The sequence below is a fragment of the Polypterus senegalus genome, chromosome 6, assembly GCF_016835505.1.
Source record: "Polypterus senegalus isolate Bchr_013 chromosome 6, ASM1683550v1, whole genome shotgun sequence".
In the NCBI taxonomy this organism is placed as follows: domain Eukaryota; kingdom Metazoa; phylum Chordata; class Cladistia; order Polypteriformes; family Polypteridae; genus Polypterus; species Polypterus senegalus.
Window position 1 is genome coordinate 174,655,200 of NC_053159.1, and position 1,135,786 is coordinate 175,790,985.

General features: G+C 40.8%; 5 protein-coding genes across 9 annotated transcripts; all 5 read left to right on the top strand.

Annotated features, from left to right (window-relative positions):
* The first annotated feature begins 68,554 nt into the window (after positions 1-68,554).
* LOC120531828 (myosin-IIIb-like) lies at positions 68,555-169,530 on the top strand. Its single transcript, XM_039757596.1, has 7 exons — positions 68,555-68,619; positions 129,875-130,058; positions 134,961-135,095; positions 159,342-159,446; positions 159,697-159,796; positions 162,824-162,900; positions 169,381-169,530. The coding sequence occupies exons 2-7, from the start codon at positions 129,912-129,914 to the stop codon at positions 169,528-169,530; spliced, it is 714 nt and encodes a 237-aa protein (XP_039613530.1). The 5' UTR covers positions 68,555-68,619; positions 129,875-129,911.
* Positions 169,531-210,431: 40,901 nt separating this feature from the next.
* On the top strand, positions 210,432-734,879 carry myo3b (myosin IIIB). Its single transcript, XM_039757595.1, has 29 exons — positions 210,432-210,458; positions 255,582-255,647; positions 304,368-304,523; positions 312,757-312,850; positions 312,943-313,059; positions 321,935-322,039; positions 323,706-323,789; positions 345,591-345,793; positions 351,701-351,799; positions 370,772-370,886; positions 379,210-379,336; positions 386,747-386,957; positions 406,892-407,039; positions 430,823-430,976; positions 431,117-431,205; positions 437,052-437,181; positions 499,160-499,239; positions 505,940-505,960; positions 519,962-520,039; positions 523,503-523,708; positions 537,710-537,821; positions 538,168-538,330; positions 550,498-550,578; positions 551,579-551,690; positions 584,517-584,577; positions 599,386-599,506; positions 730,625-730,734; positions 731,112-731,158; positions 734,605-734,879. Exons 3-29 carry the CDS (start codon positions 304,453-304,455, stop codon positions 734,738-734,740), a joined length of 3,075 nt encoding a protein of 1,024 aa, XP_039613529.1. The 5' UTR covers positions 210,432-210,458; positions 255,582-255,647; positions 304,368-304,452; the 3' UTR covers positions 734,741-734,879.
* A 94,392-nt stretch (positions 734,880-829,271) lies between these two features.
* On the top strand, positions 829,272-834,722 carry sp5a (Sp5 transcription factor a). Of its 2 annotated transcripts, none has more exons than XM_039757597.1 (2): positions 829,272-829,410; positions 832,874-834,722. In XM_039757597.1, exons 1-2 carry the CDS (start codon positions 829,360-829,362, stop codon positions 833,942-833,944), a joined length of 1,122 nt encoding a protein of 373 aa, XP_039613531.1. In that variant the 5' UTR covers positions 829,272-829,359; the 3' UTR covers positions 833,945-834,722. The 2 variants fall into 2 exon arrangements, with proteins under 2 accessions (XP_039613531.1, XP_039613532.1); XM_039757598.1 differs by lacking the exon at positions 829,272-829,410 and adding an exon at positions 832,021-832,136.
* A 13,666-nt stretch (positions 834,723-848,388) lies between these two features.
* erich2 (glutamate-rich 2) lies at positions 848,389-964,028 on the top strand. The gene is made up of 14 exons (XM_039757599.1): positions 848,389-849,282; positions 849,369-849,408; positions 868,017-868,050; positions 891,210-891,246; positions 892,876-892,912; positions 893,008-893,047; positions 895,893-895,929; positions 915,353-915,451; positions 923,265-923,359; positions 932,177-932,269; positions 943,632-943,843; positions 949,772-949,829; positions 954,234-954,305; positions 963,449-964,028. Exons 1-14 carry the CDS (start codon positions 849,269-849,271, stop codon positions 963,607-963,609), a joined length of 1,029 nt encoding a protein of 342 aa, XP_039613533.1. The 5' UTR covers positions 848,389-849,268; the 3' UTR covers positions 963,610-964,028.
* Positions 964,029-982,264: 18,236 nt separating this feature from the next.
* Positions 982,265-1,048,315, top strand: gad1b (glutamate decarboxylase 1b). 4 transcript variants are annotated; one of them, XM_039757601.1, is made up of 17 exons: positions 982,265-982,353; positions 984,023-984,189; positions 986,795-986,857; positions 990,394-990,552; positions 991,034-991,276; positions 995,882-995,972; positions 1,001,855-1,001,967; positions 1,006,402-1,006,517; positions 1,006,606-1,006,685; positions 1,012,002-1,012,056; positions 1,013,017-1,013,133; positions 1,015,519-1,015,583; positions 1,015,666-1,015,744; positions 1,021,361-1,021,510; positions 1,035,971-1,036,078; positions 1,042,048-1,042,137; positions 1,046,760-1,048,315. In XM_039757601.1, the coding sequence occupies exons 2-17, from the start codon at positions 984,114-984,116 to the stop codon at positions 1,046,931-1,046,933; spliced, it is 1,779 nt and encodes a 592-aa protein (XP_039613535.1). In that variant the 5' UTR covers positions 982,265-982,353; positions 984,023-984,113; the 3' UTR covers positions 1,046,934-1,048,315. The 4 variants fall into 4 exon arrangements, with proteins under 4 accessions (XP_039613535.1, XP_039613536.1, XP_039613534.1 ...); XM_039757602.1 differs by lacking the exon at positions 982,265-982,353 and adding an exon at positions 982,383-982,406; XM_039757600.1 differs by lacking the exon at positions 982,265-982,353 and adding an exon at positions 982,424-983,061.
* Positions 1,048,316-1,135,786: the final 87,471 nt, after the last annotated feature.

A 1,135,786-nucleotide genomic window follows, 5' to 3' on the forward strand; every position in this document is an offset into this window, starting at 1 on the left:
CGTATGTGCTCTATGTGTGTGAATCACTACTTGCTTCTTAAACCGGCTCTCTTCCTCCAACTGGACACAGAGTCCATTACATTTGTGATATTACAGCTCTCTGAATAACTAAAATACTGAGATGTATACGTTGATGTCATTTTCATGATGATAGGAGTTAAAGCACGTTATTAAACATGTGTTTCACTTCGATGAAATAATTTATTGCAGCAGTACTCAGGGGCGGCTCTAGGCTTGTGGTGGCACTGGGCAGAGGAAGAATCGGTGGCTCCTTCACCCGCCCGTCAGTAAGGTAGCTTATGCACGGTGGATGGCCACGTCCGTTGCAAACACTGCATAGCCGCCTCGTGCACATGACACAAGCATTTATCTTTTGTCGAAATTTGTCGCTGCGTTTTTAGCTGTGTTGTTATTTTCTCTTTCTGTTTTATATTCAATATATATTGGCGTGGCCGTCACTGCAGTCAGTGCTTTTCTTTCCCCAAGTAACCGATCGCCACACAATCAGCTCTGTAATACGTTAAGCCATCTGTAAGCTTAGCGCCGATTCTTCAAAACGTTTAAAGAACATTGAAATATCTTCGTAGTACATGTTTAATTATTCTATCCTTCACGACACTCCCAGTGAAGAATATAGATTATTTAAATGAAGTTAAAGTTTTATCTGTATAATTTAATAAACATATTTTGCTGCATTTCACCTTAAAAATGATATCGTCATCATATGTAAATACGCGCTTTATAAAGTGGCTCAGGTTGTGCGATATTATAACTATAGTGAGGTGATTGTACTTATAAGTACAAACCGTTCTACAAGGTGCAATTAATTGAGTGCATTTGAAGTTCTTAGGATTAAACTGTTTCAGAACCGCGAGGTCCGTACAGGAAAGGCTTTAAAACGTTTTGCAGTGGCTGAGACAGCGTGACCTTGATGCTGTATACCGATAATTCTCTTTCCGATCAGCTGCTGCTGTGATTCACACTCAGATACAGTGATAGAAATACTCTGAGTGGTGCAGTGAGAGTAATATAGACCAGCTAAACTGGGATTTCAAACTTCAACCAGTTTCTTAATGAGAAGCAAATTCTTGCTGTTAATTAAAACTGTTATTGAATATCAGGACTTGTTGCTGCTCTTATTCTGCAACAGCAGACTGGTGATTTTCTGTTTTTTCTAAGACGTTTTGGTGACCTGAGCAGATCAACATGACCGAGACCTTCACCTTTCTTAATTTTCAGGTTAGCTGGTCATGTGGCGGCTTGTTTTGTGTCTCATTATTGTCTGGCTTCTGATTAAGGAAAAAGAAACAACTGAGGGGTCTGAGTCACGTCATTTAAAACTAAGGCAACACAAGTTAATAAGCAGCAAGAAACGGCTCACTAATTAAAGAAGATGGTTAGAATGAAAACCTGCAGCCACTGCAGCCCACCAGGACCGGAGTTGGACACCCCTGCTCTATGCAATCGTGGGGTGTGGACGGAATTACATGGAGGAAGCACCCCCCCCATGACGTCCACATTGCTCTGGTCGCAGGATTGAGGCCTAACAACTTCATCACAGTGACGCAACCACCTAGGGCAGGGGTCCTCAGTCACAGTCCTGGAGGGCCGCAGTGGCTGCAGGTTTTTGTTCTCACCCGGTTGCTTAATTAGAAAGCAATTCTTGCCAATAATTTAATTTCATGGCTTGTTAGTGCTTTAACTCTGCTATGTCAGGTCATTTGCATATCCTAGATTTTCTTCCCCTTTCTAAGGATATCGTCGAAATGATTTGAAGGCTAAAATTGAGGAGTAATTCTTAGTCCTTTCTTTTTTTTTTCCTCTTCACTTTCCTTCCAAGTATTTAATTTAACCCAATATGATGATGAATACACACAGGTATAAATGGTAACAAGCTAAATGGAGAAATGCTGATTTCTTTTGTTATTTGCATGTTATTGCTAATTAGGAGCAATTAAAAACCAAAAATACAACTGCTTAAAACTAAAATAAGCAATATGGGTTCAAAATCACTAAAGTGAAGCAGAAGTGTTACTTGAGCAATAAGTGCTTCTTATTAAACAATTGGGGTGGAACAAAAACCTGCAGCCACTGCGGCCCTCCAGGACCCTGATTGAGGACCAGGGTGGGGTGTTTTAAAGAGACTCTAACAAAATAAATTCACGCAATTGAACACGTCGTCTCTGCAACATTCTAACAAATCTTGTCTGTGATTTCTAGATTAACGCTGAAAAAGAAACAGGGAAATACCGTGTCGCCATCTTTTAGTTAAGTTACAAATTCAGCTAAAAAAAGAAACTGATTGGAGTGAACTTTAGACTGTATAAAGCACAGTCCGGCATCCCGTCCAGGGATTTTTTTCATGTCTTAACACGAAGTTAACTGGCTCTCCTCTGTCCTGTAAAAAGTACATAAAAAAGCGTCAAACAAACTGCCAATTCACCTCGTTTACGTTACCGTCATAACCACGGATTATATAAATTACGTTAAAAAAAAATCCATTCAACCGGCATAGTTTTCAGTTTTGAAAGTCTATAGTTACTTATTCTTCATTTATACATTTCCGGCAGCAGCTTCAGGTTTAAGTTACCCGCCGCCGTCTCCGCGAGCAAATGCTTATCAAGTTCTGGTGAATAATTAACGGCGCGTGTCGGTGTCAGGTGTGCGCCGCCCGCGCGCCCTGCAAAAAAGAAAAAATCAGTTCTACAGGAGCGCGATGGCAGGTAAGATTTGCGGATCTAATAATAATAATAATAGGCCTAATAATAAGCAGCAGTTAGGATCTTTGGCGACAACCAACGCTGGCGTCAACGGGTCTTTCATTTATTTTCTGATTGCATTTTACCCGAGAACTTGTCACAGTGGTAGCGCTGTTGCTGCCCTGCAGTAAGGAGAGCAGGGTTCACATCCCAGGTTCTCCCAGTATGGAGCTTGCATGTCCTCCCAACGTCTTGTGGGTTTCCTCACAGAGCTCTGGTTTCCTCCCACAGTCCAAAGTCATGAAGTGTGTGGTGGACTGTTTTTTTTTTTATTTTTTAAATGATAGGTCGATAAGGATTTCGAGCCCGTCCCGGCAACATGTGTGCGAGCCAGCAGCCACATCTGGACGCGGTGCATCAGAGGACACAAGCGTACACTCCCTTCTGCATCCAGGAGCGGACTGGGTCTTAAAACCGGGCCGGGCCTCCTTCAACGAGTGAGGTGACGAGGTTGACCCACTCGGCCCATTATTCCTTGTAATTGTCTTAACATTTGTGATGAGTACGCGGCTCGCTACTTGCTATGAGCCTGTGATATGAATTCTATCTAAACTGTTGCCAAGCGTAATCTGTACACTGTTGTTTATACACAACTTAAAATTTGACGACATGCTTTGAAATAAAATTTATTGAAAAAGAAAAATTTAGTAACACGGCTTACATGTTATTAGAGTCCATGTCACTTCCAAGTGCCAGTACCCTAGTAACTTACGCAGTTTGCTGCTTTTAGATCCCACATCATCAACGATACTGTTAGTGTCAAGTTTGACTAGGATACTTTTCTCTACTGACATCAATATGAACGCCTCAAGATGTTTTGCGTCATCCATATTGGGCAACAGACGCTGAAATGAACGACAATGATACGAGGTCAAACGAGGAGGAGGAGGGTGTTAATAGAAGTTGACTTAATTCAAATATCAAATAATTACCCGTATAGGCGGTTAGGCGGCCTAAAGCAAAGTAAGTGATCCACAGGTATGAAACAATTATTTTCACCTCGATAATCAAACTGCTCGTTTACAATGGAATAAATGATAACCGAGGTTATAATGAAAACCTCACATGATTGAAACTTAACGATAAACTATCAATGTTCCGTCCTAATATGAAAAATTCCTATCCCGTGCTTTATAACTTTATTTCATCATACTAATAATCGCAGCTGAAAACAACTAATTATCGCTCACACCGACGACCAGAGAACAATAAAATGCATAATACATAATCAAAATTAATTATTAGTACCAAAGAATTTAAATAGTGGATATGAGATAAAATAAATTGCAATAATGTATACGCTAACGGAAATGTATCGAAACAGAAATCGGCAAAAGGAAGTTTTGACCACATTTTTCGCTGCAACGTTGTGTACTGACAATTAGGACAACTTGATGACGTAATGTGATATATTATATAGGACTATAGAAATCGCAGTACCGGAAAGATAATGTTTAGTAGTTTAGAAAATTAATTTTAATGTCAAGCAGTAACCAGTATATAAAATTAATTTCATGAAATGGCCAGATCAGAGTCCGCGGCTCACCGGGCATTGCCCCAAATGGCCAGTCCGCCCCTGTCGGCATCCAATACACGTACACACGCACGAAGATCATTGCAGGGTGGCGACTTTGCGTCTTTGTGAAACGATTATATCGACGTTTTAAACTGGTTTACGGTCTCCATCGTTTGATATGACTTGAGGTAAGGAAATGAAGAGAGATAAAAATAATCAAGAAACAAAGTTGGTGACAGAAGGCTGCTACTATAAACTAATGATTGCCGTCAGGGTCGTGGAAACGTCAGTTAAATCTACTCGCGTGTGAATTAGCTTTTTGGTCTCCTCTCAGACTTCTGTATGAATTTATTGAGTAGTTCCACACTGATTAATTAAATTAACATAAAAAAAAAAAATGAATGCTTCCCGCATAAGTTTTGGGCGGCTCTCATGTTTGTCAGTTTTCATTTATCTCTCTCCTCTATTCAAACATGAAATTTAGGTGGCACAGTGGTTAGCGCTGCTGCCTCACTGATCTCTGAATACTGTTACATGTATTGTCTGTGTTGAGTTTTAAAATTAAAAAAGAAAAAAGAAAGAAAATTAAAGTACAGACTCCAATCGATGCTTCAATAGGCTGTCAAGTAAGAACAGGCCACTAATTCTAAATGGGCAATCTGTGCCCACCACTGGGGTCCGGGGAGCAGGTGCTGAAACCAGCCGCTGAATTAGTATACTGGTCAGCAAGGGGACAAGAGTGAGAGTGAAAACGAACAAAGTAACGTGAAGACAGACAAAACAAAGTAAGAAAAGGAAAATCTGCAGCATATGGACATAGAAATTATTTGGCCCTTGCAAGTTTAAAAATAATTTTTAAAATCTTGTGGTCAGTCTGATTTCACTTTATATGCAGTTTAGATTAATTAAATGATTTATTAAGATTGGTTCAATGAGAATTTTTTTATAGTGTGTATATAATATTTAAAAATGAAAAATAAACATTGAATTTGAAAGGTTTTATTATGTTTTGTTGTGGAACAATAGGCGAAAGACATTGACTGGGTTTTGCAGATCAGGACATTGTTATCAACCTAAAGTCAGTCAGTCAGTCGGTCAGTCAGTCATTCGCTATATCCTAACTAGAGGGTCACAGGGGTCTGCTGGAGCCAATCCCAGCCAGCACAGGGTGCAAGGCATTAACAAACACCCGGCACGGTGCCAGACGACCACAGGGCACACACACAAACACACACAAAGCACACACCAGGGTTAGGGTTAGGGTTAGGGTTTTAAATTTTTAAATTTAGAATCGCCAATGCACCTAACCTGCATGTCTTTGGACTGTGGGAGGAAACCAACGCAGACACGGGAAGAACATGCAAACTCTACACAGGGAGGACCCAGAAAGCAAACTCAGGTCTCCTAACTATGAGGCAGCAGCGCTACCACTGCGCCACCGTGCCATCCTTGCTAAAAGTTTTTTTTATGCAAATCATGGATCCCAAAAGAACAACAACATTTATTTCTATAGCACATTTTCATACAAACAATGCAGCTGAAAGTGCTTTAGATGATGAAGAAAGAGAAAAAAGACAAAATAAATAAGAATAAAAATTAGGGAACACTAATTAAAATAGAATAAAAGTAATAAGGTCCGATGGCCAGGGAGGAGAGAAAAAACAAGCCAAAAAAAAAAAAACTCCAGATGGCTGGAGAAAAAAATAACATCTGCAGGGGTTCTGAGGCCACGAGACCACCCAGCCCCTCTAGGGATTCAATGACCTCAATCAGTCCTCATGGTATTCAGGGTTCAGTTGGAAGAACTTGATGATGACGGTCATGTGGACTTCTGGCCTTTAATCCATCAATGTAGGGATTCAGGTGGTGACGGTGCAGGTCACCACCACAGAAAACCGGGAAGAGAACAGCAGAGAAAGTAGGGGTTAGTACGGATTGTGGAGCCACCAGGAATGATACTGATAAATTAATTGAATATACAGAGCATCAGGATTAAACTAAGACGAAGTTATGAGAAAGCCATGTTACAATAATGAGTTTTTTAAAGTGCTCCACCGTATCAGCCTGATGATTTTCTATCGGTCAGCTATTCCAGATTTTTGGTGCATAACAGCAGAAGGCCACCTCACCACTTCTTTTGTGTTTTAAATGTTCAATCTTTAATCATTATTTTTTAAATCCGTGGTTATAATGACATCAGAGAGTGGAAACGTGTTGTATGTTAGTCACAATCACACATGCAATTAGAATTTAGAAAAACCGTTTTGAGAGCAGGCCATTCAGCCCAACATGTGCAGCCATCCTATTCGCCACCAAAGTAACATCAAGCTGAAATACGTAATGAATAACTTCACTCTATTCTGTACATGTGATATTGCCGCTGCTAGTACTGCATTACATTTATTAATTACATTTTTGTAAAAAATAACTGAAATGAGCAGAAAGAAGTCAAAGTTGATATGTAGATTTTGAATTTGACCAACTGCTTAGAGTTATACAATAAGTATGTACCAGGGACGGTGCATTAAATAATGACGCCTGAGGCAAGGCACTTCTTTGATATGTATTCATTTCTTAATGCTTCAAATGTAACTCTAAGGTTTGCATTATTATTTTGTAACTAGTTGTGTAAGGCCGTGCTGTAAAAAGCCTGGGCTCAGAGAAACCATGGATTCTGGGACTTCAATCAATCGCACCGGTTGTGCATTAGCTGCTAAGCGAGGTTATCTTTCCTCAGAGGTTTCATTTTGCCGATGTGTTCACCTCTCTTGAGTTTTAGCGGCTAAGCCAGCTCTTTCTCGGTGGTTTCACTTTGGCGACTGAGTCGCTTTCTCTGAGCTTCATGCTGTAGTCTCGCACTTCTGGGCCGGACAGATAGACAGACACACACACTTCCATGCGTAGACGTTTATATACAAGGTGTAAAAAAATAAAGTGTTGTATGAAAATACAACCTTGACCAGAGTGCTGCCTGAGTCGAACTCCTCTTTATCTCACCCCATGCACTGACCCTGATATATACTGCATGGCATGTGTTCTTGGCCACATGCAGTGTGTTGTCCTGTAAGAGAAAGACAAGACCACAATAAGCAGTTGGGGTACCACCCTGAAACCCCATATAATTAAATGACATGTAAACAAAAGAATACAAGCAATAACTATGGAGACATCTTCACAGATGCAGGCTCAGAACAAAACTGCCTTTATCAAGGTGGACGTTGTGGTCTTGAGTCCTTCCAGCAGGAAGATGTGGGTCCTGGTGGATGGACACCAGAAGTGACATCTGTGGTGTCAGAGCTGCCAATCTTCCAGTCTGTAGAGGGAGGAAGAGAAAAGGCATCAGGACAAAGCGTCAGCCCCTGGAGTGGCAGGGAATTACAATCTCCAGAACCCTCAAGCTGTCCCCTTTACACACACGAGTGACTATAAACTGCTAAACTGCTCAAAAAAATTAAAGAAACATTTTGAAAACGCATCAGATCTCATCAGACCACAACATAACGTTCTCCACGGCTTCTCCAGACCCTTTCATGTCTGTCACATGTCACATGTGTGCTGGGTGAACCTGCTCTCATCTTTGAAAAGCACAGCGCGCCAGTGGTGGACCTGCCAATTCTGGTATTCTATGGCAAATGCCAATCGAGCTCCACGCTGCCAGACAGTGAGCACAGGGCCCACTAGAGGACAGGTGTGTGTGTGTATATATATATATATATATACACTGCTCACAAAAATTAAAGGAACACTTTAAAGAAACACATTAGATACATCAGATCTCAATATGAAGTTGGATATCTATACAAATAACGACAGGGCAATGTCTTTGGAACAAAAGGATGCCAAGTCTTTTAATGAAAGTAAAAGTTTTCTGCCTACAGAGGGCTCAATTTTGTAGACACCCTAAAATCAGAGTGAAATGAAGATGTGGCAGGCTAGTCCATTTTTTCAAAAACTTAATTTCTGCTACTCAAAATGCTTTTCAGTATCTTGTGTGGCCCCCATGAGCTTGTATGCATGCTTGACAACGTCGGGGCATGCTCCTAATGAGACGACGGATGGTGTCTTGTGGCATTTCCTCCCAGATGTGTATGAGGGCATCCCTGAGCTGTTGTACAGTCTGAGGAGCAACCTGGCGGCGCCTAATGGACCGAAACATAATGTCCCACAGATGTTCTATTGGGTTTAAGTCAGGGGATCGTGAAGGCCATTCAATTGTTTCAATTCCTTCATCCTCCAGGTACTGCCTGCATACTCTTGCCACATGAGGCCGGGCATTGTCGTGCATTAGGAGGAAACCAGGACCTACTGCACCAGCGTAGGGTCTGACAATGGGTCCAAGGATTTCATCCTGATACCTAATGGCAGTCAAGATGCCGTTGTCAGCCTGTAGAGGTCTGTGAGTCGCTCCATGGATATGCCTCCAAGATCATCACTGACCCACCACCAAACCAGTCATGCTAAACGATGTTACAGGCAGCATAATATTCTCCACGGCTTCTCCTGACCCTTTCACATCTTTCACATATACTCGGGGTGAACCTGCTCTCATCTGTGAAAAGCACAGGATGCCAGTGGTGGACCTGCCAATTCTGGTATTCTATAGCAAATGCCAATTGAACTCCCCGGTGCTGTGCAGTGAGCACAGGACGCAGTAGACATTTGGGCCCTCAGGCAACCCTCGTGAAGTCTGCTTCTGATTGTTTGGTTGGAGACATTCACACCAGTGGCCTGCTGGAGGTCATTTTGTAGGGCTCTGACAGTGCTCATCCTGTTCCTCCTTGCCCAAAGGAGCAGATACTGGTCCTGCTGATGGGTTATGGACCTTCTATGGCCCTCTCCAGCTCTCCTAGAGTAACTGCTTGTCTCCTAGAATCCCCTCCATGCCCTTGAGACTGTGCAGGGAGACACAGCAAACCTTCTGGCAATGACACGTATTGATGTGCCATCCTGGAGAAGTTGGACTACCTGTGCAACCTCTGTAGGGTCCAGGTATCACCTCATGCTACCAGTAGTGACACTGACTGTAGCCAAATGCAAAACTAGTGAAGAAACAGTCAGAAAAGATGAGGAGGGAAAAATGTCAGTGGCCTCCACCTGTTAAACCATTCCTGTTTTGGGGGTCATCTCATTGTTGCCCCTCTAGTGCATCTGTTGTTAATTTCATTAACACCACAGCAGCTGAAACTGATTAACAACCCCCTCTGCTACTTAACTGACCAGATTAATATCTCATAAGTTTCATTGACTTTATGCTATACTCTGATTAAAAAGTGTTCCTTTAATTCTTTTCAGCAGTATATATATATAATATATATTGTGAGGGATTGCCGGCCGTGTATCTCAGCCAACACCCCCAAACCGCCAGATGGAGCCATCTCTGCAACATGGATGGGCTCCGAATTCCAGCAGGGCATCATGGAACTTGCAGTGTTTCATCACAGCCTTGCTGGATACCATGGGGGCCACCAGAGGACGCTGCAGGGAGGCCCAGGGACTTATACTTTCCTTATAGCCCGGAAGTAATTCACAATCGCGGAAATGGAAGAAATGATATACCTCTAGGCTGAAAAAAAAGAGAAGTTTTTACCTGACCCGGAAGTGATAGAAAATCACATGGACTGAGGGACAAACACTTCTGGGTCGAGGACTATAAAAGACTGTTGGAGATCCCAGACAGATGAGTTGAGCTGGGAGGCAGGGTGGCTAAGCGTCTGGGAGATTGGAGGATTGTTTATTATTGGATTATTGTATTGTTTATTGAAGTATAAGGGAGGTGGAGGTGCTTTGTGCACTTATTACTAATAATAAATATTATTATTGGACTTTTACTTTGGTAACTGATGAGTGGTCTGATGGTTCAAGGGAGCGAGAAAGCTCCTTATCTATCCCAACAAATATATATTATATAAAAAAATTTGGGGTTGAGATGTGATCATGTGAGACACTTTGAAGTTCTGCGAGACTTTTTGCACGTCACGCCATACTTACAAACAATTTCTGGGAGACACTTTAACGTCCCATGAGACAAGGAAGTGAGACAAAAGGACAGCTGCTATACAGGCTTTTAAACGATTGACGCGCAGTGCGACCTGCAGATCACGCAGCTCGATAGCGGCTAGCAGCAAGACAGCAGCTGATTCGTCTTTAGCGTGCGTTCAGCCCTCCCTTCACAATGTGAGCGGCAGAGACGTGAAGTGGCTGGCGGGAAGCGCACCCCCAGGGGTAGGGGTTGTGGGCTGAGTGAGCAAAGCGAGTAGGGGGCACAGCCCCCTAGTGTATGTGTGTGTATATATGTATATATATATATATATACTTTGTGCCAAGAGATTTAACCACACCCAGGGCCGGAAATAAAAGACAAACAGTAGCTGAGAAAGTAGAACATCATAAAGAATTCAAAAACGTTGGTGCGATACACATGCAGAGCAGTTTAGAGGTAATGGAAGTATGAAAATTCGAAAGTCTCAAAAAATGATAGTAAAGATTGCATTAGCATAAACAAACGGAAATTATTACTCGGTGAAATAATGGAACAGCGAGAAGAGATTGAATATATTGTTTGGATTTAAACTTTACGTTAAAGACTCGTACATCGTCTAATTCATTGCCATCAGGGAAAAGTAATGTTTCTTCTTAATGAAGAGGCGTATCCGCGAGAATTAAAAGATTTGTTATTTGGTGAAAGTGAAATCCACATACACAAGAAGCATATACTGTAGATATATACTGTATATATGTATGTGTGTACATTTTTTTACATTTTACAAAACTCCAAACTAATACTAACTGGGCTCATGGTTCAAATCCAAGATGTACCCACCCAAAAATGCATGTGTAGGTGGGTGCATCTTGTATTTGAAGCATGCGCCCAGTTAGTATTAGTTTGGAGTTTTCATGTTTCCCCTGTATGTGTGTGTCCCCCGCATGTAAACCAAGTTTCTCCTTACAGCTTACAGATGTAAATTGGCGATTTTGAAATTGCCGTTATGTAATTTGTTGAGCCCTGCAAAGGACTAGTACTTCCTGCAGGGTTATTTTCCTTTGTAGTGCTAACTCTGTAGCTTCTGGCACACCATAACGCTGACCTGGATCAAGTTGATTGGAGTATTTTATATTATATACCTATATGTTTTTAACAAGTAGTTTTACAATGTATTTATTACTCCCATGGTACCTCACTACACTTATACTCCAGTGCAGTTCCCACACACTTGGTGTTTGCGTGGGCGCTATTCGAAACTCCTTTTCTTACTACAGCTCCAAAACGTACACTTGGGTTGATTGTCAGCTTTAAGTTGGTCTGCCAGAAGTGAGTACGGGTGGCTGGGTGTTCTGGGTTGTTGAGTCCCTTTCAGGGTCGGCTTATTCCTCGTTCCCATTTCTGGTCTGCCTCTGGCTTCTGCTGTATTGCAGTGTGGAAGCGTGTGCTCCCCGGACCTGAGTGGTGACTACAGAGTTTCTGTTTAGTTGGGTTTGTTTGCCAGACAGTTCTTTGACAGACTGGACAACAGCGGTGTGTTGACTGATTAGATACTTAGAGATGGACATACTGTACATAGAATATTGTCAGTCAGTGGCAGTTCTACACAGGAGTTACAGAATATCTGCGTGTGTATGTGCTTTCTTTTGCACTAATCAGAATAAATAATATACTGTTTTAGTAAAGCAATCGATACTGTGATTGATGCTTTTGGCTGGCAGACTCGCGGAGTAGTTTGTGTCACCACCTCGCGGCTCTTAGATGTTTTTCTCTTTATATCTTTGGAAGTTACTCAGTGGTACAGAAAAATAAACGCATATTCAGTCTTTTCCAGCACCTGCTGTCTTCATGACAGGATCATAGAAAACTAAGGTTTCTGCAAATAGCATCAAGCACAGAGCAATAACACCATCCCAAGATGCAATACCCATTCATCATCCATTATCGGTCAAAAGGGGTGAATTTAGGGTGGCCTTTCAATGGTACAAGCATATCATTGGAGTTTAGGAGGAAGCCAAAGCATTGGGATTAAATAAACACAAACTTTGGCAGAACTTCAAAGTCCATAGAGTAACCAAACCTGGGTAACTTCTCCAAACCTTGGAAGTAACAGCAACAATTGTAACAATAATGTGTTAACATTTTTTCTAAAATTTTCTTTAAAGCTTCATTTGGCATCCTGTAAACATTAATAAGTTTAATAATGTAAAAGTAATTAAATAACTGAACCCCCATAAACCTAATTCAGGGTGTTGGGAAGCTGTAGCCTATCACAATAGCAAACACATCTTACAATACGTGCATTCAAGTTATCCATCCATCCATCCATCCAGTAACTATAACAATATTTTTTGCCCAACTTATGGGGGCTTTGCACAGAACGTGCAGTCTTCCCTTTTAATATTTGCTATGCAGTTTTCTATCGTGACTTATCAAGCTGTAAATAAGGTTTGTCTTTGTGTATTATACATGGCAGTTTGTGTTTTTCTAATAGCTTACTTCACCTTATTTAGTGTTATAACCAGTAGATGCCCAAAGAACCTGCAAGAATACAAAAATGTGTGCAACTATGGATACTTGTGGCTTGCACAGCGGTGCAGTAGTTGGTACGGCTGCCTTGTAGACCCCTTATTCTGAGGACGTGTGGATAAGGTGAACTGCCAACTCCAAAACGTGAGTCTGTGTGTGCCCTCTGAGGAAAGAAAGTGCCATCGTTTTTTTCAATTTCTTACCGTCTGCCAGATTTTGCTGGTATGAACTGTGACCTCTACAACCCTGAATTGGATTCAGCAGGTTCGATAGCGGATTGATTGATAGATTTTTTTAAAGGTGATGGTTGCACAGAAAAGCTGTATATAAAATATTGATTATGCTGTGCAAGATATGTGAGTCAATACAGAAATGAATTACAAACATAAAGCCATCAACAAGTTTAAAATGATGTACGGTTGTGTCAGACCTACAATACATCTGCATATATCAGTTATAATAAGTAATAAATGATTGTTGGTATGATGCTTATTAAACTTGTTAGTTTTGTAGGAAATTGTAAATATATTTATTTAAATTACTGTTTAATTATAACTACATTTTAAAATTATAATTAAAACTGTTATTTGTGTACTGTATATATGTCTGTGTAAGAAAGTGTGCCCAGTATTTCTTTCTGTTTTTATTATAATTGTTTTTTTTATTTATTGTTGAAATTTTATTTATTGTCAAAATTCAATAAGGAGTAATCTACTCTCTCTCTCTCTCTCTCTCTCTATATATATATATATATATATATATATATATATATATATATATATATATATATATATATATATATATATATATATAAACTGCTCAAAAAAATTAAAGGAACCCTTTAAAACACATCAGATCTCAATGGGAAAAAGAAATCCTCCTGGATATCTATACTGATATAGACTGGGTAATGTGTTAGGAACGAAAGGATGCCACATCGTTTGATGGAAATGAAAATGATCAACCTACAGAGCCCTGAATTCAAAGACGCCCCAAAAATCAGAGTGAAAAAATAATGTGGCAGGCTAGTCCATTTTGCCAAAATTGAATTGCAGCAACTCCAAATTGTACGCAGCACTTTGTATGGCCCCTGTGTTCTTGTATACATGCCTGACAACATCGGTGCATGCTTCTAATGAGATGACAGATGGTGTTGTGGGGGATCTCCTCCCAGATCTGGACCAGGGCATCACTGAGCTCCTGGACAGTCTGAGGTGCAACCTGGTGGCATTGGATGGACCAAAACATAATGTCCCAGAGGTGTTCTATTGGATTTAGGTCAGGAAAGTGTGGTGGCCAGTCAATGGTATCAATTCCTTCATCCTCCAGGAACTGCCTGCATACTCTCACCACATGAGGCCAGGAATTGTCGTGCACCAGGAGCCACTGTACCAGCATAGGGTCTGACAATGGGTCCAAGGATTTCATCCTGATACCTAATGGCAGCCAAGGTGCCTTTGTCAAGCCTGTAGCGGTCTGTGTGACCCTCCATGGATATGCCTCCCCAGACAATCATTAACCCACCACCAAACTGCTCATGCTGAATGATGTTACAGGCAGCATAATGTTCTCCATGGCTTCTCCAGACCCTTTCACTTCTGTCACGTGCTCAGGGTGAACCTGCTCTCATCTGTAAAGCACAGGGCACCAGTGGTGCATCTGCCAATTCTGGTATTCTATGGCGAATGCCAATCGAGCTGCATGCTGCTGGGCAGTGAGCTCAGGGCCCATTAGAGGACATGGGGCCCTTGGGTCACCCTCATGAAGTCTTTCTGGTTGTTTGGTCAGAGACATTCACACCAGTGGCCTGCTGGAGGTCATTTTGTAGGGCTCTGGCAGTGCTCATCCTGTTCCTCCTTGCCCAAAGGAGCAGATACTGGTCCTGCTGATGGGTTATGAACCTTCTATCGCCCTCTCCAGCTCTCCTAGAGTAACTGCTTGTCTCCTAGAATCTCCTCCATGCCCTTGAGACTGTGCAGGGAGACACAGCAAACCTTCTGGCAATGACACGTATTGATGTGCCATCCTGGAGAAGTTGGACTACCTGTGCAACCTCTGTAGGCTCCAGGTATCGCCTCATGCTACCAGTAGTGACACTGACTGTAGCCAAATGCAAAACTAGTGAAGAAACAGTCAGAAAAGATGAGGAGGGAAAAATGTCAGTGGCCTCCACCTGTTAAACCATTCCTGTTTTGGGGGTCATCTCATTGTTGCCCCTCTAGTGCATCTGTTGTTAATTTCATTAACACCACAGCAGCTGAAACTGATTAACAACCCCCTCTGCTACTTAACTGACCAGATTAATATCCCATAAGTTTCATTGACTTTATGCTATACTCTGATTAAAAAGTGTTCCTTTAATTCTTTTGAGCAGTATATATATATATATATATATATATATATATATATATATAAAATCCTAAGCCTAAAAGAGCAACGGTGATGTTTTTAATGTCACATTTTTTATCACGCTTTAAATCGGGTTTATTTTAAAACCTACAATCATATGAAAAAGTTTGGGAACCCCTCTCACCCTGCATAATAATTGAATCTCCTTTCAACAATAAAGATAACAGTGGTATGTCTTTCATTTCCTAGGAACACCTGAGTACTGCAGTGTTTTCTGAACAAAGAGTTTTAGTGAAGCCCTATTTAGTTGTATGAAATGAAATCAAATGTGAAAAACTGGCTGTGCAAAAATGTGGGTCCCCTTGTCATTGTGCTGATTTGAATGCCTGTCACTGCTCAGTGCTGATTACCTGCAACACCAAATTGGTTGGATGAGCTCGTTAAGCCTTGAACTTCATAGACAGGTGAGTCCAATCATGAGAAAACGTATTTAAGGTGGTCAATAGCAAGTTGTGCTTCCTTCCCTTTGACTCTCCTCTGAAGAGTGACAGACAGCATGGCATCCTCATTGCAACTCTCCAAAGATCTGAAAACAAAGATTGTTGAGTCTCCTGGTTTAGGGGAAGGCTACAAAAAGCGATCTCAGAGGTTTAAACTGTCAATTCAACTGTAAGGAATGGAATCAGGAAATGGAAGGCCACAGGCACAGTTGCTGTTAAACCCAGCAGGCCTGGCAGGCCAAGAAAAATACAGGAGTGGCATATGGGCAGGATTGTGAGAATGGATACAGACAACCCACAGATCACCTCCAAAGACCTGCAAGAACATCTCGCTGCAGATGGTGTATCTGTACATCGTTCTACAATTCAGCCCAATTTGCACAAAGAACATCTGTATGGCAGGGTGATGAGAAAGAAGCCCTTTCTGCACTCACACCACAAACAGAGTCGCTTGTTGTATGCAAATGCTCATTTAGACAAGCCAGATTCATTTTGGAACAAAGTGCTTTGGACCGATGAGACAAAAATTGAGTGATTTGGTTTATAAGAAAAAGCGCTTTGCATGATGGAAGAAGAACACCGCATTCCAAGAAAAACACCGGCTAAATACTGTCAAATTTGGTGCCGGTTCCATCATGCTGTGTGGCTAGTTCAGGGACAGGGGCCCAAACTCTTCAGGATAATGTTCAAGCATCAGTCACAAAGTTGAAGTTACGCAGAGGTTGGATACTCCAACAAGACAATGACCCGAAATACAGTTCGAAATCTACAAAGGCATTCATGCAGAGGGTGAAGTACAATGTTCTGGAATGGCCGTCACAGTCCCCTGACTTGAATATCATCGAAAATCTATGGGATGATTTGAAGCAGGCTGTCTATGCTCGGCAGCCATCAAATTGAACTGAACTGGAGAGATTTTGTATGGAAGAATGGGGTCAGAAATACCTCCATCCAGAATCCAGACACTCATCAAATGCTATAGGAGGCATCTAGAGGTGTCTGTTAGATTAGCAAAAGGAGGCTCAACTAAGTATTGATATCATACAGTGCCTCTGGAAAGTATTCACAGCGCATCACTTTTTCCACATTTTGTTATGTTACAGCCTTATTCCAAAATGGATTAAATTCATTTTTTTCCTCAGAATTTTACACACAACACCCCATAATGACAACGTGAAAAAAAGTATACTTGAGTTTTTTGCAAATTTATTAAAAATAAAAAAACTGAGAAATCACATGTGCATAAGTATTCACAGCCTTTGCTCAATACTTTGTCAGAAATTCCAGCCTCAAGTCTTTTTGAATATGATGCCACAAGCTTGGCACACCTATCCTTGGCCAGTTTCGCCCATTCCTCTTTGCAGAACCTCTCAAGCTCCATCAGGTTGGATGGGAAGCATCAGTGCACAGCCATTTTAAGATCTCTCCAGAGTTGTTCAATCGGATTCAAGTCTGGGCTCTGGCTGGGCCAGTCAAGGACATTCACAGAGTTGTTCTGAAGCCAATCCTTTGATATCTTGGCTGTGTGTTTAGGGTCGTTGTCCTGCTGAAAGATGAACCGTCGCCCCAGTCTGAGGTCAAGAGCGCTCTGGAGCAGGTTTTCATCCAGGATGTCTCTGTACATTGCTACTGTCATCTTTCCCTTTATCCTGACTAGTCTCCTAGTTCCTGCCTCTGAAAACCATCCCCACAGCATGATGCTGCCACCACCATGCTTCACTGTAGGGATGGTATTGGCCTGATGATGAGCGGTGCCTGGTTTCCTCCAAACGTGATGTCTGGTATTCACACCGAAGAGTTCAATCTTTGTCTCATCAGACCAGAGAATTTTGTTTTTCATGGTCTGAGTCTCCTTCAGGTGCCTTTTGGCAAACTCCAGGCGGGCTGCCATGTGCCTTTTACTAAGGAGTGGCTTCTGTCTGGCCACTCTACAATACAGGCCTGATTGGTGGATTGCTGCAGAGATGGTTGTCCTTCTGGAAGGTTCTTCTCTCTGCACAAAGGACCTCTGGAACTCTGACAGAGTGACCAAGGCCCTTCTTCCCCAATCGCTCAGTTTAGATGGCCGGCAGGCTCTAGGAAGAGTCCTGGTGGTTTCGAACTTCTTCCACTTACAGATGATGGAGGCCACTGTGCTCATTGGGACCTTCAAAGCAGCAGAAATTTTTCTGTAACCTTCCCCAGATTTGTGCCTCGAGACAATCCTGTCTCGGAGGTCTACAGACAATTCCTTTGACTTCATGCTTGGTTTGTGCTCTGACATGAACTGTCAACTGTGGGACCTTCTATAGACAGGTGTGTGCCTTTCAAAATCATGTCCAATCAACTGAATTTACCACAGGTGGACTCCAATGAAGCTGCAAAAACATCTCAAGGATGATCAGGGGAAACAGGATGCACCTGAGCTCAAAATGGAGCTTCATGGCAAAGGCTGTGAATACTTATGTACATGTGCTTTCTCAGTTTTTTTATTTTTAATAAATTTGTAAAACCCTCAAGTAAACTTTTTTCATGTTGCCATTATGGGGTGTTGTGTGTAGAATTCTGAGGAAAAAAATGAATTTAATCCATTTTGGAATAAGGCTGTAACATAACAAAATGTGGAAAAAGTGATGCACTGTGAATACTTTCTGGAGGCACTGTATCTCTGTTGGGTGCCCACATTTATGCAGCTGTCTAATTTTGTTATGATGCATATTGTATATTTTCTGTTAATCCAATAAACTTAACATCACCGCTGAAATACTACTGTTTCCATAAGGCATGTCAGATATTAAAAGGAAGTTGCTACTTTGAAAGCTCAGCCAATGAGAAACGGAAATCCAAAGAATTAAGAGGGGTTCCCAAACTTCTTCATATGACTGTACATATATGTTTGGTATCATTCTTTTCAGAATTTATCAAACTTTAATGTTGTTAGTTTTTCAGATTCTTATTCCTTTTTTAAATTATAAACAAAAAAATATCAACAACTTGCGTTTCGCGAGACAGGACTTTGTGCCAAAAGTTTTAACCATGCCGGGGCTGGAAATAAAAGACAAAGATTAAGATAGCTGCTGTAGAGACTTTTAAATGTTCGAAGAGCCATGCGAGATGCAGATCATGTGGCACGGCAGCAAGCCAGCAGCTGATTGAGCAAAGAGGAGGTAAAAAAAACTGTAATTGTTTCCCATTGTATCACCGTTTAGGAGGGGGTTTCGGAGGAGCAACCACGTCTCCTTGGGGTGCGTTCAGCCCCCCTCTTCATAACATGAACGGCAGAGACGCGAAGTGGCTGGCGAGTGAAGCGAGAAGGGGGAGCCCCCTTAGTAATAATAATAATAATAATTGCAGCTTCGTTTACCTAAAATTACCAAAGTTCTGCAGCTTCATTATGCTTCATAGGATTCTGGCAAAAAGCTTGACGTATTGAAATGATTCCACAGACAAAATATATTTGTTTTAAAAATTTTAGTAAAAATTCAAAGTAAAACAGTTCACACAGAAATAGAGAAAACTTGATATTGCAAGAGAAGAACAGCCTAGAAAAGTGTAAGGCTTATATCTTATTTGTTTCTTTCGGTTCTCTCATACAGTTGAATCATTTCTAAACTCTCAGAACACTGTATGCCTGTCCCATTGTCATGCTGTAAGGGGATCTTTCAGCCCCTTCTACCAATGGGACCTGTTCTGAACAATAACTCCCATTCTGATTTTTCTTATTACGTTCACTTCCGCTTATGAGCCCAACACACCATACCACACTTGACTTTCTGCACACTTTATTGGGTTGTAGATTTCATTTTTTTAATGGATAAATTTGCCATTTTTTTCTATCAGTTTTCACTCAATAACTCGAAATGACAAAGTGACAATGGTTTTAGAAAGGTTTGCAAATGTATTAAAAACTCAAAAAATTAAATTGCTCCATCATAGAAGTATTCAGGCCCTTCATTTGGTATTTTGTAGAAGACCCTTTGACAGCAATTCCAACTTTGAGTCTTCTTGGGTAAGTCTCTACAAGCTTTGCACATCTGGATTTAGACATATTCTCCCTGTCCTCCTGATAAATCCTCTGAAGCTTAGTGAGACTGGACAGATAGTGTCTGTGAACTGACATTTTCAGGTCTCTCCACAGATGTTGAATGAGATTTAGGCTTGGGCAATGGCTTTGCCACTCCAGGACAGTCAGAGATTTGTCCCGATTCCACTCCAGTGTCGTCTGGACTGTATACTTTAGCTCATTGTCTTCCTGAAAGGTGAACCATCACCCCAGTCTGAGTCAGTGCGCTCTCAAGACAGGTTTTCTCCAAGGAGCTGCTCCGTATTTGTCTGCGTTCCTCCTTCCCTCAATTCTCCTTGTCCCTGCCATACTCAGTGTGATGCTTCACTGTAGGGATGGCATTAGGCAGGTGATGAGCAATGCCTGGTCTTTGCCAGACACATCACTTGAAGGTCAGCTTAAAGAGTTTTGTCCCATCAGATCTTTTTCTCATACTCTGAGTCCTTCTTAGTGTCTTTGAGACCCAGTCCATGATGGCTGTCAGATCGGGCAGAGAGGTTCCCCCTTGGAGAATTGCTGCTGATCATCATAGCATCCCCCTGATAGAATTACTGCCGACAGTCAGAGCAGAGCAGATTGTTCAAGCTGCCTTGGCAAAATGTTTGTGACCCCTTACCCATTGAATACAACAATGAGTCACGACACTGCACTACCCAAAGTACAGAAACCCGTTACTGATCTTGGGTCGCAACCCATAGTTTAGGAAACTGATTGACGAAGTGCTGCTGAAATGGCTGTCCATCTCAGTGGAGGATTTGTGTAACTCTGTGAAAGTGACCATTTCACTGGGTCCTTGGTCACCTATTTGACCAAGGCCCTTCTTACCTGGTTACTCCTGGAGGTTCCAAACATCTTCCATTTCACAGTTATTGAGGCCACTGTGCTCCTGGGAACAGTCAAAGCTTTAGAAATGGTTTTATACACTTGCCCTAAACTATGGCTGACTACAATTTGATCATGGAGGCCTACAGAGAGTTCTTTGGACTTCATGACTTGGTTTTTGTCCCGAAATGCAGTGCAATATGCCTGACCTTCTATACACAAATGTGTGCCTTTCTAAATGACATCCAATAAAATTCATTTCATTTGATTGTGGACTCCAATCAAGTCATAGACACACTACAAGGAGAATTCAAATAAACAGAATACACCTGTGCACAATTCTGAGTAAAACAACAGAGAGTCTGGAAACTTATAGGAATGAGAGATTTCAGTTTTTAGTTTTTAGTAAATTTATAAACATTTCTGAAATCATATTTTCAGTTAGTCATTTTGGTTAATTCAGTGTAGACTGATAGGCAAAAAATGTATCATTTTAAAATCTACAACATAGTAAAGTATGTAGAACGTGAAGGGGTCTGATTTTTTTTTCTGACAATAAGTAGAACCTAAAATTAAAGTTCGATAGCTGTGGTAAAAAATTCAAAAAATCTTAGCCGGTATAATGAATTTGAATGTGTAGATGTGTTGTCTCCTGATCTGGTAACAGCACTGGATATTAGCCTTAGGTCTGTGTACTGTGAGAGATGGCCGGGACGCCCCTCAGATGGAAGGATGGGGGGAAGGCAGCTACATGTGGACACTGCCTCCCTCAAAACGCTAGATGGCAGCTCCCCTGGAGTTTAGCGGTGCCGCGGATTCTCACAGGGCATCCTGGGACTTGGAATTCGGTTGCTCAGCCCTGTTGGGTACCGTGGGTGCTGCCAGGGGGAGCTGTGAAAGAACAGGAGGAGTCATAGCTCATCCATAGTCACGAGGGCGGAAGCTCCAAAGTACTTCCAGGCTGAAGAAATGTCAAGTTCTTCTTCTTTTTCCAGCTTGTTTTGAACATCGTCATGCACAGTCCCAACCGATAGGGGTAACTGCACTAATGAACATGTTTACGGTGTGAGATTACACTCCAAAGTTACTATTTAGAATTTTGCATCAATCAAATTTGAGAACACAACAGCTAACAATCTTATGTGGACATTAGAGGTTGCTGTTACCCCTTTTAACCCAAAAGACTGATGTCCAGAGTAAAAGCAATGAGAAGTATTTTTAATATTTTTCTTCACCAAAACAGCACCCAGAGCACCTCAGCCACATTGAACAGGCAAATAATACACAATAATCAATACGATTTCTCTAAATCTCTCCTCCACATCTCCCAGTGAGCTCAGTCCACCTCCTCCCAACTTTGCCTCGCTTGCTGGGTCTCCAGCAGTCCTTTACATAGTTTTTGACCCGGAAGTGCTTCTGTCCTTCTGTCCACGTGACTTACCAGCACTTCTGGGTCAAGGACTGCTGGAGACGCAGCAAGCGAGTCGGAGTCGGGTGGAGGTGGATGAAGCTTGCTGGGAGATGTGGAGGAGAGATTTATAGAGAGAGTATTGGGAGTTCTGTTGATTATGTGCCTGTTTATTGGTGGCTGTGGTGCTGGAGAGGCACTATTTAAAGAAGAAAAATATTAAAATACTTCTTAGTACTTTTACCCCGTGTCCTGAACATCTGTTTGTTGGGTTTAAAAGGGAAATAGCAACCCCTAGTGTCCTGCAGTACATAACACTTGATTATTATCAATTGAGCACAGAATGAGGTAATAATAATAATAATAATAATACATTTTATTTATGTAGCACCTTTCCCATGCTCAAGGCGCTTCACAGCAGGGTAATAAAGTATCTATCTATCTATCTATCTATCTATCTATCTATCTATCTATCTATCTATCTATCTATCTATCTATCTATCTATCTATCTATCTAGTGCCATTCATATCTGTCTGTCTATCTATCTATCTATCTATCTATCTATCTATCTATCTATCTATCTATCTATCTATCTATCTATATATCTATCTAGTGCCATTCATATCTATCTATCTATCTATCTATCTATCTATCTATCTATCTATCTATCTATCTATCTATATATCTATCTATCTATCTATCTATCTATCTATCTATCTATCTATCTATCTATCTATCTGTAACATTGAATACAAATGTTTTCCTGAATAGAACAAGGAAACAGATCAAAGCATTACATAGAATAAAGGAAAATAAACCAGAGTAAAATACTAAATTCAATACTAAAAGAAAAACTTAACAAATAACCTAATTTGTGATACAACAGACACATAAATTATCCTGAGCACCTGGACAGAGAGGTAAACTGAACGAAAGGGCAGAATGTTACGTTAAGTTAAAAGCCTTCCTAAATAGACGAGTTTTAAGTTGTTTTTTAAAAGAATGAATGAATTAATTTTGGGATGTCATTCCAAAGTTTGGGTGCTATGGAGCTGAAGGCACTGCTGTCACCCATAGAGTGCAGGTTAGTGTGAGGTACAACAAGATTACCAGAATCAGAGGACCTTAGTAGGCGAACAGGAGCTTCGTGACTTAGAAGGTCACTGATGTAGTCCGGTGTGAGGCCATTTAAAGCTTTTTATGTTATTAATAGAATTTTATATTCAATTCTGTAAGACCCAGGGAGCCAGTGACGCGAAGCAGGATGGGTGTGATGTGTTCACTGTTGCTGGTTCGTGTAAGGACTCTTACAGCAGAGTTTTTTGAATAAGCTGGAGCTGTGATATAAGATTACAAGGGGCACCTGCCAGCAGCCAGTTACAATAATCGAAGCGGGATGTGATAAAAGCAGGGACAAGTTTCTCTGAGTTAGAAAAGGAGAGGAATGAGCGAACACGGGATATGTTACGGAGGTGAAAGTAAGAAAGTTTTCTAATGTGATTTATGTGGGCGGTATAAGAAAGGGAGGAATCAAAAACGACACCAAGATTCTTTGCAGTAGAGGCAGGTCTGATGAGATCACTGCCAAAATGGACTGAGAAGGAGCTCAGTTTATTAAGTTGCACTTTAGTCCCAATTTGCAGGAGTTCAGTTTTGTTGCAATTTAAGTTTAAAGAGTTCTGCTCCATCCAGGTTTTAATTTCACTGAGGCAATTTGTGAGCTGAGAAAGCTCTGATGAAGTTCCACTTTTAACACTGAAATAGACTTGAGTATCGTCTGCATAAAAATGATAACCCAGTCCATAGCTATGAATAATATGGCCAAGGGGAAGCATATAAATACAGAAGGAGGACCAAGGACAGAGCCCTGAGGAGCTCCTTGTGTGACTGGCACTGAGCTGGATCTGCTGTTGCCAAGACTAACAAACTCTTGTCTATCAGTCAGTTAGGACTTGAACCAGTGGAGGGCAGTGCCAGAGGTACCCAGCATGTCCTCCATTAGTAGAATGTCATGTCTGACGTGAGTGTCAAATGCTGCACTGACGGCTAACAGAATTAATATGCTGGTTTGTCCAGAGTCTGCTGCCATAAACAAATCATTGGTTACCCGTAGCAGAGCAGTTTCACAGTTTCACTGTGCTGCGCCCTGAAACCAGACTGAAAGGGTTCCATCGAATTATTAGAGGTTAAGTAGTTGGTGAGTTGGAAGGCTACAACACGCTCAAGAACTACAGTATAAATAAAGTTTGAAGAGTTTGTAGAGTGAGGAGAACGTGAACGAGACCTGAATGTTAGAAATGAAGGGTGTCTAGAGTATAAATAAGCCAATGTCAGCGCAGTGCAGAGCCAAGCTCCTAGAAAGGAATAATACATTTGCTGAAGTAGAATTGCCCAAGGCAGGCAGGTGTTTTTCAGTTTTATGCTAGCATTGTTTTTATGAACTCTTTGTATTCTCGTACTTTGTATGAGAAAGTAAAACACTGGTGCAGTTGAATTGTCTATCCAATTTTAGACGGGTGTGCCTCATTATCCTTAAGGACACCTGCAGTCATAATTACACACCATGGGATGCTATATCTGTTTCTGAAATGCTTCAGGGATCTTTGTCTCATGAAATATTTGTATTTGATGTGTTGTCTATTCTATTTTTTTTTCTTTTCAGATAAATCAATGGCTGTCTTTCCTGGATCGCATTGCAAACAGTAAGACATGTTTCTTTTTATGCAATTGCAAGGCAATGAAATTGTTATTAAATTCATATGAAAAGATATTCCCCTGTTTCCAAAGGTTATACATCCTCCACCAAAAGAGTCAGAAGGATACTTGTTGAGGTTAATCTTCATTAATTATAAAACATTTAGGATGCATCTGTCGCCGTAGAGTACAATTGTCTCCACTGGAGTTACTATTGCACAGTTTTTGTCTTGTGTTTTGCCTTCCCCCTGTTCTCTCATAAAGTAGACTGTGAAGATGGCTGCTCTCCAACTTATTTTACATAGTGGTGTTTGAGATGGTTTTCTGTTTGAATTACAAAGAAACGTGAGTGTCTATTAATTCCCCATATTGATTTTTTTGATCAATCCATTAGTGTTAAACTGAACCAAAGGTACATTTTTTGTTTGCAAATGCTGAGAATCAAATGGCACACAGTAACAGCCCCAGAGCTACCATATTCTTGAAGCACTTCCACCACATACTGTGAGTTACACCCTCATAAAGTTCTTCCAAGTCAACAAAGCACATCTAGATATGCAAACCCAGATGACTGCTCAGATATCTGAGGAAGGGCAAAGAGCTGCTCTGTCGGTCCACTTGGCTTTTCTTTGTTCTGAGGTTCAACTGTTGGAGCGAGGCTCCATCCTGGTATCTGGCATAGGCTATCCCACCAAAGATGAGAAGTGTGGTCCCTCTTTGTAGCTACCTCCACTACTAAGAAGCACAATGATAAAATTAATCCATCCATCCATCCATTTTCTAACCCGCTGAATCCGAATACAGGGTCACGGGGGTCTGCTGGAGCCAATTCCAGCCAACACAGGGCACAAGGCAGGAACCAATCCTGGGCAGGGTGCCAACCCACCGCAGGACACACACAAACACACCCACACACCAAGCACACACTAGGGCCAATTTAGAATCGCCAATCCACCTAACTTGCATGTCTTTGGATTGTGGGAGGAAACCGGAGCGCCCGGAGGAAACCCACGCAGACACGGGGAGAACATGCAAACTCCACGCAGGGAGGACCCGGGAAGCGAACCTGGGTCTCCTAACTGCGAGGCAGCAGCGATACCACTGCGCCACCGTGCCGCCCGATAAAATTAATGCAACATAAAATATAATTCAGTTATTGGCTTTGAAAAAAATTGAATTATGCATGAATGATGACATTAAATCTGACAGCCGTAGACTTCAAGCCTTACTCTCATGAGCAACAAACTCTGCATTAAGGATGTTGTACTTACTGACAAAAGGGAAGTCAGTAAAAATGTATGAACGAGGTTCAGGAGAAAGAACATAGTCAGGAAAATCTACGCAAAGGTCAAGACCAGAATACTTACCAGAGTCGAAGGTTTAGAGCTAAACATCAAACTCAGGGAATAACAAAAATAGTGTCACAAGAATCGCTGAGTTTATCTAATCTGAGATCATTTGGGGCTGTACAAGATGACCTTCATGTAACGTCCACCATGCATCAGGAGAAGATTACCAAGGCAATGGGCAACGTGAAGTGCACAAAATGATGGTGGCACTTACCAAGTAAACTGACATTTAAAAAGCATTAAAAAATATTTAACTTTTGAACTAAGGCTCTAAACTAAAAAGAAAATATAAGGAATGGATCCTAGGGATCAAAAACTAAAAACAAAACAAACAAAAAAAACAATTTTTTGGACTAAAAGGTTCTAAATATATAAAAGTATATTTATGTCATTAATTAATTAATTAATTACATTTATGTAACGACTTTCTAACAATGTAATGCAGGATTACAGGGAGTGGATTTCCATGGTTATTATTCCCAGACAATTTCAGATTTATTAAATTATTTTGCATACCTCATCCAACTACTGTGTGTGTGTATGTATGTGTATATACATACCCCTGCTGCTTATGTTCTGGGGGAGCTGCCATGGGCAGTTCAATACCTCCCCCATGACGCTTGGTGGCAGTCTCCATGGCTGACGGTGATTCCCCAACCACCCGCAGGGCTCCATGGGAGATGGAGTCCTCCACAGCCTGGTTGGGGGCTCGGATGGCCGCTAGGGGGAGCTGCATGGACTCAGCAGCCTGGCTGGACGAATCTTAAGCCCCACCCGGAGGTACAATTAGGACCCGGTGGTCAAGCACCTGGAACATTTCCGGGTGGGTTATAAAAAGGTCCAGCCACCACCACTCGAGGAGCCAGGGTCGGGAGGATGAGGACTACGCTTGTGGAGGAGTGGTGGTAGTGGAAGAAAAGTGTGTTGCGGTATTGTGTTTGTGCTTTGGGACTGTGTATTGCCTGTGGATCACGGGGAAGACGTGCGCCCACGGGTGAAGAAAAATAAAGTCTTGTTGTTTTTATATGTGCCTCTGTGTCTTTCTGTGTCGGGTCAGGCGCCTATATAGCGCCTTTGTTACTATATATATATATACATACATACATACATACACACAGGTGGCACGGTGGCGCAGTGGTAGCGCTGCTGCCTCACAGTTAGGAGACCTGGGTTCGCTTCCCGGGTCCTCCCTGCGTGGAGTTTGCATGTTCTCCCCGTGTCTGCGTGGGTTTCCTCCAAAGACATGCAGAATTGGTTGATTGGCGATTCTAAATTGGCCCTAGTGTGTGCTTGGTGTGTGGGTGTGTTTGTGTGTGTCCTGTGGTGGGTTGGCACCCTGCCTGGGATTAGTTCCTGCCTTGTGCCCTGTGTTGGCTGGGATTGGCTCCAGCAGAACCCCGTGACCCTGTGTTCGGATTCAGCGGGTTGGAAAATGGATGGATGGATATATATACACGAGGAACATTCAAAAAAGTTTCTGGTCTTTTATATTTACATTGGAAACAATGAAGACGGGAGGAGTAGTAATTGGCCATTAAAAAGCTGGTATGATGCTTGGAAAATTGCATTGCAAATGAAGGTGACTATGTAGAAAAGTGTTGTAATTTGTACACATTTGTCACATGGCGACTGAGCTGCAGGCTATGGACATATATATGTATATAAGTAAGATTCAGTTATGACTGTTACGCGTAGAAGTTCGAAATTAAACCTGCTTAACTTTTGTAAGTAACCTGTAAGGAATGAACCTGCCAAATTTCAGCCTTCTACCTACACGGGAAGTTGGAGAATTAGTGATGAGTGAGTCAGTCAGTCAGTCAGTGAGGGCTTTGCCTTTTATTAGTAAAGATACATTTAATATTGTCAAACCCAGCTTGATATACTAGACACAGAGGCACAAGTCCCAGCACCACACAGGCTTTATTTACAGTGTTAAAGTCACCACACAGCACTCAGTTTCTTTCTGTCCTTGTCACTTCTCGTCTCACTGCTCCCTTAGGCTTCGCCCTCCACCTCTCGACTCTGGCCCCTGAGTTGTGGCAGCTGGCACCTTTTATAGAGCACCCAGAAGTGCTCCAGCTGTTTCATGTTCACCTTGCAGTTGCACTTCGAGTGTGACGGCATCCCTGCACACACACACAAGCGGAAACCCCATAGCACAGAGAGGTCTTTTCCTGGCAGCATCCCCTGGTGGCTCCCAAGGACCCCAACAGGGCTGCCTCCCAAACTACAAGTTCCAAACAACCCTGAGGATGTCCAAACTAGGACCACTCCAGAGAAACACTTTCATCCTTCATGTTGTGTAAAAACCATCCCAGACATATGGATTCCCAAAGTCCTTCCATTATGTTGTCTCCGTGACTGTGATTAAAACTGGGAATAATCGTGCTGCACCTCCATCCACATGCTCTTTCCATTATATCCTCCTGGCCAGCAAAGGTATTGTACTGCATTACAGTCGGGTTGCCTGTCCATCCACTACAGCATCTACAATATATAAAATCTTAGTATACCCTGTGACCTGAGATTAGAATCGGGTGACCATCGTCCTTACATGCCATAAAGGGTGACTAAAAGAAGCTGGCATCAGGAAGGGCAACTCTCCTTAAATGTTTCTACCTCATATCATCTTGATAAAGACAGACAATGATGAGAGTTACAAAGCATGGGCAGGGCAGAGCCCATAGTACCCGGTATGCTCCTCCACCTGCCTACATCAAACAGAAAGCAGTTTTAAGATGGTGCTAGGCCTGATGCTCTGTGGGGAGATCTGCTCGTTAGCAAGTGTGAGGTAGGGAGAAAGATGTGTGAAAGAGAGAATGTAAGGATTGTGACTTGGAATAGTGGAAGGATAACAGGAGAATTGGGGAAATTGGTGGAAATGCTTAACACAAGACACGTAGATATATGCTGTATGCTCTAGATGAGCAGAAAAGGTAAAGGTACAAGGGTACAACTGTCATGCTTCAAATGTAGTGTCTATAAAACATATTTGCCCACTTGGATTTTTTGAACATTGATCAACAGCAAAAGACTTTTTAATGTCAAAATGAAAGGAGATCTCTGATGGATGATCCTTCCATCCTTCAGGCGTCCAGGCTGGGCAGAAGCCCCAGCTGTCCGCCACATTATCCATTTTCATAACTCACTTATCCAGGGCAGATGTGGGATAAAGTATGGACTTTTATTATTTACATAATAAATAAAGGCAATAATAACAGTGAAAAATGCCTAATAAATAATATAATATATATAAATGATAATGAATAATAGCAAAGTCTGGATGTAAAGGACTGAATTCACCCCTGCTTCAGTTTCAAAATCTTAAACAATACAGTAACAAACACAAACGAGAAGAGAAGATCAACACGGGTACACGTTTAAGGAACTGAAATCACCTTTTTCTGGTTTGATGATTGATAGGACCACACCTGACACACTAAGCCTTCTACTGTCACACGACTTGCGATAAGTTAAGACCATGAGGGGCTCCTTTCATTTATTTTGTTTAAATTGCTCTCTGACTCATTTAAGTTTTATTCACGGTTCGTCTTCTACTTCCTTCTCAACTCCCCTCACTTGTACTCGCCTGTGCTGCTTCTGTACATCATTTTGCTCCTCCTCGTACTCACGTGTGTCAATCCTGCATGCCAGGCTATTCCGTTTTCTCAGCCGAAAACCCCTCACAAGTCTTAATCTCTTCATTTGCTCACCTTATTCCACTCCTCACTCCGGAAGGTTCTCTCCATTCCACGGACCACCTCTTGTGCTCCTCCCACTTTTCCACCCAGCACCTCCTTCTCCTCTGTGCCTTCCCTGAGTTCACTGATACCCTGCTCGTTCTGAAAGCTCAGTGCTCAGTAGCTGTCCAGCCACGTGACCCTTGGAATCCCCAGGCGATACTCTTTGTAAGAATATGAAATCTGAAGAGTAGCACCAATGGAATCATCTGTGTTTGTGTGTGACGGAGAGAAGGAGAGAGCTTGTTCTTTACGTAGCTTGCCTTGACTCAGGAGACAGGCTGATGCATGCACAGCATCTTTGGTGTCCAGGTTGATGGTCTCTCCCTCTCACCCTCTGCTGGTGCGTCCTTTATGCCAAAAACAACACACTAGCCTCCAGATCTCTTGGTGCACTGAATAAAATGGCATGTCAGATTAAAATAAAAAAAATATGTTCATCGGTTGCACATAATAAAATTGTTTTTATCAAAAATAATTTAGGTATGCTTAGTGCACTAAACTAATATATGCTAAAACAACATGATATTTTTATATAAAATGAATGAAAATTTTTCATTCTCTGTTAAATTAATCATATTATGTTAAATGGACATGTCAATAAAGCATAATATTTTAACAATTGTTTTATAAACTTTATAAAATATGCACTTCACCGAGTTACTTAGCTATAACCTTTTTAGGCTGTCAATTATACTTGTTCCAGTATCATTTTATAGTTCATGTTCTTCTTCTTCTTCTTCTTCTGCTTTCGGCTGCTCCCGTTAGGGTTTGCCACAGCGGATCATCTTCTTCCATATCTTTCTGTCCTCTTCATCTTGTTCTGTTACACCCATCACCTGCTTGTCCTTTCTCACCACATTCATAAACCTTCGCTTAGGCCTTCCTCTTTTCCTCTTACCTGGTAGCTTCATCCTTACCATCTCCCAATATACCCAACATCTCTCCTCTGCTCATGTCCAAACCAACACAATCTCGCCTCTCTGACTTTGTCTCCCAACCGTCCAACTTGAGCTGACCCTCTAATGTCCTCATTTCTAATCCTGTCCATCCTCGCCACACTCAATGCAAACCTTAACATCTTTAACTCTGCCACCTCCAGCTCCGTCTCCTGTCTTTCTGGTCAGTGCCAGCGTCTCCAGCCCATATATCATAGCTGGTCTCACTACCGTCCTGTAGACCTTCCCTTTTACTCTTGCTGATACCCGTCTGTCACAAATCACTCCTGACACTCTTCTCCACCCATTCCACCCTACCTGCACTCTCTTTTTCACCTCTCTTCCACAATCCCCATTACTCTGTAATAAACAGGTTTGCTTATACCAAAACTAGTTTTATTTGGTAAAAACAATACAAACCAACAAAAATACAAAAGATCAGTATTCAGAAGCTGAAAAGCACAGCAGTTGTGCAAGAACTTTGCTTCTTTGACTGTGCCAGAATGCCATGACCAATGTAGAACTAAATTGGAACACAAAATCCACCATGGATAGAGTGTTATATTATAAAATACATTTATTTATATTTATGTAACTTTATATATTATAGAATACCAGTAATAGTGCACTGCATGATAGCGTGCAGAGAATACACTTGACACTTGACTTGACATTCCTAGTTTTCATCCTCTTTCTCTGAATTTTTAGCATTCGTTTGCTCAGAGGTTGATGCGCTTGCTGCTTCCTGATCAGCTCTTCTTTGCTCCACCCTAGCGGCCCGCTTCTTCTCTTCTTCTGTTGGCATCTTTTCGCATTAACTCTTTCGGGGCGGATGTCAACTTTTGTCGCTCTGCAAATGGTGACAAAACCCACCATTACTTTTTAGTTCGACTCTCTTTGCTCAAAGGAAAGTCAGCTTCGTTGGTTTGACCGACATTTCCCTGCGCTTGCGGGAGTAGTGAAGAGCAAACACCGACATCTGGTGAGAGATCGAAACGAATGCATAAACGACATCTTGTATATTATCGCTGAATTGGACTCTGACCTGTCAGACTCCGATTCTCATGCAAGTAATCTGGAGGTCGAGATCGAAAACGAAAGTGAGGTACCAGCTTCAGCTGATCGGTCCCCAGCTAATCGTGGTGCCAAAACAGTTTGTGTAGCTGAAGACCGCCACTCATAATGACATGAGGTGCAAACCAGATTGCGTCACACTGTGACCGCGACTGCTGCTGCCGTCCCCGTCGCGTAAATTCCTGCCAGCCGTCACGCTGAGACTATGAACTAGCAGCCACAGCACCCAGTAACTGATATTTTAGGTTGATTTGTGTGTGAGACTCTTGTTTTGGGTGCTTTTCAGAAAACTGCATGTTTTGGAAAAAATATTCAGCCCTCAAAGAGTGAAAGCTGATTAAGTCACTATTTATGTTCAATTACTTGTCCATTTTCTTTACTCTTTCACTTAAGTCTTCAATCTGCCTCAAGAATGACTTAAAATATAAAGAGGTAGTGGAATTGATGGCGAAGGTGGTAGGGAATGAGAACGGCGCCCATACACATGTGCTGCATGGGCGCCCTGCTGGCCACTGCTGAGACTTAATTCTACAATAAAATAAAATAAAAATAAAAAGAGGAATAACCTTGGAGGTCAATCATCGCCCCAAAAGCTGACCGTAGACGTCACGTAGTATACAGTATGTGCACCAAATTTAAGGTCAATCAGTCAAACGGTTTGTGTGCTACAGGTAAATAAATAGTAAAATATAAACTGCAAAAATTTCTGTTTGCCCCCTTCTGTCACAAAATATTTTTGTTTTATTTTTTATTTTCAAACAAGCAAATTCGGCAACTGCATTGTATTGTATTCAGGTGTATTATTGATTTGTCTGTATTAATAGTATTTATTTGGCTGAGCAATATTATGATAATACTAATGAACAGCAATGCTAAAAGTAGTTGTCAGAACTTTATGTATGTAAACGTACCTGTACTAAGCGAGGAAATCTAGACAACTTAATAGAACATTTACTGACTTGTGACGGTAGTTAGTGAGTATAAGTATAGTGAGATAAAACATTAAAAGAGAATACAAGGAAAAACACAAACCAGAGTAACGTTAGCCTGTGTGATTATGTGTTTTTAAATGAATATCTAAATATTTCTTGTGTGCCTGTTTCTTTTTCTTTTTTTAACTGTTATTTCACTAACCTTTTGCTGTGAACCGGTGACAATAAGTGAAACCCACAACCTGATGCTTCTTTGAAAGTCACACGACTTTACCACCAAGATATCCAACCTCCGCTGATGATGAATCCACTTGGTGCGTATTAATTTCCGGTGAGGACGAAATATAACTATTTCAACTTCTACCTAAATGACTGAAATTAGTATATTGCACATCCCACAAGATTCAATAAATTAAACATGTTGTCAGAAAAACAACCAACAGACATCGTAAAGGTTTGGGCCACCCGTATAATATGCCCTGACTGCAAAAGGTTAAAGTTTCAAGAGTTGTTCACAATACTGAGTCCAAAACAGAACTGAATATGAGGAGGTAAGATGGCGACTTTAAAGGCCGGTGGAGGAAGTGATGTCATCAGAGGCGCAGGAACCCGGTGGGTTTTCCCGAGAATGGTCTGCAAGTAACTGAGAGAGACAGTCAGTGCACCTCGCCACCCCCTGGTTTGGTGTAGAATTACAGTTACTCAAGCCCTTTAGCTGCCTCCTACTCGCATGTGTGTGGCAATGTAATATAAAGTCAATACTCTTTTGTAAATGTAAGAACCTGCCATTTCCCTTTTTTCAGTGTGTTACACACAGAAAATTGGCTAACTAGTTTGAAGATGGACTACTTTTTCCAGAAGCTTTAATCATAAAACTATTACTCTGGCCAAGGCTGTTTATCTATATGATATCCAGCTCCTTTGTGAATACCATCTGGTATTTGAGTTATAGCCCGAGTGGTCATTCCAACCTAAGATTAAATGGGAGTTATACACTGAGATAAAATAAAAATATGTACAGAGTTGACTTAGATAAAATACATTGAATGATAAACTAAAACATGAAAAAGATTCTCACAGCAAGTTTCAGACTTGTAAAAAATGAGTTCAGAGTTCAGTTACAGTTCAGCACAGCTCAGCTGAGCAAAGCTAAGGGACAAAGCAGTCTACTGCGGTGTCGGAAGTCACAAAGTGGCTCTTCTGAATCGTCACCTCCCAAAAGGGAGCTCGGGAGAGACACAGGGTTTTGTAATGTATTGAACTAGCAGCTCCATTGACAATCAAATGCTGCACACAAAATAAAGATACATCAGCATATTTTAATTGGTCATTTTAAAATGTTTGTTTTTTTTTAAACTTATTTTAAAACAGCCACCAGATGGTTTACTTGATTATGTCGATCTCTTTTTTGAGCCACTTTGGATAAAACCATCTGCTATGTAAATAAATATAATGTAAATGTTGAATGAGTGCTATCCTTCAGACCCGAAGGCAGAACTGAAAAGTTGAGGCTGTACATACATACTGTCACAATAACAGTCCAGAGACTTTGAAAAAGGTTTGGGGCAGCCGCCCGTATATTGTGCCCTGGCTGCAAATCTATCTATCTATCTATCTATCTATCTATCTATCTATCTATCTATCTATCTATCTATCTATCTATCTATCTATCTATCTATCTATCTATCTATCTATCTATCTATCTATCTAACCAACCATTTTCTAACCCACTGAATCCGAATACAGGGTCATGGGGGTCTGCTGGAGCCAATCCCAGCCAACACAGGGCACAAGGCAGGAACCAATCCTGGGCAGGGTGCCAACCCACCGCAGCACACACACAAACATACACTAGGGCCAATTTAGAATCGCCAATCCACCTAACCTGCATGTCTTTGGATTGTGGGAGGAAACCGGAGCACCCGGAGGAAACCCACGCAGACAAGGGGAAAACATGCAAACTCCACGCAGGGAGGACCCGGGAAGCTACCACTGCGCCACCGTGCCCCCCTTCTATCTATCTATCTATCTATCTATCTATCTATCTATCTATCTATCTATCTATCTATCTATCTATCTATCTATCTATCTATCTATCTATCTATCTATCATATAGTGCATTCTATCTATCTATCTATCTATCTATCTGTCTATCTATCTATCTATCTATCTGTCTGTCTGTCTGTCTGTCTGTCTGTCTGTCTGTCTGTCTGTCTGTCTGTCTGTCTAATTGCATTTTGTTCACACATGTTACTGCTCTTAATCTACCATCTACAATCAGATTAATTCCTTCATATTTCTCACAGTTTATTGCAGACTGGTACTGGTTGTAGATAGGGATGAGGATATGTTTGCTCCTTATCTTATCTTATCTTATCTTCCCTTCAGATTACATAATAACATTATTTCCTATATCCAAAGTCTTAATGGATTCCACCATGACCCCTGATAGTCCTGGTGCTTTCCCATCTTTTTGTTCTCTTAATGGCACTTGACACCTCTGCCCTTGTAATTTCCGTTTCATGCACATCTACCTTAAGGATCACTTCAACAGATTCTCTGTCATTTTCCTCTTCAAAAGCTCTTCAAAATAAGTTCTCCATTTCTGTTTTATATATGAGTTTGTCAATACTCTTGTCTTTTGCTCTAAATAAATTTGTTTCTATAGCTCTCTTCTTCTGTCTACTTAACTTTTTATAGTTTTATAAACGACTTGCACTTCTTTTCCTGTCTCTGACTCCCTGTACATCTTATCCATCCATTTTCCAACCCGTTGAATCCAAACACAGGGTCACGGGGGTCTGCTGGAGCCAATCCCAGCCAACACAGGGCACAAGGCAGGAACCAATCCTGGGCAGGGCGTCAACCCACCACATGTACATCTTATTCACTTTCTTATATTTGTTTTGTTACAATCTGCCTTTTCAGCTCATGTTTGTTAGTTTTAAATTCTTCCTTATCATTATCCATGCAGCACCCACTCATCCACAGTTAAAAGCCTCTTTTCTTTTTCTAGTGTTACCGTAGCTGTATTTCTATATCCTGCATAATGTTTGCTTTTCTATTTCTTGGGTCTCCTTCTTCCACTTTTCATTTGATACCCCAGCACTGGCTTCTTTAAACTTATTTTATGTTTTCCCATGGATCCTGTGTTGGCTTGTCCTTTACCCTTTGCAGCCACTATTGCAGCCTCTTTCAAATTTTAATCTGCCAGTCTCCATCATTAAGCCTATTGCTTCTCTCTACAGATAGATCAGCAGGCAATAATCAATGCTACAGAACCACAGAATCTCCAGGAACTACTCTGCCGTCTTCGAACAATCAATCTTTTGATTTTTTTAATAGTAAGATGTCAATCTGTGCCTTTGCTGTGTGCTTCTCTCTTTTCTAAAATAAGGTATTAGCAAAGCAAAGATCACAGCTATCTGCCCATTCCAGTTTGTTTAACATTCATTATTCCTAACATCAAACCTTTTACTTCCATGAATTATCTTGAAAATTCAGTTTGCTTACTCATTCTGATCAACTACAACATTGTAATGTTGTGTAGGACACACTTATGCCGTTAAAACTACTCTGACCCATCAAGGCATGGACAGCACAAGCCCTCTGAAGGTGCCCCGTGGTATTTGGCGCCAATACATTAGCAGCAGGTCTTTTAAATACTGTAAGTTGTGAGGTGAAGCCTTCATGGATCGGACTTGTTTTTTTTAGCACATTCCCCTAAATGTTTGATTGGATTGAGATCTGGAGAATTTGGAGGCCAAGGCAACACCTTGAACTTTTTGTCATGTTCCTCAAACCTTCCTGAGTAATTTTTGCTGTTTGGAAGGGCACTGCCATCAGAGAAGGGATGAACATGTTCTGCAGCAGTCGTTATGTAGGTGATACGTCTCAAAGTAACATCCACATGAATATAGGACCCAAAGTTTCCAAACAGAATATTTTCCAGAGCATCACGCTTCCTCTGCCAGCTTACCTACTTCCCATAGTGCATCCTGCTGCCATCTCTTCCCAGGTAAATGAAGCACAGGCAAATGATCTTAAAGGCAATATGATTCATCAGACCATGCCACCTTCTTCCATTGCTCCATAGTCTAGTTCTGACACTCACGTTCCCATTGTAGGCATTTTCATGGTAGACGGGGGTCAACATGGACACTCAGCCCCCTGTGATGTACTGTTGTACTGACACTTGGCCAGCATTATGTTTTTCATCAATTTGCTCAACGGTAATTCTTCTGTGGGATTTGGTCAGATGGGCTAGCCTTCTCTCACCATGTGTATCAATGAACCTTGGGCGCCCATGACCCTGTCACCCTGCTGCTGGTTCATTGGTTGTCCTTCCTTGGACCACTTTTGCTAGATACTAACCACTGTATACTGGGAACACCCCACAAGACCTGCCTTTTTGGAGATGCTCTGATCCAGTCGTCTAGACATCACAATTTGACCCTTGCCAAAATCACTCTGATCCTTACGCTTGCTCATTTTTCCTGCTTCCATCACATCACTTTCAAGAACAGACTGTTCACTTGCTGCCTAATATATCGCAGCCCTTGACAGACTCCATTGTAACAAGATAATTAATGTCATTCACCTCACCTGTCAGTGGTTTAAATGTCCTGGCTGATCGGTGTATGTGGCAGCAACAATTTATCTCTTGGAATCCTACTCACAATGTGCTCACAAAATGTATCTTTTTCCTCCATTGTGCATCCAAAATAGGGTCCATATCCAGACACTGAATGTAATACTCCCTTTTCAGATGTTAACTGGAATGACATCAACCTATCATTAACTCTGAGCACTTGCACCTCTCTGCTGTTCCAGGTTTTATTTTATACTAATGCTATTTCATCTGATCTGATGTCCTTTAAGCCAAATTTTATAGCCGTCAATGAGTTCTTTCATTCCCTTCTCCTTCTATTTAGTTTGTTGAAGACGTGATATTTTTACTTTATGATGCTTCTTAGTTTCCACTATTTGCTGACTTCTATCTGTCAGACTGTTACAGTTCTCACAGTTAAGACAATTGATTTTTCATGTGCCAGTTCTCACAGTTATACCACCCACCTTCTTTTCAGATGTATGTGTGAGGTCTGTTGTCCACGTGGTACCCCTTGCACATTTTTCACTTGGTATCAAGGTGTGCATCCCCAATGCCGAATGTCCCAGCATTGTGACCAATTGTTAAACTAGAACTGGGCATTTTAGGGTCTACTTTTGCAACTGGCTGGCCAGCTTGACATCTAGGTTTATTTTTGGCCTTGTCATTTCCATAGGGATGTTGCAGTCTCTACCTGAAGACTCCTTTCTACCCCTGTGATGCCCATTTACACTCTTAAAAATATTGATTTTTGATGGCAGGTTATGGTTCTTTATTGGGTTGTGTGGTTTCTTATAGAACCTTTTCTAATCAAAGCACCATTTAATTCTGGGAAGGATTATTTGCATATAACGTAGGTTCTTTGTGATTTAAAAAACTTCATAATATATTGAAAAAATATTTAATGTATCGTACACTACTTAGCATTGCTAAGCAATACTTATACATTATTTTAAAATCATGACCCACTAGTATTTCACAAATCTGTTACAGTCTATTTATGGCTATTTGGTGAATGGGGATTGTGGCAAATCTAAATTAAAAAAGATTCTTTCTGGAAGCTTCATGTCTTTTGGGAACCAAAAATGGTTCATCTTTGGCATTACTCTGAAAAGCCACTGTTTTATCTTGGTAGAGTAATATATTATGCTCTACTTTCCCCTATTGTATTATTAATATGTAGCCTTAGAATACCTAATCTCACAGACCTACCACTGTATATAACTTATCCCAACCTTCCCTTCTATATCTATAACCTCAGGCAATTAGATGTAGTAAAAAAAACAAGCAGGAGTTAAGTTACACATAAAATAATGTATTACTGACAATATTGACAAATAATAACAAAATGCAAAGTACATTTGAATATTGGCAACCATACAACCTGATAAAATGGTGATGGGTAATTCAGGTGGCACACAGACTTGTAGTTACTTAATGTCTCTAGTTAAGGCCTCATTGGTGCTCAGCTTTCAGCCACATGTCTGTTCAAAATGGCTGAAGCTGTGCTCTTCATTGTGTTGTCTTCAGTTCATGATGTGATGGTATTCTTCATCAGTTGTTAACAAGAGAAAGATACTTCTACATCATCACAGGTTAACAAGAGAGACGCTTCTTTCATCATATGTTGGTTAGAGAGAGAGAATGTGAATGAGCAAGCAAATTTATAAGTTTTTATGTCCAACCCCTACAGCCAATCCAGACAGCCATATCTCAGACCAATGGGGGAAAAAGTACATCTTAACACCTGCAACCCCCCAAGACCATATGTTAAGATAACCTGGCTTTGTGTGGGGGATGAGAGAAAGACTTTAGCAAAGAAATACTCATCAAACTGGTTTAAGACACATCCCCCAAATCCTGTCGTAAAATTAGTCGTAAACGGGGGTGGGGTGCGGGGGCAAACACAACTACCTCTCACCAAAGTAACACTAAATTACATTGGTTAGCCTAAATTATAAATAAAGACATACAAAACATTTATCAAGTAATATGCAAAATCTGCCACTCTGGCACCTTCATTTTTAAGAGTGTGGCTGCTTCTGGCATTTATTCCAGCATAAGTTTAACCGTACCTTCCAAAAGTACTTCAAGTACTACCTGGCTAGTCATACGTTTATTGTGTTTCTTATTTCTTTGTTGGTATAAATAATTAGAATAATCTTTAAATTACTGAGTAATTTACCCTTGAAAATGACACTGTATTGTCTTTAGTGTCCCCTTCTGTGGGTCTCTCAAATCTACAGTATAATTACATTCACACTCTTGCTACATAACATAGTTTTTTTTTTATCATTTCTTGCAATATTATGGTTGATTTCTAGAAAAATATTACTTCTTGAATTGACACTTGTGCTACAATTGACTCAGAAGGTATTCAGTCCTGTTCACCTTCTTCACGTTTTGCTATATTGCAGCCTTGAGTTAAAATCATTTAAAGTAATTTAGTCCTCACATCAAGTAACACTCAATACATCCGCATAACAAAGCAAAAACAGGATTTTAGAAGTTTTGGAAATTCATTATATTTAAAAAAAAATAAATATCACCTGACACAAGTATTCAGACCCTTTACTCAGTACTTTACTTGAAGTCCTTTGGCAGCAATTGCAGCCCAGAGTCTTTTTACTTCTTTACTTAAGGGGTCTCTCTTTGAATTTTACTAAGGTTTCTTCCATTTTTTCCATACAAAGGTTATTTTTGGGAGTTTTTTCCTTGTCTTCTTAGGGAGTCAAGGCTGGGGGCTGTCAAGAGGCAGGACCTGTTAAAGTCCATTACGGCACTTCTTGTGTGATTTTGGGCTATACAAAAATAAATTGTATTGTATTGTATTCTATTATAACTTTGCACACCTGAAATTAAGGATTTTTGTCTCAGCAGATCTTCTCAAACTCTGTCAGGGTGGATGGAGACCATCAGTGTATAGCAATTTTCAGGTCTATCCTGAAATGTTTATTTGGCTTCAAGTCCAAGCTCTTGCTAGTCTACTCAAAAACATTCCCAGAGTTGACTGTAAGCAGCTCTTATGTTGTGTTTGCATTGTGCTAAGGTTCATTGTCCTGTTTGAAAGTGAAGCTTTGGCCCAGTCTCAAGTCCAGAGTGTATTGGAGCAGGGTTTTATTAAGGATATTTCAATACTTTGCTTTGCTCTGCTTTCTGTCAACCCTGACTACTCTCCCAGTCTCTGCTGTTGACAAAAAACCTCACCATATGATGCTGAAACCACCAATGTTCATTTTTGGAATGGTATTGCACAGATGATGAGTTGTGTATGGTTTCCTCAAGGCATGATGCTAATTTTAATTTCATTAGACCCAAGAATTTTGTTATTCACATTCTAAGAGTCCTTTAGGTACTTTTTTACAACTCCACGTAGACGTTGATGTTTCTTTGACTGAGGAGAGGCTTCTGTCTGGCTATTCTGTCATAAAACACAAATCAGTGGAGTGTTGTATTTATGGTTGAACTTCTGGACGTTTTTCTCATTCCCAAACAGGTTCTCTGGAGCTCAGCCAGAGTGACCATTGGGTTTTTGGCCACCTCTGTTACCAGTGCATTTCTGTCACTATTGCTCAATTTGGCTGGGCAGTCTGCTCTAGCAAGGCTCATGTTTGTTCCAACAACAACAACATTTATTTATATAGCACATTTTCATACAAACAGTAGCTCAAAGTGCTCTACATAATAAAGAATAGAAAAATAAAAGACACAATAAGAAAACAAAATAAATCAACATTAATTAACATAGAATAAGAGTAAGGTCCAATGGCCAGGGGGGCAGAAAAAACAAAAAAAAAAAACTCCAGACGGCTGAAGAAAAAAAAAAAACAAAGTCTGTAGGGATTCCAGACCATGAGACCACCCAGTCCCCTCTGGGCATCATTGACATAGACATCATTGATTTAAGAATTATGAAGACAACTCTGCTTTTTGAGAACCATCAATGGTCCCAGTGCTGTACCTTGACACAGCCCTGTTTCAAAGCTCTGCAGGTCATTCCTTCAACCTTGTGGCTTTCTTTTGATACACAATGTCAACAGTGGAATCATCTACAGACAGGTGTGCCTTTCCTAATTACGCCCAATCAATTAAACTGACCACAGATGGATTCCAAACAAGGTGTAGAAACATCTCCAAAATTATAAATAGAATGGGATTCGCCTAATCCAGATTTCAACTGTTATAGGGATGAGTCTGAATACTTGTGTCAATGTAATAATTCATTTTTTATTTTTAATAAATTTTCCAAACTTTCTGAAATAATGCATTCATTTAGTCATTCTAGGGTACGATGGAGGGAAACAAGGCTGCAAAATAGCTAGATGTGAAAAAAGTGAAGAGGCCGGAATACTTTCTGAATCCACTGTGCATATAGATTACATATTGTGACCACTAGGGGGTGTTGCAACACCCCAAACTCTAGACACAACCACCCGGACCTGGGTTCAAATACAAGGTTTATTTGTACAATACCTTACAAAAGGCTTCTTTATAATAACAAACACCAGTACAATTCTCTTCATCTCTCTTGTCCTTTTTCCACTCCTTCAGGCAAGCCTTGTCCATCTACCTCCCAACTCCAAATTGCCTGGATGAAGCTGAGTGGCTTCTTTTATCTTAGACCTGGGAGTACTTTTGCTGCTAGGGTGTAACCTATTTAAGCAATTCTGGGTCAAGTGAAAGCCCCACAATGTAGGGATCATGGATTCCTGCAGCACCCCTTGGCGCTCGACCAACAGACACACCCAACCTTTTAAGACCGGGCTCAGGACCCTGCTGACGTCTGAGGCCCTTGACAGGGTGCTGCACCTCTCCTCACCTTGATCCTTTGTGTCTCACTGCCATTCCTCAGTCTTATGTGGGAGCCTACTCCAAGATGTGAATGAGGCACCTGACTGGTCTGTTTGCTTTGTACGTGAATGTGCAATCAGCCAAGCACACCAATCACCCCTGAAGTGAAGGACGCTCGCGCACACACCCACACCCGATTGGTGTCTGCACTTCTCGGAACTTGATTATTTATTTACTAACAGCACAACACCATGGATCACTTATGGTATCACACATTCATGTGTCATCAATGCCCAGTCAGTCCTGTCTCTATATTATCTTCATCTTTCATTTTAATTCCATTCAGTACTTATGCATCTTGGCCCCATCATTATTTCTTACAATTTCATAAAGTCTGAAAGCTTTACTGCACTTACCTGGTTTTGAGTTTGTTGTACCCATACTGCGTCTTCCACAGTGATAGGTTTGACTGATACTTTGTATATACTTTATGATGAACAGGCATTGACTTTAAGTTGAACAGCATGTAGAGTAATGATGGGTATGTGTCTGAGAGACCTGCTGGAATATTACCTTTTCAGCAATGTAACTTTGATGACGGAGATGGCATTTACCTTTGCATTGCTTTCTCATTTCTTGCCTGGTCATGCAAACATGCTGTACTTTGAAGCTTCTTCTAAAGTCATAAGGTTCTGTCACAAAGTCAATGTTTACATAACACAATTGTTACTCTCATAGTAATATCTCATAGTTCTGGTGAAAGTTCTTTGTAGTTTTTTCAGAAACCTTTTATACATCTAAATGTTTTCTAATGGTCTCAAAACACCATTGGCCAAAAAAACTTTCTAGGGCCCTAACTGTAGTAGATTTAGATTATTTTCTTTAATGTAACTCTTTATACTACTACTACTACTACTACTAATTTTATTTTTATAGCACCTTTTCCATGCTGAAGGAGCTTCAAAAAGTCTTTGACAGAACAGCAGGTATATGTAACATTGAATGCAAAATTAAATTGGACTGGACTTTTGTATCAGTATGCAGCTGCTGGAGTATGTGAATTTCCCCTTGGGATTATCTATCTATCTATCTATCTATCTATCTATCTATCTATCTATCTATCTATCTATCTATCTATCTATTATATAGTGCCTTTCATATCTATCTATCTATCTACAGTAAATGTTTCCTTAAATGAACATTAAAACAGATATATACAGAATATATAAAGGCATTAATAGAATAAAAGACAATAAACCAGAGTAAAATACTAAATTCAATACTAAAATTAAAACGTAGCGAATAACATAATCTCTGTATATATAAAATCCGTCTGTCTGTCTGTTTCTCGAGAGAACTACTTAACGGATTTAGATCGTTTTTTTTTGTCTAGAATTTGCTTGAACATTCCAGTTGATTTTGCGACCTCTGTCATCGCGCTAAGTATCATAGTTCGCTTGCTGTGCCGATTTATTTGTGTGAAACTGAGACCGAGGGGAAGGTGGCGAGGCCTTACTCACTCATGCGTCAGCCTCGGGGCGTATCTTACATCTGCATAGCTAGCGAACGAGAGAACTACTTAACGGATTTAGATCGGGTTTTTTCTATAATTTGCTTGAACATTCTGGTTGATTTTGTAACTTCTCTCATTGCGTTAAGAATTATAGTTCGCTTGCAGGAGCGATATATTTGAGCCAATCTGAGACAGAGGCTGCAGGCCGTGGGGAGGAGGAAGCATGAAGTCAGAAGTCGGGAGTCGGTCTACCTCTGCGTTTTGGAGCATTCCTTGCCTCCGCTTAGCTAGTGATACCTTTTTGTTTATTGATTTTTAAAGTTCGTCCTGTTTCACTGCTAGTTTGTGATATAGCACACATATAAATTATACTAAGTATATGGACAGAGAGGAAGACTGAAAGAGGAGGCAGAATATCAGGTTAAGTTAAAAGCCTTCCTGAAGCGATGAGTTTTAAGTTGTTTTTTAAAAGAATGAATGGAGTCCGCTGATCTCATTATTTTAGGGAGGTCATTCCAAAGTCTGGGTGCTGTACAGCTGTAGCCATAGAGTGCAGGTTAGTGTGGGGAACAACAAGATTGCCAGAATCTTGGCCAGAAGGTCACTGATGTAGTCTGGTGAGAAAGCTTTGTAGATTAATAATAGAATTTTATATTCAATCCTGTAAGACACAGGGAGCCAGTGAAGGCGATGCAGGATATGTGATGTGCTCGCTGTTGCTGGTTCGTGTTAGGGCTGTTGCAGCAGAGTTTTGAATCAACTGGAGCTGCGTCCAATCAGAGCTCATTTGACACCTCAAATCCATTCCATTTTTTCTTTTAACTTTTTACTGACCACTACATTCCTTGGTCCAGATATTCTTCTCCATGTCTGGTATTTTCTTGTCATCCCTTTTCAGCTTCAACAAATGAAAATGCTTCTTGATCACCTTTAAATGGTGGATTAAGTGCCTGAACCCAAGCAGTGGTCAAACCAATCAACTAATCCCAGTCCAAGACAGTATGAGGCATTTTATTTGACCTGCTGATTCAGCCAATGAAAGTCTCAACCAAGGAATGCCAAACGTTATTTTCAAATGGGCCAGCAGAAGATGAATTTGTTGTGGAAGACAAACCTTGAAGGATGTCTAAGATTGTTAGCTGTTGTGTTCTCAAATTTGATGGATGCAAAATTCTAAATAGTGTCTTTGGACTTGGATTCATGGATGTGTAATCTCACACCCTAAACATGATCCTTAGTGCAGTTACACTCTCTCCTCTGCTTAACCCCATTGGTTGGGACTGTGCATGAAGATATTCAAAACAAGCTGGAAAAATCAAACTGTTGAAATGCAGATTAAATATGTATAGACTAGATAGCTGACACCCACCATAGCATATGGAGGTGTAAGAATAGGAACAGAAAACAGTGCATTGCCTTCGTCAATCGTTTGTGTCAAGAAATAACCCACTGATAGGAACAGACAGTTGCCGGATCCCGGAATAGAGATGACGTTGCACAAAAACCCATCGACAGAGAAGATACTTTTTCAACATTTTATAACAAAGGCTTAGGAAACAACCATCGCAGTATAATGAAAATAGCAAGGTGTACGGGTGGCTGCAGGTTTTGAAAGAGGATGAATAGGAATCGAGAAATACTGTGTCGGCTGCGTGTGGGCGGGACCGGTTTTGAAGAGGAAGGAATGCAGTAGTCCGAAGGATGAATAGGAATCAGGAAAAGTGGCGTGGGGAGTGTATATGGGAGGCTGCAGGCAGCATGGGGAAGGGTTTGGAAGAGGACGAATAGGAATCGAGAAATGCCATGTCGGCTCCATGTAGGTGGGACCGGTTTTGAAGTGGAAGCAGGACGAACCAGAAGAGAAATATATATAAGAGATGTTTTAATTGCTTAAGAAACTGTTGTAGCTATGCCAGTCACTGAAATATGGAGAGCAATCCTTTTCAGAAATATTAAAGATCAGCTTAATTTAACTTACAACAACACCACCTATAGTGTACCTTCATTCATGGTCTTACAATCTGAGGTGGTCCAAGAGCTGTAACTTACTAAAATTATCATGTAATTTATAACAAGGGAAGTGAGAAAGAAGTCAATTGCCTAACAGTAAGACACACTTATGCAGTAAACTATGTTATTCTTATAATTTACAATTATTAATAATCATTAATTGACTTGACCTCATTGATACACTGAGATAAACTGGGATAACTGCTTATAGGAATTAATGTATAGCATACTGTATAGCCATAGTTACAGCCTTGCAAACATACGATTGGATTAAATTGGTTAGGCAGTGGATGAATGAATGAATGCTTACAGTTTCAAAGAAATAAGAAGAAAGGGTAGAACATTTTAGATTGGAATTTATTTATTTATTTGTCCACAGGGAAAAATTTAGATTTTTACAGAAGCTCCTTAATTACATAAATAGATAGATAAATAAATATATATACGTAGCCTGAACACCCACCAGAATGACTGAAACAGAAGAAAAATTTACAAAGGAAGAAAATGAAACTTTTCACTTGGCTCTCCCATTGACAGTGAGGCATTATGCAGACATATTGCTGTTCATATATAGGAACCCCTGTAGCGCATCTTGGCACACTTCTGCTTAATAATCCATTGGCCAAAAGTCCTCCGTGTTAGTGTGTCAGAGAGGATGTGCAGCATTGTTCATAGCGGCGCTCAGTTTAGTTTTAATTTTCTCTTCCTCTATGACCTCCAGGGAGTTTAGCATGTGGTCCGATAACTAAAACTGCCTTTTTAATAAGCGTGTTATTTCAGTGGGCCTCTCTTGACGTGATGTTATCAGCCCAGCCCACCACAGCTTATAAAATCAGACTGGCCATCACAGAGTTGTAGAAGATAAGGATGTCACTTCCCACATTAAAGGCAAGCGGTCTCCTTCAAAAAAAGAGCCTGCTCTTCCCTTTCTTATATAGTCCTTCTGTGTTCCAAGAGCAATCCGACCTGTCATTGATGGACCCCCAATTACCTCTAGGAGTGCACCACCTCCACATCCACTCCTTGAATAGTGACTGGACATTGAGGCTCTTCGATGCAGTAAAAGTCAATAAGCAGTTCCTTGGTTTTGCTGATGTTAAGTTGCAGAAAATGTTTTCTGCATCAAGAATCAAAGTTTTCCACCTGCCTCCTCTTATCTGTCTCATCCCCCTTTAATGATACACCCATTAAGTGAAGAATGATCTGAGAATTTCTGCAAGTGACATGACCCAGTGTTTTATTTATAGTCTGAGGTGTACAGAGTGAAGAGAACAGAAGGAAGACCTGTTCCTTATGGTGCCCAGGTGTTGCTCACATCTGTATTAGAAACACAGTCCTTAAGTCTCACAAACTGCTGTCTGCCTGACAGATAATCCATTATCCAGGACACTACAGGCTCATCCACCTCAGTTTACAACTTAACAGGAACGGCTTGATGGTATTAAAGCCCCTTGAAAAGTCAAAAATCATAATCCTCACAGTGCTGCCAGCTTTGTCCAGGTGAGAATTAGCCTTGTGGAGCAGACAGATAATTGCATCCTTCTCTCCAGTCTTAGTCTGATAGGCAAACCGCAATGAGTCCAGGTGGTCTACCACAAGACGACTCATATAGCCCGTATCATGATGTGAGACATAAGTGCCACTGGTCTGTAGCCATTAGGTGAAGGGGTGCCTGCCTTCTTTGGAACAGGAACAATGCAGGAACATTTCCACAGCTGCTGCTGCATTTTCTTGAGACTTAGACACAGACTGAACACAATGGAAAACACATATAGACAATGTTGCTCTCAAATCTTTGACCTAGGCTTATTATCACAGATTTAAACTATATAATGTTTTGCACTGTGACTGACCAATACCTATGAATTATGGAGCCTCAAACGTTTTGCCGAGGATCCTGAAGTTTTATATTCTAAGTGGTGGAGGACTGATTTGGTAGCATTAAGGTTAACAATCAATTTCCTTAAAATGTTAGCCACACTGCCAATGTAACAAATGAAATCATAAAACATTTTGATTGCTTTGACTAAAAAGAGCAGAAAAAGTAACCACTTGTGTGCCTTACCTTTTTGCTGTGTTACATCTCTGCCATGAAGAACTCTGTTCTGTAAAGGCGCTACAACCTCGTATATCTGGCTTTGTCCCTCTAGTAATATAGTGTATCATGTCCTGAATCTCTAGTTAAAAAACTACACTTCCCATGAAGCCTAGGGGTATCGGGTCCTTTCTTGAATGTATACGATTCGTGTTGTAAAGAAGTACAAATAAGTAAAAGTCATTTGAACTCACATCCCAGGTGTGGTGGTATTCTTTTATAAAACTTAGCCCTACCCATGAAACAAAAGATATTACACCTCTCACATAAATAAACTTTGTGTAACAGGCCCACTAACCTGGCTGGCTAGCTGTATTAGCAGGAAATTTATTCTGCCATCTGTCTTGGATGCCATAAAATGACAGAGAAGACAAGAAATAAGCAGTCACTGCTCTGACTGATTCTGTCATTTTTCTCTGAATGCTAAGAGAAGATGGATAAGACAGAATAAGGCTCTGTAGTTATTTATGGACATTAATTATTGTTTCTTCCTTCCTTTTTTGCTCCAGTTTTTGCTAAGCTAAGTTTACTGCTTACCTTTCCACCTTTTTACATAACTCATTGCATTTCTACTGATTACATTCGAAAAGAAACTGGAAAAACCGAGCTGTTCTAAATGTTTTGACTGGCAGTGCCTGTCTTATTTAAGACATTTGTGATTGTTTCAAAGTGACATTAATTTAGTGGCCACATTGCACAGATGAATAAACACTTTATTGATGCTTTGTGAGTGTGATTATCATAAGACATAACAGCAGTGGAGTGATTGATGCCTTCTTGCATTACCTAAAGTGTTACCTCAATATCCTAGAGTACACTTTGGCCACAGGAAGATTGAGAACTTGTATTATTTAAAAAGCCATTTTATGCTAAATCATTTATTCTTCTTCATCTTTTTTATTTAAACTATAGGGATGCTAAGAAAGATCCCAAGACTGAAAGTCAGCTCACTGCAAAAGAACTGTTTTCCCTTCATGGAAGAATTTGGTAAGAGGCAAGAAAAATTAAATTCTTTTCTTTGTTAGGTTAAGTCAGTTTGTTTTATAGAAATTTTAACCTTTGCAGGCAGGTTAGACAAAAATGGCTTTTTTTCACACATGAGCATGGAGTTGTAATAAGAAGTATGATAGAAATTCACCCCAAGGCCATACCATTCATCTTGCATTTGTTGGTGTCCACTTTCCTCTTTGGCTGTAGGAGAGAATCAATCAATCAATCAATCAATCAACATTTATTTATATAGCACATATTCATACAAAAAAATGTAGCTCAAAGTGCTTTACAAAATGAATAGAGAAATAGAATACAATACAATACAATACAGTTTATTTTTGTATAGCCCAAAATCACACAGGAAGTGCCGCAATGGGCTTTAACAGGCCCTGCCTTTTGACAGCCCCCCAGCCTTGACTCTCTGAGAAGACAAGGAAAAACTCCCAATAAAACCTTGTAGGAAAAATGGAAGAAACCTCGGGAAAGGCAGTTCAAAGAGAGACCCCTTTCCAGGTAGGTTGGATGTGCAGTGGGTGTCAAAAGTAGGGGGTCAATACAATACAATATACACAACAGAACAATTCCTTAAGACAGCATAATAAAAATTTTAGAATTACGGTTTAACAGTAGATGATATGACATAATTAGGTTTCGATATTTTTAGAGTCCTGGAGACCTAATCCATCTAGCTGCATCTCCATTTGGCCATGCCACGGCTGAAACATTGCTCCGATGAAAGGACCCCTCTTTCCCATGATTCCTGTGATCCTCCATCAGGGATGACTTTACCATAGGCAGGCAAACAACTTGGCAGGTGGGCCGTGGCACCAATGGCCACATTTGGGTACCGAGAAAAGAAACAGAATAGGTGAGGGTTAGTATTCAAATATAATTATTCATGTTACTTATGTTACAGTGCTAATGACTAACAACAGAGATGCAGTCTGTACAGTTAATCAGCAGCTCTAGTCAGGATATGCTAAACTGAAGTAGTGAGTCTTCAGCCGGGATTTAAAGGCTGAGACCGAGGGGGCATCTCTTATGGAAGCAGGAAGACACAATAAAAGATAAACATAAGTCAACATTAATTAACATAGAATAAGAGTAAGGTCCAATGGCCAGGGTGGACAGGAAAAAAAAAAAAAACTCCAAAGGCTGGAGAAAAAAATAAAATCTGTAGGGGTTCAGACCAAGAGACTGCCCAGTCCCCTCTGGGCAATCTACCTAACATAAGTCAAACAGTCCTCTTTGTATTTAGGGTTCTCATGGAAGGACCTGATGATGATGGTCACGTAGACTTCTGGCTTTCAGTCCATCAATGTTGGTGCATCATGATGCTTTGAGTAGGTGGAGGTGGCGCAGGCCGCCACCACAAAGAAACCGGAAAAAGAAACAGAAGAGAGAGTAGGGGTCAGTATGGATTTTGGAGCCACTGTGAATAATTATTATGAAGAATTGAACATACAGAGTATCAGTATTAAGTTAAAGTGAAGTTATAAAAAGGCCATGTTAAAGTAATGTGTTTTCAGTAGTGTAGAGAACTTTCCAAGCACTTCACTTCATGCACTTTTTTTATTCTTCCCCTTGACCTCGGTGCATGACTGCTAGACAAATAGTGCTTAACCCATTTTGTAGTACTATTAGAGGTTATTGGGTTAGAACTACTGTAGGTGCTGTACATATAAAAATATCTATCCATCCTTCATCCAACCCGCTATATCCTGTGAGATATAGCCAGCCATTCATCCTGGCCAATACCCCCATGTCACTAGATGGAGCCCTTCCGGCAGCAAGGAGGTGCCCCGAATTCCAGCAGGGCATCATGGATATTGTAGTTTTCCTTCCTGCTGGATACTATGGGGGCCGCAAGGGAACGCTGCAGAGAAGACTTTTATGTGCCCTATAACCCGGAAGTACGTCCTGGTCACAGGGGCAGAGGAAATGACGTACTTCTGGGATGAAAAAGAAGAGTTTTTGATTTGACCCTGAAGTGCTAGGAAGCCACTTGGACTGAGGGTTCAAAAGCACTTCCAGGTCAAGGACTATAAAGGACTCTGGGAAATCCCAGACGGACGAGCTGAGCTGGGTGGCAGGGTGGCAACGCATCTGGGAGACTTTTATCTGGTGTCTGGCATCTAGTCTGAGGGTTCAAGGGGACGACAGCACCCCCTATATGTCACAATCCTAGCTACAGGGTCACGGGGGTCTGTTGGAGCCAATCCCAGCCAACACAGGGCGCAAGGCAGGAAACAAACCCTGGGCAGGGCACCAGCCCATATGAAAATTTGTAAAGTGGAAATATGTCATAGCAACAATAGATTGTATTTAATAGGGTAAAAAGTCAGTACGTGGATACACTTAGGCATTGGGTATTTTATAGGAACACATGTTATATAGAAATGACCACGCGCGGAAGTGTGTGTGTCTGCCTGGCCCGGAAGTGAGAGGTGGAGTCGGTGTAAGGGCTTCTCCTCCAAAGAAGCAGAAAACTCACTTAGCCACTAATAACGCAAGTGAGGCCAGCACGTCAGCAAAACGAAACCTCAGTAAAAAGAAAAAGTCGCTTAGTCGCTAATAACGCAAGTGAGGCCAGCACGTCAGCAAAACGAAACCTCAGTAAAAAGAAAAAGTCGCTTAGTCGCTAATAACACAAGTGAGGCCAGCATGTCAGCAAAATGAAACCCCAGAAAAAAAGACAAAGCCGCTTAGTCGCTAATAACACAAGTGAGGCCAGCACGTCAGCAAAATGAAACCTCAGAGGAAAGACAAAGTCGCTTAGTCGCTAATAACACAAGTGAGGCCAGCATGTCAGAAAAATGATACCTCAGAAAAAAGACAAAGTCGCTTAGTCGCTAATAACACAAGTGAGGCCAGCACGTCAGAAAAATGATACCCCAGAAAAAAGACAAAGTCGCTTAGTCGCTAATAACACAAGTGAGGCCAGCATGTCAGCAAAATGAAACCTCAGAGGAAAGACAAAGTCACTTAGTCGCTAATAACACAAGTGAGGCCAGCATGTCAGCAAAATGAAACCTCAGAAAAAAGACAAAGTCGCTTAGTCGCTAATAACACAAGTGAGGCCAGCATGTCAGCAAAATGAAACCTCAGAAAAAAGACAAAGTCACTTAGTCGCTAATAACACAAGTGAGGCCAGCATGTCAGAAAAATTAAACCTCAGAGGAAAGACAAAGTCGCTTAGTCGCTAATAACACAAGTGAGGCCAGCATGTCAGCAAAATAAAACCCCAGAAAAAAGACAAAGTCGCTTAGTCGCTAATAACACAAGTGAGGCCAGCACGTCAGAAAAATGATACCTCAGAAAAAAGACAAAGTCGCTTAGTCGCTAATAACACAAGTGAGGCCAGCATGTCAGAAAAATGAAACCTCAGAAAAGACAAAGTCGCTTAGTCGCTAATAACACAAGTGAGGCCAGCATGTCAGCAAAATGAAACCTCAGAGGAAAGACAAAGTCGCTTAGTCGCTAATAACACAAGTGAGGCCAGCATGTCAGCAAAATGAAACCCCAGAAAAAAAGACAAAGCCGCTTAGTCGCTAATAACACAAGTGAGGCCAGCATGTCAGCAAAATGAAACCTCAGAAAAAGACAAAGTCGCTTAGTCGCTAATAACACAAGTGAGGCCAGCATGTCAGAAAAATGAAACCTCAAATAAAAGACAAAGTCGCTTAGTTGCTAATAACGCAAGTGAGGCCAGCATGTCAGCAAAATGAAACCTCAGAGGAAAGACAAAGTCACTTAGTCGCTAACATCTGCAAAACGGTATCCTTTTTACTTTTCCTCCTGCGGCTAATACACAAGTGAGGCGAGCACGTTGGCAAAATGAATCTTCCTAGGAGAGAGACGCCCCAAGTAGATCCTTTCAATTACCTGACATCTCTAGATTTCCATTTTTTTCTGGCGATTTCAATAGTCTCTAGGACCCCGGGCTTTTTACAGCACGGGCTTACACAGCTAGTACAGTATAATGGTAAAAAGGACATACCTTTCAACTAATGACTTATTGTCTGGCTGTTCTCAACATGCATGAAAAAATCTTTTTGTATTGTGTATGCAGTACTGTACAGTTCCTAAAAAAAGTATTCACCACCCTGGACATTTTCACATTTTTTGTTGTAATACATTGAATCATAATGGATTTAATTTGGCTTTTTTGACAAACAAGGATCAAATGAAAGACCCTTTAATGTCAAAGTGAAAAGAAATCTTTGCAAATTAGTCTAAATTAATTACAAGTACAGTAATCCCTCCTCGATCGCGGGGGTTGCGTTTCAGAACCCCCCGCGATAGGTGAAAATCCGCGAAGTAGAAACCATATGTTTGTATGATTATTTTTATATATTTTAAGCCCTTAGAAACTCTCCCACACTGTTTATAAATATTCTCCGCACAGTTATACAGTAAACCCTTGTTTATCGCGGTTAATCCGCTCCAGACAGATAAATGAATTTCCACGAAGTAGGATTCTTTATTTATAAATCTAATATTTTCGCAGTTAGAGCATAGAAAACCTGTTTACGACCTTCTCAATACGTTTTTTAACATTATTAGAGCCCTCTAGACATGAAATAACACCCTTTAGTCAAAAGTTTAAACTGTGCTCCATGACAAGACAGAGATGACAGTTCTTTCTCACAATTAAAAGAATGCAAACATATCTTCCTCTTCAAAGTGCGCGTAAGGAGCGGAAAACGTCAGAGAGAGTAAAGTAAACAATGAAAAATCAATAGGGCTGTTGCGCTTTTAAGTATGCAAGCACCGCGATAAAGCAGCGGCAATGAAGGGATCAATGCAAAGGTAGCCTTTCAGCATTTTTTACAGGAGCGTCCCTATCTTCTAAGCAAACAGCCTCTGTGCAAAAAGCCCCTCTGCTCACATCTCCTCCGTCAAGCGCAGAGAACGTCAGAGAGAGAGAGAGAGAGCGAGATTAAAGCAAACAATCAAAAAATCAATAAGTGTGCTTTTGGAAGCACCTCGATAAAGCGGCATTTCTTAGAGGAGTGTCTGTATCCACTAGGCAAACAGCTTCTGTGCAAGCAGCACCTCTGCTCACACCCCCTCCGTCAGGCGCAGAGAATGTCAGAGAGGGTGAGATAGAGGCAGAGACAAGCAAACAATCGAGCACAGTGCAGGAGGCATATCTTATAGCATTGAGGAGTATTAGTTAATATGTAATACGTGCTCTGATTGGGTAGCTTTTAAGCCATCTGCCAATAGCGTCCCTTGTATGAAATCAACTGGGCAAACAAACTGAGGAAGCATGTAACCTAAATTAAAACACCCATTGTCCGCAGAAATCCGCAAATCAGCGAAAAATCCGCAATATACATTTACATATGCTTACATATAAAATCCGCGATAGAGCAAAACCGCGAAAGTCAAAGCGCGATACAGCAAGGGATCACTGTATAAAACACAAAATAATTGATTGCATAAGTATTCATAAGTAATATATCATGTCACTTTCTAACCAACTTTATCCAGACCAGGGTCACAGGGTGCTGGAGCCTATCCCAGCAAGCATGGGGTGCAAGGCCGGAACAAACCCTTAACAGGGCGCCAGTCCATTACAAGGTGACCACACACCAAACACACTAGATGTCAATTCACTTAACCTGCATATCTTTGGACAGGGGGAGGACATTGGAGCACCCAAAGGAAAACCATGCAGACACTGGGAGAACACCCCATTTATTAAAGGATAAGTTTGGTATTTTCAAGTCAAACGTATTTGTTCACAAGCATGGTATGTATGCATTTTCAACGTGAAATTGTTTTCAAAAATTAAGCATTTTGTATAAATTAGAAAAAATATATCTTGCCGTCATTGGCTCTTTACAAAGGAGGATACGCGGCATGAAGAAAAAGCTTAAAAACTTACCAGATACATCAGTTTTTCAAGCCAAGACAGTTGTCAAGTATTGATCCACGCTTTCTGTGTTCCCGACAAACGATTGTGACAACGAAAGGGATCAGGAATGAATAATTTTATTGCATATTCCTGGTACTGTTTTTCTCATGATAAGGATACCTTTTCTATTCAATTGTGTGAGTTCTCACATAAATACAGAAGTAAATCAAAACAAAATCAACTACGTGGCACAAAAAGTTTACTTTGATTTGGTCTTTAAAGAGGAAACCGCACCACCAGGGTGAAAAGGGCTGAGCTATAAGTACTGCACACAGCTAGTCGTCTTTTAAAACGGCTGATTTTCATAATGTTGGTAGTGTTTTGTTCAAGCTATTCAAGCTTTTACAGTGTGTGTGTAAATATCACAAGACAGGAATCAATATGTGACCACTGTCTTGACTTAGAAAATGTATATTTTTGTTAAGTTTTAAGCTTGTCCTCCATTCCCCATTGTCCTCCATTGTAAAGCACCAGGGCGAGAAAGATATTTTTTTTAAATTTATAGAAAATTCTTAACTGTACTACATACTTTTGTGTGACAAATGGATAAAAACATGTTTCGGAAGACAAAACTTTGACCTGAAATAAAAAAGTTATCCTTTAATTTGATAGCAGCTAAACCATCACTGGGGCAGCCCATTGGTTTTAGAAATCATATAATTAGCCCAGTCTGTAGCCAGGGGTTTTCAGTTGATTGTAATCAAAATGCCTCTGTATGTGGAAGGTCCAACTTGTAGTGAATTAGTATTGTGGCCTAACCTACACAATGAAGCCTAAAGAACACTCCAGACAACTCCATGGAAACGTGATCGAAAAGCACAAGTCAGGGGATGGTAACAAGAAAATATCCCAAGTCACTGAGTATTCCCTGGAGTCCAGTTAAATCAGTCATCAAGAAATGGAAATACTATGACACAGCTGTAAATCTGCTTAGAACAGGCTGGCCACAAAAATCGAACGATCGTACAATAAGAAGACCAGTGAAGGAGGCCACCAAGAGACCAATAATAGCTCTGATGAAGTGGCAGGTTACAGGGGCTGAGATTGGAGAGACTGTACCAGTCACAATGGAGATGCACTTACTTGAGCAATCTACTTTGAGCATGTTAGAATTTTATGCAGTGCTAATGCATCACAAGTGGAGGCAGGGCAATCCTTTTAATGGCAGTACATGAAAAATACGAAAACAACAAAAAATATAGCAGGCACCTATCATTCTCATTGAGGTAACGATATTCAGACCAATCCCATACTTCTCTCTTTCCTACCTTCTCTTATCTCTTGCTGTTTTGTGGTCATCCTTCATCCATGTTTGCAGTTGAACCGTACTTCATTCTATCTTTAAGTGGATTGCAGAATGACAAGAAACACTATGTATTTGTAAGTCACTTCTGTACCATTCCTAGGCAGGGCAAATCTTTGAGCCACTACGCCACATCTCTCTCCGAACTTACTTCAATCCCTGTCATATCATTAGAAAGAAGGGAATCCCCTCTGTTTGTTTTCTTTTTTTTTTTTAAATATGGCAGGACACCCCTAGTGTTCTTGCCTTCATACTGTGATTTATGAGGAAATAACCTGTCCTCTGCAATGTCTTTATTGACTTCACTCTTCTGAAATGCTCTCCATGTTAATAGGTTCAGGGTCTTAACTAACTACCGTGTTTACTCGAAAATAAGACAGTGTCATATATTAATTTTAGGTCCAAAAAATGCACTAGGGCTTATTTTCGGGTAGGTCTTATTTTTATTGAAGTTCAAAAAAGTAAAGTACATTTATTCCTGCTCAACAATTATATGGTACAAACTACTGGTACGTTAATGCCTGTTCAACAATCACATCAATATGTACGGTATTCATATTCTACAAACTAGAGGGGGTACCCAAAAGAATCCGCAATAGCGCCGCGCTGGATGGAGTCCCCGGAGCACACACCTCCCCTGCCACGCAGACAGGCACAGAACAACTTACTCCAAGGTAGTACCACAAGTTTCAACCCCGTCTCCTGTCGTTCTTGATCCCTGTGGCCGCGAACCCCGAAAAACACTGCACCTTACTCCTTCCCAAGTGAGAAAAGATTTTTCTCGCCTAAAAAAAGGTTAAATGCAGCACCCCTCCCCAGCAGGAAACAAAAGCCCACAGCCGTACACCGACCACAAAGAATGAGAAGAAGCAAAAAATGAGGTTGAAAGCTGTTCCACACTCACCCACCGCAGCAGCAAAAACGTGCACCCCAAAAGCCCCGGCCAGCACAGCGCTACCGGTATCACAGACTCCCTTGGGCACCCCCTCCTATGTTAACTCTGGTTTAACAATCAACATGTATTCATGTTATACAAAGTACCGCATGTTAACTGCTTCTGCATTTATTCAAATACAATCATGTCATCTACTTCTAGAATATCATCATAACTCTCCACATCTGAACCTGCAATTCCTTCCTGGATTTCTTTTGACTCAAATTCCTTTAGAATTAATGGCCCCAATCTCTCGTGTGCAGCAATACTGCTCTCCTTAAATGAACACTTCTTGTCCAGGTAACCTGCTCGTAGTGCATTGGCAACACAGCTTTCAGTGAGTTTATCCCATGAATTCTTCACCCAAGTCACCACCTCTTGCAGCTGAGGCTTCACAAAGTTCCCCCGCTGATTTCTATCCATTCTGTTTTCAATGTAATCATTGACTTCTATTCGCAAATGGTCCTTGAATGGCTTGTTTATTGCAATATCAAGTGTAACCAGGGCAGCTTTTAGGCTAAATACGGCAGCTCTCGGGACAGATGGGAGGGCTTATATTAGCGGTACATCAGAAATTACTGCTAGGTTTTACTTTCAGGGAAACACGGTAACTAACTAACTAACTAACTAACTAACTAACTAACTAACTAACTAACTAACTAACTAACTACGTCCACTGCCCCTGGTAGAAGGCTACTCAGGGTCAGGCCTCTTGTGCCTACTTTGTGAGCCCTAACTGGTGTGCTCTGTGATAAGTTTGAATTTGTGCAGCTCCCTCTATGCTGTTTTTAAATGCTGTCTTCCTGACATTGCTGTCTTACTTTTTCATTATGAAAAGTTCTGGACTTCATCTTTTAGTGCATATCCTAAGTGTTGAAGTGGCTTGCTTGACATATGCAAAAGAGAGGGATATAAGAGTTTTATGATAATGTTTGTCTTATGAATCTTGATATAATTTCACATTTTCATTGCACAACTAAATTTTTTCCAAATAGTCTGACATAGCTTAATAGAGGTCACTAGATACAATTAAATGCTAAAAATTATGCATGAAACTGAATAGTAATGCATAGCCATCTTAATGAAGGCTTTGCTGAATATGAATCAGTCTATTATTGAGGTCATTTATGTCAGGTAGAGGGGGCTGGCCAGGTGGTCCTGTGGCCTCAGAACCCCTGCAGATTTTTTTTTTTTCTCCAGCCGTCTGGAGTGTTTTTTTTCTGTCCTCCCTGGCCATTGGACCTTACTTTTATTCTATGTCAGAGGTAGGCAAAGGCGATCCTGGAGAGCCACAGTGGCTGCAGGTGTTTGTTCTAACCTAGTTTCTTAATGAGAAGTCAATTGTTGCTAATGAAGCACTTATTGCTCAAGTGACATTTTTTCTGCTCCATTTTAGTGGTTTTGCAGGTTAAGGTTCCCCACCCTTAATTGCTTATTTTAGTCTTAAACAGCTGCATTCAGTAGTTTTAATGACTTCTTATTAGCAATAAGATACAAATGACAATGGAGCCAGCAGTTCTCCATCTAACTTATTTCCATATACACCTGTTTGGTTTAATCAAACACTTAAGAGTAAAATGTGACAGATTAATCTGTTTTAGGCTTCAAATCATAAATGATCCATTGCCATTTGCATCTTATTGCTAATAAGAAGCCATTAAAACAGTGAATGCAGCTGTTTAGGACTGAAATAAGCAATTAAGGGTGGGGAACCTTAACAAGAGAGACCACTATAATGAAGCAGAAAATGTCACTTGAGCAGCAAGTGCTTCATCAGCAATAATTGAGTTCTCATTGGAAAAACTGGGTTGGAACAAAAACCTGCAGCCACTGTGGCTCTCCAGGATCGACTTTGCCTACCTCTGTTCTATGTTAATTAGTGTTCCCTTATTTTAATTCTTATTTATTTTGTTTTTTTCTCTTTCTTTATCATGTAAAGCACTTTGAACTACATTGTTTGTATGAGAATGTGCTATAGAAATAAAATGTTGTTGTATTATTAACAATGGAGAATGGAAACAACTGAACCAGTTCACTGGGGTCTCTCAACAATATTGTTCTGCTCACGCATTAAGTATATACTTACTTTGAATTTTTCAATACCTGGTTTTTCTTTATCAAAAACTTGTAAAGGTAAATTGTAAGTTACTAAATGCTGCAGCTAACACATCAGAATCAATGGAGTTTAGCAAGTCAGTTCTGAGGCCTAATTTGTAAAACCTTTGATTTGAACATGAAAATATACGTATTCCAAAAAACAGAAAAATGTATACGCTTAAAAAAAATCTGATTTTATAAAACCTGATGTACACACATTTCTATGCTGTTTACCTTTATAAATGACAATCATCTTGTGAATGTGCATATACAGTGCATCCAGAAAGTATTCACAGTGCATCACTTTTTCCACATTTTGTTATGTTACAGCCTTATTCCAAAATGGATTAAATTAATTTTTTTCCTCAGAATTCTACACACAACACCCCATAATGACAACGTGAAAAATAGTTTACTTGAAGTTTTTGCAAATTTATTAAAAATAAAAAAACTGAGAAAGCACATGTACATAAGTATTCACAGCCTTTGCCATGAAGCTCCAAATTGAGCTCAGGTGCATCCTGTTTCCCCTGATCATCCTTGAGATGTTTCTGCAGCCTCATTGGAGTCCACCTGTGATAAATTCAGTTGATGTGACATGATTTGGAAAGGCACACACCTGTCTATAGAAGGTCCCACAGTTGACAGTTCATGTCAGAGCACAAACTAAGCATGAAGTCAAAGGAATTGTCTGTAGACCTCCGAGACAGGATTGTCCCAAGGCACAAATCTGGGGAAGGTTACAGAAAAAGTTCTGCTGCTTTGAAGGTCCCAATGAGCACAGTGGCCTCCATCATCCATAAGTGGAAGAAGTTCGAAACCACCAGGACTCTTCCTAGAGTTGGCTGGCCATCTAAACTGAGCGATCGGGGGAGAAGGGCTTTAGTCAGGGAGGTGACCAAGAACCCGATGGTCACTCTGTCAGAGCTCCAGAGGTCCTCTGTGGACAGAGGAGAATCTTCCAGAAGGACAACCAGCTCTGCAGCAATCCACCAATCAGGCCTATATAGTAGAGTGGCCAGACGGAAGTCACTCCTTAGTAAAAGGCACATGGCAGCCCGTCTGGAGTTTGCCAAAAGGCACCTGAAGGACTCTCAGACCATGAGAAACAAAATTCTTTGGTCTGATGAGACAAAGATTGAACTCTTTGGTGTGAATGCCAGGTGTCACGTTTGGAGGAAACCAGGCATCGCTCATCACCAGGCCAATACCATCCCTACAGTGAAGCATGGTGGTGGCAGCATCATGCTGTGGGGATGTTTTTCAGCGGCAGGAACTGGGAGACTAGTCAGGATAAAGGGAAAGATGACTGCAGCAATGTACAGAGACATCCTGGATGAAAACCTGCTCCAGAGCGCTCTTGACCTCAGACTGGGGCGACGGTTCATCTTTCAGCAGGACAACGACCCTAAGCACACAGCCAAGATATCAAAGGAGTGGCTTCAGGACAACTCTGTGAATGTCCTTGAGTGGCCCAGCCAGAGCCCAGACTTGAATCTGATTGAACATCTCTGGAGAGATCTTAAAATGGCTGTGCACCGACGCTTCCCATCCAACCTGATGGAGCTTGAGAGGTGCTGCAAAGAGGAATGGGCGAAACTGGCCAAGGATAGGTGTGCCAAGCTTGTGGCATATATTCAAAAAGACTTGAGGCTGGAATTGCTGCCAAAGGTGCATCGACAAAGTATTGAGCAAAGGCTGTGAATACTTTTGTACATGTGCTCTCTCAGTTTTTTTATTTTTAATAAATTTGCAAAAACCTCAAGTAAACTTTTTTCATATTTGTCATTATGGGGTGTTGTGTGTAGAATTCTGAGGAAAAAAATGAATTTAATCCATTTTGGAATAAGGCTGTAACATAACAAAATGTGGAAAAAGTGATGCGCTGTGAATACTTTCTGGATGCACTGTATGAACATGCCCTTGACTCTGCCTAGCTGCCACTCTGAAACAACTATAAATGGAGTATGCTAATGACCCTCTTATATATGCATTCCTAATCCTGCAGAACTTCCTTGACTGGTAGTGTTAGCCTCCCTCCCGCCACACTGTGTTGTGCTCCACAACTGGGTGCACCAAGGGCATGTGTGGCATCGTAGTGTCTATCCTCTGCGCTCTGGGTGTTGGACTCGCATAACATGCCAGCATTTGATGGGGTTCTCATTATCATCTGACACATGTGAAGACATTATTGCTGTTATTACAGTGAATAGTATAGGCCAGTTGAAAAACTGAGGGCTCAGCCAGTTATCTCACCCCAAGACAAACACAATGTACAGCACCATTAGCAAGTCATCTGTTAAATGCTGCTTTGCCTCAAAATTAACGAATCATGGGTTGACCCAGGCTGCCAAGACATGACATTTGTCAGTTTCATGTTGGCATCCCAGTAGACTTGTGTGTTAATGGAATGTAATTGCTTATGATTAAAAAAGCAGCTTTGTTCTCGTTAGGTGTCCTTACCACAATATGAGTTCAGTAAAATGCTCCGAATACATTAGGAAATCTGGACACTGCTGCAAACTGACTTTTTATGTAGGCAAAGACCTGTTATGTTTTATGCTTGTACACCCACGCCAAATGAATACTGGATGTAACACCTTGTTGGTCATTTAATGGCTTCTACTACAGCGGGCATAATGGAACAAAGCTTGGCTGAGATATTCCTGACCTGCCAGCCACTTTCTGAGGAGTTAAGACAGGAAGTGTAAACTTATGAAAACTCAAAAAAAGTTCTTCAGTGCAAGTATGCAGACAAACAGGGAACTAAAATACAGTCTGTCCATCATATTCATCACTTTTGAGATATAATATATCTGCCATGTCGGCACGCATTCTAATAATGGCTCAGTGATATGATTTATTAAGAGCGCATGTCATCATTTAGCTAGTTTGGCTGCATGTCTCTGCTTTATTAAGGGAGTCGCTATTTTCTTCAAAATGTTGTGCATGGATTGATCAGAGTTGCGGTAAATATTCTCTGCCTAGTTTTCTTTTATTAATCCCAGCGTTTGTATGGAAAGCTGCATATGCATATTTCAAGCCTATTTTTCTGCATATTCAGGTTTTATAAATCTGACCCCTGGTCGGAAAGATCCTTTTGAAGATATGTAGAGCTATTTACATGCTTGTCGCTTTATATTCAAGAAAATGTACATTTGCTTTGTTTGTACTGCATATATAAACTCATGGCAGCAATGCACACAAAGCAGGAACCTACCCTGTTTAGTGTCATTTTCCATTGCAGGATGCAAGTACAGAGACACCAATCACTCTCTAACTTAAGGGAAATGTAGAGTTTTGATTTGATTTTGATTTGATATACTTGGCAAGTAACTAACATGCTCGTCTTTAGGATGTAAGAAGGAAAATTGAAGCAGATTGGGCCTTGGACTCTACTTCGTTTAGCAGTGAGGTAATGATGTTAAATGTGATGCAGTGGTTAATAAAACTCATAAAGTGGAAACAAGAAGCCTGTTATAGTACAGTAGCTTATATATAACTTATTTCTCATCCACATCATCTTTGATTATGAAGATCTACATGTTTGTACTGTATGTGTTTCACTAGATTTTCTGAGTTGTGATTTTTGATTTTAGGCTTGCTGAGCATATCTGGTGAACGAATGTATTAGAATACTGACATACGTACTTTCACACCAATGTCAAAATGCCATTCTTTCAAATAAAAATAAAAACACTACACGTTTATTTTATTAAAAGAAATGAGAAAGTAAAAAATAGTCATCTCACAAAGACAATAATAATACAAAAGGACTGAAGGCCGAATACTTACAGTCTAAACCACTGAGGTTTACAGGGGCTACACAGTTTTGTCTGAGGGCTGAACATTCCATTAGCAGGAAAGGCACATTTTAAATGACATAGAAAGAACAGACTCCTGCTAACAATCATATCATCCCTGTAACACTGTCTTCCATGGTAAGTGAAACATTTTAAAAATGTAAACATGTAGAGATGATCAAAGTAAATGCCTCAATAACTTATTTTTATTACAGGGAGGTTCACTCGAAAGAGACCCCGAATATTCTGTTGTAACTCCCATTAGGATGAAGCAATCTGAACCAAAAAAGTTTTCTGTATACCTTGTGGCATCGACGCCCAGGAGGACCGGAGGAGGGCTTGTGCCTCCTCCAGACCGCGAGGGGGCGTCCGCCCTGGTTATGTTGGGGGCCTCGGGTAAAGGGCTTGGAAGCCCAGCCCTGCAGGGACCCGTGGCCACTGCCAGGCGGCGCCCCGGTGCCTGAATATCCCTGGAGCCCAGCACTTCCGCCACACCAGGAAGTGCTGGGGGGAAGACGACAGGGGACACCCGGATGGCTTCCAGGTGCGCAGCCGGCACTTCCGCCACACTGGGGCGTGTCTGTGGAGGAGTGCCGGGAAGCAGCTGGAGCCCATCCGGGATCCTATTTAAGAGGCCGCCTCCCTTCAGTCGATAGCGGAAGTCGGGTGGAAGAGGACGGAGCTAGAGAGAGGACGGGAGGCGACCAAGAGAGAGGCACAAGGACTGTGAGGCCTGGACATTTGGGGGAACGGTGCTGGAGGCACTGGGAAGTGCACTGAAGTAATAATTGTAAATATTAGTGTAATAAACGTGTGTTGGGTGAACATAAGATGTCCGTCTGTCTGTGTCCGGGTTCAAGTCCACAACCTTGACATATGTGTAATATCGATTGTATTACATGCAATGCTGGAAGTGGTTTCTGTTTTCCACCGGACACATTTTCATGCGGTGCTCCATGTTCCTGAATGTAGCAGCAAGCGTCTTGGGAGGAATAGCAGCAATTTCACGTTGGCTGTTTTCCTTCAAATCTTCCACAGTGCAAGGCTTGTTCCCATAAGCATAAACCAAAGGAAGAAGTCTGGTGGTGACAGATCTGGCGACCGTGGTGGCCAAAGCCCCTTTGAAATTACCCTGTTGCTGAAGAAAGACTGAATTTAAGCCATGCTCCTTGCTGATGCTTGACACGTTGCTCCATCTTGCTGGAAGTAACCTTCTGTCAGCTCACGATCATCCAGTTGATTCTAACATTGCTTAAATGATTTGGTGACCCAATAGGTTTGCACCATGAAGATGCGCTGCTCAATACTGTAGACCAGGAGTGTCAAACTACAGTGGCTACAGGTTTTCATCCCGACTCTTTTCCTAATCATTGCCCAGTTTTCGCTGCTAATTAACTCATTTTCCCTTCATTTTATTAACTCTACTTTAAAGGATTCAGTCCTCTGAATTGATTTGTTTCTTCATGAAATGGCAGCCAAACAAAAATGAGATGTGAAACGAGCCAACAGATGAGCAGCTAAACTGGGATTTCAAAGTCCAACCAATCTATTAATGAGAAGCTGATTCTTGCTGTTAATTAATTAAGCCCGTTATTTAATTTTGTGGTCTGTTGCTGCTCTCATTCTGCCACAGCAGACATTTCCAAAACTGTCGATTTTCTGTTCGTCAAAATGTTTTGGTGACCTGAGAGATCAACATTACTGAGATCTTCACTCTTCTTTATTTTCATATATTGTGTGACGGGCACAGGTGAGCTGGTCATGTGGCAGCTTGTTTTGTGTCTCGTTATTGTTTGGCTGCTAATTAAAAAAGAGACAACTAAGTCTTAAAACTAAAGCAAAAGAAGTTAATTAGCAGCAAAAACTGGTCACTAATGAAGAAGATGGTTAGAATGAAAACCTGCAGCCACAGAGGCCCTCCAGGCCTGGAGTTCGACACCTGTGCTGTAGACCACCATCCTGATGAGGAGTCGAGTGACTGAGTGAAGGGGTACGAGCAGTACGGACCCAGAAGTTACAAACGGACGTTAAATGTCACAACGGCTGTCCGGCGCCTACCTCATCACTCCGACGCAGGAGCATCCCAGCATTTTCAAAGCTCCATATACTGAGGAGCACATAGCACATTGTTTCGTTCAGATTCCTTTGTCCTAGCGAGAATTATTACAGAATATTTGGGGCTTCTTTTGAGTGAATCTCCCTGTATGTAAACTATGCAGTTTTAAGGCACAATGCATCCTGACCCTTGAAGACTGGCTAATGACCTTGGTAATGGCTTTGTTAGGAGTAACATCAGGTAGAATGAGATTATTTATGATAAAGTCCCTTGCATATTGACTGGTCTTCCTTAATTAAAAGAATCCTTCAGAGCCTTCCCTTCCTATGTGCAGATCATGTACTGTGTGTGGGGCCCATGATCAGAGGGCCGATGTTGGGGGTCATTGGGGATTCGCAGACCACTGCAATACAGCATCCCCAAATGGATTTTGTCGCCTGAGTTAGATGACCCCAACAACCCTAATCTTAAACATAGTGAAACAGTATAATGTAAAGGGACAACCTCCTCAATGGAGCGGAGCTCTGGAGGTCCACTGACTGACTCTATTGGGACCATTACGGTGTAATAAATCATCAAATTAACCTTGTTGACATGTTGTTATAATTTTACATTAACAAGCATAGAAAAAGCTTCAAGTCAATACCAGTCTGGAGCACAAAAAAGAAAAAAACAAACAGATGAGGAAGCAGCTCATGCTGCACATGCAGGTGTGTTTACTGTAGATCTCTAAATATGTGTAACTTCCAGTAAGCTATTTAACATTACATCAATTGCCTTTGCACCAAATCTAGTGGTTTACTAGAGTAACAATGGAGTAGCATTATGTGTAATCATTTCAAGTGTTTAACAGATTTTATCTGATGTTACAGTAACTAGCTGACACATAGCTGTCGATTATTTTATACTGTCAGAGGTGGCTGGGTGCGGTCGGCAATTAGCCGCCTATTTAAGGAGCCACCGCCCTGCAATCAAGGCTGGAGTCGGGTGAGGAGGAAGACGAGGTCATGGTAGAGGAGCGAGGAGCGAGGAGCGAGGAGCGAGGAGAGGCCTGAGTGATTTGTGTGTGTGGACAGTGGATATTGACTTTGGGGAACTGGGGGTTTGGTGGCAGTGCACTTGACACTTGTAAATACTGTGAATAAACGTGGGGTGATGGATAAAACGGTGTCTGCCTGTGTGTGTCCGGGCCGTCATATTTCACAATACCTTCATACAGACCTCAGGAGTTTTAAACATTGTTAAAGGCTGCTAATGTTATCTGCCATGTAAAATGCCCTAAGTGTTGTTGCATTGAGGTCAACACACAAAGACTCTCTTGCTCGCTAGTTAGTTACCAGTTGAATTGAGGAAAAGCACCAGTCAAGAAACTTTACACAAAGAGCAACTAGCTCAGAAGAACTTCAATTGTTGGTTTATTTTATTGTCAAGTATGGTTACTGATTTAGTTAATTTAGTTAATTACTGATTGAGAAAAATTCAAAAGTATGGATGATATATCTACATTTTTTAAATAGTTACTTAATTAGCTTCATTGTGATCCTGTATTTACTGCATTAAGAAAATGTATTAAGCACATTCAGTGGTAGTATTAGTAGTTTTTATTATACTGTATTATTATTATTAGTAATAGTAGTAATAATATTTTATATCCATCATCCAACCCGCTATATCCTAATACAGGGTCATGGGGGTCTGCTGGAGCCAATCCCAGTCAATACAGGGGGCAAGGCAGGAAACAAACCCCCGGGGAGGGCACCAGCCCACCGCAGGGCACACACACACACACACTAGAGACAATTTAGGATCACAAATGCACCTAACCTGCATGTCTTTGGACTATGGGAGGAAACTGGAGCACCAGGAGGAAACCCACGCAGAGAACATGCAAACTTCACGCAGGGAAGACCCGGGAAGCGAACCCAGGTCCCCTAACTGCGAGGCAGCAGCTCTACCCACTACGCCACCATGCTGCCCCAATTTTTTATATCATTATCTTTGCAATAGCGGCATTAGTAATATTTAGTTGTATCACATGTCACAAGTGATATTGTTGGCTATATCAAGTAACAAAGAGTAACAGCAAACTGACAGCCTGGATCAGCATCATCATTATTATTATTGGTAGTAGTAGTAGTGATATTTTATATTATTACCAGGAACGGCGCACTGCACTGGAGTGAAAACACTCGACTTGAGCACTCATAGTTTTCCTCCTCTTTCTCTGTACGTTTATTGTTCGTTTGCTCAGAGGTTGATGCACTTGCTGCTTCCTGAGCAGCTCTTCTTTTCTCCACCCCAGCGGCCCGCTGCTTCTCTTCTTTTCATGTTAAAACTGATTAAGCCAGTGTTTGTGTTGCAATTACTTAGTATGTTTTCTTTACTTTTTCACTTAAGTTGGCACTTAAGTCTTCAATCTGCCTGAAGAATGATTTAAGATACGAAGAGGTAGGGGAAGTGACGGAGAAGGTGGCAGGGATGAGAACGGCGCTCGTACGCATGCGCCGCCCTGCTGCCCGCCTCTGAGAGTTGATTGTACAATAAAATAAAATAAAAGTAAAAAGAGGAATAACCTTGGCGGTCAATCATCACGCTGAAAGTGGATCGTAGATGTCACCTAGTATATGTGTACCAAATTACAGGTCAATATGTCAAATGGTTTGCGAGGTACAGGTGATTTAAAATCCTGGACAGACAAACAAACAGCCACTGTAGCGTATTATATATAAAGATAGTGTATTCCTCATTGCACACCTTGATAAGGTTACCATATGTGCAGCAGGGGCAGTACCTATTTGAAGATTACTTGAAAATTGCATGTTTGATTGCTTTGAAACATCAAACAAATAAAACTAGCCCCATTTTGTTTTCTTCAGACTCTCTTTTATAAACTATATGCCTGCTTAAGGTGGGTAGTATTGAAAGCTAACTGTGGCAGTTGTGTTCATTTTCCCCGTGTGGTGTTCTTTTGCAGACACTCGTCAGCTTAGTGATGCCATATCCTCTTCCTATCTATCCCACATGACCAATTTTGTGTTCCGTTATTTCCAGGGAATTTCCTTTGCAGATATCCTTCACACGTTCAAAGCTATCTGTGTGACCACACCACCTTATTATTTCAGTGCCAGCAGCTATTTACTGCCTACAATTATGATCATTTGCCTAAAGACAACTGCCCTAAAAGCAGTAGCAGGTGTGCACCACTTATCAGAATTTCATTCTATGGTTGGTTAAACACTTCTAGTCAACTTTGCTGCCAAGGGGATGCAGATAAATAGACAGGGAGATTGAGTTACTCTATAGCAGACAGGGGAAAAAACAAAAATTAAATATCCTGTGTGTTTGAGTAAATGCTACTAATATGTATGAGTATTTCATACAAAAGCTTCACTTGCTGTATCTGGGTTCTGTTGGTGAGAATTGGTACAGTTTAATACCAACGTGAAATTATAGGAGCTCATTAACAGTTAGTTTCGCTTATGAGACATGATCATTCCTTAATAATTGATGAAGTCTATTTCAATAAGTTTTGTAGCACTTTTTTCTTCTTCTCAAGTGAGCCACGTGAAGCACCTAAATGTAAGCTGAGCTCATCGTCCATCAATAATATTGGTGCAGGATGTTATCATTGCTGGATGCAGCCAATGCCTGAATATTTTAAACAAGATCCAGTTTCAGATCACAAAAGAATCCATCATTTATTGAAGCGGATTAACGTTATTTATCCAGAGACAGCTGTGTTACTAATTGAAACCCACATGAGATGGCGTATTTCAGCACAGAGGAGTTTGGCGACAAATGAGAGCATTTTCGAACAATTTTACAAAGAAGAATATTGGAGCCTAAAGTAATTTTGGTGAGATTTTGTTTTTCCTTGTAAAACAACAAAAATGAATGAGTGTAGGAAGTAGAAGAAAAAAATTCAGTTCTACAGTCAATATTAATATTAATTGTTTTCTGTTTATGATAAAAAGTATATCACATTGAATTTAGTGGTTGCTACGGAAAACACTTAACATTAGTACAACATTGTAAAATAGTAAATACTGTTAATTAAAATGTTAAATATCTATGTATTATTAGACAGGTCTTGAAAATGAAATAAATTAGAAAAGGTATCACAAAAGTATTTATTCATTTGAGAATATATCTTTTTAGAGGTAATGATGATGTAGTCTGTTTGGAGACTGGCAGCTCAAATGCCTCAGTCCTGAATATTCCTATTAATTAATACTGTCAGTCTGGAGTAAAACAATTGCTATGGTCGCGTCTTAGTGACTTGAAATTCACATTGTGTAGTTGTACTTTATGTAATCAAATACGCGTTAAGCACTGAGTAGCTGTAATTTGCTGTGCATCTCAGATATTTGTGTAATTTCTTCAGTGACAGTGTAATAATCATCAAGAAAATTTTTCTTTTCAGTAATGTTACAATTTCAAACTTCACAAAACTTCCGGTTTTGTAAGCAGAATAAACAATACCCCTTAATGAAAATTTGAAACAGTCGAAGATTGTTAGTTTCTTAACTATACAAAGTTGTATTTAGGTGTGTTGTAATTTTTCATGAGATGTTTTGTTTGTTTTTGGTCTTTTATAAGGATACGCTACAGGAAATATGTGATAAAAAGAGGTGTCATATGCAATATAAGATATGTGTAGTATATGGTACACTTGATTTTATTAACAGATTTAAATGACTGTTGCTGGCAGAAGTATTTATTAGATTATGTGTTTGTGTTTTAATCATTAATTATATCATCTGGGGCTACTGGTCTTTATTACTTTCGTTACTGCAGTCCACACGTTGTATTGTCATTCATATTTTATAATTCTGTTAAAGCTAAAGGACACTAAGATCCGAAAATCTATAGAAAGGTAAAACACGTGTGGCCCTGTCAGTTACATTCAAAAATATTTGCATTTGTTTCTATATTTCCTGCATCCTTTGGGTTAAAATATTCTCTGTACATTTTAAAGATGCTCTTTGCATTTCTGTTACACAAAGGTAAATGTTTCACATTTCAATAACAAGAGACTAATCCTTTACATCTGCATGTTTTTTTGTTGAAAATATGCTCCATAATAAATATCAATTGTTTGTGTGTTATGGCATATGAAATACATATGATGCTTGCAGGTTTATTGGGTTTCTAAGTGATGGCACTGGCCAGTATCAACCCCGTGGCTTCTTTTATCAATTTATTTGCTGTGTTCTTATGTCTGATTGGGGAAAATGTCTGATTAGGATAAAGTATATCAATAATTTACATAGGATATAACCATTGGCTTTCAATAACTGGGAGGTAAATTGTGTGCACACATATATTCATACAAAAAATCAGCTCCTAATAATTTTATTAGCCCCCATGTTAGCTGTCATCTTGAATGTTGTTACTGTGTGTGTTATTTCTGTGATACTTTGTTTTGTGTAATGTAAAATGGTAAAGAAGCATTCATAAATATTTAATCTCATATTATAGTATTTACTGTTTTAGGGATTGAATTTTGCTTTCAATTTTTTTGAGGACACACTCAGTGACATAACATCTTCAGTTAATGTGTTTTAGAAGAAGGATATTACTGTATGATATAAATAAACTGGATTAAGTGGTTTTGAGGATGTTCTGTTTTGTAATGCTATGTGTAAAGCCCACAGATTCTTAATTTACAGTTTATACCTGTAGTAAACCACAGTTTATGTTAAGATTTTGTTTTATGTTTTACATGGGGTTATTTTAATGTTCTAGATAGATAGATAGATAGATACTTTATTCATCCCAAGGGGAAATTCACACTGGTTCTACACTGGTGAACACAGCTTGAATATCACAGACTTTCTATAAGCCCATGTGAGCTCTGTGTTGGATGGTTGGGGGTCCCAGCCAGCATGGAGGTTGGTTTCTGGGCAGTAAGGGACACCACAGTGGAAGGACAGAGGGTGGCTGCTGCCCAAAGTCTTGTTCTCCCCCCCCCGTATACATAGTGGCAGCATCCCACTGGTGGGACACCCATAAGAATATCCACAGGGCAGGCTGAGAGTTGTAGTCCCTGTTGGAGTTCTTGGGTGCTGCCACTCGGAGCTGCAGGGTGTTGTTACAATAGACCTCCACCTGACCTGGAAGTGCTTCCAGCATGCAGTGCTGTGCCACAGGAAGTACTCCGGGGTCTGGCATAAAAGAAGCCGCGCTTCATACAAATGCAGTCAGAGTTGAGTAGGGTGTGGACGAGGCTTCAAGGGAGGTGAGGAAGGAGGTAAAAGTGATGTTTTGATTATTGTGTTATTAAAAAAAGAGAATTGGGAGAACGGTGGAAGTAAATATAATAAAGAAGGTCTTGTATTTGAACCCACGATCGATGGTATGATATGATGCTTTCCCCCTTCATGGACTGTGTTGTATAATGGGGTGCTGCTGTGCCCCCTACTGGTCACACCCAATATACAAGGTAGTTTGCAAGAAATCCTGCCCTTAATCTCCATAACACAGAAGATAGTGTATTTTGTACTGAATATTGAGACAGCAGATCCTCACAACACGTATCAGCAGATATAGAAGAAGGAATTATAGGAGATGGTAAACAGAAAAGAAACCAGTGTAAAGTATATTTAAGATTTCCAACCCGCTATATCCTAACCAGGGCCGGATTTAGATGAAAAGAGGCCCGAGGCTATTCTACTTATGAGGCCCTTTCACCTCCCATTTTTAAGTTGAGTTATGTAGGCCCCTCTTGATCTTGAGGCCCTAGGCTGAAGCCTAGTTAGCCTATAGGAAAATCCGGCCCTGATCCTAACAGAGGGTCATGGGGGTCTGCCGGAGCCAATCCCAGCCAACACAGGGCACAAGACAGGAACAAATCCCTGGGCAGCGTGCCAGCCCACTGCAGGGCACACATACACACACCCACACACCAAGGACACACTAGGGACAATTTAGGATCGCCAATGCACCTAACCTGCATGTCTTTGGACTGTAGGAGGAAACCGGAGCACCCAGAGAAAACCCACGCAGACACGGGGAGAACATGCAAATCCCATGCCATGCAAAATTTGTGAAAAAAGGAGTGTGCTTTAGTGTGCGTTTCTCATCCATAGCCAGTTCTCATTTTGTGGCTATTGCAGTTACAGCTTATACAGTGGATTAAGAAAACATTCAGATCCCTCCACTTTGTTCTTGCTTACTTTTCTTGCAGCCTTGTGCTAAAATCATTTAAATTAATTTTTCCCTTTATAAAGCAACACTCTATACTCCAGAATGACAAAGAGAAAAAATTGTGTAATGAATATTTTTGCAAACATTTTAAAAATTAAAGGCTGAAATATCCTATTGACACAAGTATTCAGACCCTTTGCTATGCCACTTGGAATTTGTCTCAGGTGCTTCCCATTCTATTAATCTACACCTTTGTTTGGAGACCACCTGTGGTCAATTCAACTATTTAGATAAGATTAGAAAAGGTACACACCTGTCTAGAGAGGGTCCCACCTTCCCACCAGAGCTCAGAGACAGGACAGGGTTGAAGCACACATCTAGGGAAGGTTACAAACATTTTGTGCAACATTGAAGGTTCCCAAGAGCATAATTCATAATTCTCAAATGGAAAAAAATTGGAACAACCACAGCTCTTCAAGGCGCTGGTCACCCGACCAAACTGAGTAATCTGGGCTGAAGGGCCTTGGTAAGAAAGGTGACCAAATAGTCACTCCAGCTAATCTCCAGAGAATCTGTGTGGAGATGGCAGAAACGTCCAGGACAACCATCACCTCAACACTCCACACACCGATCTGGGCTTTATAAAGAGAGTGGCCAGACAGAAAACTCTCATCAGGCTCTCTGACTGTGGGAAACAAGATTCTTTGGTCTGATGAAACCAAGATTAGCATAATGTCTGGGGCTTATCATCTGTGCAATACCATTCCAGCCATGAAGCATCATGCTATAAGATTGTCTTTCAGTGACAGTGACTGGGAGGCTAGACAGGGATGAGTGAAAACGGAGCAGAGCAAAGTACAAGACAGATATATCTTTAATGAAAACATACCCCAGACATGTATTTAAATGATTGTAGCACAAGGCTCCAACATAACAAAATGTGAAAAAGTGAATAGGTGTGAAGATTTTTTGAATCCACTGTATGTAGCTTGTATTGGACAATATTGCTTAAATGGATAAAGATAAGCTTTAATGTTTTTTTTTTCCTTTTTATTATGCTCCAAGTTAAATGGAAAACAATTGGTGTCATGTTGTGTGCACAGGAGTGCTAGAACGTTCTGCTTTGTGCTTCTTTGGAATGATTCAGAATGTTGAGGATCTCCCACAGCTGAATGCAGTAATGTTTTTGTATGTGTTTCTTTTCAACAGCCTGGTCAGGCTGAAGAAAGATGAATATTGCAAAAAGGGACATTTGTTGCATCAAAGTGAATCCTCTCTCTCTTATATAAAATCCAACGTTTGTCTACCTAACTGTCTGTCTGTCTGTCCGCTTTCACGAGAGACCTACTTCATGGATTTAGATTGGGTTTTTTTCTTTAATTTGCTTGAACATTCTGGTTGATGTTGTGATTTCTCTCATTGCGTTAAGTATCATAGTTCGCTTGCGGTATCGATTTATTTGTGCGAATCCGAGAGACATGCAGCGGGCCGAGGGAAGGGAGCGGGTCCCTCCTCACTCACACGCCAGCCTCGGGGCTTATCTTACCTCCACTTAGCTAGTGAATGAGAGAACTACTTAATGTATTTACATCGTGCATTTTTCTATAATTTGCTTGAACTTGCAACTTCTCTCATCGTGCTAAGTATCATAGTTCGCTTGCAGGAACGATATATTCGTGCTAATCCGAGACAGAGGCTGCGGGCCGAGGGGAGGGGGAAGAGTGACATCAGAAGTAGAGAGCTTGGCAGGGACTTCCTCACTGTTCTGTTTCACTACTACGCGGGCAGAGGTGTGGGGGACAGCTAGTATAAAATAAAAATGTATTATTGTTATACACTCACCTAAAGGATTATTAGGAACACCATACTAATACGGTGTTTGACCCCCTTTCGCCTTCAGAACTGCCTTAATTCTACGTGGCATTGATTCAACAAGGTGCTAAAAGCATTCTTTAGAAATGTTGGCCCATATTGATAGGATAGCATCTTGCAGTTGATGGAGATTTGTGGGATGCACATCCAGGGCACGAAGCTCCCGTTCCACCACATCCCAAAGATGCTCTATTGGGTTGAGATCTGGTGACTGTGGGGGCCATTTTAGTACAGTGAACTCATTGTCATGTTCAAGAAACCAATTTGAAATGATTCGAGCTTTGTGACATGGTGCCTTATCCTGCTGGAAGTAGCCATCAGAGGATGGGTACATGGTGGTCATGAAGGGATGGACATGGTCAGAAACAATGCTCAGGTAGCCCGTGGCATTTAAACGATGCCCAATTGGCACTAAGGGGCCTAAAGTGTGCCAAGAAAACATCCCCCACACCATTACACCACCACCACCACCACCAGCCTGCACAGTGGTAACAAGGCATAAAGGATCCATGTTCTCATTCTGTTTACGCCAAATTCTGACTCTACCATTTGAATGTCTCAACAGAAATCGAGAATCAGCAGACCAGGCAACATTTTTCCAGTCTTCTAGTGTCCAATTTTGGTGAGCTTGTGCAAATTGTAGCCTCTTTTTCCTATTTGTAGTGGAGATGAGTGGTACCTGGTGGGGTCTTCTGCTGTTGTAGCCCATCCGCCTCAAGGTTGTGCATGTTGTGGCTTCACAAAAGCTTTGCTGCATACCTCGGTTGTAATGAGTGTTTATTTCAGTCAAAGTTGCTCTTCTATCAGCTTGAATCAGTCGGCCCATTCTCCTCTGACCTCTAGCATCAACAAGGCATTTTCGCCCACAGGACTGCCGCATACTGGATGTTTTTCCCTTTTCACACCATTTTTTATAAACCCTAGAAATGGTTGTGCGTGAAAATCCCAGTAACTGAGCAGATTGTGAAATACTCAGACCGGCCCGTCTGGCACCAACAACCATGCCACGCTCAAAATTGCTTAAATCACCTTTCTTTGCCATTCTGACATTCAGTTTGGAGTTCAGGAGATTGTCTTGACCAGGACCACACCCCTAAATGCATTGAAGCAACTGCCATGTGATTGGTTGATTAGATAATTGCATTAATGAGAAATTGAACAGGTGTTCCTAATAATCCTTTAGGTGAGTGTATAATCCAGTGTAACAAGTATCATAGTTTGCTTGTGGTACCAATTTATTTGTTCGAATCCGAGAGACATGCAGGGGGCCGAGGGGAGCGGGGCCCTCCTTACTCACGCTCCAGCCTCGGGTCTATACCTTACCTCTGCTTAGCTAGCGAACGAGAAAACTACTTAACGGATTTAGATCAGGTTTTCCTCTATAATTTGCTTGAACATTCCGGTTGATTTTGTGACATGAATCATACTTTGCTTGCAGGAATGATATGTTCACGCTAATCAGAGACAGAGGCTGTGAGCCGAGGGGAGGGTTAAGCGTGACGTTAGTAGAGGGGAGTCGGTCCACCCCTGCATTTTGGAGCGTAACTTGCCGCCGTTTAACTAGCAATAACCTTTTTGTTTGTTGATTTTTAAAGTTTGTCTTGTTTCACTACTTTGTGGGCGGAGCTGCGGAGAACGGCTAGTATGATGTGCTTAAGGAATTCTGTGGTTGTTGGCACAGGGACATAGCAAAAAAAAATTATTCAAAAAGACTGTTAAAACTGTAAAGTATGTTAATAGTACTAATTTCCCTAGTTAACTGTACTTTAAAAATGAGAATCAAATTCTAGCCAACTTCCTTTCCTGAACAAGGTCATAAATCTAGCTAGTTTTACACATTGTCCTGCCATGTAATAATATTAGATTCATCTTTATATTATATAGTGCTACTAAGAGAAAAAGAAAGAGAGAATAACATTCACCACGCTGGCACATTCTTCAGATATCCTATTTGTTGCTCCAGGTTACATGCCAATGTAGAATATCGTTGTTGGGTCAATGTTGTGCCAATTTTAAATGCTCATGGACATTCTGTTATGGTGTTGAGTTTGTATGCACTCTGAGCCTGTCTTCTGTAAGGAGAGACATTCTATATTATAATAAACCACTAAATTACAGCCGTTACATGAATGGACTGGACTTCTTTTTCTCTCATTCTCTTGAATTGCTGTTATGCTTTTAACAAGGCGAATGCTAGCTGTGGGACAGTGGATGTGAATAGAGACATGGTTATATTGTATGATTTTTGTATTTGGACATTCTGAATCATTTTCACATATCACCTCTACATTCATTTTGAAACATTGCAGACTGAATTAGGAATGGGCTGCGTAGCCAAGTGCTGGCACTGTGGAGTCACGGGGTTTTGTTTTCTTGAGGGGCTCATTAAAGTTAGTAGTATTAGAATGATATATGTCCATTAATATCATCATTGAGCTGGTTAAAAATGGAGGAGAAGAAAACAGAACACCAGTCAGCAGTATCCCTGGAAAAAATAAAACAGGGTTTTTTCTGTCCATGGTAGGTTATACACAAGTGAGTCACAGCCATGGTTCTTAAGATCTTGGCTAACTGGCTGACCACCTCCTCCTAGGCATTCTAAATTATAAATTTGTGCAGGGTAGTCTGGTATTATGATAGAATATTTTCATCTATTCATCTTTTAATCCAGACATTAACACCAATCGCAGTGACATGTGGCTCAAAATGACTTCTTGTGTTGATATAGCTACTTCCCATCTATCCCATCATCTAGACTCCTTTGTAATAACCTCTGGTGTGTTGGTCGACAGGCCAGTAGGCTACAACAATAAAATCTGACAAATGTCTGATCCATTCATAGTCTCTTTATGTGACTTTAAGTTGGTCCTTGTGAACTGCTAAGGCATGCCATTGGCTGATATTTGTGTCCATTGCCCCTTCCTTAATGTATCAACCCAAAATAAAAAAATGACTATGTCATGATTCTGAGGCTCTGTTTTTCACAAATTTGAGGTTTTCTTTTATTGTTGGGAATTCTGTAGTAAATTTTGTAACATGTTGCTTTCCTTGGGGTTCAAAACTTTTAGCATGTTAATTGTGATGCTATAGTACAATTAGTAAGTGACATTTATAGTACAGTGTGGATATGACCAAATGCAATACAATAGCAATTTATGTATTGTAACATATGATACATACGCATTAGCATTTGTTTTCTAATTGGAGTTTAATGTAGAAATATGTGGCCATATCTCAAGAGCATCTCTTATCTTTAAATGGAGGAGATATGGAGTCTGAATGGACCCAACTGAAAAGCTCAGTAATGGAGACAGCAGCGAGAAACGGTGGCCAAATTGTGGTAGCAATCTTTGGTCCCTTTGGTAGCACCATTGATAAGGGAGGCTATCAATTTGAAGGTTATAGGACACAATTGGCATCCCCCCATTTTGCTAGGCTTTGCAAGGAACAGAAGGAATTCTCTGCTGTAAGAAAGTGACTTGACAAAGGTGCAGATTGTTTAGAGACCAGCTCTTCAAAATCAGGGTCTTTGCCAGCAAGTGATCTCCTTCTGGAAGAAAGAGAAGCAATACTTCATAAAATGAATCTCGGCATCTAAACTCTTAGGATGACGATGTATCACAGAAAGATGCCCAGAATTAGTTAAATTCTTTCTCTGTAATGTTGTACTGGAACACAACAAAGATCTTTACTCCCAAGGGAAGAAGAAGATAGCACCACAGACATGAATAAATGACCATGTGACGATAAAAGAGGCAAAACAACACAAAGTTATTTACTTAAACCTGAAGCAATGATAACACACGTCCATGCACCATTAGACACCTCCTTAATACCCTGGTATTGTACAACTGTTTTATCCATGCAAGAGAGATTAAAACTCCATTTAACTCATAAAGCACCCAGCCAAAGACCTGCTTTCTCACATTTCACTGTTCATAAGCTCATGAATATCTCTGTTAGGTAACCTTGTAGCTTTTACAAGCTTTTGACTGAATTAGAAACAAGAAGACTTTGAATTGCAATACAACAAAAGCTCTCTGTTTCAGCCATGGCAGTGAGTTTGATTGCACAAGGACAAGCTTTCTGTCATGTCACATTTGGAAAGAGAAATTTGAAAAAAACAAACAAACTTGTAAACCATTAGACCCATCATTAGTGGGGGCCAGATGGTCTTTTGACCTTAGTACCCCTGCAGATTTTGTTTTTTTGTCTCCAGCTTCACTGGAGTTTTTTTTTTTGTTTGTTTGTTTGTTTGTTTTTCTGTCCTCCCAGCCATCTGACCTTATCACTGGACTCCTCTTTAGAGACTTACATCATGACATTGTACTTAAGGATGCTACCCTTCTACTTGGCATTTTTAAGATGGTACTGATTTATTTTTTTTTCTTTGTTGCATATTCTTTAATATGATTGCATAATCTTGTTTGTTTTTCTTTTCCTGTAACTTTCTCTTTGACATCGTGTAAAGCACTTTCAACTCTCTATAAATACTGTAAATGTTGTTGTTGTTGTAAACAACTGTATGAATTAAGAGCAGATTCCTCTGTTATTTGATTGCTTTTCTCTTTTGGTCTTGTGTGCCATCTTTTATGTACAGTGCATCCAGAAAGTATTCACAACGCATCACTTTTTCCACATTTTGTTATGTTACAGCCTTATTCCAAACTGGATTAAATTATTTTTTTCCACAGAATTCTACACACAACACCCCATAATGACAATGTGAAAAAAGTTTACTTGTCTTTTTGCAAATTTATTAAAAAAAAAAAAAACTGAGAAATCCCATGTACATAAATATTCACAGCCTTTGCTCAATACTTTGTCGAAGCACCTTTGGCAGCAATTCCAGCCTTAAGTCTTTTTGAATGTGATGCCACAAGCTTGGCACACCTATCCTTGGCCAGTTTTGCCCATTCCTCTTTGCAGCACCTCTCAAGCTCCATCAGGATGGATGGGAAGTGCCAGTGCACAGCCATTTTAAGATCTCTCCAGAGATGTTCAATCGGATTCAAGTCTGGGCTCTGGCTGGGCCACTCAAGGACATTCACAGAGTTGTCCTGAAGCCACTCCTTTGATATCTCGGCTGTGTGCTTAGGGTCGTTGTCCTGCTGAAAGATGAACCATCACCCCAGTGTGAGGTCAAGAGCGATCTGGAGCAGGTTTTCATTCAGGATGTCTCTGTACGTTGCTGCAGTCATCTTTCCCTTTATCCCGACTAGTCTCCCAATTCCTGCCGTTGAAAAACATCCCCATGATGCTGCCACCACCATGCTTCACTGTAGGGATGGTATTGGCCTGGTGATGAGCGGTGCCTGGTTTCCTCCAAACGTGATGCCTGGAATTCACACCAAAGAGTTCAATCTTTGTCTCATCAGACCAGAGAATTTAGCTTTTCATGGTCTGAGAGTCCTTCAGGTGCCTTTTGGCAAACTCCAGACAGGCTGCCATGTGCCTTTTACTAAGGAGTGGCTTCTGTCTGGCCACTCTACCATACATGCCTGATTGGTGGATTGCAGCAGAGATGGTTGTCCTTCTGGAATGTTCTTCTCTCTCCACAGAAGACCTCTGGAGCTCTGACAGAGTGACCATCAGGTTCTTGGTCACCTCCCTGACTAAGGCCCTTCTCCCCCGATCGCTCAGTTTAGATGGCCGGCCAGCTCTAGGAAGAGTCCTGGTGGTTTCGAACTTCTTCCACTTATGGATGATGGAGGCCACTGTGCTCATTGGGACCTTCAAAACAGCAGAAATTTTTCTGTAACCTTCCCTAGATTTGTGCCTCGGGACAATCCTGTCTCGGAGGTCTACAGACAATTCGTTTGACTTCATGCTTGGTTTGTGCACTGACATGAACCGTCAACTGTGGGACCTTCTATAGACAGGTGTGTGTCTTTGCAAATCATGTCCAATCAACTGAATTTACCACAGGTGGACTCCAATGAAGCTGCAGAAACATCTCAAGGATGATCAGGGAAAACAGGATGCACCTGAGCTCAAAATGAAGCTTCATGGCAAAGGCTGTGAATTCTTATGTACACGTGCTTTCTCAATTTTTTTATTTTTAATAAATTTGCAAAAATATCAAGTAAACTTTTATCATGTTGTTATTATGGGGTGTTGTGTGTAGAATTCTGAGGAAAAAAAATAATTTAATTCATTTTGGAATAAGGCTGTAACATTCTAAAGGAAAATGTCAGGACATCTGTCCATGAACTGAATCTCAAGAGAAGGTGGGTCATGCAGCAAGACAAGCACCCTAAGCACACAAGTCGTTCTACCAAAGAATGGTTAAAGAAGAATATAGTGAATGTTCTGGAATGGCCAAGTCAAAGTCCTGACCTTAATCCAATCAAAATGTTGTGGAAGGACCTGAAGCGAGCAGTTAATGTGAGGAAACCCACCAACGTCCCAGAGTTGAAGCTGTTCTGTACGGAGGAATGGGCTAAAATTCCTCCAAGCCGGTGTGCAAGAATGATAAAAAGTTACCAGAAACGTTTAGTTACAGTTATTGCTGCAAAGGGGGGTCACACCAGATACTGGAAGCAAAGGTTCACATACTTTTGCCACTCACAAATATGTAATATTTGATCATTTTCCTTAATAAATAAATGACCAAGTATAATATTTTTGTCTCATGTATAACTAGTTTCTCTTTATCTAATTTTAGGACTTGAGTGAAAATCTGATGATGTTTTAGGTCATATTTATGCAGAAATATAGAAAATTCTAAATGGTTCAGAAACTTTCAAGCACAACTGTACATTATAAAAGTATGAGAAATGCAAAATATACTAAAAGACAAAAGTCACCATATAAAAAATTACACAAGACAGAACAAGATATAACAGTGTATAATAAATGAAATAAAAAAATGCCTAAACAGAGTTTGACTTTAAAAAGCATACGACTTTGGAAAGCAACCCCTGCTGGCAGCTTTAATTATGATAGTAGAAACTCATCATTCTGTCTGTTTACCTTCTACTTGGGTTTTGCACCAAAATAAGTGCTTTCATCCAGTCCATCAGCTGTATTCCTAAGACAATGACGCCTGGCTTCCCCTTGCTATGCGGCTGCTCTTTGAGTTGACTAAGCAGTGACGTAACTGTCAGTGGGCATGCCATGGATATTACATTAGTGTGAAAGTGGGTGGAATGTGAATGAAAGGTTATCTACAATATATACATTCTTAAACATTAAACTGTATTTGCAAGTCCTTGAACTAGATGGTTAGTATAAAGGGACTCACAGTACATTGTTAGGGTTTGTGAAATTGTATGAGAGTTTCAAGGATTAATGATTACAAACTGCCGGAAGAAGGGGCCTGAGTTGCCTCAAAGCCTGCATATTGTAATCTGTTCAGTTAGCCAATAAAAGGTGTCATTTTGCTTGACTTCTCATTGCATCCATAATGGCTAACATGGCACAACACCCTAGTACTAAGGGCTAATGTTAAAAAGCTTCTTGACTTGTGTGTGGATTGCACTGTGTATTTTATTACATGGCATGAAGAGAATAATTGGCCTTGCAACTATTAAGCCAAATACTCAGATATACAGCCTTGAGGGAGAGGCCTGCGGCAATGAGAAAGAACTTCAACAAGGGCAAAGTGACTCAAGCAGAAGAATGGAAAGCATGTATGCTTTAAGATGATGTCATTAATTATAGAATATGAAATTCATTTACTTAATTCAGCCTAGGGCTAATGTTCATTTAAATTAATTAGTGTATACCCCCTTCACTTAGTACAAGCTCAGACTGCTTATGCAATTTTATGATTATAACACAATATGTGGTCAGACCCCTGTGACCCTGTAGTTAGGATATAGCGGGTTGGATAATGGATGGATGGATGTGGTCATATGTAATATGGTCAAATTCTCCTCATCCCTGCATGGGGTTTTCTTCATGTACTCTATGATTACGTCCCACATCACAAGCATATTAATCAACAATTTTAATTTGGTCAGGCATGAGTGGTACTCGGGTTCCCACTTGGCATCAAGTAATGCCAAGATTGATTCATACCTCCTGTGATGCTGACCATGATAAGCAGGTTCAAAAATGTACTGTATGTATGGCAACATGATCTGTAATGTAAATCGAATTGATCTGACATGCACACTTTGAGACAAGCTTGGCTCTTTTATATGGTAAGTGCTTCTCGTCTATATAATTAAACAAAGCTGATCTCTCAACAGCTTGGTGTCAGAAGCTTCTAGTCCCAGTTTCACATAGCTTTTCATACGAAACATTTACAACTTTGCATATTGAGTAATCTTATTTTTTTGTTGCTGTCAGTGGCATTTCTGCATTAAGGGAAAGTGATTCACAGCTCCACCAGATGTGGTGCTATATAGGTAATAAACTTACCAAAGTAATTAAACATATTATTAAAATGTCTATAACAACCCTCACTAATTTTACTTTACAGTTTGCATATTCTCAACAAGGATGGCACGGTGGCACAGTGGTAGCGCTGGTGCCTCACAATAAGGAGACCAGAGTTGGCGTCCCTTTAATTAGTTTGGATGGGCTTCCCGTGTCTGGGTGGGTTTCCTCCGGGTGATCCAGGTGTTTCCTCCCACAGTCCAAAGACATGCAAGTTAGTTGAATTGGCATTACTTAATTGGCACTAGTGTGGGTTTGTTTATGGGTATAGGCGTGTGTGAGTAGAGATTAGTTAAGATTGCAAATTCTTGAAGAATTTGATCATTCTGTGCCTATATAGTCTATTAAGAGTACAACTAAAATGCAGCTAAGAAAAAGCCAAAAAGCAGTTTTTTTAAATTGTTCCACCATTTTAACTTGACGTATCTCTATTGGTAAAGTATTCCAGGTTTTTGGTGCATGAGAGGAAAAGGCTGTCTCACGACCACTACTGGAATAATTAACAGACCATCATTAGAAAATGAAAGGTTATGGGGTGCAGGGGATCAGGCACTCCAAAATATAGGAATGGGTAATATTATTTAAACCTTTATACACCTTTAGCATATTTTAAACCTATTTTCTCGTTGTGGGGTGGTACTGTTTATCTTGCCAGAGCCAGTAGGATAACCCCCCAGGCACACAAGCACAATGGAGGTTAGTTGGTAGATTTCATGTTAGGTGAACTGAATGCGTGATAAAACACTTGACAAATTTTAGTTTACAAAGTTAAAGTATCCCACAGTCCAAAGACATGCAGGTTAGGAGCAATGGTGATTCTAAATTGTCCCTAGTGTGTGCTTGGTGTGTGTGTGCGTGCCCTGTGGTGGGCTGGCACCCTGCCCGGGGTTTGTTTCCTGCCTTGCACCCTGTGTTGGCTGGGATTGGCTCCAGCAGACCCCTGTGACCCTGTAGCTAGGATATAGTGGGTTGGCTCTTTAGCGCCAGCTACAGGTTTCAACAACACTAAACACCACAACTGTCCCTAAAAATGTACATGATTGGCTTCAGGCCAGTGTCCCCCTATAATTGCACAGTGTGTCCCATGAATCAGACTTACAGAATTTCAATTTTTAAATTAGGATGCTTCATTCTAGCAGAACAACAATAATGCTTACTTATTTCTGAAAGATTTCACTACTCATCATTCTTTTTAAATTGCCCGTCTTGTGCTTTTCTCTTTCCCTTTGTTTCCACCTTATTGTTTACCAACATAATAACAGTAAGAATGCTAAGTAATTATAGGTGTGGATTTTGGTAGCCAAAAGTATTTTTTCATCCTGTTCCTGATAACACAAATTGCTCTGAAATTCCATTATGTAAAATAGTACATAGGTGAAGGCATACACACCACCATTTAACAACTGTACTAGAGGAGCAAAAGGAGGAAATAACAAAAGATTATTACTTAAAAAAATATAAATAAAACTTACCTAGAGTGAAATTAAATCAGTATCATCCTTTTAGAAATGACTGCTGTGAATTTTTGAAACCCAAGGGTAAGATTTTGGATATTTTATTTTATTTGATGTGGTGGCACGGTGGCACAGTGGTAGCGCTGCTGCCTCGCAGTTAGGAGACCCGGGTTCGCTTCCCGGGTTCTCCCTGCATGGAGTTTGCATGTTCTCCCCGTGTCTGTGTGGGTTTCCTCCCAAAGACATGCGAATTGGCGATCCTAAATTATCCTTGGTGTGTGTGTGCCCTGCCTGGAGTTTGTATCCTGCCTTGCACCCTGTGTTGGCTGGGATTGGCTCCAGCAGATCCCCGTGACCCTGTGTTCGGATTTAACGGGTTGGAGGATGGATGGCTGGATATTTTATTTTATCCCTAAATTTTAAATGTGTGCCTCACACATAGAGTGAAAGGAATATGTGACAAAGCCGGTGCCACGTGGCAAGTTGTGGGCTTTTTAAATCATAGATAACTTGGTCATTAGGTATGTGTGTTTGTGAGTGTTAATGGAAATATTATTAAACGTGTGCAGCAGCTACTGTAATTTGCAGGTTCATTCTGTTTTTTTGCTTTTCTTCTTTTCTCAGTGGATTCCTCAAACTTGGTAGCCTGTCCGCCTTTACTTCCACACTCAAAAGCATTGGATATGTTAAGATGGTTTGAGTTGTGAAACAAAAAATGAAAAGTAAAAAACTAAAGTAATGGGTGAAAGGATTAGCAGCCAGTTAGTGTCAAGTTAATCTTTGGTAAGTCGTGTTCAGGCTGAACAGATTGTTCTTCCTTAAGCAGCTAAGGACAGAAGGCCTTGACTGTGTACTGATAATGTCGGCAAGCTGGCTGCTACGGGAAAGCCACTTGTTTTGCCAGTCTAGAGTAGCTGATGACAAATCCCATGCATGCTTGTTTGCTTTATATTCTGAGTATAATTGAGCAATTCTTTCCAGACGGACACAGCGAGGTAACCCTGTCAAAAATCCTAAATGTAAGTGATGTATTTGTTCTCCTCTTCAGTGTTTTGAGAGGCTCTTCTATTATAAATCTGCTAATTATCTTCATGGCAGCGCAGAGGCCTTCAGATGTGTAACCTGACAGATTGTCAATGTCTATAATGCTCTTATAGTATCGCAATGAATCATTCTTATGGTATAATAATAATAATATAATAATAAACATATTTATATATATTAAAAGTAATTATTGTTATGGTATAATGATAATAATGATATACGTATATAGTGATTAATTATAATAACAACAACAATAATAATATATTGTATCACTGACAAAGCATCCTCATTGTTTTTTTTCTTTTTTGTTCCCCACTATCATATGGTTATTTGCATTAATATAAAATTCTTTATCCCATGATTTTTGATAAGGTAGCAATATGACAATATGTAAAGCAAATAGGTAGATATTATCTTAACTGTAGTGCAACTGTAAAATTGTGCAAAACATGAAAGATATTGTTTAAGATTAAGACTGAAAATGGCTATTTCAAATGCAAAATTACCTCTCCAGAAAGAAAAATATGAGCTACAAAAGTGAGATTTTATTTCAAATGTTAAGGCAGCACCTTTACAAACGTACATACTGTAGACTTTCTGTTCAGAGGTTACATTTAAGTGCAGAATGCTGTGGTATTTGTTAATGTCATGATTAAAAATGAGTGCTGTGTTATTTACCAAGGGTTATTTTATCTAGAGAGGGTACGCTTAATTGCAGAAAGCTATTCAATTTAGAAGACTAAATTAAAACTCCATACCATAACAAAAAAAGCATTTAGTTGTATAGCATATTATCATACAAAAAGTGTAGCTCAAAGTGCTTTACAAGAAGTAAAAGAAAATGATAATTATAAACAGAATAAAAGAAGGTTACAATTATAAAGAAAAGAGATGATAGTAATGACGTCTCGTTCTGGGAGGCTGGGGTTTTTATGGAGGCTGAACCAGAAGGGGCGGAGTCAGTTGCCCTCACCTGGCGTTTTCTTGGCAGCTCCAGAAAGCAAGAAAATGTATGACACCAACTGGGCTGACCTGTTTATTATACAAGGACACAAAAGGCACACAAAAGAAATGCTCATCGGTGTGTACTTCCCATTAGTGGGGTATAAGATTTTGTTAGGCTAGTTAGCCACCGTCACAGTGGTAGCAGAGCTTTGTCCGGCAGGTCGCTCGTGCCAGTAATGGCACCTCCTTCTGGCAGACTCGGGTTTTTGTGGAGGTTGAGCTGGAAGGGGCAGGATCATTTATCCTCATTGGGTGGTTTCTTGGCACTGTAGGGGAAGAAGGAGATGACAGTGTTGGTGATAGTGCCCCCTCTTGTCCTAGCAGGTTATTAAATATCTCGACAACACCGGTGAAGAGGTCCTTTGATGCGCATTCATGTTATTACATATACTTCATGTCATTTCTTACCCGTCTATTCCAGACAAGGGTTGCAGGGGGTGTTGAAGCCTATCCCAGCCAACATAGGACATAAGGCAGGAACAAACCGTGGACAGGGCACCAGTCCATCGCATGGCTAAATACATATATAAACTGCTCAAAAAAATTAAAGGAACACTTTGAAAACACATCAGATCTCAATGGGAAAAAGAAATCCTCCTGGATATCTATACTGATATAGACTGGGTAATGTGTTAGGAACGAAAGGATGCCACATCGTTTGATGGAAATGAAAATGATCAACCTACAGAGCCCTGAATTCAAAGACGCCCCAAAAATCAGAGTGAAAAAATGATGTGGCAGGCTAGTCCATTTTGCCAAAATTGAATTGCAGCAACTCAAAATTATGCAGCAGCACTTTGTATGGCCCCTGTGTTCTTGTATACATGCCTGACAACATCGGTGCATGCTTCTAATGAGATGACAGATGGTGTTGTGGGGGATCTCCTCCCAGATCTGGACCAGGGCATCACTGAGCTCCTGGACAGTCTGAGGTGCAACCTGGTGGCATTGGATGGACCAAAACATAATGTCCCAGAGGTGTTCTATTGGATTTAGGTCAGGAAAGTGTGGTGGCCAGTCAATGGTATCAATTCCTTCATCCTCCAGGAACTGCCTGCATACTCTCACCACATGAGGCCAGGAATTGTCGTGCACCAGGAGCCACTGTACCAGCATAGGGTCTGACAATGGGTCCAAGGATTTCATCCTGATACCTAATGGCAGCCAAGGTGCCTTTGTCAAGCCTGTAGCGGTCTGTGTGACCCTCCATGGATATGCCTCCCCAGACAATCATTAACCCACCACCAAACTGCTCATGCTGAATGATGTTACAGGCAGCATAATGTTCTCCATGGCTTCTCCAGACCCTTTCACTTCTGTCACGTGCTCAGGGTGAACCTGCTCTCATCTGTAAAAAGCACAGGGCACCAGTGGTGCATCTGCCAATTCTGGTATTCTATGGTGAATGCCAATCAAGCTGCATGCTGCTGGGCAGTGAGCTCAGGGCCCATTAGAGGACATGGGGCCCTTGGGTCACCCTCATGAAGTCTTTCTGGTTGTTTGGTCAGAGACATTCACACCAGTGGCCTGCTGGAGGTCATTTTGTAGGGCTCTGGCAGTGCTCATCCTGTTCCTCCTTGCCCAAAGGAGCAGATACTGGTCCTGCTGATGGGTTATGGACCTTCTATGGCCCTCTCAGCTCTCCTAGAGTAACTGCTTGTCTCCTAGAATCTCCTCCATGCCCTTGAGACTGTGCAGGGAGACACCGCAAACCTTCTGGCAATGACACGTATTGATGTGCCATCCTGGAGAAGTTGGACTACCTGTGCAACCTCTGTAGGGTCCAGGTATCGCCTCATGCTACCAGTAGTGACACTGACTGTAGCCAAATGCAAAACTAGTGAAGAAACAGTCAGAAAAGATGAGGAGGGAAAAATGTCAATGGCCTCCACCTGTTAAACCATTCCTGTTTTGGGGGTCATCTCATTGTTGCCCCTCTAGTGCATCTGTTGTTAATTTCATTAACACCACAGCAGCTGAAACTGATTAACAACCCCTCTGCTACTTAACTGACCAGATTAATATCCCATAAGTTTCATTGACTTTATGCTATACTCTGATTAAAAGTGTTCCTTTAATTCTTTTGAGCAGTATATATATATATATATATATATATATATATATATATATATATATATATATATATATATATATAATATAAAGAAATAAGTAATAGAAAAGGAAGAGTCTCTAAGCATAGCTTAAAAAACTATTAGTCAAGCACAGTTTTTATGTCTCTAATGGTAAAAGACAGAGTATGATACTAAAGTAGGTTGGCCAGTGTCGTTGTCTTCTTAATGTGCCATACACTCAAGTCCACAAGTTTTTGTCCACTGCTATTCAGAACAAGGCAATCAATGTCATTCCCATCCAGACTCTCAGGTTTCACAGCCATGATGTCCTCTATCCAATTTCCCCTGTTTGACTAACTGCCACAACCTGTATTTGTTGCTGCGAAGGATATGGTCAAAACAGTTTGGCTTACTCTTTTCAATCTTTTCTTGTCTTATTCATTATATCCTTCAACACATGAAGAGTCCAAGACACCCTAAACGTGCGCCTGTAACACCATATCTCGAATGCCTCCAAGCGCTTGCATGCATTTTCAGTAAATGTCCACACTTCTGCTTCATATTTCTTAACTCAGAATCCGTCACATGTCAGCATTCTTGTCTGGTTCAGACTTGTACTACTTCTATAAACAGTTGAATGTGGTGCATGCCATTTCAATAGAAGCCCTTACTTCGTGGGTGTGATCCCACCTTTTGTTAAGCATAGCACCGAGGTAAGTAAATGATTGCACTGTTTGTAGCAGTGTTTGTCCAATATGGAATGCTATATCTATGTCCTTTAAGCCCTTTTTACTCAAAATTATTACCTTTGTGTTGAGTTTCATGCCGTATGATTCACTGATAATCGTTACCCGATCAACAAGTCTTGTGCATTGCTGACCAAAAGGGCTGTAACATCTGCCTATTGGAGACTAGCCATCCCCAGCGACACTTCTGATGTCATGCTTCCCCCTCCTCTCAGCCTGCAGCCTCTGTCTCAGATTAGCGCAAATATATCGCTCCTGCAAGCGAACTATGATTCTTAGTGCAATGAGAGAAGTCACAAAATCAACCACAATGTTCAATCAAATCCCAGAAAAACCCTGATTTAAATCCATTAAGTAGTTTTCTTGTTTGATAACTAAGCAGATGTAAGATACGCCTCAAGGCTGGTGCGTGAGTGAGGAGGGCCCCGTCCCCCTCCCCTCGGCATGCTGCATGTCCCTTGGATGGTACCACAAGCGAACTATGATACTTAGCGTGATGAGTGAAGTCGCAAAATCAACTAAAACGTTGAAGCAATTTATAGAAAATAACCCGGTCTAAATCTGTTAAGTAGTTCTCTTGTGAAAAGCGGACAGACAGACAGACGTACATTGGATTTTATATGCAGTAGTGTGAAAAACTATTTGCCCCCTTCCTGATTTCTTATTCTTTTGCATGTTTGTCACACAAAATGTTTCTGATCATCAAACACATTTAACCATTAGTCAAATATAACACAAGTAAACACAAAATGCAGTTTTTAAATGATGGTTTTATTATTTAGGGAGAAAAAATCCAAACCTACATGGCCCTGTGTGAAAAAGTAATTGCCCCTTGTTAAAATAACCTAACTGTGGTGTATCACACCTGAGTTCAATTTCCGTAGCCACCCCCAGGCCTGATTACTGCCACACCTGTTTCAATCAAGAAATCACTTAAATAGGAGCTGCCTGACAAAGAGAAGTAGACCAAAAGCACCTCAAAAGCTAGACGTCATGCCAAGATCCAAAGAAATTCAGGAACAAATGAGAACAGAAGTAATTGAGATCTATCAGTCTGGTAAAGGTTATAAAGCCATTTCTAAAGCTTTGGGACTCCAGCGAACCACAGTGAGAGCCATTATCCACAAATGGCAAAAACATGGAACAGTGGTGAACCTTCCCAGGAGTGGCGGCCGACCAAAATTACCCCAAGAGCGCAGAGACGACTCATCCGAGAGGTCACAAAAGACCCCAGGACAACGTCTAAAGAACTGCAGGCCTCACTTGCCTCAATTAAGGTCAGTGTTGACGACTCCACCATAAGAAAGAAACTGGGCAAAAACGGCCTGCATGGCAGATTTCCAAGACACAAACCACTGTTAAGCAAAAAGAACATTGGGGCTCGTCTCAATTTGGCTAAGAAACATCTCAATGATTGCCAAGACTTTTGGGAAAATACCTTGTGGACTGATGAGACAAAAGTTGAACTTTTGGAAGGCAAATGTCCCGTTACATCTGGCGTAAAAGGAACACAGCATTTCAGAAAAAGAACATCATACCAACAGTAAAATATGGTGGTGGTAGTGTGATGGTCTGGGGTTGTTTTGCTGCTTCAGGACCTGGAAGGCTTGCTGTGATAGATGGAACCATGAATTCTACTGTCTACCAAAAAATCCTGAAGGAGAATGTCCGGCCATCTGTTCGTCAACTCAAGCTGAAGCGATCTTGGGTGCTGCAACAGGACAATGACCCAAAACACACCAACAAATCCACCTCTGAATGGCTGAAGAAAAACAAAATGAAGACTTTGGAGTGGCCTAGTCAAAGTCCTGACCTGAATCCAATTGAGATGCTATGGCATGACCTTAAAAAGGCGGTTCATGCTTGAAAACCCTCAAATAAAGCTGAATTACAACAATTCTGCAAAGATGAGTGGGCCAAAATTCCTTCAGAGCGCTGTAAAAGACTCATTGCAAGTATATCGCAAGCTTGATTGCAGTTATTGCTGCTAAGGGTGGCCCAACCAGTTATTAGGTTCAGGGGACAATTACTTTTTCACACAGGGCCATGTAGGTTTGGATTTTTTTTTCTCCCCAAATAATAAAAAACATCATTTAAAAACTGCATTTTGTGTTTACTTGTGTTATATTTGACTAATGGTTAAATGTGTTTGATGATCAGAAACATTTTGTGTGACAAACATGCAAAAGAATAAGAAATCAGGTAGGGGGCAAATAGTTTTTCACACCACTGTATATACTGTATGAAGATTATTATTTATTAATCTCTCCATTTACTTAGACAACCCACTGTCCAAATCCTCTAGTGTTTCTCCAAATAGGCATTGACTCTCTGAAAAGGCATTGAACAAAAGTGCTGATAAAAAACAGACCTGGCAAATGTCCTTGCAAATTAGCACTTTAGCTGACATTTTCCAGTCAACTGGGGCTGTTGCTTTTTGTTACGAGTATGAGTTCTTGATTATTCAAATATCTCAGATTATTCAGATATCACATTTGACACCGCGTGTTCTCTATATTGTGACCTTTATACAACATAGGATCTCCATAGCCAGTGCAGAGAGGAAAATAAAAACTCCAGCCCAATGAATGCTAATGAAAATTAACCTCTAAAGAATTCAAACCAAAAGATTGCCCAGTCCTTACTTGGTATTCTACAAAAAGATACATAGAATAAAATGAGTCACTATTATTATGTTGCAGTGTCTTAGAAGATTGGATGAAGTGAGCATCCACATGTGACGAGTGTGTCTCTTAACCCCTGACTCTCAGTCATGAACTACAAGATGCCCAGTGTGAATCATGCATAACTGAGGGCATGTGGTATCACATTTCTTCCAACCACAAAGGCAGAGAAATTTGACCAGGTCACAGTGGTGCAGAAGAAAGTCGTGGTTAGTGACTGGTGCAAGTCTTTTCAGTATGTGATACTTAAAACCGGCACAAAAAAAAAACCTTTGTATGTTCCATGGTGTTAGCTTAGCATATCTGTGTAGGTTGTGAGTGCTGCAGGAGATGGACAGGCGTCCCAGAGGGTTGTTCCTTGCCTGGATGGGATGTCATGATAAAAGAAAATGGAAGGACAGGCTCTATGACCAGAAGGGAACAAGAATCTTTTCCCAGCTATGTACTATGCATCGAGGCACTATGTCACCTCTTGATACGCTAGTGGGCAGCATCCCTTTGGATACCCACAGGCAGTGGCAGTGCTAGGTTACTTTGCACCCTAGGCCAAGCATATTAGCGTGCCAACCAACTGTTTGGTAGCTAACCCATGTGGCAGGGTTTTTCCCCCACTTATGATCGATACCCTAGGCGAATGCCTAATTCACCTTAACGGTGGCACCAACCCTGCTCACAGGGCATCATGGGAATTGGAGTTCCAGAATACAGCCCTGTTGGGTTTCATGGGTGCCAGTAGGCGGCGCTGAAGGGGAATATGGTCTCTACTTTGTGGGGCTCCTGTCTGACCTGGAAATGCTTCCAATGGACCATGTCCTAGCCCTGGAAGTACTGCCGGGTGAAAGACCAAGCATTCAGAATCTGGAAGAGGTTGACGAGGTTTGATGGGAGGAGTGTAAAGAAAGAGGATTGTTTTTTGGAATGTTTACTTTGGTTGTCTTTATTTTATCTGTGAAGATAATGTTTATTAATAAAAGGGGACTATATCTGAACCCGTGACTGGTTTGGGTGTGCTTGCATCTGGGATATGGGGCTCAGTGGCGTCTCTAAGTGGTTATAAACTAAAGCCTTCTGTATTTCTTGTGCATACTTATACTCTTTAAATTCTCTTGTATTCATTTCACTTGTATTTATTGTGCAATATATAGTTATTTTTATTATATATTTTTTTTGTTTATTTTCGCTTTATACAATTTCTTGTATTAGGAAGTTGTTAGTTTTCGCATACCCCTCGGGGTCAGAGCGCAGGGTCAGCCATTGTACAGCGCCTTTGGAGCTGCAGGTTAAGGGCCTTGCTCAAGGGCCCAGCAGAGTAGGATCTCTTTTGGCAGTGATGGGGATTCGAACCAGCAACCTTCGGGATACCAGTGCAGATCCTTAGCCTCAGAGCCACCATTTATCTTTATTTATCTATCTATTGATTTGACTGAATTATTTGTCCTGTTAGTTTGAATCTTTTTTTAATGTTTCTGCTGCTGTATGCATCTAAATATACCCTTGGGATTAAGTGAGAAGTCAAGCAAAATGACACCTTTTATTGGCTAAGTAAAAGATTACAATATGCAAGCTTTTGAGGCAACACAGAGCCCTTCGTCAGGCAAGAATTACAAGACTTGAGAAATATGCTGAACTTTTCTTTTTTTGGTTAATACTCTTGCTGCTGAATTACTGTAAGTAAGCACGATAACGTTCAGTGAATACACTTGACTTATAGTTTTCATCCTCTTTCTCTGTCTCTGTTTAGCATTCGTTTGCTCAGACGTTGATGCGCTTGCTGCTTCCTGAGCAGCTCTTCTTTTCTCCATCCTAGCAGCCTGCTTCTTCTCTTCTTTTGTTGGCATCTTTTCGCATTAAAACTGATTAAGTCAGAGTTTGTGTTGCAATTAATTAGTATGCATGCGCTGCACCGCCGCCCTATTGGCCCTTGCAGAGAGTTGATTCTACAATAAAATAAAATAAAAATAAAAAGAGGAATAACTTTGGAGGTCAATCATCACCCCGAAAGCGGACAGTAGAGGTTATGTAGTATATGTTGTGATGGATGGCCAGGGCCCATGCCTGGCCAGGATGCCCCTGCAGCATATGTACAGTACCAGGGGAGCAGGCATGGGAAACACAACATCTCCCCCTGGACGCTAGATGGAAGCCTCCCTGGGTTGCAGCGGTGCCTCGGACTCTCCCCAAGGCTTCATGGGGGATGAAGTTTTCTGCAGCCCTGTTGGGTTCCACAGGCAGGTGGTGCAGCAGGAGCTGCCGGGCCCTTCTAGGCACTAGTTTCGCCACACCCGAAAGTGCAGCCAGATGTCAGCAATCAAGCACCTGGAGCACTTCTGGGTGCCCAATAAAAGGAGGCAGCAACCACCACTCAGCGGCCAAAGTTGGGCAGAGGAGGACGAGGCTGCCTGGGAGGAGTGGTGGTGCTTTTGTTTTGTCCGTCTTTTGGGACTGTGTTGTGGCTGGGGGACATGGGGAAGACGTGTCCTCCAGCTGAGGAAAATAAAAGTTTATTTGTTTTATATGTGTGCCTCCGTGTCCAATCTGTGTCGGGTCGGGCGCATATATAGTGTCTTATTACAATGTGTACCAAATTTTAGGTCAATAGGTCAAACGGTTTTGCGAGCTACAGGTGATTTAAAATCCTGTACAGACAAATTGACAGCCACGGTAGCGTATTATAGAAGAAGATAGTGCCACAAAGTGCAGGGAGGTATCTCAGAAGCTTAAGTCACCTCTGAACTATTGGTGGAATGGAGGAGAGTTCTTGTGCCAATTCAAAGAAGACTTTTTTGTGTGTTATTCACACCCGACAGCCCATCACTTGGGTGCATATGGGATGCAGAATCTCTAAGTGATGGTAGGCAACACAATTCTTATTAAACATTTATAGCAGGTGTAGATCAGAATGTCAATACAACCACAATTACAAATATACAAAATGTCTTGTTTAAGGTCTGCAGCACTCTGGAGGCATGATGTGAGTCCAGACTCCAACAAGTGCTACAATACAAAATAGTACCCTTGTTAGAAATGAGTGTATATCACATGTCCAAGAAACAAACATGCCACTGCATTGAAACTGGCATATAAAATGTTCAAAAAAAGGATGGTTTTGTTTTTAATTAGTTTTTTAAATAAGCTGGATACTTTGTTTTCTTATATTTTCGAGTGATAGTGCCCTAAACTAGGGATGGACAAACTATACCCCACTGGCTTCTTGATGAATTATGTAGTACTAGCTGTGTTATTTACAATGCGTCTCGGCTACAGTGACCACAGTTAATAGATTTACTATGTAAGTAACTGAGTCCTTTTCTGTATAAAATATTTGTTTTTTCCCCTAGGGCCTAATATTATTACTTCACAGGAGCTCCTTACTCTTGAACAGGCTACATACACTTGCATACAGTATGAGTAAAACATTACTGCCATAGATCAGTTCTTGCTTTTCCTTGTGACTTGGTTTTTGTTGATGGTCATTGAAAAGCACAATTTTAGAGAAAACTGTATTCTTTTGAATTCGAACAGTTAATAAGTATTAGCAATAATGGGAATTTTAGGTATTGATTCCACCCTGTAGTAAATTCTGTAAAATGGTAGCTTCAGTCAGATTTGAATGCAACTCTGATTGATGTTCTTCTATCATTATAAGTTTTGGAGTTTAGATCAAAAGCAATATACATTGTATCATGGTTTCCTTTAAATTATTACATATAGTGTTCACATTTACAGGCTGCACACATATGACCCCTATTCAGTGGCGGTTTTTGATATGGGTGACATGGGCGGTTGCCCATGGCGGCATCGTGGTGGGGGCGGCATCTTGGGCATCGGCAAAAAAAAAAATATATTTTTTTGTGTGCGCCCATGCTGCCCCGACATCATGCCAGCACATTTTTGGGATTGCATAGGCACCAATCGGTTTTCTATTGCCCATTTGTGGGGAGTAAGGGCGCCCTCCATTCGCGAGGTGTGCTTGCGGCATCGAATAACCGGCTCGCAAAATAAAACAAAATAAAAACAAACAAACAAACACAAAAGCACCAGCCATTATGATATAGACTTATAATTTGCACTGATGTGTTTTCTAAATTCTATCACACCCATATATGCGGGAAGTGAGCGCGAGGGTCCTCGGTGCACCTACTGGCTGCTGCTGCTGTGCTGAAGTCTCACACACAACCTGTTGAAAGGGCGGGGGGGCGAGGTGCTTCCAAATAAAGCACATTTCATTCATAATATTTTCAATCCAAGCTTATTATGTCACAATCAATTTTTCCTGGGTTGTGCGAAATTGCAGAAATCATTAGATGGGCGTTCCTTGCACGAGCAGCATAGAGCAGAGTACAGCAAACAGGAAAAATAAATCCCTTTGTGTGAAACTGACGCCAGCTCGATGCCTGTGCTCTCTCTATTCTTTATCACAGGTTAGTAAATTCACCATAATTGGAGTGCACATTACAGGCTTTAAAATGGTAAAATATCGTCAATGAGATTTTGAACATGTTGATAAAATGATTTGAGTTAATAAGAGTTTTTTGTATAGATATATATGTTTGTGTGCTACCTTACTAATGCAAATGACTTGCGTAGTGGAGAGCGGTAGGCAGGGAAAGTTAACCCGAAATAATAAACTGACTGCACCTCTGAGAGAAAATTTTTATGTAGTTGTTGTTTATGAACCGATGACTGGAGATGGTACTAAAGTGAAAATTCTTTACACTATAACAAAATATTTTGGTGCTGTATAAATGTAAAATTTGATTTTGTCTCTGTTAGACATTACATTTCCAATAGTTTGTTTTATTGCACTGAATTTGTTCAGTGTTTACTAGAATGCTGGGGGGGGTGCCAGGGGGGCACCAGATGGGGTGTTCACCCAGGGCACTAAACAGGCTAGGACCATCCCTGCCCCTATTTAGTAATCTCAGCATTTTAAGCACTGTTTGGATAAGAACAGGTGAAAAGAAATACAGTAATACTGTGAATGATCTGCAATATCCACATCCTCTATGTACTGTCCGTGTTCTTCAGTTAGCTGTGAAAGTGTTTAAACTGAGCAGGGCATGCCATTGCTCTGAGCTTGTGTTGTTCCTAGAGTTTGAAGTAGGCTGTAACTTTAATTCCTTGTTTCTGCTTTGCAAACTGGAGTGTAGCAGCCATTCATACTGATGTCCAAGGAGACACCTTATTTCTCCACAATGTTATGTATTTTACTATAAAATCACCACCACCAACTCCATGTTCCTTAAAGTTTATGTATATAAGAGCCCTCAAGAATCCTATTCAGCTTGAATTTTTATGTATATTATTACCACATCGTGAAGTAAAAGAGAAAGCTGACATGATAGGGAGAACTGCATCTACCAATAGATGCCATTCACTAACCTAACCCAACTTTTCTTTATCAATCACAGCTCATTTCCCATGTAGCTCACCACCTTGTCTCTTTTTCCTGTGCAGGGCAGCTGTCCTTCACTTGCAACCAGCCCAGTTTCTCTGTACAATTACAGATACAGCTTTTACAGTTGTGCTCTTCTGCTTGTGGCCTTCATTTGCATGAACCACAAGCTCCATTTTTCTGTGTGATCACAGCTGAGATGAAAAAAGGCCACTCTGCCTAAAAATCTCCCCTTTGCTACATCATTATTCCCAATAAATTTCAAAAAATAAAAAAGTGTATTTTTTTTCTATAATGACAGAAACTTTCAATCAAATTAGTCAAAGTGTTTTTGAGATTTTGGGGTATTTAGTTTTTCTATTCTTGTTTACCATTAAACATTGATATATTGATATAACTTTTCCTAGTGGATACCTACTGTCCTAGATGTACCATCTTACCAGATTTCTGCTTTTTAGCAAAATGGAAAATAGTGTTTTTGTTGATGAGTAAGTGAGTGAGCGAGTCAGTCAACTTTGCATTATATAGTAAATATATATATAGAACAGTGGTGTACCATGAGAGCTTTCCTGGTGTGCCATGGAAATAATAGTATAGTGCACCTAAGTCTAAAACTGAGAGGGACAAGCTCCTCGGTTGGTTGAGTCCTGTCAGATGAGGAACCCTGGAGAAGCTGGCATAATATTAGCTCTGTGATCGCAGACACAGTACGTAAGGTACTTTGGCTGTGTCTCCTGGATTCTAGAGTCCATCTGGCTGGGTGTGTGGTCACCAGTACGTTTCACAGGTGCAATGGATAGTGGGTATCTGAATTATCTCTGAGACAGAGAGGGGTTTGCAAAGGGATGAAGCAGCTGGGGATGTGCCCAGAGTGCTCACTAAATGCCATGAATGTGAACGCTGATCTCAGAGCTGTTTTTTTACTGGCTTGCTGCTTCCGTGGTTATACCTATATGATGCAACCAGCTTAGATCATCACTGATTTTGATCCCCAGGAATTTGAAACAAATGACTCTTTCCACCTCTGTTCCCTAAGTGTGAATTGGGTTGTGCCCACCACCTTGCAATCTCCTATAGTCCATGATGAACTCTTTGATCTTACTAACGTCGAGCAGCAGGTTGTTGTCTCGTGGGACCTTCTATACATCTCTGCACGTGTGCCTTTCTAAATGATGTCCAATCAGTTCAATCTGCCATGGTTGTCCCCCAGTCAAGTTCTAGTCACATCTCAGGAAGAATTAAAGGAAACAGGATGCACCTGAGCACAAATTGGAATGTCATAGCTAAGAATCTGAATATTTACATGAATGAGAATTTTCAGTTTTTGATTTTTAACAAATTAACAAACTTTTCTGAAAAACATGTTTTTACATTGTTATTATGGGTTATTGATGGAGATTGATGGGCAAAAATGGGAAATGTTAAACATTTAAAAATAAATGTACCACACATTAACGTGTGCAGGAAGTGAAGGGGTCTGAATACTTTATGAATCAATTTATCTATTGCAAGGGGTGGTATCCAGGGATCTATAATATATATAGGCCAAAATAAGGGAAGGACAGGGGAAGACAGACAATTTGGGTTATATTTTCCCGCAGAACGCTAGGTAGCAACGCCTCTGGGTTACGGTACCTTTACGGACACCCACAGGGCATGTTGGGAACTGTAATCCCATGGAACAGCCCTGTTGGGTTCTGTGGGTACTGCCAGGTGGAGCTGCAGGGATTTGTGATCCCTACTTTATGGGACTTCCCAAGGACCCAGAAGTGCTTTCTTTGGGCTACGCCATGGCACTGGAAGTACTCCTGGGTCTGACATAAAAGGGAGCCGTTTGGCCTCCTCCTGTGAGTCAGAGCTGGGAGGAAGGAAAGCAACACTCACTGGAGGGAGATGGAAAAGAGCTGAAGAAAGAGCTGTATTTGAATTGTGCAACCCTGAATGACCTGGCAAGGTATTTTTGTGTAATAAATCAAGAGAAAAGCCAAGCAAAATGACACCTTTTATTGGCTAACTAATAAGATTACACTATGCAAGCTTTCGAGGCAACTCAGGCTCCTTCTTCAGGCAAGATTGCATCGAAAGGTTGCATATTGTAATCTTTTTGCTTGGCTTTTCTCTATATTCATAATGGCTACACCCTAGTATTACACCTGTAATAAATCAAGTATTTCAACTCGGAACTTGTATTTGTGGATTTGTGTTTGGGGTTTCAGGCCTGGTAGAGTTTACACTATCTTGCTATCTATCTACTTTAACGTACTTTATACTGTATGTGGCAAAACAATGTAAATAGAGTAAGTAGAGATGTCTATGAAATACAAAAAGAAGTTAAGAAAAACTAAACAAACCACACGACTGACATATTGGTTTCAAATTGTAGTTAAAATTGTACACTTCTTGTAAAAAGGGTACATTATCATTTGCAAAGTACAATACAATATAATACAGTTTATTTCTGTATAGCCCAAAATCACACAGGAAGTGCTGCAATGGGCTTTAACAGGCCCTGCCTTTTGACAGCCCCCCAGCCTTGACTCTCTAAGAAGACAAGGAAAAACTCCCAATAAAAACCTTGTAGGGAAAAATGGAAGAAACCTTGGGAAAGGCAGTTCAAAGAGACACCCCTTTACAGGTAGGTTGGGCGTGCAGTGGGTGTCAGAAGTAGGGGTCAATACAATACAATATACAGAACAGAGCAAAAGTATATTATAGTACCCACCACCACAGTGGGATATTAAATGTAGAAGTAATTGCTAGAAGTACACTGTACACTGAAGATTTTACAGATTTTATTTTTTTCTCCAGCCTTTGGAGTTTTTTTTTGTTTTTTCTGTCCACCCTGGCCATCGGACCTTACTCTTACTCTATGTTAATTAATGTTGACTTATGTTTATTTTTTATTGTGTCTTCTATTTTTCTATTCATTTTGTAAAGCACTTTGAGCTACATTTTTTTTGTAAGAATATGTGCTATATAAATAAATGTTGATTGATTGATTGATTGAAGTACACTGTAGTAATTAAATTATTCATTCAAAAAATAATGCTATGTTGTCTTTTTAGATTTCGTTTAAAAAAAGAATGATTCCATGAGTATAAACTCAGAAGAAAATGTTAAATGAAAAGCTATTGTAATGTATTCTAAATCTAAAAAATTTACTTAGTAAATGATAAAATTATAATTACAAAACAAATATGACATAAGGATCCAGTGCCATCTGTTTGTTTGCAGCTTTCTACAAGATTTAAATATAAGAAAACATTTTTATTTTCAAACAAAAACTAAATAAACAGCACAGCAGCCTTATTGGTTTCAAACTGTAATTGTTATTATGCACTTCTAGCAAACTCTGCCCTTCAACTGCAAAGTCCCTCATGCTCCCCTTTTAATAAATTAGTGTATGAAAACAAGGTAACATATTTTTATTACTACACATGCACTATAATGATTACAATTTGAAATCAATAATTATTTAGATTGCTGTTGAAAAGTTGTTGGCAACACATAATCTTAGCCTGTTACACTAATAATGTACAACACTGGCACAAGCTGTATACTTCATATACTAAAACATGCAAAAAATTACAACATGACAATGAATGCGTGGTGTGGACTATGGCCGGCTTGCATCCCTGCCAATATTCCCAGGCCGCCAGGTGGGAGTCATGGACAGTGGACTTTTCCTTTACAGCCCTGTTGGATACCACAGGGGCCAACAGAGGACGCTGCAGGGAGGCCCAGAGAGTCGTATGTGCCCTATAACCTGGAAGTACGTCGTAGGCAAAGCGACAAGAGAAATGACGTACGTCTGGGATGAAGAAGAGGACTTTTTATCTGACCCGGAAGTGATGGGAAGTCACATGGACTGAAGGATTGGAAACTTCCGGGTCAGGCAATATAAAGGGACGTCGAGCTGAGCGAGCTGGGTGAAAGGGTGTCAACGCGTCTGGGAGTGGTGGAGTGTTATTGATTACTGTATTGTGTATTTAATGAGTATTGTGGAGAGGAGGGTGCTTTGTGCACTGTTGATTGATAAAAAGTCAACGTATTGGACTTTTACCTGGTGTCTGACGTATTGTCTGAGGGTTCAAGAGGACAATACTGCCCTCTATCTGTCACAGTGGTAAACAAATAATGAAAATAACCCCTGAATATTGGTTAACAGTGTCATCTGTAGTTATTATAAAGTATAATCTGAGACTTTAGTGGAGAGAAAGGCTTACAGTTTTGAAAATAAAGAGCAGTAGCAGACATAAGAAATAATAACAGTATGGACATTTATAGGACAAAAGCTTTTGAATCATATTGACATTAGGCAAGTACAGTCTGCATAGCTACCGCATACAGAGGCAATTTCAAACCCCAATTAATATAATATCTGTAAATAGTAAAGTACAATACAGATGAACAAGCTACAGTTAAATGTTTGTGTTTGTGCCACAACCCCTGAAATACATGAGTGTTGAAAAGGAAATAAAGAATCATAGGCAGTGCGTACAATGGATAAACATTACATTACATTTTGTCGACTGTTGCTGATTTGAAATATATAGTGAAATTTATTTGGATAATGATACCATTACTGACTAGCAGCAGATGCTACCATCACAACAGGAGGTCATTCAACACCTCATAGGTTGTAATTTAAGCTCTATTGTAGGGTTTCACATTCCCAAGACTGCTAGGGGGCGATGTGTTGAAGCCTCATAGGCATACTGAGGAGTACAACTGATCTTGCTGTAGTTGGGCTAACATGAAAGAATCTCTGGTGCCTACCCATGCAACACCACAAACTGGAAAGACTGGAAGATGGTTGGGGCACAATGGAAAATGGCCTTCCTTCCTTTGCTCAGAAAGCGTAGACTTAGGAGAAGGCAGACAACAAGACCTCATATGGTCTGTGGGAGGAAGGAGAGCCAAAGTAGTGGAAGGTGAGCAGAAGAAACCTGTAACAGAGTTGCAGGGAGTTACTGCTCTTTAGTTTGCCTTTTGGGTCACAGATGTTTAATGTTTTCTGTTTTTTGTTGAGCTTTGCTGTTCTCCCGTATTACTTATATAAGTTTTGTTATTAAAGACTATATTTCGGATTCCCGCATTGGTTTTTGGGGTTGTGGGAAACTTCCTACATGCCTCAACATGCGAAGACGATCAGATACAGCACTGTGTCATCTGCTGGTTATATGTTACCATCAGTCACGTTAGGTGAGGCTCATGGCCGGTGAGGCACGGACTCCTTCAGAGTTTGATTTACAAATATACGAACCCAAAAGAATAGCTCATTCACTATTCAGTTGGCAGTATACACATGACTACTGGTTATGTTTCATATCTCATCAGCATTCTTTACACGCACACAGGTGAGGTTCATATTTGGCTAAGAAAGAACGGAGAGAGAGAGTGAAGAGAGCGCATTTGCTCCTCACCCTCCATGTGTTCTAAATTTGCCGTTGCAATTCCTCAATTCATACTCAGTCAATACAAAGGAAAGTATAGAGTGGTGTACAAAAAAAGGATTTTAATTTTGACCTTAATTGAAATATTTTGTTGTTTTTAAAAGGTTTTAATTTGGATACTTTAATCAATTTTAATACAGACTGTCCGACAAAAGGATAACAAGAAAACAAAAGAATATTTTATTTAAGGTCAAAATTTAGTTTTTAAATATTGGATTGTTTTTTTCTTAGTCTGATGCAATTTTTAATAAAATTGAAAGCCGTTTATGGGCTTACCTTTATTTATCCATGCGCCTATCCTTCTCCATGAACGTTTCTGTCACTTTCCTGTAAAAGTCCTCCTTGTTTTCCTTTAGTTTTAAAAGTCTTAATCTTCCATTTTGGCAGTCAGTCTGAACAAAAAATAAAAATAAATGGACTGCTGCAGTGCACTTGACTTTCTGATATCGCTAACTGATTGGCGCCTCTGTGTAGAAGAACAGCAGCAACGAGCACCTGTTGGGCCCACATGTGCCCCCTTCGCTGCGGCACAGTACTGCTTGCCTTTTCATTGCGGTTTTATGTCCGATCGGCAAGACTAAATATGTCACACACCTTCATTAAAGATATTAGGCAGACTGTGGAAAGTCAGGGTGTATAATAAATGTGTCTGCAAACATTATATTGGCGACATACAGAGAGACGGCAACAGGCACGCGCCAATTGCATGCATCAACCCAGTGTGTCAAGGAGAGCGCAGTCTGAGGTGAGGTGAGGCTCGTCACTGCCGCACCTCGCTTTTCTCCCGTGTATTTGAACAGAAAATGTGCCAATTCAGTGATATAAAAATGATCAAAATTATTGGAATCATAAAGAAAACAAATTTATAGCACAGACCAGTGGATACATTTATGTTATGTTATCATTATTAGTTTTTTTTACTTTTCATGAGAGCCTCACCTGCTTCACCTGACCGCAAATCTTAGATGTCACATGATGATGAAAGCATGTGCTATACACTGTAAATGATCCACACAACACGGAAAGAGGTTTGAGAAAATGTAGCAAAGATGTGGTTCAAATTGATATAGATCAGTCCATAACAAAGAACAACAAGAACAAGAAAACATGGCGCTTATATGTATGGCAGACGGGAAATGATGTCATCAGGCAGGAACTGGAAATGATATACTTGGGGCCAGGACCGTAAGTGGCGTGGCTGGAACCAGAAGTGACGTGACTAGAACCAGAAGTGGCGTCCTTGGTGCCAGAACCGGAGGTGACATTTGATGCCGGAAGTGACGTCATCAGGCCCAAGTAGAACTTCCCATGACTGGTCTGCTAATGGAAAAGAGTAAAGATTAGTGCACTTTGCCATCCCCTGGTTTGGCTTGGAATTAGCGTCTTTTGAGCCTTTTAGCTGCCTCCCATGCGCACGTGTATGACACCACTTATCAAAAACTTTGCAAGTGTTGATATTCTTACATAGATAATTACTACTAACTATTACAAACTTACCAATGTACATGTTTAGAAAATCTTGTATAGTATATGCTAAATGTATCTCAAGTATGTGTTACGCATTAAGGAGAACATCATTTTAGAACCAATTCTACCAGTTATCGTAGCTTATTCTTTTTGGAAAACTTAGCACTGCTTTGGTTGCAATAATAAGTGGATATCAGAATTTTACTGTAGCATTTTTCAACCTAATCAACTAAGATTTTTGTTATTTATGCTCTATTTCGGCAGCATGTGTACTGAATTTTTATAATACTCTCTTATTAGGTGCTACATCAGAAGTGACTGCTAAATGGAGCTCTCCAGCTATTAAGCTATCTGTTGAAATTTGTTGATGGACAATTAGAAAACATTTGTCTTCTTGTACAAGTCAAGTGTATTAGTTAAACAAGATGCTGTCTTTCTAAACCCATGTTTGCTGTCTCTCAAAAAACATTTAACAGATAGGTTCTTTTCACTTTGTTCTTTTAATCAGTTGTATTAATTTACCTGAAATAATGGTAAACTGACCTACAATTCTGCAATACAATGCAATGTGCCGTTCTTGTTTACTAAATGCAGCCCCCTTTAGTGTAACCCCTTACTGGGCTGATGTGGTGCCTATGCTTGATTGGGAGTTACACTGTACTTGTTAGTCTCACATTAATATCTGTATCCTCTTGTCATCCAACCATCCATTATCCAACCCACTATATCCTAACTACAGGGTCACGCTGGAGCAAATCCCAGCCAACAAAGGGTGCAAGGCAGGAAACAAACCCCGGCAGGGCACCAGCCCACGGCAGGGCACACACATCCACACACCAATCACACACTAGGGACAATTTAGAATCACCAATCCACCTAACCTGCATGTCTTTGGGCTGTGGGAGTAAACCCACGCAGACACGGGGAGAACATGCAAATTCCACGCAGGGAGGACCCAGGAAGAGAACCCGGGTCTCCTAACTGCGAGGCGGCAGCACTACCCACTGCACCACCGTGCTGCACCCTCTTGTCAATTAATCATTATTTTCTATACTGCCCTTGATAGACAGAATAATTTGGCTAGCTGAAGGATATGTCGAATCTGTAAACATCACTCACTTTTTTCTTTTTTATTAAGGCCCCCTATACCCTATAATGTTACAAACAAAGTTAAAATTTTCCTTTCCATTAAATATTTTTAAGAATATAGAGATAATGTATTGTAATAAACATAAAGCAATAACAACAACAATTTATTTCTTGTATAAAATCACAAGGAATGGGTTTTAACAGGCCCTGTTTTTTGACAGTTCCCCAGCCTTGACTCACTAGGAAGACAAAAAAAACTTCTCAAAAAAATACCCTTATAGGGAAAAAATAAAAGAAATCTTGAGAATGGTAATTCAGAGAGAGAGCCCCCCCTCCACATGGGCTGGGCATGGAATGGGTGTCAAGAAATGGGGTAAATATAACATACAAAACAGAACACAAGTGATCCTCTTCACCGAGCTGGATGGCCAATGTATCATGGCCACCTCAGAGATGTAGCAGTAATATACAGTAGTACAATTGTAAGAGTACAAGCTAGAAAGTAAAAGGAAGCAATAGATACAGAACTATCACATATGAGGATTCAGATGTGTTCAGAGTATATAGACAAGAATGTCTATGGCAGTACTTTAAACAGTTGTGGTAGTTCAGCCGGGTGTGTCGAAAGTGCTGACATCCAGGGCTCCTCAATCCTCCGGGCGCACCCTTGTGGTGGCCAATGGGGTTGAGGTTCCATGCTCAGTTCCCATGGTCCCCATACAGACCAGGGTGCCCGTCCTCTCATGGCACAGGAGAGGTATAGTCCCTCTCCTGCTCCTTCTAGGCGCCCCGGCAATGCATGGGTTCTTCCTGGCTGTCCGCCACACAGTATAAACTAACATGAAAGATCATTGGGAATCTGGTTGGTTTAGCTTGAATGTAACTGTTTGTTGTCAAGAAGAATTTGAGACATCTTGGGTTCATTTCAAAGGCTCTTTCTTGACATCGATAATATTTTCTTTAACGTTAGGATGTTTTTGTGTCTTGTAAGTCTTGGGTTGTATGTGTATGTGAGAGCATGAGGGAGGGAGTGTATGACTGTGTTTGTGTGTGACTGTATATGTCAGGTGGGGTTTTGGACTCCTCCCCTCTCCTGGGACATCTGGCAATACTACAACATCTTCGCCTACCCTCCCCCTGCCTTAAGCATCAGTCTGGTCACTCCCGGTGGCTGCCTGGTGAGATCTGGTTCCCTGGGCTCTGTTGGGTCCTCGGCGGGGTGGGTCGCCCTTGGGTCCCGGGCTGCTAAGTTCCGGGCCCGGCCGACTCGGGGGGGTGAGCGGCTGCGGGCGGGCCTGAGGGCTTGCCGTTGATATCTCCCGGGACTCTGCCGGCTGCTGGTTGTGGCCCCCCGGGGTGATCCTCTGCGCCTCGAGTGGGGGTTGGGGCTTCTCTGGTGACGGCCTCCCTGGGGTCTCCGCGCTCTGGGGTGACCTCTGGATCTCTGGGCTTGGAACTCCCTCCATCTTCCGCACGTTTTTGGGGGCAGGTCTGTGGCCCTTCACACTCACTATTGGATGCTCCTATAGAGAAACCTTACACATACAAGCATGCGTACGCACACAGGTGCTCACATGGTGCTTTCATAAGTATGACTTGGACTTCTTCAGCACATGACCTAAGGCTGTGGTGGCCCTAAATGCCTTAGTAATAATTACTGTATGATTGTCAGCAAACATTTTTACTTTTATATATCTTCATGTAGCTGATGCAGCAATGTTTTTTGTCTTGTGGTTTCCCCCACCCCCCCTCTCTTTCTGCAGGTCTAGAAGCGGACTCTGGTTCAATTATTGTTCATTCTATACGAAACCCCCCCTTTCCCCCTTTACCTCCATCTCTTCCTTCTCTCTCTTCTTTTTCTTTCACTTTTGTCTCCGTGTCCGGTTCGAATCTTAAAAACATCTGAAAATATTTTTAATAAAGTTTTGTATCAGGCGTGACGTCAGCAGGGGCGGCACGGTGGCGCAGTGGTAGCGCTGCTGCCTCGCAGTTAGGAGACCTGGGTTTGCTTCCCGGGTCCTCCCTGCGTGGAGTTTGCATGTTCTCCCCGTGTCTGTGTGGGTTTCCTCCCACAGTCCAAAGACATGCAGGTTGGCCCAAGTGTGTGCTTGGTGTGTGGGTGTGTTTGTGTGTGTCCTGCGATGGGTTGGCACCCTGCCCAGGATTGGTTCCTGCCTTGTGCCCTGTGTTGGCTGGGATTGGCTCCAGCAGACCCCCGTGACCCTGTATTTGGATTCAGCGGGTTAGAAAATGGATGGATGGATGGGTGACGTCAGCAGAAGCTGTAAAGCTCCACCTGAGAGAAAAAAAAAAAAATGTTTTTGTGTCAGCATATATTAACTTCTTTAGTGGTCTTTACCCGCTGCAAAATGGTCAAAAACCATCAAAATGCTATTACTTATAATAGAAAAAACATACTGTATAAATACATAAACATCAACATAAACACAGTGGGAAAAATATGTGAAGTGTCCACTACTGTACTGATGCAGATTTAGTACACGTGTGACATGTTGTGAAACAATCAGTAACACAATGTCACAATTATCACAGTAGAAGTATATTTCTTTGTGCCCTTTTCTTAAAATATTTTTTCTGTTGCTTGTACATGAATGGGTAAAATATCAATGTTTGATGCACACAATCTAACCTTAATAACCTCAACATTTTCACTGCCACGAACTACAAATGCTGCTTTGTGAACAGTGCTTAGGGGGCTAATATCTTTCTTGTCTTTCTACTTGATCGCAAGAATTTTGCCTTTACGCCATGCACCATGAATCTTCAGACAACCAAATTCATCCGGCATATCACGGCAGTGCAGTATCCTTCAGTTTCACTATACATGTCAAGGTGTGATGACCAATTCATTTGATTCAATTAATGATTTAGTTTCAGTTTGTCCTTAAACTGGCTGTACTGCTTCTTGTTGACACTCCACCGTGTTTTGGGTGAAGACTCCAAGTGTCTTGTGAATGTCATTGGTGATTTTTGCAGTTATTTTATCACTAGATGGCAGCAGGACACTGTCCCAAGATGTTTAACACTGTAAAGTCACCTTGGGTCTGACTCGGGTTTAACTGTATTTACATGGGTGTTGTACCGTGTTAGCCACTATGTAAGAATATCTGCAGCCAATGAAAGGTGTCATTTTGCTTGACTTCTCATTACTGTAATCACATAGAATTCTGAGTCCGGCTTGGGGTTAACGCCATGGAGGTTCAACAATTTCCTCTACAATGTAAAGAATCCAGTCAGTCTAAGAAGCTGCAGGACCTGCATGTGTCCTTATCTAACACTAAAACTCTCTTCTCTTTGATTTTGGCAGAGAAGTTCAATTTTAAATTTGTTTTCCTTTAAAGTATAAAAACCCATATTAAAGTACTACACATTCAGACAGGGGAAACACGAAACATTTTTTGCAGTCATTGTGAATGTAATAGTAAAAACGCTGGTTGATTTGCTTTTCTTTGTCTGTTTTTTTCGGGATTTTTGGATGCAGTGATATCTGCTCGCATGCTGCCACCAATGCTTATCTTACATGATGGGGTTAAGGGTCTCAAGTTTTGGACAGAAGTTCCTTAGCGTTTCTTTTAAGTCAAATGTCCAGGGGCCTCATGTATAACGCCGTGCGTAGAACTCGCACTATAACATGGCGTAAGCACAAAAGCCGAAATGTGTTTAAGCACAGAAAAATCCAGATGCAGGAATCTGTGCGTACTCCAACTTCCACGTCCTTCCGTTACATAAATCCCGATCAGCGTGAAAACTAACGCTCGTGCACGCGCATTATGTAATGCCCCAAATCCTCCCAGAATTACGCCTATTTGAATATGCAAATCAATATAAATCGCCCTTAAGCGCAGCCTTCTGTGAAAAGACAATGGGAAAAGCACGGGGAAAATATAAGAATTTCAGCGAATACCAAGTGGAGGCAAAGGAAAAACATACTATTTGTTCAAATAAACCGTGGTATAATCAACAAAATGAAGTTGATCGAGTGACATAGCGTGTTGGAGAAACTTGAAAGCTCACGTTCACAAAATCGCACAGTGCCGGAAATAAAAAAGAAGTCACATATCAAAGTTGCCGTGAAAAGACGAGTTGTAAGCCCACTGTCTGAGTGTCATATGAAAGTTTATTAGGGTACAGAGAAAAAAGGCACACGGTGGGGAAAAAGCACGAAATGTCAACTTTAATCTCGAATTTTCCACTTTAATCACATAGTTTATTTTGTCATTTAGTAGAACATTATAAACTTCATCTTAAAATCGTTTAATTAACCAGTTTCTCAAAATTACATCGTAATTAAAGTAGCACGTTAAATGCTTTGTTTTGTATTTGATCTTCTACTCCTATGTGCTTTGTGTGTGAATCACTACTTGCTTCTTAAACTGGCTCTCTTCCTCCAACTGGACACAGAGTCCATTACATTTGTGATATTACAGCTCTCTGAATAACTAAAATACTGAGATGTATACGTGATGTCATTTTCATGATGACAGGAGCTAAAGCACATTATTAAACATGTGTTTCATGAGCCTCGTGCTCATGACAAGCATTTATCTTTTGTCGAAATTTGTCGCCATTTTTAGCTGTGTTGTTATTTTCTCTTTCTGTTTTATATTCAATATATATTGGCGTAGCCGTCACTGCAGTCAGTGCTTTTCTTTCCCCAAGTAACCGATCGCCACACAATCAGCTCTGTAATAGACGCGTTAAGCCATCTGTAAGCTTAGCCGATTCTTCAAAACGTTTAAGGAACATTGAAATATCTTCGTAGTACATGTTAAATTATTCTATCCTTCATGACACTCCCAGTGAAGAATATAGATTATTTAAATGAAGTTAAAGTTTTATCTGTATAATTTAACAAACATATTTTGCTGCATTTCACCTTAAAAATGATATCGTCATAATATTGTAGCGACCCGTGGAGGAGTCTTTAAAGATTTCGAGCCGAACTCTGCCGTGCACCTCTCCGAAGCTGTCGGCTAGCGGATTGCCAGCATTATGCACGCAACTGCACCCAGCTCTTTAAGAAAGAGAACACTCGTGCCCCATACACCGCACGACTCCAAGTGTCTCGGTAGTTTGCTTAGATTAAATCTTAGCAATAAAACAGCTCTGTCCTGTTGCATCTTTTTATTACAGAAGATAGTCAGAAACAAAAGCTCAACATTATTGCTCGGCCATTGCCAAGGTCACGCACGAAGACACATTTCAATAAATTGGTACTTTTTACAAATAAATAACCCCCGGACGGCGATGACCCAAACCCACCCAACCAATTAAATACAAACACACCATTATTTACAACACAAATGACAATACGTGAATTTCGACATACAATAAGCTTTTTATAAATTACCCATAAATTCCCCACAAACTATTTACATAAATTACCCATGAGGCGTCACTCCGCCAGCGCTTGCTGCCGGGTTGTTACACAGCCCCCTCCTAAGAGGGTTAGTGTCCCCACAACCCTACTCATCACAGATAAAATCACGTAAATGTCCTGGCCGTCGACGGATACGCTTTGTCCTGCCGGATGTGCCATCACTTGTGTCGGGCTCAGTCCTGTCAATGTCTGACTCGGTGCCGGGGGTGGAGGTTGGAGAACCGCTTGTATTTTCGAGTTGTTGTTGTTCTGGGGCCAGTGGGTGGTATGGTGCTAAACGGTCCTTGTGCAGCACCACCCGTCTGCCTCGTCCAGGCATTCGGACTCGGAAAACTACCTCCGATATTTTGTCCAATATTTCTCCCGGTCCTTGCCAATGGTGGGCTAGTTTTGGGGACAATCCCCGTTTCCGTTGCGGGCAAAATACCCACACTTTGTCCCCTGGCTTCAGCGTCGGGCCATGAGCCCGTGAGTCGTAAGCCCGTTTTTGGCGTGCTCCAGCTCCCTCCAGGGCCTCCCTGGCCAGTCGATGAACGGTGTCCAGCCGCTCTTTTAGCCGTCTAAAATAATCCATTTCGGGCCCACCAATAATCTCAGGCTCAGGGGGTGAGCCAAACACTAATTCCACCGGCGTGCAAAGTTCCCTTCCAAACATCAGCCCCGCTGGCGTGCATTGGCTCGACTCCTGCACTGCTGTCCGATATGCCCATAGGACCAAAGGCAAATGTTGGTCCCAGTCCCGCTGGTGTTGACTGGTCAGGATTGCCAGTTGAGTGGCCAGGGTGCGATTAAATCGCTCGACCAATCCATCACTTTGCGGGTGAAGGGGGGTGGTCCGGGTCTTTTCACCCCAGTCGCTGACACACCTCCCTGAACAAACGGCTCTCGAAGTTCCGCCCTGATCGCTGTGGAGCTCGTCCGGAACTCCAAATCGAGTGAACATTTCATCCACGAGTTTTTGAGCAGCTGTGGAGGCACTCTGATCCGGAACTGCATACGCCTCTGGCCATTTGGTAAAGTAGTCCATTGCTACCAAAACGTAGCGATTTCCGCTTCCGTTACAGGAAAAGGACCCAGTATGTCCACTCCAATTCTCTCCATGGGTGCCCGACCAGGTATTGTTGCAATGGCGCGTGAGAACGTTGACCAGGTCCCTTTTGTGCAGTGCAGACGTCACAGCAGTGGACGTGTAGCTCTGCGTCTTGCCGACACCCGGGCCAATAAAACCGCTGCCGTAGTCGACGCACTGTCTTAGCGTTCCCGTAGTGTCCGGATCCAGCCGCTCCGTGGACCCATCGGAGGACCTCGGCGCGCAAAGCCTGGGGAACCAGTAGTTGTAGTCGGTCAATTCCTCCCCCGGGTGCTTGCCACCGCCTGTAGATTACGCCATCGTGCAACTCCAAGTTGCCCCACTGAGAGTGGAGTATTTTGAGTTCAGGCCCCTGTGACGACACGGTTTGCCAGTCGGGACGTTCTTGTGTCTCCAACCAGCCCTTTACCTTTTCTAGTGCTTGGTCGTTCGCCTGTAACTGCCTCAATTGGTCAATAGTGACGGCTCCCCTACTCCAACAGTGTCATCTATCCTTGCGGATGCTGACGATGGCCCCAGCCCCTTTCTTCCTGTCGGCGGCAATATCGGCATTCATTGCTGAGGCATGGACGCCTGGAGAGGGCATCAGCGTTGGCATGCTGCCGTCCCGGTCGGTGCTGTATCTCAAAGTCATATTCTGTAGAATCTCCATCCACCTTGCCACCTGGCCCTCTGGTTGCCGGAAATTCAACATCCAGGTGAGGCTAGCATGGTCAGTCCGCAGCGTGAACCTAGTGCCCAATAGGTAGGGCCGAAAGTGCCGTACCGCTAGGATCACTGCCAACAGTTCCCGCCGAGTGACACAGTAATTCCTCTCCGGTCGACTGAGGCTGCAGCTGTAATAAGCTATCACTCTTTCTCCAGCCTCCCCCTTCTGTGAGAGCACGGCCCCAATCCCCACATTGCTAGCGTCAGTGTCCACCACAAAAGGTTGGTTGGGGTCAGGGTACGCCAGGACAGGCGCGCTGACGAGGGCAGCCTTTAATTGTTGGAAGGCGGCTGTGCAGTCCTCCGTCCACCCAAACTGTTGGCCCTTACTCGTTAGTCGGTGCAAAGGGCTGGCAATGGTTGCAAAGTTTTTTACGAACCTTCGGTAGTAGGAGGCTAAACCCAAAAAGCTCCGCAGCTCAGTGATATTGGCTGGTGGGGGCCAGTTGCTCACGGCAGTCACCTTCGCTGGGTCTGTAGCCACCCCACTCTCGCTGATTACGTGCCCTAGAAACTGGGTCTGTCGGGCGAGAAGATTGCATTTCTCAGGGTTCAACCGCAACCCGGCGCTACTGAATGGCGGTCAGGACCTCCCTTAAATTGTGCACCGCCTGGTCAAAGTCTCTGGCATGAATCAGCAGATCATCTAAATAGACCACACAGCGGGTTCGGGGAATGTCTTTTAGGACCCGCTCCATTAGTCTTTCAAAAGTGGCCGGCGCATTACAAAGTCCAAACGGCATTACCTTAAACTGCCACAGCCCTTGTCCGATGGTGAATGCAGTTTTGGGTCGGTCCTCTGCTGCCAGTTCTACCTGCCAATATCCACTGCGCAAGTCCAAAGTGCTGAACCAACGGGATCCAGCCACATAGTCCAATGCATCATCGATGCGAGGCAATGGGTAAGAGTCTTTTCGAGTGACTGCATTTAATTTACGAAAGTCCACACAAGGCGCCAACCCCGTTTTCTTCCGCACCATGACCATGGGTGCGCCCAGGACTGTCCGAAGGCTCAATGATGTCGTTGGTTACCATCTCGCGAATCAATTCTTCGGCAGCTTGGCGCTTTGCAAGAGGCAATCGTGGGGCGCAACGAATGGGGCGGCGTGGCCAGTGTCAATGTGGTGTTTGACTAACGAGGTTCTGGTGCAGTCCTCTTCTCGAGCCGCAAAATGTCCACAAAGTCGTTCAGTACTTTCTGGAGTTGCTCCTGCTGTGGCGTGCTCAGATGTTCACCACTTCGATGGCCCAATTCCTCCACAGCGGCAACCGTCTCAGCGGATGGGTGGTCGTGTGAGGAAAACCGTTGGGGAGCACTGGTCTGAGCTGCAATACTCTCCTGGGGTCCTCTTCAGTCCCTGCATCTTCCGAACAACGGTCGGGAGCCGGTGAGCCGTGGTGTCCAGGCAAATCCAAGCTAACAGCCCTTCCAGGACGATTCCAGCCCGATTGGAGCGACACAGTCTCATTACCTACGCAGAGGATGGCCCTGGACACATCAACACATGCTCCCCAGTGGGCCAACAAGTCTATTTGCATTTGTCTTTAATGTCCGCGAGCCAGAATTCGTGACTGGTCTGGCTCGTCCCTACTACTACAGTCAATAGTTTCTTTCCGGGCATTTTTGTCCGCTCACCCGTAACGTGCGCAGTTCGATGTTAGAAGGAGTCCAGTCTTTTGGAAGAGGACCAGCTGTTTCGGCAACACTCCTCTCTGTAATAGACAAATAGTGGACCCGTGTCCACTAAGGCACTGCATGGCCGTCCGTCTATAATGCAGTCTAGGTACAGTCCACCTGAAAACCCACAGCGCCCCACTTTAGGGCAGTCATTGCGGAGGGATGCTGAAAAATGGAGCGAGGGTCCCCTCACGGCCTCACTCCGAGGTCGTTTCCGAAGGTGATGTTGTACGAGGCAGGGGACTTGGAGCAGGGCAGTCCCTGGCAAAATGCCCTGGTTCTCCGCGATCGGAAACAGCGGTCCGATCTTTGTCTCTGTCGGGGATTGATGATGGCTGGGCGACTGACCTCCACACCCTCAGGCTGGTCCCTTTCTACCACTCGCTCAACTGCTCTCGTAGCGGCTTGGGCGTGATGATTGACGTGCAGAGACCCAAACTGTAGTACCTCTTCAGCCCGTTCAGCCTCCCGTAGTGCCTCACTCAAATGTCTGGGCGACAACAGACAGACATGCTGACGGAGACGCTCTGGTGTAAGGCCCGCAGGAAAGCATGAAGACTGAGTTCTTCCCTTGCTGCTGTCGAGAAAGTAGGGTAACCTTTCCGTGCATAGACCCTGATGTCAGCTGCAAATGCTCCCACACTCTCACCTTCACGCCGACGTCGGTTGTCAGCTCCTCCCTGCTGTGTTCCGCTGAGGTTCTCTGTCCAAAGCGACGGGTGAGAGCATCGGTGAGGGCCTGAAGATCACGACACTCCTCAGGCGGCAGGTCGATGAGTACCTGAAGTGCGGGACCCTCCAAGGCAAGGGCCAAGTGTGTTGCAGCTTCCTCGCAGCTCCAACCATTGTGAAGAGCAGCCAGATCCACTTGTGCAAGGTATGGCTCCAGGGCGTCAACCCGCTGTATCTGGCAGCTTAGCGGGTGACCGTGTGGGGAGGACCGGCCGACTGGTGATTTGGGGTGTGTTGCGGCAGCTACAGGTTCATTCGGCCGTGCCTAGAAGATCGCAACACTGTCCGGGAATACTGGCACCCTCAGGCCAGTTTGTCCTTTTCTCCGTGCAGTTCTGCTGATCAGGCGCTCCAACATAACGCTATTTTCCGAGATGGCACGCTCTATTTCTTCAAGACTCTGTTCCATGACGGCGTCTTCTAAACAGCCTGGTCTCCCACTTCTGACACCAATGTAGCGACCCGTGGAGGAGTCTTTAAAGATTTCGAGCCGAACTCTGCCGTGCACCTCTCGAAGCTGTCGGCTATTGCCAGCGTATGCACGCAACTGCACCCAGCTCTTTAAGAAAGAGAACACTCGTGCCCCATACACCGCACGACTCCGAGTGTCTCGGTAGTTTGCTTAGATTAAATCTTAGCAATAAAACAGCTCTGTCCTGTTGCATCTTTTTATTACAGAAGATAGTCAGAAACAAAAGCTCAACATTATTGCTCGCCATTGCCAAGGTCACGCACGAAGACACATTTCAATAAATTGGTACTTTTTGCAAATAAATAACCCCCGGACGGCGATGACCCAAACCCACCCAACCAATTAAATACAGACACACCATTATTTACAACACAATTGACAATACGTGAATTTCGACATACAATAAGCTTTTTATAAATTACCCATAAATTCCCCACCAACTATTTACATAATTTACCCATGAGGCGTCACTCCGCCAGCGCTTGCTGCCGGGTTGTTACAATATGTAAATACGCGCTTTATAAAGTGGCTCAGGTTGTGAGATATTATAACTGGAGTGCAAGTTTACAGTGGGGTGATTGTACTTATAAGTACAAACCGTTCTACAAGGAGCAATTGATTGAATGCATTTAAAGTTCTTGGGATTAAACTGTTTCTGAACCGAGAGGTCCGTACAGGAAAGGCTTTAAAACGTTTTGCCGTGGCTGAGGTAGCGTGTCCTTAAAGCTGTATACCGATAATTCTCTTTCCGATCAGCTGCTGCTGTGATTCACACTCAGATACAGTGATATAAATACTCTGAGTCATGCAGTGAGAGTAATATGGAAAAAGATGATCCGCTGTGGCAACTCTTAACGGGAGGAGCTGAAAGAAGAAGAAGAAGAAGAAGAAGAAGAAGTGAGAGTAACAACGCTAAAGCAGTTATGGTATTTGGAATACTATGGCTGTTCCCTGGACCATTATATTGTTACGAGTTAATTACAATCAGATGCATTACACTAATAAACAATATGCGGTTAGTTTCTGTGTATTTATAAAGCCGCGTCATGAAAATAATGAGTAATCACACAGGAACAGTAGCATTGCTTTGACGCTGGGTGCCGCCAGTCTGCAAAACCGAGCGGAGAACTTATGTCGACAAGACATGAGGTACCGTGGAAAAGTGCGTGGCTTTACGCCAAGTGTAGGTTTTATACATCGCGATTTGAACGTGGAAAAGTTCTTACGCAACATTTCTTTGCGTACGCACCGTTTATACATGAGGCCCCAGGTGTGTATTTTTTTTTGACAAATTGGAAATGCATGATGATCAGCACTGGTGGTTCCAAACTAAAGCTGTTAGTTTAATCTGTTTAATCCAGTTACAAGCATATCATTTCATTTCAAGCAGGCAGTGATCAATAGGATTTTATTCATCAGTTTTATTTTAAAGTACGGCTCTTCATGTTTCCAACACGGTTTTTCATGACCTGAGTATGTTGTTTGAAAAACCAACTAAATATATCTCAATTCATCTCATATTGATGTGGTGTGAGTTAGCTTCAAGTACTTTTTGAATTTTCACACTGTGTTATTGTAAGTGAACAACAGATGTTGGAAAAAGTTGCATATGCAATTATTCCTTTCAATTTTTTAATTATATACTGTGTATAATTTCGGTCTAGTAATTGAATTATTTGTAGTCCTTTAAATTTTGAGGCTATTAACTGTCTAAGCCATACGCCTTTTTGTTTTCTGTTCCTAGTATGCTTTCTCTTTTCTCAGGGCCCTGTGTTTTAAAGCAAGATTAATCATATTCACCTTCATGCCTACTCTCCTCATAGGTACTAGGGCTCAAATAAGGCAGCATAAAAGTGGGCTGCATTTCAATCTAGACTACACTTAAGCAGGAATGGAAGTGAACTATTTAAGATTCATGTCACTGTATCAGCTACTCTTCACAGATAAAAGCATACAGGCGCTATTTCAAATTGAATATCTCTTTCTTTGGTCGCAGATAGAGGGGTGTTTATATTTTTGTTGTGCCATAGACCACACATCAGGTATTGTTGGATTCTTTTATTGTATTAATAAAAAATGTGTCTTAAAAAAATCTCAAAAGCTAAGGATTTTGGCAGGATTGGAAGCTAAGGATTTAAGGTTAGGGTGTGAGACTTGCCCGGACACCACCAGTCGGAAACCACATCTTTATAAAATGCACACGTTAATTTTCCATCAATAAACTCAGGTTTACAGTCCCAAACACCACACAAAGAAATAATCCCCACAATGAACTTCTTTATCTCTCAGTCCTTAGCCGCCTCTACTCTCCTCCTCGGAGCTTTGTCCTGCTCCCACTCCCGACCCAACCTCCTCGACTGTCGGAAGGCGGCGCCTTTTATTCCCGCCCAGATGTGCTCCAGGTGGCTAATGACGGCCTTTCGGCAGCACTTCCTAGTGTGGCGGAAGTGCTGCCATTTGCACCGGAAGCACTCTGGGCGTCCCTGGCAGGTTCATCCGCCATCTTGCGTGGTGTGGCGGAAGTAACAGTTCTCCGGGTCCGACGAGGCTTAAGGCGCCCCCTGGCGGTGGCCACGGGTCCCAACAGATTAAAATCTTTCCCCTCTTCTCCCGTGATCCTCTCTTAGTCCAGGGTGGTTGTCCCCTCGTGGCCCAGGAGCTATACATGTCTCTTTCCGGTCCTCCCAGGCATCCCAGCCAGGTAAGAACCCCAGACATCTGTGACAAGAGTTAGGCATTTAAGAGTTATGTCATTATGCCCATGACACTAATCTGAAGATGTTTATTTTTTACATAAGTAGGCCATTTTCAATTTTGAAACCCTAATTCTCAGGTCCCTTAGTGTAAAGAAATTATTTCCTTGTTTTCTTTTCTTCTTGGTTCTTGGTTTCCAGTTTGCTGAAAATGTTGAAGACCTTGGCCAGCTGCCTGTCTAGTCTTCGTTCAGTGCTAATGAGATCCTGTTCCCTTATTCTACACTTTGTTGTGCAGTTTCTTGTCAATGTCAATTTACTTATAAAGCACATTTTAAACAACATCAGTAATGCTGTGCCAAAGTGATTTGCAATAAAACATATAATAAACATAAATAAAATAAGTAGTATGAAATACAATAAAACACAATCCAACGAACAGAAATTTGAAACAAACAATGAACTAAGAGGAAGGAATCATCAGTATCACTGAAGGTCACAGAAAACAAGGAAATAGAAATGCACCTTCAATCTCATTTTAAACATTTCAGATGAAGGTGATGTCTTAATGTCGTAAGGTAAAGAATTCCACAAACGTAGTGCAGCAGCTGCAAAAGCCCTGACCCCCTTAGTTTTACACTTAGTACGAGGGACCACAAGAGACAACTGACTGGTAAATCTAAGCTCTCTAGATGGCTGGTGTATAACGCACATTTCAGATAAATACGTAGGAGCGTACACATGTATTGATTGAAAGCCTAGCAGCAAAATTTTAAAATTAATTCTAAAGCTAACTGGCAGTCAGCGTAAAGAAGCCAAAATTGGACATACAGAGGCAAAGTTTTTTGGCCCAACCTAAAAACAAGCAGCAGCAGCATTCTGAACCAAATGCAGCCTCGTATCAGGGTTTTACTGATGGCAGAATACAATGAGTTACAGTAATCAAGCTGAGAAAAGATAAAAGCGTGTGCCATTATGTAATTTTTGAAAAACAGTAAACAGAATTGCATACATCACTTCAAATGCTCTCTCACTATCATATTTCCACACTACCAAAAGCCATGTTGTTTCTCAGTTAGACTGTAATGCCTTCTTTATTGGAGTATCTAAATATGCAACAGAAAGGCTGCAGCTGGTCCAGAACTCTGCAGGAAGAGTATTGACATGCATCAGAAAGAGGGGACATGCTCGTATTACAGCTGTTGTGGCGTCTTCACACAGGCTGCCCACTTTGTTCAGACCTGATTTTAAAATGTTTTTAAGGCATTGAGCTGTATAGCACCGTCATAAATCTCGGAATGCCTTAATTGAATATGTCCCTTATAGAGATTTCCTGGTCTTCTGATTGTTCTTTTGAGTTGAACACAAGAAAAGCAGTGAAGCCGCCTTTTTATTATTTAAAGATCTGAAACACATTATGGCTTGACATGCAGCAGGAATCTTTTCTTAAAAGTTTTAAAAACAAACTTAAAACTTACTTTTTAAAATTAACATTTCATTAATTTTATCTTTTTTTCCTTCTGATTTAATTACTGTATTTATTCTTAGTTTTATTGGCTTTGACTATTAATATCTTTTTAGTATAATTATTTGGTCTTTTTATATTTGTGAAATATTTTTGTTGCATTTTGAATGTATGAAAGGTACAATCTTTATATATATAAAATCCAAGTCTGTCTGTCTGTCCACTTTTCACGAAAGAACTACTTAACAGATTTACATTGAGTTTTTTTCTGTAATTTGCTTGAACATTCTGGTTGATTTTGCGACTTTTCTCATCGTGCTACGTATCATAGTTCACTTGCGGAACCGATTTATTTCCGCGAATCCGAGAGACATGCAGCGGGCCGATGGAAGGGGGCAGGTCCCTCCTCACTCACACGCCAGCCTTGGGGTTTATCTTACCTCCGCTTAGTTAGCAAATGAGAGAACTACTTAATGGATTTAGATCGTTTTTTTTCTATAATTTACTTGAACATTCCGGTTGATTTTGCGACTTCTCTCATCGTGCTACATATCATAGTTCGCTTGCGGTACCAATTTATTTTTTCGCGAATCCAAGAGACAAGCAGCGGGCTGAGGGAAGGGGGCAGGTCCCTCCTCACTCACACGCCAGCCTCGGGGCTTGTCTTACCTCTGTTTAGCTAACAAACGAGAGAACTACTTAATGGATTTAGATAGTTTTTTTTCTATAATTTGCTTGAACATTCCGGTTCATTTTGCGACTTCTGTCATCATGCTAAGTATCATAGCTTGCAGAAGCGATATATTCACGCTAATCAGAGACAGAGGCTGTGGGCAGAGGGTAGGGGGATGTGTGACGTCAGGCATAGGGAGCTTGGCAGGGCCCTCCTCACTGTTCTGTTTCACTACTACACGGGCAGAGGCACGGGGGGACAGCTAGTATAAAATAAAAATGTATTATTGTTATATATTCCAATTTGACAATTATGTTTCTTCATTTATAATCCTTGTTTTATGATACTCACTAATCTTACATTTGCATTTTTAATTGCTTCTCTGCATTGCTTGATGAATGATAGAGTAGATATAAGAAAAAAGGCCTTTCAGAATGGTCTGTGTAATGTCACAGACTAGAAAGTGCATACCCAACATTTCCATCCACTATCCAACCCGCTATATCTATAACTGCAGGGTCACGGGGGTCTGCTGGAGTCAATCCCAGCCAGCACAGGGCGCAAGGCAGGAAACAAACCCCGGGCAGGGTGCCAGCCCACCGCAGATACCCAACATTTGTTAAGTCCAATCATCTCACAGACCCAGAAGGCACGGGGATACAGGTCAGAAAAAAGTGAATGAAAATAGAATAAGTGGTAAAATATAAAAAAAATATTGGAAAACACCAAGGAAATGCACTCAGTTGGCTGTTTTAACTTGCAGTTAGAATTAGTGGCAATTAGGATTAGTAGTAAATGCCAGTATTGAATCAACATTTAAAGGATTGCTACAAAGGCCTCCAACACCCATTAGGCCTACTATAAGAGCTCTGAACACACAGTGAACAAAGAAAATGCTAATTAGCAGGATAGTGCATATGGATGTTTCTCTGCTTTAAATGTTGCAAAGAGCTTTAAATCTTGCCAGACATGTTGTATAACGACTCTGTTGAAGAAGCCTGTTAAAGTAATGAATGAGCCAGGTAATAGCTTGTACCTAGACTACTATAATGATGAATGGAAATAGCCTCTTTACGCCAATTGCTAGTGAGTGGCCCTTAAAAGTACCGCTGGCCTCTTTGATGCCGCAATGACATGTACTTCCAGCTGCTTTGTGTCTTTGTCCACTCATACACACCACCCGGCTCTGCTGCACTTTGCTCTCCTGGTGTCAGAAGCAACCAATATGCCATACTGTTCTCTTGACTCACTGTGAGCCGAGCCGAGCCGAGCCAAATCCGAGGAATGTGGGCAACCATGCATCGGAACTGATGGACTGTATCAGCAAGGAGACTCCCCCAAAGTACTGTCTAAGTGCTCTGTCTGTGCCCCTGTCTCCTGCTGCTCATGGGCTGCTTTATAGATGGCTTCTCAAGGCAGTCCACGGTCACCTAACAGGTGTGTCCCTCACAGGTCTGGACCCTGAGGTCCCTATTTTACTATTCACAGCCTATAAATAACAATGGCAATAAAACTAAAAAATAGTTGAAAGGTACTCCAGTTGTTAGTTCTCCTCCAAAACAGCTCAAGGGTTCAGGATCGAATTCCTAATCTAGTCACTGTTTTTGTGAAATAGGAATGTTTTTCCAGGTTTTATTTTTATTCTTTGTGTTCCTCTCACATCCCGAAAACAATTACATTAAGTTGCTTTGGGACTTGACCGTGTGAAGGTGATTATGATTGTGCGCACTCTTTGAAGGCTGACGTCACACGCGGGGTTTGGTCCTTCCTTATGCTTAATGCTGGAGGAATGGACTTGTGTTTCCTATGACAGTAAAAATGGAAAAAGCAGGTCCATAAAATGGGAGGATAAATACAATTTGAGTCATTTACCTTTAGCATTCTATAGTACTGGTAACCAGATTCCAGCATTGATCAATATGGGGCTTCTAAATCTAAAAAAAAAACCAGGCAAGCACTGCTGCAATGGCTTGATGTACTGTATGTACTGTAGATACTAAGTGACATAATCCACCATGATTTGGCCAGAATTGGAATCCATTTATCATTTATGACAAAAGCCTTTCATCATTGATCTGATGGATAGAAAGTGCCAAACTAATTTGTAGGAAATCTAATATTGACATGTCTACTTGAGTTGTCCCTGGAAGCCTGGCATTCGGATTGTCATCTTAAGTGAGTCTGCTAGCTGGATCATCATTTTCCTCACCCTTGCCTTTGCCTAATGGGAAGTTCAATCTGAATACTATTTCATCCATCCATCCATCCATTTTCTAACCCTGCTGAATCAGGGTGCCAACCCACCGCAGGACACACACAAACACACCCACACATGAAGCACACACTAGGGCCAAGTTAGAATCATCAATCCACCTAACCTGCATGTCTTTGGATTGTGGGAGGAAACCGGAGTGCCCGGAGGAAACCCACGCAGACACGGGGAGAACATGCAAACTCCACGCAGGGAGGACCTGGGAAGCGAACCCGGGTCTCCTAACTGCGAGGCAGCAGCGCTACCACTGCGCCACCGTGCCGCCCAATACTATTTCAATGCCTCCCAAAATAAGTAAGCATTAATGACCTTAAACCATTGTATCAGAAATATTTTCTGTTGGTTTTGTCTTGAGAGAGCATAATTAGATTTTGTAAAGCTCTGTTTGAAAAAGGGCTTGCTTAGCTCACCTGGCCTCACATGAAAAAATGTCAGTGCCCACCTAATCAACTTGGTCTAGTAAGAGAAAAACATAGAGTGTCACCACCACCAACAGAAAAACAAAATATAACAACACTTGTCTAATGAGACCACCATCTCTCTGTGTTTCTCAGTTCCTTTACTGTAAATAGAAATGGCTGCCATTATTTAAGATACCAGGCCACTAACTGCACCTCTACTCCCACTATATCCTACAATGTGCACAATTACAACTTACAGCAATTCTTCTTATCAATTAAAGCAGTGTGGCAATGGGATCTACTCCTCTTTCATGGAATTTAGTGTTTTCAAATACAGTATGTATTTAGTATCCAAAAGTCCAATTCACATTTGTTCAGTTGCAAGTAAAAGGTACGCTTGGGGTTTGGTCTAAATTCTGTCATTTTTGTTCCTTGAACACAGAGGCCACTTTTAAGGTTCAAGGTTTTTATTTAGTCCCGCTAACACAAAGGAAACATGAATTTTGCCCTCTCAGTTGCATCGAATAACATGCAGTGTCACGCTTGGGTCCCAGTGTTGCACAGGTTCACTCAGGGTTTTCAAGAGACAAAAAACTTTTATTTGAAAACAGGCAGAACTAACGGAGAGTCTCTTTCAAGAGTGATCCGGGCGCAGGGCCCGGCCGGAGCAGAGGATGTCTTGGGGAAGAGAAACAAGGCAGTGAGATACTAGGATAGCTGTGGTGCGGTCTTTTAAATGTTCACAGCCCCACGCGAGATGCAGATCACGCGGCACGGCAGCAAGCAGCAGGCTAGCAGCTGATCCCGCAAAGAGGAGATGAAAAGCTGTGGTTGTTTCCCATTGTATCATTTGTGACAGATAGGGGGCGCTGTCGTCCCCTTGAACCCTCGGACCAGACACCTGGTAAAAGTCCAAATAATTTATTTTATTTGTACTATAAAGTGCACAAAGCACCTCCACCTCCACTAGTCTTCAATAATACAATAATCAATCACAGTAATCGCACAATCAATAATCTCCCACACCTCCCAGCAGCTCAGTCACCCTTCCTTCCAACTCAGCTCACTGCTAGGATCTCCCACAGTCCTTTAATACTTCTTGACCAGGAAGTGCTTCTGATCTCCCAGTCCATGTGATTCCCCAGCACTTCAGGGTCATGTGAAAACTCCTCTTTTTCTTCAGCCCAGAAGTACTTTATTTCTTCTGTCCTCGTGACTGTGACGTATGGAAAATATAAGTCTCTGGGCCTCCCTGCAACGTCCCCTGGCAGCCCCGACGTTATCCAGCAGGGCTTTGCATTAAAACTCCAAATACCATGATGCCCGGCTGGAATTCGGGGCATCTCCATGTCGCAGGGAGAGCTCCATCTGGCGGCTTGGGGGTATTGGCCGGGATAAGTTTCTGGCCATAGTCCACACACTGTTTAAGAGGGGGTTTCAGAGGAACGGCCACGTCCCCTTGGGGCCACGTTCACCGTGTTCACAATGGAAATGAAATAAAACAAACAAATAGAGACAAAATGGGATAGAACGACAGATACAGAAATTCAAAAATGTTTACATTGTTTGAAAAACTATTTTTTTTCTTAAAACCACTTCTAGATGTTCGATAGTACATTTAACCTAAAATGGGTGCATGATACATAAGAAAACTCTGGAATTTATTTATTGATGTGGATTAATTTGTCGGTCGCCTTACAGTTTATTGAAAAATTGCTGAATCTTTCCTGAAAAGTGATGAAATGAAAAGTCATCATTTCCACCGTATAACTGTATGCCTTTAATATGTCATTGAGTAAAGCAAAGCAAGTGTAAAAAGAGATCAAGTATCGCTTATTCTACAAAGATATTCTAAAATGGCCTGGGCACATTTTTTGGAACCCCTAGAAATGGTCCTAAAGACAGTACCTGGATTTGAGTGATTTTTCAAACTAGATGTTTCCTTTAATGGGTATCACGCATGTCTCCAATCATGCAATCAGTCATACAGCCCATTTAAATGGACAAAAGCCATCACTCTTCTGTTTGGTATCATTGTGTGTCCCAGACTGAACATTGACCAGAGAAAGCAAAGGAGAGCGTTGTCTGAGGAGATCAGAAAGAAAACTATTGACAAGCAGAAGACCATCTTCAAGCAGCTTGATGTCCCTGTGACAACAGCTGCAAATATAATGAAGATGTTTAAGGTCCATGGCACTGCAGCCAACCTCCCTGGATGCAGCAGCAAGAAGAAAATCAACCCCACAATGGACAGAAGGACAGTGAGAATAGTAGACAAAATGCCATGGACAACTTCCAAAGAGATACAAGCTGAACTGCAAGGTCAGGGTACCTGAGTGTTTCATAGCACCATCCGTCACGTTTTGAGTGACAGTGGGCTCAATCGAAGAACACCCAGGAGGACTCCACTGTTGAAGAGGTTGGGAACATTCACTGATACAGTGCATCTCCACATCCACCACTCAATGAACCACCTCAGGATCGCAAACTAGGACCGTGCAATGGGCGACACCGCAGCACCTTACTAGTTTGAATGCAATGGTACAGTGTGAGTTTCTCTTTTTCACAGTTGCTGGATGCCAGTCCTACCACCAACCCCCAGGTTCTCCCTGCAAGTTGGAAGACTCGCTTGTAGGACTGTGGAAGAAAAACATCAAAAAGCCAGACTGGAATTTGATAAAATGCATATTGACAAGCAACAAGACTTCTGGGAGAATGTCCTATAGGCAGATTAGGCAAAACTGGAGCTTTTTATCAAGTAACATCAGCTCTGAGTCAACAGATGGAAAAAATGAAGCTTTCAAGGAAAAGAACACCGTAACTACTGTGAAACATGGAGGAGGTTTGCTTATATTTTGGGGCTGCTTTGCTGCATGCAACACGGTGTCCCTGGAGTCTGTGCAAGGAACAGTGAAATCTGAAGGACTATCAAGACATTATGGAGTAAAATGTACTGCCCAGTGTCAGTGTCAGTGAGCAGGATAATGAGCCAAAGCACACAGCTAAAAGCACCCAAGAATGACTAAGAATAAAACACTGGACTGTTCTGAAGTGGCCCTCTGTGAGCCCTGATTTGAATCTTATTGAATGTCTATGGAAAGAACTGAAACATGTAGTCTGGAGAAGACCCCTCCAAACCTGACACGGCTGGAGCAGTTTGTTCAGGAAGCGGTACAAATGACCTGTGGGCAGATGCAGAAGTCTCACTGAGCAGGGCCATCTTAACACATGAGCACACCAGGCAGTTGCCCGGGGGCTTCACGAGCACAGGGGTCCCATGCTAATCTACAGTATGTATGCTGTGACTTACTTGGTTGTGTAGGTAGGGGGTCCAGTGCACTGCTTTGCCCGGGGGCCTATAATCCTGTTAAGATGGCCCCTTAATTGAGAGCAACGGGAATCGATTGTTTTCACCAATTGTGCAACAAAATATTAACTTAAGGGTCCTATAGATTTTGTCCATGCCCTTGTCACTTTATGTTATTAGAAATATTCTGTTGAATCAGATCTCCAAAGCAAAGTCTGCTTTTTGTTGAATATGCCATAAACATTGATGGGTGCCAATTACAAGTGTGGGTACCTCTTTGCTTTGTGGAGGGGTGCGAACAAATATGTCCATGTCTAGTATCATTTCTAATATTCCTTATTAAAAAGATGTTTGGCACTGGGGTTGAAAGGAATTTCTGGAGCAGTTTGTGTGTTTTTTCAGAGCCACTATTCTCTCTAACTAAATTAAGTTCTGTGTGTAGTAGGTGTCTGTCATCACTGACACACACCTATCAAATCATCTGCGTCAGCTGAAGTAACGTTAGCTACATGTTTGATAATCTACAGGAGCTTTTTAAAATTTTAGTTTGTCAGACTACTAAACCAGGCAATGAAACTGAAAGTGATAATGGATACATGTGTTTACCAGGGTCTAACAAGCTTCAGGTTTTCTGACAAGACTTTCTTTTTCTGGGGTATGGGTGTTTTAGATTCATATACTCTACCAGTTGCAGAATTTAATTAAAGCAGGAACAACCACATGAAAAAACAACAGAGCAGGCTTTTGTTTAGGACCATTTTAACAGTATTCTCAGTTATCTGAGCTATGCAAGCAGGGTAGTGTGTTAACCAATCATCGGCAAACTGCTGTCTGTGAGTCTCTGTTCACATAACTTGGATCCCAAATATTTATAGTTACTGTTAAATGTATTGTTCATATGAATGTATGAGGTATCTGCTTTATAGTGCCCCATGTGTTCAGCCTTACCGGCACGTGGACAGCTGCCTCAAGAAAACAGACTTACTACCTCTGCACAAGTAGACCAAACGGATGAGCTACTCCTGTGTCTGCTCACCACGCTGCTTTCTTTTGGAGACGTCTCTTCTTGGATGCTAACCCCTGCAGCAATATGGCAATCACCCACACCAGGTGCTCCTAACAATATACCTTGACCCAAAGAAACAATGCAAAACCAAAATTAATAATAAGACAGTAAAACCGATGGTAGCAAAAGAAGGAAATATATCCAAAAAAGAGTCTTTAAAGGTTAAGAAATGTATCTTAAAAAGTCTCTTATTAAAAATACTTATGCAGAAAATAAAGGTGATGGAAGGTGATGCTGGGTGCAGAGCTGCTTCAGGTGGCTGTTCAGTCCACAGAGTTCTTGCCATTTTCTTTAGGTTCTTCTTTCTTTTTTTTTATTCCCTTCTCTGCTTTCCTTCCTTTTCTCTCTCCTACTCTGCCTTTTTTCTGTGTATCATTCATCCCAAATTTAAAAGTACTCGCTTCATATTAAATTAACAAAATATTACAAGAATAATCGATATGTATTTTCCTTTCTCAGGCTGCTTGTCCATTTGTATCCTAATTATGTCAGGTTTAATACATTACAAAAGTATTTGTAACAATCTGTTTAAGATTCTAAAAGAATGATTTAAAAGATAAAAGCTTCAGTTCAGTAAAGATGCAAAATTTAATATCAATCTATAGCAGTCATTAAAAAATATATGCAAGAATGAGTTTAGAATCCAGAGTTTAAAAGTTTAAGGAGACTCTGTTTAAATAAAGTCAGAAGGTCCAGGTTTACTAATTTCTGGCTGTTTACTCCGGTGTCCTTACTGCTGGCAGGTTAATCAGCGTTAGTTTCATGATATTCTATTTGGACTAAAGATTCAATTTTGAATTTTAAACTGCTTAGTTCATTCACGTGATTTGAACATTAAAGTCTTCATATGGCTTATTTTTTTAGATGATAGATAGAGAGATATGAATTTGGTATAGTCAGCAGGATAGATAGATAGATAGATATGAAAGGCACTATATAATAGATAGATACTGTAGATAGACCGATACTGAATTTGGTATAGTCAGCAGGATAGATAGACATGAAAGGCACCGTATAATAGAAAGATAGATATGAAAGGCACTATATAATAGATAGATAGATATGAAAGGCACTATATAACAGATAGATAGATAGATAGATAGACAGATATGAATTTAGTATAGTCAGCAGGATAGATAGATTATATAACAGATAGATAGATAGACAGATATGAATTTGGTATAATCAGCATATATAATAGATAGATATGAAAGGCACTATATAACAGATAGATAGGTAGATAGATAGATATGAATTTGATATAGTCAGCAGGATAGATAGATAGATAGATGTTTGTTTGTCCCAAAGGGGAAAATTGTCTTTATACAGAAGCTCTTTAAATAAATTAATAAATATAGAAATATGTATAAGTATGTAAATAAATAAATATATACACACACACTTTGTTCTGAGCACACAACAGAATAACAATAAAGCAAGAAAATTAAAAAGAAAGAAGTTCTGTCTTACCTGTCACAGTCACCATGAAGGATTATGCAGATGTCGTGCTGTGCCGTACACAGTGCAACCCTGGTGGCATATGTTATTGAAACTTACTTTTATGACATTACTATATACTGCATATATAAAGAAAAACATTTTTTGAAAAAGAAAGTGATGTTAGGGGCACATAGGGGCATCAGAATGGCATCGAACAGGGGAAAGACCTAGCTTGGGCTATGTGACAAATAACTGACTCTGGTGAGAAATCCACTATATGCAAAATTTATACTAAAAGAAATATCCAGCATGCTGTAAATTATGTACATAAACAAATGTTACAGATTATAAAGAAAAAACACTAAGCCTTTTTTATTGGATAACTGTCATGGTCACGTGTTTATTCTGCCTCATTTGATTGGTATTGCACTTATTTAAAAGGCAGATTAGGGTATCATAACGATTTTGCATCACACTTAGACACTTCATTAAGCGTCTCACTTTAGTATTATCAGTGTCCTGAAAGAGATCACTCAAGATCTGCAGATGAGTGTGTAACTCCAACAAATCTAAATATACTTAGAGGATTGCTGAGCTAATCCTAGAGCAATGATGTTAGTAATCAGAAACTCCTGGGGCCTCAGTTGACCTTGCAATGCACCTTTAAATTTTACAGCATGTTCATAGTTGGGGATGTTTGAAGCACTGTGTCCTCTTTTTCATGATGAAGGGCAGTCCCATTGCAGATTTCTGAGCAATTGCCTGTCACTGTTAAACATTTCTCCTTTATTTTCAGCCTAAAGATCTGCAGGACAATCCAAGGTGTTGAAGTACTGTAAATGATGTGTCAGTCAGCCAGCTTGAAAGTAAAAATCCATCTAAGAAAAAAAAAAACATTCACCGCCTCCCCCCACCATCCCCCACTGAAGCATTGTAGTGCAGCTCTCAATCAATGGGCATTGAACAGAATGAATCCACTAAAAAAGTAGACATTTGTTAGCTTATTAGCCGTAAAAATCCCAAACATGTTGCAATTCATTTACAAATTTAGATGGAAATGCAATAATTTGATTCCGTGAGTAAAACCTGCCATTCTGGAATAAGTAGAAAATAAAGACCAACAAATAATGACATGTGAATATGTATGATGAGAAAGTCCTCCAGCTTTTTAATTATAATTGCTAAAATTGAAAGCAGTTCATGTTACAGCCCATCTTATCAGATATTAATGAAAAAGTAACATGCTTCTGGAAACATTCTTGTAATCTTTTCATACTGTTTGTAAGGCACTATTAAATACAGACATATTTGTAGACCCACAAATGTTCATATCTGCATTCATTGAAGAGATGGGGCTAAGCTTTGAAATACAATTTGCACTTTTCTTGTTTCTTGTCTGAAGAAATTGAAACGTTAGTGGTACAAGCACACAGTGCAGCCTTCATAGTTTAAAATAAGATGGAGACAGTATTAACAATCTAAGAAAAAAACAGACTTTATCTTCTAGCTCATTGTGTGCATTTCTGTGTTTTTCTTTCTCACAGTTCTTAATTTCTTTTTACATCTATTAGCTATTTGTCTGAGATGTTGCATTGTAACCCACATTTTTCCAAAAGTTATTTGTTTAAAATACTGCCAATGTTTGTTAATTCATTATCTGGAAATAAAGCTACGCAACAAAAATTTCATGATCGTCAACACCAGATTATGCAATCAGTCAAAAAGAAGCACTTTGGTTGAACACCGCTGTATGTGGAGTGACAGTACAGGCTAGGAAAAAGGCCATTTTTGGTGATAGTCTAGAAGCCAGAGATGTGTTCCTGCACTTAGAATGCAAAAAAGAGAAAATGAGAAGTATTCAAAATAGCTAACTTGTTTATTTTCTTGTGCAGGAGATCGTTGTATGGACTGTTTCCTTACAAGTCCAACATGATTGGTCTGGAAGCCTTTGCAGATCCTTCAGAAGAGTGGGATATTGTGGAGACAATCGGGAAGGGAACTTATGGAAAAGTCTATAAGGTCAATAACAGAAAGGATGGAAGCCAAGCAGCTGTTAAAGTCTTAGACCCCATCAATGTAAGTGAAACTTTACTAAACCACATCTTTAATATAATGTTTCACGCAAGTGTGTCCTGTCATTACATTCACTGAAAACATGTTTAATCATTGCTATCTGTATACTTTTAATAGAAACGTTTTAATGAATCGTATATAAGTCAGGTTTTGGGGCCCTTGTCTTTAACACTTTCAAATCTCAAATACCAATCGCCAAAGGCATCATAAAGCTTGGTCTTGCAACCTCCTTCATACAGATTTTACATTTGCTAGCACACACTGGTGCCTTTTGCTGTTTTTTACTTCTTTTTTAGGAAAAATACTGACTTTACTCAATCAATTAGTTGTTACTGCCTGTAGCACATTTCATAGAGTGCTTTCACAAAGTACTTTACTAAGCAATTCCCTTTGCACGGCACATAATGCCTAAATCCACTTACATGTGATGGTGCTTTGTACGGGACAGGTCCTTATTAATGCACTCTGACTCTAACTCTCCATTCCAAGTTTTAACATTTTTTTATAGCCAGACAGTATGCCTCAATACATTTTATGAAGGTAGGCTAGTAGAATTTTTTTAAGAGGTAGTTTTTGCACAAGTCAACAATAAATTTTGAAAGGAGCACTCAGAACACTTACTCAGCACAATTTTGATATGTCATTGCTTAATGTGCTTCCAAGTATTGTTGTTTGATTCATTAATAACAAAGCCTGACAATAAAATGTAAACACATTTCTGGCTATTGACAGAAGCTGAACATTTATATATGTTATTGTAGGAATAGAAAAATATTCTAATTTGTCCACCACAAAGACAGCAAACTAAGGTAACGTGGGGTGTATGTTTACTCAGTTAATTAATTATCACTTTTACCACTTCAAGAGATGTCAGGTTAAATGTAGATTGATCAGGGGATCTCAGTTTTACTTTCTGGCTTGGATGCCAGAAATGTGTAGAGATCGGAACAAATAATCCAGACATGTTTGTTGAAAATAAACAAAATAATACAATTTATTTATAACAAAAGGATAACAGAAGAGTTTTATGCAAATATACTGTATATAAACAATAGAATATAACTGTGGCGTGACTACACTTCCCCTGGACCACGAAAGGGTAGCCGCCCTGGTCTGTATGGGGGCCATGGGAACCAAGTATGGAAGCTCAACCCTATTGGGGCAGTGGCCACCACAAGGGGGTGCCTGGGGGATTGAGGAGCCCTGGATGTCAGCACTTCCGCCACACCCGGAAATGCCACCGGAAGGAATACCAGGGACACCCATAGTGCTTCCGGGTGATCATGCGGCACTTCCGCCACACCAGGAAGTGCTACCGTTAGGCCTCCATAGAGCACCTGGAGCACATCCGGGTGATTATAAAAGAGGTCGCCTCCATCAAGCAAGTGAGCCGAGTCGGGAGGAAGAAGGCAACGCTCGGGAAGAGAGGTGGAAAGGTGGAAGGAGAAGTCCGGAGAGGAGAGAAAAGGACTGATATAAAGGGGTTTGGTGCAAGAGCACTGTGTTGTGTGCCGGACTTTGATAATAAACCGCGTGTGTTTGGAACATTCGGTGTCTGTCTGTGTCCGGGGCTGGCTGACCACAATAACAAATAACACAAAACATAAAATTAGGAAGGCTTAGTTTAACTTTTTCTCTCCTATTAATAAAGACACATAGCTTATACATTCCAGACTTCCACTTCATGTTCTTTAGCTCGTTATTATGCTTCTTGTTTTTAATATTGCAGGGTTTATTTGCTCACAGCAGCCTCTCCACTGGCTTACCAACCTTCTCTGTCTGTGTGTGTGTGTGTGAGATACTCTTCTGTGCTTTCTTACTATATTTAGTATTAGCAAAATTCCCGCGCTTCGCAGCAGAAAAGTAGTGTGTTAAAGAAGTTATTAAAAAGAAAAGGAAACATTTTAAAAATAATGTAACATGATTGTCAATGTAATTGTTTTGTGATTGTTATGAGTGTTGCTGTCATCAAGGATTTGATTATCATTACTTCTTTCAAGCAGGTTCGTATTTGGAGGACGTGTTGTGTTCAAGTTACATGCCGTGTTTGTCTAGTCTATCCCTGACCATCTCATCTTCGTTGTCAACCGTTGTAAAGATAACAGGTTTCATTCATTGAAGTGATCACTACCCAAATCGGTACTTGTGAATCTAAGATGTTCAACAGGCATTCCCACTATTAAGTTGTGGATTTGCCTGCGAAAATTTAGCGGCAGCGTGTCTATGAACGTAAAAAAGTTTCTCTCGCACTTTTGCTGAGTTTGTGCCAAACACTATTCTATCCCTGACCATCTCATCTTCGTTTGCATAAGCACAGTCCTTCACCAGCAATTTTAACTCCGTTACAAAGTGATCAAAAGTCTCGTTTATACCCTGCATCTTCTCATTAAACTTGTATCTCGCGAATATCCTATTCGTTGTAGGCATGACAAATGCCAGCGGCAGCGTGTCTATGAACTTAATTTAAACTTAAGGTTTACACCTTGCTTTGTTTCTGCAGTAGCTGCACTTATGAATATGCTTGTATGTGTCACACGCTTCATATTCTTTTGCTGCCTTCTCAATTGTGTAATGTGGTTCTTGTTCAGCGCTCTTTGGAGCTCTTGCTTGTTCTCTGCGTACTGCGTTCACAGTCAGTTCACGTGAGCCGCTCGGAGTACATGTATCGAAGGTTCTTAGCTGTGCTTGTGCTATGTCGTGCGATCTTGTGATGTCCATGGCTTTATTTAATGTTAGCTAAGACCCGGCACTTAAAAGTTTCTCTCGCACTTTCGCTGAGTTTGTGCCAAACACTAGTTTATCCCTGACCATCTCATCTTCATTTGCATAAGCACAGTCCTTCACCCGCGAATATTTAGCGGCAGTGTGTCAATTGGATTGCTGCTGATGGATGGCCTTATATGGGCAGGCACTCAATTATGTGGGAAGCGTGATGATGGGGGATGCAACTCCGCCTCACACGGCGACCGAGCTGCAGGCTATGGCCGTATATATGTACGTAAGTAGGTTCCAGTTATGACCGTTATGCATAGAATTTCGAAATGAAACCTGCTTAACTTTTGTAACTAAGCTGTAAGGAATGAGCCTACCAGATTTCAGCCTTCTACCTACACGGGAAGTTGGAGAATTAGTGATGAGTGTGTGTATGAGTGAGTGAGTGAGTGAGTCAGTCAGTCAGTGAGTGAGGGCTTTGCCTTTTATTAGTATAGATGAGAAACTCATAATATTCAGAACTGATACCTTACAGTGACACTAATACCATAATACATTACCCGACTTTGTCCTATCAAATTACAATTAATAGTTCTCAGAATTAAGGTAATACTTATGGTTTGTGGTAAGTGATGTTTGGTTTCTTTCCTGGTTGGCTTTCTTTCTTTGTTCAGGATCTGTTTCTGTCTTTGTCTTTGGTCACAACTTTTGGTTGTGGGTGCTACTAAAATTTCTCTTTAGGGTTTCACACACACATTGAGTCCATGGCCAAACAGCAAGGTGAACATGTGGTTTATTTATGTACAGTAGTTACGTTCTTCTCCTTTGCCTGTGCACGTGCTGTTCCTTAGCAAGTTTGGAGAGTAAGGTGTTGATAACCCAGGCTGTCCTTCTTCGAACATGAAATTGAAGACAAAACTCTTGACCAATGAATGAGAGGGGCAGGTAGATCTTCTGTTTAAAAGCAATAGCCTGTTTGTGCACCACTCTGGTTTTCCAGAAGTATTCATTTAACAATATTTTAGCAGAAATTCATGACACTTTGGACATTGTTAGCATGCAACTGGATAACTGGCAACTGGAGTAGACCAATTTTTTTTTATTGTTGTTTTAATATTGTTTGCTGTTGTTCAGTATTTGCCCGCCACCCACTCTATCATACATTGTAGTCTCCATTCTTCTTTATAATATGTTATTTTTTTCCGAAGTGGAAACATAGGCTGAATAACTGATAAAATAATATATAGTGTTGTGTGGAGTATTCCATTCTTAAGAATGTTTTTCTTCCTTTAAAATAAGTTGCATGTGGGGTAGGTATAAGAACCTGGATATTGGGAATCATTGCAGTGAAACCTATTAATAAATTAAAAGAAAAGGAAATACCACAAAAATAAAACTCAGAGTTAAATGGTCTCCACTGCAGTCGCCCCGCGTGTCAGTCACTGGGTAAAGCAATGCTCTGAGTAGGAGTACCATCTCCCTCAGTCGCCGATCCAAGAACAAATGGTCATTTCTAGTTGTTAGATGGGTTATAGGGGAAGAATTCCAGAAGGAGGGGGACATCTGGGGATGTGAAGGATCTGATGTCAGGTGGCATCTGTGTAATGTTTAAAACTGTGTAGGAAAGAGAAGAGGTTGTTAACCACCATGCCACCTCTTGTTGTTTAGTGGTACTGCTTTCCTTATCAGAGCTCTTTAGGTGTTCTCTAACACTTGTGTCTGACAGTATTAATGATGCAGTGCATAATGAGGAGTTTAATGTGATCAGTTGTGACAGTAAATTCATTCTCTGATCTTTTCACTTCAAAGATAACTTGTAGGTTCAGTTGATATTGGTTTTAACTATATTACTTATTCCTTGACCAGTACTGAGAAATCTGTGTGAAACTGCTTTTACAATTATAGCTGATCATCAATGTAGAGAATCCGTACAAATATAGATTAACATTCACTGGCTAGAAAGTTGTCTTATGTATCTTCCGTAATAAGTCAGATGACAATAATGGACATCTTGTAGAATGCAAATTGCTTAACCGAGCAGATCTGTGAACATCTGCTAGATACAGCAGCTGTATATAAATCACATACATAATACCAAGACTTATTAGAATTGTGATTACCCTTGTGTTGCCCAAGGTCAAAAGATAAAGTATGCCATCTGTGGTAATTGGTCATTTTGTGTTTTACTTGAAGGATGTCGATGAGGAAATTGAAGCTGAATATAACATCTTGCAATCACTTCCCAACCATCCAAATGTTGTCAAATTCTATGGGATGTTCTATAAGGCTGATGGTCTTGCTGGAGGTCAACTATGGCTGGTGCTTGAGGTAAAATTTTTTTGTCACAATGTCTTGTATAATTTTACTTTTGATTCTCCAGTTTGCACTGGTGCCATTTTTGAAGATTTGCTAGTAACAATAATCTGTCAGCCTTTCATTCACTAGTTTTGTTAATCTACTGGACTTGAAACAGATCCTGATAGCAATCGGTACCAGCTTAGGAAGTGTTACAGAAAATACTTAATGAATAAAGAAGAGGCTTGAGCCATTGTTATATATGAAGTCCAACATGGACATCCTTTATTTACCCCTGGCCAGTGGGGCCATGTCATGTGAACAGTATAGCTCTCTGCAGTAAGACTAGTTTATCTTAAGAGAACAGTTCCTTTCATCATTTATCAATTGAATATGTTTTTTAATTAGCATCAATCAATGTTCAGATAAATGATATATACTAGGTAATACCCCTCTGCTATTAAATATTATGTAAAGTCCCAAGAAGCAACAATCATTTAAGTTTGAAATACAGGGTGACACAGAAAAACGGGAACTTTTGAAATTGATTCGGTTACATTCCCTGGCCCTCAAGATCACCGGATTTGTCCGTTTGTGTTTTTTTTTCTTGTGGGGCTACCTTAAGAGTCGGGTCTACACGACTCGATCAAGGACACCGAATGAATTGAAACAAAGAATTCAAGAAATTCGTGGTATCCCAGCTGAGATGTTGCAGCGATCAATGGGGAACCTCAACAGCAGATTGGAAGAATGCATACGTACAGGAGGACACCATCTACAGGACGCAATTTTCAGACATTGATAATTTCAATATTAAGTTCAATTGCTGTCAATACATTGGACCCCTCTGTGCAACAAATAATAAATTATGACCTGCTGAACCATTTCAACAGGATAGTTCATTTAAAATTTAAATATTAAAAGTTTAATATTAGTTTTTAAAATTTATTTGAAAAAGGGTGATTATTCAGGTTAGATTTTAATGTTAGGACTAGGGAAGATTTGTCAGTATCAATTCATATATAAATAAGGAAACAAGAAAGCTTTTACATCACTTTCATAGATGATCTTGATACGGAGCTGGATGCTCTCAGCATATGCACAGAAGTTAAAATCATATTTTCAAATTAAGTGATAGTGTGTGTTTACCAATGAGACATCAGCCAGCCATGAGTTCAAGGCTGTCAGAAGCTGTTTTCATTTCCAAGCAACATTGTCTTTATGCAGCTGTACAGTACTGTAGAGTAAGAGATTGAGGTCAATTGACATCAGCATTTATGCAGAGGTTATTCACAATACTAGGATGAGCTGGAATCTGAAAACCTAGATTTGAATCTGATGGTCAGAACTGAGATGGACTGGAGTCCGCCTAAAAGAGTGAGGAATACATGGAGCAATATCCTTACAATTAGATCTGGAATGAGTAATTGTTTTTCTGTGCCTGTCTTCATTCTTTCTTTCATGCATTTATTAGTTTTCACTCATCTTATCCTGTTATGGTGACCACACACTGTACTGGACTGAACAGACCTTTCTATCCTCACAACTCATCCTATCAACTCCAAGACTGGTGGAGACGGAGAGAGAATTTCTTCACCATCTCTGCCTGGGAGTCTCCACCTTACCTTGAATACCTCTTGAGCGACGTGCCCAGGAGGTATAACTACACTCCAAACTCTTCATCTACCTCTTCTCTATGACAGGAATCATCAGAACAATCCCAAGGTCCTGTGTTGCTGAGCTCCTTGCCATCTCCATATATTGAGCCCAGCAACCATACACAGAGTTTGTGACCATATGTGAGAGATTGTATGTAGGCTGAGAGGTGCACTTAACCTGAGGGCTTAGTTACTTCAAAGACCATTGTATCGTTAAAAGAAAACTGCCATTGTACCAGCTGTTGGTCAAAATGATGCATGGTCATATCTACCATCAGGATGACTTGGGTACATACTCTGGGTCCCTGGTTGCAGGGGTCCTTAGTAGATGTGACAAAAGAGAAATACCAGGTAGCTCCTGGTCTTCAAATCCCATATGTAAATTATAGCAGTAAACACTGTGTTGGCTCTGTGGTATAATTTTCATAATTCAGATGACTCAAATCCAATCCCTGATGGTTTATCCCGCATTGATAACTAACTGTGTGCTCTAAACTCCAGAGGAGGTGGAAGGATGTGTTTGAGTGAGGTAAAGTTGGTTTTTTTGAGTTTTGACACCCTTGAACCTTTAACTGATGATAACCTGTACCCCAAGTTGTGAATAAGACCTAAAAGTATGCGGGAACCCTTCCTCTTGGGACATCAGCTCACCCCTTACCTGGAGAGATATAAAGAAGCAGTTATTTGGGGCGTGGATGTTATCTCAGATTTGGAAGTGGTAATTCTCATCTCAGCCTTATCAAACTGCTGAAAACCATTCTAATGCGAGACATACAGTAGATCCCAATCTGATGAGGGCAAGAGGACAACATCATCGGCAAACAACAGGGATATAATCTATAGGCTCTACAACTTTCCAATAAATAATAAGAATGAACAATATAGCACAATATAAGTAGAACCGCAATTCCTTTCTTTCTCATCTTAGAGGTATCTTCTTCCTTCTCCTCCAAACTGCTAGTCCCTGGCTGAGGCAGAGGGCTCCTTTTTAACCCAGGCCTGAAAATATCTTGTGGCAGACAACCAGAGACCTTGCCCCACCAGGACACCTGGAACAAGGAAGGACCAGAAGAGGGGCAATATATTCCACTGGACGCAAGAGGGCAGCCTTCCTAGATTACTTCAGGGCCACGGATACAGAGCTGGGAAGCTCATCACTGTGGGGGTTCTTGGCCGCCACCAGGGGGCATCTGGATGGTTTCCGAGCCATGGACTGCAGCACTTCCACCACACCAGGAAGTGCTGCCTGAAGATCATCAGGGAGCACCTGGAGCACATCTGGGTATGCCATAAAAGGAGCCGCCTCACTCCATTCGGAGAACCGGAGTCAAGTGGAAGAGGATGGAGCTTGCGACTGGAGGAGTAGAGGCAGCAGAAGAAAAGGAAGTATAAAGGACTGTGAGCTTTATTGGGCCGAGTATTGTGTTGTGTTGTGTGCCCAGGAATAAAACGTGTGTTTTTCGACATCTGGACATCCGTGTCTGTCTGTGTCGAGGTTGATCTTCCACAGTCTCTCTATATATAAAATTCAACATCTGTCTGTATGTCTGTCCGCTTTTCACAAATGAACTATTAAACAGATTTAGTTCAGGTTTTTTTTTTATAATTTACTTGAACATTCTGGTTGATTTTGCAACCTCTCTTATTGTGCTAAGTATCATAGTTGACTTGCGGTACTGATTTATTTGCGCAAATCCGAGAGAGATGCAGTGGGCCGACGGGAGGGGGGCGTGGACCTCCTCACTCATGCGCCAACCTCGGGGCATATCTTACATCTGCTTAGCTAGCGAACAAGAGAACTACTTAACGGATTTAGATTGGACTTTTTTCTAGAATTTGCTTGAACATTCCGGTTGATTTTGTAACTTCTCTCGTCACGCTAAGAACCATAGTTCACTTACAGGAGTGATATATTCACACTAATCCGAGACTGAGGCTGTGGGCTGAGGGGAGGAGGAAGCTTGATGTCAGGAGAAGGGAGCTGTCCTGTTTCACTTCTGGGGACAGCTAGTTATTTATAAAACACCTTTTACAGCTCAAGGCTGTGAGTTTACTGCCACCCAGCATACCAAGGGAACATGTGGCCCCAGGAGGTATTGTCCCTCTGTCCTTCCTTTATGGTGGACAACCAGCTGGGAGAGATTCCTCCTACGAACTCGTCCAAGATGCCATCCTTCCACATCCTCCTTTACAATGCATAAAAAGTAATGTTAATATATGTAAATATTAAGTTTCATATCAGGCAGATTATTATCATCTGTTTACAGAGCTAAAACTTGGTAGGGATGGGAATTTAGGTATGGATTATAATTTAATATTTTTAAATGTCCCTTCTTTGAGCCATTGCACTGTTTTATTTTTGATTGAGATGTGCTTTACTTATGGTAATGTGATCTTTTAAGCGAGCTAGATGTTGTGAAAAAGCAACATTTAAATGTTAAAAAAAACTGTATAACCCCAAAAGATTCTTCACGTGAACAATTTTCATTCATTACGTGGGTTGAGACTCTACACATGTTAGCCACACAATACGGCATTGAGTTTTAAATGGTCTAAAAATGGATCTGCCTTGCTTCCATTCTGTTTTTCTTTATATGTTGTAATATATGTGCAGAGCCATCTTATTAAGAGACCTGTTTGTAGAACTCAGACTTAGTAGGGATGGAAATTTTGGTGTTAATTATGGTTTAATGTATTGTGATGTTTCTGCTTTGGACATTTGCACTGTTTAATTTGTGACTGAAAAGTGCTTTACTTATTCTAATATGACCTTTACACTCTTCAAATAATAGCCACTATTTTCTTTGTGATTTTAAGTGACCCTGAAGATGACAGAGGTGTAAGATCATATTGCACCACAGGTGTCTGATAGATTTACATTTAAATTCACAAACAAAACATATGGATGGCCAAATAGAGTTGCAGTAGTTCAGTAGACTTTCTAGACTTCTTGCCTGCTAGACTCAAAGTATTCAGGGTGGGAAAATACACCTCCAGCTTCATTATTCTGAACATGAAAACCCCCAGGGGTGTGTTTATAATCCCCTGTTGTATTTACTATACATAAATGATTGTATAGCCAATGAGATGTCCTACCTGGATGAAGTGAGTGGCCTATGTGACTGTAGATGGCGCTATACCAACGCTCAGCCCGACACAGACAGACACGGGTGGCACACTGCCAAAAACACGAGTGATTTTATTTTACCTCTTTTACTTCCCTGTTCCCACAAGTCCACAACACACAATCCAAAGCACAATACTGCACAATACTTTCCTCTTCTTCTCTCTATCTTCACCACTCCGCTCCGGCAAGCTTCATCCACTACCACCCGACTCTGGCTCACGGAGTGGTGGCTGCTGGCTTCTTTTATAGCCCACCTGGAAGTGCTCCAGGTGTTTGATGACCTATTTTCGGTTGCACTTCTGGGTGTGGCGGAAGATCCCCCCACATTTGTCTCAGGGATCAACTGCAGCGCCCCCTGGCAACACCCCCGGATCCCAACAGGGTTATACAGAACTCCATCTCCCATGGAGCCCTGCGGGAATCCGAGGCACCACTGCCACCCAGCGGGGCTGCCATCTAAAATCCCGGAGGAGGTACTGTTCTGATCAGGCTTGCTCCAATGTTCCATACAGTGAAGAAGCATCATGGCCGGACAAGGACCCAAGCTGTCTATGACACCTGTCACCATAGGATCAAGAAAACAGTGTGTCCATCATCATCAGCAAAACAAAAGAGCTCACGGTGAGTTTCAGCATAGACAACAAGAGACGAAGAACTGAGTGCAAGTTCATTAACAGTAGAGAGATAGATAGATAGATAGATAGATAGATAGATACTTTATTAATCCCAAGGGGAAATTCACATACTCCAGCAGCAGCATACTGATGATAAAAAATATATTAAATTAAAGAGTGATAACAATGCAGGTATAACAGACAATATAACATTGTATAATGTTACCGTTTACCCCCCCCCGGGTGGAATTGAAGAGTCGCATAGTGTGGGGGAAGAACAATCTCCTCAGTCTGTCAGTATAGCAGGACGGTGACAGCAGTCTGTCACTGAAGCTGTTCCTCTGTCTGGTGATGATCCTGTTCAGTGGATGCAGTGGATTCTCCATGATTGACAGGAGCCTGCTCAGTGCCCCGTCGCTCTGCCACGGATGTCAAACTGTCCAGCTCTGTGCATACAATAGAGCCTGCCATCCTCATCAGTTTGTCCAGGCGTGAGGCGTCCCTTCTTCTTTATGCTGCCTCCTGAGCACACCACCGTGTAGAAGAGGGCGCTCGCCACAACCGTCTGGTAGAACATCTGCAGCATCTTATTGCAGATGTTGAAAGATGCCAACCTTCTAAAGAAGTATAGTCTGCACTGTCCTTTCTTGCACAGAGCATCAGTATTGGCAGTCCAGTCCAATTTGTCTTCCAGCTGCATTCACAGATATTTATAGGTCTGCACCCTCTGCACGCAGTCACCTCTGATGATCACAGGGTCCATGAGGGGCCTGGGCCTCCTAAAATGCACCACCAGCTCCTTGGTTTTGCTGGTGTTTTGTTGTAGGTGGTTTGAGTCACACCATTTAACAAAGTCCTTGATTAGGTTCCTATACTATACAGTACTGCAGTGGAGAGGGTTTAGTTTTTCATATTCCTGCTAATCAACATCAGGAGTTGACGTAACATGTTCAACACACACACATAGACATTCTAGTGAGAAAGACAAGACAGCATCCTTATCATCTCAAGCAAATGAAGAAATTCAGAGTGTCGGAAAGAGTTGTGAAGTTCTTCAACCACACGGTCATTGGAAGCATTGGAAGCCTGGATGGGCGCATCACTCCATGGTATGAAAATGGCTCATAAAAGGAGAGTTGTGGGCTCGGCTGAGAGCATCATGAAGAGCACATCACTATCATCCCTCCAAGACCAATATACAAAAAAAGTACAGTTTAAATGGTTAAGCTCTGGCAGGTGCCTTTGTTGCCTCAAGTCAAGAATGAAAAGACTGAGAAAGAGCTTCAATTCCCAGGAGCTAAAAAGAACAAATGGTCATCTTGTCAGGCATTCCTAACAACTGTAAAAATAGTCGATTTATCATTTCCATTTAACTATTAATAATTATACCTCTAATGTGTTACACATTATACAATTACTCGAGTATTTTGAATCTGCACTTTGTAATATGTAATATATATTTGTAAAGCATACTTTTATTGCTCCGTACAGCCTGCTCACTGAGCTGCACTTCACTGTATTCCACTGTGTGTGTAAATTTGACAAGTAAAATCTAAATCTAATTCAGCAACCCTACAAAAAAAAAACGTTTTTTTTCCACTACATTCTTCTATGTCGCCTGCAAACACAGATGTTAAAAATAAGTCACTGGAAGTAAGTGGCCTTGTAATTTCTGTAATTGCTTAAATAATGGTGGGGCTCAAACACATTTACAAAGCCTTCTATTTTGCACCCCCTACCTCATCTTTGATGTATGGCTGTCCATTAGGAAGAAATAATTGCAGGAAGCACTGAATATTTTTTTTATTCTACTATGATCGTGATGTTTCATCTTGGCTTCTGGCAAAGCATGTCATCAAGCCAGACTATAGAGATATGGTGGCTGTCGTCTGCTTTCTGTCTGCCAGAGGGAGATGTAATGAATTGAATTTTCACTGTGACAAATTTCTTGCCTTCATCCCTCTAACATGCCTCACACTCTTACCTGTCTGCTGTTGCCATCAGTAATTTTTCTGTTTTATATTTTTGTTTCCAAAATAAAAGGCAATTTAGTACAAAAAATGCACAACATTGACAGAAGTGACCCACAGCCACTTTTCTCTTAAAAACTGTTCCAGTATTTATAGAAGGGCAGCACAGTAGCGTAGTGATAGTCTCACAGTAGGGAGACTAGGGTTCACGTCCTCAGTCCTCCTAGTGTGGAGTTTGCATGTTCTCCCCGTGTCTGCGTGGGTTTCCTCTGGGTGCTCCGGTTTCCTCCGACTGTCCAAAGACAGGTCGATTAGATGAATTTTGATACTAAATTGGCCCTTTGATGGACTGTCCAGGGATTGTTCCTGCCTGGCATCCTGTGCTACCTGGGGCAGGCTCCAGCACCTTGGAAGACCATGTTTTAAATTAAGCGAGTTTGAAAATGACATGAATATTTTTAAAAAACTACGGGGCTCTGCCCCCTGCTTGCTTCCCTCACCCACCCCCAGGTGATACGCCTCTTCATTGGGAAGAAACACAATTTTTTTTTTCCCTGATGGAAACACGAATTAAACGATCTACAAGTCTCTGACTTAAAGTTTAAATCCAAACAATATATTTGATCTCTTTTCACTGTTCCATTTTATCACCGAGTAATATTTTCTGTTTGTTTGCTCTAATGCTTGATAACTCCCCCCCGTCCAGTGCTACTTGCCAGCCACATTGCGTCTCTTCCGCTTATGTTGTGAAGAGGAGGGCTGAACGCACCTCAAGGAGACACGGTCGCTCCTCTGAAACCCCCTTTTAAATGGTGATACAATGGGAACCAAATAAATTTTTTGTTAAACACCTCTTTGCTTTATCAGCTGCAGTCTTGCTGCTGCTGCTGCCACCGTGCCACGTGATCTGCACGCGCCGCTCTTTCTTCTTCGCTTAGTCGTGGACGTGTCATCTAGAAAGTATTTATAAGAGCTGAGAGCACAGAATGTGTGTCTGATAAAAGCCTTTACACGACTGGGAGGTTTGATGTCCATGATCTTATTTGAAAATGGTTGGAAGTAGGGCATGACTTAAAAGAATCTAATGTTAAAAGTCCCTGCGAGACTGTCCGGGGACAACAACAATCTCATCTTTTAATTCTCGTGGGACTTTGAAGTTCATGCGTGGAGTTTGTATGTTCTCCCCGTGTCTGCATGGGTTTCCTCCCACAGTCCAAAGATATGCAGGTTTAGGTGTATTGGCGATTCTCAATTGCCCCTGGTGTGTGCTTGTTGTGGGGGGGTGTGTGTGTGTGTGCCCTATCTATCTATCTATCTATCTATCTATCTATCTATCTATCTATCTATCTATCTATCTATCTATCTATCTATCTTATAGTGCCTTTCCTATCTATCTATCTATCTATCTATCTATCTATCTATCTATCTATCTATCTATCTATCTATCTATCTATCTATCTATCTATCATATAAAGCCCTTCACATATCTATCTATCTATCTATCTATCTATCTATCTATCTATCTATCTATCTATCTATCTATCATTTTGCTCTGTACTTGTTCAATTACTACATATAGTACTATTATATTATGTTGAGGATTACTTGTGCTCTGTTCTGTGTATATTACATTGTATTTACCTCATTTTTTGAAATCCACTGCATGCCCAACTTACCTGGAAGGGGGTCTCTCTCTGAATTGCCTTTTCCAAGGTTTCTTCCATTTTTTTCCCTGCAAGATTTTTTTGAATGGGGTTGAGGGAGTTGTAGTGGTAGGGATGAGAATGGTGCCCGTACACCTGTGCCACATGACTGCCCTGCTGCTCACTGCTGAGAGTTGATTCTACAATAAAATAAAATAAAAAGAGGAATAACCTTGGAGGTCAGTCATCACCCCGAAAGCTGATAGTAGACGTCACGTAGTATATATGTACCAAATTTCCGGTCAATCGGTCAAACTACAGGTGATTTCAAATCCTGGACAGACAAACGGACGGCCATTGTAGTGTATTATATAAGAGGATAGTATTGCATTACTATAAATAAATGAAGAGGATATCAGAAGAGAAACATGAAATATGCGGGGGAAACTGTAGAATTATTATTTTATTGAGCACTTGCTACTGCATGATGGACTTTAAAGGTACAATGTCACATATCTTGTAATTTTGGTTTTCCATTTTATTATAAAGAACTACATATGCAAATGTATATTCAGTGGGAGATGCATGTACAGTAAGTGTTAACAGTCAGACAAAAGATTGTTTAAAAAAATAAATCCGAATTGTGCATTTTAGTAGGTCATAAAACTTACAATACAGTGTTTGGTATAAATCAGAGCAGCTTTTGTCTAACTTGAGAATCTGTCATGATAACAGCTGACTAACAGCTTGGTTAAACAAGTAATAGTTAATTTCACAGAATATGGACAAGCGAAAATTTAGAAAATAATAATATATGCAGGAGCTGATTGAAAAGTAATGAGACTGTCCCTGTTTCTCTTTCATGGTGGTGAACACAGGAATGCTGCCCAGGTTTTTGTGAACGGCATACATTGACGTGTGTGAATATGTAGTTGAACCGCCATTTTGTTAAGCGTTCTGTCAGAGCGAGTGGAAGCACCTCATAAGTGTCGTCATGGGGGATGAAGAAAACGTTCTTGTGAGAGTACGGCAGAGTTGTGTGATTGGATTTTGCATTAAGCTTGGGAAGAGTGGTAATGAAACAATGGCTAAAAAAAAAATTATAAAAACAACTACCGTGTAACTCGGGTCTTGAAACCCAAAAAATTGATCATAAACTCAGACCCCGACATATACGCCTGTTCAAAAATACGAGACTTAATTTTTTTTTTCTTGCTTCCTCCAATCTCCGATTAGTTTCTCAGACAGATTGAATTTTGTTGCAGCAGCGCAGTTACCAATTTCATTCGCCACTTCAACGACTTTTAATTTAAAACCAGCTTCAAATTTTCTTCTGGTTGAAAACACAAACCAGTGCAAACGTTGCTTCGGAATAGTTCGGGTATTACTGTGTGGTTACGTAGGCACAATACATAGAAAAAAAAAAAAGGGAGTGTGGTTACTCTCTCAGGTGGGCATTAGCATATCATAATCTCTACCAATACCAGTACCAATAGTGTGAGTTTTCCGCTTTCAACTTATACGACTGACATTATAAAATACCGGAAATTAAACTGTATAATCAAGTCCCAACTTATATCTCATTACTTTTTAATCAGCCCCTGTGAAACAGGCAGACCTACGGTATTTCAGGGTTAGAGCAGTATGACACGGTACGGAAGTGAAAGAAAGTGAGCTCAAGTTGAAATGAATTTTGTCAGCGTCAGTCCTGGCCGATTCTGCTGCTACCCAAACTGCCAGTAAGAACATACCCAATGTCACACGCATGTGCATGGGAAACAGCTTGAAGGTTTGGGTGAAGGTAATTCTCCACCGAGACAGGGGGTGGCACTGCGTACTAACGATCTCTCTTCTTCCCCTGCTGCAGAAAGGATGATTGACACCATTCCATCTGATGTCACATCTGGAGTTTGTCCACCTGGACCTGCCTCTTCCTCCCAGAATGCCTTAAATACGGAAGAGCTGCTATCCTAATTAGTCTACCTTAGACAGAAGTCGGGACAACTCGATTTGGCACTATAACATGTGTTTTCTTTGCATTTATTGTTGTGAATTATATGGGGTTGGCTGCAAGGTGCCCCAAAAGTCTAACCTTTGTGGATGCCAGGGGTTGCTGTTGCCCCTTTAAACCCAACAGATAGGCACACAGGACACAGGTTAAAAGCACCAAGAAGCTGTTTAATTCATTTCTTCTTCTTGTGCAGTGCTCCCCAAGCACCACAGCCACAATATACAATCAAATAAACACAATAATATTCAGAATTCTCTCTCTTCTTTCTCCTCCACACCTCCCAGCAAGCTTTGTCTCCCTCCTCCCGACTCTGGCTCCCTGCTGGGTATTTCGCAGTCCATTTTTATATTATCCAACCTGGAAGTGCTTCTGCTCTTCTGCCCACGTGACTTGCCAGCACTTCCCGGGACAGATGGAGAATTCAAGTTTTCCGTCAGCCCGGAAGGACTTTTGTACTTCCGTCCCCATGACTTTCGGGCTATGTAAAAAGTACAAGTCCCCAAGTCCCCCTGCAGCGTCTCCTGGCTGCACCCATGGTACCCAGCAGGGCTGTGACGCCCAACTCCAGATCCCATGGTGCCCTACGGGAATCCGGGGTACCACAGTGCTGCGTCTTGGGGGCGGCAGTGTCCCAGAGTAGCTGCCTTCCCCCATCCTTCCACTCTTTGGGCATCCCGGTTGGGTTGAGCTGCCAGCCGTCCATCACACCTTGTCCTGTTATTATTTTTGCACCACCTAAGCCACATCTTACATCTCAGTGCTGATGAGTACCGACAACTCCAATCCTATGGGTCGTCAGCTCAGTCTCTTCATGTTAAAAACACAGTTGGTACAACTACAAGAGCACAGTATGAATCACAGACACAGTAATGTTTGTAAAAACTACAACAATCATCTGTTTAAGATATATGTTTAACAAATACAATCAACTCAGAAATATAACTAATAATAACATTTTTTAATTTTACACACAGTGAATTTTTAGAAGACATACCCGTAGAGGTACTTTGAGGTTCACCCGCTGCTTCTGTAAAATGACAGGCAACAATAGCACTGTTTTAACACTTGTGTGAATAACAGTGCATGATTATACTAACATGTTCATTTCTGTTTTATTATTTACAGTTATTAGTATTACACTTCAAGTGAATTCTAAAATTCTGCTCTATATTTATTATAATTATTAAAGTGGGAAATTAATTTATGTTTCTAAGGAGTCAGGTTATATTATTTTTTGTTTCTAACAAACATAAAATCAGACTTATTTTAACTCAAGTATTACAAATGGGCAATTTCCAGCCCAATTTCCCGGTCCTAGTCATCCTTTGGAGTGAGACCCATTCTTTTCCTGTCATCTCACACCACCTACAAAAATGTATTTTCACTCCCTTTTGGCTTCCTTCATTTCACCTCCACTTTGGAGCAGCTCTTCACCCAGTCCTCTTCTGCCTTTCGCTTCATGTGCCCAAACCACCAGGTGTCCTTAATCCCATCACCATCAATAATCATATTCCCTGCAGCATTTTAAAAGCAATTCTCACCCTCTGCATCCTGTCTTTCTTTTGCCACCTGCTTTGCGATCCTGAACATATTTCTGTTTCCTTCTTTATTCTGCAGCTCACTTGCAGACTTTTATCTTTTAGTTTCTTGTACCCTCCCAACTGCCTTTGTAGCATTTCACTTTATTTCCTTAGATTGCCCTGTCACCTTCTGCCTTTGTTTTCTGCCACTACTTATTGACTGTCCATTTGTCCAACCATATACTTCTTCTGTTATTTTCCACCAAGCATTCTTTGTTATCTCTCATTTGCCTCTAACGTTGATGATTTTCTAAACCTCATTCTCTGCTGCCGTCAGTGTTTCAGCAAGTTTAAATCTCAAGCTCTGCTCTTAGAAGTTTCTGAGTTTCCACCTTAGTGTATATTTTCTCTTACTTTTCTTCATGCCTTAGACCAGGGGTGTCCACCTCTGGTGCTGGTGGGCCGCTGTGGCTGCAGGTTTTCATTCTAAACATCTTCTTAATTATTTGGCCGTTTTTGCTACTCATTGAATTGATTTGCCTAAGTTTTAATTGACGTGACTCAGACCCCTTAGTTGGTTTTTTTTTCCCCTTAATGAGCAGCCAAACAATAATGAGACACAAAACAAGCTGCCACATGACCAGCTAACCTGAAAATAAAGGTCTCTGTCATATTGGTCTGCTCAGGTCACCAAAATATCTTGACGGTGGTCTTAGAGAAAACAGAAAATCACCAGTCTGCTGTGGCAGAATGAGAACAGCAACAGGTCCTGATATTCAATAATGGTTTTAATTAACAGCAAGATTTTGCTTCTCTTTAAGAAACTGGTTGGAGTGAAATTGGCTGGTCATCTGTTAGCTCTTTTCACATCTTATTTTAGTTTGGCTGCCAATGAAGAAAGAACAACAACAACAACAACAACATTTATTTATATAGCACATTTTCATTAAAAAAAAATGTAAAAAATGTAGCTCAATGATGTTGGTGCATCATGATGCTTTTAGTAGGTGGTGGCGGCGCAGGCCAAAAAGAAAAAAGAAACAGAAGAGAGAGTAGGGGTCAGTACGGATTTTGGAGCCACTATGAATAGTTATTATAATTAATTGAACATACAGAGTATCAGGATTAAGTTAAAGTGAAGTTATGAGAAGGCCATGTTAAAGTAATGTGTTTTCAGCAGTGTTTTAAAGTGCTCCACTGTATCAGCCTGGCGAATTCCTATTGGCAGGCTATTCCAGATTTTAGGTGCATAACAGCAGAAGGCCGCCTGCCTCACCACTTCTTTTAAGTTTAGCTTTTGGAATTCCAAGGAGACACTCATTTGAGGATCTGAGGTTACGATTTGGAATACATTCAGAGGACTGAATCCTTAAAAACAGGGCTATTAAAATAAAGGGAAAAGGAGTTAATTAGCAATGAAAACTGCCTGCTGATTTGGAAAAGGGTTGGAATGAAAACGTGCGGCCACGGTGGCCCACCAGCACCGGAGCTGGACACCCCTGACATAGACTAAGCTGCTACAGCCAAGTGATGCTGTGATACACAGCCCTCTCAAGGTATCAGCTTCACATTTTTCACCATGTCCCAATCAATCTTCCTCACAAACATATATTCCATTGTACTCATTAAACACTGTTTAAATCAATGCAGTCCTGCGGTGGGTTGGCACCCTGCCCAGAATTGGTTCCTGCCTTGTGCCCTGTGTTGGCTGGGATTGGCTCCAGCAGACCCCCGTGACCCTATTCGGATTCAGCGGGTTAGACAATGGATGGATGGATAAATCAATGCAAGTTTTTAACATTTTCAATCATATGGCAATGGTGTGCAATGATCACTGATGAAAAAAGTCTAATCCTTTTCATATTTTAAATCTTGGACACCAAAATTTTGAATAAAAAAAGTGTTAGGGGATCAAAACCTTTCTTTAAGATACAATAAATTCTTCATCCATTGGGATGGTCCACACCTCTGATAGCCAGAGCATTACACAGGTGATTGTGTGAAAAGAGTGTAATAAGTTACTTTAGTTGTACAGTAACTGTGTAGATTGCATAGATAAATAAAAGCATGCCGAGGAGTCTCCAATCATTTGTCACTGTAGTGATGCCTGAAAGCCCCAAAACAAGTAAGTCCAAAACAGCTCCAAAAAATTACCACTAGAGAAGGAAAATCCATCCAAAAACTCGGGCTTGTAACTCAGAGGGCTACGTGGAATCTTTATAAAATAAAAGGCTTTTTCTTGATGAAAATACTCTAAAATAACATGAACATCAATGGAGTACAAAAAAAGTCGCAGGTAAAAGCAATTAAAGGCAAATAATTTCTTATTACAGTAATCCAAGGTTGTTATGAGTAGGTGTACAGTTTCAAAAAGCACTTCCAATAATGTCCAGAAGAGGGGGATATAGTGCTAAACCCTGGCTAGATAAACAAATTTATTCCTCACAAAACATCTTATTTATTTATTTATTTTTTTATTTTATTTATTTATAAAGCACTTTAAAAACAACGTCAAGGCTGATCAAAGTGCTGTACAATAAAAACACAGCATATCAGACACACAAAACCAAAGGGTAAATGAAGCAGAAATACATAAACACATAAGAGCTGAAGAGATTCTTAATAAAAAAATATACAGTTAGCCAACATCCCATACTCAGTTAAAAGCCAGAGAGTAAAAATGTGTTTTTAAAAACGATTTAAATGCAGCTAGCGAAGGAGCCTGCCTAACATGCAACGGCAAATCGTTCCAGAGTTTTGGGGCTGCAACTGAAAAGGCTCGTTCACCTTGGAGTTTGCATCGTGCCTTGGGAACACGTAAAAGCATCTGGTCTGCTGACCTGAGAGAGCGAGACAGCGGTACATAAGGGTGCAGCAGTTCTGACAGATAAAGAGGGGCACAACCATTAACGGATTTAAAAACAAATACAGTACTTCCAAATTTAGGTCTGTATCTGTCCTGCATTACATGTAAAACATTTTTAAACCTGTTCCACTGCTCCTCGACTGTCTCCACATTTAAAAGCTTATCCCAGTCTATTCCTACTTAGACTTTGTCGCATCTGCTCAAAATTAGCCCTACCAAAGTTCATCTTAACAATTTTGGTTTTTGCATCTATACTCTTACAAAATACTGAGAATTGTATTACATTATGGTCACTTGACCCTAGTGGTTCAATCACCTCTACACCCTCAATTCTATCCTGATTATTACAGAATACTAAATCCAGACAGGCTTCACCCCTTGTTGGTGCTTTAACATGCTGTGTTAAAAAACAGTCGCCGATTACTTCTAAAAACTCCTGCTCTTGTGCTCCTCCATCTGCAAGGTTATCCCTTATCTGGATAATTAAAGTCCCCCATGACTATAATATCCCCCTGTAAACTTGCCTTTTTAATATTACTAAAAAGATGTGTGTTGAAATTACTGTCTGAATTGGGTGGTCTATAACACACTCGTAAAATAAGACCTTTTTCCCTAATATTTTCCAGGCGAAGCCACATGTCCTCACTAAGATGGGGCTCATCATCCAACTGAAGATGACTTACATTTAAACTCCGTTTGGCATAAACAGCAACCCCACCTCCTTTTCTGTTCTGTCTATCCTTCCTAAAAAATGTGTATCCCTCTATGTTACACTCATCCCCATCTTTGTTATTTAGCCAGGTTTCCGTTATTGCTATAATATCATAATTATGCTCTGCTACATACAACTCCAACTCACTTACCTTATTTTTGATACTTCTAGCATTAAGGCAAGCTATTTTTAATGTGTTAATCCTTCTACCTTTACGTGTTTGCTTAAAATTTACATTACTATGCATTTGTATTTCTACACCATTGTTTGTTCTTCCATGTTTAGATCTAAATCTGGCCTGTCCTAAACTCCCTGCCCTCCCATTCCCTAGTTTAAACAATCCTCGACTAGCCTACACATACGCCTCTCCAATATATTGGTGCCCCACCATTTATGTGGGGATGATGCCAGTTCGGCGCGAAGACGATTCTTCATGTCGTCAGTTCGCACACTTCTCGATGGTCCGGGATTTTTCAGGTGATTTTCTATGTAATAAACTTAATAAGTTATAGCGTAATGAAAATTGCATAATTAGATCTGGACCACCCTATACTGTATATAAAAATCAGCCATTTGGTAACAATAAAAGGCAATCAGCTAAGTCGTCCATTTTAATGTATACTCAATAGTATTAATAACTTTCATATGCAATACTGTATTATGATGACCCGAGCTGCTCCTATTCTTCCCAATATTATGTTATAAGCATACATTATAGAAGTAATGCCATTTAAAATGTAAACTCTACATTTCAAGCCATAAAACTAAAAGCAAATACTGAACCATACAACTTCACAAGCATAAAGTCACAATAAGGTATGGCAGCTGACTATTCCAGCATCACAGAGATGCAAAGAAGTAAAAGGAAGATGTTTTATCAGGCATGGGATTTCTGAATCGAGACTCTTGTGAAGGATGACATGACAGTCCAGATAGTAAATGCAGCACTTGGTAATTTTTCTGGTGTGTGGCTTGCAATTTAATGATCTTTTAGTGGCTGCAGACTCAGGCCTAATCACAATCCTTGTTCTTCTTGACCTCAGTGCTGCATTCGACACTGTCTGTCATTCCACCTTACTAAAAAGGTTATCTGCACTAGGTATTTCTCACATTCCGTTAACTTGGTTCAAGTCAGATCTTAGAGACAGAACTCAATTCATTCAGCTGGACACATGCACCTCTACTCCCACTCCCGTAGTATCTGGGGTTCCTCAAGGTTCTGTCCTTGGCCCCTTGCTGTTTATCATTTATTTGCTCCCTTTGGGTGTCATTTTTCGTAAATGGAAGATAAACTTTCATTGTTACGCAGATGATACCCAGTTATATATCTCAACTTCACCATCTGCATCGCTTCCACCATCCTCACTTACTGACTGCCTTGCTGAGATCAAGTCTTGGTTTTCTTCTAACTTCTTGCAGTTGAACTCTAATAAAACAGGTGCTGCTTATGGGCAATCTGCAATTGCGAAGGCATCAAAGATCTCAGTATTAATTGACAACACATCTGTTACCTGTACAGATCAGATAAAAAGCCTTGGTGTAATTCTGGATAGCACATTGTCTTTTCAGTCTCACATTAGTTCTGCTACCCGAGCAGCTTACTTTCACCTGCATAACATTAATCGCCTGCGTCCATCTTTGTCAAATGACTCTACTGCTATTTTAGTCAACAGTTTGGTCACCTCCCGCCTAGACTATTGCAACTCACTTCTCTTTGGTCTGCCCCAAAAGTTACTACATAAACTTCAACTTGTTCAGAATTCGACTGCTCGTATACAGTAATTACTAAAACACCCTATTCTGGTCACATTACAGCTGTTATTCAGCAGCTTCATTGGCTGCCAATAAAGTTTAGGGTCAACTATAAAATTTTAGTCCTTACATATAAGGTGTCACGCACGCGTGCATGGGAGGCAGCTAAAGGCCTCGATTGAAGGCAGTTCTAAGTCATGCCGGGATGTGGCACCTGGCTCTCTTGACATCACTTTTGGGACTTCTCCATCCTGTCGGCTACGCCACTGTCACAAAACGAGACAAAGACAGATAAAGGTTTGGGGCAGCCACCCATATAATTTGGTATCCTGGCTGCAAAAGTCGTTTTTGTAAAGCAACTAGCAGTGAAGTGCATACAATGGAGTCCAAAACCAGACTGCGGGAGAAGGGAAAAGGGTAGGCTTTTAAAGGGGAAGACAGGAAGTGAGGTCATAAGGATTGGGCACGTGTTCATTATTCATTGGATCAGGCCCGGATGTGACATCAGGGGGGCTGGAGCTGGTAAGGTCTGTTTCCATTGGTTCGCTCCCAGAAGTGATGTCAAGAGAGCCAGGTGGAGCCTCCCGGGTTTGGTCTACAGGGAAGTGGGAAAGAGAGTTAGTGCACTCTGCCACATCCCGGCATGCCTCAGAACTGCCTTCACTCGAGCCCTTTAGCTGCCTCCCATGCGCGCGTGCGTGACAAAGGCTATTCATAATTTTGCCCCTACATATCTCTCACAGCTCCTACAAGTCACTAAACCCTCTCGCATGCTCAGATCCTCTTCTTCCATCAACTTAAATAATTCACCAGCACGTCTTGTCACGATGGGATATCGAGCGTTTAGCAGATCGGCACCCTCCTTATGGAACTCATTACCTGCCTACCTTAGGAACATGACTACCCTTCACCAATTTCAGGTTAATCTTAAAACTCATCTGTTCAAAATTGCTTATTCACTGTAATTGTTACTGGTGTTGTTTTATTTGGATTTTAAATTTTAAATTATTGAATGTTTAATTTTTTATCTGATTGGACAGTGACCTTGAGTTTTTTGAAAGGTGCTTCAAATAAAATGTATTATTATTATTATTATTAATTTATAAACAGCTCATAGTAGGTGCAGCTCAACAGCCTTTGCAATTTGCTAGGCATACGGAATTACTTCACAGCTTTCAACTCGAGCACAAAGATATAGTGGTCCTTAGCTTCTTTTGGAAAGAATATGCATTACATACATGACATGGAAAGTTAATAAAAGCTAATTGTGATAAAAACACACCATGCCTTTGGCAATAGTTAATAACAGAGAGAACTTAATTACATCGATCAGTGTTATTTCATTTAATTTGTTTTATTGTGTACATTTTGTAGTCTATATACTTCCAGTATGGAAAACAGAAACATACACACTTGACACAGGAACATATAAAATGCCAAAAATTGGCTGCCCTATTATCTGTCTCCATTAAAATGTTTTGGTGGGAAAGTATCTTCAGGATGGTTTGTTGGTTGCAGGATTGGGAAGCAGCTCATGTGATAATTCTTGCTTTTGTAGTTAAAAAGTTGTTACTTTTGACAAGCAGACAAGAATGATGCACATTACCTGCATTGTGAGGGACCATCAGTTACAGCACTATGGCCATGTGGTGCGATTTCCCGAAGGTGATCTGGCTCATTGGATCCTCATTGTTGAGGACCTGAGCAGCTGGAACAGGCCAAGGGGACGCCTATGTAACACTTAGCTGCGGCAGATAGATGGTCATTTCTGGAGCGTGGAACTAGACCACGTGTCTGCCTTGGGGGTTGCCAACTGGGATCCTGAGCTGTTTTCTCATCTGGTGGGTGTGGAAATGCGCTGTACTAGTGCATGCTCCCCAACCTGACCTGCAGTATTGATCAATGAAATTTGCCGAAACAGTTTGTGCAGGGAATATGTTGTGCCCAATGGTGACCAAATATTTTCCTATAAATTTGCCATGCAGCTGGCTTAGAAGACCATTTTCTTTGCAATGATCTTGATGCTTTGAGAGACCATTGTGACATCCAAGAGCTGTAGAGTCATACACTGAACTGCCGTGCATGTATACTATAAGATTTTTGCTAAGCTGTTTGGACATGCATGATGTCACAAATTGATAATTACTTGAGCCTTCCACTCTGCATGTGTTTACAAAAAATATATGCATGATCCAAAGCAAGCCTTATGTTTAGTTTGCTGCAGGTTTTGATGCAGTTCAAATAATAATGAGTAGTTTTATTTTTTTTTGTTTACATGTCTGGTTTGTAGTAAAAACATAGTCACTTTGTCCAAATAGACAATAATGGCAATGGTAGTGTTGATCGGCAAAATTTGCAAAAGCATTTTTTGCAGCAAATATGTGGTGTTCACTGGTAATCTCGTTTGCCAAATATTTTCCTGTAAAGTCGCTTTGCAGCTGATTCAAATTAACATTTTTTCCCAGTTCTCCTTGAGTTTTTGAGAATGCACCATGAAATCACAGAGCTATAGCAGTCATACACAGAACTCTCATGCATTCCTTTTTTAATTTTTTTGATAAGTTGCTTGGACATGTGTGATGTCATGATCCAATCAGTACTCTAGTCTTCCACCCAGCATATGTTAATAAAATAAACAAAAAACGTGCCACATTTTCATTTGCTGGGTATATTAGCTGATCACAATGAGAATAATATGAGTACTGTCACCAGATATATAACATTATTGCAAGTGTGCTGGCTACACAAGGCCATTTGCCTAATTTGCTTGCATAATTAGCCATGTGTTGCAGCTACGATCCAAAACAAGCCATAAAGGAGCCCTCCCTCTCCTCAAGAAAGATGTGTTTGCATGTGACCCTGTGAAATAATAATAATGATAACAAAATATTTATTACTGTTTACAACATGTTTCAGTCTCCTTCATGGCAAAGAAAAATGCATAACTGTCGTGTCTGCCTAGGCGGATGCCAACCAGGATCCTGAACTGTTTCGTTGTGTGGTGGGTCCGGCAACGTGCTGTAGCAGTGCATGCTCCCCGACCTGACCTGTACATCAGCAATAAAAAATAGATATAAATCAGTCATTGAATAAATATAAAGTGCACATAATGAAAATTTAAAAAACAAAAAATGTCTTGTAAAGGTATTACTGTTACTTTCAAAATTGCTCTTTGTGGGCTTTGGCTGCAGCAGATGCAACCATTATGGCCTTCAGGTGCAAAGACCTTCGAACACTGCGTGCTATTGATGTTAGAGCTCAGGCTGAAAGCCTCTCCTGGCACACAACAGATCTCAAGTAAGATTTAAACAGCTTTAGAGTTGGAAACTTCTCACGTCAGAGGCAGCAACGATAAGAAGAGTCAGGACTGCCGAAGGTCTACATTTGACTTCTTAGACCCCTGTCTCACTGTTACTCACTCACCCTGATGCTGAATTGTTGCTACTGAATTTGACTATGCACTGACTGAAATGGAGTCTGGAGAGACTTAATCTAATGTTTTCTTCTAAACATGTGGATGCTCTTCAAGATTGATGAAATAGGCTCTGATTACATTTAACATTGTTAAGAAAGTAACATTCATTACAAACGCTGACTCTCTCAAAACAGAGACCTCCCCATAGGGTGATTCCTGACCGTGTTGCTGTTATTGTTTCGATGCTATGCTTCAAGAGGAATTCCTGTAGGTTTGTCATTGCATTGAGTACAGACGTCTTTGGGTGGACCCCCTCCTAGTTTGGGGCCCCAGACAATCGCCTTTACTCTTGCTGCTGTACCTCTGGTTGTGTGCATTGATATGGGCTGGTGACGAGATCAACAACTGTGCTCAGCAATCTGTCATACCCCATGATTAGAAGCCGCAGAATATGACATCGGCTTTAGCGATAATGTAGCCTAGTCTGTCCAGCTTGGCGTGTTGCCACTGCAACCTTCATCAATATAAGTGTAAAAGTAAAACATTAAGTGTGACATTTATTCAAATTAGTGTGTTGTGACAGATAGGGGGTGCTATCGCTCCCTTGAACCCTTTTCCAAGATTTGACTTTATTATAATGCCACAGTGCACAAAGCACCCTCTCCTCCACTATACTCAAACAATAACAATTATAATCACTAAGAAACAATAAACCACCCTTCCACCCAGCACAGCTCGCCGTCTGGGAGCTCCCATAGTCCTTTTATATTCCCTGACCCGGAAGTGTTCCAATCCCCAGTCCATGTGACTCTCAATCCCTTCCAGGTCGGGTACAAGTCCTTTCTTTTCAACCCGGAAGCCCGTCGCTCTTCCTTTGACGAACTTCCGGGTTAAAGGGCACAAAGAAGTCTTCGGTCCTCCCTGCAGCTCCCTCTTGCAGCCCCTGTGGTATCCAGCAGGGTCTTGTATAAAAACTACATGTCCCATTACTCCCTGCTGGTCTTCGGGGCACCTCCATACTGCAGGGAGGGCTCCATCTGGCGGCCTGGGGGTATTGGCCAGGATGACAAGCCGGCCACATCTCACAGTGTTTATCATAAATTTAATGATTTACAGGAAGTGTTAGTAATAAGTCATCTCACTCACACTAAACTTACAGCCATTGGACTGGGAAGAGGCATTGCTGCTCCAGCATTAGAGGTATGTAATTTAGTACACATGTCACGTTCAGGAAGGAAAATGGCTGCCAAGGTGCACAATCAAATCCTGCCCTATTCACCTTTCTGTCTTTTATTTCAAGTTAAAAAGAGCTAAACATTGTACAAAGGTGATATTTCATTTACTGGTCAGAATGAAATCAAAGTCCTTATTTTGTTATACTTTTCCATTAAAAAGTGTAAAAAACTACATATATTTAATAATTAAATCGCCAAAAACATGAACATGAAAACACCATGCTCATGTCATGCATGGGCATCAATGGATTACTCTCTAGGATCATCTGAGGTATGTACTACCACTCCGGGTTGTTGCTGGTGCTGTCTATGTCCTCTTCTGTTTATCCTTTTCAGTACTGAGAAGATGCCCAGTCGGAATATTTGACTCCGCCCCTTCCGGTCCCCCAGCTATAAATCCCATGGCCACCAGAAGGAGACATCACTCTGTAGAAAGAGCACACAGCAGGATGGCGCTGGTTGTTGGTTAACAGAACCCATCATCCAAATCCACATAAATTCTTTTTAATGTTTTATGAAAATAACAATTAAAGATGGGCAAGGTGAACTAAGTAATTTTGAGTTACCCATTATTTAAATACTGTAATTAAAGGACTGTCTGATTTAGTTATGTTCAACCAGCAAACCTCATAGGAAACAATAAAATTATCTCCAATTTCATTTCAGATATTTTATGAAGATTTCTTATTGTTTCTTAAACAGCATGGGGTTTTTATATTACTCAACATTTTACCATCCTCTCAATACATTTCACATGTTCATCCTCTGCTGCCTAAACGTATATATGTCAGTAAGACCTGTTTCATTGCAAAATAGCAAAGATTTTGTCTTAACAGAAGTTTAGTTAGAAAGTACAGTTCCAATTGTGTCTAAAAGAAAGAACAAGTTGATCAGTTTACTTGCAATATTCAAATAATAATATATTAAAATGCATTGTAATTTACAAGTAGGCTCAGCTAGGATAGAAAGAGAAACGTTCCTGTTAGCGATGTAGTCTTGTTATCCAGATTGTTTGTGATGTGTCCTAACTTGGTAACAAATCATTCTGACTGTGAGACCAATCCATGCAGTCTGAGTTGTTGGGTGTGTGTGGTAAGAGAGTGAGAAGAGGCGAGAGCTGCGTCATCACTACAGAAGACAGGTAACAGAGACAGGGACGCCAATTTGGGATTCAGCTTTAGAACTTTGGGAGTAATTAGCCTAATGTAAGAGTGAAGATCCAGCTTTAGGGGGTATGTGAACAGTAATGCTTAAAAATATCCAACTCCATTCTTCTGACCATTGCTGTTATTCATTTTTTTTTTCCTCTTCCTACAGGATACTAAATATCTAAAGGCATAAAGATTTCTAATATATAAAGGCATTCAGCTTTATAAAATACTGAAGCATCCCTAGTGAGATTGTATGGTCCTTTGCTCCTAGGGTGCAACATATTGACAGGGAGTGTTTAACAAAGGTGTTAACAAAATGAATTATTCTGCCTTAAATAATTTATTTTTCAATTAGCTTTTTAAAAAGTTAAAAAAGAGAAAAATCCTGAAAGATTGTAAATTTAAAATGCCGTACCGAAACATGGTCCTGACATTACTGTAAAAATGAGGCTGCATGCTCTCTCTCTCTCACACACACACACATTGTGACACAGTGTTGTGGGCAGTTTACTACGAGTGTGTGGCTTGTAGACTTTAATAACACAAACAAGTGTGATGAGTAATGGAACAGTCACTTCGTCTTCCCCGTTTCTCTTTCCTCACAGCTGTGTAATGGGGGCTCTGTCACCGATCTCATCAAAGGCTTGCTCATGCGTGGACAACGGTTGGATGAAGCCGTAATCTCGTACATCTTATACGGTGCTCTCTTGGTGAGGATGTTCATCAAGTCTGTAATGACAGTTAAGGGGGCTATTTTCCTTTGTGCCTGTATTGAATTTAGGAGCTATTATTGAAGATAATAGACTTGCCGCTGTAACAGCAGGGGTATATCAAGCACGTGGTATGCTGGACAGCTGTACCTATAATATAAATGCAGATTGTGCTAATTATGCTCTTCAATAACAGGGTAATTGATTTTAAATAAGATACTCTCTCCTATTTTTTTGATGGTTGGCCCAGGGTCTTCAGCATTTGCACAATAATAGAATCATTCATCGTGACGTCAAGGGGAACAACATTCTTTTGACAACAGAAGGAGGAGTCAAGCTCGTTGACTTTGGTAATGACCGCTTCCCATTTATTTTCCTGATGTGTGCAGTTTGGCCAAAGGCAGTCATTTATCGGCTGCTCAGAAAGCATGAGAGTTTCTGGGACATCGTGAGCTCAGTGTGTGTCACAGCGCAAATCTTGGGAGGCTTTTGCTTTAACAGATGGAGCACCTTAGGACTTTCTGACAGATAATCTATTTCTCTTTCCCTGTTGAAAAAGCTATTTTTTGGCGCCTCAGAAGTAAAATGTTTTCCTTTAGAGGAAGAATAAAATAAAATAAAAGCAGTGCATGACATTCATACCAGTTGTTTCCTTTCCTAACAAAATGTGTCTGCATTTTGGCTACAGTAGCATAACTCTCAAATGTTAATGCTAATTTAAATTTCATTATTTGATTCTTTGCATATAAAAAGAAAGCTGTTCCGGCAAATGACTTTACGTAGCCTAAGGCATGTTTATTCCCTTTGTGTAAATGCTAAAGTGGCCTCATGCAGATAAAAGGCACTGTCCCACTTAATTTCAAATTACTATTGCCCGTTCATGGAGGGTGGAATGATTTCATGCCAAATGATGGGTTATTTCACTTCCTTTGAATATACTTTGATTCAAAACCACTAAAATCCCAAATATTGTTTATTATACAGGAAAAAATATGTATATGTACATTGTATATATATATATATATATATATATATATATATATATATATATATATATATATATATATATATAAATAAAAACATCACAATAAAAAATGACAACTGAAAGATATATAAATTTAATGTGTGAAGACACAAGTCTCTGCATTGCAGCCTTAACTAGAAGACAGATTCCGGTGCCCATTGCTCTGCATTTAAGAAATTCAGTTAATTCAATTGTTGTTGATTATGAAAAAAAAATGTAAAATCCATGAGACTCCCCAAATTCTTTTTATAATGGAATGTATTTTATTGAGGTGTTGGTTTTGACCAATTGACAAAGACTCCAAGTTTTGTCTGTGACACCATTAAGTTGAAACGTTTAAGACATTAAAGGGGCAAGGCATCAATAATGTTATAGTATATATATATATATATATTCGATGTTAATGTTGTTTTTCGATGTTAATGTTGATTTATTTTTTATAATTATGTCTTTCATTTTTCTATTCTTTAATATGTAAAGCACTTTGAGCTACTGTTTGTATGAAAATGTGCTATATAAATAAATGTTGTTGTTGTTGTTGTATATATAATATTATAATAATATAATATAATATATATATATAGGTATGAAAGGCACTTTATAACAGATAGATAGATAGACAGATAGATAAAAGACAGTATATAACAGATAGATAGATATGAAAGGCACTTTATAATGGATAGATAGATAGATAGATAGATAGATAGATAGATAGATAGATAGATAGATAGATAGATAGATAGATAGATAGATAGATAGATAGATACTTTATTAATCCCAAGGGGAAATTCACATACTCCAGCAGCAGCATACTGATAAAAACAATATTAAATTAAAGAGTAATAAAAAAAAGCAGTGCAAATTAAAAAATGCAAGGTGGAGAGTGCAAGGCAGGTATAACAGTCTATAATCTTGTAAAGTGTTAATGTTTACCCCCCCGGGTGGAATTGAAGAGTTGCATAGTGTGGATATATATATAGGGGGCAAGGCCTCAGGAATGTTATAGAATATATATATATATATATATATATATATATATATATATATATATATATATATATATATATATATATATATATATATACTGTGTATATACAGTATATATATATATACTGTATATATAGGGGTGTACAAAAGTAGGTTTACAATTGTGAGTACACAAAACACAGAGTTTACTCTTATATTATTATTATTTCTTAATTGTATTATTTGACTTCTTTTTATTATTATTAAGTGAGCTTGAGTAGCAAGTATTTTACAAGAATGTAAATAATGAAGGCTGGCAACATGAGCACTTATGAGATTGTACCTAAGTGCACTGTGCCATTGTGCCACTCTGTTGAGTTAATAAAGTGAATCAAGCTATTACAACATATAATAATCATAACCTTTTTCCATGCAAACCTACTTTTTCTCACATCTGACACACACACACACGTGTATATCCATTCATCAATCCATTGCATGACCTGCTTAATTCAATTTATGGCTGTAGCTGCTGATTCTATAAATATCATTGCATTCGGGGCTCTGCATTGCACAAATAATCCGGAAACTCCTATTTTATTATAAGCTCATCAGAAGCATTGCAGATTTTTTTCAAATTCTTGTTTCATCATTATTATTATTCAGTACTGCTCCCCTGCAGTGAGGTGGGCACATTGCCCTCCATAAAGACAAAGAGGGAAAATATGAAAGTATTAGGCAGGCATTTATTAAGTCTTTCGTTAACATGATAGACAAAACTATCATGTTGTTGCAGCTGATCCAGTTTTACTTTCATTTAAGTTTATGAGAAAACATGTTTTCCTACAGGAAAAACATTCAAAGAAAACAAAACCCCAGCATCTTCCTGGCTTTCCCCTGTTCAGTTCCTTCATGGGTGGAGAATTGTTAGGGCACAGGCTACACTCCAGTATAATAATGCAGATTTACTTTTTATTACATTTTGAACATCATTTGAATATTTTGGAGATGTTAATTATACAGTATATGCCTGCCTAATACATTCAATCTTTTCACCATTTTTATGTCTTTTTGTGCCCACCTCACTGCAGGGGAGCAGTACTGACTAATGTTTTTACGTGAATCTGACAAAACAAGAATTTAGAAAAAATCTGCCATGCTTCTGATGAGCTTATAATAAAATATGAGTTTTTGGATTATTTGTGCAATGCAGAGCCCAGAATGCAATAATATTTATAGAACCAGCAGCTACAGCCATAAATATAAATTAGAAGTTGAGAAATAAGGGAGGGAAAACAAATACAAAGCAAAACATTTTATTAATAACTTGTGTGCTCTGGTTGATCTTTAGTAACGTGTGGTGGAAATCCTTGCACTTTTCACACAGGGGTGTCAGCTCAGCTCACCAGTGCTCGCTTAAGAAGAAACACGTCTGTTGGCACTCCATTCTGGATGGCACCTGAGGTGAGTAAAAGTGGCGTGAACATCTATTCTACTATTGTTTATATGTGAAAGTCTATTTTTAAAATGAACTAACAATAACCAATAATAAACGCATGTCCTGAGAATTAAGAAGTCCTGAGAATGTTGTCGTGTTACTGACAACAATGCAAATATACACAGTAAGGTAATTAGCATTGTCAGTGTACAACATAGAGTGAAAGTCTTACTTGCATGTCTAAGAAACAAGCAACAAGTCGCCACAATCTGGTGCCATTATAAACAAGGATGTTTTAAAATGCAGATTTTATTATATAACCACACAATTACCAAAGATTTAAATTATACAGCTTTGCTAAAAGAGTTGTCTTAGTGGATGAGAGTTGATACTCACCGTTTCTTTTTCTGAGCTTGTTCTGCTGTCTGGGGATTGAAGGTCAGTCCAAAATTAATAGCAAAGAGTTTGCTTTCCTCCTCAGTTTAGTACAGATCAGAAATGAGCTTAGATCACTTTTGATCAGTATGGATAAGCGCAATCAAAATGTACAAAATAGCAGTAAATTCTGCTAATTGTAGTAAACAGAAGTCCTTTCTAGCACATTTAGGACATTAAAGGACATTCCCAATGATTTTAATTTAAATATTAATGCCACAGGATTCGTTGCATGGTCAATTAAATTTGACGAGATTTCTTTTGTGTTTGAAATATAATTTGCGTATAACAGTAAAAAATAACTTTTATTGAAATAACAACAGTATGTTGCAAGTAATAGTTTAATGCTAAATTATTTCAGTTTTAAGTTTACAGTATTTATTTATGTTTTCATTTCTACTAATAAAAAGGTATTACCTAGATTTGAGTGCAATCTGCCAAAGACTTTAAAACAATTATGGTAATTTCTTTGCCACATAATAAATCATTTACTGGTTTGGATTTTTGAGAAGTGACTTATATTTTGTACATCTCATTGCATCTTATTATAAAAATAATTAATTACATGGGTTTAAAATAAAAAGAGTCTGAATTAGCATAATTCATAATAAGAAATGTAATGATTTACTTCTTGAGTTAGAAGTGCATAATACAGAAGAATAGTTGCATGAAATACTTGAAATATTAAAATGCATTCTTCACTTTTAATGCTTAAAGTCTAAATATTGCTGATTGTAATAGAAAAAAAAACAAAAATAATATTACATTTATAATCTCTGACCTTGAAATACTCTACAAAGAATCCCCACACGCTTATGTTTGAAATTTGTCATTATAACCATCTGTAAGTGGCCCTTAGAGGGCTAGGCCCACCAGTAAAGAATTAAATATCAAAAATGTTATCATATTCAAGATCAGCAATCTTGAAATCGAAAACGACATTCCACATGCCTTTATTACCAATCTCCATTTTTCAGAAGTTTTGTGACCCCTCATATCCCATTAGAGGGTGAACCTCTGGGGCTGGATGATGTGACATATGCATTTTCAAGTTCTTCTCTCCATTTTTGCTGAAGGCACCTATTGGGTTGTTCTTCATTATGAGGTTTTCATTTCCGGATCAAGAAATACTGCAGAAAAGGTCTAAAAATGTGGATTTTTCCAGTCTAGACTGACAACAATATGGGAAAACCTTAAAAAGCTTTACATCTTGCATAAAAGTACACATCAAGATGAGTTGAATGATATATCATATGTGAGGGATTTGTTGTACTGGAAGTGTCAGACAAAAGATGCCTGAATGGAATTGAAAGCATTTGTAAGTAATTCTTATGAACACAAAGATTACTTTGAATTTTTAAATTTCTACACTAGTCAAGTCAAGTTGGGGAGCATGCACTGGTACAGCGTGTTGCTGCACCCACTACACGTCGAAACAGTCCGGGATCCCGGTTTGCAACCCCCAGGCAGACACGCAGTCCAGTCCCACCCTCCGGAAATGACCCTCTATCTGCCACAGCCAGGTGTTACGTGGGTGACCCCTTGGCCTGGTCCAGCCACTCAGGTCCCCAACAATGAGGATCTTATGAGCCAGATCACCCTTGGGGAAATGCGTCACATGGCCGTAGTGCCATAACTGATGCTCCCTCACAATGCTGGTAATGTGCCTCATTTGGGACTACATGAGCAACCGCTCATTCAACACAAAGTCCAACCAACAGTACCCAAGGATTTTCCAGAGAGACACAGTACCAAAGGAGTCCAGTCTTCGCCTCAGGTCACTGGATAGCGTCCATGTCTCACAACCATATAGCAAGACACAAAGCACCAGGACTTTAAAGACTTGGACCTTCGTCCTTTTGCATTGATATTGAAAGCGCCACACACCTCTTTCCAGCGACCTCATGACCCCCTATACTCTCCAGATCTGTCTACTGACTTCACAGAAAGAGTCACCAGAGACATAAATGTCACTGCTGAGGCAAGTCAACACTCTCTCCACAAACAGACACACTGCTGATGGCCAACGCCCAAGAGGTCATTAAAGGCCTGGATGTTGGTTTTTATCAGGACACTCGCAAGCCCAGACACTCAGACTCCTCACTCAGTCGCTCGAGTGCCTGATCAGAGGCTCCATTGACTCCATGAAGATCACAGCATCGTCAGCAAAGTCAAGATCTGTGAATCTTTCTTCACCAACAGATGCCCCACATCTGCTGGACCCCCCGACCTTGCCCAACACCCAGTCCATACAAGCATTGAACAGAGTAGGAGCAGAACACACCCCTGACGACCCCCAGAATCAACTGGGAAAAACCACAGAGGTCCTGCCTCCACTCTGCACAGTACCAGTGGACAGGCCGGCCATGATATCTAGCAACCTCGTGGGGATCCCACGAACCCTCAGGATGTCCCACAGGGCAGCTCGATCAACTGAGTCGAATGCTTTGCAAAAATAGACAAAGGCTGCAAAGAAACTCTGCTGATATTCGCGTTTGCGCTCTATGAGAACCCTCAGTGCCAGGATGCGGTCGATGGTAGACTTCTTAGGTGTAAAACCAGACTGTTCCGGTTGCTGGTAGGTGAGCAAGTGATCATGGATCCTGTTGAGGACGACCCTAGCAAGGACCTTACCCGGCACCGACAGCAGTGTTATCCCCCTGTAGTTGCTGCAGTCCAGGCGATCACCCTTCCCTTTCCAGATAGGGATGACAAGTCCAGTTTTCCAGTCTGTTGGGATGATGCCAGTCTCCCAAATGGAAGCAAAGATTGCTTGCAATGCCAGGAGGACAGCCTTACCACCAGCCTGGAGATGTTCACCCCGAATAACACAGATCCCTGCAGCCTTTATCCCCCTCAGCTGGTTCAATACCTGTGCAATCTCAGTGAAATTGGGTGGTTCACAGCTAATTGGAGGATCAGCATCAAGAACCGTGGACCCAGAGATATCCAACGTCCTAGCTGGAGGATCAGCTTTGAACAACTGGTCAAAGTAGCCAGCCAAGCAGGTCACAACTGCAGTGTCATCCGTAAGGACCGTTCCATCAGCCACCCTGACTGTGACTCTCCGAGGGACAGATTCAGATGTGCATAATGCTTCAATTCCTCTATAAGCAGGACGTGGGTTGCCAGACCACAGATGGTGTGTCACTTGCTCACAGATTCCTCTAACAAACACCTCTTTATCTGCCCTCAGAGCCCTCACAGCCATCCTTCTCAGTTCCCGGTACAGACCAGAGTTACCATGTGACTCCTCTTGATGATATTCAGGGTGCCCTGTGAGATGAAACACCTCCTGGCAACACCGGTAACACCAACACAACCCTCATCAACCTTCAGGGTCTTGTCACAGAAGGTCTCCCACATCACATTAGGATCGGCAGTCGTATCCAAATCTGAAAGTTCCTCACACAAACTGCGTGCAAACTCATTAGAAACAGCCTGGTCTTGGAGTCTGGCCAAGTCCAGGCTCGTTTTCCTAGTAGGTGGTAACCTGCTGGATCCTAAGAGTAGCAACAACAATTCTGTGGTCAGAATTCACAAACTGGGCACTTCTGTAGACTCTGCAGTTTTGCAAGAGCCTCCAATGTTTGCCCATGAGGATGTGATTGATCTCCTTCACCACACCACCAGTACTGGAGTACCAAGTCCAACGATGCGGTTCAGGGCACTGGAACCAGGATCCAGCGATTCACAGCCCTTGACCTTTTGCAAAGTCAAGGAACATGGAGCCACTTTCAACACAGTCACCAGACCCATGGGGACCGAGACAATCCTCATAGCCAGCCCTGTCAGTGCCAGTGGCTGCACTGAAGTCACCCATGAACAGAGGAGTGTCACCTCATGGGCACCCATCAACCACTGAACGAAGCTGCGAATAAAATGTCTCCCTCACTGAGACATCACTCACCGCAGTCGGAGCATACACTGAGACAACAGACAAGGCACCCAGAGAGTGCCGTAATCCGAGTCTCATAATATGCTTGTAACAAGGAGCGACATCAGACACCATCAGAAGAGGTCAATCCGCTACAGCAACAGCTACTCCCTGAGTATGACAGCCATCAGACTCACCAGACCAATAAAAGGTGTATTCACCTACAGAGATCTGGCCAGTCCCCGGTCTGCGCACCTCAGAGAGTGCTGCCACTGAAATGCGGAGTTTACGCAGCTCCTCCGACAGCAGAGGAAGATGATCATCTTGCCAGAGAGATAAGACATTCCATGCGCCCACCTGTATGGGCTGCCACAAATTGGGACCCGAGTGCTGCCATGCAGCGGGCGACGCCTCAGTACCACACCAGCTCCAATCCCCAACAGACCTGACCCCATTGGCTCTCCGACGGTTTTGACTCTTCCAGGGATGGGGCTCCCGAGGGCTTTCCCCCATCCCCTTCATGATGCGAGAAGCCTTCCTATGGGTGGCTGCAGCAGAGCTTCTCCCGCGGAGAGCAAAAAGGAGTCTTTTCTGTAGTCTCAGAGCTTTGTGAAGTTTTTTTTTTATGGTGGCTGGAGTGCCAATCCTGCCAACCAATCCCCATGATTTCCCTGCAAGTTGGAGGACCGCTTGCAGGGCCGGATGCAGTTTAACGTCATACCCAGGACAGTTCTCTGTGTGTTTAAACAAATCTAAATTTCTCTGTATACTAATTCTGTATTTAGTAATTAGCATAATCTGCAGTTGTATTTTAACTGAGATTTGTTCACAGTGCTCTGTGCCTGCATTCAGTGAAGAGTCCTAATCAAAAATAAAGATGTATTGCTTTGCATTGCAGTGTAGTGTTGTGTATATTTGACCTGATTCTTGCAGGTAGGGGTAGAAAGAACATCTACAGTCTTTTGCACTAATCTTTTGTTAATAATACTACAATTACATTTGATTTGATTAAAGATAAAAGTATGTATAATAAAAAATGGAATTGCAGCAGTCCTGCCATGTCTGCAGCCCTTGCCATTCCTCCATTAAATCAGGCAGTGAGCAGCACACTCTCCATTTGGCCAGGAATCTAAAAGCCACACGGATGTAATTTGACTTGTAAATGAAAAGCAAGTGTATGAAAGTGTATGTTGAGGCAGTAATTCAGTAATTACAAAAGAATATGGAAAAGCAGAAGTCCTTCACTTAAGGGTCTGGTCATCGGTGATAAGATTACTCCTCTTTTTGTGAGCAAGTAAAAAAATTCTCAAATATAAATTTAAACCTGTGAAAATCCATGGTAACACTGCCGCATGGATAGCTGGTTGTATATTAATAAACAAATAACTTGCATTTGTAAAAAAAACATCAATACATTTGTATTTAGGCTGTCTGTAGTATGTAGGTATATTCGCTTTTCTGTTTTAATTGATGCCATATTTGAGTTTTAGTGGTAACACTGTTGATAGTTTTATTGTGTAATGTTTAAACAGCCCATGTCTTCAAATAACAGAGCAGGACTGTATTTACGCTACAAAGCAGGATGGAGACCCCGTGATTATACTGAACTTGACTTGCTATCTGCGACTCCTACTTCATTGTTGTGACGTTTCACTGGCGAGAGTCACAGTTAATTCGGTAGATGTAAGGCAAAATATAGCAACCAAACTCATGATCACTCTAGTGTCAACCTACTAGGTTAAAATCTTTTTTTTAATAACACAGTAGTTCAATAAAGTAAAGCAAATATATATTTTGTATTTTTATTTATTTTTAGCATATCAATGCACATTATTGGAATACCGTGTAGACTTTACTGCATGTAATAACCAGAAACACACAGATACATATTTCAAAGATTGGTGTTGAGACATTCACTTGCTTAGTGTCATACTGGAAGAGAGTGACAAGGAAACCATCAGCCTTTAGGTTTTTACTCTTTTTACTTACACAATGTGCTTTCCACATTCCTTTTGAAACTGGTTGTAGTTTTAATGAAAAACCAAGTTAAATATTTTCAGATACATAATATCAAATGCAAGGGAGCAGTGCTGCGTTATGCTGCCCATAGATTATATTGAGTATTAGGTGCATAGTGACAACATATTTAAAAAGAATTGAATGCTTAATGCTTTGTTTCTGTCCCTTTTGGCAGGTCATTGCTTGTGAACAGCAGTATGACTACTCATATGATGCACGTTGTGACGTGTGGTCTCTCGGTATTACTGCTATCGAATTAGGTGACGGTGATCCCCCGTTAGCAGAAATCCACCCAGTGAAAGCCTTATTCAAGATCCCAAGGTAAGCCACTAGATGGAGCCCTTGACCCATTGAAATGGTCTGTTTTGCTTAAACCTGTAAATAAGTTAACGATGAAAAGATAATTGATGGGCATTTTACCTAAAGTAGTGCTACTTATAAAATCAGAAATTGACTGTAATTTACAAAAGCTCTTGAACCTGAACTGGCAACCTTGGGCGTTTACGTACAGTCAGTCCTTCCTGACAGTCAGCTTTTGCATATTTTGCAGTTCATATACTGTACATACTAAACATTATTAAAGGGGACGAAAAGAGCTGAGGTTTGGAAGACAGAATTGGATGGCAACCAACGGATAGAGAAAACAGATGAAACCTCGTTGGCAGGCTGCACCTATCAGATGCCCTTTGACTTTAAGGGGGCTCATGTTATAATGTAAATTGCCAGACTGGTCAATGGTTAAACTGCTTCTGTATTCTTCTTCATTTTTTTCTCTTCATCTTTTCCCAATTCTATGTGCTTGATCAACCTTCTCCATACAGTTCAGTCCTGCACCTTCTCCCCAGTCAGTCCCTTTCCCTTCAAATGTTCTTTTACTTTATCCATCCACCTCAATTTTGGCCTCCTTCACCTTCTCTTTCCTTGGACTTCCATTCTCATCACTCTTTTGCCCACATATTCATTGTCTCTCCACATCACATGTCCACACCACTTCAACTTACCTTCCTGTACTTTGTTAGATATCACTCTCATTTTTGTTACCTGTGATACCTGTGATTGTCTCATTTCTTATTCTGTCCTTTTTAGTAACTTCAACATTCTCAATTCTGCTATATCTAACTTCTTTTCCTGCTTTTTGCTTAACCTTATCTTTAACCTTTGCTTTAATTCTTCAGTCATGCAGTACTTCTGATACCTTCTTCCATTTGTTCCATCCACACTGCACTCTATTGATTAGCTCTGCATCTATTTTGGGCTATCTCTAATCCTAGACATTTAAATTTATCAACTCTTTTCAGTAGCTCTTCCAGGAAGGCTAACTTCAGAATCTTGATCGCCATTCACATATTCTGTCTTCTCTCTGTCTTCCAAAGCCCTTCTCCATTCTTCCAGCTTTCTCTTTTCTGGTGCTACACAACACAATATCATCAGCAAAAAGCCTGCAACACTTGGATGGGTCTTCTTTGATCCCATGACTCAACACATCCATAACCCGATCAAAGAGGGAAGGACTTAAAGAAGACCCCTGTTGCAGCCCTACTCAAACTGGGACCTTGTCTGTTACCCCAACCCAAGTCCTCACTGCCTCTTGGACAATCTTTCCATACTTCTCTGTTCCTCCTTTCTCTCTAGACCTCTTGACATGGCACTCAATAAACTTCATGTGCAATCCTTTCTTTTTTCACAATGCTTCTCTCTGAGTTGTCTCAATGTAAAGACTGCATTGGTTTTTCCTCTCCCTGGCATAAAACCAAACTGCTCCTCCCCTATGGTGGTCTCTTCCTTAAGCCTTCTCACTAAAACTTTCCCAAGTTTTCATTGTGTGTGGCACCAGCTTTATCCCTCTACAGTTCCCACAATCCTGAACATCACCCTTCCCCTTGTAAATGGGTATGGACCCACTGTTCCTCCACTCCTCCCATTCTTAGATCTTCAACATTAGATCCCACAGCTTACCTACTTATCTATGATCTCCTAAACTCTTCCACACTTCTGCTGGTATTTCATCTGGTGCTTTTGCCTTTCCATTGAAACAGCTACAGTGTGTGTGTGTGACAAAAATGAACTTCTTTTGGATACTTTAACCTGTCTGTTCTCCTTGAATTTTTTTATTTTCTTTGTTATCAAGGTGGAAAAATAAAAGAATAAGCAGTTTAGATGCATTCTTTAGCATAACATCTTTTAGTGCAAATAAAATATTAGGTATATAATATGCCTCAAGTGGAGGAGTTCAAATATCTCGGGGTCTTGTTCACGAGTGAGGGAAGAATGGAGCGGGAGGTTGACAGACCCATCAGTGTGGCATCCGCAGTAATGTGGGTTCTGCAGTGGTCCATCGTGGTGAAGAGAGAGCTGAGCCAAAAGGCGAGGCTCTCGATTTACCAGTCGACCTATGTTCCTACCCTCACCTATGGCCACGAACTTTGGGTAGTGACCGAAAGAGCAAGATCGCGGATACAAGCGGCCGAAATGAGTTTTCTCCGCAGAGTGGCTGGACTTTCCCTTAGAGATAGGGTGAGGAGTTCAGTTATCTGGGAGAGAATCGGAGTAGAGTCGCTGCTCCTCCGTATTGAGAGGAGTCAGTTGAGGTGGTTCGGGCATCTGCCCCACTGGGAGAAGGACACGGGGCAGACCCACGACATGCTGGAAGGATTATATCTCCCGGCTGGCCCTGGAATGCCTCGGGGTCCTCCCAGAGGAGCTGGAGGAGGTGGCAGGGGAGAGGGATGTCTGGGCTTCCCTGCTTAGGCTGCTGCCCCCGCGACCCGACCTCGGATAAGCGGTAGATAATGGATGGGTATATAATATTCAGTGGGTGTACACACAAACATTTGCATTGTGGCTTGAGGAATCCTAAAACTCATACACTGGGTAAACATTTAATCTGCCAGAATGCTAACTAAAGACGCACAGACTTTACATCATAAGACTGATGGTTCAATTTCTGCCTCTTGCTCACTATGTGACCCTGAACAAGTCACTTAAACTACCAGGGTCACAGGTTTTATAAATATATATATATATAAATACCTGCTCGCTTGGCTCGCCAAACCCCAGGCCTGCACTACGCGCCAGCCACTTCACATCTCTGCCACTCACGTTGTGAATAGGGGGACTAAACACACACAAGGAGACGTGGTCGCTCCTCGAAACCCCCTCTTAAACGGTGATACAATGGGAAACAAATACAGTTTTTACCTTTACTTTGCTCGATCAGTTGCTGGCTTGCTGCTGCTGCCATGCCGCGTGATCTGCATCTCGTGCGGCGCTTCGAACGTTTAAAAGCCTGTACAGCAGCTGTCCTACTCTATGTCTTTTATTTCTGGCCCCAGGCGTGGTTAAATCTCTTGGAACAAAGTCTCGTCTCGCAGGTTGTGAGTTCTTGATATTTTTTAGTTTAGAATTTATAAATGGAATAAGAATCTGAAAATCTAACAATAACACAATAAAGTTCAATAAATTCTGAAAAGAATGATACCGAACATATATATGTAGGTTTTAAAATAAGCCAGATTTAAAGCGTGACATAAAAACGTCACATAAAATTGTTGCACAAAGTCATTGCACTTTTAGGCTTAGGATTTTATAGATATAGAGTAGATTTAAATACATTTATTGTACCCTGATCCTGTAAGTCGACATAGATAAAAGTGTCGGTAAAATAAAAGAGCTGAGATCCATCCATCCATTTTCTAACCCGCTGAATCTGGCTGGGAAGAGCTGAGATGAGAAAGAAAAATTTGTTGTGTGTTGTTATTAATCTGGAGACAAACTGATAAAAACAAATCCCTTTAAATAATTACATCATGTTGCTCTTTCTTTCTTCAAAACATGTTAAAAACAAAATAATGAAAATCTTAATAACCCGGAAGTGTGTAAGGATTATGCTTTCATTTTATTTTGCTTTTAATTTTCAGCTGCAGGTAAGTTGCAGCGTATGGACCAGAGTCAAAGAAAAGTCCACCTCAATTCAGAACTACTAGTGTGTGTGCGCGCGTGTGTGTGCGGTGTGTGTGTGTGCGTGTGTGTGTGCGTGTGTGTGTGTGTGGGTGTAGTTATAGATGTTGCTAGGTAATTAACATGAGTGCTGAGGTTCCCTCTGAATCTCTCCTGTCTGGTTCGGCCTCCACTTTTTAATAAAATCAGGTCTTTTTTTTAAATCAAGTGCATCACATGAAGCAAAGAGCTGAGTGTCTTAATAGTATTTTGAAATAAATTAAAACAGCAAACCACATTTACAAAGTAATTATTTTAAGCAACACTTCTAAAAAAAAGCAGGCTTCAGGAAAATATTCCATTTTAATTAAAGCTGAAAGGATCACTATATTTTTGAATCTTTTATATATTTTTCTCCTTAGCAAGTATAATATTCATATTTTAAAATTTTCATTCATGGACTTGTTTAATTCTGAATGATAGCCATTTAAACGCTTTGATGATACAAGTGTTTGACCTTTTTTGCTATCCGCACAATCACACAATTATCACACGTTTTGTAAATTTGCCCTTTCTGATTACAATTTGCATTTCTGATTAGCTGCATTCATATTCAGATGAGGCTGTCACTGGCTCCTCGTCACAATGCTATCTCCATCTTCCCTACGCCAGCTCTAAAACTAGTCACAGTGTCACAAAGAATTTACTGAAATCATGGTGCGCTTTTGTCCTTCTGTAAAACAGGTCACAGCAATTATCCATGAAGAATAAGGCTACGCATTTCCATATTGGGAAGTGAGTAAAAATAGCACATAGAAATCTGTTCTATTGAAAATTATTTATGGTGTATTCAATAAGTAAGAGAAATAAAAACAATCCATAAATATCAATTTCAATTTTATATAGTGTTCTTTATGGAAACATACTATATGTATATTTACTAGCTTGGAAGACACTTTTTTTCCAAAATGGCATACAAAAGATGTCAACATAATCGAATGAACATTGGTCTGGGGCACCGTTAGGTGACAAGTGTTACAGGACAAGGGTACAAAACTGATCACAACAAGTGAAGAGCACAGGACAAAATGCAAGTGACTTAACAACTTCTAGGTTGCAAAAACCTAACAAATTCAATATCAATTACCAGGGGTGTCGAACTCAGCAGTGGCTGCAGGTTTTCATTCTGACTCTTTTCCTAATCAGTTTTCATTGCTTATTTTTCCCTTCATTTTAATAGCTCTGTTTTGAAGGCTTCAGTCCTCTGAGTTGATTCTTTTCTTCATTAAATGACAGCCAAACAGAAATGAGATGTGAAATGAGACGACAGATGACCTGCTAAACTGGGATCTCAAACTCCAACCAATTTCTCTCCAACCAATCTCTTAATGAGAAACTAATTCTTGTTGTTAAGTAAGCCTGTTATTTAATTCCATGGCTTGTTGTTGCTCCCATTCTGCCATAGCAGTCATTTCCAAAACCGTCAAAATGTTTTGGTGAAACCGAGAGATCAGCCTTTAGTTTCAGATATTGAGTGATGAGCACAGGTGAGCTGGTCATGTTTTGTGTCTCATTATTGTTTGGCTGCAAATTAAGGAAAAAGGAACAACTGAGGGGCCTGAGTCACGTCATTTAAAACAAAGGCAAATAAAGTTAATTAGCAGCAAAAACTGGTCACTAATGAAGAAGAATGGTCAGAATGAAAACCTGCAGCCACTGCAGCCCTCCAGGACTGGACATTAACAGAACAAGAGAGTCTTCAAAAGCTTCTTCAACACACCGAGGGAGTCAACAGTTCAAACAGAGGAGGGCAGCTCATTCCACCAGCTAGGAGCAACACATAAAGGGAGTCCGGACTGACATTTAATGCCATGTGCAGGTGGCATCAACAGACCACTGTTATTTACCATGGAATGGCATAAGCAACCAGAATACAATTCATTAGAACATTCTAGATGAGAACAGATCATTCAGTCCAAAGAAGCTCAACAGTCCGGTAATTCTTCCCATCCTGTTCCATTGTAATAGGATGAAATGCAAGATCATTAAAAACCTGACAAATTATAAAAAATTGAATTTAACTTGGAATCACAATACAAATTAGAAAATTAGCTATTTACTGGTATATCAGTTCCACAAAATTAATATATCAGAGAAAATGTTAAAGTATCCAGTTTTAATAGATCATTTTTTATCCATCCTGCTATATCCTTACTACAGGGTCACGGGGGTCTGCTGGAGCCAATCCCAGCCAACACAGGGCACAAGGCAGGAAACAAACCCCGGGCAGGGCGCCAGCCCACTGCAGGGCACACACACACATACCCACAAAAGGGACAATTTAGAATCGCCAATGCACCTAACCTGTATGTCTTTGGACTGTGGGAGGAAACCCACAGACACGGGGAGAACATGCAAATTCCACACAGGGAGGACCCGGGAAGTGAACCCGGATCTCGTAACTGCGAGGCAGCAGCGCTACTCACTGCGCCACCATGCTGCTCTCATTTTTTTATTAATTTCATTAATTTTTTTAAAATTTTAATGTTATTACTTTTCCAGTTTGCAATTCAATATTCTTGACATTACTTGAAAACATAACATGCCTTCAGGCATTTACGATATGGTGCCTTTATGTCAACAGTCTTCCCGAAATGCTCTGTTTGATAATTGTGATGGAACTTTTAATCCTACTGTATGCTTGTATCTTTTTCTAAGTTTCATGACTTTGACAAAATCTTGCAGTCAGAATTAATTCTGCAACCGTTTAGTTTCAAGTCCAACTCCTTTATGTTAAGACCTTGTTGCCTACTGCCTTGAAAGTGACATTACTCTATTTGCACATGACATTCAGGAAATCACATACTTTAAACATTTCAAAAGCATGAACAGTCCATTGAGCAAAGGGACTTTTCAGAGGACTGGGTACAAATGTGTGTGTCCTGGGCTGGTCTGAGACCTACTTATATCTAGAGCACCATACTACTGAGATCAATCCCCGACACGCACTCTGCACTAGGTACGAGTCCGATTCTGCTATGTGTAGAGGATACCTCTGATCCCAGTGTTTGCATTGGATGAATCAGAGGTCTCTAGTGTCCTATTCTGTACAAAATCATGTCTGTTGGACCAGCACACGTGATCATAGTCAGACAGGTATTGGCATTTGATCTTCAGCTGGTTTCACTCTACCATCAGCATTTCTCCACTCTCAGAAAACACAGTAGATGAATCAATACAGACATATATGCCCAGTGCAACCAGGTGAACAGACTAAGGAAGCCAGAACAAAGGTTGGGGTGTAAATCAGGCAATCCAATTTAATTGTAGAAAAGGAATAAAGAAAATCTAGTGCCCTTGGCTTTCAGCAGCTAAAGGTAAGGCAGTTCAGTGGGAGCTCTGTCACCACTGAGGTCCAGGTACAAAATGAAGCCTGTTCTGGGGATGCCTGTACTTATGCAATCCTGGGCAGAAGGGGTGGAGACTTTTCCAGGCACTGTGGGTGGGGCCAGATGCTATCATCATTGCAGTGGGGAGAGAAGAAATGGTTAGCGCCAGCGTCCCCTCTTGTCCCAACGTGGTATTGCTTGCCTTCTCACAGCCCGGAGGGTGTTCCCCAGGAGCGCATGCATGACACAAGTTAATGTCAGTGTATTTTGACTGTTAATGGTGTAACTAGAATAGCAAATGTCGTCAGCGCCTGCCCCAGTGTACACAGACATAATGTGCAAAGGACTTTATCAGATAGTTAACATATCGTAAAAACAAAATAGAGGTATGTGTTGTATTGTGAGATTTGTGAAGTGTTACACTGCTAAAGTATAATCAGTCTGATCTGGAAGTGTCTTCTTGCACATAACGTTTCAAAATGGCAATCTTGTCACTACCTGCAAAGTGGAAAATACAGTAGCAGGAAATAAGAGAAAGATCAAGTAGTATTATTTATTTTATTTTCTATACTAGAAAAAGCAGCTTTGACTGGCAAACTTAGTGAGAAAACAAAGAATTTATCCATAGAAAATAAATAAGCATAAACTATTAAAGCATGTATGATTAAATCCAAGAGTTTTTGTTTCTTTTGTTACCAAAAAAAAACAAAAGAGAAACACACAAACACCAAGAATACCAAACTGGAAAGTCATCTGAGGGCTGTATGACAGTAGTTTGACAAAATCAAGATGCTTAACTCAAATACAGAAATGTCAGTTGTTCAAATGACTTACAAAACAGAAATCACTCTTAGAAAACAAACTTTGGGTCATAAATATAAATTCTTTTTTAAACAGGCATGTCTAGAAATATGTTTGTCTTTACTATATGTTGTTCAATGTATATATATGAATCTGTGATTAAAATATGATTTTATTTGCACATATTCTTATTTTTTGTAGTTTGATGATCCTGCAGTATATGGGATCAGTAGTTACATGTGTATTATTTCAGTCTAATACCTCTGGCAATGTTTTTTTTATCTTGGATATTTTACTATGCTTTCTGCTGTCTGTCTTAAGGGACATGACAGGGCCATCTGGGACATGTCTTTGTGAGATCTGATGGCTTCAATGTAAATGTTTAATAATAATAGGTTATTGAGTTGATGGCAGTGCTGTGATTCTGTAAGTAAGTGCCCTGTGTGCAGCTGTCAAATTTTTAATTCTGACACATCTGATATTTTAAAGTAAGGACATATATAACTCAGTTTCCAAAAAAGCTGTGACATGGTGTAAAATGTAAATGAAAGCAGAATGTGATGAGTCGCAAATCATTTCAACCCATATTTAACTCGCGCAGTATGAATTGAAAAATACGACAAAGGAGAGCCTGAACTGTTGAGCAGCTGAAATCCTACATCAGGCAAGAATGAGACAACATTTCACTTTCAAGACTACAGCAAGCATTTGCAGAGCGTTCTAAAAGACGAGTTGATGAAACACAGTGGCACACAGGCACTTGTCCTAGCAGATGCTTCAAAACTGGTTGTGTTGGAGTGCAAAATCCCTATTTAGGGGGTCCCTCGATTAATGAAGCATGAATGAGTAATTTAAAAACATATTTCAATGTGAAAAGTTACAATATATTCAATTTAACAAAAAAAGAAACGTCCCTTTTTCAGGACGGTGTATTTCAACAATAATGTTTTAAAAATCCAAATAACTTTACAGATCTTCATTGTAAAGGGTTTAAACAATGTTTTCCATGCATGTTCAATTAACCATAATCAATTAATTAACATGCACCTGTGGAATGGTCGTTAAGACCTTAACAGCTTACAGAAAGTAGGCATTTAAGGTCACAGTTCTAACAACGCAGGACACTAAAGAGACTTGTCTACCGACTGTGAAAGATGCCCAGGGTCCCTGCTCATCTGCATGAACGTGCATTAGGCATGCTGCAGGGAGGCATGAGGACTGCTGATGTGGCTAGGGCAATAAATTGTCATGTCCGCACTGTAAGACAGCGCTACAGGGAGACAGGAAGGACAGCTGATCATCCTCGCAGTGGAAGAGCCCGGATCTCAATCCCATTGAGCACGTCTGAGACCTGTTGGATCGCAGGGTGAGGGCTAGGGCCATTCCCCAGAAATGTCCAGGAACTTGCAGGTGCCTTGGTGGAAGAGTGGGGTAACATCTCACAGCAAGAACTGACAAATCTGGTCCAGTCCATGAGGAGGAGACGCACTGCAGTACTTCAAAGCAGCTGGTGTTCATACAAATATTTACACATTAAGTTTACTGAAAGTAAAAACAGTTGAAAGTCAGAGGACGTTTCTTTTTTTGCTGAGTATATATATATATAATTCATATATATATTTATTAGAAAATAATTCAGCCTCAGACACACAGAAAGGTTTGGAGCAGCCACCCATATATTATACCTGGCTGCAAAAGGTTTAGTCGTCGCACTGAAGTGCACAGCTCGAGTTCTCAGTATGAACTGATTTCTTAAGACAAAAATGGCGCCTTTATAGACCAGGTCCCGGAAGTGATGTAATCTTGGATTCCGGGACTGGAAATGATGTTTCAAGATGGTGCCGGAAGTGGAATTGATGTCTTTGAAGCGAAATCAGGCAAATATTCCTGTATTTGGTCTGCAGAGAAAACAGAGGAAGGTTTAGTGCACCCTGCCTCCGCCTGGGCTGGCATGGAATTACCTTCTTTCGGTCCACTCAGTTGCCTCCTATTCGCACATGTATAATAATATATATATGTATATATATATATATATATATATATATATATATATATATATATATATATATATATATATATATATACACAGTGATCTCTCGCTATATTGCGCTTCGACTTTCGCGGCTTTACTCCGTAAATGTAAGCATATCTAAATATATATCACGGATTTTTAGCTGGTTCGCGACAATGGGTCTTTTAATTTATGGTACATGCTTCCTCAATTTGTTTACCCAGTTGATTTTATACAAGGGACGCTATTGGCGGATGGCTGAGAAGCTACCCAATCAGAGCACGTATTACGTATTAAATAAAACTCCTCAATGATATACAATATGCTTCCTGCGCGGTGCTTCGCACACTTAAAAGCTCTAACAGCATGTATTGATTTTTGATTCTTTGCTTTTCTCTGTCTCTCTAGCTCTCTCTGACATTATCTGCTCCTGACGCGCACTCCTTTGAAGAGGAAGATATGCTTGCATTCTTTAATTGTGAGAAAGAACTGTCATCTCTGTCTTGTCATGGAGCACAGTTTAAACTTTTGACTAAAGGGTGTTACTTCATGTCTAGAGGGCTCTAATAATGTTAAAAAAAACATATGTAGAAGGTCGTAAACAGGTTTTCAATGCTCTAACTGCGAAAATATTCGATTTATAAATAAAGAATCCTACCCTGTGGAAATTCATTTATCTGTCTGGAGCAGATTAACCACAATAAACGAGAGTTTACTGTATAACTGTGTGGAGAATATTTATAAACAGTTTTGGAGAGTTTATAAGGGCTTAAAATATATAAAAATAACCATACAAACATATGGTTTCTACTTCGCGGATTTTCAACTATCGCGGGGGGTTCTGGAACACAACCTCCGTGATCGAGGAGGGATTACTTTATATATATATATATATATATATATATATATATATATATATGTAATGTTTATGTGTGTGTAGCTAGAGATCCACAAAGGGAGAAAATGAGTCACGTACCTTAAAATAGTTTTCTGTTCCTGAGTTTTCAACAACCTGCCAGGTGTCATCATCAGAGGAAGCTGATTAGATATACAGGAATCAAAGGCAATATATAGCAAGTGAAGGGTGGGAATGGAGGGGGAGGTTGTAAGTAAGAGGTTGGGGGTGGGTTAGTAAGGTGGAGTTTGGAAGGTGTTGGCTATAAATTCTTTTTTTATTTTTTGGATGTTCTTCTTTTTAAACCTGCATATGCTGGGTTCAAGTCCACTTATCTGTTAATGGCGTTTTCATTAGAAAGCCACGATTCAGCCAGCTCTCTGGTACTCTTGGTGTTGACCCTGAATTTTACTTTCACAGTGTCCCAGTTAAACGTGTGCCTGAAGGAAATTGCATGTGTGTAAATCAGAGACCATGGGTCTTTCCATCTGATGACATTGCGATCTTCCTGTATACGTATTACAAGTCATTTAGATCTTTGTCTCACGTATACCGCTGGGCATGCATTGCAAGGAATGCTGTAAACTGTGTTTCTTGTCTCTGTGTACGGCTTTTTGCTTTTACCATTGAAAATGATAGTCTGTAACGTGTTTGCTGGTTTGTGTGCTATCTTGATTTCAGATCTGGACAGGACGTATGCTATTACTTTCTGACATGCCACAATGTTAAGCAAGGGGGTGGTACATGCGCGGTGGACCGAGTTGGAGTCGACTGTCTGCTGAAGTCTGCGGCATCTCCTATTATTTAAAAAAGTCTTGGGGTAGCTGTTTGATGTGAATAGATGAAAAAGATAATTTCCTTCTTTTTTTTGTCCATTGTGTTACAATGGGAGTTAATCCTCTTAAACAGAGTCTTAACACAACTGAAGTGGTCAGCTTCGTTTGTGCTGTTATGCTGGGGTCGTTATTTAGTTTTGTAAGTAAAGACTCTGTGGCCAGATGAAATGATGAAGGATCACCACCCACCGTATCAGTACTTTGTTGAACCACTTTGTTGCTTTAATTAGAGCCTTGAGTCTGCTGGGATAGTTCTGTACCAACTTCTAGACTGAGCAATGTTTGACCACTTGTCTTTATAGAATTGTTCAAGGTCAGTCCAATTGGATGGCGACCATCGGTGGACTGTAATAGGGTGTTAATATTTTGAAATATGTATGTTGTGTTTGTGAATTTCAAAGGGGCTGATTCTTTTCTATACCCACTCTTCTTAAGTGCCAATACTCTTTGTGTTACTCTGATGTAGTAACATGAGGAGTGCAGAGTAGTAGCTTCTTTGGCTTTCCCTTAGGAATTCAGGTGCCATGATCGAAGACCGATGCTGCGGTATTGGGTGATTTAAGTGATAGGATTGAAGAATGGCTTTTGTTGGGTCAACAACCCTTATAATTTTCAGTACTGGAGGCTGAAGATAAACACAGTGGAATGGATAACCAAGATTAAGGCATCTAAGCGTGGCAGTAGTCAACAGCAAAAACAGTGCTTTGCATCTTCCTTGAGTTTTCTCTTTTTTCATTTCAGAATGTGATCACGTTGCTTTTTTCCAGTTCAGAACATCTTCAGTCATTTGTCCACCCTGTTGGTTAGCGGTGCTCTTCACAAGGCCCATCAATCACTTCTTTTCCATCCTTCATTTGCTTAATGCCCACTGCCAGAGCAGTACAGAGTTATGGACATTATCATAATATTAATAAATAGCCATAAATAGAAAAGTTTTCGACAAATAAAAAGAAACGTGTCTGCTAATTTTCTTTTTTCTGTGATGTCACCCAATTCAAATCAGGAAAAGCAGTTTTTAAGATTTTGGGGTGTTTAGCCTTTCTGTTGTTGGCGTGTTTATCCCTAAATATTTCTTATATTCAAATGTCCTTTCTTAGCAGGAAGCTACTGTCTAAGATGTACCACCCTGCCAAATCTTTATCTTTTTAACTGAACTAGAAATACTGCTTTTGTTAACGAGTCAGTGAGTGAGTCTGTCAGCTGTGTATTATATACAGTATACACATTGGATTAAAAATATCCAGACCATTTCACTTTCTGTACACCTTAAGGTGTTATAGATTTAATTTTAAATTGATAAATGTGCCTTTTTTATTTAACCTGTGCAGTGTGGCATTTGACATGCTGGTAAAATTGCTTATGAATATGAAGGACTTGCAAGTCTTATATTAAAGTACGCAATATCAAGAGAGATACAGTATGTCTCACTGAAGCCACCCCTGACCATTCCAAAGTAAAGTAATTTTAGTGCGTCAGATTGCACACATGAATAACCACTTTGGTGATGCTTTGAAAGTGTTATGAACACCAAAAGAAGCATTTTGAAGGTCTTCTTACATAACAGTAAATGAGTAAGAGATACATATTGCAGTACATAAACTAATGTATTACCCTAAATAATATACATATAGCGAGACCTGGTACAAACACCATCAGACAAAAGCACCACCACTTTATAAAACACACGTTTATTAGTCTAATAAAGTCCGCACAACACACAGTGCTCCCAGCACCAATCACCAATCACCCTCAACACGGGCCTTTCTCTCAATGTCCGTGGGCCGCCTTTCTTCCTCCCGTCACTGGATCTTTGTTCTGCTCCAGCTCCCGACTCTAGCTCCCCGACTGTAGGAAGGCGGCCCCTTTTATATCCACCCGGATGTGCTCCAGGTGCTCGTTGATGATCTTCTGGCGGCACTTCCTGGTGTGGCGGAAGTGCTGCACGAGCACCCAGAAGCACTCCAGGTGTCCCTGGAAGGTTCTTCCTCCACCTGCTTCAGTGGGTTTGAGCCTCTTTGCTCCATCCCCGTGGTCTCCTCATCATCCAGAGCGGTTGCCCCCTCGTGGCCCGGAGGACGTACAGACCACCTCCCGGTCCTTCAAGTCGTCCCAGCTGGGTCTTGCCCCCATCCTCTTGCCACAAGATATAAATTCTAATGAATGTTTGGTTAGTTTGTAAGGGCGCAATTGATGTCAACAATTTTGCAATCAGCTGTCACCTTGCCAGTGAGTGCTGAACCACTGAATTGTTTAAATGGCTGCTGCATATTTTAGAGGCTGGTTCATAGAGCTGAGTGTATAAAGTAGTAATAGTAGTATCAGATCTTTTTCCATAGCTCGCCATGAAGATGTATGTTCAGTGTTATCAGACTCTTTTGAAGAACTCAAAGAAAATTCATTAAAGTTCAACATCAGGTAGAGCCATGCTTTTGGTCTCTGAAGAGAGTTGGTTTTTCCTGCTGATATCCTTTATTATTCTGTGTAAACAAAGCTACAACTGTGTAGATTATTTAAAGACTTGAATATGTACTACAGAATCTACTTGAAAAGTGTAGGAATTTACATAAAACATTAACTTTAATAGTGACTGAGATGGGAGTAGACTCACACCTGGTGGCATGGATCGTGGACTATCTTACAGACAGACCTCAATATGTGCGTCTTGGGAACTGCAAGTCTGACATTGTGGTCAGCAACAGAGGAGCGCCGCAGGGAACTGTGCTTTCTCCGGTCCTGTTCAATCTATATACATCAGACTTCCAATATGACTCGGAGTCCTGCCACGTGAAAATGTTCGCTGATGACACTGCTATTGTGGGCTACATCAGGAGTGGGCAGGAGGAGGAGTACAGGAAGCTAATCAAAGACTTTGTTAAATGGTGCGACTCAAACCACTTACACCTCAATACCAGCAAGACCAAGGAGCTGGTGGTGGATTTTAGGAGGTCCAGGCCCCTCATGGACCCTGTGATCATCAGAGGTGACCGTGTGCAGAGGGTGCAGACCTATAAATATCTGGGAGTGCAGCAGGGTGACAAATTGGACTGGACTGCCAATACTGATGCTCTGTGCAAGAAAGGTCAGAACCGACTAGACTTTCTTAGAAGGTTGGCATCCTTCAACATCTGCAATAAGATGCTGCAGATGTTCTACCAGACGGTTGTGGCGAGTGCCCTCTTCTACGCGGTGGTGTGCTGGGGCGGCAGCATAAAGATGAAAGACGCCTCACGCCTGGACAAATTTGTTAAGAAGGCAGGCTCTATTGTAGGAATAAAGTTGGACAGATTAACATCTGTGGCAGAGCGACGGGCATTAAGCAAACTCCTGTCAATCATGAAGAATCCACTGCATCCACTGAACAGTGTCATCTCCAGACAGAGGAGCAGCTTCAGTGACAGACTGAGGAGACCCCACACTTTGCGACTCTTCAATTCAACCCGGGGGGAGTAAATGCTAACATTACTCAAAATTATTGTCTGTTTTTACATGCATTTTTATTACTATTTAATTGAATATTGTTTTTTGTATCAGTATACTGCTGGTGGATTATGTGAATTTTCCCTTGGGATTAATAAAGTATCTATCTATCTATCTATCTATCTATCTATCTATCTATCTATCTATCTATCTATCTATCTATCTATCTATCTATCTATCTATCTATCTATCTAAATATGTCAAATAATGTGAAACTGATGTACTGAAAATATTAATTGGAAATAATTAACTTTTTTAAAAGTTAATCTTAAACACCATTATTTGGTCATATACCTCCATTTCAGCTAACCATAACGACGTGATCAGCGATACAAAGATTTGTATTACCTACATATAGAAACACTTGTGCTCATATTCATCTTCTAAAATTACCCAAATGTAGCTGTTTTGCAAATGAAAAGCAAATGACTCAATTGATATAATGAAAAGAATCGGTGATAGACGGCATCCTCTCCAAAGTGAAAAAATCGGACGTGTGCTCCCCGTGACTTTCTCGTGTACTGAGGTAGAGGAAAAGGTCCTCAGAACCACGTCCAGTTGCACAATATTTTCTCAATATCATATCTCTTTGTTTCTCATCATAACTAATTGATAATATCAAAACATAATCATATCAAACTTTATATTAAAATTATATTTTCACACTTAGGAAGGTCAAAATGGTGGTGGAATTTTTTAAATGATTACATATACATTATGTAGATTACGTGCAAAGTATAAAGAGTTAGAGTCACCTAAAAACATAGAAAAAGTGTTAGTATTATACAATATTTGTTGCCATAAATTGCTATAGGTAAAACTGCATTTAACTACTTTTAATTATGATAATGATGGCGGAAATAAAAAACAAAATCATAAAATTAAATTCATTACCAGGAACACAACGCAGCTTATTGTTCCCACTACATCTTTATATTTACATGGCATGTTCATTGTTTAAATGTTTTTGTATTAAGTATAAATTAAAATAAAATTAATAATAGTTAATGGAAGAATATGCATTATATTGAATACAGTTTTTAATACCCTGTATGTATTTAAATTTCCATGATATATAAATTTGGATGGTTGTTTAAATAAAATACTACTTCCAGTTCAGTAATTTTTCTCAAATTTCATATCTGTTTGCTTTTTATCATTATAAATATCTAAACAAAATTTGAATCATATATCTGTAATTATAACCATAGTTTACTTGAAAATCCACGAAAGAATTCAGTTCAAAGTTCAAAAGTTGATAGGATTCCTTATTTTTAATATAAAGCAGGTGACAAGTTAAAGTTATTGTGTTGACACACAGACAGACACACATAGACAGACGTAATTTCAGAAATGGTATTTTCAGACTCAGGAAGGTCTAAAATGTCAAGATTCATCAACATCTTGAGGTCAAATTTTTTCACGAGTCCTATACTTTCACTCTACTGTGTATACAAGAAAGTAAAAATTAAAGAGTTTATATTGCTTATACGAGCCGAGTGTTTAGGGGTTTCTTTAGCTATGCAGATTTAGTAGATTCAGACTCAAAGTTATATACGTTATGTAAGACAATCAGTTCTGCCAAATAGCTTTTCTGTCATGTAGAGATCACAACAACTCTGGGGAATCAGTTATTATTTCCAGATTCCTCCTCATATTGTAGATGTAAAATTGGGCTTGGATAAAATAATATGTGGGCCCACCATATCTCATATTTGACTTTAAAGGCCCCCAATTATTATTTATGTAATGCTCTTCATATATTTCCAATTCCAGTAGCTTCTGGCATTAATGACGTAATCAGACGCTCTCTGTTCTAGGCCAGACTACTAGATAGCTACTGGATATGTAATACTTTCTTTTTCATACTTCTGCATATTAGATTATTGCAGATCCAAGAGGCTGGGTGCAAACCCGTGTGGAGTTTGCTGTGTCTATTATCAGTGCATGGCTTCCTCCAAAGTATTGTTGATTTCCTTCCCCATAATAAAAACATGGTGGTTGGAGCCACTGGCAAGTCTGGCTGTGCATTAATGAATGTGGCTCTGAACCCGTTAACCCCAAATTGGTTATGCATGTACAGATAACAGACAGATGGCTGTACTGGGCCTCCAGATCCCTCTTATATAATAACTCCATCATCTAGAATATGAAATGAAAATGTTGATAATCTGTGTGTTTGTCATGTCTTCCCTGTATCACCTTAATGTAAGCTAGAAGAGTCGTATATCATTTATGAAGAACACCCTCTACCCAACACCCCTGTTTTCCATATTAAAATATTTGAAGCCTCAGGTCAGTAATTATGCAACTTTGCCTTCACAATTTACGATTTCAAACTGAGTGCCCATGGACATCATCTTTCCCCTTGCAGCCCCTAATATTTTATATTAAAATGCCAGGAGCTCTATTTGTTGAATTATATTTCCCCATATGCATTTTTCTTTTTTTGCTTTGTTGTATTTTTGGTAAATTCATTATTTTAATCACAACTCATTTGAAAAGAAGCATGAAGGCAGAAAGAAATGCTTTTGTCTTACTGCAACTGTAGCTGGGTTTCCTTTCTATAACCAGAATGGATTTGTGAACTTGACACATAAATCTCCTGAACGGGAACTTCAGACTTTGCAGATGGTGGATAAATCATAGTGAGAGGACAGTGGACCATGAAATGATTCTGTTAACATGTCATCTGTCTGGAATATATTTTCAGATCTCCAACAGAAGGGTCCAAATTATAAAGGGAGTTGTCCTGACATCATGGGCAGTTTGGGAATTGATACTTTGAACTCTCTCCATCTGTTGACGCTATTAAGAGTTTACAGGTTTGCCTCTCAAAAGGACTTCTTTTTTTTAATCGCATGTCTGTGGTCCATACTGATAATCTTTGTAGTTTCCCTCATAAATTGTCATTGTAAACGCTGTCACAGATTACTGCTAATATAAGAGTAATCATGATAAATTGGGTTATTATCGGTGCTTTTGTGCTGTATAACACATCATTTCATTGACAGCACAGTTAAAGACAGAAAAGATTGAAGATTTATCAAAGGCATGATAAAAAATATTCATGAGGGCCTGGTCAACAAGTGCTATGAAACATGCTTTAAAGTTCAATGACAAACTACAATCCTTTTAAGTAATTCACAATAATTATTTTTGCTTATGTAATAAGTTGGGCAGGCTTCATGAAGAAATCAAACTTTACCAAAACATTCTACATCCCCTAGAAACCCAAAATGGGGCTGAAACCTTGAAAATCTCACTAATGACCCTCCTAAATCTCCTTTGGGAGCTCAGCCTGTTTTTTAAGTGAATAATGCTTTTTATGTGGAAAAATTAGCATTATACAGCGTCACAGTTTTACACCATCTCAAAGCACTTTTCAAATTTAGCACAATCGATTAGTCTGCACAGGCGATGTGATTGATTTGCTCGAATTCATGCAGTATTCAGATTTTAGGAACTGTATTTGTGTTAATTTTTGTTTCAGTTTCTTTCAGACCTGAAAACCCCTCATTTCTAGGCTGTTTTTGATAATATTTTGTGCATGAAATTACATCCATGTTATAAAGTGTACACCAATAGGTGTCTACAGCAAGAATGATCAGAAGGACTTGAAGTTGCACAGGCCACATCGACAGACTCCAGACGTTCACCCCTTAATGGGATGTAAGGCAGGCAAAGTTACTCCTTTACACAAAACTTAAAAAATCAGGGATCAGTAATATAAGCACATGAAGAGTCATTTTAGGCTTTTTTTGAGATTGCTGATAAGGAATATGATCATTGTTTAGATCACGGCTCTCCAACATGTCGCTCACAAGCTACCGGTAGCTCACAACCCCTTTCCAGGAAGCTCGCCAAAGGGTTAATAAATCCTACATAAATCTGAAAACTTGATTAGTCAAATTAGGGGTGGGCGATCTTTCCAAAAAATCATATCAAACACAAAATCATGATCCACAATTTGAATTGCAATCGATCTTTTCAATGTGGCATACACTTAAGAGAATAAGTCATCAAATCAAAGAGAATCTTAAGAGAATCAAAGTCATCAAGACCTAAGTAACACTTTATTTTAAATATCAAACAAAATTGAATTCAGTTGTTCTCTTGTTCGCTAGCTAAGAGGAGGAACACGAACCGAAGCTGGCGAGTGAGTGAGGAAGGCCCCTCCACCCAGACCCTGCATTGTTTCTCGGATACGTGCAAATAAATCGGTACCGCAAGCGAACTATGATACACAGCGAAATGAGAGAAGTCGCAAAATCAACAGGAATGTTCAAGCAAATTATAGAAAAAAAAAACAATCTAAATCCGTTAAGTAGTTCTCTCGTAAAAAGCAGACAGACAGACAGAGAGAGAGACATTGGATTTTATATATATATAGATATTAGTAAACAGTCTCAACAGCATTCTCAGCATTTCTGGAGCTTAGTAGAGCCAGATAACTATAAGAATCTTCACCAAGCAGCTCTGAAAATGTGTTTGTGGAGGGATGGAGAGTTAAGGCGGGTGGGGGAGTCACATGATCATCTCCCCTCCCATTGTGAGTCTGACGTGAATGTCATGAAGTCAAAGTTCAGAACAAGACTGACAGACGAACATTTAAATGACTTCATAAGAGTGAACCTCAGTGGCTCCACTCCACCAGACACCTGCCTCTCTTGTTGAGTCACCTGACGAACTAAAAAACACGTCACACATGAAACTGGACCTGTGAATAAAGTGACACAGTGACATGTGACAAAATGACAAATGAATAAGGAATATCTTTGTATTTGGAATTGCATTTTTTTGTTTTGACAGCAGTCATGTTTTAATTCAGTAGTGTGAAATACACTAGAAAATGCATACAGACACACAAAATGCACTTGCATGTGATCTCAGTATTTTTTGTGATGTTTTAATGCAGAATGTGAGTTGTGGACACACATTTTGTAAATGTTCAGGCAAAACAAGCTTATTCAGTTTGTTTGGGTTGAAATAAGCTATGAGAATAAACGTTAGAAAACATGAGTAGCTCTCGGCCATTTTCATTTTGTAAAAGTAGCTCTCAGGGGAATAAAGGTTGGAGACCCCTGTTTTAGATATTTCATTCTTTACTGGTGGCCCTGGCCCTCTAAGAGCCACTCCCAGGAGGTTAAAACGACACATTTCCGATGTAAACATGTGGGGTTTCATTTTAGACCAGTGGTTCCCAAACTTGGTCCTGGGTGCCCCCCGAGGCTGCAGGTTTTTGTTCAAAACCAACTTCTGTTTTTGATTGGACTTCTAGTCGAATTAAGTGAGCTGTTATTTCCCAGTTTCTGTGTTTTGAAGTCAATGAACAACAACAACATTTATTTATTTAGCACATTTTCATACAAACAGTAGCTCAGAGTGCTTTACATAATAAAGAATAGAAAAATAAAAGACACAATAAGAAAACAAAATAAATCAACATTAATTAACATAGAATAAGAGTAAGGTTCAATGGCCAGGGGGGACAGAAAAAACAAAAAAAACTCCAGATGGCTGGAGAAAAAAATAAAATCTGTAGGGATTCCAGACCATTAGACTGCCCAGTCCCTTCTGGGCATTCTACCTAACATAAATGAAACAGTCCTCTTTGGATTTAGGGTTCTCACAGAAGGACTTGATAATGATGGTCACGTAGACTTCTGTTTTTTAATCCATCCATCATTGTTGGAGCATCATGAAGCTTTGAGTAGGTGGAGGTGGCGCAGGCCACCACCACAAAGAAACCGAAAAAAGAAACAGAAGAGAGTGTAGGGGTCAGTACAGATTTTAGAGCCACCATGAGTAGTTATTATGATGAATTGAACATACAGAGTATCAGGATTAAGTTAAAGTGAAGTTATGAGAAGGCCATGTTAAAGTAATGTGTTTTCAGCAGTGTTTTAAACTGCTCCACCATATCAGCCTGGCGAATTCCTATTGGCAGGCTATTCCAGATTTTAGGTGCATAGCAGCAGAAGGCCGCCTGCCTCACCACTTCTTTTAAGTTTTGTTCTTGGAATTCTAAGCAGACACTCATTTGAGGATCTGAGGTTACGATTTGGAATATAAGGTGTCAGACATTCCGATATATAAGATGGGGCGAGATTATTTAAGGCTTTATAAACCATAAGCAGAATTTTAAAGTCAATCCTGAATGACACAGGTAACCAGTGTAGTGACATCAAAACTGGAGAGATGTGCTCAGATTTTCTTTTCCTAGTTAGGATTCTAGCAGCTGCATTCTGCACTCGTTGCAAACGATTTATGTCTTTCTTGGGTAGTCCTGAGAGGAGTGCGTTACAGTAATCTAGTCGACTGAAAACAAACGTGTGAACTAATTTCTCAGCATCTTTCAGTGATATAAGAGGTCTAACTTTAGCTATGTTTCTTAAGTGAAAAAATGTAGTCCTAATGATCTGATTAATATGTGATTTAAAATTCAGATTACAGTCAACAATCACCCCTAAGCTTTTTACCTCCGTCTTGACTTTTAATCCTAATGTATCCAGTTTATTTCTAATAGCCTCATTGTATCCATTATTGCAATGAAGAAACTGCAAAGGTAGCATGTGTGTTAATATTGTGATGGACAGCTGGGGCCCTTGCCCGGCCAGGACTCCTCTTCTACATATGGTCAGGAGGAACAAGCATGGGCAGTACAATATCTCTCCTTAGATACTAGATGGCAGTGGGGCCTCGGATACCCGCAGGGCCCCATGGGAGATGGAGTTCTCTTTGGCCCTGTTGGGGTCCGGAGGTGCCACAAAGGTGTGCTGCAGTGGTTCCTGAGCCAGTGTGGGTGGTTTTCCGCCACACCTGGAAGTACAGCCAGAAACGAGCAATTAAGCAGCTGAAGCACTTTCGAGTGGCTTATAAAGGGAGCCAGCAGCCACTAAACTGGAAGCCAGAGTCGGGAGGAGGGAGACAAAGCTTGCCAGGAGGAGTGCTGGAGAAGAAAGAAAGAAAGAAAGAGAGAGAGAGAGAGAGAGAGAAAGAAAGAAAGAGAGAGAAGAGAATAGAAAGAATTGTGTTTTAGTGTTGGGCTTGTGGGAACGGGGAAGACATAGTGGAATAGTAAATAAAAGCCATGTGTGCTCTGAACCTGTGTCCTACGTCTGTCTGTGTCAGGGCTCACCTTTACAATATATTTTAATAACAATTAAGCAGTTATTTGTGGATAATGTTTTTTTTTTACTTTTTATTTATGTTCATCCTGCCTTTCCCTTATTGTATAATTAGTGGGTCTGACACTGAAGCAGTTGCTGCCTTTCGTCATTTAGTGTTGTTCACCCGGGTGTCTGTTTTGCTTGTTTTTAATTGTCATCATTAGAATTCAATGAAGGGAGCAAATCACACAGAATAATGGAAAAATAATAGGAAAAACAAGGAAAAGCATTTAAAGCTATACCAGGAAATAGTTCTATAATGTTCCATAATGTAAAAATCATACTGTTGTGCTTTTCTGAATGTGGAATAAAATAAGAGAAAAAAAAAAGAATAGCTAACTAAATTATTATCAATTATTATCACTTATTGTAAATCTGGTTGGAACAAAAACCTGCAGCCACAGGGGTCCCCAGGACCAAGTTTTGGGATCCACTGTTTTAGACTTTTTCAAGGTAGGTGAGTGATTATAAATATGATGTTATTTTTGATTGTTTTTATTGCAATCTAGAATTTTTAGACTTTAAACATTTAAATTGAAGCCTTCATTTTAATACTCAAATATCTAAAGCAGCTATTCTTGTTTATTATATACTTCTACTTCATAAAGTTAATCAGTTTATTTCTCATGAACACCCCAAATTAGGGGGCTTACACTAATTCAGACTGTTTAAAATATTTAAACATGCATGTGTTTAATACTTTAATGTGTGCTTGGAGTGTGGCGGGGTGGGATTGTTTGCTTGGCACTCGGCTGACGTGCTTCACTAACTCTCCATTGAGATGCCCGCTGTGAAATACTTTGCCTTCTGCAGGTCCAAACTACCTGCTTGCACTAACTATAAAGGACATTTAACACCAGCTACCGATGTCCTTCTCTCAATTGCTTTCTGTTCAGTGCAGGTTTTGAGACCTTTCTCTGCTCAGCTGACTCTGCTTCACTACAATTTACCAAGCTGTCGGTTCTGATAGTCTCTTCACTGCAAGCAGGCTAGTTTGCTGTGCTATTAGTGGAGGTTGCGCCAAACTGTTTATTTGTATTTGTTCAAAACTGAAAATGGAGCACAAGCTCTAGCACAAGGGCACAGCCACAGGAGGGCAGGAGGTGGTCTGTGCCCAGCCAAAGGGGTTGTCTGCAGATTTTAAGGGAAATGTTTACTGTATGAAATTGTAAAATGGTGGAAACCGGCTGCCTGTTTAACAAAGTCATCCTGAATCTTTTGTATCTCACATATCACTATAGAAATGATATCAAGTTCAAGTTCAAGCACTTTATTGTCATTGTGTAACACAACAAAATTACGTTTTGTGACAGCCCCAAGGTGCATTTAAGGAAAAGTCAAAAATACGGTGTTAGGTGATCAAGTAACCAGAGCAAATTATTATTGCTCAAAGTACAGCAGCATAAATTGTTATTGCACCTGTTAATGAATAGTACATTACATATTCTATATTGTATTACATTAGTATATTGCACATTATCAATTAAAAATGATCTCAGACTGAGGAGATTCAGAGTTCAGAAAGTTTATGGCAGATGGGAAAAAGCTCTTTTTTAGTCTGTTTGTGCGTACAGGGATTGACCAAAAGCGTCTTCCTGACGGGAGGAGCTCAAACAAAGAATTTCCAGGATGTTTTTGGCCCTTCTCACACAGCGAGTCTTATATGAGAGTTCGAGTGCTGGCAGTTCAGTCCCAATAATGGCCTCTGCTGTTTTTACAACCCGTTGCAGGGCTTCTTTAGCAGCCTTGGTGCAGCTGTTGTACCAGGCCATCATATGGCATTTTAACTTTTTATTTTGTTCTCTGATAATAACTTATATATACAGTAAGAAGTTCTATTCTATTAACTGTTTAACTATTTTGGGATCTTTAACAACAACAACATTTATTTCTATTGCTCATTTTCATACAAATGGTGTCGCTCAAATCGCTTTACAAGATGAACAAAGAAAAGTTTATATGAAGCAAAAATAAGATTAGGCAATACTAAGTAATGAAGAATAAAGTAAAGTCAGATGGTTGGGAGGACAGAAAAAAACTACAAAAAAAAACAAAAACTCAGGGGCCTGGAGAAAAAAACAACATCTGCAGGGGTTCCAATGCCAAGAGACCACCCAGCCCACACTGATGAACAGAAATGATCTCAATCAGTCCTCATGACTTTCAGGCTTCACATGCAAGAATTAGATGATGATGGTCATGTGGACCTCTGTAGGGACTGCACAGTGCCCTGATCAGGTGGTGGTGGAGCAGAATGCAACCACAGAAAACCGAAAAAAGAACAGCAAAGAATAGTAGGATTAGTACAGAGTGCAGAGCCTTGATGAAAATGGTAATTCAAGCTATGAGAAAGCCACTGTCGCAGTAGGGGGCAGTAGTGCTCCCTTGAACCCTCAGGTACCACGCCAAACACCTGGTAAAAGTGCCACAATAATTCTTTTTATTATAATAATTACGTGCACTAAGCACCCTCCACTCCACACTATTCATAAATCAATACATAATAACCAATCAATAATCACAATCCTCCACTCCCAGACGTGTTGCACTCCTACCACCCAGCTCAGCTCGCCGTCTGGGAGCTCCCTCAGTCCTTTTATATTCCCTGACCCGGAAGTGTTCCCAATCCCCAGTCCATGTGATCTTGTATCACTTCCAGGTCAGGTAAAAAGTACTTTTCTTCATCCCGGAAGCCCGTCGCTCTTCCTATGATGAACTTCCGGGTCATAGTGCACAAATAAGTCTTTGGTCCTCCCTGCAGCTCCCTCTTGCAGCCCCTGTGGTATCCAGCAGGGCTGAGGATAAAAACTACATAGTCCATGACTCCCTGCTGGTCTTAGGGGCACCTCCATACTGCAGGGAGGGCTCCATCTGGCGGCTTCGGGGACTTGGCCGGGATAAACTGCCGGGCACAGTCCACACCATGTTAGAATAATAGGTGTTTAGCAGTTGCTCCACCATATTAACCTGGCGAATTTCTGTAAGCTATTCCAGATTTTAGGTGCATAACAGCAGAAGGCCGCCCGCCTCACCACTTCTTTAAAGTTTAGCTCTTCGAATTCTAAGGAGACACTCATTTGAAGATCTAAGGTTACGATTTGGAGTGTAAGGTGACAGGCATTCCAAAATATTGGACAAAGTGAGATTATTTAAAGCTTTGTAAACCATTAGCAGTATTTTAAAGTCAATTCTGAACCTTTAGATAATTATAAAACATAGGAATATTTTAAAGATATACCATTTGTGTTTATTTTGATTGGCGTTGTGGCAGACAGCCAGCAGCTAATCCCGGCCGGGACACTGCGGAAATGGAAGGATGGGGGAAGACAGCTTTTTCAGGACACTGTCTCCCCCATAATGCTAGATGGCAGCTTCCCTGGGATCTGGCGGTGCCCCGGATTCCCGCAGGGCATCCTGGAACTTGGAGTTCAGTTGTGCAGCTCTGTTGAGTGCTGTGGGTGCCGCCAGGGGGAGCTGTAAAGGAACAGAAGGACTCATGTCGTATTTGTAGCACGGAGGCACTTCCAGGTCATGATAACGGGAATCTCGAAGTACTTCTGGGCTGAAGAAAAATCCAATTCTCTGTCTGTCCTGGAAATACTAGCAAGTAAACATGGGCGATATGGCCTAAAATCAATATCACGATAAATTGAGCAGTTAACCTCGATAACGATAAATGGACGATAACCACCCCAAGTGCCAAAAAAACAAACTTTTTTTTTTTTTTTCATTTGATGGGGCTGTGGCAGGCAGCATAGTTCCTCCAGTTATTTTGATAATATTATTCCCCCTAGACCTATTCATTGCAATTATATTATTACCACTTTAAAGGACTGTAAAATGTCACTGAAAATAAATGAAGACAATAGTAGTAAGTACTTTTAGTGGTTAAGATTTATTAACTGAACAAAATAAAAAGTGTAGGATACAATATGTAACCATGCTCTCTAAAAAATGTGTATCCCTTGTAAACAAAATAGTTTAATAATAAATATGTTTCACATTGGCTATTCACAAAGTAAACAATGATTGTGCAAATGTAATGCCATCATGGACAAAGGCCTATCTCTGCTAAGGCCTTGAGGTAGCATATCTATCCAAATCTTCACACCCAACATCACCCCAATTCATGGTCTAATTCTCAAATAAAGCAAGCAAAATAAAGTAAGAATTAAATAAGACCTCTCAGACCATATTTACAAAATTAAAAGGGTTGGCACAGTAATAAAACATTTTAAAAATCATGTATTTTGCTACATTTCACAGCACAACATGATCAACACTGACTCACAATAAGTCTTCTGTAAAAACTTTCTGGATACACTGCTGCTCAGCAGTCTTAAGTATTTTTATGCCTATATAAACATTATTCAAACATTAATACTTTCAATTTTGAATATGACACACAGAATTAAAGTCACTTTAAAACACACCAGATGTCACCACCCAAATATATTAAGATGTACACACTTACCGACTGCCAGGTGCAGCCTGTGCCCAAAACATTGCACCCGTGTCCATTTATTGAGCTTGACAGCTTTCACAATATTTGGGCCGTTGTCAGTTGTTATAGCAACAAGGTCCTCTTCTCTGATGTCCCATGCAGACAGCATCGCTCTCAACCCCTGTCCAACCATCTCCCCCGTGTGATCAGATGGAAAATAGGCCGTCTCGAGCACTCTGGTACGCAGCTCCCATTTGTTGTCGATGTAATGAACTGTGAGACTAATATACGGCTCCATTGTGCGGCTGGACCAGAGATCGGATGTGGCTGCAACGTGCTTAACGTATCTCAATTCAGCAGCAACCTTTTTCCTCTCTGTGCTGTACATGCTGGGAATGATAGTTTTTGAAAAATATTTTCCTGATGGGAGTTCGTATCTCTTGTCAATTATTTTCATGAAGTGTCTGAACCCGTTGCGTTCCACTGTAGCAATAGGAGCCATGTCTTTTGCTATGTGGTAGCCTATAGCATTTGTGATTTCTTGCCATCTTTTTGAAGTTCGCTCATATAGTTGAGTACTAGCAAATGCTTCGGTTATTGACCGCTGCCTGGTGGAGGAAGACGTTTTGCTGGTCCTCCTAATCTCTTCTCGCTTTGAGCTTTTTTTATGTCTTCGAATTGAATCACATGGTTGTGCTGCAGGTGGTGGAAGAGGTTGGTTGTGTTACCTTGACTTGACGCAACAGTCTTTTTGCAGAGTTTACATTTAACAATTTTTTGATCAATATCATCCTTGTTGAATCCAAAATGTTGCCAAACGATTGATGATGCATTTTTTTTGTTAACAAGCGTCTCCTCTTCCTCCTCCACCAGCTCTACCTTTGTCGCTGCTGCTTCAACATTTAAATCGTCCTCCATTTGTTCACCCGTGTCTCGTCTTGTTACAGGTAGTAGAGTCATGTGACTCCACCCCGCAAGTCTGTAACGTAGCACAGCGTCTTAAAGGGACATGAACATCGCCAACCTGCACATGCCTTTTCTTTTTTTTTAAATACCGAATTTACCGACATGGGCAAAATGACGTCGATGAGAGTCATAAATTTTGGTAACGATAAATTTTTGATATATCGCCCAGCCCTACTAGCAAGTCACCTGAGTGGAAGGAGAAGCACATCCGGGTCAAGGACTATATAAGGGACTGTTGGAGACCCAGAAAGTGAGCAGGAGTTGGGAGGTAACGGACAGAGCTTGCTGGGAGGTGTGGAGGAGAGATTTGTGTGTATTATTATTATTATTATTATTATTATTGTGTTTCCTGTTTATGGTGACGGAGGTGCTTCAGGGCACTATTACAAGAAGAAAAAGTAATAAACAACTTCTTGGTGAGTTTACCCTGTGATCATTGTGTCAGCCTGTTGGGTTGAAAGAGGCAGTGTAAACCTAAATGCTTCTTCTTCTTCACCTTCTTTATTTAAGGCCACTGCTTTGTGATTTAGTCCATCAGCTTTAATGAACTGATAAAGTGAATTTGGCTTGCTCCATTAGCTAATGTAATAAAGGATGTCCATCTTAGGTTCATTTATAACTGTGACTGACAAGTATTTTTTATTTTGCAGAGTATTTTTCTAAAAACACCAAATGAAAAAAATCAGTAAAAATAAAGTTTTAGCTGATTTAGCATTTAGTTTCCCTCCTTCAATACCTAAATGTCCATGCCAGGATGAGATTCCAGTAATGCCACTTAAGAAGTATTTGTGGATTCAAACAAGAATGTGAATAAAGTTTTAGCTGAATTTCATCATTAAAGCCACAAAAGATACAATTAATAATTTTGTTCTGCATGTCAGCTTTAAGTAGAGCTCAAAACCATACATCTGGAATTTTGTATTCTTAACATGTATATAGAAAAAAAAGCTATTATCTCATTAGTATAGAAAATGTATAATGCACCATAATCTTGTGCTCCCAAGCACATTTGATGAGGGATTCAGAATCATTTTTACTTGAAACTGCTTCTGCTTTCAAGATGAGTACACCCCTTCCCATTTCCTAATGGAATTCACAGTTCTTCCGGGTACCTGAATGCATCAAATATTGCAAAATATTTTTTTTATAGTATTACTTTGTGATTACATTACTTTTCTTTGTTTTCTTTTTCTGGTTCTTCCATTGTGGCGTCCACCACCAACTGACAGTGACGGTGTGGCCAGCAGTCATAGCACATGCACTTCAGAACAGGTCATCCTTGTGAAGCTAAGCCTGTTCAGGCCCGGCCAGTACCTGGATGGGAAACCATCTAGGAAAAGATTGGGCTGCTGCTGGAAGAGGTGTTGGTGAGGCCAGTAGGAGACGCTTACCATGTGGTCTGTGTGTGAATCCGAATGCCTCAGTACAGTGATGGGGACACTGTGCTGTAAAAATGGTACCGTCATTCAAAAGAGACCTAAAATTGAGCTCCTGACTCTCTGTGGTCATAAAAGATCCCTGGGCATCTTCAAAAAGAGCAGGGTGTATCCTGATGTCCTTGCTAAATTGCCCTTCGCGGCCTAGTCATTCTGGCCCGCTTACCATCCCCTATTTCTAATTGGCTATCTCTCTCAACCTTTCACAACCTAATTGCTAATTTGTGATGAGCATACTAGTACCATAATGGCTGCTGTTGCATCATCCAGGTGGATTCTACACATTGTGTTGGTTGAAGTGATTCCCCTCTGTCTATGGAGAGCACTTTGAATAGCAAGAAAGAACTAAATAAATGTATTCACCTTCTTGTCAGTCCTGACCAGATTGCAAGTCCGTGCTGCTGAAAAAACAATCAAATATGTATAGTGGGCATGGTGTTACCTGGTTGATGTATAGTTTTAGATTTATGCCACACATACTGCATAGCGTTCAAGCCAACCTCAAAGAGACAGGGGATATATATCCTAAATGAACTGGGAACAGGTGATCCACCCATTTTCTACAGAGACAGGGACCATCAACACATTAGGTGAGTTGGTAAGGTAATAATTATATAGTGTGTCTCATCTATCTATCTATCTATCTATCTATCTATCTATCTATCTATCTATCTATCTATCTATCTATCTATCTATCTATCTATCTATCTAATATATAGCACATTCATATCTATCTATCTATCTATCTATCTATCTATCTATCTATCTATCTATCTATCTATTATATAGCACATTCACATCTATCTATCTATCTATCTATCTATCTATCTATCTATCTATCTATCTATCTATCTAATATATAGCACATTCATATCTATCTATCTATCTATCTATCTATCTATCTATCTATCTATCTATCTATCTATCTATCTATTATATAGCACATTCACATCTATCTATCTATCTATCTATCTATCTATCTATCTATCTATCTATCTATCTATCTATCTATCTATCTAATATATAGCACATTCACATCTATCTATCTATCTATCTATCTATCTATCTATCTATCTATCTATCTATCTATTATATAGCACATTCACATCTATCTATCTATCTATCTATCTATCTATCTATCTATTATATAGCACATTCATATCTATCTATCTATCTATCTATCTATCTATAATATGAATTGCTTTTACTTAACAGCATTATTTAGATTTTGTACAGTGCAGTGCATATGTCTGTGTTATATGACATTTGGTATGGGACTAATAAAATCAGTGTTAATATTGGTAATTCTGTTCAAATGACAAATGCAATGCATTTTATTACTAAAAATGTTTGTAATTAGATATCATTTGGAATCACAGAGACATAGCAACTAGATGGACACACAGGCACTTATCCTTTTTTAAGGTGGATGATGATATAAAACTAGAATTTTCCTTGAAGATGAAGGAAACCTGTGATGATAGATAGATAGATAGATAGATAGATAGATAGATAGATAGATAGATAGATAGATAGATAGATACTTTATTAACCCCAAGGGGAAATTCACATAATCCAGCAGCAGCATACTCAACACTCATGTTTTAAAAAAAAAAGAAATTAATGTAAATGATCTAGACTTTGTATCTGTGTGTTTTTAGCTGAATGACTGGGGTTTCTTCATGTCACTACGTAATCATGCAGTTTTGTAATCCTTCCTATTTAATTCATCAACCAGCCCCCACCCATCCAGAAGTGAAACTGTTTAAAAAGGCTTTTTAAATTGTCATTTTATATAATTTGCTATTTTCATAAATACAGCTGATTACTGCCCAGTGCACTCCCGCATAATTCATCAGTTGGCCCTTATTTGTAGTTATGGGCAGATGCACTTTTGATTAGATGTCTTCAGTTACTGCAGGCTTTCATCATTTCTTTGAAAGATGTGACCTTATTCAGCTAATTGTATTCATATTGTCCCTCTAAATGTAAATAGAATTCATAATAGAAGCTGGGTTCTGAAGAGGCGCCAGTCTTGGTCTGATAATGAGATTCTCCAAAAGAGGTCTGCAGTGCAGGTTGGCTTGATTTTTGAGGGTGCTCTGATGAGAAAAGACAGCATGTGGCATGATATTTGTTTCTGTTATTCACACTGATGTGTCACTTTCATTTTTTTTTCACTTTTTGAACCTTGAGTGGTAGAGGAGGAAAATATTTTACATAGTAAACGTACATTACTTCAGTTTTTAATGTCTCAGGGAGTTTGACTTGACTATTTTTCAGATGTTTTTTTCTATTAACACAGAGTATATCGCTATTATAAAAAAAAAGATAATTAGTGCTGTGACAGTGTTTACAATCCCAATAAAATATTAATAAATTACAAACAGAATTTTATTTCATACATCAGAAGCAATGAAGCAAATAACAACCCAAGTCACGTTAAATGATTTAACAGTCTCTGACCAGAGATAATGAACAGCACAATGGTGCAACGAGTCATCCTGCTGCTCCTTCATAGTTACAGCATCCTGAGTTTGAATCTTTCTCCCCACATCTTTGTGTTTTTATCTATGGCTCCTTTGGTTTTTCTCCTATATAGTAAAGATGTCCATATCATATTAATTTATCCAGCTGGCCCTGTATTATGTGCAGGTGAGTGCATGTGATTGATCCTGTAATGGACTGGTACACCGTCCATGGATGGTTCCGGCTTTCTGCTCTATGCTGCCAGGATAGGCCACAGCTCCTTGCAACTTTGAATCGGATTAACTGGGTTTGAGAATTGAAGTGGAGGTGATGCAAAATCATTCAATTTAGTCATAATTTAAATCTTCTAAAAATAATCCTGCCTTAATTGTTCTGATAATTAATTTATTGATTTACTAGGTGGCTCCACCCCCTGCTCGCTTCGCTCGCCCACCCCCGGGTTTGGTTTACCGGATATACAATTTAAAGAGATTGTTATTTTCATGGGAATTGTTTCATATGCATTAATTCTCACTTTTACTTTAAAAACTTTTGTAAAAACAACACTTTCCTTTATTTCCGGCCCCATGCGTGGTTACATCTCCTTCTCGCAGCACATATAACGCTGCTCACGCTGTGAAGGGGTGGGCGGTTGAACATACGCTAAGGAGATGCCGTCGGATCATCTGCTGTCTTTCTACTGCTGGCGAGCTGCCTGTTCTGCTTGTCGCTTGTCATTGTTTTAAGAGCTGAGAGCACATGATGCATGTCTGCCAAAAGCAATCCAACAACTGCTAGGTTAGATGTCCGTGGACTTGTTTCAAATGATGGCTCACTGCCTTGTCTCGTTTGACGTTGTAAAAACAATACTTGTCCTTTATTTCCGGCCCCGGGCATGGTTAAATCTCTTTCTCGCAGCACGTATAACGCTACTCATGTTGTGAAAGGGTGGGCGGCTGAACACACGCTAAGGAGATGCTGTCGGATCATCTGCTGTCTTTCTGCTGCTGGCGAGCTGCCTGTTCTGCTTGTCGCATGTCGTTGTTTTAAGAGCTGAGAGCACATGATGCGTGTCTGCCAAAAGCAATCCAACAACTGCTAGGTTAGATGTCCGTGGACTTGTTTCAAATGATGGCTCACTGCCTTGTCTCGCGTGACATTGTAAAAACAATACCTGTCCTTTATTTCCGGCCCCGGGTGTGGTTATATCTCTTTCTCGCAGGACGTATAACGCTGCTCGCGTTGTGAAGGGGGGCGGCTGCTGTCGCGCTGCCCGTCGATCATTTTAAAGCCTGTACAGCCGCTGTCCTTTTTGCCACTTTGTGTCTCTGCTGCTCGCGTTGTGAAGAGGGGGGTTAGGGTGGCTGAACGCACGCAAGGAGAAGTGGTCAGATCATCTGCTGCGAGCTGCGTGTTTTGCTTGTCGCTTGTCATTGTTTTAAGAGCTGGGAGCAAGTTAAAGTGTCTCTCGCGGGACTTCAGATTGTCTTTTAAGAAGATCATGCCTCATCTCCCTAGTCTGCCTCCCCACGATTTTTTTTTATAATAGAGAGATATGTAGATACTTCACCACCCCCCTTCAGAGTTAAACTGGCTTAGAAAATAGTATGGTATGGTATTTATAGATATATCATGAATTGATTATCTATTGTTAGTGTATCTTAGTGCGTGTATCTTTTTTGTAGTCCTGTGTCATGCAAAATTCATTATAATAACCTACTGCCTTATAAGATATTGAATAATAGCATCTGCCCATTCTGAGGTTAGGGATCTGCATCGGGTCAAATCCTGTAAACGCCTGAAGTGACTCTACTCCTTTGGGCCCTTGAGTAATGCCCTTAACCTACAATTGCTTTGTCCTGGGTGTGACATTAATCTGCATCCAGCCCTCAAGCAGGTCCTCCAAATTACAGGGAAAACTTGGGGGTTGGTGGCAGGACTGGCACTCCAACCACCATAAAAACAAAACTCACACTGTCCCAGCATGGTGCTGAGGTGTCATTCGCTGCACTCGGGTCCCATTCCAGCTGGTTCATTGCATGGTGGAAGTGACAATGCGCTATCAGCACATGCTCCCAACCTCTTCCTTTCTCTCCTTTCATTTTCTGAATTGAATTTTTCCTGGTCTGTGAAATGAAAATCCAGAACCTATCCAAACAAAAGTGTGTTCAAGGTAAGAACCAATACTGCCTGACACTCTCATCATATAAACCATCATTTGACCAATTAAGATTGTTTAAGGTGATCTGGAAGTTAATAAATGGCACACAGCAGTTAATAGAGTGATTCATTCATGTTTACTAAACATATCAATATGACTTACAGAGATACAGATACACAGATTATGATTAATTCATTCTCACCACAAATACACCACATTGCCAAACACACCGACTCTCTTAAGTTTTGAAGCTTTTTCGTCACGTTATATAAGTTGTGAACAGTTTTTCAGTGGAACTTGGGGGTGGAATGTGCTGGAAGTAAAGCCCATTAAATGTGACACTAGAGCCTGAATCCCATTCTGGCTTAATGGGCAGAGATTAATTATGGCCCACAATAAATTTTTCCCTTTTGTGGTGGGCATATACTTAAGTTTGCAGGCTAATTCTGAGTAAAGACTCACCTGGGAATGAGACTAGTGAGATGTAGAAGTAAACCATTTTACACTCATCTCAGTCATGTAGTCTTTTTTGATTCCCTAAAATAACAGTGTGAGACACACTGTAAGCTACAAAACGCCAGATATTAGTTTAAAAATAGGAAATATGAGAAAAATGATTGTGTTCAAACATATTTAGCGGGGCAGACACTATCCATCCATCCATTATCCAACCCGCTATATCCTAACTACAGGGTCATGGGAATCTGCTGGAGCCAATCCCAGCCAACACAGGGCACAAGGCAGGAAACAAACCTTGGGCAGGGCGCCAGCCCACCGCAGGGTGCACACACACACCCCAAGCACAATGTAGAATCAACAATGCACCTAAACTGCATGTCTTTGGACTGTGGGAGGAAATTGGGGTTCCCGGAGGAAACCCACGCAGACACGGGGAGAACATGCAAACTCCACGCAGGGAAGACCTGGGAAGCGAACCCGGGTCTCCTAACTGCGAGGCAGCAGCGCTACCACTGCGCCACCATGCTGCCCGGGCAGACACTACCCAAAATAAAACTATTGATAGTAAAGTTAGGGTTGTGTAATACTTCTGTTTTTTATTAAGTACTAGGGCACTCGCCCACCCCTGGGTTTGGTTTACCAGATATACAATTTAAAGAGATTGTTATGTTCATGGGAATTGTTACATATGCATTATATTCACTTTTATTTTAAAACTTTTGTAAAAACAATACTTGTCCTTTATTTCCGGCCCAGGGCGTGATTAAATTTTTCTCGCAGGTCGTATAACGCTGCTTGTGTTGTGAAGGGGGGAGGCTGAACGCACGCTAAGGAGATGCCGTCGGATCAGCTGCTGTCTTTCTTCTGCTGCTGGTGAGCTGTGTGTTCTTTCTGCTGTGCTGCACATCGATCATTTAAAAGCCTGTACAGCAGCTGTCCTTTTGTCACTTCGTGTCACTGCCACTCGAGTTATAAAGGGAGAGCTAAACACACGTTAAGGAGTTGCAGTCGAATCATCTTCTGGCTTGTTGCTGCTGGCGAGCTGCGTTTTCTGCTTGTTGCGCTGCGTGTCGATCATTTCAAAGTCTGTACAGCAGCTGTCCTATTGCCACTTTGCGTCTCTGCCGCTCACGTTGTGAATGGAGTGGGGGGGGTGTGGTAGTCTGAACGCACGCCAAGGAGAAGCGGTCAGATCTTCTCCTGGCTTGCTGCTGCTGGCGAGCTGCGTGTTCTGCTTGTCGCTTGTTGTTGTTATAAGAGCTGGGAGCACATGATGTCTGTCTGCCAAAAGCATTCCAACAACTGCTTGGTTAGATGTCCGTGATTTTGTTTTAAATGTTGTCTCATGTGACATTAAAATGTCTCTCGCAACAAAACATTCACATGCTTGAGTACACTTCTTACTACCAATGCCCGGGGGGGAGTCACGAGAAGTGTTTTGGGGGCCACACATGGCCTGCAGGCCACTTGTTTAGTAGCCTGGGCCTAAAGTAACAAGATTAAAGCAGTTTTTAATATTTCCGCACAAAATGGAATGAAAAAAAGGAGCTGCCATAAAAAAGTACTTAGAGGTATTTCTCAATATGGGAGATGATATGGTATAAAAAAATGAAATCTGATTGACTGAGAAGCACGGTAGGTCTGTTTTCAAGTCTGGGATATATTCAGCTTCCCAGCCTCTGAGTTGCATGTAAAAAAAAAAAGAGACGCGATGCAAATTTGTATAAGAATATGTATTATTGTGCAGCTATAATGGAATATTTAAAAAAAAATAATAATGGAAAGAAATCTTCCCATGGTGGAGCTTCCGATATGCTCTTTTGATGAGAACGCCTAATCTCAAAGGGTATGCATTATGTTAACATTAAAGACCTGGCATGTGCTGTTTTTATTATTAGGATTATTATAAAGAGAGCCTCACAGAGGATTTCATGTAGTGGTAAAGCATTATGTCACCTCGCTGGCAATGTGAATAGATCTCAAGGATGTGACAGTGGGGGGAAAGAAGGAGTTGGTTAAATTCATTTAAAAAGCCTTACTTTTCTGGATATATCTTTATGAATGCAGTTTGGCTGTGTTTGTAAATTAATAGAACTGAAATAGCAATGTACATTGAGAAAGATGGCAAAAAAAGTATTGAACATAAAAGCGTGGGCTTTCAGACTCAGCGCTTTATTGCTTAAATATTTAATTGAAAAACATATTGGTTCTGTCATTTGAATGGTTAGCTATGCATTTCCACAGATTTGCTCTTAACCATTAAGAAAATAAAGAAAAACAAAGGTAAAGTAATTTGGCCAAATAAGCTGTTTGCTTTGCTACCTTCCTGTTGTGGAGCCGACCCGGACACAGACAGGCGGACATGTTGTTTTTCAACCACCAAATAAAAGACAAAGAATAGGACAGCTGCTGTACAGGCTTTTAAATTTTTGAAGCGCTGCTCGAGATGCAGATCAAGTGGTACGGCAGCAGCAGCAGCAACCCAGCAGCTGATCAAGCTAAGCAGAGGTAAAAAAAACTCTATGTGTTTCCCATTGCATCACCGTTTAAGAGGGGGTTTTGGAAGAGTGACTGCTTCTCTTTGGGGTGTGTTAAGCCCCCCTCTTCACAACCCTTGGCAAGCGAAGTGAGCAGGGGGCGAACCCCCTAGTTATTATTATTATTATTATTATTACACTTTCAATTATGTCTTTGTAAAATTGCACTAGGATCGGTTAGGAAATATTTCATTTTAATATAGTTGGAGTAAAAAGTACAGTTGCTGCTGAGCTTTCTTAGTAATGGAAGTTGTGTTAATGTCCAAGATGAGTCTGTGATAGTTGTACCCATAATGTTGAAGGATTCCATCCTATTGACTGCAGAATCGGTAATTTCCAGTGAGAAAGGTTGTAACTGCAGTTTGCTGAAGTCATTTGCTATTTTTACTATCTTGGTAATATTGGGCACCATGTTATTGTTTGTACACTAAGACCCCAGAGGAGTCACCTCCTTTCTGTATGTCCAAAAATGGCTGCATCATCAGCAAACTTAATGATTTTTATTGACGGGTCAAAGGACCTACAGTCAATGGAGTGCAGGGAATATAGAAGGTTGGATTGTACACAGTCTTGCGAGGCACCAGTGCCAATCTAGAGGCAGTTAAGCATTTCAACATATTTCTGGGTTCTCAGAAAACTGTAAATTCATTTAAACTGGAGGCATTCAGTTCAGTTTGTAGAAGTTTAGTTAACAACACTTCAGGGACAGTAGTGTGAAATGCTGAACTGAAGTCCACAAACCCCAAGTTCCTTTACAGTCCTGATACTTTGGCACAAAGTGAAGGCCCATGTTAATGGCATTGTCTATAAATCAATTCGCTCAATAAGCAAACCAAGGGTCAAGATGAGCCGCAGTAACAGACTTAATATGGGTTAGTACAACCCTCAGAAAGTCTCAAATGGTTTGAGGAGAACTTCACAGGGCTTCATCCACCAGTTACTAGACCAGTGTTTCCCAGCCTCGGTCCTGGAGACCCCCTGTTTTTGTTCCAAGTAACATTTGTTTTTAATTGGACTCCTGGGCTAATTAAGTGATGTGTTATTTTGAAAGTTCTGTGTTTTGGGAACAATATAGAAATTAGAAAACTAAGTTTGGTAAAAATAAATAAATATATATATATATATATATATATATATATATATATATATATATATATGTATATATATATATATATATATATATATATGTATATACTGTATATACTGCTCAAAAGAATTAAAGGAACACTTTTTAATCAGAGTATAGCATAAAGTCAATGAAACTTATGGGATATTAATCTGGTCAGTTAAGTAGCAGAGGGGGTTGTTAATCAGTTTCAGCTGCTGTGGTGTTAATGAAATTAACAACAGATGCACTAGAGGGGCAACAATGAGATGACCCCCAAAACAGGAATGGTTTAACAGGTGGAGGCCACTGACATTTTTCCCTCCTGGTCTTTTCTGACTGTTTCTTCACTAGTTTTGCATTTGGCTACAGTCAGTGTCACTACTGGTAGCATGAGGTGATACCTGGACCCTACAGAGGTTGCACAGGTAGTCCAACTTCTCCAGGATGGCACATCAATACGTGTCATTGCCAGAAGGTTTGCTGTGTCTCCCTGCACAGTCTCAAGGGCATGGAGGAGATTCTAGGAGACAAGCAGTTACTCTAGGAGAGCTGGAGAGGGCCATAGAAGGTCCATAACCCATCAGCAGGACCAGTATCTGCTCCTTTGGGCAAGGAGGAACAGGATGAGCACTGCCAGAGCCCTACAAAATGACCTCCAGCAGGCCACTGGTGTCAATGTCTCTGACCAAACAACCAGAAAGACTTCATGAGGGTGACCCAAGGGCCCCATGTCCTCTAATGGGCCCTGAGCTCACTGCCCAGCAGCATGTAGCTCGATTGGCATTCGCCACAAAATACCAGAATTGGCAGATGCACCACTGGTGCCCTGTGCTTTTTACAGATGAGAGCAGGTTTACCCTGAGCACGTGACAGAAGTGAAAGGGTCTGGAGAAGCCATGGAGAACATTATGCTGCCTGTAACATCATTCAGCATGAGCAGTTTGGTGGTGGGTTAATGATTGTCTGGGGAGGCATATCCATGGAGGGTTCACAGACCGCTACAGGCTTGACAAAGGCACCTTGGCTGCCATTAGGTATCAGGATGAGATCCTTGGACCCATTGTCAGACCCTATGCTGGTACAGTGGCTCCTGGTGCACGACAATTCCTGGCCTCATGTGGTGAGAGTATGCAGGCAGTTCCTGGAGGATGAAGGAATTGATACCATTGACTGGCCACCACACTTTCCTGACCTAAATCCAATAGAACACCTCTGGGACATTATGTTTTGGTCCATCCAATGCCACCAGGTTGCACCTCAGACTGTCCAGGAGCTCAGTGATGCCCTGGTCCAGATCTGGGAGGAGATCCCTTACAACACCATCTGTCATCTCATTAGAAGCATGCACCGATGTTGTCAGGCATGTATACAAGAACACAGGGGCCATACAAAGTGCTGCGTACAATTTGGAGTTGCTGCAATTCAATTTTGGCAAAATGGACCAGCCTGCCACATAATTTTTTCACTCTGATTTTTGGGGCGTCTTTGAATTCAGGGCTCTGTAGGTTGATCATTTTCATTTCCATCAAACGATGTGGCATCCTTTCGTTCCTAACACATTACCCAGTCTATATCAGTATAGATATCCAGGAGGATTTCTTTTTCCCATTGAGATCTGATGTGTTTTCAAAGTGTTCCTTTAATTTCTTTGAGCAGTTTATATATATATATTAAAATGTACTAAGCAGTTATATGGGAGTAATGTATTTTTGTTCTTTTTAACAATATTATCATTTTGATTTTATTCTGCTTTTCTAGGTGTTCTAATTGTTTAATTAATCCATTATTTACTAATTAGTGGGTCTGACGCTAAAGTAGTTGCAGCCTTTGACTATTCATGTTTTTTGCCAACATGTGTGCTCTGCTCATTTTTAGATAGATATTTTATTAATCCCAAGGGGAAATTTACATACTCCAGCAACAGCATACTGATAAAAAAAATTTAAATTAAAGAGTGATAAAATACAGGTATAACAGACAATAACTTTGTATAATATTAACGTTTACCCTTCGGCTGGAATTGAAGAGTCACATAGTGTGGCGGAGGAACGATCTCCTCAGTCTGTCAGTGGAGCAGGATGGTGACAGCAGTCTGTCACTGAAGCTGCTCCTCTGTCCGCAGATGATCCTGTTCAGTGGATTCTCCATGATTGACAGGAGTCTGCTCAGCGCCCGTCGCTCTGCCACAGATGTCAAACTGTCCAGCTCCGTGCCTACAATAGAGCCTGCCTTCCTCACGAGTTTGTCCAGGCGTGAAGCGTCCTTCTTCTTTATGCTGCCTCCCCAACACACCACCGGGTAGAAGAGGGCGCTCGCCACAACCGTCTGATAGAACATCTGCAGCATCTTATTGTCCTCTCTTGCACAGAGCATCAATATTGGCAGTCCAGTCCAATTGAACATATTATTTCTGGGTCCTCAGAAAACTTTTTTTTCTGGGTTTTCAGAAAACACAATTTTAATTGTGATTGATAAGATACAACGAAGAGGAAAAACTGCACAGAGAAAGGGCAAAATATAATGAAATCAACAAAGGAGAGTTAAGCATTTAAATCTATAATAAAAGCAGAAATATTCCTAAATGTCTTTTAAATGTAAAAATCATGCTGCTGTGCTTTTCTGAATGTAGAATAAAAGAAAAACAATAGCAGCTAATTAAATGAGCTCAGTGTTATCAGGTGTTGTCACTGGTCAGGAAGCTGGTTGGAACAAAAACCTGCAGGTACAGGGGGGTCAAACGCAGCACTAGACAATACTTGAAGCAAACGGCTGATTAAAAGCTCTTACTACATTTGCATTAGTAATCTTGCCTCCTCAATGAGCTGTGCCATTCTGGCTTGATAATTGTGACCCCTAATTGGACTATACCATTTGACTAATTAAACTAAAAAAACATGATAATAATTGCAACTCCAAAATTACTTTTTACAAACACTACTAATAAAAACTCTTCATTCAGATGCCTGCACAATTAAAACAGCATACACAATCATATAACTATGGATTTTTTTTTAAATTATTTTTACTAAACCATTTTGACCTCCCTTTAAATAAATGTGGCAGCATCCAAAGTGTTTAAGTCCCTGACACACCCAGGGCTCAGGTTTAGCCTTTATACCATAATGCACCAGCACCTCACAGCCCCACACTTCCCAGGTAAGAAAACCGTTTCCACGTTTTTAAACAGCATATAACTAAACATTAAAGATGGTTCAAGCCCAGATCCATTTTCCCTCCTTCCATTAATTTAAATCTGAAGAGTAAACTGTAACAGACTGCATTGTGAACCAAATGTTTTTAAAACCGACTGACTTTGTGATGTTATAATGTCATTTAAACAAACTACCAGTAATATTAGCGATGTCTTTAGTTCATGATATTTGATAAACAAGAGAAGGCCATTCTATGGAAGCTTATTTCCACCACTTAAAAGTTATTTCACAAAGACATTGTCTGCTGCTGCCAATAATGTTGTGCACACGTTGCTTCGGATGTCTGGTGTCAGCTACTGATGAGAGATTAACTACACACATAGCATGCAATCAAATAATGATCTAGATTTCATTTTAATTAGCTTAAAATTTAATAAGCTAGATGCTGTAACATGGGCACAGTAGTAGCGAAGATCTAGCATTCCTGCCTCACAGTGCCAGGGTCTGCATGCGGTTTGCATGTTCTCATTGTATATTTGTGGTTGATTGATATCAATGAGTGTGCTTAACTGCAACAATTACCTATTTTAATACTGGAAATGTATGAATAATACTTGTCAATTACCAAAAAAAATGTAGTCCCCCAAAATAAATAAAATCCACCCCCAACACCAAGATTTGATGTTTGAACAATAGCCGCTGCACCACCATTAGAATATTGGAACAATCTAGATGAGAACAGGAAATTCAGCCTGACAAAGCTCACCACTCGTATCCATTTAACTCTTTATTTTTTTTAAATCAAGTTTAATCTTGAAGGATCCTAAAGTCCTACTCTCCACCACACGGCTTGGTTGCTTATTCCATGTGTCTGTGGTTCTCTGTGTGAAGAAAAACATCCTAATGTTTGTGTGAAATTTACCCTTAAGTTTCCAACTCTGTCCCCGTGTTCTTGATGAGCTCATTTTAAAGTCTCCGTCTCGATCCACGGGACGAATTCCCTTCATAATTTTAAACACCAGTCAGGTCTCCTCTTAATCTTCTTTTGTTTAAACTGTAAAGGCTCAGCTCTTTTAATCTTTCCTCATAACTCATCCCCTGTAGCCCTCAATCAGCCTAGTTGCTCTTCTCTGGACCTTTTCTAGCGCTGTTATGTCCTTTTCGTAGCCTGGAGACCAAAACTGCACACAGGACTCCAGATGAGGCCTCACCAGTGTGTTATAAAACTTGACCAGAACCTCCTGTGACTTGAACTCTACAGTTCACTATTTCAAAATATCTACACCAAATAACTAGGTTAAAATTAAACATACTTTATTTATATGGTTTCTGTTGCTGGATCACTTAAGTATACTTTTTTCTAATTGTTGTGCCCTGTTGGTTGGCTTCTTCCCTTATGCCCAGTTCTGTTGTGATGATCACTTTCTCCCTGTGACGCTAAACTGGGCAGATTAAATTTAGCCCTCAGCCCATGCAGAATTAAATGTATGTGCCTGTAACTTTTGTGGGGCGGCACGGTGGCGCAGTGGTAGCGCTGCTGCCTCGCAGTTAGGAGACCTGGGTTCGCTTCCCGGGTCCTCCCTGCGTGGAGTTTGCATGTTCTCCCGTGTCTGCGTGGGTTTCCTCCGGGCGCTCCGGTTTCCTCCCACAATCCAAAGACATGCAGGTTAGGTGGATTGGCAATTCTAAATTGGCCCTAGTGTGTGCTTGGTGTGTTTGTGTGTGTCCTGCGGTGGGTTGTTACCCTGCCCAGGATTGGTTCCTGCCTTGTGCCCTGTGTTGGCTGGGATTGGCTCCAGCAGACCCCCGTGACCCTGTGTTCGGATTCAGCGGGTTGGAATATGGATGGATGGATGTAACTTTTGTTCACTTCTTGTCACTTGATTTCACGTACTTAACCTCTCCCTCAACAGCTGTCACTAGATGACCAGAGCACTCGCATGAACTATGACACCCATGGCAGCAGCAGACAATATCTTTGCAAAATAACCCAGTGATTATTGTAAAATAATGCAATTCTTTGATAAATAGATACTTTATTAATCCCAAGGGGAAATTCACATACTCCAGCAGCAGCGTACTCATAAAAACAATATTAAATTAAAGAGTGATAAAAATGCAGGGATAGCAGACAATAACTTTGTATAATGTTAACATTTCCCAAAGGGTGGAATTGTAGAGTCGCATATTGTGGGGTCTCCTCAGTCTGTCAGTGTAGCAGGATGGTGACAGCAGTCTATCACTGAAGCTGCTCCTCTGTCTGGAGATGATCCTGTTCAGTGGATGCAGTGGATTCTCCATGATTGACAGGAGTCTGCTCAGTGCCCGTCGCTCTGCCACGGATGTCAAACTGTCCAGCTCCGTGCCTACAATAGAGCCTGCCTTCCTCACCAGTTTGTCCAGGCGTGAGGCGTCCTTCTTCTTTATGCTGCCTCCCCAGCACACCTCCGTGTAGAAGAGGGCGCTCGTCACAACCGTTTGATAGAACATCTGCAGCATCTTATTACAGATGTTGAAGGACGCCAGTCTTCTAAGGAAGTATAGTCGGCTCTCTCCTTTCTTCCACACATCATCAGTATTGGCAGTCCAGTCCAATTTATCATCCTGCTGCATTCCCAGGTATTTATAGGTCTGCACCCTCTGCACGCAGTCACCTCTGATGATCACAGGGTCCGTTGTGTTATTTGCTGAAATAACACAAAATTATGGCAGAACAGCACAATAGTTAATGCAAATTAACACAATGATTTTTTTTTTATTTTGAGTGGCTGGAATAGGCTTCTTTACCATTCAGTCCATGAAGCTTGTAATGGAAGTAGTAGCAGCAGAAGTAGACGAGTTCAATGAAATTCTTACATGCATGTTCAGCCATTATGCAGCTAGTCTGACAAACAAGAATGCATTAAACTACTCTATACATATAAAAGCCTAAGCCTAAAACTGTAACGATTTTGTGCAACAATTTTATGTGACATTTTTATGTCACGCTATAAATTGGGCTTATTTTAAAACCTACATATATATGTTTGGTATCATTCTTTTCAGAATTTATCGAACTTTAATGTGATATTGTTAGATTTTCAGGTTCTAATTCTGTTTTTAAATTATAAACTAAAAAATATCAGGAACTCTGGTCCTGCGAGACGACACTTTGTGCCAAGAGCTTTAACCATGCTCGGGGATGGAAATAAAAGACAAAGAGTAGGACAGCGGCTGTACAGGCTTTTAAATGTTTGAAGCACTGCACAAGATGCAGATCACGTGGCACGGCAGCAGCAGCTGGCTGAGTAAAGAGGAGGTAAAAAACAACTATTTGTTTCCCATTGTATCACCGTTTAAGAGCACTGCATCTCCTTGGGGTGCGTTCAGCCCCCCTCTTCACAACATGAGCAGCATAGACGCGAAGTGGCTGGCACATAGCGCAGGCCGAGGGGGTTGGTGAGCGAAGTGAGCAGGGGGTAACCCACTAGTAATTTTATTTAATTGAAAACACAAATAGCTTTCTCGATGTACTCCTTACCTATCCCTTGTATTTTAGCTAATTGCTAAGTTGTCACAATATCTCATTCGTTCATCCATCCATCCTCTTCCGGCTATACGAGATTGGGTCACGAGGGCAGCAGCTTGAGTAGAGATGCCCAGACTTCCATCTCCCTGGCCACTTCAACTAGCTGTTCCAGGGGAATCACGAGGCGTTCCCACGCCAACTGGGAGACATGGTCCCTCCAGTGTGTCCTGGGTCTTCCTTGGGGCCTCCTTCTGGTTAGACATGCCCGGAACACCTCACCAGGGAGACGTCCAGGAGGCATCCTGATCAGATGCCCGAGCCACCTCATCTGACTCCTCTCGATGCGGAGGAGCAGCAGCTCTACTCTGAGCTCCTCCCGGATGACTGAGCTTCTCACCCTATCTTTAAGGGAAAGCCCAGACACCATGTGGAGGAAACTCATTTCAGCCGCTTGTATTCGCTATCGCGTTCTTTCGGTCACTACCCATAGCTCATGACCAAAGGTGAGGGTAGGAATGTAGATCGACCAGTAAATTGAGAGCATTGCCTTTCGGCTCAGCTCCTTTTTCACCATGAATAATATCGCTCATTAATATCAGTATCATTCAGATATTTTTATTTTGGTTGCGCATGGCTCTGCTAGGACATTGGTTCAAATAGAGTGGAACCTCAGTTGTCACTTTTTTCGAAATGTGTTTCCTGAAAGCAAATAGGGATTGCAGAATTTTTCTTCTGCATGTTTTTATACAGATAGAGTAGTTGGTTATGTATCTTTTCCCTTTGTCTAAAAACAACTTAATTGTTTATTCAGTTTCTACCTTGTTCTTGGTGTGCTGTAACAAAGCCGTGTTTTTATGTGTATCAGTTCTGTATTTAGCAATTAGTATGTTCTGTACTTGCATTTTAACTGAGAATTGCTCACAGCTCTCTGCGCCTATACAAGAAATAAGGGGTAATGATTGTCAATGTCATCTTCAGAGAAAATGTGTAGGTATCCATTGTACTGTACAATACTGTAAAGTGGAATAGACTATCAAAGCATTAATAAGTTGTCAGTACTGGGAGGCAAGGATTAGCCAGGCAGCATTCTGAAAGCTGTAGCCTCCATCCATAGTGTAAAGTTTCTTTATCCAATTACAACAACATAATCATTCATTATGAAGGAAAGTGTGAAGACTATTGTGTGGTGAAATTCACCAAAGCGTTTTTTCACCAGCGACTTAAATGTCTTTGCCAAATGGCAAATTTCCCTGAAATTTCTCCATGCAGCAGGTTTAGTTAAACTTTTCTTTTTCCCCCAGTGCCTCATAATGCCTTATAGGACCTGCGTGACCTCACAGAGCTGTAGCAACCAATGATGAATGGAAAAGTCACTACATGATCTGTGCTTCCTGCTCAATTAGTGTTGTGCATGTGCATAGCTTCATGTATCTGTACTATGAGTGTAGCCCATCACACACTTTATGGTGCTGCCTGATCTGCTTCATGCTTACGTGAATAATTTACTGTGTATACACGTGTGCATGTGATGTCACCGCCTGATTGGTACTCCAACACGATTTGTACCCTGCAAGCATTTTAAAAAATTAAAAAGGAGAAACTGACAGTATTTTCTTTTGAAGGGTATATTTCCTGACCATGTCAACACTATTATGAAAATGCTTAATTGTTCTGCATAGTTTCATTGCATGCCATGTCTTTACTCCTGGATTAAGCACATTATGCTCCTCGCTATGTAGTACAGATCAGGTAGTGGTAAAGACAGCCCATGTAATAATGATCCCTCGCATCTTGTAGCTTCTCGTTTGTTGTAGGGATAAGAGGTTGAAAGATGCAGAGAAAAATAAAGGACCTGAAGTATAATTTTATGTCAGACAGAAAGGCATGGTGACGCAGTAGATAGCACTGCTGCCTCACAGTTCAGGTCACATTTTTGGCCACAATTCGTGGTTCAGCATAGTTACCAGACACATCAGTAGCACTTTACAAAGAATTAAAAGACAACTGCACCATTATAATTCCCTCAAATCTAGTCCAGTTTCTACTTCTCCATGGACTTCAAAGCAATGTTTGAGAAGTTCACGAATATTTCTGTATTTATGCTGCAGTTCTAGTGAAGCAAATTTAGTGGGGTACTACAATTATAGGACAATTTGGGAAATCAAAAATTTTGGCCCATTATATTTTCTGATAAAGTCATATCATTATGGTGTGAAAGTCAAATTGTGAACTCTTTAGTTTTTGCTTTTTCCTTTTAATCCAAGTCAGTTTTTGAATTAATTTGATAATTTCTCTTTATATTGTAATAACAGGAACAGTCCTGTATCCTTTTCTTTTCACTCTATTCACCTCTGACTACAAAGATAACACCAAGACATGTCAATTACAGATATTTTCAGGTGAATCTGCACTTATTTGGGTGTATTGTTAAGGGGGATGAGACAATAGAGAGGAATCAGGTGGAGAACTTTGTTTCTTGGTGTAGAAAGAATTGTCTGCAGCTAAACATCAGAAAAACCCAAAGAACTGGTTATTGACTTTCGCTCCACCAAATATCCTCTATCTCTGGTTACTACTCTGTGTTCAGTGTGAATTCATGTTCTCATTCAAGGAGTAGGTGTAGAGAAGGTACACTGCTACAAGTACTTGGGGGTCAACATGGGTGACATGTTGGACTGCTCTTAAAACACAGAGAACTACAGTATATTGGGACAGAGCAGGCTTTTTTGCCTTAGGGGAGTATGGGAAGTGACATCCTTCACATGTTCTACAAATTTATGATGCCCAGTGTGATTTCCTACACTGTGGTAGTAACATCACATCAAGAGAGACCTACTGAATTGACAAGCTAATTAAAACTGCTGGCTCAGTTATTTATTGCACTCTGGACCCTGTTGCTGGTTGTAGCAAAGGAGAGAATTAAAACAAAACTGTGCCATTTTGAACAATGCTGTACATCCTCCCTCTGACACACCAATACTGAGGACTGTCAGCCAACAAATAATTCGGCTTAAGTATCAAGAAACACTATGGTTGTCCTTTATACCAAGAGTACTACGCCTGGGACTGTGACAGATGAGTCAGAAGTTTTTCTCTTTTTATTTTGACATTCTGGTGTATGCTCAGACTATAATGTCTGCGCATTTTACTTATTTATTTAAAGAACTTCCACAAAAAGCCAAATTTCTCCCAGGGGACAAATTATCTATCTATCTATCTATCTATCTATCTATTATATAGAGTCTTTCAAATCTATCTATCTATCTATCTATTATATAGTGTCTTTCAAATCTATCTGTCTATCTATCTATTATATAGAGTCTTTCAAATCTATCTATCTATCTATCTATCTATCTATCTATCTATCTATCTATCTATCTATCTATCTATCTATCTATCTATCATTTTGCTCTGTACTTGTTCAATTACTACATATAGTACTATTGTATTATGTTGAGGATTACTTGTGCTCTGTGTATATTACATTGTATTTACCTCATTTTTTGACATCCACTGCATGCCCAACTTACCTGGAAGGGGTCTCTCTCTGAATTGCCTTTCCCAAGGTTTCTTCCATTTTTTTCCCTGCAAGATTTTTTTGGATGGGGTTAAGGGAGTTTTTTCTTGTCTTCTTAGAAAGTGAAGGCTGGTGGGGGTTGGGCTGTCAAAAACAGGGCCTGTTAAAGCCCTTTGCGGATTTTGGGCTATACGAAATTACAAAAATAAATTGCATGATATTCTACTGGTAATGATGCAATGCACAATAACATGCCCTGAATACACTTGACTTGTTCATTCCTAGTTTTCATCCTCTTTCTCTGTACGTTTAGCATTCGTTTGCTCAGAGGTTGGTGTACTTTCTTCTTCCTGAGCAGCTTTTCTTTGCCTCCACCCTAGCAGCCCGCTTCTTCTCTTCTTCTGTTGCCATCTTTTTATGTTAAAACTGATTAAGTCAGTGTTTGTGTTGCAATTATGTAGTATGATTTCTTTAATTTTTCACTTACATGTACTGTACAGCTAACTAGTCTGCTCTATTTCGGAAGTATGATGAACGTCATAATTGCACATTATATTAGTGGCTGGGAGGCAATCAGCCTATTGGTATTCTATTTACCAGTGTAACCAGTGGGGTGATTTGCTGCCTTTATAGTTTGCTCCGACTTGTTAGCAGGGATAAGGAAGTCATTTAAAAAAAGGCATTTGCTGCAATATGATTGTAAACTGGCAGTTCAAAAGTGTGTCAAAACTAAGAGAACTATTTGAGGAATGCAATGACCTGTGCCTGAATAATGTAAAAGAAAACTATGAACAGTGCTTTTAAAAAGTATTCACCCTCTTGGAACTTTATGACTATACAACATTAAATTACAATGGATTTAATTTTCTTTTTTAAAAACTGATTAACAGTGTCAAAGTGAAAACAGATCTTTACTAAGGGGTCTAAATTAATTACAAATTATAAATATAAAGCACAAAATAACTGATCAGAAGACACGTGGTTTACTCTGAATTGAGTTGGAAGAAGATTCTATAGTCGAATGTGACTGAAATTAATCTATTTGACCATCAGACTAAACGCTATGTTTAGTGTAAGCCAAATACGGAACACTAACATGAAGCATTGTGCTGGTAGCTTCCGAAATCGTCATAATTATTATTACTGTTTCAAGTGTATTTCACTATCTCTTGAATTTTCTTACTGTGGGAGACAGAAGGGTCATTCTCCTTTAAGGTTTGTGTTCGCTGCAGTGTCAAGTGGCTAATTGCATATGCCTTCGGCTCTTGCCCGATTCCTTGTATGGTCCCTGATGCACATCTGAACAAGAGAGAAGAGACTCCAGTAGTGGGGACTTGAAGATTAGTTTGTGGTGCTGTGCTTCCAAATACTGGCAGAGCATGTGATGCAAGGTAATCAGTGTTATATACTTAGATACTTTGCTGATCTGCGCTACATAGCAAGAAGCATTACATGATTAATAGAACATTAAAGACACAATATGCAATGAATTGATGCAAAACAATGAAGTATTTTCATAATATTCCTGTTACGGTCCACTCACGTGACCTATATTTGATTTTTTTAAATGCATGTGAGGTGTAAATCCTGATGAAGTACCGACAGGATAGTGACCTCATGCACATGTGAAGCAGATCAGCCCGCAATGTCAAATGTGAGGTGGAATTCACTGACAATACACATGCATGGAAGTTCAGTGCATGGGTGCTACAGATTTATGATGTCATGCTGGCCTTGGAAAGCATCATGGCATGCTGGGAAAAAAAGTTTGTCTAAGCCAGTTGCACAGCAAATTTCTGGGAAAATAGTTGGTGAACTTGGTCACTGGAAAACACAGTACATTGGCTATGAATTTTACTGACCAACAACAACAACAACAACATTTATTTATATACCACATTTTCATACAAACAGTAGTTTAAAGTGCTTTACATAATAAAGAATAGAAAAATAAAAGACACAATTATAAAACAAAATAAATCAACATTAACATCGAATAAAAGTAAGGTTCAATGGCCAGGGGGGACAGAAAAAACAAAAAAAAAACTCCAGACGGCTGGAGAAAAAATAAAATCTGCAGGGATTCCAGACCATGAGACCGCCCAGTCCTCTCTGGGCATTCTACCTAACATAAATGAAACAGTCCTCTTTGGATTTAGGATTCTCATCGTCCATCATTGTTTGAGCATCATGAAGCTTTGTGAATGCAGTAAAATACAGAGAAACCCTGTAGGAAAATGTGATGTTTTCAGCAAGAAACCTGTGCCTTGAGAGATTTGTATTCCATCAAGACAACAACAACATTTATTTCTTTAGCACATTTTTATACAAATAATGTAGCTTGAAGTGCTTTATATGATGAAGAAAAGAGAAAAAAAAAGACAAAGTAAGAATTAGAATAAGACAACATTAATTAACATGGAATAAGAGTAAGGTCCGATGGCCAGGGAGGACAGAAAAAACAAAAAAAAAAAAACTCCAGACGGCTGGATAGAAAAATTAAAATCTGCAGGGGTTCCGGACCACGAGACCACCCGGCCCTCTACCTAACATAAATGATCAGTCCTCATTGTATTCAGGGTTCTCATGGAAGGACTTGATGATGTTGGTGATGTAGACTTCTGGCTTTTAATCCATCAATGTAGGAACATCACAGTGCTTCGATTAGGTGGTGATGGCGCAGGTCGCCACCACAGAAAACTGGGAAAAGAAACAGAAGAGAGAGTAGGGGTCAGTACGGATTTTACAGCCACCATGAACAGTAATGATAATTAATTGAATATACAGCGTATCAGGATTTCACTAAGATGAAGCTATGAGACAACCATGTTAAAGTAATGAGTTTTTAGCAGTTTTTTAAAGTGCTCCACCGTATCAGCCTGGCGGATTCCTATTGGCAGGCTATTCCAGATTTTAGGTGCACAACTGCAGAAGGCCGCCTCACCACTTCTTTTAAGTTTAGCTCGACGACGACGACAACTCCAAGCACAACAGCAAAGCCACAGAAGAATGGTTGTTAATGTCCTGGAGTGGTCGAGTCAGAGTCCAGATCTCTATCCAATTTTGAATCTGTGGCTTGAACTGAAAAACGACTATTCACTCACGATAGCCATGCAGCCTCACAGAGCTTGAACGGTTTTTCAAAGAAGAATGGAGAAAAATGGAGGTAGCTAGATGTGCAAAGCTGAAACAGAGAGGGAGCTTTGGACCTTGACTTGAGGCTCTCATGGCTGCTGCAGGCGCTTCTACAAAATACTGACTTAAAGGGGGGAATGCATACACCAACAATTATTTTTTTTATGTTTATAACTCATTTACACTATTTTGCAAAGATGTGTTTTCACTTTGACAATGAACAGTCTTTTAGTCTGATACTCAAAAGAAGTAATTTTGGTCTCCTTGGACCAAAGAACGTTCTTCCAGGTTACTTCAGCATCTCGCATGTGCTTTCTGATCAATTGTTTTGTGCTTTAACTTATTAATTCAGATCACTTTTCAAAGATCTGTTTTCACCTTGACATTAAAGAGTTTTTTTCTGTTGATTAGAGTCAAATCTAACGTTAACTCCACTGAGAGTCAATGTTGAATAACTAGAAAATATGAAAACTTCCAAGTGGCGAGTACTTATTGTATGCACTGTAATCTTTACCAGTGAATGAAGGGGATTGGCCATTCTTCATGTTGAAAAGTCATTCCAATGAGGCTTTTGTTTCCTGTTTATGATGTTCACTGATTATTCTGGAACTGTATATTCTGGAATATACAACTACACCAGAAGAATATTGGAGGGTCAGCAATGCTGAGAAGGAGCAGATGTGACAATGACAGGTGTAGCAGATAGAGGCGTGGTCCACCTCTGACACCCTCAGGTACCACTCTGAACACCAGGTAAAAAGTCCATAGTTATTATTTATTATAATAACAATGTGCACCAAGCACCCTCCACTCTACGCTCATAAATCACACAACCAATACTCTCTCCTCCTCGCCCAGACACTTCGCCCTCCTACCTCCCAGCTCAGCTCAGTGTCTGGACTGGCCCATAGTTCTTTTATAGCCCCTGACCCGGAGGTGTTCCTGCCCAGTCAGTCCACAGTTGCTTATTCCTTCTGGGTAAGGGTAAACAGTCCTTTTCTTCAACCCGGGAGCACGTCGTTTCTTCCTGTCACGTGACCGTGACGCACTCCCGGGTCATAGGGCACATATGAGCCTGCGAGCCCCCTACAGCGATGCCTGGTGGCCCCCAAGGTATCCAGCAGGGCTGTGTATAAACACTACATAGTCCATGATGCCCTGCTGGAACTCGGGGCATGATCATGCTGTCGGGAGAGCTCCTCCTGGCGGCCTGGGGGTGAGGGCCGGAGTAAAATGCCGACAATCCAAAACACAGGACATATTGGGAGGAATGGCAGTGGAAACAGAGGGAAGGAGCAGGGAGAACTGAATGAAAAAAGAGCGACATACAGATTCATGTAGTGAAGTGACAATTGCTACACAAGTCTGGTGCCATCGTTTTCTTATTAACCAACATTAATTACATAGCTGTTCCTGAGCTACACAGAAATATTTTCTGCACACTCACCCAGATTTGCTTTTTTTAGTGCCTTGAGCAACCAAACAAAAAATGAAATATGCCACCTGCCGGTGAAGAACAAAAAAAAAAAATCAGGTACCTGACATTCTCTGCCCCATATGCTCTGAGGGCGAAGTGGCGCAGATGTCTAAATAGTAGGTTGCAGGTGCTGAGCTTCCTAAACACGTTTGTCTCCGTATTTTTGTATTTATTTATTTGCGTATTTGCATCATGAGTATTTCATTTTGCAGACCTTTTAATGAACCCGCGTAATTAGCCACACAAATCTGCAAGCCAATGGAATGTAAAATGGAGTTTATTGAGCCGTGCTACGGATTTCATTGGGATACGCTGGGCCATTATGTTGCTGCCAGCTGTGACATTGGAGGCAGCCTGTCGAAGACAAGATGTGCATGATAAATAAGGGAGCTACGTGCCGCTCATTAGTCTGACATACTGTAATAGTTGTGCACATCATTGCAAGCAGTCGTGCCATTCTTCCTTTCATTCTTTCATTGCCACAAAATTTTGCAGGTGTGTTCATTCTTTCAAGGTGTTAAGTACTTTTTCAAAAAGAAGTAAAGGGGATACAGATTAAAAATAGAAAAAGCAACTCATTCAGGGTGGAGTGATAAATGAATAATCGGGTGCTTTTAAATAGACAGTGTGGCAGGTTGTAGGTTCAATCCGATCACTAACTCATTTGGAGATATTGGCCAAGTTACTTAACCTGTCTCTGCTCCATTGTACACATGTCATTTAAGGTAAATATATAAGCTTCTGGTGTAAATAAAATAAACAAAAATAAGTCTTTAAGGATTATGAGTGAGTGGGCTTCTTCTCCCACAGTGGAGTTTAAATGTGCATGTTATTATATATGCATTTGTTTATTCTGAAATGCATTTTTTAATGATAAATGCAATAGACCAGTACAATTGAACAGTGTCCTAGTCTGGGTAAAAAAAATGGTTTGTAATCAGCTTTGCTGGGGTAAATTAAAGGAATGCTGCACCCAGAAATAATCATTTGTATACGTTATTTGCCCCATGTAGTTTGTAATGATGGCTTAGAAATATTTTTAACCTCGTTTTTGTGTAGAAGTGGTGGCCGTCGCTGGACAACAGCAAACAATACTAAAAGCACAATCCACATATCAGGTCATTCGTTTGTATATGCTTACAATGGACAAAACACATATTTTTAGCTAATATATTGTTAAATAAGTAAATTTGGAAAATGAAATTGTTCCAAAGACCAGAAGCCTCTTAACACGGGATCACTATTTTAAATTAAAGACAGGACTCTTGACCAATGAATGAGGGAGAAAAGCAGGTAAGAAAGAACTTACATAGTCAAAGTGAGGGAGTTTATCTATTGTAACACTAGAATTACCAAAGCCTACGAAAAAACTCGTAATCTGGGCCCACCTTAAATCCCTTCACACCTCTCCATCAGCGTCTTTTGTCTTGTAAATGTGTCGATCAAGACAAGCAGCAAGCAACCTGCTATCCCATCCCCTCACTGCCGCAGAAATGGCAAGAAGTTCTCCCAGCTCAAGCCTTGATAATCTGAGAGTGAGGTACCTAGAGTTGTATTGGGTAAATAATATATTGTTAATTATAACACATGCATTTCATGTGTGTTCCTTGTCTACAAAGATCTATGTAAACACATCATTAAAACAGAAATGTTTTTCATGTTTTACTAATAAATGACAAATGAACATAATAAATTACATGAACTGTACAGTATAACGCTAATTTTTACAAGTACTATACATTTACACCGGCTGTTACAGACACAAATCAAATGTATGTTTTTATTGTATAATATTAACAATAAGAGCAGCTCACTACTCAAAACGTTAAATGTGCGAGGCAACCAGTATTGAACTGGCAACCTCTTGATTACAAGTCAGCAGTTCTTAACGCTGCACCATGGAAGCTGTCATATTATACTTGTACCTTTTGTGAAAGTGTTTATTTGATATGTGGACTTCAGGCTTCACACATTATACAGTTCATGTCTACATTTTGTCATTTATTACTAAAACATGAAAAACATTTCTGTTTTAACAATGTGTTCACATAGATTGTGGTGAGCTTGATCTTTTTTTAATTGAGAGGATGGGATAACAGGCTGCTTGTGCTGATCGACACATTTACAAAAGACGCTGACTGAGAAATGCGAAGGGATTTAAGGTGGGCCGGCATTACGAGTTTCTTTGTAGGCTTTGGTAATTCTAGTGTGGACAGCCAGAAGTGGAAAGAAGTGCAGAAGGAACAGTCACGTGGTGCTTGACTCTTTAACATTAGTAAAGAGCAGCCAATTGTTGGAAATTGCCAGTATTTTATAGCCCTTTTAAGTAATATGTGGATTGATTTTTTTTTTGTTGTTTGTAATGCAATTTTAAGGCTGCAAGAACTTGCATATCTTACTATTTTGGAGAAGTGGACATCATTATCATGAGTCCCATCAACTACTTATGTATAGTATGATTTAGCACATTGACCACTAAGCAGAAATGAACACTTTTTTGTTGGTGTCTTTATCATGATATAAGTGCAGCCAATTGCATTAGGAAAATCGGCCATCGCTGCAGCTAGCCTTTTGATCTCAGCTTGCTCAAACTGACCGTGGGGTAAATTGGATATATCTTGGTAGCATCCTAATTATACCAACCCATACAGATGGCATGATATAACTTAGGGATAACTGTAGGAATCCTGACTAGTCAGTTTATGGTGAAAAACGCCCGTCATCAAATACCCTTCAATTGTTACACCTGTAATGAAACAGGGATTGTGTAATTTCTGTCTGATGGTCTCTGTAGTGTAGGCACTAACTAAGTAGCCAACTCCAAGAGGAGGGCTGTAGGAAGTGTAAATCAGCTTATCAGCCAAAAAATCGTTGTGTTCCCTGATAGCCTGCCGTCGCTAATATCCTTCAAAAGAGATAATGCTGCCATTGCTAGTTACCTCCTACAACACACAACACTCTTTTTACAGATGAAATGGATATGAGTATGTTACACATTACGGTAATTAACATTAAGCATATCCATTACTATTCATGACGAACATTGAAGAAAGCTATATTGAGAGAACATAATTATTTCAAGAATATCACAATCTGGCATTTAAATGTGCAACAAAAAGTTTTCTTTTCACCTCATTGTCCTGCCACCTGGTTTCACCAACATCCTAACATGAAATTTATCTGCATGGGACTTACGGATGTTTGAAACATACCCTAATGTTAAGCTAATCACGCATGTTTGTGTTTTATAAATCCTGTCTTTTGTGAAAGAAATGGCTTACACACATTTCAGAGTTTAAGCAAACTTTACACATTAGGCCCCCCCAAGGTCCTTAACTTTGAGGCCCAGATTTAGTCATGAACAGAAAGCTATCATCCATCCATCCATCCATCCATTATCCAACCCGCTATATCCTAACTATAGCGTCACAAGGGTCTGCTGGAGCGAATCCCAGCCAATACAGGGCACAAGGCAGGAAACAAACCCCGGGCAGGGCGCCAGCCCACCGCAGAGTTAGCCTGTCAGTCTGAAGCTGACGGTTTTGTGCAGGCTTGGCTACTGCAGTTATCTCTTGTCCAACCTCTCCAGGAAGGCCCTGGTTGGGGTGCACTTTGTTCAGAGTTGAAGGTGCTCTTGGTCAATGATCAATGGTCTTGCTCGTACTTTCAGATTTCATAATAAGGTATACATCTAAAAGATCTGCAGTGGGCTGGCTTCCTGCCTTGTGCCCTGTGTTGGCTGGGATTGGCTCCAGCAGACCCCCATGACCCTGTAGTTAGGATATAGCGGGTTGGATAATGGATGGATGGATAAGTAAAAGACCTGTCCGATTCACTGGCTTGGACATATGTGGTGTTATTAGTTGGAAGACGAAGACTTATGTGAAGGCTGCCTTTAGTTTTTTGGTACTTGTTTGTGGAAGAGCCTCTGGGAACCTTTGAAGGCTTCTCGGCCAGTTGAATTTTCTAAATGTGATCTTAAACCATATAAATTTACTCTGGCATTCCCTTAAATTAGCATCTGTTTTGATCATTTTTGCGATGTTTTATTTAGAATTGTTGTTTATACTGTAATGTCCGTTTCCAGGTGGGAGACAAACTGTACAAACTGAATATTCAGTTAACATAGAACAGGAAAGAAAAATGATTTACAATTCTCCCATTGTTTCAGTCATGGGAGATGTCTTTGCTTTACGCTTTTATTCTTTTACTCCTCCTCCAGCTTCTTGTTTAAATAGGCATGACAATCCACTGGGCCTTCACGTGTCGCAGCATTTCAATCCCACACGGCAGACCCAAAAAAACTGTCGTCCGACATACAACCAACCACGTGCACACACCACCAAGCTCATCCTTTTTCCTTTTCGGTGTCCTGATCTTCCTTTTTCAATTTGTACCTCCAGCATCCCAGTTGCTGCTTTAATTGTGAGTGGCAGATGGAGCTCCTCTGTGCCCGGCCTACTCCACGGCACTCTGAACAACCCCATTTGCTATGGCTTTTGGGATACACTGACTTATGATGATTTGCCAGATGTTACTATACTGCTATATTGTTCCTTTTCTTTTATTCTATGAATTGCACTCTGAACTGCAGTTGTTGTCATTGACTCTTTGTTTTAATCAGTAACAGTGAATCCCTAGGTAGTAAAACACCCTTCTACCATAATGTTTCCATCAAAATTCTTTAGAATTAATATGAGATTCTTCATTTTCAGAGGATTTTGTTTGTCATACAAGACATCTTAAACTGCATCTAAAGTGCTCCAACTCAGAATATGTTTTCCCCAATTGTGTTGGAGATATTGTTTAGGCCGAATTTAGGGGGATGGCGTGCTTTTGACATATTGTCAGTGATTTTGAATTGTCTCCATGTGTTCAGAATGCAATGTGAAATGACTGATTTTTAAATTCCTCTGAAATTGCTTTGTAATGCCTCCCAGGCACATGGGATTCATTCATGGCTCTCTTCTAAAGGGAAAATTAAGCATTTCAGCTTTGAGTTACTATTACTCTTCAGTGTCACTGAGATCAAAGTTTGACCATCTTTATGAAAAGTTGGGTCCTCCAAGCTACACGCTGGTGATGTTCTAATTATTTGCACCTGGTTTGATGCACTTGATGTACACTGTATTCATCACATGCAAGGATCAGGCAAGGGTTATACATTTTGTACTCTAGGAATTTATTTTTCTGGTCTTTATATATGGTACGCTGTATTAATCCCTGAGGGGAAATTATCTTTTCTCATGACTTTTGTATGTCAGAGTCCAGGGTCAGCCATTGTACAGTGCCACTGGAGCAATGTTCAGTTTAAGGGCCTTGCCCAAGGGCCCAACAGAGTAGGATCCCTTCTGACAGTTACTGGAATTGAACCAACAACCTTCCAGATAACAGTGCAGATCCTTAACCACCACTCCACCCTATACATTCATTACACAGTGGAATATCTCAGTCCTAGTTTTTATTTTCTTTTTAAACCAATCCAGTTAAATCCCAATTGCTGCTATTAAGCCCTAGCAGCTGTGTATTAATAAAGTATCTATCTATCTATCTATCTATCTATCTATCTATCTATCTATCTATCTATCTATCTATCTATCTATCTATCTATCTATCTATCTATCTATCTATCTATCGTTTGATTTTTTGTCAAATTACTGTGTCTGTCCTAATACAATTACCTAATCCTTTCAGGTCATCTGCCTTCTCTTTGCACTTTTCTTTGTTTTTTTCCTCTTTTTTTCTTTGTTCTGTACATTTTCACACCTCTTCACCCATAGTCCTTTACTTTTGCGGTATTACTTTGCTATCCATTGTTGCAATATACCTACCCATCCACAACCAGCACAGAAATAATTCTACCAATCCGTTTCATTAAGTCCTATTTTTTTCTTGCGGGATGTTTTGTTATACCAGACTTTGTATCGTCTCTCTGATTTACTAATAAAGCAAGAAGTTTCTCTCCATGGTCTCCCAAAATAGGAACTTTCTCATTAGTAAATTCACTGTTAAATTTGTATTATTCTTTTACTTTTTATAACACCCAACACTTCTTTTCTTTGTCTGTATTTCTTCCTTTTTATCTCACTTAAATACTCATACCACATTCCCTTTTAATTTCCTTTCTTTCCCTACATGTTCCTAATTTTGTAATTTCTTACCAGACTTTTTTCTTTCTATGATTTAAAGACCTATCCAGTATTGTCATTGCTTCATATTTATGTTTGAATTTTCCAATATTGCTTTTATTACTGATTCCACTGAGTTTTATAATAATTTTATTAGTGATTTCACCGTTCATTAACGTCCATTAATTCATCGTAAATAACACTCTTCTTAGTAATTATCTTGATTTTGCAAAGGAATCTTTCCTTCCCTGTACTTCTGTATACTCTATGCATAAAGCACAATTATCATATGCTGTCACCATTTTGTGGTTTATATTGAGGTCAAATCCCGTGTTAAATGGATTTCGTTTTAACAAAATTAAAACTTCAGGCCACCAAAGATAATAATGTGATGCAAAAAATACTTAATGCCATACCTACTCTTTCACCGAGACTTAGGAACTTGTTAGACCAAACGGAAGTGACAGTCAGTTGCAAAATTTCTGGTCTTGGGCAGTCTGAGCGAGGCTTGGCAAGAGTGTAGGCACAAAATCATATATCCAAATTCTGAGCCAGTTCTCCGCTGAGCATCCATGTGGGTAGTTGTGTCGTGTGCGGATGTTGTAGTGTTCGAGTTTCAAAGTGCTTCTCAAAGTTTTCTTGCAAAATTAGAAGTGTGTTTGTATTTCTATAAAGAAAATCATTCTGTATTCATACCTATATTTCTATTAAAAAAAGTGACATCTAACCTCTCATTTGCAAATAAAATATTTTTACAGTTTTAGAAGCGCTGTTTTTTTATTCAGGTGTTGTCAAGCTTGGATGACAGAGTTAGTTGTACGAGAGACAGAAAAGTGAGTCCAGGATGGGTGTTAATTGTTCTAAATAATTGTGTGACAAGCACGTAACACAGTAAGACTGATCCTGCAGAAGACAACCAATTACTTTGCCTTTGGTTTACTGTTCAACAGACACAGCAGTGCAGCCACGGAGCTGTCCTCACACCGCTGCCCTTAGAGATGGTCACAATAGTATATGAATTTTTATCATGTTAGTTATAATGAAATTTCTGTTATAACAAAACATTTTTATGGCCGTGCAGACACTGTAGCCCTCAAATAGAGTGATTTCAGTAGATGGGTTCTAGAACCTTCTAAATCCGTTCCAGGGCTGCAGGGGACAGGATTGGACAAAAGGCTGAAAACGGGACTGGACAGGACTCTAGTCCATCATTGAGATCACTCTCACTCACTCACACACACACACACACACACATAGAGTGACAGTTTGCAATAGACGGTTAATATAACCTAAAAAAACTAAATTTTTGTAATTCCTTCTTTGCATGAACAATGTCTGACAATTGTAATTTTCTTGAAATGACACATGCAAAGCTATTCATTTAATGCAAATTTTGGGTTGTTTAGTGTAAATGCCTTTTTTGCTCTCTGCATATTGGGTTACAGGACACAGTGTACTTCATTCACATAAAGATGACCATTTGTTTTCCTTACTTATCTATACTAATAAAAGGCAAAGCCCTCACTGACTGACTGACTCACTCACTCATCAGTAATTCTCCAACTACCGTATAAGTAGAAGGCTGAAATTTGGCTGGCTCATTACTTACAGGTTACTTACAAAAGTTAAGCAGGTTTCATTTTGAAATTCTACGCGTGTCGGTCATAACTGATTCCTACTTACGTACATATATACGTCCATAGCCTGCAGCTCGGTCGACATGTGAGGCGGAGTTGCATCCCCCATCCCCACGCCTCCTTCGTAATTGACTGCCTGCCCATATAAGGCCGTCCATCAGCAGCAATCCAAGCTGTGAGAAAACAGTAAAAAGGAGGCGTGTCAGACGTCGTGGTACATTTTCTGATGCAGCTAGACGGAAACAACTTTGTGACGCTGCTGCCAAATACTCGCAGAAAAATCCACAAGTTAATAGACACGCTGTCGCTAACTACTCGAAGAAAAATCCACAAGTTAATAGACACGCTGTCACTAAATGCTCGCAGGCGATTCCACAAGTTCATAGACACGCTGCTGCTAAATATTCGCTAGCAAATCCACAAGTTAATACCGGGAATGCCTGTTAAACATCTTAGATTCACGAGTACCAATTTGGGTAGTGAACACTTCGATGAATGAAACCTGTTATCTTTACAACGGTTGACAAACATGGAATTTAACTTGAACACAACACATCCTCCAAATACAAACCTGATTGAAAGAAATAATGATAATCAAATCCTTGATGACAGCAGCACTCATAACAGTCACAAAACAATTACATTGACAATTATGTTACGTTATTTTTAAAATGTTTCCTTTTTTTTTTCATAACTTCTTTAACTCACTACTTCTCCACTGCGAAGCACGGGTATTTTGCTACTATTTCATACTTCCCACCTGTGCATGCACTCTGCTGGTGATTCATCATCTTGTACTGGGGATCTGTTTGCAGTCAGTAGCAGCTATCATAAGTGACAAACAACAACATATATAAGATATACATGTGGGTGTAACTGCTGTCTGGATGTAATTGATACAGTAAACTAATCCGTAGCTGAAGTGGCACAGAATGTTTCTTCATTTTAAGATAGATGAGTCTGCAATTTTGCCAAAGCTTTTCAATGGGAGATTTTTAAATTTTAAAAGTGTGTACTGTGTGATCTGTTCAAGATACTGTATCTCTTCAAACATTGAACCATCTCAAGAAATAATCTTTGAAAAATTTAGCATGCCACATTTCAACAAAATTGGTCCATGGGGGCCCGAGTTGTTTCATATGGACAGACAAACTGACAAATATGGGCTATCACAATAGGTGCTTCGGACATTATATGCGAACACACCAAAAAATTATCTGCAGTATTTTTAGTTTTTAATTTAACATATCCTTTTGTTCAGTCCCTTTGATAAGGAATTGCATGAATTCTGAGATGAGTAGTTCATTTCTTCTGGCAATGCAATGCAGTGACAAATTGTTTCAGGCAATGCTGATAATCTAATATTTTGGATCAATCTGTTTTGGATTCTAATTGTTGAAGCAAACCCTTGTGTCTTTTGTTTCCTGGCAACTTGATAATGTGGACACTTTTTCTCTAGTGTTGTTTCTTGTGACTGAAGACAGAGAGATATAATTAAAGTTAGTAAAAAATCTTTTATTAATACACACCAGGCAAAGGTAAGAATGACAGAGAAGCACAGTCCTAGGACACCTGCCCTTCATCTGCCCCGAGAAGTCAGTGTCCTAAATCTTTTATAGGGCAAAGCTTTGTCTTATGACTTTAGTTGCACAAGAATTTTGAGACATTACATCTTTACAACAATTTGCTTGGATCAACATTTTTAAAGTTCATCAGTTGGTTTTAAAGTTCATCAGTTGGTCACTTGTGGTTTTTTGTCTGTTAGGAAAAACAGGAAGTTGCACTTGCATTAAAAGACATTTTGCTTAGCACGCACTTCAGTTCTGATCATCAATTCCTATTTTCCAATCTCATACTTCGGTATCTGTATTTTTCTATTTCACAATAAACACGATGAGTCAAAGTGGTAGGGTGTTTGGTCCATGAAAATGAAGAGACACATTTTAACTAAAAGATTTCTCTATTTTGATAGTAATTTGAAAGTGTGGAAATGCAAAATTTGAAGGGAGCATACAAACCAGGAGAAATGGGAAACTCCAAATATACTGAGAGCCAGACCCTAAAGAAATACTTGGGTTTGTCTGTAGAAGGAAACAGCTGAGGCTGAGCGATTCACAATGAAAAATAAGACAATGTCTGAGCAGTCACTCGCCAAGAACAGAAAGCAACTGACATGGGATTTGGTTAGGGGCTATCTAACAGGGTTATCTCTAACTCGGCTGTAGAGTATTGATTTTAAAGCATTTGAGCAGAACTGCAGTATATCTTTAAGGTAAGTACATGGCTCAAGGCTCTTTTTTTTGTATGGAATGAGATGCCACTTATTTGGCTTTGATCTTCACCTCCAGAGAGCTGCCTTCTTTCGGTATCAATGACAAAGCCTTTTGTGTCATCATTGAGGACCCCTTCTTACTTCCATTAGGCAGAAATGCCCAAAAGGGTACGAGATTACTGGATGTCGCTTCTTATATTAGACTGCAAAATAATCAATATAGTACATTACATTTACAAGTTTGGAAAAAAATATTCTTTTTAAACTGTATTCAGGCATTTGAATGACAATAGCAGACTGTTTAATTCTCCATGATTTATTCTCCCTATATTCTTTTTCACATATTGTATAATATCATTCTTACTCTGTTTAAAATTAATTTACTAAGTAACTGGTAACTAATTCTGTATTCCACAGCTTAGTTAAATCAGAGAGCAGGAACCAGTCTGATTTTTAAGTCCTTTTTCTTTGAGTATGCATTGACGGGTGTTTTGTCTTGGTAGAGTATTATATATATATTACTCTACTTTCCTCTATTGTATTATTAATATGTAGCCATAAAATTGCCTAATTTCACAGACTTGCCACTGTTTATAAGGTGGTATTGTATACAACTTATCCCTACCTTCCCTTCTATATCTATAACCTCAGGCAATTAGATGTAGTAAAAAGACAAGCAGGAGTTAAGTTACACATAAAATAATGTATTACTGATAATATTCATAAATAATAACAAAATGCAAAGTATATTTGAATATTGGCAACCATACAACCTGATTAAATGGTGATGTGTAGCTCAGGTGGCACACAGACTTGTAGTTACTTTAAATGTCTCTAGTTAAGGCATCATTGGTGCTCAGCTTTCAGCCACATGTCTGTTCAATATGGCTGACACTGTGCTCTTCATTGTGCTGTTCTTTTCAGTTCATGGTGTGATGGTCTTCTTTAGTTGTTAGTAAGAGAAAGATACTTCTACATCATCACAGGTTAGCAAGAGAGAGAATGTGAGGTTAAGCACGTACATTTATAGATGTTCTGTCCAACCCCTACAGCCAATAGGACATTATGGTACTTAAAGGCCTCTGAGACAAGCCAATTCCAAACAGCCATACCTCAGACCAATCAGGGAAATAGGAACATCTTAACACCTGCAATAACCCCAAGACCATATGTGAAACTAATCTGGCTTTGTGTGGGGGATGAGAGAAAGTCTTTAGCAAAGAAACAATCAGACACATCCCCCAAATCCTTTTGGAAAATTACAAAGAGACTTAGTCTTAAACTTGGGGGGGGGATACAGACACGAATGCCTCTCACCAAAGTAACACTAAATTACATTGCTTTGCCTAAATTATAAATAAAGACATAAAAAACATTTATCAAGTTATATGCAAAATCTTACATCACAACACTGGGTGATGGTGCACTTAATATACAAGTGATCACAGGCCTAAGGATTTTCATTTCTTCCAGATGTCCTACCTTTGACATCTTGTCCAGAATGTACTCTGCCCCACATATAGTTTAATAGATGACATGTAAACTTGCTTTGAGAGCATGTCTTTGGGAAACCTTTTAGCATACTACAGTAGATGCAGAATGCTGTTACTGGAGTGTAACTGGAGTGTAGGTGCAATTTACAGTAGTAAATACAAAGCCACCCTCAACCACATCCCAAACCCTCAATGGTAACGATCAGCAATTGTCAATCTCATTAGGTCTTTTGGTTTGGGAGATTTGAACTAGGAGCATAGGAATAATTTAATGTGAAAGGCCATTTAGGCTGTCTTCTTCTTCCTCCTTTTCATCTTCCCCCAGTTCTGTTTAGGGTTGATGTGCTTGATTAACCTTCTCCGGTCCTGCACCTCCTCGCCAGTCAATTCCTTTTCCTTCAGATCTTCTTTAACTCTATCCATCTACTTCTGCTTTGGTGCCTCTCATATGCTCTTCCCCTGTACTTCCATTCCCATCACTCTTTTGCCTACATATTCATTGTTTCTCCTCATCACATGTCCAAACCAACTTTCCTGTACTTTTAGATGTCTCTCCCACTTTTGTTGTACCTCTGATTGTCTCATTTCTTATTCTGTCCATTTTGTAACTCCCCACATCCATCTCAACATTCTCATTCCTGTCACATCTAACTTTGTCTGCTTTACTGCCCATGTTTCAGCTCCATATATCATTGCTAGTCTTGCCACTGCCTTAAAAACCTCACCTTTATCCTTCACCTTAATTTTTCGATCACACAATACTTCTAACACCATCTTTCAATTGTTCCATCTACACTGTACTCTGTGGTTGTCTCTGCATCTATTTTTCCATCCTAGCCTACCACTGATGCTGGATATTTAAATTTATCCACTTTTTTCAATAGCTCCTCCTGCAGGCTAACCTCTGAATTTGTATCATCAGTAAATCTCATATAGTCTGTTATCTTCCTATTTATCTTCAAATCTCTATCTTCCAAAGCTGTTCTCCATGACTCAACACATCTATAACGAGATCAAAGAGGTAAGGACTTCAAGAAGATCTCTGGTGCAGACCTATTCTAAATGGGACCTTGTCTGTTAGTCCAGCATTGCTTTCATCTCGAGTGCTCCCTCCCTCATACATATTCTGGACAATCCTTGCACACTTCTTTGGTCCTCTTTTCACTCTTATGCCCCTTCAGATCTCTTGATGTGGCATTCTGTCATACAGTAGGCCTTCTCCAAATCAATAAAGGCCATTCAGTCTATCAAAGATTTAATTTACTATTTACCCAATGTTTCCAAAATACAGCTGAGTGTGAACTACATGTCTTTGTGGTAACATTAGCAATGTTTTGTGTGAAAAATATTTTTCTTTTTTTTTGGCAAAATATACATTTAACTATCTTCAGTGTCTATATGCGCGTACTTGTTTAAAAGTGATTTTCATACAAAACAAACTGATTACATTTTATATTAGCACTGTGTAACATCTCCAAGGTTTTCAGATTTATTTAAAAAAATATTAAAATGTATTAATCAAAAACTGGAATCTCTCGTTAATACAAGTATTCTGACCCTTAATTCATTCAGTACTTTGTAGAAGCCCCTTTGGCAGCAATTCCAGCTTTGAGTCTTCTTGGGCGAGTCTTTACAAGCTCTGCACACCTGGATTTGGCCAGTTTGTCCCAATCTTCTGAGCAGATCTTGTCAAGCCCCATTAGATTGGATGGGGAGCATCTGGAAACTACCATGTTCAGGTCTCTCTATGGATATTCTATAGAGATTGACTAGGCTTTGGCTGGCCCACTCTGCAGGACACTCGGAAACTTGTCCCAAAGCCACTCTTGTTTTGTCTTGTCTCTGTGCTTCATGTCATCGTTCTGTTGAAATGTAAGCCCTTGTATGCATTCTGGAGCAGGATTTCTTCAAGGACCTCTCTGTATTTGGCTGCATTTATCCGTCCCTCAATTCTGACCAGTCCCCATAGCATGATGTTGCTACCACCTTGGTTCACTGTAGGGATGGTAGTAGGCAAATGATAAACAGTGCCTGGTCTTTGCCAGACATAGTGCTTGGATTTCTGCCCAAATAGCTTTTCTCTCATGAGCTGCGTGCCTTTTACTCAAGAGTGACTTCCATCTAGCCACTCCACCATAACACCAGATTGATGGAGTACTGCTGAGATGTCGCCCTTCCAAAAAGGTTCTCCCTTCTTAGCAGAGGACTTCTCAGTGACTGTTGGACTCTTGGTAACCCCCCTGCCCTACCAACCTCCCAACCAAGGCCCTTCTTGCCCAATTACTCAGTTTGGCCAGATGGCCTACTTTATTAACCAAACTTTGTCCCTTTCACAATTATTGAGACCACTTTGTTCCTGGGAACAGTTAACATTTTAGAAATGGTTTGTTGCCCTTGCCCTGATCTACTGTATGTCTCAGCACGATTTTATCTACAGAGGCTGCCTTGGACTTCATGCTTTAGCTTTTCTCCTGACATGTAGTGTGAATTGTGAGATATTCTATACACAGGTACACATGTGCCTTTAGAAATGAAGACCAATCAATTTAGTTTGCCACAGGTAATCTCCAATCAAGTTCTCAACACATCTCAAGGAGAATTAAACCATAAAGGAGCACCTGAGTACAAATTAGAAAGCCACAGCAAAGGGTATGAATACTGATAGGAATGAGAGATTTCAGTTGTTTGATTTTCAATGAATTTGCAAACCTTTCTGTAAACATGTTTTCACTTTGTTATTGTGTGCACATTGATGGGGGGGAAAAAAGACAAATGTATCCATTTTAAGTGAAACCTACAACACAATAAAGTGTCCAGAAAATAAAGGGGTCTGAATACTTCTGAATCCACTATAGGATTCTACACTAGAAACTGTAAAATTCAAACTTTTGAAGTCAGACTTTTCAAACTGTCAAAATGTGTTCAACACTTTATAGAGAACAGAAAAGTACAACAACATTTACATACCTACTCATTCCAGTGAGGCGTTGTTGGAGTTTGGAGCTTCTCCTGGCAGCATAATTCATGTAACCAGCACAACCTATGCACATATCCACTCTCCTAGCTTTTCATTAAATCGAAGTGATCTCTGTTCACACTAATAATAATTCTTTACATTTACAGTATATAGTGCTTTTCTCCTGCGGTGGGTTGGCACCCTGCCCAGGATTGGTTCCTGCCTTGTGCCCTGTGTTGGCTGGGATTGGCTCCAGCAGACCCCCGTGACCCTGTGTTCGGATTCAGCGGGTTGGATAATGGATGGATGGATGGATAGTGCTTTTCTCACCATTCAAAGCGCTTTGCAAAGTCTCCACACAAGGAGGACACGGGATGCAAACCCATGATCGCTTTACTGCAAGGCAGCAGTGCTACCACTGCACCACAGGGAGCTAGAGTTTTCACATCATTTATGAAAGTCCCCCTTGTCCACACTAAAATGACCAAAAATCAATTGACGTAGATGTTCACCTACACTGGGCATTGGCAGAAAAATCCTTGAAGGGATGGTAATGCTACCAGCCATGGGATTTATTGCAAAACTGCAGTAACAAGTTAATTTGGTTTTTGTGCATGTAGGCCAAATTCAGACTGTACAAAACACAATTAAGATGCGTACAGGAAAGCAACTCCTTTATGTCCACTATGTCTTAATGTGTTTTTTTTTTTTTCTGCGAAGGGTTGTGTAATGTCTATGTTCTCACCTGTTCACACTTCAAAGCCAAGCTGGCATTTTCTGAAGTATGCTGCTCTAGGAAGTGTTTTCAAAAGTGTTTTTGGGGGTTAAAATGCTAGGGTAGTGTGGATGAAAGGTGAAAACAGAAAGTAACGTCTGCATTTTTAAACAAAAACATAATAATGTGGATGTGGCCTTAGGTCCTACTTTTCGACTTGGTTTACAAGCCAATCTTGCACTCTGCTTATGTTCGCATTTCTAATCTGTGTTTGTGCTCTGAACACTCTCGAGGACTGTCAGTGAAAAATCTTTGGTAGTCTTCAGTTTACATGATGTCATACACACAGGCCAAGGCATTCAGTGACAGAAGCAACAAAGCAACCCCAAAATATATATATATATATATAAATATCTGATCTCGTTTAGATTGTTCTAACATTTGAATATTGGGGGGCTCGTGTTGTGGATGTAAAAAGTGCATATTTGTCATTTGCACTCATGAAGGACTAAACGCATTTTTAAAACACAAGAAGGTTCATATTTTAGCTTAGGATTTAATCAGTGGATGATGTGGAAACAAATAAGCGTTTCTGTTTTTGTTGGCTTCTCGATCTTTGGTTCTCCTCGTTATGTGTTTCAAATTTTACACAATTTCTTAATCGAGCAGGTGTGTGTGCCCTCAGTGTGATTACATACACACCAGTGATGGCACACTGCATATCGTGCAATGAATACACTTGACTTGAGCATTCCTAGCTTCCATCCCCGTATTAGCGATTGCATCATTTTAATTAGCTCATGCCTCTTAACTTTTACCTAAATAATTTGTAAAAATAAAAAATGAATAGCTTCAGCAGCAGCCTGTCAATAACAAGAATTTATTTTTTTCCAAGACAAAATCTGCTAATAAGACAATTGAGTGACAGAGCTTAGAAATATAAGCCATAATCAGTAAGTAAAGGACAGAAAAGGATCCACAAAAGTCATAAAATGAGATTCACAATTTTGTGTGGACAAAAGTCAAAAGCCTGAAATTCTTAATGTTTAATCTTTATTTATTTTGTGGGCCTGTTTCCCTTAATTTGATTTAAAGTTTTGTCTCTCACCCATAAATAAAATCTTAATGGTGTGGTGGACGGTCGGGGCCCTTGCCTGGCTGGGACGCCCCTTCAGTATATGTTCCGGTGGAGCAAGCATGGGCTACCCAATACCTCCCCCAGGACGCTAGATGGCAGCCTCCGTGGGTTGCAATGGTGCCTCGGACTCCCGCAGGGCTTCATGGGAGTTGGAGTTTGGTGCAGCCCTGTTGGGATTTTCAGGTGCCGCCAGGGGATGCTGCAGCAGGAGCTGCCGAGCCCTTATGGGTAGTGTTTTCACCACACCCGGAAGTGCAGCCAGAAATGGGCAATCAAGTACCTGGAGCACATCCGGGTGCCTTAAAAAAGGAGCCAGCAACCACCACTCGGGGGGCCAGAGTCGGGAGAAGGAGGACAAAGCTTGGAGGAGGAATGGCTGTGCCAAAAAAGAGTGTTTGTGCTTGTGTTTTGTGGGGGTCACGGGGAAGACATGACCCGCAGGTGAAGAAAAATAAAAAGTTTCTTTGTTTTATATGTGCCTCTGATGTGAGTCTGTGTTGGGTCAGGCACCTATATACCGCCTTTCTGTTACATCGGCTATGGTACAAATTGTGACTAACAGCAGCATTACTACTAAAGAACTGTATCCTCAGAAACCAGCATAATACTAACTTAACTCGTGTCATCGGAAATGGGATTAAAAATAACTGTAGGGAAACTAAATAGGACAAAATATTAAAAGCATTCCAAAGTCATCTGAAACATCATCTTATCCTGGTCTCAAATTTCTTCTTAGCTATTTCTGAAAATGTTCTTTTTCTGCAGCTTGTGAATTGCTGTGCTTAAGCTAATTTTGCAGCTTTCTGCATTTATTTCCCTTAATCCATACTATTTAATGACCAGACTCAAATGGGAAACCTCATAAAAGTTTTATTTTTTTTTTAACAGAGTTTATAGGGTCATTATCTTCACATGTACAGAATACAGTAAAAACGTCTCCACTCTCTGTCACCATAATTTTTGAGTATAACTGCCTTGAAACTTTTATCTTCTTTACTAGTTATGAGCAAACCCCACTGACTTTGCCTTAAGTACGGTGAAAATGCAGAACTGTTTGGGACTTTCAGCAAGCTTGGTGACAAGCAAGGAAGACATAAGACATTTGACAAAAGAGCGGAGACCATTCAGTCCATCAAGTCCGTTTGTTTAGCTCATAGCTAAGCTGCCCCAGCAGGGATGTTCTCAGGCATACACGAACTACGCATCCGCGTAGGGCCCCGACCCAACCCCGACTTACAATTTATTTATTTTTTTTTGGTTGTTGGGCTGTGGGCCCCTGTCATACCCCTGGCACTGCAGCCGTCTGTGCCAGTTCCTCACGTCGTGTGTCACGCATGATCCAAGAGCGATTGAATGGTTTGGCATTAATACCAATTGAGCAAGATGTTGGTCAAACACTTGATTATTCGGAACTGATAAAGGATTTCGCCAGGATGAAAGTGCGGAAAGTAGATTTCTTAAGTTAATTAAAGTCTTCAGGAAATTAAGTTCAGTGCATCTCTTAGTCTTGTTAACAATGGTAATTTATTCTCCAAATTGCAATCTTCACCTAAATCCCTAATAATATTGTCACGCCGTTGTAACTTTGCCAAATGCACTATAGCAAACATTAATTTTAGAGATTCGTTTCGGATTCATTCAGAGATATCCCCATAAAATAATGAAATATCCTTATATTACCGGCCTTTACCAGATCCAGAACAAAATCAATATTTTAGCACTCTGCATACACACAAGCGTACATGTAGGCCTACTGGTCATCTAAGGCCTTTTCCGGACGTTTCTTTAGAACATCTTCCTGAACTACGAGGGGGCTTTGCCCCCCCCCGGACCCCTCTCCCATACGAGGCCTGCACATTTCTGAACTGTGTAGGGCCCCCAAACTGCTAAGAATGGCCCTGGTCCCAGTATCTCCTCCAGATTCTTCTTAAAGGTTGTTAAGGTCTCTGCTTCAGCTCCATGTCTCAGTAGTTTGTTTCAGAGTCCCACAAGTCTCTGCATAAAGAAGAGCTTCATGGCTTCTGTTCTACATGCACTTCCCCTTAATTTCCACTGATGTCCTTGAGTATGTGATTCACTGTTAAGCTAAAAGAATGTTGCTGGATCTACTTGAACTTGCTTAGATTCCCACAGAGTCTCTTCTGTTCGAGACTAAACAGGTTTACTTCTCTGAGTCTGTCAGAGTACGACATATCCTTAAGTCCTGGTTGGTCTCCTCTGCACAGTTTCAAGTTCTGCTAAGTCAATGGGGAAGGAAAAACTGAACTAGTTTTCAGTGGGTTATAATGGTTCAACGTCCTCTTAAGTGGCCCTCAGTGGCTATGGAAGTATGCTGGACTGATTATTTTGGCCAAAAATGTAACCTCAGCTTAAAGGCAGCATTGCTAAACCAGTGAGGGACCATACCTTCCTGAGATAAAATAATACTCTCAGTCAATTATGTCTGTCTCCCATGCTCCTATTAATAAGGGCTCGTTTATACTTCACGCTCAGAACGGATACGCGCCCGCCTCATGGCTGCCACGCGTTCCCAGTGTTCATTTGATGCGTCCTCTGAGCAGGTCCTCAGAAATTAATGCGACGCGAGTTGCAGTACGAGCAAAAAGTCGGGGGGCTTAGTGTGCTAAAAGTTGGAATGTGACGTCAGAGTCTCTGGTTACTATCGACATGTGACAGAAAGCCACTTTGAGGATCCTCTGGGATCGATGTGCGCACTTCGACGTTTGATGAATGGTTCGTGGTGAAGCAAAATGCCGACATACAAATGCATTCGTGGTGCTTTTATATTAAAGCGTTGCATATTTCCGATCATAATGACACGATACATTTTACAGTCTCACATACCATCTTCTGTGTCGTCTTTTTTTCTGGGGCTTCCTCCGGTACTGACAGCAACGGCAAACAGCAATAGATCGCCACAATGAACACATTAAATGTATGATATTCCAACTCTCTGCACATTTAGAATCCTCAGATTTATACTTGATATCACTTTCATGATGAAATGCATTGAAGTATGTATGTTACATTTTACAGATAAATCGGTGATTTCGTTTAAATAATGAATACTGTTAATAATTACACACATGGGGGTGACACAGTGGTGAAGCGTTAGCGCTGCTGTCTTGCAGGGAGTCACATCGCTGGTATTCCCTGCCTGGAGTTTGCATGTTTTCCTGCTGGGTTTCCTTCCAAAGATATGCAGATTTGGTGCCGCTAAAATGATACCAGTATATGTGTGTGCTTGTATTCAACTTGCGATGAGCTGATGCCCCGTCCTGGGATTGTTTCTGCCTCGTGCCTAATGCTAGCTGAAATGGACACATCCCGGGACTGATGGATTTAATCATTAAACATCCTTTTCAGAGATATTGTAGTAAGGTGTCATCGGAATTTAATGGGTGTTCCAGGCAATCACAACACAGTGAAGCCATACCTGTTCTCACCGTGATGATATCTCGCACTGCCACCTGGTGGATTCCTCCAGATTTACGTAACGTACGCGCGCAAGTATAAACAGTACAACGCTTGCGTAGCAGAAGCGTCCACTGCAGCATGCATTGCGTGAAGTATAAACCCGGCCTTAGACTAACACACACCCACAGAGTCAGTCATGCACGGTATTAATTAGTGACAAGGGCATGTCCCTGTCACGACCTGATCTGCATCACATAGCACAGAGCATTGCATGCTTTATCCAGCAGTGAAGACACCATGTCCATGTAAAATGAATCTGTGCGCAACAATAAAGTATTTAAATAATATTATGCCTCAAAGGAAAATACTGCAAGTTTGTTTTTTTATTTTTAAACACATATGGAGTGCAAATCCAGCTGGACTACCAATCACGTAGTAACATCACGCATGTGTGTTTACACCGTAAATTATTTATGCATATGTGAATCAGATTGATCAGAAGTGTGAGATGGAATATGTTTAAGTACGCATGCGTGAAAGTTCTGTGCATGTACAATGTAAATTATGCGGCTAGTGGCCTTGTTATATGTGCACAGCTTTTTGACAGAGCTGTGTTTGTGTAAGCTAGTGAAGAAAGCACATTTTTGGGAAATGAGATCTACTGTGTAAAGCAAAGAATTGTTGCAGACATGCTGACCTTTCTGCTGTCTTCATTTTGGTCAAAATAACAGACTTTCCTATTCAACATTGGCCACGACAGCTCTGTGTTGTGATGTGATGTGCCTTGTAAAGCATCACACTGGAAAAGAAAAAATCTTCTAAGCTGGCCGCACAGTGAATTTTCAGGTTAAAATTCAGCAAACAAGGTCACTGGAGAAACCAGGAAATTAGCCGAGTTGAACCCTTTGGTGAATTTCACCAGTCAACACTATTCTAATTACTTTACCCTGCAGTTTCTGTATTCCTTACCTGAAGAAATAACAGAATGTACTATTGTATGTGAGCAACTGACATATTTCATGATAATCATGATTACCACACCAAAGTTAAAGTTTATATACCCTTAAATTTCATTGCAAAAAATCAACCAGTGATTGCTGCTGTCACCTCTGCAGTACAGTGACCTAAATAAGGATTGATTTTCATCACATAGCCCATGCACTGGCACCATTGCTCTATTGTTCTGTTCAGTTCGGAACTTTATTCTCATCTCGAGTAGTGTAGACTTATTCTGCAAAATATGTATATAGTAATCCCTCCTCGATCGCGGGGGTTGCGTTCCAGACCCCCCCGCGATAGTTGAAAATCCGCGAAGTAGAAACCATATGTTTCTATGGTTATTGTTATATATTTTAAGCCCTTATAAACTCTCCCACACTGTTTATAAATATTCCCCGCAGAGTTATACAGCATAATCCCTTTGTATTCTCTTAGATATTAGGTAAGATTAATTGAAATTATGTATATAAACACACTGTTTATATACAGTAAAACCTAAATATTATTTTAAAGATATTGAGTGTCTCCGATATCACATATGTTACAGCCATTACGATAGACAGGCCGCCAGCAATAAATACGTACAATGCAAGAAAAATAGTATACAGTAAATGTGTGTGTACAGTGACACTAAACGTACGTACATGTACTAAGTACTGTAAGTAGAAAATTAATTATGGTTACTCACCAACAATGACACGATGACTTGTCCGATAACAATGAGTTTTATTTTACTGCACAACAAAGGAGAGCGCACAGCTCTTCTTAAGGAGCCACTTCAGGCGATTGTGTAGCACTGCCGTTGTTCTTCTTCTGGCAGTCTTCAATCCAAATCCCTAAAGCAGATTCCATCCAGACTACTGCCTTATTACATCCACTTACAACTCGTTTTGCACCCTGGTTAAAAGGACACTGCGGCCGTAGATCTTATATTCCTTTCCTACTTTTTAAATAAAAAGAATCGTAGCCTTCAACAAATCCAAAACGTTTACCTTTTCGGCAATCGTTAACATCTTCTGTTTGTGCTTGGACACGGCCACTGAAGCAGTAGCAGATCGTTTTGGAGCCATCATGAAGGGCTTGACTATGCACAAAGAGAAACACAAAAGAGCACAACTCTTTACACAGAGAAACACGTTGATGCTGAATGAGCGAGACGAGACTTCCTGGTTAACACTGCATTCAGCAAGCAGGAACTTAACTGCGTGCTCTGATTGGTTAGCTTCTCAGTCATCCGCCAATAGCGTCCCTTGTATGAAATCAACTGGGCAAACCAACTGAGGAAGCATATACAGGAAGTAAAAAGACACATTGTCCGCAGAACCCGCGAAGCAGCGAAAAATCCGCGTTATATATTTAGTTATGCTTTCATATAAAATCCGCGATAGAGCGAAACCCCGAAAGTCAAAGCGTGATATAGCGAGGGATTACTGTATAATTAATACATACTGAATTCAATCCAATGTATCATTGTGTGATGACTTTACTGAGTACATACTATTCAATACAATGGGTGTGAATCAGCCTACGGGTGTGCTTGGCTGCTTAACAGAAGACTTCTAAGGGTCTTGGCTCTTCCTTGTTGTTTGGAAATTATTCAGTAATATTTATAAAGCACCCTTTACTAGACTTACAAGAAAACATTATGTACAGTGCTTATCGTACAAAGCTTTGAGATAGCAATAGTAGGTATAGACAGGAAAATCAAAAATCCAGTTATCTGGGATGCCAAACTATCCCTGATTAAGCCCTGTTGGTTTTAAAGAATGAAATTGGAGAGAATTTTTAACTGCTGCAACTGTGAAATCGTCAGAGACAGATGTTGAGAGAAGATGCCAGAATAGGAGCATGAAATACCACAAATGAGTGCTGGGCTGCCAGAGAACGCTTATGTGGGCCATGAAATCGATGTGTTCTTCCAGAGTCCTCCTCTCCTTTGTGCTGTGTGAACCGACAGAGCTGTCAGAGTGTTTTCCTTCTGAAGCTTGATTTGTCACAGCAGAGCCAAGTGATGGTTTAGACAGGTCATACATTAACTGGAGACTCCTCAGCTGTGTACCCTGCTTATTCAGAACAAAACTGAATCATTTGGTAATTTGGCATGTGCCTTAGACACAGCTGAAAACTGCTTTCATATCTGGATGTTGAAATGAGCTAGGAAACTAGTGTGACATAAACCCCAAGGTTAAAGCCCATCTGACACTCCAAAAGTCCTAATTCATAAATGGTAATTAACTATGCACCGCTTAAATTGAATAACCATAATGGCCACTTGAAAGGTTAGTGTATATCTTTCTGTGAATGGTGCCCTGTAAAGGAAGAAACAAAAGGTGTTGATGAGACATTTACCGATGTTAGGTAGGTAGATGGATAGAATGTTATTTGTCCCAAGGGCAAAATTTAGCTTTTTACAGAAGCTCCTTAAATATATAAACACATCCATCCATCCATCCATTATCCAACCCACTATATCCCAACTACAGGGTCACGGGGGTCCGCTGGAGCCAATTCCAGCCAACACAGGGTGCAAGGCAGGAAACAAACCCTGGGCAGGGCGCCAGCCCACTACAACATACATACATACATAGATAGATAAATATATATAGATAGATAGATAGATAGATAGATACTTTATTAATCCCAAGGGGAAATTCACATAATCCAGCAGCAGTATACTGATACAAAGAAACAATATTAGATTAAATAGTAATAAAAATGAAAAAAAATTAAAATAAAATTAATGTTCGCATTTACTCCCCCGGGTGGAATTGAAGAGTCGCATAGTGTGGGGGAGGAACGATCTCCTCAGTCTGTCAGTGGAGCAGGACAGTGACAAAAGTCTGTCGCTGAAGCTACTCCTCTGTCTGGAGATGATCCTGTTCAGTGGATGCAGTGGATTATTCATGATTGACAGGAGTTTGCTTAATGCCTGTCGCTCTGCCACAGATGTTAAACTGTCCAACTTTACTCCTACAATAGAGCCTGCCTTCTTAACAAGTTTGTCCAGGCGTGAGGCGTCTTTCATCTTTATGCTGCCACCCCAGCACACCACCGCGTAGAAGAGGGCACTTGCCACAACCGTCTGGTAGAACATCTGCAGCATCTTATTGCAGATGTTGAAGGATGCCAACCTTCTCAGAAAGTATAGTCTGCTCTGACCTTTCTTACACAGAGCATCAGTATTGGCAGTCCAGTCCAATTTGTCATCCAGCTGCACTCCCAGATATTTAAAGGTCTGCACCCTCTGCACACAGTCACCTCTGATGATCACAGGGTCCATGAGGGGACACACCCTATGGCATGAACACGTATCGGAATGACTAAAAAGGAAGACAATTCTAAAGAGAAAGAAAAGAAAACGTCTGACTTGGCTTTGACCAGTGTGAGGGATTATGCAGACCTGTTGCTGATGGTATAAATTTGCTCATTTAGCAGTTCATGAGACACTTCTGCTGAAAAATGTGTTGGCTGAAAGTCCTCAGTGTTGGTGTTTCAGAAAGGATATGTGCAGCATTTTTCATAACAACGCTCAGTTTTGTTTTAATTGTTTGCTTTGTAAAGCATCACACTGGGAAAAAAAATCATCTAAGCCTGCCACGCAGTGAATTTTCAGGTTAAAATTCAGCAAACAAGGTCACTGGAGAAACCAGGAAATTAGCCGAGTTGAACCCTTTGGTGAATTTCACCAGTCAACACTATTCTAATTACTTTACCCTGCAGTTTCTGTATTCCTTACCTGAAGAAATAACAGAATGTACTATTGTATGTGAACAACTGACATAATTCATGATAATGATGATGACTACACCAAAGTTAGTTTCCTTATTTTCCTAAATTAATTGTTTCCTTTGCTACGACCTCCAAGGGGTCCCATAATTGCCTACCCCTTTTAATTAGCTTGTTAATTCGGTGGGCCACATCAAATCACAGAGTAGAAAATCACACAGGCCATCACAGAGTTGTAGAAGATGTGAAAGATGTCATTCCCCACATTAAATGAACGCAGTCTCCTAAGATAAGTGTCTGCTCTGCCCTTTCTGATGTAGTTCCTCTGTGTTCCAATAGCAATCCAACCTGTCATTTATCCTTAAGTACTTGTACGAGTGCACCACTTCTGTATCCACTCCCTGAATCGTAACTGGACATAAAGGCTCTTTAGTGTGGCAAAATTCAATAACCAGTTCATTGGCTTTGCTGATGTTCAGATACAGACAACTCTCTTTATACCAAGAAACAAAGTTCTCCATCTGGCTCCTCTCCTCTATCTCATCCTCCTTATCAATACACTCCATAAGTACAGAATCATCTGAGAATGTCTACAAGTGACCTGACGTGGAGTTATCTTTATAGTGTGATGTGTACAAAGTAAAGAGACAAGGAGACGGGACTGTTCATGTGGTGCTCCAGTGCTGCTCACACAGTGAGTGAGTCTCACAAACTGCAGTCTACTTGGCAGATAGTCCATTATCCAGGGCACCATTGGCTCATCCATCTGTGTATCTCTGAATTTACCCCTCAACAGGGATGTTATCTTACCTCGGCATTTAGCACAACTACCTTCAAAGCAGGTTTTAAAAATTGGCCCTGGCCTGTTAAAATACATTTAATACCGTAATTGAAACTGAAGTTTTGAACAAAGTGTTTTCCACACTGATAAGAAAAACGGGTACATGTCAAAGTTTTTTTTGCTAAAGTCAGAAAAATTTAAATCATATAAAACTGTTTCAATTATAATTAGATAATTTTATTAGCATTCATGGGCACAGGAAAAAATATAATTACATCACATGTAAGTACAACACTGTAAAAAAATTACATTAAAATGTAGCAAATACTACCATTTATTCATATATGCAATGAATATGTGCTAAACCAATTTACTATGAAAATATTTTGTCAATCCAATATATTTTTGAAAAAACATATGAAGAAAATCATATATATTCCTTGACTTAATATAACTTCTCTAGTTTTTGTTACTTTGTTTTTTTTGACCCAAAATGTTTTGATGGCCTGTAATAAGTCCACTTTTTCTTGTGTTTCCGTATGAATCCCCCAGTGGTAGTCTGCCATCATACTGAAATCCCAACATGCCAGGTACATTCTTTCCATGTCATTGAGACCCTGATGGAATCGTTCAACCTGCTCTTCAAGTCAAGCACGTCAAGTGACTTTATAGTCATACCATCCATACACAATATTGCAGCATACAGTGGCATGAAATAACATTACCCAGGGCTGCGGTGCAGCATATACTTTACATAAATACAGGACAAGTGCAAGACAGTTAAAGAACTATATTATACTATAAATATATAAATAAATAAATAGGTAAGTGAAATTAGATATGAATAATTTGGAATAAATAGAACTAAAGGGGACTGGGCGGTCCCGTGGCCTGGAACCCCTGCAGATTTTATTTTTTTCTCCAGCCGTCTGGAGTTTTCTTCTGTTTTTTTCTGTCCACCCTGGCCATCAGACCTTACTCCTATTCTATGTTAACTAATGTTGTCCTATTTTAATTTCTTATTTTGTCTTTTATTTTTCTTTTTTTCATTATGTAAAGCACTTTGAGCTACTTTTTGTATGAAAATGTGCTATATGTTGTTAAAGAATAACTAATAATAATAAAAAAAAACCAACAGTAGTAACAAATGTACTGCACATAAATAAGCTATAAGGAGCAGATTGGAGGACATCATGGCAGTTCAGATTCCAGACAGACAAGGGGTAGAAGCTGTCGCTGAACCTGGCATAACTAGTTACTATGCTACAGGACCTTCTGCCAGATGAACAAATAGATGCTGGGAGGAAAGGAAGTGGTTCTTCACAATGCTGTAGGCCTTTTGGGTGCAACCCTTTATAAAGATAATAATAATAATAATTCTTTGCATTCATATAGCGCTTTTCTCACTACTCAAAGCGCTCAGCAGTTGTAGGTTAAGGGCCTTGGACAAGGGCCCATCAGAGCAGAGTTCCTGATGGAGGATTGCAGGAATCGTGGGGCAGAGGGGTCCTTTCATCGGATTAGCGCTATTTCAACTGTGGAATGGCCAAATGAGGTAGACAGCTTGATGGATGAGGTCTCCAAGACTATAAACAAATCCAAATCATATTATGTGATATCATCTACTGTTAAATTCTACTCTGTATTTCAAAATTTTTTATTTTTATACTGTATTGAGGATTTGTTCTGTTCTGTGTTGTATTGACCCCCTTCTTTTTGACACCCACTGCATGCCCAGGGGTCTCTCTTTGAACTGCCTTTCCCGAAGTTTCTTCCATTTGTTACCTTCAAGGGTTTTTTTGGGAGTTTTTCTTTGTCTTCTTAGAGAGTCAAGGCTGGGGGGCTGTCAAAAGCACGGTCTGTTAAAGCCCATTGCGGCACTTCTTGTGTGATTTTGGGCTATACAAAAAAAAATTGTATTGTATTTACGGGATTCGAACCGGCAACCTTCCGATTGCCAGCGCAGATCCCAACCTCAGAGCCACCAGTCCACCTTTAAAGAAGGGCAGAGACGTCCCAATGATATTTTTTGTGGTGTTTACTATCCATTGTAGGTCTTTAAAGTCTAAAACACTGCAGTCCCCAAACCAGACAGTGATGCAGCTAGTCGGAGCGCCCCTGTAGAATGTGGTGAGAATGGGGGTAGTGGAGACGCCACTGTGGAAATTAAAACTTTACAGAAGCTCAAGAAAAATATACATTTTATAATAAACACTACTCCCAAAATGCAGAAAAGAAATTCTGGCTTGGATAATAAGAGAGCTGCTGCCATTTGATAAAAGGCTTGTAGGTGGGAGTAATATGTGGTCAGATCTGCCAAGTTGTGCCACAGGGTTACATTGAAAGGCATTTTAACATTTTAATAAAGCAGGCCTAGTTTGTTATGCCCACAAATGGAACATGCTGATTGAAACATGTTCCTTCCAAATTTCCCTGGTTGAAGTCACCACCCTCTTACGGTCAGAATGATTCATCATTATATTGTTTGTAACAGAGTGAATCATTTCTGTTGAGGTAATAAACTTTAAGAAGGATGATGTAACTTATCTCCCTCCCTAAGCAATAAATAGACAAATTCAGTTAGTATTTCAATGTCTGGATTACACATTTTCCAGGCTCCATCCCAGATGATTCGATGTGTTGGGTCTTGTGAACAGATGGGGCACCTACCCTTATTCCAGCATCACAGGCGCTGTATGGTTACTTGGTCAGATGGTGGCAGTGCACCACAGAATGAAAAAAAAAAATGGAAAAGAAAGCAGAGAAAAGGAAAGAATAGTAAAGATTGCAAATCCCTGAACAGTGTGATAATTCTATGCCTATGTAGTTTAAGAGTACAACTAAAATATGGTTATGAAAAAGCTTCATGAATTGTTTTTAACAGTTTTTTTGAAATGTTCCACAGTGTTTGCCCTGCGTATTTCTGTTGGTCAAGTATTCCAGATTTTTGGTGTGTGACGGCAAAATGCCACTTCACCGATTCTTTTAAGCTTGGCTCTTAGAATTATAAGCAGACCACCATTAGATGATCTAAGATTACGACTTGGAGTGTAGTGGGACAAGTCGAGTCAAGTTGGGGAGCATGCACTGGTACAGTGCCTTGCTGCACCCACTACACGGCAAAACAACTCGGGATCTCGGTTTGCCACCCCCCCAGGCAGACATGCGGCCCAGTACCGCTCTCCGGAAATGACCCTCTATCTGTCGCATCCAGGTGTTATGTGGGCAACCCCTTGGCCTGGTCCAGCCACTCGGGTCCTCAACAATGAGGATCTTATGAGCCGGCTCAACCTCTGGGAAACGCGCCACTTGTCCATAGGGCCGTAACTGATGCTCCCTCACAATAACAACAATAATAATAATAATAACAATAATGCTATAATAATGTAGTGGGACAGGCACTCTAAAATATAGACCATACACCATTAGTAGTATTTTAAAGTCAATTCTAAAGGACACTTGTAACGACTCTCAACCTGGTGTGATGTGCGCAGATTTTCTTTTTCTAGTTAAGATTCTTGCTGCTGCATTCTACACTGATGGCAAACAACTGATTTATTTCTTGGGTAGACCAGTGAAGCCATGAAGCAATTTTCAAGCATCTTGCAATGTTATAAAAGGTCTAAGGTCTTTTGCATGAAAAAATGCAGTCCTAGTAGTGCACAATGCAGTAATAACATCACTACTACCCGTTACTGTTTGGTCTTAATTTCTGGAAATATTTGTGTAGGAGGGTAGAGTTTAGGTTGGGCCAATTGGCTCATGCTGAATATCCGCCAACATTTTTCATCTTGGCACTAAACTCACCCTTTTGCCATGTATAGGCTATTCTGCTTGTTTCTAATTCTGTTTTTGCTGCGCCTGCTCTACTGTCAATGAAAGTATAACTGCTGCTAACAGGGAATATTAAGTCTTATCTTTTGTTTGAATCTGGCAGTACCATTCTGCCAAATGCTTTGCACTGTTATCATGTGTCATTTTCTTAAGTGCCATACCCTGCTGTGTTACATTTATCATTCTCCTTCTTGTCTACGTTCTCCCTTCAATGCCTTCCTACTTTACTGCAACGATATTGATTCTTAGGAGTGCAATCAAAAATAGTCACATCACAGCTATTTCATCAGGGGCTGCTGCAATACATGCAAGTGCAGGTTTTATTTTATCACCATTTTCACTCCATGTATTACAGCTGTGCCTTAACTCTTTCAGGGCTGATGTTGACTTTTGTCAAAAGGAGGAGTTGACGATGGTAATCGACTGTAAACTGTGACAAAACTAACCGTTATGGTTTAGTTGGACTCTCGTTGCTAGAAGGAAAGTGTTGACCGAGATTTCCTGCACTCCCAAGATAAGCAAGGTGCCAGCAATGGCAAAAATGGCACCGTCATCTGGCGAGAGATCAAAGCGAATGTGTAAAGCAAAACACCCCATGGACGACGCTTTGCCAATTATCTCTGAACTGGACTATGACTTGTCAGATTTTGATACAAGTGATCGAAAACGAATGCGAGGTTCCAGCTTCAGTTGACTGGTCCTCAGCCAATCATTATACTGACAACGTTCGCCAGGGAGGACTGCCACTTAACAATGATAAGATGTAGAAACCAAACTGCAGTGCACTGACACTTTGTCCCAGCCACACAAAGACAGCCTGGCAGATTATTAAAGATTATTGAATGTTGGGCAAAAATGGCAAATTTATTAATTTAAAATTAAACAGTGCAGAAAGGGAAGGTGTCTCAATATTTTTTTAATCTACTGTGTGTGTGTGTATATATATATATATATATATATATATATACAGTAATCCTCGCTATATCGCGCTTCGACTTTCGCGGCTTCACTCAATCGCGGATTTTAAATGTAAGCACGTCTAAATATATATCACGGATTCTTCGCTGGTTCGCCGCTTTCTGCGGACAATGGGTCTTTTAATTTAGGTTACATGCTTGCTCAGTTTGATTGCCCAGTTGATTTCATACAAGGGACGCTATTGGCGGATGGCTTAGAAGCTACCCAATCAGAGCATGTATTACATATTAACTAAAACTCCTCAATGCTAAAAGATATGCTTCCCGCGTGGCGCTTGTTTTGTTTGCGTCTCTCTGTCTCTCTCACTCTCTCTGCCTGACGAAGGGGTGTAAGCAGAGGGGGCTGTTTACACAGTGGCTGTTTGCCTAGAAGATAGGATGCTCCTCTACAAAATGCCGCTTTATCGCGGTGCTTCTGTATACTTAAAAGTATGTATTGATTTTTTGTTTGCTTTTCTTAGCGAGCGCTCTCTCTGACATTATCTGCTCTTCACGATGCTCCTTTGAAGATATGTTTGCATTCTTTTAATTGTGAGAAAGAACTGCCATCTCTGTCTTGTAATGAAGCACAGTTTAAACGTTTGACTAAAGGGTGTTATTTCATGTCTAGAGGGCTCTAATAATGTTAACAGTGTGGGAGAGTTTATAAGGGCTTAAAATATATAAAAATAACCATACAAACATATGGTTTCTACTTGGAAATTCATTTATCGCGCAGAGTCTGGAACGGATTAACCGCGATAAACGAGGGTTGACTGTATATATATATATATATATATATATATATATATATATATATATATATATATTGTGGACGAAGGTTTCAGACCCGACAGCAGGTGCGGTTATAAAGCAGCTTTATTTTTCAGAGTCATGGTGAGAAGAGTTTCAGAAAAGCAGACAATCAAATGTACATGACAGCGTCAGGGCTCTTCTGAACCCCGTCTGTTGGGTGGGGTCCAGTTTTATACCCTAGAATGCGTGATTTAATATCATTATAAAATGTAACAGTCAACACTTTATTATACACAATCCTTGAGCCCCTTCAACGCCCCTTATGCAACTTGATTTCTTGGCTCCTTTTGTTATGGCGCTCAGATGTAAGCTAAGAGAAAACGTGATAAGGCAGACTCATGTGTGGAATGCTCAGACCTTGAGTCCTTTGCACAAATATTTTCTGTTTGCTAAAACAAAGCATGCTATTACATGGTTTTGTAGAGCTTACTTCCTAGACATGAATTAGTACAAGGGAACGAAGAGAACATTCATCTTCCACAATATATATATATATATATATATATATATATATATATATATATATATATATATATAGTATACACACACGTGCACACACGCTGTGCCTGGGAAAAAAAAAAACACTATTTTTGAGATGTATCATGTCGCATATTGGGTGGTAGTGTGGGGCAGTAAATATTGCTGATACCTACAGATCCAGCATCCTGGGTTAAAATCCTTCTCCCATTCATTGTCTGTGTGAACTCTGGATGCCCTGCCCTCTCTATCTGCACAGAGCATTCACTGTGCGTGTGTGTGTATATATATATATATATATATATACAGTGTATATATATATATATATATATATATATATATATATATGGCAGCTGCCTGAGTTGCAGCGGTGCCTCGGACTTCCCCAGAGCTTCATGGGAGTTGGAGTTCTGTGAAGCTCTGTGGGGTTCCGCAGGTGCCACCAGGGGGTGCTGCAACAGGAGCAGCTGGCCCCTTTTGGGCACTGGTTTCACCGCACCCGAAAGTGCAGCTGGATGTCGGCAATCAACCACCTGGAGCACTTCTTGGTGCCCAATAAAAGGAGGCAGGAACCACCATTCAGTGGCCAGAGTCGGGGGGAAGGAGCACAAAGCTGTGGAGGAGTGGTGGTGGAAGAGAAAGGAGTGTTTTGGTGTTGTGTTCAGTGCATAGGACTGTGTTGTGGCTGGAGGGATTACGGGGAAGATGTGCCCTTCAGCTGAAGAAAAATAAATAGTTTATTTATTTTACCCGTGCCTCCGTGTCAATCTGTGTCGGGTCGAGCACTATAAAGCATCCTTCTTACAATATATATATATATACTGTATAGTGACGTGTGAGTCCCTGTCTTGCACCCTAAAGCACAAGGCTGAGTCTCAGTACTTTAGCAAAACCAGTTTTATTCAGCTTGAAACAGGAACAGCACGGTTATTTATTGTAGCCGGATCTACCACTCTCCTATACACAGACACTGCAGTTAGGCAGGGTCATGGCCCCATAATACTGTTCCTGCATTTATAATGTTCCTTGTATCACCCATCGATGACCGTTTTCGTGGTGAGCCTCTGCAGCGCTGGGAGCCTACGGTTGCCCTGGCAACAGAGAAGCTGTCTTCCACAGATGTGCCAATTGCACTTCAGGACGCTCTTCAGTGTGTCGTCCTGTTGGGGGAGTCCCAAAAGAGTTTAGAAACCTTACTATATATATATATATATATATATATATATATATATATATATATATATATATATATATATAGTAAAGAAATGCAAATTAAACAGATAAGAGTTAGGGTCTCTGGGGAATTTCCAGTTAATGTCTGAACAGTACTTAAAGTTAAAAAAAATAAAAAATAAATAAAAATAGGTGCTATACGCTGTCCTTAGAAAGTTAAAAATAGCTCCTCTGGTTAGGAGCCCTGTCATCCTCAGAGTTTGAATACTGACTTCTAGTGAGCTCTCCATTTAAATAGTGGTGAGACAAGAACTTTATGGGGCTTGTGGAGTGGAAGTGGCAGTGATATCAGACATTCTCTGATGGCTTCTCCTTCATTCTCCAGATATATAATTATAATAATTCTATACTTTTAGAAAATGCAGTTATTAAAATTTCTCAAAAATAATTTTCACTTTAAAAATGTTGCAAGTTCTTTCTAAATAAAAAAACTATTAAATTACTACTTCATCATGAACTGTTGTATTTACATTATATTACACCTGTCTTTTATTACTCTTTCATTATCTTCAATTCTCAGTCCCTTGATGTTCTTTTTTGCTTTCCTGCAATGTCTACCAGCTTTTCTCTGATTATAGTCAATGGATAGAAGAAGCACTTCTTGATGAATATTGTGTAGTTGTGTCCATCATATATAACATGCAAGTAATGAGGCAAGTACATTCATTGTGCATACCTGATTGTATTGTGATTAAGGAAATGGACTAAAAACCCCAGGGTTACCAGTTAAAATCACACCAGTGGCACCCAGTATGATTAGAATCAAGGCCCTTAACCTGCCTGCATGTGAATACAACAAAAATAGAAGTGAACTATATTTTCAGTTCTTAAGTAATAAATTCCAAATTGGGCCTGCTTAAATTACAATGCTAGTGTTTCTAACAAGCTTGACTTTTTTTCTTTCTGTTTAAGGAATCCTCCTCCCACTTTACGTCATCCAGGAAACTGGTGCCGAGGCTATAGCCACTTCATTGCACAGTGAGTAGCTCATCTTGTGACCCTTTGAAAATTTACAATGGAAACATGTAGAGTATACTTAGCCGCTGACAGAGGTTTCCTCCTCGATGTGATAACGTAAGAATAAAACTAATGTGAGAGAGAAAACATTCAGCCAGTACCAGATATTATACTGTTCAAATCATAATTACTTCAGCAGTTGTGAGTATCTCTAGAAAGTACCATCTGCCATAGTGGTACACTTGAAAAGCTCCCTCCCTAATGGTTTACTTCCAGTTTTAAATAGGTTATAAATAGTGTGTTAACCTCATTTTCTAAGACGTAGGAGTGTGCTGCTGATGTTTGTCATTCCTACACATCTAATGCATTTATAATTGAATGCAAGTCCTGAATTTTATTGTACATTTTTTGTTTTGAGTTGGCCAATCTGTTGCTCTTTATTTTGTATGGTGCCTGTTTTATTGAGTAAAGATCATGTGACATTTTACAAAACAGTTTATATTGCAGTGATTCAGTCTTTGTTTATAGTAATGTATCTGTTTTCTTACCTAGCTGCAATCACTTTTTGTGTGTCCTTAGAATACTTATTAAAGTTCTTCACACAAAACGCATCATGTTATGCTCGGAGTGGCCTGTTTGTCTATAATTTAAATTGTTTCAAGTATTGGCCACTAGATGGGGAAAATCCCTTAGGAACAAGAAACTCAAAGTTCCAGCCTTGGTGTGTTCTGCAGGTGATAATATTGACTATTAAAGCCATAAGACAATTTTCCCCTTTTACATTACCTTTAATAATCCTAACTACTGTATAGTTTTTCAAAATGTTCTGTCGAAGTGGATATGAATAAATGGTATCCTCCCCATGAGTAAAGAGTAATTGAAGAGCTCCATCAGACTCCTTCTGCGGTAGCGTGTTGACAGCTAAAGCAAAAAACACAGCTCAAGGCTCAATACTAAAGAGTTTTCTATTAAGCCAAAATGTACAGCCTTCATGAAATGAACACATTCATGAAAAACACAACATTGCTGTCCAGTGCCTCCGTATACAGTATGTGCAAAAGTCATGAGGCTCTGGGCTTATCCATATTGGAAAATAAACCAAAGTCTCTACTCTTGAAAATGGAGTCTTTCTTCCTTTAAACCAATTTTAAAGTGTTTGTGCATTCATTACTTTTCCTCTGTCTCACACATATTTTATTACCTGCTTTGGTTGTCCAAGGGAATAACAGGTTGTGACGCCAATTTTCAAGTACAAACAAAAAACGATTTCACATGATTGCATGAAATTAACAACAAAGTACTGCCTCTTATGGGCTCTTATGCGTTAAATGGTTCGACCTGTGAAGGAGCTCCGTCTAGTTGGCTGCTCGGTGAAGAAGTGACATCTCCTCCCAGGTGGTCGTGCTTTTGCTGCCCAGAGACTGGAAGGGGTGGAGTCAGTTGCCCCTGCTGGGTGGTTTCTCTACACTGTGGAGGGAAGGGAAGACAACACAATTTAGTGATAGTGCCCCCTTGTTGGGCTGTGGTGGAATTACATACTTGGGAGGAACCTGGAGGGGAGACCCTCTGACACGCATGAATGACACTATCCTTTTCTCTACTTCTCAAAAGAAGGTAAGATTTAACTAATGATTATTATGCCTAGTTAAACAATGAACTAGTGGGCACACATTGTTGGGTTCCATTTATGTTAAACAGTTTCTGGAACATAAGAAATGTGACAAACAAGAGGAGATCATTCAGTACTTCAAGAGCGATTGTTTAGCTTGATAGCTAAGCTGTCCCAACATCTCATCCAGATTCTTCTTAAAGGTTGTCAAGGTTTCTGCTTCAACTCCATGTCTACTTTGTTTTCCTGTGTGTTTAAACAAACCTGTGTCTGTGTGTGTACTAATTCTGCCATTAGTAATTTGTTAAATTTATACTTGAGAACTCTGTACCATGAGGGGTTTCTTTTTGAGAGCCCCCCAGCCTTAACTCCACATTGGGACTTCTTAGCCATTAACTTAACAAACAGGCATGATGGACTGAATGGTCTCCTCTTGTTTGTCAGTTTCTTATGTTTCTCTTTTTATAGGGAGTTATTGATACTGATTTTTTGTTAGTAACGGTCATTTTGTGTTAATATTTATTTTTAAATGCTAATTATTGAAGATATGTAAAAAGATGATCAGCTATGGCATCCCCTAGTGGGATCAGCCAAAAGACAAAGAAGAAGAAATGCTAATTATTGGATGCTGCTTTATTGAATATACTTTCAAAAATATTATGTTTAATAATATTAGACAATCTTTCAGACCCTCCACCACTAACACACATCAGTCGATGTCATTTTCACTTGAATTGTAATCTGCTGTGTATAAAGCTACTGACTCACCATAAGCTTCTTTGGGCTCTGTTTTTAACTCTGTTGTTGCTGTTAAAAAGCTCATATTTAATGGAGTCTACTAATACATGTAATTGCATTCTATTATTGCTATTACTTTTGAATAGGACTCGTTGCAAAACTGTCTCTCTATTATAAAAATAAAAATCCTTGGGAGTGACATGAGGGAGACAAGACGTGATCTTCTCGGAAGATACTTTGATGTCCCGTGAGACAAAAGGACAACTGCTGTACAGGCTTTTAAATGATCGACGTGCAGTGCGACAAGCAGAACACACAGCTCGCCAGCAGCAGCAAGCCAGCAGATGATCCAACTGCATCTCCTTAGCGTGCGTTCAGATCTCCGCCCCCCCCCTTCACAACGCAAGCAGAAGAGACGCGTTGTAGCAAAAGGACAGCTGCTGTACAGGCTTTTAAATGATCGACGTGCAGTGCGACAAGCAGAACACGCAGCTTAGCAGCAGCAGCAACAAGAAGACAGCAGCTGATCCAACTACATCTCTTTAGTGCGCTGTCAGCCCCCCTAACAACGCGAGCAGCGTTATACATCCTGCGAGAAAGAGATTTAACCACGCCCGGGACCGGAAATAAAGGACAAAGAGTAGATGAAAAAGTAGAACATCATAAAGAATTAAAAAATATTGACGTGGTACACATGTACAGCAGGTTAGCGACAATTGAAGAATGAAAATGCCAACGTCTCAAAAAAAGGATAGGAAAGATCGCATTAGCTCAAACAAATGGAAATTATTACTCTGTCAAATAATCAATCAATCAATCAACATTTATTTATATAGCACATATTCATACAAAAAAATGTAGCTCAAAGTGCTTTACAAAATGAATAGAAAAATAGAAGACACAATAAAAAATAAACATAAGTCAACATTAATTAACATAGAATAAGAGTAAGGTCCGATGGCCAGGGTGGACAGAAAAAACAAAAAAAAAACTCCAAAGGCTGGAGAAAAAAATTAAATCTGTAGGGGTTCCAGACCAAGAGACCGCCCAGTCCCCTCTGGTCAATCTACCTAACATAAGTCAAACAGTCCTCTTTGTATTTAGGGTTTTCATGGAAGGACCTGATGATGATGATGGTCATGTAGACTTCTGGCTTTCAGTCCATCAATGTTGGTGCATCATGATGCTTTGAGTAGGTGGTGGTGGCAGGCCGCCACTACAAAGAAACCGGAAAAAGAAACAGAAGAGAGAGTAGGGGTCAGTACGGATTTTATAGCCACCATGAATAGTTATTATGAAGAATTGAACATACAGAGTATCAGTATTAAGTTAAAGTGAAGTTATAAAAAGGCCATGTTAAAGTAATGTGTTTTCAGCAGTGTTTTAAAGTGCTGTACTCTATTAGCCTGGCGAATTCCTATTGGCAGGCTATTCCAGATTTTAGGTGCATAACAGCAGAAGGCCGCCTGCCTCACCACTTCATTTAAGTTTAGCTTTTGGAATTATAAGGAGACACTCATTTGAAGATCTAAGGTTACGATTTGGAATATAACGCGTCAGGCATTCCGATATATAAGATGGAGCGAGATTATTTAAGGCTTTATAAACCATAAGCAGAATTTTAAAGTCAATCCTGAATGACACAGGCAACCAGTGTAGTGACATCAAAACTGGAGAAATGTGTTCGGATTTTCTTTTCCCAGTTAGGATTCTAGCAGCTGCATTCTGCACTCGTTGCAAATGATTTATGTCTTTTTTGGGTAGTCCTGAGAGGGAGTGCGTTACAGTAATCTAGTCTACTGAAAACAAAAGCGTGAACTAATTTCTCTGCATCTTTCAATGATATAAGAGGTCTAACTTTTGCTATGTTTCTTAAGTGAAAAAATGCTGTCCTAGTGGTCTGATGAATATGTGATTTAAAATTCAGATTACAGTCAACGGTTACTCCTAAATTTTTTACTTCCGTCTTAACTTTTAATTCCTAGTGCATCAAGTTTATTTCTGATAACCTCACTGAATCCATTATTGCCAATTACTAAAATTTCAGTTTTCTCTTAATATAAATAAGAATAAATAATGAAACAGTGAAAAGAGATTGAATATAATCAATCAATCAACATTTATTTATATAGCACATATTCATACAAAAAAAATGTAGCTCAAAGTGCTTTACAAAATGAATAGAAAAATAGAAGACACAATAAAAAATAAACATAAGTCAACATTAATTAACATAGAATAAGGTCAGATGGCTAGGGTGGACAGAAAAAACAAAAAAAAACTCCAAAGGCTGGAGAAAAAAATTAAATCTGTAGGGGTTCCAGACCACGAGACCGCCCAGTCCCCTCTGGTCATTCTACCTAACATTAGTCAAACAGTCCTCTTTGTATTTAGGGTTTTCATGGAAGGACCTGATGATGATGGTCATGTAGACTTCTGGCTTTCAGTCCATCAATGTTGGTGCATCATGATGCTTTGAGTAGGTGGTGGTGGCGCAGTTCGGATTTAAACTTTAAAACAGAGACTTGTAGATTGTCTAATTCGTGTTGCCAGCGAGAATTAAAAGATTCCAAAAACGTTGTTGCAGTATGAAGTCCCGTAAGACGGTGACTTTGGCCATTAGATTCTTTCAAGTCATGCCCTACTTACAACTATTTTCAAACAAGGTCATCTAACCTCAGTCTTGTAAATGCTTTTGTCAGACACACTTCCTGCACTCTCAGCTCTTATAAATTTTATCAGGACAATAATTGTATGCGTTCTAGATGACACGTCAACGACAAATTGAAGAAGAAAGAGCATGGACAAACATTCGAGAAAGTCGTTTCATTTACTAGAGAAAAAGAAATGATATTCACTCACAGGAGGTTATACGTTGTTTTGTCACGATGTAAGTCCAAACACGAAATCAAAATTCAATGCGATCTTGAAGAAAAGTTAATTTCAAATATTGTTTTTACTAAAGTTTTAAAGAAAAAGTGAAAATAATGCACATGTAACAATTCCCATGATAATAACAATCTCTTTAAATTGTATATCCGGTTAACCAAACCCGGGGGTGGGCGAAGCCCCCTAGTTTAATAAACAATAATGTACTAAATGAATCTTGGATGAAGTACTGTAAATTAAAAATGTAAAATACTCCAACTTTCATATCAGTTAAATTAGTCACTTAAGCACATGAATGTTAGACTATGCAAGGTACTGGTACTTTTTCTAAAGGTGTGAATATGAAATTATACTTTCTATGGTTACCTAATAAAGGTGTGCTTTATGTAATGTAAGAAGCTATAACTTGGCCTTTGGCCTTCAGTAGTGTAGCGATGGTAAATGTGCAAATTAGTCAGTCTTACCCAAATATATGAACTGTGACTTTTGGATTAATAAAATCTTTGTTTAGGGACATTTGGCCATTCTTTGCAATCCCTGGTTGTGCTTTTACTTCTTCTTTGCCAAGTTCCACATTGAAATTAACATTATTTTTTTTCACTGTTTATAATGAAAACATCAGACTCTACAGCTGCAAAACCTTTTGCCATTAGAGATAATTGCCTCATTTATTTGTGTTAGTTGTGCATTTGTCACTGCACAGAGCCTGTCAGCTTTGTTGTGATAAATTAAAAACAATAGCAGCATAAAATCTACTCCATCTATTACCCATATGTTTAAAGGACTCTTTTTTTTAATGCATCTGCCAGTTTTGTGTGATGAGTGTCCATGAGACTAGTAATTTCATTATCTCATTTTTTTCCGTATGTTAGTGGTCATTTCGCTGCAAAGTCTGTGTGATTTATGGGATGAGATGCCGTCTCAGTCAGCCTGCCACACACTTGCTTAACACTTTTAAATGGACAAGAGCCCTAGAGGTTTAACTTTGAAAGATTCTGCTAGTGAGTTGGCAGCAGTTTAGTGTCTAACAAGCATCATTATGTAAGTCATTACTACTTTAGGATCTGCCCATCTGTATTTGTCTTAAGTACTAAGAATTATCTATTCCACTTTATTATGCTGATAATTAATATTTAGGCCCCATAGTCTTGACTACAAAAGGAGTCTTTACCATAGCACCATGTCCTGCCTCACATTATTTTACATTGTTTCTAATCACAGGTGCAGCATTACGGGGTGGCCTGGTCCCCCTCAATGGATACAATAAAAAATAAATCTTCTTCAAAAGATGTTTAGGCCACTGCTAATGTAAACATGTTAATAATTAACATATACAATAATTAAATTCATCCACCCTAAGCAACATTTTCTTGCACATCATGTACTCTTAAAAGAGAGAAACATTCTGTACTACATAAATTATGGATTAGCTTACAGTTTCAAATGTAACCTGAGAGACGAGACTTCAACCTGTTTATATTTTGTTTTCAGTGTTTTCCTCTTTAAAATGTCATATAGCCACTCCTGTCAGCAAACATTAGGGTAGTCCCGTCAGTTCTGTGATTCAAATTCAAAGAGTTAGTTGCCAGACTGAGGAGCAGAAACGACAAGGTAGTCTTCTCTGAAGTTCTGCCTGTGCCATGTGCCAGTCCAGGTACTGAGGAGATTAAAAGGCTTAATGCGTGGCTCAAATGTTGGTGCAGGGCAGAAGGGTATAGGTTGATGGGGCATTGGGACTCCTTTTGGAAAAGATGGGATCTGTTCCTCCACGATGGGTTACATCTGAACCAGAGGGGCACCAATGTGTTGGTGAGGTGTATGAGTAGGCTAGTCGAAGGTTGTTTAAAGCAGGGAATGGGGGACCAGGGAGTTCAGAACAGGCCAAGTTTAGATCTCTTCATGGAGGAACACACAACAGTGTAGAGATAAAAATGCATAGAAATGTAAATTCTAGCCCAACATTTAAATGTAGAAGGAGTAACACATTTAAAATAGCTTGCCTTAATGCTAGAAGTATCAAAACTAATGCAAGTTGGAGCTGTATGTAGCAGAGCATAATTATGATATTATAGCAATAATGGAAAACTGGCTAAATAACAAAGATGGGGATGAATGTAACATAGAGGGATGCACATTTCTAGGAAGAAAGTGTTTATTTTGTCACAGGTATAATAAGCAGATAAAGTAAACACACTTTTCTGTCATTTCAATATCATTAATGGGACTTGTGTACTTTTTCATAATTTTATACTTTTAAACATGTTATTGTGAGATTTCATAGGTTATGTTATAACTTTGTATTAATAACATTTTATGATATGAGACTTGGAACATGATGTAAACACATAGGAGTATGGGTATGACTGTCCATCCATCCATCCATCCATCCTCTTCCGCTTATCCGAGGTCGGGTCGCGAGGGCAGCAGCTTAAGCAGAGATGCCCAGACTTCCCTCTCCCCGGCCACTTCTTCCAGCTCTTCCGGGAGAATCCCATGCGTTCCCAGGCCAGCCGGGAGACATAGTCCCTCCAGCGTGTCCTGGGTCTTCCCCGGGACCTCCTCCCGGTTGGACGTGCCCGGAACACCTCACCAGGGAGGCGTCCAGGAGGCATCCTGATCAGATGCCCGAGCCACCTCATCTGACTCCTCTCGATGCGGAGGAGCAGCGGCTCTACTCTGAGCCCCTCCCGGATGACTGAGCTTCTCACCCTATCTTTAAGGGAAAGTCCAGACACCCTGCGGAGGAAACTCATTTCAGCCGCTTGTATTCGCGATCTCGTTCGTATGACTGTTAAAGTTAAATTTATTTAGTTGTTTGCTTAATTTCAATGATAGAATATCAGTTTCTTCTAGCTAATCAGAGTATGGTGTAGTCGTTTACCCCCTGTAAATGAATATGAAATAGTGCTTTCCTAACTATATCTGTATACAGAGTGTTGATTAAGTCTCACTGCTAGCATGAACTGTTAAATTAGTTTTCAGTTTGCAGACAGGAGATGACATTCAGTTTTCTGACTGTGCTTATGTGCTATAGATAGATAGATAGATAGATAGATACTTAGATACTTTATTAATCCCAAGGGGAAATTCACATACTCCAGCAGCAGCATACTGATAAAGAACAATATTAAATTAAAGAGTAATAAAAATGCATGTAAAAGCAGACAATATCTTTAAATAATGTTAGCGTTTACCCCCGTGGGTGGAATTGAAGAGTCGCATAGTGTGGGGTCTCCTCAGTCTGTCAGTGGAGCAGGATGGTGACAGCAGTCTGTCTCTGAAGCTGCTCTTCTGTCTGGAGATGATCCTGTTCAGTGGATGCAGTGGATTCTTCATGATTGACAGGAGCCTGCTCAGCGCCCGTCACTCTGCTACAGATGTCAAACTGTTCAGCTCCATGCCTACAATAGAGCCTGCCTTCCTCGCCAGTTTGTCCAGGTCGTGAGGCGTCTTTCATCTTTATGCTGCCCCCCCAGCACACCACCGCGTAGATGAGGGCACTCACCACAACCGTCTGGTAGAACATCTGCAGCATCTTATTACAGATGTTGAAGGACGCCAACCTTCTAAGGAAGTATAGTCGGCTCTGACCTCTTCTAAGGAAGTATAGTATGCTCTGACCTTTCTTACACAGAGCAGAGCAATGAAACAAAATATAAAAGCCTTAGACAGGACTTTTCTTAAACAATATCTTTTAATTTCTTTAATGACAATTTTTTTTTTTTTTGCTTTGAATTTTTACTAAAATTTAAAAATGAAGATGTTTGGTCTGTGGAATTATTTGAACATGTGTCACACTTTTGCCAGGACTACCCTATAAAGCAAACTGTAGAATTAAAAGCTACATAACTTTGGTGACCCTGTAGTTAGGATATAGCGGGTTGGATAATGGATGGATAACTTTGGTTATTTAAGACAAATTGAGTTACTTTTTTCATCAGAAAACTACCATCGGAAGACTTTGAACTTAAAGCTACCATCTGAGGGACTCATTAATGAAAGAACAATAACCGAGCTCCTGGGAGGTGGTGCGCTCTTCTGTTTATGCATGATCGGAGCTGAAAACAAAGTTGCTGTACCTGAATTTAAGAGACTGTGATAGAATATAAAGGCGTTGCAGATGATTGCTTATGTGTTTGCCTAAGACAGGGAAGCTTCACTCATCTTTGTTGGTGGTACGTCTCGATTGTGATGTAGCTGTTGCTAAGAAGTGGCTTGCCTCGAAATGCATTGCCGTCCACTTGTGCTGTTATAAAGATGTCCCAGCAGCGCTCGAGTGAAGTTACTTGGAGTGATCTGAGTACAAACTCTTAAAAGCCAGAGAATGTGCTTAAGGATCTTAAAGATCATACAAAGAAAAAGCAAGATCAGCTTTCTGATCTTATGACTAAAATCGAAAGCCTTAATGACAGTCCTGCAAATTTTACCAAGAGAGTGCAGCTGTTTGAAAATTATTGCGATACACATGGTCATGTCGAAGATCTGAATGGAAGGATATTATTGAAAAACAGAAACAAACGTTGGCAGCCAACTCCAAGACTTGGAACGAATTTGGTCTTGCTACAATGGCATGGCTTGATGACACAAATAAGTTTTTAATAAGTCAACCTAATGAACAGCTTGCTAATCAGTTCAGTGAGTTACAACTTCAAGATCGAGAGCCTCACTAGTCTCTCTTTTGAAGCTCGTTGTCAACAATAAATGCGGCTTGTCATTCCAGTTAAGCACTGCAACACAAGCACCTTCATTGGCAGTCTTGCTTGAATGGTCAGAACTTGACAGAATTCTTCTAAAGCTTCAACAGCTCGAGTTTAAAATAGGCAGGAGCAATCAACAACTAACGAAGGGGGCAAACACTAAGAGCTTTGGACATGATCTGTTGGACATGCGTCAGCTCATACAGAATCAAACCGAAAGTCAGAAAGCAGTCACTGAAGTTGCTAGGATGTTAGCTCAGCAAAGAGATAAGCAAAATGAATCTCCTGTACTGCATACCAAAGTTCCACACAGACAGGTCTCTTTATATTCAGGTGACCCATTGGCTTACTCAAACTTCATCAGGGCTTTTGATCATACTGTAGGCAATGTGTTAGAGAACCCTCAAGATAAGATAGATTATTGAATCCAGTATACCAGAGGCTGTGGTTAAAGGCTGTGCCAGGCCAGGTTAGGCTACAGAGAAGCCGGAAAGCTACTTGGCAGTTATTATGGCGATCAGATACACATAGATGACGCATATCTAGACAAAGCACTGAAATGGCCTCAAATCAGCAGTTCTAAACCTGTGGGGCGTGCCCCCCTAAGGGGGCGCAAAGATATGAACAAAAGAACACAAGAATCGAAAATATGAAAAATACATCTATTGAAACCAAAACAAATTAACTTAAACTACATTCTGATACTAGAAAAACAAATATAGAGTTAGATAAATGTCGATAATAAAACTTGTATTGGTGTATTGGCAGCAAAAAATATAGGAATAAATTTAATTAGGGTTTCAAAAAAATGGTGGCGCGATTAAAACTGTTATGAAAACTCGGGTCGCAGATACTTAAAGGTTGAGAAACGCTGCCTCACATAAAGCAGAATGATGGCGTGGCTCTGAGAGGCCTTTCTAACTAGTTGTATGAACACCATGTATAATGTAGAAAATGGTGAAGAATTCAGTAGAATTTCAAATATTTGTACTGTACTATTGCAGCTCCCCTTTTCTTTTACGAAATGAGTGAGGAATGTTTGCTTATGAACTTCAAGAAAGAGAAGACAGGAGGGCAGGCATAGCTGATTTAATTAACTTTTTACATCAGCAGGCTTAAATATTGCTGCATTCTTTGCATGGGAGGATATCTCAAAGCCACCGATAAGTGAAGGTTTCCCCTGAAGAGTTGCCAGAGAGGAGGACGCACCTTTGCTTACAGGTATCACTGACACTGCTGATAAGGGGACTCGAGACAACTCGGTCAAAAGGTCTGCAACAGCAGCCTTGCGCATTTAAAAAGCCTTGCATATTTTGCAGTGACAAGCACATTCTTGCAGAATGTAGTAAAATCAAATAACTACCACATAAAGACAGGCTTGACTTTTTAAAATATAAAGGTTTATGCATTCATTGTCTCTAACCAGGGGTACCTTGATAAGAACCCTAAAGAGAAAGTGAAACATCAGATGTTCTCCGTAGCACCCAGACATCCTGCATATCAAATCCAAGCAACTATAGGCCAGTAAGCTTAACATGCATCACAAGAAAATTAATGGAAGGAATTATTAAGGATAAGATTGAGCAACACATGGCAAGGACAGGAGTTTTACTGAGCAGTCAGCATGGGGTCAGAAGAGGGAGGTCGTGTTTTACTAACATGCTGAAATTCTACGAGGAAGCAACAAAAGAATACGATCAAAGTGGAGCTTATGATATTATTTATCTGGACTTTCAGAAAGCATTTGATAAGGTGCCACATGAGAGGTTGGGCATCAAACTAAAAGAAGTGGGAGTTCAGGGTGATGTTTTTAGATGGGTGCAGAATTGGCTCAGACACAGGAAGCAGAGGGTGATGGTGCGAGGAATCTCATCAGAATGGTGACCAGCAGGGGGTCAGTGCTATTTTTAATATATATAAATGATTTAGATAGGAATGTAAGTAACAAGCTGGTTAAGTTTGCAGATGATATTCTTTATCTGGACTTTCAGAAAGCATTTGATAAGGTGCCACATGAGAAGTTGGGCATCAAGTTAAAAGAAGTGGGAGTTGGGTGATGATTTTAGATAGGTGCAGAATTGGCTCAGACACAGGAAGCAGAGGGTGATGGTGCGAGGAACCTCATCAGAACTGGCCGATGTTATGAGTGGTGACCAGCAGGGGTCAGTGCTAGGGCCGCTGCTATTTTTAATATATATAAATGATTTAGATAGGAATATAAGTAACAAGCTGGTTAAGTTTGCAGATGACCAAGATAGGTGGATTAGCAGATAATTTGGAATCCGTTATATCATCACAGAAGGACTTGGACAGCATACAGGCTTGGGCAGATTTGTGGCAGATGAAATTTAATGTTAATAAATGTAAAGTATTACACATAGGAAGTAAAAATATTAGGTTTGAATACACAATGGGAGGTCGGAAAATCGAGAGTACACCTTATGAGAAGGATTTAGGAGTTGTAGTGGACTCTAAGATATCGACTTCTCGACAGTGTTCAGGAGCCATTAAGAAGGCTAACAGAATGTTAGGTTATATAGCACGATGTGTGGAGTACAAGTCACAGGAGGTTCTGCCCAACCTTTATGATGCACTGATGAGGCCTCATCTGGAGTCCTGTGTGCAGTTTTGGTCTCCAGGCTACAAAAAGGACATAAAAGCACAAGAAAAGGTCCAGAGAAGAGCGACTAGGCTGATTCCAGGTCTACAGGGGTTGAATTATGAGGAAAGATTAAAAGAGCTGAGCCTTCACAGTTTAAACAAAAGAAGATTAAGAGGTGACATGATCGAAGTGTTTAAAATTATGAAGGGAATTAGTACAGTGGATCGAGACTTGTATTTTAAAATGAGTTCATCAAGAACGTGGGGACACAGTTGGAAACTTGTTAAGGGTAAATTTCGCACAAACATTAGGAAGTTTTTCTTTACACAAAGAACAATAGACACTTGGAATAAGAGACCAAGTAGTGTGGTAGACAGTAAGACGTTAGGGACTTTCAAAACTCGACTTGATGTTTTCTTGGAGGAAACAAGTGGATATTGACTGGTGAGCTTTGTTGGGCTGAATGGCCTGTTCTCGTCTAGAGTGTTCTAATGTTCTAATTTAAAAATTAGGTTCAGGGTAATAGCGTTTTCAACATACCTTTTCAACATCAAAGAAAGAGGATGGAGCAACATCCAGTAAAGCTGCGTCCACTAATGAGGAAACTGAGAAAGGAATCTATGCTCTTACTGGAGCCAGAGAAGAATATGCACCATATATGTCTCTGTTAAGGTAAAATCTAAGAAAATTTAAAGAAATGTAGAAACCTATGCCTTTAATGGACATGGGCAGTGACAACGTGACATTCTGCACTAAAGATCTTCAAAGAACTCTAACCCCTATCAGCATGGAACCAAGAGCTGGCATCAATACAAATATAAATGCTGACATACAGAAATTACAACAGCAACAGTGGGAGGATATCAAAGAAAAGACATTGTGCCCAGTCTGCCTGGATCATATAGAGAATATGGTCTTCATGTGCGGCCATGGCTCATATCAGCTGTGTGGAGAACAGTTGAGTGACTGTCCTATTTATCGTTAGGCAATCAAATAAAATTCACCTCTGCTAAAGCGATGTTGCAGTGGCAGTCTTTACAAAACGCCTTTGAAAATAAGAGAGGTTTTACATATATGTATACATATTTTAAATCTTGGGAACTCACTCCCACTTCTTTAGCCTCAAACCTCTGCTTAACTGATGTTAAAAAGTGGTGGTCTTCACCAAAAGTCTTTGTAACTGAGATGTACACATTCAAGTTGCATACAGTTTAGACACCGACTCCTGCATCAACACTACAGTGGAATGCAAAAGTTTGGGCAACCTTGTTAATAGTCATTATTTTCCTGTATAAATCGTTGGTTGTTACAATAAAAAATGTCAGTTAAATATATCATATAGGAGACACACACAGTGATATTTGAGAAGTGAAATGAAGTTTATTGAATTTACAGAAAGTGTGCAATAATTGTTCAAACAAAATCAGGCAGGTGCATAAATTTGGGCACCACAAAAAAGAAATGAAATCAATATTTAGTAGATCCGCCTTTTGCAGAAATTATAGCCTCTAAACGCTTCCTGTAGGTTCCAATGAGAGTCTGGATTGTGGTTGAAGGTATTTTGGACCATTCCTCTTTACAAAACATCTCTAGTTCATTCAGGTTTGATGGCTTCTGAGCATGGACAGCTCTCTTTAACTCACACCACAGATTTTCAATTATATTCAGGTCTGGGGACTGAGATGGCCATTCCAGAACGTTGTACTTGTTCCTCTGCATGAATGCCTTAGTGGATTTTGAGCAGTGTTTCGGGTCGTTGTCTTGTTGAAAGATCCAGCCCTGGCGCAGCTTCAGCTTTGTCACTGATTCCTGGACATTGGTCTCCAGAATCTGCTGATACTGAGTGGAATCCATGCGTCCCTCAACTTTGACAAGATTCCCAGTCCCTGCACTGGCCACACAGCCCCACAGCATGATGGAACCACCACCATATTTTACTGTAGGTAGCAGGTGTTTTTCTTGGAATGCTGTGTTCTTTTTCCTCCATGCATAACGCCCCTTGTTATGCCCAAATAACTCATTTTAGTTTCATCAGTCCACAGCACCTTATTCCAGAATGAAGCTGGCTTGTCCAAATGTGCTTGAGCAGACCTCAAGCGGCTCTGTTTGTGCTTCCTGTGCATCCCTCTCGCATACAGCATCTCCTTGTGTAAAGTGCGCTGAATGGTTGAACGATGCACAGTGACTCCATCTGCTGCAAGATGATGTTGTAGGTCTTTGGTGCTGGTCTGTGGGTTGACTCTGACTGTTCTCACCATTCATCGCTTCTGTCTATCCGAAATCTTTCTTGGTCTGCCACTTCGAGCCTTAACTTGAACTGAGCCTGTGGTCTTCCATTTCCTCAATATGTTCCTAACTGTGGAAACAGACAGCTTCAATCTCTGGGACAGCTTTCTGTATCCATGATGGTGAACAATCTTTGTCTTCAGGTCATTTGAGAGTTGTTTTGTGACCCCCATGTTGCTACTCTTCAGAGAAAATTAAAGGAGGAGGGAAACTTACAATTGACCCCCTTAAATACTCTTTCTCATTATAGGATTCACCTGTGTATGTAGGTCAGGGGTCACTGAGCTTACCAAGCCAATTTGAGTTCCAATAATTAGTTCTAAAAGTTTTGGAATCAAAATGACAATGGTGCCCAAATTTATGCACCTGCCTGATTTTGTTTGAACAATTATTGCACACTTTGTGTAAATCCAATAAACTTCATTTCACTTCTCAAATATCACTGTGTGTGTCTCCTATATGATATATTTAACTGACATTTCTTATCGTAACAACCAGCGATTTATACAGGAAAATAATGACTATTAACAAGGTTGCCCAAACTTTTGCATCCCACTGTATATGTTGATTCATTTGCAAATGAGGGCAAGTTAAAATCATGCACTTAGATAATGGAACAAGCTTTATTGGGGCCGTAAGAGAGTAATGTGAAGCAATTAAAAATCTTGACCAAGAAAAAAGTAGCAACGCTATAATGAAGAAAGAAATCAAATGGATTTTCAATCCAATATCAGCTTCTCACCAAGGTGGAGTATGAGAAAGATGTGAACCTGAAGCAGAAGATTCTAAACTCAATACTTAACCAACAAACACTTGACGATGAAAGTCTCCAAACAATAATGTGTGAAGCTGAATCAGTCATCAATAACAGACCCCTCACAAAGACATCTAATGGCCCAAATGATTTAGAGGCAGTCACACCCAATCATTTGCTGTTACTGAAGACGCATCTCAACATGCGTCCTGGAATCTTTTCAAAAAATGAACAGTGTACACGAAGATGCTGGAAGCAAATTCAACACATAGCTGATTTGTTTTGGAAAAGATGGTCTAAAGAGGATTTGATACCAATGCCGCAGCCACAGGAGTTTGTGAGCAGACCAAAACCACCAGCACATCAGACAGACCCGTGTAAAAACTGTGCCTGTGCTATACTCAGTTTGTTATAATATAATATTAAGGTTATTGTCACTGTCTCTATGCACACTGTCATGGATTTATTCATACAGGCAGACCAAATATGGTACACAGGGACTAGGCTGCATTTAGAAACCATTAGCCTAGCAGTTTGGAGAACGGGACAAACTGCAGTGTGAGCATTGTTTGGAGACCAGAGAGGGGCATTGTACTATTCCTGAGATGAAACTGAATCCTTACTTTCCTTGTTTGGAGACCAGAGAGGGCCCTGCACTTGGCGAAGACAGTATAAATACATGGAACAAGCAGTCAAACCCTTTGAAGCTGTCGGGCGGAAGATTATGTCATCCGTCTGGAAAACCCTTTCTGCTTGGTGACGAAAGATGGCAGACTGCGTAGATCAAGACTCCCACACCTTGATAAAGTCTGTCATAAGCTTCCCGTCTGTAACCACGTAAAAACCATCAGTAAAGTAAGCTAAAGTATATCTGTTTCTCTCATGTGATTTTTGTACCGCCATAATCACGATGGGAGGGATATCGCCTTTTCTGTCATATTTCTATATTTTTCGGTTACTTAACATGCCACAATGTCAAAAGAACACATTTCCGGAGAGCTAATGCCTCCTCAAGAAACAGTCTGCTACAAGAAACAGCTAATAAATAAAAGAAGAAATTTTTAAATACTTGTTTGCAGTTATTTACTAGTTATTTGAAAATAATATTTAGAGTATAAGAATAGTTTGTGGCTCTTTTTCAAGTGAAATATTATAATTGTCTCTGCTTTTGCATAAACAATTAGGGGACAGAAATGTATGAGCCAAATAATCTTAAAGTTAAGTTTACTTAAATGTTTAATTTCAATAATAGAATATCAGTTTGTTTATAGCTACCTAGAATCTTATATATAAATGTCTACGTGTGTCTGTTTGTCCGTCCCAGAAGTGAGAAGTGGAGTCAGGGTAAGGGCTCCACCACCGAGGAAACAGAAACTCGCTTAGCTGCTAATACAGAAGCGAGGCCAGCATGTCGGCAAAATGAAACCTCCAAAGAAAGACAAAGTCGCTTAGCTGCTAATACAAAAGTGGGTTAAGCACGTCAGCCAAACGAAACCTATAAAGAAAGAGTCACTCGCTTTGCTGCTAATACAGAAGCGAGGCGAGAACGTCGGCAAAACAGTATCCCTGTTACTTTTCCTCCCAATGCTAATACACAAGCGAGGCGAGCATGTCAGGAAAACGAAACCTCTGAAGAAAGACAGTCGCTTAGCCGCTAATAACACAAGTGAGGAGAGCACGTCGGCAAAACAAATCATCCTAGGAGAGAGGTGCCCAGAGTACTTCCTTTCAATTACCTGACATCACCACAATTCAATTTTTTTTCTGACGATTTGAATAGTTTCTAGTTTTTACAGCACGGGATTACACAGCTAGTATGGTATAATCTTCTATTCCCTGTAAGTTTACATCCTGTAAGTTAACAGCTAGACTGACTCAAATGGTGGTGGAACCACCTAAGAGGAGGCCAGGATAGAAGAGGCAGACTCTGAGGTTAGTGATACGAAAGTGAAGTCACTGATGCTCATCAGATCTGTTAGGAAGGAAGGAAGAGAAGCATTAGGTAACACACTATCCCCTTGACTCGAGGTGGAATTCCTATTTGATGAACCCACAAGTTTTCTTCGAAGTGCACATGTGAGAATATACATGGATAGATATACTGTAGATATATAGATTAATAGCAGGCAATACAGGTCATTTCCTACTATAACCTAAGGATATAAAATTATATACAGTATATCCCCTCGGGATAGTGTAGCAAAATATACAATCAAAATACAGAGATATTCAGTATATTCATTTTGGATCATAAGAAATACTTTGCATCACGCATCAGGTTCAGAGCTGCACAAGTGAAAAGTAAAACACTTCTATAAAAACACTTTCTTTTTCTTAAGTTGTAGAAATAGCCTTTAAAAACAAAAGTCAAATTTAATTTTAAATGGATTCACGTCAGTTTGTGACTTTCTGTAATTAAAAGCATTCAAAGGCATTCCTGTGTGGAGTTGTGGAACTACACAACATCTCATGTGGGTAAAAGCTGATTACGTCATGCAATAAATCACTTTTAAAGACTTTTTACTACCATGAGATATGAGACTTGTGTAAAGCCGTAGCTGATCCTGCACTTGTTAACTGCTAACTGTATGAAGGTGTGTTTTCTCTGTAACTGAAGTGGCTCTAGAAAGCAGAAAATCATATATGTCACTTGACACACTCAGACCACCTTGTTTCTCCAAACATTCATCTGATTTAATTTTTTTATTTTTTAAATGGAAGCTACTTTATTTCTCTTTTTTACTGCTACAGCTGGCAAATCAATCTTTCTGTATATACAGTAGGACCTTTTCTCAGTTCTGCTTATGTGAACACTACATGAAGTTTAAACTATTACTGTATAATCAACAACCAGATACAGTAAGCTGATACTTGCTGTCAGCAGATATGGAGAAGACTGCATGAAATATGAAAACATTAGTAATTTTATTATATAGGGCTTACTTGACAACCAACTATTTCCATCAGTGCCGATCTGGGCCCAAATTTTGGAAAATCCTTCAGTGGTGTAATGAGGATCATCACTTTCTCTAATGTCTACCTCAGGAGTACCAAACTTCGGACCTGGAGGGCCACAGTGGCTGCAGGTTTTTATTCTAACCCTTTTCTTAATTAATGCACTGTTTATGCTGCTAATTAACTTCTTTTAATTGACTTTTTATAATTTGCTGACCAGAATTTCTTCATCGTTCCTATGAATTGCTTCATTTCTGTCCTTAAATGACACCCAAACAGAAATGAAATGTGAAGTTAGTGAGCCAACAGAAGGCCAACTAAGTCAGGGCCTCAAACTCCAACCAGTTGCTTAATTAGGTGCTGAGTCTCGTTGTTAATTAAAGTCGTTCTTTAATTCCATGGCTTATTGTTGCTCTCATTGTGCAACAGCAGACATTTCTGAAATTGTTGATTTTCTCTTTTCTAAGATCACTGTTAAAATGTTTTGTGGACCTGAGCAGATCAGCATTCCTGAGACCTTCATCTTTCTTTATTTTCAGAGATATTGTAAGATCGACACAGTTTTCTGGTCGTGTTTAGGCTCATTTTTTATCTCATTATTGTTTCGCTGCTAATAAAGAAAAAAAAAAAGTAAGGGGTCTGAGTCTTCAAGAGCAAGTTACATACAATTAATTCAAAAGAAATTCATTAGGAGCAAAATCAGGTCACTAATTAAGAAAAGGGTTACAATGAAAACCTGCAGGCACTGGGGCCCTCCAGGACCAGAGTTGGGGACCCCCAGGCTATCGTCTCTCTCGCTGTCTGTCATACTCATGTCTGTTATCAGGCTGCTCATCCTTAGTGCTGTCTTGTGCTCCAAGTTATCTTCCCTAGAGGTCACATCCTGCTGCTAGGCCTCAATACTGCAGCACCTGCGGCCCATAAAACTGACATGAAGTGCTGTCTGTTCTCCCCCAAGATATTTAAAAGTCAGTTGCTCTCTTTGCACCTGAACTACTGACCTCAGCCTCTGACAAATACTTATTACATGCCAGGGGCCATTCTTCCCTGATGTGAGGCGCACCTCTTTAAGTTCTCTCCACAGAAGCAGTCTTTTTCCTAAGCCTTACTATACTGTAGGGCGGCACGGTGGCGCAGTGGTAGCGCTGCTGCCTCGCAGTTAGGAGACCTGGGTTCGCTTCCCTCCCTGCGTGGAGTTTGCATGTTCTCCCCGTGTCTGCGTGGGTTTCCCCCGGGGGGCGCTCCGGTTTCCTCCCACAATCCAAAGACATGCAGGTTAGGTGGATTGGCGATTCTAAATTGGCCCTAGTGTGTGCTTGGTGTGTGGGTGTGTTTGTGTGTGTCCTGCGGTGGGTTGGCACCCTGCCCAGGGTTGGTTCCTGCCTTGTGCCCTGTGTTGGCTGGGATTGGCTCCAGCGGATCCCTGTGACTCTGTGTTCGGATTCAGCGGGTTAGAAAATGGATGGATGGATACTATACTGTATCTTTTTCATTTCTGCCTTGTAGCCATTTCTTGAGGAGAGTGCAACACTTAGAGTTCCATTTCAGCACTCTGCATAGAGCACCTTAGTGAAAAAGGGTTTACGTCAGCCTCAAAAAATAGCATTAAAGTAATATTACTATAGCTATATCACAATTCCTATTTTATAGGAAGGCATCCTCCACATTGCATTTCCTCAGTTTATCTACATGGCATCCGAATAGAGATGTTTTTAATATCATGGCAGCAGTTTCTACATTGTGCAGTGACTTTGGAGTGGAAATAATCAGAAAGACAAGGCCGCTCCCTGGAAATGATGAGCTGAGCCCCCAAGTAAATATAACATTAAACAGTTCTGTGAAATACAGTACCTTCTGATCGCTGTGACCTTTGAAATGTTTGCCATTCCTTAAGATTTCCTATAGCAAGTTAGAACTTTTAAAAATTTATGTTTTTTTTCTGCTATATTTGTAAATTGAATTCAGTAAAGAAAAGAATGGGTAACAGAGTGACGATGTGTTCACTGTTTTGTTTAACAACATGCTCCCCTTTTGAAGAGGTTATGTCAAGAGTGATTAATAGCAACGAAGTCGACAGCCAGTGCAGTCAGAATCCATTTTAAGGGAGTAGTACTGCCAAAGGGTTTTCCCGAGGGTGCAACTGCAGTGGTTTCTTGGTCAAGTTAAATGCCAGTTGACTCACAGTAAACACAGTGGAAAAAAATACAGAATATATAAACTGCTCAATCAAATTAAAGGAACACTTTTTAATCCAAGTATAACATCAAGCCAATGAAACTTCTGGGCTATTGATCTGGTCAGTTAAGTAGCCGAGGGGGCCGTTAATCAGTTTCAGCTGCTTTGAGATGACCCCTTAAAAGGAATGAATGGTTTAACAGGTGGAGGCCACTGACATTTTTCTCTCCTCATCTGTTTTGTCACTCGTTTGCATTTGGCTGTGGTCAGTGTCACTACTGGTACCATGAGGCGATACCTGGACCCTACAGAGCTGGCACAGGTAGTCCAACTTCTCCAGGATGGCAGGCACATCAATTTGTGTCATTGCCAGAAGGCTTGCTGTATCTCCCAGCACAGTCTCAAGGGCATGGAGGAAATTCCAGGACACAGGCAGTTACTCTAGGAGAGCTGGACAGGGCCCCTCGTGGAAGGTCCTTAACCCATCAGCAGGACCGGTATCTGCTCTTTTGGGCAAGGAGGAACAGGATGGGCACTGCCAGAACCTAAAAAATGACCTCCAGCAGGGTGCTGGTGTGAATGTCTCTGACCAAACAATCAGAAACAGAGGGTTTGAAGTCCTCTACTGTGGAGCTCGATTGACATTTGCCATAGAATACCAGAATTGGCAGGTCCACCACTGGCGCCCTGTGCTTTTCACAGATGAGAGCAGGTTCACCCTGAGTATATGTGACAGACGTGAAAGAGTCTGGAGAAGCCGTGGAGAACATTATGCTGCCTGTAACATCGTTCAGCATGACCAGTTTGGTGGTGGGCCAGTGATGGTCTGGGGGGGCATATCCATGGAGGGACGCACAGACCTCTACAGGCTAGACAATGGTACCTCGACTGCTATTAGTTATCGGGATGAAGCCCTTGGACCCATTATCAGACCCCTATGCTGGTGCAATGGCTCCTTGTTTTCTCCCGGAGCATGGCCCCCCGACATTGTTCATCATACTCATTTGAAATCTATTGACAAAAAGTAATATTTGCATTGAGAAAACTAAAAACGAAAGAAAACCACCCACAAGGAACAATTCCTGCCTTGTGAGACAATTCTAAAGAAAGCATGTGCAGAATCTTATTCTTTTGCTGAACTATCATGGAATCTCCTTGGAAGGCTTTGCATGTCTTATTCAGATGACATTATCTGAAATGAAACATCCTACTCTGTTGTCCCTTACATACACGCAGCGGCTTTGACGTCATCTAGCGCTGGTACTGGAGGCACTCTGTGTGATTAACATTGAGTCACCTTAGCCACATGGGGGGAAATCTGGCGCTGTCATCCTAATTATGTCTGTTCACCGTTTCCTAGTTATCAGCTGCTTACCCTTAGCAATATCACTGAGAATGAAGACGCACTAACGGCAGGGTCTTTTGGAATGTGGACATGTGTGCAGTATTTCATAAATACTCTATTCTGTATTGAAAAATACACATTTCAAATTATTTGTTCTATCTATCTATCTATCTATCTATCTATCTATCTATCTATCTATCTATCTATCTATCTATCTATCTATCTATCTATCTATCTATCTTGCTAAAGTAAGAGTATAAAAACAATTTTGCAATTGAGATGTATAGCCTGTTTTGAGTAAAACCATTTGTAGAATAATAAAGAAAGAATTTTGTAAATAAAAAGACTATCAGTGCTGACAGGAAGAAACAGGTCTTTAAAAGTGTTGTACTATTTGGGTCCTGCTGTGATTCATTATTATTATTATTATTATTTTTTAATATTAATAATGTTTGTTTTTAGTGCTTTTGCTGCATTCAAGGAAACATTTTTTTATAAGTACAATTAAATTAAGTTTGCAAATCTGTGCAAAAACATGGTAAGCAATCCTACATAGTTAATTTCTCTTTTTGGAGACAGCGTTGAGCTTTTCTTTTAACCTTATTCTGCATTGTATTTTTGTGGCACTAGTGTCATTTCAGGTACTGCGCCTTTTGAATATGGATGCTTTTTTTCATCCTGTATTCATGCAGTACTAAGATTACATATTCTATTTAAATTTTCCCATTCCTAATTTGTGACTGTGTTAGTAGCCCTGTCAAAGTGACCCATTTACTGGAGAAGACTGCACAGATTAAATGGTAAAGTCTTTCATATTGGAGGTTGTTTTGAAGGTGGGTGTTTTTTTTTTTAAATGACATCTGTGTTTGTAGCATTGTCACCTATTTTGAGATATTAAATTCATTTTGGTGCAGATTCTGATGATGAACTATTTAATAAACAACTGTTTGGCAGGTAAAACTATAGCTGATGTAGTAGCCTGAGTGGTATAGTTTTAAAGTTCATCCAAGGTTAATTTGATATTAGCACAGTTCTTAATCCATTTGTTGTTGTATGTCCTTTATACTATAGATGGGAGCTTAGATAAGGCGCATCTTGACTGTGAAGCAAAAGAGCTCTATGGAAATATTTTAACATAATTTTTCCAATAGACACACAGGCATACACGTCTAACTTTAGAATAATGTTATCTGGGGCTCAATTAATGAAATGTGCAGAATTTTCATCTATTAATCTATTTTCATGCCTTTGCAGAAAACAGCAACACAGATTGCTTCCTAAAGCACAGAAAAATACATTCTAGCCACTGATTTTCATGTACCATACAGCATATACATTCAGAGCCCAAGGAATCCAGAGCCCATGCAGACTATTAACTGACACAAGTTTCAAGCCCACACACACACACACACATATATATATATATATATATATATATATATATATATATATATATATATATATATATATATATACTGTGTATGTGTGTGTATATATATATAAAACAACAACAACATTTATTTATATAACACATTTTCATACAAACAGTAGCTCAAAGTGCTTTACATAATAAAGAATTGAAAATAAAAGACACAATAAGAAAACAAAATAAGTCAACATTAATTAACATCGAATAAGAGTAAGGTCCGATGGCCAGGGGGGACAGAAAAAACAAAAAAACTCCAGACGGCTGGAGAAAAAAATAAAATCTGTAGGGATTCCAGACCATGAGACCACCCAGTCCCCTCTGGTCATTCTACCTAACATAAATGAAACAGTCCTCTTTGGATTTAGGGTTCTCACGGAAGGACTTGATGATGATGGTCATGTAGACTTCTGCCTTTTAATCCATCCATCATTGTTAGAGCATCATGAAGCTTTGAGTAGGTGGTGGTGGCGCAGGCCACCACCACAAAGAAACCGAAAAAAGAAACAGAAGAGAGAGTAGGGGTCAGTGCGGATTTTAGAGCCACCATGAATAGTTATTATGAAGAATTGAACATACAGAGTATCAGGATTAAGTTAAATTAAGTTAAATTGAAGTTATAAAAAGGCCATGTTAAAGTAATGTGTTTTCAGCAGTGTTTTAAAGTGCTCCACTGTATTAGCCTGGCGAATTCTTATTGTCAGCTATTCCAGATTTTAGGTGTATAACAGCAGAAGGCCGCCTCACCACTTCTTTTAAGCTTTGTTCTTGGAATTCTAAGGAGACACTCATTTGAGGATCTAAGGTTACGATTTGGAATATAATATATATATTGTGAGCAGGGGGGGCTGAACACACCCCTAGATGGCACGAATGCTCCTCAAAAACCCCCTCTTAAAAACGCTGATAGACTACTGTACCTTCACATTGCGGCTGCTCTGTCGCGTGATATGCTTCTCGTGTGGCGGTTCACATACTTAAAAGCCTGAACAGCACCTGTCCTTTTTGGCTGATTGCTTGTCTCTCTTTCTCCTCCTCCAGACATCCATTGCTCCTGTTGCAAGACACCCACCCAAAAAAGGAATGGTGGCCACAGTCAATTGCTCTCTTCTTATTCTTCCTGATCTTCTTTAGTATTGCATTTTGCTAATAATAATAATAATACACTTTATTTATATAGTGCCTTTCCCATGCTCAAGGCACTTACAGAATATAAGAAAGAACGACAGGGTATACAGTATATAGCATAGTACAATCCAAATAAATAAATAAAGAAGATTAAGACAGTACATTCAGAGAAAGCCTAACAGACAACAGAATTGATGGTCCAGCACACACACACACACAGGTTACATGAGCATCTTGACAGAGAGATAAACTGAGAGAAGGGGAATGAAGTCAGGTAGAGCTAACAGCCTTCCTGAACAGATGAGTTTTGAGTTGTTTTTTAAAAGAATTCATGGAGTCAGCTGATCTGATTCATTTCGGTAGGTCACTCCAGAGTCTGGGCGCCATACAGCTGAAGGCCCTGCTGTCACCCATCGAGTGTAGATTAGTGTGGGCACAACAAGATCATCAGAATCAGAGGACCTTAGCAGGCGGATAGGCACATAGTGATGGAGAAGGTCACTGATGTAGTTTGGCGCGAGGTCATTTAAGGCTTTGTAGGTTATTAGTAGGATTTTATATTTGATTCTGTAAGACACAGGGAGCCAGTGAAGACGGAGCAGGATGGGTGTGATGTACTCCCTGTTGCTGGTTCAAGTAAGGACTCTTGCAGCCGAGTTTTGAATAAGCTGGAGCTGGGATATAAGATTAGAAGAGGCACCTGCCAGCAGCGAGTTACAATAATCTATGCGGGATGTGATAAAAGCAGGGACAACTTTCTCAATGTTAGAAAAGGAGAGGAAGGAGCGAACGCGGGATATGTTACGGAGGTGAAAGTAAGATTGCTAGAATCCTTGTCACTTCTGGTAGCATGAGGCGGTACCTTCAGCCCATTCAGGCTAAACTGGTAGTCCAGCTCCTCTAGGATGGCACATCTATATGTGCAATTTCAAGAAGGTTTGCTTTGTCTTCCAACACCAGTCTCAAGAGCATGAAGGAGATATATATATATATATAATGTGTATATAATATGTGTGTGTGCATGTGTTTCACTCATTGAGCAACAATCATAGCCTCTGAATGACAATGTGAGAAAAAGGATTTTTACAAATTTTTGTAAATTTATTAAAAATAAAAAAAACTGAAATACCACATTGATGAAAGCATTCAGACCCTTTGCTGTGACACATTGACCATCATTAAGATATTTTTACTCCTTGTTTGGGGTGCACCTGTGGTCAATTAAATTGAAAGGATATGATGAGGAAAAGCACAGAGCTGTCTATAGGCGGTCCCACAGTGACAATGTGTATCAGAGCAAAAACCAAGACATGAAGTCGAAGGAAGTGCCCACAGAACTTAGAGGCAGGATTGTGTTGAGCCACAGATCATGGGAAGGTGAAAAACATTTCTGCCATATTTGAAGGTTCAAGATAAAACAGTTGCTTTTATAATTCTTAAACTCCTCACAGAGCTGACTGTCTGGCCAAACGTGGGAAACAGAAGTGACCAACAACCCCAATGTCACCCTGACTAAGTTACAGAGAACCTGTGTGGAGATGGCAAAAAACTTCCAGACAGACAAACACTTCACCAATCTGGGCTTAATGACAAAGTGGCAAGATTACACATGAAGCTCGCACAAAGGAATCTCGAGCTATGAGAAGCAAAATTCTTTGGTCTGATGAGAGCATGATTAAACTTTTCGAAGTCAATTCTAAGTATCATGTCTGGAGGAAAGCAGGCACCGCTCATCACCTGTGCAATACTATTCCAACAATGAAGCAAGGTGAAGGCAGCATCATGCTGTAGGGTTGGTTTTCAGTGGCATGAAATGGAAGACTAGACAGGGTTGAGGAAAAGCCGAACGGAGCAAAGTACAAGAAATATCCTTAATGAAAAATGCTCTAGAGCACTGTGGACCTCAGACTGCACCAAAGGTTTACCTTCCAACAAGAGAATAACCCTAAACACAAAGCAAAATCAAAAAGGAGTGGCTTATGGACAACTCTGGAAACATCCATGAGTGGCTCAGGCAGAGCCCAGACTTGAAACCAATCAAACATATTTCAAGCAATCTGAAAATAGCTTTTCACTGATGGTGTCCATCCTATCAGAAAGAGCCTGAGATTCTCTGCAGAGAAGAATGGAAGAATGTCTCCAAATCCAGGTGTGTGAAGGCTGGAGTGGCTGCCAAATGGGTTGCAACTATGTACAGTACTGAGAAAAGGGTCTGAATACTCGTGTCAATGTGATAGTTCAGTTGATTATTTTTAATAATTTTGCCAATTTGTTTTTAAGTTGTGTTTTTACTTTTTCACTCTGGGCATTAACTTAACATAAATCTGGATCTCAAGAAACAGTTTCTAAAGTGTGTCAATATTTTGTCCCATGTGAACATCAGATGAAACTGACAAACGAGTCCTGTTCATGAATTTAGAGATGAGCTGCATCAGGTCACTGATTAGGGACCCAAAACAAAAGTGATATTACTAAGATGGTGTGTTAGGGTTAGGGTTGTGTTGTGTTATTCTTGTGAAAATGTTTCTTTGCTATTTGGACTTCAGGCTTCATACATTATATAGTTTATGCCTACATTTTGTCATCTACTACTAGAATATAAAAAAAAGTTTCTGTTTTAACAATGTGTTGACACAGATTACTGTAGAAACGGAACAGACATGAAATGCGTGTGTTCCAAACAACGATCTATTATTTCCACTCTAAAACTCCACTTCACTCTCAGATACTCAATCAAGGCATGAGCTGAGAGAAGTTCGTGCACGTTCTAAATTGGTGGGGGGATGGAATAGCCGGCTTCTCTTTATCAGCACATTTAGAAGACAAAGGATGCTGGCTGAGAGGTGTGGGGATTTAAGAAACAATTTAAGGTGGGACGGAATTACGAGTTTTTTTGTAGGCTCTGGTAATTCTAGTGTTAAAAGAGCCAAGAATGCTGTCCCTAATAGCAGTAGTGGGAGAGCGTGACTGAGGTTGACGTAATTCTTTAAACCACAGGCTCAGTGGATTTCCAAATAACCAGATGCTGGTGGATCAAAATATCGAATGTCTCTTTTTGTATTTAGAATGACGGAGGCATGTACGTTTTTGTTGACAGTAAAAATCTGTGGTTCACTTGGTCAGAAGTGACCCAGACCACAGATAATTCAGCTGTTGAGATGGTCTTTGCCTCTTCACCCTTATCCTTGGCCACTGTTTTTTATCCTTTGCACAACTTACTGCATTACTTTAGATGTCCCATACATTCAATTCTCATTCCTGCTTTTTTCACAGCCTACAATTGCTTTTGTAAAGCAAGAGGGAAAAGAGTTAATGTAAAAGGTGCCATATAAATACATTTTAAAATGGCCTATGGATTAATGAAATCCATTCATATACTTGTTATATGGTAATGTCTGTTTTTCTTCTCCTTTTTTAATCGCAAGTCTTGTTCACTACCATATAGAAAAAACACAATTGTAAAGGTCGGTAGAAATAAAAGAAATGGATGTCGTGGCCCTGTGGGCACAATGAATTCAGGTCTAAGCAATGTACAGAAGCAATTAAAAAATAAATAAAATGTTAGGTTATATCATCAAAGCTATTGAATTTGAGTCAAACTATACTGTATAATGTACAAGTGAGACCACATCTGGAGTGTAGTGTGCAGTTCTGGTCACCACAGTACAAGAAACAGTGCAGAGGAGAGCAACCAAGTGCATCATGGGACTTAAGGACATGTCCTACTGTGACTGACTCAGGGAATTAAACAGAGGAGATGGTGTGGAAACCTAATCCAGGTATTTAAAGTTATCAAAGGCATTGATAAAGTAGATGCAGTAACATTCTTTCAGCTTAAGGGTGAGCCACATACTTGAAACATGAGTGGAGATTAAGGGGAGGTACATTGAATTCTGAAGCCACAAAGTATTTCTTTACACAAAGAGCTGTGGGACTCTGGGACAAACTTCAGAGACATGGAGTTGAAGCAGAAAACTTAACAATCTTTAGGAAGAACGTGGATGAGATGTATGGGGACATCTTAGCTATTAGCTAAACAAATGGGCTAGATGGACTGAAAGGTCTCCTCATGTTCATCAAATTTCTTATGTTTCTTAATGGTGGGGGTGATGTGCTGAGACATAAGACTGCCTTCTCACTGAGACCACTGAATAAAATCTATTTTTTTTTCTTATTTCTATTTTTTAATTGTTTGTGTATTGTTTTTCCATAGCATATGTTATGAACTTGAAATTATGTTGATTTTTCAGATCACACCTATGGTACATATGATTTCTGTAGTGATGGAAGTGTAAATGAATACAATGAGTACACTGAATCACAATTAAAGACTATCAAACACTCATGATTTACAGGTGACATAGATCTGTTGGCAGGAGATGAGGACCAATTGCTAACTCATTTAACAGAAGAGTAAAAGGCCACTGTGAGAATCCAGACTGCATATCAACGGACACAAGATGAGTGATAGTGATGGGCAACAACTATGCAGCATGTGTGCCCATAAACAGCCAACATCTTCAATATGCAGACTAGTTCATATACTTGGGAAGTTTGATCACCAGAAACAATGACGAAATACAAAGAGAAATCGAGATAGAAAGTAGTGCCTGGTCACAATGTAGAAGAGCATGAATATCAACATATTAACCAAAATGCAAATAAATAAATAAATAAATAAATAACCGAAATGCATATTTGCACATGTGGATCCTGGACTTTAAAAGCAGGATATGTAAGGAAGGTGAATGCATTTGAAAGTGGTGTGCTATAAGAAAACAATGAGAATATAATGGAAGGATATGGTGTGGGCAACAAAAAGAGGAATGCCAGTTTTTGACATAATTTAAGCAAAGAAACTACAGTTGTTGGGGCATATATGCAGAATGGGAGACAACAGGTTGATAAATGACAGTTATGACTGGTAGGGGGAAAGAAGTGAGAAAAAGAGGAAAATGGAGATGATGATGGCTGGATGATATTAAGGAATGGACTGGCTCGAGCATTCAAAAGGAAGGGAAAGGAGTATGTGCTAGAAAGAAGGTTCCCACTGTTGACCTCAACAGTCCATGGGACTATGGGGTGCAGAGAGAGATAGTGATGTTTTGACAATGGCTACGTTGAAGCAAATGGGGTAGTGAACCTCTGTATAGCTGTTTAAATTGTTTGTAATACTGCCTTTGCAAATGTTTTTAAAAATAAGTTTTTTATCAGACCACTCGTTGGCACTGGCAACAAATGAATGATGATGCCAACAACATCATTTATTTATATGGCACCTTTTCATACAAAATCCATCCATCCATCCATTATCCAACCCGCTATATCCTAACTACAGGGTCACGGGGGTTTGCTGGAGCCAATCCCAGTCAACACAGGGCGCAAGGCAGGAATACAAACCACAGGCAGGGCACCAGCCCATTCATACAAAATTGTAGTTCAAAATGCCTTACAAATGTCATTTTCTAACCCGTTATATGCAGACCAGGGTTGTGGGGGTCTGCTGGAGCCCATCTCTGCTAGCATAAGACGTAAACCAAGACCAAACCCTGGACAAGGGTGGCAGTTGATCACAAGGGCCCCATACAAGTGGTTAAAAAAAATTTCAATTACAAAGCCCCAGCTGATGAAATTGGAGAAAATGAAACTCTAACGCAGGGATGTCCAACTCTGGTCCTGGTGGGCCACAGTGGCTGCAGATTTTCATTCTAACCATCTCTTTAATTAGTAAGCCATTTTTTGCTGCTGATTAACTTGTTTTGCCTTCATTTTAATTGATGTGACTCAGACCCCTTAGTTGTTTCTTTTTCCTTAATGATCAGCCAAACAATAATGAGACACAAAACAACCTGAAAATCAAAAAAGGTGAAGGTCCCAACCATGTTGGTCCGCTCAGGTCACCAAAACATCTTGATGGTTGAAACAGACAGTCACCAGTGTGCTGTGGCAGAATGAGAGCAGCGACAAGTCCTGATATTCAATAATGGCTTTAATTAACAGCAAGAATTGGCTTCTCATTAAGAAACTGGTTGGAGTGAAATGGTTATATTTTAAAGCCCCAATTTAGCTGGTATTTTTCATCTCATTTCTGTTTGGCTATCATTTATTGAAAAAACAAATCAATTCAGAGGACAAGTCCTTAAAAACAGGGCTATTAAAATGAAGGGTGAAAACTAGTCACTATTTAGGAAAAGGGTTAGAATGAAAACATGCAGCCACTGCGGCCCACCAGGACCAGAGCTGGGCACTCATGCTCTAAGGGTTGTCTCTGGACCTTCTAGTACTATGTATGATAGTTATTTGTCAATATCTACATAAGATTAAACGTCCTAACATAAATGATTCATTGCTGTAGGCATCATCATCGCGGTAGCATCCTTTGTCCTTTTCAGCATCAAAGAAGGTTGTGGAGTATTTTGACCAGATGACAGCAGTGCAGAGCACCAGGACGGGATAATGTGGTGTTATGGGTCCACAGCTCGTTGAGAAAAGGCCATTCATTTTAAATAGATAATCACCGCACCCGAGGCGGCGTGAGAGGCGTTGTTAGCGAGCCGCAGGGCAGTCGTCGATGTGGGCGTTGCTCACCGTGTGCACAGGTGAGGAACTGCCCACATTCGTGATTGCTCCTGTGGCTAATGCTACAGCTGGAATGGCCCCTCACGTTTTAAAAGAAGCGCGAGTTGGTTTTGCGGGAAGGTGTAAGAAACGATCTGAGAGAAAAAGGAAAGGAAAGAGGACGGAGGTTACAGGGAGCGAGGAAGCATGCGGTGCAGGAGAGACAGACACGTGGAGCGTGCGCGCGATCGAGCGCTCATGGGCAGCTGCAAGGAAGCTGGGTGTTAGGCCGACACCCAGGCGCTTGAGTTGAGGTTGCTCCCGCTGGCGACCATGTAGCGGGAGTGATCAGGTGAAAGCGACGGGCCGCAGAGAAGCCGCGGAAAGGCAACGGAAGTCGGGAGGCTTGGTGGTGGAGTCCCCAACGTGGGCGACCTGGCCGTTGGTGGAAACCAAGTTCTCCGAGGCTGGGATGAGTGCCATACCGGAGCCAGGGATCGGGAGGTCTCCAGTCTCGTGAAAGTGTAGAGGAAGGCAGCTGCAGAGAGCGTCTTGCCTGATGCACCGGATTTGTTTGTTGTTTTAAGACTGCTTCCTAGAGAAGATTTTAACCTCTGGTTTTAAGGATTGTTTTTTTCTATTTATTGGTTTTACTCCCACGTTCTTTTATGGATTATTTATTGACTCTTTGAATGAACTGCACTATTTATTTGAACACTTGTTTTGTTGGTTTTTAAATAAAAGCACTACTCATTTTTGCACCACTCCTTGCTCAAGTGTTTATTTGCCTCCACTGACTAGCTCACTCGGTAACATTATCAACGGTGTTGGGTTCAAGGGTTCCCAAAATCAGATGGGAGTGTGGAGCCAGAACCCACATCATCACAGATAACAAAGAGAAAACAAAGGCCAGTATAGAGGATAGTAACCGGAAAAAAGAAATTGCAAATAATTAGTACTGTCTCTCTATTATAAAAAAAAATCATGGTGGAAGGGAGACCAGGGAGACGTGACGTGATCTTCTCAGAAGACACTTTAAAGACCTGTGAGATGAAAGTGAGGTCCCCGCGAGATGCTCCGTAGCCAATTAAACACGAGACTTGGTGCCAAGAGATTGCAATTTGACGTCACGCAAGACAAGGCAGTGAGACAACATTTAAAACAAGTTCACGGACATCTAACCTAGCAATTGTTGGAACGCTTTCGGCAGACAGACATCATGTGCTCCCAGGTCTTAAAACAACGACAAGCAGAACATGCAGCAGCAAGAAGCCAGCACATGATCCGACTGCTTCTACTTAGTGCATGCTCACCCATCCGAAACCCCCCCACCTGGACAACGCGAGCGGCAAAGTGCAAAAGGACATGCTGCTATACAGGCATGGAAACGATCGACGGAAAGCTTGACAAGCAGAAAGCTTAGCTCGACAGCAGCAAGAAGCCAGCAGATGATCCGACTGCATCTCATTAGTAAGCTTTCAGCCCCCCCTTCACAACATGAGCAGCGTTATACGTCCTGTGAGAAAGAGATTTAACCACGCCCGGGGCTGGAAATAACGGACAAGTATTGTTTTTACAAAAGCTTTAAACTAAAAGTAAAAATAGTACATATGAAAATAACAATCTCTTTAAATTGTATATCGGGTAAACCAAACCCGGGGGTGGGCGAGCGAAGTGAGCGGGGGCCGGATTCCTCTAGTCTTCATTAAAACAGCTATACCTGTCACTATGAACAAATGCAGAGCTTAAAATACATGATTATGTGCTGTTATATTTCATCTTTTATTATACATGTACTATAAATTCATTTTAAAAAATGTGTTTTATCAGTATTTTGAAATGTTTAGCAAGTGCTACTTACTGTCCCTATAATATTACCGATTTTCATTGCATAAAAGTAAAATCCTGCCTCAGCATTCACAGTACATTGAATAGTTTTTGAAGAACTGAGATTACGTTTAGGATGTGGATGTTTGAGGAAAGGCATTCTGTAATATAGGAAGGTCTGGCACAAATATTTTAAACACCCTTACATACAATTAACATTATTTTATTGTCACAATAATACTGTAGCTCATTTCTTAATCTTAAAAGTTTATTGATAACCTAATATCCTTCTATATAAAAGCGGTCGGGATTGTCCTTCCGTCCCCTGAGTGCTACGCAGACGCGGAGTTTCACACACGCCCCGTCCATTTTGCAATGCACGATGGGATTTGTAGTTTCATTTTTCCAGGTAAAAGATGATTTTCTACTCCAGACTGTGCGATATCTTCTTCTTCTTTCTTACTATATAGAAGCGTTCGGGATTGTCCTTCCGTCCGTGAGTGGAAAGCGTAGCGGTATTCTGCTTATCACAGACTTACTACTTGCAGCTTGCGGTACGAAGCGACATGATGTGAGCAGAGTTCTGGTGCTCCCATCGTTCCCTTGCTTTTGTGCGCGATGCGCTGGAAAAAAAGACAAAATTATGTCTCTGGAAATAATTAATGTTGATGGAGTACAAATGCCTCACCGCGTAGTAAATATCAGGGGGGTTCAATAGGGTGACCTCAATATAGAAAAAAAGTTTAAATTTCATCACAAAAATAACAGAATTAAAGTAATACCGCTCAAATGCAATATAACCAAATGAATGAGTTTGAATAAAATATCAAATTGATCTACATATTGAATTGCCTTAAGAAGTAGTCGCCTTTAAAGGTGGGTCAGCCTAGTATTTTAATATGTTCTGAATTCACCTTAGTTAAAGAACCAGTGTCTGTATGTCCATCTAATTGCTAGAGTTAGGAAGAAGAATGTAAACTTAGGCAAATTTAAAAGGGGCAAAAGAAAAAAGAAATATGGTGATACAAATACCAAATAAGCGTAAAAAAATAAGAAACTTTGGTATTATCGGCCTATTCTGTTGTCCAGCTTATACACGTGCTAGCAGAGTGGTAGTGATTTTCTTTCATCCTCTTGGACCCCAGGTTTATAGCTGTAATAACTCTATGGTGGACAATGGATGAGTGAAAAACAACAAATCGGCGCACATTGGGAAAGCAATGCCTCCCCACAAGACTAGTAGAGTCACTAAACCAGGCCAGTGCAGTAGCAACCACCATTTTCCCAGCAAAACACTTTGATTATAAGAGTGGTCAGCTCGATCAGCAATGTCGAAAAGAAGAAGTGAAAATGGTAGGCTCTAACCAGAGAGGAAAAGGACACTGTGGGGGAAAGGGATTGGGAGCGTATTATTTTACCAAACCAGATGGACAACGCAAGTATCAAATAAAAACCGTGAGTTGATTATTTAGATTTCAACCCATCTTACACAGGTAGCACAGCTATTGTGTTTATATTTGGTTATGCAGTTTTCATTGAACACACACACACTTTATTTGCTCATTGACTTTATGCATTTGTTCTTCTTCTTCTTCTTTCTCTTCATCTCTTCTCACTTCATTGTGGGGTCGATGTGTTCGATCAAACTTCTCCATTCAGCTCAGTCCTGGACCTCCTACCTAGTCGGACCCTTTTCTTTCAATTACGCAATCCATTCTCCTTCCCTTTGACTGAATATTTTGGTATTTGGCATAACATTTTTCTTCTTTTCAATTGTCATTAATGTTTTTTACTGAAATTTCAGAGAAATAAAAATCAGTCAGTTTTTTAAAGGTTATTTCTAACTTTTTTTTCTCATTTTATTTTTTTTTTCCCCAGTATGTGATGATCTTTCATTTTATTGTTGCTTTTATATAAGAAGTCTGTGGATTGGTTTGTCCTGCTGGAAGATTTTCAATTCATGAATTTTTACTAGGAGGTTGATTATAGAGCTCTCTGACATTGCCAGAATCAATCATTTCATTATGTTGTAATGACGTCGGACTGGCTAGGAAGCTGCACTTATTCTTTTAATTTCTTCTTTATGAATGCATGGAAGGCCAGTTCAGTACCGGCTAGTGAAAGACAACTGTATTTAAGAAGTAGTGGTTTTTTTTCCCCCCTTTTTAACCTAAAATTTTTAACAGTATCAAAGTGAGAAGGGCAATTGTTGTGAGGATTTGGGCTGGCTCAGTCTGTCTTATAAAACTATGAATAAATTACTTGTCAGTAGAAAAAACGTCAGCAGGTTTGGCAATCTGATTTACTATTGAGAGAAAAATAGCAGTTTACATCACAGCAGTAGTCGAGTGCCAACAATGTTATCAGGCTGCACCGGCTGTGGGGAAAATTTAAAAAGATCTCTCCAGCAGACCTGTGTGTGAGGGTGTCGCTTCTTGTTTGTGGGTAATAAATGCTTCATCATTGCCTGTAATTGTGGCAGCAAATAGCTGCTGCTTTGTGACAAAATGGAAATGGTGTTTAGAAGCCTGGCTGTGCGATTGCAGTAATGGGTGCACCTTTGCTTAATGTAGTGACACTAATGAATTCAGAGAATTAATTTCCAGTAAGGGGAAAAAAAAAATAATAAAGCCTGATAGAAGGCAGCAGAATTCCTGACGAGATAAGTGCAGGCTGGTCAGGCATATTGTTTATCTCTGGTGAATGGCCTGCATTTGTTTCTTTCTTGTGTTGTAGATTTGCTGGCGTGATTTATGCTAACACACTTGCTGAAATCACAGTCTCCATAATATAATGTCTTGGGTTTGTTCAATTTCGTCATTCGCACTCTGCAGGTACAATCTAGAAGACCAAAACCCAAGCTAACACTCTCTTCTATTATTAATTTTGCTATAATACTCAAAACTGGTAAAGTAATTTACAATAAAGCAATGCTCTTATTTTAATGCATTTACCTTAAGAACAATACTTTTTGAAAATAAATCTGTTTTATGTAATTTTATGAAATTAATATTGCAAATTATATGCAAATAATTAACAATGATTCAAAAATAATGACTATTTCCAAATAATTGTATTTATTGGGCATCTATCAATATTATTTTACATAAGCCTAATTACCCATGAAATAAGTATTGTTGGATTCATTTTGTGTCATTTCTGTTATTCCTATATTATGATGTCTTGCCGTTGTTCTTAATATCACTAAATTAAAGTTCACAGTTCTTTTAGAACTTGTGTATGAAATCACATTTTTTTCCTGATTACAACACCAGCAACATTTATTTATACACAGTAGCACAATTTCATACTGGGTGGCGCAGTGGGTAGCAGGAGACCGGAGTTCGCTTCCCAGGTCCTCCCTGCATGGAGTTTGCATTTTCTCCCCGTGTCTGCGTGGGTTTCCTCTGGTGCTCCGGTTTCCTCCCACAGTCCAGAGACATGCAGGTTAGGTGCATTGGCGATTCTAAATTGTCCCTTGTGTGTGTGTGTGTGCCCTGTGGGAGGCTGGCACCCTGCCTGGGGTTTGTTTCCTGCATTGTGCCCTGTATTGGCTGAGATTGGCTCCAGCAGACCCCCGTGACCCTGTAGTTAGGATATACCGGGTTGGATAATGGATGGATGGATGGACAATTTCATATCAGAAATGTAGCTCAAAGTGCTTCACAAGACGTCAAAAAGAAAGATACATGAACAAAAACAATTAAGATTAGGCAATAATATTTAAGAATAAGTAACAAAATAAAATTGTCTCCTGGGTATGATTTTAAACTGCATCAGCCCTGCAAATGGTCCTCCAGCTTGCAGGGTAAACTTGTGAGTTGGTGGCAGGATTGGCACTACAGCCACCGTAAAAAAAACTTCACACAGGTCCAAAACGACAGACAGGTCAGGACTCCTTTCTGCGCTCCATGTGAGTAGCTCTGCGGCAGCCATTATGGAGGGGAAAGCCCTCGGGAGCCTCTTCCTCGGAAGAGTCAAAACCACCAGAGAGCCAATGGGGTCAGACCTGTTGGGGATCGGAACTGGTGTGGTGTTGAGGTGTCACCCGGCGCATGGCAGCATTCGGGTCTCAATTTGAGATGACCCATTCGGGTAGATGCGTGGAGCGTCTTGTCTTTCCAGCATGATGATTATCTTTCTCTGCTGTCAGAGGAGCATCGTAAACTTTGTATTTCTGAGGTGCACAGACCTGGGAATAGCCAGATCTCTGTAGGTGGGCACACCGTTTATTGGTCTGGTCGCTCTGATGGCTGTCATACTTGGGAAGTAGCTGTTGCTGTGACAGATTGGCTCCTTCCGATGGTGTCACTCCTTTTAACGAGCATCTTATAAGACTCAGAAAGGATGCAGAGAACAAAGGTCCAAGTCTTTAGAGTCCTGGTGCTTCCTGTTTTGCTATATGGTTGCGAGACATGGATGCTATCCAGTGACCTGAGATGAAGACAGGACTCCTTTGGTACTGTGTTGCTCCGGAAAATCCTTGGGTACCAATGGTTTGTGTTGATTGAGTCCTGAATGAGGCACATTACCTGCATTATGATTTAGCATCAGTTATGGCACTACGGCCATGTGGCGCGTTTCCCCGAGGGTGATCCGGCTCACAGGATCCTCATTGTTAAAAACCAAAGCAGCTGGACCTGGCCAAGGGGATGCCCACGTAACACCTGGCTGCGGCAGATAGATGGTTATTTCTGGGGTGTGGGACTAGACCACATGTCTGCCTGGGGGGTTGCCAACCAGGATCCCGAGCTGTTTTGTCTTTTGTGTGTGTGTGGGTTGGTGAAGCAACATGCTGTACCTGTGCATAATCTCTGACCTGACCTGAGGAGGAGGTTCCATTCCATCTGAACTTGTGTGGTGCTGAGGTGTCTCCCATTGCATGGCTGCACCTGACCTGAACCAAACCAAAAAAATGTAAGGTCATATAGCTGAGTGGTTGAGGGGCATTGGTTGGTAAGTGAATTGAGGACTCCTGTTAGGCTGGAGAAACAGAAAACAAAATCTGCAGGGGCTCTAAGGCCAAAAGACCATCTGGGCCCCCACTGGGCTGTTTACCTAACACAAATGTTCCTAAATCAAACCGCTTCACATGATAGGATTTCATGAAGCTTGTCTTGTGGAGTGCTAAGACACCCACCTTTATTCATTTATTTAAGGGGGGCTTTATGGTACCTCGATGAAGTGGTGGTGGACATCGTCACCGCAGAAGAACCAGAAAAGACAGCAGAAAATAGTAGAGATTAGTACAGACTGCAGATCCTTGAAGAATATAATATTTCTATCCCCATATAGTCTATCAGGAATACAAATGAATGTAGTTACCTACACATATCTATCACGTGCTTCTGCTTTGATTTTTCCCCATAGGATTAATAAAGATTATCTAATCTAAATATACTGTAATTAGTTCTGTAAATAATAATATTATTATGTTTTAGCCAGGCTTTTTGTCATGTCTTAGGTTTACATTCTTTTTCTGTGTGTTTTTTGTTTATTTTAAAGTATTTCTCATGTATTTATATAATTTTTGTTAATATTGTTATATTATCTATGCATAAAAATTATTATTACAGATTATTTGACTGACTCCTTCACCCAAGGAGACTTGCAATGTTTGAGATGCAATTGGTTACATTTCTGTTGCTTTTCCAATTGGGGCACACACTGATGAAGTGACTTACTCAGGGTCACACAGTGGTGTCAGTAGTGGGATTTGAGCCCCCAGTCTTGGGCATTGAAGTCTAAATCTTTAACCACTATGCCACACTGCCTGTTAAGTAAACATTATATTATATTATGATAATAATTTGTAATGTTTTCCTGTGTCTTGTGTTTCATGGGTGCTTCCCCGAGAGTTGGGACCACCCTGATGTAACTGCTGCTGAGACCTCCCCCAGGCTGAATTTTCTGCTGCAAAGAATGGCTTCAGGAGCGGATCATTGCAGTTTAAAGGAGTCTTTTATGAGCATTGTTGTTTTTGATTTGGATTTACTGGATTACTTATTCTTTGCTCTGCTCATTGTATTTGGCTTATGTATTGCGATTTGGGACTTTGTTTACTTTGGATTGCCTCTTAGGCAGCTCCTTTTGTTCTTTTTACATCTTTTTTGTTGTATTTTCTATTTTCAAATAGATATTCTCATTTATATAAGATTCTTGTTTTGGATTGTCTCTTCAAGCCAGCCCCAGCTTCTGTTCCTCGATAAGCATCTTAGGATCTTTTGAAATGTTAAAGGAGTTTTGAGTTTTGGCCTGCTCAATCTGCAGCCTGCAGGGAGTATTTGTGGGATGGCTTGCTTGGGGTGAAGCCATTTTGCACAGGCCAGTGAAGGGTCTGGCCTGCTCTGGTAGAATATCTGAGAGCCTTGCACTGCTTTCTCTTTATGTGTGCTGCTCTCACATACTGTAATGATTATGTGTGATCAGTGTTCCTTTTAATTATCCTTCAGGAACAGTTTTGTGCCAAGTGACTTAATGGTAAATGGGTATAAAACCTATTTTGCCAATATTTGATTTAGTTAACTTAATATTTAATCACATTTCAACCACTGCTGCTTTATGAATCCAACATCCTGGGTTCAAACCCAATGTACGGATGTTGTCCATGTGGAGTTTATTCATTCTCCTCATGTTAGTCAAACAAAAAAAGTGGGAATTCAGGGTGTGGACTGTAGGTGGGTACAAAATTTGCTCAAGCACAGGAAACACAAGGTTATGATCAGGGGAGCTTTTTCAAAATTACGTATAAAAATGATGTCCATCATCGGTCAGTGGTCTTTTTAATATACACAAATGATCTGGACAAGACTAAAATTAATAAGCTAGTTAAGTTAACAGATGATACCAAACTAAGTGGAAGGGCAGATAATAGAGAATTCTGCTAAACTGTCACAGAGCGACTTAAACAGCATACAGGATTTGTGGCAGATGAACTCCTGTCAATCATGGAGAATCCACTGCATCCACTGAACAGGATCATCTCCAGACAGAGGAGCAGCTTCAGCGACAGACTGCTGTCACCGTCCTGCTCCACTGACAGACTGAGGAGACCCCACACTGTGTGACTCTTCAATTCCACCCTGGGGGGTAAAACACTAACATTATTCAAAGTTATTGTCTGTTTTTACATGCATTTTTATTACTCTTTAATATATTTTTTTTGTATCAGTATACTGCTGCTGGATTATGTGAATTTCCCCTTGGGATTAATAAAGTATCTATCTATCTATCTATCTATCTATCTATCTATCTATCATATATCTATCTATCTATCTATCTATCTATCTATCTATCTATCTATCTATCTATCTATCTATCTATCTATCTATCTATCTATCTATCTATCTATCTATCTATCTATCTATCTATCTATCTATCTATCTCTCTCTCTCTCTCTCTCTCTCTCTCAATGGGAGGTTTGAAACTTGAAAGACCCCTTTATGAGAAGGATTTAGGAGTTGTAGTGTACTCATCACTATCAACATCAAGACACTGGACAGAAGCAACAAAGAAAGATAACAGAGTCAGTCATTATCCAACCCACTATATCCTAACACAGGGTCACAGGGGTCTGCTGGAGCCAATCCCAGCCAACACAGGGCGCAAGGCAGGAGCAAATCCCGGGCAGGGCACCAGCCCACCGCAGGACATACACCCACACACCAAGCACACACTAGGGACAATTTAAGATTGCCAATGCACCTAATCTGAATGTCTTCGGACTGTGGGAGGAAACCGGAGCACCCGGAGGAAACCCTCACAGACACGGGGAGAACATGCAAACTCCACGCAGGGAGGACCCGGGAAGTGAACTCCGGTCTCCTTACTGCGAGGCCACCACAGTGCCACTGGTAACAGGGTGTTATGCCTAAATTATATAACACACTTGTGAGGCCTAACCTTGGGTAATAAGTGCAAATTACAAAAAAAAAAAACCCATAACAGCCCTGGAGAAATTTCAGAGGAGAGTAATGGGGTTGATTTTGAGATTAAGGGGCTATGAGCTGTGAAGAGAGACTGAAGGAGCAGAAGCTTTTCTGTTTAAGCCAGCAAAGATTAAGAGGTGACATGAGTTAAGTTTTGAACATTATTAAAGAAAGTAGTGGATCCCAGTTGTTACTTTAAAATAAATTCTGCAACATGAACACAGGGACACAGTTGGAAACAGATTTTACACAAATGTTAAAGATTTTCTTCACGCAAAGAACTGCAGACACGTGGAATAAATTACCATGTAGTGTGGTGGAGAGCAGGACCTTACGGACCTTCAGATCTCGACTTGATGTTATTTTGGACAGTCTAGGTGAATGGGGTGGATGAGGTTGTTGCGCTAAATGGCTTTTATTCATCACACCATTTTTTAAAGTTCTAATGTTCTGTATTAGAACTCCTTAGAATGACTGATGATTCAAAGCTATGTGTGTGAGAAGGGCCTGCAACAGAGTGGCACCTGTCGAAGGCTTTTTCCTACCTTACATCCCTTGCTGCCAGGCTAGGCCACGACCCCCCAATTCTGACTTGGATTAAACAGGCCCGAGAATGACATGACACTCTGATACAGTTACTACTTTGGTCCATTTTCTACGATTAAACTTCAATATTTTATTTATTTTTTTGGTTGCTGCTATACATCAGGTCATTTGTTCTGGTAATAACTCTGGGTCAAAATTTTAGATAGATAGATAGATGCTTTATTAATCCCAAGGGGAAATTCACAAATTTAGTACATCATTCAACCCAAATAATTATTTTCCGTGTAGTTTTATAATACACTAGCTGTATAATCCCATGCTGTAAAAAGCATGGGGTCCTAGAAACTATTGCAATCGTCAGGACAAAAAATCGAAATTTAGAGATGTCAGCTAATTGAAAGGAACTACTCTGGGTGTCTCAACCCACAAGTTCACCCTGCAAGCTGAAGGACCATTTGCAGGGCTGATGCAGTTTAAAATCATACCCTGGAGATAATTTTATTTTGTTACTTATTCTTAAATATTATTACCTAATCTTAATTGTTTTCTCTTTGACGTTTTGTGACGCACTTTGACCTACATTTCTGATATGAAATTGTCCATCCGTCCATTATCCAACCCGCCATATCCTAACTACAGGGTCACGGGGTCTGCTGGAGCCAATCCCAGCCAACACAGGGCACAAGGCAGGAAACAAACCCTGGGCAGGGCGCCAGCCTACCGCAGGGCACACACACACAAACTAGGGACAATTTAGAATCGCCAATGCACCTAACCTGCATGTCTTTGGACTGTGGGAGGAAACCGGAGCACCAGGAGGAAACCCACGCAGACACAAGGAGAACACGCAAACTCCATGCAGGGAGGACCTGGGAAGCGAACCCAGGTCTCCTTACTGCGAGTGCTACTCACTGCGCCACTGTGCCACCCAGTATGAAATTGTGCTACATAAATAAATGTTGCTGGTGTTGTAATCAGGAAAAAAAAGCATGGGGTCCTAGAAACGATTGCAATCGTCAGAACAAAACATTGAAATGTAGAGATGCCAGGTAATTGAAAGGAACTACTCTGGGTGTCTCTCTCCTAGGAGGATTCATTTTGCCGATGTGCTCGCATCGCTTGTGCATTAGTGGCTAAGCGACTGTGTTTCTTTGGAGGTTTCGTTTTAGCAACATGCTCGCCTCGCTTGAGGGTGGAAAAGTAAAAGGGATACCATTTTGCCGATGAAGCAGGTGACTCTTTCTTCGGAGGTTTTGTTATGCCGACATGCTGGCCTCAATTGTGTATCCTCAGAGGTGGAGCCCTTACCCCGACTCCACCTCTCACTTCCGGGCCGGACAGACAGACAGACACACTTCCACTCGTAGGATTATGCAGCAGGATGACACTGTGGGTAACATACTGTAGTGGGTGCATTACAATTTATGAAGTAGGGGTCCCTTATTTTCAAGTTTTCTTTGTGTTACTCTGAAGTTCCTCCCAAATTTAGTCGCTGCTTTAGTTTTTTTTGTGTTGTCCGAGTCAGTGTGTAGCAGCAGGTACATTAGTGCCATCTTTGCGGGTATTTTGTCTGCATTGCTAATGAACGATGTGCTGGCTTGTCTGTGACCCTGAACTGGAATGCTTTGTTTTTTGTGTTGTGTTTATCCCATTTTTTGACACACATTGCATGCCCAAACCACCTGAAGGGACGTCTCTTTCTGAATTGCCTTTCCCAAGATTTCTTCCATTTTTTCTTTCCCTCATAAGGGTTTTTTTTTTTTTTTATGGGGAGTTTCTTCTTGGGGTGTCATGGCTGTTAAAGCCCATTGTGGCATTCCATGAGTGATTTAGGCTATACAAGAAATAAATTGTTTCTGTATAAGCAGGTATCTGAATAGGTGGATGGATGATAATTTTATTGTCATTTTGATTTAAGTTGTAAGTCCCATCAATTATTTTTACATTTCATTATGAATGAAAGCTCCCATTCATGTTTTGTAGGCATACTGGGAGCCGTTTGCATATCTCTTATTTTTTTTAATTATGTTTTTCTTAATATACATTAGTTTGCATGATTCTTTGTAGTCATTTTGTATTAAATAGTTTCATTTTCTAATTATTTTCCTAGTTTGCTATCCAATTCATATCCCATTTAATGCATTCTTTTTTAGTAGTTTATGGTAAATTATACATTTCTACAATGCTCATTATTTTTATAAATCCACTAGCCAACTTGCATTGCCGAGTAAAAGTTTATTAAATGTCTGATCTGTACATCTTAGTTTTCTTAACATGGCTGTTTATAACACATATAATCTGATGTGTATAGTGATAGCTGATATGGTTTACTGCATGCATACCTTAGATAAAACATGGCATATTCAAAGGAGTGGGGCTGACATGCTCTCTGTGTCGCTCAGTGAATAGTTGACAGCAATTCAAGTGTCAGACAGAGACATTTATTTATTGCCTCCGACACCATGTTGATATTTCCAATCTCTGAATGAGACGGGGTAGAGTAAATTTGAATAACGCTGTGCTGATTTGAGAGCTCACGGCTCCCAGGAGTGTGCTAAAATCACCATGGCATTCAAGACTAGCGTCCTGTAGACCCCTGCCTCGTTCTGGGAGACTGCCTCGGCCCTCACTGAAGTAAGAAGGTAAATGTTCTAGGATTATACATCTCACTGGAGGAAAAGTCTGTGTAAGCGAACATTTCTGTGTGTTTCAGCTCTGCCTGTTTTTGTCGTGACATGTGATGTTTGGCTGCTTTGAAATGTTGTTTACTGCACAGCTGTGATTTTATGAGATACTCAAAATTTACTTACTGTAAAATACCTCACATGTTGTCACACAGGTGAACGGCTCCTTAAATCCTAATACCGAACGTGTGAAAGACAAAATTAGGTGGTAACAGGAATTTGTTCATTTAGGGCAAAGCTTGCAAGACACTTATGTTAACTGTTGCTGATGGAGAACTTTCGTTTGATTTCACTGCCGTTTCTGGTTTTAAAATCGGTTAATATACCATAATATAGTGGTATCACAAGTGAACATGTTGCAAATGGATGTTAGCTAATCTAAAGAAAAGCAGAAATGTGTCTTTTATACTGTATGCTTTGACAAGAGGCTGGAGTTTCTTGCTTTTAAGATTGTCAAGAGGTGCAATGAGCATTTAACATGTTATGCTGTAAGAAAGCCTCTTTAAAGTGTCAGTGGTTTCTTTTTCTGTAGCAGTTTAGAGCATTTTGCTGTGTTGCACTTTTGTGATATGAAAATATTCAAGATAATGGGATTTTCTGTTGCTGTAAAGTCTTGCTTATATTTTTAAGTAAGAAATGAGTTTCTATGATTTGCTATCATACAATGTGATGCATGTTTCTAGTCGTTTAAGGTCTGAAGAGATGTTGCAATTCACCGGTTTTAGCAGATTTCTTATAAAATTTTACTAAGAGCGCATTGGATTATATTTTTTTACGGTTTGCAAGTTGTAATGGACATTTTCGCAATATATCTTTATACAATAATGGACAAGTGTTGATACTGTATTTTATACAGTTTGATATGCTGCACACTAAATCATCTGAAGGTTGCCTTCATGCAGTAAGGATGTCTTGTGAGGTTCTTTATAGCTTCATTCAGTAAGATGCTTATGTTTCTGTTTTCTTTTCTGAAGGATTTCCTAATGTTGTGCTGAAAAGCCACAGTAAGACTTCTTTATACTGCAACATAAGAGTTCTCCGCTTTCTAGTTTTGTATTCTTCTAAATTGTGTGGCCATATCACAGTGGGAATCTTCTGAAAGATGAGTTTGTACAATAAAATTTCAACATCTGCCATTTTTGTAAATCATGGGCAGTATTTGGGAGTGGATAGCTTTGGCATTGTCAGTCAGTCATTTTCCAACCCACTGTATCCTAACACAGGATCACGGGGGTCTGCTGGAGTCAATTCCAGCCAGCACATGGTGCAAGGCAGGAACAAACCCCAGCAGGGTGCCAGCCCACCACAGGGCACACACACACCAAGCACACACTAGGGACAATTTAGGATCACCAATGCACCTAACCTGTATGTCTTTGGACTGTGGGAGGAAACCCACGCAAACATGGGGAGGACATGCAAACTCCATGCAGGGAGGTCCCACGAAGCGAACCCAGGTCTCCTTGCTTTGGCGTAGTGCTTCCATAAAATAAGACACTCGTGCTTTTTACTGATTAGCACTCCTGCCTCACAAAGCGAGCACCCTGGGTTAGATCGCTGTGTCTGATTGTTGTTCATGTGAATTTTGTATGTTCTCCACTTTTCTGCATAGAAAGCTCATTTTATTCTATGACTTAGTGAGAGTGGGCTCTGTTAAGGAGTCCTTCCCATACTTGCTGCCTCCATTGTGCCCCATGCTTCTGGCATGAGCTTTTGTCCCCTGTCACACACGTGCGAGACGGAGGCGGCTAAAGGGCTCAAGTAAATGTAATAAAACATCCGACCAGGGGACGGCGGAGTGCGCTGACTGTCTTTCTCAGTTCCCTACAGACCTTTCCCGGGAAATCCTGCGAGGTTCCGGTGCCTCTGAAGTCGTCACTTCCGAAGCCGGCCCCTTTGATGACGTCACTTCTGGTTCCGGCTTCTTTGATGACATCAGTTCCTCTCAAGACCTTTAAAGTCTCCATCTTAGGCTACTATAGCCAGTTCTGTTTTGGACTCTGTGATATTCACATCGTGTATTTGATTCAGAAAACCCTTTTGCAGCTGGGAAAAACAATATACGGGTGGCTGCCCCAAATCTTTATAATGTCTTGGACTCATTTATATGACACCCACAACACTGATTTGGAATCAATAGGTTTGAAAAAGTATGTACTGTATGTGTGTCATTTTCTTGTAATTCATAGAACTACTGTATGTTGAAATGGTAACCTACTTGAGGAATCAATCGGTAAAATAAAGAGAATTGGTAGGTTGTGTTAGAAGAGATGTTGGAAGAAGGGAGAAGAGATATTGGCATGGAATGTTCTAGCAAATGTATTAATGGATCATTTGTACTGGCACTGTGGTACCTCTGCCTAATTCTCCAGCATCCTGGGTTCAAATCCAACATCTGTTAAGCAGGTGGATTTCACATGTAACAACAACAATATTTATTTTTACAGCACGTTTTCATACAGCTGAAAGTACTTTACAAGATGAAGAAAGAAAAATGAGATTAGACAATACTAAGTAACAAAGAATAAAGTAAGGTCCAATGGCCAGAAAGACAGAAAAAAAACCCCAAAAAACTCCAGAGGGCTGGAGAAAAAATCTACAGGGGTTCTGAGGCCATGAGACCACCCAGACCCCACTGGGCATTCTAACTAACATCAATGATCTCAGTCGGTCCTTATGGTTTTCAGGCTTCAGGAGGAATTAGATGATGATGGTCATGTGGACATCTGGCCTTCCATCCATCAATGTAGGGATTGCACGGTGCCCTGATCAGGTGGTGGTGGCGGCACAGATTCTTGCAGCCGGGGTCCTCACCTTTGTGCCATTAGTAAGTTCTGCGAAATCCGGATTAAGAATTTCCAACTGTGGGTTTCTCATGTCATTTACCCCGGCATGTACTATGATCAGGTGGTTGTGGTGGTCCAGATCGGCACCACAGAAAACCAGAAAAAGAACAGCAGAGAAAGTAGGGGTCAGTATGGATTGTAGAGCCATGATAGAAATGATAATGAAATGCATATACAGAATATCAGGGTTACACTAAATGAAGCTATGAGAAAGCCATGTTACAATAATGTGTTTTTAGCAGTTTTTTAAAGTGCTCCACTGTATCAGCCTGGTGAATTTCTATCAGTCAGCTATTTTAGTGATTTTAGGTGCATAACAGCAGAAGGCCGCCTCCCCACTTCTTTTAAGTTTAGCTCTTGGAATTCTAAGCAGACCCTCATTTGAAGATCTAAGGTTACGATTTGGAGTGTAAGGTGAGAGGCATTCTGAAATATAAGATGGAGCGAGATTATTTAAGGCTTTGTAAACCATAAGCAGTATTTTAAAGTCAATTCTAAATGGCACAGGTAACCAGTGTAATGATGCTAAGGCTGGTGTGATGTGCTCACATTTTCTTTTCCTAGTTAAGATTCTGGCAGCTTCATTCTGCACTCGTTGCAGCCGATTGATGTCTTTCTTGGGTCTTCCTGAGAGGAGTGCGTTATAGTAATCTAGTCAACTAAAAACAAGTGCGTGAACTCAGTTTTCAGCATCTTTCAAAGGAATCTAACTTAATCTAATCTGATTAATATGTGATTTAAAATTCAGGTCAGAGTCAATAGTTACCCCTAAATTCTTTACCTCTGTCTTAATTTTTAAGCTTAATGGATCAAGATTATTTCTAATACCCTCATTAGATTCATTTTTGCCAATCACTAAGATTTCTGTTTTCTCCTTAATTAGTTTGACAAAATTACTACTCATCCATTCAGAAACACAAGTAAGACATTGGGGGTCAGTAAGACAAGAGAGTCGGGGTCATCAGGTGCTATTGATAAATACAGCTGTGTTTGTTTGACTCTTGTGTCATAAAGGCTTCAATCCCAAATTTTAGACATGAGACAGGGCACGCCGTGAAGTGTGATTGATTAAGTCAAGACACAGGTATGTGTAAGTTGCTTGTCAGAAACTCTGCTTGCCGGAAGGGACATGAATTGCACGAGTAGCAGCAAAGAATAACATTTTTAAGGTTAGAGATGGAAAGAAAATCAAATGCAATGTGTTTAGTTTTGTAAATTATTTTAGTATTTCTTCTAGAGATGCTTTTATGTGAAAATTGGTAATGTTTTCTATTCTACAGAAGATGCTAGAATAAACACTTGGATGTCATGTTATTCAAAGATGTAAAAAAAATGTCTTTTCATTTATTTGTTTATTAATAGTTATGATTTTAAAGTATAACATGATTAGGTTGCTAACATTTTTTGCTTTTGAGCAGTTTAGTATTATGTCAATATTTAAATTCAGAATTACTTCAGAGGTGTTACCTTACAGGGTTAATGGGTGATATCATCATATGAAATTTTTTTTTTTTTTTTGTGATTTAACAACAATACAGTGTGCAGATATTTGTCAAGTGTCTCTTTGGTATCCTGGTCATAAAGTGCACAATCATTTAATTAGCTAATGTTTTCTTTTTATTTCTGGTTATTGATCACGTCAATGACTTCTTCAGGGTGAAGTTGTCTTTTCTCCTGTCTGTCAGTGATGTCTACTGTGTGGTCTTCAATATTGAACGCTGCTTTCATTTTTTCACTTTGCTTTTCAGGTGTTTAATCAAGGACTTTGAGAAACGGCCATCAGTCACCCATCTTCTGGAGCACCCCTTTATTAAACAGGCACACAGTAAAGTTATGACTCTTCAAGCTCAGCTGGCACAGCACATCCGGGAGCAGCAGGAGTCGGGCTGCACAGGCAGAGCTAAGTAAGTTTCTATAGTATCTGGTCGCATTGTGTATGGTGCTGGATGTTAGGTGACCTTTTGCTAAATGTGGCAGAGAACACTGACCTTCATATAGAACAAGATACAGTTTGGTAAATTTAGGATTAATTATGTTCAGTGACCTCATCTGTTGTCTTTTTAGTAGGAGAAGCTCCAAAGTTTTTTTACTAACTAAGGAGGAGTGTAATCAGCGTAATTCATTGAAATGTTTTTTTACTGTGAATTTGCGTTTTTTGCAGATGGCCTTGTTACCCAAATATTTCTCTGAAAATAGGTGGTGTGGTCGGCTTAGGTAAACTTTTTTCTTTCTTGAGCTCCCCAAGTCACTTTGCAAGGCCAGTGTGATGTTACAGAGCAGTAGCAGTTATGCTGGGTGGCATTTCACTACCAAATTGCTCATACGCAGACCTTTCACATGGGTAGTGTAAGCCTACTCCACCTCACACTTTACGGCACTGTTTGATATGCTTTGAACATGTTTGAACAGTTTACAGCATGTATCACTTATTACCAACAGTAAATGTTATTTACAAAAGATTAAGGAAAAAACAAAATACAGAAAGCTTCACGAAAAAACAACCAAATCTGAAAGCAGAATCCACAGTTCAATAACAACAACAACAACATTTATTTATATAGCACATTTTCATACAAAAAATGTAGCTCAAAGTGCTTTACATAATGAAGAATAGAAAAATAAGAGACACAGTAAGAAAATAAAATAAGTCAACATTAATTAACATAGAATAAGAGTAAGGTCCAATGGCCAGGGGGGACAGAAAAAACAAAAAAAACTCCAGACGGCTGGAGAAAAAAAATAAAATCTGTAGGGATTCCAGGCCATGAGACTGCCCAGTCCCCTCTGGGCAATCTACCTAACATAAATGAAACAGTCCTCTTTGTATTTATGGCTTTCACGGAAGGATTTGATGATGATGATGATGATCACATGGACTTCTGGCTTTTAGTCCATCAATGCTGGGGCATCATGGTGCTTTGAGTAGGTTGGTGGTGGCGCAGTCTGCCACCACAGAGAAACCGGAAAAAGAAACAGAAGAGAGAGTAGGGGTCAGTACGGATTTTAGAGCCGCCATGAATAGTTATTATGATGAATTGAACATATAGAGTATCAGGATTAAGATAAAGTGAAGTTATAAAAAGGCCACCGAAAAAACAAACAATCAGAGAGGGAGCTATAACTTGCAAAAACCCAAAGGTCTAAATACAAGGAGGAGAACCAGACAACACAAGCAAGAGCTAATACCTCAGAAATTGGCAGAGACATTTCAGCGCTTTACATAGGCCAGGATAGGTCCAGCAGCTGTCTTTTCATAAGAACATAAGAAATTGGGCAAATGAGAGGGGACCATTCCATCCATCAGGCCTGTTTGTTTAGCTCATAGCTAAGCTGTCCCAATGTCTCATCCAGATTCTTCTTAAAGGTTGTCAAGGATTCACCCTTAAGCTGAAAGAATGTTGCTGGATCTACTTTATCAAATCCTTTGACGATTTTAAATACCTGGATTAGGTCTCCACGCCGTCTCATCTGCTCATACTAAACAGGTTTGATTCCCTGAGTTGATCATAGTAGGACACATCCTAAAATCCCATGATGCACTTGGTTGCTCTCCTCTGCTCAGCTTCAACTGTAGCTATGTCTTTCTTGTTCTGTGGTGACCAGAACTGCACACAATACTCCAGATGTGGTCTTACTAGTGCACTATATAGTCTGAGCATAATATCCCTTATCTTAAATTCAACTGTTTTTATAATATAACCTGACATTTCGTTTTCCTTTTTAATTTCTTCTGTACATTGCTTAGTTGATAAAAATGTTGTGTCACCATAAACCCCAAAGTCCTTTTCAGATGTTGTTTCCTGTATGACAGGGTCTCCCATCTTGTGTTTATAATTGATGTTCTTTTAGGCCATGTGTAACACATTGCACTTTCAGGGGGCCCTGCCCTCTTGGGCTCAGTGCATACAAGATAAGGACTTTTAAAAGAATAAAAAGTAGAACACAAAGTGATTAACAAACAAGAAAATATTAAATAAAAACAATAAGATAGAAAAGCATATTTATTTCATACACCACAAGAGAATTAATAAGCAACAAAATACACAAACAGATAAGATAAGAAACTAAAGCCCGGAAAGGAAACCCTGGCAACACCATAACAGCTATTTGGAGTACAGTACATGAATGTAGAAAGATAAACATTTTGTTAGGTTTGCAGTGTTATTCTCTATATATTAGCATACTGGAAATTTGACAGAAAAATAAGTTACATATACTGTATAGCCATACATTGGGCCTATGAGAGCATATGTAAGTGGTTAAGTCTTGCATATGGTTTTCGATATATCTATAATTCTATGTCTGATTGAATGTATGTTTGTGAGTCTGAGTGCTTTTGTAATTATTTTCATGATTTTGTGTCTGCGTACTATATGTGCAAGTGTGTAAATATATGTCTGTGCCCAAAAATATTCATGAGTATGAACTTCATCTTTAAATATGCTTAAACATGGATAGCAAGTGAAAATGGTGGTCTGCTTATATATGTAAGTGTGCATGAGCTTATCCAAGAGTGTAAATATCTGCACAGAAAATGAATATGTATACATTGTTTCAGGCATGTGTGTCGTGGTGAATGTCCGTATGATTTGTGGATGCCTGACCATCACACCTATATGAGCTTCTTGGATATCTCATTCCGAAACTGTGGGCATTAATATGGAGTGGCCTGACCCTTTGCGGTATAACAGCCTTCACTCTTTTTTCTACAAGAGTGTGTCTGTGGAAGTTTGTGCCCATTTAGTCAAAAGAGCATTTGCAAGTTCAGGCACTAATGCTGGAAAACAAGACCAGTCTTACAGTTGGTGTTCTAATTCATCAAAAAAGGTGGCCAGTAGGGTTGAGGTCAGGGCTCTGTGCGGGCCACTTAAGTTTCTTCATATTTGTATGGGCCTGGTTTTGTGCACAGGTATGCTGGAACAGGAAAGGGCCTTCAACAAACTGGTGTTATCACAAAGCAGGACACACACAATTATCTAAAATGTATGTAAAACTAGGGGGCTTTGACCCCTGCTCGCTTCGCTTGCCAACACCCCTCCCCCCCGGCCTGCACTACTTGCCAACCACTTTGCGTCTCTTTCGCTTGCGTATGTGAATTTCACTTTAACCAAACAACAAATCTTTTAATTCTCACGGATACGCCTCCTCATTAGGAAGAAACACTACTTTCCCTGATGGCAACACGAATTAGATGATCTACAAGTCTCCGACTTAAAGTTTAAATCTGAACAATATATTCAATCTCTTTTCACAGTTCTGTTATTTCACCGAGTAATAATTTCCGTTTGTTTGTGCTAATGCGATCTTTACTATTATTTTTTTGAGACTTTTGAATTGTAGTACTTCCATTATCTCTAACCTGCTCTGCATGTGTATCGCACCGTTTTTGAATTCTTTTTGACATTCTACTTTATCTACTCTTTGTCTTTTATTTCCGGCCTAGGGCGTTGTTAAATCTCTTGACACAAAGTCTTGTCTTGTGGGATGTGAAAGTATCTCTCTAAAAAAATCATGTTTTGTCCCAGGCTAAAGAGTCTTGTCTCGTCCCAGAATTTTTTTATTATAATAGAGAAATGTATGCAGTAGCATTAACGGTACTCCTCATTGGAGCAAGGGGCCTTGACCCAAACCCAGATAAACAGCCCCAGATCATTATCCGTCCTCCACCAAACATTACAGTGGGTACTATGCAGTTTGTGAAAGTAGCATTCTTCTGTCATCCACCTATCCCAGATTTGTCCATCAGAGTGCCAGATAGTGAAGTGTGGTTCATCCCTCCAGAGATCTCCCTTCCACTGGTCCAGAGTCTAATGGCAGTGTGCTGTACACCACATCAGCCCACTCTTCTCATTGTGCATAGTGATCTTAGGCTTGAATTCAGGTGCTCAGCCTTGCAAATCCATTTTATGAAACTCCCAACACTCAGTTTTTGTGTTAATGTTGCTTCCAATGACAATTTGGAACTCTCTTGTGAGTAATGAACCTGAAGAATGGCAATTTTTACTCGTGCTATACTTTAGCACTCAATAGCCCCAATCTGTGAGTTTGCATGGCCTACCATTTAGTGGCTGAGCTGTTGTTGCTCCTTAACGCTCCCATTTCACAATAATATCCCTTAGGCTTGACTGGGAGAAGAGCAGAAACTTCACATACTGACATGTGGCATCCTATGACAGTGCCACACTTAAAGTCACTGATCTCTTTAGTTTGGCCCATTCTACTCCCAGTGAGTTTCAATGGAGATTGTGTGGCCATGTGCTTGATTTGATGCGTTTCTTGTCAATGGTTGTGGCTGAATCATCTGACACGTAGTATATCAATCAATCAATCAATCAATCAACATTTATTTATATAGCACATATTCATACAAAAAAAAATGTAGCTCAAAGTGCTTTACAAAATGAATAGAGTAAAAGAAGACACAATAAAAGATAAACATAAGTCAACATTAATTAACATAGAATAAGAGTAAGGTCCGATGGCCAGGGTGGACAGAAAAAACAAAAAAAACTCCAAAAGCTGGAGAAAAAAATAAAATCTGTAGGGGTTCCAGACCAAGAGACTGCCCAGTCCCCTCTGGGCATTCTACCTAACATAAATCATCATATTTTCATGGAAGGACCTGATGATGATGGTCACGTAGACTTCTGGCTTTCAGTCCATCATTGTTGGAGCATCATGATGCTTTGAGTAGGTGGTGGTGGCGCAGGCCGCCACCACAAAGAAACCGGAAAAGAAACAGAAGAGAGTAGGGGTCAGTACGGATTTTAGAGCCACCATGAATAGTTATTATGAAGAATTGAACATACAGAGTATCAGGATTATGTTAAAGTGAAGTTATAAAAAGGCCATGTTAAAGTAATGTGTTTTCAGCAGTGTTTTAAAGTGCTCTACTGTATTTGCCTGGCGAATTCCTATCGGCAGGCTATTCCAGATTTTAGGTGCATAGCAGCAGAAGGCTATGAAGTATATGTCCCTGTGTACATAGATCCATGTATCTATAGAATATGCATAACCATTTCTGTCTCAATCCATACAGGCCTGTGCTTGCATGTGCTAATGCATGTACAGTATGTGTCTTTGCCACTGTGCATACCTCTGATTATACCAATCTTTATGGGCCTCAGTTTAATTATAATGTAATGGATGTCAGTGGGCTCCTTTCCCATATCTGGCCTGGAAACCCAGGTAGCAATTAGGCATAAATAGGATCAGGAGGTTCTCTGCCTACAAAAGGATCTAAGCATAGGAAGCCCTCTAAAGAGTATGCTGGCACCCCGGCAGGAAGAGATGGAAGAATATTACAGTAAAACCTCGGTTCACGAACATCTCGGAACACGTACAATTCGGTTTACGACCAAAAATTTTGCCAAATTTTTGCCTCTGTTCACGACCACAGACTCGGTATATGAACAAGCCAGTTTCCCTTTTGGTTTGTGCGTGCCGATGATTTCGGTACGTGTTCACTCTTTCCCTGTGCATTCTCTGAGCAGTGAGCGAGAGCGCAACAGCGAGAGAGAGCGCCACACACACACACATACAGACAGACACAAGAGCCACACACACAAACACAGATGCGCGCACCAGAGAGACACACATACATACACAGACACACGCACGTGCGCGAGAGAGACGGCTGCACACGTAAGGCTTCTTTTTAAAGAGACTGATCCGACCGAGCATTGTTTTAACCTCGTTGTATTCAATGAAGACTTTTTTCTGTTGGATTTTAATCTCCACTTCACTTCTGTTTACAGCGTCAGTTCGTAGCGTGCATTGTTGCAATGTTACTTGTTACTAATTACGGATTTTTCAAATATTCATTTTTTTCCCTGTGCTTAAAACGCATTAAAAAAAGTGTTTTTAGCAAGCAGTTCCTAGCACTATAGCGCAAACTCTTGCAGTGTTAGTTTTCTCTGTTGTTCAATGTTTTCTCAGTGTTATTTAGTGTTTTTACATTTAGTTTACTATTGCACTGTGCATTCTATGGTATAATTAACTATATTTGTGCTTAAAAATCTTTAAAAAAATATATATTTACATTCAGTTTGTACGGTCTGGAACGGATTAATTGTATTTTACATATAGTCCTATGGGGGAAATTACATCGTTTTGGAATGAATTATGGTTGTGAACCGAGGTTTCTGGCTAGAGGCCAACTTGAAGGAAGGACAGGGAGCTGAATTGTTGAAGCCACATGCTTTACCAAACTGGTAGGTGGCAGCAACCCTGGAGTCCGATACACCAATTGATACCCACAGGGCATGCTGGGAGTTGTAGTGCCATAGAGCAGCCCTGTTGGGGTGCCTGGCTAACACAAGAGGGATCTGCACTGGCAATCAGAAGGTTGCCGGTTCGAGTCCCATAAATGCCAAAAGGGACTCTGCTCTGTTGGGCCCTTGAGCAAGGCCCTTAACCTGCAATTGCTGAGCGCTTTGAGTAGTGAGAAAAGCGCTATATAAATGCAAAGAATAAGAGTTGCTATTAGGAATGGTGGTCTTTGGTTTTTGAGAATTCCAATTGACCCAGAAGTATTTCCATTGGGCAATGCCCTGGCACTGGAAGAACACCCAGACCCAAGATAAAAGGAGCCAATTGACTTCATCCGGGGAAGTGGGAGTTGGGTGAAAGAGGACAAAGCTCACCTGGAAGTGTGAAGAAGAGGCAAAAGAGAAGCAAAGTGAAATTGTGTGTGTGTGTTGTTGAGGTATTATTGTTAATAAATTATTTATTTGAACACAGTACTTGTGTTTGTGTAGCGGTGCATGGTTTGGTCACAATAAGTATGAATTGGTTCAGGTGTATTCCTGTATGTTTCTGATTATGCACAAATATGTGATAACTCTACCACATGCTTGTTTCCTTTCTAAGTTCAGCACTTGCAGATCTCTGGATTTAGTTTACCTGTTTCTCACATTTTAGTATATGTGCTATCGGTCGGCATGCTCTGAAGGATATGTACAATATCCTGTTAGGCCTGTCCTCAGATGTAGACTGTAATCCCATTAAAAAGGCTGCAGGAAGAAGAGATTCATGCCTCTCATCCCCTGCCAAAGTGAATTAGATCCCCTGATGAGTCTGAAGTGGCCAGTTACGTCAATCAGGCAGAGGGTGTGCAACACCTACCATGCTACAAAACCGACCAAAATCTTTCCTGAGTCCCGTCACCATCTTGTGGAAAAATGTATTATGGAAGAATAACAGGCCACTGATTCCAGACGTGCATCTCAATGACTCTAACAGGTTGGAATTTCTGAACGGTGGGCTAGGTGGATTGGACTCTACTTTTAGTTTTTCAGTGGGTGGGCTATAAAGGTTATGTTGTGTTGAAGTGAAGGAATGGAACAAGAAGAGGGAAGCACAATTCAAAATGTATTGGAGGGCACTAAGGGCTAACCCCTGAAGCACATCAGTTTGCAAAACTCTAAGTTTTTTGTTGTCAGAACAAGTGTTTGATATCTTGGAGAAAGGATATTTTGATGTATTGTGCCACTGTAGCTGTAGCTGAAGTTATTTATAGGTAAGGATCACTGAATAAAGAAATGTCTGCTTTAATTGCTTTCCATTGCTTGGATTAGGAAGTAGCTGCTGGATATTTATTAGAAGTGATACAGTCAGCTACGGCTCTTGCAGAGTGACTTTAAATCACAGACTGAAAGAAACTCTAGGGACTAGGTTGTGCTTTTTATTGCATCTTCCTGTTTTTCACTCTGCAAATGGTAATTAAAATCTTTGGGTCTCTGGAAATTTGAGTTTTGTTGTTCAGCAGATCATTGTATTAGACCTAAAGGTTTTTCTGCCTATAGAGCAGACCTGCAGAAACCAACAACAAAAGAAGTTCAATAATATCCTTTAATTCAGCATTGACCCCTTGAGGCTAGGCATTTGACAGGACTGCACAATGAAGTAGCTGACCCTCTGGCATTTGCTTCCCTTCTGGAGAGTGAAAGGTCAATTGGAGACAAAATTAAATGTTCATCACAGTAAATCTGGACCCCCTGCTGATCAATAAGCCACCTGGGAGGTGTTCTCAAGTACATTCATTTGTAAACGCGGAGTGAAGCCTGCCATTGAAGGCAAGCAAAGCAGCACATGGTAACAGCAGACATTTAACTGCACTTTCCTTATCGCCTGTAGACACGAGCAAATCAACAGCAGGAAAACTCTCAAAGAACATCTGGTGGAAAGTTGCCCGGATGATGACCTGGTCAACCTTGAAGTTTTAGATGAGGTAACTCTTCAAATTGAATTGAATTAATGGTGATTTAAACATTTTCAGTTTTAGTTGACTGTATTTTTTTTTTCTCCTCTGATTTTGTGAAGGAATCTATTATTGCCCATTTGCAGAAGAGGTATGCTGATATTCAGATCTACACATATGTGGGAGATATTCTCATTGCCTTGAACCCTTTCCAGAATCTCAACATCTACTCTCCCCAGGTAGGACCTTCAAAAATATTCATTTAGCAAGAGCCTTAATGCTGTCTTGTCAAGTTGGCTCATTTTCAAATTTCTTCTTACTCTATTCCCATTGCTACGTTTGTCTGACAAGTTGTATTCAAGCAGTTTATTCACAATTCTTTCCTTAAAAAATCTTAATATACTGTAGTATTCAGCTAAGAAAGTTAAATATGAAGGTGATTTTTCTAAGAACTTACTGTGAAAGGAAAATATGTACTTGCTACTCATCTAAGACTGGCTGAAACCTAAGTAATCGTTGTCAGCATTAACGTTCGCAATGTTAATGCAATGTATAAGTCTCTGTTATATGACATTTGGTATGGGACTTCTAAAAGCAGTGTTAGTATTTGTGATACGCCATCTATTGGAATGACAAATGCAATGTATTTTATTACTAAAAATGTTTGTGATGTGCCATCTGTTGGAACGACAAATACAATGTGTATGTCTCTGAGATATATATAGATATATATATATATATATGTATATGTATATATATATATGTGTACTGTATATATATATATATATATATATATATATATATATATATGCGCGTGTGTATACAGTGGAACCTTGGTTTGTGAGCATAATTCGTTCCGGAAACGTGCTCGCAGTCCAAAGCACTCGTATATCAAAGTGAATTTCCCCATAAGAAATAATGGAAACTCAAGATGATTCATTCCACAACCCAAAACTATTCATATAAAATGAATAATATAAAATATAAAGTAAAAATACATAAAACAAATTAACCTGCACTTTACCTTTACAAAGAATCATGGCTGGGGTGAGTGAGTTTCTAAACTCTTGTGGGATTCCACCCAATGCAACGACACGTGGAAGAGCGTCCCAAAGCAATCGCAGTCTTCCAGCGTTGTAGTTGTTTGGCGTATAAGCGTATCCAAAAAGATCGCAGACCTTCTGTAAGCGCCTGCCGTCGATGGGTGATACAAGGAACATTATAAAGATCCCGCTACAATAAATAACAGCGCTGTTGCTGTTTCAAGCTGAATAAAGCTGGTGTTAAAGTACTGTGACTCAGCTTCGTGTTTTGGGGCGCAAGATGGGGACTCGCACTTCACAGCGCACACACACACACACAGTCACAATGCTGTAGTAAACAGTATACGCTCGTATGGCTGTTGACTATATGAGTGAGGCACGCAGACTCAGATGGAGAATAGGAGACGATTGCCCTCAAGAGAAGAGAGAGAAAGAGAGAGAGAAGAACAGTCTGCTCAGTTGTGATCACATGACGCTCAGCAGATAAAGTGTATCCACGCTATTGCAAGACTTTGCTCATTTATCAAGTCAAAATTTATTAAAAAATTTAGCTTGTCTTGCAAAACACTCGTAAACCAAGTTACTCACAAACCAAGGTTCCACTGTATCTATATATGTATATACAGTATGTATGTTGTGAGACTTGCCCGGACACCACCAGTCGGAGACCACATCTTTATAAAAGTCACATGTTTATTATTCATTAAATAAACACAGTCCAAAACACCACACAATGCATAAAGCAATAATCCTTTATCTCTGTCCTTGGCCGCCAATCTCCTCCTGGGAGCTTCGTCCTGCTCCCTCTCCTGACTCTCGCTCTCCGATTGCTGGAAGGCAGCCCCTTTTATTCCTGCCCGGATGTGCTCCAGGTGGCTGATGACATCCATCCGGCAGCACTTCCTGGTGTGGCGGAAGTGCTGCCCTTTGCACCGGAAGCACTCCGGGCATCCCTGGAAGGTTCCTCCACCATCTTGCAGAGTGTGGCGGAAGTAACTATTTCCAGGTCCCACGAGGCTTAAGGTGCCCTCTGACGGTGGCCACGGGTCCCAATGAGTTATAATCTTTTCTGTCTTTTCCCATGGTCTATTCCTGTTCCAGGGCGGTTACCCCCTTGTGGCCCGGAAGCTATTTTTGCCCCCTTCCGGTCCTTTTAGGCGTCCCGGCTGGGTAAGAACCCCAGCCATCTGTGACAATGTATATATATATATATATATATTTATATATTTATATATATATATATATATATATATATATATATATATAAATTTTTTATTTTATTTTTTTTTTTTGATTTGATATATATGCCATCTGGTTTGGGATTTGTTAAAGCTTGTGTTGTGCTATCTATTGAAATGACAAATGCAGTGCATTTTATTACAAGTGTTTATGATGCATCATCTGTTAGAACAGCAATTATTGTTTCTAATATAACACATTTGGTATGGGATTCATAAAAGCAGTGTTAATATTTGTGATGTGCTATAAGTTGAAATGAAAAATACAATGTAAATGTCTCTATTATGTACCATTTGGCATAGTATGCTTTAAAACAGTGTTAATATTTGTGTTGCGTTCATCTGTTGGAATGACAAATGCGATGTATTTTATTACTACAAATGTTTATGGTGCTCCATCTGTTGGAATGATAAATGCAATGCATATGTTTATATATATATATATATATATATATATATATATATATACATACACACACACACACAGTGGAATCGAAGCAATTTTCACCATAGGATTGTATTTAAATACAATTAATCCGTTCCAGACCGTATGAACTGTATGTAAATATATATATTTGTTTAGTTTTTATGCAAAAATATAGTTAATCATACCATAGAATGCACAGCGTAATAGTAAACTAAATGTAAAAACATTGAAAAACACTGAGAAAACCTTGAACAACAGAAAAAACTAACACTGCAAGAGTTCACGCTATAGCGCTACGAACCGCTCGCTAAAAACACTTTTTTAATGAGTTTTAGGCACAGGGAAAAATTGAATATTTGAAAAATCCGTAATCTAATAAACAACCAAGAAAAGTAACATTACCACAATGCACGCTATGAACCGATCACTGTAAACAGAACTGAAAACAAAAACAAGCCTTTTCTACCTTTTGCGTCCAGCTGTCCCTCTCTCTCTCGCTCGCTCGCTCTCTCTCTCTCTCTTTCGTGTGTGCGTGGTGTGTGTGTGTCTCTCGCGCGCCTCTGTGTGTGTCTTTCGCTCGCGTCTTTGTGTGTGTGTCGCTCTCTCTCTCTCTCTCTCTTGCTCGCTCGCTGCACAGGGAATGCACAGGGAGAGACTGAACGTGTACAAACCTAAAGGGAGACTGGCTTGTTCGTATACCGAGTATGTGGTCGTGAACCAAGGCAAAAGTTTGCCGAACTTTTTGGTCATAAACCGAGTTGTACGAGTAATGAGACGTTCGTGAAACCATATATATTTTGGATTTTAAATTCATATACCATCTGGTTTGAGATTTGTAAAAACAGTGGTAATGGTTGTGAAGTGCCATCTATTGGAATGACAAATGCAATACATTTTATTTCTACAATGTTTGTGATTCATCATCAATTGAAATGACAAATTAGTCTCTATTATAAGCCATTTCGTATGGGATTCATAAGTGCAGTGTTAATATTTGTGATGTACCCTCTGTTGGAATGACAAATGCATTGTATTGCTGGAAATGTTTGTGATGCACCATAAGTTGAAATGAAAAATGCAATGCATATGTCTCTGTAATATGCCATTTGGTATGGGAATTGTAAAATCAGTGTTAATGTTTGTGATATACCATCTGTTTGAAGGAGAAATGCAATGCATTTTATTTAATAAAGTTTGTGATGCTCTATTTGTTGGAATAACAGAGATAGTGCATCAGGACAGACGCATACACTTATCTTTTGATTAAGGTGGATATATAAAGCATTTTGCACTCATTTTCACAATGATAGGCACTAAAATAAAGCTTGAATAAATGTGGAAAGAGATTTGCAATAATATGCAGTAGGAAAAAGGCAGTGCTATAAAATTAAGCTTGTAAACTGAAGTATTTGAATTTTTATTTGAGAAATCATATGGCATAGTGCTCATTATACATGCATTTCACAAGTCACTGAGTTAAGTAGTAGTTGAAAAGTGCTTTGATATAGTAATCATTTTAAAAGTGTCAATATAAAATGAAGAATAGATTATTTTAAATGGTTTGTGCCCGCATGCTTTATTTATGGCCCAATATAAAATAAAACCTATTCATTTTCTACAGCCGTTTGTAAGTTTATGTGTTATGAAAGGCATACATAAATATTTTTGGTATAAAATGTCAAATGCTAGTGATGCCCGTTAAGTGTGTAAATTTTAAAGGAAACTTGATTATGTGTGTAAATAACTTGATGACACACACTATGTGCATACAACAAGTATTGATTTATACACTATAAATCACATTAACGGGTCTGTATGAGTAAAAGTTGATTGATTATTTAAAAAGTATGCAGTAGGTAAAATAAAGTTTGACTACCTGTGTAATGAGCTGTACAGTGGTATACTTCATATTAAAATGCTATTTAAAGATTGATAATATATAGTATTTCTTTATTAACAGTTTAAGAAAAGATTCATATCAGTAAAGCAGAATGAAATGTGTACAGCACCGTGACTGCTGTTCAGTATGGCTGCCTCTGGGCAGTCCTGTATATGATTGGGAATCATTGTGTAAAGTGCTCTGTGAAAAGCATTGTGTAAAATACAGCCTGAGTAAAGGGGTTTATGATTAGAAACAGTGTAAAATGAAATGTCTAAAATGTTTACTGATTGGTTTAAATATTATAATCTCTGTATTCCCAAGTTCACTTACTCTGAAAGTCTTTTTAAAATGCTCACCATAAAAGGTGCAAAGCACTTTCTGTTATTCATATTTTAAGGAAACGCATGAAATATTTGATTGTTTGCAAAAATCATATTAATTATTAGCCAAAAAGGCAGTATACCTGATAAAGTATCAAGGGTGCAATATAATGTTCAGCTATATGGATTTTTGTGGTGCTATTATGTATCATTTCACATAAAATTGCATTAAACAGCAGCCTTTTTTTATTATTAACATTTAGCTGGTACTTGTATCCAAAATGACTTAAATCACAGAATTACAATTATATTCATATTAGGGGGCCAAGCTCCCCTGGTGCCTTCGGTGACCAACCCCCAGTTGTGGCCAGAATATTAGTAAAATCTGTAAATGTACAAATATAAAAATGATTATTTATTGGAGTCAAAATCATGGAATTCTATAAATATGTAAAAGAAAAATTAATTATTATTTAATGGAGTAAAAATCATGAAATGAGAATTAAATATTTACTCTCTTACCGAACGGAGTATTCCCATTAAACTGAGGACCTCTATGCTCAATGAGTATTTATAAGGCACTAAATAAACTATTCATTCATTTTATCTGACATTCTTATAAACCACGACTTTCTTGATATTTAGTTTATAATTTAAAAACGGAATAAGAATTTGAAAATCTAACAACATCACATTAAAGTTCTATAAATTCTGAAAAGAATGATACCAAACATTACTGTATAATAGGTTTTAAAATAAGCCCGATTTAAAGCGTGACAAAAAATGTCACATAAAGTCGTTGTCCAAAATCGTTGCACTTTTAGGCTTAGGCTTTTAAATATATTGAGTAGATTTTTACAAAGGTGGCGAGGGCAGGTTAGTTAAATGGCTCACTCGGTGCTCTTTTGTGTATCAGTGGTATAGGCTGACCTGGGAGCCTTTTTGCTTTATGGTGTGTGTAGTGCCAGTCCACAAGTAAGTCAATTTGTCAAAAGTCTTTTTAAAATAACATAAAGCACCTGCTGATCTTGTATTCATAGTATACCGCCATACATAATGTAGCAGACCTTGACCCACTGAAGCAGTCTCATGGATTTAAGTTTTATTCAGAAAATATTCAGATCCCTTCCCTCTTTTCATATATTTTTATATTCCAGCATTACACTAAAATCGTTTGAGTTTTTCCCCACATCAGGCATCACCTAATTCCACAGAATGACAAAGCAAAAACTGAAAGATGAACTGTCGCCGAAGTCTGAGGTCAAGAGTGCTCTGGAGCAGGTTTTCATCCAGGATGTCTCTGTACATTGCTGCAGTCATCTTTCCCTTTATCCTGACTAGTCTCCCAGTTCCTGCCACTGAAAAACATCCCCACTGCATGATGCTGGCACCACCATGCTTCACTGTAGGGATGGTATTGGTCTGGTGATGAGCGGTGCCTGGTTTCCTCCAAACATGACACCTGGCATTCACACCAAAGAGTTCAATCTTTGTCTCATCAGACCGGAAAATTGTGTTTCTCATGGTCTGAGAGTCCTTCAGGTGCCTTTTGGCAAACTCCAGGCGGGCTGCCATGTGCCTTTTACTAAGGAGTGGCTTCCGTCTGGCCACTCTACCATACAGGCCTGATTGGTGGATTGCTGCAGAGATGGTTGTCCTTCTGGAAGGTTCTCCTCTCTCCACAGAGGACCTCTGGAGCTCTGACAGAGTGACCATTGGGTTCTTGGTCACCCCCCTGACTAAGGCCCTTCTCCCTCGATCGCTCAGTTTAGATGGCCAGTCAACTCTAGGAAGAGTCCTGGTGGTTTGAAACTTCTTCCACTTACGGATGATGGAGGCCACTGTGCTCATTGGGACCTTCAAAGCAGCAGAAATTTTTCTGTAACCTTCCCCAGATTTGTGCCTCGAGACAATCCTGTCTCGGAGGTCTACAGACAATTCCTTTGACTTCACGCTTGGTTTGTGCTCTGACATGAACTGTCAACTGTGGGACCTTCTATAGACAGGTGTGTGCCTTTCCAAATCAGGTCCAATCAACTGAATTTACCACAGGTGGACTCCAATGAAGCTGCAGAAACATCTCAAGGATGATCAGGGGAAACAGGATGCACCTGAGCTCAATTTGGAGCTTCATGGCAAAGGCTGTGAATACTTATGTGCATGTGCTTTCTCAGTTTTTTTATTTTTAATAAATTTGCAAAAATCTCAAGTAAACTATTTTTCACGTTGTCATTATGGGGTGTTGTATGTAGAATTCTGAGGAAAAAGTGAATTCAATCCATTTTGGAATAAGACGGTAACATAACAAAATGTGGAAAAAGTGATGCACTGTATACATATATATAAGTATATTATATTAATTATGTATATATATATATATATATAGTGCACATAAACACATATACAATATATATATATATATATTTATATTCATTTTTTATTTTACATATATATTTATTTTATATTTAAATTTACTATGTATATATTATACACTTTAGATATACACTTATAGATAAGATTTATAGTGTCAGAGATGGCTGGGGTGGCTGTCCCAGCCGGGACACCCAGGAGGACCAGAGGAGGGTTTGCACCTCCTCCAGACCACGAGGGGGCAACCGCCCTGGTTGCTTTGGGGACCAGGTGGTCACCGCCAGGGGGCACCCCAATGCCTTGAAAGCCCTGGACCTCAGCACTTTCGCCACACCCGGAAGTGCTGTGGGGAAGAGGATCGGGGACACCCGGAGTGCTTCCAGGTGCACAGCCAGCGCTTCTGCCACACAAGGGCGTGTCGGCGGAAGATTACTGGAGGACACCGGGAGCACATCCGGGTGGCTTTAAAAGGGGTTGCCTCCGTCCATTCAAAGGCTGGAGTCGGGTGGAAGAAGGACGAAGTCTTGGATAAGAGGAAAGGAGTGGAGGCGAACAGAAGAGAAAGGCATTGTGAGAAGGCCTGGACTTGAGGAGTGATTGGTGCTGCAGCACTGGGTTTTGTGCACTTTGTCAGTTGTAAATAATGTAAATAATGTGTGTTGGTGCAAAACATCATGTCTACCTGTCTGTGTCCAGGCTTTACCCCACAATAGACTGCATATATAAATTGCACCATGTTCAAGACAATACATAACATTACCAAATCAAGTAAGTTATTTTGTGATTAATTGCTACTGCAGTACTGCAAAACATTTAATTTCTTGTCGGATGCAAATCTGGCCCCTGAAATGTAGTCCTGCAGTAACTTGCACTTTAAACATAGGAGGTATTGCAAAAGTCAACTGGTCTGTTTTTCGATATCCTCCCTGCAGCAAAGATTTTGCTTCCTGAGATTTCCACCTGTCTGGAGTCGTCAACAATGCTGTTAGTGTAGAAAGGTTAATGAGTAATGATGAGAATACTGAAAATGTGGCTGTGAATGCAATCTTCAGATGGTATAAGTATATAATTATTTATCTAGCTGACACAAGTGGACCAAGATTATGTAGAAAAATGAGTAGTTTAGAAAACATACCTAGGTGTGCTGAGGTTTTTAAGACTGTGTTTAAGACAAGCAATGACATATGGAGTTGAGACCTGGGCAGTAAAGGTGGCCCAGGACAAGATGTTTGACGTGTTAGAAATGAGAATGTTGAGCTGGATGTGTGGAGTTAATAAAAAGGACAGAATAAGAAATAAGACAATCAGAGGTACAACAAAAGTGTAGGAGAGATATCTAGGAAAGTACAGGAAAGTAGGTTGAAGGGGTATAGACTTGTGATGAGGAGAGACAATGGATATGTGGACAAAAGAGTGATGGGAATGGAAGTACAAAGGAAGGGAGGACAAAGGAGGAGGAATAAAGTAAAACAAGATCTGAAGGTAAAGGGACTGACTGCCAAGGAGGTGTAGGACTGAGCTGTATGGAGAAGGATTGGGCACCCTGACCCTACATAGAAGTGGGAAAGATAGGAATAGGAAGAAGGTGATTGTTATTCTGAGATACTATTCTGTTACTAGCAAAAGTTTATTATAAAAATTGTTGGGCCAAATCTGCTAAATGAATATTAATGTCTTATGATAATTTACCACCAATGCCAGACTTTTTTTGATTTTTACTCCCCCTTTATATGTTACAGAAAATAAACTTTTTATTTTGGCAGAAATCATTTATTTGCTCTGTACTCCTGCATTCCTACCATATTATTTAGTTCTCTAATTTTCCTTTTTCCAGTTTTCAACATTGTACCATGGAGTAAGGAGATCATCCAATCCGCCTCACATTTTTGCGACTGCTGATGCTGCCTACCAAGGAATGGTTACCTTTAGCAAAGACCAGGTACTCGCTCTGAGCAGAATGACAGGTAGCAGGCAAAGAAGTTAGTTAGGTGCTGGCATTTGGTGTTACTAGAAGAGATGTGATTAAGTTTTGCTTTTCGACTGTAATCTGTTTCTAGTATTTTAATACATTCCAGTATTTTCGTAAGGTCAGATAGTGTTTCGAAAAGGCAGCGGACATGCTGCACCTTCTTTTAACGAGAAAGATTCCTGCTTTGCTGTCTGTCTGAGAATTACAGTTCAAGTTCCACAATGATAAAATGAATTTTGCAAAGTGATTTATCATGTTTTAATTATTATTATTAATTGCTCTGACATATTGGCTCCTATGGAAGGTGCTGTATCAAGAATGGAATAATTAAATTAGTCAATTGTGCTTTCTGCTAGTAATTAACATTTTTTTTTATTTACACAGCTTGATTTATAAATGTAGTTTACTTAAGTACAAAAAACAATTATACTGTTATACCTTTTGTTATGATTTTACCCAGAGATGGAAGTCAAAAGTCTCCTATAACCCAAAAATGCCACAAAATAAATGTATTAATAATAGAAGTAAGAATACTTATATACTTTAACCATGAGCAAAAACAGTTATCAAGAATTAACTAAAACTTCTGGAACTGTACAAATTTTACTAAGACAGAAGGATATTCAAAGAAGCAAAATTCAAATTCCAAAATAAAAAATTCAAAGGCCAGGCATCTAAAAATATAAAGCCTCCATTGAGGCACACCGCACAAGGCAAATGTAAAAATTCTCAAAAAGAAAATAACAAAGAGGAATTTCAATAATGTACCATGCGTTGTACTTTATGAAGCAAAGTTTAATTATAAATTAGCATAACACAACAATGAAGATCATGTAACATTACAAACAATTGTGCTCTAACTTACATCTTCTTCCCATTTTTTTTTTTTTTTTTTTAGAATTCTGGGTAATTCTATGCAAAAGGATGAAGGTCCAAGTCTTTAGAGTCCTGGTGCTTCCTGTCTTGCTATATGGTTACGAGACATGGACGCTATCCAGTGACCAGAGACGAAGACTGGACTCCTCTGGTACTGTGTCTCTCTGGAAAATCCTTGGGTACCGCTGGTTGGACTTTGTGTTGCTCATGGAGTCCTGAATGAGGCACATTACCTGCATTGTGAGGGAGCGTCAGTTACAGCACTACAGCCATGTGGCGCGTTTCCCCATAAGGTGATCCGGCTCGTAAGATTCTCAATATTGGGGACCTTAGTGGCTGGACCAGGCCAAGGGGTCACCCATGTAACACCTAGCTATGGCAGATAGAGGGTCATTTCCGGAGGGTGGGACTGGACCGCGTGCCTGCCCTGGGGTTTTACCAGCCGGGTTCCCAAGTTGTTTCGTCGTGTAGTGGGTATGACAACGCCCTGTACAAGTGCATGCTCCCCATCTTGACTTGGTAATGCAGTTCCTATTAGAATTCAAACGCATGTGTATACTTATGTTTTCTGTATTCAGAGATAACACCAGACTTCCTTTGTCTGATTTTTACTCTACCTTTATGTTATAATGATCGAGATATGAACAGAACTATTACAGTCCTGACACCCTTTTTTCACCTATGAGAAATGATAAAAGGACAAAAAATGTATGTCAGTATTAACATTTCTTTTTCTGAATTCATATTTTTTCTCTCCTAGTGCATCATCATCAGTGGTGAAAGTGGTGCTGGAAAAACAGAAAGCGCTCATTTAATCGTTCAACATTTAACCTTCCTTGGAAAGGTATTGCATTTATTTGTCACTATTCGGTATTTTTGGGAAAGCCAAGACTTTTCATTTATTACTGATTTTTTTTTTTTGAGGTACTTCAAAAGATAATTTAAGATGAACTCAGAGTCGTGAAACAGAATTCGGTTAAAAGAGACAAAGTCAAAGCCACCGGGCCAGTAATGGCTGTACAGTGTTTTGGTGTCTGGGGGAAACAAGGATTGCAATCACGAGCCCCTTGAGAACAAAGATATCTGATTCTCTGGAGCTCTAGTTTAAAGGCAGATTCAAGGGTGCAGTGAGAATCCAAATTAGAGAAATATGAAATGAAATGACGTTCTCTGTGAAATTCTGCCTGTTCTTTTGGCAATTTTAATGGCTATTAACTTTTTCATTCTTTATTTTTCCCATTTGGAGAGTTGGTGTTTCATCGTTCTCCTCCAAATAGTGCTATTTTTGTAGTTTTTTTTTTTTTTTGGTCCATTTCTTTAAATTTGTCATAGTCAGAATAGCCGTTTCTTGTCTAAGATAGTCATCTAGTGTTGTCATTGTGACTGTTGTTATGATTATGGGGTCAGGGACATTCATGCCTTTAGCTGGTTTGCAGTGCGAATGCATTGACCATTTTTTTTCCTGTGAAATTAGCTTAGAAGCACAGAAGAAACTCCACATTTCTGTCCTGTATCAGAGAACCGGCCAATGTTTTTATCTGTTTGTAAACTCGTCTTGTAGGGATACTAGGTCCATCACTTTTAAATATAATTAGTCTTTTTATGAGTTTCATGTCAGGTTGTTCTTGTGTGTTTTTCATTTTGCCTCCATGCAAAACACGTCATAATAATAACAACAGCCTCAACACCACCAATGATGATGATGATAATAATAATAATGATGATGATGATATGTTTTATTTATATAGCTGTCAAAGCCCATTATCTGAGTAATAGAATAAAATGCTATGGCACTGATGTCACAATTTGACAATCACCTTAAACTGTACTGTAAAGCGTAAAATACAAGATGTGACGAGGATGGATTAGAAATGAGGACATTAGAGGATCAGCTCAGGTTGGACGTTTGGCAGACTAAGTCAGAGAGGTGAGATTGCATTGGTTTGGACATGTGCAGAGAAGACATGCTGGGTATATTAGGAGAAGGATGTTAGGGAAGAGGAAGGCCTAAGAGAAGGTTTATGGATGTGGTGAGAGAGGACATGCAGGTGGTGGGTGTGATACAACAAGATGGAGAGGACAGGAAGATATGGAAGAAGATGATCCACTGTGGCAGCACCTAACAGGAGCAGCCGAAAGAGGAAGAAGAAGAAAGCATAAAATATTTTGAAATATATCCAATTCAGGTCACATAAAGACAGGTTTACTTACCTCCTGCTTATATGTTACCGGTACATGGATTGCTGCTACTTTCCAAATAATGAACACTAGCGCACAATCTAGTCAGCTTCTTTCTTTTGGATCTCACACTCATCTTGGCTCCAGAATACACTTCCTATTCTCTGGCTTTGGAGTCATGTCCAACAGCTGCCTCTGTGTCAGAGCTTCTTTCTACCGCCTACAGCTCCTTGATGAGTCTAACTGTTCCCTCGTGCTGTAATTCACTCTAAAGGCCTTATCACCGCCTGAGTTTATTACTTCAATCTGCTTTTTCATTGGTTGTCTTGAGCAAAGTATTATCAGAATACAAGAATTGAAAAATGTAAAACATCAGAGTTCTGGTACATACCAAGTGCAAAAAATATGCCCACTCCAATTAATATTAAGATTTAGGTCCAGCTGTGCTGCTTGGCACATTGGGAAGCAGGTGATCACCAGTGATATCAGTCTACTGCCATATTTTCAGGTTCATCTGATGTTCGTGTTTTGTAGACCCGCTGTGAATATTGTGCCATATCTTCAGAGATCTGTCTTTTTTTTTCCTTTCCTTCTAATACTTTTCCAGACCTGCAGTTTACATCTACCTCAACACCTCAGTCAACAGACATTGTGTTACTAGGACTTCCATACATCTATAGATTGACCTTCAGCCACTATCTGCCTATCCATCTGTGAATTGTCAGAGCATTCCAGCAAATCTGTGACTCATGATCTCCTCCATTTTTACCCATGCTGACTGTTCACTAAGCCATGTATTCTACACAATTGCTGCTGCTTAATAATTGTTTCCAATAACTTACATGTGATACATGGCCTGTAACTTTCTGGCCTTTAGTTACTTGGATTAACGCAGTCACCTTTCATAAATAACCGGACAACATTTGCTATCTTCCAATATTCAGGAATTTCCCCAGCGTGCAATCATTTTTGAAGAGTAAATGGTAAAGAATTAGGTACTGTATTTACTTAGTAACTCCCTGAAGCACTTTATGATAAATGGTATTTAGAGTATCCCCCCCCCATGATGAGACAGGTCCATGGCAGCTGGAGTTTGAACTCTTTTAGGGCTAATTTTTCTTTCTTTTGTCCCAGTCCTGAATGTTTTTCCAAAAGGCTCAGTTTTCTGAAAAGCACACAAAGCAATGGTTTCACACATAAATCAACATAAAATACTTATTTATGACAAATGTCACTCTGTTTTTTCATCAGCTGGAGTTTTTAATTGAAAATTTTTTTAACCACATGTATGGGGCCCTTGTGATGGACTACCACCCTTGTCCAGGGTTTGGTCTTGGTTTACGCCTTATGCTAGCAGGGATGGGCTCCAGCAGACCCCCGCAACCCTGGTCTGCATTAAATGACATTTATAAGGTATTTTGAACTACAATTTTGTATGAATGGGCTGGCACCCAGCCTGGGGTTTATTTCCTGCCTTACGCCCTGTGTTGGCTGGGATTGGCTCCAGCTGACCCCCGTGACCCTGTAGTTAGGATATAGCAGGTTGGATAATGGATGGATGTCATGCTGTTTTATGTTTCATGAGCCTCTACAATATATAAATTCCCACCATTATTACATATTTATTACATACCTGTTTGTCTCATCACTCATAAACTGGAAGGCACGTCGTTTGATGAAGTCAACTTGCCAGCTTTCCTCCTATGAATCTATGTCTGTGTAGTCCTCCCAGGACAATGTTGCCGTTCAGTACTACAATCAGCTGGTGTAGGTACCTATCTTTCCAATTTGATTTCCAGATCATTTGCATCAAAATTGGAGTTTGATGAGTGTCTATGTAGTCCTCCCAGGAACAGCCGTAGGTGCGTCAGCTGCACGATCAGCTGGGGACCTATCATGATCACCTATATGATGGTAAACTTGTCAAACCTGCTCCTGTTGTCAGAAATCTTGGTGTTGTTTGATTCCTCACTTAATTTTGAGCTACACATTAGGTCTCTTTCGAAAAATTTCATTCTATCATCTCCGTCACGTTGCCCACCTCCGTCCATTTCTGTCCTTTAATGATGCTCAGACTTTGCTTAATTGTTTCATAATGTCTCGTATTGATTACTGTAATTCCCTCTTTTAATTGGCCTCACCCCCACAAAGCGTTTTGCTCACATCTCCCCTCTTCTCTCCCAGTTTCACTGGTTACCAGTTCCATCAAGGATTGAATTCAAGATTCTGCTTCTCACCTTCAAAGCCCTACATAACCTCTGCCCCCTTCTACCTTGCTCAGCTCCTTACACTCCTTGTCGCTCTCTCAGGTCCTCGAGCAGTCATCTCCTTAACTGTCCCATGCACCAGACTCTCCACCCCGGCAGGCAGGTCCTTCGGTGTTATGGCCCCTCAACTCTGGAACTCTTTTCCTCAGTCTCTCCGAGATTGCTCCTCTTTCTGCACTTTTCAATCTCAACTGAAAACTTTCCTATTTTATGAACTTCTGTCATCTGTGTAATTTTTTTTTTTTTACTCTGTGTATAAAGTGACCTTGGGTTTGTGAAATGCGCTCAATAAATGTAACTTATTATTATTATTATTATTACTAGCAAAATACCCGTGCTTCGCAGCGGAGAAGTAGTGTGTTAAAGAAGTAATGAAAAATTAAAGGAAACATTTTGAAAATAACGTACCATGATTGTCAATATAATTGTTTTGTCACTGTTATGAGTGTTGCTGTCATATATACATACATATATATATATATATATATATACACACACACATACATACATACACACACATTATATATACAGTATATATATCTATATCTCTATATATAATATTTATATATATATCTCTCTCTATATATATACACATACATACTGTATATACATACACACACATTATATATATATCTATCTATCTGTATATCTATAAATCTATATATATATATATATATACACATACACACACACATTATATCTATCTATATATATATATATATATATATATATATAGCAAAATACCCAAGCATGGCAGTACTACCTTAAAAGTTTTATTAAGAAGAAACTTAAACCTTTTTAAACTGAGGGAAGATATACCAATAATTATTTGTTAAGGTTCTCTTTGTAAACCACATTGTGAGTTCGGCCCTCCGGTTGTAATATGACCAAGCTGTGCGCTGAGCTTACTCTTGAGCATGTAACGTACAGTTGGCCATGTGAACAGTAATCTTGTCTCAAATCTCACGGCTTGGATTGCTGCTGTCATAATCGGTTTGAGTTTCATGGTTTGTTTTAGTTACAACAGTATTTGCAGAACTTGTGTTAAAGTGACATTCGGCATCTGTCAAGCGTTGTATGCATACAGCCGGTTTCATCGATAACTTCACATCCAGGTTTTGAGAGTTTAAACATTCACAAACATCAAAGTGTCCACTACTGAAATCGTCACCTGTGAGTCTAAGATGTTTAAGAGGCATTGGCAGTTGTCCAAAGGTGTAAAATATTTGGCCATTTCAGTACACTTGAAAGCGACAACCGAACATTTCAGCGGCAGCCATCAACTCACATGCAGAACCATAGGTGAAGGGCTTAGGCATTTCACTCTTCTAGTGCTCCTGTGTAGTATAATTATCTCCTGTACCGTCATCAGTCCACACCTTGAACCTGTCCCAGTCATTCAATACATAAGACACAATGTTCCTCCGGATATCAACAGTGAGCCTGATATGGCCGTGCAATATGTAACAAAGAGAATGGAAAAGGCAGGTGCCATCTCCGGGCATGGAAACCACTCGATAAGTGACAGTTCTTTGATCGATGGTGATCACCTCGATAGACATGTTAATGGGATTACGGTTGGAACGATAAAGGAAATGGGTACCTGAACAATGTAAAGTAAGTCTAAAATACCTACACAATAACTATAATCGTAATAAATGAACAATAAAACAGCGGAGAAGCCGTGGATTAAATAAAAAGGCTGTAGTTATCAGTAGGGAGACGTGAATCCCGTCACGAAGCAAGGAAGGGAATGTAGAGACTGTAGTAACGGACGGTCTTATATAAGCAGGCAGCCAACAACGTGGGAGGCGTTGTGATGGGGGACCCAACGCCGCCTCACACGGTGACCGAGCTGCAGGCTATGGACGTATATATGTACGTAAGTAGGATTCAGTTAGCGTTGGGAACCCGTGTACCAAATTTCTTGAAGATGGGCCCATAAGTAACAAAGACCGTTGAAAAGTTCAATATGGCAGTCGACAGTGGCATCATACCACCGAAATAAGTACCAAATTTCAGCCTTCTACCTATACCAGAATTTGGAGAATTAGTGACGTTGGAAAGTTCAATATAGCGGCTGACAGTGGCGTCATACCACCGAAATAAGTATGTACATTGGTTTCGGTTAGTGCAGGGAAGCCACCTACCAAATTTCGTGAAGATGGGACCATAAATAAGAAAGTTCAACATGACAGACGTTGTGGACCGTTATAGACCGTTATCGACCGTTATGTGCGTAGAATTTCGAAATAAAATGTGCTTAACTTTAGTAAGTAAGCTGTAAGGAATAAGCCTGCCAAATTTCAGCCTTCTACCTACACAGGAAGTTAGAGAATTAGTGCTGAGTCAGTGAGTGAGTGAGTGAGGGCTTTGCCTTTTATTAGTATAGACTAGCAAAATACCAGCGCTTCACAGCGGAGAAGTAGTGTGTTAAAGAAGTTTTGAAAAAGAAAAGCAAACATTTTAAAAATAACGTATGATTGATAATGTAATTGTTTTGTCATTGATATGAGTGGTGTTGTCATATCTATCTATTTATATATTTATATATTTATATATATCTGTATATATATATATATATATATATATATAGCAAAATACCTGCGATTGGCAGGAGAAGTAAAAAGAAAAGGAAACATTTTAATAATAACGTAACATGATTGACAATGTAATTGTTTTGTCATTGTCATGAGTGTTGCTGGCATATATATATATATATATATATATATATATATATATATATATATATATATATATATATATATATATACACACACACACAGACACATATATAAACATATATATACATATATATATACATATATATATACATCTATACACATACATACACACACATTATATATATATCTATCTATCTGTATATCTATAAATCTATATATATATATATATATATATATATATATATATATACACGGTTCTTCCTTTAGCGGGACATTGACTTTTTCCACCGTGTGCTTTGTTTCCGCAGTAGCTGCACTTATGAATATGATTGTATGTATCAGACGCTTCATATTTTTTGCTGCCTTCTCAATTGTGTAATTCGGTTTTTGTTCAGCACTCTTTGGAACTGTTGCTTTTTGTCTGTGCACTGCGTCAGTTCACGTGAGCTGCTTGGTGTTCTTGCATCGAAGGTTCCCAGCTGTGCTGGTGCCATCTCGTGTAATGTCAGCTAAGACCCGGCACTTAAAAGTTTCTCTCGCAGTTTCAATGAGTTTGTGCCAAACACCACCCTGACCATCTCATCTTCCTCTGCATAAGCACAGTCCTTCACACGTGAATATTTACCGGCAGTGTTTGCTATTGGATTGCCGCTGATGGACGGCCTTATATGGGCAGGCACTAAATAACAAACGCTAGTGGCAGCCTGTCTATGAACTTAATTTAATATAAACTTACGGTTCACGCCGTGCTTTGTTTCCGCAGTAGCTGTACTTATGAATATGCTTGTATGCATCATTTGCTTCATAATGTTTTTCTGCCTTCTCAATTGTGAAATGGCGTTTTGTGCTCATCGCTGTTTGGAGTTCTTCCTTGTTCTCTACGTACTTACGTAGGAGGCGTGATGATGTCACACGAAACTCCCCCACGCCATCTCCAACTCAACTCCATTACATTATATGGAGAAAAATAGCTTCCAGTTATGACCCTTACGCGTAGAATTTAAAAATGAAAACTGCCCAACTTTTGTAAGTAAGCTGTAAGGAATGAGCCTGCCAAATTTCAGCCTTCTACCTACACGGGAAGTTGGAGAATTAGTGATGAGTCAGTGAGTGAGTGAGTCAGTCAGTGAGGGCTTTGCCTTTTATTAGTATAGATTATTATCAGCTCATGCAGGTACCTGACTTTTGTTTTGATCTTCTGATCACTTGCATCAAAATCGCAATTCAATAAGTCAGAGTCCGATTCAGCAATAATACACAAAAAATAAATTCATAATACACACAGAATATTTTGCATTGTGCATTCGCTTTGCTCTCTTGCCTGATGTTGATGCCATTCTAGACGTTTACTCTACGCCGCTCACACACACGCAGGAATTCAACATCAAGTCAACAGGTAAGTCTGACAGTCCTCCTAGCAAAGATTTCTACTTATAACGGTTGAGTTTAATCAACATTTTCAACCCTCTGCTCTTGACATTCGCTCTCAACCCCTTGTGTCGACAAAGGTTGACACCCGCCCTAAAAGAGCTTAGTAAGTAACTAAATATGTGCTCAGGCTCAGAAAGTTGTGGGCATGTAGTAACGTGGTTGAACTATTCTGGTGTGTGAAATGAGAGTGACTGGCTGAGCGTTCATTCACCAGCAAATGCATGCAGTTCAGTCGATTGCCTCATTAACACTGCAGAGGCTCTAATCCACGCCACCACACCTGCATCCCTTGAAGGTTTATGGAGAAGCCTAAGCAGAAAACAGTGGACAGTTCAGGAAGACCTAATAAAAAAGAACATTGAAAGGAAATGAATGGAGAATAAGAAAACAGAGAGTGGGAGCCTGGTTCAGGGGAGCCTTGCTGTTGGAAATACAGGCAGGTGGTCGGGGGGAGCCAACACTCGATGGGGCTGAACAGGGTTAACTCCTGCTGAGTACTTCACACAGCAGGAGTGACCTATGAACTTGAAGTAGGCTGCCACAGACACTGGGGACTAGTGGTGGGAGTAGGAGCAGGGCTTATGGGGTCCACCCTGTAAGGCTGAGGAATAGCAGTGATGGAAGTTAGCCAAGGTTGACTGCACCTGTCGGCAGGAGATCTCCTCATACTGCAGAGCTCTAACGGTATAAGAAGAGAAGACATCGTATGGCGATGCACTGAGCCTCAAGGTTTTAAGTCACGACCTGCTTGGATTTATCCTTGGTTTTTATGGAGCTATTTATTGTTATTTATTTGGATGTTTAACCTCCTCACCTTGCCTGTTTTTATGGAAGGGCTGCACTATTCTACACCTTGTTAGTTTTAATACAAGCAACTAATCACTTTTTAGACCAACCATTATTGACTGCACATGTCCTGATTTGGACAGATCATCCTTGGTTTCATTATCAACAGATATGGGTTTAAACTGCCAAAGGATGTGGAGCCAACCTGGACCATCACACCCACTCACTTGTAATGCAATTCTCATAATATCAATGTCCCAGCTCTGGATTATGTGCATCTTAATGCTGTATGCATGCAAAATCCTGTCTCTGTACGTATACACATTTATGTATGATGCCACATGAAAGTATTGTAGAGCCTATTTCTTTTACCTGGTGCTAAAGCCAGGAATGAAACCTGGAATATGCTTGAGTGTTCTGTATTATTACCCATACTCACACTCACTAACACATAGTAATTAATCCCCATAAACACAAACGTTGTGTCAAAGCTATTGGCTAAATCTCGCTCTGAATCAACACATTATCTATTAAACTGAATGAGTACTTTCTATGTAAAGTTTCTGTTTCTCTATAAGTGGCAACTTCTTTGTGGAATCTATTTCAAGATATAAGTACATGTGTAGACAGTTACAAGAAAGTAATTTTAAATAAAGCAATTGAATTTGCAAAATGACACAATGATAATGTGAAATAATGTGAAACATTTTGTTAGTGGGGCGGCATGGTGGCGCAGTGGTAGCGCTGTTGCCTAGCAGTAAGGAGACTAGGGTTTGCGTCCTGGGCCCTCCCTGCATTGACTTTGCATGTTCTCCCCTGTGTCTGTGTGCATTTCCTCCCACAGCTATGTGGTTATGTTACACAGCATTACATTCCTTTGGGCCCAACAGTATGCTTCCTCATTTAAGATGAATGTAGTCCTAAATCCATATGACAGTCCATTTCATACAGCTGCTTGTGGCTAACAACACACTTTTAGGAAATACATTTTATCAAGTGTGGACACTGGCTGGCACTGTTGCCTGTTTAAACCCAACAGACAGACACTCAGGACAGCAGGTAAAAGCACTAAGAAGATCTTTTAATAATTCTCTTCTTAAACAGTGCCCTCCACGCACCACAGCCACAATAATAATCACAATTTCTTCTCTTTTACTCTTTATCTCCTCCACACCGTCAAAGGGTGTCTGACGGTGAGGGAAAAGCCTGAAGCTGGTCCCATTAATGTAACAATCGGATGAAACTGAAACCACTTACCTCACCCAACAGATGACACAAAGATCCAGTTTCAGAAGTAAGATAAACAGAAAAGAAGGCAGAATAGTATATATGTTAATAGTCAAAGAGCCATGTTCTGTGGAGGTCCTTGTCAAAGTTAAAAAGATTCTAATATATTATTTTAAACAACAAATTTGCTTAATCAATTTGCCACATACGTATTGTACCCATTAAAGAAGAGGAACAGCCAGTGTATGCAATATAAAAATTAATGGTGACGTAATGCAGCACCAGCATCCTCCAGAGAACGGATCTCATTTAGCAAAAAACAGTTAAAGTAAAATTAATGGACCAGTAGAGTTCTGTTTAAATTTAAGAAAAGACTACATTGGCAAAAACATTGAGGCTCTACATTCCCCACTTCCATTTCCTAATATAAAATATTGTTCAGAAGTAAATGTACATTTGTATCTTGTATGTCTTATATCACAGAATTTAAATAATTTACAGGAGTGATTTATATTCAAAGTCATATTTAGATACATATTCCAATATATTTCCTTAGTATATCAATTTATAGGAAACAAACAAAACCTATTTTTCATTGTAGCTGAGCAGAATTAAATTTCTTATCTGTACACTAACTATGCAAACACTCTAAAAGATTTTATAAACTCACTTATTAGGCTTGGCTGTGACATACAGATGGATATTTAATATTACATTGAAAAATGCACATAAGGAAAGGGTGAGAAAAAGTAATCAATTTTACATACACAGACACTCACACACACACCCATATAGTTATGTAGTAGATCTATATAGTAGATATTCTTTAGATTTTTGTTTCTCATAGGCTGAGCTTTCAAAGTAGCAACTTCCTTGTAATATCTGACATGCCTTATGGAAACAGTAGGATTTCAGCAGTGACATTAAGTTTAATGGGTTAACAGAAAATATGCAATATACATCATAACAAAATTAGACAGGTGCATAAATTTAGGCACCTCAACAGAGATATGACATCAATACTTAGTTGAGCCTCCTTTTGTAAATCTAACAGACGCCTCCTATAGCCTCTGATGAGTGTCTGGATTCTGGATGGAGGTATTTCTGACTATTCTTCCATACAAAATCTCTCCAGTTCAGTTCAATTTGATGGCTGCTGAGCATGGACAGCCTGCTTCAAATCATCCCATAGATTTTCGATGATATTCAAGTCAGGAGACTTTGACAGCCATTCCAGAACATTATACTTCTCCCTTTCCATGAATGCCTTTGTAGATTTTGAACTGTGTTTTGGGTCATTGTCTTGTTGGAGTATCCAACCCCTGCGTAACTTCAACTTTGGGACTGATGCTTTAACATTATCCTGAAGAGTTTGTTGATATTGGGTTGAATTCAACCGACCCTCGACTTTAACAAGGACCCCAGTCCCTGAACTGGCCACACAGCCGCACAGCATGATGGAACCTCCGCCACATTTGACAGTAGGTTGCAGGTGTTTTTCTTGGAATGTGGCGTTCTTCTTCCATCATACAAAGCGCTGTTTGTTTTGACCAAATAACTCAATTTTTGTCTCATCAGTCCAAAGCACTTTGTTCCAAAATGAATCTGGCTTGTCTAAATGAGCATTTGCATACAACAAGCGACTCTGTTTGTGGTGTGAGTGCAGAAAGGGCTTCTCTCTCATCACCCTGCAATACAGATGTTCTTTGTGCAAATTGGGCTGAATTGTAGAACGATGTACAGACACACCATCTGCAGCGAGATGTTCTTGCAGGTCTTTGGAGGTGATCTGTGGGTTGTCTGTAACCATTCTCACAATCCTGCGCATATGCCACTCCTGTATTTTTCTTGGCCTGCCAAACCTCTGAGATCGCTTTTTGTAGCCTTCCCCTAAACCAGGAGACTGAACAATCTTTGTTTTCAGATCTTTTGAGAGTTGCTTTGACGATCCCATGCTGTCTGTCACTCTTCAGAGGAGAGTCAAAGGGAAGAACAACTTGCAATTGACCGCCTTAAATACCTTTTACCACTCATGATTGGACACTCCTGTCTATGAAGTTCTTAATGATCTTGCAAGTAATCAGCATTGAGCAGTGACAGGCATTCAAATCAGCAAAATGACAAGGGGACCAACATTATTGCACAGCCAGTTTTTCACATTTGATTTACTTTCATCCAACTAAATACTGCTTCACTAAAAATCTTTGTTCGGAACACCCCCAGTGCTCAGATGTTCCTAGGAAATGAAAGACATACCACTGTTATCTTTGTTGTTGAAAGGAGAGTCAATTATTATGCAGGCTGAGAAGGGGTTCCCAAACTTTTTCATATGACTGTATATATCTACTCTTTATATATAAAATCCTAAGCCTAAAAGTGCAATGATTTTGTGCAACAATTTTATGTGATGTTTTTATGTGAAGTTTTAAATCGGCTTATTTTAAAACCTACAGTATATATGTTTGGTATCATTCTTTTCAGAATTTATTGAACTTTAATGTGATATTGTTAGTTTTTCAGATTGTAACTCCATTTTTAAATTATAAACTAAAAAAATATCAAGAACTCATGGCAAGATGAGACTTTGTGCCAAAAGATTTAACCAGGCCTGGGGCCAGAAATAAAAGACAAAGAGTAGGACAGCTGCTGTACAGGCTTTTAAACATTCAAAGCGCCACACGAGATGCAGATCACACGGCACCAGCAGCAACAGCTGATCGAGCAAAGAGGAGGTAAAAAAAAAAACTGTATTTGTTTCCTATTGTATCACTGTTTAAGAGGGGTTTTGGAGGAGTGGCTGTATCTCCTTGGGGTGTGTTCAGCCCCCCTATTCACAATGTAAGCAGCAGAGATACGAAGTGGCTGGAACGTAGCACAGGCCGGGGGGTTGGCGAATGAAGCGAGCAGGGGACGAACCCCCTAGTGTATGTATACAGTATATATATATACACATATACAGGGTCAGTCACAATTATGTTTATGCTAACTGCTATGTATATACTTATATACAATTTTTTTGAACAATTTATGTGCCGTTTCCTCTGGGTACTGTTATTTCCCCCCACAGTCCAAAGACATGCAGGTTAGGTGCATTGGAGATCCCACAATTGTCCCTAGTGTGTGCTTGGTGTGTGTGTGTGTGTGTGCCCTGCAGTTGGCTGGCGCTCTGCCCAGGGTTTGTTTCCTGCCTTGCGCCCTGTGTTGGCTAGGATTGGCTCCAGCAGACCCCTGTCACCCTGTAGTTAGGATATAGCAGGTTGGATGATGGATGGATGGATTTATGTGCCATGTATGTACATGTTTTGAACATGATGGCGAACAGGTTGAGGCATTCCTATAAATCATCTTGCATGTATGTTTTGTCAATAATTTGTTTCCACCATTCAAACGTTAACATAATTTTGACTCACCCTGTGTGTGTATATATATATATATATATATATATATATATATATATATATATATATATATATATATATATAATTTTCAATTTGTCTGCTTGCCAAATCTGTCGGATGAGGCAGCGGGTCGCACTGATATGTGTGGACTAACAAGACACTGAAAACAAAATTTCACCTGCTTCTTATTAGTAAATCAGCACTCATATACCAATTAAATGAAGAATGATTTTGTAAATAATATCAATTTATTTATGCAAAATAATGCCAAAATTTTGATTTCTTTTTTACCCATATCCTCCTGTAAAAGCTTGGATATTTTCAAAGTTGCAATGTTGAAAATGCTGAGTCTTTGGAAAAAGCTAAATCTTCAGTTCTTCTGCTTCAACCCTCATTCGCTGTTCTCTGCGTTCAGTTTGCAAAGAATAACCAAAATATAACAAAACCAGCTCAAGCCCTTCTTTTACAAACTGCTTCTAATTAATCTATGTACAAATATCACATTTGGAGCTGAAGCTTATTGCAATTGCAAAGCAGGAGCGATACCCGGTCAGGACAGCAGTCCATGTCTGGGTGGACACCCAGACACTAAGGTCAAGTTAGAAGCGTCAGTTCACATTGCATCTGCAACCGTGGAAAGACACCAGAACAACTGGGAATACACACACAGGTACGGGAGAACAGACAAACTCGATGCAGGGACCACTCACTGTGAACCTCGACCCCGGCCGGGACGCCCTGGAGGACCAGAGGAGGGCTTGTACCTCCTCCAGACCGCGAGGGGGCGTCCGTCCTGGTTACGCTGGTGGCCTCGGGTAGAGGGCATGGAAGCCCAGCCCTGTAGGGGCCCGTGGTCACTGCTAGGCGGCGCCCCACTTCCAGACCATCATCTGCCACATCCGGCCAAGGCAGGAGCCCGGCTGGGACGCCCAGGAGGACCGGAGGAGGGCCTGTACCTCCACCAGACCACGAGGGGGTGTCCGCCCTGGTTATGTTGGTGGCCTCGGGTAAGGGGCATGGAAGCCCAGCCCTGTAGGGGCCCGTGGCCACCGCCAGGTGCCCCGCTGCCTGAACAGCCCTGGAGCCCAGCACTTCCGCCACAACAGGAAGTGCTGGGGGGAAGACAACAGGGGACACCCGGATGGCTTCGGTGCGCAGCCGCACTTCCGCCACACAAGGGCGTGTCTGCGGAGGAGTGCCGGGAAGCAGCTGGAGCCCATCCGGGTTCCCATAAAAGGGGGCCAACTTTCAGCAGTCGGGGCGAGAGTCGGGAGGAAGGAAGACAGAGCTAGAGCGAGGACAGGAGGCGGCCAGGAGAAAGGCACCAAGACTGGAAGAGTGTGGCCTGGACTTTGGGGTATCGGTGCTGGAGGCACTGGGGTGTGACTGCACGGTAGACTTTGTACATAGTAGTTGTGAAATAAACGGTGTGTGGTGAAATTATGATGTCCGTCTGTCTGTGTCCGGGCCAGCGTTCACAGTATATATAACACTATATGCATTATATATCCAAATACTTTCATCCCAAATCAGTTAACTGAGCAAACTTCCTATGCATGCCTGACACACAAACATAAGAATGCACACACACATTCCACAAACTTTTGCTTAGATAATATTTGTCTCCTGTGTAATTTAGGCTTTATTAAAAAAAATTCTTTTTCACAGAGCTCTCTATAAGAAGACACCTTAAATTAATAAATAAAAAAAAAATTATATAAAACAACCCTGGAAAGGTGGCGCAGTGGTAGCGCTGCTGCTTCGCAGTTAGGGGATCCAGGTTCGCTTACCGGGTCCTCCCTGCGTGGAGTTTGCATGTTCTCCCCGTGTCTGCGTGGGTTTCCTCCGGGCACTCCGGTTTCCTTCCACAATCCAAAGACATGCAGGTTAGGTGGATTGGTGATTCTGAATTAGCCCTAGTGTGTGATTGGTGTGTTTGTGTGTGTCCTGTGGTAGGTTGGCACCCTGCCCAGGATTGGTTCCTGCCTTGTGCCCTGTGTTGGCTGGGATTGGCTCCGGCAGACCCCCGTGACCCTATTCGAATTCAGCGGGTTAGAAAATGGATGGATGGATGGACCCTGGAAAGGTTTTCAGTTCACCAAATAGTGTACATTTTCAAAACCAATTGTAATATTTGTTCTAAATTAATTCAGAGCTCTGTTCATTTGACTTTATATCACTTTGTGAACACAATATACTCCTAGGTCTTCAGCAAGTGATTTAAATAGACTAAACAGTCGTCTCTGTATCACACAACAGTACATTCACATAACTAAAGGCAGTCCGGGAAGCCTTTGCGCGCGCACACACACACTGTGGACAGGGAGTGAGAGACGGAGAAAGCAATCAGGCAGCAAGTGAGAAAAGAAGCTGGCTATGCTTTTCTACTGGCTTTGCAAGTATAACTACAGTTAAACCTTCCCTTTCATACTTTTCTGATCTGCATAAATTCTTAGTTACTTTATACCCATTTCTTTGTAATCAATTTAATTTCATTCTTTCCCTTATTTCAAAGGCTTTCGCCCCCTTCCAGAATATTCCAGACTGGGCGTAAACTGGAGGATGGCTCTTGTGAAAGATCATCCTTACCTTCTCCTTCCACGGCCTCTTGTTCCCTCTTACCACTTCAAAGTCTGGCGCCATAGGGATAAGCCCCCGAGAAGACAAAGTAGCCTTGGACTTTAACTGTTTCAGAGACATGAACTCCGTTTGAGTGGACTTGAACCCCTCTTCCTTATTCTTAGAGGAACTGAATGCCTCCTCCGTATTCCTAAAAGGTGTGAAGCCCTCTTCCTTATTTTGGGAGGACTTGAACCCCTCATTCTTATTCAGAAGAAACTTGAACTCTTCTTATTTTTCCAGACTTGAACTGGAATCTGAACAGACTCTCTCGCCCCCTTATTATTGAGCCGGCTCTTTTTCTTCACTTACTCCAGTAACTTACCATTAGGGAGGGGGGCTGTGGCAGCCTCTTGTCCTCTAAATCCATGGGATTTGTATCAACAAAAGGCACTTTTCCCTGAACACTTTACTTTTCTACCTGAAACAACACCTCTGACTTGTTTAATTTTTCCATTCTGTAACATTATTTATGCAGGAACTCTTTTTCTAACCTGCACTTTACTCTGCTTCTGACTCTTTACCGTCTGCCCTGCATTTCTTTATCTTTCTCATTTTCCTGCTTTTCTATCACAGCCCCCCAGGAATTCCAGATGATCCAGATCAAAGGCGCTCACATAGGGCTTGTCGAGTCGTTTAGCGTTCAGATCCAGGCCTCCCCGAGTCTCCACATAAAACTGACAGCAAAGACTGCCTTACCTCGTCCTGCACTGTGGGTGAGAGGGAGTGCCGGGATGTGCACACAGCGCCAACTGTCAAAGTTAAATCACAAAGCCAGTCCAGGATGAGAAGAATACCTTTACTGACATGTACATTAAGCCCCTCAGTACATGGAAAGATATTACTGATTAGCTTCTGGCTGCTGGTAACACTTCTTAAATACACTTGTCAAGTACAGAAGTGCATGATTAGTTTCCCTTGTCATGTCCTTGCTACGAAGTGTGATCAAAAAGTATGGTGAATGTTGATCTAGAGCGGCGTTTCTCAACCTTTCTAGTGCTGTGACCCTTTAATACAATTTCCCATGCTGTGGCGACCCCAACTGTAAAATTATTTTCGTTGCTAATTCATAACTGTAATTTTGCTGCTGTTTTGAATCATAATCTAAATATCTGATATGCAGGATGTATTTTCATTGTTACAAATTGAACATAATGAAAGCATAGTGATTAATAACAAAACAATATGTAATTATATATTGTTAAATATTTATTTCTGATTACAAATAAATGAAATTTTGTCTTTATGACTTACGTTTATTTGTGTATTGAACTATATTCACCGTATTCATGTTGTATACTTATGCGAAAATGTGAAAAGCATGGTGTTGCATGGGTAATAGTCTTAATATAACAACAGTAAACTACATTGCTACAAAATTGTTGTAACAGTACGCGTAAAAAGCCAACATCAGTGCAAAGGTTGAGGCTGCTTCTTTCTCACCAGATCAGAAATTCTCGGTAGTCTTTGCAAGAGCAAAATGAAGATCATCTTCTGCAACAAATCTACTTCTGTATTTAGACTTGATAACCAACAAGCTGGAAAACCCTGTTTCGCAAAGATACTGTATGTTGTTGGAAATGGAAGAAGTAGTGCGTAAATCTGTACTGTACATCCTCGATGTACAGTAATGTAAACAGTTAAAAATAATAAAGTTACGACAATTGAAACGTTTGAAATTATTCTGATTTAATTGTCTGCAACATCTATCCTCGAATGACAATTATACAAGTAGTAAAAAAACTACCAATGGAATAAATGTGTACAATAACAAATTTTACACATTAGAATAGACAAAACCCATATTTCCAATGGCCTTAGGCGACCCCTGGCAAATCGTTATTTGGCCCCCGACTGGGTCGCGACCCACAGGTTGAGAACCGCTGATCTAGAGCACCATCCAAGAGTAACGCAAAACAATTCAGTGCAGGTTCTGACAGGTTCATCCTAGAGTCGAGTCTGTGACAAGTTTCAGCTTGTGTGACACCGTCACTCGTTTGTGAGCCACTGTTGAGTTCAAGTCGTTAATAATGGATATTAAGCAACGCATTAACATGAGATTGCAAAAAGCTCAGGAAACCCAACAGATGTTAAAATCAGTTTATGGTGACACTGCACTGACAATTAAGACTGTTTACAAGTGGTTTGATCGATTTCGTAATGGATCTGACTCGGTTGAAGACGAGAAAAGATCAGAACGTCCTTCACCATCAATAACTGAGGAAAATGTTGAAACGGTTTCATTCTTCATCATGACAACGCTCCTTGTCACACATCTCTTCTAGTACAACAATTTCTGTCGAATAAAAACATTACGCCGTATCCGCCTCCACACTATTCGCCGGATCTGGCACCGTGTCACTTCTGGCTGTTCCCTAAATTGAAAATGACCATGAAAGGCAATCGATTTCAATCCATTGAGGACATCCAGGCAGCCACGACAGCCCAACTAAAAGTGGCAGGAGTGTTAGAAGAAGTGCATTCGAAGTGGAGGGGAGTATTGTTAGGTTGACCAGTAGTTGTAAATCTTTTACTACAATAGACGTTTCTTTTTTAAAACATTCACCCTATTTTTTGATCACACTTCATAGTTATTGATAAACAAGACCCCAGGAGTCCGGATTCTGCTACTCTAGATTGTACTGGTTTTCTTATCTATACTTGTCCCTTGTACCAAAGTAGCAGCAGGGACTGGATCACTGTTTAAGCTGCTTTAATTAAAATGCTTTCTAAGTGCACTAAAGGAAAGGCTAGCGGTTAACAAGGGCAGAAGTCATTCAATCTAATCAATATATAATTAATTTATGAAAATCATATTTATCAGTAGTAATCAACTCTCACAGATTCTAAGTCCAAAGTCAGTCACCCTGTCTCACCATGAATTTCACATCCTGAGTCCGTCCTAAAGACTTGGGTTGGGGTTTGCTTAGGTAAACATCAAAGCACTGCTGTTCTCATCAATAAAGTAAAGCATGCCTCCTGAAACACTATCTAATATTACATTTGCTTTGTCTAGCATACATATTAAAGACATACAAAATAGTTAACAACTTATGTGCTCCACCACAGCTTGTGATGATCAATTTTGTCGCTTTGGATAAAATTATCTGGTAAGCAAATAAATGTAAATATAGAAAATGCTATTGGGTCATTCAAATAGTTCTTTGAGAAGTACATCATCATACTGTACATATTATTGTACATGAATTTCTTTTTTTACTCGTAAATTAGAGATTTTGTTCATTGTAGTATACCTCTATTTTTCAAACTACCCTCTTTATCTGTCATATGCAAACTGTTTGTAAACCAATCTACATATGAATCAGTAACTTTAAAATCATATCAATAACTACAATGTACCTCACATTTCAACTCCCTGAAACAACATTGAGAGCAAGGTATTATACTCACAGGCGTATGTGTGAAATACTGTTCTCCAGGTCGATTTGTGCTAAACATAGATTTAAACATTCCGATTGTACAAGGTATGCACATCTTACGCACAGACCTTCCTAAAATCTTACCATAAATATAATCGTCTGTATAAGAGGTGCCACAAAGTGCACGCCTCCCTTGGCTGCATGTCTGAGCGGCGTTCTGATGTCGGACTCCACTGGACTGGGCGTGTGTTTTACTATGCTGTTAAGGGCTTTGGAATTTCTGTAGACCAACTTCCTTTGATTATCTTCTTCATAGGCAAAGTGAACAGAATGCCCATCCTCAATACAACAACAACAACATTTATTTATATAGCACATTTTCATACAAAAAGTAGCTCAAAGTGCTTTACATAATGAAGAAAAGAAAAATAAAAGACAAAATAAGAAATTAAAATAAGACAACATTAGTTAACATAGAAAAGGAGTAAGGTCTGATGGCCAGGGTGGACAGAAAAAACAAAAAAAAACTCCAGACGGCTGGAGAAAAAAATAAAATCTGCAGGGATTCCAGGCCACGGGACCGCCCAGTCCCCTCTGGGCATTCTACCTAACATAAATGAAAAAGTCCTCTTTGTAGTTAGGGTTCTCACGGAGTCACTTGATGGTCATACAGACTTCTGGCTTTTAATTCATCCATCACTGTTGGAACATCACGGTGCTTTGCGTAGATGGTGGTGGTGCAATAGTCATTCTAATGTGATTGTCTTAATTTTGTTCAGATGTAAGATCCCATCCAGTCCACAAAATATGTCTTTCTTGGATGAAGTTCCTTTATATATAAAAAAAAGCATCATCTCCTTCTTTAAATACTGCTTTCTGGTCAATCTATCTTTTACCCAGGTCATCTCCTAATTCCTAGCTGAAATGGCCAATGGTGTTGAGGAAAAGTTACGCTCCACTGCAGGGTTACTTCGGGAGCAATTCCTAGAACATCTTATTGTAAGTTAGGAAAGCTGTGAAAGGGCCTATGCTTTACAGCTCCTTCAGGCAGCCTCAGAACTTTCTATGCCCCTTAGCCACAATGCAGATTTATAGAGTTAGACAACCTTTGTGTCTCTGTCACTGCCTTTTCCTTTTAACGGGACACAGAGCTCCACCTGTGCCACTTATTAGGAGAACTGTCCTAGTCTTTGGCCTGTCCTCTTGACCTTTCTGTCACTTTAGTGCATATGAAGGTTTTAGGCCGTGGCATTCTTTTATGCCTGTTATGCCTAACAGTTGCTTACCTGTACTGGCACATGGAGGAGCTCTCCTGTTGTCTGTGTGTGCGTTCTTACTTTGTATTGTTCAACCCTGGTACCTCCTTGCCAGCGTGACAGTAAATCTCATTAGCCACAAAAGCTCCCTTTCTTTGTAAGAACACGACAGGCTAAACTAACGAGTCTTAAGTCAGGATTTGAATTAATATGCTGATTGGAGTCCCTTATGCTAGCATAAAACACAAGAAGATTGTTCTGAAGTTTGTAGGAACTTTAGCTAAAGACTTTGCCCCCTATAAAAATATTAAAAGTCCTGCATCATGTGATCATCATGTAAACTTCAAAGAATAGGCCTTATTATGTCCTTTAAAGTAAAGCTGGCAAATATATTGTAAGTTAAAAGTTTTAGGATTACCTGAAATTAATAATAATTGTAGCTGATAGCCAGCAAAGACGTTTAAGAACAGAGGCTGGAAGTTTAAGAACTGAGGCAGTGTGATTGTATTTCCGAATTCTATGTTGTCAAAAAAAATTGTATTTTTCATATAAACATTGCGTTGGTATCAGACATTTAGAAAAAAAGGGTTGATAGACAAGACAAACCCATGCAGAAGTTGTGTGTATGCAAGTGAGTAGGTGGATGACAGTGAGAGAGAGTGAGATAATCAAACACTTAAAGAGTAGAACTTATGAGAGGTGCTCTTCAGTGTAAATCCTTTTGCCTGTTTTTATGGCCTTTCGGCCATCTCAGAAATTTTCCTGGCTTGAGTCAGCTCACAAAGTTAGAGAAAGTGACTGGAGGTGGTGTTGCCTGTCACCACAATTGAGCAATGTGAAGTGCAGCCAGTGACGTGAAAGTGCAGGCAGGGCGCGGAGCAGAATGAAAAAGATTGTTGGAAGGAGCCAAGTGGTGGCAGTGCCTGTGGAGGATGGCCGAGGAAGGAGACAGCCTCCAGTAAACTTCACATTAAGATGCAAGGAAGAAACACTGTGTTTCACCATTTGTAATAGACTACAAGCAGCACTGAAGAAAAAATGTCATGAAGTACGCGTGAAAAAATAATGGTATAAAAAAAATTACAAAAAATAATCTATCAATATATTGTCATATAGTACAACCTCCAAAAGAGAGTATTAAAAGATAACTCAGCATCAAATATCGAACATGGAATGTAGAAACTTGAATGAATATTTATACATTTCCAGTGCAAAATCATATTGTAGACAAATAACGGATGGGATTAATAATAAGAATGATGACCTTATGCTAAGTGTGCATGTGAGTACAATCAATAAGCTGAGAACTGAAACCTGACTAGGAGCACAGATATATAAGGGGAAACTGCAGTTACAGAGACATATTATTGTCCAGCTGTTACAGTGTCATTTACTTATTCAACTTTCTTCCTGCTTTAGGCCAACAATCGAACATTACGAGAAAAGATTCTGCAAGTCAACCCCCTGGTAGAAGCATTTGGTAATGCCTGCACAGCCATAAATGACAATTCAAGCCGCTTTGGAAAGTACCTGGAGATGAAGTTCTCACCAACAGGAGCAGTAATGGGGGCCAAGATTTCAGAGTACTTGTTGGAAAAATCCAGAGTTATAAAGCAAGCACCGTAAGTGAAAGATATATATGTTGCATATGCATATATGCTGGTTTCTGGGTCTTCATAGAGTGCAGATACACCAGGTCAGCTTTTGCTTAGTCCTTCCTCATTTCTACACAGCTGCTGTGTCTTATGTCTGTTTAATCTTTGTTCTGCTAGGTTGTCTTCTTTTTCTCACATCTCTCCTTTTGACTATCTCTGGTGTCTTTTAAATAAAGAATCCGTAACAATCATTAGCTAACTTTATTGGGAGTTTAGTGACATCTGCTTTTTCTGTTGTATTTGGACAGTCCATTCATTTTTAAGGTCAGTAGTGTTCATGCATGACAATTCCAGGGAAAGGGTGAATATCCTAGAAGACATAAAATGTCTAACAAAACTGATGGCTGAACAGCAGTGACAAAGTGGTGACTTTGTTTAGTTTTTTATATTTTGCTAAAAAAATGCTTTTTTCACACTGTGCTTAACAGGCAAAGATGCCTTTGTAACATAAACAGAATTACAGATAAGAAACTAAAAACATAGAAGAGCTAAATACAAATTGGCATGGATCATAACATATGTATACATCTTCTATAATTCCCTAAAGAAAAGACTTTTCATTTTATTGCTGCTTTCTTCTCTCTTACATTTTGGTAGTTAGAAACAAGCTAGCAACACAATTGCCTGAGTGAAGTGATATACCGATAGATAGGCAGATAGGAAAAGCACTGTATAGTAGATAGATAGATAGATAGATAGGAAAGGCACAATTAGATCGATAGATAGATAGATAGATAGATAGATAGATAGATAGATAGATAGGAAAGGCACAATTAGATAGATAGATAGATAGATAGATAGATAGGAAAGGCACAATTAGATAGATAGATAGATGAAAGGCACAATTGGATGGATGGATGGATAGATAGATAGATAGATAGGTAGATAGATAGATAGATAGGAAAGGCACAATTAGATAGATAGATAGATAGATAAATAGATAGGAAAGGCACTATTGGATAGATAGATAGACAAATAGATAGGAAAGGCACAATTAGATAGATAGATAGATAGATAGATAAATAGATAGGAAAGGCACTATTAGATAGATAGATAGATAGATAGATAGATAGATAGATAGATAGATATAACTTTATTTGTCCCCTGGGGGGAATTAGACTTTATACAGAATCTCCTTAGATTAATAAATACACAAATAGGTAGATAAGTAAGTAAGTAAATAAATATATACACACACTTTGATCTGAACACACACTGGAATGACTATAAAGCAAGAAAATTCAAAACAAAGAAAACTTCTGACTTGGCAGTCCCAGTCCCAGTGAGGCATCAAGCAAGTGTATTACTGTTGGTGTTTCTTGACACTTCTGCTCAATTATTTGTCGGCTGAAAGTCCAGAGTGAGTCCAGTGCCCATGTGTCAGACAGAGGACGTGCAGCACTGTTCATAATGGCATTGAATTTTGTTTTAATTCTTTCCTTCTCTTCTACTTTCAGTGGGTCCAGAGTGCGTCCTATAACTGTGCCTGCCCCTTTTAATTAGCTTATTAATTTGATGGGCCTCTGTTGAAGTGATGCTACCAGCCCAGCACACCACAGTGTAGAAAATCGCACTGACCATCACAGAGTTGTAGACCATGTAAAGGATGTCACTTCCCACATCAAAGTAACACAGTTTTCCTGTTTCCCGAGTCTGCTCTGCCTTTTCTTCTATAGTGCCTCTGTGTTTTGAGACCAGTCCTACCTGTCTTTAATGTGAACCCCCAAGTAACTGTAGGAGTGGACCACCTCTACATTCCATCCTTGAATTGTGACCAGACATAGAGGTTCTTTGGTGTGGCAAAAGTTAATAACCAGTTCCTTGGTTTCGCTGATGTTAAGATGCAGGCAATTCTCTTAGCACCAAAAAAAAAGGATAAAGTTCTCCACCTGCCTCCTCTCCTCTGTCCCATTCCCTTTATCAATACACACCATAAGTGCAGAATCATCTGAGAATTTCAACAAGTGACATGACTTGATGCTGTGGCTTAGCAATGGATTGAACATATTGCTGGAGGGCCCACTCAGGGCCGTGTAGATTATAAAAAACTGAATAACTTAAATGACTTGCATAGCTCATTGCGTTATAGTTCACAGTTTCAGTGACACGTTGGCACCATCACCAGGCAAGTCCAATCCAATCCATGATGATATTACGTATTCGGCAGGCCTACAGTTTACAGAAATTTAGACTTCGGGAGTTCAGAGGCTCAGAGCCTAATCGGAGGGACAACACATTCTAGGCCACTTTACAGAGAAGTGCACATTCCCAAATATGGCCACCTTTGGCATCCCATAGTTTTGAAAGACGTCACATGAATAGTGTAAATATATATTATTATCGTAAATAATTGTTACTTTTGTACTTTCATTTCACGTCAACAGTTTTTGAAATTCAAACTCGTAAACGGAAAATCATAGCAATTCTGTTGTTAAGTTATGGTCCCCATTAGTTGGCAAACACCGAATATTTGAACAATTTGAAGCTTTTTATACTCTCGCCAAACGACACCATGTCGGCCAGTAGCAGCAGATCCAGCAAGCATTGTAAGAGAGATGCTGCTGAATGTAAGGCACACCTGCAACAGAAATTGAAAAATGCTAAGCCTACCAAGATTTCTATCCTTCTCAAAACTGAGCAAATGGCCAGCAAATGCTGATGCTGATGCTGGTGAATCTTCACAATGGCCGCAAGCAGGTTATGCAGACAGTGCAGTGAGTGGAATGGTCGGAACTACCGAGTCTGGAAGTAGTGATACGGCTTCAGATCAGGTGCTCTCTGCTGAAACTGTTTAAAATGGAGACACTACTAAAGACAAACACACAATATATATGACCAAGCAATTTCCTACCGACAAGGCAAATTTCTTGGAACCATTGACACCTCACTTTATGATGGCCATTTTCTCTGAACTTGTGTAAAACAGGTCAATTGTGTAGTAGTATCCTATCAGCCGGTGTTGTTGTTTTAATTTGTTACAAATTGAAATGGCTTCATTTTATAGAACAGAATAATTTCTACTTTCTAGCTTATGTTACATTTTAATCATCTTCCTTCACAGAGTTGTCGTGGAAAAGCAAGTAGGTCCACATCTTACATATATTTATGTACTAGTAATACTACCCACACCGCCCACATCCCATTCCCTCAATTTATTTTATTTTTTCTAACTTACAGCAGCTGTAATAAAGTGTTTAAAAAAGTTATTACAAATTCCATTTTGTTACCAGCGTGTGATCTGATAGTGACGTGTATGCCACTGCTGAGCCGGCCCCAAAAATCTAGTTGCGAATAAATTACTACTGACTTCTCTTTCCATCTTTCATGTATATTTATCTAAGTTTCGTTTGTCCAAAGAAAATTATTCCAGAACTGGGCAGGCTTTTCAGAAATGATTTTTGGCAAAGTCTAATCTGCCCTCACTATGCTTGAGGTTTACTATTGGTTTGCAACTTGCGGTAAACTCTGTCTTTACTTTCATGAAGTCTTCTCTTGATTGTAGAATATGGCAATGACAGGTCAACCACTTGGAGAGCCTTCTTGGTTTGGCTAAATGTTGTGAAGGAGTTCTTCTTCACCAAGGACAGAATTCTGCAATCACCCATCACAGTTGTCTTCCATGAAGGTCCAGACCTTCTGGTATTGCTGAGTTCACCCGTGTGTTCCTTCTTTTTTAAGATTGTATCAAATGGTTGTTTTGACCACTCCTGGTGTTTCTGCTATCTTCCTGATGGGTTTGTTTAGTTTTCTCAGCCTAATGATGGTCTGTTTTTACTGCCGTGGACAGCTCTTTGAGGCTCATATTGAGAGTTCACAGTGACAGCTTCCAAATGCAAATTCCACACTTGGCATCAACTCCAGACCTTTTAACCTGCTTAATAGTTAATGAAATAATGAGGGACCTGTTCCCACCTGGCTATGGAACAACTTATCAGTCAATTGTCCAAATACTTTTGAGCCCTTGGAAATGGGTTTGGTGGGGGGGTGCGGGTAGGGGTTTGGCCTATGCAGAAAAATGTTTTGGGTAAACCCCTTAAATTATAACTGAAAGTCTACACTTCTAATCCTTCTAGTCTACAATTTCTAATCCTTTGTGGTAGTGCATGGAGTCCATACTATGAAAGTCACGCCACTGTCCTAATATGTACAGACCAGACGGTATAATTCCAGAAAAAATGATTGCTACATTCCGTAGTAACTCGCACTCAAACCATGCCAGCAGTGTGTGTGGACCTGCCTATGTGTCTGATGTCATTTTCAGTACGCTGACTTGTCAAGTAGAGTATAAACCGGCCTTAAGCCTCTAGCACTCTTGCTGTCTGCAATCTTGGCCAAGTTATAACAGTGTTATTGTGAAAATGACCCTAAATTCTGCTTCATAATGGACCCAAAGCGCCAAAGTACATCTAGCGATGCTGGCAGCTCTTCAAAGCCTAAGAGAAGCCGTGAAGTGCTTCCCATCATTGAAAACAATGAAGAATGGAGAAGCTGCTGAGTGCCCACAATTATCCATCCATCCAATATCCAACCTGCTATATCCTAACTACAGGGTCACAGGGGCCTGCTGGAGCCAATCCCAGCCAACACAGGGCGCAAGGTGGGAAACAAACCCCGAGCAGGGTGCCAGCCCACTGCAGGGCACAAACACACACACACACACCAAGCACACACTAGGGACAATTTAGGATCGCCAATGCACCTAACCTGCATGTTTTTTGGATTGTGGGAGGAAACCCACGCAGACACGGGGAGAACATGCAACCTCCACGGAGGGAGGACCCGGGAAGTGAACCCAGGTCTCCTAATTGCGAGGCAGCACCACTACCCATTGCACCACCGTGCCGCCCATATAACTACTTATTACATTTTAATTAAAATCTACCAAACTTAGTCTGTAATTTCTACATTGACAGGGTGCCAGCCCACCGCAGGGCACACTCACACACACACCAAGCACACACTAGGGACAATTTAGGATCGCCAATGCACCTAACCTGCATGTTTTTTGGATTGTGGGAGGAAACCCACGCAGACACGGGGAGAACATGCAAACTCCACGCAGGGAGGACCCGGGAAGCGAATGCCCACAATTAGCTAAGATATTTTTTTAAGAAAAGTGCAATATAAAAATATGACTAAGCTCTGTGTGTGTGTACAAGATATTTTTCATCACTCCATCGTCCCTTAAGGGTTAAGCTAAAACGTTAGAATCCTGTTCATTTGAGGCAGGGAGCGCTGAAGTATAGTAATGCACAGTGTATTGTATTATTATTTAATGTTATGAATTTGTTATTGAGCATAATTTATCAATTAAACTTTAGCATAGGTATGTATGTAAATGAATGAAGACTGCTATATGAATTCACTACTGTCTGTGGTTTCGGGCATCCACTGTAGGTCTTGAAATATATCAATGACGAATACGGTTCTACTGTATTAATAACTAGCAAATAATACGTGGATTTAAATTTGTGTTTAATTAGATGGAGAATCAAAGAGAAAGTTTTTGGTTAAAATATATGAGTGCAAAGGAAAATTGTCCTGTAAACTGATGTGCAGTGCTTGATGCGCAATCTCAGGTCAGTACTGTGTGTCTTGTTACCTTTGCCGTCTTTTGTTCCACTGGCACACAGTACACAATACACAAAGATCTTTTGATTAATATTTCTAAAGTATAAGATTTTTTATTTCATTTTGATGAGCCTACCCAGATGACCTTTATGGTGCACAGTTATGAAAATGTTTCAGTCAATTTAAATATGGCAATTATACATTTAATTAAAATTTTTCAATGTGATTTATTCAAATGCAATTTTTTAATATTTAAAAAAAAAAATCTTAATGTTCTCTGACAACTGAATTTTTATTTTATAGGGCAGAAAAGAATTTTCACATCTTCTATTACATCTATGCTGGCCTTTATCATCAGAATCAGCTGCCCGAGTTTAGACTCCCAGAGAAGATTCCTCCAAGGTAAAATCACGTTTCCCTCACAAATGCTGCCAGAAGAAAGACAAGCAAAGTTGAAATTTACTTTTACAGCATAAATGAAAGTGGGTATAATTTAAAGTGAAGGGAAAATTAAATTTGGAAGCAAAGTTTGCATTTTAATGGGAAACTGTGACATGAATTTCTATTAATGTAGAACAGTGAATCAGTTGGAAATATATTTTTTTTCTTGCATAAAGGTCGCAGATGTTAGGAGAATTGAACCGTATACTTTATCAGTCACTTTAATGTGACATTTTCAATGAAAGCTATCTCATTACTTTCTGTCGCAAAATAATGACTCACTTCAGCTTTGCGTTATGTGTTCAACCTTTGCACTATTTATTTCCAGAAGTTAACATGAGCCTTTCACATGGGTATCATATCTTTTTCATACTTATGGGAAGTACCCATCAAAGTCATTTACGTGTAGAACAAGCGCAGGTCTCCATTTGTCAGCTGGGCAATAAAGGTGGCATCTTCTAATAGTGACTGTGGTTTGGCTTTCCTTTCCTTTCCCTTTCAGAAAACTCTAAAGAGTAGAATGTTCAACTGATCATACATAATGACCAGAAAAAAGCTTTTTATATTATATTTTAATGTGGAGTTACTTCCACAGTTCCTACAGTGGTTACTGAAAGTAGAAAATGTGCATTTTAGGAATGTCCATTAGAAAAAAAAAAAAAAAGGCTCCATATTGAAACTGTTGTGACCTTTATAAATAACATCACACAACATGAAATTCTCAAACACACTTAAATCATTTCAGGGTTAAGATTGGTTCGGGAGCAGGTGGGCATGTGTGCCCTGGGCTGGACTAACCATTAAGGAAAATAAGCACGTGCTTAGGGCATTTGCAGTGCCGAATTTACCATGGGCTACTTGGTGCAAAACTGCAAATGGTACAGCGGAACCGGGCTCCACAAAAAGGGGCTCCCACATTAAATGAAAAAAATACATAGATATATATCCATCCATCCATCCATCCATTGTCCAACCCGCTGAATCCGAACACAGGGTCACGGGGGGTCTGCTGGAGCCAATCCCAGCCAACACAGGGCACAAGGCAGGAACCAATCCCGGGCAGTGTGCCAACCCACCACGGGGGACACACAAACACCAAGCACACACTAGGACCAATTTAGAATCGCCAATCCACCTAACCTGTATGTCTTTGGATTGTGGGAGGAAACCCATGCAGACATGGGGAGAACATGCAAACTCCACGCAGGGAGGACCCAGGAAGCGAACCCGGGTCTCCTAACTACGAGGCAGCAGCACTACTACTGTGCCACCTCTATTATTATTTTTAATATATGTTCTCCCCATGTTTGCGTGGGTTTCCTCCCACAGTCCAAAGACATGCAGGTTAGGTGCGTTGGCGATCCTAAATTGTCCTTGGTGTGTGTGCGTGCGCGCCCTGCAGTTGGCTGGCGCCCTGCCTGGCATTTGTTCCTGCCTTGCGCCCTGTGCTGGCTAGGATTGGCTCCAGCAGACCCCCATGACCCTGTGTTAGGATATAGCAGGTTGGAAAATGACTGACTGACTGACTGACTAATAGAGGTTAATAATACATATTAGAAATACAGCAAAATTTGAATTTGGTAACTACAACATGGTCCACCGAGGCTCACGTGATCATTTTTATCTTGGTCATGTTGGCTGTCCTGTTTAGTCATTCACTGAAAGTGAGCTCAGCTCATATACGAGGTGTGGCAGAAAAGTAATGAGACTGATTTTTTATTTACCAAAGTTTTTATTTTTTTCAAACATCAATGTTATCCCCTTCAAAGTAGTTCCCTTGGGCAGCTACACACCGATGGAGACGTTGTTCCCACTGTTGGTAGCAGCGCTGGAAGTCTTCAACCGGTATGGTCTTCAGCATGTCCGTTACACTCTTTTGGATGTTTTCTAAAGTCCCGAAATGACGTCCTTTGAGGACATTTTTCAGTTTAGGAAAAAGTCACACGGACTGAGGTCAGGTGAGTAAGGGGGCTGGGGAACCACAGGAATGCGTTTTGAGGTCAAAAATTCTGTTATGGAGAGGGCAGTGTGACATGGGGTGTTGTCATGATGGAGCATCCATTTGTCTACAATGTCTGGTCTCACGCGAATGACCGTTTTTCTGAGCCTTTCAAGGACGTCTTTATAAAAAACTTGGTTGACAGTTTGTCCTGGAGGAACAAATTCTTTGTGGACGATGTCCTTTTGTGACGCACAACCAAAAACAAACTTCGCTAATAGCAGTCACAAAAATCACGTAGTTAACGGAAGGAGTTGAAACTCGCACTGAGCTATGGGAGGGTACTGATACACGTGCTCAGCGCAGCGTTGCCAGATCACTTGCAGTGTTGCCAGTCTCATTACTTTTCTGCCACACCTCGTATATGGGCCTCTAAAGGTCTTATTTAGGCCCTGCACCTGCCTTTATAAATTTTACTTATTATATTAATATCAATGAAATCAATGAAAAGCACTACCAGTTAAGGACATTTTATTGCGCTCATTATTTAAAAAATTTCATTCTTTCTTAACAAAGCCAATCTCAATTGTGAAACGGGTAAATAAACTGTATGCACAACATGGTCTTTAATAAGTGGACAGGCGGGGAACCAAGTTGATTTCTGATACATGTCCTGAGTGCTGTTCGTCTAACGTTTCATCTTTCTGGCTCTTATTCATTGTGTGAAATTTTTGACTTAATGATTGTCTCCTGATTCCAATTCCATGCAAAGCTGCTGATGTCCTCCGCAGTCAATAGAGCAGTGTCATTGAAAGAATTGCAATTGACAACCAAGACATTCTCTAAGAGGAAAGTTTGTCACATAAATCATCACTACTAAGCAAAGATGAATCCTAAAGTGTGCTTGGTGAATAAAGAAAGATAAAAATGAGAGTGAGCACAGCAATTATCTGATTGGGAATCCATATCCAAGCATTCAATAAAGAGAGATGACACCAAACGTTGAGATACAAATACAGAATATAATCCAGTCTGAGATTGTCAGGGGAAAAATAGTCAATATCTTTACCTGAGAGATTAAGCCAATAGAATGAATGAATCACTTTCAGGTTTGAAATAAGTCAACAAAGGGAAAGAGTGGAGTTGGACACACATTGGCATAGTGGGAATGTACATACTGTATATCAAGAAGAGTGTTCATGCATGCATTAGCACCCATAACCAGTATTACCTCAGAATCTTTAAATTGCACATACAGTTAGTTACGTATGGAAAGAAGTTAAACTGATGAGGGGTAGGACAATTATGAAACAAAATGCATTTTGTTTTTATTATAAGTCCTATTAGAGTGTAGGTAAATCTCCAAAAAGTCATGAAAGCCTGAGTCTGGGATTTTATCCCAAAATCTACAAGGCATCAGGATCGCCATACTGTGTTTTCTGGAGGTTACAGATGCAGCACCAATCACCATTGATTATTTATTGATATACAGGGTGCGCCAGATCTAATTATGCAGATCCAGATCGTCTGGATGACTTTGATTTATGCGAGGACGATTCCAGTTCGGTGCGGATTCTTCATGTCATCAGTTCGCACACTTCTCAATGGTCCGGGATATTTTGGGTGATTTTCTATGTAATAAACTTTATAAGTTATAGAGTAATGAAAATTGCATAATTAAATCTGGACCACCCTATAGTTCCAGAGGTATCTGCCAGAAATATTTGGTATCACTTAAAGTGTATTTGAGGAGAGAAGCAATTTCTTATGGTTTTATGTAAAAATAAACTGAAAACATGAAGAGCAATTTAATTAATCCATTCCATTTCCAAAATTTCTAATGATTGTGCAAAATCACCCTGTATCCAGCAGGGGGTGCTAGCTCCCTGGTTGGAATAAGTTGTTTTTTAATTGTGGCATGTTACATAACCCGAAACTAAAAGGGTGTCCCAAAATTCATGCAAGAAGTAATTTTGATAGAGAACACAGGTTTTTAATTAAAAATTGTAAATTTTTAATCTATACTAATAAAAGGCAAAGCCCTCACTCACTCACTCACTGACTCATCACTAATTCTCCAACTTCCCGTGTGGGTGGAAGGCTGAAATTTGGCAGGTTCATTCCTTACAGTTTCCTTACAAAAGTTGGGCAGGTTTTATATCGAAATTCTACGCGTAACGGTCATAACTGGAAGCTGTTTTTCTCCATTTACTGTAATGGAGATGAGCTTGAACGCCGTGGGGGCGGAGTTTCGTGTGACATCATCACGCCTCCCACGTAATCACGCAGTACATAGAAAACCAGGAAGACCTCAAAAAAGCGCTTAAGAAAACATGCATTATATAATTGAGAAGGCAGCGAAACAATAAGAAGCGGCGAAAGTGACATATACAACCATATTCATGAGTTCTGCTACTTGAAACAAAGCACGATGTAAACCTACACTTTAAATTAAGTTCATAGACAGGCTGCGCTGGCGTTTGTAATTTAGTGCCTGCCCATATAAGGCCGTCCGTCAGCGGCAATCCAATAGCAAACTCCCACTAAATATTCACGGGTTAAGGACTGTGCTTATGGAGAGGAAGATGAGATGGTCAGGGTGGTGTTTGACACAAACTCAGCGAAACTGCGAGAGAAAGTTTTAAGTGCCAGGACTAAGGTAACATTAAATACAGCCATGGACATAGCACGAGATGGCACCAGCACAGCTGGGAACCTTCGATGCATGTACACCGAGCGGCTCACGTGAACTGACGAGTGCACAGATAAAAGCAACAGTTCCAAAGAGCTGAACAAAACCGAATTACACAATTGAAAAGGCAGCAAAAATATGAAGCGCCTGATACATACAAGCATATTCATAAATCCAACTACTGCGGAAACAAAGCACACGTTGGAAAAAGTCAATGTCCCGCTAAAGGAAGACAGTGTAAAAAACCCGTGCATGCAGTGTGTCAGGTCTCAGATAAAGAAGAAGACGAGCTGTTTATTGATGCAGTAAGAAACGAATCGATGAATGAAACCTGTCATCTTTACAACGATTGACAAACACGGAATGTAACTTGAACACAACACATCCTACAAATACGAACCTGATTGAAAGAAATAATGATAATCAAATCCTTGATGACAGCAACACTCAGTAACACTCACAAAACAAATACTGTATATTGACAGTCATGTTACGTTATTTTTAAAATGTTCCCTTTTCTTTTCTAGCTTTTTAACACACTACTTCTCGCTGCATACGCGGGTATATATATATGTATATATATATATCCCATCTACATACTCGAATAATGGATACTTTATTCGCCATCAAGGATTGTTTTGGTAAAGCCATACTCAGTGTATTCATTAGATGAACGGCAAAAAAGTAAGAGCGAGGGAGGATGACTTATTGAGGCATGCAGGCTGTAGTGCTTGCGTCAACTCTATCTGAATTGCGCGATCACATTTGAAAAATATATCTTTTCAAGTTCTATTTAGTCCATATGTGTCAAACTCAAGGGCGCGGGCCACATCCGCCCGGTGTAATTATATCCGCCCGAGATCATTTTATATACTGTATTATTGTTATTAAAGCCCGGTATATGAAGCGCTGGTAACACAATAAACTACAGATCCCATAATGCAGCGCTTCAGCTGCCTTGCCGAAACACTTACCGCGTTAATCAAGTCTAGCTTATGATGCTGCAAGTTATTGCGAAGCTAGCTCACACGATGCTGAAGAGAAAAGTTGATTCTGAAAATAGAGCCTTTAAAACCGATGGGAGGCTGAGTATATGTTTACTGAACCCGTGTGTCTCATTTGTGGAGCTAATGTGGCTGTAATTACAGAATTTAATCTAAGACGGCACTATGAGACAAAACATCAGGGTAACCTGAAAGACTGAATGCAATGCAGAAGATACAGAAAGCAGAAGAATTAAATAAGAATCTGACACTTCAGCGGACGTTTTACCGTGCACAATCACAAAGTGATTTCAAGTGAAGCTGCTTTTATGGGAGACACAAATGCACCAGTGCAACTTGCCCCACTTTCCCTGTTGCCAAGTAATGTTAAACCAAGTCGTCACTACGGTGTTCCCAAATCGCACTTTGCTGATAAACTGAGCGCACTGAGTTTGCACGGCGCTTTGGTGACTTTGAAGAACAAAAAGTCCGTCTACATGCGGCTCGAACCTTGTGCATGTTTGGTAGCACATATCTGTGTGAGAAGCTCTTCTCAGTGATAAAGACTAACAAAACAGCACACAGGAGTCGCCTCACTGATGAGCACCTGCAATCCATCCTGAGAATCTCCACAACACAGAACCTCACAGCAAACAGAAACGAACCTGTGGCCAAAAAGATGCCAGGCGTCCAGCTCTAAAATGACATATGAGCAAAGACAACTGAATGATTTGATTTGTTATTGCTGAAAGGAACACATTTTATTTATATTTCCAGGTTTTGTTATGCAGCATGTTCATATTTGAATTTGTATAATTTTGACAGGATATATTTTTATGGAGAGCAAAATCTTTTGGGATATTTAAAATCTAAGTTTATTTTTATATAAAATTACATAAGAGTAAAGAAATTTGAATGTTTGTTCTTTTAAGTTATTTAAGGTTTGAGTTGATTTATTCACGAATAATATTCCTGTCTGTTTTTACCATTCCTACCAAAGATATTTCTGTCGACTAAATAAAAATTCCTTCTATTTAAAATTTAAATAGAACTTGAACAAATACGATAGTTCATAATATCCACGCAGACTTGCACGTAAGAGCGGGTGTCATCCGTTTTAACAAGCAGCGTATTGCACTGATACGAAATAGCTGTGTGTGTATATATGTAGATATGTATGTATATGTATATATATGTTTATATATGTGTGTGTGTGTGTATATATATGTGTGTGTATGTATGTATGTGTGTATGTATATGTATGTGTATATATGTAGATATATATATGTGTATATATGTGTATATGTATAGATATGTATATATATATGTTTATGTGTGTGTGTGTGTAAATATATATATATATATTTATATATATATATATATATATATATATATATATGACAGCAACACTCATCACTCACAACAGTGACAAAACAATTACATTGACAATCATGTTACGTTATTTTCAAAATGTTTCCTTTTCTTTTTCTTTGCTTCTTTAACACACTACTTCTCCGCTGCGAAGCGCGGTATTTTGCTAGTTGATTTATAAAGTATACAGTATAGGGTTATGTATGGAATAGCATATCGGGTAAATGGCCTCCATGGCTTTGCTGGCACATACTCACTCTTTTGTCGAAATTTAACCAAGACCGTTTTGCATGAATATGGCTGAATTTCGTTAATACAGCGCTCAATTTCCTCCTTCAAGGTGTGAGTGGTCATGGGCTTGATGGCATAAACCTTAGACTTCAAAAAACCCCAAAGAAAAAAGTCCAACGGCGTTAAATTGAGGCTAATTCTCATCACCAAAATGGGAAATTACACGACCAGGAAATGACTCATGCAGTAATTGAATTGTTTCTCGGGCTGTATGGCATGTGGCACCGTCTTGTTCAATTCACATGTCGTCCACATCCATATCTTGTAGTTTAGGCACAAAAAACTGGATTATCATGTTGCGATAGCGAGCACCATTAACTGTTATTGCCTGACCAGCCGCATTTTCAAAGAAGAATGGTCCGATGATGCCTCCAGCACAAAATCTGTACCAAACAGTGGCACGTTGTGGATGCATTTGTGTCTGAACAATCACTTGTGGATTTTCTGAACCCCAAATGCGACAATTTTTACGATTAACGAAGCCATCAAGATGAAAATGAGCCTCATCTCTGAAGATGATTTTGTTTGATAAAGTTGACGAAGTTCAATCACTATTCCGACCATATTTTGTACGAAAATTGCAAACTGTAGCTGCCAAATCTTCATTATTTTTAAAATATTGCTCAACAATGAAAACGCGTTGTTCTTTCGTGTAGTGCTCCATTTTTAATAACCCTGAACTGTGAGCTGTCACGCTGTCTTTTTTTTTTTCCGTTGGAAACACTTTACCGCACAAATGGCGCTAAATTCAAATCTTGCTTGAATTTTGGGACACCCATTATCTATACTAATAAAAGACAAAGCACTGACTGACTGACTGACTCATCACTAATTCTCCAACTTCCCGTGTAGGTAGAAGGCTGAAATTTGGCAGGCTCATTCCTTACAGCTTCCTTACAAAAGTTGGGCAGGGTTCATTTTGAAATTATACGCGTAATGGTCATAACTGGAAGCTATTTTTCTCCATTTACTGTAATGGAGTTGAGCTCGAAAGCCACGGGGGCGGAGTTTCGTGTGACATCATCACGCCTCCCACGTAATCACGTGAACTGACTGTCAACGCAGTGCGTAGAAAACCAGGAAGAGCTCCAAAAAGTGCTAAAGAAAACATGCATTATATAATTGAGAAGGCAGCAAAACAATTAGAAGCGAGCGAATGACATATACAACCATATTCAGGAGTGCTGCCACTTCGGAAACAAAGCACGGTGTAAACCTAAACTTTTAATTAAGTTCATTGACAGGCTGCTGCTGGCGTTTGTCATGCCCATGGGTAATGCAGGATACAAGTTTAATGAGAGGACGCAGGATATAAACGAGAGTTTTGATCACTTTGTAACTAAGTTAAAATTGCAGGTGAAGGGCTGTGCTTATGCAAATTCCGAGACTGTGTTTGTGGGGGATTGACAGTTAAGGCGGGTGGGGGAGTCACGTCATCATCTCCCCTCCCATTCACCTCATTTCGCTCTGGGCTGAGCTCCGCAGCTAACGCAGTCTTACGGAAGCAACTTCGTCACACTGCCGCTAAATACTTACAGAAAAATCCACAAGTTAATACACACGCTGTCTCTACAGTTTCTCCACACTGAATCCTCCAGGCACTACTTACAAAAGGTTACTTTGACAATCGTGTTACGTTATTTTTAAAATCTTTCCTTTTCTTAGCACAAGCACAGCTGAGAAGCTTCGATGCATGTGCTCCATAACGCGTTAAAAAATAATGCATTTAATCACACTTTGAAATACAAGCAAAGGGGAACTTCTGTCAATGCATGATTTCCTGGTACACCGATTACATTGATCAGCGCTTCCTGATTCATTTTACCCTCGCACCCCCTTGGTTTGAGAAGAAGTATGAAAAAATATGAGGTTAACACAGAAAAACAGATCACCAATTGAAGCTTTATGAATAATCGATTCGCCATCAATAATTGTTTTGGTAAAGCCATACTCCGTGTAATCCTCCTTCCATTTTATAATTTTTCCGCCACTAGCCATGATTAAATGAACAGTAAAAAGTAAGAGCGCGAGGGTGACTTATTCAGGCAGGCGACAGCTCAATAGCTCGAATTTGGATATAAGTAGCTTCTATTTAGTCGGCAGAAATATCTTTGTTAGGAATGGAAGTTGAATTTAGTCTTTAAATTTATATGGTAAAGAAAAAGTTATGCAATGATGACTAAATTTAACTATATAAAGTCAAAACTTGATTATATAGAGTGACTGTCGGAATAAATAAAGTCAAAACTTGAATATATAAAGTCAGCGCTGGAATATATAAAGTCAAAAGTTGAGTATATGAAGACAGCGTTGGAATATTTCAGAATATATAAAGTAAGCGCTACAATATATAAAGTCAAAACTTAAATATATAAAGTCAGCGCTGGAATATCCATCCATTTCCCAACCCGTTGAATCCGACCACAGGGTCACGGGGGGTCTGCTGTAGCCAATCAAAGCCAACACTGGGCGCAAGGCAGGAACCAGTCTTGGGCAGGGCACATGCATCATTTTCAAAACATTAACCGAACAGTGTTTTTTTATTTTTCTGAATACGTTTTTGTTAACTTAGTTCAGTTCAGAGTCGTTTCAATCAATAGATTTTGACTTTCACTTTATATATTCAGGAGTGAGTTTATATACTCCGATGTTGACTTTATATAATCAGGAATGACTTTATAAATTCCGACGCTGACTTTATTTATTCAGGTTTTGACTTTATATATTCAACTTTTGACTTTATATATTCCAGCGCTGACTTTATATATTCAACTTTTGACTTTATATATTCAGACGCCGACTTTATATATTCACAAAATTAATTTATTTGCCTATTTGGCACCCCATAGTATATGTGTGTGTGTATATATGTACACATGTATGTATGTATGTATGTGTATATATATATATATATATATATATATATATATATATATATATATATATATATATATACTATATGTGTGTGTGTGTGTGTATATACTATATATGTGTGTGTGTGTATATACTGTATATGTGTGTGTGTGTGTATATATACTGTATATGTGTGTGTGTGTGTGTGTGTATATATACTATATGTGTGTGTGTGTGTGTATATACTATATATGTGTGTGTGTGTGTGTGTGTGTGTGTATATATATGTATATGTGTGTGTGTGTATATATATATATATATATATATATGTATATGTGTGTGTGTGTATATATATGTATATGTGTGTGTGTGTATATATATATATATGTGTGTGTGTATATACTGTATATGTGTGTGTGTGTGTGTATATATATATATATGTATATATATATATATATATATATATATATATATATATATATATATGCCAGCAACACTCATGACAATGACAAAACAATTACATTGTCTATCATGTTACGTTATTTTTAAAATTTTTCCTTTTCTTTTTCATAACTTCTTTAACACACTACTTCTCCGCTGCAAAGCGCGGGTATTCTGCTAGTATAGATATAATATTAAAAGGCAATAACCCTCCCTTAGTGATACAGCGGTAAGAAATCACATAGGAGAAAAAACATAGCTTTCTTTAATGAAGATTTATGCGGCATGACAAGACTTTAGACCAAAGTGGGAGCTCGATGTATAGAGTCTTGCTGCGCTGGAAAGATTTTCAGGATCGGATGGCGTTATCTTCCATCCGTCCATTGACTTCAAAGGTGTGTTGGGCAATGTGCCAAGGCTTTATACCCTTTCTCCATGTGCAGGCCCCTACTCTTTTTCATTCCAAACAAGGAAAAGAAGATCCAATGTCATGCTGACTCTGTCACACAGAAATAGTATACAATGCCCACTTTCGTAGTTGTCCTTTTCTTGTCTTCTAATGCTTGCCTAGCAGTTCTAAATGATGAGCCCCTGTGTGCTAAGCCTGGCCTTGTCTTAGCTGTGCATGTGAGAAGAATCAGATTTATAAAATATTTTTGGTACAGAGCACAGTGACCTATTAAACATAATAACTTATTACACACCCACATCAGAGCACTACAACAACACACTGGCTCAGGGAATCAAATTTAATTTATAGACTACAAAGGAAATGGAGCAACTATGACATCAATCATGTACTTCTTAACAAGTAGTAGAAATTGCTAATAAGATGCCAGGCCATCAAAAACATAAAGAAGTTTGTAATGCTGCTGCAGAAATCAACATTGTCCAGGTGCCTTGGTGGAAGAGTGGGGTAACATCTCACAGCAAGAACTGACAAATCTGGTCCAGTCCATGAGGAGGAGATGCACTGCAGTACTTCAAGCAGCTGGTGGCCACACCAGATACTGACTGGTACTTCTGATTTTGAGCCTCCCTTCATTCAGGGACACATTGTGAAACATTTTTAGTTTATGTCTTATGGTGTTGACTCTTTTACTGTTCATACAAATATTTACACATTAAGTTTACTGAAAGTAAAAACAGTTGAAAGTCAGAGGACGTTTCTTTTTTTGCCGAGTATATAAGTCATCTGCAGACAGCAAAGCTATGCAAATACAGGTCTGAACAGATACGTCTTAAGCTGACACTTGAACAATTGAGCAGATTCTGCTCATCACAACTTGTTCCATAACCTTGGAGCGGTGGACTGGAATGTACGATTTTTCCATGTGACTTTAGTCTGGTATTGCATAAATTTGGGCTTGGAACCAAAAAATCTCAGTGGATTAAGCCAGTAATTCTTAACCAAGGGGCAGCGGTCCACTGCTGGGGAACTGAAAGATGACTGAAAGTAATTATAAAATTGGTGCAAAATACTTAATTCAGATACTTAGGGCAGATGACAACCACATACAACTGGCCCTGGGATCTTGTTAAGGTGAGCCACTTCATCAATTTTCAAAACAAATTCTAAAAGGCCCACAGTGACTGTTAGTTTTCTCAAACACCCAGTTTAATGTACTGTATGTTTCATATATAGATTGTATTTAGTTTAGATTTGCACCTGGCATTAAAGTGCATTGCCAGTGTCTGGATATCTGGTAACGGATGGACTTCCCACATACGCACAGCAATTCAGGGCTTAGTGGTCGCTTGTGTTTATCAGCACAGCAGATTGCAGCTACTAACCTTTAGTTTGAATTGAAATGGATTTCTCATAATGATTCAACAAGAAAGAAATGAAAGGAAGGTGACATGGCACACTACCAAAAAGAACTTTGCCATTAAAGTAAAGCACTAAAGATACGAAAGACTCATGAAGTAGATGATAGCTCCTCTCTGCTCCTTTTATAAACTGGCTTTAGTGCTGACCACCCTTCTGCGGCTTACGTGACTGCAGCTGCCAGCCCTACACAATGCTTTTGTCGTTTCCGCTGATTTGATTGCTATATGTGGTTAGAAAACGTATTTCTAACGTAGGTTAATTTAAAAAATACGTTTTTCGTTTTTAAGCCAAATGAGTAGTTTGTTATCAAAAATATCTTTAATAAAAATGTCTTTACTTTGGGTATTATTTGTCCCTAAAAATGCATATTCCATTCACATTATTATTAAGAAATTCAGGTACTAGTAAAAATAACTTTTATTAAATAAAAGCAAAACAGGCTGTTTGTGAAGTACCCTATAAATTTAGCATTATGACTGTGAGACAGCACTAGCTGCACAGTTGCTTTTTGTTGTTAAATATAAGCCACAAACAGGCACCTTTGTCAAGACTGCAGGGGAAGTACAAGTAGGTAAATATTATGGCCTGTTTTCATGACCTTTATATACAGTGGGGCCCTTAAAGGATAGATTAAACAACCAAAAATGTTCATTTAATATAAATAATATTAATTCTGATTTCTCCATTTTTAGAACATGGAACCAGACAGGGGTGTCCTTTATCACCAGATTTATTTGCCATTGCCATTGAACCTCTCATTGAATCTACAATCAGAGGTCTAAGAATTGTAAGCAAATGCACTCGGCAAAAACAATTGCTTTATGTGTACGGCACAATGCTTTTCATTATTAATCTGTACTCATTTCTATATGAGGTAAAATGTGTTTAAAATCCTATGATCAGAGGTTAATTTGTATAAGACCACATTTCCTGTGAATAACCTTTGCATGTCAGCTTAAAGTTGAGGAGTTGTCTTTAAATTTCTCATAGCAGTTCACATTCCTAGCAGCCATGATTACACAATGATTTAAAGTGCTGTTCAAATTTAACTTTAGCAATCTGATAAAATGTGTTGATGAAGACATTATTGACTGCTAATGTCTTCAGTTCACATTATGTGGAAGAATTAAGGTTGTTAGGGGTAATAAAAAATGTATTTCAGGGATTTAAAGCAAATGAGAACATGCTGCTACTGAACTTATCAATCTCTCGTCGGGTTGCAAATATATCTGCGATGAGACAATAGTGGTGGGAATCAGACAAATTTGAACTTGTACCTGCTTGGTTTGGCAAGGGAAGAAAATCTTGTACCAGATCTCCCCTATGAGGCAGGAACATGGCAAAAATGGTGGCTTTCCTAAAACACTAAGTTAGCTAGTCCCCTGCTGCTACCTGCACTGGCATAAAATGGGAAGCTGGCTTTAGGAGTCCAAAACATACTTAAACAGTTTAGAATGCATAAAAATGCCCATCATGAAAGAGAAACTGCCAAATCTCTGTGTAAGAACCATTTTCCAAGATCTATAAAATTTATGAATATTTATTAGATGACAATGCATAATCTATGGGAGGTTCCTATAACCACCGTAAATAGAATTGTATTGGTATATTCCTGCCATTTCTAACAGCTTTGACTAAAACAAACAATTTTCAGTTAGTGACAGCCTTGCCTTGAGTAAGGTATGGAAGGCATAAGGTTTTAAACCGTGCCTGGGCACATGCCTATATGCCAATCGGCTTACAGGCCTTTTGAGTGTGTGAAGTAAATATGTAAGAAAACAGTACTTAATTCACGTGCTGTGCCGTATGCTTAAAGCATACAGAAGAAAAATCTAAGAATCATTAAGTATATAAGAATTTAAGAATCTTTAACTAGAGAACTTGTAAGTACAGAAATAACTAAAGTTTCTCAAGAAAAGCTAAGTTTAAGACAAGATACATTTTTTCCCTTTTTTTTGCCTTTTATTCTATGTGTGTAACTATTTTTTCTTTTATTCTTGTTTGGATTATTTGCTTTTAACTTTCACTAAATATTTTCAGAACAAACTTTTGGACTGTGAGATTTCTTTAGACACGGGTTTTATCCGTGCTTGACCATACCTTATTCCGGCAGCTACACTCTGAATCTTCAAAAATAAAAAGCAAGAATCTTCATAAATAAGATTTTATAACAAGCTGTAATTGAAGAAGTACAAAAAAAGATAACAGGGGAGAACGGGCAAAAAGGACACGCCTGAAAAAGCAACCAAGTTCAAATCCACAAACCAATAACAGATACAAGGAACAGAGCAAAAAAAAAAATTCAACAAAAGTATATACAGTAATAGCAAAAGAAAGTAATACATATAATGCAGAGCTCTTACAAGTCATCTTATCCACCAGAATATAAAGATGGAGGGCGGTCCCTCAGGTGTGATGTCACAGTGGCCCCACCCCCTCAGAATGGTGGAACATTTAAAGATGCAGTATAAAAACACTAAGTAATAAGATAAAAGCACTAAGGTGCTTGTATTGTCACGGTGCAATACAATGAAGTATCACTTGTAGCAAGCCTATAGATGTCTTAGATAAAGGTATTTAAGAGATTATGGGGTTGGGAGCATGAACTGATAGCGTGTTGCTGCCCCCGCCACACGACGGATCACCTTGATTGAGACCTGATTGCAGCAGGTGACACCTCAGCGTATGTAAGAATAGACATTAAAACTACAAGAAGCACAAATTTAAAAGTAAACATTAAACTACGAGAAGCACAGTTACTATGAACAGTTCCAAGTATACACAGAGTAAAAGTAAAGGTAAACATGTAAGCATCCATCCATCCATCGATCCATTATCCAACCCATACTTACATCCTTACTACAGGGTCACTACACAGGAAAATAATAAGTGAAGTCACAGTGAGAATCCCAGTCGATGTGATGGTCATGAGTTCCACATGGGCCATGTCTAAGTGCGTCACTATGTGTGGTTGATGCAGATGTTCAGCTCAATCAGTGGTGTGTTGCCTGTTATAGGAAGGGCAGTGATCACTGTGCATTTAATAGGCTGATTGCTTTGGGGTCAAAGCTGTGACGCGCTTGCCAGAGGGCAGAGGAGTGAAAATGCTTTGGCCAGGCTAGGTTGGATTTCTACAAATGTCCTTTGCTTTTCTGCCGCAGCAGGTAGTGAAGATACTGAATCTTCCACTGATGGTAGCTGAGCACCAGTAATTCTCTGAATCATTTTGATGATCCGCTGGAGGGCCTTCGTGTTTTCAGAGGTGCAGCCAGAGTACCACGCTGTAATGCAGTATGTGATGACAGAATCTTATGGTGCACCTGTAGAAGTTAACCAGAAGCTGTTGTGGGAGTTGTGCTTTCTTCAGGCTCCTCAGGAAGTGAAGCCTCTGAAGACCTTTCTTGGCCATTGCTCTTGTGTTTGTTGTCCATGACAGGTCTGTGGACTCCCAAGTATCTGAAACTCTGAATTGTCTTCACCCTATTGTGTGATCAACCAAACACAGTAATCAGTCCTAGAGCAGCGAGCACACACCCATTTTGAGCCTGCCCGCTCTTGGGCCGTGATTACGCTATTTATTTAAAAACCTGCACAGCACCACAGACCATTGTCACAGTCCACTCTCTGTACAGTGCACTGTCAAAATTTAAGAAGTAATTATTTCAAATGAGTTTAGCTTCACAGTTTGAACACGTTTGCCAGTCTCTGTTCTTTTTGCTTTGATTCTTACTGAAAGTCTGCCTACTCTTTTCAGTTTGTCTTTAAAATTTCTCCCACTTGAACTTCATGATGTCCATCTTTTGTCAATCATCTCTACTTTGAATGACCCTAACCATATACATTATTTAAAAGATGGAATACATTTGTCACTGGGACCTTTAGTGATTTGTATAATATCAATATACAGTATTTGTAACCTTTGAAAACCCAACATGGCATTTCCACTTAAAGAAAAATCTGCTATTTACTACACTGCTAGGATACAGTCTTACTTACTTAACTGGAAGAGTTATGAGGCTTTTATCAATCTTACCACAGCTCAACATCGCAAACCTTTTGGATATTTCAGTATCTCTGAGTGATTACTTCACATTAAATCTTTTTCTTTCTTTGCCGTAATGATTTTTAATTAATTCTTTGTAATGTAATCCTTAAAATAACAAAGTTTACTATATCTATCTATCTATCTATTATATAGTGTATTTCCTTTCTATCTATCTATCTATCTATCTATCTATCTATCTATCTATCTATCTATCTATCTATCTATCTATCTATCTATCTATCTATATATATATATATATATATATATATATAGTGTGAACGCTGGCCCGGACACACACAGACGGACAACATAGTTCCACCCAACACATGTTTATTTTCACAATATTTACAATTAGTGCACTCACAAACCCCAGTGCTTCGAGCACCGATTCTCCCAATTGTCCAGGCCACACAGTCCTGTGCCTCTCTTTCTCCTGGCCGCCTCCAGTCCTCACTCCAGCTCCGTCCTTTTCCACCCGACTTCCGCTGCTGACTGGAGGGAGGCGGCCCCTTTTATAGGAACCCGGATAGGCTCCAGCTGCTTCCCGGCAATCTCCCGAGGACACACCCCCGTGTGGCGGAAGTGCCGACTGCGCACCCGAAAGCCGTCCGGGTGTCCCCTGTCGTCTTCCCCGGGATAATCAGGCACTGGGGCGCCGCCTGGCGGTGGCTGCGAGTCCCTACAGGGCTGGGTTTCCAAGCCCTCTACCTGAGGCCTCCATCATAACCAGGACGGACGCCCCCTCTCGGTCTGGAGGAGGCACAAGCCCTCCTCTGGTCCTCCCAGGCGTCCCGGCCGGTGGACCACAATAGATAGATCAATAACATCTTCCAGTCTGCATATTTCCACATGCGTAACATTAATCGGATTCGCCCCTACATCACTCCCCACACCACTGCTATCCTTGTTCATAGCCTTGTCGCTTCTCATTTGGATTATTGAAGTTCCCTTTTCTTTGGTCTTTCTCGTAAATCTCTTCAACTGGTCCAGAATTCAGCTGCCCGCATCAATACTAGAACCCCCTCAATTCACCATATCACTCCCATTTGCAGCAGCTTCATTGGGTTCCAGTTCAGTTCCGAATTCAATTCAAAATTCTCCTACTAACTTTTAAGGCTCCCCACAACCTCGCCCCTCCATATCTGTCTGACCTCCTACATTTTGCCATCCCGTCCCGCACCCTCAGATCCTCTTCCTCCATCCACCTGACTGTCCTCTTTGTCCGTCTTACCACTATGGGGAGCAGAGCATTCAGTTGCTCTGTTCCCCAGCTCTGGAACTCACTATCACCTGAGCTTAGAAATATTGAATCGTTTTCACTTTTCAAATCTAAACTTAAAACTCATTTGTTTAAGACTGATTTTTCTCTTGATTACAATTGCTCTGTCTGATTTTAACTTCTGTATTTTACTTTTGTTTATAATCTGTTTTTTGTCTATTGTTCGGTGTCCTTGAGTGTTTAGAAAGGCGCCTACAAAAAAATAAAATGTATTGTTATTATATATATAAAATCCAACGTCTCTCTGTCTGTCCGCTTTTCACGAGAGAATTTTTTTTAGATCGGGTTTTTTTCTATAATTTGCTTGAACATTTTGTGACTTCTCTCATTGCGCTAAGTATCACAGTTTGGTTGTTGCACCAAAGTATTCGCGCAGATCCGAGACAGCAGCAGCGGGCCAAGAGGAGGCAGGTGGGGCCCTCCTAACTCACGTGCCAGCCTCCGTTCAAGTCGCTTTACCTCTCACCACGTGTTGGAGTGCACCTTGCCTCTGCTTAGCTATTGAAACCTGTTTGTTCAGCAGACATTATCATCTAGAGATTGTTAAAGAGTAACGTTTGACTTTTTTGAGAGAGAGAGAGAGAGAGATTAGAGCTACGTGTGTTTTAGAGGTTACCTGGTCTGGCAGAGATATCACAGCCACGTGCTCTTCTCCCCATGCAGGGGACGCTCTCCCATCAGAGCTGAACACAATCAAATACAGTGGCAACGTTTCACGTTGGAGCGTACCGACCTTCAGCTTGGCCAGATATACCTTTCCAACTTTTTACATTTTTGGCAAAGAGATCACAGCTACATTCTCGCTCCTGATATCAAAACCAAAAATGTTGTATATCAAGAGAGCCTCGGATACAAAAGATATCAATATAAATTCTTCTCAATACAAATTATTACATTTCTAAAATGTTTTTATTGATTTTTAAAGTTTGTCCTGTTTCACTACTACACAGACAGACAGCTAGTATACAATATATCTAATACACAGTATCATAGTTGTCTTTGTTTAACTTGTGATCAGAGTGAAATAGTCTTTAAACAATCAGCTGACATTAAGGAAGATGCTGTATTTTAATTTTTCATGTTGGACATATTCTTAAATAATTTTATTTAATTTTTAAACACGACTAAGTTAGTAACTGAGCAGTTTATATACCCTCATCCTTTGTGCTCTGGGTATTGACTACTTTCTTTTTCTTTCTCACCAACAGGTATATTGACAATGAAAATGGAAACGTAATGCAGGACATCATCACAAACAAAGTGTACAAAGACCAGTTTAAAGCCATTCAGCACTGTTTTAGGATCATTGGCTTTACAGAAGAGGTAAAGCTTTCTCTTTAAATATAGAAACATGGATGGGGTATGTTATTTTAAGCTTCTACAGGCCAAACAACAATTGTCTAAACTACAATAGTGTCCTCTTTTTGTTCTTTGGCTGACGTTCTCTTAGCCTGTTCCTTTTCCTCACTGTGTCTCTCCTACTACTTTTCCTTCTTTTGTCTTCAATGTCTGCCCCACTGCCTTCTAAGTTTACACAGTTTAACTTGCTCTGCTAACGGGTGGCCATTATAACCTCACCTGAGATTACTATAGCTTCTGAGCTTTCCCATAAGTCATTTCATGGGTTCCCCACCCCAGCTGGCTCTCGAGAATCTCATTTATGCCTGTTTTGTTAAATCGTTTGGTTATTTAGTTTTTGTGTGTCTTCTGTATGTTCCTTGTGTTTTGTGGTGGCGCCTCTTGCTCATCACCTCAAGGGACTGCCCTCAGCCCTATAAAGGATGAGATAAAAGCCACAGTCCCATGCGGTTCATTGTGAATGTAATAGGTGGTTGTTGAGACCTTCCTGTGTGTATTTCTCTTTTTGGATTATTATGTTTAACTGGATTTTTGTGACCTTTTGTCCTGCTTTTTGACCATTTCTTGGATTTCATATTGGGATTTAGGATTGCCTATTTTGAGAAGATTTTTTGTGTACTCTGGAGCCTCGATAAAGGCAAAATCAGGTTTCAGGGCCACCTGTCCAGTATAGTTAAAGGCTCATCCCCAGCTACTGGGAATCGAAGTCCAGGGTGGTTCATCTCGAATGTGCTCTGGTGGTGATGCTTTTGTGTGTATTTTTTTTTTTGTTTAATTATTGCTGCTCTGGAAATGGAATATTTTTTATGGTTTTAATTTTTGACTTTGTTTGCTAAGGACTGTCTGTGAAAATATTTGTTTTCCTCATTTGAACCCGATGTTGTATTTCCTTTTCTTTAAATAAATCCTCCTTTATAAACATTTGTTTTGGCCTTGCTCCGTACAAACCTGGGGTTAACAGGGATCCTCTCCTTTGTTGTGTATTTTGAAAAAGCTCGACTACTTTACAGAATATATTTTTGTACTTTGAGAGTGAAGCTCATTTTTGCCAGATGTTGACAGAGGCCAGACGCTTGAGTAGAAGCTTGGCAGACTTTTGTTGCACTTCCTCTGGGCAGGCTGATGGCATTCTGGCCTGCTTTCCAGAGTGTTCTTGAAGGCCTCACACCATCTTGACCACTTGTAAGATTAAATGATAACAGCCTGCTCTCCCAAGACAATGGCCTCTCATTGAGAATCCCTCTGAAGCATTTGGTAATAATTCTGGTGGGTTGTTTAGTGTAGTTATTGTTTTGGTAACATTTTTATTCTCCTTTTGTCATTTTCTCACGAGCTTCGCCATTTAAGTGTATTTTTAGGATTGATTGCCATGTTGCTGTTGGCAGTGCTTATCACATGATATCCAACAGTGGCACATTTTGATGTCTTCATCCAAAGGGTATTTAAGATGGCAGCACGCTACTCCTGGTGTTGGAGTTTGGAATGTTTACTAAAACCCGTGCTGCACTTGTGACCGAAAATCAGTTTAGTGATGCATTACTTTTTGTGATTCTTTCTGATTAACGTTTTCAAATTTGCATTAAGATTTGCTGACTGCTGCTCATTTGAAGACTTTGACATTTTTTTCTTTCCGGTTTCTGGTCCAATTTCCCTTTTCACTGCTGTTTACAACTTGGCCGTATATTTTCTGTGACTTGGGCCACTTGCCAGGGACTTTGTTTTCCTTCCCTACTGTCTTTGTTACAGATCAGGAATCCAGTTATTCAATGTGACCACTTGATTGGATCAGGCTTTAATGTAATGCTTTCTTAAGTAAAAATAAAATATAATAATTCATGAAAAGGTCAATTTAAAAGCTAAAAGGATTCAAGAGCTAAATAAAGGAAATGAATATAATTCTGAAAAATATTCTTTCACAACACTTTTTAAAATTCTTGTAATTATTGGAAGGAGACAATAGAGTTTAATATTATTACATTTATTTTTTATTATTGTTTATTTTATTTATTATTTGTTTAATATTTATGAATATAGTTTTATTATTTGTGACAGACCGGTATCGGCAAGAGTGAAAGGGACGGCCTACAGGACAGTAGAGAGACCAGCTATGGTATATGGGCTGGAGACGGTGGCACTGACAAGAAAGCAGGAGACAGAGCTGGAGGTGGCAGAGTTTTAAAGATGTGAAGATTGGCATTGGGTGTGATGAGGATGCACAGGATTAGAAATGAGGACATTAGAGGGTCAGCTCAAGTTAGATAGTTGGGAGACAAAGTCAGAGAGGCGAGATGGCGTTGGTTTGGTCATGTGCAGAGGAGAGATGCTGAGTATATTGAGAGAAGGATGTTAAGGATAGAGCTGCCAGGTAAGAGGAAAAGAGGAAGGCTTAAGAGGAGGTTTATGGATGTGCTGTGAGAGGACATGCAGGTAATGGGTGTGAGAGAACAAGATGAAGAGGACAGAAAGATATGGAACAAGATGATATGCTGTGGGAACCCCTAACGGGAGCAGCCAAAAGAAGAAGACGACAATATAGTTTATTAAAAAACAGTATTGATTTTCTCAATATTTTCAGTTGTTTACATTTTTTAAGGTTTATAGGCTTTATTATTATGTTAAACTGTATGCAGTGATTCAACTAGTTAGAAATCTGAGCTATTGATAGTTGGATATTTGTAGTAAATGCATATAAAGAATTGTATCAGTCCAAATGAATCCTGCAGTTACTTTTTCCAATTTTTAAGTAAACCATTATAAAAGAATTACCAAGTAAAGGTGATGTTAAAGTGAAAAACATAAAGCAATTCCATTAAATCTTATTAGAGAGATTTAGCTTTGGAATTCAATGGTATTTCACGCAGAATTCCTCTTTGTTGTCACTAGATGGCAGTGTTATAGTTTCCTCTCTGTCTCCTCACAATAATGTCAGAGATGTTTCTCTGCTGCTTATTTACCTTTTTGAATATCTGAGAAGCCCCATTCCAGTTTTTTTCCTCTACACGCAATGTCTAAAGACAGATCTATTCTAATGAAAACAAAATTGAAACAATTAAGTAAAAGATGTGACCCTGTGTCATGCTGAAGTTAGTGCTGTGCTTCTACAAGTACCTTTCAAAGAATACAGGAAACTGTCAAAAATGTGACCAGAACTGAAGGCTAATGGGCAGCCTTGGGGCAACGGTAGTTTTATTTTATTACTAAACTCCAACTGTAGCAATAAGACCTCAATAAAAATATCTAGTAAAAGTATTATTTTATGATCAAGTAAGTTTTTTCAAGTAAGATTTTAGTGATCATTGCATACTAGTTCTTCAAACTATCAAAAATTATGGTTACAAAATTAAAAAAATAAATAAATGAATAAAACTAAATTGGGACAGTAAGGGTGTCATGACATCTCCAGTGTGCTGTGATCAAATCCGAGCATAGGCTCCGACTTCTCTGGCTGCTCTCAGCGTCTTCCACATCTCACAGACATGCAGAGTAAAGTAACTGGCAACTCTAAATTGGCACTACAAAAAGTGAGTGGAGGTGTGTGAGCCCAGAGACTGACGGGCACCTTTCTCAGGGTTGGTTCCTTACTTGTCTGTGGTAATGGAATAGCTTTTGAACCCAGTGCCACTTTATGTTGAAATAATCTGCTTTGTAGAGTCATTAATGGTTTAATTAGCTATATTGATCAATAACAAATAGAAGGTTAGCTTCCAAAACTTCAGGTATGGTGAGAAGTGTCCACTAAAAATTGTTAAAGAATGTGTACCTTGTGGACCACCAGGCTGACACCGTCCCCTGAACCTGACACAGACAGTCATGGGACACAAGTTCAAAGCATACACAACTTTTCTTTTTTACCTCGTGGTAAATGCCTTCCCCCATTTCCCACAAGTACAGTACAGTTTCCAGCACAGCGCTCTTCCTTCTCTTTCTTTCTCCTCCACTCCTCTGGTCAAGCTTCGTCTCCCTCCTCCCAACTCTGGCTCCTCGAGTAGTGGCTGCTGGCTCCTTTTATACTGTACCCGGTACTAGGTCATCAAGCATCTGGAACACTTCCGGGTGTAGCAGAAGAACAGCCCAAAAGGGCTCAGCAGATTCTGCTGCAGTACCCCCAGACGGCGCCCACAGATCCCAGCATGGCTGCAGCAAACTCCAACTCCCATAAAGCCCTGTGTGAGTCTGAAGTACTGCTGAAGCCCGGGGGTCTGCCATCTAGAGTCTTGGGGAGGTAACGCCCTGGTCCTCTCAGCATGGCGTTATCCCAGCTGGGCAGGGGCCCTGGCTGCACACTACAACCTTTATAAACAACCATGGAATATTTTATACCTATGCTGCCAAAAGCATTGCTACCCTTCCACTGTTTTAAAAAAAAGAATTATAGTTTTTCATTAAACAAGTTGAAATTGACAAAAGTACAACATGTGGTATCCAACAATCCTTTTTCCATTAAAGGTACACTTTTCTATTGACAGGAGTGCCCATCTCTGATCCTGGAGGGCCACAGTGGCTGCTGGTTTTGCTTCCTGCCACTTTCTTCAACAGGGATCAATTTCTGCTGTTAATTGACTTCTGTTCCCTTTGTTTTAATTGCCATGTTTTTAAAAACTCTGTCTGAGGATTGGTTTGAAATTTATCAGTTGGGTTGGAATGAAAAACCTGCAGCCACTGCGGACCTCCAGGACCGATTTGCCCACCCTTGTCCTAGGTGCATGTTTTGGGTCATCACGCTACACTATGCTGAGGCTGAGACAGAGCTTTCTAAAACTGGCCAACATGTTTCACTGCAGGATGCCTTCATCATCTTGTGACTTCATTCCACACCATACAAATGTAAGGAACCTGGTGCCAGAGGCAGCGCAGCAACCCCATAAAATGAATGATGCTCCTCCATGTTTCACATTATAAATGGTATATCGTTTCCTTTGTAACCACTGTTTAGTCTCCTGTGACTTACCTAAAAATCTTTACTTTAGTTTATTGTGTCCAAAGAACATTCTCCCAGAAGGACTTTTTGGTTTTTGCTTTTCAACATGCATTTAAGCAAAAACGTGTCAGGCTTATTTGTGCCTGTCTTTCAGAAGAGAGTCCTTCTTCCATGGAGCTCACTTTCACTCCAACAACAGTGGATGGAATGACATGAAGCTATTGTGCCTTGATTTTGAAGGTCACCTTCAATTTGTCTTGATGCTGTCCTGGTCTTATGAACAAGGAGTCCCAAGCCACTTAACTTTCAATGAGTTTCAAAAGCATTTCCAAGGAATGCCCACTAGAGGGGGATATCACCACCAACCTCCAGCTATTAATGAGGGTAAACACAGAGTCATTATAAATAAAAAGATTTATTACCACAAAAATGCTCTGTGTTGATAAGAAGCTTCAAAGAGCAAATCAAATCTGTTTTGAAATCAAATGTATGTTTTTATTCTAAAATAGTAAGAATAAGAGCAGCTCACTTCTCAAAACGGACTCATCGGGGATCAAACCCATGAAGCTTTGATTACCAGTTAACAGCTGATACCGTTGCACCACCGAAGCTGTCGTATTAAATGCGTGTCAATGTCGCACCCTAATGCGGGTTCTTTTTCGGCAGTTATATTTTTGAATAAAAGCGCACTTGTTCTATTATATTTGTACCTTTTGTGAAAGTGTTTCTTTGATATTTGGACTTCAAGCTTCACACATTATAAACTTCATGTCTACATTTTGTCAATTATTACTAAAACATGAAAAATGTTTCTTTTTTAATGATGTGTTTACATAGATCGCTGTAGATACAGAACATACATGAACTGCATTTGTTCCAAATAACGATATAGTATTTATAAAAGGTGTGATTTTGCTTGACTTCTCACTCAATACAACTCCAAGCAACTGACACGCAGGTAAACAGGCTTGAGCTGAGAAAACTGTGCGGGGTGGGGGATGTGATAGCAGGCTGCTTGCTGTTAGCTGCTTATCCACACATTTAAAGGCCAAAAGACGCTGATGGAGAGGTGAGAAGCAATTTAAGGTGGGATAGATCTATGAGTTTTTTCGTAGGCTTCGGTAATTCTGGTGTTAATGTGCTGCCAGCAAGGCAAACCCAGGCACACAGTGTCCCAAAAACACAACAGAAATATGAGTCAAAGCCTGAGCAAGGAGTCAGAAAATCCACAATCACAATAAGCACAGCAAAATTCAAGAAAACTCGACACACCCAGTTATGCTTGAAATGAACCGCCAGGAACTGTGGGAGACCCTCTGGATGTATAGAGTGGACAACAGTTACTGGTGGTGATTGGCAGGTAGCTCTACCTTTTGGGAGACCACCCACAAAACTAATAGAATAGAACAGGCAGCTTACATGCATAAACAAATAATAACACACATAATCAACACGTAACATTAGAAGATTAACAAGATTGACAAATGAATAAACCATCGGGAAAATTAACACTGGGAAATAAATATGGCATTAAAAGAGCCTTTCAGAAAAGTCTTTAAAACTAAGGCCATTATGAAATTAAATCTGTAATGATTATAAAATAATTATGTTGTATTTCAGTAATCCGCTACATTGGGCAACACTCGAATCGTTACTTTTTTTCCATTAGATGAAGTCTGACAGACAATTTTCAATCCGCTCTGTGTAGCGGATGCTGTCTTGTTGCACACACGCCTTCCATTGCGTCTCCAGCTCTGATGCGAGGTTTTGGATGTTCCCTAAATCAAGGCGCTGCAGCTCTGAGGACAGATGTTGCATTTTTCATTTGAAAGCATTAACTGATCTAATCATATTGACAATGGTTTTGTCTTTTCCTTGCAGCTGTAAATTAAGCTCATTCAACGTGTTGGTTGGATCGAAAAAAAAAAATTCCAAGTCTAGCTGCCATTGATCGTCATTAAGTTGCTTGTATTCTGCATGTTTAATGACAAGGAGAAACTCCTTTTTCTCCAGCCAGGGGTCTTGAAATCTCAGCAGGAATTTCTCCCTAGCCATCTGCCTTAACGAAGGCCTCTTTTATCATCTCTTCATCTTGGAAGGACTTCTTATGCTTAATGATTGAGTGACACACCCAGAACGATGCTTCGGTGTGTCCGCCTTTGCTTTTGAATTCAGCTGAGAGAAAAATGACGGTAGTCCGATTAACTGCGATTTTAGTTCCCTCTCCTTTCTCTTTCTCAGAAGGCTTTTCGGAAGGAAGTCAGTTTCGTACTTTTTATGAACAGTTCGAAAGTGCCTTTCCACATTTTCCTTCATTGGAATAGCAAGGATAGATTAACAGATCAGACAAGCGCACTTTGAATTGTGACATTGTGACAGAAAAAAATCTTCTTCCAATTCCACATCCAGCCCATAAACAACAATTTTTTTTAAAATCCTTTCCTTGGTCAATATAAATTGGAAGGCTAACTAGATCACTTAGATAACCGGAGTTTTGTAGTAGCTCGTGCGTTTGATCTTGCGTGCGGGATAACCAGTGTGTTAGAAGAAAACAGATCTCAGACTGGCCGTCCTGTATGTCAATCAAGTGGCAAATACCATAGGAAGGTTATATGATAGAGTAACATTTAAAAAAAATTTTTTGAATGCAACGTGGTCTACCTGCACTACCTTTCCAATCTACCGGTCGATTGACGTATTGGGCACCCCTACTCTAAACAGATATGTATGGTGGTACTCTTCCTTTCTCACAGGCCTCATGCGATTGCCAATGTTCATGCATGCTTCTGTCTTTCTTTTTTCCTCACCCCCATTAGAAATTTAAAATTTCACCTGTTAATTTCAGTTGAGAAAAATGGAAAAGGTTTTTTTTTTTAAATAATAGATAAACTTAAATCTGATCTTGGTTTTCTAAATTAGATGAGCAGAGGCCTAAAGTATCTTTTCTGTTGGAAAATGCAAAAAAAAATCATCCATAGTCCTTTACAATTGGGGCTTTCAAGGAGGACAATATTGAGAAGGGCATGATATTCAAATCACTGTTTTAGAAAGAAAACATTTAAGAGAATTTAATATTTGATACATAGTCTTAGATATCCAAAAGCAGGCAATAGTAATTGTTATTGAGAGAATTTAAGAAACGGTTACCGTTCAGCCTAAGGGTTATATGGAAAAAAATGTAGCAGTGAAGCATTGTTTATGGTAAAAGGAAAATAAAACAAATATGATGATGATGATACCATTGCTCTGCATAGAATCAGTGTGTGCAGTGCAATTCAAGTAAGCAGTAAGCCCAACGGTGGTCTAGTTACAGGATGGCTGTTCTGGGATGAAATGAACATTTCACTTGTTTTGTTGTTTTTCTCTCAGGAGGTTAACTCGGTGTACAGAATTCTTGCTGCTATCCTAAACACTGGAAACATTGAATTTGCCTCCATTACTTCACAGCATCAGGCAGATAAAAGTGAAGTCCCAAATGCTGAAGCTTTACATAACGGTAACAAAAATATTTCATATATATATATTTTTTTTGCATAAGTCAAACCTTGCATTAGGTAGAGTGATGTAGTAATACTTAGAGTATAATAAAAATGTGATTTTATTAATTCTGTAGGCATTTCTGTTTAGTGTATGTGTGTAAAGTTTGCAGATGGTAAGAGAGATGTAACATTACCATGCAACAGTGCTTAAAATGTTGTACCTTATTATCTATCCTATCCACCCATCCATTATCCAACCCGCTATATCCTACCTACAGAGTCATGGGGGTCTGCTGGAGCCAATCCCAGCCAGCACAGGGCAGGAAACAAACCCTGGGCAGGGTGCCAGCCCTCCGCAGGGCGCGCATACACACACACACACCCCCCAATAAAGCACACTAAGCACACACTAGGGACAATTTAGGATCACCAATGCACCTAACCTGCATGTCTTTGGACTGTCGGAGGAAACTGTAGCACCAGGAGGAAACCCACGCAGACACGGGGAGAACATGTCCACTCCACGCAGAAGCGAACCCGTGTCTCCTTACTGTGAGGCAGCAGCGCTACCCACTGCGCCACCGTGCCACCCTTATTTGTCTTGTATGAATTTCCAATAACTGGTAAGGTATTTATTATTAACTATTGTTTATTGAAATAAGTGGTGTATGTGTAAGAATTGTAGGAGCGAGAACGACTGTTGAACAGGAGACAGCCAGAGCAGCCATCCATAACACTGAAAAGTGCTTTGGTAACACTTTAGTTTAGTTACTGCAAAAATGCATCTTTGGGTCTTCATAACACTTACAAAGCATCAGTAAAGTGTTTATTCATCTCTGCTATGGGACCTACAAACAACAACCTCACTCTGAAGTGGTCTGAGGTGGCTTAATGGAGACACATTTGTCTTCATTTAGTATAAGACCTGTGAAGACCTGCACAGATATGTATAACCAGCCTACTGAGGATTTAAAATCATGAAGGCCCAAAGCAGTGTTTGTTAACGTATGGATACATAAGACTAAGTAGTAGTAGTAGATGCATTTTTGTGGTACCTAAAGTGTTATCAGTGCCTTTATCAAGATCAGTTTTGGTGACATTTAGCCTGTGGCCACTGAAAAACACAGGATTCCTATGAAGGCTTCACCCCTTTGTCCCAACACAATAGTTCTTTGCTGTGAGACTATGTGCTACAATTTGTACCCAGGAGGTTGTGCACACACTTCTTTTAATTCCCTTTTCTGCTTCATGGAAAACCCAATCTGTGGTGACTACGGTTATTACAGTTTTAAAAAAAAAGTATGTGAACCCTTTGGAATGACTTGATTTTCTGCATTTACGTGGTCATAAAATGTGATCTGACCTTCATCTAAGTTAAAAATATAGAAAATCACGATATACTTACGCTTAACACACAAATAATTATTACCTTTCACGTCTTTACTGAACACATCCATCAAACATTTATGGTGTGTTGTGTAAAAGGTGAACCCATGGCTGAACCTCCTTTAGCAGCAATAATGTCTAAGAAGCAATTCTGGTAGCTGCGAATCAGACCTGCACAAGTTCAGGGGGAGATCTGGACCATTTATTTCTTTGTACAACTTCTACAGGTCATTCGTATTCTTAGGCTGTCTGGTTTGAATGGCTCACTTGAGGTTATTCTATGGCAGCTCTATTGAGTTAAGGTTTAGGCTGTGACTGGGCAACTCCAAAAATGCAATATTTCAGTTGCATTCCTCTTTTTCGTCTGCTGCTCCTCTTAAATGTGGTGTTCCTCAGGGATCCATTTTGGGTCTTATTTTGTTCACCCTATTGGAGCTATTTATAACATTTCTTTTCACTGTTATGCTGATGATACTCAGGTTTATATTCCCGTCTGCAATAAATCAACTGCACAGCAGTCTTTCTGAACTAAGACCCTGGATGGCTAAACATTTTCTTGATCTGAATCAAAATAAAATGGAGGTGCTTGTAGTGGGTCCACCAGCTAAAGCCCAAATTGGTCTTGGACTTCTCGGCACTTTCTCCGTCTTTTGCAGACCTCAAGTCCGCAGTCTTGGTGGTATCTTTTTAGATAGATAGATTCTTTATTGATCCCAAGGGGAAATTCACATAATCCAGCAGCAGCATACTGATAAAAAACAATATTAAATTAAAGAGTGATAAAAATGCAGGTAAAAACAGACATTAACTTTGAATAATGTTAGCATTTACTCCCCTGGGTGGAATTGAAGAGTCACATAGTGTGGGGGAGGAACAATCTCCTCAGTCTGTCAGTGGAGCAGGACGGTGACAAAAGTCTGTCACTGAAGCTACTCCTCGGCCTGGAGATGATCCTGTTCAATGGATGCAGTGAATTGTCCATAATTGACAGGAGCCTGCTCAGCGCCCGTCGCTCTGCCACAGATGTCAAACTGTCCAGCTTCACTCCTACAATAGAGCCTGCCTTCCTCACCAGTTTGTCCAGGCGTGAGGCGTCTTTCATCTTTATGCTGCCTCCCCAGCACACCACCGCGTAGAAGAGGGCACTCGCCACAACCATCTGGTAGAACATCTGCAGCATCTTATTGCAGATGTTGAAGGACGCCAGCCTTCTAAGGAAGTATAGTCTGCGCTGTCCTTTCTTACACAGAGCATCAGTTTTGGCAGTCCAATCCAATTTGTCATCCAGCTGCACTCCCAGGTATTTATAGGTCTGCACCCTCTGCACACAATCGCCTCTGATGATCACAGGGTCCATGAGGGGCCTGGGCCTCCTAAAAAATCTTTGACACTAACCTCTCTTTTGAGAAGCAAGTTAATTCTGTAGTCAAGAGTTGCTTTTTCCGGCCTCGTCTATGAGGTAAGATCAAGCCTTTTTTATCTTCTAGGGATCTTGAGAAAGCTACTCCTGCTTTTATCTTTTCTCGCCTTGATTACTGCAACTCGCTGTATTCTGGGATTAGCAAATCCCTGATACGCAGGTTACAGTTGGTCCAGAGTGCTGCCGCTCGCTTCCTGGTTGGGGCAAACAAGTCTGACTCTGTTTCTCCAATATTAGCTTCTTTACACTGACTGCCTGTCAGTTTTCAAATTGATTTTAAAAAACTTGTTGCTAGTTTTTAAATCTTTACATGGGCTCACTCCTGCCTCTTTATTTGAATTGTGTGTTTTACACCAGCCGTCCAGAGCACTTAGATCTTCTGGTCAGTTGTTTCTTGTTGTCCCTCGTACCAAGTGTAAAACCAAGGGGGACAGGGCCTTTGCAGCTGCTGCCCCTCGCCTGTGGAACTCTTTACCTCATCACATAAAGGACTCGTCTACAAATAAACTGTTCAAAACGAGATTAAAGACTTATTTCTATTCACTTGCATTCCATGACCTTCAGCAATACTGATGGTTTCCTCATTTTGATTATGTAACATTACTTCTCTGTGGTGGGCGGGCGCCCTGCCCAGGGTTTGTTTCCTGCCTTGCGCCCTGTGTTGGCTGGGATTGGCTCCAGCAGGCCCCCGTGACCCTGTAGTTAGGATATAGCGGCTTGGATAATGGATGGATGGAACATTACTTCTATTTATTATTTATGTTCTTTTATTTCTATTTATGTTATTCATGTTAATTGTATGTTTTTCTTTTATTCTATTATTGTAAAGCACTTTTTCCACAGCATTCCTATGTTGTTTTAAATGTGCTATATAAATAAATTTGACATTGAGTTTATTGAAACCACTTTGTCAATTTACTTCGATTTTTAGGGTTATTGTTCCATTTCATCATCTACGGAGTTTCACTTGCCAGACACTATGACATTATCCAGTAGGACAGACAGAACTTTATTAGTTCCCAGGGGACATTTGGCTTTTTATAGAAGCTCTTTAAATAATTAAGTACATAAATAAATATACATTTGAATACACTAAGGTCTGAACACAGACCAGAATGACTAACAATGAAGAAGGAAAGAAAAAAATTCTTCTGAATTGGCAGTCCCAGTCCAAGCAAGGCATAATGCAGGCATATTGCTGTTGGTATAAAGAAGCCCCCGCAGAGTTTCTTGACAAACTTCTACTGAATATCTAGTGCACTGGAAGTCCTAAGTGTTAGTGTGTCAGAGAGAGGATGTGCAGCATTGTTCATAATGTTCATCATTCAGTCTTTCGCTGCTACCTCCAGGGGGACTGAAGTACATCCCATAACTGAGCCTACCCCTTTAATTAGCTTGTTGATTTAGTGGGTCTCTCTTGAAGTGATGTTACCAGCCAAGCACACCACTTTGTAGAACATTGCACAGGCCATGTTGTAGAAGATGTGAAGGATGTCACTACCCACTTTAACGTAACACATTCTCCTAAGGGAAAAGAGTCTAACTCTGCCCTTTCTTCTCTAGTTTCCTCTGTGTTCCAGAACTAGTCCTACTGGTCATTGATGTGGACCCCCGAGTACTTTTAGGAGAGCACCACCTCTACATCCACTCCGTGAATAGTGACCCAATGTAGAGACTCTTGGTGCGGTGAAAGTCAATAAACAGTTCCTTGGTTTTGCTGATGTCAAGTTGCAGACAATTCTCTCTGCACCAAGACACCAACTCCACCCCGACTCCTCTCCTCTGTCTCATCACCCTTATCAATACACCCTATAAATAATACTTTGATACATTTGGGAAATCATTTTCCCCTTGATGATGGCAAGCTGTCCATCTGTCACTCATGATGTTCCCTCCTACTTTACTGTTTGTATGTGGTGATCTTTTTATGTCATCCTGAACTATTCAACTTTAATTTAATCAGTTCACAAAACATTTTCCCAGTGGCACTGTGGGGTGTAAAAAATGGTCCTTGGCAAACTTCAGACAAGCAGAAATGTTTATTTTTTTTATTTTTTGGAGAGAAGTGGCTTCCTCCTTGGTGTCCTGCCTTGGACTCCATGCATATTCAATGTTGTGTGTACAGTAGAACTCATGAACAGAGATGTCAACTTGTTGCAATGATTCCTTTGAAGGTTCTTTTTTTTAACCTCATTGGCCATTTAACACTGTGCCTTTGGAATCATCTTGTTGGATGCCCATGTCTAGAGATAGCAGCCACAGTACTAAATTGTCTCCATTTACACACCGTTTGTCTAACTGTGTGCTGATGAACATCTAAACTTTTTGAAATTACTTTGTAACCCTTTCTAGCTGCTCCCGATGGGGTTGCCATTACCTGCATGTTCTCTCTCATAAACCTTCTCTTAGGCCTTCCTCTTTTTCTCTTGCCTGGCAGCTCTATCCTTACAACAACAACATTCATTTATATAGCACATTTTCATCTAAATAATGTAGCTCAAAGTGCTTTACATGATGAAGAAAGAGAAAAAAGACAAAGTAAGAATTAAAATCTGAGAACACTAATTAACATAGATCCTTAGCATCCTTCTCCCAATATACCCAGCATCTCTCCTCTGCACATGTCCAAACCAACGCAATCTCGCCTCTCTGACTTTCTCTCCCAACCATCCAACTTGAGCTGACCTTCTAATGTCCTCATTTCTAATCCTGTCCATCCTCGTCACACCCAATGCAAATCTTAGCATCTTTAACTCTGCCACCTCCAGCTCTGTCTCCTGCTTTCTGGTCAGTGCCACCGTCTCCAGCCCATATAACATAGATGGTCTCTCTACCATCCTGTAGGCCTTCTCTGTCACTCTTGCTGATACCCGTCTGTCACAAATCACTCTTGACACTTTTCTCCACCCACTCCACCCTGCCTGCACTCTCTTTTTCACTTCTCTTCCACAATCCCTATTACTCTGTACTGTTGATCCCAAGTATTTAAACTCATCCACCTTCGCCAACTCTACTCCCTACATCCTCACCATTCCACTGACCTCCCTCTCATTCACACACACGTATTCTGTCTTGGTGGTCCTACTGACCTTCATTCCTCTCTTCTCATATCTCCACCTCTTCAGGATCTCCTCAACCTGATCCCTGAAGATAAACTGATCGCCAAAAGGCATAAAGTTACAGATAACACATTACTTTAAAACTCTTTAGTTTTTAAACAAGATTACGTTCTTGTTCCCATCATTCACAGGTACAAACATGCCAAAAAAGCCTGAACAAAAAGTATGGGTACCTGATATGATCAGTACTTTTGTAAAGACCCCTTTTGACAAGTATTGCAGCTTGTAAACTGTTTTTTCAGCCAGCTAAGAGTCTTTCAGTTCTTAATTGGGGTATTTTTGTCCATTCGTTCTCACAAAAGGTTTCTAACTCTCCAGGATTCTTGGGCCATCTTGCATGCACTGCTTTTCTGAGATATACCACAGATTTTCAATTCTATTTATGTTGGGGGTCTTTGAGGGCCATGGCAAAACTGTCAGCTCCTCTTGAGGTATTCCATTGTAGATTCTGAGGTGTTTTTCGGATCATTATTCTGTAACACTGCTCCTTTTTTTTTTTTTTTTTTTGCGCAAATTGTGTGATGTTTGCTTCAATTAGGGGTTGCCACAGCGGATCATCATCTTCCATACCTTTCTGTCCTCTGCATCTTGTTCTGTTACACCCATCACCGTCATGTCCTCTCTCACCACATCCATAAACCTTCTCTTAGGCCTTCCTCTTTTCCTCTTCCCTGGCAGCTCTAACCTTAGCATCCTTCTCCCAATATACTCATCATCTCTCCACTGCACATGTCCACACCAACGCCATCTCGCCTTTCTGACTGTCTCCCAACCGTCCCACCTGAGCTGAGCCTCTAATGTCCTCATTTCTAATCCTGTCCATCCTCATCACACCCAATGCAAATCTTAACATCTTTAACTCTGCCACCTGCTTTCTGGTCAGTGCCACCGTCTCCAACCCATATAACATAGCTGGTCTCACTACTGTCCTGTAGACCTTCACTTTCCTTCTTGCTGATACCCGTCTGTCACAAATCACTCCTGACACTCTTCTCCACCCATTCCACCCTGCCTTCACACTCTTTTTCACCTCTCTTCTACAATTTCCATTACTCTGTACTGTTGATCCCAAGAACTTAAACTGATCCATCTTTGCCAACTCTATTGACAACTTCTTTTCACCCTACACCATGAATGTTTGAATGATTTTCTCAATATGTAAAAGAACAGCATAAACATGTGTTACTGGATAAAACAGATTATATTTGTTCATAATTGTAAACTAGACGAAGATCTGACCATATTTTAAGACAAATTTATTCATAAATGTGGTTATTTCCAAAGGGCTCACATGCTTTTTCTTGCCACTGGACATACATGAGAAGTACAAGGCTGCTACTTTCATGCAATTTGTCATATACCAAAAAAAAAAAACCACCAAATTAAACCTTTTGTAATGTAAAAAGAGTAAAGTACAGTTGAAATGTCCCCGGTCACTTTACAAACAAACCCTTCAGCTGGTCGTGCATTGCTTTCTTTTTTGCCATTTTTCTTTCCCACAGCTGCTGACCTCCTGAGCATTGGTGCCGAGGAGCTTCAGGAAGCCTTAACATCTCACTGTGTGGTGACACGTGGAGAAACCATCATTCGCACAAATACAGTTGCCAAAGCGGCCGATGTAAGGGATGCCATGTCCAAGGCTCTTTACGGGCGACTTTTCAGTTGGATAGTGAATCGCATTAATTCACTTTTGCAGCCGGACAAAAACATATGGTGAGTCCTTAAGGTATGATTAAGGTAATGTTCATTTGTTTCTTGAGGTGACTTGTAATGGTGATCACTGTGAAAGACAGGGTATAATATAGTAATTGACAAAAAAATCTATAAAAATATTTTGTTATATTGCACAGGTCAGAAAGACAAGTCAAACTATATTTACAAAGCACGTTTAAAACAGCCAGAACTAAACCAAAGTGCTGTACAAGAAAAGGTAAAAGAAACAATTAAAAATATATATAGACGCACTTCACAAAACTGCTAACATAACCAACCATTAGATAAAAGATAAACTCATAATACATACACGCATGCATACATGTTAATCCTCATGAATGTACGTGAGCCTTCATTTACAGACATGATAGATAGATTATTAATCCCAAGGGGAAATTCACATAATCCAGCAGCAGCAGCATACTGATTGTTTTATCTTGTTAGAGTAATATATTATGCTCTACTTACCCCTATTGTATTATTAATATGTATCCTTAGAATGCCTAATCTCACAGACTTTCCACTGTTTAAGGTATTATTGTATATAACTTATCACCACCTTCCCTTCAATATCTATAACCTCAGGCAATTAGATGTAGTAAAAAGACAAGCAGGAGTTAAGTTACACATAAAATAATGTATTACTGATAATATTCATAAATAATAACAAAATGCAAAGTACATTTGAACATTGGCAACCATACAACCTGATTAAATGGTGATGGGTAATTCAGGTGGCACACAGACTTGTAGTTACTTAATGTCTCTAGTTAAGGCCTCATTGGTGCTCAGCTTTTAGCCACATGTCTGTTCAAAATGGCTGAAGCTGTGCTCTTCGTTGTCTTGTCTTCAGTTCATGGTGTGATGGTCTTCTTCATCAGATCAGTAAGAGAAAGATACTTCTGTACCATCACAGGTTAGCAAGACAGATGCTTCTTCATCATATGTTGGTTAGAGAGAGAGAATGTGGTTGAGCAAGCAAATTTATAGGTTTTCTGTCCAACCCCTACAGCCAATCCAGACAGCCATATCTCAGATCAATGGGGGAAAAAGTACATCTTAACACCTGCAACCCCCCACGACCATATGTTAAGCTAACCTGGCTTTGTGTGGGGGATGGGAGAAAGACTTTAGTAAAGAAATACTCATCAAACTGGTTTAAGACACATCCCCCAAATCCTGTCGTAATATTACAAAGAAAAGTCATAAACGATGGCAAACACGAATGCCTCTCACCAAAGTAACACTAAATTACATTGCTTTGCCTAAATTACAAATAAAGACATACAAAACATTTATCAAGTTATATGCAAAATCTTACATCACAACACTGATAAAAAACAATATTAAATTAAAGAGTGATAAAAATGCAGGTATAACAGACAATAACTTTGTATAATGTTACCGTTTACCCCCCTGGGTGGAACTGAAGAGTTGCATATTGTGGTGGAGGAACAATCTCCTCAGTCTGTCAGTGGAGCAGGACGGTGACAGCAGTCTGTCACTGAAGCTGCTCCTCTGTCTTTAGATGATCCTGTTCAGTGGATGCAGTGGATTCTCCATGATTGACAGGAGCCTACTCAGTGCCCATCGCTCTGCCATGGATGTCAAACTGTCCAGCGCTGTGCCTACAATAGAGCCTGCCTTCCTCACCAGTTTGTCCAGGTGTGAGGCGTCCTTCTTCTTTATGCTGCCTCCCCAGCACACCACCGGGTAGAAGAGGGCGCTCGCCACAACCGTCTGGTAACACATCTGCAGCATCTTATTGCAGAAGTTGAAGGACGCCAGCCTTCTAAGGAAGTATAGTCGGCTCTGTCCTCTCTTGCACAGAGCAGCAGTGTTGGCAGTCCAGTCCAATTTATCATCCAGCTGCACTCCCAGGTATTTATAGGTCTGTACCCTCTTCACACAGTCGCCTCTGATGATCACCGGGTCCATGAGGGGTCTGGTCCTCCTAAAATCCACCACCAGCACCTTGGTTTTGCTGGTGTTCAGTTGTAGGTGGTATGAGTTGCACCATTTAAAAACGTCCTTGATTAGGTTCCTATACTCCTAATGTCAACCTCTTGTAGGGTTAAATGCCAACAAGAAGAGAGAAGTCTTTAATGATAATTTTAAAATGGCCAGTGTTGGGGCTGACCTAATATAATAAGGCCAGCCATTCCAAAGAAGAGGAGCAGCCACCACAAAAGTCCGATCCCACCTTTGCTTCAACCTCAACCTCGGCACAGCTACTCTGCGTTCCAAATAATTAGGTACATGCTGTTTTTGTTCCTAAAAAGTCAATACGATTGAGTATTTTTTATCCTCAACAATTCTATTATAACTAGCTGTATAAGCCCTAGCTGTAAAAAGCCCCGGGGTCCTAGAAACTATTGAAATCATCAGAAAAAAAAATTCAAAGGAACTACTCTGGCCATCTCTCTCCTAGAAGGTTTCGTTTTACTGACATGCTCGCATCGCTTGTGTATTAGCGGCAGGAGGAAAAGTAAAAGGGATACCGTTTTGCTGATGTTAGCAGCTAAGCGAGTTTGTCTTTCTTTTTCATTTTGCTGATGTGCTGGCCTCACTTCTATCTTAGCGACCTTACCTGGACTCCACCTCTTACTTCCGGGCCGGACAGACACACATACTTCCACGCATAGACGTTTACTGTTGTGAACGATAGGGGGCACTCTCGCTCCCTTGAACCCCTGTCCACGACTCCAGACACCAGTGCCACAGTGCACAAAGCACACTCTCCACCACAATACTCATATAAATCACCAATAAATCACAATAATACAATCCTCCAGCTCCCAGACGCGTTGCCACCCTTCCACCCAGCTCAGCTCGCCTTCTGGGAGCTCCCACATTCCTTTTATAATCCCTGACCCGGAAGTGTTCTCAATCCCCAGTCCATGTGATCCTCAATCACCTCCGGGTCAGGTAAAAGTTCTTTTCTTCAACCCGGAAGTCCGTCGCTCTTCCTATGACGAACCTCCGGGTCACAGGGCACGAAGAAGCCCTCGGTCCTCCCTGCACCTCCCTCCTGTGGCCCCCACGGCATCCAGCAGGGCTTTGCATAAAAACTCCATTGTCCATGATGCCCTGCTGGTCTTCTGGGGACCTCCATGCTGCAAGGAGGGCTCCACCTGGCGGCTTGGGGGTATTGGCCGGGATAAATGGCCGGCCATCCTTCACACTGTATATATAAGATGTGGATTTTATTACAAGCAAAACTACTAATGATGACAACAGCTTTTTTAAAATTTTTAAAACAACTTAAAATACAGTGTTCCACATTGTTATACACGACAGAGTTTGTAGGTTTGTAGTATTCAATAGGTAATAAAGAATTCAAAACTGAAATCTGTTGTATTTGTTGTATTAAGAGATCATTTTTCAAAAAATAAATGCATTTGAAATCAGAAAATGATATTTACAGATCGAGTTACATATTAATTTATGAGCCCTTCTTTGGTAGGACATTAACAACTCTCACATCCATTGAACTTGTAAGTCCATGTGTAGTTTCCTCCATTTGAGGATTTGCCAGTATTGCCTTCCAGAGCTGCTGTTTTGACGTATACTGCCGCCCACCCTTATAGATCTTCATTTTGAGGATGCTCCACAGGTTCTCTATAGGGTTGAGGTCAGGGGATGATGGTGGTCATACCATGATTTTTTTCTCCCTTTGTGCTCATAGCAACCAAGGAGTCAATGGCGTTTTTGTAACATGAGGATGCGTTGTCTTGCGTGAAAATAATTTTATTCTGAAAGGCACAGTTCTTCTTTATATACCATGGCAAGAAATGGTCAGTTAGGAACACTACATCCTTATGGACCCTTAAGGGATCTATGTGACAGTGTGGGTCCTGCTCCATGCTCCCTTTTCCCATTTAGGAGCCTTTTGAACCCATCACTGTCGGTAATGTAACCGGATGAACTGGGACAAATCAAACTGAGCAAGAAGATGGTGCAAAATGTGTAAGTACTTTTATTAAAAATGAATCCAAAACAGTATCCAAATGAATAGTGCAGTAATTCAAGATGTTTCAATGAATAAATAATCTATAAAAACAGGGTGATAAAAGTGGAGATTAAAAATCCAATAAATCTTCCTTTGAAACAAGGCTGGAAACAGTCCCCTTTTAAAAACCTGGAGCCTTCTTCCTTTAGCCTGTGACTGCCCTGCTTCTCCCATTTGGGCCCTGCAACAGGGGAGTCGCCCTACCTGCAGTTGCAGCTGCCTTCCAAACGGGTCCGGTAGCATTCCGTCCCCTGGCTATGTAGAGCTCCCACCAGGCCAAGACTCGGGTTCCCTCAACGGCCAGGGTGCTCACGCTAGAGCTCAACTCTTCCAGGCCTCCCTGGCTCCCGCGGTCTTATGTGGTGAGTCATCTATGCTGCTGGTCACTCCAGCTCCTCTGAAGCACTCCGCTTCCCCCTGCCCCCACCGAGTGTGGGCCTAACACTCCTCCTCAGGAGCTCTCCTACCAGCTGCCTGCATCCACCAACGAGTCTGCTCACTCTTGCTCTCTCGCACCGGCTCTTCCCTCCACCAGCCTTCTTCTCCCTTAACCTCCAGCTTTCTCTTCCCTTTCTTTGCTTCTCCCCTCCACACTAACGGTTCTCCTATTTATAATGGGGACATGGCACAGGTGTGGCGATTAGCAGCTCCTGGCATCAATTATGGACACGGGCGATCACACACCTGTGCACTTCAGTGTGTAAATGCCCAAGCCCGTATCATGCTTGGGAACTGCTCCAGCCACACTACCACCCACGACCAGCTAAAGGGTGGCTTTTCACGTACTCTCCAGAACTCCATTCATCTGGACCATCGAATGCAGCAGTGAATAAAACTGAAAATTAGTCTTCATGTATTTCTGAGCCCACTGCAAACATTTCTCTTTGTGAGTATTGGTTAGGGTTGGCCAAAATACAGCTTTATGCTCAAGTGCAAACCTCTGGAGGATCCTGCATCAAGAGGTTCTTGGCACCCCAGAGACACCAGCAGCTTCAAATGCCTGTTTGCTGCTCATCAGTGGCTTCTTAATAGCAGCTCTTTTAATATGACTTATTTGCTGGACAGACACCTTCTTTAATAATCCTTTATCTGACCAAATCTGTCCGTGCTGCTGTGAATCACACACAAATCTTTTCACTGTTCGATGATTTCTCTTCAGTTTTTGTAAAATATCAATTGTTTTCATGCCTTTTGCAATACATTGCACTATCTCATGTTTTTCATCTTCAGAAAGATCTTTCTTTCTCTCCATATAGCATGAGAACTGTGACTTGCTTAATAATGTGGAACAGACTCCTTACGTAGGTTTCTCTTAACTTAAGATCATCAGTTATTTAAAAAGACAGGAGACAAAAAACAAGCAAGAACGTTCATGGAAAAACTAAAAACCAAATGTCTATGGTATGTCACTTAATAATTTGGAATGCAGTGTAAGAGCATCTGGCTAGTAGACCGCAGCTCTCTTGTTGGCACACACAAGTGCAGAAATTCAGAGAGGTAAGACCGGGCTCTTCCATTCATACATTTAAAATAAGTAATAGAATTTTAAAATTGATTCTGAAGCGAATCCAGCCAATGGTTTGGGTGAAATATGGTCACGCTTGCAAGAGCCAGTCAATAAGCGTTCTGGACTAGCTGTAGGCGTCGTAACAAGGCTTGGTCAACACCTACACACAAAGAATTGTGATCATCCAAATGAGATGTTATAAAAGCATGGATAGACTTTTCAAGATCACTAAAAGAAAGAAAAGCCTTTACGTTAGCTAAAAGTCTCATTTGGTAAAAGCTGCATTTAAATTACATTAACTGTGGAATAACAATGACAACTGAGTAATTAACTATAGTGTTACACTGTATTACACAGTAAGTACAGAGTGTGACCGATAGGGGGCAGTATCGCTCCCTTGAACCTTTGTCCAATACGCCAGACACCAGATAAAAGTCCAAAAGATGACTTTATTCATAAGACACAGTGCACAAAGCACCCTCTCCTCCACAATACTCATTAATTCACCAATACGCTAACAACAAACAATCCTCCACTCCCAGACGCGTTGCCACCCTTCCACCCAGCTCAGCTCACCGTTTGGGAGCTCCCACAATCCTTTTATTGTCCCTTCCTGGAAGTGTCCCAATCCCCAGTCCATGTGATCTCCTATCACTTCCGGGTCAGATAAAAAATCCTTTTCTTCACCCCGGAAGCACGTCATTCCCCTTGTCCTTGTGACTTGGACGTACTTCCGGGGCGTAGTGTAAATAAACACTGATCCTCCCTGCAGCGTCTCCTAGTGGCTCCCATGGCATCCTGCAGGGCTGTGTATAAAAACTGCAATGTCCATGATGCCCTGCTGGTCTTCGGGGAACCTCCACACTGCAGGGAGGGCTCCACCTGGCGGCTTGGGGGTATTGGCCGGGATAAATGGCCGGCCATACACCACAAGAGTAATAACTCATAGTTACACTGTACTTATTCAGGTAATTACATAGTAGTTACGGTGTAATTATGAACACTTCATGTAAAGTGTTACCCTTCACAAATGACAGGTAATATTATAAGGCTAGCTGTATGACGGGGATGATACTCTGGTCATCCTGGTCCACAACTACCATCGCATTGTCTCTCCACATGGTGTATATACTGTATATGCTCTTAGAATTGACAACACTGCTGAGACTTAGCACAGACTGACAATTCCAGTTTTACTACTAAAGCACTCAACATTCAATAGCCTGTGATCAGAGGGTACGGTACACTCTAATGGCTTAAGGCAAGCATGCAAGGCCACCTTTATTCTATGCTACCTGGGACTGTACTTTGAAAATTGCAGTCAGCTATTATTAAAAAGAACAGATACCCCCAAATGTGTAATTTATCCTCAAGAGTGGCACCACATCCTCAGGCCCCATACCAGATAGACATTATAGCCACCTTTAGTTGTGGGGTCTCTCTAATCTTTCATGAGCACATCCTCCAGTTTTAATCAGTGACTCCCTAAGACTGAGATGACTTTGAAGCAAATCTTTTTCTTTCACGCAGCCCCAAGTGTATAAAATATTCACAGGTTCTAATATGTTAGGCTGTGAGCCTCATTAGAAGAGAATCTTGTAAAGGGTCTAAATTATGCTTACTTTTCCTTCACAGATGTTATTTTGTATTATGTGTTCAGTGTTTAACCTATAGCTCACAAGAAAAAAACAAAAATGCAGCACCCGGTGTCCTTCAAATTGATTGAGTCTCACCACATGGACAGATTGTCAATTGCAGATGACCACTGCAGTCCGATCAAAGAAATGTGTTTGTGAATTCATTCTAATGAAGCTTGTATAACAAGATATGTGCCACTCCGATCGTTGATACAACATAGCGAATCAGAATCCAAAAGCAGCAGGGGAGAGACGGCATGCTATTAATTTTCATGCGCTGAAGAGACAATGTTGTTTGAATTTGGAAGGCACGTTGGGAGACGAGGATTGATGAAGAGAACAAAAAAAGTATGAACAATTCCCAGGAGTTTGAGAAATAAATATATAAACCTGCCATTAACTATTTCAGTATTCCCAGTACGCTTCTGAGAATTTGATGTTTCATTTTTGAGTGTTTTTCATCCCTGATGATACTTGTATAAATAAGAAAACACAAGATAAAACAAGTGCCAGTTAAAACAAGAAAGGTCTTGTAAAAAATAAAATGTTTCTGTTGTTTTTAACAAAGATGGCAAAAGCAAGTTCACGTTGGATCTATGACATTTTTCTGCCTTTTAGCTTCTGTAGTACTTACGTATAACTACTTTGCACACATAAAGGAGTCTCTGAATACAATACAATACAGTACAAATTATTTTTTGTATAGTGTTCATCAATGAGTCTAGGCGTAGAGCAGTCGGTCCTGGGGACCCCCTGTGGCTGCAGGTTTTTTATTCCAACGCACTTCCATTTTTCATTGGCTTGTTAGCCTAATTAAGTGAGTTATTATTTTCCTGTTTCTGTGTTTTGGAATCAATGTAGAAATTACAGACTAAGTTTGGTAGATTTTTATTAAAATGTAATAAGTAGTTATATGGGCGGCATGGTGGCGCAGTGGGTAGCGATGCTGCCTCGCAGTTAAGTGACCCGGGTCCGCTTCTCGGGTCCTCCCTGCGTGGAGTTTGCATGTTCTCCCCGTGTCCACGTGGGTTTCCTCCCACAGTCCAAAGACATGCAGGTTAGGTGCATTGGCAAATCTAAATTGTCCCTAGCGGGTGCTTGGTGTGTGTGTGTGCCCTGCGGTGGGCTGGCGCGCTGCCCAGGGTTTGTTTCCTGCCTTCCGCCCTTTGTTGGCTGGGATTGGCTCCAGCAGATCCCCGTGACCCTGTAGTTAGGATATAGCGGGTTGGATAATGAATGGATGGAAGTAGTTATATAGGGAATATGTAGTTTTTTTTTAATTAACAGTATTTTAAACCTAATTCTCATTCTGCTTTTCCAAGTGTTCTGGTTATTTAATTGATTATTTACTAATTAGCAGTTCTGACATTGAAGTCATTGCTGCTTTAATCTTCCTGGGTGTCTGCTACGCTAGTTGTTAATTGTCAGTATTCGGGTTAAATGAAGAAAGCAAACTACACAGGAAAAGGGGAAAATAGAAAAACAAGTTAAGAGAGTTAAGCATTTATAACTTTAGAAAAAAATAGAAATAAATGTCTGATAAGTGTAAAAACCTGACTGACATGCTGATGTGTTTTTCTGAATGCAGAATAAGAGAAGAGTAAAAAAAAAAACCAGCTAATTAAATGAGATCAGTTGTTATCGATTATTAGCACCGATTGTGAATCTGGTTGATGCAGAAACCTGCAGCCACAGTGGTTATCCCCGGACCGAGTTTGGGACCCACTGGCGTACAGTCTTCTTCTTCTTCTTCTTCTTCTGGCTGCTCCCGTTAGGGGTTGCCACAGCGGATCATCTTCTTCCATATCTTTCTGTCCTCTGACTGTTGTTAACAATTCTCAGTTAAAATAAAAATATAGATTATATTAATTATTAAATACAGAACTGCTACACGGGCAGATTTGTGAATCAAGTGTTAATTACAGGCAGATTTGTTAAAAAAAAAACACAGAACAATATAGAAACCGATTAAACATAAATGGAAACTACTGAAAAACAATGAATCCTTGGAAATAAAGGAAACCTTAGTGCCTTTTGTTGCGTTAGGTTAAAAAAAAAAAAATTACCTTCTAGTAAGAAAACTGACTCATTTACAGTTACACATAAGAATTTCAACAAAGAATTTATGATGGCTGAAATTTGTTCCTTACAATACAAGACTGCAAAGAAATGAAACCTAAATCAACACCATTGGGCACAAGACAGGAACCTCTGGCTCTGATGCCTCTCCATCTCAGAACACACTCATGCAGACATTCCCCCAAATGCACATTTGGTTAATTGAGTGTCATGATTTAAACATAATATTTTTTGGGATATGGGAGGACTCCTAAATAAAACAGGATGTAACCTCTTTCCATCTCTAATTTATTAATATTATGTAATTGTGTACTGCAATAAAAAGGGATTTCCCATACCCAGAATACCTCTAAGATGAAAAGACATTGCACTTTTTTTGCTATCAGATTTCCATAATATACAAATATTAGTTACAGTGAATCAAACATAACAATTAAGATAAAACTCCCACCTCACACCAAACAGCAAAAGCTAATCATTGAGGAGAGGAAGGCAGAACTCCACATGAAAAAACTATTGTATCTACTCACATACAAGTCAGGTCTTGAAACCTGAAAAATCGATCAGACCCCGACTTATACTCACGTTCAAAAATGTGACATTTAATTTTTTTTTTTTTTTTAAATCTTTTTGCTTCCTCCAATCTCGCATCACTTTCTCAGGCACATCGAATATTGTTGCAGCAGTTGTGACAGATAGGGGGCGCTGTCGTCCTCTTGAACCCTCAGACCAAGCGCCAGACACCAGATAAAAGTCCAATAATTTCATTTATTTGGACAATACAGTGCACAAAGCACCCTCCACACCACAATACTCATAAACCAATACAATAATCAATACTCAATCAATTAACCAATCCTCCTACTCCCAGAGGCGTTGCCCCTCTGCCACCCAACTCAGCTCGCCTGTCTGGAATTTCCTATAGTCCTTTTATAGTCCCTGACCCAGAAGTGTTTCTGATCCTCTCAGTCCACATGATTCTTATCACTTCCGGGTCAGATCAAAACTCTTCTTCTTCATCCCAGAAGTACAGTAATCCCTTCTCGATTGCGAAGGTTGCGTTCCAGAACTCCCCACAACAGATGAAAATCCACTAAGTAGAAACCATATGTTTGTGTAGTTATTTTTATATATTTTAAGCCCTTATAAACTCTCCCACACCGTTAACATTATTAGAGCCCTCTAGACATGAAATAACACCCTTTAGTCAAAAGTTTAAACTGTGCTCCATGACAAGACAGAGATGACAGTTCTTTCTCACAACTAAAAGAATGCAAACATATCTTCCTCTTTAAAGAATGCGTGTCAGGAGCAGAGAATGTCAGAGAGAGAGAGAGAGCGAGAGAAAATCAAACAATCAAAAAATCAATACGTGCTTTTGGGCTTTTAAGTATGCCGAAGAACCGCGATAAAGCAGCATTTTTTAGAGGAGCGTCCATATCCTCTAGGCAAACAGCCTCTGTGCAAACAGCCCCTCTGCTCACACCACCTCCGTCAGGCGCAGAGAACGTCAGAGAGAGTGAGAGAGACAGAGAAAAGCAAACAATCAAGCACCGCGCGGGAAGCATATCGTATATCATTGAGGAGTTTTATTTAATACGTAATACATGCTCTGATTGGGTAGCTTCTAAGCCATCCGCCAATAGCGTCCCTTGTATGAAATCAACTGGGCAAACAAACTGAGGAAGCATGTACCATAAATTAAAAGACCCATTGTGTGCAGAAATCCGGGAACCAGCGAAAAATCCGTGATATATATTTAGACATGCTTACATTTAAAATCCGCGATGGAGTGAAGCAGCGAAAGTCGAAGCGCGATATAGCGAGGGATCAGTGTACATCATTTCTTCTGTTGCTGTGACTAAGAGGTACTTCTGGATTAGAGGTAAAATAGAAGTCTCCGAGCCTCTCTACAGCGTCCCCTGGCGGTCCCGATGTTATCCAGCAGGGTTGTACAGGAAAACTCCAATGTCCATGATGCCCTGCTGGAATTCGGGGCATCTCCATGTCGCAGGGATGGCTCCCTCTGGCGGCCTGGGGGTATTGGCTGGGATGAATGTCCGGCCATATTCCACACAGTGCAGTTACCAATTTCTTTTGCCAATTCAAAGATTTTTAATTTATACAGCTGCCACTTAAAAATATTTAAGTCAGTAGCACTATTAATTCTACCAGCAACTACAGTGCCCTCCATAATGCTGGGAATTAAGACACATTTTTCCTTGATTTACCCCTCTGTTCCACAGTTTAAAATTGCAAATTAAACAATTCAGACTATTAAAGTGCACAAGAATTAAATAAAAATTAATTAAAGTTGGACATTACAACTACTAATAATAACAGTTTTAATGAATTGTATTTAATTTTGCCTTTGTAGACATTCAGGAACACATCTAATATAATAAAACACTAAGGTCTGTGTGTCCAGTCCCTCTGTGCAATCTGATTGGTCAGTTTGGCTTTGGTGACTTAGTGAAAGAGGAAGTGCGAGTGTGAGATGCATGAGGAGTAAAGACATATGAGGCACGCTGGAAGGGTCGCCTTCAAAATTGGCAACTATAAAACCAGACAGAAAGACGTCTTGGAAATAACAGCAGAGTCTGAGAAGCAGGCTTTATGGGAATGTGGATGAAAGACAGAATGCTAGTTAAGAGACTTCCACACACGCAAATACAGACGGTGCTGCAGGTACATCTAGGGTAAGAGATAGCAAATATTTTTTTAATTATTCTGTTACCTGTCTTTGACTGGTACCATAGCTAGTTACAAGATAAAACCATAAAACTTTGCAATTAATAAATTAAAATTAATTAATTAAATCATAAAGAAAACAAAAAAACAACAAGTAATCAGGACAATTTCAAAGAATAAAATCTACGGCACCGAAAGGGAAATTCTAAAAAGATCAATTTTAAGGTGCTTTTAAAATAAGAAACAAGAATCCAAAAATAATGAGGGAGAGAATTCCAAAGCTGAGGAGCCAGCGTAACTAAAAGCCTGACCTCCAATGGAGGACAGAAGAACTGAAGGGACAACAAAAAGGTCAGAAGTAGAAGAGTGCACTGAATGTTTCAGTGTGTAAACTTCTAAGATCTTTTAAATAAGTGGGAGCCAAATTATGAAGTGCTTTGTAAGTGAGGAGCAGAATCTTAGTCACTACTGTACTTAAAGGAAATCTGTGAACTACATAGTGTATTGAACAGGTGCAGTGTAACTATGAGCCTTAGTTTAACTCAGTAAGCGTGCAGCAGAATTTCAATGCTAACTGCATCTTATTTGTAAGTTTAGCTGGGCTACAAGACAATAAAGTGTTACAATAGTCTAGGCTTGATGTGATGAATGCATGAAATTGTGTCTTAGCCGCAGAGCAGAACAGTGAGGGATGAGGACACATGATGGTGATAAAAGAAAGCATGGGATGTAGTACTAATCTGAAACTGAAAGGGCACTGAAAAGGGTGCTGTCTTAAACAACACCAAGGCACAAAAGGAATAGGGTTGTCATCAATACAGATGTTAACATTTCCAAATTTTTAAATGGGTAGCTTTAGAGCTCACAAGACGAATCTCAGACTTGGCACTATTAAGATTGAGCAGATGATGTGCCATCCAAGTTTTAATATCATGAAGGTAACTAAGCAAAACAGATGGAGAACAAACCAGAAACAGTTTTCTAGAATACTAGCTGTCCCCCACAGGATTTTATTCACTCTGTTTTAAATGTTTCTTCTCCTGGGACATGACTTTTTTATGAGTGACAATGTTATAATGTCTTTGGCTGTGTTGTTTTATTAAGTTAATACCAATGTCTGCTTTAAATTTATGTCCATAGCTATATTGGAAATATATTTGACCAGCTGTCCCCTGCGGCTCCACCCCCGTAGTAGTGAAACAGGACAACGAGGAGGGCTCTGCTTGGCTCCCTACTTCTGAAGTCACGATTCCGCCTCCACTTCGGCCTGCAGCCTCTGTCTCAGATTAGCGTGAATATATCACTCCTGCAAGTGAACTATGATTGTTAGCGCGATGAGAGAAGTGACAAAATCAACTGGAATGTTCAAACAAATTATAGAAAAAACCAGATCTAAATCCGTTAAGTAGTTCTCTCGTGAAAAGCAGACAGACTTTGGATTTTATATATACAGTCATATGAAAAAATTTGGAAACCCCTCTGAGTCTATGTAATAATTTACTCTCCTTTCAACAATAAAGATAGCAGTGGTATGTCTTTCATTTCCTAGGAACTTCTGAGTACTGCGGTGTTCTTCGAACAAAGATTTTTAGTGAAGTAGTATTTAGTTGTATGAAATGAAATCAAATGTGAAAAACTGGCTGTGCAAAAATGTGGGTCCCCTTGTAATTTTGCTGATTTGAATGCCTGTCACTGCTCAGTGCTGATTACTTACAACACCAAATTGATTGGATGAGCTTGTTAAGCCTAGAACTTCATAGACCGGTGTGTCCAATCATGATCATGAGAAAAGGTATTTAAGGAGGTCAATTGCTAGTTGTGCTTCCCTTTGACTCTCCTCTGAAGAGCGACAGACAGCATGGGATCCTCAAAGCAATTCCCAAAAGATCTGAAAACAAAGATTGTTGAGTATCCTGCTGTAGAGGAAGGCTACAAAAAACATTCTCAGAGATTTAATCTGTCAGCTTCAACTGTAAGAAATGGAATCAGGAAATGGAAGGCCACAGGCACAGTTGCTGTTAAACCCAGCAGGTCTGGCAGGGCAAGATAAATACAGGAGTGGCATATGTGCATGATTGTGAGAATGGATACAGACAACCCACAGATCACCTCCAAAGACCTGCAAGAACATCTTGCTGCAGATGGTGTATCTGTACATCAGTCTACAATTCAGCGCAATTTACACAAAGAACATCTGTATGGCAGGGTGATGAGAAAGAAGCCCTTTCTGCACTCACACCACAAACAGAGTCGCTTGTTGTATGCAAATGCTCATTTAGACAAGCCAGATTCATTTTGGAACAAAGTGGTTTGGACTGATGAGACAAAAATTGAGTTATTTGGTCAAAACAAAAAGCGCTTTGCATGGCAGAAAAAGAACACCACATCCTGAGAAAAACACCTGCTACCTCCTGTCAAATTTGGTGGAGGTTCCATCGTGTTGTGGGGCTGTGTGGCCAGTTCAGGGACTGGAGCCCTTGTTAAAGTTGAGGGTCGGAGGAATTCAACTCAATATCAACAAATTCTTCAGGATAATGTTCAAGCATCAGTCACTAAATTGAAGTTACGCAGGGGTTGGATATTCCAACAAGACAATGACCCAAAACACAGTTCAAAATCTACAAAGGCATTCATGCAGAGGGAGAAGTACAATGTTCTAGAATGGCCGTCACAGTCCCCTGACTTGAATATCATCGAAAATCTATGGGATGATTTTAAGCAGGTTGTCCATGCTCGGCGGCTATCAGATTGAACTGAACTGGAGAGATTTTGTATGGAAGAATAGTCAGAAATACCTCCATCCAGAATCCAGACACTCATCAAAGGCTGTAGGAGGACAGCGTCTAGAGGCGTCTGTTAGATTTGCAAAAGGAGGCTCAACTAAGTATTGATGTCAAATCTCTGTTGGGGTGCCCAAATTTATGCACCTGTCTAATTTTGTTATGATGCATATTTTCTGTTAATCCAATAAACTTAATGTCACTGCTGACATACTACTGTTTCCATAAGGCATGTCATTTATTAAAAGGAAGTTGCTACTTTGAAAGCCCAGCCAATGATAAACAAAAATCCAATGGATTAAGAGGGGCTCACAAACTTTTTCATATGACTGTATATAGAGATAATGCTGCACGTCATCAGCCTAACAATGAAACAGAATACCATGATGATGCATACAGCAATTATGCCAAGGAGGTAGGTAATAAAAAGCCAGAGTCCTGGTATTGAAACCAGTGGGACACCACTTGTAACAAGTGAATGCTGAAAAATGCAGTCTGCAGTTGAATGAACCAAAATCAGTTAGTTAAGTAAGAATGAAACCATGAATAAGCAGTACCAGTTATACCCTGTAAAGAAATGTGTTCTAATAATAATGTGTTAGAAATAGTGTCAAACCCCAAGCTTAGATCAAGACTGATTTCCGGTTTTGTCTTTGGATTTTGGGTTTGGCTTTATTCTCATAAGAAAAGATCTTTGAGAATAAGTCTTATTATTGACAATCATTGTTCCTGTTATTTTGGGCCTCAGATTTTCCCAATTTCCCTTTGTTGTTGAACTTGTGTCTTGTTTCCTTGTGGCCTGTACAGGCCTCAAACTTGCTTCTTGATTTTGGAGACCAGGCTAATTTGGGTAGGTGAGGCCTTCACATTTTGATCAAACCAAGTGTGGATGTACTTTTCAGACATGTCCTTTGAGGTCCACCACCATTATGAGTTTTTACAAACCTGAATAATTTGGAATACATACATTTCCACTTATTATACCTCCTATTAGACCTCCACAGTATGTTGACAATTCATATTAAATTAATGGTGATTTGAAATATTCATTAACATCAAGAGGTGAAACTAGGACTGAGAGATATCCACAAATAAGATTGGTGTCATGGAAAAGGAGTTGTTCTGTTCAGTCTGGTGAAGAAAAGGTTTGACCATTAAAAATGTCGGGGAGATAAAAAGCACAAAATCAAATGCAAGCGGGATGATGGTGAATGATGTAAAAGCCTGATCCTATATGATATTTCCCAAACATTAATAAATTATGTGCAATTATTTGCACAGAATTACTTTAGTTGTCAGGTTTGAAATGACAACATACCTCCTCCAGATAAATTGTCATCTCCAAATTCAATATATGACTGTGCACATTGATGCAGTATCGTCCCACCCTGATTTTAAATTCTAAATGGTATTCTAAATGAATAAAGCTTGTTCAGCCATTGGATACATATAGACTGTATTACAGAAGAGGCAACACACATCTGTGGTTTACTTGTGTCATATTATGATGTAAGTTAAAGCCTGTACTCTTGTTTTTTAGCCACGTTCTTAATGTGTTTTTATTTTGACAATAACATTTTTTTTTTGTGTATGGAACATCAAATCATGAATGTCACCCAGAAATTCTCTTTTATACAAATGATGAGACATCACAAGGGTAATTCATAAAATCTCCTTTGCGTATTAACCAGAAGTGAATTCCATCCATCCATTTTCCAACCCGTTGAATCCGAACACAGGGTCACGGGGGTCCACTGGAGCCAATCCCAGCCAACACAGGGCGCCAGGCAGGGCACCAACCCACCGCAGGATACACACACACACTCACGCACCCAGCATACACTAGGGACAATTTAGAATCGCCAGTCCACCTAACCTGCGTGTCTTTGGATTGTGGGAGCAAACCCACGCAGACACGGGGAGAACATGCAAACTCCACGCAGGGAGGACCCGGGAAGTGAACCGGGGTCTCCTAACTGCGAGGCAGCAGCGCTACCACTGCGCCACCGTGCCGCTCAGAAGTGAATTCTTGAAGAAAAAAAAAACTGACTAAACAATATAGTTGATATAGTGCTGGTCGACTAACCCTTTTCTTAGTGTGTGCAACCATTTTTGCATAAATAAATTGTATTATAGTAATAAGTATGTCACACTAGAAAATATTGTATGAAGTTTGGAATGTATGGAATCTTTTACTGAAAATATAAAGTTGAATCTGAAATATGTGGAGTCAAGTTCAAATAAGTCATATCTTCTTAAATAATACGCTACCGTGGCTGTTCGTTTATCTGTCCAGGATTTTAAATCACCTGTAGCTCGCAAACCGTTCGACCTGTAGACCTGAAATTTGGTACATATATACTACGTAACCTCTTCTGTCCGCTTTCGAGGTTATGATTTGTATTATTCTTTTTATTTTATTTTATTGTTGAATCAACTCTCGGCAGCCGGGCGGCGCGGCTATCGCGATATGGGCGCCGTTCTCATTCCCTACCACCTTCGCTAATCATTCTTGGGGCAGATTAAAGACTTAAGTGCCAGCTTAAGTGAAAAATTAAAGAAAACGTACTAAGTAATTGCAACACAAAAACTAACTTAATCAGTTTTAACGCGAAAAGATGCCGATAAAAGAAGAGAAGCAGCGGGCCGGTAGGGTGGAGAAAAGAATAGCTGATCAGGAAGCTGCAAGCACATCAACCTCTGAGCAAACGAATGGCAAACAGAGAAAGAGAATGAAAACTAGGAATGAAGAAGTCAAGTGTAATCACTGCACGTTATCGTGCAGTACGCCGTTACTGGTATGGTATAAATGGAGTGAATTCCAAACTTATAAAGTGAATTCTGGATGCATAAAATAAAATTTGAACATGAAGTGAATTTTTAAATATAAAAAAAAATCTTAAAATGAATACATTTTTAATGTAACAAGCGACATCATAACTACAAACTAATATGGAGTCTTAGTTTAAAATTGATAATTTCAAAATACTCAGGAATGTTTCTATTAAGCACAACAAGGTCCTCATGCTTAAATCAAATATAACTACCAGTTTTATGATTAAATTTACTGCAAAACTAACACAGAAGTATAGTCTTCAGTATTAATGGCACAGTATATTGATTGAAAAAGGGTTTGAGGCCTCCTAAAAAGACCACAAAGGCAGGTTCTTAATCTAACCAGCCTGCTCAAGGAGACTCACCTCTAATCCAGCCAACTGTAAAACTGTTGACTGCAGGCTTCTGTCCTAGCAGATTTCAAACAAGGTGAGCTGGTGAAATAACAAGAAATGTGGAAGGATGACTGTAAATCTTCAATCTGTGTACAAAACGCCCACCAAATAGCTTTTAGAAATGTTCTGTTTGGAAAAAAAAAACATTTGAATAATGCAAGCAACCGCAGTGGTAGCGATGCTGCCCACAGTGAGGAAATAATGAGTTTGCATCCCAGGTCCTCCTTCCATGGAAGTGCTTTGAGTAGTGAGAAAAGTGCTATATAAATGTAAAGAATTATTATTATTATTATGCGAGCAGAAAAATTAGTTACTAAAAGGATAATCCTACAGAAAATAAATTCAAATCCATAATCCAGAAGATAAAACCAGGGGCAGTAGCAAAATAATAATATATATATTATATATATATACTACAAGGGAAGTTTGAAAATTGGTGACGTTGGAAAGTTCAATATGGCGGCCAACAGTGGCGTCATACCATCGAAATAAGTAAGTACATCGGTTTCGGTTAGCGCAGGGAAGCCGCCTACCAAATTTCGTGAAGATGGGGCCATAAATAAGAAAGTTCAACATGGCGGACGTTGTCGACCGTTATGACCGTTATGTTTAGAATTTCGAAATGAAACCTGCTTAACTTGTGTAAGTAAGCTGTAAGAAATAAGCCTGCCAAATTTCAGCTTTCTACCTACATGGGAAATTGGAGAATTAGTGATGAGTCAGTCAGTCAGTCAGTGAGGGCTTTGCCTTTTATTATATATATATATATATATATATATATATATATATAGAGAGAGAGAGTGAGTGTCCCAAAATTCACGCAAGAAGTAATTTTGATAGAGAACACAGGTTTTTAATTAAAAATTGAAAAATTTTTAATTTATTCATAAAGTATACAGTATAGGATTATGTATGGAATAGCATATCGGGTAAATGGCCTCCACGGCTTTGTTGCACATATGCACTCTTTTGTCGAAATTTTCCATGACCGTTTTGCATAAATGTGGCTGAAATTTGTTGATACAGCGATCAATTTCCTCCTTCAAGGCGTGGGTGGTCGTGGGCTTAATGGCATAAACCTTAGACTTCAAAAAAACCCCAGAGAAAAAAAGTCCAAACACATTAAATTGCATGATCTGGGCAGCCAATTCTGATCACCAAAACAGGAAATTACACGACCAGAAAAATTGTGAACTGTAGCTGGCAGACCTTCATTATTTTTAAAATATTGCTCAACAATGAAAACGCGTTGTTCTTTCGTGTAGCGCTCCATTTTTAATAACCCTGAACTGTGAGCTGTCACGCTGTCTTTTTTTTTCGTTGGCAACACTTTACCGCACAAATGGCTCCAAATTCAAATCTTGTGTGAATTTTGGGACACCCTTTATATATACAGGTATATATATATACAGGTATATAGATATATATATATATATATATATATATATATATATATATATATATATATATATATAAATAAATAAATAAATAAATAAATAAATATAAATATAGAAAATAATATTTCCAAACTCCTTTAAACAAATAAACAATGTTCTCCTGATTTTTGCTTACTCACCTCTGGTCTTGAGTAGCCAAAAAGAGGGCTCAAAAGGCGAGATGTCAGGGTGGCCCCACCTCCTCGGGCTCCACCCAAAACACACAAGGAACGGAAGCACAATTGAAGAGACAATGCACGATTATGAACATAGCAGTAAAAAAACATGAAAAATAATTCTAAACAATAAAACGTTAAATTTATATAACATATGGACCCTTACATAATTATATCCATATTATTTATTTTGTTTGTGGTCATACTCTAGCAAGAAGTTCTGTTCAATGTAAATTCTTTTACTGTAGTTTGACTGGAAAAGGCAACTTGTGTTTTTGTCTATTACTGACTAACTCATCAGGACCTACTACTTGTTGCTGTTACACTTTATGTATTTTTTATTTAATGTTTTATACATATTTCAATTTTCCATCATTATTTTTAAGCACTCCAGAAAGTGGGATGAATGTCGGCATATTGGACATCTTTGGATTTGAGAACTTTCAGAAGAATTCATTTGAGCAGCTGTGCATCAATATTGCAAATGAGCAAATCCAGTTCTATTTTAATCAGCACATTTTTGCTCTGGAACAGGTAGGCAATTAATGACTTTATTAAACAATTATTAGAAATACCTTTTGTGGCTAATGAAGGAAAGATAATCCACATTGTCATCTCTTCCAATATGATATTTTATATTGATTATATATGTTTTATATATGCCTGGTTAAACAGGTTTTCCTACTGTTTTTGAATGTTATTTATTCATTTATTTGATTGATTTAAATTAAAAGCAAACAACAATCCATGCAATCAAATCAGACTTAACAAAACCAAAATTCCATGCCCACTCAAAAGTAAGAGAGGAGCCAACAGAGAAAATCTTTGAAGCAGCAAGGAAGGAAGGAAGAGTATTCTTCTCCCTGATATAGAAACATATTCTAAAATTTTATTGATTAGATCCTGCTATAATTTTAAAATGTGTTGAAAAGATCCTCTGAGTGGACATTTGGTTTTTTTTACCCCCAATTTCAAACAGTATAGACATCGACTACGCACTGACTTATAAAGGAAGCACTTTCTCAATTTTTCTAGCTAGAACTTTGGAAAGTATCTTAACATCATTATTTAGGAGTGTCATTGGTCTGTATGATGCACATTGTAGTAAGTCCTGATTTCCCTTAGGAAATATGGAAATGAATGCTTACTGAAAAGTTTGAGGTAGAATAATGTTGTCTTTAGCTTCTATAAACATTGCTAATAATAGTGGAGCTAACTTATTTGAAATGTTTTTATAAAATTCCACTGGGTAGCCATAATGGCCGGCTGCTTTCCCAATTTGAAGTGAGTTTATAGTGATTAAATAATTTTGAGTATTAGAGGTTTATCCAGTTCCACAGCTCTAACAGTATCTAGCTGTGGCATCTGTAATGAGTCAAAAAACTTATTAGATTGTGTCTTATCTTGTTGAGACTGAGTAGAATATAAAGACTTATCGTACTCTCTAAATGTGTGGTCATATTTTTATGTCTATGATTTTATCTCTGTCTGTGTTGGTAGTTGCTGTTATTATATTGCGGACTTCCTGCTTGTGGATTTGCTCTGCTAAAATCTTATTGGCCTACTCTCCATGTTCATAATTATGATATCACGATTTAAAGATAAGCTGTTCTGTTTCTTTAGTAGTCAAGAGGTTAAATTATGATTGCAAAACCTGTCTTTTCCTATAAAGTGCCTCATTTGTAGACCTAGCATATTCTAGATCTATTCTGATAATTTCACTGATTAACCCAGACACCTTTTTGGTTTCCAATTAATTTTTGTGAAAAAGATATGAAATAATCTGTCCTCTTAAAAATGCCTTCAGAGCTTCCCAGAGTATTACTGCAGAGAACTCTCTGGGGATGCATTTGTCTCCAGAAAATAATCAATTTGCTTGGGTATGAATTCTGTACAGTTCTCACCAGCTAACAACAGGAAGTTAAGACGCCAGCTGCGAGATGAGAGTGTAGGGCATAGTAATTTAATCTCCATTTTCAGAGGGGCGTGGTCAGAGATAACAATGGCATCATACTTAAACGATTTGATAATGGCAAAGAATTATTGCCTATGAAGAAATAATCGATTCTTGAGTTACAAAGATGAATTTGTGAGAAGAAGGAATATGCTGTTAGGTTAGAATTTAAAAACCTCCATGGGTCTGATAAGATACTTTACTAACTGTGTAATTATTTTTGCAGTATTAGATGTTATTGCCGCTGTAGCTGAAGACCGATCCAGGTCTGGATTTAAAACACAATTAGTCTCCAGCCATTATAATTTTATGAGTGTTCATTAGTAATGAGCGAACTCCACAGTGTTCACTTTTCCTCGAGTTCAGAGAAATCATGGAAGTGTTCATGTGAATATTGACAAACTCAACTCGATGAAAGGCTTTGAAGTCAATGGGGAAGGATGAACTGAACTAGATTTGACAGGATTATAATAGTTCAATCATCTTTAAAGTGTCCCTGAAGACTAGGGAAATGTCTGCCAACTATACAGGACTGAATACTGTGACCAAAAAGGTGACCTGTGCTGTGTATTCAGAAGTTTAGAAATACATCTGTAACCAATGCCATCAGTTTGTTTTGCAACAATAAGGTTGTGAAGGTCTTGAGAGAGCTCTTTGCTTTTACCCATCATGTGATGCTTCTTGTGTGACACCTTGGTAATGAGAAACATTTTTATAGGCCATCAAGTAGGACTAAACCAGCTGATACTCATTTGTACTGATAGAGGGCAGCATTGCTTTCTAAATACTAACAGATTGTAGCAGGGTTTCTTGGCTTTCCATACCTTTTTGCACCTCCTTTTCTTCATGTTTTCAATACTTATTCCCTGTTTCATTCCATTTTATTACACATATATATTCATTACAAATATATTTACGGAGAAAAACATTGAAACTTTCAATACTCATTTTCCCAGCTGTATATGAGCAGAATTCAAATATAAACAGGAATTTATGAGCTGTGCTTTGTTTATTGAATACAATGAAACGACTTACACACTGTTTTTCTCTATAGTCTCCTGCCACTGCAATCTAATTCTTCCATTGCTCAGGAAGCTTCTTAATCCTCAAAGAGTAGTAGTCTTTTGACTGCATGTTGACCCATTCTTGCACAACGTCAATAACCTCCTCATTTAGATTGAATTTCTTCCCTCCTAAAAATTCCTTAAGCGGACCGAAGAGATGATAGTCCCCCTCTCTTAATGACTTTCACCAGTCATATACTCTCGACTGAGAGAGAGAGAGAGAGACACTCATCCCCAAACTGTTTTGTATGTCTTGAATAAATCTGAGATGGAACAACGCCTTCATTTGTCAAAAACTGAATAATTAACTAAATAACACTAACTGTGTACCTCCTGCTCCGACATGTTGATTACAACTGACAGAAAAGGGGGAAAGAGCAGCAAGCACTATTAACGACAAGTTCATATATATGTGTGTGTTTGTCCAATGAGTCAGGTCTACCTTGCACTCTTTATAAGAACCTCTTTATAAATGAACACCCCTCATATATATATATATATATATATATATATATATATATATATATATATATATATATATATATATATATATATATATATTTATATATTGTCACAAATAATCACACCAGACATCATAAAGGTGTTTGGGGCAGCCCACCCCTATGATCTATCCTGGCTGCAAATATAGTAAACTAGCCAACCCGCGGCGTACGCCGCATAATCAGGCCGGTTTTTTAATGATTTTTAAGCAGAGGGAGAAAATTAACATTTGAAAAATCGGTAATGTAATAAATCAGCAAGAAAAGCAACATTGTAACAATGCACGGAACGAACCAACACACAATCGTCCATGACTGAAAACTGGCGCACCGTCCTCGCGCCCTCTCCTGCCAGACAGAGGGATGGGGGTACACGGTGCGGAGTGTGGAACGGGAGGAGAGGAGAATGGCGTTGATTCAGCTCCGTCCGTCATGCTAGTCTGCTGATTTCTCGTTCAGTATGCACTGCTCGCTCATGTGCCCACCTCCAACTCGTCACTTGAGTCGCCGTCTTTACCTGTGAGTGACGTAGACTTTTCATTGCTCTGTGCGGTTTTGGCTGCTATTCTATATATAATCCACCAAGACACCCGAGCACGGTAGTAGCGAGGTGGGAGGGGGGTGTGCACAAAGGGTTGGGACGCAACCAGTCGGAGTGTATGAGTCGCACTTAGTGGGAATTCCACGGTTTGCAGCCCGAATGGGGTTCAACGGCTTACCCACGCCGGGTAGACACACGCTCAATGTCATGCATAACTATTTATTGAATGCTAAACACTTCTGTAAAGACACGGTTGTCTAAAATGGATTGCTGTGAGAATACAACAGTAAGTGAATGAAAAGATGGAACTCTAGAGAGAGCAAAAAACAACACAATAGTGAACCCGCGGCATAACAAACGCCGCATAATTATTTATTGATGGTTGAACACTTCTGGAAAGACACAGTTGTCTAAAAAGGGAGGGTTTGAGGATACAACAGAAAGTGAATGAAAAGATGGAACTCTAGACTTTTCATTGCTCTGTGCGGTTTTGGCTGCCTTTCTATATATAATCCACCAAGACACCCGACCACGGTAGTAGCGAGGTGGGAGGGGGGTGTGAACAAAGTGTAGGAGCATCTAAGAAGACGCATGTTTGTCGTGGATGCGAATTGATGCATGTAGCGTGTAAAACAGTTTGCAATGGTGCACGCGGTCGTGCGTTGTAACCGAAAACTCAGTTTTTAAAGACTGCCTACTTCATTGTGTTTTAACCTCAGTTGTAAAGGAATGTTTTAAGGACCCCATGGGATACCCCTCGGTTTTGGCTGCTTTTCTATATATAATCCACCAAGATACCCGACCACGGTAGGAGGGGGGTGTGCACAAAGTGTAGGGACGTAATGAGTGGGAGCGTATGAGTCACATTTAGTCGGAATTCCACGGCTTGCAGCCCGAATGGGGTTCAACGGCTTACCCACGCCTCTGTGCGCTGGGTAGACACAGGTCAATGTCATGCATAATTATTTATTGAATGCTAAACACTTCTGGAAAGACACAAATGTCTAAAACGAGTTGGTGTGAGAATACAACAGTAAGTGAATGAAAAGAAAAAGGAACTCTGGAGGGAGCAAAATACAACACAATAGTGAACTCGCGGCATAACAAACGCTGTGTGGCTCAGACGTGCATGCGGACTCTTACCACAAACGAAAGGGACTAACTGGGTGGTCGGTGAGTTTTTGCATCCGGGCAAATGGGCAGGCAGTGTGAATGCCTAGAGAGCGAGGGTAGACACCGGCCGGTGAAAAAGGAGCGTTGGTGGAAAGGAAAACGTCTTCCTTGTTCCTGCAGGAGCATCTAAGAAGATGCATGTTTGTCGCAGAAGCAAATAGTTGTATGTAGCGTGTAAAACAGTTTGCTATGGTGCACGCGGTTGTGCATCGTAACTGAAAAGTTGGTTTTTAATGACTGCTTACTTCATTGTGCTTCATCCTCAGTTGTAAAGGATTGTTTAAAGGATCCCATGGGATATCCCTCGCAAACCGTTTCACACGCTGCATATGGCAATTCACCTCCGCTAGAAACATGCCTCTATGAACAGTCAACGTAGCTCGGAGTTGCATGACATGCACATGACATTAACCTGACCTGCACTGCATGTGGCCTCTACGACAGATGAATATAAATGACGCCATTTTTTCTGTGTCGTCACGTCCGAGTTGGTGGGCGTGGCCCTGCGAGTTGTCGTTGTATCCAATGGTCTTGGAGTTGGTGGGTGTGGCTCTATCCTGTGTGCGCCATAGGTGTCTCACTTGTCGGCGGCTTAGTTAATCCATGCCCCTTCCGGCGTGCTTTCCATGGTTGTCTTGCCTTAGTGAATTATATATATAGATTTTCACAAGAGTGAGTCCAAAACAGAACAGATTACATGAGACAAAGATGGAGGCTTTAAAGGCCAGTATAGGAAGTGACAAGGGACCGGAATCGGAAGTGATGTCGCCTGGATTGGAAGTGACATCATCAAAGGGAACGGAACTTTGCAAGATTTCCCAGGAAAATTCAGTACGGAAACTGAGAAAGACAGCGCACTCCACTGCCCCCTGGTCAGATGTTTTATTACAATTATTCAGGCCCTTTAGCTGCCTCCCACTCGCACATGTGTAACAGTATATATATAGATATAAAACATATATGCACTTCCAGGGGGTTTGCTGCCACCTAGCACTTTGGGGGAAGTGATGCTCTGGATACACTCCCTCCTCCGGCCGTTCTAGCATAGAGGCGTCCCAGCCAGGCAAGGGCCCCGGCCATATGGCACAATATATATATATATATATATATATATATATATATATATATATATATATATATATATATATATATATATATATATATATATATATATTCTGTCCCCGAATGCCGTATTAGCGAGGCTTCTCTCCCAAGACCCAGTCCGTACGGAGTGTGCGTTGCCCTACTGGTTGTAGTAACGTGGACAGATAGTTTTACTCACCAAGAAAGTCAAGGCTGAGAATCCATATACTTTAATATAAATTTCTGGCAAGAAGTCATACAATTATTAGGACGTGAAAACCATGACAACTCGAAGGTAAAAGGACGATAATTTCCTTAACCTAAAATACAATATGGCAGATGGTAAAGCAAAGGCTAAAGCAGCGGCAATAGCAAAAAGGGTGCTAGGGACATACCAATATGTATTAATTAAATAGAGGCTGGGGGTAGGAATGTACCAAACAGTTGTGAACGCTGGCCCGGACACAGACAGACGGACAGCATATTTTCACCCACACACCGTTTATTTACAATAATATTATTTACAAATTGCTCACGTGCACCCCAAGTGCCTTCTTGCACCAATTTCCCCAATGTCCACGCCCACAGTCTCAGTGCCTTCCTGGCCGCCTCCCGTCCTCTCTCTCCAGCTCTGTCTGCTTCCTCCCAACATCCACCCATGACTGGAGGGAGGCGGCCCCTTATATAATGCTCCCGGATGAGCCCCAGGTGTTTCCGGGATCCGCTCCTTAGCCACGCCCTAGCGTGGCGGAAGTGTCGGCTGTCCTCCTGGCAGCTCTCCGGGCGCCACATAAAGTCTTCCGCCCGGCACTTCCTGGTGTGGCGGAAGTGCTGTGCTCCAGGGACAATTAGGCACTGGGGCGCCGCCTGGCGGTGGCAACGGGTCCCTACAGGGCTGGGCTTCAAAGCCCCCTACCCGAGGCCCCCAGCATAACCAGGACGGACGCCCCCACTTGGTCTGGAGGAGGCACACGCCCTCCTCTGGTCCTCCAAGGTGTCCCGGCCGGGCTCCAGCCCCGGCCGAGGACATCACGGGATAAACCGGCATCGGGGCGCCGCCTGGCGGTGACCATGGGCCCCTACAGGGTAGGGCTTCCATGCCCTCGACCCGTGGCCCCCAACAGAACCAGGACGGACGCCCCCTCGCGGTCTGGAGGAGGCACAAGCCCTCCTCACGTCCTCCTGGGCGTCCCGGCCGGGGACCACACAGTCTAATAGCAATATTCTCACAGGCTGCTGTAGCAGCACAATATATATTGTAATAAAAGACACAAGACTGTTCAAGGTTTGGGGGTTTCAGCCCAGTATACTAAAAAACAAAAATAGTCAATTGTTTTTTACAAAAGCACATTGAAGGGAGGGAAGACGGACATTTTATGGAGGCGGACCGGATATTGACGTGAGGAATGCTGGGATAGATGTGGTGGATTCTGGGAGCATGACATCATCACGGGTCAGCAGAGGGAATAAATAGACCCGGAAGTGTGTGCTTCCTATAGCCGTCTGGACGTTCTTTACGGCTGTGATGTCTCGGTCTTTCTAAGGAAGTAAAGAGAGACAGGTTTGTACACTGCCGTTGTCCCCACCCCGGGATGTTTTCCGAAGCAAACTAGGTCGATCAGCTGTTCCCCAAGCGCTTGTATGTGACTATATATATATATATATATATATATATATATCTCTCGCTCTATATATATATATATATATATATATACACACATGCAACATAAATAGTTTATTAAATCACAGCCATACTTACCTATTTCACAGAATATATATGGAGGCATCAAGTAGCATGATCGACTCGTCAGAAAGCAGTCCACACAGATTTTTGGAGTCTTTTATGAGCGTCCTCCTTTCTTAAATTCTTGGCAGTTCATCAACTTTTATTTTGTTGTATTTTCATCCCCCCATCTGCCACTGCCTCTACACTTTATCAATGGCCACCACCTTAACCATCTCTTGTATTTCATTTCACATGGGGTGGCATCTCATTTTTTTCAATCTGTTGTATCAAGCATCCTTGTCTTTTAGTCAAGTAGATTATTTGCCATGAACATTATGTGAAAATATGGTTAATGAAGACATTTCTTGGATTGCCAATAAAAATCTCCATTTTGTCTCATCACCACAATGGGATCTTTCTTTAAATAAGGAATAATGTCTACTATGCACTTTATTTATTGTTTATATCAGCAGCTATACAGAATTTATGTCAGACTTATGGGGTTTGTTGACTTGTTCTAAATGGCAAAAACATCAGCATTTCATTGGGAATAACTGTGCATCAGAACGTATGCTGTGCCTCGTGGCTTTAACATAAGATGATGTTATTCATAAAATGTGCTGTGTCTGATAAATTGTAGCAGCAAAAATGTCAGCATGTTATGAGGCACCATTTAGAAAAACAAGTGATTTGAGCATACAGCTGTCATCAAACCATTGTGTGTGTATGTCATTCAGTACATTTTTTTTTTTCCTTAACCAAGAGGTCATTCAAAGCCACATCCCATGTTTTATTTCTCCTTGCATCTTCAGCCATGGTGCAGTCTGTGTGTGTCAGCATCTTCATGTAGTACAAGCAAAGAAAGCCGACTGTCTAATCTCACATTTATGAGTATTGCTGGGGCTGCAGTTTCTGTGGAAACGTTGTGAGTGCGCTGCCTTCCTGTGCTGTACTCTTGGCTTGCTCCTCACTTTGTCCACAGTGTTCCATCTCGCGTGTTATCCTCTCCCCATTTCAAACTGACACAGCCTGCTTATTTCATACCTTAAGCTGAGTGAAAACATTGTGAGTACATTTCAAGTGATCTTCTAGTCATTGTTTATCTAACTGAAATAGTTCAAGGTCAAGCACTTTATTGTCATTGTGTAACACAACAAAATTACTTTTATGACAACCCCAAAGGTGCATTTAAAGAATTGAATCAAAGTAACAATTTAAAAACAGAATTCATATAAAAAAGGAGAACATTTTTCAAATATGTCATATACAGCAGGGGTGTCAAACTCCAGTCCTGGAGGACCGCAGTGGCTGCAGGTTTTCATTCTAACCATATTCTTAATTAGTAAGCAGTTTTTGATGCTAATTAACTTCTTTAGCCTTAGCTTTAATTAGCTTGACTCAGGCCCCTTAGTTGTTTTTTCCTTAATTAGCAGCCGGACAGCAATGAGACATAAAACAAGCAGGACATGTCCAGCTCACCTGTACTCATTGAACAAAATTTGAAAATAAAGATGAAGGTCTCAGTAAGGTTGATCCCTCAGGTTACCAAAACATTTTAGGAGTTCTTAGAAAACAAACAAATATCAACAGTTTTAGAAATGTCTGCTGTGGCAGAAAGGGAGCAGCAACAAGCCATGGAATTGATTAACAGGTTTAATTAACAGCAAGAATCAGCTTCTCATTAAGGAACTGGTTGGAGTTTGAAGCCCCAATTTAGCTGGTCATCTGTTGGCTCGTTTCATGTCTCATTTCTGTTTGTCTGTCATTTAATGAAGAAAAGAATCAATTCAGAAGACTTAATCCTTAAAACCAGGGCTATTAAAATAGAAGGAAAAGAAGTTAATTAGCAGCGAAAACTGGACACTGATTAGGAAAAGGGTTAGGAAGAAAACCTGCACCCACTGCGGCCCTCCAGGCCTGGAGTTTGACACCCATGATATACAGTGTTAAGTAACCAGAGCAAATTATTATTGTCCAATGTACAGCAACATAAATTGTTATTGCACCTATTAGTGAATAGTATATTGCATATTGTATATTGTATTATATTAGTACATTACACATTAGCAATATAGCTTATTGCACATATTCAGTTAAAAATGATCTCTGACTGAAGAGAAATAACAGGAGTGCAAACAGTTTTTCAGATGTGTGTATTATTTTCGCACATAAAGTATTTGTAACTTGGCATTACCAATCCTCTCAACACGCATGTTTTTGCGATGCAGGAGGAAAACCGTAGGACTGACAAGGAGGGTTTTAAACCTTACGGGCTAACCACTTTGGCATTGTGGAACCGACATGAACAAATAAATCCTTGTTATAACTGAAGGTACAATTTAGTAAGTTGGAAGTCCTTGTAGTGGGCGTTGAACACAATCTCTGTCCGTACACTTTTGAAAATGAATGAATTATCTCAAGACTAAAAAGGATCTTTGGATGGTGAGGAACAGAAACATTTTGAAGCCATACATCAGTGCTGCATTTCTAATAAAAATATGACCTCTGGGTCGTGATGTCTTGTCACCTGAGCTATTTCCTTCAACTTTCAATCCTCCTTGTGGTTCAAAAACACTTTATAATGTTTTAACTAGTTGCTGTGTTCACGGGTGCCAGGATTATCAGCCTTGCTGAGTAGTTATGGATTTTCTTTGACCTAATGCAAGGTGATGATCTGACTGGTATGTAGTGGAGAAGAATCAAAACCCAATTTCTCTAGAGCCACAATACAAGAACAGGAGCCTACATCTGTTAATTAAAATCCTTTATTAATTTGACTTCTTGCTTCTTAGTTTTCTAAATGAGTTTGCTGGTGTAAAAATAGCTTGTGGTGTCTTTCTTAACCCAGATATCTAGATTTAGTACGCAGTTTTGTATTCCATTGCTTCAGTGCTTTTAGCAGGAGCTTTTGTATATTGTCTGTTAAAAGACTGATTTATTATAATTCAGCTAGTTTTCATAAACTAATAAAAGAAACACATGGTTTTATGATCATTAGTCATTAATATGATGATGTGTGTCATATACACACACCCATGTTGTTTTATCTGTTTATCATAATTTAAGAAGCCATTACAGATCAAGGAGGCCATCATTAATTATGTCTGGAGTTTACTGAAAGCATGAAATACTGGTTCAGTAAAAGTGTGCCTAGAATAAAGTGCAGGCATGTAACAATTGTAATGTGAAATAAAAAGAGGGAGAGAATAAAGTTGGGGACCTGCCAGTACCCCAAATTTAATCAAAGCAAAGAGCTGGAGAACAGAAAATAAAAATTCAGTCAGTCCATTTATCACAGACGTTATGCGTTCTTTAGTGCCTCTCTGCTCGGGCTTCTAAAGGCTCCTTCTGTTGCAGTGCCCCATGGTGTTCTTTCTCCTGTTTGTGAATATCTATCTATCTATCTATCTATCTATCTATCTATCTATCTATCTATCTATCTATCTATCTATCTATCATATAGTGCCTTATCTATCTATCCTATCTATCCTATCTATCCTATCTATCCTATCTATCGTATCTATCGTATCTATCTATCTATCTATCTATCTATCTATCTATCTATCTATCTATCTATCTATCTATCTATCTCACGTTCTTTGAGGCTAAGCCAAAGGTGACATTAGTGGATTTTGTCCTCAGGGCTGTGGGCGAAAGTAGGGAGACTGTTAAGAACTGCATCTTTCCCAGTGTTGACGCCTGCATCCTTACCTCCATGACTTCACACTGATGCTCCCGACCCAGTTTAGTTGATATTATGCCAACAAAAGAAGCTCTAATATTCTGAAAAAGCAAAATAGGTGCAATTGATTTAAGCTTAGCCCAAGCAAAAAAAAAATAGCAGCCAAAGTGTCCACTTTTGAGACTTCTCTTTTGTACTTTGAGCTCTATTTGGTTGTAAAAATGCTGATCAATCAATGCAATGTTTAAAAATTAACAGGCTTCTCATTTTAAACAAGATTGTTTTGAAGAAACAAACCCAGGAATGATTAATTAGCGTGGGAAAATGTTTTTGGCTCTTTCCATTTTGACTTGGAGTAAATTGTTTTGGAGCAGATTGCTCTTGATTTAGATCAGTGTTTCTCGATCGCTGGGTAGTGGGTTGTGAACTGGGTTGCAGTGTGTATCCCAAGTGATCTGTTTACACTCAGTGCTCAGTTCACCAAAGGGTACAAGACATCTGCACTAATGATTATCTTCAATTCGCAAAAGGGTGATCTTAAGTACACGCCCCATCATCCCCCTTCACCCTCTGACTATCGTCTACGATATGAAAAAGTGGGTTGTGAGATCAGAAAAGTAGCGAACCACTGATTTAGATCACTGTCAATTCTGTTATAAATGCATTTCTTAAACTTATGACATTCTTATCTATGCTCCTTTATATTTTTGACCCTTCCTCACACAGCAACGATCCAATCAAACAGGTTCCTAGTATGATTCTTTGTTTGAGGGTGTGCAATATGGCACGTGTATAACATTTTAGGGTCAGTGCTGAACTATGCAATACATCCCCATGTGCGTTTATGTGAAAATTAGCATGAAAATGGCGGAGAGTCGGTCAGTTAGTTAGTCATTATCCACCCCGCTACATCCTAACACAGGGTCATGGGGGTCTGCTGGAGCCAATCCCAGCCAGCACAGGGTGCAAGGCTGAGAGTGCAACCTGAAATACTTGGCCAATTTAAAATCAAAACTGGTTAACCTGAAGACATTCACACTCCTGCAGTAGATGCTGACTTCATGCTTTACTGACACTGCTGGAGTACATGTGCTTGCTATTTTGTTTAATTTAAATAAGATGAAGCAGAAATATAACACATTAGAATAGATCACAGATAAAATATGGTAAAATGCAATACAGTATTATCGATGCCTAGGTTCAAAGCCAAAAGATGAATAAATCATTTAATTAAATGATTATATGAACGAGGGGGGAGTCAAGCTAAAGTTAGACAGTGGGATTTATTAGGAAATGAAACAAACTTTAACAAAACCGATAATGTCATTTCTCAATGTCGTTTCCACTCCTCTCAATGCACTTGTGCCAACTGCCAGGCAGTGCCAGGATTCTAGCAGAGTAAAAGGTTTTGTCTCGTCATGCCACCACTCATGCACTTGAGTTATTGTCGAACGCTACATATTGAGCAAGGGGTACTCCAGTCACTAGTCAAGTTACTGTGACTTACTGGAGACCGATGTGAAGCCTGCTATTCGATCCAAACGGCGGGGACTGCTGTCTGTCTCGAGGAGTCCTTTTGCTGCAGGACAATGACACGCATATGGCTAAGAACACCAAGGCTCGTCTGGAGAAACTGAAGTTTAAGGTATGGCCACATCGTCCAGATTTGGCACTGTATGATTTCCACCTTTTTGGACCGCTAAAAAAACATCTGGGTGGTCAACAATTCATAACAGATGACGATGTGAAGAAATCGGTGCAAGAGTGCTGTCGAGGACGAGACAAAATCTTTTATTCTGCTGGCGCTACCAGGCAGGTGGCACAAGTGCATTGAGAAGAATGGAGACGACATTGATCAGTTGTGTTAAGGTTCATTCCACTTTCTGATGAATGCCATTTTCTAACTTTAGCTTGACTCCTCCTCGTACATTAAATCATTTGAATAAATGATTTATTCATCTTTTGGCTTTGAAATAGGCATCGATAATATTTCATTATACCATATTTTATCTGTGATTAGTTAACAGAAATTGATCTGTTCTAATGTGTTATATTTCTGATTCATTCTTACTTTTTAGTAGAGGTTTTCTTTGTAATTGTTTTAAATTAGTAATTTAAGCATCAGATATCAGTGAGTAAATAGTATATTCAGTAAAATTATTCATCATAGGAGTTTGTGATTCTGCTTGCGTGTCTTTGTCTGCTTACATTCATTTTCAACAAAAATCCTCATTCAAAACTCTTTAATGCTTACTCAAATAGAGCCAAAGTACAAGTAATCAAACTAACACAGACTCCTTTGCGATCGGAGAGGAAGACAAGGGTACCTTGGAAAAAATCCACAGCATTGAAAGGAAAAAAGATGCAAACTCCACACTGACCATAACCAAGCCATAACTCAAACTCGGGATTCTGCACCGATGAAACAGCAGCATTAGCAGCCGTACTTTAGTGTCACCCAGATAAACATATATTGTGTTATACTGAATTTGTAACTACAGGGTGGGCCATTTATATGGATACACCTTAATAAAATGGGAATGGTTGGTGATATTAACTTCCTGTTTGTGGCACATTAGTATATGTGAGGGGGGAAACTTTTCAAGATGGGTGGTGACCATGGTGGCCATTTTGAAGTCGGCCATTTTGGATCCAACTTTTGTTTTTTCAATAGGAAGAGGGTCATTTGACACATCAAACTTATTGGGAATTTCACAAGAAAAACAATGGTGTGCTTGGTTTTAACGTAACTTTATTCTTTCATAAGTTATTTACAAGTTTCTCCTTGTGTACAGCCATTGACATGTCGCAGAGGTTAACACGTGAGGAGCGGATAGAAATTGTGTTGATGTCTGGTGAACGCAGTAACCGGGTCATTGCAGCAGATTTCAATGCAAGACACCCTACGAGACCACCCATCTCCCATGCTACAGTTAGCAAACTGCTTGCTAAGTTTCATGAAACTGGTTCAGTGTTGGATTTGCCAAAATGTGGACGCATGAAAACTGTCACTAATGAAGAAACATCAGTGGCTGTCCTAGCTTCATTCAGCAAGAGCCCACAGTGTAGCACTCGCCGCATGTCACTGGAGAGTGGCATTAGTCGAACATCCCTTCGGCGGATATTAGCTACTCACAAATGGCACCCTTACAAACTCCAGCTACTGCAGCATCTCAATGAGGATGACCCAGATCGGCGCACTGAATTTGCAGAATGGGCAAAACAAAATTGGAACAGGACCCTCAGTTTATGCAGAAGATTTTGTTCAGTGATGAGGCAAACTTTTATGTGAATGGTGAAGTTAACAAACAAAACCACCGCTATTGGTCTGACACTAACCCACATTGGATAGATCCCTCCAAGACTGTTGGAACAAAAACTTGATGGTATGGTGTGGTATATGGGGTACAAAGATAGTGGGGCCATTCTTCATCAATGGAAACCTCAAGGCCACTGGATATGCGAAATTGCTACATGATGATGTGTTTCCCTCTTTATGCACTGAAGCTGGCACATTTCCTGAGTTTTTCCAGCAAGATGGTGCACCACCACATTATGGGTGTCAGGTCCGAGCATTCCTAGATGAACAGTTTCCTGGAAAGTGGATTGGTCGTCGTGGGGCCAGTTGAATGGCCCCCAAGGTCTCCCGATCTGACGCCCTTAGACTTTTATCTTTGGGGTCATCTGAAGGCAATTGTCTATGCTGTGAAGATACGAGATGTGCAGCACCTGAAACTACGAATACTGGAAGCCTGTGCTAGCATTTCTCCCTGGTGTTGCTATCAGTGTGTGAAGAGTGGGAGAAGAGGGTTGCATTGACAATCCAACACAATGGGCAGCACATTGAACACATTTTACAAGCGGTCAGAAACTTGTAAATAACTCATGAAAGAATAAAGTTACGTTAAAATCAAGCACACCATTGTTTTTCTTGTGAAATTCCCAATAAGTTTGATGTGTCACATGACCCTCTTCCTATTGATAAAACAAAAGTTGGATCCAAAATGGCCGACTTCAAAATGGCCACCATGGTCACCACCCATCTTGAAAAGTTTCCCTCACATATACTAATGTGCCACAAACAGGAAGTTATGAATATCACCAACCATTCCCATTGTATTAAGGTGTATCCATATAAATGGCCCACCCTGTACACGCTACACACAAAAAACATGAAATTATAAAAGACGTTCACTTTAAAGGAGTTATTAGTCACTCATTTATATACACCCTGAGCTACAAAGGTACTCATTCAGCACAAGACATCTTATAAATTATTGAACTTGTCACATTAAACATGGTAGGCCACTCATTACGCATGTCAAACCAACAATCGCAACAAAAAACAGAAGCAAACCCACCTCGATGGAAGCAACCACTAACTTTAAATGCTAAAATTTTATATTAAAAGCAGTTACTAACAGCATATCTGACCACTTTGATATAATTTCCAAAAGCAGAATTAAAAAATGTTCTCTCTAAGTTGGAGATTCAAAGATGGTCATTCTCAGTTTAAGAGTTGGAGTTTTTCATATGAGGTGACCTTTTGCCGATTGCATAGGGGGTTAGAGTAAGCTGCCTAGATATCAAGTGCATTGGCTAGCCGTGTTCCCAGCCTTCACAATTAAACTATATTTGACCGGTTCTCAGCTTTGGATGTTATATTGGGTCGATTTGTAAAATAAAAAAAAAAAAAAATTTCACCTTTCCCTTAATCATTTTTAGAGGTTAGACATTTGAAACAGACCTTTTTGAAGCTGTAGAAAATACTTATATCATTACTTTGTTCATTTAAAACTTACTGTTTATTTTGTTAATTTATTTTTACCATGTTTGCTGCCATTTACTTTAGTAATGGTTGCCGTGAATGTGTGTTTCTGTTATTAGGGTCGTGCCTACATTTGTAGAGGGTGTGCCTTCAGAGTTCACAACCTCTGACCGTGGGGTTAAAAGTCCCTCGGAAAGGTTAGTTCCTTATCTGAGTTGGCGGATTGCAAAATTCATTTTGCTGTACACTGTGATCACTAAAAAAAAACTTTTCTAAGTATTCTGGTTTTGATCTTCAGCCTTGAAAATCCCCATTCAGAGCATCAAACCTATAGAAATGAGGCAGAAAAATGTTTTTATTTTTTTGATGAAAATAACATTGCATACAATCAAGTTGAGCTTAAACAACACGACTTCATACTCAGACTAGAAAAAAAAGAAAAGAAATAAAAACAACAAAACCATCAGACAGTTTAAAAAGGAAAGCAGGAACAAAAAGAGACAAAACCTAACAAAAGAGGATTCAACCTCCACCTGAGAGAAAGGGAGCAGAGCTAACAGCATGGGAAAAAAGAATTAGAAAAAGAAGGGAAAATGTCCCACCCCCACCCTGGCTATACAGTCATACGGAAAAGTTTGTGAACCCCTCTTAATCCATTGGATTTTTGTTTATCGTTGGCTGAGCTTTCAAAGTAGCAACTTCCTTTTAATACCTGACATGCCTTATGGAAACAGTAGGATTTCAGCAGTGACATTAAGTTTATTGGATTAACAGAAAATATGCATCATAACAAAATTAGACCGGTGTATAAATTTGGGCAGATATGACAGCAATACTTAGTTGAGCCTCCTTTTGCAAATCTAACAGACACCTCTAGACGCTGTTCTCCTATAGCCTGTGATGAGTGTCTGGATTCTGGATGGAGGTATTTCTGTCCATTCTTCCATACAAAATCTCTCCAGTTCAGTTCAATTTGATGGCTGCCGAGCATGGACAGCCTGCTTCAAATCATCCCATAGATTTTCGATGATATTCAAGTCAGGGAACTGTGACAGCCATTCCAGAACATTGTTCTTCTCCCTCTGCATGAATGCCTTTGTAGATTTCGAACTGTGATTTGGGTCATTGTCTTGTTGGAGTATCCAACCCCTGCGTAAATTCAACTTTGTGACTGATGCTTGAACATTATCCTGAAGAATTTGTTGATATTGGGTTGAATTCATCCAACTCTCAACTTTAACAAGGGTCCCAGTCCCTGAACTAGCCACACAGCCCCACAGCATGATGGAAACTCCACCAAATTTGACAGGAGGTAGCAGGTGTTTTTCTCAGGATGTGGTGTTCTTCTTCCACCATGCAAAGCGCTTTTTGTTATGACCAAATCACTTAATTTTTGTCTCATCAGTCCAAAGCACTTTGTTCCAAAATGAATCTGGCTTGTCTAAATGAACATTTGCATACAACAAGTGATTCTGTTTGTGGTGTGAGTGCAGAAAGGGCTTCTCTCTCATCACCCTGCCATACAGATGTTCTTTGTGCAAATTGTGCTGAATTGTAGAACGATGTACAGACACACCATCTGCAGCGAGATGTTTTTGCAGGTCTTTGGAGGTGATCTATGGGTTGTCTGTATCCATTCTCACAATCATGCGCATATGCCGCTCCTGTATTTTTCTTGGCCTGCTAGGCCTGCTGGGTTTAACAGCAACTGTGCCTGTGGCCTTCAATTTCCTGACTCCATTCCTTACAGTTGAATTGACAGTTTAAACCTCTGAGATCGCTTTTGTAGCCTTCCCCTAAACCAGGAGACTGAGCAATCTTTGTTTTCAGATCTTTTGAGAGTTGCTTTGAGGATCCCATGCTGTCTGTCGCTTTTCAGAGGAGAGTCAAAGGGAAGCACAACTTGCAATTGACCTCCTTAAATACCTTTTTTCATGATTGGACACACCGGTCTATGAAGTTCAAGGCTTAACGAGCTCATCCAACCAATTTGGTGTTGTAAGTAATCAGCACTGAGCAGTGACAGGCATTCAAATCAGCAGAATTACAAGGGGACCCACATTATTGCACAGCCAGTTTTTCACATTTGATTTAATTTCATACAACTAAATACTGCTTCACTAAAAATGTTTGCTCAGAAAACACCGCAGTACTCGGATGTTCCTAGGAAATGAAAGACATACCACAGTTATCTTTATTGTTGAAAGGAGAGTCAATTATTATGCAGGCTGAGAGGGATTCCCAAACTTTTTCATATGCCTGTAAATGCTTAGTCTTATAATTTAATCTTGCCATATTTTAAAAATGTTTTGAACAGATTTTTCCAAGTGAGAATTTGATTTGTTCCAATCTCCAATAATATACGATAGAAGATGAGGGATGCTGTCGTACATACAGCCTCTGGAAAAGATGTAGGGGTGCATTTTCATCAATTTAACAATGCACAGAAGCAATTAAAAAGGCAAATAAAATGTTAGGTTATGTCATAAAAGCTGTTGAATTTAAGTCAAGGGACGTTATGCTCAAACTGTATCATGCACAAGTGAGACCACATCTGGAGTACTGTGTGCAGTTCTGGTCATCTTGGTACATCCCAGGACTTAAGGACATGTCCTACTGTGATGGACTGAGAGAATTAAACCTGTTTCATCTGGGCAGATGGAGACTGTGTGGAGACCTTATCCAAGTATTTAATATTCCTTAAAGGCATTGAAAAAGTAGATGAACAACATTATTTCAGCTTAAGGGTGAATCGCATACTCAAGGACATTAGTGGAAATTAAAGGGAAGTGCATTTAGGGCTGAAGCCAGGAAGCACTTCTTCCTCTGGGACTCTGGAACAAACTACCGAGACATGGAGCTGAAGCAGAAACCTTGACAACCTTTAAGAAGAATCTGGAGGAGATATGGGACAGCTTAGCTATTAGCTAAACAAATGGAATTGATGGACTGAATGGTCCCCTGTCATTTATCAAATTTCTTATGTTCTTATCATTTGCCCATTGACTTATAAAAGGTGGATTGGGATTCTTCTAGTTAAGCAAGATAAGTCTATGTGCTAATAGTATGGTGTAGGCAGTAACAGTCAATTTGTCCTCCTCCACTTTAAGCCCATCTGGGAGTAAAAAAATAAAAATAAATAAATGATCCAATTTAACACAGAATACCAACTGATGTGCTTGCTTTGTGATTAAACAAAGTGCACCGCCGTACCTAGAAAGGTTCAGTGTGAAACCACGTGGCCAGTTCAGTGTCTGCATAAGTTATTCCACTAAGTCACGTCTATAGTGAGGACAAAGATTTCTTATGACTGCATTGGGTGACAGTTGGGGCAGAGGCACTGAAGTGTTCCCAGCTTATAATCAGCATCTGGTCTTCCTAAACATATAATATTTATTGATTGCATATTAGATATTTTAACTTAAAACATGTATGTCAAGGGCGTCACAGTGGCACAGTGGGTAGCGCTGCTGCCTCGCAGTTAGGAGACCTGGGTTCGTTTCCCGGGCCCTCCCTTTGTGGAGTTTGCTTGTTCTCCCCGTGTCTGCGTGGGTTTCCTCCCACAGTCTAAAGACATGCAGGTTAGGTGCATTGGTGATCCTAAATTGTCCCTAGCGTGTGCTTGGTGTGTGTGTGCCCTGCGGTGGGCTAGCGCCCTGCCCGGGGTTTGTTCCTGCCTTGCGCCCTATGCTGGCTGGGATTGGCTCCAGCAGACCCCTGTGACCCTGTATTAGGATATAGCGGGTATGTCATTATGTATGCATTCGCTTGATGGCTTCATCTGTCATATTTGATCAATCAAAGACAATTATGGCGTCTAGAACCTTCCTTGAACACTATGGTGTTTGTAGATTTCCTCTGCAGCAGCCTGCATTTGAACATGAAAAGATTTGCTCTGTCTGTCTACATGTAGGGGACTGCAACACTTGAGCTCTAATTCAGTATGATGTCCTGTTAGATGTCTAAGCTGCAATGAATAATTTAGGACTATTAGCAATAACATTTCTTTATAAGAAGAGAGAATTTGAATACTTGCTGTTTGTTTTCTGCAATTTTCGTTACAAATTAAAACAAACTAATCTCTGGGGATTATAAAAGAGTTTTGCTACTTTAATAAAATTCATTATAAAAGGCTTTATATTCATTTTCACCAGGCGTGTCGTATTAAAAAAAAACAGTTCTCTTATTTTGTCAGGCCTGTTTTTAGCTTGCTTTAGTATATCGACTTTTTCTGGCTGCAGACCTCCAGCGGTAGAGCCCCTGTGATTGCTCCAATCACAGGACCCTCTGACGTCATTCAGGGGCTTGAGGTGTGAAGTGGAAAGCACAAAATTTTCTTTCCCTCCATCTTCAGATGGGCCTTTGCCTTTTGTCTGTCTCATTATTTATGCCACGACAATAACTGTAAAATTCTAAGTGATTCTAAGAGAGCACTCTCTTGTTGGCTCAGTTGGCAGAATCAGTCACTTGTTTTAATGCATTTTTCCAATTTGGCAATGTTTGAATTTAAGAAGGGTCTTGCATCAGATCTCTAGTGGATGACCCCCTCTAAGTCTGCTCCAGTAACAGGACCCTGTGATGCCATTCAGGTGCTTTAGGTGTGAACTGTAGAGTACACAATTTTCTTTTGTTATTGAAGTCATAGACATAGACTTTTTGTTTCTAATGTATTTATGCTCAGCTGCCATATCTGCCTTTACATACACAATAGCCTTTGTGCCAAATCTCTCCACTTCATGCCTCCAGCCTCAGGTTCCTGACTGACATCACAAGGTCCTGTGGTTGAAGCACTGGAGGTCTGCAGCAATTCTGAACCCTTTATTGGTGGAAATCAGCCTGACATACTATTACAGTTATCACTATGATCGAGATGATCATGTATGTGAGTCATACACTCTTACTTGCTTTGTGGATTGTCAGGATTTGTGCCACTTGTCAGAACGTCCAAGCAACCCCACAATAACCAGAAAGACCACAGTAATGGTTGTGATGGCTCTTATACAGTAGATATTAGAGAGGTTTGAATAGATTAGCACGTCCTCCCCTATTAAAAGCAGCCTGTCATAATATACCTCTTCCAAAACAAAGACATATACATTTAAACTAGGAATACTGCAAAAATACCAAGAAAAAAAAAATCATAACCCTGCACAGAAATTAAAATTGTCAGTTCATTTTTGATCCACCTTTTCCACTGAGCGTCAAGGTGGCATTATGTTAGGCTGGATGGACCAGGTCACCGAATTCTCAGCAATGAATTCTTTCAGCATACCCTGGGTTGGGTCACCGACAAAAGCGCGATAGACATATTCGCACTGACAAACTCGCTAACTGGTTTTCGACAAACGCGCGCCGACAAAATCGCGAGAGAGGCCAAGAGAGTGGGACGCGTACGTGCGCATTACGTACACATTATGTGCTAGGTTATAACTGTATCCAAAGATGCTAATTGAACTGAGTTTCGTTCCTCTGGAAGATGTTGGGTCCGCTTTCGATGAACTGACCGAGAGTAGACCCGACAATCTCCAGAATGTTTATGATTACTGGGAGGACAATTACGTTGATCGATTGAGACTCAATCGACGAGCCAACCCGTTGTTTCCTATCACCATGTGGAACATGCGAGAACGTGTTGGTGATGTCATGCCGCGAACAAATAACTCAGCCGAGGGTTGGCATAACACATCGTATACAAAGTGGAATTACCAGCAGTCAGGCAGCCAGCAAGTCTAAATACGCTCAACTATCAAGACGTCTTGCTGCAATTCTTCCTACATATGCAGGGTGTGATCTATCTGCGTGCCGTGTCTCAAAATATTGACTTCTAAAATAAACATTATTATATATGCTTTAAACTAGTAATTCATATTTAATAAAACTTTCGCGATTTTGTCGGCGTGTTTTAATGGGCGATATTTTGTCGGTGCTCATATGTCTATCGCGCAAATGTCGGGTCTCTCCCTGGGTCTCACCTGGTGGGATATTCTTTCAAATTAAATGTATTTTGGTTGCTTGTACTCATACTTTTTGTCCTTACCTAAAGTAGTGATCAAAAGCGAGAGTTACGTATATACTCTATCTTGTACATTTAAGGCTTTATCTACGGACTAACCCTTCAATTAAACCTCCCCTGCCCATTCATTGTAAAATCCACAGATTTTCAACATCGGCACTACTTCATTGGTTAATCCTGCAGTCATTTCTACGGTCATTTATGAAGGAGAACCTGACGCATTTGAAATCCTGAGCATTGAGCATCCTCTCATTCCCTGCCTGAAAAGAACAAGCCACTGATTTCTGGGAAATTTTCATGACCTTCGATTTGAAGGAACTAATACTCCACTTCTTTTCATACAGGAGATCGCAGTCTGGTAAACTCAAGAGCATAATATCTTTCAAAAAACAAAAGAGTTTCAATCCTTAGATTGATAAACTAGCTACTCTCGGAGTTTGGCTGTGCCTTGATATCCTACCAATGAAAATCATTAAGAGAAGAGAAGGCAAGATTTCATAACCATATTGACAGGACTTCGCCAGTACGTGAACACATCTTTTTCTCTGCCAATACACCAACCCAATGGCACCAACCTGTGACCGATGAATTTTATACTCTACTGGAACCTTCCCATCATGGGGTACACAGGTCTAGAATAATTAACCCTGGAGCAGAGTTGCTGAGATTCACTCCTTAAGCTTTGAGTTGTTGTTTGAATATGAGAATTTGTTAGTTAGGTGACACACATACTAGTCTGCTTTTAGCGTTGTTGGCGCCTTAATGGTTGTGCATATTTTGATGATAAAATTATCACAGAGTTAGAGGGTGAGTGGGGAACCTCAGAACAGCAGTGTCCCAACACATTCTTTTGCTCATTTATGATAGGAAATGTCCTTGCTTCCATAATCTGCTCAGGCTGTGTTGCTTACAACCTTCAAGACAAACAGTGGAAGTCGAGTACAAATCCTGTTGGACATCAGAAATGTGTGAGAAAAGTCACTTTAAGTAATGCCCTGACCATTAAACACTACGACAAAGTGGGTCTCCTGCAGTATTGTTAAGATTTTCAGAAAACAGTGTTGCTCATCAAGTTAACTCTCATTCCCAGACTGAATGCCTACTATTTGAAGTTTGCATGACCTTCCCTTGATTCCTTGGGTTTCCACAGGAGGTTCTGGCTTTTGTATTGGGTATAAAGGCATGGGTTTTGTTGATTAGTTGCTGCCTTGTGCCTTCTGCTTCTTGGAAAGTGTTCATCATTCTTGACTCTGAAATGAACAAACCCAGTAAGAAAATAGCAAGTTTTTCATATAGCGTGAGCACTGGCAGACTGAATCACATGCTCACTGTCGCATTGACAGCCATGAGGTGAGACTTGACCTGCAGCCATGTAGTTTTCTATCCTTCTGCTTATCCTGTAGGCACACTAGACTCGACTCAAGCCAAAACAAATCTCAAGTTTCCGTGCTACCCACCACAGTACTTTATCTTACTTTAGTTGCCCAGAGGGGACTGGGCAGTCTTATGGTCTGGAATCCCTGCAGATTTTGTTTTTCTTTTTTTTCTCCAGCCGTCTGGAGTTTTTTGTTGTTTTTTCTGTCCACCCTGGCCATCAGACCTTACTTATTCTATGTTAATTAATGTTGACTTATTTTATTTTCTTACTGTGTCTTTTATTTTTCTATTCTTCATTTTGTAAAGCACTTTGAGCTACATTTTTTTTGTATGAAAATGTGCTATATAAATAAATGTTGTTGTTGTATCAGACAAGTCATACTATCAACTTAATGACAATAACAGATAATATATTGTCTATGATCAATCTTTGCAGGTTGAATATCAGAATGAAGAAATCGATGCCAGCTTGGTGGAATATGAGGATAATCGGCCCATCCTGGACATGTTTCTTCAGAAACCTATGGGGCTTCTGTCCCTCTTAGATGAAGAAAGTCGGTTTCCACAAGCAACAGATCAGACTTTAGTAGGTAAGCTGTACCTTCTAAGTAGGAAAGTTATTAAATTAGGTCGAGTAATTCAGTTTGTTCCATGTAATATTACAACAGAAGTGTGTAAAAAAAATCCTGGTAAAAATATATTAAAGATATTCATGGCTATGTTCTTTCAGATAAATTTGAAGACAACCTGCGGTACAAGTACTTTTGGAGGCCAAAACGAGTGGAACTTTGCTTTGGAATTCAGCATTATGCGGGAAAGGTAAGACAAGATGAAATATCATATGAGAAGCAATGCGTTCTCTGACACCAAAGTTTTTCTTTTACCAAAATTTGCCTTAAACATGTGAAAGCCATTTCCTGTAATGGGACTTTGGCTGATGCATTACCTCTTTTGTTAAATAAAACATTAGAATTCTAAGAAGAGCTGGACTGAATTTGGTTGATAAACTTTGAATATTTGTAAAAAGTCTAAATGATAATATATACTTTTAGGTTTTGATATTAAGCATAAAATATAAATCAAGAGTTATGTGATCAATTAGGGCCTTCATTTTTCATTCTTTGTTAAGTTTTACAACTTTTAAGCAAACTAATTCCTCATTTACTATTGCTTGGCTGATGCCTTTATCCAAGGCATCTTACAAACTTTATGATGTAATTTGTTACATTTCTTTTGTTCTCTCAATTGGAGCAGAAGCAGGCGAAGTAACTTACTCTCATGGTTGTACAGTCTCAGAAGCAGGATTTGAAGCCATAACCTCGGTGATTGAGGTCCAAAGCCTTAACCACTGCACCACATTGCCTGCCTTTATAATAAAGTCATCTTATTTGGCAACATTGATATTCACACATGTGACAATGTCTAGACTGAGCATATTGACCGTGTGTCATTTCTACAAACTGTGATATGTACTCTCATGCTTATGCCTTGGATTTAGTTATTACTCAAGATATTAGCATTCAAAATGTAATTATCTCAACTGTAAAAATCAAATCAAATCAAGTGGCTTTACTGTCATACCATCCATACACCATATTGCATCGTACAGTGGCATGAAATAACGTTACTTAAACACAGGACAAGTGCATGACAGGTAAAGTACTATGCAATACTATAAATAGAGAAATAATCTCTGTATAAATAAAATCCAACATCTATCTCTCTGTCTGTGTGTCTGTCCGCTTTTCACGCGAGAACTATTTAACGGATTTAGATCGGGTTTTCTTCTAGAACATTCCGGTAGATTTTACGACTTCTTTCATTGGCTGAGTATCATAGTTCTCTTGCGGCAGCGATTTATAAGCGTGAATCGAAGAGAGAGGCTGCGGGCCAAGGGGAGGGGGAGTCGGGACCTCAAGAATAGGGAGCCGGGTGGGGCCGTCAACACTCACGCACCAGCCTCGGTTCGAGTTGGGTTTGTATGTCTGTCCGCTTTTCACGAGAGAACTACTTAACGGTTTTAGATCAGGTTTTTTTCTACAATTTGCAATTTCTCACATCGCGCTAAGTATCATAATTCGCTTGCGGCAGCGATTTATAAGCGCAAAGTGAAGAGAGAGGCTGTGGGCTAAGGGGAAGGGGAGGCATACAATTAATGAATTGGCGCTCAGATTATTTGACACACTGCCTCAGACATACACTTCAGTAAATACTATTTTAGAACGATTCAGTTCATTATCCTACAGAATTTAAAAATTCCACTAATCCTTTGGCATGCCACCCCACAATTTAACATTGAAAGCAGGAGCACCGATTATTCTTTTAGGAAACCTGAGCCCACCCAAACTTTGCAATGGTACCCGTCTCCAGGTCTGTCAGCTTCAGAACAACATCATAGAGGTGATAATCATCACAGGATGTGACATTGGTGAGAGGGTTTTAATTCCTCCCATTCCTCCATTTGCGGACATGCCCTGTCAGTTCAAGACATTACTCTTCCCGGCGAAGCTTTGCTTTGCAATGTCAATTAACAAGACCCAGGGACAGACACTCAAATTGGCAGGGGTTTCTCGCATGGCCAGCTTTACGTTGCTTTCCCTTGGGTTAGTTCCCCAAGAAACCTATATGTCTTTGCCCCTGTAACAAAACCAAAAATACTGTATATCGAGAGGCCCTCAGATAGGAAGCCTATCAATATAAATTGTTCCCAATACAAATTACATTTTAAAATTTTTTTTTATTGTTTTTTAAAGTTTGTCCTGTTTCACTACTATGTGGGTGGAACCGTGGTGTACAGTTCGTAGGTAATAAAGTGAAATAGATAGTAATAAATAAATAATTAACAACAAAAAATAATAATAAAGAAGAAGTATTACCAAATGCAACAATTGTACTGTATATAAATAAGCTGTTAGGAGCAGTTCTGAGTTGAGTGGGGCAGCACAGAATTCAGACTTTGGACATCCAAGGGGTAGAATGTGTTGTAGAACCTGGCAGAACTGAATTGAATGCTACAGCACAGTCTTGCAGATGGAAGTGGAGCAAAAAAACCATGGAAGGGCTGAGAACAGTCCTCCACAATGCTGTAAGCTTTGCAGATTTGGTACTTAATAAGGGTGTCTTTAATGGAGGGCAGAGAGGGTCCCATGATCTTCTCTGCTGTGTGCACCGTCTGTTAAAGGACCTTGTGGGAAGAGACATGGCAGTTCCCAAATGAGATGGTGATGCAGCTGATCGGAACGAATCTTGATGGTGCCCCTGTAGAATGTTGTGAGAATGTCTTGCCTTCCTTAGCTGCCAAAGAAAGTGAAGATGCAGCTGTGTCTTCTTGGCTATGGAGGTGGTGTTAATTGACCAAGTAAGGTCAGCTGCCAGATTCACACCAAGGAATCTGGTGGACTTGACCAATTCCACCACAGAGCCCTGTGTAAAGAGTGGTGTGGGCAGCATGGGCCTTCCTAAACTCAACAGTCATCTTTTTTTGTCTTGTCCACGTTAAGAGACAGATTTTTGCACCTGCCACAGTCATACAGTACCTTCTTTCTGTTAGCTGACTCATCCCCATTGCTGATTAAACCTTCTACCTTTGTGTCATCAGTAAACCTAATGATGCTGTTAAATCTGTAGGCAGCTACACATTCATGGGTTAGCAGAATAAACAGAAGTGGACCGAGTACACAGCCCTAGGGGGTGCAAGAGTCCAGCATGATGGTGCTTAAGAAAGTGTTTCTGACATGGACTGTCTGGGGTCTCTCTGTCACTAAGACCAGGTTCCAGGTGAATAGTGAAGTGTGGTAGTGTAGTTGATTCAACTTCCCTGTAATCTTCTGAGGGTTGATGGTGTTGAATACTGAACTGAAGTCTATGAACAACATTTTACCATGTGTTCCTTTTGTCTAGATGGGACAAGGCCAGATTAGGAGTAAATGGTATGGAATCCATGGTTTAGGCACTAGGAATACTAGAGAGAGTCATGTGAAGTGGGAATTCCACCTTTCAAGTGGCCCAACATTAGCATCTCGAAACACTTCATGATTATCAGAGTGAGTGGTAAACGGTGATTAGTCATTGAAGCAAGGGACAATTCGACATGGGTATTGTGGTGGTTTTGAAGCACTTGAGGATGACTGTCCCCCCTCAGGGAAATAATGAAGATGTCAATAAAGATATCTGTCAGTTGGTTACACTTAGTTTGTTCTTCTCCTTACCAATGAGTATATGAAACAACTGTAGTACTTTTAATTTATTAACATTCGAAGAACCTTAAATCTGAGCCTGGGGACTAATAATAAGATAGGTCACCTGACAAATACTGAGTCATGTGTGAAACAGGCTTTCATTAAAGCAGCTCCTCTTAAATTAAAAACAAGCTTGGTAAATCACTTTTCACTTTAATGATGCCACCCACTCACTTCAATTACAATACCAAAAATAAGAACATAAATGAAGAACAAAAAAATCTGGTTAAAATTTTCTTAAGCCATTAAACCGTATTAGGACATTCTCTACAATGCAGATGGCGACTTCAAGATGAACATTTTTACCCCATGCCTGCTTTTAGGGTGTAGTTTTTTTGGAGAGCTTCTGTCTTTAACTTTGTCTCGTTTTGATAATGCCTTTGGCATCACATTACTGGATGGTTTTGGCCTGCTGCATTTTGCAGTTTCATGTAATAATAATAACAATAATAATAATAATAATAATACAACTGTTTGTTGTGCATCTATTGGAAACAAATCCAGAAAAAGCATCTGTTTTTATTAATACTTCATCATCTGACTTCTCGCAATCATTTAAAGTCAACAGATGGTGCACAACTGCTTAATTGGTGCCACAGAATCATCGCTGCCAAAGTAATTACTTTTAAATAGGTAAACTTGATATTGTACAGATATATTGGTGAAGAGGATGGGTTAACCGTTTTATTGCTTTAATAATTTCCATTCAAATGCTGTTTTTCTCCAGTCTTTTCATTGGATTCAAACACTCTTTGCACCCTACAGTATAAAAGACTCTAAGATGTATGCAGTCTAATTATGGCACTATAAAGTGTGACTGCTTGAGCACACTAGACCTGTACCCAGATTAATGGTCAGACTCTTACGTAGTTCAGCAAAAAAAGGGATTATTGGGGAGGTTATGACTTTCAGGAAGGGATTGCAGAATAGCAGCATTAGAAGAATCTAGATGAGAACAGATCATTCAGGCCAACAACGCTCACCCATTCTGTCCACCTAATTCCTCCAAAATAGTCCCTACAGTTCTACTGTCTGTCGCATGACTTGGCCGCTTATTCTGTTTGCCTGTGGTTCTCTCTGTGAAGAAAAGCTTCCTAATATTTGTGTGAAGTTTACCCTTAACAACTTGCCCACTGTGTCCCCGTGTTCTTGAGGAACTCATTTTAAAGTCACAATCTCAGTCTACTGGATTAATTCCTTTCATAATTTTAAACATTTCAGTCAGGTCTCCTCTTTATCGTCTTCTGCTTAAACTGAAAAGGCTCAGCTTTATAGTGAACAGGGAAGAACAAGCCCAATTTTAAACAAAGACTGTGCCCTTCATAGGTCTAACTTGTCTGGCAGAGGATTTGGGTGTCCTTGTTATGGTTTGACTGAGCAGAACCTCTGATAAGTCTCAAGTCTACCTTTCTGAGTAGTACTTCTGGGCCAGACCAAACATTGGTGGTCCCAGATAGCTCTTTCACCCTGATGTTCTTTGAATTACTAAAAGAGCAGTCACCAGGGAAATGTTACAAGAGGGAATCATGGTGACTGAAGTAAAAGACCAAAAGATAAGAAATGCAAAGATAAATCACTGTTGAGGTCAGACAAGATGAAAACCAGAAGATCATTAAGCAAGCAAACAGCAGGGGCAAAGCAAAAATCAAAGTCAAAAATAGTTCAGATCCAAAATGAAACCTGCCGCTAAACCTTCTTATATTGGAGCGAACTGCCACTAAAGTTCTTAATTTTTGTTTATCCAACTGAGGGATATCTTAGACGGCGAGGGACCCCACCATGTCTTTACCAATCTATAGCAAATGTGACGGTTCTGATTACATGACTTGTTTCATGCATAGCATAAATAAAAGAGTAGGAATTAAAACAAAAGCATAATTAGTATGTCCTAAAGCAAGGAGCGGCATGCTGCAGAGCCACCATCTTCAAGAGGTGCCAACCTTGTGGCCAGAGAACTGAGTTTTATCCTATATTGTCCATCACAATCCTTGCTTTAGCTTATCATCTTGTCCATGGAGTGTTCTCTGCAACTTTCAGGACAGGACACACACACCTCACAGTCTGGTGTGCCTTTTGGCTGTCATACACAGAAATGAAGAGTGGAGAGGGGTGGGTACCGTTTGTAGCATATGCATCCCAAACAAGACAAGTCATGAGGTAGATTTGGACCCTATAAGAGAGTTTGAAAAACTTACCTGGGGGTTAAGGTAAGTAGTTTATTTACAAGTGTACTACATATTCTTGACTGTATTCATTATTTAAAAAGGAGACTGGGCATTGAGCATCAGGATGTACCACTCTTACTGTTAAATTTTTTTTTTTTTTTTTCCAGTTATTCTGAAAAAACATTTTTTTTTAAGTAACTCAGCAGTCTCTAAGCATGGCTACAGTGATGAAAATGTGCAGCTTGTTTTCTTTATTTTTTAGGTTTTATACAATGCAGAGGGATTTCTGGAAAAAAATCGCGACACTCTTCCTGCCGATATTATGGTGGTTTTGAGGATGTCTGAAAACAAACTTTTGCAGCAGCTATTTTCAAGCCCCCTGACGAAAACAGGTAAACTGCAAAGAATTATTGTTAAAGGGTTTTGTTAATGATCATTTCAAAAAGAACAATTTCCTCCATGTTCTACATATTTGTCTAGTTCTGTTACCTCGGCTTATGGTACCTGCTATAAGAACATAAAAATGTGAATAGCAAGAGGAGACCATTTAGTTTTTCAATCTCATGTCTCTAGCTAATAGCTAAGGTGTCCCAATATCTCATCTTCATTCTTCTTTAAGGATTTCAAGGTTTCTGATTCAACTCTGTGTCTCTGTAGCTTGTTCAGATTCCCACAACTGCTTGTGTAAAGAAGTCTTCCTGGCTTCAGTTTCAAATTCTCTTCCCCTTAATTTCCACTGATGTCCTCAAGTACGTGATTCACCATTAAGGTGAACGAATTCTGCTGGATCTACTTCATCAATACCTTTGAGGATTTTGAAGAACTGGATTAGGTCCCCCTGTAATCTTCTCTGCTTGAGACTAAACGGGTTTAATTCTCTGATTCTCTCAGAATACAACATGTCCTTAACTTGTGGGATGCACTTGGTTGCTTTCCTCTGCACAACTTCAAGTGGTGTCCTGATCAGAACTGCATGAAACTCTCCACACGTGTTCTAACAAGTGCTTAATGTGTCCAAACATAGCGTCCCTTGTTTTATATTCAACACTTTTTAACTTGTATCCTGACATTTTATTTGCCCTTTAAATTGGTTCTGAACATTGCTTAGGCAATGAAAATGTTGAGTCAATATAAACCCGTAAGTCCTTTTCAGAACCTGTTTCCTTTAGGACCATGTCTCCCATTTTCTATTTATAGTTGATGTTCTTTTGTCCATATGTCACACTTTGCACTTTTCTACATTAAACTGCATTCTCCAAGTGTTTACCGAGTTCTGAACTTGTCCAGGTCTTTTCAATTGTTTTTTATTTGCTGCCTCCTTAGTGCCTGCCATTGCTCCAATTTTAATGTCATCTGCAAATTTCACAAGTTTACTAACTACACGAGAATCAATGTCACTGATGTAAATCAGAAAAAAGTAATGGTTGAAGGACAGATCTCTGAGGGACCCCACTGACGGCTGCTCACTCCACTGGTGCCTTAATTCTCCTCTTTATCTGCACTGTTTATCTTCTGTCAGTTAACCCAACTTGAGATCTTGTTTTGATGGTCTTCTCTGATGCCAACAGCTTTTAGTTCCAAAATTAAATTGCAGGACCAAAGGCTTTTTGAAAGTCTAACAAAATGATGTCATACGACATTTGTCAACTTCTCCAGTTGTCTGTTAAAAATAATCTAGAAGATTTGTTCGGCAGGGTCTTCCTCTCATAAACCCAAGCAGGCTGTTACTTTTCTAACTTATTTCTTATTATAGATTCTATAATTTTGCTTGGCACACAAATAAGACTTATTGGTCTGTAGCTACCAAGATCCATTTTAATGATTGGAATCACATTTGCAACTTTTCAGTCTTCCGATACTTCTCCTTTCTCAAGTGACTGCTCATATATGCCTCATAATGATTTATAAATGACACATTTCACTTCTTTCAATACAGTTGGTAAAAACTCAAGTCTGGGAATTTTATTAGGCTTCAACATATCAAGGACTTGAAGCACATCTGACCTCTTCCACCTTAAAATCTAGGAATAGAAGTGTGAAATACAAAACCAGACACGTTCACAACTGGAACTGTTTGTGCACCATGCTGTCCTTACATTGATGGATTGAAGGCCAGAGGTCCACATGACCGTCATCATCGTCTAATTATACCACGCGAAGCCGTTAAACCATGAGAACTGATTGAGATCATTTATGTTAGGTAGAATGCCCAGTGGTTGTCTCATGGCCTTGGAACCCCTGCAGATTTTGTTTTTATTCAGCCCTCTGGAGTTTTTTTTCTTCATTTTTTCTGTCCTCGTGGCCATTGGACCTTACTTTATTCTTTGTTATTTAGTATTGTCTAATCTTTTTATATTTTCATTTTTACAAACTTTTCTTTTTTCATCTTGTAAAGCACCCTTGAGTTACATCATTTGTAAGAAAATGTGCTATAGAAATAAATGTTGTTGTTGTGCATTATGAAAACTACATCTTAAAATGATATAGCAAAAAGCATACATTTATGCACATATCTGTGTACTGTAGGTATGTATACCAGTACTCCCCACAATCCTGAACTGGATTAGACACAGTTGAGAATGACATGTGATATCCTTGAGCTGAACATAAGCAGCTAGTAATGGGAATAAAGCTAAAAATGACACAGACTTGTAATACAGCAACCAGTCTGATACGGAATCAGATCATGAATTTCTGTAGTTTTTAATACATTTTTTTGTAAAATCCATGTGCATTTCAGGAGCCAAACATACCTCTACCTTTTTTATGTACAAGTGTGCTCAACAAGATAATCATATAGAAGAGATATTGTGTATAATGTACTTTAGCCAAATTAAGAAACTTAAAGCTTTAGCTCCCAATGTCCTTAAAACTGATATAGTTAAGTACATCAGATACAGTGCACTTGTGAGTCTTTATCTTCTAGAGCACCCTTATGTATTTTTGGCCATACGCATTATTAAATGCCATAGTGCCCTTCAAAGACATGTAGTAGAATAATTTAAGAATATTCGCTATCTCTTGCCTTACTTGAACCTAAATCGCCTTTCCTTGGTAAATGCATGTGTCAGAATCTCTCTTCACTGTTGCTCCTTTCTCTCAACTGTGTTCCCATAAAGCCAACTTCTCTGGCTCTGTCATTATTTTTGAGGTGCCTTTCTCATCTGCTGCCTGGTTTTATATTTTCCATCTTTGAAAGCGACTCTGTCAGTGTGCACATTTACTCACCAATTGGATTGCTCTGTGAGACTAGACACACAGATGTTAGTGCTTTATTATGTAGTAGATGTGTACTTGAATTTCGAGAAAAGCGCAATTAAATTAAATGTATTAGTAGTAGTAGATCTTAGTGCTTTATTATGTAGTAGATTTAATGAGTATAATAGCATTAGTTTTTTGTTAATAATAATAATTCTTTGCATTGTAATAATAATACACCAAAGACATCATAAAGGTTTGGGGCAGCCACCCATATATTGTTTTTCCCAGCTGCAAAAGGGTTTGTGGTATCATAAATATCCAGTGCATTTCACAGAGTCCAAACTAGAACTGGCTATACTAGCCCAAGATGGAGGCTTTAAAGGTCTGGAGAGGAACTGATGTCATCAAAATGGCCGGAACCAGAAGTGACGTCAGTAAAGGGTCCGGCTTCAGAAGCGATGTCAGCAAAGAGGCCGGCTTTGGAAGTGACATCAGCAAAGGGGCCGGCTTTGAAAGCGATGTCAGCAAAGGTGCTGGCTTCGGAAGTGACGTCTTCTGAGGTGCCGGAACCTTGCAGGATTTCCCAGGAAAGGTCTGTAGGGAACTGAGAAAGACAGTCAGCGCACTCCGCCACCCCCCGGTCAGATGTTTCATTACACTTACTCAGGCCCTTTAGCTCCCTCCTACTCGCACGTGCGTGACAAGGCCCCCCCTTCAGCCCAGACCCATCGGGTCGGGCATCCTGCACCGAGAGGTCGTGGATACGAGAGAGAGCATCAGCGTTGGTATAGAGAGAACCCTTACGATGAATTAGCGAAAACTTGTAAGGTTGAAGGTCAAGAAACCACCTAGTGACCCGTGGATTTGACTCCTTGTGAAGGGCCAACCACTGTAAGGGTGCATGATCAGTCACCAGAGTGAACTCCTGGCCCAAGAGGTAGTACCTCAACTGCGTAATTACCCATTTGATCACAAGGGCTTCCTTTTCCACCACTGTATACCTGGTCTCCCGATCCAACAGTTTCTGGCTTAGGTACATGTGGTGTTCAACACCATCGACGCTTTGACTCAGCACGGCACCCAGGCCTGTGTCCGAAGCGTCCATCTGGAGAATAAAAGGGAGAGAAAAATTAGGAGCTTTTAATATTGGTGCTGACGTAAGAGCCTGTTTTAAGTCACTAAATGCAGTTTCCGCCTTGTCAGTCCATACCACATGATTAGGAGCCCTCTTCTTTGTAAGATCAGTCAAGGGCGCCGCACTCTCTGAAAACCGAGGTACAAACCAGCGGTAGTACCTGGCCAACCCAAGAAAGGCTTGGACTTGCCTCTTGGTTTGCAGACGGGACCATTTTACAATGGCATCTATTTTTGAACACTGTGGTTTCACGGTACCCCGACCCAACAGATAGCCCAAATATTTAGCCTCTTTTAATCCAAAGAAACATTTCTTGGGATTAATACGAAGCCCAGCTTCTCCTAGTGTCCGCAATACCGCAGTGACCTGCTGTATGTGTTACTTCCATGTGCTGGAATAGATGACGATGTCATCCAGATAGGCAGCACTATACGCATTATGGGGTTGGAGCAGTTTATCCACCAGAAGCTCGAAAGTCGCAGGGGCCCCGTGTAACCTGAATGGAAGAACACGATACTGCCAGTGTCCGCTAGGACTGCTAAACGCGGTTTTGACCTTCGCGGAGTCCGTTAAAGGAATCTGGCAGTATTCCTTTGTCATGTCAAGCGTGGTCAAAAATTCAGCTTGTCCAAGCCTCTTGAGGAGGTCATCCACGCGAGGCATGGGATCAAACAGGGAGACCTGGTTAAGCCGTCAGGCTTACTAACCAAAACAATTGGGCTGGACCAGGGACTATAACTTTCCTCAATCACTCCTAGTTCCAGCATCCGCTTGATTTCCAGCTCCACTTCTGCTTTCTTTGCCTCAGGAAGTCTATAGGGGCGCTCTCGCACTATTACCCCTGGTTCAGTTACTATGTCGTGCGTAATCAGAGAGGTCCTTCCGGGTTTTTCACTCACCACCTCTGAGACGGACAGGATAGCTGATTTCAGCTCCCGTCTTTGTCTATAAGTTAATTCCTCGCCAAAATTAAGTGTGTCTATGTGAGCAAAGAATGAGCAGGACTGAGCGGAGGAGTGATCTGGATCCCTCTCCTTCCACGGCTTCAGCAAGTTCACATGATAAACCCGCTCACTTGGTCTACGATTGGGGATGTTTCACCAAACAGTCGACCAATCCTTTTCTCTCCTTAATTTCATAAGGGCCTTGCCAATGGGCGAGCAATTTAGAATGGGAGGTGGGAACTAATACCATGACACGATCCCCCGGATGGAATTCTCAGAGTGTCGTGCCACGGTCATAATAACGGGCCTGTGCTGCTTGTGCCTCTTCCATTTGACTTTTTAAAACAGGTCGAATTTTCCCAAATCTATCGCGTAACTGTGCAATATATTCCAAAATATTTGTAGAGGGAAGAGCCTCTCCTTCCCAGCCTTCTTTTAAAATATCCAATATACCCCGGGGTTGTCGTCCGTATAACAATTCAAAAGGAGAGAACCCCGTAGAAGCTTGTGGGACTTCCCGATAGGCAAAGAGAACGAGGGGGAGGAGTTGATCCCAATTCCTCCCATCCCTGCTGACCACCTTGCGAAGCATCTGCTTGAGAGTCTGATTAAACCTCTCCACTAGACCGTCGGTTTAAGGATGATACACCGCAGTATTTAAGTGCTTTATTTTCAGTAACTTGGCCATTTCCCTAAACGTCTCCGAGGTCAAAGGTGTTCCTTGGTGTGTTAGGACTTCTTTAGGAATACCGACATGCGCAAATACTCCCACTAGTTCCCGTGCGATTGCTTTATATGTAGCTGATCGCATGGGAACAGCTTCCGGATATCGGGTTGCATAATCCACGAGGACTAATATATATTTATGTCCTCGGGCTGAGGGCTCTAAGGGTCCTACAATATCGACCCCAATTCGTTCAAAGGGGACATCAACTAAGGGAAGGGAACGAGAGGAGCCCGGTCCCTCCTAGGAATTTGCCGTAATTGACATTCTGGACAAGAAATACAAAAACAGCAAACCTCCTTGTTAATTCCCGGCCAATAAAATCTGAGCTTGATCCGCTCTAAAGTTTTTTCAGAGCCTAAATGGCCTCTAAGGAGGTGGGCGTGAGCTAATTCAGAAACCTGCCACCGGTAGGTTCGTGGGATTAACAACAGTTTCTGAAACTCCACCCCATGTTCCGCGACCCTATATAATAGATCATTTTCTATTTACAAAGTGAGGTCCTTGTGGCATGGGCTGGTGTGTGCGTTGGCTGTTGACAAGGACTACTGCATTTTTTGCAAATTTTAGGGAGTCATCGTTCCACTGCTCCTTTTTAAAAGAAGCCGATGTTTGTCTAAACTGAAAGTGAATGTCAGAGAGAGGATCTGGTCTGACCTCAAGTGGAGGGGATTCCTCCCGACTCATCGAGGCGCGGGTTGATGATGTATTTCCCTGCGACGGTCCAGGACTCTCCCCGTTCCCCTCGTGGGCTTCTGTATCTCTCTCCGCCGGCTGTGTACACGGTGTGGAGACAGCTTGAGACAAGTTATCCTCCTCTATAACTAGGCCTAAGTTTTTATCGGGAGTAGTCAATAGTTTACCGCTTTTATTTTCCGACCAGTCCCGCCCTAGAATCGCTGGAAAGGGAGGATTGGGTTGAACCGCCATGGGAATTCTTTTTAGCGATCCTCCCTGACTTAAGTAACACAGGGCAGTATTGTACATCCGGGTGTCTCCGTGAATACATTTAATACTAGTCTTTTCTTTAATTCTTTGTCGCGGTAAGACATAACGGCAATCAACAATGGAAATGTTGCTGCCGGAATCAAATAAGGCATTGACTTTGAAACCATTAATGACTACGGGTCCCGTATTCGATACCGTCAGAGGGTTGGCAAGAGCACACAAACCGTCTCCCCCCTTCCACCTACATCCCGTCTTGTTCCCGGTTAGGTTGCACACCCGGCAGCCCGGGAACTCAGAAACAGGCTCTGATTTATGTGGAAGAGACTTACTTATTTTGTAGGACGTAATTTCTAGGAAATCCACTAGAGGACGGTTCTGCTCTCCCAGATTTCGAGACTGGCATGGGTGATTTTACAAGCTTTATAAGCTCTTCCATAGAATGGAAATCTCCCCAGTCCGGTTGGGCAAAGTTTTTTGGGAGGCTCTTTAAAAAAATAAAGCAGGCTACCTGCTGTACTATTTGGCAGTTGGATAGTTCAAATGGCCTTAGCCTTAAGGCCACCTGCTCCCAGAAGGTCATAGCCTGTGTCTGGATTGATCTCTTTGGATCAAATTCCCAGTTTTGTATTATTTTTGCCTGCTGGACTGAGGATAGCCCATATTTATCTGGGACCTCAGCCCCAATGGGCTGCTCAGCTCTCTCCTCCGAGAGAGCATAATAAGCCCTTTTCGTTTCATCCCCAGAAACCAGCCTACGTCTGTATGTCCCCTTCACACTCTCCCTTTGGTAAGTTATATACCCGGTGCTGTATTTGAGGAGCGGAGCCTGCACTGAGTCCTTCCTGACCCCCAAATGCATTCCCGCCCCAGAAACTTGGCCCTGGTACTTTCCTACCTGGTTGATTTCATGTTCGTGTTACGGTTTCTTCTGGGGCTTCATCCTGCCGGCTATACCACTGTAATAATAATACACCAAAGATGTCATAAAGGTTTGGGGCAGCCACCCATATATTGTTTTTCCCAGCTGCAAAAGGGTTTGTGGTATCATAAATATCCAGTGCATTTCACAGAGTCCAAACTAGAACTGGCTATAGTAGCCCAAGATGGAGGCTTTAAAGGCCTGGAGAGGAACTGATGTCATCAAAATGGCCGGAACCAGAAGTGACGTCAGCAAAGGGGCTGGCTTTGGAAGCAATGTCAGCAAAGGGGCCGGCTACGGAAGTGATGTCAGCAAAGGGGCCGGCTTTGAAAGCGATGTCAGCAAAGGGGCCGGCTTCGGAAATGACATCTTCTGAGGCGCCAGAACCTTGCAGGATTTCCCAGGAAAGGTCTGTAGGGAACTGAGAAAGACAGTCAGTGCACTCCGCCACCTCCCGGTCAGATGTTTCATTACACTTTCTCAGGCCCTTTAGCTGCCTCCTACTCGCACGTGTGTGACAGCATTTATATAGCGCTTTTCTCACTACTCAAAGCGCTCAGCAATTGCAGGTTAAGGGTTTTTTGCTCAAGGACCCAACAGAGCAGAGTCCCTTTTGGTATTTATGGGATTCGAACCAGCAGCCTTCCGATTGCCAGTGTAGATCCCTAGCCAAGAAAACTGGTGGATGCATTCCTGAGATGGAAAGTGTTCCTGCCTTGTGCCCTTTGCTTACTGGGATAGTCTCCAGTTCCTCATGACCCCAGTCAGGATAAAGTGGGTAGAAAAAATGAACAATGGATTGATGGATGGAAGGTGTAAGTTGTCTGGCAAATCTTGTTATGTAACTGAAATAGAGACTAAAAAGAGGTCATTTACAATGATAAGAAAACATTTGTTGGACACCATTATCAATTGCTTTTATTCAAGCTTACTTTTATTGTTGTGTGCATGTGATGTGTGCACGCTACAATGAGACTTTAATCTACATGTCTCCTACAGACTAGTGAGAGTACAATGAAACAAACAAAAGATAATGAATACCTACTGTATTACACATATTAAATAAAAATGAGATAACAGAGCACAGTGGAAACATTTCTAAAACAGACACTAACTCGGTCATCAGAATTAAGCTGTTTTCAGGCATGTAGTACAAGCACATCCCATGGACAGGTACAACTCTTGATTTGATTTAGTCCGTGTTTATAAAAACTAATCAGCAGCTTTAGGCTAAATATATTTGCAGGGTCACGTTTTTTGCATGTAACTAAGGCACAATGAAGTTATGTCTGCCCTAGAATCAATTAATTTCCTTCTGTTTGTTGCATGTTGATATATCCATTAGGAGGATTCACTCAGGATGTAGAAAGCACCTTGTGTGAAAATTTGCTGGAAATCATTTATCCTTTTGAGTACGTGTATTATTGTCAAACAAAGAACCCTGAGGGTGTAGCAGTTGGTGTGGTGTAAACTGAAGGTTCAGGGGTGAGGAAACTGGGGAAAAGCAGGTGAACCTGTGGGCGGTAAGAGCAGAGGGAGATCATTAGTTTTAATAAACCAAGTGGGAATTGCAAATAGACAGTGCATTTAATAGTACTCAGTATGCAGTATATACTGTGTGTGTATATTTAAACTTAAGTTTGACTATATGAAAATAAATGTTTTATTTTCATATAACATATATATATATATATATATATATATATATATATCTATACTAATAAAAGGCAAAGCCCTCACTCACTCACTCACTCACTCACTCACTCACTCACTCACTCATCACTAATTCTCCAACTTCCCGTGTAGGTAGAAGGCTGAAATTTGGCAGGCTCATTCCTTACAGCTTACTTACAAAAGTTGGGCAGGTTTCATTTCGAAATTCTACGCCTAATGGTCATAACTGGAAGGTATTTTTCTCCATTAACTGTAATGGAGTTGAGCTGGAATGGCGTGGGGGGGTTTAGTGTGACATCATCGCCTCCCACGTAATCCGTGAACTGATTGTCAGCGCGTGCGTAGAAAACCAGGAAGACCTCCAAAAAGCGCTTAAGAAAACATGCATTATATAATTGAGAAGGCAGCGAAAAACAATAAGAAGCGAGCGAGTGACATATACTACCATATTCATGTTGCTGCCTCGGAAAGAAAGAAAGGTGTAAACCTAAACTTTAAATTAAGTTCATAGACAGGCTACCCTGGCGTTTCACATGCCCACAGGTAATGCGGGATACAAGTTTAATGAGAGGGCGCGGGATATAAGCGAGAGTTTTGATCACTTTGTAACTAAGTTAAAATTGTAGGTGAAGGGGTGTGCTTATGCAAATTCGAGACTGTGTTTGTGGGGATTGACAGTTAAAGGCGGGTGGGGAGTCACGTCATCATCTCCCCTCCCATTCATCTAATTTCGGTCTGAGCTGAGCTCCGCGGCTAACGCCGTCTTTCGAAGCAACTTCGTCAGACTGCCACCAAATACTCACAGAAAAATCCACAAGTTAATACACACGCTGTCTCTAGAGTTTCTCACACTGAATCCTCCAGGCACTACTTACAAAAGGTCACATTGACAATCGTGTTACGTTATTTTTAAAATCTTTCCTTTTCTTAGCACAAGCACAGCTGAGAAGCTTGATGCATGTGCTCCATAGCGTTAAAAATAATGCATTTAATCACACTTTGCATTACAAGCAAAGGGAGCTTTTGTCAATGCATGATTTCCTGGTACACGATTACATTGATCAAGCGCATCCCGATTCATTTTACCCTCGCACCACCTTAGTTTGAGAAGAAGTATGAAAAAACATGAGGTTAACACAGAAAAACATCACCAATTCAAGCTTTATGAATAATCGATTAAGCCATCAATAATTGTTTTGGTAAAGCCATCCTCCTTCCATTTTATAATTTTTCCGCCACTAGCCATGATTAAATGAGCGGTAAATAAAGTAAGAGCAAAGCGAGGGTGACTTATTTAGGCAGGCATATATATGACAGCAACACTCATGACAATGTCAATCATGTTACGTTATTATTAAAATGTTTCCTTTTCTTTTCATTACTTCTTTAACACACTACTTCTCCGCTGGGCGGGATTTTGCTATATATATAATATATGAATGACCTCCAAAAGCGCTGAGACTTTTGATATCATGAGCGTGTCTGCAAAACTGTGGTCTCCTGCCCAGCAAAAGTCGAGCAGCCAGCGCGCGCATAGCTGTGCCGGCCTTTGAGGCTGACTGCGCTTCTGCCTTAAGTCAAAGTGAGCACTTTTAATTTTTTTCATCCTCCCCCTGCACTATAGCCCAGACAAGTGCAAACACAGGACCCCTTTTCTACACCACGGAAAAATAATATTAAGGCGATTCACACTTTCTTTTTGCGTATCACGATTATGAGGTCCTCACTCGGATTATGAAGACACGCACACGAGTGGAGGACTGACAGTGCCATCACAGCCGATTAATGGCGGGGCGTCTCACCAGTCTACACAAGACCCACGCGACTGTCCCCAAAAGGCGATCATAGCGTCAGCGAACACATCTCTCTATACTATATAAAAGAAAAGGCAACTTTCCTTTCTTTACACCTTTTATCCCAAACCAAAGCCTTTCTCTCTTAACACTGCAGAGGACACAAAACTAATTTTCTTTAAATGCGGTAAGGCACATTACCAGAGGCACAAATTTGAACGTTCACATAGAAAATGTAATTTCTATACCACAGCCGTCGTGTAGCGCCTTTCAAAAGGGATCTACTACCGAGAGATGATCCATATACATTTTAGCTGCTGTTAGTTACTTACCTGTTGTGTTACACAGTCTTTAAAATGTAGTTTACCATAACCACTCCAGTAGTGCTCAATGTACCTGTACTTCTTAAAACGTTAATGTTTTACTGTTTAATAACTTATAGACTATATTTTATTATTTTTCCCTTGCACTCAGTGACCAAAGCTATACACACACATATAGACACATACAAACATACACACAAGTATATATATGTGTATATATATGTATGTATGTGTGTATATATATATATATATATATATATATATATATATACACACACATACATACATACATACATACATACACACATATATATAATTTGTGTGTTGTGTATATATGATGTAGATAGGTATGTATATATATATGTGTATATGTAGATATGTATATATAGATATGTAGATATGAAGATATGTATGTGTATATATATGTGTGTATATATATATATATGTATGTATGTGTGTGTGTGTATATATATATATGACAGCAGCAATGCAAGCTGTGAGAAAACAGTAAAAAGGAGGCGTGTCAGATGTCGTGGTACATTTTCTGATGCAGCTAGACGAAAACAACTTCGTGACGCTGCCGCCAAATACACAAAACAGCGACACTCATAACAGTGACAAAACAATTACATTGACAATCATGTTACGTTATTTTCAAAATGTTTCCTTTTCTTTCTCTTTCCTTCTTTAACACACTACTTCTCGCTGCCAAGCGAGTATATATATATATATATATATATAGATAGATAGATAGATAGATATGAGAACAACACTCATATCAATGACAAAACAATTACATTAACAATCATGTTAGGTTATTTTTAAAATTTTTCCTTTTCTTTTTCGTACCTTCTTAACACACTACTCCGCTCATGAAGTCGGGTATTCTGCTAGTATATATATATATATATATATATATATATATATATATATATCTTGTCACGCTTGGGTCACAGATTTGCACAGAGACACAGAAGGTATTAGAAAAAGAAGGATTTTATTCAGACACCGCAAACACATGAGCTTAAAGCGTGCTCCATGACAAGTCAGATATAACAGTTCTGCTAGGAGCAGAGAGATAAAAGCAAACAATCAATTCCAAAACTGACAGGCTGCGCTAAGACTTATAAGTCGGAGTACGTATGAGCTTGTATTACGCGTTATAGTGCAAGGATAAGGAGCAATGTGTAGTCAGTGTTTCAGGGTTTGTGGTTTTCCCAGGGGCGTCTGTCTCTATTTGGGGTGCGATCAGCCCTCCAGCCTACAATATATATATATATATATATATATATATATATAAATATATATATATATACACACACTATATATTGTGACAGATAGGGGGCGCTGTCATCCCATTGAACTCTCAGACCAGACACCAGATAAAAGTCCAATTATTATTTATTTTATAATAATAATGTGCACGAAGCACCCTCCACTCCACAATACTCATACAATACTAATAAATCATTAAACAAATCAATCCTCCTACTCCCAGGCGCCTTGTCACCCTTCCTCCCAACTCAGCTCATCTGTTTGGGATTTCCCTTGGTCCTTTATAGTCCATGACCCGGAAGTGCTTCTGAACCCTCAGTCCATGTGACTTCTTAGCACTGCCGAGTCAGATCAAAACTCTTCTTTTTTCATCTCGGAAGTACGTCATTTCCTCTGTCCCTGTGACCAGGACATTCTTCCGAGTTATAGGACACATAAAAGTCTCTGAGCCTCCTTGCAGCATCCTCTTGCAGCCCCCTTGGTATCCTGTGAAGGAAAACTCCCATATCCATGATGCCCTGCTGGAATTCGGGGAACCTCCATGCTGCTGGAAGGGCTCCATCTAGCGGCGTGGGGGTATTGGCCAGGATGAACAGCCGGCCATATCTAACAATATATATACATACACATATATATATATATATATATATATATATATATATACATATACATATACATATATACACAGTGGAATCTCGGGTCATGGCCGTAATTCATTCCAAAACTCTGGTTGCAACCCTGATTTGGTTGTGACCCAAAGTAATTTCCCCCATAGGATTGTATGTAAATACAATTAATCCATTCCAGACCGTACGAGCTGTATATATATATATATTTTTTTTTAAAGATGTTAAAGCACAAAAATAGTTAATTATACTGTACTATAGAATGCACAGTGTAATAGTAAACTAAATGTAAAAGCATTGAATAACACTGAGAAAACCTTGAAAAGAGAAAACTAACATTGCAAGAGTTCACGCTACAGCCTTATGAACCGCTCGCTGTAAATGCTTTTTTTAATGAGTTTTAAGCACAGGGAAAAATGAACATTTGAAAAATCCGTAATTTATACAAAAATTAACCATAAATAGCCAAGAAAACTAACCTTGCATGAGTCGAGTTCTGGCATGAAGGAAGTGAGGAGGAACTGGGTGGAGAGGAGATTACAGTTTTGAGGTAAAGTCCCTCTGCATGATGCACGTCTGACTTAGTACAATGTACTGTACGGGGAAAGACTGAACACGTGAGTAAATAATTGGTGCGTATGAACCAGAAGGGAAACTGGCTTGTTCGTCACCCGAGTGTGTGGTTGTGAACAGATGCAAAAGTTTGGCAAACTTTTCGGTCGTAAGCCAATTTGTACGTGTTCGGAAACATTCGTAACCCGAGTTTCCACTGTGTATATATATATATATATATATATATATATATATACCTGTATATATATATATATATATATATATATATATATATACATATATATATACCTGTATATATATATATATATATACATATATATACCTGTATATATATATATATATACATATATATATACCTGTATATATATATATATATATATATATATATATATACACGCACTCACACACCCTGGCTAAATACCAGCTTCAATTGCCCCACCTTATTATTACATCCCCCTTCCTCTTTAGTTATATATTGACTTTGATTCCTGTACGTCTAATCATTTCCCTCTGATGATGGAGTTGAAAGCTTAGGAATAAAAAGCTATTTTAAGATATGTGACTCATCTTTTCCCTTTGTGGATCTCTAGCTACAAATATGCAAACTGTTTCACAGACCTCTACTTCTATATACTGTGTGTGTACAGTATGTATTTATAAGAAAATTATCAACCTACAGAGGGATGAATTCAAAGACACCCCGAAGATCAAAGTGAAAAAATGATACGGCAGGCAGGCTGGTCCATTTTGCCGAAATTTCATTGCAGCAACTCCAAATCGTACTCAGTAGTGTTTGTATGGCCCCCACGTGATTGTATGCATGCCTGACAATGTTAGGGGGGCATGTTGCTATTGAGATGACAGATGATGTCTGGGGGATCTCCTCCCAGATCTGGACCAGGGCATCAGTGAGCTCCTGGACAGTCTGAGGTGCAACCTGGTTTCGTCGAATGGAGTGAAACATAATGTCCCACCCAGAGGTGTTCTATTGGATTGAGGTCAGGCGAGTGAGCGTGGGGGCCAGTCAATGGTATCAGTTCCTTCATCTTCTTGCCACATGAGGCCAGGCATTGTCGTGCACCAGGAGGAACCCAGGACCCACTGCACCAGCACAGGGTCTGACAATGGGTCCAATAATTTGATCCTGATAATGGCAGTCAGGGTGCCATTGTCTAGCCTGTAGAGGTCTGTGCGTCCCTCCATGGATATGCCTCCCCAGACCCTCACTGATCCACCACCAAATTGGTCATGCCGAATGATATTACAGGCAGCATAACGTTCACGGCTTCTCCAGACCCTTTCACATCTGTCAAATGTGCTCAGGGTGAACCTGCTCTCATCTGTGAAAAGCACAGGGCACCAGTGGTGGACCAGCCAATTCTGGTATTCTATGGCAAATGCCAATTGAGCTCCACGGTGTTGGGTGGGCAGTGAGTACTGGGCCCACTAGAGGATGTCGGGGCCCTCAGGCCACCCTCATGAAGTCTGTTTCTGATTGTTTGGTCAGAGACATTCATACAAGTGGCCTTCCTGCTGGAGGTCATTTTGTAGGCTCTGGCAGTGCTTATCTTGTTCCTCCTTGCCCAAAGAAGCATATACTGGTTCTGCTGGTAGGTTAAGGACTTCTACGATCCTGTCCAGCTCTCACAGAGTAACTGCCTGTTTCCTGTAATCTCCTTCTTGCCCTTGAGACTGTGCTGGGAGGCACAGCAAACCTTCTGGCAATGACAGGTATGTATTGATGTGTTTACCATCCTAGAAAAGTTACACTACCTGTGCCAGCTTTGTGTGGTCCAGGTATTGCCTCATGCTACCAGTAGTGACACTGACCATAGCCAAATGAGTTGAGGACAGATGAGGCGGGAAAAATGTCTGTGGCCTCCACCTGTTAAACCATTCCTGTTTTGGGGTCCTCTCATTGTTGCCCCTCTAGTGCACCTGCTGGTCATTTCATTAACACCAAACCAGCTGGAAGTGAATAACAATGCCATCTGCTACTTAACTGACCAGATCAATAGCCCAGAAATTTCATTGACATGATGCTATACTCTGATTAAAAAGTGTTCCTTAAATTTTATTTTAATATTTATACACATGCATACATATATACACCTACACACATATGCATATGTTACATTTTTAATGCAGTATTTATTTTCATACATTCAAACTTACATGCAAAATTAAAATTCTACATTTCTGCAATTGAAGTTGGTATTAAGCCAAGGTGTGTTTTGCAGTAGCCTTTACACTAACAAATGTGTTTTTCTATGTATGGAGTACTGAAGTTTTTGGATTAATTCATTTTTCTGATATACTAAGTAAATTTGTATGTGGAAGACTTTTTATTTATTTGTAATGCAGTGTTCTGTTTTGATTTCTATAGATTATAACCACTAGCGGGTGCCAACTGAGTCTCAAACTGCAGATGCAATAATACCGAACATGATTCTGGGTTTAAATTAAATATATTTCTTTATAAATAAAAGATGTTTATTTAACCAATGCACATTCTCAATGAACACCCATGCAAAGGTCAGTCACAAATACAAAATAAAGTTAATTTCTTCCCCCTTTCTTCTCCTAAGAATGTTGCCCACTGCCTCCCGACTCTGACTTCCCTTTGTGAGGCTCCTTTTAAGCTGGACTCGGTAATGCTTCCAGTGCCACAATGTGTCCTTTTGGAGGCACCTCTGGGTCATTTGGAAACCAGGGAGATCCTCCCTGACAGCGCCCTCTAATGGCACCCTGGGACCCTGTCAGGGTTACACTCTTGGGGCCTCATGCATAACGCTGTGCATACAATTCACACTAAAAAATGGCATATGGACAAAAGCGGAAATGTGCGTATGCACAAAAAAATCCAGATGCAGAAATCTGTGAGAACACCAACTTTCATGTTCTTCCACTCCATAAATCCCAGTCAGCGTGAAAAGTAACGCACGTGCCTGCTGCCCCACCTCAACTCCTCCCAGAATTACACCTCTTTGAATATGCAAATCAATATAAATAACCCTTAAGCTCAGCATTCCGTGAAAAGACAATGGCAAAAGCACAAGGGAAAATCGAAGAATTTCAGTTAATACCAAGTGGAGGCAAGGAAATACGTACTATTTGTTGGCTTAAACAGTTGTATAAACAACAAAAGGAAGTTGATCGATTGACATAGCATGTCAGAGAAACTCAAAAGCTTAAGTTCACAAAGTCCCACAGTGCCTGAAATAAAAAAGTTGTCAGCTATCAAAGTTGCCGTGAAAAGGCGAGTCGTAGCCCACCGTCTGAGTGTCATATGAAAGCTTATTAGGGTACAGAGAAAAGAAAAAAATATGGACACAGTGGGGAAGCTCGAAATGTCAACTTTAATCTCGAAATTTACACTTTAATCACGTAGTTTATTTTATCATTAAAGTAGAACATCATAAACTTCATCTTAAAATTGTTTAATTTACTAGTTTCTCAAATACCATAGTAACTAAAGTAGCACGTTAAATGCTTTGTCTTCTATGTGTTCTTCTGTGTGCTCTGTATATGTTAATCTTAAATGGGCTTTCTCCTCCTCCGAAAGGACACACAATCCATTACATTCGTGATATTACAGCTCTCTGAATACTTAAAATACTGAGATATACATGATATTTTCATGATGACAGGAGTTAAAGCATGTTATTAAACATGGGAACATGACGGTGCAGTGATAGCGACGAGCAGGCGCCCTGTCCAGTGATTGTTTCTGCCTCCTGCAAGATGCTTGCTGCGCCATGCGTGACCTTTGATGAAATAATTTTTTGCAGCAGTACTCTCTTTCAAATGTACTAACCCCCAATTCCTGTTCTTCCTTTTCTTTCTCAAAGTAACCAATTGCCACACAATCAGCTCTGTAATAGATGTTAAGCCATCTGTAAGCTTAGAAAGACGATTCTTCAAAGCTTTTAAGGAACATTGAAATATCTTCGTAGTACGTGTTTAATTATTCTATCCATCTATCCATCCAGGGTCACGCCAGCCCCAGCAAGAATACAGTGCGAGGCAGGAACAATCTCTGAACAGGGCATCAGTTTGTCGCTAGCAATGTGACACAGTGTCCTCACATGTTTAATTATTAACAATATACAGTAGATCATTTAAATGATGTTAACATTTTATCTGTATAATGCAATAAACATATTTTGCTGCATTTCATCTTAAAAATTATATCGTCATCATATGTAAATACGTGCTTTATAAAGTGGCTCAGGTTGTGCAATGTTATAACTGTATCGCAAGTTTACAGTGAGGTAATTGTACTAATAGTACAAATAGTTCTACAAGAAACACTTGATGGACTGATTGAGTACGTTTATAGTTCTTGAGATGAAACTGTTTCTGAACCACGAAGTCCGCACAGGGAAGGCTCTGAAGCGTTTGCTGTATGAGAGCAGTTCAATAGACAGCATGGCTGAGGCAGCGTGTACTTGATGCTGTATACCAATAATTTTCTTTCCGATCAGCTGCTGTAGAGCAGTGATTCCTCACTCAGATACAGTGATATAAATACTCTGAGTGGTGCGACAAAAGTAACAACACTAAAGCAGTTATGGTATTTGGAATAGTTTGGCCATTCCGTGGACCATTCTATTGTTACAGGTTAATTACAATCAATTGCCTTAAGCTAATAAACAGTATGTGGTTAATTTCAGTGTATTTGATAAAGCCGCATCAGGGGTGTGGATCTAAAAAAGAAAGGGAAACCACACTGGAAAAAAATCACTGCTTTGACGCTAGGTGCCACCAGTTGGAGAACTTGCGTACGATGAGCATTAAGCTACCATGAAAATGTGCGTGGCTTTATGGAAAGTTTAGGTTTTATACATAGCGATTTGAGCATAAAAATGGGAGTGTCCAACATTTTTGTGTGTACGCACTGTTTATACATGAGGCACCTGGACTTCAATTCCCATGTACCCCTGTGGATAACCAAACTGGGATGCCATGGGAGGACCAATACCACCTGTCATATGGGGGATAGAACTGCTTCCGGCCTGTGGCTTCCATGAGTCCATCAATTGTATTACTCAGAGTTGGCAAGGAACCATTTCCACATCCAGCCGGCATGCTTGACTGTCCTTCCATTCTGGCCTTCCTCCTAGGCAGGAAATTATCTTCAATCCTGGCCGGCATTCTCATACTTCTGTTTACCCCCCAGAAAAATGAGCCAAAACATTTTTTTTTCAACAAGAAAACATGGTAATATTTGTAAAAGATACATCTAAATTCTAAAGAGTCAACATAAATACTGTAGGAAAGCTGTTGAGTGTCCACTGCACAGCTTGTCGTCACAATTGGGACATTACAAGCACACAAGATATATATGAAAAGAACTACTTTATGTGTTAGGTAGGTAGGTAGGAAAGACACTATATAAGATAGATACTGTATATGTATAATAAAAAATCAAAATGATGCATAGATCTATATTGAGGGCACTATGTAAGAGATATAAAAGGAACTACTGTATATATTAGATAGGTTGGTAGGTAGGAAAGATACTGTATGAGATAAACTATTAAATTGATTGATAGATACAGTCATATGAAAAAATTTGGGAACCCCTCTTAGTCTGCATAATAATTGACTCTACTTTCAACAAAAAAGATAACGGTGGTATGTCTTTCATTTCCTAGGAACATCTTAATACCGGGGTGTTTTCCGAACAAAGAGTTTTAGTGAAGCAGTATTTAGTTGTATAAAATTAAATCAAATGTGAAAAACTGTCTGTGCAAAAATGTAGGTCCCCTTGTCATTTTGCTGATTTGAATGCCTGTCACTGCTCAGTGCTGATTACCTGCAACACCAAATTGGTTGGATGAGCTCGTTAAGCCTTGAACCTCATAGACAGGAGTGTCCAATCATGAGTGGTAAAAGGTATTTAAGGTGGTCAATTGCAAGTTGTTCTTCCCTTTGACTCTCCTCTGAAGAGCAACAGACAGCATGGGATCCTCAAAGCAACTCTCAAAAGATCTGAAAACAAGTTCAGTATCCTGGTTTAGGGGAAGGCTACAAAAAGCGATCTCAAAGGTTTAAACTGTCAGTTTCAAGTGTAAGGAATGGAATTAGGAAATGGAAGGCCACAGGCACAGTTGCTGTTAAACCAACTCAGGTCTGGCAGGCCAAGAAAAATACAGGAGTGGCATATGTGCAAGATTGTGAGAATGGTTACAGACAACCCACAGATCACCTCCAAAGACCTGCAAGAACATCTCGCTGCAGATGGTGTATCTGTACATCGTTCTACAATTCAGTGCAATTTTCACAAAGAACATCTGTATGGCAGGGTGATGAGAAAGAAGCCCTTTCTGCACTCACACCACAAACAGAGTCGTTTGTTGTATCAAATGTTCATTTAGACAAGCCAGATTCATTTTGGAACAAAGTGCTTTGGACTGATGAGACAAAAATTGAGTTATTTGGTCATAACAAAAAGTGCTTTGCATAGTGGAAGAAGAACACCACATTCCAAGAAAAACACCTGCTACCTACTGTCAAATTTGGTGGAGGTTCCATCATGCTGTGGGGCTGTGTGGCCAGTTCAGGGACTGGGGGCCCTTGTTAAAGTCGAGGGTCAGATGAATTCAACCCAATATCAACAAATCCTTCAGGATAATGTTCAAGCATCAGTCACAAAGTTGAATTTACGCAGGGGTTGGATATTCCAACAAGACAATAACCCAAAACACAGTTCAAAATCTACAAAGGCATTCATGCAGAGGGAGAAGTACAATGTTCTGGAATGGCCGTCACAGTCCCCTGACTTGAATATCATCAAAAATCTATGGGATGTTTTGAAGATGGCTGTCCATGCTCGGCAGCCATCAAATTTAACTAAACTGTAGAGGTTTTGTATGGAAGAATGGACAGAAATACCTCCATCAAGAATCCAGACACTCATCAATGGCTATAGGAGGCGTCTAGAAGTGTCTGTTATATTTGCAAAAGGAGGCTCAACTAAGTATTGATGTAATATCTCTGTTGGGGTGCCAAAATTTATGCACCTGTCTAATTTTGCTATGATGCATATTGCATATATTCTGTTAATCCAATCAACTTATTGTCACTACTGAATGCTTAATGTTACTGTTACTGTTTCCATAAGGCATGTCATTTATTAAAAGAAAGTTTGCTATTTGAAAGCTCAGCCAATGAGAAACAAAAATCCAAAGAATTAAAAGGGGTTCCCAAACTTTTTCATATGACTGTATGAAAAACATGATATAATAGACAGACATTCTGCAGAGAGACAACAAATAGTGGAAGAGTAATGAAAGGTACAATCAGACAGGCACACAGATGGATCCATTGATCAATCAGCATACGTTTGCTTACATTCTAAACAGTAATCTACCAAACCTGTAGGAAGATTGTTGCTATTTTTCATGATAAATTTTGTGATGGTATTATTTTGGCAGTATGATATAATTTATTATTATTATTATGTTGTGATGGTATTATTTTATTATACATTTTATTAATATCTTGCCATACTACTTTCCATGAAAGGCATTATATACATTAAAGGCTGATTAGGCAGCTTCCTGGTAGGACTGTTTCTGATTCATTGTGACTGTGGCCTCAGATTCTCAAATACATACAGAGATGGCAGTTATAAATTCAGAAGTCCTTGCTACGTATTAGGAGTTGTGGGAAGATGAGTTTTAGTGTCACGGTAAGCTGCTCGCGTTTCAAGTCATCTTTGTTGTCAGTTACAAAGTGGGGCTCTGATGGTGCTCCTTCAGATCGTTCTAATACAACATTAAATTGTAAAACGGATAAAAAAAATATTAATTTGGAGAGGTGTTACTTTAAAGAGAGCTGTTCACGGTGTCATTCATATCAAAGAGATTTGCATAATAAAATAAATGTCGGTGGAGCGTGCTTTGCTTTTTTTGTGTGCTACAAAGCGAGCTGCCTTGCCAGGTGGATTAACCCCATTGCCCTGACAAGCTGTTCTGCTCGTTTGATCGAATTTGAAAATGATACACTAGCCTGTTTACCTGCACAAAAGCCATCAAATGAAAAACTTAACTTTTTAAGTACTGTTAAAGCAAAAAAAAAAAAAAACTCCTGACATGACTGTAAAACTGTAGAAATTATAATCGGGTTGTGAGAGCTGCTGAGTTTTGACATTGAAAATACGCAGCGACAGCCATACAAAGAGAAGGCCAATGATGCTGAAGTAAGAGAGGAGCTTAACGTTGACTTACTTCTGCCAGACAATAACCCCTCAGCTAGCTCCATTGTACTGATCTCCTCTTCATTTCATCATCAAAACTTTAATGTGTACAAAAAGCCTTAAAGCTTACCTAATATATCTACTTTGAAGAAGCAAAGGTTTAAAATTAAGAAGATGTGACTTTAGTGTTTCTCTGGCAACAAAAGTAAATTGGAAGTAATAACATTTATCTCCGAGTTTTGGTTCCTTTTCCTTGAGGAGAGGATGTGTTTCTTGCTCCCTTGTCTTCCCAAAGTGGGTGTCTTGGGTGGAGTTATGACAACCCCCCAGCCCCCCTTTGGCAAGCTCTGTTCTTCTTAATATCCTGCTTTTGATCTGCACTTCTGTATCTTCAGTGGTTATGTTCTACCATGGCTTGTAACGACAGACAGATACATGCTCAATTTATACGATTCTTTTTTCCTAAACAGTTCCTACTTTCCACCCATTACATTTTGCGTTATTTTACACAGCCTGCAGAGTGGAAGACCCATAGGAATGGAAAATCAAAAAAGAGATCTCCTTATGTAATCAGAATATAAGTTTAATGTCACTGTGCTCTATACAAAAAATATTTTATACATCCACTCACATGTACAGGACAGATTTAGCACAGAGTGGTGCTCTAAGCCTTTAGAACTGCTAGGCAAGCATTTGAAGAGAGAAGGGGACAACTACAAAAATAGGCATTGTACTATTTCTGTATTTAGAGATGAAATTGAATCCTCTCCTTGCCTTGTTTGGAACCTAAGTAAGGGCCTGTACGGGGAGAAGACAGTATAAAAGACTTGGACGGCAGCCAAACACCTCGAAGCCGACGGACGGATGGGTGATAACGTCATCCGTCCTGAGAATCCTTCCAGCGCAGCGACAAAAAATGGCAGACCGTATACGTCGAGATCCCACCTTGGTAATTGTCTTGCTATGGCTTCCTTCGTCTGTAATGCTGCATAAGTCGTCATTAAAGAAAGCTAAGTTATTTTCTCTTATCTGATTTCTTACTGCCATATCACTATGGGAGAGATATCGTTTTTTAATATTATATCTATATGGTTTCAGGTTACTTAAAACTCTGCAATTGCAAAAGAACTTATTCTAACTAGGGAGCTAGTGATGAATAGAGGAAATACATTAATATCTTTGTTTCTCATAGACAACAATGACATCAGAAAGAAATAAAATGGAGACATGTTCATTTGTCTCTTGCTTCTCAGATTTTTCCCCTAAGAAAAAGTCCCACAAGGGTCTTCTCTTGAGTTTCAGCAGAGACCTCAGTAAAGTTGCACAACAGACTCAGGTGTACCAAGTAGTGTCTTGACCTTTTTTTTTTGCATTTTGAAAGTATTTGCAATGTGCTCAGTAATATACAGTGAAATGTATGGACAGTAAAGAAAACACTTTACTTTGATTACAAAACTATAGTCCTTGCTTCTGAATAATACTACTAGGTGGCCTAATTTATATTACTGTGCCCCAGTTAGATCCTACCCATTCTGGAAGAAAAGGCAGGTAATGTGGCATGGTGTTTAAGACTTTGGACATGAAGCCCTGAAGTTGTGACGTCAAATCCCACTGCTGACACCAATGCATGACCCAGAGCAAGTCACTTCACCGGCTTGTGCTCCAATTAGAAAAACAAAAATGTAACCGATCATATCTTGAATACTGTAAGACGCCTGGATAAAGGCTTTAGTGCAATAATAAATAAAAATATGAAGTCTTGAAAGAGATTTCACAAAACATACCATGCATTTCAACTTCCGCTCCTTTTACTTCAGTTGTATCTCATGGCTCCTTTTTGTCTGAAGCTGTTTCATCTAAGGAATTTTAGGAGAAACATCTGTGACAAATTTAATTCATAAATGAAACATTAAGGAGAATCTCTTAAGTTTCATGAGTCATCAAAGATTATCCTTTGAACAGTAAAGTTTTCCAATGTCCTATACTAATTTATAATTTTAAAAACTTCACAATCTCTTTTGCTTAAACTGAAAAGCTTTAGCTCCAGCAGTCTCTCCTTATAGCTCCTACCTCTCAGCTGAGCCATCTTGACAGCACCATAGGCCCCCAGGAAAAGTAGTGCGGTGGGGCCCAAGTTTTGATAAGTCTGAGAAATAAAATTTTACTCTGGGAGATGAGTGATGAACAGTGCATGTAAGAGTATCATTGTACTTTAGGCTCATAATGGTAAATCTGAACTGAACCCTTAGATTTTTAAGAGAGCCAAGCCACCGGCACATCACATTTTTCATGGCATACTGTGCATATGTCACCCCGCTATATCCTAACACAGGGTCACGGGGGTCTGCCAGAGCCAATCCCAGCCAACACAGGGCGCAAGGCAGGAACAAATCCCTGGGCAGCGCGCCAGCCCACCGCAGGGCACATACACACCAAGCACACACTAGGGCTAATTTAGGATCACCAATGCACCTAACCTGCATGTCTTTGGACTGTGGGTAGAAACCCATGCAGACACGGGGAGAACATGCAAACTCCATGCAGGGGGGGAGGGGGACCCGGGAAGCGAACCCAGGTCTCCTTACTGTGAGGCAGCAGCACTACCACTGCGCCACTGTGCCACCCCATTGTGCATATGCACAATTAAAAAAATATTCAGAAAGTGAAAAAGGCAGAGTTTGTGATTGGGTAACCATGATGAACTAGATCAAATTGCCTCGAACCGATTATCGAATATTTTATCACATGACGTGTCATTTCTGCTGAGGATATGGTGATAAAAGAATTAAGGACAAGGTTTTTGAGTAAGTAAACTCACTGACACACTTGCACCAATCAACAGAAGTGCTGAGGTCCAGGGCTCCAAAGGCATGGGGTGACCACGGGCCCCTACAGGGTGGAGCTTCAAAGCTCTGTACCCGTGGCCCCCAAAGGAACCAGGGCGGTCGCCCCCAGATGGTCTGGGGAAGGCGCCATCCCTCCTCTGGTCCTCCTAGGCGTTCCGGCCGGGTCGCCACCTCTGACAGTGCCCCACTACCAGTGAAGTCCACTCGGTCGGAGTGGCACGTCCCACGAGGGCAGCTTACCCCCTTTGCGGGTCCTACTCCTGGGAAGCCAGGGTCCGGTCCTGTTCTCCAAACAGGCATAGGGGCGGAGATGCCACCTGGACACCACCACCTGGCGTCCTCCTTTGGCTCTCACAGGCCGCGCTCCCCCTTCTTACCGGCACCCCGGGGCCCACTCTTTCGACACCCCCTGCGAGGTTTTCGTGTCCCTTTGGTTGGAGCCACTCGCCCCTTCGTAGCCTCCACCAGCCGTGGCAGCACCCCCTCGCCAGCGGAGAGTCCTCCCGTTAGACGGCCCGTCGCATGAGGGCAGGTTCCCAATGAAGTGGGTCCTATTGCACGTCCAGGGTCCGGTCCTGCAACAAACAGAAACAAGGGGGCAGAGCCGCTGCCTGGACACCCTTCCCTGGCGTCCCACTGTGCCATGCACTGGCAGCGCTGCCCCCTCCGACCGGTACCCCGGCACTTGCCTGTTCGGCACCCCCTCCGTGGGTTCTGTGTCCATCCTGTCGATGTAACAGACGGGACCGCCTGCAGTCCTTTCCTCCTTGCTGACTTTGCGGGTTCACTCTGCCCCTGCAGAGGGTGGCCTGCAACCGGACGTGAGCAGCCTGCCTCACGTCCTCCCATATCGGAGGAACCGACATTCTTCCCTCGATTCCTTCTTTTCCTCTGGGATTCCGTGACAGTCTGGGTCTGAGCATGGCAAACGCTCAGATCCGATCCCGTCTGCGTCCCTACAGAATCACGGGAGACTGCCACGGGCTCGGAGCATAGGGCGCTAGGACCCAGGGCACTCATCAGCCCTTGTCCTGCCAGCCCGTGCGATTTCTCCCTCCTCACCTCTCGCACAGCACTCCCTGCCGCGTCCGTTGTTGGAGAACTGTGTACTCGTTGCTGGTCATTAACATCGCATCCAATTTCTGCGGATTCTCCTTTATGCTGTACGGGGTCGGCTGTACTCACCGTCCCCGCCGTAATTTTCCGGCAGAAGAATCCAGCGTTGCGCTGTCTCGTCGCCATTCGTAGCACTTCTATCGATGCAACCGTGTTCCTCTTTGGTACTTGCAATTCTGCCCGGAGGGCACGCAGCACCTGCAACAACCGTTGCTCTGCAGGCTGAAGGCAGGCCTCCAGCTCACGCAGAGCAGCCGGCAAAGACAGGAAGTTAGCCGACGGTGAGCTCACCTGTCTGTCAGCAACACACGCCAGCGACTTCCTGTGGGCCTCTTCCTCCGGCCCAATTGGGTCTCTCCCGGGCACGAGACGGACATTCCTTGGTCCCGCCTCTATACAGTCATTGGCGGGCACACAAGACACACTGGCCAATCCCGTGCCTGTCAGCAGGTGGGACTTCCGGTCTGCGGCCATCTTAGCTCTCCTCTTCCTGGTGCGGTGGCCTTTTTGGGCTTTCATGAGCGGCAGCGGCTCCCTCTTTGCAGCTCTTGTAGCTGCTGCCACGCCGCTGGAGCCCCGCAAACCAACATGCCCCCGCCACTGACGTGGATCCGGGCAGCCCCTGCTCTGCAAACAAAGAACACACTCGGCTCCACAGGGCCGGTTGCCAACAAGCAGGGAACTTACCTCCCGGATCCCGTCTGCATGAGGAAACGACCCCAGCGTGACTTCACTGAGCGGCACGCCGTCGCGGGCGCCTCCAGCGCCGGCACACTTGTCGGAGCTCGCTGCTCTCTTGCCCTGGCTGTTGGCTTTCTCCCACACCAGGTGAGCACCAGTCCTCCGTGGTCTGGCAGCGGTCTCCTGGCGACTCCTTGTCCCAGGGTTGTGAGCGCACCTGCTGCGCCGGGCTGTCCACAAAATTATTTTGTGACAGGGCCCTCTGCCTTGGAACAGGCGTAAAGTCCCATCTGGGATGCCATTGTGGAGGCTGGCCCGGACACAGACAGGCAGACACGTTCATGTCACCAACAAACATGTTTATTTACACTATATACAGTTCAAAGTGCACCACAAACCCCCAAAGTCCTGGCCACACAATGTCTTCTTCAGACCGCCTCCTTCTCTCTTCTCCAACTCAGTCCACTCCACTCCCAACTCTCTTCCTGAATGAAGGGAAGCGGCCCCTTTTATTATCACCCAGATGTGCTCCAGGTGGGTTCCCCGTGTAGCAGAAGTGCCGGCTGCAACGCCGGAAGCACTCCAGGTGTCCCTGCTTCTCTTCCCCAGGGCTCTAAAGGCATGGGGGCGCCCCCTGGCGGTGACCACGGGCCCCTACAGGGTGGAGCTTCAAAGCTCTGTACCTGTGACCCCCAAAGGAACGTGGGTGGTCGCCCCCAGATGGTCTGGGGAAGGCGCAAGCCCTCCTCCGGTCCTCCTAGGTGTCCTGACCGGGTCGCCACCCCAGCCACCTCTGACACTCTCCAACGCCTTTGGGTGTCTATTCTCTATATTGTCCTTATACGCTTTATATGTGTTGAGAGCACAGAATCTGTGTGCACTACGTGCTTTTACACGACTGACTGTTTTTTGATGAATGTGCTCTTGTATTATATCATTTGTGAGTAGGGCGTGTTTTGCAAGAATCTCATGTTCCATGTCCCCGCGAGACAGCCCTGGGACCATCTCTTGGCACCAAGTCTCATGTTTACATTCCCCGCGAGACTCTCCGTGGCAAGTCTCTTTTGTCTTGCGGGTCTTTTAAATGTCTTTTGAGAACTTCAGAGAAAATCGCGTATCATCTCCTTGCTTTTGCATTCCAGGATTTATTTTTATAATAGAGAGACAACATGGATATGCTGCTTTGCAATATGTGTACAATCTCAAGATGTGCATCAATACTCGATAATGTTTTCGGCTTGAAAACTGGATATATTTGGTATCTTTAACTGCTTTTTTTGACACTGTGACTCGGTATCCATTACTTCCATTAAAAATGCAAGAGCAGGTTGGATATGATTTTTTTAGTTTATAAAATATGCTTCACTTTAGAATGCAATTTCATGTGGCAAATTACTATTTAGTGTAATTATGAAAAAATAATTATCTTGTTCTTCAACAAATTGATTAGATTCATTTGCCCGATGGTCTGATTTCCTTACATTTTCTGTAACTTTGGTCCTAATATGATTGTTGGCACCTTTAGTAATCTCAGAAATGGCTGCCATCCTGAGTCTTCCATGCACTGTGCTTCCTAGACTTTGCAGAAAATTGGGCAATAAACAAAGAAAGATTGAACTATCTGCAGTTCGGAGGAGTTGCAGAAGAATGGCTACCAGTACTCAAATAAAAGTTCTTCCTGGCAATGGTTTGGAGAAGAACATTTCTAAAGGCACATCTTACTTGACCACAAAATGGATGCAGAGCCACCTCTTCCTAAGCGCAGATGACACAGTGTGTGTCGGGTCCATGATTGGGGGACACAGAGGACTGTACTATAATGTAAAGCAACAACCCCCTCATTGGAGCGGAGCTCTGGAAGTTCCCAGATTGACTCTATTGGGGTTATTTCTGTTTCATGAATCATCAAATTAATGTTGTTGACAGTTATGTGTTCTGATAATTTTCCATTAATGGGAAAAAAGAGATGGCTTTAAGTTAACACCAGCCATTAGCGCAGAAATGAAAAAAAAAATAACTTGAAGAAGCAGCTCTTTTGGGCTTACAGGTGTGTTTAGAAATCTAAATTTGTGTAACTTCTAGTAAGCTAGTGTGATGGCCAGCCGTGCCCCTTTTCCGGTCAGGAGATCCAATATACTGTACTAGAAGGACTGCCTCCACTGGAGCGCTAGATGGCAGCCCCCCTGAGTTGCAGCAGAGCCTCGGATTCCAACAGGGCTCCATGGGAGCTGAAGTTTGGCACAGCCCTGTTGGGTTCTGTGTGGGCCACCAGGGGGAGCTGCAGAGCCTTACTTTGTGTTTCCATTACACCTGGGACAACTTCCAGATATTGCTGATGGTTCATCTGAAGTGATCCCAGGTGCAGCATAAAAGGGACCACCTTGCTTCACTCGAGGAGCCAGAGTCGGGAGGGAAAGGATGACATTTGCCTGAGGAAGAGTGGAAGTGGAAGAGACAGAGCAGAAGAAGAAAGAAAGACATTGCTGTGTGATGTGTAGTGTGTATTGTGCTTTAGGCTGTACTATGCAGGTGGGAAACGTTTCCCACATCCAAAATAATTGTATGTTGTGCGGGACTTGTGCATTGTGTCTGTTGTGTCTGGTGTTTACGGAGCTGGTGCTTCCCCTGGTGCCCACACTAGATAACTTTACATCAATTGCCATTACACAAAACTAGCCTTTTTCTGGACTAATGGAGTAGCATTATGTGCAATAGTTTTGATATTGAGTTCCAGATATCTGATGTTACAGGGCCTAGTTGACACAGGCTTGAGGATTATTTACCACCACCATGTAGACCTCAGGACCTCTACATCTAGTTAAAAGCTGCTAATATTAATCAACATAGTATGTGCTTTGAGTGTTTTTACATTGAGAACACTTTCTGTAGCAGATGGTAGACAATTTAGCATAAACAACATGAATCCATGGGTCCATTCTGCCTTTTGTCAGTGGCACAAGCCAGTGGTATTAAGTTAATAGGGGGAGAGCAGAGTGTTTTTTTTGCTGGGCATTAGCCTCCTTAATACGGATTGAGTGTCATCTCTGTGGCAGGTATCTAGAAGGTTACTGGTTCAAATCCCTTATGGCGGACCAAGGGCCCCGGCCAGGACGCCTCTTCTGTATATGGTCTGGGGGAACAGGCATGGACTGAACAGTACCTCCCCCGAGACGCTAGATGGCAACCCCCCTGGGTGGCAGTGGTACCTCGGATTCCCGCAGGGCTCCACGGGAGATGGAGTTCCCTATGACCCTGTTGGGATCTGGGGGTGCCGCCGGGGGCACTGCAGCAGCGGTTCCTGAGCCCATGTAGGCGGTTCTTCTGCCACACTCGGAAGTGCAGCCATAAATGGGTCAGCAAACACCTGGAGCACTTCTGGGTGGGCTATAAAAGGAGCCAGCAGACACCACTCTGAGAGCCAGAGCTGGGAGGAGAAGGGACTAAGCTTGCTGGAGAGGAGTGGTGAAGATAGAGAGAAAAGAAAGGAAAGTATTGTGTGCAGTGTTGTGCTTTGGACTGTGTTGTGGGCTCGTGGGAACAGGGAAGACGTTCCACACGAGTGAAGAAAGCACTTTATTTTAGTAGTGTGCCTCCCGTGTCCGTCTGTGTCAGGGTTAAGTGCTGGTATAGTGCCACCTACAGTCACACCCTTTAGTGCCAGAAGGGATCCTACTCTGTTGGGCTCTTAACCTGAAAATTGCTCCAGGGGTGCTGTATAATGGCTAACCCTGTACTCTGACCCCCAAAGGTCATGCAAAAAGACAATTTCAACTCGAGGATTAATAATGTATATCATCACCATTATTCAAACACCGCTGCATATCCAAGGATTGTTTCTACTACTTTTTGTGGCCACAGTGTGTCTTTTTTTTTTTAAATTAATATTATGTGAAGGACATGTCAACTGCTCCTGAGAATATGACAGGGATTTGCACGGTTGCCAGATCTCCCTTTGAGATAAGGTAGAAAGGATGATTTATAGCATGAATGTGTGGCTTGAAAAATCTGTTTAGTCCGCATGTGCGAGTAACACTAAAGAATGTTTACAGGACCTTGCTGAATCCAAGTCCCAAAAAATAGACTTGTTAGATTTTAACCTGATTGTAAACAGGAAGACTGAACAAAGTGGCCAATGCACACTGTAAATACTGCCGAATGGTTTAGTAGCACTTTTAAAACTATGTTTAAAGATCTGTTACATTGAAGAAAAAAAGCAATGAAGGAGGCGCTGGCTTCATTTCAGCAGCGCTGGGAAACCTTGGCTCTTTGTAACTTGTAAAGGAGCCACTGCTTCCAGGCCCTTCTATTTTAAGACAGGCCTGCATAATTGTTCAGCGTATTTTGCTCTCTCTCGTCCTCTCTGTCCCACTTACACAGGGAAGATTGCATTATTTCTGTCAGTACAGTCCATCTGCTAGGAGCGTATAAAAGTTAATGGTCTTTGCTCTGCTGCCAAGGAAGCTTTGTGCGAAAACAGGCCTACGGCTGTATTAGGAAGAACTTCAATCTCTAGCTGGTGTGCACATGTTTACTTTTATCTTCTTATAAATGTGTTTTGCTCGCTACTTTTGCCATCAGTGTAATTTTTGCTCCATGACTTTAAAAACATAGTGTGCTGCACAAGAGTGTAAATGTGCAGCCCATCTATTGTACCATCACTTAAATGCCCTCGCTGCTGTTCTAGGGATATTTTGTGTTATTAATGTTAAGCTCAGTGTGACAGTACTCAGTCGGTTGAGTGCTGTATGAAGTTTGATTGGTTGAATAGCTTTTTTGAGTTAATTAATTTCCTGCTCACATAATGAACTCGTAAGGGAGCCCTTGTGGTCACCAATACATTTTATTATGACCTCTGGAGTCCTGCCCAGCTGGCATACAATACAATACAATTTAATTTTGTATAACAACAACAATATTTATTTCTGAGCTACTTCATTTGTATGAAAATGTACTACAAAGAGCTTAACAGGATGGAGAAAGAGAAAAAAGACAAAATCTATATATATATATATATATATATATATATATATATATATATATATAATTCATGAAGGCAAGACACCCATGGAAAGCCGCCGACAAGTAAGACACCTATGGTGGACGCAGGAAGGAGCCACGCCCACCAACTCCAGGACCATTGGATACGACAACTCGCAGAGCCAGCCACCAACTCGGATGCGACGACACAGAAAAAACGGCGTCATTTATATTCGTCTGTCATAGAGGCCACATGCACCTCCGAGCCACGTTGACTGTTCATAGAGGCATGTTTCTCGCGGAGGTGAGTCGCCATATGCAGCGTGTAAAACTGTTTGCGAGGGGTATCCCATGGGATCCTTAAAACAATCCTTTACAACTGAGGTTAAAACACAATGAAGTAAGCAGTCTTTAAAAACCAAGTTTTCGGTTACGACGCACGACCGCGTGCACCATAATAAACTGTTTTACACGCTACATTCAGCAATTCGCGCTACTACCGTGGTTGGGTGTCTTGGTGGATTATATATAGAAAAGCAGCCAAAAACGCACAGAGCAATGAAAAGTCTACGTGAGTCACAGGTGCATGTGGACTGTGCAAAGATGACAACGACTCGAGTGACGAGTTGGAGGTGGGCACATGAGCAGGCAGGGCGCGATAGCGGTCCACCAGTTTTCAGTCACAGACGATTGTGTGTTGGTTCGTTCCGTGCGTTGTTACAATGTTGCTTTTCTTGCTGATTTATTAATTTTTCAAATGTTAATTTTCTCCCTGTGCTTAAAAATCATTAAAAAACCGGCCTTATTATGCAGCGTATGGTACGCCGCGGGTTGGCTGGTATAAAAAATAAAATTAGGCAATACTAATTAACATAGAATAAAAGTAAAAAGCAAAAAAAAACTCCATATGGCTGGAGGAAAAAAAAATCTGCAGGGGTTCAGAGGCCATGAGACCACCTGGCCAGCCCCTGCTAGGCATTCTACCTAACATAAATGATCTCAATCAGTCCTCCTGGTTTTCTGGCTTCAGAAGGAAGAACCTGATGATGACGGTCATATGGACTTCTAGCCTTCAATCCATCAATGTAGGGACTCCACGGTGCTTTTATCAGGTGGTGGTGGCAGTGGCACAGATTGTCACCACAGAAAACCAGAAAAAGAACAGCAGAGAAATTAGGGGTTACTACTGATTTCAGAGCCACCAGGAATGATATTGATAATTAAATGAATATACAGAATGAAGCTATGAGAAGGTGCTCCACCATATTAGCCTGGCGAATTTCTATCAGTCTGCCATTCCAGATTTTAGGTGCGTAGCAGCAGAAGTCCACCTCACCACTACTTTTTTTTAACTTTAACTTTTGGAATTATAAGCAGAATAGCAGTATAGCCCAAAATCACACAAGAAGTGCCTCAATGGGCTCTAATAGGCCCTACCTTTTGACAGCCCTCCCAGCCTTGACTTTCTAAGTAGACAAGGAAAAACTCCAAAAAAAAACACACCTTAGAAGGGAAAAAAATGGAAGAAACCTCGGGAAAGGCAGTTCAAAGAGAGACCTCTTTCCTGGTAGGTTGGGGCGTGCAGTGGGTGTCAAAAAGAGGGGGGTCAATACAACACAATACACAGAACAGAACACAAATAATCCTCAATGCAGTATAATAGTAAAATAAAAATATTGCAAGTACGGAGCAGAATTTAACAGTAGATGATGTCATGTAATATGATTTGGATTGGCATGCTCCACAACGCTGCGGTATTTATTCTACTTGAGCAGGTAAGCCTGGCAGACAATGGACAAGTTTAGTGTGTTTCTGTGTACTTTGTCATGATACCAGGATGCAGGGCATTTGAAGTGATTATTAAAATGGTGCGAGTCTCTGGCTTCTCATGAGCTGCAGTATGTTTTCCAGGATACAGCTGGCGCACAAAGTATTAGAGGAACTGTGTGAGGCTTAACAGACACTATACAGATGGGTTATAAAAAAAAAATTTGAATGGGAAACTGCCACTTGTATGCCAAACTTATGTCACTTTTCTCCCAGCACGTTTTTCCTTAATTAACTTTTATTGTATGCTCCATATTGAAGTGTGCTGCACGTACAATACAATACAATTTATTTTTGTATAACCCCAAAATCACACAAGAAGTGCCACAATGGGCTATAACAGGCTCTTAGCCCCCTTCTCTAAGAAGACAAGGAAAAACTCCCAAAAAAACCCATGTAGGAAAATGGAAGAAACCTTGGGAAAGGCAGTTCAAAGAGAGACCCCTTTCCAGGTAGGTTGGGCATGCAGTGGGTGTCAAAAAGAAGGGGGTCAATACAATACAATACACAGAACAGAACAAATCCTCAATACAGTATAAAAATAAAAAATTTACAAGTACAGAGCAGAATTTAACAGTAGATGATATCACATAATACGATTTGGATTTGTTCAGAGTCCTGGAGACCTCGGCCATCAAACTGCCTCTCCCTATTGGCCATTCCACAGCTGAGTCAGCGCTGGGCCAGCCAATCCGTTGAAAGGACCCCTCTCCCCGATGATTCCTGTGATCCTCCATCAGAGATGATTTTACCTTAGGCAGGCAAAACAACTTGGCAGCTAGGCCTTGGCACCAAGTGCCACATTTGAGTACCGAGAAGTGGCAACGAGATGACACTCCTCTGCTTATGGGTTACTTCAATGCAGCGACTGGCACTGACAGGGCTGGCTATGAAGATTGTCTCAGTCCCCATGGGTCTGGTGGTGTTGTGAAAGTGGCTCCATGTTCCTTGACTTTGCAAAAAGTCAAGGGCTGCAAATCACTGGATCCTGGTTCCAGCGTCCAGAACCGCATCGTTGGACTTGGCACTCCAATACTGGTGGTGCGGGTGAAGGAGATCGATCACATCCTTGTGGGCAGATGCTGGAAGCTCTTGCAAAACTGCAGGGTCGACAGAAGTGCCCAGTTTGTGAATTCTGACCACAGACTTGTTGTTGCTACTCTTGGGATCCAGCTTAGGTCCAGCAGGTTACCACCTACTAGGAAAATGAGCCTGGACTTGGCCAGACTCCAAGATCAGGTTGTTTCTAATGAGTTTGCACGCAGTTTGTGTGAGGAAATTGCAGATTTGGGTGTGACTGCCGATCTTAATGTGATGTGGGAGACTTTCCGTGACAAGACCCTGAAGGTTGATGAGGGTTGTGTTGGTGTTACTGGTGTTCCCAGAAGGAGGTGTTTCATCTCACAGGGCACCCTGGATTTCATAGAGAGGATTTGCAGTGCACGGCTCAATGGTAACTCTGTTCTGTACCGGGAACTGAGAAGGATGGCTGTGAGGGCAGATAAGGAGGCGTTTGTTAGAGTAATCTGTGAGCAAGTGGCACACCATCTGTGGTCTAGCGACCCACATCCTGCTTAAAGAGGAATCGAAGCCTTACGCACATCCAACTCTGTTACTCGGAGAGTCGCAGTCAGGGTGGCTGATGGAACGGTTCTTACGGATGACACTGCAGTTGTGACCCGCTGGGCTGGCTACTTTGAGCAGTTGTTCAAAGCTGATCCTCTGGCTAGGACGTTAGATATCTCTGGGTCCACGGTTCTTGATGCTGATCCTCCAATTAGTTGTGAACCCCCCAGTCTCACTGAGATTGCACAGGTATTGAACCAGCTGAGGGAGGTAAAGGCTGCAAGGATCTGTGGTATCTGGGGTAAACTTCTCCAGCCTGGTGGTAAGGCTGTCCTCCTGGCATTGCAAGCAATCTTTGCTTCCATTTGAGAGACTGGCATCATCCCAACTGACTGGAAAACGGGACTTGTCGTCCCTATCTGGAAAGGGAAGGGTGATCGTCTGGATTGCAGCAACTACAGGGGGATAACACTGCTGTTGGTGCCGGGTAAGGTCCTTGCTAGGGTTGTCCTCAATAGGATCCGTGATCACTTGCTCACCTACCAGCGACCGGAAAAGTCTGGTTTTATGCCTAAGAAGTCTACCATCGACCACATCCTGGCACTGAGGGTTCTCATAGAGCGCAAACGCGAATATCGGCAGAGTTTCTTTGCAGCCTTTGTTGATTTTCGCAAAGCATTCAACTCAGCTGATGAAATTGCCCTGTGGGACATCCTGAGGGTTCGCGGGATCCCCTCGAGGCTGCTGGATATCATGGCCGGCCTGTACACTGGTACTGTGAGTGCTGTGCAGAGTGGAGGCAGGACCTCTGCGTTTTTCCCAGTTGATTCTGAGGGTTGTCAGGGGTGTGTTTTGCTCCTACTCTGTTCAATGCTTGTATGGACTGGGTGTTGGGCAAGGTTGTGGGGTCCAGTGGCTGTAGAGCATTTGTTAGGTGAAGAAAGATTCACTGATCTTGACCAATGGAGGCTCTGATCGGGCACTCGAGAGACTGAGTGAGGAGTCTGAGTGTCTGGTCTTGCAAGTGTCCTGATAGAAACCAAGATCAGGCCTTTAATGACCTCTTGGGCACGGCCATCAGCAGAGATGTGTTTGCGGAGAGAGTGTCGACCTTGAGAGGTTTACTTACCTTGGCAGTGACATTCATGTCTCTGGAGACTCTTCCTGTGAAGTCAGTAGATGGATTGGGAGAGCATGGGGGGTCATGAGGTCAATAGCAAAGAGGTGTGTGGCTCTCCCGATATCTATGCAAAAGGATGAAGGTCCAAGTCTTCAGAGTCCTGGTGCTTCTTGCCTTGGTATATGGTTGTGAGACATGGACGCTATCCAATGACCTGAGATGAAGACTGGACTCCTTTGGTACTGTGTCTCTTCTGAGAATCCTTGAGTACCATTGGTTTGACTTTGTGTTGAATGAGCGGATGTTCAAGGAGTCCCGATTGAAACACATTACCTGCATTGTGAGGGAGTGTCAGTTACAGCACTATGGCCATGTGGCGTGTTTCCCAGAGGGTGATCTGGCTCATAAGATCCTCGTTGTTGGGGACCCGAATGGCTGGACCAGGCCAAGGGGTCGCCCACGTAACACCTGGCTGCAGCAGATAAAGGGTCATTTCCGGAGGGTGGGACTAGACCGCGTGTCTGCCTAGGGGGTAGCAAACCGGGATCCCGAGTTGTTTCGTTGTGTAGTGGGTGCGGCAACGCACTTTACCAGTGCATGCTCCCCAACTTGACTTGACTTGATCGTGTACTTCCGGATTTTGGACGCTAGAACATTAGAAACGCTTTTGATGAGAACAGGCCATTCAGCCCAACAAAGCAGCCCCAAACACTGACGCCTGATGAATATCACTCTTAACATTGGACCTTAACGCCCTACTACTTTGAATTCCATCATATTGGTAAAATATGACTTCCCTCTTCTGAACCCATGATGACTGTCCCTTAAAACTCCTGTTATTGACATGTGCTGCTCAATCTTCTAATAATTCGTTCCATTAATTTATGTGATGCATCCCAATCACCCGATACAATCCAGGGGAGTTGCTCTCTCGTGTTTCGGGGAAGATATTGCCCCAAATATGTCTTCTCCCCCGGTCCTTCCATCACAGGGGCGTCCCAGCTGGGCAAGGGTCCCAACCATCTGCCACATATACAGTATAAACATTGCACAAAAAAATTTAAAGGAACACTTTGAAAACACTTCAGGTCTCAATAGGAGAAAAAATCCAGCTGGCTATCTCTACTGATATGGACTGATATGGTAATGTGTTAGGAACGAAAGGATGCCACATCGTTTGATGGAAATGGAAATGATCAACCTACAGAGGGCTGAATTCAAAGACAGCAAATGATACCGGTCAGTCCTGCTGATGGGTTAATGACCTTCTATGGCCCTGCCATCCTAGAGAAGTTGGACAACCTGTGCAACCTCTGTAGGGTCCAGGTATCACATGTGATAGACGGCCAGGGACCTTGCCGCACCGGGAGGCCTGGAGAAGCTGGGGACTGGGACAGGGGCAATTCCTTCCCCGGGGCCACGGAGCTTGGAAGCTAAAACCTGTAGGGGCCCTTGGTCACCGCCAGAGGTCGCCTGGATGGTTCCACAGCCATGGACTGCAGCCCTCCTGCCACACCAGGAAGTGCTGCTGAAACAGAAACCAGATACACCTGGTGTTCTTCCGGGTGCCCATGCACCACAGGAAGTGCTGCATGAAGGTCATCAGTTAGCACCTGGAGCATATCCAGGTGCATTATAAAAGGGGATACCTCACTCCATTCAGGGAGCTGGAGTCGGGAGGCAGAGGATGGAGCTTGTGAGAGAGGAGTGGAGGTGGCAGAAGAAGAAGGAGAAAGAATAGTGAAAGTAACGTAAAAAGGAACTGACTTCTTGTGGCTGTTTGGTGCACTGTGTTGTGTGTAGAAGAAAAGAAAAATAAAAGTGTGTACTTTCGGACATTGTGTGCCCTGGCACCTGTCTGTAGATGAGCTGATCTTCCACACACCTCATGCTACCAGTAGTGACACTGACCATAGCCAAATGTAAAATGAGTGAAAAAACAGATGAGGAGGGAAAGATGTCAGTGGCCTCCCTGTTTTGGGGATCGTCTCATTGTTGCCCCTCTAGTGCACCTCTTGGTAATGTTATGAACACCAAAGCAGCTGAAACTGATTAACAACCCCTTCTGCTACGTCACTGACCAGATCAATAGCCCACATGTTTCATTGACTTGATGCTATGCTTGGATTAAAAAGTGTTCCTTTAATTTTTTTGGCAGTATATAAGGTCGTATATGTAGTGTATATCCACATAGATGTGCCAAACACAACTCTACACAACACAGGCCATTATTGTTGCTTGACTAGGCAGTGCTGTCAGTGTCACAGTAGATGTCGGCATTGGGGACTAACTGTGCATCATTTTGATTTCCAATCCAGCTTCTTAACTTTTCAGCCACTCTTATTCCCAGAAGAACACAAATAACCAATTTTCCACTAGCCACACAGAGCAGCACTAAGCCCTCCTTTTATTAAAATGCTTGTTATAGCCTCAGCCCTCACAGTGAGCGCTCTTTTCATAATCTGACTTCTATTTTACCTTTTCTAACATACCCATCTTAGCATCATCAGGGTTCTAATGTGCCATAATTGACCCTGTTTGTTTTGTACTTGTCACATGGCCATCATCCTTCCTCATTAAAGGATTCTGCGTTCCTACCCTACTCTCCGGTGACAGTTTTATGCCAAGTTCAATTCTCTGCTACAATAAAAGCTTTGTTTGCCGAACTTGCTTTCTAGTGAAATAATATAATGATTTCATGGAGCAGGCTTAAACCTCAAAATCCCTACGGAATGTAAAGAATATCCTTGTATGTGTGCGAGTGTGTAGCACGTGAATGAAAATGAAGGCAAAGCAGACAAACACAAACAGGACTCTTTCCCGATTGATTGATTTTACAGAAAACATAAAAGCAATCTCCAAGGTACTTTACAATGAATCTTGGTTTGCTCTTTCATTCAGACAGATGTTTCCTTCTTCAGGCTCTGTCACAGCGTGACTCCATACACTACAAAGCATTTTGTGGAAAAACCTAACTAAGATGCGCTGGAGCCAAGTAACATGCAACTGCCATCATCTCTTTAACTTTAAAGATATACAGCATTAAGGTGAATGAAGAAGTGAAATTGTATAAACCTGTTGATGGGGTAGAGGGAGCCTGCAAGAACCCACCACGAGTAGGTATAAACCACAAGAGAGACATGTAAAGACAGCCAGACAAGTAAAAGAGCATATTTAACCTCAAGACACATCTTGTCCAGTGAATGTTCATGGAGAAAGTTCTAGTGAGTGCAGTGGTGGGTATAAAAATTCCAGGTGGGAATCAAATTGGGAGATTAAGTGATACAGTATGCATTATTGCATTAAACCACTTTTACACCTTTCATGTAAACTCATTGATAGCATTTCAGCCTCAGGCATGAGTCCAATTCACGTAATCAGTATTTCCATATTAGTCAACAAGAAACACTGAAGCTGTTGAAGTTGGTCTTCCTACCCTCTAATGACCAATATGAGCCCATGCATGTAATAATCAGTCTAGCTGCTTTGCAACTCAATAGTTTAACACCTAATGGAAACAACATTAATAGGTTTACTGCATCTTTATGGACCATCTCACTTTGGTAAGAACATACAGTAAGAAATTGTACACATCAGATTTAACCATTTAGTCTCTCAAAGTAGATTAGGTATCCTGCTGTCTTAGTTGTCTCAGTAGGTCAAGTTTATTGTCATGTGTATGCAGTACAATGAAACTCTCCTCTGAACAGTTGACTGAAGTACAATACTACAAAAATAAAATAAATGAATAAATAAAAAGTATTCATAGCATTCAGCATGCAGTGTATCTATACTAATAAAAGGCAAAGCCCTCACTGACTGACTGACTGACTCACTGACTCATCACTAATTCTCCAACTTCCCATGTAGGTAGAAGGCTGAAATTTGGAAGGCTTATTCCTTACAGCTTACTTACAAAAGTTGGGCAGGTTTCATTTTGAAATTCTACACGTAATGGTCATAATGGTCGATAACGGTCGACAACGTCCGCCATGTTGAACTTTCTTATTTATGGCCCCATCTACACAAAATTTGGTAGGCGCCTTCCCTGCGCTAACCGAAACCGATGTACGTACTTATTTCGGTGGTATGACGCCACTGTCGGCCGCCATATTGAATTTTTCAAACGTCACTAATTCTCCAACTTACCGTGTACGTAGAAAGCTGAAATTTGGCAGGCTCATTCGTTACAGCTTACTTACAAAAGTTAAGCAGGTTTCATTTCGAAATTCTACACGTAACGGTCATAACAGTTGACAACATTCACCATGTTGAACTTTCTTATTTATGGCCCCATCTTCACGAAATTTGGTAGGCGGCTTCTCTGCGCTAACTAAAACCAATATACTTATTTCAGTGGTATGATGCCACTTTCAGCCACCATATTGAATTTTCCAATGTCACTAATTCTCCAACTTCCCATGTAGGTAGATTGCTGAAATTTGGTACTTATTTCGGTGGTATGATGCCACTGTCGGCCGCCATATTGAACTTTTCAATAGTCTTTGTTACTTATGGGCCCATCTTCAAGAAATTTGGTATGCGGGATCCCAACGCTAACTGAATCCTACTTATGTACATATAAACGTCCATAGCCTGCAGCTCGGTCACTGTGTGAGGCGGCGTTGGGTCCCCCATCCCAACACCTCCTACGCTGTTGGCTGCTTGCCTATATAAGGCCGTCCGTCGCTCCAGTCTCTACATTCCCTGCCTTGCTTCGCCACGGGATTCACGTCTCCCTGCCAATAACTACAGCCTTTTTATTTAATCCACGGCTTCTCCGCTGTTTTATTGTTCATTTATTACGATTATAGTTACAGTAATCCCTCGCTATATCGCGCTTTGACTTTCGCAGTTTCGCTCTATCGCGGATTTTATATGAAAGCATAACTAAATATATAACGCGGATTTTTCGCTGCTTTGAGTTCTATGGACAATGTGTCTTTTACTTCCTGTACATGCTTCCTCAGTTGGTTTGCCCAGTTGATTTCATACAAGGGATGCTATTGGCGGATGACTGAGAAGCTAACCAATCAGAGCACGCAGTTAAGTTCCTGCTTGCTGAATGCAGTGTTAACCAGGAAGTCTCGTCTCGCTCATTCAGCATCAACGTGTTTTGCTGTGTAAAGAGTTGTGCTCTTTTGTGTTTATCTTTGTGCATAGTCAAGCCCTTCATTATGGCTCCAAAACGATCTGCTCTTGCTTCAGGGGCCGTGTCCAAGCGCAAACGGAAGATGTTAACGATTGCCGAAAAGGTAAACGTTTTGGATTTGTTGAAGGCTACGATTCTTTTTATTTAAAAAGTAGGAAAGGAATATAAGATCTACGGCCGCAGTGTCTTTTTAACCAGGGTGCAAAACGAGTTGTAAGTGGATGTAATAAGGCAGTAGTCTGGATGTAATCTGCTTTAGGGATTTGGATTGAAGACTGACGGAAAAAGAACAACGGCAGTGCTACACAATCGCCTGAAGTGGCTCCTTTAAGGGCTGTAACGCTCTCCTTTGTTGTGCAGTAAAATAAAACTCATTGTTATCGGACAAGTCATCGTATCATTGTTGGTGAGTAACCATAATTAATTTTCTACTTACAGTACTTAGTACATGTACGTACGTTTAGTGTCACTGTACACACACATTTACTGTATACTATTTTTGTTGCATTGTACGTATTTATTGCTAGTGGCATGTCTATCGTAATGGCTGGAACATATGTGATATCGGAGACACTCAATATCTTTAAAATAATATTTAGGTTTTACTGTATATAAACAGTGTGTTTATATACATAATTTCAATGAATCTTACCTAATATCTAAGAGAATACAAAGGGATTATGCTGTATAACTCTGGGGAATATTTATAAACAGTGTGGGAGAGTTTATAAGGGCTTAAAATATATAAAAATAACCATAGAAACATATGGTTTCTACTTCACGGATTTTCACCTATCGCGGGGGGTTCTGGAACGCAACCCCCGCGATCGAGGAGGGATTACTGTATTGTGTAGGTATTTTAGACTTACTTTACATTGTTCAGGTACCCATTTTCTTTATCGTTCCAACCGTAATCCCATTAACATGTCTATCGAGGTGATCACTATCGATCAAAGAACTGTCACTTACTGAGTGGTTTCCATGCCCGGAGATGGCGCCTGCCTTTTCCATTCTCTTTGTTACATATTGCACGGCCATATCAGGCTCACTCTTGATATCTGGAGGAACATTGTGTCTTATGTATTGAATGACTGGGACAGGTTCAAGGTGTGGACTGATGACGGTACAGGAGATAATCTACACAGGAGCACTAGAAGAGTGAAATGCCTAAGCCCTTCACCTATGGTTCTGCATGTGAGTTGATGGCTGCCGCTGAATTGTTCGGTTGTTACTTTCAAGTGTACCGAAATGGCCAAATATTTTACACCTTTGGACAACTGCCAATGCCTCTTAAACATCTTAGATTGACAGGTGACGATTTCAGTAGTGGACACTTTGATGTTTATGAATGTTTAAACTCTCAAAAGCTGGATGTGATTTTATCAATGAAACCGGTTGTGTGCTTACAACGCTCGACAGTTGCCGAATGTCTCTTCAACACAAGTCCTGCAAATACTGTCGTCATTGAAACAAACAATGAAACTCAAACCGATTATGACAGCAGCAATCCAAGCTGTGAGATTTGAAACAAGATTACTGTTCACATGGCCAACTGTATGTTGCATGCTAAAGAGTAAGCTCAGCACACAGCTTGGTCATATTACAACCGGAGGGCCGAACTCGCAATGTGGTATACAAAGAGATCCTTAACAAATAATTATTGGTATATTTTCCCTCAGTTTAAAAAGGTTTAATTTTCTTCTTAATAAAACTTTTGCTAGTATACAATATTTGAGCTATGATTGACAGTTCACCATCTTTACATTTTATGTACTGAAACTATCCCTAAATCTGCTAGTGTGAGTACTAATGGCCTTATAGGTGTAAGATACTTGCAAGGAGTTTGGTGATGGGCCAAGACGCTGTGCAGTCACCATCCATTAGTAATTTCAAGCTGCATGTCCCTTGACAATGAGCATAACAAACGTACTGTGTTTGAAAAGCAGCCACAGCCACCACCTTCTCTGGTTTATCAAAGAGAGTCTGGAGCAACAGCAAACTGTCTGAGCACGCCAAAGTCAAAGTGTAGGGTGCATAGTGTGTGTGTGTGTGTGTGTGTGTGTGTGTGTGTATGCTTATATATAATTATTTATCTATGTTTACATGTTTATTTATTTAAAGAGCTTCTGTAAAAAGCCAAGATTCCCCCCATGGAAAGGTCTGCCTATCTATCTATCTATTGATCGAGGCAGAGGGCCAGAGCCCTTGCCAGGCTGGGACACCTCTCCTTTGTATGGATCGGGGGAGCCAGCCTATCCAGAGCATTACCTCCCCTGGACCGCTAGATCGAGTTTGGTACAACCCTGTTGGGATCAGTGGGCACCGCCAGGGGGTGCTGTAGCTGCTGCTGAGCCCTACAGAGCACCTCTTCCGCCACACCTAGAAGTGCTGCCAGAAATGGATCATCAAGCACCTGGAACACTCCCGGGTGTGTTATAAAAGGAGCCAGTAGCCACTACTCAGGGAGCCAGAGTCGGGAGGAGGTAAATGAAGCTTGCCTGGAGGAGAAAGGAAAAGAAGAAAAGTAAAAGTATTGTCCTTGTGTTTGTTAATGTGTTGTGGGCTTGTGGGAATGGGGAAGATGTTCTCTATGAGCGGAAAGAAAATAAAAGCCACTTGTGTGCTTTGAACCTGTGTCCTACGCCTGTCTGTGTCAGGGCTGACCTTTACTCTGTCATTCAGTGCCTTTTCTAAATGTTTGTCTGCCTGTTTTGAGCAATCCATCCATCCATCATCCAACCCGCTATATCCTAACTACAGGGTTATGGGAGTCTGCTGGAGCCAATCCCAGCCAACACAGGGCGCAAGACAGGAAACAAACCCCGGGCAGGACACCAGCCCACAGCAGGGCATGCACACACACACACACATACACACCCATACCCCAAGCACGCACTAGGGGCAATTTTTAAAATCGCCAATGCACCTAACCTGCATATCTTTGGACTGTGGGAGGAAACCCACACAAACATGGGGAGAACATGCTAACTCCACGCAGGGAGGGCCTGGGAAGCGAACTCGGGTCACCTAACTGCGAGGCAGCAGCACTATACACTGCGCCGCCGTGCCACCTGTTTTGTGCAATGTTCCCTCTAATTTCTTTTTACTAATGAGTGGATGTTAATATTATATGAGCTGCTATTTAACATTAGTAGTAGGACAGAAGGCAAATTACGGGCTGATAGAGTCTCTAGTGAAGCAATTCGAGTATCTCAAACTGCCTACTCATGAACGATGGGCATGGGGTGGGAAGAGGATGCCCACCCATGAAGTATCGAGCATTGCAAATTATTAACACATGAACGACAAGTGTTCCCCTTCGGGGTTTTGGCACTTTAAGTGCACAACAGTTCCAAACTGCTACATAGGAGGGCCAGTGAGTGTTCTATGCAGCACCACTAAAAAAGTGGGCATGAATGCACACCAGAACCAGCTTAGTGGGATGATAAGTACTAAGTACCATGCTCTATGGAAGTGAAACATTGACTCTGCATGCAGAGCAAGAACAAGGGCTAAACCTCTTCAACATGCACTGCCTGAGGTGTATAATGGGGGATCACTTGGCAAGACAAGGTCCCCAACACAACAGTACTAGAAAGGGCCAACACCACTTCCATGTTTACACTGCTCAAACTGAGACGTCTACGCTGGTTAGGGCATTTCAGGCAGCATGTCAGATGGGTGAATACCAAAAGACCTCATCTTCAGTGAGGTGGTGTCAACAAGAAGACTGTGTTTTGAAAGATGTCTCCAACTGAGATCTCAATACTCTTCGCCATCAACACCAACACTTGGCAATCATTTGGCTCTGACAGAAATGCCTGAAAGTAGAAGCAGAATAAATGTATGATATGAGAAATATGAAACACATATGTTGAGGTCTATTGGTTAGGAAGTACAAAATCCCATTGCAGAAGTCAGCACTACACCCTTAATTGAGGAGTTTTGCTGGTCAGCTATGCTATTACAACAGTGCTAAATGCTGAGGTGCTGTCTGTAAACAGGACTCCTATACGATGACTTGGTCGAACGGGGGGGTGCAATGTCAGTCCTGGAGGGCCGCACGTTTTCATTCCAACCCAGTTGCTTTATTAGAAACCAATACTTGCCAGTCCCAGACCTTATTTAATCTTATGGCTTGTGTGACAGATAGGGGGCGCTGTCGTCCCCTTGAAACCTCAGACAATGCGTCAGACACCAGGTAAAAGTCCAAGAAATGATTTTATTTGGACAATAACGTGCACAAAGCACCTCCACTATACTTTCAATAAACACAATAATAATACAATAATCCAATAATAACAATCCTCCACACCTCCCAGCAGCTCAGTCACCCTTCCTCCCAACTCAGCTCCCTGCTGGGATCTCCCACAGTCTTTTTAAAGTCCTTGACCCAGAAGTGTTTCTCTCTCTCTGTCCGTGTAATTTTGTAACACTTCCGGGTCTGGTAAAACTCCTTTTCTTCAGCCCGGAAGTACGTCATTTCCTCTGTCCCTTTGTCTGGCAAGTAACTTCGGGCTATAAGGCAAATAGAAGTCCCTGGGCCTCCCTGTAGCGTCCCCTGGTGGTCCCCATGTTATTCAGCAGGGCTGTGAGGAAAGACTCCAATGTCCATGATGTCCTGCTGAAATTCGGGGCACCTTCATATTGCAGGGAGGGCTCCATCTGGCGGCTTGGGGCTATTGTCCAGGAGAAGCTGCCGGCCATATTCCACACTTGTTAGTCTTCAATGTAATGTTCTTATATCATAGATGTTTTCCTCTCCAAGGATATCATCTAAACGATGTGAAGCCTAAAATGGATCATTTTCAGTCTGTCACAATTTTCTCTTCAGTGTTTTATTAAACCAAGTAGTGCATGATGAATGAAACAGGTGTAAACGGAAACAAGTTAGATGGAGAACTGCTGACTCCTTTGTCATTTGCATCTTATTGCCAATAAGGAGCCATTAAAACAGTGAATGCAGCTGTTTAAGGCTGAAATAAGCGATTAAGGACGGAGAACCTTAAAAAGCGAGACCACTAAAATGGAGCAAAAAAATGTCACTCGAGTAGTAAGTGTTTCTTCTTATTGAGAAATTGGGTTGGAACAAAAACCTGCAGCCACTGTAGCCCTCCAGGACCGACTCTGTCCACCCTGTGCTAGAGCACTGCAGAATTCTAGAAACATGTGCCTTGATTGTTTTCAGCAATTTTAACATGACTTAATATTTTAATAGCCTCTTAAATAACTGGACATTTGGAACTAGGGTTGTACCTGGAAACTTTATAAAACACTAGCTGTGTAAGTTGGTGCCGTAAAAGCCCGGGCTCCTAGAAACTATTGAAATCATCAGAAAAAAAAATGAAATGCAGAGTCGGTAGTTTCATTTTGCGGACATGCTTGCCCCCCTTTGTCTTTCAGCAGCTAAGCGAGTTTCTCTCTCCTCAGAGGTTTCGTTTTGCCGATGTGCTTGCCTCACTTGTGTATTAGCAGCTAAGTTTGTCTTTCCTCTGCAGTTTCACTTTAGCAACAGAGTTGCTTTCTTTCAGCTTCATGCTGTAGCCTCATATTTCTTTCTTCTTCTGACTCGTTAACTTGGGGCCGACTTGCCAGCTCTTTGAGCTTCATGCTGTAACCTCGCACTTCGGGGCCGACAGACAGACAGACAGACACACACTTCCACGCATAGATGTTTATATATATAAGACTAGCAAAATACCCTCGCTTCGCAGCAGCGAAGTACTACTGTAAAATTTTTAAGAAGAAAATTTAACCTTTTTAAACTGAGGGAAAATATACCAATAATTATTTGTTAAGGATCTCTTTGTATACCACATTGCGAGTTCGGCCCTCCGGTTGTAATATGACCAAGCTGTGCGCTGAGATTACTCTTGAGCATGCAACGTACAGTTGGCCATGTGAACAGTAATCTTGTTTCAAATCTCACAGCTTGGATTGCTGCTGTCATAATCGGTTTGAGTTTCATGGTTTGTTTCAATGACGACAGTATTTGTAAGACTTGTGTTGAAGTGACATTCGGCATCTGTCAAGCGTTGTAAACATACAGCCGGTTTCATCGATAACTTCACATCCAGCTTTTGAGAGTTTAAACATTCATAAACATCAAAGTGTCCACTACTGAAATCGTCACCTGTGAATCTAAGATGTTTAAGAGGCATTGGCGGTTGTCGAAAGATGTAAAATATTTGGCCATTTCGGTACACTTGAAAGCGACAACCGAACAATTCAGCGGCAGCCATCAACTCACATGCAGATGCATAGGTGATGGGCTTAAGCATTTCACTCTTCTAGTGCTCCTGTGTAGTATAATTATCTCCTGTACCGTCATCAGTCCACACCTTGAACCTGTCTCAGTCATTCAATACATAACACACAATGTTCCTCCGGATATCAAGAGTGAGCCTGATATGGCCGTGCAATATGTAACAAAGAGAATGGAAAAGGCAGACGCCATCTCCGGGCATGGAAACCACTCGGTAAGTGACAGTTCTTTGATCGATGGTGATCACCTCGATAGACATGTTAATGGGAGTACGGTTGGAACGATAAAGGAAATGGGTACCTGAGCAATGTAAAGTAAGTCTAAAATACCTATACAATAGCTATAATTGTAATAAACGAACAATAAAACAGCAGAGAAGCAGAGAGGCTGCAGTTATCGGCAGGGAGATGTGAATCCCGTGGCGAAGCAAGGAAGGGAATGTAGAGACCGGAGCGGCCTTATATAGGCAGGCAGCCAACAGCGTAGGAGACGTTGGGATGGGAGACCCAACGCCGCCTCACATGGTGACCGAGCTGCAGGCTATGGACGTATATATGTACGTAAGTAGGATTCAGTTAGCATTGGGAATCCGCGTACCAAATTTCTTGAAGATGGGCCCATAAGTAATAAAGACTGTTGAAAAGTTCAATATAGCGGCTGACAGTGGCGTCATACCACAGAAATAAATACGTACATCGGTTTCGGTTAGCTCAGGGAAGCCGTCTATCAAATTCCGTGAAGATGGGGCCATTAATAAGAAAGTTTACATTGACGGACGTTGTCGACCGTTACGCGTAGAATTTCGAAATGAAACCTGCCCAACTTTTGTAAGTAAGCTGTAAGGAATGAGCCTGCCAAATTTCAGCCTTCTACCTACACGGGAAGTTGGAGAATTAGTGATGAGTGAGTCAGTCAGTGAGGGCTTTGCCTTTTATTAGTATTGATGATAATCAGTAGTCTGCACAAACTCATCCTACCTGTCTACATAAATTCCAAGACCGTCTTAATTCTCAAAATGAGGAGCCTCCAACTCTTTAAAGGATGAGTTTGGTATTCTTCAAGTCCAAGTTATTCTTTACAAACATGCTATACATGCATTTGCCATGCAAAATTGAGTTCTAAAGTTCAATCTTGCCCACACTGGAACTTTACAATTTAGGGTATGTCACATGGAGGAGAAGCTTACAAAATATACCCAGTTTTCAAACCAAGACAATTGTTGAGTATTGATCCGTACCTTCTGTGTTTCTGAAGCATGCATGTGAAAACAAAATCAATCTGGATATAGTAATTTTATTTTATATTCCTGGTACTATTTTTCACGTGGTAAGACCATATTGTCTTTTTGCTTGTGTGAATTCTCATATAAATATGGAAGCAAATCAAAACAAACCCAAACATGTAGCACCAAAAGTTTACTGTGGTTTGGTCTTTTGAGAGGAAGCCATTGCCTTGGCAGACTAAGTGCAGTGCTATCGTGCACAGCTGGTCACCTTATAAAATGGCTGAATCTCATAATGTTGGTGGTTTTTTGTTCAAAAATAACATGTATAAGCTATTTTGCAATGTATGTGTAATTGCAAGACACCAATCAATTGAAGTATTTGGTATGTCTTTAAGATTTTCCTCTTCCTTCCAACACAAAGCACCGGTTTGGGCAAGATATTTTTTTACATTTATACGTAGAAAGCGCTTAACATTTGAATACAATTTCCCATGGGAAATACGTATTGTTAGTGAAAAAACCCTTTCGACTTGAGTAAAACTTATCCTGTAAGTTTTAATGGCTCTGAATGTTTTGATTTCCAGTGTCCCCCTTTTCTCAGATTCTTGAATTGTGTGTGTTCAACTGTCTCTGCCATCCCTCCACAGGACTGTAATGGGACATGCCTGTGAAGTGTAGGGTGCAGCAAAGTTTGGTGGCTGGCTGATTTAATTTTGTTAAAAAATGTACACCAAAGGAGAACAAATAGACACAATTTGATATTAGAACCCAAAATTCACTCTTGACGGGTTCTTTTTGGAATGAAATCCTTTGCGAGACACACTCTGGCACTTTACCCAGGCTCTTAGTGGTAGAGTATATACAATGCACAGATTCAAATTAAGAAAACTAGGCCTTCTGTTTGGCCTTTCACAATTCTGTCCACCGTTTTTGTTCAGAGATACGATGCATGAACATGTGATGCTAATTGCAGCCACTGACAGACATAAACGTTGCCTGTGTAGGACCGGATTGAATCTATTTTTATTTCTTTAAGTAGTCCCAGATCTGCTACCTCAGGAAGTTCTGTCTTGTTTACTAAAGAATAAAGAGCTTCTTACTCTCTCAGATTTTCCATGAGCCACTAAAGGTCTTGCCAAGCCCTCCCGCAAACTGTATGGCCTTGTGTTTGAGGTTGAAAAGAAACCATAGACTGGCTACTTACTGTATGTGACACTTCAGAAACTGCATTCACCTGTATAGAGTCTAGAAGTGCACAATTTATAAAAACTAAAATGAAGTAAAATTAATCTGTAGCAACAGATACATAGACAGATAGATAGATGAACGGCACTATATGATAGATAGATAGATGAACGGCACTATATGATAGATAGATGAAAAGCACTATATGATAGATAGATAGACAGGATGGATAGATGAAAGGCACTATATGATAGTTAGATAGATAGATGAAAGGCACTATATAATAGATAGATAGACAGGATAGATAGATGAACGGCACTATATGATAGATAGATAGATAGATAGATGAAAGGCACTATATAATAGATAGATAAATGAAAGGCACTATATAATAGATAGATAAATGAAAGGCACTATATAATAGATAGATAAATGAAAGGCACTATATGATAGATAGATAGGATAGATAGAAAAGGCACTATATGATAGATAGATAGATAGATAGAGACTTTATTAATCCCAAGGGGAAATTCAAATAATCCAACAGCAGTATACTGATACAAAAAAAAAATATTAAAGAGTAATAAAAATGCATGTAAAAACAGACAATAACTTTGAATAATATTAGCATTTACTCCCCCAGGTGGAATTGAAGAGTTGCATAGTGTGGGGAAGGAATGATCTCCTCTGTCTGTCAGTGGAGCAGGACGGTGACAAAAGTCTGTCACTGAAGCTACGCCTCTGCCTGGAGATGACACTGTTCAGTGGATGCAGTGGATTCTTCATGATTGACAGGAGTTTGCTTAATGCCCGTCGCTCTGCCACAGATGTTAAACTGTCCAACTTTATTCCAACAATAGAGCCTTCCTCCTTAACAAGTTTGTTCAGGCGTGAGGCGTCCTCCTTCTTTATGCTGCCTCCCCAGCACACCACCGCGTAGAAGAGGGCACTCGCCACAACCATCTGGTAGAACATCTGCAGCATGTTATTACAGATGCTGAAGGATGCCAGCCTTCTAAGAAGGTATAGTCGGCTCTGTCCTCACTTGCACAGAGCATCAGTATTGGCAGTCCAGTCCAATTTGTCATCCAGCTGCACTCCCAGGTATTTATAGGTCTGCACACAGGCACACCTGATGATAACGGGGTCCATGAGGGGCCTAGGCCTCCAAAAAACCACCAATGGTTCCTTGGTCTTACTGGTGTTCAGGTGTAAGTGGTTTGAGTCGCACCATTTAATAAAGTCTTTGATTAGCTTCCTGTACTCCTCCTCCTGCCTACTCCTGATGCAACCCACAATAGCAGTGTCGTCAGTGAACTTTTGCACGTGGCATGAGGACTCTGTAGAAACAAAGTGTCGTAATTACTCTTACAGGAGATATGTGACATGGCATTCTGGAGTATTTCATAAAAGCAGTGCTTTAATACAAGTGTTATGTGCTTTTACAAAATTGTCCATGAGTGCTGGTGGTGGCGGAAGGGAAGCAATAGAAGCAGCCTTTTGATTTGACGTCAGTGTTCACCTGCGTTCTGCACATGCTCTGCTCACCCCTGTCTAAGGAGGTGGATGTGTCACACCACAGGATGTTTTGTCTCTTGTTTAATAAATAAAGAAAAACTTTTTTTTGTAGATAAGAATTAATTATTCTACAGTTATCCCTTGCGATTCATGGAGGTTAGGGATGCAGGACCCCCACAAATGCGAAAATCTGTGAATACGTTTTGGACCCATAATAATACAGTATTCTAAATTTGTTATACTAAAGAATACAAAAAAAGGGCAGAACAATCACTATGGAAGCAAATCACGAAGTGCTCGTAGTTTACAAAAGTTAACTTATAACAAATGTGTGTGCATATTTACAGCAGTAAATGATACAAATTTTTAATGTTAAAGATACAAAATAAATCCAACAGAAAACAGAGTGCAAAATGATAAACACACACAGCTGAGTCCAGTTTTGCACATACGGATTATGGTGGTGTAGTTATGAAATGAAATTCCCTGTGAGCAGCCTCCTGAACGTCATTCAGTCTACAGACAAAACTTCACACAGGATACAGAAGACTGAAATAAGTGATTATCAGCTGTAGGGGCAGCAGTTCCGTATCTTTGATAATTTCTAAACCATCGATTTGTTGAAATATTGACAATAATATTGACTGGGAGCGGAGGATGCCATCATCTATATGCTTCATCGATCCCTCTCCCACCTGGGCAGAGGCAGGGGTGCTGTAAGAATTATGTTTTTGGACTTCTCTAGCGCCTTCAACACCATCCAACCTCTGCTCCTTAGGGATAAGCTGACTGAGATGGGAGTAGATTCACACCTGGTGGCATGGATTGTGGACTATCTTACAGACAGACCTCAGTATGTGCGTCTCAAGAACTGCAGGTCTGACATTGTGGTCAGCAGCACCGCAGGGGACTGTACTTTCTCTGGTCCTGTTCAGCCAACATACATCAGATTTCCAATATGACTCGGAGTCCTGCCACGTGCAAAAGTTCGCTGATGACACTGCTATTGTGGGCTGCATCAGGTGTGGGTAGGAGGAGGAGTACGGAAAGTTACTCAAAGACTTTGTTAAATGGTGCGACTCAAACCACTTACACCTCAACACCAGCAAGACCAAGTAACTGTTGGTGGATTTTAGGAGGCCTAGGCCCCTCATGGACCCTGTGATCATCAGAGGTGACTGTGTGCAGAGGGTGCAGACCTTTAAATATCTGGGAGTGCAGCTGGATGACAAATTGGACTGGACTGCCAATACTGATGCTCTATGTAAGAAAGCTCAGAGCAGACTTTACTTTCTGAGAAGGTTGGCATCCTTCAACATCTGCAGTAAGATGCTGCAGATGTTCTACCAGACGGTTGTGGCGAGTGCCCTCTTCTACGCGGTGGTGTGCTGGGGTGGCAGCATAAAGATGACAGACGCCTCACGCCTGGACAAACTTGTTAAGAAGGCAGGCTCTATTGTAGGAGTAAAGTTGGACAGTTTAACATCTGTGGCAGAGCGACGGGCATTAAGCAAACTCCTGTCAATCATGAAGAATCCACTGAACAGTGTCATCTCCAGGCAGAGGAGTAGCTTCAGTGACAGACTTTTGTCACCGTCCTGCTCCACTGACAGACTGAGGAGATCGTTCCTCCCCCACACTATGCGACTCTTCAATTCCACCCGGGGGAGTAAATGTTAACATTAATTTTATTTTAATTTTTTTTTTTTTCATTTTTATTACTATTTCATTTAATATTGTTTCTTTGTATCAGTATACTGCTGCTGGATTATGTGAATTTCCTCTTGGGATTAATAAAGTATCTATCTATCTATCTATCTATCTATCTATCTATCTATCTATCTATCTATCTATCTATCTATCTATCTATCTAGAGCATACAGCAAATGTAATGGGGGGATTTTGAACAACATTTCTTTTCATTAGGCTAAACAAGCAGGTTTGGGTTTGTGGACTTCTTTCAGTTTTCAGAATTTAGTTTATAAATATCTGTGGCCCAGTAACAGAACCGATAGTCTGGTAGTGCCACGTTGCCTACAGCAATAGATTTGCCTTTTTAAGACATGGCCCTTTGGAGGTCCAGATAAAGGATTTTACAATGGAATCTTCATAAAGATTCAATAATCGCTCTACAGTATATAAGGAAAGGGGTGTGACCAGAAACAAACTTTTGGATGGGTGTGTGCAAAAGTGGGTGGTCCACGCGTTAAACGACTGTCCTCATGCAGCATAATTAGCATAACTTTACACCTTCATTTCATTTGTGGCTACGTTCTAGCTTTGATGTTCAATTTATTTTTGATCTTTGGCTCAGATCCTTGCTGGTTATTCACCATAAATTTGGCCAATCCAATTCTGATCCTTTACACCTCTTTCACCTCAGTTTTGAATCTACATAACAGCAGGTGCTAGGCCCATTTTGGAACTGAAGTGATTTTTCCTTTTTTTATTTTTTTTTATAATGCAACTTCTTTGCAGCAAGAAAAATGTGTTAGGCTATGAGTTGTATTTTCAATTTTTACTTAAACTATCTGTGCTCCCCATCTAAGACAGGTTGAAGTCTAAGTAATCCATGTAAAGCTCAGCATATTCAACATTAACATTTGCAGTGTGCCATCTTTTGGAATGAATTTGTAATGCATATTTAGTAATAAAATGCATTGTATTTTTCTTTCCAACAGATGGTGAATCACAAACATCAGCAGTGCTTTCATGAATCCCATACCAAATTTTTGTAATGCATGTACTAATAAAATGCACTGCGTTTTTCATTCCAGCAGATGTCGCATTGCAAACATTCATAGTGCTTTAATGAATCCCATACCAAATGGCGTATAGCAGAGATAACACTCAGGACAGCTTTGTTTAGGTGGATTATGCAATCCTGGAGGCTCTTTGTTATTTAACAATAGGTAGTTTGCAATTCCACAGCATGCCAGCAGATGGCCACAGCCTGCCTTTTTGTTTTGGAGAGTTCAGTGAGCGCAGCGATTTGTTCTCTTAACCAGTGAAGCAGTAAAAGCTGCAGCTTTATGCTCCATGTTTGGTGTTACAACAATGTTTGCCTTCAGACCATGATGTTGGGGTCATTTGCTGTGGCTTACCATGAATCTGACATGAAGAAATAAAAATGTAAATTCAGTAGATGAATGGATGGAGTTTTGTGGGAAAATCGAAATCTGATCTGTACATGTTATTAGAGTACAAGTGATTGTAAGTCTTTTAATTTTCCATCATGACCACAGTTTCCAATGAACAAGCTATTGAACATTTTGATTCTTAAAATGGTTGTAATTTTTACCATTTTTCTTTGCATTGTGTTATTCTGTGTTTCTGAAGCTGCTTATGATGGAATGCGGTTGGGTCTGTGAAAGGTTCTATATAAAATAAGAATGTATTGCTATCCAGGTTGTTTGAACTTAGAAAATAAATATGGTGCATTTGCCTAATATAAAACAGTTTAGAAGATTTACTGTATTTAATCTCTGTGTGTTATACATATTTAGCTAGTTATAGTAGCCACTTTTTCAATTTTTGCAAGAATTTTCACTGTTGGTTTTCCTGCACATTATTTCCTAACTTATTATTCCTAACTCCTAACTATTGTATGCAGTGTCAGAAAGCAAAATCTGCACATAAATTAAGCCATTTTGTTTTATTATTTAATTTCTTCCTTGTTTCTACATTTCATAAACTGCTATAATGTACTCTGCTATGCATCATGTGTCAAAAAGCAAAAGAAAGATGAAGGAGATCATAAATGTGGTCATTGTTTAAATATTGTGTGTAATTGTTGTAATTTGTACTATTGATAAGAATGTTTAACTCCTCCATGTTACAGATCCACGGGACACATTTAAAAGAAAATGGATGCACTTCACAATCAGTCTTTTCCAGGACAGAGAGGATTAGCATTTCCTCGGCCTGTGTCACTGCGATATGCTTTGCATGATTCATTACACGTGTGGAGAGAAGGACTTATAGATTCATCACACTTCTATTGTGGTTATCACGAGGACCCGATAGAATAGAGACTTTAGGGCCTTCTGTTGTACGTCTTTTAGTCACACACTGCTGTTTAACGCAAACAAAGTCTTTGTTAGGGGTCTTGTTAGAAAAGCAGTACATGGCTAATAGATGCAGCATAGGTGGTCTCTGTTTTGAAATCAGTTGTGCTCTACATGTTTATTAAGGCCAAACAAATCTATTAGTAAGGTCTTCTTACATGGCTGATGAATATTCCAATGTGTTACTGAAATTCTAAGCCCCACTTTCTTTAAGGAAATTGATAGCAGTAATATTCTGCGACTATCCTAGCCAAACAACAACATTTATTTCTATAGCACATTTTCATACAAATAATGTAGCTCAAAGTGCTTTACATGATGAAGAAAAGAGAAATAAAAGACAAAGTCAGAATTAAAATAAGACAACACTAATTAACATAGAATAAAAGTAAGGTCCGATGGCCAGGGAGGACAGAAAAAACAAAAAAAAAAACTCCAGATGGCTGGAGAGAAAAAATCAAATCTAGATAGATAGATACTTTATTAATCCCAAGGGGAAATTCACATAATCCAGCAGCAGTATACTGATACAAAAAACAATATTAAATTAAAGAGTAATAAAAATGCATGTAAAAACAGACAATAACTTTGAATAATGTTAGCGTTTACCACCCCGGGTGGAACTGAAGAGTCACATAGTGTGGCGGAGGAATGATCTCCTCAGTCTGTCGGTGGAGCAGGATGGTGACAGCAGTCTGTCGCTGAAGCTGCTCCTCTGCCTAGAGATGATCCTGTACAGTGGATGCAGAGGATTCTCCATGACTGACAGGAGCCTGCTCAGTGCCCGTCGCTCTGCTACAGATGTTAAACTTTCCAGCTTCATTCCTACAATAGAGCCTGCCTTCCTCACCAGTTTGTCCAGGTGTGAGGCATCCTTCTTCTTTATGCTGCCTCCCCAGCACACCACCGCGTAGAAGAGGGCACCCACCACAACCGTCTGATAGAACATCTGCAGCATCTTATTGCAGATGTTGAAGGACGCCAACCTTCTAAGGAAGTATAGTCGGCTCAGACCTTTCTTACACAGAGCGTCAGTATTGGCAGTCCAGTCCATTTATCATCCAGCTGCACTCCCAGGTATTTATAGGTCTGTACCCTCTGCACACAGTCACCTCTGATGATCACGGGGTCCATGAGGGGCCTGGGCCTCCTAAAATCCACCAATAGCTCCTTGGTCTTGCTGGTGTTAAGATGTAAGTGGTTTGAGTCGCACCATTTAACAAAGTCTTTGATTAGCTTCCTATACTCCTCCTCCTGCCCACTCCTAATGCAGCCCACGATAGCAGTGTCGTCAGCGAACTTTTGCACGTGGCACGACTCCGAGTCGTATTGGACGTCTGATGTATATCGGCTGAACAGGTCCGGAGAAAGTACAGTCCCCTGCTGCGCTCCTGTGTTGCTGACCACAATGTCAGACCTGCAGTTCCCAAGACGCACATATTGAGGTCTGTCTGTAAGATAGTCCACAATCCATGCCACCAGGTGTGAATCTACTCTCATCTCTGTCAGCTTGTCCCTGAGGAACAGAGGTTGGATGATGTTGGTGTTGAAATCTCCAGGGGTTCTGAGGCCACGAGTCCACCCAGCCCCCTCACATAAATGAAACAGTCTTCTTTGTATTTAGGGTTCTCATGGAAGGACTTGATCATGATGGTCATGCAGACTTCTGGCTTTTAATCCATCAATGTTGAAACATCATGGTGCTTTGATTAGGTAGTGATGGCGCAGATCGCCACCACAGAAAACCTGGAAAAGAAACAGAAGAGAGAGTAGGGGTCAGTACGGATTTTAGAGCCACCATGAATAGTTATTACAATGAATTGAATATACAGCGTATCAGGATTTAACTAAGATGAAGCTATTATGTGGCCATGTTAAAGTAATGTGTTTTTAGCAGTGTTTTAAAGTGCTCCACCGTATCAGCCTGGCGAATTCCTATTGGCAGGCTATTCCAGATTTTAGGTGCATAACAGCAGAAGGCCGCCTCATCACTTCTTTTAAGTTTAGCTCTTGGAATTCTAAGCAGACACTCATTTGAGGATCTAAGATTACAATTTGGAATATAAGGTGTCAGACATTCTGAACTATAAGATGGAGCAGATTATTTAAGGCTTTGTAAACCATAAACAGTATTTTAAAGTCAATTCTGAATGACACAGGCAACCAGTGTAGTGACATCAAAACCAGAGAAATGTGCTCAGAAATGAAAATGTCTGATGAGACAGCACTGCTACATTGCAAAGTTCTAACGGTGTCGTCTTTAGTTCAATCTTCTTCATATTCTTCCTCACTACTAGTCATCCCACCTTTGACTACAAAATACATGTTTAGTATTTAGATGAAAAACTGATAGCATGAATACTAAAACTTGGTCATTAGTGGACCCCATTTATTTTGTCTGACAGTTTTATAATATACCAGTAACGAGCGCACTGCACAATAACGTTCAGTGAACACACTTGACTTGAACATTCCTAGTTTTCCTCCTCTTTCTCTGTACGTTTACCATTCTTTTGCTCAGAGGATGATGCGTTTGCTGCTTCCTGAGCAGCTCTTTTTTTCTCCACACTGGCGTTCCGCTGCTTCTCTTCTTTCGTCTGCATCTTTTTGCGTTAAACTGATTAAGTCAGTGTTTGTGTTGCAATTGCTTAGTTTGTTTTCTTTAATTTTTCACTTAAGCTGACACTTAAGTCTTCAATCTGCCTCAAGAATGATTTAAGATATGAAGAGATAGGGGAAGTGACGGTGAAGGTGGTAGGGATGAGAACGGCACTTGTACGCATGCGCCACACAGCCGCCCTGCTGGCCGCTGTCGAGAGTTGATTCTACAATAACATAAAATAAAAATAAAAAGAGGAATAATCTTGGAGGTCAATCATCACCCCGAAAGCGGATAGTAGACGTCACATAGTAAATGTGTATCAAATTTCAGGTCAATCGTTCAAACGGTTTGCAAGTTATAGGTGATTCAAAATCCTGAACAGATGGCCGCGGTAGCGTATTATATAAGAAGAAGATAGTGATCAGTGTTGTGGGGAACTGCTAAGTACAGAAACTCTGAACTGCACAATAAAAAAAATGAATGAATAACCACTATTTCAAATATACGTGAAAATCTCTTGTACTACGAGGTAATTTTATATACTGTACGTACGAGATATTTTCATGTTCGTATGGGATACTGTCACGTATGTATGAGAGATGTTTTCAAGTACATACGGGATACCCGAAGCACACTTTTGTAAATTTTTTTAATCTAACTTTATCTTGTACGCATGTGAAAGTATCCCATACATATGTGAAAACATCTCATACATACATGAAAGTATTGTATAAGTATGGGATATTTTCATGTAGATACGAGAAAAGGGCTATCCCATAATTTTTTTCATTGTGCAGTTTAGAGTTCTCGTAGATAAGTACAATAAAAAGGTAATCTACTGTGTTACTATTTACTGGCCAAGGATATTATTGGGAAGACCTGTACCTGTGTTTGTTCATACAATTATGTAAGCAGCCAATCATGTGGCAGCAGTGCAGTGCATACAGTCCTGCAGGTACTGGCCAGGCGCTTCAGTTAAAGTTCACATCAGACAGTAAAATGAGGACAAAAATGTGATCTTATTGACTTTGACCGTCACATGATTGGTACAGGACTGGCTGGTTTGATATTTCTTTAACCGCTAATCTCCTAGGATTTTCACACAGAATATTCTGTAAAATTTACTCAGAATAGTGCAAAAAAAAAAAAAAACATCATCCAGTGCGTAGCAGTTCTGTGGATGGAAACGCCTTGTTTATGAGTGATGTCCATAGAAAATGGCCAGACTGGTTCAAGCTGACAGAAAGGCTCTTGTACCTCAGATAATCATTCTGTACAGCTTTGGTGATCAGAAAAGCACCTCAGTATGCACAACATGTTGAATGTTGAGATGGATTTGTTACAACAATAGAAGACCACTTCAGGATCCACTCCTGTAAGCCAAGAGAAGAAGGCTGAGGCTTCAGTAGGCCCAGGATCACCAAAACTGAACAGCTGAAGACTGAAAAATTTAGCCTGGCTTGATAAATATTCATTTCTACTGAGGAACGCAGTGTGTTAAAAGTTGGTGCCAACAACATAAATCTCAGCACCCAACCTGCCTCTTGTCAACAGTCCATGCTGGTGGTTTTGGCGTAATGGTGTGAGAAATGTTTTCTTGACGTACTTTGGGCCTGTTAATACCCACCAATCGTTGTGTGAATGCTGCTGCTTATTTGAGTGTTTTTGCTAAGCATTTGCATGCCTTCATCACCACATTTTTCCCATCTTCTAATGGCCACAGGCCCTCCCAACATTGAACATTACAATGAGTTCAATGTTCTTCAATGGCCTTTGCAGTTACTGGATCTGAATCCAATGCAACACCTTTTGGAAAATAATAATAAAAATAATATTTCCTTACATTTATATCACGCTTTTCTCACTTCTCAAAGTGCTTTATATAGGGAGTGGGGAGCCACTGTAACCACCACCAATGTACAGAATCCACCTGAATGATTCAATGACAGCCATTCTGCCACTCGCCACAACTATTAGGTGGTTAAGGGGTGAGTGAGAGAGAGCCAATTACAGACAGGGATGAAGGAGATGTTCAAGGTATAAATGTGTAGCTGACAGATCTACAGAAACTGTGTAATGCAATCATGTTCACATGGGCCAGAATCTCAAAGGAATGCTTCCAACATTTTGTGGAATCCATGCCATGAAGAATTGAGGCAGCTTTTAGAGCAAAAGGAGGCCTGCCCAATATTAGTATGGGGGTCCTAAGCATTTTCTTAGTGAGTGTCTAACTTATCATTCTGTTTAGTAGCACACTTACAACTCATCAGAGATCTGTGTGAAGATGTGCAGTGTGGTATATTGACTAAGGAAATGGATGCTGTTCTTCTTCTTCTTTTGGCTGCTCCCATTAGGGGTCGCCACAGCGGATAATATTTTTTTCATATCTTCCTGTCCTCTTGCTCTGTCACCCCCATCACCTGCATGTCCTCTCTCATCACATCCATAAACCTTCTCTTAGTCCTTCCTCTTTTCCTCTTGCCTGTTAGCTCTATCCTTCACATCCTTCTCCCAATATACCCAGCATCTCTCCTCTGCTCATGTCCAACCCAACGCAATCTCACCTCGCTGACTTTGTCTCCCAACCATCCAACCTGTGCAGACCCTCGAATGTCCTCATTTCTAATCCTGTCCATCCTCGTCACACCCAATGCAAATCATACCATCTTTAACTCTGCCACCTCCAGCTCTGTCTCCTGCTTTCTGGTCAGTGCCACCGTCTCCAGCCCATATAACATAGCTGGTCTCACTACCGTCCTGTAGACCTTCCCTTTCACTCTTGAAGGAAACGGAGATTTGAAACCAGAAGATTATCATTTCAATTAGCAACTGTCCCACTGGGTGATCATATGAAGGCTATTTAACCTACCTGTGCACCAAATGAAGGAAGAAAAAGAGAGAGAGATTGTGATTTTATATGTATCTGTGCTTGTAAAGTATAAGGAGATGGTACTTGCTATAGGAAGTTATTTTAAAGAGTTAAAGTTGCATGTTCCCTATTTCTTATTTATTAGTATGTCTGTCCATTTATATGTTTATATATCTGCTTAATGATCTGTAATAAACTATATAGTAGTTAAAAAACCTTATTGCGGCAGTCAATTAAATGTTAGCATTGAACAAAAGCCACTCGACACAGCTGTTGTCCCTGTGCACGTGGTGTAATTGAAAAGCATTGTATGATGATAACACAAATTGTTTCTCGTGTTCTTATAGACCAATTATAAATATAAGTTTACTTTTCAGGTTTACTCTTACATTTTTTTCCCCCTTAACCTGTGTCCCCACCCCTTGTTTTCTTGTATTTTTATTTTTGCAAAGGTGTGTGGCACATCTGTGGCAATCTATTGTTTATTCATGCTGTAAGCCCTTTGAAATGTGTTAAAATGCTTTCCCTCATTATAAAAATCCTGCCACCCATGGATTAGGACTTTGATGTCACCAATCCTGCTTCAAAGGCTTCTTTCAGTGCTATTAATCACAGTTTAGCCTCTGAAGATATAGCCAGAGAAAACATTTGGACATCTTGTGCTGTACTTGCTAAAACTTTGAAATGTTTAGGGTGTCTTGCACATGCTTAGTTTTGTCATTTCCTCTGCCCTGACAATGCACAATGCAGCACAGGCTGCCTGGAAGGCAATGTTTTCAAAAGGATCTCTCACCTATGTGTAAGGCTCATTGTCGGGCTTTTCTCCTTCAGACAGTAAAACCCCACCGCTGTCTGTTTTCACCTCACTGTAAAAGGATTGCAAATGTCCGGCAATCTGTACCTTTTTTTTATTCATTATTTTCTTCCCTAAACCAAAATTCCTAGAGACAGACATTTGTATTTTTGTATTTTTTTTTTTAAATACCAACATATTATGTATTTATTTTAAACAGGTAATCTGGCAACATCAAGAGCAAGGATTACTGCGGCTTCAAAGTCGCTGCCCCCTCAGCTTGGCACAGGACGCAATAAGGTTGGTATGGGATGTGTACAGAGAGCCTGCTTCACAGTTACATTCTACTGTTCATTTTTTTAAATAACGGACAGTGCTTGAGTAAAGAAAATATTTATTGAAATAATTTAACTATGATATTGAAACTTTGAAAGTTGTACTTTCAGCTAATGCAGGTAGCAGCATTGCCTATACATTATAAAGTGTGATATTAGTTAGAGCAATTATACCCTTTATACTGTGTATTAGTTCTGCAATAATTGCATTATAACCATCATATATTATCTATTAACAGATAATCACATTCACCAAAGAGTATACAGTATGAGTGACATCATATTTAGTGATGAGAGAGCACCGAAGTGTTCGGGTGTTCGGTCCGAACACATCGCGATGTTCGTGTGCTCTACCGAGCACCCGAGTATAATGTAAGTCAATGGGAGACAACCAGGCACCCCCTGCTCTGAAGAGGGGAGGGTGCCTGGTCCATTGGAAAAGGTCAGAAAGTGACAGAAACACCACCCAAATGGACCAGGAACAGCATGGGGACGATGTCTGGATGCATCTTGGACTCCCAAGTCGCTGCTGGGAACCAGTTTGTCCGAGTTGTATGCCACTTTTACAGACTGAAAAAAACACGCCCAAAACCCCCCAAAAAAAACAATTTTACAGGAAAAATGACGCTCTAAAACATTATATGCCAATGCCTGCAGATGAGCTGACGCTCTAAAACATTATATGACAGTGCCTGCATAAATAGCACCCGATGACGTGTTCCAGCCAGCCAATCACTGTAATGCCAGCACCTGACATGGCTACTGACATTACAGTGAGGGCAGTACTTACCTGCCCCTTGATTGGTTGTCTCCAACCCGCGAAACGTGCAGGGCGGAGACTCGAGCATGGCTCACGAGCACATGTAGTGCTCGTTCGAGTAGCGCCATGCTCCGAGCATAGCGATGCTCGAGCCGAACACATGCTCGCTCATCACTAATCATATTATCTGTTAAAAACTGTTGCTACTTAGCTAGGTATGTCATACTAGATACATAGAACGATGAACTTCTAGGTGTCTAATAAACAGCTCAGAGATGAAATGCATTGTTCATATTAGATTTATATAATAAATTAAACTTCTGATAGGATACTAATTTATTGTCAACATTGCTTTAGCAAACCTAATAATGCCCTTAAAAAATGAAGTGCATTAACAAACCTCTTATGAACGAAAGGATTGTCACATTAGAAATATATTATTCTTTGAGATGATTTGTGGTTGATGATCTCTGACGATGGATCATCACAACCTTTAATTCATTTTAAGCCTCTTTCCATATGGCTGCTTCCGGTCTTGTTAGGAAGAAGTTGTGCAGGATTGATGAGATATCTTGGTCTCCAGTAACAGACAGCAGCTGTTCTTGGAGGATTCCTTGGTGTTTCAAGGCCACATTGAGTGGGCGCAGGAAGTATTCTGACCCCTTTACTTTTTTTTGTGCTAAAGTCATTGAGATTCATTTTCTTCCCCACACCAGTTAACACTTAAAACCCCAGAATGAGAAATCGAAAATACAGTTTTTGAAATGTTTGCAAATGTATTAAAACTAAAAACCTGAAATATCACATTGACACAACTATTTCAGACCCTTTGCTATGACACTTTAAGGTGTGCATCCAATTCTACGAGGTGTGACACAAAAATAATCGGACTGCGCTTGGGACATTCCTGGAAAACCGTCTGGAGGCCGGCCAGATGTGAATCATAGAACTATATCCCCTCCTACACACTCTTTCAAACCGCCGACCGGCTAGATATATCCTGTGAAGAGCCCAGTCAGTATTAGCACAACATTCACTACATGAGTTGCCGAGATAATGTTGGGTGAAAAAATTGAACAGTGAATCAACATCACAATTTTTATCTTTTTCCGTAAAGCAGTTTTTGACTGACAAAACAATTCCTGTCCTCGATCCTCCTCCCTGTCCGTCCAATTTAGCTCCCTGTGATTTATACTTGCTCCTGAAAATCAAAAGTAACCTGAAGGGAACACATTTTTCTTCAATGGATGAAGTGAAGACAAAAACGGCAAGCCTGTTGAAGAGCCTCAAGTGAGAAGATTTCCACGTATGGAGCGGTGTAGAGATCAGGACGGGGAGTCTATAGAAGGTGACAATATTTAGAATGCTGTCATTCATCAATACATTTTTTTTTTTTACCAATCCGGTTATGTTTGTGTCTCACCTCATATTGATCATCATTAAGATGTCTCTGCACCTTGTTAGTTGTCCACCTGTGGTCAATTCGATTGATCAGACTCATTATGAAAGGCACACACCTGTCAACTTAAAGACAGGATTGTGTAGAGGTTCAGACCTGGGGAAATCAGCCAAAATCTTTCTGTAGGATTAAAGGCTGCCAAGAGAAGAGTGGCCTTTTGTAATTCTTAATTGGAAGATGTTTGGAACAACCACAACTCTTCCTGTAGCTGGCTGACTGATCAAATGGAACAAACAAGTTGAGGAGGGCCATAGTAAGAGAGTTGATCAAGAACCAGACTGTCACTCTGAGCTCCAGAAAACCTGTAAGAAGGCGGTGGAGGGGAAACTTCCAGGAAAACAACCATCACTGTAACACTCCATCCATTTGAGCTTCATGACAGACTGGACAGACAGAAGCCTCTCCTTAGAAAAAGACACATGGAAGCCCAATTGGAGTTTGCTGAATGGCTCTTAAAGACTATCGGACTGTGAGAAACAAGATACTCTGGTCTGATGAAACAAATATTAACATTTTGTCGGGAGGAAACCAGGCACCACTCGTAACCTATGCAGTGCCATTCCAGTGGTGAAGCATAGTGGAGGTATTTTAACATCAGCAAAACCAAGAAACTGTTAATTGACTTTTGCCACACTAAACAGCCTCTGTGTCTGGTCACTACTCAGGGAGTGGATCGAGAGGTGGCCCTCTCCTACAAGTACTTGGAGGTCCTCATTAATGACAAGTTGGACTGCTCTTGTAACACAAGGTAGCTATATACAAAAGGGCAGAGCAGGCTCTAATTCCTTAGGAGACTGAAATCCTTTAATGTGGGGAGTGACATCCTTCACATCTTCTACAACTACAGTGTGATTTTCTACACTGTGGTGTGCTGAGCTGGTAACGCCACTTCAAGTGAGGCCCACCAAATCAGCAAACTAATTAAAAGGGCAGGCTCAGTGTTGGGAGACACTCTGGACCCCCTGGAGGTTGTAACAAAGGAGAGAATTAAAACAAACCTGAGTGACATTACAAACAATGCTGCACATCCTCTCTCTGATACACATTAAAGACTTTCAGACAACAAAAGTGTGTCAAAAAATGCTATGGGGGCTCCCTTATACCAACAGCATAACACCTCACTTGGGACTGTGACAGCCAAATCATAACTTTTCTTTTTTATTTTCTTGGTGTTTATTCATTCTAGTGTGTCCTCAGACCACAGTGTGTGTATTCTTTCTTTCTTTCTTTCTTTATATTTATTCATTTAAAGAGCTTCTGTAAAAAAACAAATTTCCCCCTTCGAACAAGTAAACATCTGTATTTCTATCTAAGAATACATGTTTGTGGGGTTGCTATTCAGAAGCATTTACTGAGAGGAGATGCTGAACAGAATAAAGTACAGAGATGATATTAATAAACTCCTGCTCCAGATCACTTTAGACCTCAAAAAGTCCTGAAGGTTCACCTTCCAAATTGAACAATGACCCTAAGGAAAACCGAAGACCACACAGGAGCGGCTTAAGGTCAACTCTGTGAATGTCCTTGAGTTGCCCAGACAGAGCTTGGACTTGAAACCCAATCAAACATCTCTGCAGAGACTTGAAAAAAGCTGTCCGCTGATGGGCACCTTTTAACCTGACAGAGCCCGAGTGGGTATGTAGGGAAGAATGGCAAAAAAACCCAAATCCAAGTGTGCAAAACCGGTCACTTAAGGAGACTCCGGGCTGGAATCTCTGACAAAGGGGATTCAAGTAAGTACTAAGTAAAGGGTCTGAATGCTTGTGTCAATGGGATATTTTAGTCTTTGTTTTTATTTTTAAAAATATTACATAAAAATTTAAAATCCTTGTTTTCACTTTGCCATTGAGAGGTGTTGAGTGCTAATTGATGTGGGATAAAATTAATGTAAATGATTTTAGCACAAGAATGCAACTTAACAATGTGTGAATCCTGAAGAGGTCTGAATACTATGTGTCATCAACATATATTTAAAACTAGGCAGTTAACACTTGATATTTTCATGTAACATCCGAAGACTGATTCTAAAATTTGTATTCAGTGTTATGAGGAATAAAAATCGCAGACAGAATATGGATAGATAAAGAAGTGAATTTCAACACATACACAGGCACACAAAGTAAAGCACTGATGAGAAATGGACACCAGGGTCCAGATAGTTGTAAGCTCAAAGCTTTAACTGTTGGGAAAATGTCTGAAAAGAAATATGCTGTGATAAAAAGGTGCTATATAAGCACCGACCCGACACAGACTGACACTGGAGGCACGCATACATCCAAATAAACAAGCTTTTATTTTTCTTCACCTGGGGGCCACGTCTTCCCCATGTTCCTCAGGCACAACACAGTCCCACACTAAGCACAAACACAAATAAATTCTCCTTTTCTTCACCACCACTCCTCACCAGCAAGCGTTGTCTTCCTCCTCCCGATTCTGGTCCCTCGAGTGGTGGCTGCTGGCTCCTTTTATTCTGTCGCCATTCCTCTTCACCCTGTACACTACAGATTTTAGTTACAACACAGAGGGCTGCCATCTGCAGAAATTCTCTGATGACTCTGCATTAGTTGGTAGTATCAGACATGGAGAAGAGACGGCATACAGGAAGGTAGTGGACAATTTTGTTGACTGGTGTGAGCTGAATCAACTGCAGATCGACACCAGTAAAACTAAAGAACTGGTAGTTGATTTAAGAAGGTGGTGATCTCCAGCCAATCCCCTCTCTATTAAGGGTTTGGAGGTGGAGATAGTTGAGGAGTACAAGTATCTAGGGGTGCATATGAGCAATAAGCTAGACTGGTCCAGGAACTCGCTGGCCATATACAAGAAGGGTCGAAGTAGGCTGTATTTCCTACGCAAGCTCAGATCTTTTAGTGTCAGCAATACTATGTTGCGGATGTTCTATAACAGTGTGGTTGCCAGTGCCTTTTTCTTCGCTGTGGCATTCTGGGGGAGAAGCATGAAAGTGGCAGACTAAATAAACTAATTCAGAAGGCTTCCTCTGTGGTAGGAGAGAAACTGGACAGCTTGGAAACTGTGGCAGATTAGAGAATGTTGTCTAGGTTTTGGTCTGTTATTGAAAATGTTAATCATCCCACTTCATAGCGTTGTGGTTGGACAGAGGAGCGTTTTCAGCAGTAGACTGACTAGCATCAAGTGCTCCACTGAACGTCATAGAAAATCCTTCCTCCCCACAGCCGTCAGACTCTAAAACTCCTTTTCTGGTCTCTCACCCATACTTTAAGCTATAAGCCTTTTTCATTTTTGGATATCCAGGTACATTTTTCAAGTACCTGAAATGTGCAACATACTATCTGCTCTTGTGCAATAAATTGTCTTCTCTTCACATGAGAATAACCTTCTTTGTTTGCAGAATGTGCGATATTAACTTAAGGAGCAACACTCTGCACTCTAGTTTGATACTTACATTTATTATACTTTATTTATATTTACATGATTGCTTTATACTTGCTCTTAGTGTAACATGTCCCTTGTCTGTTGTTAAGTTGTAACATAAGTAATTTCCTTCAGGATTAATAAAGTTTTTTCTGATTCTGATTGTATGGCACCCAGAAGTGCTTCAGGTGCTTGATTGCCCATTTCCGGCTGCACTTCAGGGTGTGGTGAAAACACTGCCCATAAGGGCCCAGCAGCTCCTGCTGCAGCACCCGCTGCCAGCGCCTGCGGATACCAACAGGGCTGCATCAAACTCCAACTCCCATGAAGCCCTGCGGAAGTCCAAGGCACCTTTGCAGCCCAGGGGGGTTGCCATTTAGCATCCCGGGGGAGGTATTGGGTAGCCCATGCTTTCTCCCCCGGAACATATACTGAAGGCCGCCCGACACAATGCACATTTTCATTTAAATAAGGAAAAGTTATTCCATCCATTACAAACACTTTAGACACCTTGAAAGAAAAGAATTAAAATTAGCAAGAAGAAGAAGAAAAAAAAAACTTTAAGATTTGCTGGTCCCCGGGATTTGTATGCATATTCCACTGCTTGTTGAGTGACCCTGTAGCCTCACAAGTCTTGACCGCCAGTATCTTCCTCACAGTGGTGGTCTTTCTCCCTGTGTCCAGGTGAATTTGCATCATGGATTCCCAATTTGTTTCCAATAGTCAGATGTGCTAATACTTCATTTGAAGACCTGTGGCACATCCGAGTACTGACTTAAGTCAGTCTTTGGCTGTGCCTCAGTGCCCAAAGTAGGAATAAATGTCCTAGGATTTAGCCAGTGGTCTAATAGGGTTTAGCTAATTTACTGACTTTTGATTTCAAACTTTGCAAAAATATAAACAAAACCTTAGCCTTTTTCATGCACTTTCTTCTTTCTTTCTAATATAATGCTTTGTGTTGTTTGTATACGCTTTGCCTAATTAATCTCTCTGTCTTCTATTTCCCTGCTCTAATCTATTTCAATGTTCCTGACTGTACCTTCTTGAAAAAAGTCTTCGAGATGCCTCTCAAAGGTAAGAACAAATGGCAGCCCCTCAAATCACCTGTAACCCTGAGAATCACCCCTCTGTCTTAGCATGCATTTAACAGCAAGAGTAAATAATGCAATAATGCCTCACTGTTTATTATCATTTGATTTGGCTGGGTCTTATGTTGTGTTCCATTTAAACTGGGAAGTTGGAATTTATAACTGGAATAGCCCATGAGTTGGATTTCCTAGTAGGAAGCTCAGGCCTGGTCTGCCAAGTTCAAGTTTGTCCAACTTCAGATTATCATGATAGCGCACACCACAAGCTTTAGTGAAGCCTACAGTATAATAGTATTTATTAGTTTTACTGTCTATTTGTGTCTCTTTAGTTCAGTCATACACACAGTACTGTGCAGCTGCTATCTGTGGACATGTTGCTACAGTGTTTGGTGGTGCAAAATACCGCATCGTGCATTGTTCTCAACTGGTATTTATTACAAAAAGCAAGTACAACAAAGGTTTTCCCGGAGGTGTCCATATTAGTTTTCCGAATGTGTTTTACGGGAACGCGGTCAACTCGTGTGACATCATTCCAAGTTTCAGCATCCAACTTCTGAGGTAAATGGGATGCAGCAGTGCTTTTATTTTAAATTTCATTATTTAGGCACCTTCTTTTGTGTGTTTAGCACCTGGGGGTGATGTACTTTCCTTAGCAAAGTAATCAGTATTTTTTATAGTGTCTTTCCTTCCCAACACAACTATAAGCATATGTTGAAATTTACTGTACAGATAGGGCTTTCTGTATGCTATGAACCCATGCTAATGCATAGGATTGTATAATATCAATTAATTAATCTTACATCTGTTTCACACTTGTGAAAAGGCCTTATGTACTTTGCAAACATACATTAAAAATGGACCTCATGCACTTTTTATGTTCCTAGGGTCAGCATTCAGATTATAATCCTCTTGATCCACATCTGATGGTGGGAATTTTAAAAAACAGCTAAAGACTTTTCTATTTAGGATAGCTTATTAACAAGAATGCTATAATTATTGTTGTTTTATCTCTTTTTTAATCTTGCCTTGCCTTTGTTTAATCTTTTTATGTTGCACTTTGAGATTTACTGCTAATGTAAAGTGCCCTATAAATAAAATGCATTATTATTATGATTGATTACACCATCACAACAACAATATTTATTTATATAGCACATTTGAATACAAACAATGTAGCTCAAAGTGCTTTACATGAATTAAAATAAGGGAACACTAATTAACGTAGAATAAAAGTAAGGTCCGATGGCCAGGAAAGACAGAAAAAAGAAAAACAAAAAAAAATCTGCAGGGGTTCTGAGGCCACAAGACCACCCAGCTCCTTCTAGGCATTCTACCTGACATCAATGACCTCAATCAGTCCTCCTGGTATTCAGGGTTCACATGAAAGAACTTGATGATGATGGTCATGTGGACTTCTGGCCTTTAACACTAGAATTACCAGAGCCTACAAAAAAAACTCATAGATCCGTCCCACCTTAAAACGCTTCTCACCTCTCTGTCAGCGTCTTTTGTCCTTTAAATGTGTTGATAAGCAGCAAACAGCAAGCAGCCTACTATCACATCCCCCCATCCCGCACAGTTTTCTCAGCTCAAGTCTGTTTACCTGCGTGTCAGTTGCTTAGAGTTGTATAGAGTGAGAAGTCAAGCAAAATGACACCTTTTATAAATACTATATCGTTATTTGGAACACTTATATTTCATGTATGTTCCGTGTCTACAGCAATCTATGTACAGTAAACACATCGTTAAAATAGAAACATTTTTCATGTGTTAGTAATAATTGACAAAATGTGGACATGAAGTATATAATGTGTAAAGCCTGAATTCCAAATATCAAAGAAACACTTTCACAAAAGGTACAAATATAACAGAACAAATGCGCTTTTACTGAAAAATATAACTGCAGAAAAACAACCCGTGTTTACCTGCAACATTGACATGCATTCATTATCACAGCTTCGGGAAATGGAATAGCCAGCTGCTGACTGCTTGCTGCTCGTCTTAATCGGCACATTTAGAAGACAAAGGACGCTGGTGGAGAGGTGAGAATGGTTTTAAGGTGGGCCGGATCTACAAGTTTTTTCGTAGACTGTGGTAATTCTAGTGTTAAGTAAGATGCCTTTATAGCGACACAGCAGAGTTTCATTCTACATGCATGTTTCACCTCTCCTACATTAATCCATCAATGTAGGGACATCACGGTGCTTTGATCAGGTGGTGGTGGTGCAGGTCGCCACCACAGAAAACTGGAAAAAGAACAGAAGAGAAAGTAGGGGTTACTACAGATTGTGGGGCCACCAGGAATAATAATGATAATTAATTGAATATACAGAATATCAGGATTAAACTAAAATGAAGTTATGTGAAAGCCATGTTAAAGTAATGTGTTTTCAGCAGTTTTTTAAAGTGCTCTACTGTATTAGCCGAACGAATTTCTGTCAGTAAGCTATTCCAGATTTTAGGTGAATAACAGCAGAAGGCCGCTTCATCACTTCTTTTAAATATAGCTCTTGGAATTCTAAGTAGACATTCATTTGAGGATCTAAGGTTGTAATTTGTAGTGTAAGGTGTAAGACATTCTGAAATATAAGATGGAGCAGATGATTTAAGGCTTTGTAAACCATCAGCAGTATTTTAAAGTCAATTCTAAATGACACAGGTAACCAGTGTAGTGACATCAGAACTGGTGTGATGTGCTCGGATTTTCTTTTCTGAGTTAAGATCCTGGCAGCTCCATTCTGCACTCATTGTAACTGATTGATGTCTTTTTTTGGGTAGTCTTGAGAGGAATGCGTTACAGTAATCTAGCCAACTGAAAACAAAAACATGAACTAATTTTTCAGCATCATGCAAAGTTATAAGAGGTCTAACTTTTGTTATATTTCTTAAGTGAAAAAATGTTGTCCTAGTAATCTGATTAATATATAATATGTGAAGCTCTGGCTTCCTTATGAAGACCATGACAAACACGACAGACCCTTGTTTTAACAATAATGAGGCGCCTCTTATTCCTATTTGCAGAACTGATTTGTGTAGAACATTCCTACACTTTCACTTTCTGTCTGTCTCCTGCAATACACAGTGTTATTCTAACTCCATATTAAGTTTACTAAATCCCTCTACTAGAAACATGATGTTCAGTGTTGTGTCACAAAGTGAAAAGTGTCTGTTCCACGATATTGTTTTGACTGTTACAAATACGCTGGCAGCATTCTTTGTTGTCAGTCTGCATTATCAGTCGTAGGCCAGTGCTTGGTTCTTAAACAATCCAAGATTGTTACTATTCACATTTCTTTGAGTATCTATTTAATATACTGTAGAAAGCAGTCTAGATATCTGAAACTTCACAGATTAGTGGCTTCTTATTCTTCTTTTGCATTTTTTCACAAGACTTAGAGGAGCTTCGGCACCCTTCTGTAACAGCACACATTGGCTCCTAGTTTAGATTACATTAAATGAAAATTTCCAGCAACTATCATCCCCTAAGTCACAACTTTTAGATTTACATAATTACTAATCATGGTACTTGACAAAGACAGGTATTAGAATAATTAAAAAAAAATTTTGCTGTCGCGTAGTTGTACCTTTTCTCTGTATTCGTGTTTGTTTGTGTGTCTCTTCACCGGTGCTCCCTGTGTCAAGCATGTTTCTGTAAAACCTGCTTCGCAGACTCTGTTCTTATTTTCGAAGCACCTTTCTCACCTCGTGTCTTGTTTTATACTTCCTGTCTTTGAAAGCGACTCTCTCAGCGTGCGCCTTTAGTCCTCCTCATTGTGTGCCAAACTCCCAATTCTTTCGTTTCGTTACCAAAGCCTAACTAACCAATCAGATTGATCTGAGGAACTGGACATGCAGACCTTAGTGTTTTATTATATAATAGATTACATTTATGCAATTCAATGAGAAAAATGTTTTAGGGCTGTAATACTTAAACCCAGCAGAGTACCACTGTGTTCATTGAATAAAATATCTGAGTATGTGATTGAATGAATAATAATAATAATACATTTTTTTATATAGCACCTTTCCCATGCTCAAGGCAATTTACAGAGTCTTAGAAAAAACTGCAGGGTATATGTAACATTGGATACAAATGATTTCCTGAATAGAACAATGAAACAGATAACAAAGCATTAAATAGAATAAAGGACAATAAACCAGAGTAAAATACTAAATTCAATACGAAAAGAAAAACCTAACAAATAACTTAATTTCTGATATTACAGACACACAAATTATCCTGAGCACCTGGACAGAGAGGTAAACTGAACGAAAGGGCAGAATGTTAAGTTAAGTTAAAAGCCTTCCTAAATAGATGAGTTTTAAGTTGTTTTTTAAAAGAATGAATGGAGTCAGCTGATCTAATTAATTTCGGGATGTCATTCCAAAGTTTGGGTGCTATGGAGCTGAAGGCCCTGCTGTCACCCATAGAGTGCAGGTTAGTGTGAGGCACAACAAGATTACCAGAATCAGAGGACCTTAGTAGGCAAACAGGAGCCTAGTGATTTAGAAGGTCACTGATGTAGTCCGGTGTGAGGCCATTTAAAGCTTTTTAGGTTATTAATAGAATTTTATATTCAATTCTGTAAGACCCAAGGAGCCAGTGACGCAAAGCAGGATGGGTGTGATATGTTCACTGCTGCTGGTCTGTGTAAGGACTCTTACAGCAGAGTTTTAAATCAACTGGATCTGTGATAGAAGACTAGAAGAGGCACCTGCCAGCAGCGAGTTACAATAATCGATGCAGGATGTGATAAAAGCATGGATAACTTTCTCAGCATTAGAAAAGGAGAGGAATGAGTGAACGCATGATATATTGCATAGGTGAAAGTAACAAAGTTTCTTAATGTGGTTTATGTGGGCGGAATAAGAAAGGGAGGAATCAAAAATGACACCAAGATTCCTTGCATCAGAAGAAGGTCTGATGAGATCACCGTCAAGAGTGACTGAAAAGGAGCTCATTTTCTTAAGTGGCACTTGAGTGCCAATTTGCAGGAGTTCAGTTTTGTTGCAGGAATAAATGTTTTATAGTATTGCAGAAGAATCTGCAGTTGGTATATAATCAGTGCTGGTCATTTGTATCTAGTGATGCTGAGTTCAGTGTAGTTATACAGTTGAATACTAATCACAAAAGTCTTAATATTTGTCTAGATATATGTATAAGTTAATTTAAAATTCTCTCCATTTAAACTAAAATTGGAATTTTCTGACATCCCAAAAAAAGTCAAGCAATATATGTATTATCCATGTTGTGACATTTTTTGAATAGGCAACCTCATTTATGCATTATAGTATACAGCAAAGGGAGCTGCAAAAACTGTAAATGGAAGATATTTTTGTTACATTTCTAGTTTGTCACATTTTTATAAAAGATGATATTGATAGGAGAATGTGCAATCCTTCAGTCATGCAGTTGTGCCTCTACACCCTGTAGGTACAACGAACTCTCGCTGAATTCAACACCCACATCCATGAGAAAGTTTGGCTTTAACAAAATAAATGTGTGGAAGAAAGGAATAAAAGAAAGAAAAAACAAAGAGAAGAGGGGAATAAGCATAAAATATTTGATAGTAGATATTGGAAAACCATACCAACATATTAAACACTAGCAAAATACCCGCGCTACGCAGCGGAGAAGTAGTGTGTTAAAGAATTAATGAAAAAGAAAAGGAAACATTTTAAAAATAATGTATCATGATTGTCAATGTAATTGTTTTGTCACTGTTATGAGTGTTGCTGTCACACATATATATATATATATATATATATATATGTATATATATATATATATATATATACACACACACATCTACATATATATACATATATATACACATATCAACATCTATATACACATATATATACACACATACATACATATATACACACACATATATATACATATCCACATATATACACACATATATATACATATTTTCACATATATATACACACATACATACATATATATATCTATCTATACTAATAAAAGGCAAAGCCCTCACTGACTCACTGGCTGACTGACTGACTGACTGACTGACTGACTGACTGACTCATCACTAATTCTCCAAGTTCCCGTGTAGGTAGAAGGCTGAAATTTGGGAGGCTCATTCCTTACAGCTTACTTACAAAAGTTGGGCAGGTTTCATTTCGAAATTCTACGCGTAATGGTCATAACTGGAAGCTATTTTTCTCCATTTACTGTAATGGAGTTGAGCTCGAAAGCCGTGGGAGCGGAGTTTCGTGTGACATCATCACGCCTCCCACATAATCACGTGAACTGACTGTCAACGCAGTACGTAGAAAACCAGGAAGAGCTCCAAAGGAGGAGGAGGAAAGCAATGTTGTGAGTCAGTGAGTGAGTCAGTGAGGGCTTTGCCTTTTATTAGTATAGATAGAAGGAGTTACTTTCCATTGTGCTTGTTGTGTTGCTTAAATGTATGCATCTAGATTCCGTTTCATACAATCTGAATGCTGCATACACGTACAATAGGTAAATCATTTTCTGGTTGCTACAGTTTTGTGATGAATTCCATAGCCAGCAGCGTTACTGTCCCTTCAAGGATTTTTTTGCTGAAGCACTTCAAAATAAATTGTGCAGTAAGAATATGGGGACACAGTTGAAAACGTGTTATGGGCAGAATTCATACAAGTGTTAGTGGGAAGTCAAGCGAAATGACACCTGCTATTGGCTAACTAAAAAGATTACAATATGCAAACTTTCGAGGCAACTCAGGCCCCTTCTTCAGGCAAGATGGCTTGACTTCTTATTACATTCATAATGGCTAACATGGCACAACACCCTAGTACTACGTACAAGTGTTAGAAAGCTTTTCTGGACTTAGGAGATGATCGTTGATTTCAGGAGTCATCAAGTAGTTCATCCGTCCATTTACATTGGGTGCAAGGCTCTAGAAAGAGTCAACAAGTTCAAATTCTTGGGGATTACCATCACCAGTGATCTTAGGTGGACAGAACACACTGCAGCAGTCACCAGAAAGGCCCATCAATGACTTTACTTTCTTACACGTCTGAGGAAGACCCAAATGTCTCCATCAGCCCTCATTAACTTTTTATAATAAATGCACTGTAGAGTCCATCTTGACACGGTTACATAGTGCGCTGGTATGGCAGCAGTTCAGCTAGGGACCACAGGGCATTGCAAAGGTTGGTGAAAACTGCGCAGATCATCATTAGCACACAGATATCATTTCTGCAGGACATATTTGCCAAGCACTGTCTAGGAATCATGGAGGACCCCAGTCATCCTGCATGGACAATTTTCTCCCTCCTTCCATCAGCAGATGATATAGAACAATTAACCCCAGAACTGTGAGATTAAGAACAGTTTCTACTAACAGCACCTCAACTGTCATACGTGATAAATTGTCTGTAATCAACTGAGCGCATCTTGTGTGATTCTTGTGTATGTAATGTTATGCTTTGTATTATTTGCTGTGATCATTCTTAGTATTAGATTTACGTTCAAGCTTTTTTCTCTTCATAATGTTTAATGTTGATTATTGTGTCTTCAAGGAACATTATATAAGTAAGAATTTCACTGTACATTATTCATTCATTCATTTTCCAGCACTTATCCAAGACTGGGTTGCGGTGGCAGCCATCTTAGCCCTGAGGTCCATACGTCCTTTTACCCAGCCACACATGCCAATTCATATTGTGGGATCCCAAGGTGCTTCCAGGTCATCTGGGAAATGTAATTCACCAAATGAGCCCTGGGCCTTTCCTGGTGTCTCCCAACAGCTGGTCATGCCCATAAAACCTCCACAGGGAGAGTTGTCCAGGAGGCATCTGTGTCAGATGCCGAAACCACCTCAGTTGGCTCCTTTTGATGTGGAGGATCAGCATCACTGCTCCGATCCTCTCCCAGATATCTGTGCTTCTCACCTTATCTCTAAAGAAGAGCCCAGCCACTCATTTCCACTGCTTGTAGCCACAATCTCATTCTTTTGGTCATTACCCAAAGCTCATGTAGGTGGAGAGGTTTGAGTGCCCCCGTGACCCTGGGAACTATGTTTTCCGACGCAGAAGCTCCTGGTTGGGCTACGCAAGACAAATTGGTCCCAGATGAGGGGTCAGACAAAGAGCGATTCAAACCTCCTAAAAATGCAAACCCATAAATTTAAAAAGAGTACCCTGCCGTTATGAGGTTACCAGGGCCTCCTCCTGGAGCCAAGTCTGGGAGAAGTGCCCATGTGTTAGTGCCAGGCCTACTACAGGGCCCAGTCAGGATTCCCTTCTGTAAACCCAACATCTGCAGGACGAATAGAAGCCAGGTGCAATATGAACTGAATTCAGAGGTCTTGGGAGAGTGGAACCCAGACACACAAACTGACCACCACTGTACGTAGCAACAACAACAACAACAACATTTATTTATATAGCACATTTTCATACAAACAGTAGCTCAAAGTGCTTTACATAATAAAGAATAGAAAAATAAAAGACACAACAAGAAAAAAAAATAAATCAACATTAATTAACATCGAGTAAGAGTAAGGTTCAATGGCCAGGGGGGACTGAAAAAACAAAAAAAACTCCAGACGGCTGGAGAAAAAATAAAATCTGTAGGGATTCCAGACCATTAGACCGCCCAGTCCCCTCTGGGCATTCTACCTAACATAAATGAAACAGTCCTCTTTGGATTTAGGGATCTCATGGAAGGACTTGATGATGATGGTCACGTAGACTTCTGCCTTTTAATCCGTCCATCATTGTTGGAGCATCATGAAGCTTTGAGTAGGTGGAGGTGGCGCAGGCCACCACCACAAAGAAACCGGAAAAAGAAACAGAAAAGAGAGTAGGGGTCAGTACGGAAACAGTAGCATGTGTGACAATAATAAAAAAAAAAGAAAAAGACATTGACCTGGACAAAAACAATAGACAAATGGTGTAAATGACCAAGTAGTGTGGTGGAGAGTAAGACTTTAGAGACCTTCAAATATAGAGTTGATGTTGTTTTGGACAATTTAGTTAAATAGGATGGACGAGCTTGTTGAGCTGAATGGCCTGCCCTCGTTACAATTTATCTAATGTTTCTAATTTGCAGCTTTAGAGGGACAAAAAGGAGGAAGATTTAGGTTTAAGTTAACCCCAAACCATTAGCTAAAGGGGTTATCTGTTTTGAAGCGTACTACTTCAGCACTGTTTTAGATTGTCATTACCACAGTGGTGCCTGATAACGCAAGTGGCTGGCATCAAGAATTAGAACACATTACATCTAAGAAATATTACATTTATAAAAAATACAATTTTTAATGGTGAAGGCACCATGTGCAATTTATGATTACAATATCTCTAATGATAAAATATGAATTAGAGGCAATGCCGCCAAATTGGATATGTAACAGTAATCTCATATTAACAAAGCACAATCGGACATTTCGATAAGGCCTGATGTGCTTGTTATGACACTTTCAGAGCTTGTCTGTTTTCTGAGAACAGGACCACTTGTGCTTTCTCGAAACAAAGGTGCTACTTGCATCATTTTTTTGCTCGCTTGTACTTATAATTTGAAGCAGCTAATTCTTGCTTTGACTTCATCCTGTTAGACTTGTTATTTACTAATTACTCTACAGATATTACAGCCATCCATTGTCATTACTTGGTTATGCAGTCACTTTGTTAATATTAGTAATGGCCGTGTCTTACGTGGAGACGGGGCAGCCTGATTGCTAATTTAATAGAATTTGACAGATTCTTGTACATCCTTGTGATCTTGTATACATAATGCAGAAATTTCAATGTACTTTTACAGAATTTCTTTTGCTTTTTTGGAGGTGATCTGAAGACGTTATACCCATCTGGTTTATTTCCCTTGTGTTCGGTTTGCAAGCATAGGGATTGATGATAATGCAATATTAACACGGACTCTTTGATTTATTTTAATAGCGTGTAGGTTTCTCTTTCCAAGCCGTAAAAGAGTTCACAGCAAAATGATTTTAAAGAAGACAATTAAGGCATAAAGGCATCTATTTTGTTTTGGCAATTCATGAATATAAGAGGGCAGAAAATCACTTTTGCAGAAACAGTTTCTTTTGTAAAGAGGCAGACAAACAAGACACATTGTAGAAATGAATAATAAAAAAGGCAAATCCACCTTATCCGTGGAAAGATGAATAAAATAAAATATTAAGTTATGCACTTTGCTGTATAGACATATTCTAAAATATTTATTGCTTCATTAAATTTGATGAAGTCTAGAGCTGAGAAAAAAATCATTAGAATGCTAATATTGTATCTCCTTAATACTGTGCTAGTGAATCAAGCTTCAAGTTTTTCGTAACATCCTCAATTTTTGACGTATTGTTTTTGAGGTTTTGCATGCCTTTCAGCAATAAAAAACATTTTGTTTCTAGATTATTGACTTTTATTGTATATGAAATTGCTACACGTGGAAAACAAAAGTAATTGAAGCCATTTCATTGGTTGGTCAAGTCAGAAAAATAAAATCTTCATTTATTTGCTAACCCCTGTTTGCATTTATTTATTTTTTGCTGACTTTTACATCTAATACAGTTGTATAGAAGTGAAAATACAAGATGAAGAGTTGGGGTGTCTCCTCGATAAAGCTCTGTTTAATAAGGTGAAGGTTTGCAACGTGCTTTGAGTAGTAAGAAATGCACTATATAAATGTAAAGAATTATTATTATTAAACACACCATAAATAGGTGCTTCTGTAGAGGAGGTAAGTCCCATTTAGTCGCGGGTCATTTAGTGAATGCCTGCTTCTGGGTTGGTGCGTCCTTATACGAGGGTGGACCCAAAAATAACCGGAATTTTGTTGTTGTTAGGTTGGTACTTGTAGTACGTGGTTGGGCCGCTAGGGCGATCTAGTTACACTCCTCACAAGTCAGTCTGCCAAGTGCCATCAGTCTGGAAGGTTGTGCTTGTGTTCAGTGAATTTTGTAAAAGTAGTTTTGTGCAAGTGTCATTTTTTTACAATGGCCGATTATCGTGAGCAACGAGCGGCATTGAAATTTTGTTTTCTTCTTGAAAAAAGTGTTGCATGAACTATTGGTATTGAAACGGTATGACAACCCTGAACCACCCACCCTACTCACCGGATTTAGCTCCGTGTGATTTCTTTTGGTTCCCTCTGATGAAAAAAGACTTGAAAGGAAGGCGTTTTGCTGACGTCGAAGAGGTAAAACAAGAAACGACCAGAGCATTAATGGGCATTACTTCAGACGAATTGAAAAAATGTTTCGAACAATGGAACACACGGTTAGATAATTGTATTTCCGCCAATGGAGAGTACTTTGAAGGAGACTAATTGTAGTTTGTACAGAAAATTAAATTAAACACGTTTTAAAAATATTTCCGGTTATTTTTGGGTCCCCCTTGTATATCGGAAGAGGCGGGACTTTCCGTTTTTTCACAGGAAGTGACATCGGGTGTGTTTTGGTGGCCACACTTTGGCAGGTCTACAGGCAGAAAGGAAGAAGCCATTAGCAAGTGCTCCTTATCTCAAAAGAGAATGCGCTTGACAGTCTCTGGGGGAACCCTAAAAACATCTCCTAAACACGCATGTCTGACAATAGCTTAGAAATAAGAAATGCATCATGTCAAAATGTTTTGATTTTTATGCCATTTGATAACTGTGGTAAGGTAAAGTGTCCTTCAGTTATGCAGTATCACAGACGATGGACTGAATGGGTGTCAGATATCTCAGTGTACAGTATATTAACATTGGGACGTATTTTAGGCCGAGGTCTGTTTGAGATTTTAAAATAGTTTGGAAAATTCCAATTTTTTTGTGCCAAATCTAACAATATGCTCAAAATTATACTTATAATTCATTTTTAAAAAGTTGCCATAAAAAAATTTAGAGAGCATCAACACAAAAATCAGGAATTTCAATTGAAAAGAAATTTGTAACAAAATGTGAGTAGTGTGTTTGTCAAAAAGACTGTGAGAGCAAATGTGCTGACTGCATTGCGATTTTTACAATAACAGAACATAAGGTGAGATTATTTTACACAGTGCATACTACCATGTCTGACACATAATCGTCAAATTTTCCATATCGGTGCCCTGGCTGGTAGTCCACAACGTCATTAAGTTATTATAATAATGATTAAACATTTTATTTATCTAGTTTCTTTCATATGCTCAAGGCACATCAAAGAGTCTCAGTAAGAACAGCAGGGTGTATGTAACATCGGATGCTAATATCAGCGTAGAGCACTAAGAACAGTTCAATACAGGATATACAAAGCTTTCAATAGAGTAAAAGACAATAAACTAAAGTGAAATACCAAATACACATTGACACAAGTATTCAGACCTTTTACTCAGTTTTATGGTGAAGCCCCTTTAGTAGCCATTAAAGCCTGAAGTCTTCCTGGATTTAACACAACAAACGCCCCACGCCTGGATTTTGGGATTTTCTGCCATTCTTCTCTGCAGATCCCCTCAAGCTCTGTCAGGTTGGATGGAGATCCTTCAGTTGCACTGCTATTTTCAGGTCTCTCCAGAAATGTTTGATTGGTTTCAAGTCCAGGCTCTGGCTGCATCACTCAAGGACATTCTCAAAGCTGTCCCTAGGCCACTCTTGTGTTGTCTTTGCTTTGAGCTTAGGGTTATTGCCCTGTTGAAAGGTGAACCTTTGACCCATTCTGAGGTCCAGAGACCTCTGGAGCAGGTTTAATTTATTGATATCTCTGTACATTGCTCCATTCAACTTTCCTTCAACCCTGTCTAGTATACCAGTCTTCAAACCCAAAGCAAGCTTCACCATTAGAATGGTATTGCACAGATGATGAGTTGTGCCTGGTTTCCTCCATTCATCAGACCAGAGAATCTTGTTTCTTACAGTCCAAGGGTCCTTTAGGTGCCTTTTCTTCAAACTCCACGCAGACTTTTAATGAGGAAAGGCTTCTGTCTGGCCACTCTGCCATAAACCCAGATCAGTGGAGTATTGCAGTGATGGTTGACCTTCTTGAAGTTTCTCCAGTTTGCACACAGTTTCTGTGGTTTCTTCCTGGTTCTTGGTCACCTCTCTTACCATAACCCACTCTTAGAAAAGTTGTGGTTGTTGCAAACATATTCCATGTAAGAATTATGGAGGCCATTGTGCTCTTGGGAACCTTCAATGCTGCAGTCATTTTGTGTAGCCTTTCCCTGATGTGTGCCTTGATGCAATCCTGTCTCTAAGTTCTACAGACAATTCCTTTGAACCCATGACTTAGCTTTTGCTCTGATACTAATTGTCAACAATGGGACTTTCTATAGATTAGGTGTGTGTGTTACCCTAAGGATATCCAGTCAATTGCATTTAGTTCAGTGTTTATTTTCTTTTTAATACAATTACGAAAATTCCTAATTTCTTCATTTTGTTTTGTCATTCTGGGGTATTGAGTGTGGTTTGATGTGGGGGGAAAAAAATCACTTAAATGATATTAGTTCAAGGCTGCAACATAGAAAAAGGTGTAAAAAGTGAAGAGGTCTGAATACTTTCTGAATCCACAGTGCATTTAAGTCTGAGATTGGCAAAGTAATTCAAGAACAAAGTTAATTCATACAAAGTGGAAACAACGGTTAATATGAAAACAAAACAATTTAGCGACTCTTAAGCCGATGTCACAATATGCGACAATATGCGATATGTGTAGTCATGGGTATGTCAGATTAGTCAACTGCTGTCATTGCTCTCGTTGCTGGACCATGTCAATTTAATCAGCCGTGCTGGAAGATTTAGCTACACTTGACGTGACTAAACAATATAAAGACTCTTAAGTCAGTGTCACATTACACGACATCTAGTCATGGGGTATGTCAGATTACCCAGCGGCATCACTGGACCATGTACATTTAAATAACTGAAAATCACTGGCTATGTCACACAGCTGTGATCAGCCCTTTTTCTGACAGCCAATGGCACTCTGCCCGATGGGTAATTTTCTGTTCTAGAAAAGATGTCTTCTCTGCCACTGTAATACTAACTCCTGAATTCCCTTTGCAGGTGGACACAATGGAGATAATGCATCATCCTGAAGAAACAACAAATATGCGTAGGCAGACAGTTGCCTCCTACTTCAGGGTATTTATGATTTGACTTTTACCCTTTTGTGCTTTTTTTTGTTTTCTTCCTATGATTTGTTAATTATGTACTTTTTCTTAAACTTGGTAATTCAAATTATTTTCTTCATGTTAGAGAGCACTCTGACACACTTTAATTTTTTAACTCTCTTTCCCCCAGAACTTGACCCTCTGATTTTAGACTAACACTAAGTTTATTACAATAGTTTTATTTTTTATAAAGCAGAAGTGCTTGTTACTGAAAGTACCTACAAAGAAACTATGCTTTGCAAAATAATCCCAATCCTTTAATAAAGGAACAAAGGAATACTTTATTTAACAAACTAAAAAAGAAAACACAAATGGCCAAAAAAGCAAAAAAAGGATTTGCCTAAAAGTCAATCCAAAACAAGTAAGTCCAAATCGAGATCCAAAAACACAGACAGAAAAAGAGAAAAAAATTCAGAAACCGAGAAACATCAGTACAGTAATCACAAATAATTAACTCAAGAACAACAATCAGTGAATGAACAGCTCAAACAGATGTCACATCAGGTGACTTCTAGTCATAGAATATGTCACACTTGTCTGCTGCGGCTGCTGATCGATTTGCAAGACTACAAAAATGTAATGACTGTGGGCCACCTTTCCAGCACAGTTGCGCGTGCCCCATTTTTCTTATACCCGATAGAGTGTTGCCTGAATTAGCTGGTTCTGTACAGGTAGGGTGAGTTCACACACAATGTCAGCTCTTTTGTTTTTTTTTTCCCCATTTTGTCATTTTTACATTAAATGAGACATCAGACAGACAAGCTTATCTTCTGTTTCTGAGGTCCAAAACACCCATGTCCCTAATTTCTCATTTCTGCTTTCCATACATTGTACTTCCAAATAAACATTCATTAGTCGTCTGCTCTCATCCCCACATTACTAAAGACGAAATCAAATAGGTTTGTGTCCGAGCGAGTCATGGACTGGTTGGAGTGAGGTGCTGGGTATTGGGATATATGGCCGGCCGTTCATCCCGGCCAATACCTCCAGGCCGCCAGATGGAGCCCTCCCTGTAGCATGGAGGTGCCCTAAATGCCAGCAGGGAATTATGGACGTTGGGGTTTTCCTGCTGGATACCTCGGGGGCCGCTAGAAGGCGCTGCAGGGAGGAACAGCAACTATTTGCCCTACACCCTGGAAGTACGTCCGAGCCACATGGACAAGAGGAATGACGTGCTTCCGGGTTGAAGAAAAAGGAGTTTTAATCTGACCCACATCCAAATGTGCAGCAACAGCAGACAGCATAATCTGTTGGTGTTCTCTGATGAAGACATTTGCCAGGTCTATGTGGGCTTGTTTGGGTGATGTTGATGGCTGACCAGATTGAACTAAATCAGTTACACTTGTTCTTCCTGCTTTAAACCTTTCAACCCATTCATAAATATTTAATTGAGTCCTGCTGTTTTCACTTCTGTACTGAGCGAAACATCCTTCTGTGAATTTCAGCAGGTTTCACTCCCTGTCGAAAGAAATCTCACTATAAGCGAGTTGCAATCCCACAGAGCAGCGTCCATGTTAATTTGATGTTAGCTTCAACTAGACTACTCTCACAGTGCTGCGCTGTGTGTGTTCAAGCTACCCATAAGCCATCACGAGCAAGTTGTATTGCGTCACCTTCTATCCACTGCAGTTACTGCGTGAATTTCAAATTGCCCTTACTTTTTGATTTACCTTGTATTTTATACTTACATATATATATATATATATATATATATATATATATATATATATAATATGTATGGTAAAACATAAATAACCAAAAAAAACTGACGCCATGAAGGACCGGAAGAGGGTCAAAGCCCACCCTGGATCATGTGGGGGCCGCCTTCCTGGTTGCTCTGGGGGCCACGGGTTGAGGGCATGGAAGCACTACCCTGTAGGGGTCCGTGGTCACCGCCAGGAGGCGCCCCAATGCCTTGGGGACATGTTGCCTAGTGTGGCGGAAGTGCTGGGGGGAAGACTTTGGACGACACCCGGAGAGCTGCCGGGAGAGCAGCCGGCACTTCCGCCACGCTGGGGCGTGGCCAACGGGGAAGTGTTGGAAGCACCTGGAGCTCATCCGGGTCATGTATAAAAAGGGCCGTCTCCCTTCATTCGAAGCTAGAGTCGGGTGGAAGGAGGACGAGGCAAGAGAAGAGAGTGGAGGCGGCCCGAAGAAAGGCATTTGAGTGGCCAGGACTGTGTTGGGGTTTGTGCACTTGTGGACAGTGGGTCTTAGTGGCCATATATATTGTAAATAAAATACGTGTGGTGGTGAAGAACAACATGTCCACCTGTCTGTGTCCGGGTCGGCTCCACACAGATCAGTTGTTCTTTATTATTGTGATTATTGTCTCAACATATCATAGCATTCTCATAAACGTTTTCGTTGAGTGATGCTGTTTTCACGTCTTTGCTGAGCCTGCATTCTTATATGAATTTCAGCAGGCTTTGTCCCCTCTACCCAAAGAAATCTCACTATGGCACGTTTTTTAAAAATGGTTTAATTAGAACGTTGTGATGTGTGCATGTTTGAACTACCCATAACCCATTGAGAACGTGTTGTGTTGCCTCAGCTTCTGTCCATTGTGGTTACTGCATGATTTTCAGATTACCTTTACTTTTTTGAATTATCCTCGTGCAAGAAACATCAGAGAACACAACCTACATAGATAACAAATAATAATCAGACAGAACAACATTAACAAAAAACACGTTACTCTAACATATAAGAAAACCGTGGCTAAAACATAACACCTTCTATCAAGGGCTGTTCCTTGGCAGTTACTACTGGGCAACAGTGACATGATGGAGGGGCTGGAGACATAATCAGTGGTGTTATCCGTAGTCGTTTTCTTCTAGTGTTTGCATTCTTGCCTTTGTGCCAGCCTCTTCCTAGGGTTGCCTTCAATTGAGTATTCTTATAGTGCTCTGGGATTTTTTTTTAGTATTCCCTGATGATTTTTCCCTGTATTTGCATACTTATTTTTTTAACCTTTTTTTTCCATTTTTGCATTTTGTTGATTCTATCATGGATTTGGAAATATTAGCTTTTTTGTCTTCTACAGTATATCCATGACCTGCCTGGATTATCAAATTCTGTTTTTGTGTTACTGGATTTGGTCCATAAATCCTTTTTGCCATTAACATACCTGCATCATTATGGACTTGTCCTAATCTGCATTCCCTTTTGGGGTTTGTGCAGCTGGTCACCTTTTAATTGGTGACATTCTGTGGGGCCCTGTAACCCTAATGAAACCAAATTTGATTTGATGACTATTGAGTTACATTTTGCATTGTCGTGACTAAATTATTTAATTGTGACACCTTCACAGATTTCACTAGAGTCTCCTAATTTTGAAACAAATCAGTGTCTAACCGGTAAATTGTTGATTGCTCTCTATATAGCAATTATGGATAAGGTCATTACAAAAAAAATTGTCTTCTCCTTTGCAGTATTCTCTGATGGATCTTTTGTCTAAAATGGTAGTTGGGACTCCTCACTTTGTAAGGTGCATAAAACCCAATGACGATCGACAGGCACTGAAGTTTTCTAGAGAGAGGGTGCTGATTCAGCTACGCTACACTGGCATTCTGGAGACGGTCAACATCAGGAGACAAGGTTATTCCCATCGCATACTCTTCGAAGAATTTGTTAGAAGGTAATGAGTCTTGATTTTTGAGAGTCTTAAAATAGATTCAGTACAAGACTTTAGATGGCAAAAATACGTGGACATTCCACTTGTAAAATGTCTGAATTGGAATTTAAGCAGAAGAAAGATGAAGAAAAGAAATAGTGTCAATTGAATCAAAAGTCATTTAGTGTAATATATCTGCTGGTACGCATATTGTGTCTAAAGTTATGTTATGTTGAAACTTTGTATACCTTTATTGCTTAAGTTCTGTTTACAAGTCCTTCTCTTGTGTAATGAGATAATCACAACGAAAGTGTTTTGGGGCACCTTCACCACCAATCCTGTATATTAAAGGCACACAAAAGACATGAAAAGAAAACGCGTGTTAAGCACACAATGTTGAGTCCATAGACATAGAATTACTACACGCCACATGACTAGCAACATCGTACGTCAACGTCGCCGCCATATTGCGAGTGGCGCTGCTGTGGAGTGAAGTAATGATAAAGATGCCTCGCGCATGTGCTGCTTGGGATTTTACAAACCGTTGTACGCTCCAAACCAGATCCCGGGGGATTACATTTCATAGGTAAGGCTGAACAAGTGTTTTGGTTATATTTGGCCATTAGAAAATCCCGTTTTATAATCTTAGCACTCAAGGTCACCTTACAATAAAATTAAACAACATTAGTAAAATGAAAACAAGTGAGTGATAAATCAAAAAGCAATAATTAGCAAACAAACAAAGATAACTTGCAGTAACAGTGCAAAATTCACAATTGGTATGGCAGTTTGAAAAGATAAGTTTTGAGGGCAGTTTTAAAATGTGTTATTGAATCGATCGTTTATGAGAGGGAAGAGAATTCCCGAGTTGAGGCGCACAATGAGAGACGTTCGACCTCCCATAGCACAGAGTCTGACGTGTTGTACAGAAAGTAGAGCTGCAGATGAGGATTTGAGTGAGCGAGAGGAGGAGATCAGTGAGGTTGTGGAGAGCTTTAAATGTTCAGAGCGGTATTTAGTATTGTATTCTGTAGTTAACAGGGAGTCAGTGAAGCTGAGAGAGAATCGGTGTGATATGTTCAGTGGATTTAGAACAGCAGGTTATTATCCTGGCAGCAGAATTTGGGAGACATTTTAAGCGATGGATACGTTTTTGTGGGATGCCAGATAGAACAGCATTACAGTAATCTATACGTGAGGTGACTCGGGCATTAACCAATACTTCAATACCGTGCTGCGTAAGAACAATCAATCAATCAATCAATCAACTTTTATTTATATTGCACATATTTATACAAAAAAATGTAGCTCAAAGTGCTTTACAAAATGAATAGAAAAATAGAAGACACAATAAAAAATAAACATAAGTCAACATTAATTAACATAGAATAAGAGTAAGGTCCGATGGCCAGGGTGGACAGAAAAAACAAAAAAAAACCTCCAAAGGCTGGAGAAAAAAATAAAATCTGTAGGGGAACAGGACGAAGTCTAGAAATATTTTGGAGATGGAAGAAGGCAGTCCGAGAAATGTTACTTGTATGGGAGGAATTATTTAATAATAATAATTATTATTATTTAATAATTGCCATTATTAATGTATAAATGGATATAAATAGTTGCATCTAAATGATTCGCCAAAACCTGTTGTATGTAAACGATACTGCTTTAAACTTGATTGTTTTTTCATCAGAAAACTCGGTTTCCACGTCTACCTGTATTAGTTTAAATGGCACTTTTGCCACTCGCAATATGACGGACGCGCTGACGTATCGTGTCGACTGGCCAACACAGTGAATGCGGCGTCTACCTATATATGTCTATGGTTGGCTCGTCCCGGATTTCCTAGTCAGACGGTCCAAAATGGCGTTGGTTTGGTTTTAAGAGGTATTCTGGGAGGAAGAGGCAGGTCCAGGAAGTGACATCATAAGTGGAATTGTGTCAATCTTCCATTCTGCAGTGAGAGAAGAAGACAGCATTACTGCACAGCATCATCACATATCTTGGCAGAGAATTACAATCACATAAGCCCTTGAACTGTTCCTCATGTACATGCATGTGACAACAGAAATCATATTTCAAAAATGTAGAAGCACATCCTAAAATATTCTTTTTGCATTAGTGATCTGCAACTGATTACAGAGTGTTGCCTTTCATTGGGCATTTTACTTTCAATAAGACTTCAACTGAACAAATACTTACAAAAAAAAATTATATATATAATAAAACTACTATACAGCTAATGCTGTTATCTATCTGTCTAATGCCTTCTGTGTCTGCCAGTTATATAGTGCCTTGCCTATTTTTCTTGGATTATTATACAGTGCCTTCCTAATGTATCTGTCTATCTCTACTGTCACTGCCGTCTGAAGATTAATACATGATTTCATTTATTTTTTTGACATAACGTGCTGAGTTAAAATAGGTACATATAGCATACACAATCTCAGAGACAAAGCTTTCTCCAGGGTTTCAGAAAACCAAACCATTCAATTCTTGTTCTTTTCTCTTTGCCACTCCTCTCAGTTGAGCTTTGTCCTTAATCTATACCAGACTCCTATTCGCCTGAGTGATGCTTGGAGGTTGCATGGAGGAACAACTTCCATGTGAAGTGGAATCCTCACAAAGTAGGGACAGCCAGTCCCTTCAGCTCATCCCTGGCAGAACCCATGGAACCCAGAAAGCTCTGCCTCATGGCACTGCAATTCCAAGCACACCCTGAGTACCCTGGCCCAGGACTGCTGCCACCTAGTGTGTTGAGGGAGCATACAGTCTTGGAAGGCTTTCTCTCCAGTCCTTCTGTTATACTGTTCTTCTAGCATACCTGTTTCTATTTTTATGATGTGTGAAGCCCGGGGGCGTACAGCTACCCCAACCCGACACAGACAGGTAGGACACAGGTTCACAACACCCACATTTATTCTACCGTTGGGAAACATTTTTTTTTTTAATTGCTCCCTACTTCTCTACAGAATACAGATAATGGCAACAATGATTGCACAGTCCTTTCACCTCCAGTCCTCCACACAGGCTTTGTCTTACTTCCTCCTGACTCAGGCAGTTGAATACTGGCAGCTGGCCCTCTTTTATAGGACATCAGGTCTCCAATGACTTTCTTCTGCAGGACTTCCTGGTGTGGCAGAATTGCTGCCTAACAGGGCCAAGCAAACATCTAGGTGCCCCCTGGTGATGGCCATGGGCCCCAGCCAGATTGAGCTTCCATGCTCTAAACCTATGGCCCCACTGTAAGTCAAGGGAGCTGCCGTCTGTCAGTTCGTGGAAGAGAATGTCCTGAAAAAGCTCTCTCCCCAGGTCCTTCCATTGTCATAGCTTTACGGCCAGGTAAGAGGCCCGGCTATCCGCCACAGCTGTTATCTTATGTCGTCCTCCTGGCTGAGGTATGGAGCTCCATGTCTTTTCTTCTGGCCACTCACTACCTTGGCCTACCAGTCAGATAAGAACCTAGAGACTATCCTGGCAGGAACGTCAGTCCATGCCTACCATCTATCAGACTGGCAAATGACCTCTTAACTCCCTGTTTGGTCTCAGCAGTACAAGTTGCAGATGTTGTGTGACTAGTGCCTATTTTTCTCTGTTCAGTAAAATATTGCCAAACCCCCAAGTAAGTACTCTCTTCTTTTTAGTTATTTTCTGATTCATGTATTGGATCATACAAAAGATCTTCCACATCTCTTGTGGCATGCAGCTTTCTTAAAATCTTCCTAATTATGCATGATAGTTAAACTTTTAATATAATGGATTTAGAAAATGATGGTTTCCTTTCAAAGGTTGACATTAAGCTCTGCCAAAACTGCACTTAGTGTTTTCTTTCAAAAAACACTAACAGGTATCAACAGGAATTTAAGTAAATGCAGGTAACTCATCAGAATATCAAAGAAGTTGTTTTTTTTTGTCTAGTCTTTGAATAACTTACTAGAAATCCTGAATTCATCAGACTGTTACTAGCATCCTGAGGATCTGCTTTAGTATTGTATATGCAATGCTTTTAATCAATCAGTTAACCACTTATATAGTACTAGATATTCCTGCGTGTGCAGAGTGCCTTAAAGAGAATGCACATATTTTATTTTTCACTTGTACACTATCTATCTATCTATCTATCTATCTATCTATCTATCTATCTATCTATACCTTAGATTTGCTATATTGACGAAATATTTGTCATATTAAAAAGCAACCAGCTGAGTAAATTCCATATATAGGCTTAAAAAGAAGGGCACCTAAATAATAATATTAAAAAAAAACTTTATGACCAAGACCCTCTGAACCCCACCTTATTAATCCACTCCACCACAACCCCCCTCCCACTTCCTTGCTATGTATTGCCTTTGATTCCTCTATGTCTAGTTATATCCCTCTGATGATAATACCTGGTAGGTTTTAAAAAGCTATGGAATAAAAAAAACATTTTAAGATACGTGATTCATCTTCTCCCTTTGTGGATTACTAGCTACAAATACACAAACCATATTACAGACCTTCGCTTCCTTATACCGTGTATACATATGTGAAGCTATAACAAAATGAATTATTAAACATAAGGAAAAGGATTGAATGCAACAAGGATTAAACTAAATGTAACTTAAATCTGAAAGCGCAAGAGGCAATTGTCTTGTCATAGAGATGCTACCAACAGAATTTTGCAAGGTTAGAGTGAAGTAAATGAGTAACAAACACCCCTCAAGAAAACAGAGGTAAATTTAGAGGGAAGCCCAAATCCCTCTCCTATACAGCAGTGCTAAGATCAATAGGACAGTCTGCTAAATACCCCTTTTAACGAAGCAGTGCTCAATATAATAGGAGAATCCGCATTAGCCAGAAATTACTGATGGTGTTAGTTGATTGGAAGAGGTAATAAAGTTGAGCATATTAAGAGTAAGAAGATGTGATTTACTAGATAAGACAATGTAATTAGAAGAAAGTATTGTAAAATAAACAAAGTGACCCAGAAAAAAGGTTTGGGGTGGCCACCCTGTATACTTGAACAGGCAAAAAAACAATATTATTTCTTTACAGACTAGGGGGCTTCACTCGCCCACCCCCGGATTCAGTTTAGCGGACATACAATTTAAAGAGATAGTTATTTTCATGGGAATTGTTACATATGCATTATTTTCACTTTTATTGTAAAAACAATACTTGTACTTATTTCCGGCCCTGTGCGTGGTTACATCTCTTTCTCACAGGACGTATATTGCTGCTCGTGTTGTAAAGGGGGGACAACAGAACGCACGTTAAGAAGATGCCGTCAGATCATCTACTGTCTTTCTGCTGCTGGCGAGCAGCCTGTTCTGTTTATCGCTTGTCATTGTTTTAAGAGCTAGGAGCACATGCGTGTCTGCCAAAAGCAATCCAACAACTGCTAGGTTAGATGTCCATGGACTTTAAATGATGGCTCACTGCCTTGTCTCGCATGATCACGTCTCGTCGCCCTGCTTTCCTTTCCAGGATTTTTTTTTTTATAATAGAGAGATGTGAGTTCAAAACAGAACTGAGGTATAATGACAAACACAGCCATTATATAGTTGAATGACAGGAAGAGGAGGGACTGTAAACGGAAATTACATCACTGGGAGGCAGGTTCTGAGAGACAGGTGGCAGAAATTATGTTTTTAGGAGGCAGGTTCTTCTGATGGTCTACAGAGGAGGAAGAGTTAGAGTACAGCAACAACCCCTGGTCTGGCAGAGAAATACATTTAATCGAGCCCATGTGCACATGTGTGACAGTATGAAAGTAGATGAACTGTTTAATTGATTTCTCACTCCATGAACTGAGACATTTTTGCATAACTCTGTGCAAATAAAGAAATGTTCTGTATTCTCATGTGGCCTTTGAAGATGGACGAAAGTTTTTCCAGAACATTCTGCAAAGTTTATTGGATTTTCTGTTTACACAGTTTTGCTTTGTATTTTGTTGCATCATTTCTGATTTCTGAAGTAGAAAGATCTGTGTATATATATATATATATATATATATATATATATATATATATAATATTCTCTTTATGTCTGCCTGACTATTTCTAAGGGAAAGGTCATTTCAATTTGGGCCATTTTCATTTTAAATAATAAGCAGTTTTAAAATAACACGAATCATTTGAGCAAAGTATGCCACACACACAATCTACATGTCTTATTAATGCATTAGGAGGTATTTAGAATGCAAGGCTGGTCGAGAGATATACAGTACACAGTAATTTCTGTCCAAAAATCATGTAAGACATTCCCAGAACATGTGGCCTAACAATGCATGTGCTTAATGACAGGTTGGATTTGAACTAAAATGTAATCAATGACTGGCTAAATTCTATTCCTGTTCTAAAATTTGAATCAAAAGGTCCCTTTTCTCGTCATTCCTTTAGGTCATTAAGAGATAAGGGGTAAGGAAATGTACTTCTTGGAAGACCTTGTACAATGGAAAGATTATTGATATTGTTATAATAACTAAGAAAAACAATTACGCTTTGGAGATAATGAGGGAAAACTTTAAAATGTGCTTGCATGTTATAAGGGTGCACAAACAAGGCCTGTTTTAGAATCTTGAGATTTAAAGTTAGGTTGGTTTCATGCAATGTCTGCGAATCAGACATTTTGGGAAGCAGGTCTTCATAAGAATAAGTTCTTCAAGAAGTCCTTTTTTTAATTGTTTAATTATTTGTAAGATCTCAAGGACAAGTGTTTGAATCCACGACTGTCCAGTAAAGTGTTCTTGCCTTGAGTTTCTCATCAGCACTTTTTTATTCTGCTGAAGCTTATCTTTTTCTTTTATTCATATTTTTTTCATGTTGAGAAGTTGTTTGAAAAGATTTATTTTCTTTACTTGTTTAATTTCTTCAATTTTTTACTTGTTAAAAAAAAAAAAAGTCATCCCCTACTTTACAGTCCTGGCTCATGGCAAGACCACAGCATTTTGAAATGAGAAAAATAGCTTGCTGTATACTTTATCACAAACATGGCCTCCGAGCGTAACTTCTTCACGCTTTGTTAGTAGAACTCTTTTCATTCTGTCTGCTGGATTCCACACATGTCATGTAAGACCATTTCAGCCTTTTAGCTTCATTTACACGCTTTTTTTTTTATCAAATGTTTGCATACCAGGGGAGCTCTTTTAATGAAAATGACAAATGTAAAAGAAAGTGTTAACTCTTACTGCAATATAAAAGTCCTGATACTTTTCTTAATTATGAAAGGGATGTCAAAGAATGATAATAATCAGAAAGAATGTGAAAGAAAAAATATGCGTATTGCCCTGTCTTCTTCCAGGTAAAAGTATCCATCCACCGATCCATTTTCTTACCAGTTCAGGATTATGGTGAGCCTTAGCCTGTCCCTACACCATTAGGCACAAGATGGGAACGAACCCACCATTAGTCCATGTGAAATAAATAATAGTCAATAATAAAATCTCCAGTAGGTCCTCAAACCTCCACCACCCTCAGAGGCCCTCTTTGACATACATCCAGAATATGTGGCATAACGGTCATTTACTGATTGCCCCTAAAATCCTTTCTTCCAATTTTGGGAAATTAGACCCATTATTCGAATGTTATTTGCTGTGCTTCTGTCACTGTTAGTGATGAGAATACCCCGCTGAATTCACTTTGTCCTGAGTTTGACAAAACCACAGAAATGTTCAGGCAAACCTCTGCACCATCGTGCCTCCCTCAGTTAAAATTAATAGAATTGAATATCAGAACAGTAACGTTTCTGGCAGACAGTGCAAGTCTTGGTCCCCAAACATTCCATAACAGGTAAAATGAAAAGTGCAGTTTGTTTTATTTACCTTTACACAATCGCTCACTTCCTGCTACTGAATAAACACAACCCTGAAGCACATGGATTCTTCACCCCTTCCTGTTTAAATCAATTGCACAGCCCTCTGGGTAATACAACTAAAGTGGTAGGCTTACATATTACAGGCAAATCACGTACAAGTCCATGCAAAGAAACATTTCCTTTAAGATACAAATACGCCAAAACATTTACAGTTTCTGTTCCATTAGCTTGAATGAAAAGTGTCTGTAAACTGTCATCCTCTGGTCTCTCCTCAGATGTTCTGAGGTGTTTAAGTCTGGGCTGTGGCCAGGCCACTTAGGGACAATCAGAAACTTGTCCTGGAGCCACTCCATCATTGTTTTTGCTGTATGTTTTGGTTCATTGTCATACAGTAAGTCTCAGGTGGCATGCACTCTAAAGCAGGACTTCTTCAAGGACCTCTCTGTTTTTGGTTGTGTTCACCCTCCCCTCAATTCTGAGCAGTCCCCCTGTCCTTGCAACTGAGAAGCACCCCCATAGCATGATGATGCCACCACTATCATTCACCGTATTGATGGTATTAGCAGTGCCTGGTCTTCATCAGACATAGTATTTGGGGTTCTGCCCGAAGTGTTCATTTTTTTTCTCATCACACCATAGAATCTTTTCACTTATGTTCTCAGGGTCCTCTAAACTGTCATGCGTTTTTTAGTGAGGACACCCTACCATAAATGATAATAAATGATGGAGTGTTGCTGAGGTGGTCATTTTTTCCTTTATGTTCTTCCACCTCAGCAAAGAACTTCTGAAACTCTGTTAGCGTGACTATTGGGTTCTTGGGGTCAACTCCCTGATCGTTGAGTTCTTGGTCAGCTCCCTAAGCAAGGCCCTTCTTCTCTGACTACTCAGTTTGGCTGGAGAACAAACTTTAGGAAGAGTCCCGGTGGTTCCAAACCTCTTCCATTACACAGTTATTGAGGCCACTCTGCTCCTGTGAACACTTAAAGCTTTAGAAATGACTTTCTCCCCTTTGCCCTGAGCTGTGCCACACCACTATTTGATCACAGAGGTCTACAGAGAGTTCCTTGGACTTCTTGGTTTGTGTCCTGACATGCAGTTTGAATTATCGGACCTTATATACACAAGTGAATGCCTTTCTAAATGATGTCCAATCAAATCAGTTTGCCACAGGTGGTCTCCAATCAAGTTCCTAACCGATCTCAAAGGAAGCGAAAAGGATGACCTGAGCACAATTTGCAGTGCCAAACCAAAGGGTCTGAATACTTCTATGAATGAGAGATTTCAGTTTTTGAATTTAAATACATTTGCAAATCTTTCTAAAACCTGTTTTCCTTTGTCGTTATGGTTTATTAAGTGTAGATTAACGGGCAAAATATGCAAATGTATTCATTTATAGTTAAATCTACAACACAAAGTGTGCAGAAAGTGAAGGGGTGTGAATACTTTGTAAAACCACTGTAGCGCATATAACCTACACTCCTGGAATAAAGTTATCTGATCTTTTTCTGCCTTTACCTAGCACTGTTTGTGTCCACCTTCAAATGTAGAGACAACAACTGTCCCCAAGTGTATTATACATATTGTATATCGCACATAACCCCTCTCAACTTATACAGCTTATATACACCTCTTTATTAACAAATAAATCAAGCTTAGGGAAGACATTTCTTGCTGTCTCACTTTGAGCACCGGACCATCCAATGACTTTGTGCTCAGCCCCACTTGCTGTTTTTCTCTTTTACACGTCACTTTGTTGCCTTGCATGTCACAATCTCTGTTAGATAGATAGATAGATAGATAGATACTTGTTATCAAGTTTGCAGACAACACAAAGGGATTGTATGTCAGTGTCAATAGCGATGAGACAGCCTACAGAGAGGAAGTGAAATATGTATCACCGAGTGATGGAGCAACCACAGTCTGTCTCTCAATGTGACCAAAATAAAGGAGCTGACTCCAGACGTTAGAGGACTTGAGAATGAATGGGTTTATTCTCATAATAAAAGTAAATAAGCTTTATGTACTTAGGGTTCCTCTACTGTACATAACCAGAAAGGTTAGGGGTAGCTCATCTTTTTTGAGAAACATGAAAAAGTCGATCTGTCTACTCAGGTCCTCACTCACAGGGTTGAGCTTACAGACTTGTGTGATCACAACTTGGTATGGCAACTGGACTGTGACAAACAGCAAATAACTTCAACAGGTGCTTTACTTGCTCTGAGTCCATCACTGGAGCTATGCTACCATCCATTAAAAAAAAAATAAACAAAGCAGTTTGCATTATGACAAAATGGAGCAAAGATAAAAGTAACGTGGAAAGGAGTCTAAACTGGCCTGCCGAAATAAATGTGGAATATTTAAACACTTTTAAATAAGTTGGATGAACTTTTATGTGTTATGTCGAGTCACGGACTGTTCCTGGTATTGTGGCATTTGTGTATTGCAGAGAACCAGCTTAAAAATATTTCAGATGCTATTTAATGCTAGACAGTTTACATCAGATAAGATCAGACAGAGTGGTAAAAGCTGAAGAGGGTCTAGAGACTTATAAAGAACATTACAATTAAAACTTATAAGTGTGAAAAGTGTGAAAAACTGACTGAATTTGTCCACATAACTACCTAGGAGCGGTTACAGCATCCCGTTGATGTTTATTTTCAAACTTGGCAACAGAACAATGAATAATTCTGACAAAATGTCTAACGGCATGTTACTTTTTCAGATACAACAAGCTTGACCTACTTTATTCAAATGGTAATGCCTTTAAATGAATATGTGGACAGTTCTGGCCATCTTACTGCTGCCTATAGCCCTGTTATTGGAGCAGGTCTCTAGTATACAAGCCAGATGTTCTTATGTGTGTTTATGGGGTGGTTGTTTTGTTTTATCTATCTATCTATCTATCTATCTATCTATCTATCTATCTATCTATCTATCTATCTATCTATCTATCTATCTATCTATCTATCTATCTATCTATCTATCTATCTATCTATCTATCTATCTATCTATCTATCTATCTATCATAGTGATGATCCACAGTAGTGATGTCAAGTAGTTCATGTACACGGCCTGGACTTATCACTGCTATGCTCATGATACCCAGATGCAGCATATGTAAAAACATCCACATTTCTTCCACCTCCTATTATCGCTTGTCTGATGGATGCAAAATTATAGTATGACCTCTAAAATTTTAAAAAATTAAAGTGTGAAAAACCTGAAATACATTTAATTGTCTCATTTGGCTAAGATGGATAAATTTGCCATACTTGTTGATGGTATCCATGTCCAGGTTTCACCTGTAGTTTAATTAATTAGATTCCTCCATGTTATTTATTCCACATGTTAATAACTTAATAAAAACTTCAGTTTGTCATTTAAGGAATTTAGCCCAACTTTGAGGATATTTGAACTTATAGATGATGAATGTTTAGCATGTGCTTTTATTACATCTCTGCTGCTTGGGGTCTCACTTACACCAAGCCCTGGGAACATAATAATTGTCTTCCAATTGAATCTCACTTTCATTATAAAATGACTCTGTTATTTTAAAAAGCCTTAAATCATTAAGCTCTGTCTTATCTTCTCTCTGACCTTCTGCACCTGTATGATCCTGTCCGCTAATTCCGATCATCTCAAATCTTTTTTGCTTACCGTTCCTAGCAGTAAGAAGAGTACAATGAGTGATAGAGTCTTCTATGTTTCAGCTCCAACTTTGTGGAATGCACCTCTTTAGAAGCTCACGTCACTACCAGTTTTTAAAAAATTATTTAAAACTTACCTATTTACTAAATCCTTTCTATAGTTCTGTTTTGATATCTTTTGCTGGGAGCTTTTTTATGTATTTTTAACTATTGTTGTTATGCCTAGTACAGTGTCTTTGGGCTCCGAAAGGCCTGTTATTAATAAAATGTATTATTATTATTATGAGCAAAGCCTACTGAATTAGTTTTGTCTGAGGTTCAACGAACATATGGAAATGTTTGGGAATTTTGGCAAACTTGGCAAAATGCATTGTAGTCAATAGGACTGGATTAGTTTTGAATGGATTATAAAAGTGCAATGGTCTTTAAAGAGTCCCAGAACGCTAGAAGAGTGACTAAAAACTATGCTGGAATAACTACTGTGGCCAAATATGTGACCAGTGCACCAATGTGCATCCCTGAGATGAAACTTATGCACCATGTTCACAATACTCTGAGTCCTTTACCTCTGCCTGTGTCTTCTGAACTCCTATCAGTATGAATAACTAACACCCATAGAGCCTGTGACGCAAGGGATCAGCATTATATACATGATGGCATTTAACTGCCACTACCCCATCTGTGCTAGATATCGTGCTTAATCCAGCAGTAACAATGTAATGAGTCTATGCAGAGCAATGACGTTTTTTCCTAAAATCTTAATCATGATCAGCAAAAGTACCTTTTTTTAAGCATGAGTGATGCAAGCCAAGCTGGAGTATCTTTCCCCCATTACCACCCCACACCCTCATTTCAGTGTAACAGTCAAATATGTTCCACATATTGTTAGAGACCCTAGCCTGGAATGCCACTCCTTCACATGGGGCATCTTCCCTGACAGCCTTGTCTCCTCTTTGTGGTAGCTCTGCCATGATCCTGATGTTTCTTTTTTTCTTCTTCTTACATTTCACCTCTAGTTCTCTTACATTTGGTTTCCCCTTTGCTTTCTCTCCCTTTCCTTTCAGATTACCAAATCACTCTCCTCAGGTTCTTTTATACTATTGTGTGTGGAGGTATCTTATGACCCCCTGATCCTCCCTGCATGGAGTTTGCATGTTCTCCCCGTGTATGCGTGGGTTTCCTCTGGGTACTCCGGTTTCCTCCTACAGTCCAAAGACATGCAGGTTAGGTGCATTGGCGATTCTAAATTGTCCTTAGTGTGTGCTTGGTGTGTGGTTGTGTGTGTGCCCTGTGGTGGGCTGGCGCCCTGTCCGTGGTTTTTTTCCTGCCTTGCGCCCTGTGTTGGCTGGGATTTGCTCTAGCAGACCCCCGTGACCCTGTGTTACGATATAGCGGGTTGGATAATGGATGGATGGATGACCACTGAGTCCTGCACCTGTTCCCAAACAGTCTCCCATGCTGATGTTTACTCGATTATGTTGACCTCCTTTGTAAGTTACTTTAGATAAAAGCATCTGCTAAGGAAATAAATGCAAATAACTGCACAATGTAATCGATCGGGCAGTGGCATCATGCCCAAAAAAAAAACTGCTGTCATTTCTACATGGTGTGACTGAAATGTATGCAAATCCCCTTTAATGAAAGTCTGCAAAGTGGACTTTAATAATGTTTGAATTGCTTTTTGTAATTTTAAACTGTGAAGTAGAGGGGGAAATCAAAGAAAAATGTTTCTTTGTCCCAAACATTATGGAGGGCACTATAATTAAATTGTTTCTTTTACAGCACTTTGCATCAGTTTAGGCTGCTGTTAATGTGCTTTATAAATAAAGTTTGACTTGATTTGACTTGGCAGGCAGTGTGGTGTAGGGCTCTGGGCTTCAAACCCTGAGGTTGTGGGTACAAATCCCACCAGAGACACTGTGTGATCCTGAGCAAGTCACTTCACCCAGCTGTGCTCCAATGGGAATAAAAGCAATGTAGCCAGTGGTATCTTACATATTTTAAGTCACTTTGGATAAAGGCATCAGCCAAATAAATGTAAATATAAAAACCTGATTGCTCTAAGACTCGATTTCCAAGCTGTGCTTTCTGGCTCACATAAACGATTCCTCGCAATGCCAGAACAGTCTCTTTAGAATGTCAAATAGTCGGCACCTCCACACTTATATTACACTTGGTTTTCCTGTTGATTGTGTTCATTTGTCTGCAATCAACGTGTTACTAAAAATAAATAAGAAAAGTCTTCCCTACTGCCACAGAATAAGCCTTTTGCCTGTAATCAGTTTTATATTTGTCTACAGTGTACATCAATGCCAGGCAGTCTTCTCACAGACCTAAACTAAAGTAAAGATCGCACAGAGGGGTGGATGAATAATGATAATAATAATAGTTATTATTATTATTTCTAGCAGTAACAAAAATTCATGCAATTTGGCAAAGGATGTTCCAGAGGTAAAAGAGTGAGTTGACAGGGTCGGGATTTTAATGCTTTAAACTTATGAAGGTTCTATTAAGTAAACTTTTGTTACGTTTAATGTGTGCTTGGCTGTAAACCTCCTTAACACTTTGTTCTTTTCTCTGTTAGGTATTATTACCTTGCCTTCAGGGCACACCAGATGCCTGCTACTACTAAAGAAAATTGTATTGCCATTCTGGAGAAAGCAAGACTAGACAAGTGGGTCCTTGGAAAAACAAAGGTACGGCAACAACTTCAGGGATTATTTGAGATCGCTTGCTCTTCCGTGACGGTGTCCCAAAGGGATTTGTTAAAAACCCTCTCATCCACATTCCCCAGCTATGTTTGATTGCAGGCAATATTCTGAAAAGGTGGTGGGATAAGTGGGCCTGGTTTCAAGCTCTCAATAAAGTTGTACTAAATCTGTCAAAGGAAAATGGTTGAAGGCTGAACAGCTTGACTGGTGCATTTTGCGTTTGGCTGTTTTTTGTAACACAGGGCTTAACCAAACTTCAAATAATAAAGCAGGATGCTGTGGGCTATTTCTGTAATCTCTCTCAATTCTGACATGTTTATCTTTGATGTAGGTTTTCCTCAAATATTACCACATTGAACAGCTGAATTTGCTTCTTCGAGAAGTCATCGCCAGGGTTGTTGTGATGCAGGCTTACACAAAGGGTTGGCTCGGCGCTCGAAGATACAGAAAAGATAGAGAGAAACGAACTCGGTGTGCCATCATCATTCAGTCAGGTGAAAGAAAACTCTTATCTGTGCACCCTGACAGAAATCATTTTGTACTCCTGTGTCCTTCTGTGAGCAGGAGGCAAGCACAAGTTTTCCTTAGAAGCATTATAAAAAAAATGATTTCTATTCTCCAGTCATGGTGAAGTGTGCCTGCTACAGTACTGTATATGTGCATCACCCACCCATACATATCTAATCTGCTTATCCTGTTCAAGGTTTCTGGAAGCTGGCATGGTTAATGAAAGAAATAACCTTTAAAGTTAGTATGACATATCAGTCAATCGAGAGTAAGAAAATTGTCTTTAACTATGATTGCACCAAAGTGGAAGAAGATTGATGTTTGAAATATGAGAGACAACTAAAAAATGCATTTTGATGTGCATTACATTAATACGTTTTTGATCCTGAGAGGTCTAAGGCATTTAATAATTTGCAATTCCAGTGAGTATTGGGTAATGTCAGTGTATTCATTTCACAACTTTTTTATGTGTTGTACTTGAAGAAAATAACATAAAATACAATCAAGTGAAACAAATGACTTCATAGTCAAAATAGAAAAAAGCAGGAACAAAAAAAACCTACTGAAATAGAATTCAAACCTCACCCACGTTTGATTTGTTTCCATACTGATAGCAAAATTGTGTTAAAAAAAACATCATGTGATGCCTACCCCTAGATATCTATTTCCAGCCTAGTATGGTGTGCTAAAGAGTTCACTGGAAAAAAACACACTTTTTTATTCAAATTGATTTTGAGTCCAGATATCTTTTGAAACTGTGCTAGTGCATTAATGACTGATGGGAAAGATGTTTGTGGGTCTGATATATACAGTACCTTATCATCTGTGTATAGTGATATTGTCTGTTCAGGTCCTTCTCTGGTAATCCCCTTTATCTCTGATGTATTTTTCAAAGTAAATGACCATTGCCTCAAAATGCAGTGGTGATGGGGGGTCACCCTTGTTGAGTACCATGTTCTAGTTTGAGATTACGTTATTAATTCTGATTGAGGCTTCTCGACTGATATACATGTAGTCCCCAGGTTATGGACATCCAACCTACGACATACAAATGGGGCTGCAGCTGGGACGCAGGCGATTCAGTAACTGCCGATCCGTCATCTTTGGCCTGGGGATGCTGCAAGCAGATGCTGGACGGAGGCTGGAGGGGGGCGATTTCGCTGCCTGCGCAGTGTAGTGTCCCTCGGCGGCTCCCGACGGCAAGCGGTTTCACTTCCCCCCCACCACACATGGCTGTCCCATTGGTTCTCGGTGGGCAGCTGGTAATGCTGCAAGCGGTGGCTGGAGGGGGGCGATTTTTCTGCTCGCACAGTGTAGTGTCCCTCAGGCAGCTCCTGGCGGCAAGCAGTTTCACTGCCCGCCCACCACACATGGCTGTCCATTTCATTCTCGTTTAGCGACTGGTAATGCTGCATGTGGTGACCCGGTTGTGGCTGAACGGAGGCCATTGAGGGTGAACGGGGCCATGGGAGGTAGCATTGTAGTGTGCATCGGATGGCTGCCTATTGAATGGGGGTGATTCACTTACCTGCCTTTGGCCGCACCATGTTCGTATTCGGTGGGCAGACGCTGCAGGCAGCATACTGTAGTGGAGGTGGTTGTGAGGTGGGCTGGTGATGAACCTCCCCTTGCTGCCCCAAGTCATTCTCAATAGCAAGCCTGCTTGTACTGTTACACACATAGCAGGAACTTGTCTCTCTTGTCAGTACATCAGACATGTTGACGACAGGTGCCTTCCTGCTGTGATAGTGTGTACAGTGCTGTGCAGAAGAGCTCATTTTAATCTTTTGTCTTCACCCTTCAACAATGTCTCTGAAACACAAATCTGATGCAAGTGCTGGTGATACAGTAAAGAAGAGAAAAACCATCACCATTGAAAATAAAGTAGAAATAATGAAAAGGTCAGAGAGAGGTGAAACTCCATCATTCATTGGCAGAGCACTTGGTTACAGTCGGTCAACAATAGCATTTATTAAATTTATGTACCTGTTCCACCTTACATACAAATTCAACTTCAGTACAAACCTACAGTCCCTATCTCGTACGTAACCCGGGGACTGCCTGTAAAGTAATTCTAACCATGCACATAAATGTGGGCCAAACCCAAATCTGTGCAATGTGGTGAATGGGGAATCCTGTTCGACTCTGTCAAGTGCTTTTTCTGCATCCAACGAGAATAAGATCTCTGGTGGTTTAGACTTTATGGATGAGTATATTACATTAAATAGATGCTTAAAGTTTGAAGCTAGGTGTTTGCTTTTAATAAATCCGGTTTGGTATTGTGATATTACAGAAGGAAGCATTTTTTTAATCCTTCTAGCTTAAGCTTTGAAAAGTTTCTTAAAATCATTATTCAGAAGTGAAATTGGTCTATATGGTGCACATTGTAGTAAGTCCTTATTTTTCTTTTGAAAGTCGGCAATTAATGCTTGGCGAAAAGTTTGAGGAAGAATGTTGTTGTCTCTGTCTTCTTTAAATGTCATAATAATAGTGGAGCTAACTTACTTGAATTTTTTTTTTAATAAAAAATTCTACATTTCATAACTTTTAATAATAAGTGACATTGTCGTTATGCCCTGAACCATTTGTTAGTAAAGAAAGTGATGTGCAATTTTTTTTTGGATTTTTCAGGAGATTTTCAGCTATATGTCCACAAGTGCAAGAGCATTTGAACTTCATTGCTATTTGTGAATTCATCCTTCTGTCCTTACATTGTATTCATGATCTAGGTCTCAAATCACTTAGTCTTGTGCAGTGCTAGACATGGTTCTCAAACGATAATATATGTCTGGGGACAGCCTATAAAAAGTGTGTAGTAAATAGCAGTGAAATCCTGCAGTGCAAAGGCTCAACACACAGTGATTCCTCTTAAAACACCTGACCGTAATTCCTCCAGTCTGTGCATTTTAAACCACCGCTGGGGTTTCAGGGAGAGAGCAAAAGATATTGAACAAAATACTGAGAGAGAATAAAGAGCTAAAATTGCTTTTATCTATTCAGGAGCTCAATAGCACTAGGTGAATGAAACATAATAATTAATGTGTGCATTGCAATGAGTGCTGTGACAGTGGAGACAGACAGACACACACACACAGACCACCGCAGCTGCAGGGCTCCACACATCTGAGGAGTACTCCTGTCTGCTATAATATCACTCTGTCATTTTAACTATTGTCTCACTACATGGAGAATACAGCAGCATACAGAGTTTAGATAATCGTGATCAAAGTACATACTATGTGTTAAAACACAGTGGCTATTTTGTCAAAGCATTTTTGCCCTTTAATCAGACAGTAATTTTATATTCCTTTAGTTATTCATTTAAATGTGCAGTCAGAAGGTGGATGCTGTTTAGCCTCATCTGTGCATCTACTGGTGGTGTTAGGCAGATTTGATGATTCAGGTGTTTTGAGTACTGAAATCTGCATCTCCTGTGACTCCTCGTGATCAACTCTCTTAACAGTATTCTTTTGAAGGAGTGTGACACGTCATTTACTTCAAATGTATATTTTGCTGATCATTATTTTCATGATTATAGCTGCCATTTCTTTCGAACTTAAATTGACTCCTACACTATCGTAATGCTGAACAGCAGAGAGAGTATACAGCACCTGTGATAATGTATTGTTCACGTTTACCACTCCTCCATTGGTGCCAGTGAATACCAAAATATGATTTGATTCTACAGAAAGATTTTTCCCTATCAACAGGCTATGTTTATTTTGATAACTTGTAATGTGCTCTCTGCTCACATGATATTTATATGTCTCATAAGGTTTTTTAGGAGTCTTTTTGACTGTAGATGTCTCAACATAAACAGAAGCTTACTGTCTGTCGGACCAGGTTAACAAACGCACCTCTAACATTTGCAGTTTAAAATCATCACCCTACTTTGAAAGCCACCTTCACAATAAGTTGGATTAGTTTAGAAGTGTGACACACAGTGAGCCGTCTAATTGTTCCCACCCAATTTTAAGCAAAATTCACTCGTGGTGGTCTCTAGACATATATATTGGGTGGTCTAGATCTAATTATGCAATTTTCATTACGCTATAACTTAAGTTTATTACATAGAAAATCACCCGAAAAATCCCGGACCATCGAGAAGTGTACAAACTGACGACATGAAGAATCATCTTCACGCTGAACTGGAATCGTCCCCACATAAATCAAAGTCATCCAGACAATCTGAATCTGCATAATTAGATCTGGACCACCCTGTATTATTGCTATTTATTTATTTTTTTTCTCTCTGCCCTCTTCTTATTTGTTTTACAGTGCAGCTCAGTGTTATTGTGTAGGGCCAGGAGATAAGAGCTTGTGTTCGGTTGAAGCTCATTGGGAGAAGCACAAGTTTTTCTGTGAGCAGATTTTCAGTTGTTTTGTGCCCACTGCTGCCAGAATAGGCTTCAGCTCCTAGCTACCTTGAACTAAGCAGGTTAAGAAAACAGGTACAGTGTTTCCCCAAAAATAAGACAGGGTCTTATATTAATTTTTCCTCCAAAAGACGCGCTAGGGCTTATTTTCAGGAGATGTCTTATTTTTCCATGAACAACAATCTACATTTATTCTTGAACAAAAATCTACATTTCTCTCTATTATAAAAAAAAAAAAGACTTGGAAGGAGATGATACGTGATTTTTTCGGAGACACTTTAACGACCCGCAAGACAAGCAGTGAGACAAAAGGACAGCTGCAGCACAGGCTTTTAAATTATCGACACGCAGCTCAGCAGCAGTAATACAGCAGATGATCCGACTGCATCTCCTTAGCTCGTGTTCAGCACCCCCTTCATAACGCAAGTGGCAGAGATGCAAAGTGGCTTGAACAAAAATCTATTTATTCAAATACAGTCATGTCATCATCTTCTGGAACATCTTCATAACTCTCCAAACCCCAAATTCCATTATGAATTTCTTGTGACTCCATTTCCTTTAGAACAATTGGCCCCAATCTCTCATGTCTAGCAATATAGCTTTCCTTAAATGAGCACCTCTTGTCCATTTAGCCTGCTCATAGTGCGTTCGGATATCCAACTTCTACTCTTTGCAGAAAGCAGTAAGATTTTTACCCTGGGACTCCTCCACAATTCGTTTCTTGTACTCGACAGAATAGTTCTTTCTTTTTGCACTCATCTTGTCGGGGGGTCAAAATACCAGAATTATTTCCTGTTCATCTGTGTACATACGGTTGCAGTAGGCGTTTATCACTCATCCAAAGGAGCCTGCTCAGGATCGCAACTAGGCCTTCTTTTTGTAACTAGGGCTTATTTTCAAAGTAGGGCTTATATTACAAATATCCTTAAAAATCATGCTAGGGCTTATTTTCGGGGTAAGTCTTATTTTTGGGGAAACACGGTAAATGGACAGACCTTTAGGTGAAAAGGCTTCTGTTTGCCTGGAGTATATATTGTTTATACATTAGTGGGAAAGCTATTTATTTTTTAATCACAAAGCATTACAACCATGCTGTTCCTGATTACTTTCATGGATGGATTAAAGAGAAAAATTATCTTTTATAGCGGGTGGCACGGTGGCGCAGTGGTAGTGCTGTTGCCTCACAGTAAGGGGACTCAGGTTCGCTTCCCGGGTCCTCCCTGAGTGGAGGTTGCATGTTCTCCCCGTGTCTGCGTGGGTTTCCTCCTGGTGCTCTGGTTTCCTCCCATGGTAGGACATGCAGGTTAGGTGCATTGGCGATCCTAAATTGTCCCTAGTGTGTGCTTGGTGTGTGGGTGTGTGTGCCCTACAGTGGGCTGGCGCCCTGCCCGGGATTTGTTCCTGCCTTGTGCCCTGTGTTGGCTGGGATTGGCTCCAGCAGAACCCCATGACCCTGTAATTAGGATATAGTGGGTTGGACACTGACTGACTGTCTTTTATAGTATTTATAGATAATAATTTTAATTTGTTGACTAAGATATAGGATCTTAATCCCAATAGACCAGGGTTTTTTAAACTTACTTTTTATTGTGACCCAATCTTACCCTTCTTAGTGTCTTTGTTATTTCCTGGATGAAGTTCAATGCTGATGGTGGGTCGTGGGCAGTTGTAAAAGCAATGTTGACAGCTTAATTAGCCAGCTGTGACCCACTTTTTGTTATATTGCAGGTTTGTGTTAAAGCCATTTAAACTCTCTTTTTTTGACTCACCAAGTAACACTTAGTACCTCCGAATGACAAAGCAAAAATAGGATGGCAGAAACTTTTGCAAATTTATTTATAATAAAAAATTATGGTGGCGCAGTGGTAGCACTGCTGCCTCGCAGTTAGGAGACCCAGGTTAACTTCCTGAGTCCTCCCTGAGTGGAGTTTGCCGGTTTCCTCCCACAGTCCAAAGATATGCAGGTTAGGTGCATTGGCGATCCTAAATTATCCCTAGTGTGTGCTTGGTGTATGTGTGTGTGTGCGCGCATGCCCTGTGGTGGGCTGGCACTCTGCCCGGGGTTTGTTTCCTGCCTTGCACCCTGTGCTGGCTCGGACTGGCTCCAGCAAACCCCCGTGACCCTGTGTTAGGATATAGCGGGTTGGATAATGGATGGATGGATAGATTTATAATAAAAAATTGAACTATGACATTGAAACAAGTATTCAGAGCCTTTTCTCAGGACTTGGCTAAAGCTACCTTTCCAGTGATTCCAGCCTGGAGTCTTCTTGGGTTTGATGCAAAAAAGCTTTGCACACCTGGATTTGGGGATTTTCTGCCATCCTTCTCTGCAGATCCTTTCAAGCTCTGTCAGGTTGGATGAAGACCGTCACAGGACAGTTATTTTGCAGGTTCCTGCAGAGATGTTCAATTGGGTTCAAGTCTGCGCTGTGGCTGGCCACTCAAAGGACTTTTCCAGAGTTGTCCTACGCCACCCCTGTGTTATCTTTACTTTGTGCTTGGAAAGTGAACGTTCAGCCCAGTCTGATGTCCAGAGTGCTCTGGAGAAGATTTTTACTTAAGGATATCCCTGTATGTGGCTCCATTCTGTTTTCCCTCAACCCTGACAAGTCTTCCAGAACCTGTCGCTGATAAACAGCCCAACAGCATGATGCTGTCATTGCCATTCTCTATCTTTGGAATGGTATTGTACAGATGATGAGTAATGCCTTTTTTTTCCTCCATTTAGAATTGAGGCTGAAAAGTTCAATCTTGGTTTCTTCAGACCATAGTATCTTTTTTTTTTAGTAGTCTTAAGAGTCCTTTAGGTAGCTATCTGCAAACTCCAAGCAGGCTTTCAAGTGTCATGCATGAAAGCCCAGATTGGTTGTGTGTTGCAGTGGTGCTTATCCTTTATGATGTTTCTCCCAACGTCACAATGGTTCTCTGGAGTTCAGCCAGAGCAGCTATTGAGTACCCGGTCACCTTTCTTAACAAAGCCCTTCTCCCTTAATTGCTTAGTTTGGCCAGACAGCCGTCTCTGAACAGAGTTGTGATTCTATCTATCTATCTATCTATCTATCTATCTATCTATCTATCTATCTATCTATCTATCTATCTATCTATCTATCTATCTATCTATCTATCTATCTATCTATCTATCTATCTATCTATCTATCTATCTATCTAGTTCCCTCCATCTCCAAACGTGAGCTCAGCCAGAGTGACCATCGAGTTGTTGGTCATCTCTCTTTCCATGTTTAGCTTGGCCGGGCAGCCAGCTCGTCATGGTTTTCCAAACTCCTTCCTTTTAAGAGTTGTTGATGCCATCTTCAACACTGCAGAAATTTTGTGTAGCCTTTCCCAGATCTGTGCCCCAACACAATGCTGTCTTTATGCGGTTCAGGCAATTCCTTTGACCTCATGGCTTGGTTTTTGCTCAACGTGGGACCTTCTATAGACGGGTGTGTGCCTTTCCTAAACACGTTCAATCAATTGAATTGCCCATATGTAGACACCAGACAATGATAATCAATAGAAAGGGAGGCACCTGAGCTAAATTTCAAATGTCATAGCAAACAGTCCATTGTTTAATTTTAATAAATCTCCAAAAATTCCTAAAATCCCATTTTCTCCCTGTTGTTCTGGAGTGTTTAGTATTGTTTGGTAAAGGAAAAAAAATAATTGAAAGATGTTAATAGAAGGCTTCAGCACAGCAAGATGTGAAAATAAGCAAAGCAGTCTGAATACTTTCTGAAGGCACTGAACGTTACTGCTTTGTGGTGCCCAGTCGCACAAATTTCTAGTTACTATTAAAAAGTGTTATATCTGTATTCTCGGTTACTGCATTTGCTTATGGGTTATAAGCACAGAAAAGGTTTTCAGAGGATGATTTGCTTCCACTTGGTTTATAAAATACTATTATGATAAAAGCATTGAGCAGACTGGTAGACGAAGCATGTAATGACTTCTTAGGCCATTGCGAAATCCCAGGAGCCCATACGAACATTAGAAATTGCTTGATTAACAGCAAATGTAGGTTCACATCCACTGATTGGTGATTCTGAGGTAAAATGCTTAGTGACTGCTGTTGTAATGAAGAGGCGCACAAAACATTCAAGTCTCAATGATCCCTACAGAGCTTAAAGGTCACCTGGTTGATCGCAGATGTGTAAATGAAAATTTGAGAGAGGGCAGAAAATGCAGAGACCATAGATCTGACGTCACGTGGAAGAAAAGAGTCAAGAGTTCATTTGGGAGGAGAGAAAGAGAGAGCAGGATTGTCTGCTGTGCATAGCATTTTAGTTTAGATAGGTCAATGTGGAAGGTACCACAGTGTGTCAGCAGTGTGTCTGGTTGCGTAGAAAATATTGACCGCATAGAGAGATTCACTTAACCTCAGCAATGACATTTATGTCTCTGGTGACTCTTCCGATGAAGTCAGTAGATATATTGGGAGTGCATGTTTTTTTTTTTTGGTCATGAGGTCACTAGAAAGAGGTGTGTGGCTCTCCCGATATCTTTGCCAAAGGACGAAGGTCCAAGTCTTTTGAGTCCTGGTGCTTCCTGTCTTGCTATATGGTTGCGAGATATGGATGCTATCCAGTGACCCGAGACAAACACTGGACTCCTTTGGCACTGTGTCTCTTTGGAGAATTCTTGGGTACCGCTGGTTTGACTTTGTGTTGAATGAGAGGTTGCTCATGGAGTCCCGAAAGAGGTACATACCTGTATTGTGAGGGAGTGTCAGTTATGGCACTACAGCCATGTAGCGCAATTCTCAGGGGATGATTCAGCGCAGAGGATTCTCGTTATTGAGGACCCGAGCTGCTGGACCTGGCCAAGGGGACGCCCATATAACACTGACTGCAGCAGATAGATGGTCATTTCCAGAGGGTGGGACTGGACCACGCGTCTGCCTGATGGGTTGCCAACCAGGATCCCAAGCTGTTTTGTCATGTGGTGGGTGCGGCAATGGGCTGTACCAGTGAATGCTCCCCAACCTGACCTGACCTGGAAGGTATCATATAATAGATAGGTAACTAGAAAGTACATAAATAAATACAATTAGTGAATAAGAGAGTGAGGGAGGAACTAAGTGCATAAAGTAATGTAGCAACACTTTAGTTTATGTACTGAAAAAGTACATCTTTTACTCATTTACTGTTATGTAGCAGAACCTTAACAAACACTTCTTTGGGTCTTCATAACACTAACAAAGTAAAGCGTTAATTTATCTCTGAAATGCAAAATTCACTTTGGAATAGTCTAAGGTGGCTAACCTGAGACATGTATCTCTTGACATTACATATTTAGTATAAGACCCGTGAATCCTTCTTATTAACAAGTCATTTTACCATCATGTTGATATGCCACACTGCACAGACATGAATAACCAGTCTGCTGAAGTTTTATAAGAGTAATAAAGACCAAAATAGTATAAGTAAAGTAATATCAATAACACACTGATTAAGTTTACAGATGATACCAAGCTTCGTGGATTGGCAGATAATCTCAAACCTTTAGAATCATCACAGAAGGACTTGGACAGCACACAGGCTTGGGAAGATTTGTAGCAGATGAAGATTAATGTAAAGTATGATATGTAGGAACTAAAATGTTACACAATGGGAGATCTGAAAATTAAAAGTACACCTTATGAGAAAGATTTGGGAGTCATAGTGGACTCAACACTATCAACTGCCAGACAGTGCTTAGAAGCCATTAAGAAGGCTAACAGAATGTCAGGTTATATAGCGCCTTGATGTGTGGAGTACAAGTCACAGGAGGTTCTCCTCAGGCTTTATAACACACTGGTGAGGCCTCATCTGGAGTCCTGAGTGCAGTTTTGTTCTGCAGGTTACAAAAAGGACATAGCAGCACTAGAGAAGGTTCAGAGAAGAACGACTAGGCTGATTGAGGGCTATAGGGGATGAGTTATGAGGAAAAATTAAAAGGGCTGAGCCATTTCAATATAAACACAATGGGATTAAGAGGAGACATTACTGTTGTTCTTCTTTCAGCTGCTCCTGTTAAGGGTTGCCACAGCGGACCATCCTGTCCCATATCCTCCTGTCCTCTTAATCTTGCTCTGTCACACCCATCACATCTTTCGCCACATCCATACATATTCTCTTAGGTCTTCCTCTTGCCTGGCAGCTCTCTCCTTAGCACCCTTCTCCCAATATACCCAGCATCTCTCCTCTGCACATGTCCAAACCAATGCAATCTCGCCTCTCTGACTTTGTCTCCCAGCCATCCAACCTCAGCTGACCCTCTTATGTCCTCACTTCTAATCCTGTCCATCCTCGTCACACCCAGTGCAAGTCTTAGCATCTTTAACTCTGCCACCTCCAGCTCTGTCTCCTGCTTTCTGGTCAGTGCCACCATCTCCAGCCCACATAATATAGCTGGTCTCACTACCGTCCTGTAGACCTTCCCTTTCACTCTTGCTGATACCCGTCTGTCACAAATCACTCCTGACACTCTTCTCCACCCATTCCACCCTGCCTGCACTCTCTTCTTCACCTCTCTTGCACAATCCCTGTTACTCTGTACTGTTGATCCCAAGTATTTAAACTCATCCACCTTCACCAACTCTACTCCCTGCCTCCTCATCATTCCACTGACCTCCCTCTCATTCACACACGTGTATTCTGTCCTGGTGGTCCTACTGACCTTCATTCCTCTCCTCTCTAAAGCAGATCTTCACCTCTTCAGGATCTCCTCAACCTGCTCCCTATTCTCGCTACAGATCACAATGTCATCAGCAAACATCACAGTCCACGGGGAATCCTGTCTAATCTCATCTGTCAACCTGTCCCTCACCATTGCAAATAAGAAAGGGCTCAGAGCCGATCCCTGATATAATCCCACCTCCACATTGAATGCATCTGTCACTTCTACCACAGACCTCACCACTGCCTGTTCTCTTCCAGATTGTTCTAATGTTCAAAAGAAGCCTTGTGAAGGTCTTTGTTACTTATATAGTTGCATTTTTGCAGTAGGTAAACTGTGTTACTGGTAATGTAAGAATGTCATTGATACCTGAAAGAATGTTCACTTGCTTCTGCAGCAACATTACACCCATTTTGTGTTTTTATACTGTTCTACATTATTCCATAAGTGTGAAATCCAGAACTATAAATTGTATACTATGCATTAATAATGATTATAAGAACCAGCTGAAGATTGGCATGATGAAAGGAGGCACTATACAGTCTGATGGCAGTGGGCACAACAGAGCCTCTTCCAGGGCAGTGCATCATAGAAAAAATGTAGCCACAATGGCCTCTAATTTAGCAGTCATCCTGTTTTCTTCCATTGTCTTCTCCAGTAAGTCCAGAGTCAAGTCCTGTAATAAAATGGGGTTTTCAGATGACTGGTGTTGATCCCTTAACAGAAACACAGCAAAGAACAGTACAGTGGCCAAAATGGTCACACACACAATTATAGTCCTGAGTCTCTCCACAAAGGATAGCCCACTTTGGCCCTTTTGAAGGTGTGTCTGTGTTGTCCAACAACTGAGGGATGGACTGCAGGTATATACTGCATGCCTCTTCACCAGTTCCACCACCTTTGTGCTTCAATGCACTACTGTATGTTCAGTAAAGCTTGAGAGGGGTGACCTTGCTGAGTTCTGTAGTGTGTCGTTGTTCTCACCTGCTTCAGTTTCCTACTTTTCTATTTAACTTTTGTGTTCAGGTTCATAACTTATGTTGTTCAGTTCTGGTGGTTAAAATCCATTTCATTTCTTACACCCTCTCTGTTTTATTTTTCTGCTTGTGTTTCGGCAGCCTGGAGGGGACATGTCGCTCGCCTTTCGCACCGGCAGATTAAAAGGCAGAGAGAAGAGGCAGCTATTTGTATTCAAGCAGGTAATGAATAAACTAAAAAGAATGGCATGTGCAACTGGGTGAAAGGGAAATGCTGCACAAACAGTGACAATAACCCAGAAGTATGAAATAAAGTTGTACATTAGATTGATTTCTGCTACATTTGAAAAGATAATCCATAAAGGCTTGACGAAGTCTGAGGTTCAATAAAATGTGTTTTTTTTCTGTTCTCAATAAAGCTCCTGTGAAAACTGTAATAACTAATTAAATATGTATGAAGGCAGGCTTTTGAAAATTTGGGCAGCATTTGGTCTACATGTTTCAGTAGAACAGTGCATATTGAGATCTTTTTTTTCCTTTCATCTCTTTCCCAATAAAAGCAGCAGTGGGGTTTATCCCTTCTGTTTCCTCGGAACTTCCTCTCTGAATTCCCGGTCTATTACCACACTTTCGCATACCAGAAACAAGATGCCTTTTCATACTGTCAACCTTTTCAAGTGAAATGTAAATTAATTCGTACTCAGTGTGCCTTGACAGAGATCAAAGTGGGCATATTAACCTTTGCGGTGCCCCCCTACATCAGCTCATGCTCCTCAGACAGCAAGGTGGAGTGAAACGGCAAGGGTGAGCTGTAATTTGCAGCTTTCCTGGCGGGCATTTCCGTGTCAAAAAGCAAATGATACAGAGATTCTAATTTCTCGTTTAAATGGCCTTATTAGACAGTCACCCAAGGTAAAAAATAAAAACAGTTAACCGATGCAGGGTTTTTTTTTTTTTTCCCGGGGAGAATGAATTTTAATGGCGAGCACTAAGCAGATGTAATGGTGTACCCTCTCAGAACACTTCAGGCAGGTGGAGGGCTATTTTTGTTCTCCGTGGTCACAATAAAGACACACCACTAGATGGTTGTGATTGCTTTAAAGGCATTCTGTAAAGTAAAAACTGAAACTAAAGGGAGCACAAATCATTTTACTTATGTTTAATATTTGCAAATCTTAGCCAGTAGAACAGCATCTTTAACCAGCTATTTGTTTGTTTTCAGCTATTCGGGGGCACCTTGCTCGGAAAAATTACAACTTGCTCAAGCAAAGCACAAACTCACATTCGTCATTTGAGGTGGACAACTTCTGTGGATCTCATCAAGAAACCATTATGTGAGTATTCAGCCTCACTTCACCACTGGGCTGGACAGAATGAATGAAGCCTGACTGTATTAGCCGAAAACACATCACAGCAACTCACCATGTTTCTAAAAATGGTCAAGCATAATAGCAAATTGTGTCATATTAGTTACTCATGTATGGTTTGTTCTTAATTGATCAAAAAGACATCAAAGTTGCAATTATATACAAATCCAAATTGTGTGGAGACAGTTGAGGAAAAGGTTCAACAATGTTTCCCATATAACCAGTCTACTAATGTTTTAGATAGATAGATAGATAGATACTTTATTAATCCCAAGGGGAAATTCATGCAATCCAGCAGCAGTATACTGATACAAAAAACAATATTAAATTAAAGACTAATAAAAATGCATGTAAAAACAGACAATAACTTTGAATAATGTTAGCGTTTACCCCCTAGATAGAATTGAAGAGTTGCATAATGTGGAGGAGGAACGATCTCCTCAGTCTGTCAGTGGAGCAGGACGGTGACAGCAGTCTGTCGCTGAAGCTGCTCCTCTGTCTGGAGATGACACTGTTCAGTGGATTCTTCATGATTGACAGTTGTTTTATGAATATAATGAAGACAAAAAGAATATAAGTGAAGTAATGTAAATGACATGCTGGTTAAGTTTGCAGATGATGCCAAGCTTGGTAGATTGACAGATAATCTTGAACCTGTTGAATCATCACAGAGCGACTTGGACAGCACACAGGTTTCAGCAGATTTGTGGCAGATGAAGTTTAATGCAAAGTATGACACGTAGGAAGTAAAATGTAAGGTTTGAATACACAGTGGCAGGTTTGAAAATTAAAAGCACACTTAATGAGAAAGATATGGGAGTCGTAGTGGACTCAGCACCTTCATCTTCTAGACGGTGTTCAGAAGCCATTAAGAAGGCTAACAGAATGTCAGGTTATATAGCGCCTTGATGTGTGGAGTACAAGTCACAGGAGGTTCTGCTCAGGCTTTATAACACACTGGTGAGGCCTCAGCTGAAATCATGTGTGCAGTTTGGGTCTCCAGGCTACAAAAAGGACATAGCAGGGCTAGAAAAAGTCCAAGGAAGAGCGACTAGGCTGGTTGAGGGCTACAGGGGATGAGTTAGGAGGAAAGATTAAAAGAGCTGAGCCATTTCAGTATAAGCCAAAGGAGACCACCACTGGGCTGGACAGAATGAATGAAGCAAGTCTACTATATTAGCTAAAAACACATCACAATGTTTCTAAAATGGTCAAGCATAGTAGCAGATTGTGTCAAATTAGTAACTCATGTAGGGTTTGTTCTTAATTGACCAAAACGACATCAGATTATACCAGAACGGTTGCAATTATATACAGATCCAAACTGTGTGGAGAGAGTCAAGGAACAGGTTTAAAATGTTATACATATAGTGCAGGACAGATATATAGCAAAATTTGGAATTTGTATTTATTGACCCACTGCAGAGTTTTTTGTTTTTTAATTAAAGAGTGGAAAATGAAGCTGCAAAGGAAAAAACAGCATTATAAGGTGTATAAGATTAATAACTCCAATGTGAATCATAGGCAGTATGAGAAAATGAGAGCAACCATTAGGATACCAGGGAATCTAAAAATCATTTAGAAGGGAATACAGCAGATAAGGAAAAAGACGACCCAAAGAGATTTTTTTTTTTTTTTGAAGTTTTATTAATTTTATTGCAATCATTCCATACAAATCAATTAATCAATTTTTACAAAAAGTTAAATTGAGTTAAGAACAAGTCGACCCCCACCCCTGAGAGTGACAGCAAGGCAAACGGCGTAAAATTTAAGGCTTGTAAACATACCTAAATTAATACGTTTGATAAGCCAATAGAGATGAATGCAGAAAACAAAGAAATACGGAAATAATTGCTTCCTCTGTGCTTTAAGAGCTTATTTTAAAATATTACTGATTAGATCCTACCATATTTTGAAAAAAGTCTGTACGGATCCTCTAACTGAGTATTTGATTTTTTCCAATTTCAAATAATATAACACATCGGTTTCCCACTGACTTAAAAGAGGAGAGTTTGGGTTCTTCCAGTTTATCAGAATGAGTCTGCGTGCCAACAGTGTAGTGAATGCAATCACAATTTGTTTGTCCTTCTCCACTTTAAGCCCCTCTGGAAGAACCCCAAACACAGCTGTTAATGGATTAGGAGGGATTGTGAGTCCAAGGCTGTCTGAAAGGTAATAAAAATTTTGATCCAGAATAATGTTAATTTGGTGCAGGCCCAGAACATGTGACCCAGTGAGGCTGGGACTTGGTTGCAACGTTCGCAGGTTGGATCCTGCCCTGGAAACATTTTGGAGAGTTTTAGTCGAGACAGATGTGCTCGATATATAATTTGGAGTTGTATAATTGTATGCTTTGCGCATATGGAGCTCGAGTGAATTCTCTGCATTGCTACTTTCCACTCCTTTTCTGATATATTAATTGAGAGATGTTTTTCCCAGTGTCTTCTTGGATCTTTGAAAGGGAGGGACTGTAAAATGATTTTATATATTGTAGAGATGGTGTCTGAGTCCTTGAAATTGAGCAATATTTTTTCCAGCATGGATGAGGGTGCGAGATGAGGAAAATCTTGAAGGTTCTGTTTAACAAAGTTCCTACCCAAAGAGATTCTTTCAGTATTTTAGTAGTGAAAGAACACTCAAGCAGGAGGTGTAGTCCATCAGTGATAATAAAAGGGAATTAAAAAGGCAGATAATGAAAAAGCAAATGCTTTAAACTCACATTTTTCTGAGGTCTTCACATGTGAGAAAGTGTATAACCTGTCAGTGGTAACAGGGACTACTAAGGAGGAATTGAGGGATTTGGAAATTGTAGAGAGAGGAACACTGCTTAGCTTAAATAGGCTTAAATCCAAACAAAAATCACCAGGACCAGATAATATATATCCTCTTCTCAAGTAGATTAGTGAGTACATATATAAACTCTTCATGAATATTTCGAGTAAGTCATGACACACTGGGGGAATTCCAAAAAAACTGGAAAAAGACAAGTAGTTTTCCGTCATATAAAAATGGTGATTGTGCAGATCCAAGCATCTATAGGCCAGTAAGCTTAGTATGCGAAACAGGAAATTTAATGGAAGGAATTCTTAAGGAAAAGATTAAGCAACACATGGCAAGAAAAGAAGTTTTATTGAACAATCAGCATGGGTTCAGACGAGGGAGGTCATGTTTTACTAACATGCTGGAATTCTATGAGGAAGCAACAAAAGGATACGATCAAAGTGGAGCACATGATGTTATTCATCTGGACTTTCAGAAAGTGTTTGATAAGGTGCCACATGAGAAGGTGGGCATCACACTAAAAGGGTTCAGGGTGATGTGTGTAGATGGGTGCAGAATTGGCTCAGACACAAGAAGCAAGAAGTTAGGGTGAGGGGAGCCTCATCAAAATTGACTGATGTTAAGAGTGGTGTCCAGCAGGGGTCAGTGCTAGGGACACTGCTATTTTTATTATTTATAAATGATTTGGACAGGGATATAAATAACAAGCTGGTTACATCTGCAGTTAATGCTAAGCTAGGTAGTCTTCATTTGGTCTTAATAATTACACTTATAAAGCATCGCTAAAAAGGTTATTCATCTTTATGCAGTGCAGCTATCAATATGCTGTTAAAACTCCTTACAAATATGTGGGATTCACTGAGTATGAAATATCGAGAAATCGTTCTCACTTAAGCCACTTCTGATGTTATTTTAGAAGGCCACATGGCACAGATAAATAGCCACTTTACTAATGCTTTGTACGTGTTATTAACACCAGATTAGGCCTTTTTAAGGTCTTGTTACATAACAGTAAATGAGTAAGAGATGCATTTTTGCAGTACCTAAATTAAAGTGAATCAATATTGTTGCTGTCATGTTTTTTTGCTAAATTAGCAGTGTTATCGTATTATAAATGTATTTACTTTTTCAGTACCTTGTGATAGTACTTGCTGTATAAAAAGTATTCTAAGTTAGAAAATGTACACATGGGTAATAATCAAGCGCCTCTGAGGACTTTGCTAACTGTTTTGAATATTGGAACATTTTAAATTTTTGTTTATATTTTTATATATTTACTACTAACATTTTTATTTTATACTGTATTGAGGATTTGTTCTGTTCTGTGTATTGTATTATATTGTACTGACCCCTTTCTTTTTGACACCCACTGCATGCCCAAAAGGAAAGGGGTCTTCCTCTAAATTGCCTTTCCCAAGGTTTCTTCCATTTTTTCCCTACAAGGGTTTTTTTTTCGGCTTCTTGTCTTCTTAGAGCACAGGTGTCAAACTCCAGGCCTGGAGGGCCGCAGTGGCTGCAGGTTTTCATTCTAACCATCTTCTTCATTAGTGACCAGTTTTTGCTGCTAATGGAACTTTTTTTGCTTTCGTTTTAATTAACTTGACTCAGGCACCTTGGTTGTCTGTTTTTTTAATTAGCAGCCAAACAATAATGAGCTGCCACATGACCAGCTCACCTCTGCCCGTCACACATTATCTGAAAATAAAGAAAAGTGAAGATCTCAGTAATGTTGATCTCTCAGGTCACCAAAACATTTTAACGAACAGAAAATCAACAATTTTGGAAATTTCTGCTATGGTAGAATGAGAGCAGCAACAGACCACAAAATTAAATAACGGGCTTAATTAATTAACAGCTAGAATCGGCTTCTCATTAAAAAATTGGTTGGAGTTTGAAATCCCAGTTTAGCTGCTCATCTGTTGGCTCGTTTCACATCTCATTTCTGTTTGGCTGCCATTTCATGAAGAAACAAATCAATTCAGATGACTGGATCCTTAAAAACAGGGCTATTAAAATGAAGGGTTAAGGAGTTAATTAGCAATGAAAACTGGTCAATGTTTGGGAAAAGGGTCAGAATGAAAACCTGCAGCCACTGCAGCCCGCCAGGCCTGGAGTTTGACACCCCCCTGTCTTAGAGAGTCAAGGCTCAGTAGCTGTCAAGAGGCAGGGCCTGTTAAAGCCCATTTCTGCACTTCTTGTGTGATTTTGGGCTACACAAAAAATAAATTGTATTGTATATTAAAAAGACAATTTTTGCTTATTAAATATTTTTGCAAGTCATAGTAAAATAGAGAAATTGCAGATATTAGTAGAGTACATGTAATAAAGGTTTTTAAAAGCATTTAACACTATCCTGTGTGAACAAAGAAAGACCCCGTAGGAGTTCAAAGAATTGTTGGGGTGCCAGCCAGGTCACCCCGTTTAATCAGATGCCGTTAAAATTAAACAGCTGCACAATGGCACTCAAAGAACATAAGTAGGCACTCAGTCTTGGTGGAGCTCCATCTTGCAGACAGCTCATGATGAGATGGCTCCATCTGGGAATTTCAGCTTTTTATAGGACTCGGCCTGGAAGGGGTGAGGTCAGTTGTCCTCAATGGGTGTCTTTTCCATGCATTGGATGAGAAAAGAGATGATACCAGCAACAGCACCCCCTGTTATCCAGGAGTTGCATACCTTTGATGAGCCTGGATTGATGCACATATGTGACACCTGTTATAGTTAATATAGGCTTGTGGTGGCAGCACGACACCAGGAAGCCATCTTGGGATTTACAAAAAGGCACCTAAAGGACTCTCAGACTATGAGAAACAAGATTTTCTGGTATGATGAAAGCAAGACTGTTCTAAGCAAGGAAGCCAGACACTACTGTTATGGCCTACCTAAAGGCCTAGATGTATATAAATAGGCCACACACAAGTGAGAAAGGGAGGGAGACAAAACACAGAAAAAACTAAACCAGCTAACTAAAAGAAACTCCATTTATTGTCAAAAAGGAAAAGAACTCACAAAATATGGAGAAAGTTACACAAAACAGGAACAAGGCAGGAGGACAACACTAACTTAGCTATCTAGGTAAACCAGTGGTTCTCAATCTGTGGGGCAGGCCCCCCTAGGGGGGTGTGAAGTAACAAAAAGGGGGGCGCGAAGATGTGAAAAAAAGAAAACAAGAATCGAAAATATGAAAAATACATCTATTGAAACCAAAACATAAACTACTACTTAAACTACATTTTGATACTAGGAAAATAAATATAGAGTTAGATAAATTTCAATAAAATTTAAGTAGGTATACAGTAATCCCTCCTCGATCGCGGGGGTTGCGTTCCAAACCCCCCCGCGATAGGTGAAAATCTGCGAAGTAGAAACCATATGTTTGTATGGTTATTTTTATATATTTTAATCCCTTATAAACTCTCCCACAGTGTTAACATTATTAGAGCCCTCTAGAGATGAAATAACACCCTTTAGTCAAAAGTTTAAACTGTGCTCCATGATAAGACAGAGATGACAGTTCTTTCTCACAATTAAAAGAATGCAAATATATCTTCTCTTTAAAGAATGCGTGTCAGGAGCAGAGAATGTCAGAGAGAGAGAGAGAGAGAAAAGCAAACAATCAAAAAATCAGTACTTGCTTTTGGGCTTTTAAGTATGCCGAAGCACCGCAATAAAGAAGCATTTGGTAAAGGAGTGTCCGTATCCTCTAAGCAAACAGCCTCTGTGCAAACAGCCCCTCTGCTCACACCCCCTCTGTCAGGTGCAGAGAGAGTGAGAGAGACAGAGAAAAGCAAACAATCAAGCACCGTGCAGGAAGCATATCGTATATCATTGAGGAGTTTTAGTTAATATGTGATACATGCTCTGATTGGGTAGCTTCTAAGCCATCCACCAATAGCGTCCCTTGTATGAAATCAACTGGGCAAACAAACTGAGGAAGCATGTACCATAAATCCGTGAACCAGCGAAAAATCTGGGATATATATTTAGATATGCTTACATTTAAAATCCGCGATGGAGTGAAGCCGCGCAAGTCGAAGCGCGATATAGCGAGGGATCACTGTAATAAAATATGCATCTATAATATATCATTAATTTAAAAAGTACAAATTGGTATTAGTTGGGCTCCTTTCAAAAAACGTTAGAGGGGCGCGATTAAAACTGTTATGAAAACTCAGGTCGCAAATACTTAAAGGTTGAGAAACGCTGAGCTAAACAAAGTTTACACAGCTAGATACACACTATCCACGTTTATCACATAGATGGCTAGCGTACAACAATTACATTTCTTTATTAAGCAATAAGAAACAAAAACCCAAAGCCAGGCCATTAAAACCTAACTCTCCATATCTTGCTCTGTAAAACCCAAATCCTTCTCCTCTCACACTCTCTCCCTAACCCAAAACCCAAACAAGCCTCCCCTATTATCTGCACCCCACCCACAACCCAGGCGACTTATCAACGATGGGCAGCTCAATAGGTGGACAACAAGGGCAGGACTCAACCAAGTCATCAGCACCAAACCAAACAAGCAGAGTTTAACAAAAAGATCCAGAGTAGGTTGTAACACATACCATTTCCAACTAAGAAGCAAGGTGACAACAGCATTGTACTGAAGGGTGGTTTTTCAGTGGCAGGTAGCAGGAGACTAGTCAGGGTGGTGGGGAAACTTCATCAAAATTCTCTGTTTGTCCAAAATTCTTATGCCTACATCTGGGAGAAACAAGGCAACTCTCATCACTTTAACCGTATCATTCCTATAGTGAAGTATGGTAGTGGTAGCATCATGTTGTGGGTGTTGCTTTTTGGTAGAAAGTACTGGGAGAAAAGACTGGATTGAGGGAAAGCCAAATGAAGTAAAGTACAGAAATTTCTTTATTGAACTGGACTTCAGATTAGGCCAAAAAGGACAACAGCACTAAACACAAAGCAAAGGCAACACAGGACTGCCTTAGAGAGAAGCTTTTAGAATGTTCCTGACTTGACCAGCAAGGCTAAACTTAAACCCAATTACACATCTCTGGAGGGACCAGAAAATAGCTGACCACTGATGGTCTCCATCCTTCTTGACAGAGCTTGAGAGGATCTGCAGAGAAGAATGTCAGAAAATCCCCAAATCCAGGTTTGTGAAGCTTGTTTTGCGTCAGCTCAAGGTCATTGAGACAGTCCGTTGCAAGGCACACTTAATGATACTGGGCAATTCTCGAATTGAAGATTAACTTAATATGAACGTGGCTTAGATTTAGAAGGGAAACAGAGCAGATTACCTGTGGAAGATGCAAGAGAACACAAGGATAATGTGCCATCTCCACACTGATAGAGGTGTGACCTGAAGTATATATATTTATATACTATATATATATGTATATTTCAAAGAGAAATTTTAAAAGGGTTCCTCTTAGAAGCATCTCAAATACATATATATATATATACACACTCACCTAAAGGATTATTAGGAACACCTGTTCAATTTCTCATTAATGAAATTATCTAATCAACCAATCACATGACAGTTGCTTCAATGTATTTAGGGGTGTGGTCCTGGTCAAGACAATCTCCTGAACTCCAAACTGAATGTCAGAATGGGAAAGAAAGGTGATTTAAGCAATTTTGAGCGTGGCATGGTTGTTGGTGCCAGACGGGCCAGCCTGAGTATTTCACAATCTGTTCAGTTACTGGAATTTTCACGCACAACCATTTCTAGGGTTTACAAAGAATGGTGTGAAAAGGGAAAAACATCCAGTATGCGGCAGTCCTGTGGGCGAAAATGCCTTGTTGATGCTAGAGGTCAGAGGAGAATGAATGCGCCGACTGATTCAAGCTGATAGAAGAGCAACTTTGACTGAAATAACCACTCGTTACACCAAGGTATGCAGCAAAGCATTTGTGAAGCCACAACATGCAGAACCTTGAGGTGGATGGGTTACAACAGCAGAAGACCCCACCGGGTACCACTCATCTCCACTACAAATAGGAAAATGAGGCTACAATTTGCACGAGCTCATCAAAATTGGACAGTTGAAGACTGGAAAAATGTTGCCTGGTCTGATGAGTCTCGATTTCTGTTGAGACATTCAAATGGTAGAGTCAGAATTTGGTGTAAACAGAATGAGAACATGGATCCATCATGCCTTGTTACCACTGTGCAGGCTGGTGGTGATGGTGTAATGGTGTGGGGGATTTTTTCTTGGCACACTTTAGGCCCCTTAGTGCTAATTGGGCATCGTTTAAAAGCCACGGGCTACCTGAGCATTGTTTCTGACCATGTCCATCCCTTCATGACCACCATGTACCCATCCTCTGATGGCTACTTCCAGCAGGATAATGCACCATGTCACAAAGCTCGAATCATTTAAAATTGGTTTCTTGAACATGACAATGAGTTCACTGTACTAAAATGGTCCCCACAGTCACCAGATCTCAACCCAATAGAGCATCTTTGGGATGTGGTGGAACGGGAACTTCGTGCCCTGGATGTGCATCCCACAAATCTCCATCAACTGCAAGATGCTATCCTATCAATATGGGCCAACATTTCTAAAGAATGCTTTCAGTACCTTGTTGAATCAATGCCACGTAGAATTAAGGCAGTTCTGAAGGCGAAAGGGGGTCAAACACCGTATTAGTATGGTGTTCCTAATAATCCTTTAGGTGAGTGTATATATATATATTCATTGGAAAATATAACTTGACAAATCCGCTCGAACGGGACACATGGACCTAAAAGTGAGGCTCCCTTAGGCGCTGGGCCAGGGGCGGTCGCCCCACTGGCCACCCCCAAATGCCGCTCTTGCCCCCAGTTCATGAAAGCTCCTAGGAAAATAGTAGAGAAAAAACTAATAACGTAAGTGAGACTCTGAAGTAGAGACTGAGGTAACAGCAAAGAAATAATGAATCTGGGGTCATGGATATTCAACTGATTTAGGCCTTCTGGCCAGTTTATTGCTGTTCAGCTGGAAGCTAATGTACAGTGTCCTTTTCAGATCTCAAATGCCTCCATCCTTTTCAAATTATGTCTTGTATAGATTATCTTTCTGAGGGATTTTGCAAAGTGCACCAGAGTACAATTCAGAATCATTTAATAGTGGACAAGGAAAAAAAAAAAAATTAGAAAAGGAAGCATCACATAAGGAAAAGGAACATGTCCATTTCGAGGTGCATTTGAGACAAGGTGGACCTTCACCCTTTTATTTTAAGAAGAGAACTGAGTGCTAGGATGAGTTCTACCTAAGTAATGTACTCAAAGGCAGTCACTCTGATTTTGTTCTTGGTCCAACAAATTCAAATTTTTTCTTCTGGATGGTTCTTTTGGTTGTTTAATGTTGTGTCCATTATGTTGTGACATCCATATATATATATATTTTTTTAAGTAATGTGTTTTCTCAGTTTGATGTTATTTCAGAAGAACTAAGTAGATAGGACTGGTGAGATTTTTTGGGCTGAATGGCCTGTCTAGAGTGTTCTAAAATGGGTCTTTTTAGTCATTAAGAAGGCATGTGAGTGCAAAACAGATGAATGGACAGATCCCTTCCCGTCTGCTGATAATGGAATATCTTTTTTTAAGGCTTTTCTTATTATTAAATGAGAGCTGAAGTGAAACATATAGAATTTTAAACAATCTGCTAATTGGAACACGCTTATGAATTAAGACGTTTGTGAAAGTTTCTCAGTTTTGAGCCGCCTTCCATTCTGACACGCATACTAACCGGAGCTTCATACTGCAAAGAATGCTCCTCAAAACCCCCCCATCCTAGCCAGATCCCCCCCCCCACCACACAACTACATTATTGCATTTGGACGATGTTTTTGGCACAGCAATGGCCGCTACATCTTTTAGAGCTACAGACTTAAATATAGCCACTGGAACATCTGAAAGCTAAAGAGCAGAGCTTCCTGTTGGCAGCAGTACACAGACAACTTTATTTAAGTGCTACTTTTGCTGACTTAGCTTGTGAAACGTATTAAAAAAAATACACACAGGCAAGCAGATGCAGATTTCCAAACATTGACTGTTTTTATTATATCATGTTTCCCTCTGTCTCTTATAGATAGTTCTGAATATCCATAAAAGCTGTTTTGTGTGCAAGCAAAGACCCAGAAGAAATGGTCAAAATGAAAGAAATTAGAATTTTTCCATAGGGGGTTACAAAAGAGATAAAACAGTACACGCCAATGATAGCCACGTAGTGGGAGAAAAAGGTTAATGGTTATTTCCGTACTGTAAAGGAAAGAGGGTTAAAGAGATAACGTCTCGACTGTGTGGCCTTCAACAGGAGTGCAACTGAAGAGGAAAGAGCAGGCAACAAATATAGGAGGGAAATAAGGAAGCAAAGTCAGGGCAGATGAAAGGAGAAAAGGAGATGGTAGATGACAAAAAGCTGCCAATAGAAAAGATGAAGGAAGAGATTGAAACGTTTGTCAGACCTGGAGACATGTGTGATCCCAGACTGAGAATGAGCATCAGGCTCTTCTGAATTTCTTTGAAAAGTGTCTTTGAAGTCCTGTGAATGAACACAACCAAAAAGAACAGTGTGGCTGTGATCAAGGAATGTGAAGTGCTCTACAGGCGACTTTGTAAGGTCTTTGATTTTAACGCCTCAAATGTGCTCCCTGAAATGGTCTGCTAGCCTTCTCTCTGTTTCACCTCTGTGGTTGGCCTTTAGATTTGCACAAGACCCGTTATTTGATACTGAATTTACCAGAGGGACCAGATACAAAGGATTCATATTTGGTGACACATCAGCTCCTGTTACAGCTCAAACTGCCAGGTGGGTAATGTGAATTGAGCTGTGGGCGAGATGTTTGCCTAGGTTAGGTGGTCAACAGAAGGAGATCAAGAGAGGGTTAGGAGAATAAGCTCTTGATCTTGTTAAATGACTTGTGGGAGAGAGAGAGAGTGTTAGTGTGGAATGGGGGAACCTGTGAGATGCAGGTTTTATTATTGGGGTTCCTCTGTGGAGTGGTTGATACGAGTTCTACTCCTTGCTTGATTAAGCACCCTGTCCACAACATGAGAAGGGTATCCTCTGCCACTAAATAAACTCCTCGTGCTGACTGATTCATTACAGAAGTCAACTTCATCACTGCAGGGGTGGCAGAGTCTACGGAATAGTGGAAGAGGTTGAGAGTTTTTAATATGGCAGGGATGAAAAGAGCTGTAATCATGGAGAGCATGGCAAGCACCTACATATACCTACCCTTCACCATCTTGTTTCTATTATTGACACTCCTCTTTGTCATGAAGTACGAGTCCTCAAGCGCAGAAGTCTTGTAAACTGTTGCAAAAATCCCCACAATTGGAAGGATCCATCAACCTTTGATTTGTAAAACATAAAGAGCAGACAAAGAATCTTTATGCATAAAAGATTTATTTTCAAAAATGTTCTGAAGCAAGGAAGATCCAAAGAGCACAAAAGACCCTCAAGAATTTGCTTTAACTTACTTGGAGTAAACCTTGACTGTAACTCTGACTCAGAATTCTATGCAATTACAGTTAAGCACGAGTCAGACTCAGTGTGACATTTAACGATCTGCTTAATGTATAGTATTTAAGGAAGAATAAAGCTTCTGAGAGTATTCTGCTGCCATCTCGCAGATGAAGTGGCATCATGCTGCAAAAAATCATTTTGCCAATCTAAGGTAACTCTTCAATATTCATTAGTGGGTGGAGCCCACAACTAAAATCACAATGGCAAGTGAAAAACCGTAAAGGCTGTTGTAGAATGAACTGAAACTGAATCATTGCTTAACTCAAGCAGTAGTTATGAAAATGTGAATTGGTCATCAAACGTTGACATGGAAAGTGAGAATGATCTGATACAGTACAGTGCAATCAAAGCTCGGTGCTATGCCTAGTGAATTTGGTCACCTGAAGCTTCAGTGTGATGTGGCAATACCAGCGTGACAAAATAATTATGGTCAAGTGCAAGTACAAGCAAGACATTAGTGCCCTAAGCACTGTTCGCAACAGTTCATGTCAGTGGAAATGTGAAAGTTACCAAACCTTGCGCTGTGGTGGCCTGCAATAACAAGACAGATGGTTAGATAGATAGATACTTTATTAATCCCAAGGGGAAATTCACATACTCCAGCAGCAGCATACTGATAAAAACAATATTAAATTAATGAGTGAAACAATGCAGGTAAAACAGACAATAATGTTGTATAATGTTAACGTTTACCCCCCCGGGTGGAATTGAGTCGCGTAGTGTGGGGGAGGAACGATCACCTCAGTCTGTCAGTAGAGCAGGCCGGCGACAGCAGTCTGTCGCTGAAGCTGCTCCTCTGTCTGGAGATGATACCGATAGATGTGTTGATTGTAAGGATCAGGTATTCCACTGTCTCATGTGTAATTAACAGAAAAAAAATATAAGAAAAGTGTACAAAGAACCGTGCTTCTAGTTGTCCCAATTGCAACACTGGAGTCTGTGTTGGTAACTGTCTCAAAATGTATCATACACAGGACAGGTACTAAACCTACATTAGCACAGCAGTGGACGCTAGACATACCTTTTCTACTATATTTATGTTGACATTTTGGTATTTCCGTATTTCTGTTATATGTAATCACGTTTTTTCTTGTTGAAAAGAAAAAAAAAAACAACATAGACATAATACTAATGAGGTTAAATGAAGGCAATGCAAGGCAAATAAATCCCAAAAACACAAATCCAGAAAGCATCGTCAATTATATAGCATAGAGGTCAAAAATTACATTATTCATCATTAGTAATCACAAAAAAACTCCCCAACCCGCCACCCCATTCAATGAACCGCAAAGGACTTTGAGTTAAATAATCAGTACTAAACTTTAACAAGATTAAATGTATATCTACATCATTTGTTCAGTTTTTATCATGTAATTGCAAGCTATGTACTTGTTCAATTTTTTAAGTCCATAGTCCTTTGATGGAGATGGACAAGTGGCTCTGCCTCTTGGGGAACCACTCATAAAGCACACAGAACATAACAGGACAAGCACAAACCCATAAGAATTAAATAATATGCAAAACTAATAAATAAATAGAATAATGTAAATAAATAACAAAACTAACAGACAAAAGAATCAAAAATGAACAAAAAAGACTTGAAACAAGAATTTGAACTCAGCTAGGAAAGGATCCCTGGCTGATGTATAACAGTCTCTCCTCCAGGAACTATAAACAGTTGCTGGTACTTTTATGATATAGCAATACACAATGTAGATCATTAATCACAGTATTTATTTGATGTAGAGCACTTCCCAGACTACATTATCAAAAAACCAAGCAGGTTTGCAATTCAAAATTACAAGGTAAAATGCAAGATCATCTGCTTGACAACAAGCTTAGAAATGTCTGCTTATTTAAAAATGAAAGTGGGTGTAGATTAACAGTAATAGCAGTAGCATTAGGATTGTCACACAGAGTACGGTGAAAGCTGCATATTCTGCAGCGACATGATAAACTTAACTTTATTGAAGAGACAACACACATCCAGTTACCTGATGTTCATTTAGGCCCAGAGTCAGAGGCGGCCTTAGGGGTGTGCGGGGCCTGGAGGTGACCAACCCCATACGGGGCCGGTTACGTCAAACACTGTTACTGGTATGTGTCGACGGTATAAACTTGCGTGCAAATTTAATAAAAATAATGTTAACATACAACAGATTTTCTCATTACAATGTTCAGCTAAGTTTTTGTAAGATAACACATGGACTTTATCAAAACATAAAGATATAATCTATTTAAAAAGTGCAATTTATAAGTAATGACAATACCACGACAGTGCAAAATGCGATTCTGTGTCATGCGGAAATTAGCAGGGCCTCTTCTCGAAAAGTAACCAAATTGCAAGTATACTCTGTGTCTCGATATGCAGGATGTCGTAGTCATAACTCATGTTGATGTCATGTCAGCCGGTTATCATTAGCGATACATGTTTTTGTGCAGTAATATTTGGATTATGGAATTTTTTCTAAGACATGCATGTACGGAATTTGACTTTGAAGAAGGATTTTAAAAAGGTTCGTCTTAGAAGCATCTCAAATATATATATATACTGGAGAATATAACTTGACAAATCCGCTCGAATGGCACACGCGGACTTCAAAAGCAAGGCCCCCATCATTTTGGACCAAAATTTTTAAGTTCCTTTCAGACAGCCTTGGTGTCACAATCCCTCCTAACCCACTAACAGCTGTGTTTGGTGTTCTTCTAGATGGGCTCAAAGTGGAGAAGGATAAACAAACTGTGATTGCATTCACTACACTATTGGCACACAGACTTATTTTGCTAAACTGGAATAATCTTAACTCTCCTCTTTTAAGTCAGTGGGAAACCGATGTTTTATACTATTTGAAATTGGAAAAAATCTAATTCTCAGTTAGAGGATCGGTACAGAATTTTTTCAAAACCGGGCAGGATCTAATCAATAATATTTTAGAATAAGCTCAGTTCTTTCCGCATTTCTTTTTCTTCTCCATTGCCCTTCTAAACTAATCGATTTAGGTATGTTTATTGGCCATGCTCTCTTTCTTAGGGGTGGAGGTCAATTTGTTTTCATATTATTTTTTCTTTTGTAAAAATTGATCTATTTGTATGGAATGATTACAATAAAATTAATAAAATTAAAAAAAAAAAAAAAAAAAAGCTGGGCCCCCTTAAGCACGGGGCCTGGAGCGGTCACCCCAATGGGCAGCCACAAATGCTGCTCTTGCCCTAATCCATGAAGCTACTAGGAAAATAGTAGAGAATAAACTAATGAAGTAAGTGAGACTCTGAAGTAGAGACTGAGGTAACAGCAAAAAAAATAATGAATCTGGGGTCATGGATATTCAACTAATTTAGGTCTTCTGGCCAGTTTATTGCTGTGCAGCTGGAAGGTAATGTACAGTGTCCTTTTCAGATCTCAAATGCTTCCATCCTTCCTCAAGGCTTACAGGCTGGTGTGAATTAAACCGGCACTTTAACTGGACACCACCAGCTTTAAGCTTCTGTTACATCTTCTAGGCAGACAATATGTCAGTGGTAGTAGCACCACAACCCCTTTACTTTCTGAGAAGGCTAAGGAGAGCTAACCTTGCTGTGAAGCTGTTGGTCAACATTTGCAGATGCACTGCAAAGAGCATCTTGACTAGCTGAATGACTGCCTGGTACAACTGTTGCACCAAAGCCACCAAAAAAAGCCCTGCAGCGGGTTGTAAAAACAACACAGCACAATGCTGGCTCTGAACTGCCATCACTTGAACATCTATACAAGACTGTGAGAAGGGCTCAAAACATCATCAAGGACATCACTCACCCTGGTCATAGCTTGTTTAATCTCCTATCAGTCAGGCGCTTCAGATCAATTCATGCTCACATGAATAGACTAAAAAACAGCTTTTTCCCCAACTGCCATAAACTTGTTGATATTTGATTGCTCCTCAGTCTGTAATAATTTTTCATACTATTTGCCTTTTGAATTTTAAATGCACCTTTTGGGTTGTTACAGAAGTAATTAAGGTTGTATTACACAGTGAACATAAAGAGATTGATTGATTGATTGATTGGATTCCTGTCAAATAAGTCTTGAAATTATTTCCAATGTTCATGGCAATTTCCTATGAATTATAGGCCATGCCGTCAGGACATGTAGGCATTTTAAAACACTCTTGCTTTCCTGTGTCTCTTTGGTGGGCTCCAGATTATCCTCTCAGTCAAGTGGGAGAGTACAGAGAGCCCAGAAGAGGAAAGGAAAAAGGCATATATGGAAAAAAGAAATCTCACAGATAGATGGTTCCACTCCAATCGACTCCAAACCATACCAGTTGTTTTGCTGACTGGCACCTGTGAATGCTGAATCTGTCTCTCAATCCAGGACCTCAGTTTGTTTTATTTCCTACTAGCAATCCCCTGTGGCTCCACCCGTGTAGTAGTGAAACAAGACAAACTTTAAAAATCAATAAACAAAAAGATATCGCTAGCTAAGTGGTGGAAAGCTACACTCCAAAATGTGGCGAGCGGTAGAGCGACTCCCCACTCCTGATGTCACGCTTCCCCCTCCTCTTGGCCTTCAGCCTCTGTCTTGGATTAGTTTGAATATGTAGCTCCTGCAAGCGAAATATGATACTTAGCGAGATGAGAGATATCGCAAAGTCAACTGGAGTGTTCAAGCAAATTCTAGAAAAAAAACCCGATCTAAATCTGTTAAGTAGTTCTTTCGTTTGCTAACTAAGTAAATGTAAGATATGTCCCGAGGCTGGAGCATGAGTGAGGAGAGCCCCCGCCCCCCTCCACTCGGCCTGCTGCGTCTCTCTCGGATTCATGCATATAAATCGATACTGCAAGTGAAGTATGATACTTTGCAAGATGAGAGACGTCACAAAATCAACTGGAATGTTCAAGCAATTTCTAGAAAAAAACACGATCTAAATCTGTTATGTAGTTCTCTCATGAAAAGCGTACAGACAGGCAGACATTGGATTTTTTTATATATATACTAGCAGGAGTACCCAGCGTTGCCCGGGAATGTATAACCGGTGAATTTCCCAAATGAAAGAAACAGAACATAGAAAGAGAACAAACAGTTTTCTGCTTCACATTTTATTGCAAGTTCCTCCACTCTGAATTGTGTCTACTGTGGCATTTCAGACGACTTTGAAATAGACTTTCTTGTGGCATCTGAAGTGGACCTTTCAATTCTATTTCTTTTTTTCAGTGGCATGAGTATATTAGCGAAAAGCTGGACAATTATGATGTGCTACATGGTATCATGTACAGAATAAGGACAACAGTGAGAATTTTTGTTATTTACAATATGTCGGAAAAGCGTTTGTAAGGAGCGTTTGTTTTGAAGTGTGCTACCATCTAACGGACGTTGCAGATGGTAACTACAGAGAGAAGTGACGTACAACCGGTGCTGCATCTGGGGAAAATGGTGGGGGAAGGATGTTGTGTTTTTAAGGAGAGTCTCTGTTCAAATGTGCTGTCATATAACGGACGTTGGTGAATGAATTAGAGCACATTCAGTGCGTGTGGGAGTGTGACCTGCGGAAACGCGGGTGTGTGAGCAGGGTCAAGCGCACTGGGTCGTTCATGTTTTACATCCATACGGTAGTTCCGCTTCACCCGATCAAAGCAGTCGGCCTTCTGATGCTTGGACACTTGTGCCATCTTTTGGCAGTTTATAGAAACATGGGTAAAGAGTAACGCATAAAGACTAAAGCTGCCACTAGATGGTTGCAACGATAAGTACAGGGACGTGTGCTGAACCTTGTGTCAGTGAAAAGGTGCCCTGCGCTTCACCACAAACATTTTTCCCAACCAAACATACCCCATGACCACCTCCTGGTCACAAAGGAGCCCCATCCAGTTTGGTGCTAATCGGACACCCAATGCAGATTTGTATGGCGGACAAACAAACATACATACACACATACATATATCGACTCTGCTTTATATATTAGATATATATATATATTGTGATAAAGGCATTATATAGCGCCTGACCCGGTACAGACTGATGTAGAGGCACGTGTTTCTTCAGCTGGAGGGCACGTCTTCCCCGTAATCCCTCCAGCCCAACACAGTCCCAAAAGCACTTTAAACAACACCAACAACTCTCCACCTTGCACCCCCACTCCTCTCAGGCAACCTTGTCCTCTTCCTCCCGATTCTGGCCCTTGAGTGGTGGAGGCTGGCCCGTTTTATAGCCCACCTGGAAGTGTTCCAGGTGCTTGACCACCTGGTCCCAATTGCACCTCCAGGTGGGGCTGATGACTCGTCCAGCCAGGTTCTTGAGACTCGGCAGCACCCCCTAGCGGCCATCTCATCTCCCAACCAGGCTGTGGAGGACTCCATGTCCCATGGAGCCACGGAGGAGACTGGGAAATAAACATCGGCCAGGGAGGCTGCCACCAAGCGTCACAGGGGAGGTATTGAGCTGTCCATGGTGGCTCCCCCAGAACATATGCAGCAGGGGCGTCCTGGACGGGCATGGGACCCGGCTGTCCATCACTCTATATATATATATATATATATATATATATATATATATATATATATATATATATATATATATATATATTACTGTAGCTTAGAGGTTATTGTTTTTCTTTTTTTCCATTATTTTGCTCTGAAATCTTCAATGCTAGCAAACACATTGGTTGGGTGTATAAGTAAGAGTTGAATGCATGTAACAATACTTCTACTGCTATTACTACAACAACCACTACAGGAAACCCAAACTGACACAATCCTGTGAATGCCGGAGGTGCAGTAGGTCATTACAGAAAATACACAGGGGAGCAGTTTATCCTTGGGACGTCCACCTTCATTCTCAGCTTTGATTTCAGTGCATTAATAAATTATTTTACAAAACCTTTGGCCTACAGGCTATTAAACTGACAAATGGCACTGGTGTATCTATAGTAGCTGGCAGAGATCAGACATCACCTTCAACACAAACAGAGTGTACTAAAATACTGCGCTGATTACATGTGGTGGCTTTTCCAAAGCAATAGCTTTGAATTACATTTTAAGAAATTTTTATTATAAAATATATTTGAATTTCTGATATTGAGTTTAGTGAAAGCCTAACATTGTGTTTGGATTTTGTTTCAAAATACTCCAGTACTAGCCAATGGAATTAAATGTTCTTTACAATTAGTGGTGACATTTCTAACTGTTTTTCTTTTGTATTGTTTGCTTTCTATACATTTATTGTTAGGTTGAAATAAGGAGGGTCATTTCTGTTTTTCTGTCTTGAGAGAATTTACCCTCTGGCCACTGGTGATTAACCTTGATGTTATCTAAACCAGGGTGCCCATCTCTTCTACCAGAGGGCCACAGTAGCAGCAGGTTTTCATTTTAACCATTTTCTTAATTAATGACCAGTTTTTGCTGCTAATTAATTTCATTTAATTCTTTATCTAATTAAAACTCGAACCCTTTAAATCGGGGTGGGCAATGTCAGCCCTGGATGGTTGCAGTGGCTTCAGGTATTTTGTGCAGTTGTGACCACCACGGTACAAGAAAGACATAACAACGCTTGAAGATGTATGGAGGAGAGCAACCAAATGCACCCCAGGATTTAAGGACATGTCCTACTGTGACAGACTCAGAGAGTTAAACCCGACTTGTCTCGAGCAGAGGAGACTCTGTGGGGGCCTAATCCAGGTATTTAAAATCCTCATAGACATTGATAAAGTAGATGCAGTAACATTCTTTCAGTTCAAGGGTGAATCGCACACTTGAGGACATCTGTAAAAATTAAAGGGAAGTGCATTTTAAGACTGAAGCTGGGAAGCACTTTTTTACACAAAGAGTTGTGGGACTCTGGAACAAACTACTGAGACATGGAGTTCAAGGAGAAACCTTGACATCCTTTTAGAAGACTCTGGATGAGATATTGGGACACCTTAGCTAAACAAAGAAGCTTAATGGACTGAATGGTCTCCTCTCGTTTGTCAAATTCCTTATGTTCCAACCCAGTTTCGTTATGAGATGTCATTGACTGATGATGAAGCACTTATTTCTCAAGTGTCAGCTTTTTGCTTCATTTTAGTTGTCTCGCTTGCTAAGATTTTGATCCCCGTCATTGACCGCTGGTAATCACAGGACCTGTTGTAAAATATTGGGGTGCCACCCTGTTTACTTCGTTTATACAGGAACGAAATACTGAGTTCATGATGACGCAAAAATTGAACAGAAATAGCCATCAGCTATTATAATGTTTCTTAATTAGTTTTGTCAGACTCGTCTTCAAATTTCCTTCCCATAGGTGGGTCATCTTCCAAATGATCCACCACGTTACAGGAGTGCCCTGTTTTTATAGCTCCTGGTCTGGAATGGCTGGGGTCAGTTGCCTGCAGTTGGAGGCTTCTCTACACAAATGACAAAGGAACCAGCAGTTCTCCTTCTGACTTGTTTCCATTTACACTTGTATGTATTCATCGTGCACCATTTGGTTTAATAAAGTACTCAGAAGGAAACTGAAGAACTGAAAGTGACTCCTCCATTTTAGGTTTCAAATCATTTACAGTAGATGATACTGTATGATTAGAAAATCTGTGATTTTTAAGAATTACCTGAGATTGCAGAGTTAAAACATTAACAAGTCATCATATTAAATAAGACCCCTTTATTGGAAAGGATTGTTTTCTAATTAAGCAACTGAGCTGGAACAAAAACCTGCAGCCCTGCAGAACCGACGTTGATCACCCTTGATCTAAGCCCTCTCAGATTTTACTTTTAGCATTTCAAACACCTTTATCATTTTCTGTTCCACTTCCTTCTCTTACCCTTTAAAGTGATGGATGTTTTGCCTACTATGCCTGTATCTCCGACTTGATGCAATTCTTGTCGATCATGATGGAAGGCATGATGAGTGAGCTTATTGGGCTCAATGGGCCGTTCCTATCACCATACTAACTTTTAATGTTCTAAACGTGTACCATGTGACCCAAAATGTTAGTGCTAAATAGGCCGACCACGCCACCTAGTGATAATGTGTTAAGCAGCAAGACTCCGCCACTTAAGCAATTTATTTATTTTTCAAACCGTTTGCTGCTGCTACATTTACTCCCGCGTCTTCAAAGCTGGCACCAGACCCACGTATCTGTGAAGAGAAAACATCCCATTTACGGACTGGAAAGAGTCCACCATGCCAGAGGAACCCTCCACGATAATCCATGGTCAGGTTCCTAAATCACAAGGCCCTTAACTTAATGTAGAGGCTGCCAGCCAAGTTTCACTCTAATTCCCTTCCTGCCAGATTTCCCTTCAGTTCTCTCCATAGCCTTTTTCCTTGGGCATAGCACAAAGACACCAAGCATCTGGAATTTCTAATACACAAGGGTCCACGCCTGGCAGTTCACTTCGCCAGCTAGAGTCCTTTTCTCAATTTAAAAAAAAATACTTCAGTTTAGGTGCCCAAGATTATATTGTTTTCAAATTGAACAAAAATATAAAATCTTAATGATTGCAACATTAAAATGAAGACTACAAACAGTATTACAAACCTCAAACAACCCAGCAGCACTTTCCACTTCTGGTTTCCCTTCCTGTCTGCTGTTCTATTATCATCCTAAACTATCTTCACCTGGGAAAATTTAAAAATCAACCCATCGATTCACCAATTAAATGAAAATACCAGATAAAGCAGGGGTAGGCAACATCAGTTCTGGAGGGCTGCAGTGGCTGCAAGCTGGGGTGTAGCACAGAACTCTGGGCCCATTACATAAGCAATCTCTGTGGGCCATTTTACATCAACTAATGACTACAGACCAGTCACCCATCTGTCCCACTTCAAGAACCTGAATGGATTATCTTAAATTATATGAGTTGTCCTGTAATAGACCACCTGGGCCCACTGCAGTTTGTCTTTCAGACAAAGACTGGAGCGGAAGATGTAATTCTCTATCTGTTCCACAATGCTTATTCACACCTGAACAAAGCTGCAACACTGTGACGATTATGTGCTTTGATTTTTCCTGTTCCATCACCCATCTCTGTTAAAGGGTAAAGTCAGGGATATGTAGCTGGATGAGCCTATGGTGTCCTGGATAGTCCTGGACTGTCTTGTGGCCAGACCGCAGTTTTTGAGACTCAAGGACCGTGCTTCTGATACAGATGTGAGCAGCACTGGAGTACCACAAGGAACAGTCCTGTCTCCATATCTTTTCACTCTGTACGCCTCCGACTATAAATACAACACCAGGTCATGACCCTTACAGAAATTCTCTGATGATTCTGCACTTATGCGGTGTATTGATAAGGGGGATGAGACAGAGAAGAGGAGTCAGATGGAGACCTTTGTGTCTTGGTGCAAAGAGAAATGTCGGCAACTTAACATCAGCATCTGGTTAATGACTTTTGCCGCACCAAAGAGCTTCAATGTCTGGCACAGCTACCAGTGCTTAGGGACTGACATCAATAACGGACAGGATTGGTCTCATAACACCTACAAAACGTACAAGAAAGAGCAGAGCAGCTTCTGCTTTCTTGTAATGTAGGAAGTGATATTCTTCACATTTTCTACAACTTTGTCATCGCCAGCACAAATTTTTTTGTGCTGTGGTGTTCTAAAATCACTTCATGAGCGGCCCCCAAAATCAACAAGCTAATTAAAAGGGAAGACTCAGTTATGGGATACACTCCAGACCCCTGGGAGGTAGTAGAGGAGGAGAGAATTAAAGCAAATCTGAGTGCCATTATGAACAATGATCCCCTTGGCCCGCAGCGTCTGTCTCAGATTAGCACGAATATATTGGTCCTGCAAGGAAACTATGATACCACGATGAGAGAAAATCAGTACCACAAGTGAATTATGATACATAGTACAATGGGAGAGGTCACAGAATCAACTGGAGTGTTCAAGCAAATTATACAAAAAAACCTGATCAAAATCCGTTAAGAGGTTCTCTTGTGAAAAGCAGACAGACAGACACAAATTGGATTTTATTTAGAGATTATATATATATATATATATATATATATATATATATATATATATAAAGGGTGTCCCAAAATTCACGCAAGATTTGAATTTGGAGCCATTTGTGCGGTAAAGTGTTGCCAACGAAAAAAAAGACAGCGTGACAGCTCACAGTTCAGGGTTATTAAAAATGGAGCGCTAGACGAAAGAAAAACGCGTTTTCATTGTTGAGCAATATTTTAAAAATAATGAGCTTCAGCCAGGTACAGTTCACAATTTTTCTGGTCGTGTAATTTCCTGTTTTGGTGATCAGAATTGGCTGCCCAGATCATGCGATTTAACGCGTTTGGACTTTTTTTCTCTGGGGTTTTTTTTGAAGTCTAAGGTTTATGCCATCAAGCCCATGACCACCCACGCCTTGAAGGAGGAAATTGATCGCTGTATCAACGAATTTCAGCCACATTTATGCAAAACGGTCATGGAAAATTTCGACAAAAGAGTGCATATGTGCAACAAAGCCGTGGAGGCCATTTACCTGATATGCTATTCCATACACAATCCTATACTGTATACTTCATGAATCAATTAAAAATTTTTAATTAAAAACCTGTGTTCTCTATCAAAATTACTTCTTGCGTGAATTTTGGGACACCCTCTCTCTCTCTCTCTCTCTCTCTCTCTCTCTCTCTCTCTCTCTCTCTCTCTATATATATATATATATATATATATATATATATATATATATATATATATATATATAATAATAATAATAAAAGGCAAAGCCCTCACTGACTGACTCATCACTAATTCTCCAACTTCCCATGTAGGTAGAAAGCTGAAATTTGGCAGGCTTATTCCTTAAAGCTTACTTACAAAAGTTAAGCAGGTTTCATATCGAAATTCTACACGTAACGGTCATAACGGTCGACAACGTCATCCATGTTGAACTCTCTTATTTACAGCCCCATCTTCACGAAATTTGGTAGGTGGCTTCCCTGAGCTAACCGAAACCAATGTACGTACTTGTTTCGATGGTATGATGCCACTGTCGGCCGCCATATTGAACTTTCCAACGTCACCAATTTTCAAACTTCCCGTGTATGTAGAAGGCTGACCTCATCTTCATGAAATTTGGTAGGTGCCTTCCCTGCGCTAACCAAAACCGATGTACGTACTTATTTCGGTGGTATGACACCACAGTCAGCCGCCATATTGAACTTTCCAACGTCACTAATTTTCCAACTTCCCGTGTAGGTAGAAGGCTGAAATTTGGTACTTATTTCGGTGGTATGATGCCACTGTCGGCCGCCATATTGAACTTTTAATGGAAACCGATGTCCGTACTTATTTCGTTGGTATGACACCACTGTTGGCCGCCATATTGAACTTTCCAATGTCACTAATTCTCCAACTTCCTGTGTAGGTAGAAGGCTGAAATTTGGCAGGCTCATTCCTTACAGCTTACTTACAAAAGTTAAGCAGGTTTCATTTCGAAATTCTACGCGTAACGGTCATAATGGTCAACAACGTCCGCCATGTTGAACTCTCTTATTTACAGCCCCATCTTCACGAAATTTGGTAGGTGGCTTCCCTGAGCTAACCGAAACCAATGTACGTACTTGTTTCGGTGGTATGATGCCACTGTCGGCCGCCATATTGAACTTTTCAACAGTCTTTGCTACTTATGGGCCCATCTTCAAGAAATTTGGTACATGGGTTCCCAACGCTAACTAAATCCTACGTACGTACATATAAACGTCCATAGCCTGCACCTCGGTCACAGTGTGAGGTGGCGTTGGTTCCCCCATCCCAACGCCTCCCACATTGTTGGCTGCCTGCCTATATAAGGCTGTCCGTCGCTCCAGTCTCTACATTCCCTTCCTTGCTTCGCCACGGGATTCACGTCTCCCTACTGATAACTACAGCCTTTTTGTTTAATCCACTGCTTCTCCGTTGTTTTATTGTTCATTTATTACAATTATAGTTATTGTGTAGGTATTTTAGACTTACTTTACATTGTTCAGGTACCCATTTTCTTTATCGTTCCAACCGTAATCCCATTAACATGTCTATCGAGGTGATCACCATCGATCAAAGAACTGTCACTTACAGAGTGGTTTCCATGCCCGGAGATGGCACCTACCTTTTTCATTCTCTTTGTTACATATTGCACGGCCATATCAGGCTCACTCTTGATATCCGGAGGAACATTGTGTCTTATGTATTGAATGACTGGGACAGGTTCAAGGTGTGGACTGATGACGGTACAGGAGATAATTATACTACACAGGAGCACTAGAAGAGTGAAATGCTTAAGCCCTTCATTTATGGTTCTGCATGTGAGTTGATGGCTGCCGCTGAATTGTTCGGTTGTCGCTTTCAAGTGTACCGAAATGGCCAAATATTTTACAGCTTTCGACAACCTCCAATGCCTCTTAAACATCTTAGATTCTCAGGTGACGATTTCAGTAGTGGACACTTTGATGTTTATGAATGTTTAAACTCTCAAAAGCTGGATGTGATTTTATCGATGAAACCGGTTGTGTGCTTACAATGCTTGACAGATGCCGAATGTCTCTTCAACACAAGTCCTACAAATACTGTCGTCATTGAAACAAACCATGAAACTCAAACCGATTATGACAGCAGCAATCCAAGCTGTGAGATTTGAGACAAGATTACTGTTCACATGGCCAACTGTACGTTGCATGCTCAAGAGTAAGCTCAGCGCACTGCTTGGTCATATTACAACCGGAGGGCCGAACTCACAATGTGGTATACAAAGAGATCCTTAACAAATAATTATTGGCATATTTTCCCTCAGTTTAAAAAGATTTAATTTTCTTCTTAATAAAAATTTGAATGCAGTACTTCGCCGCTGCGAAGTGCGGGTATTTTGCTAGTGTATATATATATATATATATATACAGTGGAACCTCGAGATACAAGTTTAATTTGTTCCAGCACTGAGCTTGTGTAGCGAATTTCTCGTATCTAGAACAAATTTTCCCCATTGAAAATAATGGAAATCCAGTTAATCCGTTCCGCACCTCCAAAAATATCAACATAAAAATCAATTTTCCTAACAAATAACACTGATAAATAATATATACACGTGGAACCTCGGTTTGCGAGTGTTCTGCAAGACGAGCTAAATTTTTTAATTAATTTTGACTTGATAAAATGTGCGATGTCTTGCAATACGAGTAGTATGGTTACACTTTGTCTGCTGAGCGTCATGTGATCATAACTGAGCTGATGGTTGTTCGTCTCGCGTCTCTCTCTCTTCTTTAGGGTAGAGAAAAGCCAAGCAAAATGGCACCTTTTATTGCCTAACTAAAAAGATTACAATTTGCAAGCTTTGAGGTAACTCAGGCCCTTCTTCAGGCAAGATGTAATCAAAGCTTGCATATTGTAATCTTTTTAGATAGCCAATAAAGAGTGTCATTTTGCTTGGCTTTTCTCTACATTCATAATGGCTAACATGGTACAACACCCTAGTACTCCTCTTGAGGGCAATCGTGTCCTATTCTCTGTCTGCATGTACGCGATATTTTTGGATACGCTTATACGGCGAACTGCTACAGCGAAACAATGAAATCACAAACGCGTAGATCCTCACGCTATGGGAGAACAAGGAACATTGAGTGAGCTGACGGGCTGGCAGCGTCAGCTTGGGTGAATCCCCGAGTCGAGGTGGATCGGGAAACGTGTCACGCATAACCACAGCCTGGCTCGTGGCTCGTTACGCGAGCCAATGCTCGTATTTAGATCCAAATTTTTCACTCATACATTCCTTGTATCTTGAATTTCTTGTATACAGAGCTGTTCGTATATCGAGGTTCCACTATATATATATATATATATTGTAAAGGACCGAGGAGACAGTAGCAAGGGTTGGGGTTTTCCGGCCCGTATATTGTACACACAAAAAAACAGGTCAAAATTATAAACCAAACAGTTCATAATGCGCGACGCCGACTCCTGGCGTCGCGGCCATTTTATTGGGGAGGAGCGGAAGTGGAGGAATGTCGGGAAGGACCGCAAGGGAGGATGGGAAGGATGACGTCAGGGCAAGATGGCGGAGGAAGGGCGGAAGTATCGCACTGCGGTCAATCCAGGCCTATGGTGCAGGAAGGTCTTTCTTTCTATGAGGAAGCAGAGGGAGAAAGTTAATACCCCACCATTCCCTGGCGGAGTGGTTTCCCAGGTGCTATCGAATCAATCCGCTGCCTCCTACTCGCGCGCGTGACCGATCCCCCTTAGCCCAGGACCGTCAGGTCGGGCGGACCTAACCGAGAGGTCGTGAATACGAGAGAGGGCATCGGCATTGGCCTGAAGGGTGCCCGCCGATAAGTGACAGTGAACTTATACGGCTGTAAGTCCAGGAACCACCTGGTGACCCGCGGATTCGACTCTTTGTGTAGGGACATCCACTGAAGTGCAGCGTGATCAGTCACCAGAGCGAATTCGCACCCAGCAGGTAGTACGGAGGTGGGTCACTGCCCACTTAATGGCCAAGGCCTCCCTCTCCACTGCCGCGTACCGGGTCTCCCGGTCCATCAGTTTCCGGCTAAGGTACATCACAGGGTGCTCGACACCATCGACGCTTTGGCTCAGCACGGCACCCAGGCCTGTGTCCGAAGCGTCGGTCTGGAGAATAAACGGAGCCCAAAATCGGGCGTCCGTAACACAGGTGCCGGCGTTAGGGCCTTCTTTAGGTCACTGAACGCGTGTTCTGCTTTGTCGGTCCACACCACGTATAGGGGCGCCCTTTTGTCAGGTCAGTCAAGGGTGCTGCTCTTCGAGAAACGGGAACAAACCGGCGGTAGTAACCGCAAGCCCCAAGAAAGCCTGCACCTGTTTCTTGGTACTCGGACGGGCCATTCTAAGATGTCTTTAACTTTGGAGCTCTGTGGCGCACCTGTCCTTGTCCCACGAGGTAGCCTAAATATTTGGCCTCCTTTAATCCAAAAACACTTCCGGGGTTTATGCGGAGGCGGCTTTAGCCAGTGTTCGGAGGACAGCTGCGACCTGCAGTAGATGCTCCTCCCAGGTGCGGAATAGATGACAACGTCATCCAGGTAGGCGGCGCTATAGGACTGGTGGGGCTTCAGCACTCTATCTACCAGGCGTTGGAAGGTCGCCGGGGCCCGTGCAGCCCAAATGGGAGGACCTTGTACTGCCAGTGCCCGCTAGGGGTGCTAAAGGCCGTTTTCTCCTTTGCGGATGCCGTTAAAGGAATTTGCCAATACCCTTTTGTCATGTCAAGGGTAGTCAGATATCGAGCCGCACTCCAGCCGCTCAAGGAGGTCGTCAATGCGGGGCATGGGGTAGGCATCGAACTTGGAGATCTGATTCAGGCGTCTAAAGTCATTACAGAACCTCCAGGAGCCGTCTGGCTTGGAGACGAGGACAATAGGGCTGGACCAGGGACTATGGCTCTCTTCAATTATGTCCATGTCCAACATACGTTTCACCTCCAGTTCGACCTCTGCGCGTTTTGCCTCCGGGAGTCGGTAGGGCCTCTCCCGGACGACACCCGGGCTCCGTGACTATATCGTGCTCAATCAGCGGTCCGGCCGGGTGACTCGCTCACTACCTCGGGATGGCTCGGAGTGTTTGGGCTAACTCCTGCCGCTGCTTGGGGGTCAGCTCTTCGCCGAGGTTAAGGGCAGTTGTGCTTGCGACAAGGGAGAGTGACCTACGGGAGCTGGGAGCTCCTCTCTATCTCTCAGGGCTTTAACAGGTTGACATGATAGATCCTCTCACTTTCGGTCGGCATTGGGCTGTTTCACCAAATAGTCGACGAGTCCTTTCTCTCCTTAACCTCGTAAGGCCCTTGCCAGTGGCGAGCAGCTTCGAGTGGGAGGTCGGGACGAGCACCATAACTCGGTCCCCCGGGCGGAACTCCCGGAGGACGGAGTTGCGGTTGTAACACCGGGCCTGCGCTGCTTGCGCACGAGTCACGTGCTCTTTTAGGAGGGGCCTGATCTTTGTGAGTCGGTCGCGCAGTTGCGCCACGCTCAAAATGTTAGAGGAGGGAAGAGCCTCGGCCTCCCAGCCTTCTTTTAGGATGTCGAGGATTCCCGGGGTTGTCGCCCGTATAGTAATTCAAAAGGGGAGAAGCCCGTAGAGGCCTGGGGTACCTCCCGGTAGGCAAAAAGCACGAGCGGGAGGAGCTGGTCCCAGTTCCTGCCGTCGCGCTGACTACCTTGCGGAGCATCTGCTTAAGCGTCTGATTAAATCGTTCGACCAACCCGTCAGTTTGCGGGTGATAGACTGACGCTTTCAGGTGCTTTATCTGCAGTAATTTGGCTACCTCCTTGAACGTATCCGAAGTGAAGGGCGTACCCTGGTCCGTGAGGACCTCCTTGGGTATGCCCACGCTGAAAACAAGTTAACCAGTTCCGTGCGATGCTTTTAGTATTAGCGGGCGCAGGGGAACCGCCTCTGGGTACCGGGTGGCATAGTCCACCATGACTAGGATATACTTGTGGCCACGGGTTGAGGGCTCCAGGGTCCCACCAAATCGACCCCTATCCTTTCAAAGGGGATGTCCACGAGGGGAATAGGGACTAGAGGAGCACGGTCCCTCCTAGGAATCTGGCGGGTCTGGCACTCCGGACAGGATTGACAGAACCGCCGGACCTCCTCATTGATCCCAGGCCAGTAAAAGCGGAGCTTAATCCTCTCCAGTGTTTTTCGCCCCGAGGTGGCCTAGGAGGTGAGCATGTGCCAACTCGCATATCTCCGCCGGAAGGTACGCTGAATTAGCAACAACTTCCGCACCTCGCCCTCATGGGTAGCCACTCGGTACAACAGATCATTCTCAAGGACAAAGAAGGGTTCCCGGTGTGGATCCGTCCGCTGTGAGCTGTTAGGCAGAACGATCGCATTCGGGCAAAGCGCAGGGAGTCATCATTCCACTGCTCCCTCTTAAAGGAGGCGGCGTGGACCGAAATTGATGGTCCAGGCCGCGAGAGTCTTGGGGCCTGGGCCGGGAAGAGTTCCCTGGCTAGTCCCTTCTCCGGCGGAATCTTCGGGTCAAGGTCCGTAGCCACGGAAAGGTCCCCCGAGACACCAGCGCCCATAGGGCCTGCCCTTGTGCACGGCGTGGAGGCCGCGGGAGGGTGCCTTTTCCCCTCATGACAAGATCCAACGAGGCCCGGAGCGGCGAATGGCTTACCGCTGATTCTTTTCGACCAGTCTTGTCCCAGAATCACTGGGAAGGGGGGGTCAGGTAACACAGCGACCGTCATTTGGATTGGTTCCCCCTTCCAGGTAACATAGCAGTGGCGGACGATATGACCTAGTCCCCCCATGCACACAGGTAACCAACAAGTGCTGTTTTAACCACTGTTGCGGTAAGACGAAACGGCGAGCAACAATGGTAATGTTGCTGCGGAATCAAACAAAGCCACCACGGCGTGCCCATTTAGCAACACCACTCCCGATTGGACTCGCCAAGGGATGCGGCGGGTACAATACCTCTCCGATGATGTCCAGCTGCAGTCCATAGGCTCCGGGGCGATGTGATGGGGGCAGTTTGGCAGCAGGTGGCCGGTCTCGCCACACTTGAAACAGCGCGGCGGACCCGGCCTCTCTCTGGCTCTGGCTGGCGCTTCTGCAGCGTCGAGGGGCTCGGGGTGGCCGCCCGTCCCTGCGGTTCCCGCGAGCAGGCTTTTCTGACCCCCAAGTCGGAGGACCGCCAACTGGCGCTCCAGGGCGTCGAGGAGGCCCGACATGTTCTGATAGGCGTGTCCCCGGACCTGCTGGGCGAGGGAACTGGGCATCGATTGACCAGGCCTTCACAGGCCACCCGCTCGACCACTTTCCGCCCGTGGGGCTCTCTGGCCGTAGCCAGCGGCCCATCTTGCCCCAGAACTCAACGCCTGGGCGCAGAGGCTTTTCGGGGTCAAAGACCCAGTTCCGCCATTCGGCCGCCTGCTGGCCCGGGCTAATGCCGTAGCGGGCCAGTATTTCGGGCTTGAGGAGGTCGTAATTAGCGGCCTCCTCCTCAGGGAGGTCATAATAGGCCGCAGCTGGTCCCTTCAGGTATGGCGCCAAGATGGACGCCCACTTTCGGACCGCTGCCACTCGCTCCGGGTGGCCGCCCTCTCAAACATGCCCAGGTAGGCATCGACGTCCTCGAAGGGCCCATCGGTACCATAGGAGGAGGCGGCTGCCTGGGGTCTGGTCTCGCCCGCCTGGGCTTCCACTAACCTGGCCTTCGTGGCCTCCAGCTCCCGGGTGGTAGCGGCTTGCGCTTGCTGCAGGGCCTGGAGCTGGGCGTTCATTCCCTGCAGCACGGTGTTCAGGTCCTGTCCCTCCGTCATTCCGGGATCTCTATCCTGCCGACTACGCCACTTGTAAAGGACCGAGGAGACAGTAGCAAGGGTTGGGGTTTTCCGGCCCCGTATATTGTACACACAACAAAAACGGTCAAAATTACAAACAAACAGTTCATATGCGCGACGCCGACTCCTGGCGTCTGCGCCATTTTATTGGGGAGGAGCCGGAAGTGGAGGAATGTCGGGAAGGACCGCAAGGGAGGATGGGAAGGATGACGTCAGGGCAAGATGGCGGAGGAAGGGCGGAAGTATCGCACTGCGGTCAATCCAGGCCTATGGTGCAGGAAGGTCTTTCTTTCTATGAGGAAGCAGAGGGAGAAAGTTAATACCCCGCCATTCCCTGGCGGCGAGTGGTTTCCCAGGTGCTATCGAATCAATCCATGCCTCCTACTCAAGTGCGTGACAATATATATATATATATATACACACACATACATATACTAGCCGTCCCCCATGGCTTTACACACGTAGATGTGAAAAAGGACAGTGAGGAGGTCTCCGTCCAGCTCCCCACTCCTGACGTCATGGTTCCTCCTCTCCTTGGCCAACAGCCTCTATCTCGGATTAGCATGATTCGCCCCTGCAAGCGAACTATGATTCTTGGCCTGATGAGAGAAGTCTCAAAATCAACTGGAATGTTGAAGCAAATAATAGAAAAAAACCTGATCAAAATCCGTTAAGTAGTTCTCTCATGAAAAGCAGACAGACTTTGGATTATATATCCATCCATCCATCCATCCATCCATTATCCAACCCGCTGTATCCTAACTAAAGGATCACAGGGGTCTGCTGGAGCCAGTCCCAGCCAACACAGGGTGCAAGGCTGTTTATGTATTTATTTATTTATTTATTTGTTTATTTATTTATTTATTTAAAGAACTTCTGTAAAAAGCCAAAGTTTCATTTTTCTCAGTTTTACCAAAATGAAGAGATTAATCAGTGAGATAATTCTCAGACACATGTTTCATGTAGTAGCCTTCACCTTAGAAGGTGCTGCACAATGTGAAGAGTCATCTCATTCCTTGTCAAAGGTACTACATACTGTACATCAAAGCAGGGTGAACTGATTACACATTTGTTGTGGTTACTGTGGTCAAGCAGTTACAGAACTTTAATTCTTTGATGCTTCAGGCAAGTGTGGATGGTAAGGCAAAGGGACAGATTTTCATGTCCACCTGCTTGTAAGTCTTACTTCTCTGACTGTTGGAGGGCAGACACAGTTAAGCTAATCCCACTCTTTCACTCTTATCTTCCTTCTGTTTAGGCAGCAAGACCAAAATTTCAACTTTATCTCCATGGAGCAAAAGCGAAACCTTAGTGAAAAGGTAAAGGTGTCTTTGAATCTTGTGCTTGATTTTACACCATAGTTGTGGTCAGAAGTACACGAGGTTGAACAGGGATGCTCTTTTGAAGTCCTTGAGACAAAAGACTCTTCTTGACTACAAACTTCTGCCGAGAGACGGGGTGGCACATTGAATAAGGGAATCAAAAGGCTGAAAATTCACGGCTGAGAATAAATGCTAGCAGTTCCCTGAGGTGATTTGTCTCAGTGCTTCTCTTTCTACAGATGTTAGAGACCCGTTTTTTTTTTTTCCCCGTAAAGACCTGAGGTTCTTTGGTAGTACTTTGATATCCAGCTCGCATTCAATATGTGAAATAGAAGAGTCACTCTGTGACTTGGAGCACATTGCTGTCTTTGAAGTCTGATCCAATTTTTGCTGCTCACCATTTGATGTTGAAAGGATGAAATGAAGAAAATGTACAGTTTTTGCCAGTAACTCTGCTGAGCATATGTAAGATTAAAAAAGCAAAATCCTTTGGAGGATGTACTTAGAAATGTTAAGCAGATTAATACTTTCCTATAGCTCTTTTATTCAAAGATAAAATTAAGCATGAGAGAAAGTCGGCATATACTGTTTTTTTTCTTGTCCTGACAATTAAAGCAAGTCTGCTCCTGTGTGCGTCTCCTAAGGTGAGAAGAGAAAACCTCACGCAGAAAAGCACGAGATGCCATGACTAGTGGAGTTACTTAATCAATGTGATGACGGATTAAACATTTGGTGAGATACTAACATGTGCACAGGCATCCATTGTAAATGACGAAACTATTGATTTATAAATCAATAAATTATTACATATAATATAGAAAACTGATTATATATCCATCCATTATCCGGCCTGCTATATACTAACTACAGGGTCACGGGGGTCTGCTGCTGCCAATCCCAGCCAACACAGGGTGCAAGGCAGGAAACAAACCTCGGGCAGGGCGCCAGTCCACCCAGCTGATTATATATAATATAGAAATTCTTAATGTAATTTTTTTCATTTTAATTGTAATTGCTTTTGACATAATTGCCAATTCTGCATTTGCTCAGAGTGTGGGCCCTGTGGAAGACTAGTAACAGTCCAGAGCAACTTCCTGCCTTGCACCCAGTGCTGCTGGGATAGGCTTCTGCTTCCCAAGATACTGAACCAGAAACCCTGACAACCTGTAAGAAGGGTCTGGATGAGATATTGGGACAGCTTAGCTATCAGCTAAACAAGGGAGCTTGATGGACTAAATATTCTGCTCTCGTTTGCCAGATTTTGTAACTTCCAAGACCTTGGACAGGATAAGAGGGTTAGAAAATGGATAGAAAGATATTCATACTATTAATTCATATACTATAGACCACCGGGGCGCGTACCGCCACCCTAACCCAACACACACGAGTTTGCCACACAACACACGTTTTATTTGCAGTAAGGGAACACTTTTCTCTCGCTCCCCACAGCACAGTATAGTTCAAAGTGCCAATATATAGCACAGTCCTATCCCTTTCCTTCCACTCCTCTCCCGGCAAGCTTCTTCCATCTCCTCCCAACTCTGGCTCCCCGAATGGAGTGTGGCGGCTCCTTTTATTACGCTCCTGGGAGTGCTCCATGTGGTTCATCAGGATTACCTGGAATCACTCCCAGCTGTGGTGGAAGTCCACTGTAGGGCTCTGCAGCTCCCCCTGGAGACCCTCATGGAATCCAACAGGGCTGCACCAAGCTCCAGCTCCCAGCATGCCTTGCGGGAATCCATGGTGACGCAGCCACCCAGGTGGGCTGCCTTCTAGCGTCCTAGGGGAGGTAGTGCTTCAGTGATGCTCTCTCCCCTGGTCCTTCCATTCTATTGGTGTCTCAGCTGGGTAATGGCTGAGGCTGCCCGTCACAAAGCATACACAATTTTTTGAAAGCTTTTTATTGTTCCTGCTAATGTAATATGTGTATCTATTCACAACATGTCGTATTATTATTATGAATTAAGCTTTTTCATATGTTCATATAATTTCTAGTAACAGAATATCTTAAGCTTCAAAAGCAAAATGGATATTCAGGTACCGATTGTTTCATTCATTGTTTAGATGTTTATTTAAAGAATTGAATAAAATTTAATTTGGACATGTCTTAAAATAAATCATATGTTTTGTTGTATTTAAATTTTAAGTAAAAATTGTCCATACGCGGACACATTTGTTGGTCCCCTTACAGCTCATTGAAAACGTGCTGTATGCCTCGTGGAAAGTGATGAAATAAAGAGCAATTGTCTCCTATGTACCTGCATGCCTTTGATACGTCATCAACTAAAGCAAAGCAAGCCTGACAAAACACCAAGTATCGCTTATTTCTACAAAGATACTCTAAAATGGCCTGGACACATTTATTAGAACTGCCAGAAAAGATCCTAAATAACTGCCGTTGAGTGATTTTTCAAATCAGCCGTTTTCTTGAATTCGTATCACACACGTCTCCGACAGTATAATCAGTCATTCGGTCAATTTAAATGGAGTAAACTCGTCACTCTGCTATTTGGTGTCATCGTGCGTCCCACACTGAACATGGACCAGAGAAAGCAAAGGAGGGAGCTATCCAAGAATATCAGAAAGAAAACGGTAGACAAGCATATTAAAGGTAAAGGCTAGAAGACCACCATCTCCAAGCAGCTTGATGCTCCTATGACAGCAGTTGCAAATACTATTAAGATGTTAAGGTCCATGGGAATGTAGCCAACCTCCCTGGATGTGGCTGGAAGAGGAAAATCAACCCCAGAATGGGCAGAAGGACAGTGAGAAAGGTAAACAAAAAGCCAAGGACGACTTTAAGAGATAATGAACTCCAAGGTCAGGGTCCATCATGTCTGATCACACCATCCATTGCTTTTTGAGTAACAGTGGGCTCAATGGAAGAAGACCCAAGAAAGGAAAACTTAAAAAAAGCCATACTGGAATTTGCTAAAATGCATATTGACAAGCTACAGTACTTCTGGGTGAATGTCCTTTGAGACAAAACTGGAGCTTTTTGGCAAGTCACATCAGCTGTATCTCCATAGACAGAAAAATGAAGCGTTCAAGAAACAGATACCATTCCTGCTGTGAAACATAGAGGAGGCCTGCTTATGTTCTGAGGCTGCTTTGCTGTGTCTGGCATGGGTGCCATGAGTCTGTACAGAGAACAATGAAATCTCAAGGACTATCAAGACATTCTGGAGCAAAACGTACTGCCCAGTGTCAGTGTGCTCTGTCTCAGTAACAGGCCATGGATCCTCCAACAGGATAAAAAGCCAAAACACACAGCTAAGAGCACTCAAGAATGGCTAAGAACAAAATATTAGAGTATTCTGAAGTGGCCTTCTGCAAGCCCTGATTTGAATCTTATTGAACATCTATAGAAAGAACTGAAACATGCAGTCTGGAGAAGACCCCTTCAAACCTGACAGCGCTGGAGCAGTTTGCTGAGAAAGAGTAGGCCAAACGACCTGTGGACAGGAGCCGACGTCTCACTGAGACCTCCAAGAATCGCCTCTTTGCAGTGCTTTTGCAACCAAATATTAGTTTGAGGGTCCCATCAGTTTTGTCCATGCCATTTTCATTTGTGTTATCATGTGAAATATTTTGTTGAATTGGAATAAACAATGATTGGTGTCAATTACTTTTGTCGGTTTGAAGTCTCAATTGTTCATCTTTTTTCCTGGAGGGGTACCAACAAATTTGTCCACGACTTTTATTTTACGTATCAAGGCAATTTACTTGAACGGTGTACCTTAGTTATCAAATTAGGCAAACTGCATTCTTTTGTATACATCTTTCCATATGTATGTGTATGTTTATTTATAAAAGCGTTGTAACAAAAGGCGCTATATGGGCGCCTGACCCGACACAGATGTACATGGAGGCATGTGTAAAATCACTAAATTGATTTTATTTTTTCTTCAGCTGGGGGGCACGTCTTCCCCATGTCCCCAGCCACAACACAGTCCCAAGTGCACAAAGCACCACAACACAATACAATACTCTCCTTAGGCACCACCACTTCTCCTTCGTCCTCCTCCTCCCGACTCAGGCTCTTGAGTGGTGGTCGCTGGCTCCTTTTATCAGGTATCCAGAAGTGCTCCTGGTGCTTCATTGGCGACACCTGGCTGCACTTCCAGGTGTGGTGAAACAACTGCCCAGAAGGGCCCAGCAGCACCCCTTGGCGGTGCCTGCAGAACTTAACAGGGCTGCACCAAACTCCAACCCCCATGAAGCCCCGCGGGAGTCCGAGGCACCGCTGCAACCCAGGGAGGCTGCCATCTAGCGTCCAGGGGGAGGTATTGGGTCTCCCATCCTTGCTCCCTCAGAACATACAGTGGTGTGAAAAACTATTTACCCCCTTCCTGATTTCTTATTCTTTTGCATGTTTGTCACACAAAATGTTTTTGATCATCAAACACATTTAACCATTAGTCAAATATAACACAAGTAAACACAAAATGCAGTTTTAAATGATGGTTTTTATTATTTAGGGAGAAAAAAAAATCCAAACCTACATGGCCCTGTGTGAAAAACTAATTGCCCCCTGAACCTAATAACTTGTTGGGCCACCCTTAGCAGCAATAACTGCAATCAAGCGTTTGCGATAACTTGCAATGAGTCTTTTACAGCGCTCTGGAGGAATTTTGCCCCACTCATCTTTGCAGAATTGTTGTAATTCAGCTTTATTTGAGGGTTTTCTAGCATGAAGCGCCTTTTTAAGGTCATGCCATAGCATCTCAATTGGATTCAGGTTAGGACTTTGACTAGGCCACTCCAAAGTCTTCATTTTGTTTTTCTTCAGCCATTCAGAGGTGGATTTGCTGGTGTGTTTTGGGTCATTGTCCTGTTGCAACACCCAAGATCACTTCAGCTTGAGTTGACGAACAGATGGCCGGACATTCTCCTTCAGGATTTTTTGGTAGACAGTAGAATTCATGGTTCCATCTATCACAGCAAGCCTTCCACGTCCTGAAGTAGCAAAACAACCCCAGACCATCACACTACCACCACCATATTTTACTGTTGGTATGATGTTCATTTTCTGAAATGCTGTGTTCCTTTTACGCCAGATGTAACGGGACATTTGCCTTCCAGAAAGTTCAACTTTTGTCTCATCAGTCCACAAGGTATTTTCCCAAAAGTCTTGGCAATCATTGAGATGTTTCTTAGCAAAATTGAGACAAGCCCTAATGTTCTTTTGCTTAACAGTGGTTTGCGTCTTGGAAATCTGCCATGCAGGCCATTTTTGCCCAGTCTCTTTCTTATGGTGGAGTCGTCAACACTGACCTTAATTGAGGCAAGTGAGGCCTGCAGTTCTTTAGACGTTGTCCTGGGGTCTTCTGTGACCTCTCGGATGAGTCGTCTCTGCGCTCTTGTGGTAATTTTGGTCGGCCGGCCACTCCTGGGAAGGTTCACCACTGTTCCATGTTTTTGCCATTTGTGGATAATGGCTCTCACTGAGGTTCGCTGGAGTCCCAAAGCTTTAGAAATGGCTTTATAACCTTTACCAGACTGATAGATCTCAATTACTTCTGTTCTCATTTGTTCCTGAATTTCTTTGGATCTTGGCATGATGTCTAGCTTTTGAGGTGCTTTTGGTCTACTTCTCTGTGTCAGGCAGCTCCTATTTAAGTGATTTCTTGATTGAAACAGGCGTGGCAGTAATCAGGCCTGGGGTTGGCTACGGAAATTGAACTCAGGTGTGATACACCACAGTTAGGTTATTTTTTAACAAGGGGGCAATTACTTTTTCACACAGGGCCATGTAGGTTTGGATTTTTTCTCCTAAATAATAAAACCATCATTTAAAAACTGCATTTTGTGTTTACTTGTGTTATATTTGACTAATGGTTAAATGTGTTTGATGATCAGAAACATTTTGTGTGACAAACATGCAAAAGAATAAGAAATCAGGAAGGGGACAAATAGTTTTTCACACCACTGTATGCTGCAGGGACGTCCCAGCCGGGCATGGGCCCTGGCCGCCTGCCTCAGTTTGTATACTTGGGACTAAAATATTGGGCCAAAGAAATGCTTAGTATGTACCACTGACTCAGTCTGTGACCCTAAATATGGTCATTTCACCTGTCATCTAGACATACTAAACAGATGTGCAGGGCATATCTAATCAGTATGCTGCGGTATATGGACAAGAGTGTCGACAAAATGCACGCATATCTTATATACATTTGTTTCTAGGCAGTGTGTATACAAAAATATGTATTTAATAGGTGGGTTTAGAGTTACCATTAAACTAACAACATTTATTTCTATAGCATGTTTTCATACAAATAATGTAGCTCAAAGTGCTTTACAAGATGAAGAAAAAAAAAGAAAAATCTAAAAATAAGATTAGGCAATACTAAGTAACAAAGAATAAAGTAAGGCCAGCAGGGAATAAAAAACAAACAATAAAAAAAAAAACTCCAGAGGCCCGGAGAAAAAAAAAAAAAATCTGCAGGGGTCCCAAGGCCACAAGACCACCCAACAGATACGTCTTGGAAATGTGGGGAAGAAAATCGAAGCAGCCAAAGTTAAACATGCATAGCCCACAAAAGTGGAAAAACTGGGCAAACCTAAAAGCTTACCTTCTATGTGCTGTACATTTGTGATACATTAAATATGTTTTCATTTGAATTCACTTTGTTTTTACCTGTTACTCATGCACTTGACTCAGTATATTTTAAAGTTGCCTCATGACTTACAAATTAAAAATCCAGCTTTCCCTTTTATTAATTAATGTACTTTTTAATTTATTTCATATATCAAAACTATATCTATCTATCTAAATATATTAAAGGCATACTCTCTGAAGAATATGTATATGATACAGATTCTTACTCATGATCCTCACCACCCTCTTTGTCTGCAGGATTTAGTTTCATCCTGTTTTATAATTAGAAGGTAAATCTTTCTAGTTAATAAATGCCTCATCCCTTTTCTCATTCTGCCACATCAGTAATTTGTTTCACCCCAATTTATACCCTCCAGTGAAAAATCAATAGAATGTCCTGAATATTGAATTGGATTAGAAGTCTTGCCATCTCTTCCCCTACTTTCTTTTCTGAATTTTAACGTAAACAGGTCAGGTTGAACACACGCGGGTTCAAATGGTGTAGCACACGTTAACTGCTCCACTTTGGATTAGCTGGTTTTTTGCACCTTGTCATCACTTCTGATTAAGGAAGAAAAAAGAGCAGACAAAGACTGCAACTCCCAAACAGGCGCTGAAGAAAAATCGGTGTATTGATTGAATAGACTTTGATACAGTATGAGCTATGATAGCCATAAACATCATCTGAAATAGCTGGGGCAATACATCAAATTAAATTAAACAGGAGATTCAAAGAATTTCTGCAGTTATTTACGTCTGATTAAGGAACTGGTTGGAGTTAAAACTGGCAGCCTGATGTAGGGTAATTAAGGCATTAAGTCATAAACTTCTATTTATATTATGTTTTAGCTTTTTAAATATCTATGTACAGTTGTATTTTATTTTAAAAATTTAATAACAATATCTGTATCTGTAATATGTATAATTAATTTTTCACTATAAATCAAACAGTATAGCAAGCACAGTGCTGGGAGAATTTTTTTACTCCTTTGATCTTCGCTATAATTGCACATGTTTGACACTGAATGTTTTCAGGTGTTGAACCCAAATTTAATATTAGATAAAGGTTATCTGAGTGAACAAAGAATGCAGTTTTACTTTTGTCCTTTGTTGAAGTTATCAGCACCACCTGGCACTACCTAAAGATGTTATTCCCTCACATACACTTAAAAACTGGTTACTCCTTCTTTAGCTACAATGACTACAGCCAAATGCTTCCTGTAATTCAACATCAGCCTTCCATTGTGCTCTGAAGGAATTTTAGCCAACTCTACTTCAGAAGTACTTTAATTCAGACATTAGTAGATTTTTAATCATGGACGTTCATTTCAGGATCTACCAAAGCATCTCAGTTGTGTTTAGGTCTAAGGTTGGAATTGCACAGCTTGATCACTTTAAATTTAGTTTCTTTTTATCGCTGTAATCTGGACTTGATTTTGTGTTTTGGATCTTTGTCTTGATGTATGACTCAGGTATACTTTAGTATCAGCCATGGACTGATGACCTAATATTATCTATAAGAATATTCTGATACAAATATATAAATATAGCAGATCATCAGCCTTGACACAGACAGACACGGACTCCAGATGTCGAAAAGCACACACGTTTTATTCCTGGGCACACAACACAAGTACTCAGCCCAATACAGCTCACAGTCCTTTAGACTTCCTTTTCTTCTGCCACCTCTGCACCTCCCGTCACAAGCTCTATCCTCTTCCACATGACTCCGGTTCTCTGAATGGAGTGAGGTGGCCCCTTTTATGACACACACAGATGTGCTCCAGGTGCTCCCTGATGATCTTCCGGCAGCATTTCTTGGTGTGGTGGAAGTTCTGCCCTTGCACCCGGAAATACTCCAGGCGTATCTGGTTCCTGTAACAGCAGCACTTCCTGGTATGGTGAAAGTGCCACAGTCCATGGCTCAGGAACCATCCAGGTGCCCCCTAGCAGCGGCCATGGAACCCCACAGGGATGAACTTCCCAGCTCTGTATCCGTGGCCCTGATGGAATCCAGGGAGGCTGCAAGTAATGGAAAAGAAAAGGAAACATTTTGAAAATAACGCAACATGATTGTCAATGTAATGAATACATTGTTTTGTCACTGTTATCTATATATATCTGTATCTATATATATATATATATCTATATCTAGATATCTCTATATCTATATCTATATATATATATATATATTTATATATATATATATGTATATGCACTACATCGAGCCAGCGTGCTATTGTAGTTTCGCCTGCTTGCCTCAATAAGTCACCCTCCCCTCGCTCTTACTTTTTTACAATTAATCTAATGAATACACTGAGTATGGCTTCACCAAAACAATCATTGTTGGCGAGTAAAGTATCCATTATTCATAAAGCTGCAATTGGTGCTCTGTCTTTCTGCGTTAACCGCATATTTTTCATACGTCTCTAACCAAGGGAATGCGAAGGTAAATGACTCAGGAAGTGCACGTACATACAACTTCCCGTGTAGGTAGAAGGCTGAAATTTGGCAGGCTTATTCCTTACAGCTTACTTACAAAACTTAAGCAGGTTTCATTTTGAAATTCTACACATAACGGTCATAATGGTCGATAACGGTGGACAACATCCGCCATGTTGAACTTTCTTATTCATGGCCCCATCTTCACGAAATTTGGTAGGCGGCTTCCCTGCGCTAACCGAAACCAATGTACATACTTATTTTGGTGGGATGACGCCACTGTCGGCCGTCATATTGAACTTTCCAACGTCACTAATTCTCCAACTTCCCGTGTAGGTAGAAGGCTGAAATTTGGCAGGCTTATTCCTTACAGCTTACTTACAAAAGTTAAGCAGGTTTCATTTTGAAATTCTACGCGTAACGGTCATAACGGTCAACAACGTAGGTAGAAGGGTGAAATTTGGTACTTATTTCGGTGGTATGATGCCACTGTCGCCCGCCATATTGAACTTTTCAACAGTCTTTGTTACTTATGGGCCTATCTTCAAGAAATTTGGTACGTGGGTTCCCAACGCTAACTGAGTCCTACTTACGTACATATTTACGTCCATAGCCTGCAGCTTGGTCACCGTGTGAGGCGGTGTTGGGTTCCCCATCCCAACGCCTCTCACGTTGTTGGCTGCCTGCCTATATAAGGCCGTCCGTCACTCCGGTCTCTACATTCCCTTCCTTGCTTCGCCACGGGACTCACGTCTCCCTGCTGATAACTACAGCCTTTTTATTTAATCCACGGCTTCTCCGCTGTTTTATTGTTCGTTTATTACGATTATAGTTATTGTTTAGGTATTTTAGACTTAGTTTACATTGTTCAGGTACCCATTTCCTTTATCATTCCAACCGTACCCGCATTAACATGTCCATCGAGGTGATCACCATCGATCAAAGAACTGTCACTTACCAAGTGGTTTCCATGCCCGGAGATGAAGGTGTACCACTGTGGAATGACCAGCAAATGTCTGTTAACATAAACATGCTCCACTTTCCACTATAACTCATCTCCTTGTGAGCAAAGCCCTGATGTTTTTGGAGGGAAAAAAAAAATCCAGATGAGAGTGTAGGAAATGGATTTTTAAAGACATATTGCAAGGCTGAAAGAGAGAAGCTCCTCAATTAGTTCATTATAGTTTTCCACCTTTGTATTCTCAAGAAAATTGTGGCACAAGAATGTCATGTCTTCTTTTACCCTTTGCTTACCTTTAACCTGGACAAGACAATGGCTATGTCAGCCTAACATTGCACATTTCTGCTCTTCTTAGAGATCAGCTCCACATTCACTACAATTATGCCTCAGTGGACAAGCTTGCCCTACTGGGCCTGGAAACCTTCGTATCTAATTGGATGTGAGGTTTCCTGACAGAAAGACCCCCGTCAATCCATGTCAAAAACAGTACATCAAACACCATCCTGCTGAGCACTGGTGCCCCACATGGCTGTGCCTTGAATCCACTAATTTTCACCCCGATGACCCATGACTGTTGTGCCAGGTACAGCATGAACCACATTGTTAAGTTCATGGATAGCACAACAGTGATAGGACTCATCAGTAATGATGACAAGGTGGCTTGTTTGAGAGGTCAAACAACTTGTGGATTGGTGTAAAAATAACAACCTGACCCTGAATGGTGATAAAACAAAGCAGACTACTGTCAATTTCAGAAAAAGCCATGCCACCCACCATCCCTTTTATATCAATGGCTCTCCTGAGGAGTCAGTCAGGAGCACAAAGTTCCTGGGAGTGGTGATAACAAATAATCTCTCTTGGACTCAACACACCTCCTCCTTAGTCAAGAGAGGACAGAAGCAACTGCACTTCCCGGGGCACATGAGGAGAGCTTAACCTCCCCCAGTCCCACCCTTATCTCTCTTTTCAGAGGCAGCATAGAGAATGTATTGACTATCTGCATCTTTGTCTGGTATGGGGACTGTGCTGCCTCAGACCTGATCTTCCTGCAGAGAGTGGTGAAAGCACCTGCGAAAATCATTGAGACATGTCTTCCTCCATCAGGGTAACTCAAAAGCTGCCTAAGCAGGGCCACCAACGTTATCAGAAACCACACTCACCCAGGGCCGTCTTAACAGCATTATAGGCCCCTGGGCAAAGCAGTGCACTGGGGCTCCTACCTACACAACCACTCGCAGGAATACAAATGTAAATGGTCGATAAAATTAAACATACGAGGTGTGATCAAAAAGTACGGTGAATGTTAATGCAGAGCACCATCCAAGAGCCAAACAATTCAGTGCAGGTTCTGACAGGTCCATCCTAGAGCCAAGTTTGTGCCAAGTTTCACCTTGTTTGATACTGTCAGTCGTTTGTGAGCCACTGTTGAGTTCAAGTGTGTTTTTCAAGTTTGTTGTTAATAATGAATTTCGAGCAATGCATTAACATGAAATTTTGTTTCAAACTGCAAAAAGCTCAGAAAACCCATCAGATGTTAAAATCGGTTTATGGCGACACTGCACCGGCAGTTAAGACTGTTTACAAGTGGTTTGATTGATTTTGTAATGGATCTGACTCGGTTGAAGACGAGAATAGATCAGGACATCCTTCAACATCAGTAACCAAGGAAAATGTTGAAACGGTTTCATTCTTCATCATCGCAACACTCCTCATCACACATCCCTTCTAGTACAACAATTTCTGTCGAATAAAAACATTATGCTGTGTCTGCATCCATCTTATTCACCGGATCTGGCACCGTGCGACTTCTGGCTGTTCCCTAAATTGAAAATGACCGTAAAAGGCAAACGATTTCAATCCATTGAGGACATCCAGGCAGCCACGACAGCCCAACTAAAGAGACTCTCGTCAGAAAACTTCACAAAGTGGCAGGAGCGTTGGGAGAAGTGCATTCGAAGTGGAGGGGAGTTTTTTGAGGGTGACTAGTAGTTGTAAATTTTTTACTGCAATAAACGTTTCGTTTTGAAAACATTCACCATATTTTTGATCACACCTCGTATATTTGTTGTATTGGTACTTCCAACAAAATCAGTGTTTAAACATTATTAAAACATGCTGTATAGCAGTGGTTCTCACCCTGTGGGGCGGGCCGTGAAGATGTGAATAAAAGAAAATGAATCAAAAATATGAAAAAAACATCTATTGAAACCAAAACAAATTAACTTAAACTACATTCTGATACTAGAACAATAAATATAGAGTTAGGTAAATGTCAATTAAAGTTAAGTAGGTACAGTGAACCCTCATTTATCACGGTTAATGCGTTACAGACTCTACCGTGATAAATGAATTTTCGCGAAGTAGGATTCTTTATTTATAAATCTAATATTTTTGCAGTTAGAGTATAGAAAACCTGTTTACGACCTTCTAAATACGTTTTTTAACATTATTAGAGCCTTATAGACATGAAATAACACCCTTTAGTCACCATTACACTTGTATTACCCAATATATTAGACAAAATAAGAGAAAATAAGACATATTAGACGTTACAAATATCATATTATTACTAGGCTCACCTGCCTTTTAAGGCGACCGACATTTATCCTCAATTTGTGTGCGCTCCATGTGTACATCAGGCATGTAAGTGTAGGGAATGAGAACATCAAAGTGCCCATTCATAACATCTCCCGAAAACGTACGTTTTTTTATCCCCTCGAGTGCCTGTCCAAAGTCGTACAATGTCAACCCGAATCTGTACCGCTAAAGATGGAGTTTCTTACACTAAATAAGCTATAGATGAGAATAAGCAAGCACCATCTCCCCTGATATTTACTACGCGGTGAGGTACTTCTACTCCATCAACATTAATTATTTCCAGAGATATAATTTTGTCTATTTTTCCAGCGCATCGCGCACAAAAGCAAGGGAACGATGACAGCACCAGAACTCTGCTCACATCGCGTCGCTTCATAATGCAAGCCGCAAGTAGTAAGCCTGTGATAAGCGGAATACCGCTACGCTTTGCACTCACGGGACGGTAGGACAATCCCAACCGCTTTTATATAGTAGATTATTGTACTGTACATTTAATTACATACACACACACACACAGTTCTTACACACAACCACTAACCTATGAAGGCACGACCTCAGTAGGAGAGTCTTCAGGTGGTGCAGTATCTTCAGCAGGTGCGTCGTTGTCTTCTTCCGTTGAAGGAGTACTAGGAGTAGGCAGTAGGTGTCTGGGTGCACGGCTGAAGAACATCTTGATAGGCAGTTGCTGGCGCTGTCTTTTCATATGCGTTGAGGAGGCTTTTGTAGGGTATTGCCATCTTTGATCATATCCAAGAGTTTCATCTTCTCCTGGATAGTAAGCATCTTCCTCCGGCGCATAGTTTTATTGTCAGAAGGCTTAGAAAAAGCAGCACGTTTAGGAGCCATCGTGGAGCTTAGATAAAAGTTCTCAGAAAGTGCATGCGTAGTGACGTAAACATGTATGAGAAAAAATTGCGATAGAGCGAAGCCGTTAAAGTCGAAGCGTGAAATAGCAAGAGATCACTGTATAATAAAATATGCATCTACATTTCAAAAAAATGTTAGGGGGGCGTGATTAAAACTGTTATGAAAACTCGGGTCATAAATACTTAAAGGTTGAGAAACGCTGCTGTATAGCAAAGATTAATCAACACTATAACATGAGCCTTGAAAAACACAAACATTTCAACATATAAATGATACTTAATTGATAAGCCATGTAGACAAAGATGGCAACGTATAAAATTACTACAAATTATTTATTATTAATCAAGTGTTCAACACAAACATTTGCAAAATTTCTTTGCAGAGAGTTGAGTTGAAGTGACGTTAACGTATACGCTTTCATGTTATGTAGTGCGTTAGATCCATACACATACGGTCGCGTGAGGTTGCAGAGGTGACTGTGATACTAAATCAGAGGCGAATGCCAATGTCCACTTGTAACACAATAACAAATATTTATAGTTTAGTATAGTATAGTACTTATTTATTGACGACCAATCATAACATTCATAGATTAGCGTGTGGTGCCCAGGCAACTGCCCAGCGTGCCCATGCGATAAGACAGCCCTGCATTCAGCCCCACAATGGACTGTTTGCCCCTGTGCTCTCTGACTGAAGTATTCGGCACAGAACTGCAGATTTCATAAATGGCCAGCAACCCATTCTAGCCTTAAATAATCTTGGGACTGTTGATAGAGTATAATATGCTGGTGACTCTCTGCTGTGCAATCTTGTTATTCTTGTTGTCCATTCTTGCACATAATTAGGCCAGGTCATGCAATTTCACTCTGCTGTGTACTGCTGTGTGTGGTTTTGAATGAAGTTAACCTTGAACCTTGGTAAAACTGCCTGCAGACAGAGTGGTGCCCAGCTTGTTGCCACCAGGTGGTATAAATGGAGTTAAAGGTTTGATTGGAAGTTTAAGTGATTTGCGCAGTAGTAAGCAGTTCTGCCATGCATGGCTGTGTTTGAATTCTGGCTCTTTTCACCATCTTTGCGGACTTTCCATCTTGTTAGTTTATAAACACGAGTTTCTCTTCCTACATTGCAAAAAATGTGTAGTTTAGGTCAACTCTAAGTTGACAGAGTGAACGTGAATGGCTGAATGAATGGCATACCATTACAAAAAAATGGGCAGAATTATTGCATGCATTTATTCATTTAGTTGTGAACATTTGTTCTTGTTTTAGTAATGTGTTTAACGCATAGTTGGTCTTTAATTTGTCTTTTTAATTAACAAAATTTCATTTTAAAGGTGTCCTTTGACTGCCGCAATGGGCAGGTCAAAGAGAGAGGCAAAAAGAATAAAGGAACGGAAGAGAGCAAGATGGCCAGTTACTCAATAATTGATTGCCGAGAGCCTCCCAGCAAACAAGGTAAGCCCCGTCTGGAAACAATGGATATAGGATTGCTATGTTTAAAAGATAGTTTTAGATATATCTGGCATTAATAAACATTTTCCTGGCCCTTGGAGAATATTTGCACCAGATGCTTTACAACCATCTATTTGCTTTGTTCCAAGAACCATAAAGTCGCAGGCCCTTTAAAGGCCATACCGAAGCTGAGCGTGGCACCGGGGCTTCAGAATAAATTCTTTAACATGAATGTCAACTTCTCAATTCCTGATCACTGTTTTAATAGACACACATATAGTAATAAAACTGATATGCAAAGTATACAAGCCCTGATTTGTTGAACATATGTTTAGTTTCTGTTTTGCCCGAGGCAGTGAATTTCATTACTGCTGAGTGCGGAAGTCACATGTGAACTGATGATTAACATGAATATAAGCAAACACACTGGCAGCCAACACTGTTTACACCATCAAGGTGAAAGATCAAAGAATTCCAAGTGTTTGTGCTTTTAAAATAAAGGCATGAATGAGTGAATTATCTGAATTTGGTCATTCATGGTAATACGGTAAGAGTTATGCAGTAAGTGCCATATTGAAGGCTTTTGGTTTTCTTTCAAAATGTTTCTCCTTTCCTCTGTTGGGTATGAATGCTGATTTATCGCCGTTCTTTTCTGAGCCTTTATCCTATGGCCCGCCTCCAGGTTTGTTCATTCATTATGGTATTATTTAATGGATGGTTTCATTTATTTATGTGTTTATTTAACAGAAGCATGGGGATTGGAGCAAACAATACAAAAAAGAATTTTTGAGATGATTATATTAACATTTATTCAATGTGATCCAATTTATTTGAAATCTGTGAAAGAAAAGGTTATATCACAGCAGGCATTGCTGCCAACCTCGAAAAGCACTTGTGTTGACCTTGCATTTTGACCACCATGTCTGTGAATTTCCTCATGAAATTGATTAATATATTGAAACGTACTGTACACTCACCGGCCACTTTATTAGGTACTGTAATTCTTCATGGCATTGATTCAACAAGGTGCTTTGAACATTCCTGAGGAATGCAGTTGCTGCAGATTTGTCAGCTACACCTCTATGATGTGAATCTCCCATTCCACCACATCCTAAAGGTGTTCTACTGGATTGAGATCTGGTGACTGTGGGGGCCATCTGAGGTCAGTGAACTCCTTGTCATGTTCAGGAAACCAGTTTGAGATGATCTGAGCTTTGTGACATGGCGTGTTATCCTGCTGGAAGTAGACATCAGAAGATGGGCACACTGCAGTCATAAAGGGATGGGCATGGTCAGCAACAATACTCAGGTAGACTGTGACATTTAAACGATGCTCAGTTGGTAATAAGAGGCCTGACCTGAAGTGTCTTAAGAAAATTTCCTCCACACCATTACACCACCACCCCTTGCCTCAACCTTTGATACAAAGCAGGATGGATCCCTGCTTTTATGTTGTTGATGCCAAATTCTGACCCTACCATCCTAATGTCACTGCAGAACTTGAGACTCATCAGACCAGGCAATGTTTTTCCAATCTTCTATTGTCCAATTTTGCTGAGCCCATGCGATTTGTAGCCTCAGTTGCCTGTTCTTAGCTGACAGGAGTGGCACCCGGTGTGGTCTCATGCTGCAGTAGCCCACCTGCTTCAAGGTTAGACATGTTGTGTTTTCAGAGTTGCTCGTCTACATACCTAGGTTGTAACAAGTGGTTATTTTAATTACTGTTGCCTTTTTATCAGCTCAAACCAGTCTGGTCATTCTCCTGTGACCTCTGGCATCAACAAGACATTTGACACTGCCGCTCACTGGATATTCTTTCTTTTTCGGACCATTCTCTGTAAACCCTAGCAATGGCTGTATGTGAAAATTCCAGTGGACCAGCAGCACCAACAACAATACCATGTTCAAAGTCACTTCAATCACCTTTCTTCCCCATTCTGAAGTTCAGTTTGAAATTCAGCAGGTTGTCTTGACAACATCTAGTTGCCTAAATGCATTGAATTGCTGCCGCATGATTGGCTGATTAGATATTTGCATTAGCAAGCGGTTGAGCAGTTGTTCCCTCCAGAAAACTGCTAAATATCAGCTAGAATCTCTGCATGTCTCCTAATATGGCAGCCTGGAAGAAGGGACACCATATCCACCTCAGCCTGGCAAAGATGTATCTTCTGGTTATCCAAGCTTTTCCATTTATCTCTTACTAGCGGCCACCACGTGAGTATGTAACCTGGAGATGGTGAGATATGGCCATCTGTCCTTCACTGACCATTTTGCAGTGTTCTCGTAGTCTTGCAGATTCACTCCATACAACATCTGCAGGTTTTAACCATATCTGACATAATATGCAGCACAACACCTGGTCTAAGCATTGGTCGTGTCATGTCTGGACTACTGCAGCTCTCTACTGCCAGGACTGGCTTCACGTGTCATTAAACCGCTGCAGAGGATTCAAAATGCAGCATCATGTCTGGTGTTCAACCAGCCAAAGGTGGGCACATGTCACTCCTCTTATCAGACCACTGCATTGGATTCCTGCAGAGATGCGTATTAAGTTCAGATCCTTGCTGTTTGCCTACAGAGTAGTCGGTGATTCTCGCCCACTCAGGTCTGCTTGGGAACAGATTCTGGTGATGCCATTGGTACTATACATGGTATCAAATCTCAGTCCAGACTCACTTCATGTGTATCTTCTAGCTGGTGGAATGAGCTGTCCCACCTCCATTCACAAATCTAACTTTACTAATGTGTTTAAGAAACTTTTAAAGATGCTCTTGTTCTGTGAATTTCTGTCTGACATTAATTAGCTGTTAAACTTTCTAGGTTACAAAATTCTAGCTCGCTGACATTTTTTTCTAAAATGATTAAATTTGTACCCTTGTCCTGTCACACTTGTTCCCATACAGTCCCCCAGACTGAAGTTTATGATGATGTTGATCTCTTTCATGAGTTACTTTGGGCAAAAACATCTACTAAGCAAATAAATGTAAATGACCTGAATTTCATATATCAACCACACTACCGAGTAACACGTTCCACATATCTTTTGTTCTGTCTGTGAAGAAATACAAAATACAACGTTTGTGCAAAATTAACCATTAACTAACTTCCATCTGTGCTCCACGTTTTTGTCAAGGAGCTCATTTTAACATAACAGATGTTGTTCACTTTTATCAAAAAAAAAAAAACAAAACCCTTTCATCATGCCACCTTTTAATCTCTGCTTGTTTAATACTGTAGTTCTTTGTTTTGGATCTTGCATGCTGCATCTAAAATATACAGTGGATTCAGGAGGCATTCAGACCCTTTAACTTTCAACACACCTTACTGTGTTGCAGATTTAATTTTTAATGGATAAATTTGACATTTTTGCCCAACATATTTTCAACAAGGTTTATACATAACTTGCTGTGTAAGCCTGTGCTGTAAAAAGCCCGGGCTCGTAGAAACTATTGAAATCGTCAGAAAAAAAATTGAAATGCAGCTTCGGCGGTTTCGTTTTGCAGATGTGTTCACCCCCCTTGTCTATCAGCTGCTAAGCGAGTTTCACTCTCGTTTGTCTTTCCTCTGTGGTTTCACTTTGGTGACAGAGTCGTATTCTTTCAGCTTCATACTTTAGCCTCGTACTTCTTTCTTCTTCCGACTCGTTAACTTGGGGCTCTTTGATCTTCATGCTGTAGCCTCGCACTTCCGGGCCGGACACACAGACACACACTTCCATGCGTAGATATTTATATATAAGATGCATTAAATTTCATCTGCTTCTGGTCATCTTTGTATAAATAAATGTAAAGTTTTACATCTAGGAATCAGAAATGTTAGCTTTGCATATACAACAGGAGGTCTGAAACTTGAAGGTAAACCTTATACAGCTACAATACACCTTATTTCTTGTTTAATGTCCTTCACCGAGTGCAGGTACTGAGCACTGTGAAAAATTCTCAGTTAAAAAACAAATACGGTTTATCCATCTATCCATCCATTACCCAACTCGCTATATCCTATGTCACAAATCACACAATGAGACATATCAAGGTTTGGGGCAGCCACCTGTATAATGTGGTGTCCTGGCTGCAAATCGTCTTTTTTAAATGGTAGCACTGTTATGCTCAAAACCGAGTCCAATACAGAACTGAGGGAAAAGGGAAAAGGGGCAGGCTTTTAAAGGGGAAGACAGGAAGTGAGGTCATAAAGATCGGGCACGTGGTCTTCAATCATTGGATCACACCCGGACGTGACATCAGAGGGGCCGGAGCTGGTAAGGTCTACTTCCATTGGCTCGGTCCCAGAAGTGACGTCAAGAGAGCCAGGTGGAATCTCCCGGGGATGGTCTACAGGAAAGGGAGAAAGAGTCGGTGCACTCTGCCACATCCCGGCATGCCTCAGAACTGCCTTCACTCAAGCCCTTTAGCTGCCTACCATGTACATGTGTGTGACACCTAACACAGGGTGATTGCTAAATACAGAACTAGAACACATATAAATGCAGATTTGTTAAACCACACATAGAACAAAGTAAAACTGTTCAAACATAAATGGAAAACAACATCTGTCGATTTATTAATTGATGAACTGTGGCCAGTTGACAATGGTGGAGATTAAAACTGTAAAAGATAAAGTCAAAGACAAAGCCACAGTCCTTGGCCAACTGGCCACCTAAATGCTCCTGGATTTTCCATAGTGGAGTCCGTGCTGACCGTCCAATTAAATAACAGTATCTTTCCATCTAATGATTCCAATGCTCCGTTATCTGAGATAACTTTTCCATACACAGGAGAGCAGCCTGGCAGTAGAACAGTGGCACCGAGTACTTACATTTCTGTACAAATAACAAAAAAACAAAGATGCCTTATGCACAGCTAATCAGCAGCTCTAATCAGGGTATGCCAGACTAAAGTAGTGAGTCCTTAAGCCTGGATTTTAAAGCCGAGACTGAAGGTGCATCTATTATATTAGCAGGCTGATCATTCCACAGCTATGGGGCCCTGTAACTTCTTTGCTGGATTTCAAGATGAGAAAGACTTGGGAATCATAGTGGACTCATCACTATCAATAAAGATAATAGGATGTTAGGTTATATGTCATGCTATGCTGATGTTGTATTAACACACTAGTGAGGCCTCACCTGGTGTACTTTGGTTTTGGTCTCCATATTACAAAGAAGATATAGCAGTGCTAGAGAAAGTCTAGAAAAGAGCAACTAAGCTGATTCAGGACTCTGAGGTATTCACTATGAAGGGAGATTAAAGGAGCTGAATGTTTCAGTTAGAGCAAACAGAGATTAAGAGGGGGGCACGATTGAAGAGTTTGAAATTATAAAAGAAAGGAGTCCTGTAGATCTCTGCTGTTCATAAATTCTGCAACAAGGACACTGTGGCACGGTTAGAACCTTGTTAAGGGCAGATTTTGCCTTGAATGTTAAAAAGTTTTTCTTCATGTAAAGAACCATAGACTCGTGGAGTAAATGAACAAATAGTATAGAAAGTAAGACTTTAGACGCCTTCTAATCTATTTTAGAGAATCTAGATGAATCGGATGGATGAGCTTATTAGTTAGAATGGTCTGTTCTCATCACAATTTTGGTAATGTTCCAGTGTTATAATATTTACATGAGTTTCTGTTTCCAGGGTTGAGTATTCGATGCATGTTAAAATCTTATATATAAACATCTACGTTTGGAAGTGTGTGTTTGTCTCTCTCTGTCCGGCCTGGAAGTGCGAGGCTACAGCATGAAGCTCAAAGAGCCAGCAAGGCGGCACCAAGTTAACAAGTCAGAAGTAAGAGGCTACAGCATGAAGCTGAGAGAAAGTGACTCCGTCACCATAGTAAGACTGCCAACAAAAGACAAACTAGCTAAGCCACCAATACACAGGCAAGGTGAGTACATTGGCAAAACAAAACCTCTGAGGAGAGAGAAACTCGCTTAGCTGCTGATAGACAATGGAGGTGAGCATGTTGGCAAAACAAAACCGCCCACTTTGCATTTCAATTTTTTTTCTGATGATTTCAATAGTTTCTAGGAGCCCGGGCTTTTTACAGCACAGCCTTACACAGCTAGTGATATATAATACTCTCCTTTTTTGGTTGTACTGTATAACAAAATAATATGTTCGTATATCTTCATTTTGTGTGTTTTTATTTTTGTCTTCACCTAATGCTGCTCACCTCTCCGATTTTTCCATGGCTCTTTCTCTGTAGTTCCAATGATCTTTTCTCCCCCTTGTCCATTAAATGCTCATTCACGTTGCCCATTCTGCATCGCATCACTCATTTAGGATCAGAGGCAACACCATCTGCACTCGCTTTCCCTGACTTTGTGAGTCAATCTGTGCCCTGATGCTTCTGGAGATTTGCTGGTAGCTACTTACCCAGTCCAAAGGATTTATGTTGAAGTGCAGATCTGATAAGAGTCCCAAGTACTGGTCTTTAAGAGTTTGATCATATCTCTCACTCATTCTGGCTCTCTCCTTCACACAACCTCTGCATTGAGTCCTTTTATGGCCGAATTCTCAGGGTGGCATTTTCCCTTCTGATAATCTGCATTAAGCCCTAACCAGAATTTCCATGATAAAAATACTACTGCATATACCACAAAGGAAAGAAGGCTGATGCACTACAAACCTAAACAATATAAGTGCCTCCTTTTATTGTACTTGAGTTCAAAGTAAATGCACAAAACTTCAGTGTGCATAAAAGAAGAAGAACTCTTCTGCAGATGTTATGCAGTTGGAAGTGGCTGACTATTGTAGCAGAGAGCTGGGATCCTTACCTGGCTAGGATGCCTCCATAATGGAATGACCAGAGGAAGGAGCATGCATGGGGCAATATGGGGAAGACAGAGGACAGTCCCTCTGGCATGCTACAGTGCCACAAGTTTGGAGCACGGAAACTCAATCCTGCTGGGACCCGTGGCCACCTCCAGGGGGTGCATGGAGAGCGGCTGAGCCCTCCTCTGCAGGGCTGCCGCCACACCCTGAAGTGCAGTCAAAAGGAGATTTTGGAACACCTGGATCACTTCTGGGTGCTCTATGAATGGTGCCAGCTGCCACAACTCGCAGAGCCAGAGTCGGGAGGGGGTGGATGAAGCTTGCTGGAGGAGGAGTGGAAGTGAGAGAAGGAAAGGAAAGAAGAAAGGGACAGTGTATTGGGACTGTGTACTGTATTGTGCTGTGTAGTGGGAAGCAAAGGAAAAACGCTTCACCACTTCAAATAAACGGGTGCCATGTAGTAAGACTGGGCTCTGTGTCTGTTGAGTCTGAGTTTGGGAAGCTGTACGCCCCCTGGCGGTTCACACTATGTATTGTACATTTTGTGACTGTTCTGAAAATATTTTTAAGTTGTGTTAAATTTAGTAGAACGTGGAGCTGTTATAATTACTCCAAGGAGTCTGTGTTTTCATTAATTAATTCCTCAGTAACAATAAGACAAGGTAAGTAGAAGTAATGTAATATTTATTAGGCCAGGTCCATTGATTAATTAATGGACAGATCATGTTGGTTTCCATTCATGTTCAATCAGTTACTACCTTACTCTTGGTGTGTTGTCGTGTATTGTTATATGTGCCAGTTCTGTATTTAGTTATTAGTATAATCTAAACTGGTATTTTAATTTAGAATTGTTCACGGTGCTCTGCGCCTGCTCTCAGTGAAGATCGCTATACAAAAAATAAGTTGTATTATATTATGTAATACACAAACTGCTGTGGATTCTCTTTCTATCATGAGTATTGTTCTTTTTATTTTTGAATATGATTAAGGTTAATGCATCTCATGCAAATGATACATGCTATAGCAGTAATATTTTGTTTGTTTTGTTTGCGTCATTATTTAAGGAAATCTTATCTTTATTTTTCCACGTCTTTTTTTTGTTTTGCTGAATGTGTTTTTCGGATGCTGCTACCACATTTGTAACAACGTTGTGTTACTTCTGGTATAAGAATGGTGACGACCAGCATGTCCACATCCCTCAGCTTTGAAAAAGCTTCAATTAGTGATAGTTTCCTTAACAAGTAGGTCAAGAGTCAGAGTCCTTTGTTTTTGACCCTCCTGTACTTGCTTTCCCCTTTATAGTTTTGATGCATCAATTCTCTTTTTGTCTTTCTAGCTTTGACCTTAGCACAATTCTGATTTAGTTCCCTACCTTTACGTGATCATCTCCCAGTCATACCTTTTAAATCTTCTCACAACAATCTTCAAACTATCTACCTTGCCCTTAACACTTCCTGTATGAGTGTTATGATCACTGCCACAATAAAGCACAAAAAAGGGAGCAGACCTCAAAAGCTAGACCTGCTGTAAACTCCACAAGTATGCACTAAACTATTAGGCCTCACCCCCAGACCCCAAACTCAAAAGGCAAGCTTGCAGTCTGCACAAGCTCAAAAGTGGGGAAAAGCCTATTAATTAATAAATATTAAAAATGTCAGCAAAAGAAGAGCAGGGAAACCATAAACCTCAGGTCCAGAAAAGGCACAGAAAAGTTTATTTATATTTGATCAATTATTAAGAATAATTATAATAAACAAAGCAGGATCAATACATACATACACTCACCTAAAGGATTATTAGGACCACCTGTTCAATTTCTCATTAATGCAATTATCTAATCAACCAATCACATGGCAGTTGCTTCAATGCATTTAGGGGTGTGGTCCTGGTCAAGACAATCTCCTGAACTCCAAACTGAATGTCAGAATGGGAAAGACAGGTGATTTAAGCAATTTTGAGTGTGGCATGGTTGTTGGTGCCAGACGGGCCGATCTGAGTATTTCACAATCTGCTCAGTTACTGGGATTTTCACGCACAACCGTTTCTAGGGTTTACAAAGAATGGTTTGAAAAGGGAAAAACATCCAGTATGCGGCAGTCCTGTGGGCGAAAATGCCTTGTTGATGCTAGAGGTCAGAGGAGAATGGGCCGACTGATTCAAGCTGATAGAAGAGCAACTTTGACTGAAATAACAACTCGTTACAACCGAGGTATGCAGCAAAGCATTTGTGAAGCCACAACACGCACAACCTTGAGGCGGATGGGCTAGAACAGCAGAAGACCCCACCGGGTACCACTCATCTCCACTACAAATAGGAAAAAGAGGCTACAAATTGCACAAGCTCACCAAAATTGGACAGTTGAAGACTGGAAAAATGTTGCCTGGTCTGATGAGTCTCAATTTCTGTTGAGACATTCAAATGGTAGAGTCAGAATTTGGCGTAAACAGAATGAGAACATGGATCCATCATGCCTTGTTATCACTGTTCAGGCTGGTGGTGGTGGTGTAATGGTGTGGGGGATGTTTTCTTGGCAAACTTTAGGCCCCTTAGTGCCAATTGGGCATCGTTTAAATGCCACGGGCTACCTGAGCATTGTTTCTGACCATGTCCATCCCTTCATGACCACCATGTACCCATCCTCTGATTGCTACTTCCAGCAGGATAATGCACCATGTCACAAAGCTCGAATCATTTCAAATTGGTTTCTTGAACATGACAATGAGTTCACTGTACTAAAATGGCCCCCACAGTCACCAGATCTCAACCCAATAGAGCATCTTTGGGATGTGGTGGAACGGGAGCTTCGTGCCCTGGATGTGCATCCCACAAATCTCCATCAACTGCAAGATGCTATCCTATCAATATGGGCCAACATTTCTAAAGAATGCTTTCAGCACCTTGTTGAATCAATGCCACGTAGAATTAAGGCAGTTCTGAAGGCGAAAGGGGGTCAAACACCGTATTAGTATGGTGTTCCTAATAATCCTTTAGGTGAGTGTAGGTTTCCCAAAAGGCAAAAACCCAAAGCAAGGTCCAAATCCAACAGACAGTACCTTAAAGTGAAATCATAGATCAAACCATAGAATTCAAAATCAAAAGCACAAAAATCGCAATGCAATTCTGCCAGTAGCCCAACAGCATAATTAGGTAGCCACATCTTCTTTGGCTCTACATTAAGAACACAAGACAGACAACTGGCAGAACTATCTATCTATCTATATATATATATATATATATCTATATATATATATATATATAAAGTAGAACCTCGGTTCACAACCATAATTCGTTCCAAAACTCTGGTCGTAAACCGATTTGGTCGTGAACTGAAGCAATTTCCTACAATAGGATTGTATGTAAATACAATTAATTCGTTCCAGACCGTATGAACTGTATGTAAATATATATTTTTTTCGTTTTTAAGCACAAATATAGTTAATTAAACCATAGAATGCACATCGTAATAGTAAACTAAATGTAAAAACATTGGATAACACTGAGAAAACCTTCAACAGAGAAAACTAACACTGCAATAGTTCGCGCTATAGCGCTACCAACCGCTGGCTAAAAGCACTTTTTTTAATGAGTTTTAAGCACAGGGTAAAAATGAACATTTGAAAAAATTCGTAATTTAAGAAACCACCAAGAAAAATAACATTGCAACAATGCACGCTACGAACAGATCGCTGGAAACAGAAGTGAAAACAAAACCAAGCCCAGTGCATTCTTTAACTGCCTCCCTACCTTAATGCATCCAGCTCTCTCTCGCACTGCCTGTGTGTCTGCATCTCGCGCTGCCTCTGTGTGCGTGTGTGTCGCACTCTCTCGTGCTGCCTGTGTGTGTGCGTGTCTCTTTCGCACTGCCTGTGTGTGCGTGTCTCTCTCGCACTGCCTGTGTGTGTGTGTGTGTCGTGCTCTCTCTCTCTCGCTCTCTGCTCAGGAAATGCACAGGAGAGACTGAACAAGTACAAACCGAAAGGGAAACTGGCTTGTTTGTATACCGAGTGTGTGGTCATGAACTGAGGCAAAAGTTTGGCGAACTTTTTGGTCGTAAAAAGAGTTGTACGTGTACTGCGACGTTCGTGAACCGAGGTTCAACTGTTTATATATATATATATATATATATATATATATATATACAACACTATATATATATATATAAAATGTATAGTATAAGAACTCAAAATATACAATAAATGCAATATATATTACAGAAAGACAAAGCAGAACCAAAAGCAGAACAATATCCAAAATATTAAATAAAAAAAACAAAAAAAAGTAAATAAGCAAAGAATGAAGTGAACGCCTCAGTGAAACATAACAACGGGGAGGCAGCATCTGTAATCTTGTCCCATATTCTTGTTTGCATTATGTCTGGCTATCTGTCCTTCCTGTAAGAAAGTTGCTACATATTGGTGGTGGTGGTTGAAGTGGCCCCACACAAACTGCACAAAGTGCTTTAAGTAGTGAGTGAGTGCTAACTAAATGTAAAGAATTATTATTGTTTGAAAAGAAAGGGACAAGCACCCCGTTTGTTACTAATTCAGTCCTTTAACTCCTCTACTCTCTCCTCTGCCTCTTCTGGTGACCAGAATGGGGTAGCTGATATGCGATTCAACAGTGCAGTGATTTTCTGTTCTCCCATGTAAAAGCGGAGCTTTAAACATTTGACATGCAGATATTGTGCCCCTAAAGTTTAAATGCCCGAACTTTCCAACTTTCACGGTGTGAAATGCTTTTATTTGCAGTTTATCTCAATTTACTTGGAGCCGCACTTCCTCGCATTTCCTGAATATGCAGGTAATCCCTGCTTTAGTGAGTCAGTAGTTAAGCTCTCACAAAATCTTCTGCTCAGCTCCTTTGTGCATTCCAGTGGTAGAGCAGTCCATCTGCCAGCAGAGCAGTCTTTTTAATTGCACTGATGCCGATTATTCCTGTTGACACCGTTAATCCCTTTGATTTGTATGTTGTGAATACAGGGTGTCTTCAAAAATAAAAATCAAGGCCTTAATCAAGACATAATATGACCGATTGCATTAAAATCAGAAAAGAGAGAGAGACGGGGAGAGTCAAACTGGATGTGCTCTCAGTTAAATGTTTTTCCACGCTATCATTCCTTCACAAATGTTTTCAAAGTACATCCAGTGTGCTCTTCAAGGCACAATTCAAGATGGCCACTGAAATATCAGGATGTAAAGATGGAAAATTGATGTCGTGAGCTTTCAAAAGAGCTCTGATGCCTCTAAGGAGGAGTTGAAAATTCCGACTCTAGGTATATGTGAAATGGGATTTTACACTGCACGCCCGTCACCCAAAACGATTACAAAGATTTAGCACTACCCCAGTATGGTTCCAGTTTGGAGGGGAGATTTTATTTTACACCTCATTGTTGCTGAAGAAAAAAGCTTTCTGAGAGCAGCAAACTTCTCACTGTTGATAACACATGCAAGTTGTTAAGAGACTGGGATACACCTCCGTAGACAGCAGTGCCACTGAAAAATGACAAAAAGATCAAATGTCTGATTTTATAAAAACAACAGCTAAACACAAAAACAATCTCAGATTACAATATGGGTGGTCAGTGTGACTCTGGACCTGGCCACTCATGTAAGCTGGGCAGCTGTGTTCTGTATGTGTCTGCCAAAAAAACCTGACCAGGATCAAGGATTCAACTCATCTGTGTTGTACAGGGAAGAAAAAAAAAAAAAACTCCAATCAGTAACAGCTCTTCCATAACCCACAGGAGACAACCCCACTGCTTATCCACATTTAACACAGAGCTGATTAAGGTGTCCCGTCATATTTGATGAACAGATGAGCAGCTCTACTTGTGAGACTAAAGACAAGAAGCGTTTTACACTCCACAGCTTAGTCTACTTAGGGTCTTTCTGATAATACTTGCAAGTCTGTTACAGTGCCATCAGGAAAGAGTTTTAGACTCCTTCACTTCTTTCATATCTTACTGTATTGCAGCCTTGGGCTAAAATCATTTCAAGTCTTCTTTCCCTTATTAAGCAACACTCAATACTCTAAATGACAAAGTGAAAACAGCATTTTGGAAATTAATTGAAAGTGAAAAACCAAACTATAACATTGACACAAGTATTCCGATTATTTCCTCAGTAATTAGTTAAAGCTCCTTCGGCAGCGATTCCAGCCTGGATTTGGTTTCTGCCAGCTGGATTGAGTCCATCAGTGGACATCTATTTTCAGGTCTCTCCAAAGATGTTCAATTGGGTTCAAGTCCAAGTTCTACAGTAGATGTGCCACTCAAGAATGTTCAAAATGTTAACTGCAACCACTCCTGTGTTGTCTTTGCTTTGTATTTAAAGTCAATGTCATGTTTGAAGATGAGCCTTCAGTGCACTCTGGGGCAAGTTTTCATTAAGGATATCTCTGAACTTCGCTCTGTTCAGCTTTCCCTCTACCTGTCTAGTCTTACAGTGCCTTCTCCTGAAAATAACATCCCAGTGAATCTGCCACCCCCATGCTTCGCAATTAGAATAGCATTGTACAGGTGATGAGAGGTGCCTGGTTTCATCCAGACATGATGCTTAGAACTGAGGCCAAACTGTTCAATGTTGGTTTAATCAGACCAGAGAATCTTGTTTCTCCTATTCTGATAGTCCTTTAGGTGCCTTTCTACAAACTCCTGGTGGGCTCTAATGTGTCATCTGGCCACTCAGACATAAAGTCCACATTAGTAGAGATAAGTAGAGTGCCGCAGTATTATTGTCCTTCTTGTAGTTTCTCCCATCTCCACACAGATTGTCTGTTGTTCATCCAGGGTGATCATTAGGTTTTTATTCACCTCTCTCACCATGATCCTTCTCCAGTAAGTGTTCAGTTGGGCCAGGTGGCCAGTTCAAGGAAGAGCCACGCTTCTTCCAAACGTCTTCCATTAAAGAATAATGAGTTCCACTGGGCTCTTGGGAAACTTTTTTTTGTGGCCTTTTGTAGATCTTTACCTCAACACAATCCTGTCTCTAAGCTCTGCTGGCAATTCCTTCAACCTCATGACTTGGTTTTTTGCTTACCTGTGGGATCTTCTGTTGGCAGGTCTGTGTCTTTCCTAATTAGTCCAATCAATTAAAGTGACCACAGGTGGAATCCAATAAAGAAGAAGAAACATCTCAACAACAAAGATCAATAGAATTGGATGCACCAAAGTCAAATTTCAAGTGTCATGGCAAAGGGTCTAAATCCTAGTGTCAATGTGATATTTCATTTTAATATTTATAATAAATTAGCAAATATTTCTAAAATTGTTTCTATAAAATAACTTCAGCCTAGTTGAATGTTTTGTCTGTTTTTAGTAATTCTGTTAACTATTTGAGTGCAGGTTGTTTTTGTTTGTTATAATATTTACATTTTTTTTTTTATTGAGCAACTGTAGAAAAGCTAAATTTCCCTCTTGGAACAAAAAAGGTCTATCTATCTATCTATCTATCTATCTATCTATCTATCTATCTATCTATCTATCTATCTATCATATAGTGCCTTTCCTATCTATCTATCTATCTATCTATCTATCTATCTATCAATCATATAGTGCCTTTCCTATCTATCTATCTATCTATCTATCTATCTATCTATCTATTATATAGTGCCTTATCTATCTATCTATCTATCTATCTATCTATCTATCTATCTATCTAAATAAATAAATAATAAATAGGTTAATTGCTTGATGGCTGTTTAATTTTACAAAAAGAATACCCATTTTAAAAAGTAAATAATAATACTGTGTATTTAAAGTTCTTTATGATTCTAAAAATGCAAATCACTAATTTTAAAACGTGCTTTTTATCCTGACTTCCTCATTGTAAACTTCCATCATCCATCCTCTTCTGCTTATCCGAGATCGGGTTGCGGGGGCAGCAGCTTGAGCAGAGATGCCCAGACTTGCCTCTCCCCGGCCACTTCTTCTAGCTCTTTCGGGGAATCCCAAGGCACTCCCAGGCCAGCCGAGAGACGTACTCCCTCCAGAGTATCCTGGGTATTCCCCGGGGCCGCCTCCTGGTTAGACGTGCCCGGAACACCTCACCAGGGAGGCATCCTGATCAGATGCCCGAGCCACCTCATCTGACTCCTCTTGATGAACACCCCTATGCTTGAACATGGTGTTCGTTATGGACAATCCATGACGAGCACAGAAGTCCAATAACAAAACACCACTTGGGTTCAGATCGGGGGGGCATTCCTCCCAATCACGCCCTTCCAGGTCTCACTGTCATTGCCCACGTGAGTATTGAAGTCTCCCAGCAGAGCGAGGGAGTCCCCAGAAGGTATGCCCTCTAGCACTCTCCAGAGACTCCAAAAAGGGTAGGTACTCCAAACTGCTGTTTGGCGCATACGCACAAACAGTCAGGACCTGTCCCCCCATCCGAAGGCAGAGGGAGGCTACCCTCTCGTCCACTGGGGTAAACCCCAATGCACAGGCTCCAAGTCGGGGGTAATAAGTATGCCCCGGCGCTCTCACTGGGGGCAACTCCAGAGTGGTAGAGAGTCCAGCCCCTCTCAAGGAGATTGGTTCCAGTGTTCAAGCTGTGCGTCGAGGTGAGCCCGACTATATCTAGCCGGAACCTCTTGACCTCGCGCACTAGCTCAGGCTCCTTCCCCTTCGGAGAGGTGACATTCCACGTCCCAAGAGCCAGCTTCTGTAGGCCACCACCCAACTCACACTGTACCCGACCTCCTTGGCCCCTCCCATAGGTGGTGAGCCCATGGGAAGGGGGACCCACCTTGCCTCTTCGGGCTGTGCCCTCCCGAGCCCCATGGGTGCAGGCCTGGCCACTCCGGCGCTCGCCATCGAGCCCCACCTCCAGGCCTGGTTCCAGAGGGGGGCCCGGTCCCCCAGGCGAGGGAAAACGCCGTCCAAAGTTTTCATTCATCATAGAAGGTTTGTTGAACCGCACTGTCTCATCCCTCACCTAGGACCAGTTTGCCTTGGGTGGCCCTACCAGGGGCATAAAACCCTGGACAACAGAGCTCCTAGGATTATTGGGACACGCAAACCCCTCCACCATGATAAGGTGGCGGTTCGAGGAGGGGTAAACTTATTGTAAACTTATGAACAGTTTATTTTAAAACCATTGTCTGGGCCAATTTCTCTCCATTAATAAGGTTGCTGAGAATTTCGAAACTCCTAAGGATATAAAATATGCATATATTAAGAAATGCCAAGATTTTAAGGTGTGTGCTGACCATTTCAATGATTATGCAGAACACCAGCACCAGAGTATTTTCTTTCCTCATTTTCCATGGTTAAATATTGTTTCGATTCATAACAGGTGCATCCTTCTAAAACTGCTCATAATAGCAATTCACAGTCCTTGTGAAATAAAGAAAGAAGGCTTATATTTAAGTGTCCAGAATATTACCCTAATGTTGAAATAAGGGTGGAGAATAATTTAAAGAACAAAATTGCTGAAATGGAAACAATACTAAAACAAAAGTAAAATGTGAAAATAAAACAGTACAACAGTCAAAATTTGTACACGATGGACTTGAATTTAAAGTCACTTATACATTATCAGTCCAAACCGTATCTAAAAACACAATGGAGTCGATTTACACTACACTCACATGACATTAAGGGATGTGAGGGAGGAAAAACACAATCCAGGGGAAAATCCGTGCAAACATGGGATTCAAACTCAAGATCCTGGATCTGTGAGGCAGCAATGCTAAACAGCACCCCGCCATGCTCAACCAAGTGCTGGCATTAAAAATATTTCCAGGAGACTTTTCTGAATTAAGATTTTGTTTTATTACAGATACCTTGGAATCAGAGTAAGCACACTTGATATGTTTGCTGTACTGTTACATTAATAGAAATTTAACACTTTTCATATCGAATCAGCTCAGCCTTGGTGAGCTGGTTTGCCGACTTTCAGGCTCCACTTACTTTTCTCTTACCTGCTTTGAGAGTTTGTGGACCTTTAACTTGAAACCCACCCACAGTATTCTTGGTGGCTTCTGCACAGAGACACCTCATGACACGTCCCACTAGTAACTTACTGTAGCACTCTGAGAAAAAGCACTTAATGTGTCTCATCTAAAGCTGTAAAACTGCACTGCTTGAGTAAACTGCTGTTTGGTGGTATTCACTTTGAAATGAAGTGTTTAAAATAAAGTTCGCCTATTATGGGTTTCATCAAAACTGTGAAAAATGTGGGTGGCCTAATGGCTTTTAACCCCTTACAGTGCACATCAAACATCCGAAAAGATCCTATTCATTAGACAGGAAAGTATGGCAACTTTTCCAGTATATTTGACTCATATACCCACAATATGCCTGGCAAATCCCAACTCAAATTTAACAAAGGTGTCAATCTTCTGTCAAAACTGTGAACATTTGGGTGGGCCAAAGACATTTAACCCTTCACAGTGCCTTTTAAAACTTACAGTAAATCCCTTTCCTTGCATATGAAAATATGCCAGCTTTGCCAATCCAGTTGACTAATATAATCATGTTGTCCCAGGCAAAACCCAACTGCAGTTAAACAAAGGTAACCATTTCTTAATAGTAATAATTCATTACATTTATATAGCGCTTTTCTCAGTACTCAAAGCGCTATCCACACAGGGAGGAACCGGGAAGCGAACCCACAATCTTCCACAGTCTCCTTACTGCAAAGCAGCAGCACTACATTTTTTCTCAATACTGTGAACATTAGGGTGGCCCAATGGAATTTAACCCTTTATACTGCCCTTTAAAACTTACATTCAATGTCATTCATTAGATATTACAGTGTGCAAACTTTGCCAGTGCGTTTGACTCGGTTACCCACATTACAAATTAACAAGGTCATCTTCCTTTTCTTGAAACTGGAACATTGGGATGGCCCAACACTTTTAACCCTCTACAGTAAATCAAAGTAAATCTTAGTCATTAGATATAGCAGTGTGCCTCCTTTGCCAGCCCATTTGTCCGATATATCCTCATTGAGCCAGAAAAAACTGAACTGCAACTTCAGAAAGAACTCTTTCTTTTCTTGAAACTGTTAAAATGGGGGTGACCAAATGAAATGTAACCTTTTATAAAGCTTTTTAAACATCACAGTAAATCTCATTCATTACCCACTGTTATTTCTCAAAGGCATCTTTCTGTTAACTTTGAATAAGTAATTACTTTGCCCGAGGTATTTGATTAAGTAGCTGGCTGGAGGTGAATAAGTAGAACGCAGAATAAAGAGTTGCGAATAAATAGCCAACTTCAGCCTCGTCCCGATGTGTAAACATGCATGAGTCTGCACATGCAGCTGTTTATATCTGTAAACAGTACACTAAATAGAGGAATGGCCCTTCTTTGGATCTGCTTGGTGCGTACCCAGTGGGTATCAAATCATTCTTTATTTTAAACCAGTAACGGCACACTGCATGATAAACGTGCAGTGAATACACTTGACTTGAGCATTTTTCATCCTCTTTCTCTTTCTCTGTTTATCATTCGTTTGCTCAGAGGTTGATGCGCTTGCTGCTTCCTGAGCAGCTCTTCTTTTCTCCACCCTAGCGGCCCACTTCTTCTCTTCTTTCGTCAGCATCTTTTCACGTTAAAACTGATTAAGTCAGTGTTTGTGTTGTAATTACTTAGTACATTGTTCTTAATTTTTCACTTAAGCTGACACTTAAGTCTTCAGTCTGCCTCAAGAATGATTTAAGATATGAAGAGATAGAGGAAGTGACGGCAAAGGTGGTAGGGATGTGAGCAGCACCCGTACACATGTGCCACATGGCCGCTCTACTGCCGAGAGTTGATTTTACAATAAAATAAAATAAAAATAAAAAGAGGAATAACTTTGGAGGCCAATCTTTACCCCAAAAGCAAGTAGTAGACGTCACTTAGTGTATGTTTATCAAATTTCACTTCAATAGGTCAAGCGGTTTGCTATCTACAGATGATTTCAAATCCTGGACAGACAAGCGGGCAGCCACACTAGCATATTGTATAAGAAGATAGTATAAACTGCACAAATTCAATCAATGGCTATATTTTATATCACCTTTGAGAATAGGAACTATTAAAACTAGTATGCAATTTATGTTAAAGAAGAGAATGAAACACTTCATTAATTGTAATGTCTCAAACAAAGGAAATAAAAAAATGTATGCAGTGCACATAAAGGATTTGAAACTTTCATACCTCTCAGACCGTTACCGCAGTTTTCAGTGTTGCAGCTGAAACTTACAGCTTACTTGCATTATTTTTGTTTAGTTAACAACACAGAGGTGGATTTGTCACTGGCCATTCCAGTTGATGTGGTAGGAGTCGTTGATGTTGTAGGGATGTTGTGTGGAGATCGGTCATTGGAAGAAGGTGGCAGTGAGAGGGTATTATGGACTTTAGGAGAAAACTCCCATCAGTATTAACAGCACTCAGGTACAGAAGGGTGGACAGTTTCTGATACCTCAGCATCCTCATCTGTTGTGGTGTGAAATTCTGCATGTAAGTTGATAAATAGTTTGTATGTCTTTATTTGTAACTTATAACACTAATGTCTATCATTGATAACCATCAAACCATTGCTGTTCTTAAGAACCCCTCAAACTTTTAGGACCGAGTCTCTTCGTAATTTTACGACAGGGTTTGTACGAAGTGCCTCAAACCAGTTTGGCCAGTGATCCTCTGCAGGACTCTCTCAGTCAACCCCCACAGGAAAGCCAAACTACCTAGCTGGCAAGCTTCACCTTAACAGATGTTTTTGGGGGCAGGTGTGAAAGGTATCCTGTGCCCCATTGGTCTAAAGTTGCCTGAATCCATTAAGTACCATGACGCCCTATTGGCTGTAGGGTTTTGGCAGAGAATCTATAAATTAGCTTCCTTTACCCCTCCCTCTATCTCTTACAAACATCACAATGAAGAAGCTTCTCTCTGTCACACCATTGCCATGAGGAGCACAACTTGGCAGCCGTATTAAGACAGGCATTCGGCCTGTTCTGAAGAAAGCTGTACAAAAATGTACTAGAGACATTTAAAGTTACTAACAAGTCTGTGTGCCACCAGAAACTACACATCAGCATTTATCAGGTTGTATGGTTGCCAGTATTCACTTGTACTTTGCATATTGTTATTATTTCTGAATATTATCAATAATACATTATGTAAATTGTAACTTAACTCCTGCTTGTCTTTTATTACACCTAATTGCCTGGGGTTATAAATTTAGAAGGGGAAGGTGGGGAGAAGTTATATGTTACAGTACCTTATAAGCAGTGGTAAGTCCATGAGATTTGATGCATTCTGATAAAGGCTACATGTTAATAATACAAAAGGGGAAAGTAGAGTAATATATTACTCTACCAAGACAAAACATTTGGCGTAGTCAGCAGTACTTTAGGGTAACAACATCACAGAAGACTTGATCTAGACCATGCACATCGACACCTTGGTGAAGAATGCACTAAAATGTCTTCACCACTTCAGACGCCTCAGGGATTTCAGGCAGCCCTACCAGATGCTACACATCCACCTTCGATGTAATTCATACAGGAACTATTACCAAATAGTTTAGAATCCGCATGTAGCAGGACAAACAAGGCTCAGCAAAGAGTGCAGCAGTCAACTTGACTTATCACTGGGTGTTCGCTCCCTCTCTTCTAGGATATCTCTAACAAGCAATGTCTGACCACGGCAAAGAACGTTATCAGAGACACCAGCCATCGCAACAATGGCCGCTTTTCTGAGCTGTGATCAGGTGAACGGTGCCAGTGCTTGAAGTTCAGCACAGAAAGACAGATGAGGAACTTCGGTGCAAAGTCCACCTGCATGTCTAGAATTACTTGACGCCTTTCGTTAACTCTCTTAAATTAAGTTACTGAGTTATTTATTTACTTTTTATTTAATACTATCACATATTTATAATTCTATTGAGTATTGAATATTTATAAAGTCATGTATTATTGTTATTGTCCATTTATATTCTTCTTAAATGCACAGTCATTACAGTTGAGCAAGTAAGCATTTCACATTATCTCACTTTGTATATGACAAATAAAATTTGGCTTGATTTGCCAGTGAACTGACAAGGATTGTAAGGCAGGAGAAGACAGAACTTAAAGACAGATAAAGGGACAAAGCCGAGAAATCAAAAAATATGTGCATCAAAGCCAAAATGAGGAATGGAGGTCGTAGTCAAAAGTAACAGGAGCATAAGTCCAGACTAGAAGAGTTCATTGTATCAATAAAATATTGTAGTGAGAGTTTTGAAATAGTTTTGTTATTTGCAGCTCGGATAAGAAATTGGCCTTGTCACCTATCGTGTCATAACTCAAATGTCGTGACCTCTGAGGACACGCCTCTAACAACATGGGCAGCTGTCTTAACAACGATTGTCCCAAAATGGCAGAGATCATAAAAAACAAAATGGTGGCTCACATGTATCCAAATAATTAACAAAATTTAAAGTAAACATCAGACTCATATTCTACAACATGAAAAAAATCCAAAATCCATTCATCCATTATCCAACCCGATATATCCTAACTACATGGTCACGGCGGTCTGCTGGAACCAAAATGACTGTTAAATCTGATTCAGAAAAGACAGTAAAAAAATAGAAGCCAATTCCTAACAGGTATGAAAAAGCCCTAGTCGTGTTTCTTGATGTGCGTCTGTTTAATAATTTGTTGGTTAAGAGTGAGGGTGAGCAGCATTGTTCATAAATAAGGTGGTCTTACACAGTCAGATGGATGTAATCTTACAAAGACAGGTAAATAATTAACTGAACTCCTGTAAATTGCCAACCATAGACTGGTCAACTTCTTGTAGATAAAGGATGAGGTTGTGCATATAAATGATAGTAAATGTCAAAGGAGTGAATACATTTCAAAGCCAAATTTTTCATTTATTTATTTATTTATTTTTTCTTTTCTGATAAAGGTGAACCAAAAAAAGTTTATTATACTTTGTTAAACTAGTTATTCCTTATCTGAATCCACTTTACTTGTGCTATTCTGAATTAACAGATTGCAAAAGGCAGGCAGTGTGGTGTAGTGTAGTGGCTAAGGCTTTGGACTTTAAACCATGAAATTGTGGGTTCAGATCCCACTACTGACACCACTGTGTGACCATGAGCACTGGACCTTCCTGGGCTCCAACTGGAAAACCAAAAGAAATGGAACCAATTGTTTCTTAAATCTTGTAAGTTAGCTTGGATAAAGGCATCAGCTAAATAAGTAAATGTAAATGTTAGCAAATGGCACACAGTGAAAGATATTTATAACAATAGGACAGTGCTGTTCACAAAAATAGTTCAAATTTTCTTCATTTTTGTAGCACATATAAATATAATACAAAAGAATAGAATATTGTATGACAGAATACATTTTACGTTTTTTTGCCACAGTGGCTGCGGGGGGTCTGAATACCTGTTAATGTTGTCACTGTTTCATCTTTGTTACTCATCATGGCAAGCCGCAGTATATCCCGCTGGCAAAGAGCTCAAAGGAAGAATTCTTTATAGATGTTCTCTACCACACCAAGCCAATCTGTAGTTGCCGGTCAATCAACTACAATACAATACAATATAATACAATTTATTTTTGTATAGCCCAAAATCACACAAGAAGTGCCAATGGGCTTGACAGCCCCCCGGCCTTGACTCTCTAAGATGACAAGGAAAAACTCCCAAAAAAAAAACCCAGTAGGAGAAAAATGGAAGAAACCTCGGGAAAGGCAGTTCAAAGAAAGACCCCTTTCCAGGTAGGGTGGGTGTCAAAAAGAAGGGGGTCAATACAATACAGTACATTACACAGAACAGAACACAAATAATCCTCAATACAGTATAAAAATAAAAAAATTACAAGTACGGAGCAGAATTTAACAGTAGATGACATCACATAATATGATTTGGATTTGTTAGAGTCCTGGAGACCTCATCCATCAAGCTGCCTCCCCCATTTGTCCATTCCACAGCTGAAACAGTGCTGGGCCAGCCAATCCGATGAAAGGACCTCTCAACTAGTGGGCATTACTATGAAGTGTTGGAGGTAGTGAAATCTCAGTGTTCCAACTCCTGTTCTCCATTACAGGGCTGTGGAGCCAAATCATTTTCTGGACAGCCCAATAATGGCAATCCTCCATTTATCACCATCTGGGTGGGTAACACAATGCCAGGTGTAGAGAAAGAACAGGAGTCCAGTTATTCCAGAAGGCACCAGTTAGACTTAAAGCATCAACAATGAAGGATGGAATTTGGAGGAAAAATTGCATCCTCTGTCCCTTGTTATATATATATATATATATATATATATATATATATATATATATATATATATATCCATCCATCCATTATTCAACCCGCTGTATCCTAACTACAGGGTCACGGGGTCTGCTGGAGCCAATCCCAGCCAACACAGGGCACAAGGCAGGAAACACACCCACTGCCTGGCCAAAAAAAAAAGTTGCCACCAAGAAAAAAGGTCACACACTCTAATATTTCGTTGGAACCCCTTTAGCTTTGATTCGCTGTGGCATTGTTTCGATAAGCTTCTGGAATGTCACAAGATTTAGTTCCATCCAGTGTTGCATTCATTTTTCACCAAGATCTTGCATTGATGATGGTAGTGTCTGACTGCTGCGCAAAGCCTTCTCCAGCACCTCCCAAAGATTCTCAATGGGGTTAAGGTCTGGACCCTGTGGTGGCCAATCCATTGTGAAAATGATGTCTCATGCTCCCTGAACCACTCTTTCACAATTTGAGCCTGATGAATCCTGGCATTGTCATCTTGGAATATGCCCCTGCCGTCAGGGAAGAAAAAATCCATTGATGGAATAACCTGGTCATTCAGTATATTCAGGTCGTCAGCTGACCTCATTCTTGGAGCACATACTGTTGTTGAACCGAGACCTGACCAACTGCAGCAACCCCACATCATAGCACTGCTCCCACAGGCTTGTACAGTAGGCACTAGGCATGATGGGTGCATCACTTCATCTGCTTCTCTTCTTACCCTGATGCGCCCATCACTCTGGAACAAGGTAAATCTGGACTCAGACCACATGACCTTCTTCCATTGCTCCAGAGTCCAATCTTTATGCTCCCTAGCAAATTGAAGCCTTTTTTCCCGGATTGCCTCACTGATTAGTGGTTTTCTTAGGGCTACACAGCTGTTCAATCCCAATCCCTTGAGTTCCCTTCGCATTGTGCATGTGGAAATGCTCTTACTTTCACTATTAAACATAGACCTGAGTTCTACTGTTGTTTTTCTTTGATTTGATTTCACCAAACGTTTAAGTGATCGCCGATCACGATCATTCAGGATTTTTTTCCGGCCACATTTCATCCTCGAAGACGATGGGTCCCCACTATCCTTCCAGTTTTTAATAATGCATTGGACAGTTCTTGAACCCAATTTTAGTAGTTTCTGCAATCTCCTTAGATGTTTTCTCTGCTTAATGCATGCCAATGATTCGACCCTTCTCAAACAGACTAACATCTTTTCCACGACTAGGAGATGTGTCTTTCGACATGGTTGTTTAAGAAATGAGAAGCAGCTCATTGCACCAGTTGGGGTTAAATAACGTGTTGCCAACTGAAAGATAATCGCCCATGCAGTAATTATCCAACAGGAGGCTCGTACCTATCTGCTTAGTTAAATCCAGGTGGCGACTTTTTTTTTGGCCAGGCAGTGTGTGTGTGTATATATATATATATATATATATATATATATAATCATAATAAAACATTAATATGCTGTTAGAGTAATCTGTAACAGCATATTAAATGTTACAAAATCATATGCCACCCACAAACCCCCTCCTAACCATCTACTAGAAGACTTAATCAGGTTGACGATGCTGTAAATTGTTGTCCTCTACCCGGGAAGCAAAGTCTTGAACAGATTTTGTTTTTTTTTAGTTTCCTCGTTGACGTGATTATGTTTAGAGCAGATTAACCAAGTTTCACTTTGTATTATGATCTGTGATGATAATTTTGCCACAGCATCTCCCTGGTGCCTTCTGAATCTGACATTAAGAGGATTAACAGAGCGAAAGACAGAAGTTAAAAACAAATTTGCTGCTGCTTTAGCATTCTCAGCTGTATTCCTTCATTTGTCAAATCCTTGCTTCTGTTTTCCCCTTCATCCTTCTTTCCCTCTGCTTACTTCTTTCCTTCTCGCCCATTATCTTTTTTCTTTCACTTTATTATCTTTTATCCACCTTTTTCTTCTTCCGCATTTCACTTTTTTCCTTCCCCATAACTGTTAACTACCCAAGTCAATTTCCCTCCCTTTTTCAATTCCACTTCCGTTATCCTTCCTCATTCAGTACTCCGTTATGCTACTGTATACTGCAGGTTATGAAATATACCAGTGCTGGTGGAATACTGAAATCTTATTCTATGGAATATATTTGGAATTAAAGGCTATCAGATGAGATATGTATGTCTTGATTAGACAAATCGTATCAGACATAATCTTGTACTTCTGACTAGCATCATGTAAACAGCCACTTTGACGAGAGACATGCACTTAAGACACTTTGTGTGCAACACGAGTATGACTACAGCATTTCATCTTATGGATTTAGATAAGTGCATGCTGTGAACAAAGGTGTGAATGCTTGAGCATGTAAGGCAGAAGAGGTTCATTTTGAGGGTAAAGCAGAGTTTTCCTGCTAAATGAGTGCTGTTGGTATCATAGCTTCATCAATCTCCGTTATTTTCTGCTATCAATAATCATATTCTTTAGCATCACTGAAGCCAAGGCAAACCCTAACGACTGTGTGAGGCTCCTATTTATACTTTTTCTTGGAAACTTTTCTTGCTGCTTTCTTGATTCCTCTTGAGCTTTAATAAAGGATGTGCTTTCCTTTCCCTGCTAGATGGACTGCTGCCATTCAAGTGTCATGTCCCATCCAGCCTGTGAATGGCTCGCAGACCACTGCCTTCCTGCTAGGCCTGTGAGGGACTGTATTGTAAAATACTTTCCCTCAAATCCAGTAATAGACACTGAATGATTTATAAAACCAAAACATATTTTTAAAGTTTATTATTAGTGACCCACTGTGGATTTGATTTTCAGGCTTTTGTGGAGCTCAATGGGTTAATTAGGACTCCCCAGGACCCCTGTATTTCACACTTTGGCCTACTCAATAACACTTCTTTTGGACACTTTCACGATCTTCCCTCGTGTTTTCCTTCTCCTACCAGAATATGTTGACATTGATTTTGTGCTTGGTTGACAGAATCAGTTTATTTTGTGCTCGATCAGAGAGCTTCATAATTCTATAACTGAGAACAGTTATAAGGAAAAATAACATTCCAGTCACATATTCCAGTCTGATTATCATAAGCATTTGATTTTTTTCTTTTGTTGTTGATGCCACTTATTTCAATACAGCGTCTCAGGCCGAGATCTTTCTCTAGGCCATGTACCAACCATGCCAATGACACTCCTTCAGTCCCTTTCAAAAATCTTTCCTCAACTCTTTCCATAACTCATCTCCTGACTGTTTGCTCGAGTAATGAGTGAACTTCTAGGAGTCCAGGCGTACCGTCCTTGACTTTAGTGTTCATTTTCCTAATCTTCTTCTTTCTGATCCAAGTATCCCAGCAGCCGAAGCTCCAGTTAATGTTTAAATGGCTAGGTAGTCAAGTAGTCTGGCCTCCTTAATGCATTTCAGGGGGTCACCCATCTGACTGAGAGACTTCTGTCAAGTTTGTAACTGTCCCCATCGCCTTTTGTTTCCGGTTGCTGTGTCTCTGGAGTTGCCTCGTATGTGGCATATGCCATTAACGTGATCTAGTACCTCTGGTGGCTTCTTGTCCTCCTCCCTTAGACGTTTGTTCCTTGAAGTGCTGGTCCTTATCAGGCATCCTTTTACATGGTGTTAACGCCAATGTGGCCTGTAGGGGGAGCACCAGCACCCCAAACGCCGAGACGTAACCATACCACACAGTCATAGATTCAAAGAAAGATATTTTTTATTAAACAAAATACCTTTTACAAATTTTTATCACCTGGGAAATGACAGTTACAATTCCTTTTTCTCCTCTGCTCTTCTTCAAGCAAGCCTTGTCCACCGCCTCCTGACTCTGAGACAGAGCAACTGCTTTTCAAACTGAACACTGGCATACTTACGGTGCAACAGGATTGCCATCTGGAAGTTCTTTTGGGGCAGGTGAAGCTTCTCCATAATAGAGGGGCCTGATCCCTGCAGCTCCCCCTAGTGGCACCTGAGAACTTCAACAGGGCTGCCCAGCACTACAAGAACTCCCTTGCAACCCTGCATTTGTCCATACCAGAAGGATATTACCACTCAGTGTAATGTACTGGGGGATCACATAGCCCCAGAAGGCAATCACCCTCTGTCCTTCACTCATAATGGCCTCCTGACTGGGAAAAGTGCCACTAAAGAACCCAGTCAAGCTACCTGCCCATCCATATGCTTCCATTATTATGGCTTCCTGGCTGGGTAAGCAACCATCCACCCCTGCCGTGTCTTCTATAGCACCAATAACAGTAATAATACAATTTATTTTTATATTGTATTTCCCATGCTCAAAGCACTTCATAGAAATTCAAAATGAACAATAAGGGAAATACAGAAAAACATCAGATAAACAGCACTGGATACAAAGTGTCATTTAGTGAAGCACTATATGAAAATAAATACAGGAAACACAAAGCTATGAATTAGAATAAACATCAACCAGAATAAAATACTAAAATACAAATACTACAAGAAACAAATACTGTAACATTATTTATGATGAAAACGCAAATTATCCTGCGCACCCAGACTGAGAGGAAGGGTCAGAATGTCAGGAGAAGATAAATGCTTTCCTGTTTTAAGGTGGCTTTGAAAAAAACTAAGTGCATCAGCTAATTGTGTGCAGTAGAGCTGAAGGCTCGGCCACCCAAACACCTCCGGTTAGTTTGGGTCACAGCAAGATGGCCAGAACAGGAGCAGAGTGATGGCGAAGGTCACTGGTGATTTATAGGTTAGTAATTGAATTTTATAGTCGATCCTGTAAGACACAGGGAGCCAGTGGAGGTGAAGCAGGATGGCTGTGATGTGCTCGCTGTTGCTGGTTTGTGTAAGGACTCTTGCAGCAGAGGTTTGAATCAACTGAAGCCATGATATAAGATTAGAAGGGGCACCTGCTAGTAGGGAGTTACAATAATCAATGCGGGATGTGATAAAAGCAGGGACAAGTTTCTCAGCATCAGAAAGCTGAGCTTTAGTAAGTCCTTTATAAAGTTGGAGAGTTCCATCACATCACAGCCACCATAGTTAAATATCAAGAAATAAATGTTACTCAGTATATTATTACTTGTCTTCTTAAAATGGATGTTTATTCAAAATTTCATTTATGGTAGTCAACAATAACACAAATTGTTGTACTCAGTCAGTGAGTACCACCAAAATGTTCTGTAGAAATATTCATTCTTTTTATTATGAACAATCAGAATTCAAACAAAATGCTTTCAAATTATACTGCACATGACATTTGTTTTAATTTGCACTGAATAAAGTGGTTCCATAGTTAAAGAGCACCTTCACAAAATGCTATGATTTTTCATTACTATTTTTCCGCATGTAGTGTGTTTTATTAGCTTTCATTCATTTATTTATTCATTTTCCAGAGTCTCTTATTCCAATAACGAGTATGATACAATACAATCTGTTTTTGTATAGCCCACAATCTCACAAGGAGTGCCTCAATGGGCTTTAACATGCCCTGTTTTTTGACAGCAAGGCTTTGACGCTCTTAGAAGACAAGAAAAAACTCCTAAAAACAAACCCTTGCATGGAAAAAAATGTAAGAAAGGAAATTCAGAGAGACAGACCCCCTTTCTAGGGTTGTTGGGCATGCAGTGGGTGTCAAAAAAAGAGGGGAAATGCAACGCAATACACAGAACTGTCAGTCAGTCAGTCAGTGTCCAACCTGCTACATCTTAATACTGGGTCACGGGGGTCTGCTGGAGCCAATCCCAGCCAACACAGGGTGCAAGGCAGGAACAAATCCTGGGCAGGTCACAAGCCCACCGGGGGGCACACACACACTCACACATCAACCATACACCAGGAACAATTTAGGATCGCCAATGCACCTAACCTGCATGTCTTTGGACTGTGGGAGGAAACCCACACAGACACGAGGAGAACATGCAAACTCCATGCAGGGAGGACCTGAGAAGCGAACCTAGGTCTCCTAACTGCGAGGCAGCAGCACTACCACTGCACCATCGTGCCACCCTTACACAGAACTGAACACAAATAATCCTCAATACAAAAGTACAATAGAAATAGCACAAGTACAGAAAAAAATGCAAGACTAGATGATATAGGATTAGGATTCTGATATGTTCAGAGTCCTGAAAACCTCGACCATCACGCTGCCTCCCTCCTATTTCCATCCCACAGCTGAGGCAGTGCTGGGCCAGCCAGTCACAGAAAAGGATCCTTCCGCCAGTGCTTCTCTATCAAAGTTAACATTTACTACTTTAGGCAGCTAAACAACTTCGCAGGATGTGGTTCGCAGGCACCAAGTGCCACATGAGGATACTGAGAAACAGAATAGGAGAGTGTTTGCAACACAACTGTCATGTTACTTATGTTTTAGTGCTAATGACTAACAACAGAGATGCAGTCTCTAATCAGCAGCTCTAGTCAGGGTGTGCTAAACTGAAGTAGTGAGTCTTCAGCCGGGATTTGAAAGCTGAGACCGAAGGGGCATCTCTTATAGTAGCAGGCAGACCACTCCATAGTTTAGGGGTCCTGTAAGTAAATGCTTGACCTCCCACTGTTATTTTATTAATCCTTGGAATCATAAGCAGACCAGCATCTTGAGATCTGAATGTGCACTCTGGTTTGTAAGTCATGATAAGTTCAAATAAGTTAGCCAGACCTTGGTCATTTAAGGCTTTATATGTTAATAGGAGGATTTTGAAATCTGCCCTAAACCTAACTGGGAGGCAGTGTAAGGATTTAAGAACTGGAGTTATGTGTTCATATTTTCTTGTTCTTGTAATAATTCTTGCAGCCGCATTTTGGATTAACTGGACGCTGTATAGAGAACAGTTTGAACATCCAGTGAACACCGCATTGCAGTAGTCAATCCTACTAGAAATAAATGCATGAATTAATTTATCGGTATTGTGTATATCTAGAAAAAGTCATTTCCCAACATTTTAAGATGGAAGAAACATGTTTTGGAGAATTTATAATGTGCACTTTAAATGACATGCTAGAGTCAAAGATAACTCCGAGATTGCGGGCTGATTCAGTTAAACTAATGGTGATTCCAACTGAGTTAAATGATGACGAAATATTGTTGCGCTCAGCATCATTCCCTCCAATAATTAACATCTCTGTTTTATCTGTGTTTAAAGACAGGTAGTTCTCATTCATCCACTCCTTTAATTCACCAGCACATCTAATTAAAGACAACATTGGAGAAACTTAATTTGGTGTAAAAGAAAAGTATAACTGGCTGTCATCTGCATATGAGTGAAAAGTAACATGATGTTTTCTAATGATAGATCCCAGTGGAAGCATTCAAAGTGAAATCTTAAGAGTCTTAGGGCCAGAGTCTGTGTGGCAGTTTGGATGTCAGTCTATTGTAAGATGCCATCACACATTCATCCTCACTTATACGGCACCAGTTTCAAGTAGATAACCTGTAAACTAAAGTACTCCAGGAATTCCCTTATGGACAGCAGGAGAAAGAGAAAACTCCAGACTGAGAGGTCCTCAGATGGGATTCAAATTAAAAACTCCTTTCCCTTATACTGCATTGTTAATAATATTTTATGTACTGTAGCACCTTTTATCAAGAGCAGTACAGTGGTGCAGTCATTAGTGCTGCCTCTTCACAAATACAACATCCCAGCTTCAAATTCTGCTTATCCTTTCAAATTCTCCTCATCCCTAAATGCATTTTTCTTCAAGTTGTTTGGTTTTCTTCCCACATTCCAAAAATGAGTTAAGTGGCTCTGAGAATGTTACATTATCTTTTATAATACTGAATTCGGCTCCTTGTACTTGATGACATTTGCTCAGATAAATGTTTGCCAGTCTGCTTCTTTTCTGGAAACTCCAAAGTTAATAAGAAGCCTTCACCAGCCAGAAGCGCACATCGCTTTCTGTTCTTAATTCCACACAATTCCATGACAAATAAAAGACTGCTCTAGTCCGTTAAGATATCTTTACAGGTATTATTCCTCTACCTGTGATCTGCTTTGGCTCTCAAACACATCTGCGTGTATCATGCCAGGACATCACAATGGCAGCTCTAGAGATCCGCTGAAGCCCCTGACGAGTTGTGGTGAGCTGCTCCATTTTTCACACTGCCCCATGGGAGATGATAATCAGGCAGCCCATACTCATAATCAAAAACATTTACTCTGCAGATGTGCTGGATTCAGGGCCTCTGCACATCATTTTCAAATGCCAAGCGATGAAGGCACTCCAATTGATTCATCTCTATTAGCCCTGCTTAATGCTGCCTAAGAGGGAGAAGGGAGCTTATTTTCAGTTAAAGAGGCTGAGGAAATGAAAAAAAGATGTAAAGCTTACTGTGGCAATATGTAATGTTACACATTGGATTTTATTCTTATTTCTAAAGTTAGTATTTAGAATTACTTTCCAATATACTGTATGCATTGGCAGGGATATACTATAAATATAATGTGTGTGTGTATATATATATATATATATATATATACACACAGTACTATATATATATAGTAACGATCAGGGAAAGAAATTGATAGATAGATAGATAGATAGATAGATACTTTATTAATCCCAAGGGGAAATTCACATAATCCAGCAGCAGTATACTGATACAAGTGTGTTCTTAAAAGTAAAAAAAAAAAGAGGTGCGGGCAGAGACACAACTGCCACTCTTTATAAACAGCCTCCGGGGTGCTGGGAAGGAGGGATTTTTGGAAAAGGAGGTTCAGATAAAAGAAGAGTGTGTTTAACTTGTGTGGTGGGATAGTTTTTGAGTTCAGTGCTTGTTGTTTGTCCTGACTACGTTGTTTTTTGGCTTGTGAAGTCAGAAGAAAATAAATAAAACCATTGATTAGTTTTTTTTGGACAATTACCACTACTTGCCTATGAGATTTATTTGCCCATCTGGGAAGGGGTATTACAATATACATACATACTGTGGTGGGCTGGCATCCTGCCCGGGGTTTGTTCCTGCCTTGCGCCCTGTGTACATTGGGATTGGCTCCAGCAGACCCCTGTGACCCTGTCTTAGGATATAGTGGGCTGGATAATGACTGACTGATATATATATGTGTGTGTGTGTGTATATATGTATGTGTGTCTATATGTATATATATGTATATATGTATGTATATGTATGTGTGTGTATATATATATATATATGTATGTGTGTGTATATATATATATATATGTATGTGTGTGTATATATATGTATCTATATATGTATAAACACTTATATATACATATATATTTGCTATTCTGAAGACTACTTCAGTAATCTTATTGGCATACCTCATAAAGTAGGTGGTAGACATTTAGATTTTGTTTAGTGAAGAAACGTCTGATTGATGCTGGGACGAACCCCAGAAGAATAGAGATTGCTCAAGGGATTAAAAAGCTCACTGTTACGAAATGTGATGTAAACGACTTCAGTGCAACAAAACCAACACATTGACAACTTGCCACCCTGGCATCTCTCTTTCTTCTATGAACAGTGGTGTGAAAAAGTATTCAGTTCCCTTCAAAGTCTGCCTGCTAAAAGATTTCTACACATATTTATTCTGCCAGTATTTTTAATGTGAGCTCTGGCACTGTAACAATACATTTCCAAAGTCAATATAAGCCATATCCTCTCGATATTTAACTGAAGAAAAAAAAACTCAAAAATCAGTGTTTGCAAGTATGCAAGCCCTACACATTAATACTTTGCCGTGAACCTTTTTTGTTTCAATTGCAGCCTTCATTCTTTTTGGGTATGTAGGTGTTTCCCAGTTTGTCTTATTGTTCAGGAGTGATTCTTACCTACTCTTCTTTGTGACAGAGTTTCTAGAGATCCTCTAGGTTGATAGGATGGCACCTCTGGTCAGCAGTTTTCAAATAGTGCCACAGATTCTCAATAGGGTTTAGATCAGGGCTTTGACTTGGCCATTCCAAAACATTCACCTTTCTCTTTCTGAGCCATTCCAGTGTTACTTTGGATTTATGTTTATGGTCAACTTCATGTTGAAAGATGAATCTTCTCCCAAGCCATAGGGACAACAAGTTCTCCTGAAATATTGTGTGGTATTTGTGTCCATCCATTGTCCCTTCAACTCTGACGAGATTCCCAGTCCCAGCACATGAAAGCATCTACATTGTATGATGCTGCCGCCACCATATTTCACCATAGGTATGGTGTTTCTTGAAGCAGGGACAGTGTTAGTTTTATGCCACGCATTCCTCTTTGATGTCTGGCCAAAAAGTCTTAACAAAAACATCTTAACTGGGTCTTTTTCATGCTTAGTAGCAAATGTCGTATTGTACTTTTATGTGGACCTTCTTAAGGAATGGCTTCTTTCTTGCTACCCTCTGAAGTGGCCTATTTTATGGTGTGTTCTTGAAATTGTGGACCCCCCTGCACCTTCACTCCAGTTTCAGCTAAAGAGCACTGCAGACTTCTGAGAGTGATGTTTGGAATTTTAGTCGCTTCTCTCACCAGTCGATGTCCTGCTCTGATGTTTCGTTCTGAGGGATGGCCTTTTCTAGTAAGAGTCTGGGTGCTGTGATGAACCTTCCACTTTCTGATGACGGATCCAACAGTCCTTAATGGGACATTCAAATTCTTTGATATTTTTGTCGCCATTTCCTGCTTTGTGCATTCCAATGACTTTGTTTCTGACATCATCACATCAGAATGCTCCTTTGTCTTCATTTTTTGTAGTGATTGTCCAACAAAGACTATGACCGTCACTAAGGAGACTTTTTATATCTAGAGAGATGCAAAGGACTCACAAGTAGTACCTTATTATGTTTAATTCTGGTCAGATGACTGTGACGTTTCTGTCGTTTAATTCTAATTTGTCATTTGTGTAAATCTGGAGTTTCCAAAGCACAGAGATTTAAATACTTACACAAGCATTAACTGTGGAGTTGTTCTTCTTCAGTTAAATATCTACAGAAATTGGTTTATTTTGACTTTGAAAATGTATTGTTACAGCAGAAAAGTTCACATTGAATACTGAAAGGATAAATATGTGTACATATGTTTTTTTGTGCAGAAAATGATGATTACTTTCGAGGGGATGTTGCACATCACTCTACTATGTATGTCAGTGTGAGCTGAGAGCAGCTCGGTGGCGCAGTGGTCAGTGCTGCAGCCTCATGGTTAGAATATCTGCTTACAGAGAAGGCTAAAGTAAGCAGCCTGGCCTAGATAGATACTTTATTAATCCCAAGGGGAAATTCACATAATCCAACAGCAGTATACTGATACAAAAAAAAAATATTAAATTAAATAGAAATAAAAATGCATGTAAAAGCAGACAATAACTTTAAATAATGTTAGCATTTACTCCCCCAGGTGGAATTGAAGAGTCACATAGTGTGGGGTCTCCTCAATCTGTCAGTCGAGCAGGATGGTGACAGCGGTCTGTCACTGAAGTTACTCCTCTGCCTGGAGATGACACTGTTAAGTGGATGCAGTGGATTCTTCATGATTGACAGGAGTTTGCTTAATGCCCGTCGCTCTGCCACAGATGTTAAACTGTCCAACTTTACTCCTACATTAGAGCCTGCCTTCTTAACAAGTTTGTCCAAGCGTGAGGCATCTTTCATCTTTATGCTGCCTCCCCAGCACACCACCGCGTAGAAGAGGGCACTCGCCACAACCGTCTGGTAGAACATCTGCAGCATCTTATTGCTGATGTTGAAGGACGCCAACCTTCTAAGAAAGTATAGATGGCTCTGACCTTTCTTACATAGAGCATCAGTATTGGCAGTCCAGTCCAATTTGTCATCCAGCTGCACTCCCAGATATTTATAGGTCTGCACCCAGTCACTTCTGATGATCATGGGGTCCATGAGGGGCCTGAGCCTCCTAAATTCCACCAACAGCTCCTTGGTCTTGCTGGTATTGAGGTGTAAGTGGTTTGAGTCACACCATTTAACAAAGTCCTTGATTAGCTTCCTGTACTTGTCCTGTACTACTCCTCCTCCTGCCCACTCCTGATGCAGCCCACAATAGCATTAGCCTAATGGCAAACAATGCCAGTACATTCTGACCTTTGAATCACTGTATGCACCCATATCATTTATGTAAGTGCTTTGTGGAGGTGTTCACGTACTTCTCAGGTGGTCTTCTTCATCAGACTATTAGAACTCAGAAAAGAAATGGTGCAATCAAGGGGTCCTTGGCATCATTAAGTAGTGATCGTCACTGACCTTATCTTCGAAGGAGATGAGCAGTATGCACCCAAATCACTACAGTACATCATCATATACCCTTAGGGAATTATCTGCGCATTTTGCTGTTTGAATCCAGCCCTCAAACATGCAGGCTTCTTTGGCATTAGTAGGATTAGCAGTATTGTCAGAGTACCCTGAAATTGTTACTTGCATGACGACCAACCGGCAGTACATCTTTGTGATCACCATAATGGCTCAGTTGACCACACTGCATGCATTCAGTACTAATGAAGGCCCTGAACTGGATACAAAAGGCAGATGAGAAGATATTTGACTTCAAGTGTTTCATAGTAGTATCCATGAGAGAAGGTGCTGTTTAACCCTTTAAACCCAGCCCTATTGTTTTGGACCCACTGGCAGGACCGGTATAGTGAAGAATTAAGAAAAACTGCAGGAAATCATTTGCTTCTTCATTCTTATAATTACAGTATAGTATTTTGCTGTTGAAATACAATACTGCATACCCTGATACCATGTTGCAAGGATGGCTGAAATGCTATATCGCTGCAACACCTGCCCTCAGTATGGCTTTCTTGAATGTCCTGATTCAATTGTATACAATTTAGTGGATGGACCTACTAAAGAGAAGGGGGTTTTAACTTTCATATGACACCACATTCCACTTTCTATATTTCTTTTTTTTTTTTTGTGTAGGGCCAAAGGACAAAACTTAAGTTAAGTTTAATGATTTAAATTAATAAGCATTTCCTTTGTGAAACATTTTATATTACCTGTTTGAAGCAAAAGTGCTATGTCTCTCTATTATTAAAAAAAAATCTTACGACAAGACGTGCTCTTTGGAAGAGCGACAGAAAGACACTTTCATGTCCAGTGAGACGGACAAATCACGTCATGCTTACAACCTTTGGAAGCAAGTCCCGTGATACGCATGCAGAGCAAGTTAGAGATCATGGAAGTAGGAAAATTCAAAAGCCTCAAAAAAAAAACTGATAGTAAAGATTACATTAGCGCAAACAAATGGAAAATATTACTCGGTGAAATAACGGAACAGCGAAAAGAGATTGCAAAGTGTTTGAGGATGTCTGGGGGTTAAGAGTGACAAGGCAGTAAAGCAAAAGGACAGCTGCTGTACAGGCTTTTAAACATTTAAAGTGCTGCACGAAAATATAGATCACACGCCACGGCAGCAGCAAGTCAGCAGCTGATCAAGCAAAGAGGAGGTAAAAAAAAATGTTATTTGTTTCCCATTGTATCACCGTTTAAGAGGGGTTTTGGAGGAGCAACCGCATCTTCTAGGGGTGCATTCAAGTCCTCTTTTCACAACGGCGTGAAGGCCTAGGCGAGCGAAGTGCAGATCATGCGGCAAAACAGCAGCAGCAATCCAGAAGCTGATCGAGCAAAGTGGAGGTAAAAAAAAAAATTGTTATTTGTTTCCCATTGTGTCACCATTTGAGAGGGGTTTTGGAGGATCGGCTACGTCTCCTTGGTGTGTTTTCAGCCCCCCTCTTTACAAAGGTGCATAGCGCTTGCAGGTTGGTGAGGGAAGCGAGCAGGGGGCACAGCCAGACCATTAAATATTCCAGAGAGTGAGGCTGATTTTCCTTATACGAATCATGTCTAATGTTGAAACTCCTGTCCTCAGTTATTTCGACAAGCTTTCATTCCTGCTAGATTATTAAACCATTAAGAAAGTCACCCCACAGAGTAAAATCCATGGTAGTAAAACAATAATATACATTTAAACAATAGTAAAAGTTATTAAAAACAATAAAGTTTCTTAAAAGAATTAATTCTCAGGCATCGCTGTGAGTGGCAGCCTTTCCAGCAGCTCTATCTGTCTGTCTGTCTGTCTGTCTGTCTGTCTATCTATCTATCTATCTATCTATCTATCTATCTATCTATCTATCTATCTATCTATCTATCTATCTATCTATCTATCTTATAGTGCCTTTCCTATCTATCTATCTATCTATCTATCTATCTATCTATCTATCTATCTATCTATCTATCTAATCAATAGCAAAATGGACAACAGTAAATATCATATAGAACAGTTGGCTCACAGTGCAAAGGCCTGACAGAATAAGTGAGTTCGTAAAGTGTGTAATGGAGTCCAGATTACAGATGTGAGAGGGTGAAGTGTTCCAGAGTTTGGGTGCAGTCCTGGCACTCATAGCACTAAGGTTAATGGATGGCACATAGAAAGCCAGCAGATAAAGATCACCGGGGACAAACAGGAGTGTAAAGATTGAGGAGGTCAGTGATGTAGCTGGGGGCCAAGTTACGTAAAGCTTTAAATGTGAGGAGAAGAAATTTGAAGTTGATCCAAAATCCCACAGGAAGCGAATGAAGCCGAATAAGGTGAGGTCTGCTAACTTGCTGTGTGTGACGATGCTGGTGGCAGAGTTTTGAATAAGCTGTAATCTGGGAAGACGTTTGTTTGAGATGCCAGAAAGAAGGCCATTACAGTAGTCAATGCGAGAAGTAACTAAGGCATTGACTAAAACTTAAGTGATGCGTTGTGTCAAATCAGGGTGAATTCTAGAAATATTTCAGATTTTATTATTATTTTTTGTAGTCCTTTAATCGCCATATACAATTTCTTGTATTAGGAGTTTGTCATTTTTTGCATGCTAACTTACTCTCCAGAGAGTTTTGGGGTCAGAGCACAAGGTTAGCTATTTGTACAGCACCTCTGGAGTAATTGTAAGTTAAGGGCCTTGCTCAAGGGCTTAGTGGAGTAGCATCCCTTTTTGTCACTGCCGGGATTTGAACAGGCAACCTTCAGCCCATATCCTTTAGCCATAGAGCCACCACTCCGTAGAGTTTGGTTGTGTGAACAGAAAGAGCATGCTGAGAAAAAAGTAACAACCTAGTTGTTCCCATTTAATTTAACTAATGTCTTAAAAAAAAAAAGCTCAATGTTGAATAAAGCAAATGAAAAGGTTCCAGCAGAATAACGGTACATAATCTTCTTGGCTTTCCAAACAAAAGGGTTTTCCTAGCCCTTCTTGGTCCATCTTGCAGTTCACTAAAATCAAAAAGTGATGCCTGCTTTATCTGTGGTGAACCAACAGGAAGAGGCGGAGTCAATTTCCCTTGGTGGGCATCTTCTCAGTACTGTGGAGAAAAGGAGATGACATTTTTAGTGATAGCATCCCCTCTAGGCCCAGGTTGGTATTGTGTACCTTGGATGAACCCAGAAAGTGATCCTCCACCACCATTGCATGACAGAGTTAGTGTCATAGCCATTGTAGAGTACCTGTCTGAGGTGAGTTAGACTTTTTGATAGAGCATTTTTGTATCATTTCTCCTCATTTAATGTCCCTGCTGTCTGTATAATTCATCTTGATTGTTTTTACTCCTGTTAACATAAGGCTGCTTAGTAGACCCAACTTCTTTTAAGTAGAGTAGACTTTCAGTGAACGTAGTAAAGTTAGCACAGTTTCTTTCTAAAGACCACCCATGTATGCTTTTCTTTCTCTTCTGAGACCTGAGGGGATGGGTTCCACTCTGTGCATGTCGTTTTCTAACAATTTGTTTTCCACTTATTTTTCTTCCTGCATAAGTAATTAAAATCAACAAATAAATAAATAAGAAACATCTCCTTGTCATTCAGAGGTGTTAACATTACAGAGACAGTGAGGCTATGAGGATTGCTAAACGCTTCACATTTCTCTGCCATGCCATTTAGTTACTGCAATTAGTGGGCTTCTGGGTCCGTAATTGATCTATCAGTTCAGATTTAATTAAAACAAGATCAGACTGACCAAGATGTCAGCCTCTGCCGTGTTCAGTACTTTATTCACAGAAAGGGGTCTAATCACTCTTTTATCCCTCCTGCTATGCATCTTCCTCTCCCTCTGGGGTTTGTCCCAGCATCAATCAGACTTTTCCTCACTTGACGAAATCTGAATGTCTGCCACCTACTTTATGAGGTTTTGCCAATGAGCTGACCGAAGTAGTCCTTATGATAGCAAAAAAAAGAATAATGAAATTGGAAGGAAATACATGGCTACCAATGCATATATAAGTTGAGTACTGTAAATACTAAATACAAAAAAAAATCTGATATTCCTTATGTAGCTTAACCAGCATAAATCTGTGAAAGCCTAACCTTGTCACAATGCGCTCATCTCTGTAATCATTTGATCATCAGAAAGAGCAATGTTAGTGCTAGTGTATGATGGCTGCAGAAGAGTGCAGAAGGTAGCATGTCTGACTAAAAGTCTGTGACATTATGATTTGATTCTGCATGTTTTCTTTTATCTTAGTGCAATATTTTATAGTAGCCAACCCGTGGCGTACCATACGCCGCATAATCAGGCCGGTGTTTTAATGATTTTTAAGCACAGGGAGAAAATTAACATTTGAAAAATCTGTAATGTAATAAATCAGCAAGAAAAACAACATTGTAACAATGCACGGAACGAACCAACACACAATCGTCCGTGACTGAAAACTGGCGGACCACCATCGCGCCTTCTCCTGCCAGACGGAGGGAAGGGGGTGGACGGCGCTCAGGCGCGGAGGGTGGAACGGGAGGAGAGGAGAAGGACGTCGATTCAGCTCCGTCCGTCATGCTAGTCTGCTGATTTCTCGTTCAGTATACACTGCCCGCTCATGTGCCCACCTCCAACTCGTCACTTGAGTCGTTGTCGTCTTTGCACAGTCCAGATGCACCTGTGACTCACGTAGACGTCTCATTGCTCTGTGCGGTTCTGGCAGCTTTTCTATATTTAATCCACCCAGACACCCGAGGACGGCAGTAGCGAGGTGGGAGGGGGTGTGTACAAAGGGTAGGGACGTAATGAGTGGGAGCGTATGAGTCACACTTAGTGGGAATTCCACGGTTTGCAGCCCGAATGGGGTTCAACGGCTTACCCACACCTCTCTGCACTTGCAAACCGTTTTACACGCTGCATATGGCGATTCACCTCTGCGAGAAACATGCCAGTCAACGTGGCTCAGAGGTGCATGTGGCCCCTACGACAGACGAATATAAATGACGCCGTTGCTTCTGTGTCGTCGCGTCCGAGTTGGTGGGCGTGGCTCTGCAAGTTGTCGTCTGATCCAATGGTCTTGGAGTTGGTGGGCGTGGCTCCTTCCTGCATGCACCATAGGTGTCTTACTTGTTGGTGGCTTAGTGAATCCACGCCCCTTCCAGCGTGCTTATCATGGGTGTCTTGCCTTAGTGAATTATATATATACTGTAGATACAGCAAGATATTCAGAAATAATATTATTAGCACTGCTTAAGTCATAATAAAAAATCTGAATTCACATAAGTCATCCTAATTTGGATTGTTCTTAAGAAATGCAATGATTTACTGCATTAGGTAGAAGTATATAATAAAGAGTAGTTGTGTCAGGTATTTGAAATATTAAACTATTTGAAATATTAAAATACTAGACATTAAGCCCGTTACAATAACGGGCGCTAGAACAGTAGTGCATAAACATTAGTAGGAACAGTCTATATTAAATGGCAAGGGACCTTGTATGTGGCTGTAATATGCGTCACTGTATTGTGTGCCTTTAATTTTCTTTCTAAGTAATACTGGTTTGTATTTCCGTAAAATGCCTGTAATTTTGTCAGAAAGTAATACAGTGGAACTGAAGTAATTTCCCCCATAGGATTGTATGTAAATACAATTAATCCGTTCCAGATCATATGAACTGTATGTAAATATATATTTTTTTAAGATTTTAAGCACAAATATAGTTAATTATACCATTGAATGCACAGCGTAATAGTAAACTAAATGTAAAAACATTGAATAACACTAAGAAAACCTTGAACAACAGAGAAAACTAACACTGCAAGAGTTCACGCTATAGCGCTACGAACCGCTTGCTAAAAACACCTTTTTTAATGAGTTTCAAGCACAAGAAAAAAATGAACATTTGAAAAATCCGTAATCTAATAAACAACCAAGAAAAGTAACATTGCAACAATGCACGCGTGCGCCTGTTTGTGTGTGCGTGCCTGTCTCTGTCTCTGTAGTGGGCCAGCGTGTGTGTGCATGAGTGTCTGTCCCCCATGTGGGCCTGCCTGTGTGTGTGTGAATGTGTCTCTCTGTCGGGCGGGCGGGCTGGCGTGCGTGCGTGTGTGTGTGTGCGCGTGTCTGTTCTGTCTCTCGCGTGGGCCTGCGTGTGTGTGTGCGTGTGCGTGTGTGTGTGTGCGCGTGTCTGTTCTGTCTCTCGCATGGGCCTGCCTGCGTGTGTGTCTGTCCGTCTCTTGCGTGGGCCTGCCAGTGCGCGTGTGCGTGTCTGTCTGTCCGTCTCTCGCGTGGGCCTGCCTGTGTGCGTATGCGTGCGTGTCTGTCTGTCTCTTGGGCGGGCCTGCGTGTCTGTCTGTCGCGCGCACGCACCTACCTGTGTGTGTCTCTCTCTCTCTGCACACACAGGGAATGCACAGGAAGAGACTGAACATGTGCCGTGTGGCCCCGCGCATGCGCACTTCACCAGAAGACACACACGGACACTGGATGCACACAAGGGTTTTATTAAAGAGGATGTACCTTAATTCAAATGTTTAAAGTCTAAATCTTCTCAGTTTTAATATAGGTTTGTCATTTTTCATCCTCTGATAGGTCCATAGAGTGTTAGATCCCTAGTAAAGGATCAGAAATAACATCACATTTGTAATCACTGACTTTGAAATAATCTGAAACAATTCTCCACATGCTTATTTTAAAATATGCAATTTTTAACCTTATGGAAGTGGCTCTTAGAGGACCATGATCACCAGTAAGGAATCAAATATCAAAAAATATATTGGTAATCAACAACCTAGCATAAAACATCATACTCCATAAGCCTACATTACCAGTTTCAATTTTTTTCAAACTTTTGTGAAAAAGAGTATCTTTGACCCCTCATTTCCCATTAGCGGGTGAACCTCTGGGGCTGGGTGACATGGCAGTCCTTTTCTGGAATGGCTGTCACAGTCCCCTGACTTGAATGTCATCAAAAATCTAAGAGGTGATTTGAAGCAGGCTATCCTATGGAGGAATATTTCAGACAAAATTAAATAAATAAATAAATGTGTACATAAATAAAAGTACTGTGAAATGTGAACATAAATAAATAAATGTGTCATGAAATGCAAGCCTAAATAAATAAATATGTCATGAAATGAGAGCATAAATAAATAAATTTGTCACGAAATATGTTTTTCGTTGCTTATTTATTTATTTCATTTTGTCCGTAACATTCCTGCAAACCGTCATGAAATACGACTTGAAATAAAACTGTCACTTTCACTCGTCAAAGTTGAGAGGGTGGGCTCTAACACGCCCTCTAGTTACTGATTGGTGAATCCATAGCAAAAGAATTAATTAGAAAAATGCTTACTACTGCCGATGAAATGAATTCTGCCGAAGATATTACGTATTTCAGAGAGAGAATTGAAGATTTATCTGAAGAAATTACAATGTTGGCGGCCCTTTTAGACTCTGATATAGATGAAACTATTTTTGAAATTATCGAACAACAGGTGGAACGGACTCTACTACACTCCAGTTCAGGTGACGCAGTTCCCTGCTCTGGACGTCCATCCTTTGACATTCCAGCTGAGTCAACAGAACACCTTCTGTTATGCGGTTTTAAAGTACGACAGATTGCAGATCTATATGGTGTATCGGAGAAGACGATCACAAGGCGAATGAGCCAGATTGATACACGGTAAGCTGCAACGTCTGTATTAGTTTAGGTACTTTGACATGGAATGCCCAAAGCAGCTCCAACTAATATTTTGAACTGAGTGTTTGACCCTTGTTTTACGAGTATAAAGTCAGGTGCATATTCGCAGCTACTTTTCCAAACAACTCTACAGCTCTGATCAGTGGCAAAGTTGTTCAGTTCAAAAAAAATACCAGCACAAGCATGGAGGAATTTAGGGGAAGAGAGAGTAGATGTGTTGTGGGATCTAATGTAGCTGATCTATGAACAGGAAAGAATACCAGAGGAGTGGAGGAAAAATGTGAATGTTCCTATTTATAAAGAAAAGAGAGATTTTCAGGATTGTGAAAAATATAGATGGATAAATCTGATGCCACACAAAATGAAAATTTGGGAAAGGGTTATAGAGCGAAAGCTTAGGGAAGAGACCACCATAGGGAAGGAACAGTTTGGTTTAATGCCAAAGAGAGAAATAACATTGAGACAGCTGACAGAGAAACATTGAGAAAAAAAAGCAGAAAGGACTGCATATGGTGTTAATTGATTTGGAGAAGGCTTATGATAGAGTGCCACGTCAAGAGGTCTGGAGGTGCATGAGAGAGAAAGGTGGACCAGAGACAACAACAACATTTATTTATATAGCACATTTTCATACAAAAAATGTAGCTCAAAGTGCTTTACATAATGAAGAATACAAAAATAAAAGACAAACTAAGAAAATAAAATAAGTCAATATTAATTAACATAGAATAAGAGTAAGGTCCGATGACCAGGGAGGACAGAAAAAACAGAAAAAAACTCCAGACGGCTGGAGAAAAAAAATAAAATCTGCAGGGATTCTAGACCATGAGACTGCCCAGTCCCCTCTGGGCATTCTACCTAACATAAATGAAACAATCCTCTTTGTATTCTCACAGAAGGACTTGATGATGATGGTCACGTAGACTTCTGGCTTTTAATCCATCAATGTTGGTGCATCATGATGCTTTGAGTAGGTGGTGGTGGCGCAGGTCGCCACCACAAAGAAACCGGAGAAAGAAACAGAAGAGAGAGTAGGGGTCAGTACGGATTTTAGAGCCACCACGAATAGTTATTATGAAGAATTGAACATACAGAGTATCAGGATTAAGTTAAAGTGAAGTTATGAGAAGGCCATGTTAAAGTAATGTGTCCAGGGTATGTACGCTTTTTTGCTGATGACATTGTGTTGCGTAGCAACAGAAAAGAAGAAGTGGAGAGGAAGTTGGAATATAGAGGGTTGAAGATAAATAGGAAAAAGACAGAATATATGAAGTTTAATGATGGTCAGGAATGAAAGGTTAGTCTGTAGGGAGAGCTAATGGTAAGAATGGATAAATCTAAATATTTAGGATCAGTGGTAGCCCAGGACGGAAAATTAGATAGACTAGGCTGACCCGCCTTTTAAGGCGACCGACTTTTAAGTTGACCACTTCTTAAGGCAATTCAATATGTAGATCAATTTGATATTTTATACAAACTCATTCATTTAATTATATTGCACTTGAGCGGTATTACTTTAATACTCATAGTTTCTGTTATTTTTGTGATGAAATTTAAACTTTTTTTCTATATTGAGGTCGCCCTTTTGAACCTCCCTGATATTTACTACGTGGTGAGGTACTTGTACTCCATCAACATTAATTATTTCCAGAGATATAATTTTGTCTATTTTTCCAGCGCATTGCGCACAAAAGCAAGGGAACGATGGGAGCACCAGAACTCTGCTCACATCATGTCGCTTCGTACCGCAAGCTGCAAGTAGTAAGTCTGTGATAAGCGGAATACCGCTACGCTTTCCACTCACGGGACGGAAGGACAATCCTGACCGCTTTTATATAGTAAGAAAGAAGAAGAAGAAGATATCGCACAGTCTGGAGTAGAAAATCATCTTTTACCTAGAAAAATGACACTACAAATCCCATCGTGCATTGCAAAATGGACGGGCGTGTGTGAAACTCCGCGCCTGCGTAGCACTCACAGGACGGAAGGACACCCGACCGCTTTTATATAGAAGGATAGATAGACATGAAAGGCACTATATAATAATGATAGATAGATAGATACTTTATTAATCCAAAGGGGAAATTCACATACTCCAGCAGCATACTGATAAAAAATAATATTAAACAAAATTAAATTAAAGAGTGATAAAAATACAGGTAAAACAGACAATAACTTTGTATAATGTTAACGTTTACCTCCCGGGATATAACCCATAGAGTGCAGTGGGGATGGAACAATTGGAAGAAAATATCAGAAATATTGTGTGATCGGGGAATTAAGGTTAAGGCTAAAACTGTGGTAAGACCAGCAATGATGTATGGATCTGAGACATGACCAGTTAAGGGAGCTCAGGAAATTAGAATGTTGAGGTCGATGTGTGAAGTTACAAAGGAGGACAGAATAAGAAATGAGACAATCAGAGGTACAACTAATGTGGGAGAGACATCTAAGAAAGTACAGGAAAGTAGGACGAAGTGGTATGGAGATGTGATCAGGAGAGACAATGAATATGTGGGCAAATGAGTGATGAGAATGGAAATACAGGGGAAGAAAAAGAGAGAGAGGCCAAAGTGGAGGTGGGTGGATAAACTTAAAAAAGATCTGAAGGAAAAGAGCCTCAGAGACTAAGAATGTGCAAGACCGAGATGCTTGGAGAAGGTTTTATCAAGAACATCAACCCCACAAAGAAGTGGGAAAAGATGAATAAGAAGAAAAAAGGAAGAATAAGTGAGGTCCTCATATTGGCACTGCTGCAATCATTCACAGCCTCTTGTGTAGCATGTAGAAGATGATGAAACTTGATTATAGAAGAAATAACAGTCATAACAAGATTTCTATAGATGAACTTGTGAAAGGATCATTACTGAGCCTCAAGGAGTGTGAGTGGAGAGTTGGCACATCTACTCAACCCCGACTTCCCCCATCATTCCTCTTCCCAAGCTGGCATTCTGCCAGAACCTAACCCCTATGATCAATGCTTCAGTATCTGCGGTTTCTGTATCCACAAGGTTTTTCAGGAATGTAACCCATACAGATAACGAGAATAATGATTATGACATCAGTGTTGAAACAGAAGAATCAATAATGCAAACCTTGAAAAGCTATACTGTATCTCCATAAAGTGTATTGGAGTTCACTTTGGAATGTTACTGTCAAAAGATGAGTCCTTGAAAGTAGGGGTTAAGAAGTGAGGCTTTAGGAGCAAATTAAAAGTTACTACGAATGGAATTTCCTCAACAGATTTCAACGGAGAATTTCAAAGTGTATGAGCCTCAAAATATAATAATGCTAACCATCAATTTCTAGTGAAACTGTTGGGACAGCGAGGACATACATTTCCTTTGGGGATGATATGGTGTAATCAGCGTGGAGGGCTATTCTGGGGTGCTGGTGTTGACAGCCTTGTAAGTTAATAGCAGACTTTTTATTGATGATTCTGACAAGAAGCCAGTGTAGCCAAGCCAGCTGGACTAAAACGCGATTGCAGCATTTGGTCTGAATCAGGACTCTAGCAGCTGCATGCGTATGTTAATTAGTTGCAGATTAAAGTCTTTTATTGAGAACTTGGCCTAATTCATTACTCATTTGCTAATTTATGTAGCCTCCAATGGGATTTCAAACTTCCCACAAGTGTTTGCTTTATTTTCCAGAAATATAAAGGACAAAAGCCACGATCATAATGTTTGGTCGATAATTCTTTTTGTCACCCCAAAGGGTGTTACAGAAGCTCTTATTTAATCTAAATTGTTATAATGCCAGTCCTGGTGAGAAGACCAAGGTGTAATGTGTACCTGCACAGAAACATCTAATCTATTGTCAGTCACACCTGTGCAGGTTCACTGGAAATTCATTTGTTATTCTAAGAGCGACTTTAGTGATATATTAATTATTTACAACAATGGCTTTTAATAATAATTTGTTTGAATTTTTTATTTTCTGATATGACTCAAAACAGCTATTTTATTTAATAGCTAGCCACAGTATATTTGCTATCTCTTGCTGATGTGTACCTTCAGCGCCTTTCCTTGATATCCTTGTGTGTCTGAACTTCTCTTCATCGGCTCTCCTCTCTTTATTGCCCTCCAGTAAAGCCTGCTTATTTTCAAGGTGTCTTTCTCAGCTCCTGTCTGGTCTTAGAGCCTGCCTTCCTCACCAGTTTGTCCAGGCGTGAGGCGTCCCTCTTCTTTATGCTGCCTCTCCAGCACACCACCGCATAGAAGAGGGCGTTCGCCACAACCGTCTTATAGAACATCTGCAGTATCTTATTACAGATGTTGAAGGACGCCAGCCTTGTAAGGAAGTATAGTTGGCTCTGTCCTCTCTTATACAGAGCATCAGTATTGGCAGTCCAGTCCAATTTATCATCCAGCTGCACTCCCACATATTTATAGGTCTGTACCCTCTGCACCCTGTCACCTCTGATGATCATGGGGTCCATGAGGGGCCTGGGCCTCCTAAAATCCACCACCAGCTCCTTGGTTTTGCTGGTGTTCAATTGTAGGTGGTTTGAGTCGCACCATTTCACAAAGTCCTCCTCCTGCCCACTCCTGATGCAGCCCATGATAGCAGTGTCATCAGCAAAGTTTTGCACGTGGCAGGACTCCGAGTTGTATTGGAAGTCTGATGTATATAGGCTGAACAGGACCAGAGAAAGTGCAGTCCCCTGCGGTGCTTCTGACCACATTGTCAGACCTACAGTTCCCAAGATGCACATACTGAGGTCTGTATGTACGATAGTCCACGATCCATGCCACCAGGTATGAATCTACTCCCATCTCTGTCAGCTTGTCCCTGAGGAGCAGAGGTTGGCTGGTGTTGAAGGCGCTAGAGAAGTCCAGAAACATAATTCTTACAGCACCACTGCCTCTGTCCAAGTAGGAGAGGGATTGGTGTAGCATATAGATGATGGCATCCTCCGCTCCCACCTTCTCCTAGTATGCGAACTGCAGAGGGTCTATTTACTATATATATATATATATATATATTGTGAATGATAGGGGGCGCTCGCTCCCATGAACCCCTGTCCACGACTCCAGACACCAGGTAAAAGTCCAAATGTTGACTTTATTTTTCTTCCACAGTGCACAAAGCACACTCTCCACCACAATACTCATATAAATCACAATAATAATAAATAACCAATCCTCCAGCTCCCAGACACATTGCCACCCTTCCACCCAGCTCAGCTCATTGTTTGGGAGTTCCCATAGTCCTTTTATACTCCCTGACCCAGAGGTGTTTCTGCCCAACAGTCCACAAGTCTTTATTCCTTCCGGGTCAGGGTAAATAGTCCTTTTCTTCAACCCGGAAGTCCGTCACTCTTCCTATGACGAACCTCCGGGTCACAGGGCACGAAGAAGCCCTCAGTCCTCCCTGCAGCTCCTCCTGTGGCCCCACGGCATCCAGCAGGGCTTTGCATTAAAACTCCATTGTCCATGATGCCCTGCTGGTCTTCTGGGACCTCCATGCTGCAAGGAGGGCTCCACCTGGCAGCTTGGGGTATTGGCCGGGATAAATGGCGCCATCCTTCACAATATATATATATATATATATATATATATATACAGTATATATATACTCAATCAATCAACATTTATTTATATAGCACATATTCATACAAAAAAATGTAGCTCAAAGTGCTTTACAAAATGAATAGAAAAATAGAAGACACAATAAAAAATAAACATAAGTCAACATTAATTAACATAGAATAAGAGTAAGGTCCGATGGCCAGGGTGGACAGAAAAAACAAAAAAAAACTCCAAAGGCTGGAGAAAAAAATAAAATCTGTAGGGGTTCCAGACAAAGAGACCGCCCAGTCCCCTCTGGGCAATCTACCTAAGATAAGTCAAACAGTCCACTTTGTATTTAGGGTTTTCATGGAAGGACCTGATGATGATGGTCATGTAGACTTCTGGCTTTCAGTCCATCAATGTTGGTGCATCATGATGCTTTGAGTAGGTGGAAAACAAAGACAGTGTGCTCCGTGGTTACTCTCTCAGGTGGACATTAGCATATCGTAATCTCTTGGATCAATAGCGTGAGTTTTCCACATTCGACTTATACGACTGACATTATAATAGGAAATTATACGGTAAAATCAAGCCCCGACTTATCCGCTGGAGAACTTAAACGCGAATATATTATGGTATGTATGACAACGATGAGATGTTCTTCTTGCAGTGACTTTGCAAAGAACATTCAATAATTGAAATGAAATGTGATACATGTGCAAATCCTGCAGTGGATGAAAGTGTGACCGGTAATGAATGAGCACTGGAGTGGATTGGGTTTATTTTCAGATATTCCTAGACTGTGTCATACTAATCAGTAATATGGTATTAAATTACATTAAAAACACGCACAATTTAAAATTATTGCAATACTTTGTATTACAAACTCACAGTGTGCATGCAAATAGCCATTTTAACACTGGTGCATAAAGTACATCATGTGAGTACCTCTGAGATGAGAAATAGTGCGAGTAGTTAAGGGTTAATTGAATAAAGACATATATATTAAGTGTTTTGACAGCCACAGCCTATTGCTTTCTATCCCTGAAGATCTTCCAAAATTACACCAATTCTAAATTCAAAGGTCTCCAGGATTCATGGCTAGGTAGCTTCTCCTCATACTGGTGTAAACTGTTTTTAATCATATGCTTTTTTTAAAAAAAAAAGTATTTCTAAGCATTCATCTAAAACTAAATAAATAAACAAATAAATGTATGCATTAATATTTCATGTGGACATTACTGCCAGCTTCACTAATTATGTCTCATTAATATTCAAAGTTGTGTTGAAGTACACATATTTGCAGCCTCATTAATTTGGGACTTTTTAAAAATGTAAATGTAAAACAAAGTTTTTTAGCATAGCCGCTGTTTGCACCCTCACCAGCCTGTGACGTGCCCATACATTACATTATTGTGTAATCCTTAGTCATCTTTATAACACGCAGTCCTGACAAATGCTTGCAGGGCCATGCAGATATTAAAAGTAATCCTTTTTAAACCTACTTTATATATCATCAGGGCCCCATCACAGTAGCTCACTTTGTTCTTTTACAAGATTTCAAGTTCTTTTGAAGAGACACCCTGGGGACATTAAAAGAAGACTAAAATGTTGCGACTAGTATTAAATACTGCATTCCCATTCTGACCAGTTACATTGGATTTCATTAGTTTCCTCCCAGGTCAAGCCAAGTAGCTTTTTCTTACTATTCCTTGTGTCACGCTTGTGCATTTGGGAAACAGCTTGAAGACTTGGGTGACAATAATTCTCCACCGAGGCAGAAGGTGGCACTGTGCACTAATGACCTCTCTTCTTCCTTTTATGCCAAAAAGATGACTGACACCTTTCCATCTGACGTCACCCTTGGAGTTAGTTCGCCTGGACCCACCTCTTCCTCCCAGTATACCTTAAATGCGGAAGAGCCGCTATCCTAATCAGTCTACCTAAGATAGAAGTTGGGACATATCGATTTGCCGTTATAACGTGTTTTCTGTACATTGATTTTTCAGAATTATACAGGGTTGGCCACAAGGTGCCCTAAAACTCTAACTTTTTTCTGTTATTACTTTTTACACTTGAAAAATTGCAATAATCCAAAAAAAAAAACAATACTTTAGTGGTACAATCAGATTCAAGTTTGTTAGGCCCAAAACTGCAGGCAATACAGTTTCACCAAAAAGATATTAGTATTAAAAAATAGTCGCACTGACTACTGCAATGTGGTGTTCACTGGCTGCTCAAATTGTTCTTTATTCAGCTTTCAGTTAATTCAAAATGCTGCTGCAAGAATAATTACAAGAACAACAAAGGACAAACACATAACTCTAGTTCATAAGTTCTTATACTCGCTCCTGGTTAAGTTTAGGGAAGATTTCAAAATCCTCCTTTTATTAACATATAAAGTCTTAAATGACTGGGGGTCCCTGCTTACTTATTTGGACGTATCATTACTTACCAACCTGAGTGCACATTTAGATTTTTATCCACTGGATTCAGGGACGGTTTTTATCCTCAAGTCAGTCATAAGGCTACTTATACTGAACTCTACGTGACCAGCCCTGATGTGTGTCCTTACAGTGGATCTACCGTCTGCTGTTAGTACTGCTGTTTTGTCATAACAATAGGTGTCATGTTAGTAAGATTCTTATTGTACTGTGTCTAGAAACCACAACATCCAAGAGATTCAAGGTTTTATTTAAAAGCCGCCCCCCCCCCTTTCTCGCTTCACTCGCCAACTACTTTGTGTCTCTTCTGCTCGTGTTGTGAATAGGGGGGCTGAATGCACCCCAAGGAGACATGGCTGCTCCTCCGAAACCCCCTCTTAAACGGTGATACAATGGTAAACAAATGTGGTTTTCTTTATTACCTCCTCTTTGCTCGATCAGCTGCTGGCTTGCTGCTGTTGCCGTGCCGCATGATCTGCATCTCGCATGGCGCTTTGAACATTTAAAAGTTTGTACATTAGCTGTCCTACTCTTTGTCTTTTATTTCCGGCCCCGTGCGTGGTTAAATCTCTTGGCACAAAGTCTTGTCTCGTGGGATGCGAGTTCTTGATATTTTTTAGTTTATAATTTAAAAACAGAAGAAGAATCTGAAAATCTAACAACATCACATTAAAATTTGATAAGTTCTGAAAAGAATGACACCTAACATATATATGTAGGTTTTAGTGCCTATGTGACCACACGGTAATATCGAAACTATTCCGAAGCCATGATTCCACTGTTTTTTGTATCTCACCCCCTCATACACCTTTATCATAAGAGCATCCCTTATCTGCGATGGAGCGTTTGATCAGAAGAAAACATGAAGCTGGTTTTAAATTAAAAGTTGTTGAAGTGGCAAAAGAAATTGGTAACTGCACTGCTGCAAGTGTCATATTCTTGAACGGGCGTATAAACCGGGGCCTGATTTTATGATCGATTTTTCGGGTTTCAAGACCCGACTTATATGTGAGTATATTCGGTAAGTAAGTATCGGCACAGTGTACCGAATGCACCATACATGAACTTGCGACTCTTCATCCACTCATAAAACCGACTGGGTGCACACTGGAGGGAAACCACTGCGACACTCTACTTGTGGTGAATCAGGCTGAGGATGGATGGCGGTTGCTGCCGATAGGTTCAAGTTAAGGGACGTTGGATAAAAATAACTGAGATTGGTGTACAAAATACACAAGCGCAAGTAGTTAAGGGTTAAATACATACTGCCTTACACTGTACCTTTTAATAGTGCTTATTTTGAATTTAATTACTACAATCCAAATAAATTAATGCACACACACCTATTAATAAAAACTTTTGTATAATGTATGTGTATATAATTAACTATCCATTCCTATTTTTTTTCACTTTTGAAGCATTTTATTTCATTGCTATGCTTACTCTTACTGGGATATTTTCGAGTTTCCAGCCATCTTTCCGCACAGACAGTGCTCTGGATTTGTCCACAGGACTCCGAGTCTGTGCCTTTTAACTCATTATGAACTCTAAATGTACAGCATATAACATACAGTTACAATACAATACAGTTTAGTTTTGTATAGCCCAAAATCACACAGGAAGTGCCGCAATGGGCTTTAACAGGCCCTGCCTTTTGACAGCCCCCAGCCTTGACTCTCTGAGAAGACAAGGAAAAACTCCCAAAAAACCTTTTAGGGAAAATGGAAGAAACCTCGGGAAAGGCAGTTCAAAGAGAGACCCCTTTCCAGGTAGGTTGGGCGTGCAGTGGGTGTCAAAAGTAGGGGGTCAATACAATACAATACACAGAACAGAACAATTCCTTAATACAGCATAATAATAAAAATTTTAGAAGTACGGTTTAACAGTAGATGATATGACATAATTAGTTTTGGATATTTTTAGAGTCCTGGAGACCTCATCCATCTAGCTGCCTCCCCATTTGGCCATGCCACGGCTGAAACGCTTGCTCATGAAAGGACCCTCTTTCTCATGATTCCTGTGATCCTCCATCAGGGATGACTTTACCATAGGCAGGCAAACAACTTGGCAGGTGGGCCGTAGCACCAATTGCCACATTTGGGTACCGAGAAAAGAAACAGAATAGGTGAGGGTTAGTATTCAAATATAATTATCATGTTACTTATGTTATAGTGCTAATGACTAACAACAGAGATGCAGTCTGTACAGTTAATCAGCAGCTCTAGTCAGGATATGCTAAACTGAAATAGTGAGTCTTCAGCCGAGATTTAAAGGCTGAGACTGAAGGGGCATCTCTTATGGAAGCAGGAAGACCATTCCACAGTTTAGGGGCCCTGTAACTAAAAGCTCGACCTCCCACTGTTATTTTATTAATCCTTGGAATCCTAAGCAGGCCGGCATCTTGAGATCTTAATGTGCTCAGGTTTGTAAGTCATGATAAGTTCAGACAAGTAAGCCGGACCTTGGCCATTTAATGCTTTATATGTTAAAAGGAGGATTTTGAAATCTGCCCTAAACTTAACTGGGAGCCAGTGTAAAGATTTAAGAACTGGGGTTATGTGTTCATATTTTCTTGTTCTTGTAATAATTCTTGCAGCGGCATTTTGGATTAACTGGAGGCTGTATAGAGAACAGTTTGAACAGCCAGTGAACACCGCATTGCAGTAGTCAATCCTACTAGAGATAAATGCATGAATTAATTTCTCACAATCCTGTTTATTTAGAAAGCGCCTTAATTTCCTAACATTTTTAAGATGGAAAAAACATGTTTTGGACGACTTTGTAATATGCGCTTTAAATGACATGCTAGAGTCAAAGATAACACCTAGATTGCAGGCTGATTCAGTAAAATTAATTGGGATTCTAACTGAGTTAAATGATGACAAAATATTGCTGTGATCAGCGTCATTCCCTCCAACAATTAACATCTCTGTTTTATCTGTATTTAAAGACAAGTAGTTCTCATTCATCCATTCCTTTAATTCACTAACACAACTAATTAAAGACAACATCGGAGAAACTTCATTTGATTTAAATGAAAGGTATAACTGGGTGTCATCTGCATACGAGTGAAAATTAACATTATGTTTCCTAATGAGAGATCCCAGTGGAAGCATGTAGAGTGAAAACAGTAAAGGTCCCAGTACTGAGCCCTGCGGGACACCATATTGAACTTCTGTGTATAATGATGGAGTACTGTCTGCACATTTCTGTACATACTGGAATCGATTTGATAAATAAGAACTGAACCAAGCGAGCATGCGGTTGTCATTTTTATACTGACTACATTTAGGAGTATTAATAAGTGTAAGAGCTGGTAGCAGTGGCCTTCATAATGTTTGTGATAAAAACACATTTTTTCCTTGATTTCCTCCTCCACATGTTGAAATTACAAATCAGACAATTTGGACGTGATTAAGCATTACAGACTGTTCTTTGAGGGGATTTAGTTCTTCATCATGTATCCCTCAGTTGCAATGACTGCTTGAAGTCTGCTATACATGGACATCAGCAGGTGCTGAGGATTTTCTCTGCTGATGCTTTGCCAAGCACCTAATGCAGGCATCTTCAGCTCCTGCTTGTTTCGGGGGGTTTGTCCCCTTAAGTTTTCTCTTCAGCATGTTTGGCCATTCAAGAATTTCCCATATTTTAGCTTTGAGAAGTTCCTGTGTGGCCTGTTTGGCTCATTATCTTGTTGTAGGATGAAGTGCCGTCCACTGAGTTTGGAGACATTTATTGGAACTTGAGCAGATCAGATGTTTTGCTAAACTTCAGAATTCATCTGTCTGCAGTTCCATCATCCATGAAGAGAAGTGTGCCAGGACCTGTGGCAGCCATAACATTTCAAAGCCATAACACCCCCACGGCCATGTTTAACAGGAGAGGTGGTCTGCTTTGGATCTTGGGCACTTTCTTTTCATCTCCACCCTTTGCTCTTGCCATCACTCTGATCAGGTTCATCTTTTTCACATTTGTTCACAATACCTTTTTTTCCAGAATTCTGTAGGCTCTTTAAGTCCTTTTTCACAAACTGTAATCTGGCCTTCCTGTTTTTGTGGCTAATTAATGGTCTCCATCTTTCATTGTGTCCTCTCTGTTTCTGTTCATGAAACCTTCTGCTGATAGTCATCTCTGACACACACCCATCGGTCCCCTGAAGACTATGTATGATCTGTCAGGCAGGACCTGGGAGCTTTTACTTTACCATAGTGAGGATTCTTCTGTCATCAGCAGGTCTTCCTTGGCCTACCAGTCCCTTTGTGATTACTGAGCTCACCAGTGTGTTCTTTCTTCTTCATGATATTCCAGACAGTTGATTTTGGTCATCCTAATGTTTTACTGATGTCTCAAATGGTTTTATTCTTGTTTTTCATAATGGCTTCTTTGACTTGTCATCATGTTGAACAGTGGCAACTACAGACTCCAAAGGGTAGAAGCAGGCCGAGGTATCTAATGAAGCAGTGAAACACACCTGAATAATCCCAAACATTACGGTGCCCTAAAATGGGGGAATCTTGTAGAAAAAGTGTGGGGTGACAGAAATGTGTGCATATCCCCTTAAAAATGAAGTGCAATGTGCACTTTAATCACGTTGAAATTTTATGATTTGTAATTTTAAACTGTGGAGTAGAGGGGTAAACCAAGGAAAAATGGTTCTTTGTCCAAAACATAATGGAGGGCACTGTTAATATGTGCAGGAGCAGGCAGCACAGCAATGCAATAATCAGTACCATGGTCTCACTGAGACAATCTCTGGGGTTCAAATCCCAGCCTTGGTGGCAATGTGGAGTTTGCATATTCCACCAGTATCTGTGTCATTTTTTATCTAGGTACTTCAGTTTTCTTCCCAAATCTCTAAAGACATGTCGGTTAGGTTAGCAGTCATCCCTAAACCGGCCATGTGTGTTTGTGGTAATGTGCCCTGTGAGGCACTGCTGTCATGTCCAAGACTTGCTTCTGCCTTTTTCTGAATGTTGCCAGAGTGGATTCTGGCCACCCAAGTTTCTAAACAATTCCAAGAATGTTATTCTACTACTCAGATGGCCAGTTATTCTTGTTTTGAGCCACCAGTTATTCTTGTTTTGAGCCATGTGTGACATTTGCCGGAAGGTGAAAGCAGTCCAAGAGACTTCATTATATTTGTGCTAGTTTTGTTACTTAAGTTAGATATATTATAGGTCTTTGTGTAGCATAAGATTGTTTCTGGAGATTGAAAATTAATGTGCTGCATCCATAGGACTGGATTTTGTAGCACAGCTGGGCTGAGCCCTTCTGAGTAAACTTAATATTTTGCAATTTTCAGCTTCATGTTTGAGGCAGTTACAGGGTTCATATGATTGAGCAAGATCAGGTGGCGAGCTAGCAGCAGGACAAATGCCAGTAGGTCCTTGAAGGTGGGTGCCTTGTCTGGCATAACTCTGAAGATGGAGATAAGTGAATAAGAGTAGAGTTAAATTTTTGGAAGAAAACTACGTGTAGCAGTAGATGTCTAAAATAGTTCCTCCCATATTCACAACAAACTTGTATTATCCTAGTGGTCTGTAAACTATCATGTTGATATATATTTACATTTAATAATCATTCTTTACATTTATATAGCACTTTTATCACTACTCAAAGCGCTTTAGTGAGTGGGGAGCCACTTCAATCACCACTAATGTGTAGTACCCACCTGCATGATGCGGAAGCAGCCGTTTTTGCACCAGCAGCTCACCACACCTTAGCTCTTAGGTGGTGAATGAATGAGAGAGGTACCCAGTTATAGACGGGGAATGATTAGGGGGCTAGAATGACTATGCCATGGTAGGCAATTTAGCCAAGATATCGGGATACACACTACACTTTACAAAGGATGCCCAGGGATCTTTTATAACCACAGAGAGTCAGGACATTGATTTTACATCTAATCCAATGGCCGGCTCCATTTTGCAGCCCACTGTTCCCATCACTGCACTGGGGCATTCAGACCACATGGTAAGCACCTCAGCAACACCTCTTTCAGCAGCAACCCAAGCTTTCCCTATATGGTCTCCCATCTATGTAATAGCTGGGCCTAAACAGGCTTAGCTTCAGGTTGGTTACCTGTTCTGAAGTACATGTCATTTTTTGTCAAAGCAACTTACAAGAGAAGTCAACATAATCAATAAAGCATCAGTCTGGGGGACTGTTTGAAGAAGTATGGCAGGACAAGGTGACAACACTGATCACCGTAAGTACAAAATGCAAGTGAGTTACACTGCTAAGGTTACAAAAAACTAACAGCTAATATCAGTTACACAAAAACTGACCAGACAGATGCTTCTTAAACATCTACTATGCATAACATATTATGTTAATATTTCAATTAAGGGAGCAATTCGCTTTTAATCAGTTCCTAGTAGTGGCATAGAATTAAAGTGTCACCTAATCCTCACCAATTCCTTTTGTGCTGTAACTATAAGAACATCGGAACAGTCTAGACAAGAACAGGCCATTCAGCCAACAAAGCACAACAATCCTATCCACTTAATTCTTCTAAAAAAACATCAAGTCGAGGTTTGAAGATCCCTGAAGTCCTACTGTCTACCACAATACATTGTCACTTATTCCATATGTCTATGGTTCTCTGTGTGAAGAACAACTCTGTAATGTTTTTGTGATATTTACCCTTAACAGGTTTCCAACTGAATTCCTGTGTTCTTGATGAACTCATTTTAAAGTTACACTAATTATTTCGCTTTATAATTTTAAGCACTTCAGTGATGTGATCTCTTAATCCTCTTTTGCTTAAACTGTAAAGGCAAAGCTCTTTTACTCTTTCCTCCTAACTCATCCCCTGTAACCCTGAATTAGCCTAGTCGCTCTTCTCTGGACCTTCTCTTGTGCTGCTTTGTCCTTTTTGTAGCCTGGAGACCCAAACTGCACACAGGACTCCAGATGAGGCCTCACCAGTGTGTTATAAAGCCTGAGCAGAACCTCCTGTGACTTGTACTCCACACATCAGGTCTCCTCTTCATCTCCTTTTGCTTAATCAGAGAAGGTTCAGCTCTTTTAATCTTTCCTAATAATTCATCAGACCTCCCATTGTGTATTCAGACCTCACATTTTGACTTCCTACGTTTAATACTTTACATTTACTGACATTAAATTTCATCCCCTGTAGCCCTGGAGTCAGCCTAGTCGCTCTTCTCTTGTGCTGCTTTGTCCTTTTTGTAGCCTGAAGACCCAAACTGCACACAGGACTCCAGATGAGGCCTCACCAGTGTGTTATAAAGCCTGAGCAGAACCTCCTGTGACTTGTACTCCACACATCAAGGCGCTATATAACCTGACATTCTGTTAGAATTCTTAATGCCATCTGAACACTGTCGGGAAGTCGATAGAGTCGAGTTCACTACAACTCCTTAATCCTTCTCATAATCCTTCTCATAAGGTGTACTCTCAATTTTCAGACCTCCCATTATGTATTAAAACCTAACATGTTTACTTCCTACATGTAAATTCTTTACATTTACTGATGTTACATTTACTTATATTAAATTTCATCTGTCACAAATTTGCCCAAGCTTGTGTACTAAGTCCCTCTGTAAACTGGATTCGAGATTATCTGACAATTTACATATTTTGTTATCATCTGCAAACTTAATTGACTTGTTGCTTATATTCCTATCTAAATCATTTATATTTATTACAAATAGCAGTGGCCCTAGCACTGACCCCTGCTGGTCATCACTCTTAACATCACCCAATTCAGATTTGGTTCCTCTCACCATCACCCTCTGCTTTCTGTGTCTGAGCCAATTCTACACCCATCTACACACCACACCCTGAACTGCCACTTCTTTTAGTCTGATGCCCAACCTCTCATGTGGCACCTTATCAAATGCTTGCTGTTCACATTGCTTACTTTTTCTTGCCACCATACATAATAGTAAGGTTTTTTGGAGTATACTTAAAAGTAATTTAAAAAAATTGTTTTTTTCTGGGATCATCATGTATAATTTATTAACATGAATGATTTACTCCATTACTGTTCCTTTTATTGATATTTTTTCCATGTACGCTCAGGACTCGCACAATGTGACTTTGTAGCGGAGTGCATACAAACAGGTTACTTTAGAGGGCACCACCAGTTGTTAAAAAAAAAAAAGCCAGAATTAATGTATATAAAATATAAAGCCTTTGTAATTTGGATGCACCTTTAGGTATTGTTAGTTTAGGTCTTAAAATAAGGTTACAAGTTAGGCCTCATGGGTGCTTTAGACTGAGCAGCACCTCACTAGACTTGTTCTTCAGTCATCAATCTAGAAACCCAGGACCCCTCAGCCTTCACATGGCTCTGTGAATCTTTGTTTTCTGTGAAGTTTCTGTCAGCAGATCGTCTGCTAATTTAAGAAGAATCTGGAGGATATTTTGAGACAGCTAAACTATTAGCTAAACCAGCGAGCTTGATAGACTGAATGGTCTCCACTCGTTTGTCAAACTTCTTACTTTCTTAGACTTTTCTTACATTAGCGTTACTCACAGTGAGCGCCTTCTTTATCAAAGTCAAAGCAAACTTTCTTGTCATCTCAACCATATACATGTATACAGATAGACGAAATTGCAAAGCTCAGGGTCCACAGTGTAACCTAACATGAAGTGCAAATAAAATTTTTAAATTTTAAATTAAAACACAAACAAGACAAGACAAAGAATTAGCAGCAATATTGACATGTAGTAAGCAATATGAACATTGATGCAATGTATGATATTATGCAATCTACATACATAAATATAGTCAATAAATAAATAATAGATATAGATAATACAGAAATTATCAGTGTATGATAATAGATGTTTAAGATGTGTATAAACAATGACAGGTCACAAGTTATCACAGCAGAAGGATATCAAAGAATGTATCTATCTAATTGTACAGTGTGTACAAAATACGTCAAGGTCAGTAGGAGATTGTCAGTTCTTTTCTATATGCACACTCGTCTTTGCAGGAAAGTGGCTGGCATGTATAAAAGTTCTGTTTTTAGAGGTGGTTGAGCCAGTGTGGAAGATCCCAGGGGGCAGCATGGTGTTAAGGAGTCTGACAGCTTGGCGGTAAAAACTATCGTGCAGCCTGGCAGATCTGGCTCTGATACTGCAGCATCTTCTCTTGGATGGCAGAAGTGTGAAAAGTCCATGTGAGGAGTCCTGCACAATGCTGCATGCCTTGCAGACACTGCACTTGTAAAATATGTCCTGTAGTGAAGGGAGGGGCACCCCAATAATGTTCTCTGTAGTCTTCACTGTCCTTTGCAGGCACCTGCGATCAGATATGTTGCACCTGCCATACCAGACAGTGATGCAGCTGGTCAGGACACTCTCAATGGTGCCTCTGTAGAACATGGTGAGGATGGAAGGAGGAAGGCTTGCTTGCTTCAGCCGCCTCAGGAAGTGTAGTCTCTGCTGGGCTTTCTTGATTAGTAATGAGGTGTTATGCGTCCACGTAAGTTCCTTAGTTATGTGTACACCGAAGAACTATGTACTCCTAACAGTCTCCACATCTAAACCGTTGATGCTGAGTGGGATGTGGGCAGGATGTGATTTTCTGAAGTCCACGATTATCTCTTTTGTCTTGTCGACACTGACAGATAGATTGTTGTTTTAACACCATGCAGATAGCCGTTCCACTTCATCTCTGTATGCTGTTTCAGCATCCCTGCTTATCAGTCCCAGCACCATTGTATCATCCGCAAACTTGATGATGTGGTTGGTGGTGGTGTTGTTGTTGCTGTATGACTTGATCATTTAATATACTGATCCTTACTGATGCTTGATGGGTAATTGATACTTGTCTCTCTTTAACTTTCACCAGAGCAGTACCCTGGTGCCTGACAAATAAATTCAGTTATTTTGGAGCAGTTGTTGTCCAACTCGTATATTACAACTTGATTTTTCACTGAGTGTGGATGTCCCCACACTCAGATCCCTCCAGCTAGGGAGAGTTTTCACTTCATTTCCTTATTATCATTATCCAAGGTGACTTACAGCATTTATGATACAGTTGGTTCCATTTCTTTTGGTTTTTGCAATTGGAACACAGGTAGGTCAAGTGACTTGCTCAAGGTCACATAGTGGTGTCAGTATTGGGATCTGATCCCACAACCTGAGGGTTTGAAGTCCAAAGCCTTAAAACACGAGTTAACAATAAAAAGTCTGGATTTTAACTTTAAAAAAAATCAGAGTGATGCCCTACAAGGAAAGATCTACTACACCAGCGTTTCTCAACCTTTAAGTATTTGTGACCCGAGTTTTCATAACAGTTTTAATTGCGCCCCCCCTAACATTTTTTTGAAATGTGGATGCATATTTTATTATACCTACTTAACTTTTATCGACATTTATCTAAGTCTATATTTATTGTTCTAGTATCAGAATGTAGTTTGTTAATTTGTTTTGGTTTCAACAGATGTTTTTTTCATATTTTTGATTCTTGCGTTCTTTTTTTTCACATCTTCGCGCCCCCCTTTTTGTTACTTTGCGCCCGCCCCACAGGTTGAGAACCACTGTACTACACATCTTCACTAGCAAATTGTCTAAGTCAGTCTCAGTTTACTGCTTTCATTTTATTTAAAAACTACTTGTTCTATCTCAGCCAGGGTTCCTCCCCTGAATGGAGTCCAAAATGTTGTTTTATGTCCTTTTTGTTTTTCGTTACTCTTGTTAATTATCTGCTCTATTTGCTGTTCCTGTGCTATGTTCCATGTGTTTTGTGGGTGGTCCTGCAAGAGGTGGGGTCACTGCCAGAAACTTCCTTCCACTTTATAAATCTTGAATGGTCACCCTCCATTCCTGGAAGTTCATTGTGAATGCGCTCTGAAGTTAGTGAGTTCTTAGGCCTTTTATTGTGCTTTTTCTGGATTTTGACCATTTTTTTGTTCTTTTTTCACTTTGCCCCTAAATATCTGTATCGTGACTTCTCTACTTTAATGTTACAGATGATTCCATTTTGGCTTTTCTACTCCACATAGCTTTCTTTTGTGCTGCTGGGCAGTTTGTGGAAATAATCCCTTTTGATTTTAATAATAACTCTATAAGGCCATTTTTTTGTGTCTTGTGTGGAAGAAATCGCAGAGGAAGATAGGACTCGTTAATCAAATAAATCTTTATTCAGGCACCGGTGAGTACATGGATTCATGTGTTGCAAGGCAGCAGAGCAAAGTTCCTCTTTTCAGTTGCCTTTTTTATATTTTCTCTCCCCCCTTCCCCTTACTTATAAAAAAAAGCATAATATCGTTTACCTAAGTATTTCATTTTTTTATGCAAATGGGCCATCTGTTTCTGTTTTCTGTACGTTGTTAGATGGACCCTAAAGAAGGAACGGTCATCTTTCCTGTGTCTAACAGACGCGTTTCTAAAGAGGAAATTGCTTTAGGTCAACTTACTGCGCTCTGTCTTATGACAGACACCTGTATGAATAACCTGCCGATATAACAAAATAGCTTTCTCGCCTTTTAATCCTTAGCAGCTTGTAAGCAGTTCATTTTTCTTTCACACTAGCCGGGTGTTTTTGATAAGATTTCCCCCTCTACTCTGTAATTTAATGAAGTGCTTTTGAAACTTATTGGGAATCTCTGGTGCTTTGAACTGCCAGTTTAGGTAACTAACTGAACCCCTGTCCTTTGTTTTCTCTCTGTTTTGGTCTGCACGAAGCTCCCTAATTCATCCAAGCCTACTTTTTCTAAGCTATTTCATAACTGAATTCACCTCTCAACAGATGTAAATGCCACAGTTTTGTTCACATATGCGATGGTTAGAATATGGTATTGACTAATGTTACGACTTTTGTGCCTCCGTTTTTAGCTCATTATCCTACTGAGTATTCATATGACTGTGTCGTGCATTTCCACCTCTCTCGTTTGTTACTCTCTGTATTATCCTGCCAGCTCGTCGTTGTAAATCATACCACGGTCTCAGTGGGGACACTCTCAGTTTAGCAAGTAAATAAATCAGCTAATGCAATCAAAAATAACAAGTTGATTTTTTTTTATTTCACACAAGCTTCTAGAACTATGGACCTTTCGGTGCTTTGATGTAATTTCATGGGAATGTGTGGTTTGCTAATCAAACCTGATCCCATCATTTCTTCTGCAGATCTGCCTCCCAAAGGAATCTGCCTTTATTTTATTTATTTATTTATTTGTACTGTTTTGGCAGTTTTCTTTTTAATCATGGTTATGTTTTTAAAAATATTGCTCATCAGTGTCACTAACCTACATAAGCAAATTGGGATCACATAAATAAACAAAAGAAATATTGCAAAAGAATAGGAAACATCAGTTTAGTTCATCAGACATAGTTGTCCGCAGTATTCAGGCAATTATTAAAAATGAAGAGGGCCTTCAATTACATTACTTGGTAATTTATTCCAGATTCCCTTAACTCATTGTGTGTTGTGTCAGAAGTCAAGTAAAATGACACCTTTTATTGGGTAACTAAAAAAATTACAATATGCAAGCTTTCGAGGGAACTTGGGCCCCTTCTTCAGGCAAGATATCTCAAAAGCTTGCATATTGTAATCTTTTTTAGTTACCCAATAAAAGGTGTCATTTTACTTGACTTTTCACTACATAATGGCTAACACGGTACAATACCCTAGTACTGATTGTGTGTATCTACCTTAAATGTACTTTTCTAACTGTTTTCAATGTTCTTCTACATGAATTGTATTATTTAACTGAACAATACCAAATTAATTTTCTTTAGGGAATAAAGGGCCATTTGGCCCTATTAGTTCACAAGATGATGTTCAGTTAAATTAGGATCTGTTAGCCAGTGATATTCTCATAACGAAAACGAAACTAGAACTTAAAATATTGTTTTTCGTTTTACAAGAACTTAAATTAAGCCAAACAGAGAAACTAAAACTAAATTAAAATAAAAAATAATGATATGTGAATGAACTAAAATGAGAACGAAAATTGAGTAAAAATGAAAAAAATAGCATTTTCGTTCAGTCGTGAAGAGGGGCTGTTTGTAGGTCGCCTTGAGCCTTCAGTTACGTTGCGTTGTTCACTATGCGGTGATCTTGTAACTTGGGCTTACTAGAGTCACATGGCACAACTTCTGTAAAGGAGCATTTTTTGCTTGTTGAGCACATTTGGCTCGTCGGGTTGAAGCAGTAAACACGTGTGGTTGACGATGGTGAGTTTTCCACAGATGTTTGCGGATAGAAAGCGAGAAAGTAACATATGGAAATACTTTAATTACAGCACAGATGATAATAAAAACAAATGTAGCGTGCAAGAAGAAGAAAAAAGTCTTGGAGTTTCAATGCAGGACCAGTTGGATCAGTACATAGTGGAAGTCCAGCACTTCTCTGGCACCAGGACTGCACTTCAGGGACATGCGTCAGAGGCCATCATGAAAAGTAAAATCAAACTAATAAAGATAACATAAAATAAATTTGTCCATTGGTCTGTGCTATAAATTTGTTTTCTGTATGATTCCAATAATTTTGGTAATTTTTTTAGTCAAAATTGCTGAATCAGCACATTTCCTGTTCAAATACAGGACAGAAACGCGAGGTGCAGCAGCGACGAGCCTCACCTCACCTCAGACTACGCTCTCCCTTACACACAGGGTCGACGCATGCAATCGGTGTGTGCCTGTTACTGTCTCTCTGTATGTCGTCAATATAATGTTTGCAGACACATTTATTATACACCCTGACTTTCCACAGTCTGGCTAATATCTTTAATAACATACATATTTAGTTTTGCTGATCGGACATAAAACCGCAGTGACAAGGCACAAGGTGAGGCAGACAGTACCGTACCGAACTGAAGGGGGAGCATGTGAGCCCAACAGGTGCTCATTGCTGTTGTTCTTCTACACAGAGACTCTGGGCGCCAATAGGTTAGCGATATCAGAAAGTCAAGTGCACTGCAGTCGTCCATTTATTTTTATATTTTGTTCCGACTGACTGACAAATGGAAGATTAAGATTTTTAAAACTAAAAGAAAATAAGTAGGACTTTAACAAGAAAGTGACAGAGATTTTCGTGGAGAAGGATAGGCACATGGACTTCATTTACAAATAAAGGTAAGACCACAAACGGTTTTCAATTTTATAAAAAGTTAGATCAGACTAAGAAAAAAAAAATCCAATATTTAAAAACTAAATTTTGACTTTAAAATATTCTTTTGTTTTTCTTGGTATCCTTTTGTTGAACTGTCTTTACTAAAACTGATGAAAGCATAAGAATTAAAAGCTTTTAAAAACAACTCAATATTTCAAATAAGGTCAAAATTGAAATCAGTGTTTGCTATTCACCACTCTATACTTTCATTTTGTATTGTATGAATATGAATTGAGGAATTGCAACAGCAAATTTAGAACACATGGAGGGTGCAGAGTAAATGCACTCTCTCTCGCCACTATAAATGTGATTTTCTTTCTTAGCCCAATATGAACCTTACCTATGTGTGTATGTAAAGAATGCTGATGAGATAAGAAGCATTACCAGCAGTCATTGTGCATCCTGCCAATTGAATAGTGAATAAGCTGCCCTTTTGGGTTCATATGTTTGTAAATCTGACTCTGAAGGAGTCCGTGCCTCACCAGCCATGAACCTCATGTACGTCGCCGCTTCAGTACTGGCAGCAGAAATCGTCAACATACAGTCTGCTGGCACCAGTGGTCTGTACACCTGCTTTACAGGCGTTCATCAAGCGAATATTTTAACTGTGTGCCTATCTGTGCAACGGACATTGTTGCAACATTAACAGATCTCTCGAAATACATGCTTGTTTAAAGCTTAACAGTAAAGTGCTTGCACGGACTGGTTTCTTGGGTTGAAACATTTAGTAGTGTAGTCCTGAGGCCACTTCACCTGTTTGGTCATTGATAGTCAAGTTGTGTTTAACTGCATTTTGAACTGCAAGTGTATTTTGTTGACTGAAACATAACTTGCATTGAAATATGTGTAGGCCAGCATTTATGGTCTTGCAACAGAAAAAAAATAAAAACTAAAATTTTAAACACAGAACTAAATAAAAATAAAAATTGTTGACTCCACTGAAAACTAGAATGAAGTAAAAATAAAAATTAATTTTACAAAATAAAAACTAAAACTACAATTAATATCAGAACTGAAATATCACTGTTGTTAGCTACGGTATAGTGCAGCTTTTCAACACTTTCTTAAAATTTTATACCCAAGAAAAAGAGCTTTTGGTAAAAGCTTAATTGCAAGACTCGAAATTTAGTCAAGGCCGATGACACAGGATAGAGTAACAGGTTGGCGTGATAATTGATGAACTTCCTTCGCTGACTCTAGGTTGGATGGCTGATATGACATGGCATTGACATCCTTTTGAGTAATTGATTCATTGAGTGAGACATCAGTTGACTGTATTGGTTGATAATAGATGTCTTCAGCAAGAAATGATCAGAAGGACTTGAAGTTCTGCACAGCAGTCAACCCCAAGGGTTCATTTCCTAATGGGAGGCAAGGGGTCAAAATGAATCCTTTTCACAAAACTATAAAACAGTTGTGATCCATAATGTAGAAAAGCAGAGTGTCGAGGCTTCCAATCACAAATGTGATAATATTTTAGATATCTCTGTCCTGACTCAGCAGGAAAACAGGAGAACTGATTTTGTGAGTAAACTGGGAGAAACCAATTAAAGGCAAAACAAAAGAAAATTAAAAATAAGCCAGATGAGAGGCAAAATCAAGGTCAAATAACAGGCAATAAGTCGAAACCAGGCAATACAAGAAGAGAAAACACACAATAGATCAAAATTAAATTAAGGATTTTATTCTCAGATCGGACGGAGAAGGTTTGATGGGAAAGGCTGACCTTTTATGCAGGTTGTTGATTAAGTCAAAGTCACGGCCCCGGAGAGCCCTAGAAACAAGGGACGTGACATCCACAACAGCACACAAAATGTCTTCTCTTAAAGAAAAATGCTACAAAGCATCAGTTTTCAGCCTAAATCATGACAATCGGATTCTTTACCGGTGATCCTGGCCCTCTTAAGAGCCTCTCCCAGAAAGTTAGAAATTAAAAATTGAGGTATCGTTTTAGACTGGATTGGTTAGGGTTAATTGTGATACAAAGAATCCAAACTGCTACATTGTATGTTCTCCGGTGGCAAGGCTGTGGTTTGAGTAGGACAACGTTTTTTAACACCTTGTAAATTTCTTTCAAATTTAGAAACTATTTAAACTTATTTGTCACTTTTGTTTCTAAATTGCGTTCATCATTTAATATTTATTTATTGCCCGCGTCCTCCAAACTAACCCATACAAGAAAACCTTCACATATGAGGCACTGTTCAACTCGACTTGATATCTAGTTATGCAACAATCCATCTTTTTGTGGTTCTACTATATTTTTGGCCCTCTTCAACCTGAAAAACACTCATTTTTAGACCATTTCTTTTGGATCATGTTTTGTACAGAAAAATATACCCTTATGATAAAGAGTAAACCAATAGACGTCTTCAGCAAATATGATCAGACGAACTTGAGGTTGTGCAGACCACACCAATGAACCCCAGGGGTTCAACCACTGGTGGGATACAAGGGATCAAAGTTAATCCTTTTCACAAAATTAAAAAAAAAAATGTTATTTGGCAATATAGGCATGTGCAGTGTCAAGGGTGCTGATCACAAATAAGATCATGTTTTAAATATCTGTTTCGTTACCGGTGGTTCTGAGAGCCAATCTCAGAAAGGTAGAAATTTAAAAAATAAGCATGTGAGGTATCATTTTAGATTATTTCAGGGTGAATGAGGATGAATATGTGGTCACTTTTGATCTCATATATTATTGATTGCGGCTCTATGGACCGCTGTCTGAGGGTGAAAATGACAAATTACTATTACAGTCAAGGATATTTAGATTTTAAACATTTAAATGGAAGCAAACACTTTAATATTTCAAATGTTTGATGCAGCTGTTCTTGTTTATTATATACTTCTACCTCATGAACATCACAAATTATTGTGACTTATGCTAATTTAGACATTTTTAATTTTAGGTTTAACTAGGGGGTTCTGCTCCCTGCTCGCTTTGCTCGCCAATCCACAGGTGGGCACTACGCGCCAGCCACTTTGTGGATCTGCCGCTCGCGTATTGGGAAGCAGATGTACAATTTAAACAGATTATTTTCATGGATATTGTTACATATGCATAATAGAACTAACCATTTTATATTACAGCGATTAATTAATCATAGTAAAACATAATAAATTGAAAGAAAATCATGTTTCATGTTGCTTTAATGCTATTTGTTACATTATATGTTTTTGTTCTGTTTGGCTTTGAAATTAACGTGCAAATACTTTTCAAACTTATAATTTTACAGTAAAACTTCAATTTTTTAATTAACTTTTCGTCAATATCGCATTGAATTTTGATTCCGTGTTTGGACTTACTGTAGATCGTGACAACGCAACATGCATAACTGCCCGTGACTGAATATCGTTTCTTTGTCTCTAATAAGTAAACAGACTTTTTCGAATGTTTGTCCCTGTGATGTGTTAATTGTCATATATGATATATCCTTCTTTCAACAGTAATTCGGCCAGTGTTAATGGTTATAGATATTCTACAGGATATTGTAAGTTGATGTTTTCATCTTGCACACAATCACAACCAACTGTTTTGGCATAGTCTATTGATACACATTTAACCAATTTGCCGTGTTACAGATTGACAATTTTCAATTTAATTTGTTTGACTTCATCATTTCTCGGTGCTAGGACTACCCGTGTACTCATTCCTTCTGTTGATAGCCCTTCAGGGTGAAATTCTTCAATATGATTTGTAAGTGTTCTTTTATTGGGATCTTAAAGTGAGGAAAACATAAACATTTATAAGAGCTGAGAGCACAGGAACTGTGTCTGACAAAAGCATTCACACGAATGAGAGGTGTGTGGCCCATAGGCTTGTTTGAAAATGTTTCAGAGGAGGACAGGACTTGACAAAATCTGTTGGAAATAGTCTTGTCTCGTCTCAACATTTTCTTTTATAATAGAGAGATAATTGTTTTTTTGGTCTGTGGTAATTTGTATTGTATGTTTTGGATTATGGAGAAACTCATTTTTACTTTCATTTATCATATTTATTATTTAATTGGCTTTGTTGATTTATTTTAAATTAAGATGATGATTGACCACCGCACCATCTTGTTTTCCTTTAAGTGCCATTATTTTCTGGTCCTGTTGTCATGACAGCTGGTTGTTAAGGAGTTCCTTATTGGAAACTGTGTCATGTGACATCATCAGCACAAATCCATTTAAAGCAGTGCTGCACTTCAACAGACTGCCCAAGATTATGGATACCTCCTGTAAACCCGGGGTCTCCAACTCTGGTCCTGGAACACCAGTCTGGCTGCTGGCTTTCATTCTAACCCTTTTCTTAATTAGTGATCAGTTTTGGCTGCTAATTAACACTCTTGCCTTAATTGTAATTGACTTGTTATTTAAGACTCAGACCCCTTAATTATTTCTTTGTTTCCTTAATTAGCAGCCAAACAGTAATAAGATGCAAAGTAAGCCAACACATGACCAGCTAACCTGTGTCCATCATACAATGTCTGAAAATTAAGAAAGGTAAAGGTCTCAGTAATGTTGGTCTGCTCAGGTCTGCAAAACATTTTGACAGTGTTCTTAGAAAATTGAAAATCAACAGTTTTGGAAAAGTCTACTGTGGTACAATAACAGCAATAACAAGCCATGGAATTTAGCAAAAGGTTTAATTAACAACAATAATTAGCTTCTAATTAAGACACTGGTTGGAGTGAACTTGGTTGGAATTCGAGGCCCAGACTTTGCTGGCTGTCTGTTGGCTTCCTTTACATCTTATTTTTGTTTTGCTGCCATTTGAGGAAAAAAATGAGGCATTTCAGAGGAAAGTAAGGTCATTAAAATGAAGGGAAAAGAAGCTGGTCACCAATGAAGAAAGTGACAGGGAGGAAAACTTGCAGCCATTGCAGCCCTCCAGGATTGGAGCCGGACATCCCTGCTATAAAACTTTCAGATTTTGAATACTTCTCTGACTTCTGCCTTTGAAAGTTGTTTTTTATTTTGGCTTTGATGATCGATAGTTTAACTTCCTTAGTAACGAGCCCTGCTTCAGTTTTTGACTACATTTTAGTGAATCTATTGTCCATCCAGTTGTCTGCACTAAATCTTCTTGTAACAGGACAGATCCTGCCCAAAGTTTACCCCGTTGGGTATTCTTAAGTATGCCTTCTATTTTTGGACCTTTGTTCCTGCCTTCTTAACATTTGGTTTGAATTTGTTTTTAGCTAAGGCTCTTTTGCATGATACAACTGTTTTTACTACCTCTCCTGTTGTTTGCCTCCATTTTAGATATAATCATTAAATCCATTCCATACTTGCTATTCATTTCATTTACTTTATTTCCAGACTATTATGCAATATTAGAGGACCAATAACTTCAAACTTGTTAGTGTCATACTTGAATGTTACCTGGCTCCAACATCTGTTGATCTTCTCACTCGCACATCTGTTATTCAATTGATTGTGACAGTAGCTGTATAGTCTAAAACCTGTCCTTGAACGACTACATTATTTGGCTCAGAGATTTGTTGCTTTCTTGAGTCCATTAATTTATCTTAGAGATGAGTGAATTACTTGATTCAGGTCTTATTTGATCAACTGCCTGCAATTATTGTCTTTAGTGGTGAGAAATTGCTCAGGACCTCGTACAATACAATACAATACAATTTATTTTTGTAAAGCCCAAAATCACACAGGAAGTCCCGCAATGGACTTTAACAGTCCCTGCCTCTTGACAGCCCCCCAGCCTTGACTCTCTAAGAAGACAAGAAAAACTCCCAAAAAAACCTTGTAGGGAAAAATGGAAGAAACCTTGGGAATGACAGTTCAAAGAGAGACCCCTTTCCAGGTAGGTTGGGCGTGCAGTGGGTGTCAAAAGAAAGGGGACAATACAATACACAGAACAGAACAAATCCTCAATACAGTATAAAAATACACATTTTAGAAGTACAGAGCAGAATTTAACAGTAGATGATATCACATAATAAGATTTGGATATTTTTAGAGTCCTGGAGACCTCAGCCATCAAGCTGCCTCCCCCATTTGGCCACTCCACGGCTGCAACAGTGCTGGGCCAGCCAAACCGATGAAAGGACCCTTCTTTCCCATGATTCCTGCAATCCTCCATCAGGGATGACTTTACCATAGGCAGGCCAAACAACTTGGCAGCTGGGCCGTGGCACCAAGTGCCACATTTGAGTACCGAGAAGAGAAACAGAATAGGTGAAAGTTAGTATCCAATTAATACTATCATGTTACTTATGTTTTAGTGCTAATGACTAACAACAGAGATGCAGTCGGTACAGTTAATCAGCATCCTTCTCCATCTTACATTTTCACTGGGAGAGGCTGCTCACAAACTCTGAGTTAGTCAGTGTCCGCTTCTCTAGCTGAGCTAAACAGAATCCCCCCAATTTAAGGAAACGAGAGCTTCTGACTTTGAATCTGAATATAGTTATTATATTGTACTGTGACAGGTTAACACACTTTAATAGCAATAATTATAATAATAATGCATGTTATTTATATAGCACCTTTTAGCACCCTTATAGCACCCATTATGAAAGAAAATGTAACTGCTTGCGAGCTACTAAGGGTTAAAAGCTGACAAAGCTGTTTTGTTATCACAGCATGTTATTCATACAGGCGTCTGTCATAAGACAGGGTGAAGTAAGCTGACCGAGGACAACTTCTTCTTTAGGAACGTGTCTGTTAGACTCAGGAAAGATGACCTTTCCTTCTTTAGGGCCCCATCTGACACGAACACAAAACAGAAATGATTGGCCGATTTGCACGATTCAAGATGAAATGTTTAGGTAAACGATATTATGCTTTTTGAGAAGGAAGGGGAGGGAGGAAAACAATATAAGCCAACTGAAAAAGGGAAATCTGTGCTCTTCTGCCTTGCAACGTATGAATCCATGTACTCATCTGTGATTGATTGAACTATTCTTGTCTTCCTCAGGCGTTACTTCCATACCATGCTCAAAGCACTTCACAAATATTCAAAGGAATACAATAGGATTGCACCCCAATAAATGCAAATTATTGCCAATATACTAATAACCCAATAGTGCTTCACTCATCCAGAATATGGAACCAGTGTAGGAAGCATTTTAAGATCTTTAAGAATCTTTTGTCAGTGGCCACCTTTTTCAACCCTTGCAAACATGTGCAGTTTTTAATGTCTGGAAAACATTTGGGATTAAATCACTTAGAGATCTGTACATAGACAACGTCTTTGCATCTTACAAACAATTATATTCTAAATTTAACTTTCCAGCAATACATTTCTTTCACTATCTTCAAATTAGAAACTTTGCTAAAGAGAACCTGCCTGATTTTCCTCACCTCCCACCGGTTCACCGACAAAAGCGCGATAGACATATGCACCCCGACAAAACCACGACGGACAAATGAGTGCCAACAAACCCGCTAACTGTTTTTCGACAAATGCGCGTCGACAAAATCGCGAGAGAGGCCAAGAGAGTGGGACGCCCTTGCTGCAATTCTTCCTACATATGCAGGGCGTGATCTTAAGGACTATCTGCGTGCCGTGCTGATGGCATGCCGCGTCTCATAATATTGACTTCTAAAATAAACATTATTATATATTCTTTAAACTAGTAATTCATATTTAATGAAACTTTCGCGATTTTGACGGCGCGTTTTAATCGGCGCTATTTTGTCGGCGCGCATATGTCTATCGCGCAAATGCACACCTCCCTCTATGCTGGAAAAAATATTGATCAGTTTCCAGGACTTAGACAGCATCTCTGCAATATATAAAACCATTTCACAGTCCCTCCCTTTCAAAGATACAAGAGGACACTGGGAAAAGGATCTCTCACTCAACATCACAGAAAAGGAGTGGAAGATAGCAATGCAGAGAATTCACTCGAGCTCCATATGTGCAAAGCATGCAATTATTCATCTTAAAATTATATATAGCGAGCACATCTGTCTCGCTTAAAACTGTCCAAAATGTTTCCAGGGCAAGATCCAACCTGCGAACGCTGCAATCAAGTTCTAGCCTCACTGGGTCACATGTTTTGGGCCTGCACCAAATTAACATCTTTCGGGATCAAGATTTTTAAATGCCTTTCAGACAGCCTGGGTGTCACAATCCCTCCTAACCCACTAACAGCTGTGTTTCGTGGACTCCCAGATGGGCTTAAAATGGAGAAGGACAAACAAACTGTGATTGCCTTTACTACACTACTGGCAACTGGAAGAATCCGAACTCTCCCCTTTTATGTCAGTGGGTAACTGAAGTTATATACAGTGCATCCAGAAAAAAAAGTTTACTTGAGGTTTTTGCAAATTTATTTAAAATAAAAAAACAAAGAAATCACATGTACATAAGTATTCACAGCCTTTGCTCAATACTTTGTCGATGCACCTTTGGCAGCAATTACAGCCTCAAGTCTTTTTGAATATGATGCCACAAGCTTGGCACACCTATCCTTGGCCAGTTTCGCCCATTCCTCTTTGCAGCACCTCTCAAGCTCCATCAGGTTGGATGGGAAGCGCCAGTGCACAGCCATTTTAAGATCTCTCCAGAGATGTTCAATCGGATTCAAGTCTGGGCTCTGGCTGGGCCACTCAAGGACATTCACAGAGTTGTCCTGAAGCCACTCCTTTGATATCTTGGCTGTGTGCTTAGGGTCGTTGTCCTGCTGAAAGATGAACCGTCGCCACAGTCTGAGGTCAAGAGCGCTCTGGAGCAGGTTTTCATCCAGGGTGTCTCTGTACATTGCTGCAGTCATCTTTCCCTTTATCCTGACTAGTCTCCCAGTTCCTGCCTCTGAAAAACATCCCCACAGCATGATGCTGCCACCACCATGCTTCACCGTAGGGATGGTATTGGCCTGGTGATGAGTGGTGCCTGGTTTCCTCCAAACGTGACACCTGGCATTCACACCAAAGAGTTCAATCTTTGTCTCATCAGACCGGAAAATTTTGTTTCTCATGGTCTAAGAGACCTTCAGGTGCCTTTTGGCAAACTCCAGGCGGCTGCCATGTGCCTTTTACTAAGGAGTGGCTTCCGTCTGGCCACTCTACCATACAGGCCTGATTGGTGGATTGCTGCAGAGATGGTTGTCCTTCTGGAAGGTTCTCCTCTCTCCACAGAGGACCTCTGGAGCTCTGACAGAGTGACCATTGGGTTCTTGGTCACCTCCCTGACTAAGGCCCTTCTCCCCCGACCGCTCAGTTTAGATGGCCGGCCAGCTCTAGGAAGAGTCCTGATGGTTTTGAGCTTCAATTTTTTATTTTTAATAAATTTTTAAAAACCTCAAGTAAACTTTTTTCACGTTGTCATTATGGGGTGTTGTGTGTAGAATTCTGAGGAAAAAATGAATTTAATCCATTTTGGAATAAGGCTGTAACATAACAAAATGTGAAAAAAAAAATGCGCTGTGAATACTTTCTGGATGCGCTGTACTATTTGAAATGTGAAAAAATACAATTCTCACTTAAAGGATCTGTGCAGACATTTTTCAAAACCTGACAGGATCTGATCAATAACATTTTAGAACAAGCTTTTAAAGCACTGAGGAAGCAGATTCTCTCCCTATTCTTTTTTTTTTCTTCTCCATTCATCTATATTCACTTATTCATTTATATGTTTACTAATTTTTACTAGGTTTAAGTTTTATTCTGCTGCCCATGCTCTCTTTCTCAGGGATGGGGGTTGATTTGTTTTCCATCCTATTGTAAAATTGATCTCTTTGTATGGAATGTTGTGTGATTTCAATAAAATCAATAAAATTAAAAAAAAAAAAGATGACATTAATAAAACAGATATTACAATTTGCGTTAGGAATATAATGTAGATGTTACAATTAACCATGATGATAAGGAACAATGAATACGATAAAACTGGATTTCATTATAAGTTTTCGAGCCAACCCTTGGATGGACGGTGACCATTCGATGGCTATTCATTTGATGTTCAGATGTAACAGTTCCAGGCAGACCACCACCATGAACAAAGCTGCACAAAGTAAAGATGGAGTCACCTCATTTATACACGCATGACATACAGTATGAAGACTGATCGTTCCAGTGCTTTACCATTGACGAGCCATATGTTAAGCAAAACAAAGATGAAGAAAGTTCATTGCACACGGATCCATTGCCAGAGTTTATTTCATAACAGAGCAGATTTGAAACATTATTTTGATTCTCAGGTTCTCTCCTTCTCAGTATCAACGACCTTCAGAGTTTCTCACACCAGCTCTTCTATTAACTGTAATTATGAAACTGGTTAATTGGTGAGTGATACTAATTGATTCTTGGTTTCTGATTGGTTATTTCTCATACTGATTGATTCGTTGACTTTAACTCTCTATATTTGTCTAAGACTTAGTTGATTATTTCATTCTAACATTTCCTTATCCAAGATACTTTCTTCAATGAGAAGATATATACAGTATGGATCTTGTGTTTGAGATCATTGACTGTTGAGAAGTGACACATGAAACCTCATACGTATCTTTTAAAATGTGTTTCTAAATCAATGCTGACATTAACAGGCCATTTAGTTCAACAAAGCTTTTCAATTCTTTTCACCGAGATTGTTCAAAATAGTATCAAGATTAGTTTAGAAGGTAGACAAAGTCCCATGCCTACCACACTATTTGGTAACTTATTTGATGTACCAAGTTCTCTCTGTGCAGAAAAACTTTCTAACATGTGAAAAATTACCCGTAACAAGCTTCTCTCTGTGTGGCCATGTTCTCTTTGAAAAACTCATTTTAAAATAACAGTTTAGATTCCACGGTACTAAATCCTTTCATAGTTTTAAACACTTCAATTATGTCATTTCCTAATCTCTAGTTACTTAAACAGAGAATGTTCAGCTCGTTCAGTCTTTCCCTTCCTTTGTTAGCACCTCATAATCCTAGCTGCTGTTCTCTGTGCTCTCTTTAGAACTGCTTTGTCTGTTTTATTATATGGAGACCAAACCTGCACTCTGTTTGAGACCTCCCAGCCACACCACCAGTGCTTTAGAACAGGTCAACCACCTAAAGCTAAGCACATATGGGCCTGACTAGTACTTGGATGAGAGACCATCTAGAAAAAGCTTGGGTTGCTACTGGAAGAGGTGTTGGCGAGGCCAGCAGGAGGCACTTATCCAGTGGTCTGAATATGGATCCCAATGCCCCAGTGCAGTGACAGGGGCACCGTGATGTAAATATGGAGTCATCATTTGGATGAGATATAAAATTGAGGTCCTCATTCTCTGTGGTCATTAAAGATCCGTGGGTATCTTTCATAAAGAGAAGGATGTATCCCGTTATCCTGGCTAAATTGCCCACCATGGCCTAGTCGTTCTGGCCTTCTAATCATCCCATATCTCTCATTGGCTCTCTCTCTCGCCCCTTCACCACCTAACAGCTAATATGAGTGAGTCTACCAGTGCTAAAATCCTGGTGGCTGCTACACATTGGTGCTAGTGGTTGATGTGGCTCCCCACTCACTGAAGCACTTTGAGTAATGAGAAAGTGTGGGTGTGTTTGTGTGTGTCCTGTGGTGGGTTGCACCCTGCCCAGGATTGGTTCCTGCCTTGTGCCCTGTGTTGGCTGGGATTGGCTCCAGCAGACCCCCGTGACCCTGTATTCGGATTCAGCGGGTTGGAAAATGGATGGATGGATATATATATATATATATATATATGTATGTATATATGTATATATACTGTATATATACTGTAAATCTATACTAATAAAAGGCAAAGCCCTCACTCACTCACTCACTCACTCACTCACTGACTCATCACTAATTCTCCAACTTCCCGTGTGGGTGGAAGGCTGAAATTTGGCAGGTTCATTCCTTACAGCTTCCTTACAAAAGTTGGGCAGGTTTTATATCGAAATTCTACGCGTAATGGTCATAACTGGAAGCTGTTTTCTCCATTTACTGTAATGGAGATGAGCTTCAACACCGTGGGGCGGAGTTTCGTGTGACATCATCACGCCTCCCACGTAATCACGCAGTACATAGAAAACCAGGAAGACCTCCAAAAGCGCTGAAGAAAACATGCATTATATAATTGAGAAGGCAGCTAAACAATAAGAAGCGAAGCGAAAGTGACATATACAACCATATTCATGAGTTCTGCTACTTCGGAAACAAAGCACGATGTAAACCTACACTTTAAATTAAGTTCATAGACAGGCTGCGCTGGCGTTTGTAATTTAGTGCCTGCCCATATAAGGCCGTCCGTCAGCGGCAATCCAATAGCAAACTCCCACTAAATATTCACGGGTGAAGGACTGTGCTTATGGAGAGGAAGATGAGATGGTCAGGGTGGTGTTTGACACAAACTCAGCGAAACTGCGAGAGAAAGTTTTAAGTGCCAGGACTAAGGTAACATTAAATACAGCCATGGACATAGCACGAGATGGCACCAGCACAGCTGGGAACCTTCGATGCATGTACACCGAGCGGCTCACGTGAACTGACGAGTGCACAGATAAAAGCAACAGTTCCAAAGAGCTGAACAAAACCAATTACACAATTGAAAAGGCAGCAAAAATATGAAGCGTCTGATAAGCATATTCATAAATCCAGCTACTGCGGAAACAAAGCACACGGTGGAAAAAGTCAATGTCCCGCTAAAGGAAGACAGTGTAAAAAAAACCGTGCATGCAGTGTGTCAGGTCTCAGATAAAGAAGAAGACGAGCTGTTTATTGATGCAGTAAGAAACGAATCGATGAATGAAACCTGTCATCTTTACAACGATTGACAAACACGGAATGTAACTTGAACACAACACATCCTACAAATACGAACCTGATTGAAAGAAATAATGATAATCAAATCCTTGATGACAGCAACACTCAGTAACACTCACAAAACAAATACTGTATATTGACAGTCATGTTACGTTATTTTTAAAATGTTCCCTTTTCTTTTCTAGCTTTTTAACACACTACTTCTCGCTGCGATACGCGTATATATATATATGTATACATACTCGAATAATGGATACTTTATTCGCCATCAATGATTGTTTTGGTAAAGCCATACTCAGTGTATTCATTAGATGAACGGTAAAAAGTAAGAGCGAGGGAGGATGACTTATTGAGGCATGCAGGCTGTAGTGCGTCAACTCTATCTGAATTGCGCGATCACATTTGAAAAATATATCTTTTCAAGTTCTATTTAGTCCATATGTGTCAAACTCAAGGGTCGGGCCACATCCGCCCGGCGTAATTATATCCGCCCCGAGATCATTTTATATACTGTATTATTGTTATTAAAGCCCGGTATATGAAGCGCTGGTAACACAATAAACTACAGATCCCATAATGCAGCGCTTCAGCTGCCTTGCCAACACTTACCGTTAATCAAGTCTAGCTTATGATGCTGCAAGTTATTGCGAAGCTAGCTCACACGATGCTGAGAGAAAAGTTGATTCTGAAAATAGAGCCTTTAAAACCGATGGGAGGCTGAGTATATGTTTACTGAACCCGTGTGTCTCATTTGTGGAGCTAATGTGGCTGTAATTACAGAATTTAATCTAAGACGGCACTATGAGACAAAACATCAGGGTAACCTGAATGCAATGCAGAAGATACAGAAAGCAGCAGAATTAAATAAGAACCTGACACTTCAGCGGACGTTTTACCGTGCACAATCACAAAGTGATTTCAAGTGAAGCTGCTTTTATGGGAGACACAAATGCACCAGTGCAACTTGCCCCACTTTCCCTGTTGCCAAGTAATGTTAAACCAAGTCGTCACTACGGTGTTCCCAAATACACTTTGCTGATAAACTGAGCGCACTGAGTTTGCACGGCGCTTTGGTGACTTTGAAGAACAAAAAAAGTCCGTCTACATGCGGCTCGAACCTTGTGCATGTTTGGTAGCACATATCTGTGTGAGAAGCTCTTCTCAGTGATAAAGACTAACAAAACAGCACACAGGAGTCGCCTCACTGATGAGCACCTGCAATCCATCCTGAGAATCTCCACAACACAGAACCTCACACCAAACAGAAACGAACCTGTGGCCAAAAAGATGCCAGGCGTCCAGCTCTAAAATGACATATGAGCAAAGACAACTGAATGATTTGATTTGTTATTGCTGAAAGGAACACATTTTATTTATATTTCCAGGTTTTGTTATGCAGCATGTTCATATTTGAATTTGTATAATTTTGACAGGATATATTTTTATGGAGAGCAAAATCTAAGTTTATTTTTTATATAAAATTACATAAGAGTAAAGAAATTTGAATGTTTGTTCTTTTAATGTTTACTTTATTTCTAACTTGTATAATTTAGACAGGATATATTTTTATGGAGAGCAAAATATTATAAGTTGTTTAAGGTTTGAGTTGATTTATTCAGGAATAATATTCCTGTCTGTTTTTACCATTCGTACCAAAGATATTTCTGTCGACTAAATAAAAATTCCTTCTATTTAAAATTTAAATAGAACTTGAACAAATACGATAGTTCATAATATCCACGCAGACTTGCACGTAAGAGCGGGAGTCATATGTTTTAACAAGCAGCGTATTGCACTGATACGAAATAGCTGTGTGTGTATATATGTAGATATGTATGTACAGTATATGTATATATATGTTTATATATGTGTGTGTGTATGTATATATATATATATGTATTTGTGTGTATATATGTGTGTGTGTGTATGTATGTATGTATGTGTGTATGTATATGTATGTGTATATATGTAGATATATATATGTATGTATATATATATGACAACAACACTCATCACTCACAACAGTGACAAAACAATTACATTGACAATCATGTTACGTTATTTTCAAAATGTTTCCTTTTCTTTTCATTGCTTCTTTAACACACTACTTCTCCGCGGCTGGTATTTTGCTAGTATATATATATAGACTGTATGTATATATATATATACTGTATATATGTATGTATATATATATTATTGTATATATATGTGTATATATATATATATATATATATATATATATATATATATATATATATATATATATATAGTGATCCTCGCTATATCGTGCTTCGACTTTCGCTGCTTCACTCCATCGCGGATTTTAAATGTAAGCATATCTAAATATATATCACAGATTTTTTGCTGGTTCCCGGATTTCTGCACACAATGGGTCTTTTAATTTATGGTACATGCTTCCTCAGTTTGTTTGCCCAGTTGATTTCATGCAAGGGACGCTATTGGCAGATGGCTGAGAAGCTACCCAATCAGATCACGTATTACATATTAAATAAAACTCCTCAATGATATACGCTATGCTTCGCGCGGTGCTTGATTGTTTGCTTTTCTCTGTCTCTCTCACTCTCTCTGCCTGACGGAGGGGGTGTGAGCAGAGGGGCTGTTTGCACAGGGGATACGGACGCTCCTCTAAAAAATGCCGCTTTATCACGGTGCTTCGGCATACTTAAAAGCACATATTGATTGATTGTTTGCTTTTCTCTCTCTGTCTCTCTCTCTCTCTGACATTCTCTGCTCCTGACACGCATACCTTTGAGGAGAAGATATGTTTGCATTCTTTTAATTGTGAGAAAGAACTGTCATCTCTGTCTTGTCATGGAGCACAGTTTAAACTTTTGACTAAAGGGTGTTCTTTCATGTCTAGAGGGCTCTAATAATGTTAACAATGTGGGAGAGTTTATAAGGGCTTAAAATATATAAAAATAACCATACAAACATATGGTTTCTACTTCGCGGATTTTCATCTGTTGCGGGGGGTTCTGGAACGCAATCCCCGCGATCGAGGAGGGATTACTATAGGTATATACTGTATATATATATATATATATATATATATATATATATATATATATATATATACAGTGTTGGCCAAATTATTATAATATTTGATCTTTTTGAGAAGTTTGTTGTAATTTTCTGTCTGAATCAAATCATGTCGCTAGTATTTTCACTATTATCACTCAGATTGTGTTGCAAATGGATATTAATATGATTAAGAATTGTTTTTGTATGGTTTTTGCATGGCTTTGTCTGAAAATAATATTTTTTTGTGGGGTGACACAAAGGCATTAAAATTTGGCCTATTTCTGCGTTTTGAAGACAATTTTACAACATGACATTTTCGCTATTTCTGCACACCTTTTAAAACAGTTTGAGCTTATATATAAATAAGCCTGCACACGCAACCAAATTCTAACACACAAATTTAGTTTTTGCATAAGTTTGACGCGAATCTTCTCTGGAACTTGTACGAAAGCGAGAATGGGTATGAAAAGCGACATCAGCCCACGAAAAAAAGGCCAGGTTAGAGTTTTGCTGGAAGAAACGACTATGACCCAGGTGGAAATTGCTAAGAAACTTGGTGTTTCTCAAGCATTTGTCAGTATTTGTCAAAGGAAGTTGAAAGGCAACCAAGGATTCTCTCCAAAACGTGAAGGTTCATGCGACAGGAAATGCCTATCAACATCCAGAGATGACCGGAGGCTGGTCAACATCCGTCTCCATCACAGGAAAGCCTCCTCAAAGCAACTGAAACAGATCTGGCAGGAGCATGGAGTTGCAGCCAGTTCAAGGACAGTGCGTCGCCGACTTTTTACAGCCGGTTTGAAGGCTTGTCGGCCCTTGAAAAAACCTCTTCTTACGACGACAATGAAGAGGAAGAGGTTGGACTGGGCAAAAAAGTATTCTGACTGGACTTCACAAGACTGGTCAAAGGTAAGAATTGCTTCAGAACACATCTGGAATATTTTCAATAATTTAGTGACAATTATCTAAAATCTAATTAACTAAATAAATAACTGAACACACATTGAATTTTTTTTTAACAGGTTGCTTTTTCGGATGAGAGTTCGATGCATGTCCTTGAGGACCGTGCTCAATTTGTGCGCTGACATCCTGGTGAGGAATTTGGCCCAGATTGTGTTAAACAGACAGTTAAGCACTCACTTTCTGAGATGGTTTGGGGTGCCATCAGTGTTCACGGCGTGAGTCGTCTGCACATCGTGGAAAGAACGATGCACCAGGATCAATACATCCAAGTCCTGGAAACACGGCTCCTTCCTCAGTTAAGGGACTGGACTCAAGGATCTCATCAGGATGTCATTTTCCAGCAAGATAATGCCCCTTGCCACACATCCAAAAAGGTTAAGAAGTACCTGGCAGAAAAACAACTCCAATTGCTCGACTGGCCTGGAAACGGTGAGGACATGAATCCCATAGAGAATGTGTGGAAGATGCTGAAAGATAAGATGCATGAATGGCAGGATCACAACTAAGCAACATCTTATTGAACGCCTTCTACATGTATGGTTTCACGACAAGGACATTAAAAAAATGTGCAGAGGACATGATTGCAGGCATGCCTAACAGAATACAGGCAGTGATTAAAGCACGTGGAGGCTGGACAGAATACTGACATTTTGGATGACATTTAGGGTGTCAAGGAAACAAAACCTTAATTTCCCATAAAACTTTCTAAATATATGTTGAAAACCTATTTGGTTTGTCTTTTACATAAGTAACTACAAATACGAAGAATTGCATGTCATTTATAATGCACCATATTGGTAATTTTTAGCTTTGAATCGACAAAAACTGCAGAAAACCAAAATATTATAATAATTTGGCCAACACTGTATATACAGGTATATAAACTGCTCAAAAAAATTAAAGGAACACTTTGAAAACACATCAGATCTCAATGGGAAAAAGAAATCCTCCTGGATATCTATACTGATATAGACTGGGTAATGTGTTAGGAACGAAAGGATGCCACATCGTTTGATGGAAATGAAAATGATCAACCTACAGAGCCCTGAATTCAAAGACGCCCCAAAAATCAGAGTGAAAAAATGATGTGGCAGGCTAGTCCATTTTGCCAAAATTGAATTGCAGCAACTCCAAATTGTACGCAGCACTTTGTATGGCCCCTGTGTTCTTGTATACATGCCTGACAACATCGGTGCATGCTTCTAATGAGATGACAGATGGTGGTGTGGGGGATCTCCTCCCAGATCTGGACCAGGGCATCACTGAGCTCCTGGACAGTCTGAGGTGCAACCTGGTGGCATTGGATGGACCAAAACATAATGTCCCAGAGGTGTTCTATTGGATTTAGGTCAGGAAAGTGTGGTGCCCAGTCAATGGTATCAATTCCTTCATCCTCCAGGAACTGCCTGCATACTCTCACCACATGAGGCCAGGAATTGTCGTGCACCAGGAGCCACTGTACCAGCATAGGGTCTGACAATGGGTCCAAGGATTTCATCCTGATACCTAATGGCAGCCAAGGTGCCTTTGTCAAGCCTGTAGCGGTCTGTGTGACCCTCCATGGATATGCCTCCCCAGATAATCATTAACCCACCACCAAACTGCTCAGGCTGAATGATGTTACAGGCAGCATAATGTTCTCCATGGCTTCTCCAGACCCTTTCACTTCTGTCACGTGCTCAGGGTGAACCTGCTCTCATCTGTAAAGCACAGGGCACCAGTGGTGCATCTGCCAATTCTGGTATTCTATGGCGAATGCCAATCGAGCTGCATGCTGCTGGGCAGTGAGCTCAGGGCCCATTAGAGGACATGGGGCCCTTGGGTCACCCTCATGAAGTCTTTCTGGTTGTTTGGTCAGAGACATTCACACCAGTGGCCTGCTGGAGGTCATTTTGTAGGGCTCTGGCAGTGCTCATCCTGTTCCTCCTTGCCCAAAGGAGCAGATACTGGTCCTGCTGATGGGTTATGGACCTTCTATGGCCCTCTCCAGCTCTCCTAGAGTAACTGCTTGTCTCCTAGAATCTCCTCCATGCCCTTGAGACTGTGCAGGGAGACACCGCAAACCTTCTGGCAATGACACGTATTGATGTGCCATCCTGGAGAAGTTGGACTACCTGTGCAACCTCTGTAGGGTCCAGGTATCGCCTCATGCTACCAGTAGTGACACTGACTGTAGCCAAATGCAAAACTAGTGAAGAAACAGTCAGAAAAGATGAGGAGGGAAAAATGTCAATGGCCTCCACCTGTTAAACCATTCCTGTTTTGGGGGTCATCTCATTGTTGCCCCTCTAGTGCATCTGTTGTTAATTTCATTAACACCACAGCAGCTGAAACTGATTAACAACCCCCTCTGCTACTTAACTGACCAGATTAATATCCCAGAAGTTTCATTGACTTTATGCTATACTCTGATTAAAAAGTGTTCCTTTAATTCTTTTGAGCAGTATATATTATTGCTATTAAAGGGGGACTTAATAAATCAGTTGTAACTGATAAGTACCAGCTCATGTGGTGTTCACATCTTCTAGTCAGTACAAAAAATTAGAGGGAAACTTGGTTACAAGATCATTGTAAAGTCCTACAAAGTCGTCATTATCCAAAGCTGATAATCTTTCTCTTGTGATTGATAACTCAGTTGCTTCCCCATAACCTCAGGTTAAGAGTCTGGGTGTCATCCTTGACAGTACTCTATCTTTCCAATCTCACATTAATAACATCACCCGGTCTGCTTATTTCCACCTATGTAATATTAATCGCATCCATCCCTCCCTCCCTCACTACCCATACCACAGCCATTCTTGTTCACAGTCTTCTTACTTCTCATCTAGACTACTGCAATTCACTCCTCTTTGGTCTCTCTAATAAAACTCTCCATAAGCTTCAGCTAGTCCAGAATTCTGCAGCTCGCATCATTACACAAACCTCATCTATTCACCATATTACTCCGGTCTTGCAGCAGCCTCATTGGCTCCTGATTGTTTCAAATTGATTTTAAAATTCTGCTATTAACATTTAAGGCCATTCATAACATGCCCCCCACCTCCTTCATGTTGCCATTCCCTCCCATAATCCTCTTCCTCCATCCACCTGACCATCCCTCTGAATTAGTATGTGCCTTATGGTCTGTGATGTCAAAAAAAACAGAGATATAGGTATATATGATATTTGGAATTATTCATTTTATGACCTGTATAGTACATTTTGGAAAACATTGTGGCACTGATGCAACATTATTCATATTCATTCACATAACATCTTGCGATTGTAATCAGTGGCCGCGTGTTTTTTTTTCCCCCCTGATCTTGCCAAACTCCATGTAGCTGTATAGTGTTGTTTCTTTTGTACTCCAGGACATGCAGGGGAAGGAATAATACAGAGAGGGCAGTTCTGCGCAATATGCAATTATCAAATTCAAATGTTAACAGTTCACACACACACACAAGGACCGTCCTTCCTACATTTACGACGTGTGTACCTGTTGCAATGCGTACACTTCTCTTTGTGCTGTGGTTTCTATTACACACCTGAAGGAAAGAGACAATATATGTGATATTTTGAAGAAATCATTTTATGACCTGAATTGTACCAATCAGAAAACTACTGATGCAATATTGTTTGAAAATGAACAGCGTCAGATTGGGTGTGAATTTGCGCTGGCACTCTTACTTAGAGTCAGATCAGGAGGGGCGGGGTTGGGTGGGGATTAGAGCGTGATCGTGATTGAGAGAATAAAATTGAAAAAAGCTTTTACAATTACAATAAATTTATACCAAATGTCCCATATATTTGTCTCTTTCTTTTGTTCTCCGTGCTGCGTTGACATTACGCACCAGAAGGCATGAGCTTATTCAACACAGGGTCACTGATTACAACCGCAAGATGATATGCGAATGAATATGAATAATGTTGCATCAGTACCACAATGTTTTCCGAAATGTACTATACAGGTCATAAAATGAATAATTCCAAATATCATATATACCTATGTCTCTGTTTTGTTTTTTTTTTTTGACATCATGGACCATAAGGCGCATACTATTTCAGCCTGAGCAGGAGTACTCAATTAAACTGAATAAAAAAAATCAAGTGATGGTGAGATATGAATAAAGCAGGTTCACCAGCGTTTGTGTGTCAGCTTTTATCCCTCCAGATCAGAGAATATCCAGTTCCATTGCCTCAAAACACCGCTCACATCTACAGTTATTCTCAGTTTCAAATAAAAACTAACAGCATCAGATCCATGGGTAGGGGGGTGTAGTATGGATCGTGATTGTGACTGACAGAATAAAAGTGAAAAAAAAAGGTAACTCTTACAAGTCCTATAAATGTACACCGTCTGTTATAGACGCAAACCAAATGTATGTGTTTACTGTATAATATTAACAATAAGAGCAGCTCACTACTGAAAATGGCAAATTTAGGAGGCAGCCGGGATCGATTACCGCTACGCCATGGAAGCTGTTGTATCATCCTTGAACCTTTTGTGAAAGTGTTTATTTGATCTTTGGACTTCAGGCTTTACACAATATATAGTTTACTAGCCAACACCCGCCGCAGTTGTGAAAAGGTGTTTTGCTTTAGATGACAGATAATGAGTTGAAAGATCTAACCCTAGAAAAGGCCAAGTACAATAATAGTTTTGTTGCATGCATCTTGGACTTCCTCGAAATGTGGACAGTAATATGATCATTTTGCCTACACGTAAGTTGTTATTTTCAGCCTTTGCTTGCAGTGCATCTGATAGTCCTTTGTATTGTTCCACGTGCAGATCTTGTTGATGTAATCTGAGACAGATGATACGTGCCCTCTGTTTTAACATACGCATCTATGACGTATTGTTGGAATAGTTCGCCACTGGAGTGCAAAATATTAAATGTATTCCTCATTGATAATCTTTATGCGTAAAATTGGCATTGAGTAAGCCTGATTCGGTTGGCGGTTCTTTTATCTTTGTTCCGGCCAATGTCTCCGTAAGGGAATAAAAGTGGGTAAACCATAGGATTGCAATTCATATTGAGCGTGGAAATCTGTTTAGAGGAGTTGCCTCTGGGATAAATGGAAAAGTCCCTTTTGGCAGGAGTTCGCCATCTTCTCCGACGAAAATCGCTGCAACATTGGTGTGACATGTTGGGGCATTGTATCGTCGAAAATCCTGCCCAGGGTTTTCCTTGAAAACCATTCGTACAGATGCTGTTGGATTGGACTGAGCAATTTCATGCATGTGTTTGTATGATTTAGCGAAGGGGTTGATGGTTGTGAGCTGGAGAAGTAAATTTTCGCTGCATGCAGAGTTTGCTTTATTTTGTAAGCGTACTTCAGTAGCTTGCCTGCGTCAAAAACATACAACTGTCCATATCCTGGAGAGGTAGAAGTGTTAGCGTATAGTGGAGAGATTTGGTGATAAATTTGTACATGTATTTTAAAACAGTATGGTCTGTGGCCAGGAGGTTGAGTTATCTGCGGAAGAGGACGAATAGGTATTGAGAAATGCTGAGTCAGCTGCGTGTGGGAGGGATTGGTTTTCAAGAGGACCCGTAGGCAGTGTGGGGAAGGATTTGGAAGAGGACAAATAGGAATCGAGAAATGCCGTGTCTGCTGCGTGTGGGCGGAAGCGGTTTTGAAGTGGAAGCAGGATGAACCAGAAGAGAAATATATATAAGAGATGCCTACATTTTGTCATTTATTACTAAAATATGAAAAACGTTTCTGTTTTAACGATGTGTTTACACAGATTTCTGTAGAAACGGAACACTCATGAAATTCATGTGCTCCAAATAACAATCTATTATTTCCACTCTAAAACTCCAGCACTTCACTCCCAGATAATCAAGGCATGAGCTGGGAGAACTTTGTGCACATTCTGCAGTGGTGGGGGGATGGAATAGCAGGCTGCTTGCTGCTTGTCTTTATTGGCACATTTACAGGACAAAAGACGCTGGCGGAGAGGTGCGAACAGATTTAAGATTGGTCAGATCTACAAGTTTTTTCGTAGGCTCTGGTAATTCTAGTGTTAAGTAATGCAGTCTCCTAAGGAAAAAGAGTCTGCTCTTCCATTTCTTGTATAATGAATCCATCCACTGCCTGAGGAGTGACAAGCCATAGAAGTTTTTTATTGTGGTGAAAGTCAATAAGCAGTTCCTTAATTTTGCCTTTTGTTAAGTTGCATACAATTTTCTTTGCACTGAACCCTAGCTGGGAGAAACCCTGGCTGAAACAACACTTTGTTGTTGTATCCTTCAACTCGTCACATATCGAGGGTCCCTGTTGTAGGGCAGGAGAAGTGGCTTGGCAATTCAGGAAGGGCACAAAGTGCCACCATAGGATACTGCAAAGAGAAACAAATTAGAGGAGGGTCAGTATTAGTTCGTAATGATTGCTAAAATTTTATTTTTGAGAAAATGATAAACATAAAGTGTAATATGAACAGGTAATCATCAGATCTAATCGGTGTATGCCCAATCAAACGACTGAATCTTCAGTCTGAGTCTTAATGCTGAGACTGATGGGACATCCCTTACACAAGATAGCACATCCTTTCAAATTTTTAGAACCCTATGATTTTTGATAACCTATCGTCTATTGGGGGGAGCAAAAGCTTTAGTTTTGTCAAAAATTTCTATTTCCGTTTTTCAAAGGATCTTCATGTTTTAGGGTCCACTGATACCAAAAAAATTGATATCTTGATGGTGGGTGTTTGTCCGTCTATGTCTTTGCATCACAATTTCTTGAGGACAGTCTAGAACTAAAACAGCTGAACGGAAAAATACCAAACTCCGAACTTAAACCAGTTATGAGAAGACGATGTGCTGATTATTTTGTGAGTCAAATCGTGCAAGAGAAAGAGGCACTCAAGAGGAACCCTCAAATACTGTTATTCTGCTATTAACTCTGAATTCTTCTCATCAACTGCTATTATAATGACTTATTTTATGATCAGAAAGATGAGCATCAGAGCAATAAATAACTACTGAAATGTTATTGAATAGTTCAGGTAACTTGGTTCTTAGGGCACAAACCCTACAGATGCTCATGTCCAAATATTTTCTCTTTTTTTATTAAATGCAGTCTTCGTGTCTTTACTGATATTTGTATTGTGTGAAGCTATTGATATTTCCACAAAAATAGGCTGAGCTGAAGACATGTGCTTGTTTACCAGCATGTATATATTTGCATGTTTTTGTACCTCTTTACCAAAGTGCAGTAAACCTCTCATTTAAAGCTGTATTACAGAGAAAATCAAAAAGTAGCACGGAGGGCAGCATGGTGGGTAGTGCTGCTGTCTCACAGTTAGGAGACCCGGGTTCGCTTCCTGGGTCCTTCCTGCGTGGAGTTTTCATGTTCTCCCCGTGTCTGCATGTGTTTCCTCCCACAGTCCAAAGGCATGCAGGTTAGGTGGATTGGCGATTCTAAAGTGTCCCTACTGTGTGCTTGGGGTGTGTATGTGTGTGTGTGCCCTGCGGTGGGCTGGCACCCTGCCCGGGGTTTGTTTCCTGCCTTGTGCCCTGTGTTGGCTGGGATTGGTTCCAGCAGACCCCCGTGACCCTGTAGCTAGGATGTAGTGGGTTGGATAATAGATGGATGGATGGATCAAAAAGTAAAGGCAATTTCACTGTACACTGTAACAGATTCAAATGAATATGGATGTGCCACTGTGGGACGGCACCATTGTTGAACAGTGTGCCATGATGAGAGAGAGTGAAACCTGCCGAAAGAACTCTGAAGACATAAGAGAAATTACTCTTTTGTCTGTTAGATACAAAATAGAATACAACAGTGACCCAAAGCATACGACCTACTGGCGTGACTACAGGACAAGTCTCTGTTTGTCGTTGAGTGGCCCAGCCACAGCTCACATTTAAACCCCATAGGACATCTGAGGAGAGACTAGAAGATGGCAGAATACAGACGCATCCTATCTAATCTAACAGGGCTTGAGAGAATAGGCCATCAAGAATAAGAGAAACCATGGTGTGCAGGGCTTGTAAAGACTTACCAAGAAGACTTAAAGCTGTAGTTGGTACCAATGGGGACTTCTACAAAGTAACGAACTAAAGGTCTGAATATTTATGTCAAAGAGAGATTTCAATTTTGATTAATTTCCTCTAAACATCTTTTCACTTTGTCATTATGTGTTATTGAGTGTAGTTTGATTTGCAGAAGTCCAAATGTATGCATTTAAAATTAAATCTCCTACAAGAGCGGCATTTGGGGGTGGTAAGTAAGGGTGACTGCCACAGGCCCCGCACCTAAGGGGCCCTGCTTTTGAGAGCCACGTGTCCCATTCAAGTGGATTTGTCAAGTTATATTCTCCAGTATAGATCAGCCATGTATCAAGACAGGATCGTCAGGCCGCGAAACCTACCTATAGAAAAAGACATTGCATCCAGATTAGACTACAAAGATGTCATCAACAACTTTTCCAATCGGAAGGCAAGAAAAGTAGATTTTCCTCTCTGAACCTGGAAACCGGTAAGAGATTTCATGATGATACCTCTACGTTAATTTCATACTTCCTGTCGAAACACTGAAACTCACGTTTTATTTGTAGGCCATAAACATGTCTGAATATTAATGCACAAAAACACGTATCGCTAGTGATAACCGGCATCAACGTGAGTTATGACTGTGACATCCTGAGTATCGACTATCCGACGGACCCTCCTCTCCAGAACCCCCGAATAGACTTTTCCAGGGAGGCTGAGGAGTGTGATCTCCTGGAAGAAGTGGCCGGGGAGAGGGAAGTCTAGGCCTCTCTGCTTTTAAGCTGCTGCCCCTGCAACCCGACCTCGGATAAGCGGAAGAGGATGGATGGATGGACATCCTGAGTATACTTGCAGTTTGGGTACTTTTCTAGAAGCTAATTTCCACAAGACACCGCATCTCATTTCACACTGTCATGGTATTCTCAAGAATTATGAATTGCATTTTTTTAATAGATTATATCGTTCTATTTTGATAGTCTGCATGTTACCTTGCAAAAATTTAGCTCAATACCATAATGAGAAAATCCGGCGTATGTTGACATTATTTTTATTAAATTCATGTGCAAGTTAATACAGTACACACATACCAGTAACAGCGTTTGACATAACCGGCCCCGCGTGGCGTTGGTCATCCCTAGGCCCTGCACACCCCACACCCCCTGCACATAATAAAGTGTGCTGGAAGTGAAGGGGTCTGAAAACTTTCTAAATCCACTGAATATACTGCAATAATGAGTGAATGCCTACTGAAATATGAAGAGATTGCCAAGAGCAGGGGTAACTTGAAGATGGCATAAACCATGATACTGTTCTACAGGAGACTTCTTAAGGGGCATGAGAGAAAAGATTTGCACAGGTCATTATGTGGTGTTAAGTGTAAATTGATGGGCAAAAATACAAATGTATGCATTTAAAATTAAAATGGTAGTTTACAGACCCACCCCATCCAATCTAACAGAGCTTGAGAGGATCTGCCAGGACGAATGGAATAAACTGTCCAAATCCAAATGTGCTAAGCTTGTAGAGACTTAGCCAAGAAGACTTCATCTCAAATTGATGCCAGAGGGGCTTCTACAAAGCATTTAATTAGGGTCTGAATACTTGTGTAACTGAGAGATTTCAGTTTTTAATTTTAAAACATTTACAAACCTTTCTGAAAACATGTTTTCACTTTGTCATTATTAGTTATTGAGTGTAGACTGGTTGGCAAAAATGGCAAATTTATCAAACTAGTCGACTCCCACTGTAGCATACGGAGGTGTAAAAATAAGAACGGAAAATGGTGAGAAAGGAATTCAGAAATCAAGAAGAAAGAAATACTTCTTGAAAGACGCAGTTGTGAATAGGTGTTTTGCTGGAGATGACAGATAATGAGTCGAAAGATCTAACCCTAGAAAAAAACACGTACAACTGACCATTTCTGAACACTGGTTGTTGTAGATTAACGCAAATCTTAGCTAACGTTTGTCCTTGGGACTTGTTGATAGTATATTTCTCTTCTGGTTTGTCCTTCTTCCTCTTCAAACCTGGTCCCCCCCACACGTAGCCCACACGGGATTTCTCGATTCCTATTCCTCTTCTTCCAAACCCTTCCCCATGCTGGCTGCAGCCTCCCATACACCCCCACAACGCTTTTCTCGATTTCTATTCCTCCTTCGGACTACCGTGTTCCCCGCTCCTCTATCATGACCCCATTGGTGTCACGTCACCGCCGAAGTGAAAGGTCACGCGGTCAGGCTAGATATAGGGCGGTGACGTGACCAGGTTTGAAGAGGAAGCAGGACGAACCAGATGAGAAATATATGTAAGAGATTGTTCAGTTTAAAATTAAATGCAGAAAGTGAAGGGGTCTGAATTCTTACTGAATCCACCGTACATAGAAGTGTTGACTACTGAGTTTTTGAGGTTTGCTTGTCCCACTGTCTGACTAGTTCTTATAAGCTATGCGGTTCATTCACTGAAAACATCACTTATTTTATTGTAGACGTCAAAAGGGCCTTTCTAGAGAGTGTGAAAGATTATAAAAGATGAGGCGCTGCTGCCTCGCAGTTAGGAGACCTGGATTCGCTTCCCCGGACCTCCCTGCGTGGAGTTTGTATGTTCTCCCCGTGTTTGTGTGGGTTTCCTCTGGGTGCTCCGGTTTCCTCCCACAGTCCAAAGACATGCAGGTTAGGTACATTGGTGATCCTAAATTGTCCCTTTTGTGTGTGGGTGTGTGTGCCCTGCGGTGGGCTGGCGCCCTGCCCCTGGTTTGTTTCCTGCCTTGCACCCTGTGTTGGCTAGGATTACCTCCAGTGGACCCCCGTGACCCTGTGGTTAGGATGTAGCGGGTTGAATAATGGATGGATGGACTAGTGGAGGAGTAATTTTTTGATTCCAAGAACCAAACTTAAGTCTTTCCATAACTGCTGTTGTACTCCATCTTCAAAATGTTTAAAAGAAAACATTCTTAGGTTGTAAAAGGACTTAAAGGACAGGGTTTACCACTGACATGATGGCAATTCCTCTTGTTGAGGGTGACATTAACCTAATGGCAGATAATTAAGGAGAAAGTGATGTATTGGTCTGAAGGAAAACTAAACAAATGTCGGTGAACGATGAAGCTAAAGAAGACCTGAATTAGGATAGGAAAAGACAGAATCAATACATTCAGTTAATTCAATTAACCAAATGCCAGGAGAGGGAATTTGCTGCTGGCACATTTTGTGGATATTTCCTAACACACACTGGATTTGCTCTCCAAGTAGAGGAGAAGTCATTGCCTGATTATTGGCTCCCAGTGGCGTTCTTATGCATCACTGATTTCTCTTTCTTTCTTTCCTTCTAGTCAGTATTGACAGTAATAGACCTCAGTGAGCAGTTAATATTTAGGTAATTTATCAATGTTATCTTAAAAAATCTACACGTTGCTTGCTCATTCAGAACAGTTTTTTGTTGTCTGATTTGTGCAGAAAGAAGTCTAACCAGAATGTTCCCCTCAGCTTATGTAGCCTTACAACAATCTTATGATGTACATTTGGTTATAAAGAAAGTGAAAGAAGATCAATTGTCTAACGTGCCAGCCTGTGCGTTTCTCTTTGTTTTTTGAAGTCAAAGTACGCATCGGTCGGCAGTGGCCTATAAGGTATAAGTTGCTGTGCAGTAGCGTCTTCTAATTCTGTGTGAGGAGCATTGACATGGATTAAAAACAAAGGTGTGTGTTCTGATAGTGGCATTATAGCAGAAATTATAAAAAAGTAAGGAACAAAAGTAAATATCCTTCTAAATCATCCTAAGCCCTCAAGCTGCGTAGCCTTATAAACGCTGTCCAGTATCAGTTCCAGGGGAATCTTCTCACCCTGCACATCCTTAACTGATGTAAGCAGACGTCCACTTGAAATTTCCTTTGCTAAGTGCCATCTTTTCTGTTGCTAACACATAATAGCAAAAAAAATCCCCTGGTGCTAATTAAGAAAATTAACAAGGCCATTTGAGTTGCAGTTTCCCAAAATAATTCTACTAAGTGATGTCCATTATTTTATTTTTATAAATATGGAAATAAATGATATGCAGTCTTTGCTAGTTTTTTATTGTTTAATTACGATGATTAAGTAGGTATTATTTTACTGTGAATGAGCACATTGTTCGCGCCAGATTAGAAAAGCTAAACTAATAAATTACATTATTAATCCAACAGGTTGTAATAATCTTTTTTTTTTTTAATGTGGGGTTTGACGTCTCCTCTGATTTTTTTTTTAACAAAGAGATTTGTTTGAGCTCAATTTCCACTTAATGAACCATCACATCAATCTAAGGAAAGGGACCAGGCCAACAACAATGCACAATTACAGTCTCTCAAATATACCGAGTAAATCATATACAATCTCCGATGGTTGTGGTTGAGGGTCAGCACCAGTTGGCCGACTAGTATGTTGACTTTCTGCAAAGTAAAGGATAGTAGTAATGAAAAAAACATTTTTCCCTGTTTATTTAAATTAATGACATAATAGGCCCCATTCACACTAATGTGTTTTCATTTAAAAACACATACATTGGTCTATGTCTTCATCTTTCACCCGCACTACCCCATCATTTTCAACCCCTGAAAAATGCAGTTTTAAAAATGCTTTCCAGAGTTGTATATTTCTGAATATGGTGTGGATGGGCGTAAACATGTTTTTCCAAAACTGATTCTCTAATTGCACTCCGATTGGTTCGTGATTGTCTTGTAGCTCTTCCCTGATTGGATCCTGCTCATTACAATGCCTCATTCCCTGACCGGTCACCCTTCACAGAAGAAAGACATTTTCCAACATAGCAGGAGTGGAATAGTTGCTTTCCTTGGTGCTTGTTGTGCTGTTTACCTGTGTACATCTAAATTGCATTCTGTAAAGTTTGAATGCCGCATTCATGTGTAAAAAGCACATTTCTTACCGGTTGCTGCAGATTTGTAATAAAACCCGTGGCCACAGGCGTTACCTTTGAAGTGAACAATTCAGATCCCCATTGAAAATCAGATTGTTAATAACTGAGTTGACAGATTTTAATCAATTTTTATTACTTAAACTTAATCTGTTCAGTACAGAGGAGCACATTTTTCAGCAAAAGTAATAACAAGGCGCTTCAAGAAGAGGATGGGTGTAGAATGGAGAAGAGCTCACAGCGTTACAGGACGGAGCGAGACATGAAAGCATAATGCAGTAAAGCAATTATATAGACGCACACACGGGCATCTATCTATCTATCTATCTATCTATCTATCTATCTATCTATGATATAGTGCATTTTCATCTATCTATCATATAGTGTCTTTCCTATCTATCTATCTATCTATCTATCTATCTATCTATAGTGCCTTTCATATCTATCTATCTATCTATCTATCTATCTATCTATCTATCTATCTATCTATCTATCTATCTTTCATATCTATCTATCTATCTATCTATCTATCTATCTATCTATCTATCTATCTATCTATCTATAGTGCCTTTCATATCTATCTATCTATCTATCTATCTATCTATCTATCTATCTATCTATGATATAGTGCCTTTTCATCTGTCTATCATATAGTGTCTTTCCTATCTATCTATCTATCTATCTATTGTCACACACGTGCGCATGGGAGGCAGCTAAAGGGCTTGAGTGAAGGCAGTTCGAGGCATGCCGGGTGTGGCAGAGTGCACTGACTCTTTTTCTCCCTTGCCTGTAGACCATCCCCGGGGGATTTCACCTGGATCACCTGACATGACTTCCGGGACTGAGCCAATGGAAGTCGGCCACACCAGCTCCAGTCCCTCTGATGTCACCTCCGCCACGAGCCAATGGTGGAAGACCACGTGCCGGATCCATACGACCTCACTTCCTGTCTCCCCCTTTAAAACCTGCCCCTTTTCCTTTGTTTCTTTAGTCTTGTTTTGGACTCGGTTGTGTGCACTTCAGTGCTCTGTATTGTGCTGAAAGAAAACGACTTTTGCAGCCAGGATACCACAATATACGGGTGGCTGCCCCAACTCTTTATCTGTCAATGTCTTGTTCTTGTGACACTATCTATCTATCTATCTATCTATCTATCTATCTATCTATCTATCTATGATATAGTGCCTTTCATATCTATCTATCTATCTATCTATTATAACGTGCCTTTCATATCTATCTATCTATCTATCTATCTATCTATCTATCTATCTATTATATAGTGCCTTTCATATCTATCTATCTATCTATCTATCTATCTATCTATCTATCTATCTATCTATCTATCACGTGCCTTTCATATCTATCTATCTATCTATCTATCTATCTATTATTATAGTGCCTTTCATATCTATCTATCTATCTATCTATCTATCTATCTATCTATCTATCTATTATATAGTGCCTTTCATATAGTTTGCCGCCAATATGCATAAAGTAGGCAAATGTCTCCGTCTTATGCATTTTTGGGTGTTTCAGTATGAACAGGGATTCTTTTGTAAATGATGTGAAAACACCAGTATGGACTGAGATCGTTTTTGTTTCAAAATTCTGTTTTTAAATGAATATGTAGTATTGCGTATGTAGCAATAGTCGAAATTTCTGATAACCTATTCGAAATTTTTAGTTGGAATGCCCCCTTAAGTCAGGTTTCCAACTTGGACCCTCGGCGCTGGTTTGTCAAGTTCAGGTTGGTCCGACTTCAGGTTGTGACATCAATCCAAAATGGCGACATACATGGCTAGCTTTAGTGAAAGCTGTGTTATTATACTGTTTATTAGCACTTCTGTTTTTTTGTGTCTCTTTAGATCAGTCGTACACATAGTACTCTCCAAGTTCTATTTATGGACCTGCTGCTACAGTGTTTAGCTGTGCAAAGTACCACGTAATGCGCTGTGATTAAGTGCTATTTATTCTGATGGACTTTTTCCTGGACGCATCCATATTGGTTTACTGAATGTTTTACTGGAATGAGGTCATCTTGGATGTGACGTCATTCCCACCATTGACTTCCAAGGTAAATTTCATGTCATTTTCTAACCTGCTTAATCCAGAGCAGAGTTGCGGTCTGGGGTTTCTGGAGCTTTTCACAGTTAGCACTGGACACAAGACAGAAACAAACCCCAGATAAGGTGCCAGCCCACACACCAAGCACCCACTATGGCCAATTTAGCATCGCCAGTTCATCTTACCTGCATGTGGGACTGTGGGTGGAAACAGGAGCACTTGGAGAAAACCCACACAGACATAGGGAAAACAGGTAAACACGCAGGGAGGAACCGAGATGCCAAATCAGGTCTCCTTCCTGTGATGCAGCAGAGCTACCACTGTGCCACTTATCAGTACACTTCTCACCTGACTTAAAAGTGATTATTGACCAATGGCGTTCTTCGAATGGAAAATCGGAGAGGGATTTTCGTGTTGGAGAGAAAGAGAGAACAAGAGAGATCAGCTACTAAAACAGCAGTACCTCCTCTACTTAAATCAATTGGCCCGGGTAGTTGGCCGTTGGCAGGATTGTGGCCTGGATCTGCTGAGCTGTTGAGTGTAAGCCCAAACGATAGTCTTGGTGGTGTGAATGTGAAGGTAGTGAGTGCAGCAGAGAAACGTTCATTGGAGCCAAATAGAAGGAGCTGTGGACCATCACAGTAGCACTGGACGACAGATGAGGAAATAGACAACTGTAGTAAACCTGGCATGACAGAGCCAACAAAAGATGCTTTTTGTTTCATAAGGTATTAGCCTACCAGCTCCAGCGTTGACACAATCTCAGTCGATAATGACGTAAAAAGTCAAACAAAATGAAAATCTGTTTGTTTGCTTACTGTCACACCGTACATCCACGAAAGGACAGTTTTAAAAAATATCTCCGGATCAAATCATCACTGAAAGCAGAAAGAGAAATGAAAATGTATAAATGTCCAATTTTTGTTCAGTGGGCAAAGTGCTAAATTGTAGTGTACAAAAGTAATCAACATGATTTAGTGATGACGACGCCAAATTAGGAAGATGTGTAAATTAACACACAAAACTAACGGATCGCTTAAACGGTCTCCATCTTTCAAGTCCCAAGCTGGGACTGAAATGTTCAGGCTGCACGTGGACACACACGAACAAAGGCATGGAGAGAACATGCAGGGTTGTAGGGCCTGACCAAGCGAGCTGGAAACGGGCTAGTGGCACCAGGCCCAAAGTGCATTTCATGTACTCCAAAAAGAAATATTTTTCCTGATAAGAAATTGCATTGAGCATTTTATGGTAAAAGTGACAAATTTTTATTAGAGCCTTGGATTGATTTGAAACTCATATAATGTAGCATTACATTACGCTTCTTTTGTTCCTGTAATATGGAGGACTATTATGCAACATTATAGTGGAAAAAATTAAAATGAATGATAGCGCATGCTTTTGTGAATCGACAGGGTGATGGGATTTATCAATCCTTGGATGAAATATGTGGAGTTTTCTGTAATGAGAACACGGAGATGGTGTCTCTGGTTTCAGTTTTCTTGAGACGCTTTAACGCATTGCTTTCCAATGGGAGTGTGCCAGTCAAACAAGCACGTCTTATCACTTGAAGTTCTAAGCATTAGCCACAGGGGCATATCTGATGCTAGAAAGCCAAATTAGCCTCCGCTTAAACCTCAACAGGGGAAAAAAAATAGGAATTAATCTTTCTTGTCTCCATCTGCTGCTGTTAATAACCCTCACAGGCCAGAAATTGGCTTGTCTCAACACCGGTCACGGTTGTCAACAAACAGATAACAGGTGCCATTTAGTTTTATTGTATGTCCTTGCTGCCTGTCTTTTAGGCTGTAATTGTCAATCGGGTGACAGACTTTCTAGACGTGCCACAGACGCTAGCTGGCACCTGGCCTTGGCTAGACTTGGTAAACTTTCACTTCTATTCTCCTTACTGTATGTCTAGCCTTGAGCTCTGGTATTTTTTTTTTTTTTCCTTAAATCTCATTCAGAGTAAGATTACCATTATTGCCCACAAAGTGAAAATTTGCATATGGCAGTTGCCCTTCCTATTATAATTATTTGTATATTATCATTTCTCTCTATTATATAAAAAAAAATCTTGAGACGAGTCAAGACTTTTTAGCCTGGGAAAAGACATGACTTCATCAGAGAGACCCTTTCACTTCCAGCGAGACGAGACTTTGTGCCAAGAGATTTAATCACGCCCAGGGCCGGAAATAAAAGTCAAAGACTAGATGACAAAGTAGAACGTCGTAAAGAATTCAAAAACGCAATACACATGCAGAGCAGGTTAGAGATAACGAGAGTCTCAGAAAACTGATAGTAAAGATCACATTGGCGCTAACAAACAGAAAGTATTACTCGGTGAAATAAAGGAACAGCGAAAAGAGATTGAATGTATATGGACATAGGTGATATGACAGAAGTATGTAGATATGGTTTGGCTTTAAACTTTAAGTCGGAGACTTATAGATCATGTAATTCGTGTTGCCATCAGGGAAAAGTAGTGTTTCTAACCCAGTGAAGAGGCATATCCGCAAGAATTAAAAGATTTGTTGTTTGGTGAAAGTGAAATCCACGTACGCGAGTGGCAGAGATGTGAAGTGGCTGGCGCGTAGTGCAGGCTGGGGGTTTGGCGAATGAAGCGAGCAAGGGGCGAAGCCCCCTAGTACTTTTTAATATTTGGAGTCTTAATGAAATGCTTGCAGATAGCTAGAGGTGAGCAAATTCCAGTAGAAACTGTAATGGACAGGTGGTTATGACTAGTTAGTTCACATACAACATCCATCCATCCATTATCCAACCCACTATATCCTAACACAGGGTCACAGGGGTCTGCTGGAGCCAATCCCAGCCAACACAGGGTGCAAGGCAGGAAACAAACCCTGGGCAGGGCGCACACACACACACACACCAAGCAAGACAATTTAGAATCACCAATGCACCTAACCTGCATGTCTTTGGACTGTGGGAGGAAACCCACGCAGACACGGGGAGAACATGCAAACTCCACGCAGGGAGGACCCGGGAAGCGAACCCGGGTCTCCTAACTGCGAGGCAGCAGCGCTACCCACTACGCCACCGTGCCACCCTCACAGTAAATCAAAAAGTAAAGACAGACAGAGAACAGATAGAATATGATGCAATACCACACGCTAATGATGCTTTATGGGTAGTTTTAACGCGCTCAGCTTCCTGCCATTAGTCTAGTTGAAGCTAAGGTGAAATGAACATGGACACTCTGCTGCAGGATTGAACCACTGTTGAACAATTAGCCGTAGTGAGATTTCTTTGGGTAGACGGAGTGAAATTCACCAGAGGATTTTGGTGCAGCCCAGAAGTGAAAACAGTAGGACTCAATGCAGGGTTCTTGTATGGGTAGAAGGGTTTAAAGCAGGAAGAACAAGTGTACAGTAACTGACTTGTTAATGTTTTCCCTTTGTCATTATGGGTTATTATTGATGGGCAAAAATGGAAAATGTAACCATTTAAAATAAAATATACAATACGTTTAAGTTTGAAGAAAGTGATGGGGTCTGAATAGTTTTAAGTTTCACTGTATTCTGCACATGTACAAACACAAACAGTGTTATGGAGTGATAAGTAAGGGAGCGAAGGGTTCAGTCCCGTGGCTTCTGCAGGCTGGCTAATTGGAATTTTTGCTTCCTCCTACATTAAATCCTAAATGGTCACACACTTGAATAGCATCCTCTTTGAAGCTCACAAAAACAACAAACCCCGAACTCTCCTGTTGTCCTCTCTGTCTCCCCCTCCAGGTGACCTTTTTTGCTCCATTCTGATTCTTTTTGCCCCAGGTTTCCTGCTCAGCAGTGGGGACTGAACTCACAGAAGCTCATCTTAATAAAAGGTTGAATGTCCATCTGTCTTTCTGTGTCTCTGTCCAGTTGCTGTGTATCTGTCATTCCAACAGATGGCACATCACAAACATTACCACTGCTTTCACAAATCCCATAGCAAATAGCATATAATAGAGACATATGCAATGTCATTCCAACAGATGACGCATCACAAAAATTACCACTGCTTTTAAAAAATCCCATACCAAACAGCAAATAACAGAGATATATGCATTGCTTTGGTCATTCCAAGAGATGGCGCATCACAGACATTACCATTGCTTTTAAAAAATCCCGTACCAAACAGCACATAACAGACACATGCATTGCATTGGTCATTCCAAGAGATGGCGCATTACAGACATTACCACTGCTTTTACAAGTCCCATTTCAAATAGCATATAGCAGAGACAAATGCATTGCATTGGTCATTCCAACAGATGGTATATCACAAACATTTTTAGTCATTACCGCACTGTGTTTGTCATTCCAACAGATGGCACATCACAAACATTACCACTGCTTTTACAAATGCTGCACCAAATAGCATATAGCAGAGACATATTCATTGCATTGGTCATTCCAAAAGATGGCGCATCATAAACATTACCACTGCTTTTACAAATCCCATACCAAATAGCATATAGCAGAGACAAATGTATTGCATTGGTCATTCCAACAGCGCATCACAAACATTTTTAGTCATAAATGCGCTGTACAGTATTTATCATTCCAATAGATGGTGCATCACAAATATTAACATTCCTTTTATAAATCCCATACCAAATGGCATTTAAGAGAAGCATATGAATTGTATTGGTCACTCCAACATATGGCACATAACAAACATTTTCAGCTATAAAATGCACTGCATTTGTCTTTCCAACAGATGGCGCATCACAAATGTTACCACTGCTTTCATGAATTGCATATGGCCTATAACAGAGACAAATGCATTGCACGATGCACTGCAAGTGCTAACACTGATGTCTATGTTGATTACTTAGATTTTAACCCGGCTTAGAATGGTAGCACAGCTGGTTTTATTTTTAATGCTGTGTACTGCACTCTGAGCTCATCAATATGGAGTGCATTATAAAAAAGTAAAATGATAGTCTACAATATCTGATAAAAGCTAAAACATCTCTTCATTCTTCCACATTTGAAATGTCTCCCTCGGTTTGATTTATTCTATTCAGTTTGACTTTATAAGAATAGGTTGACTTCAGATAAATCCACACATTAAAAATCAAATAATAAAGCAGAGCAGCTGCACTGCGACCCCAGATGCCTGCATGGAAAGTGAATCCATCCCATTCCCAGACTTCGTTTTCATCCACTCTGTGCCATCAGTACTTTATTCTGCAGTTGCCACATACTAACTTCTTAAATAAGATTTCAGAGTGTTTGACAAGATGGACGGCATTATTTGGTTATTACTGGCTTCATTAGTGTCTGTTATATCTTCAAAAATCTCCTAGATTATTTCCCCACCACCTAACGTTTCTGTTTTGTTGTTTTTTTTTTCTTCTCTATAATACAAAACTGATCACAGAAATCGATTCCTAGAGTATTTACTGTGACATTTTGTGAGGATCTCTTGTGTCAAGAACAAAGGGTCATCATCTTACACAGAACAGATAGTTCCAGTGGTTGAAAATGCAATCTGCAATGTCCTAAAATGAATGAGAAATAACTTTAAGATATCCTGAGGTAATTACTCAATCTATTTCACCGCACATTTCGAATATCTCAAAGTAACTCTGCATTTCACGACGTGTCAGTTTCATTTCTTGATGAGTTCTCATTCATTTCAGCCTATCTGCAATTTGTTCAGAGAGATATAAAAAGGAAATTTCAATTTTCATGGTCCACTTCAATTTTTACCATTTTTTCAATGCAACAGGGAGATTTTAATGTGCTAGAGGTCATTTCAAAATTTCCTAAAAGGATGACCTATCAAAGTCTCAGATCCAAGGCAGGAATCAGTCCTGGAATGAGTCTCTGCCCACAGCAGCACACACACAAGCAGACACACACACTAATTTCATCTTGGTCAGTTTAGAGTATGGATGGAAAAACCTTCTATGAACACAAGGAAGATGCACAAATTCCACAAAGGCAGTGAATGAGCTTGGGTTTGAGATCTCCTTAAACTGTGAGACAGCAGGGCCAATCAGAGAATCACCATAGCAGTAAATTACAAATATCTTAAAATGAATGGGGGGGTGTAGTGCATGGGGGCTTCATCATATTTTTGATAGCAAGTCTGAAGGCACAGCTAGCAATGCTTGTGAAGAACACGTATCCTCAACCTTAAGCATACAGATGGGCATCAAACTAAAAGAAGTGGGGTTCAGGGTGTGATGTGCAGATGGGTGCAGAATTGGCTCAGACACAGAAAGCAGAGGGTGATTGTTATGTATATTGTGTTAGTGGATCTACTTTTTGTGTGTATGTTGTGAACGCTGGCCCCGGCACAGACAGACGGACATCAATTTGTCACCCATCACACTGTTTATTTACACTATATACAAATATAAAAGTCCAGTGCACACTCACAAACCCCAGTGCCTCTTGCACTGATTCCCCCAAAGTCCAGGGCCCACAGTCTCTTTGCCTTCCTGGCGCCTCCCGTCCTCTCTCCAGTTCAGTCTTTCTGCCTCCCGACTTCCACCGCTGACTGGAGGGAGGCGGCCCCTTTTATGGGGAACCGGATGGGCTCCAGCTGCTCCCCGGCACTTAACGGTGGCCACACCCCTGTGTGGCGGAAGTGCCGGCTGCGCCCCCGGAAGCCGTCCGTGTCTCCACGGTCGTCTTCCCCGGCACTTCCTGGTCTGGCGGAAGTGCGGGCCCGAATAAACAGGCACTGGGCGCCGCCTGGCGGTGGCCACGGGTCCCTACAGGGCTGGGCTTCCAAGCCCTGTACCCGAGGCCCCCTGTCTAACCAGGACGGACGCCCCCACTCGGTCTGGAGGAGGCACACGCCCTCCTCTGGTCCTCGAAGGCGTCCCGGCCGGGCTCCATCCCCGGCCGCGGGCCACACGGGATGAACCGGCATCGGGGCGCCACCTGGCGGTGGCCACGGGCCCCTACAGGGTAGGGCTTCCATGCCCTCGACCCGTGGCTCCCAACAGAACCAGGACGGACGCCCCCTCGCGGTCTGGTGGAGGCACAAGCCCTATATATTTTTTTTTTGTTGATATAGCTTCAGTGCTGCGTGGGAGGAGTTGTTATGTATATTGTGTTAGTGGATCTACTTTTTGTGTGTATGTATACTATTAACCATTATGTGTGCGTATGTGCATGGATATAAGTTTTCTGGGTAATACAACAAGTAATAAAAAGAAAAACATGGAAAGCGGTTATCGTACTGCATTTCTCAGTTTTATATAAGGTTGAATGTTGTAAGACACAACAACTGGCGACGAGGATGGGATTCGAACCCATGCGTGCAGAGCAGAATGGATTAAAGATGGGCAACAGTGGCCGATGATCGGTCAGCAAGGTAAAATGTCTCCCATATAAATACTGGTTAAACTTCTTAACTCACCAAAACAAACTAAGGGCTTCTCTATCAATTTGGGTATAATTACACTCTGCTGGAGTTAAGGATCTTGAGGCAAAGGCAATTGGCCGTTCTGTCCCATCAGTGAACTTGTGTGACAATACAGCACCAATACCATAAGGAGAGGCATCACATGCAAGCTGGAGTGGCAAGTTGGGGTCATAACGAGTTAGCACATTGTCAGATGTTACAAGAGATTTTGCCTGTGGAGTCTCCCTTTTCGGAGTAGACCGATATTAGGGGTCTGGCACACGCCATTTTCTCGTTTACTCACGGCACGCCTGCACCACACTCCTCTCTTGATGGCGGCCACGGAGGAAATTGCACAGCAAACTTCATCGCAGGACAAGGCTGTACCAGAGTGTGATGGTCAGGATTCTACCATCACCACAGACAACCAGGAAACAGTGCAACCTGAGAGTCAGGACTCAGTTGGTAGTTCTAGCTCAATATTCACTAGACGTTACCCTGACAGAGTTAAGAAACCTCCTAAAAAATTTGAATGTTACATTTTATATGATGTTATAGTTAAAAATATCTGTAAGAATATATATATATCTATATATATATATATATTTTTATATTTTTTTGATAAAGCTTCAGTGCTGCGTGGGAGGAGTTGTTATGTATATTGTGTTAGTGGATCTACTTTTTGTGTGTATGTATACTGTTAACCATTATGTGTGCGAATGTGCATGGATATAAGTTTTCTGGGTAATGCAACAAGTAATAAAAAGAAAAACATGGAAAGTGGTTATCGTACTGCATTTCTCAATTTTATATAAGGTTGAATGTTGTAAGACACAACAGTGATGGTGTGAGGAACCCAATCAGATTCAGGGGATGTTAAGAGTGGTGTCCAGTAGGGGTCAGCGCTAAGGCTGCTGCTATTTCTGATATATATTAATGATTTGGATGGGAATACAAGAAAAAAAAGCTGGTACAGTTTGCAGATGATGCCAAGCTAGGTGGCTTATCAGATAATCTCAGATCCGTTGAGTCATTTCAGAGGAACTTGCACAGCAGACAGGCTTGGGCAGATTTGTGGCAGATGAAATTTAATGTCAGTAAATATAAAGTATTACATGTAGGAAGTAAAAATGTTACACTTGAATATACAATGGGAGGTCTGAAAATCGTCGTAGTGGACTCTAAGCTGTCAACTGCCTGACAGTGTTCAGAAACCATTAAGAAGGCTAACAGAATGTCAGGCTATATAGCGCCTTGATGTGTGGAGTACAAGTCACAGGAGGTTCTGCTCAAGCTTTATAACACACTGGTGAGGCCTCAGCTGGAGTCCTCTGTGCAGTTTGGGTCTCCAGGCTACAAAAAGGACATAGCAGCACAAGAAAAGGTCCAGAGAAGAGCTACTACAGGGGATGAGTTAGGAGGAAAGATTAAAAGAGCTGAGCCTTTACAGTTTAAAGAAAAGAAGGTGAAGAGGAGACCTGATTGAAGTGTTTAAAATGATGAAGGGAATTAGTCCAGTGGATCGAGATGGTGACTTTAAAATGAGTTCATCAAGAACACGGGGACACAGTTGAAAACTTCTTAAGGGTAAATTTCACACGAAAATTTGGAGATTTTTCTTCAGACTGAGAAACACAGACACTTGGAATAAGAGACCAACTAGTGTGGCAGACAGTAGGGCTTCAGGGACTTTCAAAACTCGACTTGATGCTATTTTGGAGGAATTAAGTGGATGGGACTGGTGAGCTTTGTTGCGCTGAATGGCTTTTTCTCATCCAAATTGTTCTAATATTCTAACCAAGAACACCTCTCATCTAGCAGTCATAACCAAGAACCAGTGAGTCTGAGTAAAAACAGACATAAGATGGTAAGGTTTCAATCATAACTGTGTTTATTACAAAGTTCTAATTGTCCATTCAAATGTTTTTAAATATATTTAAGGATATCAGTGCTGGTACGGTTCCTTATCTATGGAGTGCGCAATGCAATGCATCATTTAAAAATCAGAAAGCAAATATCCATCCATCATCCAACTCGCTATATCCTAACTACAGTGTCACAGGGGTCTGCTGGAGCCAATCTCAGTCAACACAGGCCGCAAGGCAGGAAACAAGCCCCGGGCAGGGTGCCAGCCCACCGTAGGGCACACACTAGGGACAATTTAGAATCACCAATGCACCTAACCTGCATGTCTTTGGACTGTGGGAGAAAACTGGAGCATCAGGAGGAAACTCACACAGACACGGGGAGAACATTCAAACTCCACGCAGGGAGGACCTGGGAAGCGAACCCAGGTCTCCTAACTGCAAGGCAGCAGTGCTACCACTGCGCCACCGTGCCGCCCGAAAGCAAATATTGAAGAAGCAAATAATCAGGTTGCATCAACTGTTTTACATCTTAGATTAGAGTAGATAGCTCTTTATTTGTCACCAGGGAGAAATCTGGCTTTTACAGAAGCTTATTAAACAAATAAATACATAAACTGGTAGACAGGTTAATATACAATACAATACAATACAATTTATTTTTGTGTAGTGCAAAATCACACAAGAAGTGCCGCAATGGGCTTTAACAGGCCCTGCCTCTTGACAGCCCTCCAGCCTTGACTCTCTAAGAAGACAAGGAACAACTCCCAAAAAAAAACCCCAGTAGGGGAAAAATGAAAGAAACCTCGGGAAAGGCAGTTCAAAGAGAGACCCCTTTCCGGGTAGGTTGGGCATGCAGTGGGTGTCAAAAAGAAGGGGGTCAATACAACACAATAAAATACACAGAACAGAACATAGATATACAAACACCAGAAATTACTAAAATGGAAGAAAATTTAAAAAGAAAGAAAACTTCTAACTTGGCAGTCCCAGTCCCAGTGAGGCATTATGAAGGCGTATTGCTCTTGATATGAAGGAGCCCCCATAGCATTTCTTGACATACATCTGCTAAATAATTTGTTGTGTGAAAGCCCTCGGTGTTGGTGTGTCACAGAGAGGATATGCAGCATTGTTCGTAACGGCACTCAATTTTGTTTTCATTCTCTCCTTCACTACGACCTCCAGGGGGTCCAGAGTGAGTCCTATAACTGAGCCTGTAATTTTAATTAGCTTGTTGATTAAGTGGGCCTCTCTTGAAGTGATGTTACCAGCCCAGCATACCATGGTGTAGAAAATCACAATGACCATCACAGAGTTATGGAAGATGTGAAGGATGACACTTCCCACATTGAAGGAATGCAGTCTCCTAATTAAAAAGAGCCCGCTCTGCCCTTTCTTCTATAGTTCCTCTGTATTCTGAGACCAGACTAACCATTCATTGATGTGGACCCCCTCGTACTTGTAGGGGTGGACCACCTCTACATCCTCTCCCTTGGTAGTGACTGGACATTGAGGCTCTTTGGTGTGGCGAAAATCAATAACCAGATCCTTAGTTTTGCTGGTGGTTAGTCGCAGACAATTCTCTTTGCACCAAGAAACAAGCTTCTCCACCTGACTCCTCTCTTCTGTCTTTTTCCCCTTATTATCGATATACCCCATGAATGCTGAATCATCTTCTGCAGCATTCTTCAATTAAAAAAAGAAAGAAACTCTATTGCTTTTCTGAAAATAACTAAAAACTGTCCACTTCTGCTCCAATCTCCATAGTGTCAGACCAGAGGCTTGCAAATGAACTCTGCACTCTGCTGTAAATCAAATACAAGCAGCTAATGTACCTGATTGGGCAACAATTTAGAGTGCTGTGAGATAAGAAAAACAGAAACAAACAAAAGGACTGGAGTATCAGGGATGACCCCATTTACTGTGTGAGTTCAAAATGGAAAACATATGTAAAAGAAAGGCATGTCAACATTGATGTGCTAGATGCTAACAGGCAGTCGTAGTATTCTGAGCCTATATTCCCAACAAAGGTTTCTGGGAAATGTAGTGTTTGCCTTTGTCTCAGTGAGAACAAAAGTGAGTTGGAAGTGCTTCCATCCAGATTGGAATGGTACTGGAAGTACTCATTAGATTAGCCATTTAAGGGCCTCGGGTGCCTCAGTCAGATGAGCGTGGAGTTGGCAGAGGAGATGAGGCAGCGGCTCTCCTGGTGAGGAGAAACAGGAGGCCAGTAGATCATAGGAAAGGAAGGCAGGGAAATAAAAACAGCTACTGTACATAAGGTTTGGTACTTCTTTGTTAGTCTGAGGTATTTAGTAAAACCCAGGGGACTTAGTGTTTATTATTTGTGCCCTTGGTTGTGTTATTTTGATCTTTCTGTGTTTTTTCTCTCTTGTATTCTTCTTTTGCCTCATTTAAATGACTTCTTATCCTTCAATTGGACTGTACTGGTTGCTTAGTCCACCCAGTATTACTCACAGCATTTCCACGGATGGTGTTTTCCTGCCTTCTTCTTGCTCTCTTCCCATTAATTTTACCCGCACGTTGCTACAAGTTTCAATGGCTTCAGCTCTGATAATGTGTCCCAAATATTTTAATTGTCTGTTTTTTTTTTTCTCTGGCCTACCTTCCATTGTTTTGCTCGCAGTCCATGTTTCATAAGCGTATTTTAAGACAGACTAAGCACAACAGAATGTTCATCTTTGTTTACATTGTTATAGCTTGGTATATGCAGTCATATGAAAAAGTATGTGAGCCCCTCTTAATTCTTTGGATTTTTGTTTTATCATTGGCTCAGTTTTAAAAGTAGCAACTTCCTTTAAATATATGACATGCCTTATGGAAACAGTAGGATTTCAGCAGTGACATTAAGTTCAATGGATTAACAGAAAATATGCAATCCAAAGAGGCTGTTATATTTGCTAAGTATTAATGTCATCTCTCTGTTGGGGTGCCCAGATTTATGCACCTGTCTCATTTTTTTATGATGCATATTGCATATTTTCTGTTAACCCACTCCCAACTGGGTTATGTTGCTGGCTTCATTCGTCTTTGTACTATCTGCAGTGTAAGAGAGAGAGGTTAGGAGCACGCACAGATACAGTGCATTACCGTACCCACCACATGACAAACCAACTCAGGATCCAGATTAGGACCCGAGTGCAGCCATGCAACGGGTGATACCTCAGCACCACACTAGTTCAGATGGAGTGGACCAGTGTGAGGTTTTTTTATGGTGGCTGGAGTGCCAGTTCTGCAGGTTGGAGGGCCAACGTGCAGGGACGGATGCAGATTAACGTCATACCCAGGACGGAGCAATTGCAGGTTAAGAGCCTTGCTCAAGGGCCCAACAGAGCAGAGTCCCTTTTGGCATTTTACGGGATTCAAACTGGCAACCTTCCGATTGCCAGTGCAGATCCCTAGCCTCAGAGCCACCACTCCACCCGCCGCAGTGTAAGCCAACATTAAACAAAGGTAAGTTATTTCACCTATGTGAGTTCTTAACGTCATATCAGTAGGGAGGGGTATCGTCTTTTCTGTTATATCTATATAGATTCAGGTTAAGTAACATGCTGCAATTACAAAAAAAAATATTCCCAGGGAGCAAGCACCCCCTGCTGGACACACGTGCACTCAGAAGTTGAATGCTGAACAGCCTCATCTGTGTTTCTACTGGTGTCATTTACCAAATGTGTTGATTTGATTGCTTTGATTCTGAAATCTGCATCTCCTGCAACTCCTGTGATGGTCCAGGTTGGCTCCGTGCTCCCTTGTCTCTCCCAGGAGCCTCTTGAACCTGAAACTGTTTGTAATCATGAACCAAGATGAGCCAAGCAAATGAGAACACACACTTATAGCAAGGGGCAAGTGTGGAAGTGTCTAGTGCTTTTATTAAAGACAATCAAAACAGAAAGTCAAACTGTGTTCAAATTAAAGTGTAGCGTATCAGATTTTCTTATAATAAATAAAGAAATGATCTGTGAAACTGGTGAAATCTGTGGAGGTTAAAATATCCAATTCTATAAATATCAATAAAATGAGGTTAAAATCTAGAAAAACTCCTTTTCTTCCTTTCAAAATATGAGCCCTGCCACATACGTGCAAGTAGGAGGACGTGGTATAGACCAAGTAAGTGTAATTACACGCCAGGCCAGGAGGTGGCAGGATGTGCTAACCCTTCTTCTGTTGTCTCTACAGACCATGGGCCTCATACATACCTTTGTGTGTAAAATTCACACTATAACATGACGCAAGCACAAAAGCGGAAATGTGCTTATGCACAAAAAAATCCAGATGCATAAATCTGTACGAATGCCAGCTTCCACGTTCTTCCGCTACATAAATCCTGGTCAGCGTGAAAATTAACACTCGTGCACGCATCTGCTTTCCTGTCCCAACTCCTTCCAGAATTACGCCTCTTTGAATATACAAATCAATATAAATAGCCCTTAAGCTCAGCGTTCTGTGAAAAGGAAATGGCAAAAGCATGAGGGAAAACAGAATTTCAGCGAATACCATGAGTAGGCAAATAAAAACGTACTATTTGTTGTTTTAAACAGTTATATAAACAACAAAAGGAAGCTGATAGAGTGACATAGTGTGTCAGAGAAACTCGAAAGCTCAAGTTCACAAAATCGCACAGTGCCTGAAATAAAAAAGAAGCTGTCAGATATCAAAGTTGCCGTGAAAAGGCGAGTCGTAGCCCACCGTCTGAGTGTCATATGAAAGCTTATTAGGGTACAGAGAAAAAAAAAGGCACACAGTGGGGGGAAAAGCACAACATGTCAAGTTTAATCTCGAAAATTCGACTTTAATCATGTAGTTTATTTTGTCATTAAAGTAGAACATCATAAACTTCATCTTAAAATCGTTTAATTTACCAGTTTCTCAAACCCCATTGTAACCAATACGACTCGGAGTCCTGCCACGTGCAAAAGTTCGCTGATGACACTGCTATTGTGGGCTGCATCAGGTGTGGGCAGGAGGAGGAGTACAGAAAGTTAATCAAGGACTTTGTTAAATGGTGCGACTCAAACCACTTACACCTCAACACCAGCAAGACCAAGGAGCTGGTGGTGGATTTTAGGAGGCCTAGGCCCCTCATGGACCCTGTGATCATCAGAGGTGACTGTGTGCAGAGGGTGCAGACCTTTAAATATCTGAGGGTGCAGCTGGATGACAAACTGGACTGGACTGCCAATACCGATGCTCTATGTAAGAAAGGTGAGAGCCGACTATACTTTCTGAGAGGGTTGGCATCCTTCAACATCTGCAGTAAGATGCTGCAGATGTTCTACCAGACGGTTGTGGCGAGTGCCCTCTTCTACGCGGTGGTGTGCTGGGGCGGCAGCATAAAGATGAAAGACGCCTCACGCCTGGACAAACTTGTTAAGAGGGCAGGCTCTATTGTAGGAGGAAAGTTGGACAGTTTAACATCTGTGGCAGAGTGACGGACATTAAGCAAACTCCTGTCAATCATGAATAATCTACTGCATCCACTGAACAGTGTCATTTCCAGGCAGAGGCGTAGCTTTAGTGACAGACTTTTGTCACTGTCCTGCTCCACTGACAGACTGAGGAGATCGTTCCTCCCCCACACTATGCGACTCTTCAATTCCACCCGGGGGAGTAAATGCTAACATTAATTTTATTTTAATTTTTTTTAAAATTTTTTTCATTTTTATTACTATTTAATTTAATATTGTTTCTTTGTATCAGTATACTGCTACTGGATTATGTGAATTTCCCCTTGGGATTAATAAAGTATCTATCTATCTATCTATCTATCTATCTATCTATCTATCTATCTATCTATCACATCATAAACTTCATCTTAAAATCGTTTAATTTACCAGTTTCTCAAACCCCATTGTAACTAAAGTAGCACGTTAAATGCTTTGTTTTGTATTTGATCTTCTATGTGCTCTATGTGTGTGAATCACTACGTGCTTCCAAGCTTTTGCTTCCTCTGACAGGAAACAGAATCCATTACATTCGTGATATTACAGCTCTCTGAATAATTAAAATACTGAGATAGGTAGAGATAGATAGATAGATAGATACTTTATTAATCTCAAGGGGAAATTCACATAATCCAGCAGCAGTATATTGATAAAAAAAAAATTCAATTAAAAAGTAATAAAATGCATGTAAAAACAGACAATAACTTTGAATAATATTAACGTTTACTCCACCCCGGTGGAACTGAAGAGTCACATAGTGTGGGGGAGGAACGATCTCCTCAGTCTGTCAGTGGAGCAGGACGGTGACAAAAGTCTGTCACTGATGCTACTCCTCTGCCTGGAGATGACTCTGTTCAGTGGATGCAGTGGATTCTCCATGATGTAGCAATACTCCATCTGGACCGACTGCTTTGCTGGCACAAAATCTCCTCAGCTATCTGCTCACCTGTGCTGCTGTAATTGTGGGTGGTAATGTCTCTGCTATGCTGGTATCAGTAGAATGATGGTTGGAGGATGCAGTACTCCGAGTTGAGAGTGGGTTAGGGTGGTCAAACCTATTAAAGAAGTTGTTCATTTGGTTTGCTGTCTTCATGTCTCCCTCAATGGTGGCACCCCGCTTTGAGCTGCAGCCAGTGATGGTCTTCATCCCATCCCACACTTCTTTCATGCTGTTATTCTGCAACTTCTGCTCCAGCTTTCTCCTGTACTGCTCCTTCACCGCCCTGAGCTGGACTCGAAGTTCCTTCTGCACGCGCTTGAGCTCATGCTGATCACCGCCTTTAAAGGCCCTTTTCTTCTGGTTCAAAAGGCCCTTGATGTCACTTGTAATCCATGGCTTGTTGTTAGCATAGCAGCATACTGTTCTTACTGAAACTACAATGTCCATACAGAAGTTGATGTAATCAGTTGTGCAGTCAACAGCCTCTTCAATATTCTCACTATGTGATCCCTGCAGGGTATCCCAGTCAGTGGTTCCAAAGCAGTCTCTCAGAGCCTACTCTGCCTCAGGGGACCACTTCCTGAATGATCGTGTGGTTGTAGCTAGCGCCTTCTCTCTTGGTTTGTCGTGAGGCTGAAGCAGAACCAGGTTATGATCTGCTTTCCCAAGCGCAGGCAGCGGAGTGGCGCTGTATGCGTCTTTAACGTTTGCATACAGTAGGTCAATATATGCGATATATGAGATGTATACGTGATATCATTTTCATGATGATAGGAGTTAAAGCATGTTATTAAACATGGGAACATAGTGCAGCAGTGATTGTTCATGTCTCACGCAAGATACTTGCTGCACCATGCGCGACCTTCAATGAAATACTTTATTGTAACAGTACTGTCTCTTTCAAACGTACTAACCCCCAATTCCTGTCCTTCCTTTTCTTTCTCCAAATTCCCAATCGCCACACAATCAGCTCTGTAATAGATGTTAAGCCATCTGTAAGCTTAGAACGCCGATTCTTCAAAATTTTTAAGGAACATTGAAATATCTTCGTAGTACGTGTTTAATTATGCTATCCATCTGTCCTTTCAGTGTCGCATCAGCACCTGCAAGAATACAGCGCGAGGCAGGAACAATCTGTGAACGGAGTTCCAGCTCCTCTCTAGCACTGCGGCACCGTGTCCTCACATGTTTAATTATTAACAATATAGATTATTTAAATGAAGTTAAAGTTTTATCTGTCTAATATAATAAACCTTTATTGCTGCATTTCATCTTAAAAATGATATTGTCATCATATATAAATACGCGCTTTATAAAGTGGCTCAGGTGGTACAATATTATAACTATCGCAAGTTTACAGTGAGGTAATTGTACTAATAAGTATAAACAGTTCTACAAGGAGCACTTGATGGACTGATTGATTGCGTTTAGAGTTCGTGGGATGAAACTGTTTCTGAACCGCAAGGTCCGTACAGGAAAGGCTCTGAAGTGTTTGTCATATGAGAGCAGTTCAATAGACAGCATGGCTGAGGCAGCGTGTGCTTGATGCTGTATACCGATAATTCTCTTTCCGATCAGCTGCTGCACAGCTGTGATTCACACTCAGGTACAGCGATATAAATCCTACGAGTGGTACAGTGACAGTAATATGGAAAAAGTTGATCCGCTGTGGCAACCCCTAACGGGAGCAGCTGAAAGAAGAAGAAGAAGGTGCAGTGAGAGTAACAACGCTAAAGCAGTTATGGTATTTAGAATAGTTTGACCATTCTGTGGACCATTATATTCTTACAGGTTAATTACAATCAGATGCATTAAACTAATAAACAATATGCGGTTATTTTCAGTGTGTTTATAAAGCCACGTCAGGGATGTGGATCTAAAAAAGAAAGATAAACCACACAGGAGCAGTAGCACTGCTTTGACGCTGGTGCCACCAGTCTGTAAAACCAAGCACAGAACTTGTGTACGACAGGGTATGAGCTACCGTGGAAATGTACGTGGCTTTATGCCAAGTTTAGGTTTTATACGTCACGATTTGAACGTGGAAACGTTCTTACGCAATATTTTTGTGTATACGCACTGTTTATACATGAGGCCCCAGATGCGGGAAAACCACTCTGACTCATCCCTGAAGATATCACTTCCGGTTCCGATGCCAGAAAGAACGTCACTTCTTGTTCTGGTGCCTAGGACGATGTCACTTATGGTTATGATGTTAGAAGAAGGTCACTTCCGGTTCTCATATGTCACTTCCGGTCTTGGCATTTAAAGCTGCCATTTTTACAACCTGAGTTCAGTTCACTTTTGGACTCCATTGAAGACACTTCTGTCTGATTTTCAAAACCCATTGCAGCCAGGGACAATACACAGGTGGCTACCCCAAACCTTTTTGAGTGTGTTGAGTCTGATCATTTCACAGCTTGAATGCTTCCTTCTAAAAACCTGGGGTCTCCTCTACTTATCCTGTTCAGACCTTGCAGTGAAAGGGGACCCCACCAACAAGTGCAGTCAACCATTAATTCCTGGCTTGGGTCCCCATTGCTAGGTCCACAGTATCCATGGTGCGCCATTGCTGAGCTGCACATCTGTCTCCCGTCGCCAGTCCCTCAGCTTCCTCGGGAGATACCATATAACGGGCTGCTCTTACTTCTTAGCATTGCTCAACAGAAGCACCCTTCTTCAGTCCCAGACTACTAACCCTGAGGTTTGTCCCCGACCACCTACCTTAATTCCTTTTTTACATAAGCACACTTGATCCTTCCTCTTGTTCTGTCTTTCTTTTGCATTCATGATAAGCATGGTTCTTTCTCTTTTTCCTTGTTTCAGTTCTTCCTTTTATGGTTATCTCTCTCATATTATCATCTCATATATATTTATACTGGCCGATCGAGTGCAGATGAGACCCTCTGCCCACTTTGAGGTGTGAATGCAGCACCTGACTGATCCACTTGTACAGAGTGCCTGATCAGCCAAGCACGGCAACCAACCCCGAATAGGACCATCAAGGGCCCACCTGCACCCATTCTAAGCCTGCACGCTCTCGGTACTTGATTATTTATTTAAAAACCTGCACAATGCCACAGACTACTTATCACACTCTTTATCACCTTTTGACAGGATGTGACACACTGTTTACTTCAAATGCATGCTTTGCAATTTATATTTTTCATGAACATAGCTGCCAGTTCTTTCGAGCTCATATCAACTCCACCACTATTGCCATAACTGAATAACAGAGAGCACACACAGTACCTGTGGCAGAGTATTGTTCATGTTTAATACTCGTCCATGGATTATTTCGATTGCCAATGTATAATCTGATTGTGTTTATTTTTTAATTTATGCAGTGTGATCTCCGCACACACAACACATATATGTGAAGCCTGAATTCCAGGCTCGTGGACGCGACTGAGAGAATAAACTGAATAAAAAAAAAAAAACACCAAAGCTAACCTTTACAAGTATCATAAATTTTGTTACAGACTGGAATCAAATGTATGTTTTTATTCTAAAATAGTAAGAATAAGAGCAGCTCAATTCTCAAAACGGACTCGTATGGGGTCGAACCCGTGAAGTTTTGATTACCAGTCAACAGTTGATACCGTTGCGCCAAAAAAGCGATCGTAGCAAATTCGTGTCAATGTCGCACCCTAACACAGGTTCTATTTCTGCAGTTACAGTATATTCTTGAATAGAAGCACACTTGTTCTGTTATATTTGTACCTTTTGTGAAAGTGTTTATTTGACATTTGGAATTCAGGCTTCACACTTCATGTCTACATTTTGCTATTACTAAAACATGAAAAACATTTCTATTTTAACAATGTGTTTACATAGATCGTTGTAGACACGGAACACACATGAAATGTATGTGTTCCAAATAACGATACAGTATTTATAAAAGGTGTAATTTTGCTTGACTTCTCACTCTATACAACTCTAAGCAACTGACACGCAGGTAAACAGACTTGAGCTTTGAAAACTGTGCGGCGGTGGGAGGAAGAGATAATAGGTTGATGGCTGCTTTCTGCTTATTGACACATTTACAGGACAAAAGACGCTGATGGAGAGGTGCTAAGCAATTTAGGGTGGGTTGGATCTATGAGTTTTTTCGTAGGCTCTGGTAATTCTAGTGTTAACGGTGGCTGATTGAAATGTAATGAGTCTAATTGTTTTTATTGAGAATCGGATGACTCCACAGGCTCAGATCATTTTTATTTTATAAAGTAGCATCCTTCACATTGAATACAATTATTTACAAAGTTTTTAAAATGATTCAAAGACAAGTGAAAGACCATTTTGTAACATCACATTTGCCATGACAAAACTTTTCACCGAAGTGTGAAGTCTGCCATTTTTGCCTCTGCGCTGGAAAGATTTTCCGGATCGGATGACGTTATCTCCCGTTGGCTTCAAAGGCGTGCTGGGCAATGTTCCAAGGCTTTATACTCTTTCTCCATGTGCAGACCCTTACTTAGGTAAATCATGCCATTCCAAACAAAGAAAAGAAGATCCAATGTCATGCTGACTCTTTCACACAGAAATAGTATACAATGCCCATTTCGCAGTTGCCCTTAACTTGTCTTGTCTTAAGATGCTTGTCTAGCAATTCTAAATGCTGGGCCCCTGTACGTAATCTAGCTTTGTGTTAGCTATACATGTGAGAAGAAAAAAAAAGCAGATTTAAAATATTTGCACAGAGCACAGTGACACATTAAACATATTCTGATTACAACACCTCTGACATTCTCTGACAGGAACATCATCTTCATCTGTCATGACGACTCATACAAGTTACTTCCACTTTCTGTAACAGATCACTGAAGAATATTGCGGTCTAACTGTCTATATATGCAGTTCCCAAACATCTACACAGCATTCCCCTGTCCACCTCCATGAAAGAGAAACAGGGAAAGACTCATTACTTTTCAGTCCGTCCTTGTATGTTCAATAGGGCTCTTTTTAGAAGACTTTTTAGGTGTAGACCCAGCTTTAAGTGAAATTCACTCATGGCTGAGTCCAGACGTATTATACATTCTTCGCAGTCCTTGATACTTCACGGGAGAAACTCCGTGTCGTTCATGTGTTGGTGCATCATAGCACTTGATATTTCACAGGGTACAAAAAGTTTCTGTGGTGGTTCTCCACACCACTCAGAACTCACGCGCACTTCAGAACAGGTCATCCACCTGATGCTAAACATGTTTGGGCCCCACCAGTACTTGGATGGGAGACCATCTAAAAAAAGCTTAAGTTGCAGCAGGGGGCACTTACCCTGTGGTCTGAATATGGATCCCAATGCCCCAGTGCAGCAGTTATGTAAATATGGAGTCAACAACAACATTTATTTATATAGCACATTTTCATACAAGTGATGTAGCTCAAAGTGCTTTACAGGATGGAGAAAGAGGAAAAAGACAAAATATAAAAAAAAATAGACACTACTAATTAACATAGACTAAAAGTAAGGTCCGATGGCCAGGGAGGACAACTCCAGATGGCTGGAGAAAAAAAAACAAAATCTGCAGGGGTTCCAGGCCACAAGACCACCCAGCCCCCTCTAGGCATCCTACCTAACATAAATGATCTCAATCAGTCCTCATGGTTTTCAGGCTTTACATGGAAGAACATGATGATGGTCATGTGGATGGCCATGTGGTCATTGTGGTGTTATGGGTCCACAGCTCGTGGAGAAAAGGCCATTGATTTTAAATAAATAATCAGCGCACCCGAGGCAGCTTCGTGAGGGGGGCGTTGTTGTAGCGAGCCGCGGGCAGTCGTCGATGTGGGCGTTTCTCACCGTGTGCACAGGTGAGGAACTGCCCACATTCGTGATTGCTCCCGTGGCTAATGCTGCAGCTGTGATGGCCCCTCACGTTTTTAAAAGAAGCGCAAGTCGGTTGGGGAGAGAGAGAGAGAATCGATCGGAGAGAAAGGAAAGGAGAGGACGGAGGTTACAGGGAGCGTGGAAGCAAGCGGTGCAGGAGAGAGACGGACACGCGGAGCGTGTGGTGAGCGCGATCGAGCGCTCGTGGGCAGCTGCGAGGAAGCTGGGTGTTAGGCCGACACCCAGGTGTTTGTGTAGATGTCGCTCCCGCTGAGCGATCCGGTAGCGGGAGTGACAAGGTGAAAGCGACGGGCCGCAGAGAGGCCATGGAAAAGGCAGCGGAAGTCGGGAGACTTGGTGATGGAATCCCCAACGTGGGTGACCTGGCCGTTGAGGGTAATCAAGTCTCGGGACTGGGATGAGTGCCAGACCGAAGCCAGGGATCGGGAGGTCTCCAGTCTCGAGCGTGTGATGTAGGAGGGCAGCTGCAGAGAGCGTCTTGCCTGCTGCTAAGCCCGTACGGGATAAGCAGGTGAGACGCATACAGAAAAGAAGCACCAAGCTTATTTGTTTTTGTTTTTAAAGACAGCTTCCTGATCATTTTAACCTCTCGATTTTAAGGATTGTTTTTTTCTATTGAGTTTTAACCCCCACGTGTTCTTTTAATGGATTATTTATTTATTTATTGAAGAACTTGAAGATCTGCACTATTTATGGAACACTGTTTTTGATTTGATGGACAATTATAAATAAAAGCACTGTTGCACATTTTGTATACCTTCCCCTTGCTGGAATCATTTGCCTCCATTGACTAGCTCACTCGGTTACATTATCGACGGTGTTGGGTTCGAGTGCTTCCAATAGCAATGGGAGTGTGGAGCCAGAACCCACATCGTCACATTTGGTGGCAGCGGTGGGATGAGCTAGCAGTGGAGGCCAGAAGAGGAGACAGAGCAGCAAGCGGGATTGGTAACTGACTTTGTATGGAAGAACCCACGTACCCAAGCCGGAGGAGGACATTTTTAAGGACTGAGCTTTTTAAGTACATTTATTTATTGCTGGTTTTTATTTGTCTTTTAAAGTTCTTATTCTTTTAATGTCCTGTTTTTATGAAGGGGGCTTGGGTTGGATTGTTTTAGTGGGATTGTTTTAGTGCTTTTATTGGTTTTAGTGCAGTGTAGAGTGGCCGAGCTGTGGACCTGAGCTCCAGTTGCATTGGGTTGGCAGTGGTGTGGAGCCTTCCCATGCAACTGGAGTTTTATGGGGGGTGGAATGTGGTGTTATGGGTCCACAGCTCGTGGAGAAAAGGCCATTGATTTTAAATAAATAATCACCGCACCCAGGCGGCCGTGAGGGGGCGTTGTTGTAGCGAGCAGCGAGGCAGTCGTCGATGTGGGCGTTTCTCACCGTGTGCACAGGTGAGGAACTGCCCACATTCGTGATTGCTCCCGTGGCTAATGCTGCAGCTGTGATGGCCCCTCACGTTTTTAAAAGAAGCGCAAGTCGGTTGGGGAGAGAGAGAGAGAGAATCGATCGGAGAGAAAGGAAAGGAGAGGACGGAGGTTACAGGGAGCGTGGAAGCAAGCGGTGCAGGAGAGAGACGGACACGCGGCGGTGGTGAGCGCGCGATCGAGCTCGTGGGCAGCTGCGAGGAAGCTGGGTGTTAGGCCGACACCCAGGTGTTTGTGTAGATGTCGCCCCGCTGAGCGATCCGTAGCGGGAGTGACAAGGTGAAAGCGACGGGCCGCAGAGAGGCCATGGAAAAGGCAGCGGAAGTCGGGAGACTTGGTGATGGAATCCCCAACGTGGGTGACCTGGCCGTTGAGGGTAATCAAGTCTCGGGGACTGGGATGAGTGCCAGACCGAAGCCAGGGATCGGGAGGTCTCCAGTCTCGAGCGTGTGATATAGGAGGGCAGCTGCAGAGAGCTTCTTGCCTGCTGCTAAGCCCGTACGGGATAAGCAGGTGAGACGCATACAGAAAAGAAGCACCAAGCTTATTTGTTTTTGTTTTTAAAGACAGCTTCCTGATCATTTTAACCTCTCGATTTTAAGGATTGTTTTTTTCTATTGAGTTTTAACCCCCACGTGTTCTTTTAATGGATTATTTATTTATTTATTGAAGAACTTGAAGATCTGCACTATTTATGGAACACTGTTTTTGATTTGATGGACAATTATAAATAAAAGCACTGTTGCACTTTTTGTATACCTTCCCCTTGCTGGAATCATTTGCCTCCATTGACTAGCTCACTCGGTTACATTATCGACGGTGTTGGGTTCGAGTGCTTCCAATAGCAATGGGAGTGTGGAGCCAGAACCCACATCGTCACAGTCATATGGCGATGTAAAACCAAGGTCCTCAATCGCTGTGGTCATTAAGATCGCTGGGTATCCTTTGTAAAGAGCAGGGTGCATCCCGATATCCTGGCTAATTTGCTCACCATGGCCTTGTCATTCTGGCCCTCTAATCATCCCGTGTCTCTCATTGGCTCTCTCTCTCTCACACCCATTCATCACCTAACAGCTAATGTGTGGTGAGTCTACCAGCACCATAATTCTGGTGGGTGCTACACATTGGTGCTGGTGGTTGAAGTGGCTCCCCTCTCACTGAAGTGCTTTGAATAAAGAGAAAAGTGCTATATATATTGCAGAGGTCGCCCGGCCACAGATAGACACGACAACGCTGTGTCCACAAGACACACGTTTATTTTCACAACTATTTACAATATTCACATGATTGCACAGTCCTTGGTTCCTTCGGCCGCCTCCACTCCCGTCTCGCAAGCTCCGTCCTTCTTCCACCCGACTCCGGCTCCCCTAATGGAGTGAGGCGGCCCCTTTTATCTTGTCCCGGATGTGCTCCAGGTGCCTGACGATGAACTTCTGGCAGCACTCCCCAGTGTGCTGCCCTAGCACCCTGAAGCGCTGTCCCCCAGGGATCAAGGACCATCCGGGTTCCCAGGGAAAATAAGTGTCGCTCTCCCGATTCCTCCTTCCTCCAGGCGTCCTGGTGGAGCTGGGTTCCTGGCTGTCTATCACAATGTGTAAAGATTATTATTATTAAAGGGAGATTGAATAAATGAGTTGTAACTGATAAGTACCAGCTCATGTGTTGTTCACATCTTCTAGTCAGTACAAATAATTAGAGGGAAACTTGGTTACAAGATCTTTAAGTCCCACATACAGCCAGAATATTTAAAAAAGCCTTCTTCTTTCGGTTGCTCCCATTAGGGGTTGCCACAGTGGATCATCTTCTTCCATATCTTTCTGTCGTCTCCATCTTGTTCTGTCACACCCATCACCTGAATGTCCTCTCTCACAACATCCATAAACCTTCTCTTAGGCCTTCCTCTTTTCCTCTTCCCTGGCAGCTCTATCCTTCACATCCTTCTCCCAATTTGCCCAGCATCTCTCCTCTGCACTTGATCAAACCAACGCAATCTTGCCTCTCTGACTTTGTCTCCCAACAGAATATCTAAAAAGGCCTCCGGATTGAAAATCAAAATAGGATTGTCTGATTTGCTTGTTAAACTAAAAGGCGACTGTAATGGCAGCTACAGCTGAAGATCTAGCCAGGAGGAGTCCAAGTATGACAAAATGTTTTACAGTTGGCACAGTTTTCCAGGTCCTTTAAAAATTACCATCGCCCTTCTGAAATAAACTGTAGCACAAGAAAAGGACACATCATGTCAGTCGGAGCAAACTTTTTAATACTTTTTAAAATCCTTTTCTTATTTATTTGGTTACATAATTTGCATCCATGGTTTTCTTAGACTTTCACTAAGAGCTTGATTGCTGCTTAATGAAAGAGATGAAAATATCACAAGAAACTAGAAATTAAATAAAACAACTTTAAGCCTCAGATGAAAACTATTGTGTGCCTTCACAGAGTTTTCTAAGAGCCACTCGGCTTCAATGGAGCAAAGACAGATAGCGCCCACAGCAATGGGAGTATCAGAGAGTTTTAACAGCTGCTGGGCCTAATAAATACTTCATTCTTCTACTGTAACACTGGTTCAAGTTCACAGCAGTCGTCAAAAAAATCAGGGGTGTATGGCACATAAAAAATGCGACAGGAAACCAAGAAAAGCCTTCCTTAAGCAAGCCTCGAATCCTTTTAAAATGAACCATATGTAACCTGTTACTTCTAACAAAAGCTATGCCTAAACAAAGCTTTGTGTTCTCCAAACAAAAGGAACCCTAAAGAGTTCCCTTAACTGATTCTCCTGATCTGCACAAAGTAAAGGCCAATCACAGGAACCCCCTGCTGAGGGAGTAATTTGAAAGTGTCTTTTTACAAGAGTTGAGTCTGGTCTCTCCTGAACTAGGTATCATTCTGTCATCAGAACAATTCAGTGTCAGGTTAGACTGAATAGCAACAACAACCCCAAAACAATCCTCAGATAACTTGGGGTACCCGGACCGGACAACACTGCAGGTTTTACTTACAGAAATAACAAAATCCACCACTGCAGATTGTTAAAGCAAATGGACAATGGGTCTAAATACCAAAATATTTGTAAAAGACACACCAGGGCAGTGGGCTGATACCAACACTGGACTGAGCACTGTCCACACGGATTTGTCACCGTTTCTATCAAATGCTTAGCTCATCAGTTCTTATCAGACACTAGATGGTATAAACCATCGTGACAGGAAGTTTCATGGACTCTACTAGGCACAGGCCAGAATTCACATGAGAAGGACCAGAGAATGCGGAGACTAGGCAAAACCTTATTCGAACAAAAGCATTGGAGCGAAAACTTGAGTGAGCAGGATGTGAATGTATTCTTAAGCAAAAACAGGATTGTGCAACATTTCTTCGGCTCCATCCACACTACTACATCTTCGTTTGAAAATGCAGGCATTATTCTCTATTTTAGCGTTTCGTCCACACTAATCGCCGAAAACGTAGACTTCTGAAAACGCTCTCCAGAGCCATTTACTCATGAAAATGCAGCTTTGGTGTTGAGGTGCAACTAAGCAAACACCTCATTTTTTCGAAAATGCAAACTATAATCACACTCTGATTTGTTCATGCTCATTACACGACTCTTTCCTGATTGGATCCTGCTTGTTACAATATCTCACTCCTTCAGTGGTCACTCTTCACAAAAGAAAACGTTGTGGTGCCTGGAAGGACCGGGAGAGGGACAATACCTACCCTGGACCATGAGAACACAGCCACCCTGGTCTGCATTGGTTCCACGGGATCAGAGCTTAGAAGCTCATCCCTGTTGGGGCCCGTGGCCTCCGCCAGGGGGCGCCAGGAAGATTGTGGAGCCCTGGATCGCAACACTTCCGCCACACTCAGAAGTGCTGCCAGAAGAAATTCCAGGCACACCCGGAGTGCTTCCGGGTGCTCGTGCAGCACTTCCACCACACCAGGAAGTGCCTCCGGAAGATCATCACGAAGCACCTGGAGCACATCCGGGGCGTTATAAAAGGGGCCGCCTAACTCCATTAGTCAAGCCAGAGTCGGGTGGAAGAGGACAGAGCTTGCGAGTGGAGGAGTAGAGGCGGCAGGAGACTTGTGAGAAGAGAGGAGGAGAAGAAGAGACTGTGAGTGATATAGGTGATTTGAGCATTGTGAGGTGCTGTATATTACAGTGAATATAATTTAACGTGTGTGTTTTTTGGACAATTGGTGTCTGTCTGTCTGTGTCCTTGGGTTGAACTTCCACACCATATATCAACGTACCGGAACATACAGTAGAGGAAGGAGTTGCTTTCCATTGAAGTTGTTGTGTTGCTTACCTATATACAGTACGTCTAAATTGTGTTTTGTATAGTTTGAATTCTGCAAACATGCACAAAGGGCTAATAATTCATCTATGGCAACAGTTTTGTGATTAATCTTATGGCCAGTGACATTACCAGTTTTGGGTAAGACGAAAGGTGCTATATAAATAAAACGTATTATTATTAAGATCTCTATGCTGCATGCTTGCACAGTGTAGGTGGGTGACTGTGTTTTCGGTCATTTTAGTGTGGACGGAGGTACAGTGGGTACGAAAAGTATTCAGACCCCCTTCAATTTTTCACTCTTTGTTATATTGCAGCCATTTGCGAAAATCATTTCAATTAATTTTTTTCCTCATTAATGTACATACAGCACCCCATATTGACGGACAAAAAAAAGAATTTTTGAAATTGTTGCAGATTTATTAAGAAAGAAAAACTGAAATATCACATGGTCCTAAGTATTCAGACCCTTTGCTGTGACACTCATATATTTAACTCAGGTGCTTTCCATTTCTTCTGATCATCCTTGAGATCACCTTCATTTGAGTCCAGCTGTGTTTGATTATACTGATTGGACTTGATTAGGAAAGCCACACACCTGTCTATATAAGACCTTACAGCTCACAATGCATGTCAGAGCAAATGAGAATCATGAGGTCAAAGGAACTGCCTGAAGAGCTCAGAGACAGAATTGTGGCAAGGCACAGATGGCACAGATCTGGCCAAGGTTACAAAAAAATTTCTGCTGCACTTAAGGTTCCCAAGAGCATAGTGGCCTCCATAATCCTTAAATGGAAGACGATTGGAACGACCAGAACCCTTCCTAGAGCTGGCCTTCCGACCAAGCTGAGCTACCGGGGAAGAGCCTTGGTGAGAGAGGTAAAGAAGAACCCAAAGATCACTTTGGCTGAGCTCCAGAGATGCAGTCAGGAGATGGGAGAAAGTTGTAGAAAGTCAACCATCACTGCAGCCCTCCACCAGTCAGGGCTTTATGGCAGAGTGGCCTGTCGGAAGCCTCTCCTCAGTGCAAGACACATGACAGCCCATGGAGTTTGCTAAAAGACACCTGAAGGACTCTGAGATGGTGAGAAATAAGATTCTCTGGTCTGATGAGACCAAGATAGAACTTTTTGGCCTTAATTCTAAGCGGTATGTGTGGAGACAACCAGGCACTGCTCATCACTTGTCCAATACAGTCCCCACAGTGAAGCATGGCGCTGGCAGCATCATGCTGTGGGGGTGTTTTTCAGCTGCAGGGACAGAACGACTGGTTGCAATTGAGGGAAAGATGAATGCGGCCAAGTACAGGGATATCCTGGACAAAAACCTTCTCCAGAGTGCTAAGGACCTCAGACTGGGCCGAAGGTTTACCTTCCAACAAGACAATGACCCTAAGCACACAGCTAAAATAACGAAGGAGTGGCTTCACAACAACTCTGTGACTGTTCTTGAATGGCCCAGCCAGAGCCCTGACTTAAACCCAATTGAGCATCTCTGGAGAGAACTAAAAATGGCTGTCCACCAACGTTTACCATCCAACCTGACAGAACTGGAGAGGATCTGCAAGGAGGAATGGCAGAGGATCCCCAAATCCAGGTGTGAAAAACTTGTTGCATCTTTCCCAAGAAGACTCATGGCTGTATTAGCTCAAAAGGGTGCTTCTACTAAATACTGAGCAAAGGGTCTGAATACTTAGGACCATGTGATATTTCAGTTTTTCTTTTTTAATAAATCTGCAACAATTTCAAAAATTCTTTTTTTGTCTGTCAATATGGGGTGCTGTGTGTACATTAATGAGGGAAAAATTAATTTAAATGATTTTAGCAAATGGCTGCAATATAGCAAAGAGTGAAAAATTGAAGGGGGTCTGAATACTTTCCGTACCCACTGTACTTTTGTAAATTATGTGGGAATCCTAGTGTTTTAAATAAAAATGCAGTAGTTTGGACATAGTCTTCATGCTAAGTAACAAAAAGGGACAATCCCTGTACATGCTATGAAATTTCTACATAATCCTTCCTTTATGGAACCTGCTTCATCTAGTTTCAGATATGGGTTCCCTGGGCCAATCCCTGCAGTGATGGTTGCCAGTCCATCACAGATTTCAAACACACACACACACACACACACACATACAATGCCACTTACCATTATTGGGCACTGAAATGAGAAATATTCAATGCTGAGTACTCAGCAGCAAAACATTTTTAGCTCAAGTAAATTAATGCAATGCAAGGTGATGGTGCAAGGAACCCTATCAGAATTGGCTGATGCTAAGAGTAGTGTCCAGCAGGGGGCAGTGCTAGGGCTGATTCTATTTTTAATATATATAAATGGTTTGGATAAAGCTGATTAAGTTTGTTAAGTGGATTGGCAGATAAACTGGAATCTATTGAGTCATTACAGAGGGACTTGGATAGTATACAGGATCTGGCTGATTTGTGGCAGAAGAAATTTAATGTCAGTAAATGTAAAGTATTACACATAGGAAGTAAAAATGTGAGGTTTGAATACACAATGGGAGGTCTGAAAATCGAGAGTACACCTTATGAGAAGGATTTAGGAGTCGTAGTGGACTCTAAGCTATCGACTTTCAGACAGTGTACAGAAGCCATTAAGAAGGCAAACAGAATGTTAGGTTATATAGCGCCTTGATGTGTGGAGTTCAAGTCACAGGAGGTTCTTCTCAAACTTTATAACGCACTGGTGAGGCCTCATCTGGAGTTCTGTGTGCAGTTTTGGTCTCCAGGCTACAAAAAGGACATATAGCAGCACTAGAAAAGGTCCAGAGAAGAGCGACCAGGATGATTCAGGGCTACAGGGGATGAGTTATGAGGAAAGACTAAAAGAGCTGAACCTTTACAATTTAAACAGAAGAAGATGAAGAGGAGACCTGACTGAAGTGTTTAAAATTATGAAGGGAATTAGTACAGTGGATCACAAATTAAAATGAGTTCATCAAGAACACGGGGACACAGTTGGATACTTAAGGGGAAATTTTACACAAACATTAGGAGGTTTTTTTTCAAACTGAGAAACACAGACTCATGGAATGAGCAATCAAGTAGTGTGGTAGACAGTAGGACTTCAGGGACCTTCAAAACTCAACTTGATGTTATTTTAGAAGAATTAAATGGACAGGACTGCTGAGCTTTGTTGGGCTAAATGGTCTGTTCTCATCCAGATTGTTCTAATGTTGTAATTTGTCAGCATCATTAAATGAATCTTCTTCTTTCGGCTGCTCCCGTTAGGATTTGCCACAGCGGATTACCTTCTTCCACATCTTGTTCTGTTACACCCATTACCTGCTTGTCCTTTCTCACCACATCCATAAACCTTCGCTGAGGCCTTCCTCTTTTCTTCTTCCCTGGCAGCTCTATCCTTAGCACCATTCTCCCAATATACTCAGCATCTCTCCTCTGCACATGTCCAAACCAACAAAATCTCGCCTCTCTGACTTTGTCTCCCAACCATCCAACTTGAGCTAACCCTTTAATGTCCTCATTTCCAATCCTGTCCATCCTCGTCACACCCAATGCAAATCTTAGCATCTTTAACTCTGCCACCTCCAGCTCTGTCTCCTGCTTTCTGGTCAGTGCCACCGTCTCCAACACACATAACATACCTGGTCTCTCTACCGTCCTGTAGACCTTCCCTTTCACTCTTGCTGATACCCGTCTGTCACAAATCACTCCTGACACTCTTCTCCACCCATTCCACCCTGCCAGCACTCTCTTCTTCATCTCTCTTCCACAATCCCCATTACTCTGTACTGTTGATCTCAAGTATTTAAACTCATCCACTTTCGCCAACTCTACTCCCTGCATCCTCACCATTCCACTGACCTCCCTCTCATTCACACACACGTATTCTGTCTTCTTCCTACTGACCTTCATTCCTCTCCTCTCTAGAGCATATCTCCACCTCTCCAGGGTCTCCGCAACCTGCTCCCTACTATTGCTACAGATCACAATGTCATCAGCAAATATCATAGTCCACGGGGACTCCTGTCTAATCTTGTCTGTCAGCCTGTCCCTCACCATTGTAAATAAGAAAGGGCTCAGAGTTGATCCCTGATGTAATCCCATCTCCAAGTTTTATGCATCCGTCACTCCTACTGCAGACCTCACCACTATCGCACTTCCCTCGTACATATCCTGTGCAACTCTTACATACTTCTCTGCCACTCCCGACTTCCTCATATAATACCACAACTCCTCTCTCCTCACCCTGTCATATGCTTTCTCCAGGTCCACAAAGACGCAATGCAGCTCCTTCTGGCCTTCTCTAAACTTCCCCATAAACATCCTCAGAGCAAACATTGCATCTGTGCTGCTTTTTCTTGGCATGAAACCATACTGCTGCTCACTAATCATCACCTCACTTCTTAAACGAGCTTCCACTACTCTTTCCCATAACTTCATGCTGTGGCTCATCAATTTTATTCCCCTGTAGTTACTTCAGTCCTGCACATCCCCCTTATTCTTAAATATCAGCACCAGTACACTTCTTCTTTACTCCTTAGGCATCCTCTCACTTTCCAAGATTCCATTAAACAATCTGGTTAGTAACTCCAGTGCCATCTCTCCTAAACATCTCCATGCTTCCATAGGTATGTCATCTGGACCAACAGCCTTTTCATCCTCTTCATAGCTGTCTTTACTTCCTCCTTGCTAATCTGTTGCACTTCCAGATTCATTATCTCCACATCATCCAACCTCTTCTCTCTTTCGTTCTCTTTATTCATCAGCCTCTCAAAGTACTCTTTTCATCTGCTCACCACTCTCCTCGTTTGTGAATATGTTTCCATCTTTATCCTTTATCACCCTAACCTGCTACACATCTTTCCCAGCTCGGTCCCTCTGTCTAGCCCATCGGTCCTTTTCTCCCTCCTTAGTGTCCAACTTATCATACAACTCATCATACGCCTTTTCTTTAGCCTTTGCCACCTCTCTCTTCACACTTGCACCTTGTCTCCTTGTACTCTTGTCTACTTTCTGCATCTCTCTAACTATCCCACTTCTTCTTTGCCATCCTCTTCCTCTGGATACTCTCCTGTATTTCCTCATTCCACCACCAGGTTTCCAGTTCCTCCTTCCTCTTTCCAGATGTCACACCATACCTACCCATCACCTCCTCATCTCCACTGTTCCCTTCACCAACATGCCCATTGAAATTCGCTCCAATCACCACTTTCTGTCCCTTGGGTACACTGTTCATCACTTCATCCAACTCATTCCAAAAATCTTCTTTCTCACCCATTGCACACTCAACTTGCGGTGCATATGCACTAACAACATTCGTTATCGCACCTCCAATTTCCAGCTTCATAATCATTACTCTGTCTGACACTCGTTTCACCTCCAAAACACTCTTGACATACTGTTCCTTCAGAATAACCCCTACTCCATTTCTCCTCCCATCCACACCATGATAGAACAATTTGAATCCACTTCCGATCCACCTGGCCTTACTCCCCTTCCATTTAGTCTCTTCCACACACAACATATCAACCTTCCTTCTCTCCATCATATCTGCTAACTCTCTCCCCTTACCAGTCATACTGCCAACATTCAAAGTTTCTACCCTCAGTTCCACTCTCTTTACTTTCCTCCTCTCCTCCTGCTTCCGGACATGTCTCCCACTCTTCTTCTCCTTCTTTGGCCAACAGTAGCTCAATTTCTGCCAGCACCCTATTGGCTAACAGTACTGGTGGCGGTCGTTGTTAACCTGGGGCTCGACCGATCCGGTATGGAAATTTGTATTGTTGTCCACATATTGATTTGGCAAAATTTTACACCGGATGCTCTTCCTGACATAACCCAACAAACAGACGTTCAGGACACAAAGTAAAAGCACCCAGAAGACTTTTAATTATTTTCTTCTTAATAATCGTGCCAAAGCACCACAGCCACAATGAACATAAATAGAACAATCACAATCACAATTCTGTCTCCTCCACACCTCCCAGCAAGCTTTGTCCACCTCCACCCAACTCTGGCTCACTTGCTCGGTTCACAGCAGTCCTTTATGTAGTTCTTGACCCAGAAGTGTTGATGAGTCACGTGGATGGAAGGTCAGATAGAGAACTTGTAATTTCTTTAGCCCGGAAGTACTTCTGTGCTTCCATCCCCGTGACTTTGGAGTACTTTTGGGCTATGTAAACAGTAGGCACTTCTCAGTCTCCCTGCAGCATCTCCTGGCAGCACCCATGGTACCCAGCAGGACTATGAAACCGAACTCCAGATCCCATGGTGCCCTGTGGGAATCCAGGGCACTGCTATGCTACAGAGAAGCTGCCAACTAGCATCCGGGGGATGGCGGTGTCCCAAAGCAGCTGTCTTCCCCCATCCTTCCACTTCAGCTGGGGTTGAGCTGCCGGCCGTCTCCTACAACATAAAGAAAATACTGTTCACAGTATTCCATTGTGGTGGATGGCTGGGGGCCATGCCCAGCTGGGACGCGTGGAAGGACCTGGACATGGACTATACCTCCCCTGGGCCACGAGAGGGCAGCCGCCCTGGTTTCTATGGGGGCCACGGGAATGGAGCATAGAAGCTCAACCCTATTGGGGCCAGTGGTCACCACAGCGGGGCCCCCGAGGATTGTGTAGCCCTGGACATCAGCACTTCCGCCACTACCCGGAAGTGCTGATGGAAGGAATTCCAAGGACACCCTGAGTGCTTCCGGGTGCCACACCAGGAAGTGCCGCTGGAAGATCATCAAGGAGCACCTGGAACACATCCGGGTGCTTATAAAAGAGGCTGCCTTTCTCCACTAGGCAGCCGGAGTTGGGAGGAGGAAGATGAAGCTCATGTGTGGAGGGGTAAAGGCGGCAGAAGTAGAAGAGTAGAGAAAGAAGGGACTAAGTTGGGGTGTATTAGAGCACTGTGTATGTGCAGGACATTTTGTAAATAAGCAGTGTGTGTTTTGGTACATTCGGTGTATGTCTGTCTATGCCCAGGGGCTGTCTTATCGCACCATATTCCAGCTTACTCACTCCAATTGTCAAATGTGTTGTGCAGGATGTTGAAAAAATAAATCGTAACCCTGATGCCATTCAGTGCATTGTTGAACTTGCCCACATTCAATCCACTCAGATGTCTGGGTGACAATTTATTTATCAACTTAACTTGTTAAATCCAATCCAGCTGCCACTTGACTGAAATGGCGCAGAACCGATGACACTGAAGTCACCTTTTATTTTTTTTTTAGAACAGATACACAAGTTACTGTAAAAATTGATTGGGGTGCAGCCCAGGTCTGCTTTGCTTTGCTTGTTTATTTTATTTTATTTATTTTTTTATGGTTTTTGTGTCCCCCGCCCCATCTCCTCCCCACTTACAGGTTCAGTGAAAGAGACGCGGCTGAAGCAACAGAGAACACCCCGGCGACGTTGCCAGCAGCCTAAAGTGCTCAACAGCCCGGAGGACAGCCTGTACTATAACCAGCTAAATGTGAGTTCAAAGTGGCGCTGCAGCTCTTTGTCTGACTTTGTTTCCAGATGATAATACAATTAAATCTACCTGTGCCAGAGCCGGCAGCCCCGCCCCCACACTTTTCTGTCTCTTGTCTTGAACATGTGCTTATGTTCTTTATCTGTTGCTTTCATGTCAGGATGTCTGCCTTCACGGTGAATAATTGATGTGGTTTATCAAAGCCAAGCAAGATGCATGCTTCATCAGGCTCACTTGAGCCCTTTGATCAAAAAAAATTATGCTGTGACTTCTGATATTATCAGCATCTGCTTGCATTCAACACAAAATCACTTTGAATTAAAAATTAATGACTCGCTGCTCATCTTTTGACTGTGTGCTCTTGGCCCTTTCCACAGAGAACTCTGGATTACCAAGGGAGCAAGAGGAAGCCAAGAAAACTCGGGTAAATAACTGCAAAACCCAAACACCCCCCAACACCCCACCCCACTCCTCCTCTCCCAGTTTAAGCAACTATAAACAGAGCAGACCCTTTGTGGCTTTACAGAAATTCAGGAACTTTAGTTTCTTATTTGTGTTGATGAAGCGAGCTGTTCACGTTGAGTGAAGAATGAAGTAATAAAATCAGCGTCCACATAAAGGGGCCGAATCACCCATCCTACCCATCACAGTCTGATAACAGCTTGGCAGCAAGCGGTGCCGTGTTCCTTATTGTGATAAAGTGGGATTAAAGGTCTAGTGGGCATTTGTGATGTTCTCTACCTGTAGGTCACTGATCTCTCTAGATCAGGGGTGGGCAGTGTCAGTCCTGGAGGGCCGCAGTGGCTGCAGGTTTTCATTCCAACCCAACTACTTCATTAGAAACCAATGGTTGCCAATTTCTGCCCTTGTCTGCAGTGTTAGGTTCCTATATCGTAGATTGTTTTTTCCTTTACAAGGCTATCCAAATAATGTGAAGCCTAAAATGGATAATTTTCAGTCTGTTGCATTTTTCTCTTAAGTGTTCTCAGTCAGTCAGTCATTATGCAACCCACTATATCCTAACAAGGGTCATGGGGGTCTGCTGGAGCCAATCCCAGCCAACAGGCAGGAACAAATCCCGAGCAGGGCGCCAGCCCACAGCAGGGCACCCACACCTCAAACACAATTTAGGATTGCCAATGCACCTAACCTGCATGTCTTTGGACTGTGACAGGAAACCGGAGCACCAGGAGGAAACCCACGCAGACACGAGGAGAACATGCCAACTCCACGCAGGGAGGACCCGGGAAGCAAAGCCAGGTCTCCTTACTGTGAGGCAGCAGCGCTACCACTGTGCCACCCCTTAAGTGTTTTATTCAACCAAATAGTTCATGATGAATCCATGCGGGTGTGAGTGGAAACACGTTCGATGGAGAACTGCTGGCTCCTCGATCATTTACATCTTACTGCTAAATAAGAAGCCATTAAAAACAGGCAATGCAGCAGTTTAAGACTGAAATAAGCAATTAAGGACAGAGAACCTTAACAAGTGAGACCACTAAAATGAAGAATCAAAATGTCACAAGCCTGATCAGCAATAATTGACTTCTTATTAAGAAAATGGGCTGGAACAAAAACCTCCAGGACCGACACTGCCCACCCTTGTTCTAGATGGATCATAAGCTTACGTTAAAACAAAACAAAAAATTACATCAGCCATCGCATTAATACTGTTTGAAGATTTCAGTTCTGCACCCAGTCAAAGGGACATTTTGCTCCAATATAATTAGGAATTAAAACGGCAGACATAAGTCCGGTTACAAGCAGATAACAACCCATAAGTACTGCAACGCACGCTTCGTTAAGAAAGAAAGTGAACATGGACAAATTCCTCAAATACCTCACAGCATCAACCTACTCCAAGCTCTTCCAATTCCGTATCAACCTCACAAGATTAATCCCAAAAACCTGTGTAGTGGCTGGAAGCGCTCTGCCTCTACATGAATACGCAACAGTTGTATATACAGTAGTTTAAGCACATTCAATAAAAAAAAATCTGTAGTTTTTGCCTGCATTGAGAAAACATTGTCTGGAGTGTTTTCTTTCCTCGCAGGGCATGACAGCTGAACTAAATAGGAATTTTAAAAGAACATACGACCCAGACTTTCTGAGACACAGATTGACTTTTACTGTGAGGTTTGGTGAGCAACAGACTTTGTGCGTTATCTGCAGTGTGATATTATTAAAAGAAAGAATGAAGCTTTTCAAATTATAAAGACATTTAGAAATAAAACATGAAACTTACAGAAGACGACATAGCAGCACTAGAAAAACTCCAGAGAAGAGCGACTAGGCTGATTCCAGGGCTACAGGGGATGAGTTATGAGGAAAGATTAAAAGAGCTGAGCCTTTACAGTTTAAACAAAATAAGATGAAGAGGAGACCTGACTGAAGTGTTTAAAATTATGAAGGGAATTCGTCCAGTGGATCGAGATGGTGACTTTAAAATGAGTTCATCAAGAACACGGGGACACAGCTGGAAACTTGTGAAGGGGAAATTTCACACAAACATTAGAAAGTTTTTCCTTACACAGTTTACCACAGACACTTGTATTGAGAAGTCAAGCAAAATGACACCTTTTATTGGCTAACTAAAAAGATGGCAATATGCAAACTTACAAGGCAACTCAGGCCCCTTCTTCAGGCAAGATGTAATCATATTTTGTAATTACATCTTGCCTGAAGAAGGGGCCTGAGTTGCCTTGTAAGTTTGCATATTGCCATCTTTTTAGTTAGTCAATGAAAGGTTTCATTTTGCTTGATTTCTCACTACATTCATAATAGCTAACATGATACAACATCCTAGTACCACACACAGACACATGGAATAAGCAACCAAGTAGCGTGGGTGACAGTAGGACTTAGGGACCTTCAAAACTAAACTTGATGATATTTTGGAGGAGTTAAATGGATAGGACTGCTGAACTTTCTTGGGCTGAATGGCCTGTTCTCCTCGAAATTATCATAATGTTCTAGTAAGTCATCAGCCAGTAAACTAAAAGACATTCCTCTGTGTCATCTCTTCATTTAGTTACCCCTGATGTTGACAAACTTATGAGAATCAAACATGTCCAGGTGACTTATTTAAAAGACAGATGGACATTAAATTTGACTTCGTATTAAAGTCCCATGTGTCAAGTTATATCTGTCTATCAAGCTATTATATAAAGCCCTTCATCTATCTATCTATCTATCTATCTATCTATCTATCTATCTATCTATCTATCTATCTATCTATCTATCTATCTATCTATCTATCTATCTCAAATAGTGACTTTTATATCCATCTGTCTATCTATAACTCCAAAAATCAGGAGCGGTCTCCCCTATACTTTCTCTTATACTCAGATATGGGGATGGATATTTGAGGAGTAAACCACAAGACAATGGTTATATTTTTATACCATTAAAGAAACAAATCAAATTAATAATATATTGAACAATTATTATAAAAGTAAAGTTGAATAAATGAGACTCTGCAGCTGCCTGAATAAAAGGTAAAGTACCACTTCCGGTTAACAGAAATAACCCAAAAGTTGACAGAAATCTATGTTTTATACCTAATACTTGTATGCAAAATTTGGTTGACCGAAGTGAAAGCGTACTTGTGTTTACATACACAGACAGACACACAGACATAACTCCAAAAATGGCATTTTTGGACTCAGGGGGGGTTTAAAATGTCGAGCTTCATCAAAATCTCAATATCAAATCTTCGGATTATTCCAATACTTTCCCTAACACTTCATATATGAGAATAAAAAGCATAGGATGTTTAAACAGAAGTAATGTGAGGTTGGAAGACTACAGTAGTGTGCTGGGAATGGAAATTATGAGGTTAAATGTTTTTATTTACATTTTTCTTTGCAGCCAAATTAAAGTACTGGATGGAGAAGACGAGTACTATAGACTGCTGTCAGTCGTTGAATGCGTCTCTGAGGAAGAGAATCCGCCCAGTCCTTCTCCACCCACTCTCACAATGGGACCAGTTGTTGCTCAAAGCTAAGTCTGGCTTGGATGTAAGTGGCTGGTGCAAGTTTGTTCAAGTTTCTTTTATTTTCTGTTATTTTTTAAGAGGAGTGAAATATGTACAGATCACTTATTCATTATGGTTGTGCTAATTAAAAAAAATCATCCTTCATCACCAAAACGCATCACAGTTTTTCACATTTTTTTTTTTTTAAGCTCCAGCAGACCCCCGTGACCCTGTAGTTAGGATATAGTGGGTTGGATAATGAATGAATAGGAGATGAATCCTAAAGAGATAATCTGGCCTTCAGCTCAGTTTTCCTTTCATTGACTTACTATGTGTTCATGAGCCAGCGGTACTCCAGGTACACAACTATGGAAATACACTCACTGAACAAATTGTTCATCTCGCTAAACTAATTCTGTGTATGGCCTCCATTTGCTCACAAAACAGCCGCAATTCTTTGTAGCATGGACTTCTCAAGATGTTTCTGCAGGTTTGTCAGCTGTGCATCAGTGCTGCCTACCACATCCCAATGGTGTCCTTCTGAATTCAGATCCAATGACTGGCGCAGGCCACTGAAGAATACTGAGTTCATCATCATGTTCATGATACCAGTTTAAGAAGCCTTTGCTTTAGGATATGGTGCATCATCATGCTGGAAGTAGCCGTTAGAAGATGGTGGGTGCATTGTGGTCATGATGGGATGCACATGGTCAACATCAATATTCAAATAGACAGTGGCATTCAAGTGATGAATGATTGGTGTGCCATGAAAACATTTCCACCACCATTACACCACCAGCAGCCTGAACTGTTGACACATGACAGTTTGAAAGCATAGATTCAAAATCAGACCCTGGTCAGATTCTTCAGACATGCTATGTTTTTCGCCTTCAACAGCCCAGTTTTGGTGAGCCAGTGCCTTCTGTGGCCTCAGCTTTCTGTTCTTGACTTGCAGGAGTGAAAACAGACTTGTAACCCATCTGCCTTAGGGTTCAACATGTTGTGTATTCTGAGGTGCTTTCATTTTCCCCACAGTGGTGCAGACTGATTATCTCAGATACTGTAGCCTTTCTGTCAGCTTGGACCACTGGCCATTCTCCTCTGACCTCTGTCAACAAGAAGAAGCTTCTGTCTAGAGACCTGCCACTCACTGGATGTTTTTTCTCTTTCATGTTCTAGAGGCTCTTCTGTGTGAAAATCAGCAGCTACAGAAACCAGTCCATCTGGCACCAACAATCATGCCATAGTCAAAATCACTGTGATCACATTTTTTCTTCCATTCCAGAGTTTGACGTGAACACTAACTAAAGCTCCTGACTCGTATCCGCAGTCTTATGCATTGTGTTGCTGCTTTCACATGATTGGCTGATTAGATAACTGCACAGTTGAAGAGGAGTTCCTAATAATCTCGGCTTCGGGACATATTGGCACACTCGGAGATTTGTGTGATGGAACTGGCCTTGCCTCTTTCCAGTCAAGGACAAATTTACAATTTCTTCTTCCTCTTTCTTTTTCTTTTTACAGATTAGATCTTTTCTCAGGGTGGGTGGAACCATTTTTTTATGCCTCTGTTCCCAACCATCCATTATATGAGTTGTTTTTTCTTCTTCGCTTTCTACCAAACACATTTCCTCTTTGTATATCTGTCTTTATGATTCTTTAATTACATCTATCTTGGTCACTCAGAGATGGAGTACTGACCTATCCTTATCAACTCAACTACGTTGGAACACATTCTTTGAAAACATCAAAACAACTTCTAGAAATTCTAATTATCAACACATTTAGTATAAAGTTATTCATAGAGTTTACCGCTGTCCTAAAAGGCATTTCCTGATGGGTTTATTTCCTGTCCAAGTCTGTCGCCAGTGTTCCCCTAATGCTCTTTCGTCCACAAGTTCTGGAATTCTGGCAAAATCAATTCCTACTTTTCCTAGTGATGGACTTCTGTTGATGATCAGTTTAAACACAAGTTTACAGGAAAAGTGTATTTTTTTATTGAAATGGGCTGTCATTAGTAGTAATGGGAATTTAGAGAATGTATATCTACAGTACATGCCTTGTTTTCTATGGATAGGCTCCAGCTTCCTCACAACTATTCTCAGGATAAAGTAGCTTTATTCAATGGACGGATGTATTTTCATTAAAATTATACACTCCCCATCCACTTTATTAGGTACAGTTTGCTGGGACCTATTTTTACCATTTGGGCCACCATAATTCTTCATGGCATTGATTCAACAAGGTGCTGGTAACATTCCTCAGTGATATTGCTCCATATTGACATGATAGCATCACGCAGTTGCTGTAGATTTGTCCACTACACATCCCTAATGCGAATCTCCTGTTCCATCACATCCCAAAGGTGCTCTACTGGATTGAGATCTGGTGACTGTGGTGGCCGATTGGGTCCAGAAAACTCATTGTCATGTTCAAGAATCCAGTTGGAGTTGATTTGAGCTTTGTGACATGTTGCGTTATCCTGCTGGAAGTAGCCATAAGAAGATGGGCGCACTGCGGTCATAAAGGGATGGATATGGTCAGGAACAATACTCAGGTAGCATTTAAACGATGCCCAGTGGGTACTAAGGGGCCCAAAGTGTGCCAAGAAAATATCCCCAACACTACTACTCCACTACCACCACTAGCCTGAACCGTTGATACAAGGCAGGATGGATCCATGTTTTCATGTTGTTGATTACAAACACACCCAACCATCTGAATCAAAATTTATCAGACCAGGCCTAATTTTTTCAATCTTCTGTTGTTGAGCCCATGTGAATTGTAGCCTCAGTTGCCTGTTCTTAGTTGACAGAAGTGACACCCAGTGTGGTCTCCTGCTGATGTAGGCCACCTGGTTCAAGGTTTGATGTGTTGTGTGTTCAGAGATGATCTTTTGCATACCTCGGCTTTAGTGAGTGGTTATTTGTGCTTCTGTCGCCTTTCTATCAGGCCAAACCGGTCTGACCATTCTCCTCTGACTTTTGGCATCAACAAGAGAACTGCCGCTCACTGGATATTTTCCCTTTCTCTGTAAACCCTAGAGATGGTTATGGGTGAAAATCCCAGAAGGTCAGCAGTTTGTGAAATACTCAGACCAGCCCGTCTGACGCCAACAACAATGCCTCGTTTAAAGTCACTTCAATTACCTTTCTTCCCCATTCTGTTGATCGGTTTGAACTTCAGTAGGCCATCTTGTCAATGTCTACAGGCCAAAATGCCTTGAGCTGCTGCCCTGTCTTTGGCTGATTAGATATGTGCGTTAACAAGCAGTTGAACAGGTGTACCTAATAAAGTGGCTGGTAAGTGTATGTTAACAATTTCCATTTGTTATATTGTTCATTGTGATATTGTTCTTTATATCAAAGATCAATATTACATTATAATGATTTTGTGGTATTTGTTTTCCATCAGTTGTATATTCAAGACATAGCCATGACCAAAGTTTCTGTTTTACTTTAACTTATTACAAAAAGCAATGATGTTTAAAGGCTGGACATTGAGGCAGCCCATACAGTGAAATAAATATTTGGAATACTTTTATACTAAAATGAATACACAGCATAGTGAAATGCAACCCCAACCTTGTACCAGGATTCCAGGAATTGGATTAAGCTGTTTTGAGGAAAAAAAAAAAACGCAACAGAATATAAATCAATGTTTAATGGAAAATATCTGTAAAATACCAATGAGCAGATTTTCCTAAGTTATGAGCAGTGGCAGACCTACATTTTTGGAGCCAATTGGCTTGAATTGTTAAGGGGTCCCCTTCACAAGCAGTAATGAGGTCTGGGTAATCACTGTTATCTTCTTTAATGGGGTTGTTCCACAACCTCTACATTAATTAAAATTCTGTACTGAATTACACTATGTTATTAACATTATTATTATTATTATTTATTTATTTTTTTACAAAAACCCTTCTCATACAGTAGACACCCAGCATTTTTAGGTAATATGGACTGATGTTGCTTCTGGGGCCCCACCTGGATTAGAAGCCCCGAAGCTTAAGCTTCATTAGTTTCATAGTAACTAGGTTATGAGGAGAATAATGTGTGCTATGAGATAGTCAGCTAAACATCACACCGCAGTGTGAGTCGCAGTAATGCTCACGCCTAAATGCTGGTCAATGGGAAGTTTACCGAATAAAACACACACATTCATAACTTACTCCGTTTTTTTTAGCTATTGCAGGTCTGTTACGGGCAAGTTAGTAAATGTTCAGAAATAGCACCTTGTAGGAAAAACATACCATAAATTATATGAACAGTAAGTGTTGGCGCTAGAATTTTTGTTACTTTAGGAAAAGATGTAAATATTGCACAGTTACATGCAGATTTTGACAGTAATGTTCCACAGGGAAGAGGCAGGTGGGTCCCCCTTGCTCTTATACATGTGTATAGGACTCACCCATGTCATCTACTGGGTTGATCGCCAATATGTTCAGTGTCCATCCCCTCTCTCTTCTAAGCTTCACTAGTGCTGTCATTCATGGCTTATCATCTTGGGAGTGTATATCGCTCTTCCTCCCTGTGTGGGACCACATCTTAGCTTCAGCTTCTGAAAACCTTCCTTCTTCCACTTCAGAGGTCACATCACATATCATCCTGTTTCTGTTCCCTTGTCACAACTCCTCTGCTTATTCACTCATCCGTCCACCCTAGAGGCGAGTGGTGCTGCTGTGCTGGAGGCGTTCAAGTGGCAACCACACTTGTCTGGGCTAGGGGCGGAAAATAAGACGGGGTGCCTTAAAATAGCCTACTTACTACAGCATTATTATTGACAAACAGAAAACCACAGGTCGGCTAGTTTTCTATTTTATAAAATGTCTCCAAATTTTTGTCAAAGCATTTTCAAGATATTGGGGTATTTCATTTTTGTATTGTGTTGTTTACCCCTAAATACTAATATATCAAAATGTCATTTCTTAGCAAATACCTACTGTCCTAAACGTACCATCCTGCCAAATTTGAGCTTAACTAATTGGGAAATGAGTGAATGAGTGACTGATTGACTGAATGACTCAGTCTACTTTGCATTTTATATGTGTGTGTATATATATATATATATATATATATATATATATATATATATATATAGTGGTGTGGAAAACTATTTGCCCCCTTCCTGATTTCTTATTCTTTTGCATGTTTGTCACACAAAATGTTTCTGGTCATCAAACACATTTAACCATTAGTCAAATATAACACAAGTAAAAACAAAATGCAGGTTTTAAATGATGGTTTTATTATTTAGGGAGAAAAAAATCCAAACCTACATGGCCCTGTGTGAAAAAGTAATTGCCCCCTGAACCTAATAACTGGTTGGACCACCCTTAGCAGCAATAACTGCAATCAAGCGTTTGCGATAACTTGCAATGAGTCTTTTACAGCGCTCTGGAGGAATTTTGGCCCACTCATCTTTGCAGAATTGTTGTAATTCAGCTTTATTTGAGGGTTTTCTAGCATGAACCGCCTTTTTAAGGTCATGCCATAGCATCTCAATTGGATTCAGGTCAGGACTTTGACTAGGCCACTCCAAAGTCTTCATTTTGTTTTTCTTCAGCCATTCAGAGGTGGATTTGCTGGTGTGTTTTGGGTCATTGTCCTGTTGCAGCACCCAAGATCGCTTCAGCTTGAGTTGACGAACAGATGGCCAGACATTCTCCTTCAGGATTTTTTGATAGACAGTAGAATTCATGGTTCCATCTATCACAGCAAGCCTTCCAGGTCCTGAAGCAGCAAACCAACCCCAGACCATCACACTACCACCACCATATTTTACTGTTGGTATGATGTTCTTTTTCTGAAATGCTGTGTTCCTTTTACGCCAGATGTAACGGACATTTGCCTTCCAAAAGTTCAACTTTTGTCTCATCAGTCCACAAGGTATTTTCCCAAAAGTCTTGGCAATCATTGAGATGTTTCTTAGCAAAATTGAGACGAGCCCTAATGTTCCTTTTGCTTAACAGTGGTTTGCGTCTTGGAAATCTGCCATGCAGGCCGGTTTTGCCCAGTCTCTTTCTTATGGTGGAGTCGTGAACACTGACCTTAATTGAGACAAGTGAGGCCTGCAGTTCTTTAGACGTTGTCCTGGGGTCTTTTGTGACCTCTCGGATGAGTCGTCTCTGCGCTCTTGGGGTAATTTTGGTCGGCCGGCCACTCCTGGGAAGGTTCACCACTGTTCCATGTTTTTGCCATTTGTGGATAATGGCTCTCACTGTGGTTCACTGGAGTCCCAAAGCTTTAGAAATGGCTTTATAACCTTTACCAGACTGATAGATCTCAATTACTTCTGTTCTCATTTGTTCCTGAATTTCTTTGGATCTTGGCATGATGTCTAGCTTTTGAGGTGCTTTTGGTCTACTTCTCTGTGTCAGGCAGCTCCTATTGAAGTGATTTCTTGATTGAAACAGGTGTGGCAGTAATCAGGCCTGGGGGTGGCTACGGAAATTGAACTCAGGTGTGATACACCACAGTTAGGTTATTTTTAACAAGGGGCAATTACTTTTCACACAGGGCCATGTAGGTTTGGATTTTTTCTCCCTAAATAATAAAAACATCATTTAAAAACTGCATTTTGTGTTTACTTGTGTTATATTTGACTAATGGTTAAATGTGTTTGATGATCAGAAACATTTTGTGTGACAAACATGCAAAAGAATAAGAAATCAGGAAGGGGGCAAATAGTTTTTCACACCACTGTGTATATATATAGGAGCAGGGACTGTTACTTTCCCTATAACCCGGAAGTACATCCCAGTCATAGGAGCAGAAGAAATTATATACTTCCACGATGAAGAAGAAGAGTTTTCACCTGACCCAGAAGTGCTGGATAATCACATGGACTGAGGGATCAGATGCACTTCTGGGTCCAGGACTGTGAGAGATCCCAGACGGGCGAGCTGAGTCGGGTGGCAGGGGACAACGTGTCTGGAAGAGTGGAGGATTTTGATTATTGTATTGTGGATTTATTAGTATTGTACGAGTATTGTGGAGTGGAGGGTGCTTGGTGCAATTTATTGTAATAAAAGTCAACATTTTGGACGTTTATCTGGTGTCTGGTCTGAAGGTTCAAGGGGATGACAGCGCCCCATATCTGTCACTATATATATATAGTGTATATATTGTGACCACATGGGGACACACTGAGCCCGAAACCCAAGACACAGCAATACACCACACATTTTTAGAATAAGATAAAAGAGATTTATTCTTAAAGCACCTTCCAACAGTCACCTTTCCAGGTATAGCCACAATTACAATACAAATTACACAATTTTTCCCTGCTTCCATGAGTGTTGCCTGCTGCCTCCCAACAGATGAAGTGAGGCAGTGGACTCCTTTTAAGTCATTCCCAGGAATGTTTCCTAATAAGTCTTTGAGGAAGCACTTCCGAACCATAGAAAAAGTAGGGAGGTCCTCCTCCGACAGTGCCTTCTATCGATACTCAGGGATCCTGACAGGAATGCACTTCAGAGCTCCAAGTCTCAAGCACCCCTGCGGGGGTCCCGAATGGGTTACCATAGGAGGACGACTGCCATCTATCAAGTGAAGGATGGATCAACTCCCAGTGCTCTGTTTTTATCAGTCTGTCCATTAAACCATTCCAGCCAGGTATACATTTATTTCCTCATCCCGCTGGTGAATTCACTTGCATTGTCGCACTGGTCTCCTGTCCGGGTAATTAACTATGTTCTGATTCAGCTGGGATGCCCGTTCTCCCACTACTATATATATGTTTATATCTCTCTATATATAAAATCCACCATCTGTCTGTCTGTCTGTCCACTTTTCACGAGAGAACTATTTAACGGATTTAGATCGGGTTTTTTCTATAATTTGCTTGAACATTCCGGTTGATTTTGTGACTTCCCTCATCGTGCTAAGTATCATAGTTCGCTTGCAGCACTGATTTATTTGCCCAAATCTTAGAGACAGGCTGCGGGCCGAGGGGAGGGGGAGGCGGGACCTCAGGAGTAGGGAGCTGAGTGGGGCCTTCCTCATTCACGTGCCAGCCTGCGTTTGAATCAGTCTACCATTTGCCCCGTGGTGGAGCATACCTTGCCTCTGCTTAGCTAGCGGTACCTGTTTGTTCAGGAGACATTTTCATGTACAGAATGTTAAGGATTAACTTTTGATGTTCATGAGGGAGAGATCAGAGCTATGTGTGTTTTAGAGGGTAGCTGCGCATTACTAGAGATATCATAGCCCCGTGCTCTTCTCCTCATGCGAGGAATGCTCTCCCTTCAGAGATGAACACGATCAGATACAGTGGCAACATTTGACATTTCAGTGTACCTACCTTTCGCTTGGCCAGAGATACCTTGCCAACTTTTTATATTTCTTGCAAAGAGATCATAGCTACATTCTTGCCCCTGATAGCAAAACCAAAAATATTGTATATTGTATATCAGATATGAAAGCTATCAATATAAATTCTCAATACAAATTACATTTAAATTTTTTTTTTTTTTTTTTACTGATTTTTAAAGTTTGTCCTGTTTCACTACTACATGGCCAGAGCCACGGCGAACAGCTAGTATTTACTAAAACTGAAACTAATAGATATAAAAATAAAATAGAAATGTCTTTGTGAAATACAAACTAAATTAAAACTAAAAATACAAGATGAAGGAAAAGTAAAACTAAACTGAATTTCCAATTAAGCTCAGAAAAAATATAGAAATTAAAACTAATATAGAAAGGCAAAACTATAATAACCTTGGTCCATTGTTAGTCAAGTCAAGTCAAGTGGTTTTATTGTCATACCATTCGTACACCGTATTGCAGCATACAGTGGCATGAAATATCAGGGAAAGTGCAAGACAGGTAAAGCTCTATCTATCTATCTATCTATCTATCTATCTATCTATCTATCTATCTATCTATCTATCTATCTATCTATCTATCTATCTATCTACTGTATCTATCTATCTATCTATCTATCTATCTATCTATCTATCTATCTATCTATCTAAATAGCACTAAATTGATTTAGATAGAAATAAATAAATGATAACAACAACTACTAATAAAAACAACAGTAGTAACAAATCTAACAAATGTAATGCATATAAATAAATGACTAGTGGGAGATCTGAAGGCAGGGGGTAAGCACCAAGTTCAGAGTCCAGACCACCAAAGGCTAGAAGCTGTTGCAGAACTGGTTTGGATGCTACAGTACCTTCCACCAGATGGAAGTGGGACAAAGAGACCGTGTGAAGGGTAGGAGGGTCCTTCACAATGCTGTAGGCTTGACGGATGAAACTCTTCCTAAAGATGTATTTAAGGAAGGACAGAGAGCTCCCATTGATATTTTCTGCTGCATGCACTATCCATTACTATCCATTTCATTTCTCTTCCTTACGCAGCACCCTTCATATAAACGTGTGTATCTAAAATAAACTACTATGCACTTTTTCACTTTGTTAAAATAGGAATCCTTAATGTTAATAATTGGGATGATTGTTGTCATTGGTGTTGCCTGACACACAAGCATGGTCAAATGTGAAATTAATTTATTCTATGCAACTTTATAAAATAATCATTAAGCGTCTGCAAATTTTTAATTAAAAGAGTCTTTTTGAATAGGTTTGTCCAATCTTTGCACAATAATATAAGAAAATCCCCATAGGGGTGAACGCTTTTTTTATGGCTGCCAATTTCCATCCCCTCCTGTTTTGTGTTTCTTTTATCTTGGATTAGCGAAGCGATATGTGAGATATGTTAGACAATACACATTGAGATGCTTACCTAAGGGGGCCATCACAAGCCCTCACCAAGGCCTTTCCTAAGAAGTAGGGAATATGCTGACACCAAAAGATTTTATTTTCAAAGCTAAACCTCACAATTGTTGAAACTTTTTTTTTTCTTTTTTTTTGTGTTTGTAATGTTAATCTTTCTTATTTTAGCCACCTACAGTATACACAGGCATGTTGTTTAAAGGAGATTAGGGATTTATTTCGTAAAGAGTTTATCTTGTTTCAGTAAACTCTGCCTCTGTCCATCTCTCGTATTTTCTGTGATGTGTACTTTAGCAGAGTCATTTATGCAGAAAGAAAATCCCCACGCCGTTAAGAAGCATTTTGCAGGCTTCTTAAAATAAGCTCAGTGGGCCACAACTCAATGCTGCACCACGTTTAAAATGCTGACTACGGAGAGCTAACGGTTAGTAAGCAGAGGTGGAACATTTTCCTGTATTCCACTTCTGGAGGTTCTTGATCGAGACCCCGTGAAAGTGCAAATCGATTCAACATGACAGGTGTTGAGGAGCAACAACAGCAATTCCATGTTCTAAATCACTTCAAATGAATGCTTTGGTTGCTAAAGGATCCCATAAAATGGTTGCGCAGCTAAGACAAATCAACATTAATGTGAAAAGCCCTGGGCAGGCATGGTGGCATAGTGGTTAGGGTTACTGCCTCACAGGCTCAACATCCTGGGTTCCAATTCCAGGCCAGGGCCTGTATTTATCAGGCGTCTCAGAATTACTCTGAAGAACTGAACTAAGAGTCACATTACAATAAGATCCAACTTTCTCCCTCAACAGATCCGGAAGTAACAGATACCAGTCTTAAGAAATCAAACAAAAATTTACAAAGTAAAAAAGGTTAAGATGCCAGATAAACAAGGAGTTAAGATGATGAATGGCATTGATTCTAAAGCTTCTGCAGTAGATGCTGCCAATTCTGATTCTCTCCCTATAACTAAAATTTATAAGAAACTCTGCATGGCGTCCAACGTTCTCAGAACCTTTCATTGTCATAGGGGATGTTCATATTTTTAAATTAACTGCAGTGGAACGTGTTCAGGGAGTTCAGATTGAATTGGTCTATTGCCTTACTGTTCCAGAATTAATCCTGTTCCTGGAACGATTACAAACTAACCTTTGGGTTAATTTATTGCGACAGGTTTACAGGATATATTGGATCCAACAACTCCCAAATTTGAGTTTATATCATTGTTTTGTGTACGTAAGAAAGTTTTTCTGGCTGCAGTTATAAGCTTTACTCCAATTCCAGCTGTTCAGGGGCTTTTTCCACGAGTCATAGGAGGAGGAGGTTGGGAGCACAATCATAGACACTGTAAATATAGTTAACAAATTTATTATAAAACTTTTAAATGCCTTGCCAAGTCCAACAATACATCTAAATAAAATGCAATCAAATCCAAAGTGCTTAACTCAGGAGTCGACAAACACTTTAGTACAACATTGCCTTTCTAAAATCTAACAAGTTAATTTTTAAAATATCCTTCCCCTTGCCAAACCCCTAACCTTAACCTCACTGTTTTTGGACCAATTTTACACCTATCCTCAATTAATAATAATAAAAAAAAAGTCCCTATCTTAAAGTCATTTGGGGTCCTAAGGTTAAGTCACTCCTCACAGTCCTACCATTAACCCTCATATTCTTTCTCCTTTTTGTACAGATACCTTTTTTGGAATGTTTTTAAGTATTTTATATACCCTGACAAAATCTGCATAATAACTAAGTTTAAATTTTAATTTATATTGTTTTTAAAGGTAATGTGATCTGTTTTTAAAATTTAATATTAATCTTTTCATCAAATTTTATACTTATTTTAAAATATTATTGAAAACAAAGTTTTATTTTTGATGCAAAAATTAGTGTACTTATAAATATGAATAATCTTTAGTGATGATAGGTTAATGGGTATGGGCAATTTAAATAAAAAATTTGTTTCCAGAATGAGTGTGCCAGCGCCTTGTCCCATGTGGACTTTCATCCTCCTCTAACCTACCTCCAAACAGTGTCCTGCTCCAACTTTCACCTAGAAGTAAGAATTCACGTTTGAGAATGAAGGACATCACGACTTTATGACAGCCCAAGCCGGAAAGTGTCACTGATGTTGGTGTTTTCTAGTTTCTTTGGAAATCATGATGACACTTTGTAGTTTTTTTAATACGAACGCTATGGGTTCAGCACAGAGATGGTAATAATAACTGCCTTGAGCATGGGAAAGGTGCTATATAAATACAATGCATTATTATTATCATCAAAATCACAAAAGAATGAGAAGGAAAACATAAGATAGGATATTGTGCTAAGCTGTGCATATTTGTTTCCACTTCGCAATAACAGCAAGAATAATACTATAACGAAGGTCAGAATGGAAAGACCACGGCATACACACCAAATGAGAGGTAAATCCGACAATGGGTATTTATTTACAAAGTACTTTAAAAACAACATCAATGTTGACCAAAGTGCTGCACTATAAAACCCAACATATAAGACACACAATAACCAGTCATTCAGTCAGTAATTGTCCAACTCGCTGTATCCTAATACAGGGTCACGGGGGTCTGCTGGAGCCAATCCCAGCCAGCACAGGGCACAAGGCAGGAAGAAATTCCGGGCAGAGCGCCAGCCCACCCCAGGGCACACACACATACACACTAGGGACAATTTACGATCGCCAATGCACCTAACCTGCATGCCCTTTGGACTGTGGGAGGAAACCCACGCAGACATGGGGAGAACATGCAAACTCCACGCAGTGAGGAATAGGGAAGCAAACCCAGGTCTCTTTACTGCAAGGCAGCAGCAGTGCTACCATTGTGCCACCCATACACGATAACCAAAGGGTAACAGAAACACATAAGAGCTGAAGAAATTCAAAATAGAAAAGTACATAGAGAGTCAACATATCACACTGGGTTAAAGATCAGGGAGTAAAAGTGTGTTTTTAAATAAGATTTAAAGACGGCAAGTGAAGGAGACTGCCTAATGTGCAACGGCAAATCGTTTCAGAGTTTTGGAGCTGCATCGTGTCTTAGGAACAAGTAAAAGCATCTGGTCTGCTGACCTGAGAGAGCGAGACGGTACATAGGGGTGCAGCAGTTCCGACAGATAAAATGGGGCACAACCATTAAAGGATTTAAAAACAAATTCAAGGATCTTAAAATGGATTCGAAAACAAACTGGAAGCTAGTGAAGGGAAGCCAAAATTGGGGTAACGTGCTCATGCTTGCTTGTACCAGTTAAAAATCGAGCAGCGGCATTTTGCACCAGCAATGGAGGCCTGGCTAATTCCAAAAAGAAAAGCTTTGCAGTAGTCTAGACGAGAGTATGTATTTTAAACAATGAACAATCCAGGCGCTGTTCCTTCCTTGCACCTTATGCATGCTGGGATGGGCTCCATCTTCCATACCACCCTGCACAGGTTTAGAAAATGGATTGATGGACGATCCACAGCCGAGATGAGTCACCTTCACACTGTTATAGCAACAAGAAATGGCTCATGAAATAGCAGTTAACATTGAAACTGACCACAGCGCTGTTACTGAAGTCTCATTCACTGTTTCAGTGTCCCGATTGTCTTGCACTCTGCCATACCTCTGTCTGTTATCCCCCCCCTTAACTTCTTCTTTTTTAATACCCCAGAGGTCTCTCCACCTGCCTTCTTGGAGCTTCAGGGCTTGTTAAGTGTAACTCGAGTGTTCCAGGGGTTTGTGACATTTCTCTGTCAATCACCCCCCTTGCCCCACCTGTCTTCAGGGTAATATGCTGGCTACTACAACGCAGTTTCTACCCATGAGCTCCTGTGTGTTGACACTGAGATATATGGCTTCTAATTCACATATGTCTGTTAATCCACACTTGGGGTGATGATCTTTATATGTGCCAATTTGCATGAATGCAGCTTGCCTTAACATTACGTGGAGTGGTGAGGAAATGTATGAATCTGTGTATTCCCTCACGCATTGTAAAGGTGTTTAAAGTTTGATGCAAAATTCTAGTAATGGTTGGATGTGACATACCCAGATCATTGCTATTACAAACATGCATTTTACAAGTAATGTTACCAATACTTCAATTTTGTCTGAGAGTACATTGCTTTTCCATGTGGATGGAACGATCACATAATGTACAAGAATTTTTATGAATTTGATTCCATCTCCTTCAGACAGATATCTTTTTGTGAGTTCATTGTTGACCAGCGTGTCCAAAACATTTTGCCTTTTCTGGGGTTGTGTGTGCTGATCTCTGCCTGAACACCATCTTCTGGCAGCTCCTAGTGATTTAGGACAGTTCACAAGATCTCCTAAATCACTGGTGAAGTTAGTAGTAGGTTCCTACATGAGCAAAACTGATACTACTCCTACTCCTAAGAGCAGGACCAAAATATTGTCACGCTTAGATTTTTGAGCGAGTTATTGTAGGACTTGTTTTCCTCCTCTAAGATGCACAATAAATAAAGGCACCATGGGTTGTGTGGAGTTTTCATGTTCTCCCAGTGTCTACATAGGCTTTTCTTCAAAACTCTTGTTTTGCTCCCAAATCACAAAGAAATTCATAATAGGTCAAATAAAAACTTTAAAGCAGGAGAGTCTAAATTGTATGTGTGAGTGGTTTGTAGGATAAATTGGGTGTCTCATTCAGGACTGGCTCTTTGCTTACACTCATGTTTGCCAACATAGACCCTGTAACACTGAAATGAGTGTGTTTGAGAATGTCATAAAGGGGTCTATTTATAATAAAGACTAGCAAAATACCCGCGCTTTGCAGCAGAGAAGTAGTGTGTTAAAGAAGTAATGAAAAAGAAAAGGAAACATTTTGAAAATAACATAACATGATTGTCAATGTAATCAATGTAATTGTTTTGTCACTGTTATCTATCTATCTATCTATCTATCTATCTATCTATCTATCTATCTATCAAATATATATATATCCATCCATCCATTTTCCAACCCGCTGAATCCAAACACTGGGTCACGGGGGTCTGCCTGAGCGAATCCTAGCCAACACAGGGCACAAGGCAGGAACCAATCCTGGGCAGGGTGCCAGCCCACCACAGATATATATATATATCTCCTTTGGGGTGCGAGCAGCTGTTGCGGGGGGTGCCAGAATCCATGAAGGAAGAAAAATGAAAAACATTATTTGTTCAAAATCTTTACAAAAATTTTAAAAAATGTATCTATCCATTCCTAAATAATTAAATGGGCAGGCTATTTCGTATCAGTGCAATATGCTGCTTGTTAAAACGGGTGACTCCTGCTCTTACGTGCACTTACTGTAGTGCTGCGTGGGTATTATGAACTATCGTATCTGTTCAAGTTCTATTTAAATTTGAAATATGTCATTTTTATTTAGTCGACAGAAATATGTTTGGTAGGAATGTAAGTTAAATTTAGTCATCATTGCATAAATTTTTCTTCACCATAGAAATTTAAAGACTAAATTCAACTTACATTCCTACCAAAGATATTTCTGTCGACTAAATAGAACCTGCTTATATCCGAATTCGAGCTATTGAGCTGTCGCCTGCCTGCCTGGATAAGTCATCCTTGCTTTGCTCTTACTTTTTTACTGTTCATCATGGCTAGTCGCGAAAAAATTAGAACATGGAAGGAGGATTACACTGAGTATGGCTTTACCAAAACAATTATTGATGGTGAATAAAGTATCCATTATTCATAAAGCTTCAATTGGTGATCTGTTTTTCTGCGTTAACCTCATATTTTTTCATAGTTCTTCTCAAACCAAGGGGGTGCGAGGGTAAAATGAACCAGGAAGCGCTGATATATATATATTGAATATATTGAAATAGTTTTACTGTCAAATAATGCAAACAATACGCGGCACGTGTTTTGCCCTAATTCTGGGCTCATCAGGCGTATACACTCACTGCACCTCCTCTTGGGAATCAAACCTCGGACGTCAGTGCTAGAGGCAAAGCCCTCCCGTGTTGCGCCACGGATAGCGGTTCGTTTACTTGACAGTATGTAGATCAGGGTGTATGTATATATGTATATATATATATATATATATATATATATATATATATATATATATACATACAGTATATATATATATATATATATATATATATATATATATATATATATATATATATATATATATATATACTCCTGTAGCCACAATAAATGCCATTATTTTATAGACAAACCAGGGATGAACAAGTTCCTTTCTACTGCAGCCACAGCCGTGACTCACATAAAAAACATCAATAATAACTCATAAACTTGCAATATTATTTAGGAAAATCGCAACATTTTACTCACCAAAAATTCAGATTATTTGTAAACAAAATCCATCGTCCTCTCTTTCCTTAAAAACAGTTCAATTGCTCTGTCGTACGGATTATCCGTGCGCTTCAGTTCCATCAAAACCTCACTTTCTAGCGCCATCGAAGCTAATGCTGAAAGGGGAACCCGCCCTATGGTATTTCTGGCATAAGTTTGATTTCGCTTTAGGTCTGAAAATGTCCGCTCGACAGAAGCAGTGTACACAGGAATGCTCACCGCCAAATATACCAATGTGAACAGCTGCCCCATGCTCTCATTCAGATTTTTCTGATGAAGGAAGTCAAGGAGATCAGTGGGAGATTCTCCTGCAAAATCATCCATGGCATACATTACAGTCAGTTATGTTTTTAGCCGAGACAGATCAAAATGCGCTCCGTGGCTCTTGTGTTAAACTGGAGAAGGCTGCATGCGTGAAATTTTTCTTGTATTCCCAAAACTTCTGGGGCTCGAGGAGCGTGACAAACATCAGGTTTTCATGGTCTTGAAATCTGGTCTGTGTCTGGCAAATAATTTTGTCCAGAATCTTGCCATGGAGTTGGCCATAGTGCACGCGACGATCTTTCGCTCGGAGCGTTTGCGGGTGCGTTCAATGGCCTCGTAGAGTTCCTCATATCGGTTTCTATACGGTGACGTTGCCGTACGCCTGCTAGAGGGCCCTACTGACACCAATTCAAAATCTGATTGGTTGAAGCAACAGGTTAATCGACATTTATTATGTGTTAGAGTGCCTCCACCACAGATTGTAAAAGCCTCTCTGCCTGGCAACAAATGATGGCTGAAATGTGATTGGTTAAATGCTTTAATACGAATCTCCGCCTCCCACGGCTATCGAGCTGCAGTCTATTCTCTCTGCCTGGCAACAAATGATGGCTGAAATGTAATTGGTTAAATATTTTAATACGAAACTCTGTCTCCCACAGCTATCGAGCTGCATTCTATTACAGTATATGGACGAAAATATGTTCCAGTTATGACCATTACGCGTAGAATTTCTAAATGAAACCTACCCAACTTTTGTAAGTAAGCTGTAAGGAATGAGCCTGCCAAATTTCAGCCTTCTACCTACACAGAAAGTTGGAGAAGTAGTGATGAGTGAGTGAGTCAGTCAGTCAGTCAGTGAGGACTTTGCCTTTTATTAGTATAGATTAATGTACTAAGGTTTGAAAAGTCAAATCACATCTTTCATAGAGATTACAGAGGAACTTGGTTAGCATATAGATTCAGTGGCGTAGCTAGGGCGGGCGGAGGGGGCGGTCCATCCCGGGTAGCATTATTGGCCAAAAGGCTCAGTACAATTCGTGTGTAAGCAGCAGGGTTCGGAAAAATATCACTCATGTATGAAAAAAGTCAAATTCTCTGATTTTTAACCACAAATGCTTGAAAAATAATGTTCAGACTGTCCTTCTGCATCAGACACAGCAGTTGAAATTTATGAGGCAATGACAAAAATAAACATAAACATTACACGATAATAATTTCTAGGAAGATAAACATCTAATTTACAATTTATAATTTCATTTCGTTATTAATCCGAATGCATTCTTGTTCTGCGCAGAAAACATCCCCACCTATCACTTGTACCCTACTTTGGTTCTGGTTTTCATAGCGTCATTATATTAAACTAATAGTTAGAACACGGCTTATCAGTGCATCTATACTATATTCTTGTCTAGTTGATGCTTATAAATGCATATAAAAAATTATTGCTGTTTCTTTATATATGAATAAATCTATGCAAATGTATCTTAATTAAACTCTATACAGTATCTCATTTTAATTTTCTATTTAAATAGTTTAACATATTCAGATATGTTGGAGGGCGGCAAATTGAAGCACCGCCCCGCTCCGAGCAGCACGAATTCAAGCTATGCCACTCCCAATCCCAATATTCTGAACTTTCTTGATGTCTTGAATGGGTATAGGGTAACTGCTTCATTGGTGTCATCAGGTAGGGTTTTTGCTTCATCTGTTTCATTGATAGGCCCATGATACCTCCATAGTGCTCAACAGCTGCCACCTGGCATCCCAGGTGCGCTCCCCTCTATTTTTACCCCTTGCTTGTCATTTTGTTGGGATCCTTTCTCTTCATCCAAATCCAGGTTTTGAAAGAGACTTCACTGTCTTTCGGAAAGTTTGCCCTCGTGCTCCCATCTTCTTCAGAGGTCTGATTGTTGATGTGGCTACAAACCCTCTACAACCTACCTCTACTAGGAGCACCTGGCCACTTTGTTCTGTCTCAGCTGCTATGTCTGCATGCCTAAGAATTTTGCGTTCATGGGACCGTTAATGATGGACAAGGATTTCTGCTACTTTGACCTCTAGATCAGGTCGGGCCTAAGACAAGATGTAATAATTTCTGCTGAAAAAATTAGCTTCTGATTTAGATCAACCTGCATCTATCTTGTGGACAGGTTCATTGGAGGTTGTCCTGTTCTTACGAATGGATTGGTGTTTGCGAATCTAGTGATTAGGGGAAGGTGCGCATTGGTGGTAGATCTCTCTTCTTCCAGAGTAACTGCTAGTTGTTGTAGAACCTGGTTATGCCTTCGGGTGTAGTGACCTTGGGACAGCCCAATTTTGCAGCCAGTGAGGATGTGCTTTAACATTTCTGGGTTTTGGCAGAGAGAACATGATGGATCTTCTCCAGCTCATTGATGTAGGTTCATGGGTGTGGGAAGAACATCACAGGTGGTTCTGATGATGAAGCTGATTCAGCTTCCTTCCATCTCCATCAGATCCTTCCAGGTGAGTTTAAGATGCTCCAGATTTACCCTGCTAGTCCAGTGGCCCTGTTTGGACTGTGAGACTGACCCTTGCATGTCTCTCTTTCTCCTCTTGCCTCCAAACCTCAGCAACCACCAGTTGTGTGAAATTTAATTAAAGTAAATATGAAGTATTATACATGGAAGGTTGAAATGTTGGATTTGAATACACAATGGAATGTCCCTAAATTGAAACTACGCTTTATGAGAAGGATTTAGGCGCCATAGTGGACTCATCATTATCTACATCCAAACAATGGACAGACGCTGTTAAGAAGGTTAACAGAATGCTGGGCTATATAGCACGCTGTGTACAAAGAAGGTTTTGGTCAAGCTTTATAACACACTGGTGAGGCCTCATTTGGAGTACTGCGTACAGTGTTGGTCTCTAAGCTACAAAAAAGATAAAGCAGTGCTAGAAAAAGCCAAGAGAAGAGCAACTAGGCTGATTCCAAGGCTGCAGGGGGGTGAATAATGAGATGACATTAAAGGAGTTGAATCTTTTCAGATGAAGCAAATGTAGACTAAGAGGTGACATGATTAAAGTGTCTAAAATTTACAAAGAAAGTAGTCCTGGCTGAACCCAAGGTTGGTTAATGCCATGCCCTAACGCTGTCGGAACAGGCCCTGAGTCCCTGAATTGGATTATGTCAGTTTGACAATGTTATTTAAACAGCCATCAAGACAACCATAAAAGGGAATGTCATCTCAAAGTAGCACAACATTCCCAAACCTGCTTAATCAAGTGTAGGGCTGAATGGTACCAGTGCCAATGCATGTAGCACTGGGCACAATGCAGAAACTACCAAAGGAACCATTCATGCCTACACCATGCCATACCACTGCACCACCATTGTAAATGAACATGTATATAAAACTAATTTGGAGAGATGCTAAACTAATAGTGGGACACCTTTTGTCCTGTAAGTGAGACGCACCCATTCCCTGCCTTACAGACAGCCAGGAATCCTGCTGACTACGCCACTTGTGGCATGTAGGGGGTGCACAGCTCTCCCAAACCAGACCCAGACAGACACAGGACGCAAGTTCAGCCACACATTTTTTTTTTTTTTTGTGGGAAACACTTTCACCTGTTTCCCACCTGCTCAGCACAGTTCCAAAGCACAATAAATAGCAAGCACTTGGCCTTTTCTTCTTTCTCTTTCCTTCTCTCTCTCAGTCCAACTCCACTCCTATTGGCAAGCTTTGTCTTCCTCCTCCCTGTTCTGGTTTCCTAATGAGTGAGGTGGCTCCTTTTATAGAGCATTTAGATGCGCTTCAGGTGCCCCATAGTTCTCCTTCTGGCAGCAATTTGGGTGTGGCAAAAGTACTGTAATAAAGGGCTTCACGTTTCCTACAGCACCCCCTGGCAGCACCAACAGGGATGTACCAAACTTCAACTCCTTTGAAGCCCTGTGGGAGTCTGTGATGCCGCAGCAACCTGGGGGGCTGCCCTCTTGCATTCCAGGGCAATAATTCCCTGAGCACATTGTCTTCCCTGTTCCTTCCATTATAGAGGTGCCCCACTCTAGTAGTTTGTGACCAAAACAAACAAGTTTTTTAGTGTCAAAGAAATTCTATGATTTTTGATTGTAAACAAAGTGAAGTTTAACTAATTCTTCTTAATAAATACTGTCATTAAAAATAGAATCAGTGTTGTGAGGATAATAATAAATAATTAAAAACAATCCACTAGCATATATCTATAGTGTTCAGTGTAAAGAAAAACATCCTAATATTTGTGAAAAGCATCCTCTTGACTAACAATCCATTAGCACAGAGGTGCGAGGAAAAGCCATGAGAAGAAATAACATTGCCTAAGGAATTAAGATAGCGAAAAGAGAGACGTTGACCCAATGCAGGTCCTTGAGACGCACCCGTGGAGCGATTCTGTGAAGAATAGACTAATTAGCAATACCAGGCATTAAGAGAAACACATTTTAACTAAGGAAAATGAAAACTGCAGTAAACCTTTGGTGTAATAAACTCAAGGTACCAAGTACAAGCTGAAGGCCTTGCCTTTGGCTTATATTTAATGGAAGCAAAGGCAGTGCAAAATGTTTTTATTAGCTAAAAGCCTTTGCTAGACAGTCCCACTACTGTCCAAGGGTCTTTATTCTACAATACACCTTCACCTTAAATATGTGACGCCATGATTTAAGGTGAATATTGATGTTTTGTAGCCTTTTACTTTTAGCAAAGCCATATTGTGTACCGTATTTAGGGTTGCATCCTGTCTTTCTAGGGGCGTGGTCTCTGGGGTTGTGATCTTGACTTAATCATCAAATGGCATAAAAGGTCATCCTATTTGCTCTGAGCCTTATCCGATTTGCGGATAAAATCCTTATTTTCCTTTTGACTTTTCTTGTCTTTATGGTTTTTGAAATTTTGCCTATTATTCTACTTTGAGTTTTACCTCTCGTCTGGGTTTTGGTTGATTCAGTTTGTCTTAATTTTCTTTTGTTTGCCTTTTGCTTCTCTCAAGAAATTAGTTACCTGTTTTTCTCCCAAGTCAGGACATCTATTGTTTTCTGTGGCATCGTGAATGATGCTGGCCGATAGCTGAAATGTGTACAGTGATCCCTCGCTATATCATGCTTCGATTTTCGTGGCTTCACTCCATCGCGGATTTTAAATGTAAGCATATCTAAATATATATCACGGATTTTTCGCTGGTTCATGGATTTCTGCAGACAATGGGTCTTTTAATTTATGGTACATGCTTCCTCAGTTGGTTTGCCCAGTTGATTTCTTACAAGGGACGCTTTTGGTGGATGGCTGAGAAGCTAGCCAATCAGAGCATGTATTACGTATTAAATAAAACTTCTCAATGATAAACGATATGCTTCCCGTGCGGTGCTTCGCATACTTGAAAGCCCGAACAGCACATATTGATTTCTGCTTTTCTCTGTCTCTCTCACTCTCTCTGATATTCTCTGCTCCTGATGCGCACTTCTTTGAAGAGAAGATATGTTTGCATTCTTTTAATTGTGAGACGGAACTATCATCTCTGTCTTGTCATGTAGCACAGTTTAAACTTTTGACTAAAGGGTGTTATTTCATGTCTAGAGGGTTCTAATAATGCTATAAAAAACGTATTTAGAAGGTCATAAACAGGTTTTCTATGCTCTAACTGCGAAAATATTTGATTTATAAATAAAGAATCCTACTTCGCGGAAATTCATTTATCGCGGTAGAGTCTGGAACGGATTAACCCCGATAAACAAGGGTTTACTGTATTTGCTGCCGCATCACTGCCTATGTTTTGCTTCTTCATATCTTTATTGCAAGCATATTGTTCTTATTTTATATTGTATATTATATTGTACTAGGATATTGAATATTATATTTGGAGTGAAATGAGTCAAAAGAGTATTTACAAATATACCACAATGGGTATAATTATTTAATTATCCTTTTTTTACATTTAAAGTGGAGATGACACACACAATTGCATGCCAGGTAAATCCACAGAATCCTCACCCGAATACCCCAAATGTAATAGTACTCAGTGTTAGTGTAGAATGATCATTTTGGGAGCAACCAATCAACCTGACTAAATGATGATAATAGCCCTTAAAGCAGCAAGATGAGCTCTGCATTACATTACAGTGGTGTGTAACCTGGCTGATTGGATGGCCTGAATGGTGGGTGTCCCAGATGTCCACATGACCATCATCATCAAATTCTTCCATGTGAATCCTGTAAACCATGAGGACTGATTTAAAACATCTATGTTAGGTAGAATGCCCAGTGGGGGCTTGGGTGGTCTTTTGGCCTTGGAACCTCTGCAGATTTTGGTTTTTTTTTGATAATACGTCAAATACATCATAAAGGTTTGGGGCAGCCACCCATATATTGCTTTTCCCAGGTGCAAAAGGGTTTGTTGTATCAGAAATACGATGTGCATTTTACAGAGTCCAAACTAGAACTGGCTATAGTAGCCCAAGATGGAGGCTTTAAAGGCCTAGAGAGGAATTGATGTCATCAAAATGGCCGGAACCAGAAGTGACGTCAGGAAAGGGGCCGGCTTGGGAAGTGACGTCAGGAAAGGAGCCGGCTTCGGAAGTGACGTCTTCTGAGGCGCTGGAACCTTGCAGGATTTTCCAGGAAAGGTCTGTAGGGAACTGAGAAAGACAGTCAGCGCACTCCGCCGCCCCCTGGTCAGATGTTTCATTACACTTACTCAGGCCCTTTAGCTGCCTCCTACTTGCACGTGTGTGACACCAGCTAGCGGTTTTTATTTATTTTTTGCTTGTTTTTTCTGTCCTCTAGGCCATCTGACGTTACTTTTTTCTTTGTTACATACTGTATAACATTATTGCCTAATGTTTTATATTAACTTCCTTTTTATTTCATCTTTGAGCACTTTGAGCTACATTTGTATGAACTGAACTGAACTAAACAACTAAAATGTAAGGCGCCCCGTCTACAGAAGGTGACTTTTAGCCATTTTCAGTCAACCTGATTTCATATCTTTGAGACACATGGAGATCAGGGTGTTTCCCAATGTCCTGGCTAAATTACCTACCATCGTCTGGTCATTCTGGCTCCCTAATCATTCCCTGTCTCTAATTGGCTGTCTCTCTCTCTCTCTCACCACTTCACCACCGAACAACTAATGTGTGATGAGTGCACTGGCACAATAACGGCTGCTGTCACGTCATCCACGTGAGTGCTACACTTTAGTGGTGGTTGAAGTGGCTCCCCACTTACTAAAGCTTACTAAAGAGAAGTGAGAAAAGAGCTATATAAATTTAAAGAATTATTGTTACTATTATTTTTATCTTAAAGTGATCCTCTTCTGTTACATTTCCATGTAGCAGGGACGTTTTCTCTGTTTTAAGATTACTGTATAGTAAGAGTAAGCAAAAGAGTGAGTTGTCAGGCCGAATTCAAACAGAGACGTCGGAGTAACAAAAGACAGCTCATTCTTTTTGCAGAACAACAAAACAAATGATTGAAACATCAGTCAGCAGTATTTTTTATATGTAAATAAACAGATATCTATATTCAGCTAACCAGGAGGGCGGATTATACCCGTTGCTTTCACCGGCTTACTGCTTTGTAGATGAAGGCACACCGTGTAGAGAAATTTGTGATCTGAAACTGTACAGATCAATCAAGTATTTATGAAGGCAAACAATGCAGTTAGCTCACATTCCACTTGAATAAGAGAGACAAAACTAGAAGAGGAAACAAAAAAGATGTGAAAACAGATTAAGAGAGGCATCGTTGGGTCTTAGTATTTTGGAGAGACCCCATATTAGAATTGAATGACTAGCTTCAGAAAGAATGAAATCACTCTTGTGTCTTTCTTTATACGATTTCCTCTGTTACAGATAACACTTCTTCTTTTCTCCGTGCAAACAGTTTAATAAAAGTGGGTCACAACAGCACCCTGGAGTGCATCTTAAAGTACACAAAATTTATTTGATGTGATTTCATTATCTTCCTGCTTTCTTGCTATGGTTTATTATGCTAAAAATGTAATGAAGTAAAGTACATGGCAGTAAGGTGAATTAGGCAACATGACTACTGTTTAATTTCAGTCGCATGGAAGAAATAACAGTCAATGTTATAACTGCTACAACATTAGAACAATCTGGAATGTTGCCGTTCCTATCCACTTAATTCTTCCAGAAGGCAAGTCGAGTTTTGAAAGTCCCTAAAGACCTACAGTCCACCATACTACTTGGTTGTTTTTCAATATGTCTGTGGCTCTCTGTATGAAGAAAAATGTCCTAATATTTGTGCAAAACTTACCCTTAGCAAGTTTCTGACTGTGTTCTTGATAAACTCATTTGATTTGATTTTAGTTTTGTTAATTTTGACTTGATTGTATGGATTGTTATATGCCTTTAATAAATTCAATTAAAAAAAACGAAAGAGGTGTGGCGCAATGGCAAAACGTACCAGGGAGTTTTTCGTTATTTGCTTCAGAACCATTTTCATACTGAAAGGTCCGAAAGGTGGTACTGATCCTGAGCTCCAAATTTTAGTATGGCTCCATAAACTAATACTGTAGACCATAATGGTGTTGCATATCCAGTATACCCAAAGATAACGAGAAACTGAAAAATCTAGTTTTGAAAATCCCAAAAGTCTTACTGTCCACCGTACAACTTGTTAGTTTATTCCAAGTGTCTGTAGGTCTCTGTGTGAAGAAAAACTTCCTAATGTTTGTGCAAAATTTACCCTTAGCAAGTTTCCAACTGTGTCCCGGTTTTCTTAATGAACTCATTTTAAAGTCACTGTTTCGATCCACTGGAGTAATTCCCTTCATAATTTTAAACACTTCAGTCAGGTCACCTCTTCATCTCTGTAAAGGCTCGGCTCTTTTAATCTTTCCTCCTAACTTATCCCCTGTAGTCCTGAATCAGCCTAGTCGCTCTTCTCTGGACCTTCTCTAGTGCTGTTATGTCCTTTTTGTATCCTTGAGACCTAAACTGCTCACCAGACTCTAGATGAATCCTCACCAGTGTGTTCTAAAGCTTGAATGTTATTTACAACCTGAGTACACCTACTGCATTATGGATGTTATGTTATTCCAGACTACTTAGATTGTGCTCTCCAAGAGATCAGCTTACAGAGTTACTACCTCCTCAAGACTCTGAACTGGATAAGCAAATTAAAAATAAATGGATAGACTATGCAAATTCTGAAAATGTGAATGTGTCTGCTAGTTTTAATCCCAACCAATATTCTGGATGCCTTGTGCCATTTTTGGACTTTTTCTTTCTTAGCCACTTTACCATGGGTGAACCCTTTTGGAGAGAATGTCCATATCCAGATCAGACCTTGCCATCCATCAAAATACAAAAGACTTTGCAATCGAGCAAGGCAGTAAAGAGTCTAAATACTTGGAAATGTTAAGAAATATTGTTCATTGTGTAACTCTTGCACTGAAAAGGTGGGGACTGGCAGAGAGTGAGCTTAGCTAACATCACCAAGAAGGGCTCTCCTCACAGTGTTCAGAAGCAGTCTGTGCACAGCCAAAATAGGACACTGTTCTGCTGCAAGCAGGCCGCTTCTGAGCCAGATATTGCATGTTTGCAGCTGACCACCAGTAGTTCGTCACACTGCAAATCTTGGAACTGAGATGCTTCATGGTGTGAGTCCATAGCAGATCATTTGGAGACGAGGATGAGATTTGCATTGTGGACGGGTGGAGTGTAGTGCTGACGTTGCACAGGAAAGAGAGAGAGTTAGCTTATTTCAGGAGTCTCCAACTCGAGTTCTGGAGCACTACAGTGGCTGCAGGTTATGTTAGCTGATGCCACGAGGAAGCACTCCTCTTGTGGTGCTCAGAGATTGTCTCCGCACTACTGACTAATGGAGTTCTCCTGTTAGCTTTTGCTGCAAGGAGACCGCTTCTGAAGTTCAGAGTTTGTGACTAACCACTAACAGTTCACCACAGTCCAAATCTTTGAACTGAGATGCTTCAAGATGTGACCTGAGCAGTCATTTGTCAGTTCTTTCTCTGTGTCAGTCTGTGACCCTCCAGCAATGACCACAGTTAAATCACGCATAGAATTTCTCATTTTCTTTTTTCTGCTCGCAGTGTCTCTGAATAACTGACTAGAGCAGTTCTCCTAGTAACTCACGCGGCAACGAGACGAGATGTTGCGGGATCGCAACTAACCACCAGCAGCTCACCACAGTGGAAACCTACAATTTGAGATTCTTCATGGTGTGAATCCACCACAGTTTATTTGGCAACAAGGATGGTATTTGCATTGTGGACGTATGGAGTGTAGTGAGGATGTTGCACAGAAAAGGTAGGGGTTGAGAGAGCTTAATTCAGGAGTCTCCAACTTGAGTTCTGGAGCACTACTGTGGCTCAATTTACTTAGCTGATGTCACGAGGAAGTACTCCACTCGTGGTGCTCAGAGATGGTCTCTGCTCACGCTGCAAGGAGATCACTTCTGAGCAAGAAGTTATTAGTTTTTGACTAATCACTAACAATTTACTACAGTACATATCTTTGAACTGAGATGCTTTAAGATGTGAACTGAGCAGTGTTGGGTACAGCCGGACACAGACAGGTAGACATGATGTTTTTAGCACCACACATGTTTATTTACAATATTATTTACAATAGAGTGCACAATCCCAGTGCCGCAGCACCAGTCACCTCTCAAGTCTAGGCCTCAATACAATGCCTTTTCCTCTTCTGACTGCCTCCACTCCTGTCCTCTGAGCTCTGTCTTTCTCCTCTCCCGACTCCAGCCATCGATTGGAGGGAGGCAGCCCCTTTTAACTACACCCGGATGAGCTCCAGGTGCTTCCCGACACTCCTCCGCTGACACTCCCCTGTGTGGCGTTAGTGCCGGCTGCGCACCCGGAAGCATTCCGGGTGTCCCCGTTCCTCTTCCCCCCAGCACTTCCACCACACCCAGAAGTCCAGGGCTCTCTAGGCATTGGGGCGCCCCCTGGCGGTGACCACGGGCTTCTCCAGGGTTGAGCTTCCAAGCTCTCTACCCGTGGTCCCCAAAGCAACCAGGGCGGTTGCCCCCTCATGGTCTGGAGGAGCCGCAAGCCCTCCTCCGGTCCTCCGAGGCATCCCGGCTGGGTAGCAGCCCCAGGCACTCACCACAGCAGTCATTGGTGAGTTCTTTCACTGTGTCTGTCTGTGATGCTCCAGCAACGGTCACATTCAAGTCACATTCAGAATTTCTCATTTTCTTATTTCTGCTCATGGTGTCTCTGAGTAACTTACTAAAGCAGTTGTCCTGTTAGCGCCCTCAGGAAAGGAACAGTTTCTGAGCCAGAATTTGCAGGTTAACCACCAACAGTTCACTACAGTGGAAACCTACAAACTGAAATGCTTTATGGTGCAAGTCCACCGCAGTTTATTTGGTGGCAAGGATGGAATATGCACTGTGGATAGGTGGAGTGTAGTGAAAACGTTGCACAGAAAAGGTCTGGGCTAACAAAGAAGTATGAGCTTAGCTGATGGGCTGTGAAAGCACACCACTCCTTGTGTTTAGTTATGGTCTCTGCACTCCTGACTAATGGAGTTCTATTAGATCTCGCTGCAAGGAGACCACTTTTCAGCTAGATGTTGCAGGTGTGTGACTAACTACCAGCAGTTCAATACAGTGCAAACTTACAAACTGAGATGCTTTGTGGTGTGAATCAACAACAGTTCATTTGGCAACAAGGACGGGATTTGCAATTTGGTTGGGTGGAGTATTGTGGTGACATCACGTAGAAAAGGTGGAGACTGAGAGAGAGAGCGTGCTTAGCTGCTGTCATGAGGAAGCGCTTCTCTCACAGTGTTGACCTATTCGCGCATGCAGCTTTGAGACCGCTTCTGAGCCAGGAGTTGTGGGTTTGCAACATACCACCAGCAGTTCACCACAGGCAAACTGTGTTGCTGTGTGGTGTGAATTCAGCACTCATTAATAGGTTTTGCTCAGAACTGCTCATTTTCTTTAGCATTTCAATCAGTTATTCATTTAGCGATGTATCACCTGCATTGATCCCATTCAGGTTTCAGCTTTACTTTACTTTGCATCTTTAAGTTTCTTTAATTGTAATTTTTTGCATATCACCCTCACCACTGTTTTCCCTGTCTCTGTGTGGGATTCTCTCCCACAACCTGAACACATACATGTTAAACTAAATTTGCACAGTGTGAGTTTTTTGGTGGTCCAATCACTATCAGATAGCACCTAACCACATTAAAAACCAGGTGTCAATATGCACGTGATTGGATTTTGTTAGATCACTCAGAATATATTTGAAGGTGGCCTAGGGTTGCCAGACGTCCCTTATACACGGGACACATCCCAATATTTGATAGTTTTGTCCCCTGTTCTGTACTGACATTTCAGGGACACCCAAATCTCCCGTATATACAGTACAGTGCATCCGAAAAGTATTCACAGCGCATCACTTTTTCCACATCTTATGTTACAGCCTTATTCGGAAAATGGATTAAATTCATTTTTTTCCTCAGAATTCTACACAAAACACACCATAATGACAATGTGAAAAAAGTTTACTTGAGGTTTTTGCAAATTTATTCAAAATAAAAACATTGAGAAAGCACATGTACATAAGTATTCACAGCCTTTGCCATGAAGCTCCATATTGAGCTCAGGTGCATCCTGTTTCCCCTGATCATGCCTGAGATGTTTCTGCAGCTTAATTGGAGTCCCGTTGTGGTAAATTCAGTTGATTGGACCTGATTTGGAAAGGCACACACCTGTCTATAGAAGGTCCCACAGTTGACAGTTCATGTCAGAGCACAAACCAAGCATGAAGTCAAAGGAATTGTCTGTAGACCTCCGAGACAGGATTGTCTTGAGGCACAAATCTGGGGAAGGTTACAGAAAAATTTCTGCTGCTTTGAAGGTCCCAGTAAACACAATGCCCTCCATCATCCATAAGAGGAAGAAGTTCGAAACTACTAGGACTCTTCCTAGAGCTGGCCGTCCATCTAAACTGAGCGATCGGGGGAGAAGGGCCTTAGTCAGGGAGGTGACCAAGAACCCGATGGTCACTCTGTCAAAGCTCCAGTCCAGCTCCTGTGGAGAGAGGAGAACCTTCCAGAAAGACAACCAATGGCCAGACAGAAGCCACTCCTTAGTAAAAGGCACATGGCAGCCCACCTGGAGTTTGCCAAAAGGCACCTGATGGACTCTCAGACCATGAAAAACAAAATTCTCTGGTCTGATGAGACAAAGATTGAACTCTTTGGTGTGAATGCCAGGCGTCACGTTTGGAGGAAACCAGGCACCGCTCATTACCAGGCCAATACCATCCCTACAGTGAAGCATGGTGGTGGCAGCATCATGCTGTGGGGATCTTTTTCAGCGGCAGGAACTGGGAGACTAGTCAGGATAAAGGGAAAGATGACTGCAGCAATGTACAGACACATCCTGGATGAAAACCAGCTCCAGAGCGCTCTTGACCTCAGACTGGGGCGACGGTTCATCTTTCAGCAGGACAACGACCCTAAGCACACAGCCAAGATATCAAAGGAGTGGCTTCAGGACAACTATGTTAATGTCCTTGAGTGGCCAAGCCAGAGCCCAGACTTGAATCTGATTGAACATCTCTGGAGAGATCTTAAAATGGCTGTGCACCGACGCTTCCCATCCAACCTGATGGAGCTTGAGAGGTGCTGCAAAGAGGAATGGGCGAAACTGGCCAAGGATAGGTGTGCCAAGCTTGTGGCATCATATTCAAAAAGACTTGAGGCTGTAATTGCTGCCAAAGGTGCATCGACAAAGTATTGGGCAAAGGCTGTGAATACTTATGTACATGGGATTTCTCTGTTTTTTTTTTTGATTTTTAATAAATTTGCAAAAACCTCAAGTAATCTTTTTTCACATTGTCATTATGGGGTGTTGTGTGTAGAATTCTGAGGAAAAAAATGAATTTAATCCATTTTGGAATAAGGCTGAAACATAACAAAATGTGGAAAAAGTGATGCGCTGTGGATACTTTCCGGATGCACTGTAGTTTATTTTCAAATTTCGTAACAAAAATATATTTTTACTACCTTCTTATGGTACTTAGTTGTAACTTTAGAAGTAATTATACTTTCTTTTCTCAGATTCTCTTGATGACAATAACCTAAATGTAACGAGGAAACGAGTGTTTGCTGCCTGTTTACAACTCTTTCAGTCGCTATGGTTGGCTGAGGACAGCGACACTCTTACCGTTTTGCTCTCCAGCCGCACTGCTGTGTAGTTCTGTATCAGCGTTGCAACATACAGTGACTGTCGACAAAGTGTGTTGTTACTACTCGCCACGGCCCACTTTTTTCTAACTGCCTGTATTAAATAATAATATTTCTCTGTTGTCTGTATTTAAATAAATATTTTCAAATGATTTCACTTTTACAGATTTTTTTTAGCTTCTATAAAATAATTTTAAAAATGGTCTTACTTTTGTTTTCCTCATAACCCATTAAAATCCCTGCTTTATGTTTTTAACTTATGTCTCTACTTTTATATAATATATTGGTCTGGTTGTGTAGGGGGCATGTATAAATTTATACAAAGGCAGTTCAAAGAGAGACCCCTTTCCAGGTAGGTCGGGCATGCAGTGGGTGTCAATAAAAGGGGGTCAATACAATACAATACGCAGAACAGAACACAAGTAATCCTCAATACAATATAATAGTGCTATAGAGATATAACAAGTACAGAGCAGAATTCAACAGTAGATGATATCCCATAATACAATTTGGATTTGTTCAGAGTCCTATAGACCTCGGCCATCAAGCTGCCTCTCCCTATTGGCCATTTCACAGCTGAGTCAGTGCTGGGCCAGCCAATCTGATGAATGAACCCCTCTAACGCGATGATTCCTGCAATCTTCCATCAGAGATGACTTTGACAACTTGGCAGGTGGGCCGTGGCACCAAGTGCCACATTTGAGTACCAAGAAGAGAAACAGAATAGGTGAGGGTTAGTAAAAAATTATAACTCTCATGTTATTTATGTTTTAGTGCTAATGACTAACAACAGAGATGCAGTCTGTACAGTTAATCAGCAGCTCTAGTCAGGGTGTGCTAAACTGAAGCTGTGAGCCTTCAGCTGGGATTTGAAAGCTAAGACTAAAGGGGCATCTCTTATAGTAGCAGGCAGACCACTCCACAGTTTAACCGCCCTTCAACTAAAAGCATGACCTGCCACTGTTCTTCAATTAATCCTTGGAATCATAAGCAGACCGGCATCTTGAGATCTTAATGTACATTCTGGTTTGTAAGTCATGATAAGTTCAGACAATTAAGCCGAACCTTGGCCATTTAATGCTTTATATGTTAAAAGGAGGGTGGCATGGTGGTGCAGTGGGTAGCGCTGCCGCCTCGCAGTTAGGGGACCTGGGTTCGCTTCCCAGGTCCTCCCTGCATGGAGTCTGCATGTTCCCCCCGTGTCTGCATGGGTTTCCTCCTTGTGCTCCGGTTTCCTCCTACAGTCCAAAGACATGCAGGTTAGATGGATTGGTGATCCTAAATTATCCCTAGTGTGTGTGCTTGGGCTGTGGGTGTGTGTGTGCCCTGCGGTGGGCTGGCGCACTGCCCAGGGTTTGTTTCCTGCCTTGCACCCTGTGTTGACTGGGATTGGCTCCAGCAGACTCCCGTGACCCTGTAGTTAGGATATAGCGGGTTGGATAATGGATGAATGTTAAAAGGAGGATTTTGAAATCTGCCCTAAACTTAACCGGGAGCCAATGTAAGGATTTAAGAACTGGAGTTATGTGTTCGTATTTTCTTGTTCTTGTAAAGTAATCTGGACATGATGCTGACACTGGAGTAATTTGGCTTATTTATATCCAGAAGGCATGCTAATGTCAGGTGTAAAGGGGTTTACGGGTGTATTTATGTAATTGTGCCAATGCTGCTGGGATAAGCGCCTCTCCCCTGAGCCTTTATTTGATGAAAGGGTTAGAAAATAGTAAATAAATTATTAATACACCCTGTTTCACCCTGTTACTTTGAGCTCTACGCTTGTTTGATTTTTAAATCACTGTAGAATTGTGCATATTTCAATTTGTGATCAATAACACTGTAGCTATCTTCTTTAAGAAAATGCCTCCATCCAGCCTAATTTGCCTTTCTTTCTGGGACCTGAACTTTCAGAACAAAGGCAAAGATGAAAGCAGTTGAACCGTTCAAATGAATAACAAACAAATGAGGAGAGGCTGGGCTGGAGCTGATTCGAAGCAGAGCGGGCACGGTGCTGGCACAGTGCTGGCCACCTGCCTTCTAATAAATCTCTTTCCTCAAATTTTCCACATTAAAAGCGTGTTTGGCTCTGGCACTGGAGGGGCTCTTTAATGTGGTCTGCATTAGTCACCAAAATATTTGATTTTTATTATTACTATTATTATTATTATTTTGCTTTAACTCTTTTTTCCCCAATTCTAAAGTTTAATTGAATTGCTGACTTAATTGGGAAGCCTGAACCCAGAAAGGTGTGCTGCAGCAGAATTTGTTTTCAATGGCATTGCCAATAACTTCTTATGTGAGGGGTGTGTGTGTGTGTGCAGGTTTTAGGGGTCTTGTGCGTCGTAATCCTTGCACTCCTGTTTTTATTATCTACTTCATGAAATCACAAGATTACTGCTAGCTGGCAGTTTGGGGGCACTGGATGAGCTGCGTGCAGGTGCAGGTTTAGGTTATTTGTCTAATGAATGGCATGTGGGTCGCATTTTTAATACTCTGGGCTGTTTTATAATTTTATTATATCCTCTTTGATTTTTCATTGTTAAAAGCTTGCTTGGATTGGATTGGGGCCATATGGAACACTTAGGCCTTAGGCTAAATAGCCTGTATTGATGGGGCCTGCTTATTTATTCATTTATTTTTTACCAGTACTTGGCCATTACAATCCACCTTCTACTTTGTAAAACCAACAACAAGAGGGGAATAAACATTCATGCTAATAACAGTGGGCAGAATGGCATATCGACTATAGAATAAGTCAGGATATTTTTTTATGAAAGAACCAGGAAGAAAACATGGTCAGGAAAACAAAGAAAAGATGATACCAGAAGGGCAAAGAAAACCAACTGTCAAAACTAAACACTAACTATAAGAATCATTAATAAAGTGTACAAGCAGGGGTTAAAGACAAAGTCGTCACCCAAAATCACTGTGGTCTTATCCAAATGTTGGACGGAGATGACATTCTGAAGATGAACTTAATACCATCTAGGGTTGCATGGTTTAAACATACTGAAAAGAAACAAGTTTTAAAACAGTATGGTACCAGCAAATCGAGATTTTCAATACTGGAAGTAAACGTCAGCTTTCCACTTGTACCCACATAACACTCGGCATAGTAAATGTGGGAAACTTCAATGGGAGAGTCCCACCTTTTATTGCACTGATACGTACTTTATGCCAGTGGTTCTCAAACCGTGGGGCGGGCCCCCCTAGCGGAGCGCGAAGATATGATAAAAGAAAACAAGAATCCAAAATATGAAAAATACATTTATTGAAACCAAAACAAACAAACTTAAACTACATTCTGATACTAGAAAAATCAATATAGTGTTAGATAAATGCCAATAAAAGTTAAGTAGGTATAATAAAATATTCATCTGTGATATATCATTCATTAAAAAAGAACAAATTGGTATTAAAAAAACATTAGGGGGGGGGCGCGATTAAAACTGTTATGAAACCTCGGGTCGCAAATACTTAATTGAGAAATGCTGCTTTATGCTATCAAGAGGAAAGAACTTAAAGTGGAGAAGGACCAACAAATTTTAACTGCCGTTACTTCACTGCTAGCTCGTACACTTATCTTTCTCAACTGGACGAATCCTAACTCACGTCTTTCAAGTCAGTGAGTAACTGATGTTTAAATACTATTTGATACCTATATACCTCTGTAAATGTTTTGCCAATTTAAAGATACAATGGATGGAAGCCAGTTGTGACAACAAAGCATTTCAGAAAACCAGTTATTTGTTAAACTGCACCTTTTAATATTTAACAGAAATATAACAGCTGCATTAAGAACAATGTTACAGATTCAATGAGGAAAGAAAACACACAGGCACCAGGAGAACATAATCTAAATTAATGGCTAAGAAGCTGGATGGGCAGATGCAAAAAAGGATGTAAAAGCGCAATATTTACATACTGTATATATATACTGTAGTTCATGGAGGGTGTTATAATGGAATATTGATATCTTTTAGTAAAGCCATTCTTAACATTAAATGAATGACTTTAGATGAATACGAAATGTAAGAGTTAAAGAAAAATTTAGTGTTGTAAACAAATTCAGTCAACACATTTTATTATTAATAATAAATAAAGGTTGCTCCATCACACTTCTGTTATGGCTCCTGTATACCTGTATCAGTCCTCCCTCCATACAGAACCCTTTCCTCCAATGCATTGCTTATCTGCATCCCCAAAATATTTGCCATGCCACTGACACTGTGGAATCTGCTGTGTGTGAACCTCAAAGGCCTCACTCCGGCATCCATCCTGCTTTGGTATTTGCCATACGGAGCCCCCTGAGACATCCACTAAAGCCCTAGATGAACTCCAACCTTAGATTTACGAGAAACCATTTGGCTCCCTGAAGCCTATTTAATAAGTTTTTTTTTTTTTTTTAACCTTTCGATTGTTTATAACAAAAAGGTCCCCATAATTTCCACAAGAGCATTTTCTTTTGTACAGAACTTTAATTTCTGATCTTAATGGAACCTCTTCTCAAGTTTATTAGATAGGTATATGATTGAACAAAATGAACGTTTAGTCTTATATTTTTCATCAAAGAAAGCCAAAGTGAAATCTAGGATATTGTTCTTAAGGGTAATAAGATTGCTGAGAAAACAAAAACTTGAAAGATAATTCCTGTATTTTTGGTAAATCACATTTATATAAATCAGGCTTCACCGATGCCTCCCATGTGAACAGCACTGACTCCTGAATATCCACATCAACAGAGTCCGGCATTCACTTAGCCTTCTCATCAAAACAGTCACACACTCTCCTGTTCTGAGCAAGACAACTAATAAACACATGCTAATCCGTCTCTTGCATATTTAATAATTGCACGTCTTTCATAACTCACTTTATGTAACTATTAGCTGGAATTAATTTGTTAGAAAAGAACATCATTAATATGAGTTTTGCATATTATGTAATTAATTAAAAATGGGGTATTTGTAAAGTTCTCTCTAAAGGTTACTTAAATTGCCAGTTAAATAAACCTTCATAGTTGTAATTGAATTCTATCCATCTATCTAATATACAGTAGTGCCTTATCTATCGATCTATCTATCTATCTATCTATCTATCTATCTATATAGTGCCTTTCATATCTATCTATCTATCTATCTATCTATCTATCTATCTATCTATCTATCAATCATATAGTCCATTTTATATCTATTGATCGATCTATTTAGGGTTGTTTTGAGTTTTACAACCTTATCTTACCTTACAATGTCCATCTTCCTTGCCTGATATAATATATATAGGTCTGCAAAATGAAACTAAAAAAATTATATTATTTGTAAATAGTTATTTGTACTTGCATTCATGAATACAATCTTCTTCTTCTTATGGCTGCTCCTGTTAGGGGTCGCCACAGCGGATCATCTTTTTCCAAATCTTTCTGTCCTTGTCACACCCATCACCTGCATGTCCCCTCTCACCACATCCATAAGCCTCCTCTTAGGCCTTCCTCTTCTCCTCTTCCCAGGCAGCTCCATCCTTAACATCCTTCTCCCAATATGCCCAGTATCTCTCCTCTGCACATGTCCAAACCAACACAATCTCACCTCTCTGACTTTGTCTCCCAGCCGTCCCACCTGAGCTGACCCTCTAATGTCCTCATTTCTAATCCTGTCCATCCACGCCACACTCAATGCAAATCTTAGCATCTTTAACTCTGCCACCTCCAGCTCTTTCTCCTGCTTTCTGGTCAGTGCCACCGTCTCCAGCCCATATAACATAGCTGGTCTCGCTGCCATCCTGTAGACCTTCCCTTTCACTCTTGCTGATACCCGTCTGTCACAAATCACTCCTGACACTCTTCTCCACCCACTCCACCCTGCCTGCACTCTCTTTTTCACTTCTCTTCCACAATCCCTATTACTCTGTACTGTTGATCCCAAGTATTTAAACTCCTCCACCTTCGCCAACTCTACTCCCTGCATCCTCACCATTCCACTGACCTCCCTCTCATTCACACACATGCATTCTGTCTTGGTGGTCCTACTGACCTTCATTTCTCTCCTCTCCAGAGCAGATCTCCTCTTCTAAGTATAGTTATAAAAAGTTTCCATCATGTCACATTCAATTATAAAATTGAAGAGAAATGTGATTGAGTTTAACAGTCTATAGAGTTTATTCATGTGTGCAATATTGTTCTAAATCAATTTAAAATGAGAATATTTAGTTAGCTATTTATATAAGTATATACCATATGTAAAGAAAACATTACAAATTGTTTAACTTACATATAACTTCTGTAGTTTTTGTCACGTCTTAAATTTTTGATCCAAATCTTTGTTTGGTGGCCCGTCATTTGTTGAATTCAGTGTCTAAAAATATAAAATAGATTTTTTTTTTATTTATACCTATTGTAATAACAAAACAGAGACAGTAAGGAGTGTTGGGGCACCCATAAACAAACCCTGGATAACTGAGATTTCAAAATAAAGAAAACACAAGTAATTTACTTTAAACAGAACATCTTTTCAGATGGGAGTCTGGTTCTGACTGATCAAGATGGTGGTTCTTCTGGTTATGATGTTTTCCAGCAGGAAAAGAAGGGTCCAGACTGACAAATGTACACCAGATATGATATCATTGATGGAAAAGTCGTCAATCATCCAATCTGCAGAGGGAGGAAAAGAAAAGGTGTTACGACAGAGTGCTAAACCTTGGAATGGCCAAGAATTAGCATTACCAGAGCCCTTCAACTGTCCCTTATGCACGTATTGCAGCAAGTTTGGAAGGAAGACACAGCAGGACCAAGAAGTGATTGCAAAAACAGTTTACTTTTAACAGTGTAAGAAAAATACGTGAATGTAAAACAACAAAGAAGGAAGCTGAACAGGAACTGTTTACAATTATCTATAAACTTCTCATTGTCGTTGCCCTAAAAAGAGACTCCGGTTCTCTACATAGAATGTTCTGTTTTCTCCGCGCCCTCCCTGCATGCTCACCACACCTTCTTGTCATTCTCCAAACCATCCAGAAAGCCCCGCCTTCATTTCTAGCTCCTCTGTTCAGGTCCCACCCCTTTCCTTCCTTCCAACATCAGTCATTTCCCTGACAGCAGTCCTTTGTGCCACTCATCTTCCCTTCCTGCCAGACACAACAGTCCCTCATCTGACAGTCTTCACCCCGGCCTGGATACTACAGTATGTATGTGAATAAAATACACATAATCATCTTTTCTTAACACCCAAATCTCCACAGTTTCAAATATAAAGGCAAAATTACACAAATGGTTCTAATTTAAGTATAGTATGAATCTTTTAAGCTAAATGATTACCAGCTTAGCTTAGCATCTCCATCGAGCTGCACGTCGACTCCTGCCACACATTCTTGAATGGATCACCACCTACGTTTTGAGGAATATTTACATTACTACTCTTCAGTAAGCCTAGTTTAGCTGTAAGTTTAATATCCATTTAATAAATGTCTGTCTTGCGGGAAGATGACCCTTTTCCTCAACTTGCAAATCTTTTGTGGACTTTAGAGAGATTTCCTCCTTTAGGACTTCTCTGTACTTTGCTGCAATCATGTTTGCTTTGTATCTTCAAAGGTTTTTCTTGCCCCCATCCCTCATTATAGAGTACGGCTGCATTCCACACTTCACCACAGGCTTAACATTCAAGAGATGATGTGGAAGAAGAGGATGCTGGCAAAATTGGATGCCATCATGAAAAATCCCCTCCATCCCCTGATATTAGGCTTGTGCAAAACAAACCTGTAGTGTGTACCTCCATGACTAGAAAGGTCAAATTGGGCAACTTCAAAACTTCTTCTGCTCAAACCTCTGCTCAAACTTGGAGTTCCTCACTTGGCTTGGGTAGCCAAAATATTATAACATTTTATGACTATATGCATTTATCTTTACAATATATGCAAAGTGGTTTGAGGTAATACTAAAAATAATAATATATTTTATTTATATGGTCCCTTTCCCATGCTCAAGGTACTTCACAGAGTCTTAGAAAAACACAGCAGGGTATATATAACATTGGATACAAATGTTTTTCTGAATAGAACAATGAAACAGATAACAAAGCATTAAATAGAATAAAGAACAATAAACCAGAGTAAAATGCTAAATTCAATACTAAAAGAAACACTTAACAAATATCCTCATTTGTGATACAACAGACACACAAATTATCCTGAGCACCTGGACAGAGAGGTAAACTGAAAGAAAGGGTAGAATGTTAAGTTAAGTTAAAAGTCTTCCTGAACAGATGAGTTTTAAGTTGTCTCTCTATTATAAAAGAAAATCCTGGAAAGGAAAAGCAGGGCGACGATATGTGATCTTCTCGGAAGTTCTTGGAAGACATTTAAAAGACCCGTGAGACAAAAAAGACTGGCCACGGAGCGTCTCGCGGGGACCATAAACATGAGACTTAGTGCCTGAAATTTGTCCCAGGGCCGTCTCACGGGGACGTGGAACATGAGATTCTTGTAAGACACGCCCTTCTTATCAAATAAGAGCACAGCAAGCAAAACAATCAGTTCATATAAAGGCACGTAGCACACACAGATCCTGTGCTCTCAGCAAAGAAGAAAGAGCAGCGCGGAGAAAAGAGACCCAAAAGCGTTGGAGAGAAAAAAAGGCAGATAAGAGATTATGAAAGCAGTGGAATTTGAAAGGCTCAAATAAATGATGGCACGATACACATGCAGAGAAAGTTATAGAATATGAAAGTAGTAAAATTCAATTGTATTGTAGCATCCCAGCAAAGCTGACGCCATTTTTGTTTTAAGTGACTGTTAGGTCCGATCGAAGGAGGGCAGAGTACAGCACAGAAGACTGATTGCGGGGTACTGATTGATCGTAAGGGGAGGAGGAGTTGGAGAGGGTGCTAGAAAGTTGTGTTTGGGGTTTGTTTAAGTAGAACTTTTGTGACACTTTATTACGTTGGTGGCTACAGTATAAAAAAAAAGATAGTAGAGATCGCATTAGCGCAGGGGTCCTCAATCCCAGTCCTGGAGAGCCGCAGTGGCTGCAGGTTTTTGTTCTGACCTGGTTGCTTAATTAGAAAGCAATTCTTGCCAATAAAGCACTAACAAGCTATGAAATTAAATTAACTTTGCTATGTCAGGTCATTCTCATATCCTAGATTTTCTTTCCCTTTCTATCATGCAAATGATTGGAAGGCTAAAATGGACGAGTAATTCTCAGTCCTTCACTTTTTCTCTTCATTTTTCTTCCAAGTATTTAATTAAACCCAATAGTGCAGAGAAATACACACAGGTGTAAATGTAAATAAGCTAAATGGAGAAATGCTGCTCTCTCTTGTCATTTGCATGTTATTTATAATAAGGAGCAATTAAAATAGCTGTTTAAGACAAAATTAAGCAATAAGGGCTCAAAATCACTAAAGTGAAGCAGAAGTGTTACTTTATCAATAAGTGCTTTTTATTAAGCAACTGGGTTGGAGCAAAAACCTGCAGCCACTGCGGATCTCCAGGACCGTGATTGAGGACCCCTGCATTAGCGCAAACAAAAGGTATTAATCATCAGAAAAGGTGTAATTGAAAAATAGCAGGACAAATTGAGGTCAGAAATAAAAGGCAAAGAGTGGAAAACAAAGTCTTTTCGCCTTCGCATCATTCAATGCACAAAGCGTGGATTTACAAAATAATGGACCATACGCTATAAAAATCTGTGGTCCCGCACCAGTTAAAGCAACAATTCCAAAGAAAAAAAACGCTTTTAAAATTGTATATCCAGATAAGCAAACACAGGGGTTGGCGAGCGAAGCGAGCAGGGGGCGGAGCCCATAGTTTTTAAAAGAATGAATGGAGTCAGCTGATCTAATTAATTTTGGGATGTCATTCCAAAGTCTGGGTGCTATGGAGCTGAAGGCACTGCTGTCACCCATAGAGTGCAGATTAGTGTGAGGGACAACAAGATGACCAGAATCAGAGGACCTTAGTAGGCGAACAGGAGCTTCGTGACTTAGAAGGTCACTGATGTAGTCCGGTGTGAGGCCATTTAAAGCTTTTTAGGTTATTAATAGAATTTTATATTCAATTCTGTAAGACCCAGGGAGCCAGTGACGCGAAGCAGGATGGGTGTGATGTGTTCACTGTTGCTGGTTCATGTAAGGACTCTTACAGCAGAGTTTTGAATAAGCTGGAGCTGTGATATAAGATTAGAAGGGGCACCTGCCAGCAGCCAGTTACAATAATCGATGCGGGATGTAATAAAAGCATGGACAAGTTTCTCTGAGTTAGAAAAGGAGAGGAAGGAGCGAACACGTGATATGTGACGGAGGTGAAAGTAAGATCGTTTCTTAATGTGATTTATGTGGGTGGAATAAGAAAGGGAGGAATCAAAAACGACACCAAGATTCCTTGCATCACAAGAAGGTCTGATGAGATCACCACCAAGAGTGACTGAGAAGGAGCTCATTTTATTTTTTTTATTTTTAAGTTGCACTTTAGTGCCAATTTGCAGGAGTTCCAGGTTTTAATTTCACTGAGTCAAGCTGTGAGCTGAGAAAACTCTGAAGTTGCACTTTTGACATTGAAACAGAGTTGAGTGTCATCAGCATAAAAATGATAACCCAGTCCATAGCTACGAATAATATGGCCGAGGGGAAGCATATAAATACAGAAAAGCAGAGGACCGAGGACAGAGCCCTGAGGAACTCCTTGTGTGACTGGCACTGAGCTGGATCTGCTGTTGCCAAGACTAACAAACTCTTGTCTATCAGTCAGTTAGGTCTTAAACCAGTGGAGGGTAGTGCCAGAGATACCCAGTAAGTTCTCCATTCTGGACAGTAGAATGTCATGTTTGACCTGAGTGTCAAATGCTGCACGGAGGTCTAACAGAATTAATATGCTGGTTTGTCCAGAGTCTGCTGCCATAAACAAATCATTGGTTACCCGTAGCAGAGCAGTTTCACAGCTGTGCTGCGCCCTGAAACCAGACTGAAAGGGTTCCATCAAATTATTAGAAGTTAAGCAGTTGGTGAGTTGGGAGGCTACAACACGCTCAAGAACTTTTGACAGAAAAGGTAAGCGGGAAATAGGCCAAAAATTGTTAAGATTGCCAGCATCAAGACCAGACTTTTTTTTAACATTGGGGGTTACAGAAGCGATTTTAAAAGTGGCTGGCACAAACCCAGTGTCGAAGGATGTATTGATTATTGTCGTAACAGTCGGGATTATGGCATGAAGGCAGGATTTAAGAAGTGTGGTGTGGATGGGGTCCAGTACACAAGTAGTTGGCCTCATCTTACAAAGCAGGTCATTAACAAACGCAGATGGGACTGGTGAAAGTTTAGAAAAGGAGCTGGATGGAGTGGGAAGACAGGGAAGGATATAAATGGATGATGGATTTATGTTAGCTGAATTATTTAGATCTTTAATTTTATTGTGGAAAAAGTGGAGGAATTTTTCACAGAGAATTTAATTAGGCCAGATCCAGATTGAAGTCATTTATTAACTACAGAGAACAAAACCCTTGGGTTATCATGGCCACTTTCTATTATTCTGCCATAATGTGTGTTCTTGGCTGCAGTTAGTGCTTCTCTGTAAGCCCTTTGGTACTCAGAGATAGCCTGGATGTGCATGGTGAGGCCAGACTTACGAGACATTCTCTCAAGGCGTCGGCCAGCTGCTTTCATAGATTGGTGCTCTGAATTATACCATGGAGCTGAACGCTGAGGTGCATTTATGTGTATGAAAGGGACTATTTAAATAAAATTGTTGTTAACAAAGGCTTTAATTTTACATTGTAAAAAAGGACTCGTGTCTGCGGAGAGAGTGTTGACCTTATCGTCGAGAGGTTTACTTACCTTGGCATTGACATTCATGTCTCTGGTGACTCTTCCTGTGAAGTCAGTAGATGGATTGGGAGAGTACGGGGGGTCATGAGGTCGCTCGCTGGAAAGGGGTGTGTGGCACTCCCGATATCTATGCAAAAGGATGAAGGTCCTAGTCTTCAGAGTCCTGATGCTTCCTGTCTTGCTATATGGTTGGGAGACACGGATGCTATCCAGTGACCTGAGACGAAGACTGGACTCCTTTGGTACCATGTCTCTCCAGAAAATCCTTGGTTACCTTTGGTTTGACTTTGTGTTGCTCATTGAGTCCCGAATGAGGCACATTACCTTCATTGTGAAGGAGCACTACAGCCGAGTGGTGTGTTTCCCTGAGGGTGATCCGGCTCGTAAGATTCTCATTGTTGGGGAGCCGAGTGGCTGGACCAGGCCAAGGGGTCGCCCACGTAACACCTGGCTGCGGCAGATAGAGGGTCATTTCCAGAGGGTGGGACTGGACCGCGTGTCTGCCTGGGGGGTTGCCAACCGGGATCCCAAGTTGTTTCATCGTGTAGTGGGTGCGCCAACGCACTATACCAGTGCATGCTCCCCAACTTGACTTGACTTGTGCCTTTAAGGCGCTGAAGCACGGTCATGTGAAAGTTGTGGAGTGTTCAGTGTACATGTGAGTTTGAGAGACGTACCACATGTAAGCCGGACCTACTGGAACCACTAGAGAAAGTTTAAATTTGTGCGTTTGTTAACCAAATAACCACACACATACTCACCAACCTGTACAGTTGTTCTACTTCATGTGTATTTCTGGCATTTCTGTTCCTGCAATGGTTGGATTAGTTTCTGTGTTCTAACCGATAAACACATCGACTACAGCGAACTGCAAGTCTGCCTTCTCAGCTTCCTCTCCAATATACAGATTCTTGTGAATATCATTAATGCCATTGATTACAACATATAGTGGTGTGAAAAACTATTTGCCCCTTCCTGATTTCTTATTCTTTTGCAAGTTTGTCACACAAAATGTTTCTGATCATCAAACACATTTAACCATTAGTCAAATATAACACAAGTAAACACAAAATGCAGTTTTTAAATGATGGTTTTATTATTTAGGAGAAAAAAATCCAAACCTACATGGCCCTGTGTGAAAAAGTAATTGCCCCTTGTTAAAAATAACCTAACTGTGGTGTATCACACCTGAGTTCAATTTCCGTAGCCACCCCAGGCCTGATTACTGCCACACCTGTTTCAATCAAGAAATCACTTCAATAGGAGCTGCCTGACACAGAGAAGTAGACCAAAAGCACCTCAAAAGCTAGACATCATGCCAAGATCCAAAGAAATTCAGGAACAAATGAGAACAGAAGTAATTGAGATCTATCAGTCTGGTAAAGGTTATAAAGCCATTTCTAAAGCTTTGGGACTCCAGCGAACCACAGTGAGAGCCATTATCCACAAATGGCAGAAACATGGAACAGTGGTGAACCTTCCCAGGAGTGGCGGCCGACCAAAATTACCCCAAGAGCGCAGAGGCGACTCATCCGGAGGTCACAAAGACCCCAGGACAACGTCTAAAGAACTGCAGGCCTCACTTGCCTCAATTAAGGTCAGTGTTCACGACTCCACCATAAGAAAGAGACTGGGCAAAACGGCCTGCATGGCAGATTTCCAACGCAAAACCACTGTTAAGCAAAAAGAACATTAGGGCTCGTCTCAATTTTGCTAAGAAATATCTCAATGATTGCCAAGACTTTTGGGAAAATACCTTGTGGACTGATGAGACAAAAGTTGAACTTTTTGAAAGGCAAATGTCCCGTTACATCTGGCGTAAAAGGAACACAGCATTTCAGAAAAGAACATCATACCAACAGTAAACTATGGTGGTGGTAGTGTGATGGTCTGGGGTTGGTTTGCTGCTTCAGGACCTGGAAGGCTTGCTGTGATAGATGGAACCATGAATTCTACTTTCAACCAAAAAATCCTGAAGGAGAATGTCCGGCCATTTGTTCCTCAACTCAAGCTGAAGCGATCTTGGGTGCTGCAACAGGACAATGACCCAAAACACACCAGCAAATCCACCTCTGAATGGCTGAAGAAAAGCAAAATGAAGACTTTGGAATGGCCTAGTCAAAGTCCTGACCTGAATCCAATTGAGATGCTATGGCATGACCTTAAAAAGGTGGTTCATGCTAGAAAACCCTCAAATAAAGCTGAATTACAACAATTCTGCAAAGATGAGTGGGCCAAAATTCCTCCAGAGCGCTGTAAAAGACTCATTGCAAGTTATCGCAAACGCTTGATTGCAGTTATTGCTGCTAAGGGTGGCCCAACCAGTTATTAGGTCCAGGGGCAATTACTTTTTCACACAGGGCCATGTAGGTTTGGATTTTTTTTTCTCCCTAAATAATAAAAACCATCATTTAAAAACTGCATTTTGTGTTTACTTGTGTTATATTTGACTAATGGTTAAATGTGTTTGATGATCAGAAACATTTTGTGTGACAAACATGCAAAAGAATAAGAAATCAGGAAGGGGCAAATAGTTTTTCACACCACTATATAACGACATTATTTAAGTGTCTTTTTTTTGGAGTTGAGCAGCACAGTTGCATGGTATTTGAAGATGTTCCTCCATGGACTCAGTATCTCCTGTTTAGATCTCTTGGCTGGTTCTAATCTGTGGGGACTCTGGACATTTTCCCTGTGTCCATAAGGGTTTTTCTAAAGGTACTTTGATTTTTTTCTATTACATCCTCAAAGGTAACGTTGGCCCAAGTCAGTGTGCATGTGCTGGCCTAGCACTGGACTGGCACCTCTGGCACTTTCTCCCCAATTATGCACAAAAATTAAGTTGTTAGAGCAGCTTATTGTTGAATTTTCCAGAGCAGTGTGCATTCGTGGAAAGAAGGCTGAAAAATTGGTACGCAGTCCTTAGATTAGATTAGATTACCGTATGTACTCGTGGATAATTTCTCCCACTGATAAATCTGGGATTGATTTTGCCATATAAGTTCCGGTGTTTTATAATGTCGATCATTTAAGTCAAATGTGGAAAACTCACGCGATTGGTCCAAGAGATTGTTATATGCTCACGCCCACCTGAGAGATTAACCACGGAGCACACGGCCTTTATTTTTCTATGTATTGTGCCTACGTGACCACACAGTAAGAGCCAAACTATTCCGAAGTGACATTTGTACTTATTTGTGTTTTTTGTATCTCACACCCTCATACACATTTATCGTAAGAGAATCCCTTATCTACGATGGAGCGTTCAATCAGAAGAAAATATGAAGCTGGTTTTAAATTAAAACTCATTGATGTGCTTAAACAAATTGGTAACTGTGCTGCTGCAACAAAATTCGATGTGTATGAGAAACTGGTGTGAGATTAGAGGAGACAAGAAGACAAAGTTAAAATGTCACATTTTTGAATGAGCTTATAAGTCGGGGTCTGATTTTATGATCAATTTTTTGGGTTTCAAGACCCGACTTATATATTATATATATAACTTATATATTTTTACCGAGTATATGTGGTAAATAAACTTTATTAATCCAATTGGGAAATTCATATGCATACATCAGCAGAAACATAAACAAGCATACAGATGCACAATAAAACTAAAAAAAATAAATAAATGAATAAATAAATACATGTGTATTGTTCAGATATTTCAAAGTGGAATTTCAAAATAAATTTAATGAGTGCCCTGGGAGGAAGCATTGAAATGTCTGATAGCAGTTGGCAGGAAAGACCCCTTGAGGTGCTTTTTAGCACACCATGGTGGAGTGCTACATGAGAGCGCCTCTTGGAGGGGATTTTTCATGATGGCATCCAATTTTGCCCCCATCCTCTTTTCCACATCAACTTCCAGCGTGTCCAGTGTTTGCTCTGTTATGGCACAGGCTTTCCCGATAGGTTTGTTCAGGCATTGTGGTTCTTTTGAGCTCAAGTTGCTTCCCCAGGAGACCGCACCACAATGGCCACTCTGGACTGGTAGAATATTTCCAGCCACACATCAAAGGCCTGAGCCTCCTTATCAAGTGCAGTCTGCTCAGACCCTTCATATACAAGGCCACTGTGTTGTCAGACTAGTCCAGTTTGTTGTTTATATGGACCCCCAGATACGTGTAGCTCTGCACCACTTCCACATCTGTCCTCTTGGTGGTAACTGGTCTCAGCGGCTCCTTGGCATGCCTAAAGTCCACCACAAACTTTTTGTTCTTGAGTTGTTGGGTTGCAAGTTGTTGTCCCTGCACCACAAGATAAAGTCGTCCACAACCTTCCTGTTCTCTGCCTCATCTCCATTATTAATGCAGCCTATGATGAACAAGTCATCTTAAAATTTCTGTATATGGCAAGCACCGGTATTGTACTGTACATCTTTTGTGTAGAGGGTGAACGTGAAGGGAGACAGGACAGTTCCCTGAGGTGCTCCAGTATTGCACACTACCATTTCTGACACACAGCTTAAAGATGGCTGTGAAATTGGATAAATAACTTAAATGCTTTACATGCTTCTATGTGTACATGTATCTTGTATGCTTAAATGTTCGTTGTATATAAATCAAGGGACATTATGATTAAACTAAATGATGAACTAGAGGGATGGCATCTGCTGTTTTGTTTACAGTTCTGGTCATGATGCTACAACAAAGACATAGCAGCACTTGAAGCTGTGCAGAGGAGAGCAACCAGGTGAATTCTGGGAATTTAAGGGCATGTCCTACTGTGACAGATTCAGAGAATTAAATCTGTTTGGTCACGACTGAACGACACCACGTGGGGTCTAATTCAGGTCTTCAAATTTCTCAGTAAAGGAGATACAGCATCTACTCGAGGACACCAGTGGACATGAAGTGGAACTGCATTTAAGATTGAAGCCAGGGAGCACTTTTTGGTCAAGAGAAGAACTGCAAGTCCCACAAAGAAACAATGAAAATAATTCATCAAAACAAAAAATAGCCACTCTAGGCACAAGCGAAACACAAGAGTCCAAAACCACACAAAGGAGCCTTCAGGCTTTGTCGTCATCCTCTCAGTCACTAGGTAGGAGCTCCATCCTGCAGTGTGTGACATCTCCTTCTGATGGCTTCAGGATTTGTAAGTGGGGGACTGGAAGGGGGAGGGGGGTTAATTGCCCTCACTGGATATCTTCTTGGTACTGCAGAGGGAATAGAAGAGGACGAGTTAGTGTCAATGTCCCTTTTCAACCCGGGGTGGTAGTACATACCTCAGATTGGCACAGAGAATGATCTGCTGACAAGCAGACGTGACATCTTTATTCAAAGAGTTATAGCAAACTGGAACAAACTACTGAGTCATGGAGTTGAAACCTTGAAAACCTTCAGGAAGTGTCTGGATGAGATATCAGGGACAGCTTAGCGATCTGCATGGTGTCCCCTTGTTTGTCAAATGTCTTATGTTTATATGTTCAAATATGCACTTAGATGGTTATATAACTCCTTTTTGAATTAAATAACCTTAAAATAGAAAATATTTCCTTAGGCACAATATTTTCACATTCCACGTCCCAAGATCCAGTTTCTGTAGCCGAAGATCAGACCTCCAAGGTCCCCGCCTTCGACCACCACCCAACTCACACTGCACCCAACCTCCTTGACCCCTCCCATAGGTGGTGAGCCCATGGCGAGGAGGACCCACGTTACCTCTTCGGCCTGTGCCCGGCCGAGCCCCATGGGTGCAGGCCTGGCCACCAGGCGCTCGCCATCGAGCCCCACCTCCAGGCCTGGCTCCAGAGGGGGGCCCCGGTGACCCGCATCCGGGCAAGGGAAAACGTCGTCCTGGTGAGTTGTTCCGGGCACGTCCAACCGGGAGGAGGCCCCGGGGAAGACCCAGGACACGCTGGAAGGGCTATGTCTCCCGGCTGGCCTGGGAACACCTTGGGATTCTCCTGGAAGAGCTGGAAGAAGTGGCCGGGGAGAGGGAAGTCTGGGCCTCTCTGCTTAAGCTGCTGCCCCCGCGACCCGACCTCGGATAAGCGGAAGAGGATGGATGGACAATATTTTGAGTCTTTATTGGGAATTCGCTTTCCTTGTGTTTCTGTATCAAGAACCTTCTTTAACTTTTATTGTTAACACTAAGTAATGTAGGCTTGGCTGTGTGTAAAAACTGGTGACAACAAATAAATACCAGAAATATCTGAAGTTTGTTGATCGATGGAGATGGAGGAAATGACACATGTGCTTGTACGCCGAAATATATTTTGAAAAAAATGACGCAGATAAACATACACATCTGCCTCAGCTATAAACTCTGTGCTTTTTACACAGGTTATCCAAATTGGAGTTTCTGCCGTGTGTTCCATTACTGCCTACATAGTAAGTGCAGTCTTTTTCTGCAGGTGTATGCTATACACTCCTATACAGGGATAAGTCACCCATAGTATGAGCTAGCATCCCATCACCAGCAGCAGGGAATCTTATAAAAACAACAAGCCTACAATATCGCAAACAGAATTCCATGTAGCGCACAATGACAGGCAGCCATTTAAGGGATAGTGAGCCACCTAATGGAGCCATGTTAGGAGCTGAGAGTCCATTGTGGCATTCAGGACTGGCACTTCGCGACCTTGCAGAATATCAACAGATCAAGAGAAAGTGAACTTAGCCTTTTAAATGAGAAGACCATTGTGAATTCATAAATCTGTTATCCTCTGTTCATAGTGTGGCGGACAGCCGGGTCCCATGCCCGGCAGGGACAACCCTGCTGCATCTGTCCCAGGGGAGCAACCGTGGGCAGCTCAGTACCTCCCCTGGGATGCTTGGTGGCAGCCTCCCTGGCGGACGGTGATCCCCCAGCCTGTCGATGGCTCCATGGGAGATGTAGTCCTCCACAGCCTGGTTGGGGGCTTGGATGGCGGCTAGGGGGAGCTGCATGGAGTCAGCAGCCTGGCTGGACAATTATTCAGCCCCACCCGGAGGCGCAATCAGGACCAGGTGGTCAAGCACCTGGTACACTTCTGGTTGGGTTATAAAAAGGGCCATCCACCACCACTCAAGGAGCCAGAGTCGGGAGGAGGAGGAATAAGCTTGAGGAGGAGTGGTGGTAAAGGAGAAGAGTATTTTGTGGTGTAATTGTGCTTTTGGGATTGTGTTGGGCTGTGTGGCACGGGGAAGACGTGTCCCACAGCTGAAGAATTAATAAAGCCTTTGTGTTAATTTGGTACGTGCCTCTGTGTCAGTCTGTGCCGGGTCGGGCGCTTATATAGCGCCTTATTACAATAGTTATTTAGGTTGCCTGATCTAAATAATTACTTTCATGTGGATGGATTTTCTGGGAACCAAACATGATTCCACTGTGGCTTTGCTCTGAAGAACCCCTCTGGTACCTTTATGTTAAAGACTGGGCTTAAAGCTTTGGGCTTCACACCCTGAGGCTGTGAGTTTAAATCCTACATGCTGACACTGTGTGACCCTGAGCAAGTCACTTCACAGGCCTGTGCTCTAATTGGATAAACAAAAGAAAAGGAACCAATGGTATCTTAGTTGTTAAAGTCGTGTTGGATAAAAGCATCAGTCAAATAAGTAAAGTAATAAGTTTTCTTTCATTTCAATAACTCATTGTGCCAGAGGGCGGAACTAAATCAGATATCACCCTTCAGTTTTTAGTCAGTTATTTGACACATTACTCAACCCAACAATCTGAAATGTTACAGACCCCAAGCGAAGTGGCCTTCATTTTCTGAGCGGCAGGGCGGCTCCACAGGTGTTCCGTTGTCCTGCACTTTCGCTTCCAGGCACAACACCAGCAAACCGTGAAGCGAAACAACTCGAACAGACGTCGCAGGGTAACAGCAGCACGTTCATAAAAAAAAAAAGACCGAAAGATGGCTGAGCAACTAAAAAAGATAAAAGAGCGCATCGAATGGGAACATCAAAGGGGTGTTAATGACAAGAGATGCCATTAGCGTTGGGATCGCTTTTGTTTCAACCTCCTCACACCTGCAATTTGTTGCAGGCAGAAGCCCCCTTCTTCACGAGCTTGAATTGCTTTCATTTGCATTAACACAAAGCGGTCGCAAAAAAAAAAAAATGGATAAAAGCTTATGAACTTTTAAAAGTGTATCTTTCTTGGAATTTATGTATGGTTTTATTTATTTATTTTTTCTCTTTCAGCGCACGTTGATAATTAATGGAATGCTACTTTATTCATCTCATCCATAACCATAACGGCGGTGTTATTTTTAATTATTATTGTGGCGAGTCTGAGGGCTGGTCATGGACAGGATGGTCATATTGGGTTTCATGGAATCGGTGAGAAGAACAGGCGCTTGTTGATTTCATTATTCATTGTAACTGAAAAGCGTTCCCTCTGAACGAAATCAACCTAATTCTAATAAAGTGAAAAATATTTGAAAATCATTATATGCAAGATAGATAGATAGATAGATCAGCGTTTGGGGGTGGCAAATGGGGCGACCGCCGAAGCCCCGCGCTTAAGAGGGGTCCGCTTTGAGTTCCGCTTGTCCCGTTCGAGCGGATTTGCCAAGTTATATTCCCCAGTTACATTTTGATAAAGTCCGCGTGTTGTTTTGGAAAAAATAGCCGAATACTTCAATGACAAAAACCGGTGTATGTTAACATTATTTTTATTAAATTCGCACGCATGTCCACACATACCGGTAACAGCGTTTGACGTAACTGGCCCCGGGCCTCTGATAGATAGATAGATAGATGAAAGGTACTATGTGATAGATGGATATAAAGCTTTATATAAAAGATGGATAGATAAAAAGAGCTATATAATAGATGGATGGCACTATATAATTCATAGATGGACGAATGAAAGGCGCTATATAATAGGTAGATAGATGAAAGGCGCTATATTATTGATATGTAAATACGAAAGTCGCTATATGATATTAAGTATGCAGTAATGAATGATCGCAACCTGAATTGTTTCAGTTTAAGGTGTGACCAATTTTGCCCAGTTCTGCCTTTTTTTTGTTCTTTGTGTTTAACACAGATGGCGACACCAGCTGCCATTTAATCAACGCAGGGGTAGTAACAGTGTGAAGCGGCGAGGTCTAGCTTTAGGTCAAATTTGAGCACAAGCAAATCTGTCTTTCTACGTTTTTTCAGAAGGCAACTTGCAAATGTCGCCCACTGGCTTCAGATTAGGCGACCGCTGTGGGAGCAGATCGCACCCAAAAGGCAAATTGCTTTCTCGGAGCTATGACCTATAGCTGTGACTTGTAGTGATGTTTTGTCCTTTATTTAAAGCATCTGAAGTTCTAGGGGTCTTAAAATGTCAGGAAAATAAACGGTCCGTTTTAACTCTTAAAGTGGAAACGGGATTGTTTCCGATATAAAAATCAGTTCACAGTAATATCGGCGACGTTGCTACGAGGCGCTCAGTGTTTTGTAAAAGTATGCCAGGCGGCCCAACGCGCAGAGCAATAAAACGGTTGAATGTTGGCTCGTCCTTATTATCCAGATCTAAAACATGTACCCCTTAAGGCTACAGAAACATTAAAAGATGTGTACTGTACAGAGCCATAGGCTGTCAAACAACGATCATGCGAGTCATTTAAAATGTATTTACATTGCGGGTTTAAAGTTCGTCATTGCTTCGAGCAACGGAGAGAAAGCACGCTCAGCTGGTGGTGTAACTTGTGAGTGTCAAGGGATCCTCGGGTTCCATCAAAGTGTATTTTCATATTCAAAGCGGTCTGCTATTACTTCAGTTAGTGATTCTAAGCGCCCCCTTTCAGTCGAGTTTTTAACTAGCGACAGCGAAATCGGACGAGTCGACTAAAACACTCCGTGCAGATTCTGAGCTCTCGAAGTCCAAAGCCATGGCTGACTGCGGACGGAACGTGCGAGCAGCGAGTCCCGTTTGGGGCGAATCGTCCTCCTTCTCCGCGTCTATTTCAGGTCCTGCTGGGTGACAACCCTTTGATATGACAAGAGCTTTGTTCCTCCGAAAGAGCTGTTATATGGGCAGAGAGTTCCTTTTTGTTCCAGGCGGGTAGAGACTGAAATAAAAGATGCAAAGTTGTTGATTAACTTTTATTTTTTTTTTTTACAGTTTAGTTATTTTTTTCCGTTATTTACTTCTTTTGTTTATTTATTTATTTGTTTGTTTGTTTGTTCCTGCTACTTCATAAAAACAACCTTTGGAATCTCTGTCAGTAATTCAAGAAGCGCTTCTAGATGAGTCGGCTTTTGTGATAACTGAGATAACGAGCGTATCCGCAAACAATGCTTTGTTTAAAGTTTACATTTTCGTCTCAGGTCACACTTGGATTCTTGCAGTTCCTGCAGCTTCCCAAATATAACAAGCTGAATTGAAAATCTTAACGGCTTTTACCGTCCATTCGTTTTACTTTTTTATATAATAATACAGTAAGAATGGCAAAGAAGGAATCAGTTGAAAAGTATATATCTTCTACCTTTATGTACCCTCTTAACAATCCTGGTTCTTTTCATGGAACCGTTGTTTGACAAAGTTCTATTTCATTCAGGAAAGGGTTCTCTGCATATAAGATTGACACTTTGTGCTTTGAAAACCTTCCTAAAATGTAGAAAACAAACTAAAATCATTAATCTATGGAAAAGATACCTAGCAGCACTCTAACAGATGAAGAAAGCCGGAACTTAGACTGTGCTATTTTGTTTGTAGCACGAGTCCTTTTAAAATCAGGAGCCATTGATATTTCACCAATCTGTGTCATCTATTCATGGTTATTTACTGTATGGAGCCTTTTACAGATCTAAAAAACATAAAAGATTCTTTCTGGAAGCCTTAGGTGGATCGGTCTTTCAGGAACCAAAAATGACATCGCTCTGAAGGACCAGTCTGGCAACTTTATTTTTAAGAGGGTACAACCCACCATCTGTATCATGCTGTGCACTTTCTGTTGATCTGCTATGGAGTGTATTTCATATCTACTGTATCTATCATATATTGTCTTCCATATCTATCATATAGTGCCTTTTCTATCTATCTATCTATCTATCTATCTATCTATCTATCTATCTATCTATCTATCTATCTATGTAGCAGATGAAATGTAATGTCAGTAAATATAAAGAATTACACATAGGAAGTAAATGTTAGATTTGAATACACAATGGGTGGTTGGAAAATCAAGAGTACATCTTATGAGAAGGATTTAGGAGTCGCAGTGGGCTCTACGCTATCAACTGCCTGACAGTGTTCAGAAGCCATTAAGAAGGCTAACAGAATGTCAGGTTATATAGCGCCTTGATGTGTGGAGTACAAGTCACAGGAAGTTCTGCTCAAGCTTTATAACGCACTGGTGAGGCCTCATCTGGAGTACTGGGGGCAGTTTGGTCTCCAGGCTACAAAAAGGACATAGCAGCACAAGAAAAGGTCCAGAGAAGAGCGACTAGGCTGATTCAGGACTACAGGGGATGAGTTATGAAGAAAGATTAAAAGAGCTGAACCTTTACAGTTTAAACAAAAGAAGATTAAGAGGAGACCTGACCGAAGTGTTTAAAATGATGAAGGGAATTCGTCCAGTGGATCGAGACGGTGACTTTAAAATGAGTTCATCAACAAAATGGGGACATAATTGATAACTTGTTAAGGGGAAATTTCACATAAACATTAGGAAGTTTTCTTTACACAAAGAATGATACACACTTGGAATAAAAGACCAAATAGAGTGGTGGACAGTAAGACTTTAAGGACTTTCAAAACTCGACTTGATGTTTTTTTGGAAGAAATAAGTGGATAAGACTGGCAAGCTTTGTTGAGCTGAATGGCCTGTTCTTGTCTAGAGTGATCTATCTATCTATCTATCTATCTATCTATCTATCTATCTTATAGTGCCTTTCATATCTATCTATCTATCTATCTATAGTGCCTTTCATATCTATCTATCTATCTATCTATCTATCTATCTATCTATCTATCTTATAGTGCCTTTCATATCTATCTATCTATCTATCTATCTATCTATCTATCTCCTTCCTGTTCTTGCTGTCGCTGTGCATGCTGGGTGGTTGTCTCGAGTGTGAGCGAGTGGAACTGGTGGTGGACGCTGAGGTGAGTGTGGTGATTCTTTTTTTCTTCTAATTTTCTAGTTTCTTATTTCTATCTTTTTTTGGTGAAAACAGCTACACTTGTTTTTGTACTGAGTGGCTTAGGCCACGGCAGCCGCAATGGCTGCTAATCTTGAGCGTTTGAGCCGCCGCCATGGGATTAAACTTATATCGGAGGAGTTTGTTCCTTTAGAGGCGGGGGTTTTGGCGGTAGGCGAAGTGGTCGGATGTGACAATATTAAGTCAGCTTCACGAATGAGCGGGAATATCGTGGTTTTTTTGAGCTCTGTGGATTTAGTTCCGACAGTGGTTGAGAAGGGGGTGGTTATTAATGGCTCCTTTGTACAGGTTTCCCCTTTAGCCGCCCGTCCCGTAGAGTAACAATTTCAAATGCGCCGCCTTTTCTCAAAAATGAAACTATAGCGAAAGAGTTGGAGCGGCATGGGCGTCTGGTATCGAAAATTCGGCACATTCCTTTAGGTTGTAAATCGCCTGATTTAAAACATGTCTTGTCATTTAGGAGACAAGTTTTATGGTTTTAAATAGAATGGATGACGAATTAAATGTGGCAATGAAGTTTAGAGTGGACGGTTTCGATTATGTGATTTTCGTCACTTCTAACGAAATGAAATGTTTTGGGTGCGGGAGTGAAGCACATTTAATTAAACAGTGTCCTGAGAAACACCACGGGAACAAGAAAACTAGCCGTACAAATACAGAAATAGAGGGGCAGAAAGTGGAAGATCACGAAATTGTGGCTGATGGCGCAGAGGCGCAAGGTGATAAGAATAAAAATGCTACTAGAGCTGAAGGGCAGGAGAATCAAGTGCCGCCCAGAGATGAGCCGAATGAAGGCGGTAGTGAAACGGTAGATCAAACAGCGACTGCAGCAGAAAGTGTGTGGGGAGAAATTGATATGGATGAGGGAGGCAGCAACGAGACAGAGGAAAAAAGTGAATTTAAACGTCCTGCTCAAAAAGGCAAGGAGAAAGAGAAGATCGGGCACGAAAGAAAATTGTTTTAAGTCAGGGCTCGGGGGTCGTTGGAGAGGATCCCGCCTATGGTCCTTGTCAGGAGGATTTTCCCGTCTTCGCGGAGACGGCCGATAACGTCTCAAATGCGGGGAGTGTCGGGGAAGAGCACGACGACGGTAATATCTCCGATGGGTCTGCTGCCTCGGAGCCCCCAGAGTTAAAAGCCAGGGGGGGTTACAGCGCTCAAAGTGTGAAAGAGTTTTTGGTGAATACCGCCGGAAAAAAGGGGGTGGATGTGGCCGAATTTTTCCCTGACATTGACCTCTTTCTATCGTCTGTCCGCGGGTTGCGACGAGACAAAGCAGTCTCCGCAATGTTTGATGTTAAAGAGCTCGTGAGGCTAAAGAATTTAACAAGTAAACTGAGAAAACAGTCCAATCTAAACACCACCTAATGGCTAAGCCCCCTGTTAAATCTACTCCACAGTCTTTGTGGTGGTCCCTGTGTTTCATTGTGTGTTCATCTATCTATTCTGTTACCATGGCAAGTGTACACATAGGAACCCTAAATATTAACGGTGGGAGAAGTCCAGATAAGAGGGTCGCATTGTTTGATTTTATCAGACAGAAAGACTTGAATGTCACCTTTCTACAAGAAACCCACATTGATGGGCAAAATCAGTGGGAGTGGAGCAGAGATTGGAAGGGGGACATTTTATTTAGTAATGGGACAAATGTTAGTGCTGGAGTGGCTATTTTATTTCTTGGAGGACTTCAAGTAGAAGTTTGCAGCACTGATGAGCTGGTGAAAGGGCGACTCCTGAAAGTGACGGTGAAACTTCAAGGCAGTGTCGTCACTTTCATTAATGTGTACGCCCCGAATGAGGGTGAGGAGAGGCTCCACTTCTTTAACAAGTTAGGAGATCTTTTATCCAAGTGTGACCCTGAGGAAGTGGTGGTGTTAGGAGGGGATTTTAATTGTACACTTGATACCAGAATAGACAGAAATAATGGGCTGGAACCGCACCCTCGCTCAGCACGAGCTTTAGGTAAAATAATTAAGGACTTTGGGCTGGAAGATGTGTGGAGGGCTAAAAATGGGGCCTGTCGGCAATACACCTGGGGGGAGTGGAAATACGATCTCAATGGCAAGACTCGATCATTTTATAGTTTTAAGCACCTGTTAGGTTTATTTAAGGTGTGCTCTATTGTGCCTACTGGATTCTCTGATCACAGTTTGGTGTGTTGTACACTTATTTGTAACACTTACAGACCCGTAGTCCATACTGGCATTTTAACACACTCCTCCTTAAGATCAAACTTTAAAGAGTTATTTGTTCATTTCTGGGGAGGCTGGAAGGCTATGAAGAAGGAGTTCACCAGCTTACAACAGTGGTGGGAGGTTGGGAAGAGTCACATCCGGGCCTTGTGTCAGGAGTATACCAGAAATGTCACCCAAGTATTGCGGTCAGAAATGGCAGCTTTAGAAATTAAAATAGCTGAATTTCAACAGCTTCTAGAGAAGGGTCCAAATGAGCAGCTTCAGGCGAGCCTGACTTCTGCTAAACTGGGGTTGGCCCACCTGCTTGAGACCAGAGCTCAGGGGGCTTTAGTGAGGGCCCGGTTTCAACGACTGACTGAGATGGATGCACCAACTCAATATTTTTTTGGTTTAGAGAAAAAAAACTCGCAGAGTAAAATCTTACATTGCATAAGAACACCCGATGGCAGTGAGACACAAGAGCCCAGTGAAATAAGGCAGGTGGTCCGCGAATTTTATGAACTTCTGTTTGCTGCAGATGGAGATGGTGGCAGTGAAGACCAACAGGCCTTTTTGCAGGACTTACGCAGCTGCCCAATGCAGATGTGGCAGAGCTAAATAGAGGTGACCTTTGCAGAACTCACCACAGCCCTGGGACAGCTGAAAACAGGGAAGGTCCCGGGAATCGATGGAATACCAGTGGAGTTTTATAAAGAGTTCTGGGATGTCATCGGCCTGGACTTATTGGAAGTGTTCCGATGGAGTTTTAAAACTGGCTTGTTACCGCAGAGCTGCCGTAGAGCCGTGATCACGCGGCTGCGAAGAAGGGAGACTTGTGTCTCATTAAGAACTGGCGGCCTGTGTCTCTCTTATGCGCTGATTATAAAGTTCTCTCTAAAGCCTTAGCCAACAGGATGGTCCAAGTTTTAGGGAGAGTGGTGCATCCTGATCAGAATTACTGCGTGGCTGGCAGGTCCATCTTTAATAACATTTTTTTAATTCGGGACATTTTGGCTGCTGCAGAACTGTTTGGTTTTCAGACTGGTCTTATTTTTCTTGACCAGGAAAAGCTTTTGACAGGGTCAGTCACTCATTTTTATGGAATGCCATGAAGGCGTTTGGGTTTGGGGGGTCTTTTATTAAACATATTCGTTTACTTTATAGTGACATTTCTGGTATCATAAAGGTCAATGGTGGCTTGTGTGCACCTTTCAGTGTCAGAAGAGGAGTCAGACAGGGCTGCTCTTTGTCCGGCATGTTATATGCTCTGGCGCTGGAGCCTTTCCTGGTGCACCTGAGGAAGGTGCTGACTGGTCTCTCCATCCCCAACTGCAACATGGACCCTGTGAAAGTCACTGCTTATGCAGATGATCTTGCTGTGGTCATCACAAGCCAGAAGGATTTGGACAAATTAACTGATTGTCTGAGGAATTACAGCAAAGCATCTTGGCTAAAGTGAATTGGAACAAAAGTAGTGCAGTGTTGGTTGGGAACTGGAAAGGATGTAGTCCTCCTCGACTGAAGGGGGGTCTGCAGTGGACAACTGGAGGCTTCCTGTACCTGGGAGTCCATCTCGGAGATGACCACTACATCCAAAAGAACTGGGAGGGTCTGTTGGACAAGGTTACAGCTCGGCTTGCCAAGTGGAAGTGGATACTCCCTCAGTTATCCTATAGAGGACGGATGCTGGTCATTAATAACCTGGTGACCTCCAGCCTGTGGCATAAGTGTATTTGTCTACAACCTCCACCTTTGCTTGTTCAGCAGATACAGAAGGCGATCATGGATTTTTTGGACTGGTACCCATTGGATACAGAAGGGCGTTCTATTTTACCATTGGATGAAGGCGGACAAGGACTTATTGACATTACCAGCAGGATTGCTGCTTTCCGCCTTCAGACCATTCAAAACTGCTGTATCCTGTCGAGCAGAGCCAGTGGATGAACTTAGCCGTACTCTTCTTTAAACAAGCCAGGCATATGGGACTTGGGAAAAGTTTACTGCTGTGCCACTTAGATAAGATCAAGACTTTACAGGTGCCAGGTTTTATAAAAGCCTTCTAGCAGCGTGGCAACTGCTGTTGATAAAAAAGGACTGTGATGACCTCTCCACATTTTGGGTCCTTCATGAACCACTGTTCTACAATCCTGCTGTTGGCACTGCTACAGGACTTTCTGAAAATTGTATTAATCATTTCATAATACATGGAATAACCACAATAAAGGACATAATTGACTGGGAAAATTACACTTGGAAAAGTGCACAAGTGGTAGCAGTGGAGACAGGGTACACTCAGTCCGCCTAATGGAGAAGTTTCTGTGGCAGGTACAATCATCAATGGACAGGGAATCCATGACACTCCTGCACGGAATTTTCTCATCACAATTGAAGCCAACTGACGAAACACCTTTTCCAACGCTTACTGTGTCTCCGGCTGTTGAACTGAGGGATGGTGAGACTAATGTTTTAGCCTTAAGTTCTCTAGAGGCGTTATCTCTACCTACAGTGCCGGGGAAACAGCTGTACAGGATTTGTGTGAAGGTGAACAACCTGGAGCAGCTGAGGACACGAAGACACGACACACCATGGAGAGACAAGCTTGGAGCCCCTCAAGGACTGAACCCCGCATGGAGGTCGTTGTACAAGCCGCCATTGGCCAGTAGGGTGGGAGACCTGCAGTGGAGGTTGGTACATGGGATACTAGCGGTGAACTCCTTCTTATCGATTATATGTCCGGGGTCTCAGATTGCTGCCCTTTTGTGGTCTGAGGGAAAGTGTCTTTCATGCATTTATGTATTGTGAGAGGCTCCAGACCTTTTTTAGTGAAATTGAAAGAATAGTAGAAGGGCTGGGGGTCCCGTATAATGGCACGGTGTTTGTGTTTGGGGTTAGAATTACAAAACACACCAGAGAAAATATGAACTTAATTAATTTTATTATCGGGCAAGCAAAACTGTCAATATGGAAGACCGTAAAAACAAGATTACTGGGAGTGGAAATGAAAATGTTGTTGTATTTTTAGAAAAGTATGTGAAAGTAGGATATTAGTGGATTTTAATTTTTATAAGTCCACAAATAATTTAGCAAAGTTTAAGGAAATGTGGTGCGTGAATAATGTGCTTTGTGTATGTGATGAAGATAATTTGCAATTTGTGCTTTGACTTTGGTGTTTCATTCCTTTATAAATTGGGTGGATAAATTGAGAATAAGTGGGATTGGAGGGTGGAAACAATGGGGGATTAAATAAATATATACTCCAAGAACAATATGAATATGTAATGGTTTAAAATGAATATTCATCATTAGGAAAGTGTGTACGTGTTTTTGTAAGACTTAAGAATTTGAGTTTACTGTGTTTTTTTGTATTTATTCCTGTGTTTATTTAATAAAGTTTGCTTTTAAAAATAAAAAAAAATAAATATCTATCTATCTATCTATCTATCTATCTATCTATCTATCTATCTATTATAGTAACTTTCATATCTATCTATCTATCTATCTATCTATCTATCTATCTATCTATCTATCTATCTATCTATCTATCTATCTATCTATCTATCTATCTATCTATCTATCTAACATATAGTATATAGATGTTTTATATAAAAGTAGAAAAGTAATGAAATAGTGTTGCTTCCCTTATACCTGTAATTGTTTTGTAGTGCTACATGATTAACAAAAGCACTATTGTTAAAATGTTCACATTAATGTTAATATATTGTTCATTTGTAAGTGAATTAGCAATATCAAAACAATACTAAAGTCTTTCTTTCTTTCTTTCTTTCTTTCTTTCTTTCTTTCTGTTTTAGAAAATGCATGTGTTGTATTTATGTCTTCCTCCATTATGTACAATCACAAATAAAGGTTGTTTTCTCATTTATTCTTAAAATGTATATAAGTAGGGTGCAAGTGCTGAGTGAGAAGTTACTGTATTTGGTGTTGTCTTTGTTCTTTTTATTTGGCTGGTGACTTTAAAGGAGTGATCATTAGATTTTTTTTTTTTTTGTTTTTAACGGTTCCTTTGTGGTGTTAGTTTTTAATGCTTGAAAAAATTCACCACAGGTATATATAAACAAAATGACACACCAAATGCTTAATGTGATATAAGTCAATGGAATGAGTGCTACATTACAATCACCACATATTAAAATTTTTATTTCATGCAAAATTACCTGAAAACATTAAACATTGTACTGCCAAGTTTTGCATTGCTTGACTGTTTATTAACATGGGTCTGCTGTTCTTGTTGTTGCTCAGTAGTCATCTCCTCTTACATGAATGGACCACCTGTGACCCCCACAATTATTAGGGCAACACAAAAACAAGTCTTTAAAAGCTCAACTACCACACACAGTGTGCCGTGGGTTAAGGTGTAATGACCTATCCCTCCTCACTTGGCCTCAGGGTAACAGGCACAGAGGCTCAGGCCAGCTCTTAAATATGCAGACTCACTAGACCTCAAAGGTAATGGCGCAGTATTAGGTTGCAGAGGGAAAATCTCAAAAATTAGGGAGACCAAAGTTAGATCTCATCCACACTAGCGGCTGAGAACAATGGCAGCTTTTCTTGCTGAAGTGGAACTTCCAAGGTGCCGCTGAATGATTGCTCTGAGTAACACTTTGTTGTCGAGCACTGAGGAAATTCACAGATGTTGTTCTCATAGTGGAGTCCATTATAGCAGTTCAAGTACTCAGTAGCCTCAAGCACTTTCCCCTGAACAGAAACTCGTGTGAGGCAGATGTTGGACCTGGCTAGAGAAAAAGCTTTTCATTTAAGTCTCATAAGAGCTCTAGTTGTGGCCTGAATACTTTTTTTCATTGCAGGTACAGCTGTCCCTGTGCACCCAAAACATTAACCCTGCATGTGACAGAGGAGGCTGCAGCCTGGAATACAGGCCGAGGGGGACAGCTCTTTGTGAGCACATACTGTATCTAAATCATCTGCACATGTTCCTATATACAGTATGAGGGATGGTGCGGGGGCCATTATAGTCACACGTACTGAGTACATCAAATTCTTACTTGTATAGGCTAATCACTACATCTACAGTTTCGAGTACATATAATCAATCTCTCTCTCTCTCTCTGTATATATGTATATTGTATGTAGAATATAATATACTTATATAATGTAATATAATATGTGTCCTATGTCCCTGATCTGAGCTAAATGGGTTAAAGAATAAACAGATGGCCTGTGTAAAAAATAACATAATTATTTTAAATTCATGCGTGCTTATAGAATTTTCCTTATCTCTGTATTATTATTATTATTATTATTATTATTATTATTATCAATAATATTTATTTTATTCTCAAGCTTCTGTAAACTTTTAATTTCCCTCTTTGGGGATGAATAAGGTATATCACTATTTCCTATCTATCTATCTATCTATCTATCTATCTATCTATCTATCTATCTATTATAAAGTGCCATTCATATCTATCTATCTATCTATCTATCTATAATATAGTGCCTTTCATATCTATCTATCTATCTATCTATCTATCTATCTATCTATCTATCTATCTATCTATCTATCTATAATATAGTGCCTTTCATATCTATCTATCTATCTATCTATCTATCTATCTATCTATCTATCTATTATAAAGTGCCATTCATATCTATCTATCTATCTATCTATCTATCTATCTATCTATCTATCTATCTATCTATCTATCTTTCATTTTCTTATATGATTCTTACACCTTTTTGCATATCTCTGAAAGTAAGTTTCAACTATTCAGTTATGCTTATAATAGTTTAGCAGTACGGCACAATGTAAATTATCATTTATTTTGATTTTACCATGATGTCATTTTGTCTTTGTCCCAGGTGTCACAATTTTGTGCTTGGACACGACTGTGCGTTGCTAGATAATGGCACTGGGTGACATCATTGCAGTGATGATATTTAATCTGGCTACTCAGTAGATTTGACTACTTCTGTGTTATTTAAAGTTATTCAGGTTTCCAATTACTGCCTGCAAACTTACAAATCTTTCCCAACTTTGATTTTTGTCCACCTTTTTGGTTTAAACCGTTCTCCTCGATTACATCCTGGGGGGCCGTAGTGGCTGCAGGTTTTTGCTTTAACCAAATTTTTAACTAGAGTTAGGAGTTAGGCTTAGGGTTAGGGTACATTTTCAAGTTTTTGCTTTAATCAGATTTTTAATTACAAGTCGTTTATTTACAACTAAAGCAATAGGTTTGTTTGGGTTTAGTTTTCATTAACTCACTTGTTACAATTCCAAACCCTTAATTGCCCATTTTGGTTTTAAACTGCTGCCTTTCGGTTTTAATTGTCACCCGTTTTCTTAACCCGTCATCAGTTAGTAATGAGGTGCAAATGACAAAGGAATCAGCAGCAGCTCTCCAGCTAACGTGCGACCATTTAAACCTGCGTCTGCACAACGTGGAGCGTCTGTGTGAATACAACGAGAGAGAAGGGAAGGACTGAGAGGTACAAATCTGTTTGGAACCACAAAACATAAGGATAATGTTCCTTGAAAATCAAAACTGTACCATGTGATAAAGATCTGTCCCGGAAGAACGACAGCACTAACAAGCCATAGAATTAAACACCATGTTTCATTATATGCTAGGCCTGCCTTCCAATTACAAAACTGGTTAGGATGAAAACCTGCTACCACTGTGGACCTCCAGGACTGTAACTGAGGACCCCTGATTTAGACATTTCTTCGTGTTAAGAGACCGAGTCTCCATAGAGTATTGTGAGTGAAACAAAAGACCAGGAGATAAGTAACAGGGCATGACAATCTTTATCGAGGCCAGGAAAGGTCAAAACTTGGGGATCAAAAAAGGAAATTGACAGACACAAAGGTGAATCAAAAATCAAAGTCAAAACTCAAAAAACAGATTACAACCAAAACAAAAACTAGCACTGGGTCAAGTTGAAATAAAATTAACCAGCGCTAAAGTGCTTCTTACCTGATCATGAGGATGAATTCAATTGGCGGCAATGTCATATTTATACCTGAGGTCTGGTAACATCACAAACACAATGAATTGTGGTTGACTGCACTCATTTCTTGACTTACAATCCATCTTCTGACCTGTTGTCAATTTTGGCCCCATTTTTTGTTGTTTTTAATTTCTTGGCATAACAGCAATTGTTCAAATTCAGTTCAGGGTAGGAAGCAACCCTCAAACAAAGGATCGGTTCATCACCGGGTCCAATCGGCCACATAGCCGAACTCACAGATAGACATCAATCTCTCTTTTCAGAAATCTTTGCTTTTGCCCGTCCACACTGATATGCCGCAGTGCTGCTGTCTTTAAATGTTTTCATTTTCGTGGGTGGAAAATACCAGTGTACTGTGGATGGAAGGTGAAAACAGAGACAAATTGTCTGTGTTTTAAAATGATAACTTAGAAGTGTGGATGGAGATTTAGGTTTGTGCCCCCCACAAGGAGCATTCCACCCTGGTCTACTTCGACTGTATGATATAAATCAAAGCCAAAGTTGTGCCTTAATACTTAAACGGACACTGTGTCCTGCTGTAGTGCGGCTTCTCTTTGTTTCAGTTTGTTGTTTGCTATTCTTGATGTCGGGATATTTGCCATTGTGAATTCTTCTTTTGACTTGTACAAGTTCTGTTATTTCCCTCAGTGTATACTTTGCAGTTGAAAACTGTAGGGTAGTTGAACTATCTCTGTAAGGTGAGCTAAGATGATATATACTGTGAGTGGTGTTATTACTGTAATAAAGATTAACGACCTGAATATGTAGAGCATGTTACAATGCGCAGTATCACACATGTGCAGTCATAACGGTATACTTACAGAACCTCTTTTAGCTAAATGCTGTCCTTAGAGTGCTAGGAAATGTGTTCATACGCACACACAAAAACAAACAAAATCGTCACTCTTGTGCCAGTTTTCCAGAGTGAATGTCAGCTCAGCTCTCCGCACAGGTCTGTCTGTCTGCACTCTTTTACATTTGGGAGCTGACAGGTTAAGTGTGACAGTCAGCGGCAGGTGGAGCGGCAGCCTTGTGAACTCCAAGCTGAACTATTAACCATCGGGACACACTGCCTGACTAGATGGTCATGATGCTATACACAAGGGATCCCCTCATTGACAACAGTAATCTGATTTTTGATCCCAGATTGCTGAACAAGCTGACACACCCCTAAATGTCTACAAAGGACTCATGTAAGTTTACATTTAATTATAATCATATTACTAAAATACAAAACTTACCTTCATGCATCTAAATTACATTTTGTGTGCTTTTAGAGATCGTGGTCAAGCGACAAGTCACACTGCACCTTAGAGTCGCCACTCGTATATCTGCTCATACTGCTCAAGTACATTTGGTGCGATTGACATGCCACCATGTGAATGCTCAGACTCTATGTGTTCAATGCACACTCACTGTGGCCCCTTCACAGTAAATCTGAGGAAAGTTGAAGGCAACATCAGACAATCAGCTCACAAGACAGCTGACTGAAATTTCTGACACCACAGAGATTCTCCCAAGCATGTAACATCCCAATCATAAGGTGCAGTCACACATCACGATCACTCTCATACTGCATGTGAAACGACTGCCGGTGAAGGTGACATTCCAATTGACTCAGTCGACTTCGTGCCAAAATCACACAGCGTATACTCGCACTTGCCCAGTGTAAGCGGACAGTTACATCACATGCGTTTTCAATTGTTTTAGTATGGGCAAAAATACTTTCAGAAACGATGTGAAAATACTTAGTGTCGGTGGAGACCATTTAAAAATGTCATCTTAAAATGAAAACACGGTAGTGTGGACACAACCTTAGAGGCAGTACAGAAAATGTGGTTGGGTTGAGCTGAGTTGAGAATTTATTGTCTTATGCGCATCACACTGTTCAATGACAATCTTACCCTACATGCTCTTCTAGCTACCAGTACTCACAAATTAAACACAAGACAATGCAATCAATGTGAGTCAGTAGACAATAGATGAGCAAAAACACATTTCCATAGTAAATAGAGCAGTGCCATGGAAGCATATACACCAATAAGTCACAAATGACCCACCAGTGAAGTGAATAACATCAATAATCTCATTACAATGGCGCCTATCAAAGGGTGGGATATATTAGTCAGCCAGTGAACAGTCAGTTCCTGAAGGTGATGTGTTGGAAGCTGGAAAAATGGGCAAGCGTAAGGGGCGGAGTAACTTTGAAAAACCAAATTGTGATGGCTAGAGGACTGAATCAGAACATCTCCAAAATGGCAGGTCTTGTGGGGTGTTCCTGGTATGCAGTGGTTAGTGCCTACCAAAAGTAGTCCTAAGATGCACAACTGGTGAACTGGCAACAAGGTCATAGGCGCCCAAGGCTCATTGATATGTCCTGATGGAGAGAGTAGGCTAGCCTGTCTAGTCCGGTCCCACAGATGAGCTACTGTTGCACAAACTGATGATAAAATTAATGTTGTGTGTCAGAACACACAGTGCATCAAAGCTTGCTAAGTACTTGAAGTCCAGTCAGATTGTCCATGCTGACTGCTGTCAAGCTCCAAAAGCACTTAAAATTGGTAGATGGACATCAGAACTGGACCATGGAATAATGGAAGAAGAGGCCTGGTCTGATAAATCACGTTTTCTTTTAGACCACGTCGCTGGCCAGTTGCATGTGTGTCATTTACCTGAGGAAGAGATGGCCGCAGGATGCACTATGGGAAAGAAGGCAATCTGGCAGAAGTAATGTGATGCTCTGAGCAATGTACTGCTGGGAAACCTTGTGTCCTGGAATTCATGTGGATGTTACTTTGTCATGTATCACCTACCTAAAGATTGTTGAAGACCATGTACACCCCTTCATGGCAACAGTACTCCTAGAAGGCAGTGGCCTCTTTTAGCAGGATAATATGTCCTGCCACATTGCACAAAATTGTTCAGGAATGGTTGGAGGAACACGACCAAGAGTTCAAGGTTTTGACGTGGCCTCCAAATTCAATAGATCTCAATTCAATTGAGGTTCTATGGGGTGTACTAGAAAAAACTAGTCTACTCTGTGGAGCCCCCACCTCAAAAGTTACAGGACTTAAAGGATCTGCTGCTTACATCTTCATTTCAGATACCACAAGACACCTTCAAAGGTCTTGTGGAATCCATGCCTTGATGGGTCAGACAGCACGAGGGGAAACTTTAATGTTTTGGCTGATTGGTGTATGGTGCAAATACTATAAGTATTAGATAAACATTGTGAAGCCCAGGATGTTTACAGCCGTCCTAACTCTGAAACCGACAGGCAGGACACAGATTTAGCACTCAACACACAGTTTATTTACAGTTTGCCTTCCATAGTACACAAGGTAAAGCACAGAGCCCAACACAGTCCTTATGCCACCAGTCCTTCCACCTCCACTCCTCCTCGGGCTTTGTCCTCTTTCTCCCAACTCTGACCATTGACTTTTGGTGACCGGAGCCTTTTTATAGGGCACCCAGAACGAGTCCAGGTGCCTGACAAGCTACTGGGTATGGTAGAACTGATGCCAAATAGGTCCCAGTAAAAGTCTAGGCGCCCCCTGGTGGTGGCCATGGGTCTCAACAGGGTTTAGCTTCTATGCTTATGGCTTGTGGCCCCGCTAGAAACCAAGGGGGCTGCCCTGTATCGGTCCAGAGGAGAAATGGTTTTATAAATGCTTTCTCTCCCCATCCTTCCATACTCAGGGTGTCCGCCACAACATATAAATCTGATAGTGAGACTGAAACATATAATTACAAAAAACAACACGTACTACAGATATCATAATTCAAAATGTGAATAGAGAAGATAAGTCACCATCTGGACCTTCAGCATGTGCTGGCAAAGTCAGAAATTGTGAGAGGAAGAGGTGATGGACGGGAATCTTTCAAAAGTCTAATTGCCTGTTCTGTACAGAAGTCTTGTAGTCGTTGATTTCACACTCTTAAAACATCAGCCTGAGGGTAAGGACTCTGAATAGACTGTCGTGGGGGTGGTGCTGTCTTTTACAATGCTGTGAGCCCCCCTGATGATTCTGACATGGTAAACATCCTCCAGAGATGGAAGAGCTGTTCCTGAAATGATTTGGGCAGTCCTGACCACCTGCCGCTGGGCTTTGTGGTCCTGTGTAGAGCAGTTACCAAACCTGAATGTGATGGAATTGATAAGAATGTTCTCAATTGTACCCTTATAAAAGCTACCAAGGATTCTGGCTGGCATGACAAATTTCTTTAGCTTTATCAGGATATACAGATAAAAACTGGAGGGTGTGTTTGAACTACAGAGGGATCACACTCCTCAGTCTCCCTGGAAAAGTCTATTCGGGAGTCCTGGAGAGGAGGATCTGTTGGATAGTCAAAACTCGGATTCAGGAGGAACAGTGTGGTTTTCGTCCTGGTCACGAAACAGTGGACCAGCTCTACACCCTTAGCAGGGTCCTGGAGGGTGTATGGGAGTTTGCCCAACCAGTCAAAATGTGTTTTGTGGACTTGGAAAATGCGTTTGACCGTGTCCCTTGGGGAATCCTGTGGGGGGGTGCTCCTGATAAGAGCTGTTCGGTCCTTGTACAACCGGTGTCAGAGCTTGGTCCACATTGCCTTCAGTAAGTTGAACCTGTTTCCAGTGATAGTTGGACTCCACCAGGACTGCCCTTTGTCACCGATTCTGTTCATAACTTTTATGGACAGCCAGGGTGTTGAGGGGGTCTGGTTTGGTGGACTCAGGATTGGGTCACTGCTTTTTGCAGATGATGTTGTCCTGTTTGCTTCATCAGACCGAGATCTTCAACTCTCTCTGGAATGGTTCGCCGCCGAGTGTGAAGCGGCTGGGATGGGAATCAGCACCTCCAAATCCGAGACCATGGTCCTCAGCCAGAAAAGGGTGGAGTTCCCTCTCAGGGTTGGGAGCGAGATCCTGCCCCAAGGGAGGAATTCAAGTATCTCGGGGTCTTGTTCATGAGTGAGGAAAGACTGGTGTGTGAGATCGACAGGCGGATCGGTGCGGCATCCGCAGTGATGCAGGCTCTTCATCGGTCTGTCATGGTGAAAACGAAGCTGAGCCGTAAGGCAAAGTTCTCAATTTACCAGTCGATCTACGTTCCTACCCTCACCTATGGTCATGAGCTATGGGTAGTGACCAAAAGAACGAGATCACAAATGCAAGCGACTGAAATGAGTTTCCTCTGCAGGGTGTCTGGGCTTTTCCCTTAAAGATAGGGTGAGAAGCTCAGTCATCCGGGAGGGGCTCAGAGTAGAGCCGCTGCTCCTCCGCATTGAGAGGAGTCAGATGAGGTGGCTCGGGCATCTGATCAGGATGCCTCCTGAACACCTCCCTGCAGCCCCCAGAGAAGACCCAGGACACGCTGGAGGGACTATGTCTCCCGGCTGGCCTGGGAATGTCTTGGGATTCCCTCAGAAATAAGCTAGAAGAAGTGGCCGGGAAGAGGGAAGTCTGGGCATCTCTGCTGAAGCTGCTGCCCCCGCGACCCAATCTCGGATAAGTAGAAGAGGATTGATGGATGGACGTACAGATGCTGTTCAGATGTCTTTACCAGTTGAAAAGTGTTGTGGGACCTGGTAAGATCCTCACTAATCTAAACACCTTGAAATTAGGGTTCTCTCTCTCTCCACCTCTGCCTCATCAGTGTACAGTGGTTTGTGCTGCTCCCTCATTTTTCGTGGGTCCACAGTCATCTCCTTTGTTTGAGATATCATTGTGCTGTTCTCAACGCGCTAAGTATAAAAGTTCACATAGATAGATAGATACTTTATTAATCCCAAGGGGAAATTCACATAATCCAGCAGCAGTATACTGATACAAAAAACAATATTAAATTAAATAGTAATAAAAATGCATGTAAAAGCAGACAATAACTTTGAATAATGTTAGCATTTACTCCCCCGGATGGAATTGAAGAGTCGCATAGTGTGGGGGAGGAACGATCTCCTCAGTCTGTCAGTGGAGCAGGACAGTGACAAAAGTCTGTCGTTGAAGCTGCTCCTCTGTCTGGAGATGATCCTGTTCAGTGGATGCAGTGGATTCTTCATGATTGACAGGAGTTTGCTTAATGCCCGTCGCTCTGCCACAGATGTTAAACTGTCCAACTTTACTCCTACAATAGAGCCTGCCTTCTTAACAAGTTTGTCCAGGCGTGAGGTGTCCCTCTTCTTTATGCTGCCTCCCCAGCACACCACCGCGTAGAAGAGGGCACTCGCCACAACCGTCTGGTAGAACATCTGCAGCATCTTATTGCAGATGTTGAAGGATGCCAACCTTCTAAGAAAGTATAGTCGGCTCTGACCTTTCTTACATAGAGTATCAGTATTGGCAGTCCAGTCGAATTTGTCACCCAGCTGCACTCCCACATATTTATAGGTCTGCACCCTCTGCACACAGTCACCTCTGATGATCACAGGGTCCATGAGGGGCCTGGGCCTCCTAAAATCCACCACCAGCTCCTTGGTCTTGCTGGTGTTAAGATGTAAGTGATTTGAGTCACACCATTTAACAAAGTCTTTGATTAGGTTCCTATACTCCTCCTCCAGCCCACTCCTGATGTAGCCCACAATAGCAGTGTCATCAGTGAACTTTTTCACATGGCAGGACTCCGAGTCGCATTGGAAGTCTGATGTATGTTGGCTGAACAGGACCAGAGAAAGTACAGTCCCCTGCGGCGCCCCTGTGTTGCTGACCACAATGTCAGACCTGCAGTTCCCAAGACGCACATATTGAGGTCTGTCTGTAAGATAGTCCACGATCCATGCCACCAGGTGTGACTCTACTCCCATCTCAGTCAGCTTGTCTCTAAGGAGCAGAGGTTGGATGGACTTGTGGCACTGATTTATTTGTGTGAATCTGAGAGACACATAGCAGACCCGGGGTGGGGGGGTTATCCTCACTCACGTGCCAGCCTCGAGGCATATCTTACCTCCGCTTAGCTATTGAACGAGAGAACTACTTCATGGATTTAGATCTTTTTTTGTCTATAATTTGCTTGAACATTTTGGTTGATTTTGCGACTTCTCTCATCATGCTAAAAAACGTGGTTCCCTTGCAGGAGCGATATATTTACGCTAATCCGAGACAGAGGCTGTGGGCAGAGGGGAAGAGGAAGCGTGAAGTCAGGAGTGGAGAACCGGGCAGAGACCTCCTCACTGTCCTGTTGAACTACTAGGCGGGCGGAGCCGCGAGGGACAGCCGATTTTGATTTTTTATTGTAGTTGTTTTGGTTATTTTGATTGTTCCTTTTGGTGACTTGTTTGGTTGCGGTCACCTTTTTGTTATTTTTACTGGGTGTTAGCATATTGTTGATGGTAGCAATACCCCAATGTGACTGACTGGTCACACAGCACTTGACGTCCTGATGTTGTTGGGAGGTTGACGTCACAATATCATTGGCATGCACAGACTGGCACCTGAACATTGCAGTGAACAAAGGGAAATGAGCCCTAATGCTAGCAAACAGTCAAATAATGAATCAGTTGTAAGGGCTAGTTTTGGTTTTTGCCTTATCAAGGACTATTCAAATATCATTTTTGACAATTGTTTTGGATGTTGCATTTAGAAATTCAGATCTTAGTGTTACACCTCAGCCTGTTATGTCAGCCTGCTGATGAGGATTTGAGAGGCAGAACCAGGAGACAGACATCTTGGCAGAAAAGAGTCAAAACCAAGAGATCAAAAGTACGTGCATCAAAACCAAAACATGAGACAGAAATCATAATCAAAAATAATCTGAGCAAAAATCAAAACCAGAAGGGGCATTTCATCAAAAAGATGTTATAGCAAGTGCTTTGAAAAGCTGGGTTTGCTATCTGCAGCTCAGATAAGGAAATGATCCTTTGGACAACCTGACTGTAAGAAATTCAGTCAGTCTGAATAATTAAAGAGTGAGAATCAGGACAAAGAACCAAGTCAATGGACTAAGCAAAACTCAAAATGAGAGAAATGTGAAAGGAAAATCGTAAACGAAAAATCGTAGTCAAAAGAAAGAGCTTGGTTTCAGTAATCAAAGTTCAAAGTAATTAGTAAGCTATGTCTGGTCCCATCTCAGATACTCATGAATATGTTACGTTGATCTTTATACCGGCACGTTGTTGTCATCATAAGTGATGTAGCTCTGGTACTTCATGGGAAATCACCATGGAAACGGACACCTCAACCCACCAAATAGCAATGCAATCCCCAAAACCAAAATGGCATTGGAAAAAAAAACCCAGCAGAAAGCATGCAACTTTGACACCGAAGCTCAGATTTCAGAATTAAATTCGTCGGGTGTTAAAACCCCCAAAATGACACCAAGATTTATATTACAGCCTTAGGGAAACCCAAGAAAAAAATAAATAAAAAAAGAAGCTCCAGACATAACAGACAATTATGATGGTCACAGCATTATTCAAAGGTCATGACCTCAGAGGACACACCCCTAACTACACAGGAGCTACCCTAACAATGTGCGGCCAAAATTACATAAAACAAACTGGCATCCATATCACATTAAAATCAAATATAAAACTTAAAGTAAATGAGGAAATCAAAAATAAACATTAGAATTGTAATCAATGACTCCAAAACCTCCAAGAGTTTGGTCCAGAAAAGGCAGAGAGAAGTGCAAATGGAAACCAGCCTATGTTTTAACTTATTTGCCTGATGCTTTGTTGTTTGGACTTGATATTCTTCAGGCCATATCACTTTAGCTAACCTTTCCTGCGATTCTCAGTCATAAACTCCATTTAAATAATCTTAGCAAGTCGGAGGAAGTCGTGTCCCGTGTCCAGCAGCTAGTCTGCTCATCCAACAATTCATGGCCGACTGTTGTTGGACGCTGAAACAAAAAGAATCAAATGCTGATTATAAATGAAAATCAGCAGCAAAGCTTTTTTAGCTCAAATGAACTAATTCAATGTGTCAGCATCATTAAAGGCCATGTCACAGAATGTGACTTTTCCAGTGATTTTCAGTCATAGCCTTTATTAACATAATCTTATCAAGTCAGTGTCAGTTGCTGGCGCACTCCTGTGAAGTCATTCAGGCAGTTTGACTTGACCAGTGACTCACTCCAAATAGTCCATGACACTTTCATAAAAAAATCAAACAGCTTTGATTTCATTATTAGTCTGTGTGTGTTAAGCTGACAACCAATGAATGCTCATCTGGAGGTACAATGCGTAGAAAGTAGCGGCGAGTAACAAGGAATGTGGGTGTTGTGGACCTTGAAAACAGGAAGAGTGGCTCGTCTGTCTGATGTCTCATTTTTTACATACTACGATAGTATAGAAAAAAGAAAATGGCAGAGATTGCAGCTGAAATTTCTGCACCTGTAAAAACTTAGCACCGGCACTGACTTCATCAGGCAGCACATTATTGGCTGTCAGCAAAAAGAGCGAGCTTGCATACCTTTGGAAATGTAAAGCTGTGCCGGTATATTTTGTCTAATTTGACATAACAGAGCAATTTATAGCCGTGTGATCAAATATATTCTTGGCGACAAGATCAGCAAGTGTAGTTGTCAAGTTTGATATCCCCTCTGACTAGAACTCATATAATGTGTTGTTGGTTTTAGTCAAAGCACTCCAAGGCCACTCCGCCTCCTCTCTCAAGCACCAAAAACACAAAGAAAGATGGCTTAATCTGTCATTCTGCTTGCACAAGCTGTGGCATCAGCTTCCTCATCCTCTTTTACTTTCTACAGCACAGTTTTGAACCATATTTTCTGTCATTTATTGTATTTTCAGCATGCTATAATATGGACTTGACATCCATCCAGTTGTTTCAGAGCCCACCTAATACCATACCCTACCATATTTATTTGTTGAGCGCTTAAAAACACAGCATTACAACTGACCAAAGCGCTGTACAGTTACAACAAGCAGGACTAAAAGCAAAATATTAAAAATAAACATTAAGAGAGAATTAAAACAGAGATACTAAAAACAGGTCAAGGGACCAAATAAAATAGAGACAATAGCAAAAGGCAAGTGGAAAATGCTACACCTAATAACAACACCTAACCCAGTGTTAGTGTTATGGTAGGCCAGAATCTGTCCCAGGCACAATAGATAAATTGATAGATAGATATGAAAGGGACTATATGATAGATAGATAGATAGATATGAAAGGGACTATATGATAGATAGATAGATAGATAGATATGAAAGGGACTATATGATAGATAGATAGATAGATATGAAAGGGACTATATGATAGATAGATAGATAGATATGAAAGGGACTATATGATAGATAGATAGATAGATAGATAGATAGATATGAAAGGGACTATATGACAGATAGATAGATATGAAAGGGACTATATGATAGATAGATAGATAGATAGATATGAAAGGGACTATATGATAGATAGATAGATAGATATGAAAGGGACTATATGATAGATAGATAGATAGATAGATAGATAGATATGAAAGGGACTATATGGTAGACAGATAGATAGATAGATAGATATGAAAGGGACTATATGATAGAAGATAGATAGATAAAAGGGACTATATGATAGATAGATAGAAGAGATAAGAATCTAAATAATAAAAGTAAAAATAGATAGATAGATAGATAGAAGAGATAAGAATCTAAATAATAAAAGTAAAAAGGAAATGAAAGCAGCTGGAACAATGGAGAAGAGTCTTACTGGCAATGCAGGATTGTGGCATGTAATTGAATTTGCTTTCCCATTGGGTGAAAGGGTTGTGACTTGGGGATGGGGATGGGGGTGGGCAGCTGTATTGTTAAAGTCCTGCTTCCTGGCCCCTTGCTGAAACTGCACCAGGACTGTTTACTTATCGCTGTCCTCATCCACAGATTGCTACATACGTCTAGGGATTCAGCCGAGTCTATCTTTGATCTTCCTTTGAGCATTCTGCCCATTACCAATTCAGATTATCTCTATGAAGATCTGATTTAATCAGTCCATCTTTATTTTTGAAGAATTTTTTCATGGTGAAACACATTTTTATTTGAAATAATTTTTTGGGGGTATGTGGGCCTCTGATAATTTGGGATTGAACATCCATTAATTAACATTTTGGTGTTAAACATTTTAATGGTGTTCTTAATTTACGTATTACCCATTGAAATTGCTCACCATTGAGAGAAGCCCCGTGCTTATGATAGACCATTCAACTCGCCTTGATGTCAGGTTATGAAAGATGTTGAACTTTTTGACGTTCCCTTCTATTTTTAGCCCAATAGATCCAAAAGATTCTAATTTCTAGGCCATTCTTGTACCAAACTTTTATTCTTATGATAAACAGTAAAGGAACAGGTGTCTTCAATAAAAATGTGCACACCATCCAACCCCAGGAGTTTACCCTCTAATTTGGGGTCCTTTTGAAAAAACTTGAAATAACTGGGGATTGCAAATATAGGCATGTGGAGTGTTGTTTTATGCTGTTTCAAGGTTGATGATGACCAATGTAGTAATATTTTTGATATTTGATTATTTACGGGTGGTCTTAGCCCTCTAAGAGCCACTCGAAGATGGATAAAAATGAATGTAAAAATTTCAAATATAAACATGTGACATATTGTTTTAGAGTATTTCTAGGTCAGTGATTCCAAATATTATTTTTGATTTTTGATCCTAACCTAGGGATCTATGGACATATCAAATGGTAAAAAATTGACTTTTTTAAGACTTGTTGGACTTTAAAGATTTAAATTGCAAACCCATGTATATGAGGTGAGACAGAAAAATAACCAGATTGGTAAAATAACAATATTCATTGATGAATGACAGCATTCTAAACATTGTCACCATCTATATACTCCCCCTCCTGATCTCTACATCGCTCCATACGTATCTTCTATTGAATGAAACAGTGCTGGAAGTCTTCTTACTGGAGGCTCTTCAACAGGCTTGCCGTTTCTGTATTCACTTCATCCATTGAAGAAAAATGTGTTCCCTTAAGATCACTTTTGATTTTCATGAACAAGTAAAATCACAGGGAGCCAAATCGTGTGAATAGGGAGCAGGACTGAAGACAGGAATGTTTTTGTCAGTCAAAAACTGCTTTATGGAAAAAGCAGTACGATCATTTCAAACAGTCTGATTCACCATTTTGATGTTTTCATCCATCCGAGATGAGTGCGGACCTCCTGGGTGTTGAATGTCTTCCACATTTTCTTGTCCTTCCTTGAAATGTTTGCGCCACTCAAAAAAACTTGTGTGCGAGACAAACTGTTATCACAGTACACTGTTCTTACAATTTCATAATGTTCTGTGGCAGTTTTGTTCAATTTCGCAAGAAATTTGATGTTGATTTACTGTTTGATTTTTTTCACCCGTCATTATAGCGGCAACTTGTGTACCGATTGCTGTGCCAATACTGACTGGGCTCTTCACAGGATATACCTAGCCAGTCGGTGGTTTAAGAGGGTATACAGGAGGGCATATAGTTCTATGATTCATGTCCAGATGACCTCCAGATGGTTTTCCAGGAAAGCCTCAAGCCCAGTCCGGTTATTTTTGTGTCTCACCTTGTAAATATAGAGTAAGTGCCAGGAAAGAAGATACCTTACCTAGGCGGGAAGCCCCAGGCAGATGGACAGGCATCTCGACCGGACATATTTGTGGTTCATTCCCTGTCCAGGATGAAAGGGAAGGACAAGGAAGAGCTGGCTCTAAGGGATGTTTCTTCCCCCAGGACACTAGATGGCAGCAGCCCTGGATATCGGTGCTTGTTCAGATACCAGCAGGGAATGCTAGGATTTGTAGTCCTACGAGTACGAGAGTGCCGCAAGAGGGCACTGCAGGGAGTTTCAATCCCTGCTATTAAGACCTTCCATATGACCCAGAGGTGCCAAAAATACTCCTGGGTCCACCATACACTTTGTATTTTAGAATGGTCTCCAGTTCCCCGCATCCTTGAACACAATAAGTTGGTTGGCTGTAGGGTTTGACTCCTTGACCCTCTGTGTGGTAAGTCTACATGTGCTTCCCCTAGGCATGTCAGCATTTCTTTGGATCCTCCACTAAGGTCCTAAACTTTGTATGCCTTGAGTTCAGTCAATGATTAGACTCTCAAAACTGATTTTGTGTTTCTTTCTACAGGTTGCCTTCTTCTGCCCAATTTCAAGCCAAGAAGTTACAAACCCAGAGAGCAAACTGGGGCCTGTGCTGACCTTTTGTCACATGATGTACTCTTTATTTTTTGTCACATCAGTGCCACAATGAAGATTTCAGACATATCACTGAATTTTTAAAAGGAGCTAAAACATGGAGATCATATTGATTGTAGGCCAGAGGGCTGAACTAGGGAGATGGAAAATAGAAAAAGACAATCGTTTATATCTGAATTGTGTTCCTTAGATCAACAGAGTAGAGTCTTGAAAGTAAAAGGACGTACACAACTGGGCTGTAACATACACACTGGGATCACATTGGAACTCTCCAAACTGAGATGTGCGTTCTGTAAAACTGGAATTCCTACCATCATCCTAACTGCCATTTCTTTTTACATCAGATCCTTATTAGATGAAGGTGCTTAAAAATTCCACAATCAACTCAAAGCAACACAGCAAAATTTCAAGACGTGATACAAAATACCTTCAAAAAGAGAACAACTGCCCTTGGTGGTAAATATTTTAAAAGAGAGCCCACACAGGTGTACTCCATGCGGACAGAAGATGATGGAGCCCCACATGTCAAAGTGGAAGCACCTCTCCCAGCTCCTGCCTACTTACTGGCTCACCATTTTGTAAATTCTTGTTGTTTCAGAGTATGAGATGCCTACTGCAGATGCCAGTGTCTTAGTAATAAATATGTACAAAAATGCACCTTATTTTAGAAGGGCATGACAAGCATTTTGTTAACATAATGGTCCTCCACTGTCAGATTGGGGGTCTCTTTCTCCAAATAAGCATCCATAAGTGTAAATGATTTGACATGGAAAGACCACTATGGACTTTTGAAGTCTTCAGACAGAAGGTTTTGCAGTGAAATTGTACTTTTGACGTCGCGCTTCTCTAAACACTGGGCGCATGTGTTTAAATGGGAGGTTCTTTTCTCATCATTTGGTTGCTCACCTGGAGACTTTCCCCAGATGAAGTCAACCTTCCTTCATCGGTTTACAAATCAGTATGGCCTTTCCTGTTGCTGCAGGACATACTTGTGGATGCCTTCACCACACAAAACCAAGTGGTCAGCCTTTTTAGCTGGAACAACATTAGTCAAGTAATCATCTAATGTGCTCTACCTCACTTTATATCCACACGACAATGTTTTCATTTAAAAACCAAAACAATCTCCGTCCACACTAATATTTTTCACCATTTTCAAAAGTATCTCAGCTCTCGGTAAAACGACCAAAAACGCATTTGACGTAGGTGTGTGCCTACACTGAGCATGAGCATATCACGGTTTATCACAAAACTGTAGTGACAGGTAAATTGTTCACCTTTTGAACATGTGTGCAGCATTCAAACTGTACACTAGGGGTCCCCAACTCCAGTTCTGGTGGGCCGCAGTGGCTGCAGGTTTCCATTCTAACCCATTTCTTAATCAGCTTCTTTTGAATTAATTTCTATTGATTTCCTCCTGAAGACTCAGACCCATTAATTGTTTCTTTTTCCTTAATTAGCAGCCAAACAAAACACCGAGATACAAAATGAGCCAAAACAGGACCAGTAAACTGTGTCCATCATACAATATCTGAAAATGAAGAAAGGTGAAGGTCTCAGGAATGTCGATCTGCTCAGGTCCACAAAACATTTTAATGGAGCTCTTAGAAAAGAGAAAATCAACAATTATGGAAATGTCTGCTATTGCACAATGAGAGCAGCAACAAGCCATGGAATAAAAGAATGAGTTTAATTAACAACAAGAATCGGTGCCTAATTAAGCAACTGGTGGGAGTGAAATTGGTTGGAGTTTGGGGCCCTGACTTGGTTGGTCTCCTGTTGGCTCCCTCACTTCACGTTTCATTTCTGTTTGGCTGCCATTTAAGGAAAGAATGGAAGCAATTCAGAGAAATGATGAAGAAATCTTAAAAAAACAAGTCAATTAAAATGAAAGCAAAAGGAGTTATTTAGCAGCAAAAATGGGTCACCAATTAAAAAAAGGGTTACAATGAAAACCTACAGCCACTATGGCCCTCCAGGACTGGAGTTGGAGACCACTGCTGTACACAATGCAATTTAGATGCGTACAGGTAAGCAACACAAGACACGCCATGGAAAGCAACTCCTCTCTGTCTGCCATGTTGGAATAAGATTTTCTTCTGTGAAAGATGTCCAATCACGGAATGAGACATTGTAATGAGCAGGATCCAATCAGGAAAGGGTCATGTAATAAGTATGAACCAATCAGAGTGCAATTAGAGTTTGCATTTTCATAAAACTGCATTTTCGCTTGTCCATACCACAAAACTGAGCCACAATTTTCATATATATATATATATATAATATTATATAGGGCAGCACGGTGGCGCAGTGGTAGCGCTGCTGCCTCGCAGTTAGGAGACCTGGGTTTGCATGTTCTCCCCGTGTCTGCATGGGTTTCCTCCCACAGTCCAAAGACATGCAGGTTAGGTTCTATTCTGGCTGGCGTTGGCGTTGGCGATTCTAAATTGGCCCTAGTGTGTGCTTGGTGTGTGGGTGTGTTTGTGTGTGTCCTGCGGTGGGTTGGCACCCTGCCCAGGATTGGTTCCTGCCTTTTGCCCTGTGTTGGCTGGGATTGGCTCCAGCAGACCCCCGTGACCCTGTGTTCGGATTCAGCGGTTTGGAAAATGGATGGATATAATTATATATAATATAATGGATATATATGGATGACATTTTCAAAAGTTTCTGTTTTCATGGTTTGAGTAAAGTAGGTTAATGTGGACAAAAGGCTAATGTCTGTACTTTCAAACCAAAAAGTAATACTGTGGACAGGGCCTATGTCTGTCTCTGTTTTTGAAAAGTTAAATTAGCCTATTTGATAAAATAAGATTTGTGTTTGCTCATAATAATTGATCATTTATAATATTTAAATTATGTTTCAGAGAGAGAAAATGCAGATAGTCGTGTGAAAAAGTGTATTAGTAAAGAAGTCCAAAACCAAAAGCATTTGAGGAAACAAAGCAACGCTCAACATAGAATGTTCACCGAGGTTTCACGTTGCCTTTTCGCTTTGCAGTACAGGATAGATAACACAGAAAAAATTTCAGATTTTAAAAAAGCCGCACCGCCAATCAGGTGAAGGGGACTGACAATCCAAAAATCGAAGACTTCAATATGGCTGAAACCATCAGACCAAGTAGTGAGGATTTGGACACGGACCTTTACTACCCCAGGTCTAAAAATAATACATTTGTAAGATTTCTTTCATGGAGATCATTTCTATAAAAAGTTGTTTTTTTCCATTTTTAACAAAAAATATCTGTGTTACATCTTGAGTTCTGCACACTTTCTTAATATTTGAAGTTTTTGTAAAAGTGTGAAGAAGGTAGCATTTGTTTAATACGTGTTGTATTATTGTCTCTTTAGGATGTATGAAATTACTCAGACTGTACTTCATTGAAAAATAATTAAATATGCCAGCAAGTTCTTTGTTGCCATCTTCTGTTCATTTCAGGACAGGTCTTCTACCTGAAGCTAAGCATTTTCTGGCCTGGCTGCTACCTGGATGGGAGACCATCTAGGAAAATCTTGGGTTGCTTCTGGAGGTGTTGGTGGGACCATCAGGGGATGCGTACCGTGTGGTCTGAGTGTGGATCCCATTGCCCCAGTGCAGTGACAGGAACAATGTGCTCTAAAAATGCAACTGTCCTTCAAATGAGACGTAAAACCATGGTCGTGACATCCTTCATAAAGAGTAGGGTATACCCTAATTTCCTGGCTAAATTACCCACCACCACCATTTCCTGCTCATTATGGCCCCCTAATCATCCCCTGTCTCTGACTGGCTAACTCTCATACCACTTCACCACTTAATAGTTAATATGTGGTGAGCATACTGGCACAAAATGGCTGCTGTTGGATCATCCAGGTGAATATTGCACATTGGTGGTGGTTGAAATGGCTTCCTGCTCACTATAAAAAGAGCTTTACTTGCGTATTGAGAAAAGCACATTATAAATGTAAAGAATTTTTATTATTTTACTCAATGAGAATAAGTAACTAAACACTACACAAATTGCTAAGCAGTATGTGTCTCTTTACAAGGCCTCCTTCAGTTGTTGAGCACCTTGGTAATGTACGGATTTCACGTGAATAGACGCCGTTGTGAACAGGCATGGGAAACGTTATACACCTCACAAGTATCTGCTGTGTTGCAATGTAAAGGAATCAACTGATATGCCAAATGTCACTTCAAAAGACATGGATGTATCTCAGATAAAACTACAAAACATTAGAAAGAAGATAAGAAGAAGGGGAAAATGGTCGTTACTTATAATTTTACTGCCTTCGTCTGTGTGCTGATTTCACAGGTAGAAGTAGGAGTATGAATACTGGAAAGATTCATCTCGTCTTAAACCTCTCAAACTTTCATATCCCCCCTCCTTTTCTACCTAGAATAATTCCATAATAATCCTGTATAATATAAGATAGATGAGAATAACCCATGATTCAACTAACAAAGGTACGATACTCGTGCGGTGTCGCGGTATCCTACCATTTTTACTTCCATAAGATACTTCCATAAGATTTTCATGTGTTCGGCTAACTTCGATGAAATATTTGCAATTAATTATTTATAAAGTGCTTTAATAACTGTTAAAATGCCTTGTGTGGTTTTTGGTAGTAATTCTAATCCCAAAAACAAAGAATAAATTCTTTACTCTTATTTAATTATTTTTGTATATAAAGAAACAATTAAATATGTTTTAATTTTTACAAATTTCGTAAACGAGGACACCGAAGAAGTCAATCTGCGTGAGACAAACGTATTTTCATCCGACAAATATTATACCGCTATTAGTTGTATCATGAAAATAACCCAATGCGCAGTAAATTGTTTAACTCAATTTGGCAATATTGATGTGGTGCAGTCGCGCCGCATTATCACCTGATCTACTGTTACCCAAATGTTGGTGACAGATACCGATACATCTGGAACTTTCTGGATTGAAAATACGTGACTATAAAAGCAGCAGCAGCGGCACCGCTCGTCAGTTAGTTATTAGATCTATGCCTTAGAAATGTTTTATTTTAATTTTAGTTATAATGCATTTGTTGTGATTATATGCTTGCAAATTTAAATTTGAAATAAAAATGTAAAAAATTAATTTTGATGTCTTGTTCATTTATTCAACGTCCCCCTTGTACAGCTTCAGCGCCCCCCCACAGTTTGAGAACCGCTGACTTATCCTACCACAAATGTTGCCTGTTATGTTTTTTCTAACTTACAGTATCTCAATGGTGTTGTTGTTTGATTTTATTAATTGTAATTATTTTTAAAGCAGTGCCACTGTGTCTATGAAGGTGATTATCGTCTCTATTTTGGTGTTCGTTTTTCATGGCCGAATTTGATAGATATTATTGTTAGTTTGCCATCGCAAGACTCAACACCTTCATCACAAGTAATGTCAGATTTCCACAACTATAAAAGATGGTGGCAATCGTTCATTAATATCCTATCACTGGACTGAAATTCTACCAAGGGGGTTTCTCTTCTCTTAGCTCTTTTAGTATCTACGACTGTCTTCTTTCTGACTCCAACTTTTGATGTGATAACAGACATAGTTTTGCCAATTTTGGACACATGCCCGATTTCATGACAGTTCCTTCTACACAGACTTCCTTTCCTGGTCAGTTTTTCACAAGCTCTGGGCCAACTGGCGTGAGTCCATAACAGATCCACAAAGACTCATAAATCACCACTGGTACTTTACAATTAGTTCTGGGCCTCGGCAGGCCAAATGATTCACTGAGGGAGTCGGTGGTGGGGATTGAACCAGCAAGCAGTGAAATATTGTGGCCAGTGCTGCTTAGTACTGTAGACGGCAGATCTTCTGGGGATTAAAGTTGCTTTAGTCCTTTCTATGGAATTGCTTCCATGAAAATGAATTTTGTTCTTTCTAGTCACTTTATTTTCATATCATCAGTCTCATATTGCTGAGCATGCATCAGTTGCCTATGTCAGACACCATTTTATTTAAGACCGAAAGATGGCAGTAAGCAGGGTCTGTACTTACGAGAAAGAATAAAGAATAAATCAACCAGAAAGTTCAAGCAAATTATAGAAAAAACCCTGATCTAAATCCATTAAGCAGTTCTCTCGTGAAAAGCACACAGACATACAGACAGACATTGGATTTTATATATAGAGAGAGAGATAGTAAAGTGCTTTTTCCGTAGAAAGCCTTAACAGGTTCATTAGAGACATCTACTGGATCACATGCCAAAACGAAGATGAGCAAAAATCTACATATAGTAATTGTGCAGGCTAGGGATTCACGAGCTCTCATTTAAACAAAAAATAACTCTTAATCAGAAAATCGATATTTTTGCCCTGGCATATTTGGTACCATCCTTTCTCCAATGCTACGTTTTCTTGAGGATTGTGACACTATTTGGTGGGTTGCACAGCCATACTCACCTCTTCATGTGACAGCCAATAGGGTGCTTCCTGATGGAGCTGGTGCTGTACAAAGGGATAGCAGATACGGTGAGTTCAGGCACAATCTTTTTTTTCCCTCATTGTGTTGTGGTATGTAAAACATGAGATGTCAGTCAGACGAACATCTGTTCTGTTTGTGGTGTCCAAAGCTCCTGTGTTCCTTACTCCTCATTGCTGCCTGCATGGCAGTTCTAAAGGAGCACTCATTGGTTGTCAGATCTCATGCACTCATGGCCACCCCTACAAATAATGACAAAGTCAAAGGTGATATTGTCAGAGTGAGTTGTCGGACCGAGTCACAGGGTGTGTCAGACTTGTCAGATAAATGGTCTTCATGGGAGCACACTGCCAACTGTCTCTGACTTGCTAAGATTATGTCAATGAAGGCTATGACAGAAAATTGCTAGAAATGTCATCTAATCTGGCATGGCCTTAACTTGCCATCCCCTGTCCTGTCATCCTCACTTGACAATATCAGCAATGCAGTTATCATGTTTGATGTCCCCTCCAACTAGAGGTTGTGTAATGTGGCACTGGACTGATCTGTAACATTTTGATTAGTACAACAAAGAATCTTTCATCATGACAACCATTAAATGATAAGATAAAATTTATTTTCCAAAATTGCACCACCTGACAATAAAGTGTGTTTCACAAAGTGAGTTAGGTGGTGGAGCATCAATCTTGCCATTTTATATTGTGTCATTCACAGTGAAAAACATGCCAAGGCACTTTACTGGTTCAAAACAATTGTTCTCGGAAGAATGTGGCATCTGTGGCAATTTGCTTTCTTCTTTCAAAGTTATGACCTGGCATGTCAAGCGACTTGGTCGGGACTGCACAGCGAGTTGGTGGCAAGGAGTGAAGTAACAAATGAGACCACAGAGCGGCTTCTTATATACAAAAGTATTCAGCCGCTGTACTGTTTATGCATTTTATTGTTATACAACTTGGAATCCACAGGAATTTTTTGACATAGATCAACAGAAAAAGACTCTTTAATGTCAAAGTGACAACAGATAAGTGGTCTCAATTAATTATAAATATAAAACAGTATGCAGATCCCAGTTTGATTATTGACCATACCTCACTGCGGCCTTTCCACCCTTTAAAGAGTACACTGCCTCTCAGTCTTTTAACTTTTTACCTCCGTGACAAGTGCCTTGAACATGGGAAAGGCGCAACATAAATAAAATGTATTATTATGATGATAGACCGAACTGACAGCAACGTGTGCAGGAGGCCAGCCGCTTATCCGGTAGGCCATATAACCTACCTGCCCACTGGTAGGTTTTACTTCAGTTTACTTCATGTAGTGAGTGCCTCCTCTAACAGTCAGTATCACCAAACACTTTGCACAGTATTTAGTTGTACATGTTTAATAAGCAGTAATATGTAATAATAAAATGAAGTGAGTCCTAGTCATCCGGGGTCTTTCTCTTCCCTAATTCTGCCAACCAGAGCAGCCTTACCTCATCCAGGTGAGACCCTGATTTCCTTCTAGTTTGTGTTGTACAGTGACTATCTATCTATCTATCTATCTATCTATCTATCTATCTATCTATCTATCTATCTATCTATCTATCTATCTATCTATCTATTATAAAGTAACTTTAAAATCTATCTATCTATCTATTACAAAGTATAAAGTGACTTTCATATCTATCTATCTATCTATTACAAAGTATAAAGTGACTTTCATATCTATCTATCTATCTATCTATCTATCTATCTATCTATCTATCATATAGTGCCTTTCCTATCTATCTATCTATCTGTCTGTCTGAGCAGTCTCAGTTCATGACACTACCTCCACCATATTTCAATGTTGGGATGATGATTTCATGTTGGATTGCTGTGCCCTTTTTTTTTTTTTTATTAATTTTATTACAATCCATACAAAGCAATCAAGTTTTTACAAAAAGAAAAATTGATTTAAGACAGATCGATCCCCACCCCTGAGAGAGAGAGTAAGCCAAACGGTGAAAAAATTTAAGGCTTGTAAAAATACCTAAATTAATAAATTCTCTGTGCTTTATAAACTTATTTTAAAATATTACTGATTAGATCCTGCCATGTTTTGAAAAAAGTCTGTACAGATCCTCTAACTGAGTATTTGATTTTTCCAATTTTAAATAATATAACTCATCAGTTTCCCACTGACTTAAAAGAGGAGAGTTTGGGTTCTTCCAGTTTATCAGAATGAGTCTGCGTGCCAACAGTGTAGTGAATGCAATCACAGTTTGTTTGTCCTTCTCCACTTTAAGACCCTCTGGAAGAACCCCAAACACAGCTGTTAATGGGTTAGGAGGGATTGTGAGTCCAAGGCTGTCTGAAAGGTAATAAAAATTTTTGTCCAGAATAATGTTAATTTGTTGCAGGCCCAGAACATGTGACCCAGTGAGGCTGATTGCAACGTTCACAGGTTGGATCCTGCCCTGGAAACATTTTGGAGAGTTTTAGTCGAGACAGATGTGCTCGATATATAATTTTGAGTTGTATAATTGTATGCTTTGCGCATATGGAGCTTGAGTGAATTATCTGCATTGCTACTTTCCACTCCTTTTCTGATATATTAATTGAGAGATCTTTTCCCAGTGTCCTCTTGGATCTTTGAAAGTGAGGGATTGTAAAAGGATTTTATATGTTGTAGAGATGGAGTCTAAGTCCTTGAGATTGAGCAATATTTTTCCAGCATGGATGAGGGTGCAAGATGAGGAAAATCTGGAAGGTTCTGTTTAACAAAGTTCCTGATTTGAAGATAGTGAAAGAAATGTGTAGCTGGAATGTTAAATTTGGAATGTAATTGTTCATAGGATGCAAAGACGTTGTCTATATAAAGATCTCTAAGCAAGTTAATTCCAAATTTTTCCAGATATTAAAACTGCATATGTTTGTGAAGGTTGAAAGAGGTGGTTCTCTTGCAGGGTGCCACAGAAAGAAGCTTCTCCGTCTTAAAATGCTTTCTACATTGGTTCCAGATTCTAAGTGAGTGGAGCACAATTGGGTTATTAGTGTATTGCCGATAACGTGTGTTTATTGGAGCACAGAGCAAGGAATACAAAGAAGTACTGCAGGATTTTACTTCTATTGCGGTCCATGCCTGTGTATGTTCTTCTATTTGTGTCCAGGTTCTTATCGACTGTATATTTGCTGCCCAGTAATAAAACTGGAAGTTAGGTAGAGCCATGCCGCCTTCTGCCTTTTGTCTTTGTAGGATCGCTCTTTTGATGCGTGGATGTTTTGAATTCCAAATAAATGAGGTTATTGTTGAATCTAATTGCTTAAAGAACGATTTATTAATGTATATTGGGATGTTTTGAAATAAAAAAAGGAGCTTAGGAAGAATATTCATCTTAACAGTGTTAATTCTTCCAGCTAGTGTGAGATGAAGGGTTGACCATCTATGCAAGTCTTGTTTAATTTTTTCCATGCAGACGGCAAAATTTTGTTGATATAGAGCTTTATGTTTACTTGTGATGTTTACCCCGGTATTTAAACTGTTCTGCAATGATAAAAGGAAGGGTGTCTAATCTAATATTATATGCTTGAGAATTCACGGAAAGAGTACACTTTTATTCAGATTAATTCTGAGACCAGAGATCTTTTGAAATTCTGTGAGTGCTGCTAAGACTGCAGGCACAGAATTTTCTGGGTCCGATATATACAGTACCATGTCATCTGCATATAATGAGATTTTCTGTTCCAGTCCTTCTCTGCTAATCCCCTTTATCTGATCAGTATTTCGACAATGTATTGCCAGTGGTTCAATGGCAATGCAAACAGCAGCGGTGACAAGGGGCATCCTTGTCTAGTGCCACGTTCTAGTTTAAAGTAGTCTGAGCAAATGTTATTGATGCAAACTGAAGCTTCTGGGTTAGTATACAGTAATTTAATCCATGCACAAATGTTGGGCCAAACCCAAACTTCTCCAATGTAGTAAAAGGTATTTCCATTCAATCATGTCGAATGCTTTTCTGCATCCAATGATAATAATATTTCTGGGGTGTTTGATTTAGTTGGTGAGTATATTACATTAAACAGGCGTCGAAGATTTGAAGATAAGTGTCGGCCCCTAATAAATCCAGTTTGGTCTTGTGATATTACGAGGGAGCACTTTCTCCATCCTTCTAGCTATGATTTTAGAGAGTATTTTAACGTCATTATTCAGAAGTGAAATTGGTCTGTATGATGCACATTGTAATAAGTCCTTATTTTGTTTTGGAAAGACAGTGATTAATGCTTGGCGAAAAGGTTTGTGGAAGAAATTGGTTATCTCTGGCTTCTGTAAATGTTGCTAATAGGAAGGGAGCTAGCTGAGCGGAGTTTTTCTTGTAAAACTCTGCAGGGTAGCTATCGGAGCCTAGCTACTTTTTCACCTTGGAGTGACTTTATAGCATCTAGTAATTCTGATAACGGCAGAGGTTTATCAAGTTCCTCGACACTAAAAGCGTCTATTTGTGGTATCTGTAATGTATCCAGAAATGCATTAGATTGTATATTGTCTTCTTTAAACTCAGTAGTATATAGGGATTTATAGTAGTCTCTGAAAGTGTGCATTATATTTTTGTGTTCGATGATTTTTTCTCCGTTCGTGTTAGTGATTACCGAGATTGCGTTGCGCACTTCTTGCTTGTGAATTTGTTGCGCTAAAAGCTTATTAGCTTTCTCTCCATGTTCATAGTAATGATGTCTGGATTTGTAAATTAGTTGTTCAGTTTCTTTAGTTGTCAAGAGGTTTAATTCTGAATGTAGAGCCTGCCTCCTCCTATGTAGAGTCTCGCTTGGTAGTCTGGCATGTTCTTCATCTTCATTCCCTTTTGCCCTTTTTTACTCATGTGATCAAGACAAAAGCAAAAGGTAAAGGGTTAGGGCAGCGTAGTGATCCCCACATAATTGTCATTCTAAAATACATATGTAAAAAGCACGATTAGGTCTTTTCAGATGTCATTAGGGACACAACTGTCAATCACTGCTTCTGCAGATTGAGCAGGAGAAGAAGCATTAGGCAACAGTGCCAACCCTTGGTTAGGAGTGTAATTACATTTTACTGAGCCCTGCAGATGTCTCCCAAGTGCATGCCATACATACTATTGCATGTTCTTCCTAAACAATTCCATCTTAGTTCCATGAGTCGACAAAATATTTTCCTGTTCGGATTGTGGGTTGTCAAGGTGAACTTTGACAAACTTCAGGCATCAAGCAGTCTGTTTTGTTTGGAGAACAGCAGCTTCTTCCTTGGTGTCCTGCCATGGACTCCATGCCTGATTAAAGTTTTGTGTATGGTAGACTATTGAGCAGTGATGTTAACCTGTTCCAATGATTCCTTCAGGTCTTTTGTTGTCACTCTGTGGCTGTTTTTTTTTTTTTCTCTCTCTGTCTCGTTGTGTCTTTCAAGATATTTTGACTAGATACCCACTTCTAAAGTAGTCACAGCACTAAATCCTCTCCATCTGTACACAGTTTGTCTAACTGTGGACTGATGAATATTTAAACTCTGTAGCCCTTTCCAGATTTATGCAAATGATCAATTCTTGTTTTCAGATCTTCCGAGATCTCTTGTTTGAGACCCATGCTTTTCATCCACAGATGGTTCTTATGATTAGCAAACTTAAGTTGCTGGCATCTTTTTTTATTGGTCAAAATGCCTGTAAACCACACCTCCGATGTCCTTTCATTGGCTGGACTCCAGGTATGCCAACTCCTGACTTCAGTTAGAGTTTGTTGAAGTCATCAGCTGAGGGGTTCAAATTCAGTGAATGTTTGAATGACATATTCAATATGTATAAAAGCGACACAACAATGTGTTTGTTATTCATTAAATGGATTGTGCTTGTTCATTATTATAACTAAAATGAAGATCAGACCATATTGGAAGACAAATGAATATGTAAATGTGGTTATTTCCAAAGAGTTTGTATGCTTTTTAAAACCTACACCATGAATGTCTGAATGATGCATTCAATGTGTACAATATTAATAATTTTGTATACATCAAGTGGGGCAGTTGGACACACCATTAGTGATAGTACTTGGGGTCATCACATGTTTTGGGTCTTTCAACATCAGACTGCCTCACCCAGGTGACCCAACCTGAAGTGATCAGTTACCGTCTGGTGTCCAAGTGGCATGTGACTCACACATATCACCCCCTCCTTATGGGTCCACAGCCAACTGGAGGCTTTCTCTGCTACCTCTGTTGTTTCCCTGATGGCCTTTCTTCTGTGTGCACTAGTAGACTGAGAGTGTTGCACAGAATCAGACCTCCAAACATTCTGCAGCCCACTTCTATGGGCACACAATGTGCACCCCACCCTTTTTGATGGCACTCCCCCAACAAGTCCAGACTCTTGGTTTTCTCTTCCTCCTCACTGGCTTTGTTCCTCCCAAGGATCAGTAAGCACCAGCATGACCACCTGCTTTGATGGCTCCCATATCCACTTTTCAAACAGTCTCTACAATGCTCTCCAAGAACTGCAGCTGTTTCTGCAGGTCCATCTTCATCTACCCCTTGGCCATTTCCCTAAGCTCCCCTGCTGCTGCTCTTACCTGAGGCTTCAGCTTCGATTCTGCTCTGATGAAGGTCATGTCCTGCCTCGCTGGTCACAGGTGTTTCATCTCTCAGCTTCTGTGCTACAGATGACTTCAGCAATCACCTTTTAGAACAATTATTAGTGCATCGTTATTTAACCGGACAAGTGGAGGAGTTCAAGGATCTCGGGATCTTGTTCATGAGTGAGGGAAGAGTGGAGCGGGAGATTGACAGGCGGGTCGGTGCGGCATCCGCAGTGATATGGGCTCTGCATCGGTCTGTCGTGGTGAAAAAGGGGCTGAGCCGGTCGCTCTCACCTTCTTCCTGCCCTCACCTATGGTCATGAGCTATTGGTAGTGACCGAAAGAACGAGATCGCAAATACAAGCGGCCAAAATGAGTTTTCTTCTCAGGGTGTCTGGGCTTTCCCTTAAAGATAGGGTGAGAAGCTTAGTCATCCAGGAGAGGCTCAGAGTAGAGCCGCTGCTCCTCCACATCGAGAGGAGTCAGATGAGGTGGCTCGGGCATCTGATCAGGATGCCTCCTGGACACCTTCCTGGTGAGATGTTCCAGGCACGTCCAACCGGGAGGAGGCCCCGTGGAAGACCCAGAACATGCTGGAGGGACTATGTCTCCCGGCTGGCCTGGGAATGCCTTGGGATTTCCCAGGAAGAGCTAGAAGAGGTGGCCGGGGAGAGGGAAGTCTGGGCATCTCTACTCAAGCTGCTGCCCCCACGACCCGATCTCGAATAAGCGGAAAAGGATGGATGATGGAAGGATGGATACTTAACCGGACTGTGCTTGTTTGTGATGGTAGCATGGATGAAGGCTGGGCTATATCTGAAGATAAATGCTCTTGTTTGCAAAGGGTTCACATACTTCTTCTTGTTCCTGTACTTTATTAATAAATAATGGGGTCAAACAAAAATCTTTTGATACTTTGTCTTGGGAATATTAAAAAAAATCAATCGTAAGGAGAGCATAATGCAGCTTTCTTATACTTTAGGGGTTTAAACGACCAAATAAAAGCCAAAATGTCACCAGCCTTGCTTTGAGGTTTTACCCAAACGACGTCGTAAGTCGATTATAACGAATATTTTTGTTAATTTGCGCTCAGATTTGTAACTCCCAGCCCGTCTCGTCTCAATCGTGGCTTTAATTAAATTTCAGCAAAAAAAAAAAAAGGTAAAGCTCCCGTCTTTCCAAATGAAGTGGCATTTCTGAGCACGCCGAAGTAAAATCGCATTATCCTGCTTTATAGCGCGGACAATAAGCCAAATGTATCTGAGGATCTGAGCTGCGGAGATGAAAAACGGAAAATTAACATGAGAAGTCGGGGGCAGTCGCCGTGGGTTAAAGGAGTTGGAGTGGCCCAGCAGGAATCTCTCCTCGGCCCTTGACTGTGTGTGCAGCCGTGGGAGAAGACTTGGCATTCTAATCCCTTCAAAGGAAGCCATCTCATTCAAAATCTACAAGTCTTTGATAGGACACCGATTGTTTCGACTGCAAGGCCAGATAAAGATCTCGCTGTTGGCATTTAAAAGACTTCATTGGTAATGTGAATACAATTGAAGCGAATTGTTGTCAGAATCAAGTTACCTGAGGCTTTTTTTCCGACATTATAAAGTTTTAGTCTCAATTCATCTGTCGCGGATATTGCGTTTCCAAAAGAAGGGGGATACGGGCGTGCGGTCTTGTTGTAAACTAAAAAAGAATGCGGAGTGTCGCAAAGTTTAAAAAAAATAAAAATAAAAAAACACTAAAACGACGTAAAGAGATCGGCACCGGGAGGGGCTCGGAGTTCACCGCCGACTATCGTTATCTAATCGTAAACGGGATGTTACAAAAACAGTCATTTTATAGTCGTCACTCGTCTAGTTGGCACATCTCCTGCCCAGATGGAGAGGCTCAGGGACTTGCGAAGGGGCGGAGGGTCAGGCAGGGGATTTACTTGTAAAGAAGACCTCCGCCTCCAGGGCCGCCCGTCTTAACAGAGACATCAGAGCCTTTCTTTGCCTTTTCCATGTCCCTTTCATGCTTAGGATTTTGTTTAAGAGCTGCTATGAAATGACAGACCGACACGAGTACAGCCGCTCACGTACAGGCCGACGAGCTTTAGTGCTGCCCGAGTGCACGCGCCACCCCTACGGATAGTGGAGGAGCGATCGTGTGCCGGACATCACACTCAGCCTCTCGTGTCTATCTGTCTGTCTATTATATATATAAATAGTGTCTTTCATATACCGGGCAGCACACCAGTGTCTCTCATGTCTGTCTATCTATCGATTATATCGTGCCTTTCATATCTATCTATCTATCTATCTATCTATCTATCTATCTATCTATCTATCTATCTATCTATCTATCTATCTATCTATCATATAATTCCTTTCATATTTATCTATCTATCTATCTATCTATCTATCTATCTATCTATCTATCTATCTATCTATCTATTTATCATATAGTGCATTTCATATCTATCTATCATATAGTGCCTTTCATATCTATCTATCTATCTATCTATCTATCTATCTATCTATCTATCTATCTATCTATCTATCTATCATACCGTCTTTCAACTGAGTATATCATATCGCTTTTATATGTGTCTATTTATAGTGTCTTATCTATGAATCACCTTTGATGTAATTTTATTATATAGCAGATTGCATATCTATCTTTCCTTACTAGGTAATCTACCACATAGAGCTATACCTACATTGGCTTAGCAGATTTGTGTTTTCTATTAGGCGACATTAACGAGGCATTCAAAGCACCTTTACTGTCTATTTATCAATCTACCTATCTATTACACTGTATCTGTCTATTTTATATATAGATAGATAGATAGGAAAGGCACTATAAGATAGATAGATAGATAGATAGATAGATAGATAGATAGATAGATAGATAGATAGATAGATAGATAGATTCCTTGGTGCTTCCTTTATGTCACCTAATAGGAAACAAAAATCGGTCAACGTGATGTAGGAATATTTCTTTTTGACTGATTATGCAGTTTGTAAGTATATAAATATGAAAGGTGCAGAAGAGACATCTATCTATCTATCTATCTATCTATCTATCTATCTATCTATTATATTGCCTCTGCAAATATAGCGGATGCCATCGCAGAACAGATGGGCATTATATAATATAATAATATGGATTGTGTAATCTTTCAGGCTTCTATACCATAATTCATATATTTATTTTTATTACACACGTCTTTTCATTTTCACATCAGTTCATCTAGCACACTACTTTACTATCTTTAATATTTTTCCTGTCATGTCTGTAATTTAAAGCCCCTTTCGTATCTTACCTATCCTTCTATCTAATACAGTAATCTCAATTGTAAAATGTTTTTCCAATATACCAATCAATTTTATAGAGTGTCTTTCATGGCTGGCTGTTCATGCAGTGTCTTTTCTAGCACTTTTTTTTTAGCAGTCGTCATATTTGTCTTCATGTCCTATTAAGTTCCGGTGGGCTGTAAACGTCCCCAACACTCAGACACAGTCAGCGCGACTTCGTGGTATTTTTTTTTTTTGTGTGTTTGATGTTAAAGGCCGCACATTAGAAAAGAACACAATTCTTTTTTTTAACCTCCCTCACTGTGGCGTGATTTACACAACACTTTTTTTCTGTCAGTTTCTGTGACCACTGCAGACAAGAGGATAGGCTCTCTCAGGCTCCACCGGTAAGCCCCCCACGGTTGTTTACCACGGAGTTCTAGCGAAGTACTTGCCGCCTGCCCAGTAGGAGACCAGAGAGTGAAGGGTTAACAAAAATGACTGGAGATATTAAAAAAGCTTTTACTTCAAGCTGTATAATTTTCATTTTAAGACCTGATTTACAGTTGAATGGCTCTAATGGTGACTACAGAAGGGGGACGTAAACAGTCTTTAGATCAAAGGCATCATTAAAGATTTAGTTCTCCATTCGGGCTGCGATACTTAAGCACTTGTGAATTTCCATATTTACTGTGGAAAAAGAAAACACCGCAAAGGTGACCCAGTAAGAGCCCAGTGGCAGAGCCCAGTACGGCGGAGCCCAGAGTGGCGAATCGCAAGACGAGCATCAACACCGCACTTCATGAAGTTCACGCAGGTCCGGCTCCTTTTCTTATTTTCTTGAAGTTTCTCGTACTTCTCGAGCGGACCTTACTTTATTTATTTATTTTAGCTCCTCATCATCACAATTTTGAAGTTCTCGAGCTGTTTAGCACATTGACAGATTTCTGTACAGATAACAATGTCACATTGTCACGTACGGCTTTGCAACAAATCTTTAATTACCAAAATAAAAGTGTATGTATGTGTGTGCGTGTGTCTGTGTGTGTGTGGGGGGGGGGGGGGTTGTAGTTGCGAGGGTTGCGATTGGTATCAGATGACTCCGGCATCCAATACAGGGGTCTCCAGGCGGCATGGGGGGCTTTGATCAAGAAAATCCAATTATTTGTGTATATACATTTCCCACATAGTGATTACTTCATTAATTGTCCCGCCTTTATCTCCTCCCTACCCCATCCCCCCTAATAATCAGTTCTTTTATCCAGACCAACAAACACACCATAGGAGCTTTGTGGATTCAAAGGATTTGCTTTCCCGTCTCAAAGAGCCGCTATTCTTTGATGATTGGGCAGCGGCAAACTTCAAAGTAATAAATCTTATTTCTGACTGGCTGGCGGCCCACCAAAGTCCTTATCAAATTCTAAGAAGTGATCTCGCACTCCTCAGATAGTCCAAGGATATCCACCGGAGCGAGGCGCGAGTTTAGTTCGTGTGGACGCCTTTTTTGGGGTTTTCTTTTTTTTTTTTTTTTTCTTCTTTTTTTTTTTTGGATTGCTTGCACATTTGTGTTGTAAGTGCGTATTCAAGGAAAAACAGAAAATATTTAAAGAACGAAGAAGAACAAAGTATAATAAGAAGAAGAAGAAGAAAAAGAGAGGTGGATTGGGTGATGGCTGCTGTCGCGGTTCTGCGGAATGACTCTCTGCAAGCCTTCCTCCAGGTTAGCACTTCATGGAACTTAACGGGGATGTGATGAGGACGGGTGGGCAGCGCGACCTTCGGTGGAGTCTGACGAGCGCGTTTAAAACGGAACGTTAAACGATCGGGGACAAAGGTGTATGTGAACAATCCAGAACTTGGATGTAAACTTTTTTTTCTTGATGGCAACCCTTCATCGTGTATATGAGAAATGAAGTGAGAGGAGGGGTACGCAAGCGCCAGGTCCCCCACTGCGATTCACGGCCGCGCTGCTTTACCGGGAAGTTCGCGTGTTTTCCTTGTGTTCGCGCGTGAGTTCACCAGCAGTTCAGAGTCTCAAATGCGCGGGACAGAAGGCTACTGTCAATGGAGATATTGTGGGGTGGATTGGAGGGACGGGCGTCCTGTCCAGTTACTCTGTTAAAAATGAATAAGCGGCCGGGGGGAATTCAAATATACACCTTCGATTATTCAAAACTGGTGCAGTGTGATCGTGGAGTGGACTGAATGACATCCCGTCGACTTTAAGTTTAAGATTGCGGAGTGAATGGCGTCTCACCAAGTTCGGTTTCAATGCCACTGTTAAAAATAAACAGAATGGGGAGAGTCCTATGAACGTCATTGATTATACTCGAAACTGACTCAGTGTCGTTGAAAAGGCGTCCCGTCCAGTTTGCTTCCAGTTATACTACTGGAAGGTTGGGAGAATTTGGGACGATTCAAATTCATTACGGTTTATTACATTATAGTGTGACCGAATGGCGTCCCGTCAACTTTAGTTTTGGTTACATAATTGAATATGAATGGATTCAGAGTAGTTTCAAATGGCACCTTTAATTATGGGCTAAGTAAGATCGAATTGCGTCTCGTTCGGTGTGGTTTAAGTTACATTTAAAAACGAATACAGACCCGGGACTATTCGGGACAGTTCAAATGCACGCCTTTAAATACTGTGGAGTGGAGTGAATGGCGTCCCGTCCAGTCCGAGTTAAGGCACTATTTTAAGTTACACGATTATGGGTGGCAGCGGAACTGTTCAAGTACACTCCTTTAATTAATTTAAACTGGCACAGTGTGACTGTGGAGTGAAGTGAGTGGCATCCAGTCCAGTCTGATTTAGGTTACAGTGCTGAAAATGAATGGGGGACTTTGGGGGGATAGGCGGGACGATTCGGAACAGTTCAAATGGATTCCTTATGGACTTTGAAAGGTGTCCATTCCAGTTTAGTTTAAGTTACATTAATATAAATGAATGGGTGACTGCAGAGCAGTTCAGACGGACGTGTTTAATTATTGTAAACTGAGTGATTGCGCAGTGGTGTAAATGGCATCCCGTCCAGTCTGGTTTAAGTTACACTGACGGAAATGAATGAGTGGCCAGAAGGATTTAGAACAGTTTGGAAATGTGTTCCTTTAATTGCTCTAAACAGGTACAGTGTGATCGAATGGCACCCCGTCCAGTTAGGTCTAAGTTACACTATTCAAAAGGAATGGGTGCCTGCGGAACAGTTCAGATGCACGCGTATTCTACACGGAGTGATCGTGGAGTGGACTGACTGGCGTCCCGTCCAGGTCGGTTTAAGTTGCACTGTTGAAAATGAATGAGTGGTCGCCGAACAGTTCAAATGCAGGCGTTTGATGACTCTGAATTGGCGCAGTGGCGTGAATGGCATCCCGTCCAGTTTGGTTTAAGTTAAACTATAGAAAATAAATGTGTGGCTGTGAAATAGTTTAAATGAGGACTTTTAACTGCTCCAGACGTGCTAGGAGAGAGCGAATGGCGTAATTTTCAGTTTAGTTTTAGTTACACTGTTAAAATAATTTGGCGACTTATAGGATACAGGGACAGTTATAATGCTCGCCTTTAACTGCCCCAAACAAGCTAAGTAAGTGACATGGAATGGCGTCCCGTCCAGTTCTGTTTAAATCAAACTGTTGTAAATGAACCGGTGGCGTAAATGGGGTCCCGTCCTGCCAACTTTAACTTACCATATTGAAAATAAATAAGTGGCTGAGGAACAGTTCAGAAACACGCGTTTAATTACTCTAAATGGAGTGATTACGGAGTGGAGGGAAGGACGTACCGCCCAGTTTCGTTAAAGATGCTCTGTTTAAAATGAATGGGCGGCCGGGAGGACTCGCGGCAGTTCACACCAACGCAGTTAATTATTGTAAACTGACGAAGTGCGATTGAATGGCGTCCAGTTTGGTTTCAGTTACACTATCGAAAAGGAATGGATTCAGAACGGTTCAAAGCACGCCTTTAACTACTCAGAATGACGTGATTGTGAAGTGATTGGCGTCCCATCCAGTTCGCTCCAAGTTACATGGTTGAAAATGAATGGGTTCGGAGCAGTTCAGGTGCACGTCTTCAATTACTCAAATCGTGCTATGGTGAGATTGAAAGGCGTCATTTATAGTTACTGTATATATAGTTAAAGTTACTGAACACTATTCAAAATATAGGGACAGAATGTAGGATACGTGACCAGTACACCTGCACGCCTTGATTTACTGGCACCGTGTGATTAAACGGCGTCCCGTCCACTGCACCCTAAGTTACACTGTTGAAAATGAATGGCCAGGTCCTGATACTTCAAATACAGGCGTTCAATGCCTCTAAACTGACGCAATGTGATTGTGGAGAAGAGCGAATGGAGTCCCGTCCAGTCGTTGTGGGTTCAACTATAGAAAATAAATGTGTGCCTGCAGATTGTTCAAATGATGACCTTCAATGCTCTAAACGGGGTAAGTGTGAGTGGATGGCGTCCCGTCTATTTTGGTTTAACTTACACTGTTGGAAATTAATGGATGGCTTCGGAAAAGGTCGAATGCGCGCCTTTAATAACTTTGAATGGATTAATTGTGGAGTGGCGTTAATGGCGTTCCGTCCAGTTTGGTTTAAGTTACATTGTTCATAAAGAATTGATACGGGACGGTTCAAACGCACTGCTTTAATTATAATAAACTGGCACATTGTGCGTAATTATGGGGATGAAGCAACGTAACGTCCAGTCCAGTGTTGTTTCAGTTACACATTTTGCAATAAAAGGTTTGGAGAAGTACTTAGTGCACACCTTTAATTACTCCAAACGGGCTAGGTGAGAAGAAAGGACGTCCCGACAAGTCACGTTTAAGTTAAACTGTTGGAAATGAATGGATGGCATTTTAGAAAGATCGAATATACTCCTTTAATTGGTGTAAACTGATTAATTGTGGAGTAACGTTAATGGCGTCCCGTCCAGTTTGGTTTCAAGTAAACTGTTTGAAGATGACTGAGGATTCGTCACGGTTAAAATGCAAGCCTTTAATTCCTGTAAAGTGGCACGGAGAATATTAAAACGGTCTCGTTTAATTTCCATAAAAAGATGGATGACTGGATGAATGCGTGGTGGTGAGTAGGCTGGGGTTAAGCTGCAGATTTTATTTCTTCATTTTTTATTTAACCCGCTAATGTGCTATCCTGTCCCCTTTCCTCCCCACAGGATCGCACCCCAAACTCCTCGCCCGAGATCGTGAAGCACTCCCCACTGGCTCTCCTGGCGGCCACTTGTAGCAGAATCGGACACCATCACTCGGTGGCCCCCTCGGATTTTCTCCAGGTCTCCTATGACCCGACCCTCGGCTCGCCATCACGGATCTTTCACCCGTGGAGCACTGAAGGGACGGGCACTCCACCGGGCAGCCTCGCTACGGGCCATGGCTTGGGGCTCCCCTCTCCCAAGTCGCACATGCAGTCCTCGTTTGCGCCCCATCACGAACTGCCTTTGACGCCTCCAGCAGATCCCGTCTACCCCTACGATTTCTCGCCGGTGAAGATGTTACCTTCATCCATGCAGTCCCTGCAGCCGAGCTGCCCGCCCACCTACGTCCCAGCTGTGCCCTACACCGCGCCCTCTCCCATGACTCCGGCCATGACAGGCTTCGTGCCCGGACACTCCAGCCTGATTCACCAGCAGCCCAGACAACTGTCTCCTAACCCGGCAGAGGATATACCTTGGTGGAGCCTGCAGCAGACTAATACGGTCAGCCATTCCTCCTCGCTGGCCCCACACCGCTTCCCGGTGCAGAGAAGCCTGGTGATCGGACACTCGGAATTCGCGCAGTACCAGACTCAGATCGCCGCCCTGCTCCACACAAAGTCCCCCCTCGCTACTGCCAGGAGGTGTCGCCGGTGCAGGTGTCCGAACTGCCAGTCGTCGAGCTCCAGCGACGAGCCGGGCAAGAAGAAGCAGCACATCTGTCACATCCCAGGCTGCGGGAAGGTTTACGGGAAAACGTCCCACCTGAAGGCACACCTCCGGTGGCACTCCGGCGAGAGGCCGTTCGTCTGCAACTGGCTGTTTTGCGGCAAAAGTTTCACCCGCTCGGATGAACTTCAGAGGCACCTGAGGACCCACACCGGGGAGAAGCGCTTCGTGTGTCCCGAGTGCGGCAAGCGCTTCATGCGAAGCGACCACCTGGCCAAACACGTGAAGACACACCAGAACAAAAAGGGTAAAGTCGGGGACAAAAGCGTCGAGCACGTCAAGAGGGAAGATCTTCGGCCCAATTAGCAGGGTGGGGGTGAAGGGCTTAACCGGGTCGACCCCCTTCTCAGTGCAATAGACCCAAAAAGACAATTTCCAAGAGATCGGGGGAAAAGCGCCTTGCAGTGGTGAATGGCGCTATATACAAGAAAAGATGGACTCCAGTGTACAATTGTACTGCGCCCACCCTTATTCTCGGGAGCCCCCCCCTTTCAGGATTCTTCATTTGTGTGCAGTGTACATAATGTGACTTCTCAGACAAGTTTTCAAACTTGTGTTTCGCCCATTGTCTTCGGTGGAAGATTGAAGATATGTGTACATAAATATTTAATAGCTTTTATTGAATGAAAGTCTTTCCGTTTGTCTTTCGCTCCTTGTGGGGTGTCTCGGCATGCTTTTGGGGGAGATGTGCCCCCTTTAAACGGACGGCTTGTGGTAATAAAAGAGTTCTATGTTTGAAACGCCTCCTTCCATTCTGGTGGTCCATCTTCTCAAGCCACCTGAAAAATGGATTTGTTTACAGTAGAAATGATAATCACCATTGAAGCTAAGGGGGTCACCTCTGTGATGGCGGAGTGGTAAAGACTTTGCACTTAAAACCCTAAGGTTGCACGTTCAAATCTCACTGCTGACACTATGAGACCCTGAGCAAGTCACTTCACCTGCCTGTGCTCCGATTAGAAAAGCAAAATCAATGGAACCAGTTGTATCTCAAATATTGTAGGTCACCTTTGATAAAAATGGTGACCAAATATGTAAATAATAATGATAAGCATGGGACAAAAATAAAAGAATCTTTTTTTTACTTCAAATCTGAACACCAATCGATGGCAGAATCAAAGTTTGACGGGGTGAAAGTAAAACTTAGTTTGACACTGAAGAACATTCACTTGAACCTTCAGCCACCTTAACACAATTGTATGGGAGGGGGGAGTCCAACGCAACTGCATCGGGGGCACAAAATGCAACTGGGACTCGCTAATTAAAATGCCCTGTGATGGTGCATCAAAAGACTTTAAATGTACACTGAGAGGGCACACAATCCTTACACAGAATTGAACCCGAGTCCTCAGGATTTGGGGCAGCCGTACGAACCACAGTGCCAGAGGCCGTAAGCATCCACTGAGTCCTGGCCCTCAAGTGTTTGTTGCATGGGGAAAAATGACAGGAGACACATCAGGACTATCATGGGATGGCAGGCCAGTCTGTAGATCAGCACTCTCCGCACCTTAGGAAGGTGTTTGCTTTGGATAGGCGCTATAGAATATCACGCTGTAACTCTTAAGCAGGTTACTGCACCCAAATTATTAAAACCAGGCTAGATATAAGCCATTATAATGTGTGATGAACTTTGTCTTGCGTAAAGACAACAGCAAACTCAACTTTAAAGATAAAATATAGGCCAACTCTTAAAAATACTGGTTCTGTAATGGCAGTTTACTGGGTTTTGAGGTTCATCACATAACCAGTCAGTCAGTCATTGTCCAACCTGCTATATGCTAACACAGGGTGCAAGGCAGGAACAAATCCCAGGCATGGTGCCAGCCCACACACACCCACGACAATTTAGGATTGCCAATGCACCTAACCTACATGTCTTTGGACTGTGGGAGGAAACCCACGCAGACACGGGGAGAACATGCAAACTCCACGCAGGGAGGACCCGGGAAGCGAACCCAGGTCTCCTTACTGCGAGGCAGCAGCGCTACCACTGTACCACTGTGCCACTGTGCCACCCATCATATAATCATTGCTTGACAAAGAACCATTTCATACTGCAAAGGGTTCTCTGTGTACAAAGTTGGTTCTTAAGGTTTTGAACAGGTTCCTAATATGTGGACAAAACAGACATCTTTAAAGTATAGTAGGCAGGATAGTGACAGACCAAGAACACCTGAACTTCACCTCTGTGAGCGTATACAGCAGGAGTTCTTCCTTAATCAGAAACCCTTTAGCATTTCACATATCCGTTTTCTTTTACTCATAGTCATTTTTGAAATCCTTTATGGGTCTAAATAAAAGGTGTTTCCTGGAACCTCCATATGCATGGTTGTTTAGGGAACCAAAAATGGTTCCAGTGTGGCATCACTTTGTCGAATCACACTGGCACCTTTATTTAAGAGCGTTTATGCAGAGTCGCTAAGTCCAGTTTAGGGTCTTGAGGTTTTATAAAGTAGAAATTAACCAATCAAAGCAGGGATTTGAGTCATCAAATTTCTAAAGCTGCTCGTTTCATATTCTATGACCACGACTGCCGGGTTGTGTCCAGTGTTTTCTCATTCCCACTCTGGACGATTGGGGCACAGAGCTGCTTGCTACAGTTAGCAATCTGGAGCTCCTCTGACACTCTTAAAAGTAAAGATGCCTGAGTAGCTCTTCACAGCAGTGCAATAGGGGAACCATTTTTGGTTTCCAGAAGAACTGTCCATATGAAGGTTCCAGAAAGAAGTTTTATATAATTTAGATCAGTAACAGGCTCCATATAAATAGATGATAATAGGTTTGTGAAACACCAATGGGTTTCTGATTTTAAAAGAACTGTCACTGCATGCAATTACACAGGCTGAGTTCAGGTTTTCTTGCAGGATGTGAGGATCTTAATAATAATAATAATAATAATTCTTTATATGTATATAGTGCTTTACTCACTAATCAAAGCGCTCTCCGTGCAAGCAGGACCTATCTGCTGTATCACCTACTGTACTTTAAAGATTAGCTTTGTCCTTATGTTAAAGACCCTTTTCAAAGCCTAAAGACCCAATTTCTTTTGACCTTTCCCAGAAATGGGCCTTTGCCAAGCAATGCAACTTCACAACTAAGTAAAGAGCCAAGTTTGAATGTTTATTTTTGAGAGTGATGCGATCAGCCATACTGGGAGAGTCCAGAGCCTCTATAAATGCAAAAATAATACAAGCTGTCTGGGAGAGCATGCACGTTCTGCGCTGAAGTTAAGCGGAGTAACATGGAGCCCACTTTTTTTTTTCTTATAGTCAGTCGTGTGTTGAAGTGAATAACAATGAGTTGCAACTACGTGACGTTTCCAGTGCTTTGAACTGAGAATTCTACACAACCAATCTCTTCTTCTTCTTCTTCTTTCGGCTGCTCCCGTTAGGGGTCGCCACAGCGGATAATCTGTTTCCATATCTTCATGTCCACCTCTTCTTGCTCTCACACACCCATTACCTGCAACCCTTCTCTTAGGCCTTACTCTTTTCCTCTTGTCTGGCAGCTCCATCTTTAACATCCACCTCCCAATATACCCAGCTTCTCTCATCTGCACATGTCAAACCCAGCGCAATCTTAGGCGTAATATTAGAATGACCGGCAGCTCGAAACTCAGTCGTCATGCGTCAGTGTTGAGTGCTGATTTGCGACATGGACTGACTGACTCCGAACCTTGCCTGTGATTACGAGAGTGGGTGTCGGAAAATGAAAGGCTGCATGCATTGCCGACCCTGTATATAATATAAAAAAAAGTCAGTCCGTCAGGATTGGTGACAGGCGTGTGTAACGGAATGGCGTCCCGTCCAGAGCGGGTGCCCAACGATTCAGAAAATGAGCGGACGAGCGCATGAGAAACGGAATCATACATATGACAGTATTTAATGATAATAATGTTTCTAGATTAGTTCACTGCCCGGGGTTTGTTTCCTGTCTTGCGTCCTGTGTTAGCTGGGATTCGCTCCAGCAGACTCCCGTGACCCTGCAGTTGGGATATAGCGGGTTGGATAATGGATGGATGGATAGATTAATTTATTTTTTATAGTATTTGATGTTCTCGTATTCCGCACGTTAATGTTATTATTTCTGACATTCATATTTTATTTATAACACTGATTTGAGTCTCTTGATTGTTTTTAGTCCTTGTGTGAATTGCTTTTTTCACAGAAATGTCTCCACATACGCAGCGCTATGTCGTCACTGGAATGATATTCGTGTGTCAGTCGTGTGCTTCGGCTGGCGCAGGCGTCCCGTCCGGGTCGCTTTACTGCGCAGGTATAGCGTCGGACTAACAGAGGGATGAAAATAAAAGGGACTCACTTATCAAAGTACGCCAATGGCCTGACAAAGAAGTATTTAATTGTGGGAAGGGCACTTTTCATATTAAGTATGTTCTTTGGACTTGAAAGGCTCTTGTGGATAAAGCAGATATCTTGAATGTACAGCAGGAGCCGACAGCAGGATACTGAAATATAAAAATAGAACCATAGGGAGCCTTAATTAAATCGATTAATGATTACTCATGGAACCTGTTATGAAAATTTAAAAATTGGTTCTTACTGGAACCTTCACGTGGATGGGTCCTGTTTAAACCAAAAATGATTGTCCTATTGTATCGCTCTGAAGAATCACTTTGGCATCTGTGTTTTTAAGAGTGCGGGGAGGCGTCAGTTATTTTCGTAAGTTGCATTAGCAATGTGAGATGACGGGTCATTTCAAACTTGTAGTTTAAAACGGATTGACGAGCATTGGAAGAATTCAACTTCTGCTGCCGAATTTTGTTCAAGTTGTACAGTTCACTGTGGCAGCCGTTGTAAAGTATAAAGCAGAAGCACCGACTGCATTCGTTTATTCGCAATATTTTACAGGTTATTTAGACGAATAAATGTATCAGTTTACTCATAAACCCGGTACTTACCCAACAAGAACATCACGCATAACGCTTAAAGAGTCGAGCGGAGCACGCAGGCGTGGACGGGACGCCCACTCTGCGAAGGAAGCACAAACACAGCAGCCCCTTTCGGAATGGGAGGGGAAAACCCACTGGCAGCTGATGGAAACTCCGCAACGAAGGCACCCCGGCTTCGGCAACGGCTTTATCAGCAAATCAGACGATGAGCAGCCGCGACAGGGGGTCTGATTAAGAGGTCTACCAAAGAAAACGGCCTAAGAGAACCCTGGATAAATATACAGATGAGGTGGGGTTTGCTGAAGGGCTCACAACGGGATCTCCACCTACACAGCCAGATAATCGGAAGGAAATGCGACTAAAACTGTTTACGTGATCGTGGCAATGGAGCCGGAGCTCAAACCGCAAGTTCATTACTTTCTTGAAAACTTTCAGGAATTAATTCCCGATTATTATTTATATTGCGTTGTTCGTTAGTGATAAGAGTCAAGACATGCCATTAAATGATATTAAGCAGTAAGATGATTTTCTATCTTTCTTTCTTTCTTTCTTTCTTTCTTTCTTTCTTTCTTTCTTTCTTTCTTTCAGCAGTATAGTTCATGTCAGAGAAAGTATTAATAAAGTTTATTAATTATTTTTTTTAAAAAAGGAGGAGTAATTAGTGAGAGGTTGTAGAAGTGAAGAGACGTGGTTGGTGTAGCTCAGCGTTGTGTGTTCACCGTTCGGTCATGAAAAGAATTGGCAAATAGTCTGCCAATTGGGGTGTTTGATTTCTACATATGGAGGACTCTTCTGCTACGCTACGGATGTCACTCAAGAGCCAAGAAGAACCGACGCCGGACTCTGGTAAGGTGAAAACAGAAGACTATTAACCCGCGTCCAGAACATACAGCTTTTACACTTCTTTCTTTCTTTCTTTTTCTTTCTTTCTTTCTTTCTTTCTTTCTTTCTTTCTTTCTTTCTTTCTTTCTTTCTATCCATAAAATTTATAAACTTTAATTCTTTTTCTCATATACCTCCCAGCACACCCACTGTCCAAACGTCTGATTTTACCAGGCGGTAAGCTTCATTCTTCCATATTGTGCGCCTGTTTGACACTTTCGTGTGTCTCTTCCTAATTATAGAATAGTAAATTAAATTCACCGAGTCTCTGATAATATGCTAATATTTTACCCTAAACCCTGGGGTGTCAGGTGGCGCAGCTGTTAGCGCTGCCATCTGGTGGGCGCAGCATCGTTGTTCAATTCTTGTGCCCAGTTGTTGTTCATGTGGGATTTTCATGTTTTCTTCGTACTGCCGTGGATTTTCCTTCAATGCACCTAAAAATAAAGCTGCCAAAGTGGTTTATTAGTGCAATGCCATAGGGGAAGCATTTTTGAGTCCATAAAACACTGTGAATAGAGGCTAACAGATTTTGTGAAATACCGGTGTGTTCCTGATTTTAAATGGACGCTCAATGCATGCAATCATTAAGACTCAGTTCAGGTCTTCTTGTTCTGTTGGCATCCTTCTGGGTCACCTACTAAGCTTGAAATATGTCTGCTTTGCCCACATATTATTAACCATTTCAAAGCCCAAAGAACCAATTTCATATGCAATGAGTTCTGAATCTGAATGCTCTTAGTGAAGCAACAGCTGTACGAGGAACTACACACCCTTCATTTTAGAGTGTAAGAAAAGTGCAGAAGTGTTTCACTCAGGGTCGCTAAGAGAACAAACATTGAGGACTAATCAGGCAACATCTAATAACTTTGCCGCAGTGGTCACCCACATAAACACTCATTTCAACATTATATCATCCTCGCCGCATTCACCATCCAGATGGGTGTCAGCCATGGACAGGATGACAGTTTATCATGGAGTCCAGCAGGGATGTTCTTAGGCATACGCGAACTACGCATCCGCATAGGAACCCAACCGGCCCCGCAGCATAACAAACACCGCGTGGCCCAGACGTGCATGTGGACTCTTACCACAGACGAAAGGGACTAACTGGGTGGTCGGTGAGTTTTTGCGTCCGGGCCAATGGGCAGGCAGTGTGAATGCCTAGAGAGCGAGGGTAGACACCGGCCGGTGAAAAAGGAGCATTGGTTTGCAGGAAAACGTCTTCTGTGTTCCTGCAGATGCATGTTTGTCGCGGTTGCGAATTGCTGAATGTAGCGTGTAAAACAGTTTGCTATGGTGCACGCGGTCGTGCGTCGTAACCGAAAAGTTGGTTTTTAAAGACTGCTTACTTCATTGTGCTTCATCCTCAGTTGTGAAGGATTGTTTTAAGGATCCCATGGGATACCCCTCGCAAACCGTTTCACACGCTGCATATGGCGATTCACCTCCGCTAGAAACATGCCTCTATGAACAGTCAACGTAGCTCGGAGGTGCATGACATGCACATGACATTAACCTGACCTGCACTGCATGTGGCCTCTACGACAGACGAATATACTGTAAATGACGCCATTTTTTCTGTGTTGTCGCGTCCGAGTTGGTGGGCGTGGCCCTGTGAGTTGTCGTCGTATCCAATGGTCTTGGAGTTGGTGGGCGTGGCTCTTTCCTGCGTGCGCCATAGGTGTCTCACTTGTCGGCAGCTTAGTGAATCCACGCCTCTTCCGGCGTGCTTTCCATGGTTGTCTTGCCTTAGTGAATTATATATATAGATACTGTATTGAGGATTTGTTCTGTTCTGCGTATTGTACTGCATTGTATTGACCCCCTTCTGTTTGACACCCACTGCACGTCTAACCTATCTGGAAAGGGGTCTCTCTTTTAACTGCCTTTCCCAAGATTTCTTCCATTTTTTCCCACCAAGGGTTTTTTTGGGAGTTTTTCCGGGAGTTTTTACTTTTCTTAGAGAGTCAAGGCTGGGGGGCTGTCAAGAGGCAGGGCCTGTTAAAGCCCATTGTGTGATTTTGGGCTTTACAAAAAATAAATTGTATTGTATTATCTTTAAGATCATACTTGAACCAAACAGTGCCAGCACGGTGAGGATTAAAGGTGGATCTCTGTGGCTTTATTACATCTCTTGTATGGGACGTTGATACTGGGAATGTCGTTTCTTCATTTTTGCAAGGTGTCACTGGCTGATAAAGTGGCTCGCTTAGGCTCTCAAGGTGACATGGGAATCAAGGGGGGCTTCCTTGTCATTTTATAAGGTGCTGTCTAAACCAAATTCCAACTGATGTTTCACAGTTGCAGTACGACTTGTTTGTTTGTTCGATGGGAATATTGGCCAACAGGCTAGCTTGTATATAATGTCACACATCCGTGTCAGAGGGGCAGCTTCAGGGCTCCTTGGAGGTAAACACTACCACTCTGGGGCACAAGAGGACGCTGTCACTGACAGTATTGTCTCATTTTGCTCTTAAAGCTCAGAGAAGACCATTAGAGGCCTGGTGACCCCACTGCTTCCAGTCCAGGGATTATAAAGCTGAGATGCTCCCATAAGGAGGGGGTCTGACTTTGGGCAAAGCAGACCACCTGACAGAGCCTTGACCTAAACGTTTGACGGGTCTATAGAGATTGACTCCACTTATTTCAAAAAACAGTGTATTTGTGCTTTGTTTCTGTTTTGCTCCACTTGTATGGACTTGTATGACCCTCAGTCGATGATATAAGCTTATATATGGCAGCTCACATAACGTTTTAGTGGTTGAACATTGTAACATAAAAATCTCTAGATAGCTAAATCCAATTCAGTGTCACAGGGAGCTGTAGCCTATCCCAGCTGCAATGGGAGCCATTCAGGAACAAACCCTGGATAGAGCTCCAGACCATCAAAACACACTCACAGGAGGTTCATTTGGAATTGTCATTTTATCTGAGTGGCATCGGTTTGGCTGTTTGGGGACATTTGAGGACCTGGAACATGGACATTGGCAGACAGGTGTGCACTCATATGACATGTACATTTATTCAAGGCGACTTACAACCTTTGAGATACAAGTGGGTTCATTTCTTTTGTGAAGTGAGCTGCTCATGGTCATATAAATTCACAACCTCCGGGTTTGCAGCCCAAAGCTTTAACCACCACGACACGCTGCCTGCCTTACAACAGTCAGTCAGTCATTATCCAACCCACTATATCCTAACATAGGGTCATGGGGGTCTGCTGGAGCCAATCCCAGCAAACACAGGGCGCAAGGCAGGAACAAATCCTGGGCAGGGTGCCAGCCCACCGCAGGGCACACTCACACACACCCACCCACACACCAGGAACACTGAGAGGAAACCGGAGCACCCAGAGGAAACCCACACAGACACGGGGAGAACAAGCAAACTCCACACAGGGAGGACCCGGGAAGCGAACCAAGTGTCCTAACTGCGAGGCAGCAGCACTATCCACTGTGCCACCGTGCCGCCCTGCCTTGCAACAGATTTGTCCAAATTCTTAAGGTCCAGCTGTGTAGCCCAGTGCTTCAGGTGCTACAACACACAGCTCACCATTACAAAGCCCTCACTTTTCAGTTTGTAGATGATTTACTTTTAGCACCAGGAGACCTTTGCTTACACGCCCGCCACCTGGTGAACACCACCCAGCACACCATCTTCTTCTTCTTCGCTGTTTTTTCAGTATCAGCGACTCAATCTTACAGACTGACTAAACCAACTTCCACCTTTCTACTATTTAAAAGCTCTGTTATGAATCGCTTCACTGTATACACTCTTAAAAATCAATGTGCCAGAGTGGTTCTTCAGAGCAAAGACCCATCCACATGAAGGTTCCAGAAAGATCCATAACAGGCTCCATATAGTAAGTAACCAGGAACAGATGGGAACAGACTTATGAAATGCCAAGTGCTGATTTTAAAAGGACGCTTATTGCACGCAGTCACGCAGGCTGAGTTCAGGTGTTCTTAATCTTTAGTGTCCTTCTAGGTAGACTACCATAATTTAGAGCAGGGGTCTCCAACACGTTACTCACTAGCTACCAGTAGCTTGCAACCCCTTTTCAAGTAGCTCGCCAAAGGGTCAATGAACCCTATATACATTTGAAAACTTGATTAGTCAAATTAGGGGTGGGAGATCTTTCCAAAAGATCATATCATGATCCTTTTAACACAAAATCACGATCCACAATCTGAATTGCAATCTATATTTTCAATTTGGCATACACTTAAGAGAATAGCCGAACTCAGACTCATAAAGACCTAAGTAACACTTTATTTTAAATATCAAACAAACTTGAATTCAATTGTTCTCTCGTTTGCTAGTGAAGCGGAGTTAATGAACACAGCCTGAAGCTGGCGAGCGAGTGAAGAAGGCCCATCGGCCCGCTGCATGGATCTTGGATTTGTGCAAATAGATCGGTACCACAGGGAAACTATGATACATAGAGAAATGAGAGAAGTCGCAAAATCAACCGGCATGTTCAAGCATATTATAGAAAAAAAAAAAAACAGATCTAAATCTAAATTAAGTAGTTCTCTCGTGAAAAGTAGACAGACATACAGACAGTCAGACATTGGATTGTATATCTTCTTATATAATACGCTACCATGGCTGTTTTTTTGTCTGTGCAGGATTTTAAATCACCTGTAGCTCGCAAACCATTTCACCTATTGATTTGAAATTTGGTACACATATACTACGTGATGTCTACTATCCGCTTTCCTGGTAAAGATTTTTATTACTATTTTTTATTTTTATTTTATTTTATTTTATTGTAGAATCAACTCTCGGCAGAGCGCAACAGGGTGGCCGTAAGGCGCATGCGTATGGGCGCCTTTCTTATTCCCTACCACCTTTGCTAATCATTCTTGAGGCAGATTGAAGAGTTAAATGCCAGCTTAAGTGAAAAATTAAAGAAAACATACTAAGTAATTACAACACACATCAGTTTTAACTCGAAAAGATGCCGACGAAAGACGAAAAGCAGCGAGCTTCTATAGGATGGAGAAAAGAAGAGCTGCTCAGGAAGCAGCAAGCACATCAACCTCTGAGCAAACGAATGCTGAACAGAGACAGAGAAAGAGAATGAAAACTATTAGATAGATAGATAGATAGATGGATAGATAGATAGATAGATAGATAGATAGATAGATAGATAGATAGATAGATAGATAGATAGATAGATAGATAGATATTAACGATCAGGGCAAGTTTATTCAGAGCACGTTATTGTGCAGTACGCCGTTACTGGTATTATATATTAGTAAATCTTCAAAATAATGTGCAGTTAAAGTCTCAACAGCATTGTAAGTGCCTTGAGCATGGAAAAGGCGCTATATAAATAAAATGGATTATTATTATTTTTAAAACAGCATTCTCAGCATTTCTGGAGCTTAGCAGAGCCCGATAACTACTGTATAAGAATCTTCACCAAGCGGTTCTGAAAATGTCTGCTTAGTTTAGGTCTCCATACCTCTGTGAGTCTGACATGAATGTCATGAACTCAAAGTTCAGAAACAGACGAACATTTAAATGACTCCATAAGAGTGAACCTCAGTGACTTCACTTCACCAGACACCTGCCTCTGTTGTTGACTCCATGCAGTGCCAGTCATCAGACGAACTAAAAAAAGACATCACAAATGCAACTGGACCTGTGAATAAAGTGAACTCAATATTTTTTCTGATGTTTTAATGAAGAATGTGAGTTGTGGACACCAACATTTTGTAAATGTTCAGGCAAAACAAGCTTATTCAGTTTGTTTATGTTGAAATAAGCGATGAGAATAAACGTTAGAAAACACGAGTAGCTCTCGGCCATTTTCATTTTGGAAAAGTACCTCTCAGGGGAAAAAATATTGGAGACCCCTAATTTTTTTTTTTGCACATATTAGGATGTTTTCCAAAGCACAAAGAACCAACTTCATATGCAGAGCACCCTTCATAGAATGCAATGGTGCTTTGTCAAGCAATGGAGCTATGAGGAACCTTACATACCAATAAAGAACCTTAAAATGCCATTAAAGAGAGCGTATGATGCATTTGCCTTGTATGGCACCTTTCACAGATCGCTTTATCTCCAGACATTTCTCACATTATGTTACTAAAATGGATTTTAAACAATGCAGTTTCATTAGTCAGTCCTTAATTTTACAAATATTCCTATTAAATACGCTCCTGTTTGCTTTATCTTACCCAACACAAAGGTGCTATTTAAACTATAAACTGCTTTTGAGTCACGTGAGTGAACAATATTATTTTCAGTCTAATTTTATTTGTGAGAACTATTACAGTACCTGGCTTTGTGTCCTCTTTTCATATTTTTCTATAACCCGTTTATCCATTACAGGGTCACCAGGGGTCTTTACCAGTAGCCTCGGGTGACTTTCCTTGGTTTTTTTTTGAAGTGATTGAAGGCTTATCTCGCAGCAGCGCCCCCTATTGATAGATCTTTTACAGGACCATATCAAACTTCTCTGAAGAACAAAACGATTCTGACGGCCTTGAAGATGACACTTATTTTAAGGACCATGGACTCTCATAGCCTGGGAGACGATTTGAAGCATACATGAGTTATTACGGTGAACCGTTAAACAAAACTCACTCAAAAAACACATTCTTTGCTATTATAAAGATTAGTCAGATACTTTAAATAAAATCTATTTTAAAATATTTTTTTAAAATCAGCTTTATTTGTTCAAATTAATTAGACACAATGCAAATCAGATGGATCTAATTGAATCGTATAAAATCAATTGGATTAGTTTCAACAGACAAGCAAAAGTACTCCACTCTGAAAATGTACAGTTGTGGAGGTTCACTTTATGCAACTAATTTAAATCACTTAAACTTAAAATTATTACGTTTCTCTTAACATTTTCCAGTTAAATTGACTTACATTTGTTAGATGACACACTGATACAGTTAATTTATGTTGAAACAAAGCAATCAAACCATTTTATTAAATTTAAGCATAATCTGTCTAAAGGACTGCTGCCGTCACTCACTTATTTTATGTTAATCGTAGTGTGTTGAAGGACCGAGGGAGAGACCATGTTTGGGATGCTAGAGGGCAGCCTCCCTGGGTTGCTACAGCACCACGGATTCCTGCAGAGTCTGCTGGGACTTGTAGTTTGGAGCAGCCCTGTTGGGTTCCGCTGTAAGTGCATCTGGATCCTCGGAGGAACCTCTTCTGCCAGCTGGAAGACGGTTGAGAAACACCTGGAGCACTTCTGGGTGTTTTAATGAAGGAGCTGCCTCACACCAATCAGGGAGCTAGAGTCGGGAGGTGGAGGACAGAGAAGAGAGAAAAGAGAAGGGACCGAGTAATTTGGTTGGTGATGTGTGCACTGTGTTGTGTAAAGGCAGAAGAAGAAATAAAAGCGTGTGTGATTTGGGACTTGTGAGTCTGCGTGTCTGTCTGTGCCAGGGCTGATATTCCACAGCACCCAAAATGAATACTTTTCTTGTCCGAAATACACAGTTAAATCGAGTTGTTTTAATTTAAAATAATAGCCGTCCATGACTATCCCATATTTGCATAATATATGATATTTTACATAAAGCTCCACCCCTTTTGTTGACAACACGTTCACATTCCGAGATTGATCTCCACTTCTTTGTAAACTTACTGTAGAAAGGAAGTTAAAGGTTTCTAGTAATTAGATTTTTTTTTTCCAAATGCCGTGGGTTTTTTGGGGTTGTGGAAGTCAATTTATGTTACTCGTTTTTGATACACGTCATCCACCTTACATCAGAAAAGCGGCTTTTTCTTAATTTCCAATGCAACAATGGGTTACACTTCAGTTTAGGAACTGCAAACATGTTTCCATTACTCATTCACTCTTAAGTAACAAGACCTTAATAGATAGATAGATAGATAGATAGATAGATAGATAGATAGATAGATAGATAGATAGATAGATAGATAAGGCACTATATAATAGATAGATAGATAGATAGATAGATAGATAGATAGATAAGGCACTATATAATAGATAGATAGATAGATAGATAGATAGATAGATAGATAGATAGATAGATATGAAAGGCACTATATGATAGATAGATAGATAGATAGATAGATAGATAGATAGATAGATAGATAGATACTTTATTAATCCCAACGGGAAATTCACATAATCCTGCAGCAATATACTGATACAAAAAAATTAAATTAAAGAGTAATAAAAATGCATGTAAAAGCAGACAATAACTTTGTATAATGTTAGCGTTTACCCCCCCAGGCGGAACTGAAGAGTCACATAGTTTGGGGTCTCCTCAGTCTGTCGCTGAGGCTGCTCCTCTGTCTGGAGATGATCCTGTTCAATGGATGCAGTGGATTCTCCATGATTGACAGGAGTTTGCTCAGTGCCCGTCGCTCTGCCACAGATGTCAAACTGTCCAGCTCCGTGCCAACAATAGAGCCTGCCTTCCTCACCAGTTTGTCCAGGTGTGAGGCGTCCTTCTTCTTTATGCTGCCTCCCTAGCACACCACCGCGTAGAAGAGGGCGCTCGCCACAACTGTCTGGTAGTACATCTGCAGCATCTTATTGCAGATGTTGAAGGACGCCAGCCTTCTAAGGAAGTATAGTCGGCTCTGTCCTCTCTTGCACAGAGCAGCAGTATTGGCAGTCCAGTCCAATTTATCATCCAGCTGCACTCCCAGGTATTTATAGGTTTGCACCCTCTGCACACAGTCACCTCTGTTGATCACGGGGTCCATGAGGGGCCCGGGCCTTCTAAAATCTACTACCAGTTCCTTGGTCTTGCTGGTGTTCAGGTGTAATTGGTTTGAGTCACACCATTTAACAAAGTCCTTGATTAGGCTCATATTCTCCTCCTCCTGCCCACTCCTAATGCAGCCCATCAATGCATCCATCAATCCTTTCAACCAGCTTTGTTCAAGTTCAGGGTTAAAAGAAGTTTCTAATCTATAATAGGAGAAATGGGCAAAAAAGTTACAAACCCTGGACGGGATTGCCAGTCCACAACATATTGGGTATTTTACAATCACCAATCACTTAATTAAAATCAACTTATAAAACACTTTTGCTGGACCTGACTAAGATGCTATGAAACTCCAACTCAAGGTGTTAAACGTCGAGCAGAAAGATCATCCATCCACCTTTGTAACCAGCTGGGTCCAATTTCAGGATTGCTGGAAGCTTCATGATGGCCGAATTGAGCAATCAGGGACAAACCAACATATTTGGCTATTTCAGAATCATTTATTACGTGATGGTATATTCAACTTTTAAAGGTCACAGAACAAATTAAAATATATGTAAGCTAACATCCTGTGTCCCGGAAATATCGTGTGAGACAAAAAACAACCCTGGTGAATACACTGACACATTTATTCACTAATGTACATCGGGCTTCGCATAGTCAATGACGCTATGAACAGCTGAAGTCACTATTTTTCTGCAAGATGTTCAGGTAACTGCGCGTCTTCTTGGAAATCAATCATATCGCTTTAGTCAGCTCTATTTAAATGGAACTCTTAGTGTGTTAAAGCAGTCGGTCATTAGTTATTCTTCGTTCTTGAGTTCACTTGGAAGTGATGACAACTGTTGTTTGAAACCAGATGCCCCATGTGAAAGACATATGCGTCTCGCCTCGGCAGGCACCCAACACGGACCCTTTATTTCGCAAGGCTTGTTTTACCAGCCGACTCCTTTTCATGGAAACTCCCAGCGCCCGTTCGTCGTTGCCGTGACAACGAGACTCCGTGTTTCAGATTGCCGCTTTGCCACGCTGAGCTGCGAGGGCGGCACTTGTTTTGCGGATTTTTTCAGGTAACGCCGTTGATCACGAGCAGTGAAAAACACGCGGATGAACATGAACAGGTACCGATTTATCCATCATGACGAAGACAAACTACATAGGCCTGATCTTAACCCGCGCTGACGTCTGAATTATTTGTTTTATTTAGATCACACGGCTTGGTAAAGTCGCCGAGGCATCCATCGAAGGTAAGTACGTTTAATTTTCTTCAGTGTCACTTAATTTAGTTTTATTATTTAAAAGATGTGTCGGTGTAGAAAAAGGCGATAATCTGCACGGGCGGTTTGTGGACGAAAGCGCTTATCGGAATGTACTCCTCGCTAAACATATTCCGCTTATCATGTTTTATAGCGCCATTCTCTGTAAATCGAAGAGTACAGTTTCCCCTGGAGCCAAATTTAAAATCATCATTTTTACATTTAAAGTTTTTTATTGTCGTAGTTTTAATTTTAAATTGCATTCAGTAATTTATTACGAGAAGGCAACATACAGATTTTCCTAAAACGGCCAGTGTGTTTTCTAAGATAAGACTAAATTAAATGCAGAAGCTTCTGGAAAGATACAGGTGTGCATTTAATTATAATTGTAAGGAGTCCACCAGCACAGTTGTGTGCAGTCCTGGGCCGATTGTGTCTGTGATAAGCTGTTCCCTTTGACTTCTTTATTTCTCTTCGCATTTAATTGACAATATTGTACAAGACTGCGCTGTAGTCTATACGCCTGGTTTGACTTGATCTGCTAAGCAAACAAACATATAAATACATGATAATAATAATAATAATAAAGGGCATAAACACAATACACTGTTTCTTAGTCCATCTCTCCTCCCCTTCTAACCTGCCGTGTCCGACCAGTCTTGATAACGGGGTGGGCTTATGAATGACCAACAGCTCCTCTGAGTCCAGGATTGGATCTTTTGTACAGTTCTACTGCTGGTCAGGGTGTGAGGTCGTGGAGGGAGAAAGGGAAAGCATTCCCAGGCCGCACTCAAAAAAAAAAAAAAAAAAAAATCGCTGGAGAAATTTTAATTCAATTACATGTAAATATTAAACATGTCCGAGTTAACCAGACTTCTTTTAACTGACATCAGTGAACAAAGAGTTTTGTTAAACATGGTAAATTCAGCATGTTGATTGCACACTTTTGCACTGCATAATGATTTGATTCTTTCAATTAAATTAATGCCCCAAAAATCTTTGTTTCAAGTAATGTTAGTTTTACATTTTAGATTAACTGGCAAGTCCCCCAGTCACCATTACAAATGTTATTTCCAAGTAGCCAGTTACATATTAGGGCTAATGTAATAAAGAGTGTGCAATTGGTTTGCCAGATTATTAGACAGACGCCCCCAAAGCCTCCTTCATAACCTCACAAATCTTAGGTGATTAAAGTACATCTATCTATCTGTCTATCTATCTGTCTATCTATCTATCTATCTATCTATCAGGTAAAAACAGCACTGCGGAGGTCAGGCGCGAGTTCTCTGTGTGCCAAGTACTTCACAGGTGAAGGGACACCAGAGGCAGAGATGATATCGCCCATCATTATCGTGAGGCCCAATGTCTTTGACCACACTGACAGACGTGGACACCTTCTCAAGTTTGGTATTCTGGTTGAGAAAGACTTTGAACTGTTTGATAAAAAAGAGCTGTATAAACTGTGTGTCAAAGTGACATTTTATAATCAGTCGAAAGAGTTGCCAGATACACTGTGGAGGAAAGAACTGCAGGTCTCAGAGAGCGTCACACAATCATGGAGGGCTTTCTATAAACTCCCATTGCAGAAAAGACTTGGGGATCTGTAGTGGAGGATAATACACTCGGCCTTAGTCACAAACTCATTTTTTTATACAATTAATGCTTCAGAGACTGACCAGTGCCCATTCTGTTACACGAGAGAAACCATCTTTCACCTCTTCATTCACTGTGAACGGCTGAGGCTGTTGTTCATGTCCTTAGAAGTTCTACTTAGTGGGTTTGAGTTCTCAAAAAATTTGCTTTGTCTTTGGTGTTAAATATAATCAGAAAAATAGGAATAAATGTGTTATTGGGAATTTCCTCTTAGGACAGGCCAAGTTGGCAATCCTAAAAACAAGGAGAAATAAAGAGAAAAACCTCATGGCGACCGACGCTCTGCTGCTTTTCAAAGTTTTAACTAAAAGTCGACTGAAACTCGAATTCATGTACCACAAACTAACAAACAATTTAGAAATATTTAGCAACATGTCGGGGACAGGACAGGTACTGTGTGCTGTGGAGGGGGGCGAACTGGCGCTGAACTGGGAATGAAAAGAAAGTAGTGGTGGGCATCAACAACATGTTCTTATTATTGTGTGGAGTAGGAGGAGTGTAAAGGGGGAGTAGTGGTGGTGGTGGTGGTCTGATATATATGCATTTTTGTTTTATCCTGAATATTGGGCTTGTTTGTCATTTGACTGTTTATATTGTTAATGGTTTTTCTTTTTATGTTCACAATAAAGGTCATTTAAAAAATAAAAACTATCATATAGTGCCATTCATATCTATCTATCTATCTATCTATCTATCTATCAAGACTATTTTTATTTCCACATTAAGGTTTCAGAAGAAAAAACTCTTATTTATGTCCGCAGCAGGTTCTATAAATAAGCATGAAAAGATGAGAGCACATTTCTGAAATACTAATGATTTCCTGATTTTAAAACAGTTCCTGCTGTATACAATCACACAGACTCCCTTCAGGTTTTCTTGATCTGTCATTATTCTGCTAGGCAACCAATTTCTATTTTTTCCACAAATTAGAAATCTTTTGTAAAGCCCCGCCAGCCAATGTCACGTCCAAGAATGAAGGGGTTCTTCATCAAGTAGTGGTTCTACAAGGAACCCCACCACGCAGTAAAGTGTTATTTTAGATCCGATATTTGTAGAGAAGGGTATTGGAGTGTGATAAAAATATTAACTCTATGACAGCCTTCTATATTTTAACAAATAGGAATGGAAGTGTATTAAGAACTGAACAGGGAAATAACCAATATACAGATTAAATGTGCTTTCAGGTACTTATTGAGATGTCTTAGGTTGACATGAAAGTGGATCGGTCTTTGAGGTCATTATATATTGACTAAGTGCCTTGAGCATGGGAAAGGCGCTATATAAATACAATATATTATTATCCATCCATCCATTTTCCAACCCGCTGAATCCGAACACTGGGTCACGGGGGTCTGCTGGAGCCAATCCCAGCCAACATAGGGCACAAGGCAGGAACCAATCCTGGGCAGGATGCCAGCCCAGCGCAGGACACACACACACCCGGGCCAATTTAGAATCACCAATCCACCTAACCTGCATGTCTTTGGATTGTGGGAGGAAACCCACGCAGACACGAGGAGAACATGCAAACTCCACGCAGGGAGGATGCGGGAAGCGAACCCGGGTCTCCTAACTGCGAGGCAGCAGCGCTACCACTGCGCCACCATGCCCATATTATTATTATTATTATTATTATTATTACTATATCTGCACTGCGAAGATAGGAAGAAACGGCTACTGGTTTTTAGGATCAGAAGTTGAGATGTAGACAGAGATTAAGCCTGGTCAAAATGTAAAGATACATGAGTTTCAACACACCCCAATATCCATCCATCCATTTTCCAACCCGCTGAATCCAAATACAGGGTCACGGGGGTCTGCTGGAGCCAATCCCAGCCAACACAGGGCACAAGGCAGGAACCAATCCTGGGCAGGGTGCCAACCCACCGCAGGACACACAAACACACCCACACACCAAGCACACACTAGGGCCAATTTAGACCACACCCCAATATGCAAGATAAAAATTAAAGTTGAGGAACGTGCCAAAAATTTTTTAGAAAATGCCAGAAAAATGTCTGTTTCTTCACTTTCACTAAATGTTATGATCAGGAGTTCCAAACATGGTGTAAGGCCTCCAGAATAAGCCACAAAAGCTGGTGAGGACCTAAACTTGACAGAGCAGAAGTGTCTCACCCTAAGGCAGCCAGCACCCCAACTGCTACCTGCTGGCTTTGGCCTTCCTGGCGCAAAAATGTGGCACTTGCTATTAAAGTTCAGAATCTAACAAGTGTCTCAAAATGGGAGAAAAACCATTAAAATTCTAGCTTATAAATGGAAGGACAAAGATGAATTCTTTTAAATTAACAATTTATTGAGAAAAATAACGAAATATAGCATTATGTGGGTATTAACACACTGCTCCACACTTAAGAAAAAGTCATTACTCGCCACGTTATTTATTCCACCTAGGATTTTCTTAATCATTGGGGACTTATATAGACTATATGAAAGCATGAATAAGATGTGCATTTCTTATAATGTATACCTGGTAACAGCAGAAACTTGTTATATTGGTGTTAACAATCAGATTTTTTACAAAAGTGCAAAACAAACCTATTTGTTACAATAGAAACATGTTGCATTGGTCTTTTCGGTCAGTACTTAAGGTTAATTTAGTAAGGGGTGATGTGAATGACTGCATAGGATGTCTTTTCAAGAATATCTGATGAGATTATATCTATGAGTGAGAAGACCCAATGAAACTGGTGTCAGAAGTGGGATGTTCCTCTAGGTGAAAGGTGATTTCTGTAGGAGAAACTGTGGTGGACTGCTGAAGACATCTGTCTTCAAACTTTGGTAATACCATTCACTGTGCACAACAGACTCTCTTTGTTTTTCTTGGTGGACCTGACCAGCATGCTAACGGGTCTCCAACTCTAGATGTTAAGTGTAGATCAAGAGCACAGGTCCATTAATCCATCCATCTTTTCAACCAGCTCGGTTCAAATTCCAGGTTGCAGGAAGCTCCAGGTCCTCGGTAGAAGAACTGGGGGAAAAAGGGACAAACCCTGAATGGGATGCCAGTCCATAGCATATTGGCTATTTTAGATTCACCAATTACATAATTAAATTCAACTTATAAAGTACCCAGAACAAAATTGCTACACCTAGGCTTTGGTCTTGCAGGCCCAGAAATGCAGAGGTTGCAGTTAAGGTTCGCAATTTTGCAAATGTCTCAAAACGCCCAATTAGTGATGGGGAGAAACCATTAAAACTCTAGCTTGTAAACAGAAGGTTAAATCTTTATAATTGAAGTGTTTATTAACAAAAATAAAGAACTATAGCAAATTGCTTAAAGGCACAGAAACAGTGTACCTAAAAAGGCAATCTGAGGTAATCAAGTTCAAGCCACAATTGGAAAGCAGTAAGCCAAGCAGTAAAATCACAAAAATTAGTCCATCCAAAGAAGAAACTACATTTCCAAGCTCCACTGTTAACTCAGTGCTGCACTGCCCTGCTGGGTCTTGCTTTCTCACTGAGGATATATAAAGGCAGAGGGAGGAGCCAGCAGTGGTGATGTCAGTGTGGCATCACCCACATGGCACAGAAAATGGTAGCACATTTAAAAGAGACAGAATACAAACACAAAATAACAGACAAAACTGACAGAAATAACATAAAAATGGGAAAACCCATTTAAAATTACCAAAAACAAATGAAAAACATAAAATAAGTACAAATTGGGGAATAAACCCAAATACCCAACACTGTACATACTACTTTTCCACTATCACCAGTCTGTTATTAGGCTGGTTGTCCGGTCCCTGGTATTTCCATTGTAAGGCTGAGGATTATACAGTGCATCCAGAAAGTATTCACAGCACATCACTTTTTCCACATTTTGTTATGTTACAGCCTTATTCCAAAATGGATTGAATTCATTTTTTTCCCTCAGAATTCTACACACAACACCCTATAATGACAATGTAAAAAAAGTTTACTTGAGGTTTTTACAAATTTTTTAAAAATAAAAAAAAACTGAGACAGCACATGTACATAAGTATTCACAACCTTTTCCAATAAGCTCAAAATTGAGCTCAGGTGCATCCTGTTTTCCCTGATTATCCTTGAGATGTTTCTGCAGCCTCATTGGAGTCCACCTGTGATAAATTCAGTTGATGTGACATGATTTGGAAAGACACACACCTATCTATAGAAGGTCCCACAGCTGACAGTTCATGTCAGAGCACAAACCAAGCATGAAGTCAAACGAATTGTCTGTAGACCTCCGAGACAGGATTGTCTCGAGGCACAAATCTGGGGAAGGTTACAGAAAAATTTCTGCTTCTTTGAAGGTCCCAATGAGCACAATGGCCTCCATCATCCGTAAGTGGAAGAAGTTCGAAACCACCAGGACTCTTCCTAGAGCCTGCCAGCCATCTAAACTGAGCGATCGGGGGAGAAGGGCCTTTGTCAGGGAGGTGACCAAGAACCCAATGGTCACTCTGTCAGAGCTCCAGAGGTCCTCTGTGGATAGGAGAACCTTCCAGAAGGACAACCATCTCTGCAGCAATCCACCAATCAGGCCTGTATGGTAGAGTGGCCAGACGGAAGCCACTCCTTAGTAAAAGGCACATGGCAGCCCGTCTGGAGTTTGCCAAAAGGCACCAGAAGGACTCCCAGACCATGAGAAACAAAATTCTCTGATCTGATGAGACAAAGATTGAACTCTTTGGTGTGAATGCCAGGCATCACGTCTGGAGGAAACCAGGCACCGCTCATCACCAGGCCAATACCATCCCTACAGTGAAGCATGGTGGTGCCAGCATCATGCTGTGGGGATGTTTTTCAAAGGCAGGAACTGGGATTCAGGATAAAGGGAAAAATTACTGCAGTAATGTACAGAGACATCCTGGATGAAAACCTGCTCCAGAGCGCTCTTGACCTCAGACAGGGGTGACGGTTCATCTTTCAGCAGGACAACGACCCTAAGCACACAGCCAAGATATCAAAGGAGTGGCTTCAGGACAACTATGTGAATGTCCTTGAGTGGCCCAGCCAGAGCCCAGACTTGAATCCGATTGAACATCTCTGGAGAGATCTTAAAATGGCTGTGCACTGGCGCTTCCCATCCAACCTGATATAGCTTGAGAGGTGCTGCAAAGAGGAATGGGCGAAACTGGCCAAGGATAGGTGTGCCAAGCTTGTGGCATCATATTCAAAAAGACTTGAGGCTGGAATTGCTGCCAAAGGTGCATCGACAAAGTATTGAGCAAAGGCCGTGAATACTTATGTACACGTGATTTCTCAGTTTTTTTATTTTTAATAAATTTGTAAAAACCTCAAGTAAATGTTTTTCACATTGTCATTATGGGGTGTTGTGTTTAGAATTCTGATGAAAAAAATGAGTAAGGCTGTAACATAACAATGTGAAAAAAATGATGCGCTGTGAATACTTTCAGGATGCACTGTACATAACGCTATGTGACACATACAGTTGCGGATGCTGCTGAAACACAAGCAGTGCACTGTGCTGACTATACTTGCGTGTGTACTTTATGTAAATCTGGGGGATTCCGCCAGGTGGCAGCGTGAGAAATCATCACATCGGCAAAACAATATCCAGTTTCACTGTGTTGCAAGTTGAGGGAAGATGTGAGTGAGACATAAATATGTATAAAAACTACACCTATAATTTGTTACTTTTAAAAGTTCTCCAGTTTCAACTATCGCAGGGTTCTTGATTTAGTTTGAAGCAAATTTTGAATACCAGTTTGTGTGCCCTGCCAGTTTTTATAGTAGCAACATGAGGACATCACATGTAACATTGTTCAAACAACATACAGCAAAACAGCTTCCGAAACGGCAGCATCCATAAAAAAAGCATTAAGTAAAATGGCAGAATAATGATATCAGAAAATGAACAACAAAAATAAACCACAGCAGTGATTACAATAATAATAATAATTAAAAAAAAATAAACAAAGCAATACAAAAAAGTATTCTGACAGCAAGGCAAACAATGCTCAATCGATCAGGTGAACATTGGCCAAGACCTAGATTGTAAACCTGTATGTATTAAGTAAAGCTGTTCCTTTATCTATCTATCTATCTATCTATCTATCTATCTATCTATCTATCTATCTATCTATCTATCTATCTATCTATCTATCTATCTATCTATCTATCTATCTATCTATCTATCTATCTATCTATCTATCTATCTATCTATCTATCTATCTATCTATCTATCTTCTGCAAAGAGTCCTTGGTTTTATAGATAAAGAATTTATTGTAATCCTCTACACTTAAACACGTTAACACAGAGTTAGGGCCCGGATATACTTAACACTATGCGACTCGTACGCTTGCAGGCGGTGCTGCTACACAAGCAGTGTACTGTCTGTACTTGCAGGTGTACTTTATGTAAATCTGGAGGAATCCAACAGGTGGCAGAGTGAGAAATCGTGACGGTTAGAAAACAATGTCCAGTTTTGCTGTGTTGTGAGTTGAGGGAAGAAAGATGTTGAAGATAAAAATTCTTTGCATTCTGATACTGTTGCAAAGGTGCAAAAAAAAGACAGCAACATTGACACTGAAGATGGTATGTGAGACCTTTAAATGCATCGCATCATTACAATGGGGAGTATGTGATATTTGTATTATCTGTGCAAGAAATGGATGAAGAAACGCAACACAAATATTGTCAGCATGTAAGTTTGATGATTTGATTCACCACATCGAACCTTTCATCAAACTTTGAAGCACGTGGATTGATCCCGCTGGCGCTGCAATGCTGCTTTGCCATCACACATTTATAGTAATCAAAGATGCTGACATCACACACCAAAGCCTGAACACACACGCCACCCAAATTTTTTTCTGGTATGTAAGTAGCACATACATCTTGCATTAATTTCTGCCAATGTGCTCGGAGGACACGTCAAAAAAAAACGTGTAAGTGTGTGTGTGAAGTATAGCCCAGATCTAAGTCGTCACTCTAATGTAAAGTGTACATTGATTATATTCAACATTAGTGACACATTTCCTCATACTTCTTACACAGAAGACATGGAGGTTATGTTTTTGGTGCTGTTTTTTTTAAGCTTTTTACACTTTTATTAGAGCTTTTACTGTTTTCTGTTCTGTTTTTTGTAGAGCAGAATTCTCATTTCTGTCATTCTTAGTGATATTAGATTGTGTGTAGCACTTTGTTACAGATCAAATTTTCAGGTCAGTTAATTGTTGTCAGTGAAGGGTTGCTCTTCGTCTGCTATCCTCATCCTTTGCTATTCTGTTTTTCATAAGAAAGTGAGAGTTACATAAAGCTCTTGCTAATATCTGAATTAAATCCTTGTTTTCTTCATGAGGACAAAGGTGCAGACCACTCAGTATCTGGGACAGTGTCATTGACCCACCTGGGTTGTAAGAGCCAATACTGTCTCTAAAGGCCCTTAGCAGGCCTATTTAGACTCTTTAGCCAACCTGACAGTGTTTCCCATTCCATAGCAAAGATTCTAACCTTTAATGCAAATTGAATCTGAACATTCATAAGCAGCCTGGACATCCTTTAATAACTGTGGCTAGCAGAGTGCTTGCTGCTTTCACAAATGATTTTTGGAGTAAGTGAACATCATCACAACAAAGTGCTATTCATCCAGTCAGTCAGTCAGTCATTTTCCAACCTGCTATATCCTAACACAGGATAACAGGGGGAGCCAATCCCAGCTAACACAGGGTGCAAGACAGGAACAAATCCCACTGCAAGGCACACACACTAGGGACAATTTAGGATCGCCAATGGACCTAACCTGCATGTCTTTGGACTGTGGGAGGAAACTGGAGCACCCGGAGGAAACCCCTGCAGACACGGGGAGAACATGCACGCAGGGAGGACCCGGGAAGCGAACCCAGGTCTCCTTATTGTGAGGCAGCAGCACTACCACTGCGCCACTGTGCTGCCCCTATTCATCTACTGTTCCAAATATTACTTTTTTCATTCTGGAAGATGCCAGCTTTGGGCATAAAGTGGGCCCCAACCCTGGGATGAATACCAGTCCTTCATAGGGCATACTCACACATACAACCAGAGTGGGCCAGTTTAGAGTCCCCAAGTAACCTTAACTTGTCTCTGGGATGTTGGGGGAAAGGCACACTAAGTCATACCAGCAGTCATCAGCAGTTTATTTTACATACTGTGTTTAATTGTAGCATTACCATATATACTCACATATATGTCAGGTCTTGAAACCCGAAAAATCGATCATAAAATCAGACCCCGACTTATATGCACATTAAAAAATGTGACACTTAAAAATGTTTTTTTTTTTTTTTTTTACATCTTCTTGCCTCCTCCAATCTCACACCAGTTTCTCAGATGCATCGAATTTTGTTGCAGCAGCGCAGTTACCAATTTCTTTTACTACTTTAATGATGTTTAATATAAAATCAGCATCATATTTTCTTCTAATCGAACACTTCATCATAGATAAGAGATGCTAAATGGTGTATGAGGGTGTGAGATACAAAAAACACAATCCAGTGCAAACGTTGCTTTGGAATAGTTCAGGTATTACCGTGTGGTCACGTAGGCACAATAGAGAGACAGAGAGAGAGACATTAGGAGCGCACGCTGATACAGCGCATGGCCACACCCACATAGGAAAAAAAGGCTGTGTGCTCTATGGTTCCTCTTTCAGGTGGGCGTTAGCATATCCTAATCCCTTGTACCAATAGCGTGAGTTTTCCGCAATCGACTTATACGAACAACATTATAAAATACTAGAAATTATACAGTCAAATCAAGCCCCGGCTTATACACCTGTCCCGTTCAAAAATGTGACACCTGCCTCCTCCAATCTTGCACCAGTTTGTCAGACACATCAAATTTTGTTGCAGTAGCACAGTTACCAATTTCTTTTGCTGCTTCAACGACTTAATTTGAAACCAGCTTCATATTTTCTTCCGAACAAACGCTCCGTTGTAAATAAGGGATGCTCTTACGATAAAGGTGTATGAGGGTGTGAGATACCCAAATCAGTGCAAACGGCAATTCGGAATAGTCAGATTAGTACCGTGTGGTCACGTAGGCACAATAGAGAGAGAGAGGTTAGGAGCACACGCTAATACAGCGCATTGCCGCACCCACATAGAAAAAAAGGCTTTGTGCTCCGTGGTTACTCTCTCAGGTGGACTTAGCATATCACAATTCCTTGGACCAATAGCATGAGTTTTCCGCATTTGACTTATACGACCGACATTATAAAATACTAGAAATTATACTGTAAAAACAAGTCCCGATTTATCTGCGAGTATATACGGTATATATTTTTTTTTCCATTGTGTTTCAAGCTCCCAGTAATGTGTACACAATACAATGAGATTCTTAATTGCATGTTTCCCACAGACCATTGACAAGTGTACAATGCCAACAACAGACAATGAGTGCAATACCATACATTAAATATGACACTAGACAATATATACGAGACGCAGTTGTCAGCATGAGCGGTGCTGAGCAGCTTTAGGGTAAAACTGGCCCGTGTATCTAGTGGTGTGAGATCTAATGGTCCTGTAACATTGGCCAGAATGGAGAAGGTAGCATTGTATCAGCATTGCATCACAGATATTAACCCTGGACAGGATGTTGATCCATTGCATAGCACACTTATTAACGCCACCTAACAGTATGTCTTTGAATGCCGCACACCATTTAATCCAGCTCAGGTTTGTGGGATGTCTTTGAATTGTGAGAGGAACCTCGCACTGACTGTTTTATAGCCCTATAAAATTAATTTGACCCGGCTCGCTTTCTTGAAGTGCCAAGTGTTTTATTGTGGGAAAGGCTTTTGAGGAGGGGCACCTTTTCTTAAAACAAATCTCCTTTTTATCAAATGCACAGATTATTTTCCTCGTTTTCCACAGTTCTATGTTAAACCTCTGACACTACATCTGTGTACAATTTCTTATACTTACAAACCTTTAGGAATATACAGTTCACACTTACAATGCTATTGTATGAAGACCTATGGGGTAGGGAATCCATTCCTGGACGGGTTTATCGATTCCCTGGAATTCAGGAATCCTGCATGTCATTCCCGGGAATCCCGGGCTCCCAGGGATGACACAGGGCACGGGCATCTCACATGTGAACGGTTTTAGAATGAGCGACACTTATTTTTAATAAAACTACTGCAATATGTTGACACCAATAAAAGACTAACCTTAACTACAAGCAGTTCATGCTGTCATATAAGAACATGTATCTAGTTAATTGCGATAATAAGAGCGTAGAAAGCACAACGTGTCGAGCGTGCGGTCGTCCAGGCAAGAGCGCACCTTCGTGCAGAGTACGCCAGCCGCTGAGAAAGCACGCTCTGCCACCACTGAAATAGGCGGCACAGTTATCAGATACTGATGCACTTGTTCTAAACAATGCCTGTGCTTGCTGTTGCTCTGAAACACTGCCATTTCAGCTTTTACTGATGCATCCAGTTTCTTGTCATCATTCTGTGCTCAGTCTTAGTGGGAGCCGGGAGACTGACTACTGCTGGTCTGTTGTTGACTGAATTAATCGTCAACACACTACACCGTGGGCCAAAACACGGTGCCACTTAATTATTTTCAACTATAACTCTGTTATTTCTTGATCGATTTTTTACACTATATATGTGAGCTTGGCCGTTCCCGTTCACCTGGGAATTACAGCAGTTTCATTTCCCGGAATGCGTAAACCAATGTATTCCCTACTATGGGGGAAAGGAAATGGGGTTTGTAAGATTCACTGTGGCTTATATTTTAGGAGCATTCACTCTCTCACCTAGTTGAGAAAAAAAAATCTCATTTCGCAAGACCCAGTGGTAGAAAGCGGTTTGAATAAGTTTTAATCTTGTAATATTAGAAAAAAATACCTTGTGCTATAAAAAAACAAAAGGAAAATAGAAACATGGCCTCTCCAAGTGCTATGAATGGACTATTTAATCTATTTATTTAATAACACAGTTGAGTTATGTGAGAGTTTTACTGCTGATAAATATGATTTTCACACATTGATTATATATTAGTCATATTGAATGACTTCTGTTCTTTTTAACTGTTACCTTTGCCTTTAACACTCTTAGGGCTCGTTTATACTTCACACTCAGAATGCATACGTACGCACACGCATCATGGCTGCCTCGCTTTCCCACCGTTCATTTGACGCATCCTCTGAGCATGTCCTCAGAAATGAAGGCGACGCGTGTGCAAGTTGCAGTGCCAGCAAAAAGTCGGGGGGCAAATTGTGATAAAGTCGGAACGTGAAATCAGAGTCTCTGTTTACTATCAAAACGTGACAGAAAGCCGCTTTTCTGATCCTACGGGATCGATGTGCCTGCTTCGATGTTTGATATGGTGAAGCAAAATGCTGACATACAATTGCATTTGTGGTGCTTTTATATTCAAGTGTCACATATTCCCTATTGTAATGACATGGTACATTTTGAAGGTCTCACATACCATCTTTTGCACCTTCACAACAGCATCAGAATGTCCAGCAGCGTATTTTAGCCACAGAGAAAAAACAGTTATGGACACAGTGAGAAGGTGTATTTTGTGATTAAAGTGGAAATTTTGGCTTTAATCTTGAAATGTCCACTTTAATCTTGTAGTTTACTTTATCATTGAAGTAGACTGTCATAAACGCTATCTTAAAACTGACCCAGTTGTTAATCACTATGTGCTTTTGGGGCTTCCTCCTGAACTGACAGCAGCGGCATGCAGCATTCGCCACACAGAACACATTACATTTATGATAGTCCAGCTCCCTGCACATTTAGAATCCTTAGATTTATACTTGATATCACTTTCATGATGAAATGCATTGAAGTATGTATGTTACATTTTACAGAAAAATCATTAACTTTATTTAAATAATGAAAATTGTTAATAATTACACATGTAGGGGGCAGCAAAGTGGCGGAGTGGTAGCGCTGCTGCCTCGCAGGGATTCACGTCCCTGGTGTTCCCTGGTTGAAGTTTGCATGTTTTCCTGATGGGTTTCCACAGTGGGCTTTGGTTTCCTTCCAAAGACATGAAGGTTAGGGGATTTGGTGATGCTAGTGTGTGTGTGTGTGTGTGTGTGTGTGTGTGTGTGTGTGTGTGCTTTTGTTCACCTTGCGATGAGCTGACGCCCCGTCCAGAGATAGTTTCTGCCTCGTGTCCAATGCGTGCTGGATTGATGGACTTAATCATTAAACATCTATCCTTTTCAGAGATATTGTGGCAAGGTGTCCTATGAAATTAATGGAAGTTTCAGGAAATTCACAATACAATGAAGCTGAACATTTTCTCACCATGGTGATATCTCGCACTGCCACCTGGTGGAATCTTCCAGATTTACATAAAGTACGCGCTCAAGTATAAACAGTACAATGCTTGCATAGTAGTAGCGTCTGCTGCAGCACCCATTGTGCCGCGTGAAGTATAAACCTGGCCTTAGGAAGTATTTCAATTAAAGTCTCTTGATCAGTGACCCAATCCCTGCTGCTACTTTAGTACAAGGACAAAAAAGAAGAAAAACAGTACAATCTACAGTAGCAGAAGCCTGACTCCTAGGGTTTTGCTTATCAGTAACTAGCAATGACATGAAATGTGAAACTAGTCGTGCACTTCTGTACTTGACAAGTGTATTTACAGTGGCATGTAAAAGTTTGGTCCCCCTTGCTTAAAATGTCTGTTACTGTGAATAGTTAAATGGGCAGAAGATGAACTGATCACTTAAAGGCATGACGTTAAAGATGACACATTTCTGTAATATTTTGAACAAGATTACATTTTTTATTTCCATCATTCATAAAATAACAAAAAAATTAAAAGGTCGTGAAGAAAAAGTTTGGGCATCCAACATGGTCAGTACTTAGACCCTGTTTTAATTTGGGAAAATGGTTCAAGGGGTTCTTTAGAGTAAGTGGGCAAAAATCAGAAAGAAGAGGTCCGATACTTCAGTAAAATCTACTTATTCAATTATAACTTATAAATACATATGAATAGTATAATGCAGTAACAGTAATTATAGAAACAAATATATGCTTACAGTAATATATTAAAAGAAACAAACTTATGGTTACAGTAATATCAAAAGAAACAAACTTATGCTTATCAAAAGACCCAGAGCCATCATCCTAGACCAGTAGACTGAGGGAGCCCACATGTCAGTCTCGTCAGAGGATCAACTCGTGTGCCTGGTCCCAAATACCAAACAGGTGTGCACTTTCCCCATGGTTGAACTTCCAAAGAAACTAAGGGCGGAACCTTCCCTTATATACTAATTAGGTGTCCTTGCCCAAAAGCGGCCTACGTGGAAACAGTGTATGCAGAAGTGATCAGTTTCAGCACACACCCCTTCCCACGAGACACGGTATTGTTTTTCTTCTACTTGGCCCTGACTGAGGCAGTGCCTAGTACTAGAAGACACAGTAATATGCTTACATGTGAAAAAAGCCTCTCGAAGTGAAAAACAACTCCTTAGAACATTCCCGGCTGTTTTTCCCAAAACATTAATCTTTGCAGCTGGCTTTGCGCTGGAGCGACCAACGCCCATCTGCTCTCATGATTCCCTTCCTCTCTTTATTTTACCTTTGCTTTTTACAGAGAAAAATCCTTCCATTACAGACCCCCTTTGACAAGCATTACAGCTTGTAAATGCTTTTTGCAGCCAGCTAAGACTCTTTCATTTCTTACTTGGGGTATTTTCACCCATTCATTCTTGCAAAAGGTTTCTAATTCTACAAGATTCTTGAGCCATCTTGCATGCACTGCTCTTTGGAGATCTGTCCACAGATTTTCAATGATGTTTAGATCGGGGGACTGTGAGGGCCATGGCAAAACTGTCAGCTTGGACCTTTTGAGGTATTCCATTGTAGATTTTTGAGGTGTGTTTCAGATCATTACCTTACTGTAGCACCCATCCTCTTTTTGAGTTCAACTTTTTTTTTTTTTAGAGATGGTGAGAAGTTCGCTTCCAGAATTTGCTGATATTTATTCTTCTCTTTACTACTGGCTGCAGCACAAGCCCAAAGCCTGATCGATCCACCCTCATGTTTAATTGTTGGAGACATGTTCTTTTCCTGGACTTCGGAGCCCTTTTTTCTCCAAGCATACCTTTGCACATTATGGCCAAAACGTTTTATTTTGACATCATCAGTCCACAGGGCTTGCTACCAGAATGCATCAGGCTTGTTTAGATGTTCATTTGCAAACTTCAGGCGCTGAATTTTGTGGCTAGAATGTAGGAAAGGTTTTCTTCTGCTGACTCTACTATGAAGGTTGTTATTTGTTCAACAGAACAGAACACCACCACTCCAGAGTGTGCTAAATCTTCCTGAAGGTCTTTTGCAGTCAAATTAGGGTTTTTAATTTGCCTTTCTAGCAATCCAACGAGCAGTTCTTTCAGAAAGTTTTCTTACTTTTCCAGACCTCAACTTAACCTTCACCACTCCTGTTAACTGCAACTTCTTAATAAGATTACGAGCCGAGGAAACAGCTACCTGAAAATGCTTTGCTATTATCTTGTAGCCTTCTCTTACTTTGTGGGCATCAATTCTTTTATTTTTCAGAGTGGTAGGCAGCTGCTTAGAGGAGCCGAGCCCGTGGCCACTGATTGTTGGGACAAACTTTGAGAAATCAAAGAATTTATACAGTTTTGCAATTTGCATCACCTGAGGTTTCCTAACGATGACTGTGAACAAGCAGTAGGCCTAACAAGCTAATTAAGGTCTGAGACCTCAGATATCTTGGGGGGCACATACTTTTGCATGGTGCTTCTTTCCATTATTCACTGTACAATTGTACAAAATAAAAACAACACACTAATCTTGCTGAAAAGAAATGTGTCATCTTTTGGTGATCAGTTCATCTTCTGCTCAGTTAACTTTTCACAGTAACAGACATTTTAAGCAAGGGGGCCCACACTTTTTCATGTGTTACCAGCATCTGTAAATCAGTCATATCATTCCATGATTCCATTTATGTGTCAGTAAAGGTATTCTTCACAACCTGGACTGGCTTTGTGATTTAACTTTGACATTTACATAAATGGTGTCCTTTGATTAGGATATCTGACTCCTGATTAAAGATGACTGTTGGGTAGGTGTGTCTTGCAGTGACCATCTCATTGGTAGCAAGTGTGATCCATGTGACATAAACATACAATCCAATTGGCTGTTCAACATAGCTACCAAATTGTTGAGCTGTGGACGTCTTCAGTTGGACCCTTCTTGATTTTTTTGGGCCAAGGCCAGAAGAAATACATTTGTTTTGCTGCTTTTTAAATGAAGAATTACATTATTGTAGCAACTTTTGCAGATAAAATGGACTTTGCTGTAATAATTTTTTTTTTAATGTTCTATATGAAATTGGCCAGGACCAAAAAAAAAAAAAACTAGGAGTTTGTTCTAGCAGAATTTGAGCGGTATTTAGAAAAGAAATCTCAGTGGCTCCTTATCTTCAACTTAGTTTTTATTTGCATTTTATTTTAGGATCGTAAGTCTGCAAGTTTCACTAGTATTAAAAAAAGTTATATTAACACATGGAAAAAAAAAACAAAGCTAAAACAAAAAAGGAAAAAAAACACGTAAAACAGGGGAAAAAATTGAGATATGAACATCAGTAGGCTTTGCACCCTAGGAACCAAGTTACCCAAACTTTTTTATAATATTTCAGTAATTATTCACCACTCTGATGCTGATCTTTATGATCATAAAATAGGTCATTTTAATAGCAATTGATGAGAAGAATTGCAGAATTATTGTATTTGAGGGTTCCTCTAGAGCAGGGGTTCTCAATGTCAGTCCTGGGGACCCCCTGTGGCTGCAGGTTTTTGTTCCAACCAGATTTCTAATCAGTCACAACACCTGATAGCACTGATCTCATTTAATTAGCTGGTATTTTTTTTTTTTCTTTTATTCGACATTCAGAAAAGCATAGCAGCATGATTTTTACATATATAAGACATTTATAAATATTTCAGCTTTTGTTATAGATTTAAATGCTTAACTTTCTTTTGTTGGTTTCATTATACTTTGCCTTTTCTCTGTGCAGTTTTTCCCCCTTCATTGTATCTTCATAACGACAACTTAAAACGAGCAGAGCAGACACCCAGGCAAACAACACTGAATAATTAAAGGCTGCAGACCCACTAATTAGTAAATAATGGATTAATTAAACAATTAGAACACCTAGAAAAGTAGAATGAAAATCAAGATGAAAATACTGTTAAAAAGAAAAAAAAAATGCATTATTCCTATATAACTGCTTGGTATATTTTAATATATGTATATATATTTTTAGCAAACTTAGTTTTCTAATTAATATATTGTTCCTTAAACAAATAACTTGGGAAATATCAGTTCACTTAATTAGCCCAGGAGTTCAATTAAAAACAGAAGCTGGTTGGAACAAAAACCTGCAGCGACAGGGGGTCCCCAGGACCGACGTTGAGAACCCCTGCTCTAGAGTGACTTTTTCTTGCACGATTTAGCTCAAAAACTAAATAGCACATCGTCGTCTCATAACAGGCTTAAGTTTCACATTTTGGTAGTTTCCTGCCCAGCCATTTTAGCTCTAGACCGTCCTCAAGAAACTGTGACACACAGACAGACACACACCCATCATCAAGATATCATTGTTTTCGGTATCAGGGGACCCTAAAACGTCGGGATCCGTTGAAAACCAGATATCGAAATTTTTGACAAAACTAAAGCTTTCACTCCTCTCCCCTAGTCGATAGGTTATGGTGGGAGAGGGCGCAAAACAACAGTAGGCCAGTAAGCCTGATTTCTTGCATGAAAAGCTGTTCATTTCATTACAGGCTATTTTTAATGTGAACAAAATTTTCATTTAGATCTTTGTCCTTTTGTCTGATCTTAATCAACATTATTGTTTTTAACTCTTTTTATTTTAAAAATTTCTAAATGTTTTGCTGTTTTTCAGGTTAAAGTAATTCTTTTTTTCTTTTTCTTTTTCAGATATCGGGACAGCTTGAAGTTTTGAGTCCTGAAGGTTTGTGCACGTTCTTTGTTATCATGTTAAATAACAGATTGTACACTGACATGCCACTCTCAACCACTTCTTAACACCAACCATGTAAAAAATAGCAAGAAACAAGTATAGCCAGAGAAATGATTTAATTGGGGCAGATTACAGAAATAAATGAAAAAGTAGCAAAAAATTGTCAAAGCAACACATTTCTTTTTTTTGCAGACGAGGAAGGGTAACTAATTAGTCAAATTACTTTTTCATGTTTTAGACAAAAGAGTTGATTGGTACTTTGTAATTAACAATCCACAGATTTTACCCCTCCAAGTGCAGCATGACTTAGATAACCCTGACTGACCCTGGCTTTGTATTTTTTTCATGGTAACATTTGTTTTGTCGTACTCTATACTCCACATTAGGGTGGTCCAGATTCAAATTTTCCACAAGGCTAGTTTTATTCTTTATTATATCTATAACAAACACAAAATCTTAATGAAAATAAACTACATTTACAGGTCACTCCATTTAACAGCTTTTGTAGACAACTGTCCTGCGCGTGTTGGTTTACAACAATAGCAATGACTTTGATGAAGTTGGAAAATTCCTGCGATAGTTTGTGACCAACCCAAAGAATAAGCTGTTTTTATTCGTCATCCTTTATCAGTATGTAACTGAACGTTTCCATGACTCTTAGCTTCGGATTGCTCTACCCTCATATGTGCCTACTGTGCCTACTGTTTACAAAATTCATTGAAGATTTGATCTTCTATTTCAAGTTCTTAAGAAATGATTAAGACCTTTCTTTTCCTTTTCCTAAAAGGACATCAAAGAATGGTGTTGCTGCCTTTGTTAACAGATCCTTCAACTTTAGCTGTTCAGATTGATTTGTCACCTTAGGATGTTGAGGAATGTCTGGTAATTGTGACCACTACAAGGTTTGCACCTTCTTTTCCTGTCATCAAAAAGGGCTAAAATAGAAGGCCGTACCGACTACTAGAATGTTCTGGGAGGGTCACCTTGGTGCTAAAATGTTCTGTTTCATTTTTTGTATTGTTTGATGATCATGTAGCCACACAAGGGTACGTAAGTAGTAACTTAAAAATCCAATGTGCAGAATGGACTTCTGAATGTTTCACTGCCAGGCCGAAATTTCACAGGCAAGCAAGCAATCCCTTGAACCTTGAGGAGAAATGATTCTACAAACATCAATTCTTTGCGTGGGTTTGTAGACCACCATCCTGCACATTGTTACAGTTGAAGTCAGATGTTTCCATATAGTTAGAGTGAATTCTTTAAAACTTACTCCATAAGCTCTCCCCTCCACAGATTTTTTCCTTAAAAGCTATCAATTTGGCACATCGTTTAAGACATCTGCTTTGTGCACGGCAAAAGTATTTTTTTCCCAACAATGTTCACAGACTGCGTATTTCTCTTTTTATTGACTATATCACAATTCCAGTGGGTCACAAGTTTACATTCACTTTGTTAATAGTTGGTAGTCTTTAAAAAGCCTTTAAAGCCTTCAAATTGTTTAACTTGAGCCAAATGTTTTGGGTAGCTTTCCACCAGCTTCTTACCAGTTGCTGGAACTTTGGCCCAGACAGAACTGGTGTAACTGGGACAGGTTCATAGGCCTCCTTGCTCGCACAAACTTTTTCAGTTCAGTCAGATTGAGACCAAGGCTTTGTGATGGCCACTCCAATACCTTGACCTTGATGTCCTTAAGCCATTTTGCCACAACTTTGGTCTAGTTGGGGTCTTTGTCCATTAGGAAGACCCATTTGTGACTGAGCTTCAACTTCCTTGCTGAGCTCTTGAGATGTTGCTGCAGTATATCTACATTATTTTCCTTCCTCGTGATGCCATCTGTTTTGTGAAATGCACCAGTCTCTGCTGCAGCAAAGCATCCCCACAACATGATGATTCAACCCCCAAGCTTGACGGATGGGATGGTGTTTTTTGCCTTGCAAGCCTCACCCTGTTTCCTCGAAACATGATGATGGGCATTATGGCCAAACAGTTCGAACTTGGTACATCAAACCAGAGGACATGTCTAGAGAAGGTAAGATTTTTGTCTTCATGTGTCATTGCAAACTGTAGTCTGGCTTTTTTATGGAAGCTTTGAAGCAGTGGCTTCTTCCTTGCTGAGCAGCCTTTCAGGTCATGTTGATATATGACTCATTTTACCGTGGATAAAGATACTTGTCTACCTGTTTCCTTCAGCATCTACACAAGGTTCTTTGCTGTCGTTCTGGGATTGATTTGCACTTTTTGTGCCAAACTGCATTCTTCTCTAGAAGACAGAATGTGTCTCTTTCCTGAATGGTATGACCACAGTGTTTGGTCCCATGGTTTTAATACTTGCATATTATCGCATGTACAGATGAACACAAAACCTTCAAGAGTTTGGAGTTTGGAAGATGAACCTGATTTGTCCAGGTCTACAATTTTTTTTCTTAAGTCTTGGCTGATTTCTTTTTATTTTTCCATTGTGTCAAGCAAAGAGGCAGTGGGTTTGATGGTAGGCCTTAACACACATGGCACAAGTTGACTACAGTTAGGCTAATTGGCCATCAGAAGCTGCAGTAATTGTCTAATTGCCTTAAGGCTTGACCTTATTTTCTGGAATTTTCCAAGTTGTTTAAAGGTACAGCTAAGAAAATGTGTGTAAAGTTGTAACCCACTGGAATTTTGATGTATATTATTATATATCTCTATTAATGAGAAAATTCAGTTTTTGATTTTGCAAAATTTGCAAACCTTTCTGAAAGCATTTTTGTGTCACTTTGTCATTATGGGATATTGAGTGTTGATTGATGAACAAACATGGCAAATTTATCAATTTAAAATTAAATCTAAAACACAGTAAAGTGGGCACAATGTGAAGGGGTCTGAATACCTTCTTAAATCACTGTACCTTTTATACGGGTCCTTAGAATTCACTAAGGCCAAAGAGAGAAACTGAACCAGAAGTGTTTTGCTTTTAATGTCCAATGTATTAGCCATTACACCACACTGCCTGCTTCTAGCCATCTCTTCTCTTCTGAGAAAATCAATTAGGGTGGAGCCCCCTCTCGGAGGATATTCTTCCCTTAGAAGACAGTGGTGGAACTTGAACTTAGGATGCTTGATTGCAGAGCAACCTATACAGCCAACTGCCCTAATGGAGAACTCCTTTGGTCCTACTGCCAGTAGGGCTTCTTTCTGCAAGTGTAGCTCATGAACAGACATCTCTTTCTCTCTCTCCTGAGAGAATGTGGGTCACGGCACCATTTATCTGTTTAAAGGACTCCGAGTGACACTCCCCCTTATCCGCCTTAAGACATCAATAGCAGGACTTGAACTTGAGGCACTGGGATTGCTGCAGAGCCTTCTTTGCCAGCTGTGCTGAATGAGAGCTTCTTTAGTACAGTAACAAAAATCTAATCAATAAGCTTATTAAGTTTGCAGATTATGCAAGGGACGTTCACAAAGTGTCTGCACTTTTTTTAACTATTTATTAAGAATTTCAAAACCAAACTACATTGCTTTTCTACATAGTCACCTTTGTTTGTGATGCAATTTTCTCAGCGTCGTACCAACTTTTTTATGCCCAATTACTACTCCTCCTGCCTTCACCATTTCCATCGAAAATATAAAAGTACGGAAACCTTTTGAATGTCCCTCGTACCAAACTAAATGGAAGGACTTATAATGAAGAATCAGCTGAATTGTTACTGTGCAGCATATGCATACAGGCTTGGGCAGATTTGTGGAAATATAAATTTAATGTTAAATAAAGTGTTACATGTAGGAAGTAAAAATATTTGATTTTAAATGCACAATGAGTGGTCTGAAAATTCTCATAAGGTGTAATTTGATGGACCTGAACATTATAGTGGGCTCATCACTATCTACATTCAGTAATTATCCACACTCTATTCCTAAAATTTAATACACAGGTAATTACACTAGATATCATCCAGACACATCATGGTTCAACCTAGTCCTCTTGGTTTTCAATGCACTTGGTCCAGTATTCCATGACGTTTTTGGTTGGTCTTTCAGCCAGCTTTGCATTGCATCTTTCACGTGTTGGTCTGTGAGAAATCGATGACCTCTTAAGTCTTCTGTAAGTGGACCATACAGATGGTAATCCAAGGGAAAGTGGTCAGGGCTATATGGATTCCATACTCTGCCATTAACACTGTGGTTTGAAGTTATGAGTCAATGTTTCTTCTCCAGTGATGATGTCATTACCACAGAGGTCCAATAAGCATTGACAGGTGGTTAGATGATTGTGCTTGTGCTGCCCTGTAGGATATTTCAGGACCAATCTTGCACAGACAAAGCTTGTTGTGGATGATGCCATATGCAGAACCATGACTAATTTGCATATGGCTTGTCACTTCATTGATAATCATGTGTCGGTTCATCAGAATTATGGCAAAGACTTGCTCAGTGTTATCATTGTTATTGGACGTGGATGGTTATCCCACTCCTTCTTTGTGTTTAACACTTGTTCGACCATTTCTGAACATCTCAATCCATTCATAAACATGCCACCATGGTAAAACACTGTCCCCATATTGTGTAAAAAGCCTTCTATAGATTCTGAAGAAACTGATCAAGGTCGAAAGTTAACCACCGTGACCACAGACACACCGTGTTTACACATGTGCATGGAGAAACTTTTACTGACATACTCTCATAGAATTTAAAGTTTTATATCATGATGTGTAGAATACAAATTAAGGGAAGTTTGCTTAACTCTTTGAGGGTTGAATATGTTTTTCAGCTGCCGACAGGCAGCCAAAGCTAAAGGTGGATCTGGCGAAAGAGTGATGTGAATGTGCAAAGCGAAATACTCTGTGGACAAGATTTTGCTTATTTTTGCTGACTTGGACATTGACTTATTGGACTCCAATTTTGATGCAAGTGATCTGGAGATAGAAATGAAAGTGATGTAGTAGCATGAGCTGATTGGTCCCCACCTGATCAAAGAGCAGGACGCGTTTGTGTAGCAACTGGCACTCCGACATGTTGTTATATGACATGTCGACATCTGCCTCAAAAGAGTTAAGTTATACAGGTGCCGGTCATAAAATTAGAATATCATGACAAAGTTGATTTATTTCAGTAATTCCATTCAAAAAGTGAAATTGTATATTAGATTCATTCATTACACACAGACTGATATATTTCAAATGTTTATTTCTTTTAATTTTGATGATTATAACTGACAACTAATGAAAGTCCCAAATTCAGTATCTCGGAAAATTAGAATATTGTTGAAAGGTTCAATATTGAAGACACCTGGTGCCACAATCTAATCAGCTAATTAACTCAAAACACCTGCAAAAGCCTTTAAATGGTCTCTCAGTCTAGTTCTGTAGGCTACACAATCATGGGGAAGACTGCTGACTTGACAGTTGTCCAAAAGACGACCATTGACACCTTGCACAAGGAGGGCAAGACACAAAAGGTCATTGCTAAAGAGGCTGGCTGTTCACAGAGCTCTGTGTCCAAGCACATTAATAGAGAGGCGAAGGGAAGGACAAGATGTGGTAGAAAAAGTGTACAAGCAATAGGGATAACCGCACCCTGGAGAGGATTGTGAAACAAAACCCATTCAAAACTGTGGGGGAGATTCACAAAGAGTGGACTGCAGCTGGAGTCAGTGCTTCAAGAACCACCAGGCACAGACGTATGCAAGACATGGGTTTCAGCTGTCGCATTCCTTGTGTCAAGCCACTCTTGAACAAGAGACAGCATCAGAAGGGTCTCGCCTGGACTGCTGCTGAGTGGTCCAAAGTTATGTTCTCTGATGAAAGTAAATTTTGCATTTCCTTTGGAAATCAAGGTCCCAGAGTCTGGAGGAAGAGAGGAGAGGCACAGAATCCACGTTGCTTGAGGTCCAGTGTAAAGTTTCCACAGTCAGTGATGGTTTGGGGTGCCATGTCATCTGCTGGTGTTGGTCCATTGTGTTTTCTGAGGTCCAAGGTCAAGGCAGCCGTCTACCAGGAAGTCTTAGAGCACTTCATGCTTCCTGCTGCTGATGAACTTTATGGAGATGCAGATTTCATTTTCCAACAGGACCTGGCACCTGCACAAAGTGCCAAAACTACCAGTACCTGGTTTAAGGACCATGGTATCCCTGTTCTTGATTGGCCAGCAAACTCGCCTGACCTTAACCCCATAGAAAATCTATGGGGTATTGTGAAGAGGAAGATGCAATACGCCAGACCCAACAATTCAGAAGAGCTGAAGGCCACTATCAGAGCAACATGGGCTCTCATAACACCTGAGCAGTGCCACAGACTGATCGACTCCATGCCACGCCGCATTGCTGCAGTAATCCAGGCCAAAGGAGCCCCAACTAAATATTGAGTGCTGTACATGCTCATACTTTTCATGTTCATACCTTTCAGTTGGCCAACATTTCTAAAAATCCTTTTTTGCATTGGTTTTAATTGATATTCTAATTTCCCGAGATACTGAATTTGGGACTTTCATTAGTTGTCAGTTATAATCATCAAAATTAAAAGAAATAAACATTTGAAATACATCAGTCTGTGTGTAATGAATGAATCTAATATACAAGTTTCACTTTTTGAATGGAATTACTGAAATAAATCAACTTTGTCATGATATTCTAATTTTATGACCGGCACCTGTATAATGCACTAGTGAGACCTCACCAGGTGTACTGTGTGCAGTTTTGGTCTCCATATTACAAAGTAGACATAGCAGCACTAGAGGAAGTCCAAAGGAGAGCGTTATGGATATTTAGAGAACTGAGATGTGAGGTATGAGTAGAGACTGGAGGAGCTGAACCTTTTCAGTTTAAAGAAATGGAGATTAAGAGGTGACATGATTGAAGTGCTAAAAATTATGAAAGGAATTAGTCCAGTGGATCCCCGCAGTTATTTAAAACTAAATTCTACAACAAGAATATGCAGATATGGCAGGAAACTTGTTAAAGGCAGGCTTCACACAAATGTTAGAAGGTTTTTCTTCATGCAGAGAACGTGTAATAAATTACCAAATAGTGTAGTGGAGAGTAAAACTTTTATTCGGCTTCAAATCTCAACTTAGTGCTGTATTGGACACTCTAGGTGAATGGCATGGACAAGCTGAATAGGCTGTTCTCATCATAGTTGTTATAATGCCTAGGTAGGCCAATCTGTAATGCAAAGGCCCCAAGGGAGAGTCCCAGTACTGCAGTCTAGGTTGGAGGAGTAGATGGAGGTGGAATAACCACAAATGAAGTCCTGTGCAGAAACACCTTCCTTCCATTAGTTTCCCGAACCCAGAGAATCAAGTTCTAGGAACAGGGAGTAACAGAGATCTAGAAATGACATGTGAACAACATGTGTGTCTACACTTCAAACTGTGATGTGCCATCGGAAGTATTTGATCAAAGTTAGATTGTAGTGTAAACGCTAGTGATCCAATGCTGCTTCTCCTGAGATGAGACATATCAAGATCAGACTAATGCAATAGCAATTATTTTTATTTATTTCAGAAGCTATTATTGATAAACTACGGAATCATACCACAGTAATCCATTATTTTTACAATAACAATATTTAAGTAACCCACTTCTAGTTCCCTTTCCATTAATCTCTGGACATCCTCATTTTACTATTACATTTTTCTGGAACTCTCTGAATCGCAAATTAATAGGCCCGCCTAATGCAACTAGTAACTAGTGGTCAGCTGCCAGTCATTTGGAGGACACTGAATGACCTTGGCTCAGTGATCTGGTTTCCTTCCTCTCTTCATCTTGCCTCTGTTGGTTTGCAGACCTTCATCCACTAGGGTCTACTTCTGAACCTCTCCTGTTCCTTTTTGCTTTGCCTTTGTTTCATTTACAGGATTGGGTGAGGTTATTGCGGATGGTCACCATGGCTAGGGGCTTCCATTTTTTTTTTTTTTAACTGTACATATTGCCTGTTGACACTTCATTTTGTTAGGCAGTGTTATCTCATGGCAATTTTAATAAAAACTGAGTTTTAGTTTTCGTCCAGCAGTAAAACACTCTCCTAAATGATACTTGAGTCTTCTGTCACAGATGATTTACAGGATGGGGCCGGTGTTGTCTGTAGCTCCTGGTATGTGACCGGTATCCAGCTGTGGTGGCCATCCAGGTCCACGCCTTAGAGTTAATCTTTGGCCTACATTATTTTAATATAGAAGGTTCTATTCATCTAAGATAAAGATTTGCTCATTTTAACATTAACGGCATAGGTCCCTGGACCTTCTTCATGATTAGAGATACCGAGCATTATTGATTTACATGGTGGATGCTTCCCACTCTTTGAACTCCATGCCATGTTATGAAATATTCATCATTACCCCAGATATTTTCTGTAACCTTACCACCCTTGGTTGTGTGTTGAATCAACGGTTCAAATGATGTGCATGCGGCATCGTGGAGGAGGCAGATCAGATTATAATGTAAACATCCCTTTTCCAGTGCCATATTATTGGATCTGAATTCAATCACCAAAATGTCTGCTACTACTATGACAAATAAAATAGTATTATTATTTTTCTGTTTAGAGATGGGCAGCTCATGTATATTAGCGACAGACATTTTGATTCATTTCACTGATTCGATTCTTTTAAACAGCCCATTTAAGCGAATCGATTCTTTTCATTCATTGGATTCATTTCATTCATTTGTTTGATTCATCAATCAGATTCAAGGCCGGGATGACCTTGGGAGGAGGTGGTTTGTCCCCTCTGATCATATCGCAAATATATATTTTTATGATTCATACATTATTTTTATGTGTGTGTATATGTGTGTGTGTGTATATATATAGTTGGGGGCGCTAGTGCTCCCTTGAACCCTCAGGGATGACTCCAAACACCAGGTAAAAGTCCAAGACTCTTTATTATTTTGCACAGTGCACCAAGCACCTTCCACACTACTCATACAATTAAACTACGTAACTCACAATCCCAATAACCACAATACTCTCCAACAATAAACTCTCCTCCTCGCCCAGACACTTGCTCCTCTACCTCCCAGCTCAGCTCGTTGTCTGGACTGAGGCACCGCCCTTTTATAGCCCCTGACCCGGAGGTGTTTCTGTCCCAACAGTCCACAGTTCCTTATTCCTTCCAGGTCAGAGCAATTAGTCCTTTACTTCAACCCGGGAGCACGACATTTCTTCCTGTCACGTGACCGTGACGTACTCCCGGGTCATACGGCATCACAGAGCCTATAAGCCCCCCCACAGCGACTCCTGGTCATCCCCAAGGTATCCAGCAGGGCTGTGTATAAACACTACAAAGTCCATAAGGCCCTGCTGGACCTCTGGGCACGATCCTGCTGTCGGGAGAGCTCCTCCTGGCGGCCTTAGTGGACCGCATGGGAAGCCGCAGTCCTCTACAATATATATATATTATATATATTATATATATATATATATATATGTGTGTGTGTGTGTGTGTGTGTGTATATGTGTGTTTATATATGTATGTATATAATTATATATAATTAATTATATATTTAACATGATGATAAATCATATGACATTGTTCAATTTCAATAGACAAAGAATGACAACACAGTTGAAATAAGTAATTAAAATAAGACAATATTGTTATAGTGTAGCAGTGCTACTTAAATGGCCTACAAATCCCGGCCACTCTGTTACTATTACAACACTGGGCAGCTTCAAAGTGTTATGAGGGTTTCTGGGAAGAAGAACGATTAGGTGATTGGGCGAGGATCCTCGTTTAGTCCTGGCTAGGAAGCTAGTTGCTCCGTGCCATTCATTACAACGTACAGAAGGACATAAATATTTTAGTTTTAATATTGTTTATATTTTCAGTTTAAAACAATTTCAATAATGAATTGTACTACACAATTTATAAAGTCTAATGTAACTCCAGATGAGGCCTCACCAGTGTGTTACAAAGCTTGAGCAGAAAATCCTGTGACTTGTACTCCACACATCAAGGCGCTATATAACCTGACATTCTGTTAGCTTTCTTAATGGCTTCTGAACACTGACTGGAAGTCGATAGCTTAGAGTCCACTATGACTCCTAAATTCTTATAAGGTGTACTCTCGATTTTCAGAATGCCCATTGTGTATTCAAACCTAACATTTTTACTTCCTATGTGTAATTCTTTACATTAACTGACATTAAATTTCATCTACCACAAATCTGCCCAAGCCTGTAAGCTATCCAAGTCCTTCTGTAATGATTTAACGGATTCCAAATTATCTGCTAATCCACCTATCTTGGTATCATCTGCAAACTTCACCAGCTTGTTACTTATATTTCTATCTAAATCATTTATGTAAATCAAAAATAGCAGTGGCCCTAGCGCTGACCCCTGCTTGACACCACTCTTAACATCAGCCAATTCTGATGAGGTTCCTCGCACCATCATCCTCTGCTTCCTGTGCCTGAGTCAATTCTGCACCAAATCTACACACCACACCCTGAGCTCCCACTTCTTTTGGTCTGATGCCTACCCTCTCATATGGCACCTTATCTAACACTTTCCGAAAGTCCAGATAAATAACATCATGTGCTCCACTTTGATCATATCCTTTTGTTGTTTCCTCATAGAATTCCAGCATGTTAGTAAAACATGACTGAACAGAGCACAAATCCATAGCCGGTTAGATCCACTCACATTGATTAGATAGCTCACCTTTAGATGTCTGTTGTATCCTGTTTTCATTTTACAGTGTGTGGACTTGAACCCGGACACAGACAGGCGGACATCTTAATTTCACCCAACACACGTTTATTTCCAACTATATTTACAATAATGTTGTTAGTGCACTTCCCAGTGCCTCCAGCGCCGTTCCCCCAAATGTCCAGGCTTCACAGTCTTTGTGCCTCTCTCTTGGCCGCCTCCCGTCCTCTCTCTAGCTCCGTCCTCTTCCACCCGACTTCCACCATCGACTGAAGAGAGGCGGCCCCTTAAATAGGAACCCGGATGGGCTCCAGCTGCTTCCCGGCACTCCTCCGTAGCCACGCCCCAGTGTGGCGGAAGTGCCGGCTGCGCACCCGGAAGCCGTCTGGGTGTCCCCTGTTGTCTTCCCCCCAGCACTTCCTGGTGTGGCGGAAGTGCTGGGCTTCAGGGATATTCAGGCACCAGGGTGCCGCCTGGCGGTGGTGGCCCCCAACATATCCAGGGCGGATGCCCCCTTGCGGTCTGGAGGAGGCACAAGCCCTCCTCTGGTCCTCCTGGGCGTCCCGGCCGGGGCTGGATACCACAAGTGGCCTAAAATATGACAAAATATTTCAGTAGTTAAGTGAAATGTATTCATATGCATATTTTCTCAGTGTTACTGGTAGATTTTACATTTTGCTCCTAGTGGGTTACAGTGGCTGACCTTCTTTATTCCTGTGGAGTTTGTAATGAGTTCCTAATTCAGCCCTCTAATTGAAACCCCTCTTTTAATTTCTCTTATTTGTTTCCCTATTTCCGTGCTCAGTAGGTGCCATTGTCGGACTGCGCACCTCAAGGCTGGAAGTGTCTGTAGGCCATTCAAACTCAGTAATGACAAATTCATTTACGTCATTAGCTGTGTTCTTTGCTTAATTACAGACATGGGCTTTTTCCACATTTTTTTTTTTATAAAAACTTCAAACTGTCTAAAGGTTTTGCTGTCTACCATTCTTTATTTCACATTTAATAGAACATATACATTGCTTTTGATTAATGATGTACCATTTTAAATAATAACTAAGGAAATGAAAATGGCATAGACAGAAACACTGGTCCTCTTAACCTAATATTCCATTGCACAGCCTTTGGAGTTGATAACTGCCATCCAGCTTGCCAAGATTTGTCCACATATCAACTGGTTGTGTGGCCCATTCTTCTTTAGTTGTCGCAGGTCTGATGGGCGTCTTTTCCCAACTGTGACTTCCAGCTCCTTCCACTGTTGTACAATGAGATTGAGATCAGACTCATGGCGGGTCACTTCAGAGTGGTCCAGTGTTTTCTTTTCCTCCATTCTTGGATGTTTTTTGAGGTGTGTTTCAAGTATTATGCTGTTCCAGGACCCCATGACCTTTGACTGAGACAGAGCCATACTGACATTGCGTTTCACTCCAAAATTTCCTGAGAATCTTCTGAATTCTTTTGCACAAATTTAAGGTGCCCAGTGCTAGAGGCAGCAAAGCAACCTCAAAACATCACAGAGTTTCCTCCATGTAGGGATGATGTTCATTTCTTTGAAACCTCATTTGTTTTTCTGTGAACTAAGGCCCCGCCCATATGGACGTCTGAGTTGAGCGTTTTTCTGCCATCTGTGGCGCCAGGTGAGCGTGGATTGAATGCCGAGCATTTTTCTGCTCATTGTAGTGAAAAAGACTGTCCACACGGGCTTGCATCACTTGCGTTTGGTTAGATGCACGTTCAGATGGCATCAAAAAAATGTTGCATGCAACTTTTTCTTGGCATCAACTTCTGCTAAAATCTTGATGACCGCGAATAAAATGTCTGTGCTGAGTTTACATGTCATTCATTTAATGTTCTGGAGGACCGGATATGTCCCATGAGTACATGTATGTGAGGTCTATATATATCTATGTCTTATATATATTTCTCTTCTGGTTCATCCTTCTTCCACTTCACGTCGCGTCACGTCACCGCCGTATATCTAGCCTGACCGTGTGACCTTTCACTTCGGCAGTGACGTGACACCAATGGGGTCATGAGTGAGAAACGGGGAACGCGGTAGTCCGAAGGAGGAATAGGAATTGAGAAAAGCGGCGTGGGGGTGTATGGGAGGCCGCAGCCAGTGTGGGGAAGGGTTTGGAAGAGGAGGAATAGGAATTGAGAAATGCCGTGTGGGCTGCGTGTGGGAGGGACCGGGTTTGAAGAGGAAGCAGGATGAACCAGAAGATATATATATATATATATACAGTACAAATTTAAACACACACAATTCCCACTCAGCCTTCTCCATGACTATCAACAATTGTTTGCAAAGATTTGTGTTAATCTACAACAACCCGTCTTCAACCACAGTCAGTTGTACGTGGCCTTTTCTAGGGTTAGATCTGTCTGTCTGTCTGTCTGTCTATCTATCTATCTATCTATCTATCTATTTATCTATTTAATAGTGCCTTTATCTATCTATCTATCTATCTATCTATCTATCTATCTATCTATCTATCTATTATATAGTGCCTTATCTATCTATCTATCTATCTATCTATCTATCTATCTATCTATCTATCTATCTATCTATCTATTCTGTCGTCTCCAGCAAAACACCTATTTACAACTGTGTCTTTCAAGAAGTATTTCTTTCTTCTTGATTTCTGAATTCCTTTCTCACCATTTTCCATTCCTATTCTTATACTGGCGTATGCTACGGCAGGTGTCAGCTAGTGTGTGTATATATATATATATATATATATATATATATATATATATATATATATATATATATATATATATATATATATATATATATATATATATATATATATTACACTCACCTAAAGGATTATTAGGAATACCTGTTCAATTTCTCATTAATGCAATTATCTAATCAACCAATCACATGGCAGTTGCTTCAATGCATTTAGGGTGTGGTCCTGGTCAAGACAATCTCCTGAACTCCAAACTGAATGTCAGAATGGGAAAGAAAGGTGATTTAAGCAATTTTGAGCGTGGCATGTTTGTTGGTGCCAGACGGGCCGGTCTGAGTATTTCACAATCTGCTCAGTTACTGGGATTTTCACGCACAACCATTTCTAGGGTTTACAAAGAATGGTGTGAAAAGGGAAAAACATCCAGTATGCGTCAGTCCAGTGGGCGAAAATGCCTTGTTGATGCTAGAGGTCAGAGGAGAATGGGCCGACTGATTCAAGCTGATAGAAGAGCAACTTTGACTGAAATAACCACTCGTTACAACCGAGGTACGCAGCAAAGCATTTGTGAAGCCACAACACGCACAACCTTGAGGCGGATGGGCTACAACAGCAGAAGACCCCACCGGGTACCACTCATCTCCACTACAAATAGGAAAAAGAGGCTACAATTTGACCGAGCTCACCAAAATTGGACAGTTGAAGACTGGAAATATGTTGCCTGGTTTGATGAGTCTCGATTTCTGTTGAGACATTCAAATGGTCAGAATTTGGCGTAAACAGAATGAGAACATGGATCCATCATGCCTTGTTACCACTGTGCAGGCTGGTGGTGGTGGTGTAATGGTGTGGGGGATGTTTTCTTGGCACACTTTAGGCCCCTTAGTGCCAATTGGGCATCGTTTAAATGCCACGGGCAACCTGAGCATTGTTTCTGACCATGTCCATCCCTTCATGACCACCATGCACCCAATCTCTGATGGCTACGTCCAGCAGGATAATGCACCATGTCACAAAGCTCGAATCATTTCAAATTGGTTTCTTGAACATGACAATGAGTTCACTGTACTAAAATGGCCCCCACAGTCACCAGATCTCAACCCAATAGAGCATCTTTGGGATGTGGTGGAACGGGAGCTTTGTGCCCTGGATGTGCATCCCACAAATCTCCATCAACTGCAAGATGCTATCCTATCAATATGGGCCAACATTTCTAAAGAATGCTTTCAGCACCTTGTTGAATCAATGCCACGTAGAATTAAGGCAGTTCTGAAGGCGAAAGGGGGCCAAACACCGTATTAGTATGGTGTTCGTAATAATCCTTTAGGTGAGTGCGTGTGTGTGTATATATATCTATATCTATATCTATATATATATATATATATATATATATATATATATATATATATATATATATATATATATATATCTATATATATATATATATCTATATATATATATCTATATATATATATATATATCTATATCTATATCTCATTTGTTTTATTTTATTGTAGAGTCATCTCTCTGCAACAGGGTGGCCGTGTGGCGCATGTGTATGGGCGCCGTTCTCAACTCTACCGCCTTCATCGTCACTTCCCCTACCTCTTCATATCTTAAATCATTCTTGAGGTAAATTGAAGACTTAAGTGCCAAATTAAAGAAAACGTACTAAGTAATTGCAACACAAACACTGACTTGATCAGTTTTAACACGAAAAGATGGCGACGAAAGAAGAGAAGAAGTGGGCTGCTAGGGTGGAGAAAAGAAGAGCTGCTGAGGAAGCAGCAAGCACATCAACTTCTGAGCAAATGAATGCTAAACGTACAGAGAAAGAGGATAAAAACTAGGAATACTCCAGTCGTGTATTCACTGCACGTTATCGTAATGATAATGATGGATAATTCAAAACAGTTTGTGTGTTTGTGCTAATGACGTAACTTTAGCTACTATGAATTATTAAGGTCGTTGGGAGAGTGCATACCCTTGTTCTGTTTGTGTATTTGCTTACTTCAAGGTGACAGGTGGCCGCTCTTCAGGGCTGACACTGACTCGCATATCGGTTGACCGAGGTGTAAAATGGTGTTATACCAGCTGTTCTTTTTCGCATGTCTTCATAGGTTATACACACACTGTGCAGTCAGAGGGTGAACCCAGTAGCGGTGGCGATGTTTTCTCTGCCTATGTCACTGTATCAGGAGGATTTTTAACACAAGGAGGTCAATGTTCAGGTCTAATAAAGCCAACTGATCCATATTTTGCAAATCCACTAAAGGATGGACCTTAAACCCCACGGGTAAAAAACATTCTACACTGCCCTATAACTGACCCCCACAGCCAAACACACAAAACTACAATCTGGGCTGCAGATTGGCTTTTACCAGAGGAAAACAAACATTAGTGTAATGTCATACTGAAGCAAATTAAACGTCACTACAAAATGCAACTTAAACGCCTTGGTTGCTCAGAGCACATTCATTTAACCAAGATCTGAATGCCTGTGTGGATAGGGCCTCCAAGTTGGTGTGATTTACCAAAAAGTTTTTTCTCGAAAGACTCTGATTTGTTCTTTTGTACTCAAAGTAGGGTCATTCTGGGTTTTCTGCAAAGAAACCCATTTCTAAGGCTGGGTGCATTCTTGGGGTCCCTGAGGAAAAAAAAATCACCATGTTAAAAACAGTCAGAATCTGAGAGGCTTATCCCAAACACTACAACTGAATCACAAGTGAATGAAAATTGTGCAGCTTGTTGAGGGGCAATGATTCATTTACCTATCAAATGAGCAAGAATCATGTGACTCGTTCGCGGGTAATAATTTGTTTACAGAACAAGAGAATGAGGCTTGTGAACCTTGTTCTGGGGTAAAGATTGATTTGCAAATCAAATGAACGAGACTTGTGCAAGTTGTTCTTAGGTAATGATTAGTTCACATATCAAATGAATGAGACTCATGCCACTCATTCTTGGGTAATGATTAATTTGCAAATCAAATGAATCAGATTCATGCTCCTTGTTCTCTGATAATGATTCCTTTACACGTCAAATGAATGAGGATACCGTCACTCTTTCTTAGGTAATAACTCCGTTCAAGCTCAAAAGAATCCATAAAAGATATATGCCCGATGCAGTCAATGAGCCATTAAAAAGTATACATTGAAGTATAGTTGGAAACAAATAATTTTTAGAAATTAGAATCATTTTTTGAATGGTTTAGTTATGTGTGACTATTTGGTTACATTTTGTGACCACAAGATGGTGTTGCAGCCCCCCAAACGCGAGTCAGAAATGCACAAGTCCCAATTTAATTGAAAGGTTTTAATCTTTAAATACCTTCAACAAAAGGTTTCAAAAGGCAAACACAATACAATTCTTCAGGCTTTCTTCCCTCCACTCCTCCAGACAAGCTTCATCTGCTTCCTCCCGACTCTGGCTCCCTATATGAAGTCGAATGGGTCATTTTATCTTGGACCTGGGCGTACTTCCGGTGTCAGGGCATACACCGATGGAAGTACTTTTGGGTTGATCAGATGTCTCAAAAAAGTAGGCATTGTGAATCCTTTCACCTTCGCCTGATGGCCCAGTATGTCCCAGGTCCCAGTATACTCTGCTGGCAAAATAGGGTTATTCTGGCTCTTCTGCAAAGAAACCCATTGGCATTCAGACATTGACAGATGTTGTGGTTTGAATCTGTTTTGAAGAGTTCCTTGGTTATTTCTTTACCAATCCAAGAATCTTCCTCTTCGATCTTGGGTTACTTTTACTCTTGTGTCCTTATCCAGGGATGTTGGCAACAGTCTCATGGCCCTTAAACTTCTTGATAATATTGGCAACAGTTATCACATGAACATCAAGCTCTTTGGGGATGGTCTTGTAGTCCATGAATTGGCTCCTGACAGTGTAGGAGTCCTAATTACATTGGTAGAAGGAATAGAGAAGAAGATCAACCACTACGTTCACAGGTGGCTTGGAATCCCTCCCAGCTGCATATCTGTTGGGCTGTACATAAAGCTAGGCCAGCTACAACTCCCCTATTGTCTGTTAGTGAGGAGTTCAAAGCAGCAAAATGCAGGTTAGTCTTGACCTGTGGAAACTGTAAGGGTGAAAGAGTTAGAGAATCCAGTTTCATGACAAGATCAGGGCACATGTGGGATGCTGATGTTGCTGTAGCCCAAGCTGAGCATTCACTTAAACTCAAGGACAAAATATGCACTGGAGGACAAGGATTGGAGTCAACACACTTTCAACAGTGGGGAGCATCCCGCAGAAGGAAATGGAGTGCAATGATCCAAGATGAGGTGAGAGTCATTGAGGAAGAGAGGTGGAAAGCAAGACCTGCTGACTTAGGGCTATAAGGAGCCTGGACAAGTTGGGACCTTCCCAAAAGGAAGATCTCATGGTCTCATGGAGGATGAAACCATTTTGTATATCATTCCCTTTGTTGGCATTCTATGATACTCTCCCAACCCCAGTGAACTCGCACAAGTGGAGTAGGAGGGAGGACCCACTATGCAAGCAGTGTGGTGGGAGAGGAACTATAGCACACATCCTTTCAGGCTGCAAGACAGCATTAACTCAGGGGAGATGCAGGTGGCACCATGATAAAGTCTTACTAGTCCCCACAGACATTTTGGAGAGGGTAAGAAAGACGAAGCAACAACTCTGGGCCAAAGCATTAGAAAACATCATATCTGTCAATAAAGGAGATGGTCTTAGAGCTACTAGCTCGGTTAAGCAGAACCTGCTGCAGATAGCCTAGGGAGGGGAGCTTAGATTGGACTTGAGGAAGAAGTTACAGTCCATTGAAGCAGCCTTGTGAACTAGATTGACGCCAGATTGTGTCACATGGGCTGCTGAGGAAAAGAAGATCGTCTTAAAGGTATGTCACGTTACACAACTTTTTCAGAGATTTTTTCACATAATCGTAGTGAGTCAGTAGCATGTTTCCGTGAAGCCAATTGCCTAATGTGACATAGCCAGCAACTCACTCTAACCATTCTACGACTCGTACCAATAAAATCAAACAGGTCGGAGAGGCAAGCTGTGTATGCTGTGAAATGAATAGCCTCGACACACGAAAAAGGTTTGGGACAACCACCCGTATGCTTGAACCCGGCTACAAAAAGGCAAAGTTTTAATCACAAGTCAATATAGTGTTGAGTCCAAAACGGAACTAATCAATGGAGGGAATATGTCGGGTCAGGAGAAGTCATTGGGGCCAGAACTGGTAGTGACGCCTTAGAACCAGAAGTTATGTCTTCAAACTCAGGCAGAATTTCCTGTGTGTGGTCTGCAGAGATAAAAGAGGAAGGTTTAGTGCACCCGCCACCCCCTGGCCTGGCGTGGAATTACCTTCTTTTGGTCCTTTTAGCTGACTCCCATGTACACGTGTGTGACAATGCATAAGAACTGATAATGAATGAGTGCTCATCCGAAAGTGCAATGCATAGAATGTACTGACAAGGAATAAGGAACAAGGGTGTTTTGAACCTTGAAAACAGAAGAAAGGCTCTGTCTCATGTTTACGTGCTGAAGCAGAATGGAAAAAAAGGACAGCAATTGCTGCTGAACTCAACATATTTGTTAACCTGATAACATTTCATACAGCAGTCTTTTCAGCTGACATTTTCTGATGATGTGATCAGTCACTGCGGTCAACAATTCTGATATACCCCCACGACTAGAAGGAATGTAATGTGACATCGGCTTTAGTGGACCTGACAATACCTTGAGATGAAAGGTGTGAGGAGGAAACAGAGAAAGCACAGCAAGTATCAAGAATTGGTGCATGACTGTAAGGCTTAAGGCTGGCAGACATCAAGGTGGAAGTGGGTTGCAGAGGATTCCCCATCTAGTCAGTGTAGAACCTTCTGCCAATAATAGGATTTAGGTGGACAGAAAGAACAAGAGCATCCCGGAGGTTGGGGGAGGTAGCATAAAGGGCTTTTTGTTAGTTATAGTTGATAGCCAGAAGCTGATGGGCAGTGATTTGGACATTACGTTTATCATAGAGACATATGTGTTGCATGGAGCACTGCAGATATCACTGCTGAGGTCTGCGTTGATTACTTAGATTTCAACCCACAACTAGTACTTAATACTATGAGAAGAGCGGGAACCTTTAATCCACTGATTTCATTCAGTTTTATCTTGCCTGTGTTCCTTTCAGAAAGGTGTTCCCTGCTGTTTTGTCCCCTAATTGACGGTTCACTTACTGAACAATTCAGTCGCTTCTTTTTGCTATTCTTTTTTTGTTCTTTAGCCTAAGGCAGCAAGTGGCCTACAAATCATAATAAAACAATGCAGCTGGTGCTTAGAGACAGGAGTAAACATGTCTATCTGAAGACATGACAGTAATTAGGCTGGTTTAACTAAAGAAAAAAATTCTAACAAATGCTTTCTGACTAAAGTGGATATTGGCTGGAGACAACATGTGAAATATCCAAACCTTACGTATTTCCTGCCATACAAGGATATTAAAGAGAGCCTTTAGGAAAGTCTTAAAGATTTTGCTTCAGTGAACCTAGTGAGCGACTCTTAAGAATGCCACCCAACCAGCCTGAGTTCCATCTCTATAGATATGGTGGTGTGTTAAAGTTGACCCTGGTGCATAAAGTGCTTCAGGCTGTGTTTACCAAAGGCACTCTTGAAATCGACATGACATGGTTTTATTCTTCTGTCTTTGGGAAAGAGCAGAGGTTATTATATAATATCTACACTAAAAGGCCAAATGTATGTGGACACTCATCACAATTATTGAGTTTAGGTGTTTCATTGTTAACTCCAGCACACATAACCATGCAATCTCCTTGGACGCATACTATCAATGGAATGGGGTGTACTGAGAGCTCAGTGACTTTGAACATGACACTGTCACGGGATGGCCACCTTTGTCTCAAGGCAGTAAATAAAGATCCTGCTCTGCTAGATCTGATCCGGTTCACTGTAAGAGCTATTATTGTGAAGTGGAAGCGTCGAGGAGAAACAACAGCTCAACCATGAGGTGGCAAACCACACCAACTATCATAGCACATACAAATCACTTCTCCTCTGTGGCATCACTCGCAACAAAGTTCCACACTGCCATCAGCACAAGAACTGTGCATCAGTTGCTTCAGGAAATGGGACTCCATGGCTGAACACGCAAACCTAACATCACTATGCTGAATGTCGAGTGTCGGCTGGAGTAGTGTAAAGCACAGTGTCGCTGGACTCTGGAGCAGTAGGAATTGTGTTGTCTGGAGTGATGACTCCCATTTCATTAGGCATCAGTACTTTGTAGAAGCCTCGCTGACAGCAACTTACAGCTTTGAGCCTTCTTGGGAAAGTCTCTACAGGCTTTGCATACCTGGATTTGTGCAGTTTAGCCGTTTCTTCCTCCCAAGGTCTATTAGGTTGGTGTGAAGTGTCTGTAAACTGCCATTTTCAGGTGTCTCCACAGATGGTGTATGGAGTTAAAGTCTGGGCCACTCAAGGATAGCCAGAGACTTATCCTGAGGCCATGCTAGTGTTGTCTTAGCTGTGTGCTCCGAATCACTGACATGCTGAAAGGTGAACTGTTACCACTGACTAAGGTCACCTGCACAGTGATCAGTATCCATTGAGAAGCACCCACAATGCATTAGGCCGGTGATGAGCAGTGCCTGGTCTTCACCAGACATAGCACTTGGAGTGCCGCCCAGACAGTTTTATCTTTGTCTCATCAGACCAGAGAATCTTTTTTCCTCATCCACCTCAGAGTCCTTTTAAATGCCTTTTACTCAGGAGTGGCTTCTTTTTAGGCACTTCACAATAAGCACCCATTTGATGGACTGCTACTGAGATGGTCTTCCTTCCAACAGGTTCTCCCATCTCAGTAGAGGACTTCGAAAGCTCTGTCAGAGCGACCATCAGGTTCTTGGTCACTTCCCTAACCAAGGCTTTTCTTGCAAGGATTATCGGTTTGTCTGGACAGCTAGCTCTAGAAAGAGTCCTGGTGGTTCCAAACATCTGCAGTTTTGCAACTGTTGAGATCACTGTGATCCTGGTAACACTCAAAGCTTTACAAATGGTTATACTGTATCACCTTGATCTAATCTGCGCCTCACTACTTTTTGATCGTGGAGATCTACAGAGAGTTTCTTGGACTGCATAGCTTGGATCGTGAACTGACATGCAGTGTGAATTGTAGTACCTTCTATACACAAGTGTGTGTCTTTCTGAATGATGTCCAGTTAATTCAGTTTGCCACAGATGGACTCCAGTCAAGTTCTTGACACATCTCAAGTTGAATTAAAGCAAACGGGAGGCAGCCGAGCTCAATTTGGAGTGCCATAGCAAAGGGTCTCAGTACTTCTATGAATGAGAGATTGCAATATTTGGTTTTTAATACATTTTGCAAACCTTTATGATTATGGGTTACTGACTGTAGATTGAGGGGCAAAAATATCAAATGTATCCCTTTAAAATGAAAACTACAGGGTGAGTTAAAATGAAGTGCCACATTTCCAAAGGTCATTGCAATGAAGTAGAGGTAGCAGAGTGGGTTGGAGTGGGGAGTCCTTTGATTGGCGACCTCTTGTAGTTTTCAGTCGGCAACATGCCTTGGTCCAGTACACCCCATACTTTCGCTGTCCATCATCACTACACAACATGCCTTCCGAACGCACTTCAGCATTCCTCCTAACGGTGAAGTCCCAAATCAGAAAACAATTCTTCAGTGGGTGTCTAAATTTAGACAGATGGGTACAACGTTGAACAGAAAATCTCCAGGCCATCCTTGAAAATAAATTTATAAATGTTGAGAGTAAAGGTATTCCTTAAGCCATACTCGCAGGTCACCTTTTGTATTCTAAATATCGTTATCATATGATTACAATCAATACAATTTATATAAAGGATTAGCAATTTTGGTTGCAGAAGATAATGTAAGATGGAGTTTGTTCCATCTGCAGAATAAAGTTCGTTTTTCATTTCTATAAATTTATTTTCAACATTTTAAATCATGTTGTCATTTAAATATAATTAAAAAACTCTTTGAACCTAACTATTAACTGGTAAAGGATGTCGCCAAGTTGTATTTTCGGCGAGTTGTATTTTCAGCGAGTTGTATTTTCGGCGAGTTGTCTTTCGCCTAGTTGTCTTTTCGCAGAGTTAACTGTCGCCCAGTTGCCACAGAACCAAAATGGATGTGGTGGATGCCTGGTTACAACAGGATGGAGCAGCAGCTCATACAGCCTGTGTGGAGATCCATACAAGTTTTGATCTGATCAAAAGCTGATCTCCCTGAGCGGTGATGTCGAGTGGCCTTCACGTTCACCTGATCTCGATCTGTTAGATTTCTTCTTGTGGGGCTCTCTCAAGTTGAAGGTATACACACAAACACCAACCTCAAAACCTTGAAGCCTTCAAAGACGTTAATCAACCACAAAATCGGCGCTATTCCCCTTAAAATGGCCAAACAAGTCATGCAAGCATACAGAAATCATCTCAAAGAGTGTATCGCTAGTGATGGCCACCACCTTTAAGACATCGTTTTTAAAACACAGTGAAAAAAATCTATTTTGTATCCCCTTTCTTGTGTTGTAATGAAATGTATTTTATCTTGTATTGTTTTTGTAGAATAAACGTTTGAAATGTGGTACTTCTTTTTGACTGATCCTCAACCACACAATAAAGTGTCCAGAAACTGAAGGAGGTCTGAATTCTTTCTGAATTCACTGTAATTAGAGTAACCTGTCAGCTCCATCATTGGTGCATCCTTTGATAAGGTGCTGTGAGGTGCAATGCCGGCTATTTAAACTCACAATGGCTGCAGTACACATTTTAACAAATGCATTTATTTTCTTACTTTAGATGGAATCATCGTGGGACAGCTAGGAATAAAGGCACGGTAGGATTTTTGTCCTCTTTTTATTATGTTTTATCAGAAGTTCACCAAAAGAGAAGGAGAGTTGTCTCACTTTCAATTCTCATCCTGGTTTGATGTTTTAGAACAGGAGTGTTCAGCTCTGGTCCTGGTTGGCCACAGTGGCTGCAGCTTTTCATTCTAATTATCTTAATTAGTAAGTCATTTTTGCTGCTGATTAACTTGTTTTACAATAGTTTGAATTGACGTGACTCCAGGTCTGGAGGGCCGCTGTGGCTGTAGGTTTTCAATCTAACCCTTTTCCTATCAGTGACCAGGTTTCAATGCTAATTAACGTCTTTTTCCTTCATTTTAATAGCCCTGTTTTTAAGAATGCATTCCTCTGAGTTGATTCTTTTCTTCATTAAATGACAGCCAAACAGAAATTAGACGTGAAACGAGCCAACAGATGACCACCTAAACTGGGGCTTCAAACTCCAACCAGTTTCACTCTAACCACTTTCTTAATGAGAGGCTAAATCTTGCTGGTAATTAAACAATTAAGTCCGTTATTTAATTCCACGGTTTGTTTCTGCTTTTATTTATTTATCTTCCGTTTTTTCTAAGAACATTGTCAAAAAGTTGTGGCGACCTGAGAGATCAACCTTACTGAGACCTTCACCTTTTCTTTATTTTCACATATTGCGTGATGGGCACGGGTAAGCTGGTCATGTGGTGACTTGTTTTGTGTCTCATTATTGTTTGGCTGCTAATTAAAGAAAAAGAGACAAATAAGGGTCCTGAGTCAAGTTAATTAAAACTAAGGCAAAAGAAGTTCATTAGCAGCAAAAACTGGTCACTAATGAAAAAGATGGTTAGAATGAAAACCTGCAGCCGCTGTGGCCCATCAGGGCCAGAGTTCAACATCCCAGCCTTAGTTGTTTCTTTTTCCTTAATGAGCAGCCAAACAATAATGAGACACAAAACAAGCCACCACATGACCAGCTAACCTGAAAATAAAGAAAGGTGAAGGTCTCAGTCATATTGGTCTGCTCAGGTCACCAAAACATCTTAGAAAAAAACAGAAAACCACCAGTCTGCTGTGGCAGAATGAGAGCAGCAACAAGTCCGGTTCAAGTTCAATAACGGCTTTAATTAACAGCAAGAATTGGCTTCTCTTTAAGAAATTGGTTGGAGTGAAATTGGCTGGAGTTTGATGTTCCAAATTAGCTGGTCATCTGCTGGCTCTCATTTCTGTTTAGCTTCCATTTAATGGAGAAATGAAGCAATTCAGAGGACTGAATCCTTAAAAACAGGGCTATTGAAATGAAGGGAGAAGGAGTTAATTAGCAATGAAAACTGCTCACTGATTAGGAAAAGATTTAGAATGAAAACCTGCAGCCCACCAGGACCGGAGTTGGACACTCCTGAGAACATTAGAACAGTCTGGACGGGAACAGGCCATTCAGCCCAACAAGTTCTACCAACTTAATTGTTCTAAAATAACATGAAGTAGAGATTTGAAGGTCTCTAAAGTTCCGTCCATCACATTTCTTGGTCACTTATTCCATGTGTCTGTGGTTCTCTGTGTAAAGAAAATTCCTCCTGAAGTTTTATATGAAATTTACCCTTAACAGTTTACCCTTGTTGACCGACTATCACTTATCCTTTCAGAAGGACCTCATCTGATGGCCCACTGTTGTCTCTAAAGGTAATCGCTCATTAAGTACATCACTTCAATTTAGTGAACAGTCCTGATTATTCATTTGTTCCTTTTGTGTTATTGCATGTCTACCTTTCAATCAGGGATCTGTAAATGGCAGTCTACAAGTGCTTGATGACAGGGGTAAGTCACTTTTCCTTCATTTGCACCTTACTGTTATCATGTTATATGACATTATATTTCCACTTGTAGAAATTAACTTGGGTGTGAAGGAAAAAAACATAAGACGCCATGCTGTGAGATCATGTGTCACCCATAGGAGTTTCTTTATGTTACATTCTATGGTTATACATTTTGTTTAAGGGTTAACAGCATCCATCCATTCTCAAAGCCCACTTATTTTATTTTAGTGTCTTTATGAGCCAGAGCCTATTCTAACAGAATCGAGACACAATGACTACTGGAAGGTATGCCTATCCAGCACAGAATACGCTCACATATGTACCCTCATTTCCCACCGGTTTAGAATCACCAGTTAATTTCACAGCATACAGAGAAAAGCGACAAAGACATGGAGAAAAAGCAAACTTCACACAGTCACTGACTGGCCTGGGAATGGAGCCCACGTGTCCAGAGACTCTGAAGTAGCAGTCACACTCTTTAAAATATCTTTGATGTTAGATGAAGACTTTTTTCCCTTTTTTCTAATTAATCTAATACATGTATAGCCGTAGTTTCATTTTAAGGCATGAACTTGTCTAGGGTTGCAAAGTATGCACAATTTAAGCAGTTGGTAGGAACAAGTAAGAAGATCATCAGTCCTGGGGCTCTTGTCATAGTGTCTCTAAAATCGAGTCCTAAGAATGAATGGATTTTGGTTGTCCCTTTGTCAAACATAGTAAATGAGAATATTCCCAAAAACTAGGTGACACATTCATGTCATGTCATCTCTAACCTGCTTAATGCAGACCAGGGGTGCGGAGAAGAGGGGCTGGAGCCAATCTCAGCTAGCATAGGGTGCAAGGCAGGAACAAACCCTGGGCGCCAGTCCATGACAAGGCAAACACACACACACACACACACCAGACACACTCTAGGGCTACTTTAGAGTCACCAGTTTACCTAACCAGCATGTCTTTGGACTGTGGGAAGAAACCCACGCAGGCACAGGGAGAACATGCAAACTCCACACAGGACCCAGGATGTGAACCTTGGTCTCCTTACTGCAAGGTAGCAGTGTTACCATTGTGCCACCCTGTGACACATCCAAAAATTATATTAATTAACTATTAGCCTGCACTTTAATAACTTTACTGTTTAAACTAAACAGTGTTTACTAAGAACAATGGCATAACAAGAGGTAATGCCAGTCAAGCATTATGGTGCCCTGAATTGGGAGTCCATGTGTAAAAAGTGTTATCTTTTCTACATAGTGTGGTCAAAATGTCTGCAAATCCCCTTCATTGAAAGTCTGCAATGTGCACTTTAATCATGATGTCTGAATTGTTTGATTTGTAATTTAAACTGTGGAGCAGAGGTGGGAATCAAGGACAAAGTGTGTCTTTGTCCCAAACATTATGGAGGGCATTGTGTATTAACCCTTAACTGCTCATGCTGGTGTATTTTGTACACCAATCTCAGTTAATTTTGTCCAATGTCCTTTTACTCAAACCTACCGGCAGCATCTGCTATCTCTCCTCAGCTTGATTCACTACAAGTAGAGTGTCGCAGTGGTTTCCCTCCAGTGTGCCCCCAGCCGGTTTTATGAGTGGATGCAGGAGTCGCCAGTTCCATACGGTGCATTTGGTAAACTGCATGGTTACTTATGTATATACAGTATGACAACACTGAGATGTTCTTCTTGCAATGACTTTGTCTGCAAAGATCATTCAACAACTGAAGTGACACTGAAAGTGTGCCTGGTGACGAACGAGCACTGGAAAAGTGGATCAGGTTTATTTTCAGATAGTCCTAGACTGTGGGATACTATTCTGTAATATGGTATTAATTTACATTAAAAACACACACAATTTAAAATAATTGCAGTATCTTATGTTACAACCTTACAGTGTCCATATAAATAGTCATTTTAACACTGGTGCATAAAGTACACCGTGTGAGTACTTATGAGATGAGAAATGGTGAGAGTAGTTAAAGGTTAAAGAGACCAACAACCCCAGCAGAACATCTACTTCTGAAATGTTCTCCTCACTGTGAGTCTTTGTTCCTGATGTTTAAGCTAATTGTGTACCCATCTACATACCTCACCTGGAATTCCCACTTCTTTATTGTTATTTATTTCTTGGCCAGTGCTTTTATCCAGGGTAACGTACAACTTTACAATTGATTACATAGCTTTTGGGTTTTTTTTTTCTTTTCAATTGGAGCCCAGGCATGTGAAATGACTTGCTCATGGTCACACATGGTCAGTCGTGGGTTTGAAGTCCAAAGCCTCGACTTCTGAGCCATACTGCCTGTTTTTAGTTTGCGTTCATGTTCTTGATAGACGAGTAAGCGGGTAGCAGACTTAGACATTTTCATACCTGCTTAATTCATTCTGTGGTTATGGTCCTCATGACTGCAGCATCCTGGGTTTGAACCCCAGCTAGGCCCCAGCTGTCTTTTTGAAGTTTGCACAGATTTTTCTCCAGGTACACTAGTTTTTCTCCCACGTTCTAAAGTCCCATTTTTTAGGTTTGTTGGTGATTCTAAACTCATTCGGGTGAGTGTGGGGGTCCTGTGATGGTGTGGACCCTGCCCAGGGTTGGTTCCTGCCCTTCGCTTGAGACTGCTGGCATAGGCGCCACATCCCTGCCACCCTGAAATAGACAAAAGTGAGAGCAAAGAACAGATGGATGCGGTTACTGATTAATTCATGAGTGTGCCATGTTATTCATTGTTTCACTTGTAATTTATTTGTGGAATATTTTTGTGCACTGTGACGATATTTAACATAAATAGGAGATTTAACTAATAAAGTATGCGACAGTTTGAAGATGACCTATTTTGTTTTTTTTTTGCATTGCAGATGGTGTTCTAGTTGAGCAGTTACACACAGTGTCACGGTAAGAGTCGCTTTTTAATACTAATTTATTTTTTCTGTAGCAAATGCATCTTTATTGGGTTATTAGTCCATTTACCCCAAAACCTACTGATGATAATAAAGAAATACATTGAAATATAACTTAAATTAAAGATGTACTGTATATGATGTTAGAGATGCAGCACCAATCGGGATGCACGTCTTCTGTTTCAGGTTGTATGTCCCAGAGCATGGAGTATTATGGGATGTTAGCCAAGAGAAACTGGTACTGTACTGGTCATTTCCGCATAAAGTAATAGTAATTTGTAATAACTGTGAGTGTGTCCATCCATCCATTATCCAACCCGCTATATCCTAACTACAGGGTAACGGGGGTCTGCTGGAGCCAATCTCAGCCAATACAAGGCGCAAGGCAGGAAACAAACCCCGGGCAGGACGCCAGCCCACCAAAGACTATGAGTGTGTGTTATACCAAATCAATAAGAATGTGTGTGTTTAATGACCAGAAATATACAGTCCTGCTTTGCTACATGTACATTACAGTAGTCCCCCACGAAGTTGCAGTTCAGGGTTCGCGGATTTTTCCTTAGGACCTAACTATTAATTGTTAGCGGAAAGCTCAAATACCCTCCACAATCTTTTATGGCTTTTTTCATGGCAATACTGTGCTGTAGAGAGAACAGGAAGCAACCGCTGAGGGAAACGCTGTTTGGGATGGTGAAAGTAGCCAATCTGAGAGCGTCACTCATTTCTCCTTGCTGCTGATTGATTGCTGCCCTGTGACGCGTCTCCAGGTGAGTGGGTTTACCATTGCTGAGGGAAACGCGGTTTGGGATGGTGAAAGTAGCCAATCCGAGAGCGTTATTCATTTCTCCTTGCTGCTGATTGATTGCTGCCCTGTGACGCGACTCCAGCTGAGTGTCCTCGTGTTTTCCATTTTGTTATTGTATTCATTTTGTTATTCTTAAACGTCAGAAGAAGTTTAAAACACTCCAGGAGAAGGTTGAACTACTGGATTTGCTCCGGGAACTAAAAAGTTATGCTGGAGTAGCGCACCACTATGGCATTAATGAAAGCACCATACGCTACATAAAGAAGAACGAAGCAGCGATCTGGAGTACCGTACAGTATCTGTAAGTTTCTGTGAATGTGCTAAAAAGGTAACAACCTCAAGGAATAAAAATATCGTCAGGATGGAATCTGCCTTGGCATTGTGGATCACCGACTGCAGGAAGAAGAACATCCCCTTGGACGGTAACATCATCCGTGAGAAAGCACCGATACTGTACCAGCAGTTTGCTACAGGAGACAATGTAGCAACTTCCCATCACAATATTCCTGAAACCTATAAAGAAAAGCCAGTACAAAACCCCACTAGAAGAAGACCCGTCCAAAGATACAACTCTTCCTGAAGCGCCTGAAGAAGAGGCACCACCCGAGAAGTTTTAAATCCTCTGCATCGTACTGCACAGCTACTTCATCATCATCAATATCATTCATCATTGGTGAATACCCGTACATTTTACTGTATTTTAATTAAATGAAATTATTATGTATTTACTCTACTTATAACAAAGAAAACGACAGCGCATACCAAAGAAAATGTGCTTGCGTGAATTACAGTATGTATATCGGTAACATCTGTATTTTACATTCTAGCACCGCGGGAGACATACAGTACAGTACAGTATACGGGTTTACCTTTACATTCTGTTTTTAGGTAATGTATTAAGGTAATTTCTTAGGTAATGTATTAAGCTGAGTTTGCAACAAAATTAAAGTGCTTTGGGGGCATACTGTATTTAGGGTTTAAACTATAAAAATAGGCTTTTAAAAGGCATTTTTTAACCACATCCAAAAGTCGCGTTTTTTCACACTTCGCGGGTGCTCTAGGAATGTAACCTCCGCGAATTTGGGGGTGTACTGTATAGTGAAATGAGGTGAGTAGTGAGATTTGGAGCACACAACTCTTTGTAAGGAGGTGAAATCATTCATCAAGCTTATTTGCTTTGCTAATGGTTCGTTCGTTCCTATATCTAATCCACTCATTTCTTAATCGCTTGCCTCCATTTCAATTACATATCATGGTAGTTTTCTTCAGATTCTGAAAATATTTTGTTTGTTTAAATAAGAGTGTCCCCTTTGTTGCTTTTGCAGTGGGTTAGAATTCAGTGTTTTAAAGAAAATACAAAATTCTTGGAAAATTCTGCTACAGGTTATTGTTGATGGCTATCTACAGGACATAAATATTTACCTGTCTTGCAAAAGAGTCACCTGTTTTGAATAATAGGACTGCTTTGGTTTAGTATCTCATCCGCACACAATGAGGTGATACAGAACTGCCTGCTTCCTTTGAAAATGAAGGAATTCTGGGGATATTGGTTTCTAATCAGGTACTTCTTGATAGCTGACAATACTATTGTTGAACCAAAGTAAATGTGTTTACACTGTTGTTCTGATGAGGAGATTGCCGTGCAACATTGTTTAACTGATCGTCATGTTGATCTGTGCAGAGACTGAAGCATTTATATATTTCTGGGTAAATGAGAATAAAGTAGAATAGAGAAGTACACTGTGTGCACAATTATTAGGCAAGTGAGTATTTTGACCATATCATCATTTTTAATGCGTATATTCCAACTCCAAGCTGTATTAACTTGAATGCTTATTGAATTTAAGCACGTCAGGTGATGTGTATTTGTGTAATGAGGGAGGGTGTGGCCTAAGGAGATCAACACCCTATATCAAGGTGTGCAGAATTATTAGGCAGCTAGTTTTCCTCGGGCAAAATGGGCCAAAAAAGAGATTTAACTGACTCTGAAAAGTCAAAAATTGTAAAAAGTCTTTCAGAGGGATGCAGCACTTTTGGAATTGCTAAGATATTGGTGTGTGATCACAGAACCATCAAACATTTTGTTGCAAATAGTCAACAGGGTCGCAAGAAACATGTTGAGAACAAAAGACACAAATTAGCTGCCAAAGATTTGAGAAGAATCAAACGTGAAGCTACCAGGAACGCATTATCCTCCAGTACTTTCATATTCCAGAGCTGCAACCTACCTGGAGTGCCCAGAAGTACAAGGTGTTCAGTGCTCAAAGACATGGCCAAGGTAAGGAGGGCTGAAACCCAACCACCACTGAACAAGAAACATAAGTTGAAACGTCAAAACTGGGCCAAGAAATATCTGAAGACAGATTTTTTTCAAAGGTTTTATGGACCGATGAGATGAGAGTGTCTCTTGATGGACCAGATGGATGGACCTGTGGATCAGTAATGGGCACAGAGCTCCACTCCAACGTGGAGGTGGGGTACTGGTATGAGCTGGTATTTTTAAAGATGAGCTAGTTGGACCTTTTGCATTGAAGATGAACTCAAAATCAACTCCCAAACCTACTGCCAGTTTTTGAAGACACTTTCTTCAAACAGTGATACAGGAAAAAGACCATGATTTTTATGCAGGCCAATGCTCCATCACTTGCATCGAAGTTCTCCACTGCGTGGCCAACCAGTAAAGGCCTTAAAGATGAAGGAATAATGACATGGCCCCCCTTCCTCATCTGACTTAAACCCTATCGAGAACTTGTGGGCACTTCTTAAACGCTAGATTTACGGGGGGAAAAAAACAATACACCTCTCTGAAGAGTGTCTGGGAGGCTGTAGTCACTGCTCCACAAAAAGCTGATCGTCAACAGATCAAGAAACTGACAGACTCCATGAATGGAAAGGGTTATGACTGTTATTGGAAAGAAGGGTGGCTATATTGGTCATTGATTGATTGATTTATTTTTTTGAAATGTCAGAGATGTTTATTTGTAAATTTTGAGGTGTTTGTTTATTATTCTCACTATAACAGATGAAAATAAACAAGTGAGATGGGAAAATTTTCATTTTTCCTTTAGTTGCATAATAAATCTGCACACTAATAGTTGCCTAATAATTGTGCGCACATATGTATTCCCCTGATGATGTTCACACTCACATTTCCATTGTGAAACATTCAGGTTTCAGGTTTATTAACATTTTGGATTGACTGATAGCACTGTGTTTGTTCCATATTAAAATTAATCCTCAAAAATACAACTTGCCTAATAATTGTGCACACAGTGTATGGTCTGAGACTCATGACTGCTGCCTGCTTCTTTTATGCTTTTTTTCACCATATCGCGAGGCCGTTAACACTTTAAATGCAGTTCTTCTAAGCCTCCACTAGGTTGCGTCGAGTCTGTAATTCACTATGTAAATTAAGAACATTCTGACGGATCATCAGAAAATATCTGAGGTATGGAGTAGATCCTCATTCATCCTTTTCTATTCTGACTAAGCTAGTCCAGTAGCAGGACATGCCCTTCGGTCTGGGGATGAACCCAATTGTTTTTCAGTGCACAGCCATCTTTTTGGTAGATTTGCAGACTAGATCTGCACCCACTGCCCCTGCTACACTCATACTACTGCAGTTATAGAATATGACCAGAAAGTCCCTTAATTGATACTGTAAAACTACTACTACTAAAATCCTATCTATTATGGTGGACAGCCAGGGCCCTTACCAGGCCGGGACACCTCAATAGTGGAAGGACCAGGGGAGAAAATAGGCACAGGGCACCACCTCCCCCAAGCACTAGGTGGCAGCACCCCAAATTCCCACAAGGCACACTGGGACTTTGAAGCCTCAGCCCTGTTGTGTTCCAGAGGTGCCTTCTGCAAGATTTGGCGAGTCCTATTTTATCAGGCTTCCACCACACCTAGGAGTATTTCCAGATCTTTCTAATGGGCAACCTGGAGTGTTCCTGGGTAAGGCATAAAAGGGACCGCCTAACTTCATTCAGGGTGCCAGAGTTGGGATGTGGAGGATGAAGCTTGCTGGAGGAGAACTGGAGGCGGAAAAAGAGAAAAGGAGAAGAAAACAAGGACAAAGAGTGCTTTATTACTGTGCTTGTACCATGCATTGGTGGGAAATGGTTGGAAAGCGTTTCCAACAGCTGAAGAGAAGGTGTGTGTTGTGCTGAGTCTGAGTCTGTGTCCACGTCTATCAGTGTCAGGTTTGAGGACTATAGGCCGTTCCTACCTATCTATCTATCTATCTATCTATCTATCTATCTATCTATCTATCTATCTATCTATTATATAGTGTCTTACCCTTCTATGTATCTATCTATCTATCTATCTATCTATCTATCTATCTATCTATCTATCTATATATCTATCTATCTATCTATCTATCTATCTATCTATCTATCTATCTATCTATCTATCTATCTATCTATCTATTTTCATAATGGCTATACAATGTTTAGCTGCCTGCCTGCCTTACAATGTTTAGCTGCCTCAAATACCAGAAAGGTTGTGCAACAAAACATTAGGTTAAGGGTTCCATCATTTTTGTTCATGCTATTTTTATTTGTATTATTATTTGAAGTATTCTGTTGAGTCAAAACTCTAAAGCAAAGTCTGATTTTTGTTAAATATAGAATAAACAATAATGGGTGCCAATTACTTTTGTCAGATCCATGTTATTTCTGGGACTGTATGTATATATGACAATGCTGAGATGTTCTTCTTGCAATGACTTTGTCTGCAAAGAACATTCAACAACTGAAGTGACTTGTGATACATGTGCAAATTATGAAGTAGATGAAAGTGTGACTGGTGATGAGCGAGCACTGGAGAAGTAGATCAGGTTTATTTTCAGATAGTCCTATACTGTGTCATACGATTCCATAACATGGTATTAATTTACATTAAAAGCATGCACAATTTAACATGATTGCAATATATTATGTTACAACCTCACAGTGTTCATATACAGTAAATAGCCATTTTAACACTGGTGCACTTCTTTCTTCCTGAAGGGCTACCAATTAATTTGCCCATTTCCGTATTTTTCTATTTTGTTATTTTGTGTTTTGCATTGAATATTTTATGGATGTTTTGGTTTGACTGGTGTGACCACCAGGGAGGGTTGCAGCAGCCCAATCCCCAGACACAACTTCACAGACACAACTCCCAGTATAAATAAAAGGGTTTTTTTTTTATTTATTATAAATAATACCTTATACAAAGGTGTCTAAAGTGGCATAAACCAAATTTTCTTCTCCTCCTTACATCTCAAGTAATCTTTGTCCATCCTCCTCACCCAACTCTAACTTGCCTGGATAAGGTCAAGCGGCCTCTTTTATGTCGAACCCTGGAGTACTTCTGGTGCCAGGGCATAGCCTGATTGAAGCACTTTCGTGTCAAGTGAAATCCCCAAAAAATTATAGGGATCGTAAATCCTTGCAACATCCCCTGGTAGCACACATGGGACCCAGCAGGGTTGACTCACAACACTACAACTCCCATGATGACTTGCAGGTGTCCACATAGTCCCTGAGGTCCTGGGATGCTGCCATCTAGCAGATGTGGGAGGGGGGTAAGAATATTCCAAAATAGGAGGGGATGCCAGATAATCCTGCCTGGCACTTATAATGGCCAGACAGCAGTAAACTGCACTATGGACTGGTTAGACAGATTTTGTTGCTCCCCTTGTGACATATGCACCTGATTCTCACTGCTTATTCCTTCTTTCACTGTTGCTGATATAATATGATTGGTCTAAAAGTCAGATTGGTGCATCTTAGGCCACATGTCTGTGGCCCATAATGTATCATCACACTCAAGTGCCACACCGTGTTTTGCATTTCATGCTTGCATGTCACCTACGGAATTTAAGGTACATAGAAGTGGGGCATGTGTATTAACAGGAAGCTCCTTGTGTGGTGGAGTAGTGGCTCTGAGGCTAGGGATCTGCACTAGCAATCATAAACACCCAGAGTGAATCTACTTCGTTGGGCCCTTAACCTGCAATTGCAATTGCTCCATCCTGGGTAAGATGCTAATCTGCATCCAGTCCTGCATGTTGGCCCTCCAACCTGCAGGGAAAACTTGGGGGTTGGTGGCAGAATTGGCACTTCGCCACCATAAAAAACCTAACAGTGGTTCCATTTCATCTTAACTAGTATGGTGCTGAAGTGTCACCCGTTGGATGGCTGCACTTTGGTCCTAATCTGGGATCCTGAGTTGGTTTAACCTTACTGTGGGAAGCGGGGTATTAAGCTCATCATTAATGATTGGTTTAAATTACACCATCATGATCAGAGATGTGATCTCAAGGGTGTCGAAGTACTTAGCCTTTGTAATATTGAGATTAACTGTGGATGTGGATATGTGCACAAAGAACAATCAGCTGCTAACCTTATCCTTCTGTGAAAAGAGCCGTGTTCATGTCAAGTTCTCTGTTGATTATTTCAAAATCCAAAATAAGTCAATGCTTTAGTGTTGAAGCTAGATGACACTGTATGAACCTGTGGATGATGAACCTTTTCTTTCTCACTGTGACACTGGAGGAGCCTTCGTGGCACAGTAGTCGAAATCGGCATGTAGTAAGTTCATCGCATCAATAAAATCTTCAAAACCTGCTTATGTAGGGCAGGGTCGTGGAGCAGCTGGAGCCAATCCTAGCAATCTTAGCACACAAGGTGGGAACAACACCTGGACATTCCATTGTAGGACAAGCACACACACACACACACACACACACTAGGGTCAATGTAACATCACCGATCCAAATAACTTGCTTGTCTTTGGACTGTGAGAGGAAACTTGAGCACTCAGGGGGAAAAAAACGATGCTGACATGAGGAGAATATAGAAACTCCACACAGGGAGGACCTGGGATGTGAACACTGGTCTCCTTACTGTGAGACAGCGGCACTGCCACCGTGCCACCAAGTGCTGCTACTTTAAGCACCCAGCATTTGTTCCCTGGTCTCTAGACTGCACCACATACTGCCACAATACTACTAACAATAATAATAATAAGGAAAGATTTTATTTAAATATTCTCCAAAATGCTCAATGCACTTATAATATGTACACACATATTTCCACGCTCAATTTCTATACCTTCTGACTGTTTTTCGACTCTACACATTGGACTTGGTCTTCTCGCCTGGCTTATCTCCAGGGGCAAACTGGGCATTTGGGCAATGCCTGGTAGGCCGCAGACTCTGGTCTGGTCATGGGCCAGCTGTTTCATGAAATAAATTTTATGTACTGGTTACTGTTTGACATTAAAATTAATTTTCTAAATTACTAAACATTATCTGTCTGGTACTGTGATTTATATAGTCCCATATAATATAAAGTATTATGCCATCAAGTTGTTTTAGTTGTCAGTATACAACTGCCTTTTGCTGATTTCTGTATCGATACCGCTACATTTTGGTTAACATATACATTACCAGGAGCTACTCCGGTTGAACCTCTGAACTGATGCTTACAAGAGCGTTGGGCTTGCCTACAAGCTCCTGCTAACGCTGCCTGTGTCATAAGTGCAGTGTGAAAGATCATTCTCTGGGTTGAAGAGAATCAAAAGCCGCCTGAGAAGCACAAAGATAGAAGAACATCTTGAAGCATTCATGTTGATGTCGGTGGAGAAAAGTATCCTAGCCAAACTGCGTAAGCTACTAGGGTACTGGCACTTGGACATCTAATGGCACTTGGACATGTACTCTAATAACATGTAAGCCGCTTTGCTAAATTTTTATTTTTCATTAAATAGTATTTCTAAGCATGTCGTCACATTTTAATTTGTATCTAAACAACGGTGTACAGATTAAGTTTGGCAACAGTTTAGATAGAGTTCATATCATAGGCTCATAGCAAGTAGCGAGCCGCGTACTCATCACAAACTTCCTCGTCACCTCACTCGTTGAAGAATGCCTGGGCTAGTTTTGAGACCCAGTCCATTTTTGCTTATCACCGCACTGATTTAGGCCTCTCAGCCCATGTAGTGGGGCTTTTTACATCTCCATATTTCCTTCCAACTTTAAATATAAACATTTCCATCAAAAGCCCTAAAAAATTTCCGTTCCTGTAGCCTCACTGCCTCTCTTCTGATTTTTCCCTGTCACTCTCTTTAATATCCACATTAAATAATCTTATTGACCACTACAATTCAGCCTTCCACTCAGCTTTAGATTAGATAGCCCCTTTAAAACACAGAGATGCCCCCTTTGTGCTTTCAGCTTCATCCTTTGATCTATGAAAGCAGGTGGTTGACATCTTGAGAGACGATGGCGTTAGGCTGGCCTCCCTGTACGTGACCAGATCTTTCTCAGACCATCAAAGAGCTTGCAGAGATGCACTAACCACAGCCAAGAATGTACATTAGAGTGAAGTAAAAGAGAGTGGCCATGATAACCCAAGGATTTGGCTCGCTGTGGTTAATAAGATACTTCAGCCTGCACTTTGCTCTGTTAACCAGTTTTTCTACTGCAGAATGTGAGAAAATTCCTTTATTTTTTTTCCCCAGAGTAAAATTAAAACCTGAATGCTGCCTATCTCCTCTTTATAAGCCCTCACAACCCTCCTAAAGTGAGCACTTGTTATTTGAAAACATAAGCCATATTAATGCTTTGCTACATTCAAAAATTGAGACCTGTTTTTATAAAATAACACTAAATTATATTAACATGAACAAAGTTACTTTAACAGTTAATAACAGTCATTAAAACACACTCTAAAGAGGCATCTTCCTGTCATTAATGACTCAAAAATTCCCATGAAGCTACTGTACCTGTATTATGCAGTTGTATGATCGTGAAGTTTTTAGCCTCTCTGGCTACCGGTGAGGTGTTGCATTGATTTTAAAATCTTGTCTTTTGTTTTTAAAGCCTTGCATGGTCTCACTCCAAAATACATCTGTGACCTCCTTCACCCCTATGTGGCACTAAGAGTATTGAGGTCATCTGGACGACTGCTCCTTGTAGTGCCAAGATCTCGGCTGAAGTCGAGGGGAGACCAAACTTTGTCAGTTGTTGCTCCACGGCTTTGGAATGACTTGCCTTTTCACATCAGGTCTTCATCCTCTATTGAGGTTTTTAAAAGTCGGCCTTGTTTTCTTCCGCCTTTCACTATGTCTAATGGGATTGTGGTGGATGTTATAATTGGTTGTTTTATTAATCTGCTTTTGCATGATTGTTTGCATTGTGATTATTTTAATGCTTCTTTGTACAGCACTTTGGCACAACCTCTGTTGTTTTAAATGTGCTTTTATAAATAAACTTGCTGTGTAAGCCCGTGCTGTAAAAAGCCTGGGGTCCTAGAAACTATTGAAATCGTCAGAAAAAAAATTGAAATGTAGAGATGTCAGGTAATTGAAAGGAACTACTCTGGGCATCTCACTTCTAGGAGGTTTCGTTTTGCCGACGTGCTGGCCTCATTTCTGTATTAGCGGCTAAGCGGCTTTGTCTTTCTTCGGAGGTTTTGTTTTGCCGATGTGCTTGCCTCGTTTCTGTATTAGCGGATAAGTGAGTGACTGTTTCTTCGGAGGTTTTGTTTTACCGACGTGCTGGCCTCGCTTGTGTATTAGTGGCTAAGCGAGTTTCTGTTTCCTCAGAGGTAGAGCCCTTACCCCAACTCCACCTCTCACTTCCGAGATAGACAAACAGACACACACACACACACTTCCACGTGTAGATGTTTATAAATAAAATAATCTAATCTAACAAGTGTGTGAGACCCACCAAGAGCGTTTAGTGGGTTCATCTACTCTCACCCTTGAAGATTACCACACATACACATAGCAATCCCTGTCAGACGCAGTCACGAGTGGTGCCAATTGCCAGACACTCCACAATATTCTGTATGAAATTCTTAACATAGAAAATTCACTATCACCAGGTCTTGCAAGCATGCGGGTGTCGTCACAACACATGACAAAAGAAAGTTATAAGCAGAGAAAGAAATTAAGGTTAGGCCACATATATTAATTAATAAATAACAACAAAACAAGGTAAGGTCAGATGGCCTGGACGACAGAAAAAATAAAACTCCAGGGTTTCCAAGTCCAAGAGACCACCCAGCCCCCACTGGTCATTCTACCTAACATAAGTGTTCCAAAATCCAAACCTCTTAGTTTTCAGGCTTCACTTGATAGGATTTGATGGTGTTTGTCTCTTGAACCGGTGGCACAGTGGGTAGCACTGCTGCCTCGCAGTTAGGAGACCCGGGTTTGCTTCCCGGGTCCTTCCTGCATGGAGTTTGCATGTTCTCCCCGTGTCGGCGTGGGTTTCCTCCGGTGCTCCAGTTTCCTCCCACAATCCAAAGACATGCAGGGTAGGTGCATTGGCGATTCTAACTTGTCCCTAGTGTGTGCTTGGCGTACGTGTGTGCGCCCTGCGGTGGGCTGGCGCCCTGCCCGGGGTTTGTTTCCTGCCTTGCGCCCTGTGTTGGCTGGGATTGGTTCCAGTAGACCCCGTGACATTGTAATTAAGAACCAGAAGAGACAGCACAAGTAGCAGATCCCTGATGGGCATATACAGTAGTCTATTAGGTAGCAGATCCCTGATGGGCATATACAGTAGTCTATTAGGAATACAACTGAAAAGTAGCTACGATAAAGCCAAGTTAAATGAATGAGTTTTTAGCAGTTTTTAAAATGTTCCACAGTATAAGCATGGTGATGTATTCCAGATTTTAGGTGCATAACAGCAAAAGGCTGCCTCACCACTTCTTTTAAGCTTGGCTCTCGGAATTATAAGCAGACCTCCAATCGAAGATCTGAGGTTATCCTTTTATGAAGGTGGATACCAATGTCTGCTATAAATTTTATGTGCATAACTGGTTTAGAAATATGCTTAATGAGGGAAATGTTGACGTGTTGAGTCCGTATTTCCCGCACTGTACTTTAGAGATGTTGTGGAAGCTGTCAGTAGTTTTAATTGCTTGAAGTCCCTGTCTCTGTGTGCATGCGAGTGTGTTCTGCTTTGAGCTGCCAGCCTGTTCAGAATTAAAATCCTGCATTCTACCCACTGGTGCCAGTATACCAACTCATCCACATCTGACTCTGCAAATGAAATAAAAGAAAGTGAATACTGATGGTGGGTTTGTGATTCTAAAACGGTTTCCATTAAAATGACTTCATTATTGTAGTTTTTATCATTTGCAATCATACATTTTACGGTTCTCCTTTTTGTCACATTTTCCCCCCAAAATATTATTATTATTTTTTTTTTATTTGCAATTCTTGTGAGGGAAATTTCAAGTGGAAAATATCTGCTTGGGGTGCTTTATTATCATTTTTTTATTATTATGCTAATGAGGAAAAGGGCTTTGCTTTATCTGAACTGAGTCCACACCTCTCGCCATCTGCAGTTATGTGTACGCTTTTCGAATTGGCAATGAGTATGAAGTTTGTGTCCTGGGGCACATTTGAAAATAAGTGTACTAATATTCATTCCAATTATGCCTGTTATGTGAAACTGGCTCAAATAATTGGTTGCCGTAATGTAAATGCGTGACTCCGTTAGACACCCTTGAGTTTAACATGGTGTATTTCTTTTAAGATATATTTAGAACAAAAGCATAGCTCTATTAACAGGGAATGAAATGATGTCTCTTATGTGTATATAAAGGATGTGAGAGGAAGGTATAAAGATAATATTAAGTGTCCATCCATCCATTGTCAAACCTTCCAAATCCAACTGATGATTTTGGAAGGTCAAATCTGTCCTGACATATTGGGTACAAAGCAGGCATCAAACACTGAAGGAACGAAAAATAAATATTATGTAGAATTTACAAACATTTTATTCATTAATTTAAGCCAATGTCATATTCCGTGACTTCCAGTCATAGAGTGTGTCAGACTTGCCGACTGGAGTTACTGATCTTGTCACTGGACCATGTCATCAGTTTACACAACTGAAAATTGTGGGGCATATCAAATTTAGTGACCGCCTCATGACCTTCCAGCACTGTGTTGCCTGCCCCTTTTTTCTTACAGTCAATGGCATGCTGTCTGACGGAGCCAATTACATTTATATTTGTTTGCTTAGCAGTCACTTCTATCCAAAGCAACTTACAAATGAGGTCAACATAATTCAGTAACAACTGTCTGGTGGCTGTTTGAGAACAAGTGCAATGAGATGAGGTGACAAAATATAAATGAGTTACAATTCCCAGATTTACAAAACCTAACAGCTAATATCATTCAGACTGAAATTCACCAGGCAAGAGGGTCTCCAAACGCTTCTTAACACATTGAGGGAGTCTGAGTTTGAAATGGAGGTGAGCGGCTCATTCTACCAGTCAGGAGCAACACATAAAAACTGGGATTTGATACCATGTAGGAGCTGGCATCAGCAGATCTGAGTGATCGAGAAGGAGCATAGGATCTCACTAGTGTCTCCATTTATATAGTTGCAGACCCACTGACTACTCTGTAGGCAAGCATCAAGGACAAAGGGTTCACAGGTACGATGAGTTCAGCTGCAATTTCATTCCCTTTTTCCGTTCTGTAGTGGAACGTAAAAACACGAGACATCAGACAGACGAGCTTCTCTTTTGTTTGTGTTGTCCAAAACATGTCCATTGCTCATTCCTTGTCTCTGCATTGCACTTCCGGATGAGCATTCGTTGGTTGTCAGCTCTCATGCAAACAGAGCCCTACCCCTATGACTAACGACAAAATCAAAACCGTGAACTAGTTGAAGTGAGTCGCTGAGTATGTCAGATTAGACGACTGCCTTCAACTCGGTAAGATTATGTAAACAGATAGCGCTTGATTGGTGAATCGTTTACAGAGTGGCCACATGTCCGTTGCTTGGCTTGGGAATCCTGTGGGCACATTGACCACAAGTGCAAGAAAACATTGCCCAGAATTCCTGTGCAAAGCAGCAACTTTAATTCTATAAACTCTGAATTCCTCATTCGGAGCTTGCATCTCAAATGTCTGCTGCAAATGTGACATTTGATGGAAGAAGGTTTAAGTCCGGTGTACCAACAATTCACCATGTGGCGGACGGTCAGGATCCATGCCCTGCCGGGACGCCCCTTCAGTATATGTTCCAAGGGAGCAAGCATGGGCTACCCAATATGTCCCCCGGGAATCTATATGGCAACCCCCCTGGGTTGCAATGGTGCCTCAGACTCCAAATCAAATGACATCAGACATCAAGACAGACATCAGACATCAAATGGCGCAGCCATTTTGGGATCCACAGGCACTGCCAGGGGGTGCTGCCGTTAGGAGCTTTTTTGCCACACCCGGAAGTGCATCCAGAAATGGGCGATCAAGCACCTGGGTGCCTTTATAAAAGGAGCCAGCAGCTACCACTCAAGGAGCCAGAGTCGGGAGGAAGGAGACAAAGCTGCAAAGGAGGAGTGGAGGATTTAAAGGAGAAGATTTGTGCTTTTGTGTGCCTGAGGGACACGGGGAAAATGTGGCCCCCAGGTGAAGAAAAATAAAAAGTTCATTTATTTTACGTGTGCCTCTGGTGTCAGTCTGTTTCGGGGCGGCATTGATATAGTATCACAACTGATTAAAACACAACACTCGTTATAGTCTGCCCTCTCAGCATTGATGAGTGAAAGTGACAGTTTTAAACTGAAGGTGCTTTTCAGATAGACAGACAGACAGATACTTTATTAATCCCAAGAGGAAATTCACATACTCCAGCAGCAGCATACTGATAAAAAACAATATTAAATTAAAGAGTGATAACAATAAAGGTATAACAGACAGACAATTTTGTATAATATTAACATATTTCATGTTGCGTTTAGAGAAATATTACCAACAAAACAAAATAAATGAGCAACAAAAGAATATCCTGTGACACATCTATTTATGCCACATTTCATGCTCTTTTTCATTATTTATTGTTGAATTTCACAGTACTTTTAACGATTTGCATATTTGTTTATTTATTTTATTTTGTTTGAAATATTCCTTCATATACAGGGACCTCCAGATCTGGACTTGCTGATATTTTGGACACTTTTGGTGAATTGGATGGATGGGCTGTTGGGCTGGATAGCCTGTTCTGGCCACAATTTCTTCTAACCCTGATTTGGAGTTATTGGGCCTGGAAATGTTATTTTATGCTATAATTAATAATGTTACATGTAATATTCCAAAGTTTGCATATTCCATCTTCATACTAGGCTATCTGTTTTAGAACATTAGAACAATCTTGATGAGAACAGGCCATTCAGCCCAACAAAACTCAACAACATTTATTTATATAGCACATTTTCATACAAAAAGTAGCTCAAAGTGCTTTACATAATCAAGAAAATATAAATAAAAGACACAATAAAAAAAAAAATAAGTCAACATTAATTAACATAGAATAAGAGTAAGGTCAATGGCCAGGGGACAGAAAAACAAAAAACTCCAGACGGCTGGAGAAAAAATAAAATCTGTAGGGATTCCAGACCATGAGACCGCCCAGTCCCCTCTGGGCATTCTACCTAACATAAATGAAACAGTCCTCTTTGGATTTAGGGTTCTCACGGAAGGGCTTGATGATGATGGTCACGTAGACTTCTGCCTTTTAATCCATCCATCATTGTTGGAGCATCATGAAGCTTTGAGTAGGTGGTGGTGGCGCAGGCGGAAAAAGAAACAGAAGAGAGTGTAGGGGTCAGTACGAATTTTAGAGCCACCATGAATAGTTATTATGATGAATTGAACATACAGAGTATCAGGATTAAGTTAAATGAAGTTATAAAAGGCCATGTTAAAGTAATGTGTTTTCAGCAGTGTTTTAAAGTGCTCTACTGTATCAGCCTGGCGAATTCCTATTGGCAGGCTATTCCAGATTTTAGGTGCATAGCAGAAGGCCGCCTCACCACTTCTTTTAAGTTTTGTTCTTGGAATTCTAAGGAGACACTCATTTGAGGATCTGAGGTTACGATTTGGAATATAAGGTGTCAGACATTCCGATATATAAGATGGGCGAGATTATTTAAGGCTTTATAAACCATAAGCAGAATTTTAAAGTCAATCTGAATGACACAGGTAACCAGTGTAGTGACATCAAAACTGGAGAAATGTGTTGATTTTCTTTTCCTAGTTAGGATTCTAGCAGCTGCATTCTGCACTAGTTGCAAACGATTTATGTCTTTTTGGGTAGTCCTGAGAGGAGTGCGTTACAGTAATCTAGTCGACTGAAAACAAACGCGTGAACTAATTTCTCAGCATCTTTCAGTGATATAAGAGGTCTAACTTTACTTATGTTTCTTAAGTGAAAAATGCTGTCCTAATGATCCGATTAATATGTGATTTAAAATTCAGATTACAGTCAACAATTACCCCTAAGCTTTTTACCTCCGTCTTGACTTTTAATCCTAATGTATCCAGTTTATTTCTAATAGCCTCATTGTATCCATTATTGCTGATCACTAAATTTCAGTTTTCTCTTTATTTAACTTGAGAAAATTACTATTCATCCATTCTGAGATACAGTCAGACATTGTGTTAGTGAATCAATAGAATCGGGTCATCAGGTGCTATCGATAAGTACAGCTGTGTGTCATCAGCATAGCTGTGGTAGCTCACGTTGTGCCCTGAGATAATCTGACCTAACGGAAGCATGTAGATTGAGAATAACAGCGGACCCAGGATAGAGCCTTGTGGAACACCATATGGATATCATGTGTCTTGAGTTGTAATTCCACAACTAACAAAAATTTTCTCCCTGTCAGGTAGGATTCAAACCAATTTAAGACACTGCCAGAGAGGCCCACCCATTGACTAAGGCGATTTCTAAGAATATTGTGATCAATGGTGTCAAATGCAGCACTCAGATCTAAGAGGATGAGAACAGATAAATGGCCTCTGTCTGCATTTACCGCAAGTCATTTACTACTTTAACGAGTGCAGTTTCTGTGCTGTGATTTGTTCTAAAACCTGACTGAAATTTATCAAGAATAGCATGTTTATTTAGGTGGTCATTTAACTGCATAATGACTGCCTTCTCAGAACTTTACTTAAGAAGGCAGGTTAGAGATGGGTCTAAAATTTTCAAGAGCGAGGGTCAAGATTATGTTTCTTAAGTAGGGGTTTAACTACAGCAGTCTTAAGACAGTCTGGGAAGACCCCGTATCTAATGACGAATTTACTATGTCAAGAACATTATCAATTAGCACGCCTGATACTTCTTTGAAAAACCTTGTTGGTATTGGGTCAAGGACAGGTGGAGGGTTTTAATTGAGATATTATTTTTGTAAATCAGGTAAATCTATCCTAGTGAAAGAGTTTAATTTGTTTATAACAGGATGCTGGGGTTTAGGAGGATCCTTAGTGTTGGGGAGATATACTATGTTATTTCTAATATCATTAATTTTTTGATTGAAAAATACAGCGATAGCCTCACAGGTTTCACTGGAAGCACTTAGGAGGCATTCCTTTGAGTTACCTGGGTTTAGTAGGCGATCAATTGTAGAAAATAAGACTCTGGGATTACTAGCATTGTTATTTATAATCTTAGAGAAATAGCAGCGCTCTCAAGACGGACAGTGTTATTGTATTCTGTTATTTTGACTTTTAATATTTCATGGTGGATAGTAAGTTTAGTCTTCCTCCATTGACGCTCAGCTCTCGGCATGTTCTCTTTAAATCAGACACTCTTTGGGTCTTCCATGGTATAACAATGCTAGAAGATTTTTCACTGTCTTTTCAGGTGCAACTATGTCAACAGCAGCTCTCACTTTAGTATTAAATCTTTCCACCTTACTATTTACATTATCCTCGCTATTATAGCTGGCACTATAAACGGACTGATTGCTTAAAATGTTTGTAAGTTTTAAAGCTGCTGATGAGTCAAAGAAGCGTTTTTTAACAATATGCTTCTCATGAGTGTTTTTATCATTATTTCTATATTAAAAAGTAGAAGAAAATGGTCTGATAGACCAATATCAATGATCTGTTTTATATCAACTTTCAGTCCTTTAGTAATCACTAAGTCTAACGTATGACCTGCTTTATGTGTAGGCTGATTTATGAGTTGTCTCAAATCAAAAGAATCCAGGAGGTTCATAAATTCTTTTACTTTTAGATCACACTGATTATCTATATGAAAATTAAAGTCGCCAACTATTAGGAGTGTGTCATAGTTAGTAATTAAAATTGACATTAAGTCAGAGAATTCCGCAAAAAACGCCGCGTTATATTTAGGAGGTCTATACACGGATAGTACTAGAACTTGAGAATCTCCATGAATAACAACGGCGAGATACTCAAAGGACTTGAACTTACCAAAACTGACATCTTTACATTTTAATCGGCTCGAGTAAATGTTAGCCAAGCCCCCCCCCTTTTTCCCTGGCGGTCTGCACGAGTAAAACTGTAATCCGAGGCGCAGATTCGATTAAAACAGCGCGCATCTGAATTAAGCCACGTTTCATTTAGTGCAATAATCTATTTTTATCACTAATAAGATCGTTGATAAAAACGTTTTGTTAGTTAAAGCTCTAACATTTAATAGTGCCATATTTAATGTTTCGAGGTGCAGAGATGAATACTATATGCGTTATTGATATTTGGAATAGGAACTAAATTATTTTATTAGCCGCTCTGTGTGTATTTTTGTTTAATCTGTGATCTGTTTTATAGTTTTAATACATTGTTCCTCTAAAATAGTGATTTTAATTAGATTATTGGAGTTTATGCCGTATTTCCTAGGTTTTCTACGTGCATTGAGATTGCTTATTACAGTATTAATGTGTGCACTTTAACGGAAGACTCTATTAAACATTATCATGTCCTAGCACAACAGTATTATTTGGAAGGGGTTAAGAGCAGAGATAGATAGTCAAGAAAACGAATTACCTTGATATGTTTTCGGAGAGGACCCGGCGCGAAACTGTTGGATGCAGGCCATCACGCTTGAAGAAATGCGGCCTTTCCAAAAAGAGATTCCAATTGTTGATGAAACCGACATCCTTGCTTCTTGCAGAAACCCTGTAGCCAGTTGTTCAATCCTAGCAGACGACTGTAGTACTCGTTGGATCGTCTGACGAGAGGTAGTGGACCTGAAAAGAAGATCTTTGCCGATGGGGTCCTCTCCTTCGTGTCTTTAATCAAAGCTGCGAAGTCAGCCTTGAGGATTTGTGATTGTCGGTGCCTTATATCGTTTACACCGGCATGCCAAACGATTGCTCCAACTGCCCTCTCCTTGTGCTTCTCGTAGACTGCGCGACGTCTCATTACATCTCGGACACGAGCACCGGGAAAACAAGAAACAAACGATTTTTCCATTAGGGCATGCAACATTAAGGTTTCCAACAATAGAATCACCTACCACTATTACATCTCCAGGGGCTGAGGACGAACTGGGGACGCGGAGAGGGAACTCGCCAGTCCTACCCACTTAATTCTTCTAAAACAACATCAATCATTAAGTCTCTCTTCATATCCTCTTCCATGTCTCTGTGTGCAACTCTTCATGTCTGTTTCCTGTGGTGAACTGTTATCCTGTCTCATGTGGGCACGTCTGCTGGCTTTGGACTGACCAGAAGAAGCTTTCAAAAGCCAGAAAGGATGGTTGATGAGTGCAGAGTATCTGCGTTTTGTATGGGATGGTTGCCATTGAGCTAATGTTTGACATGTTCTACAGGGCAAGAAGCAGTGCATCCAGGAAGAACTCAGAAGGCAGAATGACCCACACACCCACAAAGCAGATTTCATTAAACGCACCAAAGGTTCCATCTGACATGTAAGTTCTTGCATCGTTTTATTTCAACTTTTGTACCAAAGTTATACGTTTAGTCATCTAATCATATGAGTTGTTTAGCCTCACTGAACTGTTCATGATGGCAACAATAAAGGCTGGCATTATACAGTATGTCATTTCTATTTTCATATGAGGGCAGCTCAGTAGGACTAGGATTGCTGTTGATATTTCTTGGCTGCAGCTTCCCTGGTTCCCAGCAGGACTGGGCTGCCTGTATGGTGTTTGAGAATGTCCTCTTCGGCTTTACTTTCAGATCGTGCTGGTCATTATAATTGATGACTATTGTGTGATTATGTGACTAGATGTTTGTGTTAGTGGACCCTCATCTAGAGTTGAGTCGTGTCTTGCATCCAATGCTGCCTGGATAGTCTCTGTCCCCTTGTGAAAGTCATTTTGATGAAGATGGTTTGAGAATATTACTTCATGTGATTTTCATATGCAACTGACACTTCCATTGAAAGCAAATGGTCAATGGTAAGTCCTTCCATCCATTTTCTAACCTGTTTATCCAGTTCAGAGTTTCAGTGGGGTTTAGTGAATCCCAGCAGCATTGTGCACAAGTAAGAACTGGCCTTGGATGGTGTCAGATGGTTATTGGTTGCTACAATTGTTTTTCCCATAAACTGTATATACTCCTCTGGTGGGCTGGTGCCCTGCCTGGCATATGTTTCCTGCCTTGCGCCCTGTGTTGGCTGGGATTGGCTCCAGCAGACCCCCATGATGCTGTAGATAAGATATAGCAGGTTGGATGATGGATGGATGGATGTATATACTCACGTATAAGTCGGGTCTTGAAACCTGAAAAATCGATCATAATATCATACCCCGACTTATTTTTAACATCTTCTTGCCTCCTCCAATCTCACATCAGTTTCTCAGACGCATCAAATTTTGTTACAGCAGCGCAGTTACCAATTTCTTTTGCCACTTCAACGACGTTTAATTTAAAACCAGCTTCATGTTTTCTTCTGATCGAACACTCCATCGTAGATGGATAAAGCTGTATGAAGGTGTGAGATACAAACAACACAAATCAGTGCAAACCTTGCTTTGGAATAGTTTGGGTATTACTGTGTGGTCACGTAGGCAGAATATAGAGAGAAAGTTAGAGAAAGTGGTTAGGAGCACACGCTGATACAGCACATTGCTGCAACCACATAGAAAAAAAAGGCAGTGTGCTCCATGGTTACTCTCTCTTGGACCAATAGCGTGAGTTATCCGCAAACTACTTATACGAGCAACAGTATAACATACCAGAAATTATATGATAAAATCAAGTCCCGACTTATCCGCAGGAGAACTTATCCTTGAATATATACTGTATTCTAAAGCTTACATACTAGGAGTGTGGCAGACGGCTGGGGATACTGCCCAGCCAGGACTCCTGGAGAGGACAGCAGCCCTGGTCTGCATGGGGGGGCCATGGGATCAGAGCTTGGAAACTAAGCCCTGTTGGGGCACGTGGCCACCGGCAGGGGGCGCCCAGACGGTTATGGAGCCCTGGACATCAGTGCTTCCGCCAACACCAGGAAGTGCTGCCGGAAGATCATCAGGAAGCACCTGGAGCACATCCGGGTGAAGTATAAAAGAGGCCGCCTCACTCCATTCAGGGAGCCGGAGTCAGGAGGCAGAGGACAGAGCTTGTGATGGGAGTGGAGGCAGCAGAAGAGAAAGAGAAGGAAAGCCAAAGAAAGGACTGAACAGAGAATATTGGGGGTTGTGCACTATGTTGTGGGTGCAGAGGGAGAAGGAAATAATAAACGTGTGTTTCTGGGACATTGTGAGTCGATGTCTGTTTGTGTCCAGGTTCAAAGTCCACAGGAGATAGAGTGGCAATACTAGGGGCTCCCAGCGAGTCACTCTGAGAATTAAAGCTGCAAGTTAATGTAGCCACAAGGGGGCTACAATGCCTGTAATCTGCTGAAGAAAGGAATGAGATATCGATACAGGCACTGTCTATTTGGGGGAGTTGAGCAATGGGGGGAAACTGTATCCTCAACCCTATCCCTGAACAGTACTAGAGAAACGTCAAGATGGTAAAAAGGAGTTGAAAAATCCATTCTGGCTGTGTCTGAGTTTATAGCTTAGCTACAGATACCAACTACAAAACCAACATTCAAACTGCAGTTAGAAGTGGCCCAGTTCTGATTTGCTCATGTCTGATTCTGTTTGTTTGATTTTTTCAAAGTAGTTTTGCAAGCAATTCAAATACACATATGGCTGTGTACTATTATCCACCCTTTATATGCAAAAATAATAAAAATGAATTAATTATACAACTCTGAATAGCAGCTCTGTGCTAACAGTTTACAGCACAGGCCATCTGTGAATTCATCAGCTCATGAAGACTTTGACTGCAATCAGCACTGCTAGATCTGAATGTGGAAACATGCAGACATAAGAGGGGACCCAGGACTGGTGGGAATAAGATAATGGAGAGGTTTTGATGCAAAAAAAAAAATTTTTGAATGAAATTTCAGAATGAAGAGGTGGATTATAGGAATGTCTGTCTGTAAGACTGTCTTTGAAAAATATGTGCTTGAGGTGTAGCAATTGGACTGTATTTAGAGGCTTTCTGTTTTTTATTTTGTGGGGGGGTTCACATTTCTCTGAAAAGATTGAATCTCTTTGATGAGAATGAAAGAAAATGCACCATTGAGCAGTAGTATAAACACATTTTCAAACAGGTAGCACTCCATTTATCCCACCAGCAGAACAACTTTTGGCGACCGCACACCATACTCTTACCATACAGCCCAACAAACCACTGACATAAAAATTAAGTTTAGTTTCCTGAATTACTGACTACATAATATAACCATAAAATGTACTGAAATCAAACTATAATGATTATCTTTAAACTTTTGCATTTTATTCCTGATTACTGTATCCTAGGCAATGTATGTAAAGAATGCAATATCACCATTCAGTTCAGTAATTGACATCAGAGTTTTTCCTGTGGAGAACTTTGTTTTAGTGTGACATGAGTGAATGTGGGGAGGACAATAAATTACATCATAGATGTTGGTGAACAATAGGGGAAAGTATTTATTTGTGGAATTGTAATGGAAGTTTTTATAGAAGTCTATTTACAGAAACTCATCTATCTATCTATCTATCTATCTATCTATCTATCTATCTATCTATCTATCTATCTATTATATAGTGTCTTTCACATCTATCTCTCTATCTTATCTATCTTATCTTATCTATCTATCTATCTATCTATCTATCTATCTATCTATCTATCTATCTATCTATCAGATGATTATACTTTGAATTAAATCATCTTTTAACAATTCATTAAAGCCTAAAGTTGCAGGCTTGTTGCCATGTTGCTTATTCAATTTTATTTTCCGTTGTCTCTGCCTACTCCAGTTTGAGGGTTATTATCATCCTAATTATTATTATTTAATTATTATCAATGTAATAGACTATAATTGTTTGCACCTTCTCAATGTTTATTTTGAGTGGGTGCTCAAAGATGCTGAAGGAGGAGAAAAATATTTTTATCAAATGTTATTGTGTGTTGTGCGGCATGATGGCACCATATCCAGAAGTGCTGCCCTCCAGATCCATCACACTGGGTTGAAACCCAAACCCAGATAATAATAATAATAATAACTTTTATTTATGTAGCGCCTTTCATACACTCAATGACACTTTACAATTCAATACAAGACAGTAGAAATTACATACATGAAGAAGAATAATACTCATTGAAGAAATGTGTTCTTAACAGATGTTTGAAATTAATAATAGATTTTTCCTTTCGAAGGCTGAGAGGGAGAGCATTCCAAATTTTAGGGGCCATCACTCTGAAAGCTCTCCCACCAATGTGCTGTGAACTAAATAACTATCATCCCCACCCTGAGCCCCTAAAAAAAGATTCAAGGTATGAACACTGGCCTCTGCACCATCCAATCGCACTGTTTCAGAGAGATGCAGTCAGCTGAGGGGAGGGTGGGGGTACCTCAAGAGCAAACTAGCTCTAGTACCTGGCATTACCCGGGTATATTTGTGGAATGGGATAAGGAAAGGAAGTAAACAATTACGTGTTTTTGAAATGGTGACCCTGTTGTCAGCACTAGCTGCCCCATCTGTCATCCACACTGCCTCTCTATCAATGTTTCTGCTCTCTTTGTTCTTTTTGGGTCTGACTTTTGGATCTGGCTTAATCCTGACCAGGGTCCCGTGTGTGTGGTAAATTCACTTCATTGGATGTGACTAGAAATGGCCAGGAGGAGGCCTATAGGAGGTCTAACCTGACCTGAACCAGGAAGCAGAAAAGGAGAAAGAAACAGATCTAGTTTTTAATGGAGTGATAGAGTTAGGAATACCATTAAGTCCAGTGTTATAGTGTGAGACCAGTTCTTCAGGAGTGGATACATTTATGAATGTCCATAAGGGAATCAATACCAGAGGAAAGAAAGTCTAAGTTAATATTCTTAATATTACGGAAAGACGTGAGACGGGAAAGCTTAGTATTGGAAAGTGCAAGTTTAACATTGAATGAAATAAGAAAATGATCAGTTATGGGGAGTTAATCTGCAGTACAATCCAGCGAGGTAACTCCAGAACAGCAAATCAAGTCCAAGATATGGATAGATAGATAGATACTTTATTAATCCCAAGGGGAAATTCACATGTCTTTTGGAATGAGTGGTAACATCAGTTTGCTGCTGGAATCTAAAACTCTCAAGGCAGGATATAAAGTCTTTAGTAAGAGGGAAATTGCTATTATCCATATGTATATTGAAATCCCCCAGGAGTATTATGAATTATTATATTATCAAGTATTATTATTAAGAAACGCTGAACAGAACAAAGTATAGAGATCTCTCTCTATCTCTCTTTCTCTTTTATACATAGGGTGGTCCAGATATAATTGTGTAATTTTCATTACACTATAACTTATTAAGTTTATTACATAGAAAATCACCCGAAAAATCCTGGACCATCAAGAAGTGTGCGACCTGACGACATGAAGAATCATCTTCGCACCGAACTGGAATCCTCTCCGTATAAATCAAGTCATCCAGACGATCTGGATCTGCATAATTAGATCTGGACCACTGTGTATATATAATATGTTATGGCCAATGCGGGAAGTGTCCGGCCAAATTGGGAAATAGCCAGTGTCGCTGTAAATTGACCGTCCAATGTCCGATCTTTTCCTTGATTTCGGGATTTAGCCAGCCAGTTTGCGAAATGGCATGGGGCAATCGACCAAAGCTGGAAGATAAAAGGGATGAGCAGCGATTTGCTGTGCACTTAGTAGTGCAATTACATCGAGTGTAGCCTTGCCGGCTCTTGTTCAGAAAGCGGACGCCACTTGGTGGTTTCACAATAATTAAAATTAGGTATATAAGTAGGTTTCACATTTCTGTTATCATTTTAGCCCTACTAAAATAGTCAGTTAACATCAGGGGCCTATTTTATTGACTTTAAGGTTAGTGTTTGGGCGAGGGGAAGGCCGTCTCAAGTGGCGTCCGCTTTCTGAACAAGACCCACCTTGAGCAGTTTCTCATGCAGAATAGAAAACTCACTTCTGAATCTGCATCTGAAATTTTTTAGCATCTTTGCACCTTGAGCGGACAGTCTTACATCAGCGCATCAAATTTTGGCCAGGGATTTCTCGCCACTTTGCGAAATGGCCAACCAGAGTAGCATATACACTGGTCATTTCTAGTAATTCAGACTTTGGCCACGCCTCTCGGCCAATTCAGGAGCTGGCCGAACTTCGGGTTTTGGCCGTAATTTTATATATATATATATAAAATCCAACGTCTGTCTGTCAGTCTGTCCACTCTTCACGAGAGAACTGCTTAACAGATTTAGATTGGGTTTTTTTCTATAATTTGCTTGAACATTCTGGTTGATTTTGCGATTTCTGTCATCGCGCTAAGTATCATAGTTTGCTTACAGGAGTAATTAATCCGCACTAATCCAAGACAGAGATTGCAGGCCGTGACAGAGAGGGAAGCGTGACGTTCGAGTCACTCTACCTCTGGTCACGTTTTGGAGTGTACCTTGCCTCCGCTTAGCTAGCGATACCTGTTCGTTTATTGATTTTGAAAGTTTGTCTTGTTTCACTACTACACGGGCAGAACTGCGGGAGACAGCTAGTCCTTAATTTAAAAGACCTGCTCCAGAGCACTCCAGACCTCAGGCTGGGCTGAAGATTTGCCTTCCAACAGGAAAAAAGGAAAGAAAACACAGCAGTGGTTTATGGACAAATGCTATGAATGTCTTTGAGTTGTCCTGTCAGGGCCCAGACTTGAACCCAATGGAACATCTCTGGTGAGATCTGAAAGTAACTCTCCACCGATGGCCCCATCCAACCTGACATATGTAGCTTGAGGGGATCTGCAGAGAAGAATAAAAAGATAATCCCCAAATCCAGGTGTGTGAAGCTTGTCAAGTACAAGTAAGACGCATGAAGTGTTCAGGCTGGAATGGCTGCCAAAGGGCCTTCAACTAAGTACTGAGTAAAAGGTCTTGTGTCAATGGGAAATTTCAGGGTTTTATTTTTAATAAATCTGCACAGCTTTCTAAAATCCTGTTTTCAAGGGGTGATACCTTCAGAGTGGACAAACCCCAAAGCTAAGTGAGCAGTGGACGATTGTGTCAGAGGAGAGACCAAAAAATAGTCGTCCACCGATGGTTTCCATCCAACCTGACAGAGCTTGAGAGGATCTCCAGAGAAAAATGGCAGCAAGTCCCCAAATCCAGGCGTGCAAAACTTGTTGTGTCTAACCCAAGAAGGTTCCACGGTTGGAATGGCTGCTAAAGGAGGTTCAGCTATTTACAGAGGGAAATCTCTAAATACTTGTGTCTGTGGGATAGTTCCATTTTTTATTTTTAATAAGTTTGTAAAAAAATCTAAAATCCTGTTTTCTTTTTGTCATTCTGGGGTATTAAGTGTTGCTTAATGAGGAAAAAAAAATAATTTAAATGATTTCGACACAAGGGTGAGAAAAAAGCGATGTGCCTGATAATTTAAGAATGCACTGTATGTGTCAGGATAATTGCAAGCGTTGTCCTGTGATGCACTGATGCCCCATCCTAATTCCAACCTTGTGCCTCAGGCTGTTTCTATCGTTTGTGAGGGTCCCTTCTCCATCCTCTGTAGTGATCTGGAGGCAGCTGCTTAGCTTACTTATGTCAAGAAATAGCCCTGGGTGTCAGGGGAGACTCTGCCTTCCCAAGACCCTCTAACAGAGAAAGCGACAGAGAACAGGATAAAGGTGTCAGCTGGTCTTACAGGATGTTTTTCTAAAGGCACCATCCATTACGCCATGATTAAAGCGGTGTGATCCAATTCAGGGATGCAGGGAGCTGGAGCCTGTCCCACCCCTGAAGAAGCGCTAGTCCATTGCTGACTAAATTTGTTCATGAGAATTTGAAAGCCGTCATACTCGGGGGAATGGAAACGTCTGTTTGCTTCTCTGCGTGTCCTGTTCAAACTGTTTGGCTGTCTGCTGCAATTCTGGTTCAGAAGAAAGATCAAACTCGTCTTGAGACGAGCCCTGTCATGGCGGCTTAAGATCTGGCAGGCAGTCGTCTCCTTTCGAATGAGAGGCTCTTGCGTCTGATTTGCCACATCTTGTTTTTTTTTTTTTTTTTTTATTTATTATCTGAGTTCCACTTATTGAAGGAGAGACAGACATTTCTGAATGATTACGATCTGCTCAGCTACAGTAAATTATAAATAAATCAATCTTTTAATAAGTATATGCTCTCTTGTCGTTTCTTTGAAATTCTTTTCATGCTTAATTTCTGTTTATTACAGCTGCTTGAGAGACGCCGAGAAGCCTCTAAACATGAAGCAGTCGGTTCAGACGCGTAACAAAGCTATACTGCCTCCACACGTCCCAGGAGATGCAGGTACCTGTTTTAAAAGTTGTTTTTGCTTTATTTGCTTTTCTTTCTATGTGCATTTCTCTTTACCTTGAGACAGCCAAATAAACTGAGCTGACCAGGGAGGGAAAAAAAAATTTAAACCAGCTGAGTGAATTTTCTTTTATTTCTCAAAATCTGTTCCTTCTTTGTCTGACCTGTCCTATTTAAATAAGGCCTGGGATGGAGCCTGTTCTGGCTGGGACCAATGCTGGGTTGGAGTGCTGACCCATTGTAAGGTCCACTAACAGAGAACCTCATTCAGTCATACGGAAGTACTGCTCACATGCATATTTTTGGGATGTGGATAGAAAACAGGAGTACTAACTGGTAGAGCCACACAGTGTTTGAAGCAGTGAAAGAAATGCAAAGCATATTATCGTAGGATGAGTCAAACTCACCACGTATATTACTGGATTGATATACTCTCACACCTTAAGCGTAAAGCACACACACAGATCCTATTCACACAGCTACATGCGAGTGATACCTCCACTGCCAATCCCTCTACTTTATCTCATCCACAGAAGTACATATGGGTGATGCATGCACTGCTGGTCACTTTCTATACTCCACAAAGGGACTCCTTATCTTCAGCACAAACAAAATACGGGGGTCCCCAGATATAACCCAGCCCTAAATGCTACTTTGATCCCCCAAAAATATCTTAAAACACATGAAGGGTGTTCCACCTTTTGGTTATAGGCCACTTTTGAGCAGATGCGACAAAGTCTAAGTAGGATAGACTGGGATAAGCTTTTAAGTGTGGAGACAGTCGAGGAGCAGTGGAACAGTTTTAAAAATGTTTTACATGTAATACAGGATAAATACATACCTAAATTTGGAATTAATAGATAACTAAAAAAATCTCCACAGTGGATTAATAAAGATTTAAAAGAGAAGTTGCAAAGGAAAAAACTGCTTTATAAGGCATATAAGACTAATGACTGCAAGGTGAATCGCAGAACGTATGAGAACATGAGGGCAACCATTAAGAAGAATATCAGGGAGGCTAAAAAACAGTTGGAGAGGAATATACAGTAGCAGATAAGGCGAAAGAAGACCCTAAGAGATTATTTCAGTATTTTAGTAGTAAAAGAACAGTCAAGGAGGAGGTCAAGTACATCAGGAATAGTAAAGGGGAATTAAAAGATACAGACAGTGAAATAGCGGATGCCCGTTTCCTTTAGAAGCAAAAGCTCCCTAGTTGGAATAAGTTCTTTTAAATTACGGCGTTTTAAGTAACCAGAAACTATATAGGTATAATGTAAAAGGCGATATCCTTTCCATAGTGATACGGCGGTACAAAAATCACATAAAAAAATTAAAACTTAGCTTTCTTTAATGACGATTTACGCGGCATAACAGATGAAAGGAAGCCATAGCAAGACAATATCAAGGTAGGATCTTGATCTATAGAGTCCATTTTTCGTCACTGCGCTGAAATGGTTTTCCGGACGGATGACATCATCCATCCATAGGCTTCGAAGAGTTTGGCCATTGTCCAAGCCTTTTTATACTGTCTGTTCCACATGCAGGTCCTCTCTGGTCTCCAGACAAGGAAAGTAAAAGACTCAACCCCACCTCATAAAGCCTACACTGCAGTTGTTATCTTCATTCTTCAAACTGCTAAAGTGATGATTTCCAAATGCAGGCAAACTAGCCCCTGTGTGCCAGACTTGGCCTGCTCATGTGAATGAATCCATAAAAGTGTTTTACAGATACAGTGACATTAACCTTATTATAACAATGCCCTGACCTTACATTTTTCTGAAGTGTTCACAAGTGAGGAAGTGGATAACCTCCCAGAGGTAAACACGACTACTAAGGAGTTACTGAGGGATTTAGAAATTGTAGAGGGAGAAGTGCTGCTCAGATTAAATAAGCTGAAATCAAACAAATCACCAGGACCAAATAATATTTACCATCGAATTCTTAAGGAGTCTAGTGAGTACAGATATAAACCCTTGACACATATTTTTAGGACGTTACTATGCACTGGAGAGATTCAAAAGGACTAGAAAATGGCAAATATCATCCCATTATATTAAAAGGGTGACAGGACAGATCCAAGCAACTATAGGCCAGTAAGCTTAACATGCATCACAGGAAAAATAATGGAAGGAATTATTAAGGATAAGATTGAGCAACACATGGCAAGGACAGGAGTTATTAGGAACAGTCAGCATGGGGTCAGAAGAGGGAGGTCGTGTTTTACTAACATGCTGGAATTCTATGAGGAGGCAACAAAAGGATACGATCAAAGTGGAGCTTATGATATTATTTATCTGGACTTTCAGAAAGCATTTGATAAGGTGCCACATGAGAGGTTGGGCATCAAACTTAAAGAAGTGGAAGTTCAGGGTGATGTTTTTAGATGGGTGCAGAATTGGCTCAGACACAGGAAGCAGAGGGTGATGGTGCGAGGAACCTCATCAGAACTGGCCAATGTTAAGAGTGGTGTTCCACAGGGGTCAGTGCTAGGGCCGCTGCTATTTTTAATATATATAAATGATTTAGATAGGAATATAAGTAACAAGCTGGTTAAGTTTGCAGATGATACCAAGATAGGTGGATTAGCAGATAATTTGGAATCCGTTATATCATCACAGAAGGACTTGGACAGCATACAGGCTTGGGCAGATTTGTGGCAGATGAAATTTAATGTCAGTAAATGTAAAGAATTACACATAGGAAGTAAAAATGTTAGGTTTGAATACACAATGGGCGGTCGGAAAATCGAGAGTACACCTTATAAGAAGGATTTAGAAGTCATAGTGGACTCAAAGCTATCAACTTCCCGACAGTGTTCAGAAGCCATTAAGAAGGCTAACAGAATGTTAGGATATATAGCACGATCTGTGGAGTACAAGTCACAGGAGGTTCTGCTCAACCTGTATAATGCACTGGTGAGGCCTCATCTTGAGTACTGTGTGCAGTTTTGGTCTCCAGGCTACAAAAAGGACATAACAGCACAAGAAAAGGTCCGGAGAAGAGCGACTAGGCTGATTCCAGGGCTTCAGGGGTTGAATTATGAGGAAAGATTAAAAGAGCTGAGCCTTTACAGTTTAAGCAAAAGAAGATTAAGAGGTGACATGATTGAAGTGTTTAAAATTATGAAGGGAATTAGTACAGTGGATCGAGACTGTTATTTTAAAATGAGTTCATCAAGAACACGGGGACACAGTTGGAAACTTGTTAAGGGTAAATTTCACACAAACATTAAGAAGTTTTTCTTTACACAAAGAACGATAGACACTTGGAATAAGCTACCAAGTAGTGTGGTAGACAGTAGGACTTTAGGGACTTTCAGAACTCGACTTGATGTTTTCTTGGAAGAAATAAGTGGATAGGACTGGCGAGCTTTGTTGTGCTGAATGGCCTGTTCTCGTCTAGAGTGATCTAATGTTCTAAAAACCAACAATGTCTTACTTTTGCTGCACTGTTCCACTATTAGAGTGCCCTCCTCTCCCTGATTACTCTGCCAGGATGAGCAATCTTTCCAACACCAGGTGCTTTAATAGTCACTTTATTACTTGACTCTGCCTAGATATAAAGACAAAGTATAGAAATTTGAAAGCACTGTCATATTTATTAAAGTACTAGCCGTTCTCGCAGCTCCGCTTGCGTAGTGGTGAAACAGGACAAATTTTAAAATCAATAAAAAATTAAAACAAAAATGTAATAATTTGTATTAAGAAGAATTTATATTGATAGTATTCATATCTGAGGGCATCTTGATATACAGTACTTTTGGTTTTGCTATCGGGGGGAGAATGTAGCTGTGATCTCTTTACTAAAAATGTAAACGTTGGTAAGGTATCTCTGGCCATTCAGAAGGTAGGTATGTTCCAACGTCAAACGTTGCCACTGTGTCTGATCGTGTTCAGCTCTGATGGGAGAGAGTCAGTAGAAAAGCACGTGGCTGTGATATCTCAGGCAATTAGTAGCTACCCTCTAAAACACATGTAGCTGTGCTCTGTATCTCTAAACGTTACTCCTTAACAATCTGTAGATGATAATGTCTGCTGAGCAAACAGGAATCGCTAGTTAAGCAGAAGCAAGGTCAGCTCCAACACGTGGTGAGACGTAGAGCGCATGAGTGAGGAGGGCTCCACTCAGCGAACTACTCCTGAGGTCCCCCCACCCTCCCCTCAGCCGGCTGCATCTCTCTCGAATTTACGCAAATAAATCAGTGCCGCAACTGAACTCTAATACTGTACTTAGCATGATGAGAGAAGTCGCATAGTCAAATAGAGTGTTCAAGCAAATTATAGAAAAAACCCCAATCTAAATCCATTAAGTAGTTCTCTCTTGAAAAACAATACCATTAGAAAAAGGTATAGTAGAAAATAACAAAATATAGCACAGTCTAGATGTATGTAATCTTAAAAAGGGTTACTGAAAACTAGCAGTGTCAAAGGGGGGAGTCGTCCTGGGCAGATTTTTGATTCAGCTTTTGATGTGATGCATGATTTACACTCTCCGATGTTCAGATTAAATTTACATTTATTTATTTGGCTGATGCCTTTATTCAAAGTGACTTACAATATTTGAAATGCAATTGGTTACATTTCTGTTTTTAAAATTGCAGCACAGGCATGTGAAGTGACTTGCTCAGAGTCACACAGTGTCAGTGGTCAGGTTTTGAAGTTCAAATGCTTAACCACTGCACTACACCGCCTGGTCTCTTCCTCTTTCTGACATATTTCAGTCTCTGGTCACTTGGATGGACTGGTATTTATGTTAGAAATATAAATGGGGTTTCAGGCCGTGTGATATTACAGACATACGATTGGTATCCTAGCTATCCTGCTAAAGGATGGCACTGCCCAAAAACTTTGATCCTGGTACTTATGTGTGCAATTTCTTTTTTGTCTCCCATTCTTATACTATTATGTTGTAAAGTGTCTGTTGTAAACAAGGAGTCCCAAAGCACAAAGTCCCAAAAACACTTCCAAAATACCCAACTAGTAATAAAACCCAGAATCTTTATAATTAAAAGCTTTCTTCTTCATAAAATTGCATGTAACAAAAATGAAGCTTAATAGAAAAACAAAAAAAGCTTGCTGTAACACCAAAGGCAATTCTAACCAATCAAGTCCAAATATTCAAAGAATCATCAAAATGCAGAGAAGAGGATCAGAAATCCTGAAATCCAACCAATCAAATCAACACAAGTACACTCACCACTTCTGGGCACATTCAAAATGAACTGTGGGAGACCCTCTGGATTTATAGGGTGGTGGGCAGAGCCTCTTTGGGGACCATCCACAAAACACATGGAACATAGAACAGACAATTTACATACATAAGCAAAAAACAAAGAGTAATGCACATAGTCAACAAAAATGTGCAAAAGAGACATAAAACATTAATTTGAACACCAGCTTGGGGTGGAACCCTCGACACTGTCTGGCAATTTTAAACTAAAAATACCATTAATTACTTGGATAACAAGACACATGCATTAAAGCTATAAGTTATTGGTCACAAAAAGATGATGTAGTCAGATAAGATGCTTTCAAGAGTCCCGTAAATTGCTTGTCAATTAGTTACGTAGGTTGTCTGCAATAGTTCTTTTAAGTCTTTGGATAATTATGCATAGTTTGGTCCTTTATAGTTCATTATAGTTTGTTTAAGAAAAATTTAAATATCATCTGGGAAGCAGTCTGCAGTCTTAAAAAATATTTATCCTCCAGGACACAAAACAAAAATGATTTTCCATCCACCCATCCACTATCCAACCTGCTATATCCTAACTACAGTGTCACGGGAGTCTGCTGGAGCCAATCCCAGCCAACACAGGGCGCAAGGCAAGAAATAAACCCCGGGCAGGGCACCAGCCCACCATATGGTGCGCACACACACACCAAGCACACACTAGGGACAATCACCAATGCACCTAACCTGCATGTCTTTGGACTGAGGGAGGAAACCGGAGTACCTGAAGGAAACCCACGCAGACACGGGGAGAACATGCAAACTCCATACAGGGAGGACCTGGGCAGTGAACCTGGGTCTCCTAACTGCGAGGCAGCAGCACTACCCACTGCACCACCATGCCGCCCCAAAAATGATTTTAATGAATGAATTACCAATGAAAGACAAACTAGATAGATAGATAGATAGATAGATGGGCACTATATAGTGAATGGATTGATAGAGGGAGGAAAAAGAGAGATGAAAGGCACTATAGAACGGATAGAGAGAGACAAAAGGCACTATAAAACAGAGAGAAAAGGCACTATATAATTGATAGATAGGAAAGGCGCTATATAATAGAGAAAGAGAGAGGAAAGGCATTATATAATGGAGATAGAGAGAGAGAGACAAAAAGCACTATATGATCGAGAGAGGGAAAAGGCATTATATAAAACACACAGAGAGAGAGAGAGACGAAAGGCACTATATAATGAATAGATAAAGAGAGACAAAAGACACTGTAAAATATATAGGAAAGGCACTATATGACAGATAGCTAGATACAGTGGGATGCAAAAGTTTGGGCAACCTTGTTAATAGTCATTATTTTCCTGTATAAATCGTTGGTTGTTACGATAAAAAATGTCAGTTAAATATATCATATAGGAGACACACACAGTGATATTTGAGAAGTGAAATGAAGTTTATTGGATTTACAGAAAGTGTGCAATAATTGTTCAAACAAAATCAGGCAGGTGCATAAATTTGGGCACCACAAAAAAGAAATGAAATCAATATTTAGTAGATCCGCCTTTTGCAGAAATTATAGCCTCTAAACGCTTCCTGTAGGTTCCAATGAGAGTCTGGATTGTGGTTGAATGTATTTTGGACCATTCCTCTTTACAAAACATCTCTAGTTCATTCAGGTTTGATGGCTTCTGAGCATGGACAGCTCTCTTTAACTCACACCACAGGTTTTCAATTATATTCAGGTCTGGGGACTGAGATGGCCATTCCAGAACGTTGTACTTGTTCCTCTGCATGAATGCCTTAGTGGATTTTGAGCAGTGTTTCGGGTCGTTGTCTTGTTGAAAGATCCAGCCCCGGCGCTGCTTCAGCTTTGTCATTGTTTCCTGGACATTGGTCTCCAGAATCTGTTGATACTGAGTGAAATCCATGCGTCCCTCAACTTTGACAAGATTCCCAGTCCCTGCACTGGCCACACAGCCCCACAGCATGATGGAACCACCACCATATTTTACTGTAGGTAGCAGGTGTTTTTCTTTTTCCTCCATGCATAACGCCCCTTGTTATGCCCAAATAACTCAATTTTAGTTTCATCAGTCCACAGCACCTTATTCCAAGATGAAGCTGGCTTGTCCAAATGTGCTTGAGCATACTTCAAGCGGCGCTGTTTGTGCTTCCTCTGCATCACTCTCGCATACAGTATCTCCTTGTGTAAAGTGCGCCGAATGGTTGAACGATGCACAGTGACTCCATCTGCTGCAAGATAATGTTGTAGGTCTTTGGTGCTGGTCTGTGGGTTGACTCTGACTGTTCTCACCATTCGTCGCTTCTGTCTATCCGAAATCTTTCTTGGTCTGCCACTTCGAGCCTTAACTTGAACTGAGCCTGTGGTCTTCCATTTCCTCAATATGTTCCTAATTGTCGAAACAGACAGCTCAAATCTCTGGGACAGCTTTCTGTATATCCTTGATGGTGAACAATCTTTGTCTTCAGGTCATTTTAGAGTTGTTTTGTGACAACCAACGATTTATACAGGAAAATAATGACTATTAACAAGGTTGCCCAAACTTTTGCATCCCACTGTAGATAGGAAAGGCACTATACAGTAAAATAGATAAATAGATTGATCTTTACATCTAAGCAACAGTGATGTGCCAGACGTACACCTTGCACCAGGTATATTCACATGGTGGGACACCTAATGCATTTGTTAGGAGAGGTGGTGGAGTGGATGCTGTGGAAGGTACCATTGGTGTTATAAGAGAAAGAGCTTTTGTTTAAAAGGTGTCTACCCCATCTGTGCTGTCAGGTATGCTGCTACTTATGGTCTTATTTTTAAACTTTATCACACCGTGCCTCCCTCTAGTATTTCACATGCTTTAATCCTTTCAAGAGGTGGTCCTTGGCAAAACATAAGAGAAGCATGGCCCCCTTTCCCATCTTCTTTCTAATGGGCAGCATGATTCACGCATATGGCAAAATACCAATAAATATGGACGAAACTGCATTAATTTCCTCTGTATTATGACTCCTGGGCGTGCAGGTGCGCCTCAGTTAAGCCCTGCAATTCCAAAATTCTGACACTTTTTTTTGTTTTTTCATGCATCTCATTGACAGCGACATTTTTTTCATATGTTGATTCATACACTGACGGCCTTTTTATGCAACATTAATGGATGATGGCATGTAAAATGTATTTATAGTCCCTGGACAACCTGTCCCTTTGACTGTTTTATTTGGTCCTTGTTCATATCGTGTCACTCTACAGCTTGATGCTCTGAAGCTCCGTCAGCCACCTTGATTGACTCCTTGTTTGTGGAGTTCATGAGGATGGAGATACCCAGATTTACAGCAGTAGACAATTGAGATTCCACTGTGACACCCAATTCTACCTTTTATGAAATGTAAAAACTGTTGCACAAGAGTGAGATACCGGTGGTCGACTGGCAGTTCTAAATGGGGTGTGTGTGTCTGAGTGGCTCCTTTGGCTGTTGGTCCCTGCAGTGAGTCTAAAGCTGACAGGATGGGCCCAGGCCTTCTAAACCCCTACACTTAATTAAGCAGGTTATTTTCTAAATTTGGTAATGTATTATTACATGTGCCTTTTTCTCAATTGAATTTCACTTTTTACAGCATCTGATCTGCATGGAAGCCAAAGCGAAACAGAGCAGAAAATGAGTATCTGCAAGGTCATGAAGGGGCAGCCTATGGAGTCAGAGATAAACGGCAAGTATAGTTTATGTATTACAGGGAGCTAATTATATAGATCAGCTTTTAAAATGTTTTCAATTAAGAAACCCTAATTAAACAAATATTAAGTTTTTCTCTCAATCATATACCATAGCTCTTTTCATATTTGCTTATCATATAAGACCTTTCACATCTATCATATAATGCCTTACCATCTATTCTATGTTTTTTGTTATGCTGGACATTTCATATCTGCTTATCTATCTATGAAAACATGTAAAAACGTTATTTCAATTGTAAGAAAGACACTATAAAGCTCCGGTCCGACACAGATTAGAGACAAGAGGCACATATAAAATTAAATAAATTTTTATTTTTCTTCAGCTGTGAGACCTGTCTTCCCCGTGTCTCACTAGCCCAACACAGTCCCAAGAACACAATAAATACTTTCTTCTTCTCACTCCACCACTCCTCACCAAGCTTCGCCCTCCTTCCACTCGACTCTGGCCCCTCGGTGGTGGTTACTGACTCCCTTTATAGTTCACCCAGAAGTGCTCCAGGTGCTTGATCCCTGATTTCCGGCTTCACTTCTGGGTGTGACGAATTGGCTGCCCACATGGGCTCAGGAGTCCCAAATACAGCGCCCCCTGGCGGTACCTGCGGGACCCAACAGGGCTGCACCCAACTCCAATTCCCAGGATGCCCTGCGGGAACCCGATACACTGTTTCACCCCAGGGATGTGGCCAACTAGCGTTCAGGGGAAGGTATTGCAACGTCCATGGCTGTTCCCCCTGAATATAGTGTGCAGGGGCGTCCCAGCTAGGTAAGGATGCCAACCCCCTGTCACACAATATTCCGTTGGTAAATTAGGTGGTGCAGTGGTTAGTGCTGCTGCCCTATTGATCCAGGGTCCCGGAATCAAATCTCACACCCAGACATTGTCCATGTGAGAGAGAGATGAGCATGAAGACCACCCTTAAATGTTTCCTCAAGGCATGAATCTGGAAGTCAAGAAATACATATAATCAAGATGACAAAAAATTGATATTTTCAATGATAAAAGATATTTTCAATGAATACATTTTTCAAAGGTTGCAATGTTCAGTTCATTCTCCTTATAACAGTTCTCTTGGCTGTACACTGTAGCAGGTTGATCAAGGTACTGCCATCACGATTCAGACCTGCCTCCCAATCCATGACTTAAGCCAAATTCCAGATTGTGGCCATCCTCAAAGATTAACCCTTTGAACCTGGCAGACCGTGTTTTGGACCAGCCGCACAGTGGTATTTACCCGAAAGGCTGGTATAACAGTCTGTCTATCTATAGTCATAACCCTGCTGGCCTAAATTACGGCCTGCACATATCTGATATTCCACACTACCGTTACGTTTCTCTACTCTCTAAACCTTGCAGTCTGCTACAGTAGAGGCGTATTCCCAAAAGGCCGCTACACCTCTCCGCTATCACAACCCAGCAGGCTGCAATACTATTAATATTAGACTACACACATAATATACAGCTGTCTAGTAACGCTGTTGCACTACTTACACAATATACAGTATGATTTTTTTTTTTTTTTTTAGCTGCAGGTCAGTTTTGGTTTTTCTTGTTGTACATTTCAGTTGTACTTTAGCATGGGATCAGCTCAAAACAATCAACGCTTAGTGTACGCAGGAATTACAAACAGGCCTGGGTTAGCTTTTGCCCGTCTGCTCCATGGGATGTTTCTTTTTTTCATATTTTATTTTATTTAAATCAAAAAAAAATTCCATAAATGCAAGTCAAGTTTAATAAAACTGGTTTGAAACAAATCGACCCCCATCCTGAGCTCACTTTGGGACATTTGCATTTTGTGGTGTCACGTGTACCACCCCAGCCAAGCTCCTCACCTGCCACCGTCCCCAGAGCAAGTAACACCGTGCCCGAGGGAGTTCTGCTGCTTTACACCAGTGTAGCAATTGATTGGAAGATGGTGAAAATCATATGAATCATTTGACATTAAAAACTGTTTTGTAGCAAATCAGTCAAAGGTGCAGTTTTGGCATTAGGTCTGTTCAATGGATGGCAGCAAATGATGAAAATTCCGAGACAGAAACTGATACGGCTTTTTTATAGGATCAATCTGGTGTTGTAACATTGTGGCCTTTCATCATATTATCATTATATAATTAAAATTTTACTTTTTTAAATCAAAATATTCAGTTTCCAAAATAGCTGAAAATTGCTGGGGAGGCTAAGGTTATACTGCCAAAATGCTAGAGAGGACAGCGTTCAAAGGGTTAAGGGCACCTCTGACGCTGTCCCTTGTGCTGAACTCCGGCCTGGTGTACAACAAGAAAAATTTGCCCAAAAGTGCTTCCAAAGCATGGTTGATTCCCAGATTGCTATCTTCTCCTGCCTGTATTTGATCTAGATCTTCTCCTTACATTCGGTCCAGCTCTCTAACCTTAAATACATTTTGGGGAGTCACACTGCACTATGTCTGCTCAAAATCTAATTACTCACACTACTCACTGGTTGTATCCAACCGCTGCCACCAAATGTGATGCATCATGCCACTAGACCCCAACCCATGAAATCCTGAGCATCTTATAGTTCATAGCTGAGCTGTCTTCTATGGCCCCTGATTGCACAGAGGTAACTCCCTGACAATTATTTGATTCTTCTACTTTCCTGTTCCTTGGAAGACTAAACACCAAAGTGCTTTATTTCACTGCCAGATCCCAATGGTAACTACAACCCCCACTTGTCAGGTAAATCAGAGAGTGGCTTCCATCTCACTCTGTCTTCATGACTCTGTAAATTGTTTAACCAATCCGACCAAGATCACATCCACACTGGATCACCAAAACAAATACTGTCTCCTTTCCAGCCCTCATACAGGCATTAAATAATCCCACGGAGAGACTTCATCCAGTTCTCATTGTCATTCAATCAGCCTCTAATCACTCAGACCCTAAAATACCAGCACTATGGTGTTTCTCTCTCTGATGCGAAATTCCTCTGATTACACTGGCTTGCTTCTATGCACATACCACCTTCCACATGTTCGCCTCTATGCCAGCGCACCACCCACTCACTCATGGTTTCCTATGCCATCACTGGGCCCTTTCTCTCTCTCTCTCTCTCTCTCTCTCAGTTCAATTCAATTCAATTCTTTATTGTCATGTGTACAAGTACCATGTACAAATGAAATGCTTGCTTGCATGTGCCCCTGCAGACAGTGAGCATAGACAAAAAAAAAGGAAACGCACAATAAATAAATGAATATAAATAAGTATGTAAATAAAACCAGAATCCTAGGAATAAATAGAGACAGTGGCAGAAGTACAGTGGTGTGAAAAACTATTTGCCCCCTTCCTGATTTCTTATTCTTTTGCATGTTTGTCACACAAAATGTTTCTGATCATCAAACACATTTAACCATTAGTCAAATATAACACAAGTAAACACAAAATGCAGTTTTTAAATGATGGTTTTTATTATTTAGGGAGAAAGAAAATCCTACATGGCCCTGTGTGAAAAAGTAATTGCCCTCTTGTTAAAAAATAACTTAACTGTGGTGTATCACATGATACCTGATATTTGACTAATGGTTAAATGTGTTTGATGATCAGAAACATTTGGTGTGACAAACATGCAAAAGAATAAAAAACCAGGAAGGGGGCAAATAGTTTTTCACACCACTGTATGTGTGCAGGTAGCAGTGGAGGTGACACAATGGAAGCCATCACCTTCACCCTGCTCCATCCTCGGAGCAACACCTCTTTAGGTAAATACACATGTCAACTACTGTATTTACACCCCCTTCTTTCTAAATAAATAGTTGGGCTCTAACTGTACCCGCTATGCCAGTTGTGAAGCCCTGTCACCTTCCTGCTACACTGTAATGGAAGAAAACAGTGAATGGGTGAATGCAGCTGTAAAACTAACTTGATTCTTGAACTCCACCACCATTTCTAAGTCATCTTTAAGGTATATACTGTATATAAACACTGGCCATCCGTGCAAACCCCTGCTTGTCACTGAATACAGAAGGGGTCTGCTGGGGTCAGCAAATCCTGCATGTGTGTCAGGTGCCTTGAAAATGAATTAACTGAGAGTGTATAGTTATGGCAGGAGGTTTGGGTATATTTTTCTAGTCTGACAGGTGGCAGAGGATCCCACTAGGGATAGACTTGACCTTTTTCTTAGGACAGAGAAAAGGCAGGGCAAAAACTGCTTTGCAGGCCTGACCCTTTAATGGTCTAAAGGCGGCAGCAGGAATAGCAGGGACTACTAGAGCACTTCACAATATAGCATTGGCAGTGTGCCCGTGATGCTTTTTGTAATTTCTGAGATTTGGACTTAAATTAATACTGGGTTGGGAGGTTTAAAGGAGTACTCCACTCAGTAATGATATATTTTTGTAGATGTTGTTTGCCCTGTGTAGTTTGTAGTGATGGCCGAGAAAAAATTTATTCCTGTAATTTCGTGGAAAAAGGAGATAAGTCTTGGACAGATTGGACATCTATGGAGACCAATGCTGGACCACAGTAAGCTGTATAAAAATATCCATGACAAAAATCTTGCATTACTCGTATCACATAATCCATACATCAAGTCATTCAGTCGCATAGCAGGCAAAACACATGCTAAGATATTGTTAAATAAATACCTCCAGAAAATCGGAGCAGTGCACATAGAGGAAACTTGTTCTCGCAGTGTGTTTTGTCATATAGAGTCCTCAGTGACCCAGTTCTCCTCTTTATACTCTTTATTATGTAGACCTTAACAAAATGCCTCGGGTCACAGACACTCTGTGGTCAGGTACATTTTTCTTTTCCCTTCTTTATCTTTAAACTTAAGCAATTAGATAGAATGAAAGTACAGACATGAGGAGGAGCTACACTTTTAACTAATTACCTGTTATGGATAATTTGGCCAAATTATAAGAAAGTAGAGTACAATGTGAGTGTCGGTGTTAAATCAATACATCCTGTTTATGCTAGATGTGTAGTTTCAGGTGGCGCAATAATTTGTAGTGACCTTGTGATGATGCGGGTTCTCACTCCATGCTCCCACTACCTTTTTTGGGAGCTTTGAACCGACACTGTTGGTAATGTCACTGGATGAGCTGGTCAGTGAAGACATCAACGAAGCAAGGGGATGGTGCAAAAAAGTGCTTTTATTTAAAAACAGTCAAAACAAAGTGTTCAAATAAATAGTGCAATGCTTCAAATGTTAATTAATCAAAAAAAACGGGTAAAAATCCCAGGCGTTAAAACGAGATTAAAATCCTACTGACAACATTGCAGTCACGCCATCCTAGCTCTGCTCCTTCCCAGTCTCTCCCGCTCACCCAAAGTATATTCAGCAGGAAAGACTTTAGCCACCGCGGTCCTCATTCTACCGACCCCCGTCATGGCTGCCTCCACTGGCGTCTGCCTGACTGCTCGGGATCGGTTGTCCTCCTGTCTTCCTCCTCACATTCAAAGGTGTCCCTCAGATCCCTAGGGCGGACTTGTCCCCGATTGTACCCACTCTTTTAACTCGGTGGGCACAATCCTGTCCCACGAACACCAATCACTCACTCCATCTAGGACTCCGCGCTGACCTCTCTCTTTCACAGTGGGCTGGCTCGTCCACTCTTTCCCCAATGCTGCTCTGTTGCTCTCTGCCTCTTCCTTTCTTTTACTGTTATTTTCTCTTCCGCCTCGCGCTTCTCCTATTTATTATGGGGACGTGGCTCAGGTGTGGCGATTAGCAGCTCCCGGCTTCAATTCAGATCCGGACGATACCTCACCTGTGCACATAAGCAAGGAAACACCCGCCTCACGCAGCGTCCAAGAACCGCTACAACCACACTTCCCTCTTTAAGCCGCGAGAGATTATTTATTTAAAAACTGAGCTTTTATTCTGAGCCATGGACCCGCTATATCACAGACATTTGAACCTTCCCAGTCAACTTATCATCTGAACAGGCTCAGGCTGCCTGCCTGTCTCTTCATTGAGGAATGGTGGGAGAAAGGTGACCTTCTCTTCATGGCAAGATGACAAGATAGATGGAGTGACCACCTTATACCAATTTCTGCCATGAGTTATGAACCAATAGGGTGTTGTTGGTCAGACTGGCCAAGTCTTAAACAGCCAAATTTCAGTCCTCCAGACCCTGCTTTATACCAGCTAGGCAGCTTACCGGTTTCTTGAGGGGGAGTGGCTTATAGGCTCATGTAATGCCCAAACAGAGTTACCCATGCCAAACTGGTTGGGTGCATGCTTTTAGCCCCCTGCCATAAATTACACTTCTTAAAGCTTTTTTTTTCTGAAGTAGGATGCTGTGATTACTCATGTGTCTAAACTCCTCCTGTCCCCCTTCCAGGCCGTTAGTGCTGTGCCATTACTCACCACTGTCATCACCAATGTCACATCCTGACTCAGTGCTTAACATCGTCTCCTAAAGATCTGGTAGTTGGTTAGATAAAAATATCAAAGCACAGCTGTTCTTATCGGTAAAGTAAAACATGAAGCAGTGCCTCTTACACCTTAGAACATATGCTTACTTTTTCTAAGCCAAATTTAAACCTGTTCTGAAAAGATATAATACACTGTGGTCATCCAAGGGAATGACAGGCCCAAACAGCAATAAATTTAGGGGTGCCAACCCAGCCGTCCCCATTTACTTAACGGAGTTAAGAAAAACAACGGTCAATGGCATGAAAAGGAAACAAAAATTGTGGCCACCAGAATCACATGGCTAGTATAATAAGGGTTATTTCATCTGCCATCACGTGATTGAGGAGCTCCTTTGTTCTGGTTGCTCAGGAAAGAAGTGACACCTCCTTCCAGGTGGTTGTGCTTTTATGGCACAGGGACTGAAAGGGGCAGAGTCAGTTGCCCTCATTGGACGGACTCTCTGCACTGTGGAGGAAGAAAAAGACAAGACAGTTACTGACAGTGCCCCCTGTTGTTCCCGGGTGATAACACATAACCTGGGAAGAACTTGGAGAGTGGCAACATACTGTTGTAATAAGGCTAGATATTACAAATACACAACTGCAAGAGAACACTGAAACAAGTGCACTGTGTGCAGTCCTCAGATCAGTTCATTTCTGCTTTGTATTTGTAAATTTCAAAGCATTTTTAATCCCCTCAAAGGTACAATAATTTTCCCAAAAAATGCATGTGTTTTAGTCTGTTAAGAGCACGCAAATTAATGACTTGATGTGTGGATTATGTGACACGAGTAATGTGAGAGTTTTTCGTGTACATTTTTATATTGTTAGTTATCGTCCAGCTTTTATCACCATAACATTTTTTATCTCCATCCAAACATGGAATAAAAATTCTTCACAGCCATCACTGCAAAGCACGTGGAAGTCAGTAACATTCGAAACATTGTCATTTTTGGGTGAATTATTCCTTTAAAGGCCACTAATGCCACAATCTGAGGCCTGAACTTAAGGTGAAAACAGCAATGGTAACCCAGAATTCTGAGGCGTGAAAATGAAAGTGGGGAAGCCACGCTAAAAACGACTCCTTGGGGTGGCAGCTTTCGTTTTATTGCATTGTGTTCATCCTGTGCTCATCCCTATGTTTTTGGTTAAAATAAAACGTTTTTTTCCCACATTATTCTGGTATTTGGAAGCTACTGTGGGTATTTTTAATTGCCGTTACTTTTATTTTTTACTTCCTCATATACAAAGTACTGTATAGGGAAAGTATTGTAATCGTACAAAGATTCGATGTTGGGATTTTGACGAATCTCTGCATTTTAGACCTCCCTGACTTTCTCATATATGAAGTATAGGGAAATTATTTTAATCCTCCAAAAATTCCATTTCGAGATTTTAATGAATCGCGATGTTTTAGACCTCCCTGAGTCAGAAAATACCATTTTTGGAATTGTGTGTGTGTGTGTGTGTGTAAACACAATAGCCTGAGTGAACTTTCACTACGGGTCAACCAAATTTTCCCTACAAGAATTAGATACAAAGTGTAAATTTCTATCAACTTTTGGGTTATTTCTGTTTACCGGAAGTGGTACTTTACCTTTTTGTTCATGCAGCTGCAGAGTCCGATTTCTTCAACTTTACATTTGTAATCATTCTTCAATATATTATTAATTCGATTTGATTTGTTGTTGATGGTTCTTTAATGTACATAATATAAAAATATAATCATTGTCTTGTGGTTTACTCCTCAAATATCCATTCCCATATCTGAGTATACGAGAAAGTCTCGGGGAGACCATTCCCGATTTTGGGTTTTTTGTTTTTTTTTTTCTATAACAGAAGACTGTTCAATGCAGATAATCAAATAAATAAATCAATAATTATGTATGTTTAATCACTTTCAGATTAGAGCCTTCTTGCCTCTGATGTAGTCTGGACAGACTCAGACTTTCTATGATCCTGGTTTAAAAAACTGATGGATGCATTCATATTTGTATTGATTCTGTGAACAATTTAATGCTATATGTGCTCTTAACGCATTAAAAATGTCTGCAATTAAATTTTTTAACGCAACTTCTATATGCAAAAATTTAATCTGGTTAATTTGACCGCACTCCATACATTGTTAAAAAAGCATTAGATAGATAGATAGATAGAGTCTGTTAGTAGTAGTTGCAGATCACAGATGACTGTTTCTTGATAATGAGCTTTATCAGCAGGGTTGACACCCGTCCCTTATAATATGGGATCGTTCCTTATTGGAACATAAAATGCAGCACATCATATTGAATCAACAGGGGGCACAATTTGTCCTGTATTTTCATACACATCATTTCATATATACACTAGTTCTTCAAAGTGCAGAGAATAACATGAGAACAATTGAAATCAAACCAAATATACAAGCAGAGTGAATGAGCTGCATTTTCTGACGCATTAACATTGCCAACAGACAAGCACTGCACGCTGACTGAGGTTGTGTCATCCTTGCCATTACGCTGTGTTCACCCATTGATTGTTTAAAAAAAAAAAAAGAAAAAACAACAGTCACACGGTGCAGTATAGCAGAACATCATGAACAAGGTGATACATGTGGTGTAAACTTTACTATGATGATGTCTGCTAATTCAAGTCTACCCATAAAAGAGACTTTTAAAAGAGGTATAAGATCTGAGTGGGAGACAGAATGTCAGTGGGTCAGCTCTGTCCATGGAGGCAAATACATTTGCTATGGAGTTTTTTCGGTTGTCTATGGAGGAATATCTGACGGTGTAGGGGCAACATGTATCGGAGCAACTAAAGAGCAAATGACACAGAGTGGAATCCCTCAAACCCTTATATCTGACTCAGATTCCCCCCAAAGCAGACATGGTAGGCTGTTGTTGTTTAATTAATTATATGTTACCAGCTGTAGTCTATATTATAGCCTACATTAGCCTCTATTAAACCATAACCAATATAACTAGGCAATAATCAGTGCAAATTGATCATGCTAATATTTCCATCTGTTTTGGCTGGATATTAAGGTAGTTAAACTTATTTTGTTATTCATAACGCATGCATTCCATGACTAAAACATCTAAATATCTAAATAAATAATCCTATCAGATACATATTTAGAATTTTTTTTCAGCTTATCCTTTGTTATTTAGAAACCTAGTCTATACATATTTTCAATTTAATGAATGACTTCTCCTCTCCAGGTAATGCTGACTCATGTGGATCACACAGTTTATAACAACATTTATTTCTATAGCACATTTTCATACAAATGATGTAGCTCAAAGTGCTTTACAGGACGAAGAAAGAGAAAAAATACAAAATATATAAAAGTAAACATAGGCAATACTAATTAACAAAGAATAAGTAAGGTCCGATGGCCAGGGAGGACAGAAGGAAAAAAAAAACTCCAGATGGCTGGAGAAGAAAAATAAAATCTGCAGGGGTTCTGAGGCCACAAGACCACCCAGCCCCCTCTAGGCCTTCTACCTAACATAAATGACCTCAATCACTCCTCATGGTATTCAGGGTTCACATGAAAGAACTTGATGATGAAGGTCATGTGGACTTCTGGCCTTCAATCCATCAATGAAGGGACTGCACGGTGCTTTGATCAGGTGGTGGGGGTGCAGATGGCCACCACAGAAAACCAGTAAAAGAACAGCAGAGAAAGTAGGGGTTAGTATGGATATTGGACCCACCATGAATGATAATGATAATTAAATGCATATCAGGATTAAACTAAAATGAAGCTGTGAGAAAGCCATGTTAAAATGTGTTTGTAGCAGTTTTTTAAAGTGCTCCACTGTATTAGCCTGGCAAATTTCTATCAGTAAGCTGTTCCAGATTTTAGTGCATAACATCAGAAGGCTGCCTCATCACTTCTTTTCAGTTTTGCTCTTGGAATTCTAAGCAGACCCTCATTTGAAGATCTAAGGTTACGATTTGGAGTACAAGGTGTAAGACATTCCGAAATATAGGATGGAGCAGATTATTGAAGGCTTTGTAAACCATAAACCGTATTTTTAAGCACAACACACTTAACACAAATTAAGCACAACGTGAGCTCTAACAGTGCTGATTAAGTACAAAAGCTGAGCCAGGATTTAATTTTTATGTTTTTTTATATTTAATTGTTTGTGTAATTGTTAGTGTGTTTGGTGTGCTGTCTTATAACACAGCAGTCCAATGCATGTTAGCTTTCCCAAATATTATAGGAACCCCGGGATTGTTTGGTGGTTGTTGAACATTACTCTGTGACACAAAACTGTTTAATAAACTAACTGCAATAATTTAATAAGAAAAGGCAAGTGATTATTGACACTGTTTTGTATTAGAAATTAAGCCCTGGGTAATATTCTCATTATGGTCAGCTAATGTACCCCTCAATCATTTTTTTTTAAACGCATGCATGATGGAAATCCAAGGGATTGAAACAACCACAAGTGAAAGAGCGGCATTTACCCTTGGTGAAATGAGTACCCTCATGATTGCCAGGATAAAAAATATTGCTCAGCACTGTTAATCGTAATAAGGCTTTTTTTTTTTTTTTTTACATTACGTAAGTGTGATTTTGCAACGGTCAACGATCTTACAATAAACATGCATCAAAGTTCTGAGCATGGCTGCTACATGATGCCATAATGGCCTTGCAAAGCATCATGGGTTGCTGGGAACAAAACAAAATTTTTGTTTGTGTCTGCCACATGTTAAATTTCCAGGAAAATAATCAGCCAACAAGGTCACCAGCGAACACAGTACATTCTCTGTGAAAAACATTTTGGCAAATATCGGCAAAAAACCCTTTTCTTCAATATCAGCCACAATTCAGAAGGGTGATTAACATCTTTGCCCTGCTGGGCTATTTTCTTAGAATCGTACTTCTGGGTTTGACCCATCCTAAGGGTGGTTGGACCTTCTTACCATAAGAATCTATTTTATATTGTACTTTTTGTTTCACAGATGAAAAACCTGAAGATTCTGTGGGCAGCATCGAGCCAGTCGTTCTCTCACCCTCTGTGAACATGTCTTCTCCAGTGAATGTCACAAACATTTCAACAAAATCCCCTGGAAGTGATGAAGGAGAAACTGACAGCACTGCAGACAGTGAGGAAGAGGAGGAGGCAGACAGTGAAGATGAAGACAGAAAAGCTCCTATAGAACTGCTGGGGGAGGTAAAATCATTCTGCACCTTCATCCAGGTTCTTGTATTCTGACAACAGTTACAGAGTATCGTGACTTGTAGTCATTTTGGATGAGTTTTAAACTTGGTTTTACTTTGTTTTAAGTTATTTTTATTAATGGTTTACGTTTTGAGGAGTCTTGTAGGGATCAGTTTAAAGACACATCTATACTTCACACTCAGAGCACTTCCGCACCCGCATAATTGCTGCCACGTTGTCAGAAATGAATACAACACATGCATGAGTTGGACTACCAGCAAAAATTTGGGTGGCCATTGTGTTTAAATTTTGGTATGTAGTGTCAGCATCTCTGTTTAATATCAACATGGCTGAACGCTTCAAGGAAGAGCTGATAGAGTAGGTTAGAAATTATTGTGTGTACTTCGACGTTTAATGAATGGATCAATGCGGTGAAGCACTTCATCAAACTTAAATGCTGACATACGAAGGTATTCACGGTGCTTGTCTTCATCCATTTCTCGCATAGGCAATACAAGCATCACATATTCCCCGTGTGACAGATAGGGGGCGCTATCGCTCCCTTGAGCCCTCGGACAATACGTAAGACACCAGGTAAAAGTCCAAATATTGACTTTATTAAAGAAATATAGTGCAGAAAGCACCCTACACTCCACTATACTCATATACAATACACAATAATCCTCCACTCTCCTAGACGCGTTGCCACCCTGCCACCCAGCTCAGCTCCCTCATCTGGGATCTCCCACAGTCTTTTATATTCCCTGACCCAGAAGTGTTTCCGCAGCCTCGGTCCATGTGACTTCTTATCACTTCCGGGTCAGATTAAAAGTCCTCTTCTTCATTCCGGAAGTACGTCATTTCCCTTGTCGCTGTGACTAAGTCGTACTTCCGGGTTATAGGGCATGTAAGAGTCTCTGGGCGTCCCTGCAGCGTCCTCTGTTGGCCCCCAAGGTATCCAGCAGGGCTGTAAAGGAAAACTCCAACGTCCATAATTTCCTGCTGGCATTCGGGGCACCTCCATGCTGCAGGGAGGGCTCCACCTGGTAGCCTGGGGGGATGACTGGCCGGTTATAGGCCACACCCACTATAATGACGGGATACATTTAAAGGTCTCACATACCATCTTCTTTGTCGCTGTTGCCATCCTTTTTTTGTTGCACCTTCGCGACAGCATCAGAATGCAAAGAATTTTTATCTTCAAGATCTTCCCTCAGCTCACAACACAGTGAAAATGGACGTTGTTTTCTCACCGTGATAATTTCTCGCACTGCCACCTGATGGAATCCTCCAGATTTAAATAAAGTATGCATGCTAGTATAGACAGTATACACCTGCAAGCGTGCGGGTCACATAGTGTTAAGTATATCCCGGCCTTAACTCTGTGTTACTGTGTTTAAGTGTAGAGGATTGCAATAAATTCTTTATCTATTAAACCAAAGACTCTGCAGAAGAAAATAATTAGGAACAGCTTTACTTAATAAAGTAAAGTTCATAATCTAGGTCTTTGCAAATGTTCACCTGATCGATTGAGCATTGTTTGCCTTTTTGTCAGAATACTTTTCTGTATTGCCTTGTTTGTTTTTTTAATTATTATTATTGTAATCACTGCTGCTGTTTATTTTTGTTGTTCATTTTCTGACATGATTATGCTACCATTTTGCTTAATTCTTTTTTATGGATACTGCCGTTTCGAGAGCTGTTTTACTGTTTGTTGTTTGCTAGTTATGTTAAACGATGTTACATGTGATGTCATCATGTTGCCACTATAAAAGATGGCAGCACACGCAAACTGTGATGCAAAATTTGCATCAAATTAAAGCAAGAACCTCGCTATAGTCAAGAACTGGAGAACTTTCAAAAGTAACAAATTACCTTAAGTACTTTTTATACATATTTTTGTCTCATTTACGTTTTTTTTTTAACTCAAGGATTCCGTTTTTGTGGTTTATTTCTCATTTTAGTGAACATTTAATTCGGTAACTTGTCTTGTTTTCGGTAGAGATGTGTCACATGACCCCATTCATTACACTAGTGCCATCACGGACATACACTGTAAAATCCATCCATTATCCAAACTGCTATATCCTAACTGCAGGGTCAGGGGAGTCTGCTGGAGCCAATCCTAGCCAACACAGGGCACAAGGCAGAAAACAAACCCCGCGCAGGGCGCCAGCAAACCGCACGGCGCACACACCAAGCACACACTAGGGACAATTTAGAATCGCCAATGCACCTAACCTGCATGCCTTTGGACTGTGGGAGGAAACCCACGCAGACACGGGGAGAACATGCAAACTCCATGCAGGGAGGACCTGGGAAGCAAACCCAGGTCTCCTAACTGTGAGGCAGCAGCGTACCCACTGTGCCACCATGCCACCCAACTGTGAAATCATTGCATCTTTATAGGGTATATTATCCTTCAGTGGATTCTTGTTAGTGGCAATTAGTTCATTACTCAAATAGACCTTAGTGCTAGGTGTGTTTTCTGGTTTCTGACTTCTTTTTCACTTTGACTCCTGATTTATGTATTTAAATTCTTGGGTCTGACTACATCTATGAATGAGAGATTTCAGTTTTTGATTTTTAATATATTTACAAACCTTTCTGTAAACATGTCTTCACTTTGTCATTGCGGGTCCTTCAGTGTAGATTGATGGGCAAAAATGTCAAATGCATTCATTTAAAATTAATTCTGCAACACAATAAAGTAAAAAAGTGAAGTGGTCAGAAAACTTCCTAAATCCTCTTTATATGGAGTAAGTAGTGTAGCTAGGCATTCTGGAGTTTTTGCCTTTATAGCTTAATAATTTAAAAATATGTTTTGTTCTGTAGGTGATACTGTATCCAGAAGTCAGTATCATTGAAGCAGCTGATGTGAAATGCAATGGTTGTGTGACCACTGACCCAAGATTCTAACCAGCTACATTTTAAACTTTCTCTAGTGTGTATGAGGGAAAATAATTATGATACAGTAATTTACACCTGATGAGATGAAAGTGAGGCAGAGTACTGTGATACCTGACAAGGAGAGAAAAAATTGGAATTGGTACCGGTACTCATCAAGCATCTCAGAATTACTCCTAGGAGTTGCATACAATTCTAACTCAGAGAAAAATCTGTCCTACCCCAGTTTCTTGTTGTTGGTCAGATGTTCTGCATTTCTGGTTCCCAGTTATACGTTGTGAGCAGCATGCTGAGCTATAGAGGGAGCAGTTGTTTTTCTTGATGGCTTTGTAAATACTTTTTTGTAAATGTGCAGCAGTGCTACAGCTTAAAGGACTCCACTTCCCAGCTGTCTTGAGGGTATTGCCCTAGTTAGACACTTGAGGAGAACGCAGGGTCTGATTGGGAAAAGAGGGGCCAGCGGGAATCTTAAAATGGAGCCAGCTAAGCAACAAAGGAAGTGGTTGTCTGTTTTTCTGTTCACCCATTTGTCTCATCTACCATAACCCCTGTGGAATATCGTTTATACCCTGGATCATGAACCCGTAAGGATATATATAGACTGTCCCGTGCCTGCCTGTTGAGCGAGTAGTGTTGGATTGGTCATCGTGCTTCATCAGAGGGAGCACTCCACAAATCTCACCCCATGCCTCATCAGGACTGCCGATGGGACTATTTATTATATTACAGTATTTGCAGAAAGCTGTTCCCGGGATCATCATTTTTTCCTCCATACACGTCTTCTTTTACTGCTGCATTGGGGCTGATTCATGGACATTGTTGTAGGTGTTTGTTGTTAGGTGTTTATTGTTGTTTGTTGTATTTGTTATCACCCTAGGGGATTATTTGTTGTTTATATTCACTTTCCATTTAATATATTATTGATTCACTAGGGGGTTCGCCCCCTGCTCGCTTCACTCGCCAACCCCGCTGGTGTGCACTACGCACCAGCCACTTCGCGTCTCTGCCGCTTGCGTTGTGAAGATGAGGGCTGAATGCACCCCAAGGAGATGCAGTCGCTCCTCCAAAAACCCCTCTTAAACGGTGATACAATGGGAAGCAAATACAGTTTTTATTTTTTTTTACCTCCTCTCTGCTTGATCAGCTGCTGGCTTGCGGCCGTGCCGTGTGATCTGCATCTCACACATTGCTTCAAACATTTAAAAGCCTGTACAGCAGCTGTCCTATTCTTTGTCTTTTATTTCCGGCCCGGGCGTGGTTAAATCTCTTGGCACAAAGTCTCATCTCGCGCGACGTGAGTTCTTGATATTTTTTAGTTTATAATTTAAAAACTGAATAAGAATCAAAAAGTCTATTAACATCACAAAGTTCGATAAATTCTGAAAAGAATTATTCCAAAAATATACTGTATATGTAGGTTTTAAAATAAGCCGATTTAAAGCATGACAAAAAATCCATCCATCCATCCATTTCCTAACCCGCTAAATCCGAATACAGGGTCACGGGGGTCTGCTGGAGCCAATCCCAGCCAACACAGGGCACAAGGCAGGAACCAATCCTGGGCAGGGTGCCAACCCACCGCAGGACACACACAAACACACCCACACACCAAGCACACACTAATGGCCAATTTAGAATCGCCAATCCACCTAACCTGCATGTCTTTGGATTGTGGGAGGAAACCGGAGTGCCCGGAGGAAACCCACGCAGACACGGGAGAACATGCAAACTCCACGCAGGGAGGACCCGGAAGCGAACCCGGTCTCCTAACTGCGAGGCATCAGCGCTACCACTGCGCCACCGTGCCGCCAATGACAAAAAATGTGACATACAAATGTCACCTAAAATCGTTGCACAAAATCATTGCACTTTTTTTACACGTGTATGTCTCCAAGTGATAGTTTTAGTGGAAGTATATATACAGTACATACGTGATTTGGGGGTAGTTTTTCTTTTGGGATTAGTGCAATTGTTTTTCTTTTTGTATGTATTTTTTTCCCTTTTGAGGAGCTTCCTAAGCCAGGGATAAAGTAGGAAGACTGCCTTTATTTGTGTGTGTATGTGGTTTTTGTACCATGGACTGTAGGAGGGCATTGTACTTACTGTAAATACATAATTATTTTTCTGTTTTTTTTCTTTTTGTTTCTACAGTATTTGCTTTTTGATAGAGTGTCAGTGCTGAAGGACTGTGAAACAAAGCCCCCCCTGACACTGCTGTGTTTTTACTGCACATCACTCTTTACCCTACTGCTCCAGAGATTGTGTTGCTGAGTTTTGTACTGTATGTTCTGCTCAACAACACAAATTTAGCAATTTCTGAAATATTAAGACAGATTATTTCAGCCAGGAGAAAGAGTAATGTGATCACCCCATCATATGTATTTTGTGGCCGTTTCTACCTGTGCCTGCTGAAAGCGAGTGTGAAGGGAACGCATGCACAGGCTGAAAGAGTGCAACGGACATGCACAGGTCACAGTAACCTGGCTGAGGGTTTACGTGGCCACATAATCAGGTTATTCACAGAGAAACCTACCTCTGTTAATCAGGATTCTGAGAGGAGAATATTCTGATTTCACTAATTAGAATAAGGATTTACATGGCGTTTTAGAAGTCAATTTTATGTGAATAATCGGGTTATTGAGGCACACATGAACACGCTAATTGTCGCTTGAAAATCGTCCGTGGTGGCTTGGAGAAAAAATCGTTCAATTCATTTGCATGATTGTAGAATAAACACCAGAAATACACACTCGATCAGCTCAGCAGACTGACTAACCGGACAGCAGGCATGCGATTCCTAGCGACATATTCGACAGCTCCAACCTGCTCCTACGCTATCAGTCAGTTCTGTGAATTTTTGGGTCCCCCCATGTATTGTTACTAGAGGCTTCTGTACCAAAAGGACTAGTAATAAATACTTTTTTCCTTACTCACTTTTGTAATAAACGCAAATAAATTGAATTTGAATTGCCTCATAAGAATATGTTTTTGTAATTTCTCACTTTTTTTTTTTTTTTGTTCTTTCTGTTTCAGTTTCTTCATGCAGTAATGAATGAAAATTACACCTTGGCTAATAAGCTGTGCCAAATGAGTAAGTGATCTGATCTACTGAAGCGTCCGCAATCAAATGCTCACCTAAGGGCTCTCAATACGGAGGCAGGATTTGCAGTGTTGATTTTTCTTTAGTGTGGTTTTCTCACAGTGGTTAGAACTGCAACTGTGCATATCCAGGATTAGATTTCCATGCCTAGTTTCTGTGTGAGTGAAGGTTGTAATGACTCCTTGGGTCTGTGTGGGCTTCCTCCTATACCCCCAAAGTCAAGTGTGCTCTTTGAACCGCCGATTAGAAACAAACTTCTCACTGCTCAAAGCACTTTACGTAGAGAGTTGTTGGTGTGGTCACTTCAACTACCACCAATGTGCAGCATCCACTTGGATGATGCGGCGGCTGCCAGTTTAGCACATGTACACTCACCAGACATTAGCTATTAGGTGGTCAAGGGATGAGACATGGTTAGCTGGTTAGAAACAGGGTAGGATTAGGAGGCCAGAATGATTAGGCCTTTGTGAGCAATTTAGGCAGGACATCAGGATCCACCCTGCTATTTACGAAGGATGCTTAGGGGTCTTTAATGACCACAGAAATTAAGGACCTCGGTTTTAATTCTGATCCGAAGGATGGCACCAGTTTTAGAGCACAGTGTCACTGTCATTACACAGGGACATGGGGATCTACACACACAGACCACAGGGTAATCAACCTCTGCTGGCCTCACCAACATCCCTTTGAGCAGCAACTCAAGTTTTTCCTAGATGGTCTCCCATTCAAGTACTGGCCGGACCTAAACATGCTTAGCTTCAGAATAATCTCCTATTCTGGAGTGCATGAGGTGTGGTTACTGGCATAAACAACAGAAATTCTAATTTATTTTAAATGGCTGAAAGAGTTCACAAGGAAAAATTGTGCCCCTTTTCCATTTGTGTGGATAAGTGGAGAGATGGAAAGACACAGGTATACAGGAAGTGGATTTTAACGGTTATGAGCAACACTTCAGGCAATGGGATACAGGAAATGGACTTCTGATGTTAGGGGCCCAATAAAATTTGTGTAAAATACCAACTAGAAGGTGACATGATTCCTCAATCCCATAAGTGTCAGCAGGGTGCTATGTGTGCTCCCTGGGTGTTCCTGGGCCATTTATTGTGGAATTTCAGCTGAGACATGCAGCAGTACCTGGGGCTGCTTGAGAGGAACCTAAATGTATGGTCGCTGAACTTCTGCACAGCCCATATTACTACACAACCTTAGCTTAGAAGTCCGTTCCAGCCAGCTGTATTGGGAGTGTGAAGTTGGGAGGAGAGTCCATGACAAGCACTCAACTGATGGAGGAGGAGAGGCCAGAGGTGTTACAAGGGTATGTCAGGCGATAAGGAAGGCTACCAGATGCATGGTGGATGGTGGGTTAATTCGTTAGACATCCACATGGGTGTGTCATGAGTTCAGTCTCCTATGTGGGTAGGCCCAGATGGGGAAACAAGGTTACTTTACTGGAGCTGCTACAACTGTGATTAAGTAGCTCTGTGACACTTTATCATCCAAGGATACAAAGAGTGAAGACCTGCAGTGAGGATAAAAGTAAGGTGAAAAGGATTCAGATCTGCCGGCCTCCATATAATGAGGAATGTTCATACATTTTTAAATAAGTCAGATGAGATGTCACATCATGTGGCAAGTTACGGTAATTTCAGGTGTTGTGATATTTTGAGTCCTGTGAAGAACTGGCTTAAATTTCTTATCTCAAATGACATTTTAATGCTAGATAGGTTTCATCTGATATGATCAGACAGAATGGAAAAAGGAGGAGAGGGACTGGACATCTATGTGAATGAGCAATAGAAAAAAAAACGAGCACATTATAATTAGAACTAAAATGTGTGATCCAGACATTGAAATACTTCAATGAATGCATCTAGGTTACTGCTCAGGGAGTTAAGTTATACCATCCTTGTTAATTTTTATTAACTCTGCAACAGAAATGTTACCAGCACACTAAGGATGAATCATTCAGACCCTAGAATACTGGTGAATTCAACCAAAGGAACAAACTTCTATCAGCATGTTCCATTTGTGGACACATCAAGCTGAAACTACTCTATTCAGATGTTAATACCTTTAAAATGTAAACCTGTGATACAACTGGGCAGATCTGACCACATCTTAATGCCATCTACAAGCCTACTATCAGATGGCAGCAGCTCTCTTGTTAATCAAGCCAGAGGTACTTATGTGTTTGTGGAGATTGTGGTTTGTGGCCTGCGCCACCACCACCTACTCAAAGCATCATGATGCTCCAAAAATGATGGATGGATCAAAAGCCATCATCAAGTCCTTCCGTGAGAACCCTAGATCCAAAGAGGACTGTTTCATTTATGTTAGGTAGAATGCACAGAGGGGACTGGGCAGTCTAATGGTCTGGAATCCCTACAGATTTTATTTTTTTCTCCAGCCGTCTGGAGTTTTTTTTTTGTTTTGTTTTTTCTGTCCACCCTGGTCATTGGAACCTACTATTATTCTATGTTAATTAATGTTGACTTATTTTATTTTATTACTGTCTTTTATTTTTCTATTCTTCATTATGTAAAGCACTTTGAGCTACGTTTTGTATGAAAATGTGCTATATAAATAAATGTTGTTGTTGTTATATTTCTAATTTTATTCAACTTCTTTAAAGTTATAATTTCCCCTTTGATAAAAACAAAGTATCTATCTATCTATCTATTTATTATATAGTGCCTTTCATATCTATCTATCTATCTATCTATCTATCTATCTATTATATAGTGCCTTTCATATCTATCTATCTATCTATCTGTCGCTTCCTTTTGTGTTTCTTTCATTCTTTATTTTCTCCATGCGTTAATCCTTCATTATGCTAATTTATTTGCTTAATAAAATACTGTATGCGCAGGAAAGGTGTTATATAAATAAAATGTATTATTATTAATAATAATATGAATAAATATACTGTTTTGTAACTTTTGGCCTACTTAGTCTGAATTGTTTTCTATAGGTGGTAGTAGTAGTGGAAATAGTTTATCCCTTATTAATGTATATAGTGCCTTTCATATCTATCTATCTATCTATCTATCTATCATATAGTGCCATTCATATCTATCTATATTGTCTGTCTGTCTGTCTGTTTCCTAGGGTTGGATTAGGACTCTTTCAGTCCCCAACCCCAAAAAGTGCCAAAGAAAGTAAAAATACAAAGGATGGAAGGCTTTTAACAACTGAATAAAGAAGGTTACCGGGCTTTGGGGGTGAAACCCAATAAATGAGGTAGCAAAGCCAAAATGAAAAGACCCTTCACTCCAACCAATACCCCTGTCTACACCTTGAACCTTTCTCCTTTCTTGCGCTTCATGTCTTTTCCTTCCTCCTGCCAAGTAAACTCTCATCCACTCTCCTCCTGATTCTAAGAGCCAAAGCAGTGGCTGCTGGCCTCTTTAATTTCCAACTCCTGGATCAGTTCTAAGGTCACTTCCAGTTTCTTCTGAAGTTGTCTCTAAGTCAGGCATAACTCTACAAAACCCCTGAGGTTGACTTCCCAGAGCTCCCTCTAGTGGCCCCAGGCCAGACAAGCCTGCAAGGACCCCAATAGCAGCCACCTGCTGCCAGCAGTTACAGCACTGTGGAATGTGTACTTTTGTATTGTGTAATCTCCCCTCTCCTTCCACTATATTTACATCCCTCAATTAATTTAAGGAATGTCTTTTCCCTCATCTCCACCTGGTATTCCTGCCAGGGCAGGTTACGTACGCTTGGTCTTCTGTCGTGGATGTGTTCCCAAGCCTGTTGATACAGGGCCTGACCCTGATCACCTTTATATCATCTGTATACCTATCTATTGATCATAAAGCCTGCCTTTCAAACCAATCTCTCTGTTTATAGTGTCTTTCCAACTATCTATCTATCTATCTATCTATCTGTCGCTTCCTTTTGTGTTTCTTTCATTCTTTATTTTCTCCATGCGTTAATCCTTCATTATGCTAATTTATTTGCTTAATAAAATATGCGCAGGAAAGGTGTTATATAAATAAAATGTATTATTATTATTAATAATATGAATAAATATACTGTTTTGTAACTTTTGGCCTACTTAGTCTGAATTGTTTTCTATAGGTAGTAGTACTGGAAATATTTTATCCCTTATTAAAGTATATTTTTTGAAAAATTAATTGATATTTTAGGCATTTATGCAGGTCCTTGTTCGTGTTGTAATGACACAACAATGGCAACACTTCAAAACTCCTGACTGTCGGAGGACGACATTTTATATCGCTGCTCTTTTTTCTGTTCTAACATGACACTGAGCTCTTTCTTTACATGGTGGGAAGCTTTGCACGTGTTTCCGCCGTCCGTGTTTTTCAGATGTCCTTGGGATGTGCCATTGGGCAGATTCTTTTAACTTCCTTTCCTTTTCTGTTTTTTCAGTTCTTATTTATGAAGCTGACAACCCAGAGGCCAAACAATTTATTCCACTCATCGAGGCGAAGTTACTGATAGGTAAGCCACTATAACAGTTTGTTATCTCAGCCTTTCTACTTTTCAAACTATGATCGACGTCTAAAAGCTTAGAAATCAACTCAAGGAAAGTCTCATAATGTGTGTTGTTTCATTTTTTAAATTCTTTTCACATGAAAAAGGCTTTTTTTTTTTCATTCTGCCTATTGCCTCATTATGCACCCTGAAATAAAGTAATTTACATTTTTATGAGAAAATTAAAAGATTATGTTTTTTGAATATTTTAATTAGCTTTGGTGAAAAATAAATAAATATATAATATGTGTAGCACTAAACACTGTCAGATTTTTAATTGGTTTCTAAATTTGTGTAGTTTGTCAGAGATAACGATTAAGGCTTAGGTTGTGCTTTTTTTTTTTTGAGTTTTGATTTTTCTTTGTCATTTTTTTTCTTAGTTCCCATTTAACATTTGTGATATATTCATACTGCTGCCTCAGGCCTCATCCACACATCTGCGTTTAGTTTCTGCAGCTGCCTAACATATGTGTGCTACGCCACACCGGTAAAGTCAGTTCTACTGATGCCTCTCATTCACATGTCCGCAGAGGAGTTCAGTACGCTTTTCTAAAATGTGATATGCTGCATGTTTTCCACACGAGGACACCTCCCAGTTCATGGGTGTGAAGTGCCCTTCAATTAATGGGCTCCCCCTTCATGGTTTCTTCCTCCCATGTGTTCAGTGCTGACCTGTGGCCATTAAGTTGACGTCCTTGGTATTAACCCCAAGCGTGACTTGGACTCAGAATTCTGGGTGAAGATGGTTATTCCCAAGTCAGACTCAGGGTGTCGTGTAATGAATGATCTGCATTACATGTTTAAGCCTGATTTGCATTCAGGACAGTATTCTGTTGTTATCTAGTGGATGAAATAACATCATGTTGCAAAAAATCATAAATACTTTAAGCCGATTTGCCACATATTCATGAGGGGGCAGAGCCTTTATTGAAAAACCCAATGGCAAATGAAAAGCCTTAAAGGCGGTTTTTTGAACAAACTGAACGATAGAGATGACGATGTGAATCGGTCTTTTTCTGTCCTCCTTGGCCATTGGACCTTACTTTTTATTCTATGTTAATTATCCATCCATCCAGTTTCTAACCCGCTGAATCCGAATACAGGGTCACGGGGGTCTGCTGGAGCCAATCCCAGCCAACACAGGGCACAAGGCAGGAACCAATCCTGGGCAGGGTGCCAACCCACCGCAGGACACACACAAACACACCCACACTACGGCCAATGTAGAATCGCCAATTCACCTAACCTGCATGTCTTTGGATTGTGGGAGGAAACCGGAGCACCCGGAGGAAACCCACGCAGACACGGGAGAACATGCAAACTCCACGAGGGAGGACCCGGGAAGCGAACCCGGGTCTCCTATCTGCGAGGCTGCAGCGCTACCACTGTGCCACCGTGCCGCCCATGACAAAAAATGTGACAGAAAAATTCCTCTTGAATATCTGAACCTTCCATCCATCCATTATCCAACCCGCTATATATCCTAACTATCCCAGCCAACACTGGGCACAAGGCAGGAAACAAACCCCAGACAGGGCGCCAGCCCACCGCAGGGCACACACACACACACCAAGCACACACTAGGGACAATTTAGGATCGCCAACGCACCTAACCTGCATGTCTTTGGACTGTGGGAGGAAACCCACGCAGACACGGGGAGAACATGCAAAGTCCACGCAGGGAGGACCCGGGAAGCGAACCCAGGATCTCCTAACTGCGAGGCAGCAGTGCTACCACTGCGCCACCGTGCCGCCCTTCTATGTTAATTAGTGTTCCCTAATTTTTTCTTTTTTTTCTCTTGCTACATCATTTAAAGCACTTTGAGCTACATCATTTGTATGAAAATGTGCTATATAAATAAATCTTGTTGTTGTCATCAGACCTTGACACAGAAATGCGTGATAAAACACGCTGCAACCAAACCAACATAATATTTGCTTTTGTGGAGCTTCAGCATGGTGCGACAGTAGCTGTGTGATAAATGAAACATAACTGTGATCGAGTGCAAGGACAAGCAATACGGTAGCCCCCTAAGCTCCATCCACAATGCGATAACTATCGATGTCTATGCCATGGGACATGTGGAAGTCACTAAGCCTTGAATTGTGGTAGCCCACACATATGGAGCACATCAGTTGTGCAGATTGAGCACTGACATTCAACCCACTCATGTGGAAGCAACAGAAAAAAATATAAGAAAAGTGTGCCGAGAAACATGCTGCTACACTCCTGATTGTGACATTGAGCTGTGCGTTGGGGACCGTCTCAAAACATGTCACACAATGAACGTGTACTGGCTTCAATACAGCACTGGACACTTGATGTACCTTTCTTACAGTATTTATGTAGATGTTTTGGTATTTACAGGTTTCTGTTGCACATAATAACATTTTTCTTGTTAAAAAAAAATTGAACGTTTTCTGCTCATTTTACAAGGATGCATATAATGCTAAGGAGGTTAAACCTTAAGATGGATTCTGAACATTGTTGGATGTGTGGGTGGACATCCAGACTGTAACAAAAATGAGTACTGCAGTTGAACTTCTAGGAAGTAGCTTGATTTGTGTGAATATGGGTGCACACCACAAGAGTAAATGAAGAACAACATCTTGGTCCAGAACATCGTCATTATTGTTAGATAAAACCCTTTGCTAGCCAAAGAGGTAGCTTGATGTCATGGCAAGGACTGACACAGACGCTGGTTGGTATTCTGTGGCAGGCCCAATCAAGCATTGCCCAACTGTCCCTTCAGAAAGTCAGTAGTCCACAGTGTACATGCAGCACATGCCTATTGGCCTCCCAGAATGTCCCATACATGCTCTAACAGAGAGGACCCTGGGGAACACAAGTGCCCAGAACAAGTTCTAATGTCTGTGTGTGCTCAGGCATTGCATTGTTGGAAAGTTGTGCCAAACAAGGTCAATCAATCTCAATGTCCCATTGACATGTGGTCAGTTACATAAGAACATAAGAAATTTGACAAATGAGTGGAGACTATTCAGTCCATCAGCCTCGTTTGTTTAGTTAATAGCTAAACTGTCCTAACAACCCATCCTGATACTTTTTTTTTTCTCTTTAATTCTTAATTAAGACCTTTGACATTCCAGCTCACAAAGTTCACTATTTGGTAATGGAAATATTTCTTCTGAACTTTTGTTGACATTTTGTAGTTTTAGGTTAAGGTAGTACGTGTTACCTACGATAGCTTTGACATAGATTTCACATTATTTACAAGTGATAGAGCTATGGAGTGTATTGTTATGTTATTATTAATGGTTATTGAAGGCATAAGGGATAAAATAGAAATAGCATTGCTCTTTTTCTCTCCACTCCCTAGTCACTTCCTGATACTTCTTAGAGGCTGTCAAGGTTTTTGCTTCAACCACATGACTCAGTAGTTTGTTCCAGACTTCCTAAACAATTTTTCCCCTACAATCTTTAAACCTCAAATGAGGAGTAGGACCGTAGATGGCGCGTACAACATAACCTAACATTCCCAGTTGCCTTTAATCCAGTCTACAGTCATGGGGCCTGAAGTCTATCCTCATCACACTAGCACAAGGTAGGAACTACTAGATGATTGTGTTATGATTTGGAAGTTTTCTGCACACCTTTGAGACTTGTAGTTTTATTTTGGAGGTGTTCGTATTTTTTTAACATTAGGGCACAATATATATTTGTTTTCCAGTAGCACCAATTTGATTTGTGGTGCCGCAGTTTTGTGTCTTTTTAATGGTAGCAATGGCCACGATGAAGAACTGGGTTGTGGAATCATCACAACAGTGCTGTGAAATCACTGATTTGTCCAGCATCCATTATGGTGGACATTGTGGTGAAACTAATAAGGGAGTCAGGACATAGCAGGGTGTTTCAAGTAAGAGTTTTGAATTTGTTTTAAGCTTTAGCAATCCGGTTTATTCATTTTTGGCCTTTGTTGGGTTTTTAACTTTTTTATCTACAGTACCTTACTTCTTGACCTTTTTTTTTTTTATTTTTGCCTCTTTTCGTATTTTTATAAGAACTTTTGCTACAGTTCAGTACAGGCCCACTCCTCACACTCACACAGGGGCCAGGTTAGAATTGCAAGTTAACCTGACCTGCTCGTCTTTGCAAACATCCATCCATCTATTTTCCAACCCACTGAATCAGAACACAGGGTCACGGGGGTCTGCTGGAGCCAATCTCACCAACACAGGTCGCAAGGCAGGAACCAATCCCGAGCAGGGTGCCAACCCACCTCAGGACACACACACACCAATTTAGAATCGCCATTCCACCTAACCTGCATGTCTTTGGACCGTGGAAGGAAACCCACTCAAACATGGGGAGAACATGCAAACTCCACGCAGGAAGCAAACCCAGGTCTCCTTACTGCGAGGCAGCAGCGCTACCACTGCGCCACCGTGCCACCCCTTTGCAAACATGGGAGTCCAAAAATGAAAACCCACACAGTCATTGAGAGAATGTACAAAACCCACACAGATAGCAACAGGGCTGAAGACCAGGACTCAGGATGATGGAGTCCAGAGGCAACAGCGGTAAACTACTGCACCACCATGCTGCCATGCCACAAATGAGAAATCCCCAAATTACATCTGCTCTGCTTGAATCAACGTTTGCAAGATCACTCTAGTGTATGGTACAGCAGCAGTTGAGGCTTTGAAATCCAACAAATCAGTGCTGCCATCTAGAGGAGAAGTAAAGTGATCAGAATGTAGCGTGCAGTGCCAGTTATCAATCCAGCTTTCATTCCCATATGTCGACACATCCTTCCATAAAGATTAAGATGTGAACCTCTCTGTCAACCACAGAGCCATGCTGACGAGTTACCCAACATGCACCAGGACAAAGACTTGGTGTTTTGGTCTGAAGTGGGTCCTTACTGATTTAAAGCTATTTTCTTCTAATATATAACACTTCATCTAGTTTTTAGTGTATGCTTATTAAATTGCTAAACTTCCCTCCTTTGACAAATAAAGATCAAGCTATCAATGGTGCCCACCGTAGGGCACATGGCTCCCCAAATACCTGAACACAGCAATCACAGGACATAAGTGCAAGAATATGCAAATTTTATTTACAAGGGGGAAATATTTTTCTTTCATTCCCCCTACAGCACAGTACAATAAGCACTAGTAAGCACAAGATACGCAGCCCTTTGCCTTCTGTCTTTTAGGCATTCTCTCTCTCTCTCTCTCTCTCTCTCTCTTTCTCTCTTTCTCTTTCTTTCTCTTCCAATTCCACTCCTTCTCTGGCAATCTTTGTACTCCTCCTTCTAACTCTGGCTTCCCGAAAGAATTGAGGCAACTCCTTTTATTCAGAATCCTGGAGGTACTTCCAGTCCTGCATAATTTTGACCTGGGAGCACTTCCAGGTAAGGCAGAAGCTCTACATACGAGGGTTCCGCAATTCCAGAAGCACCCCCTGGTGGCATCCCCAGAACCCAACAGGGCTAAGCCAAAAAATACCAATTCCCATATAGACCTTTGGGAATCCGAGACGCTGTTCCAACCCATAGGGGCTGCCAAGTAGCAGTTCGGGAGATTTAGCACCCTTCAACAGCCATCTCCTCCTATCCTTCCTTTAAGGATGTTTCCAGGCTGGGTAAAGATGCCATCTATCCTTCACACTTATCTGTGATATGGGGCCTTTCCTATTTATTTGTCTGTATGTAATATGACACCTTTCCTATCTATCTGTGATATACTGCCCTTGTTCTCTATCTATGTATCTGTCTATGTGTGATATGTTGCCTTTACTGTCTCTCTGTATACAATATGGTGACTTTCCTATCAATCTGTCTATCAATCTATTGTATCATGCCTTTTCTATAGTGCCTTTCACATGTCTATCTATCTGTGATATAGTGCCTTTCCTGTCTATATATGTATTTTTAGTATTAATTTGCCCTGAATGAGTGACTCCATGAGGTAGTCATCTTCAGTAGTACTGTACATAAAGAGTGTGTGAGGATGCTGTTTGCTGGTTCAATCAGCCCCACTGGCTTACTACGTATCCTCAGCGAGTGACTCTCGAGCGAGCCCATGAGAAAAATATGAAAACAATTGTACTGCACCTACAGCGTCATCCGAAAGTCTCCAGGCTCCTTCTCTTTTTACATATTTTGTTATGCTGCTGTGGCTGTAATATCATTTAAATAATTTTTTCCCTCATCAAGCAACAGTCAAAACTCCAGAATGACAAAGCAAAAGCATAGTTTTAAATTTTTTTTTTTTTTTTTGCAAATTAAAAACTAAAAAAACTGAACTATCCAATGGACACAAGTATCTAGAACTTTTCCAGAGTAAACAGCTGGAGCTCCTTGGCAGCGATTCCTGCCTGGGGCCTTCTTGGATTTGACACAACAAACTCCACACATCTGGATTTTTGGATTTCCTGCTGTTCTTGTCTACAGATCCTCTCAATCTCTGTCAGGCTGGATGGAGACCATCGGTGGATGGTTATTTTCAGGTCATTCCACTGCTCATTTAACTTTGAGCCTCATCCACTCTGATGGTTTCTCCCCTTTGGGTCTGTCCATGAAGTTCCACTGGTGGTCATATTCAAAGTACACTAAACAACTGTTCTTTCTTCTCCTACCATCCTGTCCTATGCGGCAACTTTATTCTCTAACTCTGAGCCAACTTATTCTTCTGCATTGTTAATTCTATTCTCAGATCTAGTCAGTTCAGTCAACTCCTGTATGTTTGTTTCCGCAGAATCCATTACGCTGAATTGTGTTCAATTTTATTTTACTTTAATTTGTACTCTTATTTTGCTTTGAGAGAGGTGCTATATGAAGGTAATTATAGAAAATATAGGTGGCTGTATATTCAGAGTGTTTCGCTTTAAGACACTATACAAAACTCAGCAGTGCAAGCTGAATCCATACCATGGGCTTAACTTTGCAGCCCTCAGCGAGATACTTCCCCTGACAGCATATGTATGCCATGTAGAAATATGGAAAAAGGTATACTGCATCTGAAAGGAAGGGGCTTTGGAGTGATCTTCAGCACAAAAAGGCACTATATTAAGTGTCACAATGAGATGATGATGATGTTGCATCAAACGTGATGCTGTGGCACTACAGCTGGAGAGGACAAATCCTCTTCTGTTTTGTGAATGCGTCATTGTTACAAGTGTGATGAATGGTCTGTGGCGAAGTGCAATTTTGAATAAATAATCGCAACTCAGGGAGTGCAGGCTCCAATCAATGGCGGGTGTGTGCGAGCGTTTCTCACTGCAGGAATGATTAGGATGCCTGGCTGATCGCATTTACGTGTAGTGGTGTAACATACCTGCACCCAGTTAGGCAGGCCAATATAAGGGAGGGAATGGAAGGGAGGGGAGACGACAGAAATCGATAAGCAGAATGGAAGAAAGGAAGATGGAGGTTAAAGGGAGGGAAATCTTGAGAGAGAGAGAGAGAAGCAGGACCACAAAAGAGCCCATGCTAGAGGAGCAGAGGCAGGTGGTCGGGTGTGAGCATCAAGGCGAGGAGCCAGGAGCTGAAGAAGGGCAATTCAAGGGAGTAGGAGTGACACGATATGTGGCGTCTCCCTACTGAGATCTGAGGGGATGGCGTGCAGAAGACGTGTGTATGGTTCAGCATAGCACCTCAAGGATGCTGACAGACTAGCAATGGGGACCCGAGTCAGGTATTGACGGATGACTGCACCTGTCAGAAGGAGACGTTGATCTTAAAAGGAAGCATAGGGGCTCGTGAGATTTTAAAGATCTGCCTCTGGATTTGGAGTTTTTAACCTCGATTTTATGGAGTATTTATTGACTTGTTTTTAACTTCTTCATGTTTTCACTTAATTGTATGGGTTATTGAAGATTTATGAAGACTTTGCATCACTGCACTGTTTTCACTTTGTTTTGAATAACTTTTACTAAAAGCACTTATCTCTTTTTTTTGCTGCATGGGTGTGTCTTCATCTGCCAGGCTCATCTCCATGCACAACTATCAACAGCCCCGGTTCAAGAAGCTCCTAGATTTAGCAGGGAACGTGGTGCCAACCTGGACTGTTGCAACAAGATAGTTGATATCATTTGCTTCATATGGGAGTGCACATAATGCTTTGCCTCATCAGTGTAGTCTTGTGCTTTAATTTGTTTGATGGTTTATTACTTATGAAGTTTAAACAAGGCCGAATTACAATAAGAGACCCCCCAAACACAGGCCATAGGGTGACTTAATGAGTAGAGCTCATTAGTAGGGAGTTGATCACACTTTAAATAATGAAGCATGCAGGCATTCAGTTCTAGCAGGGACTCTGGGTTTGTTGGGGTTTCCTCCTGTGAAAGGTGAAATGGAACTTTGCCATCAAGTGCCCCCAGGGCGCATACCCAGAATGCCCTAATGGGTCTAAAGTACCATTATCATCTTTTGTACCCTCTTCTTGTAGCACTTGTTTGAGAACAGACTCCTAACCAGAGTTGGGTAGTAACGAGTTACATTTACTCGAGTAACTTTTCAAAAAAATTGTACTTCTAAGAGTAGTTTTACTGCACCATACTTTTTACTTTTACTTGAGTACATTTGTGAAGAAGAAACGCTACTCTTACTCTGCTACATTGGGCAACACTCATTTTTTATTTTATTTTTTGGAAATAGCAGAATTTGCAAATTATTTTATATTTTTGTCTGTCTTATTACATTTCTAAAAAATAAATCATTTACTATGATCAAACAGTTACCTCAGTACTTGGGTAGTCTTTTCACCAAATACTTTTCGACTCTTCCTTGAGTCATTTTTTGGATGACTACTTTTTACTTCTACTTGAGTAATATTATTTTGAAGTACCGCTACTCTTACTTGAGTTCAATTTTTGGCTACTCTACCCACCTCTGCCCCTAACTGATGTCGACATAATTGCATTGACCTTATTTGTAAATTGCTTTGGATAAAAAGCATCTGCTAAATGAATAAATGCAAATGTGAATATGTTAAGGACACTCTTAAGAAAAATTCAAGAAGTGGGCTCACAACCAAAAATTGTCAGTTTCTAATTTTGTGAACCTAAAGAAAGCGCAAAACCAAAATTTCTCTTGGTTGTAATCTGAAAAGACAGATGTTCTTATGAAATGTGATTTGTTTTTCAGAGCAAGAGCAGGATGAACATGAAAGCACAGATGAATCCAGTAGTGAAGACAGTGATGATGACAGCAGCACCGAAAGTGACAGCAGCGTCAGTGGGGACAGTTCAGATGAAGACTCTGACACTTCGGAGGGTGAAGCTGACGATGACACACAAGAGGCTTAAGGAAATGCACAGTGTTATTTCTTTTTCTCATACTTCTTGTTGAATAAAACCAGCACAGCATTTGCTTCCTATTGTACCTGACAGTCTGGGCTGACCGCCAGCTCTAAGTGACCCTGAGGTGGACTAAGAAGGGGAGAATTGATGGCTGGTTTGGATCCATGTTTTAATCCAGTGTTTGACCCACGCAGTAGGATGGACTGACGACTAATATCAGTGGTGAGACTCGGCCAAAGTGTTGGACTGGAAAACACCAGGCTGTCCATGCCGTCCTACCCAGTGACCCGTTTAAGACCCCAAGTGATTCACGTCACCAGCCTGTGCTCTATTTGTGTAGTAATGCATACACTACTGTACTTGGCCTTGTAAGCCACTTTGGAGTGAAGTTACAGCAGTAAATAAATTCAGTGTACGTTACTCAATCCTTTGGAGTGAATTAGCGTTATTGGGAAACCCAAAGGATCCTCTGATTAGCTCTGTTAAGGTCGAGAATGTTGTCATAAAGGCACTATACAAAAAATACAAAATAAGGCAAAGCACCCAAAATGTGAAGGGGGTGGCACCTGTCTGAGAAAATGTGACGGACGCTTTGTCAACCCTGAGCCGTTAAGAGCCACAAACAGGAAATGTAAGGCAGGAACGTTTATGTGAGGAAAATCGAAGTTGAAGGGTGGGAAACACTGGCTGTCATGTAGTCAGGAAAAAACTTCACTGGACATCACCAAACTTGGTTTGTTTGGTTCAAATGTGGAGGACTTTCATTTTTGGGGCACTGAAGTTTGAACCATTATGTGGGGGTCACTTACCAACCAGCAGTGAGGTTAGGTAACCACTCTTATCTTCTTCCACAACAGATCACCACAAATTCTTTTAAAACATTAATCATAACATCTCATCTCTCTCTCTCTCTCTCTCTCATATATATTTTCATATATACACACAGTATACTGTAGTACTGTAGAGTACATACGTGTGTGTGTGTGTGTGTATATATATATATATATATATATATGTGTGTGTGTGTGTGTGTGTGTGTGTGTGTGTATATGTATATATATCAATCAATCAATCAACATTTATTTATATAGCACATATTCATACAAAAAAATGTAGCTCAAAGTGCTTTACAAAATGAATAGAAAAATAGAAGACACAATAAAAAATAAACATAAGTCAACATTAATTAACATAGAATAAGAGTAAGGTCCGATGGCCAGAGTGGACAGAAAAAACAAAAAAAAATCTGTAGGGGTTCCAGACCAAGAGACCGCCCAGTCCCCTCTGGGCAATCTACCTAACATAAGTCAAACAGTCCTCTTTGTATTTGTGTGTCTATATATATGTGTATATATATATATATATATATATATATATATATATATATATATATATATATATATATATATATATATATAATTATCCAACCCGCTATATCCTAACACAGGGTCACTTGGTCTGCTGGAGCCAATCCCAGCCAACACAGGGCACAAGGCAGGAAACAAACCCTGGGCAGGGTGCCAGCCCACCGCAGATATACAGTATATATAAGTCAATGTGTGTATGTATGTATGTTCCAGCATCACGTCCAAACAGCTGAAGCGATTTTCATGAAACTTGGTACACATTTCTCATTGGTCGACTGAAAATACTGTAGGGTGAAATCAGCCATAACCCACCCCCTTCTGGCTAGGGTGGGGGATGATCTTGCGGTCTTGTATGCGTGTTATCATCCAGTTGACATTCGGAACGACCACCAGAGGGCAAACTGGAGGCGGCTGCCAGTATTCTTTATGTTTCAGCTCCACCATGCCCGCCTCTTGCTTTTGATATTAAATAGACTTGGCCGAGTTGGCATCCCAACTATCAAATACTTATTTCCCCCACTGTATATGGAATGCTTTTACAGAATGGTGATGCCCAGGCCTCCTGCAGCCTTGGCATCATCCTGAGCCTGGGTCATCGATAGTCCTCTCAGTGGGAGCTGAACATCATATAAAGAGACTGATAAATAAACTGATTTAACAAGGCTTAAAGTCGGAAGGATAGAATTGGGTGCTTCTCTCTCTTCCTTTTTCCATTAAAATGGCCATCTCAGTCGGTCACCCGCTGGGACACCCAAACCTGGATCCGTCATCCCACCACTGTCATTTGGTGTCTGTGGGACGACCCTCGAAGCCCTTTGGTTCCCTAAACGCTCCACAGGAGAGACCCATCTTCACCTCCCGATCGCCATGCCCTGTGTCCTCTGCACCGATCTCCACTCTTTCCTCCATGAACCTTCCCGTTTGATTTTCCTCTCCCTCACTTTCTTGTTTGATTCTCTTTTCTTCCTCTACTCTGGCTCCATTTATATTTTATATTGCTGGTGTTGCTGCAATGCCTAAAGAAACACGGTGTGTCAATGAGGAAACTGGCTGAATTGATGATGTTAGCGCAAATATGCGATCAGGTAAATTCTTAGGGCTGCACTGTACCGCTACCCCTAAACCCGGTGGAGGCGCAAGATCAGGACACCACTCTAGTAATATAAGTTCAGCTTAACATACTTAACATAAATATTTCCGGGTTCCATGACCGACACTCGTCCTGTCGACCCACTCACCACATGTCTCAGATCAGCACTCACTGAAAAGCCATAAAGAAATTAAAAGTATTCTTACGTATTAACAGACAAGACAAATACTTTAGACATAAGCCCCCCAAACAATAAATATATTACTAGAACAAAGTCAAAAATGGACTAATTAGGGTGCACAATGTAATCACTATAGTTAACCTGTTTCCCATAAATACCACAGTCTGGTTTTACTGTTCTTAAAGTTGTTAAAGGACAATGAAATGCAGGAAGTAAAATGAAATACACAGCTGCACTCCCAGATAACTTATAGGTCTGTACCTTCTGCACAGTCTCCTCTGATGATCACGGGGTATATGAGGGGCCTGGGCCTCCTAAAATCCACCCCCGGTTACTTGGTCTTGCTGGTGTTCAGTTGTAGGTGGTTTAAGTTACACCATTTAACAAAGTCCTTGATTAGGTTCCTATACTCCTCCTCCTGCCCACTCCTGATGCAGCCCACGATAGCAGTATTGTCAGTGAACTTCTGCACGTGGCAGGACTCCGAGTCGTATTGGAAGTCTGATGTATGTAGGCTGAACAGGACCGGAGAAAGTACAGTCCCCTGCAGCGCTCCTGTGTTGCTGACCACAATGTCAGACCTGCAGTTCCCGAGACGCACATACTGAGGTCTGTCTGTTAGATAGTCCACGATCCATGCCACCAGGTATGAGTCTACTCCCATCTCTGCCAGCTTGTCCCTGAGGAGCAGAGGTTGGATGGTACTGAAGGTGCTAGAGAAGTCCAAAAACATAATGCTAACAGCACCACTGCCTCTGTCCAAGTGGGAAAGGGATTGGTGTAGCATGTGGATGATGGCATCCTCCGCTCCCACCTTCTCCTGGTATGCGAACTGCAGAAGGTTGAGGGAGTGGTGGACCTGTGGTCTCAGGTGGTGAAGCAGCAGCCGCTCCATGGTCTTCATCACATGTGACGTCAGAGCAACAGGCCTGAAGTCATTCAGCTCACTAGGACATGAAACCTTTGGGACTGGGGTGATGCAAGATGTTTTCCAAAGCCTCGGGACTCTACCCTGTTCCAGGCTCAGGCTGAAGATGCGCTGTAGAGGAATCCCCAGCTCCAGCACACAGGCCTTCAACAGTCGTGGCGATACTCCATCTGGACCCGCTGCTTTGCTGGCACGAAGTCTCCTCAGCTCTCTGCTCATCTGCGCTGCTGTAATTGTGGATGAGGATGTCTCTCCTATGCTGGTATCAGCAGAAGGATGGTTGGAGGGTGCAGTACTCTGAGGTGAGCGTGTGTTAGGGTGGTCAGACCTGCTAAAGAAGTTGTTCATTTGGTTTGCTCTCTCAACGTCTCTCTCGATGGTGGCACCCCGCTTCGAGCTGCAGCCAGTGATGATCTTCATCCCATCCCACACTTCCTTTCATGCTGTTATTCTTTTTCAGCTTTCTCCTGTACTGCTCCTTCGCCGTCCTGAGCTGGACTTGGAGTTCCTCCTGCACGCTCTTGAACTCATGCTAATCACCGCCTTTAAAAGCCCTTTTCTTCTGGTTCAAAAGGCCCTTGATATCACTTGTAATCCATGGCTTGTTGTTAGCATAGCAGTGTACTGTTCTTACTGGAACTACAATGTCCATACAGAAGTTGATGTAGTCAGTAGTGCAGTCAACAACCTCCTCAATGTTCTCACTATGTGACCCCAGCAGTAAATCCCAGTTTGTAGTTCCAAAGCAGTCTCTCAGAGCCTGCTCTGCCTCAGGGGACCACTTCCTGAATGATCATGCATTTGTAGGTAGCTCCCTCACTCTTGGTTTGTAGTCAGGCTGAAGCAGAACCAGGTCATGATCTGCCTTCCCAAGCGCAGGCAGCAGGGTGCCGCTGTATGCGTCTTTAACATTTGCATACAGTAGGTCAATAGTCCTATTTCCCTGGGTGTTACAGTCCACATACTGGGAGAAGGCAGGTAATGTTTTGTCCAGTGTCACATGGTCAAAGTCTCCAGTGATTAGCACAAGCGCCTCAGGGTGCTGCGTTTGTAATTTAGCAACTGTGGAATGGATGATGTCACTCACTATCTCCGCGTTCACTCGACGGGGAATGTAAACAATAACAACAATCACGCGTCCAAACTCTCTGGGCAAGTAATAGGGACACAGACTTACAGTCAACAGTTCGATGTCCCTACAACAAGTGGAGATTTTAACGTTTACATGTCCAGACTCTCCCCCTCCTTTCTGCTTCCCGCAGGTACTTGCGTCTCTGTCCGCTCTAACTGTGCTAAACCCAGGTAGCTCCACCTTAGCATCTGGGATGTTAGTTGTTAGCCGAGTTTCACTAAAACACAGCAAACTGCATTCTTTGTAGATCCTGACATTTTTTACCAGTGCAGCTAGTTCGTCGATCTTATTTGGTAGTGAGTTCACATTTCCCAGGATCACAGAAGGCACCGAAGGTTTGTAGCGCCATTTTCTTGCTAGACATTTGGCTTTTATCTCCGCACCGGCTCTGCTGCCCCGATACCGCCTTCTTACCTCGTCAGGTAGATAGGGAACCACACCGGCGTGCGCATTTGTTCTCAGCACTTGGAGTTGACTACTTGAATAGACGAGTCTCGGTGTGTAAAAATCCATCTCCAAGTAGTAAAAAGTGTCTATGGAACGAGTCCACATAAAAGAAAGTGGTAGGAGTTAACAGTGAAATAAAGCAAAATAGAGAAAAGGTAGAAAGATAAAGATAAAAGACTTTAAAGATAAAGTCATACACAGAGCTGCTGGAAAGGCTGCGACTCGCATCGGCGCCTCAGTCATATTTTCTTGTTTGTTTGGTTTTCTTCTTCTAATTGGTTGTACCTGTTAAGTTAATTGAGTAGTGTACCATTGTAATGTTCTGGTTTGTGAAAATAATGCAAAAGTTGAAATTTATTAAAGAAGACTTGATGGGAGGTCATGCTTATCTTTACAGCAACCCCGACTCATCCATACACAACATTTCACAATAACATTGGAAACAATGGCACCTTCGATTGAGTAGGGAAAAGCAGTCAAATGAGCTAACTGACAACTTACACATACTGTATAATAATTCAAATCACCAGCGGTCTCGTGTATAAATGGTGTGTACGCACATAAATGTTGCATACGCCCATTTCCACGCTCACTTCGTGATGTATAAACATGCACATTCTCATGTCAGCTCAAACCATAGTGTACGCAAGTTTTCGGTGGCACCCAGCGTCAAAGCAGTGCTACTGTTCCTGTGTGGTTTCCCATTCTTTTCTAGATTCACACCCCTGGTGCGGCTTTATCAAATACACTGAAATTAATCGTTTTATCGTTTATAAATCTGATTGTAATCAAACTGTAACAATATAATGGTCCACGGAATGTTCAAACTATTCCAGATTTCATAGCTGCTTTAGCGTTGTTACTCTCAGTGCACCACTCGCTGCCTCAGTCATGCGCACAGTCTATTTGAACTTCTCCCATTTAATATGGCAAATGCTTCAGAGCCTTTCCTGCACAAACCTCGCAGCTCAGACACAGTTTCATCCCAAGAGCTCTAAACACACTCAATCAGCCCATCAAGTGCTCTGGTAGAACTGTTTGTACTTATAAGTACAATCACCTCACTGTAAACTTGCACTACAGCAGCGGTTCTCAAATTGTGGATCATGCCCCCCTGGGGGGCAATGAAGCTCTACAAGGGGGGCATCGAATAAATGAACAAGACATCAAAATTCATTTTTTACATTTTTATTTCAAATTTACATTTGCAAACATATAATCACAACGAATGCATTATAACTAAAATTAAAATAAAACATTTCTAAGGCATAGATCTAATGACTAATAAGTACACAGCCTGTCCAGGTTTGGTTTGATATTCGAGATATCGAGACACTCTGAGCTCCTTTCCTATTTGAAGTTTGTTTCTATGACGAGCGGCGCCGCTGCTGCTGCTTTTATAGTCGCGTATTTTCAATCTGTTGCGAACATTCGGGTAACAGTAGATCAGGTGATAATGCGGCGCAACTGCACTAGCCAATATTGACAAATTGAGTCAAATAATTTACTGCTTATTGGGTTATTTTCATGATACAACTAACAGCGGTATAATATTTGTCAGACGAAAATACGTTTGTCTCACGCAGATTGACTTCATTGGTGTCCTCTTTTATGAGATTTTTAAAAATTAAAACATATTTAATCATTTCTTCACATAAAAAAATAATTAAACGAATAAATAATTTATTCTTTGTTTTTGGGATTAGAATTACTACCAAAAACCACACAAGGCATTTTAGCAGTTATTAAAGCACTTTAAAAAAAATAACTTGCAAATATTTCATCGAAGTTAGCCGAACACATGCAAATCTTATGGAAGTAAAAATGATTGGATACCACGACACCGTACGAGTATCATACCTTTGTTAGTTGTATCATGGGTTATTCTCATCTATCTTATATTATACAGGGGGCGCAGAATTATTCCAAGTAGAAAAGGGGGGATGCGAAATACGAAAGTTTGAGAACCGCTGCACTACAGTTTTAATATTGCACAACCTGAGCCACTTTATAAACTATTTGCACTATTTGCCCAATATGTACGTGTAAATTGTACTTATGCTTTTAGATTGTATATTTTGCATTGTTTTTATTGTATTATTATTATTGCTATTTTATCACTTTTTAGGAAAAATAAGTTTATGAAGGATTTGCATATTGAATCTCATCGTACCATACAATAACAATAAAGGAATTCAATTCAGTTCAATAGAAAAAGGCGTGTATTTACAGATGGCTTCTAAGATGATTTAGATTTCCAAGCGCTATCTTCTTGGAGCTCTTGATATCATTTTTAAGATGAAATGCAACTTCATTTAAATAATGTATACTGTTTACTACTGACCCCTACTCTCTCTTCTGTTTCTTTTTCCGGTTTCTCTGTGGTGGCAGACTGCGCCACCACCAACCTACTCAAAGCACCATGATGCCCCAGCCAGAAGTCCACGTGATCATCATCATCTTCAAATCCTTCCGTGAAAACCATAAATCCAAAGAGGACTGTTTCATTTATGTTAGGTAGAGTGCCCAGAGGGGACTGGGCGGTCTCATGGCCTGGAATCCCTGCAGATTTTATTTTTTTTCTCCGCCGTCTGGAGTTTTTTTTTTTTCTGTCCCCCCTGGCCATTGGACCTTACTCTTATTCTATGTTAATTAATGTTGACTTATTTTATTTTCTTACTGCGTCTCTTATTTTTCTATTCTTCATTATGTAAAGCACTTTGAGCTACATTTTTTTGTATGAAAATGTGCTATATAAATAAATGTTGTTAATAATTAAACATGTGGGTACAGTGGCACAGTGGTAAAGATGAGCTGGCGCCCCATCCAGGGACTGTTCCTGCCTCATGTTATATGCTTGATAGGATTGGTGCGACTCTGGATGGATAGATGGATGGAATAATTCAACTTGTACTATGAAAATATTTCAATGCTCCTTAAATGTTTTGAAGAATTGGCGTTCTAAGCTTACAAATGGCTTGGCATTTATTACAGGACTTATTTTGTAGTGATTGGTTATGTGGAAAAAGAAAAGGAAGGACAGGAATTGGGGGTTGGTATGTTTGAAAGAGACAGTACTGCTGCAATAAATTATTTCACGGAGGGTCGCACACATCCCAGCAAACATCTTAAGGGAGGCAGAAACAATCCTTGGATGGGGCGCCAGCTCATCACTACCCTTGCATCACCCCTCCATCCATTTTCCAACCCGCTGAATCCGAACACAGGGTCCCGGGGGTCTGCTGGAACCAATCCCAGGGTACAAGGCAGGGTGCCAACCCACCACAGGACACACATAAACACACCAAGCACACACTAGGGCCAATTTAGAATTGCCAGTCCACCTAACCTGCATGTCTTTGGACTGTTGGGGGAAACCGGAGCACCCGGAGGAAACCCACACAGACATGGGGAGAAACATGCAAACTCCATGCAGGGAGGACCCGGGAAGCGAACCCGGGTCTCCTAACTGCAAGGCAGTGGCGCTACCACTGCGCCCCCGTGCCGCCCCCCCTTGCATTAATACAGGGTGGTCCAGATCTAATTATGCAGATCCAGATTGTCTGGATGACTTTGATTTATGCAGGGACGATTCCAGTTCAGTGCAAAGACGATTCTTCATGTCGCCAGTTTGCACACTTCTCAATGATCCGAGATTTTTTGGGTGATTTTCTATGTAATAAACTTAAGTTATAGCTTAATGAAAATTGCATAATTAGATCTGGGCCTGCCTATACATGCTTTAATTCATTTCATCATGAAAATTATATCAGGTATACATCTTAGTATTTAAATTGTTCTGAGAGCTGTAATATCATGACTGCAATGTGTCCTGTCGGCCTAACGGAAAGCCCGTTTAAGAAGCATATACAATAGGGATTCACACACATAGAGCACATACAAGAACACATAGAATACAAAGCATTTAACTACGTGCTTACTTTAGTTATGATGGGATCTGAGAAACTCTAGTAAATTTAACATCAATTTTAAGATTAAGTTTATGATGTTTTACTCTGATGACAAAATAAACTGCAAGATTAAAGTGGACAGTGGAAAGTATTACAGGCTTTGCTAAATTAATATGCTTCCCTGTCTTGTTTCCATGACCAAAGCCTTGAAGGAAAACCAGATGGAGAAATTTCCCTTCATACCGACCCCATGAAAGCATTTACATTTGTTTCTGTATGCAAGCGCAGGTCGAACTTGTCCTTTTGTATGCTGTTTGTTGCTCTGTGATGACCTGGCTTCCCATCCAGCTATGATTCCTGCTTATTGGTCAATGATGTCCATCTGTTAGCCTCTCTCTTTTTTTGAGTTCATCCAAAAGGAAATTATAAAGGAGATGGCCAAAGTCAAACTTGAGGGTTTTCTTTGTGTTTTTTTTTTTTTCTTTTTGATTTGTTAATGGTACGCAGAAACTAGAAATGTAAAAAACTGCAGTCTGGCGGGCTTTGTCTCACAACTGGCTGGACCAAAAGAATCTGAGAGCCAATAGAGAGATGGCCTGGAGAAAATACTGTAGCAGGGCTTCGTCATAACTACTCCCTCGACTAGCAGGCAAGAAATCCCAGGGGGGACATGACGACAGCACATCCTGCATTTCAAAACTCATCAGCTCACCAGGACACATCTGATCACCTTATCTCTGAGCCAGCAACGCAATTCTGAAATGGAGGAAATGAACTGGAGAGAACATTTTGATTTTCTCTGTATCTGGAATGGCTGATTCACTTGTTTGCATAGCCTACAATTAACGCAGGCCGAATTTACAATATCCTGGTAGCCCTAAGTCAGCAGCAGGCTGCTAACGTTGATTTTGTTAGAAGAAATAAAGATTTTAGTCTGAAAGAAAGAAGACTCAACTTTCATTGGAGACATAATGGGGCCTTGGCTCACAACAAGGGTCCTCACTATCAGACCTACAGTGGTCGCAGGTTTTCATTCCAGCTGATTTTTTAAACCAATACAGTCATGTCTCGCTTAATGAAGACATAAAGTTCTGACCAGTGCGTCGCTAGTCGATTTCATCGTTTAGTGTCTGATGTCATTTTCGCTACACTGACTTTGCACTGTTGCATTCCATATGCAGCGGGAGGGGAGATAACCTCGCCATGTGCCATCAGCACACAGGGATTTGCCTCCCTTTGTGTCATTTTCACTGCAATGACACGTCAAGTATATGCCTGACCTGACGTGACCAATATCCTATCCCTAACCTAACATTAGCATAATACATGCATCACATAAATCTCTATATATAATCTTCATTTGGATCTTGATCTTTGTTTGTCCGTGAATGAATTAGAAGAAGAAGCACTAGATGGCAGTAGAGAGACAGCTAAAACATAGGCATTGCATTAAGAATCTCCTCCAGGCTTATACTACTGCAGACTGTAGTACGCCAGTCACACCTGAAAACACAGACATTCAAACTAAACAAATTGTTGTGCTTTAAATTAACTAAAGAGATCTTCATTTAGATCTTGATCTTTGTTTGTCCGCGAATTCCATGCATGCGTAGACCACCTTCCAGTTTAGTACGTTGTTGTTACTCACGGATGTCAACAATGTGCCGGAATAACGAAAGGGATGGTGGACAGTGTTACGCTGTTAGCTCCTGAGACCTGGTTAGAGAATGAGATTGCCGAAGATAAAAGGTACGTGCCTACGTAACATATGAATGAAAGAAAGACAGTGGGTAAAATGAATGACAACGTAACAGCACGTTCCGGAAATTATTATTGTTACGTTGTAGCCGATGAGTGCTGCGCGTCTCACAGTTGTACCGTGGCTTGCTCACATGTCAGTGAAGTGATCCCTATTTATGCTTTAAAGAGCCTGGATACCTATGTGTCCCCCTTTTATAACCATTGCTCCGTGTATATTGCCTTACTCTTTGGATTGCCACAAAGCAACCTGCGAGATTGGAGAAAGGTTGACAAGACATCGAGAGAGGAAACGACAGCGTCGTGAAAATGAGACGGACTGTGAACGGACAGAAGCAAAAATGCTCCTACACCACCACATAATTACTATTCGGACAGTGATTCCGAGTAGGCCGTTCCTATCGAATCAATGTCCAAGGGTTTTCTTTTGTAATTTTGTTTCCCTTATAAAAAATCATAATGCTGTGCGATGAAGGGCCCAGTTCACGACTGGCAGCCGCGTTTAACCAGGGAGCCCTTCACAGACAACTTTAACACGCGCAACGTTGTTGGGCGCACGTGGCTAGTTAATAATAATTATTGAAATACAGTAATAATAGCAACAATAATACTGTAGGGCGGTACGGTGGCGCAGTGGTAGCACTGCTGCCTTGCAGTTAGGAGACCTGGGTTCGCTTCCCGGGTCCTCCCTGCGTGGAGTTTGCATGTTCTCCCCGTGTCTGCGTGGGTTTCCTCCGCGTCCGGTTTCCTCCCACAATCCAAAGACATGCAGGTTAGGTGGATTGCCGATTCTAAATTGGCCCTAGTGTGTGCTTGGTGTGTTTGTGTGTGTCTTGCGGTGGGTTGGCACCCTGCCCAGGATTGGTTCCTGTGTTGGCTGGGATTGACTCCAGCAGACCCTCGTGAACCTGTATTCGGATTCAGCGGGTTAGAAAATGGATGGATGGATAATACTGTAATACAATCATTTACAACGGCATTTTGATGCTATTCATTTTCATTTACTGTATCTTAATGGAAGCTCTATCATTAAAGCACAATATCGTTAGTCATGGCTCTATATACTGACACAAATACAGCATCCATATTTGGGCTTAAATTGCACTCCCTTGTCCATTATGATACAAAAAATACATAACTGCTTCTTTTCCTCACCATTTTGAACTTGTTCTCTTAAACGGCTGTCATTTTATTATTAAATTAAAATAAGAGGGACACCAATCGTTCAGCAGCTATAGTATCTACGATCAGATGTGGCCATCATGAAGTATCCATTTCATCAAAATATTTTTGAAGAACCAAGAAGAGAATATTCTCTGGTCCAGAAAAACAGTAAATTCTACAAAGTTAGAAATGTCTAACAAGACAAGAATGAGAGGCAGACAAGAAATAGAAGAAAATAACAGGAATTGAATTCTAATTGAGAGACCCTCTTCAGCCAAGACTGGAGACCTGGAGAAAATAGCAGAACTTCGTCACAGCTACTCACTTCCTAACAGGCAAGAAGACAGCTCTTCCTACATTTCAAAACTCATTCAGCTCACCAACACACATCTGGATATCTTATGTAAGAGCCTGCAATGCAAATGGTTCATGGGAGGCAACACACAGATTATGAATGACCCGTTAAAGGACAGCATGGCATGGATGCACTTTGATTAGCAAACCCAGCCTCCTCCATTTTGATCCTGTGATGGTCCATGTCTATGTGATGTCTATCCTTTGTAAGTTTGTGTAAAGGAATATGAATTTTCTGTATTTATATATTGTCACAGACATGTGCCTTGGGGACAGCTTAAAGACTGGTGGTTGACCATATATATATATATATTTAAATGTAAAATCCAACTTCTGTCTGTCTGTATGTGTGTCTGTCCACTTTTCACGAGAGACCTAATTAACATATTTAGATTGTTTTATTTCTATTATTTGCTTAAACATTCCGGTTGATTTTACGACTTCTCTCATCGTGTTAAGTATTGTAGTTTGCTTGTATGCTTATTTGCGCAAATTTGAGAGACACAGCAGCCCAAGGGGAGGAGTGCGGGGCCCTCCTCACTCACACACCAGCCTCATGGCATATCTTATATCCGCTTAGTTAGCGAACGAGAGAACTACTTAATGGATTTAGATCGTTTTTTTTTTTTTCTACAATTTGCTTGAACATTCCAGTAGATTTTGTGACTTCTCTCATCACGCTAAGAATCAGAGTTCACTTGTAGGAGCGATATATTCGTGCTAATCCGAGACAGAGGCTGCGGGCCGAGGGGAGGGGAAGCGTGATATCAGGAGTGGGGAGTTGGGCAGGGCCCTCCTCACTGTCCTGTTTCACTAATGCGCAGGCAGAGCCGTGGGTCATGGCTAGTACTAGAGTATATATATATATATATTGTCACACACGCGCAAACAGGAGACCGCGGACGGACCTTAACACGCTTCGGAAGACGCTCGCCGACAGGGAGTGGCGGGGTACTAACCTTCCTCCTTTGCTTTCTTCCAGTAAAAAAGACGCTCCGTCACCATAAGCCTCATTCCCGCAGCACGTTACTTCCGCCCTTCCTCCGCCATTATTCCTGACGTCATCAGTCCCATCCTCCCTCACGGTTCCTTCCCAGCATTCCTCCACTTCCGGCTCCTCCTTTATAAAATGGCCGCCGACGCCATTTTCGGTGTCGCGCATATGAACAATTTCTGTTTATATATTTTGACCTTGTTTTGTTTATTATAGTGGATATTATATACAGTATACGGGGCCGGAAACCCCAAACCTTTATGCTGTCTCCTCTTGTCTCTTTTACAATATATATATAGATAGACAGATAATATATATAATATATATATCTATATATATTATATTATATACTATAAATATATATAATATATATATATATATATATATATATATATATATATATATATATATATATATATATAATATGGACCATATATTCGGGATGCCAGTAAGATAGAAGGGCCAGGGGAGAGAGTATCGGCAGGGCACTACCTCCCCCAGGTCATTAGAGGGCAGCCCTCCTGGGTGGCAGTGGCACCATGGATTCCTGTTGGCCACATTGGGAGTTGAAGTGTGGCATAGTTCTGTTCAGTTCTATGGGGACCACCAGGGGGCCTGCATGGGGCTTTCACCACACCTGGGAGAGATTCCAGGTCAGATTAATGAACCTCCTCAAACAATCCCAGGGTCTACTTAAAAAGGAGCCGCCTCACTCCATTCAGGGAGGCAGAGTCAGGAGGAGGTGGACAAAGCTTGCTGGGAGAGGGTTGAAGGCGGAAAAGTCAGAGACGAAGAGAAGAAAAAGACTGGGCTTTGGTCAGACACATGCACTATGAGAGCGTCCTCAAAGCAGAGTGCAACCAAGTTAAATAAAATGGGGACCACGCAGGTGGTGACTACTCTTCCATTTTTCCATGTAGAGAGGAGGAAGACTTCAAAGGTGATTTATTATGTCACTTCTGGTGCAGATCTAGAAACCCTGCCCCTTCCACCACTCCAGCTATTTAGCCAGCAGAAAATCTGGAAGTCGGTGTTAATTGATGAACCAGCGACTGATGGCGATAGATCTTGTGTTTCAGAAGTGGCACATGATTAGCTACACCCAGACCATATTGTCCCTGACTCTAATTTTGCTTCCTTCTCATTTTATTTACAAATACCACTAAACCATGGCCAAACCTCACCAGACTTTCTCTTGTGCTGTAGTATAAATATATATATATATATACAATCGCTGAGCAAATTCTTAGTGCCACCATACTAATGCTGGTCAAATGGGGACAAAAACAGCCCCAGTTCTTCATGGTGTGGATTCCACAAGATACTGAAATCATTCCTTTGAGATTCTGGTCTAAGTTTACATCACACGGGTTCTGCAGATTTGTCAGCTGGTTCTTACGGTCTAATGCAAACACTTATGTGAATATTCTGTAACAGTTGTAAGTGAGGATTTCCAGGAGTCTGGGTCATATTACGAAAGGACAGGCATTCTTCTTCTCTTTGAGGACGAAAGGACAGGGGAAATAAAGGAATCTAAGGAGGAGGTGGAGAAGAACCACAGAAGGGTGCACAGTGGCGTGAGGCAAGATTAAGAGCTTGAGTTTGGAGGTAAGTGATGCTGCCCTGATGAACCCAAATGGTAGGAAGTCAATGACTTCATTAAGAAGACCAGGGGAAGATCTGAACAAGGGATAAATGGGAATCCTAATAGGGTGTACAAGAGCTTCAGGAGGCTAAGACAGTGACTGTGCAAATTGCTAAAGTTAACATGGGGGAAGAATTTCCTTACAAAGATTTGGCTTATAGCTGAGGGTTGTTTTATTCCCATAAAAGAGACGTCTTCCAGCTTGAAGCAACAATCTTGCTGCCGAATGTGGAGGGGAAGGTTTTCTTTGGGATTCTGGCAAGTAGTTTAACCAAGTTCTTGCTGACCAATAACTATTCAGATATCTTGATACAGAAACATGACATCCTAAGAGTGCCCAGTAGCACTGCACATAATAGTGTTAGCTCAAAGGTCATCAAAGGATGAAAGGCAGAACAAGAGAGACCTGGCAGTCCTGTGGCAAAACATTCAGATAGATAGATAGATAGATAGATAGATAGATAGATAGATAGATAGATAGATAGATAGATAGATAGATAGATAGATAGATAGATGAAAAGGCACTATATCATAGATAGATAGATAGATAGATAGATAGATAGATAGATGAAAGACACTATAAGATTGATAGATAGATGAAAGACCATATATGCTAGATAGATAGACAGATGAAAGACACTATATAATAGATAGATAGATCAATAGATAGGAAAGGCACTATATAATAGATAGATAGATGAAAGACACTATATAATAGATAGATCACTAGATCAATAGATAGGAAAGGCACTATATAATAGATAGATAGATAGATAGATAGATAGATAGATAGATAGATAGATAGATAGATAGATAGATAGATAGATAGATGAAGGCAGCACGGTGGCGCAGTGGGTAGCGCTGCTGCCTCACAGTTAGGAGACCCAGATTCGCTTCCCGGGTCCTCACTGCGTGGAGTTTGCATGTTCTCCCCATGTCTGCGTGGGTTTCCTCCCACAGTCCAAAGACATGCAGGTTAGGTGCATTGGCGATCCTAAATGTCCCTAGTGTGTGCTTGGTGTGTGTGTGTGTGTGTGTGTGCCTGCGGTGGGCTGGCGCCCTGCCCGGGGTTTGCTTCCTGCCTTGCACCTTGTGTTGGCTGGGAATGGCTCCAGCAGACCCCCGTGACCCTGTAGTTAGGATATAATGGATTGGATAATGGATAGATAGATAGATGAAAGACCTAAATGACAGATAGATAGATAGACATATGAAAGACAATATATAATAGATAGATCGATAGATGAAAGACACTATATAATAAATAGATAGGAAAGGCACTATACAATTGACAGATAGATAGATGAAAGACACTATATAATAGATAGATAGATAGATAGATAGATAGATAGATAGATTAGATATTTGTTTTATTTTGTATGAAACAGCACCATCTTCTGGAAAGAAAAAGAAAAAACATTCTTCTCTTCCACACATTCCACCTAAAAACAACTCACGTCTAAAACAGCCACCTAAAAATAATGATATGCAATTTTTGATTAGTTGTCTTTTTCAATAACTCTCGTAGAGACATTACCTGTATGATAATAAATGTCTTTTCGCTTAAGTATAAAGGTTTTACGATTTATATAAAAAGGCAGTTTGAATTTACCTGTGACCTAAATTTGGTACATTGGTTCTCCATTCGTCATCGGCCTTTTCTTTTTAGGATGTTGTATCACTTTATGAATGTTCGGCATTTCTGCAAAGGGAATCTTAAGAAACATAATGGTTAACAGTTGTTATGGCAACCAAATTGCCTATTATTACGCAGTCTGTGCCGCTCCGTCTCTGTCGCCACACGTTATATAAAAGCTTTCAGCTCCACATATTAAAAACATAATGACAGTTTGAAAATCTTGACTGTCTTTTAGTTTCGGTTTTATTCTCCACACATCCGCTTATTTGTCTTTTTTTTCTCTTTCGTATTGTGTATTTCTTCATTTTCTCTGTTTTCTGAATAGTTAATACGCTCGTTTTTAAAGAGGCTCATATTAATACGTTTATGCAGTACTTTCAAAGATGTAAATATTTTTAAAGACATCAATAGATACTAGATACTAGGTCTTAATGTTTTCCAGTCTCACTTCCAGCTGCATACGGCTTGGCCATTCTTTCCAGAAAGTAGGACGCTGAGCTAAAGAACGCAATATGCATTTGAACAAGGAGCTGTCCAAGTGCTGAAAAAAATGTGATTTCCTTGAGCTTTTCTCTCTGAAATGAGACCTTACCAGACATCTACGGTGAAACCGAACCTAAAAAACAAACGATCCCTGAGATTCTCCAAATTGTCCCAGTAAGACGGCGATGCCATTGAACAGTGGTATGAGTGCCACTGTGTCCTGATTAAACCCCGGGCTGAGTGTGGGCAGGTAAAGTGAAGCACGAGGCTGTCGGTTCGATCAGCACCAACTCCCGAGCCCCACCGCTGATTCTCTGTGTCGCTCCGAACAAGACCTTTCACCCGCCAGTGCTCCATAAGCAGCAATGTCGAAACAAATGCACCGTGAAGCTGGGATCTGTTGGTCGCTTTGGGCAAAAGCGTCCACGAATGTATAAATGCATATGTAATATATTTAAATGTCACCCCTTTAGACTGAGGGGGAGGCTGCGCGTTGTTAATTGCCGCTAACTATGCACAACATCACAAAATTAAGAGCGATGGATATGCATATATATTTTCTTGGATTCAACACCCGTAAGGTTTTGCGAGAGAAAAAGCGAACTGTAAAAGTGGCAATGTCAGAGTAATTAAAATAACACATCTTCACGCTGGTTCGACATAGCATGCAATATTCGTTCTTTCCAAGGAAATCTGAGCGATGCCATGTTCATGTCATTTTCTTAAATAAAGCTGCTTCTTTACAGTTTAATTACTTTAACATTTCATTGCCATGCGTGTCTTTTTAAACCCCTGTCTTGTTATCTGTAGTTATCTTTTGTTCTAAAAGATGGCATGATTTTTTCGAACACTTTACTTATTCCTAACGTTTGTTTTATTCTGCTCAGTAAATTCGGGTTAATCTAGTTTAACGTCAAAATCAGCACCGACTTACTTTTACGTCCTGTACAATAAGAGACGCGGCTCATATTAAACACAACTGTCATATGAGTTTGTGACAAAAATTCCGTTATGTCCATTTGGTTGCGTGTGTTGGTGGCGTGAGGGGAGCTGTGTTGACCCAGCATTGTGTTGACAAGCCGCCTACTTCTCGACAGCTAAATGTCTAGAAGGTATGCAGCCATACTGGCGTGGCGTTGGTGATGCTTCAGAGTAAAGGACTACTGCCATAAAGGTAAAAAAAAAATGTAATAATCTTAAGAAACTCCTACAAGACGAAAGGTCGCGTTCCTATACAAGGCTTGAGGAGGTGCGTCTCTCTGAAAGCACACAGGAGTACAGCGTATGCTTTGTAAAAAGAGAACTTTTAGCATCGACAGGCATGGATTTCCACAAGGATGTTCCCTTGAAGGAAATGGCTTTATTTTTCAGCTAATTAAAACGCGTGTCTGGAATGTTTGAAACTTAAATTAGGAAAACACAAGCAATTAGATATTGTGTCCAGAAATTAAACAAACGGAATCCCAGAAGTACGAATCTTCATCGCCCCCTTTCGGTCATTTCTCGTCTCTCTCTCTCTCTTTCCCAAACATAAGCCTGCTGGTGTCACAGAAGCAAAGGAGGCTGCAAAAAAGTCATTGGGTACAACTCCATATATGCTGTTGTATGAGTTGCACTATCACACCCAAAAGCATCGCCAAGAATCCAAGTGCTCTGGGTGAGTGCATCACCTTACCGAAGAACTTTAGCGACAAGCTTAATAAAGAATGGGTGGGTGTGTGGGCGGTGTACTGGAAGACGCCGTGTTTCCATCATTTATTCATTTATTTTGAATTTTAATTGTTATTAAGTGTCAAATCGTTTTCCTGGAAGCTAAAAAATCTCGGCGCCTCCGCCCGTCCTCTCCTCCCCTCCCCTCCCTCCCCGTCTCTCCACATATGGAGCGCACTGAGGACGTAGCGCGTTACTCATAGGGTCAAACTTGCGAAAAGTCCATCTTCGTGATCGTAATCCGTGATCGACATTATAAAACCCCAAAGGCAACCAAAACACCTGCAAATAAAGTCACGTTTGACGGGGGAAAAAAGGACATTGCGCTCCATGATTTTTTTTTTTTTTTTGCAGACAAAGCGGATTTGGTCGATACTGAAAGAACCCCAACCAACATCAGAAGGAGGTGTTCGTGTGACTCATGCGTGCGTAGTAACGGATAAATAGGCGATTCACGCTTTAAAAACAGCAACTGAAACGTACTTCAACAAAAAAAAGGTCACACTGGATGGATTTGTGCTGCCGATTGACATTCCGACGTTATTTTTCTTGGAGACTTATAAAGATTCTTTGCGATTAGTGACTACTGTGCTTTTTTCCTGGGTTCGTTTCCTCGGAGTCTGCTACCTGTTTGCCCACCTGGACCGCCAGCACGGTAAGATTTCGATGCACGACATCTCCTCATATTGATTATCTACGTATACGAAGAGATGCAGGCTCCTATTAATTACAACTTTTTTCAGAGTAATGTATTTCAATTGCTTTGTGTTTATCTTGTAAAACGTTTGAGTAAGAATTGACTTTTTAACTATATAAATTGGATCGGAAAAGAGATTTTAACGAAATCCCAAATTCTGAAAGACCACTTTAACGATTGCCTCGTAAACCATTAAGCAGAGCGTCCACAACATTGAACCATTTTTATTACAAACTTATAAATTGTGATACAGCTTTCTAATCGAGCTGCAACTTGTTGGATTTTCGTAAACTCTTACCGTTTCTTTTATACAGGCAGTGAATTTAAATTTTCCGTAGCACCGATGATTTGGGGGTTTAATCTTAATTGGTAAATCGATCCTGCGTTTAGCCAATCATTTACTATGTGAAGGGTTGAATTTACAGTCATCATTAATATTGTTCACGATTTATTGCACTGAAAAAAACAGCCAAAGACATTTATATCTTCCCCCTTTTTTTCCCGATTATCGGCGATGACGTGTTAACTGGGTGATTTATTTAAGTATGAAGAACTAAAATGCGTTTTTGACAGCAACATTTAGACGGCGCAAATTCGGATGACAAATCAGAAATTAGACATTTGGTAATTCCAATAGTGGAAAGTTCATAACCGAAGGACAACGAGTTATTTATTAATAGGTGTTCAAATTAAACGCTTATATTTCAAATCTGTAATATACAGAAAAGTAATTGATTTGACATTGGTGCTGATTTAAAAAAATAAATTCTTATGTCACACCTATGCGTACAAATCGCTGCATTTGTAGTTCATGCCGAGCCTTTCTGCTTCTATGCGAGTTTTTTTTCTTTCAGAGTATATTTCTGTTTAATCCGAGAGTTGCATTTTTATGATTAACACATTTTCATTTGCTTTGCAGTTAACCATTGCTGTCCATCTTTATAAAATAAGAGGCGCTTGCTGGGTGGTGACAATACACGTCGGAGAGAAGAGTTTTTATCTCAAGACTAATGGCATCATCCGCACCTTCTTCCTCTGGCGGTGGCCCGGATCCCAACTCCACTAATTTACGACCTCCTTCTACAAGTAGGTCTCTGATGCTGATAAAATGCTATTTCACTTCTGTTATTTACACTGCCCTGACCGCCATTAATCCTTATCTAAAAAATAAAAGTGAAAAATTCGAAAGTATGCGACAAAATTCAACAGCAAAATAAATTGCCTTTACGGCACATCCATTAAATCCAGATCTTGCTATTCTTACTAGCACATTAAGCATCTACTCTCTGTCTCTCCTTTTTTTGGAAATATGACAAGCAGCTATTTTTTGTAAATCGTCTCCACTGAAGATTTCAATAAATCCAATTTCTGAAATTTTAAGAAATTGCAGGTGCGCAGGACTGACTGATTACATGTGAGACGTGCAACGCGAGCAAAGCGTACCTCCCGAAATAAACTCGTAATCATCGAGGGTTTGTTTTTTTTTTTTTTTTTACTTACATGTAATGGTAATCTTTGCCAGTTATCCGAAAGCGTTTGAATGAGTGGTTCGACATACAATTAAGATGAAAATGCCTCTAATTGCCCCGGCACAGAATGCTCTCTAATGGCCTCGGCTCTACACTTAGCTCTTGGAGTGTCACTAACAGCGAGACAGGGCGAGTGTGTCGGGGACAGATAGGAGCAGTTCTGCCTCAGCAATCTTCTCATCTGCTGTGGGCAGGGAAAAAGAAGTTCGATGGCATAATTGCCCAACATATCGTCTGACTAAAAAAAAAAAAAAAAAAAGCTGGCTTCGATCACCATGATGAATGTTTTGACCCAAAGGGGGGTGATAATGCGAGAGCGCACTTTTGTAATGTGTTACTTAATTGGAAGCAGAACGAGTCCAAACCTAAAATCAAACCGCGGGACACAAATGAGCCCTCGGATCATTTTAAATATGTTTTTTTAAACAGTGTCGTCTATCTATATGTGTTTGGATGATGCAGATGAAATTGATTGCATTGTTTACCTCGATAAACGTCCTCTGGCAGTGATTTTATTTAACTTCTAAATTCCACTGTCCGACAAACGATTGCTCAATACATGTTTATTACAGTATCTTCATATATCGCATATACCATTCATATGCAGGGTTAAATTTACATTTACTTAAGTTTAAGCCTGTTTTTAATTACTATTGACCTGCATTTACTTACACGTGTCAGTAGACTTGTCTTTTCCTATACGCCCTTAAAAATAACGGTTCTGAAATGGCGCATTGTGTGGCTTACCCTTTCAGCAAAAGAACCTTTTCATTCTGGGTAGCGATCGAAGTTGGTTCTTTAGCTTTGATAAGTTTCCTAATTTGTCTACAAAACAGAAATCTTTAGTAGGCAGGATAACTAACGGATGAAGAAGACCTGAAACCTGCCGGTATGACTGCGGGGTCTTTTTAAAGCCAGGAACCCACTGGTATTTCACAAATCCGTTATCATCTGTTTGTGGCTATTTATGGAGCCTAAGTCTGGAACTTGTGGAAACCCTATGGTATCGCTCTAAAGAACCACTTTGGCACCATTATGCTTAACAGTGTAGGTGTTGTGCTTTATACACACACACAGACATATATATACATATACATACTATATATATATATATAGAGAGAGAGAGATAGATATATGTGTGTGTGTGTGTGTTCAAAATAATAAGTAATATATATTTAACACACTTTCTAGTACAGTATTCCGTTTTCTATTATTAGATTATCATCAGGCTGATTCCTTTACCCAATGCGACTAACAACATTTGGTTCCATTTCTTTTGTTCTTCCAGATGGAGCACAGGCAGGTGAAGTGACCTGTTCATGGTCACTGCCGGTCAACAGCGGGATTTGAAACCACAACCTCACAGACTGAGGTCCAAAGCCTTAACCCGTACGCCAGCTTTAGGTTTTGTCGCGCATGTCAATAAGCCCTACTCAGTCCACCTTAATGTCGATTGCTCAAAAATGTTAAACTTGCTCATCCAAAACGTATTCTTCAAAGTATGACCTGAATCTTCTAATTCTTGCAGCCATAAGAGGCGATAAAGAATTACGAAATAAATGTTGTGCTGTGCAAAGATTGGGGAAGAATTTGGATTACAGTTTTTTTTGTATTTTTTACATTAAAACTCTTAACATGAAGGATATATGAAACACAAGGTTGTTTTTAAAGCGGGCTGTCTGAGTCTGGCCGAAGGCTAGTCATGCAGGTCCGATTTAGTCAAACACTATTTTTCACCCAATTAATTTCTGAACCCTTCCCCCGACCCCATTTCATGCCAGTTTATTTTAAACTGCCATTTTGTCGGAGCCGTGCCAACACATATTAGACATTCACTTCTCAGCCGGCGCTGCTAATAATCTGTGAAGTGATTAAAGAAATTCTACACAAAAGGAAAATGGAAGACAAAAATGGGTTTCATGTGATCGAGAATCTTTTGCGGCTGAATGCTTTTCATTGTATGGATAGTCCTGGGATCCTGATGGACTGTCGCCCTCTCCAGTGATTGTTCCTGCCTTGTGCCCGATGCTTGCTGAGATGGGCTCCAGCTACCCCATCAACCCACTCAGAATAAATGGGCTTAAAAATGGATGGATGGATATACCTGGAAACCTGGTGTTCTGCAAGTGGCATTCATTTTTTTTTTTATGTTTTGCTTTCAGCTTATGACACCTGGTGTGGGGTCGCTCATGGATGCACAAGGAAACTGGGAATGAAAATCTGTGGTAAGTTTGTTTAATGTACTTTTTAAACTTGTATGAGACAATAGCACCGGTAAAAAGAAAAGTTTTTAGACACAAGTATATACGTCGTATGACTCACGAAACGAGCTACAACTAACCCCGCGTTAATCGCATTCATTTCCTATGCTCTAATATATGTATGGCCATACTAATCTTAGCATTTACTACTGGGCGATGTTGTTGTGGTGTTACTTGATGAACTGAGTGTTCGCAGGCACGCTGATGCCCCCATCTTGTCGATTCCCATCTAAATGACGGCAATTTAAATTAAGATTTACAAACAAACCCTGGCCCTGTCTGGGCGATGGTAACAAGCCTTCTACGCCATCTAGTGGTACAGGGTGTAAAAGTCACTAAGGACAACTCAGTAGGGGAGTGATTAACTACCTGGTAATTGAGGACACCTCTTTACAAGATCCAGATTATTCATCGTTAGCAATATATTGCAAAGATGACATAAATTATTCCGATGATAAATATTAACATGTCACTCAAATGTTGTGTGGCCTACCCCGACACTTTAGGACTTAAAAGGGGACCCAACCAAAGACTGGACGTCCATGTGTTACCTACTCGAGCACCTACACATGCACCGGGTTTATTTGGAGCCTCCTAATCCGAAACACGCAGCTCTTTTCAGACATGAACACAACACATCGTCTGAAATGAGTATATAGTGATAGGGTACAGGCATATGAAGCCTGGGGCTACACTCTTAAAAATAAAGGGCCAAAGTGCTATATGCTATAAGGGAACCATTTGATTTCCAAAAGAAGCATCCAAGTGAAGGTTCCAGGAAGAACTTTCACTTATTGGTGTAAACAGAGTTCATAAAGAGTCATGAAGAGATGACAACAGATTTATGAAGTATCCATGGCTTTGTGTTTTTTTTTAGAAAGGGCTCTCACTGCATATACAATCACACAGGCTCAATTCAGGTTTTCTTGATCAGTTAGTATCCCGCCTACTACACCTTTTATCGTTTTGTCCACATATTGGAAATTTTTGCAAAAGCCAATGAACCAATTTCATATGCGAAGAACACTTCACGGAACAAATTGTTTATTTGTCAAGTAATGGCTCCTCAAGGAACCACAAACCCAAGTAAAGCGTCGTCAAAGAACTGTCTTATTTTAAAAGTGAGAAGTGTAATTCGAGATGATTTGGTGGCTCATTACTTCTCAATTTCCGGGACTTGTGGTCCTTTTACGAGCCAGCTGTAAAGTTAGCCTCCTCACAGCATCAGCAGCTTTACTGGTTTAAAACTTCAAATAACTTCTCGCATTAGTACTCCAAGTTTTAAATCTGTCTGAATCTGCAATCTGGTCCACAGGTATAGGGAAGCCCAACCCAGCAGTACGAGGGGCCCTGGTTCTGCTCGGACCACTTTAAAGCTGCCGATCAACACAGTTTACTACAACACGAGAAGCCTGCAGGCAAAAAAAAAAACGTGCAAAGTTCACGAAGATCATATGTTCCCCATCTAGCATTGTGAACACATTTGGTGTTTAGTCCCGTTATTTTCTGTTACTTTTCATTCTTCCGTTTTCCAGTTTTGAAAATACATATAGCACCTTTCACGAGAAACACCTGAGAAGATGTATGGCAAAGATAACAGGAATATGCAGTATATTTAATTATTATTGTATTATTAGTTGAAGATGGAAGGTAGAACAAAGCTGAAGAGAATACGTCCTTCTCCTGGTGTGCGCGTTGCCGTCACTGGGCTTCTCTTCTTCTTTTACGGGCAATAGTCTGTCTGTACGTTAAAAAAAAAATCTGTTATATCCGCATATTTGGAACCTTTTCAAAATCCACAGAACCAGCTTAATTTGCAAAGAAATATTCTCTCAAATGAACAATGGTTCTACGAAAAACCCCGTGACCTTTTGTTATAAGGAACCGTTATTTTAATCGCGCGCGTTCTGTATACAAAACCAAATCGGCAGTGTTAAGTGATAACCTGTGTAAACTGCCGAGGTGCGGTCATTCTCGTTTATTTAAGGGTTACAATAATCCAGAATGATTCTGGCTATTAAAAAAAAAAAAATTCTTCAGCTGGACGATTCTTAGAAAATTTCGATTTGCGTCCACAATGGCCCCACCACCTATGCAAGGAGTTCAGCAAACCTTACTGGAGACCAAACAACAAGAGAAAAAAAAATCCATATTGTGAGTGGGAATAAAATATTGCTGCTTTCAGTATCATGGATTTGCAGCTTTGGATTTATCGGCTCTTATCGCTCAACACAAGAAGGGGGTTACTGGCTTAACAAAAATTAACCAGCAATTTATTAAATGGCAATTCGTCGACCTTCTGTTTCCGTGAGATAGGCGAACCCTGTGCGCTGTCCAAATCTGAGGAGGTGTTTGCTTAGCAGTGTGGAGGATTGAACTCCTGCGGGCTGTGTCTTTTGTGTACTAATCGGGGCTGAATATCTCATTTCAATTAATAGGAAACTGACAAATTAGATAACTGGGTTACAATCAGAGATGGAAATGGTGTTGAAATGAACTAAGCCAGTATGATCAATCTATATGGTCACGTAATGAGCGCAGCTTCTGCTCCTAGGAAATATATTTTTAGGTTGTCATTTTCATAACGGGAGTACAAACTGTAATCGTGGCGCGGGTCTTTAAAGTGAATGACAAGGATTTAATGAACCATTTTGTTATCCTTTTTGAAAGTGTCCACAGAGATGCCGCTCCTCAAATTGAAAAGCCTCACCTTCATTTTCCTCCGCGAATAGCTCCGGTAACGCATGGCTGCGCCCTCTTTGTTCCCCTCCTTTGGACCAGATAACATGTTACCAAAAAAAAAAAAAACGTGGATTACCAAGATCCTCTTCCATTTTTATTTTCGATATTTCTAGAGTGGTTTTAATATAAACATAATGAAGCATTTGATAAGGGTTATCACTTTTACACCCACACCCATAGTGACGTTTAATTCAATTAGCTTTGTACTTCGGCGCTGTGAAAGGTGCTATATAATAGCTTCTCGTGTTTTTTTTTTGTTTTGGCAAGTGCGTGGTATTTTTGTTTGTTCATCTTCTTTCTCGGTCAACAGCACATATGAAGATGGCCTGTCATGTAGATTCACATTAATGAAGGCTTCTTTTTGTCCCGAATTGTATCCTGCAGGCTTGGGTTGCATTGACCCGTTCCATAGCCCTTCCCCAACGGCTGCTTGATGAAGTGGAATCTGTCCGAGAGATTTAATAAGAATTTACCATTGCACTAAATGGCGAATATTGGTTTTTGCATGGCTGGTTTTCATGCTGATGTCACGCGGCTCAACCTCCTACAGGCAAATTGTCCCCCCATAAATACACAAACAACAGAAAGCTTTCAAATCAAAATCGCCAGAGCTGACCCATCTTAACTATACTTAAAAAGAGAAAGATATACTTCTTTAAAAATCTTACTTCAGAATAAGTAGCAGGGATTTAATCTTTGGACGATGCTAGGGCACACTAACAGGTCACCTCTCTCTTCTACACCCTGTAATAATGTAGGGTTCTTGCAACGGAACAACAGCCTGGAAGACAAAAGCCGGATAGTGAGTTCCTTTAAGGAGCGCCAGGCTGCCAAGAACCTTCTGTCCTGTGAGAACATTGACAGAGACCCCCGGTTCAGACGCACTGAGACAGACTTCTCGAATCTCTATGCAAGAGGTAAAGCAATCCAACTTTAATGTTTAAATCCTGCTCGAATATATACGATATCTGGTCAAGTAATGGTTTAGATTTTAATTAACCGCCTAATAGAAAGACAGAATGCACACGGCTCAAACTCATAATGTTATCTTTTGTAAAATGTTATTTTTCTAGATCTTTGAACAAGTTTAACATATGACTTTTGGCATAAGCGCGTCTCTTTTAATGATGCGTATTTTACTTTTCAAGAAAATAGACATATTGTTTTTGTAAATGTTGACACTTTTTAATTGTAAATTACAGTTATCGCATGGTAATGTTCTATTTTAGGTGCAGTTGATAAATTTTTTTTTTACCTTTTATCCTAAAATAATTAACCATTGAGCGGCTGTAAAGCGCTGTGGTGTATCCTGCGATGGTGCAGCCTTTACGCAGTCCAGTGCGCCGAAAGCGCCACCAGCGAAGCTGCGACTGTAACGCGTTCAACTTGTTAATCCAGATTTACTGCCAGCCAAAAATGGAGAGGAGCCTACTGTGCAGTTCCTGCTTGAAGTGGTTGACATTCTCCTGAGTTATATCAAGAAGACTTTTGATCGCTCCACGAAGGTCTTGGATTTTCATCATCCGCACCAACTCTTGGAAGGAATCGAAGGGTTTAATCTGGAATTGTCTGACCAGCCCGAGTCTCTCGAACAGATCCTGGTGGACTGCAGAGACAGCCTGAAATACGGAGTGAGAACAGGTAACGGACAGTTATTCTCGTGAAAAAAACATCTGCCTCATTTCCAATGCGATGCTTTGCTGTTGTGCATTTCATTTAAACGACCGACGTCGGTGTGTGAGTGCTATATTTTAGCTTAGCATGATTTATACCGCTAGTATGTTGACTTTTGAAAGTAAAACACTAAAATGTAGCCGTATTACTTATGTGGAGGCAATTCGTGGGCCCAATTCGTTTGTTCTTATTTACAGGCGCGCTGTTTCTTGTTATAATTTGCTAGCATTAAGGCCATTACAGCCAGGACCGTTTGATGATCATCTATCGTTATTTTAAATCAACGTTTGACATGTGTGTTTTATTGATACCTACCATTTGGCAGGCGCCGTTATGCAAGTCACTTCCATCATTTGGGATACAACTGGGCACATTCCTTTTGCTTTTACCAGTTGGAGCAAAGGCAGGTAAAGCGACTTGCTCATGGTTTCAAATTTATATAATGTTTGCAAGCTAGCGGTTTCTACTTTAAATCTTTATTGATCACTATTGTCTCCTTTTTTATAATGACATCCCAGGTGAAGTGACTTGCTCATGGTTACAGATTTATAAACTACTGCTAGCAGTTTCTGTTTAAAATCTTTAATCATTACTATTGTCTCCTTGTTTATAATGACCTCAGAAGTGAAGTGACTAGTGACTAGCGGGAGTACAAAGCCTTAACCGTTACGCCTCACCGTACTAGTATAATAATTTATAACATTGTATTATTATCTGAGATTGATATAAACTTAAATCGAATTAACAACTGGGTGTCATTTCCTTACGGGATTTAACACAAACTCCAGATATCCGAATGCATGTCATTGTTCCCACACTGTACATCAGTTCTTAGACGTGTTCGAAATTTGTGAGCTTTCTTGTTTTAAACATCCAAAAAAATCTGTCGCTAATTCATGCTTAACACACAAGGCCATGAAACATACGCGTGTTTGCTGTGATTAACAGTTGATTTCATTGTTTGTTTCCCAAAAGATTGATAATTAATTTTTTTTCGATTCTACTATCACTCCGTATAATTTTATGGATTGGTGTGGTGGTTAAGGCTTCGGATCAACGGTTGATTGCATTGATTATTTTTTAAAGCGTAATTTCTTTGTTAATATTTGATATTAATATTCATTTTGTTAATACCACCCCAGAACGTTTCTATGGATTGGCAGGGTGGCGTAGTGGTGAAGGCTTTGGAACAACAGTTGATTTTATTGTTATGTTTTTAAAGCTTACTCATTTCATTTTTTCCTGAATCTTTGATACTTAATCTAAATTTTTAACGTCACTCCATATCGCTTTATGGAATAGTAGTGTGGCGTAGTGGTTAGAGCGTTGAAAGAAAGAAAGAAAGAAAGAGTTTTTAAAGGAACGTTATTAGTCAATAATCAACAAATCATTTAAAATGTCGTAAGTGCCGTGTTAGCCATTATGGATGCAATGAGAAGTCAAGCAAAATTACACATTTTATTGGCTAACTAAAAAGATTACAATATACAAGCCTTCGAGGCAACTCAGGCTCCTTCTTCAGACAAGATGTGTTGCCTTGAAAGCCTGCATATTGTAATCTGTTCAGTTACAGCCAATAAAAGGTGTTATTGCATCCATAATGGCTAACACGGTACAACACCCTAATGTAGTAAAAAAAAAAAAAAAACAACTACTCACGCCCCCCCCAAAACAAAATGACTAATTTATATTTCAGATAAGAAAAATCAACTAATTATTCTCAAGTTTGCCAATTGCCTCCTGAACGCACCACCGTTCCGCAAAACAATCGACAATTGCGATCATTGTGTAGAATGTACAGTGCATCCAGAAAGTATTCACAGCGCATCACTTTTTCCACATTTTGTTATGTTACAGCCTTATTCCAAAATGGATTCAATTCATTTGTTTCCTCAAAATTCTACACACAACACCCCATAATGACAATGTAAAAAAAGTTTACTTGTGGTTTTTGCAAATGTATTAAAAATAAAAAAACTGAGAAATCACATAAGTATTCACAGCCTTTGCTCAATACTTTGTCGATGCACCTTTGGCAGCAATTACAGCCTCAAGTATTTTTGAATATGATGCCACAAGCTTGGCACACCTATCCTTGGCCAGTTTTGCCCATTCCTCTTGGCAGCACCTCTCAAGCTCCATTAGGTTGGATGGGAAGCGTCGGTGCACAGCCATTCTAAGATCTCTCCAGAGATGTTCAATCGGATTCAAGTCTGGGCTCTGGCTGGGCCACTCAAGGACATTCACAGAGTTGTCCTGAAGCCACTCCTTTGATATCTTGGCTGTGTGCTTAGGGTCGTTGTCCTGCTGAAAGATGAACCGTCACCCCAGTCTGAGGTCAAGAGCGCTCTGGAGCAGGTTTTCATCCAGGATGTCTCTGTATGTTGCTGCAGTCATCTTTCCCTTTATCCTGACTAGTCTCCCAGTTCCTGTCACTGAAAAACATCCCCACAGCGTGATGCTGCCACCACCATGTGTCACTGTAGGGATGGTATTGGCCTGGTGATCAGCGCGGCCTGGTTTCCTCCAAACGTGACGCCTGGCATTCACACCAAAGAGTTCAATCTTTGTCTCATCAGACCAGAGAATTTTGTTTCTCATGGTCTGAGAGTCCTTCAGGTGCCTTTTGGCAAACTCCAGACGGGCTGCCATGTGCCTTTTACTAAGGAGTGGCTTCTGTCTGGCCACTCTACCATACAGGCCTGATTGGTGGATTACTGTAGAGATGGTTGTCCTTCTGGAAGGTTCTTCTCTGTCCACAGAGGACCTCTGGAGCTCTGACAGAGTGACCATCGGGTTCTTGGTCACCTCCCTGACTAAGGCCCTTCTCCCCCGATCGCTCAGTTTAGATGTCTGGCCAGCTCTAGGAAGAGTCCTGGTGGTTTTGAACTTCTTCCACTTACGGATGATAGAGGCCACTGTGCTCATTGGGACCTTCAAAGCAGCAGATATTTTTCTGTAACCTTCCCCAGATTTTTGCCTCAAGACAATCCTGTCTCGGAGGTCTACAGACAATTCCTTTGACTTCATGCTTGGTTTGTGCTCTGACATGAACTGTCAACTGTGGGACCTTCTATAGACAGGTGTGTGCCTTTCCAAATCAGGTCCAATCAACTGAATTTATCACAGGTGGACTCCAATGAAGCTGCAGAAACATCTCAAGGATGATCAGGGGAAACAGGATGCACCTGAGCTCAAAATGGAGCTTCATGGCAAAGGCTGTGAATACTTATGTACATGTGCTGTCTAAATTTTTTTATTTTTAATAAATTTGCAAAAACCTCAAGTAAATTTTTTTCACATTGTCATTATGGGGTGTTGTGTGTAGAATTCTGAGGAAAAAAATGAATTTAATCCATTTTGGAATAAGGCTGTAACATAACAAAATGTGGAAAAAGTGATGTGCTGTGAATACTTTCCGGATGCACTGTATATTCTAAGTTACATTGTGGCTTTCACAATGCCATAAAATAATTTCATCATTTTGATTTAAAGAAAGAAAGAAAGAAAGAAAGAAAGAAAGAAAGAAAGAAAGAAAGAGAAATATACACAGTAGATGGAGATATACGCTTAGATAAAGAAACCAAACGGCTGCAGCTTACCCATAACAAATGCCGTTTGGAGTACTGGTTGAGGCTTTGAGCTTCAAAGACTGAGGTTGTGGGTTCATGTCCCGCCAGTGTTACTGCATGTGTGACCCTGAGCTAGTCACTTTACCTGCCTGCGCTCCAATTGTTAAAAGCAAAGGATCCGATTGTACCTCAGATGTTGTAAATCGCCATGGATGAAGGCATCAGCTAAGTCACTGTTACCATAAATTATACTGTAACTTGCCTGTTAACATTAATAAAATGCTGTTCTATACGTTACTTTGTATTAAGAGATGTATTCCCGTAAGAGTTTAGCAGTAACCAGAACACTTTTCTGTGATTAATTCATGTTTCATAACTTTAAAATATTTGTAGGCAGCGTTCCAAATGGGCCCCACCTGCTCCGCTTTTTAAACTGGATGCTAGGGGACTCCAGCCGTGCACGCGATTGTACGAATGTTCTCTGATTTTGACTTTAAACAAATCTCCTCCTGCTTTGAACGAATCTTTTGCACCCGTGCTGATTTTTTAAAGTTACTAACCATAAACAAATTTATTTCTAAAGTTACTTGCCATAAACAGATTAATTAATTTTATCTATTTATTTAGTTGCTTGCTCGTTTGTTATAATTGAAATGTGCGTATCACAATTGCACGATCCAGGAGCCGTAAATAACTTTAAAGGTTTGGGGGGAGTTACTGATATGTTAAATATTGCTCATATAAGCTAGCAAAAACGACGTTGTTGTTGTAGTCCAAATGCTAAATCTTATGTGCAGCATTATATTGAATCATTTTTCCTATAGAATATTTCGTTTGAGCCAAATCCAGCAGGTTTCTGTTTGGCACCTCCACAAACGAATTGCCACACGCAATGTGAAAACGTTCATAATATAAAGGTTGCTCCTGAGAATGACATGATTTCTTACCATTGCGTTTGAGACATACTGTTTGATTAATTTTTTTTCTCCTCCGTCTGTAGGTCATCCGAGATTCTTCAATCAGCTTTCTTCCGGACTGGACATCATAGGTTTAGCAGGAGAATGGCTGACGTCGACTGCCAATACAAACATGTAGGTCTTGGGTTCCTCTTGCCTATCCGTTTTGGTACCGAGTCATGTAGTTGAAGCAGATAACTTGCTTGACAACCTTTAAGATATGTTTGGATGAGATAGTGGGACCTCTTAGCAAACGAGCTGAATGGTCCCCTCTTGTTGGTCAAATTTCTTTTTAGGGAAAACAATTTTTAATCTCTGGGAGTGAGAAAATAAATGTCCAGGTATCGTCGGGGAGAGCAGAACTTTACGATGTCGACATGAATTCATTTTCGAGGTGAATAGGATTGACGAGCTTGTTGGACTGAATGGCTTGTTCACATCATGAAGTTTTCTGTTGCTAAATTACACATGTCCCTTTTTTAAATAAAGCGCCACCTATGGTGAAAAAAATAATGAAATCCATTTTTCCAAACCAGAAGTCCCCAATTGTTAATATTGATCTACTTGTTCAAACAAATGTTTTGCAAGCAATTAGTATTGGCTATTAATGCTTCATTCGTATTGCAGTACATACTGTACAATGGAAAACAACCAACGGAACAACACGTCCACTCTCCCTTTAAGGCTGGCATCCTTTAAATGAAGTAGTGAGGTCCTACACGAGCCCGTGTTCAGTCGTTTCTTTTTTTGTCGGGTTTCAGAATGTGAACCACGTAACGGCCCGACAGGCAGCCAAGTCACGTGATCCTACCATGCCTATAAGGGTTCGCAAGAACAGCACGGCCTGCCTATTTATTCCGAAACAATCGTGATACAAACCCTCTAGTCAAACTAAATTGCATATCGATCTGGAAACAGTGCTACATGGGTTTACATATGATCTGTGTACATGGCTTTCGGTTAGGGGGGAGGGGGGGGTCGATGCAGGGTGTGGGTGTTGTAAATTGACTTCAACGAAATTAATATTTTTACCGGTGATTCAGATAATTGTATTGCTTTAAAGATATAGGTGGAATGAAACTGTATTCTGGTTGCCTTAATCTTGTCCCAGATTACAACTCAACGGTCCATTAACTTTGGTTGATTGTTGGCTGGTATCAACAGACGAGGCCATCCAGAAGCGGAAAGCGTTACCCTGGGCGATGCGAGCGGGGGGATGGGGCGGGGGGGTGGCGCGTCAGGCTGAATCTGTCACCTCGAACGGCGAATCAAAAATAATTTGAAAACAGACAACAAAGCGACATTAGCTAAAGTTAAACGAGGACCTCTCGGAACGGCTTGAATGTAATAATACGACGTCATTCGCGTCTAATTTTACCGAGAAAGAACGTAAGGATCCAGTAAAGGTGATACAACTTGGGTGGGCTTTTGATTCCCGATACTTAAATGTAGTTTACACAGTATGACCCCATTTTAAATTGGCAGCTGTACGTTACATTAAAAATATTTATTTGTTTCGCGTCTTATTTGTCTTATTTATTTAAAAATCTCAAAGCAGTTTATACAGTATGAATTGCAAGGTTACATTTAAAATGTTTTATTATCACATGCATATGTCTAAAGATGGTTAAATGTTTTCAATATAGCCTAAATTTAATTGATTAATGTTAATGTGATAGTGCACATCGTGTGTGTTTTACTCGGTTTATTCCTTCATTTATGAATACCTTTTCTGTGCAATGCTGGGCTGAATGTGTTAAAGAAAAATGACAGACTAAATTGTATCCTCGTTGTTTGTACTACTAATTAGGAACACATTTACACGACTCGTGAAACTTATCAGGCGCACTCAATGTCGGATCAATAGGATTTATTTGCAAGATCAGTAGGAAAATTCACATTCAATATCGAGTCTTTTGAACCCTTATCTTTATAATTTGAAAATATCACTGCCTAACGAGATCTTGACTATTGCGTTCTTAACCAGAGAGATTAAATATTTAGTTAATCAAATTAAATTCAGTTTATTTTGTACAACTCTCTTTACTGTTAGCAGGCGCATATAAATCTGTTTAAAATATCGGGAGAAGTTGCCTTTGGGATATTGCTAACCATCTGCACATAGCTAATTTAAGATTACTTTGTGGACAACTTGTAATCTATCTATCTATCTATCTATCTATCTATCTATCTATCTATCTATCTATCTATCTATCTATCTATCTATCACATAGTGCCTTCATCATTTTGTTTAATCTATATATCTACACTCTTAAAAATAACGGTTCCGCAACAGAACTTAACTGAGTTCATTGGTGACAAAGAATCATTTAATTCTGGAAACAGTTCTTAGCATCTGTAATTGGTTCTGTGTCGTATTTCAAGAGGTTCCCAACATCTGGACAAAACAAAAATCTTTAATGTACAGTATTCGACGTCGCCGGATACTAACAGACAACAAAAACTGAACTGAATCTGTGGAATTGTATGCAGCTCAGTGCCTTTTAAAATCAAGAACCAACTATTTCTTAAATCTCTTATCATCTATATTTATGGAGGCTGTTATAGAAAAAAATATTAAAAATTACTTTTGGAACCTTCACATGGCTCTATCTATATCTATACTATATATCATATAGTGCCTTTTTAACTATTATATAGTGCCTTTACTATCTATTATATAGTGTATTTCCTATTTATCTATTATATAATGCCTTTTCTATCTATCTATCTATCTATCTATCTATCTATCTATCATATAGTGCCTTTCATATCTATCTATCTATCTATCTATCTATCACATAGTGCCTTCATCATTTTATTTAATCTATATATCTACACTCTTAAAAATAACGGTTCCGCAACAGAACTTAACTGAGTTCATTGGTGACAAAGAATCATTTAATTCTGGAAACAGTTCTTAGCATCTGTAATTGGTTCTGTGTCGTATTTCAAGAGGTTCCCAACATCTGGACAAAACTAAAATCTTTAATGTACAGTATTCGACGTCGCCGCATACTAACAGACAACAAAAACTGAACTGAATCTGTGGAATTGTATGCAGCTCAGTGCCTTTTAAAATCAAGAACCAACTATTTCTTAAATCTCTTATCATCTATATTTATGGAGGCTGTTATAGAAAAAAATATTAAAAATTACTTTTGGAACCTTCACATGGCTCTATCTATATCTATACTATATATCATATAGTGCCTTTTTAACTATTATATAGTGCCTTTACTATCTATTATATAGTGTATTTCCTATTTATCTATTATATAATGCCTTTTCTATCTATCTATCTATCTATCTATCTATCTATCTATCTATCATATAGTGCCTTTCATATCTATCTATCTATCTATCTATCTATCACATAGTGCCTTCATCATTTTATTTAATCTATATATCTACACTCTTAAAAATAACGGTTCCGCAACAGAACTTAACTGAGTTCATTGGTGACAAAGAATCATTTAATTCTGGAAACAGTTCTTAGCATCTGTAATTGGTTCTGTGTCGTATTTCAAGAGGTTCCCAACATCTGGACAAAACTAAAATCTTTAATGTACAGTATTCGACGTCGCCGCATACTAACAGACAACAAAAACTGAACTGAATCTGTGGAATTGTATGCAGCTCAGTGCCTTTTAAAATCAAGAACCCACTATTTCTTAAATATCTTATCATCTATATTTATGGAGCCTGTTATAGAAAAAAATATTAAAAATTACCTTTGGAACCTTCACATGGATCTATATCTATACTATATATCATATAGTGCCTTTTTAACTATTATATAGTGCCTTTACTATCTATTATATAGTGTATTTCCTAATTATCTATTATATAATGCCTTTTCTATCTATCTATCTATCTATCATCTAGATAGTGACGATCAAAAAGTTTCCGTACTTTTTTACTCTATTTATTAAGGATTTGAGAAACAAATTACAACACTTTTCTACATAGTCACCTTCATTTGCGATGCAATTTTCCTAGCGTCATGTCACTTTTAACGCCCAATTAATACTCCTCCCTCCTTCACCGTTTCCAACGAAAATATAAACGTGCGGAAACTTTTTGAACGTCCCTCGTATATATCCATCTGTCTACCTGTCTATTATATAGTGCATTTAGTATTTATCTATTATAGTGCATTTCCTATTTATCTCTTATACACAATAATGCATTTTCTTTCTATTTAACTAACGAATTAAAAATGCCAAATGTTTTACATCGAATACAGTGTTCAGCATCGTTCGAACATGCTAGTATTTGATAGGCATTTACGTTATGGTTTTATTCACCATTACCCCAAACAAAACCTATGCTTTCCTTGTATTTTTTTAATCTAAAGAGTATTTAGGATGAACAGGTTAATAGATCAGACAGTTTTATTACGCACCAAAAGGCTCGATTTCGTTTAGAAAGTGCGGTGAATGGCGCACCTGTTAACATATGCATTTTGTGTGTTCCATCCATCCATCATCCAACCCGTTATATCCTAACTACAGCGTCACGGGGGTCTGCTGAAGCCATTCCCAGCCAACACAGGGCACAAGGCAGGAACAAAACCCGGACAGGGCGCCAGCCCACCGCAGGGTGTGACTTTGTATGTTGAACAATTTAAATTTGTCACGTTAAACAAGCCTCTATACGTTTCAGAGAAAACAAGAAAGACAACTGACCCAACTGCTCGTTCTTAACGTTTTGAGAAGGCACATCATTTAATTGGAATCTGCCGGAAGAAAGCGCTCTGTTAAACCTCGAGTGAATTTTAAAAGGCTCTCATAATTTGTGCGTATTTCCTTGTTTGAGATTATTGGAGCAAATAAATTGGATTTGGTTACGGATTGCTTGCTCACTTATTCTAGTGGGATGCCGGTGTCAATGAATTATTGCTCCTCGTAAAATTTATGATAATTTAAGTTTAACCAGAAAACTTCACCGAGCGGTTTTACAGTAGTAAAACGGTAACGTGTTTAACTAGAGATTGTCATCTCTGTTCCCACATCGGAGTGAGAGAATGCAGGTGTGTGCATCAGTGTGGCCTGCCGGCGACTGGTGTCCTGTCCAGAGTTTGGTCCCGACGCCCTGTGCGGCCTGGAGAGACTACGGCCCTTCGGCACTGTAAGCTAACTAAGCAGCTTGAGGTAATGAACGGGTGGATTGTGAGGATATCCATTTTAGCAGCTTTGATTCTATTTGTCAGTGATTCTGCTATTTATTGGATAGTGTTAGAAAATAAACGGATGGATTTTTTTTCATAATATCCTTTCGTGGGAACATATCCACTAAGAATGGTGGATGAAACGAAAAGCGGCTACAGAATACTTGCAATAAGTTAAGGTTTAAGCCCTAACACACCATATAGGTATCAACCTAATATTTATCATGGGAATTCGGAACTCGGGACTTTAAACGTGTAGATGCACAAAATTATTATGGTGGTATTGAAAGGTACAACGCGACACTTTATGGCAGAGGTACAGAGCTGTAATTATAATCCCACCATCGCTGTGTGCGACTTTTAAGGAGTCTCAGTATGTTAGTTATCGCACTTTAAACATCGCAAACAATGGCCCGGTACTTGTATATATAGGCTGTTTTAGACGGGGGCCAACAGGGGCCAGTACCCCTGTATAACTGGCCCTGGCCCCTGTTATGGCCCCTGTGCCGAAGGTATAAAATTTTAATTAATTACTTACGGTGATGTTCTGTGCCCCCATGAAAAAAAGACTGGCCCCACCCTGGCCCCTCTGATAAATTTGGTCTGGAACCACCACTGCTTGTATACGCAAGTTTTAGCATTGGTGCTCATTGCTCTCGTCTTGGTTTAGCATCGGCCGCACCTTCTAAACATCTCATATATTTAAAACATATAATATATGTGTGTGACACTTACAAATCCGACCAAATGCCCAGGCTCTTAGCCTCCTTACTCTTTAGAGTAGCTAAGAATTCGGCGCAGAAACGTGGAAGTAACAATGAAGTCTCTGTTTGCTTTTTGGCAGGTTCACCTACGAAATTGCCCCCGTGTTTGTATTGATGGAGCAACTCACCCTTAGAAAAATGAGGGAAATCATTGGATGGCCTAGAGGAGATGGCGATGGAATATTCTCACCAGGTACAAATTTGCTATTTTAATAGTTCGCGAATCTTCTAGAATGTTACACAGGACTCTAGCTCAATTGTCGACTTTGCTTTCGGTTACGTTTAGTTTAGTCTGGATGCTAATGTCCCTAAATATTAGCTAACGTGGCAAAGCCAGGAAAGGTGTATTGGTATCACAGCCTATGCCCTTAAAAATTAAAGTGCCAGAGTGTTTTTTTCAGTACGAAACGTAATATATGGGTTAGCCCTAATCTCGTACGACCGTCATGTTTTCACGTACGAATGGGTTGCTGTAATGGCCAGCATTGTCACTCTGGAGATGGGCGGGTCCTGGGCAGGTGATTGACAGCAGGGTAGTCACCAGTGTGGTGAGCTCTGCGTTCCGGGAATCCCTGGAACTTTCTCGTTAAACCTTTGAAGTCCGAGAAGGCAGGTCGAGACTCCCAGGGCCTCATAAATACAGACTTGCAGACGGTAACGGGGTAACCGCAGGAGAAGGGACACGACACGACACGAGACACCGGGCGGCGATCGGGGACACTGCGAGAGTGGAATAGTTTAGTGAAGTGACTGTTATCTTTACAGGGCGTTTGCGAGTGGGATTCTGCATAGAAAGCTGCTGTAAATCATTTGTTCTGGAATAAACGCACCCGTTATTGGGTTTAATTCTGTTTGCTGGGACGTTCTTAGGCATACGCGAACTGCGCATCCGCGTAGGGCCCTGGCCGTGATGGGTGCCCCCAGCAGGGCCCCGACTTACAATTTTTTGTTGTTGTTGTTGTCGGGCTGTGGGCCGTCTGTGCCAGTCCCTCACGTTATGTGTGACGATACCCCCCTCATCCTAATTTTATCGTTCTTTTTCGGATTTTTTATTAGAACACCTTCCTGAGCTCTGATAATCCCCCTTCTCCGCTTCCCCGCTTCCATGTACATTTCTGAACTGCGTATGGCCCCTAAACTGCTAAGAACGGCCCTGCGGTGTGTGTTTTGCTCGTTCTATCTCGGTGTTCGTTACAATATACTTTTACGTGCATACGAGATGTTTTCACGTATACAAGGTAGAATTAGAATTAAAAACGACAAAACTGTGCTTCCCTTATCCCTTAAGAACACGAAAACACATCTCGTATGTACGCGAAAGTGTCCCTGACGTACGAGAGATACTTTCAAGTGAGTACCCGATTGGAGTTATCCCATAATTTTTTTTACTCTGCGTACTTCAGGGCGATGCCATAGAGGAGCCTTTTTTCCTTCTCTGATCCATCCACATGAAGATTACAGAAAGATCCATAATTTATTGAGATCCACAGTGAATAACCATGAATAGATGGTCATTGATCTGCGAAATACCGATAGCTCATGATTATAAAAGGACTCTTCCAGCATACAATAACACTGATTTAAGATTAAGATTAAGACTTAATCTGTTTGTGTCATACATTAGAGGTTTCAGGGTTTTTCTTTTTTTCTTTTTCTACATATTAGGACGTTTTTCAAAGCACAAAGAACCAACTTCATGTGCAAAGAACTCTTCCCAGAATGAAATGGAGATTTGTCAAGCAATGGTTTTATGACGAACCACACAAACCAACAAATAAACATCCATCCATCCATTTTCTAACCCGCTGAATCCGAATACAGGGTCACGGGGGTCTGCTGGAGCCAATCCCAGGGCAAAAGGCAGGAACCAAACCTGGGCAGGGTGCCAACCCACCGCAGGACACACACAAACACACCCACACACCAAGGCCAAGTTAGAATCGCCAATCCACCTAACCTGCATGTCTTTGGATTGTGGGAGGAAACCGACACAGACACGGGGAGAACATGCAAACTCCACGCAGGGAGGACCTGGGAAGCGAACCCGGGTCTCCTAACTGCGAGGCAGCAGCGCTACCACTGCGCCACTGTGCCGCCACAAATAAACATGAAATGCCAATAAGAAACCAGGATTTTTAAGAGGGGCGGCACGGTGGCGCAGTGGTAGCGCTGCTGCCTCGCAGTTAGGAGATCCTGGCGCTCCAGTTTCCTCCCACAATCCAAAGACATGCAGGTTAGGTGGTTTGGCGATTCTAAATTGTCCCTAGTGTGTGTTTGTGTGTGTGTCCTGCGGTGGGTTGGCACCCTGCCCAGGATTGGTTCCTGCCTTGTGCCCTGTGTTGGCTGGGATTGGCTCCAGCGGGACCCCGTGACCCTGTGTTCGGATTCAGCGGGTTAGAAAATGGATGGATGGATGGATTTTTAAAGAGTGTTCTTAGTTTTGAGTGTTCTTGGACTGTCAAGAAACGTAGGGATCTGCGAGAACTGAAGGGTAGATGAAGGTGTGCAGTAAAGCAAAGTAGACAAGGAAATAGTGAGACCAAAACTGTGAGGCTTTGTTAAAGTCAAACTAGCCGTGTGTCGCTATACTGTACACTCTTCAAAATACTGGCACGCTGGGTTGTGCGGTTCCTTGTTTGGATTATGTTTAGTTTAGTCTGTATACTTTTAATGCCTAAATATTAGCTGATGTGAATAGATGACAAAGCACCATTTCATTCTTTGAAGGGTTTTTTGTGTTACATTTACATATATGGCTGACTTACAACATCCATCCATCCATTATCCAATCCGCTATATCCTAACCACAGGGTCACGGGGGTCTGCTGGAGCCAATCCCAGCCAACACAGGGCGCTAGGCAGGAAACAAACCCCGGGCAGGGCACACACACAAACCAGGGATAATTTCGGATCACCAATACACCTAACCTGCATGTCTTTGGACTGTGGGAGGAAACCCACACAGACACGGGGAGAACATGCAAACTCCACGCAGGGAGGACCTGAGAAGCGAACCCGGGTCTCCTAACTGTGAGGCAGCAGTGCTACCCACTGCGCCACTCAACTTACAACATTTGAGATATTATTATTATTATTATTAATTCTAATAATAATAATAATAATAATAATACATTTTATTTATTCGTAGGCACCTTTCTAAACACTCAAGGACACCGAACAACAGAAAAAACACACATTAAAAACAAAACTAAAAATACATAAATTAAAATCATATAGATTAATTGTAATCAAAGAGAAAAACCTGTCTTAAACAAATGAAGTTTTAATTTTAGATTTGAAAAGTGAAAATGATTCAATATTTCTAAGCTCAGATGGTAGTGAGTTTCAGAGCTGGGGAGCTCCCTATGGTGGTAAGACGGACGAAGGGGACAGTCAAGTGGATGGAGGAAGAGGATCTGAGAGTGTCGGAGGGAATGGCAACATGGAGGAGGTCAGACAGATATGGAGGGGCGAGGTTGTGGGGAGCCTTAAAAGTTAGTAGGAGAATTTTGAATTGAATTTGGAACTGAACTGGAAGCCAATGAAGCTGCTGCAAATGGGAGTGATATGGGGAGGAGAGGGGGTTCTAGTATTGATGCGGGCAGCTGAATTCTGGACCAGTTGAAGAGATTTACGAGAAAGACCAAAGAAAAGGGAACTTCAATAATCCAAATGAGAAGCGACAAGGCTATGAACAAGGATAGCAGTGGTGTGGGGAGTGAGGTGGGGCGAATCCGATTAATGTTACGCAAGTGGAAATATGCAGACTGGGAGATATTATTGATGTGGGACTGAAAGGACAAAGTACTGTCAAGGATGACACCTGTGGTGAAGGGAAGACAAAGGAATTATCAATAAAAAATGATCAGTTTTGGATAATGTTGATTTTGTACCAATGAGGAGAACCTCAGTTTAATTTAAGAAAATTTGAAGAAAACCAGGATTTGATTTCTGCTATGCAATCAATAAGTGAGGAGGGTGGAAAGGCAGCAGTAGGTTTGCTAGTGAGATAGAGCTGGGTGTCATCAGCATACCAGTGGAAGCTAATGTTATATTTACGAAAGATATTACCAAGGAGAAGGAGGGACCCCAGGACAGAGCCCACCTGAAGTAACAGCGGTGGGGTGGGATGTGAAAGTTTTAAGTTGGAGCACAGGTGGGTGAAGAGACTTGCTCAGGGTCATGCAGTGTCACTGGTGGGATTTGAAGTCCACAGCCTTAACCACTGTGCCACATTATGGCCTGTGCATAGGAAGTTAACTTTGTGCTTTGCAAAAACTTCCTAATAAGTCAAAAAGAATACATATATGGTAAGCTACTTAACAAAATGCTAACAAAGTAAGAAAACCTGGACTCGGCCTGTGTTACTGTACATAAGCAGTGAGAATCCTTTTAAAATCAGAGGCCACTGGTCTGTCACCAATCTATTAGTTTCTGGTTATTTACTGTATGGAGCCTGTGACGCATCTAAAAAATTAGAAGGTTCTTTCTGAAACCTTCACGTGAAGGGGTCTCTTGGGAACCAATCCTGGCTTCCCTATGGCATCGCTCTGAAGAGACACTCTGGCACCTTTATTTTGAACAGGGTTCTTAACTTTTTTTTTCTTTGTTTTTTTTTTTTGGCCAGGTGGCGCTATATCCAATATGTACAGCGTAATGGCCGCTCGCTACAAGTACTTCCCAGATGTGAAAACCAAAGGAATGGCTGCAGTCCCTAAACTAATCCTGTTTACCTCAGAGCTGGTAATGGATTGTTCGTCTTCTTTTTTAAACACACCCACGTTTGTGTTGAGTTCCAAGACTGATTTGTATCTCTTTGAAATGATTCCAGAGTCATTACTCCATAAAGAAAGCAGGAGCTGCACTTGGATTCGGGACAGAGAATGTCATTTTGATAAAAACGGATGAAAGGTACAGTATATGTGCACCCGCGTTGAGCTAAGTTAGGAGTTTTTCTAAGCTAAATGTGGATGCTCAGTGTCATAATTATAACTGGAAAAGTTGAGCAGGACTTATTTTGCTATTTGATTATGGATTTATTCACAAAGAACACTGTTGTTGGTCCATATTGGGGAGTCCAACTCAGGATTTGAAGGGACACAATGTTTCATTCTAACCCTTTCCTTAATTAGTCATGAGGTTTTGCTGCTAATTAACTTCCTTTCCCTTAATTTTAATTGACTTGCTATGACTTGGACCTCTTCATTGTTCTTTGTTACCTGTGGACCAGCGGGGTGCATACAGCCGCCCTAACCCGACACAGATAGGCAGGACATGAGTTTCTCCACACAGCACACCTTTACTTACAGGTGGGAAACACTTTCTCTGCCCCCCCACAAGAGGACAATGTCCACAAGACCAAAGCACAGTCCTTGTCCTTTCTACTCTTTTCTCTGCTTCCACTCCTCTCCCGGCAAGCTTCGTTCTCTTCCTCCCAACTCTGGCTCCCCGAATGGAGTGAGGCAGATCTTTTTATTCCACTCCTGAGAGTGCTCCAGGTTGCTCATCAGTGTTACCAGGAATCACTCCCAGCTGTGGTGGAAGTCCACTGTAGGGCTTTGCTGCTCCCCCTGGTGGCCCCCATGGAACCCAACAGGGCTGTACCAAACTCCAGCTCCCAGCATGCCCTGCGGGGATCCGTGGTGCCACAGCCGACCAGGAAGGCTGCCCTCCTAGTGTCCCAGGGGAGGTAGTGCCTCACAGATTCTCTCTACTCCCCCGTTCCTTCCATCCAGCTGGCGTGCCGGCTGAGTAATGGCCGTGGCTGCCCGTCACATACCTCAATTAGCATCCACACAATAATAAGATACAAATTGAGCCAAAATATGACCAGCTAACCTGTGTCCATCGTGCAATCCATCCATAGGGGGAGTGGTGGCTCCGAGGCTAGGGATCTGCACTGGCAATCGAAAGGTTACAGGTTCGATTCCCATAAATGCCAGTAGGGACTCTGTTGTGTTGGGCAGTTGAGCAAGGCCCTTAACCTACAATTGTTGAGTGCTTTGAGTAGTGAGAAAAGTGCTTTATAAATGCAAAGTATTTTTTTCTGTTTTCTGCTGCTCATCTGGGTCTGGGCCACAGGGGGCAGCAGTGATGCACAGACATCCCTTTTCCCTGCCAACTCCTCTGGGGGGATACTGAGGTGTCTCCAGGCCAGCCATGAGATACAATCTGTCCAGCATGTCTCTGTTCTCTCTCCATCATACAATATCTGAAAACAAAGAAAGGTGAAAGTCTCAGTAATGTTGATGTGCTCAGGTCCACAAAATGTTGTGACGGTACTCTTAGAAAAAAGAACATCAACAGTTTTGGAAACGTGGGACAAACAAGCAATTCTGTCCCCGAATGCCGTATTAGTGGGGCTTCTCTCCTGACCCAGTCCATACGGAGTGTGCGTCGCCCTGTTGGTTGTATTGAATGTGGACAGATAGGTTTACTGACCAAGAAGGTCAAGGCTGAGAATCCATATGCTTTAAAGTAGATTTCTGCCAAGAAGTCATACAAAGTATGAGGACGTGAAAACCATTGACAACTTGAAGGAAAAAGGACGATAATTTCCTTAAAAACCTAAAATACAATTTGGTGGAAGGTAAAGCAAAGACTAAAGCAGGGCCAATGGCAAAAAGGGAGCAAAGGAAAAAACCAAAAAGTATTAAATTAAAAGGGGGTAGGAATGTACCAAACAGTCTAATAACAATATTATTACAGGCTACTGTAGCAGCACACAAGCCATAGAATTAAATTAACAACAAGAATCAGCTTCTAATTAAGAAACTTTATTGGTATGAAATTGTTTGGAGTTTGAGGCCCTGACTCAGGTGGTCTTCTGTTGGCTCACTTCACGTTGGCTACCATTTAAGGAAAAAAGAAGCAATTCAGATATCTGAGTCTTAAGGCAATTAAAACGAAGGGAAAAGAAGCCAGTTCACAGCAGAAAGTGGTCATTATTTAAGAAAAGAGGCAGGAAGGAAACCCCGCAGCCACAGCGTCCCCCCAGAACCGAAGTTGGACACCCCTGGTATGTATCATACATGCCGCATATCACTCCTCTTTTCAGATCACTTCATTGGCACCCGGCAGTAGCACATATTGAGTTCAAATCCTTAATGTTTGTTTGCAGATTGGTCAGTGGGCCAGCTTCTACATCTATGGAGACAGTAATAATAAATAATAATAATTAATTTTCATTTATAGAACACTTTTCTCACTACTCAAAGTGCTTTACATAGACAGTGGGGCACCGTTTCAACCACCAACCATGTGCTGCACCCACCATACTTGCACGAGTGTGCCCACCACAAATTAGCTATTAGGTGGTGAAGTGGTAAGAGAGATAGGACAGGGGATGATTAGGGGGCCAGATTGGACAAGGTTGTGGTGGGCAATTTAGCCAGGACATCGGGGTATTGCCTACTCTTTTCAAAAGATGCCCAGGGATCTTTTATAACCACAGACAGTCAGCACCTCAGTTTTACGTCTCATCCAAAGGATGGTACCATTTTTTACAATGCAGTGCCCCTGTCACTGCACTGGTGGCATTGGGATCCACACACAGGGTAAGCACACCATGATGGTCCCACCACCTTTTCCAGCAACAACCAAAGCTTTTCCTAGATTGTCTCCCATCTAACTACTAGGTAGGTTCAAACATGCTTAGCTGCAGATGGAATACAATTAATCTGAATATGAGGTTCTGTGCTCCTTCTCAGCATCTCAGGTCTGCTGATGAATGGCATCTGGAGGTGCCACCTCTGCATGGCATCAAATCTCCATTCAGACTCTTTCTGTGTGTAGCTTCTAGATGGTGGATTGAGCTGCTCATCTCCATTTGAACTGATAGCCCCCTTGATATATTTTGTTTGAAAACATTCTAGTTCTGTGAATTTCCCTTTAACTGATAAGCTGCTAGCTTCACGTTTTCTAACTAGGAAGTGTAACTCGCTTTTATTTTGTTCTCATCTTTCCACTTATGGTGATCAATTTTGTCCCCTCGTCCTGTGACAGTTGTTTCCAAACAGTCCCCCAGGCTGATGTTTACTTGATTATGTTGACCTCTTTTGTAAGGCTCTTCAGATAAACACGTCTGCTAAGTAAATTAATGTAAAGGGCACATCAGGTAGAATCAGCTAAATTGTTATAGAGGGACTTGGGTGGCAGAATCGTGGCACATAAAACTTAATGTAAAACATTTCATGAAAGTTAAAAAGGTAAATTTAAATATGGTGGTGGTGGGGGTCCTAAACTTGAACCTACCCTTACGAGAAAGACCTTGGGGTTATAGTGGACTCATCACTATCTGCATCAAGGCAGTGGACGGAAGCAAGCAAGAAGGTTAATAGGAATTTTAAGGTTATATAGCTCCCTGATGTATGGGGTACATGTCAAAGGAGGTTCTGCTCAAGCTTTATAACACACTAGTGAGGCCTCATCTGGAGTACTGCATGCAGCTTTGGTCTCCATATTACAAAAAAAGACAAAGCAGTGCTGGAGAAAATCCAGAGAAGAGCAGCCATGCTGATTAAGACCGAGAGGTGTGAGGTTAGATTGAAGGAGCAGAACCTTTTCTATTAAAGTAAGCGGAGATTAAGAGGGGACGTGACTGAAGTGTTTATAATTATGAAAGGATCTGGTGCAGAGGATTCAGACTGTTAGTTTAAAATAAAGTCGGTATCAGGAACATGGTGGTAAACTTGTTTTGGGCAGGTCTTGTGAACATATTAGAACATTATTGTTTTCGCAAAGAACCACAGACACCTGAAATAAATGACTAAGTATTGTGGTGGAGAGTAGGACTTTAGGGACCTTCAGATCTCAACTTGATGTCTTTTTGCGTAAACTACAATTACTTTTACATTTATTTGCTTGGCAGATGCTTTTATCCAAAGCGACTTATAAAAGAGGTACACATAATCGAGCAATGTTAGGCCTGGGCCTGCTTGTTCAGCAATCTAGGTGAACACGATGGGTGAACTTGTTGGGCTGAATGGCCTGTTCTCCTCACAGTTTTTATAATGTTCTGATGATCTAAACGTATCATAAATATCACACTCAAACCTGTGGAATCTACTTTTGGGTCATGAAGGCTGAAGCCTATTCCGCCAGCACTTGGGTATAAGGCAGGAAAAAGCCTTGGGCACCGTGCCCATTCATCCAGGGCCAACTCGTGGACACTCCCACACTCACAATGGGGCTCATTTAGAATCACCAGCTCACCTGACATTTGGGATGGGGAAGAAAATGGTGTACCCCAATAAAACCCATACGTACGGTGTCCTCCATAACATTTGGAGCAAAAACATATTATCCCTTGATTTACCGCTTTGCTCTTCAATTTAAAATTACAAATCAAACAATTCAGATGTGAGTGAAGTGCACATTGCAGACATTCAATTAAAAGCATTTGCTTACATTTCGCTCACACCACGTAGAAATGACATTTGTTTATATGTGGTCCCCCATTTCGTACATATGGAGAACATGCACACTCCACAAAGATACTGTCCTGGTGCTAGATACATGAAAAGGCAACACTAACCACTGTGCTACCATGCCATCCTATGGAGCCAATACTTTTATATACAGTTTGAGGAACGTCCCGCGTCCTTACCCTGCTGTGACGCCATTGAAATGGAACGACTAGGAAACAAAATGCACACAGAGCATTATCTCATCCAGAGTGCTAGGTGGCAACCCCGCTCGGTTGTAGAGGTGCCTCGGATTCCCACAGTACAGCATGGGACATGGAGTTCTTCAACTCAACCCTGTTGGGTTCCGTGGGTGCCGTCAGGGGATGCTGCAGGGCCTTAAGGAGCCCTACTTCATGGGGTTTCCGCCTCACCCCGAAGTGCACATCTACGGAACACCGGAAATACTTCCACATGGAAGATAAAAAGAGCTGCCTGCTACTCATGGACAAACCAGAGTCAGGAGGAAGGTGGACAATGCTGACAAGAAGGAGTGGAGGAGGCAATGACCAGTGAGAGAAGGAAGAAAAGCGTTGTGCTATCCAGTGCTTTATTGTACTTGTGGCTACGGTGGTGGGAAACGCCTGTCAGAAGAGTTTTCCACCAAACCAAGACTCTTTAGCCTTTTAACTTAAGTCTGAGCCTGCTTGTGTTGGCTGCTTGGGGAGCTGGAGTGCTCGTGGTGTCCACAACAGTAACAAGAAACTTGTGCTACTTTATTCTTTATGCTAATTTAACATTTGACACTTTTCTATCCTTGCAGAGGAAGAGTCATACCGGCTGATCTGGAATCTAAAATTATTGAAGTGAAACAAAAGGTACGCATGAAGATTGTCAGAAAAATGTGTAGCTACACTATTAAAAATAAAGTTGCCAGAGTGGTTCTTAAGAAGCGATGCCATTGGTTCCCAAAAGAATGGTCCATATGAAGGATCCAGAAAGAACCTTGAAATCCAGAACAAGGTCCATAAATCATCATGAGCTGATGATAGATTTGTAAAATTCAAAAGGGCTCATGATTTTAAAAGGAGTGTAACACAAGCTAAGTTCAGGTTTTCTTGATCTGTGGTATCCTGGTAGGTCACCTGCTATACTATATATTACAGAGTTCTGGTTTGCCCACATATTAGAGACCTTTTCCAAGCCCAAAGAACTGATTTCATATGTTAAGACCCCACAACAGAATGAAGTGGTTCTTTGTCAAGTAATAGTTCTGCCAGGAATCACACAACCTCATAAAGTGTCGTTACAGAACCAATAATTTAAGACCGTAATGCTTTTTTTGGTTCACCTGGGGGAGGGTGTCTGCTGTTAGGAAAGACCCAAAACTCCCAAAGACCCCAGGATACATCACTGAAGACGCATCCCAGCGCATCCAAGGATGTATCACTCAACCCACCTGAGTTTTCACACTTGAAGTACTGACAGGAGAAGCATGTTGCTCAGGATCACTCAGTCCATTGGGTTGGGTCAAGTTCAGAACTTGTCCATAGCAAAAAAATAATAATAAAAATATTAAAAGCAATTTCACAGCCAACAAGTTCCTATTACTACTGCAAGTCCATTATTGGTAAATTAAGCAACTTGCTGTGGGTGTATGGGGAATTGTTTCTTTGGAGCCGGGATAGGGTTCCTTGGAGGTATAGTTGTGTTATTTACTTTTATTTAATTTAATTTTGTTGCCACTTCGGAGAAGCACAAGAGAGAAACACCCTTTTAAATCTTTAATTTACTATTAAACAAATCTATTAATCTGCCTGTTACCTTTATTTTTCTAGGGATATGTTCCATTGTATGTCAACGCCACAGCCGGAACCACTGTATATGGTGCTTTCGATCCAATTAATGAAATTGCCGATATCTGTGAAAAATACAACTTGTGGCTCCATGTAGATGTAAGTCTTGTTCCTGCACCCCATTATGTATTTGTGGTGTGTGTTTTTCGGGGGGTTGAAGGTCTGGGTATGCTCTACAACTTGCATTTTTCCAAAGTCTTCGCAAGTGAGGAAGTAGATAATTTCCCAGTGGCAAACGGGACTACTAAGGAGGTACCGAAGGATTTGTAAATTGTAGAGGGAGAAGTGCTGCTCAGATTAAATGGGCTGAAATCAAAGAAATCACAGGGATCAGATAATATTTACCACAGATACAGATATAAACCTTTCACACTTTTTTAGGAAGTCGCTGTGCACTGGGGAGATTCCAAAGGACTAGAAAATGGCAATTATTATCCCATTATATAAAACGGGTGACTGGGCAGATCCGAGCAACTAAAGGCCAGTAAGCTTAACGGGCATCACAAGAAAATTAATGGAAGGAATACTTAAGGATAAGATTGAGCAACACGTGGCAAGGACAGGAGTTTTACTGAGCAGTCAGCATGAGGTCAGAAGAGGGAGGTCGTGTTTTACTAACATGCTGAAATTCTATGAGGAAGCAACAAAAGGATACGATCAAAGTGGAGCTTATGATATTATTTATCTGGACTTTCAGAAAGCATTTGATAAGGTGCCACATGAGAGGTTGGGCATCAAACTTAAAGAAGTGGAAGTTCAGGGTGATGTTTTTAGATGGGTGCAGAATTGGCTCAGACACAGGAAGCAGAGGGTGACGGTGAGAGGATCCAAATCAGAACTGTCCGATGTTAAGAGTGATGACCAGCAGGGGGCAGTGCTAGGGCCACTGCTATTTTAAATATGTATAAATGATTTAGATAGGAATATAAGTAACAAGCTGGTTAAGTTTGCAGATGATACCAAGACAGGTGGATTGGCAGTTAATTTGGAATCCGTTATATCATCACAGAAGGACTTGGACAGCATACAGGCTTGGGCAGATTTGTGGCAGATGAAATTTAATGTCAGTAAATGTAAAGTATTACACATAGGAAGTAAAAATGTTAGGTTTGAATACACAATGGGCGGTCGGAAAATCGAGGGTACACCTCATGAGAAGGATTTAGGAGTTGTAGAGGGCTCTAAACTATCAACTGTTCAGAAGCCATTAAGAAGGCTAACAGAATGTCAGGTTATATAGCGCCTTGATGTGTGGAGTACAAGTCACAGGAGGTTCTGCTCAAGCTTTATAACACACTGGTGAGGCCTCATCTGGAGTCCTGTGTGCAGTTTTGGTCTCCAGGCTACAAAAAGGACATAACAGCACAAGAAAAGGTCCAGAGAAGATGACTCGGCTGATTCAGGACTACAGGGGATGAGTTATGAGGAAAGATTAAAAGAGCTGAGCCTTCACAGTTTAAACAAAAGAAGATGAAGAGGAGACCTGAATGAAGTGTTTAAAATGATGAAGGGAATTAGTCCAGTGGATCAAGACGGTGACTTTAAAATGAGTTCATCAAGAAAACGGGGACACTTTTTGAAACTTGTTAAAGGTAAAGTTTTTCTTTACACAAAGAATGACAGACACTTGGAATAAGCAACCAAGTAGTGTGGTAGGCAGTAGGACTTTGGAGACCTTCAGAACTCGACTTGTTGTTTTTTTAGAAGAGTTAAGTGGATAGGACTGACAAGCTTTGTTGGGGTGAATGGCATGTTCTCGTCCAGATTGTCCTAATGTTCTGATCAGCATATATAATATTCCAAATGCAGGTCAGATTTGGTGGTCCTCCCTGCTAGGTTTGTGCACATCATTATCCTAAACTGTACTGAGTTCTCTGAGATGTTGGATTCTTTATTTTTATCAGTGTCCATCGTTCATTTTGAGGGAGAGAGGTTTGAGAGATTAAAAGGTGACGTAATGGAGGCTTCATAGCGCTATTTAGTTGCCTGTTCTAAGGCACCTAAGGACACCTAGGAACCTAAACGACGACATTTTCAAGTCACCATCTTGACCCACTGGACTAATTCCCTTTATAATTTTAACTGTTCAAAACGAGATCAAAGACTCGTTTCTATTCACTTGCATTCCGTGACATTCAGTAATACTGATGGTTTCCTCATTGTGATTATGTAACATTACTTCTATTTACTATTTGTTTTATTTATGTTCATTTATTTTATTTCTATTGATGTTATTCATGTTAATTGTATGTTTTTCTTTAATTCTATTATTGTGAAGCACTTTGGCCCCAGCATTCCTATGTTGTTTTAAATGTGCTATATAAATAAATTGACATTGACATACTTTTGAATTGCTACCAATGAAACAAATGCCCTAAAATTTCAGGGCTCCGTCACTCGCGTAGTGACCATCTACTTTGTGACTTTCTCCCGTGTCATCGTCCACGTGGCGTTTAGTTTGACGTATTTTCTCTTCTGTCATAGGGAGCATGGGGAGGTGGACTTCTCATGTCCAGAAAGCATCGTCATAAACTAAATGGAATTGAAAGGTAAGGCAAATCTTGGGCTTTATTGGCCACAGAATGCCTGCAGCCTTTGGCCTCTCGTCCATACGTTCTCTTACTGTTGTAGGGCCAACTCGGTGACCTGGAATCCTCACAAGATGATGGGCGTTCTGCTGCAGTGCTCAGCCATTCTTGTTCGTGAAAAGGTGAGATTTCAGCTTTTGCAAAATGTCGTTCATAAAGTCGAGGTGGCAAATTAAAACCGAGTTTTTGAACTGTGGATTAAAGTGCACTTTTACACTTGTGCAAAATCTGAACTGCTGATGGCCACTTTCACCATTTTAAGTGTCTTACACGTGTACTCTTTTTATTTTTATTTGTTTGGGTTCGTGCATGAAGAGATGTCCCAGGCATACAATGATTTTTTTTAAATAAAAGTCTTATGTTTTACCTACAGTGAGCTGCAAATCATTCTAGTGAATAACACGGGTCTGCGCAGATACTGATTGCTCTATGACAGTTCCATGCCATCTGAACTGGCGTGGTGTTGAGGTGTCACCTGTTGCATGGCTGCACTCGGCTCCTAATCTGGGATCCTAAGTTGGTTTGTCATGTGGTGGGTGCGGCGATGCGCTGTATCAGCGTCTGCTCCTAACCTCTCTCTCTCTTTCCACCTCAACTAATGTTAAGAATGAGGTAGACAGCCAGCAGCCATACCGCCTGCACTTCAGAACAGGTGATACACCTGAAGCTAAGCCTGTTGAGGCCGGCCAGTACTTGGACAGGAATCCATCTACAACAAGCTTGGGTTCCTGCTGATAGAGGTGTTAGTAAGGCCAGGCAGCAGGGGACGCATACCCTGTGGTCCGAATGTGGATCCCAATGCTCCCAGTGTAGTGACGGGGACACTGAGCTGTAAAAGTGGCGCCATCCTTTGGATGAGACGTAAAGCTGAGGTCCTGACTCTCTGCGGTCATAAAAGGTCCCTGGGTGTTCTTCGTAAAGAGTAGAGTGTATCCCGATGTCCTGGCTAAACCACCCACCACAGCCCCCTAATTCTCCCCTGTCCCTAACCGCCTCTGTCTCTCACTACTTCACCACCTAATAACCAACGTGTGCTGAGCACACTGGCACAATAATGGCTGTCGTCACATCAGCCAGGTGGGTGATACACATTACTGGTGGCGGTTCAAGCGGCTCCTCACTCACTGCAGTGCTTTGAGTAGAGAGAAAGAGCGGAAATGAAAGTGTAAAGAATTATTATTATTATTATTATTATTATTATTATGATTATTATTTGTCAGCTCAAAGCATACTTCAGATAATTTTCTGAGCATGAAAAATACTTAATGAAATAAAACAAATGCAACTTTTTAATTTTAAAAAAGCATCATTTTTCACTTAATCCAGACTAACACTTTGTGATAGAGAAATTCCAATTTCAGAAGAGGATTCAACACACTTAAATCAATAAACTTCACCCATGTTATTGCATGACAGGATTTTGGTGCAGGCCAGTCTCATTGGTTAACTGCATTATATAATGGAAGGGGTGAGACTTCTAGAAATTACAAAACATTTTTTTTTTTTAATTTAACAACATCTAACTAGCATTATTTGTTTAGATATTATGCAAGGATGCAATGCTGAATACAAATGTTAAATCTCCTAAACAATTCTTCTTTAATGGAAGCATCAAAACTTTATTATTACTAGGCTGACCTGCCTTTTAAAGGCGACCGACTTTTAAGTTGACCACGTCTTAAAGCAATTCAATATGTAGATCAATTTGATATTTTATACAAACTCATTAATTTAATTATATTGCATTTGAGCGGTATTACTTTAATACTCGTAGTATCTGTTATTTTGTGATGAAATTTAAACTTTTTTCTATATTGAGGTCGCCCTTTTGAACCCCCCTGATATTTACTACGCGGTGAGGCATTTGTACTCCATCAACATTAATTATTTCCAGAGATATAATTTTGTCTATTTTTCCAGCGCATCGCGCACAAAAGCAAGGGAACGATGGGAGCACCAGAACTCTGCTCACATCATGTCGCTTCGTACCGCAAGCTGCAAGTAGTAAGTCTGTGATAAGCAGAATACCGCTACGCTTTCCACTCACGGGACGGAAGGACAATCCCGAACGCTTTTATATAGTAAGAAAGAAGAAGAAGATATCGCACAGTCTGGAGTAGAAAATCATCCTTTACCTAGAAAAACGAAACTACAAATCCCATCGTGCATTGCAAAATGGACGGGGCGTGTGTGAAACTCCGCGCCTGCGTAGCACTCACGGGACAGAAGGACAATCCCGACCGCTTTTATATAGAAGGATAAAAAGAATGTAAGAGTAGACATGTTTGATGACGGGCACACTGTAGCTTTGCCATCTGAATGCCAGCATTTGAATCTTTACTGTAGTGGTCAGGAACACCTTAAAGGGGTAGCTAGGGGCGAGCGGAAGGGGTGGTCATTTTTGGGGGTGGCATTATTGGCCAAAAGGCTCAGTACAATTCGTGTGCGAGCATCAGGGTTCGGAAAAATATCACGCGTGAATGAAAAATTTAAAATTCTCTGATTTTTATCCACGAATGCTTCACAAATAATTTTCAGACTGTCCTTCTGTGACAGCATCACACACAGCAGTAGAAATTTATGAGGCAATAACAAACATAAGCATAAACATTACACGGATAATAATTTCTGGGAAGATAAACAACTAATTTACAATTTATAATTTCATTTCGTTATCAATCCGATTGTGTTCTTGCTCTGCCCAGAAAACATCCCCACCTATCACTTGTACACTGTTTTCCAGTTTTCGCAGCGTAATTAAATCAAACTAATAATTAGAACACGGCTTATCAGTGCGTCTATACTAGATTCTTGTCTAGTTGAAGCTTATAAATAATTATATGTGAAAAATTGTTGCTGTTTCTCTAAATATGAATACATCTATGCAAAAGTTATCTGTAGTACTAGGGTGTTATACCGTGTTAGCCATTATGAATGTGGAGAAAAGCCAAGCAAAATGACCCCTTTTATTGGGTAACTATAAAGATGACAATATGCAAACTTTCGAGGCAACTCGGGCCCCTTCTTTAGGCAAGATGTTATCTAAGGTAATCTCCAGTCAGAAGAAGGGGCCTGAGTTGCCTGGAAAGTTTGCATATTGTCATCTTTATAGTTACCCAATAAAAGGTGTCATTTTGCTTGGCTTTTCTCTACATGCAAAAGTTATCTTTATTTTTTTTTAAACATCATTTTAATTTTCTATTTAAATAGGTTAACATATTCAGATTGAAGCCCACTCCGCCCCAAGAAGCACGAACTCTAGCTACGCCACTGCCCCTGGTGCATTTGCTGCAGTCTTGCCAAACTGCTGGATGTCATGTGTCTGTAAACAGTTATATGGAACACTTTGATGACTTCATGTTATGTTTTATCATTAATGTCATGCTTGTGCATATATGTCCATCCATCCATTTCCGAACCCGCTGAATCCGAATACAGGGTCACGGGGGTCTGCTGGAGCCAATCCCAGCCAACACAGGAACCAATCCTGGGCAGGGTGCCAACCCACCACAGGACACACACAAACACACCCACACACCAAGCACACACTAGGGCCAATTTAGAATTGCCAATCCACCTAACCTGCATGTCTTTGGATTGTGGGAGGAAACCCACGCAGACACGGGGAGAACATGCAAACTCCACGCAGGGAGGACCCGGGAAGCGAACCCGGGTCTCCTAACTGTGAGGCAGCAGCGCTACCACTGCGCCACCGTGCCGCCCGTGCATATATGTGATACTACATTTTGTATTTTAAGAAAGTGTGTGTGAGAAATAATACATCCATCCATCCCTTATCCAACCTGCTATATCCTAACTACAGGGCCCCGGGGGGTCTGCTGGAGCCAATCCCAGCCAACACAGAGCACAAGGCAGGAAACAAACCCTGGGCAGGGTGCCAGCCCACCGCAGGGCACACACACACACCAAACACACACTAGGGACAATTTAGGATTGTCAATGCACCTGACCTGCATGTCTTTGGATTGTGGGAGGAAACCCACGCAGACACGGGGAGAGCATGCAAACTCCACACAGGGAGGACCCGGGAAGCGAACCCCAGTCTCCTAACTGTGAGGCAGCAGCGCTACCCACCGTGCCACCCAGCAATAATACATACATATACATAAATATATTTTAAATTGAGGTTTTATTTAAAGCCATAGCCATTTCCAGCCTAAGTGTAACAACTTCTCGGTAAGGCATAAGTGAAACGTTCTTCCCACCAAGCAAGCATGGTGGGGTACTTTGTGTTTTAATGTTGTCTAAGCAAAGTTAATTTTCTTTTATTGTGTTGTCTTTCAAATAGTGGCTTACAATGTTAGTGTAAATTAATGAATAAATACTGTACTTAGTTTTATATTAAATGGTATCTTAATTGCAGAATCTGAAAATGACTTGCATTATGAAATGTTTTAAAGGCTATTTTGATTTGCAAAATAAAAAGGTTAAAGGTTATTGAAAGGGAAAAAATGTTAAAGATGCAATGCTTTGTCTGTGTAAATGTAAAAGGAAAGAGCGGGTAACATATATTGGTGGGGAAGGAGGCAACAAAGTTGAGGCAGATGAAATGAGAAAAGGTGAGAGTAGGTGAGAAAAAGCCTCCATTTGAGGAAAATAAGGAGAGATTAAAAACTTAGTTGGCCATTAGGATCTTTAGAAATGTGAGATCCCAGGCTGAGAATGAGCTTAGCTTCTTCCGTTTTTCACTGTAAAGTGTCTTTGAAGCCCCGTGAAAGAACACAAGCGGAGAGATCAATGGAGGTAACATGTTGTATAACAAGCTTTGTAAGAACTTTGATTTGAATTTCTTGAACGTGCGCCCTGCAATACCCCCCGTTTCACTTATGTGTCCAGACACCTCCGACAAGAAATACAGAAAATACAATTTTTACACTGGCAGGAGGCCCGATGTTTAATAACAAATTTACCAAGGGGACCAGAGTCAAGGTTATTGTTGTTGACATATTTGCAAGTGACACAGCAGCCCTTCTTACAGTTAAAAATGCCTGGAGAGGAATGTGGCTCGTCTGTGGACTAGAAGTTTGTGTAGGTTAGGTTGTCAACAGCAGGAGATTGAGGGAGGGGTTAGGAAAAAAGGCTCCTGTGAAAAGATCAGTCTGCAAAATGGGGATTTTTTTTTGATAACCAGTATTAGGGTGGAATGAGAGGACCAGACAGGACACAGTAGTGTGTTCCTTTAAGAGTGAATGTTTAAGAGGTCTACTCCTGGCTTAACTGAGGGCCCAGTCCATAAAATGAGAAAGGTATTCTCTATCGATGAAGAAACTCCTCATTCTGAGTGCTTCATTACAGACGTCACCCTTAACACTGCAGAGGTAGTGGAGTCTGAGGAATTGTGAAAGAGTCTGAAGGTCTTTAGCATATCAGGATTAGAACACAACTGTGTGAGTCAGTTGGCTTGTAACAGACAGTTGTTTTAAGTCCTGATAGAAAGACTGATATGTAAAAATGGTAGTTGTGGTAGAAACACTAACTGTAAACCTGAGAACCGGATGGAAACCAGTAAAATCATCACACAAATTCTGGAGAAAGAGGAACCACCAGCACAACCACCAATATATCCTTTGCACAGGACTGTAACAAAGCCCAGGTAGGAAGGAAAGACAGACGCTTACTTTGATTTTCCATGGGAGGTTAAGCCAAGAAGTTTTGATGTTCTACTCAAACATTCAGCAGCAGACCCAACAAATAACCTTGGGTTGTTTTCTCTCTAGGGTATCCTTCAAGGCTGCAATCAGATGTGCGCAGGGTATCTCTTCCAGCAGGACAAGCAGTACGATGTTTCCTATGACACAGGTGACAAAGCAATACAATGTGGCCGCCATGTGGACATTTTCAAGTTCTGGCTCATGTGGAAAGCAAAGGTAAATTGTGATGGGTTTACATTTTATAACTTTGAACAAGTAATTAGTTGACTGTTTCTTTTTACTTTCTCGTATACATAGTATAGAGAAAGTATAGGAATCGTGAAAAAATTCGACCTCAAGATGTTGATGAATCTTGACGTTTTAGACCTTCCTGAGTCTGAAAATACAGTTTTTGAAATTAGGCCCGTCTGTGTGTCTGTGTGTAAACACGATAACTTGAAAACACTTTCACCTGGTCAATGAGATTTTGTACACCTTCTTTATATCAAAAATACGGAATCCTATCAACTTTTGGGCCTCTTCCGGCAACCACAAGCAGTACTTTACCTGAACACATTTCAGATTTTTTCACGTAAACTATGGCTATAAATAGAGATACAATATATGATTCAAATTTTGTTTGGATATTAGAAATGATGAAAAATTGGTACATATGTAATTTGAAAAAAGTGATACTTTAACTCAGTGAAAGGAAACCTTTTTCGAGTTGCGGCGCACTAAGTCCAAAAATTTTCTTTCGCGGCGCACCTGAGGGACTGCCCATAAATAAAGTCGTGACGACACAATCTATGGACAATCACCAACAAAAACAGTTAATTTTACAAGTTTGAAAGACATTTTATGAATTAAATTACAAGGAAGTATCGAATGCTTGCGTCACAACAAAATGTTTTTCACCACAAAGAACTGGAAAAGGTCACTGAGTTTACAAAGTTTACTGTGTTGATCACCGGTGTAAGAGCGAAAATAAGGTTAATTTTTCCATAGTAATACACAGATGATTAAGTGATGAGAGCTGCAGCTACAGTGATACTCTCTCGTCGGCAAGAGCCGAAATGTAGCGTTCATATTTTCTCGTTCTATATTTGCTCCGCCTTCTTCTATCCGTACGGTGAGCGAGATCTTCTAACAACGAGACTTTTTAAGTCTCACGAGATGTGTTTTTGACACCGCTGGTGTTGATATTATGATGAATGGTGAACAGCGAAAATTTTAACTTGCTTTCAAAATAAATACATTCGTTTATTCAACAATCTGATTAACCGTTATCTGTTTTTCCAACATAAAATATTTTTTTTAAACATTATCTTTTTAGGCAGAAGGCGGCATGGCTCTACCTAACTTCCAGTTTTATTACTGGGCAGCAAATATACAGGCGATAAGAACCTGGACACAAATAGAAGAACATACACAGGCATGGACCGCAATAGAAGTAAAATCCTGCAGTACTTCTTTGTATTCCCTGCTCTGCACTCCAATAAACACACGTTATCGGCAATACACTAATAACCCAATTGTGCTCCACTCACTTAGAATCTGGAGCCAATGTAGAAAGCATTTTAAGACGGAGAAGCTTCTTTCTGTGGCACCCCTGCAAGAGAACCACCTCTTTCAACCTTCACAAACATGCGCAGTTTTTAATATCTGGAAAAAAATTGGAATTAACTTGCTTAGAGATCTTTATATAGACAACGTCTTTGCATCCTATGAACAATTACATTCCAAATTTAACATTTCAGCTACACATTTCTTTCACTATCTTCAAATCAGGAACTTTGTTAAACAGAACCTTCCAGATTTTCCTCATCTTGCACCCTCATCCACGCTGGAAAAAATATTGCTCAATTTTGAGAAATTAGACTCCATCTCTACAATATATAAAATCCTTTTACAATCCCTCCCTTTCAAAGATCCAAGAGGACACTGGGAAAAAGATCTCTCAATTAATATATCAGAAAAGGAGTGGAAAGTAGCAATGCAGAGAATTCACTCGAGCTCCATATGTGCAAAGCATACAATTATACAACTCCAAATTATATATCGAGCACATCTGTCTCGACTAAAACTCTCCAAAATGTTTCCAGGGCATGATCCAACCTGCGAACGTTGCAACCAAGTCCCAGCCTCACTGGGTCACATGTTCTGGGCCTGCACCAAATGAACATCATTCTGGACAAAAATTTTTAATTACCTTTCAGACAGTCTTGGACTCACAATCCCTCCTAATCCATTAACAGCTGTGTTTGGGGTTCTTCCAGAGGGTCTTAAAGTGGAGAAGGACAAACAAATTGTGATGGCATTCACTACACTGTTGGCACGCAGACTTATTCTGATAAACTGGAAGAACCCAAACTCTCCTCTTTTAAGTCAGTGGGAAACTGATGTGTTATATTATTTAAAATTGGAAAAAATCAAATACTCAGTTAAAGGATCCGTACAGACTTTTTTCAAAACATGGCAGAATCTAATCAGTAATATTTTAAAATAAGTTTATAAAGCACAGAGAATTTATTAATTTAGGTATGTTTACAAGCCTTAAATTTTACACCGTTTGGCTTACTCTCTCTCTCAGGGGTGGGGATCGATCTGTTCTTAACATAATTCATTTTTTTGTAAAAACTTGATTGCTATGTATGGATTGTAATAAAATTAATAATAAAAAAAATTATCTTTTTAATCAACCAAAAGTTCAAAAACACTAGCAATTTTAAATATTTTACAAAAGTTTTCGTGCTGCCCCTAGAAAATTCCAGTGCGCCGAATTTTAAAGTAAACTATGGTTCTTATTACAGATAGATGATTCAAATTTTTTACAGATATTTATAATGATCAAAAGCAAACAGATCTGAAATTTGAGAAAAATTACTCAACTGGAAGTAGTATTTTATTTAAACAACCATCCAAATTTTATGTATCATGGAAATATAAATGTATACACAACATTAAAAACTGTATTCAATATAATGCCTCTTCTTTCAATTTTATTTTAATTTATACTTCATCAGTTTAACATAAATGTGTAAACATTGAACATGCCATGTAAATATAAAGATGTACTGTAATAACAATAAGCTGCTATGTCCCCAGTGTGTTCCTAGTAATACATTTAATTTTATGATTTTTTAAATTTCTGCCATCATTATCATAATTAAATTCAGCTAAATTGAGTTTTACCTATAGCAATTTATTGCAACAAATATTACATGATACTAGCAGTGTAAAGCCATGCTGTTTAAACCCTACAGTTCTAGAAATTATTGAAATCGTCAGAAAAAAAATTGAAATGTAGCGATGTCAAGTAATTGGAAGGAACTACTCTGGGCATCTCTCTCCTGGCAGGATTCATTTTGCCGACGTGCTCGCCTCACTTAGCGGCTGAGTGAGTGAGTCTTTCTTCAGAGGTTTCGCTTTGCTGATGTGTTCGCCTCACTTGTGTTTCCTCGGAGGTGAAGCCCTTACCCTGACTCTACCTCTCACTTCCGGGCCGGACAGACAGATACACACACTTCCACGCATGGATATTTATATATAAGACTAACACTTTTTCTATGTTTTTAGGTGACTATAATTCTTTTTTACTTTGCACGTAATCTAGACAATGGATATGTAATCATGAAAAAATTCCACCACCGTTTTCAACCTCCCTGAGTGCGAAAATATCATTTCGATATAAAGTTTGATTATAAATCGAGATGTGTATCGATATTATGAATTAGTTATGATGAGAAACAAAGACATATGATATTTTGGAAATATTGCGTAACTGGAAGTGGTTCTAACGACCTTTTCCTCCATCACAGTATACGAGAAAGTCGAGGGGAGCACACTCCCGATTTTTTTTTCTTCTAGGAATATAAATCACAAAATCATTAAGCGAGAGCATGAGCACCAATAATGGTGGGATCTAACAATTTTTTCTTCTAAAAATGTATTCTTCTGCCAAAATAACCAAGCGCAATAACTCAAATATGACAATCAAAGCTTACAAATAACCGAAAACTACAAAATACATTTTGGCATTTGTGGCATTGCAAAACAGTAAAATTAAATATTTACTTTCTAGTGGTGTGTATTGCTTGTGTTTTGTTCCATTCATTTGTTTGGAAGATCATGCGACAGAAAAATTCCTCTTGAATATCTGAACCTTCCATCCATCCATTATCCAACCCACTATATATCCTAACTATCCCAGCCAACACTGGGCACAAGGCAGGAAACAAACCCCAGACAGGGCGCCAGCCCACCGCAGGGCACACACACACACACCAAGCACACACTAGGGACAATTTAGGATCGCCAACGCACCTAACCTGCATGTCTTTGGACTGTGGGAGGAAACCCACGCAGACACGGGGAGAACATGCAAAGTCCACGCAGGGAGGACTCAGGATCTCCTAATTGCGAGGCAGCAGCACTACCCACTGCTCCACCGAGCCGCCAATATCTGAAAACTTCCACTCTAAAAATGAGACAAATACGGTTTTGACTGACATATTTAGGTTAGGTTAGCAGTGTCTACTGAAGGCTGATTTGGTCTCTGGATAGGCTGATGTCTGAGTAGGGCTTGCCTGGGTTTCCTTGTAAAGTCTAATTTTAATTTATATCTCAGGGCTTTGGGACAGAAACAAGACATTAGAAGACTGTAGTTGCTGCATGGGTTTATGCAGGCTAAAGTTCTGTCAAAAATGTTTCATACTATAACCTTACAGATAAAGTAAAATATTAGAAATAAAGTAATTAAGTCTCTGTATATAATCTCATACGTGTAATGTTTTCACCTCAGTACAAGTTTATATATTCTTCCCCTTGGGACACCAGAGTTTGATTATAAATAGAAATAAATGATTATGTATTGCCTGGGTTCGCTTCCCGGGTCCTCCCTGTGTGGAGTTTGCATGTTCTCCCCGTGTCTGCGTGGGTTTCCTCCGGGCGCTCCGGTTTCCTCCCACAATCCAAAGACATGCAGGTTAGGTGGATTGGCAATTCTAAATTGGCCCTAGTGTGTGCTTGGTGTGTGGGTGTGTTTGTGTGTGTCCTGCGGTGGGTTGGCACCCTGCCCAGGATTGTTTCCTGCCTTGTGCCCTGTGTTGGCTGGGATTGGCTCCAGCAGACCCCCGTGACCCTATTCGGATTCAGCGGGTTAGATAATGGAAGGATGGATGGATGGATTATGTATTGATATCATCAATTAGTTATGATGAGAAGCAAAGAGATATGATATTTGAGAAAATACTGCTCAACTGGAAGTGTTTGTGATGACCTTTTCCTCTATCTCAGTATACGAGAAAGGCGAGGGGAGCGCACTCCCGATTTTTATTTTTAAGAAAGTAGAACATTTTCTTACTGTGTCCTACTGGCAAGATTTAACAACGTTGTAGTTTACATGCTGCACTTCATTCCCACTACCAATCCCAAGACTAGCTCAAACTATAGAAACAGAATAGCAAATTGTTCTTTGGCTCATAAGCTGCTTTGGATTAAACAGTCGGGCAATAAATGTAAATGTAGCCCATTTCCCCTGACAGGGTGCCACAGGAAACATCTAATAAGTTTCAACTACCGTTTGCTGTTTGCTTTCCCATTCAGGAACACAAAGCTGGGATCACAGACTCTCCAGCCCTCCTGTGGATCCCCAAAATGAGCACTAAGCCTGCTGAGAGAAAATTCATTTCATTCGTAAGACCCCGCTTGCCGCTGCCTGCATCAGCTTCATCATGCGGCTTGTAACCAATTCATGCTGTGCTCTATTACACACACACACACACACACACCAGAGTCTATGTGTTTTCTTGTGTAGAAATGGTGATTAATCTGCCGGACTGTGAACAAATGAGTCAGGAGGAGAGAGGACAAGGGGATCAAATAAACACTCTAGATCAGAGTCTTTCTCATTTGTTAGCCAGGTCTTGCATCTACTGCATGTTTTGCATCCATTCATTTTAAACTTTGCGTTGCTCTCATCACAAAATAACCTGAAACAATGAACAGTTGGACGTCTAATTTTTGTAATAGCACCAAGGGCAATCGAATGATAGTAGCCCGTTCAGTTTAGACATGGACACCTACAAGCCCCTAGGCTGAAGACCTAAATAACTGATGGTGCCAATGAGGATAGGATGTTAGGAAGCAGAGAACTGGAGACCACCCAAAAGGGTTGCTATGCCAAAAGAGCAGATATGCAATTCTAAAAAAGTACAACAGAACAGCATATGGGAGGACATTTCAAATGAAATTACCTGAAAAGAAGTTTCTCTCCCCTCTATGATCCACAGACCACCAACACTTAAACATCCATCCATCCATTTTCTAACCTGCTGGAGCCAATCCCAGCCAACACAGGGCACAAGGCAGGAAACAATCCTGGGCAGGGTGCCAACCCACCGCAGGACACACACAAACACATCCACACACCAAGCACACACTAGGGCCAATTTATAACCGCCAATCCACCTAACCTGCATGTCTTTGGACTGTGGGAGGAAACCGGAGCGCCCGGAGGAAACCCACGCAGACACAAGGAGAACATGCAAACTCCACGCAGGGAGGACCCGGAAGCGAACCCGGGTCTCCTAACTGCGAGGCAGCAGCACTACCACTGCACCACCATGCCGCCCCACACTTAAACATTTTACATTAAAATGCAGCGGGTCTGTAACACAAATGTAAGTTTAATGTCACTGTGCTTTGTATAAGAAATTATTTTATGTATTCATTCACATGTGCAGACCAAGTTTGGCACACAGGGACTAGCTTGCCTGCATTTAGAAAACCACTAGGTTAGCAGTTTGGAGAATGAAGGAGACAACTGCGAGGGTAGGCATTGTGCTGTTCCGGTATTTTTGGAGGTGGGGTTGAGTCTTCTCCTTTCCTTGTTTGGAGACCAGAGAGAGAGCCTGCACGTGGAGCAGACAGTATATAAGGCTTGGACTACTGGATGGACTACTGGGTGGATGATGTCATCCATCCGGAAAATCCTTTCAGCGCAGCAACGGAAAATGGCAGACTGTATACATCAAGTTTCCACCTTGTGTATTGTCTGTTATGGCTTCCTCCGTTTGTAATGCCGAGTAAATCGTCAGTAAAGAAAGCTAAGTTAATTTCTCTTATGTGATTTGTACCGCCGTATCACTGTGGGAGGGATATCAAAGTGAACTTTCAAAGTCAAAGTGAACTTTATTGTCATCTCAGCCATATACAAGTAGTGTAATCCCTCGCTATATCGTGCTTCGACTTTCGCGGATTCACTCCATTGCGGATTTTAAATGTAAGCATATCTAAATATACTCAGCAAAAAAAGAAACGTCCCTTTTTCAGGACTGTATATTTCAACAATAATGTTTTAAAAATCCAAATAACTTTGCAGATCTTCATTGTAAAGGGTGTAAACAATGTTTTCCATGCATGTTCAATTAACCATAATCAATTAATTAACATGCACCTGTGGAATGGTCGTTAAGACCTTAACAGCTTACAGAAAGTAGGCATTTAAGGTCACAGTTCTAAAAACGCAGGACACTAAAGAGACTTGTCTACCGACTGTGGAAAAACACCCAAAGAAAGATACCCAGGGTCTCTGCTCATCTGCGTGAACGTGCATTAGGCATGCTGCAGGGAGGCATGAGGACTGCTGATGTGGCTAGGGCAATAAATTGCCATGTCCGCACTGTGAGACGCCTAAGACCGCGCTACAGGGAGACAGGAAGGACAGCTGATCATCCTTGCAGTGGAAGAGCCTGGATCTCAATCCCATTGAGCACGTCTGAGACCTGTTGGATCACAGGGTGAGGGCTAGGGCCATTCCCCCCAGAAATGTCCAGGAACTTGCAGGTGCCTTGGTGGAAGAGTGGGGTAACATCTCACAGCAAGAACTGACAAATCTGGTCCAGTCCATGAGGAGGAGATGCACTGCAGTACTTCAAGCAGCTGGTGGCCACACCAGATACTGACTGGTACTTTTGATTTTGAGCCTCCCTTCATTCAGGGACACATTGTGAAACATTTTTAGTTTATGTCTTATGGTGTTGACTCTTTTAGTGTTCATACAAATATTTACACATTAAGTTTACTGAAAGTAAAAACAGTTGAAAGTCAGAGGACGTTTCTTTTTTTGCTGAGTATATATATCACAGATTTTTCGCTGGTTCGCGGATTTCTGCAGACAATGGGTCTTTTAATTTATGGTACATGCTTCCTCAGTTTGTTTGCCCAGTTGATTTCATACAAGGGACGCTATTGGCGGATGGCTTAGAAGCTACCCAATCAGAGCATGTATCACATATTAACTAAAACTCCTCAATACTATAAGATATGCTTCCCGCGCGGTGCTTAATTGTTTGCTTTTCTCTGTCTCTCTCACTCTCTCTGCTTGACGGAGGGGCTGTTTGCACAGAGGCTGTTTGCTTAGAAGATACGGACGCTCCTCTAAAAAAATGGCACTTTATCGCGGTACTTCGGCATACTTAAAAGCACTAAAGCACGTATTGAATTTTTGATTTTTTGCTTTTCTTAGCGAGCACTCGCTCTCTCTCTCTGACGTTCTCTGCTTCTGACGCGCGCACTCCTTTGAAGATAAGATATGTTTGCATTCTTTTAATTGTGAGGAAGAACTGTCATCTCTGTCATGGAGCACAGTTTACACTTTTGACTAAAGGGTGTTATTTCATGTCTAGAGGGCTCTAATAATGTTAACGGTGTGGGAGAGTTTATAAGGGCTTAAAATATATAAAAATAACCATACAAACATATGGTTTCTACTTCGCGGATTTTCATCTATTGCGGGGGGTTCTGGAACGCAACCCCCGCGATCGAGGAGGGATTACTGTATACAGACAGACAAAATTGCGAAATATCACCTTTTAATATCATATCTCTATACTTTTTGGTTACTTAAAATGCCGCAATTTAAAAGAACTTATTCCAATTAGGGAGCTTTTGCTTCTAAAGGAAACAGGGTCAAACTGAGCTTCCAATGCTCTAAAAATGTGGTTAACAGTAAGGCTAAGTGCAACTAGTAATACAATACAATTTATTTTTGTATAGCCCAAAATCACACAAGAAGTGCCGCAATGCGCTTTAACAGGCCCTGCCTCTTGACAGCCCCCCAGCCTTGACTCTCCCCAAGAAGACAAGGAAAAACTCCCTAAACAAAAACCTTTGTAGGGTAAAAAAGTGGAAGAAACCTCAGGAAAGGCAGTTCAAAGAGAGACCCCTTTCCAGGTAGGTGGGGCGTGCAGTGAGTGTCATATAAAAGGGGGTCAATACAATACAATACACAGAACAGAACACACGTAATCCTCAATACAGTATTACAAGTACAGAGCAAAATTCAACAGTAGATGAAATCACATAAAATGATTTGGATTTGTTCAGAGTCCTGCAGACCTCGGCCATCAAGCTGCCTCCCCCTATTGGCCATTCCATAGCTGAGTCGGTGCTGGGCCAGCCAATCCGATGAAAGGACCCCTCTGCCCGATGATTCCTGCGATCCTCCATAATGAATGCAAAGCATACTTGGGACACTCGTCTTCTTTATTCAAAGTCAACAGGCTCTTTAGTGGAAATTCCGTAGTCTGAACCAGTCTAACATTTGAGTAAATTTCAAACTTAGTAGGATCTCACACCAAAAAGTATGAATGGCAAGCATGTAAACCTGCCATAGGTGAGTGTATGTCTGTTGTATACGGTACACGGTCTGAGAGGTGTAATTCTAAACAAATCCCGCTTGTATAATTATACCTTTAGTCAGTCAGTCAGTCATTATCCAACCACACAGGGTCATGGGGGTCTGCTGGAGCCAATCCCAGCCACAGGGACGTCCTTAGGCGTACACGAACTACACATCCGCGTAGGGATCTGACCATGAGGGGGGCGGCCCCGACTTACAATTTTTTTTTTTGTCAGGCTGTGGGCCTGGGGCCCCTGTCATGCCCCTAGCACTGCAGCCATCTGTGCCAGTCCCTCATGTTGTGTGTCACGATACCCTCCTCATCCTAAATTTTATCATTCTGAGTGGAATTTGGAGAGGAAGGGTAGGAGCAGAGGGCAGCAGGCAGGGAATCGGGGGCATGGCCGTGGGACTGGGAATGTATAAATAGCGATCGCTCAGTCTGGAATGTGCATCTCTTAGTCTTATTAACAATGGTAATTTATTATCCAAATTGCAATCTTCACCTAAATCCCTAATAATATTGTCACGCCGTCGTAACTTTGCCAAATGCGCTATAGCAAATGTTCATTTTAGCGATCCGTTTTGGAGTCATTCAAAGAGATCCCCGTAAAATCATCCAGATCCAGAGCAAAATCAATATTTTACCACTCTGCATACACACAAGCGTACATGTAGGCCTACTGGTCATCTAAGGCCTTTTCCGGACGTTTTATTAGACCACCTTCCTGAACTCAGGGGGGGCTCTGACCCCTCGGACCCCCCCCCCATCTGGGGCCTGCACATTTCTGAACCGCGTAGGGCCCCCAAACTGTTAAGAACGGCCCTGCCAGCCAGCACAGGGCGCAAGGCAGGAACAGAACCAGCCCACCGCAGTAATTATACCCTTATCCATTCCTAAATATCCCAGCCTCTGTGTTGGTGAGGACATTCAACCGACCCCATTGTGTCCGTGTACAATAGCAGTTTTATACCTCAGAACTGCACCCTTTACTTGAACTGACTGTCTAACATAGAAAGATACATAAGAAATTTGACAAAGAGAGGAGACCATTCAGTCCGTCATGCCTGTTAGTTTAGCTAATAGCTAAGCTGTCCCTAACATCTCATCTGGATACGTCTTTAAGGTCGTCAATGTTTCTGTTTCAACTCCATGTCTTGGTAGTTTGTTCCAGAGTCGCGCAGCTCCCTACATGAAGAAGAGTTTACTGGCTTTAGTTTTAAATGCACTTCCCCTTAACTTCCACTGACATCCTTGAGTGTGTGATCCACCAATTAACCTGAAAGAATGTCGCTGGATCTACTTTATCAAAGCCTTTGAGAGTTTTAAATACCTCGATTATGTCCCAATGCCTTCTCCTCTGCTCGGACTAAACAGGTTTAATTCCCTGAGTCGGTCACAGTAGAACATGTCCTTAAGTCCCATGATGCACTTGGCTCCTCTCCTCTGCTCAGCTTCAAGTGCTGCTGTGTCTTTCTTGTACTGTGGTGACCAGAACTGCACACCACACTCCAGATGTGGTCTTCCTCATACATTATGTAATATGAGCATAATGAGATTAGATTAGATATAGATAGATACTTTATTAATCCCAAGGGGAAATTCACAATTAATGTTCCTTGACTTAAATTTAACCGTTTTTATGATATCACCTAACATTTTTTTACCCTTTTAATTACTTCTGTGCATTGCTTAGTCGAAACTGTTGGGTCAACATAAACCCCTAAATCCTTTTTAGAGGCTGCTTCATGTAGGACAGTGTTTCCCATCTTGCATTTAAAATTGACTAACCGTCCCCCGTGGCTCCGCTCGCATAGTAGCGAAACAGGACAAACTTTAAAAATCAATAACATTTAAAAAAAATGTAGTAATTTGTATTCAGCAGAATTTATTTTGACAGCTTTCGTATCCAAGGGCCTCTTGATATGCAATATTTTTGGTTTTGCTATCGGGGTAAGAATGCTCCCATGTCAAAAGCTGCCACTATACCTGGCATTCATATCTCTGCCAGAGCCGGTACCCTCTAAAGCACACGTAGCTCTGATCTCTCTATCTGTCTCAAAAAAGTCAAACGTTACTCTTTAACCATCTCTAGATGACTATGTCTGCTGAACATACAGGTATCGCTAGCAAAGCGGAGGCAAGGTACGCTCCAACATGTGGCGAGGGGTACAGCAACTCGAACGGAGGCCGACACGTGAGTGAGGAGTGTCCCACTGCCCACTCCCCTCAGCCCACAGCCTGTTTCTCGGATTCGCGTGAAAAAATGGGTGCCTCAACCAAACTATAATACTCAGATTGATGAGAGAAGCCGCAAAATCAACCGCAATGTTCAAGAAAATTGCAGAAAAAATCTAAATCCGTTAAGTAGTTCTCTCATGAAAAGTGGACAGACATACAGACAGATGTACGTGCATTGGATTTGATATGTATAGAGATGTTCCTTTTGCCCACGTGTAGCACACTACCCAGTTCTAAAGGGCAAACACTTGGAAGTTTAGTCCAATTACACTGTGAACCTCAGAATTCCATAAAAGATTTGTTAAGAAAGGAATAAATTATCAACAAATGGCAACTCTGCATTTGCTACTCATTTCTATGCTTGAAAGTTCAAGAGAAGAATAATTACTTAATTTGGTTTAACTTTTTTTGCCGTTCTTTCTATAATTGTGGATGCAAAGCAGAAGTAAATGATATCACTCTGAAAAGAATCACAGGATTGGATTAATAATTAACTTTACGGGACGGATACCTGACTACGGAACATCTAGAAAAATGCTGTTTTCTCCAACTCGCCCCAAAACGTTTGGCAATTTTGGTCATTTAAGTCCAGGGTTTTAAATGAAATCTTGTGCATTTCAAACAACTACTTTTAGCACAACCTACTGGCTGACCCTAACCCTTGGACTTTAAAAGATTTCTCTTTCAGTCTGGCAGTAACTCAATGTATGACCCTGAGCATCTGATTTATCCTGCCTTGGCTCAAGTGGTAAATGTTTGTGGATAATTGTACAACACTCTGTAGTTGTAAAGCGCCTAGGGGCAGTAAATACTACTGAAACTGTGCTATATAAGAAAAGAAAAGCCAATGTGTGTACACCATGACTGAAGTGCCCGCTGCTAAATGTGTATGGTATGTAGCTGGAAGAGATATATTGGGATTATGGAGGAGTTGTTGGGAAATAATTACAAGAGGACCAGCAGTGCCCCTGTATGCAGAGAGCACATGTCACCTCAGTAGATGTATGGCCCATTGATAGCATTTTTACTAGGTTTTTCATAACAGAAAAAGGCAATTCTAAAATATAATTAGGTGGCTCTGACCTTCAATATAAGTAAACACACAATATAAATACATTATGTGCAGGAGTATTCCTGTCTGGTAAATAAGTCAGGAGGACAAGTACATACTGATCGTATAGATGACTCAAAATTTAAATTGAAAATTATACCATGATCTATTGCTTCTAGTATTACTTTTCTTCATGGAATAACTGTCAGACCTTTCCATGTGCAGTTATTTATAAATTTAAAGTAATAATAATATAAAATATAACATATTGTTCCACAGAGTAAAGTATTAGCAGAAAGGGAGTTTTGAGGAGCAAGTGAAAATCCCACTTATAGTAACACCTGATATCTACAAGTAGTCAGTTATGTTCATTAGAGACTTGAGTCTGTCATTTTAATAGATAGAATATGAAAGGCACTATATGATAGATAGATAGATAGATAGATAGATAGATAGATAGATAGATAGATAGATAGATAGATAGATAGATAGATAGATAGATAGATATGAAAGGCACTATATAATAGATAGATAGATAGATAGATAGATAGATAGATAGATAGATAGATAGATAGATAGATAGATAGATAGATAGAGGAAAGGCACTATAAGATAGATAGATAGATAGATAGATAGATAGATAGATAGATAGATAGATAGATAGATAGATAGGAAAGGCACTATAAGATAGATAGATAAATAGATAGATAGATAGATAGATAGATAGATAGGAAAGGCACTATAAGATAGATAGATAGATAGATATGGAAGGGCTTTATATGATAGATAGAAAGATAGATAGATAGATAGATGGATAATTTTTTAAACAGACCTTTATTAACAATTATAACATAATTGCATTTAAATTAACAGTCAAAATTAAACAACATTTAATAACACACTTTTCCTACTCATACTTTAAGACTAGACATTCATCTTCCAAGGAGCATAAAACATCATTTACAGCCCAAATTTCTCTAAATATATCTAATTGATTAATAAGTTTAAAATATTCAAATTCGATTCTCAATCTCCTTTGAAGGAGGACCTTAAACATTAACAGAGCATCAGTAGTTTTCTGATCTTTATCTCTATTTCTTCTTGTTTTTATCGTTGCCATCTTGGCCTGGCCTAACAAAAAATTGCCAAGTAAACATTGTCTTTTACAAAGTTTTGACACAGACATTCCAAAAATATAAATGAGGTTATTAAATATAATTCCCAAATCCATCAACAATAAATCAAGAAAATGCAGCAGTGGTTGTAATCTGGTACAATACAGAAATAAATGATAGATAGATAGATAGATAGATAGATAGATAGATAGATAGATAGATAGATAGATAGATAGATAGATAGATAGATAGATAGATAGATAGATAGATAGATAGGAAAGGCACTATAAGATAGATAGATACAGTAGATAGTGATATGAAAAGGACACAGCACTGTTCCTTGTGGTGCTCCAGTGTTGCTCACACAGTCCTTGAGTCTCACAATCCGTGCTCTGCCTGGCAGACAGTCCGCTATCCAGGACACCACAGGCTCATCCACCTGCATATCTGCTTCACATTTGCTGAGCAATCTACTCATATTTGATCCTGAAAAAATTAAGTATATAATTGGTGAACTTTGTTGGACTGAATTTCCTGTTCTCATCAAACGTTTTCTAAAATGAAATAAAATCAGTGAAATATAATTTTGTTTTTGTATTTTTAGGGTACTGTTGGTTTTGAACAGCACATTAACAAATGTCTGGATTTGGCAGAGTATCTGTACACAAAGATAAAGAACAGGGAAGGATACGAGATGGTTTTCAGTGGAGAGGTAAGCCATCACTCAGTGATGTTCAGTTCTCTTCTTCCTGTGCTGTGGGTCTGAGAGTTCTGATGGTGGGAGTAATGTGGGTGGTGGGCTTGTAAAAGTGATTCTTTTGAAGAATGTGATTACTAAGTGGCTTACACATTATTCAATTCATACCACATTCACAGGAATTAAAATATAGAAAATTTGAAATCCTGGAAAGACGACAATGCTTAAGATTGAAAGCTATGTTAGAAAACCTCTGCAGTCTTAATTGAAAGAAATTGGCATTACTTTTCCAGAAAAGGAAGCATTTAACAATGTAAGACCGATGATTAACTGAGGATATTTGCTTTCAGGCTGTTAAACTCTGTGTCATGGCTAACGATGTTCTGCCTTGGTAGTCTGAATAACTGCTTTAAGTATTTATTCCCAGTGTACTATAGACATACAGTATAGCACTAAACAAATGATCAAATACTGCAGTTGCAATAACAACAAAATCTCATTAACACTGCACTTGGTAACATTGTCCCATTTCTTACTCACTTTTCTCATTCATCCACCCATTTTCTTAACACACTAATCTAAAGTTCTCCATCCATCCATCAGTTGTCCAAACCCAATTATCTTAAGACGGGCGGAGTGGTGGCTCTGAGGCTAGGGATCTGCACTGGCAATCGGTTCAAATCCCGTAAAATGCCAAAAGGGACTCTGCTCTGTTGGGCCATTGAGCAAGGCCCTTAACCTGCAATTGCTCCATCCTGGGTGTGACGTTAATCTGCATCCATCCTTGCATGTAGGCCCTCCAACCTGCAGGGCAAACTTGGGGGTTGGTGGCAGAATTGGCACTCCAGCCACCACAAAAAAACCTCACACTGTTCCACCCCCTGAACTAGTGTGGTGCTGAGGTATCACCCGTTGCATGGCTGCACTCGGGTCCTAATCTGGATCCTGAGTTGGTTTGTCGTGTGGTGGGTGCAGTAATGCGCTGTATCAGTGCGTGCCCCTAACCTCTAAGTGAAAGGGAAGCTGGAGCCCATCCCAGCAAGGCAAAAACAAACAAGGGCGTCAGTCCATCCCAGGGTTATTCAAAACTCCATTCATGCAGGTGTCATGTTGCTTTAAAGTTTTTTGTCCACCAGATGGCAGCAGCGCACAGTGTGTCAGTATCTCTGCCCTTAATGGAAGCTAATTTGTAACCCTAAATGTTACATTTTTTTTTTGTTGGCATGAAATGCCATGAAAGTGTGAATCCTTTTACCTGCAGTTTGATTACAACAGTTATCATGGCCAGCAAATGTGTAGCACTTAAAACTACGGTATATTACTGTGCAGCTAGCAGCATTACCTACCTTGTTCTGTTTACTTTTGAAGGAGTCTTTAGTAGAGAAGTATTTTACTTTGATATAAATTCAGATACGCAGTCCTGAACAAACTTGTGAACATATGAGAATGAATGATGTGAAATGGAGAAATAGCAAATACAGTGCATTACGAAAGTATTCAGACCCCTTCACTTTCTGCCCACTTTATCAGGTTGTAGCTATAATTTTAAATGGATAAATTTGCCATTTTTATCATTTAGTACTAGGGGGCTTAGCCCCCTGCTTGCTTCGCTCACCAAACCTCACGCTTGCGCTACGCCACTAGCCTCTCTGATGTACAATTTACTATTTTACATTACAGCAAGTAATCAACCATATTAAAAAATATTAAAACGTAACAATTTGAATGTAAATTATGTTTCATGTTGCGTAATACGATTTCGTTCTGTTTGGCTTTGAAATTATCACGCAACAGCTTTTTAAACTTACACTTTTACTGTAAAACTTAAGTAAAGACGATTTTTTTTAATTACATTTTCATCAACATCGCATTGAATTTTGATTCTGTGTTTGAACTTTCATTGTGACAACACAATGTATAACTGCCCGCGAGTGAATTTCGTTTCTTTCTGTTTATTGGATAAAACGACTTTTTCGAATGTTTGCCTCTAAGATTTGTAAATTGTCTTTGCAAAAACTATCCTAATGGGAAACTGTTAACGTTTTAATACGAATGGCATATCAAGATCTCCTTTGGTGTCTAATGTTATCCCCTGAAGATGTACTACATTACCTTTCTTGGATACATCCTTCTTTCTACAGTAATTTGGCCAGTGGAAGACCAGACGGGGTTAATGGTTGTAGATATTCTTCGGGATATTGTAAGTTGATGTTTTCATCTTCCGCACGATCTCCACCAACTGTTTCAGCACAGTCTATTGATACGCATTTAGCCAATTTGCGGCGTAACCAATCGACAATTTTGGCATTAATTCGTTTGACTTCATCATTTCTCGGTGCTAGGATTACCCGTGTACTCATTTTTACTGTTGATAACCCTTCGTGATGAAATTCTTCAATAAGATTTGGACATAATACATCTTCTTTTATTGGGAACTTAAAGTGAGGAAAATGCTAAAATTTATAAGAGCTGAGAGAGCAGGAACTGTGTCTGTCAAAAGCAATCACACGAATGAGAGGTGAGAGTGCCATGGGCGTGGTTGAATATGGCAGAGAGGTGGGCGGGACTTTGAAAAAATCTCATGGCCAAAGTCTCGACTTGCGAAACTTGAAAAAATGTTCCAAAAAGTTTCGTCTTGCAAAAAGTCTCGTCGCAGGATTATTTTATTATAATAGAGAGATTTAAATTGAGATCTAAAAGTAGTAAACAGTGCATATTTTTACCTTGATAAGGTAGTTTCTAGGCAACAGCGAGAAAGAGGCAGGTTTGGCGGCAGCAACTTCCAGTGCTCTGAGTTTTCCTGTGGCAAAAACCCAGTAATGTGCACGACGGGGTGTTTTAATGTGTCTTTGTGTAGGAGAGATGCAACATGCCACATTTTTAAACAAGATGGTGTAGCATTCAAGAGCATTCAACGACTTTTGCTGTGCTCCATTTGAAGTGAGAAAGTCAGAATTTCTGAGTTCCTCATCAGAACTTTCCATTGGAACACTCCCTTAAGTCAGATTCCCAACTTGGAAACCCAGGGCTGGTCTGTCAAGTCCAAGTTTGTCCGACTTCAGATCATGGCATCAATCCAAAATGGCAACGTACAGTGAAAGCGGTAGTATTAAACTGTTTATTAGCTCTTCTGTCTATTTGTGTCTCATAAAATCACTCATACACACAGTAATGTCCAACTTCTGTCTGTGGACATGTTGCTACAGTGTTTGGATACACAAAACACAGCAGTATGCTTTTTTTTTTGTAAACATTAGAACATTAAAATGAAGTCCTATGCAATTTGTTCTTCTAACAAAAGCCTCAAGTCGAGTTTTGAAGGTCCCTGAAGTCCTACTGTCTATCACACTGCTTGGTCTCTTATTCCAAGTGTCTGTGGTTCTTTGTGTAAATAAAAAACTTCCTAATGTTTGTGTGAAATTTACCCGTAAAGAGTATCTGACTGTGTTTTTGATGAACTTGTTTTAAAGTCACCGTCTCGATCCACTGGACGAATTCCCTTCATGATTTTAAACACTTCAATCAGGTCTCCTCTTCATCTTCTTTTGTTTAAACTGTAAAGGCTCAGCTCTTTTAATCTTTCCTCCTAACTCATCCCCTGTAGCCCTGAATCAGCCTAGTCGTTCTTCTCTGGACATTTTCTAGTGCTGCTATGTTCTTTTTGTAGCCTGGAGACCCAAACTGCACACAGGACTCCAGATGAGGCCTCACCAGTGTGTTATAAAGCTTGAGCAGAACCTCCTGTGACTTGTACTCCACACATCAGGTCCTCTCTTCATCTCCTTTTGCTTTATCAGAGAAGGTTCAGCTCTTTTAATCTTTCCTAATAATTCATCAGACCTCCCATCGTGTATTCAGACCTCACATTTTGACTTCCTATGTTTAATACTTTACATTTACTGACATTAAATTTCATCCCCTGTAGCCCTGGAGTCAGCCTAGTCGCTCTTCTCTTGTGCTGCTTTGTCCTTTTTGTAGCCTGGAGACCAAAACTGCACACAGGACTCCAGCTGAGGCCTCACCAGTGTGTTATAAAGGTTGAGCAGAACCTCCTGTGACTTGTACTCCACACATCAAGGCGCTATATAACCTGACATTCTGTTAGAATTCTTAATGGCTTCTCAACACTGTCTGACAGTTGATCGTGTTGATTCCACTATGACTCCTAAATCCTTCTCATGAGGTGGACTCTCGATTTTCAGACCTCCCATTGTGTATTGAAACTTCACATTTTTACTTCCTACATGTAACACTTTACATTTACTTCCATTAATTTTCATCTGCCACAAATCTGCCCAAGCCGGTATGTTAAGGATCGAGACTGTGACTTTAAAATGAGTTCAACAAGAACACAGGGACACAGCTGGAAACTTCTTAAGGGTAAATTTCACACAAACATTAGGAAGATTTTCTTTACACAAAGAACGATAGACACTTGGAATCAGTGACCAAGTAGTGTGGTCGACAGTAGGACTTTAGGGATTTTCAAAACTATAACTGATGTTATTTTAGAGGAATTAAGTGGACAGGCCTGGCGAGCTTTGTTGGGCTGAATGGCCTGCTCTCGTCCAGATTGTTCTAATGAAGCAGAGTCACAACTGGTTTTACTGGGGTGGTACAGATTGAATTCTTTAGAACACACCTAAGCATGCAAGTATGAACAAGGCCTTAGGGAACAGTAGTCTTTGGTATCCGCCCAAAAAAAAAACCTTTTGTGCTTCATAATTTTAAACTCGTCTGCTAAACTAATTTAATGTCAGCTTTGTGAAACTGCTTATAAATCAAAAATATTAGTGTTCTTTGGCTCCCCTTATGTTTGGCTTTTATTTATTTCTGATTAGGCTTTTATGTTTTCTGCTTCAACTTTTTTGGATGATTTAATATTTTTAAATTAAGGTTTGTTATTTTGGATTTTTCTTATTTTTAAGATTTTGGTCATTTTGAATGTTATATATATTTAAGCATGTTTTATATTTTCTTTACTTTCATCGAGTAAATTAAATTAAGTTTATTGTATTTAATAAATGAAATGAATGAGCAGTAATGAAAAAGGGAGCACAGTATATTTAAAATGAAATGTGTGACCCAGGCATTGAACTGTGGACTGAAATCTTCCGTGTCACTTCCGGGGAAATTAAGTTTCATTATCCTGGCCGACACAGCCACAGAAAGGATTCACTCTGTACCAACATCTTTTTGATGAATCATTCTTATTGCTGTTGACTTCAAAGAAGTAATTGAGACCTATTAGGCATGTTCCTTTCGTGGACACTACTCTATTAATATTTGGTGCCTGTAAATATAAAACTGTGGCACAATCCGAGCAGTTCTGACCTCATCTTACTGCCACCTTCAAGCCTGTATTGATGGTAGCTGCTCTTTGTTATCCAAGCCAGAAGTTTTTATGTGTGTTGGAGTTCTGGGGGATGGATGGATTATAGTTTGTTTCTATCATATTTATTTTATTTTTTGGAGCGTCTTTAAAATTTTAACTTCCCCCTGTGGGCAAATAAAATATTATCTATCTAAAATATGAATAATTTTGGAATTTGGGCAATGATCTTTTATGGTTTTGCTCTTCCTTTTTGGCATTTATCATAACCGTAGCAGTACTAGGCGCTCCTTTGCCCGGCTATGGGTAGTGATCCACTTTAGTCTTTATGGAGAATGGTTTTTGTAGGCCTGATCCAAGACTTCCAAACACTGAAAGCTTTCAAGGCAGAATTTTTCTAGTGAGTGAAACTTCATATTTTACGACACCTAATAAAGAGTAAAAGTTCATCACATAAGGCATCATGGGAATGTGCAATCAACTACAGAGTTACGAAGTTGAAGCAGTGGCCTTCACCGCTGTATAAAATGCATCTCAAGGAGACTGACCAGTCAAAAGCACTTAATGTACTGTTACACAGACAATTTCTTAAGTCTGCTGGGGTAGATGGTGCTGACCAAGCACACACTCATAAGCTTTTTTTTCTTTTTAGCCTCAACACACCAATGTGTGCTTCTGGTACGTACCACCCAGTCTGCGTGGCATGCCAGACTGTGAAGAAAGAAGAGAACGCTTGCACAGGGTAAGAGACTTCAATATCCAAATCCCCAAATATTCTCCAACTAATCGGTTGCTTGAATCTACAAAGTTAACCTTTTTATAAGATAACATTCTCCAACCTGCTTAATCTAACATAACCCCCACACACACATACACACACACACACGCACACACACAAAAAGTGATACAGGGCCAATTTAGAATTAGCATTTACCCTAACCTAACCTAACCTGCACATCTTTGGGAAAACCTCATATAGCAATGGGGAGAAGGGGCAAATTGTACACAGACAACACTGGGGGACAGAGTTTGAACCTAAGATTTAGAGTCATTTTTATCACTCAGTACTTCATTCTTAACATTTTTAACTTTAACTAATATGACTTGGTAGCTCTGGTGCTGTTAAACAACATACAGTACATAACCGAATTTTGCAGAATTGTGAAAATGATGTGCAAATGAAAGCATGGGTGTGCATAGAATATATTAGCTCACATACACAGACACATGTGCACATTCATAAACACTCTCTCATAAATGAAGGAACATGTAATTAGGTGAGGAAGATGGACTCAATTTCTCATTTGCGAGGGCTATGGCTTTGGGAAAGAAAATGTTGAGGTGTCCATTAGTTTTAGTTTTAATTAACCTAAAGTGTTTTGCCTGAGAGGAGTTTTTTGGAACAAGTGATGATGACTTGGTGAGATGAGTCCGAGGTGATCCTTTTTGACATGGCTTGTGACATTAGATGCATACAGGTCTCCAACAGGTGGAAGAGCACAGCCAATTATTTTCTCAGCAGACCTCACAACATTCTGTCATTTAATGTTGGAGTGGACCGTTGCTGAACCAAGCCAGACAACAATGGAGAATGCGATTATACTTTCAATTCTTGTTTTGTAGAACTGTACACTGGGTGGGCTGGGAAATGTTTAATTTCTTTAGTTGGTGTAGAAAATACATCTGCTGAGCCTTCTTAGTGATGAAAGTGCTGTTAATGTCCCAGCTGAGAGTATTTGCGATAGTTGTGTCCAAGAATTTGAAGGATTCCTCCCTATGGACTGTTAAATCATTAATTTCTAGAGGGAGAGAATATAATGGCTATTTGCAATGGTTGCAGGTTGACAGATGAAATTAGACAGGAGTCCCCGTAGACTATGATGTTTGTGGATGATGTTGTGATCGTAGGGAGCAGGTTGAGGAGACCCTGGAGAGGTGGAGATATGCCCTAGAGAGGAGAGGAATGAAGGTCAGTAGGACCACCAAGACAGAATACATGTGTGTGAATGAGAGGGAGGTCAGTGGAATGATGAGGATGCAAGGAGTAGAGTTGGTGAAGGTGGAGGAGTTTAAATACTTGGGATCAACAGTACAGAGTAATGGGGATTGTGGAAAAGAAGTGAAGAAGAGAGTGCAGGCAGGGTGGAATGGGTGGAGAAGAGTGTCAGGAGTGATTTGCGACAGACGGGTATCAGCAAGAGTGAAAGGGAAGGTCTACATGACAGTAGTGAGACCAGCTATGTTATATGGGCTGGAGACGGTGGCACTGACCAGAAAGGAGGAGACAGAGAAGGAGGTAGCAGAGTTAAAGATGCTAAGATTTGCATTGGGTGTGATGAAGATGGAGAGGATTAGGAACGAGTACATTAGAGGGTTGGCTCAGGTTGGATGGTTTGGAGACAAAGTCAGAGAGGCGAGATTGCGTTGGTTTGGACATGTGCAGAGGAGAGATGAGGGGTATATTGGGAAAACGATGCTAACACCAAAACTGCCAGGCAAGAGGAGAAGAGGAAAGCCTAAGAGAAGGTTTATGGATGTGGTGAGAGAGGACATACAGGTGATGGATGTGACAGAGCAAGATGCAGAGGACAGGAAGACATAGAACAAGATGATCTGCAGTGGGAACCTGTAATGGAAGCAGCCAAAAGAAGAAGATTTGCGAAAGTCACTTACCATTTCCACTATTTTGGCAGTATTGAGTAGAAGGTTATTTGTAATGCACCAAGACAAAAGACGAGTCACCTCCTTTCTGTATGCTGTTTCATTTCCGTTATTAGCTAGTCCAACCATGGTGGTGTCATCAGTGGACTTAATGATTTTGACTGAAGGGTCAGTGGATCTGCAGTCAGTGGTGTACAGGGAATAGAGCATGGGGGCATTCACATCACCATGATCTGACATGGGCTGAAGATATTCAAACCCAGTCCAAAAATGCAGGACAGTGTCTTTACTATTTGAAGTGACTGAGGAGGTTTCGGATCTCTCCAGTGATTCTAAGGTCTTTTTACTCTGGTGCAGTAGAAAGTGTCTTGACTTGAGGACATCTCCTCCTGGTTTAGGAACAGCTGTGTATGGGACATTAAGGAACTACAGAGAGTGATACAGGCTATGGAGTGCTGCATCAGATTTGACCTACCATCTCTTACAGGACATTTATATCAGGAGATGCAGGACCAAAGCAATGTGGATCAGGACCATCTTAACAGCATCATAGGCCCCTGGGAAAAGTAGTTCTCTGGGGCATCTGATTTGACAGCAAAGCAGAAACTTAAATAGGCATCAGAAACATTGTGGGCCCCTATGGTTGTTGGGGCCCCGGCCAGTGCCCATACGTTAAGATGGCCCTGACTGGGATCGTTAGAGGCTCATGTCACCCCAGTAACTATCTATTCAACAAAATGAAATCAGGCAAACGCTTTAGGAGTATTACAGCCAGAACAGAGAGGCTCAGGAGGAGCGTCTCTCCACAGACCATAAGACTTCTTAACCTGGACAGGCCACCACAGATTCTTTGAACTGTTCATTATAACAGAAAACAATTCAATACCTCACTGAATCTCAGCTGCTGCCATGTCATTTAAGTCTTGGACATTAACCAGCACACTGCACTTCACAGTACATACTGTAGATATTCTACTCTATCACATTTGCACACTGTTCAGATCTTGTTTATAATTGTATTGCTTATTTGGATATAAACTAACATAAATATATTGTATCACTTTAGTTCTACTCTTTATAAATCTCTTTTTAAAAATTCTTTTAATTTGAATTTTCTTTTTTAATCTAATTAAATTGAATCTATTTGATGGCAGGATTGGCACTCCAGCCACCATAAAAAAAACCTCACACTGTTCCACTTCATACAAACTAGTGTGGTGCTGAGGGGTCACCCACTGTACGGCTGCGCTCGGTTCCTAATTTGGGATGCTGAGGTGGTTCGTCATGTGGTGGGTGCAGCAATGCTCAGTGTTGGTGTGTGCTCCACAACCTCAACTCAACTTCTTGTTAACTTTATTGCAGAGTCTCTTGGTTAATCAGGGCACATTTCAACACACATTTATAACTGTGTATGTGACAAATAAAGAACCTTGAATCTTGGGGAAAGTACACAGCCTTGAGGGGCACCCAAGACAATATGGAGACAGCATGCTCAGATGGGCTCTTAGACTGTTTCCTGTTTTTAAAAAGCTGTAAATTCTTTTACAGATAGAAACAATCACATCGGTTTGTAGAAGTTTAATGAATTGCAGTTCCAGGACAATCATGTTAAAGCAGGGGTCCCCAGCTCCGGTTATGGAGGGCCCAGTGGCTGCAGGTTTTCATTCTAACCCTTTTCTTAATTAGTGACCTGTTTTTGCTGCTAATGATCTTCTTTTGAATTCATTTTAACGAAGTCACAGACCCCTCAATTGTTTCTTTTTTCCTTAATTAGCAGCCAAACAAGAATGAGATGCAAAATGAGCCAAAACATGACCAGCAAACTTTGTAATCATACAATATCTGAAAATAAAGAAAGGTGATGGTCTCAGGAGTGTTGATCTGCTCAGCTCCATAAAACATTTTAACAGTGGTCTTAGAAGAGAGAGAAACAACCCCACACCATAATCCCCCCTCCACCAAACTTTACACTTGGCACAATGCAGTCAGGCGAGTACCGTTCTCGTGGCCAATGCCAAACCCAGACTCGTCCATCAAATTGCGTGATTCGTCACTCCAGAGGACACGTCTGCACTGCTCTCGAGTCCAGTGGCGGTGGGCTTTACACCACTGCATCCGACGCATTGCATTGCACTTGGTGATGTCTGGCTTTGGATGCAGCTACTCAGCCATGGAGACCCATTCCATGAAGCTCTCTCTCTACACACTGATCTTGAGCTTTTAGGGGTCTGTAATTATTGACTCTGCAGAAAGTTGGCGACTCCTGCACACCTCAGCATACGCTGTCCAAGCTCTGTGATTTTACGTGGCCTACCACTTTGTGTCTGAGTTGCTGTTGTTCCCAATTGCTTCCACTTTCTTATAATACCACTAACAGTTGACCGTGGAATATTTAGTAGTGAGGGCATTTCACAAATGGACTTATTGCACAGGTGGCATCCTATGACGATACCATGCTTGAATTCACTGAGCTCCTGAGAGCGACCCATTCTTTCACAAATATTTGTAGAAGCCACCTGCATGGTGAGGTACTCGATGTTATACACCTGTGGCCATGAAATTCCTAAATTCAATGATTTGGAGGGGGGTCCCAATATTTTTGGCAATACAGTGTAAGTGTAGTGCTAATAATGTGTGAGTTTAAGTACAAGTCCTTCTAGAAGTGGACCAAATCTGGTTTCTTTTTTCTTGTTTCCTGTGCAGGTGGCACCAAAAATTAAGGCACGAATGATGGAGTGCGGCACAACTATGGTAGGATACCAGCCTCAGGGAGATAAGGTCAACTTCTTCAGAATGGTGGTCTCAAATTCAGCGTCCACCAAGTCGGACATTGACTTCCTCATTGATGAAATTGAGCGATTGGGACAAGATTTGTAATACTTGCTGTGGCCTACTAGGAAACAGGCATTATACTCCTTGGTCCAAGTCTTCAAAGTGCAATCGTCATTTAGCCATCGAGGCCGTGTCCTGCAAACAACTGAAAATGTGGTGAATGCAATTTTATTATGGGCGGACTGGTAGAGGACCGATAATGTGGGTTTGTATGTTCGTGTCGTCATCTTGTATATTTTGCAAGACCTGTGTAGATCTCTTTCTTAAAGGGGTTTTCTTTTTTTTCTCCTAAAAGGAGATCTTTCAAATGTAATATGTGAAGTTCGTCAACACGTGTTGAAGTCGTCCGATTTTTATGTAAAACAACATCTTTGCTGCTCTTAGATCACAATTTTAATAATACACGTAAGGTTTAATTGCAACCATCCTGTACCGAAATAGGAGTAATGCATGTATGCTGCTAAGAGAGAACATGTGTGCTGTGGAATTTCTATCCTTCACCTCCTGACCTACCGGACCCCCCGACCCCTCAAACTGCTGCTCCAGTCACGGTATTAGAGTCTGCATTTATATCATAACTGTTATGTATGGAAATCTGAAGCACCAATTTGTATTTCTGGCTAGTTAAACCTCTTCTTCGCATCCTGGGACAACAAACTAACAGTCATTGTAAAAGTTCGACTATTGTTGTGTTTTTTTAGAGAATTTAATTTTGTGCAGATTGTGTGTATATTTACATGCCTTTGTGGGAAAGGGAATACATGTACTAGTTTTGCAGCCAGATGTTTAAAGAGTAGATATATGTATAGGTATATGATATACTTGCTTATTTATATTCCAGAATAACTATAGTGTTACAGAGTTGTCTAGTATTTTGCTCCATTTGTAATGTATGTTTTATTTCTATAGCATTATCAAAATAAGGTATTTTAGTGTATTTGTAAGCCAAAGAAACAGATAACTAGTGAAAATATATAAAGATCTATTTATTCTGCTGCAACCAGAGTTACTGCTGATTTAATTTATAACGTCTAATGCTTAGAGATCGGTTTCTTGTGCAATTGATATCTTGCTGTGGGTCTATTTCCTTGATACTTGAGGCCTCCATTAGGGCAGAGTTCGGGCTGGATCTGGGGCCTTTGTGGAGGACAAATGTCTTTGTATCAGAGCATTTTATGTGGAAAGAAGCACAATAAAAAGAGGGAGGGATCAGGATATGGGGAGGGTGGGTAAACAGTAAAAGACCTATGGAAACTAGGTAGAGTATGCATTTGAAATTTTATTTTTAATAGAATTCTGCTTTAATAATATTTTAAATTGAACGTGGAAGCTAAGGTCTGCATCTGCAGAGCACAAACCTGAAAGCGTACCATGTAATAAAGTACTGTAGTGTTTTACAGTGATAATAAAATCTATATTTAAGACTGCTCCTTTTTTTGATCATTTGGACTGTTGTTAAAGAATTAGTCTCAACACACTAGAAAGTTTGGGACTGTCACCCGTATATTGTCCCTGGCTGCAAAAAGGGTATGAGAATTGACAAGAAGTGTCCTTGTTGAGTTCCAGACTGAAATGTTTGAGTGGTGGAAAAGATGACGGATTTAAAGGTTGAAACCGGATGTGATATCATCTGAGGCCAGAAGTGATGTCGTTCTGGGTGCCGGAACTGGAAGTGATGTCATTCTTGGTGCCAGAACTGGAAGTGATGTCATTCTTGGTGCTGGAAGTGACATTTTTGTTGTTACTGTAAATCAGGTAGGTTTTCCCATATTTGGCCTGCAGAGACAACAGAAGTAGATTTAGTGCACCCCGCCACCGCCTGGCCTGGTGGGTAATTACCTCCACTTGGTCCACTCAGCTTTCTCCTAATTGCATGTGTGTGACTCTGTTAACATAATTCTGTCTTACTTCTTCTAATGAACATGTGTGTGGGGAACTGATGTAATTTGTGAGCTGTGGAGATTGTAAAGGTCAAATGTTGAGAGCGTCAGCAGAAGAAAAGTCATGGAGGTTCGCTGATTCAGTACCCAGAATTGTTTGTGTTGTTAAGACTGAACCGCAGTCAAAGTCAATGCAACACCCTAGTTTAGGTACGTTCGTTCTCAAAATATGGATCGGTGTAGTTACCACTGCGATATTCTCTGTCACAAGAAAACCTACGAGCTTACAGTGCCGTTTCCTTCAAAAACAAATAAACAATAACTTTAGAAACATTATTTGATAGTTTGTTGAGAATAATATTATGCCTACATATGTGTCAGCATAGTTTGCCTAAAGCAAATCTGTGGATTAAAATGTGCGGATGTGAACGCTTTGATATACCTATTACGAATGAAGTATTACGAATTATGATTGATTATTGTTAAGGAATAAGAAAAATTGCATTTATTTTGCTAGGGTTACGAATTAGTCTTTTGGAGTTTTGGTTCTGCATTTGCCGTGCCACGGTACACAGCGGAATTTAAAAAAACATGAAGCGGAATTTACGATTTCTTGCCACGGTAAATCGTGGGCCCTAATAATAATGTGTTATATACAGTACTAGTTGTGCCCCGCAGCTCCACCCGCGTTGTAGTGAAACAGGACAAACTTTAAAAATCAATAAAAAAAAAAAAAATGTAATAATTTGTATTGAGAAGATTTATATTGATAGTTTTTGTGTCTCTCGATATGCAATATTTTTGGTTTTGCTATCGGGGCGAGAATGTAGCTGTGATCTCTTTGCCAAATATGTAAAAAGTTGACAAGGTAGCTCTGGCCAAGTGGAAGGTCGGTACACTCCAACGTCAAAATTTGCCACTGTATCTGATCGTGTTCAGCTCTGACGGGACAGCGTCCCCCTCATAAGGGAGAAGAGCACGTGGTTGTGATATGTCTGGCAATCAGCACGTAGCTCTGATCTCTCTCTCAAAAACGTCCAACATTATGCTTTAACAGTCTCTAGATGATAATATCTGCTGAACAAACGAGTATCGCTAGCTAAGCGGAGCCAATGTGCACTCCAACACGTGGCGAGAGGTAGAGCGACTCGAACGGAGGCTTGCATGTGAGTGAGGAGGGCCCTGTCCGGCTCCCTACTCCTGAGATCCTGGCCTCCCCATCCCCTTGGCCCACAGCCTGTTTCTCGGTTCTCCATGAATAAATCAGTGCCGCAATTAAACTCTAATGCTTAGTGTGATGAGAGAAGTCGCAAATTGAACCGGAAATGTTCAAACAAATTAAAGAAAAAAGCACGATCTAAGTCTGTTAAGTAGTTCTAGCGTGAAAAGCAGACAGACAGACAGATGTTGGATTTTAAATATACAGAGATGTCCTGCACAGAAGAGAACTATCCATCCATCCATCCATTTTCTAACCCGCTGAATCCGAATAGGGTCACGGGGGTCTGCTGGAGCCAATCCCAGCCAACACAGGGCACAAGGCAGGAACCAATCCTGGGCAGGGTGCCAACCCACCACAGGACACACACAAACACACCCACAAACCAAGCACACACTAGGGCCAATTCAGAATCGCCAATCCACCTAACCTGCATGTCTTTGGATTGTGGGAGGAAACCCACGCAGACACGGGGAGAACATGCAAACTCCACGCAGGGAGGACCCGGGAAGTGAACCCGGGTCTCCTAACTGCGAGGCAGCAGCGCTACCACTGAAGAGAATAAGTGCCAGTAATATTCTGAGCCATCTTCATCACCCTCTGCAGTGTGTCACAGCAGGTGCCATTCCAGGATGTTATGCAGTCAGAGAGGAAGATGTCTTTGCATTTGTAGAGCTTTGTAAGCATAAATGAAGACATTCAAACTTATTGCGGATGCTTGATGAGGTAAAGGCACTGGTGAGCCTTCTTTATGATAGCTGAGATGTATTGTGGTCTTCACTGATGGTGACTACAGGGCAATTTAAACCTACTGTATGTCTATTTTAGGACATCCACTTTCACTAGTCCTTTGATGTTCAGCGCTTCCAAAACATCCTGGCTTTCATGGGATGTGCACGCCAATCTCTGCCTGCATGTAACCTTCTGGCAGCTCCAAGAGAGTTAAGACAGCTCACGAGATCTCCTAAATCCTGAAGTGAGTAGTAGATTCCTAAATATGGAAAACTGCTAAAATGCTTTTACTCCTACTCCTAAAGGTAATGACCAAATCACTCTGAGAATTTTGTGCCAGTTAAGACTGTTTTCATACCCTGAGACGCCTGATAAACACAGGCATGTATCTGCCAATTAGGAAGTCTAAAATCCACTAGCAGAGGGTGGCACTAAGTGCCAAGAAGAGCAGAAAGAGCGTCACTGTCGTAGGTTGATTAGTCAGTTTGCCACTGGTGGACTCCAATCACCTTCTTCACGCATCTCAAGATGAGGTAAAGCAAACCTGAACACAATTTGGAGTGCGACAGCAAGAGGTCTGCATGCTTACACAAATGAGAGATTTCAGCTTTTGATTTTTCATAAATTTGCAATACCTTTCTGAAAACTTGTTTTGACTTTGTCATTATGGTTACTTGACTGAATTGATGGGCAAAAAAATGGCAAATCAAATCTATAAGACAATAAAGCATTGCAGAAGGTGAAGGAGCCTGAATGTTTTCTGCATATACCATATATGTATGAAAGTTTAGAAATAATAGTTTACATTTAATACTGTTATTTATTTTTTTTTCTGGTTACTGGGAAAGGCAGCAGCGGAGATGTCTGATAAGATTCAAGTGAAATAAGTCTTGTGGCACTGAACATAAATTAAGAGAAATGTCAGAAAAGACTCGGGCTGCCACAATACTCATAAAGATATTTTCTCCTTTAAATCACAGGTTTGGATGACGTAACAGTATCACTTGCCGGGACTAATCTAGCAGTGATTGTCATTGGCTGGATAAGTGCCATATACACTCACCGGCCACTTTATTAGGTACACCTGTTCAACTGTTTGTTCATGCAAATATCTGATCAGCCAAACTCATGGCAGCAACTCATTGTATTTAGACATGTAGACATTGTCAAGATCATCTACTGAGGTTCAAACCGAGAATCAGAATGAGAAAGAAAGGTGATTCAAGTGAATTGAACATGGCATTGTTGTTGGTGTCTGATGGGTTGTTCTGAGTGTTTCAGAAACTGCTGATCTCCTGGGATTTTCATGCACAACCATCTCTAGGATTTACAAAGAAGGGGAAAATATCCACTGAGCAGCAGTTTTCTTATTGATGCCAAAGGTCAGAGGAGAATGGCCAGACTGGTTCAAGCTGATAGAAAGGCAACAGGAACTCAAATATCCACTCATTACAACTGAGGTATGCAGAAGAGCAGATCTGAACACACATCACGTCGAACCTTGAAGCAGGTGGGCCACAGCAGCAGGAGACCCCATCGGGTGACACTCCTGTCAGCTAAGAACAGGCAACTGAGGCTGCAATTGACAAGGGCTCAACAAAATTGGACAACAGATGACATTAAAAACTTTGCCTGGTCTGATGAGTCTCGAGTTCTGCTGTGACATTCGGATGGTAGGGTCAGAATTTGGCATCAGCAACACAAATGCATGGATCCATCCTGCTTTGTATCAACGATTCAGGCTGGTGGTGGTGGTTTAATGATGTAGGAGGATATTTTCTCAGCACGCTTTGGGCCCCTTAGTACCAACTGGGCATCTTTTAAATGCCACAGCCTACCTAAGTATTGTTGCTGACCATGTCCATCCCTTTATGACCGCAGTGTACCCATCTTCTGATGGCTACGTTTTAGGGTAACGCACCATGTCAAAGCTCAGATCATCTCAAACTGGTTTCTAGAACATGATGATGAGTTCACTGTATTCAAATGGCCTCCACTGTCACCACATCTCAGTCCAACAGAGCACCTTTAGGATGTGGTGGAGCGGGGGATTCACATCACGGATGTGCAGCTGACAAATCTGCAGCAACTGTGTGATGCAATCATGTCAATATGGACCAAAATCCCTGAGGAATATTTCCAACACCTGGTTGAATCAATGCCATGAAGAATTACGGCAGTTCGAAGACAAAAGGGGGTCCAACCGGGTACTAGCAAGGGTGTACCTAATAAAGTGGCCAGTAAATATGGACTGGAAGGTGGGGTAGTGGAGGTAGGGCTTGGATGATGTCCCCGTTCCTCCAATTGGCTGATGTCTTCTTGGCTAAGATTACAATTGGTAAAGAGTTAAGATGCTGTGTTACTCTCAAATCTTTCTTCACTTAAACTTGAAATCTCACCCCATAAAGGACACAACGAGTTCACGTGTGTGACAGCCTTTTAAAAGAGAAGCAGTCAAAAGACCACAAACTGATTTGAGCAAAAGACCTTCTACTTTTGTTTAACTGAATAAGATGCGTGTTTTTTTACCTCCATGTCGAGGAGTTCATATTTCAGTCCGGAATGGGAATAAATTAAACCGAGAGTGCCAGCCATAGAACAGCAGTCTCCATTACAGGGTCATGCAGTTAGTGGTGCTTATGAAATAAACTCTTACAGTTGTGCTTGAAAGTTTGTGAACTCTTTAGAATTTTCTATATTTCTGCATAAATATGACCTAAAACTTTATCAGATTTTCACTCAAGTCCTAAAAGTAGATAAAGAGAAACCAGTTATACAAATGAGACAAAAATATTACACTTGGTCATTTATTTATTAAGGAAAATGATCGAATATTACATATTTGTGAGTGGCAAAAGTATGTGAACCTTTGCTTTTAGTATCTGGTGTGACCCCCCGTTTGATCATTCCTGCACACCGGCTTGGAGGAATTTGAGCCCCTTCCTCCGTACAGAACAGCTTCAACTCTGGGATGTTGGTGGGTTTCCTCACATTAACTGCTCGCTTCAGGTCCTTCCACAACATTTCGATTGGATTAAGGTCAGGACTTTGACTTGGCTATTCCAAAACATTAGCTTTATTCTTCTTTAACCATTCTTTGGTAGAATGACTTGTGTGCTTAGGGTCGTTGTCTTGCTGCATGACCCACCTTCTCTTGAGATTCAGTTCATGGACAGATGTCCTGACATTTTCCTTTACAATTCTCTGATATAATTCAGAATTCATTGTTCCATCAATGAAGGCAAGCCGTCCTGGCCCAGATGCAGCAAAACAGGCCCAAACCATGATACCACCACCACCACGTTTCACAGATGGGATGAGGTTCTTATGCTGGAATGCAATATTTTCCTTTCTCTAAACATAATGCTTTTCATTTAAACCAAAAAGTTCTATTTTGGTCTCATCCATCCACAAAACATTCTTCCAATAGCCTTCTGGTTTGTCCACGTGATCTTTAGCAAACTGCAGACAAGCAGCAATGTTTTTTTTGGAGAGCAGTAGCTTTCTCCTTGCAACCCCGCCATGCACACCATTGTTGTTCAGTGTTCTCCTGATGGTGGATTCATGAACATGAACATTAGCCAATGTGAAAGAGGCCGTCAGCTGCTTAGAAGTTACCCTGGGGTCCTTTGTGACCTTGCAGACTATTACACGCCTTGCTCTTGGAGTGATCTTTGTTGGTCGACCACTCCTGGGGAGGGTAACAATGGTCTTGAATTTCCTCCATTTGTACACAATCTGTCTGACTGTGGATTTGTGGAGTCCAAACTCTTTAGAGATGGTTTTGTAACCTTTTCTAACCTGGTGAGCATCAATAACTCTTTTTGTGAGGTCCTCAGAAATCTCCTTTGTTTGTGCCATGATACACTTCCACAAACATGTGTTGTGAAGAGCAGACTTTGATAGATCCTGTTCTTTAAATAACACAGGGTGCCCACTCACATCTGATCATCCCATAGATTGAAAACACCTGACTCGAATTTCACCTTCAAACCAACTGCAAATCCTAGAGGTTCACATACTTTTGCCACTCACAAATATGTAATATTCAATCATTTTCCTCAATAAATAAATGACCAAGTATAATATTTTTGTCTCATTTGTTTAACTGGTTTCTCTTTAACTCCCTTTAGGACTTGAGTGAAAATCTGATGATGTTTAGGTCATATTTATGCAGAAATATAGAAAACTAGCCAACCCGCGGCGTACCATACGCCACATAATTAACATCTCAAGTCTCTCTCGCGTGCCTGTGTGTGTGTCTCTCTCTGGCACGCCTGTGTATGTGTCTCTCTCTCGCACGCCTGTGTGTGTGTCTCTCTCTGGCACGCCTGTGTATGTGTCTCTCTCTCACGGCCTGTGTGTGTGTCTCTCTCTCGCACGCCTGTGTGTATGTGTGTCTCTCTCGTGTGCCTGTGTGTGTGTCTCTCTCGTGTGCCTGTGTGTGTGTCTCTCTCTCGCACGCCTGTGTGTATGTGTGTCTCTCTCGTGTGCCTGTGTGTGTGTCTCTCTCTCGTGTGCCTGTGTGTGTGTCTCTCTCTCACGCGCCTGTGTGTGTGTCTCTCTCTCCGCGCCTGTGTGTGTGTGTCTCTCTCTCACGCCTGTGTGTGTGTGTCTCTCTCTCGCACGCCTGTGTGTATGTGTGTCTCTCTCTCTCTCTCGTGCGCCTGTGTGTATGTGTCTCTCTCTCGCGCGCCTGTGTGTGTGTGTCTCTCTCGTGTGCCTGTGTGTGTGTCTCTCTCTCGTGCCTGTGTGTGTGTGTCTCTCTCGCATGCCTGTGTGTGTGTGTCTCTCTCTCGTGCCTGCCTGTGTGTGTGTGTCTCTCTCGCATGCCTGTGTGTGTGTGTCTCTCTCGTGTGCCTGTGTGTGTGTGTGTCTCTCTCTCTCACGTGCGCCTGTGTGTATGTGTGTCTCTCTTGCGCGCCTGTGTGTGTGTGTGTGTGTTTCTCTCTCACACGTGCCTGTGTGTGTGTCTCTCTCTGTCTCGTGCGCGAACCTGTGTATGTGTCTTGATTAATGAAAACATTCTTGGCAAATGCTTTTGCTCTCGCTGGAATTGTTGGTGGGCGGGGCCCTGTCGTGCGTATCCCACGGTCTGTCTTGTATGCCATGGTCGGGTGCTTAGTGAATTGTTGATGGGCGGGGCCCTGTGAGTTGACGGGCGTGGTTCTGTCTTGCGTGCATCTTGCTTGCCATGTCTTGCGTGCGTCTAAAGGGTTCACAAACTTTCAAGCACAACTGTACCTTTCTTGCACACAGTTCTAATGAAACTGGCTCCAGTCTCATGTTATGCAAAACTAGATGAACCTGGTTTGAAAATGTTATATTAGTTAAATATATTTATGAATCAAAAAATTGAAATACAGTACATTAGGATTGAAATTTTCGCCCAATCACTGTAACATTGCTCGTTTTTCTTCCGTATTGCTTTCCACATTTCAAAGATGTGTCAGCTGAGGCTCTTGTTGACCCTGAAATGTAAGCGTATGACTGTGTGCTCTTTGATAGACTAGCAAACGTTGGCTTCTGCTTCTTGTCTGATGGTATCAGGACACATTTTGGCAGTATGTCACCATACAGTGGATGAACTCAGCTCAGGAAATAAGTGGATAGAGATGGAAATACCCTGAATATGAAACACGTTCTGCTTTCCAAGTCGAACACTGCTACTTATTCCCCCTTTCATTAAAAATCATTATTTCACAGCAAGCTGCTGACAAATGTGCACCCATTTTGTTAAACAGAAGTGGCAGCTGCTTCCAGAACCTTCGCATTCCTGGTGGACAGCTGGGCCTTCACTGTTTAATTTGTTTTGAAGCAGCAGCTGTGAATTTGCATAATAGCTTCCTGTGTCATGTTGACCAACGTCTACTGAGACAAGCACATCCCCTCACTCAGGATCCTTCACATTCTGTTTGGATCCACTACGGATAAATGTCTTTGGATTAGTGAAGGACTTATATTTTTGTCAGTCTTATTATCCATCCATCCACCTGCTATATCCTAACTACAGGGTCACTGGGGTCTGCCAGAGCCAATCCCAGCCAACGCAGGGCACAAGGCAGGAAACAAACGCCGAGCAGGGTGCCAGCCCACTGCAGGGCACACACACACCAAGCACGCACACTAGGGACAATTTTAGGATCACCAATGCACCTAACCTGCATGTCTTGAGACTGTGGGAGGAAACTGGAGCACCAGGAGGAAAACATGCAAACTCCATACAGGAGTCTCCTAACTGTGTGGCAGCAGTCCTACCCACTGCACCACCGTGCCGCCCCCTATTATTCATCATATTGAAATTTCTTCCACTTTATATCAGAAATTCAGTTTGAGTTTTTCAATCTCTAAACACTGCACATGAATATAGCTGCTGAGTCATTCTGCATATTCTTTCTTTTTAAAGTTTATAACTTTTAAAGCTTCCTTTACTCAGATTCTGCAGAATTTTTGCAAAGACAGGAATAACCCAAAAGCGTGTAAGTATTGATATTAATGCACAGAAAACAGAAAGTATAGATACGGGAGTGAGGAAATGGGATTTATTAGAAAATGGAACGAACCTTAGCACAACTGATCATGTCATTTCTCAATGTCATCTCCACCCTTCTCAATGCACTTGTGCCGCCTGCCTGGCAGTGCCGGGATTCCAGCAGAATAAAACGTTTGGTCTTGTCCTCGCGAGTTATTGTCAACCACTACATGCTGAGCGAGGTTTACTCCAGTCACTAGTGTAAGTTACTGTGACTCGCTGGAGACCAATGTGAAACCTGCTATTTGATCCAAGTGGCGGGGACTGCTGTCTGTCTCAAGGAGTCCTTTTGCTGCAAGTCAATGACACACACACTGCCAAGAACACCAAGGCTTGTCTGGAGAAACTGAAGTTTCAGGTATTGCCCATCCATCCATCCATTTTCCAACCCGCTGAATCCAAACACAGGGTCACGGGGGTCTGCTGGAGCCAATCCCAGCCAACACAGGGCACAAGGCAGGAACCAATCCTGGGCAGGGTGCCAACCCACCGCAGGAAACACACACAAACACACCCACACACCAAGCACACCCTATGGCCAATTTAGAATCGCCAAACCACCTAACCTGCATGTCTTTGGACTGTGGGAGGAAACCGGAGCGCCCGGAGGAAACTCAGCAGACACGGGGAGAACATGCAAACCAGGTATTGTCACATCCTCCTTATTGACCAGATTTGGCACCGTGTGATTCCCACCTTTTTGGACTGCTAAAAAACATCTGGGTGGTCGTCGATTCAAGACAGATGACGGCGATGTGAAGAAAGCGGTGCACGAGTGGTGGCAAGGACGAGACAAATCCTTTTATTTCTGCTGGAATCCTGGCACTGCCAGGCAGGTGGCACAAGTGCACTGAGAAGGGTAGACTCCACACTGAGAAACGACGTCATCAGTTTTGTTAAAGTTTGTTCCATTTTCTGATAAATCTCATTTTCTAACTTTATCTTGACTCCCCCTTGTATAAGAAGAATGCTGTGCATTATGCCAGATCATCAGTGGCTTCTCTCTGGGTTTGGACCATTACTCCTTCTAATTTACATTAATGCCATAAATTCTGAAATAGTGAGAAAATATGTGAAACTTGAAAATAACAGCAAAATTGAAAAGTACTAAAGAGATAAATAAAAAAATAATTCAAAAAGATCTGTACACTCTTTACAAATGTGAAAATGCTTACACAGCAGTTCTCAACTTTCATTCCTCTAAGGTCCACAAAGTGTACGACATGAAAATGTGAGGGTCCCCTGCACAGGCCATGATAGCTCCCCTCGTGTACTTTTGCTACAGTCTTGATAACGGTGCCTGTTTTTCAACTTACATTTGTTATCTAAATCAGGGGTCTCTAACTCCGGTCCTGGAGGGCCGCAGTGGCTGCAGGTTTTCATTCTAACCCTTTTCTTAATGAGTGACCTGTTTTTGCTACTACTTTTAAATTCATTTTAATTGACTTGCTCTTGAAGACATCAACCCCTTAATTAGCTGCCAAAACATACTAAGATACAAAATGAGCCAAACATGGCCAGCAAACTGTGTCCATCATATGATATCTGAAAATAAAGAAAGATGAATGTCTCAGGAATGCCGATCTGCTCAGGTCCACAAAACATTTTAACAGAGCTCTTAGAAAATTAACAACTTCAGAAATGTCTGCCATTGCACAATGAGAGCAGCAACAAGCCATGGAATTAAAGAACGGGTTTAATTAACAATGAGAATAGGCGCCTAATTAAGCAATTGGTTGGAGTGAAATTGGTTGGAGTTGGAGGTCCTGACTTTGCTGGTCTTCTGTTGGCTCCCTCACTTCTGTTTGGGTGCCATTTAAGGAAAGAAATGAAGCAATTCAGTGGAATGATGGAAGAAATTCAGGGGAACAACTCTTAAAAGATTAATTCAAAAGAAGTTAATTAAGTCACTAATTAAGAAACGGGTTAGAATGAAAACCTGCAGCCACTGGGGCCCTCCAGGACCGGAGTTGGGGACTCTGATCTAAAGCATACACTTCATGTTTTTTTTAAGTATAATACAAACTTAAGCAGCAATTTAAAAAAAAAAAGCCTGTGTGCTTTTATTAAATAAAAGTTATTTTTTACTATTAACAGAATTTCACAATCATAACATAAAATGGGCAGGCAATTCCAAAGGATAAACAAGTAATTCCCAAAATACAAAAATATGTCACTACAGATATTTTTGATAACAGCAAAAGCTGCTCACTACTCAGCTTAATTAAATATATCTTTTTCAGGTTAGGAATAAAATGATTAAGTATTTACTACAAAATAAAATCAAAGGAAATTTTGAAAATGCAGAAGAAGCTACGGCAGACATTTGTTCTTAATTTAATAACAGAATCTACTATAATCTGGCATTCAGCACTCGAACGTTTCCATCAGTGGAAGTTGCAATCTAAACGTGTCTTCCCTCCACAATCAAGTCGGAGAAAAAGACAAATGAGCTGTGCAGGGTGGTCACAGCAGTCGGGTAAGCCAAAGAAAAGGGGTCAGCACTGGCAACTGTTCAGTTTTATAATGTGACAGGTGTGTGTGAAGCCAAGATGCCAATTCCTTCATGAGACTGTCACATCTTCACCATCACACTAAACATTAAATATCTTTATGGCGCGGTAGAATGTCACCTTCTTTTCATTTTGTCTTGGATCATTGCAAGCAGCCTGTTTCCATTGTAACTAAAGGCTAGTAGCTGTTGTGCTGTGCAGATTAATGTGAGCAGGCGGGTGTCAATGTAAGCCTCCTAAATTATAGACAGATAAGATATTTCTATGAAACAAACATTAAAGGGAGACTTTGGCCAAACTGTTATTAATTGCATGCTGTATGCAACAAATTTTGGATACTGATGAAGCTTTAAAGAGAGGTTTGACACCCCTGCCATAGTTTGATTTTTAGTGTAGAGTATTTTGCATCTTTTACATCTTGAGACACCCCTGGAAGTTTACTTAGGCCCCCTAGTGGACTGAAGCCCTGAAACTTTTTGGCAGGGGTGTCAAAATCTGGTCCTGGAGGACCACAGAGGCTGCAGGTTTTCATTCTAACCATCTTCTTAATTAGTGACCAGTTTTTGCTGCTAAATAACTTATTTTGCCTTAGTTTTAATTAACTTGACTCGGCCCCCTTAGCTGTTTCTTTTTCTTTAATTAGCAGCCAAACAATAATGAGAGGGTGGCATGGTGGCGTAGTGGGTAGCGCGCTGCCTCGCAATAAGGAGACCTCGGTTCACTTCCCGGGTGCTCCCTGCGTGGAGTTTGCATGTTCTCCCCGTGTCTGCGTGGGTTTCCTCCGGGCGCTCCGGTTTCCTCCCACAATCCAAAGACATGCAGGTTAGGTGGATTGGCGATCCTAAATTGTCCCTAGTGTGGGTGTGTGCCCTGCGGTGGGCTTGCATCCTGCCCGGGATTTGTTTCCTGCCTTGCGCCCTGTGTTGGTTGGGATTGGCTCCAGCAGACCCCCGTGATCCTGTGTTAGGATATAGCGGGTTTGATAATGGGTGGATGGATGGATAATTTCCAGTATATGGATAACATTAGGGGCGGCACGGTGGCGCAGTGGTAGCGCTGCTGCCTCGCAGTTAGGAGACCTGGGTTCACTTCCCGGGTCCTCCCTGCGTGGAGTTTGCATGTTCTCCCCGTGTCTGCATGGGTTTCCTCCGGGCGCTCCGGTTTCCTCCCACAATCCAAAGACATGCAGGTTAGGTGGATTGGCGATTCTAAATTGGCCCTAGTGTGTGTGTGGTGTGGTGTGTTTGTGTGTGTCCTGCGGTGGGTTGGCACCCTGCCCAGGATTGGTTCCTGCCTTGTGCCCTGTGTTGGCTGGGATTGGCTCCAGCAGACCCCCGTGACCCTGTATTCGGATTCAGCGGGTTGGAAAATGGATGGATGGATGACATTATTTTAATAGGAATTGCAATAAATAATTATGTTGCAGTATAAACCATATAAGATATAATAATGAAACTACCAATGAGCTTTTCAAAATAAGGAAATAAATATACTCTTTTAAACTGAAGCTTAATGTTTTCAAGAGAAAATGAATTAATAACTAGCTGATGTAAAGACAAGTTTGATGTAGTGGGTAGTTTTGGATCCTCGGCACTTTGTTTGTGCACATTGTGATTTGTATCCTAGACAGTATAGTGTGCCTGATGAGCAGGACTGTAAGTCTCAAGGTTGTCTGTTCAGTCTCCACACATCTGACTCATTGGTTAATAGTGGGCAACATAGGCTACTTAATTTTACATTGCTTGGATTGTAGAAATGATAAATTATTTTGCTATTTGTAATTTCAAAATCATTTTGAGTAAAAGGACAGCACAGTGGCGCAGTGGGTAGCACTGCTGCCTCGCAGTTAGGAGACCTGGGTTTGCTTCCCGGGTCCTCCCTGCATGGAGTTTGCATGTTCTCCCCATGTCTGCGTGGGTTTCCTCCCACAGTGCAAAGACATGCAGGTTAGGTGCATTGGTGATTCTAAATTGTCCCCAGTGTGTGTGTGTGTGCACCCTGCGGTGGGCTGGTGCCCTGCCTGGGGTTTGTTTCCTGCCTTGCGCCCTGCGTTGGCTGGGATTGGCCCCAGCAGACCCTTGTGACGATGTAGCGGGATGGATTTTAAGTAAAAGTGTCAGATAAAAAATGTAAATATTGCGGCATTGCCAGTTCCCTTCCTCAGTTCCTGTTTGCCCAGGCTGCCTGATCTTTTACCATCCTGTGATCAAATATTGGCATTTTTATTATTCAGGGTATATTTTGTGTTGAGTAAGCAGGAAGATTGTTGTTCTGAGAGATTCACAAATGACAAACTCACATAGACATTTGCACATACACCATTTAGTGGAGTGTGCATGTTTAGCCAATGCTGCTAGCAGAAGCTCTAAAGCAGGGGTGCCCAATGTGTCCATCGCGATTGACCGGTAGATCAGAAAGGTAGTGCAGGTCGATTGCGCTGCATTCAAAAAATTTTTTTTTAAACGTTAGTCTATCAAATATCCTCCCTATGGCATTTGCCACTTGATTGACATACAGGGCTGCCAGTCTGAGATCTCTTCTCTTCTAAGACACTGGTCATCCCACACGCATGATCAAATGCGTGACCTACTGCAAAACTCCGGCTGTGATCTAGTTAGCCTTCCAATTTATATCGACTAAAGAAGGGATTTAAAAAAAAATGTTTGGGGAGGGTATGGGCTGGATGTGGAATTGGAAGAGGATTTTTTTCTCACAATGTCACAATCGAAGTGCGTTTGTCTGATCTGTCAATCTATCATTGCTATTCCAAAGAAGGAATTGTGGAAAGGCACTTTTGAACTAATCATAAAAACTACGAAACTGACTTCCCTCCAAAAAGCGATCTGAGAAAGAGAAAGGAGAGGGAACTAAAATTGCAGTTAATCGGACAGCCGTTATTTTTCACTCGGCTGAATTCAAAAGCTCCTTGACTGCATTACTCGGCTCTACTTATTTAAGTGAGTCAGCCTTTTCCCACATGACGATTATTAAATCCAAATACTGTAGTGACCATAAATGTATTGAATTGTTATTGTGCCATAAAGGTTATTCAGTTATGCAAGATATGACAACATATATTTTATGTATAAAGTATACTCAGTACAGGGGGTCCTCGGGTTACAACGTCTCGACATACGACATTTTGAGTTTACATCACTCACTCCCATAGTGTTTCGGCTTGCACCATTAGCGTCGTACTTACAGACTATGTGGGCGAACTCGTTTGGTTGCATGCAGCGAAAGAATACGCAGTAACGTGCTGTATGAGTGAGGGAGTTGGTGAACTACTTTGGCTTGTTTTGCTTTGTTTGGCAACTTTGTGGCCCTTATCATGGCTCCTAAACGAAAGTCAGAGTCTTCAGATGGTAGTGCTTCGAAGAAGAGGAAAACCATCACGATGGAAGTAAAATTAGACATTGTAAAGAGTTCAGAAGGAATAAAGGTAAGGAATTTTTTTTACGCTCAATTTTTCTGTTACAGTACAGTATATTTATGTCCTTTTCCTTTTTCTGTGGCTTAGTTGTGTTTTTATGTTCTAGATTACGATTTTGCAAATATGTTATGATTGGTAAATGACTTAAGCTAGGGTGTGTTTCGAATTACACCAAAATTCGGGTAACATCACTGTTGTAGGAACGGAACTATGTCGTAACCCGAGGACCCCTATATATATATATATATATATCTATACTAATAAAAGGCAAAGCCCTCACTGACTCACTGACTGACTGACTCATCACTAATTCTCCAACTTCCCGTGTAGGTAGAAGGCTGAAATTTGGCAGGCTAATTCCTTACAGCTTACTTACAAAAGTTAAGCAGGTTTCATTGTGAAATTCTACGTATAACGGTCATAACGGTCGACAACGTCCGCCATGTTGAACTTTCTTATTTATGGCCCCATTTTCACGAAATTTTGTAGGCTTCCCTGCGCTAACCGAAACTGATGTACGTACTTAATTCGGTGGTATGATGCCACTGTCGGCCGCCATATTGAACTTTTCAACAGTCTTTGTTACTTATGGGCCCATCTTCAAGACATTTGGTACGCGGGTTCCCAACGCTAACTAAATCCTACTTACGTACATATAAACGTCCATAGCCTGCACCTCGGTCACTGTGTGAGGCGGCGTTGGGTCCCCCATCCCAACGCCTCCCACGTTGTTGGCTGCCTGCCTATATAAGGCCGTCCGTCGCTCCAGTCTCTACATTCTCTTCCTTGCATTTCCCACGGGATTCACGGCTCCCTGCTAATAACTACAGCCTCTTTATTTAATCCACAGCTTCTCCGCTGTTTTATTGTTCGTTTATTACAATTATAGTTATTGTTTAGGTATTTTAGACTTACTTTACATTGTTCAGGTACCCATTTCCTTTATCATTCCAACCGTACTCCCATTAACATGTCTATCGAGGTGATCACCATTGATCATAGAACTGTCACTTACCGAGTGGTTTCCATGCCCGGAGATGGCACCTGCCTTTTCCATTCTCTTTGTTACATATTGCACGGCCATATCAGGCTCACTCTTGATATCCGGAGGAACATTGTGTCTTATGTATTGAATGACTGGGACAGGTTCAAGGTGTGGACTGATGACGGCACAGGAGATAATTATACTACACAGGAGCACTATAAGAGTGAAATGCTTAAGCCCTTCACTTATGGTTCTGCATGTGAGTTGATGGCTGCCGCTGAATTGTTCGGTTGTCGCTTTCAAGTGTACCGAAATGGCCAAATATTTTACACCTTTGGACAACTGCCAATGCCTCTTAAACATCTTAGATTCACAGGTGACGATTTCAGTAGTGGACACTTTGATGTTTGTGAATTTTTAAATTCTCAAAAGCTGGATGTGAAGTTATCGATGAAACCGGTTGTATGTTTACAATGCTTGACAGATGCCGAATGTCTCTTCAACACAAGTCTTACAAATACTGTCGTCATTGAAACAAACCATGAAACTCAAACCAATTATGACAGCATCAATCCAAGCTGTGAAATTTGAGACAAGATTACTGTTCACATGGCCAACTGTACGTTGCATACTCAAGAGTAAGCTCAGCGCACAGCTTGGTCATATTACAACCGGAGGTCCGAACTAACAATGTGGTATACAAAGAGATCCTTAACAAATAATTATTGGTATATCTTCCCTCAGTTTAAAAAGGTTTAATTTTCTTCTTAAAAATTTTAAGGCAGTACTTCACCGCTGCGAAGCTGGTATTTTTTATATATATATATATATATATATATATATATATATATATATATATATATATATATATATATATATATATATTGTCACATACGTGCGCATGGGAGGCAGCTAAAGGGCTTGAGTGAAGGCAGTTCTGAGGCATGCCAGGACGTGGCAGAGTGCACCGACTCTTTTTCTCCCTTTCTTGTAGACCATTCCCGGGAGATTTCACCTGGCTTTCTTGACGTCATTTCCAGGACCGAGCCAATGGAAGTAGACCTTACCAGCTCCGGCCCCTCTGATGTCACGTCCGGGCTTGATCCAATGACTGAAGAACACGTGCCCGATCCTTGTGACCTCACTTCCTGTCTTCCACTTTAAAAGCCTCCCCTTTTTCCCTTTTCCCTCAGTCTTGTTCTGGACTCAGTTGTATGCACTTCAGTGCTGATTATTTGATAAAAACGACTTTTGCAGCCGGGATACCATATTATACGGGTGGCTGCCCCAAACCTTTATCTGTTTATGTCTCGTTTTTGTGACAATATATTTTTATTGTAGGTAGATCATTTCAACCTGGTCATTTTAAAAGTAGCTTGCAAGCCGAAATAGAGTGGGCACCCCTGATCTAAAGACTTGTCTAACCAGCTTTTTTTTTGTTTTTTCTGTCCTCCCTGGCCATCGGACTTTACTTTTATTCAATGCTAATTAGTATTGCCTAATTTTACTTCTTATATATTTTGTTATCCTGTAAAGCATTTTGAGCTCCATTATTTGTATGAAAATGTGCTATATACAGTAAATAAATGTTGTTGTTGTTGTTGTTGTTGTCCACTGCTGGTGGACCCCATGCAGATTAATCTTTTTTATTTACCTCATTTCTTTTCCTTATCAGCAATAATCATCATTTGCATTTCTGTTTTTTCACTCTGTTAAGGTGCAGTGTTTGCTGTGAAGATAATTAGCAACTTGAAATAGGGTAATGGATATAATATTGTCAAAGCTAAATTACATTTATGCATAATTAACCAGCTAATGTGGAAGCAGGTGTTTTAGCATATGAAAATAATTGAAACTTAAAGAAAATGAAGGAGCCAGATTGCACACTGCGACTCCAGCAGCCTTCCTTTTAGTGACAAAAAAGCATTGTTTATGTGCTATCATATTCTGCAGCATACAGTAAAAGAAGTTAATAGCAGTTTAGCAAATGAGAATCATTATTTTCCTTAAGTACAAATTGTCACCTGGGAAGGGAGTGATTTTAAATGATGAATGCCAAACCTCTTGTAAAACTTAGCATCATTTTCAGTCCTTTGTGGTACTAATGTTAGATATTAAAATGGAATGAAGTCTGGCTCAATTATTAATTTATCGACTTGGTGAATCAAACCTTACACTTCTCACTTATGTCTGATTTTGATAACTTTGTGTCTGACTTGATCCAATTTGTTTTATTTTACATCCTATCATGTCACTGTGATGTCAGTTGTTATTGCTAGACATATGCTCTGCCTTTGTTTCAGAAAGTTTTCCGACCTCTTCATGTTCTGCAAACTTTATTGTGTTGCAAATTTAATTTTAAAAGGTGTACATGGTACATGGGGTGGAAGAGCATCCCAGCAAGGAGTTGGGAAGGTAACCTTACCTGGAAGGGAGGCCCCAAGTGGACAGAAAGGCATCCTGGCTGAAAGAAGGAAGGATGTCACAGCCTGACAAGGCATCCCTAATGGATGGATGGATGGAGAACCCAGCAAGACAAGAAGATTGTTCCTTACCTGGGAGGGAAGCCCCAGACAAATGGACAGGCATCCAAACCTGACATATATAAAGCACCTTCCCTGGTTGGGATAAAAGAGGACAGGGAAGGACGGTCATTAGGGGTATTTATTCACTCCGGTTGTTAGATGGCAGCAGCCCTCGATATCAGCGCACATTCAGGAACCAGCTGGGAATTCCAGGAATTGTAGTCCGGCAGCACGGCCCTTCTGGGGTCCGTGGGTGCCAGAAGAGGGCACTGCAGGTTGATGTACCCCCTGTTGTGTTGGACTTCCGTGTGACCCAGAAGTGCTTTCAGTGGGCGACAGCCCCGGCACTAGAGGTACTCCCGTGTCCTCAATAAAAGGGACTGCACTCCCTTGCCCAGGCAATTCAGAGCTGGGAGGATGAAAGGCAACACTCAAACGGAGAAGAGAGAAGTGCAGTGGTGAAAGAGGGAGGAAGGAGACATGACTTGTGGTTATTTGCTTGTGTGTATAAGATATCTGTGCATTAAACATCCTTTCTTTGAACCAGAGAGTCTTATGTGTTTGTTTTTTGGGTTTGGGGCTCTTTGGCACCCTCTTGCGTTTACAATGGATACATTTCCCATTTTTGCCATTGATCTAAACTTAATAACCCATAATGACAAAGTGAAAACCTGTTTTCAGATACTGCAGGTTTGCAAATTCATTCAAAATCAAAAACTGAAGTCTTTCATTCATTAAAGTATTCAGAGGCTGTGGCACTCCAAAGAGTTACAATTTGGAATCCACCTTTGGCAAACTGAATCGATTGGGACTGTTTAGAAAGGCGACCCGTGTATGTAATTAACGTAATTACCCAACATTCACACTGCATGTCAGGATAAAAAGAAAACCATGAAGTCCAAGGAACTCTTTGTGGACCTCAGCAATACAGTTGCGGTGAGGCATAGATCAGGGCAAGAGGATCAAATCGTTTCTAAAGCTGTGAGTATTCCTGGGAGCGCAGTGTCCTCAATAATTGCGAAATGGAAGAAGTCTGGAAACACTAGGAGCCAAGCTAACTTGGTCAGGGATGTGAGCAAGAACCAAATGGACACTGTAAGAGAGCTTCAGAAGTATTCTGCTGAGGTGGGAGAACCTCTTGGAAGAACAACCATCTCAGCAGAACTCCATCAATCACACATTTATGATAGAGTGGCTAGACAGAGGACACTCTTGAGTAAAAGTCAGTTTGCCAATTGCAATTTAAAGATTCTCCATGTAGCTCACCTCTTAAAAACTTTCAAATTACGTAGTGTTACTAAAAAACACAAAGAATTAAGCATAATTGTGTGTTACCCACTTTGCCCTTCTTTATAGTTCAATCTAATTTTCAACATTTCAAATTACCTCTTACAAATCCCATGCCATATGTGATACTAAACTAAAACTCTTCACTGTCTTAATTCTCTCTATTCACTCAATGGGATTTCTACATATTGCTTATCTGGTTTTTGATCATTTGTCTAATTATTCAACTACAACTTTGTTTCTCTGTCTGTTGTTTCTAATCTGATCCATGTCTTTGGTGTCAAATGGTGCTAAATAATGATCTCATTCTGGATAATTATCCATCCATCCATCCATCCATCTTCCAACCCGCTGAATCCAAACACAGCGTCACGGGGGTCTGCTGGAGCCAATCCCAGCCAACACAGGGCACAAGGCAGGAACCAATCCCAGGCAGGGTGCCAACCCACCACAGGACACACAAAACACCCACATACCAAGCACACACTAGAGCCAATTGAGAATCGCCAATCCACCTAACCTGCATGGCTTTGGACTGTGGGAGGAAACTCACGCAGACACGGGGAGGACATGCAAACTCCATGCAGGATGCGAACCCGGGCCCCCTAACTGCGTGGCAGCAGCGCCACCGTGCCGCCCTTATACAATAGTCTATCACCACAAACCCAACTCAAGACTGAAACCTTGAATGGCACATGGGATGAAATAAGCAGGCTCAGTCATAGCCAAAGCAGATGACTATATCATAATAATAATATTTCCAAATAAAGTGTATTTTTAGATTAAATAGCTAGAACTGTATTTCTCCCCAGGGGAAATTTGGCTTTTTAAAGCACTTTAAATAAATAAATACCTACATAAATAGATAAATAAATCAATAAATAAATGCACACACACACACACACCCTGGGCTGAACACACACTGGAATGACCATAAAGTAAGAAAATTCAAAAGAAAGAAAACTTCTAACTTGGCAGTCACAGTCGCAATAAGGCAGTATTCAGGCATATTGCTGTTGGTATAAAGGAGCCCCCTTAGTGTTTCTTGGCACACTTCTGCTGAATAGTTCATTGGCTGAAAGTACTCAGTATATTCAGGGAATTCTTATTTTGGTTATTTTTTCAAATACTGTTGAAGTCACACCTTGAACAGTGTTATTAAGAGTAATAGCAGAAACAGACATGAAACATTTTCCAATGTCACACATGTGAGCCAGAGGAATGCCTTCAAGGCTCACCTAAGAAATGTGGTACTGCCCCTGGATAAGATGGGGTGCTGTTGCTAACAGTTGTCTCATCTTTCTCTCACAGCCTCAAGAAACCATTCCTTGACAGCAGCCCACCCCTTCTGGTCCACTTGGTATAAAAGCGAGACAAGTGGCGTCTCATTTTGGACCTGACAGCGAAAGAGAGAGAACCCAGCCATGGGGAGATGCACACACAAGTGTGTTTCTTTGTGCCAGTCCCAAACTCCGACAAATAGGGAAGGTTACATCAGGAAGGGCATCCAGTGCAAAATTTTGCCAGACTAATATGCAGACAACAACACAGATTTCTATACCAGATTGGTCGAGGCCCGGGTTAACAACGACTGCCACCAGTGCTGTTAGCCATAAAGGGTGCTGGGGAAATTGGGCTATTGTTGGCTAAAGGAAAAGAAGAGGAGGAAGGCATATCCAGAGGCAGAAGGAGAGGAGGAAGGGTAGGAGAGTAGAAGTGAGGATGGGAATTTTGAATGCTGGTAGTATGACTGGTAAAGGGAGAGAGTTAGCCGATATGATAGAAAGAAGGAAGGTTGATATATTGTGTGTGCAAGAGACCAGATGAAAGGGGAGTAAGGCCAGGTGGATTGGAGGTGGACTCAGATAATTCCTACCGTGGTGTGGATAAAAGGAGAAATGGAGTAGGGGTTTATCCTAAAGGAATGGTATGTCAAGATTGTTTAGTAGGTGAAAAGAGTGTTGGACAGAGTGATGATTATGAAGCTGGAAACTCAAGGTGTGATGATTAATGTTGTTAGCAAGTTGGGTGTATGAGGATTGGTTTCGTCCGTTGCGAGAGATGGACGTCTGAAGTGGAGCTCCACTAGCAGCGGTGTTATTTTTCATATTATCTGCTTATTATCCTGAGATATCCTGTACTTATTCAACCCGAGGGGCACTGCTATAGTATATGTAAGCATATATAAACATGGCCAACAAAAAAGGGGTTCCGAAAGCAAGTTGGGTGTACAATGGATAAGATGAGAAAGAAGATTTCTGGAGTGAGTTTGATGAAGTGGTGGAGAGTGTACCCAAAGAAGAGAGAGTGGTGATTGGAGCGGATTTCAATGGACATGTTGGTGAAGGGAACAGAGGAGATGAGGAGGTGATGGGTAGCTATGGTATCAAGGAAAGAAATGAAGAAGGTAGTGGATTTTGTGACATGGATGAAGGTGGCTGTGGTAAATACTTATTTTAAGAAGAGGAAGGAACACAGGGTGATATACAAGAGTGGAGGGAGATTTAAACTGGTGGATTATATCCTATCCAGAAGAGCCAGTGTGAAGGAGATTGGAGACTGCAAAATTAGTTAGACAGCATTGGATGGTGGTCTGTAGGATGACATTGGATATGAAAAAGAGGAGGCAAGTCAGGGCAGAGCCAAGGACCAAATGGTGGAAGTTGAGAAAGGAAGAGTGTACGGTTGAGTTCAGGTAGGAGGTATGACAGGCACTTTGTGGCAGTGAAGAGCTACCAAATGGATGGACAACTACAGCAAAACTAGTAAGGGTGCTTGGTGTGACACCTGAACAGAGGAAGGAGGACAAGGAAACCTGGTAATGGAATACGGAAGTACAGGAGAGCATACAGAGGAAGAGGATGGAGAAGAAGAAATTGGATAAACAGAGAGAAAGCAGAAAGTAGACAGGAGTACAAGGAGTTAAGGCATAAGGTGAAGAGAGAGGTGGTGAAGGCTAAAGAAAAGGCATATGATGAGCTGTATGAGAGGTGGGACGCTAAGGAGAGAGAAAATGACATGTACTGATTGGCTAGACAGAGGGACAGAGCTGGGAAAACTGAGCAACAGGTTAGGGTAAATAATGATAAATGATGGAAATGTACTCACAAGTGAGGACAGTGTGTTGAGCAGAGGGAAAGAGTACTTTGAGTGGGTGATGAATGAAGAGAATGCGAGAGAGAAAAGGGTGAATGATGTGGAGATAGTGAATCAGGAAGTGCAACAGATTAGCAAGGAGGAAGCAAGGACAGCTATGAAGAGGATGAAAAATGGAAAGGTCGGTGGTCCAGATGACGTACCTGTGGAAGCATGGAGGTGTTCAGGAGAGATGGCAGTGGAGTTTTTAATCAGATTGCTTAATGTAATCTTGGAAAGTGACAGGATGTTTGAGAAGTGGAGAAGAAGTGTACTGGTACTGCTTTTTAAAAGTAAGAGGGATGTGCTGGACTGTAGTAACTACAGGGGAATAAAATTGATGGGCCACAGCATGAAGTTATGGGAAAGAGTAGTGAAAGCTCAATTAAGAAGGGAGGTGATGATTAGTGAGCAGCAATATGGTTTCTAGCCAGGAAAGAGCACCACAGATGCAACGTTTGCTCTGAAGGTGTGATGAAGAAGTATATGACAGAGTACCTAAAGAGGAGTTGTGGTCATATATGAGGAAGTCGGGAGTGTCAAAAAAGTATGTAAGAGTAGTACAGGATATGTACAAGGGAAGTATGACAGTGGTGAAGTCTGCAATAGGAGTGACAGATGCGTTTAAGGTTGCAGGATCAGCTCTGTCCTCTTTCTTATTTGAAATGGTGATGGACAGGTTGACAGAGGTGATTAAACAGGAGTCCTCGTGGACTGTTTGCAAATGACATTGTGATCTGTAGCGAGAGTAGGGAGCAGGTTGAGGAGACCCTGGAGAGGTTGAGATATGCTCTGGAGAGGAGAGGAATCAGAGGCGGCCTTTGGGGGTGGAGACTAGGGCAATCGCTTCAGGCCCCGCGCCTGAGGGGGGCCCCGCAATAGAAGATTCTTTTGTCACCGTCAGCTCATCATACAAATATGCGGGGCCTCTACAAGACATTCAAATCCGTTATAGGCTGAAATACGGAACGTGGTGGATTTCTTCGGAAACCACTCATAAACGAGGATTTGTTACTTTAGAAGCCTTTCCCAGCATCTATACCAATAACCAAGAAGAGCTCATAACATGACATTTTTGGTTTCGAAATACCGTAATAATTATGCCCTTCAGTTTCGGATTTACACTGGATCAGCAAAGAAGGCAACGCTAATACCATTCAGGTGTATCCAAATGGCCTTATCTCGATTCTTCTTTCTTGTCGAAATATAGAGTGAGAAATCTTGCTTCTTGCTTTTGGGTGAAAAGAGTGGTCCTCGGCAGGGCGTTTCTAACGGACGCCTCTGAGGCATCGCCTCCAAGAAATAGCTCCACAGCTCAGCGTAAAGCCAGAAAAGTGGACTTCCGTCTGTGACTGTCAAAGCAGCTGTTTGATATGTGTTTGTTTTATTACAAGTGTTCTGGTTCTCCGTAATTAAATAAATTTGCCGACTCCAGAGGGTTCGGTAGAAACGACTGTTATCTAGTTTGTTAATTTTGCGTGCAAAATGTTTCTGAATCATTAATTAAGTTGGTTAAAGACCACTAAACCAATATAAGAACAATTACAATACGTAATGTAATCAAACGGCCAATGGTACCTACGTAAGGCATCATGTTTTTTAACAATAATAAGACAGCATTAGAGGCGGACAAGCCCGTGAGCGTGGTGGTACGGTATATAGCCTACACTTATGGCTCTCGGCCCCGCATATGACACTTGCCCAAGGCCCCGCGTACTCCTAAGGCCGCCTCTGAGAGGAATGAAGGTCAGTACGAACAAGACAGAATACATGTGTGTGAACGAGAGGAAGGTTAGTGGAATGGTGAGGATGCAGGGAGTAGAGCTGGCGATGGTGGGTCAGTTGAAGTACTTGGGATCAACAGTACAGAGTAATAGGGAGTGTGGGAGAGAGGTGAAGAAGAGAGTGAAGGCAGGGTGGAGTGGGTGGAGAAGAGTGTCAGGAGTGATTTATGAAAGGGAAGGTCATCATCATTCGCCCCGCTACACACCATGTACAGTATATACTGCAGATCTACAAGCATAGTATTTATATTAAATACTGAAAACCTGTTATAGCAACATCTCAGATCATTCACTCAATAAGGAACATGCAAGACCTGGGTAAAACCCTGTATGCAAGTAGGAATAAACATATTTTGGCAACTAAGAAATGTAATATCCAGCTATAAAACAATATCTGAAAGTTATACATAGTCAGTCCACATACACATTAGGAGAAACTCCATACAGACACTTACGAGGTTAGAAATTAAACCTGAACTCATGGCACTGTGCGACAGGAATAATAACAATACATTTTATTTGTATAGCACCTTTCCAATGCTCAAAGTGCTTCATGAATATTCAAAGGAAAACAATAAGAACAAAAGCAAATATGACATTAATAACACAGGATACAATCCACTTTCAAATACTAAACACCAAATAATAAATATCTGAAAGTCAAGGTTCTGATTAGATTAAGAAATGAACAGTAAAAAAAAAGAAAGCCATGAACAAATAGCACCATTTGTGTACGACTGCACATAGTAATTTAAATGCTGATGTTATGATCATCCACGATGATTAGAAACAATGTGTAGGATACAAGAAAATTTCGTTTTCATTTTTACAGCCATACGCTTGAAGAACATCGACCTTTCAAAGGCTATTTGTTTGCTCAGATGGAGTCGCCTCATTTAGAGATGCAAAGTCCTGAATTTTGTTTTGTTTTTAATTTGTTTGCATGACATATCAAGATTGCAGTCTGCAATGAATCAGATAGCTCTAGCACCTTACCACTGATGTTAAGCACAGCAATGGTAGATAAAGAAGCTTATATCGATATAATGAAAATGTGAAATATATTAGTTTTGTTTAAAGAAACCCTGGGTAGGATGGTGTACTTCAGCATTAGAAGTGCAGGTGAGTTCACAAGCACAGCCTGCGGTATTCTAAATAATATTAAGATATTTGCAGTCTGACCATTTGCTTTTGATGGAGCCTTTAACACAGAGGAGTATGACAGGAACGAACTCTGTAACACTGCACTTGCCACATTGAAACATCAGTACTAATAACCTGATTAAAACTAAATGTTTACAGTATGTGTAGAATGGCTTAGTTGATGACACTGATTGCATGCTGCGCATCTGCTTTACAGTGAGGTCCATAAGTATTTGAACAATATCATCATTTTTATAATTTTGGAACTATACGCCACCACAATGGATTTGAAATGAAGAAATCATTACATGATTGAAGTGTAAGGTTTCAGCATTAATACAAAGGGTTCAACAGAAATACAGTATGAGCCATTTAGCAATAAGAAACATTTTTATTCATGGTTCCCCCATTTTCAGGGGTTCACAAATATTTGGAAAATTAACTGACTAGGTGGGAGCAGGTCCTTCATTATTTCATTAACTATTAAACAGATAAAAGGTCTGGAGTTGATTCCAAGTGTAAAATTTGCATTTGGAAGCTGTCACTGTTAACTCTCAATATGAGGTCCAAAGAGATGTCAATGCCAGTAAAAACAGACCATCATTAGGCTGAGACAACAAAACAAACCGTTTTGAGAGAGCAGAAACACCAGGAGTGGTCAAATCAACACTTAAAGAGAAGGCTCACACCAGTGAGCTGAGCAACACCACAAGGCCTCGACTATCATGCTGGATGAATGCAGAATTTTTTTCTTGGTGAAGAAAAAACCATTCACGACATTTAGCCAAGCCAAGAACACTCTCCGGGAGGTAGACCTGCCATTACCAAAGTCTACAATCAAGCGAAAGGTTCATGAAAGTAAATACAGAGGGTTTACCACAAGGTACACGTCACTGGTGAACTTCAAGCACAGGAAGCCCACATTAGACTTTGCTAGAAAATATTTATTAAAAACCAGTCCAGTTTTGGAGCAGTTTTCTTTGGACAAATTAAATTAAGATCAATATGTACGGAATGATGGATAAAGAAGAATATGGAGATGAGAAGAAACGGCTCATGATCTTTAGCATACCACATCATCTGTAAAATATGTTGGAGGCCGTGTTATGATGTGATCATGCATGGCTGCCAGTGGAAGTCAGTCACTGGTATTTATTGATCAATCAATCAATCAATCAACATTTATTTATATAGCACATATTCATACAACAAAATGTAGCTCAAAGTGCTTTACAAAATGAATAGAAAAATAGAAGACACAATAAAAAATAAACATAAGTCAACATTAATTAACATAGAATAAGAGTAAGGTCCGATGGCCAGGGGGGACAGAAAAAACAAAAAAAAACTCCAAATGCTGGAGAAAAAAAATAAAATCTGTAGGGGTTCCAGACCACGAGACCGCCCAGTCCCCTCTGGTGCCCTCATTGATGACATGACTGCTGGCAGAAGTAGCAGATGAATTCTGAAGTGTCCAGGGCGCTATACAGTCTGCTCAGATTTAGACAACTTCTGCAAAACTGATAGGACGACACATCACAGTAGAGATGGATAAGGAGCCAAAGCATACTGGAATAGCAAACCAAGTGCTCTTTAAGCAAAGAAATGGAATATTCTTCAATGGCCAATGACCTCAACCCACCTGGATACGCATTTCATTTGCTAAGGACAAAACTGATGGCAGAAAGTCTAACGAAAGAGCAGCACGTGAAGACCACTGCAGTAAAGGTCTGGCAAAGCATCACTAGGGTGGAAACGCAGCACTTGGAGATGGACATGGGGTCAGACTTCAGGCAGCCTTTGACTGCAAAGGATTTGTTCCTGCCTTGCACCCTGTGCTGGCTGGGATTGGCTCCAGCAGACCCCCGTGACCCTGTGTTAGGATATAGCGGGTTGGACGATGACTGACTGACTGACATTTCAGTTGATGCTGAAAACAAATTAAATACAAAACCCCTATAATCCCAATGGATTCGACTTTTGTTTCTGTTGCTCTTAGCTGCTGATGACTATTGACTTCCTGATCAAGCTCTTCTGCATTGCAGTAATCCAAGCGTGCATAGTAGTGAGAGGCTTGGTGACAGGCAGACTGTAAACATGGAAGTGTGTGTGTGTGTGTGTGTTTAGATTGCCATTTATGGCTTACCAAGATGGTATTGTGTCTTTGTGACCTGAAGGTCCGAGGTTTGTGAGTGGCTGGGAGTGCTAAGGTACAACACCACAGAGCAAACTCCTGGACTAAAACATAAATTGCATTCTGTAATCGGAATCCCATTTGTTAGGTACAAGCCTGGGTTATTTCTTATTCTGGTCCTGTAAGCTAGTGGCAGCCTTGAACTCAACTCATATTTAAAACTATTCCCTAATGGGGCAGGGTAGGGTGTTTTTATGAGCAGGCTGTTAATCTTCCAACAGTTCATTTAATAATACCAGATGTTCTCTTAAATTATAATGCCAAAAATAGATTTTGCTCTGAATATTATTAACATTTGGAAATGAAATTAGAAACAGCCTTTGCTTAGAACAACAACCATTATCTCTCTATTATAATAAAAAAATCTTGGGAAGAGAGACGAGGCATGACTGTCTCAGAGAGAAACTTTCACGTCCTGTGAGATGCCAAGAGATTTAACCATGCCCGGGACTGGAAATAAATCTCAAAGAGTAGATGACGTCGTAAAGAATTCAAAAACATTGGCGAGATACCCATGCAGAGCAGGTTAGAGATAATAGAAGTATGAAAATTCGAAAGTTTTAAAAACATGATAATAAAGATCACATTAGTGCAAACAAATGGAAAATATTACTCAGGGAAATAATGGAACAGCAAAAACAAGAGATTGAATATATTGTTTGGATTTAAACTTTAAGACGGAGACTTGTAGATCGTCTAATTCGTGTTGCCATCAGGGAAAAGTAGTGTTTCTTCCCAATGAGGAGGCGTATCCGTGAGAATTAAAAGATTTGTTGTTTGGTGAAAGTGAAATTCACATACGCTGTCACACTTGGGTCACAGAGTTGCACAGACACACAGGAGATTTTAGAGACAGAAACGTTATTCAAACACTTCAAACAGACACACTCTTTCAGCAGTGAATCCAGCTCTGTGTGTAATCGGAGGGGACAGTTCTGTCTCTCAATTAAAAGAATAGAAAATCTTTCTCTTCACAGGGTCGCCTCGGGAGCGGGACCCCCAACAGGAGCAGAAGATGTCTGGGGGAGAAGTGAGACAAGGCAGTGAGACAAAAGGACAGCTGCTGTACAGGCTTTTAAATGTTCAAAACGCTGCACGAGATGCAGTTCATGCGACATGGCGGCAGCAGCAGCAAGCCAGCAGCTGATCGAGCAAAGAGGAGGTAAGAAAAAAAAACCTGTATTTGTTTCCCATTGTATCACCGTTTAAGAGGGGGTTTCAGAGGAGCGACCGCATCTCCTTGGGGTGCATTCAGCCCCCCTCTTCACAAACCGAGGGTCTGGCACGTAGTACAGATTTGTGGTGGGGGGTGTTGGCAAGCAGAGCGAGAAAAGGGGCAAAGCCCCCAAGTGATGAATAAAACTGTCAGGACTGTCAAGTACAACTCCCACGTCATGATGACCTTTTGAGGGGCTGAGCCTGGACTATCGGAGTCCTCTTGTGAAAGAGCACTTAGGCCCAATTACATTTTGGAGTGGAAGATGCAATTATCTGTTTCACAAGGCTTATTCCCATCTGGACAAACTTGGTAAAACTGTGAGGATTATGTATTTTGATTTCTCCAGAGCCTTCAGTACCATCCAGCCATCCCTGTTAAGGAAATATGCAGGTGGGTAAGCCTGTGGTGTCCTGGATGATGGATTATCTGTCTGCCAGTCCACAGTTTATGAGACTCAAGGGCACATAGGGGTCTCTGATGTGGATGTGAACAACTCTGGAGCATCTCAAGGAAGAGTCCTGTCTACTTTTCTCTTCACCCAGTACCCCTAATACTACACAGTGGTGTGAAAAACTATTTGCCCCCTTCCTGATTTCTTATTCTTTTGCATGTTTGTCTCACAAAATGTTTCTGATCATCAAACACATTTAACCATTAGTCAAATATAACACAAGTAAACACAAAATGCAGTTTTTAAATGATGGTTTTTATTATTTAGGGAGAAAAAATCCAAACCTACATGGCCCTGTGTGAAAAGTAATTGCCCCTGAACCTAATAACTGGTTGGGCCACCCTTAGCAGCAATAACTGCAATCAAGCGTTTGCGATAACTTGCAATGAGTCTTTACAGCGCTCTGGAGGAATTTTGGCCCACTCATCTTTGCAGAATTGTTGTAATTCAGCTTTATTTGAGGGTTTTCTAGCATGAACCGCCTTTTTAAGGTCATGCCATAGCATCTCAATTGGATTCAGGTTAGGACTTTGACTAGGCCACTCCAAAGTCTTCATTTTGTTTTTCTTCAGCCATTCAGAGGTGGATTTGCTGGTGTGTTTTGGGTCATTGTCCTGTTGCAGCACCCAAGATCGCTTCAGCTTGAGTTGACGAACAGATGGCCGGACATTCTCCTTCAGGATTTTTTGGTAGACAGTAGAATTCATGGTTCCATCTATCACAGCAAGCCTTCCAGGTCCTGAAGCAGCAAAACAACCCCAGACCATCACACTACCACCACCATATTTTACTGTTGGTATGATGTTCTTTTCTGAAATGCTGTGTTCCTTTTACGCCAGATGTAACGGGACATTTGCCTTCCAAAAGTTAAACTTTTGTCTCATCAGTCCACAAGGTATTTTCCCAAAAGTCTTGGCAATCATTGAGATGTTTCTTAGCAAAATTGAGACGAGCCCTAATGTTCTTTTTGCTTAACAGTGGTTTGCGTCTTGGAAATCTGCCATGCAGGCCGTTTAGACGTTGTCCTGGGGTCTTTTGTGACCTCTCGGATGAGTCGTCTCTGCGCTCTTGGGGTAATTTTGGTCGGCCGCCACTCCTGGGAAGGTTCACCACTGTTCCATGTTTTTGCCATTTGTGGATAATGGCTCTCACTGTGGTTCGCTGGAGTCCCAAAGCTTTAGAAATGGCTTTATAACCTTTACCAGACTGATAGATCTCAATTACTTCTGTTCTCATTTGTTCCTGAATTTCTTTGGATCTTGGCATGATGTCTAGCTTTTGAGGTGCTTTTGGTCTACTTCTCTGTGTCAGGCAGCTCCTATTTAAGTGATTTCTTGATTGAAACAGGTGTGGCAGTAATCAGGCCTGGGGGTGGCTACGGAAATTGAACTCAGGTGTGATACACCACAGTTAGGTTATTTTTAACAAGGGGCAATTACTTTTCACACAGGGCCATGTAGGTTTGGATTTTTTCTCCTAAATAATAAAACCATCATTTAAAAACTGCATTTTGTGTTTACTTGTGTTATATTTGACTAATGGTTAAATGTGTTTGATGATCAGAAACATTTTGTGTGACAAACATGCAAAAGAACAAGAAATCAGGAAGGGGGCAAATAGTTTTTCACACCACTGTAACTATAATAGCAGGTCATGTCACTTGCTGAAATGGTCAGATGACTCTTCACTAATGAGGAGTACTGATAACGGGGATGATGGGGCGTATTGTTAAGGGGACATCCTTGAAACCATAAATGATCACACAAAAGAGGAGGCTGGCCAGCATTCGCAAGATGTTGTTTACTGTTGTGTTAAAGAAAGCAGAAACAATGTCACTTAAAAATAGAATGTATAGAGGTGCACAGATCTCCATAAGGACAGATTAAGGTAAATGAATGTTGTTCCTTCTGTTAGCGAGTAAGCACCTGAAGATGGCGCAATCTCTAGAAAGTGCTATATATAACATAAAGTCTGAGTGCCTGAACTACAACCATCCACTTTATGTAGGATCCATTTAGTTTAAAAAAGATATACAACTCTTGCTATTATCAGCCAGATATTTGAGTCAGCTGTGTTAGTTTAAATTATTTATTATTATTAATGACTACAGAGTACAGACTACACCCATGGAGTCACTGGTGATGACCTATGCTCCTTCGCGACCACTCAGATCTGGAGATACCATCTGTGCACCTCATCAGGTCTCAAGCCAGGCTCTTATTATGTGTAGTTTCTAGCTGATGGAATGGGCTGCCCACCTCCATTTGAAATTCTGATTCCGTCGATGTGTTTAAGACGTGTTGGAAGACTTTCGTTTGGTGAATTTCTTTTTACCTGATATTAGCTGTTAGGTTTTTTTAACCTAGGAAGTGTAACTCACTTGCATTTTGTTCTGAGCTCTTCACTTGTAATGTTCAATTTTGTACCCTTGACCTGTAACCCTTGTGGCCAAACAGTCCCCCAGACTGATGTTTATTTGATTATTTTGACATCATTTTGGATAAAAGTGTCTGCTAAGCAACTAAATGTAAATGTAAACTTTTACCAGATGGGCCAGTATGTTACGACATACTTTTGTTAAGTGTCTTAAATTTATGTAAAAACAGGTGGTACACTTTAAAAACTATTGTGACAGATAGGGGGCGCTGTCGTCCCCTTGAACCCTCAGACCAGGCGCCAGACACCAGATAAAAGTCCAAAAGTTGACTTAATTATAAATGATAAGTGCACAAAGCACCCTCCACTCCACTATACTCATACAAGTGGGAAGTGGGAAGTGGGAGTTCAGGGTGATGTTTTTAGATGGGTGCAGAATTGGCTCAGACACAGGAAGCAGAGGGTGATGGTGCGAGGAACCTCATCAGAACTGGCCGCTGTTAAGAGGGGTGTTCCACAGGGGTCAGTGCTAGGGCTGCTGCTATTTTTAATATATATAAATGATTTAGATAGGAATATAAGTAACAAGCTGGTTAAGTTTGCAGATGATACCAAGATAGGTGGATTATCAGATAATTTGGAATCCGTTATATCATTACAGAAGGACTTGGACAGCATACAGGCTTGGGCAGATTTGTGGCAGATGAAATTTAATGTCAGTAAATGTAAAGTATTACACATAGGAAGTAAAAATGTTAGGTTTGAATACACAATGGGCGGTCGGAAAATCGAGAGTACACCTTATGAGAAGGATTTAGGAATCCTAGTGGACTCCAAGCTATCAACTTCCAAACAGTGTTCAGAAGCCATTAAGAAGGCTAACAGAATGTTAGGTTATATAGCACGATCTGTGGAGTACAAGTCCAAGGAGGTTATGCTCAACCTTTATAATGCACTGGTGAGGCCTCATCTTGAGTACTGTGTGCAGTTTTGGTCTCCAGGCTACAAAAAGGACATAACAGCACTAGAAAAGGTCCAGAGAAGAGCGACTAGGCTGATTCCAGGTCTACAGGGGTTGAATTATGAGGAAAGATTAAAAGAGCTGAGCCTTTACAGTTTAAGCAAAAGAAGATTAAGGGGTGACATGACTGAAGTGTTTAAAATTATGAAGGGAATTAGTCCAGTGGATCAAGACAATGACTTTAAAATGAGCTCATCAAGAACACGGGGACACAGTTGGAAACTTGTTAAGGGTAAATTTCGCACAAACATTAGGAAGTTTTTCTTTACACAAAGAACGATAGACACTTGGAATAAGAGACCAAGTAGTGTGGTAGACAGTAAGACGTTAGGGACTTTCAAAACTCGACTTGATGTTTTCTTGGAGGAAACAATAATCAAGAATACTCCAACAATAAACAATCCTCCACACACAGACACGTTGTCACCCTGCCACCTGACTCAGCTCAACCCGCTGGGGTTTCCCACAGTCCTTTTATAGTGCCTGACCTGGAAGTATTTCTGATCCCTCAGTCCATGTGATTCTTATCATTTCCAGGTCAGATCAAAAACTCCTTTTCTTCGTCAGCCCGGAAGCACTTTATTTCTTCCGTCCTCAAGACATGGAAGTACTTCTGGGCTATATGGAAAATAAACGTCTCGGTGCCTCCCTGCAGCCTCCCCTGGCAGCCCCGATGTTATCCTGTGTACTAAAACTCCATAGTCCATGATGCCCCGCTGAAATTCGGGGCATCTCCATGTCACAGGGGGTATTGGCCGGGATGAATGGCCGGCCATAATCCACACTATTTAGATCATAGATTAGCACACCTTCTGTTTAAATTTCATCAATGGACTGAGAAAGGAGTTGCTAAAAAGAAGACGATGGCGGTATGGTAGGCAGCTATGACTTTTGGTAAGAAATTGGGTCATTGGGTTGTTCTGCCACAATGATGCAACGCTCTAAGAAATAAAATAAATTGCTAGTACGGAACATCTGGAAGGAAAACAAAGATATGAATAGGACAAACATAAGCTGATCCAAGGGTTATATTCACCCTTTTTTGTCTGTGAGTAAACATTAAATTAATGACATTGCTTATATAGAGCAGAAGCAATAAACCTGTACCAGTTAAGATGAGAGTTTTGAAAAGGAACACAAACAACAGGATGGCCTAGTGGTTCAGTGCCTAGTGGCACTGAAAAGCACTGCACCAACCGACCAACTGTCTCAGTATGCCTAAGGACATTAACTTAGAAACTGTCGCAAAAACCAGTCATAAAAAGGTTTGGGGCAGCCACCCGTATATTGCTATCCTGGCTGCAAAGTTGCAAAATGTATAACAGCACTGATGTGCACAAAACCGAGCCCAAAACAGAATTGAGGGAACAGGGAAAAGGTGGAGGCTTTTAAAGGGGAAGACAGGAAGTGAGGTCAAAGGGGTCAGGCCCATAAGGGTCTTCAACCATAGACATATATAGATAGACGCCGCATTCACTGTGTTTCCCAGTCGACTCGATACTTCAGCGCGTTAGCCATATTGCGAGTGGCAAAGTGCCATTTAAACTAATACAGGTAGACGTGGAAACCGGGTTTTCTGATGAAAAGACAGTAACGTTTTAAACAGTATCGTTTACATACAACAGATTTTGGTGAATCATTTAAATGCAATTATTTATATCCATTTATACACTAATAATGGTAAATATTAAATAATAATAAATAATTCCTCCCATATAAGTAACATTTCTCGGGCTGCCTTCTTCCATCTCCGAAACATTTCTAGACTCCGTCTTGTTCTTACGCAACACGGTACTGAAGTATTGGTTAATGCCCGAGTCACCTCACGTATAGATTACTGTAATGCTATTCCATCTGGCATCCCACAAAAACGTATCCATCGCTTACAACTTCTTCAAAATTCTGCTGCCAGGATAATAACCTGCTGTTCTAAATCCACTGAACATATGACACCGATTCTCTCTCAACTTCACTGGCTCCCTGCTAACTACAGAATACAATACACAATACCGCTCTGAACATTTAAAGCTCTCCACAACCTCACTGATCTCCTACAGACTTACACTCCTCTTGCTCACTCAGATCCTGTAATTTGAGAGTATTCAGTCTGGCAATATGGTGTAGCATTAGTTTGTGGAAGACAGACACAACTAAAGACATGAGCTTAAAATGATGGTTGTCAGTTTTAAACTGTGTTTCCTCGATGTGCTCCTTGAGAAAAAACGTCATCAAGTTTGAGAAATGTTAACAGCTAACAACAATCTACATAGTTAGTGACTAAATATGTTCAGCCAAAATGTTGTTTGGAGACTCACTTGAGCACATAAATGCATAGCTTTGTTAGCTTAGCCTGGCTTAGCTAAAGTAAAGATTATAAAATGGGATTTTCTAATGGCCAAATATAACCAAAACAATCGTTCAGCCTTACCTATGAAATGTATTCCCCCGGGATCTGGTTTGGAGCGTACATCGGTTTGTAAAATCAACAACAACAACATTTATTTATATAGCACATTTTCATACAAACAGTAGCTCAAAGTGCTTTACATATTAAAGAATAGAAAAATGAAAGACACAATTATAAAACAAAATAAATCAACATTAACATCGAATAAGAGTAAGGTTCAATGGCCAGGGGGGACAGAAAAACAAAAACTCCAGACGGCTGGAGAAAAATAAAATCTGTAGGGATTCCAGACCATGAGACTGCCCAGTCCCCTCTGGTCATTGTACCTAACATAAATGAAACAGTCCTCTTTGGATTTAGGATTCTCACGGAAAGGCTTGATGATGATGATGGTCACGTAGACTTCTTCCTTTTAATCCGTCCATCATTGTTGGAGCATCATGAAGCTTTGAGTAGGTGGAGGTGGCAGGCCACCACCACAAAGAAACCGGAAAAAGAAACAGAAAAGAGAGTAGGGGTCAGTACCGATTTTAGAGCCACCATGAATAGTTGTTATGATGAATTGAACATATAGAGTATCAGGATTAAGTTAAAGTGAAGTTATAAAAAGGCCATGTTAAAGTAATGTGTTTTCAGCAGTGTTTTAAAGTGCTCTACTGTATCAGCCTGGCGAATTCCTATTGGCAGGCTATTCCAGATTTTAGGTGCATAGCAGCAGAAGGCCGCCTCACCACTTCTTTTAAGCTTTGTTCTTGGAATTCTAAGGAGACACTCATTTGAGGATCTGAGGTTACGATTTGGAATATAAGGTGTCAGACATTCCGATATATAAGATGGGGCGAGATTATTTAAGGCTTTATAAACCATAAGCAGAATTTTAAAGTCAATCCTGAAAGACACAGGTAACCAGTATAGTGACATTAAAACTGGAGAAATGTGTTCAGATTTTCTTTTCCTAGTTAGGATTCTAGCAGCTTCATTCTGCACTCGTTGCAGACGATTTATATCTTTTTTGGGTAGTCCTGAGAGGAGTGCGTTACAGTAATCTAGTCGACTGAAAACAAACGCGTGAACTAATTTCTCAGCATCTTTCAGTGATATAAGAGGTCTAACTTTACTTATGTTTCTTAAGTGAAAAATGCTGTCCTAATGATCTGATTAATATGTGATTTAAAATTCAGATTACAGTCAACAATCACCCCTAAGCTTTTTACCTCCGTCTTGACTTTTAATCCTAATGTATCCAGTTTATTTCTAATAGCCTCATTGTAACCATTATTGCTGATCACTAAAATTTTAGTTTTCTCTTTATTTAACTTGAGAAAATTACTATTCATCCATTCTGAGATACTAGTCAGACATTGTGTTAGTGAATCAATAGAATCGGGGTCATCAGGTGCTATTGATAAGTACAGCTGTGTGTCATCAGCATAGCTGTGGTAGCTCACGTTGTGCCCTGAGATAATCTGACCTAACGGAAGCATGTAGATTGAGAAGAGCAGCGGACCCAGGATAGAGCCTTGTGGAACACCATATTGGATATCATGTGTCTTCGAGTTGTAATTCCCACAACTAACAAAATATTTTCTCCCTGTCAGGTAGGATTCAAACCAATTTAAGACACTGCCAGAGAGGCCCACCCATTGACTAAGGCGATTTCTAAGAATGTTGTGATCAATGGTGTCAAATGCAGCACTCAGATCTAAGAGGATGAGAACAGATAAATGGCCTCTGTCTGCATTTACCCGCAAGTCATTTACTACTTTAGATCCCAAGCAGAACATGTATGAGGCATCTTTATCCATTACTTCACTCCACAGCAGTGCCACTCGCAATATGGCGGCGACGTTGATGTACGATTCTGTTGGTCATGAGGCGTCTGGTTATTCTATGTCAATGTGTTAAACCATAGGCTCAAGTCCGAATGTGAAATCACAAGGCCCGGTGCCGGCAAGGTCTTCTTCCATTGGCTCGGACCCAGAAGTAACGTCGAAAGGACCAGATTGAATGGTCCTGCAGGAAAAGAGTCAGTGCACTCTGTCACATCCTGGTCGGATTCGGAACTGCCCTTACTCAAGCCCTTTCGCTGCCCTCCCATGCGCACGTGTGTGACAAAACGTACAAGCGAGTTTCACACTTGTTATTGGTAAGTTGCCTTACTAATGCATTATTACCCAAATGAAAAGTGTTATTCGATTTGCTGCAAGGCCTTTGACAGCTGATAAAATATTCAAGATATTTTTTTAAACAGATGGTAAATCTTGAAGGATCACTGCACATGTAGTTTGAGAATACCCAACTGAAAATGAGACAGCTATCTGTACCGCCTGCAGCAGACTTTAGAATCATGGAGCTGCACTCAAATTGTTGCCATAATTTTTTTTTTTTTCCATGAAATCTCCAAGGGGCGCTTAGTTGTTTTACCAAAAGTAACACTCAAACACTGCTTTCTGCCCTAAACTTTTTTCATTGTATCTGGCCACCTTGTGCTTAAATTGAATAGGTCGTTAATAAGCTATTACATGTGTCACTGATAGTCATTCATCACAGAAGTACAACACATTATCATAACGTTTACCTGCACTGTCAAATATTTGAAAAATGCTTGACCCTGCGTGGGTAATTTATTCCTTCAGCAATGCATTTCCCAATGGCAAAGTGTAACCATTTTTCAAATCACAAACATGCATTCATTCAAGCAAGTAAAAGAGATGCTAGGTAGCCCTTTTGAAAAATACATCTGAAGAGGTAGAATTTTGTCCAAGTTTCTGAGCAAACAGTTTTACAACAAGTGCACAGATTCCTTCATACAGATCTAATTCACGGTAATACATTTTATTTTCTGCTTTTCTCACTGAGAAGCTTTACAAAACATTTTACAAAATATACTAAAATACGCATTAGTTTATCCTAACACCAAACATTTTTAGTTCATGTGGTATCTTTAAAAGGTGTTTTAAAATGCAAACAAGATTAAAATCAAAAATATAATAACAGAATATTGTGGAATATGACCCGGACACAGACAGGCAGACACGTTGTAATCACCCCACACACGTTTATTACCGTGCTCCATATTTACAAAAGTCCCCAATACCCCACAGTTCTGGCCTACACACAATGCCTTCAGAACGCCTCCTTCTCTCCTCCAGAGACCTCGTCCACTCTTCTCTCCCAACTCAAGTCATCCTCTGAAGGGAGGCGGCCCCTTTATATAAGCACCCGGACGTGCTCCAGGTGTGTTCCCGGCAATCTCCCACCGACACGCCCCAGTGTGGCGGAAGTGCCGGCTGTATCCCCGGAAGCACTCCAAGTGTCCCTGCTTTTTATCCCCCCAGCACTTCCGGGTGTGGCGGAAGTGCTGAGTTCCAGGGTCCTCCAGGTATTGGGGTGCCCCCTGGCGGTAACCACGGGCCCCTACAGGGTTGAACTTCCCAGCTCTGTACCCGTGGCCCCCAGGGCGGTCACCCCCTCGAGGTCTGGAGGAGGGTCTTCTTGGGCATCCCGGTTGGGTAACACCCCCCTCCGGGTACCACAATATATTGTAAAATGTTGGATTAATTTAACACTTTAGATTAGGTACTGCCTAAGGTACATCTATTAGTCACATACTGTGTCACACATGCGTACTTGGGGAGCGCCTAGACAACTCTATTGAGATAAGACAACCAGTCAGAGCACTAACCACCTCGTCTCTCTTCCCCACAAGACCAGTAGACGAATCCTGGATGGGTTGTGACGTCACTTTTGCTTTCACTCCGGAGGTCTGCCTCTTCCGCCCTGGGGGCTATTCAAAGAGCGAAATCACTCCGTTCAGACTGCGCTATCTCGACAAACGGAACTCCATGACAGAGAAGCTCATTTCTTTGAACCCTTTTCATCTCTTCTAATTAAACGCGGTACCTGGCTGGTCCCCAACCCTTTATAATTTTCTGTTCTCATTTATTTTTATATGGTAATTGCAACTGTTCTTTAATAAGAATATATAAAAAGAAGGCTTCTTTTGGTCTTTGTAACACTTACAAAGCATCAATAAAGTGGTTATCCATGTCTGTGCAGTGTGGCATACAAAGAATTTGTGATAAACTTGTAAAATTACTTATGAATATGGGAGCTTCATTTGGTCTTATCAATTAAGAATTTACAAGACTAATAAGCTGAGGTGGGCTGGCACCCTGCCCAGGGTTTGTTTCCTGCCTTGTGCCCTGTGTTGGCTGGGATTGGCTCCAGCAGACCCCCATGACTCTATAGTTAGGATATAGTGGGTTGGATAATGGATGGATGGATGGATATTACTCTTGCATTACGCACTATGTTGTGGGTCAGAATGTCCTACATAGTGTAGAGATAAATAAATTGAGCCTTGCAGGTCAGCCATCTATGAAACTATGTAGAATTAGGGCTAAAATACTGCCAAGAAAGGTTAGCATTCTGTTACAGGAAATGCTAGACTGTATATGTTATATGTACTAGTGTAGAAAAGAAGTAGAATCCTTAAATATTCACCCGATGGACTACTTCCTATCTTGTTTTGTAGTGCACTGCCATTTCCTAATCAACATGTCCCCATGCTGTTCTTTGTAGCAATACAACGTTATCAAAGCAACCCCAACAGCCTTGAGGCAAATGCACTAAAGGTGATAAATAAAAAAGGCCTCCTTGCTGTAACAGTAATTTCTATAAATTCTCTTATTACCTTTCTGTGACTGAAAATATATCTTGTGCCAAAGTAAATTACCACTGAATGAGCCGCCTCGCTTGACAAATATTGACATTTACTTTGTTCATCAAAGGCATAATGAAATTGTGGATTAAATATTGATGTTCAGGCTTAGTCTCCTGCAGCCAGGCTAGGAGATTTAGCAAACTTTGGTGATAAACTATATTTAGATAGCAGTTAAATTTGAGAAACTAACTTTCTGGTCATTGCCATGTCATTTTTTAAACAAGGAAAATGTATTTAACACTTTTTCACACTTAAAATTCCAGTTACACATTTTCTTTATATAGTTATCCACAATAGCAGTCTTTCCCAGCAGAAAGCTTATTGACTCTTCTAACAATGAAAATGAGCTGTGCTTCCTTGTTAAGCCTTGTATAACAATATACTCTGACGGAGAGGTGACATTTCCATAGAGTGCAGAACTAATTAAATATTCAGACGCCTTCACTTTTTCACATTTTGTTTTGTTACATCCTTATGCTAAAATCATTTCAATTCATTTCTTCCCTCATAAAGCAACACTCAATACTCCAGAATGACAATGCAAGAACAATATTTTAGAAATTTTTCCAAATTTAATTGTGACGCATGAGTCCTTGTCTTGCACCGCAAAACACGAGGCGGAGTCTCAGTACTTTAGCAAAACCAGCTTTATTCAGCTTGAAACAGGAACAGCACAGTTATTTATTGTAGCGTGATCTGCCACTCTGCTATACACAGACACAGCAGTCAGGTAGGGTCAGGGCCAGGTCAGTGGCCAAGTAATCCTGTTACCTGCATTTACAGCGCATCCAGAAAGTATTCACAGTGCATTTTTTTTTTCCACATTTTGTTATGTTACAGCCTTATTCCAAAATGGATTAAATTCATTTTTTTCACACAACACCCCATAATGACAACATGAAAAAAGTTTACTTGAGGTTTTTAAAAATTTATTAAAAATAAAAAAACTGAGAAAGCACATGTACATAAGTATTCACAGCCTTTGCCATGAAGCTCCAAATTGAGCTCCGGTGCATCCTGTTTCCCTGATCATCCTTGAGATGTTTCTGCAGCTTCATTGGAGTCCACGTGTGGTAAATTCAGTTGATTGGACCTGATTTGGAAAGGCACACACCTGTCTATAGAAGGTCCCACAGTTGACAGTTCATGTCAGAGCTCAAACCAAGCATGAAGTCAAAGGAATTGTCTGTAGACCGAGACAGGATTGTCTCGAGGCACAAATCTGGGGAAGGTTACAGAAAAATTTCTGATGCTTTGAAGGTCCCAATGAGCACAGTGGCCTCCATCATCCATAAGTGGAAGAAGTTCAAAACCACCAGGACTCTTCCTAGAGCTGGCCGGCCATCTAAACTGAGCGATCGGGGGAGAAGGGCCTTAGTCAGGGAGGTGACCAAGAACCCGATGGTCACTCTGTCAGAGCTCCAGAGGTCCTCTGTGGAGAGAGGAAAACATTCCAGAAGGACAACCATCTCTACAGCAATCCACCAATCAGGCCTGAATGGTAGAGTGGCCAGACGGATGCCACTCTTCAGTAAAAGGCACATGGCAGCCCACCTGGAGTTTGCCAAAAGGCACTTGAAGGATTCTCAGACTATGAAAAACAAAATTCTCTGGTCTGATGAGACAAAGATTGAACTCTTTGGTGTGAATGCCAGGCGTCACGTTTGGAGGAAACCAGGCAACACTCATCACCAGGCCAATACTATCCCTACAGTGAAGCATGGTGGTAGCAGCATCATGCTGTGGGGATGTTTTTCAGCGGCAGGAACTGGGAGACTAGTCAGGATAAAGGGAAAGATGACTGCAGCAATGTACAGACACATCCTGGATGAAAACCTGCTCCAGGGCGCTCTTGACCTCACACTGGGGTGACGGTTCATCTTTCAGCAGGACAATGACCCTAAGCACACAGCCGAGATATCAAAGGAGTGGCTTCAGGACAACTCTGTGAATGTCCTTGAGTGGCTCAGCCAGAGCCCAGACTTGAATCCGATTGAACATCTCTGGAGAGATCTTAAAATGGCTGTGCACCGACGCTTCCCATCCAACCTGATGGAGCTTGAGAGGTGCTGCAAAGAGGAATGGGCGAAACTGGCCAAGGATAGGTGTGCCAAGCTTGTGGCATCATATTCAAAAAGACTTGAGGTTGTAATTGCTGCCAAAGGTGCATCGACAAAGTATTGAGCAAAGGCTGTGAATACTTATGTACATGGGATTTCTCAGTTTTTTTATTTTTAGTAAATTTGCAAAAATCTCAAGTAAACTTTTTTCACATTGTCATTATGGGGTGTTGTGTGTAGAATTCTGAGAAAAAAAATGAATTGAATCCATTTTGGAATAAAGCTGTAACATAACAAAATGTGGAAAAAGTGATGCGCTGTGAATACTTTCCGGATGCACTGTATAATGTTCCTTGCATCACCCATCAACAACCGGTGCTTATAGCATGTGAGCATGTGCTGTGAGCCTGCGGTTGCCCTGGCAATGGATAAGATGTCTTCCACAGACATAGCAATAATGCTTCTGGCAGCACTTCGACATGTCATCCCATTTTGCGAGGGGGATTCCTAAACCTCACATAATAAAAACAAAAATATCAAAATGACACAAACATTTAGACATATTATTTAGCACTCAGTTGAAGCCCCTTTTCCAGCAATTTCAGCCTGGAGTCTTCATGCATATGATGTGACACACTGACACCCCGTGATTTATGGATTTTCTGCCATTCTTCTCTGCAGATTCTCTCCAGCTCTGTCATGTTGGATGGATACCATCGACGGGCAGCTATTTTCAGCTCCTGTCCAAATTCTGGCTGGGCTACCCAAGGACATTCTCAGTGTTCACCTTATGCCCTTCCTGCATTGTCTTTGCCTTGTGCTTAGGGTCATTGTCCTGTTGGAAGGTGAGCCTTTAGACCAACCTGACACCAAGAGCATTCTGGAGCAGGTTTTCATTAGGGATATCTTTGTACTTTGCTCTGTTGAGCTTTCTCTTAACCCTGGCTAGTTTTCCAAGTACCTGCCCCACAGTAGCATATATAATAATGTTTATTTTAGAAGTCAATATTATGAGACGCGGCATGACATCAGCATGGCACGCAGATAGTCCTTAAGATCACGCCCTGCATATGTAGGAAGGATTGCAGCAAGGGCGTCCCACTCTCTTGGCCTCTCTCGCGATTTTGTCCTGGCGATTTTGTCGAAAACCAGTTAGCGGCTTTGTCGGCGCTCATTTGTCAGTCGCGGTTTTGTCGGGGCGCATATGTCTATCGCACTTTTGTCGGTGAACCGTGTACAAATGATAGGAGGGGATGTTTTCGGCGGAGAGCAAGACCGCATAACGAAACAAAATTATAAATTAGTTGTTTATCTTCCTGGAAATTATTATCGGCGTAATGTTTATGTTTATTTTTGTTATTGCCTCATAAATTTCAACTGCTGTGTCTGATGTCGTCACAGAAGGACAGTCTGAAAATTATTTTGGAAGCATTTGTGGATAAAAATCAGATAACTACTTTTTTCATTCATGCGTGATATTTTTCTGAACCCTGCTACTTACAGGCGAATTGTACTGAGCCTTTTGGCCAGTAATGCTGCCCCTAAAAATGTGCCCGCCCCTAGCTATGCCACTGTCTAGGTCACATTTACTGGACTATTCTGAAAAGCTATTTTGCTCTTGTACTGATTAATCTTCAGTTAGAGAACTGTCCTTTTTTTAAAGACAGCAAGGTGAATAATGCTTAACCTAGCAGATCAATCCATAAACAGAGCAATTCATGAAGTGTGACAGTGCTGACGGGCAGAGATGGATATTCCTTACACTATATTTAGTCTTGCCTATGACACAAAGATGTAAGGCTTCAGACATAAGAGGCTCCATTTTAAATAAGATGTCTACTTTGACAAAGCTGACATGAATGTGCATAAACACCACCTAGCAATTTTGTAATAACAATGACACATCACACAGTGCTTACAACATGTTGCACTGCTTAGTTAGTCAGCAGTAAAATATTTTCTTTTTCAGCAGGGGCACGAAAGAGGAGTTAGAAATCACAGTCAGAGGGAAAGCTAGGGTCAAAGCCAAAAATCAAAAGAGAAGTTGAAAATGTACATACCCTAAAGGCGCTTCAGAAATTCCATTTCAGACTCCATGAATGATTGTTGTCCTGGTGTCATTTGATAGCAATTGGAACATGTGGCAATCCACAAAATGACCACCAAATGCCACAACAATCTACAAGATGGGTGAGGCGCTGGAAAGATCTATACTTCATGATTAGAAAGCACCATTGGTTACAGTATTTAATCAAGGATCATTATTTAAATTGATTACACTGTTATTAAAAATGCTGATCTTTCATCCTGCAATTCATTTTAATGTCTGTTTTTTTAAGTAAAAAAAGAGAGTGCAAGCAGGGTGGAGTGGGTGGTGAAGAGTGTCAGGAGGGATTTGTGACAGACGGGTATCAGCAAGAGTGAAAGGGAAGGTGTACAGGACGGTAGTGAGACCAGCTATGTTATATGGGTTGGAGATGGTGGCACTGACCAGAAAGCAGGAGACAGAGCTGGAGGTGGCAGAGTTAAAGATGTTAAGGTTTGCATTGGGTGTGACGAGGATGGACAGGATTAGAAATGAGGACATTAGAGGGTCAGCTCAGGTGGGACGGTTGAGAGACAAAGTCAGAGAGGCGAGATTGTGTTGGTTTGGACATGAGCAGAGGAGAGATGGAGGGTATATTGGGAGATGGTAAGGATGAAGCTACCAGGTAAGAGGAAAAGAGGAAGGCCTAAGACAGCGTTTCTCATCCTTTAAGTATTTGCGACATGAGTTTTCATAACAGTTCTAATCGTGCCCCCCTAACATTTTTTTGAAAGGAGCCCACTAATACCAATTTATTCTTTTTTAATTAATGATATATCATAGATGCATATTTTATTATACCTAGTTAACTTTTATCGACATTTATCTAACTATATTTATTTTTCTAGTATCAGAATGTAGTTTAAGTTAATTTGTTTTGGTTTCAATAGATGTATTTTTCATATTTTTGATTCTTGTTTTCTTTTTTTCACATCTTCGTGGCACCCTAGGGGGGCCCGCCCCACAGTTTGAGAGCCACTGGCCTAAGAGGAGGTTTATGGATGTGGCGAGAGAGGTCATGCAGGTGATGGGTGTAACAGAGCAAGATGCAGAGGACAGAAAGATTTGGAAGAAGATGATCCGCTGTGGCAACCCCTAACTGAGCAGCCAAAAGAAGAAGAAGACTTTTTTTTTTTTAAGTAAAAATATGTGTTATTGGTTTTATTAATTGCATTATAATGATTGCGTTTTAATAAAGTACAGTCAAGCATGTGAGCATCAGTTTTCTGTCTCACTTCGCACTGTCCATGCAGCGCAGCCGCAGAGAGCTTAAACAACTCGGCACATCCACATAAAAACGACAAGGGGTGAGCTTTCTTGAAGGCTTTTACTGGACGTACCTCATTGTAAACTGAAATATATACATAAGAAACATACAGGCATTTACAGGTGTAGAACCAAAGACAATAAATAATGACTTACAAAGCAATACATAGCAGGCAGTATACATTAAACAATAAATATTTAAAAGACGCTTACAAGGTGAGTAATTTCCACGGTTGGATCAAGACAAAGAGAAGCATGTAGACAGAGGTTCAGATTGCTGCGTATCACAACTAACCAGACCCAGGGGTTTAAATACCTTAAAGATACGCTTCGGACGTGAGTGAAACAAGAGATAAAGGGGTGCTACGTGAGACATATGGGGTGTATTGTATTTAAATGATTATTAGATGACCTACATGCTTTAAATGAGTTTCATAGACGTTTATGACACCACTGTGAGTGTGGGACGTGACTAACAAGATGAAGGGGGAGCACGGACGAGCACCATGGACGTTGCAATACCTCCCCCTGAATGCTAGTTGGCCATCTCCAAGGGGGGAACAGTGTCTCGGGTTCCCACAGGGCATTCTGGGAATTGGAGTTGGGTGCAGCCCTGTTGGGTCCCGCAGATACCGCCAGGAGGCACTGTATTTGGGACTCCTGAGCCCATGTGGGCAACCAATTCGTCACACCCGGAAGTGAAGATACGCTTCGGACGTGAGTGAAACAAGAGATAAAGGGGTGTTACGTGAGACGTATGGGGTGTATTGTATTTAAATGATTATTAGATGACCTACATGCTTTAAATAAGTTTCATAGACGTTTATGACACCACTGTGAGTGTGGGACGTGACTGACAAGATGAAGGGGGAGCACAGCTCAACAAATAACAGCTAACAACAGCATGTGGGGCAGAACAATCAGGCATGTTGCAAGGTTTGGGGTCCGACCGAAATACTTATGGGGAGGGGTTTGGGTGTGACACAAAATATCTATTTACCCTAAAATGGAGGATAACTCTCCAGAAGACTACTGACATCACTTCCTGTCTTGATTCGTCAGCCCACCTCTTCCACTTCCTCTAATATAAATTCCATAACCACAAGAAATCTGATGTCACACTGATCCAGATCAACAAGGAGTTGCCAACAAGGCAATCTGATAACAAGCAAGTTCTGAAACAAAATAATAAACCGAAATCCTTATAAAGAGACAAAAAAAAACCCAACAAAATAAGTAAATCCAAATAAACAAATCAGTACTAGCAGCAAGGGTGTCCAACTCCGTTCCTGGAGGGCTACAGGTTTTCATTGTAAGCCTTTCTGGTCTTCCCAAGGAACAGTCAATTCGAGCAGGACCACTTTGTTGGACAAAGTTTTAGCTGAGTGTGGTCTCTGTGATGGTGTCTGGGGATCCGAGCTGTTTCCTTAAGTCAACCAATCAGCTGCCAGTCTCGTGTTGTGGCCAGCAGCCCCCCTGGTGATTTGGGCAGCGCCTGTAGCCTCTCTCCTGCCCTTACAAAGGAGATGTTCTTCCTGGTTGTTGCTGTTTATTGTGAGCTAATCCTGTGGTAATGACATCTGCTATGACTCTCAACACCTGATCATGGCACCAGTAACAGCGTCCTTCACCCAGGGCTTTTGAGGAAACAACTCAATGTATGCCCCAGGGACCCTCTTTGCTGACACAAGGGGCAAATTAGAAATTTCTGCCACATCCCAGCAAAAGAGACCACCGAGGTCAAGAAAAGTTTCTCAAATTATGAATGTTTACAGCAAGGTATCAAAACTGTAAGTTAGATATTCCCCCACTACCCATTACTTTAGATCTTTGCAGCGTCATCTTTTCAAATAAAGGAATTATTGCCTTCTAGATGAATGACCTTAAAATGAAGTTAAAATTGATTTTAAAATGTTAATATTTTCAGGAATATTCAGAAGCTGATTGGACTGATTCCATCTTTAAGTTTCAAGCTAAAGTTTTACAGCCGGATGCCCTTCCTGACACTAACTTTCTATGTTTATCCAAGCTTGGAACTGGCACCAGGTTGGGCTGGTTTGGTCCCCTGGTGCTGGGATATGGCCAGTTAAGGGGGTACAGGATAGAAAGCTGGATGTGACAGAAATGAGAATGTGTGGAGTTACAAAAAAGGACAGAATAAGAAATGAGACAATCACCGGAAGTGGGAGAGACAGCTAAGAAAGTGCAGGAAAGTAGGTTGAAGGGGTATGGACTTGTGATGAGGAGAGACAATGAATATGTGGGCAAAAGAGTGATGGGAATGGTGGTACAAGGGAAGAGAACGAGAGAGAGGCCAAAGTTGAGGTGGATGGATAAAGTAAAAGAAGATCTGAAGGAAAACAGCCTGACTAGTGAGGAAGTGCAGGACTAAGAAAGTGGATCGAGCACATCGATCCCATATTGAAGTGGGAAAAAAAGAAAAGAAGAAGAAGAAAAAGATGATTTAGGAATATTCAGAAAGAGAAAAAAAGAGTTTTGGAAGGATATTCATTTTAACAATCTTAATTTCTCCCGGTAAAGTGAGCTCATGAATTGATCGCTAACTTCTTGTTTAATGCTGTTAGAAAACGGCCAGGATTGTGTCCCTGATTTAAACATCATTCTTTTCATTTTAGCCCTATTGTTGTACTTAAATATTATTTTGTTATTGAATATATGTGTAGGGCGGCACGGCGGCGCAGTGGTAGCGCTGCTCCCTCACAGTAAGGAGACCCAGGTTCGCTAACCAGGTTCTCCCTACGTGGAGTTTGCATGTTCTCCCATTGTCTGCGTGGGTTTCCTCCTGGTGCTCTGGTGTTCTCCCACAGTCCAAAGACATGCAGGTTAGGTGCATTGGTGATCCTAAATTGTACCTGGTGTGGGTGTGTGTACGCCCTGCGGTGGGCTGGCGCCCTACCCGGGGTTTATTTCGTGCCTTGCGCCCTGTGTTGGCTGGGATTGGCTCCAGCAGACCCCCGTGACCCTGTAGTTTGGATATAGCGGGTTGGATAATGGATGGATGAATATATTTGTTAATGAACCATTGTATATAACTTTGTATAATTAATATTATGCTATTATTACTGCATAAGTAACTTATGTGTTATGTTCTTTGCAGTTGGTGCACTGAATCTAAGCAAGTGGGGCCTTCCAAGCCCTGTTTGAGGGGCTAGCAGGCCTTAAGCTGGCCTCAGAGTTATTAGTTTAACAACACTATTGTTAGGCTCCCTCTCTGTTTTCTGGACTTTTAACATTTATTTTTGTAAGTGCTCTTTTGATTTTCTGACTCTTAAAATATTTTCTTCTCTTTTTTCAAATACTAGATCCCACACTTAGTTTTGTATACTTGTAGATTTACCTTTTAGGGATACCTTTTATGATACATTTGTTTCTGTTCTTGTTTTGACTTTTGAATATTTCATAATAAAATACGGGCAGCATGGTGGCGCAGTGGTAGCGCTGCTGCCTCGCAGTTAGGAGACCCGGGTTCGCGTACCGGGTCCTCCCTGCGTGGAGTTTGCATGTTCTCCCTGTGTCTGCGTGGGTTTCCTCCGGGCGCTCCGGTTTCCTCCCACACTCCAAAGACATGCAGGTTAGGTGGATTGGCGATTCTAAATTGGCCCTAGTGTGTGCTTGGTGTGTTTGTGTGTGTCCTGCGGTGGGTTGGCACCTTGCCCAGGATTAGTTCCTGCCTTGTGCCCTGTGTTGGCTGGGATTGGCTCCAGCAGACCCCTGTGTTTGGATTCAGCGGGTTGGATAATAAAATACAAATGTGCATATTTAATTATAAAGAAAGTTTTTTTTGGCATTTCAGAGCAGTGATTTACACAGATCCGTGTTTTTTGAGATTTTCATGGCGATTTTATCCTTTAACCCTTTAAGGCATTAAAACGGCTGTATGGAAATTTGCCATTTGGAAAGCTCCCATTGTTAAAAAAAAAAAAAATGGCATTTTGAAATTAAACCTGCAATAATTACATGTAGGCTAAAACAAAATAAAATGATGGCATCGTATTTCATAATAATTAGGTGGCTTTTATTTAATCACGCATTTATTTCACAATTTAATGACTCATTTATATATATGTGTGTATTTTTTCATGTAATTATTTATTTCACAATTGCCATTTTATCTAATTTGTTTTGTCATAAATGGTATTCCAAACTTTAAAGTTGTAAGGAATTTGTTAAAATGATGTTACTTTATTTTGTATAATTTATAGAAGATGGCAGCCTGCACCGATTAAGCACAGAAATTGTTATTAGCTTAGGGAATACTCTCCCAAGACTTTTGCTCAAGTGAAATTAAATATTATTTAAAAAGTATTTCTGCTTTACAATCCTTTGTGACAGGGGCTTGGCTAGCCGGGACGCCCCGCACACTATATTCAGGGGGAACAGCCATACCTGGTGGCAATACCTCCCCCTGAATGCTAGTTGGCCAACTCCCTGGGGTGGAACAGTGTCTCGGGTTCCCACAGGGCATTCTGGGAATTGGAGTTGGGTGCCGCCCTGTTGGGTCCCGCAGATACCGTCAGGGGGCGCTGTATTTGGGACTCCTGAGCCCGTGTGGGCAACCAATTCGTCACACCCGGAAGTGAAGCCGGAAATCAGGGTATCAAGCACCTGGAGCACTTCCGGGTGAACTATAAAGGGAGTCAGTGACCACCACTGAGGGGCCAGAGTCGAGTGGAAGGAGGGCGAAGCTTGGTGAGGAGTGGTGGAGTAAGAAGAAGAGGAGAAAATTAGTGTTTATTGTGTGCTTGGGACTGTGTTGGGCTAGTGGGACACGGGGAAGACGGGTCTCACAGCTGAAGAAAACAACAACAACAACATTTATTTATATAGCACATTTTCATACAAAAAAATGTAGCTGAAAGTGCTTTATATAATGAAGAATAGAGAAATAAGAGACACAGTAAGAAAATAAAATAAGTCAACATTAATTAACATAGAATAAGAGTAAGGTCCAATGGCCAGGGGGGACAGAAAAAACAAAAAAAACTCCAGACGGCCGGAGAAAAAAATAAAATCTGCAGGGATTCCAGGCCATGAGACCGCCCAGTCCCCTCTGGGCAATCTACCTAACATAAATGAAACAGTCCTCTTTGTATTTATGGCTTTCACGGAAGGATTTGATGATGATGATGATGATGATCACGTGGACTTCTGGCTTTTAGTCCATTAATGTTGGAAACGTGCCTCCTGTGTCTAATCTGTGTCGGGTCAGGCGCTATATAACGTCTTTCTTACACCTTGTTTGGTTAAAACTTGTGATATGTGAATAGCATTTTGGTTTTGGTTAGCAAAGTCTGAACTCCTTCAACTGTGACTTGTTTAACCCCTAAAACAAGCATGCTAGTTCAACTCTGTCCATCTTAAAATTCATTTTCAGTCCCATTTAATCAAAATGAATAGAAAACAGCCACTTAAACTTCTTGGGGTACAATTTGTAACAAAAGGCGCTATGTTGGCGCCTGACCCGACACAGACAGACACGGGAGGCACACTGATAAAACAAATACATGTTTTATTTCTGTTACTTCGCCTGTGGGCAACACCATCTTCGTCCCCACAAACACAGCACCAAACTTAATTCTGCTTCTTTTCTTCTTTCTCCACCACTCCTGTCCGTCAGGCTTTGACTCCGTCCTCCCGACTCTGGCTGCTGGCTCCTTTTATACGACACCCGGAAGTGCTCCAGGTGCTTGATCAACCATTTCCTGCTGCACTTCTGGGTGTGGTGAAAACACTGCCCATAAGGGCCCAGCAGCTCCTGCTGCAGCTCCCCCTGGCGGTGCCTGTAGATGCCAACAGGGTTGCACCAAACTCCAACTCCCATGAAGCCCTGCGGGAGTCCAAGGCACCACTGCAACCCAGGGGGGTTGCCATTTAGCGTCCCAGGGGAGGTATTGGGCAGCCCATGCTTGTTACCCCGGAACATATACTGAAGGGGCATCCTGGCCAGGCATGGGCCCCAGCCGTCCGCCACAAATTATAAAGAAATCAAAGTGAAAAACACTATAACTCTGCACTTTGAAATCACCTTGAGATTTTGTTTACTGCAGAAAAGTATCAGATTAAAAATGTTTTATTTGTTACAAAAACAAGAAAAGCAGTCATTCGTGTGGTACTTGACTACATTGAAAAGCAATACCAGTCATCAGATGTCTTAAATCTTAGCCTTCAAATTCAAGTAACTTAAGTATAAATACTTTTTTCATTACATTTTCTTTATAGCGCCTGTCACAATGAGGATGCCATGAGACACTTAAGAATAAAAGACAAACAGTATACGTACAGTATATAGGTAACATTTAAATGCAAATCAATAGTTATCAACTAGAAACGACGCTCATGTGAAAAATATATACAGTACTGTATATGTATATAAATAATAATAAAATTTAATAGGCAACAATCAATGGTATTTGATTTCACAGATGCTCGAGGGCAGAAAAGAACTGCAGCAGAAGCAACCTCAGTAAAAATACGTTTCTTTCTTTCTCCCAACCTGTCAGAAAGCAACTCAGAATTTATTCTCTTGGAAAAACTGGCTTAATTATCATTCTTGGCCACAAATTAGATGTCACTTCCTGGCATGAAGAACACATTTTCCTGTCTAGATGGTTTTCTATTGTCTAGAGCTTTTCTTTTTCATGAAATATTTATAACTTATAGCTTGTCTTCTCATCTGTATTTAAACATTCCTATGAAAAAGAACAGTGAACAGGTATACTGTCACAGTAATTATGTATGCTACAACAAAACACTGGTGCCATTAAAGAATCGATTGATTTGAAATCTAATATATAAAGCAGAGTCGATCTAAGTATGTATCTACAGTGCATCCGGAAAGTATTCACAGCGCATCACTTTTTCCACATTTTGTTATGTTACAGCCTTATTCCAAAATGGATTAAATTCATTTTTTAACCTCAGAATTCTACACATAACACCCCATAATGACAACGTGAAAAAAGTTTACTTGAGATTTTTGCAAATTTATTAAAAATAAAAGAATTGAGAAAGCACATGTACATAAGTATTCACAACCTTTGCCATGAAGCTCCAAATTGAGCTCAGGTGCATCCGGTTTCCCCTGATCATCCTTGAGATGTTTCTGCAGCTTCATTGGAGTCCACCTGTGGTAAATTCAGTTGATTGGACCTGATTTGAAAAGGCACACACCTGTCTATAGAAGGTCCCACAGTTGACAGTTCATGTCAGAGCACAAACCAAGCATGAAGTCAAAGGAATTGTCTGTAGACCTCCGACACAGGATTGTCTCGAGGCACAAATCTGGGGATGGTTACAAAAAAATTTCTGCTGCTTTGAAGGTCCTAATGAGCACAGTGGCCTCCATCATCCGTAAGTGGAAGAAGTTGAAAACCACCAGGACTCTTCCTAGAGCTGGCCGGCCATCTAAACTGAGCGATAGGGGGAGAAGGGCCTTAGTCAGGGAGGTGACCAAGAACCCGATGGTTACTCTGTCAGAGCTCCAGAGGTCCTCTGTGGACAGAGGAGAACCTTCCAGAAGGACAACCATCTCTACAGCAATCCAACAATCAGGCCTGCATGGTAGAGTGGCCAGACAGAAGCCACTCCTTAGTAAAAGGCACATGGCAGCCCATCTGGAGTTTGCCAAAAGGCACCTGAAGGACTCTCAGACCATGAGAAACAAAATTCTCTGGTCTGATGAGACAAAGATTGAACTCTTTGGTATGAATGCCAGGCGTCAAGTTTGGAGGAAACCAGGCACCGCTCATCACCAGACTTGAATTCCGATTGAACATCTCTGGAGAGATCTTAAAATGGCTGTGCACCGACGCTTCCCATCCAACCTGATGGAGCTTGAGAGGTGCTGCAAACAGGAATGGGCGAAACTGGCCAAGGATAGGTGTGCCAAGCTTGTGGCATCACATTCAAAAAGACTTGAGGCTGGAATTGCTGCCAAAGGTGTATCGACAAAGTATTGAGCAAAGGCTGTGAATACTTATGTACATGGGATTTCTCAGTTTTTTTATTTTTAATAAATTTGCAAAAAGACAAGTAAACTTTTTTTACGTTGTCATTATGGGGTGTTGTGTGTAGAATTCTGAGGAAAAAAAATGAATTTAATCCATTTTGGAAAAAAGCTGTAACATAAAAAAATGTGGAAAAAGTGATGCGCTGTGAATACTTTCTGGATGCACTGTATGTTTGTTTGTCTGCTATACAATACGATCGGCACCAAACTGGGGATGGGGCTCCTTTGTGGCCAGGAGGAGGTCATGGGGTATGTTTGGTTGTGAAAAATGTTTGTGGTGAAGCGCAGGGCACCTTTTCACCGACACAACGTTCGGCACACGTCCCCATACTTATCATTGACAAGATGGCCGCACATTGCAACAGCCGTCAGGGCTGTTTTAGGACGTTGGGGTCCCTGGGCATAATTAGGCTGTGGGGGCCCTAATGCGTGTAGTATTAGCTACAGTTCAGCCAGATTTGACCTGTTTCCACTGGGCACCAAGTGGAGGTATGTAGCTAAGCCCAGTGTGTGCAAAATGTGCAGTGCAGTGGTGTGTATTTTTATACATTTTAGAGCATTTTATTTATTTTTTTGTCACAATTAAAAAGTGTGTTTTTTATACTTTTTTCCATTTTTTTCAACCAAATTAAAACTTGGGCTAAAGAACATTCCAGAATAAAGCTCAAGAAACAAAATCAACTTTTTGCACTTTAACACTTAAATGTTTAATTAATGGCGAGTAATCAAGCGATTGGACAACGTCTCGCTCAATGGACATTAATGCTAAAGCATTCAATCGTTCTTGTAACATGGTTGTCCTGAGGTAATTCTTGATTATCTTTAGCTTAGAAAAGCTGCGTTTCCCAGCAGCGACAGTAACTGGTATGTTGCTCGTTGCTCACTGCTGGTCAGTTTTGAAAGGAATCAGTAAAAGAATACACCTTTTCAGCCACAACAAATTTCAGCAAAGCTCCTTTTTGTGTCTCAATAAAGGCTACATCGTCGGCCTTTTTCTTTCGTTTAGCAGCACCGGATGGAAAAACTGCGTTTCATATTAATATGGTATCTGCGAAACTGCTAACGTGAATAAGACGCAGTTACGAGCGGAGTACGATAAGGCCAATGCCAAGGCAAAAAAGGGAAGAAAGCGTTATACGTCACAGAAAAACATGGGAAGAAGTCTGCGCCCACGCTCACGATGCAACCGTGGTCTGGAACGGAATGGTCTCCTCCAATGACAGCTCTCTATTTATTGACTTTTGTGGGGGCGTGTCGTAACAGGGCTCCGCCTGCGCCTGCACAGGGCCCTGGCCATAGCGAATACCCCAAGCCCCAGTTCCCTGTTGCAGCGTCCCTGCCCTGGGAAAGGGCAGTAGGCTTAGCATTAAACTTCGTAGTACAGATACGTAGCTTGCGTCGCTCTTAAAAGAAAAAAAAAAACCTCGAATGATAGGGCCCCTTTTGTCTTGGGGCCCCGGGCAACTGCCCTGCTCGCCCATGCCTAAGAACGGCCCTGCAGCCATTCACGGCGGAGCCGTATAGTGGCACATTTGGTCTCTGTGCATCGCTCTTTCTCCATGTTTCTTTAAATTGCCAACAGATGGCGGAAGTGTCCAAGTATGAGAAGGCCGACTCCTTTCATCAGGTGAAGAGGAACTGCCGTATTGATGTAAAACGTGAATGACACAGTGCGCGTGCCTGGCTTTCCGTATTTGTGGTGCTATTTGCTCGCTTTCCGCCTTACAGTACCATTTCAGTGTTGCTCTTTCTGACTATTTGTTCGCTTTCCGACGTATTGTAAATAAGGTACATTCATCTCACTGTGGTGCTCAGTCAGTACGTGATACCATGTAAAACATTATAATTGTCCTGCTTTTCACTAATATACCCATGGCACCGAAAAAAAGATGTAGAATTGGAAAGTTCACTTCAGATGCCAGAAGAAAGTCTATTTCAAGGGCGTCTGAAATGCCACAGCAGACAGAATCCAGAGTGGAGGAACTTACAATAAAATGTGAATCAGAAAACTGTTTTTTCTCTTTCTATGTTCTGTTTCTTTCATTTGAGAAATTCACCGGTTATAGATTCCTGGGCATCACCGGGTACTCCTGCTAGTATATTAATAAAGAAATATCACTCTCTTCATGAACGAACACTGTAAATCCCAAAAGCAATATCTACATACTGGGAAGGAAAGATCGATCATGTTTTATGAATTTTATGAAGCAAGTTTCACACAAAGAAAAGGAAGCTTGCTAAAATATCAGAAATGTAAGAAAATATAACACAGTATAAACAGAAAGTCACAATATAATACTCAAATAAACTAGAAACTTGCAAACAACCTTAAAGGGCAATATGTATAATTTACCCCTAAAAATAAACTTAAGGTGTACAATTCAAACCAGCAAGTCCAAGGAACTGGTGGTAGATTTTAGGAGGCCCAGACCCCTCATGGACCCCGTGATCATCAGGTGTGACTGTGTGCAGAGGGTGCAGACCTATAAATATCTGGGAGTGCAGCTGGATGACAAATTGGACTGGACTGCCAACACTGATGCTCTGTGCAAGAGAGGACAGAGCCGACTATACTTACTTAGAAGGTTGCCGTCCATCAACATCTGAAATAAGATGCTGCAGATGTTCTATCAAACGGTTGTGACGAGCGCCCTTTTCTACCCGGTGGTGTGCTGGGGAGGCAGCATAAAGAAGAGGGACGCCTCACGCCTGGACAAACTGGTGAGGAAGGCAGGCTCTAATGTAGGCACGGAGCTGGACAGTTTGACATCCATGGCAGAGCGACGGGCGCTGAGCAGACTCCTGTCAATCATGGAGAATCCACTGCATCCACTGAACAGGATCATCTCCAGACAGAGGAGCAGCTTCAGTGATAGACTGCTGTCACCATCCTGCTCCACTGACAGACTGAGGAGACCCCACACTATGCGACTCTTCAGTTCCACCGGGGGAGAGTAAACGTTAATATTATACAAAAGTTATTGTCAGTTATACCTGCATTGTTATCACTCTTTAATTTAATATTGTTTTTTATCAGTATGCTGGTGCTGGAGTATGTGAAGTTATCCTTGGGATTAATAAAGTATCTATCTATCTATCTATCTATCTATCTATCTATCTATCTATCTATCTATCAATTCAGGGCTGTGAAGTCAGTAGATAAATCCTTCGACTCCGACTCCTTAGTTTCCGGTACTTCCGACTCAGTATTTAATATGCTAATGTATTTTCCATGTTGATTGAAGGAAGGCAACATACACATCATTTAACCACAGAACTACTGGCTAGGAAGCTGACTCTCTACCGTATTGGAGAGTTAAACAAAAGAAAAAAAATAAAAACAATAAGGTTTTATTTATTGTTTTTTATCAAGTGGCTACATAAAAAATCATAAAATCATAAAATCATAAAAATGCATAAAAATCAGGAACAGGAACTTTACCAGTTCAAAAAATATAAAAGACATTCTTGGGGAGTTTTAACAACAACAACATTTATTTCTATAGCACATTTTCATACAAATAATGTAGCTCAAAGTGCTTTACATAATGAAGAAAGAGAAAAAAGACAAAATAAATAAGAAAAATAAGACAAAACTCATTAACAAAGAATAAAAGTAAGGTTTGATGGTCAGGGAGGACATAAAAAACAAACTTAACTCAATGCAGTGTTCTAAGATAAAGAGTTGCTTCTGCCAGATCCTCCTTCATAGAAGCTAAAATCTGACTTGATTATTTTTAGAGTTGAAAATAGTCTTTCAACACGGACTTGGGTGGGTGGCATTGCTCTTACAGTTCGAGCCACATCACTAATAATCTCTGGATCAACAAGGATGGCTTCTTCTACAGTCAGTTTCGATGAATGATCATACTTTTCAGCTTCTTTTAATTCTTTAAAAAATCCATCCATTATCCATCCATCCATCCATTATCCAACCCACTATATCCTAACTACAGGGTCACAGGGTTCTGATGGAGCCAATCCCACATAACATAGGGTGCAAGGCAGAAAGTAAACCTGCTGGAATCTCTTTATTTGGATATTTACTAGTCATTTAACTTTCACGCATAGGTGACGTTGGTTTGCTTTTGAAGCTTCCATTTTGTCCAAATAGGAATCAAAGTCTAATACTTCATTTGAAGAGGACGATCCTAAATTACCAGTGCTTATAGCTTCATCCAGTGGTGGTGTTTCAGGTAGTAGTAATCCCTTCATGCGGACAGCTACATCACAGAGTGCCTTTTCTCCATTAGCAATCTGGTCACTGCTCAACAAAATTCGGCTCATTGGATCAACATAAATAGCAGCTAACAAGATTTGATGATCCAGTAAGAGACTCTCTCTTTTCTTCATTGAAGACACTATGCCATCAGCTATTAACCCTCCACTTTTGTTCAGGCATTATATCAAGCTCTTCCATCCCAAGAAAAATTTACCATCCATCCATCCATCCATCCATCCTCTTCCGCTTATCCAAGGTCGGGTCGCGGGGGAGCAGCTTAAGCAGAGAAGCCCAGACTTCCCTCTCCCGGCCACTTCTTCCAGCTCTTCCGGAGAATCCCAAATGCTCCCAGGCCAGCCGGAGACATAGTCCCTCCAGCGTGTCCTGGGTCTTCCCCGGGCCTCCTCCCGTTGGACGTGCCCGAACACCTCACCAGGGAGGCGTCCAGGAGGCATCCTGATCAGATGCCCGAGCCACCTCATCTGACTCCTCTCGATGCGGAGGAGCAGCGGCTCTACTCTGAGCCCCTCCCGGATGACTGAGCTTCTCACCCTATCCTTAAGGGAAAGCCCAGACACCCGCGGAGGAAACTCATTTCAGCCGCTTGTATTAGCGATCTCGCTCTTTCGTCACTACCCATAGCTCATGACCATAGGTGAGGGTAGGACGTAGATCGACTGGTAAATTGAGAGCTTTGCCTTACGGCTCAGCTCCTTTTCACCACGACAGACCGATGCAGAGCCCGTGATCACTGCGGATGCCGCACCGATCCGCCTGTCGATCTCACGTCCATTCTTCCCTCACTCGTGAACAAGACCCCAAAATACTTGAACTCCTCCACTTGGGGCAGGATCTCCCCCCCAACCCTGAGAGGGCACTCCACCCTTTTCCGGCTGAGGACCATGTCTCGGATTTGAGGTGCTGATTCTCATCCCAGCCGCTTCACACTCAGCTGCGAACCGATCCAGAGAGAGCTGAAGATCACGGCCTGATGAAGCAAACAGGACAACATCATCTGCAAAAGCAGTGACCCAATCCTGAGTCCACCAAACCGACCCCTTCAACACCCTGGTTGCGCTTAGAAATTCTGTCCATAAAAGTTATGAACAGAATCGGTGACAAAGGGCAGCCCTGGCGGAGTCCAACTCTCACTGGAAACGGGCTCGACTTACTGCCGGCAATGCGGACCAAGCTCTGACACCGTTGTACAGAGACCAACAGCTCTTATCAGGGGTCCGTACCCCATACTCCCGAGCACCCCCACAGGATTCCCCGAGGGACACGGTCAATGCCTTTTCCAAGTCCACAAAACACATGTAGACTGGGTGGGCAAACTCCCATGCACCCTCCAGGACTCTGCTAAGGGTGAAGAGCTGGTCCACTGTTCCGCGACCAGGACTAAAACCACACTGTTCCTCCTGAATCCGAGGTTCACTATCCGACGGACCCTCCTCTCCAGAACCCCGAATAGACTTTTCCAGGGAGGCTGAGGAGTGTGATCCCTCTATAGTTGGAACACACCCTCCGTCCCCTTTTAAAGAGGGGACCACCACCCCGGTCTGCCAATCCAGAGGCACTGTCCTCGATGTCCATGCGATGTTGCAGAGACGGTCAACCAAGACAGTCCTACAACATCCAGAGCCTTAAGGAACTCCGGCGATCTCATCCACCCCGGGCCCTGCCACCAAGGAGTTTTTGACCACCTCGGTGACTTCAGTCCCAGAGATGGGAGAGCCCACCTCAGAGTCCCCAGGCTCTGCTTCCTCATTGGAAGGCATGTTAGTGGGATTGAGGAGGTCTTCAAGTACTCCTCCCACCACCCACAACGCCCCGAAGTCGAGGTCAGCAGCGCACCATCCCCACCATATACGGTGTTGACACTGCACTGCTTCCCTCCTGAGACGCCGGACGGTGGACCAGAATCTCCTCGAAGCCGTCCAAAGTCGCTCTCCATGGCCTCTCCAAACTCCTCCCATGCCCGAAGTTTTGCCTCAGCAACAACCGAAGCCGTTCCGCTTGGCCTGCCGGTACCTATCAGCTGCCTCCAGAGACCCACAGGACAAAAAGTCCTATAGGACTCCTTCTTCAGCTTGACGGCATCCCTCACCGCCGTGTCCACCAACGGGTTCGGGATTGCCGCCACGACAGGCACCACCACCTTGCGCCACAGCTCCGTCAGCCGCCTCAACAATAGAGGCACGGAACATGGCCCATTCGACTCAATGTCCCCACCTCCCTCGGGACGTGGTTGAAGTTCTGCCGGAGGTGGGAGTTGAAGCTACTTCTGACAGGGGACTCTGCCAGCCGCTCCCAGCAGACCCTCACAACACGCTTGGGCCTACCAGGTCTGACCGCATCTTCCCCACCATCGAAGCCAACTCACCACCAGGTGGTGATCAGTTGACAGCTCGCCCCTCTCTTCACCCGAAAGTGTCCAAGACATATGGCCGCAAGTCCGACGACACGACCACAAAGTCGATCATCGACCTGAGGCCTAGGATGTCCTGGTGCCAAGTGCACATATGAACACCCTTATGCTTGAACATGGTGTTCGTTATGGACAATCCGTGATGAGCACAGAAGTCCAATAACAAAACACCACCGGGTTCAGATCGGGGCCATTCCTCCCAATCACGCCTTCCAGGTCTCACTGTCATTGCCCACGGAGCATTGAAGTCTCCCAGCAAAACGAGGGAATCCCCAGAAGGTATGCCCTCTAGCAACCCCTCCAGAGACTCCAAAAAGGGTGGATACTCCAAACTGCTGTTCGGGCGATACGCACAAACAACAGTCAGGACCCTTCCCCACCCGGCGGAGGGAGGCCACCCTCCCACCGGGTAAACCCCAACGCACAGGCTCCAAGTCGGGGGGCAATAAGTATGCCCACACCTGCTCGGCGCCTCTGGGGCAACTCCAGAGTGGTAGAGAGTCCAGGCCCCTCTCAAGGAGATTGGTTCCAGAGTCCAAGCTGTGCGCCGAGGTGAGTCCACTATATCTAGCCGAACCTCTCACCTCGCACTAGCTCAGGCTCCTTCCCTTCAGAGAGGTGACATTCCACGCCCCAAGAGCCAGTTTCTGTAGCAAGGATCAGACCGCCAAGGTCCCTGCCTTCGCCACCACCCAACTCACACTGCACCCAACCTCCTTGGCAAAAAAATGAAAAATTTACCCGGTGTTAAATCTTCATATTGCAAACTATTGGTGACAGTAAAGGGGTAAGAAAGTAGACTTTCCAGTTCTTTTACTTGTGCCCACTGGCTTTCAGTTAATAAAACATTTTCATTGTCCAGTTCTTCAAGAAAGTCTTTTAGTTCAAGCAAACACTTTACCATCAAATAAGTGCTTCCCCAGCATGCTGTTTGATCCAAAATGGCTCCTTTTCCTGCATGTCTTTTCAAAATGGCATCTGTTTTAGAGGCCCTGGCTGCAACAGTTACTTGCCTCAATTTGCCAATTTAAGTAGCTGCATGGCGATCTTTCAATCCATCTCTTATTGCAAGTTGCAGAGTATGAACAGCACAATGCATATATTGAACAGTAGTAAGCTTAGATGCTTCTTCAGCAATGTTATCTAAAATTTCACTATTCTCTTCAATTTCGCTTTCTCCAATACTTGCAGAACTGTCTTCCTCTAATATCTGTTTGTCACTTTCTTCATCTACTTTATCCATTTTCTAAATTGTGCTTAACATAGAAGCTTTATCTGTCACAATACATAGAATATGTACCTTTTTAATTTCAAAATCTTCTAGAATAGGTGGTATGCAAAGTTATGCTAAAGTTCAGCCCTGTGTGGGAGCAAATGTGGCGAGTGCAGACAGAACCCCTGAACACACACCTCCACCTACATCATTACACTTGTTTACACTCAGATGGACTTGTTAAATGCATTATATCTGAAATAGAATGAAAACACTTTTTGTAATGTACCATAATCTAGATTACAATATGTGAATGTCAGGCTGTATAATAGCTCAGTTGAACTTCACACTAGTAGCAAGACAACTATGCACTGGGCTTTGTTCTTACATCAGAGAAGTACAGTGGAACCTCGGCTCACGACCATAATTCATTCTAAAACTCTGTTCGTAAACCGATTTGGTCGTGACCCAAAGTAATTTCCCCCATAGGATTGTATGTAAATACAATTAATCCGTTCCAGACCGCATCGAACTGTATGTAAATATATTTTTTTGAAGATTTTTAAGCACAAATATAGTTAATTATACCATAGAATGCATAGCGTAATTGTAAACTAAATGTAAAAACATTGAATAACACTGAGAAAACCTTGAACAGCAGAGAAAAGTAACACTGCAAGAGTTTGCGCTTATAGCTATTTAACCGCTTGCTAAAAACACTTTTTTTAATGAGTTTTAAGCACAGGGAAAAAATGAACATTTGAAAAATCCGTAATTTAATAAACCACCAAGAAAAGTAACATTGCAACAATGCATGCTATGAACCGATCGCTGTAAACAGAAGTGAAATGGAGGTTAAAATCCGATAGAAAAAAGTCTTCATTGAATACAACGAGGTTAAAACAATGCTCGGATCAGTCTCTTTAAAAAGAAGCCCGGTGCATTCTTTAACTGCCTTCTCAGCCTTATGCGTCCAACCGTCTCTCTCTGCGCTGTGTGTGTGTGTGTGTGTGTCTGTCTGTCTGTCTGTCTGTCTGTCTGTCTGTCTGTCTGTCTGTCTGTCTGTCTCTCTCTCTCTCTTGCTCTCTCTCTTGCTCTCGCTCGCTCTCGCTCTTGCTCACTGCACAGTGAGAGACTGAACACGTGCGGAAATCATCGGCGCACACAAATCGAAAGGGAAACTGGCTTAATCGTATACCGAGTGTGTGGTCATGAACAGATGCAAAAGTTTGGAGAACGTTTTGGTTGTAAACCGATTTGTATGTGTTCTGAGACGTTCACTGTACTTCATTATGACTGTTGTTTGTGAAATGGGATATTTGAACTTGCTGTATTTTTTTTTCATTACAATTTAAATTTATTAGGAGTCTCCGACTCCAACTCCTCGACTCGGACTCCACAGCCCTGGTACAATTATTAAACATAAAACTAAGCAATACATACAATCATTATGTATAAAATGATATAAATACAACACATATAATGACATTCTTATACATGAATTTCGATACTTACAATAACGGACCCTATATCTATTGTGATGGAAACTGGGCCAACACTGGGCCCTAAACTCCAACATGAACACACTTAGAGTCCCGGGTTCAAATAAAGGATGGCTTATTAACCAGAATTTCTTCTCATAATACTTCAAAGTAGCACAATCACAGTTTCTGTCTCTATCTCACCTCAATAATCTCTTCTTCTTCCAACTCCTCTCACCACTGCACTTCCCTCCTCCAGCCGAGTGTTGCCTTCCTTCCTCCCAGCTTACCTGGACAAGAGAGTGTGGACCCTTTTATTAAGGACGCAGGAGTACTTCCGGTGCCAGGGCTACTGCCCAATGGAAGTGCTTCCAGGTCATATGGAAGTTCCATTTTAGGAGGGAGCATCTCCCTGCAGTGCCCCTTTGTGGCACCCAGGGGCCCCAGCAGGGCTGTGTTGCAGGACTACACTTCCCAGCATGCCCTAGCAGTTCCATAATGTGCACCGCTACCCAGGGCCGCTGCCATCTAATGTGTTGGGGGAGTAAAAAGTCCCCACCAACATCTTCCAGTTCCAATGCGCTGTCTGTCCATCCGTCCATCCTATCTGGCCCTCTGTTCTGGGTCTGGTCCCTTTCTCCTCCCCGGCCAGAATGCCTGCTTGCCTGTTAGGAGCCTCCCATCTGGGTAAAGAGCCATCCCCTGTTCTGACCGGAATGCCCGACCAGCCCCTGTGGCATCTACACTGTGCACCTTTCTAACCTACTTACACCAGTTAAGGTTAGGAGTTTATCCTACTAACAATAGGTGCACAGTTGAAACCAACCCTGGATAGGATGCCAGTTCATTGCAGGGCACATACCCTCAAACACTTACTGTAAATATCCAATCAATCAAAAACTTACAAATTTGGGATGGGGAGGAAAACCAAAAAACAGAAAAAGGGAGAACATGCAAAATCCATACAGACAGTGTGTCTAGGATAGAAACGTAACCCAGTCTCTCAGAGCCATGAGGCAGCTGTATTAAAAGATAAGTATGGTGTTTTTCAAGTGGAAGTTGTTTATGCACAATCATGATAGATAGATAGATAGATAGATAGATAGATAGATAGATAGATAGATAGATAGATAGATAGATATGAATGGCACTATATAGATAGATAGATAGATAGATAGATAGATAGATAGATAGATAGATAGATAGATAGATATGAATGGCACTAGATAGATAGATAGATAGATAGATAGATAGATAGATAGATAGATAGATAGATATGAAAGGCACTATATAGATAGATAGATAGATAGATAGATAGATAGATAGATAGATAGATAGATAGATAGATAGATAGATAGATAGATAGATAGATAGATAGATAGATATGAATGGCACTAGATAGATAGATAGATAGATAGATAGATAGATAGATAGATAGATAGATAGATAGATAGATAGATACTTTATTAATCCCAAGGGGAAATTCACATAATCCAGCAGCAGTATACTGATACAAAAAACAATATTAAATTAAATAGTAATAAAAATGCATGTAAAAGCAGACAATAACTTTGAATAATGTTAGCATTTACTCCCCCGGGTGGAATTGAAGAGTCGCATAGTGTGGGGAAGGAACGATCTCCTCAGTCTGTCAGTGGAGCAGGACGATGACAAAAGTCTGTCACTGAAGCTACTCCTCTGTCTGGAGATGATCCTGTTCAGTAGATGCAGTGGATTCTTCATGATTGACAGGAGTTTGCTTAATGCCCGTCGCTCTGCCACAGATGTTAAACTGTCCAACTTTACTCCTACAATAGAGCCTGCCTTCTTAACAAGTTTGTCCAGGCGTGAGGCGTCTTTCATCTTTATGCTGCCACCCCAGCACACCACCACGTAGAAGAGGGCACTCGCCACAACCGTCTGGTAGAACATCTGCAGCATCTTATTGCAGATGTTGAAGGACGCCAGCCTTCTAAGGAAGTATAGTCGGCTCTGACCTTTCTTACACATAACATCAGTGTTGGCAGTCCAGTCCAATTTGTCATCCAGCTGCACTCCCAGGTATTTATAGGTCTGCACCCTCTGCACAGTCACCTCTGATGATCACGGGGTCCATGAGGGGCCTGGGCCTCCTAAAATCCACCACCGGTTACTTGGTCTTGCTGGTGTTCAGTTGTAGGTGGTTTAAGTCTCACCATTTAACAAAGTCCTTGATTAGGTTCCTATACTCCTCCTCCTGCCCACTCCTGATGCAGCCCATGATAGCAGTGTCGTCAGTGAACTTCTGCACGTGGCAGGACTCTGAGTCGTATTGGAAGTCCGATGTATATAGGCTAAACAGGACCGGAGAAAGCACAGTCCCCTGCGGCACTGTGTTGCTGACCACAATGTCAGACCTGCAGTTCCTGAGACGCACATACTGAGGTCTGTCTGTTAGATAGTCCACGATCCATGCCACCAGGTGTGAGTCTACTCCAATCTCTGTCAGCTTGTCCCTGAGGAGCAGAGGTTGGATGGTACTGAAGGTGCTAGAGAAGTCCAAAAACATAATGCTAACAGCACCACTGCCTCTGTCCAAGTGGGAAAGGGATTGGTGTAGCATGTAGATGATGGCATCCTCTACTCCCACCTTCTCCTGGTATGCGAACTGCAGAGGGTCGAGGGCATGGCGGACCTGTGGCCTCAGTTGGTGAAGGTGGTGCTCTGATGATCTTGGGGTCCATGAGGGGCCTCATAACTTACCACATAAAAACTGCATTCTAAAGTGAAACAAATTTTATAAATTAAAAAAAAAAAAAAACTAGCCTGCTCTTGCGTTTTATAACAGAAAAAAGACTCAGACGGTGTTTGAAATTGGATGCTTATAAATACGGTTAAATGTAGACAAGCACAACATGCTACATGAAGACTTACAATAGAATGCAAAACATGACAAGGATTTCGAGGATTACATTGACAGACATTTCTTATGTTCAAGAGCATTTTAAAAAAGCAAATACAATTTTTGAATATATCAATAAAAACTGTGGAATATAAATCAAGGAATTTTCTGCCAAGACTGTAATTGAAAGCAACCTTTTTTCCCTTTTTACAAACCCAATTAATCCAACACATGGTCATATGGAGCCAGGCATGAATCATCCAAAAAAAGGGCATCAGTTCTTTACAGAACTCAAACACGCTCTCTCATGTTAGATTGTCATTGTATCACAGCTGGACTCTTAAACATGTTTGCTTGTACTGAAATTCATAAAGAACTTAAATTGTATTGTACAGTTATTGTTCAACATAGGCTTCATAGATTGGAGTGTGGGTGGAAAACTTGAGCATCCAGGGAAAAGCCTAAGTAGAAGTAAAGAAAATATTCATGCTGCAGTATATGGCACATACTCTATACAATGGCCGGACAAGGATTTTAAAACTGGAGCTGTTAGGTAGAATATATGGAATCAAAATGTTTTCAGTTACACTAAGGCTGAAGACCCAAAATAAAGTTTTAGAAACAATAGAAAACATTGGTGTTTGGCGTTGCTTTCTGCAATCATTAAATCTGCACATTTAAGGGCATTTCTGACATCTTCCGACTTTTCAGACATGACCAAAAGTAATTATTGCAGGTGTTCCATCCATTGTCTAACCTGCTGAATCCGAATAGGGTCACGGGGGTCTGCTGGAGCCAATCCAGGGCACAAGTCAGGAACCAATCCTGGGCAGGGTGCCAACCCACCGCAGCACACACACAAACACACCAAGCGTCAATTAGGAATCACCAATCCACCTAACCTGCATGTCTTTGGATTGTGGGAGGAAACCGGAGTGCCCGGAGGAAACCCACGCAGACACGGGGAGAACATGCAAACTCCACGCAGGGAGGACCCGGGAAGCGAACCTGGGTCTCCTAACTGTGAGGCAGCAGCGCTACCACTGTGCCACCGTGCTGCCCTAGTGCAGGTGTTCTGAGATCAAATTTACTTTTGAACTTTGAAAAGCAGTTTTCCTTTGCGTGCTTTTTCATGAGAAACATTTGATGCAAGAGATTGGTTTGGGGGATTTTCTTTTAATGTTATTTTTTGTATTGTTTCCCGGGCGGGTGTAGTGTAGACTGTATTTTAAATACAACACAATACAATTTATTTTTGTAAAGCCCAAAATCACACATGAATTGCCACAATGGGCTTTAACAGGCCCTGCCTTTTCACAGCCCCCAGCCTTGACTCTCTAAGAAGACAAGGAAAAACTCCCAAAAAAACCCTTGTAGGGAAAAAAAATGGAAGAAACCTCGGGAAAGGCAGTTCAAAGGGAGACCCCTTTTCCAGGTAGGTGGGTGTCAAAAAAGGGGGTAAATACAATACAATACACAGAACAAAACACAAGTCGTCCTCAATACAATAATAGAAATATTACAAGTAAGGAGCAGAATTCAACAGTAGATGATATCACTGAGTTTCCTCCGGGCGCTCCGGTTTCCTCCCGCAGTCCAAAGACATGAAGGTCAGGTACATTGGCGATTCTAAATTGTCACTAGTGTGTGCTTGGTGTGTGTGTGTGTGCCCTGTAGTGCGCTGGCACCCTGCCCGGGGTTTGTTTCCTGCCTTGTGCCCTGTGTTGGCTGGGATTGGCTCCAGCAGACCCCGATGATCCTGTAGTTAGGATATAGCAGGTTGGATAATGGATGGATGGATGGATGATATCACTGAATAACAATTTAAACAAGATTGCTCTAGGAAGAGCTATAGCATAAAGTATTTCTTTCCATTGGCTGAACACCTTGTTCTTTTGTTGATTCAGCAGGCTAACATCTTGTACGGGGAGCCTACAACACCCCTCTAATGCCCACCCCTGCAATTATTTTACTGTATGTTCATGGATGTTCATGGCACCCTCTGTGAGTCTATTTAATCTAAGAAGGACTGAGATACAAACTAAGGCAATGGTTCGCAACCTTAGTTCCAACATAGTCCCTCAGTGAACCACAAGAACATGTAAGGGCTGCCTACATAGGCCAGTCTTGACAAAGGTGGTTGTTTTTAAAGTTAAACTTATTAAAAATTAGTGCGCTCTGCCCCCCTGCTCGCTTTGCTCGACCAAACCCAGTGCAGGCCCTACACACTAATCATTTCCCGGCTCTGCCACTTGCAATGAATCGTGCACGAATATCAGCTCTGTCTTTGATATCTCTGCTTTTTGAAACTATTTTCGCTGACAATTCGTCATATGTTGGTTTATTATATACGCGAGCGTGATCTTTAAGAATTCCTATAGAAATCCAAGAAAACGTCTTTGTCCTTGCTTTTCAGATAAATTTCATGTAAAGTGCGATACTTTTTGACTCATGGATTTGTATCCATTTTTGGCTGTAGAATATCTAATACGTCCGATCGTTTAACTCTTTCGATTCTATGTTGCATCGCTTCTCCATGATCATAAATATAAACCTGACCAAATTTGTGGTTTCTTTGAAATTAAACTTGTAGTAGCTTTAATCCTTGCAGGACCACAGATTTTCTTAGCGTATGGCCCTGAATCGTGTAAAGCTACTTTTTGAGCATTGATTGATGTGAACGCGAACAGATTATTGTAGATTTGGATATTTTGCCTGTAGTGTTTGAGGATTTCATTTTCACCAAACAACAAATCTTTTAATTCTCACGGATAGGCCTCTTCATTGGGTTAGAAACACTACTTTTCCCTGATGGCAACCCAAATTAGACGATCTACAAGTCTCCAACTTAAACTTTAAAGCCGAACAATATCTTCATACTTCTGTCATATCACCTATGGCCATATATTTGATCTCTTTTCACTGTTCCGTTATTTCACTGAGTAATAATTTCTGTTTGTTTGCGCTAATGCGATCTTTACTATCATTTTTTCGAGACTTGGAAACCGGAGCACCGGAGGAAACCCACGCAGACACGGGATGAACATGCAAACTCCACGCAGGTAGAACCCGGGAAGCAAATTTTCTTAAGCCATAATGCAAAATTAAGAAGCCATTTTAGAAAAAGCTTATATGTTTTTATTGAATAAAAGTTATTTCTAGTGCCTGAATGCCTTAATCATAACATAAAATAAGTTGCCATTTTTTAAGGATAAACAATAAACAACAATTACCAAAATACAGAATTAGACACTGCAGATATTTTTGATAACAACAATAGCTGGTAATTACTCATTTGGTTAAGCATTATTTGATAAATGATGCCATGACAGATAAGGGGTGCTGTCGTCCCCTTGAACCCTCTGATCAGACTCCAGACACCAAGTAAAAGTCCAATAATTGACTTTATTATTATAATGTGCAGAAAGCACCCTCCACTCCTCTATACTCATATAATAATCACAATACACAATACTCAATAAATCCTCCACTCCCAGACGCGTTGCCACCCTGCCACCCAGCTCAGCTCAAGGTGAGTCTGGGATCTCCCACAGTCCTTTTACAGTCCGTGAACCGGAAGTGCTTCTGAACCCGCAGTCCATGTGACTTCCTAGCACTTACGAGTCAGATGAAAATTCCTCTTCTTCAACCCGGAAGCACGTCATTCCATTTGTCCATGTGACTAGGACGCACTTCCAGGTTGTAGGAAAAACACTCGTTGCTCCTCCCTGCTGCTCCTTCTAGTGGCCCCTGTGGTATCCAGCAGGGCTGTGGATAAAAACTCCATTGTCCATAATTCCCTGCTGGTATTCGGGGCACCTCCATGCTGCAGGGAGGGCTCCACCTGGCGGCCTGGGGGTATTGGCCGGGATGACTGGCTGGCCATAGTCCACAATGCATAAAATGATTATGTATTTCTAAAAAACAATAAATAAAAAGTAATGTTAAAAATGCAGAATTAGTCACTGTGGGCATTTCTTTTCAGAACTTAATTAAAGAATCTACTTTGTTATCCTGGAGTGTTTCCATCAGTAAGATGAGTAACATGAGTAGAAATTCAAATGTGTTTTCTATCCAAATCCAACAATCAAGCCAGAGGAGAGACAAAAGAATCCTGTAGGTTGGTTGCAGCAGTCAGGTAAGCCATGGAAGGATGGGCCAGGCCTGACATGTATGCAGTTTTTAAAATTGAGCAGAGTGGGAATAGTGGTGCGTGTTGAGCTGCCATTTCCTTATGCATCCATTCTAAAACACAAAATTTCTTTATGGCAGTGTGGCATGTCATCTTCCTTTTACTTTATCTTGTTGAGTCATTACAAGCAACCCCTTCCCATTCTAAGTACAAATTCGTTGTTGTAGTGCGCTATACAGTGCAGATAAATGTGAGCAGACACTGCAGACTCATTTTAATGCCATGTGTATATCCTCTTAAATTATACAGGGATAAACTCTATATATGAAACAAACATTAAAGGGGGTCTGACAAGAAAACTGACAGGCATTGTGTGTCACATGTATCATATTTTGGATACTGGTGAAGCACTCCGCTTTAAAAAGACAAATTTGACTCCCCACTGTTGCTTGATTTTAAGCAATTTGAACTTTTTGCTGCTATTTTCTCAGCATTTTAAATCATCCTGTGGCACCCCTGGAAGTTGTTTAAGGCACCATAGTGGGATGTGGTCCCCTGGTTGAGAACCACTGCACTATCCAAGAGGGACTGACATTATTCCATTGAAGGTGGTCACTTTTCTTTTGTGTATATTATGATTTTATCTGTCATTTCCATTTTTTCTTTTGTAGTAGATGAATTAGTCTCATCTAAATCAGATGTTATCTAGCAAACCCTGCATTATTCTTCAACCCAGATCTTGAGGAATTTTTCTGCTAGGCCAGTTCGCCTCACATAAGTTCTAACTAAGCATCTGTATCTCCTGTCCATTTAATACTACTTCTGGGCCATAAGAGAAAACCAATGGCCATATAAGTACTCGATTTAAATAGATACAGAAAATTAAAAATTACTGAAAATGAAACACAAGACAAATATAAAACATAGTACCTCCTGAAATGCTGAAAGCCAAAGAAAGTACATTTCTGCGAGCTTTCCCAAAAGGAATAAACCTTACACATAAAAACATGGAATTGAACTCTGAATGAATGGACTTAAATCTTTTCTGCCTACTTGGGTCTCCCTAGGTTGCTTCACATGTACCCTGGACATCCAATCTAAAGCACAACCAAGTTGTGGTCATCAGTTGTAATAATTTTTCTTACTCATCTACGTTTTACTGATTCTGCAATTAACTTGTATTACCAATCCACTCCAAAACTGTGGTCTGGGATATCCTTCAGGGGTCACATAGTGAGAACATTGAGGAGGTTGTTGACTGCACTACTGACTACATCAACTTCTGTATGGACATTGTAGTTCCAGTAAGAACAGTATGCTGCTATGCTAACAACTAGCCATGGATTATAAGTGATATCAAGGGCCTTTTGAACCAGAAGAAAAGGACTTTTAAAGGTGGTGATAAGCATGAGCTCAAGCGCATGCAGAAGGAACTCCGAGTCCAGTTCAGGGCGGTGAAGGAGCAGTACAGGAGAAAGCTGGAGCAGAAGTTGTAGAATAACAGCATGAAGGAAGTGTGGGATAGGGTGAAGACCATCACTAGCTGCAGCTCGAAGCAGGGTGCCACCATCGAGAGAGACGTGGAGAGAGCAAACCAGATGAACAACTTCTTTAACAGGTTTGACCACCCTAACCCACTCTCACCTTGGAGTACTGAACCCTCCACGCATTCTTCTGCTGATACCAGCATAGAAGAGAGGTACCCCCAACCCACAATTACAGCAGCCCAGGTAAGAAGAGAGCTGAGGAGACTTCATGCCAGCAAAGCAGCGGGTCCAGATGGAGTATCGCCATGACTGCTGATGGCCTTTGCTTTGGAGCTGGGGAGTCTTCTACAGCACATCTTCAAACTGAGCCTGGAATGGGGAGAATCTCGAGGCTTTGGAAAACATTTTGTATGACCCCAGTCCCAAAGATATCAAGTCCTAGTGAGCTGAATGACCTTCGGCCTGTCGCTCTGACATCACATGTGATAAAGACCATGGAGCGGCTGCTGTTTTACCACCTAAGGCCACAGGTCTGCCACACCATTGACCCTCTGCAGTTCGCATACCAGGAGAAGGTGGGAGCAGAGGATGCCATCATCTATATGCTACACCGATCCCTTTCGAACTTGGACAGAGGCAGTGGTGCTGTAAGAATTATGTTTCTGGACATCTCTAACTCCTTCAATACCATCCAACCTTTGCTCCTCAGGGACAAGCTGACAGAGATGGGAGTAGATTCATACCTGGTGGCATGGATCATGGACAATCATACAGACAGACCTCAGTATGTGTGTCCTGGGAACTGCAGGTCTGACATTGTGGTAAGCAACACAGGAACACTGCAGGGGACTGTACTTTCTCCGGTCCTGTTCAGCCTACATACATCAGACTTCCAATACAACTCGGAGTCCTGCTACATGCAGAAGTTCGCTGATGACACTGCTATCGTGGGCTGCATTAGGAGTGGGCAGGAGGAGGAGTATAGGAACCTAATCAAGGACTTTGTTAAATGGTGCAACTCAAACCACCTACAACTAAACACCAGCAAAACCAAGGAGCTGGTGGTGGATTTAAGGTGGACCAGGCCCCTCATGGACCCCGTGATCATCAGAGGTGACTGTGTGCAGAGGGTGCAGACCTATAAATACCTGGGAGTGCAGCTGGATGACAAATTGGACTGGATTGCCAATACTGATGCTCTGTGCAAGAGAGGACAGAGCCGACTATACTTCCTTAGAAGGTTGGTGTCCTTAAACATCTGTAATAAGATGCTGCAGATGTTCTATCAGATGGTTGTGGCAAGCGCCCTCTTCTACGTGGTGGTGTGCTGGGGAGGCAGCATAAAGAACAGGGATGCCTCAGGCCTGGACAAACTGGTGAGGAAGGCAGGCTCTATTGTAGGCACAGCGCTGGACAGTTTGACATCTGTGGCAGAGCGACGGGCACTGAGTAGGCTCCTGTCAATCATGGAGAATCCACTGCATCCACTGAACAGGATCATCTCCAGACAGAGGAACAGCTTCAGTGACAGACTGCTGTCACCATCCTGCTCCACTGACAGACTGAGGAGATCGTTCCTCCCCCACACAATGCGACTCTTCAGTATCACCCGGGGGGGGTAAACGTTAACATTATACAAAGTTATTGTCTGTTATACCTGCATTTTTATTACTCTTTAAGTTAATATTGTTTTTTTATCAGTATGCTGCTGCTATCTATCTATCTATCTATCTATCTAAAAGATACTCATTCATTAATTCATTGATTTCTTTTATACATTTATGTCAGAGGATTTTTTGACTTTTACCAGTTTATTAGCAGAAGAAAGCTCATGGCAGCCTTGTGCATCCAGAATCCAGAATGGATGCATAAGGAAATGGCAGCTCAACACGCACCACTATTTCCACTCTGCTCAATTTTAAAAACTGCATACATGTCAGGCCTGGCCCATCCTTCCATGGCTTACCTGACTGCTGCAACCAACCTACAGGAATCTTTTGTCTCTCCTCTGGCTTGATTGTTGGATTTGGATAGAAAACACATTTGCATTTCTACTCAAGGGGATTGGAAATATACTAAACAGTGTACCAACTGACAACACTCTGAAGGGATGGATAAACAATGAGATAATACAAAGGACAATCTAAAATGTATGCAGGAAGTACTGTTACATGAATGTCCTTGTCTTGTGACAATAGCATTAAGCTGAACTATCCTTGTCAGAGGATGTCTGCATGTAACTTTCTCCTCCAAAGTTTTCCTGTGGGACTTGCTGGTGGTCTTGCTCCTGGCAAACCTTTGCTAAAATTCACTGGGCACACACCAGACTATTTCCATGTGATCTGTCTTTTAAACATTTTGTGATGCTTTCATCTCTATTTAGATGTGCATGTAAAGTGTAATTTTATAGTGTACCCTGTGGCACTAAAAAATAAAAACAGATAATGATTGATTGATTGATTGATGACTCTGAATTAAATCTTTAATCCTGGGTTGAAATATGTAAAAGCAAATTCCTATCATGAGATACATAAACTTTCATAGCAGTTCAGTTTTTTTTTTCTTCTTCTTCTTATTTGTTTTCATCTGTTCTGGTTTTGTCACTCATCAGTTTGGATGCAATCTGTTGCAAGTAGATATATTTTTTTAAAATTCAGTTAATACCAAATGCAGCTGCATGTTTCCACCAGGAAGTGGTTTTCTCACCTGTTTAAGAATGAAATGAATTATTAAGCTAAAAAAATAAATAATACCTGGTGGGTGACACAATGTCATAGTAACTGGACAACAGGTCATGTTCTGGCTGCATCTTCTTCTGTGTGTAGTCATTTTCCTCAATAAGCAACAAGTGTGGGCATAATAATAATAATAATAATAATAATAATAATAATAATAATAATAATAATAATAATAATAATAATACATTTTATTTTGAAGTTAATTTATTTATATATGGATATATATTTATACATTTCATTTTTCTTTTTATTATTATTATTCATATCTTGCAAACAGGCTGACCTTCAACCTAGCAGTGGATCCTGTCAAAGCAATGAGAGTGAAAACATTTCAGTTTTGCCTGCCCAGAGTAAATAATTGATTCAGTCACGTTCATATGCCATATCACTTTGCAAGGTACCAGCAGAACATGATACTTGTGAACATAAATGAGACTTTTAACGGGCTTCATACTGTGTTGTACTGATGTACATTATCTACTAATTAAACACTTTTATCAGTTACAAGTACCTTTACCCTACTAAAAAAAGACCATTTTGTTGCCATGAAGGGATGAACCTAATTGACAACAATCATCAAATATCTTGTGGCATTCAAATGTTGCCCCCTTTATAGTGATGGACCGAGGTATGGAATTATTACAAGAACAAGAAAATACAAACACATAACTCCAGTTCTTAAACCCTTACACTGGCTCCCAGTTAAGTTTAGGGCAGATTTTAAAATCCTCCTTTTAACATATCAAGCCTTAAATGGCCGATGTCCTGCTTACTTATCTCAACTTATCATGACTTACAAACCAGAACGTACATTCAGATCTCAAGATGCTGGTCTGCTTATGATTCCAAGGATTAATAAAATAACAGTGGGAGGTCGAGCTTTTAGTTGCAGGGCCCATAAACTGTGGAGTGGTCTGCCTGTTACTATAAGAGATGCCCCTTCAGTCTCAGCTTTCAAATCCCGACTGAAGACTCACTACTTCAGTTTAGCACACCCTGACTAGAGCTGCTGATTAACTGTACAAACTGCATCTCTGTTGTTAGTCATTAGCACTAAAACATAAGTAATATGATAGTTAGAATTTGTTTCTAACCCACGCCTATTGTTTCTCTTCTCGGTACTCAAATGTGGCACTCCGTGCCATGGCCTACCTGCCAAGTTGTTTTGCCTGCCTAAGGTAAAGTCATCCCTGATGGAGGATCACAGGAATTGTCGGGTAGAGGGGTTCTTTCACCAGATTAGCTGGCCCAGCATTGACTCAGCTGTGGAATGGCCACATGGGGGAGGCAGCTTGATGGCCGAGGTCTCCAGGACTCTAAACAAATCCAAATCATATTATGTGATATCATCTACTGTTAAATCCTGCTCTGTACTTGTAATATTTTTATTTTTATACTGTATTGAGAATTGCTTGTGTTCTTTTCTGTTCTGTGTATTGTATTGTATTGACCCCCTTCTTTTTGACACCCACTGCATGTCCAACCTACCCAGAAAGGGGTCTCTCTTTGAACTGCCTTTCCCAAGGTTTCTTCCATTTTTTGAATACAAGGGGGTTTTTTTGGGAGTTTTTCCTTGTCTTCTTAGAGAGTCAAGGCTGGGGGGCTGTCAAGAACGAGGGCCTGTTAAAGCCCATTGCAGCACTTCTTGTGTGATTTTGGACTTTACAAAAATAAATGTTATTGTATTGTATTGTAATGAAATTACACCCCACATCGTAAAACCTGCACTACCAGTTTCTGTTTGTTATAGCCATTTGGGTGGGGGGATTATAAACTAATGCAGCTTGATTGATTGTTTTTCAGTATCATAAAAAGCACATTTAATTATTTTAGAAATCATGTGACCATACTTACTCTGCCTGCTATCTTTTATACACTCACCTAAAGGATTATTAGGACCACCATACTAATACGGTGTGTGACCCCCCTTTCGCCTTCAGAACTGCCTTAATTCTACGTGGCATTGATTCAACAAGGTGCTGAAAGCATTCTTTAGAAATGTTGGCCCATATTGATAGGATAGCATCTTGCAGTTGATGGAGATTTGTGGGATGCACATCCAGGGCACGAAGCTCCCGTTCCACCACATCCCAAAGATGCTCTATTGGGTTGAGATCTGGTGACTGTGGGGGCCATTTTAGTACAGTGAACTCATTGTCATGTTCAAGAAACCAATTTGAAATGATTCGAGCTTTGTGACATGGTGCCTTATCCTGCTGGAAGTAGCCATCAGAGGATGGGTACATGGTGGTCATGAAGGGATGGACATGGTCAGAAACAATGCGCAGGTAGCCCGTGGCATTTAAACGATGCCCAATTGGCACTAAGGGGCCTAAAGTGTGCCAAGAAAACATCCCCCACACCATTACACCACCACCACCAGCCTGCACAGTGGTAACAAGGCATGATGGATCCATGTTCTCATTCTGTTTACGCCAAATTCTGACTCTACCATTTGAATGTCTCAACAGAAATCGAGACTCATCAGACCAGGCAACATTTTTCCAGTCTTCTAGTGTCCAATTTTGGTGAGCTTGTGCAAATTGTAGCCTCTTTTTCCTATTTGTAGTGGAGATGAGTGGTACCCGGTGGGGTCTTCTGCTGTTGTAGCCCATCCGCCTCAAGGTTGTGCGTGTTGTGGCTTCACAAATGCTTTGCTGCATACCTCGGTTGTAACGAGTGGTTATTTCAGTCAAAGTTGCTCTTCTATCATCTTGAATCAGTCGGCCCATTCTCCTCTGACCTCTAGCATCAACAAGGCATTTTCGCCCACAGGACTGCCGCATACTGGATGTTTTTCCCTTTTCACACCATTTTTTGTAAGAAATGGTTGTGCGTGAAAATCCCAGTAACTGAGCAGATTGTGAAATACTCAGACCGGCCCATCTGGCACCAACAACCATGCCACGCTCCAAATGGCTTAAATCACCTTTCTTTGCCATTCTGACATTCAGTTTGGAGTTCAGGAGATTGTCTTGACCAGGACCACACCCCTAAATGCATTGAAGCAACTGCCATGTGATTGGTTGATTAGATAATTGCATTAATGAGAAATTGAACAGGTGTTCCTAATAATCCTTTAGGTGAGTGTATAACTTACTTGCTAAAAAGTCACTTTAGAGAATCAATCAGTTTTATAAATGAGCTAGCATGTATATAAAACAGTGTCGACCCAAAAGTTCAAAAATGAACTTTGAACTCAAAAAGACAATAATCTATATAATAAAAGCCCAGCGCGGTGTCCGTGTCCGGGTCCGCGTTCCTTTTGGCTGTATAGCCGCCCCGTAGAGAAGCCCCAGTCCCTCGCAAGAAACGGACACTCAGCATTCACACAGATTAGCTCAATGACGCGTCTCTGCCGCACAACACAAGGCAACTGAAACCCCTACAGAGAGAGAAGACAGATTACGCCGTGATCGCGAAAGAAAGAGGCAAAAGCGTGCCAATGAGACACCCGACGAGAGGTCCTTACGATTGAGTCCTTCAACGCGCTGCGTAGTGCACACCAAGTTGCTAGTATAGGAATATTTAACTCCCCTTCCTTAATTGTGCCAAGATGTAAAACAATGTCTACAATTTGTGAAGCTGTATAGGTCTCAACTTAAAAATCCTGATTGAAAATCTTGTAGATTTTAAGAGCTGTCCTTTCATTTGTTACGTTTCCACAGCTTTAGCTATTTCTTATGATTGTACTGTAACATCCGTGATATTAATTTTCTCCATCCTAAATCCTGGGTGTGACGTTGACCTGAATCCAGCCCTGCAAGCACGTCTTTCATTCAACAGACCCGAGTCTTGCATCTTTGTTATAGTTTTATGTCAAAAACATGCTTATCTACTTTTCTTTTTATTTAGTTATCCTTATCTTGTCTATAATAATTGTTGTGTTCCATCTTATGTAATTATATATCAAACAAGTCCCGGATTTATAATTTTCCTTTTGATACCTGGCATTTAAAATGTGTCAAGTAAACTGCGAAGGTCCTCCTTGTACCTACCTTTAATACACTTCTTGTTTTGCTGTGCTTTTTATTGTACATTTTTTGGAAAACTCCTTCTTAAGGAGTATTAGTTGTCATAATGCAAACACTAAATTACCATTAATTTAAATGAAAAACATTTTCAACACACTACATGGACCTAAAACATAATGACCTTTTCACTTTCCCTAGCTTTCTGCTCAAGGCTGCTTAAGATAATATAAGATAGATGTCATGTTGAGTGCAAGTGAATGCAACATCTGTTGTGAGAATGACTGCATCCTGGCATCCCATAGTCGTCTAGATAACACTAGTATTTGGTGTGTATTCAAAGAAAAAGCCAACTGAGGAACTGTAAGGCATTTGTTTCTCAAACTACAGACTCTGATGTCCTTATCCTCTTATGCAGTTGTGCTTCTAGAACTCTGATTTCTTTTTCTATTCTGGTCAGATGCAGTATGCCCTCTTCTCTCAAGACAGTAATAGACACCATTATATGAAATCGTGGGTGTCTTGGCAATCTGTTACATGGAATAACCTTCATTCATTTTCAGTTTGCCCATTTTTGAGTCCAGAACTTAACTTTAGAATACCAGAACCTTGCAACCCAAGTGAACAGGTTTCAGCAGTGCTAATGTAATTACAGAGGTTTCTCTGATAACCAATTGCCATTTATATAGGACTAATTAAGGATAAATTAGGGCAGGGGTTCTCAAACTCGGTCCTGGGGGACCCCTTTGGCTGCAGGTTTTTGTTCCAACCAGATTCCTAATCAGTGACAACACCTGATAGCACTGATCTCATTTCATTAGCTGGTACTATTTATCTTTTATTTTACATTCAGAAAAGCACAGCAGCATCATTTTTACATGTATACTCAGCTAAAAAAGAAACGTCCTCTGACTTTCAACTCTTTTTACTTTCAGTAAACTTAATGTGTAAATATTTGTATGAACACTAAAAGAGTCAACACCATAAGACATAAACTAAAAATGTTTCACAATGTGTCCCTGAATGAAGGGAGGCTCAAAATCAAAAGTACCAGTCAGTATCTGGTGTGGCCACCAGCTGCTTGAAGTACTGCAGTGCATCTCCTCCTCATGGACTGGACCAGATTTGTCAGTTCTTGCTGTGAGATGTTACCCCACTCTTCCACCAAGGCGCCTGCAAGTTTCTGGACATTTCTGGGGAATGGCCTAGCCATCGATCCAAATCGATCCGCTCCAGGGTACAGGCCTCGATGTAACGCTCATTCCTTCGACGATAAACACGAATCCGTCCATCACCCCTGGTGAGACAAAACCGTGACTCATCAGTGAAGAGCACTTTTTGCCACTCCTGTCTGGTCCAGCGAAGGTGGGTTTGTGCCCATAGGCGGCGTTGTTGCTGGTGATGTCTGGTAAGGACCTGCCTTACAACAGGCCTACAAGCCCTCAGTCCAGCCTCTCTCAGCCTATTGCGGACAGTCTGAGCACTGATGGAGGGATTGTGTGTTCCTGGTGTGACTCGGGCAGTTGTTGTGGCCATCCTGTACCTGTCACGCAGGTGTGATATTCGGATGTACTGATCCTGTGCAGGTGTTGTTACACGTGGTCTTCCACTGCGAGGATGATCAGCTGTCCTTCCTGTCTCCCTGTAGTGCTGTCTTAGGCGTCTCACAGTGCGGACATGACAATTTATTGCCCTAGCCACATCAGCAGTCCTCATGCCTCCCTGCAGCATGCCTAATGCACGTTCACGCAGATGAGCAGGGACCCTGGGCCTCTTTCTTTGGGTGTTTTTCACAGTCGGTAGACAAGTCTCTTTAGTGTCCTGCGTTTTTAGAACTGTGTCCTTAAATGCCTACTTTCTGTAAGCTGTTAAGGTCTTAACGACCATTCCACAGGTGCATGTTAATTAATTGATTCTGGTTAATTGAACATGCATGGAAAACATTGTTTAAACCCTTTACAATGAAGATCTGTAAAGTTATTTGGATTTTTAAAACATTATTGTTGAAATACACAGTCCTGAAAAAGGGACGATTCTTTTTTTTGCTGAGTATATAAGAAACATAGAAATATTTCTGTTTTTGCTATGGAATTAAATGCTTAACTCTCTTTTTATTATATTTCACCCTTTCTCTGTGCAGTTCGCTCCCTTCATTGAATCTTAATAATGACAATTAAAAACAAGCAGAGCAGAAACCCAAGCAAACAACACTCAATCGTCAAAGTCTGCAACTACTTTAGCGTCAGCCCCACAAAGTAGTAAATAACGGATTACTTAAACAATTAGAACACCTAGAAAAGTAGAATGACAATCAAGATTAAAATATTATTAAAAAGAAAAAAATACATATAACTGCTTAGAACATTTTAATACTTTTTTTTTACCAAACTTAGTTTTCTAATTTGTATATTGTTCCCAAAACAGGGAATCAACAGTTCACTTAATTAGCCCAGGAGTCCAATTAAAAAAAGGCTGGTTGGAACAAAAACCAGCAGCCACAGGGGTCCCCCAGGACCGAGTTTGAGAACCCCTGAATTAGGGAGTTGACTATAAGGACACTGAAGGAATGGCTGCTGAAAATGGGGCTTTGCAGTCATCTGAGAATAAAAAAATATACAAATCAGTCATTTCAAGCTGTAACACCCATTAGAAACACTAATAATGTCTTGGCTGTATTTTTAAATCAATGTAATCATATGTTGAAAGAAGAAATTGATTTCTAAGAAAAACATGATATTTATACATATGTGGTCACAATACAACAGGTGCATTACACATTACAAGGTTAGAGTAAACAGACTTTTTCATGAAAGCCAGCAACTGCCAAGTTTCAGCATGAAACCCTATGTGTATAAATAAAGCCCTCAATTAATATGACTTCTTGCTTCCCTTCTAACTCAAGGTGGTTTCCAACTATCATAACAACATGCATGTGCACTAACAAAAACCACCCAGAATCACACAGGCACAAAACCAAGAGTTTCTCTTTTAACCCTTAGCACACAAATAATTTCAGGGTTTTCTGATCTGTCGATGGTGCATTCACCTTCAGACCATTTTAATTTCTTTCATTTTCTTTACATCAGCACCGCCAATTGAGGTGGGAAATGAACAAGGCTGGCAATATTTCTAAGAAGGGTCATACCCAAGCTGAATTTTGAGATAGCTCTCCTGCCATTTGTGCGATCATAAAGTGGCACTTTCTGCAGATAATCAGTCCTGATGCCTATTATCAGGAATGCCTAGTGCTTTCTGCCTTCTGTATTAGTGCAAGGGACTGGACACGAAACAGTATTTCATATGGCACCATTAACGAAATTCATCACTGCAAGGAACTTATTGAGATTACAATTCTATATTCAAAAAACACAGTAATCACTATAAAAATGAATTAGAAACATCAAATATAAATGAAAAACAACAAATATAAAGCTGATAGATGACCAGGAAGATCTAGAACTGGGGTGCCCACACTTTTTCGGCTTGCGAGCTATTTTTAAAATGACCAGGTCGATCTACCTACATTAAAGTGATATATATATATATATATACATTGTCACAAAGCTGAGACATACTCAAAGAAAGGTTTGGGGCAGCCACCCGTATAATCTCGAAACCTGGCTGCAAAATTGTTCTTTTCATAGAAATACAGCACTGATGTGCATATAACGAGTCCAAGACAAGACTGAGGGAAAGGGGAAAAAGGGCAGGCTTTTAAAGGGGAAGACAGGAAGTGAGGTCATGGGAATCGGGCAGGTGTTCGTCTCTCATTGGATCAGGCCCGGACGTGACATCAGGGGGGCCGGCGCCGGTTAGTTCTGTCTCCATTGGTTCGGCCCCGGAAGTGATGTCACGAGAGCCAGGTGGAGTCTCCCAGGGATGGTCTACAGGGAAGTGAGAAAAAGAGTCAGTGCACTCTGCCACAGCCCGGCCTGTCTCAGAACTGCCGTCACTCAAGCCCTTTAGCTGCCTCCCATGCGCGCGTGTGTGACAATATATATATATATATATATATATATATATATATTATATATATATATATGAGTATACTTTATACATAACTGAATAACCCTTATGGCACAATACCGATTCAATACATTTATGGTCACTACAGTATTTGGATTTAATAATCTTCATGTGGGAAAAGGCTGACTCGCATAAATAAGTAGAGCCGAATAATGCAGTCAAGGAGCTTTTGAATTTAGCCGAGTGAAAAATAACGGCTGTCCGATTAACTGCGATTTTAGTTCCCTCTACTTTCTCTTTCTCAGATCGCTTTTCGGAGGGAAGTCAGTTTCATAGTTTTTAGGAATAGTTTGGAAGTGCCTTTCCACATTTTTCTTCTTTGGAATAGCAATGATAGATTGACAGATCAGACAAACACACTTTGATTGTGACATTGTGAGAAAAAAAATCCTCTTCCAATTCCACATTTAGCCTATACCCTCCCCAAACAATTTTTTTAAAATCAATTCTTTAGTCGATATAAATTGGAAGGCTAACTAGATCACAGACGGAGTTCTGCAAAAACACGCGCATTTGATCATGCGTGCGGGATGACCAGTGTGTTAGAAGAAAAGAGATCTCAGACTGGCCGCCCTGTATGTCAATCAAGTGGCAAATGCCATAGGGAGGATATATGATAGACTAACGTTTAAAAAAAAAATTTTGAACGCAACGCGATCTACCTGCACTACCTTTGCGATCTACCAGATGATCGCGATCGACGCATTGGGCACCCGTGATCTATAGAAAGTACGCCTCACAAAATTAAAATGTAGGTAACATACAAAGAGCTTTAGGAGTCAATTACAGTATCAGATTATGAAAAAGGCTACTTTGCAAAATGGAGACAAATTTAGAGCACAAAATAAATGTATATATTTAGAGCTGTATTATTGTAAATGTTAATGGCAACATATCAGTAACTTTGCTTTCAAATAAAACGAGGGAGTGTTAAAATTGATAAATGACCTTCAGAAAATAAAAGGCCAAGTAACAGGATCATCATAAATGCTGTTAACAGAGAAAGACATTCAAAAAGACTAACAGTTATTTTTAAGATTTTTTTCTCTAACTCACGCCTTCACAACTTCAAAACACATTCATTGTTATAATGGTGAATGACAATGATCAAGTATTTTTAGTGCATAATAAACATGAATGGTAAATTAGTAAAAATTCCATCTAAAAACCAATCAAAGAGTATGTACTGGAAAACCGGCTAACCCGTGCAGCTCGAGCCTCTTAGCTGTGTACTCTCTCTACAGCATATTGAACTTCCATAGAAAGTAATTAGTGTAAATAAAATGGAATTGGTTAATATAAAATGAAACATTCGCCAAAGGAATTCAGCATTGACAATTTATCTGATTGTATTTAATTTAAGGTAATTCTATCAAATGAACTGTGGTCATTAGATGTAAAATTGCTTCAAAACATTTTCTTTCATTTCTTTCTCTGTATGGGTTTATTATATATGATTTTAAGAAGCCTAAGATTTTGAAGTATTGCCTTGTGATGGAGTGCAGGATGAATTCATCTGCTACAGCGAACTCACTACCATTATGTATGAGGTTATGCTCTTTGTAGCTGTGACCGAAAGCGAGCATCTGAAATTGTTATGGATAGTAGACACTTGTGATGTTCTCTGCTCTTTCTCACCCATTCAGGATTGTTGATGAAAGGTGCCCGGTGATGCCACCTTTGTGCCATTTCAGTCCTGACTCTTATCATGTGTATAGGTCCGAACTGGTGGAATGAGCTTCCCACCTTAGTTTGAAATTTTGTCTCCCTCAATATGTTTAAAGTGTTTCAAGACTTTCTTATTCTGTGAATTTCTGTCAATTTCATAATGGCTTTCATAGGTTCTTCTTGTAATGATCAAATTTGCAACTTTTTTTTTTTTGTTCTTTACTTCACCTTATACAATTTCTTGTATTAGGAATTTGTTAATTTTCACATACCCCTTGGGGTCAAAGTGCGGGGTCATGCAATTCTACAGCACCCCTGGAACAATTGGTTAAGGGCATCACTCAAGGGCCCAGCAGAGTAGGATCCCCTTTGGTAGTAATGGGCACAGATCCTTAGCCTCAGAGCCACCACTCCACCCTAAAGTGTCTTATAACACTTATTCCAAAACCAGTACCCCAAGAGTGATGTTTACTTGATTATGTCGACCAGTTTTGTAAGCTGCATTCAATAGAAGTGTCTGCTAACCAAAGATAAAGGCAAACGTAGAAGGATGGACAGGCTTGGGTCTTCAGGAAAGTATTTAAAAGCAGCAGTTTACTTGTGTATTGGTAATATTTTGTTTAGTGAAATCCCAGACATATATCCCAAGGAGCAATGAAATAACTGAAACCCTGATTAGCCATCCATTCATTATTAAACCCATGCAGTTAATCTAGATGGCAAGTGGCCAAAGTCTATCTTGGCAGCATTAGGAACAAAGCAGGAATCAGACAGCCATCCATCACAGAGCTCACTTTCACTCATACAGGGTCAATTCAGAGTCACTAACACACACTTACTTTAAGACGCAAAGAAAACACACACATAGTGTAAACATGCAAACTTCACAAACACAATGGCCAAGCTAAGATTTTGAACCCTGGTCTGTGAAGCTATGATTTGGCAGCAATGCAAACCAATGCACCACTTAAATCTGATTGTGATGCTCTTTAAGATAAAAGTGTGAAGCCACAAGAGCACAGGTTTCCTTCTCAGCACACACAAACCGGTAAGATATCATCAAATCACGTGGCTTGTCGTAATAAACGTCTGTAATAAAGACAATGGTTCTAAATACAATGTTCATTAATGTGCAAGACAAGCTAAAGAATAAGAGGACCTTCAATCTGGCATTCACCAATATGGAGGTTTGTGATTAGGCATTTTTATTTTATTTTCTTGCAGTCTGATCCACATAAATTATACTGTGTGTTAGTAATTCACCCACCCACCACTCTCTCTTTCTATATATATTATGTATATCTATTTTCAATTAAGTTAAACTTTAAATATGCATTGATGTTTGTTATATCTTTTCATCATGACAGTTATTATATATATATATATATATATATATATATATATATATATACATTTTCTATTAAGTTAAACTTTAACTATGTATGGATGTGTATTATATCTATTCATTACAATTATTATATATATGTATATTATATCAGATTATATATTGTTGGATGGATTGGATGTGTTTTATATCTATCCATCCATCCACCATTCTCTGTTTCTATATATATTATATATATCTATTTTCAGTTAACTTAAACTTTAAATATGCATTGATGTTTGTTATATCTTTTCATTATGACAGTTATTATATATACATATATACAGGTATATATATATACACACACACACACACATTTTCTATTAAGTTAAACTTTAAATATGCATTGATGTACATTATATCTATTCATCACAATTATTATATATTCATTATAATACATTTTTTATGATTGGATGGATTGGATGTGTTTTATATCTCTCCATCCATCCACCCACCCATCACTCTCTCTTTATATATATATTACATATATCTATTTTCAATTAAGTTAAACTTTAAACATGCACGGATGTTTCATCATGACAGTTATTATATATATATATATACACACACACACACTTTCTAGTAAGTTAAACTTTAAATATGCATGGATGTGTATTATATCTATTCATCACAATTATATATATATATATATATATATATATATATATATATATATATATATATATTACATTATACCTGATTGGATGGATTGGATGTGTTTTAAATCCATCCATCCAACCATCCAACCATCCATCCACCCACCACTCTCGCTCTCTCTTTTTATATATATACACATACACACCATAAATATATAACTTAAAATCTATACTAATAAAAGGCAAAGCCCTCACTCACTCACTCACTCATCACTAATTCTCCAACTTCCCGTATAAGTTGAAGGCTGAAATTTGGCATTTCCTTACAGCTTACTTACAAAAGTTAAGCACGTTTTATTTCGAAATTCTATACGTAACGGTCATAACAGTCAATAATGGTCGACAACGTCCGCAATGTTGAACTTTCTTATTTATGGCCCCATCTTCACGAAATTTGGTAGGTGGCTTCCCTGTGCTAACCAAAACCGATGTACATACTTATTTCAATGGTATGACGCCACTGTCGGCCACCATATTGAACTTTCCAACGTCACTAATTCTCCAACTTCCCGTGTAGGTATAAAGCTGAAATTTCACAGGCTCATTCCTTACAGCTTACTTACAACAGTTAAGCAGGTTTCATTTTGAAATTCTACGCGTAACGGTCATAATGGTCAACAACGTCCGCCATGTTGAACTTTCTTATTCATGGCCCCATCTTCACGAAATTTGGTAGGCTTCCCTGCGCTAACGAAACCAATGTACATACTTATTTCGGTGGTATGACGCCACTGTCAGCCTCCATATTGAACTTTCCAACATCACTAATTCTCCAACTTCCCGTGTAGGTAGAAGGCTGCAATTTGGTACTTATTTCAGTGGTATGATGCCACTGTCGGCCGCCATATTGAACTTTTCAACGGTCTTTGTTTCTTATGGGCCCATCTTCAAGAAATTTAGTATGCGGGTTTCCAACGCTAACTGAATCCTACTTGCGTACATATATACGTCCATAGCCTGCAGCTCGATCACCGTGTGAGGCGGCGTTGGGTCCCCCATCCCAACTCCTCCCACGTTGTTGGCTGCCTGCCTATATAAGGCCGTCCGTCACTCCAGTCTCGACATTCCCTTCCTTGCATTCGCCACGGGATTCACGTCTCCCTGCTGATAACTACAGCCTTTTTATTTAATCCACGGCTTCTCCGCTGTTTTATTGTTCGTTTATTACGATTATAGTTATTGTTTAGGTATTTTAGACTTACTTTACATTGTTCAGGTACCCATTTCCTTTATCATTCCAACCGTACCCCAATTAACATGTCTATCGAGGTGATCACCATCGATCATAGAACTGTCACTTACCAAGTGGTTTCCATGCCCGGAGATGGCACCTGCCTTTTCCATTCTCTTTGTTACATATTGCACGGCCATATCAGGCTCACTGTTGATATCCGGAGGAACATTGTGTCTTATGTATTGAATGACTGGGACAGGTTCAAGGTGTGGACTGATGACGGTACAGGAGATAATTATACTACACAGGAGCACTAGAAGAGTGAAATGCTTAAGCCCTTCACCTATGGTTCTGCATGTGAGTTGATGGCTGCCGCTGAATTGTTCGGTTGTCGCTTTCAAGTGTACTGAAATGGCCAAATATTTTACACCTTT

Bases quoted from the DNA above. Each gene is read 5' to 3' on its own strand.
- LOC120531828 (XM_039757596.1), top strand. From the start codon at position 129,912: ATGATTGGTCTGGAAGCCTTTGCAGATCCTTCAGAAGAGTGGGATATT. The intron at 130,059-134,960 runs GTAAGTGAAACT...TTTTACTTGAAG, and splicing joins AAGTCTTAGACCCCATCAAT to GATGTCGATGAGGAAATTGA. The intron at 162,901-169,380 runs GTGAGTAAAAGT...CCCTTTTGGCAG, and splicing joins CATTCTGGATGGCACCTGAG to GTCATTGCTTGTGAACAGCA.
- myo3b (XM_039757595.1), top strand. From the start codon at position 304,453: ATGACTCTTCAAGCTCAGCTGGCACAGCACATCCGGGAGCAGCAGGAG. The intron at 537,822-538,167 runs GTACGGCAACAA...TCTTTGATGTAG, and splicing joins GGGTCCTTGGAAAAACAAAG to GTTTTCCTCAAATATTACCA. The intron at 584,578-599,385 runs GTAAAGGTGTCT...TTCATTTTAAAG, and splicing joins AGCGAAACCTTAGTGAAAAG to GTGTCCTTTGACTGCCGCAA.
- sp5a (XM_039757597.1), top strand. From the start codon at position 829,360: ATGGCTGCTGTCGCGGTTCTGCGGAATGACTCTCTGCAAGCCTTCCTC. The intron at 829,411-832,873 runs GTTAGCACTTCA...TCCTCCCCACAG, and splicing joins CTCTGCAAGCCTTCCTCCAG to GATCGCACCCCAAACTCCTC.
- erich2 (XM_039757599.1), top strand. The intron at 891,247-892,875 runs GTAGGATTTTTG...TTATCCTTTCAG, and splicing joins CAGCTAGGAATAAAGGCACG to AAGGACCTCATCTGATGGCC. The intron at 943,844-949,771 runs GTAAAATCATTC...TTTCTGTTTCAG, and splicing joins CTATAGAACTGCTGGGGGAG to TTTCTTCATGCAGTAATGAA.
- gad1b (XM_039757601.1), top strand. From the start codon at position 984,114: ATGGCATCATCCGCACCTTCTTCCTCTGGCGGTGGCCCGGATCCCAAC. The intron at 995,973-1,001,854 runs GTAGGTCTTGGG...GCTTTTTGGCAG, and splicing joins TCGACTGCCAATACAAACAT to GTTCACCTACGAAATTGCCC. The intron at 1,006,686-1,012,001 runs GTACAGTATATG...CTATCCTTGCAG, and splicing joins TTGATAAAAACGGATGAAAG to AGGAAGAGTCATACCGGCTG.